Source organism: Antedon bifida, chromosome 3, assembly GCF_963402885.1.
Source record: "Antedon bifida chromosome 3, ecAntBifi1.1, whole genome shotgun sequence".
Classification (NCBI taxonomy): Eukaryota; Metazoa; Echinodermata; class Crinoidea; order Comatulida; family Antedonidae; genus Antedon; species Antedon bifida.
In genome coordinates, this window is record NC_136228.1 from 3,948,076 (window position 1) to 4,844,554 (window position 896,479).

Consider the following 896,479-nt stretch of genomic DNA (forward strand, 5'->3'; position numbering starts at 1 on the left):
AGAATATTCTGACCTTCAATTTTTTGTGTTTCAAGGGACAATACATCTTTAAAGCACACTTGCATTTTCAAAAGACAAGGCCTGAGAGATTTTACTGTTAATTAACCACTACCATGTGCACACTTGTACATGAGTAACAAAAGCTCCTTTCTTAAATTTTGAAAATTGCGAAAGGACGTTAGTTTTTAAGAGCACTTCAATTTTGAGACTACAGTATGGGCCCCCTATTTCAAATTTTCCACTGACTAGGTTGTTGCTTGTCAGTTGTTGCAGGTTGAGGCACTGTAAATGGTGGTCACATTGAGGTGATGTGTTCCTTGTCTGCTGGTAGCCCTCTATTAGCAAAAAATGTTATACCATCTGAAAAATTAAAACAGAATGTCATTTTTACAGTTGAACCTTCGTGAGCGGCCATCTCCTGTAAGCAGCCACCTCCCATAAGCAGCCACCTCCCTTTACGGCCACACTTTGAAAAGCCTGTTTGTTAAGAATGCCGAAAAATATTGTGCATAGCCATAATACATGATTTTGGCCGTCTATCGGCAGAACCTCCCGTAAGCGGACACTTTTTCTGATCCTGATGGTGGACGCTTAAAGTCAATTCAACTGTAGTCTAATTGTTATTCCCAGACTTGAATGGAGGTAAAGATACTCCAAACAGTCATGTAGACTTGTCTCTTGGTTTGATTTGTGAAATCTATTACCGATACCATCAATTTTAGTTTACCACTGGACTGATTAAAATTAAACAAGGTTTAAGCCTAAAAATTACCTTATTTCTGTTCATTCTCGTATATGCAGATTTTGTTTAATGTAACTCAAATTTCTCTATGCTAATGCTATTTCGAATTTTGTTTTTAAAAATTCTGCTTCCGAAAATTACATCGGTTAGCAAAAGGCATAGTATGTACTTTAAACCCAGTGAACCTATACTATGTTAAGCTTGGTCGCAAGGATGTATTGTATGCCATAAGTAATTTTACCAATCATGTCACTTTTAAGAACCTAGCTTTAAATGACTTATTTTATGTCTTTGCTTTCATTTTTAAATTAAAGATTGCAGGCAAGATGAAGACTGCTGTACATTTCTACTGCTGTTTTTACTATTCTTCAGGTGCGTTTCTTTACTTACTTTTTGGAATGACTTTCAAGTGAGTAAGTAATTTAATATTCGTCTGTGGTTCCAATTTGACATTGTTCTTGTCAACAACCTTCTCATACTTGGATTCATCAAGCTAAACAAATTCAGAAGGATCTAGTTTTAAAAGTACTTTTGATGCAGTGTTTTTATAATTCAACTTGATGTCAGAGTAGATAGTAGTAGCCTAGGCCTAGCTATTCGACCTAGTCCTAGAGAAGAGCCCCTAGACTACGTTAAGCATACTGCCAACATTTAAGAATTAAAAATCGGTAGTTCCATGTGACATAAAACATTTAAACGGCGCTATTTATTATAACAATTATTACAACAATTATGATTGATAATACTGTAGGTTTTTAAAATTAATGACATAAGCAAGCCGCAGCGGTAGAAACAGGGGTCTAGTCTAAATCAGTAGGTGGTAGGAAATGTAAAAAATCAGTACCCTACAGCATTATTCGGTAGGGTTGACAGGTACTGTACATTATGCAGTATCTAGAAGACCAGACTGGAACCCACATCTAGGTACAGTAGCTTAGGCTAGGCCTAGTCAAGTGTTTATAATTTGTTATGAAGTTTCCATCATGAATTTGAATTATAGTGTATAGTACTGTTGTTATGGCAAATTGAACAAAGTTAAAATGTGAAAAAGAAATATGTAATAAGGCAGTACTAGACAATAATATATTTTAATAATAAATATTAAAATGACTCTCTTGACTTTGTTGCCAATTAAATAAAATATGTTAATTGTATACAAACAATACATACATCAAAGATGAACTCTATGAATCCTTTTACATCAAAATCTCCATGTCTTTTTGCACAGGTGATTACTTTTTTTTCACTGAGTTGGCATATTCGTTTGCCTAAAAGTATTAGAATAATAAATGTTATTTTGGAATTTTAAAATTTGTATTTAATTTGAATTATTTAAATTTTCAATCTTGAATGTAATTATAAAAATAAATGAATATAAATAAGATCAAAGGCCCTATTTATACTATGACGATGATGATCAACAATAACTAGATAAATGTAATTGTTTCCTATAGAAAAAAGAAATCGAAACAATTTTTACCATAGAACTACAGTATAAGATTTAAAATATTTCTGTTTATCGTCGTCTTTTATTGTCTTTAATATTTAAACAGGCCTTAAAGATTTGCAGTGTTTATTTGACTGCCACAAGTTATTATTTTAATGCTTTGGTTTAAATTCTCACTTACCAAATTGTGTAGTGTGACTGCTTTCGTTACCTTGCTTGTCCGTTCCACTGTAACAAAAAATAAATATGATGTAACTATAAATGAATGTAACCGTCAACTATCTCAATACCAAGGCATAGTTAGATAGCTAGATAGTAAAACAGATTTAGGGACATAATAAACAAATTATTGTTTTTAGAGATACCACAAAATCATTATACAGTACAGTAGTATTTTAAAACAAATAAAATACTGTATACTTGTTGCAGATGCTCTATCAATTTGTTTTTCCTGGCATTAGGCAAAAGCCCACTACTACAGTATTTTGTGTTTAATGTTGAGTCTAATTTCTTTGATAGCAATTATAAATTATTTAGTTTTTTAGATTTTATTCGGCTCTTTTAACAGAAACTGTAGCTAGAGCCTAGGAACTGGCATTTAAATGCTTGCAGCGCTGTTAGCGTAAACCTATTCTATTCATAGTACCTGGATGGCCCTAGGCCTACTGTAGTATAATCGTGTAATACAATTTCAATATCAAAAGAAATTCAGTCTTGAATTTGAACAATGTTTTAATGTACCAACATTGTTATTCTATTTATTTGTAATAGTAATTTAACACAGACAGCTTACCTCATTTTGCGGCAAGTTTTACGGTAATATAAATATTAACTTATTGTACTTGTAAATACACAACGAATATTGAGAAACCCCAACCTACAAGTACAGTACGCCCTCTCTATTGTTATCAGTATGATTAAGTCATGTGACAAATACCAACTGACAAAAAACCTATAGACATTAACGTTTTCTGGGATGCTGAATTAATGTTTTCTGGGATGCTGAATTAATGTTTTCTAGATGCTGAATTAACGTTTTCTGGGATGCTGAATTAATGTTTTCTAGATGCTGAATTAATGTTTTCTAGGATGCTGAATTAATGTTTTCTAGATGCTGAATAATGTTTTCTAGATGCTGAATTAATGTTTTCTAGATGCTGAATTAATGTTTTCTAGATGCTGAATTAATGTTTTCTAGATGCTGAATTAATGTTTTCTAGATGCTGAATTAATGTTTTCTAGATGCTGAATTAATGTTTTCTAGATGCTGAATTAATGTTTTCTAGATGCTGAATTAATGTTTTCTAGATGCTGAATTAATGTTTTCTAGATGCTGAATTAATGTTTTCTAGATGCTGAATTAATGTTTTCTAGATGCTGAATTAATGTTTTCTAGATGCTGAATTAATGTTTTCTTGATGCTGAGTGGCCTAAAATGAGCACACATAAAGTACCAAAATTTGCATTAATTTGTTAGAAGATGTGATTACAATTATTACTACTGTATATTAGCATTAAATGATATGTTGGCCCCCTAAAAAATTTGTTAATGTCACACAGCCGCAACTACGGCTCTTTCGGACATGTAATTTCTGGTAACCACCGGTAAACAACGGTAAATAGCCACAACTGTACACATATAAATGTAAAAAGTAAATTTAATAATAATCTTTGACAAACAATTCTTTCTTTTATAATCCAAACCCCAAAAAAAAACCCACAAAAAAAACCCCCAACCAATTCTCAAACAATGATACAGTATCCCTATTCCCCACACTCTTTATACAATTCCCCAAATTTCCCAATCCTTCCAGACAAAATATCAACAATCATCTTATTGTCAAATAAATCCCCGAAACCCCCCTTTCAAATACAATAATATCACAAGATGAATAATTAAACAATAATAAATGTCCACAATATCGTTCCTTCTTGCCTTCTCTCCTACGCTGACACAAAAACAAATTAGAAAGATAAAAGTTAAAACGATTCTGCAACTAAACAACTCCCACGCCTCTGCTCCCGTTCTGCTTGTATTATCAATTATAATTCTTCCCAAACTGCAACTATTTTCTGACATATAAATAAATCAAATATAAAGTTAAAATGTTTCTTGATGTCGTTCTGCACTGCAATCCACTCCCCGATCAATTATTTCTTTCTCCTTTTCCACGTAAAATAATATCAATATCAATCAAGTTGCTCTTCAATATTTCCAAACAATTCTTTAAATATATCACTTTATTCCTTTCTGCTTCAGCTCTATATCCCCATAATTATTTCCAACTCACAATTTATTAACTTCATGTATATCACTTTATTTCCTTTCTGCTTCAGCTCTATATCACCATAATTATTTCCAACTCACAATTTATTAACTTCATGTATATCACTTTATTTCCTTTCTGCTTCAGCTCTATATCACCATAATTCAATTACTTCTATTTTTTTGTTGATGCAATTTAATTAAATTTTAAAAACTGTAGTTCAAAGCAAAAAATAGTCAAATTAGCTTCCAGTTGAATTTAGTGTTTATTTTGTCTTTATTTCTACGAAAGTGATTAACTTTTTTAAAGTTGCAAAATGGTCTATTCAAAGTATGATTGTATTTATCTAAATTGTTCATGTTTTTAGGATACAATACATCTTTAATGTAATCTACGCCCGGTATCGCCTGGTAAGGTTTTAATATAATACCAAGTACTCTAGTGGTAAATATAACTTAAATATATATTTTTCTTCCAGAAGCAAGTTCAAAATATTGTTAAACTTTTCATTCTAAACACGTCAATTGTCGGCTTCAATGCCACAAACATCACTTATTACAGAAGGCGGTCTTTTGTTTTAAAATTAACATAATCAATATTTTGACTTAAAAATGTATGAAACGTACAATTAATATTTATAAAAATAAATAATATGTTAAGATGACCATAATAATATTTTATCATAAGACCCAGCTACCTAGCGTAGATTAGTATAATGACCTGTGACCAGAGATGGTTGAATTAAAACTCCCTGCTGTGACTAATCATAATTAAATGAAATATTTTAAACGTTGTAAACAAGTAGATTTTATGATATATACTCAGAATTAAGACTATAGAGAGAAGTGGCCCAACACTCTGTGGCCATTAAAGATCATGGTAATATCTGTATGTATTTAAAATGTAATGAAAACTTACCAATGTATTAACTGTAATATTGTCGAAAATGCATCTTGAAAATTGATGTCGTGGAAGAATCCGATAGCATATGACGTCCATTTAACAATTTATTATAAGTATTTTACTCCATGGTAGCAGCAAGGATTTTGTTATAACAGGAAAACAGTACAGGTGTCGTCGTGCCACTGACGCTGCTTTATCACAATCACACAATGCATTAAGTTCTCATGCTTTATTAAACAGCACCTATTCACTTGAATATTGTATTTTGTATAAATAATGAATAATGTTGTTACTGACATAATAGAACTAGATCAATATGGATTGTTCCATTCAAGCTAAGAGGGGTGTGTATCAATCATTAATTTTAAAACCATGGAAATTTACACCCACTTAATGTTGTTGTTATTTACTACTAAACACTTGCACAAAACAACATTTTGGTAATGGAATTCATTGCTGTATAAATATGAATCTACAGTAGCAATCCGTTTGGTGTTTTCGTCAATAGAGATTGTGTGATCAGACGTGAGTGAAGTGAAATGCATTTGAACATAAATTATTGTTGAGGGCAGTATTTAATCACTATCACATGAATAAGCCTACTATAATATTAATACTTTATTTAATTATGGTGATTATGTTAACCTCAATGGTCATGTTTCAACAAGGCCATAAAGAACCTTCATTTCAATGGAATACAAAAAGTAGAATAGAAAAAAAAGTACAACACTGTACAAAAATAACAAAAGAAAACCAAAGTACATTTCACTAATATCAGCATTCCGCAAACTTTTTATCTCGTGGCCCAAAATCCTCTTCCTGGGGCCAACCCGTGGCCCAACTATTTAGCTGCACCAACGAAATGAAGGTAATGATAATAATGAACCTAAGGTTCCTGGAAATTGCATTGTAATTTTGTTTTTGGAAGGTAAAAATGGCGCTGATGATCTGAAAAAATTCAGCACCGCCCTGGGGTTTCCCCTTTTGTAATTTACATGAGACATTTTACATTACAGGTCCCTAGAAATTACATTGTATTTTTTGGAGGGTAACAAGCCGAACATGAAATATTTTCAGCAACATCAAACCATGTTAGAATAAAGGTTAATTTCTTAAGCCACCCCGCAGCTCTTCAGAAATGTTCCGCGGCCCATAGTTTGCTCCTGCTCATCAGTGGTGGCGCCAGTGGCTACGGGGGCTCAGGCCCCCTTGCGGGGAGCCTAGCCCGTCCTCCTCACGGAACACGGGTATTTTTTGGCGGGGAATATGCTATACAGTAAAAATCGTTCACATTCACTTCGTAGATTTAGTTCCTAGAAAACCGCGACGTTCCATTGACCTTAAGTACGTCAGATGGCTATTATGCACTTTATATGCATACATTATTGCCAGCGATCTAACTACTAAACAATAGCTAGGTACGAACTTGTCTGGCAGTATTCCTTCAACGTTCAACGTGTGATATCATGTTCCATCCAGGGACCAAAATGTGTACTGTAGTTACTTTCCAGGTGAAGTTTACCGACGGTTACGTCGTGTACTGTGTGTCGACGTACGCTACAGCAAATACGAATTATGTAATAATTGTTCGTATGTTCACCAATTTTTTGATTTACAAGTAACCCCTCTGTACCATGGGGCACCTAAAATAAATATTTCATACATTAATGCTAAACAAAAAAACATGCTATTTTCGCTTTTAGCCAACATCTTATTATAGCTAAGTTATTCAATTTTCAATGTCCTGTATCTCATGAACTTCTCACCTCGGAGGTATAAACTGATTTACCCGACTGAAAATGGTCTACGCTTGCGGACACACCCACTGCTGCCGCTCGTATCAGATAAATATGTTAACCATAATATGGTAAAATTGTTAGTTGTTGATCCTTGATAGAGGGAGCTATACTGTAGAAATAAAATAAATAAATCTGGTTCCAATTTATATATTTCAATATTCAGGCAGGTATTTAATTTATGTTATTTTGGTTCAACAAAAAAGTATAGGGCCTCTCAATATTGCAAGCATTCAAATTTATTATACTTGTTACTTAAGTTGGTACAGTATGATTTTCAGAAATTGTTTTCAAATTGGCACAAAGATTTTTTGACTATTCTTTTTTATTATTTTGAAAATTCGAAATTAAAGATCAAAACGTTTATGTCCTACTTACAGAAAAATTTTGAAAAATACAAGTGTTTATACAGATTAGGCTATCTAAAGCTCTGTCTACACTATCAAACTTAAACTGACAAAAAATGTTATGTGCCCATGGGCTGCGGTGTTTATATCTCCATTGAGATTCAGCCACTGATACCCACAGCATTGTCATTATTTTCAGTAATTTGCCTTTGGATATATATATATATATATATATACTCAGGTTGAAGTTATCAGACCGTTAGGATAGAGTGCTCAATACCAAGGTAGAGCATAAATAAATAAAATAACAGCAGAAAACTTGGTTACTTCATTGTTTTAATCACTACAAATTTGTTTCGTGCGGCCAGCATGTTGTTAGCTTTATTTCTGAATTGTTTAGCTTTTGCCCAATCAGCAGGGTCATTTGTTTTATGAGCTTTAGAAAAGAAGTAGTCTCGGTCTTTACTTAATCTAAGATATTCTGGAGTGATCCATTCAGGCATAGAGTTCTTAATACGCTTAATTTTGAATGGAGCATGGATATCACACGCTTCTTTAAAGAGGTTTGTCCAAATTTTTAAAGCTTCATCTGTATTAGTTGATTGAAACACTAAGTTCCAATTTAAATTTCTTATTGTTTCAGTAAATTTATGTTCATTGAATTTCCTAAAAGATCTAATATTTATAGTTTTTGGTTCAGATTTCATTTTTTGGTTTTTCCGAACAATATAAATGAGTGAATGGTCACTTATTCCAATACTCCTAGTACCATAATTTGTATACTTATTTGGATTTGATACAAAAATTAAATCCAAAATTGTTTGAGTTGAGTCAGTGATTCGTGTTGGTTGATCTATTAGTTGTGATAGACCACTATGGTTAGAAAGTTTGTTAATTTTTGACTGGTTACATTTTTTCTTGATATCAAGGTTTAAATCACCCATAATTATCGTATCATTATATGAGGATGAATAAGATTGTAATAAATTATCAAGGTTTTCAAGGTACTCAGCCTTAGCACTGGGGGGCCTATAAACAGTCCCAATAATAAATGGTTTATTATGAGGTAAGTGAAATTCAATCCAAAGGCTTTCCACATTGTTGGCTTCAAACAAAGAAATTTGTTTATGTGCTATCTTATCATTAACATAACAAAGGATACCACCACCCTCCTTATGCTTTCTGTCATCTCTACAAATTAGTAAACCCATTAATATAAAGTTCATTATTTGAAATATCCTTATTTAACCAGGTCTCTGTAAGACAGAGAATATCAATGTTATGTTCATGTAATAGAACAGAAATTTGGTCTACTTTATTACGTAGACTTTGAACGTTAAGATGGGTGATCTTTAAACCTTTACTTAAGAAAAAGTCAAATTTAATTGATTCATTAAAAAATGGTAAATTAGTAGTAGCATTTTTAAAAAAGCATTTGTCACACCACCATGTGGGGTTATGTTTATCACCATTGTAGTTGACACAATTATGATGAAATTCTAAAGTACAAGAGTCACATGTTATATATTGTTCGTTACTTCTTATATGTTTAAAACAGTGTCCACATTTTCCAATTTTTATCTTGTCTGTCCTTAAGTTATCTTGTATAAACACTCTCTTAAAAAATTTATGTAGTTCATTGCTAGACGCTTAATTCCGTGTCCATTCAAATGAAGTCCATCTCTAGCTAGATGTTTGCAAAATAATAGAACGATGCCACAATAAACAACACTCCAAGATAGAAAAGGAAATCACTCAACTGGTTCACAACGGCAATCTAAAAGAAAATCAAAATAATAAAAAAGATAAACTGGTGCGTTCAATCAGAAGGTCCATGGAAGTAGATAACACAGTTCTCATCAGCAGTCCACATAAAAATGTCAGCCCTGCATCAACAAAATCATCTTCCTTTTTTTTTTACAGAAATAAAAATGTAAAGTTCTGTCAATTTCATTCATATATGAAAACATGACTTGCCATGTTATCTAAATTGCAGGCCTCTGAGTGTGCTGTGAACAAAATAAGGTGATGAAAGTGTACCAAAGAACGTGGTCCCCACGAAGTACATTGATTCAATATTTTATAGATGGTTAATATATATTAAAGATGGTTACCATAATGTAAGCGTTCTTAAGAAACTTCATAAATTTCTCCAAGCACCAGAAACAATACTTTAAACACTTAAGAACATCGTTTTGTTGGCCTAAAATTAAACAAACATCACAAGTTATAAGAGATGCAAAATTTAAACTATAAAGAGTTGGCATGACATATCACCAGCTGAGCCTGAAGTTTAAAATCAACTGAAGCGTGACAGGCTTTGATGTTCACATATTAAAATTGTTGTCATATCATTTGTCGTATTCGATTGTGACTTTTTAGTGTTGAGATTGTTTAACATTTTATATTCGAATGATTTTCTGTTGAGCACAATCCGTTTACAATTTACAATCTGAATACAAAAAGTACTCAACAAATCTTTATGTTGACAACAAAAGTTTTCTTTCGAATACAACAACTTTTCATCAAACTTTGATCGTTGCTAGCCTTCTTTATTAGCTTATCGTATGCATGTAAAATTTTAATTGAAAATATATATTTGTTTCATACCTTTTAATTTCCATTCAAGATATTTCAGGGAGACTCTAATCGTCTTACTGATACCAAAAGCAATTGATCCCAAATGATAACTGAATCATAAAAATGTTTTTATTAATGCGGGAGAGGGGGATATGACATCATCATGTCCATATATGGGCATATAACATTTTTTGTCACATAAAGTTTGATAGTGTAGACAGAGCTTTAGAAATGCCAAACTTACTTTACTGTAGGAGTTATTCCACATATTTTTCCTTTGTAGTCAGTTGGATAAACCAATTTTCTAGGGTCTCCATTTATCCAGGCTACAAAAAAAAAGAGAAAAATTCAAACCTTATCATTTAAGGTTCTATATTAAACGATGGTTTCTGGAGCTGGTAGCATAGGCGGATCCAATGGTAGGAAATGTGAATTCTGTTTGCTCTGTTGGCGGAGCACAATATCCAACGAACACAACGCGAAATCAAAAACAAAAATATTACAGAAAGTGTCTACATGATGTTTAAGGCTCTAATAGATCCTGGAAAGAAACTATTTGTAAATCGTGCCTTATTGGCCTTAATAGAACAAAATCACCGACCGCTGCGCATCAACTGGAACATACTAGAGGCCGGATGAAATTGATCATCTTTGATAACCATCGAGGTCGAAGATTGCTTCACACACGACGCTACAAGTCGCCAAAATGGAAAACCACTATTTGGTATCGGCTGCCATAAACAAGCGTATTAAATTTCTTTGGTACATTTCTATTTAACGAACATTGTATACTTGCTTTTCTGCTTGATAAATTCTTGTTCAATTGATGTTTAAAATAATATATTCTACGATAAATTACACGAACTATAAGTTTAATTTTCCGACACTCTACACCTCGTGTATATATTTAGAGGCAATGTCGTACACGTCGCAACACCTCGTGAGGGCGCTCGCTCGCATGATGGAATACACAGTGTACGTACATGTGCTGTTTTTGACGATCTGCATTTTTGGATCCTCGGGTATAAGCCCACCCCCCAAACTTGACGTGATTTCATGTTCAAGGGGGGTGGGCTTATACCCGCGTCAGTACGGTAATACATTATTTAAGTTAAACATCTTTTGAAACTAACTTCCGCGAGCCGTTTCGGCCTAAGAAAGAAGACATTTTAGACGGCTTGCAACATGGGCAGACATCCCGGTCCTGACGGGACACAATAGCCTACAGTTATTCCTGCCAGCTTACTCAATAAAACTCGGCTATCGAGATTTCACTCGATTTTAAACAACATGTCTTATCATTAAATCTCCCTATGTAATTTTATAATACTATTCCCCACAATATATTCTGATGCTTTATGGCGTATATTTAATTTGATCTTTATTAATTTTCAGTATAATTTTAATTTTTTAACTACTGTACTTCACACGCGCGTCCGTTCCGAAAATAAACAAAAAAACACTATATTAACGGCCAACTTAGTTGAAACCAGGTTGTTGCAAGCAAGGTGAACTCATTGTGAACCCGGAAATTACTTTGACCGCGGAGAATTGAAATTGAGTTGAAAATCTACCGTTAAAATCACAAATTTTGTTAAAAAACTCTTTATAATATCTTCCTAAGAAAGAAATATGGAACAATATCGTAATAGTGAAAATAGTAAAGTTATTAAATTTATATTTCACGGTACATCTGAGATAGATCAGGTAGGTATCCAAGGCAGAGATGTGTACCGAAGTTTTTCCATTGTGCTCGCCTATGTCAGAATTAACCATAATTTATATATAGATAACTTGATTTAATGTACAGGTTTTTTTGATACGAGTAGTTTTAAAAAACCTATTTCTTTTCAAATTCACCCGTTTGTTTTTTGCCGTTGCTGTTAGTTTATTGTTAGTCAATTGAACCTATTAGTTAGTTGAAAGGCTGGTTACATAACCATTACACCAAATTTGCATACACATGGTTGTAGTGAAATTAGCCTAATCACAAACAGCATTAAGACACAAAAATTTAAAAAAATATTTTTTTTTTGAGAAATCTACAGAATTTTACAGTAGGCGGAGTGCCGTTCTAGTTTGAAATGGTTTTAGTTGCAACTCTACAAACCCATTAGTTTAACTCACCCAGTGCTAAAATACTGTTTTTTATCATATTTGTTTTTTTTACAACAGAGTTAAGTTGTCATTGAACCGACGATGTTCCAATATATTGGGCTGGATAATGTATCTAATGAACTGATTCTATGTTAAATCCACCTATTTATGCCATCGTTGGCCCAACTAATGCACAACGGAACAAAATTATGTTGGACTCCACTAAGTGTCGATAGAAAAAATATGTCGAGCCTACGTCGCAGAAAGTTAGTAAGACAATGTCAACAATGAAGTTATTACGACGTTGGCCCAACACGTCCGAACAAAAATAAGTTGTGTCTATAGAGTATCACGGTGCTGACGTCACGACGGTAGGTGGCGCTGCGTGGTTGCTAGCGCAACCAAAAATGCGTTCAGTCTGCCTAAGTGACTCCAAGATCACCAATGGTTTGGAATATGCTTATTGAAGTAGTCATTTTAAAACTTAATAATTTTCAATAAAAACAAACTAAAATTTTAAAAGATCACTAAATATTTGTTTTTAATAATCTATTTATTCTTCAACTACAGTTTAAGTTAAAAAAAATCAAGCTAAGATACATAATTTGATAGATCAACATCTAAATTAGAGCATATAAAAGATACTTTTTCAGTAAATAACTCTATAAAACTTGTTGGGAAGTGGTGATATATTCTCATCAGGAAGGACATTCTCTGATGTACCTTCTTGGTACCGAAAATTTCATCAACAAGGGCAATAACGATTTGACACATACATTATCAATAGGATCCTTTAAAAAATTCAATTAAGGTATGCTAATACTTAATGCAATGGTTCGGAAATCTCTTCAGGCGCGACATGTGCGCAGCAATTAAAAGTAAAAACCAGATCACTAAATTATGTATAAAAAAATCGAAGATTTCATGAAAATTCCCTGTAATTATTGACAGACACGCCACCCGGAGTTACAAATTGGAGGGAGGGGAGATGTCCTATTATCACTGGTCGTTCAATTTTAAATTTACGTCAAATTTGTTTTTTGCCCCATTTAAAAATGAATTACGTCATTGTTTGCTGATTACCCATCACACATTGCTTGCGTAGCACTCTAACAACAAAACAACAAGAGGCCGGGAGCGAGCATCAACAATAACTGCAGCGTACAACCGGCAGAACACGCCAGAGAATTTCCAAACAATTCTAACTTAGTACAAACTTTCAATTAAAAACTAATTACTAATCTCATAATTGCATATCTCATAACACTAAAACCCTTTACCACAATACTATACAAAACAATTTACAGTAGTACAGAAAATAGCATTCTAGCGCACTAGCACAGTCAATGCCATGGAGATTTTGTTATTATACTACATAAGAGTGTACAAGCGTTGCCTGAAATGATTTCACTTTCAGAAAGCTCTTGGTCTTTTCGATCAATTCAAGCAATGAAGCATGGCGAGAGATAAATATATATATAATAGACAACTTATTAGGGATGTACATATGAATTCAGAACAATCGCGAGATTAAGGATATCGATATTTGTAAATAAATCGTAAAAAATATAAATGTTAATTTTTTTTATTGTTTCTTTTGCTTATCTGGATAATGAAGTGTTTTTTCAAAATACCAGGATAAACATTTTGGCAAATTTAAGCCTAATAGTAATACAGGTCAAATTAGCAATTGAAGTGACGGTACCTATCTCTTGTATGTCAACAACGTAAATTTTGTGATGCACCTGTGATGTCACAGCAATTTACGGCAACAGCTGTACGGCGAGCGCGTGCGGCGATATCCTTAATCTCTCGATTGTTCTGAAATCATATGTACATCCCTAATCAATACGTTGTTAAAATATGGTCCTCGGTCAAGTTGTCCTTTAAGATATTAGATATAAGAATATAATAAAAATAATAGAAATTAACTAACTGAATATTGTATCCTTCACCTCCTTAGATAAAAAGTGGTAAAGAAGAACTATTACTGTAAGTTTCAGCTCTATTAAGCCTCTATTATTAGTTTACTGTTTTCCCTACAGTGTTTTTGACATAATATGATATACTTACTACAATACGGTTTTGAAATAACTATGGGTGTCTTCAAAAATAAAAATTAAAACACAATGTTGTTAAAAATCAATTCACGAGTAGAATGGAATATAATTATTAAATAATTGATAAAAACATCTTACTTTTCTGCAGAAGCTCCCTTGCATTTTTGAATTGACTGCAATTGAAAATGTTAATAATTAATTTATGGCTTACATAATTCAAAATGGTACTGGGATTGATTAATGTTCCTGCTCTCATCTAGTCATCCATTTATAGAAGTCTATCTTGAAGTCTATCATGACATGGTTCCACCATGGAGGAATTAGTATAGTGTATGTAAACTAATTCATTTATGGTTCCACAATATCTTATGAACATTAATTGTATTTACCGCAAACTTGTGCTTGTCACTGTTGGTCTTGGGCTTGAAATCATTTTTTTACAGCAGTTGTAAAATATTCTTTGTTGCACCTGTTAATAAAAAACAAAATAACTGAAGAAAAGCCATATTTATTGGAAGTAAAGCTTTCACTGAAGATGACCAATCCTCACCATATGAGATGCAGCAGTCAAAATGTTTGAACTGAAGAGTACTGAAATGTACAATAATTAGAATTAATTTCTTAATGCCTCCTCTTTACAGAAATACCACTTGTAATGTAATGTAATTTGTGGATCACATGGTTTTCATCCTTAAATATAGCAGATGAGCTAATAACATTAAAATATTACACTGTAAATCACCTATATTCCAAAGTCATTTTGAAAATTCAACAAACATGTAATTCATCAAATGCCATACAAATACTAGAGCATAAAATGAGGACCAACCCATTTAAAATGGAGATATGAAGCATCAGCAATAATGTGATAAAATATTAATATTTAAAAGTAGAAGATATTTCTTTTATTATATATAATATTAACTGCATAAAAAAAGCACTTACACTGGTGGTAGGCAGCCATTTTGGAACTGTACTGTAGTTAATCCTCTTGAATCCCGTCTTGAACCCATGAATAACAAACATTTAAAAATTTGAGTTACACTAAATTTTACTCCAATAGTAATAAAAGAGGTATATAAATGTGTTTTTATAAGAAAGTATATATTAACTTATACAAATTGTGAAAAATTGTGTACACGAGCTGACGTTCAACCTTTTCGCGAACAACAACAACCGGAAATGATACACCAATTGTAAAAATATACGCATGCGCGCTTTAGTTAAATTGTGAAAAACAACAACCAGAAATGAAACGCGAAATCGTTCCCCCGAACGACACCAATTGTAAAAATATATTCATGCGCGCTTATGTAACTTATACTTTGTTCAACAATGATGATATGTTAGCGATGCATAAAAGGCATTTCTAGAATAAATAAATGAGGATGAACCATAAAGTAGGGTACATAAACCAATAATTCTATTTGTTTAGAAATCTATATTTAGTTAAATTGTGAAAAACAACAACCAGAAATAAAACGCGAAATAGTTCCCCCGAACGACATCAATTGTAAAAATATATTCATGCGCGCTTATGTAACTTATACTTTGTTCAACAATGATGATATGTTAGCGATGCATAAAAGGCATTTCTAGAATAAATAAATGAGGATGAACCATAAAGTAGGGTACATCAACCAATAATTCTATTTGTTTAGAAATCTATATTTAGTTAAATTGTGAAAAACAACAACCAGAAATAAAACGCGAAATAGTTCCCCCGAACGACACCAATTGTAAAAATATATTCATGCGCGCTTGTGTAACTTATACTTTGTTTAACAATAATGATATGTTAGGGATGCATAAAAGGAATTTCTAGAATAAATAAATGAGGATGAACCATAAAGTAAGGTACATACCAATAATTCTATTTTTTAAGAAATCTATACTTAGTTCAATTGTATCTGGTTAACTGGGTACAAGGGTAACGTACGGTATAGTTATATAACAGTATTGAATTGTGATTGATTTACATTAATAACATATGGCAGGACAAAAATATTTAGAAATGCCCACAGAGTCATGTATTCCCCGGTATTAAGAATTATACTTTCATTTAAAGATATATTGTCCCCCTAAAAAATATTTTTTTAAATTTTTTTGTTGAATATGTTATATTAATGTCACATAATGGTTATTCACTCTCACAAAAAATTGGGTCTGAAAAAAAAATATTTACCTGATAAAAATGTAATTTAAAGCAAAAAATGGTCAAATTGTCTGGAAGACAATGAGTTTTTGAGTCGGTTTGGTGAACATCAGTCCAAAATACGCAGAAATTTTTCCAAAATACGTCAAGTTGAGGGCGCTATACTAATCCAAAATACGCGAGTCTTTCCAAAATACGTCGACTTGAGGGCGCTATTCATTTTCCAAAATACGCGAATTGTCCAAAATACGTCAAGTTGAGGGCGCTATAAATTATTCAAAATACGTGAATTGTCCGAAATACATCAAATTAAGGGCGCTACTCATTTTCCAAAATACGTGATTTGTCCAAAATACGTCAATTTGGGACCGCGAGTAATTTTCCAAAATACGTCAACTTGAGGGCGGCAAACTTTTTTCCAAAATACGAGAGCCTTTCCAAATGTATCATATTGAGAGTGTAAGGTAAAATTACAGTTTAATGTATTAAAAAAAAGTTTCTTAGAGTAAAACAAACAAGTACAAGTAGAAATAATATTATGTATTGTTAAATATGTATACTCAGAATAAACTGGGGAAGCTTAACTTATTTGTGTTGTGTGTAAATATATATTAATAATGTCTGAACGATGTACGATTGCATTGCCAGACGTAGCTAGTTTAAATGAGGCATAAACCGGCTACAAAAACAGCATGTACAAGTATAGTCAGGTATGTGTTATATATTTGGTGATCTACAAAATTGATATTTTTCCCGAGCTCGACAGACCAACATCGCTTTCAATTTAATGTACTTATGGTCTCAAGTTACCTAATTTGAAATCTACCATAATAGTTATTTCATATAATAGTTGGATAATTTTCCAATTTTAGAAAATTAATAGTGCCCTCAAGTTGACGTATTTTGGAAAATCACAAGCGGTTCCAAATTGACATATTTTGAACAAATCGCGTATTTTGGAAAATGAATAGCACCCTCAAGTTGACGTATTTTGGACAATTCGCGTATTTTGGAAAATGAATAGCGCCCTCAGGTCGACGTATTTTGGAAAGACTCGCGTATTTTGGATTAGTATAGCGCCCTCAACTTGACGTATTTTGGAAAAAATTCTGCGTATTTTGGACTGAATTTCACCAACCCTATTGGAGTTTTTGGGTAATTTAACTGTTTATTTTGTCTTTTTATAGGTGAAATAATTTTTTTCCCCCGTTTTTTTCTTATGGAAGTGAACAACTTCATTAAAACTGCAAAATGGCCTATTAAAAGTCCGATTTTAAAAATCTTTAATTTCCGTGATTTTGGGGGACAATACATCTTTATTGATGTATTTTCCTCCTGAAAAATTTTTTTGAATATACCAATTTAATAAAAGTTATCCATTTTGATCAAAAATTGAATAGACAAAAATGTATTTATCTGAAGATTGGTCAAATTGGCTGCAATTCAGTGAGTTTTTGGTTGAATTTAACCATTTATTTTGTCATTTTAGAAGTGAAAACAAACTTTTTTTTTCTACGAAAGTGATTAACTTCATTAAAACTACAAAATAACCTATCCAAAGTCTAATTTAAGTAATCTTAATTTTTCATGTTTTTGGGGACAATACATCTTTAAGGTTTTGGTCTACAAAATACCCCTGGGAATATAGATAAAGTTAAACATTAGTTTTAAAAAAGTAAATGGTGGTTTGATAGTGGTATGTCTGTAATTACCCATTATGTTTTGTTTCTACAGTATTTATTACAAAATATAATGCATTATAGAAAAAAGTTGACAATTTCTGAATGCTATAGGAAAAGAAAGCGAACAAAAAAGGCAAGATAAAATTAGAAAAACACATACTAAAAAAAATATTAAAAGACTTAAAGGAAGTGGCATCAAATAATGGATGCATGATCTAAAGAATGTGTAGCACTTGAAACTTTGGATGATACTGTATCTTTTCAAAGCTCTTGATCATTTACATCAAGCAATAATACAAAACTGACCAGCAAAATGCATATAATTATAATATAACTACTATGTTAAAAAAGGTCTTTCCTTCACAATCAAAACATTTAGCTCACTTAAATCTGTAACATTTGCAATACTAATTAAAGATTAATTAAATCAGACTTTGGATAGGTTATTTGTAGTTTTAATGAAGTTAATCACTTTCATAGAAAAAAAAAAAAAGTTTTTTTCACTGTGAAAATGACAAAATAAATGGTTAAATTCAACCAAACACTCAATGGCTGGCAGCCAATTTGACTATTTTTTAAATCACAGTTTCTTCAGATAAATACATTTTTTTAAACTATTATGTGACATTAAAATGGCATATTCAACATTTTTTTTTGAAGAATTATTTTTTCAGGGGGAAAATACATCTTTAAGATTAGTTTGCTTCCAACATATTTATCTTCTTTAATAACTAGATTTAATTTAATTGAATGAGAAAAATATGCTGTAAATGATATTACCGTACCAACTGGAATAGTTTAAATTTGCATATACTGTAAAAGAAGTTTGCTTTGAATGTTAATAATATGAAAGGATTTTAACACTATATTTAAAAAAAAGTTTTTGACTAGCAAAGTAATGGTAGAAAACAATACTTTATGGATGTAGAAAATGCAGACATTACAACCTCATGGTTTTTACAAAGTAGAATTAATATCGATTTTGAAAGTTGGATATTCAGGAATAGAGAGAAGAGAAGACAGTATTATAGAATCACACAGAGTCTGCCATGATTACACCGCACATGTTAGGTGCATAGCGCAATATAATGTTCTCCATTGCTTCATTTTTTTTTTCTTTTTGTTCAAATTTTGAGAATTAAATGAAAAGTTTTGTGTGTCTAATACCGATTTCAATGCCTGTACGCAGATGATACATTTGAGAGAAGTACAAGAGTCTATACTTTAATAGCCCATCTTGGTTGGGGGCTGTGCACCTTGGGTCGGGCTGAGGTTTGGTCCCGGAAAGTGTACTCTTATACTTAACAAATGTCAGTACCTATGCTCTGAATTGCAGCGACATCTTGCCTGGGCTGCTAGTTCAGCTGTTCTCCTTTTCAGATACGTGATTTCACTGATCGAACCCTGAAGATTCTAAAGATCTTTAACTCATCATTTTACCCTAGAATCAAAGTCAAACATGGAACTAATTACAGTGGAATATTTTTCACGGCAATGCATTTCTTTGAGGTCTCCAGAACATCATACTATAAGTCCCAACAAATCCTAATAGGGGAAAGACATTAATCCAAAACGGCCGCCAAAATTAAATAATTTGACATATTTTGACTTCTAAACGGCGTATTTGAATGCTTTAAAAATGCAGAATGGGATATTGGCCCATGGGCTTTCATTTAAAAAAAGGTTGCAATTTGATTTATTACTGTTAATTTGCATAATATATAATGTAGTGTATAATGTAGATTAACTTGAAAATATAATATTGTAGGCTTAAATTATTTTACTTTATCAATGCAGATAAATACAACAAATTATTGTGATAATAAGTGAAGGTTTCTAACCCTTTTATTAATTTAACTTTCTTTAACGATAACATATTACTATCCTGTACAGTACATCAACATAAATCAACTTTTGATATAAAATAAAATTGTTTGTAATAAACTTTGCATAAAAAATTAGAATAACTTATCTGTACTGTACTTCTTTACATGTTAATCAGAGATCAGGCCTTGTCGTTTGAGTGGTGAGAGTGTGTGATCACTCACTTAACACCAATTAATGCTCCTGTTTATGGCACACTTTTTATAATTGGTAAACTTCTTTACACCAAGATAGTACAATAACTACTGTATACATGTACCTATAGCACCAGTACCCCTGAATGTGTTTAGGAATGCAATGTGTAGCACACCTGCATTTTCAAAAGACAAGGCCTGATACATTTTACTGTTTCTTAACCACCTCCCCCTCCCATACAAGGAAAGAAAAACACACAATAAAGATGTTTATGTTTGATCCTACTGAATAATTGCCAAATCTTTATAAAATGTCTAAGTTAATCAAAACCAATGGATTATTTGAGAAACAAGATTTACAGTTTTTGTAAGGTATTCGGTGTATCCATATTAGGCACTCTAATCAAATTATACTCTCATAGTCATAGAAGGCCCAGAATCATTGGCCAAAAGAAAGTTGAGGAATCTAACGATATCTTATAGTAAGGCACGTATTTTAAAAATTGCAATACAAATGATAGGACATTATTTTTTAAATTAAGCACTTTAATTCTTAGACCCTGGACGCGATATTTCTTTTTGTACATAAGTTGGGGACCCCTCATGAAATGTCAAAAAATAAACATGAATATTCATTAGTCCTATCCATAAGGTGTGATGTAAGAATTGATCTAACAACAATTCACTAATACAAAGCTTTCTGTCGAGCCGTCTGTGTAGTCGAGTGGATTAGGCTATGGACTTTACATGTCAATGTATGGGTTTCGAATCCCATGAGCAACTTCTTTTACTTTATAGTGAGAGAGATTATTTAGAGGGTTAGGTTTAGTGATATTTAGGAAGAAGTTCAGCTATCTTTCACATAGGGGTCCCCAACTTATGTACGAAATAAAAATCGCACCCTGGACAACCCCCACCACCCCCTATCAAAATCCTGGATCTGCCACTGACTAGGTTGTTGGTTGTCATGTCAGTTCTTGCAGGTTGTAGGCACTGTAAATGGTGGTCACATTGAGGTGATGTGTTCTATGTCTGATGGAAGCCCTCTATTAGCTGAAAATTGCATAGAATTACCTGAAAAAAAAAAATAAAAAAAAATATGTCATTAAATAGCCCTGAATATAAAACAATTCTAGACCGTCATGCAGACAAGTACAGTATGATGATCTTTTTTTTGGTTTGTGAAATCCACAATAGTACTGACCATCAATTGGAAAGTTAGTTCGGCTAGCAAAAGGGTATGGGCAGGTTCAGTAAACCCAGCGAGCTATTGTTAAATGACTTCATTCATTTTCTTGAGAAGAAGCATTGTTTCTTAATTTCGTAATTTTCTACTGCACGATATTATGTTATGCGGCCACTACTCTTCAGGTGTGCTTCTTTACTTACTTTTTGGAACGACTTTAAAGTAAGACTGGTTTTCAACATTCTTCTCTGGGTCAATTTTGATATTGTTCATGTCAACAATCTTCCAATACTCTGTTTCACCAAGCTAAACAAATTCAGGAAAGGAATTGCATTGCCGTTTATTTAATAGTTATTTATTTTTATTACAGGATACGAGATTTCTCTACCATATGCTAAACAAGCTACCTTAGTTCATAATGTCGTTGTCTACCAACAGTGGCCTATTGAGGTTTTATAGTAAGTACAGAGTATTTCATATCAAGCCATGCTATTATGACCTACTGTAAGTGTAATTTACCCCTTTTTTATTGCCTAGCGAAACTTGAAAATTTACACGCACTAGGACACACATTATTTTATTTGTTAAACTTAATCACTGCACATAACATAACAAAAAGGCAGCGAAAAGAAAGGGATGAACATGTGACAAGCACCTCTATTCACAACCTCCCTTAAAATACACATAACATCAACAATTATAATATAAAAATGCACAAAGATAAAATATAAAAATAGTAAATATATTACCTACTTTTAAATCTATATTGAATACAATTTGAGAAATAAAATATGGTATGACGTTAAAACTTATACATTTATATATGAATATGATACTGTACAAACATGCCTACTGAACTATTGATGCTGTGATTATCCACGTGCATGTATTGGGGTCAAAGTTGTTTTTCACCGTAAAATTTACAAACAGGCTTAGTAGTAGTAAAGGCGAATTGTTAGACCTGATTTGATACAGTATGGTAACTGATTCCAAATGGGAATTTGCATCAATTTACACACAACGCTGGATTGCACTTTATATAAAACACAGTATTGAAATGTCAAGAGTTTTGCTACAGTAGGTGATATGAAAGGATTACTGTAGTACTGTACTTCTTTGTCATATTTATTAAATAAAAAATACCTAATTTGATTTTTATAAATAAAATGCAATACATACACCAAAGGTAAACTTGACTAATTCTTTTGCATTCGTAATTCCAAGATTGTTCAGAGTTTCCAGAGGTGTGTTTATTTTGCGTTCACCCAGTTGGCAGGTTTTGTTGTCTAAAAGTATAGAAAACACACAGATTTGGAGAGGGTGCAGGTAAGTAAAGTTGACATTGAAATGCTTTTATTTTAATACAGTATTTATTTTAAACTATCAACTAGAACTTTCAAATAGCACTACAAATAAGAATGGTCAGATAAGCACTCAAATTGTTACAATTTTTCAACAGTGCAGTACTTATTTGACTTATATACCATTACTTGGAAACGTACTAATTCTGATTTAAGAATTCCCACTTACTCGGTAGTGTATCCGGATCTCTTGCATTATCTTGCTCATCAGATCCACTGTAATGACATAAAAATACTAATAATTAGGCCTACTGTACTTTACAGGCAACTCTTAAAATCGTTTTCAGAATACATTTGCGCCATGAAGAAAAGAGTGATATGACGTGTTACAACCGCTAATGCAGTAAAACCTCCAGAAACACCAACAGCTTATGTAGTAAATACAAAATCAACACCAGCTATGTAAAACAGCTATTATGTAGTAATGAAAATTGCCTCCCAGCTAATATAGTATCCCCAGCTAATGTAGAAAATATTATATATTTTACAAACCTATGTCTAAATCATATGCAAATGCATCTCTTTACTTTAGCTATCAGTCTATCCACCTCTCGTAAACGACCGATTTTCAAAACGGGGACATCTCGTAAGACCGTACATCATAAGCAACCACCACCCTCATTAGCCACCACCTCTATTGAACAATCACCATCTCTGTTAAGGGACCGCTTCTCATAATCGACCACCTCCCGTAACAACCACCTATCATAAGTGACCACCTCTCTTAACGACCACACTTCTTGGCGTTTTCTTCATTAGCGGTTGTAACATTGCGTAAAGCTTTGGGAATCTAGCTTAGTGAGAGTCATGTGTATGAAACATGTCATTGCATGTGTCCTATTAAAATGCCTAAAGGCGTGAACATAAATCCGTTGCCATTAACATAATGCGCATGTGCACGATAAAGAACTTGGTAGTAGTGTGTTGATCATACATAAGCGCTGTACTGTGGCTGCCATGGAATCCGTGAGGGCCTAATCCGAATTTTCTCAAATTGTGACAATTAATTATGAATACACATCTACATTTGTTAGGGAATACATAATTTATTCTATAACCAGCACATTTTTTAAAACAAATATTAATTAATTATATTACTACTTACTATACTATACTCACCATGATTGACATTGAAGATGGTCCAAATCAGGGAAATGCACACCATTCGATGTTGTGTTTATGAGGTTTGTCTCCTGAGTTGGTATACTGCAACAGCAAATGAATTGAATTGAGTTTCTAACTTGCTATATAGTTTTCAGTACTCTCTCAGTAAATAGAAAATGTCAGTACGTTATTTGTATCGTCGCATCAAATAGCCATTCTGCTGTTTCTTAACGTACACAGAATGATACTTTAACTTGATAGCCGTTATAGTTGCTTTGGGTGTCAAGAACTGAAAGGTACAGTATCAGGCAATTCATGGTGTCCGAGGGGTTTCCCCGTAACTGTAGGCCAAGTCATACAGTTTCGTGTAGTTTGTACAGTATGTTACCGTAGTTTTCGTACATTGGGCCAAAGTTCTGTAGTACTTGAGAACCTTTATAGTTGTTTGTAAACATTTGATTTAAATCTTTCTATCAGATACTAAACATGTTTAGTTTAGGCCTTGAGAAACTTGGAGCAAGTCTATATAGTTTAACTACAACTGTGCGATCTACAAATATCACAAAAATTGGTACAGTACTGTATGTTATTCCATTCCCAAATGGTGTTTTAATAGATTTATTCATGTGAAAATTATTGTAAACAATGTAAAATGGCAAGTTCTGAACGATATTTTTATTATATGATTTAAATCAGGCTTGCGGTGCTAGTAATGCAGGCATCCTGTACTCTATGGTTTTATCTAGCCCTAGGCCTGATCAGATCGTCTTTACAATTCCATTTACCAAATGAAATTCAGTTGAATTTGAACATTGTTTAATTTACCAGCATTGTTACCCTATTGAATATTAGAAAAAAGGTAATAATAATACAGCAACTAACCTCATTTTGCGTCAATTTTGATGACCTAATAAATAAAATGGTGGAAATGGAAAACCCCGTAGCCCTGTTAATAGGCTGACTTGCGATCGTCATACTCTATAGTTTTATCCAGCCCTAGGCCTGATCGTCTTTACAATTTCATTTATCAAAAGAAACTCAGTGATCAATTCTAATAATGTTTAATTACCAACATTGTTATTCTATTGATTATTAGAACAAATAATTAATATAATACATTAAGCTAACCTCATTTTACGGCAAGTTTTGTTGACCTAATATAATAATTATAGTTCAGAAACCCTGTGGCTCTGTCTGTGACGGAGGCTGTGATAGGCCCTACAGTATAAGAGCCCTTATCCTACAATCGACTAAAAAATAAATGCGATTCTGGACAATAACATTTATCTAACAATTTTGTGGTTCTATTTTTTTTGTGGTAAATATATTAAACCCCATTTTGCAAAATATGGCGTTCACATTTTTCATTTTTACGCCCTCTATTATGAACAGAGTCACATGACTAATAATAATTCAAGGGAAAAACCTAGAGGCACTTACATTTTTACATTGTGAAATCAATTGTTATTTATATTTAAGCAAAACAACAACGATTACTTTATGCATCAACTTTTCAAAATAGCAAGGATATAATTACTTACTTATAGTAGGCCTAGTCCTAAGTCAAAATTGTGAAATCAATTGTTATTTATATTTAAGCAAAACAACTCAAACAAAGAAGAATGCTTTCCCGCAATTACTTTATGCATCAACTTTTCAAAAAACCTAAATCAGGGATATAATTACCTATAGTAGGCCTATTGCTAAGTCAAAATACTTTATTTCCTTATATTATTTCTTTATAGTTTATTCTTGAATTAATAGGAAACAAAGTATTTAAGTGTATTTTTCAATTGTTTCTTGAATCGTTATACGTATACGTTATAACTGAAATTACTATTGATAGAGTTGACCATAAAACCATTATTAAAGTGTTTTCTGTCTTAACTTTGTGACTCAATTGTTATGTTGTTAGTATCCTGTGCATGCAATGTTAGTTTTGGCGAACAAAATTATCTTACCAACTGACCGTGCAGTTTCCAGTTTGTAACTTTGCATTTGTGTAGATACTATGTAATTATATAATTGTTGGACTTTTCTATTTAGCCATTTTGTAAACAGAATGTTCTGAAAATGAGTATAATCTGGTTTTATAAACACATAAGCGCCAACAATGTGATAATTGATTTTATAATAATATCCTGGATTTATGAACACCTAATGTTTTTAAAACCTTTAAGCGCTGAACATTATTACCCCAGCCATTTTTCGATCAAACACGTACATGGAAACATACTACCATAATGAAGCTAGTAATCAGTGCAAAGTTGTGTCTTGACTTTACCAGGTACCCCAGTAAGTTAGAATTTAATGTTACAAAAATAAAGTTTTTATATTTATTTAATCCTTGTGAATATTGTCGGTCAGTGTCACTATATAAAAACATAATTTTTTTCACATTTTCTTTTCTAAATTAATTACCTGAAAAAACTAATTTAAAGCAAAAGATGGTCAAACTGGCTGCAAGCCAATGGGTTTTTTGGTTGAATTTAAGCATTTGTTTTGTTTTTTTATAAGTGAAAACATTTTTTTGATTAAGAACTTTATTAAAACTACATAATCGCATATTCAAAATCTGATTAATTAATTACCTACTTTTGAGAATGAGTTAAAAAGATGGCTGCTATGTCGCCGTCAAATTGTGACCACAAAGAAGCAGATTATAATATTTTTAGAATAAAGAGAAATGTAGCCCATTGCTGTATTCAATTTCAATTCAAAATTACCCTTATAGACGGGGAAGAGATGAGTAAGTAAATACAGTTAAAATGCTCTAAAATTAAGTGAAAAACTTACCAATATAACCATAATACTGTCGAATAGTATGCCTACATCTTGGAAATTGATGTTGTAGAGGAATCCGATAGCATATGACGTCGTCCATTTAACAGTTTGATCATACATAGCAGCAAGGATTTTGTTATAGCAGGAACAGAATAAAAAAATGTCTTGTGTGCGAATAGAGCACTTTTGTCAAGGTATCAAAGATAATAGGACAATGAAATCGAAGTTTTGTTGCTTTATTGCACTTGGGCATGGTATTTTTTCTATACGATCAATGAAGGGTGTTGTTTATTGACACAATGAAAACCTAAAATTAGATCAAATGGATTGTTCCATCAGACCTAAAGGGAGGTTTATGAATCACTATTTTATAAAACCATGGGAATGTACAGCCACACTTTTGCAGAATTTTATTTTTTTGTGTTATTTACTACTATACTAAACACAAAATAAACTTTTTGGTTGTATTTTGGTAATTGGAATTTATAGCTGTATAAGTATAAATCTACCAATCCATTATGTTGGTTTGCTTCAATAGAAATTGTGTGATCAATGTGAAGTGAATTTATGCGTTAAATTAAAGGCCAGGTGCGGGCAAAAAATTTCTATTGATCATACATTCCAATAATTATCGATCTATAATTTCCCCTATGTTTCATAATTTTTGGGATTTTATTTGTGTTACAGGAGCTTGTTGAAAATAAGCACTTTCTTATCAGTGGGGGGATAGTTCAAATTACACAGTAAAATCTCTATTCTTTTGTACACACATTTTGTAAATATAGAGGCATTTTAAAAAGCTATGAAAAATAAACGGTGTGGTAAAAAATGTTATCAGATGACTAAATATAGGTAATATATCTTGAATTTTACATTTATGGTATTTTTATTCAACTTCAGATTTTTACTTTCATGCTATAGCAAAAATTATCCACCGTATATCCACCATCTTTTTTCACCTTCTAGGGAGTCACCAGACATGTTATTGCATTACGTTAAACTACCTAACTACTGAAAAAAAGTCTTCCTGGTTTTTATGGCAGAATTTTGCCAAATTTTGTATTTGACCATATTAAGGGAAATTCATGTTTTTTTGTCTTGATTTCTGTTACAAATATTTGATTTATGTACAATTAACCAGATATTATATTTAAAATGCATGCCTGTACCTGAGCTTTAAATGCATTTTGAACATAAATTATTGTTGAGGGCAGTATTTACTGTAATCACTATTATATTTCAAATGAGTAAACTTACTCTGTATTCAACTCAACTTTGTATTACAAGTATGTAACAATATGGTAAAATTGTTAGTTTCTTGCCGATTTAGGATTAAAATCTGGTTCCAATTTATATATTTTAATTATATACAGACAGGCACTTTATTTAAAAAATTAAATAACTCAAAACGTGCCACACATATCTTTCAAAGGACCTCTCATTCTCAATATTGCAGGCATTCAAATTATATTTGATGCATAAATATGGTTCAGTATATTTTTCAGTAGTTTTAATAGAAATTGTATTCATTGGCAAATAGATTTTTTGACTGTAAATTATAGACAAATTCCAAATTATAAATCAAATGGTTTATGCTTTACTTACAGAGAAATTTTGAAAAATACCAAGTTTATACAGATTAGGCTATCTAAAGCTCTGTCTACACTGTCAAAACACTTGTGATGATGTGATGTGCCCATATAGACACCATGATGGTCATATTACTACCATACTTTTTTTTGTTGTCAAGCTAGTTTGAAAGTGTAGACAGAGCTTAATGAAAATGAGGCTTTGAATGATTATCTGCTATAGGAGCTGGTGTCCACTAATGATGGTTGCTGCAATTGCAACAAAAGTATATACTGTACCACTAACTAGTTAATATAAAAACAAAAATACTGTGATACTCCAATTATACTGTATTTATTTATGCATGCATGCAAAAAATAAAAAATTGGAAGAAAGACAGTGCAAAAAAGTTATAATAACCACCAACCATGGAAGCAAAATTAAATAAAAATTTGATTTCTAAACATTTAAAAAAATAAACTACCGGTAGACTAGGTGGAAGATTTAAAGTGGATGAGTGTCTCCTGCCAATTTACATCCCTATATGAATAATCTATCAAATTATAAATGTTATAAGCAACTTTAAAAATGTGTCCTAAAACTACTTTTATTATTAATTTTATAATTAATTACTGCTAGCTATGTAAATTGTAATGTGCCACATTGTAAACAGATGTCCTACATCCTGAAGTGTTGTAGTATAAAGAAAGAAAATGTAAATACATTTTGGCTTTCTAAAGTATTTTATAAACACTAATCCCTAAATAAAAATCATGTTTTTTATAGTTTGTTATTTTTGTTGGATAGGTATCAGTAAAAAAGAAATGGAAGAAGCACATAATATCTAGCAGAGGTTCATGCAATAACTTGACTAACTAGAACTATTTCATACAATGCCAACATCTGAAGTTAAACAAATTGGAGGTGTTGTTTTTTTAGGTCACACCCTCTATCTATTATCTAGAGGTAACAAAGATCTTTGGAGTTAAGGGGTGCAGTGTGTGATGTCACAAGTGGTATCCCATGATGGCTATATGAGGGAAATCCCCTTTCTGTTCAAACAAATATAAAAAAAATGATGGCTGCAGATGGTTATACACTTGCTTAAATATCGTAAATTTGCTTGTATGTAAGCCTTTTTGTTATATTTTAATGCAGAAACGAACACATAAATCAAGATTCAGTTATCTTTGTAATCCGGGAGAAAATGTGGAAAACTGGGAGCATAATGTTAGACTGGGAGACGACTGTGAAATACAGGAGTCTTCCGTCCAAAATAGAGATTTCTTTCGTAGTCGTACAATAACTTTAATTTTGATCCAACATCATCGTCAGGATGAATGCTGCTGCTAGAACTTCGAAATAAACATTGCGAAAGTCAGCACCTAAAGAGGAATAGATGGTTCAGTGGTTTATATCTATATAGAGAGAGCCTTTGTACGTTTGTTGCTTATACAATTTTTCTATTGCATGCTTTTATACACATGAGATACCAAATTGTCAACAATGGTCATTGGAAGAGTTTAATGTACTGTACATTTGAAAATGATCCACCATTTTGGATCGAAAATGGCCAAATGTCTGAAATCCCTATTTTTCACCACATTGGCTGCATTTGTAGTACACATTCAAATCAAAAAATTATATTATACTGGGAATGTTTTCAACATGGTATATGTATAGCATACAACAGAATATATCAATTAACTTTGGTACATGTATAGCAAAATTACTAAATTAAAAAAGGAGGAGTGTGTTTGATCTTGTTTAACATGCTTTTTAGATTTAACTGCCATTAATATCATGTGGAATAAGAGGTGGGAATGGAATGATATAACAGTGTTACCATAAATTATGCAATTTTAAGATATTAGAAGAATGTATGTATTTATTTCTTCAAGAAAGAGATAAACAAACACATTGGTTTATAATGGGCCAAAAAGCCCCCTTAACCCTGCCACACTCTATCGAAAGAAGATGGACTGTGGCGATTCAAGGTAAATATAAATGTGTTAGTACAGTAATGTTTTAATAAATTATTAATGAATCATTCCTTGCCAATTCAACAGATTATCCAATACTTTTTTTGAAAAATCTGAAACATCCAGTGCTTATGTTGATATGGAACTGATTGCAACTAGTTGTTGCATATTTATTATATTGAACCAACAGTACTTCAATGAGGTAAGGTCAGTTTCTAAGAGAAGTTATGTCAATACAGTTAAGTTGAATTTCTTTTAGTTCCATGTTGACTACATCCAACTTTACAAAACTGGTTTATTGTGAAATTGAAGTGATGCATAATTAATGACTTAATGTAGTAATTTTTTACTCACTAGGAATCAAAAACAGAATCTTCCGTTGCCCAATAATGTCTGTCAAATTCACCACATTCAACGATTCATCTACCATAAGGTCGTTTTCTTCCATCTAGATAAACAAAATAATAACATTTAACGATTTTCACAATTGTAGCATAAGAATGCCTTGGCTTCACATTTTGATTGTTGGTTGAATTGTTGCAGGTAAATATTGAGGAATGTGCCGATGTTGTTGTGTAGGCCGTAACAACTAGTTAAGCTCTCTGGGTTGATCTAAGCATAGTTGGCATTACTAATCACTTCATGTGTGATTGTAACCAAAACCAATTACCGTGAGCAGCAACCTCCACCCTAAAACTAGTTAAGAAACATAATTCACACTATAGACAACTATCCAAAATCTTCAAACCTGAATGAGACGTTTCTCTTTTAGATGTTGCAAAGGCATATTTCTGTCCTCCTTATAGATATACATTGCTGTATTCCCTTTCACTACTTTTATACAACCACCATCTGGAAAGAAACAAAAATTTAACATTAACAAATAATAATCATATTGTAAGTAAAATGAGTCAATTTTAGACCTTAATAATATTTAATATTTTCAGGTATAAACCCATGCTTGAACATAATCCCCCACCCTAATTAATGCTAAATTTGAAGACAAAACTTTTGGTCAATTCCAGACCTGGGATTATATCAGTGATATACCTAACCCTCTCAATAGTCTCTTGCACACCACAAAAAATATCGGCATTCAAGGGCAACGAACCATGGAAATGTCACATCCAAAGCTCAGTCCTACTTCTTGGACTTTTAGGGAGCTTTTTGAAATAGTAACAATAATGTCATGCAAGTAATGAAAATGTAGAACCCTTATATTTTCTGCCTTACATTGGGAAAAATAATGCAACTAGGAACTTAGATTTATGTGTTGGGGGTTTCATTGCAGCTGTAATTTGTAGTTAGTTTATTTTACTAATTACAAGTATCACAATCTGAAAACTTACCAGGAGTAGCCTGAACTGGTGTTGGAAGTTGCTCAGGTGTTTTTACTCTGAAACACAAAATAACAAATACATGGTAAAAAACTCATATGCTTAGTATGCTCTTAACTACATTTTATTTTTCATTTATACAGTACTTGCTAATAAGAGAATGTTTTGATACAAACATCACTTGATTTGTGTTCAAGTTGGGGTAAGTCAGTACAGTGTGGAGAATTGCTCAACAGGCCTATAATCTGTTGGGTTCTATATAGCAGTATTTTACTATTGGCCTAGCCCCCTAACTCGAGTGTGTCCTCTCAAAATGACGTAGAACAATTAGACACATAACAAACAAACTCTAAAGAATTCTTATCTTAACTACTTTTAACTAGAAATAATTTATCAATTCTATAAATTAATGATTAATAATTACGTTGGCATTGTGTTGTCGATATTGTGAATTTCTTTAACGTCGCTTCGACCAATCGTTGGTAGCGATGAAATATGAATCGTACATTTTGGAAGGTTCAACAATAGCATCGCTGTATGCATATAAATAAGAAATTATGTTATGGATTTATCAATAAAGTTGATCAAAGTTATTGTAAAGTATTTTGATATTGATGCTGATTAATCAACCGAGATCTTAATAGTAGGATATTGTCATTTTTATTGAGTATTTACGATAAAAAAATGCGATCGTTCCAAGCCGCCGTTCGGAAATTGTAATTAACCGTAACTCCAAATCGGTTCATTTTAAAATCTTCTAGCATTTTATTTGCTATTTGAAATTTACTATTATGTAAGCAACATTTTTACTTTTATTTTCTTTCTTTTTGAAATTTTATAAAAGCCTTTACATATTAATGTTAGTGTCCCCTTCATTCTAGAAATTTCTTATAGAATAACATGCCTTATTTATCAGCAGTTCTTATTGGTTCAGAGAGGTTGGGGAGAGAGAGATGGTACTCTCTGAACCAGTAGGAACTGTTGATATATACATTATGTTACTGGTAAATACAGCAACTGTAGGTAAAGGTTAGGGTCATCTAAAAACAAGTTACTGTATATTTACCAGTAAAGTGATTTTATATGAAAGGTTATGACAAGGAATCTTTTTTTTCACTGGCTAAATTGAATAGGTGTAAATTGGTAACTTTAACAGAGTTGAGGATTGGTGACAAAGAGTAGTATGGTAAGATAGTCAGTACAAGATTATCAAGATGTGTGCAAGGTGGGGATTAAGCTGGATGGCCTAAACAAACTTGAGGAAAGTAAATGTGACTCTCCAGGTTAACTATAACTACATCCTCAATTATATTAGTATAACAGAGCTGTTTAACTTTAATGTTACATGCAGAGGTGGTCACAGTATAGGTTTTAGAGGGTTGCCTGCAACACGCTACCCACTTCACCCTATCTTCAATTTGAGTATCCATTATCTGATGTTTAAATATTATATGGTAAAAATAAAAAAGTTACTATATTGAACAAACATATTAATTTAAGTTTGTTTTTCTTTAGAAACTACTAAAGATGCTTAATGTAGAAAGAAATCATTGTTTTAAATTTAGTCTACACCAGCAAACAGCTTTATAACATATTTATCATTAATTTTGTACAAAAAAAGAAAACAATGTTTTAGTAATAAGTGGTATAATAACAGATAATCTACATATCAAAGAGAGAAAATCTAAATTTGAGAGTTAGTTTACTGGTGAAAATGTCTTAATATTTTCTCATTCTCATTGTTTTAGTGGTGTGAAGTAGTTTATTGAGAATCTGCATATCAAACAGAGATTTGTATCTAAGACTTGATTTATGTAACTTTCTCACTTTTACACATTTTCTCATTGTTCTCACTTTTACACATTTTCTTATTCTCACTTTTACACATTTTCTTATTCTCACTTTTACACATTTTCTCATTGTTCTCACTTTTAAACATTTTCTCATTGTTCTCACATATACACATTTCCTCATTGTTCTCACATATACACATTTCCTCATTCTCACTTTTACACATTTTCTCATTGTTCTCACTTTTACACATTTTCTCATTCTCACTTTTGCACATTTTCTCATTGTTCTCACTTTTACACATTTTCTCATTGTTCTCACATATACACATTTTCTCATTGTTCTCACATATACACATTTCCTCATTCTCACTTTACACCTTTTCTCATTGTTCTCACTTTTTCACATTTTCTCATTCTCACTGTTGCAAGTTATTAGGCCTATCATTCACTTTATTGTTTTACTTATGTAAAGTTGTCTAATTGAGCATCTGCATATCAAATCAGAGATGACCAACATTTGAGTATTGATGGTGAAACTTTCTTGGATGCATTCACAAATTTCTAAGTCGTTTTTTTAGGATTAAACGTTATTGAAATCTTACCTTGTCCTTTCACATCTTTTTCACCAATTTATATGTCTTGAAAAACGTCTCCTATTGTTGATTCATATTCATCATCTTCTTTGAGCATTGCAATACTGCCTGTATATCCGGTTGTATTGAAACCATCCAAAAGATTAACTGGTCCTCTACCAAAGACCAAATGTCTTCAGCATAAGAAGATTGGTTGGTTACTGAAACTGTTAATTTTCTCCAGTTTTTGTCCTTGAAACTGAACATAGTTTTTCTCCAAACACCAAGTTTTCCCTAATTTTCAATCATGTCATTTAGCTCCTCACTACATAGGCTCTTTCCTTGTAGTTTGTATTACTGTGTTATCTTGTAATAAATGTTCTCTGGTAGTTAGATCTCCAATAGTTTTCCTGGCCCAACATTTCGTTTTCATGATCATTTTCAAAAGCAAATGTAGACAGACCTCTTCTATTTTGTCTCAGTTCAAGATTTTCTATATGGTCTCCTGTATTGTACAGTACCACTTACTTATAGGAAGATGACGTCATACACCTAGATACTTAATTGATGTATAATTTATTATATTTTTGTGCAGAACATTGCATTATTTATGATGCTGATGAACAATAGAGCATACTTGGTCGTACTGTATCAAATAGCCATCAATAATGACTACCAAATAGCCATCAATAATGACTACATTATAATACAAATATAGCAACCAATAAGCAATCAATGATATTGATGACTATACAAGAAAATGATCTTGTTCTCATCAAGTCTCATAAAATTTCTAATCAAGTAACACGAATATTTGTAAAAACCAGTATTTAATTATTTTTGGTTGTCAATGAGAATGATAGGCCTGCATAATCAGGGCTCCCATCGAGACCAATGTAGTTTGAATAATGAATAAATACATAATTAATTAAAATAATAAGGCATACAAAACCTTTTTGTATATAAAGTATTATATTCTTCAATATTAGTACTTCATATATATATCCATATGAATTAGATTGTAGATGTAGGCTCTTCTATATTTAAATTTAAATATTTGAAAAGAGTTTACGTTTATTTTTGTAAAAATAAAACCGTTTGGGTTTATTGTAAAAATAAAACCGTCAGTAAAACATGAGTTGGAGAACAATAACATATCTACAATAAAAGGCCTATAGTAATGAAAACCCATAAACTGTATAATGTATTTCACGAATTTCACGGTTTTTTTCTAATGCAAAACTTTAATCGATAGATCTAGTCTCTATTTGTTCACCAGAAAGTATTGCTGTAGTTAAGCCCATTGAACACAGTGCACGTAACAATGTGATATTGATATTTTCAATACAGTTCATTATTGTGATGCTTTGTATTTTGATCTTATTTATATTCATCAGAAGAAGAAAACAAAATATCTCTACGTCCGGTAGTATTTTCCCCCCTAGAGGCATTTAGGCCAGCTACATTCCGCTTTTTAATAAAAATATTTGAAATTCGAATTCCTTTTTGATCTGGTTTATTAATGTTATTCTTGGATATAAGCATATCAATATTTTTAGTGATATTTTAGAGAGGCGATGTTTAAATAGGCGCGGTAAGAGATGAAAATAGGCCCTAGTAGCTCGAATGTCTATTTTGGAAAGCGCGCCAATAAAAGTTTCACAGTCTTCACATACGCCCCAACGGCTCTGTCTTATTTTATAAGTACATACAGTATGCGTAGTCTACTAACCAGTCACTTAGTAATTAATAGCGGTGATCGAGTTATGTAGGCTACATATTGGTGAAAACACAATTTCTTTGTAAAAAGGCCGCAGTGAGTAGCCAGGAGACTTACTTTGTCTAGAGATAGTTCAAAATGTATAAGTGTGAGTGTAACACAACATAAAAACACAGTTTTTTATAATCTTTTTTATCGTGTAAATAATATATAAATAAAAAGAGTTACCGTATTATCGAGAATGTTAAGTTCAGGGTGATTGAAAGGGAGACGTAATCGTAAAGAAGAACAAAAAACGCGAAAATCACACTACAACACTACATTTTTTTTTCAATTTGGAGCTTGACAGCTTGACTATGTTACTCTGTATATGATAAATAATTGCGAAAACATGAACTTAAGTGTACAGTCCCATTTTTTTTCTGAAGCGGCGGCCAAAATAATTTCTTGAGTTCGGGTCGATTTACGATTCTTGAAATGATGATATTTAAACCCCCATTAATCACAATATCGATGAAGCAGAACAATTTACGCTCATCATGTATTGTGATATTGGGGGTCCTGGGGCCACGGCCACCCCCGCTAGCACCCTTAAAGGGTGACTGCGCGGAGAAGTGGGTGACGCGCGACCCTGGACCGGAAAAGTTGGTGATCCATGCGAATAGTACCCTGGATCCGTTTATGCTAGCAATCTCGAGTCTCTCCTCCCTTTCTTGCTCAGCTAGCCGGGGGCCGAAACGCTCAAAAGCGTTCCGTTCCGCCCTTCAAGATGTTACTTGAAACCACGGTTACGTCTATGAAAGATAACCCTCGTAGAGGGTTGTTGTCTGGCTGTACCTCTTGGTGTCATCGCTCCTGGAAAGCAGCAAAGCCCGCGAGGCTTGGAATGTTACCCAGCCAGTTAGAAATCTTTGTTTTAACGATGAGTTTCAGTTTGATCTACAGCGTTGTGATTGTCTGCTTATATAGTTTCCGAACGTGACTTATTGCGTAATGCTTCCTGATTACGTCATAGGCTACATCGCTAAGTACACGATAATAGATTGTTCTAGAATCCATATTAACATTTTACTAACTAGGCTACGTCTGCACTTTAGAAAGTTAACTATACTAAGTTATAGACCATATAGTATTAAATTGACTAGCCTATACTATTCTACATTTTTAGTAAAGGTATAGTAACTGTGTTGCAGTTATAGGCCTGTATATTGATTTTAGCGAATATGATAGTGCTCGAACAACTTCGAGTTTGCTGTTGGCGGGAGGGAAGGGGCTTCGGACGTCGATCACTCCCGTGCGATATATATGACCCACATGCAACTATATACTTGTACTTTTTGGTTTTTTTTGTATTGTAGGCCTATAATAATGCTGGAGTCGGAGCAGTTTTCTGTTTGGGCTCATGCCTATTACTTGCTCCTGGCAAGATGAAATGTACACAAATCCTTACTTTACTCTATGTAGCTACGATTTTTGTTTTCGATTTGCACCTAACCCGACTTTATTGTGTGTATCTGGATGCACGTTATTAAATTGAATACAAATTATGTTTTAAAATAATTTAGGATTTTTGTTTAGCTATTTATTATAGTCCTATAGTAAGTATGTATAATAGTTCGGACTAGCCTGTGACGGATGCCTATTAGGCTATGTATTAGGAAGAGACAACTGTACACACATTATCCAAATTATATTATTGAATCGGAAAGGAAAGGTCAAAAGTTGACTTCGCGAACATTCTACAATAGACTATCCAGGGATATTTAATGATGAAATCGTTTAGCAATCGTTAACGCTACGTTGCTCTCCGATCTGAAGCTATAAAAAGGAAAAGGTTTAAAATATCATTTCAATGAACCGCTTCCCTTCGTTAAAACAACCAAACTGGCTGTGGAAACACACGCGCCTCTGGACATTTAGTAGCTGCTTTTCAGGAGCGATGTTGACACCAAGAGGTACAGCCAGACCCTCTATGAGGGTAACCTACGATCCCAACAATGGGCCATTCAAATAACATCTACTTAAGGGTAAAAACCATGGAGGTATATAACAATACTTTCATGGTAAAACGAAACGTTTTTGAACGATTTCGTCCCCATTCATTTGCCGAGTAACAACTACTCGCAACAACTTCGCATTTTTTTCGGTCTGATAGTCGGCTACATCCGAACGCAACGCGCAGTCACCCTTCATGGGTGCTAGCGAGGGTGTAAAAGGCTTGAGGACCCCCAGAACTACTAAACCGAAGGGGCGTGGTTTATTCTGCCTCACGGTTGTTGTAGCTTATGGGGTCTGAGCCTCTTCATCTACTACGGTAGCGACAGTCCGGTAGCCGACGGTAGTAACATAATTATGAATAACCTGCATGCGTTGTGAAATACATTTTCCAATTTTAATATAGGCCTAATAATAGCTAGAATACAAATTACTTTATCTTTATTTCCATTACGGTATTAATAATAGTAAGCGCCCCTCTTTACACAAATCGGGTGGTAGAAAGTATATAATCTTTAATTCAATAATAAATGGCAGTGATGGTGCGGTGCTTAGTAATTGTCCAATAATGTGATGACGTCGCCTTTTATAGGGATGTCCCCATACCAGTGTTTGCCGTACATTATTTTATATATTCAAATATTTTTCAATCATAATACAATTACTGTTTACAATACAAGTCCTGCATGTGTACACAACAAAGAAACTTGAAACAATTCCAACCATATTTTGTCTGCTGCATCTTTAAGGTAAACTAAATCGTATGTACCGTTTATTCGAATAAACGCCCCACTTTGAATAATCGCCTCCAGGACGTTTATTCGAATAAATACGGTAATTTAATAAATAAAAACCTCTATAGTTTTAAAACACAGATAATAGGTTTATCAATAGCAGCTGCAAACTTATTTTTACCTAAAGCGAGTCTCCCGTAAACGCAACATAAGCGAGTTGACCAATGACAAGCGACAGTTCGATTAATCCATCGCTTGCATAAACGTTGCATATACAATGTGGATTAATTTTTGGTGACGATTTTTTTTAAATAGGATCAATTAGGATTTTAAAAGGCCTATTTTGGCAATACTTTTGTTGTTTATTATTGGGGATTGAGCGCCGATCCTAAGTACACAATAAAGGGACTACTGCTAACATTTGAGAAGTAGGCCTATTATATTTTTAGGCTAATACTAAATAGGGAAGAGAAATCTGTACGGAATTCCGAATTATGATAGTTTTGTTAAATCGGAAAGGGCAATATTGACTCATCTTCGCGAACATTCTACTACACACTATCCAGGGACATTTAATGGTGAAATGGTTGTGCAATCACTAACGCCACGTTGCACTACCGATTACCAAAGATATAAAAGGACAGGGTTCAGACTTAATCATTCAATTGCCTCACTTCGTTTAGTAGTCAACTAAACTGGCTGTGGAAACACACGCGCCTCTGGACATTTAGCTGCTTTTCAGGAGCGATGTTGACACCAAGAGGTACAGCCAGACCCTCTATGAGGGTAATCTATTACAATCCCAACAACGGGCCATTCAAATAACATCGACTTAAGGGTAAAAACCATGGAGGTATGTAGCAATGCTTTCATGGTAAAACGAAACGTTTTTGAACGATTTCGTCCCCCTTCGTTTACCGAGTAACAACTACTCGCAACATTTTTTTTCGGTCCGAGAGTCGGCTCCATCCGTATGCATTCCGCAGTCACCCTGTCCAAGGGTGCTAGTGAGGGTGTGGAAGAAGGCTTGAGGACCCCCAGAACTACAAAACCGAAGGGGCGTGAATTATTCTGCCTCACGGTTGTTGTAGCTTATGGGATCTGAGCCTGTTCATCTACGACTGAGCGACAGTGCGGTGGACGGTGGTACCAAGAGGAAGTGCGACAAGATACATTTTTGTTTAGCGTTGTGAAATACGTTTTTCAGATTTAATGTAGTACTCATAATAAAAGTTACTCTATACTCTTGAGTGAGTGGCCGAGCGGTTAAGACAGTGGAACCGTAATTACGTAGCCATAACATCGGCAGGGTTCGAGGCTCACTCACTTCATGGTTCTGGTGGTAGAACGAGTCTTTTACTATAAACGTAGGTCCAGTGTACACATCTAGCTCATGTGCACTTTAAAGAACCTAGTACATCTTTCGAGATGAGTAGGGGGGTTACCCCGGTGTATTAGACTAATACACCGGGGTAACCCCCTACTCATCTCGAAAGATGTACTAGTACATCACAGCCACTGATTATAACTGGGCTCTCTGGGAGAACAGTCTGACTGAAGAGGTCGCCCAGTATAAATAAAATATTTCAATTTAATTTCAATTTCCAAACGATATTTTTCTACTACACCTACCCCTTTACACAAGTTCTGTGCTGATGGTTGGGTAAAATAATGGGGAGGAAATTTAATTACCTCCTCAAGGCAACAACATAACCTTGCTTATTAAGTGTACATATCTCTGGGACCAGAGATTAGGCCTACTGTTCTATATCATAAAACATTTTACATGGACATAATTTCGAGTCCAGTAATCGTTATTAGAAAATAAAAAAATAATTAATGCAGCAACTCCAAATAATGAAGTAAGTGTCAAGTTGTCGACTCCTCCCGCAACGGACGCCACCAAACGGGCTTTTTATTTTATTTGTCTCATTATTCTACTCTGATGCCTCAAAATCCTCTTGTGATGTATTGTCCCCCAATAACATGAAAATGAAGATTAATTAAAACTTTGAATAGGCCATTTCACAATAAAGTTAATTACTTCGGTAGAAAAAACAACAAAATAATGTTTTCACTTTTACTTTAAATGGCAAAATAAATAAATTCAACCTAATATGTGACATTAAAATGGCATATTCAACAAAACATTTAAACACATTATTTTTTCAGGGGGACAATACAGTATATACGTACCTTTTAAGCAAATTGAAGACGAGAAATAGTAGGGTACGTAAATTAGACCCAGAGGTACCAAATATACACAGGGTCTTGTTTTATAAGTAGATTTGATTTGGATTCCGTTAATTTAACAAACCTTTAACAAAAAGTTAATGTTGCGACATGCCATTTAAATCTAGTTTGATCAAATTTAAATTTCGTATTTTTATTTGCGCAATGTGAAAATAGAGTATCTATCATTTTGATTTAGCGCCCTCTATATTATTCTAAGTTTATAAACTTAACAACGTATCAAACAGTAGAGTAAATGGACGATACCACTCTATCGAAAATGCGTTTCATTTAGCTTGCTGAAAATATTAATAAGCCTAGATATTTACGCTTAAAAGGTAGTATTGCATTTAAAGTTAACGATAATAAAGTATGGGATCTAATAAAGTTGATGATGAAGATAATAATAACAGCAAATTTGGTAAGTATCTGTATGAACCAACAACAAGTGCATGTGTTTTTGATAGGAAAGGCTAGGCCGACTAAGTAGGCGCAGTAGGCGAGAGGATGATGGGCAAACCATGGGAAGACGGTGGTTTGGTTTCTTCACTGATTACCAATGACCATCTGCTTTGTTTAACAAACTTGGCCTAGAAAGTATACAATTATAATGCACTATACATTTTTGTTTGTTGTCTGATTATATTTTAATTATAATTAAATGATAGCCTAGGCCTATTAGGCTATTGCATGTTAAGTTTAAAGCATTAAAAATATTGATATTTAAAGGAAGAGATCATTTAAGAAAAATAAGAAATATAACTAACAAAAGATTTATTTATGATTGAATGTAGGCCCTACTAATTCTTTCATATTTTTTAAATTTTATTTTTAGGGAAACCAACAAAGTATGATCCAAATTTTAAAGGACCGATTCAGAACAGGTATGTACAATTATTGAATTTAACGTTTTGAATAATTTACATAACATAATTATTCCGTATTTTTAACCAATGTTTTTTTGTATTTTTGTTTGTTTTAGGAGCTGTACAGATGTTATCTGTTGTATTATTTTTGTAGCATTTATTGTTGGAATGTTTATTACTGGATATATTGGTAAGTATAAAAAAACTAGTTCGTCTACATGACGAGCCTGAATGTTGCTGAGCTAAATAAGAACGTGATTAGATCAACCTTGATGGCAAGTCAGTGTCAAGGAAAACTGTATTGATTGTGACGGTGATTAAAACATTTGTATACAGTAGGCCAGTGAATACGTCGCACATTAAGTGCCTATTGTTTGATAAGATTGGCCTATTGCCTATTGTTATAATTTCCATCACATTTACTAACTAAAATACTAATTACTGTAGAATAAATAAGTAAATTTAGTATTGCCTTTCTTAACAGTAATTAACATTTCTTAATTATTTTGTGATGTGAATTGATAGATATTGTCTATTAATGTCTTTTTCATCACATTCACTAACTAAAATACTACAGTAATTATAATAAATATAAGTAGATTTAGTAATCACAAAGTATTGTCCTTACCAGTAATTACAATTCTTAATTTATTTTGTGATGTGAAATGATATAATATATTGTCTATTATAGTCTTTTCCATCACATTAATTAAAATACTAATTATAATAAATAATAAGTAAATTTAGATCACAAACTATTGTCCTTATCAGTAATTAGAATACTTAATTTTTTTCTGACTGTGATGTGAACATATATTTCAAGATTACATTTTAAAAACTGGCACTACTACTACTACTACTACTACTGATACATACGGAATTAAAAAAAAGATTGTTGCAAATAGTGAGGTCATTCAGGTAGTAATGTTTGCCCAAACTGTTGTTGTTCACAGCATGAACCCCTCCTTTGTGACACCCCTATTCAAGGAACACTCTTAAGGGAACACATACCTTTGAATCAAATGAGGGGTATTATTAAATACATTTAATATTTGTTTATTAAACATTTGGCAAATAGCCCAATAGGAAACCATGGGCCAATGGCCCAACACAGAAGTGGGTACCTCTTGAAACAATAATTATAATAAATATTTTAAAAGTATATACAAAAACAGAATAAACTGGACAATAAAATTAACAAGAACAAATTATGTCACATCATACTGTATACATACAGTATGTTGTATGTGATATGTATGTATTATGGAAAACCATTATTCAGGGAACACACTACTAATGGGACACTTCGTCTACACTATCAAACTTTATGTGATAACAAAAATGTGATGTGCCCTTATGGTCATGTCACTACCATATTTGGGCATATCACTACCATTTGGGTATATCACTACCATATTTGGGCATATACTACCATATTTGGGCACTTTGTTTTATTTCAGTATTTGAAGTAGGAAACATTGATACATACTTTACACAGTTAGTTAGTTAGTAGCATTTGGTGTTTGATAAGTCAATAGTATTATCAGTATTTAACAAGATTCAAGTGCGTACAGTAATATTCCTTTATGAGTATTTAACAACAACTCTGAGATAGCATTGTATAATATAAGTTACAGTATATCACTGTCAATTATTTGAAACAGTATAGACATGTTTGTGTTTTTTTCGTTTTGGTAAACCATAAAAAATAGACTTTATATGTTGCTACATTTTTGGTTTACCAAAAAAAAAACCCCCAAACATAAATAATTTGAATTTGAACATTTGAAAAAAAACCAATATGTTTAGCTAGATACCCACATCACTGAGAACACCTGTGAGTTATGTACTGGCTGGTCTATGCACCTTAAATTGCTGGTAAACGGAAGCAGTGATGTGGGTTCGATTTGGTTTTGTTTTTTATTCAGTTTTTGTCAAATTTATCAATTAATAGTATTTAGGTTTAAAGTTAATTTGTTTCATGGTTTTTCACAAGCGCATTGATCACTTTAGTGGATATGTGCGCTGTATAAATCTTATTATTATTATTATATGAACATATGTCATATTCTTTATAGGATTTCTTGGAATGGAATAATGAATAACTTTTTTTGTATCGTAGGATGGAGTGATGGTGACCCACGCAAACTCGTGTACCCGACGGATTCCATGGGTCAAATATGTGGATACACCGGAGATGTTAGGTAAGTGATGAAAATGCTTGTTATTTTACTTACAATACATTCAACCCCACACACGGAGACAAACACCTAAACCCTCTTTGTAAAAAGAAAATATTGTTCGAATAATTGTTTTTCTAATTAAATTTAAATGATGAGATAGGAACTTAGCAAATTCACGGAAACAAAACCTAAAACCGCTTTGTAAAAAGAAAATATTGTTTATATTGTTTTTCTAATTTAATGATGAGACACGAACTTAGTAAATTACTAATATTAATAATTGTAAAATGTTAATCATGGTTATAATTTTTATGATGCTGTGTGATAATAGGATGTGTTAGTGCTTCATATTTTTGAAAACAAGTACATTTTGTTTAATGGAATAATCCAACATCAAGTCTTTTTTGCCAATCTCAATTATGACATTTTTCGTATTGGTTCTGATCAAACCTCTTAAGATATTCATAAACATTTTTAAATATGATGAATTTACCATTTCTTTTCTGCAGGCTACATTCATTTGTTAGATAATCTTTGAATTAAAACTATTTTAACATTTTTTTTGCAGTGAAAAGCCGTATTTATTTTTCTTTGACATGTTGCAGTGTGCAAGTGGTAGTGCAACGTTTCAATTCCAATGTCCCACAACACAGGTAAAAGAAATTCCTATTTATGTTTCCATTTAGGGACCATCTCTGATCCCACCTCATTTCATTTCCAGTGTCCAACCTCATTTCAGCCTCACACTGTTACCAAAAATTCTTATGTGTTTAGGGAAACCTGTAACACTTTAATTATTACTGTACCGTTGATAATTCCCGTTCTTTGTTTTTTCTAGTGCATGACACTTGACTCGACCAACCTTCCATCACCTAATAAGAAATTAACAAATACATAAGATATGATTTAGTAGGCGTTCACCATCATTATGATATTTAATTTGACTTATAGGCTCATAGAAAAAGGACACAAACAAAGTAGATGTTTAAATTCAGAAAACCTGAACAATAATGTAAAGGACTGATTTAGGATAGTACACTGTCATTATGGCATTTGTCTTAGTCAGCCTTCCATAGACTTTAAATTAGAAACTTTAGAACTAATTTTACTAATATTCCACCAACACCATCATGATATTTAATTTGACTTAACCAGCCTTCCATAGACTGTAAATTAAAAAAAACCTAAAACTATTTCATAAAGGACATAGGACTAATTTAGTAATAGTACACCATCATTACAACATTAATTTGACTTAATCAGCCTTCCATACTTTAATAGCTTTTCAAGGAAGCCTTTTATACATTTACAATGAGTACTACGACATTGACATCATAGCCCTTGTATAGCTACTTCAAGTCTTATTATTCTCTAGATCAATAGTTGAAAGCCAAACACAATACACTCGCGTCACATACAGTAATTAGTGTAAATGGTAGCTATGGTAGCTGTCGCAAACAAATAACAAAGCCAGGGTGTTCGTATTATTGTAAACCTACATATAAATACCCTATACATATATAGGTCTGTTCCATACCCTAAGGAAAGTAACTAAATATTAATGTATTTTATTTATTAATTATAACACTTAATAATAACACAGTCAATCTTCAGCAATTTTATTTCAATAATATTTATTAATAATATTAAAGTTGCTACTTTTTATGACTGTTTTACTTTATTGTTTTGATTTAGCTTTTTGCTTATTTTAGTTTGTATCTCCATTGAGATCCAGCCACTGATACCCACAGCATTGTCATTTTTTCAGTGCTTATTTTATTTAGTATCTTCATTGAGATCCAGCCACTGATACCCACAGCATTTTCATTTTTTCAGTGCTTTTTTTATTTGTATCCATTGAGATCCAGCCACTGATACCCACAGCATTGTCATTTTTTCAGTGCTTATTTTATTTAGTATTTCATTGAGATCCAGCCACTGATACCTACAGCATTGTCATTTTTTTCAGTGCTTTTTTTATTTGTATCCATTGAGATCCAGCCACTGATACCCACAGCATTGTCATTATTTGTCTTTGGATTAATAATATTATTATATATATAATTTATTTATAAGTAATATTATTTTACCTTATTTTAGTTTTATCAATAATGTACGGTATATTAAAAAATATTATAATTTGTTATTGAATCAGTTATTTATTTAAAAATATGGTATTTGTATTTAATCATTTCTAATGGTAGTACACCCAGAATAAACAATAAAGGAACTTTAAAAATTAAGAAATAAAAAAAAAATTACTGTACTATAATAACGTTACTAGCTGAGAGGGAACAAAGAAGCCTAAAGCCATTTTCACCAAAAAATAAATGATATTTACCTCCCAGGACTACTCGTAAAATGTACAAATAGCAATGACAAAAAGTTTTTTACAATAAAAAAAATGGAATAAAATAAAAGTAATGCTTTCTTTATAGGGAAGCTCTTAACTTTTCAAAAACATGATTGCTTTTAATCGGTTAATAATTTTGATTACACTCTAGTGTATAGTGTTGCTATGAGTTATGAATAGATTGTTACTATTGTTACCATGGTTACTAATCCATAACAATGGATACATAATAGGATCGGTGTGTATTTAAGTGTATTGAGTTCCTTTTTAGTGTGTAACAAAATAATGCATTCAGTCTCCACTTGCTATATTATTCATAATTCCTAATACTGTAAATTTACTGAGAGGTAAATTTGTAGGCTTTTCAAAAGATCTGTATTTGTATTAAATTAATAGCGTGATAACAATAAATACTAATATTTAACAATAAATACAATAATTATTACTTCAAGAATTACTAATTTCCATATAGTATAATATTAATTAGATTTCTACATCACATTTACTCATTTAAGCACACAAACCAAGCCATCCTCATAAAAAATCCGTAATAATTGATTCGTTTAGTTAATTGCAATAATCTATTGTGTTGTTGTCATGACAATCAGTGAATATAAATGTTGTAATAAAACATTAATTATTGGATTTTGTGATAAAGCAGTTTACATTACACAGTGTTGTTCTTTAATAAATTAAAATGTTACATTATTTTCATTCATGAATAATTTTAAAATCCTTGTTTAGATTCTATGTTTCTATGTTTTTAAATTCATAATTATATTTATACTTAATTAAACCTAATTTATACTTAATTAAACTTAATTTATACTTAATTAAACTTAATTTATACTTAAAAAATTATATTTATCTTTATTATTTCTTTTAATTATTTTAATTGTACTGTATTCATACAGTGAGAGCTATTAAGAAAGATATGGGTCGGGTTATACTGTAATTAAGTACAACAAAATGGGTTGGTGCTTATACCCAAAAACCAGCATATGTTGGTTCGATATCCACATCATTTCATCAATTCATTTTAATTGTTTATGGGGACAGTACATCTTTAATTATTTTGTACAAATTTGTTTTTGATAGATTTGTGTTGAGAAGTGTCCAACTGAGACGTTCTCACCGTATACTCAACTGTTGAATGGCGCTCTGAGCTCTGATGGCAGCGACGTAGAATGGGATAAATTTTTATGCGAATATGGATTTAATCCTCAAGTGGAATTTGTCAGTGGTTCTTATGTAAGTTTACGAGTGACTGTACTGTAGGATTGTGGGAAAGCCGGTCGGGATTTGATTTATTTCGATACTGTACCACATGTGAACAAAAACGGATAAAAACGAAACAAAAAACACTATCATTTTGTATGGTACCGGGGATAGTCCTCTAAATCCTCAAAGGGGATTTAGATCCTTAGGGGTAAAAAACATTTTGTTTAATGATTAACTTTTAAATTTAAATTTTTCATTTTTAGCAAGGGCTAGATGGTTTACTTCGGATGTTGGATGATGAGAAGTGTGCCCCCTATTACCTTGAGAGTTCCAATTGTAAGTGTTAATTTTGCTTAATTTAAATATTTATAATAACATGTTTATTACTTTTAATTTATTATTATTATTTATAATTTATGCTTTGTTTATTTGTAGTTTTGTACATTATCTCCACTGATAACCAGAGCATTTTTTCAGTATAAATTGCTTTTGATTTAACATAAACATCAAAATTATGTAAACTTACATGCCAAATTAATTTTAATTTTTAACTACAGTTGCAGACCGATGCTTACCCACAATCCTACTGGAAGCCGTGTCGTCAATTGGTAGCGTGTTGGACAGTGTTAATGGTACGCTAAAAACTCCAACAAACTCTAACATTACGTCAAGCAATGTTGCTGATCTATTTGGAACGTAAGTTACATAATTTTGTTTCTTGTTTTAATTTTGGCAAGGATAGCCCTCCATACCTTACCAATACCATCCATTTAAAATTTATATATTGTATTTTGTTATACTATTTTTAGGGCTGCTAAGTACTTTCTAGAGCTTCAGTCAACAGCGTCTGTCATATATGAAGATGTAGTGGGTTCGTGGTGGCTTATATTAACGTAAGTAATCATATGATTATCTAACTTTCACCATTTTATTTAGGTTGTAATGTTATTAATATTTTTTTTTCAACTTCTCACTAAAGCGTGGTTCTCACTAGCGACGCAACACAAGGATGTAACGTAACGCAAGTGAATTGACCAATCACAAGCGATGGCTTATTCGCTTGTGATTGCTAACTGTCTATAACTTCACTTGTCATTGGTTAAATGGGACAAACAGGAGGTAAACACCTCTAAAACGGTCCAGTCCCAATTGCACAGTGGCTGTGTGTGACAGTGACTGTGTGTGTGGACTCGTATACCGGGGTAACCCCCTACTTGTCTCAAAATTGGTGTGTACACTGGACCTACGGTTTATAGTCTTTATCCGAGAAGACTCATTCTACCACCAGGAACCATTGAGCGAGTAAGCCTCGAACGCTTGCTGATATTATGGCAACGTAATTACGGTTCAACTGTCTTAACCATTCGGTCACTCACTCGCATAATATACACTTTATATTAAATATACGATATGGGCTGCTACTTTTTCGTCAATATTTTATCATGTGACATATTTTCTATACTAGGTTCATGGGTGTCTCGATGCTTGTCGCCTTGATATACATAATTCTGATGCGTTGGTTTGCGGGCATCATTGTATGGGTTATGATATTTGGCACGTTCGCACTACTGGGATGGGGTATGTATTTTTATCCATTTTATAACATTATTTAAACTAAATGACAAAAGAACCCTACAAGTTAATGTAATTCTAAAGCTCTGTCTACAGTATTAAACTATAGTTTGACAAAAAAATGTGATGTGCACAAATATGGTGGTGATATGCTGAAATATGATAGTGATATGACACCATATCCATATATGGCACATCACATTTTTTTGTCACATAAAGTTTGATAGTGTAGACAGAGCTTAAAGCGTGGTCTTGTATCAGTGTTATGCGCAATTTGAACGATTTGAAATTGTACAAATCGTTTAAATCACGCATAACATCAGTACTGGCAAAACCTCACCTGTATGTTCTGTCTGTAAACATTTGTTTTAAATTATTTTTTAAAGGTATTTATTACTGTTGGAAACAGTATTATGAACTTGAAAACATTGAAGGATCTGATGCGGCCGTGGCATTTACTACTGATTTAAACAGCTACCTGCGCTTACAGAAAACTTGGCTTGCATTTGGTAAGTGAATTTTAAGGCCTTCAGCTCAACTTAATTTCCATCTAAGCATTCTCACCTAAGGAGACTTTGTAAGCCTTCCAGTAGACCTACTAAATATTGCCACTTTGGTCTTCTTTGTCTGCCACCCCATTTGATAATGCCATCCCCAACTCTTTGGCTTTCACAAATATTTTGTGTTCTATATAAATCAAACAATTGATACCATTTCAGCTGCTAAAGCTAACTACAACTCTCAATAGTTTAAAGCATGTCTGTTTGTTTATTTCCAGGTATTACATTCTGTGCAATCCTTGTCATCTTGTTGCTCCTGACACTGTGTCTCTGCAATCGTATTCGGGTTGCAATTGCACTCATCAAAGAGGCTAGCAGGTAATATCATATCCAATATTTACAGTACCTTGAACTTACCTTGAAAATTAGGAATAGAGAAGTGAGGTTATTTGTTCCTTCTATGTCATAAATATTAACTAATTAATTAATAGTTAATAATGTTAATAATCATAATTTTAATTAGTATAATTAATTATTCTTAATAATCATAATTATTGTTAAAAAATATTGATTATTTAAAGTCATAATTTTTATTTAAATACTAATTATTTTTGTTTACATAATTTTCTTTCTATTTCAGAGCTATCACTCACATGTTATCTACGTTATTTTGGCCGTTGTTCCCGTTTCTTCTTCAGTTGATTGTTCTGTCTTTATGGGCAGCCATTGCACTGTATCCTTTATTCACAACAAGCAAATAATATTTTAATTAATTTACAACTTAATTCAAAAGAATCAATAAAATAAGAATATGCATGATTTTGAGACACAGTCGTCACAAAGTCGCAAACAGCTATAATTTAAAATTGATTGTTTGTTAAAATTGTGTCTGTGTTTAGTTGGTAACCTTGACAATTTGTTAGATACTTGGCAAGCGCTGGTGCTGCCACCTATATCACGGCTGCTGTTCCGGATGATGATGCCTATAACCTGACAAATGGGTCTGACTGTACAAAGGACGTAAGTAATGTCAAAGTTCAACACAACCACTAGTAATAGTCCAGAAAAAAACAAGTTGTCTTGGTTCCCTAGAAAATATAAACAAATTGCACTACTGTACATTTAAGAAAATTAATATAATAGAATTACAGGCGATTCTCCAAATTGTTTTCTGTGTATAACTGTGGTGTTTTTTTATATCCCCCTGCAATCTCAAAATTTGTGTCCACATCCCCATATTGGCCATTACAAGCCACTACTGTCACTCCACCCACTAGCAGTGATGTAGCCTTCCACAAGAAATAAAGTGGTGCGGTTTTCGCAAGAAGAGAGAACAATCTCAAGTTCAAGCCACTGAGTTGTCAATGGCCTCTGTCAAAAAGTGGTCAGGTTGAAACCTCACCAACCGTACTGGTTGCTACGGCCCTGACTAGTGTTAAATTGAATATTTGAACACCTTGGTATTCATTATTTTTCAACAAATCTTTTTTCAACTCATCACTTAAGTTTAATTTTAACATAGCTTCCCAAAACAAAATATATTAAACCCAATTTGTCAAATTATTGTCAGTTCAAATATTGATGTCTTTTTTTCTAGACTTTTGAGACGGACTATCCCAACACCACAGCCTTATGTTTGTTTGAACATTATGGCCTGGACAACTTCTATCTGTACCTGCAAATCTACAATTTGTTTGGTTTGTTTTGGCTTCTTGCGTTTGTCTCAGCTCTTGACCAAGTCTGCTTAGCTGGTGCGTTTGCTTCTTACTACTGGGCTTTCACTAAGCCTGGTGACATACCAGCATTCCCAATTGTTAAGTCGTTATATAGAGCAATAAGGTAAGTTTAGCATTCAACTAGTGTTGTAAGCCTCTCTTAAATTCTGGAAAAAATGCTCTTTACTTATCATTATTCTCAAACTTAAAATATAGAATTGTTAGTATATATTTTGTGTGTGATGATGCGGTAGAGGGTTCCTAAAAAATCTTTAAAAGTGTCTTTGAAATTAAGAATAAAATCAATACGATTCTCGAGGTAGAATTGAGCCATGGCCGTGATGATACAGTATATCTGAGAAATATTGTTGTTCACTCAGACAAAAGGGAGATTTTGTTTTATGCAGATGGCGCATAAAAAGATAATTTCATGCTTGCTCACGTTTTTACTTGTAGTAAATGCTGCGTTTGTGAAAATGAACTTCATAAAGCTCTGTCTACACTAGTTTAACAAAAAAAGTGTGATGTGCCCATACAGTATATGTTAGTGATATGACATTATCATGTCCATATATGGGCACATCACATTTTTATGTCACATATTTGATAGTGTAGACAGAGCTTAATAGAGAAACATTGCATTGTATTTCATCTGTTACATGGAAAAAGTATTCTGTTTCAATTTGTTTTGTGCATTTACCAATAGATGAAATAAATAATATTTTTTCTGTATAGGTACCATCTTGGGTCGTTGGCTTTTGGATCTTTCATCATTGCAGTCATCCAAATGATCAGAGTTGTGTTGGAGTACATTGATCACAAGCTTAAAGGCTATGAGAATGCCTTTGTCAAATTCCTTATCAAATGCCTCAAGTGCTGTTTCTGGTGCCTTGAAAAGTTTATGAGATTCTTAAACAAAAATGCTTATATTCTGGTAAGATTTTCAATAGTGTTTCTTTCTTTCTATACAAATATAATATTTAAACATAATACATTATGATAGTTCTAGCACAGAAATGGGATAATTTATATTGAAGTGAGGGAAGCAGTGATGGTTTTGGTACAGTAGGTCTGATTTTCACAGTAAATGCAATACAATGGTTTAGTAGTGCATTAAAAACGTTAACCCAACTCACAAGGATTTGAATGAATTTAATTTATTATTATTATTTTCAACAGATTGCTGTCTATGGGAAGAACTTTTGTACTTCAGCAAAGAATGCATTCTTTCTCCTTCTTAGGAATATTGTGAGGTAAAGATAGTTTATACAGCATAGATTTTACAACAACTGATTAATTCCTTTCTTTGAATCAAGTCAAATGATAATAACTGGTTTGGTCAAGACTAGAACTTGTCAAAACTAGTCATTTTAATGACTTGTCAAAACTAGTCACAACTTGTCAAAACTAGTCAACTTGTCAAAACTAGTCAACTACTCACAATTTGTCAAAATAGTCAACTTGTCAAAACTAGTCAACTTGTCAAAACTAGAACTTGTCAAAACTAGTCACAACTTGTCAGACTAGTCAGCTTTGTCAAAACTAGTCACAACTATATTTTAATGATTTACACTAAATCTGAATTTTGATTTTGTAGAGTTGCTGTGATTAATAAGGTGACAGATTTCTTACTTTCTTTTGGGATATTGACGGTCATGGCAGCGATGTCCATCGGATCGTTCTACTACTTCACAAACAATCTCTCCTGGGTGTCAGATGTTCTGCCTGTTCCAGAATTAAATTATTATTGGACGCCAGTCATAGTAAGTAGACATCTTAAATTTTAATGAGTTAGAAGATTTTTCCAAAACTTAAAGCTCTGTCTACACTATCAAACTTTACACTATCAAACCCATATATAGACATGGTGATGTCATATCACTACCATATTTGAGCATATCACTACCATATTTGGGTACATCACACTTTTTTGTCAAACTAGTTTGATAGTGTAGACAGAGCTTCATTGTTCTGTATAACATGCAAAATAGAGTGCATTTTTATTTTAATATTCATTGAAAACTAGTACTATCTCTATTACAGTATAATAACAAATTATATTTTCTATCATGAAATGGTAAATTGTGTTAAACAATAATTGTGTTTTGTTTCAGATAATCGGAATTGGTTCGTTTTTCGTTGCCAAGATTTTCTTTGGTGTTTATGACATGGCTGTAGATACACTCTTTCTCTGTTTTCGTAAGTATTATTTAATTTTGACGATGACAGTAGTTTATTGTGATTGTAAAAGTTTAAAGATGTACTATTGTTTCTCTTTATCTGAAAAAACTAATAGTAATACTCATTCATTGAATCGATTCAGCCAATCATCAGCTAAGCCTCACTAGCCAATCACCAGACACTACATTCCTTCCTTCTTTTCTTTTTCTTCCTTGAGTATAAACTAAATTATGCTGTTGTCAGATGACATATGTATAAGTACTAATTTTGATTAATTCTTCAAATGAGTTCAGTTCCATATTTGTTGTTCCCATTTTCATGTTTGTTATTCCACTTCTTTAAAATAAAAACAAATTTTGTGATACCGCTTACAGTTATACATACAAACAGAGAAAAAATATTTCAATATTTGATGAGTGACACAGCTTCTTGAAATTATTATTATTACAAAAGGAAGTCAATAATACCCTTTCTTTCTTTGTTTTTAGTCGAAGATTTAGAAAGACATGATGGGTCCGCTGAGAAGCCATACTTCATGAGCAAAGAACTAATGAAAATCGTCGGCAAAAAAAATAAGTTTGAAGATGATAAAAGTTAGATGGATCTTGTATTGTGCTCCAAAAATATACCACCGTCCAAAAAAGATAATCAATTTGAAACGTCCTGACGCTAATAAAAGAAGTTTATAAAAAGAGGAATATAATTTTTAAGTATTGTTTTAATTTAATATATTTTAAGAAAATGTTGAATTGTTATTTTATTTACAGTAGGTATAACAGTAGTAGTAGATGTGTGCAAAACCTATAATGTATAATTATATGACCGTCCAAAAAGCCACTCCAAATGACTTTAATTATAAAGTTTATAAAGGAATAACATTTTATATTTATATTGTTTTTGATTTAATATATTTTAAGAAGAATTAAAATTCTTTAAATATTTTATCCACAGTAGGGTAGATTTGTTATTTGAAAATATGTACTATAAGATAGGTATGTAGAAAACGTATAATAAGAAATCGTACCTTATTCAGGGTGAACCCAGATGCTGTAGTTGAACCACCAATCCATTTCTTGATTGTAGGACAATTTCTTGATTCATTTTTGTTTTAATTACAATAATTATGAAGATGGTATTATCCCATCAGATGAGAATAAAGTTTGTGTGCTAATAATCATTGAAAACTAAAAAGGCAAAATATTTCTTATAATGGTGTTTTCATTTTGGAATTCTACCTCAAAATGTCAAGGCGCATTAATTAACTATTAAAAAATACTAATACTAAAATACATGCTACTGCGTAATAATACAGTCTATATAATTATGTTTGATTTAATGTTTATAAAATGACGATTGAACGAAGAAACCAAAAAGAGGTTGGAGATAGTTATAGTTTGTAAATAATTACTGCGTATGACCTATTAAAGTGCCATGAGACCGGGATATAACATGGATATAACATTTTGGAGGAAGTAAGGGGTGGGATTGCATTCATTAAAAGGTACCAGACACTTGTGTCTGAAAATAGCCTAAATTGGGGGATGGGATTATACTTGAATTGCATTCATTAAAAGTTACTAGACAGTTGTGTCTTAAAATACCCTAAATTATGGGGTGGGGTTATACCCGAGCTTGGGATAATACTTGGTCATATATAGTAATATCGTATCATTTTTAATACAAATGTCCTTCCATACACAGAATATTATAGTTATGTGAGTTATAGTTTTGTAAATATATGCAATGCAATATTAATCCCCTTGACTAGGTTTACCTTGTAAAAAAGAGGCATAAGTTTTGTAGAACATTTATATAAGGTATGAATAGTTCTATAATAAGTATTTCTTTGTAATAATATGTGTATATAGCAGTCATTATTCACCTTGTTATAGAGTAACTATACGTTCACAGTACAACATTTATTTTGTATAAGTCAACTATCCCAATATACATTCTTCAGATGGCCTAAAGCTCTGTCTACACTATCAAACTAGTTTGACACACAAGTGTGATGTGCCCAAATATGGTAGTGATATGCCCAAATACGGTAGTTATATGACATCATGTCCATGAGCACACCACATTTTTTTTTTCACATAAAGTTTGATTGGCCGTAATATGTCATGGTTTTCTGGAAAGTCTGGTATTCTGAATCTGTTTTTAATGGTAAAGAATTTGGGACGCCTTTTTGACCTCAAGAAAAGTCTGGTATTGGAGGAGTTTCTGGTTTTTACATGATTCGGTATTCGGAGAGTTGACTGTGTATGGTATAATAGTTATTTTTGATTATCTGTGTAATAATGTGCATGACTCAACTTGATGTAATGTCATTGAAAAATAATACGGTAGCTATGTAACTATAAAGAGGCATAACGTTTACAATACGTAACATTTATTTTGTATACATGGTATGAATAGTTCTACTTCCACAATAAATAAAGTGGTGCGGTTTTCACAAGAAAAGGGAACAATCTCTGTTCAAGCTACTGACTTGTCAAAGGCCTCTATAAAAAAAAAGTGGTCAGGTTGAAACCTTACCAACCGTACTGGTAGCTACGGCCCTGTACTTTCTTGATTATTTGTGTAATAGTTATGCAATTCTTATTCACCTTGATGTAAAAGGGTAAACTTGTAACCACAAGAAAAAGAGGCACAACGTTTTGGTATAACGTTTATTTTGTTAGAGGCGAAATGATGGGATGAAATAGTTCTATAACGGTATTCAGTTCACTTGGTATGATGTGGAACTGCAAAAGAGGCTTAAGTTTTATTTTACAGTATTTTGTATACATAGCCTATAAATAGCTTGAAAAAGTGTTTTTACAAATTTTGTATAACAGATTGGAGAAAAATTCACCTTGATATTGGACTTTTTTATCTGAAAAAAATGTTTGTACAATTCATTTTTAAATGTGGGAGCAGAGACTTTAAACTGCCGAGAAATGAAATGGTAATATGAACCAATATTTGCGAGTGAGAATTCGCTTATCTTTTCTCTCTTACCAGTTTCATATTTTATTTTAATATACATATTAAATATGTGTATGTTTCAGCTTTAAAACACATAATTGTTAAACAGTTGTTATGTAAATAGTTCTTATAAATTCACCTGTACTGAAAAGGCAGGGAAATGTATTTTGAAAGATTTTTTTTTTAATATTCAAAATTGTTTGTATATTTGTATTTGAATGTAACCCACCTGTTAATTAACATAGCCCACCTGATAATTAACATTAACCACCTAATGAGTTGAGTGTACATTCCATTTTAGTATTGTGTATTTGTCATTTGTTGCTATAAAAAAATTTATAGATTTTAAAAAAGACCAAATTAGTTATTTGTTTTTATTTAAGAGGGACTTATAATACAGGTCCCCTCTTATTTCAGAAAAAAATGAATTCTACTTAATTGAAGGAAATAATTATTTACTGTATATATTATTATTTTTATATAAATTTCATGTAGAGCTAATCACATTTATTAGGATTGGAGGATTTGTTTAAAAAACAAATAAATTATGTAAATGCAAGAATGTTCTTGATTGAAATAATTAATATATCATTTTTCCTAGTATGATAATTGCTTAAACTGTCAATTAGTTGAGTATCTTTGGAGTGGGTGACGTGAAGGGATGATGGAGTTGTTGTCAAGGCTTCCTAATAATCTATTTTAATTTTAATGGAATTTTTTTGAAATTGTAATATGAATTCAATTGATTCAAATGTCATAATAAATTGTTGCACTGAAACTGTACAATTATCATTTTTCTGTTGTGTATAACGCGCATTTAATTCTTGTTTATAAATTAAATTGGGTAAAAAAATAATCTGATATTCTGCCAACCTTTGCCGTAGTCATAGGAACTTTAAACATGGAGTATACTGGCAGTAGTTACGAAGGCGACTGCAAAAACGGACGGTAAATGTCTCTTTGCTATTGTTCGAATTATTTTTACTTGGTTGCAATGTTCATAGAAATACATTGACATCATTCGGTATTAGTGAATATATTATTTTTGTAATATAAATGTGTTAATACACTGTTTAAATCTAGGCCTAGGCCAATTTGCGTTGTGATTTCTCCGAGCGAGGCGAGTGTGAACACAGCACAGCACACTCTCGGTGCCCAGGCCAGGTCGAGGCATTGGGGCAGGGCCTAGCCTATGGCCTAACCTTATAATTTCTATAAATAGCTTAGGGGTAGGCCCACTATACAATCTAGACATAGAACAAAATCCAATGTAGCCTCCTACCTTTTTATAAATCTCGGTTCAAATGGTTAAAACGTTTCCTTTTTTGTATTTTTGTTTGATTTAAAATAATTTTTTTTTTCAGTCTGGAAGGAAAAGGCCAGTATACATTTCCAACTGATACAAAATATGATGGAGAAATGAAAGATGGGATGTTCCATGGAAAGGGTACGCTGTTCTTTCCCAATGGAAGCAAATATGAGGCAATCTGGGAAGATGGAATTGCAGTGGAGGTGAGTCTGAGAAGATAGGATCGAGAGAGACAATTCACTTCTCATCACATTCATTAATGATGAAAAACAAACACAAACAGGGATAATAATGCCTTAAAAACATCCCATTTTTGCTTAGAAGTGAGCTGCAAAGGCATCCTGATTTTATCCAATCTCCTGATCTTTTGAATAATAAAAAAACCTGTTTTCAAACACACTCGCTGACACTTTCAGAATTCTGTTTTTAGCAGGTTAAGTCCAATACCGATTTAGTTGCTACAAGAGTGCGACGCACCTCTGGTAAACGTTGAAATGCTGAGGTATTTTATGATGATTTGAGTATGATATAGAGGTCATAAGGGCAAAAAAAAACTAATGTGCGTCAGTCTACAATCATCCTTGTTTTCTTAACATAACATACAACATATATAACATACAACTGAAAATGTTTTTTGTTTTGACAGGGTAAATACACATTTGTAGATGGTCTGCAATATGATGAGCCAGAATGGTTGTATTGCGATGGTTATGATAGACGGTTCTACACAGAAATATGTAAAGGCCTAAAACCAGCAGGTAGGCATTGCTAGAGTTGGATGCAGCAGAAAATAAGCACGCTGCAAGTAATTTTACCAATCATGAAGCGATGGATCATTTGAACTGTCACTTGTGATTGGTCAACTCGCATGCATTGTGCCTACGTTGTTGTGTTGCGTCCGAGTGGGAAAGCTTTAAACGTTTGCATGGCAATTAAACACATAAGGAAAGTCAGGTTTTGTACTAGAGGCCTACTCTAGACAGTTGCACACTTCCATTTTGGCCGGGAGACTCCCGTATTTTAGAGTCGTCTCCTGGCCTAACATTATGCTCCCGGTTTTCCATATTTACTTTCTGATTACAAAGATAACTGAATTTTGTATATGTGTTTTTTTTCTGAATTCAAATAATAAAAAAAAAAACTTGCACACAAGCAAATTTACGACCATCTGAATTTTTTTCTGAACGGAAAAGGTATTCCTCTCACATAGCCACCACACGATACTGCTTTTTGTCATGTCACACACTGCACTCCTTACCTCTCCCCTGGACTCGATAATAAATAGAGGATACTGTTGACCGAAAAAAAAAACCACGTCCCATTTTTGTAACTTGAGCATTCTCAACTTTATTTCTTTTCCACAAATTTGTCTTTACTAATAATCATATTTACATTATTTGTTTTTCTCAGAGACAGTGTTGTTAAGTTATTTAGACTTTGAACAATTAAATCTTGGTCTCCATTAATTTTATATAGTATTTAGTAATATTTAAACATTTTTTCTGCTTTATTCTTAGGACGTTCCCAACTGACAGATCACATACCTCCAAAGGAGATTCCCGAAGGCTGCTACGATACCGGAGATGGCTTCTACAACCCCGAAACCAGAGTCATTGTTGATTATAATCACAAGTTCTTACGAAATGCTGGTGAGTTCTAGTTCTATAAAAAACTGAGTTGTGGTTATTGTTGAATGCCATGACTGCAAAATGTTTTCATCTGCACATGCTTATAAAGTATTCACCGTTGTGATTGCTTCCCAATTATTCTTTAACCCCAATTTCAGAATTTTGTGTAGGCCTTCTCCTTCAATATAAAATAATACAAAAATGGCTGCCAATATATTTGATTTATTGTCTTTTGTGATGATTAATATTTTTTTCTTTTGTAGATGACGACGAACATGCCTGGGTGATAAGAACGTGTCGCAAGGGCTGGGATGAGATCGTTGGATACCAGGCCAAGCCTCCTCAAGCCTAGAATATTTTATTTTTTAGATATTAAATGTAAATAATGTAAAATTTGTAAAAACGATAACCAAACTAACTTAATTGTATGTGTACATTTGATCATGCAGTGTAATAATATTGTAAATAAATATCATGGAGAATTTAGTAAATAGGATGATAGAAGAACTGAAGTTTCTTTGAGTTTTTTGTTTTGTTGATTAGATATTGGTGGGGCCTTTGATTTCTTTTTTAGGCATTTGATTGTGCTCGTAATAAAAAAATTTGCATGCTAGGAACGTTTAAAAAACTAAATAATAATAATATTAATATCTAGTATTCTGTAATATATTATATCATTTATTTTTCCTGACAAATAAAAACATGAACAGAGCAAAATGTAAGACAATGATGTAGTATTACCGAAATGTTATAAATGAAATAACAGTCGATAGGCTCTCTACAAAGAAATACACATACAAATATTTAAAAAAAACATTTAAAAAAAAGTGAAAATATGAATTCAGATTCAAAATACATAAATATATACAAACACACTAAATATCCAGAACATTTGTATTTCATCATAAGAAACCTAATAAAAGAAACGTGTTTGATTTTAACTTAAACTTAAATAGTAGCATATGGTATTTTGTTTCTCTGGTGGTGGCTGCTTTTACCGCGGCATTCATGGAAGAGAAAAATACTAAATAAAAACCTGAAAAAAATGCATTTATTGTAACGCGTCAAATCAGAATACGACGTCTAGCTGACGCTTTGTCTTCCAGCAAATGTAATTGAGAGTGTGAGGCAGGTTTGTTCGGTGGCATGTTTCAAAGAAAGTATAAAGAAAAACGATGGCTTATCAGGAAAATAAGCAATGTATAGGTGAATACAACTGTTGTATAACTTCATTATAATCGTATGACCATATAATTATCCATGTTGATTTTTAAAATGAGGCCTTTGAATGGATAAAATATGTAGGCGCTAGGCCAAGCTAGGCTGGTATCCTGCCCACAAACAGCTGCGTCCCCGCCTGCTAGAGTTGCGTTACATATGGGAATTTCCCAATCGGGCTATATGTAGGCCTAATACTCAAATGTGAAAATGTACAGGGGTACAGGTAGCCTACACGCAAGTAAAATCTCAAAATTAGAACAACGAATCTTGCATTATATACCTCTTGTCAGAAATATATTAATAATAATAATAAATTTGATTTTGCTTTATTAATAATATATTTTTAAAAATTTAATTCTAGATATAAATGAAATAGAAAAGATGAAGTTCCGATTGGTACAGTGTGGGTTGGGTAACAATGTGCAGACAGTTGAAGTAAATAATGAGGACTTCATGCCCACAATAACAACAGTAAGTCTTTTTTGAAAACTTAAAACATAGGAATTGATTTGTTTTATGCACTTGTCAATTGTATGACCCACTATACGACCCCCGGGAGAGGTGCGTCATTTGTCCGATGTGAGTCATACTTTTGAATACCATGACGCACCCGTGCGTCAAAAAGGTGACTTACCTTTAGGTGACCATGACGCACCCATTTTGACGCACTGTGACCATGTTGTTTATGATATGGTGGGTGGTAAAGTGACGGACATTGACACACCTTGTTCATTGATGTGACGTACCATCTAGGTTTTTTGACGCACCCCTGCGTCAGTAATTATTTGTAAATGACACACCCATGACGCACCTCTCCCGGGGGTCGTATAGTGGGTCATACAATTGACAAGTGCATTAGTCGCTATATAAAAAAAAGCAATTTATTAGATTATTAATACTCCGAAAGTTTAATTTGGTATTGTCAGTTACTGGGTGTTTATATATTAAAAATTACATATTTTGTAAATGTAATAAATTATTTTTTTCCAGCTTCCCGTTGGACCGCCTCCCGTTCTCAAAAGCCTGGAATCCCAGATAGCAGAATACCTTAACACTCCAGAACGTTTACCCATTCATAAGGTGGAGCGTGCTCAAAAGTAAGATAAGTTTTATATTACTATTGCACCCCAGGCACACCTGGTCCCTTACAGGTAACACCGCAGATCAAATTCTTTAATCATTAAATTGTCTTTTTAGATTTTGGGAAAGAGAAAAAAATGTTGAGAGCTTATTCAATGTTGAAGCCTGCCCTCTACAGTATAAGTTGCAAGTTGAGAGAAACCAAACAACAGGCGAACTACTTAAATTTAAAGAGGTAAGGTTAGATACCATAATATAAATATTCTTCTAATCTCTAAAGCTCTGTCTGCACTATCAAACTTTACTTTGACAAGATGATGTCATATCATTACCATATTTAAGCATGTCACTACCATATTTAAGAATAGGACAGTATCATAATATTATCAGACCTAATTTTACTCTTTGAAGGTGCCACTAGAAAACACAGGATTTACTGCTCAAAACTCGTTGTCAATGCTCCGGCAGCCTGGTGCTCCAGTAGACGCAGTACGAGGTCATTCATCTAACAAACCCTTTTGGCCTGGAGGTCTTGACGAACCATCCATCGATGCAATCACTGAATCTATTCAAGTTAATTTTAATGATGATGGTAAGTTTTCAGATGAAGTGGCACAAATCCGCCAAAAATCTACTCATATCTGTTTTGAAAAATTCTTTACTAATGATTAATGATGGGCTAGATAAATTTTTACCCCTGCCATGTGATACAAAATCAGCCAATCAATTGTCAAGAATATAATTAGGTGTGTTATAATATAAGTATGGTTGATTTTTTTTGTTCATAAAGATCTTCTGACCGTTCCTCCTGGGTTTGAGAATGGAATGTGTTTTAAAGATGCGACTGATAATGGAACAACACCACATGGGGCAGTCTTGAAACTGACTGACCTTATGACTATAGATGATGAATTTGATCTTGGTGATGAGGAAGACGAAGAGGTTGAAAAAACAAGTGAACCGGTATTATTACTATGATTTTTTTGCCTTCCAACTATTTTATATTTTCTTTTGTCTACACCAATGAATGTTTTTTGACATGTAAGTTATATTAACCTATTTTAAAGTTAAAGATATATTGTCCCCCTAAAAAAATTGTTTTCACATTTTTTTTTTAATATACCATTTTACTATCACATAATAAATAATAAATTAACCGCTTATCTATTTGACTCGTTCAGAAAGTATTTTTTATGAAAACTTGATTACCGCTATTAATAAAAATAATATTCCTTAATTCTTAGGACAACAAACTCACAGAGGTTGATGGAAAAGATGCCGAGTTATTAGAAGATGTCCTTCAACGTGTATGTAAATTATATTATATATTTTAAGTGAGTAAATAAATATCTTTATAACATGCTAAAATAATCTCACAGTGAAATTATTTGTCAAACAGGCTGATGAAATATCTAGGCTGGCAGAGACAGTAAAAGAAGAACCTGCTAAAAAGGAATGGGCCATCAAAGTGGATGTCATGGCTCCTGTTGGTGACTTTTATAAGAAGATACCAAATATGGCTTACCAGGTAAGTGTAGACATTTTGTTTTCTTTCATGCATAGATTGTACTGTAGCATTTGATTTTGTCATACCAACATGCACATTGCCCCTATAGTTGCCAAATTAAAAAGAAAATGTAAATAGTCATTAATAAGTCAAGGGTATCGTTAACACATGGAAGTTAAATAGATTTAAACAAAGTGTTTAAATACTGGGACACTGTATCATGGTTGCAATTGATATAGTCCCATAAATTGATCCCATAAATTCCCCGACAGGACTCGGACATGAGTCATCATGCTGACAAGGTGAGCATCATAACCATTAGACCACAGGGGCTTCCTGGCTGAGCACGTTAAAATTCTTGATGGATACATTTTATCACACAATGAATTCATCATCAAAGTAGATAATAATTGTGAATATATTAAAAGTAGGCTTTATTCCGTAAAACAATTCTTATTATACATCAAAATTATGTTCGATTTGTTTCTTATCTACATTTTTTTTTCTGTTTTCTTCAGTGGCCCTTTGAGTTGGATGTGTTCCAGAAGCAAGCCATTCTTTGTCTTGAGAACCACGAGAGTGTGTTTGTGTCGGCGCACACGTCAGCTGGAAAGACGGTTGTAGCAGAGTATGCGATTGCTTTATCTCTTAAACACGGAACCAAGTATGTGTAAACTTTACTCCCTTGAATTTTACTACCCGATACTCAGTGTTGTATCTCTACATACAAAATTATTTGCCCAGTACTATAGGAATATTTGGTATTTGGCATCTCATGTTTATCACATGTGGTGTCTGTATCATGCAAGATTAGGTTATCAAAAACAGTGTTTAAATTTTGTTCTTGTCAATACACCTAGATTAAATATATTTAATTTAAATAAATAATTTCCATAAATAATAATTTATTTTTAGAACAGTATACACATCTCCCATCAAGGCATTGTCTAATCAGAAGTATAGAGATTTTAGAAACACCTTTGAAGATGTTGGACTTCTGACCGGTGATGTCCAGTTGAACGACAAAGCCTCTTGTCTCATCATGACCACAGAGATTCTGAGGTATCAAATAAATTTATTATATTTTCTGATATATTCTCTGTTATCATATGAACACATTTAATAATTTTAGTGGCACTTTGCTTGGTTGGCAAGTCATTGTGCAAGTTATATACTGTTGATTTTAACAATTATTTTCACTGATTTTCATCGACGTAAGCCTGTGGCTCAAATACGAACTCTCCGCCCCCCCCCCCCCCCCTCAACAAAAATGGTGTAGTCTGCTGTCACGCATTTTAAATCTCTCAGGTTGGTAACTATGTATAAGTAGTGACTGTGTAAACTAGTACACTGGCCTAACCCCCATTACGTACAAAGCTCTTCATTTTTATTGTCTAAAATTCTTCTTCGATAATCTTACCTCATTTCTACTACCACACTAAATTGTTTATCATAATTCCAATAGATCAATGTTATACAATGGATCTGATACTATTAGAGATTTAGAGTGGGTTATCTTTGATGAAGTACACTATATTAGTGACGCAGAGGTAATTTTTGTTCATTTTCTTTACAAAAATATGTATATTAATATCTACACTGTATTTATACCTAATTCCAACAATTCACACTACAGTATAGTGTTTTTTTGTATTTTTTAACTTTTTTTACAAATATATGTCTATTAGTACCTACAATGTTCAGTATATATACATGATTCCAATAATTCACACTATAGTGTTTGTTTCAAATTGTAAATATTTTTGTTGTTGTATTTTCTGACTTTCTTTACAAAAAAATGTCTATTAGTACCAATGTTCCATATTTATACATGATTCAAATAATTCACATAGAGTTTGTTTTCAAATTGTAAATAATCATATTTTTTTGTATTTTCTGACTTCATTTATCTTCAAAAGCGAGGTGTTGTGTGGGAAGAGGTCCTCATTATGTTGCCTAGTACTGTAAATGTTATACTGCTAAGTGCCACAATACCAAATACTATGGAATTTGCTAATTGGGTTGGGTAAGTTTTATTTTATTTTCAATCTGTACTGTACTATGTATTGTAAAAACAAATTCCAAATGAAATAAGAGTGATGATAAAAAATAATACAATTACCTTTATTTATTTATTTTTCTTATAATTTATTACTATTTCAAGTACATGAAAATTGTAAAAATATTATTAGTTTATACAGTAAAATAATTACTTTTGATTTTTTCAGGAGGACAAAACAAAAATATATTTATGTGATTAGTACATTAAAACGACCAGTTCCATTGGAGCACTACCTGTACACTGGTAACAGCAATAAAACCAGTGACCAACTTTTCTTGATTGTGGACAAGAACAACAAAATGGATACTATAGGGTAAGGTGCTAAGGCGATCATAAAGATCAAAATGCTTGCTGATACATTTTCAAATTACAACTAAGAGTCATGCCTATGAAGCCACTATGTAAACTTGCCCATAAATCAATTCCATGACAGGTACTGGTGTTTTATATGTATTGTTATTGCCATTTTTAGTCGCGTGCAACGCGACTCTACAGCTCACTATGTTGGTCGGATGGTTGGTCGGTTGGTTGGTAAACACTACCTTGAGCACGTGACTGCAGCCATGTATATGGCCTTGTTGAATTAATAAATGTTCTTGACTAGTACCTCAGGGAAAACTCTACTGGATTGTTTATATGGGCGACTGGTGTAAACATGACCTAGAGTTTCTCACCTGTACCTCGCCTACCACAGTATTGGAGAGTGCTTGTTATATTGTTATGATTTGATTTAAATTTATTAGGAAAATCATCATAAAAAATACATATAAAGTGATAACATAAATTACTGACATTACAAATACATTTATAAAAGATTTTCCAGTATAGCCCAAAAAGCTTATTAGCTTATTTCCATTGGGATCCTTGCCAATGATATAACATTCTCACAATAGTCAACTCAGATTTCATTCTCATTTTTTCCCACTCTTTTTTTGCATCTTTAATTAATAAATACCATAACCTAATCTATATAAAAACACTGCTGAAGATGAAAGCTTAGAATAAATATTATTTTTTTCATATTTCTGTCTTTGGTTGTATAGTTATAAAAAAGCCTTAAATGCTAAGAAAGATCGGGAGACTAAATCATCGCAAAGCTTTGGTTCTAAAGATCGAAGAGGCGGATTTTTGAAAAATGTAAGTACTGTACAAAAAAATTGCATCTGTTTATTGTCGGTAAAGGTATTCATTTTTGTATATACTCGTATAGACCGGAGACAACTTTTAAAATTTTAATTGTGTCAGCCGTGAGCAGCTTATGTTTTTGCCACAGAATATGCAGCAAATGGAACACATTGTTTTTGTTTTTCTTCACAAGCTGTGTACAGTAGTAGCCAATTCAAAACCATTGCCACTTAAAAATGTGTTTGTTTTCATTACCCACCTCTATTTTAGGATAAGAACGTATATTTATCACTCGTTGAAATGTTACGCAAGAAAGCTCAGCTGCCAGTTGTCGTGTTCACGTTCTCCAAAAAGAAATGTGACGAGAACTCATCATCCCTGACGACCGTCGACCTTACAACAAGCAGCGAGAAAAGCCAGATACAAATATTCTTACAGAAATGCATCAGTCGCTTAAAAGGCTCAGATAGGAGACTTCCGCAGGTCAGTTGAGAATGTGACCTTTTGGTCATTTTCTTATAGAAATGTAATTTTAATTTTGTAATATTGAATAATATTTAAAACAATGTTTTAATTGTAGATTTTTAAAGATGTGTGTTAAAACTTTGTATTTGTTCTGATGATAATACTTTTGTATACTATTGGCAGGTTCTCCACATGAAAGACCTCCTTAAGAAAGGAATTGCAGTTCATCATAGTGGTGTGCTACCAATATTGAAAGAGGTGGTTGAAATGCTGTTCCAAAGAGGGTTAGTTAAGGTAAACACTGGTGTTCAAATAGTAGGTTGAAATACTAGTGAGAACTGTTGCTTTGACAAGGTAGTAATATGCTCCTATTAGCCATAAGAGGAAAGAGAGGTCACAACAGTACACAAGATCATTAAAGCATTAATGTGAGGGTTAGCCATGACCCATGATACTGTGTCATCATATTAATTAGGAGAACACAGATAAATAGTTTTATATATTCATTTAAACTTCAGTCTGTTGAAGCCAACTCAGACAGAGTCGTACGCCGAGGCCCTACAAATCGTCTCGTTGAGAGAAAATAAAACATGTTTAATGTTCTCCCGATGACCTAAAAACCGTGCATGACATTATGACAAAACAACTTGTCTTGTCCGGATTCATCTTGGACAGCACCGACGAGTCAAGATGTTTTGTCTGGCCTCGTCGTATCATGCTGTCTGAGTTGGCCTTTACCTGTATCATTTATTTATTCATATTTATACCCATGCTTCTTCACTTTCCCTCAGCTTTTGTTTGCCACTGAGACCTTTGCCATGGGTGTGAACATGCCAGCAAGGACCGTAGTCTTCGACTCCATTCGCAAGCATGATGGCACGTGCATGAGAAATCTTGTGCCTGGAGAATACATTCAGATGGCAGGGAGGGCTGGCAGAAGAGGTCTGGACACAACTGGTCTAGTCATCATACTATGTAAGGGTGATGTGCCAGAGATATCGGATCTCCAATCCATGATGCTGGTAGGTTGAATAGAACATATAGACATAGGGATGACTGCAATGGGGAAATAATGGTAGAAACCCTAATTAAGGGATATCTTCGGGAGCTGTAGCTTGGTGGTACTTGCCTTCCAATCCCAAGGTCCAGGGTTCAATCATGACCTAGTGCCAGGTTTGTAACTCACGACTCTTTCAACTCCACTCTCTAAGCCTCAAATGAGACTTAGTAAGCACGATAAATTAGTTTATTAATTATTAATTTACTTTATCCATTCTGTAATTGGCGAGTTTGTATGAAATAAAAAAAAAACCAACAAAATGTCCCCATAATAGAAATGTCCCCTGAAGACAGGTTCCCTGCAGCAGCGTTAAAACATGTATTGCCCCTTGTTAATTTGACTAGGAGGTGTCCCCTTAATAGAGTTTCCCTTGAATAGGGGTGTCCTAAATTTGGGATTCCACTGTATCTGTATGACATTTTGTTAAATTAATTTTGTTACATATCAGGGGAAGCCAACACACTTGGAGTCGAGATTCCGTTTGACCTACACCATGATTCTGAATCTCTTGACCGTTGCCGTCATCCGGGTTCAAGATGTCATGAAGAGAAGCTTTGCAGAGTTCCACACACGGAAGGATTCGCACCAGCAAGAGGTGGAACTGAAAGTTCTGACAAAGCAGCTGGAGTCAATCAAGCCAGTGTACTGTTACTTGTGTCAGGAAGACTTGGAGAAGTATTATGATACCTGTACGGCACTGAATAAATTAAGACAAGAAACACAGGTGAAATGATGATTGTGTGATTATAATGAAGAATTATGATGACAGTGTTGAGAATGAATATGATGTGTTGATAATGATTATGATGTGATTAATGGTTAATATAATAATTATATTTATTGCTGTCCATATAAACATCAAAGCATGAAACAACATGTACATAAATTACATTACTAAACGGGCAGTTTAGAATTAATGTTCTGTGCCTGATGTGTTTATATATATAAAAGTATCTCTTCGGAGATCCTGCTTTGTGAATAAAATACTGAAAGATGAGGGCGTATCAATTTGATCCCAGGTGCGCGTGCATACAATTTAGGGACTAGTGATGTTCCGCCGTACCACGCCGAGAATGTTAAAGAGTCATTATCCAATTAAGTTGGAACAATACCATGAAAGCCCCAGTGGTCTAATGGTTAGGACATCTGCATATCAAGCAGAAGGTTCCGGGTTCGAGGCTAACAGATTTCCTCATCTTTATCGTTTCAAATAAATTACATTATATTACAATAACTTTAGGTAAAATAAAAGTTACAATAATGGAATGGCAGAGGATGTTTCAGAAGGGGTCCTGGAAATAAAACAAAAACATGAAAATGATAATACAATACTTCTAATTCTTAATTCATTTTTATTATTGCTTATTTATGTATTATTTATTTAATTATTGATTGTAATGACAGTGTTGACAATACTTTTAATAAAAAAAATAAATTACTATATTAGTTTATTCTAAATTGAATATTTTTCTTGATTTTTTCACAGCTTGCATCAATAAAACACTCAAAGGTCAAAGTGCTTTCTATTGGCCGTGTGGTCGTTGTAAACACAGACAAACATAAACATACGTTAGGTGTTATATTAAGTTTGTACACCGCAAGTCGACATAGCAAATTTAAAACACTTGTTATATGTGATCAAAGTTCAGGATATGAAAGCAAACTGTCAACAGCTTTTTCTAAGAAGTTAAGGGTTCAAATGATTAAAAAGACTAATTTATACCAACCTGAGGGTGTATGTGGACACGAAGTTGTTGAGTTGGTAGCTAGTGATCTGTATGAAATTACATCAAACACTTTAGATGTCAGTGCAGATAAAATATTGTCTGATTGGAACACGCGGCAGATACCACGTTTTAGGTAGGTTTTTTTTAAAATCCATTTCTTTCTCTTTCTCTGAATACCTCCTCAATCTCCAGTTGCAATTCTTTATTCAATCTGAATCAAATGATAAGAATCTACTTAGATGTTATATAAAACAAATAATGAATGTTTTTATATTTATGCAATGGTACAATTAATTTCATTTGGTGAAATACAAAATTATATTTTCACTCAGGCTTTGCCTCATGAAAATAGAATTTCATCTGTATCTTGTAAAATTATTTGTACCATTGCACTCATAAACATTCATTATTTGTATACTATGGTATGTCAGAATTGGCCAACAGATCACTAAATTCCAAAAGTTAGGTGTTATAACCAAAGTTGCTCTACTTTGCCTCATGAAAATAGAATGTCATCTTTCACCTCATGAAATTATTTGTACCATTGCAGTCATAAACATTCATTACTTGTATACTATGGTATGTAAGAATTGACCAACAGGTCACTTAATGCCCATAGTTAAGTGTTTTAATCAAAGCTGCACTACTATGCGTCAGTACTACTTAATAAAAACCAGACAACCAGAAGTGGTGGCAATATAGCGATGATCCTTTACATTTTTTATCAGGGATAAACCTCCAAGTCAACTCACAAGTGTTGTCGTACAAGAGCTTCTGCGATTGATAGAAGATAATCCAGATGGTCTTCCAGCGCTCAACCCTGTCAAAGAACTCAAGATCCAAGACATGGACTTTGTTGAGAAGTATATGAAGATGCAAAGTCTACAGGAGATTGTCTTTGACTACAAGTGTTTAATGTGCCAAGCTGTAGATGAACATGTAAATGCATTTGGTATTTATTAAAATACTTCATTCCTTAAGCTCTGTCTACACTATCAAACTAGTTTGACAAAAACGTGTGATGTGCCCAATTATGGTAGGGATATGCTTAAATATGGTAGTGATATGACATCATGTCCATATTTATCAAGCTAGTTTGATAGTGTGGACAGAGCTTTAGTTTATATGTCTGAATACTTTATGTAGTTATAGTGACTCTTCAGGGAAACAATTAAAGGTACTATTGCACACTCATCTTTTTGTCAACATTTACATTGTAGGCTGTTAAATATTCTAAATCCAATATGTAGTTTGTGCCACATTTTAACTGCTCTACTCCTAATGATTAAAAATAAGGCAGCCAATTAATTGAATAAAATTCAACACTAAATTTTCATTATTTGTATATCCACAATCTTCAAAACTCACTATCCAACAAAGTATATTTTTTTGTGTAAATGTTTCATTTTAATGTAACATTTTTATAATAAACTTAGTTTTTATATATGTTACCCTTTTTAGACAATAAATTGAAATTATTGATGTACCGTTCACTAAATATTGTGCAATAATTGTACTGTATATATATTCATGAAGAAATGAAAGTGGGAAGAACCTGCAAAAGACAAGAAAAGTGTTCACAATTCCCTAACCTACTCCTCTGTTTTCCTTTGTAGTTTGCAGAACATGATCACAACATGGCGCTAAGGGATAAGGTGAAAGATTTGGGTTACCAGTTATCAGAAGATAGTCTTCTGCTTCTTCCAGAGTACCACCAAAGAATCAAGGTATTGCTCTTTCAGATTTAGTGAAAAAAAATGTTTATAAATATAATGAATTCATTTGTGGTATATGTATATGGTTAGAGTTTTCTCAAATACTTCTTTTATTAGGTGTATTTGATTTTTTTTTTGTTGACACAAAATAAGCATTGTCACAGGACAACATCTAATAATTCTAAACTGAAAAGAGTTATGACAACTGAATCTAACTGAAATTATTAGCAACATTGCTTTTTTTTTGAAAACCTATTTTGTATACAAATTTATAAATTAATAAAAAAACTACATTTCTGATTCTCGATACTGTATCTATTTCCGAAGTATCAAAGGAATATTTGGTAATACAACATCACATGTGTTTCACATGTATCTAGTAGTAACCTAACACTTAACCTAACCTTACATAAATACAGGCACCACATGTGATATAAATGAGATGCTGTATTGCCAAATATTCTTATGATACTTCGGAAATAGATAGTATGTGGAGATACAGCACTGGGAATCAGGTGATCAAGACATGTCTCTGCTATTGAAAGGTTGTGTAAGATGAGAAAAAATAGGGCATGAGTTATATCTGACACAGTTAATTTGAATTTTTTTTTTTAGGTTTTACAAAAACTACATTTTATTGATCAGAACATGTCACTGCTATTGAAAGGTCGTGTCGGGTGTGAGATAAGCCATCATGAGTTAATTTTGACACAGTTGATCTTTGAGAATGTTCTGACAGAGCTGCCTGCAGAAGAGATTGTTGCACTTCTATCTTGCATGGTGTTCCAGCAGAAGAACTGTAGCTCACCAACTCTTACAGATAGTCTGGAGAAGGTAAGAGATGATGGACAATTGAGAAAGAGGTTTTTAAAATTGTGGGAGATTTTTCTAAAGGTCATTTGTTAAAAAGTTATGCATATGATTGTCTGTACTCTGTTTCCACATTTGGCATTATATGTCCAGTATCATATGCAGTGTCACATGTGTATCACATGTGATTCCTGTATTATGTTAATATTATGGCCAGATTAGGCATCACATTATCAGTATTTGCATATGGTACAGTACAAAAATATATACAGTACAGAGTTAAGTTATGTATGAGATTTTGGTTGAAAATGTGTTTATACAGTAGAGTAGTGTATCACTACCAGCTTATAATTTAAATATTGGTACCCGTTTGATATACAGGGTATGGAAATGATAAAGTCTGTTGCCAGGAATGTAGCCGTCTTGCAGCAAGAGTGTGGACTCAATATTGATGTTGAAGAATTTGTCAGAACATTTAAATTTGGACTCACAGAAGTTGTATTTGAATGGGCAAAAGGAACAGTAAGGGAAAAATATTAACTAAAATTTTATTATAAGTGCCAACTTTTTTATTATAAATTACTTTGTGATTTCATTGTTTGTGGTTTAATTGTGTACACCTAATCGAGCTTGCCTTCCCATTCTAAGGTCCACGGTTAACTCCTGAACTAATGCCAGGGTTGTAACTCGCGACTCTTTCAACTCCACTCCACGCCTCAAATGTCAAACTAGTTTGACAAAAAAAGTGTGATGTACCCAAATATGGTAGAGGTATGACATCATCATGTCCATATATGGGCACATCACATTTTGTTGTCACATAAAGTTTGATAGTGTAAACAGAGCTTTAGTTTATATCCATCCTGTAATTAGTGAGTTACTCATTGTCGGATGCGTATGAATTAAAAGTAGCATTAATCCAAATGCCAACTTTATGTCAATGGCTATCAGATGTCCCTATGAAGAAAGTTACTTGCACCAGTACAAAGAATGTCTTTTCAACTATCAGTGTCCTGCTCCACACACTAATAAAGGCCAACATGTTTTTCTTTAACTTACCTCATAGAGAAACAGTGGCGTAACACAGGGGGGAAAATCCACTGGATTAGCACTCTTTATGGGCCCTCCAATGCTGGGTAGTTGCATTAGGGCTGCTCATGCTCTGTTGAGCTCATAGCGGTTACACCACTGTCTAAGAGACAAAAGGTTTTTCCCGCTAAATATAGCTTAATTTTCCTTGTAGCCGTTTGCTGACATCACAGAACTAACGGATGTTTCAGAAGGCATTATTGTGCGTACCATCCAGCGTTTAGACGAGACGTGCCGTGAGGTTGGCAACGCAAGTCGTAAGATTGGCAGCTCAACATTATTAGCCAAGATGCGACAGGCCTCAGAACTTATCAAGCGTGATATAGTATTTGCCGCTAGTTTATACACGCATAGCTGATCATAATACAAGGTATGCTCATGATTATTATTATTATTATTTTATAGATTTAATGTGTTTCGTTAGAAATCTGGACAAACTGTTGTTTGTTATAATTGTTTTGACTGTTTAAATTTCTTTTTCTTTGTTTTTACAGCACCAAGAAATCAATTATACAGATATAAATTCACAACAAAGTTGTCATGACACAAATGGAGCATATTAAAGATGTATTGTCCCCTAAAATCATGAAAAATAAAGATTTATTATTTTATTACTTTGTATAGACCATTTTGCAGGATTAATGAAGTTATTCACTTCCATAAGAAAACAAAAATATGATTTCACTTATAAAAAGACAACATAAACAGTTACATTTTACCAAAAATTCATTGTCTGGTGGGACACGGAAAGTGGTCCTGATTTGGAGGTTTCAGACTTTAATCGAAGTGGGCCTATAAGGATTTTAAAGGCAATAAGTACTATTTTAAAAAAATATGAAAGTAAAGATTTTAAGTAAGCAAAGTTATATCAAATCTTGCATAAACGTATAAAGATATGAATTTGTTATTAATATTAAGATAATATGATCAACTTAAAATAGGTAAAACTGCCATATTATTAATAAAATATGAATAATATAATATAATAATTATAATATAAGATGAATTAAAGATAGACTTACTTTGATAATTAAATGTGCTATTGAAAAAAAACAGTAAGTAAAATAAAATTACATACAAACATGTACTGTTTCAGTAATAATTAATTTGTTTAATAAACACTTTTCGTTGAATTTATGAGAAAATTATAATTATCTATGAGTAATTATTTAAGATATAATTTTTATTTTTTATCAAATACAGTAAATAGATTTCTTTGAGATGCATATAATGCGAAATAAAAATAAAACATCCAAAGTTTTAGTAATTATTATTTAAGGGTAAGATTTTAACTTTTAATGAAATGCATAACATGATTGCATATTATAAAATAAAATTTATTTTCAAGTGCATAAAATGCATGTAAACTTAGAAAGAAGTAGTACTGTATTTTTGTATTATTTATGTTAACACTGAAAAACCTTATGTGAAGTAATATTTATTACTGAAAATTGCGTTTTCCAAGGTTTTCAATTATATAACGCGTTGCAATACTTCGTTTTGCGTTTGACGGATATATTGTGATAAGGATAAATGAAAGTCTAGTTACCTCGTGCATTCATTTAGATTTTAATGTTTATTGACGTTCGACGGGGTTTTTGCAACACTGGAAAAGCCCTATGTAGAGTTACTGAAAATTGCTTTTTTCCAAGTTTTTCAATTATATAACGCGTTGCAATACCTCGTTTTGCGTTTACGGGATACATTTTAATAGAGATAAACGAAAGTCTAGTTCATTTAGATTTTAATGTTTATTACGGGGTTTTAACTTTGTTCGTGATGCTTTTTACGTGTGTTCGTGTGAACCCATCTTTATTTATTCAACGTCATCACCTTTGGTTTGATGGATGATAATTATTATAGATATGTACTGTGATGTAAATCTAAGCTTATAAAAGCCAATTTACACAGACGTACGTCTTCGTAGGAACCAAGCATAAGCGACAATAATCCATCGCTTGTGATTGGTCAATTTACTTATTACGTTGCATTACGTGTTGCGTCTCTATAGTGGGAACCAAGCATTGGTCATATAAATATATTTTGGATATGATATGATATTTTTCTGGGGGAAAATTATGGCAATCCTTAAACGAAGTACCGTACAACACCCATAAAGAAACTATATCCATGGAACCGATTCATACTATGCTATGATTAAATAAACCAGTAACAACAATATCAATAGTTGTATTGACCAAACACAAAATTGACAACTTATAGTGTCTGATAATATGCAAATGAGCCCGTCGACCATTCCGATAGCTTTGCTCAGACGATCGACATCCTTACTGTGGAGAGTATTCGACGTCCTTACGGTATGGTATGTAATCTTACGTTTTATAATTTCATAATTCATTCTGCCCAATAATTATGTCTACTATTTTATTTTATTCTGAAAATAAATGTTGGTAATGTACCGACGATCAGTAAGATCGTTTAAATGTCTTGTTAACCAAAACACGACAAAATGACAACACAGTATTATTATAAAGTTGAAACAAGTTCAAGTATGTGCCTTTATTTACATACTATGCAAATAGGCCTACTATGTAAAGTGCAGTACACAGTTAGGCCAGTTTAAATAGGTCACACTACGAAATAAAAATGCAAGTTAGGCCTATACGTGTTTATTAAAGCTTATAGTGTGCCTAAGAATCGCATTCACACCTCGTACTACCTCCTCCCATATCACACATTTCCATTAGTTTTTCACCCACCTGGTCACATAATGGATGTGTTTCCATTTAAATTTAGTGTACTGATACAAAAAACCGATGGCGAAAGGAGGTCACACCACTGGGTCTACAGTACCTGATGTATTTAACCAAAAGTATTTTATCTATAAAATACTGCCCAGTTAGCGTAACAAAGTCCATACTGAAGTTTATCTACGGAAGCCCGTTCGGACCACTGGTTAATTAAATTTTAAGCTATATCTGGCGGTCGCCACTTCATTATCCAGAGGCCGCCACTTAATTACCTGTCTGTATGGTGTGAACGAGTATGTTTGCGTTGACATGTGACGGCAAATACAATATTGACAGAATCGCTCTAAAGTAGGCCTATAATTGTATTGGTGAAAATGCATTTCTAACACTCATAATATATATGCTATTTTGTATAATATACACTTTGTATTGGAAGGGCTTGGATGCTTGGGTAATAATATCCTATTTTATAATTTACACTTTATCTTGGCAGGGCATATGCTTGGGTTAGGACTTGGGCGGCCGCCAGATAATAAATTGGCGGCATCAGTGGCGGCCGCCAGGATAATTAATTGGCGGCCATAATTAACTAGTGACCCTAACGGGCTTCTGTATTTATCTAACGCACTACAAGTGACGATAGCGTCGAATAACGTCGACATTTATTTGTTCATAAACGTGTATATCTTTCCTCTGTTCAAAAGATATATAGTAGAATGTTTAGGCCTAACTAATGTGCCAAATATAAAGGCAATAAAAGCCATTTTCTTGCTGGTATACCGGTACTTTAATGTTTTACAGCGATCTGATTGAGTTTACCAAATTTCTATACCGACCACCATTGATAGATTTAGCCTACATTATACACGTCATTTCATTCTATTCTAACGTAGACCACCATCAAAAGAAGAAGTTCGGTAAGTGACATCTATTTTCTTAAAAAAAGAAAACCGCTAATAAATAAAACATTAACTTAGTCGATTGATTAAATGTGAATATATAATCGTTTGTTATTGTGTTTAAATTCAACCTGTTAGAGTAGCGGAATAAAAAATAGAAACTTGGTTGTCGTCAATGTGATTGTTATTACAATATAGGCCTAAGCCTACTTATATAACTGTTCCTATTTGATAGTGTCATGGCGCAAACGGATCGAAGTATTGTTATTGATAAGGGGCAAGAGACGGAGCTGGTAAGTGTAGCTTAAGTTTTTCGTATCCTCAACATTCTATATTGCAAGATTCTACTCATCCCATGCATAATGTATTTGAGGTGTTACGTAGCGGTAGACGTTACCGGTCCATCATTTCTCGTTCTAGGTTTCTCAACAGCTTTTATCCAGCTGCCATTCAGGCACTGAATGCTTGTCAGTATACCGTATGAGAGTGATGTGACTCTCATTTTTTTTTTTTTCTGTTTTTGCATATCCCAGAGTAAATTTTTATGTATATTTTATATGCAAACGACAATAAATGGAAATAATTTTCTCCTGATGTGAATGCTCCCTTTCTTCGTAGAGCATTTTAATATGCGCTGCGGACATTTACAGCCTACAATTACTTAATTTTTTTCATTTCATTTATTTATCCAACACAAATAATATTAAAAATGGCAATATCAATACAAGGTGAACGAACGGAAAACAAAAATTAGCAGAGCTCGACTAAGTTGGTCACCAAAATAAACACAAATAAGTAAAGTAAATAAAAATAAACAAACGCATACCTTATATGCACATATGGTATAGAAAAACATGATAATCAATTATTTAATATTTCTCTTGAATATATTTATTTTTTTTAAATTTTTTATTTCATACGCATCCAACAGCAAGTAACTTGCCAATTATAGGATGGAAAAACTATTTAATTTAATAATTTATCATGCGTATAAACTAAGTTTCATTTGAGGCTCAGAGTCGTGAGTTACAACCCTGGCACTAGGTCAGGATTTTACCCCTGCGGCACTAAATCAGGATTAAACCCCGGCACTAGGTCAGGATTGAACCCGAACCTTTAGATTTGAAGGCAAGCACGTTAACCACCAAGCTACATAAAAGATATTATGTTAAATATGAAGATGCAAGAACATCTTTAAATTAATTTTTATAAGAATGTAGTGAACGGCAATTTCAAATAGGCTCTATCTGGAACAATTCGTTCCATATTTTGGGGCTTTGGCCTCTTATTTGGCAAGGGCTGTAACAAAAAAACCTGGGTCTATGCCTACATTTGAGATGATCTAGTTTTGGATGAGTGAAACTAATTTGATTTCGCATAAATTTTAATCTGAAAAAAGATACCAGTATAATTTTGAAACAGTGTAAAGTAGGTACATATTCTGTTTTAATATTAGTCATCGATTATTATACCTAACAATTTAGTTGTTGAAACTTTAGAGATGAGAGTAGGTCCTTTTATCAATGTTACCAATATTATCATAAATATGTACAATTGCAATGCTTATTCTTGATAAGATGTTAGCTTTTAGCTAGTTTGATACCTACCATGTGACGCTAGTATAGGCTATTATGTACAATTGCAATGGTTATTCTTGATAAGATGTTAGCTTTTAGCTAGTTTGATACCTACCATGTGACGCTAGTATAGGCTATTTGTATCATCAGCATAAATAGTGAACTTAAACAATTATACTAGAATGTATAATGTCGTTTAAATATGTATTATCCTCCTGAAAAAATGATTTTAATGTCGCATAATAGTTAACCACTTTGACAAAAAATGGGATCGAAAACAAATATGTTTACTTGAAAAAACTTTAATTGAAAGCAAAAAATCTGCCAGCCAATTTGTTTTTGGTTGAATTTAACTATTAAAAAAAAAAAGTGAATAACTTTAGTAAAACTACAAATTAATCTATTCACAGTCTGATTTAATTAATCTTCATTTTGTATGGTTTTGGGGGACAATACATCATTAAATAAAAAGTAAATAGCAAGTGACCTAAAATCGACATTATTAGAGTACAAAAATAGTTATTGCAGTACAGTTCCATCATACAACATTACAAGTTAGCCTTATTTTAAAGTTTATGGTAAAAACAAAATGTACATAATGATAGGCCTACTATACAAAAACAAGGCCATATACATCGCTGCAGTCGCGTGCTTAAGTTAGTGTTTACCAACCAACCAACCGACCGACATAGTGAGCTGTAGAGATGCGTTGCACGCGACTAAAAGTCAAGGAGAATGGGCTATTTCACGATAGGTATGCATATAGCGAAATTATTCCTATAGCTCTCGCCATAATAATTATTATTTATTTCCAAAAAGACACTATATAAATAATTGTAACTGAACTCCAAAAAATCAATTTTTTGTTTGTCGTTAACCCTAACCCTTTTTTCTGTTTTTAGGAATGTACCGGGTACAAACTGAACTGGAGTAAATCAGTAATTGTCTGCCTTTTGGTTGCATTATCGTGTGGCTTCCTTATACTAGTTTTTTACTGGAAAAAGGATTGGCGGTTGAAGAGTATGTACACTCAATGTCCGTTAAATGATGCTGGTGCCGTCTTGTTAGAGGTGGGTTGAATATTCTCTTTTTATGTCAACGTAACATGTAATTTCTTCGCTAAAATTATTATTCTTTAGACCACCTAATGCTTATAATTTACCACACATTTTCATGTGTGAGAATTTGTTCTTGAGGCTAACGAGAGTTCCATTTTGAATATTCTAAATAATATTTTCCCATGCAATGGTTTTACAGCGATTCAACAGTAGGCCTGATGGGAATATTGTATTTTTAAAGTAAAATAAGCAAGATTTAATATTTTTAGTTACGATTTCTGTTTATTATTTAGGATACATACCAGAGGAAACATGTAACGTATATTGAGGAAATAAAGTAAGTCTTTCTTATAAAACACCGCAACCAATTTGACCAATCACAACGCGATGGATATTCGAACGGTCGCTTGTGATTGGTCAACTCTTGAGTCCTAGTAGTAAGCAAGCAGGCAACTAGACTTGCCCCAAGTCTGTATTTATTGTCTTTTTTTTAATTTATTTGTTTTTATTTCGACCGCGATTTTTGTCTGAAAATACAGACTTGTGAAACACGTATAGAAATCGATTTGCAAACCGCAAACATCCGTTAAGAATGACGTAGGTTATCATACCGTATTTGGCTATATGGGGCGGGCGGTATGTAAATATGGATTTCGAATCAACCAATGATCATTTTGTTTCAAAATGAAAAAGATCGAGTACGTACGTACGTACAGTGTGCTGAATGTACGATCGAGACTGAACAACTGTTGAAATATAAAATCGTGTTGCCAAGTTGTTTTGTTTATTAATTGTTTAGTCCAGTCCTGGCCTAGGCCTCCTTCGTAGGGCTACTCAACTCGTACGTATGACCTTCCAAAAACGCCAATAAGGTACATACCACCACCGACCGGCACACAACAGGGCTACACCACCACACAGAACAGGACAGGGTCTGGGTGGGAATTAAATCAAATTTTCTCCGCATAATAAATGATCCATTCAATTAGAAGATTTGGCGGAGAAGCTAGCCTATCATATCATATCAAGACGAGTTTTCATGTTCTTGGGAAAAATCTCATCAAATGTTTACCAGACTACTAGGCATATAAAATCATTTTTAGCCTTCTAGTCCAAGAGCATTAGGGTTTGACCCGGAAATTTCTGGTAACAAGCTAATTTTTTCAGGAAAGGTCGAGAACTATGATTGGAACATCATACTAAAAGTCCTGAAAAATCCTCCTTGTGCTCTCCGAGAAATCCAAGATGGCGTCCAAAATGGCTGCCATTTTAAATTGGTCTATAACTTTGTAACCGCTTGTCGTAGAGTATCGATTTTGGTGTCAAATAGTTCACAATATATACATTCCTATTTGCTCTAACAGAAAATTTTGTCAAAAAATGGCCGCTACTACAGTTTCTGGCAGTTTGACCTTTGACCTGGTCTTATCATATCTCGGTAATGGCTTGTCATAGAGAATTAATATTAGGCCCAAATTGTTCAGAACATGCATATTTTTATTTGGTTTAATGAAATATTTTATCCCAAAATGACCGGAAGTGAGGTTATTGACCTCTTATTGACCTATTCATATCTCTTTACCGTATCTCAAGAAATATTTGTCGTAGAGCATTACTTTTGGTGTCATATTGTTTGGAACATATACATTTCTATTTAGTCTAATACAACAGTTTGCCCTCAAATGCTCGGAAGTAAGTTAATTTATTGAAAACTTAAAAAATCAAAGAGCTACATAGGCAGAGGATATGAATACTGTAGAAAAAATCTAAATCAAAGTTTTAACTCATGTCTTAAAACATGTTTTGGGCATAGCACATCATCAGGTAAAGTGAATTGTTACAAAAAGAAAATATAAAGTCAATAAATTACAAAGAATAACTGTCAGTGGCTAATCAAAGTTGGTTAAGTAAACAAAAGACAATTGGCAAATACCTATGTACACAGCACATATCCGACCATTTATATGCAATTTTGAGTTGCGTGCAAACGCGACTCTATTGCTCACTATGTCGGTCGGTAAACACTAACTGTACTCATATTCATATTTTTTCGTTATTTTGACACTGGATATTAATACTTGTAGGCAAATATAAATGTTTTTAAACATTTTTCAACATTTTTTAACCTTTTCAGCAATTTCAGTTGGTTGGTCAGTCGGTAAACACTAACTCACATTCATATTTTTTCGTTATTTTGACACTGGATATTAATACTTGGAGGCAAATATAAATGTTTTTACAAATTTTTTTACATTTTCAGCAATTTCGGTTATTCGGTCAGTTGGTAAACACTAACCCATATTCATATTTTTTCGTTATTTTGACACTGGATATTATTTAATACTTGGAGGAAATGTTTTTAAAAATGTGAACATTTTTAAACATTTTCAGCAATTTCGGTCAGTTGGTCGGTCAGTAAACAATAACTCAAATTTACGCACGCGACTGCAGCCATGTATATGGCCTTGTTGACTTTGTAAAAATAATGCATTTAGAAACATTCCTTGATTTAAATGTTTGTTGTATGGCTTATTTATGATAAAAAGAGAATATACCCTAGGTATTTCACGTCAAACGCTCTTTACTCGGCATGCATAGACTTTCTTTTCCAGATTTTATTTGGTCCTTGCTGAAATCTATGAAAAATAGATTGGAATACCCGGGCAATGATCCCGGTACCTCTCACATGCTAAGTGAGAGCTCTACCATTTGAGCTAGTCCCCCAGTTACATTAACTGTTTAAAGATGAAAAAGTATCGCCATATGCCCTATATATGATTTATTAAATATTGAAAATATGCAAAATAAGGGTCTTTAAATCACTTCAACATTGATCAGCAGCATTCTGTTACAGTCATTCATCATCTGATGTTGCATCTTCAACTTCTTGGTGTTTGTTGCTTCTTTCACATCATTATCATCATGTTCATCTGTATGGGTGTAGTTGCATGTTTGCCCAAAAGTTATGACGTTAGAGAACGTTCAATAGTGCATTCTCTTTTAAAACAAGGAATGACCTGGTTTCATGTTTCAAAATGCATTATTTTTACAAATAAAATGGTCTTTAACATTAAGTTTTTGACAATCCGGAGTATAATATATGCCATGTACATAGTGTTCCCTGCCAATTGAGCATTTCCATGCGAAATGTATATGACCTGAACATTTCATTCTCATACTCACAGTATCATAAAGTCTATACATTTCCTAAATTACATAAAATTTCTACTTTTCTGAAAAAAAATAATTATCATAATTTCTATAATAAATAATAAAAATAACGACATGATTTCAACAAAAGCACTAATTCGCGTATGTACTGTAATGCGAGTTACAGACGAATAACGCATTTAAAATGTATTCATGACATCTACATATAGGTGACATTTTGTAGCAATAACTTTTCAACCATAACTAGTATGAGAATTTCAATTAACGTGTCCCATGATATTCTTTGTTCTATCGAAGTTAAATAAATAATTATTTTGGTTTTTTCTTGTATAGTTCATACCCTTATTACAGTAAAATTTACCCTCAAGGTTATTGTTGAAAATAACAAAACACTCTTCAACTACCCAATAAAATGTTGCAGAATAACCCATTTTTTTGTTTACTTAACCAACTTTGATTAGCCAATGACAGTTATTCTTTGTAAGTTATTGACTTGATATTTTCTTTTTGTAACTTTACCTGATGATGTGCTATGCCCAAAACATGTTTTAAGGCAGAGATAAAACTTTGATTTAGATTTTTTCTACAGTATTCATATCCTCTGCCTATGTAGCTCTTTGATTTTTTAAGTTTTCAATAAATTAACTTACTTCCAAGCATTTGAGGGCAAACTGTTGTATTAGACTAAATAGAAATGTATATGTTCCAAACAATATGACACCAAAAGTAATGCTCTACGACAAATATTTCTTGAGATACGGTAAAGAGATATGAATAGGTCAATAAGAGGTCAATAACCTCACTTCCGGTCATTTTGGAATAAAATATTTCATTACACCAAATAAAAATATGCATGTTCTGAACAATTTGGGCCTAATCTTAATTCTCTATGACAAGCCATTACCGAGATATGATAAGACCAGGTCAAAGGTCAAACTGCCAGAAACTGTAGTAGCGGCCATTTTTTGACAAAATTTTCTGTTAGAGCAAATAGGAATGTATATATTGTGAACTATTTGACACCAAAATCGATACTCTACGACAAGCGGTTACAAAGTTATAGACCAATTTAAAATGGCAGCCATTTTGGACGCCATCTTGGATTTCTCGGAGAGCACAAGGAGGATTTTTCAGGACTTTTAGTATGATGTTCCAATCATAGTTCTCGACCTTTCCTGAAAAAATTAGCTTGTTACCAGAAATTTCCGGGTCTGCCTATACTTATGAACTAATGCTCTTGGACTATTCAGAAACTTTCATTAATGTACCCAAGTACACATTGTCTAAACGTAACATAACGCATGCGCATCGTCTTAGACGTTGAGTCTTTGAAATTCTGAAATATGAATATTAAAACGACGTACGAGTGAGTAGCTAATGGCATGCGGCTGAAACTAGTCAACTGGATAATTTATGCACCAAGAATTCTTGGTGTCAAACCACGTGACTTATGCGTGTTTCCCCAGACGGAGTATCCAAACTCAAGTAATACACGTATGAAACGCCATATGTGCAAAAATATTTATATTTTTACAAAACTCCGTCTGGAGCCCAGACTAGCAGGCAACCTACTTTCTCACTGCCTCGTCCTTTGAATTGGCAGTAAAGTCGTTGGTCCCATTCACTGTACATATGCACGATAATGATCTATAAGAAAAGAGTTGGGGATCAGAGAACTGGTCATGTACACTGAGTAAGGGTGGGGGACTCAGGGGAACAGTTTTTTACTGTAGATGTCTCAAAATAAAGAAGAAAATAAATACTTTATTTTGTCCTCTTTATTATATTTCATAGCGATATAGATTCAAACGAGATAAGTGAAATTCTCAAGAGGAATGTAAACAATCTTCGAGTTTTCAAATTTCACAAGCTCAAGTACATTTGGTTTCCTGAAAACAACGTCTTTATTCGCTTGAATCACATTCCAACATGTTCAGATATTTATAATAACGCACAAGGATTATCTACCTCAGATATAAGCTCAAGGTAGGTCATTTTGGCGCAATTTAGTTGTCGTCTGCGTTCTCTCTCTAGTTAGATTTCTTCGGTTTCTGAACGCTAAACTAACGAATGATGCTTGGTTCCCACGTAAGCGCAGCGTAAGTGATTTGACCAATCACCAGCGATGAATTATTCGAACTTTCGATTGTGATTGGTCAGTTCGCTTTAGTTGCGACTTAAGTCTTTGCGTTGCATCCAAGTGGGAACCAATGACTTCTTATTACCGACGTGAAATACTGTAGTGGTCTGCGCACAACTATCACAACATATCGCCAGTATTATGGTCATGAAGGAAGATTTTTCTTCCATGTTTTTTTTAATGATGTGTATACAGTACGTATACAGTACTTGTACATTACGTACGCAGTGCAGTCGAAAAAAGGGTATCCAAGTAACTTTACCATTGTAAACGCATTAACCTCCAAATATGTAACTAACATTAGCGTATCACGTATTGCAACCTACAGGCAAATGATGTATGGTGAAAACATTATAGACGTGCCAGTTAAACCGTATCTCACTTTACTAGTTCAAGAGGTAAGCCTCTAATTATAGTTCTTACAAGCTGGTTAAGTTGAGTGTACTTTTTAGAAATTATAGATATAGATTTGGGACAACCTGGGTTTTTCGTGACGACCGTACATAAAATGTTGAAATTCGGACCAAAATCGATGAAATTTGGTTCTACGAAAAAATTGTCAAACCAAATTCAAACGCAGGCACACAATACATAAAGTCCTACTCTTTATCGCAAACTTAGGTGTTCCCCGGTAAGATATTTCCTGATAAGGCGGATCAAAATTGGAGTTCATCTCGACTCTTCTACGCCTATTCCACCTGGGAATTTGCCAGGCTGTTGTTTTTATTTATCATAATGTCCAATTCCTAATGTCATTTTTAATGTACTTTTACTGTAGGTTCTGAATCCATTTTATGTTTTTCAAGTGTTTACCGTGATTGTGTGGTGTATCGATGAGTATTATTACTATAGCGTGTGTATAGTCGTGATGTCATTTGTTTCTATAGTACTTTCTCTTTACACAACTCGAAAGGTAACGATATCTCTACGTTTCTAATACCATGATCAGACGCACGTCGTTACAGTGTCTTATCTTACGTAAGCTAGATTGGTCTAAACTAGCCAGCATAGACTAAGCTTTAATTACAGCGTTACAGTTACATTTTAAATGGGTTGGGGTTTTAACAAATTATTATTTTTTTTTAATTTTATGTCTTTAGGCAATGTGGCCAAGGATTACCAATAGTGAATTAATCATTGTCCTATCGGATAAGTGGTAATCCCCCTGATACAGGGGCTATTTTGTGAACCAGTTCACCGTGGTAACCCCCTACTCTTCTCGAATAATGAACTGTGCTCTTTAAAGTGCACACAGGTTATAACTGTGTACATAATTGGGAGTTGATTGTGAAAAACATACGCTTATAACAACACTGAATATCAGATTGAGATGGTACTGTAGTACCAGAGAAAATGTACATTATCCATTGCATTGTAACATGTGTATCATTGTCATTTTATTACAGCAAGCAAAAACACTTCGCGATATGGTGTTCAGCTGTAGTACCGTTAAAGTAATGCGAAAGCTTAAAGGTAAAACGTTAATATTTACAATTAACAATATTACAATTAGTACAAGTGTGTATTGAAATGGTATTTGCATTACTTAGTATAACTGTTGATTGTCTATTGATAGCCTAGTTATTCCTAGGCCGGTGCATACTGAATCGTGTACCTATACCAGTTAGGCCTAAAGGGGTTTTCATAGAATTGCCATTGCTATACATTGTCATGACGCGATCTCTGGCCTCCTCATCTTTTCTGAAATTATGTAGACATGATGAGATCCTGGATTCTGCCATATGATCATGTCTTCTGCCATATGATCATGTCTTCTGCCATATGATCATGTCTTCTGCCATATGATCATGTCATCTGATGTAAACATAACGCTATTATCAACGATTTCATCAGATCATCCCTTCTAAAAGATATAGGCCTAGACATGACATTATCACGATCTTTTCATTTCACCACTACTCCTAATAAAAATGTGGACATGGCATGTTAATCTAACATCTAATTGACTTGTGTTAGCTATCTATGCATAATAACCTTCCGTACCTTTTACAAAATTTCAACGAATTATTATTTAATTCAAGGTATTCAAGAGATATCCGAATATGAGTTAGTTCCTGGTGACGTCATACTTATACCACCACGTGGTTGTAAAATGACTTGCGATGCCGCTCTTATTCAGGGAAACTGTATTGTAAATGAAAGCATGCTTACAGGTAAAATAAAGTTCATACTCATTTTTGCGCAAGACTTGAACAGGATTTTAAACATCACCTATGATAGTAATGGAGTAATCCATGCGCTATATTTTCAACATACTGGGTATCTGTAGACTGAAAATAACGTTTCCTACTGAAATTACAGGCGTCCGAAATCGCTTTGAGTACCTGAGCGGAAATGCGCAAAAGGTCCAACTATCATGTCTCAGCTCCATTGGGTTGTTTCCCAAACCAGTAACACGGTACACGTCTGCGCGAGATCAGGCGAGTGAAGCGTCAGAACAGACACTTAGCATCTACCAAAGCGATCTTATAGTTGGGCTCTTTTAAATTTAATAATTTTTTTTTTAGGTGAAAGCGTTCCAATAACCAAAGTTCCTCTCCCAAACACGTCAGACGGAGGATCTCAGAACTTATCAACAACTGAACACTCGAGGCACATCCTGTTTTGTGGGACAGAGGTCATAGAAACGAAATACTACGGGAATGACCATGTCAAAGCTGTTGTTATCCAGACAGGTAAACACTAGTAGTAATTCTAAGAAAAGCAAGCAACATGGCATTATGATAAAATCAAAGTTGGCTTACCGTCGGCCAATGTTAATTCTTCCACAGAATATACAAATCATTTGCTTGATTTGCGGTCGTGGACGTTCACTGGTGTTGATAATAAACTCGCTAGGGACAAAACTTAAAGTTGGTTGCTTTTTACTTTTAATTTCATTTCAATGATTGTAGGTTTCTCGACGGCGAAGGGTATGCTCGTAAGATCAATACTGTATCCAAAACCGACTGAATTTAAATTATATCAGGACTCAATCAGATATATTCTAACTCTGGCGTCTGTCGGTAGGTAACGCTTTATTTTTAACTTGCATAATAATAGTAATAATTAGTTCATATTAAGTGTAGGCCTACATCTGTCCTAATCTTGTATTTCTTAACTTGGCGGGAAACTCAAACGACTTCAATCGCATGCATTTTATTTCATTATATCACTTCATTGTGATGTACACATTGTTGACAAAACACTCTCTGTTACCCTCGATGTGCCTACATCACGTCCATAAATAATGGAAACCATCATCATAGAAGCAAGTGGCCTACTAACAATGTTTTCCTTTTTTTTAAAGCTTTCATTGGATTCGTCTTTACAATTACACAGTTAGTGATTGCTGGTGTAAGTAGGCCCACATTCCACATGAAATATTTCGATTTGTGACAACCGACGATCTAGGATTGCATGTGTCGTCGGTCGGCGCCGCGGACCTAGAAAGCACAAAAAATGCGCTGAGGAATTGAGTGTCAAATCACTTCAATTCCCAACTTCCCCGCGCATGCGTCCAATGAATTCACATGACATGACTTGTTCCAGGTCGCCGAACGTCGTAAATCTATAGTGTAGGCTTAAACCATTCCAACAACTATCATTCTGTGTGCAGTGCGTAAAGCTCTGTCTACACTATAAAACTAGTTTGACAAAAAAGTGTGATGTGTCCAAATATGGTAGTAATAGTTAGATTGTAGAATAATATAAATTAACAAAGATATTTATTTGTCTGTTTCTACTTTTAGTTTTCTCTAGAACGCATCATCATCCGGGCTTTAGATATCATTACTATTGCCGTACCGCCACCTCTTCCTGCTGCGTTGACCATCGGGATGGTTTACGCGCAGTTCAGGCTTAAAAAGAAGTCTATCTATTGTATAAGCCCACAAAGGATTAATTTTGGCGGCAATCTTGATGTCGTCTGCTTTGATAAGGTAAGTGCTGTATTTGTAATCTATGCTACAGGCCTACACGAGATTGCAAATCATTCGGTTAGGCAGTAAAGGTAGTTTTTACAGTTCAAGTTTTACCTGTTTTGTCTCTTTATCTTCTTAAGACTGGGACATTGACAGAAGACTGTTTAGACCTTATGGGAATCCAGTTGGCAAATGACGCTAGGTAAGAACACATAGTAAACTAACACTACTGAATTTTCTCTGCTAAGTGCAAGTTGGTTTTTACAATTAAAAACCCTTTGTCCATCTATTTCCATGCTTACGGGTTTTGCAGTGGTAACCAAGGGCTGATGGTAGATTGAAGAATTATGGGTAAAATAAATATACATAGAAGAAATCACATTAAATGTAGGCCTATCCTTCTACACATCGTTTCAATATGTCCAAGCCACCGTAATCTTTTACCTTTTCAATATATATTAAGGCTGTCTGATTAAGTTGTTGCGATGTCTTTCCTCTCAACATACACAAGATAAATAAACGATTTCTTTGTTTTATTATAATTTATTCAAGTAGTAAAATAAGTTCACTTATATCCCTGGTTTATTTATATTTTTCTGTAGATTTGATAAACTTCAGACAGACTTTCAGAGGGCCACTGGTCTGTTTTCATATTGCATGGCAACCTGTCATTCCTTGTCAAAGATCGGTTCCGAACTTGTTGGCGATCCGATTGATACAAAAATGTTTGAAGCCACTGGATGGGTAAGCTGTAATCTAAGTTATTATATTCTTAAGAGATTCTTAATGGGAACTGTTTTTTCCAATATGGTTGTCATTTTCTGTTTATTCTTAGTATTATGTAGCAGATAGAGAATGACAACCTATACGCTTATAAGTAACTCATTTCCTGTTTTTTTTCCTGTTTTTTTACTTTTGATCAATAAACCTTGCTGCTAAAAAGGAATAATTCTTATTTAAAAAGAAGCTTTTATTGTTTGTAAATTCAGAATAACTGTTTCTATCCATTCCCCCAGACATTAGAAGAGGCATCAACGGTTGAAGATGCCGCAAATTTGGACCAGATTGCGCCAACGACCGTCAAGTCATCTAACATGAATGCGGTAAGAATTCTAAATTTCAATTGCTATGGTTTTGATGAAATTTTCAATCCAAACCTATATTTATGCCATTAAATAATACTTAAGCTCCTGGCATGTCTTTAGTGGTAGTTATCTTATCTTCAATCAATCAATCCACACATCTTACCATTAGGACTACCTAAAGATGAACAATGTTTGTTTCAACAACAATTTAATTTATGATAAATGTGTATTATATAAATCAAATCACCTTTTTTCGTTCTCAATAGGAACATATTTTTAGTGTATTTCATAGTAAATGTTATATTGCTTTTTGTACATGATTATTTCAATGATTATTTTGTTTACAAACGTCTTACTGTTGTTTTCTTGTAACATGAATAGGCTGACGTTCACGAAATTGGAATCTTGCGTCAGTTTCCATTTTCATCGCGTTTGCAACGCATGAGCGTTATCACCAGAACGGTTGGTGACGAGAACTTAGTTGCATTTGTTAAAGGATCTCCTGAAATGATTACGTCACTTTGTACACAAGAAACAGGTAAAACATCACACCTGTACTATGTCGATATTATGATAATTTTGTTACAGTAATCTAAATACGTTTGCATTCCTGTCACGTCAACTAAGACGGTTGTATCATAAACAAACATCACGTAAAGGCTTTCTCAACCATACTTTATTTCTTTATGGAAACACATGGTACCACAGACCTAACTTTATTAGTGTTATTCGCCGTGCAAATAATATATTATACTTGTTGAATTTTTAAAATTTCAGTACCAACTGATTTCAAAGAAGTTCTATCTGAATACACTAAACAGGGATTTCGTGTACTAGCACTGGCGTACAAACCACTGGACTCCAGTTTGAAGTGGCACAAGGACATGCAACTAAGCCGAGACGATGTAGAGAGCGAACTCGTATTCCTAGGCCTCATGGTGATGCAGAACAAATTAAAACAGCAGACGGAACCAGTGATTTCTGAACTTCATAGCGCCAATATTAAAACCGTCATGATAACAGGCGATAATATTTTAACAGCTATCAATGTGGCGCAAAAGTGTAATTTAGTAACGCCGCACCAAAAGATATATCAAGTCCATGCAAATGTGTCAGGTGACGACGTGGCAAACATCTGCCTAACGCTTGAACATGCTGCAGTCGAACAAATGACGTCACATAAATCAAAAGTAAGTTTTTCTTCCATGATATTTCGGACATTGCAGCATCGTGATTGTTATATTTCGCTTTACAAAAATTAGAAAAAAGATGGAGAAGGAATGAAAGAAATAAAAGACAAAATAAAAGACAAAAAAAAAAAGAAAGACTAGCATTGTTTTATTTTCTTTTTAGAATAATAATGTTCAACGACATTCACAATCAGATGAAGCAGCAGAATTGCCCAATATGTGCTATGCAGTCGATGGAAGTTCGTTTGAGGTTTTACGAAAATACTACCCAGAAGAGTTTAAAAAGGTAGGCCTACTAGGTTCTTTCGGAAAATTGTGTTGTGAACACGTCGTGGAAAGTATCGATCATAGTCTTTCAGTATGCTCTCTCACGATGGAGTAATTACCTCAAATTTTCACTAAATTTCTTCTGTAGGTTGTGGTCGGGGCTAAAGTATTTGCAAGAATGTCACCAATACAAAAGGACCAATGTGTTGAAACGTTGATGGAGGTAGGCCTAACCGTGGGAATGTGTGGAGATGGGGCAAATGACTGTGGCGCCCTGAAGACTGCACACATTGGTATATCATTATCTGAGGCAGAGGCGTCAGTAGCGTCTCCATTTACCTCTAAGACACCAGATATATCTTGTGTTCCAGAAGTAATAAAGTGAGTAAATGAAATGCATCAACATTAGATGACGTTAGACGAAATTATTAATTTCATTATATCTGCGATGGCGATAGTTACACTTCGTTATGCATGATTGATTTATAATTTGTTACGTAATATATACAGTATAAAATAGGCAGAGGCGTCAGTAGCGTCTCTATTTACTTCTATGACACCAGATATGTCTTGTGTTCCAGAAGTAATAAAGTGAGTAAATGAAATGCATCAACATTAGATGACGTTAGACGAAATTATTAATTTCATTATATCTGCGATGGCGATAGTTACACTTCGTTATGCATGATTGATTTATAATTTGTTACGTAATATATACAGTATAAAATAGGCAGAGGCGTCAGTAGCGTCTCTATTTACTTCTATGACACCAGATATGTCTTGTGTTCCAGAAGTAATAAAGTGAGTAAATGAAATGCATCAACATTAGATGACGTTAGATGAAGTTATTCATATCATTGTATTTGTGATGGCGCTAGTTACTATTCGTTATGCATGATTAATTTTTTTTAAATGCTTACGTAATATATACACTATAAAATACGGTTTGGACATATTGTTCGTTGCTGGTACTGGTTGATCGGTGAATGTTATGCAAAAAACGGGACTTAATTCCATGTTAATAATTATGACATAGTAGTATAGACTATGACACATTATGAGAGCATAACCAGAATCCCTAGAACACACACACAAACAAATCTGCGCTTACTTCAAAAGAGATCGATGTTTGTTGCTTTGAAAATGGCGGTTGATTTGCAAGCAGTTGTTACGGTATGTTCTTTCATTAAACTGTAAATGGTATTATAGATTAGTAGAATATATTATGTCTGTCAACAGGGAAGGACGTTGTGCTCTTACGACATCTTTTGGAATGTTCAAATACATGGCTCTATACAGCATGATACAGTTCGTTACTGCAATGATGTTAAACACGGTACGTATTCATCCGCCAAACATACATATTATACAAGCCCATTATGCAAATACGGATGATGTATATACGTTTTTTTAACTTTCGGATGTGAATTCGAGTTAGGTGATTCATCAATTTATTGAAGTTTGTAATAAATCGACTCTATTATTGTGAAAAAACTTAAACCTTAATTTCATTTTATTTAATAGTACATCTCTTTGATACTTATTTATGCATTTTGAATTAGTTTATAACACTTATTTTCTATTATATATGTTTATGACCGATGTAACGTGTAGTGAATACACAGGTATTAAAGTTTTATAATAGTTTTTAATAGCATAATTAATATATATTTTCCTCAGTTTGGAACTTATTTTGGAGATATCCACTTTCTATACATAGACATATTTCTCTGTACATCCGTAGTACTTTTCAGTAAGTCAACATTTTATTTGCTACTTCAGACATATTTAATACGATTTCCAGATGTAATATAATAATAATTATTTTGATATAAAGTTTGCAGTACACCACGTATATTTAGTTCTGAAAAGAACTGTTGAATTTCTAGACATTTCGGTCAATATACTTTAATCGTCCTCAGGAGTGGCAATGCAGAAAGTTTAGGTGTTACCGCAAACTTCATATCAATGTGTGGATTTCGCCATGCAAACATTCAAACAATTATAGGCCTACTGTAATATAATTATGATTAAAATCACATTTACAGATTCATCAGATCGATAATGTTTTATTTTTTTTCAGTGGGTCGCAACAAACCATATAATCGAATTTCAGTGCAAAAACCGGTAAAAAACTTGATGTCGGCGCCAATCATCTTCAGTTTTACCAGTCAGACTGTTATTCAGACAATCTTTCAAACAGTCTGCTACTATATACTTATCGCACAACCTTGGTAGATAACCTTTGACCTTTAGTTTAACTTGAATTTGATTATATTTGTTTTGTTGTGTTGCCAAGTTTCCCAAATAAAAGTTTATTGAGACAAATTAATAAATCCAATAATAGTTTATTTCTTCCATGTTACTGTTAATATAAATTTAAATAAAATAGTATTAATATGGATTTTTCAATTTGTGGTGACCTATGACCTACGCATTGATGTGTCTTTGACAAGGAATCTTACTCTTCCCTACCTGGATATAGAAACCACCAACACTTGTTTGTGTGGAGGCACGCCTCAACTTCCCCGCATGCGCACAATGAATGAAAATAGCCTAACGTGTTTTTAGTCTTCGAAAACAATTCCTAATTATATCTCTGTATATAGGTATTGGTAAATCTTAATTATTTACAATAGTATGCATTTTGTTGTTGTTTAGGTTCGTACCACTTGACCCAGATTTGGATTCTAAGAACATTCTGTGTTATGAAACAACAGCGCTTGTACTTTACTCTTTCTTCCAGTACGTTATAACCGGGTACCTATTCACCCCAGGAAAGCCATTCCGTACACCAATATACAAAAATAGTGAGTACTGGTTTGTGCACTGTTAGGCCTACATACAATTGATATAATGAGGATGAGGATATAACATAAATGAATGAACACTAGCACTAAAGCTTGGTTCCCAATCGAAAAAAAAATCTGCCGCAACGCAACGTAACACACGACACGACGTGCGAAATTACTTTTCTATCAATTTCGCATCCCTCTCTTACAGCAACTTCAATCATCCGATTTGTACGCAAAGCAGATGGCTCTTCACGTAGATACGTTGCGTCTGCGTCCCTGCGTAGCGTTCTAGTGGGAACCAAGCTTCAAGTTAGTTTCATCAAAGACGGTTGTAGCATATTCTCAACTTTCCTTGCCTAGCAATTAATCAATAGAATATTTGTAGCGGAACAGCGGAAATTCTCAACTTTTCTTGAAGACTGTAGCATAACAACTAATACGTCGAGACGTTCTCAACTTTCCATTTTGGAAACATGTTGTACTGGAAACATGTTGTACTGCAAACCTGACATTACTGACGATGATATAATTACTGTAGGAGAAGTTAATGAAGATAATTTACATTATAGTTTGATTTGTTATTTGAATTCTATAAATATGTATTTTTATTTACAGAACCATACGCTATATCATTCATGCTTCTAACCTGTTTCAATCTTATGATGCTCTTTTTCCCACCTGAGCCTTTCAACACATTTTTTGAGGTAAGTTTTCATTTCGGGTGAACTCGAGTTAATTCTATACTAATTCGTGTTTTTAAACTCGAAGCTGGCACTTAAATTATCTTCACAATTAAAAAAACTGGTATAATTCATAAACTTTATTAAAAAGTTTAATTCATAGCAATAATGAATTTGTACTGCTGAACGATTGGTCGAATAAGTCTTATTCTTTATAATCATGATTAGTGCGCACGCGCAGTTTTTCAAATCTATCCAAAGTACTCATTTGTGGAATGTTACACGAAGAATGATACGCATACGTTAATTAAGGAAAATCTATAGGCCTATGTTGATGACGTCACAACATCTCAAGTAATCTTTATCTTCAATCCCTCTGTCCCACAGTTTCGAATAATGTAGGTCTATTCGTTTTTTAGTTTGTTGAAATTCCAAGCCCGAATAAGATTTTCCAGGTGGAATTGTTTGCATTACTTCTTGTAAATGTTGTTGTTTCAACACTGTTTGAGGTAAGTTTTAATATTTTTAATATAAAGGGTTACGAATAAAATGTGTGTGTATTTAATTTTATTTGTCTTTTTCGTGTTAGTCCACCAGTCGGCGTTTCAATTTTTGTCTGAGAGCTCAAGTAGTATACGTATGAAACGCCATATGTGCCAAGATATTTATCTTTTACTAATATGAAGTCGAAGCAATTTTTTTTGTTGCTCCATGTAATAAATATACTGCGACTGCCATTCTTTTCGTAGCTTGTCGATGCAGAAAACATGATTTATACATAATTTCCTCTACCTTGTTGAATATGCATGATGCGTGACAGTGAAAGTCATTTAACTAAAATGTGCTAATTAGGTAGTTTCGAAAAAAAATGGAAACGCTCTAAGTATAAAGAAACAACAGATAGATACTTTTTTAGCTACGTTGCGTCATACTCTAAAAACTTTCCTTTTAGCGTTGTCTTGTTACAAACAAGAAGTTGATGGACATTGTGGCATGCCGTTGTTTCAGAAAGAAACACAAACTTTCTTATACTGAAGCTTACGGTCTACTTACTGAGATCAAATGTGAAACAACATGAGAAATTAACATTGGACATCGATGCAAATTATTAACATTTTACAGCGAAGATAACATCGTAAATAACAGCCTACATTTTTTTTTATATTGATATTACACTTCAATCGTTTTTTTGTGGAACTTGGCTTGCCTTAGGCTTAATAATAGTAATATTATTAATATTGTAAGCTCTAATAATCGTAGTTACATTCGTGTATCTTTATCTCTAGCCATCCACCTATCTGACATCAATGATTATATTATTATAGTGTATAATAATTAGTGAATTTTCACATACTGTAAATCACATAATATCGTCTGCGATGTTGGGGACCTTGAGTCAAGTTATTTCAAAATATAGAAATATATCGAAATTCATTCTTTGTCCAATTTTTTCTCTGTAATAGTGTAAACGCATCTTTGCACAAATCACATTCCTTCAATATTATCCTTTCGGACATGCACCCTACTACTCCTACTAGATACACTAGGCATTGTTTGTGATAATATTCCTATAGGCCTATAAATTGGCAAATATTGTGTTCAAATTTAATTAGAAATATAATTATGCTATACACACATACATTTCCGTCACCAATATAAGATTATAACACAATATATGGCATTATTATCGCATAATTATTGAATTTAAAAAAGTGGTTACTATAGCATAATAAACATGCGCAGAGTCGAATAATGCATGTCAATTGTGCTATAGTAACCAGTTTTATAAAAAAATAAAAAGGTCGAAAATTGGCCATTTTTTGAAAAAATCCCTGTACTATTATAGTACAGGGAAATTTTCGAAAAATGGCCGATTTTCAACCCTTTTATTTTTTGACATAAATGGTTACTATAGCATAATAAACATGCGCAGAGTCGAATAATGGGTTCTGCGCATGTCAATTGTGCTATAGTAACCACTTTTGACATAAATGGTTACTATAGCATAATAAACATGCGCAGAGTTGAATAATGGGTTCTGCGCATGTCAATTGTGCTATAGTAACCACTTTTGACATAAATGGTTACTATAGCATAATAAACATGCGCAGAGTCGAATAATGGGTTCTGCGCATGTCAATTGTGCTATAGTAACCACTGTTGACATAAATTGTTACTATAGCCATTTTTTGAAAAATCCCTGTACTATAGTACAGGGAAATTTTCGAAAAATGGCCGATTTTCGACCCTTTTATTTTTTGACATAAATGGTTACTACAGCATAATAAACATGCGCAGAGTCGAATAATGCGTTCTGTGCATGTCAATTGTGCTATAGTAACCAGTTTTATCGAAAAATAAAAAGGTCGAAAATTGGCCATTTTTTGAAAAAAATCCTGTACTATAATACAGGGAAATTTTCGAAAAATGGCCGATTTTCGACACTTTTATTTTTTGACATAAATGGTTACTACAGCATAATAGACATGCGCAGAGTCGAATAATGCGTTCTGCGCATGTCAATTGTGCTATAGTAACCAGTTTTATCGAAAAATAAAAAGGTCGAAAATTGGCCATTTCTTGAAAAATCCCTGTACTATAGTACAGGGAAATTTTCGAAAAATGGCCGATTTTCGACCCTTTAATTTTTTGACAAAAATGGTTACTATAGCATAATAAACATGCGCAGAGTCGAATAATGGGTTCTGCGCATGTCAATTGTGCTATAGTAACCACTTTTGACATAAATGGTTACTATAGCATAATAAACATGCGCAGAGTCGAATAATGGGTTCTGCGCATGTCAATTGTGCTATAGTAACCAGTTTTATCGAAAAATAAAAAGGTCGAAAATTGTCCATTTTTTTCAAAAATCCCTGTACTATAGTACAGGGAAATTTTCGAAAAATGGCCGATTTTCGACCCTTTTATTTTTTGACATAAATGGTTACTATAGCATAATAAACATGCGCAGAGTCGAATAATGGGTTCTGCGCATTTCAATTGTGCTATATTAACCACTTTTTACATAAATGGTTACTATAGCATGATAAACATGCGCAGAGTCGAATAATGGGTTCTGCGCATGTCAATTGTGCTATAGTAACCAGTTTTATCGAAAAATAAAAAGGTCGAAAATTGTCCATTTTTTGAAAAATCCCTGTACTATAGTACAGGGAAATTTTCGAAAAATGGCCGATTTTCGACCCTTTTATTTTTTGACATAAATGGTTACTATAGCATAATAAACATGCGCAGAGTCGAATAATGGGTTCTGCGCATTTCAATTGTGCTATATTAACCACTTTTTACATAAATGGTTACTATAGCATAATAAACATGCGCAGAGTCGAATAATGGGTTCTGCGCATGTCAATTGTGCTATAGTAACCAGTTTTATCGAAAAATAAAAAGGTCGAAAATTGTCCATTTTTTGAAAAAATCCCTGTACTATAGTACAGGGAAATTTTCGAAAAATGGCCGATTTTCGACCCTTTTATTTTTTGACATAAATGGTTACTACAGCATAATAAACATGCGCAGAGTCGAATAATGCGTTCTGCGCATGTCAATTGTGCTATAGTAACCAGTTTTATCGAAAAATAAAAAGGTCAAAAATTGGACATTTTTTGAAAAATCCATGTACTATAGTACAGGGAAATTTTCGAAAAATGGCCGATTTTCGACCCTTTAATTTTTTGACAAAATTGGTTACTATAGCATAATAAACATGCGCAGAGTCGAATAATGGGTTCTGCGCATGTCAATTGTGCTATAGTAACCACTTTTGACATAAATGGTTACTATAGCATAATAAACATGCGCAGAGTCGAATAATGGGTTCTGCGCATTTCAATTGTGCTATAGTAACCAGTTTTATCGAAAAATAAAAAGATCGAAAATTGTCCATTTTTTGAAAAATCCCTGTACTATAGTACAGGGAAATTTTCGAAAAATGGTCGATTTTCGACCCTTTTATTTTTTGACATAAATGGTTACTACAGCATAATAAACATGCGCAGAATCGAATAATGCGTTCTGCGCATGTCAATTGTGCTATAGTAACCAGTTTTATCGAAAAATAAAAAGGTCGAAAATTGGCCATTTTTTGAAAAAAAATCCTGTACTATAATACAGGGAAATTTTCGAAAAATGGCCGATTTTCGACACTTTTATTTTTTGACATAAATGGTTACTACAGCATAATAAACATGCGCAGAGTCGAATAATGCGTTCTGCGCATGTCAATTGTGCTATAGTAACCAGTTTTATCGAAAAATAAAAAGGTCGAAAATTGGCCATTTCTTGAAAAATCCCTGTACTATAGTACAGGGACATTTTCGAAAAATGGCCGATTTTCGACCCTTTAATTTTTTGACAAAAATGGTTACTATAGCATAATAAGCATGCGCAGAGTCGAATAATGGGTTCTGCGCATGTCAATTGTGCTATAGTAACCACTTTTGACATAAATGGTTACTATAGCATAATAAACATGCGCAGAGTCGAATAATGGGTTCTGCGCATGTCAATTGTGCTATAGTAACCAGTGTTATCGAAAAATAAAAAGGTCGAAAATTGTCCATTTTTTTCAAAAATCCCTGTACTATAGTACAGGGAAATTTTCGAAAAATGGCCGATTTTCGACCCTTTTATTTTTTGACATAAATGGTTACTATAGCATAATAAACATGCGCAGAGTCGAATAATGGGTTCTGCGCATTTCAATTGTGCTATATTAACCACTTTTTACATAAATGGTTACTATAGCATGATAAACATGCGCAGAGTCGAATAATGGGTTCTGCGCATGTCAATTGTGCTATAGTAACCAGTTTTATCGAAAAATAAAAAGGTCGAAAATTGTCAATTTTTGGAAAAATCCCTGTACTATAGTACAGGGAAATTTTCGAAAAATGGCCGATTTTCGACCCTTTTATTTTTTGACATAAATGGTTACTATAGCATAATAAACATGCGCAGAGTCGAATAATGGGTTCTGCGCATTTCAATTGTGCTATATTAACCACTTTTTACATAAATGGTTACTATAGCATAATAAACATGCGCAGAGTCGAATAATGGGTTCTGCGCATGTCAATTGTGCTATAGTAACCAGTTTTATCGAAAAATAAAAAGGTCGAAAATTGTCCATTTTTTGAAAAAATCCCTGTACTATAGTACAGGGAAATTTTCGAAAAATGGCCGATTTTCGACCCTTTTATTTTTTGACATAAATGGTTACTACAGCATAATAAACATGCGCAGAGTCGAATAATGCGTTCTGCGCATGTCAATTGTGCTATAGTAACCAGTTTTATCGAAAAATAAAAAGGTCAAAAATTGGCCATTTTTTGAAAAATCCATGTACTATAGTACAGGGAAATTTTCGAAAAATGGCCGATTTTCGACCCTTTAATTTTTTGACAAAAATGGTTACTATAGCATAATAAACATGCGCAGAGTCGAATAATGGGTTCTGCGCATGTCAATTGTGCTATAGTAACCACTTTTGACATAAATGGTTACTATAGCATAATAAACATGCGCAGAGTCGAATAATGGGTTCTGCGCATTTCAATTGTGCTATAGTAACCAGTTTTATCGAAAAATAAAAAGATCGAAAATTGTCCATTATTTGAAAAATCCCTGTACTATAGTACAGGGAAATTTTCGAAAAATGGCCGATTTTCGACCCTTTTATTTTTTGACATAAATGGTTACTACAGCATAATAAACATGCGCAGAGTCGAATAATGCGTTCTGCGCATGTCAATTGTGCTATAGTAACCAGTTTTATCGAAAAATAAAAAGGTCGAAAATTGGCCATTTGTTGAAAAATCCCTGTACTATAGTACAGGGAAATTTTCGAAAAATGGCCGATTTTCGACCCTTTAATTTTTTGACAAAAATGGTTACTATAGCATAATAAACATGCGCAGAGTCGAATAATGGGTTCTGCGCATGTCAATTGTGCTATAGTAACCACTTTTGACATAAATGGTTACTATAGCATAATAAACATGCGCAGAGTCGAATAATGCGTTCTGCGCATGTCAATTGTGCTATAGTAACCAGTTTTATCGAAAAATAAAAAGGTCGAAAATTGTCCATTTTTTAAAAAATCCCTGTACTATAGCACAGGGAAATTTTCGAAAAATGGCCGATTTTTGACCCTTTTATTTTTTGACATAAATGGTTACTACAGCATAATAAACATGCGCAGAGTCGAATAATGCGTTCTGTGCATTTCAATTGTGCTATAGTAACCAGTTTTATCGAAAAATAAAAAGGTCGAAAATTGGCCATTTTTTGAAAAATCCCTGTGAAATTTTCGAAAAATGGCCGATTTTCGACCCTTTAATTTTTTGACAAAAATGGTTACTATAGCATAATAAACATGCGCATAGTCGAATAATGGGTTCTGCGCATGTCAATTGTGCTATAGTAACCACTTTTGACATAAATGGTTACTATAGCATAATAAACATGCGCAGAGTCGAATAATGGGTTCTGCGCATTTCAATTGTGCTATATTAACCACTTTTGACATAAATGGTTACTATAGCATAATAAACATGCGCAGAGTCGAATAATGGGTTCTGCGCATGTCAATTGTGCTATAGTAACCAGTTTTATCGAAAAATAAAAAGGTCGAAAATTGTCCATTTTTTTAAAAAATCCCTGTACTATAGTACAGGGAAATTTTCGAAAAATGGCCGATTTTCGACCCTTTTATTTTTTGACATAAATGGTTACTACAGCATAATAAACATGCGCAGAGTCGAATAATGCGTTATGTGCATTTCAATTGTGCTATAGTAACCAGTTTTATCGAAAAATAAAAAGGTCGAAAATTGGTCATTTTTTGAAAAAATCCCTTTGGCTCTATAAGATGATGATAACACAATATATGCGCATATAATGGCAATATTATCGCATAACTAAAAATCCCTCTATCGGAAATTTTCAGAAAAATTGGCAAACAAAAAAACCTTGTTTCTCTTCATTAAAATTTAGACAATATATAAAAATAACAATGCAAAATATATTTTATAATGAAATTTTAATATTTCTGAGTTTTTAAACTGCACTAAGTACAATAAAAGGATATATAAAACACTACTATAAAATACACTTTGCATGTGCATAAAAAAATGAAGTATTTTTTTTATATTTATGGTTTATATAAACTTGCTAATTTATATATGCACATATTTTAAATAAAGTAAACATAATCACCTACACAATACAAGTTATTGATGATAACTTTGTGAGGTCCTTTGCTGAAATATTCAATCAATATTCCTGGTGACTTAATATAATTTAAAATTTAATCAATCAATCAATCATAAAACATATTTTTCTAAAAATGATAAAATGTATGCCTACATATTTTACCTAACAAGAAACGGTTTATTTCCTTCACCCATACCTCCCTCACATCAGTATGGTGTAAATATAAATTATTAAAAAATATGCTAAATAAAGAAATCATGTGACAAGCTTTTCTGTAGAATTACCCAGGGAAGAAATTATAATTTAACTCTTCCCTGAATTACCTATATAGAAACAAAACTACAGTAATTTATACTGTAACAGTTTTTAATATTAAAACATTTCATCTAAGTTAATTTACAACCATGTACTACTCCACCAATAGATATGTAATAAAACTATCTAATTCCAAGGCAATCTAAAAACAGGACACTGAGCTTGGCATTGATCTTATGTCTGGTTGCAACAATATTTTAAAGAAGGCTGCTCAGAGCACTGGTATTGTGAAAAATCTGAACTTTAACTAATATAATCTAATACATCAATATAAATACTAATACGATACAATTTCAGAATAAAATCTACCAACTACATTTTTTCATCCTGACCAGTTTTTCATTGTTTTCAAACAAAACAATTATAACAAAAATGAATTTTATTGATCCTTAGCAGACTGTTATTAGCCTAGAAATAATGTCAAATTGAAATTAGTGCGAAATATTGCATATAATACAGTATTTTTTGGTCTGTATTTTGTAATGATGTGGGAGACAGTAGCAAATAAAATATTACACTAATATTACATAGATAGAAATGGAAAAAAATAGCAATAGAAAATCCTAATATCTTTATAACAGAAACTAATTAATAGAGTTACATAATGTTTAAAATATTTGAATTGGAAAAACTTAAATACAGTATAACATAATTATATCATTTGTTATATTCCTAATTATATGGAATGTTTCTAATTTAAATAGGTAATATGTACCGTATTACAATGTAATATCCAAGGAATCTGCCAAAAAAATTACAACCAACCCACACCATTCTTAAAAACGATTTAACCAAATGTTATTTCCTATATTCTAACATTATATCATGGGTTGGGAAATTAAGTACACTGACCAAAAATATTACTTTTTAGGCTAATTTCAAATTTATAAATTGGGGTAGTTGCTGACGCTATCACAATGTATCATTATGCCTAATGCTTCATCATTATAAGACCATTACTACAGTATGCAGTAACAATCAAATCATGTGGGGTTTAAAGATAGAAGAATGTATAAATCTAGTACCCGAAGAAAAACAAGAATAGTCAAGAAAGTTATTAAAAAAACAAATATTAAATATTTACAAATATCAATAACACAACATTGTAACTGATCTCTTTCAGATTGTTAATATACAAAATAAAATAAATAAAAGGCAGCATGTAATTGTTTTAACCAGGAAGGTACATTATTATATACCTCCCTGTTTTAAAAACTTTTCTCAATTTTACATTTAAGATTTAGTTTTAAATACTTTTATATTTCATTCTTCTAATCCGTGGACTAAAATTTCCAACATAATTTTAATCAGTGGACTGAAATCAAAACTTTCAATTCAAACAAATTCATGAATCTTATTTCAATCCAATATTATTACGTCAATTGTATTATCAAGACAATTATTCTTTTAATCAAATGTATTAAATTTCAAGTACCGGTATATTAAATTAATTTGTTTGGCCCTCATACATCATACTTTCAATTTCAATCTTATAAGATTTGATTTCAATCTTATCAGTTTTAATTTCAATCGTATCAGTTTTAATTTCAATCTTATTAGTTTCAATCTAATCAGTTTTAATTTCAATCTTATTAGTTTCAATTCCAATCTTATCTTACCCGTTTTAATTCCAACCTTTTCAAAACAATGAATTGCATTTCAGAAATATCAAATCTATTTGGTCCACATGTTTTACAATTCATTCTGTACAACTAAAGTTAATTCCAATACTTCACTTTCTTCATACTTGTCTAAATAAATTTCCAGTTGTTGATTCACAGGGGGCGCCGAATTTGCATAACTTCACATGGAGAACCAATCATGCATAACTTCACATGGAGAACCAATCATGCATAACGATTGGCCTATTAGAGCTCAACAGAACAATACCAACCAATCACATTAAGGCACTTTTTTCGGCATCATCGAATGCCTATTCATGGTATTGTGATGTTTCTTGGATGAAACTTGATTGGTTCGTTATCGGTCATTATGTGATCTTTGGCCGTAGAGGTCGCTGCAGCATTTTTAACTTGTATGACACGCGTATCCATTACCTCACAATCTATTTGCATCATGGACATGTGATCCATCATATGATCATCCACTGTTGAATCTACAGATATACATGTGTTTAAATAATAGAATAATAATAATATACAAACATTATACGTTAAAAATGAGATAAATAACAACACTTACCATTCAATCTTAGGGCTGGCATAAGCACAGATATTTTGGGTCTTCCAGTGTTGTTATGTTGAAGTGCTGGTAGTAACAGATGATCCTATAATATAATCGCATCAAATTAATTAAAGTTAGGAATAGGGTCTTTTTATGGTGTGCACTTGCAAAGTCAGGTTTGGAGTTTTTCCCCCAGCCTAATTGTTGGTAGAATGTAATTAAAAATTGAGAACTTTATTATTAGGAAACTAATCATCTAATGGACTGTAAATGTATATCTTTGAGATTAAGTTCAATCACAGTTCTAAATGTCAAATGTTGTCTCTGAATCAGGTCAACGCTGTCAAGAGTTTTCAAAACCTTTACTTGCCAAAGACACATATTATTTAAAACGTTTTTTAATCAGTAAATGGGAATTAATTGACAACTTACTCTTCTAAAGGACACGACATAATACGTGTCGTTTTTCCTGTCGAGAGCATCCAGGAGATTCGCGTAGCGCCTGTCAAAGAGGCTGTCGTACAGCTGCAGGCCACGCTCATCTATGTTCTCCATTTGAGAAGTCATTTTACGGGCCATGTCACGCTTTCTTCTCTTCAGAGATTTCTTTAAATAATTAAATATTATAAATGTGTATACAATTTTTTATATCAAAAATGGTAAACTTTATGTTACAAAAAAAATGTGATGTGCCCATATATGGACATGATGATGTCATATCACTACCATATTTGGGCATATCACTACCATATTTAGGCACATCACACCTTTTTGATAGTGTAGACAGAGCTTTATACAGTGTTGATTACACACCAGGTGAACATTTACATTTAATATCATAATCATAAAAAGTTACATTACAAGTTACAAATGTTATTACAAATTATTTTAGAAAATAAATGTAATACTTACAGATTTTTTACTTTTCTGTGCACTTTTCTTTTTTTCTTGTTCGTGACCAAACACCCAACCTTTTAATTTATCTGCTAACCTAAACAAATTAACATACAATAATTGAAATATATTAGATATTGCAAATTATTAGTACACTAATTTCTTTTAAATTTGGATAAAATGAATTTAATTGAAGGTTTTTTGACTAAAATTCTTTTATTATATAACATATATCACAAACAATTTTTTTCCCTTGGCCTAGTGTTTGACATCCATTTCGAAATGGAAGCAACCAATTTTGTTCATTCAACCATTACAGATATGCTATAGAAAAAATCCATAGTTTTGTTATTCGTTAAATGGACAGGATATTTTCAACTCATAAAAATATTCGCCCCATTTATTATTTGTTATTTTTTTTAACTTCTTATTTCATAAGAGGAAATAGAGTTAATTGGAATTACTAATAAAGATACATACCTCAACACTTCTGTAGAATTAAATGGACATGATGGATGAGCCTTAGACATCGGATAATTACTCATATCATTTAACAACATAAGCTGGTTGCGTTCCTCTTGTGTGAATGTGACATCCATTATGTCTTGGTCGCTAGAGGTGTTGTATAAGGATGTAGTGTTTTCATTAAAAGATAGTAAATTTCTACTGTTGTGAACGGTTTTGATATATTGCGGTGCTGCATGCTGCGTATTGAAAACACTGAAATGAATAAACAAATATTAAATACATTAAAAAGGTGAGCAGTGGGTGGGGTTTCAAACTGGCATATCTGATTGGATAAACAGATCAGGGATCATATCTCACTATGTAAAGCTTTGTCTACACTATTATTAGTTTGACAAAAAAGGTGTGATGTGCCCAAATATGGTAGTGATATGACATCATCATGCCATATATATGGGCACATCACATTCTTGTGTCACATAAAGTTTGATAGTCTCTATGTAACTTATAGCTCTATGCAACTTATAGCTCTATTACCTTATAGCTCTATGCAACTTATAGCTCTATTACCTTATAGCTCTATGTAACTTATAGCTCTATGCAACTTACAGCTCTATGAACATATACTGTAGCTCTATGCAACTTATAGCTCTATGCAACTTATAGCTCTATGCAACATATAGCTCTATGCAACATATAGCTCTATACAACATATAGCTCTATACAACATATAGCTCTATACAACTTATAGCTCTATACAACTTATAGCTCTATACAACTTATAGCTCTATACAACTTATAGTTCTATACAACTTATAGTTCTATACAACTTATAGCTCTATGCAACTTATAGCTCTATGCAACTTATAGCTCTATGCAACTTATAGCTCTATACAACTTATAGTTCTATACAACTTATAGTTCTATACAACTTATAGTTCTATACAGCTTATAGCTCTATACAGCTTATAGCTCTATACAACTTATAGCTCTATACAACTTATAGCTCTATACAACTTATAGCTCTATACAGCTTATAGTTCTATACAACATATAGCTCTATACAACTTATTGTTCTATACAACTTATAGCTCTATACAACTTATTGTTCTATACAACTTATTGTTCTATACAACTTATAGTTCTATACCGCTTATAGTTCTATACAGCTTATAGCTCTATACAACTTATAGCTCTATACAACTTATAGTTCTACAGTATACAACTTATAGTTCTATACAACTTATAGCTCTATACAACTTATAGCTCTATACAACTTATAGCTCTATACAGCTTATAGTTCTATACAACATATAGCTCTATACAACTTATTGTTCTATACAACTTATAGCTCTATACAACTTATTGTTCTATACAACTTATAGTTCTATACAGCTTATAGCTCTATACAACTTATAGCTCTATACAACTTATAGCTCTATACAACTTATAGCTCTATACAGCTTATTGTTCTATACAACTTATAGCTCTATACAACTTATTGTTCTATACAACTTATAGCTCTATACAACTTATTGTTCTATACAACTTATAGTTCTATACAACTTATTGTTCTATACAACTTATAGCTCTATACAACTTATTGTTCTATACAACTTATAGCTCTATACAACTTATTGTTCTATACAACATATAGCTCTATACAACTTATTGTTCTATACAACTTATAGTTCTATACAGCTTATAGTTCTATACAACTTATAGCTCTATACAACTTATAGTTCTACAGTATACAACTTATAGTTCTATACAACTTATAGTTCTATACAACATATAGCTCTATACAACTTATAGTTCTATACAACATATAGCTCTATACAACTTATAGTTGTATACAACTTATAGCTCTATACAACTTATAGCTCTATGTGACTTATAACTCTATGAAACTTATAGCTCCATGGAATGCATGAGCATTAGTACATTTGTTCATTTTTGGTATTGGAGTATCAAAATGACCACAATGGTGATGAAAGGTTTGGATCCAAAATGACATCCCCTGCCCTGGGGTGGGTTTCTTCACTAGAAGCTCTCTAAAATCTATGCAATAGACTAAGGTACACACAATATTAAACCAATTTGCAATTTGAAAATTAACTTTATCATACCTTAATGGGGCTACGTTGAAACCGATAATAAACACTACAGCTAACAAACATGTGGCAGTTTTAGTCGTTGAGGGCAGCATTGATCGCATCTTGGACAAAGTATCATACTGAAAAAGAAAACCATTAATATCAAAATGTAAACAGGATGAAAAAAAAAATGTAGACAGGACCAACAGCCTAATTATTCTTCCAAAGGTTGAGGCAACTTAACTAGAATAAGTCAGATATCATAGAATACTTACGTCGTGTCTTAATGCTTCTAACTGTTGTTTAAGTGATAAATTCTCTCTTCTAAGTTCATCATTCTCTTCTTGAATGTCATGTATCTGTACTTCTAAATTTGTTAAATACTGCGGAAAAAAATATAAATACTGACGTTATTTAATGCTATTTTTCATCTAGTTCTAGTGGAATTTGCATTGGTTCAAGAATTCACAGAACATGTTTTGTTTATTTGTGGTTGTAGTTGAAATAAGTTTTCTCTTAGCATTTATAAAAAATGTTATTACAAAATTCCTTGTAAATTAAATACACTTATTAAATGGACGCTATCATGACATCAATGTGTCCTCTAATTAGAGATGTTCTTTTTAGGGATTTGTGTTAAAAGTGCAAATGATTACCTCTTTTTTCTTTTTCCTAGACAAACAAGCAGATTCTCTATTTTTAATCATTCTTTGTTGTCTTTTCCATATCCGCACCTGAAAATAAAGCAAAGTTGCAAATTAGCAAATTATGAAGTGAAACATTAACTGACAATTGTACTAGATATAAGAAAATGTTATAAATAATAATCTCTTTATTGTCAACAAAACAAAAATAATTTACAAATGGTTATAAGGTATAGATAGCTAATCAAAGCTTATCACAATCTAAATATACAAACTTATCTACTAACATGATTTCTTGAATAAAAAAGTTACAAGTAGAGAAAAATAGTAATACAACATCCAAAATGTGAAATACTTACATCTACGTCGGGGGGACAAGTAGGTTCCGTAACTACTGGGGCTAAAACAGGTTTTGGAACATTGATATTACTCAGTCTAGCTTGTTTCGTTGGCGGAGCTTCAGATGAAGTAATCACCGAAGTTGTGCTTAATGGTTTCACGTTGGAGGGTGCCAGAACAATACGTTGATTGGCAACTGAAAATTGAAAAAATAAAAGTCATAATATGGATATCATATACTTCATAATAGTTCAGGGGCAATAAAGGTCTTAAGCTAGGTCTTAGACTTAAGCCCAAGATAAAACCCTTACCAACGACGGTCTTAGATTTAGTACCATCGTTGCCAAGGGTAGGTTGCCAATATTTTTAATTATTTGTTAAAAATCTCCTAATAGTTATGTAATGAATAGGCAATGTGTCCATTAATGCATAAAAATGGCCTCAACATGTCCTACTATAGAGATAGTTCACTATACTATATCTATGGTCCTACTGAGGAGGTAACTATAAGCTTGTTTGAAATTCTTTACTATTAAGGTCTCAAATAAGACCACAATATTACAATAGGCTTAACTGAGCTTTCTCAAGGTCTTAGATTAAAGCCAGGCTTAGGTCTTTATATTGCAATCCACCCCTGGTTGGGAGAACCAAGCATCCACTTAATAGCACTGACAAAACATAATATATTGTCCCTCATTTCATTCACAAGTGTCCAACTATAACCAAAAACAGAAATTCATACCTGATATTGGAGTGACCTTCATGTTATTAGCTGTTGATACCGTCACTATATTTGGATCAGTCTTGGGAATTATAACCTGACGTATTGTCTGCGGCCTTGGTAGTATGCGCTTCCCATTCTTCAGCCTCACTGGCTGCCCGACTATCACCTCATTTACTACGCTCACTCCGTTAACGGTTGGAACAAAGTTTGGACCAGTAGGGGCGATAAGCGGTGTCATGTCATCTTGCGGGGGGCTCAGAGGGGGTGTTTCTATCTTTAAATCTATATGTGCACATGTTGGACTTGAAATACTCTGGGAAAAAAAATTGCGAACATTTAGTGATAATTTGTAAATTTCAATAGAACAGTCTTATAAATTACTGTACTAAGCTTTTGATGGTCTAAATTAACATTACAAACTATATGCTTATATAATAGTAATTATAAAATGCTAGATATCCTCCCTCTCCATCCTACTCCGAGTGGTTTTGAACTGTACAATACTTGTCATTTTGATACCCCATTATAACCAACCCAACCCCTCAGACCCCAACCCGTTTTATGTGGTTTATTAGCCCATCAGTCATACACTTACTACATGCTAGCCCGGATGTTTTACATTTTCACTATATGGTTTGTAAAAAAACTTACATGAGTACCACTATCGGCAGAATCTTCAGAGCATGTAGATGATGGGGGAGGCGACAGTGGTTCTGCCTTTATATTAATACCTGTTATTAATATAAAAAATAAGTGTTATTAATCACAAACAATAATTTTTATATTAATCATACATGCCTTTATACATTCAAATGTTTAGCTCATATGCAATCATTGAGGAAAAACTTTTGCTTTTAAGTCTCATCAACGAAACCAGACTTCCTGAACAAAAGGAGGAAAAATCTCAAAATTATTATTTCTTTAGGGTATCAAATTCTTTTTAACAACAGTATTTACTGTACAGCCCTACATACAATTCCTGTACTACTGTAATGCACTTGTCAATTGTATGAGCCACTATACAAGCCTGGGGAGAGGTGCGTTATGGGCGCGTCATTTACAAATAACTATTGATGCAGGTGTGTGTTAAAAATCCTAGATGGTATGTCATATCAATAAACAATGGTGTGTCAATGTCCGTCACTTTACCACCCACCACATCATGAACAACATAGTCACAATGAATCATGGTCACTTAAACGCAAGGCACTTTTTTGACACAGGGGTGTGTCTGTGACACATGACGTACTGTACTGTACCTCTTCAGGGGATCGTATAGTGGGTCATACAATCGACGAGTGCATAACTCATACATACAGCATGAATACTGTATCAGGGATGTCACCACGGTGGTCGGTACCATACAGTGTAAGGTACTGTACTCCAATATTTTAGCTCTTTGTTACACGTCACCTTTCCAGTATTAACTTTACTTACCTGCAACAACATCATTGATTCCTGAATCCAGGTGATCCCATGGATTTCCCAGGTCAGCACCAAACCAGTCTGTAACCTTTGAGTCCACAAAATCCCCAAGAGGATTCTGAAACAGTAAGTGAAATAAATGAAAGTTATTACATTATCACAGCTGGAAAAGCAAGCAAAAGTGGCGATGTACCGTCAAATATGGCTGCATAACAACAGTCAATAAGATGTGTGATTTTTAAAGGACACAATCTATGTCAGTATAAACAACATTTAAGTACTCTACTAAATACAGTATTAAATAATTAGTTAAAAATACATTACCAGATAATGTGTATTAAATATCAAAATCTAACTTTCAATTTTTAACATGAATCAAATTTAATTACATAAAAAAACGGGAATCTGTCTTTACTGAATTTACAATTCAGTCATGTCATGTAATTATTTATAATACAAACCTTTAAATGTGGAATGTCACTCAGAAGGTCGGAACTTGATATGCTGTCTGCTAAAATATCCAACTTGCCAAGATCATTATCTAAAATAATTAATAATAATATATTAAATAATTGATTTATTATACAGTAATAATAATACAATTAATAAAAATATAATACAGTAAATCTAAACGTTTATAGGATCGTGTATTTATTTACAATAAAATGGCAATAGGCCTACAATTACTATTGAATTGTGATCACGAAAAAAATTATAAAAAACCCTATTCTATATTAGGCTAGCCATTTAACCTACCTACGAGGCCTACTTATTACTACTAGCCTACAGTACCTACTAGGCTACCTCTACTTTAATAACTAGCCTACTAGGTTAGTCCTAGGCGTAGCCTATATACTACTACTAATACATTGATCTATCGATGGCTAGCTAGAGGCCGGCGCCTACTCTAGCTAGGCCTTAGTTAGGCCTACTACTACTATGCTATCTATACTTGCCTAGCTATTTAGGCCTAGGCTACTAGCCTATCCAGGCCTACGGCCTACTACCCTACTAATAATAATAATAATTATATCATAAATTAATCTGCCTACTACTAGCTAGGCCCTCTAGCTAGCTATACATCCGGCTATACTAGGTCGGTTAGTCATGTTTTTAGGCTAAGCCAGTGTAATAAGTGTAGGCCTACGTGGTATTCCCACGGTTGATACCCGGCCCAATAAAATGAATTTAAAAGGCATCGTTTCTGCTTGATTGATTTCATTTGATGCCGTTTGAATGGGGCTAAAAATAACAAAAATACAACCAAATTTAGTGCCTATTTATACGTACCCCAATCTTCAGATGGCAAAAAATTGTCTGTCAGATAAGTTGTATCAGCTTCAGATACAAAATCCAGAGACATTTCTGGAGATAAAATGTTGTTTTTTCATTAAAAACTGTAAAATATGGAATTATTATTTTCTTTCCGTGTGTGAACTTTTACGTGTGTTTCTTATGCTATCCCAGAGTTCAGTGTTGTGGCGTTAGGCTAGTCGTGGTTATCCAGACGTTTAACAAACATTGGGTTACACTCGGCATACCAAAGCGGACTTGAAACATGTTCGATCGCAATAAATATACAAGGGTTGACTGTATGCCTATTTCATTTCATTAAAAAAAAACATAGTTTAAAAAAACCCTGCAAATGGAGAAAATCGGAGAAGATGGCGTAGTCGTAAAAAAAAAACAGAAACAAAAAAAAAACAACAAATTGTTACTAGGCCTACAATTAGGCCTCTGCGGTAACCGTACGGACCTCGTTAAGCAAAATGCCGGATGGGATGAGTTGAGCTCAGTTAATTTTTGTCCAGAAGTAAATTATATCGATTGAGCAATTAAAACTTCCAAGAAAAAAAAGAAAACGAAAATTGAGTCAATGGTTGAAGCAGGGTTGAAGCGAGGATAGGCGCGGTACAAACATTCAGTGAAGTTTAAAACATATAACCAAGTCTTTGGGCACACCCCTTCACACAGGGCCAACTGCTGTTAATTAACATAAAAGAGGTGATTTAAAGTATGTGGATAATTGTAATGAATTATTTCACGAGCTTCATATTATCAGTGTAGGTAAACACTGGATCAAGACCCGCCTTCGACGCAGGCCTACAAATTCGATACGGTAACCGAGGATTACTGTTCACTATTGAAATTGACAATCATGTGTGATTATGAGCAATATATAATAGTACAGTTCGACCATGGAGTAATTAAAATATATATCTTTTTTTAATGTATATATAAAAACATTACTTTCAAAAAAACTTTACATAGTAATGATTATTATAAAAAGTACGATAAAAACAATACATATAAAGAGAAGATGCACCAATAAATATTTAGAAACAGTAGGGCCTACACCCCTATACTAACATAGATACATTTCGGGAGAGCACGCAAATTGATAAATCTCATAATTAATTACTGTAATTAATTTATTTACCATTCTGGTTACTTTATAAAACAAGGCTCCTTTAATTTATTTCGACACCAGACGCGGCGTGGTAGAAACATCGAACGGGTGCGAAGTCCAATTTGGTATGCTAAACCTACCTGCAAAACAGGCCAAAATAATGTGCAATAGGTAAATTAATTTTAAAATAGCGTATGCAACGCAAAAAATACGACAGATATAAAATTAATTTTTCAGATGCATAATCATTTCTAATTAACCAAACTATGATAAATTTTGAAACCTAATGTTTAGTTAAAATTAACATGGCATTTTCAGTTACCCGAAATAAAACATCGTCTTAATAATTAATGGTATAATCCTATCCCACCATACAGTAGTCCATTAGTGACCATGTGTCCCACCTCCCAATAAATCAAAGGAAAAAAGTTGATAAACAAACTTTGTGAGGACAGTGTACTACAAAAAAAATAGTATGACTTCTGTTGAAATACGTGTTGTAAAACGGAAAAAGAAAGCTCAAAATGTAGCTGAACCAGAAAATCTGGTTACCCCAGGCGACGTTATAACAACAGAGAGTGGTATAATGAGGTACAGTATTTACTATTTAAGGCTTCAATAAAACGGATGGTGCTAGGCCCACATGACAGAGTGCGGTCTGTGTTTTGATGGTGATGTGCACGGGATAGAGACCTGCTGTTGTGCTGTGGTTCACTATGCCTAGGCTGTGTGTAGCCTAGGCCCTAGTATATTTGGTGTTTTCTACCTTTCACTGCCTGTTCAGGTACAATAAAATAACAGCTCTCTCTCCTAATATTTAATTTATGATATAAAATGTGACAAGAACAAAATTATTCATTAAATTAAAACTAAAAGCATAATACTTAATAATAATAGTTAATTTAATACCCTTTGATTATGGTTGCCTAGTTTAATTTATTACTTTCCTAGATAGTAGTAATGGAGATGGGTTTAGTCCTTGTAGGCTGTCTGTAATTATTTAAATATATCAATAATACATTTATTTATTTTGCTTGATTGATACAGAGGACATGGTACATACATGGCTGAGGACAAACTATACGCATCAGTGGCTGGGATGGTAGAAAAGGTCAACAAACTGGTGTGCGTTCGTCCTTTGAAAACCAGGTATGGTTATGGTACAGTACTACAATAGTATATACTATTGCACCACCAGACTAATATAACCAAAATATCCACAATTTTAGCAATATACACTGTAGATAACACTTTGCTAAGCTAAACAAAAAATAAATACATTTAAAAAAAATTATTGATTTTGTGTTTAATATTGACTTGAAGAAAAACATTTTCTCTTTTAATTTGATTGCTTTAGATATAATGCTGAAGTTGGTGACGTCATTGTAGGTAGAATCACTGAGGTGCGGTAATAAAATGTGCTTTTAAATGTCTATAAAAAAATTGTTTTATTCAGTTACAGCATCAAATATGATATAGTAGAACCCCTTAAAGGGACACCTTTGTAAACCCTCCAAAGTGTCTCTTTAATAAGGGTGCCCCCCTGTAGGGGTTCCATAATAGATTAATGTAAATTGTCTTAAGCCTTGTCTACACTATCAAACTGTGTGTGATAAAAAATATGTGATATGCCCATATATGCTCTCTATGGTCACGCAAATGGTGATTGGAGTTGTCAATTGGCTAAAAAAAATTTGATATCAATTGCAATACTGGCTGGAAAAAAAAGATCGCCACCATCGCCTGCCTAAGCAATCACATTTTTGCATGTGGTAATGTTTTATTTGTATTTTAATAATAATAATAATTTAATTTTTTTTGTTTTTAACCGAAAAATTTGCTGAAGAAGTTACAATTTGGTGAAAAAAAATCGGCGACCTTTCTCCAATTTTGCTAAAGCAAATATGACCGTAGTGTGAACATAGGCACGTGATGATGTCATATCACTAACATATTTGGGCACATCACACTGAAAGTGTAGACTGATCTTTAACAAATAATTAGCTTGAGTACACATTTTTTTTTAGGTTGGCCAAAAACGTTGGAAAGTGGATACGAACTCTCGTTTAGATTCAATGTTAATGCTGTCCTCTGTTAATTTACCTGGTGGGGAATTACGAAGGAGGTCAGCTGAAGATGAACTATCAATGCGAGATTACCTGACAGAGGGCGATCTTATTAGTGTAAGGTTTATTGTAAATGTCTCCCTCTATTGAGCTGAATTTCATTTACCTCAAAAAGATAACATAAACAGAACATAAAATACAATACATGGACAAGAAACAAAACACAAACAGGAATCTGTGCTATATCTCCAAATACTACAATATTTGCCAAGTATCATAGGAATATTTGGTAATACAGCATCTCATGTGTATCACATGTGGTGCCTGTATCATGTTAGGTTAAGTTACTACTGAAACATATGTGATTGATTGAAGATAAAATATTTAGAATACAGAAATATGTATAAACATTTATTTTGGTAAAAACACAACTTTAGATACAACATTGCAGAACAACCCACATGATTACAATTAATTCAATTTTTTAAATATCTCCAAACAGCAGAAAAAGAACAACAATTCAACATATTGCACTAATGTGTTATAAATAATAAAATATAAGATTTTCCATGACAAAGAAATTGTGTTTTCCAATAACTTGGCACAGTTTTCTTTATTGCTGTTTTATTTAGCTTTTTGCTTATTTTATCCAGCCACTGATACCTAAGGCATTGTCATTTCGTTCATCAATTTGCCTTTGGATTTATTCATATCTACATATTTAATATTTATTGTACATAGAGGTTAATATTTGCATATTAATAATAAAACAATAGATTATTGGATATTAGAGTACATGTCATTTTTCCTATATGTACTATAAAGTTCTGTCTACACTATCAAACTAGTTAGACAAAAATGTCGATGTGGCCAAATATGGTAGTGATATGACATCATCATGCCCATATATATCACATTTTTTTGTCATAAAGTTTGATAGTGTAGACAAGGCTTAAGACACATACACATTTTTAATCTATTTCTTAATACTTTGAAATTAAATTTGCTTCAGGCTGAAGTACAGACCATTTACCAAACAGGCATCGTGTCACTCCATACAAGGAGTTTAAAGTATGGCAAGGTAATGGAGTAATTATATATATAATTGAAGTTTACAATATACAGTATGACAGAAAAGCAATCATAAATGAGATAATTGGTATTTTAGTTTCTTATATACGCTTATTGCTTGATGCTTGGCAAAACGTCTTGTTGTTTTGTGTATTGAATTTCCTTGTACAATTATATGGGTTTTATAAGTGGACTGTCAGATCAACGAGTTAACGAGTGTAGTGTGAATTAAAGTTAACTCCCCCAATTCCCCTTTAAAAATAATTTCATACAGTTGATGGACACACTTGTTCTGCAAAATGTTCTTACATTAAATACACCCTAACAACTCTTTTAGAATTCCTACTTTCTTATTCTCCTTTCACAGAGTAATTTTTAGATCACATACTGTACTGTACATGTTCCTAAATTTAAATGCACATTAAAATTCACGCTTTTGTTTCTGTAGCTGGGACAAGGGATTCTATTGAAGGTGTCTCCGTCACTCGTCTTGCGTCGTAAAACACATTTCCATAATCTTCCATGTGGCGCCACGGTAATCCTAGGTAATAATGGATACATCTGGATCAGCCAGAATAGGAATGAGGACGACGCCGAATTGGCCGGAGGCTTCATTCAAAATTTAGAGGTTTGACATACCAACTCAAATATTATTAGGCCAAGATCTTTAATAATCTTATTTAAAGTGCTAGGCTGAACAAACATCCTTTTTTTTTTCTTTTGCCCTTAATATAGAGACTAGCAGATGCCAACTAGCCCACCTAATAGGCCTAACTAGCCTAGCTAATAGGCCTAACTAGCCTAGCTAATAGGCCTAACTAGCCTAGCTCATGCTCCTTTTTGTGGAAAAAAATGTGTAGCAGGTAAAGCAAGATTAAGTAGATGGATGGACAGAGAGAGATTTGAACTGTTGACCTCACAATCAAGTGGTCGGCACACTAGCAACGCCACCACTGACTTTCAATAATGATTAAATTAAACCATATTATTGGATCTTGTGCCTGAAATTTTTTGTTTATTTTGTCATTATTGGGTTGTCTTTGGTTAGCCTATTTTCTGCTCAAAGTCTAGATAATTTTTAATAATCAACACTCAAAGCGCTTTGATCTTTATGAAATAGCGCTATATAAATATCGCATTATTATCATTATTCTATGGTATATAAAAATCACCCCAATCTCATATTTAGATATACCTACCCCTTTTTTCAGCCTGTCCCGATTGCTGACAGAGAGGTCATTGTCCGTCTAAATAATTGCATTCGAGCACTTGCACGTCATCGAATGATGCTCTACGACACAAGTATCCTCTATGCCTATGAAGAATCATTAAAATATGAGGTAAATTAAAAAAATATACAAAATAAATTACAGTTTATCTTAATAAAGATGATAAAATATATTTTAACACCATGACCTACCCATTTAAGCTGAAAAAAGTGTAATGTGCCCAAATTTGGCACTGATATACCCAAATATGGTAATGATATGACATCATCATGTCCATATATGGGCACATCACATTTTGTTCTCACATAAAGTGTAGTGTAGTGTAGACAAGGCTTTAAGCAAATACTTTGTTGGGGCCTGAAGCTGTCCCCTTAATAGAGGTTCTACTACTGTATATTGAAAAATAATTTGCAAATAAAATGGTTTTTATTGGGTAAAGTTTGAATTTAATAACCAACCATCATAATTGTACATAAAATATTACAATTTATTTTACAATAACCATTACATCATGGATAACTTTTTGCACATATATTCTCAATTGATATTTCCACTGGTCATTCATATCTAATATACAGTAAAAATGAAATGACTGATTTATGATATTTTAACAATAAATCATACAGAATGTTCCCTATATTAAATTATCAAATATTTAAAACTGAGATCAAATCCAATCCGTTGTTGTCAGTTCGACCTGAACTACAATTTAGAGAAAGGTCACATCTTATTCTCAAAAGAATAAAATCAATTTTACTAAGAGTTTTTTTTCTCAAACGAATAAAAGAGCCTGTTTACAAAATTGTAATAAAAATGTTAATATGTTTTTATTTAATTTATTTAACCAGATAAAAGAATTACTTTCAAGTGAAGTTATGGACGAGGTTGTGGAGAAAACACGGGTTCGCATTGAACAAGAACAGACATGAAGTTTGGAACCTATTGTGAAAATAACACAGGGGACACTTGTGGGACCCACCCAGGTGTTCCCTTAATAGGGGTGTCCGAATAGTGCTGGGCAGTACAGTATTTGTTAAGAGACATACCTCATACATACTGAAGTTTGAAACCTCTTGTGATAACCCAGTAAAACCACCATTCAGGGGACACTTTTGGGGACCCATTCAGGTGTTCCCTTAGTAGGGGTGTTCGAATAGTGCTGGGCAGTACAGTATTTGTTAAGATACATACCTCATACATACAGAAGTTTGAAACCTCTTGTGATAACACAGTAGAACCTCTATTCAGGGGACACTTTCGGGGACCCATTCAGGTGTTCCCTTAACAGGGGTGTCCAAATAGTGCTGGGTAGTACTGTACTTCATACATACTGAACTTTGGGTACAAGGGTACTTATTTTCTTCAGGGAAGAGTGTAATTTCACTCTTTCATGTTTTCATGTAATAAAACACCTTAAAAATGAGAAATGTGAGGCTTTGTTTGTGGCACTGTTTTGGTTATGAGGAAAACTTGCTACTTAACCAGAAATAAACTAAAGCTCTGTTTACACTATCAAACTTTATGTGACAAAAAAATGTGATGTGCCCATATATGGACATGATGACGTCATCACTACCATATTTGTGATCATTTTATTTTTAATTTTCGGCACAAATAGGATAAATAGAAAATAGCCTAACAAAACAAATAACCGTCCATCACCACTATTAAACAATCACTGATGATAAATCAACCTATCTCTAAATTAAAATTAAAACCATCGCGACTCGGATTGATTATACTCCATTACAACCAGCCTACTAGAACATGATTAAATTCACTAATACCCGTACGCTTTGAATTTCACAGTCGAACAGGCTACGAAAACATAGATAGGCTACTTTTTATGAAACGTAATTTGGCGGTATCCGTTTATACGATGTACTGTAACGGTTAGTGTTTGTAAAGCAATTAAAACTAAAGTGTCCTTCGCTATGAAATCTACTCGAACGTATTAAACGTTCTATACTTGATTACACTGCTTTGATGACAATCCATTAACATCTGAACAATTCTACTCAATGACATCAACTGCTTCGACTTCTCATTAAAAATGAGGGTCGTCTCTTACTTATCGCTGGAAGATTTGTTGACAAAACAAAAAAGAAGACATACAAACACTTGGAAAAGAATTGGAGTCGCGTCAGGATCAAAATCCCTCACCCCGTTTCGGGGTTTCAGCTCAGTCTGATGGTTCGATAAGGGTAACATGACTACTAACCCCTCTCACCGGTATGTTACGTACGGTTACTGATTAAATCCAAATTTGGGGATAATTTCGGTGGTGAATAGGACCCGTCATTTAAGAATTCCCATTTCTTGCCACATATACATAATCCACACCTCAAATCTTTGTAGGCCTACTCCAATTGCTAAAACAAAACCTTCTGGGCTCCCAGAATATCACCGTTAAAAAAAGTGAATGACTTGACTAGGTACTTCTTATGTTATCCTTTCCCCAACACTTTCCTTGACCAAATATAAAACGAATCTACACGTTAGTAAACGTTATTTGGGTTAAGCTATGTGGCTGGTCAATACGGTTACAGGGGTCTCCATCCCATTCAATACTTTGTACCGGTCGCCCTCCACCCGTTTCTTCTCCGAGAAAAATGTTGAAATGTTGCTAGTTTATAGGCATATTACCATTATTACCCGTTCGTGACCTGTAACTAACTATTACAAAAACCTGTATTAAACAATTACGTTGAATCTAAGACTAATTGACAAGTCTGACAAATCTTTAAGGCCTGGAAAATTGATGTGCTTTTAACTAGATACAATTCGCCATTAGTATAATGTTAGTGATTAAGTATAATAAGTAAGTGTTTTTCGGGTAAGTCTTTTTTTATGATGTAAGAAAGTTTAATATACGAGAAGAGGAACGAGAGATAACAGAGATAAAGAGAGATAAATAAGCTGTCATTAAAAAAAGTGCCTCAATTATCTTAATTCAAACTGTTTTTTTAGAGTTTGTCATAATGTTCACCGATCCTAATCTAAAAAAAAATAGGGAACAAAAGGGGATTTTTGTGTATAGTTAGAAAATCAATACTTTGCTGATAGAAAGATAATAACTAAATTTAGTAGGACAAGAGGAAACAATATTGCAAAATAGGCCTAAACAAGTTTGCGGTCATATTTTGGAACGGCAGCATGTAAATTTGCCATCCAGTTTCCTTACGCTACAGTTTATGATAATTTACTTCAGTATTGCTGTGTGGAGAGTTTTTTTCTTGCAAAGAAATCCGTTTAAGTTATAAAGTATGCTAGCAAAGAAATAAGATTAAAAGCAAATAGAGCAAAAGAAAAGTCACAAAGTAGCCAGCAAAGAAATCAGTTTAAAAGCCAACAAAGCAAAAGAAAAGTCACAACGTAGCCAGCAAAGAAATCATTTTGCAAATGAAGCAAAAGAGAAGTCACAAAGTAGCCAGCAAAGAATTCATTTTGCAAATGAAGCAAAAGAGAAGTCACAACGTAGCCAGCAAAGAAATCATTTTGCAAATGAACCAAAAGAGAAGTCACAAAGTAGCCAGCAAAGAAATCATTTTGCAAATGAAGCAAAAGAGAAGTCACAACGTAGCCAGCAAAGAAATCAGTTTGCAAATGAATCAAAAGAAAAGTCACAAAGTAGCCAGCAAAGAAATCATTTTGCAAATGAATCAAAAGAAAAGTCACAACGTAGCCAGCAAAGAAATCATTTTGCAAATGAACCAAAAGAGAAGTCACAAAGTAGCCAGCAAAGAAATCATTTTGCAAATGAATCAAAAGAAAAGTCACAAAGTAGCCAGCAAAGAAATCATTTTGCAAATGAAGCAAAAGAGAAGTCACAACGTAGCCAGCAAAGAAATCAGTTAAAAGCAAATAGAGCAAAAGAAACGGGAAGTAGCCATAGAAAATATTAACAGAGAAATTATAAGAATGTAATAAAAAATAAATAAAACCAAAACACAATAAGTGAATGAACCATGAAGTAATATGTACAAGGAAATGTAGACACAAATAACTGTGCTCCAGGCCCGCTGATAGTTTTCTCAGTAATACTCCCGGAAATTCGGATGTTGCGGTGAGTGAAGGGCTAATACTAGTTAAAAACAATTAGTGGAGACAAGTACATAATGTAGGCCTACCCATTTAGTCGCATGAGACATAGCACGGTTGTACAGTATAGCCTTGTTATCAACTCCAGTAATGAAGTGGGTTTTTGTTTTCAATGTATCCAAATCTAGTATAACTTGCTTTCTGGCATAATTTGGACTCATCTGGCATCGAAGGCTAAAAAGTCTGCCATAATTCTTTGACTGTTTATGTTAAATTAAGGGGAATAAATTCAAAATCAGAACATATTAAGTTATTCATATCAATTACTGGGGAAAAAATGACCATTACATTTTTTTATATGGGAAATGCTCTAAAATTTAGCGATTTACCATCTAAAGCATACGTTTTTCATTGTTTTTTTTTAACCCGTTGGTCACATTGATTATGTTTGTGTAATATAAAGATGTGCCATACTAAACACAGGGCATGTCATTTGTACTACGATGCGTGTTTTGTCAAGTTGGGAGTTCGTGATAGAGTGAAGGAGGATAATTTTTCAAAAATAAACTTTATTTGAGTTTATTTTATGCACCAGATGGAACGGTGAGCTAAAAGGCTAGCTAATCCTGGAAAACCCCCTATACCTAGCTGCTAAAACCATTGAGCAACCAGCTTAGTTACAGGTTCGATGAGCCTTCAAAGTAGCCAGCAAAGAAATCAGTTTAAAAGCCAACAAAGCAAAAGAAAAGTCACAATGTGCCAGCAAAGAAATCATTTTGCAAATAAAGCAAAAGAAAAGTCACAAGGTAGCCAGCAAAGAAATCAGTTTGCAAATAAAGCAAAAGAAAAGTCACAACGTAGCCAGCAAAGAAATCAATTTGCAAATAAAGCAAAAGAAAAGTCACAATGTAGCCAGGAAAGAAATCATTTTGCAAATGAACCAAAAGAGAAGTCACAACGTAGCCAGCAAAGAAATCATTTTGCAAATGAACCAAAAGAGAAGTCACAAAGTAGCCAGCAAAGAAATCATTTTGCAAATGAACCAAAAGAGAAGTCACAACGTAGCCAGCAAAGAAATCATTTTGCAAATGAACCAAAAGAGAAGTCACAACGTAGCCAGCAAAGAAATCATTTTGCAAATAAAGCAAAAGAAAAGTCACAATGTAGCCAGCAAAGAAATCATTTTGCAAATGAAGCAAAAGAGAAGTCACAACGTAGCCAGCAAAGAAATCAGTTAAAAGCAAATAGAGCAAAAGAAACGGGAAGTAGCCATAGAAAATATTAACAGAGAAATTATAAGAATGTAATAAAAAATAAATAAAACCAAAACACAATAAGTGAATGAACCATGAAGTAATATGTACAAGGAAATGTAGACACAAATAACTGTGCTCCAGGCCCGCTGATAGTTTTCTCAGTAATACTCCCGGAAATTCGGATGTTGCGGTGAGTGAAGGGCTAATACTAGTTAAAAACAATTAGTGGAGACAAGTACATAATGTAGGCCTACCCATTTAGTCGCATGAGACATAGCACGGTTGTACAGTATAGCCTTGTTATCAACTCCAGTAATGAAGTGGGTTTTTGTTTTCAATGTATCCAAATCTAGTATAACTTGCTTTCTGGCATAATTTGGACTCATCTGGCATCGAAGGCTAAAAAGTCTGCCATAATTCTTTGACTGTTTATGTTAAATTAAGGGGAATAAATTCAAAATCAGAACATATTAAGTTATTCATATCAATTACTGGGGAAAAAATGACCATTACATTTTTTTATATGGGAAATGCTCTAAAATTTAGCGATTTACCATCTAAAGCATACGTTTTTCATTGTTTTTTTTTAACCCGTTGGTCACATTGATTATGTTTGTGTAATATAAAGATGTGCCATACTAAACACAGGGCATGTCATTTGTACTACGATGCGTGTTTTGTCAAGTTGGGAGTTCGTGATAGAGTGAAGGAGGATCATTTTTCAAAAATAAACTTTATTTGAGTTTATTTTATGCACCAGATGGAACGGTGAGCTAAAAGGCTAGCTAATCCTGGAAAACCCCCTATACCTAGCTGCTAAAACCATTGAGCAACCAGCTTAGTTACAGGTTCGATGAGCCTTCAAAGTAGCCAGCAAAGAAATCAGTTTAAAAGCCAACAAAGCAAAAGAAAAGTCACAATGTGCCAGCAAAGAAATCATTTTGCAAATAAAGCAAAAGAAAAGTCACAAGGTAGCCAGCAAAGAAATCAGTTTGCAAATAAAGCAAAAGAAAAGTCACAACGTAGCCAGCAAAGAAATCAATTTGCAAATAAAGCAAAAGAAAAGTCACAATGTAGCCAGGAAAGAAATCATTTTGCAAATGAACCAAAAGAGAAGTCACAACGTAGCCAGCAAAGAAATCATTTTGCAAATAAAGCAAAAGAAAAGTCACAATGTAGCCAGGAAAGAAATCATTTTGCAAATGAACCAAAAGAGAAGTCACAACGTAGCCAGCAAAGAAATCATTTTGCAAATAAAGCAAAAGAAAAGTCACAATGTAGCCAGCAAAGAAATCATTTTGCAAATAAAGCAAAAGAAAAGTCACAATGTAGCCAGCAAAGAAATCAGTTTGCAAATAAAGCAAAAGAAAAGTCACAATGTAGCCAGCAAAGAAATCAGTTTAAAGCAAATAGAGCAAAAGAAACGTGAAGTAGCCATAGAAAATATTAACAGAGAAATTATAAGAATGTAATAAAAAATAAATAAAACCAAAACACAATAAGTGAATGAACCATGAAGTAATATGTACAAGGAAATGTAGACACAAATAATTAACTGTGCTCCAGGCCCGCTGATAGTTTTCTCAGTAATACTCCCGGAAATTCGGATGTTGCGGTGAGGGAAGGGCTAATACTAGTTAAAAACAATTGTGGAGACAAGTACATAATGTAGGCCTACCCATTTAGTCGCATGAGACATAGCACGGTTGTACAGTATAGCCTTGTTATCAACTCCAGTAATGAAGTGGGTTTTTGTTTTCAATGTATCCAAATCTAGTATAACTTGCTTTCTGGCATAATTTGGACTCATCTGGCATCGAAGGCTAAAAAGTCTGCCATAATTCTTTGACTGTTTATGTTAAATTAAGGGGAATAAATTCAAAATCAGAACATATTAGTTATTCATATCAATTACTGGGGAAAAAATGACCATTACATTTTTTTATATGGGAAATGCTCTAAAATTTTGCGATTTACCATCTAAAGCATACGTTTTTCATTTGTTTTTTTTAACCCGTTGGTCACATTGATTATGCTTGTGTAATATAAAGATGTGCCATACTAAACACAGGGCATGTCATTTGTACTACGATGCGTGTTTTGTCAAGTTGGGAGTTCGTGATAGAGTGAAGGAGGATAATTTTTCAAAAATAAACTTTATTTGTATTTTGAGTTTATTTTATGCACCAGATGGAACGGTGAGCTAAAAGGCTAGCTAATCCTGGAAAACCCCCTATACCTAGCTGCTAAAACCGTTGAGCAACCAGCTTAGTTACAGGTTCGATGAGCCTTCAAACTATATCATAATCAAATCTTGGGCGCTGGGATTGCGGATTCTTTACAATAATTAACAACTTATTTTTTACTTAGGGAATGTACTGTAGTTTGTGAAGTCGCTTGGTCACTTGTCTAAAGGTAAACTATAATATTATAGGATTATCATGATACTGTATTACACTAAATTAAGGTTCAGTAAGTTACCCTCATGCCCGTAAATCTGGTTTCAAAGAAACTAGTTTGATATTCCAAAAAGGAAATTGTTATTACAACGTCATCGTAAGATTCATTTCAATTTCATCTTAAACCCAATTTAAAGTTATGTGATAAGATCTTAATCATAACAATCACATCCTGAATTCAAATATAAATAGGGGCACACTCACAACATGTAATCGGTCCTAATACGAGTACTATACTGAAGTTTTACTGAAGTATCTACAAGGCTGTTTGACTGTCTGTGACGTTTGCGAACAACTGAAGTTTAACTGTGTTCCATTGAGCTCAGCGTGTAAGTTTTTAATAGCTTTATGTATTTTAATTATGCCTAACCCTAACCCCTAACCCTAACCCTAACATGCATTACCATATACTCTGTTATTTATATAGTTATAATTGTTTATTTGATTTTGTTATCTTTTGTTTTGATGTTAAGAATAAGTGTAAGTTAGAAAACGTACAGCAGCCATTGTATTGCATTATCTTCTATTTATTTCTTGTGGTGGCGCCAGGATTTGCCCGACGGGGGGGGGGCCGAATTCCCCGACCGGGTAGGGGGCGGGGCCGTACGCGCGAAAGAGGGGGTGGGTTTGGGAGGGGGTATCCCCCTCCTGAGCCTCAGAAAATTTTGAAAAAATAGATGCTTACACACTGTTTAATAGGCTAGAGCAACTAGTTTCCATTACATTTAATAACAATGTTACATAATGTAAATTTAAATAAATCCTTCCTAAATACTCTAATACGGATCTTTTTCGACGAACTAATAATAAACTTTGATCGAAAAACACTTCAAACGAAATGAACATTTGGTAATGCGGCACTCCGAAAATGCCTCGATAGTGCATGTGTTTAGTGTACGACTGTGCTTTGGTGGTCTGTTAACCTCAGATATATACCCTATAGCCGGGTGAATAACTCAATGTAATTTAGTATACAATGATTGCCGTAATCGCCGTGTCTATAACACAAATCAATAAAATGCCAAATCACCACACACGTTTTTTCGGCCGTGATAGAACAAGACATTTCATGTTTATGTTATGTCTATGAAATAATAATAAAAGAACATCATGTTTCTCGTTTTTTATTGTTTATACTGCATACCATTATATAAAAAATCTTCATACGCGAGAAAAAAGTTCACGATATTACACTCTACTCTGTACGGGGGTGTAAATATACAGGTCCACGCTATTCGCTTGCACACGGACCAGGGCGGAAAATGGTGTATTTTTGGAGAGTGATGACGTCAGCATTCACACGAGGAGCAAGCTAAGACAACGTGATGCTGGTAGTGGGAGTGCATGTGTTTTGAAAATAACTCGGTTGTGGGTATTTTCCGAAGATTTTAAATCACGTTTTCTTTTTAAACTCTTGAATTCATAAATAGTAATTAAACTCTTAGCTCTTTCACTTAAGTAGGCCTATTTACACAACTATAGCTCTAGCCTACTCTTCTTAATTAAAAGAGTCAAGTGCGTCGAATCTGCGTTTAGCGACGGTCGCGGGTTTGGTGCATCTTTTTTCCCCTTTAGAATTAAGGTGGGTGGCTAGCCACCCTATTCACCCCCTAGATCGAGATTTATGCGCGAAAAGAAACGTGATCAGACCCTGTTTTATGGTTCGGGCCAACCGCTTCCTCTTTCCAAATCGAACCCCCACCCAAACCCCTTTAATCGACAGCGAACATACACGCGGTACACCAATGGTTATTGGTAAATTGAAACAATTCGTAAACTCAACCGTGAGAACATAACTCGTACCTTTATCCCTGTATGAACGTACGTCGATGCGTAGTTGCAAATGAATCTCCGATTTTCGCCTGGAATCTGGAAAATACACATTTTGGTCCCTGGATGTAATATGATACAGCCCAGATATGTCGACGCGTATACCGCAGTGAGCCGGCCGGGCCATGAAAGATTCGTACAAAGAGACACCGCCAGACAAATGCGTACCACATACTGTTTACTTCGCTGTCAGTGTATCGTATGTACGTCAAAAATAGAATGCCGCAGTTACTTACAATATATAGTAGTACACTTATGGTTTTATTTTTTACCAGAAAAGAAATGATCATATTTTTCTCCCCGACAATAAGGCCAATACTCCCCGACAGGGGGGCCAGCTTTCCCCGACGGGGGGGCCTTGGCCCCCCTGGCCCCCCCGCTGGCGCCACCACTGTTTCTTGCGCGTAACAGAAAGGGGAGTGGAAACTAACATGGAATTTAAATTGATAGGTTTAAATATTATTTCAGTTACAAACTACTACATACTATTATACGCGCGCTCGTTTGAATCTGTGGATTATCCCACAATGCTCCTTACGTACTTATGCGTTTTATCACCAGAGATGATGACGTCACTACTTGACATTCAATGAAAATGTACTCAACCTAATTATCATTATTTATTAAAAATCTACACAATTTGTTTGGGTTATGATCATTCAGGAACTTTTGTTCATGGTATTATGTGTTTTGACGAAGTATAAAAGTACAAGTCTATTAGAAGGCACCGTGCCACACATTTAACTAATACTATAGTTTTTTTCTTACAGAACTATGTCGTCGTTCCAATTGATACTTATGATAGTTTGCGTCGTCGCCATCGCAAATATTGACGCTAGTGCCATAAATCGGCTCCTGAGGAAAAATCAATCTCAAAAACATTTAGCAAACGTTCAACGCCAGATCTTTAATCTCTCACCAGCAACGAGCAGTGATTTCCAGCAGACAAACAGTCACAACGAAGAAAGTCCAGAACAATATTCTCAGTACACCTATTCAAGTTCCTTTCCTAACAAACGTTTTAAGAGAGATGACGGCGAAGAAGACGCGCTCCTAAGAGCCTTGGATGAACTCCATCAAAAGTTACAATTGCCAGGTCTACATCGCTTCTTTTCTTAGAACTTTTAGAACGACTTGTCTCTGGCCTAGCCTTCTATTCGGCATTGGTTCAAGATGGAATCGGCGAATTAATTTAATAAAAGTCAATCAAGCTCATTAAAGAAACTCGTACAACAAGCTCATGAAAAAATTCGTATATTGTAATTACTATAATAATAGTTTTGTTTGTTTATGTACTAATTATATATATGCCTAATATAGATAATTTTCAAATGATATAAGCTAAAAGAAGAATGTTTAGTTTATGGTTGATAATTAATTATATTTAATTAATTAATTGATTTCATTATCATTAACTTCATATTAATCATATTGAATGCTACATTGTTTTAATGTTCAAAACTCTTATTTCAAAACGTATGTTAATAAATAAAATAGTTGTTTAGAACACGTTCTATTTTTCTATTCTTTTTACTGTATATTTTAAATAGAAGTTATCTGTGAAATGTCCACTATAATATCTCTATGCTTGAACAGAATCAACAATTTCTAATCCAACAATCTGGAACACGTCGCGTCTGGAGATGTATTTATGTGGCACACAATTAAAAAAAATGTTCAAATTCCCATTGCCAAATTAATTATACTGCCCTCAATTTTTCGTTTCCCTGGTTTTACAGAACGATCATCATCAGACGTCCACCAATCCTAATCTCGAAATATGGAGCAAATAAAATAATTAAATAAAATTAAATAATGCAAGTTAAGATCGGCTTGATTAATACAAAAAAATGCAAAAAATAATAAAGAAACAATAAGTCAACAATTAAAACAAAAATGGTAATTCTTACGCAGTTAAGTAGTTTGGGAACGGCAGGTAAATTGATTTGTCTGGAATTTTACTGAACAAACAGTTGGGAGAATTGAAGCGAAGTGTTTAAAAATGAACATAAAATAAATTTAAGACATCTGTTAAAAAGTTGATACCCAATCGGAAAGCAGAACAACAAAGTATCTGAGCAGGCGATTACGTCACTGCTTATGGCACTAAATTTAGTTCCTATTATTCTATAAGAATTTACTGATTTTCTCTACTTTCTTTTTGGTATTTAGTGAGACAGAAAAGAAACTTAAAAATATGTCCGGATAGCAATTTTTTTCGTATATAAGTTGGGGACCACTTTGAGAAAGATAGCCGAACTAATTCCTAACATAACTAAACCTAAATAATCTGTCACATTAAATTTAAAAATAAAAAAAAAGAAACTGCTCGTGAATTCGAACCCCGTAAATCGCCATACAAATTCCAGAGCCTAATCCGTTACGACTACAAAGACGGCTCGAGAAAAAACATTTGCATTAGCAAATTGTAGTTAGCTCAATTCTTACGTCACACTTTATGGATATGAATAATGAATATTCATGTGTATTTTGTGACGTTTCACGAGGGGTCCCCAACTTATGTACGAAAAGAAATATCGCGTCCGGATATTACGTTGCGTTTGGTCGATATATTACTTCCTACCATTATTTACGGTTAACAAAAACAAACGCCGTGTTGTTGAGCAGATTTACGTAATCAAATTATTAGTCTTCTGAAGTATATTCTTCATTAAACCACAGTTATTACGTGTTTCTTTCTTATTTCAAGGATTCACCTGTTATTAAAACAAATATTTTTGTGTTTATTTACGTCACAAAACAAACGACTATCCTGAGTGACTAAAAGGCAGTTTGCTTAATTAATTAAGGACAGATTATACGTATTTTAAAATATTTGTTTTAAGTAGTTGTTTTGTTACCTCCGCCAAGGAGTCATGTTTTCACCTCTGTATGTTGGTCTGAACAGCCTAGAGGCCATTTTTATTCGATTTTTGCCAAACTTGTCCACAGTGATCCATGTAACAGCATAGAGGTATTAGTAATTTGTTTTGTTTAAAAGACCATCGGCAGAATTTGAACCAGGTTTTTAATCATGGAAACCTACATTCATTCATACAATTACACATTATTGAAAACAAAGTAGAAGTCAACTGTAGGAGTTTGGTTTGTTTTAATTAGTCCACCAGTCGACATTTCGATTGTTGTCTAGATTCCGAGATCAAGTATTATACATATGAAACGCCATGTGTGCCAACATATTTATATTTTTACTAATATTAAGTTGAAATACCTAGAATATCCTGCTCAAAAGTAACAATACATTACATACATAAAATGATCTACATAACGAAAGTATTAGGAGACGCATATATCTTATATTATTTGTATTCTCATATATTATACTATATTAGGTACTGTATATATATTATATTGATTTATAATTATAATCTTATCACATGACTTTAAGATGACCAAATTCAAATGACATCACCATCGTCTTTACGATGACGTTGGACTGTAGAAATAATTTCCTTATATAGATTTATGACATATGCAAGTGAGCATAGGCCAGTGACCAAACATGTTCAGTTTTTTAAAAAGAAAATGTATTTACAGTAAGTGTATTGTTTTTTAATGTTGTTAAATCGAAAAATGTCTGTCTTTATTTCATTTCCACGAATGTGGGATGAGATTCCGGTACATAAAATACAATAATGTGCTTGTCTTTCCTTTCCGAGTTTGTGTTTTGTCCTTTCCGATGTAGTACTAGTCTTTACCGCGTTTGTGCTGGTCCTTTCCGATGTTACAAATTGGCTTGTTCTTTCACAGTAATGTTGTGCTGGTCATATCCCGATGAGTGCCTGTTATTTCGATGTTTATGCTAGTATTTTCCGAAGATATGCATGTCTCTTCATAGGGCCAACTTATACGTTGTCTTTTCTGCCACTAACGGCCGCCCATACTAAACCGAAATGTGATGTTTAATGGTACAGCATTTTGCTTAATTGATTCGCATTTCGAAAACCAACATGTAGTGTGCGTCCAAATAATAAAATTGAAATCGCGTGATTGACGCGTAAGAATGACATATGCTTCCTTACGGGTTCTCAGTTGAAATCCGCCATCCAATTGTGCAGTGGGTCTATTTTCCATGTACACATCTAATAACTTTGGGATAGTTTAACTATATGCCTACATCTTATAGGCGTATATCAACAGTATAATCATTATTTTCATTAAAAAAAATTATCAATATTTTTATTATTTACAATTATATTTTTATCTAAAAACTCGTATCGGAATAAAAAACAAACTGTTATCACAGAATTTTGTAATACAATTTTTTTCTAATAATAGTCAAATTCAATCGAGATAACATTAACTGTTTATAAAATGTCATAAATAAAAACACAAACATTGAATAAATATCAGTTTCTGAACAAACTGCCGAAGATTCTCAGCATGTTGTTAAATTACTCATAGCTAGGAAGTGACAATTTGCGCATGCGTATTAGATGATATGATGATATAAAAGCATGCTTGTGGAACTGGAAAACATCAGTGGCAAGTTGACTGTTGACTATCTCAGTGAAAGGTTGAGCAGAGAATTTGAAAGACAAACTTGAGTGAAATAGTTGGACAACCTTCGTGAAACATTTTGTTTTTTTCGATTGAATAGAGAAAGAAGGGAGATCAAGACTCCGCATTGTGGTAGATATTTTACGTAGATTACGGGACTAAAAAACAGGTAAATATCAAATAATTTTTACGCAAAATGTCGTAGTTTTTTATATAATTAAAGATATTGGATAGTGTTTGTCGTAAAATACCAAATTGACATGAATAGTGAAAATTGCAATTTAATCAGCGTAACGGAATTAGGCTTGTTAAACGCATTCAGAACGCGATTAGATCGCTATTGCGTTTGCAAGCAAGCGTATCAAATAATGTGTGTATTGCCATGATTACTAATGATCATAAAGATGGAAATCGATCGACGATGTTAGTGAAATACAACGTAAATATTATACGGTTGCATTAATTAAACTATAAATCATTATTATTATTATTAAAAGATGTCAGTTCTTGGAAAACAATTACGGGTTTCTATAAGTGAATTGTGTAGTAGAGCCCCTCATTTCGGACACATGTGAAACAAAAAAGGCCTTTTTTAAACACTTACAGCCAACCCATTTTCAGTGGAACCCTTAAGCCCTGTCTACACTATCAAACTATGTGACAGAAAAATGTGATGTGCCCATATATGGACATGATGATGTCATCAATACCATATTTAAGCATATCACTCCCATATTTAAGCATATCACTACCATATTTGGGAACATCACACTTTTTTTAGAGCTTTATTCAATTAAAGATGTATTGTCCCCCAAAAACATGAAAAATGAAGATTAATAAAATCAGACTTTGAATAGGCCATTTTGTAGTTTTAAGAAAGTTAATCACTTCCGTAGAAAATAAAACCCGAAAAAATAATGTTTTCATTTATAAAATGAAAAAATAAATGGTTAAATTCAACCAAAACTTTATTGGCTGGCAGCCAATTTGTCTAGTTTTTTGCTTTAAATTACAGATTTTTCAAGTAAATAATTTTTGTTCTAAGTGAATAACTATTATGTGACATTAAAATGTCATACTCAACAAAAAAATGTAAAAAAAAAATTTTTTTCTGGGGGACAATACATCTTTACACTATTATCAAGAGGACACTTTGTTTAGGTCCTCGTTTATAGAGAATTTAATATATATTATTTTCACTTTTATTATGAAAGTTGTTTCGAATTTTGTATTCGCCACGTTTAACACTCTATTTAAAAGATACAACATTTGGTTTATTAACCAATTAAGTTTTATTTCAAAATCTATCAGATAAACAAGATTCGAAATTTAATTGAAACAACTTCATCTGTGATTTCTAACATAGCGTTATTGACAGTACAGAAATAAAAGCTAACGAAAATTGGTACTATTTTTTCGACATTTGTACGCACATACAAGTGTACGCGCATACAATTGTACGCGCGCGTGTGTGCATCTTGATTATTGACGTTTTTATTTTAATTATTCTTGTTTGCTTTGAAAGAATAAGGCGTTTTGCTGCGTTTTATCAGAAAGAAAATGTGTTTCACTCTACATGACATCCAATGAAAATGTCCCTTTTGCCATATTATTCATAAAAAATGTTCTGTATTTTCTATGTTTTCCAAAAAAAACCCCTACAAAACAGCACCAGTCTATAAGGCGTCGCACTTACCATAAATTGAACCTTATTGTTATTTTTTCTTACAGAACTATGTCGTCGCTCCAATTGATACTTATGATAGTCTGCATCGTCGCCATCGCAAGTATTGATGCTGGTACACTTAATCGGCTCCTGAGGCGAAAACAATATCAACCAAATTTAGCAAACAACTTCGAACGTCAAATCTTTAATGAGAATCTCTCACCAACGAACAATGATTTCCAGCAGACAAACAGTCACAACGAAGAAAGTCCAGAACAATATTCTCAGTACACCTATTTAAGTTCCTATCCTAGCAAACGCCCTAAGAGAAATGGTCGTCCAAGCGTAGCAGAGCGACGTTCATCCCCTGTAGAAGACTCGCTCCGAAGAGCCTTGGATGAACTCTATCAAAAGTTAGAATTGCCAGGTTTACGAGTAGGTAGAAAATGAACTTCGTGGAATACACGGCAAAACAGATCGTTCCAGCGTGCCTTCGTTGACCTTCCTTACAGCCACTTGGACCCTGATGACGCACCGAGCTTATTGACATTTTCATATTATTTAAACAAAAGTTAGGCCTAACTAAGATAATGGAGAACACGTCGTTATCAGTTGATATAACTTGTAAATTCACAGATCTGTTTAAATGTATTTATTTTTACAATAGTAGTAAATAATTTAGTTTATTTTAAAAAGTGCAATATTTTAATATTAAAACACGATTTATTTAGATCACGATTTGCCAAATCACCCTAGCTTGTAAAATATACATTAAAGGGGCGTTACACCGACTTACTGTTTAACACAATTATTTAAGAGAATGTAACTATTTCGTCAGCAGAAGCATCGAAGTTCAATACTTCGTTGTAAAAGAATACGATTAATTATTGAAGTAATGTAGTATTGTTCTAACATTCTAAGGCATTGACGCATCTTCCTGCGTTATCACATATTGTTATAATACTAGTGTATCCAAGACTATCTGATTAATTCTGATTGGTTCTTTTTCTAACATTTTGTAAACATGTTTGGACCAACGCGAGACTGCCGTTCGAAAGCCAAACTGTGCGCCGTCTATACTGTTGTACACGCGTACAAAATCCGAGCGTTGCTTTTTTTAACGGCAGCTTTATTTGTTTAAAAGTTAACCATAAAAATATTATCTCTATTCAACTCATAGAAATGTATAATTTTGTATATTAAATAGCTTTTGTTTTTACATCTGAAGTAAATATATATAATTCAATTTTCGATAAGGACTAACTATATTATTTACGGGGGAAAAATGTTTAAAATGATGAATACCAAAACAAAGATTATTTGTAGTTAGTGGCAACAAATTCAGGGTTATTAATTAATATTGATTTAATTGACTTAGTTACACTTACCTTAATGAATGTTACATGTTTGTTTTAATGTTCAAAACTGTTATTTCAAAACTTATGTAAATAAATACAAAAGTTGTTAATATTTGTTCTATTTTCATTCTTTTCACTGTATTAAAAAAAAACCTTTCTGTGAAATGTAACAAAAGATACTATTTTTTACGGCGAATGAACTCTCCAAGGATGGAACCTACACCTTTTCGCGCGTATAATACACCAGACGTGTTGGTAATCCACAAACCTGGAACACGTCACGTGTGGATGTTTCGCAGTTGTTTACTATTAATTTCATCAAAATCACCAAAAATGTGATAACGAAAAAAAAAAGATAATACTTATATTATAACACCATTCGGATGCGATGTTAACTCGTTGGCTATGATGGGCGTAGGTGTTCGAAAAACATGACAACCTGTTGTGTACATCGTCTTGCTTGATTCGCGCTAGGAATCAACAGCAACAGCTTTCGATATTGATTTTAGATTGATTAATTGATTGATTGAATGGAATGGATATTTCATTCTATATTCAACCCATAAACATTCATTATTTATTTTAACGTATCATAGTGTTATTCATAATGGCACAGAATTGAAAGTAAAGTTGGAATTACAGAAATGAGTAAATTAATCTATTTAATCTATTTAAATTCCTCAATTTATTTTACGATTACAAATTGACGCCTTACTGGACAAATTATAGGTAGAAATTATTCACAACTAAGCGACGTTTTTGTTCCGGTAGATCCGTGTTTTAAATTTATATTGTTTATTATAATATATAAACATAACATTTCAACAACATATATTACAATTCCACTTATTTTCCGACAATGGTGAAGTAAGTAGTAAAATAAGTCCCCCTTTAAAAAGTTTTTTAGTGTTAAAAGAATTTCACCAAAACTGACTTCCATTTATATAAATTTGAGATTTTTTTGTTTTGTTTTTTTTTTTTGTTACATGGGAAAATACTACATATATCTAGAAATTGTTGTCCAGTACGATTGTAAATTTAAAAATCTTGTCTTAATAAAATTACAAAAAAAAAATCAGAGATGTAATCAAATAAATCTTTACATTTACCGAAAAACTGTTGATAGGTTTTCTATTCTGAACGGTAGCCGGGTCAAGTCGGCCGGTCGTAAACTTTATCGGCCTCTGTCTACTCGACCCTCGCATCCACTCGGCCCCGGGTAAACTCGGCCTTTCATCAGTAAATGTAAATTGGCACACTAAACTGTTTGAACATTATTATGTAAATTATGTATTTAAACATACATTACATTTCTGTCTATGTTAAATGTCAATATAACCCTGGACGGTTTAGAGTTTCTCTTTCTGTTTAAAATTTACATATCTATAAATAAGAGAGAGTTGTACGTTTTGTTCGTTATCGTTGCCACAGCACGCATCGAAATTGTACTGAGAATGTTTTAAATTACATTTGAAACCCGACCTGGGGTGGGTATCCTTGCTAGCTATGTTTAATTAAGTTATAATTATTCAATAAAAGGTTCCCAAAAAAAAAGAAAACAAACAACAATTCTATGGCATATAATATACGGCTTGTCTAAAATACAACAAAAAAACACAAGTAAAGGGAAATATTATTGTCAATTCTCAATTGTGGTTTTATTTGCACATTCAACAATACTATATAGGCCTATAGATTTATGAAGCGCTTTTCCAAAAAATACCAAAGCGCTGAAATAGTGTTAGCCTAAAAACTTTAAAACACCCACATTTCCACCCACCTTTACAATTATTATTTGAACCTTGACAGGAATTATAGTATTTTTAGGCCTTATTATTAGATCACTATGACATTTAATAATGTTGCAATTATGAGTTCATTTTTTCTACATGTTTTACAGCTCAACGTTTAGTGATCGATTGATCGTTTGTACATTATACAATATTACTACTATGCATCCATACATCAAAATGCCCGCAATTTTATTGGGAATGCCGATATGAAGTTTGAACATTATCCGCCATCTTGGATCCAATATAGCGGCCAAAATAGAGGTCTAAATACCTACTGTTGCGTATTAGGGAGATGGGTTACGAGGTATCAAAATGACCAGAATTTAGGCACTGTGAAAGTTTTCCAATACATTTGAAACGCACCCGGAGTCGATTAGGCCGTCGCTAACAAATTGGCAACAATTATGAACATTCCATTCCGAATAACGCAACCAGTCTGCGAAATAATAAACCTTGCCAGAAATTCGTGCTGCTTATAGGAAAGTTGAATAGTTTTTATTTTTAATATTAATAATAATAATTCAAGCTTTATACTAAAACCTCAATGTGGTTAACAGTAAAACCATTGCTGGCTTAAACAAGGCCATACATGGCTGCAGTCGCGTGCGCAAATGTGAGTTAGTGTTTACCGACCGACCGACCGACCAACCGACCGACATAGTGAGCTATAGAGAATAAAAATAGCAATTAAAGTTCCCGGATGGATAGATATTTAATGTAATTTTATTGTACAGTATATGTCAATCTTTTGATGTACACATTTGCAGTAATTTACTCAAATTTTAATGTGGTTGTGTTATTTTTCTCTCTCTCGTCGTTCTACTCATATCTGAGTACTCGTGACCATTCGGATGAGGTGTCTCCATTCTTGCCGATCTTGAGCTTCATTGTAGCTACTGATTATTGGTCGGTTTGCAGCACCACTTATACCATCAATCCATTTGAGTCTCTGTCTTCCTCTTTTTCGTTTCCCATCAACTTTCCCAAACATAATCATTTTCTCCATACTATCTCCATCCCGTCTGGCAATATGTCCAAAGTATTGTAGTTTTTGTTTGATAATAGATTCAATTAATGTGCCTTTCTTGCCTATTTCGCATATATTTTTAGTCGCGTTCAAACGCGAGTTCACAGCTCACTATGTCGGTCGGTTGGTCGTTGGTCGGTAAACACTAACATTTGAGCACGCGACTGCAGCCATGTATATGGTCTTGTACATACAATGCAATTTCAATATAATTTGTAATTTTTTTTCTCAATATCTCTTTTCCAATAAATTGTTGTTACAACAATCTCTTTGTCTTGTGTAAAGTTCATGCATTTTGGCTAAATATAACTAAATAAAACTAAACAAATTGAATATTGAAAATGATATATTTTTTCGAATGCATCGGAATCTTGAAAAACAAATTAATATAGCATCAATTGTTCGCGTGAACAAGTGTTGCAGATTCTTCCTGAGAAACTAAATGACGTAAGCTACCTTACATATCAATATTAATAACATGCCAAAATAGTGTTTGAAGATAAGCACGATTTGTGATAAATGACTAAAGAAAAACATATTTTCAGATAATGTTTACACATATAAAAACAATAAGATGATTGAAGACTTTGACAATTAAACAAAAATCGTGTGAACATCTCACATTCATTGTACCTCTCAATCCAACTACAGTAAAACTCCTCCTTCGGGACATCTCTATTCAGGGGATACCCCTATTCAGAGGACATCTTTATTCAGTGGACACCCCTATTCAACGGACACCCTTATTCAGGGGACACCCTTATTCATGGGACACCCTTATTCAGAGGACACCCTTATTCAGGGGACACCCCTATTCAGGGACACCACTTATTAAGTAAACATTCCTATTCAGGGGAAACCAATATACCGTGGACGTGGGGTGGGGGTGGGGGGATGCATGGGGCTCTATTCAGGAGCTCTATTTCATAATGAAACGAACAAAATGAAAATGCTATCAACGCAATTCAGGGGAACGTTCCATTTTAAAGGACATTTTGTTGGACGTAGAGCCATTTTTAAATTTGCTTCAAAATCATTCAACTGGATCGAGACAAACTGAATATAAGTTTTTTTTAATTTGATGGGCGTCTGCTATGACACGCGACACGCCCACACCATTTGAAAGAGAAGAAGATAATTCATATAATTTTATCATTTATTAATATAAGCGTTTATCAGTTATAGACAACAATTTTTAGATAAAAAATATTAATTTTGATAATAAAACATTTCATTTTCATTGATGACATATATTTTGTGACATCATCATCATCAATCATGACGTGTAAACTCAGTTAAAGATTACCAATAACGAATAGTCTGATATTAGGCCTAAAGAAGTCTGGGCGGGAAAAACAATTAACGGCGAAGGGAGGGACCGATTATAGGCCTAAATCGTAAGTGAAGTGCTGATACATTAACCTACTATTGTGTGTTGATAATGTAAATATCGGGTTAACCTGTGTCTTGTAGTCTAAAGATTGGTTCTCACTAGAATCCTAAAAGCAAAAGAACCTAAGCGCAAAGCAAGTATAAATTCGACCAATCACAACGCATCGTTACTTGCATTGCGTCACTGTGGGAAGCAAGCTTAACTGGGTCGCGCCAAATTTTCATCAAACGGCGTACGTTCATTCGTCTGTTTTTATCCACGAAATTTAAACGGTGGGAGAGGGTCGCCTATAATCTACAGTATTATAGTTTATATTTATCCGCAAATTAGGATTTCATACTTGAACTTACAAATAATTTGGATCACTGCGTGTATGAACAGAAGCAAATAACACACTGGAGATGTGACATGGCAGAATCGATGTTTTTTATAGTACAACCAAATCAAGTTACAGATAAACAATAGAACATCTGATATGGAAGGCTTATAGAAATCAAATCACACTGAACAAGATTATAATTTCACATGTGAAGAATCAGATAATAATATTAGTTTGAAAATCGTGCTGTAATCCAATAACAATTGTGTTACAAACAAGACTTGTAATTAATAAAGCATACAAATGTCATCTGGATATAACTTACCTATACCTATTTTATAAATAATATAAAATTATAATAATAAGAATTTATTTTGTGATGGTTAAATTATTCCATACTTATATTAGTATAAAACATTAAATTAATATTTTAAAAATAATTTGGTTTCAAAATATTTATTTATAATTGTATTCTCTGCTTCATAACGCTTAAAACATGTCGATGTTTTAACCAACTTCATCCCATACGGTCGTATTTTTGTACCCCGTGGTGGAAGTAAGGTCCAAGCAGATCACGTCATCAATAACAAACAAATTATTAAATTCTTAAATAATATTAAATTTGCAGACACAGAAAAACTCTAAACCACCCACTGATATATCCTACTGAAAATAATTTTATAAACATTGAATATAAAAATTTTGTTTAATGGTAAATATTCAAGATTCAATTTATTGTCACATAATATAACATACGTGAAATTTGTTTTCCTGAGCATAGAAACATAGATACAATACAATTTAAAACACAATATAAAAACGTAACACCTTAACTAATTATCTTGAAAAATGTACATTATATAGATGACAAGTATATGGGAAAAAGAGTTGGTTTTAACTTTGCATTGCCGAATTCTACCAGATCTATTAATACAATACTATTTAGTGGAAGAGTCACATAAGGTAAGGTTATGATTAGATTAGGCAGGGAGAAGGTGAAATAGATAGTTAAGTTAGTATAAAGGTTAGTCAAAATCAAATTATTTTACCATAACTTGATATTATTAATATTTAATATTTAATAACATCTAAATCATGCACTTTACCACACTTGTATATATAAAGTTCAAGTTATATAAACAGTAATAATGATATCTACACCCCCACAAACAAATACAGTACCACCAGTAAGCAAGGACGTAGACGCAAGCGAGTTGACCAATGACAATCGACAGTTTGAATAATGAATCGCTTGTGATTGGTCAAAAGTGGGAACCAAGCTTTAATATTTAAAGGCACGATTTTTGTGTGTTGTCGAGTTCAAATTAAATTAGAGACAGGCAGATGGTCTTATAATGAAATCTACATAATTAATAACATCAATGTAATCAATTTAAACAAAAAGCATGTTCTAATTCCAAATCCTTATCTAATATAAACGAGATTTTTCAACCCATAATTCAAGTGGCCCAATAGAAGGAAACAGACTCATTAATTTTAAATAATAATTCATTGACTGTTGGTAAGATAAACAAGAGAAGTGTCCGCTATCATTTTCTTCACTTGTTAAACACATCACGCATTACTTACCGAAAACTCGTATTCAGGAGACCCAGAAAAAAATGAACGAGAGGAAATACAGGTCTCCTTCCAATTAAAGATCATTTTTGGGACTCAGGTTTTAGTAGTTAGTACTAAAGTATTAGTAGCTTTGGTCTATAATTAGAATCCCTCCCTCAGCTATCTTTCACTAAGAAGTCCCAAACTTATGTGTGCGAAAACAAAATCGCACCCGGGACTGACTCAATGATATAGAGAACACACACATATAGGTTACCATAAAGGAAGGGCAATTAAACACTTAAAATGGCTTGTAATTACTTTAATAACAATTGAAAGTATGTTTGTATGTCAAACACATATCCTAAATTCACAATGTCACCATTTTAATATATTAAATGTTTAAACCAACGTTTTTGATTCTTGTTTAATATCATATGACCGCCATTTGTCATGTCACGTGTACTATTCACCAAGATTCAGTAAGGCATATATTAGCTTCGGAGACATAAAAGGTTCATCAAAAGCATTATATTGTGAAATTAATTGTTTTGGTATAATTTAGTGAAATAGAAAAGAGGTATAGTTTAAAATACAACATGTGTATATTATCTTAATCATCAACAATTGCTACAACATATCGCCTGCAACACAGTTCTACAATTGATGTACGCATGCGTCAATTGTTCACGTTTCATGTTCATCTGTTACGGACAATATTGGTTGTTTTTGATCGATTAAGGATGTACCATCGTTTCCAACTTTAATGATATAAATATAATGACGTCGTAAAACTGACGCATTTCCCGTTTTTTCTGACACGCTGAAACTTTCACACTATATGTAGTTAATCACGTATCGGATACGCGATGCTTTTACGGGGATAAGCAGCCCTTCAGAACACGGCGGCAGGGCAATTAGTCAACTTCACACGTCCACGGACTATCTAGAAAAACTTTCACTCAAACTCACGAGCGTGGTTGACATCATTAAATTATGTTATTAATTTGTTGTTCATTAAACGGCTTTTAGGAATCATTAATCTTTTGTAAAAAAAGACTTTTTGTAACAATACACACGAATCAATCAAGCCATACAGTTCGTATGTAAAGCACGGGGTCAGACACAATTTATCCCGCGTATATAGTTACAAAAAATCAGGCTCACACAACTTTAAATACATCAAGCTTGATACGTTCCTGTTATCTAGATTCTGAGATTCTTTTTTCAAATTTCTTCTGCCAATTTTGTAACAAAAATGCATAATGACCTATAATTTTGAAAAGAATATAACAACTCACCGTCACTAAAACTGCTGATCCATAAAACGACCATGTAGAAAACGTACGCCTACATTCGTTTGTTTTCACTGCTATGCAAATACCACTACACTGGTTCATATGCAAATTACAGTGTAGAAAACGCTGTACATTGATTGTTTTCACGTTATTACTATGCAAATACCGCTGCACTGGTGAATATGCAAATTACAATCCAGGTCAGCACGAATAATTAATTAAGCGCTTAGAAAGGGAGGGAAATAGTTGGCAAAATTAAAGATAGTGGCAAATATAGAAAGGCCAACAGAGGGCGTGCTATTTTAAAAATCGGCCCATACTGAAGATACAAATAACTCGAGATTATATAACGTCAATAATATATCGATTTTTCTGAAAATCAATAGGCATATGGTCAAGTAGTATACTCTACTTTGAAACTTATGCTTTGAAAGAATTGGGCTAAGTAAAAAATAACACATTTAATCTTTTACAAAAGAGATTTAAAGACTATAAATTAGACCAGCGTGTATAAAGTTGATAAATATTAAGTTAAGTGGTGGGTGGTGATTATTGTTTCTCGAAATCTAGGGCAGCAAAGTGGAGGAAAGTAATTTGACCAATTTCTAACATTGTTGTAATTTATCGTCAGTAAAGAGGATTAAAATTGTTGTCTTCTTTAATTAAGTTTCCTTTACATGATTTCTTTTCAATTTAGAGAAATGGCGAAAAGACATTTACGATTATAGTGGGTATACAATCATAATAAACCGCTGGAGAAGCTAATTGTCCTATACATAGTGGGGATTGGGGTTTTCTTAAGCGTGGTTCCCACTAGCGACGCAACGTAACGCAACGCAGCGACGTTTTGACGCAAAGTGCTGTATTGCGTCATCACAAGTGGGAACCGACCACGCAATAGTGCTGCAAACATCGCAGGTTTGATTTCACGCAGGCCGGGGCAAACACAATTATTAGAAGGGCATTTTCTTACGTTGCGTAGATTGCGTTACGTTGCGTCGCTAGTGGGAACCAAGCTTAAATGTTTTCTACCGCATAAAAAAATAGTAATAGTATAGTGAGATTCGATATATTTACAAAGTATACTCGGAGTATACTCGTCAATTTTTAGTGACGCCGTGGCGGTCACCGCTTTAAAAAAAATTATTTTATCTTTGAATTGTGTCATGGTTCATTCTTTAAAACTCGTTTCAATAATGTAAATTTGAATTTTTATACAATTGAATTATCGTTTTCTTCAATCATCTGTGCCAAAAATACAATTCATGAACATTGAAGTTTCATTTAACTTAAATATAAATGATTTTAATTGATTAATTTTAAAGACCTAAGTGCGTAGAGGTAAATTTATAATACAAATACGTGAAATATTTACTTTAAAATGAATCAATTCAACTTACACATTTATTCCATTTTTTTCGACTTACATATTTATTCAATTTTTTTCGACTTACATATTTATTCCAATTTTGTAAGTTTTAGTTTGGTAGCAATACTAAATTAAATAATATTAAAATGGCTATAATTTTTTCTAAAAAGGTTGATGAAATATTTTATTTGAATTAGTTTTAAGATTAGTATTTTATTGATTAAAAGGATTGTTTTTTGTTAAATTTGTTTTACTATAATAGGTAAACTATTACGTCACAATTCTCGAAGTGACGTCACGACATATGTGAACTAATTAAATTCCAATGCGAACATAAACAGTAAATGTGTGAGATTGATGATCAATGCCGTTAACAAAATCGATCATAAATTTAAAAGTTATATCCGCTTCAAAAAATAATAAAATAACAAGTTTTTGATGAAATTCTACTACCGTTATCAAAGGACTAATTAAAATCGCCATTTTAATATTCTTGTTCCCCGGATGTTGCTTACGTCATGGTTTGCCTACGTTCTAGTTTGCAACAATGAGTGCCAACTTACTTATTTGAATGAGAAAATGAGAACATAATTTTAATTTACAAACAATTTAATTTGTCACTACAGAATATGAAACAAATGATGTAAAAAAAAATAAAGAAATACTAATAATTTGTGACGTATAAAAAAACCTAAATAATATTTACAATAATTTCGATCATTAAATTCTTATTTTTGATGACAGCTTCATTAATTCAATATAGATTTAATGTTACACATAAAATCTTCAAAGTCACTCGAAAACGTATAACGTATTAAAAAAATAAAACATTAAAACGGCAATAATAATAATGATTCCGCAATTATTTCACGACTGCTTTAAATACATTGGTTTTTATGATTAACCATAAATCTTACAATGCACTTCCATTTGGAATGGTGACAACTATTTGGTGTAAAATAACATTTTGGAAAAATAATGACGAACAGGCAATACATTATTATTATTATTTTATTGTTTTATAAATGTAGGTCTACTTAAAATAATTATTTTATGACGCCATAACTTGTTATGACAGGTGATGTTTATATTTTACTCAAACCCATCATCTTCATAGGCCTAGAACATAATCTAACACACACTAAATAAGTAATGGTTTGTCAATCTATGGAAACTAATATTTTCCGGTACACACTAGAGTTCGAACGGTTTCGTCAATTTACGGAAACTAATATATGTCTGGTACACACTAGAGTTCAACGGTTTAGTCAATCTATGGAAACTAATATTTTCCAGTACACACTAGAGTTCGAACGGTTTCGTCAATCTATGGAAACTAATATATGTCCGGTACACACTAGAGTTCGAACGGTTTCGTCAATCTATGGAAACTAATATTATCCGGTACACACTAGAGTTCGAACGGTTTCGTCAATGTACGGAAATGGATGTGCCTCATATACAGTTAGTGTTCGTACAGTACAGCACAATCTAAGGAATATATTATACCATTATCATTGCGCTACGTTTGGTTGTGTAATAAATCTATGATAATACACAAAACACTGTCGTTTTTGTAAATTTGGGACATGTGATAATAACCATAAGTTAACTCTCTTGACTATCGCACATCACTCAGCTGGGGATGCACCAATAAATGTTTTAAACCTCTGTGAGTGAAGCGATAAAAACAATAATAATTGTTGTGTAGAGCACGTGATACGTTATTTATAGTACACATGAGATGATCATAAGACGTCTTCTTCGTTAATAACAACAAACATCAGTTTAAATTACGGAGACTTGTCCTGCTGAAGTCAGGAATTACAGTTATATACCTGATAATGTAGCTATCTAAGTAAAGCTTGGTTCCCACTAGCGACGCAACGTAACGCAACCTACGTAACGTAAGAAAATGACCCTCTGATAATTGTGTTTTCCCCCGCCTGCGTAAAATCAATAGTAACATAAATTCTATATTTCTGTTTTCCGCTTACCGTTACCGCTTGTCTGTGTAAATTGGCATTTACGAGGCAAAGACGAGTTCAATAGATAGTCAAGCTTTTAATGAAATAAAATATTCTCTCTATTCGACGAATACAAAACATTTGTTATTTGTTTAGCAAACTTTTGTTCAATTATCCGCCGTTTCGCATCTTGATGTCGAAGGCGGCTAAAGCGTGGTTCCCACTAGCGACGCAACGCAAGGACGTAACGCAACGCAAGTGAATTGACCAATCACAAGCGATGGCTTATTCGCTTGTGATTGCTAACTGTCTATAACTTCGCTTGTCATTGGTTAAAACGCTTGCGTTGCGTTTACGTCCTTGCGTTACGTTCTAGTGGGAACCAAGCTTAAGCCATTAAAAATAGCGGCTATCGGATTTTGGGCGCGGGGTAGAGCAGATAGACGGCACACAGTACAAGTTGGTTTTCGATCCGGCATATTCAACAGCCTATCGCATTGTTGCACATAATCTCAAAAAGCTGAACGTGTTATAATTCACGTATGGAGCAGTTCATGATAAATTTTCAATGTTCTCTTGCTAGAAAAAAGAACAGAGTAAGAAACAGATGTTGCGCTTGTAGTAAGCTTTGTCTACACTATCAAACTTTATGTGACAAAAAAATGTAATGTGCCCATATATGGACATTGGTGATGTCATATCACTACCATATTTGAGCATATCACTACCATATTTGGTCACAAACTAGTTTTGTAGTGTAGACAGAGCTTACTATTATATGGCTAATAAAAAAAATCGATTTTTGACCATTATGTTCGTGGCCAAGTCTAGCTAATAATAAATCGGTACAGACATTGTGATTCTTTTGCATTCAAAGAATCTACCATGCAAACAGTGTCTGCTAGTTATACAATTGCTGAGGTTACCTGTGGATCAGATAATTTGATTATGTTATGAATAAGAGCGAATGTAAATAGGAAGCTCCTTTGTCTCTGTAAATACTGCACTTTTAAATAAATTAAATAAAGTTAATGAAATCGTGCGTTTTGGAAAAACCAGGACAAACACTTTCTATCGTTACAAGGAACGATGGACTCATTATGATGAATTTCATTTTGTTTTTAACAAGCCTAAACGCAGTGATAAATAAATCTGGCTTTAAAGTGTGGTTCCCACTAGCAACGCAACCTAACGCAGCGACGTTTTGACGCAAAGTGCTGTATTGCGTAATAAGTGGAAACCGACGATCGACGCAGCAGCAGCAGCGCTGCAAACACCGTTTGATTTCAGGCAAGCGGGAGAAAACACAATTATCGGAAAGGCATTTTTTACGTTGCGTATATTGCGTTCCGTTGCGTCGCTAGTGGGAACTACGCTTAAACATGGCCCGCATGCGAATCTGACGCATACGAATCGTCGCGTCGCGGCGAACACTATAGGACAGTTTCAATCAACTCATGAATTTTTCATGTTTATTTGGTGACGTCGTCTGTATACTGTACTTAAATTTCAATAAGGTCTACTTTCAATAATTATGAAAGGTAAAATGGTGTTTCGATCCATTCTTGGTTGACTATATTTACATTCATTGTCTGGATAAAATGATACCTGATGATGCCAGATGTTTCTTCATCATTATAGATAGTTCCATGAAATTAAGCTAAATGAAAGATTTCTTCAATTTAGTCACCAAAAGATGCGTCATAGCTTCATGAGAACCCATTTCATGGGATCGAAGAAATTCAATTTATTCTCGAAATAACGAACACTCTAAACCATTTGATGAATGGTGATGTGATAGCTTAATTTCAAGAGAACCAATTTAAATATGAATGATTAGACCATACTAATTACGAAATACAACAATCAAAATGCTAATAGTATTCTTTCTTATATTTTAGGAATTAATGGGACACATAAAGCAACTATTATAGTTGCACATCAAGCCATAAGAATCCCGTGGCGAAAGCTAAAGCGTGGTTCCCACTAGCGACGCAACGTAACGCAATCTACGCAACGTAAGAAAATGCCCTTCCAAACATTGTGTTTGCCCCCGCCTGGGTGAAATCAAACCTGCGATTTTTGCAGCACTATTGCGTCGTCGGTTCCCACTTGTGATTACGCAATACATTACTTTGCGTCAATACGTCGCTGCGTTGCGTTCTAGTGGGAACCACGCTTTAGCTTGGTACCACTTGGACGCAGCCTAAGCGCGTAATCGCAACGCGGGCGAATTGACCAATCACAAACGACAATTCGAATGATCCGTTGCTTGTGATTGGTCAAAATTACTTGCGTTGCGCTTACGTCCTTAACATTGGCAGTAGTGAACGTAGCTTTAAGCTTTTACGCAATGTTACATATAAATTGCGTTTTAATCCTAAAATATTACTCTTACATAAATAGACATTTCAACAAAAACATGGTAATAAAAACAAAGCATTTAATGAATGGATAAAAATACGGCTTGTGATTAACATACGTGATAGACGGGTCGTGCTACTATTACAATGCAAATTACGTCTTTAGTATCGATATAGTATTCGAATAATTTAGGATCATTACAACACAATGTATATGTACCATTTAGGTAAAAGTTACTAGGCCTACTCTAAAGTTCACTATCATGGATCCAAGATATAGAGAGACTCCACAATCCACAACCCCCCATTTTTTCAAATTATTATCTCGAAAAACATGGTCTTCGTTTAGTTTAAAATTTAAAACCATGCCTACGCATATTTTAGCCTGGAAAACAACATAAAACGGCTTTAAAAACCCTACTTAACCGAGGAAGCGCGAGGTTGGATACCTAAGCCACCTAATTGTGATGTAATATTTTAGTACAGTCTAGATTGATAATAATCGTTCATTTTTTGATCGCCAGGCTGGGGCGCCAGACGATGAGATGGACTGAAAATGCACTATCCGCATGCAGGTTATTACGTGGATAAAGTTCAGTCACCCACACACCATTCGAAGGCTAGCAGCAATGTTAAAACTGCTACTGATTAATTAGTTCTATTATGATCCCCAGTATGTCCCCGCAAGCGTTTTCACTAACAGGCTCGAAATACCTACTGACATGCTGAATATATAAAAAAAATGATAATGTCGTCTTTCAACAACCAAAACACAACCAGAAACATGTCAGCCGTACTGTATACATAATTTAACATTCATAGACCAGTCAAATACACTCGTAACCTCTCCTAGACAAAATGACCATTCTTTCTAAAAGCCTCTATGTCATAATTGGAGGGTTTTGGCAAATCTGGCATTGTTGTACAACTGTATATCTACATTATCTTAATATAAAACAACATTATAAGCTTAGGTATTATAGTTGGCCAATTAGCGTTTCATACATCATAATAGTTACAAAACTGCAATTACGAGTCATAATTACTTTCTAAGCAATATCTAAAATACTAATTTCTAGAAAAGATTTAATTTTAGATCTTAATTTGTTGGCATACATTATATGTTACTTCTTTAAATGTATTATTACAGTAAGCTACATTTGCACTTACGGAAAACGGCGCTATGTTGTTAAATAATGGAAAAACATATAATACCGTACATAAAAGGACGGCACCGTCTTCCGTTCCGTGAAACGGAACAAGTGTGAATAAACTTATTTCTCACTAGGACACGACGGAAGGAAACGTGTGCATGCAACGCAAGTGATTCGACCAACCACATACGACGGATTATCAAACTTCTTAGCGTTGCGCGTGCGTTGTTGCATTGCGTGCAAGTGGGAACCAATCATAGCTAATGTAGAAGGACTTTCATAGAATAAAGCTGATCTTATTATTTTGTTTATCTGTGGATCGCAAAGCTGATAAAATTATTCAAGCTCGTGACAAGTTACGATTTTTTCATTAGACGTAATTGAAATATTTTGTACGTGGATCGATGACATTCATTGGATTTTCAACAATCACGATAAGGTCAAAATGTTATTGTTGATAAAGGGACTTTTACGCTTGCTGTGTGAACTACGGTAACTCTACAGAAGAATAGCGCGTACGACCGATGACCAAATTACGTCATGTTAGTTTATTGTGCGCATGCGGCAATATTGGGACGTGTATCCTCGCTCCTTACCTCGACACATGTTTGATGGTTTAGGTCCAGACGATCCGACGACCTATGACCTAGCTTAGGTCCTCGGTCGTCGCAAATCAAGCTCGCTTGTCTCAGGTCAAACCGAGTGATCTGAGCACGCGCAGTTGTTTTTTACGCTACTTTTATCGATTCGTTTTCTTTTCTGCATCGTACACCGTTAGCACAATTGCAATTAAGCTTACTATGTTCATTTATCAAAGCATAATTATTGCAATAATGTTCCTAAACTGTTTAAATTAAAAGCTAATCTAAAACGCTAATCACATTTTAGTTCAGAAAAAAAGCATGCATTAACTAGAATGTCTTCTCTGGTACAATGCAACATTATGCATCATGGCCACTCAATATCTAGTTTCGTATAGATAAGATAATTACGTAAGTAAACATACAGTTAAGCTTAGTTCACATTTGGACGAAACGCGGTGTAATTGATCAACTGACTTAAATTTGGTTCCCACCAGAGAACGCACCGAATTGACAAGTCCAAAAGCGATGGATTATTCGAACTGTCGTTTCTGATTGGTCAATTCGCTTGAGTTGCGACTTACGTCCTTGCGTTGCGTCTAAAGCTTGGTTCCCACTAGCGACGCAACGTAACGCAACGTACGCAACGTAATAAAATTCCCTTCTAATAATTGTGTTTGCCCCCTCCTGCCTGAAATCAAACCTGCGATTTCTGCAGCACTATTGCGTCGTCGGTTCCCACTTGTGATTACGCAATACAACACTTTACGTCGATACGTCGCTGCGTTACGTAGCGTTGCGTTGCGTTGCGTTACGTTGCGTTCTAGTGGGAACCACGCTTTAGTGGGAACCAAACTTAAGTCAGTTGATCAATATAAACCGCGTTTCCTCCAAGTTCAGTATGCGGATTTACGCATTCGTACAAAAACCGATAACATACTGTGCGTTAGCGTAATTCTATTTATGGATCATGTTGATTGCTATCAATGGAATTGAATATTCATACAATAAGAGTTACTATTAAGACACCTCCACACTCCAAAAAAAAAAAAATAAAAAAAAAAAAAATTATCTTATTATAAACAACTATCTCGTGAAGAATTATACCCAACCCAGAATCAGGTCATATACAAAATGTACACTTTTTAATTTATTGTACGAGTACGTCAAACAAAACTCACAATATTTCTTATTTGTAATTCCCCAAAGGGCAAAATTAGGCTGAATTAGAGATGAACACGTAACGTGTTGGCCTACGGTAAGTTATGACATGTTATTTAGCTGCTAGAAAGAATAATAATTATATTCAATTTAAGGACATGTCATTTAGGTATTATACAGTTAACAACAAAGAATTATGTCTGATAAAACTATTTTGATTTCTTAATATTTCTGACAAACTGGAGATAATTAAAAAAAACAGTACCTTTTATTCGAAGTCAACTCAACAAAATTAAATTTGTATTTTCTTTGAAAAAAGTTAAATGTTGATCAAATAGATAGTTATAGTTTTTTTTTTGTGTGGGATTCTTGACACTTATCTTATCTTCAATTTACATGATATAAAACATGAAATAAACAAAAAAGACAGAGACGATGAACAGGGACACAGAAGCGAACTGAATCACTCCAGAATCCTCCTTATCATTCCAGGGTACATAAGCAATCATAATTCAATTAACTATAGTAGTTTATATACATTATTTATATTATAAAATGGGTTTGGGGTGGGGTAAGCAACATTAAAGAGTTCAAAAGTTGAAAATTAATATTGTTTAAGAATGCGGAGACCCTTAACATTACTATTGTCTACATACTTATAACACCAGACACATTCACATGAGAACATAAGCCCTCGAAATTTATTCAAAATTATAGTTATTAGTATAGAGAAATACAATGCACGAGCGGTTACGGTTCTATCAGCGGATTTCATTGTTTTTTTCTTCTCTCATTTGATATCTCTTATTAACTATTTAAATTTGAATTGCGTAGGTTCAGAAGCAAAACGTGATCTGGTTTGTATAGTATCACATTGCAAACTAATACACAAAACAAACGCATATTTAAACGAACTTTCCTTAAATAGATAAGATAATAGATAATGTCTAAAATTAGGTCTATAATCCTGACAGAACACAACAAACTATATATATATCTGCAACAATGTTTTTCTACAAGGGACTACTTGCTATGCCTTCTTCATGAATGTTGCATTCGTCGATTACAAATGCACCGATGTGTTAGGCATAGGTTATAGTATCTGTTGTACAAATCGGATCGGATGGCGATAGCGCCTCATAGATAGATGCAGGTGTGATTAAAAAAAAAGTTCCGGATTTAGGCCAAAGCAAAAAAGTGTACGCAGGAACTGGAAACGCCTTTGGATGCTAGCATAACGTTTTTTGGGAATCGTGCACTATGGTATGATGCCAATCTTAAAATAAGTTATAATTAGTATAACACCCTCCTCATCAATATTGAAAATGTGAATAAATGATTAAAGTCCAACATTGTTATTAAAACAATTCATAATTAATGTGTATATAATAATGATCTTTAGAAAATTAGGCCTAGAGATTGAAGTATGGTTGAGTATTATAAAAATTAATTATTTAAACTGTAATGACAATACAATGAAGATTCTTATCAAGGTGCACTAACTAGATCACATATACCACGTTTTTAAGAGACAAGTGACTACTTGCTATGCCTTCTTCATGAATATTGCATTCGTCGATTACAAATGCACCGATGTGTTTGGCATAGGTTATATTATCTGTTGCACAAATCGGATCAGATGGCGATAGCGCCTCATAGATAAATAGGCCTACAGAAGGTGTGATTAAAAAAAAAAAGTTCCGGATTTAGGCCAAAGTAAAAAAGTGTAAGCAGGAACTGGAAACGCCTTTGGAGCATAACGTTTTTTTGGGAACCGTGCACTATGGTATGATGCCAAGTTATAATTAGTACCTCATCAATATTGAAAATGTGAATAAATGATTAAAGTCCAACATTGTTATTAAAACAATTCATAATTAATGTGTATATAATGATTATCTTATCTTATCAATTAGGCCTAGGAATTGAAGTATGGTTGAGTATTATCATAATTAATTATTTAAACGGTAATGACAATAAAATGAAGATTCTTATCAAGGTGCACTAACTAGATCACATATACCACGTTTTTAATCTCAATATAATCACAGAAAATCCATATTGACGTCATAAATAAAGTTGATGCGGCGTACAAAAGCCGAACATCTGCGTTTAACGCGCGCGTACAGTCTGCGTCCTTTGTCACGATGACGCGAATAACCGACAAAGAGCTGTGTGTTTTGAAATAATAATAATTGATAAACAAAAATGATTAATTAGTTGACGATGTACATAAGTGGAGAGATTATATTTCGAAAGCCGTCGATAAAGTCCGTGCCGATTGACAAATCGTTGTTTTCTAAAATAGTCCAGCTTCATAAAGAATTGATAATTGATAACTCAGCATTTACAGCAGATTTTTCTATCGGGGCTGTTGACCGAATACACAATAATGTATAATATGTTAACAATCTACTTAACCTCACACGTCACAAGCATTTATCCAAGCATTCACTAATACCAAGAACATTCTTTTCGTTGACTAGTGAATGTTATCTTATATTAAAGGATAGCTTTAGCTTTTTAATTTTTTTCCTTTTATAATCATCATAAAATTATGTAACAAAATCTTATGGCACTTTTTTTTTAACGCTCGTTCTGCTTCAGCGCTGTCGAAAAATAAGTGGTGTTATAACAATGTTGTTGCAAAAGTTTATTTTGAGAAATTGAATGAATTGAGTTAAAAGCTGGAGCTACCCTTTAAGCAGTCATGTACTCGAGAACGCTACTAATTCTGCACATTTTTAATACTAATAATAACTAATACGATCCTTCTGATTAAAATTGTAGATAGTATAATTGTTGCTTTTTGTCAGTTATGAAAATGAATGAAAACATATTACAATCATATTGCTATGACTATATGCATCATTATAATAATAACAAAACAAAAATCAATTTTGATTTATTCAAGAAAATACGTTATGATTCAAGTAGCCGAAGGATGCTGGGAAATGAGAAGGATAATGCTGGGATACGGGATCCTCATCCTTTTGATTCTGTCTATGTCTAATACACTGCTTATTATTGTAAGTACTAGACGATACGATCATAAACACAGTCCATATTATTAATGTACTCCAGTAAACGTCACTCACGTCGAGATTTCCTAGTATCGAACCCACCATTTCGTTCATTAAAAGCCAGGATATAATTGATAACCACGCAAGGACATGTCGACAATAATACTCTTTATCTCATTGATAAGTTAATTGTTTAAGATACCATCAGCACACGGTTTGTATAAAAGTTGAAGATGCTCACTAATGGTATAGCCGTGTAATATCATTAACGATAAACGGTAAACCATTAACTTGTCATTATATAAGATACGAACTGTTGACATGTCAGCTCTCCATTATTCTTCGAAAACAACTTACAATTTCGTACGTGAGTACACCTCTGAACAATTGTTGAGTGTTATTGCTATTCTAGCAGTAAGTTGATGATACTATGCATTTTATAGTTGAGCTATCCCCTGAATGAGGAGCTGTGCTTAACTCTGTGAGATGATAACGACTTGAAGGTAAAATGATCTTAATGCAAATGAACAATAATTAAATTTGGCAGCTAAATTGAATCGATATTAAATAAATTACAATCTATTATACAATACTTATCCACAACTTAGCAATGAGAAGTATATGACAAAATAAAGTAAATAACGGGAGGATGATAATAATAAGTTGAAGACTAGTCAGGTCCAATTATTGTCGCTTATTCGCTTCGACCGTTGTTCCTTTTCTACAGCGATACATTTTTAGCGAATGTACTGCAGTGGGCCTATACGAAATAATTTTCGATTATTCGACCGTTGTGCCTTTCTACCGCGATACATTTGAGCGAAATACAGTATATAAAATAATTTTCGATCATTAAACCGTTATGCATTTTCTACCGCGATACATTTTTAGCGAATGTACTGCATTGGGCCTATAGGAAATACTTTTCGATTATTCGACAGTTATGCCTTTTCTACCGCGATATATTTGAGCCAAATACAGTATATAAAATAATGTTCGATTATTCAACCGCTGTGTCTTTTCTACCGCGATACATTTTAGCGAATACAATTATTTCGGATTTTTCGATCGCTGTACTTTTTTTACCGTGTTTGATCGAGTTACCTGCAGATGATGATCTTATTGACAAAGTCTCCGAGATGCAAGAATATCGAATGAGTAAAAGATAATTCGAACTTTAATAACGTAAAATGATATTCATTTAACACAAAAGTACCAGATTAGCTTTCAAGTTAAATTTGGATATACGGAATTGACTAATTCACTATAAAACCGTATGTAGACCATAGGAAATCCACCCTTCTAGACCGTTACCGGACAACTGCAGAATACCCATAGAGCTCTGTCTACAATATCATAATTTATGTGACAAAAAATGTAATGTGCCCATATGGACATAATGATGTCATATCACTACCATTTGGGCATATCACTACTATATTGATATCTTTTGATGACAGTTTTTTTAAACTTTTGCTTTACCTCGACAGCCCCGTTCAACTTTTTTGTTTATGATTGTCGAAGTATTAAAAATAAAATAAAATAAATATTTGTCAAACTGGTTTGATAGTGTAGACAGAGCTTAAGACGGTACTATTGAAGATGGCTACTCCATCTAGAAAAACTATAAATAATATAAAAATATAGGGCATATCTAGAAGTGTTTAGGGCGTTAAACTGTAGTCCCGTGAGCACAATACCCGTAACTCTTTAAGAGAGTATTTTTTTCCGGAAGAAATAAATTATCTAGGGGATAGTTTGTCCGGATATGTTACAAACACACAAACAAAATATTATAAATGAATAAAAAAGAAATATTAATAACTTACTATTATGATGTATCCTATTCAAAAATAATCTAAATTTCTAGAAAAGATTATACTGTACTTAGAACGAAAAAAATAATCAACTTCTTTGACAAATAAAGAGTATTAATAATTTGTTTTTCATATTTACACATATTAATCATATTCAACGGCAGTTATCATCAATATTGTGTCAAATTTAGAGTATTGTTTATATCTTTAATAATTTATTTACCCGAGGTACTAATATTCAGGAGAAAATATTTTGACAAGTAGGTTTATTTGTAATTTCTAAATTAAAAATTTCGATATAGAGTGATTTTGTAAAGGTTACGCTTTGAGAGGAAAATAGGTAGACAGAGATGAGACTAACCGCGAGAGCTACAGTTACTAAAAGGTAACAAATCTAAACACGCCTACACGTTTGGGCTATAGTTAAGGGTATTGCACCCGAGTATGTCGGTCTGTCTGTAAATCTGTAAGAAGGCGTTTAGAAATTAAGACATTTCGAAAATAATAGCCGTTTCTATTTAATATTTCTGGCATGATGACACGTCACACTTATTATGTTAACACAACGGTTACATTTTAAACACCGATTCTCTGTACTGATATTTATCATATCCAGTATCATAGGAAAGTTCTATGATACAGTGTCATATATGTATCACATGAGACGCCAGTACATGTTTAAGGTAGGCCAGGCGTCACATGTGACAACTTATATGACATTGTGTTACAGAAATTGCCTATTACTGGACACATTAGATACAGTACAGGAAAGTGTTAAGTATAAGATGCGATGAGAAAGTTTGCCTATTACTGCACGCAAATGACGTCATTTTCTGGGAGTAGGCCTATGATTGTTATCATTTAAATAAAATGATCGTTTTGAATTGTGTTATGTTTTGGTGCAAACAAGTCAACCGCACCAGGGTGGCATTTTATAATCTAGTTTCAGAAAAAGATAATCGGATACAAATCCGTTATCAGTGGATCAAAGCATAATCATCCGGGTTAAGTAAAATTAGGCTACGTATTATTAAAATCTCATCTATCGAGGGCCCGCTGTGACTTGTTTCAAATATTCTCTTGTAGGCAAGTCATTTGGGGAAACAGAATCCAAAATAACTTTATTTAGCCGATAAAGCGAGCGTTATTAAAGGCGCTCTTTTGAAGATAGGATTAAGTCTAAACCATCGTAACCTAACTTGGATTAAAGATTTCCGACGTTATAATTCGCAAGAATTCGTTGACAGACAAGATAATTCAACAAGTAATAGAAAATAGAAACTGAACGAAACGAAATTCAAATGTATGAACTTTGTTTATACAATTATGTAAACGGAGATTGAACTTTTCTGAACATGTCTACTTAGCCTTCTAGCATATTAAACAAACAGTGATCACTGAGGATATGATCTATAAACCAAACACGTTAAAATAAGCCCATCGTCGACGATAGTTCAAAATAAAGTCAATTTCAGAAAATCAAGTATAGTCTAAAACATACAGAAAGTAGGCTCCGATTGGTTGCTTATGTGTTGCTTAAGTCTGCGCATGCCCAGCAATTAAGACACACCCAGTGTACGTGCAATTTCGGTACGCGCGCGTTTATCCAAATACCCACCCAATCTAGAGTCGATTATCAAGCGGAATTATTTTGGAAAAAGTATTGTAAACAATCATGAGTGGTCGGTTAAGTTAGGATTATCCCATGCTTAGCCTGATTCCGCCTCGGGGCACCTATTACTATTGTACTTGGCCTAGAAAAATATTCTATTGCCAAAATGTCATGACCACATCCAAGATAAAGTTTTGACTACAGTAAATAAGTTACGTTTCGAAATCGGTTGTCCTATTTCTATAATTTCTTATCCTGTCGAAAAGTGCTAGGACATGTTTTTTTTTTCAAAAGTTATCGACATTTTAACTTTTGAGCATTAGGCCTACATACTATCTTAATCTCTGGAAATTGCCTCGAGTTTTATTAGGCTAAGTTGTTAAAACATGTATACGTGTATTAAACTTGGGTGTTATGCAGTCGAACTTTGATCTAGAATTTGCATAACATACTAAAACTGTTCCCATTTGACGTAAGCGCAACGTGAGTTATTTGACCAATTACAAGCGATGGATTATTCGAACTATCACTTGTCACATTGGTTAACTCGCTAGCTAACTCACTTGCGTTGCGTTTACATCCTTATGCGTGGTTCCCACTAGAGACGCAACACAACGACGTAACGCAACGTAATGGATTTTATCAATCACAAGCGATGAATTATTCGAACTGTCACTTGTCATTGGTCAACTCGCTTGCGTTGCGTCTACGTCTTTGCGTTGCGTCCTAGTGGGAACCAAGCTTTACGTGGAAACCTGGTTTTACGCGTTTGGTACTTGTTTTCATTTTGCCGATTCCTCTCTCTCAATTCAACATTTATTTCTACCTAAATCAGCAATTTTGTAAATTATATGTAAAAATTGTACATATAATTTTAATAATTTGTATTGCTTATTAAGTGTATTTAGTGTAAATTGTCAACAAATATAATATTGAGGTCATTTAAATAAACAATTAGGTAAAAGTTCAAAGACCATCAGGGAGAGACCGTAAACTATTAATTAAGCAGACAGTATTCTTAGAATAATACTAATATAAATATATATGTTTGCACATAAATTGAAAAGTAGTAAACAAATTGGAAGTAATCCAAATACAACCTGTAAATCAGGTTTAGTGTCTCCCGTTCCATTTCCCGTTGTTGATGCGCTGAGGCTAGCAGGCACGGTAAGAGCACAATATGATTCTCAAAACCAAGAAATTATTATCGGTTTCTGCGTGGTATCGCCACTAATACCAAAAACTTAATTTAATATCAGGCATGTATTAAATCAAGTGTACTCGACCATACTCGCATATTATAACAACACACCTGGGCGTGGGTGGCTATGCAACAATGTAAACCACGTTAAAGAAATAAACGTACATTAATTAGTGTTGGTCTAACTGATGATGGCAGTTTGTAATGCCACACGTGGTATCATGTCTAGTGACAATAAACACTGTGCAGTATCGTGTCTGCTGACAGCAAAATTCGGCCCATTGTATGCAATGAATGCTATTGGTGACAATTGCTGAGAAAAATTCTCTAAAATCTCCAACGCACGGTAAAGGCTTGGTTTCCACTTGGTCGCGCGCAACACAAGAGTTGACGTAAGCTCACCGCAAGATTCGACTAATCACGACGCGATGGATCGCCCGAACTGTCATTTGTGATTGGTCACTAAAGCCTGTTATCCTGTCGACGTTATTCGACGCTATCGTCGTTGATCGTTAACAGTTCAACGACGATAGTTTGAAAACGATCAAGTTGAAATGATAACAATAGCGAGTACCTTTTCCTGTAAATCGTTAACATTTCAATGTTTACGTAGGAGATCGTTGATTATTGTTAACGATAGCATCGAATAACGTCGACAGGAAAACAGGCTTAAAGCTTGGTTCCCACTAGCGACGCAACGTAACGCAATCTACGCAACGTAAAGCTTGGTTCCCACTAGAACGTAACGCAAGGACGTAAACGCAACGCAAGCGTTTTAGCCAATGACAAGCGAAGTTATAGACAGTTAGCAATCACAAGCGAATAAGCCATCGCTTGTGATTGGTCAATTCACTTGCGTTGCGTTACGTCCTTGCGTTGCGTCGCTAGTGGGAACCACGCTTTAGCAAATGCCCTTCTAATAATTGTGTTTTCCCCCGCCAGCGTGAAATCAAACCTGCGATGTTTGCAGCACTATTGCGTCGTCGGTTCCCACTTGTGATTACGCAATACAACACTTTGCGTCGATACGTCGCTGCGTTGCGTCCTAGTGAGAACCACGCTTAAAGCTTGGTTTGATTTCACGCAGGCGGGGTCAAACACAATTATTGGAAGGGGATTTTCTTACGTTGCGTAGGTTGCGTTACGTTGCGTCACCAGTGAGAACCAAGCTGTACTTGCGTTGCATTACGTCGTTGCGAAGCGGGCCGGAACCAATATTGAAAATGATCGCGTCGCGTCACCGTTTGCTCGACGGCCGGCCGGCGGCGCATTTAAGAGCGCGGCGTTTATGTAATCAATACGAAAACGAAAAACAAACCATTTAATCTTTGATTGTAGTATTCGGTTGCACAAGACACATGAACAAAACATTTTTTGTGTGTCTAGAATAATATAAATACACCAGCAATCATCGAGTGTTTTGAATTTGAGAAGATTAAGGGGGTTAATTTACCAACTGTATGAAATGGACAAAGCGTAATTTGCTTCGATTTGAAACAGTTTAAACTTTATACTTCATATTCAATGCAATAACGATTGGTACATTAGCAGAACAATGCCATTTTAAAGGTGGAAATTATACTGACTTACGTACTATACCTAAAAGTATAATATTTAGACAAAAGAGCTTACGGTATTCGTAAATTATTCTATTTTGTGGGTATGAATAACAAGTAACGCCAGTATTGCTTTAAAGATTTTTTTTTAATATGCCATTTTAATGTCACATAAAAGTTATCCACTTTGACCAAAAATTGGATCTAAACAAAATTTATTTACCTGGAAAAACTAATTTAAAGCAAAAAAGGTCAAATTGGCTGCCAGCCAATGGTTTTTTTGGTTAAATTTAATCATTTATTATGTGATTTTTTTCTACTGAAGTGATTAACTTTATTAAAACTACAACATAACCTATTCAAAGTATGATTTAATTAATCTTTATTTTTCATGTTTTTGAGGGACACTACATCTAATAGAGCTTTAAAATGATTACAAGAGATTCTTTCATTAAATTTTTCTCATGAGAACGTGTTTAGTCAACAACGTAGATATGAACTAAATTAAATACTGCGTGAATCACTTTATATTTACATGCATTCACACGTCCTTAAATGCCAGTAATTAAGTTAGAGGGCAAGTAAATTTTATCCACAGTTATAATCATACAGTGTGAACGCGCCTGAAGTAGCTAGTACACTTGACGCACACATTTTAGTGTGAAACAATCACTAATAATAAACAATTAGTACTCTAATCGAAGAAAATAATTTTTACAGTGTCAACCCGCTCTTATGGTCTCCTTTTTTTACAGCTGATGTTAAATGATGTTACGTTGATTTATATTATTATTTTCTTTATTGTTTTATGTTGTGTGGAAAATGAATTACTATTACTACGTGTTATGGACTATAACAAAGCTCTGATGAAAGAGAACATCGACATGTTTCAACGAAAACTCCTCAATATTAAATGGAATGATAATGTTAAATGACGTTATGATTTTTCTAAATTGAACCATCTGAAATTCAAAGTATACGGTGTATAATAACAAACACTTAGTTTAAAAAAAGCGTAATAATTGCTCCACACATGATGACGATTATACGATCGATTTTTCATTTACACTGAACCAAGAATTGCAAAAACATTACATTGGTGGGGAAATTCATTTGCAAGGAGAAGTCGATAATATAAAAGATGGATCATGCTAATGAACTATTCAAGAGCCTTTTCCTCAATATCACACGCTAATCGTTTAGTATGAATTCTGATAAACCGAACAAATATCGAAAACTTATATTTATCATATTAAATTGTTGTATGATGGTTTCGTGACAGCGTATTAAATCACAACCAAACTGCTTTTACCGAAGGTTTTACCGCCATCCATACACCTGTATTATATTACATATTTTCAGTCACCAGGGCGCCCTTTACTAATTATAAAATTTACCCAATAAAAGAGTAAAGTGTTCAATAAAGAGTGTTGTCTCTCAATATAATTAAGTAAATTCAATAATCTGACACGTAAATTACAAACACGTTTTACACAAAAACGTGTGTGGAAGGTACAAGTTGAATAATTAATCAAATTATTCATTATTAAATCCAAATAAAACCTTGGTAAAAAAAAAATGATCAAAATGGCGGTTTATACTCAGGCAAAAGAGGAGAAAGGCATAGTCGAGTTGTTCCACATACAAAAATAGGCTTCTTGTAAAAGATAAAATAGCCGAAATACTTCCTAAATAAAATTTAACCTAACCTTCTAATAATATGTTGCTCGTGGGATCTGAACCCCATACATGCATCTATATGCAAAGCCCATAGTCTAAACCATTCGTCTATACAGACAGCTTAAAAAGCCTGCAATTAATTGAATAAGATTGGGGGAGGCATAAGGCTACGCTAAATGATTTCATTCATTTTTAACCACTCTCGTATAAATTAATACTACCATTGGAGTTTGGGGACGTAGTCGGTGGGGAGGAGGTGGTCGGTAGGGAGGGGGTAGTCGGTGGAGGTGCTGGGATGATACATATACGTTCAGTATATTCACAATTAAACACATCTACAGTTATGATGCTAATAGTATTATGTACCTAAATTAAACATCATTCAAAATCAACAAGCAGGCCTAAAAAATAGAATAAGATAATATAAAAAGTAAAGGCCGAGCATTGACTGAAAAGCTCAATATTACAATCCCAGTATAATGATTGGTAAAATATGCCGGTGAAATTATTCTTGCAGTAATGTCGTTTTGATGTGTTTTACGCCTTTATTTAATAAGCTGAACTAATCAAGCGGCCGTCAAGATAATAGTAATTTACAAGGTACATATCACAGGTGTCATCAACACTGATTAAAAATCACATCCTACTAAGAAAATGACAAGACTTTGAGAAAACCGAAGCCACGTGTATAATAACCATGATAATCTGGACATTTAAGCATTAATTTGACTTATTTTCAATTTCAATTAACTTTCCTTTGATGCAATTAAATTAAGAACTATTTGCCATCACGCATGACGCAAGTAAGTCATTAGGTTAGAACAACCACGGATGTATTACACAAGTTTATCCTAATTCCTTCACTCGGACTATATTAAAATATGAGAAAACAATGTCACATATACGATTAAAGCGTTCTCTAGGTACGTAACCTCAAGTTCAATACAATTTAGCTTGTGCGTCAACATATTGATATTCGTACGCGCGCGTACAAATAGCCGTACTAACATCAATATTAGTACGGTTATTGTACGCGCGCGTACTAACATCAATATTAGTACGGCTATTGCTCGCGCGCGTACTAATATTGATATTAGTACGTTTATTGCACGCGCGCGTACTAAAATCAATATTAATAGGACTATTGTACTCAGATCAAGCGTCTTTTTGTCATCATACAAAGTGAAATGATACAGTTAAGTAGCCTACTACTTGTGACCATAAGTTGTAGAGCTGGTTAATATGTCTATAGGCCACTGTTAACAAAGCACTGTTAGTAAATACGTGTTCCTAATTAATTGCGACTACACACAGTAGTAACAGTTCACAGTGACGTAGATGTGAACATAGTGCACCTTCTATCTATAAATGATACTCGGAAAGGGGTCGAAACGAAAATATGCCTCGCAGCCGATTTACTAAGTAAAACATATCTTATGAATCTTATCGTGAAGACTATCGTGAAAATCAAAGCAAGCTCGATAATACTACTTGATTTACATAGAGTTAATGAAATTTGCATCTAAAACAATTAACTATCACTAAATATTAATATCTGTTGAGCGAAAACAGTAGTGAGTTTTGATAAGAAGATTTAACCTGGTCTATAGGGACAACAAATCGAAAATTCACTAAGCGTGAAGGAATTAAACGAGGATGTATAATTAGCGATTGTAGTTTGAATTTAAACATAAAAATAAATGAGTTCAAGATCTTTACCACGAATACAAAAGGGCAACAACATTGCATCCCTCTGTTCAAAACCTGGTGATATGGCCTGTTCTGTAATATACATTATGCCTGATATGAAAGATAATTTCTATTCAATAATAATGATTTCTAACCTTTAGTACGAAAATGGCTTATTCATTTGGTCAAAATCAATTCCAATAACAATATACAAGAAAAGTACAACAAGATTATAGGCAATACACTAGACATATTTGAATGATAAGACTTCAATAAAAGTAAACATTGAAAGAAGGAAAAAATGAGATAAAAACACTAGATAAAAGATTAAAAATAAACAATTACTCAAAAATATAATATACACTTGCTATAATATTGTGTTTCTTTTTCTTAACTAAAGAGACTGTGCAAACGGTTACGTTTCGTTCACACTTGAACGCGAGGCAACGACAGGACAACGCATGTAAGTTGACCAATCACAAGCGACAGTTCGGACGCTCCCTCGTGTCGTGATTGGTCAAATTACACTGCGTTGAGTCCAACCGGGAACAAACGAACGGAGGTAGACGCAACGCAAGGAGGTAGATGCATCTCAAGCCAGTTGACCAATGACAAGCGACAGTTAGAATAATCCATCGCTTGTGATTGGTCAAATTACCTACTGAAACCAAGCTTTACAAATGTACCGTCAACTGCCCGATGGACTTGTTTGTAACAAATTTAAACTTCTCGTTACGGAAAATAACACGTTCAAGCTATATATAAAATCATCGGATGCGGATTTGGTTTATTAATTTTTTACTCAATTGACTTGCGGTAAAACAAATATAAAAGCTCAGCGGTTACGTTTCAATATTTAGTGAGTGACATAAGCTATTCAAAATAGCATCGGTATTTAACTTATACATAATGAATGTGTTTCGGTACGATAATACAAAATCATAAAACAACCGTTGATAATACGGAGGTAATCTATTTTATGTTTATTACCAAAAAGTTGAAAGAATGCGAGTTATAGCTACACAAATTTACCATCGTTGATAGATGATGATGACAAATATATGTTTTGTAAAATCTATAAAAACGACGATTCATTGGAACTGCTTCATCATTTCAACTAGGCTTGCCACGAATGTGTGCAATACGAAGGGAAAAAATAAACTCGCAAGTCGTTTAGTCTCGATTGTTCACTTTTACGAGTTTAAATTTAATCAGGAATAATTTCACCTGCTAATTAATGAGAAATAGATTATCTTTAAATTAAAATCATAGCAAGTAAACCCGTACTTTGTTATATTGAACTTTTTAAAAACGCATATACCTTAATGTTGTAATGACTTACTAGATTAGAACGCAACGCAGCGACGTGTCGACGCAAAGTGCTGTATTGCGTAATCACAAGTGGGAACCGACGACGCAACAGTGCTTCAAACATCGCAGGTTTGATTTCACGCAGACGGGGGAAAATACAATTATTGGAAGAGCATGTTCTTACGTTCCGTAGGTTGCGTTACGTTGCGTCACTAGTGGGAACCAAGCTTAAACCGGTTGCTTACGTTTCTTAGATTTTTTTTCTCACATTAAGACCTCAAGTGAAGATCGTCCACATGCCCACCTACACGATGGCCCTTTGTCTATCCTAGACTGTTGTATAATAATCGCATTTCCATCAACTTTAAACACATTTTATTCATTCAATGCTTGATATGATACCAAGTATAAAAAAATGAGACACGTAATTTATGATTTGTTCGAACATAATGGTTTGCCTCTATTTCCCTAGTTTCCATTTTTAAAAATTCTTCTATAAAACATATTTAGTTGGTGAATAAAGAATGATTTTATTTATTTTATGTTTAAAACCAGAAACAACAGCAGAAACACATCCGCCATTTACAGATTGGTTTAACAGAAACAAAGACAATTACAACTCAGAAACACTTAAACTACGACGAAACATGGGGATGGGCCTGGACTAAACTATTATAAGATAAACAGAATCTACTAATGTAACCATTTTTAAAGTACATTGACTCTACTAATGGGAACCCAGAGGAGGTTGTTGTTTCTTTTAATTACGGGCGGGGAATATCGAAATTGTATATATATTAATATTCTATTGCCTGTCAATTGAATTCATTTATCCATGGTTAGATTTTGCTCGTGAGTAGGCCTACTTTTAAATCTAATTAAAGTGAGTTAAAATATTGATAATGAGGTTTTATATATCTCAGTGCAGTTTAAATTTATTTTCTTAAACTGTAAGTAATCAGTAAATGCCACTTCAACCAGATCATTATCCAATGTGTACTCAAGCGTATCCAAAAGAAAGATGAGGAAATTGGTACGCAATATTGAAGAGGAAAAGGAGAGGTGATGTATTGTATACGTGGAGATGAGAGTCTTCTCTAAACTGTGACAACCAAACACGGTTTAAAATGTCTCACTTTACGTTACGTATCTACAATTATTGGTTACAAGTCAACGGAGTTTGTCGGCTTAATAAATAACAATATAGCTCACCCATTTGATTTAAAATTCAACGCAAATTATCTAGTGTACAAGCCGGGAAACTGGGGTAATAGTTCCCCGGGTCTTTTCGGTTTTGTAATCTAGGCCTAAATTTGGTAAATGTTTCCTAAGAGAAGAATTATTTTAGGTTGATCAAAGCGGCACAGATACGGAGACGCATTCTTCAAAACCAGTGCGCGACGACTTCAAAGAAATGTTTGCGACAGATCCTAGTTTTAAAATTAATTGAATACTAGTTGCGTTTAGAAACATTCATTATTTATTGTGGTTGCTGTTTCGTAGTACTATATGGAGTTTGAGAAATAAATTAAATCGCGGCGAATGCTGCGCGGAGAATTTTGAAATATAACAGTATCAATCATCATATTTTACAAATCACATTTTATCGGTAAATCGAACTTTGGTAATCTGTAAATAAATCAATCGGTCAATTTGTTGATGTTTTTATTAATTGATTGATTGAGTTTATTTTAGGCGATGATGTTTTCTACAGTCCCACAGGATGACGCAACGCAGGGACGCAAAAGCAACGCAAGTATCGTTGCGATAATACAACCGTCGCTTGTGATTGGTCAATTAACTTGTGTTGCTCATGCAGTAACGTCGTCGTGACCGGGACGCGCGTCAACACCGGCGTTTTGTATAACGCAACTCCGGAGTTGTGCGAGGCGACGTGAGAAGGCATCAACACGTTTTCCACCAGCCGAATTTATTCACATTCTTACCTACTTTTTGTAGAATAAATAAATAAATGACCCACAAAAATGGTGCAACCATTCAGGAGCTGAGAAATGTTGATTGGCGCGAACAGATTACACTAGCGGAAAAAAGATATTTAGAATTTCTTAAAGAGTATTCCACGGAATACGTCACGTTTTGTGAGGAGTTCTTTAAACAATATCGTTTACCAAGACAGTATACATTAAAATCTATACAATACAGCAGTAATCATTAATGAATTTTTATTATTACACACACATAAAATATTCATGTTGCGTTAAAGTTAAAGTACAACAAATAAAATTGTCGTTCCGAAGCCTGGACAATAATCCATGGCCAATAGTTATTCTTATTGTTATTGATTATAAATAAATAAATAAATTCAGATTTAATAATTGTTTTAATAAAGCACACACATTTGATTGAAATCTAATCGCTTTATTATCATTGATTAAAAATGATGATTGAAAAAAAAATCATTTTAAATAATATAGAGGGCTCACTATAAAAGTTTAAAGAGCAGTGTACAATTTTCAAATTGTAACTATATATTGTCACATGTTTTGCTATATATACATATTTCTCGTATGAAGTCAAAGTTCATAGTTCAATAATATATCTTTGTGCTCAGCTGACAATTACTTCAGTAGAAGCTCCTCTTATGAATTGCACATAATCAAAATAATTGATATATTGACATGATATATGATATTTATAATTGACCGGGATATTTAGCCAAGACCTGGAAACATAAGATGGGCCTGGATATTTAGGACTGACCTGGATATTTAGGACTGACCTGGATATATAGGACTGACCTGGATATTTAGCCAAGACCTGGATACTTAAGATGGGCCTGGATATTTAGGACTGACCTGGATATATAGGACAGACCTAGATATTTAGCCAAGACCTGGATATTTAGCCAAGATCTGGATATTTAAGATAGGCCTGGATATTTAGGACTGGCCTGGATATTTAGCCAAGACCTGGAGATTTAGAACTGACCTGAATAATAATGACTATAGATTTAAGAGAAAGTTTACAATCCATAACTGACAATTTAAGTCATTAGTATTAGCAAAGATGTTCACAAATCGGGAAATATTTTTTAACAGGAGTCGGTAGATTAGATACACCAATTTCCCTTCACAGCTTCCTGAGCATTTAATCCGACTGTTCAAACATTATAATGTATATCTATTATTCCGACTAACCTATGAGCATGTCTTCAAACTGAACGTAGTCTACCGCCCCCTAGTAAAAATTGTAGAGTGCGGTCTATAACTAGAGCTGCCAGCATATCTGCCGCAAGAACTTGTATTAGTATCAGGCGAAACTGTAAAAGTACAAACTTGGTATTACACTTGAATATGGGAAAAAACATGTACATTTTGTGGCTGTTTTGAGCAATATTTAGAAACGATGTCACGCATTATAGCAATAAAACTATACTACCCCACAAAATTGTGGTCTTTTGTGTATTATTGAGTTGAAAAAAACCCCCATTAAAACAGATAAAGACAATGCACTGGCATTAAAAATAAAAATAGAAAGTTTATTTCTTTTGAAAACTATACAGGTATCTACATTACAATGAGATGTAACAAAAGTTATGGAATCTGGTGCGTACTTACCTCTTCTGGAAAGTCAATAATTTCAAATTGATGAGATAAGTCCGGCACCAATCCCGATACCAGTCCGATAATTCCGACGCTAGAGAATATTATACTGAAAAGAAGCGGCTTATTCTCACGTAGGCTTTCCATAAACGGATGACCCTAAGAAGTTTACATAAAAGTTTCAAAATTAACCATTGCATACATATTTAGATGATTTTAAAATTTTTTTTTACTGTTACAGCTGACCAGCACGTAACAAGGATCGTTGAAGAGGGTAAGTAGATTTAGTGTTAGTATATTTAAAAAAAAACATTGTTTTAGGCCTATAGAGTGGATGAAACCTTCTGGGTGGCTAGCAGGACTGACCAAAAAATAGCGATCTGCAGCCTATTTACTGTTTACTATTTACTGTTTTTATTTCAAATCTATATATACACATTAAAATCAAAACAGATATGGGCACCCAATTAATTATCTGCTGCAGGAAAATTATAGAAAACAATATGTACAATAAAATACTTTATATGACTAAAAGATATAGTAGAGACTTTACCTTATAATTAACAGCAAATGTACTGAGTTGCAAAGACATAGATATTATATATACTGTACTATTAACAATATTCGGCTCAAAATCTTTCTCTAAATCAATCTTATCTTCCCTAAAAATGAAAAAGGAAATATTACTTTTAAAAAAATCAATAAAAAATAGGAATTATTCAGCCAATTCTCGGTATTGTATACTATTTCTAGTATCATAGAAATATTTGATAATACAAACATACAACTAGTAGGAACCTAACATGATACAGGTACCAAATGTGATATAAAATGAGATGCTGTATTACCAAATATTCCTATGATACTTCGGAAATAGATAGTATGTGGAGATAGAGCACTGGGAATCGGGTGAGTTATATCAATTTTTTGAAACCATTATGTTGTAAAAAAAAATATAATTAATTTTTTTTGAAAGTTGTGATGTTGTTTGATTTGTTTCTTCTTGATGTTAATTTTATCAAATTTGTTTTGATGTATTTATAAAAAATTGAATTGAATATATATAAGATAAAAACTCTTACTGTGGAGATCTTGATTTGGCCTCCTGTACTAAAAACACTAACGCTAAAAAGTGAACTGCAAATTGTGAAAGCACTGTCGCTATAGTGTACACATTGAATATGTTAGGTAAAGGTCTGCTTTTAGATAAAACTTTCAAAGGCTGTAAAAATAATATTAGAAAACAAAAATATAAATTATTTGCTTACTGTAACAAATGTTAGGTTCAAATCCTGGTTTATGTTGAGTTAGTACCAGGAATTTTTGTAAATAAAACGCCACTATCTAATTATTATTAAATTATTATTATTATAAAAAATCTTATTGTTATTCATTTGTATACTGCCTTATTTATTAATTAATTCATTGCTTTAATTTTTATTGTCAATATTTATTATATTTCAAGGGTGTTTTATTAGCTCTGCGTAGCACAGATTTTAAAATATGCATCCTCCATGTACATGCTTGTGTGTGGTGTATGTGGAAAATAAATTGAAATTGAATTGAATTGAATACCTTTGACCTAGATATAAATAAAAAGCAGCCAGCTAATAAGAGGCCTTGTAATGTAGCCTGACTGTCACTGAATTTGACACCGTCCAGGTAAAGAACACTCTGGCTGTAGGCTAGGATGAGAGCATTTAGGGCTAAAATCTTGAACATTTGCAGTGTAGTAACCAATGTGCAACGGCCTTGCTTAACTATATGGGAAACTAAAGAAATAAAGTTGTTTAATAAGTGTGATATTTTTTGTAATGATGCTGGGTATAGGTAAATAAAGGTAGCTTTGCATCAGGAATCCAGGAAAATTGGTATCTATTTAAGTTTCTATTGTACAGAAATGTTATTTCCTTAAACTAACCAATATTCAGAAAAAAATAAATAAAAACAGCTACCCTTACCACATTTAGTTGACGACAGCTTAGAGGTGAAAGGTGAGGCTATACTAGCATCGCCCAATTTTACTACCTGAGCCGTTTCCTGGTCTTCAATCTCTTTCATCATGGCATTTAGTTTCTTCTACAAGTAACCAAAAATAAAAGGAAATTAATATAAGCAAAGAGATACACAACACACTTAAGCTCTGTCTACACTATCAAACTTGATGTGAAAACAAAATGTGATGTACCCATATATGGACATGATGATGTCATTACCAATTTTTTTTGGTCAAACTAGTGTAGACAGAGCTTAAGGTAAAATACCAAAACAAATATTATTATTTGGTAGCAGAAATTGACAGAGAAAATGCCTGGCATAACCATTTTAAAAAATAGTGCCCTCTATGTTTGGATGCATTAAAAATGATAGCAACCTCTATGTTTTGGTCACACTTTTTAATATTTTATTATAAATTTATTTTTCAGAGTTGGGATCTCTGAATAAAGTGTTTGTTAGTAAAGTTTGGTTCCCTCTAAATATGCAATGCAACATAGACAAAATCAAGCAAGTTGACCACTGACAAGTTTGAATAATCCATCACTTATGATTGGTCAAATCACTTTAGTTGCGTTACGTCCTTGTGTTGCGTTACGTCCTTGTATCGCGTCTTTGGTGAGGACGAGGTTTAAAGAGATGCTACCTTTAAAAGTAATAATAGTCTTACTTTGCTCATTGTGAGGTCTTCGCCCTTGGCAACTGCGCGGCTCCTCGCCGCTTTCGTTGTGATTTTACCACTTCCTGGTTTGTCACCAACTGCCTTCGGTCGACGATGTTTTATGCCGTCATTTGCCTGAATCAGAATTATAATAACAAACTTTATATATGATTCTATAAATTAAACACAGGCCTGAAGACGAACCAAATTTCCACTATAAGTGCTCTTTTAAAACTAGAGACTAGAAGACAAATTAATGGTATTAGGCCTAGCTAGATCAGCTCATGTTGGTTTTTGCACCCCACTATCATAAAAAATCCTGGCTACATTGAAACATTAAATAATTACAATCACCATTAGAGAGTTTAAATTACATATTTAACACAATTAAATACATATCAGTTTTGCATTGTGAACTGTGACAAGAGCCAAGTTTGATTAAGCACTTAGTAATTCAAGAATAAATTGAAACTAAAGATTTTGCTGGAAGTTTTTTTTTCCGACCTCATTTGGATGAGTTCACTTTTCCAAAAATAATATATAAAAATTTATCTCCGGAATGAACAGAAAACCAGAGCATAAAAATTCCTTTTTTTTAGAAAATTGTGCAGGCATAAAATTTGGTAACAAAGTATTTTAACCCCGAAGTACATTACAACGAAAGTTTGTACTTAACACTCACATCTTTGTCTTTCTTTTCTTTTTCTTTTTTCTTTGATGGAAATTTTAGCGGTGAATTTGACAGCAAAGCAACACCTAAATAAAAAAAATATTTTTACAATACAGTTAACTTTCTCGAAACTGGACTGTCTGAAAACTCTGCCTAAAAAAAGGCGGCAAAATATTCAAAATACTAATACTACAGAATACATTAATTTGCTTTTTTATTTCGTAATAAACCCAAACTAGATTCTTCCATACAATCTTTTTTTTTATACTATTGGTAAGTGGTTACATTTGGAAAATAGATTTCTGGGAAAACCACACATTATGAGCAAGCAAGGGAAAGTCGACTGTATATAACCTTTTTTTAAAAGCTTTATACCATAATTTCTTTTATAAAGGTCCACAATCCTTTAAATTTTAGCCAATTTCATGCAAAGAAATACTTCAAATGCACACAATTTTGGAAACATGACATGAAGCAATATATTGTGCATAATAGCTTACCACAGTGAGCGTGTCGTAGAGCACCAACATCATTTGTGCCATCTCCGCACATCAAGGTTACAAAGCCTAAACTTTTTAAGGTTGTTATCACAAATTCCTAGGGAAAAATCATTATTTAGATGGTAAAGCTGGTTAAATTCAGAATTATGTAAGCTATGGTTATCACGATATCATTATTTTTATATTTAATTTATTTAATACAGTATGAGTCTGAGTGTTCGGCAGTTAAGGGTTTCTCATGCATTCGGAATGATAGAAGTAATCGCGTTGGCGGTGGTGTTGTTCTATATATTAATGAAGTATATGATTACGAAGTTGATGATGCATGTCCTATTGATCTTGAATGCCTATGCGTTGATGTTAAAATTAACCTCTCTTTCTCAATCGTCACTATTGTCGTCTATTACCCACCTAACTGTAATCGGAATCAACAGCTTACAGAGTTCTTGTGCTCAAGAATTGACTATTTTCGTAGTGTAAGGGATAATGCTGCTTTCATTATTATGGGTGACTTTAATGACTACGATATTGACCCCCTACTTTATCAAACATCATTAGAACAAGTAGTAGATTTTCCCACTCGCGATGATGCATGTCTTGATAAAATTCTAACAAACATCTCAGATCTTTACCAATCCCCTTTAAAACTTTATTACATATATATAGTATAAAAAGTTATTACTGGGATTGACTGGGATGATATGGTTCATGAGGATGACAGTTCTGAATATTTAGCTGCCAAATTTGAAAGTGTGCTTAAGGAAACCTACGAAAAGTCTTTTCCTTCAGTAGTTATTCGTGTCAGAGACAATGCAGTGGTTTTATGGTAGGATATCTGCATATCAATCATAAAACTCCGGGTTCGAATCTCATTTGGAGCAGCTTGGAGTTTCTCTTGTCAAATTATACATCATCATGTTTTATGTATTTTATGTCTTAAGGCACACATGGCCAAGGATTACCTACAGTAAATTAATCTATTAGATACTTGGTAATTCCCCTGATACAGGGGCTATTTTGTGAAACACTTTCATAGTACTGAAATAAATAAAATACATTTTCACATACACAGTAATAGATTTCAAATGATATTTCTGATGTGTTTTCATAGCAACAAAACACTCAACGTTGCTGATTTTGGATGGAAACAAACCTTTTGTTTTGGAGCAACACGGGCAAACACAGACACAGACGGAAGCAGCAAGTTGAGATACTTCATGTAGCTTGTCTGCATTTCAGTTAACCCCTATGAATAAAATTGTTTACAGAATTATAATTAGGTGTAACCAAACTGGAAAGCGCCATCATAACATATCTCTATTTAGATACGGTGATTTTAAGTAAAGTAGAGTAAAGTAAAAAACCAATTTATGCCAAAATAAAAGACTAAAACATTGTTATAGTGTTAAAGAATAACTTCAATTATGAAACTGAGTTAGTAGGTTAGATTTTTGTTTGTACAATTGCAAATTGTGTTAATGTAAATTATGAATTCTTCCTAAAAATCACTGGGCCAAATTGAGGGTCCCATATAGAAAAAACACTTACTGTCCTGGACTCACAACTCTTTACTAACTATTATCTCGCTTAAAATAAAACTTGTTTTCAGTTCTTACCTCCCCTGTGAGACAGAGGTCGTACTTGTCAATTAGTTCCTTCCGTCCTCCCTGAGGTATTATGGGTAATATTACAGTTTCATCTATCGATTCCCAGTGCCATTCATTGTCTATTAAAACAAAATAAATACAAAAAATAAAATAAAAATGCTTGATCTGTTTTGATATTTTGATTTTGAAACAAATATAGAACAATAAATTGTGGAAGTTATTATTCAAACCAAAAATCTTACATACAATGCAAGAAAGGAATCATCTCAAAATTATTCTCCTGCAGTTACTGCAGTATCTAAGTTTACTCTTTAAACCTCTCTATGACATTTTTGTTGTTGACAATCATACACATTGTTTATTGCAGTGATGGTCTTGTACATTAAAATCATACTTTGATGCAGTACAAATATTATTTCTGCAGTAACTGCAGTAAAGGAAATGTTATACAATCCTTAACATACGTAAAATACTTTGCAAGAATGTTTCCGAGTAATGATTGATTTATTTACATTTTTTCTTACATAATAAAGTATACCTGCAGGGTATGCAGGGTAAGCATAAAAAAGTAATAAATAGAAAATACTTAATAATAAAATATTAAAAAGTGCATAGGTCAAATAATGGTTGAAGACATTATGTAAAAGGGAGACAATTCATTTATTTGGAAATATCTACAGTGAGTAAAAGGAGATTGAATACAAAATTAATACAAATTAAAATAAACTTTAAATACCTTTGACTATACTAAAAGCATAAGTATAAAAAAAAAATCAAATCAAAATTTGAATGAAAACTATATTTCAAATCCTCGACTGGATCTGTATGTGTGTGGAAAGTGTCATTTCCATCATTCGGAAGGTTTCAGAGCCTTTGTTAAATTTATCTTTTCCTAGCACCAAATATATACTGTATGTATAATGTATGTATGTAATTTATACTGTACTTGCCTTTTGTATTGGGTTTAGTCAAAACTAAAGTGTGTGGTTTTTTAGTGAGAGCCAACTCCTTGGCAACGTGACACGCTGTCAGTGGATTATCTCCAGTTATCATAGCAACCTAAACAAATAAAAAAAACCATTAAAAATGGAAATTTAAATGATGAATTATGTGCATTCCATATAACTCAAACACTGGACAAAAATGTTTTCAAAATCTCATCTAACTGCATATCAAAACTAGATTTGCCGAAGTTTTTAATTGATGAATTTTGCCTTCCCATAGTATAGGTATGACACGCTAAGTGTTCACAAAATATTAATTTTTATACAATTATTAAGCTGTTTAGAAAATAGTATAGATCAGATCAAAGCCTAAACAATCACAACATTTTGTATGAAAAAATTGGGTTCGAGATGTAAATGTACTTACGTAATGAGACGAGTGTAGTATGTCCCTTATCACTGCTTTCGAGTCGGACTTTAGAGGGCACGAGATGACGACAAACCCTGCAAATATTAAATCTTTTTCGACATCATCACGTGTCAACTCTCGTACCTATAAATAATAAAACAATTTATTATTAATACAATGCATTATTAATTGTGATAAATGGTGTTTTCAATCATTTATTAGATAGTCCCCCTTATATTTATTTATTTTAGGCAAGCCAAGATAATTTATGAGCACTGTAATTTCCATTTATATTGGACAATAAATGAATCTGTATCTATATCTATCTGTTATCCATTATAGTAACACCAACATTCTGCTCCACAGACTTATTAGTACCCATAGATTAAATTCATTTTATGCAGCTGGGAATTCATTATCCGAAAACTCATGTTCTGTCTGTCTATCCATGGTTCTTGGTGTGATAATCTCTTTGCATCTCAACTCCCCTGTCCCCTCCCCGCTGCATCATCGTGGTAACTCCTACTAGAAGGATGTAATATGGATACACTAGATCCCTCTATTTTTAAATCATTTATCCAAGAAAAATGTTCCACCACCAGATATATAGACAAGAACAGCTTTAAACATGCACCGACCAATTAGTTACAGTACTACTTGACCAATCAACCTTTTCATTACCTGACTACTTGATAACTGGCCTAGCTTCTTGTACCCCATAGACAACACTCTGGCGCCTTCTCTCGACATTTCTGAGTGCACTTCATCATAATTTTCTGGAATCTGAGTGAACTGCATTAAAACAAATAATAATATAATAACAACAATAACAATAATAATAATACGAAAAAATCTGTAAAAGCAGAGGCTGATATAAACTACTTACAAAATTGTAAAACATTCGGCATATTTCAAAAATGTATAATAATAATATATTTATTTCTACAAACTTCAAGCTATGATATATTAAACATTTTCTCTTGTTCAGTTTTAAGCATGGTTCCTACGAGGTAGGACCATGGACGAACTACATGTTAGGACGAAATACAAGGACGTACGCGCAACACAAGTAAACCGACCAATCACAAACAGCAGCTGTGTGTGTACGTCCTTGTGTTGCTTAGGAACCAAGCTGATCAATTTTCTCAATAATAAATTTATATTTGAAAAGTTTTTAACCTATTTGTGAAACTATTTATTATTTCTATAACTATCTATAAATATTTATCAAGTATAACTTGATTAGCTCATTAATCTACTCAAAATTATAATTGATTAGTCAAATCTCTCAAAAACCAGACTTTAAAGTCTTTAAACAAACTGTGCTTAGGTATGCTATGCTATTTGTTTAACATTCGCAAACAAGTTTCTCAACAAAAGTGACAACCCTCATTTATTGTACATAAAATTGTATGACATCATGCATTAAAACTTAGCCTAAAAACCAAGGTTAAAAATACAATAATAAAAATGAATGTTAGGAGAAAATATAGTTTTGAAGGTATAGACAAAGGTAACTAGATATTATAAAACTTTATTAGTTTTAAGTTTTATTTGCTATCAAACCAGCCGCCGTAGGTTACTGCTATTAGGGCCAAACCAATAAATATATATTTCTTTGTTTAACTCAATCGTACCGCTGTTAAAATAAGTAGTTAAAATCGTCAAAGGAAAAAAAATTCATTGTGATTATATTTTTGCTTAACAACAAAAAGCTTGTATTCTATAGTATTTAAATAATGCTCTCAACTATTCGATTTAAAGCATAAGAAAACATGAAAAATATGTAATATATAAAATCAGACATTGAATAGGCCATTTTGCAGTTTTAATAAAGTTATTCATTTGCGTAGAAATCAAGTTCATAACTAGAATTTGAACCTACGAGTTTAGGGTCAGTCAAGAGTATAGTGCCACTATAGAAAATGCAACAAAATAAATTAAAGTACAATAAAACCCTTCCTTTGGATACCCCTATTCTGGGGACACCTCTATTCTGGAGACACCTCTATTCTGGAGACACCTCTATTCTGGAGACACCCCTATTCTGGGGACACCCCTATTCTGGAGACACCCCTATTCTGGAGACACCCCTATTCTGGGGACACCTCTATTCTGGAGACCACCGATTCTGAGGACATCCCTATTCTGGGGGCATCTCTATTCTGGGGATACCCTATTCTGAGTACACCCCCTACTGTATTCTGAGTACACCCCCTACTGTATTCTGAGGACACCTGTATTCTGGGGACACCCCTATTCTGGGGACATCCCTATTCGGAGGATACTTCAATCCACCAATTCTAAGGACACCTCACAACCCCCTCCTATTCTGGGGACACCCCTATTCTGGGGATACCTCCCCTATTCTGAGGTACCTCCACCCTTATTCTGAGGATACCTCTCCATCCACTCCTATTCTGGGGACACCCCTATTCTGATGACACCCCAAGGAGACACTTTCTCATGAAATGAATGAGGCCACCTCTATTAAAGGGACATTGTATCTACTATATTTACCATTGATTTGAGTGTTTCGGCAGCCCCTTTAACAGTCACCATGTAGCTGCATTCCACACTCCCTGGTTCTTGCTTGGAGGCTATAACTGACATGCGTTTGAGGGCACTGGAGAAGTGAAATCTCTGGACAATCTTTAAAGGTTGGCTCCGAATCTTTTGTGAAATTACCACATCACCTAAAAAGCAGGGTTTACATAAAATAAAGTAGACCATTGTTGCAGGAAAAATGCAAGTAATAACAGAATACATTGTAATTTTAATGATGATAAATGTATTTACTATAAATTAAGTAATTTTCGGATTGGCTCGAACCCACGACCTCCCGATCACTAGCCGGGTGTCATACCTTTAGACCACTAAGCTTGCCCTGATGGATTAGATTCTTTTTCATTTTAATGTTCCTTAAACATAGTAGAATTCTCCTTTGGGACACCTCCCTGAAGGGGACACTTTCTTGTCAATATAATGTGTTAGTGTAGCAGTACAGTCAACTTCCAATTCATGGAGACACTTCTATTCAAAGGACATCCCTATTAAAGGGACAATTTCTTGATCTGTAAAATGAGGCTAATCAGAATTTTTTTTTTTTAATGTTTTTTGTAAACAGTATATATATATATATATATATCGTTTCAAATTAATTAATTAAATTTCAGTATATTACCGGGCGGTTTAGAATTAATGTTCTTTGCCTTATTTGTTTATATATATAAAAGTATCTCTTCGGAGATCCCGCCTCGTGAATAAAAATACTGTAAGATGAGGGCGTATCAATTTGATCTCTGGTGCGCGTGCGTACAACTGAGGACTAGTGCTGTTCCGCCGTACCACGCCGAGAATGTTAAAGAGTCGCTATCCAATCGAGTTCGAACAATACCATGAAAGCCCCAGTGGTCTAATGGTTAGGACATCTGCATATCAAGCAGGCGGTCCGAGTTCGAGTCTCGGTTGGGGCGACTTTTTCTCATTCTCACAGATTTCCTCATCTTTATCGTTTCAAATTAATTAATTAAATTTCAGTATATTACCGGGCGGTTTAGAATTAATGTTCTTTGCCTTATTTGTTTATATATATATATATATATACACATAGGTGCAATATATGTGTTAGCATTACAGTCAATCCTCTATTCAAGGGACATCCCTATTAATGTGACACTTCCTAAAGTTCTAAAGGTGTTCCAATACAATATGTATACCTTTGGTCAAATTCCAATCAACAGCGGTCAATGTTGCTTTCTCTAGCGGATCACCAACCAGCGTGTCCTCCAGTTGAGCCAGTGAGTGACACGTTGCAAGTACTTGATGAGTTTCTAGGGGTGCTTCGGCTATTGAGCTTACCCTCTTCTTGCCCCTAAACACATGGTAAATAAAAAAAAATTATGAAAATTGTGAGATTAAATAATGTAAAAATTCAATTCTTCTTTTCTATATACAACACATTATACATGTACATGGAAGATGAATATTGTAAGATCTGCGCTATGCAGAGCACATTATCGAAAATCATTATTTTGTTCGCTTTTTGTTTTTTTTAGGCTGAAAGTAAATGACTTTCCAAAAAACTGGCCTATTAAAAGATTGATTTTATTAATTTCTATACAATTCAATTTTTCTTTATATACCACGTACAATACATTGAAAGTAAACGTTTTATTTTAAATGTTGGTCCAAGGTCTCACATAGGTGCCAAAGAGCTTTCCGATCTTGGGTTTCTTAATGTCAGCCTCAGAAATAAGTTTTTAAGAATTAAAAAATTAAAAATTATGTTCACAAAATTCGCTATAATTTTAATACGCCTTCTTTCCTTAAGGATAACTTTTTGTTAATTTCTGATCATCATAACCATTTCACCAGGGGTACAACATTTAATTTTGTCACTCCTAAGGCTACTGGCGTTAATGATTCGACTTTTTAATTTTTAGGTATATGTGACTGGAACAGGCTCCCCAATTCACTTAAATCAATACAAAATAATGCAACCTTCAAAATAAAACTTAACGAATATTTTAATAATGAACAGCTTGGAATATCAGTTTAATTAAGTTATTTTATAATATTGTTTTTTGATGTTATCTTGTTTTATATGTATTTTCTTGTTTTTCCATTTTTACTGCGTCCAACTTAATGACATATTGTACTAGGCCCAACCACTCACTTTTTCAGTTTATAAATACGGATTGGACCCCATTGGAAATAAGTTTACTTTTTATTTGTCGACTTAATGGGTTATCCTGGTATTCTTTTTTAATATGTACATTGTATATTTTAACTATTTTTTATGAATATCGAATAAAATCAATCAATCAATCAATGACTTTACTAAACCAAAAACTTGCCTACTTAATTTTATTCATTTTTATTTTCCATGCTTTTGAAGACAATACATCTTTATTCCTTGCTTTTTGCACTTGCATTTCAATTTTTTTAGAATTTAAATTGCACACACTTCTTTATATTGACTATATAAATCCCATAAAATCAACTCACGATTGATGGGTTGCCCTCTTGAAAAATGGTGACATAAATAAATAATAAAAAGTAATAATAATTCAAAGTCTTTCTTGTAGGCATAGCAGGCCCACTACACGAATTGTGTGTGAAAGGAGTTGGCTCAATATGTATTCAATCATGTATTGTACGTTAGGCAATTTCCAGAATAACATGTACTTGATTAACTCTTAAAAGAATCAAACTTGGGCTGGCCTGAATTGTCTGACTTCCCAAAAAGCCTATTTTCAGCATTTATTTTATTTTTTCATTGCAACAATATTTTACGTGGGTAGTCCATCCAGCCGAAGCTGATCATTAGGGACCCTCACAAAACTATAATATGACAAGACATTAACATATAGCAATCAAAAATTGTATATTGGAATTTGTTGTCTTTTCTCTATTATGTTTTGAGATTGTTATAAAGCTCTGTCTACACTAACAAACTAGTTGGACAAAAAAAGTTTGACTCGTGCCCAAATATGGTAGTAATATGACATCATCTTGTCCATACATTTTTTGTCATAGAGTTTGAAAGTGTAGACAGAGCTTTGGACAAGTTTTTTCACTACTTCATATATACCATACCTAGTTGAAATGTAATTTTGTGATACTATAAATAAAATAAACATAAATATATATTTTGAATACTGCAAATAAAAGTTTATGGGATACATTATATAAACACTCATTTTTTAAGGAAAATGTTTCTTTTTGTTTCATTTTCTATTTCAATACTTACGGTAGGCCTGCAATTCCCTCAACCACAAGCTGGTCAGTGGTTAATGTACCAGTCTTATCAAAACAGCAGATGTCAACTTTACCAGCAAATGGGATGCGGAAAGGCTCTGTACAAAATACACCTAAAAAGCAAGAAAAAAAAACACATAGGTCCTAACTTGGAAAAATAAAATATCGGGAGAGTATATGACCAATTATTGCTAACTTTGGTGGGTAGGTCACCAATTTACCCGGGTAAGTAACAATCTTGAAAAGGGCCTTTTTAAAGGTGTGGCCAACCTACTGCATAGATGATGCTATTTAAAAAAAAAATGTTAACTTATCTTTAGTAAATAATGGGAAGAAATTGCACCTTTAGAAGGTGGCTGGAGAAAATTCAAAATATTGGGAAACTCTGGGGGACTTAAGAGGTCTGCAGTTACATGCAAATGGGAGGGGAGGGGCTGGGGGAGAACATAGTGATTTTAGCAAATTTTTATAAGCTCACCAAATTTAGAAAGAGCCAACAACGATGAATTGACAGCTAAAGAGAGTTCAATCGGTAGCTCCGGTGGGACGACCGACGTGAGAATGAGGGTGCACTCAAGGAAAAGCTTGTACTTATTACGTGTTTCATCCTTAGTTCCTGAAAAAAGAAAAGTAAATCATAAACACATTTGTGATTACTTTTTTTTTTGGTCTCACATGGGTTCACCCCACTTATATTTCCAAATACATTTCTTTCTCTCAACATTGTTATTTTGTATCTATATTTCTCTTTTAAAAATGATTCCATCCATGATTGTTTTATTTATTTATTTATTTCACGTTTTGTCTTGAAAGATGTACTAGGTTCTTTACAGTGCATATAAGCTAGATCTGGATCTGGATCTGGATCTACGGTTTATAGTCGTTATACGAGAAGACTCGTTCTACTACCAGAACCATGAAGCGAGTGAGGCTTGAACCCTTGCCGGTGTTAATATGGCAGGGTAATCCTTTGGTTTTATAAAAAACATTTTTGGTTGTTCCTTTTATATTTGATTTAGCTCTCTTACCTTCAATCCAAACATAGCTGGCAGCAGCTATGGCAAAGAACAGAAGGAATACAATGAACATAAACGTTTCCAAGTTGTTAGCAGTCACACGCTTCACTCCATAGAGAATTGTCTTCAATAACTTGCCCTATAAATCATCAATAAATTATCAATCGCATTATTCTTTCACAAGATTCATCCTAAATTAAATATGGCAGCAAAGTTGATCTTCGAAAGGATATCTTTATGTGTGTAAAATGTTTTTGTCAATTTGTTTTTGTCAATGTATTTTTTTCTTATTCTTCTCCATCTGAACACAAATATATAAATACATAAATAAAAAGATGAGAGATGTCATATCATATTTGGGCACATCACACTTTCTTTGTCAAACTAGTTTGATAGTTAAGACAAGGCCTAAAGGCTAATTTATATACACGAGCGGTAACAGTAATAAAAATATAGAATCTATGTTATTCCTTATGACCATTTACACACAATGCGGCGCCGAAGGGCGGTTTCTGCCGAGGATATATACAGTTTCTATTCTATTTCCGGTTTTTCCCGCTTTACTGTTACCACTCATCTGTATAAATATATTTAGAACCTAATTATGAAGACATGGTATAAAAACAGGAAAAACACTGAATATCTATAAACAAAAACTTACTTGTGAAGTATTGTAACCTGTTCTTAAAACATAAGCAATACAACCATTGTCACCAGCTGCAATTAAAAAAAAGTGAAATGAATTTCATTTTTCCCTGGTAATATTAATGAGATAATAAATTATGCAATATCCCACTCTTGTTTGAACTTTATACATAATTAATTATTGGGCAAATAATAACTTTACATACATTTTATTCCAGGTGATGACTTTCCAGGTGGTGTATGCTGGACAACCTTTGTACCACCAAATATGATATGTAACCTGCTGTCGATTGAAACGTCCAGAACATGATCAAATTCAATATTTTCTACTGGTTCCTGTTGATAAAAAGGCATTTTTCTATACATAAAATACTAGATTTGTACCTTTTTTGAATACAGATATTTGCCCTACTCTGGTACAAATTGTATTAAATACATATTTTATTTAATATCAGCCATTGGCTAATTACAGGATGTAATTAAAATAAAGTACAATTTTAAAATTCATGCATAGTTAAAGTAAAAAAACGGTTGGAATATAAAACTATAAAAGTTACAAATATAATAAAGATAAAATATTTACAATATTAAAATCATTGATACAAATTTAAAAAAATAATTTGCAAAATTTGGTATAAATGACCTGGAGGTTGTGGGTTTGAGTACAAATTGCGTTGGGGTAGGGCAAAACATTTGACCAATCTTAAGCTCTGTCTACACTATCAAACTTTATGTTACAAAAAAATATGATGTGCCCATATGGACACGATGATGTCATATTACTACCATATTTGGGCACAAACTAGTTTGATAGTGTAGATAGGGCAGCTAAGCTAACATCACATCCCGGGAACAATCTGTATTTTGATTGGCTGATAGACCTTACCTTCATCTGTGGCACTGATTCACCAGTCAACATGGATTCATCCACGATACAGGGTCCACGGAGAAGCAGCATATCACAAGGCACAGGATTCTCATTCTGTGATCGGGTTATGGAGCAAATATCACCTGGTAACAGTTCGTCACTAAATATTGGCCGCCATTTACGATTGCGATAAACCTAGTAAAAGTGTGATAATGGTACAGAATATGATTAAATGGGGTGTTTTAGTTAACTCAATTAAATCATGGCTTCCTTCTCGTTATTAGAGTCAGTGTTGTACTATGCCATTAAGTTAGTTATGTTTTAATTTTACTAGACATGGTATTTTACTAGCCCCAACTGCAGTAACAATGTCAAAACTTTTTATGGAATCTTCTAGTCATTTTTTTGTTTGTTTTTAAAGAGCTGAAAATGAAAAATAATAATTAGTAGTAATTATTAGATTTGATAAATAATATTACATAATAGTTTTCTTACCTGAATCATGTAGGGTTTATTTCCCATTTTTCTAATTTCAGCCAAGTTTCTCATTTGTTGTTGAACTAATGTTGCCTCAAACATGACAAGCATCATCAGGGTAAAAATGCTAAAAGAAATATATACAAAATATTCAGAATTCTGCATGGCGGATTTATTCATATATATATTTGTCGAGAGTGTGAAAGAGTCGCTATCCAATCGAGTTTGAACAATATCATGAAGCCCCAGTGGTCTAATGGTTAGGACATCTGTATATCAAGCAATAGGTTCCTGGTTCGAATCTCAGAAAACTCAAAATGAGTTTGATAAAAGTGTACCCTAAGATTTACGAAAAAAAGGAAAAAACAAAAGTCTCAAATTAAAAAAAAAAAAAAAATAAAATTATTTTCCTCTTACCTGTAATACCAATATTCATCCAAACACCAGAGGCCAACGCAGAAAACTTGAAAGACAAAGAAGGGCGCTGTTGCACGTTCCTGAAACAATTCCCAGAATTCTGGAGGCTCCATCGCCAACCTATAAGAACACGAAGCATGATTTAAAAAAAAAACTGGAGTGTGGAGTGAATTTACTGCCCAAGGAGAATTTCTGGGTTTATTCTATATAAATCTATTATTTTAGTGTGGTAAAATACTGCATAATAAACAATATTATAATTATATAACAACACACCCGATTTTATTCTTGAATTTGATTGGTCAATTACAAATCACGTGTCATTTGGAATTAGCCCTACCTAAGTTATATCTAATGGTGATAATTAACATGCTGTAACGCACGTTCAGCTTTCTTTTTTTTGAAAATTTTTGCTTTGAGACGTTGCCGACTAATCATGTTCAGAAATCAACTTGTTGTTCTACAACACGTCTAAAGTTGGAGCACATCCTTTGTCAATGATTTATGAGAAATAAATTGAATCAAAGTAGGTGTTTGTGTTATTAACAATTAATGGATGTTTTCTATTCTTTGAATGGAGAATATTTCATTGAATGAAAAATTGACTGCTTTATTTTCAACTCGGCTCCACCTCGTAAAAATTATGGAAAGTCAATTTTTTAACTCATTAAATATTCTCAACATCCAACTCATAAACATCTATTATTTTTTATATTATTACCTGTTGAGTCCAAAAGTTGACTTGGCCGCTTCAACTTCTCCCTCGTCACTATAGCCTTTCCAATCCATATAATAGCCAATGGAATGATCGATCGGGAACTCAACTGCTTTGAACTGCTTTTTCTCCTCAGAATCATAGATATATTTTGTTTTTTGAAAATTAAACCAAATGTCTTTAGAATCACCATTCTAAACAGAAATGATTTAATGACTATATTTTATTAAAAAGCAGAAAACTAGACAAGACACAAGTATAATCACAAAATTACCAGATCTTCAATTGATAATTAAAAATGTATATTGTCCTCAAAAATAAAAATATAATAATAATATAAAATCTATATGACATTTTGTAGTTTTAATAAAGTTATTCACTTTTTTTATTGATTGATTTTAATAGAAAATAAAGGAAAAGACCCCAGAGTCAAGTCACAATATGTGTTACCAGATTTTGCCATTGCTCTAGACTTTTGTAGATCCCATTCCTTGCAATTTAAAGAAACTTGATTTATTTATTTACACTTAATTTTTTTTTGTTAATATATAATTTTAACTGACATTTTTCAGAATAATGATACAAAATAATATATTACTGTTTCACTATGAAGCTTGACAATTTCTGGTGAGCCGTTATTGGCTGTTGGAACCACCTTGATGTAAGTGGCATGAAAAGCATCTTTTGCCTGAAACAATGAGAAGAAAATTAATTTGTAATGTATTATTGTTCAATCAAATTTCAAGACATCCAACCTATTTGTATATGTCTTTTGTAAGCTAGATTGTAGAAAAAACATCTCTATGTAAAATCGGCAAGTAAATGTTAGACCGGGGCTGGCCAGTAAACATAATTTAAAGGTTGAATTTTTTACTGTCTGTAGAAGTGAATCTATATGCTTAGTATAACTGTATTTTTTTCTACAAATTATTATATTATTTTAATAATCCTACCTAGCCTAGGCCTAGTCCTATTATTTACTAAAGTAGTAGGTAGGCAGTATGCACTTTATAAACTCGGATATCCTAATCATCTATCCAAATCATTAATAAGTTGTTATACATGTACTAGCTAGGGCCTAGGCATAGTTAAGTTTACTTTAGTAGGCTCTAGTAGGCTAGGCCCTCTAGAGTACATTTATTTTATTTTATTGACATTTTATTTAAATAAAAATATAATTAATAAAATTATAATTAAATTAGGATGCGCTCTTTTCTAGAGTAATATTACTAAATATAAAGCCTATTAGTATAGAAGGATATATAAATAGGGACCATATAAATAGGCCTCTAGCCTAGGCCCTAGTTCATTGTTGGTAGTCAAAACATTTACCTTCCCGCACGTAAGCAGGCTTCGGATGTGGACCGACCAATGGCAGAACAACCCTACAAGAATTTGCAAACAGCCAATACCAGCTACAGCAATCATTCCTGCCTCAAAATACTCATTTATGCCGTATATAAATGCAAAACAATAAAACCAACAAACATATAACACAGCGAAAGGGGCTACATAACCATGGAAAATTGTAGGGCGTAAATTTAGTGGAGTTAGGCTAGCTATCACATCGTCTACGGAGGACGCCATGTTGGATGAAATTCAACCACAGACAAGCATATAAAAATATCATAATTATATTTTTAAAAATAATTATAATTATTTATAATACCATGTTTATACTATTATAATTTCCAATTATATTATTTATAATTATTATTTAAATGTTTTGGTAATAGTTTTTTTCTCATTCTAATGTAATATTATAAAGACTTTTAGGCCCAGGATATTAATTTGATTGTTTTTGATTTGAGTACTCCAGAGCACTAAAAATCATACTGTCTTGTTTTGGTTTGTTTCCGAAGCTTTATTATGTAATAAACTTTGTCTTTTGTGAGGTTTCATTGCTATAGACTTATCTGTTGCTTTTATTTTATTCACAAGTACTAAAGAAACTAAAATCCTAGTTAGATAATAGTGATAAAAACTGTCCAGGCCTAGGAGTAGGATTGTATCCCACCACGACCTCAGCAGCTCGGTACTCAAAATGACAGTTGAAGACAGATTTGTATTAAAGAGGAAGTGATCATCACGGCCTAGAATAACTAAAGCGTCTCCATGATTTAGTCAATACACTATGCAGACAAAAAACAAAGTTATTTAATATTTTTCATGTTAGTCTATATTTAAACTTGATCAAATAATTCATAAAATTGACTTCTGCTTATTAAAATATTCTTGTTGTAGGGATGCGATTGTGAATATTATAACAAAATATTGTAGTAAAGAACTCGATAATTACGGGAGATGCGTGTCAGAAAACCCAACTTCTTGGCAACACGATTGTGATGAATTGAAGAATGAGGCCACTCAGTGTTCTTCTCAACAGTACGTATTTATTATAAGCGTCTTCTCGCATTTGTTCCGGTCCGCGGCACCGGAAAATCAACTCGAATGTCAATGTTTCACGACGCTCCACGCGGCTATGCACCAATCGATATGCGGGTACCCACATTGACGTTGGATTTGCCGAACCGGAACCATGTCGGAACAACTGTGAAAAACGCTCAATTCATTCATTTATTGGATGAATAATATTATCTTAATCTTATTCTAAATGCTAGAGTTGTAGTTTCACTTGCCTATTATATGTTATTATTAATTAATTATGGCTAATTATTAGCTGTTCCAATATAAGAAGTTATTAATTGTTTTTCTGTGCCCAGTGTAACCTTTTGTTCACATCTGAATAATAGGTTTAAAATCGATACAAAAAATAGCGTGTAGGATGAATAGCATGTAGGATGAATAGCATGTAGGATGAATAGTCGCTAACGTATTATTTTCCCCCCAGTCCAATAGTTCAGAAGATAAACAAAGAATGCGCAGAAAGTTTTAAAGTGTATGCAACTTGTTTGAAACAACATCCACAAGACGTACAGCAGTGCATATCGGAACTTGAAACATTCTTGACATGCGCAGAACAGTCATCGCAGTTATGATGGAAATATACTCAGATTTAAGTTGAAAAAACATCTTTGAGAAGAAAGAGCAAGTGAGAGATATACTAAACAAATCGATAGGAATAAAGAGGACAATAGGCCTAATTGTCGAGTGAATCTAATGGGTGGTCTTGCATAAACTACGCTCGACACAAGTGAGGTTCAGTTGCAAGAGTGTGCATAAAACTGAATTGATGGAAAGAAAACAAGTTTTAAAACAAACTAATTACTGTATTTGATTTTGAACCTTGCTATAGTAAAGAACAGTATTTAAAATAATAAATATATATATTCAAGATTTGAAGGAATGTCTCTTCTGTCTCAAGTGAATGTTAAAAATGTTCACTACAGTAGGTGAAATAATTACCATCAAAATTTAACAATCGATCGCAAGTGTAAATCGGCCTAAAGTAGAACGCTTATTAAGAGGACACCCTCATAACTAAAAAAAGTTTCCCTAAATGGGCTGTCCGTGAATATGAGGTATTGTAAATGAGGAGGCTCTACTACTATAATTCAAAACTCACGCTTGTTCCGTTTCATATAACGGAAGACGACGCCGTTTTGTTAAGGTTGCTCCGGGTTAATTCGATTCAATTTCTTTTATTTCGGAAATGTTATCCTCTAATCATCTACTCTAAGCTTAAATATATAGGATACTTCTCCATCTACAATACATTTTTGAGTTATGGAGCATAATGTTTGCAACCACAAGCAACAAGAATATTACATTAATTCAACATATGTTGCATGAAACCCTAGATAGATTTTCGCATATACTCATTAAAGGAAGGGACACTATGTTCAATAAACATCATACTAGCACTCTGCTTCTAGAAACATTCAGTATACGACACAGAGCATTATAGTAGCATACATTAAGAGATCTAATTGTCTTCATACGATAGTCACACCAAAGGGCAGCACAATATATATTATTACAATAAGATCTAAAGAGGCAACATTTAACATTAGTAGAGCATTTCATAAATTTGCGATTAAGTGAGTTTCTATTTATAACTTTACAAACAAAATGTCCTGCAGTGCCACTTTTTGTAAAAAGGGGGGCTTATTTCAGGATGCAACCACTGACGGCGGAAAAATTAAACAGGATTATTATCGAAAATCACAATTATATTTTGTAATAAACAATTGAAAGTTTGAACCCGGAGCTACGCTTTAAACTACCTTTCACACTTGTCCATCTCATTGAACGGAATACGTAAGTAATGGAATCGAGGTGAAACAAGTGTGAATATAAATAAAGCTTGAATATGTTAGAGATATTATATAGAGGTACAATAACACATTATATTTAATATGTTTTAGATATAAAAGTATTGTTCGTAGGCTATACAGTATTAGGATAGTTACGAATAAAATGACTGTCTCACCACAAAAAATCTTATATTCAGTTGAAATCATATTACCGATCTTTTAGGAGACCGTATGAATTATTAATATTATTTATAAAGCAAAACAATAACATATAACAACAGTATATAATAGAGTTAACTATGACGCAGGTAGAGAAACCATTGAAGCAGCATCTGTTATGACATATTCTAATCATGCCTTCATTAACACGTATTCATCTTAGAACAAAAGTGTCAATATTTTGAAGCAAAAACAATGACTACCCACTCTACGGGACAAATCACATACAGCCACTACGGTCGTTATAGACACTAAGCTAATTTACTTGTTATGTATTTACACTAACAATTTAGAATGTATAAGTGTCTACGTGATTTCGTCCCGCTGCTTTTAAATGTTAAGCAGACGATAAAGAATATCCTAACACAAAACAATTCGCGTGCCATTTTCTTAGGTCAAAATCGTTCAGACCTCCCGCGTTTAAAAACTGTAGGCCTACACTGAGATACTTTTGATTTTACCTTTTCGCTATTGATTTGGGTTTTGCTAGAACAAAGAATGGAAATAGGCCTAGACTATGATCCAGATTTTGTTTATGCTTTTGTTTTGCTTTCCGTAAATACTGTCTGTAACTGTGACAAAGGATTGATTAAAAATGTTTACCAACATGTTCAAATAAAACTGTATGAACATATGTTAGGAAACTTTTACTCATTAAGAATGTACCAATAGATGAAACAAAAGTGCGAAAACAGAATTGTAAACTTCTCTATGCAGGATCCTTGCCATCATTTATATTATGTAACTATATTTATAAACGATGAGTAAATAAATGTGAATTGAATTGAACTAAAATTAAGTTTGTAGTAATACAGACTATTATTCGAAATGCCCGGCATGTATAATTATATTATTCAATAATCATGTTAAGTTTCATTTAATTATGGTACTAACGAGCAAGAAATAATTTGAAGACGATCTAAGGTAAATTGAATTACTATATTTACATTTTCATTGTATAAACCATGTACAAGCAAGGCAGTCTAACAACAATATACTGAGCTAGCGTTGTCAAGATCGTAACAGTCCTTTGATCTTATGTCTGGCTGCGACAAATACCATAGTACTGTACTACCGGTGTGTGTCTGTTAAGAGGCGTGAAACTGATCGTGTCGCAGCCACATATAAACCCTTTGATCTCCAGAGCTCAACATCCTGTTGATCGATTGCCTAGGTACAACTATTAAACATTATACCATGGAGCTATAACAGCTCCATGATTATACGAATATATCTCTTTCTGCCTGTCTTTAATTTAATTTGGTTGTAATCTTTTATGAAAGTAACTTACTGTTTTAACTCCCAAACACCCCCACCCCCACCAACACAACTCTGAATCCCCACTAGTACCGTAGTATCATTAAACATATTTTACTAAGCAGGCGACACTAGATAAAATACATAAACTTTATTGGTCTAGCATGAAAGAAATTAATTCGTTGTTGGCCGCTCATAAAATTCATAGACCTAGACCTTAAACACTTCAATATAACATTTTTAACATTTATTAGACGTACGGCAGGCCTACTAGGGCTAGATAATGGTTATAACATAGGGACAGTATCGTGAACGCCCGCGTGAAAGGGATCGTGAATGTACAGGGGCTATGATGTAACCAGTTCAACGGGGTAACCCTCACTCGTTTCGAATGACACGCTGAGCTTAACCGCTCGGGCCATTTAACTCCAAACTATACTCCAGAAATACCACATTTATGCCGGTTATACATTGAAACACGTTAGGACTACCATTAATAAATAAGTATGCGAGATCCTGCCCATTGTGCAGTATTTTCACTCACATATCACTGCCATGCAAGATCAAATACATGCCTAGGCTATGATTGGGAAATAAAGTAATACAAGAACGTAATGTTAACATACCTGCCTTTAGTTTGCAACATCTTTTTCTTGTTCGTCACAAAATAAAATTTTCACCATAAAAGTGTTAATAGAAAACATTGTGATGCTTATTTCCCCGAGATATTTCACAGTCTTCCTGTGTTTTCACGGTTGAATAATCGGAAAGCTGTGTAGAATATATAAAATGGAATCTGGGAAAAACGTAGAATATGTAACTTGTTTGCATTCCGTCGTTAGAGAATAACAGCTGGAAATAGCGGTCAAAATCTGTATTAATTCAAATTCAGTTCAAAATTCAAATTCAAATTTACATCCCTTAGTAGAAACATATAAAAACTGTACATCAAAATAAAACACATCAAAATGAAGATTCACACGAATCAAAAGATTAAAATGGTTTTAACAAGTTAAATAAAGTGTCAAAACTATTGTGAAAATGTGCGGACTTAACACTTAAATATATCACACGGTTAATGATTACAAGTAAATTTTGGTAGAACTAAAATTATTATTATTATTATTATTATCTATATAATCTATATTATTATCTTTACATCTCCATTACTTCATACTTTTGTAGCACTAGTTTGAAAAAAAGACTGACAAACGTGCACAAGTGTTTTCAGAATTGTCTAAGCCTAGCCCTATTATCTTATTTTCTCCATTACTTTCATAATTTTGTAGCACCAGTTTGAAAGAATAAAAGACTGACAAACGTGCCCTAGCTTGCACCAGTGTTTTCAGCATTGTATAAGCCTAGCCCTATTATCTTATTTTCTCCATTACTTTCATAATTTTGTAGCACCAGTTTGAAAGAAAAAAAGACTGCTAAACGTGACTTACCTTGCACCAGTGTTTTCAGCATGGTCGTAAATAACTATATTTCATAAATAAACAACATAAAATTTAAATACCAAGTTGTCTTACGGGCGATTGTTTGCATACACAGTCTAAGTGTGTCAACATTTCTTGATATATTTTGTCCGCCTTATAAATGTTTATGGTCGTAACTTCGGTTCCTATTAAGTTTTATTATTTTACATTTCAAGTCAAATTTTAATGTATTTTATTTGACTATATTATGTTAATGCCAATTTAGGAAAGTATGTTTAGCGTGAAATTCTAAAATGAATGAATATTCGAACTTCCCAGGCGTACAAATAAAATGTAAAGCTATATACGTTTTATTTACTTAACCGTCTTTTACCGCTAAACGCTGTTTTTATTAAACCATTTTGCAGTGAGTGTCACTTCTAATCTCCACCCAGGTGTACAAATGGGTACCTGTTAAGGTCAAGACACAACTTTGCGCTGATTACCAGCTGCATTATGGGAGTATGTTTCCATACGTGTTTGATCCAAAAATGGCCAAGGTATTAATATGTACAGCGTTTAAAATGGTCACAACATTAGGCGCTTTATAAATCCAGGATAATTTTATTAACGATTTTGATTTTGATTTTCTAATACAGTTGTCAATACAAGCGCAAAAACACAAATCTATAGCTTCCAAAATTTATTCAGCAGAAAACTTACACAAATACAACAATGACATAACACTGACACATCGACAAGACAATGCTAATTATAATTATACAGGTTTCACTATATCTCCTCTCTATGCTGAAATATTTAAAAAGAAAAATAACATTCCTGAATGTGTTGATAACACTATGAAACTGTATGTAGGTATAATTCTTCATTTAGCCGGTCTTATTACCAAAAAGTATGTGAAACTACAACAATACACTGTAATATTTGACACAGCAGCTGTCGGCGTTCAAACATTAATGAAAATAGTACGCGCGCGCGTCGACTTTATGGTTACGTGATGCAAGAATGAGCACCTAGGTATTCAGTACAGTATTATGCAAATAGGTGAATTCAACAATTGGAAAATTTTAAGATACTTAGTGGAAATTTTAAATACGGTCATACGGTACCAGGCGCATGCTAACCACAAGTAGTATTATGTGTATACATTTAGCTTATTTCATCCGTCCCTGCCTTATTTGCGAATTAATTGTAACAATAGTCACGCAATATAATCTACCTATATAATAATATAATAATAACTATTTACATTCTATAACTATATTATATATATTTATATAAATTTGTCCTGATGCCGTTTTAAACAGCTGATCTGGTATTTCTCTTTGAGTACCATTAAATTAAAGTTTAACGTTTTTTTCTCCTAGTGCACAGCCAGTCAATAAAATACCATTATAGAGCTAGGGTTACGAGCTTCAAATAATGCGGTATCCTCTTGACTTTCGTCCATGGATGTCTTGTATGAGGCCTACGGCTTTCTTTCGCCAGTTATACCTTCAGTAGGCCTACAGATACGTTCGGAGTAGTCTGCACGTCCTGTCCACCCGGTTTCGAGTGCGAATTCCACCGGACATAGACAGTTTTTTTGAGTTGCTTAGAAATACGTCATACTTGTGTTATGATTGTGGAGAGCACATCATCACGAGACAGCCACAGTAGGAATGGCCACATTTTCCACATGGAGATTTAGAAGCTGAAAGATAGAAATATTTGTGTTTAAGAATTATCGTTTTATAGAGGCGGCACTCATTCGTCAAAGTCGAAAAACACGACATACGCTACAGTCCAAAGTTGATAATTAAATCTAGTCAGGTTATGAATTATAGACATTGTGGAATTTGTGTGGTCATTATGTTAACATTACAAGATTACCGTATTATTACCAATCAGTACTAGTAGGCCTAATAACATTATGTAAATTAAATTGGTTAGATGCACAAATCTACCTAAAGCGATGCATCGTATTCACTATATATTCAATACTTTTTTTTCGTTTTTATTTCAAAATCTAAATCTTTCATTTTTATTTGTTGATTATAAAATTAACGTAAATGTAATTCAATTAACAAATCAATGTATTAAAAAAGAGGAACAAACTACATATTGTATATAAACATAATTAAAATGTTTTTTATTTTTCTCAGATGTCTGTTTTTTTTTAAATTGCAAGTCGTCATTTAGGTAACCTGCTATTTGACTTAATTACAAGGAAACGGCTTTGACAATAAACGATCTATGCAAGAGAAAACAACATAACTAAACTAAACATTTTCTGAATTTTGTTAACAAGTTTGGAGTTTATCCAAACATTTAAAACAGTATAATAGCAATAAATAATACAAAAAATAATAAATAACATATCAATATTAACTTACGACTTGATGGCGAGCCTTCGCTATGACTCCGAGTCTGATATTTCTTTTGGCGAGCTCTCGAATTTTGAAACCATACTTGGGTAACGCGTTTGCTGAGACCAGTGATATTAGCAATGCGTTCCAGGTCCTGGCCATCCGGGTTACTGTCCACCTGGAAATTCGCCTGTAAAACGTCTAACTGGTCCTCGGAGAATGTAGTACGGACACGCTTAGGACGATGGGCCATTCGTGATTGCCCGGATGACGAGTCGTATGCACTGTCTGTTAAAAAAAACGCATTTTAATAAATATTATATGTAGCCTAGACCTCTCTATCTAGATTCAAATAAGCTGACTTCAACTTATTTTCAATATTTTCAACTTATTTTAATTTATATAAGAGTTTAATCATCACGTGTAGATTATCTATAATAACACTTCATCGAAATGTGTATTCTTTCCTCCTCGACCACACGACAATGACTCGCAGCGTTCGAGCTGCGGGACCTTCCCCCTTTGCAATACCCCTAGCCTATGTTAGATCAGGTTCTTCGTAACGAAAAAATGCCAAGTTCATTAATTCTCGGCCATGATGACGGGTAAAACGCAAACCAAATTGCTTATCTAAAGCTCTATCTACACTATCAAACTTTATGTGACAATTGTGATGTGTCCAAATATGGTAGTAATGTGACATCACTGTGTCCATATATGGGCACATCACGTCGTCATTTTTGTCACGTAAAGTTTCATAGTGTAAACAGAGCTTAATACATAAAAGTATAACTACCTCCGTCACTTGTTCCAACTTTGAAAGACGTTTCGATTAATTCCATATAGTGTGCTTTACAAAGAACCCGGTTGTCCATCATTGCGAATTCCTCACCAGTTGAAAGCTGCCGTTTGCAGTTGTCGCATGCAAAGCACGCTAAATGGAACACGTGATCTTTGGCTCGTCTTACCCAATCACTTGACTGAATTCCTCTATTGCATTTTGCACATTTTGTGCCGAATTCCCTATAATAAAAAGAAAAACAAGTTTAATAATCAGCTAATAACTATATTATAATTAACACATGATAATATGTTTATTAATCTTTTTGCTTAAATAGGCCCTAATGATAGTTAAAGAGTTAAAGTGAAGAAAATTCGGTCTTATCTCTTCCTTGAGGATTGGACTTTAAAGAAAAAACAAGGTCGCGTGCTCAAGTTAGTGTTTACCGACCGACATACTGTAGTGAGCTGTAAAGTCACGTTGCCGGCGACTAAAAAACACATATTTTAAAAAGTGAGCACATCATGGATAAAGTTAAGATGATTATTTCGAACGAACTGACTGCACCAATTTTTTAATTTACAAAAACAATTTATTGATTCTGTAAGGGTAGGGTACAATGATGCATTATCAGACAGATTTAGATACCTAATCTTATTTTATTTAGCATTTGAAAAAAGGTTACAAAGGTCTCTAAATCGATACAGCAACTTGGAGGTAACCGCTTACAGTTAGGCCTAAAGGCAGCGGATTGTTTATGCGTCAGAACTCAATAAAAGTGGATTAAAACAGATGACAAACAAAAGCCGGGATAAATACAATCCATCAACATTTTATAATGACTTTATAAGGTAATCAATACCAATTGACTGTTAGTATTGGAAAAGTTTGTCAAACCAATTATGTGTTTAAGAGCACTTACACGATGGGCTTTATTTAAGCCCGAGAAGTGAGTGTCTTTTTCATATATTTTGAGTAAAAAAGTTCCGAGCCAATTTTAAGGAATGTATCTATCAGTATCAGTATATATCTCTATTCATCCCTCGGGGAAATTACCAAAAGAAAAAGATGGATTACATCAGCTTAAAATAAAAAGTATCCAAATTTCAACAACACAAAAATAAAAAAGTAAAGTATCATAAGAAAAATACCGTGATACACAGTCACACGTGTTTCATATTATGAATCACCTAATATCATAGACCTAACCCTTCCCTTACATGATACAAAACTGGATACCACACATGGGATGCTGTATAACGGACTTTTCCTATGATACTGGACAAATATTGTCATATGTGGAGATACAGAACTGAGAGTCGGGTGAAATTCCGATAATAACTGTTTAATTTAGCTGAGTTATTCATCATAAAATGTTGCTGTTTTGTACATTAAAAAGATGCGTGTGAATCGGTACCTTCATATTTACTAGCCGTACAATATTTTATAAAATGAAGGTTTTAATGGATAATAAAAGTAACCATTATTATACAAAACTAAAACGGGTTTAAACTATTAACACTGTATGCGGACATGCGCAGGTATTATCAATATTTATCATTTTCTTACTTGTGTTTTTAAATTAAATGTTTACGCACAATGCTGTTATAATATATGTTCATCGGTAAAAACTACAGTCTATTCATACGTATTGAAGAATGCATACAGTAGTCCGACGAATATACAGTAAAGAATGATGAAACCACAAGACAAATATCACACATTTAATAATAATATTCGTCCTTATATAGTACTTATTGCACAATGCGTAAGCGCTTCACATTATTATCCCGGTCATTTTTTGGATCAAACACGTAAAGAAACATACTTCATAAAACTTACCTAGTATAATCAAGTTTACAATACACCTGACCATCTTTGAAGTAGCATGCATGATGACCGCTGAGGCTACAGGTGCACATACAGCAATGCAGACAATCGGTATGCCAAGAGTGAAGACCAACTCTCAACAAGAACCGATCCGATATTGGATCTCCACACCCCTCGCATTCATCACCATCAGACTGAAAGAGAAAAATGATAAAGTAAATTATGTTATAAGATAACCTGTAGTAGAACTATTTCCGGTAATTTTCAATCAAGAACGGTTAGGCCTACTAAGGCGGTTATTAAAATGAGTAGGCACGCCTGAAATAGAATGTGTATTAGAGAACGCTTCCCTTTCTGTTTCGAAACTTGACTTTAACACAAAACAATAGTCTTCAATAAAGAACCAGGGCCGTTGATAAGTACACTATCAATAGTTAGGAAAATGAATGCTAATATGTATTCTCTACCATAAAAAAAACCACTGCCATAATATATTTGTTTTAAAAACAACTATATAGTTAGGCTAACTCTGAATTTAATACCGAAATACAGTAAGAAAATAATAGTAATCTTATTTTTGTAGTCTTCTAACTGCTAATACATTATATTATACCGACATACTTAAGTACTTCAGTAATTGTAAAATCATTAGTTAGGATTTATATCTTTTTTCTAATCAGTTTTTATTAGTTTTCTTCTTATTTTGTTATTACCAGATATCAGTGTCGTACACATAGTATGACAGTGAAGGCAGTACTAAGAAACGGCAAAGAGTATAGCTTATAGTTTAACTTCTAATGTGGAATAACATGCAAAAGGTCAATTTTAATCAATAATGAATCCTACTTTTTTTTTAATGTAATAAAAAAGTCAGTAAAACTTTATTGTTTTTATAACCGGCATGTCCATTACTACACCGCTTTTACTCATAGATGTGGGCTTTGTCTTACAACCTAAAAAATGTATTAAGTTTTAAGATGACGTGTTAACAAGAAATCTATGAATGTTTTGATGGTATTATAAAACGGACTGTGAACAAAGGAAAAGCTGTAACGTTTTTTTTAATCACATATTTTACTTTGACAGTTGCAATAGTCGTTACCAGTGTAGTTAATGAAACGAAATGTAACGGAATTAAACGAAATGTAACGGAATTAAACGAAATTAAACGAATGGAACGGAATGGAAAAAATGTAACAAAATTATACGAAATATATCGAAAGCAAATAAAATATAACTTAATGTAAGCTTGTCATTTTACTTTTTCCTGCTGAGTACAGAATCCTCACTTTTGGTTTTTATTCATTTTTGTACAATTTCGATTCGAACTATTATGTATTGTCCACATGAAAATGAATTCTTAAAATTGTTGTTGTTGAATATTCCATTTTAATGTCACCAAATAGTTATGCACTGTGACCAAAAATTGGATAGAAAAAAAAAGCATTTACCTAAAAAAAAAAATGTAAAGCAAAAAATAGTCCAATTGGCTGCCAGCCAATGGGTTTTTGGCTGAATTTAACCATTTATTTTGTAATTTTATAAGTGAAAACATTAATTTTTTCCATTTTTTTCTACAGAAATGATTAACTTTATTAAAGCTACAAAATAATCTATTCAAAGTCTGATTTTATTAATCTTTATTTTTTTGGGGACAATACATCTTTAATGTTTATTAATACAATAACTAAATGTGGTTAAATTACAGATATATAGTTCAGCAAAGGTAGAGTGTATTTGTATTAATGTTTGCAAATTAGTAAAATGTAGCAAAGAAAGGGATTTAAAGATATATTGTCCCCCTAAAAAATAATTTTTAAACATTTTTGTTGTTGAATATGCCATTTTAATATCACATAATAGTTATTCACTATGACCAAAAACTTGATCCCAAAAAAATCATTTTCCACCAAAAAAATGTAATTTAAAGCAAAATATACCTAAATTGTCTGGAAGACAATGGTTTTTGGCTGAAATTAACCATTTCTTTTGTCTTTTTATAAGTGAAATAATTATTTTTGATGATTTTTTTTCTACAGAAGTGAATAACTTTATTAAAACTCTGAAGTTGATCTTTATTTTTTCATGTTTTTGGGGGACAATACATCTTTAAAGCAAAGTTTAGAATGCCTCGTCGATTGTGTAAACGTATTTGTAGACATACTTAATAAATAAAAAATAAAGACTTTTAAATTAAGATTGAATTTTCCAATTTAAAAAAAAATTGAACAGAAAGTGAATTTCATGTTTACAAAAACTTATTATTAAACTAATATAATGTAAAGGCTTGGTAGAATTTTTAATGTAAACACATGACGTGTACTCCATGAACCAATTTAATTAACATTTTGAAATAATATTTACATCAACGGTTTATTTTTATCTTAAAATACAATTTTCCATAAGAAGCATTGGTACGAACAGTTAGGTAATTTCGTGTCTTGACATAGCAACACAATAAAAGCATAAATTATGAGTAGGCCTAGATTATTTATTTAGAATAGAATATTGTTTGTGAAGATTTGAGCGACCGTTACTAGGAAAAATACGTTGTCATTCGACGGAGAATTGTTGAAAGTTGTGAAACTGACCGCATTTCTAATATGTCTACAGGTACAGTACTATGGTGGCGGTTTTCACCCGGCCATGGAGAAATTTGATTATTTCTTCCTGACACGATAACTTGCGTTTAGTTGAATTTTGTTCAGAGTACCATGATATTAATAACATCAATAATGAAAACAACTTTTAAGTTGTGTAAATTTCGGGTTAAACCCATAGTAGAGCTTCTTTCTTTGATATACGTATTATAATACACATGGAATTCTTTACCTTATCAAATTTTTTCAAACCCAATACTCAACACTTTAAACTTATTTCTTTCTGACAAAATAATGACAACAACTTTGAATGTCTGTAAATTTCGGTTTAATATTTTTAGTAGAGCTTCTTTCTTTGATATGCGTATCATTAACACACGGAATTCTTTACCTTACCACATTGTTTCAAGCCCAACACTAAACGCTTTTAAACAAACATATGACTCACATATAAAAACTATGAGAGGAGGCAGTCTTGTTTGCCTCCTTATTTCACTAAAGGTAAACATGACTCAAAGGTAAGCCTAAGCAACTTACCGACATGCTTTCGTCGTCACTCGTATACTGATCTTCAACCGAGCCAGGCTCTGTTTTAATAACCACATTGCCACCGCCTAGAGTACCCAGCATCGGATAAATACTTGATCCTAAACTTTCCTTGGATGAATGAATCCTCATGTGTTGTTCGTATGATTTCAAATAAGAAGTTTATTTTGTGTACGATCTACACACGGATTTCTCGTCCGTGTCCCAGGGACACTTTTGAGGCGTTTAACCAATGGAATTCTCTTGTGTTGACATCGACCAATAGGAAACTCTGTAAACGAAGCCACGCCTTCACGGCGTCTTATGTCTTTATTATTTTAAATGGTATTGCCTGTCAATCAAAATGACGTAAGAATGAAATGCTCAATTGATAATTTTTCAATTGTTCTTATTTGTGGAAAGCTTTTGTATGGTTTTGTAGTCTGTCTTAATGCTTTTGTTTCATAGAGACAGTTCACACTTACTTAGCGAGTGTATGGGTGTTTCTTTAAACCCTTTATGAATGCAATCTGCTTGTTGAATACCAATACGTTTTGTAGACTTATCAAAATGGTAGGCTTTCCAGGCGTATGCAAAGATGTAGATGTCAAAAAACGGAAAAGATTTTCGTTTCGTCTAATGACATGTTTACAATAACTCGCAACTGCTTGTCTTTTCATGGAGTACAATGGTTTTTTGGAGACTTTGTTCTAAAGTATTTAGCAGTTACATAAATTAATAAAGTAATTAAAAGTTAGTACGTATATCTTTTTAGACACTTCTAAAAAGTATTCAATTACATTTAATGAAATACAAAATAAAGTATATTAATAATGCATGTTTTAAATATTAACTGTCGATTATATGTTTTAATTGATTGTATAATAAGAAAAATATAAGTAGTAGTATAAGCAGTAAATTAAGTGAATTAATCTCATCCGAAATGATACCCATTTAGTTTAAATAATAACTGTCAATTAGATTTTTTAATTAATTGTATAATTCATTAAGACAAATATAAGTAGTTACAGTAGTAGTATAAGCAGTAAATTAAGTGAATTAATCTCCCGTCTCTCAAGAGAGCTCATCCAAAATCAATCGTTCCATTTTGAAAGCGCCATTCCAGCGACCATTGCTCATAGCGCTGTCAAAAAGAAAAATCAGAAAAAGTTAGTTTTTAGAAGTGACTTAAAACTGTCCAAAGATGTCGATTTTCTAATATGTAAAGGCAGATTGTTTCAGTGCCGTTTACAAACAAGTTCACTGGAAAAGGGAAATTGTCGGATAAGTAACCCGCGGCTATGCGATGATACTACCGTGGATGTCAAGAAGACTTCACTTTTATTTGTCGTGGACTCCAGCAATAACAGTAAACATACAATAAGGGATAATCCCTGTAATCGGACAAAGACGATCGCTGGACTTCTTTCTATTTTAAATCTTTTCTACCTAAACGATTCGATAACAGAAGTGGAGGCAAAGCTAAATCTTAATTGACATGTAAACTTTTAAAAGAATTTTAAATAGTTTAAACGGTCGATGATAGTGGTGACTTTGGATTAAGCGATTTTCGACACTATACAAAAGAGGGTTGTTCTGAAAACAAAAGGGGTACTTATTCACGTCGCATTTAAAAGAGTATATCAACTTGATCTTTCTATCTACGGTATAGTAATGACCTAGGCTGTCTTTTTAATTTAATTCAAATATCAAAAGATGACGTTGAAGAATTAATCCATTTGACATTCATTGCGATATTCCGATCGGACTTGCCATAAAAATCGTATACATAGTATTATTTCACAGCGCCTGCATCACAGATCCTAACCAGGAAAGGGTAGTTCACTCTTCCCTGCCATAACAGTTCATGGTACAGGCATCACATGTGACACACATGAGATGCCGTATTATGGAAATTGCCTAGGATATATTGTCATATGTGGAAATACAGCACTGATAATTCATTCAGTGCATCGAGTATGTTTCGGCTCCAAACTGCTCCTACTGTATGTAATTTCTTTATTATTTGTACAAGTTGCGCCTTGTTTAAACACACTTTCAATATAGGCCTTAGAATTTGGCCTACTAAAGGTATTAACAAACCAAAGCGTTGTTTCTCTAATAATAATAATATGTTGCTCCTCAAATCCCACATTTCAAATTTGTACTTCCACATTATTAATTTTTTGCTTTTTACATTTTTTCTTGATTGTTCAGCGATTAGAGGCGCCCCTGCATTTTTTCGCTGTATAAATTGAACATTATTATTATTTTAACAATAAAATAAAATATTTTTTTTGTTCTTATAAAACATGTTATCACGTTTCAAACAAAAAATAATTCCGAGCGCTCTTAACAATCGCCTATCATCTCGCAACAAGAAAACAAGAACGAAATAAAACTAGATTTGTTCATAACATTTTCTTCTTTTCTTTTAATTCACCTTCAAATATTAACTCTGATTTCATTATGTTTTAATACATTTTACGGTATAAAAATAAGGTATCTGTAATCATCATTTAAAACATGTCCAGAAATATGTGAAACATTTAGAGCCGCTTTATGCACTCCCACATACAACATTGTTAACTTTAACTATATATGTTATTAAACAACTTACACACGCATCCCAGGGACGTATAATTAAGTTTTACGTCCCTAGATATTCTCTACTTTTTAGTTTAACTATGTCGGGGTAAAATTGAATACACATTATTAAATTTAATTCATAGCACGTTAAAAAAAACAAATTATTATAATATATGTATTAGTCTTAACTCTCAAGATTCTTTCTTAAATGGAATATACCTGAGTTATTACAACAAGAGTCATTTAAAACTACGTCGTAAAAAAGCATCGAATCAAATGTTTTTAAAAATGGGGCGTGTACTGCTGACCACGCCCATGATGGGAGGGGCGTGAGGTGTGCATTCTATATTATGAACCAAAACATGCGGACATGCTTCACATCAGATTAGAACAACTCCCCGGAGAAAGCATACAACCGGATTTGAATTGTCTTTCTCCGTCAATCAACGACTTTAAATCCAATACCCCAAAATACAAATATCCATTGGATAACCCACATAATAACACATTCCATATGAGGCAAGGGACTTTAATACTTTTATCTTACTTCACAACAATTGTATCGTTTCTTTTAGCTTTTGCTGAATTAAATATTGCGCCAAAATGATTTGATTGGCTAAAAATTAGTTGGCACAAAAATATAGTCGTAATTCTACAAATAATAATAAACAATGTCCTAATATAGTTGGACATGCACATTGTCTATATTCATACGAAGGTAGATACATTTATAATATAGGAAGTCAATTTAAAAATTATATATTTTATTTTATTTACACAGTACTATTAAAATAGACGTTTTAATCAAGTATCAATAAGTAAAGTACAATATTATGCTATTACTTTTTTATGCAAAACGCCATAAATTTATTTGAAAAAAAAAATCTCATATTTTGAGAAAAGTTTACACCAGTAAAACAAGATTTTGTTCTTTTGGAAATGTCCAATATCATTTTTAAAAAACAGGGCCATATACATGGCTGCAGTCGCGTGCTCAAGTTAGTGTTTACCGACCAACCAACCGACCGACATAGTGAACTGTAGAGTTAAAATTAAATAAGAAATAAAACCAAAAACAGTTCAGGATTCACCCCTATTAAAGGGACACTTACTTGTGAAATGAACGAGGCGAAATATATGTTTCAAGGGACACCCCTATTAAAGGGACACTTTGTTAGGCATTTACGGTGTCTGCTTAAAAGGGGTTCTACTTTATAGTATTTTAATTTAATAACATTTTAAGGTAATATTTAGTAACATAGTGTATACTGAAATCTGAAAGACTTGTATTAATAATAATATGTAATAACAACAATAATAATATATGGTAATAATAATAATATATGGTAATAATAATAATATATGGTAATAATAATAATATATGGTAATAATAATAATATATGGTAATAATAATGGAAGGTAATTTGAATTCTTTGACCAACAAATATAATAGGTCTTTATATTTTTCAAGTTGTTCAAAGCCCTATAGTAAGATAATACAAAAAATAATATAGTAACGCATACAAATGTCCAACTATATATCCGAATTAAAACAGCAAGCACACTTAATACAAAAAATAACAAGTTATTATTAATATAACTGGTCATTATTATTATTAAACATGTATTGTTAGTAGAGTAGAACTAATGAAAAAAAGGGGCCAACCTCAAAAAAATTGCAACAAAAGGTTTTTCAACGGATTTTGGTAGTATTGGGTGTACTAAATAACAGAAAAAAAGTCTCAAGAATTTTGACCACCGGAAAGTGGTTTTTTTTCAAGATGGCCGCCAAAATAGATAAAACGTTAAAATGTCAATACCTCCTAAACTACTTGGTCTATTGATATGATTTTGGTACCAAAATACTCAGAACATACATATTTATATTTGCCCTAATAGAACATTTTGGCCAAAAATGACCGGAAATGCTATTTCTTGCATGTTTGACCTTTGACCTTGATATGTTGTATCTTGGTAACAACTGACCGTAGGGAAACAAATTGTGACTCAAATTGTTCAGAATGTACATATTTACATTTATTGTAATGAGACATTTTGTCAAAAAATGGTTAGAAGTAAAGGTTATTGACCTTTAACCTTTATCTATGTAGAATGTCCATATCTCGGCAACTATGTGTGGTAGAGATTTAAAATTGGGCTCTAAATACTGAGCATATGCTTATTTATATTTACTCTAATGAAACAGTTTGACAAAAAATGACCAGAAACGACATTTTTTGATGATTGACCTTGATATGCTATATTTCGATAATGACTGACTAAGACATACTATTTATGGCTCAATTTGTTCAGAATATAATTATTTTTATTTCGTATAATGGTCTAATCTACCCATGGAATTAAGAGCTTTCCTGGGTAACTGTAATATTTATAAAGACTTTTAGAATATGAGTTCAAGTTCAAATTGTTCAGAACATACTGTATACATTCTTAATAATAATAGTGAATAAAAAACCCGAAAAGTAAACAAAAACAAATATAATAATAATTTTTAATTTCTAATTACGGTATAGCAGCAGTTGATTGGATATTGTGCATGTATTTAGTACGGCTTCCTAAACAACTTTTTTAACTTCGTCTTCATCATCGTCATCAATCTCTCTATCTACGTTGTTCCATTCTTCTAGTTGACACACTCCCCAAACTGAAGTACATGCCAATCCATAGCATCTACAACTGCAACATACAGTTTTACATCCAGTAGTACAGTTACAATGGATGATTTTCAAAAGTTCTTCTGAAGCAGCAGTTTCAATCGTCATTATTGGCACAAATGTTTTATTAAAAACTTCCCCGACTTGGTAGCATCCATGGTATTATCTTTCTTTATCCATTGCATGATTTGATAGTATACTCTAAGACTGTGACATTTTGTAGCAGATGAGGTTGGTGGTAGTAGTTGTTGAGGTTTGATAAATTATTTACCCTCAGCAACTTTCTTATTAAACAGCTTGCATCTGTAGCTATTTGGGAAATCCAGTGACTTGGCTCCAAAACAAATAGACATGGCCTTTAATCCAAACTCCTCGATAGTTTGAAGTTTCTGATGCGGTTGAGTGAAACTATCGGCACACATCAGTGTCATATTCTAGGTTACTTTCTATCAATTTATTGATTTATTTGCCTTCCTAAAGATGTCTTTAGGCTTTGAAGAGTGAGGGTGGAAACGGACTTCATATTTCATTACATCGTCTAGAGAGATTTGTCCTAACTGAATTTGATGGAAAGAAAGAAGAATTCCTGTCAAGGCATGAGAACAAACACAAATTTATCAACATGCTTTCATATGAGCTATAGAAAAAAGAGTGGAGTTGTGGCTTGATGGTTATGATGCTTGGCTACCACTCCAAGGGTCCTGAGTTCAAGTCCCGTCACATGTCAGGATTTTTTCTAAGGACCAATCTACTCCACTCCCAAAGACTTGTAATAAGACTTTGTTTACGTAGAGCATCTTGTGTATATGTTTGTCTTGTGAACCTCTGAGGGTCCCTAATGATCAGCAATAGCTGGATGGATCACCCTCATTAAATATGGTTTAAAAAAAAACAAAAAAAACGATGTTGACATTGCTCTGGCAACAGTTGAAGTCTCTGAACATTATACAGTAACTTTGATTGGAGAAGACACGGACTTACTGGTACTTTTACTGTATCATGTAAATACAACAAACCGAGAAATGTACTTCAGATTAGACAAAGGAAAAGATGGGCCTACTAGAGTGATTAATGTAACCAGATTGAAATCTGTTTTAGGATATAAAATCATCCATTGTAACTACTGGATGTATGTTGCAGTTGTAGAAGCTATGGATTGGCATGTACTTCAGTTTGGGGAGTGTGTCAACTAGAAGAATGGAACAACGTAGATAGAGAGATTGATGACGATGATGAAGACGAAGTTGGAACAGTTGTTTAAGATGCCGTACTAAATACATGCACAATATCTAATCAATTGCTGCTATACCATAATTAGAAATTTAAAAGTTATTATTATATTTGTTTTTGTTTACTTTTCGGTTTTTTATTTACTATTATTATTAAGATTGTATACAGTATGTTCTGAACAATTTGAACTTGAACTCATATTCTGAAGGTCTTTATAAATATTACAGTTATTTGATTCCCAGGAAAGCTCTCTATTTCATAAGTAGATTAGACCATTATACGAAATAAAAAATAATTATATTCTGAACAAATTGAGCCATAAAAGGTGTATCTCAGTCAGTCATTATCGAAATATAGCATATCAAGGTCAATGGTCAAACATGTCGTTTTTGGTCATTTTTTGTCAAACTGTTTCATTAGAGTAAATATAAATAAGTATATTCTCAGTATTTAGAGCCCAATTTTAAATCTCTACCACACATAGTTGCCGAGATATGGAAATTATACACAGATAAAGTTAAAGGTCAATAACCTTTACTTCCAACCATTTTTTGACAAAATGTCTCATTACAATAAATGTAAATATGTACATTCTGAACAATTTGAGCCATCATTTGTTTCCCTACGGTCAGTTGTTACCAAGATACAACATATCAAGGTCAAAGGTCAAATTGTCAGAAATGGTATTTCCGGTCATTTTTGGCCAAAATGTTCTATTATAGCGAATATAAATATGTATGTTCTGAGTATGTTGGTACCAAAATCATATCAATAGACCAAGTAGTTTAGGAGGTATGGACATTTTAACTTTTTATCTATTTTGGCGGCCATCTTGAAAAAAAACACTTTCCGGTGGTCGAAATTCTTGAGACTTTTTTTCTGTTATTTAGTACACTCAATACTACCAAAATCCGTTGAAAAACCTTTTGTTGCAATTTTTTTGAGGTGAAACCTTATTTCTACTCTACTATGTCCCCAAAAAACCATGACTAATAGGAAATTTCGCAGTTTAATAAAGTTAATAACTTCTATATAAAAAAAAACGAAACAAAAATAATGATTTCACTTATAAAAAGACAAAATAAATGGTTAGATTAACCAAAAACCATTGTCTGACTATTTTTTGGGTAAAATTATGTATAAGTTTACTTATTTTAAGTTACAGATAAATATTTTTTACCCGATTCGATTCAACAATAAAATGCCATATTCAACAAAAGTAAAAAATAATACCGTAATTTTTCAGGGGACAATATATCTTTAACATAACTAGTTAATTATATAACATAATTTTATTTGTTGAGATAAGGTGGAAGAACATTAACAGTACAGTGGCAGTTAAGGATACCCGTTTTGTTTTCTACTTTTGCTGAGATTCACGAAGAGAAAATGCCTTTGAGAGGACAATATTCACATCAATGCTAGGATAGTGCTGTAAACAAAAAGAATTATCAGTGAAAAAAATCAGTGAAATGTCAAGATATGATAACAAATTTTCAAATACTTTATTCTCAAAATTGATAAAAAAAAAAAGGTGAATAAATCTAAAATGTGTATATATTCGATTAAAATAACTTTTTGCCTATTTGTTTGTGGCAAAATTAGAATAACCAAAATAAACCAATAATAAGGGTGTCTAGAAAACTCAGATCTAGAAATCTTAGATAGATCTGAGTCTAAATTTTAATGTAATGTATACTGTATTTTCGTTATGATTTAAGTTGTAGGCCGCTACTACAAGTAACAATAATAGTAAGAAAACCTATAATACTGTAGTATTTCAAATAACCTACCCTCTGATTAATAATGGAACAATCCAATTAGTGGTCCAAGTTTTCTTATAGTAGAACGAAACTAGAAAACTTAGATCATGGTATCTGAGTTTTCTAGATCTTAGTTTTCTAGACACCCAATACAAATTGTGAAAATAATAAAATTTAAAAGCATAATAATTGATTAAAATATTATTGAATACCGACCTGTAAGAGTTTCATATTTGCTGAAAAATCACCTTCTAATAATTCATCTTTAATAATTCTATAAAAAAAATTAAATAACTATATTTGTGAATTTTATTTTTTTGGTTTGATGACGGCTATTTTGAAGGGAACACTGCGTTAAGCTCTGTCTACACTATCAAACTAGTTTGACAAAAAATGTGATGTGCCTAAATATGGTAGTGATATACCCAAATATGGTAGTGATATGACATCATCATGTTCACATTTTTTGTCACAAAGTTTGTGTAGACAGAAGCTTTACAAAATTTACAAAAAATAACAAAACATTTAAAGTTTGTAAACTTACATTATCATTGCACAACAAACACTTTCTAAAAAATCAAAACGTGAATTGTCAGCAAACAGCGAGTCCCAAATTCGAATTAAATCTAAAAAAAATAAATAAAAAATGAATAGAATATTAGAATAGGTTAAGCAATAATATATAAATAATAAAAATTGATATTAATTAATTAATTTTGTATTGGATAAATCCTAGCAGTTATGAGAGATTTAAGGCTATACAGAAGGCCTAGTTAAACTAGTAAATTAAATGACCTACTGTCTTGAAAAGGAAAAACAAATTAAACTGTCTCACTATCAACTTTATGTGACAAAAAATGTGATATGCCCATATATGGACATGATGATGTCATATCACTACCATGGGCAGATCACATTTTTTTTTACACAAAGTTTGATAGGGTAGACAAAGACTGCTACTCATATGATTCATATAGCAACAGTCTTAATTCTAAGACCTCAATAAGGAGTGTTCTAAATCCTAGGCATACACACTATACAATCTACAGTGCTTGCAAAAAATATCCAGAAAGCCTGACAATAGCTAATATAATAATAAACCACGATATGCACATCAAAATATGAAATACCTGGCAATGGGAACTCTTGGGAAAGTAATAACGTTAGCCACCTGAAAAGAAAGAACTCGGCCTGAAGATTCTGGCTGTTGAGTCGTAACCATAGTGCCAGATCAAACTTCTTTAATTGCGTCATAACAAACTTCATCTTTGCATTGATGCCGACTGATGTATGATCCAATGTTTTGATAAACGTGTCGCGGATCTCCGACATCAAATTTGTGAAACAGAAGAACGTATCTGCTTCAGCATGTTCTAAAAAGCAATATAAAACGATATACTAAACCACCAAAAAAAGAGGGAAAAATAGAACCCCTTCGATGAAAAATATCTATTAAGGGTACACAGTGGCGTAATGGCTATGAGCGCTCACTGGCTAAACCCAGGGCTTATGAGGCACCTGAGTAGTGTCCAGAGGAAAAAACCAGGCATTAAAATAAGTCGAAAATGGCTAAAAACGCCTGAGGCCTCCAGCGTTGGAGGGCCACTTAGGGTTCCTAAACCAGCACTATCGGTACCCGCACTATCGAACTGACATTTATACATGTTTTAACACTATGGCCAAAACCCCTATTTATAAAGAAGTGAAATATATATTAACACTACGACCAAATGCTATTCAGGGGACACCTCTATTAAAGGGACACTATGTTTGAAGGTGTCCCTTTAAAATACAGTTTGCACTATAAATATATAAACTGTTAAATAATGATTATTTGGTACAAAACTGATGTAAATATTCTATTTATAGACCATATAACCACACCTACCTTCCCATTGCACATCAGGATCTGTGGCAAAGATGTAGTAGATAGGTCCTATTATCTCATTCATCCCTTGTACGTATCCTTGTCCTGGGTTCAGTTTTGCATAGATAAACAGAATTCTCTCGACAACCTCCCAATGGGCCTCTTGCCCATCTTCCAATGGATTATATCCAAACTCATATGTTGGTAACTTAGTTTTTGCTTTAACCTTACGGAAATATAATCTTAGTTATTGCAATCAATTGAATAACTGTTGGGATGCATTTAAACATTTTGCTAAATATTTATATTCAGATGGTGTTTTTTAAAACTCTGGACTGGCCAATATTCTATAGTAATAGATTATCACCAGTTTTGATCAACTGGACCATTTAATAAAACAATACAAACTAGTTTTAAAGTAAAGTCATGTACAAAATATAGTTGAACTTCCTAAAAAAAAAAGTTGGAGGAAGATAGGTTTTTAGAAAATAATTGTAGACCAGACCGGAAGAAACAAAATGAGGTACGATTGTTTGGTTTTGTGTGTCGGTATTTTTCTTGTTGACTTACTTTATTCAAGTGCAAATTACTAAAACATACATAAGATATATGAGTACGATTTTCTACATTTATAGCTTTGAAATGAGACTTTTACAGTTAATTTCGCAAAACAAATTTGTTTAAAATCATTGAGAGCTAAATTTGAATGTATTGAAACAACAACTTTTATTTTTGTGGCAATATGGTAACATTATAAACAATAATATAATACTTACATTTGTAATTCCTAATCTATTTTTAGCTACATCCTCTGCTTTGATAATGGACTGCTCCACTCTTTTTCGCAGGGTAATATCCGACGATGAATCAACGACGTCTTTGAAAGGGAATTTTGTTGCTCGTTGGAAGAACCCTAAGTCTGGTAATAACCGTCTGTTTAGTATAAAAAAAACAAGACAGAAATGCTCCATTAATCTGTTTTCATTGTTTATAACAAAAAATCTTTCTAGTATTTCAGTAAACAGTTTTTCCATAGAACCTTTTATGGTGTCCACACCACCCACCCGACACTATTAAAACAAAAAACAGGGCCTCTGTAAAACGTTGTGTTCCCCATTTTGTATATTTTGGAGGAAATAAATATATTATTATAACTTACCTGGTATCTTTGTCTATTTGTAATAATACTTCATTGTCTTTAAAGTACTGAGACCACTCACTTTGTGGATTTGGATTTAAAGGCTAAAAAAGAAATTAAATACAGGAGTCGCAGTTTCAACAAGATTGGAAGGAGGTAAATAAACAATACTAAATAAGTTTAATACAGTAGAACTCACTTTTTTGGAATCCAATTCAGGGGAAACCCTTATTCAAGGGACACCATTATTTAGGGTGTACACTCTATTCATGGGGGTACACTCTATACATAGGGTACACTCTATTCACTATTGTAGGGACACTTTCAAGTGAAACGAACAAGGACAGAGGAGGACACCCATAAGGGGACCTTTGGGGTCTCGAAGGTGTCCCCTTAATGGGTTCTACTGTTAGTTCTACACAAACTGACAAAAAGTACATAATGGTAGAGGGCGGTAGACAACAACTGAAGTTATCATTAAGACAATATTATATTTATATTTTAATTGCTTTGTCTACAAGATCTTTAGTTTTTATCTCACTTCTATTCTGGAAAGGTGAGGCCAATATTAGATTTAAAAATGTTATACTTACATGGTCAGAAGATGCATTACTTTCTCCCGCACATCCCGGTTTAATAATCATCTCTTTTAGAAATTGCTTGTATGCTTCCCTGAAATATAGTAAATATATTTCATATTGGATTGTCAATGAAATCAACCTTCTAAAGCTCTGTTTACACTATCAAACTTTATGTTACAAAAAAATGTGATGTGCCCATATATGATATACATGATGTCATATCACTACCATATTTGGGCACATCACACTTTTTTTGTCAAACTAGTTTAGACAGCTAAAGAGACAATAGAAAAACAGAGGAATATAATCTCATCAAAGACAATACATGTCAGTAAACAATGCATGATTTGAGTACTGTACCTTCGTTCACTCAGCAGCTCTTTCCAAAGTGTTTTCTTTGGTGGCAAATAATTCAACAATATCTTGAAAATAAAAACAATAACAACATCCAAATTGAAGTACAATATGAGTAACTAATGAAGTACAAGAAATTTTGGCTTGTTATGCATTTGTATGACCCACAATACGACCCCCAAGAGAGGTGCGTCATTTAAGATAATTATTGATGCAGGGGTGCGTAAAAAATATAGATGGAACGTCAATGTCCGTCACTCTATCATCCACCATATCATGAACAACATGGTCACAATGCGTCAAAATGGGTGCGTCATGGTCACCTGAAGGCAAGTCACTTTAAGTAGAAGTATGTCATGGTATTCATAAGGTATGACACACATTGGACAAATGATGCACCTCTCCCGGGGGTCTTCTAATGGGTCATACAATTGATAAGAGCATTGTGCGGTGTTGAACCCATAACAATTTTATCTGTAAGAATATAAAATTTATTGAAACAGTGCTCATATTCGGAACATGATCAATTATATAAATATTAAAATAAATAAATACCTTCCAACATATTGATCTTATCCCAGGATTGTCTGGAATACCTGTAAAATACAACAATAAATGAAGACAAATTTACCAGAATAAATTGACTCCCAACCAGAAATAAACACATATTGTACTCTCTACTGTCTTGACTCTACTATACTAGGCCCCCTCTAGTAGTGGTAGGCTATAGAAAGAAGAGGGTATACTTATTTAAATGCAGCATGTCATGCCAGAATAAATAATTTTGTTATTAAAATATAATAAATACCATTAAAACATGCTTTTTGAAAGTCATCAAAATTGATTTTTTCTTGCTCCAAAAGTTCCTCAAATTTAGCTAGCCTGAAATAAAAAAAAAATATAAAAAAGTTAATAATCAATTCTTAATATTTAAAACATTAAGTTAGATAAATTTGGTGATGAATATTTATTCTTTTTTTTCCTCTAGGCCGACCTTTTGGTAGGAAGTCCCTTTCCGCAGTCTCCAGGACTTAGCGCCCAACGCCATGCTCTCTGCTCTGCAGCCTACTGACTGCTGGCGGCCAGCGGGACCTGGCCTGGGAGATCATAATCTAAAATTACACTAGGCCTAGGCCCCTAGGCCTATATTAAAACATACTAAAATGAAAATGCATGTTCTCTAAAAACGTGTGCATTAATTCTGACTAAGTATTTACTTTAAAACAAGTGTATTTCAATAAAACAAATTTGTGTACCTAGCTTTAAAGGAAGCAGACATCTTGAAAATAGAGCGACCTCTCGTGACGTATGCAATAACTAAAAACTGAAACTCTTGAAATTTCGGAACGGCATGGTTTTATCAGATGACGGCGGGATAATCAAATGTGTCGTGTCGCACGCTTTTGTGATTAATTAGTAATGTATCATATTCTATTCTTAGGATAGTCTGTGCGCGCGTGTCAGAGTAACTGAAGTCATAATTAATTTATTTAGTTCATGATAATGATTATAATTTTTAATTTACTGTACCGTACATACAGTCTCCTTCCGCGCCGCCGCGCCCAGCTAAAATTCGTAGGCGCGTAGAAATACCATGGAAACTTCAATCGCGCGAATGTTACCAAGCACATACTTGATTGTCTTGGAAACAACTACATTGTGATTGTTGCTGTTGAGAGAGAAGGGCGAATCGTAGGTGGGTTTTAGTAGTAACAAATGGGACAATACTGACAAAAGACATCAAGGTGTGTATTAATTTTTAAAACTTTTTAATAATAAAATAACCAACCTTTTTCTGGGTTGCGGTGCGCCTTCAGTTGTGAAGTATACCGTATGTGTAGAGTAGAGAGACCGGAGACTGCAATTTCAATTAGCCTAGCCTAGCATAGGGCCTATAGAATGTTTATAAGAAGTGATATGGTGATGACTACGAGACCAATGACTCGTGTCACCATTAGTTGACACAAGTGAAAATAAGTAAGTAAAACACAAAATGCTATTAATGAATTTCAACGTTATATAGGCCTAAACGCAGTCCATTTCTGAGGCCTGTGGTACATAGTCATGGTCGTCGAAAAGACAACAGGACAGGGTGTAGCAACACCAGATGTCATTCCATCCACAAACCACACCCCTGACGTCGTTCAAGATGTAGATGACGACGGTGCAGACGAGACCAACCTTGACAAAGGATGGGCATGGGTTGTCATGGTTGCTTCCTTACTCACCCACATATTCACGTTTGGAATGGCATACTCTTCGGTCGGTGTTTTCTACACAGAATTCCTGAGAGTTTTCGGGAAAAGCAAATCGGCAACAGCGTGGGTTGGCTCAATTTTACTTGGAACTATGCTTTGTTCAGGTACATGAATGTTAACATTACGTTTTTATTTTATTATCTAAAGCAAAGAACAATCGAAATTCCCCAGTTCAAAAGTTAGGCCTGGTATGGTTTGTACGCGTGAAATGTTATTTCAGGCTAGGTAGGATATTGTCACAAAGATCATTTTTTGTCATTACTTTTACCTCCATGACTGTCTATAGGCCTACTATTCGATCTCTGTAGCCTACCCTTCGAATTTTATCGAGCTTTTTTTTTTATATATATATATTTGGCGCAATTACGAACATTTATTATCACAACAGGGCCAGTTGCCAGTGTGATGGTCGGAAGATGGGGTCCACGATGTGTTACCTTAATTGGAGCAACATTTGCAGCTGCGGGAATGATGTTAAGTTCACTCGCAACCGGATTGCCTTTTCTCTACTTGACGTATGGTGTTCTGACAGGTTAGAATAAATGTATTAGCAAGTAGGCCTATTTAAACACAATTGTAAAAGTCTACATGGATAAATTATTATGGTTCGATCATGGTAAGTGCGATTACGTGTATGTAGGCCTACTGGCCCTAATACAAACACACCACCAGAAAATAGGCCTACTTTTTTAGTTCATCATTATGAAACATCAATGTTTAGATTACTAACGAATATTTATTTATTCATTTTAGGTTTAGGGTTTGGTCTTTCGTACTTACCTTGTATTGTCACTCTCGGCAAGTTCTTTGAGCGCCGTCGTTCGGTCGCTACTGGTATCGCCGTAGCAGGTTCTGGCGTGGGCACATTTATTCTAGCTCCTGTATGCCAAGCTCTCCTTAACATCATCGGTTGGAGAAAGACATTTGTTGTGCTAGGTATGTAACCCAATATTACTGCGCAGCTGGTCGTAAATGGTGCTAGGTATGATGATAAAGATGTTAATGGTAAACATGACGAAGATGAATGGTGATGATAGATGATGACAAAATAGTTGATGAAAATGATGGATGGTAGTGACAAAGATGAAAATGCTGAAAATACTGATGACAGAAAGGGATAAAAATTATAATGGTGCTGATGACATCACAGTGATGATGACGGGAATAAACGATGACGATAACGATGATAAAGGTGACGACGATATGATACAGGCGGATGATGGTTTGATGATGACGTCTGTGATTTTAACCATTTCTGATAATGATCAAAAATTTTTTTTTTTCAGGATTTTTAGAGATCACTTTACATATTTGTGGTTTTATCTACGATCCGAAGAAAGTTCCAATAAGACGGAAAATACCACCTCAGACTGATCAGTTAGGCCTACAACAGGAGGAAAAGCTGACCGCAATAGACTTGATGACAAAGGCTAGCTGTCTTGGTTTTCCGGTGTTGTCGGCATCCAGTATAATATTTGATATCACTGGGCCTAGAAGTCTTAAATACATGCCTACTGAGGAGGTTTACGCCATCACCGAAGATACACCCGAGTCTGCTAAAATTGCAGACAATAATGTCAATCCAGCCGTAGAGAACACGGAAGCAAAAAAGAACACCGCTCATGCGATAGATTCTATTGGAAAATGGGAGAGACGTAGTGTTCGTTTCGGAATTCCAACTTCACGAAAAGATAGAGCTGCAAAAGGAGCTGGTCGTACCGTTAGCAGAAAGGCTTCTGCGTTGTCTTTATCAGCGATTGAGGAATCCTTCTCAAGCTCAATGCGCACACCAAGTTGTCAGACAATCAGCGTGACAAACGATACGCAGGACGTTGATAAAAACGGAGCCACAAATCAGTCAAACATCAGCATCGAAGATACGTATAACAGTGTTTCAGCGTTCGAACAATTTGGACCAAAAGAGAGGAGCGGCAAGGTAGCTGAAAAGAGCAAAAAGGTAGCTGAAAAGAACGGCAAGGTAGCTGATAAGAGCAGCAAGGTAGCTGAAAAGAGCAGCAAGGTAGCTGAAAAGAGCAAGGTAGTTGAAAAGAGCAACAAGGTAGCTGAAGAAGGAGAGGAGGAGGAGATCATTTTTAGTGCTCCGCTTCTACCACCAAGTCGAAGGATTCAATTTGTGTCAATGTTAAAAACCAGATTTAGTTCCTTGTTTATTATCAAACAGCTGTTTAAAAACTCGTTTTTCGTTTTGTTTTGCATCTCAAACTTTTTGATATGCATCGGCTACCAGCTTCCATTCATTTACTTTCAATCGTTCGCCCTAACGCTCGGAATCAAGGAAGAACAGTCTGCCTTCATTCTATCCATAATGGGGTTAACCGACACGGCAGGAAGAATCTTCGTTGGACTATTATTTCATCGAATACCGAACGAGTACCATCGTTTGACGGGCTACATGATTTCGACCGTTTTGGCGGGAGTGATGCTACTGTTCATACCGTTAGTTGGTAGTTTTGCCGGTATGTTTATGTTGTCTGCAGTATACGCTACGATAGCCGGTTCAACAGATTCGTTGGTTCCAGCTCTACTTGTTGCATTTGTTGGGCTAGACACGCTGCCGTACTCCTTTGGAATGACGATAGAGATGCAAGGACTTGGATTTCTTCTGGGGCCACCCATTGCAGGTTCGTAATAGCAATATATGTAGCGCGGGCCACTTGCTTCTTTAAGGGAAGCTCGGGGTATAACCAGAGTTATTTTCTTTAATAACTAAAATAAATTAAATATGAAGTATACATTGGGTTGATTTTGTGTTAGAAAATGCGATTGGCAATTGCAACCTTAACAGTCAGTTGTCCCCCTAAGCCTATTTTCCGCAAACTCACCAACACTCAAGTTTGAATTAATTTGGTTCTCTTTATTCCCAGGTGCTCTGTACGATATTTCTGGAAAGTACGGTGTTGTATTCTGTGTGGGCGGAATTGTATTCATACTATCAGGTCTCTGTCTAGTTATATATCCAATAACAGGCGGGAAAATCAACGTGGACTGCAATAAGAAGGCAGACGATACAGCACCATAGTCATCCCCTATCTTTATTATGTGTTTGTTATGTTCTATTGATTCTATTGACAATTCCATTGATTAAATTAATACTTGAAGACTTGACGATTTTGCCTTTAATTGTATCTAATAACCAAACACAACAATAATTACGTAATTGTGATCTCTCCGACGTTATAAATCAGTATGATGTCATAGATGTATGACGTCACACATTTATGCGATCTTATGAGATATCCACAAACACATTTAAGACAAATGCCAAACAAAAGGTTAGAAGAGGTTACAACAACACATTATACTAAAATGAAATTATTATATGATTTCATGCAAACACAATTTTATTGATATTTTGTACTTCCTAGAGTTATCAGTGTAAAACCTGCATTTATAGTTGTAACATATTAATGTATTCGATAATATAGGACTCACATACAACATTTATTTAAAATACCATGAGAATGTGATTAAAGATATTAATTAATAGTGAAACATTAATTAATGCAAATTTAAATGTTTTTAAATCTTTTACATGAATATGAATGACATACATGTCTGGATATGGGTGAGATAATTCATTTTATTAATTTGTCAAACAATAACAACATACAACAAAATTAGGATTTTTAAATAAACTTGGAAAAAAAAGTATTAGCTATAGTCACTTAACAATCAATTTAAAATTATGATTATTCCATGAATTGAGACATACAGTATAAATATACCACTCAATATCATTCAATTTTTATTTTATTTGGATAGCAAGGCCGTAGTGAGAGGTAAAAAACAGACGAGTCAAAGATGCTTTAAATATAATTATTAATATAAAATATGATTATATCTTCTGGGAAATTGGAGTAGTAAAAATTGCAAATTTCAGATCAGGTGAGCGGATAGTCTGCCTGATGCTGGCTACGGCCCTGGTTAATAATGTTATACTGGGTACTAGAATTTAAATCTACCATCTTTGTTGAATGTAAATAAAATTATTACTTTTATAACATAAAATTATACTGTATGCATATCTGTTGCAATTGCCTAAGACATCAAATAGACAAACAATGTGTGTGTGTTAATAGCGATTTATATTTTTGGTTACACTGATAAACTACCATTTAGCTATTATGAGACAGGCACATTTATGATAAAAACTTAAAATTGTCATTGTAGATATACTAGTTCATGTGTACACATGACACTAGGTCAGCGGCACATTAGGTCAAAGGTCATCGCGAAGTATAATTACTGTTAATATTGTTAATTTCAAAATTCAAAATAAGTTGGATAATTCAAGCCTTTTTGTTGATACTTAAAGTGACTTCAAAGTTTCTTGGATAAAGGTATCTGGTTTTGGAATATCATCAAGCAAACCTACAGAAAAAAACACAAAACGTTATTGAATATAGACTGTACATAATTGATTACAAGTTTACTTCCATTGTCAACATTTCCAGAATAACTGCACCTGATTGGTTGAATTGCAGAAGCCATAGTGGATTGAAAGCTTCTCATTCATAAGGTCAACGTTGTGAGATTTGTCTCTATAGGATTTTGTCTAGCGTTACTACCAATGCGAGTTTAAACATTTAAACTTACCATTAACATCACAGAATTCTGCAAAAGACTCACAGGGCAAAAGGTCACTCTCATACGTGGCCAACAACTAAAAGAAAGTATTTTATTTTAAAGATGTATTGTCCCTTGAAACACAAAAAAATGAAGGTCAAAATATTCTAAATTTAAATTGGCCATATCAAAGTAATATTAAAGTTATTCACTTTAAGTAAAAAATTTGAGCCAAAAGCAACAAGTTTACGTAATTAACAGGTAAATTAGTTTGATTACATTTCGTCTGGAAAATCGTCGCGAGCGAAAGTAAACAAAGATTTCAAACCACGAGTACGCATTATGCATATGCTAATTAGGATTGTTTACAACTCGTCACGGTTGAGAAGGTATTTTCACACAGATCGTGAGGAAGTTTTATGATTATGCATACAGAGTAGCCAAACAAGCGCATTTCATTATGGGGTATGTTTTGATCGAAAACTTTGACTGGAAGTCAGAGTTATTTTTTTAACAAAAAAACGTCTGTATTTCAGTTAAATGATTTTTTTTTTCGACAAATTGTTAGTGATAGTTAATAACTATTATGATACTTCAAAATGACCCACCTTTTTTCGAAATCTGTTATTTTTTATTTTTTTGGAATTAGTCAAAGGGACAATACATCTTTAATTTTAATGGCATTTTTTATATGGTTTTTTTTTATTGCTATATTATATTGTGTATTTTTTGTGTGTTGCCCATATCTTTTAAACTTTTATATATCTTTATATCATATAAATACAACTCCTTCAGCTTTTGCTGCTTTTTATATATATATATTTTTTTATATACTGCAATTGGTCTTTCCTTGTGGGCTGTATAAAATACATAGTGCATAGACTTTGGTAGACAAAGAAAAATACATTTTCGACATATTCATACACCATATGGTATCAATTTTTAATGAAAATAAATAATTATTAAATCTATACCTTGTCAGCTGCCTTTAAAACAGTTTCATCGTTGTTACGAATATAATCAGCGACCGATGATGACCAATTGTCTCCGGATGTTATTGACACCTTCTTAAAAAGGACAGCATAGAAACAGTTCATAAGAGCCCAGTAGACTATATAGGATTTGTAAACGGTGTAGTCCTTAACAGCTTTGTCAGTTATACTGTAACAAAATAAATATTTAAGTTTAAATGCATTATAAAAAGTATAGTTAGTTATTAAATATACAGTATATATATATATATATAAATCCAAAGGCAAATTACTGAAAAAATGACAATGCTGTGGGTATCAGTGGCTGGATCTCAATGGAGATACAATATATTGACATTCTTCATCGTCGTTAGACATAACGTTTCCTACTATTTTGCGCCATTTGTTCTTGTCGTGGGCTGTACTGTGTGTCTAAAATGGGCCAGTGTAATAATACTGTTAATAAAACTAATTTCTAATACTTTTCAAGTCATCCTGTATCATTTTTGTCATTTTCTTGTTATGTTTCTCTAGAGCTAATTTAGTTATTAAAATACTATTATTACACATACTGTTATTACACATTGCGCATTTAGAAGAAATACCAATCTAGCAGAAGTTTGGTGGGCAGTAGTGATAATTTGACAAGTCAATACTTACGTCTTACAGCCTCCGGGGGAGACGAGCCTTGCCTGCCCTGTGATGATAAGACGACGAAGACACGTCAATCTTTCAGTTTTCCATTCTTCCTGCGACAGTAACATGGCGGCCAATAACGTGTAGTAGTGTGGTCCGTCTACTTCGTAACTCGACTCAACCCATTTTTCCTTTCCTTGTTTCAAGAAGGTACTTAGATTTTTCGATTCTCGAGTCCCAGATCTAGTCCTAAATAATAAAAATGAATTTATTAATCTTTTTAAATGGTCAAAAGAAAATGTCTTTAAACTAGTAATATTAACTATAAAACATGATATAAACTCGATCATCTGGAATTCAATCCCCCAACTAACTCTTAACCATGTGCTTGTATTGTTTGACATTCAAATACTGTAGTCTATCTCGAAAAGAAGCCCATGCTATCTTGAAAAGAAGCCCAGTGGGCTTGATTTCGAGATGCACTCCTTTTCCTTGTCAAAAGTTTGACTTACGTATTAATGACATATAACGCCATGTGAATCATATACGGTACAAGATGGACGTTGCTCTGGCGACCGCCACCACCGCTGTCGTCACTGAACGATTTCTCACGGGCGAATCTAAGCATGAGTAGCTTTAAGTCATGGAGTGTGCCATGTTGAGTTGGTTCACGATGCCCAGTACATTCTTGAAGATAGGTGTTATGCCTAGATACAACAGAGGTAATGTTAAGAACAACGATTTCATACACATTCAAGACCAAATATATGCTAATTACAGATAAACTGTATCACGCTTATATATCTTTTTATTATAAAAGTCTCAAACATGGCACTAGGTCAGGATTGAACTTTGGAACCAGGTCAGGATTGAACGCTGGGCCATGAGACTGCAAGGCAAGCATGTTATAGTCACCAAGCCACACTACATGTCATGGAAAATGAATGTTTAAATTGTGTTTATGTAGTATTTTCTGCAAGCTTCCCAAATGGTAATTTATCTTACCTAGCTAGGCAGTTAGCAAAAGCCGACTCTGGAACATTAGGACCCCACAAGGGGAGCAGTCCATTACACTTGGTGTTGGCATTCTGTAGGGCTGCACTCTCCCATTCCTCTCTAGCACGTGCCAATCTGAAAAACGAAAAGGTCATTACATACACACAACATCTTTGATTTGCTTACTGGCTAAAATGTTGAAAATCTTTGAACTTGAACACTGTATACGGTAAGGATGTAGGTATGAAACTGGACTTACCGAACGGCTGACATATGACAATCATAGTGGATGATGTTGAAATGCGACACTGTGCTGTATCCTTGTGTCTTGCGTGGCTTATTCTCAAACTCTTCAACTGGAATCCGTTTTGTAAACGTATAAATCACCAGAACCTTTAAACCAACAAAAGAAAAGATTTTATTTTTATTCAAACAATTATGATTGTGTTCAGGAGTGTCCCCTTAATAATAGTGTTCTTGAACATTTGTTGGTCATAGTTATAAAGCACATATTTCCCTCCGTTCGTTTCACAGAAACATGCTATTAATAGGGTGTTTTGAAGGAGTGACTCTCCTGTAACTATACTGTTGGTGATACCTTGTTAGGCTGGTATTTGTAGCCTTCACGGCAGATACAGCAAGTCAGACCAGTCTCCTCAACCAGCTCTTCCATTTGTTTAGTCAGCATACTCTTTGCGGTTACTTGACCTCGCTCATTTGTCTACAAGAAAAGAAATTGTCAAAATTGTGTTTTCCAGTGTGTTTAAATCTATGAAGACAACTTTTTTTTTTCTCGTATTGTACTTTTTTCTGTCCAACTCAGACAGCATTGTACGATGAGACCCGACAAAACGACTTGTGTGTGCTCTGAGTTGATCCTGACAAGACAAGTTGTCTTGAAATAGCGTCGGGCGTAGTTTCTAGGTCGTCGGGAGAACTTTAAACATATCTAATTTTCTCCTGACGAGCCATCTCGTCGGGCCTTGTCATACGAAGATGTGTGAGTTGGCCTTAAGACAGAAAATAAATAAATTTGATTCACTGTTGATTGGAGTTGGAAATAAAATCTCAACTTACAGACATGCCTAGAGCCCCAAGTTGTTTCATACGCATCGCCATAGCAAGCCGTTTCTTCTCTGCCTTGGTTTGTGCTCTGACTTCTTCAATCTATTTAAAACGAAAACAATCATTACTCACAAGTTTTAAAATATTGTACAACTTAAAAAGATAGTAGAAACAGACCTTCAGTGTTTGAAAATTGTCAGTACAGTACAGCTCCTATTGAGTGGACACCTTCAGGACCCAGAAAAGTGTCCTCTGTCCACTGAATAGGTGTTGGCCAAACATATATTTTCCACTAATCATTTCACTGGAAAGTGTACTTTAAATAAAGTCCCTTATGAAGTGTTCTACTGTAATACGGTATTTATGGGGACATTTCGACCTAAAGAAAATTCTAATTACCTTCTTAGCGACGTTTGGATTCTTCTTGAGAGCTTCCATCAGATTCTCTGACAATGTTCCTATTCCTTCTTCACTTGACATCTGCTCCATACGGTGCATACCTGGTATACAATCAGCACCGACAAGCTCCTGCGTCTTAGTATGTCCCGTACTGAGTCCGGCCAGCAGACGAAGTACATATGGCAGAGCGGGTCTTGCCAAGAATTCCTTCCAAGCAGCCGAGTCAGGGTTACTGGCTTCTGGCATTTTGTGGATGATGTAATCGGTGGCACTCTTCACAATGCCTTGCTCAATTATAAGTTCTTTCAGGTTGTTTCCATTGGCATTGTTCTGTTTACGGCAAATACAAAAAAAAAAATGATTTTTTTTTAAAAATTGACAAAGAAAGAACAGATCAATTTTGTTGTGGCGTTGAGAATAGTATACTATAATAATTTTATTTTAACAGATCAACAATTCTATTACTATTTCAGAAATGGCACTATTTTAAACAAACAACACTACACTAACCTCAATACCTGCAGCTATAACACAGAAGCTTTGCAGGTGTATAGCGTGGTCTTGTGCCTGCTCCTCATCAAATCTAAAGTGGAAGAAAAAGCAATTCTTGAATGAACAATTAATATTTAAATACAATATGAACCATTATAACCTATATAAAACAGTTTTGATATAAATACCCAATGACGGTTTAAAGGGACTATAGGAGCGTTTGTTTTGTGACAGACAAAGGATAAGTTGACCATGTTATTTCATTGTGCACATGCAGAGAAGTTGGGACGTGTATTCTCACTCCATTTCCTGATACTATTTTGGTGGATTCTAGACGATGACCAGCGGTACAATGCATAGGTAGTATGTATGTTGTCTGCTGTCGCAAATTTAAGCTCACATATTAAGATATTTAGAGAGTTAAGATTCAACAACCATGCACACACATATTCTAGACTCAGAGTTTTCCCATGGGCAGTCATATTAAGATCAAGCCTGTTTACTATACTGCAATCTTAGTCAATTAACAAAATCAAGTACCAATACTTACTTTTCAAAATTGAGGTAAGGCTTGAAGTAATTAATCAGAGTAGCCATCTTGTCGTTGTCACCAAACGATAAGAACGGAATGATCCGCATCAAACCTTGAAGGACATTGGCGTTGGAACGGACAAATGAACTGTTGACACGGTCGAGTAGAGCCACGAGTTGAGCTTTGTCGCAAGTGAGAATCTCCTGTAGAAATAATTAAGTGCAAATTAACTCATACAACAACAGAGAGTAAAATGTCTCTAAAGCTCTGTCTACTCTATCAAACTTACTGTGACAAATGTATTTTGCCCATACAATATACGGACAAGATGATGTCATATCACTACCATATTTAAGCATATCACTACCATATTTGGGTACATCAAACTAGTTTGATAGTGTAGGCGGAGTTTTAGTCTTCTCATGTCACTATCACTACAGGACAATGGTGCAAGATTACTCTCACAAAATAAAAGTTACCTTTGACTCCTGGGGAGGTTCACTGTTAGCCTCCTGTAAAATAATCTCCATTATTGCAAGCACCTGCTCTGCAATCACAGCGCCTCCACCTGAGCCGCTATTTCTTTGTTCTGAGAACAGTACTCTGTTGAGCACAGCTAACATTATGTTGATAGATTGTAGACGAGTCTGGATGAGTCTTTGCCGGTTGGCTTTTACTTTGATGCAGTAATCAAACAGCTTCAACATGACAGTGAGTAACTGTCGGCCACGGACAAGATCAGTAAGAGATGCTAGCCTATACATAGGAATGAGAAGTGTTATATAAATGACATTGTTCTAAAGCTCTGTCTACACTATCAAACTAGTTTGACAAAAAAAGTGTGATGTGCCTAAATATGTTAGTGATAAAGCCCAAATATGGTAATATGGTAGTATGGTAGTAATATCATTTTTTTGTCACATAAAGTTTGATAGTGTAGACAGAGCTTAAGCAAACTCCCAGTTAGATTAAACAAAGTTATCAAACTTAGCAGAAATAAATATAGAGCTAGATTAAGTTACAAATATATCACATAGTCAAATTTATGTAAACACCAAGTAAAAAAAAGTTTGAATTACCTTGATAGTATGACCTCTAACCCCTCGCACTCATGCATTACATTTGCCATTTTGTAAATCTCTTCGTCGTCTGCTTCTTCATCTAACCACAAACAAAATATTAAAACTGATTAGAGTACCTTTCTTTTGTATCTGAACATTAAAGTATTTAATTATTATTAATTTATTATGTCATATATTATATTATTTTAAAAAAACTAATAATCAAAAAAACATGATGCATATAAAAATTATAAATGTTGAACAATTGTTACCTTTGCTACTGTCCAGTGTCTCAATAAACTCTTCGGTTGCGTCGCCAAGCAAACCTCTCATACGATACACAATCCTCATTGGCTCGCCCTAAAAAGGTAAAAAAAAATACGAAGGTGTTGATTTCTATAGCAACTATATGCGAGTATATATCCCCACGTACAAGGCTCCATATATACTCCAAAATTTGATTACTAACTTGGAACTATAAAAAATAATAATACAAATTGTATATTTTACCTCATTATCATGACACCATATTTTCTTGTAGACCTCCTTCACTGGCAGATCAAGACTTATAATTTTGTTGCTAACCAACAACTGGAAAAAAAAGCAACATACAAAATATTAAAGATGATAATTTAGATTCTAAATGTATTTAATTGCAACTTTAGCAATAATACCCGGTTTTTCTGCACATTCAGCTTTCAGAAAGTTGGCATTTAAAATATATATATTCTATAATATATGTAACTAATGCATGTGTCCTTTATTTAGTAACTTTCTTTGTGAGACTGTTTATAAACTGCCTTATTATATTAGTTTTTTGTGAAAGGCAGACATTTTTTGATCATGTCGTTATGAAATAGATAGTTACCTCCATTCCAGTATCGTCTTCTAGCAGTGCAACTAACTCACAATCTAAAAGAAGAATAAACAAATTGAATAGTTTCAGCTATAAAAATGCTCTGTTCCAAGGCTGTCAAAATATTGACATAATCCCAGCTATAAGAACGCAGTTTTCCTTCCAGGATGAAATACATCATAAAAGAACATAAGAAAAATTACCTCTGCATATTTTGTTCTTGACATCCCTCATCAGTGGGGCTAGATCAGTGTCATTTGAGCTGTAGGGGTTACCCTGCATACGACCTTGCAAATAATCTTCTTGCTGTGGGTCCTTTTCTAACGTCATGAAGAACTCACCAATGTCATTATCCTCCTGTTTAGCAAGAATAGAAAAATAAATCAAATTTTGATTTTGAAAATGATCTTGTGTGTGAGACATGTATGGTGTATGGCAGATAGTATACATAATACCACAATGTTTTGGTTCCAACGTAAGGTAGCATCTTTAAATGACGCACGTAACAACTTTAATAAATGTTTTCTTACTGGGAAGATAATGTTGCAGAGTCTCTCAAAGATAAACACTGGTGTACGCAAATCTTGCACTTCGTACTTCTTCACCGTCTCCACACAAAGCGCCATAAAGGCCCTTGTCTCCGATTCAGTACCAGTTGTCATTTCCTCCAGAAGATCTAGCAGTATCTGTTGAGTCTCGTCCACCAGTTTGGTTCGTTGGACCACCAGCTTACGCAGAGACAAGTAGCCGTTAAGCACCGTTCCTAGCAACTTGCCTTTGTAGTGTTGTTTGATGGTGTCAACCTCGATAAATGATGAAAGTAGCTCTGAAAGAGTAAGTGTAGTAGAAAATGGGTATATTTTAGTATTTATATAGTATAATTCCTAATAGTTAAATATCTTACAGTATTTTATTTAGGCATTTTAAAATGGAAGCTCAAACCACATAAATTAAAAAATGGAAGTATAAGAATAACCTACCAGTGAGCATCTTCAAGGAATAACCTTGTGATAGGTCAGAGCTGAGGGTAGTATCTTCTAGTGCCACCAATTGCTCTATTTCGTATGTGATCAGACCCCCAATGTGAGGCAAGACTCCTTTAGCTGCCAGGTATCTCTTCCAATGTGGTTCTTTGATGAGTCTCTGGTAGAGAGACAGGAACTCGGCAGAGCTTTCACCACTTCGTCCGACCTCATCTAGATAGCTGGTGAGGAGATCCAACATCTTCTGGCACCTGCTTGATACCTACAGGAATAATACAGAAGATCGTAAAATAGGTAAAACGAACAAGTAAATGTGCATATATAGTATTACATTCATTCAGTCACTCACACATTACACTATAAGCTGGCCAAAATGTAGGATTACAGCAACAAGAGTCAAGATTGATATTTACTTTTCTTTTTTTCAGAAAGTAACTTGCCAATTAGTGGATGGAGAAACTTTATCGTGTTTATAGAGAGGCTAGTGGAATATAAACTGTGAGTTACAGGACTAGGACTAGGTCAGGACACTTTAACCAACAAGCCACTAATTACCTGACATAGGGACTCCACAATGTTACATGCTGCTTGCCTAGCAGACCTTGATGAAGGGGAGAACAGAACCCTGCGTAACCATGTACTGCTGCCTAGATGCAGCATCTCTGGACTCTTCTTCACACCAGCCTTCCAGATCTTTGTGTACTTCTCCATTAGATATTTACCTCGGATGGCTCTGGCAGACTTTTCTGAACTATCAGCTGCTTAAATAAAAAATGAATAAATCAGTGATTTTTGAAAATTGGTTGCTATTTTTGTACTACTCTTAAATAAAGAATTGAAAAAAATAATAAAAAAAATAAATGAATTATCGATACATGACATAGCTAATAATTATTATTAAGAGTGATTTTCACATTTCAAAGTGATTATTAATGCATGGATGTAAAACAAGATTGAAAACAAGCTCTGTCTACACTATCAAACTACCAAATATGGTAGTGATATGCACTAATATGGTAGTGATAAGACATAATCATGTCAATCATATTTTTTTGTCACATTAAGTTTGATAATGTAGACAGAGCTTAAAAATCTAAATAGGTTTGTCACTGGCCAGTGAATTTTTAAGGAAACTAAGCTTGATAAAGTACATGTGTTTGTAACTGAACTATGTACAACATTAGTTAGGCAACAGTCTTACCATCCATTTTAGCTGGAACTCTTGTTCTCCATATAGCATAGTTGACAGACGATGACATGCTTAGCCATTGTGTTGTGTTCACATACACATCACTACCACTGGGTTTCATGCTACTCAGCTGTTCTACGGATTTATCCTGTACATATAAATATATAAAGATGGCAAAATCCAGGAACTATTGTACATATACATGGGCAGTGTCATAAATTTAACATTGAATGACCAGTGATAGGACATCTCCCCTCCCTCCAACTTGCAGCTCCGGGTGACGTGTCAGACAACAGATACATGAAATAATCATGTATTCTGCGATTTTCTTTACATAACCCAATTTAATTTAGTTTGCATGATTGCTGTGTATGCGTCGTCTGAAGCGACATCCATATCCATGTATCAAATAACAGGGGTTCTATTTGTAAACTTAATGTTTAAAACATTGTATGTGTTTGGTCCTTTTTGTATTTCTTATATTTTACAATCTGGTATAATTATGATAATGTAATCACAGAGTTCAATAGCTTTAAGTTTGTATACTGTACCTTATTGGCTTTGCAGGATGGAGGAGGTGGTTTCACAAGATGTTGCAAAATCTTGAGACATGGTAAAGTGATGTTCTCCATTACTACTGGACTGGTGATCTTTACTGACGATAGAAATAGCTTCATCACTGACAAAAAAAGGGAATAATTTGGTTTATTAATAAAATGGAACTTAAAATATGTTGAGAATCTAAGAAAGCAAGAGAGAGCGCTATAAAATGACAAACTAGATGGCAGTATCAAAAACAATCCTGGACATCATTCTGTATATATATAGATGTGTCAAAGGTGGAAAATGTATTGACCTGTTCTATAAAAAAATTAAAACATCAATATCTATTATATGATATTTACTGAAAGCTGGAACTACCGTCCACTAACTTTTAAACTTATTAGGTATTCAGTATAGGCCTATCTTTATTATTTAACAAATACTTATTTTAATTAATTTATCTTATGTGAGCTTACCACATTTGAGTCTTTGTTCCCAACAAGTCTCATCATGTTCAATTGTGTTGGTTAAAAGTTCCATCTCATTTCTTACTGCTCCAGCCTAAAAGAGAAACCATTACATTAGGTAAATTGTATAAAAATAAGCAGATACATCTACGCTCCCTAAAAGTGGCAATCCTGTTCCAGTTTCTACATAAACCAAGTCTTTGGGAAATCAATAAAATATCAAACACTGAGAAGAGAAGGTTTCTTATCTTTTATTCTAAGGCTCTGTCTACACTATCAAAAAGTGGTAAATATGGTTGTGATATGACATCATCATGTCCATATATGGGCACATAAAGTTTAATAGTGTAGACAAAGCTTAAGGTAGGCTAGAAGATTTTGTTAAGAAAACACAACATACCACGTCTGGATTTGATCTATAACTCTGTAAAGCGTTTTGAACACGCATCATCAGGATGTGGTTCAACTGTGAGGTGGCACCAGCATTATCACGCGTCAGCATGCATAGTAGCTGTCGTACATCACTCCTGAACACAGCAGTGCCGCGTCGTAGGTTGTATTCCACAAGCTCAATGATGAGGCCTTGATTCACCAAGATTTGTCTGGTGTCTGAATGGGAGGCTAGAGCCCTTAGCAACGTGACACAATGTTCAGTGGCTGCTGCAGCACATCCATAGCAACGACCAATACTGGTGGATTAAAGAATTTTGTTAAGCAGTAATTCTAAATTTAAAAACAAAACAATGTTTTAACAACATTATGTACAGTATATAAACATATATTTAAAAGTTTTAATGAAGTTTATGTTTATCGTAGGGTCTATTTAGAGAGAAATATTGCTTGTATTTGAAGCCCAACAAACTCTCACCTGGCTTCTGTAGGCTTGCATGATGGTAGTGGTACGACCTTCATACTGGATGATGGAGAAGGTCTTGGACTGGCAAGTGGTGTTGAGATTGGTGTAACCGCTGGGCTTGTATCAGACAGGCTTGCTGCAGCCTCTCGCTGTGACCTGTCATACTCTACAAGTTCTTTACGCGATGTTAAAACTCTCTGAAAAAGAGTAAATATATTGACAGTAATATATTGTAGTGTAGGGGTTGAAGAGTTAATCAGCTTAATGAATGGGTTAAAACCCTGGCTCTGTTATAGTACCATACTGCTTAAGGGTATTTCACACCTGATCGGTATATCGAGTAAAAAGATTGGCACATCATGAAAAACAAACATTGAGATGCAATTCTATTTGCTGGAGCTGGACCGGAGCAGGTGTGAAAGATGCTTTAAGCCTCTTAGTAAAGAGTTTAGTTTAGAAAACCTATTTAATTCTGATCCTGTTATTGGTTAAGGTAGTGCCATAGAGGTATTATACAACTAGAGAGTCAACTCCAACAATCACAGCTCTAGAAGCAAGATATGAGTACATACTCAATGAGATACACTCTATGTGTCTTGCACAGTTCACTTATGTAGAGATAAACAGTTTCAATCTTGTACTAACCTGTATAATTTTGCTCAAATCCTCAAAAGTAGACTTGCAATCTCCGCAGTATCTTTGCGCAATCTGTTGAATCGTACGATTCACGTTGGCGCCGCCACTGGATCCTCCTCCACTGCTACCGGTCGACGTCTCGTCTTGTTTCTCTCGACCAAACTCATTTAGCTTGACGAGCAGGGTCTCTAGATGTGGCTTATGCGAGACAAGCTGACGGTAAACACGGTCCGCTTTTTCAAGTAAAGAATTTATAGTGGTCGTAGCCTGGAAGAAAATGGAATAGGATTCTGTAATGACATGACAAATACACTGCCATCTAAACATTATAACAGTAAAAATTAACAGATCCTTCAGTAGCACTATATTGAACCTTCTTTGAATTCTATAAAGATAATTTAGTAATAGCATAAGAGCTGCTGGAGGTTGGGACAGTTCGCACACATGCTATTCGCAACACAGGATTTGTTAGGCAGCAAAATTGCATTTTTACGCCCAATAAAGAAATACCCAGCAACATGTAGGGCTGTATTGTCGTCGTCTTGTAGGGAAAAAAAGAGCAATATAATACCTTCTTTCTGTCGTCTTCACTTTCAATTGGATCCACCGCACAACAAGCTTTTGCTGTCAGAGTGAAATCAAACTTGGCGTATTTGCAGAAACCACAAGCATTACATAAGAATGGATCCTTCTCATCATAATTGATTGCTCTGAAAAAAATGATATAAATCTTTAGCTATTTACTATGGATGACAGTGGTAGTTATCAACATATACAGGAAATGGAAAAAAAAAGTATTAACAATTTAACAATTATAAACCAAGCTTACCTGCACTTATGGCACTGAAAAACGTTTTCTCCGCAGTTGCCGCAAACACCAGGGTTAGCTGGCACGGACGCACTGCATCGGGGACACTGAAGTGTCTCTGCCGAGGCCTGAAGATTGTCGTAGAAGTCCAGGTATTCAATCATAACATTGGCAGCCACAATCGGTAGAGGGAATTCTACCTTCAGCTCTGTCTGCCCTGCTGTGAGGGTGCATTTCTTTGCCTTGTACCACATAGTGGGCCTAAACATTAATAAATATAACATAATTAGGAGTTAAAATTGATGATTTAACTTTAGCCTACTTTAAACTTTATGTGATGTGCCCATATATGGAATGATGATGTCATATCACTACCATATTTAAGCATACCACTACCATATTTGGGCACATCATTGTAAAACTAGTTTGATAGTGTAAACAGAGCTTAATAAAAACTTTAGTGTGACTTACTTGTTCTTCAGTTCAACAACAGACTGAACTGTGCGGTTATTGTAGTAAATGTTAATGGTTCGAACCATCTTTGTGCGTTTGAGATCGCTGATGCGAAGCGACACCTTGGAAATTGTGTGCGTACCGACAAGCTTGACAATTTGCGAGTTGGCTGTGTAACGTGAATCCACTTTTATTGCAGACAACTTGATGTTCTATTGAATAAGAGAAAATTAAGTTATTTGCAGTGTGATTAAGTATTAGCTGTAGCTTGGTGGGTTTTAACTCACGACTCTTAGTTTATAAGCACGATAAATTATTAAATAGTTTATCCATCCTGTAATTTAAGTTACTCGATGTTGGGTCCTTATGAAGTTTTTTAAAATTTGTATTTATTTATGTATTATCTTTCCTCTAGTTATCAGTCCTGAGTGAGAGATTCATAAGTTATAGTGAGTTGTGAACTTACGCCAAATGACACTTCTGGGTTGTTGCACACAAGGCAAGGGTCACTTTCCAGGTAGAAACCATCAAATTCTACTAAACCAGCAAGGTTGCTAAAACAAAACATTTGTAATTTATTAATGCGTAAGAAATTATATAACAAGTATAAAAAAACCTCAACAAATATATATTACATGTTATCCTACAATTGTAGATTATATTGCTTACAATTGTGAAACAGGGCCACATCAAATAAATAATAATGATCTTACTTGTAGATGTTAGAGTTTGGATGATTGGCTAGTACAAGATTCTGGGCTTTTAACAGAGCTGTAGCCTTTTGGACATACTGCTTTGACTGCAACAAAAGATAAATAAACATTAGATTAGATAGAGTAGAGTATTCATTCAAAAGATGTAATACCAACAATAAAGGTATTTATTATTAATTTAGGTTTATTTAGGTTTACAAGAATTTAGCTAGTATAGTAAAGTTTGCAGTACACAACATAAATAAAGTAAATATAGTTGAGAATGTAGAGTGCAGTATTTGCTTATTTCTACCAAGTTTATTGAGAATGCTTTTACTACAATATAAAAACCAAATATAAATAGTCAGTTAAATCTTTGTAGCTAGTTGCCAGTCAGTAATGTTTCTTACATAAAAATGATTTTTACCTTGGAAGCATTGTATGGCACTTTCAGGGAGAAATAGCCAAGCAGATCAACAAACTGGGCTGACTTGCGTCCATATGTGGAGAGCTCAGGCCAAAGGTCCCACATCAGGGTCAGCAGATTTTCCTGCAGTTGAACAGATGAACTCCTGCAATGATACAACCAGATGAAAGACTTTTAGAGCAGAGCACAACTACTGTATCCTAAATAATGCATGTCATGTGGTACATATTCAGCCAATCAAATGGCAAGGATATACTTACACAAAATAAACAGTATGAAATAGTCTACATGTATACTTACTTGAATATGTGATGGACTAGTTTGTGAGCCTGCCAACGCACAGATGTATTGTTTGATTCTAGTAGGAATAATCGTATGAAGTGAGCAAGTGTTTGATTGTTGATTGACTTGTTGAATTGATTTATCAACTTTTGGCACATGCTGTCATCAGGCTTCAGTTGCTCATCAGAGGAATCTAGAGTCAAAGAAAGAGAGTCTTAAGTTCTGTCTACACTATCAAACTTTGTGACAACAAAATATGCCCATATATAGACACGATGATGTCATATGACTGCCATATTTGGGCACATCAGACTTTTTTTTGTCAAACTAGGTTGATAGTGTAGACTGAACTTAAACATATAAAAACCAAAGTTTTGTTTTCAAGGAAAGTAAGTGAATCATTATTAAAGATGACAAACGTATACACAAGATGCTCTGCAAGTCTTTGGTAGTAAAGTTGTTTTTTTGTCATGAGAAAAATCCTGAAATCTGAGAGGATTTGAACCCAGTACCCTTTGATTGGTAACTGCAAATCATAACCACGAAGCTACAACTTCTGAACATTCATAAATTAATTAAACACTTTATATATAACATACCTTCTGCCTTCTCCTTTTCTTCTTTCTTCTCTTTCTTATGTTTGCTGGATGAGCTTGAGGATGACTTGATACCACAGAGGGCGGCTGTCAGCAATTGCAGGAGTGTCGGTGCAACACCTTCGTCAAGGTAAAAGCTAGCATGAAGTAAACTTGACAGAACATCTATGAAGAGAAGCAGAATATTTACTAGTCATTTACCACTATTAACCTCATTGAACTAATGGAATTGAATGGATTCTGTAATAACCTTGTTGCTGCTGTGTGTGGTAGAGTGGAAATAGAATAATGGACTTACTGTCTTGGCGCAAGCAGAACTTTTGCCAGTTGTGGGTTCGAGTTGTAGCTACCTCCTGACATGCTTTCAAATGCTCAATCTAAAAAACAATTTAAATAATACTGAAAACTACTGTACTGACATTGATAAAAACAAGGCAAGGTTCTTGCTATTGTTTAAAAAATGATTTTGATGATGACGAAAAACATGATGATGATGATATGACAATGATGACCTCGACGATAATTAAAAAAAGGCAGTTATACATCACACATCAAAACTTACCAGTGAAATGAGGGTGTCATATGGGATTGATGCGGGAATTGCTCCTGCCTTGGTTAAATCAACGCCATGCTTGGCACATATGTATCTGTAATAGAAAATTGCATAAAAGTTCTATTATATCTTTTAATAGACAATTTAACATTCACACAATATATTTAGAATTTTTTTTAATTATTTCAAATTTTGAGACATATTCCTTATTGTTCTACTGTAATAGACACACAATATTGTTACCTTATTTTCATTATTTCAAGACATATTACAGTATTATTTTTATTTATAATTTTGCTCGAAGAACAAATTTGAAGGCATTGCTTACTTGATGTCCTTAATGTGTGATTCTAGAGAATGAAGATCTCGGAGTTGCCGATACAACTCCTTCTTACCGCAGATAAACAACAACAATTTACGAACTTGTCGACGCACAAATGGAGTTTGCTGCGTAATCATGTACTAAACAAAAGCAAATTTGAATTGAATTCAATAATGATTGTAGTTTAAGTTTAAATTTCACAACATACAGTTGTTAAGGTGACACCTTGGGATTAAATGTCCTTTTTATAGGAGTTGGCTGTAGTGTTTAAACATATATTTTCCATTGTTCGTTTTACTGAAAGCAAAGAACTTATAACACAAGAATCTTCTGTTCGTCCAAAGCGTGTAACAATTTCGAAAGGCATTGTAGGATAGAATGGAGCTAATGGGTGGCGCCATTGTGAGCCATGGAGTAGCGCGCCCTCATCAAATTAGAAAGGCAAAATCTGTAGAGGTGATCTGCTATTACTGTAGGGGGGATAGAATAATTGACTGAGTCCTCTATAGGAATTAATAGTTTTGACTTCCTAGTTTGGAGAGGGTGCTGCTCCATGCTGTGAAATGGCGTTGCCCAGTTTGACATTTTAACCCTGTACTTCCGATACTGTGTTTTGAATGCAAATTGAAGAACAGGAGATTCTTGTGTTAGTTCTGCTGAAAGTGTCCTCTGAATAGAGCTGACCTAAAGGGGGTTCTACTGTAGTAAACAATCATAATGGCCGTTACCTCACACAAGTTATAAATCCATGGTTGGTCAAACACTGGGTGACCAATTGATGGGTTTGCATCACATATCTTTTTAATCTGATATGGTAATCTGAGAACCATCTCTGTTAGAAGCTGTGTGTATGCTTCAAAAACATCTCCCGCATGACCCTAGAAATTGAAAAGAAAACTTTAAAGTCAGGAAATTATTTGTTATTTTAAACTAAGTGGTTGTCCAATACATACTCAAATACATACAATTTTGAATATTCTAATTTGAAATTCTTACTTGGACTTCTTATTTGGATTTGAATCAACTTCCATGAATAGAGATGATGAAATGCCAAAACAAAAATCTCATTTTTTATGAACTTAATATAACTCTATAATATCTTTTAGAACAATGTTAAGTTGTTGAATCTTGAATCAAGTCAGTTGCAGAGGACAGAGTTCAAAGTAATGCATGATGGGAATGGTTGTAGTTATTTAAATAAATATATTACAACATTACCTTGACATACTGTCTGAGGAAGAATGGCGACATATCTGCTGGAGGTAACACAGGATGGGACTTCAGTAGGTTTGAGGCCACTGTGCCTAACTCCTATGTATGAAAAACAAACAGAACATTATCTTGTAAATATTGTAGTAACAAGTTATACAATAGTAATGCACAGTATCAGCTGTGGCGTAAAGGCTATGAGCGCTCTCTGGCTAAATCCAGGGGCCTCTGAGCAGTGCCAAGAGGAAAAATCAGCCATTCAAATATGTCGAAAAAGTTAAAAACGCCCAAGGCCTCCAGCATCGGAGGGCCACTTAGGGTTCCTAAACAAGGGGCCTCAAGCATCTGCGTTACGCCACTGAGTATCAACTATTTAAAGAAGCTTAAAATCAGAAGAATATTAACAAAAAAATTTGACATGATGATGTCATATCACTACCATATTTAAGCATATTACTACCATATTTGGGCACATCACACTTTTTTTGTCAAACTAGTTTGATAGTGTAGACAGAGCTTTAGACACTAACCTCATCTGGAGTTGCCTGTTTCCAGTGCTCTAAGAGTGACTTCAGAATGTGTTGGCAATACTCTATTGCGCTGCTATTCAGCATGGCAGTGGCAGTGGTATGTGAAATCATTGTTGACGTCTGTAAAGAAAATGACAAATATAGCCTAGAGTTTACACTTTAATATCTTCAATGCTTTGTTACGATCTCAATTCATATACAGGTGTTAAGGTCAAGTATTTAAATGCCATTAATTAAATTTCATTCAATCAACTATTTGAAGTTATCTGAGAGCAAACGATTCTCCAATGCAAGTCACTCTGCTATGTTTCAATATTCAGAAATATTCCTACCTCTGAAGAAGTAGTCTTTGTCCCAGACTTCGACCGTGACATGAACACGCTGAGGAGACGCATTATGATCAGTTGTACCTCATGGTGAGGTGTTCTTACAGCAATGTTAGAGAAGTCACGACAGCTCATGTTTAACTCTCCCAACATAGCAACTAGCAGATTATCCATTGCTCCGCAGTCTTTATCCTCTTCTAGATCTAAGTCTGAACTTAGCATTAGTATAACCTAAAAGAAAATTACATAATATGGGTGTGTCTAATTATTGAGGCATAAAGAATTATCTTTCATGAAAGAGAAGAAATCGGAGAATGAGGGGTGGTGGCAGATCCATTTTGAGACTAGGTGAAGGAGTTAAAAAAGGAGGAAGAGAAGAAGGCAGAGGAGAAGAAAATGGAGGAGAAAAAGATAGAGATGGAAGAGAAGAAGTAGCAGGAGAAAGAGGACAAAAATAAGGAAGAAAAAAGGAGGATGAAAAGAAAAATCCGGAGAAAGCGGAGAAGAAGCTGGATGAGAAGGTGAAGGAGTAGGAAAAGAAGAAGATGGAGAATAAGGAGACCAAACCTACCTGCATAAATGGAATAGCCCTTACTCCACCGACATCTCTCAATTCTGGCAGATACTGAAGGAATCTATCCAGTAGCATAATCCTGAGTAGATGCATGCGATGCGTGGCATCTGCATCACTCTCCAGCTCAGAACCATCTTGTTGGCTTGAACCCTGGCCAGCACCATTGCTCTCTGGTTGGTTGGAGTTTCCTTCGTGTATTGTGTCACCGAATGTGCTGCTACGACCACTAACAGCCGAGTAAGATGAAACTGAAAAAAAAAAATATTTTGAAATTGATTAAATAATGTTTTACAACTAAAGTCAACCCCTATTCAGACAGCCCTATTTAGGGGGACATTTTTTCATGAAAAAATAAGGGGTAATATAAGTTACTTATGGATCTTACCACTGTGTTCCCCTGTAATAGAGTCGGCAGCACTACCTCCGCTCTCAGACCCTCCACTTCCAGTCTGCTCAGCTGGTGACGTCCTTAAAGTGGAACCATCTGTTGCTGCTGTGCTACCTTCATCATCGCTTGCTGCAGCTTAAAAGAACAATTTTATTGAGTATTGTTTGTAATAGGAAATTATTATGGGAGGCATTCTTTATCATAAACTATCTATTATGACACGCCTGAAATATGGATCTTTCCATTATTATTTTAGGGATGTTGCAAATGGGGAGTAAGGTAATTTTATAGTTAATCCAGTTAAGTACTCTTGAAACAATAAATCCATACCTGAAGCTGTGGTATCAGACAATGTTCCAGCTTCTAGTGAAGATGAACTTTGACCTTGACCTGACAGTGCCATCCCTTGAAGGTTCAAGCCAGCAGCTGCCGCTCCACCTTGCTCTTGCAGGCTGAGTGCAATAGCCAGTTCCATCATGGCCTCATCATCTGCATCAGGTGGGAGATCAAGCATAGGTGCTAGGCCACCACGACCACCAAGCAGAGCTTCTAGGTTAAGATGGTTGGCACCAACTACACCAGGAATCTCACCTGGTTCTAATGCCATGGCCTCTTGACCCTATAAGAAAAACATGAATATTTGTTTTGTTATTAGCAATAATAATAGCAATAGTTCTACCACAGTGCATTTTCATGGTACAACCAACCTAAGACTAACACACACACAACATACAACCAAAGCAAAGACAGATTGAAGAGGAACTTACCACCAGCTCAAATCCAGATTCTTCAGGTTCTTCCACAATTGCTTCTGGCTCTCCAAGCGCCTCTCCTCCACCTGGTGGTCCTTTGTCATCACCATCATCGTCTTCTCCGCCAGTTCCACCAGCATTTGGAGAGCTACATCGAGGAGGTGAGGGAATGATGACACGGCGTCGACGATGACGTGGTCGCATAACTTTGATCAAAGCCTGTTTGCAGGCAAAGCTGACCGACTGGTCCTATAAAATATCAATTAAATATAAAAATATGTTATACCATATATACAGTATAGGACGTATGTAGAGTTGGCAGAAACTTTTTAGGAATTTACCACTAGCTCTGCTGCTTGTCTTTCATTTGAAAAAAGAAAAAACCGTCCTGGCTACGGGCTTACTTTACTTACATTATATATCTTACAAATAAACTAGGCTATACAATTTCAAACTTTATTATGTGGAGATGCACAAGACAAAATGGCAGTATAGAAATTAACTTTACCTCTGACATTAGCATTTTCATGTAGAGTTTAGTTGCTAGGTTAATGTTGTTGACATCATTAGCAGCAAATGCATGTATAATCTCAACCAGAGCTCCGACAGTCACTTCAATGTTTGTCAGACCTGCAAGAACAAACAATGTCAACTCATTTTAGTAGTCTTAGCTCTAAAGGAAAACATCACTCAATTGTGTGAGATTGTATACACTCTCCCAATACCGGACATCTTTAATATGTCTGGTATTCTGGAAAGTCTATACAATATTTGAAATGTGTTTTTAATGGTAAAACTGAATGTGGAGCTTTTGGACCTTGGGAAAAGTCTGGTTTTGGGAGAGTTTCCGGTTTTCAGGGAGGTATACTGTATTTGTATGGGTCTTGTTTGGTAATTGAAGACTGAATACAACTAAAAACAGAAGACATAAAAACCTACCAGGCAAACAAGCTGGTGCCAGGATCCCTAGAGTGGGTTTACTGCCATGCAGACGCCAGAAAGCATCTACCATCTTGACCAGAAAGTGTTGGTTTTCTTCTTCATTGAGATCTGAGAGCTTCAATGGTTCCATTGGTGACGTCATCATTTTCTTGGCGCTATCAGACACCTTCTTGGGAGATTCTGCTAAAGAATAAAAATTAAAATGTCAGTGCCATTTAAACTAATAATCAGGTTTCAGAGAGTGTATTGTAAATATACACATTTTGAATTTTTTTTCAATAAACGTTAACAACTCAATAGTTATACTTCCAAAGCTTCTAACTAGTTTGACGAAAAAAGTGTGATGTGCCCAAATATGGTAGTGATATGCCAAAATATGGTAGTAATATGACAGCATCATGCCACATAAAGTTTGATAGTGTAGACAAGGCTTGAGAAGAATTGAAATGCACTTAATAACCAAAACACCTTGTTTAAGCAGTTTTAATCTTATATTTATTGACGGTTGTAAACATACAAAGTGTGAAGTTATATACATGATGCTTCTATTTTTACTAATTTGAACCAGTATTTAAATGAAGTTATTCATTGTTCACTGTGTAATAATAGCTTCACACTGATGACGGGAAGTGCTTTACAAAACATCTAGGTATGTTTACAACCTTTGTTAAAAAAAAATATGAGATTAAAACTGCTTAAGCGAGTTGTTTTGTTTATTAAGTGCATTTCAGTAGTTACACTTTTTATTTTTGAAGAAATCATAACAAAATTATATAATTGAAGATGTGGGTTAACAAGGTTATATTGATAAAAAAATTGAAAAAATTAATACAATAAGATAACAATAAAATAACACACCATTTGCAGGCCATGATGCTGTGTGTTGACGGTTAGCAAACTGGACTAGGTTAGCAGGCCTAGCTGAAGCTACTGTTCTTGCTGTAACAACAAGACTTTGGTAGCCCTCTGGATCAAGTTCAGGAGTCTCCTGACTGGTGCCTAAACATTTTATCACATGTGTCAGCTGAGCTTCATCCTACAAAATAAAAATAATATTAATACTGAATAAATTGCAGAAGTCGTTATTATAGTCTTAATCCAGATTCAATTCAATTCAAACGACATTTATTTTCGTCCAAAAGAGAAGTAAACAAATTATTAGATTATTGAAAACAAAGAGATTTGAATACGGAATCTTCTGCTTGATATGCAGAAGTCCTACCATTAAACCACATATGGTTCAAATTTGACTGGATATCAACTCAGCGATATATCATGTCTTAGACAATATTTACATGATATTACTTTATTAATACTGAATTCCTTATTTATGTATTTTAAGTACAAGAGTACAATATATATATACAGTATTCCACATAATGAAAAAAAAACACTCACTTTATTATATGCTAACATGAGTAATAAGGTTTCAGGTCACCCCAATATAACAGGAAATTAAAAGACAATACCTTGTGTGAATGATAGCCGGCTGTATTTGGTTGCAGAAGAGCTGCAAGAAGCATCTTCGTCTGTTGCTGTATGCAGTTTGGTGTTGGCAGAATGAGTAACTCTGTTGCTAGGTCCAACATTGTTTGCTTAATTGTTTCCTATGTAAACAAAAATTAAGACATACATTTTAGGCAGGTGGGCTGCAAACAATATTCGTAAAATCAGCACAGGTTCAAACCTCTCCTCGATCATATTACTTGTTTTAGAATAAGTCTTTTAGGATAAGGACTAGAGGTCCAATTATGTACACATCTGGTTTGTGTGCACTTTTAAAGAACCCAGTGCACCTTTCAGAGGAGTAGAAGGGTTAACAAAATGTACTCTCTCAGCCCCCATCGATGTTGACGAATGAGAGTTGTTTGGTGGCACCTTTGAATGTAACATTTAATCTATTGCGCTTTGACATGGATGGTAGAAAATGCATTATAAATTGAATATAATATTAATATATACTGTACCTTTGTTACCATAGGAACTAAAGACACATATCCATCCAGTACTTCAATGGAAGACGCTACAAGCTTATCCAGAGGGGTCAAAGGTAACGGCGGCGATGCAAGCACTTCGTTATCATTAGTTGGTGTAGCTGCTGCTGAAGCTGGTGGAGGCTGTCCAGTGGTCACTGGGAAATCCTCTGGAGGGTCATCAGGCCATCCAAATGACTCTTTTGTTTTGCCATACACTTTGATCGAGTCTACCATTGTGACATTGTTTGGGTCCTGCGATGCTCCAACTAGAAGAAGGAAAAAACAAATTTCAGATTGTTTTAGATACAATAATGAAATCATAATAAAAAGTATAAATATATTTTAACAATTAAAGGAAAGAGAAAAGCAGTCTAAAAACATAGCGTAACATACTCACTGGCTAAGCACAGGGACCCCAGAGCTAAGGAGCTCCAGAGTATGAGCAGCCCCAAGGCCTCTTAGGAGTGCTAAACCAGGGGAGTTTTCCACCTTCGTCACTCCACTGGGACAAATTTTCAGTGACAAAATAAGGATTTATTTCATGAATATGGCCAGTCCCAGGTGACACTGATAACAAAATACTTACCAAACAATGTGAACTTTTTGTCGGCAGTGAGTGATTCATCTCGCGTAAATGGCATGTCATACCAACGATTACGTAGCAATGATGCCTGAAAACAATAAAGCATAATTAACATACCCAAAAGAATACAAATTTACATGCGGAGGATAACATACATACTACAGTAAAAAAAATATCAATTATCCCCTGTGATTAGTCTTGCTTGAATGTTTAATGTGACCTGATTGGCTACTATTTTTTTTGTCAGAATCTGGTAAGGACTGAGTAACATGGATTTGACATATGTTTGCTGCATGAAATAATCCACAGTATAAATATTATGCAAAATTATAATGAATTCTAAAGCAATATATTACTTTACCTGTGTGGACCGGCCGAATACCTCCAGATAGGAAGGTGCTTTCTCAATGAACTGAGTGCCAACATGAACTCTGACGCCTACCATCACCATTGAACTGTTGTTGTTTGCGATTTGAATGGAGAATCCATTTGGCTTAAAAAACAAGGGAGATATAATTTTTCATTTCAAATTAAAACAAATACTATAGACAACAGTAATATATCTGAGTGTTTCAGAGAGTGTGGTTGGAAAAAAGTTGGCTGTGTCCACTGATAAACATTAAATAAGATAGTTAGTGGTATCTTTTAATTTTAAGGGTAAATATTTACTTAGCCTATAGTGTAAAGTGTAAATGGTGAATATAGCCAATGGATACCAGATAAGAATTAAACAAATGACTAATAATAATATACAATAATATACGAACTTCAAGATTTCAACCAATTAGTTACATCTCCTTACCTTGGTACTGGCAACGTATGTGCCTGTTGTGTTTAATCTGTGTTTCACTTGTTGTACATTGTACACTTGCAGAAGGTCGTTTCCACCAAATTCTACATCATTCATTGCTTGACAGTTCTCAAAGAAATCAACTGGGAATGACACTTGACCCGAAGGTCGTCCTGTCATCGAAAAAGAATAAAAAAATCTTGAATAAAAATTGAGATTGGTTGAATTTATATGCAATAAGTTGAGTAACTTAACAATCTACAACTTTGGTTTATCCCCCCCACCCACCCCTAATACATCCAACAGCAATCAAATTAACTTGCTCAATTACATAATAATATTTATCATGCCTATAAACTAAGTCTTCTTTGAGGCTTAGGGAGTGGAGCAACAGTGGAACAGTGGAAACCTGGGCACAAAATTAGTATTGAAATCTGGACTTTGGGATTGGAAAAAAGGCAACAATTCTACCCATACCTGATTTTGTTGCTTTCTTCTTACGATAAGGTTTCAATGTATTGATAGCGCTTGGTGTCTGGAACATAGAGGACAACCAATAACTTGTGTTATCAATATTGGCCATGTAGATGCGGAGACTGCCATCTTCGCACAAAAGTATCAATGTTGTCCGCTGTTGGTCTGAAGAGGATGTGTGTCTAATGGCTACCATGTCTTGTACCTGTATAGAATATTGTTAAAGGGAATGTTACCTTACTCCTTTCGAATGTTGGCTATTCTTCGTTTCGAGGATGACAGTCTGTGTTTCGATGGACTCTAAGCTGATATACTGTACAGTACTTCATCATTTCTTTAAATTCATATATCATTTTAAAAACTAATTCAAACCTTTGCTTTTGCTGGCAGTGCCTTAACTTCTTGAACCATAATACGTCCAGGCTCAACCATCAGAATAACTGGGATGCTTGAGGTTTGTGTAAGAGCACAGATCAGACCTGGATGGTTAACTACCTCACTCCACTGACACAAGGCTGGAGGGTTCGACTTGGCACCACCATTGCTGTGAAAAAGAACGATTGATAATGATGATTCCTACACTGTTGTACAGCAAGGTTGTTAGACATCTTTGTGAGAACATATTGTCCTGAAAGGACAGTCAAACACAACCATGTTGTAGAGTACTAGACAAATGTCGACATGGACAGGTCAGGTGGTCTGCTGTTATCAGACCTGATCTGATCAGTATTTCATGTAGATCTGAGCTGAGAAAGTTTGTTTCTGTAATGCAAATCTGTGCTTTTTAGCTCAGGAAGTCAGTCATTTGTAAGGTGGTCTGTCTACACTATCAAACTTTATGTGACAACAAAATGTGATGTGCCCATATATGGACATGATGATGTCATATCACTTCCATATTTGGGCACATCACACATTTAAAAATAGTTTGATAGTGTAAACAGAGCTTAAGCTGTAGAAGTTTCTCATCCAAGCCTTAAAATGTTGTTTTCCAAAATCCTTTTAAGGAACTAACAAGATTTAATGTAAAGGAAACAACATGTTTACCCTTTCAGTGCAACAGCAAATGGAGTTGCAATCTGGCTGAAATCTTTACTGATAGCTCCAACAAAGTTCTTTCCTTGACTGTAACTGAAGAACAGAAGCTGCAGTGTGTGAGAGAAGTAACAGGATACTCCACCTCCAAAGGTATTTCCATTGCTGTCCTAAAAATGTTGAACATATATTCTTTAATAACATCTTTTTATTGGTTTCTGTTATTTTTATATTTAAATGTACATACACAAATTAGTGTTATACATTGACAGATATCTTAAAGCTCTGTTTACACTATCAAACCTTATGTGACAGAAATATGTGATGTGGACATTATATATATGGACATGATGATGTCATACCACTAGCATATTTTGGCACACCACACCTTTTTTTCAGACTAGTTTGATAGTGTAGACAGAGCTTTAGTAGACTATAGGTATCACTTAAACACTGACCACTTTCTGGAACTAAGTTTACAGTGGTCTTTAACAAAATAAAGAGACAGAACACATTTTGAAAATGTGATGTTTCAATCTAGATCTAGATGATTTTCAGTTGGTATATTTTATGCGAGTAATTTGGATTAGACACCAGTTGGTGTTGCATTTACAGTATTTACTGTATAACAATAATGGTCTATAATTGGAGTTAGTTTTTAACTGGAGTGGTCTTTAACTGGAAACATCAAGACCTTTACAAGAGTGTAGAACTTGCCTTAATATCCTCATGTGCAACTTCAAGTCTGTTGGTCACAAAGAACGGTCCATGTGACGCACAGCTTATCTCTTCCATGGGCTGCGCATACAAGTAACCGGCAGACGACATAAGTATCATGGTGCGTGACTCTTCAGTAAAGACAAATGTCGCATCGCGTACTTTACCACTTGGTAGCAGAAAATAGTAGTATGGATTGGTGGCGTCTTTCGATAGGTCATAGATCTATAAAAAGAATGATTTCAACATTTTATTTTTCTTTTATCTTTCTATTATCTATTAAAATAAGTATTAAAAAATCATGTTTGCAAGTATACAAATTGTCTTATGTGACTCATTTTTTACAATTTATACGAGATAAAGCTCAGTAATGACCATACCTTGACAAAATCAGCAGTCACAATAGCAAGTTCTGTTTGTGAACCTGGCAACCATATTGCTTTGATGATAAAGTTGCCAGACTCCAACTGAGGCTGCAGTACCAAGTGGTCAGCTACACTCCCGGAGCTGGTGAAGGTAAGAACGTGGCAATCCTACAAAATTGGGAGAAAAACAAGAATAACTAGCAACATTTTGTAATGTACAGTTACAGTGTTTATCAATTCATAGCTCTGATGAAATAACTAATAAATCAAAATTTATGGTAAAAAAAATGGTAATATATAATTAAACAATACAACAATAATAATAGAGGATCTTGCAAGAAGAAATTTCATGCTTCTTGCTTTACTAAAACTTTTTTCCTCCTGTTTTTATTTTTGTTTAGTTTGAATTTCATTTCAGACTTATTATTATCTTAATCTTAAATTCTCCTGAAAGACCAAAAAACGGCTTCCATCTCGAAGGGTGCAAATTAAATTCATCCACACCCTTCATTTTTAGAAAGAGATTTAACTTACCTTAAGCCCACTGACTGCAAGGAAATCTTCATTACAAGGGTTACCTGTAATGCTGAGAACAGTGAACGGAACTGGTGCAGATGACAGACGCTTAAAAAACAAATATTTTATGAATAAATTTTTTTGGTAATGCAATTCTTAATTATTATTTTTTTATATTTAATTTTAAATTTAAGTTGGAACTTATTTTACGATATTGTTGAAACAGTTTAAAATTTGGGCAACAATGTCTGGTTTTCTAAAAATTTTCGTTTTGTTCAGAAATTATTTGGAATATTTGGAACCTTAAGAACATTTCGATTTAGGAGAGGTAAGCTTGGTTTTCACTGCGCAAACATGTATATGCAAATTGACCAATTACAAGCAATCATTATAATCAACTGCTGCTTGTGATTGGTCAATTGATTCGAGTACTTACAGTCAGGGTTAGCTTCTTCTTGCTTGAATCAGCCTGTCTTAGTAAAGCGGACAACTGTAGTACTGTGATTTTTCCCTTCTCATGACTGACTGCTAAATGTTGACGGCGGCCATGTGGGGATGTTAAACAGCACATGGCTACACGGCGTAGCATGTGTGCACTGATCAGTTGTCGTATTGTCTGGCCTTGGTCGCCAGAATAGTTCATTCTCACGTTTTCAAATGCACCTTCCTGAGACCCTAAAGTGGGCATCTGAAAATGAATCGGTTTATATTGATAAAAACTTCAGTGCTAATTAATTGAAGTAGGCATCTAGCAGTCATCATCATCATCAAGTGCCATGCATTATTTACTATGCTGCTTCATATTGTGTATGTTAGCTTAAATAATGTGAACAAAGGCCTCCTCTAACAGAAGTACATTCAAGAGCACTTACCATCAGATGATCAGTGTGTTCTACTGTTTTTGCAGCACACCCAAGTTCCTGCAGGGCCTTTTGAGCTCTCTTTGTGGCACCAATGGCAGAGGTCTTCATACTGTGTTTGCTGATGGGATCTCTTAACAACTGCAGCAGATCAAGAACTAAGCTAGCACTGGATGAATTATCCTACAGACAGCAAAAAAGAATGTATACATGGAAAATGTTTCAGATATTCAGTATTTGTTGTACTGTATTAGAAGTTGGCTTGGCTCAATGCATTGTGAGAGATAGAAGATTTAGCTCAATTCATTATGGGAAATAATATTTGACTTGGCTCAATGGATTGAGGGAAATGATACTACTTGGGTAAATGTATCAAGTACAATGCAGGGTTCAAGAGGTTAAAGGTTAAATCAAAGCTTTCACACATGTTGTTCTATTCTTCTTCTTCATGGATGGCTAAATTATGTTTCTTAATACATATTTAAAGTCTCATAATGAATAATTAATAATTACCAGGCATTGCACAATGTCATCTCTTATGTCTCTAATCTGTTGTCCGAGGGCTTGGTGAAATTTGATTCTCTCGTTGAAAGCTTTCATATCACTATCCACATTGCTGTGTAGCATCACACGCTCTGTTACCGTGTGAACTGTGCGTTGTTGCAACAAGTCCGAGCTATTCTTATCAAGTGCAAATGGTGATGTCATGCAGCTGGCACTCATTGACGAGTCAAGGCCGCTTCCTGGGGTCCTCTTTACCAAAGCCTACAAAGACAAAATAAATGAAAAATACTTCTTTACGTTTATTTGTTTGTACAAAATGTATCCAAAATGTAGAAAGTAATTAGTTGATGTCAAGTAATTGGTATGTGGTTAAATGTGAATTTATAACTTTACAATGTATTTATATGAAATTGGATAAATTATTAAAATTACCTGGCAACTACCATCTTCTTTGGCACCACAATCACAGAAGAAACTACCATATTTGGCATATGAAAGGTCATGACCTTTGTGGCAGACTTTAGCGCAGATGGTACAGACTCCTACACCATCAACCATCTTACAAGTGTGACAGTGATACCTAATAAAAAGAAACAATAATTATCAAATTAAAAATAATAGTAAAATCTACTGGCCTTAAGTGTTTTTCATTCTATTTCTTTTCAATAAATGCAATAGAATTTTAAAAATTTCCTAATTGATATTTCAAGCAGTAGTAGTGGAGCTGTGGTGGTTAATGTGCTCGCTTTCCAATCCCAAGGTCCGGGGTCCAATCCCACGCCTCAAATGAGACTTAGTTTATAAGCATGATAAATTATAGTTTATTCCCCCTGTAATTGGATGGTTTTTTGAGATGCGTATGAAAAAAAAATGCAAAAAATCTTACCAATGCTGATTCATAAACTCTTTTTGTGTAATTGTGAATGTACAAAGTTTGTTACAAATAGAATCCTCATCCTAAAAAAAAAATTAAAAAAATCACAATTCAGTTTCATTATACAGAACTGTAAATTATATTAAATTGTATATTAGTACTGAATAAATATATATATATATAAAAATTTATTTTACCGAGTCTTCTCCGCCTGAATCGTCATCTTCAGGGACAAGATCCTCCGCCCAATCAGAATCCACTTCCTGTGCGCTGGTTTCAGCTTCAAATGGCAGTGAAGAAGTTCTAAGCAACAAAATATATAGGAGTTTCTCATAAACTGACATAAGCCTAGACATTAATATAAATATTCATTGTGTAAATGCTTTTTATTTACATACAGTTAAAAATGCACTTATTAAAAGCAAAAAGATGAGAAAAAGCTTCTTTTCACTCGCTTGAATAATTGGGTTGATAACATTGAGGTATTATAGATTGGCTAGAGGGCAAATTCCAATGCTCTCAAAGCTGAAAAAGTGATTTGAAATTCATGTCACAATAATCTACTAAACTAAGCCTGTTTTGGGTATACCCCATTGTGTTGCTATCACTTTGCTGTCAACAGCTCGGACTCTAGCCGAGCTGTAATACTTCAATGGTTAATAAACAAACCTTTCTGATGTCTGCTTCAAGGCACCAAGTGTGTTGGCAATATGCTGAAGAACACTGTTGGCAGCTTCCATTAAACTAGACAACTAAAAGTAAACAAATAATAAGGATTTTGAGTTTTAAGAATTTCATATTAGTAAAACGAATGACATCCAAGTCCACAAACTAAGAGTAAACAAATAATCAGGACTTTTGAGAATTTCATATTAGTAAAATGAAAATCATTATAAATATTAATAAAATATTGTATTTATGTCCACAAACCTTAGTCTCTGGGACATCAGACTCCATCTTCTCAATAACATCTTTATTATCCAAGAACTTCTTACTAATATTTAATAAAAAAAAAACCAAATTAAGATAAAAATATTCATGACATGTTTTTATGTAAAAAGGCATACACAAATCTTCAAAAAATGCATTGGAGGTCACAGTAGAACATTAAGAAACACTCTCAGGACTCAACAAAGTGTAACTTTATTAAGGGATTTCTCCTAAATAGAGTGTTATAATATCTTTTGCCCCTTGTTAGTTTCACTGAAAAGTGTCTCCTGAATAGGGGTGTCCATTAGTAAAGCCCTGTCTACACTATCAAACTTTATGTCACAAACAAATGTGATGTGATCATATATGGACATGATGATGTCATATCACTACCATATTTGGGCACATCACACTTTTTTTCTCTAACTAGTTTGATAGGATTGGTTCTACTGTATTCAAAGAATAGCCTACCATTGTTGTAGCCATCCAAGGGAAGCCTGGAAAAGAGCTATGTAACCTCTTCCTGAACCTGCTCCAGCAAGTGTGATCATGACCACCATCAACTCTGAGAACCCAGCTGGCTCTCCTTGGCCTGAGAGCTGTTCTGTTGCCATTGGGATCAAAGATTCTAGAAGACTGGTGGCTACACTTTCTCCAACAGGGCTGTAAAGCAAAAAGAAGTGGTAATATGAACTATGAAACTCACGAAATTGGAAAAATGACAGTACAGGTTACATATAATTGAAGGTAATATTATGGCAATAACAGAAAAGAAAATTAATATATAAGATTTTATGCCATGTTTTGCAATAATTTTTTTAAATTAAAGCATTACAAATCATTAGTTTCTTATATGTTCAAAACTCTTCTATACTAACTTTTAATATCGCAAACTCTCTAAAGCTCTGTCTACACTATCAAACTAGTTTGACAAAAAAGTGTGATGTACTCAAATATGGTAGTGATATGCACAATATGGTAGTGATATGACATCATCATGTCCATATATAGGCACATCATATTTTTTGTCACATTAAGTTTGATAGTGTAGACAGAGCTTTAAAAATAAAGTTTGTTTACCTGGACTCTTTGACAATGTATGAAGCAAAGCACTGCATTAGTTGCCTATTCTCTTGTATTTTTTCAGCGGCGTCTGCTTGGATCAGTTTATGCAGCCATGATTGCACAGCGTCCAGGTGAGCAGGTTGAGATAGGGATGACAGATATGAACATAGCTTGTCTAGGCTTGTGTCTGATGGATGCTTCTCCGCTGTCAAAAATAAAGGTTATTTAGTATCAAATCTATTGTATACACATCTACAGTAGAACGTCTAAAGTTCTGTCTACACTATCAAACTTTATGTGACAAAAAATGTGAAGTGCCCATATATGGACATGAGGATGTTATATCACTACCATATTAAAGCATATCACTATTTTTGTCAAAATAGTTTGATAGTGTAGACAGAGCCTAAAGGGGACACTTTCCCAAGACACAAGCTAACTACAGCCAACACCTATTTAATGAATCAATCAAAAAGGTGTCTGCATAATAGGGGTTCTACAGTACTACTGTTTATAAAACTAATTGTTTATCTATTGATATTAAACTTACCAAGTTCAAACAGTTTGTTAAAGAATTTTAGCACCTTAGTTCCAAATTCAAACGATAGGTTCTCATGCCTTACTGACAGTAGTACGTCAATCAAGTCTAGAAAACACAAGATAATGCATATTAAAAAAATGTATTCAAAAAATAATATGATAGATAAAGTGTTACTTTCAAATTGTTAGGTCACATGATAGCTGATGGTGTACTGATTTCTCTTGAATTGGTGATGAATTAAGACATACCTGGATCTCGTGAGTAGAACTCCTCCAAGGCCTTTTTTCCTTTTGTGTTCTCTAAAAGGTCCTCTAGGTAGCCAATACATTCTAGTTGAATGGTCTCACTTAAACCACTAAAAAAATAAAAGTAAAGTAAGTCAGAATTCAAGTAGCAATATTCTTGCGACACATAGTACAGTCACCTCTCCCAATGGGTTAAATGTCTGATTTTCCAGACCTCAAGAGAGTCTGGTTTTGGGAGAGTCTCTGATTTCCAGAGTCTGATATTGAGAGAGTCGAATGTAGTATCAATGTAAACAACTACATGATAAGAGGCAGCTACTGAATAGCCTAAAGCCAGGGAGATCAGAAATCCTGAATTATCAGAAGACCGATATGTAGACCACTACACAACAACTTTTACTTTTTCATTTAAAAAAAAATTGCTTTGCACGTTATCTTAACACACTCTCCACCACCAATAGTGACATTCTGGAATACCACTGTTTACTTACACTTGAGATGACACTGGTTTAGTAATCAATCTGTGACACATGGCAAGAACTTCAAAGTAGTGCTTGATAGCATAATTCTCATTGTCTTGATTGCCTAACACACGCTCCAAAGTACTTGAGCACTAGATCAAGAAAATAATATATAGTAATAAAAACAAATAGTTTGTACACAAGAGTGCCATCTTTATGTTTGATTTTTGAAATGGCACAACCTCTACATCAAAAGCGTTAAGCTCTGTCTACACTATTAAACTAGTTTGACAAAAAAAGTGCGATATGCCCAAATATGGTAGTGATATGACATCATCATGTCTATATATAGGCCAGCACATATTTTTGTCACATAAACATGCATAGTGTAGACAGAGCTTTATATTCCCATGGTATAATAGGTCTGATGACATCAGATTATACCAAATAAAAACCTAATGACATCAAAGGGTTTGAACTTCGGTTTTACAGTGATTTTAAAAAGTAATTTTTTACTACTTACACTTTCTGTTAAATGCTCGGTACTTCCATCCAATAATAATGGAAAAAACACCTGTACCATCAACTGGTTGTTCTCCTCTTCATCTGGATACCATCTGAATATTAAAACAAGGAATATTTTAGTAATATTTTACGACTTTTTAGAGTTTTCAGGAATATTCTGTAAAGCTGTGTCTACACACTATCAAACTAGTTTGACAAAAAAGTGTGATATGCTCAATATGGTAGAGATATACCCAAATATGGTAGTGATATTCCCAAATATGGTAGTGATATGACATCATCATGTCCATATATGGGCACATAACATTTTTTGTCACATAAAGTTTGATAGTGTAGACAGAGCTTAACAGAGACTCCAGGATAATACTGGATGTCTGGAAGGTGTACCACTTACATTAGTAACTCTCTTGCGAACTGAACCATTGTAAGGAGTGCATGTTTTAAAGATGACGCAATAGGAAATGCCGTCTCAGAATCTGAAAAAAAAAAAAAGAATATAAATCTGACAGCATAAAGTAAATTGTCTCTTCCTATAACTAGTGTATTCACTAAACCAATCTGTAGAGATGTATGTCTAACTGAAGTAGGACCCCTCCTTTATGTCACTCTTATTCAGGAATTCCCCGGAAACAAGGGCCGATATATGTTATATATGGCAATAACACTACGGCTAATTGCTTTTCAGGGTTCTGCTGTATGTCCTTTAAAGAATGATATTGTTAAATAGACTTACTTGACAGTGTGCTTAGATGAGCTGATTGTGTTGCATTAAGAAGACATTCAGATGGCACAAGATCCTTTGCAAACGCATTCTTCTAGAAATGGGTAAAATTTGAATTTAAGAAATAATCTTGTTTGGTATTTAAATACATCAACCAGAGACATAGGAAACATAGGAAGATAAATGTATCAATAACAACATGGCTTTGACAGAGAAATCAAGATGAAGAAGAACAATAACGTACACAAGAACAGATGGAAGGGAACTCTGTGATACTACTGGCTGCCCACTTCTCCACTACGTTTCTTACTGGACCTGGTAGGTTGACGAGCAACGTGGAGCCAACGTTTGCGAGCTTGGATGCACGACCAGATGAGATACGCAGCACGGTGTCATAGAAATAGAATGCTTCATTGATCGCTTGTTCTGGCTTTATGTCTTCGTGGTGTATTATTTGATACAGGATGTACGTTCTATGGAAAATGTGAAAGAAATATTGAAATTCAAAATATTCAATCATCACCACAAGATACATCATCATAATTACATGAAAACCTAAAACATCATATTCTCTATTATAATAAAGTTTAGTCAGGTCACGGATTTATGAGTAGTTGGGAACATAACATCTAGTTGGTCAAACATCTTCTGCTTTGATTTTACAATCATTCAGAAAATCATCTGATAGAGTGGATGGGTGTACTTTTGCACCATTTTCAATAAAATGAATTAATCTTACCTAGCAACTGTCACATAACTGGCAATCAATTGGAAGATGAGAGGAAGCAGGTCCTTAGCAACAGCCATTGCTTTGTGAGGATCGGTATCACTCTGAATAAGAAATACAAAAACACATATTCAATAAATAGAAGAAAACAAATTGCATAAAAATAAATATTACACACAAAGTGTAAACAAATTTACATATCACTAACAAAGTACTTTTTAAAAATACTTGTATTTGTTTCTATGTTGGTTTGTAAGAGGTCGACTACTATCCGAGGTCAACACTACTAAAGTAATATTTTTGTATTTACCATAGCTTTAGCAAAACGATCTTCCAGCGTGATGTACATTTTTGTCAAGATAGCATCGACGATGCAGATTGTTCTGAACGATGGCAGTCTCTCTAGCGGTATGATCTCATTTTCTTCGATGGCAGGGATAATATCAGCCAACTATGCATAAAATAAAAAATGATAGTTGTTATTAATCCATATTTAGTGGAATAAAGGCAATCTAACAACATGAAGCTGAGTTCCGCAGATTAAAGGGTTTATCTGTGGAGGCGACATGATCAGTTCCACGCCTCCTAATCTTTTTGATTGAGCAATTGCCTTCCTGAAATGTTTGGTTAACACTGCGCCGCAAAGATTATGTACATAGTACAGCACTGTTCGTATTTGTAGACATCTTCATAGAAGTGTTGGTGCAATGGCATTAAAAGGGTCAAGATATGAACATGATTGTTAAGTAAATTGAGTAAATTAAATGCAACCTACATGTTCCTTGATGAAGTTGGTGACAAGTTTAACTTCGAATTCAACACAGTTACAGCCATTGGTGATTGTAGTTAGCAGAACGTTGGCTTCAGATGCTGGTAATCTCTGTTCACACAATGTTTCCTATGGCAGAACACAACATAAATTTAAGCATCTGTTCACATGAGTTTGGTCATAAAGTATATTAAATATTGTATGTACACCTTCATTTACTTTATGGTCATACAAAAAACAACCAGAATGTGTTCTAAATAAGTTTAAGCTCTCTTTTTACATCACCTAGAAAAAGTGTGTAAAGAGTTTTCCAGGCAGTGAAATACGTATAAAGCTGTGTCTACACTATCATCAAACTTTAATGATGATGTCATAATCACTATCATATTTAAGCATATCACTACCATATTTGGGCACATCACACTTGTTTTGTCAAACTAGTTTGATAATGTAGACAGAGCTTCACTTTAATCTACTATATTAGTCAAAAGAAGATCTTACCTTCACCCAAACCTTGTACACGTCAGTAGCCAGCCTAGGGATCCATCGCAAAGACTGCTGTATCTCTGTCAGTGACATTGGTTGGTCTTTTCCCTTAGCTTGGCTCTCTAGTAGTTTGATAAAGCCAACCGAGGGTGGCAAGTTGCCTAGCAAACGCCAACAGACAACAAAACTGTAGTGGAGGGTACTGGATTCCTGAATAATAAAAAGCATACTATAATATACAAATAATGAATATATGTTTTATTAAATTATTGCAATGCTTCCATCTTCAAAATGTCGAAGGCTAGACTCAGGTTGTGGTTGTAAAATAGAACAGTTTTAAATGGCGCACACAACAGGCATTAAATCGTGCATCACTCACCAGTCTACTGCATCACACACAAATCTAAACTTTATTCAAGACTTTGTACCAGACTAGGTTCTTACCATGTAAGTCATCCTGCTATCCTTACTGCTTTGCACAACCTGACATTTCGAACCAGCTCCAAGCAATTTGATAAGGGCGCTATACATTTCACTGTAGTCAAAGCTGCTGTCAAACATTATGTGAAATGCCTGTTGGTAAACAAATATCAATACAATTTCAAAGGAACAAACACATTCGACAGCTTAAGGGTATTTCATAAGCAAAACTTTTTGCAACAGTGAGTAACTCGCCAATTACAGGATGGAAAAACTATTTCATAATTTATCATGCTTATAAACTAAGTCTTATTTGAGGCTTAGGGAGTGGAGTTGAAAGAGTCATGAGTTATGACCCTGTCGCAGATGTTCCAGCGCCTGTACTTTTAAGGTTAGCTTGGCTTATTGCATGTATGTATGAATTTTTAATATAATTAAATATTAAAAGAAAATTTCCTTACCTTCCTGTCCATTTTTGGTGGTGTTTGTGAAGTCACAGTTGAAAGCACCAAGTTATAGAATGTTCGTTTGAAAGAAGTTCCTGCAGCAAAAAAAAAAATTATTATAGGTACATTTGAGAAACAATCAAGCATACAGATTGCAATATTTTTTTATTTATTTTTTCAACTTCTCACTAAGATGTACAATAGTGAAGGATGGGACAAACAGGTGGTAAACACTTCTAAAACGGTCCAGTCTCAATTGTACAGTGGCTGTGTATGTGGACTAGTACACCTGGGGAACCCCCTACTCTTGAAATATGTACTAGGTACTATACTCAAAAGAGGTTCTGCACAGTATAGGAAGATGATAATGATATACCATGTTATATTTAAGTACCTGTAATGTCAGTGGCTGGTGCTCCAATACTACAAGCTTTTCTATAGTTGTCTTCAACCTCTTTGCATGGGTTGTATACCTTTGTCATGGCAACACCACCACTCTCATCTTGATATAACATATATGCTGGGTCTGAGGATTGTACTGTGAATATGTTCCACTGAATCTATAAAAGAAAATATTGTCAAGCGAGGGAAAAAAAGAGTAAAAATAATATAATTGATATGAATGGTTAGTACAGTAGTATAAAGATGCCAATTGGGCAATGAATGCTTGTCAGTATACAGTACGAGAGCGATGAGATTGTAATTGTTTTAGTTAGTTTTTGCATATCTCTGAGCAAACATAATTCTATGTATATTTTATATGCAATGACAATAAATGGAAGTAATTTTCCACTGACGAATGATTTAATGAATATGGTTTTAATGGGTGTGAATGAGTGTAATTTTATCAAAAATGTAAATAAATAAAGTAGAATCCTTAGTAAGACGACACTTTTCTATGAAATGAACAAAGAACAATATTTGTTTTAACACTACGGACAACACTATTTAGGAGGCATCCCTTAAGGGAACCACTTGTTGGAACCTGAAGTTGTCTTCTTAACATGCGTTCTACCGTAATTTCTTTTTAATTGAGAAAATAAAAGATGCTTACATTTTCAAACAATGCAGTTGATGGCTTTGAGTAACGATGTACAAAATATTCAAAGACAAGCACAAGGCGCACCAGAGCAAATGATACTTTTTCTTCAAGTGACCTGAAACAGTAATAAAATCAATATAACAAATGCATCATTACTTTGTTACAACAACACTGACAGATAAAAGCAGTTGGAACTCTGCTTGGAATTGATGAAAAAGAAAACTAAATAAAAATACAAAAAAATAATTTTTTCAATGAAAATCTTTGTTATTTATTCAAACAGTAGAAAGGTTGGTTGCCTTTAGAAACTTACTTAATCTTGGATGCCTTAACAAGACATTCGGCAGTTTTCAAGAAAAGTCGTTTCTGAATGGACGCCGACAGACTATGAAACATGAAGAGTAGGAGTTGCATGTACTCAACATTAACATCTGAAAAAATAAAAGAAAATAAATTATAATTAAGATATCCAATGATAACTTACATTAGCGTGCTGTCATATGCTATTTGTTTCTTGTATTAAGGGTCTTTCACACCTGTTCCGACACGGTTCCGACCCGGCCTCGGGAAATCAATTCGAACGTGAATGTTTCGTTTCCACGACACTCCATGCGGCAATAGATATGCGCATAGCCGTATGAAAACAAAATATTGTCATTCGATATGATTTGCCAGCGCCAGACTGGAAACCGTGCCGGAACGGGTATGAAAGACCCTTAAAAAAGGTGAAGCTAACAATTTTTCAAGAAACGTTTCATAACCGTACCTTCAGAATCAACAATATTTTCCGTTGACACAACCTTTTGTAACAGCGTGTCCAACATCGCATCCCATAGGGCGACACAAATTTTTGAGTCTCCATTGATCTTGATTCGTAGCAGTAGGACATGAGCCATGGCCGACAGGGTACGTGGAGGTATGTTGAGCATACAGGTACCCTCTGTGGTGGGGAGCACACCTAGATGGGTCATGAACGAATCCTAAAAGACAAATAAATACTGTTATAAAGAACCTATGTATATAATTACTGATAAAATATGTTTTATGGCAGATATAAGAAGAAAATATGGACACAAATGTTACAGGATGACTTAAAAACAGCATTAAATTACACTGGCTCATTTGAGACACACATGGCTCACGACAGGAATAAATAACATGCTATGTCTAACGACGATGAAGTGTATTGATATATGGCAGACATAAAGTGATATTATACTACTCTGACAGATACAAGAGCTGTTTGGTGGCAGCTTGACACAAAGGAACGCTAGGAGTCCACAACTATTTGTCAAAATGAGATGCTGCACAGTAAAGGGAAATGATGACCATACTAAGTTGCTTAATTAATTGTAATTCGTACTGGATTCAAGTTGTACAAAGAAATAAATCTTATTTAATATTTTTATTCAAAGCTTAGAAACATTATTTGTTTGTTAGTAATTGTTTACCTGTAATGCATTTGAAAGCACTCCAGAGGCCAGCAGACAATGACTGAATCTGGAAAGAGCTGATGAGAACTCCTCCATAGCAGAACCTAAAAGAATGAATTTTCAATGAATATTAATCCACACTACAGAATTGATTAATATAATCAAATATATTTATTTTATTTTCTTCAAATACATACAAAAATTTTTAAAAAATACAGCACAACGTTACCATGGTCAATTTTCAGCATTTCTTTGTCAAGATCTTTAATTACTCCAGCTAAGTTCATCAAATGAGTATCTGTTAGATATATCCTAAAAATTGAAGCAAATGATTATCTTTTATAAACAATTCTACTAAAAAAAAACACACCCCCAAATATTGAGCTATTCGGATATTGAGCTAAAATGAATTCACCATTAAATATTACCTGTAGTAGTTCTTGATGAACTCATTTCCAGATTTAAGAAGATAGGCAGTCATAAACTGAAGTATCTCAGTGGACAACCTAAGATACTGAAAAAAAGGACAATACTAAATTAGGATTCTATAATAACACATGTACAAGAATTTGAGAAAAATGGTTTTAATTAGTATATGATATGTCGATTACCACATTGATGATGAAAGAGAACATACAGTACTTCAAATTCGAAATGCAGCACATGAATTCCAACTCAATGAAGCATGTCCATGTGCATGCTCAAAAGATATAATTGATGTATGTTAAATTACATACGGTGGGAATATCATACTTACCACTGCAGGTTCTTCTGTGTCAGGCAGGTCCATGATGTTAGGCGAGTCAGACTTGGAAGCTTTTCCGTCTTCTCCCTTTCCCGGTGCACGAGGGAGTGGAGGTGGAGGGGGTACTTCTTTAGCATCCTCATTGGGCGATAGGTTGTCCTGGAACCACTGGCCCAAGAGAGGTTCGCTATCATCATCTGAAATTAAGTAAAACACATTATAATTATTATTTTAATAATTTTCATTTGTAAATGTAAATGGGGGAATAACCTGCGACTTGCAGCCTACTGGGCTGAATTGCGCAAAGGTGTGGATGACACATCCCACATCTATCTTTCTCATGTGCTGCCACCAAAGGCGCCTGTTTGTCTGTCCACAACAACATGGACTTTTTGATAATACTGTTGATTTGTGGTAAATACAATATCAGATTGAAATTAAATACAGTAGGACCTCTATTAGGACCTCCCGGACCAAACAAAGTGTCCCCTTAATAGGGTGTGCTCTGAATAGAAGTGTCCCCTTAAGGAGGGGTTGTACTGTACCTTCGCTACTGTCTTCTGAACTACTGAATTCATCTTCGTAATCCTCATTGATTTCTGAGTTACTATCAGAGTAACTTTCATCTGTTGTTCCTGCTTGGTCTTTCTTGCTACGCACGATTGAACAGGCCTATTGAACCAATGAGAAACAAAGTCATTTGCTTGTTACCATAACATGATCTATTTAAAATATTCTTGGAGAGTACATTTTGAAGAACTTACCTTACGATAGCCTGAAATAAACAGACCAAACAAAAAGTTGATAACATCAGCTCCTTCAAGTATTGCTTTTATGCGCATACTGGCTGTGTTCTGTGGGGCAATACTAATCTCTGCTACCTCATTTAACCTTTGACTGACCTGGAAAAAGAATTCAAATAATTATTAATTGGTGTTTATTTTTGTTTTAACTTTTCTGTAATAACCAAAAACTATGTACCCTCCTAATATATATATTTAGGCAAATTGCCAAGGATAACCATAAGAAAATTCATTCACTATCATTCTTAAAGGTGGCAATCCTGTTCACAAGACAAACATATACACAAGATGCTCTACAAAACCAAAGTCTTAATACAAGTCTTTGGGAGTGGAGTTGTTCACATATGACAGGACTTGAACCCAGGACTCTTGGAGTGGTAGCTGGAGCATTGTATCTACCAAGCCACAACCAAATTTATTAATAGAATGAATACTATGATTAAAGTGTTTTCTAAATATTGGCTGTAATAATAAAACCTTGTTAATTTCACATACAATTATCTTCTTAATAGGGGTGTTTTACAAAATAGATACAGTATCACAAATTGGGTAAAAGTAAGTAACTTACCTTTGTCAGGCTTTCAATATGCAGGTCATCCATCAATGATTTGAAAAGGGTTATACCTTTGTTTGCTAGGGCTACTGTTAGGCTGCAAAACCCTTGGAGCCTAAAAAAAGAAAACATTGATTATTCAATTTCTAAATCAAATTTATAATTTTACAGTATATTTTACAGTTATAAGGAGACAATTTTGTGACCCAACAAAGTGTCCCCTTAATAGGGGTGTTCCTTAAATATTGGTTGGACATAGATCACCTTTTGTTTGTTTCGTGGCAGAGTGTCCCTTTAAAAGGGGTGTCTGATGAATAGTGGTTGAAATAAGTGTTAAAACATATAATGCTCTTGTTCGTTTCACAAGTGTCCCCTTAATAGGAGCATCTTCCAAATATGGGTATCCCAAAGAAAAGGTTCTACTGTATTCACACCAATGACTAGATACTCTTACCAACCACTCATTACACAAAATATTGTTCTTACCCTTTTGCTGAGCTTGGCCTAATTGTCCCTGATTCTTTAGTCTTGAGTGGCGGAGGTTTGTCAGACTTTGGTAAAGGTGATGAACCACCTTCCCGCTCCTTCTTGTCCATTATGGTACTTGCGTTGAGATTCAGAATGTGTTCCAGTCCACGGAAAATACACCATGATCCAAGCATGTTAAGATTTTGAAGATTCTGAAATCATGATCAACATATATAAGCATATAATAATTGACTTCATCAGTGTTAGCTTTTTTTTATTGCAATGTATTAATAAGCCAAAAAATGGCAAAAACGTACCTGTCCTCCTGCTCTAATAGAAGCTTGTATGGCTGTTGACAACGTATTGAACATAGCAAGCTAAAAAAAAATAAATAATAAAAAAATGAATCAATATATAGATATTAAGATGCTATGTTTTTTATGTTTAGGAAAAATTCCAAGGATTCATTAATTTACAAAGGTGGCAATCCTGTTCTCAAGAACATAATACAGAAGGTGCTATACACAAACAAAGTCTTAAACAAGTCTTAAGATATCAGCTGGGTTGAAGCATCAAAACCTGTAACTTTCTCCATTTTCAAGTGCCTGGCCGTTTTGCTTCACTTCAGGTTCGTGTGCCCCAGCAATGCTCGATAGAATCAAGAAAACCAAGAACGATCGCGTACAAATGTGTAAATATTTGTAGTCCGGCTCGATCATCGTCATAGTTATTTTCAACTTTAACGATTTGAAAATTCAACGCAACTTGTGGTAATGCAAAAGGATTTGTACCCAGGACCGTGACATCAGAAACCAAGCTTTACCACAAAGCTACAGACACTCGCATGTCATTGTAGAACATACCCCTTTCTGTACAATAAGCGTTGCATGTTGCTCATGATCACTGTCTTTTACACCTTGCATGCCTTTCATCTGATGACCGCTGGCAATGTTTAGGATTGTGTGGGATGACACGGCTGCCACAGCTGCATACAGACAGCTCATGATGATAGTGGTCAGTTTCTCAAGATGACCAGGAGTTAACGGCTCAAGGATTGGCAATGAGAGAACACGTGAAACGATGGACATGTCATTCAACAATGACTGATAGCTATGAAAAAATAAGGATATGTATTGATTAGATTTACCTCCGATTCATAATTAAAAAGCAACGGTGAGATTATAACAGTGTGTGTTATAAAATTATTCAGAAAGTGATGATGCTATTTATTTCTTCTTTATACTGGGCATGATACTGGGTGACCTTTCAGTCAAAGGAAATAGCAGTCAGTGTTAATAGTGTACAAAGTTTTTTATCATGCAATGTATATGTATTATATAGGACCAACAGCTTTATGTCATACCTGAAGGATGATGTAATGGTAGTATCTTCTCGAAGGACATAAGCAACAAGGCACAAACAGGCCTGCTATTTACTAAAAGGTTGTTTGTTTGTTTGTCTCAGAGCAAAACAAAATTCACAGTTACTTTTTATCCATTAATTAACATACAAACCTGTTTTTCATTGACACAACTTCCGATATGGTTCCTGGCAAGATGAACTGGTTACCCTTCACGGCATCTTGATAGTAACCAATGTAACGGAGAAGGAATGACAGATTTAGGCAGACATCCATGAGGATATCGCCTCCACCTAAAGAGTGGAGGTTGTCAATGTTTCTGGCAGCAAAGAATGTCTTAGAATCTATGTTCATTCCTTGTTGGTAAACATTCTCATACACTTCCTATACACAAAAAAAACATATTAAAAAAATTATTTTGAGTATAGTAATACAGTAGAATGAACTGTTTACTTAATAGATTAAATTTCAACTTGTTCATAATTACAGATATACTAGGTAAGGGTGCTGCAGATTCATGATGACATAGGAACTAGTAAACTGGGGTAACCCCCTACTCTCGAAAGATGTACTAGGTTTCTTTAAAGTGCACATGAGCATTTTGTGTACACTGGATCTACGGTTTATAGTCCTTATCCAAGAAGACTTTGTCTACCACAAGAACCATGGATCGAGTGGGGCCTGAACCCTTGGCGATATTATGACTAAACCGGTTGTGCACCCAAAAAAAGATAGAAATGCGCAAGTTGGTGATACATTCACACAATAATTTTATGACATCACAAATCGAAAGACCCTATAAACATGCGTATATATATTTAATTGCATTTCTATTTTAAATTCTGCCACATCTTTCACAAACTCTTTAATTCTAAAACCTGATTGGGCAACAATCCTTAACTACTTTACCTGCTCTTCTTTGATGTTCTCCACTCGGGTTCTTACTGCACTGATACTGCCACTGTTTGGTGTGATCTCTGAGAAGGATGACATCAGAGTCTCAAGGAACTCTGTTTGGGATTGAGACTTGATGTCACTGACCTTGATGAGTGCTGACGAGTCTAAAGTAAAATTAAAAATACACAATTTGTTTATATAAACTTATATACATAACAAAACCAATTGCCTCATACATGATTTGAACCAAGGATCCTGAAATTTAAAACCAAGCCACTTGGAATACAGATAAATAAACACACAGCAATCAACAAAACAATTTCATAATAGATGTATTGTCTAAGGCATATTTGTTTCTATTTCAGGAGGACTTCATTTTTTTTTGCTCACACTTTAAACAAGTTCCACAAAAGGTACAGTACCAGCCTAAAACAGTTTTTAAGAAATTGCTAAAAACAATTAAGAGATATACCAAGTGAAAATTAAATTTTTGGTTAAAGTCAGCAAAATTATAGTATCGGAGGCAATTATTTTTGTGTAATAAGATTTGTTTTTACAAGATTTCTTTTTACGTTTTTTTAGTTTTTGTTAGATGCTCCCTGGGGTTATAATTTTTATTATGAAGAAAAATGTAAAAATAATCTTATTATTTGATTTTTACCTGATGCTTTTGACTTTGACGATGAAGGAGGCATCTGAGATGACTTTAACATTGCTGTTAATGTGATGATATTACTCCTTTGAAGTTGTCCGCTACCAGTGCACAGGCCCTCAATCAAAGACATCAGGTTCCTCTGTAAATCACAAGTCAACATAAGTTATTATTTTTTTCAAGCACAGACCTTAAACTATGCATCCTCAATGTACATGCATTGTGAGTGGAAGTAAAATAAAGAATTGAAATTGAATAAAGTTATCATTGAATTTGTCTTATGAAGAAAATGTATTTCTTCATAAGGTTTGTCATACAGTATTTACAATTGTTAAGTGCTGTATTTAATTTAATAGTATTGCTAACATTAACACGATTATGATTCCTGAATTCTCCAGGATTTTTTTCTGGTTAATCTTGCATGGTATATCCATGATTTCACATTCATTCCTAGACTACATTTGATTTTCAACAAGAAGTTTGAAAACTAGCATTAAGCCTATATTTAGTAACTAATATGTACTGTATCATGGATTAACAGATATGTATACAATAGAGGTAAGAATGGTATACATTATAAACAAAAAGACAATCTAGCCCACTCTTTTTGTTTTCAATACACAGTAAACAATGTTAATTCTAGTACTGAATAAAGAAAAATGAAACCCCAAAACATATACCACCCATGTAGACAGTAAATATAAAGGGCTATAAAACAATAAACAAGATTATTTTCTGAATAAAGCCTCACTATTCTTTAATATAGTTTTCAAAATTTTGTCTGGAGTTGGAGAGACACGCCCTTTCAGTGCTCCTATTTTATGTTTCACTGAAAGGAAAAATGTGTCATTTATCTAAAGAAAGTTGCCTACCTGAGAGACTGCACAGAACTCATAATATTTGAGCATTCGTTGCAAGCAGAAGTCCATAAGAATGTGACTGGCACTTACTATGCGGCTTAGCTTCGACTTCGGTACTGTTAAATTAAGAATTATACTAATAAATTGTTTGGTACGGTAATTAAAAGATTATAATTTATATTCATCCTATTTAAAAGGCATTAACTACAGTACTATAAATGTTGTTATTTTGTAGCTACACTTTTTATAACAGGTGTCTTTTATTTCGCTGCAACTTGATTGGCGAACACTAAAAAAAAGAAATGATTATTAACATCCATGGTTTATGAGCCAGGTGATAGCAGGGCGGAGGGTTGTGCTTGGGTGCGCACTCCTCCTTTTGACACCTAAGTTGAATTTAAATATACTTTTTGACAGATTAATATCAATATCATATTGTTAGTAAGTTTAGAAATTCTGGATCCACCCCCTGGATGAGTATAAAGTGTTCAGCCAGCACAAAACTACATATAAATCAAGGAAGTAGTAGAAATAAACACTCACAGCAATAAGCACAGTTTGTGATGTAATGTGTTGACAACGAGACCACACAGGAATAGAAACTCTCATATTTGTCCTCATGATCAAGTAATTCTTTTTCACTGGAAAATAATTTTTTTCTTTCTTATTAATCTTATTCACCATTTTTTATTCATGCATTTATGTAAAATAAAAAAGTTAAAACCAATACTAAGACCTAGGCCTACATCATTAGGCCTAGTTTAATATTTGTTATTCTGTCGGTAGTAAATAAAAAAAAATCTTTTTTTGGCTAGGCTAAACCTTAGATTAGCCAAGATCAGGGCGGACTGACTCGAAACAGAGCGGTGTCCCGCTAACCTGCAAGATTTCTTCCGAGTATACTTCGACCAACTAGGCCTAGGATTTACGGACATTTTTTTGCAATGAATTTATCAATATATAGTTAAAAGTTTTAAAATTCTACCTTTTTAAGATACAATCAACAATTATTGGTATGTCACTGGTCTTAAATGATGACTGAGATGCGGAAATAAGTACTTTTTGTACCCCACCCCAATCAACGTCTCCAGACGACGCCATCTTGTCGAATTTGGAACTTCCCGAAAAACAAAATGTTCTTCAATTAAAATAAAAAAAGAATTTATTTACCATATAACAACTCACACGTCAAATAAATAATTTAAATATTTAATTCCTAAATTATTCCAACTGTATTAGTTGATTAATTTAACTTATAAGTTATTTCAAATTGAATAACAAAGTTTGTATACAATTATGTCAGAGTGCAACGAAACCTGTCTAGCGGTCATACACTGATCTTATGGCGGTTACAAACTCGCGGATGTGATATTAAACATTTATTTCGATTTTTTTTCTATTTCTATTATTTAAAACAATGTAAATGTTAATAAAGTGATTGAAGTTTTATTTAATGAATAAAAAAAGGTTAAAACAAATAATGTTTTGCTCATTTTATTTATAACAACCGTAAATGAAATAAATTCGACAACAATTAAGTCCGTATTAGCCTATATTTCCTTACACTTTTAGATATGCCCCTATTGGTTGCATTTTTAACAGAGGTACTGTATATTGGGACGCTCGGAGACGATTTTGTTTACAATATTTCTCGAAAGAAAAATATTGTTTTTGTAAACAGATACACAATATTGTTAAGGGGTTTACATAAGTGAATGCATTGTACTGTATTTATGTACGGCTGTTTTAAGTAAGGTATTGAAGTGGAAGACTCCATATGGTAGATTGTTTTCAATAGAATTCTCTTCACTTAATTATAACGATTCACACTACGTCGTGGGCATTTGTGCTATTGGCCTACTTTCTGGTGGTCATCATCAGCACAATATGCAACAATTTAAATAATATTAATAGTCAACCATTTTTTTTATATAATTGAGAACTGAATCATCTTAGCGGAGGAGGCCCAAGACGCCTGTAATTCTTCATTGGTGATTTTTTTCTCCAAATTTGAAAGTAAGTAGGTCTAGCTTTATTTTTATAGTAGTCGAATATTCACTCATGGTAGACCTAATTGGTGGCAATACCATCCAGGAGAAACCTTTCTAGACCAGTGCTGAGAAGGGACTATTTCTGTGTGTTTTTTTTTTAATGTTAAATAATTTTCATGTTATTAAGTAGACTGTCTCTGTAATTTACGCACTTAGCTGTGTAAGGTCCTCTTCCTATTCATATTCTGTATGTCCTTCTCTCCCCCGGTTTCTTGCCATTGTTTCTGCCTCCATCCATGATCCAATCTTATTTCTCGTCTCTCTTGTTAATGGCTGGTCTTCATCATCACCGTTAAGTCTGCCTCTCTTTTTCCATTCTGGTTAACATTAAGTGCAATTCTTCTGTTGTCAACTGCTGATTTAGCTTCCAAAATAAATTTTGTCGTGTATCTCTATGTTAAAGCCATCTCTTTTGAGCCATCATGATCTTCGGGATCCTCCTCAGTGTTTGGAACTTCTGCTTGTCTGCTTTGGTCTTCTTCCAAGTGTAATTTACGCACTTCTCTGATCCTATACAGTTGTTAACTTTCTTTGGCATTCTATGAACATGAGGAGGGGATGCAAATTGTTAAAATCAGTAACAAGGAAGACACCATCATTATTATATAAAGAAAAACCTGTTTTCGCATCTCAGTAGCATCGCATATTTTCTTAATAGGTATGTAGCACCCTCATTCGATAAAAGTGCGCAGCGCTTGTCATCCTTAATATCAAAGAAAATCGTACACAACCTTCTTCGCTCAATTAGGACAATACACTTCATACACTCAGACCAACATGACGGACTTTTAGTATATCAGCCGTTTAGCGTTAGTGTCCGTAACTTTGACAAGAGACCACCAATGGGGTGATGCATTCTGGATTTTACTTCTTGCTTTTCAAAAGAGCGAAAGACGAGGATTTAATCGTTTTTGTTAAAGGTAAGAGGTAAATACATCTCTCTTTAATGACTAACCGGCTGCTACCGATGTTATGTATTACCGTAGTGCCCGTAACTTTGATGAGAGAACGCTAATGGGTAATTAATTCTGGAAAATATTACTTCTTGTTCTTTTTAGACGAGTGATTAATCGTATGGTTTTTAGTAGACATTGAATAAATTTAGGCCTACTATTATAATTGTTTTTCTTTTCTGTGAAGGGATCTAATAGGCTGTTACACCAGGCTTCTTTTTCCACTACACATAGCAGCATCATTTATACTAAGGCACCGACCCCCCTCCCCACACTTTCTGTCCTAGTGTTAGACATAATCTGTCATAACAGTAATGTTCAAAATATAGTTTACTGAGGATTTTGATAAAAGTTAAGAATTCATTTCGTTTAGATTTAAAAATCATACATCCTAAAAACATATCGGACTTTTTACCAACTATGGTTAGGCCTAGTTGACCTACTTATTTTTTAAAGAAATTATCAAAAAATATGTTTACAGTGCTGTCGTAGGTTTCCACTACAGACGCAACGCAAGCATGTTGCGTAGACAAAACGCAAGCAAGTTGACTAATGGCAACTAACAGTTCGAAATCCGCCGAATGTGATTGGTTAAATCACTTACGTTGCGCTTACGTCCAGCCTTTTGTTGCGTCAGTAGTAGGAACCGAACAGTACTTTCGCCACACGCGGTGTATTTCCCTTTCAAGACTTCAAAGGAAAAGTTGAACCAAAGAAAACTTAAAAATAACTTTTTTCTCAAAAGTATCCTTAATTGTATTTAACATCTACATGTATTAAGAATGCGCTTCATTACACGTCGGTACTATTAACTGATTAAGCTCCTTTCTCTTCTAAAACATTAATTATTCATGAATTAAGTGATATATCTTATCGAGTATGCACTTAAAATACTAAGTGTGCAAGATAAAGCGATCATCCAGTCTTAGCAACGTATTGGTAGCTTAAGGCTAGGCTAATAACAGTCTTTTTTTGTTGTATTTTTAGACGATAATAAAGCTCTGAGGAGGAAAATTGTGTTTTTGTTGTTCATGTTGATGATGTAGATAACGTAAATGATAAATGGTGAATGCATAGCCTGATGATGTTGTTGTTGGTCGTAATGATGACGATATTATTTATGAATGATGGTGATGTTGATAAAGATGATTTTGATAATGTGTTGTGTGTAGAGTGTTGGTAATGAGGATGTTTCTGTGGTGATGACATTGACGATATTAAGTGATGATGATATAGATAAACTAAGTTGGCAATGTTGATGGCGATAGTGACTATGATGATGATGATCCTCATTTATGTTGCCAATGTGATTATGTTGGTAAAAGATGACGTGACGATGATGATGTTGATAAGTGATTGTGATGTTGTTGATGATGGTGATGATGATGGTGATGATGATGGTGATGACGATTATGATGATGATGGTGATGACGATGATGATGGTGATGATGATGGTGATGATGATGGTGATGATATTGATGGTTTTCCAACTCGTTCGACGTGTTTGTTACAAGATTGGTTCAAATTTAATTCGACGCGTTTGTGACGAGATTGTTTTTAAATTTCCGTTGTGATGGAATCAATTAAACACGTTGCGACAAGATGGGTGCCAACTCAATTCGACGAGATTGGTTCAACAACATGCGTTGACGATCCCATTAAACGCGTTTATTATAGTTTTCAATTGAATGAGACGCGTTTACAAAATGCTTCTCATGCGTCGTCAAGCAATCCACACTTGCTGCACGAAACGGAAGGCGGCATGCACACCGTTTTCCATTTAACAAAAACGGCACTGTTTAATTAATTGATGTTGCTCACTGGATTGAAAATATATAACACAACATAATATATCCTTTTCGTAGCTTTTTTTTCACTTTTACTAAGATTATATTATGTGTATACATTGGATGATGAGAAAAATGCATCACGACCTATAGCGAATCGAGTGTGGTTGAGGGTCTTGGGACGGGTGAATGCCCGGAACTGAAAATATAACAGAACATATAGTTGTTTTCGTAGCTTTTTTTTTCACATTTTGTACTAACATTGTAGGCCTACATACTATTATATGGGTGATGACTGAAGGAAAAAGTTATCAATGTCTAAATTATTCGAGTGTGGTTGAGGGTTTCGGGGAGGGGTGTGGTTGAGGGCCTAGGAGAGGGATGCTAGGTGAGCCCTGTAAATATATACGTTTTGCTATCATTATATTCTTTGTACATTGGGTGTTGAATAAATAGGAAAAAGGCAATATCTAAGCAAATCGGGTGTCGGTGAGGGTTTGGGGGAGGGGTGTTAGAAGTGTACGACCGGGAATTCGTATACAAGTCTCTTCAAAAGCGGTTCTATTAAAATACCGCATCATCACAAAACGCATTATGATGTACATTCCGTTTTGGAATTAAGGGTGTGAGGCTGGGATGGTGCCTAGGATATAGATACAGAGGACAGCAAACACGGGAGAAAAAAAAATAGGATTGAAGCATAAAAAAGGCATTTATTATGCTTGGTAAAATGACACAAGTTGGACGGCTATAGTTTCAAACATGTTGAAATCCTATTATACATCGTTCTTAAGTCTCATAAAATTCCCATTAGTGAGTTTGTATTACGGTAGTCTATAAAAGACGTACGGACATTTCTTGTACCTTGTTCTAGATATATATATTCTCTATTACAAAGTAAAGCACAAACATCGCATAAAACGTGCTGTTTGATTCTTTTTCGTGACGTGTTTTTAAATTGCTTGCTGTTTATTGAAAAAAAGAGATCCAGACGAAAATATATAACTATCGCAAGTTTTGTTTTACGTAAACAGGTCACGTGACTTCACCAGTGTTTGAATTCACACGTGCGCGTGTCAGATGCCATTTGACTATAATTGGAACATATTCAGGATTCTTTGGAGTATTTTCTAGTCGCGACACTATAATAATAACCATTTACACTCACGGCAGTTGACTGAAAAACTGCTGCTGTCGGCCCGTTTATCTATCTAAAATTCTAAATGCCTATATAACTTTTTAAAGCCGATGTTTGATAAATCTCGCAATCCATCTTGGCTCAGAGATCGCAGAGGGAACCCAATAAATCTCTCTGGTGCTTTGCCGAGTGTTGACGCGCTGACGTCAAATTCGAGGGAAAAAAAATACTACCAGTATCCGTCCATTCATAACATCTTATTTCAAGAAAAACTAATCCATTTTGAAGTTGATGTTTTTATGGTAATTCAATAGCAATCCGCGGCGTATCCTACTTATAGATTCTTTTTATTTAATTAAAACATGACTTAAACGTTATTTTAATGACATTGAACAAATGTTATGAATGGATTATACGATAATAATAATAATAGAGAGCACGTGATTACAGTCAAGCCTTTGCATAATTTCAACAAATGCGAGGAATTATAATATTCACACACACAACAATGCAACTTTCGGAAACGCTTCTTATATTTTGTATCCGCTATTGAATTGAAAAAATAGCAGCTCGAACGTCATATTTCCCTCCCGATTCTACAGCTGTCATGAGATAGTTCTAACTGACTATTGACAGTCAGCTAGAAACGTGTCTAGATGTAATTTAATACATGTTATCTCTGTCAGCAGGTTCTATTTGTAGACAATGTATAATGTGATTATGTGTACTGTATTGAAGTTTTCCTGCAATACCCAGTGCACCGGGAACCAGAAGAACAGGGCTCTTGTTTTATTATAATGAGTATAGTACACTTCGCTAATTTATCGGTGAGCAATCGGATGGTCAGTTAATGTACACTTGATTTGAAATATCGTACTTTAACATTACAGTCATTTCATTTCGGTACGCAAACGCAACGCAACGCAAGGGCGTCTATACGTAAAGATACTGGGACGGCAACGAGAAGAAGTGTGGCTCTATAAAGTACCTTAATTTAAATATCCATTTTATGTTTACCTTATTTTTGTATAATCATAAATTAGCTTTCTCCTCATTATTGAAAATTAAAATGAACTATAAAAATAGATTGCAATCCAACGTCAAGGTTTGTTATTAATCAAGTGTCTCATTGCCATGACAACACATGATGACATTCAAGTTGTTGTTATTTAAATTCGTGGAAATCTTGAATGATATTTATTTCATTGTTAAGAAACGTTACGTACAGCATGTTTATGTATAATTAGAATGAAAAATTGTGTTAGGAGATAACATGAATGAGAAGATTGTGAGCAGAAAATATGTATAGGCCATAATAATACATTACACCATGTAAATAATTAGATCTTTAAATAAAAAAAAATCGTCGTTATCACTGAACTCTCGGCATTCAGTTCATACGTCAAATGAATTTTAAATTTAAGGTTGTCTTAGAGGTGTAACGAAAATAAAATCTTTCCCGAGGACACAACAAAACTGTAAATGGAAATTGTGTGAGTGCTTGACGATACATGTACATTGATATTCACAGGAAATTAACGATGTACTGCAGCGCATCGTTTTTCAGAACAAGCATTTAGCTGTTGGTCACTGAGTGTTCTAAGGTTACATTGTGACGTAAGAAATAATGAGCAATTTTATTTTGAGAACGAAATGCAAATTATCACCACGGCATTACTGCAATTTACATGACATATAACTTAATATTGCATATGTTGTTTGTTCCTATTTGATCGGGGTCAAAGGTTCAAAGCGCAGGGGTTTATTCTGCTCATAGATCGGTGGTTTCCCACCACGTGGCAGATAACCCGAGTGCTTACATTCCGCTCATCAGCGATTTTCATCCTGCCTCCTAGCTCAGGATCAACACCCTGCTCGTTGGGGATATACATATTGTTCTTCGAGGTCTGTGATCGAGTGTTTATCCACTATAGCCACTTACAAAACGCTACGGGCACAAAATACTGTGCTTGAATCTCCCAGCTGAACTAACCTAAAAAAAATGAAAAAAAAAAGTTTTTAATGAATAATAGACCGTTAAATTAACTAAAACATACACAATTTGTTGATCCGTCTTTATGGTAGGGCCTATTTATCAAAATAATAATATAGGCCTACTACTATTCGCAGATGATAGGTGAATAAATAAAAAAAATCCACCTAGCAAAACTTAATCAAGAGTCGTATATGTAGTATTTAAACAATGTTAAAGTTAAAAACATGAATTTCACATTCTGCATTTAATTGGCTAGCATGAGTTATTGTCTGCTATCTGTAGAACAAACAAAATAGTATCAATTAATTCTATGGAAGCGAGAGACAAGACAAGACTAAGTAAAACAAGGTATACATATTAATGACGAACTTAGGTTTGCTAAACATGGTAGTATTAACATTAACTAATGTATTCTTTGTTCTTATACAAGTCTTGTATTGTAATTATATACTAAAACAGTAATAAGATTATGTGCTTGTAATAGCAATTTGTTTTGATGAGACCTACGAGAAATTAAGACAATAACACGCCATTATTACGAATCATATTTGTAATGAGTTTGTCTGTGGGGACAAGTAGAACAATTTCAAAGCACTTTTTAATGGTAAATGATACATTCACCAACTGCATTTAAACAACTTTTATATCATTTACACACTTTTTTGAACTATTACTGTTTTTGTTCTCTTTTGTGAGTTTCGCGCACTTGTATTTTTCTCATTTCATTATTTACACAGATAGGCCTATTGTAATAATATTTTGTTGTTGCGACCAACGTTACGGTACTGTAGATTACGGCGGAATAATTGCATGTGCCTGCCTGCCGTAAACTCGTTATAGGCCCAGTACTAAACTTAAAAATATAAATAATTTCAATAGTGTATGTAGCTAGGCCTACAATGTATATGTATATAAGATACTGTGTATGTTAAGCGAAAACTCGATCCCGATAATATTACTCGCGTGCCACACGCGAGTCATGGTAACTTTTTAAATGGGTGTAAGATCCTGGTAAGCGTTAACAATTTTTGAATCGTAGTACTGTACACCAAAGAACTTATAACACAAGAATCTCCTGTTCGTCCGAAGCGCGTAACAATTTCGAAAGGCATTGTGGGATAGAATAGAGCTATGGGTGGCGCCATTGTGAGCCATGGAGTAGGGCGCCCGCATCAAATTAGAAAGTCAAAATCATAGAGGGGATCTGCTAATACTCTAGGGGGGTCGAGTAATTGACTGAGGAGTAGGGCGCCCGCATCAAATTAGAAAGTCAAAACCATAGAGGGGATCTGCTAATACTCTATGGGGGTAGAGTAATTGACTTCCTAGTTTGGAGGGGGCGCTTCTCCATGCTGTGAAATGGCGTCGCCCAGTTTGACCTTTTAACCCTGTACTTCCGATACTGTGTTTTGAATGCAAATTGAAGAACAGGAGATTCTTGTGTTATAAGTTCTTTGTGTACACGCAATGCAATTTTTAAAGTTACAATCTAAAGGGGAAGGGGTGGAGTGGGGTATGGAATTTTAAGCATGATGTTAATGTGAGTAGGTTGCATACAATACGCATCGGCCGGGGTCGACAAAGTAGTGCCTCAATGTTTTCAAGTATTGGCTGAGCTAGCTATACTACAAATGGCAGGTAGTATATGTGGTCATTAAACTATGAACTGGAGTATTGAGCAAGTCGTTCTGTTTACCCATCATACACTGTAGCTACTTGAGACGCAGTCATTACCGCTGGCCTACGGTGAAGTGGAATTTGCATAGAAACCAATCGACTTTGGCCATGGTCCTCGAGTAAATTCCTAATGCACTTATGATCTAATAACTGAATATAATATAATGCCACCGACGGATTCATAGATTTACAAAGTCTGAGGAAAAAACTTTATTATTTCTGTACAGTGTTCCGGTCCATTTGTGTATCTATTCAATATAATCAAAAAACTACATACCAGAGTTAAAACAATCCACTCGGAAAAAAAGAAGAACGTTTGAACTAAATGCATAATTATTTCTTCATTATTCTCGATCCTTTGAATTTAATTTTAAATGGTAATTTTAAATAAATATCATCAATTTAAATTTTGTTTGACTGAGTCAGGTGTTAATGCGATCAATTTAAACACAGTATTGATTTAAACTAGAAATGTTGTAACATGTTAAATGTCACTTCGATTACGAAGTTGAGATGGTAAACAAAATAGACAGCATACTAGCGAAAACCGGCATCAGAAAAAGAAATGGCCCAGTGGGCAAAAATTGGTTGAATTAACGTTAATTCAACGTTATCTGCAAACGTTGAAATAACGTTGAAAAAGTGGTTGAAAATGAAAGTTTGCCTCAACGTAAATGTCAACGTTGAATCAACATAGAAATTATCAACGTTGAAACAACGTTAAAATAGGTAACGTTGAAATAACGTTGAAAAATTGGTTGAAAATGAAAGTTTGCCTCAACGTAAATTTCAACGTTGAATCAACATAGAAATTATCAACGTTGAAACAACGTTAAAATAAGTAACGTTGAAATAACGTTGAAAAAGTGGTTGAAAATGAAAGTTTGCCTCAACTTAAATGTCAACGTTGAATCAACATTGAAATTATCAACGTTGAAACAACGTTAAAATAGGTAACGTTGAAACAACGTTGAAAAAATGGTTGAAAATGAAAGTTTGCCTCAACGTAAATGTCAACGTTGAATCAACATAGAAATTATCAACGTTGAAACAACGTTAAAATAGGTAACGTTGAAATAACGTTGAAAAAATGGTTGAAAATGAAAGTTTGCCTCAACGTAAATGTCAACGTTGAATCAACATAGAAATTATCAACGTTAAAATAAGTAACGTTGAAATAACGTTTGCCTCAACAAAAATGTCAACGTTGATTCAACATAGATTATCAACGTTGAAACAACGTAAAAATGTCTACGTTGAAATTATCAATGTTGATTCAATGTTGAAATTATTAACGTTGAAACAACGTAATAATTAGGTTGAAATGAAAATTTGTATCAACGTAAATTTCAACATAGATTTAACGTTGAAATTATCAACGTTGATTCAATGTTGAAATATTAAAGTTAACATTATCCGCAAACATTGAAATAACGCTGAAAAACTGTTGAATTAAAGTTTAAATTTAAAAAAATATCAACGTTGATCCATTGTAGAGTAATCAACCAAATTCAAGGTAGAAAAAATAACGTTTAATCAACGTATACAGATCAACGTTGATTCAGTGTAAACACATTTTTACCGTTGATTCAACATAGAAATTATCAACATTAATTTAACATAGCAATGGTTTAGTTAATAGAAGAACAGCTTATAGTAACACGACCAAAATAAATCAAGCTGAAATCTGGCATATTTTCAATGGTAATTGATTTGTTAAATTACTATATCCAATTTGAATCAACGGTTTTAAAGTAGTTGGTAGTAAAGTATACTGTTACGTCGCAGAATCCATCAATAGAGACATTTTATAAATACTGTATATCTTACTAATCTTTAATTTCTATAAAAACATAAAATAACATTTAATCAAATCATCAGGCAAAATCCAAGCAACAATCAAATAATGTACATCCTCACTGACAGTTCTCGGGTACCAAAGTTAAGTATAAAAAATATACTAATAACCAGTTTGTAATATGTTTGCCAACTAACATGATTGAATAACTATAAATATTGGCTGATTACAGTAAAACACAATAAATACAACACACGTCACAGGTGCCTTGTGCTAATGTTGCAGAAGTCCAAATGAAATGGCAATAACACAATACTGTAATTGCATTGTTCCGATTAGTCAATAAACAGTTGCCTCGATTCCTGTGTTGACATTGTCCTATGCTTTCCAAAAGTGTGGCAATATCATTTTTCCAAACCTGAAACAAATTCAATCAAGTTACTGTAGTTTTAAACAAAAATAATACAGTAAAAAATTAATTAAAAGATTTATTGTCCCCAAAAAACATGAACAATGAAGATTAATACAATCATACTTTGAATACCTTGCCATTTTGCAATTTTAACAAAGATATTCACTTGCCGTAGAAAATAAACAAAAACAATAAAGATTTCACCTAACAAAAATACAAAATAAACAGTATATTTAACCAAAAACCAATTGTTTGTTTAAATTGTCCCCCTTTTCAGGTACAAATGCATTTTTTAAAATCTAATTTTTGGTGAAAGTGAGCAACTCTATAGTGACGGCATATTCAACAAAACATTTAAAAAACAAATTGTTCAGTTCAATTATATCTTTAACACATTGTTCAAAAATCATACTGTACATAAACAAAAATTCAATTCAGAACATCATTTCACACTAAACACGTAAAATATGCAATCAATTCAATTTTAGGCGCTAGTTCCGTTTCGCACCTGTTTTTATTTCAACTTCCTTTTGACTCCAAACTTGTTAAGTAACTTATTGTGAATACCACACCTTAGAATTGGGCCTCATAAGTACTTTTATGAAGAAGAATCACATAAAAAGTAACAAACTAATCCTTTAAATTGATGATTTTACAGACATGTTTCTCGCATACCGTTCGCGAATTTAGCATACTCGAAGTTCACTATTTTCGTTTCTATGGAGCGCCAAAATAGCACGTAGCACGTCTGTAAATTTATCAATTTAAAGGATTTATTTGTTACTTTTTGTGTGATCTTCGTAAAATTATTTTTTAAGCCTAATTCTAAGGTGTGGTAATCACGATAAAGTTACTTAACAAATTCGAAGTCGAAATAAATGACAGGTGTGAAACGGAACTAGCGCCCAATTTTATGTAAATAATATTGCAACACTGTATTAATATTTATTCAATATTAAAGTTAAGAACTATAAATACCAACCTTTTGTATATAAAAATATTGATCATCCATTAGATTTTTCTCGTTTGATTCACATAGAAAACATTATACATGTACTTCATTATTTTGTACTCTAGCTAGGCATAGGCCTAAAAAAGGGCCTTAGCTAGGCCCACAATCTGAAATAAAGAAAGCGAGTGAGTTTAACAATAGCCGTCCTAGGCTAGCATGTGTTTGTATACTATTAATACTAATAATAGCATTAGCATTAGCATTAGCAGCTACTGTAGACAGCCTAGCAAAAAGCTAGCTAAGCTAGGCCAACTAATTATATATTAGCCTAGGCCTAGCCTAGGAGGCCTATAATAATGTTATATTTATGTATACTTTTGTATAAATAAAGAAAGAATTGAACTAAGGCCTAATACATACCATTTTATAACCATAATAAGTACAGTACTGTAGTTATCCTTGGCAAGGCAAATGTTTGCCCTTGACAGGCATGATACTAAATGCTTCCACTAGCTAGGCCTAGTGAGTGAATTCAGTTCATCAGTTTGGCAGCCTGCCTAGCCTACTACCTATAGCCTAGCTATGCATGTGTGGCCTACTAGACTAGAGGCTAGCTATTGATAAGGGTAAAATAGTCAAGCTCTAAGCTTATAAATTAGTAGATTACAAATAAAAAAGATTGTTTTCCTACCTGAAAACATACTTATTTGACAATTTCAATGATGAGCCTTTTTTTTCTACACACCACTACTAGGAGGCCTAGCCTACGTCGAAGTAACTGAAATTACTGACACCAGTTTCAAAATTTGATCAAAACGAAACTAACCAATGACAAGCTCGTATCTTATGAAATTTGATCTTGCATGAAAGGATCATTCAATTTTCAACACAACTTCTAGCTCCAACATTTTTGTATCATACAGAGACAATAATATTTGCCAATCTAAAATTCCTAAATAACCAATAATCAAGTTACATCATACATTTATTGTTTTACAATAAAGGATGATAAAAAAAACGCCAACTGAAATCTAATGTTAATTTAACGTTGAAACATCAATGGCATTCAACGCACTTAAACACATATTATTTAATATTAACGTTAAAAACATGTCATTTTAATCAAAATATTAAATAGAATTTAACTTTAATTTAACGTTTAATTAACATTGAAAAACAAAAATAATAATTGTTTGAAAAAACAACATAATTTCAATAATTTTTCAATGTTGAAAACATGTCATTTGAAAATGACAACTGGATTTCAACGTTAAAATAACGTTGCCAGAATAACATTGAAAAACAAAAATAATAATTGTTTGAAAAAAATTACTAGTTAGAAATACAATGTTATTTCAACGTTGAATCAACATTGATAAATTAACGTAAATTACTAGTTAGAAAGACAATTTTATTTTAACGTTGGATCAACATTGATAAATTAACGTAAATTACTAGTTAAAAATACAATGTTATTTCAACGTTGGATCAACATTAACGTAAATTACTAGTTAGAAAGACAATGTTATTTCAACGTTGGATCAACATTGATCAAATAACGTAAATTTCTAGTTAAAAATACAATGTTATTTCAACGTTGGATCAACATTGATGAATTAACGTAAATTACTAGTTAGAAAGACAATGTTATTTCAACGTTGGATCAACATTAATAAATTAACGTAAATTTCTAGTTAAAAATACAATGTTATTTCAACATTGGATCAACATTGATAAATTAACGTAAATTACTAGTTAGAAAGACAATGTTATTTCAACGTTGGATCAACATTGATAAATTAACGTAAATTACTAGTTAAAAATACAATGTTATTTCAACGTTGGATCAACATTGATAAATTAACGTAAATTACTAGTTAAAAATACAATGTTATTTCAACGTTGGATCAAGATTGATAAATTAACGTAAATTACTAGTTAAAATACAATGTTATTTCAACGTTGGATCAACATTGATAAATTAACGTAAATTACTAGTTAAAAATACAATGTTATTTCAACGTTGGATCAACATTGATAAATTAACGTAAATTTCTTGTTAAAAATACAATGTTATTTCAACGTTGGATCAACATTGATAAATTAACGTAAATTTATAGATATAAAGACAATGTTATTTCAACGTTGTATCAACATTGATAAATTAACGTAAATTACTAGTTAAAAATACAATGTTATTTCAACGTTGGATCAACATTGATAAATTAACGTAAATTACTAGTTAGAAAGACAATGTTATTTCAACGTTGGATCAACATTAATAAATTAACGTAAATTTCTAGTTAAAAATACAATGTTATTTCAACGTTGGATCAACATTGATAAATTAACGTAAATTACTAGTTAGAAAGACAATGTTATTTCAACGTTGGATCAACATTGATAAATTAACGTAAATTACTATTTAAAAATACAATGTTATTTCAACGTTGGATCAACATTGATAAATTAACGTAAATTACTAGTTAAAAATACAATGTTATTTCAACGTTGGATCAAGATTGATAAATTAACGTAAATTACTAGTTAGAAATACAATGTTATTTTAACGTTGGATCAACATTGATAAATTAACGTAAATTTCTTGTTAAAAATACAATGTTATTTCAACGTTGGATCAACATTGATAAATTAACGTAAATTTTTAGTTAAAAATACAATGTTATTTCAACATTGGATCAACATTGATAAATTAATGTGAATTTCTAGTTAAAAATACAATGTGATTTTAACGTTGGATCAACATTGATAAATTAACGTAAATTACTAGTTAGAAAGACAATGTTATTTCAACGTTGGATCAACATTGATAAATTAACTTAAATTACTAGTTAGAAAGACAATGTTATTTCAACGTTGGATCAACATTGATAATAAAACGTAAATGACTATAGTTAAAAATACAATGTTATTTCAACGTTGGATCAACATTGATAAATTAACGTAATTTTCTAGTTAAAAATACAATGTTATTTCAACGTTGGATCAACATTGATAAATTAACGTAAATTACTAGTTAGAAAGACAATGTTATTTCAACGTTGGATCAACATTGATACATTAACGTAAATTACTAGTTAGAAAGACAATGTTATTTCAACGTTAAATCAACATTGATAAATTAACGTAAATTAATAGTTAGAAGGACAATGTTATTTTAACGTTGGATCAACATTGATAAATTAACGTAAATTTCTGGTTAAAAATACAATGTTATTTCAACGTTGGATCAACATTTATAAATTAACGTAAAACATTTGTTAGAAAAACAATGTTATTTCAACGTTGGATCAACATTGATAAATTAACGTAAAACATTTGTTAGAAAGACGATGTTATTTCAACGTTAAATCAACATTTATAAATTAACGTAAATTACTAGTTAAAAAGACAATGTTATTTCAACGTTTGATTAACATTGATAAATGAACATAAACATTTTATTGAAAAGAAAATGTTATTTCAACGTTGATTCAACGTTTGAAATACGCTGACAACATGATTTCAACAAATCAACTATATTTCAACGTTGATTCAACGTTGAAATTATGTTCTGTGCCCACTGGGGGCGTAAGTGGTCTGAACGATTGTAGATATCGAGTAGGCCTACTCTGGTGAGATGATAGTCTGCTGGTGAGATAAACGCTCTGGTGAGATGATGCTTTGGTGATGTGATGCTCTGGTGAGATACTCTGGTTAGTGAGATAATCTGGCGAGATTTTCGATATTATTCTGTAGGCGAGATACTCACACGATCTGGTGAGATACTCTGGACAGTGAGATACTCTGGTGAGACACTCTGACGAGAAACTCTGGTGAGGCACTTTGGTGAGATGCTCTGGTGAGATGCTCTGGTGAGACACTCTGGCGAGAAACTCTGGTGAGGCACTTTGGTGAGATACTCTGGTGAGATACTCGGGAGAGATACTCTGGTGAGATACTCTGGTGAGATACAGTCTGGTAAGATACTCGGAGAGATAATCGAGGTGGAATACTCGGGTGAGATACTCTGGTGAGATACTCTAGAGAGATACTATGGTGAGATACTCTTAGAGATATACTCGCAGAGATAATCGAGGTGGAATACTCGGGTGAGATACTCTAATGAGATACTCGGGGATATACTCTGGTGAGATACAGTCTGGTGAGATACTCGGAGAGATAATCGAGGTGAGATACTCTGGTGAGATACAGTCTGGTGAGATACTCTGGTGAGATACAGTCTGGTGAGATACTCGGGGAGATAATCGAGGTGGGATACTCGGGTGTGATAGATACTCGGATGAGATACTCGGGTGAGATACACGGGTGAGATAGGCTACTCGGGTGATACTCTGATGAGATACTCGGGTGAGATACTCGGGTGATACTTTGATGAGATACTCGGGTGAGATACTCGGGTGAGATAGACTACTCGGGTGATACTTTGATGAGATACTCGGGTGATACTCTGATGAGATACTCTGATGAGATACTCGGGTGATACTCGGGTGAGATACTCGGGTGAGATACTCGGGTGAGATAGGCTACTCGGGTGATACTCTGATGAGATACTCTGATGAGATACTCGGGTGATACTTTGATGAGATACTCGGCTGAGATACTCGGGTGAGATACTCGGGTGAGATAGGCTACTCGGGTGATACTCTGATGAGATACTCGGATGAGACACTTTCATGAGTGGCTCACCACCACCACTGTTTAACCAACAGGTGGCATCAGAATCATAATGAGGGAGTTATGAAATAATTGTTCTTTGATTATTTCTAATACAATATGATAATCATGAGTGACGTCATATTTTCTCTATATACTGATATGAGAGACATGACGATAGCGTACGTCATCCTGATGAGGATAGTCGATAAATACATAGGTCCTAAAAAGTGGTCGGTTGATAACTGGGTTGTTATTTGTAGCATTCCTGTTTTATAGGCCTACAGTACGGTTGTGTATCCTTATCACCAGTAGCACCTTGTGTCCTGAATATCAAAGCCGATTGTAAAATGTATCGATTAGTAAAACATCTACAGTTCAAACTCCATGTGTAAGCAAACACAAAGATTATACAAACACAAATTTGTAAAGATCAACTATGCAATGTGTTGTCGGCCACACGTTTGGATATTAACCTAATTGCACAGAAGGGGCATTGTCCTCGAAGACATTAATTTAGTTAACAAGCAAAATTAATGAGAATTTATACACGAACTGATGTTATAAGGAATAAAGGTAGACAGAATGAGCGTGTCCGACTAAGTCACTAAATGGTAAGTTGGCTATTAAAGACTGTTAAGTACTATACCAAGACATCATTCTTCCCACGCAACCAGTGTTTTTATAATGTGTTCGCAATCAGCGTTTCTTCAAAGTAGATAAGCCTACGATAATAGGCAGACTATATACGTATAGGCTAGCGCGCCCGAGCCATTGCGTGAATGCAAATATATTATAGTTGCAATGCTTCCATATAGAGCCAGGGTAAATCCAGGGTAATTCATTAAGCGTGGTTCTTACTAGCGACGCAACGCAGCGCAGCGACGTATTGACGCAAAGTGCTGCATTGCGTAATCACAAGTGGGTTTGTTCACGCAAGCAGGGGAAAGCACAGTTATGGGAAGGGTATTTGTTTACGTTGTGTAGATACTTGCGTTACGTTGCGTCGTTAGTGGGAACCAAGTTTTAGTGGATAAGCCTACGACAAATACGTATTGACATACTTGACTCGGCCACGATCGGTGCATGCATGATTGTGAATGCAGTGGTGTGCATCTTTAATAAGTAAAGACAGTGGGGGTTCGAACCCCAAAAGGCCCATAATCGTTCGGTGTAGGATGCTGTTATGTCTTACGTTGCCGCGTACATTGCTTACTGCGCATGTCTCGCCGTTCACATTCGTACTAATCTTTACATCTTCGGTTCATTACTCATTTCGAACTGAATTCGGATTCCGTGTGAATAATTTATTCCAGCAATACAATGATTAAGGTTCATTCCAGTTGCGCTGGTTAGCCGATAGATTCGATAATTTGACTTAAATGTGTCAAATATAAGACCGAGTGAAACCAACACTTGTTAAGTAAAGTAGTTTAAATAGATGATTATTGTTATTCCCGTCACGGAACAGTAGTTGTACGTGGTGATAGTATTAATTTGATTACAAGTAACACCTTGCATTTGATTAGAATTTTCTATACCGTCTTTGTGTACAAGCCGCTCTTATTGTGAATATCATTATCATTAATACACATGTTTTATTACAGAAAATTAAATAAGGAGAGGAGCGTAATGATACAAAGTAAGAGGTTATTATACTGTTATCAAACATAAACATTTGCATAACTATAATGAGGTTATCCACGTCACATTAACAACTATATAATATCTGAAGTTATATTCTCACAATTAAATTATTGTTTATCTCATGACCCGGATCGGTAGCCAAGCTTCTTAACTACCAAGCTACAACTAGACATCCCGGTCACTTAATTTCATAGCTTAATTTTTAGCATGCCATTTTTCAGGTGGTCATCAACATGACTACATTATAATATTAATTTTTCTGAGCTACGACGTCGGTCCATTCTAATGCTGATTTTCCACTAGGCGAATTTATTCGTGCGAATCGAAAGCGTCAGCTTATACGCATGCGTATTCATGTTTCCATCTTCCAAATCCCTACGCAAGCGTATAAGCTAACGCACGAACAAATTCGCCTAGTGGAAAATCGACTCAATAATTGTTACATTACAAAAGGACTGGTAGGCCTATAATTTTATTCTTTTAAATATTATGATGAAATTAATGTCTTTCAAATACTATATTAGAAAACAGAACGAACTTATTTTCAACCTACCGTTGCATTCAAGCACCACAATATCAATTATTGCCAAGACTATTTGACAAACAAAATGGGTTGATAAATTATTTTAGGGGATCATGTTGGAATTCAAATACAAATTGTGAACACGAGATGATGAATAATTTGACAGGCATAATTGTAAAATTTATGGTACGGTATTTTTAGAATAATTGGAATCCTAATAAAATGATCCGATAGTTTTCTTCAGGCAAGCTTTAGAGAAACAGCAATCATTTCGCTTTAAAAAACAGTTCTTCAGCGAGGACGCTATAATCTTTGCTTTGCGCATGTTCACATGGCAGTTTTGACATGGCCAAGAACTTTGACCTGATGAGGATGAAATTACAGTGACCTGACCCGTTACACAGTGACATTGAACTTAACATTACCTCTCGACCCGCATACATCAAATTAAAAAATGTTGAAATGCAATCGGTTAAAGTTAAATGAATGAAATTTGTTGAAGAGTCATAGAAAGGATTCTTTAAACTAAAACTTTAAAGCATACCATTGAAAACAGACTAATACGATGGATAGATGTAATTGATATAGCCTACAGTAATATACAATCTTCTTTTGAACACCACTAGTCTGGGGATATCTTAGGGTACACATTCCCATGAAACGTTCTAACACTACAGGGGAAATGTTGGGATGAATTATTAATAACGTACATCACCTTCTGACATTTTGTGGTCTAAGGTATACTTCCCGTCACAACGGGAAAAATTAAACATGTTTAAAGTTCTCCCGGCGACCTACTGTAAAAACTCAGTATCTCAAGGCGACTTCTCTCGTCGATTCAACTCAGACAGCACCGACGAGTCAAGACGTTTCGTCGGGCCTCGTCGTACGATGCTGTCTAAGTTGGCCAGTTAGATGGATTATGCCTCTAATGCGACGACACATTATTTCACCTTTAAAGAAAAATACAAATTCATTCTTGAAAATGATTTATTTTTAGTACTTTTCATACATGAAAATTGCTCTAACTATATTGACGGACATAACTTTATATTCATCATTAGATTATCGTGGTTGTTTATTTTCATCCACCAGACTATACAATACCGCGTCTTGATGACGTGTACACATGAAAATAACTATCTACGATGACGCGTTTATTATTGTGTTTGTTTGTTTGTTGTACAAGAATAGTAGTGACCTTTTTTTTTATTCCGTTGTCAGGTTCAACAAAGTGACTGAATTCGCATCTTATCATGAAAACGTAGATTCAAATATCACAGGTAAGATCTTAGGCCTATAAGAATTTAAAAAATGATGATACATTAAAAAAGGATGACTGAATTTGATATTAATAATAAATATGAATACAATACACTTCTATACGATGATGTCAACTTTGTGCATTTTTTTATATTGAATTTTCATTTTTATTATTTTTTCCAAAGATCAAAACGATGAACAGGTGAATACTAGTATTAAAGGCGCGTTTCCAAAGTTGTTTTTAAAATGTATCTGATGATGAATTACGTATTGGTTGAAAATGAATGTTCAAACTAGTGAGATATACCCAAATATGGTAGTGATATGCCCAAATATGGTAGTGATATGATATCATCATGTACATATATGGGCACATCACATTTTTTCTCCACATAAATTTTGATAGTGTATACAAAGCTTTAGGCCAACTATTACGTTTGATCTAAACGTTTACCATTTTCTTTTACAATTGAATCTTATACCTCGGGCTGGATACGCAGTAAAGATAGCTAGACCAATTACGACAGCATTGTATTCGGGCGTGACCTAAGCGTTATTTGATATGTTTACTGAAAGAAAAGTTATGATAGATGACGTGTCATCCATATTTATAACATTCGTGTTTATTTATAATACATTTCAGTATATATGAGCTATATGAGCAAAATGCATGATGGGAAGAGTTTAGGAGCGAACGTCACAACGCGTACGTACAAATCATGTTAAGTACGCGTTGTGACGTTTGCTCCCAAACCCTTCCACCATGCGTCGCGCCCTTTTGTTTGTTTGTTTATACAATATAATATACAGATACACTTGCAGAATACAAAAGATAATTGGAATTACCAGGAATTACACAATCGATTCACATTGCCGTATCTCCATAACCTGACAATATTTGTTCAGTAACATAGGCAAATTCCGTAATACAGCATCTCATGTGTATCCCATGTGCCTGTATCACGCAAGGTTAAAGGTTAGGCGATATATAAGAAATACTTGTGATGCTTTATCACGGTATTTTCCTATGATATTGCAGAAATTTAGATAGAGTACCGAGAATCGGCTACAATAAGATGGTGACGATAAACCGAAAATGACAATGATGTTTTATAAAGTGGACTTACAGTTTATCGTTTTTTAAAACGATTCTATGCTCCTTAATATTCAATATTGATTTCTAAACATAACGTTTATGTAATTTACAAAATCGACTAATACAAGTAAAGTGGATTCCTATTGAATTTGAGCATGTTCTAATAAAAAAATAGTTAAGCATTATTGATTTTTTGAAATTGATACAGAAAACAAGGATTAATTATGTTTGATGTCCCTTGAAACCAGCTATCGCTGTTAAATTTGAGAGTAAATTATTTGTAAACCTAAGTCTAGATTATCATGGGGATTTAATAGAAAAGAGAATTGTTGTGTCGTCAGAAATTAATAATCTCGACGCACGATTTACTGAATAAATGCATTAAAGTACGGTTGAAGTGAACGCATTGACGTAGCTTTTGTTGTTGTACTAAAATCATAGAGATATTATAGAACAAAAATAGAGCGCGCGCTAACTAGACGAAGGCGACAAAATGCAATCAGTGCAGGGCACTAGACTATTTGTCCTACAGTTCCAACATTTGGTTAATCGGGAGCACTCACAGAACACATAGAGAGCCATACATTCGTGTAGAAACACGTCGGGTTATACGGATAATAATAACTAAATACGTTTTAGTAAACGTTAAATCACGCGCGGTATTGGCGTTACATAAAGGCCATATACTGGCCCAGTCGATTGCGCAAATTTGAGTTAGACCGACCGACCAACCGACCAACATAGTGAGCTATAGAGACGCGTTGCACAGATACAGATGTGTGACGTAGTACGCGAAATTTACCTACGTATCGATACGGAGTTTGCGGTAACTACATTGATAACGTATCATGCAGTTTTCTGAAAATGTACATTTTTTCTCGCCGAGAGTGCCAAGTTTCGATAACGACTGTTATTATTTGGCATGACACACAGAAGCCTACACTTAATATATATTATGTAAAATTGCAGTTGTGTACTTTAGAAGATGCACACAATGCTCAGGAAGTCTGTTGTCTAATATCGTCTGTCGCCACTAACGCAATGCCGTGTGAATCGGATTAATCAACAGATTTAAGCTCTATTCACATTTATTTGCAAAGTAAATAATCTAAATCGCATAAATATTGTTTCAATTCATTCTATATTAATATTGCTTCAACGTTAGATTTGATAATTATTCTTTAATTTAAATATATAAATATGTACTTTAACATGTTGCACATGAATATATTTGAGTAGTCAACCTTAGAAAGGACGTATTAAGTCGTTCAGAATTCTCAATAATAATAATAATAAGCATATAATAAGTTATATAAAGTAACGACATAAGTTAAATTCATTTATTTACAACGAGTGCATATCAATCACAGATCCATCCACCGTTACCCAGCTTGTTACCTATTTATACCGTTATCCATTACGTCATTCTAGCTATAATCAATCACGCATAATAACGAAGAGTAACTAGCGCCACCACAATTGTAGTGCTTAAAGAGCTCGCTACGTTATTACACAATTTGTAAAAAGCCTGTTTTGTAAATACTGTGAAATAAATCGTACTACAGGTGATCCACGGGACTGAAACATCTGTATATTCTACTAATAAAATCCCCAAAACAATAAGAAATCCAATCCAAGTAAAACTATCAGAACTGGCTGTCTTTGAACTCATTTGCTAGGCCTCCTCACAAAATTAAATCACCTCTTCTTCTACTGTTTTTTGTAGGATGTTCAGGCTTACGGCAGTGGAGTTGGTACTCCTTTGTGCCGTTCCTTTCATTGCTGTCATAACCACACTTCTAATACTGTGTATATGCTGTGATAATGGGAAATGGTTCAAGGGGTTTAGGCTACAATCTAAAGACTTTAAGAATGACAACATTACACACAGCCTTGCGCAGGCGACACCAAAGAAAAAGAATGACCTGACTATATTGGATACAAACAGAGCAGGACTTCCAGATGCATTCGTTATACCAGGAAGTAAGTGTCATTTGCGATGTCAAAGTTCAAGGTAAAATTTCAAAAATGCTCCGATCGAGCTGACTATAACTTATAATACTCGATACCCGATCAATTAGTATAATTCATAGTGTTGAAAGTGTAAGTTCAAAGGTCACACAATTCATGACTGGGTTTATATTCTATTGAACATGTGTCTCTAGTTATTTATATTGACAAAACATTGGATTGAAAAAAGAATGATCTACCTGAAATACTGTAATTCAAAGCAAAAAAATAGTCAAATTGACTTGAAGTTTTTGGTTAAATTGAACCGTTCATTTTGTCTTTAAAACATTAATTGTTTGGGTGTTTTTCTACGTAAGTGATACACATTATTAAAACTACAAAATGGCCTATTTGGAGACTCTGATTTGATTAATCATCTTAATTTGTATGTTCTATTATGTTTTAACTATTTCATCGCGGTCTTCTTTGATTTGTATTATCTAGCCAATCTGTTCTATAAGGAGTATAATCTCAAAATAGAAAGGCGTATCATTGTTGCCTATCACTTTAATTATTATTGATATTCTTTTATTTTCTTTTCCGCTAATTGATGATCCGGGCTAGGTTACATTTCCGAGTTTTATCAATAAGTTTTACCGGCGGGAATTCAATTATTTTCTCAAATTGATAAATTTCTCAAAATGATTGATCCAACCAATTATTATTATATGAAATAATATTGTTTTTTATTTAAATATAAAATAAATCTGACCAATAACAATTATAATGGTGAATCCGTAATTAGCTATGTAGAAAAAGTTATTTTCACAATTCTATGTGGGCCTCTAGCCTACCTTTCATTCAATAATGGCTAACAAATCTTAGTTTAAATTTATAATGTCATTTTCCATCTATTATAAACCAAAACATAATTTGAAATTTTGTAATCCTATATTTTACATATTTTTGCATTTAACCGACGTGACTTTCTATATCGTAATCCGTTACAATTGAAGCAAAAACAGGCACCTGGAATTATTAATCGGGTTCGTAGATGTACTGGTTTCAGTAATATAAAGGTATTAGGCTAAACGATTGATGTGTCGCCCACGGCTAAGTTAGTAATGCAACTTAACAAGGACTTACGCCGAGGTGGAATTGGAAAAAGCTATTAGTTCACGTTTTTCCTTTCCCTCTATTTTCCCTTTCTCTCGCTTTTTATCCTAGAATTTTCCTTTCTCTCCTCTTTTTCTTTCCTTTCACCTTTTTCTTTCCACTAGCATTTTCTTTTTTCCCTCACTTTTTTATTCCTCTCGATTTTTCCTTTTGTACATTCCCTTCCTCTCGCATTCTCCCCTTCATTCATTTCGATTCTTTCTTCCGTCTATTTTATCTATTTAGATTAAGTTTTTATAAAGTTGGGTTATTATTGATTTTCCTCCATGTATTTTAGCACCACCAGCACATGGAGAGGTAGTCGCATGCCCACAACCACCGATAACACCACGGCCGATGGATCGTCAGCATTCCATGTCGTCTAAGCTAGATCCGTCGACCTTTGACCCTTCTAGTGACATGTACAAACCACCACCAGAACCCGTGAGTAGCCTATAGCACAAGAAGATATTACAGTGATTAGTGAAATATCCATAAGTAATTACACGCATAAACATGATATTCTCAGTGGTCTACGTTAACAAGCAATAATTTATTATTATTATTGACCAGGGTTCTTCATAATTCACATTTATTAAGTAGAGCATGTAAGACGACCGTACGAAATTATTATATTAATAGATTGCCTATAAAATATGCATATAATATTAATGAATATCTGACGTGTATGCAGTCTACCAGATTTGATATAAACTATGCTTGACAATCGTGTTTTTAGAAAAAAAAACATTTCGTATTCTAATCGACACTAGCAGTCAATAACCTTTATTTTCCTCCTCACTAACTATCTACTACTAAATCGAATGACCGATAGGACACTCGTGCTGTTCGAGATTCTCCGTAGCCATTCGGCTATCTTCGCGACCGCTGAATTATTTATCGGCCATTATTCTCTATTCGTCACAATCAGATCGCAGAGAGCCACCATGAATTCGGGTAAATTAAAAGTCCTCATTAATGTATTAGGCTACACATACAGGTCTGCAGTTGCAGTTCTGTATGTAAAATCTTTTAAACACCCTACTGAATTATGACTAGCGATTGTATTAGAACAATTAAACAAAAGAGACTCAACACTATACAAATAAGTCTAAATTATAATATTTGATAATTAAACCTATTCATTGAACGGCTCAACATGTTGTTGGTTCGAGATAGGTTCGCAGTCGTCGTCGTCTTGCCTGGAAGATGAAGTCGTTTACACATAACCGAATTACTGAAGAGCAATTTTGATTAAATTTATTTAAACAAGGACAAAGCATAATACAGTATAATTCAATATGAGGCTTTTTAAATAAGCACAGCTGAAAGTATAATTTGATAGTCAAACCTAAACATCAGTTGAAGATTCATCTATTCTCCACTAGATTTTTCCATATTTTAGTACATTTCAACATTACAGACTTCTAAATTTAATGAGTTATTTGTGGCCAACATGTGTCAAAATAGATAGAATTAATTAAAATCATCATGTATATAATAACCCTACTGTATACATCGTAATGTTGTTATTAAAGCTTGGTTCCCCACTAGATACGCAATGCAAGGACCAAGAATTGACCAATCACAAGCGATGGTTTATTCGAATGTCGATTGTCATTGGTCAACCCGCTTGCCTTGCGTCTTCGTCATTGTGTTGCGTCTCTAGTGGGAACTAAGCTTATACGGATTATAAATAACATTGATGTTAAATATAATTATTCGTTAAACATAACATATACATATATAAATTATATATTTAAAAGATGATATTTTTGTTTGTTAACTTCATTTTTGTTTTTGTTTCTAGCCAAGAAAGAAGTCGCTTGTTGAAGGTCCCAGTCTTGGCATCTTAAATTTTGAGCTAAAATATTCGCCAGACATGAACTTACTAACAATACGACTTATAGAAGCACGGAACTTACAGCCGCAGGATTTTAGCGGCACGGCAGATCCTTACTGCAAGGTCACCGTCCTTCCAAACTGCCCCAAAACTATGCAAAGCAAAGTTCTAAGAAAGACCTTAAACCCGCAATTTAAGGAGAGCTTTGTCTTTGAAATTCCAGAATTTGATCTACACAGGCAGACTGTAAAAATACAACTGTATGATTTTGATCAGTTTTCACGGGATGATTATATAGGTGACGTAATACTACCGTTGGATAATGTAGATCTTAGTGACAAATTAGAAGTTTGGAAGGAAATCAAAAAGTTAAAAGAAAAGAAAATGAAGGTAATGTTGAAATTGTGGGATGTATAATCATAAGCTCTGTTTACACTATCAAACTTTATGTGACAAAAAATGTGATGCGCTCATATACGTTCACGATGTCGTCATATCACTACCATATTTGGGCACATTACACTTTTTTTGTCAAACTATGTTGGTAGTGTAGTCAGAGCTTACAAACTTGCAAATTTGACCAAAGTTTTGTTTACAACCTCATTGCTTTTCTACACAAGTTAATGGAGGCCGTCATTTTTGTTCACCATCTTGATGTTATTTGATTCGCTGAGTTGAGTAACTTCATACATTTCAATAGTTTGTCAAGAAGGTGCACTGTCGAACTTTTTCAAACTTGATTTCTGCAGTTTTTCCTAGAATTTGACGACTGGTCTACACTAGCAAACGTTGGAAAAACTATCAGAGTTTGTTTAAGTTAGTTGTCAAAAAAAATTGGCTAGTGTAGATGTAGTGGCTAACGACTACCAGGTATGAAACGCGGCCAAGGACAAAATGTTTATCATTCTAATCTAGTATGGTAAAACCAAGAAGTTTCAAACGTCATAAAACGACCTAAGAAAGCTATTACGATTTGAAAAAGATTTGGTAAAATCCCCAATCGTTCTAATTAATAAACATTGACTGCTGCGACGCATCGATGTACATCAATATATTGTAATGACTTATGAATAAACAATTTTTGTTTTATTAGAATACAGAGATACCAAATCTAGGCGATATTATGTTCTCATTATCGTATTTGGAAACAGCAGAACGACTTAATGTAGTAATCCTAAAAGCAAGAAACTTGAAACAATTAAGTGAAAAGAAAGACCCAGGTATGTAAGAAATAAAATAGTTGGTAGTTTCGATTATTTGCGCAACTAGTTACACAAAGGTGATATATTAACAGGATGCTGAGCTCCGGAGATCAAAGGGTTGATATGTGGCTGCGACACGTCAGTTCCACGACCTTTTTTTAACAGACACAGCGCGCCGCGGAGAATGTATGTACATGTAGAGTACTGTTGGTATTTGTCGCAACCAGACATAAGATCAAAGGACTGTTACGAGTTCCTATTTTGGCAAGGCGAGCTCAATGTCCTGTTAATTCGTTGTGTACATTGCTGCTTCTTACTCTATTCCTTGACATAGTTTTGGCGGATTCTAACGTAGATACTAGAGGCCGTCAGAAATCGAAAGCTAGTTGTATACATGGTGCATCTGGAGGCTTAAAGATTCACCAACAGTATAATGATATATGCTTTTACTTGTCTTTTGACGTGTTGTAAATTTTAAAATAGATTACATGTCAAGATAATAATATTAAGTTTAGAAACTATCAAATATGACGATTAAAGTACCAATAAATTTTCCTAAATCGCTATATCATGTTTCAAAATAGTTATATTGCTCATCTACAAGATAAAAGTAAAAGAACGTCTAATTGCTTATTGAGTATTAGATGTATATTTGTGCTAATTATTAAACTGATTGCTCTCTAGGGCGATTCACAATCAATTTTTCTTCCGTGACGTCTCAGAAACTATTTGCCGCTTGCGTATTAAACATTGATAACCATACTGTACTGTATTTTGCACTTCCACGTCATGGTGACCATTACAATTGCAAATATGCATGCGCGTTCAAATGTTGATGAAATGATGCGGCTTTTGTACGCGCTCGTCACTATTGTGTCTGTCGCGTTTCTTTGACGTTTTAATATCAAGATTGCTATTTGCCATTGATGGATCATCACACACTTTAGAAGAATATGTAAGAAAACTAATACATGATTTGCTGAATTTAATTTGACGTACAATGCAGCTGATATAAATGACCTATAAAATCATGTTGTTTATACAGCATATTTTTTCAAATAAAATAAACTTTCAATATCTTATAAAAACTGTATGTACCACATGACATGCGACCCATTTGGATGTACCACCCATGGAACGCGACACATTTAGACGTACCACCGTATGACACGCGACACATTTAGACGTACCACCTATGATACGCGACACACTTGGATTTACCACCACATGACACATTTAGACGTGCCACCACATGACACGCGACACGTTTAGACGTAGCGCCACATGACACGCGACACACTTGGACGTACCACCACATGACACGCGACACATTTAGACGTACCACCACATGACACGCGACACGTTTAGACATAACGTCACATGACACGCGACACATTTGGACTGAACGACATGTTTACTAGCGAATAAAACATACCCATGATTTATTATTTTTCAGATCCTTATGTAAAGGTGTCTGTATTTCACAACGGAAAGCGATTAAAAAAGAAGAAAACGACATCCAAACATGGCGTCCTCCAACCTGTCTTCAACGAAGCTCTAGTATTTAACGTTTCTAAAAATTTTCTTAAATACTTAAAATTAGAAGTCAGTGTCATACATGACAATAGAGTTGGACAAAATGAGGTAAGTGTCAATTATTATTTGGTACGGTCTAATAATAAACACTAACAACCAGTTTTTGTCCACATTTGCCCTTCATAAATATGACTCAATCACTGAGTCTAACAGTCGTTCTATGCAGGCTCATTATTGTGTTTCCGGGGAAGCACAGAATTATTCTTTTGATTGGAAAGCTGTGTTAGTCGCATGGCGTATAGCGAAAACCGAATGACACGGTTGTAGTACGTCTATTTTCAATGTATGTACTATACACTAAAATCCCTTCTATATTTTTATTTTTGTCCTATCAGATAGGTGGTAATCCCCCTGATACAGGGGCTATTTTGTGAACCAGTTCACCGGGGCAACCCCCTACTCTTTTCGAATAATGAACTGGGTTCTTTAAACAGTTATAACCTGTGTACACTGGACCTACGGTTTATAGTCCTTATCCGAGAAGACCACCACCAGAACTAGGAGCGAGTCGGCTTACTAAATTTTACTGATTTGGATGCATTTCATCTTGCTTGTTCGTTGTCAGATAGCAGTAGGCCTAAATGTAACCAAAGTTGCTCGTAAAATGTTGCTATATTTATCATCTAGACTTGGCCTATATTTATTCAGTCGTCAACGAAACTATCCATAACATTTCAAATGAAAAGAATAATTTGACTCCTACTCAAGAATTGTTTTAGATCACATTACACCTACTTAAAATTATAAGGATTATTACTAAAACACAAAATACAAAAAGGAAACGAAACACAAAATTAGCCTTGTATATTTTATTATTAATTTATAATTTACTGAGAAATATTTTCATTCATTCATTCATACACATTTATTCAGTTATTTGACAATAACCTGGGCCCGCACTAGAAGCAATATCTTGTCTCATGAGGCCCCCTACAATATAAATATGCAAAATACATAAAGAGAAATACTGTTAAAACAATCATATACCGGTAATGAAGTGTATGCACAATGCGATCGTAAATCCTACGAACATAAATTCGCATGACTAGCGTTTTGCCATTTTCCGCGATTGCGCTAGATTCAGAAATTCACAGACATTTACGTAACATCTTCCTAGTGTTTATGTTGTAATAGAAATACATATAGTGACCACTATAGGCCTACTAATAGTGACCAATAGGCCTACTAATAGTGACCAAAAGGCCTACTAATAGTGACCAGTACTAATGCAGTAGTGACCAATAGGTCCACTAATAGTGACCAATACTAAAAGTGATATATTATATTCCAGGTATTAGGAAAAGTTGTTGTGGGACCAGACTCGCATGGAGAGGAGCTGGCACATTGGAATGATATGATAACATCGAGCAAAGCCGTGGCAAGATGGCATCGACTGTTTCCTTGATTACCAAACGTCACATCAAGTAATGAAAACGTCTGGGCTTGAGTCTATGTTGGAAAACGTCAGTTCAAGAATCATAGAATTCAGTGTACGCACAATACATTAGTCTACATACTTGTAACCGATCGATTCTTGACTTGGAGATGAATCAATGGACATCAAACTGTCTATATGTCTTGGAGATTTAGTGCACGTGATCTAGAAAGTTAAGTGGATGTCTTTATGCCTCAAAAAGGAAAACCACTTTTTAGGACACGATGATGCCTTTTCACTTTATGTCCGAATTACGAATAAAACGAGATTACAGACTAAATATTCTGTAAATCCGTAAGATGCGAATAAACGTGACTCGACTTAAATCTGAATTATCTCTTACCGATCCTTTATATTCTTCAACATTTCGCCATGAAAAATCACAAGATAAAACAAGCGTACACATTGATGGTAATCGACAACACGTTATTTTGTACGCACACGTCGTGCAGCAACTTGTTTTGTCCTTCCTTATACTCTTTCTACACTATCAAACTAGTTTGATGTGCCCGAATATGGTAGTGATATGCCCAAACATGGTAGTGATATGACATCATCATGACAATATATGGGCACATCACATTTTTTGTCACATAAAGTTTGATAGTGTAGACAGAGCTTTAACGATTTGTCAATGTCAAATTTGTTAAAGCTTCTTTAAAATATGATTTGTTGCCCGTTGGCTTAGTTTCAAACTGAATGGTTAAAGAACCATAATAACTGACATAAATGCAACATTAACCATAGATGTGTTAAGGAACTGCTATACAAATTCGTAATTCATTACATCCAGTTGTCATCTTTTAAATGACTCTTCCCTAGCAGATGTTGAAATACTCTCTTAAGAAGCCCTGTATTGATCCTAGCCTACGGCCTGTTCGAATGCAAACCTATTTGTTAACGATTTATTGTAAATTTAAAGATAATTTAGGTGGCTATTCTACGGATGTATTGTATAACGACACTGATTTGATACATCGCCCGTGGTGTATTCTCAACTCAATCTAACCTAGGAATATGATCATAAAATAACATAATAATAATAATAGGAATAATCGGGTCACGGGTCACGTATTTCATCTGCGTGAGCCGAATATGTATTTTTATTTATAGAATTTTGTGCATGATGTTTTGTTTGTGTTTACTTATTTATTGTATGTATATGGGTTGTGGAAGTGGTTATATGAAATTAAAAATGACATTGAGAGACACGAAAGTATTTGACTCTGTTTAGTTGTTATTTTTTGCGAATCAGGGATGTGTGAGAGAGTAATCCGTCAATGTGTATGAACAAATAATATTGAAACAAATCTAGACGGCGATTCGGCTTAATATTCGAGAAAAAAACAGAAACAACAAATTTGGGACTCATAGCACGTAAACCTGCACTTCACCTGACGAACATAAATAGAAACGCCCGCTAGAGGCGCTCGACCAAGAATAACCAACGTAAACAAACACTTTTAATTATTAAAAAATACTAGAAGAAGAAAGGGTGCTGTAAAAGGGAGGGATACCATATATTGGACTAAAATGCACTTGAAAACTTCCTATTTTCAATATTTCTTTCGCTTGCTCCTCCTACGCCACTACTAATACACCGATAAGAAGATGCCGAAAGTACTCATCTTCCTATACCCATCTCACCTTTCATGTGCTAGTATTAGGCCTTCTTACTTTTCTCATACAACGCCAGAAAGGTTTGATTTTCTGAATGACAAGAGATAAATTGAATATGCCTACATTTTCTATTAATAACTAGTATAACAATACATGCTTTTTGTTTAACAGTGCCTATTGTGTCCATAAAGCTCGTGCGATGGACCTACTATTGTACTTTCATAGATTTAATTAAAAAGACAAATTTTACCCTGAGATGATATATGCAAGATTCATTTTCAATGTTTCTGTGATAGTTTACATTACATAAATAGAATATCTAAACAAATACATTACATGACTTATTAAAAAGATGATGTATATTATTTGATCAGGAAATATGAGTTGGTACAGGAGAACAGAGTAATTTAATAAGTAGACTAAGCTACAGAGGGCGCTTTATATTCGGTTCCTTGACTGGTGTTTGATAGCGAAGTTCTAATTGCAAACTAATCTATTTTTTTTAAAAAGCTTATGTAATGGATTTGTTCAAGCCCGTAGCAGGGAGGTTCGTAGGGTTCGAAAGACACCCCCCTTTTTCCTGAAGTGCCCTTTTCAAACATAGACCATCAGTAAAAGTGCTAACTCATGACAACGTTTTGTCCAATTCTATACTGGCCAGCAGACAACTTACTTTCATAGACTAGGCCTAAATTTATTTGTTTTTCAGTTGCTTTCGCTTGCACTTGCCTCTTTTTGAGAAAAAATAACCCTCTGTAAAAAATCCTGTCTACAGGCTTGTTGTTCACTTAAGATCTACACGTAAACAGATTTGCTTAAGTTATGAAAACTGACAAAATCATCAGAAGGTTAAGATGATGTCTGTTTTTGCCAAGAACTTTTTGTAAACCTGTCTGATCAATTCAGTACTATACCCTTCTTTTTTGCTACCGCTATTAAGGGGACACTTTACCGTGAAACGAACTAGGGAAATGTTTAAACATTACGTATACGTGTATGCCTAGAATGCGTGTAGGCCTAGGCCTACCTTTCAAAGTTAAATTTGAATGATAAAACTCTTATGAGGTAGGCCTTGTTATCGTTTGGCTGACACTTACAACATGCGTGTTAACACGTGAGGTAATTTTAGAAAATCACTTCCATGCAACATTGGTATTACAACACATTTTGGTATTTAATCAAGTAAAGTAGGCCCTTACAGAATAAGTACCATGTAAGTGAGTGTTATGTGTTATCTGAATGTTGGATTAACAAATAGTATTTTGTAGCGTTATCATGTTATATATACAAAGAACATATTTATTTTATTTGCATATTTCATAATCTTACCACAGTTATGTGTGGGTGCGCAAATATTGCGGTGACGTCATATAGAAGTTAACCGATAAAAGGTACGTGAAAATATTTCGATTTTGTACATGAACATTTCGAAGTAGACGTGTAATATTAAATAATTAATAATTCCATAAGTCATTGCATCTAAATTATTATTTTTTTTTAATTATCAGCCTACACACGTAGGATGATAGGCCTATGTCTCTTTGGTCGGTACGTGGGTCGTGGTGGAGAGTAAAGCCGCCGTATACGTGTATTAACGTAACTAAAGCAAGATTGGTGGTTCACACTATAAAAAAAATCATGCCGCAACGCAAGTTAATGCTTGGTTCCTACTAGAGACGCAACGCAAGGACGTACGCGCAACGCAAGCGAGTTGACCAATGACAAGCCACTGTTTGAATAATCCATCGCTTGTGATTGGTCAAATCACTTACGTTGCCTTACGTCCTTGCGTTGCGTCGCTAGTGGGAACCAAGCTTTATGACACGCAACGTTATGTTCTTACGGTACTTTGTGTTGATACGTTGCGTCTACGTCCTTGCGTTGCGTCCTAGTGTGAACCAATTATTATGAGTATAATCGGGAAAAACCTTTAAACTTTATTTTCATGAAATCCGAAGACAAGCTAACTTTAATATCAACTCAATCAACTAGTCTCAACTTTAATATGAATACTGACCCTATAAACGGAGTGTGAATCGCGTGTTTTGTTAATTAAATCGAGTTGCTATGTATAGTTTAAATAAACAACGCCGGACGACTAAAACAACTATGTTATCTTGATTACACAAGGGTTTGTCTGGTTTTTTTGACCAAAGTCCAAACTTCAGAGAGAAAGTGATTTTCCGTAACTTTTGCATTCGTACTGGTCTTCTACTAACATCTACTTAGGCTAACATCATTTATAGTGACGCTCTTGCTGCAAGCTGAGGGTTGCGTGGCACTGGTCCTGAACTCTTAAAAGATATATAAAGTTATATGCAAGGATAAGATACATCTTTTAATACAGTAGGTATAATTTTTTTTTAATGAAATGATTTTGATATTTTTTCTCGATTAATTTAAATTATTCTAGCACATTTACAGACAAGTGTGAACATTAATTTAAAATGAATTACTTAGTAAAATGATATGCATTAGTAGTAGGTGTATGCAATGAAAAAAACTTATTACTGTATGTCGTTTGTCTGCGTGATGTGACGTGTATGAATGTTATCTCTAAATGATCTACCCGATACTCTGTGCTCTATCCACATAGTATACACTATTCGGCTAATGTAATAGGAATATTTGGTAATACAATATCTCATTTGCATCACAAGTGGTGCCTGTATCATATAAGGTTAGACTAAGGGTTAGGTTATGGTATACGATACTAGGAGATACATGTGAAACAAATTTGATGTTATTACCAAATCATGAGCAGCTCCCTCTATGTCATACGCTACCCTGGGTAACTCCGAGCATAATTGTTGAGATTATGCAATAAAATCAATATCGAAAGCGATATTAAACCATAAACGTGTACAGTACAGTATAGGAAAAACATCACATGATTAATTAACAATTAGTTTAATTATTAGTAATTAATGGTTGACGAGAAATATTCACAAGGAATGTACATGAACCGGTAAGTGATTAAGGTTTTTCGCATAATGAGGATTATGCATTTTACAATCTTATTATTTCATGAATCGATATATTTAAAATTAATTAAGATAGGTCTAGGCTATACATGTAGTGGGGAAGTGCAAAGTTTATGGGCGCCAAGTATCATAGGAGGACCCTTGTACGTAATGTAATTTTATAAAGGAGGCCATATAATGTTTATCATCTTCCAATCAATTCAACAATGTTCACATTGAGGAGGAGTTGGGTGGACGGGTGTGTTTAGGCGAGGAAGATTGGTAGACATAAAAGGTATACACACAAAGATACATACAGTAAGGCCTACTACATATATACAGTACATATGCAGTACTACGTTATTATCAATGAACTATATGACTACTATCAAAAGCATGTTAGTACTCAAGACGATATAAGGCTATTTAAACGGTAATCTGATGCTATTTAAACGGTAACATTTTGTCTAATTTATAAGTCTCTTTTCTGTAAATATGATAATGTATGACTTCATGCTATAGAGGTGAGAAATATAGTTACACAATGCATGTACCTATTAGCTTATACAGTACTTTGTTTTACAACGTAAAGCATCTCAGCGTTTTAGATCATATATATCTCCATGGTAATATTCAATAATCTTACTTCCAAGTAAAGGAGATGAATTTCTTCAATTCCACGGGGAATAACATCCTATGAAAAAACGCAGCATCGTGACCGTTAAATTAAACATATATAGCTATATAGGAGTGCATACCTTGGCGGAATATCTTACGGCAAACTATATTATTATAAGTAGGCTGTTTAAAATCAATAAAGTCGGCGTGTGATAGCAAACAACGGTTTGTTCGAATTTATGAATTTCCTTCAAAATATGTAAATATTTATCAATATTTTTCTAGTATAATCTATATAATTATCCTCGTCATCATGAATACAACACACTCGTGTCTTCCATCATGTCATAATCATTAAATCAAATCAATGAAATCGTTGTTATCGTATAAATTCAAAATATTACATTTCATTTTTCCTCCACGTTTACCACTTGCGTCTCTAGATAATAACATTATACTATAATATATACTGTAATATATACTATTTTATTTTAGGTGCGCTAGGAAGCAATTCCATCTGTTCATTATGTTAATTCCATTATTTTGATTATCAAATTTCACTCCTTGCCATATTTATCATTATCCCATTGGCAATAATTAAAATATCGAATAACAAAGATTCTATCAAATCTATAACCAATGTGTTATGTATGTCTAATTATTCAATCATGTTAATTAGTTAGATTTTATCAGATTATAATAAAGTAAATTTTGATTTTATTTTTTATATTTTTAAAACTTGTGAGCAGGACCTATACTCGTTACTCGAGAGTAACTTTCGTGCAACACTCGAGAAGCCGACCTTATTTTCTCCGTTCGCCTCTCTTCCAAAAAATCCTGGCTGTCATTCCGTGATTACGTAATTTTGTTTATCATTCTCAAGTATTGCGATGAACGATAATATACATATTATAACATAAAGTGGCTGGGAATCCTACCAGTAATATATTTTAATACAATGAAATGTTTAATCATTACGCAATATGAATAATTGTTGTGATTATTCCAGGGAGGCCGGCGGTTATTAATACATAATAAGGTAACACCTCTCAAAAGTCATGAGTTCAAGAGTTAGAGGTGATTAACAGGCTATATCGAAAGTTTGTTCTATATATCAGTAGGCCTAATCAATTCCAAATTCCGCATGTGATACGCGTTTAATGGGCCTAAAAATGGTAAATTTAAGTTGCTAAACTCAACCTGATATCTTATCTGTTACATTTTAGATTTCAACATTTAGGGGCTTGGGAGTGTTGGGTGATTGCCGCTTATCCGCCTCTAAAGAAATCGCAAATGCTCAAATCTAACTCAAAATAATATACAATACCAGGGAAGAGTGAAATTGCCTTCGATTCCCTGACAATATACAATAGTATTTGTCTGGACTAAAATTTATTTTATAATCATAATATAATAATGTCATTTTGTACGGTGTTAAAATGTTAAAAATAAAAACCTAGCTAACAGGTGGTCTACACAATGTACAGTCACAATCTGATTGCACAAAACAAAATACGTCATAATTATAATATTAATAGTACAGTACAAATAAAACTATACGCGGACCATTCAAGTGTGACGCGCTTTATTACCAACTAGAACTGATGAAGCAGAACGAACAAAAACATCGTTTTACCATTTTATATATTCAAACATCATTTCAATGCAAATTGTTTTGCTCATAAAGCAATACATTATGCGGGTTCCTTGGAGAACAGTTTAGTAAAACAACAACGTATCTCGCTTTACATTGCGTTCATTTTGCCATCTCAAAGCATACAATATCTTTGTCTTAATTCGTATGGTGTCATTATTTGTTATGCACACGGCGTTGGCAAAAAGCTTCTATCGCGGTTTATCTACGAGAAGTGATTCTCTACACACACGGTAAAGTATAATTATTTAATTGATTTGCCAAGGAAGAGTAAGAGAAAGCATATTATAGTAATTCAATCCATTTTATATGGATTTGTTATGCAATTGCGTTCATTTTGCCATCTCAAACCATAATTGTATGGTGTTGACGCGGCGTTGGCAAAAAGCTGCATTGACGGCCTGGACCACAGTGTGGTGGTGGTGGTGGTGGTTCTTTACACAAAAGGTAAAGTATATTATATTGTTTTGCCAAGAAGAGTAAGAGAAGGGCATATGATGTATTATTAATTCAATCTATTTTATTTAGGTTTGGTTAACAATGAAATATTTCAGTATACTAGTAATACATAGTATATATATATAATATCAATCCAAAGTCAAATTATTTAGACAAAACACAATTCCGTGGGCATCAGTGGCTGGATCTCAATGGAAAAATAAAGTAAAAAAGTACTAATCTTTAATTACCTATGTATTAATTAATTTTATATTATCTTATAATGTTTTGTCTTTCTGAATTTATAACGAGTACCGGTAGTACAGATTAAAAATTGTCTTCAAATCGTGTTTTCGTAGAAGGTTGTGTAAATAACAATTGTAGGCATATTATTGTTTGACTGTTTTTAAAAATAGTGTACATCTTGTTACGGCGGTTAGAACCATCAACAAATATTGAAATAGCAGTCAATTGTTGGCATTCATTGAAAAGGAAATAGAAAGTAACTATACTTCTACGGACAATTACTTAAACCTCATAAGGTAACCAATGAGGTCATTGTAAACAACACTATCTTTTGTTCAAAACTACTTAAAAAAATAAATTAATTCAAAACAAGATCATAAACATCACTGTAGTAATAAGTTTAATTTAATTAAATTTAACCGAATAACAAACAAGTCTGATTGTGGATTGTGACTAACTGAATCACAATTTTGTTCCAAGTACGCAACGCAAGGACGTACACGCAACGCAATGACGTACACGCAACGCAAGGACGTACACGCAACGCAAGGACGTACACGCAACGCAATGACGTACACGCAACGCAATGACGTACACGCAACGCAATGACGTACACGCAACGCATTGACGTACACGCAATGCAAGTAATTGAACCAATCACAACTTAAGCGACAGATCAAACTAAAACGGTTCATATTTGAGGTTGGGGGAGGGGCTGTGGGGGATTCACGTTACGATACGCTTCCAGATCTTCTTGACATGGATGAAGGAGAATGAAATGGAATATTAACACGAAGAATAACCACCTTGTTCCTATATTGAGAAGTGCCTAACGATTTAGGTTCAAACCAAACTAATGGATTGTTTGAGAGCATTGAAAATGGCGCGAAGAATCTAAACATACATGTTTGAAATATCTTGTGTACGGATAGAAACAAACGAATAAACACATAATCGACTTAAAAGACGCAAATAATATAAGAAAACAAACGTTTAAAACATTTCAATCCACTTCAAATACATGTAGTACTCGCATAACATTCCACTTACACGTTAGTATCAATAAGTTTGATAAAAGCTTTGCATCAAGCGTTTTTGAAGATGAGATATAACATTATCTGTATTTGCTAATTGCGGAACTCAAATACCTAAACTGTGTTCTACCTATGTACACTATTAGATACAGATCACACGTAGGCGTTGGTAAATCCGTTGTAAAACCAATATGACATCTCAATTGCTGAACAAATATTGATACAGTTTTATTTGTAGATGATTAATGTTACAGGAAATTACAGTAAACGGGGGGAAATGCTTGTATTATTTGGTGGTACAATCATACAATAAACAAGTCATTTTTTCTAAGGTAGGCTCGGAATTCCACCACACAACTCATTATCAAACTTCCCGTAGCTTCCCGCTTTTATAGCTTAAAACTACGGCTACCATTAACTAGTTAGTGTTCAAAGTACATTATTTAGACTTTCGTTGTTGACGATACGACGGTGATATTATAATAATAATATTTTAAGTTAAAATCAGCATGGCTTGTTAATTGAAATTAAAAAAGGGTATTGCAGACTTATTTTGATTTCTTATTTTATTTTTAGATTTTAAAGTTTGATAAAGAAAGAAAATAACGATGTCGAAGAAAGATGATTTGAAAAAGTTCCAGAAAGAGTCGCTAGAGGCTCACAATGATTATCGTGCAGCACATGGAACTCCTAAGCTGAAACTGGCAGACGACTTGAACAAGATCGCCCAGGCCTACGCCGATCAACTGGCAAAGACAGACAGCTTTAGGCATAGCAAAAGGGATGGCCTAGGAGAAAATCTTGCTATGCATTTTTCCTCTGCGAGTACAAACTATTCAGGTACAGTAGATAGAGTTATGATATATTAGGCCTAAACGAAATTAACGTATGAACGTAGCTCAACTTCAGTATGAACGTAGCTCAACGGAGTGTGTGAACATAGCTCAACGGACAGTGTGAACATAGGTCAATGGTCAGTGTGAACGTATTTAACGCTTATTCTCTTGTGTTATAGGTGGAGAAGCAACGCAACAATGGTACAGTGAAATCGAAAAATATAACTTTGATCGTTGTGGATTTACACCCGGTACAGGTATGTTAGTAGATTACAGAGGGCGAGATCTTAATAACTATAACAATAGCATAAGCATAGCAATACATTACTGTATTATATTTCTATTGTAAGATATGGCTACAGTAAGTAGACCTAGTGACAGCCGTCAATCTGGTAAGATCAGATAATAAATATATACTTAAAATAATAATAATTATAATAAACATAATAGGATAATACGATCTAATTTGGAAATGATAAAAATGAGATGTGAGAATGGGAAAAATCTGCCCAAGATTCGAACTCGGACCCTTCTGCTTAAAATGCAGATCTCTTAACCATTAGATCACTGGGCGGATTAGAATTTGTTCTGTTCTTGTTAAATAATATACTATCTAAATCATATCTCTTTTATAGGCCATTTTACTCAAGTTATATGGGCAGACACTAAAGAGTTGGGCGTCGGTAAAGCGATTACAAAAAGTGGTAAAGTTTTAGCAGTAGCGAACTACAGACCAGCGGGAAATATGCTAAGTAAATTCAAAGAGAATGTTCCGCCTCTTAAAAAAGGTCGCAGTGTTGATTTGACAAAGCACAGCTGTACACGAAGAAGTTCCTCCAGCAGTAGCAGTGATGAGGATGATGAACAGAAATCAAAGAAAAGGGTAAAACATTAAATTTTAAGTTTTGCAACTGAAATCTACACTAGAAATCTCTACCAAACTTTTGTCTTAACTCCGAGTTTGACCTTGTTTGGAAAAGTTCTACACTAGAAAAATTAAGGCCTACCAAACTTTTGTTTACAAACTCTGATTTGGAGAAGTTCTACAAACTAACCTTACAAAACTTCTACACTTACTCTACTTTTTTTTTGCCACTGTTTGGAGAAGTTTACCAAACTTTTTTTTTGCAAAGTCCGAGTTTTCAACAGTTTGGAGAAGTTCTACACTAAAACACTTTACCAAACTTTTGATTACAAACTCTGAGTTTGCCACAGTTAAGTTCTACACTAGAAAACTTTATAACCATTTGTCAACTGGTATTAAAATAATGATAAAGTGAGTCTATATGATGTTCATCTAGACCACATAAATATTAATGAGAAGCGGTCCCACGGGGATAAGTAGTAGTTCTAAGAGCGCACTTTTCAAAACATGTGCTGTATATTACAAAGAAAACTTATTCACAATACCGTAATTGTAAAGTGATTTTACCGCTAGGCCTAACAATTGGTATGATTTCATTTCCTCAAAACACGACGTAATTATCAAGGTTAAGGCTACAAAACGGAAGTTCAAATGTCGATGTGTGTGTGAGGCAACTACTCTAATCGAAATACAATAAATGCATTGAACTGAAGTTATTTAGTAGCATATAAAACAACCAAGGGGATTATTTTGGAGGCTTGCATCATCACTATCTGAAATAGAGTAGTTACGAGCTATTGCCACCTCAGAGTTACTAGTTTAATCGGCCTACTGAGAAATAGTCAAGTTAATTGAAAAGCTACATTGTTTCGGTTGACGTGGCTCTGAAAGGCCTAGCTGTAAACCTATTACAATGACTTGTTAAAATGTAGTGCAATAGCGATACTACTACAGGCACTTAATAATCAAGTCAATATGAGTTATTATAACTATGCTATTACTTCTCAGTTGGGGCTGTTCAAGAAGAAGGAGAAGGATGCAAACTCGACAGACATCTCTAAATCAGATGTTAAGAAGTTTCAGAAAGAGATGCTAGCGGCCCATAACAAACACCGCGAGAAGCATGGTGTTCCACTGCTGAAGCTTTCCGACGAAGTGTGTAAAGATGCACAAAGGCACGCTGAGAAGTTGGCGAAAACCGGACATCTGGAACACAGTAACAATCACGAGTACGGAGAGAATGTAGGGATGCACTATTCGTCTGCTACTACCGAATATTCAGGTAAAGCCTTTCTTGTATGTTGGCCTACTTTTTTGTTTAAAGGAGTTGGAGTTTTTCCTGCTGTCAATAAGTCTACATTCAGAGGGTAGGCCTATCCAAAATTCACTCAAATTTAACTAAATGTGTTCGAGTAGGCCTACCTATACTCAGGAATATATCTCTGTTTCTGCACTTTGGTAGGCCTATATGCTTACAGCAGACGTCGTTTGAAAAACGATTTGCACTAAACCATGTGTTAAACCTTTCGCTTTTCTCTGTCCAAACGATTTAGTATACGCTTTGGTGATTCTAAATAGTATGTATTGATCTTAAATTCAATTTCCACTTGAAAGCATTCAATGGACAGTATTGTTTCTCGTAGCATGTATAACCAACCAGTACGTTTGTCGATGGTATAACAAAGCCCCACTGCTTTAGGACAGCACCTATCGAAATGTTCAGGTTTTTTAAGAGCGATGGGCCTATTAGAAATACTGTACTAATCAATTACAGATTAATTGTTAATAATAATTAACAAGTATGTAGTTAAATTGTATAAAGAATATGCCCTTGATAGAGCAATTACATGATCCATAATTAAATATCCGTGTCATTGATATTCTGGAATATACTAAATAATCATTATTATTACGCCATATTGTGCATAAGTAAAGAAGATTCGTCTTTATATTGTATGCTAACCAGTGAAATTAAGAGTGTAATTTCACTCTTTCCTGGCTAAACTGACCAACTATAAATGAATGTTGCGGTACGAATAGCAATAAGTTCCTCACGAAACGGTTGTTTTTCTTTTTATTTATCAATAGGCCTATTGATAATTTGTATTTTTGTCCATTCATCAGGCACAGAAGCTACAAACCAATGGTACAGTGAAGTTAGCAAATACGATTTCTGTGATCCAAGGTTCAAGTCCGGAATAGGTACTTTATTATTCATCAATAATAATAACACAAACAACAATTGTAAAATTGCAAGATTGGCGAGAGCGAAACAATTTACTCTCTCTCTGTTCACTATCGCATAATTGTTTACTTGTATAGTTTCATGTGTATCAATTTTAGCAATATTACGACTATACGACCCTTTTGGAGAATATATTATTATTTTTTCCTAACAAATAAAGACTGTTCCCAATAAAAACGTATTCTATTTTAAATTGCTCAGAGATGAACAGTAGTTTCACAAAACGGCTTGAGTTACATTGACCTTGTGTCAACTTTTACGATGTCAATACCGAAAACGTTTTTTACCTCGGGCAACTTTGATAATAAATAATTACGTTTTTATGTACAATCAATTTACATTCCTGTTATTTAAATTTAAATTACATGTTTATTTTAGGTCACTTTACTCAAGTTGTTTGGAAAGGTTCTAAAGAACTCGGCGTTGGCAAAGCCATCACTAAAGACGGTAAAGTTATCTTCGTAGCGAACTACAAACCACCAGGCAACATGAGTGGGGACTTCGACAAAAACGTCTTTCCAGAGGGACACAAGCCAAGTAAAGACGATGATAAAGAAAAGAAGGTATACTTTATTAGTAAATATTTTTCTTGTTGATTATACAGATATGAATATTCTCATTCATCCAGGTAGTATTAATTTTAGAAAGATACAATCTAATCCACTGGACTCACTTGTTTAGCAAACAACAGCGACGTTTCGTGACCTATACTTTATTTTCCTTCCATTTATACTGCCTGGAAATCGATGTATTTTTCGTTTCGTTCGTTCTAAGTATTTGGTATATATCCGATCAATACATATAACATTGTGATTGTAACTATCCGTTTATCATATTTTAAAGGGATTGTTTCGAAAGGGTGATTCGTTGTCGAAATCCGACATCAAGGAGTTCCAGCAAGACGCCCTGGAAACTCACAATGAGTACCGGGTAAAACACGGTGTTCCTAGGCTGACAGCCAGTGACGAGTTGAACAAGCACTCACAGAAGTGGGCTGAGCATTTAGCCAAGACTGGAAAGTTTGAACATAGTGACCAACGAAAGTATGGCGAAAATATCGCAATGCATTACTCATCGGAATCTACAGAATACTCTGGTATATTATTTTAAAACTATTACATTATTTTACTATTTTATTTCATGAACATAGGATTTGTAAACAAGGCCATATACATGCAATCGTGTGCTCACATTCACATTAGTGTTTACCGACCGACCAACCAAGCTGTAGAGCTGTAGATTCGCGTTTGCACGCAACTAAAAAACAGCTGTGTAGGCCTATACTATGTACTATTATTCTCAGGTAAAGCTTGTTTCCCACTAGGATGCAACGCAAGGACGTAAACGCAACGAAAGCGAGTTGACCAATCAAAAGCGACTGTTCGAATAATCCATCGCTTTTCGTTGCATTTGTTGCGTTGCATTTACGTTCTTGCGTTGCGTCCTAGTGGGAACCAAGCTTAAGTGCAAAGGTACGAAGTAACGACATCAAATTAAATGTATTCGTACTTTATTTACAACGATGGCCTGTTACAAATGCATAGCATTCACAGATTCACTGGTACCAGCAATGGACGATGAAAACACGTCTATACTTCTGCATACATTACAAAATCATTATAAATGAATTATGCATAAAGAAAAGTAACTATACCGTCATCACAATATGGTATTATGATAAAGTTCAACAAACACAAGAGAGAAATTTTATTATTAATAACATTAATAGTAATAACAGACCAGCCTGTTTCAATCATGGATATAATGCACTAATGTTAGATAGACTGTGTGCATATACCATTAACAAAACTATATGGTTCATTATATTCCTCAGGTAAAGAGGCGTCTGACCATTGGTATAGTGAACTTAGAAATTACGACTTTAAAAAGCCCGCTTTCTCACAAGGAACAGGTACGTTTGGCTTTAGCTTCATACACGAAACAGTAATTTAAAATCAGTAGGCCTACAAAAACATTTTATAACGTCCTGAAATCAAGCACACAAAAGAATCACCCAACAAACGGATCTACAAAATACACTACTTGACAACAGATTAGTGGACTGTCCATTTTATGCAGACAGACTGACCAACAACTTCGATGAACAAAAATAACCAAACCCACAACAAGACACTTACAAATTTATACATTTTACTTATTAGGCCATTTCTCACAAATGGTTTGGAAAAACTCGACGCAGTTTGGTATCGGTAAGGCAATCACCAAAGACAAGCGCGTTGTGGTGGTTGCGTCATACGAACCAGCAGGCAACTACATCGGTCAGTTTCCAGACAACGTTTTCAAACGAAATGATGGATACGTACCGCCAAAACCAGAAGGTGTTAAAGAACTTAAAATAGTGAAACCTGTGGATGATTGCAAGGTACGTAAATACAGCATCTCATGTGTATCACATGTGATGCCTGTATCATGTATTGTAAGGTTAGATCATCGGTTAGGTTATAGTCTGTAGGCGATACATGTGAAGCACATGTGAGGTCGTATCGTGGTTTTTCCTATGATACTGGACAATTTTAGATACAGTACAATCGGCAATATAATGGGTGTGTTAGGCTTTATTTTCAATAAGTACATTTTCCTATTTCTGACAATACGTATGTCCCATTATCGAAAGTTAGCAATTATATAAGCCTAGAACTTCAATTTTACCAATTGGCCGGCATAATGCTCTATTTATTTACCTTGCGTACGTTTTTGAATACAATTTTTCAAAAGGTAACAATGATTTCTCGAGGGATGTGAAACAATACGTCAACCTCAGATCCACATTGAGCATGTTACGCGCATGCGCTAATGCACAACTTCCCCACGTTAAATCTAATGTAATTATCATGTACATTCAAATATAACTGGGACAGCAGAATACAATTAATGCTAAAATCAATATTAAGGCCTTGCTATCAAATCGCCTTACTGTTGCACATGCGCAGAGCCATTAGTACGCATAAGATAGCGTTAAAGCAGACGACTGGTCGTTGTAAACAAAACTGTGCATCATCATTCGGTTAAGTATTAATCTATGTCCATTTTCACCGAACGTAAGTATCTAAATAGAGATTACGTTTTCGTATCACTTCAATGTACTGTAAGAAAAAATACGCGGGAAATCGTCATAGAATGTCTATATTTTGTAGTCTGCTCGTCTTCGGTCATTGTACATTGTCCGGTTTATCTTCGTTATGGTTAATTAACATTTATTGTGGCTAGGCGTTAATGTCATGTTATAAATATAACAGTACGATGCGCTTTGATGATTATTGGGCCTATCTCACATTCATTTCATTCCTTATATAATGAATGATATTATAATTTGCGTTGTATTTTCCTATTAAGTGTGATTTGTAATTTTCGTTATAGTGTTTTGTTCTTCCCATAAACTGGACACATTTGTGATGGTCCGAATTGATCCCCTACTTTGAGACACCCCTATTCAGGGGACAGGCCAACAAATCCTATACTTTACCGTGAAACACAATAATGTGTGCCTTAATGTGTAAGCGATTTTCAATTTTGTCACAATCTTGTTGATAAGCAATAACACATTTCTGCAATTATTTATCTACAGATGCAAGCTAAAGACTTCAAAACGGTACCTAACGACTTGAAAACCTTCAGAAAAGATGCATTGAATTCCCACAATGCATATCGATCCACCCACAAGGCACCGGCTCTGAAAGAATCGTCCGAACTAACGAAGATGGCACAAGAGTGGGCCGAGCATTTGGCTACGAACGGACTATTTGAGCATCGCGACAGCTCGGATACTGGAGAAAACATCGCAATGCATTATTCATCCGCCAGCACTAGTTTTTCAGGTTTGTTGGCCCAAAATTTAGTTTGTTGAAAGAGAAGTAGTACTGCTAATGTTTTTACTCAGTTAAGTACATCAGGCCTAGGCCTACAGATCACATTAAACAATTTTCCAATTTGATATTAGAGCGAATTAGTCACTGTAGGCCTACATTTGACTAAAGTGACAAACACTAACTTTTCACTGCCATTTGATCACAAAATTTACAATTACCTTTACGTCAATATTCATCTTTAATCATGTTTTATAATTAATTAATTGATACAGGCAAAGAAGCTACTGACATGTGGTATAGTGAAGTCAGTAAGCACGACTTTAGTCAACAGTTTCAGCCGGGTACAGGTAGGTAACACATACTGTGATAATTTGACTATTGATTTTACAATGGAGTCTCCCAAAAATACCGTCCACCCGGAAAACTGAATCCCAAAATCACTCATACTCTTACAATATAACAGACCCTATGAATTGTGTTATTATGCTGTGATCTTGTGCAAATAAAATGGCGCCACCTACGTTAAACAAAGTTTCCAAACTTTTCAAATTAAAGCAAAGCTAAAACGGAAACTAAATGGTTTTTTTTAAACTGCAGTGTTCGAAATGCTATACACTTATTAAACATTTAAAATCGTTCATTCACAACAATGAACGTAACGTCACATATTTTAATAGGTTATAAGAGCTGACGTCAATTTTTAATGCTTTTAATTATGTATTTCCTTACAGGACATTTCACGCAAGTTGTGTGGAAGGGATCAAAAGAGTTCGGAATCGGAAAAGCTATTACTAAAGAAGGCAAGGTAATAATAGTGGGCAATTACAGACCCCCGGGTAATATGATGTCAAAGTTCAATGAAAATGTTTTTAAAGGGAAGTAAAATAATATTCGGTTTTTAGGGACGCGGAGAGATATCTATCACAACTTTATTGGTGCGTGTGAGCATATAAAAACATTGTTTCATGCCTGTGCATGCAATATAGTCCCTATTAGGAAAAGAAGAAACATTGATGCTATGTAACTATATATAGTATAATTTAATTTAAATATGAAAAAAGTTATGGTTTTGTTAAATGTAAGAAATACAATATTTTAAAATGATTATCAATGTTTTACTAATAAAATAACAGTTTTAATATTTCGAATTGTATTAGGTCAAACAATCAGGAAAACACAGGCATAATCACAGTACTTTTAATTCAATCTTCATTGTAATTGTGATATGTAATATGAATCTTTTGTAACGATCTCTTCCTATTCTCTATAAATATAAGAATGCATTTACAGTGTTTTGAATTGAACATAATTATATTCCAAATTAACCTACCTCAATAAATCTAAATCAGGTGCATGCTATCTTCTTGTTGGAAAACATACAATTAGGTCTACCGTTACAAAATGTTAATACCATTTCTTCCATGGTAGTTGTACTCATTTTCTCGTCTGCGCCAGTGTAAGCGATTGACCAATCACAAGCGCTGACTCAATTGGTTTCTCTAAGAGTCGGCGCTTGTGGTAGGTCGAATTGATCACTTAATTTACAGTAGACTCATTGATTTACTCCAAAACATTATTTATAATACAGTAATGGTATTTATTAATACAGCATTTCTTTCAAAAATTAAGATTAAATACGTATAAACATGCTCGGTGTAATTAAGGATACGTTGTTGATATAAAATTTGTGGTACACTACGTATATATTAGTTCTGAAAAGATCTCAGGAGTGAGAATAAATTTTCACTCCTGAGGACGATCAAAGCATATTGATTGAAACGTCGAGAAACTCAACAGTTCGTCAGAACTTTATATCAACATTTGATTTCGCCATGCAAACCTTCAAACAATATATTAAGGATACGTTCTAGTATATAATGTTCCATCGATTATTTTACCATTCAGCTTACTTCATACATTCAGTAATTATGTTAAATTTTAGTTAATTTGATTATTATTATTATAAATAAAACGGCTAATTTCATTTAAATTTGTAAAAACATATATTAAACTTGTGCTAATAATGTTAATTTTAAGAAAGGATTTTGTTTAATTTTACAAATTTGTTTTTTTTATATAGATAAGAATGGTGTTCTTTCAAAACATTCGCTATGTGAATATATTAATTAATTTAAATATTATTTAATGTAAATTTGAAGTTGATAAAATGATTAAGCATTCCATCTTGTGCAATGATTGAATATAAAACAAAATATTCATTTTAAAGTCTTGTTATCTGTGTTTGTCATGTTACTAATTCTCGCATAATGTTGTTGTCTTGTTGCGGAAATCCGTAGGACCAACCAAACGGGCATCCCTAGTACTAAAATGGTTTAACCCTAAACCGGCAAATTAGTCATAACTACCGATTCATTCGGATCTGTCAAATTAGTGACAAGTCGACTAAGGCCAGGCAAGGTTTACAGGCACCTGTTTCCCGGATCATAATAGGCCTACACAATCGTTAAAGTGGATTTAACCATTTGTAAACAGGCGTAGAGAAGATCACATTATTCAATATCAAGCCTACTCTACCAATTCTACCTGGACTTACGTAGATAGAGTGTTGTTTGTGCTGAGTTTACGACGGAATACGTTAACAGGGCGTAGGAGGATATTTATGTGACTTATAAGACTCAAAAACGCTCTAATAGCAACCGCATCCTGTTGCTTACCCGAATGTAAGCTAATTGTCAGTATGCCTACTGTGTAGTTCAACATCTCCACTGTTGAATCGCTGAAGACTGACAGAAATACTATGGGATTGTGTTTATCTGTTAAAAGCTCTATCAATTCATAATATTTACGTGTTTTTTCATACGTATTTGTTTTAATAAATACGTCAGTTGTTAATTAAGGAATAGTTAACACCAGGATGACTTTATCTAATTATTCAATTGCTGTGGCCGTCATTTCCATATTTCTTCAAACTCAAGTGGGCACTGGTTCAAGTTCAAATGGTGGTGAGTAAAGTTTTATTGTTTGGAATTAGTTAGGGATCATGTCAAAATTATTCTACTGCGGTTACTGCAGTAACTCACAGAGATTTCACTATGATATATCTATCTATGAGTAACTGTAGTAGAAATGTTTACATGGCCCCTTAGTTCATTCATAATTAACGACACGTCAGAACATGTATTATATTACTGATTTGACAGATTAAAACACATTAATAATTGTCTCTTTAATGTCAAAGAATATTAATATACCCATTGTGCCTTAGCATGGATGTAATGGTGACGACGAGGCGAGACGTACTACAGCCTATAGACCTACATATTTAATTTACACTGACAGAAAATGTGGTCGATTCGAACTCTCACGACCCTTCAAAGTACACCTTGCATTTTGAGTCGGAGCTATTCCTGACCACGCCCACAAAAGCCGTACTACGCCCACCAAGGACATTAATGAATGCTGTGTTGTTATTAGCAGTAGCTTTAGTTCCACGAAAGCGAGATGATTGAGTTTTAGATCTGAGGGTGACAATATCTTTAAAACATGACGAAAGAGTTCTAGGAAGAACATACTTCAGGGATTAACAAAAATGTCCTATTATCCAATTATATCCTTTCACTATTCTGTGGATTACACAACATGAATAGTGGCACTGGATTAACTCTAAATGATTCAGTCTTTCTTGAGTGTTTAGTGCTATAGAATGCTCTAATATCTGCTAAACTTGAATACAGTTATATTATAGCTACAGCCTATTCACAACTATGTGCAAAGTTATACTCCTATTTTGACAAACATGTTCACTGTAGACATAACGCCTTTTTTGAAGACTGGAATGTCATAAAATTCAAGTAAAAACATGTATACACTTCGCTATTTGACCTAAACTTAACCTGAACCGATTCTACAGTGGAGTGGAAGAATATCTTTGTAGTCTGTTGGCATACCATATACGCATGTGTTATTCCATAGACGGATACAAGAGGGGGGGAGGAAATCTCAAAATGTAGGCATAAATGACAGGGCAGCAGAAATTCATTTTACCATTAGGCCCTGTCCCACATTATTCTACAATCCTCTGGATCCGCCATTGGGACTCATGATATGAATTTAGACCATGTGTTACCAACTTTCCCTTCGAAGGACTTAAAATGGTGTTCCAGACACGGAATAAAACTCCGCATGACGGTCAGTTAGGCCTAAATTGAAAGCAAACTATGTAATTTTCCATTATGATGTAGAAGGATAAATCAAGCAGCACCAGATGGAATTAAAATCATTTTTTTTTCGAGAACAATGATCACATTAATCGGTATTCAAAACTAATTCCATTTCGATACAACAGGGAACCACAGTACGGAAAGATTACATTGGTCAAATACATCTGTCCTTGAGTCGGCGTCTTTTAACATTAGAACGTAATAATATTGTTTAATTTGATTTACAGAGAATGAGTGGAGTTTTGTTAGGCCCATGGTATTCAATTACTCTAATATTAATATGAATTATAGGGCTATGGGTGGATTGGATGTGGTTAACGTGAGTGTTAATTACTGTGTGTTTTACGAATTGTCGGCCTACAACAGGTAGCATTATACAAAACTAAAATTGTTCCTTTGATACTGTAGACCTCACAAGGCTTAAACAGTCGTTGATTTCACATATGAGACATTAAGTTTGTCTTCTTGATTCAAATATACAGATAAGAAGAATGTTATTTATAGACTTGTCTGCTACAACCTAATGGAAGATGAATTCTCTATCCTAACTGTACTTGACTCATTCGTCGGATGGTATAGTACATGTGCTGGGAGTTACAACTCACTAAAGCGTGGTTCCCACTAGAACGCGACGTAGCGACGCAAAGTACTGTATTGCGTAATCACAAGTGGGAACCGACGACGCAATAGTGCTACAAACATCATAGGAGGAGGGAAACACAATGATTGGAAGGGGAATTTTCTTACGTTGCGTCGCCAGTGAGAACCAAGCTTAAAATTATCATAAATTATATGTATATTCATAAGCACATAGACCTACACATAAAATGGTTAGGGCTATTACATCGGCATAATGTAAATGTCCTCACTGCTAACGGTTTCTTTTTCCTTTTTCAGGTAGGCCTAAATACTGTCTTGATAACCGCGCTTTTCAAAATGGATGGGTAAGGTATGAACTGGACGGAGCATTTTACAGTCAGCGACAACTCGTCCCAGGCACTCGAAAAACATTTGGTTGCAAGTCTGGGTTTTCATTAATAGGTAACCGTACCATACTCTGTGGTAGGAATGGAAAGTGGTCGAATGCGGATCCAACATGTGTGGCAGGTGAGAAGGGTATAGCATTCACCGATATTGTAGTCAAATATGTGTTATGGTACTATACAACGTGGGTAATACTTTGGGGTTAGAATACTAACAATTAGGTATTGAACAATCATATTTAATGATTTGTAATTTCACAGAATTATAATATCGCAATGTCATGTTATTTTTTGAGAAAGCAATTATTACATTTATTTATCAATGTATATACATAACAAAAAAACATTGAACTAAATAACTAAATTTGAGTAGTTTTAGTATGTTTACACGTCCTTTTCTCTATCGGAGTTAAATGCAATGCTTCAACCGGTTTAGCTTCTGCGAGTTCAAACTTGTGTGGTATAAACTTTCAACGAATACCTCGGCACCTATCGAGTTAATGACATGAGAATGCATAAGATAGTTAGCCGATCACACGAGTACTTACGTCGGACGCAATTAAGATCAGCTTAATTGAATTATGTTCTGAACGCTTAAATATACTTGTCAACATAGCTACACACAATAAACAAATCCATACTCTTACTTTTATAATAATATAACCATATAGAAAATTCCGGAGCAGAGCCAAATCGGCAGTTGACATGATCTGTCCATAACAGACCCATTTTGACCATACCGTCTGATGCTATATTGTATTCTTTATCTGTCAGATTCTTGTTGGCCATTGTACGAGGATTTAAACAATTATGAAATTACTGTCTACTCACATGATTTGATGGAAGATGGAAAATACGCTCATGGCACGGGTGTTCAGACGTACTGTAAGTTCACGTACGTTTTAACGCACGGTGACGGTGCATCGAAATGCGTCGCAGGCGACTGGCTTCCCTACATTCCTTTCTGCAGACCGTACAACACATCGATGTATATCACTACGCCAGCTCCTACAGGTATGCTGAAAATTGTAAATATATTTAGAGTTACTATCATCATTAGTTAATCGCTGCATAAGAGCAGCGATAGTCAGTGGCTTAACGTAGAGAATAGACATGAGGCCCCTTGTTTAAGAACCCTAAGTGGCCCTTCAACGCTGGAGGCCTCGGGCGTTTTAGTCCTTTTCGACAAATTTTAATTTTCCTCTGGCCACTGCTCAGGGGCCCCATAAGCTCAGGGTCGGAGAGTCCCCCTGGGTTTAGCCAATGAGCGCTCATAGCCGTTACGTGATAGTCCTTGCTCCTCTCTCATCCCAGAGTCAGACGTTTTCATTAATGCATTACGATGTATTTCCATCCTTAAAACAAGTCATACATTTTTAAAAAATATCAATATTTTCCTGTTAACAGGAGGATGTCAATCCCCATTTATTTGGTCTGGCACCTTGCTTGGTAACCATGGCGACATAATACCAACTGGTACCTTCGTAGAATACGAGTGTATGCCGTTTGCGGAAAAAACCGAAGAGGGCGACATTCGCTGCTTGGATGGGGTATGGTATCCCTCTGATCCAGGCTGTAGGGAAAGTAAGTTTAAGATTTTCAAAATTAATTTGTATAGGCCTACACTTGTTTCTTGGCGAAATTCTTGTAACGAATTTGTCATGTGTATTAATTGCTTTTTATGTAGGTTTGCTTGCGCATAGTAAACATGCACTATTTCAAAGTCTTGAATTTGCAAATAGCAAACAGGCCATGCCTATTGATTTTCAGGGAAATCGATATATTTGTGACGTCACAAAACTTATTGAAATCTCGAGTTATCTATATTTCCTTGTTTTCCTAAATTGTCTAAATTTTGCCAAGCACTGCTCGGTTTCTTAGCGTTGGAACATGTATCAATCCACACGTACAGTTAATCTATGTCACGTCTACACTATCAAACTTCATGTGACAACAAAATGTGATGTTCCCATATATGAACATGATGATATCATATCACTACCATATTTGGGCATATCACTACCATATTTGGGCATATCACTACCATATTTTGGCACATCACACTTTTTTTTCGTCAAACTAGTTTGATAGTGTAGACATAGCTTAAGATAACAAATGATCACGCATTTCGCTTTCCTAATTTGAGCAGAAACAATGTTGGCATATCTGTTTATTTTTTTCGTTTAACTTTAAACTTGTTTACATTTTATTATCTTCTCTTTTCAAAGAATCGTGTGACGTACCAGTTTTGTCGATGGGATTATATATAAAGGATTACCAAGAGGAAGACTTCTTCCTTCACGGTTCGATGGTGACATTTGGATGCTTTGCTGAATGGCAAATGCAAGGCGAGGAATCTGCTATATGTTGGTACGGACAATGGTCAGTTTCCAAACCAACATGCACGTCAGGTACGTTATAAGGTGAAATACAACGAGGCATGCCGTATATTCTTTTTTTTTGCTGAGTGCTGATGAAATGAACCCTAATCTTAACACTAAACTTTATTAATATAACCATCTTTGGATATAACATCTCTCACATGTTCTACTTAAGGTCAATATTTAAACCCACAGCCAAAAACACACTCTCCAAATTCATTGTATGTGCATATGGATAACGTCAAGTGCACCTATCTAATGTTCATGGTAACTTATAACACTTGTATTATAGGACTGGTGGCCCGCATATACTGAATAAAATCTCTCATTGGAGAGAACAAAATTAATATAAGTAGGTCTATCGGTGGTACTTAATGTTTGTGTCGTACATTAAGATTGTGTTTTCGCTATATATTCACTTTCCTTAACATTTTATACTTCCAGACAAAATAAGCAAATATACAGATTGTGGCCTGGCAGGAGATACGAGTGTCCACGGACTGACGGGTAGAATAATAGGAGGATTTGATGCGAATCGGGGAGCCTGGCCGTGGCAAGCTGGTATATATTGGCAAGATCAACGCAAAAGGGTAACTTGTATGCTTAGTTAAATAACAAGTAAAGCGTGGTGGTTCTCACAAACACAATTATTGGAATAGCACTTTCTTACGCTACGTAGGTTGCGTTACGTAGTGGGAATCACGCTTAATGGAGAACCCATGTTTTGGGATATCCACGTTCATGGGACACCACTATTAGGGGCCACCTCTATCCAGGGGATACCATATGAAACGAACGAGAGAAATCTGTTCCGAGTACAACTCTTCGTCCTCATTTATAATTTCTTGTACTGTATTTTATTTTGACACGCAGCATACTTTAGGGCAAAAAACAATATCGCCCTCTATTGGATAGCAGATTATAAACTTTTGCGTAAAGTCTATAATATAAAATATAATATTCTAATGTATTAAAACGTGAACTTATATTTAAATCTCTATATCATGTATACACTATCTTACATCTTTACATTTTTTCTTCAGTGGCATTTCTTCTGTGGAGGTAGTTTAATTGACAACGACTGGGTAATGTCTGCTGGCCATTGTTTTGGTCACAACGAAGACGTCACAAAGATACAAGTTCGATTAGGTGAGTTGAGGTTGTAGTACGCTCGAGTTAAGGTTTGTAGTAAGCTCGCGTTGAAGTTGTAGTACGCTTGAGTTGAGGTTGTAGTACGTTCACGAGTTGAGGTTGTAGTACGCTCGAGTTGAGGTTGTAGTACGCTCGAGTTGAGGTTAACTTGTAGTACGCTTGAGTTAAGGTTGTAGCGCGCTTGAGTTGAGGTTATAGTACGTTCGAGTTAAAGTTGCAGTACGTTCGAGTTAAGGTTGTAGTACTTTCGAGTTGAGGTTGTAAGACGCTCGAGTTGAGGCTGTAGCACGCCCGAGTTAAGATTGTAGCACGCACGAGTTGAGGTTGTAGTACGCTCGAGTTGAGGTTGTAGTACGCTCGAGTTGAGGTTCTACAGTACGCTCAAGTGGACATTTAACAAAATAACATAATACATTATTATATCTCTCTTTAGGTACAACGAATCGTACTGGGGACAGGGGTACAAATAGAGAGCAGGTGTTTTTGATTGATGCTTTGTATCTTCCGAAGCAGCATGATTTCCGAGGCTTTGATTACGACATTGCGGTGATGCATCTTAAGCGAGAAGTTGCACTCAATCGATTTATTCACTCAATCTGCTTGCCACCAGAACCAGAATCCAGTAACCAAGGTACAAATCATATTTTCAAATTCCCACGTCAGCCGAAGTATAAAATGTGCCCGTTCATAAATCTTGGTTCCCACTTGCGACGCAACGTAACGCAACCTACGCAACATAAGCAAATGCCCTTCCAATAATTGTGTTTGCCCCCGCCTGCGTGAAATCAACCCGATTTTTGCAGCACCTGTGTCGTCGGTTCCAACTTGTGATTACGCAATACAGCACTTAACGTCAATACGTCGCTGCGTTGCGTTCTAGTGAGAAGCACGCTTTATAAGAAAAACGGGGATGTGAAAACGATACTATACAGTACTAACTCTAAATCATAAATATCCCCATTCTATGTAAATGGGACAAAACAGAAAATAAATCAATTAATAATGACATTAATGACGAAATAACTTTTCTTTTTCAGATGGTTTGGTTGAAGTTGGTACCATGGCGACTGTAGTTGGTTGGGGTCATCACCTACCGGTTCACTGGAACAATAGTGAACTCATATTCTACAAAGACGATCTTCAACAGTTGACAATACCTATTAGACCGCGAAACGTGTGTATAGCCAGTCTAAGACGCGTAAATGAGGACGTAACGCAATTCACCAACACTATGTTCTGCGCAGGCTTCAACAAAAAGGCAAAGGACACATGTTTCGGTGATTCAGGCGGTCCGCTTATGCGCAACGTCATGTATAATGGTAAAAAACGATGGGTGCAAGTTGGTATCGTGAGTGCTGGAAAAGGGTGCGCAATTTCAGGACAATACGCTTACTACGCACACGTACCAAAATTAGTACCTTGGGTAAAACGAGTGATGAAGAGTCACAAACCAACGCAAGGAAAAGCGTTGATACAAGTGTAAATTGTATTACTGTATTAGTTTATAATAATGTTTAATAGATATAAGATCTATTTTCCTAATTATTGCATTTTTGCTATTATTATTATGTTTATTAAAATAAATGTTGTTAATAAACGTCGTTGTTTTTTTTTTGTATCATTATAGGTCTTATTACAGACGCCACCTTTTGGTTTAGCATTCAAAATTCCAAAGTTTTTGGCACAATTGTTTCTTTCATGATAATTTTAAATAACAAGGAAAGTCTGTCCATTGGGTTTACTATTATTTAAATTATTAGTTTAATGCAAAAAACAGCGCCACCTTTTAGTAGTTGAGCATTTAAAATCAGATCTTTCCGATGGTTTTCGCATATTGATTCAAAATTCAAAGCATCACGATGGCAATGAAATTATCAACATGCAAACTAATTGTTGTTGAACAATTCACCGAACGAAAGAAAAGAGATTTAGAAACCAGTTATATCATGGGAATGATAAGCGAAAGTATAAACGAAGAGGAAAGTGGAAAAATCATCCCATGTTATTTAAACGATGATCTGAAGAGCGACGTGGCGCATAAAGCCCTCGCCTTAGCGGTGGGAGACCGATTTATCTCCACCAATGTCAATAGAGGATCGAGGAGACAATCTCCGACTCTCAAATATTTCCAAGGTAAACTATCATATCCTTTTCCAAATAATTCAAACATTTATTTTACAGTAATGTTTAGTTATAATTTTAAAATATAAAATCCATTTTTACAATTTGTTTTTGTATTTTGCATACAATATACTAGGCGCGCTAAAAAGATTGGTTGCCACTTGGACGCAACGCCATCACGGGATGGTTCATCGCGTCGTGATTGGGCAAATGACTTGCGGCACGGTTACGTCATTGTTTAGCCTCCAAAGTGGGAACCAAGCTTTACTCATAGTAAACAGCGAAACGTACGTCAGCGTCATTTCCAAACATGATCCCAACGATCACTCTATAAATTGTAAACAGCTATTGTAACGGCAGTATGCGTATCTGGGTTAATTTGCATAAATGCAGGCCAAGGTACGAATTTTGTTGGCGCACGCAACGAATTTGAAGAGAAAATTAGACAATATCTGTTAGATGAAAACTGCGACTGGATTTCGTTTAAGTTCAACGTCCCGTCAGCTAGCCACATGGGTGGCATATAGGAGCGCATGATAAGTACAGTAAGAAGTGCGCTTGAACCTCTACTACAACGTTGTGGCGAGCAACTTGATAACGAATCTTTCAGAACATTATTAGCCGAAGTTCAAAATATTGTGAACTCTCGCCCTTTAACTATAAATACTTTATCCGGGGTTGATTCACCCGAACCTCTTACTCCAAACCATTTTTTAACCATAAGGCGAAAGTTATTCTTCCTCCCCCAGGTACGTTCCAGAATACAGATGTGTATTGTCGTCGACGATGGCGAAGAGTGCAGTATGTTGCGGAGCAGTTCTGGCAACGCTGGAAAAAGGAGTACATTACAACTCTTCAGACTCGTCAGAAATGGACTTACCAAAAACGTAATATGGAAATTGGAGATGTTGTTTTGATAAAGGACGATAATGCTGCTAGAAACCAGTGGAAACTTGGAAAAATAAAAAATGTGTATGCCAGTGAAGATGGACTTGTGCGGAAAGTACAACTCAAAATTGGAAAAGACAAGACACTTAATCGACCTGTACACAAATTAGTTTTATTGGTCGCAACGGATAAAATGGAACTCTAAATCATACAAACTGTATTGAATGTTCATTCCCCGTCATGGAGCCAACTAATAGTCAAGCATAATATTTAGATAGGCGTATACAAAAAAAAGTATATATAAAATAAATGATAAAAATTGCAATCTAATATGCAAAGATTGTGTAAACTTTGCAGGGAGCCATGTAACGGCAGTATGCGTAGACTAGCAAACAATTACGTAATTGTTGTATCTGGGTTAGTTTGCATAAATGCCAGACCAGGCGACGTATAATAGAATCTCACTGGCCAGTGTGGCTAGTTGAGATGATGCCAGCGTATAGACGGAGGTCTTAGTTAGTATAAAGAAGTTACACTATATGGAGAATTACACAATAAAATATCTCGATTGTTGCATGATACAAGCCTTCCGTGTTCTTTCTTACGTATTATCTCAACTCAAAGAAGTGGCCAGTGAGGCCGCAGTTACAGCTATACTATAGATGCCTATATGTAAATAAGATAAACAACTGAAAAAAGAGAAGGCTTCACTGTTGAAAAAATACAGACATGTTAAATGACGTCATTGATTTATGAAATTTCCGACCGTCTATTCATCTACATATAGGAGATAATCGATTACAAATGAGATAATCGATTACAAATGAGCTAATCGATTTCAAATGAGCTAATCGATTACCAATAAGGAAATCATTACACTCGTTTATTAGATTTCTGAGTTTAAACCATTTTGAGTTAATATCATAAAAGGAATGGCGAATACACAGCTTGTTGTAATCTACGCACTCGTTCCCACGGGAGACAAATTGAAGCGACCTAATCTATGATTTAGCCAATAGTTCATGGAATTAAAAGCAAACTAGATCGTTGAAGAATTCAAAGCGATCAAAATGTACTAATTATCATAGAGCGGACACTTACAATACTCAACTTTATACTTTGTTAAATTTCCGATGCAAACAACGCTTAAATGTAGGACATGGTATGTTATTTTGCACGTACAGTTTTTGCATGTTTTTATATTATATTTTTCTGTAACAGTCGGAGCGTACATTAGCTTTTATTTCGTAGACATATTGTGTAGGCAACTCATGTTACCATTACCTCACCATACAGGTTCACTGATATCGTTAGTCAACTCGTTAAACTAACCGCTCCTTCTAACAAAAATGTCCCCTTACATTTTTCTTTATAGGCCTAAATAATCATGTCTTCTACTTACATTTAAATGTATATTTATCTTTATTAATGAGTTAAAACAAACTGTCATCACATAAAATGTTATGTAGGCTACAGTTAACTGGAATGTGCCTTATAACGGTAAAAAAACAATACCTATAGGCCTACGTAAATCTATAACATACTGTTTTTGCTTGAATATATTGCACTTTTTAACAAAAATTATTGAATATAGTTAATTTACAGATGTGTACGAAAGCTTTCTTATTGTTTGTTCGTTGCAAATGCAAACACATACAGGTATGCTAACAAACTTATAGGCCTACGCTACACCATTTCATTTTCAGTAGGCCTAATTATAGGTGATCTGTACTATACGGATCGCCTATTAAGTATCCTTTCTTTGTTTAATGGTATAGTCTGAGTGAGCATACGATACTCTCAACAACAGAGTACATGTACACTAAGCTCGGTAACCCTAAACTCTTTTATCACCTGTGAAATTGCACAAGACTGATGATAATAAATCATAATTTTATGATTAAATTTGACAACTTGCTACATTACACTACTGGTTTAAGTAACATGAGATAATGCTAATCAAAAAGCCCTAATACTGCAGCAGCATATCAAAGTAATTAGCATACAAAAGTCTTGTAGCACCACCTAAAGCTCTATCTACACTATATGTTTATATGTTCATTCAACATTTATTTAGAAACAGTTCCAAGAAATAAAAGCAGCATACATTTACAATAACTTAAACTATTAATCTTTATGTGACACAAAAATGTGATTTGCCCATAGATATGTCATATCACTACCATATTTGGGCATATCACTACCATATTCGGGCACATCACACTTTTTTTTGTCAAACTAGTTTGATAGTGTGACAGAGCTTTAAACAAAGGAGGGAGAGGGGCACATTATCAACATGCTCGTGTTGCTTCGCCGCTGTTGAAAACAAGGCCAACAGCCATAAGTCGCGTGCTCTCAGAAAAAAATGAACTTTCAAAAAGTAATGTACTTTAAAACTTTTCTGTACATCAAACAGTTCAAAAAGTACAGAAAAGCGATAAAACGCATAGTGATACCGGACCGACAGACAGACCGACAGACCGACCGACCGACATAGTGAACTATAGAGTCGCGTCCACGCGACTAAAAATGTTGGTTTTTATCAATATAGGGAAGGTTTGTATTTTATAATAAACAATATATATTTTTAAAACCGGAGCTACCCTTTAAGAATACATTTTGGAGAAAGTTTCTAAAGTTTATTCGTTTAGTGATTAAGATTGATTAAAAAGCCTTCGCTGACATTTAAAAATAAACCTAATTCGAGAATAGGAAATCTACATTAGAAGGCTTGCAGTGACGTCATCATTCGCAGATATTAGTTTTAACATCAACAACAAACGATGTATGAATTAGTTTTAACATCAACAAACAAATCATGATTTAGTTTTATTACAAGCATGCCACTCGGATGATTTGAATTAATCAAGTTTAGCCAACAAAAACATGCAATAATCTATAAATAAAGCAATTAGTACTCGGCGTTGTTTAGCTTTCCAAAGAAATCAAACAGTTGAGATAATTTACGACATTGTTCGGCGGGAAATCGTAACAAAATAAAAATTAGTTTCATGTATTCATAAAGCAAAAAACGCAGCAATTGAGGTGTTTACCGTGGGGAACTTCTATAACAAGTTGCAACCTCACCCGGTTCTCTGTACTGTATCTCAACATATAACATTATTATGTACAGTATCATAGCAAATTATGTAATATGGTGTCACTTAGTATCACATGCGAAGCCTCGAATCATACACCATAAGCCTATCCTAACCTATAAAATAATACATTACCGTTATTCGACTCGCAATATTAGGGTAATTGCCTATAACAGTAGGCCTATATCAAAATTAATTATTACATTTCAGTATATCACCGGGCGATTTAGAATTCATGTTCTGTGCCTGTTGTGTATATATATATAAATTTTCTATGCTTTTGTGACAGGAATTTCGCACTTTTATATTTTATTTATTTTTTAACATCTATATAATGATATTCCACTATTTTTCTTCTTGGTAGTATTATATAAAATGATGGTTGACTTTTTAGTTAGTTAGTTCCATTACTTTATCATTCTACTGTTTATGAGGTAATATTGACTAGTTACAACACATAAAATATAATATCAAAAGCAGATGAAAGTAATTTAAATACAATTGCTCATGTAACTCAATAGCAGTAGCTTAATTTACTAACCCTAACCGAGTTACGACGTATATAATCAAAATCGGCTGATGAATAAGGTAAGTCATATATTTTGTTGTATAGACGCTTTCTTTATGAATGGTTGTTTTAGAATTTCCAACCTCCTCACAACATTTATTTTATTCAAACTCAGTTTATTTTGTTTCAAACAAACAAACGAAATAAATTGAATTAAATTTAAATATAGAGAGTACATTTTCATGCATTGACAGTTAATATAATTTGGTTTATTTCAGAAAAGAACCAGATTAAATTAATTATTATTATTATTAATATTAATATACATTGCTATATTATCTTGTGCGCAATTGAATGATCAATAATTATGATAAAGTTATCTGTATGCTTTGTTTGACTTTTGTTTTTACCCATACGATAGAAACAATATTTACAGTATTACTGAAATAATGTGAAATCTGATAACATTTAATAAAATTAAACATTGTTCAATATGTTTAAGTTGGTTGCTATACTGTAAGTGAAAGTACGTCACTGCAGTCTGAACTTTATCAAACCAATCACGTGCATTTCCTCTCCTCTCTCATTGGCTAGGATAAGAGGCACTGTGCGATTTACGTGATGATATGCAAACGATAAAATACTGTTGGCAATAAAACACGCATCGAGTATTAGAATAGCTCATACAGATTTCCGGAATAGTAACATACAGGATATTAGACTATTAAGTCCTTACTGTCATCTGAAACGCCCCCTGAAAGGACAAACCTGCACTGTTAGCTGGGATGATACATAAAAGTGAAAGACAACTCGAACCAAGATCAACTGTAGAAAACTGAGCTCCCCAAACATTTCTTAAATTGCAGTTTTAATATTGCTGATTATGTAAGTATGAAAATGCAAGTTTTTCTATCATGGGTGCATATTTGTTCGCATGTGGGCCTAAACTTTACGCCAAATTCTACATCAAAGAGGACCAATTGGGAGTTTTGCATTCTTGTTTTTTTAAATAAACAATTGCTTTGTTAGTTTATGCAAGGCAATCTAGCAGCCGGATGATGAGCTCGCCTTGCCAAGATAGGAATTTAGCAACAGTCTTTTGATCGTAGGATTGGCTGCGACAAATTCATACTAGTTCCAATTACAGTACCAAGTACATTATTCTCCGGTTTTTGTTTAAGGTCGTGGAATTACTGACCGTATCGCAACCAAATGTGATTTAATGTAGCTTAGCATCCTGTTATTAGATTGTCTTGGTGTGTGATTTCAATTTAAATTTGTTTATAGTTTTTATATTTATTTTATCTCATCTCATCTAACGTATATATTCCTATGGAGACAATGGAATTGAAAAAAAAAAATAGGTGAAGGAAAGGTTTCATAATCAATAACATTGCTTCCATTATGAAAGATTTTGAGGAAAAAAATCTGTCTCACCTTCGAGGGAACACTTCTCTGTGGCTTGGACTCAAAGTTATACATTCATTCATTAATGTTCTTTATTTTGGATAGAACATCCATATACTAATCATACAAAAAACAGAAAGAGAAACAATTTTACCAGGAAATTAACAATATAAGCAACTTCCACAAAACCACTACAATATCCTAAAATACCAATTTGCACCAACGCTGATGTAGGTTGGATTGTGGAAGTTCGTTAACTATGGTTTGAATCAGACTATTACAACTGTCATGAATTCTTAAAACTATGTAACAGTATGGAGTTCATTTGTAGCAGCGAAGTATTCTTATTAAGCTTAATTAGAAAGAGAGTATAGAGATTTGAACACGTAAATTTCCTTTGCGTTATCAACTACCGTCATATAAAAATATGTAAATGCTCAGGATGTCGTCGATAATCATTATCTTACTGTAGTTTTTTTCCGATTCATCAATTTCGATAGCTAGTAGGCCTATATACTAAAATCGTTGGAATTTAACATGCATGCGTTTTTTTTATAAATAGAAAATGCATGTTTCCAGGGAGGTGATAAAGTCACATAAAGGTCATAATAACATATTAATGCTGCAATAACAACAATGTTAGACAGAATGTTAACACATGAAGGAATTCTGTGAACTCATAAATCGATGTAGACTTAATAAATAACACAAACACATAATATAAAGATAATTCTATATCTATGATTTATGTAGTAGCACACAAAGTGGCACATAGACGTTACGCAACGCAGGTCATTTGACCAATCAACCATGGATCTGTGATCATTGGTCCCCCGTAAATGATCAATTATTGCGCGTACGTCATTGCATTGCGTCTGTATGCGTTGAAATTGACTGAAAACAATCATTATTATATTATTGCAATACAGAGAAAATAATATGAGGATGTGTAGATTGATAGTAAAACAATATAGATATAAAAGTCGTGGGTTCAAATCGGGTTCTAGTGCATTGTCTCATTCCTTGATTTTTTTTATATTTCTTTTCAGAAAAAAAACGAGAAAATGACAGAAGACACAGAATTTGTTGACACAGATTACGACGACGTAGTTGAAGATTTCACATATTACTACATAGACTCTAATTCTGAAGCATATTACTTGTACCCTCCAATAGCTAATATAATTTTCTCTATCATTTTACCTATATTTTTCACAATCGGCATCCTAGGTAACTTGGGATTACTTATTGTTTTTGTGCGCATACGAACGCTTCGTAACTCGGTAAACATATACCTTTTGAATGTTGCTTTCTGTGATTTTGGTCTTCTCATAACTGCTGGGCCAATGTTATGGAAAAGCTATCTTACAAGTCCAGTAGAAGATGATTACTATCACGTGGGTATCATAGGCTGTAAGATAGTGTTAATCTTTGTAGAAACATGCGTCGTGGTATCATGTTTGACTTTCATGATTGTCTCTATTGAGCGATACCTATCCATCTGTTGGCCTATACGATTCAGAGATATAGAAAATCCAAAACGAGCTGTTGTCTTTTGCATCATGTTATGGCTTATCGTATGTATTTACAGATCACCTGTTTTACATTATTCGTATCTTCATACCGTAAACTTAAAATGGGTAAATACGACTATAGTCGACCCGTTAGTTGCTCCATCGGAAGTTGCGTACTGTGTGATATGTGATGGAAGACCCGGTCAACCGACCGAGTCCGCATGTACAAAGATTCACAAAATGTACTTTGCCGAACACTATTTTTTGGTTGCTATGATGCCGTTGTTTTTATTTCTTTACTCCAGTATGATTGTCTGCCTTCGGTCTCAGATATCCAATCAGAGGCATTCAAGTAATGAAGTCGTCGAAATCAAAAAGCACGTAGTCGTTATGCTGATGGTGACCATAACTTTTATGCTTGTTACTATTATCCCTGCTAGGATACTTCTAATCATACTTGCCCTCACGCAGAAAGAAGTACTCCCAAAAACCACAATTATAACTTTACTTTACATCAGTAAATGTGCTATGTTCATAAACGCGTCTGTCAATCCATTCATATACATCACAATGAGTACTGGCTACAGAAATGCGTTTAAGAGATGTTTCTTCCCGAACTTATGCCTGAAAAATAACTTAGGTGGAGATGACCAGCAGAGGCTGAAACACAGCAAGGGTGCCAGCAGTGTACTTTCTTTGAACAACATTGGCAAAAACAACATATGTCTTGAATCACAGGCACACATTGACACAATCAAGTAATGTTGACGCAACAAGTAACTTTGACGAATTCGAGTAACTTTAACGAAATCAAGTAACTTTAATGAAATAAAGTAACTTTTGACGCAATCAAATAACTTTTGACGCAATCAAATAACTTTTGACGCAATCAAATACCTTTTGACGCAATCAAATAACTTTTGACGCAATCAAGTTTGAAGCAATTAATTAATTTTGACGCAATCAAGTAACGAAACGGGACTGTTACATTCACACAACCACTTAGTTACACATGACTCTAAAGAAATTATAGAAAAATATAATAATGATGTTTAAACAAAAATCTTCGTGCTTTAAAGTGCCAATTATAGTCGTCTATTTTGTAGAAGAAGAACATGTAGAAGTTCCTCCATAGTCCAAAATTTACGCTTGCGTTTGCTAATAATGGTGTGAAATGCTTTAAATTGAACGGACACCACTCTGTAGTGTAACTCATTTGCATATTATTGTGTATTAACTTGTGTGTCTAATTTGTATTGTCATTTTTCAAATTATAGCTCGCAAAATAAAAATATGATTTATTTAGAAATTTGATTTTTCGTTTTTTTTGTAAAACTAGAAATAACTGTGTTACTACTAAAAAGCTGAATTTTAAACGGCCCAAACTTCGGAGATTTACTTAGACTAATCGACAACACATAACGATGATGATAGAGGACACTGATGCAAATAACAATAAGCATAATTTCGTCAGCGTATATATATAATTAAAATGAAACAATACAAGCCTTAAAAAAGAATTCAATGTATTGTTTTCCATTTGAGAATTTAAGCTGCGAGAAAAAATTTGAAACCCAAGCTACAAAAGCGAGATGCGTTTAACACCTAAAGAATAAACTTATTAAGGCGGCACGCGACGAATAATGTACGGTATCCGAGTAGAGCCTCTGGCCAAATTCGTTACTCAATCTATACAGAGTACAGAATGTTACGGAACGATCCGATTTTGTCTCTGTTACGTTTATTTATTGATGGCTCAACTTTCTATTGGGCTTCAAATCGTATACTAGATCAAAGCAGGGGGTAGATGTGTTCTAAGTAGACCTCATCGGACATAAAACCTCAATTTCTCTAGACGACGATAACTATTTACTAGAATAAAAGAAGAAAGATCACTAAGCATGCAAACACTAGTAAAGTTTGTGTGTTTAGTGTTACAAGCTCAGAGTTGTTCTTTCTGCCAGTTTGGTAAGTAGCAATAACTATTAAATTTTAGTTAAAATAGCTGCCCATTTACTAGTATTTCTGATGCAATACTGGCGAACTTGCATAATTGATGTAGGCCTATACAGTGTTATTCTTCGTAAGCTAGCTTTAGTATGGAAATATTGAGATATGAGATATAGTACATGTTATCTTTAACGCCACTTAAATTAAGTCATGATGGGTACACATTTTTAGTTGGAACTTAACTGGGCCTTACTGAACTGTTAATTTCAACAAAACAGCTTCTCATAATGACCCATAATTATTATTGTGTATAGTACTATGTACATAGTGTTTTTCTTCGTTCTGTTAATATTTGTAAATAACTACTACTGTTAAATATATGAGTAAGAGCTGCTCATATTGACCCGTTTTTCCGATGTGATTAAATTATTGCCAACTTACTTACTTCAGAAATAGCTTGGAGTAGGGACTACTGATAGATTTCGGCTAAAATAGCTGCCCATAAACCGATGGGTCACAATTTGACCCGTAAATCCGATGTGATAATTGCCCACTTACTAGTTACTTACTTACTTAGCCTACTAATCAGTGTTATTTATTTTGAGTGTGAATAGCATTTCAGTAGGGCCTACTGTTAAATTCCCACTAAATGGGTAACCATAATGACTCGTGTAATGTCTGATGTAATACTTGCTAAGTGGCGTTAGTGATAAAGAAAACACGTATCTCGTATCTCGTATCTCAATGTTGCAATGTTATACCTATAATTATATAATTCACTTTAAATGTCATCATCATAATATGGAATTAGATAATGGATAGGCCTAATATATCACTGTAAAAAAAAGTGTTTAAATCTAAAACATCTATTTTGTACCTACTTTTTAGATATGAACATGTTTAGGTTCTAAATACATTCTAAACATGTAGTCTGTATCCAACTGAACACATCAGTGACGTGTTGATTGCTAAACATGTGGAGCAATATAAAGACACGTTTAGGTTTTAAACGTGTTTAATTTGCCATGTGTGGAGCTTCCTTTCGCCACAGTAAAATCATATGCACGCAACGCTAAACACGTACCTAAACATGTTGATTGAACATAATAGTGACATGTTGAATGCTAAACGAGTGGAGGAAAACAACATGTGGGCCTAGCTATAACCACGTTTAGGTTTTAAACACGCTAAATGTGTGTAAAATGTGGGTACAAAATAGATGTTTATGATCTAAACACTATTTTTACAGTAATACTAAATTAAGCAGATACACCACTTTGCAGTTCCAATTATTTAATACGATCTTCTAATATTAATCTTAAAATTGGATAGTTATTATTGGTCAAACTAAATTAAAATTTAGACAGGATGTACTTAACCGAAATACAGAAATAATGCTTATACGGTTATAATTTCTCATTTAGTTTTTAATTATTTCATTAAATATTTTTAAGTTCTGGAAACGATTAAATTGTATTAATTAGAGTAATCATAGAACTAGTACCAATTAGATTAACTGTATTCACCGTCATTGGAAAGAACATGACGTCATCTAGAGAGATTCCTGAAAATTATTATTGCGAGTTTAATTGGCGCGTCATTTGAGCTTATCATTTTACAGTATCTTATAGGCTACTTAGGCCTACCGATATTGTGCAATTCTGTACAGTAAAACTCTTTTAAGACACTCTTATTTAGGGGACACTCCTATTCAAGAGACAATCCTATTTAATGGATACTCCTATTTAGGAGACACGTATGTTTCGTTTTCACGCGGCTACAAGCATATCGATTGGCGCATCGAAACATTGATGTTCGATTCGCCGGACCGGAACCGTGCCGGAACAGGTGTGAAAGACCCTTTAAGGGGACACTTTCACGTAAAATGAACGAACTATGGCTAACCCATCAGTAAGCCGGGATACCTATATTAAGTGTTGAGTTTATTGTGTTTATTGTGTACTACCATCTTTCTTTATTCAGATTCGAGGGAAGTTTCAGCAGTGAACAGAAAATTTATTATCGGTTTCATGGATAACGGACTGAATTCTGTGCCATTGGCTTTGACATTCGTTATAGAAAACACAGAGAGCAGACACAATGTATTACCAAATATCATCAATGTTACGTCATCATTATTCGAAATATCTGTCATCCAAAATGAAGTAACAGAGACAGTTTACCTTCCTAGCAGTCTTGTAATTTCCGGCTCTCGCTTGGGTTTCACAGGAATTGAAATACATTCTGTTGCCGAAATTCGTGTGTTTGGCATAAGCAGCTATAATTCGCAATATTTAGACGGGTTTCTTGGTTTACCAGTCGAGACTCTGGGATGTATGTATTATGTGGCTTCGTACACGGAATCAGAAGTATTGATAATGGCTACCACAGATGATACGACGGTGAGCATTCGTGCCAAAGTCGGAATATCGTTCGAAAACAAATATATAAACGCTGGTGATTATTTAAACATCACTATCGGGAGGTTTCAGGCAGCCCAACTTCAGAGTGAGTTCGATTTGTCGGGAAGCATGATAACATCTTCAAAACCAATCGCTGTAATGGCGGGAAGTAAGTGCGCGACCATATCAGCCAACGGAACTTACTGCAACCATCTAGTCGAACAACTGCCGCCAACTGAACTTTGGGGTTCAAGCTTTTTCCTTTCGTCGTCGTATAAAACTAGCGACTTGTTTCGAATATTCTCAAAGGAGAATAATACAACGGTAACAATAACAACGTCGCTCAGCAAAACAACTGTTACTATTGACGAAGGCGAATTTCACGAGATAGTCTTGACTAATAGAGAATATGCATGGATAGCATCATCCAATACGATTATGACCGTGCAATACAGGGCGAAATATATCTCAGAAAATAATTTAGGTGGACCTGCCATGTGTGTCCGACCATCACTGGCGTCCTTTGACAGTAGACCCGTTACAGTTCCAATGTTTTATTCTTCAACAGTCCACGACACAAATCGATTTATAGAAATCTTATCTACGTGCAACAATATACAACATATATTATTAAATGGAAACGTTCTCCTATTCTATAGAGATCTTGATATTCAATTTATTGAAAAACCTTATCTGTTTGAAAATTACTGCAAATTGGTTGTTCCGTCAACATGGTCCACCGTACATATTTCTACACGTATTGGTACGCACGCGCAGTTTAGTGTAGTTATATATGGATATAGTGATGTAATATCTTTTTCATATCTTGGAAAATTTATTGATTTAAAGAGCAGGGAGTCTACGACGATAAAACCACAAACAATGACTGCATTGTCTAATTTTGTAGCACCATCAACATATATTAGAAGAGCGCCCTATACGGTATCACCCAATCTACAGTCGACGTTAGCGGCGATATCATCAACAACATCTAATTCGTTTACAAGATTTATATCAAGAGTATCTACTAAAAAACGTACTGTAAATCCAACTGTAACCTTTAACATACCTAACCCTACGATACAGCAACAACTAGACAATGATACTGCCCCATCAAATAAGGACAAACTTAACAAATTATGTAAAAAAGAATTATTTGCCCTACCATGTCCATTCGTGTACAGCATGGCCATTACATTGGCGATCGCAGTGATTGTGATTTGCACATGCGCAGTGTACTATTACTATTGTAAATGTTTTTCATCCCAAAGAGGGCATACTTCACCACAATCACGCAAAATATCCAACAAACTTAAACATGCTTGGATGTAAACTACAGTATAGTGTCCAATCCTTAACCATACACGCGGGATACTCGCGTGTGAACTTAATTATTCTGTGGTATATTTTTAAGAGAGGATATAAAGTTGTAGTGCACATTAAGTTTATTTAAGTCAAACCAAATAGATAAAATAATAAAAAATAACTCTTAATTGTGCAACATTCTTTCCTTCATTCATCCTCCATATGCTAAGGCGAGGGGGATTGGGTGGGTGAATAGAAAAAGCAAGGAATGCCTAATACATAAAAATACCTTGAAGTGTTATGTAGGTGATAATGAGTTTCTTTGTTTACTTTCTATTATCTTTACAGAAACCATTTAACACCCACATACCTAATGTGTCAAAACGTCTTTTGTCCACTGGTGCTAAACTTCTTTTGATTAGAACAATACATGTACAAAACCAGAATGCTGAGAAGAAGTCTAATCAAACCAAAACCAATCTGTTTTAATTTTTCCATATCAATCTCATTGTGGTTGAACATTAATACTAAAGTTCTCTCGACAAAAATTGTAATGTGCCCATATATGGACATGATGACGTCATATAACTACCATATTTGGGCACATCACACACTTTTTTTTGTCAAACTAGTTTGATAGTGTGAACAGAGCTTTAACCTATATATTCATTAAAATTATTTCATTCTCATAATATAAGACATACATTTCCATACAATAAAATTCAAGCAGCAATAACAATCTTTTACTCGGTAAAATAGTTTTATTTGTATTGTTTTAAAAACGACATCACATATAGAAATTCATTTACAATCAACTTTACATAAAATTATATACAAAATTTGTTTTCATTGATATAATCAACTTAAGACAAACTTAACATAAAGTAATTTTGGTCATCGCCTTGTGCAGCCTAATATTTACACTGGGTTGATTTATGAAATAGAATTTCGCCCTAAATTAATCAGCCAAGTGTAAATAATAAGCACTTATTTCAAATATTAAAATTCATAAAAATGATAATTAGAAACTATATATTATTTTACACCCATTTGTTGGGCACGCGTCAATGAAAATGTTAAGATAATATATAACATTTCTTTTATAAAAAGAGTAATGAGTCGAATTAGAAATCTGAAAAAATACAAAACAAAAAATATGACTCATTGCACTTATGATACATTTTACCAGGAATAGTGAAATTACAGTTTAAAAAACATCTTAAAATGGAATGGAATTTCACTCCTTCCTGATTTGACAATATTACGTTTAAAAATAATGGTGTATATTGTCGTGTAGGCCCAAAATAAATTGAATGATAGATACTTTATAGGATAATGAAGTAAAGTAAAAATGTTTGCTTTATAAATAGTTAACAGTTATCACAGCGTATACACCTTCTACTATGTTTTAATATGATTTCAATTGATTCATAAATTACAAAAAAAAACCAATATTAGAATAATAAAATATAAATAATCTAAACATTCTCTGGTTTTTGTAAGTTCTCATCAGCGTTAGGGTCGAGGCACTTGCATTCAGCTTTACAATTTGGTAGGAAAGTCGTGACTTTATTATCAATTGCAGTCGACTCGCAACAATCTCCTCCGTCCCAGTTACAATAGGCTCTGTTGTTGACTCCGTCGCAAAAACCGTCTCTCACAAAATCCTGCAAGACAAAAAAAAAAGTTATAAGAAGATATTTAACTAAACGCAATAACAAAAGTTACACAGAATTTACTTGTAAGTGTTTATGTTAACATATAGTATGTAATATGGTGCAATATGAACAAAACAGTGAAACAAATACAAAGATAAAATTCAAAATGTTAAAATCATCAAAACTATTTTTAATAAGTACGAACACTAAGCTTAGAAAAGGTAATATAATAGTATAAATTAGGTTATACACAAACAAACAAACGAATAACTTAGAATCACGTGTCATTTGTTTGTATATTTAACCTTTGACATTGAAATGTGCACTATAAGATAAGGTATAACAACAATAAAATGTAACATTAACACATAGTTAGGTTTAGTTACTCATTGAGTAAAACTACGTTAAAATCATGTCAAATAGGTCTACACAAATTAGGTTAATACTGGATAAGGATTTCACAAAACATGTATTGCTTTCTACAATTTTGTTTATATACTTAAACTCGTCACTAAGGTAGTTATCATATCATGGTCATGGTTAGTCATACACAATCATAAACAAAAAGTACGTTACAATTAAAACATCAAGATACGGTGCAACATTGATAATTTTCAAATGCATATAAACTACATTTACTAGGCCTAGTTTGATACGGATGGTTAACCAAAGTCTAACCTATTCAGTCGAATCGCTTATAAAATACATGTGCGGTTACATTAACTAAAGTAGTTAATTCTCTGATCAGTTTAAGATCTTAACAATGTCATCAATAAACATATTTTAGTGCAGGAGAGTTGAGGTAAACAATATAAAAGAAAGACTAAGTGATCTGAGAAAGTGTGCAATCTTAAGAAACATTTTAAAATGGTGCAAAGTGAATGAGCATCAATTATTGTCGAAATTTGTCCATATGTGCTTTCCGAATAGACTTCATATAATGAAGTTTATACTTCTTTTCACGGAGAAGTTTCAACTGTTTGGTGCCGTTTGGAACATTATCTTCAGTGCAGCCTACCTCTTGACATCCTTTCACACACGAGACAACTGACGGGTCTGGGTACCATTGTCGTTGAGCTGTGCAGACGATGTGTTTCGGTTGCGATTTCCACATGTTTGTAGGCACACCATTATCAGTTACAACCGCTTCATGACCATATGCATTACAGGCTGCTGCGCAATGTGTACCTGTTACAAATTAAATAATTCAATATTACATAGGCCTAGTTATTTAAATTTAATCGCGGCATGTTTCATCTATAACCACATCATTTACATTATAAAGTGTAATACAAATACAAAAGTATTATAGGCGATCACCTAAAACAACATGGCATAACTGGTGATATCTCAGAATACTTTAGAGTCTTATCTAAATGTAACAATAAGTTTGATTGCCTAATTAAGGAGATGTTGTGGATCAAAGAGATAAAACCTACACTCAATAAACAATCGGATTCCATCAAAGCTAAATTGTTTATCTAACTCAGTAGGAGGAGCTAATTACTTAATTAGCCCTCAATTAGCATTTCCTGTCACCAACTTTGGTGCTTAGTGCACATAATTATTATTGTTTTGTATTCACTTGATCTTGAAAATGGTTCTATGATGGTACCGAAACGTCGATCTCTATTTTTGTCATTAAATTTTATATTGAAATTATATAGTAAACGTCTTTTAATTCGTAAAGTGTATATTGACCGATTAAAAGCTTCGTTATAATAGTCACAAATATTTGTCATGCGCACTTCTCCGCCAAAGGTTCTCAAAAGGATATAAACAAGGGCTATCAATAATATTCATTCATTATGCGGCAAAATAAGTTGGTCCTACAAACAACAAACTTACCGATGGCGTATGGGTTTCTATCACAAGTGAATTCCACTTCGTTGCTGCTGTGAGGTTCTGAACAATGATGCGATTCCATATGTTGATGGCAAACTGCAAAGGCGTCATCCCAAGTCTTGTCCCATCCTTTCTTCAAACACGTCACAGTGGCCTAAAAACAAAAGAGCAATTGTTAAAATTACTATTATGTAGGCTACTTGAATTATCAGATCAGTTACGGTTTAAGGTTTGGTGATTTAATTCTCCCATAATAAAGCACATGCATTGCACGCAACACACAAGTAATCTGATTAATATCGTCACAAGCTACGGATCGGACTGAGGTCACGCGTAATACGTTTTTCCGTTGCTTTCTAGTGTGAAACGTGCTTAGAAGTTTCTCTGGCCACCGGACCGAATCTTGACTCAATGTGAACGCAGATTTACAGATACAAGATTCAGAAAACTAACAAAAATATTTGAAAATACTCACAACCCTATCGATCGTATCTGGACAATTAATTCTACATTCGCTATGGAAGTATCGTCCATTACTGCAATTGTACAATCCTCGGTATATTTCAGGAGGTGGACTGCACTCGATACGAACACAAGACGAACCGGACCATTCAAGATCGTCTCCGCATTTCAGACGAATTCTTCGGCTAATAAACAAACATAATTCAGAAAAGTTAACCTAAATTGTTTTACATGTGTCCTTATAATATACACGATTAAACAAATCTTGGAGTTGAGTAATTGTAGTACAGAAACAAAATAAGTACTCGAGCGGGACGAACGGAGACAATACATGCTGTTATTGATTACACATGATGGGTTGTGGGTATTATTCTGTCATTGACATTATCTACCAAAGTTATTAAACTTACCCTTTTGGATTATTTTCTATTTGGTATCCAGCTTTGCATCTGAAAATAACGTAGCTTCCGATGTTATAAGAGAGCGGCTGATTTGGTATTTGGAACGAGTTGTCTGGTACTTGCGGTGGTTCGCATTGCTGTTGACAGAATGAGTTGGGCAAAGAATATCCACCATCTTCTAAACAAGTTATACTCTTGTCGGATCCTAAAGTGCAACAGAGACAAGATTTCATGATGGTTAATGTAGATTATAGAAGATATAGGATTATGTGAAGGAATTCAAACATGGTTTTATAGTATCCAAGAACCAAAACAAAGACGGTGAAAAATTAAATTAAAAAGAGTATTATGCTCAAAATGATGTAAAACTACCTTGCATTTTTGCTGGTGGCGTGCACTTGAAATTGCAGGTACGATTATAGAGTGTTCCTTCTGGACATGACGTGATTGCGTACGTTATGCTTGGAAAACCACAGTCAACAGGCTTACACATTGCGTGATGTTCTTCCCACTGCCCGTTTACACACATTATCTGAAATAAACCCAACAGAAATGTTAAAATAACTTATAAATTATTACCCATTTTCCACAAAACGTTAGAACGTTTCAGTTACGTGTTACTTGACATAAAACAAACACTTGCTTCCAAAATTGTAATGTTGCAGACAGTTTGGTCAAACTTACCTCATATTTTTCAACTGGTCGGTAACCTTTGTCGCATTTTACAGTATATGTTTCTCCTTCGTTTACAACATCACCCACTTGTCGGTTGAGTGTTGCGTGTCTTGCCTCCGGAACGATGCACGTTGGTAGTTCGCACGAATACCGGTTGCACTGTCTTGTAGCTGGACTGTACAGGTAATCGTCACCACACGACTGTAGAACAAGCGGGTCAAACGCCTTCAAAGATCTCAGACGAACACCTGAAATTCTAACATCTTTGTAGTCCAACTCGATAAATACTTCTCGTGAGTAGTAAAACGGATCGTTGAGGTCGTGTTTTACATTAAAAGTGGCTGGATTTGAGGTACATCGAAGTGGTACATTTCTGTCCAATAAATGTATAATTCCTATATAAAAATACAAATAAATAATACACTCTTTAATGAAAATGGTGTAAAGAGTTGAAATGTCGTGTAAAATCAAACAAAACAGTCTACAGAAAAGCTTTCCTTTGGGAAAATGGTAATTAGTTTTACGTTTTATAAAATTTGTAAAATGTTTTAGCCTACCTCTGGTGTCAACTAACGTAACCGATGCTCGTGTAGGAGTTGGTGTCAGTGGCGCGACACCGTCACCAGCGATATAGAGTAGAACACTAGTTACAACTACTGCCTTTGGAAATCCAACCTAAAATGGAGGTGAAACAATTTTCAATTTCATCAATAAAACATACTAGTATTACTCGGCCATGTATCTTTCAAATGAATCTCAGCAAAAACAACAAATTGTTCCAGCCAAAAAACTAAATTGTGTGTTAGTTATCTTACCTTCAACCAAAGATTATGGTCAAGGAAACCAGCTCTGCAGGGATACCACACGAAATCTTCCTTCAATTCGTAGGTACAAACCTTAGTAAAAAAATAAGTTAAAAGAATCATTAGCGTAGTCCTTCGGTCATTTTAATAAGGTACCATACTTTACCCCTTAATATTTACAGGAGATATTCAGAAAGATTTTTCAGGAAAAGCAAAAATTACATGGTCTATTTATTTTAAATTATATATTTACCTGGTCTCTCGATGGTTCCCCATAGATAGCACTCTCTGGGCATTCTGGGCCTTGATATTGTGGGTTGCCTCGGGCGTACGAAGCCCACTGATCATAGAATCTTGGTGGAGTATAAAAACCACAATCTGCAACGTTCGTCTCCTTCTCAAAATCCTCGCAGTGACCGTCACCATCATAACGGTAACAGAGGCTAGGCTCACCTAAACAAAAATAGAAAATTGTTGAATGAGAATTATGCATCAAATTAAAAGGAACACATAATAACTTGTAACGGTAGTAAGGTTTCCTCCCTCCCACCGTCCTAAAGGTAAAAGAACTTACCAGCACACTTGAAACCCGTTTCTTCTTTGCAGTTGACATTACATCCATCATTGTTGAACACGTTGCCATCATCACACGACTCGTCACTAAACAGGAATTAAGAACAAAACTGTTTTTAATTTATTAGACATTGTATTTGATTATAGAATTGTATATGATTCTGTGCACAGTAGCCTACGAGAAAGACCCGTATAGCGTGGAGAATGAGCTGTCAAGAGCTCAGTTGTACTAAACCTCGAATTGTCCTCCCTAGTATTTTTCAAGACTCATTTACAATTTGAGTTTTTTTTACCGGGAATTGAACCCGGATCTGATAGCAAAGTGTCCTAACCAGTCGACTGTCACAACTCCCTACTATAAATATTATTTGACGGGAGATTTTCCAAAAGTGTTTCAGTAGAAAAAGTGTAAATAAATCGAATATACGCTTACCTCTCAATTATACCATTTCCACAAAAACGAAATCCAGTTCCGATTACAAGTGGTGGAGATGAATCAGTTATTGTATTTTCTGCACTGACACTAACACGGTAGGTATATTCTGTTAATTCGTTGACGGAGCTAGAAATACAATAAAGCTAAATATTTTACTATTACGGTATACACTTAAGGTAAGAAACGCATATAATGTATTGTTTTGAAGTTAAGAAATCTCAAAAAAAATTATTCATAGAAACTTACTTGTCCACAAATGTTGTAGAATCTACTAGTTTTTCTTCTCCGTCGTCAAATTGAGGACTTCTTGTCAGGAGATAATTGACCGGTTTACAAAACTTACAACCGCTGTGCCCAGGTCTTGAAATCAACTGGACGGCATCAATTCCAACATACAGACCATTTGTGTAGATTATGACAGATTTCACTTCTTCATTTACGTTGTTGATTTTAGTACTGTACGGAATATCACAATAAACGTCGGCGGCGCCTAAGCTGATGCGAGTTCGGTTGACAGTCACTAATTCGATGTCGTGGATTGCCGTGTCTCTAGTGCCTACTTTTGTCACCCACAGGGTTAGTCTTGACGGAACCACTGGATACTTGAAATTTACTTTTAGTTTGCAGTACTTGCACTTTGTTCGATCAATCCACCAAGCACGGTGGTTAACGGAACATTTCGCAGCGTTTGGAGGGCCTATAATGCAAACATATTTTGAATGATTTGTAAATAAAATTAGCTCTAATGCATGTAAACACAGTTGAATATATGTGGATACGGCGTCACGCTACCTGTAAAGCTTTATATGACAACAAAATATATGGACATGATGATGTCATATTAGCACCATATTTGAGCACATCATACTTTTGTTGTCAAACTAGTGTTATAGTGTAGACAGAGCTTATTACCGGTAAACACTAACCTGTTGCTTGCTGCGGTGAATAATCACCGTAACGTTTTTTAGAATGCGGCGAAAAAGCTGAGTCACCATACTGTACGAGAACATCCCCTGTCACGCAATCATGGCATAGTTCTGAGTTCAATGCGACGTTGTGTCCGCTAAGAGGAGGCTGCCACGTCAAGGTAACCGAATTGTCTAACTTGGAGATCACATTTGGCGGTAAAGGCATCACTGAAGGTTCTCTGTCTTGTTGCCATGACTGATAGAAGAGATCAAGATAACAGTGCATGCGAGCCGTCTGCTGAGGAGTAAATGAACTCGTGCAAGAATCATCTACAGAAAGAGAAAAAACAATTACAGTTTGTGATACAGTAATTGCCGTTCTACAGTAACTCAGCAATACATTTTTTTTCTTCCGGAAGAAACCCATTTATAACTGTTATTTAAACACACAAAGCAACAAGGTTTACAAACTCTTCAAAAAATACTTCCGATGGTACATTAAATAGTGTTAGTGAATATTGTTGATTGAGGTTTTTTCAATTAGTTTTCCCATTGACGTTTAGTAGTTAGCAGACAAAAACGTTTTGGTTAAATAAACAATGTCTTTACTTACTTGCATAGCTCATGTAATTTGTGAATGGCGTGTTGTAGAAGTCGGTCAAACCGCAACGCCCACCAGTCTCAGCGGGTAACGGATCCCGACAATATTCATTCTGAGGTGTTGGATTGGTATCGGCTATCATATCACCAAGTTCTAAGCTAGGCTCAGTCTCAAAACACTCTTCACTACAAGGTATCTCTGTGACGCCATGGAAGACATGCCATAAGCCAAGACTGTGACCCACCTCGTGGATAACAGAGTTCATAACGTCTGGTGCACCATATGCGTTAGCATGCATGATAATACCACCTACGGATGAAACAATACACTTTTACTAAAAAATATTTAGGCCTGAATTTAAATAGTTTGATCCTAGAAAATAGTAATATAAATTTAATAGAAAAGAAAGATAAAGGAGGGGCTCTGTTGTAATTTGATTTGGTTTCAGAATAGTTATTGTTTTGAATCTGCCTTTTTATTTAAACATATTAGAAGCAACGGATTAAGAAAACAATGCGTTGGAAGATGGGCTTACCACGGGCACCATAAACACCAAAATCCCACGGCATGGTCGCTGCCCCCAACAACGCTTCGTCAATGTATTCAGCAATGTAGATGTTTAAGTATTCAACCGATTCCAATCCAATAGCTGTCTTGAATTCTCTTTCTCCCATGAACATACTGAAAAGCAAGTGACTTGATAAGTAATTCAAATGAATTGAAAGTTATGATGATGAAGGTGGTACCTCGGATGGTTGTAGTTAAATATGTATTGTCCCCCAAAAACATGAAAAATGAAGATTAGTTAAATCAGACTTTGAATATGTTATTTTGTAGTTTTAATAAAGTTCATCACTTCTATAGAAAAAAAAACGGAAAAAAAGCATGTTTTCACTTATAAAATGACAAAATAAATGGTTAAATTCGACCAAAAATCCATTGGCTTGCAGCCAATTTGACCATTTTTTACGTTTTTTCAGGTAAATACATTTTTTTTCGATCCAATTTTTGGTCAAGACCCTGTACACTTTATCGTGAATGTCGACAAAAATGTTGTAACAAATCTGTAACATTTTTAAATTTCCAGATGAAGAAAAAATTCCTCCTTGTAATAATCTTTAAAAAATTATTTCGTATGAATCATTATAAATATATTTTTCAGATTTTTGCTCGAATCTGACGCAATTATACACAAACTTGGTACATTGCAAACAATTATATATATATGTTCTCTTCAGTAGGCATATAACTTTCGTCGCACAAATTTGGCAAATTTCACCCGAAACTCCTTGGTGCAAAGCTCCTTCAAATCATTACCATCGATTTATTATAACTGATGATAATAATATTATGATGATAATATTTTGATATGATACTTACCAGTATTGTGAAGATGGATCAATACACGTTTCAAAGGTGTCTGTGACGTCAGGATCACAGCAATCTCCTTCATCCCAATCATAATACGCCTTATTACAGTTCGAATCACATCTTCCATTACCAATCAAAGATAGCGGACATCTTGCATCAAAGACATCACAATCACCCCCATCGTTGCCAGTATACCGTGGACTACACAGCGGATCACACTTGCCATTTCCAACATCTTGAGATTCACAAACAGGAATGATTCTTGTTCTCCGCAAAGTACTGTTTCTTATTAAATGATCGTGTCTCAGAAAAGTAATGTTATATCTATTAAATGCTTTATTAAGTTCGTTATGTTGCCTCTCAATTTGTTCCTGCGACAACATTGGATTTGAACCATCGTCGTTTGCTATGTTGATCAATCGATAGCGTACTAGTTTTGGACGACGCAGAGAACTCCTGTCTATATACGACCTCATTACAATTGGATTATCACATACAGTTATACCACATTTCGGAGTTTTCAAACTTAAGTCATGCTTCTTGCTGGAGAGATCTGATGGAATAAGATCTGGAAACTCATCATCTATATTTGTCCAACTTGTGAAATTATCAAACGGATCCCAGAAAACTAGTTTGTCAGTGACGTCATTATCTTGAAACAAATGTGATTGGTTGTTATACAACTGGGCAACCTGACGATGCGATAACACTTTAGACCACAGACGCATGTCATCTACAGCACCTCTGAACTGGACACCAAATTCAAACGAACCTCCAAATTCAAGCTCTTTACATTGCCGTTTAAACTCACTGAAGAGTGGGCCTCGTTGTTCATTCTTTGCAGACACCATAGCACCATTAATGTACAGTTGTATAGTTGATTCATTGTAGGTAGCGGCGATGTGGTACCATCGGTGGACGTGGTAGCGGAAGGGAGCCGATGCGAAGCTGTCTGTTTTGGATCGGTCAGTCTTAAGCTGAAAATACAGATGAGCATCACGCTTTTGTCGATTTGTTGTGATACCAATCCCCCAACCAGTTGATTTCAATTCTTCACATTTGTCTCGAAGACCTAAAAATATTAATAAAACATCTTTATTCATTACCGGTATATCTACAATTGGGCAATCACTTAAATGAATATTCAATGATTAACGACAAATTTGTTTCTCAAAGATCTCAACGTTATTCCTCGAACACACAGCTGCATTCTTATGAGTAATTAATAATGACTGTCAACACTCCTTCTATTCATAGTTATAAGTTTCATTATACAAACATATTTCTAATTTATATTAACCATTTTGATATTTCAACTTATTCTTCTTTCTTTGGTATACTACCGTACGTCATAGACAGGACCATATTGTAAACCATTTAAAATCTTATTTTCTGAATAATGTTGTATGATGTAATGTGTTAAATTTAAAAAAAATATATAAATAAAATTTAAATACATTAAACGAATCACCCTTTCTCAAGAGAACAAATATGTTCAATTTTGTTCCACAAGAAACTTTTTAAAAAGTCACCTTCAACAAAAGTTCTTGTAAAATGCTATAATAAAAATGACAACTTTATGTCAATTCCCAGTGCGGATTATAATGTTATCCATATTTAATAAACAATTAAATAAGTGTTACAACACTTCAGAACTTGTTAAAACGATTTAAAATTTGGTGAGTTGAACAAGTTCTAGGTGAAGGTCAAGTTTAGCGAAGCTGAGGTTCTGGTCCCTTAGGGCTGGAGTTATGCCGGTAAATACGGCTAGTCAGTACGGTGTCCACAGGGTGTGATGGACAATCAAAATACAAGGCTAGGGAACTTCCATCTGCGATTGTAAATCACACCCACGGGTGCAGGTGTGTTATTAATGGTAGTATTCAGTCACCAGGTACGCGAGAGGTTTATCAACGAACTCTTTTTAAAACAGTTTTGAACTTTTCTGAATCTACTTAATATCGTGTAAATAAAAAACAAATGTGCGAAAATCAAGTTGATGATATACATTGATAACCAATAATACAGAATCTAGCAAAACTATGACTTATATAAAAAAAGGAGAAAACAATTTACTATCGAGGTCTAAAGAACTTTCTTTACAACGAATCCCATGTAATTTCCTCATTTGTAAACTGTATGTGTGTGGTGACTATTTTTAACCTCAATTAACTGATGTCGTTACGGTATTAAAGTGCAAACCCAACAACGTGTGTTTGAATTTGTCGTAAAAAAAAGCCCGTAGAAAATTGGCATAGCTTGTGATGGTTGGTGTCCAGTGTTATGCTATCCACTTTGTGGAATACTGCTGTAGGTAGGCCTACTTGCGTAAATGGGTACAACGTTTAGTTTACTGTAAAGATCTGTTTACACTATCAAACTAATTTGACAAATATGGTAGTGATACATATGACATATTCATGTACAAATATGGGCACATCACATTTGTTAGTCGCATAATGTTTGATAGACTGTGTAGACAGAGCTTTAGATGGGGAAAAGTTTAAGTTTATTCTACATTACAGAACTCAAAGCCATGTGTATTTAGTATTTACATTTCTCTTTTATTTCACGCAGTGAATGTGTGAAAAAATGATAAAATCAAGCGTAATCCGATTAAATTGACTAAATTGCCAAAGAAAAGTTACGATTTAAATTAACGAAGAGAAACAGAAAAAAAATATAGCACGATTCATTCAATCTAATAATTAGTCATAAACGATATATCAAGCTGTGTGCGGCAGTGTAAATATTTGATAATTAGTACAGGCTCATTCACTGAGAACTAATCAGGTATTTCCGAATTTTGATGTTTTTATAAAGAAGTTATTGTGATGCATTCGAATATAGCAGCAGGGCCTGAATATCGTGTTTTGCACACATGATTGTTTGGACCGGACGACGAAGAAAAACACACGTCCAGTGTGTAACAAACTGGGATAAGGCTTGGTTTAAATAAATAGGACGCAATATCTACATGTTACACAAGTAATTTAACCTCAGAAACGACAGATAATCTGAAATTTTACTTGCGATTGGTAAATACTTGCAATGTGCATGTGTTCCTGCGTTGTACCCTCCTAATTAAACTTGCCCCCAAGTATGTATTCATTTTCTTCTTTTATATATTTGGTTTTATTTCGATTTTTGTTCAAGTATACGTATGAAACTCCATATGTGCCAAAATATTTATCTTTTTACTAATATTAAGACAAAACTCCGTCTGGAACCCAGACTACATCCTAATGGGAACCGCGTTATGCACATATTATTAACAAGACATTATGAAAAGGTTTAACAGCGACCTACATTATAGCATAAACCTAAATCGTCTGGTAAATTACGTGACTGAAAAGTGCCACGAAAAAGTGACTTCCATGTTCCGAAAAACATATATTCATTATAAGTCCACTGACACTATATCAAATTCGACTAATATCTATAAAGATATGAATGTATGTACTGTACGTATGCTGAATTTAATTTCAGAGCCAAGATATATACATGAATGTAGGTAGTATGTGTTCAATTTCATTTCAGAGCCAAGATATATACATGAATGTAGGAAGTATATGTGTTGAATTTCATTTAACAAGTTTCAGAGTCAAACGTTAGTGTACTACCATAAACAATAGTACAATAGAACAAGCTTTGATCTTGTGCATTCCAAGTAGAAACAAGTATTTGGTTATGGAAACTTTTAACAATCTATCACAATCAAATTATAATTGCAATCATCCTTTCAGTTAAAAGAAGAAGATCTACTTAAATTTTCTACTGTTTATGATATTAACTGCGCCAATAGGTTTATGATATTAAGCAGACGGTGAAGAGGGTGATACTACATTAATTTAGGCCTAACTAAAGTTAAAAAGGGAATTGAAACTATGTAACAGAAAAACACAAACCAAAACGGCATAAAACAGTGGCAAGGCTCATGTCGCAAGATGAGAGGCGTAACTAATGATAATAGATAAAGAATATGTTATATAAAGTTTGATTATTATGATAGATCTACATAGGGTGGTGTTCATGGTTAAAATGGATTTGAGTTTTGACTTTATTATAGACATCTTATGATCTAATCCAAAGCTCTGTATACACTATCAAACTGTATGTGACAAAAAGGTGATGTGCCTATATATGGACATGATGATGTCATATCACTAACATATTTGGTAGTTTGATAGTGTAGACAGAGCTTAATACTAGGCCTACGTGCAAGTTTCACCCACGAAAGTCGTTTAATTACTGTATATTTCTACTCAAAAAGTTATTGACACCTGTTAGTTGTGTTGTTGAAATTGATAAACTTAAAAAACAATATTCCTATTCAAAAACTATATCCGGGAAAGAATAGTCGATTAACCTTGGACGCCAACGGAACCACTACGTTATGACGTCAGTATTTTTTTTATTTTAACGAATTAAATAACAAAATATGAGTGATGGACTGTTTTTTTTAAATACGATTTTCCAAATGCATTCGAATATAAGAAGAACTAAACGACTATACAAAAGTGTAGGCCTAAATTGTCAATGAAAAGTGAATAATTAGGCCATTTGACAACAGATCAGACGATCTGTGCCCAGGCCAGGGAAAGTATCACGAGCAGAGTGCAGACGTTAAATTGTGCCTCATGTGGGATCAAATGGTTTATCACTACAACTCATTATGTTTATCTTGTAAAGAGAATAGGTGAAAATATTAACTTCTATGGAAAAAAAATCGCGATCGAAGATTTTTAAATTGTGTTGTATTTTTCAGGGATTTAGGCCTACTGGACGAAAAATATATTGTATTTTTTCATTAGCATTTTGTCATGACAAATGTAAAACAAAAATATAAACACAAAGAGAAAACTCATCCAGTGGGTTTATGCCATGTAGGCCTATTGTAGACATTTCATGCAAATTAAAATACGAAGGCTGTTGTCTCTGATTCCCGGAGGAAATGAATTTATGGAGGTTAAAAACGAATGAATGGACAAAAGTGATGGTCATAAATAACTTATACAACACATTAATGAACATTCCTTTCTCCACTTCAGATTCGCGCCATTCTCGTAATAACATTCTCGCCAATTCCCACGAGCGTACTATGTGCTATTAATACGCAAACCTTCACTTCCTTAACACGTCTTGACATTCGAATTTCTCGTTGATGAATTAATGCATCGTTTTAAGAAAATGAATAATCCTGTCAGCTTTCAACACATGAAGGTCTACACCATTGCCCGATATATAATATTGACAATTGACCCTATGGCATCACAACTACATAAGTTAAAATTCAAAGCACGTAAACATAGTCTACATATAATACATGTATGTCTGCCTAGGCCTCTACTATTGCACGATATTATTGAACCTATAATGACATCACTAACTACGTTAAATATACGGTATATAAAACGCACGTAAACATCAGACTACAGAACACATGCAGGTCTACACTATTATCTGATATATAATACTGGACCTATAATATCACTACGTTAAAATACGACTGTAGCGCACGTGTGACTACAATACATAGCACATGCTGTCTACACAACAATACGATTGTAACGTGTGAACATCAACCTACATAGCACATGCAGGTGTACTACTATAATTGCACGATATATAATATTGGCCCAATAACAATGACATCACTAATCTACGTTAAAAATACGTAACGCACGTGAACATCAGACTATAACATGAATCCCTACACCATAGCTCAATGTTGGCGCTAAGAAATATCGTTACGTTAAAAATACGATGATAACGTACGTAAACATTAATACCGTAGGCCCTAAACTGTATAGTAGCATTAATAGGCCTATACTATTCTATGCCCTAATTGTATGTTTTTTGCTCGTTTGTACCACCGAGTTTGCCATACCCAACATAGCTTTAATGATCCCATCAATCATGTGTGAGATATGATGTAAGGAGTGACATGTATTACAGGTCGGACGATTGTATTGGCTACTTCTATCAGACTATTAATTTCTCATTTTGTGGGTTCCACTGTCTGCAAAGTTACTACTACAAACCAGTAACGCATAAATCTAACTTAAATAGGACTCTATGTTTAAACTCCAGAAATTATACTTTCTTTATCGGATCTTAAGAAAAAGTATAGAAATATGTTCCGTCTATATCACTAATTGTCATATGCATAATAAATACGGTAAATAATAGCAAACTGGGCAATTTATAGTAATATGAATAAAAGCAATATTACTAAATATTTTAATTAATTAAACAAATAATAAAATAAATAACTTACGTAGAACATCGGTTTTTCCAAACTGCCCTCCTTCGGGTTTCATCCAAAATGAAATAGAAAAATTGCCTCGTGGAATAGTTTCAATATTTGTTAAACGAAGAAGGCCAGAAGTGCCAGCAAAATAAGAAGCATAGTCCATGTCGTCAACAGGGTCCGTAGAATATTCAACGTGACGGGGGAAACTGGCATGATCATCCCGCTTCGTACGGTCGTGGGATGCCGAACATCGGCTGATACCCGCTGATGAATCTTGTTGCTCCGACTTTCCATAACCATGTCCATCGATCAACACAAGACCCACCACCACGAGCAGAAGTACGCAGAAGAAAAAGTATGCCATGCTCGATGTAAAACGTTATAAGCAGGTCTAATCTTAATGACCACTGCCTTTAATTGCGTCCAGTGCTTAAATAGACACAACAAAGTGTCTCACAGTGGGCCAATAAGTTGTTGAATGGCTGCGAACAGTGCGCGTGGAGCAAGGTGTTAAATAAAAGGCTTTATCTGAATTGGTGAAGGTTTATAATAATTTGGCGAATGAAAAGGGACTGAACCATTGTTCAGGTGACGTATGGAAAACAAAGAAAATGGGAGGGTACTAATAGGAAAACACGCCTATCAATTTCTATTAACTGCCTCACACTAATGGGGTTTGTCACCTGTGCATTGGAACATAATGATTAAGTGGTGGGGTTCTGATTTATGATGTTGTAAGAAAACGTGTAATCAAGACAGTTCATTAAATATCTAGTTTGTTTTATAATTCATAATTAGGAAATACTACATTTTTTTTTCTATTTATTATTCATATTAATGTTAATCATGTTCCAGTTATTTGCACTGTATACATACCGTTGTATATTTTCCCACTTTTTTAAAACATATAATATAATTTATATGTGTTTTCTGTAAAAAAGAGAATAATAATAATATTGTATCCGGTGTGTTTAATCTAAAGCATTGTCTACACTATCAAACTTTATGTGACAAAAAATTTGATGTGCCCAAATATGGACATGATGATGTCATATCACTACCATATATGGGAACATCACATTTTGTTGTCACATAAAGTTTGATAGTGTACACACGGCTTTACACTAATTACTCGTTACTGTCGATAGCATTGAAATGATGATGATGATGATGTCATTTTTAACATATTGAGCGAGCTCTGTTTACGTGAAAATATTAAAAATATGTCAACAGTATTCTGTAGATAAATTCTAAATTTCATATTTCATCTTATCATTATTTTGTAAAAGCTTGTTTTGTGGTTGTCTTTTTCCATTTCTGCTCAGCGGTTACGGATTGACCAATCACAAGCGAGAGTTGGAATAATTATTGCTTTTGATTGGTCAATTTGCTTGCGTTGCGGCTTACGTTTGTTGCGTTGCGTCATAGTGGGAACCAAGATGACTGTTATACGCACTGAATTGACGGTTGACGTAATTCGCGTTTAAAAAAAGCACATTATTAGGCGCGTTAATACCAACGACCAGTTTATCCTAAAACTAGAGCATAACCATTATAAGATAAGATAAGATAAGATAAATCTTTATTGTCATGAACACAACAAGGCGAACATGAAATTGGTTATACTGTCTTGGATTAAAATAATATTTCGTTGTATCGATTTTATTGTTTTTCTGATCATGACGTCATTCATTTTCAAACATTTTTTTTCAACATATACAGGATACTGGTTTGGTAAACAACTTAACACAAGTTATTTGGTAATAATGGATTAGACTTGTCACTCAAACACCAGTCAATAAGGAACCAGCATGGGGGATCACTTAAAAACCATTTTATCTGTTGTTTCTGTGTATTACGTTATGGGCTTATGTATTTTAAATTGACTTAACTGATTTCTATGAAAACCTATGCCCAGTTTATAATTCAATGAATGAAAGGCCAACGCACGGTAATACGGGAATCAAGCCAGTGAGATCACCCAGTTTGGACAGGCCTAGAATGGTGTGAAAACATAGCCTTGAACTATAGCAAAAATACATATAAAACAAATTGCGAAATATGTCATATTTATTATTGGCAGTACGATATTATTACATTTAATATGTTTTCATTAAGGTAATTCAACGTCATGTTTGTGGAAGGCACGTGCGATATTCTTATTTTATACAATACTGTGACACAGCAGCGAAAAGGCATGTGTTGGCAGGCTATTGCAAATATTAGTCTCAATTTTATTAATATTAAGTTAAATATCTGGTACTCACCACCCACCCAAAACTGTCGGTCTAACCTTAAATATCTTGGTTGAAATAGATGTTTAGCCTATTTAGTACAGTAGCCTATATACGTGTCGCCATCTATATATTTTCTTAACAAAACTGAGCGAGCCAGACTAATAACGATGAAACGACAAATAAATTAGCATACTAAAAGCTACTATATGCATAATTAACAGGTGTACAATACAGACGAAACATTATAAAAGGTCTAGTTTGTTAGTATTACGAAACTAGGTAGGCTTACACTCGAACTTAAACTTTTGCACATGCGCATTTCATAGGCTGCACACATTAAAATACACTTATTAAAGTAATCCAGGTCGCCAGAACCGTCGGTGTCCTTGTGGTTTTTATTTTGAGGACTATTACAAAATCGACAATTGGAGAATTTACGATTTGTTTCTGAATGTTCATGTTTAATCGGAACTAAGGTCAGAAATTGAAATGCCCCCTGAGAACAAAATAAATAAAATGAAAGAAGGTGGATATACGGTACTGTGTGACATTACAACCAATGAATCTATTCGTGCTTGGATATCCAGGATCCCACAAACGGAATCATTGGCTTTCCATACTTTGTTTGTGTGGGACTGAGATCGACTACCTGGGATACACAGCTGGGTCAATAGTGGCAATATAGGTTGGCTTGTCATTGTTTTTAATGGGGGGGGGGGGGGGGGAAGATCCTTCCCTGCCAGAATCTACGACTGGATTGCCGTATAGTTCCTTGATATTATCATCTCTGATTAGTATTTGTTTTGTATAGAGGGCATAATACATTGAACATAGCAATCTTGAAGTTTTATTTCTATACTATCGGCTAGCGAAACTATAGTTTTCTTATTCTTTTCTTGTACTAACAAGAAATCGGCCCTTTTATTCTAATTTTTAACAATTATTGTACCAAGACTAAAAGCCTATACACAATTATAACGTCAATTTAATAATATGAATATACTGTACTTAGATTTCCAGGTAATACGGTACATTTCTAAAATGAGGCTATTAGAGGTAGACTTAACATCATTAAAGGGTCCTCTTGGGCTAGAAAAGTTAATCTCATTGTCACCCATTTTGAAAAAGATCTGCTCTCGTTTAATGTCACAAATATAATTTAACGATTTAATGTTATATTCTGAGAATGTTTCATTGTGAGATTAATCCGCATATGGGACGAAGCGGTCTGTGACGTCAACGTTAAGAAAAAAAGTAGGTCTCAGGTATTATATGAATTACTTTACTGTTCATTAATAAAAAAAAATTAAGATAAATACATTTTTAATGAGATTTGGTCGAGGATTACATATAATCTTGTCTATGACAAGGTTGCGTAGAAAAGGAGAGTATTATGCGTGGTTCCCACTAGGACGCAACGTAACGCAACGCAATGACGTATAGACGCAAAGTGCTGCATTGCGTAATCATAAAGCGTGGTTCCCACTAGAACGCAACGCAGCGACGTATTGACGCAAAGTGATGTATTGCGTAATCACAAGTGGGAACCGACGACGCAACAGTGCTGCAAAAATCACAGGTTTGATTTCACGCAGGCGGGGGAAAACACAATTATTAGAAGGGCATTTCACAATCACAACAAATAGTCTTATTAAAGCACAGTGAAGTTTTTATAAATTAAATATATTGTTAATCGCAATGGAATTAATAATTTCTTTGGTAATTTCTAGTAATTTTTTTATACGACGAGGAGAAGGCGTTCGCGTTCATACGGGATCAAAAGGCTGCGTTGCGTATCGTACGTGAGAATGTAAAGAATGCTTATCTCACTGTTACGCTCAACACACGGGTAGTAGTGCGTGACTGCGTAGGGGCGTATCGAATGGTTGATTGTAGCCGCCATCTTGTTAGTTCCCCCTCCTCCCCATGAAGAATAATTTTTCTACCTGAGATAACGTTAGAGTTGACGATCTAGCCTTCGGCTATAATCTTTGACCTAGAGACAGAGCTTTGTATGCGTCATTCGAAAAAAAGCTGGCCGCGCGATATAAGGCGTAAACTTGAGTGCGCATACTTCTTTAGTGTGCCTTGCGCATTCTTCCATTGGTGCACTATGGTAACGGATGCTAACATAAGATAACATGACACAGCAGCTAGCTAGCATGCAGACAGCAAGTAGAAGGTAGTAGAAGGCCTATACCGTAGTAAAAGTAAGTCATTGCGTCATTTACTGCCACCATTTATTACGTATATATTTTGCTTAAATACAACATTATTAAAATTAAACAACCGATTCATAGTTCGGATTATTAATGAAATAATTATGTCTGAATCTTACTAGCGGCCTACTAAGGCTAAGCCCCTGCTAAATACTACTAGGCCTATTAATCCTTGGTTCAACCTAGGCCTAGTGATCTCTCATTTAACATGTTTACTATGTATACCAAGTCTAACCGATTCTCTCGGTCCTGTATCTATATCTGCCCAGTATAAATAAGCCTAACTTTAGCGTTGTCTTCTACACTATCAAACTGATGTGCCCAAATATGGACACGATGATATCATACCACTGGGCACGTCACAATTTTTGTCAAACTAGTTTGGTAGTGTAGACAGAGCTTAACTCTAACTAACCTTAACATAATTCAGGCGCCAGAGTGATACATGTATACTATGCGACACATTTACAAATTTGCCTAAGATACTTGACAGAAAATGCATGCCATAATTATGTGGAGATACAGTACAGAGTACAATCATAATCAGAATTTTTTTTTAAGAGAGTTTATTAGTGAAAAAAAAAAATAAAATAAAAAAAAGCTTCCCCGACATCGACGACCTTTCGTAATCAGTTAAGAAATATATACTTTTGGTGTCACTCTTCGTCGTCTGATCTGAAAATCAGATATAAAAATACATGTAATTACTAAACATCATTATCGGTTAAGTTTTTATCGGATAGATTATTATCGGTTATTAATTCTTTTATCGGATAAGTAATGGTTGGTGTTTGGCTGTGGACACATGACCTAAGAATAATGTATTTTACTCACAATAGACTGTCATCATCATCTTCATTTAATTTACTAAAAAAAAAACCAGATTAGCACAGTAATTATTTCTTTTAAAAATAATTCTATGAATTTGGATATAAGTCTACAGAATCTGTTTGTTGTTGCAAACGAGTTCGGAAAGAACAGTTTGCTAGTTTAGCCTAAACTGCCGAAAACAAGTTTGCTGAAGTTACTGAGTCACCTTCTTGACAAATTATAGTTTACTGATGTTGGTAAACTAAAGAACTTCTCCAACAAGTGACAAATTCAAAGTTTGCTAAAAAAAGGTTTGGTAAAATGTACTCTAGTGTACACTGGTTTTTTTTACATGATATTTAGCGTAAACGTTTTGTTTGGCCGCCTGAATTTACTAGGGAAGGACATTTAGTACTGGGTTACCATAGTTTAGTTGATGTAATCATCAACATGGCTCGTGTTGGTACATTTTACCACAACCATACGACTACCATCTGAAGTCTAGGCCTATAGCTTTCCTCTCTGATGGATCTGCTGGAACAGCTGTAGGCCTAAAGCTTTGAAGGTTTTTCCCAAACGGCGACCAAAATTCGTAGGTCTAAAGACTTAACTGTCTACACTATCAAACTTTATGTGACAAAAAAATGTGATGTGCTCATGGACATAATGATCACTACCATATTTGGGCATATCACTACCAACCATATTTGGTCATTATTCCGTTCTTCCAGTGCATTAGTAAATAGTAATCTTTGCTGTTAATTATTAGGTCTATGTCATTTATCCATGATATAATCAAACAGGTCTACTATGGAAATACTTTGCATCTTGTGATCGAAATAGATTGGAAATACATTTTCTTACTTGATATGAGCTGACACAAGGTAATATACTACTGGAGCTCCTAAACCGATAAATAAAATAACACCAAAAATACCAATCAAAACACCAACTACTACTCGAAACGCTGTGAAAGAAAGTATAATTGACATATCATAACTGTTGATTATAATATTTATGTTGCTTATTTTTGTTAGTTAAACGTATATAGGCAACCTTTTTTTAACATAACACATTTAGAAACGTTGTTGCTTGTTGAAATGCAATTCAAAGAAAAGATCTGATCAGGATAAGCGAATATGAGATGACAGTACGGCTCTCTCTTCGCAGTCCTTCAAACGCCGAACTGATCGCTTTCGTGTGGTGGTGAAGACAATACATTTTTATATAAGAACGGGTGGGTTTTTTTCTGTGTTTATCTTTATATATTTTTTTCCGGGGTTTATCTTTACTACTAATCTATGGGAGAGTATTTTTGTAGTTCAGTTGGACTTGGCCTCGGGCTCGGAAAAGGGTCTTGATTGACACATAGGCTTACTATCTAAATAAACATTTAAAAAATACTCCCATACTTCCTGCCTTTTTCGCATCCTCTACTTTTTTCTTAGCCTCTATTGCAATCGTTTCATTTTTCTCTCTCTCCAACTTCTTCGCCATTTCTATCTTTCTTTGAATAGCCGCCTTTTCCCGTGCTGACACTGAAAATAGCGTATTACAAAATATTAATACTGGTAGAGTACCATTATATAGAGTACCGTTATTAAATGCAGTGCCCGGTAAGAAAACAAATGGTAAATTTAAATGTTTTAAGCCAAACAATAAGGAATTGTTCATCGCAACATGCTATTTATTACCCAAATCCTAAACATGCCTTGCCGTGCGCGACACGTGCCTTGCGTTTTACATTTAACTTACGTTAACGTAATTGAACTACGCTATTAAAATGAGTAGAAATGTTGACGTCATCCCTTAAAGTTAAAGTTTACGTGCGAAATCCATGCTCCTTATATTGTCTGCGACACATTTTACTAGTTTGCTGCTTTTAAACGGTTCTTAATCACGTGGGTCAGTGTAAGTTTATACTAAGTATTAACAATGCCATTTCATTTCAGTGTACCTCTGTCCACTATCAAACTTTATGTGACAAAAAATGTGATGTGCTCATATGGACATGATGATGTCATTACTACCATATTTGGGCATATCACTACCATATTTGGGCACACATCACACTCTTTTTGTCAAACTAATTTGATAATGTAGACAGAGTTTTACTGTAGAAAAGCACACTAAATAAATACAAAACCATCAAATGAAGAAAAAAAATCTTACTTGTTGGTTTTGGTGTTGGTTTTGGTTTCTTTGGCAAGACACCAAAATATCTTGCGGTACTCATGTCTTTTTTACATTTTGCATCCTCTTCTTGTGTCAATGCCGGTTTATCACGATAACACACATTTATTATGAAGTCCTTCGTTTTTTTTCCGAGAAGCCCTGGGCGAGCTACAAATACGTAAAGTAAATGTCATATTTCATGTACAGTAATACCATTCAGGCCTAAATAATCTGTTATGACACTTTTAAGTGTGTCGAATGATTGATTCGACCCCTAGGCCTAGTAGTAAGTATATTTTTTTTCATCACAAAAACAACTAAACAAAAAATACCAAATATTTATATTCATTAATATATTATATAATTATGATATCCATATCATAAGTATTGCTGAACAGTTTTCATTTGTGAAAGGCTGCTAATATTAAAACCTAGGCCTAGGCCCAGTAGGCATAGACTAAGCTAAGGGCTCTAGCTAGTAGTACTACTAGCCTAGGCCAAGGGAATTACATTAGGCTTATTTCATATTTCATAAACGGGCGTTTCACTCTGACTCACCAGTAGGTATGTGTATGCAAAATATCAAAAGGTACATCATCCAACAGGGTTTCATTTTCTTCACTTCTTTTAGCAGATTATTAACTCTAACCGTCATTTGAAACAAGTGCGTAAAAACTACAGCAAGTGCGTATTGTTATTTCGCGTAGTATTCCCGTATTCCATATAAACACACGTACAGACGCGTGCTGAGGGCCGGAAGAGAGTGAACAACCAAAACACAGCCAATTATCGGTTATCAGGCGATTAATTTTAATTTAAAAATACAATGCGCATTTTCAGTCATTACCAAACCACCAGGTGCGCAACGCAACCATTTTCCTGCAGTTCAAATGTATAAAAAAATAATTATCCGATTTTAATGAGATATTATCTGTTAATTTTTCTCGAGCAGAATCGGTTAAACCCCGTTTTCGCAGGCAGTTTATCAGTTAATTTTTATCGGTTAATTATCGGTTAATTTTTGGCTGCGGAACACGGTCTAAAAAGGAAAATATTAAATTCCTATTAAAAACAATAATGAAACTCCACCTATCCCCCTACCTAAAAAAGCACAAAAACAAAAAAAACACTAAGAGTAATTCGATGTTTAATTTCAGTTAAAATATTTATATATCTACGATTTAGCAGTTTATTCTTCGTTTCTCTAACTAAACTAATGCCAGTTTCTCTCCTTCCTTCCTTCCTTCCCTCCTTCTAAAATGTCATTCAAATTCTAAATATTCATTATCTTTTGGTCGCATCGGTGTTTCATATATATCTTCAGACCGACTATGTGATCTGTCAAGAAAAAGGCAATAAGTTCATATATGATATGAAGCTAGTGCATATTGCGATGCTGGTGAAGACATTATCACATTTTTTAAATTGAATAAAACTGATTTCTTTGTTGCATCACTGGTATAATTGTTGACATTATTCTCAACAGTAAAGCTCTCTCTACACTATCAAACTTTATGTGACAAAAAAATGTGATGTGATGGACATGATGTCATATCACTACCATATTTAGCATATCACTATCATATTTGGGCACATCACATTTTTGTTGTCACATAAAGTTTGATAGTGTAGACAGAGCTCAAACAAGGCCAACCAACAGCCATAAGTCGCGTGCTCTCAGAAAAAAAATGAACTTTCAAACAGTAATGTACTTTAAAACTTTTCTGTACATCAAAACAGTTCAAAAAGTACAGAAAAGCGATAAAACGCATAGTGATACCGGACCGACAGACAGACCGACCGACCACGCGACTAAAAACAGACGAAAAGACTCATTGAACAGGTTGGCTTTCAAAATATCTTCTATGACGATATCCCCTTCAATGTCATTTAAGCCAAGAATCATGGATTTGGATTTTGATTTTGTCTCGCGTTGCACGTATTTCCAGACATTTTTAGGATCAATTTTTACATCTTTAGCTAACTTAGATTCAAATGTTTGTTTGGCTAATTTAATCATGGAAGTTGTTTTATTTCTTTGTTTTTGAAGTTTTCTTTCAAAGATTGCTCATCTTTTCTTCTCTGGTATCTATTCCATTTATTATATTTTGGATTTATTTTTTCTCTTGCATCTCCATTTATCCACTCCTTTCTCTTTGTTAAATTCTCTTTGCGTAGAGAAAAAACTTATCAACACACTCTTTTAAATCCTTTTCAAATCAAATATCAGGAGCATTCAACGGGAATAAATTATGTATTACGTCACTTGTTTGTCCCGTCGTCAAAAACTGGTAATAAACTCAACGTATGCGAATAGTGCCTTCTTAACTTCTAGTAAAATTGAAAGCTGATCACCTAACAAAATCGTGATGATAACATTCTACTTACTTTTGGACTGTCTTTGGTATTGACGGCGCAGGTCGCAAATTAGCTATTTCATGTTCTTCTCTGGAAAATAAAAAATAAACAATTTAGCTACTTTCTAGTAGAATCAGTTGAAGCTCACTCATATGAAGTAGTCATTTGGAATTTAAAATGACTTAAAGCTTTGTTGTTTTAAGGGACCTCAGAGGTCCCTTAAAAGTTCTCTTAACTCTATTCGTACCTTGATGGGAAACTCATGAATATTTATAAATATTTTTCCATTAAGTGTTTTACTTAAAAGTAAGGGTTTCCCTTAGGTAAGTGGATCCCTTAACTCATTTGTGAATACCCCTTAAGTGTTTCCCTTTGTTAAGGGAATTCTTAAATTTTAAGGGTAAGTATTTCCCTTAGCCTAAGTGAGATTGGTGAATACGGACACTGGTTCCCACTAGCGACGCAAAGTAACGCAACGCAACGCAGCGACGTTTTGACGCAAAGTGCTGTATTGCGTAATCACAAGTGGGAACCGACGACGCAAGGTTTGATTTCACGCAATTATCGGAAGGGCATTTTTTTACGTTGCCTAGTATTGCGTTACGTTGCGTCGCCAGTGGGAACCACACTTAAGTAATATTTACCTGATTGGCTCAACTTCATCGTCATCTATATAAATTCCATCTGAATCATCGACAATTTTGTCGTATGGATCGTCTTCCTCTTTCCTAAAGAAAGTACAGATGATTATGATGATTTTAATATCACTTTACATATTGCTCGAGTCGCCGAGCAAGTAAGGTATGGGACGCCGCAAACCATAGGGTTCAAGGCACTCCTCGACAAGTATTCTCGGATAAGGACTTACATCCGCAGGTCCAGTGTACGCATCTGGCTCGTGTGCACTTTAAAGAACCCAGTACATCTGGACTCGCCTTGACGTTCCTTTGATCTTATGTCTGGCTTCTATAAATACCAACAGTGTACAGTGAATGTACATTCGTCTGCTGTTGTGGTGTGGACAGACGAAACAGCGCCGTTTGATGGCAGCACTCGATTACAAAGTGACCCTTACTAGTTGTGGTATTTGTCTTTCACACCTGTGGGAAATTCCCCCATTTACATATCAATCAATCAATCAATCAATCAATCAATCAATCGTTCGATTTATATAGCGCCATTCCAATATTCATTGCTCATGGCGCTGTAGAAAAAATCAGAAAAGGTGAGTTTTGAGTAGTGACTTAAAGTGACTCAATAATAATAATAATAACTGGTACTTGATATAGCGCATTATGCTGAAAGCCTCAATGCGCTTTACAAAGACAGAAAATTTTGAAAAATTACAAATTAAAAAGGTGGGTTTTGAGGAGAGATTTGAAGACACTGGTGGAAGTAGCCTGACGGATTTCAATAGGCAACGCATTCCATAGAGAAACGGATGCCGAAGAAAATGAACGATTTCCATAAAACTTAGTGGAGGGATGAAATATATGGGCAAGAAGAGACTCAGATCGAGATCTCAGAGACCGCTTAGGAACATAAGGTTGAATAAGTTCAGAAATGAACTTAGATGAAGAATTATGAAGAGCTTTGAAAACAAAGAGCAGGATCTTGAATGTAATTCTTTGTGTTACCGGAAGCCAGTGAAGCTGTCTCAGCACAGGTGTGATATGTTGCCTTATGGGGCTTTGAACGACCAATCGGGCAGCTGTGTTCTGGACTCGCTGAATTTTAGAGATATCCTTTGCTGGTAAGCCATAAAGTAATGAGTTACAACAGTCTAGCCTTGATGTAACAAAGGCGTGAACAAGAATCTCAGTTGATCTTGAATCCAGGTACTTCCGAATGCTTCCAATTTTACGAATAGCGTGAAGCCCAGCTTTGCAGATGTTATGTACCTGATTGGACATACAAAGCGTTGAATCCATGACAACTCCAAGGTTTCTACAGGATGACGTTGGTTGAATGAAAGAATTACCAATCTTAACAGAGGCAGTCCAACACGCAGGCTTAAAACGAGAAGAAAAATGAATAAGTTCTGTTTTAGCATCATTCATAACCAGGTTGTTAGATTGACACCATGCTCTGACTTCGGCAATACAGGATTCAAGTTTACTGACAGCAGAATTACGCTGATTAGGGTTGAAAGTGACATAAAGCTGAGTGTCATCAGCGTACGCCATACACTTCACATTGTGAGATTCAATAAGGTCAAGTAGTGGGGCGGTAAATAAAATAAACAGAAGAGGACCAACCACAGACCCTTGTGGAACACCAACTGTAAGCAGAGTCGGGTTCGACAAAACATCCTTGATGACAATGGACTGGGACCTATCATTTAGATATGATGCAAACCAATTATGACCAATTCCAGAGATACCGTAACGTGATGATAGACGATGTAATAACTGCTTATGGTTGATGGTGTCAAAAGCAGCACTGAAGTCTAAAAGGACCATAAGAACCTCATTATGGTTGTCAAGTGCAATGCTAATATCATTATGCACAAGAAGAAGTGCAGATTCTACACTATGGTTTGGACGATAGGCGGATTGTCTAGTGGCAAATAACCCATTTCTATTCAGATATGATTGCAGCTGACTGGACACAACCCTCTCAATAATTTTTCCAAGGAATGGAAGATTGGAAATGGGTCTGTAACTTGCAAATTCCTCAACATCCAAAGATGGCTTCTTTAACAATGGTGTTATGCAGGCATGTTTGAGTGAAGATGGAAAGATACCTGAGCTCAGTGAGGTGTTGACAACTTTTGTAAAGAAGGGAAGAAGGGTAGGAAGACAAGTCTTAAATAATTTAAGAGGAAGCGGATCCAGGGAGCAAGAGGTAATGGAGGCTGACTTAATGACATTAAGTAAATCATCAGCAGAGACAGGGTCAAAGGTATTGAAATTACTTTTACATGATTGAGATTCAACATAATGAGGGGAGGTTGATGAAAAAGTTCTGCAATATCTCTCAATCTTATTCTTAAAAAAGTCAGAGAATAGATTTGCAAGAGTTTTAGCATCATCATGAGCTGGAAGAGGACTAGAGATGGCAGTAGATGTTAACTTGTCAACAACACGGAATAACTTGCGTTGATCACATCCTAATACCTCATCTTTGTGATACTCCGTCTTGGCCTTATAAAGATGTTCATTGTAGTTAGTGCACTGATTATGGTACAGTTGTTTGTCTACCATGAGACCAGATTTCAGCCACTTGCGCTCCAGACGTCGACGCTCCTGCTTCATTGAACGATGTTCACCTGTATACCAGGGTGCATGAGGGCGAAGCACAAGAGTGCGAAGCACAGGTGGAGAATGAGAATCTAATATTTTCTGTAACGACACATTATACCCCTTCACCATAGAATCAATGTCAGAGGCCAGGGAACATTGTGAGAGAGAATCAAGAACATCAGACTGGAATTTGACGATGTCTATGTTTTTGACATTTCGTGAAACTACTTGTGTTATGATGTGTGTTCAATGTTCAAGGGTAGGTGGTTCCAGAGCCTAGGTCCAGCAACACTGAAAGTCCGATCTCCCCAACTATGTTTGCTCCTCGGAATGTCCAGTAGCACCTGATGACTAGATCTTAGTTCTCGCTTTCCCTTCTTGACTGTCAACAATTCTGAGAGATATTTTGGAGCGCAACTATTTAGGCATCGGAACACCAGCAGCAGGATCTTAAATTTAACACGTGACTCCATGGGTAGCCAATTTAACTCTTTGAACAATGGTGTGACGTGATCATACTTCTTGGCACACATCACCAAGCGAGCTGCCCAATTTTGCACCTTCTGGAGAGTCCGCAACTGCTTCTTTGGCAGACCATACAGCAGGGAATTTCCCATACCAAGCCGACTGGTAACAAAAGCATGTACAATCTGCTCTGTTGCACACTGGTTCACAACAAAGTGAACAAACAATATTAAAATGAAAATATCGATATCGATATATTAATTGTATATGGGTAGTTTTCTAATATGTTTACATTTTATCTTTCTTGGAACGACTTCTAAACAATTAAATAATCACCTTGTTCTTTTTATTATGACGTATTCATTCGGCTTTGCTTCCCTTGGGTTGCGTCTAGAGAAAGAAAAGCTGTCAGTTATTCAGAATTTTTACAAAAATGATTATAAAGATATAAAGAGCTTTCGATTTGCCACTTCCGACGACCAAGTCAGGTGGTAATGTTTACTTGATTGTGCACATACGGGGAATTGGGATGTCCCTCTATTCTTCAACACTCAGTTTTGAAGGTTTGGTCCCAGGCCACGAAAAAAATGCGTAGCTCTTAAATTATCACAAAGCCCTCTGCTTTGGATAACAATATTTATTTATTTCTAAAAGAGAATTATATATTTGAGAGAAATATTATATAATAATTTTTAGAAAGGTAGCACTAATTTATTTATATAACTATTTATTCTTCAATGTTTAGGGGTTGAACTTGATTGTTTCAACTATCTTTTAACCTTTCCCTTGATATATGTTTTATTGATGTTACAATGTTATATTTGTGGGTAAATAAAAGAAAGAAAGAAAATGTACTATAAAGAAAATATTACAGAATAAATACTATATTTTATGCCTACAGTAAAAAAATTGATTTTATTGGTTCTTTAATAAAAAGAGCTTTGACAAAAAATGAAAAAAAATTACTTACTTCGGTAAAGTTGGTTTTCTGTCACTGATCGATTTCGATTTTCCTATACCGTCGTTATATCTGTAAATAAAAATGTAAAAAAAAGCACACAAATTAATAGCCACTTTCACCCATTTCATCATTTCCTGTAGCCAAAAATGAAGAAAATACAATAAAATTGTAGCCATTCTGCTGCATCATCACAAATTAATAAATTAATTCTTGAATGTTTTATATTGAAAACAAGTTATACATTTTCATTTTTATGTACATAATACCAAAATTGAAGTATAGAAAATACGAAATCACACCATCACAAACAACGTCACACATTCAAATTAGTCTAAAGTGTCTTTTTTAAATGCTTATGAATTCATGAAAACAAAATGGTATACGTTACACTTACTCAGTGTTGTTGGTAGGCATACATAGGAAATATTTGGCGACAAAAAATATTCCAGCAACGGCGACCGTTGACGCAATACCTATTAAAATCCCTATCAATAATTTTATATCTGCTGAAAAAACAATAGATTAATTACTCCTGTTTGAAAAGTGTTATGATTTCTCTGTAGGCCTAGGCCTCTTTACTTTTTTTACTTGATGATATTTAATTCAACTTACTGTTACAATCTTTTCTAGTCTCTTCCGCTTCTATTTTCTCCATCATCCTCTTTGCTTCCAATTCTCGTACATTTTTTATTTTACTAATTATAGGACCTTTCTTTCTTTCTTTCATTATTCCACTACTATGAACCGTTTTAAGGCGATTAGGTGATGCAATACGCGATTGCGGGTACGGTTGAGGAGGTTGCACCCTTTCCTGTTTTCCACCCATGACACTAACTTTTCTGTCGTACAGTCGCTGTCTTCTTCTGTCTTCATTTTGTCTTCTAATTCCTCCTCTTTCAGCTGGTGCACTCTTCCTAAGCTGTTTTAATTGTTCTAAAATCTGTTTTATTTGGTATTTCTGGGTATTTTTGGCTGCATGTTGAATAGAATTCGATTCTGCAGGTGCCGGTCTTGGTACGGACTGTTTCTCTGGGCCTAGAGGACTTTTGATTTCTGAATATAAAAAAAAAGACATGCGTAGGTCTCGTAATGTTAACTAAGCCTAGGGGCCTACTGTTTATACTGTACGTTGATAAGCCATACACTATAGGCCTATATATACTTTTTAAAGTTATCACTGTATAGGCCTAGAAAACTTAAAATTATAATTGTCATCAGAATAATAAAAACCGAATCACGACAATTCTTCTCAGTGTAAAGTGTAATGCTTTTGTTTCTTCGCCATGCAAACATTGTAAATTCCACATTCTTTACTGTCTAGGGCATAGGCCCCTAGATCCTACGCCAATGCCCTTGATATAATTTACACAGAATTATGAATTTGAATATGAGATTGGCTAAAATAATACGCATGCAACCTTCATTGACCGAATTATGAACGAATACAATTAGGCCTAGGCACCTAGCGTATATTTGAAGGTACTCACCCTGTCCGTTTATGGCCTTGTGAAATTGTATAGATAATACAAAAAAGACCAAGCACTTTGACATCATATTTACCGACTTCCTCATCGCAGGAAAGGGTTCGAACTACATCAATTAAATATCTATATAAATTACCTTACTGTAACTACAAATATGGTCTAACTAGCCTACATACATCTTTAATCATCTGCTAGAAGCCTATGTATTGTTGGAGGAATTGTCGTTGCTAACTTCCAGCGTTATTCGAAACAAAGCAAGCGCGTTAAAACTAAGCACGCACATCCGAACCCTCGCGCGTTCTTTTGTTATTGCAAATAGAACAATACGCCATAGTAACAAAGTCAGGCGCGACTATTGTTTTGTTTTTACTTGCCTGCTCAAATCCACACTGGAGCTAGAAACAGGAATTGTACAAAAATGTAGAAAATCAAAATTAAAAAAAAACCAATATTATGATAAGCGAGGACGAAGAGGAGGACGAAATTGAGAATGATCCCGTCGTGTTTGATAATCATCAGTTTTGTTATGTACGTTTGTACCGACCTAATCCAAGGAAACTAACTCCACGGGAATACATTTGCAAATGTGTCAGGGAATATAACGTTGAAACGTGTAGAGCTGCGATAAATGTAAGAAAGTTTAATTATACACTTACGGGCATGGTAGGCCTAACATTTCTATAACATTCATCATAATCAGCGGCACTTTACATTATTTCCTATGCCCATATCAATATGTAACATTTCTTTAAATATAATTTATTTTACTGTTTTTTAAACTCAGTGATTGTGGTCATCCAAGTGATTAATTACTTTACAGTAGTCGGGTGCATACTTCATGTGAGATTTGTCCCCAGATTTACCAATAGCCTGTATTAAGTTTAGTGGAAATTATAAAAATATTTCAAAGTTTTTTAGGTTCCATTTTATGACAAATAATAATTAGAGGTAACCCCTCGGTTTATATTTGGTCTTAAATACATTTTCTTGATTTTGAGAGTGCTTTCATTTAATTCGTTTATTCGTAGAGTTGCGTCAACTTCAAAGATCTTTTTTCTGGGGAAGATTCTTCAAAAGATCCAAGTTTGCTACCTCTACATATCGTTTGTAATCAAATACAGCCGTACGCGGAGCTTGCAATTGCGCAGCTGTTACTCGCGGCTGGACTGGATCCTAACATCCAGGATAACCTCGGACGTACTGCCATTCATGGTCTGATTAGGAGACTCTACTGCGAAAGTGTGAATGATCATTCGACAGTCGGTGACGTCACTCTGACACGTGGGTTTCCGTTGATGACATTAATAATCGAGTTCGGAGGTCATGTGAATACGCAGGATTATGATGGAAGGAGTCCAGTTCATCTCTGTGCTTTCTATTCTATTGTGCGTCTAATACCTGCAATCGCTCCTCTTCTGCGCACAAAGATTGATTTAGAAACGTCTGACATCTTTGGAAATACACCAATCCACGTTGCTGCAGATTACTGCCATTTTGGGGTTCTTCAAGAGTTGGTTTCTCTTGGTGCCAATCCTGCTCTTGTAAATGATAATTCGGAAACAGCTCTGCACCTCGCTACGAAAAACTTCATGAATCGTGGCATCGAATGTGTGAGGTTTTTGATTTCCAGTTGCAAACTTGATGTCAATCAAAGAGATAAGAAACATGGCAGCACGCCGTTACACATTGCCTGCTCGCAGAGTAGAAATCGTGACCGCGTGATCCGAATGCTTATCGATCATGGCGCAGACCCGAACATCAAAGACGACATTGGAAGGACTTCTTTGAGTCTTTATCTCCACAACTATGGAAGCATTAAGATGGAGTACCTTAACAAGAGAGACATTCTTGCCAATTTCTACGGCATTACTGATTTATCGAATTTCATTGACAATCTGCACGGTCTCAACTCACTATTAAACGCCACGATGCAAGTGAAAGCCGACGACTTGCCATCGGAGCTGAATGAAATGCTCACCAACAATGTATCAACGAATCCACTGATCATTGAAGAAATTAAACACAGGAGTAAAAATCCTTCCACACTACAGTTTATTTGCAAATGTTGCATCAGAAAGGCTGTGAAGCCTATAAATATTACACGTAGTATGTTGACGTCATTGGAACTAACCAATCCCGCAATTGATTTTATAATGGAACCTCGAAGAAAGAAGTCTTTAGCTGTTGAATATGTTAGTCGGAAAACCGATCTGCCGTCTCCATTTTTTCTTTGGAACATCCAAGGCTCTTACAAGATTTGCGAATTCACGTGCAATCCGGACTGATGACATATAGCCGTATAGTTAAAACTAGACCTCTGTGGCGATCGAGGTTACCATTTAGTGTTTTTAAAAAGTGAGGTTTTTCGAAGTCTGTATTATTTCATTGTGTTTATTTTACTTCTAACAAAATGTTGTAAATGGAGATACGTTTTTTATTTGTTTATTTTGTTGAAGTTCGTTTTGTTTTGTGAAAGCTAAGTACGAAGTTAATGTTTGAGTAACACAAATTATTTTATATATAATAATAATACAATATGTATATATAATAACGTCTCTACAGTAATTATCTATTTACTTTTCTTTATATTATATTTTACTTTACGTATATTGTTTTTAGTTTTGTACGTCTGATTTTGTTTATGTGATCAACGATTGATATCGGTACTACGATACCGAAGGTGTCTTCGCAATAAAGACAGAAATTAATTAAATAAATACAATAATTATGATTACTGTATTGTTTATTATACATATCCTCTCTTATATTAAAAAAAAGAAATTATCTTTTTATTACATTATCAAATAAACTGTTTATTACTTAAACTATGTGTGCTTGTTTATGGTTATTATTCGTCTCAATCTATTTTGATCAGTATAAAACACAATAGTGCGATACTTAAATATAAAACCATTAAATTGTAAATAATATACTATCATATGTTAATCTTTTTAGAGTAATTTTGTTAAAAACTTTATCCACAACAGGCGCATAATTAATTATTGCTAGACTTTATATTTCAGGGTTGGCATTTATCAATATTTGCTTATATTTTTGCTTAAGCTGAAATATTTAAGAAGTGCTTAAGCAAATAACTTATTTATCAAACCGTCTTAGCAGGCTGATTTACTAAAAGAAAATTATATATTAAAAGAAGATAAACATGTCATTAGAAAAAAATTTATTTAAATATTGTATTTCGGTTCCACCACTAATGAAAAATATACTGACTATGTTTTTTATTGGTTATTATCACAAGTATTTATATAATTATTATTTTATGTATTTTTAATATATGTGTGGAGAACATTTATTGAATATTTATCTATTGAATATTGAATAAAATCAAAAATCAAATCCATCACTGACTGAAGCCCTCAATCGTAAAAAAAATAATTGGGCAAAGATGTTAAAATATGTGGAGTATGCTTTTTTTTGTGATATTATCGCAAGAATTATTGTCAGCTATCATACAGTACCATATATCCATTGGCCAAGGTGTAATTATCATAAATATTAATATTATAGTTCAATATTATGCTATAATCAAATATTTTTTATATTGCTACCAACTAAACAACAATGGCTGTTACAGTTTATGTTGCAATGTTATATTTGGGTGGGCTTACATTCGAATCAATACAGTATCTACAATAATTAGAGAGTTATTCCATGTCGCAGAAATTTTTTTACTATCATTAAAAATTATAAGGACCAAGTATTTCTTTGTTTAAGTGTATAGTTTGATTGGCAAGATCTGCCAATTTAGGAAAGGCCGTTTGATGTTCTCTCAATACCTGGAGAAGTTTCTCTAAGCCACCTTCTTTTCTCAGAAGAGAGCAGTATTTGTCAGCTAAAAAAATAGAACATTATTATAAAAAGTTTAGTTTTCACACTTAAAGTAACTTATAGCAGCAGCTTACCTGGATTAGATATTCTTTTAGGACCATGACAAAAGCTCTGTTTACACTATCAAACTTTATGTGACAAAAAAATATGCCCATGGACATGATGATGTCATATCAATACCATATTGATACCACACTTTTTTTTTTGTTAAACTAGTTTGATAGTGTAGACAGAGCGTTAGGAACGGCAGATTTTCTAGCATGTTCACTCACTTTAATTTTAAGAGATTTTTTAAGGAAAGCAGTTATAGTAATCTACAGTATTTGGATATTTCTTATTATTAATTTTGTGTTCTCTTATTGCCTAAATGAATTAAATATGTTTGTTTAATTCTTTTAAATTTCATCTTCAAATAAAAGTTTAAAATGTACGCATTCAAACTTGGCGTAAAATAAACAGAAATATGAAAATAATAATCAATAAAAAAACATGAAATGCAAAATTAAATAAAAAAATTAAAATGAACTTACGATCAACATGACAAAGATTCGTCAACGCCCAGACAGCCCAGTATTGGCATATTGGCGTATGTGACTTGTCTAAGAGACGTATTATTGGTTCAAATGATCTGAAAGATGTATGTTAGTATTATTGAGAAACGCACTGTATAGTGATTCTTTATTAAAAGCAATAAATAGCTTACAGCCGATTTTCCACTAAGCAAATTTGTTCGCGCAAATGAAAGACTCAGCATGTGTATTCATGTTTCCATCTTCCAAATCCCTCTCCTTTGAGTTTTCACTTCGAATTGTTTCTACTTTTTGCAAAGCGAACAATTGTGTAACCAATCAGAGCTCAGTAAATGATCTATGACCTGTTCATGAGCAGTCGTGCATGAACATGAATATCGCAGCTATTTGCTCTTGTAGTGGAAAGGGTAGTGCAATTTTTTTTGTGCAAACAAATTAGCCTAGTGGAAAAACGGCTTTAAGAGTTGCGGTGTTCTGCTTAAGTATTTAAGATAGTTTAGAAGTGCTTAAGTGAAAAACTGACAAAATGATAGTAACAATATGAAACACACCTGTAATTAATGTTACGTTTGGTATTTATATCCCAATGATCAATTGCTGTTTGTATTTTTTCTATTATCTTTACTCTGTCCGTCACACGATCATCCCACTTCTGGGGACCATCGGACAAAATATGCGACAAAACCCCAGCAGCGTTGTAACTAACTTCAATACCGTCACTTTTGTCAAACAATAGTACACTATAAAATAAGAAGAAATTTGATTATGTGTTGCATGGCAGGCTGATACATTAGACCTTAGTAGTTTTAACTGCTTCTAATCTTTGCTATGTGTAAAAAAAAATGAGCAACCAACCAGAGCTCACAAAATGGATTCAACATAAATATGATTGACAAACAAACAACATTTGCAGGTATTTTATCTTGTAAGTTGTAGTATTTTTTTTCAATGGATAAAAATATTCAATTTGTGGTCAGAGGTCAAAGATGAATTTTAGAAATTTGACAACATGGGTTTTTATAACTAGCATGCTTCTATTTTTCTTAAAACACAATGTTTACACTTTCTCCATGATTTGCACACGAAGGCATAGGCATAGGCATTGACATAGGAAACTGGCTTATATAGTGGAAATGAACAAGGGTGGAAAACTTTAAACCAAAACAAAGCCAGTTGCAATTCTAAAAATGTGATGATTCTAAAATGCTTACCAAAATGTTTCCACATGATATAACAAGTCAGGACGAAGGAATGGCACCTCAGCTACATTACCCATAAGCCCCATCATGTTTCTGAGCAGCTCTTGTCTGTCAGGATATAACTAAAGAGAGAAAATAAAGTCAAAACCAACCAAGATTGCAATAATAGCTTTTTAAATTTTGGATGGAGGTAGACAAATTGATACTACATTGGTATCATCTAAAGGTCTGTCCACACTATCAAACTAGTTTGACAAAAAAAGTGTGATGAGTCCAAATATGGTAGTGATATGCTTAAATTATGGTAGTGATATGACATCATCATGTACATATACGGCCACATCACATATTTTTGTCACACAAAGTTTGATAGTGTAGAGAGCACTTTAGATAGAAAAATTTATTTTTAGATTATTTAAGGATTTCAAGTTTTTGTTAATATTACCATTCTACATTGTTGAAATAAATGCAGACCTCCACCAGATACAAACATTTGGCAATTATCCGCAGTTTCATCTGAAAGTGGAATAAAAAATAAAAAACATTTAAAGAATGTTTTTTTAGAACAATTGAAAGGTTTTTGCTAGCCTGACAAAAAATTCATAGATTATGATTTGTATTGCACAAAACTAATGTCCATAAACTACAAAGGTCGCAAAAAATTCTATTTTAGTCGAAAATAAAAATAAAGGACTTACCAGTCACATTCCACAAGGTACTCCAAGCTGTTTCCATAACCTCATCGTATGTTCTCCTATCTACACGTTTCTTTATCAACCTCAACATACTCTACAACAACAACAAAATATCTATAAGTTACATTTAGAATTTACTCAGTAAAATACTGCTGTTTAAAAATGAATGACATCACATGCTAAGTACGTGGTCACTTAATATTAAAAAGTCACAGATTATATATTTATTAATGCAATAAAAAGTCCTGCATCAGCGCATGAACTAAGGATTCACTTAAACGAGTCCTACAAACAGTAATTGAAAACAAAATGCCATCATAAAACATCAATGCGTGTCGATTAACACAGCACCAAAGACTACAAGCAATATTACATTTGGCTTAGTTGCTTAAGCTATCACAACCCTAAATTGTTTTATAGGCATGTGGAGATATTTGTTATACATTTTTACTGCCCGAATCATAGTGCTATTTATCATCAATATGCTTCATCGTTGTTAGACATAGCATGTTCTACTATTTTGTGCCATTTATTCCTGTTGTGGGCCAGTTTAATTTAATACAGTTTTCAAGTCGTCCTGTATCATTTTTGTCCATATCCTCTTTGGTCGTAAGCTACTTTCACATCAAGCACAAATATGGATATTTCAGTTGTGAAGCGAGGTCATTCATGCTCACTGCTGATTGGATGAAAGAAAGAAATTGTACGTTTTCACAAAAAAAATGGCTTCTTGATCCATCGCTACAAATTTGGAGCCCGAATCAGGTAAGGATTCAAATCGTACAAATTTGGTGTGAACGATCCTATACTTTACCACTGAAACCATTTTCCACGATATTTTTTTTTGGCACCGGAGCAAATCCGGGCGCGATGTGAAAGCAGCTTTATGATACAATTAAACAAAACATGCACATATCTCTATTTACCTTTACGACACCTAATTTCCCCATAAGTTTCTTCTCCTCCCCTTCAACATGACACACAATATTATTACACATAAAAACGCACAATCTCTCAACTAAATTATCAATGCCTTCGCTGTTGATTATGTTGATGAGTATTTTGGTGAAACGTTTGTACTGGAACTGGATGTTAAAGGGCAACTGGTTGTAAAGGGTCAGGCAACAGTTTCTTTGTAGAGTTAGACTTTTGGGATTGTTTTCCATTGCATCCAACAGAGCAACGATGATTAATCTGAAATTAAAATGTCGAAGTTGATTAAATATTTAAAATGAGGGATATTGGTGTGGTTATACAACAAAAGGAGTGACAAAGCTCATAGCATAAAGGCCCATTTACACTAGGACGATAAGGATCGACGATACATAGATAAACATGCATTTACACTAGGACGATAATGATCGACGATACATAGATAAGCATGCATTTACACTAGGACGATAATGATTGACGATACATAGATAAGCATGCATTTACACTATGACGATAATGATCGACGATAAATAGATAAGCATGCATTTACACTATGACGATAATGATCGACGATAAATAGATAAGCATGCATTTACACTATGACGATAATGATCGATTGATAAGCATGCATTTTTCTTACATAATACAAAGGAAATTAGAAAGATTTTCGTTCTAGAACTATAGGATGATCATGTATGTTGTCTTTGATAAAAATAATATTTTTTAAAACCCAATCAAATGACGTCATGATTATTAACAATAAAATCGTTGTACATGTATTGTCATGATATTATTGCTCTTATCAATCATGACGTCATTTGATTGGACATGTGAAAATATCATTTTCATCAAAGAAAGCATAGATGGTTATCCTATAGTTATAGGGTTTCTTTTGTTTTATGTACAGAAAATGCATATTTATCGTTGATTGTTATTGTCCTAGTGTAAATGGGCCTTTACAGAGGATGTACCAATAGGGCCAGTTTGAAGGGAAAAACAAACTTCATTTAACTAAATTTAGGACGTAACATTATTGCCCAGAATTTTTTAATATGTTGAGCTTTTTTGTTCATTAGGGTTACTATTTGAACTCTACAACCATTTTGAACTTTGAACTCTACAACCATTTTGAACTTTGAACTCTACAACCATACTAACCTTTTAGTTTTGAAAGATAAACTCAACTGATATGGCTCACAACAAATGTGATACAACGATGCACTGTCAACGAAATTTAAAAAAAAAAGCTTTATAAATTATTCTACTACTTAATTCTTCAAACAAGATTTGAATCAATATAGATGTTAAGAGGTTGATCCTGTGTCCATAAGTGCACAAGGTAAATGATAAAGAATACATAAAAATCACAAAGTGCCATTCATCTCCGGTTGTGCTGCAATAGCAGATAAATTGTTTTTTCAAACTAATACTGTATATCATAAACTCAAATTTTGTATACAAATTTATTTGTTGTACCTACCTCCCAGATATTTGTATCGGGCAATTTCGAAGGTGTGTTTTCATGGCTACTACTATAAGCTAAACAAAAGAAAAAAAAAGTAAAATAAAAATATAAGTAAAAACAAGTGAGGCAAGCAATTTAGTCCTAGTATCAAGGTAAAGCTCTGTCTACACCATCATACTAGTTTGACAAAAAAGTCTAATGCACCCAAATATGGTAGAGATTATGCCCAAATAATTATATGGTAGTTATATGCCCAAATATGGTAGTGATGTACCCAAATATAGTAGTGATATGCACAAATATGGTAGTGACATGACATCATCATGTCCATATATGGGCACATAATCACAATTCTCATGGAATGTAAACTTGACTAAAACTTACATTAGCGGCTCTTGGAATCTGCTTACAATTTGCAGTTCTTACAACTTCAAAGAAAACGTTGAGAGCTTTGAGAAGAAAAGTGCTTCTACTTGTGTAAGCCTCAATGGCGTTAAGCACTTGGTCTTCATTGGCTTCACCAGCAACCTAAGAAAATAATTTATAAAACTTTATTGTCGAGAATAAAATAAGGAAATTTAAATGAAACATTCAAGTTTAGTTTACTCTTTAAACCTAATTTACACAGACGAGCGGTAACGGTAAGCAAAAAAGTTTTATTTCGAAAGCTTGGTTCTCACTAGAGAATGCAAGGACGTATTCATATCAAAAGCAATAGATTATTTCTTCTACAGCCACTTGTCGTTGGTCTATGTGCTTGCGTTGCGTCTCTAGTGGGAACCAACCTTTATGACCATTTTTTACTCAAAATGTGGAGGGGAAACCCGTTCAGGATATATACAGATTCTACGTGGGTAAGTGCAGTTACCGCTCGTCTGTGTAGACTCCCAAGTGGGCCAGCAATGTCAGCCTATTTCAAGGCGCTTACCTTTACTGCTGGCAAGTTCTCCAGGTCACACCCTGGACAATTCAATAGTCCTAGGAAGTGTAGAGGTCTCTGCAGACCTCTTAGGCCCTCAATACGTGAGCTTGCTGAATCACCCTTTGCCATTCTTTCTGCATTCGTTTCATCACTCTCATGATCAAGGTCAGTCATTTCTGACTGATCACCTCCACTGTAATCATAAAAAAAACATCATATCAAAAATAACTAAATGATAAAAAAGTTTTTGTTTATTTTGTTGAATATTGTACTAGCCCTAGAGAGGTGGGACACGGGTGTGTCATTCACATCATAAGTCATTCACATCATAAGTCATTCACATTATACTATAAGCAATAACAAGAAGATTTGTTCTTACCCATCAATGCCCTTTTCTACACTGTTTCCAGACAAATCCAATGACATCAAATTTTTCAAATTCTGACATAAACATTTGAGAAATTCTGTTTTGATATTAAGCTTATCATCAGACGTACTTGATATATCCAAATGACTGAAAACAAGAATTGAACACTTAAGCTCTGTCTCCACTATCAAACTAGTTTGACAACAAAAGTATGATGAGCCAAAATATGGTAGTGATATGCCAAAATATGGTAGCGATATGTACAAATATGGTAGTGATATGACATCATTATGTCCATGGGCACATCAAATTTTTTGTTCACATAAAGTTTGATAGTGGAGACAGAGCTTAAGGGTAGTTAATAAAAAACATTTTTAAATTTCTAGGTATTTCCTGCATTTTTTATTTTTTTAAAATAAAACATATAAATTTTTTTCTCTTTTTGTTTTGAATGTTTTGTATATGTACTATCCAAAATAAAGGATATTTTATTAATTTTGATAAACAATCGGTTGATAAGGAGTGGCAAAAGAGGCGACACAAAATACAAGGGATAGTAACCTGTATAGTGTATAAACATATAGTGATGAATGAAGAGAAATTGTAAAAACAGAAGTATTGTACTTTACCTTAAATTGACCAATTTACAAAGATATTCTAGACTATGTTGTACCAGTATGCAGTCATGCAGAACAAGTGATTTAAGAGTTGCCCTTACAGGATCCAGGAACATCAGGTCACCATTTTTTACAATATTCGACACATCCAGTGATTTTAAATGCTCAAGTTGTCTTACAATGCAATAAAGTTGCATGGCTTCAACTCCAGTGTTTGATAAGTTTAATAATCGTAATCTACGAAAAGCGACATCTCCGTTTTTGTAGCCTTGGATAATCGAAGTGTTTTCTAACTTTAAAACTTGTAATTCGGTTTGTTCGTTTACGTACTGAAATCCGCATGGAGTTAAGTTGTGACAATTTGATAAGTTTAGTTCAACAAGTTTTTGTTTTCGTACATACATTAAACATCTGTCTGTGACGTTTGTGTTTGCAACTTCCATCCGCTTCAGATGTGCCTTGCTAGTGTCGGTGAAGAGTTTCATAAACGACTCGGACACGTTCTCAGATTCAGCGTGTAAACTCATCAGTTTGTCACTGATTGACGAGCAAAGTACGACATCTTCTCGTAACTTAACATGCTCACCGCTGCTGCTCATGACGCAGAACGAACTTGGATTATTGGCAATGAATCCAATTAACTGATCAGCCAATGGGATGGGATTATTGTCATTGTTAATCATATTGGAGCCCGTCATTTTTTTGGGTTTAGGTCCTTCTTGATTTGCAGAAGGCAATAGTGGTGTTATACCATATTAGTCCAGTGAGTATATCTAAAGTAGCTTGGTTATCATTTCTTGATTCATCATCTGAAACAACACAATTGTGAAATTATTATTAATATTAGCCTACTTTAGGTTTAGGCTTACTGTACTATTCTAGCTAGGCCCGCAATAATAATAATAATAATAATAATAATAAAAACATTACAAACAAGTTTGCCATTTAGAAAACAGTCGTCAACTAAATTGTTTTCTCTCTCTTGAAAGCCTAACTCTTGCCTAGGCCTAGCGGGGATCTTATCCTCTCTGACCTGAAACCAACCAAACAGCGTATGCTGCGCCTCTAACACACTCACTGCATGCCCTACTGCCGCTAGACTAGCTAGGCCTAGAGTTTTATTAGCTAATACAAGCTAGCCTAGGCTACGCTAGATATCCTTTCTAAACACTAATATAGGCCTATAGGACATTTAAAACGTCTGTGATTATATCATTTGTTCTAATAAACATATTTAATTAAATCAACGTACGTAATAGGCCGCCTACGTAAAACTTATGAGACTCACACCGCCCTCTAACAATAATTATCTATATGGATGGTTAATTCTGACATATAGGCGAGTACAATGGAAAAAACTGCCTTGGATACCTACCTGATCCAGGGAGTAACAACTCCCTGCCTGATCTATCTCAGATGCACCGCGAAATGTAAATTTGATAACATTAGTTTTCACTATTACGATATTGTTCTATATTTCTATCTTAAGAAGATATTATAAAGAGTTTTACAACAAAATTTTTGATTTCAACTCAATTTCAATGAACGCGGTCAAAGTAATTTCCGGGTTCAAGATGAGTTCACGAGTTCACCTTGCAACTACCTGGTTTCAACTAAGTTGGCCGTTAGTGGCTATAGCCATTTTAGTGTTTTTTTTTGCTTTTTTTCGGATCGGACCGCGCGTGTGAAGGTACAGTAGTAATAAATAAAATAAAAATTATACTGCAAATTAATAATAATTAATATTAATGTTTCAGTTTGGATCACCAGCACTAAACTCTTTCTGTACAATTTTCTCAGCAAAAAAAAAACAAAAAACATTTCCCCCTCAACAGGGAAGTTAGCTAAGCATATAAACAATAGTTTTATTATTATTGTATTTGTTAAACGATTATCATCAAATGTAGAAAATAGTAACTGAACTGATGTAGGCCTACAGTAAGTAAAAACATTTAAAGGAACTGTTAAAAACAACACATTGAGTAACCCTAGTAGATCAGAGATTGTGCTTATGTAACACATTAGTAACTAGTAATTTTTTTTTTTTTATCAGCAAACATATTTACAATAAGATACTGTAACATGTGAGCGTGATCAAATGTTTGCTATGATGCCATTATCTTTCAGAACTTTCATTAGTTTGTAAAGTTTGAGGACTGCAGTATTTTCTAAACATAATCTCACGGAATCTTTCTATATACATATCTAGACATAAGCTGAGAAATGTGAGCTCAATCCAACTACACGCCTACCAACTCCCATATGCATTGAGCTGCATGGTCTTAACACACTTTTGTAATCATCTTTGCAAATGAAATGTTTTACCTATCTATCTTTGTGAATAACGACTGTATTACATGCCTTTGGTTCACCCGATTGTGTCTCTGCACGAAATTAGCGTATGCATGGATTGAATGCAACTGTGTACAGGAAACCATTCGATGTATACCTTTTCCGGATTATTCTGTTTTGCGTCCTCGTTTATCGTAAATCCGAAATTACGTAAGTAAGTAGGGATCTCGAGAATCAAGCATAGGAACGGTTTTCAAAAACTTCTGAAACGATCATTTTTATATAATATTAGCCGATTTGTTTCATCAGAGAATAAGTTAAGGGTGGTTAGATTGGTTTAATTAACCAGACTCAAACACATTTGATACGATCATTTTCTACAGACAAAGCATTTAGTGCCATTTCAGAAAAATATCATATGGTCACTTACAATGTTATATGTTGATTAGAACACAATACAAATTGTACTGCCTTACCCCGGCCCCGTACGCGGTCCAGTTTAGGAATACACATTTCGAACAACAATGAATAAAAGTAGAAATACAAATACAAATTCACAGTCAAAATAAAGTAAAAATCAATGGCCTAAAATCAGAAACTTTATTCTACTATTCAAAACACAACAATTAAACACCATAACCAATATACCATACACTTGAACTTTAACTACTTTTTTTACCACTACAAACATAACTGCAGTAAAATGATCTAATGTATCTAAAACGTATACTATATATAGAAAAAATCGTATACTTTCTATGAATTGATGTTATCATTTGGGTTCAAAGAATGGTTGTTGATGTGTTGATTTACCTCTATTTTAAGAGATAAGAGAGGTGGATATTTGCATTTGACCAAGATTAAGATAGTCAAAGTTTTTCTTTCTCATTATTATCAACTATTCCATTCCACTAGTCCATTATTTGTATACACCAAAACGTTAGCTGTATCTTTGTGTTATCTCTTTAACACTTTGTTAACTTCTTTGAGTTTGTCTTCCTTCAGCAACCCTCGGGGTTCAAAGTCCAAAATCAAACTCCAGCTGTCTGTGTACTTCTTAAGTTTAGGAAAGTTGTATCTTCCATCAAGAGTTTTGATTTCCGAATCATTAAGACTCTTTGCTAAATCAAAAATCTTTATTGTGTGTGGTGAAAATGTTACTACATTACGTTCCTCGATATTGTTGAATGGAGGAAGTTTTTCTCTAATGCTTGATTCAAAACCAAGTTGGTTAGTTACTTTTATTGCATCATACAGGACAGAAATATTTGTTTGATCCAGTAGCTTAGACCGTGTTAAAAGAGTTAACAGGTCAAGTGTACAAGTAACTTTTTTCAATTCTACAATGTCGCCTAACATTTCTATGCATAGGACTTTTAGCCTGTTCAGAAGATTACTGTCATCGTACCATTGTGCAAAGTCCGTGATTAACTGTTGAAAATCATCTATCGAGAGATCTATACGGTTGAAGAAAATCATGTTACCATTAATACTATTATCTATATAGAAATTTACGTAAGGGCATGTATTAAAATTTAGGCTAAACTTATCACATAGAAATAGTTAATTTATCATCATCATCATCAGCACCATCACCATCATCATAAATTGTGATCTTTTTCGTCGCCTTCTCATTATTTTCTCTTTATTATCATTCTTCTTTGTAAGTAATTTACCTTCACTTCTTGGTTGACATTCTTGACTCGATGATGCGCCCTCATTCTGGTCGTTTTCACTATTGCCTACAAAGTAATCGATTAATACAATTAACACCAACTTAAATTATTAAGATTTACTAAATAATAATTTTTATTTTAAAAGGGAATTTGTAGATAATTCAGCAACGTAGTAGATTTATACGAGGAATTAAAATAATTAAAATTAAAATACATTGTGTATTTAGTTTGAGATGAGATAGTAGAGGACCAAAATACATACCATCAGGAGGAAGGCCTAGTGTTTTCCTTGCTCGTTTGCCAAGACAATCAGCGAACGTTTTTATTTTCTCTGGATTATCTTCTAAGTCTAAGTCTAGCTCTAGTTTCAGTACTACGTCCCAGACATTATCAAACTTATGTTGTCTCAGACCGTAGTTGGAAACAAGAGCTTTAAATGCACTTGGGTCAACTCCTAATAGAACCTTAAAGAGTCTCTGTCGATATTGTGACAACTGTGGATCATCCGTCGTATTCTGAACGTTGTTGTCTTTCATATACCGCCTTACAAGATCTTCAGTTCCCTTAACTCCTGAAAGTTTCGTAATCTCTAACAAGAAGTTAACTTTAGTTGGTGAGATAGAACCTTTGTCTTCGAGTGCATTAAATAAGTCGTTTCCAATAGAATCTGGATTCGTAATGTCACCCATATCCAAGTGATCAGATAATATACACCTTAACCGAAGGTAATTTTCACCTACGTAACATTTACCGAGATCAGATTTTAATTTTTGGAACATTTTAGCTGCCATTTTTCGTGATTTAATAAGAAATGCGTTACCTTTTAGTTGTATGTATGGTCCTTTCAACGCAATCAAACAAGTATGTTTGGCACACCCTAAAAATGGCGACTATCTTGTTCATCTAATTAGCATATGCATGAATAGATACTGAATATGAATGAAGGTATATTGATTTTGAATATGATTTTCGTAAAAGTAACTCAGCGTATTTAGATTAAATTTAAGATTATAAACATAATTACCGATAGTTACTCAAAGTTCATGTATACATAATGTTATGTCTCACATTTAACATGATAACATTGTTTTTAAAGCGATTCTCTTACCGCACATTACAATTTGTTTGGGGGGTTTTTGGCCAATTTAATAGTACGTTCTTATAATCACCCGTCTGATCTTGATCATATTTTCCATTGTGCTCAATTAACTATGCAGGACCGTACCACTTTTCTGAGATGTAAGTTTTACAGAATGAAATAAACAATGAAAACAAACCCCACAAAAAAGCGGTATCATTTGAAAAAGGAGCGATTTTCAAACTACTCGTATAAAAAACCTGTACATTAAATCAAATTATGTTTAAAAATTACAAATCAAATATTATAACTCTTGCCTCTTGTACAAAAATGAAGTTTTTTGGACAATTTGTTCTCGAGAAAATACAATTTTAGTTTACTTGTCACGTTAAGACTGCTCACAGGCTTTTGAAAAGTGTCTTTAACATTAGCAGGTCACTGAAAATCCATGAGACTGCTTCAAAGAAAGAGAAATACAACGTTGCATTGTAATATTTATTAGAATTGGCTGAGTTTGAATATTTTAATTAGGGCTATTCCATTATAGTGGTAGTAGTATCGTACACTCCACTCTTTTCATGTACGGGATTTTCCATTCAGTTTAATTATAGCTTGAAATTAACATTTATGGTTGAACTTTAGCATTATAAACATCAAGTAATCCATCATGTTCATCCATTGTAAACGACATAAAATATCAACAAGCAACGTGCAGTACTAACATTTTGTTGCGACGTGCTTTTTAGTAGCTGGCTACATTTTTAAAAACAGGAGCGCATATTCATTGAGTTATAAAAGTAATAACTTTATGATTTAGTATTACATAGACAAGACCACCATTGTTATAATAGGCCCTGTAATTTATTTGTTTAAGAAAAGGAGAGGGGTGGCGGGGGGGGGGGGGTGGACGAAATGGCCGATTTCACCTACAGTCATACTTTGAATGATTAGCCTATAATTATCAATATGATCATTTGTAATCAATTGCATTACAGTACTTTAACTAGTCAAATACGCTCTGTATACTATCATGGACAAACGATATCGATTGTCCATGGTAGTACATAAATAAAGTAAAGTAATGTATGTCTATGGTCCATATATTTTGGAGTGGAGTTGTGGCTTGGTGGTTATGATGCTTGGCTGCCACTCTAAGGGTCCTGGGTTCAAGTCCCGTCACATGTCAGGACCAAATTACAACTCCACTCCCAAAGACTTGTAATAAGACTTTGTTTATGTAGAGCATCAAGTGTATATGTTTGTATTGTGAACCTCTGAGGGTCCCTAATGATCAGCAATTGCTGGATGGATCACCCTCATTAAATATGGTGTAAAAAAAAATATATATATATACATGCTATTTATTTGTGTATGTATACTGTTTGTACTACGAACTGTTTCTGTCTGAAAAAAGAATTACAATGCTGTACATATTTCATTCTATCACAAACATTTTTTTTTTTTCAAAACTACTTAATAACTACCTAATAATTGTTTTCTTCCAATAATATGGTATCTTAAAATCATCAGTATCAGTGAAAAACAAAACCACAACAAAAACAAAATATGAGAAGAATATGTTCATGTATTTTCCTCGAGTAAGAATATGCCTAAGGATATATTTTACATATAATTATCATGAACTTAATAGCAAAATTGTGTAAAATTCTCACAGTTTTAACAAACAAAAAATAATCTCATTATTAACTATTATAATCATCAATTTATAGTATCACAACTATGGTTGTCATACATGGCCTAGGCTACATTAAGCTAATAGTTTTAAAAAAAACAGCGAAAAAGTCTAGTCAACTTTATTTATTTTTTTTTTCTTGTTTAAGAAATTCTTAATATACGCGATATTGTGTTCGCTCAACAACCCCCGATCTTCAAAATGCAAAATCAAACTCCATGCGTCTATATACATCCTACGGATAGGGAAGTTGTATCGTCCATCAAGATCCTTTATATCCTGATCACTAAGGGATTTTCCCAGATCAAAAATACTAATGGTATGTTGTGAAAATGATACTACCTCATGTTCCCTGATATTTTTGAAAGGATGAAGTTTCTTTGTGATGCTTGACTCAAAGGTATATTGTTCAGTTACCTTTATTGTGTCATAGAGGACAGAAAGGTTTTTTTTACTTAATAGCCCAGGCCCCATTAAAAGAGCTAACAGCTCGGTTGTACCGTTGGCTCTTTTCAACTCTTCAATGTCACCTAACATTTCTATGAATAAAACCTTTAGAATGTTTAGACTTTGGAATCCACCAGCATCAAACCATCTTACAAAGTCCGCAATTAAGAGTCTAAAATCATCCATCGATAAATCTATATATTGATAGAAAAAAATAGAAACATGTTACTGTAACTTTGTAATCGATTTATATTATTTTGATTATTATTGAAATCATAACTTTCAAACGAAGATTATGAATTAATAATAACAAATACATAAAGCATCACGATAGTTTTTTGACCTATAATCAGCTTTTACAAACTGTCGTATTATTAACAACTCACTCTCAATTTCCATTATTCATCAACACATTATTACATTAACCTACATTGTTACAATCATTATAAATCTTCTTGTTTAACGTTCTTGTGGTTTTCTCCCGACCATACCATTATCTTATTTACTTTATGAATAATTTACCTTCACTTGGTTCACATTCTTGACTTAATGACTCAGTCTCATTTTCATTTTCCTTCTTACTATTGCCTATAAAATAAACAATCAGTTAACACGTTATCAACTTAATGATGACCCAACTTTGATTTTATATTACCATTTAAAAAAGATTCAATAACATTATATTTAACTCCGGAAAAAGATTAAACATACCTTTATCAAGTAATGTGCTTCTTGCTCGTTTGCCTAGACGACTAGCAAACTTTTTTATTTTGTCTGAATTAGCTGCTAATTCTTCCTCGATCTCCAGTTTGAGAACTGCATCCCAAATATTGGAGAAGTTATATTTTCTTAACCCGTAAAAAGAAGTAACATTACGTAATGCATCTGGGTCAACTTGTTTTAGGGCCTTAAACAGTCGCTTTCTGTAAGGTGACAACTTGGTTTTGCTAGTACGCGTTTCCTGAACGTTGTTGTCTCTCATATACTTTGCCAGAAGAACTTTGGCCTGTGTCGCTCCGGATGTTTTCGAAATCTCTAGCAGAATATTAACATCAGTTGATGTTATTAAACCTTTATCTTCAAGCGCATTCAGCAAATCGTTTCCAATGGAAAGTGGGGTTGTAAGGTCACCGATACTTAAGACATCAAATAGAAGGAATCTTATCCATAGGTATTTATCACCGTCAAAGCATCTACTGAGATCAGCTTTTAGGTCTCGGAAACTGACCGATATTTTAGAATCTGCTGTTGATGTGTTGTATTCGTCTGCAAAGAATAAACCTAAATGACTATCTTACAGTACTGTGCAGTAATTTGACGATGCTTTATTAGGCCTACTTATTGGTTTTAAGTTATGTAACATTATTTGGTTCAATTTCTAAACAAAATTAGACGGTATAAACTTACAATAATGGATTCCTATTAAGATACCACAGATTTGGTAATAGTGGGGAACCTAATGTTCAAAAAATCAGTTCCGTGAGATTTTAATGCTCAAGTTGAGTTCTTGGCAGTTTTGGAATCCTTAGGACTAGCAGAATTCATTGCAACTGGGGGCCAATTTTTCCCGACCCTATTTTGGCCGCCATCTTGGATTTCAAAATTGCCCCCATTTTTTACTCAAAACTGATAGTAGCTCCTATTTTAAACCACGTACGAACATAATTTGTGTGATAAATCTTACAATATTATTATAAATCAGTCCAATGGTACAATTTATAATAATAGCATATGGCAGCCATATTGAATTTCAAGATGGCCGCCATTAAAAACGTATATAATGTATGCATTTTATAGTCAGGGTCCTCGTGTATTTCCGTAAGATTTTAATGCTCAAAGTGAGATTTCACTTCTTTAATATGGTGCTAGGATACCAAAAATGCTAGGCAACAAATGTTCACGATCCCGTAACCATGGTAACAGTCCCAAGAACAAAATGGCGCCCAATTGGCCCTATCTCCGTATCCCTTTGGTCTATCAACAAGATATTGGTATCAAAATACTCGGAGCGTATATATTTATATTCATTGTAATGGAACATTTTGACGAAATGTAATAGGAAATGCTATTTTTCTGCACTATTGACCTTTGACCTTGACTTGCATTGTATCTAAAAAACGGCTGGTCATTGAAATTTTAAAATGGTCTCAAATTGCTGAGACCATACATATTTATATTTATTGTAATGAAAATGACCGGAAGTAAAGTTATTGACCTTTGACCTAATAAACATGAACTTGATGTAACAATAATCAGTAATTATTTGTGGTAGGTATTAAACAATGGGTTTATACATATTATTATCATTACACAATGACCCTGACTATAAAATGCATACACTATATACGTTTTTAATGGCGGCCATCTTGAAATTCAATATGGCTGCCATATGCTATTATTATAAATTGTACCATTGGACTGATTTATCATAATTATTATTGTAAGATTTATCACACAAATTACGTTCGTACGTGGTTTAAAATAGGAGCTACTATCAGTTTTGAGTAAAAAATGGGGGCCATTTTGAAATCCAAGATGGCGGCCAAAATAGGGTCGGGAAAAATTGGCCCCCAGTTGCAATGAATTCTGCTGGTCCTAAGGATTTCAAAACTGCCAAGAACTCAACTTGAGCATTAAAATCTCACGGAATTACATTAGGTTCCCCACTATAATGAGAACATTGACACACTCGAGGTACCTATTTAAAATGGCTGCTTTAAAGAAATTGATAAATTGAATAAAAAATGCATACCTTTTATTTTAATAATGTTCATAGTGGACATCTGAAAGTGACACGCCTTAAAAATGGCTGATAATATTCTTCTCTACAATGGAATTTGAATATTTAATTTAGGGCTATTCCATTCTTGTGGTAGTGGTATCGTACGATCACTTTGCTCATTTGGGTTTGAATCGAGTTTTCCATTTAATGTAGTTATATAGCTTTATACAAGTACCATTGGAATATATATATATATATATATATATATATATATATAAATCCAAAGGCAAATTACTGAAAAAAATGACAATGCTGTGGGTATCAGTGGCTGGATCTCAATGGAGATACAAAAATAAAGCGAAAAGCTAAAACAAAAATATATATATATATATATATATATAATTTGAAACGATAAAGAAAGAAACTAGAATGGAGAATGGAATAGCCGTATTAACATATTCCAATTCTAGTAGTCTGGGAATTTCCATTCAGTGTAATTATAGCTTTGAAAAAAAACCCCATAATTTATAACAAACACGGTGAAGTAATAACATCGACATAAAATATCAACAAACAACGTGAAGTACTATACCTAACATTTAGTTGCGATGTGCTTTTTAGTAGTAGGCTACAATTTTTTCAAAACAAGGGCGCATATTGAGTCTAGATTTATCATTAGCATTACATAGACAAGACCACTGTTGTTTTAATAGGCCATATAATTTATTTGTTTACGAAAACGGAGTAAAAACAAAATGGCCACTTTCTCCTTCTACTACAGGGTACTATGAATAATTAGCCTATAAAATAATAAATAATATAAATCAATCAATAGATCACTGTAATCAATATAATTGTTCCTTGTTGTTAGTATTGTAAATGAAGGGGAGCTACATTAAATAATAATTGTAAGTAAGTAAAATCGATAGACTGACCGCAACAATCAGAAATAAAAGTCCAAAGTATCTGCATACTGGAAATATTTCTCCGGAATATATTTTCCAATACTACGATCGAGTATAAAACCTAAGAAACCCCTATAGCAATTTTACACATAGTGACTACAAAAAGTAAAAGACATATTATTATTCCAATCATCCAATAATGCCGTTCATACAATATTCAAACATCACAACCCATTTATTTTAATTTATTTACCCGTTATTAACCCTCTTTATGCAATTATATAGCAATATTTTATGGTTAAGAAGATCAGATTTAATAAGAGATTAGGATTTTAAAATTGAAAAAGCAGTTTATTACTAAAATCTCTCCTTTTAAAAAAAATGACATAAAACATACTATCTAAATACTACCGTATACTAGTATTATACGTACTACTTGTACAGAAACAAATATGTATTTAAAATAATTTACGCCAATACACACTGTATATTGGAGTATATCATAAAGTAATACATTGTAGTAAATAAAATTAATCTACTGCAGTAGAATAATAATATGGGTGTTCGCTTACATTTTCTTTTCTATTTACTCTAGATGTGTCTTGGTGATACTATAGCATTATTATAATATTTGCTTTAATAATTGGTACAACTTTAAGATTGTTTATTGTCTATATCACGCTGGTTCATTATACAAACGTAACCAAATAAATTGACAATAATTTAATACTTTGTCATAAGTATATTTATTTATCTAATGTTAAATACAAACACGCTTTATCATTTAAGACTGTACTATGAGGATGTTTTTTACAGTTGCTCCCAGACAATTTGCAAATCTTTCGATTTTATCTGGTTTATCTTCTAAAAGTACGTCGATCTCCAGTTTCAGAACCACGTCCCAAATATTCTTTAAGTTATGATGTCTTAGTCCGTAGTAAGCGATAAGTTCCCTCAACGCCTTTGGGTGAACTTGTCTCATAGCTTTGAAAAGTCGCTTTCGGAAAGAGGACAACTTTGGTTCATCTGTATTCTGAAGGTTGTTGTCATTTATAAATCCTGCTACAACATACTCAGCCCCCCTCATTTTTGTTAGCTTCGTTATCTCTAAAAGAATGTTAACATTAGTTGGCGTGATTAAACCTCTGTCTTCAAGCGCATTGAATAAATCGTTTCCATTAGAATCTGGAATTGTAACATCACCCACACTTAAGAGATCGAATAAACATAATCGTAACCAAAAGTATCTGTCACCGTCATATAATTTGCTGAGATCAGCTTTTAAGTTTTTGAATTCGTAAAGTGTAGCCTCTGCCATATCGTCGTGTTAAGAAAGTCGTGCTAAAGAATACAATTACAGAACATTGGTTTCACATAGTGCTCGTTATTGTATCAGTTTAGGCCTAATAGTTTATTTTATATATTTTGGAAACGTGCGGGAAGATGACCAAAAAGAGCAAAGCAATCGTTGATTATTCGTCTTTTATGTTTATAGTTTAAACAATGTATCAAAAGCTCATGAAAGAGATTGAGATTAAACTATAATAGCCTATAAGGCCAACATTTCAGGAAAAATATATCTATATGCCTATGGATTGTTTTGTGTAAGTCACTAGAGACATATAGGTAAATGCAATCATGGTGTATCAACAATAGGCATTAATCAAATACATTGGTCTAAATTTGAAATACATGAAGCTAATTTATAGTACATACATTACCTTTTGTGAATAACAATGACTGCGCTGCTTATCCGACACCCTAAAAATGCGACGTAGCTTATCCACAAGAAAACGTACGACAGCGTATAGACCTATATAGGTCCATAATGCATCAATGGATTTATTGTGAAAGTTCAATTAATAGGCTATTCCATTTATGTTTGTGGTCGTTTCAGAAAAACACAAAAGTAAACCACTTGAGAGTTATCACGGAAAAACTATAAACATCTGATTTCATAGAAGGAAATTAGTGTGTGAACGTTGATAATAATCATTTAATCGTCCATCGATTATGTAAATAATCAACAAGTTGACAGAACGGTAATTATGCCCAAATCGAAAAAAAGCGTTTCTCCCACTTCTCACGCGAAGAATAATTATCATAACATGTTTATATTTTTATAAATTATGTTTTTTTATAAGCTATAATTACACTGAATGGAAAATCCCGTACATGAAAGAATATGTTAATAAGGCTATTCTATTCTAGTGGTAGTAGTAGTACGATCACTTTCAGGTACGGCATTCTCCATTCAGTGTAATTATAGCTTTGAAAAAAACCCAGAATTCATTGGTATAACAAACACGGTGAAGTAATAATATAATCTTAATATCAACATCTTTAAATAATAAACCTATTCAATGGTTGGTATTCGTAGAAAAGAATTGAACGAACTTTAGCGTTATAAAAGTAATTAATCCATGTTCATACATTGTAAACAAACAAACAACGTACAGTACTAAAATTGTTTACGATGTGCTTTTTAATAGCTGGCTATATTTTTCAAAACCAGATAAGAGGGCATATTGAGTCTAGTATTGCGTTATTAAAATAATAACTGTATCAATAATATTACATAGACAAGTAGCCTAGACCACCGTTATTATACTAGGCCCTATAATTAATTTGTTTACGAAAACGAGGGGAAAACAAAATGGCCACTTTCTACTTCTACTACAATGGTACTATGAATGATTAGCCTATAACTATCAATAGGATCATTTGTAATCAAATTTCAATATGATTATTCCATTTTGCTAGCATTGTAAATGAAAGGGAAGCTTTAAATAATAATTGTAAGTACAGTAAGTAAAATCGATAGACTGACCGCAATCAGAAATAAAATTCGAAAGTATCTGCATGCTAGAAATAATTATCCGGGATATAATTTTGACATAACCTAGTAATTGAATTGGATAGGCTAAATGCTCACCATGTCGGTTGGTCGGTAAACACTAACTTCAGCACGCGACTGCAGCCATGTATATGGCCTTGTTCAAATAGGGCCTACTGCGTGTTTTAAAACCTAAGAAAGCCCTTCAGCATTGTACAAATAATGACTACAAAAAGTACCAATCATCCAATGAAGTGCCGTTCATACAATGTTCAACGACCACAACCCATTATTTTTGAAATTTATTTATGGTTAAGAAGGGAAGATCAGATTAAGTGATTAAGATTTTAAAGAGACCTGTTGACAAAAACCTCGATACGGTGTGGATTAAAATCGAAAAAGCAATTTATTACTAGAATTTCTCCTTTTGTAAAAAAAAAAAAACATACTATCAAAATACTATACTAGTATTATACGTACTACTTGTACAGAAACAAATATATTTAAATTAATTTACGCCAATACACACTGTATATTGTGGTATATCATAAAGTTATACATTGTTGTAAAGAAAATTATACTGCAATAGAATAATAATATGTTTGTTTGCTTACATTTTCTTTTCTATTTACTCTAGATGTGTCTTGGTGATACTATAGCATTATTATAATATTTGCTTTAATAATTTGTACAACTTTAAGATTGTTTATTGTCTATATCACGCTGGTTCATTATACAAACGTAACCAAATAAATTGACAATAATTTAATACTTTGCCATAAATGTATTTATTTATCTAATGTTAAATACAAACACTTTATCAAAAAGCTTTATCATTTAAGCTTGTAGGAGGATGTTTTTTACAGTTGCTCCCAGACAATTTGCAAATCTTTCGATTTTATCTGGTTTATCTTCTAAAACTACGTCGATCTCCAGTTTCAGAACCACGTCCCAAATATTCTTTAAGTTATAATGTCTTAGTCCGTAGTAAGCGATAAGATCTCTCAATGCATCTGGGTGAACTTGTCTCATAGCTTTGAAAAGTCGCTTCCGGAAAGAGGATAATTTTGGTTCATCTGTATTCGGAACTCTGTTGTCATTTATGTATCCTGTCACAATATGCTCAGCCCCCCTCATTTCTGTTAGCTTCGTTATCTCTAAAAGAATGTTAACATTAGTTGGCGTGATTAAACCTTTGTCTTCAAGCGCATTGAATAAATCGTTTCCAATAGAATCTGGATTTGTAACATCACCCACACTTAAGAGATCGAATAAACATAATCGTAACCAAAAGTACCTTTCACCATCATAGAATCTGCTGAGATCAGCTTTTAAGTTTTGGAATTCGTAAAGTTTAGACTCTGCCATCTCGTCGTGTTTTGTTTTCTACGATATGCTAAAGAATACAATTACAGAACATTGGTTTCACATAGTGCTAATTATTGAATCAGTTTAGGCCTAATAGTTTATTACCTCCGCCAAGGAGGTTATGTTTTCACCCCTGTATGTTTGTGTGTGTGTGTGTTTGTGTGTTTGTGTGTGTGTCTGTGAACAGCCTGGAGGCCACAGTTTTTATCCGATTCTCACCAAATTTGGCAACAATGATCTATGCCCCAAAAGCTCGGACGAGTTCGAATTTGAGGGGAAAAGGTCATAGGTCAAGGTCACAACTAACAAAAAACTATTTTACTGCCTAGAAACCACAGTTTTTATCCGATTCTCACCAAACTTAGCCACAATGATCAATGACACATCATATAATTGTGGTTAAATTTTGAAGGGTCAGGGTCAAAGATCAAGGTCCACAAAAAAACTAAAAAAAAAGAAATAAAAAAATAATTAAAAAAATACATGGATACATAACCATTACACCACACTGCCATCCACAACTTTGTAGTGTGCAGTTAACATATTAACACTTAGAACTAATAAAAAAAAATGTAAACAAAAATATTCAGGGGGCATTTTATGTAGGGGAATTTTACAGTAGGCGGAGGTTTGTACTCTCGGAGTACCCTCTAGTTTTATATATTTTGGAAACGTGTGGGAAGATGACCAAAAAAGAACAAAGCAATCGTTGGACTATGCCCAATTATCGTCTTTTGTGTTTATAGTTTATACAATACACAATACAAAGGATCATGAAAGAGATATTCTAGGCCTAAATTTCATGACAAATATAATATATAGGCCTATGAATTGTTGGGTAAGTCACTAGAGGCATACTGTAGGCCTATATGTAATGCAATCATGGTGCATCAACAATAGGCATTAATACAAATACAGTGGTGTACATTTGAAATGCTTGTAACTAATCTATAACTCCAAAGCAATCGTTAGCCCAATTTTCGTCCTTTGTGTTTAGTAGTTTATACAACTTACCAAAGGATCATGAAAGAGATTGAGATTAAACAATAATAGCCCAGGATATATATATATATATATATCTAGGCCTATGGATTGTCACGGTAAATCACTAGAGACATATAGGTACATGAAATCATGGTGTATCAACAATAGGCATTAATCAAATACATTGGTCTAAATTTGAAATACATGAAGCTAATTTATAGCTCCATGGTTATACATTACCTGTCAAAAATAATGATTGCACTCCGGGCTTATTTGACACCCTAATGGCGACGGATCTTCTCCACAAGAAAACGTACGTCAGCGTATGCAACAATATATATTGATTGTATAATAAGTTCAATTTTAGGCTATTTCATTTATAATGTATGGGGTCCTTTCAGAAAAACACATTGTATCACAAAAGTAAACCACTTGAGAGTTGGAAAAACTATAAACATCTGATTTCATAGAAGGAAATTAGTGTATTTATAGGTTGAACATTGATAATAATCATATAATCGTCCATCGATTATGTAAATAATCAACAAGTTGACAGAACGGTAATTATGCCCAAATCGAAAAAGCGTTTCTCCCACTTCTCACGCGATGAATAATTATCATAACATTGTTATATTTTTATAAATGATGGTTTTTTTTCAAAGCTATAATTACACTGGATGGAAAATCCCGTACATGAAAAGTGATCGTACTACCACTACCACTAATATGAATATTTTAATAAGGCTATTCCATTCTAGTGGTAGTGGTAGTATGACCACTTTCAATACGGGATTTTCCATTCAGTTTAATTATAGCTTTATAAAAAACAAAATATATTGGTATAAAAAACACGGCGATGTAATAACATCGAAACCTTTAAATAATAATAAAGCCTATTCGATGGAAGGTATTCGTAGAAAAACATATTTATGGCTGCATTTCAATTTAGCGTTATAAACATAAAGTAATCCATGATTATCCATAAACGACATAAAATAGCAACAAACAACGCGACGTAAATTACTAACATTTGGTTGCGATGTGCTTTTTAGTAGTAGGCTACATTTTTCAAAACAAAAGCGCATATCTAGATTGCGTTACAACAGGAATACATCTATCATTAGCATTACATAGACAAGACCACCGTTGTTATAATAGGCCCTGTAATTTATTTGTTTACGAAAGCGGGGTAAAAACAAAATGGCCACTTTCTCCTTCTACTACAGTGGTACTATGAATAATTAGCCTATAAACTATCAATACATCACTTTAATCAATATAATTTCTACTTCAGTAAGATTAACATTTTGGGTAAATTATAACCTAAATATAATTGATGATAAATAAACTGTTAGAAATTACCAACACACCTTTCAGAATCTAGTTGAAGAATCTAGATTTGTTCCTGCAGTTAAATAGGATTTGTGTGCACATTACTAAACTACTATTATTATATTTAGGCCTATATACATTTTTATTGTTATTAAATTTCATTGTTTTAAGCTTTTTAACATTATAAAGGTAATAATAACAAACACATTTAAGAAGTCAATTCCCTTTTCTCATTCAGTGTTTAACACCGCCTAACACCGAAAATCAAACTCAATCCCCGCTGATCTGTCTGTTTACTCCTTAAGGACATTAAAGTTCGTTGCGTCCATCAAGAGTTTCACGCTGCTGCTCTAGCCAGCTACGTCCCATGAGGACTACACATTCATAAGCTAAAGCAAGCAGCAGTTATAGTATCTAAGGCCGACAGTTTTGCGACTTTAATTTATAGATCCCAGCTGCTGGACCCAAAAAACGTCTATGAGGGCTCACGGTTGAACGATTTTTTTCTTATCTAGGCCTATTTAACACCCCCTTAACTTCTTCGAGTTTGTCTTCACTCAGCAGCCCTCTCGGTTCAAAATCTAAAATCAAACTCCAGCTGTCTGCATACTTCTTCAGGACAGGAAAGTTGTATCGTCCATCAAGAGATTTTACATCTGAATCACTAAGATCCTTTCCCAGATTAAAAATCTTGATTGTGTGTGGTGAAAATGATACTGGATCACGGTTCTTGATATCTTTGAAAAGAGGAAGCTTTTTTGTGACACGTGATTCAAAGCCAAGTTGGTTAGTTACTTTTAAAGTATCATACAGGACAGAAATATTTGTTGAACTCAATAGCCCAGACCCAGTTAAAAGAGCTAACAGTTCGATTGTACTGGGAGCCCTTTTCAACTCTTGAACGTCGCCTAAATGTATGCATAGAACTTTTAGCTTGGTGAGGAGACCACGTTCATCATACCACTGTGCAAAATCCGCAATCAACTGTTGAAAATCATCATTCGAAAGATCTGTACGGAAAGAAAAAGGAAAAAATACAATATTATCTACCAAAATTCAATAATAAACATCTTTGCTCAAATTATTATAAATTGTACAGCAACACTTTTAGGCCAAGTGCATTTTGTTTTTATCGTATTTCTATAATTATTGTCATCAACTTATTATTTTTTATGATGTATTAGAAACTATCAGTCTATTCATAATCATCGTGCAATAATCATTCCTTTCATCTTCTTTTGTTTTTCTATTTTCATTCTTCTATTAAAAAAAAAATTTACCTTCACTTGGTTCGCATTGGTCACTCGATGATACGCCCCTAGTTTCGTTATTTATAGTATTGCCTAAAATAGAAAAGTAACCATGAGTTATTGCCAACTAAGTTATTCAGATAATAGTTATGTCAATTGTTTAAAATCAAATATTTCTTCAATACAAATTAGATAGTTTTGAACGGGAATGATATTACTTTTAAAACTAGACTAGCTTATTTTCTGATGTACATACCCTTAATAATCAGGATGTCTTTCACAGCTTGTCCTAGGCAATTCGCAAACCTTTCTATCTTGTCTGGTTTATCTTCTAGAACTACGTTGATCTCCAGCTTCAGAACCACATCCCATACATTCTTATAGTTATGATGTCTTAGTTCGTAGTAAGCGATAAGATCTCTCAATGCATCTGGGTGAACTTGTCTCATAGCTTTGAACAGTCGCTTCCGGAAAGAGGACAACTTAGGTTGATTTGTATTCGGAAGGTTGTTGTCATTTATATATTTTGTAACAATATTCTCAGCATCTTTCATTTCTGTTAGCTCCGTTATCTCTAAGAGAATGTTAACATTGGTCGGTGTGATTAAACCCTTGTTTTCAAGCGCATTAAATAAATCGTTTCCAATAGAATCTGGATTTGTAACATCACCCACACTTAAGAGATCGAATAAACATAATCGTAACCAAAAGTACCTTTCACCGTCATAGAATTTACTCAGAGTAGATTTCAAGTTTCGGAATTCGTAAAGTTTAGAATCTGCCATCTCGTCTTATTGTATAGGTAGGCTATAATAAAATATTGATATTATTGTTTCTGTTTATTTTTTAGTAGCTTTCATATAAATTATATTTGTAAACTAAACGGATGATGACCAAAATAAGAGAAAGTGAGATCTCCAATTTGCTTATTTTGTATTTCTAGGCCTTTTAGGCCTAATAAGAGTTGAACAAAGCAATCGTTGGACTATAGCCCAATTATCGTCTTTTGTGTTTATAGTTTATACAATACACAATACAAAGGATCATGAAAGAGATATTCTATGCCTAAATTTCATGACAAATATATAATATATAGGCCTATGAATTGTTGGGTAAGTCACTAGAGGCATACTGTAGGCCTATATGTAATGCAATCATGGTGCATCAACAATAGGCATTAATACAAATACAGTGGTGTACATTTGAAATGCTTGTAACTAATCTATAACTCCAAAGCAATCGTTAGCCCAATTTTCGTCCTTTGTGTTTAGTAGTTTATACAATTTACCAAAGGATCATGAAAGAGATTGAGATTAAACAATAATAGCCCAGGGATATATATATATATATCTAGGCCTATGGATTGTTTTGTGTAAATCACTAGAGACATATAGGTACATGAAATCATGGTGTATCAACAATAGGCATTAATCAAATACATTGGTCTAAATTTGAAATACATGAAGCTAATTTATAGCTCCATGGTTATACATTACCTGTCAAAAATAATGATTGCACTCCGGGCTTATTTGACACCCTAATGGCGACGGATCTTCTCCACAAGAAAACGTACGTCAGCGTATGCAACAATATATATTGATTGTATAATAAGTTCAATTTTAGGCTATTTCATTTATAATGTATAAGGTCCTTTCAGAAAAACACATTGTATCACAAAAGTAAACCACTTGAGAGTTGGAAAAACTATAAACATCTGGTTTCATAGAAGGAAATTAGTGTATTTATAGGTTGAACATTGATAATAATCATATAATCGTCCATCGATTATGTAAATAATCAACAAGTTGACAGAACGGTAATTATGCCCAAATCGAAAAAGCGTTTCTCCCACTTCTCACGCGATGAATAATTATCATAACATTGTTATATTTTTATAAATGATGGTTTTTTTTCAAAGCTATAATTACACTGGATGGAAAATCCCGTACATGAAAAGTGATCGTACTACCACTACCACTAATATGAATATTTTAATAAGGCTATTCCATTCTAGTGGTAGTGGTAGTATGACCACTTTCAATACGGGATTTTCCATTCAGTTTAATTATAGCTTTATAAAAAACAAAATATATTGGTATAAAAAACACGGCGATGTAATAACATCGAAACCTTTAAATAATAATAAAGCCTATTCGATGGAAGGTATTCGTAGAAAAACATATTTATGGCTGCATTTCAATTTAGCGTTATAAACATAAAGTAATCCATGATCATCCATAAACGACATAAAATAGCAACAAACAACGCGACGTAAATTACTAACATTTTGTTGCGATGTGCTTTTTAGTAGTAGGCTACATTTTTCAAAACAAAAGCGCATATTGAGTCTAGATTGCGTTACAAAAGTAATACATCTATCATTAACATTATATTGAGACCACCGTTGTTATAATAGGCCCTGTAATTTATTTGTTTACGAAAGCGGGGTAAAACAAAATGGCCACTTTCTCCTTCTACTGCAGTGGTACAATGAATAATTAGCTATAAACTATCAATACATCACTGTAATCAATATAATTTCTACTTCAGTAAGATTAACATTTTGAGTAAATTATATCCTAAATATAATAGATGAAAAATAAACTGTTAAAAATTACCAACACACCTTTCAGAATCTAGTTGAAGAATCTAGAATTGTTCCTGCAGTTAAATAGGATTTTTGTGCACATTACTAAACTACTATTATTCCTAAAATTATTATATTTATATACATTTTTGTCGTAATACATTTCATTGTGTTAAGCTCTTTAACATTATAACGGTAATTATGACAAACACCTTGAAGAAGTTAATTCCTTTTTCTCATTTGTTTAACACCACCTAACATCTAAAATCAAACTCCATCTGTTGTCCAGGGAGGTATACCTCCCTGATCTGTCTCTATACTCCTTAAGGACATTAAAGTTCGTTGCCCATCAAAAGGTTTTAGATCTGCATCATAGGCCTACATTATAACAATTCAAATCGTTTTTCCTTATCTAGGCCTGTTTAACACCCCATTAACTTCTTCGAGTTTGTCTTCACTCAGCAGCCCTCTCGGTTCAAAATCCAAAATCAAACTCCAGCTGTCTGCATACTTCTTCAGGACAGGGAAGTTGTATCGTCCATCAAGAGATTTTACATCTGAATCACTAAGATCCTTTCCCAGATTAAAAATATTGATTGTGTGTGGTGAAAATGATACTGGATCCCGGTTCTTGATATCTTTGAAAAGCGGAAGTTTTTTTGTGACAGGTGATTCGAAGCCAAGTTGGTTAGTTACTTTTAAAGTATCATACAGGATAGAAAAATTTGTTCGGCTCAACAGCCCAGGCTCGGTTAAAAGAGCTAACAGTTCGATTGTACTGTTAACTCTCTTCAATGCTTGAACGTCGCCTAAAATATATATGCATAGAACTTTTAGCTTGGTGAGGAGACCACGATCATCATACCATTGTGCAAAATCCGCAATTAACTTTCGAAAATCATCACTCGAAAGATCTGTACGGATTGAAGAAAAAAAAATACAATCTTATCGACAAAAAGTCAATAATAAACATATTTGTTCAAATTATTATAAATTGTACAGCAACACTTTTAGTCCAAGTGAATTTTGTTTTTATCGTATTTCTATTATTATTGTCATCAACTTATTATTTTTTATGATGTATTAGAAACTATCAGTCTATTCATAATCATCTTGCTATAATCATTCCTTATCATCTTCTGTTGTTTTTTTACTTTCATTCTTCTATTAAAAAAAAATTACCTTCACTTGGTTCGCATTGGTTACTCGATGATACGCCCCTATTTTCGTTATTTACAGTTTTGCCTAAGATTGAAAAGTAACCATGAGTTAATCAGATAATAGTTATGTCAAATGTTTAAAATTAATAATTCTTCAATAACAACAATACAAATTAGATAGTTTTGAACGGGAATGAAATTACTTTTAAAACTAAACTAGCTTATTTTCTGATGTACATACCCTTAACAATCAGGATGTCTTTTACAGCTTGTCCCAGACAATTTGCAAACCTTTCTATCTTGTCTGGTTTATCTTCTAAAACTACGTCGATCTCCAGCTTCAGAACCACGTCCCAAATATTCTTTAAGTTATGATGTCTTAGTTCGTAGTAAGCGATAAGATCTCTCAATGCATCTGGGTGAACTTGTCTCATGGCTTTGAACAGTCGCTTCCTGAATAAGGACAACTTAGGTCCATTTGTATTCGGAAGGTTGTTGTCATTTATGTATCCTTTTACAAGATTTACAGCATCATTCATTTGTGTTAGCTCCGTTATCTCTAACAGAATGTTAACATTAGTTGGCGTGATTAAACCCTGGTCTTCAAGCGCATTGAATAAATCGTTTCCAATAGAATCTGGATTTGTAACATCACCCACACTTAAGAGATCGAATAAACATAATCGTAACCAAAAGTACCTGTCACCGTTATACCATCTACTCAGTTTAGATTTCAAGTCTCGGAATTCGTAAGGTTTAGAATCTGCCATCTCGTCTTATTGTCTAGGTAGGCAGGCTATAACAAAAGACATTGATATTATTGTTTCAGTTTGTTTATTTTTTAATAGCTTTAATATAAATTATATTTGTAAACTAAACGGAAGGATGATGACCAAACGAAGAGAAAGAGAGATCTCCAATTTGCTTATTTTGTATTTCTAGGCCTAATAAGAGTTGAGTTTGGATTATACAACTACACTTGTTGTTGTACTAGGCGCATGAGTACAACTGTATAATCATGGAAGATATTGACAGTCATAGTACAATTATTATACAGTAGTAATCTCACGACAACAACATTACTATATTACGGATGAGTGGTTGTGTTGTGTAAGTCACCTAAATACTACACCGACAGCGGTCTTAAAATACATAACCAGACCCCTTTTTGACACCTATTCTGAAACAATATTATATTGTTATTATTGGAAAAAGTAATATACATTACCTAATATAAATGAATAATATTTGACACACCCAAAAATGTCGACGTAACTTCTCCACAAGGAAACGTCAATACGTATATTGATTGAAGTTTAGGTTATTCCATTATTATATATATATATGGCCGATAGGATCAGAATAACAAATTATATCACAAAGGTACGTTGTCGCGGAAACAATTAACTCAGCTGATTTCATAGAAAGAAAACTATTTATAAGTTGACTGTTGACATGAAGTAAACCAGTTAGGTAAACAATCAATAGTCTGACAGATACGCTCGAATCGAACCAGTGACAAAAACGTTAATTTAATAAGGGCATTTCAGCCTAGAAAGATCAAAGTTTTTTAATGCTTTATATTATCATATCGGTCATGTAGGCCTACAAACCTGTTATAATGGACCATTATATGATGGGGGGGGGGGGGGGGGTGGGGAATAATTGGCATAAAAAATGGCGTTTCTCCTACTTCTCACGCGATGAATAATTATCAAAGCATTGTCAATTTGTCATGTTGTATATCAATATGGTTGTTCCATTTTGTTGCATTGTCAATGAAGGGGTAATCGTCGGGTAAACACACAGTCTGGGGTAGCGTATACTGAGCAGAAATATTACAAAACAATGCAGCCGAATCTGGCAAATCGTTATACATTTTCGGAATCTCTTCGGGATAAGGGTTGAACGACGGATACAACTGGAAAATATAAAAAAATCCCATCTTACAATGCTGATAATAATATGCTATATAAGTATAAACTTTTTTCTACCAAAATGCTCTTCTTATCATACAAAATATATTATTATATTATTTAAAGTTAGCATTCATTTATATGTCCCATACGTAATAGAGAAACTACATATTTCATTTCATCACCAAAATTTATTTCTCTCTCAAAAACTAATTTAATTTTTTTTCAAAAAGATGAACAGCATCAATGAAAAACAACCCTTTTACCTCATCATTAACATTAGCACCAATCATAAAACTAATAGTTGTCACTAAGATGAATGACGTTCACGCAGCGCAAGTAAGTTGACCAACCATAAGCAAGAGAGCATCGGAGCTCTCACTTGTGATTGGTTAAATCACACGCGTTGCGCGTATGTCTTTACGCTGTGTCCTAGTGATAACCAATCATTGGACAGTTATAATTTATTTGAAAGTTCAACAGAAAATAAAGTAGGCTTACATATCTCCAATATACAATTACAATACCAATGCCTTAGTTAATTTTCGCTACAAAAAACAAATGTTTATATTTATAATAATATTACGATTATTATATTATTAGTGTTTCTTCAAATTGTGAAATATAATAAACGTTTACTACAATAACAAACAACATGGTCGACATACTGCAGTTTATGTCTTTCCCTCATAAACTGTACCCGGGCCTGTACCTGTATAACTCTGTTAATGTTAACACATTTATACAGCGCTTTTGACAACCAACAGATAGTACACATTATCAGGGAAACGTTCACTCTTCCGTAACATTATAGTATGAGAATCGATCACTTTTAGGAACCATGTCAAAAATGTTGTCTACTCTTTAAACTTTCAACGCAATTGTTTATTGTTTTTGGATAATCATACACATTGTCTATTACATAACTGCCTCATAAACGTCTACATTCGAACAACCAAAACTGTTTACTGTTTTTTACAGTAAAACGTGTAGTTATTGCAGTAGAATAAATGTTGACATGATCCCTTTTATGTTTACCCCAATGGCGGAATTTAACTATTTCCTTCATGTGACCATATCCTCACAATTTTCATAGCACATGCTTCCTCTATATTCCCCATCCAATTATCTAGTTATAGTATGTTATAAATAACATACCTATAGTATCGTATTGTGTATATTGTACCATTACCAACAAATCAACACTGTTTAATATCTATCTTACTGTTAGTTATACAAATGTAACCATATGATTATTGATAATATAATACTAATCGTCTATTGTTAGATAAATGGTTTATTCATTTAAATAGTTTAACGAAATAATGAATTAAGTTGCTATTCGTTTTAATTGCACGTCTATAGTACGTAAAATACAATAAATAAATAAACCCACACAATGGTATGGTATAACTTAAAATGGAATTATTTTAAACAAGTAATATTGACATAAACTTAAATTATATGGTTCTTAAATTATACTTTACTTAAAGATGTATTGTCCCTTGAAACACAAAAAATGAAGGTCAAAATATTCTAAATTTAAATTGGCCATATCAAAGTAATATTAAAGTTATTCACTTTAGGTCGAAAATTCGAGCCAAAAACAACAAGTTTACATAATTAACAGGTAAATTAATTTGATTACATTTCGTCTGCAAAATCGTCGCGAGCAAAAGTAAACAAAGATTTCAAACCACGAGTATGCATTATGCATGACGCTAATTAGGATTGTTTACAACTCGTCACGGTTGAGAAGGTGTTTTCACACAGATCGCGAAGAAATTTTATGATTATGCATACAGATGATCCAAACAAACGCGTTGCATTATGAGATATGTTTTGATCGAAAACTTTGACTGGAAGTCACAGTTATTTTTTGAACAAAAATATGTCTGTATTTCAGTTAAATGATTTTTTTTTTCGACTAATTTTTGGTGAAAGTTAATAACTATTATGATACTTCAAAATAACCCACTTTTTTCGAAATCTTTTTTACAAATTTTTTTTGGAATTAGTCAAAGGGACAATACATCTTTAAAAAAAACAAACAACGAAACAAATTACATAATAATTAAATCATTATTGAGATATTTGTATTTAAACACCAATGATGTGGAGAATGAAAAAATGAAATACACTGCAGAAAAAAAGACATTCTAAATTCGGTGGATGACCAAACAGTTTGACAAAAAAAGTGTGATGTGCCCAAATATGGTAGTGATATGCCCAAGTATAGTAGTGATATGACATCATCATTCCATATATGGGCACATCACATTAAGTTTGATAGTGTAGACATAGCTTTAGAATAGTAAAGAATTAAGGAAGTCTCAATTTCCGAATATAAATGTTGGAATTTCCAACGCCACTATCTCTGTCTACACTATTAACTTTATGTGACAAAAAAGGTGATGTGCCCATATATGAACACGATGACGTCATGTCACTACCATATTTGGGCACATCACACTTTTTTTTGTCAAACTAGTTTGATAGTTTTGACAGAGCTTAAGAAAGCTAATTTAATATTGTTAGAAACTTATACCGATACTAAACTGACCCTTGACCTTTCCTTAGAACAATGTACATACATATTAACATTGTTTAAAACTAAAGAAAGAATAGCTTATAATTTAAATATTCCTTTGTGTAAACTAATTATAATAAATAAGTTCTTAGATCAAGTACTATCAATTAAAATAATTTAATAATACAACTATCTTATATTACAGAATATGATGTTATATATACAGTATCTAACGTCTACACTATCAAACTTTATGTGACAACGAAATGTGAAGTGCCCATATATGGACATGATGATGTCATATTTGGGTACATCACCACCATAATTGGGCACATCACACTTGTTTGATAGTGTAGAGAATATACATCACACTGTCTGTATGCACATTTTTTAGTAAATAGAAGCTTTCGTTTTCGCACAATAGATGACGGTAATTTACTGTGTCGGTTATGGAACGCGGATCCGAAATACACTTTCCACTTGTCACGGTCTGGTAACTTCGTCTACTCTTCCAAAACGAAATCTCACTAATGTAACAACAGTATAATCAAACTTTAAGAAATATTTACATTCATTATGATTTTCACACGGTAAGTCTGTCTGTCTATTGTTTTATCTGTTTTGTTGCCTTGTGTTTTTTTAGCACAATTCTAAGGAAGACATTTTAATTCCCTGCACACTCGCTTTTAAGTATTACTATTATTGCTAATGGAATGGGAATATGAAACATAGTAACATGAACCTATTAATGTTTATTTACTTGTTAAATTCAAGTACTGTTATATCACCTAAGATGTTTAAATTTACATCAACCTCAATTTAGTGAAAAATCTATTTAAAAGGAGACCTACTGTTACAGAATAACTAAGATTGATCAAAATTTGCTTTCGTCGAACAAGCACTGTAGTGCAAAGACACCAAATAGTTAAAACGTTAATTTAATAAGGGCATTTCAGCCTAGAAAGATCAAAGTTTTTTAATGCTTTATATTATCATATCGGTCATGTAGGCCTACAAACCTGTTATAATGGACCATTATATGATGGGGGGGGGGGGGGGAATAATTGGCATAAAAAATGGCGTTTCTCCTACTTCTCACGCGATGAATAATTATCAAAGCATTGTCAATTTGTCATTTTGTATATCAATATGGTTGTTCCATTTTGTTGCATTGTCAATGAAGGGGTAATCGTCGGGTAAACACACAGTCTGGGGTAGCGTATACTGAGCAGAAATATTACAAAACAATGCAGCCGAATCTGGCAAATCGTTATACATTTTCGGAATCTCTTCGGGATAAGGGATAAGGGATACAACTGGAAAATATAAAAAAATCCCATCTTACAATGCTGATAATAATATGCTGAAGTATAAACTTTTTTCTACCAAAATGCTCTTCTTATCATACAAAATATATTATTATATTATTTAAAGTTAGCATTCATGTATATGTCCCATCGTAATAGAGAAACTACATATTTCATTTCATCACAAAAATTTATTTCTCTCTCAAAAACTAATTTAATTTTTTTTCAAAAAGATGAACAGCATCAATGAAAAACAACCCTTTTACCTCATCATTAACATTAGCACCAATCATAAAACTATTTGTCACTAAGATGAATCACGTTCACGCAGCGCAAGTAAGTTGACCAACCATAAGCAAGAGAGCATCGGAGCTGTCACTTGTGATTGGTTAAATCACACGCGTTGCGCGTATGTCTTTACGCTGTGTCCTAGTGATAACCAATCATTGGACAGTTATAATTTATTTGAAAGTTCAACAGAAAATAAAGTAGGCTTACATATCTCCAATATACAATTACAATACCAATGCCTTAGTTTAATTTTCGCTACAAAAAACAAATGTTTATATTTATAATAATATTACGATTATTATATTATTAGTGTTTCTTCAAATTGTGAAATATAATAAACGTTTACTACAATAACAAACAACATGGTCGACATACTGCAGTTTATGTCTTTCCCTCATAAACTGTACCCGGGCCTGTACCTGTATAACTCTGTTAATGTTAATGTTAACACATTTATACAGCGCTTTTGACAACCAACAGATAGTACACATTATCAGGGAAACGTTCACTCTTCCGTAACATTATAGTATGAGAATCGATCACTTTTAGGAACCATGTCAAAAATGTGTACTCTTTAAACTTTCAACGCAATTGTTTATTGTTTTTGGATAATCATACATATCATACATACTTTAACTGCCTCATAAACGTCTACATTCGAACAACCAAAACGTGTAGTTATTGCAGTAGAATAAATGTTGACATGATCCCTTTTATGTTTACCAATGGCGGAATTCAACTATTTCCTTCATGTGACCATATCCTCACAATTTTCATAGCACATGCTTCCTCTATATTCCCCATCCAATTATCTAGTTATAGTATGTTATAAATAACATACCTATAGTATCGTATTGTGTATATTGTACCATTCACAACAAATCAACACTGTTTAATATCTATCTTACTGTTAGTTATACAAATGTAACCATATGATTATTGATAGTATAATACTAATCGTCTATTGTTAGATAAATGGTTTATTCATTTAAATAGTTTAACGAAATAATTAATTAAGTTGCTATTCGTTTTAATTGCACGTCTATAGTACGTAAAATACAATAAATAAATAAACCCACACAATGGTATGGTATAACTTAAAATGGAATTATTTTAAACAAGTAATATTGACATAAACTTAAATTATATGGTTCTTAAATTATACTTTACTTAAAAAAAACAAACAACGAAACAAATTACATAATAATTAAATCATTATTGAGATATTTGTATTTAAACACCAATGATGTGGAGAATGAAAAAATGAAATACACTGCAGAAAAAAAAGACATTCTAAATTCGGTGGATGACCAAACAGTTTGACAAAAAAAGTGTGATGTGCCCAAATATGGTAGTGATATGCCCAAGTATAGTAGTGATATGACATCATCATTCCATATATGGGCACATCACATTAAGTTTGATAGTGTAGACATAGCTTTAGAATAGTAAAGAATTAAGGAAGTCTCAATTTCCGAATATAAATGTTGGAATTTCCAACGCCACTATCTCTGTCTACACTATTAACTTTATGTGACAAAAAAAGGTGATGTGCCCATATATGAACACGATGACGTCATGTCACTACCATATTTGGGCACATCACACTTTTTTTGTCAAACTAGTTTGATAGTTTTGACAGAGCTTAAGAAAGCTAATTTAATATTGTTAGAAACTTATACCGATACTAAACTGACCCTTGACCTTTCCTTAGAACAATGTACATACATATTAACATTGTTTCAAACTAAAGAAAGAATAATTTATAATTTAAATATTCCTTTGTGTAAACTAATTATAATAAATAAGTTCTTAGATCAAGTACTATCAATTAAAGTAATTTAATAATACAACTATCTTATATTACAGAATATGATGTTATATATACAGTATCTAACGTCTACACTATCAAACTTTATGTGACAACGAAATGTGAAGTGCCCATATATGGACATGATGATGTCATATTTGGGTACATCACCACCATAATTGGGCACATCACACTTGTTTGATAGTGTAGACCGAGCTTTAGAATATACATCACACTGTCTGTATGCACATTTTTTAGTAAATAGAAGCTTTCGTTTTCGCACAATAGATGACGGTAATTTACTGTCGGTTATGGAACGCGGATCCGAAATACACTTTCCACTTGTCACGGTCTGGTAACTTCGTCTACTCTTCCAAAACGAAATCTCACTAATGTAACAACAGTATAATCAAACTTTAAGAAATATTTACATTCATTATGATTTTCACACGGTAAGTCTGTCTGTCTGTCTATTGTTTTATCTGTTTTGTTGCCTTGTGTTTTTTTAGCACAATTCTAAGGAAGACATTTTAATTCCCTGCACACTCGCTTTTAAGTATTACTATTATTGCTAATGGAATGGGAATATGAAAGATAGTAACATGAACCTATTAATGTTTTATTTACTTGTTAAATTCAAGTACTGTTATATCACCTAAGATGTTTAAATTTACATCAACCTCAATTTAGTGAAAAATCTATTTAAAAGGAGACCTACTGTTACAGAATAACTAAGATTGATCAAAATTTGCTTTCGTCGAACAAGCACTGTAGTGCAAAGACACCAAATAGTTAATGTTATAGTTGAAGTGTGATCTTGGTGAAGTCCAAGAGGGAGATAGCCAGACCAAATATATTTTAGATTTTAGAGAATACAAACTCTTGGATGTGGCTGAAGCCAAACTGGAATGTTCCTCAGATCAGATTTATACACATTGATTAGTCAGTATATCATAACGACCAATCGCGCTATTTGACGCCAGTAAACGCTGTTTGACATCAGTCACGCTCTTTGACACTAGTCAAGCTTCTTGACCAATCACAGCATTTATAAAGTCTAGTAACAATTAAACCCATATTAGGAGTAGAGTACTGCTTAAACTATGACAAATGGAAGAATTATGCAACATTTACACAAGTTTAGAACCTATGCTGAAATGATGAACGAGTTGGACAGACTTCAACAAGATTCTGCAAGCTCTTCAAAGTTAAATGTCAATCGAGCATTCTAAAAAAGAAATGATTTTTTTATTTAAAAAACATTTATTACAATATTTAACGTGGATGGACCACCCTCGTTATATACTGTTGAATTAAAAAAAAAATGATAAAACATACAATGACATATTAGTTTTCATTTTTTAATAGTATACGATTGACTAAACAAAGGTCATGGTTCAAACTAAACTAACAAAGTGGAAATATTTTGGAAGCAAGGCTGAACATTTTGTAAATTAATTTATTTTGTTAATTTTGTAAAGTATCTTGTGCTTACAAAAAAGATGGGGTGGTGTTTCTTCACTTTAAGAGTGCATGTGTGTGTTGGGGGGGGGGGGGGGGGTTGGCTTCATCTTAGGGGGGGGGGGAGATTCTTACTATTTCAACTTCTTCATGTCCAAACATCTGCAGTAGTTGTTCATCATCATCATACTCCAGATCAATGGTACCATTACTACCAGTCCTCACAAGATTCTGCAGCTGTACATTTGAATCTAGCACCATCTCCCTACTTGAGTCTACAAAATCATCCAGTTGTCCCATTTGTTCTTTTGCAAAATTTACAAATACCTACAAAATAAATAAATTTTTGGATTACTCAACCTCTTAATTTTAAAACATTAACTTTAACTCATTTTAATGTTACAGTTATAGGAAATTTATAAGCTTTAGACTAATAGATAAAAGTGGTCCAATAATAGAGGGGAGTTTTCTATTAATAGAGTAGAGTGGTCCTTTAATAAAGAGAGTGGTCTCTTTTTAGAAAAAGAGTTTTCTATTAATAAGAGTGGTCCCTTAATAGAGAAGAGTTACCTATTAATAGTGAAGAGTGGTCCTTTAATAGAGAAGTACAGTCTCTTGATATAGTGTTATTGTAAGATCTTTATGTTTTATTTGATAAAGAATGGTTGGCAATTTTCTCAAAAGATTGTAACATTTTCTTACATTATCTAATGTGGTTTGACTGATGGAGTAATCTTCAATTTGCAGGACCGTTTTCATGTTTTCTAGCCGCGAAAACAGCCTGCTCAGTGACGTATTACTTAGTATTATTCCGTACTGTAACATGTTGTGATGTTCATCCTTCAAACAAAAACAAAATGTTAGTTTCTAAAACACACACATATCAATGACTAGCAAAGATACCCCAGAGTAGTTTTCAAATGTAGATTCAAAATTTCCCAGTACTATTATTATCATTTTGATTAAAATTGATACCCCATGTGTATGGATGCGTGCAATTGCAAAAATGTTTATAACGAACAAACATAAAAACACAGCTTAGGTGGATATAAGGGGGGAAATTGGACACCATTTTGGCTGCCATATGAAAACCAAGATGGTAGATAATTTTCAAAAGTAGTTTAAAAACTTTCAAGTATAATTCTGGTAATTTTAATACCACAAAAATGTGTAAACCAAACAAATGTACAAACTCTCTCACATGCAACATGCATTTTGCGTATTGTTAATCACTGTATTATGTGACTCATATAAACACAGATTAGAGTGACTCAACGAGTCACAATACAAACCTTTAGTTCAGCATCGTAGAATTCACTTTTAAAGAATTGTTTAACAGGAGCTGTGTGGGCACCCTTGACACGAATGCTTATTGTGTAACCGCCGCCAAACTTATTCTTTAAATGTTGTATACTACCAAGACATTTGAAGCGGCCGTTTACTAGGATAGCAAGACGTCCACAAAGAGCTTCACATTCTTCCATACTATGAGAGAGAAATTTTGAAAACACATGAAATTGAAAAGTCATAACTAAATATTTTTCTTTTTTTTGTAAATTAATTAATTTTATTTATACAAAAACATAAATGAAAATAACATAAATCTTTGAATAAGCCATTTTGTAGTTTTGACTACAACAGTTAAATACAACCAAAAATCCATTCACAGTTCTTAAGATAAAGTGACCTTACCTATGCGATGTTAGCACCACTGATCTCCCTTCCTTGATGATATTAAGTATCAAGTCCCATAGGAAGCGTCTTGAATGTGGATCCATACCGGTTGTGGGCTCATCCTAACATTGATCAATAAATACATTTTTTTTTAAATTTTATCATATAAGACATTACAAAAGAAAACATAATACAATTTAAATTAAAAGCAAACAAAAACAACATAGATATCCATCCACCTTATAAATTAAATAAAGGTTCATAAAAATTATTCTAATCTCTAACAATTTCATATTTGATTGATTGTTTCTAATTGTATTCATTTTTGTATTAAAAATATTTCCCTTAAAATAATAATAATAAATACATGATAAATATCAGAACATCAACAATAAAATATCAATTCTAATTAAATTACTTTTAAGTTAGTTTTATTTTCTTTACAATGTAAAGAAACTAAATACAAGTTTACAAATACATGGATTTAATAATTTTTATTTTCTACATACCATGAATATAACTTGAGGGCGCCCTATAAGGGCAATAGCTGTTGAGAGTTTGCGTTTGTTTCCTCCACTGTAGGTACCAGCAGGCCTGTCGGCATATTGCACTAGAGCTAGTTTTCTGAGGGCCCAATCCACAAGCTATGATGTAGAAGAAGACAATATATGTCACATGTTATGACAGTAGGCCACACTAACATTTCTAATAATTGTTTAACATTATTTTGATGAAATGTTTTTTAAGTTAAATTTGTTCACCTTGTTCTCTGACTTCTTAGTAACCCCTTTCAGTCGTGCGTACAAATGTAGATGTTCTCTAGCGGTTAGCTCCTCAAAAAGAGCGTCAAACTGGGGACAGTAACCAATGCAACGATAAACAGCATGGCGATCCTTTAATATGCTGCAATAAAATATGAATAATCATTAATCATAATTAATTAATAAAATATGAATATTCATTAATCATAATTAATTAATAAAATATGAATATTTATTAATATCATAATTAATTATAACATGAATGTTCATAAAAAGCGTAAAGTATGTTAATACAAATATACACCCAAACAATCCTTAGCAGTAGAAATTATGAATATTAAATATTCAAATTATTCTCCAAATTTTCAGTTGCAACAGTAACCTCATGAATATTAATTAGCAATATTCATGAGCATTCTCAACATTGACATTTGACCTATAAACTAATATTAATTCATGTATGAATTTACAAGTTGTAAGTTTTTAAACATGCATTTAAATTTGATTGCGAGAAAAATAAAGAATACAAATTTAAATATATTATATTAATTTGCATAATACAGAAAATGAAATTCATACAAAATAAAAAATGTCTTAAATATTTTACAAATGTAATCACATATTTTATAAAATAATACAATAATGTTGAGACCAAAAAACCCCCCAAAAATTAAATAAATAAAAAAAAAATCTAATGAACCCAATTTCAACACCTATTTGATATCAATTTGTTATTAAATGAGGGATATAATCAAACAGGCACCTAAGCCCTCAACAGAGATGCCTGGAAGACTTGCTATCCAAGTTTGACTTGGGGGAAAGTCCTCGGACCTTGGGCAGAAAGTGCCAGTACTGGAAAGTACTCTGTCAAACCAATACCCTCTCAGGTGGCCAAGATGTCTCAAGGGACTGAGCCGTGGGTGGTGAGACGATAGTCATATCACAGTCATGCAAGTAACCTTTCATAGGTGAACACAACGAGGCTCACTCTCCAGAATCTCCTCTTTTTAAATTTTATTCAGGTTTCGAATTACAGGAATTGAATTCTATTTCTCTGATAAGGCAGGACATGCGACCAACTTACCTTATTCCATTTAAGAAAGCATCCCCCTTTGATATTGCTTGGTCTCCTGTCAACATTTTAAATGTTGTTGTTTTTCCAGCACCATTAACACCAAGAAGGCCAAAGCACTTAAGTACATAAAACAAAACTTAAGTCAATTCAAGGAGTCCAAAGCACTTAAGTACATAAAATAAAACTTAAGTCAATTCAAGGAGTCCAAAGCAATTAAGTACATGGAATAAAACTTAAGTCAATTCAAGGAGTCCAAAGCACTTAAGTACATAAAACTAAACTTAAGTCAATTCAAGGATTAGACTCGGTGGATGGAGTAAAATCAAATCTGGGGAACTTTATAAGGAAGTTTCCTTACTAGATCATTTTAATATATAATATGAAAATGGAGGTTAGACTATTCCATTTACAAACAAGGGATATTTAATTGAAAATGTAAAAACTTACCTCGCCTTGGGGAACTCCTAGGCATAACCTATCTACTGCATAGTGCTTACTAAAGTATCTGGATTTAAAAACCTAAAAAAAAACCATGAACATATCAAAGCTTAGATAACATTTATAAACATTAATATAAATATATAGTTGGTTGAAGTAGTAGTTACCCATTTAAATATATTTTTTCCACAAAACCATAAATTTAAAAAACTAATTTTGGACACCATTGAGGACTGTTCTTGTAAATGTGTAAATGAGAAGAAAGACAAAACAATAATAATTTCCTAAAAGGCACTATTTTAATGCAACTCTCCCTGTGCATGCATTTTTAAACACAGGGGGAGTTGATAAAGATTTGTTCACATACTTTGGTAAGGTTTTCAATACGTAGAAGGTCTTCGTTTGCTTCTCCACTCAAAACGCGACGGCGTTCAGCCACAACATCCTCGTCTTCTTCCTCTGTACCTCGCTTTCGTCCAATTCTTCTTCTGCTGTAGGTTAGATTATAAATTTGACGAACTCGGTGAATGGAGTGTAAAAGGGAAGAGGGACAGGGGAAAATAAGAGGAGGAGAGATAAATTTCAAAGGCAATATATGTTTAATGCATTTATTAATATATATATTACAGTGCCAGATCCATGGTTCATTAATTAATGTCCTATTATTTGAATTTTAATTTAAAGCTCTGTCTACACTATCAAACCAAAAAATGTGATGTGCCCATATATGGACATGATGATGTCATATCACTACCATATTTGGGCACATCACACTTTCTTTGTCAAACTAGTTTGATAGTGTAGACAAAGCTTAAGAGGGTCTGGGTATTATATATATTATATGTATTATATAGATCTATAATTTTAAATATAAACATTATGGACATGTTTGTTCAATGACACTTACAATGGTCTGATGAAGAACTTGTACTCTAGCAAAATGGTGAATATGAAAGCTGCTAGGCCTTCTATTCCCATAATAACATACATACGAGTCATAACATCCCACTCAAATGGCATTTTCACCTTATCGTCTTCCCCTGAAAAGTAACAACAAAATCTATTAACAACAAAAACCTTTGTGTGACTCCACTAAAGCCTTAATCTCTGTCTAGAGTATCAAACTAGTTTGACAAAAAAAGTGTCCAAATATGGTAGTGATATGCCTAAATATGGTAGTGATATGACATCATCATGTCCATATATGGGAACATCACATTTTTTTGTCACATAAAGTTTGATAGTGTAGACAAGGCTTAAAGTCAGATTACAAGATAACATTCTTACCTATTTTGTAGTAATATTCATTTAAAAATTCATTATATGCTAATTCCATGAGGCCTTTTCCGAGGCAGTAATTGGGAAACATCAGGAATGCTTTATGGAGAAATTCATAGACTTCTTTCAGCTCCTAAATGAATGAATACCATTATTATTTGTAATAGAAAAGTATTTATCTCTTAAAACCTATGTCATGCTGTATAAAATATACACTTGTCCCAAGTCCCTAGTTTGTCTCTTTTCAATCTGTTAATACATCTGCGCTACCAGCAGGTGATATAATTTTTTAGAAGTGATTCCAGCTCAAGTATAGATAAATACTATAATGATACTATGATACTGCCAAAATGTTCCTTTGAAACAATCGTCATCTAGCAATTAGACTATATAAAATAATAAGGTATTGTGAATTTTTTATTCCAACACACATAAGCAATAACAAAATAATTGAGAAAAACATTCAGCAATACAATTAAAAAAAAAAGGGGGGGGGGGGGTAGGGGAAGGGGAACTTGGTGTTTCTGCAGATAGTCTCATATGTACGATATGTATATATTATATTTATATTGGTGTTAAGAATAGGTAAACTAAAGCAAACAAGTGATATGTACAGAACCTCATCATAATTGAAAAGCTCTAACATGAAGCTGGCAATGACTGTTGTGATACCGGTAAACAGATTGATAATGATGAGAAAAACATAAGCAGCACTTGATTCACTGAAGTAGAATGAGGCAGGGTACATCATTGGAGTGATAGAGTACCTAGTGCAACAAGAAATAATCTTTTGATTACAAATGACGTTTGTATGTAAAAAAAAGAAATATACAGTATCTGAATTGAAATTAATAACAATAAGTGAACTTCACTCCCAAAGACTTTGTTATAACACTTTGATTATGTAGTGGGGTGAGTGGCCAAGCGGTTAAGACAGTGGAACCGTAATACCTTGTCATATTAGATGATTTGACCAACCCCTTCACTCAAACCAAGTTAAATAGACACTATACAAATATATACTGTAAGTGATAGTATAAGACCTGATGTTACACCTGTGACTTACCCGTACAGAAGGAAGAGTATAATAACAGCTGGCATGTTTGTTTCGGAAGCATACGCCGGAATGTTGAACAACTTTAAGATCAGGATACAACAGCTGGCAGGCACCATGTAATTCATCTAAAATACAAGATGAACATGAAATGAAATATTTTAATTGAGACAATGTGGGGTCTTGGGGGCCAATTTAGTATAAAAAGTGGTTAGTATAGAGAAAGCTTAACATGCATTAGAGCATGTTATCACCATTAATATCACTTTTCCGTTAGGTACGGCTAATTCAAAATGACACATGATGCGTAATTGACCAATCAAATTGCAAGAATACTATCAGGTGTGCTATAATACCAATAATTGAATTTGCCATTAATGTTAATGTGGGGGAACCTGGAGGGGACCTGTGTCTTGCAGCCTAACTGAGCTAAATCGCACAGAGGTGTGGATGGTGTGGACATAACAATTTCATCTTCCCTTCTCTTCCACAATATTGGGTAATGTAAATCACATGAGCCAGATATGTACACTAAAGTTCTTGTTCTAACACCAGTACTATGAACAAGAAAAGCCTTGAACTTATGCCAATTATATGGCTATGGCTTGCGGCACCCCTGTCTTAACCCACTCAGCCATTTGACTCGGTCATCACACTTACCATGTCCCACAAAAAGTTTGAAGACCAGTAGACCACTGGGTTTAAACTACTGATAAATTGTAAATGTTTTGCTTTGGACGATTTTTCAGCGACAAGGAAAACAACAAAACTGGCTGGGACGAACGACATAGCAACAATGATGAATATAGAAATCACCATGTTGGTTCCTTCTTGTACTCTGAAACGAAAAATGTGATATTACTAGCAACTCTGACTTCACTACACTCCAAAGATACCCTTTTGAGCATGGAGACACAGTACAGAGAACCTGTACTGTAAATCCACAAATGGCGTTGCATGTCCATTACAATCGGAACCTGGTGTAGTTGCAAAAGCTATCACAATAGCAAAATCTAATTGAGCATGCACAAAAACGCAATTTCTTCTACTGATTCACATTCTTTAATAACTGATTCTTGAAACTGTACTTATAATTTGGACAGTAGGCATCTTCTGTAATACAGTGTAACATGTGTATCACAAGTGCTGCCTGTTATGTTAGAGCCTATGATACAGGAATCACATGTGATACTGTACAAATCATAGGTAAAGTTTCAAAAATCGACATTGCATGTGTGCACATGCTCTATCAGATTTTGCTATTGCTATAGCTTTTGCACCTACACCAGATTCTGTTATTGTAGTGGGAGGCTCTTTCTCAGCATTCATAATGGATTGATATAACCCACCTCAAGTTGAACAATGAAAAATAAAAGAAAAAACATCAAATGTTTAATTTCTACTTACATATAGTCATTTTCGATATTATAACTTGTTTTATTCATCGGATGATTAATGGCGGTAATGCCATATCCTGCTGGGTTGCCATGGATTTCAGGGTTAAGGTTCGCTCGTAGTATTAGGTTGTTGAGAACGTTGATGTAGGTAGGCATGCTGTGAAAACCCTTGTGATTGTGAAATGCCTATGAATGGAGTATGTATGAAGAAACATGGTAAAATTCAGGTACGAATGATTTTTATCGACATGGCTGAAATGTATCTGAATATAATATAGCCTACACTTATTTTTATTTTCATTACGAAAGGCAAAATATGGAAATAAATGATGTTTCTTACAATTGCAGCGTTTCTAACAGCTATCTTGCGGTATTCTGGTGCTGACATATCTTGGTACGCCGTTGGTACATAGTCACGTATATTACCAACTGAAAAAGCACCGTACCTAGCAGAGCAAAACAAGAATAGCATCAACATGCAGGAACCCAGTCCAGGAAGAAGAGAGGGAAAGTGTCTTTGGGACTATCGAAGAAGGGGATGCAGCAAGTGCCTTTAGGGATATCGATGAAAGGGGATGGGCAACTGCCTGTGGAGCTATCGAAGGGGATGGGCAAGTGTCTGTGGGGCTATCGAAGAAGAGGAAGGGCAAGTGTCTGTGGGCTATCGAAGAAGGGGATGGGCAAGTGTCTGTGGGGCTATCGAAGAAGAAGAAGAAGGGCAAGTGTCTGTGGGCTATCGAAGAAGGGGATGGGCAAGTGTCTGTGGGGCTATCGAAGAAGAGGAAGGGCAAGTGTCTGTGGGGCTATCGAAGAAGAGGAAGGGCAAGTGTCTGTGGGCTATCGAAGAAGAGGAAGGGCAAGTGTCTGTGGGCTATCGAAGAAGGGGATGGGCAAGTGTCTGTGGGGCTATCGAAGAAGGGGATATATGCACCTTTGGGACAGTCGAAGAAGAGGAGGGGAAAGTGTCTGTGGGGCTATCAAAGAAGGGGACGGGCAAGTACCTTTGAGGGTAGGGAAGGAAAAAGTGATGGTTGTGAAACACAGAGACGAGTCAAAAAAATAGTTTGTATTATACAATTGTATACAACAACCATATCTACCTGTGTAACCTGTACTTGTTTGTAGTATAAAGCAAGTAACGTGTGATATTCCGTCTATCAACATTCATCATTTGATCACTTGTGATCACCTTCGTTCTTTCGGGGTATGGTCTCCCGACATCTTGTGGACAACTAAACCCGGTGTTGTCCTCTGAACAAACGCATGTAATCTCACGAACAGCTCCACCTATCAAAATCAAGTTCAATTTACTTTAGGCCTAATGAGTATGAATAATAATAGTTTAGTAAGATACAAAATATATGCATGTGAAGTACAGTACCATTACATTATTTTGCAATATGTTATGTTAGACATAAATCAGAGAGATATTTTTTGAGTTTCTCAAAATAGCAACATTGGCTACGGTCGCCTAACAACATTGAAATGCTATCATACTATTAACTATGTAGCGATAAAAGGAGAATGTCCAATGTGTAGAATTTAATTAGGGCAAAACATTCCCCCAAGCTTTAAAAAATAATTTTTTTTATTTTTTTATTTTATGCTATCTATCTAAAATAACAAAGCAGAATATAAAATTAATCCATTAGGGCATGGAATAATAGTAATAAGAATATACTCTATGATTAGGGTAATAAACAAGTATAATTCAAGATTCATGGTATCAATTTTATACAAACACCCCTAAAAACAACAATGGAGTAATCCTTTTTAAAAGAAGAAATGTTTCTTTTCACATTATCAAAAAAAATAATGGATGATTCTATTTTCTTTGCAGGTGTAAAGATTTCTACTGTAAAATTAGTATTTTGTTAGAAGCGTTACAATACATTCGACGCATTGTTCAAAATAGCAACACAATTTTCTCGTCTGTACTTACTGCGGTTATTATTCATTATCCTGCTTTCTAGAGTAATTAGTAGGAACAAAATTAATGATAGAAAATAAGGGTAAAGGCAAGGAATGAGGTAGTCAGTGGCAGATCCAGAATTTTGAAACAGGGGGGCCTAGGGCTTAAAAGTGAAATGAATGGCCAATCTTTTGCATTATAATTTGTGAAATTTAGAGGGTGCCCGGGCCGGCTGGGCCCCACTTGAATTTACCCCTGGTAGTGAGGTAAGAGTGAGAGCTCTGCTGGTATAATTGGCTGATGATGAGGATGAGGGAATGTGGTGGTTTCAAATAAAGCTCTGTCTACACACAAAAAATATGATGTGCCCATATATGGACATGATGATGTTATATCATTACCATATTTGGGCACATCACTACCATATTTGGGCTCATCACACTACTGTCAAGAATAATCTATGATTCAATTTTAGTTAGTAATTTTGTACCTTTTTTGTATTTAATGGTAATTTTTTTCGTATAAAAACCTTATGTCAACTATTTAGTTGTTATGTATATTTCTACTATAGTCATGCATGTGATGACAAAACATATCTATGACTTGTGAAAAGACATGCATATATTCTATTGTTGTTCTGCTGTCTGTAATATAGAAAACATAGTGAAGATGTGATTAACATATCCAAACTACCAAAAAACAAAACCAATCTTAAGCTCTATCAAACTAGTTTAACAAAAAAGTGTGATGTGCCCAAATATGGTAGTGATATGGTCAAATATGGAAGTGATATGACATCATCATTTCTATATATAGGCACGTCACATCTTTTTGTCACATAAAGTTTGATAGTGTAGACAGATCTTTAGAAGAAAAATTAGGGTCTTACCCTGCAATACAGGAGAGTACTTTGTTGCTGGCTTTGGCGGTTCTGGTACATAGTTTCTAAGCGCATGAGGCTTTTTGAAAGACCGCCTGCACATCAAATCGTAATACGTATCCATCAAGTTGAGGCTTGATGAGTAATTCAGCGACTTCAGTTTTTTGTCGAGGGTGCTGTTGAATGGGGTCTTCACCACGCATGTCGCGCCAACACCACTTGGCATCTTCAAAGTGTCCACGAGTTGCGAAGGCATCGCATCACCGTATTTCGAACGATGAACCTTTTCTTTCTGATGCGAATTTAACGCTTCATTTGCATGTGGAATGAAATTTCCTCTTGGGTTTGTAAGTGGGTGATATTGAGATGGAGTTAGAATTAGAGGTGGTAGGTCACCCATGAGTGGCGCTGCAAGAGCAACAGTCATGGCAACACAAATAAAAAACACTGGAAGTAGCAGCTGTGAAAAAAGCCCTTTACGATTGCGTTTGATGTGGTGAAGACGCTTGACAAAGAGGGCATGAAACTGGTTCATGAACAGCAGAAATCCTGTCATGTTAGTACTGTCAATATCTTCTTCGTGAACTTCTTCTGAAAGGTTACAAAAAAAAACCCATTGACCAAAAATAAAACAAAGAAACAATGATGTTAACACAAAGATGTGTATTCGGACAATCCCATTTTCCTTTGGAGGGGTCTCTAATGCAAAATTGGCATATTTTGATCTATACAGATAAGACTTAAATAAATGAAAAAGATGGTATTCTATCTGATTAAATACCTTGAGGTGAGCTTTCCTCTGAATCTATAAGAGGCATATCATCATCTTCAATTGATGATGAAGAGGAGGAGGATGATGTGCTTGGCTCTTCATTCACATCTGTTAATTCCATTTCTCGCGGCTTGCTGTTTCTGTTAAAGAACCTCTCAAACCATGAGCTAGATTTTTTCTCGTACTTCATTTCTGAAAAAAAAAAGTGAATTTCATTCATTTAAAAAATAATTTGCCAGCTGTCAAAACAGAAATAACAATGTATTATTTCCATTAAGGCCAATTTACACTGACAAACAGTAATAGTAAGTGGTTCTTGTAGGCCCCTAGGCTAGTGCATGTTGCAGGCAACATTGGCCTTGTTTAGACATACAACTGATACACAGTAGGCCTAAAGCAGTAGCCTGATTCACAAACGAGTTAATTTGAGAGCACAACTGGAGAATGATGCATAAAAGGAAACTTACTTGGGTTGTTAGCTCCAGACTTCTCAGACACCTTCAGGAAAACATCCTCCAGAGATGTGTCTGCCAGTCCATAACTGGAAATCTCCAGAGCAGCAAGATTTTCCTCCAGATTGTTGAAGAACTTCTCAAACATGCCTTTGTTCTGCGCATCTGATGGCAGAATGTAGGTGAGCTCTTGGATGGTTTCTGATGCCAGTTCTGCATTCTTGATGTAAGATTTGATAAACTCTGTAACCGCTGCCTCTGAGGTATTGCACTGGAAGGAAGCCGAGGCTCTGGATGTGTTTACAGGATCACTTGATGTATCTATGAAAGTAAAGTCAACAAATTGTCAAAAAAGAGCGGAAAGTCCGTTATTATAGGCCAGTTATTTCATTATTTTAGGTATCCTTTCTATATAAATAAGCAAAGGAAATACATGCTGTTTTACAACTAAGTTACTGACAAAAAGAGAGCCCCTCCTTGGGAAAAACTCCTATTAAAAGGACACTTTCTTGTGAAACAAAAGTGGGGTTACACAGTGGACACCTCTATTCAAGAGAAACCCCTATTAAAGGGACACTTTATGTGAAACAAAAGTGGGGTTACACAGTGGACACCTCTATTCAAGAGAAACCCCTATTAAAGGGACACTTTATGTGAAACAAAAGTGGGGTTACACAGTGGACACCTCTATTCAAGAGAAACCCCTATTAAAGGGACACTTTATGTGAAACAAAAGTGGGGTTACACAGTGGACACCTCTATTCAAGAGAAACCCCTATTAAAGGGACACTTTCTGGTTAGACAAACAAATGACATGTGTTTTAACACTACAGCCAACCCCTATGCAGGGGACACCCATATTAAAGGGATAGTTTGGAAGGTCCTGAAGGGGTCCTCTTAATAGGGGTTCTCTTGCATATTTTTTAATCACTAAGGCCATCCCATGTTCAGTGGACACCTCTATTAACGGGACACTTTGTTAGGTTTCAAATGTGTCTAAAGTATTTAAATTAATTACCACTTTTTGTGCTTTCATCATCAACTTCTGATCGCCGTTTAACAAGCGTCAGTCGATACCCATCACCAAAAGTTGCTTTTAAAAACAGAGAGCTGCCGCAGCATTTTAATTGTCCGTGTGAGATGATTGCAATACGGTCGCCAAGTAAATCGGCTTCATCCATGTGATGCGTTGAGAGAAGAATGGTACGACCTTGAAAAAACATAAATAATACATTGATTTATTTAAATAAAAACCAATAACAAGCTCTGGCTTAGCATTGAATAATAGATTTATCCAGAATTAAAGAGATCAAACATGATGATGTCATATCACTACTATATTTGGAAATATCACTACTATATTTGGAAATATCACTACCATATTTGGGCACATCACACCTTTTTTGTCAAACTAGTTTGATAGTGTAGACAGAGTTTTATACTCACCACTTTTATATTTTAGCAGCAGCTCCCAGATGGCTCGTCTGGCATAAGGATCGACACCAGAGGTGGGTTCATCCAGAATAACTGTACGAGATCCTCCAACAAATGCGATAGCTACAGATAATTTTCTTTTCATTCCACCAGACAGCCCCTTCACTTTTTGTTTTCGCTTCTTAATCAAACCAATATCTCCAATCACTCTATAAAGAAATAATACCCCAATTGCAAATTTAAGTATAAAGGAATATTAATATAATTTTAAGGAACTTTAATTTATATGTTAATGCTGCTGCTTTAGATGTCCGAGTTCAGCTCACAATCTTGATTTTGCAAATGGTCTGTTGCCTGTGACACGGTTTGTCAGTCTCGGGAGATTGCTCCACAATGCTTCCTTTCGAAAACAAGAAGCTATACATATACAAGGCCCCTATTTAGGAGAAACCTTTGGTACCCAACAAAGATTCAATTGTAAAAGATAAATTCTTACTTGTCCATTTCACTTTTAATACAGCTATTTGGTGTTCCCTTTAGTCTGGCATAAAACCAGATATGTTCATCAACAGTCAATCTGAAAAAACAACAAATAATCATCTCAATAAAACGAATATGCAATATTTATATTGAGTATTATTGAAATAAAATGAATATGCAATATTTATATTGAAGTAAAATGAATATGCAATATTTATATTGAATATTTATTTAAATAAATTGAATTTTAAATAAATGAATATGCAATATATGAATGAATCTTATCCAATGATTTGAATAACAAAAATAAAAATAGTTACTTGTCGAAGAGTGCATTATGTTGCGGACACATTCCAAGACTCTTCCTGATTTTCAGCATGTCCGATCGGATATCATTGCCATATATGGTGGCTGTTCCTGATGAAGGTGGGAACAAGCCTGTGAGTATGGACCTATAAAAAAATAACATATACAAATAATTAACTGGTTCGATAAATAAAGTCACTTAAGCAATTCTTAACTATTTTGACTTAAGAAAAAAATATATATTCTAGATAAATTCCAGGTAAGTACTATTTTCTAAGAACATGCCTACTTACATTGTAGTGGTTTTGCCAGCACCGTTGTGTCCTAGGAATGACGTTATTTGACCCTCATACAAGTTAAGACTGAGATTGTTGACAGCTAGCTTTTTCCCTGTCTTATACACTTTAGTCAGTCCCTTGATGGACACACCCATGTTTAAGTGGTATGGCTCTGGTTCCATATGTGGGCCTAGAAAATAATTCAAATAGTATTTGTTTAAATTTGATAAAAATCTATTTTTGAAGAATAAATAAAACAGTAATGTGTCAACGGTAGAGATGGTAAAAGAAATTGTCACGGATTTAGAGGACTCCACACTTCACCCCAGTTCAACATTCTGGATACTCAACTGGGTAAGTTTATGAGAAATCTTTAAGATGTTGACCATACCTTGACCAGCTTCAGCCATAGCAAACGATTGGTCATCGTCCATCAATGATAGATTTGTGTACTTGTTAGTTGAGCCTAAGCAGCAAGAGCTGGGAGAGTCTCCAAACCAGTAGGACCGCTGGAAGGGAAAGTAGAACGGTCTGGGCAAGCCATATGATCCTGTAGAAAAAGATAATGAAGCAAAATATGTAATTCTAGAGAATTCCAAAAACCCCACTTTTTGTGGCAGCCAATGTTGCCCAAATAGAACCCCATAAGGGACCTTTTAATAGCGGTGTCCTGTGAACAGTGCATTTACCGTAGTGTCGAAACATATATTTCCACATTCATTTCACAGGAAAGTGTTCCCTTAATAGAGGAATGGAAGGGGTTCTGTATAAAGGCCAATATACACTGGCGAGCGGTAATATTAAGCGGAAAACCGCGCACATTGTCCCACGTAGAATCTTATATCTATCCTGAGTGGAAACCGCCCGTCCGCACCGTATTGTGTGGTCATTAGGAATAACAAAGATTCTATATTTTTATTACTGTTACCGCTCGTCTGTGTTAATTGCCTTTAAGGCATTTTCATAAATCACATCCTCAGGCTAACTACTCTACCAGTTAAATCAGTTTATTACGGAAACTACAAGTGTGAATATTACATAACCATTGACATTAATAACATGTTACATACCTGGATGTACAGCCTCAATATACCAGGTGAGAACAAGGTAGAGAAATGCATCTATCAACATCATGCAAATAACCTTCAACAAGTTAAACTCATCCTGCTCAACTGGACTAAGATGTATGTTACTCCACTGCACTCCAACTCCCTCCTCCTCATAGAGGGCGAAATATTTAGAACCAAGTCCGAAGGCAGTCGTTGACAGTAGTGACTATATTGAAAGGTTTACAAGAAAAATATTATATATTCATTAAAAAGTATATAAATTTCATACATACAGTATCTTCACTTGTCACTTTATCTATTTATTCTTTATACTGGAAGACCTCTTCAGTCAAAGGCTGTTCAGTTAAGATTCAAGATTCAAGATTCAAGAAATTAAGTTAATTAAGTTAAGCTCTGTCTACACTATCAAACTTTATGTGACATAAAAATGTGATGTGCTCATATATGGGCATGATGTCATATCACTTTTTCTATCAAACTAGCTTATTAACTAAGTCTCATTTGAGGTTGAGGGAGTAGAGTAGTTTTGAGTCTCGAGTTAAGGCAAGCATATTAACCACCAAGCTACAGCTGCACTACATTAAAGTAAAATTGATTGATGAGAGGAATGATATAATGATAAAGGAATGAATGGAGGAATGAGGGAGTACTCACAGCAAGGCTCTTCCCAATCACTGATATATCTTGAAATGCGGTTTCTTCCCTGATACCAATGTATAAGTAAGGAACGTAGCTTGTAAAGTACATGATACCAGCACAGGCTGCTGCTAACTTTGCTTTTGAGAATATAACACTTACCATGAAACTATGAGAACAAGAATGTATGCAAAATTAATAAAATATAATTGTTTACTACAGTAGAACCCCTATTAAGGGGACACCTTCAGGGCCCAACAAAGTGTCCCCTTAATAGGGGTGTCCCCTGTATAGGGGTTAATACTGTAATGCTAAAACATAATATATTTGTCCTGGTTTGTTTCATATGAAAGTGTCCCCTACTAAATGAGCAGTTTCACTTTTATTTATTTCTTTGATTGATTTTGATACTTCTATTTCACAATGTTTCTTGGTAACCTTTGACCTGGTACAGTTACTACAAGGGCAATGTCTCGTGAATAACAACAGGTTGCTTTGTTCAGTGCAAAACAAATGTGGCTATTAGGATCACTTCCTGTTATCAGAGAATATACAGACAAATGCCAGTTCCAGTGGGAGGCAAGAGTTACTAAAACTGTCTCCATACTCCCTAAAGATTTCTATTGCCTTCTCAATAGAAAAGCTATTCTGAATTCTTTGAGGGCTGAAGTCAGATTTCAATTGAATTTATGTTTAATTAATAAGTAACAATCTTTTCGTAACAGCCCCCTCAACAATACCGAGGTGACAGTGTACTTAGATAGCGAATGGAGCGTTCGCAAAACATACAGTAGTAGTAAAGTACTATATTATTTGAACTTATAAATTAATTGAATATAGTAGAACCCCTATTAAGGGGAAACCTTCAGAACTGAAAAAAAAGTGTCCCTTTAATAGAGGTGTTGTCTGAATTGGAGTTAGCTGTAGTGTTGAACCATATATTGCTCCTTATTTCATGGGAATCTGTCTGCTTAATAAAGGTGTTCCCTGAATAGTGGTGTCCAAAAAAAGGGATTCTAGCGAATTCAATTTTTATTTTAATGCAATATTTCATACTTTCAAAAAGGCACATAATGCATACCAAAAGCTAATTGTGGCTACAGAAAATGTAATCAAAACAAGCCACACAATGACTGGATTGCTGTAGACTAACACCTCTCCATATTTGAGGATGCAGACCACACCCACAATAGTGATTGACATCTCAAAGAAACTGGTGATGAACCAAGCTACCCAATGTACTGCATTGCTCAAACCCATAAGCTTCATGACCTGATAATATAAAAATGAAAACAAGGTGTATTACTTTCTATTCTGTTATTTCATACGCATCCAACAGTGAGTAAATCGGCATTTAGAGAATAGATAAATTATCTTATAATGTATCGTGCTTATAAACTAAGTCTCATTTTAATTTTTATTGACGGAGTGGAGTTGAAAGGGTCGTGAGTTACAACTCTGGCACTAGGTCAGGATTGAACCCTGGACCTTGGGATTGAAAGGCAAGCATGTTAACCACTAAGGCTACAGCTCCACTGCATTTGCACATGATTTCTGTAGACAATAAAGTATAGCCTCTATTAAGGGGACATTTTTGGGACCTAACAAAAGGTCCCCTAAACATATAGTATTTTTTATTTATTTGTTTCATTGGAAAGTGCTTTTTTATTGGGATGTCCTCTGAATAGGGTTGTCCCTTAAATATGCGTGTCTCAAAGGAGGGGTTCCTTCCATACATTAATTGAAGGATTCCAGTTACGAATGAGTTTTCTAGCTTTTATAATAGTTTATTAGAATTAAAGTTACCTCTTTCAATCCTTTTTCTTTCTCATAAACTATACTTTGTGTCAACATGGCCACGTAATATATCCAAGATATCATCATTACCATCGGCATAATATGCTCAATTGTAAATAAAAATCTGGAAAAAAAAGAAGTTTCATTAGAAAAAAATTGTGTTCTTCACATTACACTATATCAGGTTGATGGCAGAAATAAAAATTAGTAATCAATATTTGATTAAAATTTGGAGTGAATAATTACAAATTTGATTATCGCGTAACTAGAAGTGGTACACATTTGGGGTAAAATTAAAGATATGTAATTCATTATTTATTATTTAATGGACGATTAGTTAAACTTATCGATACATTTTTGTTGGATTTGATAACAATTACTTAATTGTTTTCTTTTTCCAATGTGCAAGTTGGCTAATATTCTAGATTAGCTTAGACATATCTGGCTCAGATGCACATTGAAGAATGCAGCCTATCTCTTGGAAAAGTAAGGCATTAACCCAGTGTACTGGTACATCTTATGCACGTTGGTTATTATATTCTAGATATTATATATATAAATATATATATTTAGCTAATATTCCTCTTATTTCAATTTCAGCTTAGACTGAAACAACACCACACAAGCAATGTGATGGTATTAAATAGCATCCTTACTTATCATGTCTATAACAAGGATATGGGAATTCTTGAACGTAGTTTCCAGGCTCTGTAATCTTTCTTTTAACTTTCGTGTCGATGATCGCCCTCTCAATAAGATCCTGAATCCACACGAAACCATACGTGTAGTAGCCAAGAATGTTATGGTGGTTGGATCCAGGTGTCCAATAGCGTCGACGAATCAAATCGGTACGATCTGTGAACGATGAATTCTGTCGGATCTTGTAGATTGTGTGTGGCGGAAGATTACCATCTTCATCCACGTGGAAAATAACATCTTATTTGGAAAAAAAAATTTTGTTTGATCAATTATTTTATAGAACAAATCAGATTAAGTAAAGTTCTGTCTACACAATCATACTTTATGTGACAAAAAATGAAGTGCCCATAAATGGACTTGATGATGTCAAATATACGACCATATTTGGGCATAACACTACCATATTTGGGCACAGTTCAAACTGAGATTTAAAACATATCTGGCTCAAATGCACAAAGAATGCAGCGCATCTCTTGGATAACTATAGGGGTTAACCCAGTGTACTGGTACATCTTAGGCCCTGGCCTTGGGGACAGATGAATGAGTGCAGTTTGTTGGCAGTTTGACAAAAACAACCCTTATGGGGCGATGAAAATCGTTGTACTGCGTTTCGAGATGATTATTGTAAAAAGCGCAATACGAATCCATTACCCATTACAGTACTTACTTGCTAGCACGGTAACATTATCAGCAGTGGCCTCGTGTAGAACGTAATTAACAAGGTCCTCCTCAGTTGGAAACGGCTTAAAGATGTCCATGTTGAAATATGAGGCAATCTCAAGCCAGGCACATGCAGCGTTATCGATAGTGTTCAACTCATTGAGTAACACCGCTGTTGCATTGTAAGTGGAGTTGTTTATGTATTTACGTGGAAAAATGTCCAGGCTGACATTTGGAAAAAACAGCGGATGTTCGTAAAGCTCTTTTTGCATCTAATCGAGAAAAAAAAAATAACAAAATCGATCATATTACATAATAAATTATCATTTGTTGATATAAAGTTTGCGGTACACCACATGTATTAGTTCTAAAATATGCTTTGATGGTCCTCAGGAAACTTTATATCAACATTTGATTTCGCCATGCAAACCTTCAAATTAAATTATCATTTGTTCCCATTTTAAAAATTATCAAATACTTACGACTGCCATCCACTCTACCGCCCTCTCTGTTCTGTTATCTTGGAGCTGAATTTTGATGTCTTTTGAAACATTCAACCAAACATTTGATAAATGGGTCATGTTGTTGAACAGGAAGATAAAATCACTAGCCTATGAACAAAAGAAGAAGACAAAAACAGGAAATATTAAAAATTTTTAGAAAAATGAAAAAAGTTGTGGGAAATAAGGTCAACCATTTGTTGAAAAAAACCTAGTTTATATAATTGAGGTCAAAGTACACATTAAACATACCAATCACTGATAATAAATCTTACTTAATGTTCTGTAAACCATATTTTTCACTAGGCAAATATATTGGAAAATGTTGACTAGTGCAGTGCAGTTTCACCTACTTTTTGTGATGTGAAAATTGCACTGCGCAAACTTAGGTTTGTTCAATTCTCGGGAATATATTCACCTAGTGGAAAATAGGCTTTGATGTACATTTTATTTCTTTTTTCAATTCTTGTGTACTTACTTGATTAATAACAGAATTTACATCTGTGGTATTCGGTGCATACAGAATTTTTGGGTTACTGAAAAGAATATGAACAAGAATCTCGAAGCTCCTCTTCTGATGACTATCAAAACCAAGAGATTTCAGATCTCCTCTTTCTAGCTGTTCATCGGTAGCTGTCCGAACTTTCTTCCCGCACAAGACAGGTTGTAAATTCGCCCAAAGCCTATACAATCTAAGAAGTTTCTTTTTTTGCGGACTTATCTTCTTTTCAGTCTTTTTATCATTCTTATCGCCTTTTATTGTTTTAGCTTTTTTTAGCGGTATCATCTTCATCGTTGTCCCTGATGGTGTGGTGGTGAAAATGTCATTATCTATATCCGATTCGTTATACAACAAGTCGTTGTCATCATCGTAACTCGTTGTTAGTACTGGCATTGTTGGTGACGGACTGTCAGTGACTTCGTCAGAGGATGTTGTGGATTCCACATCATCATCATTTGATTGCGCTGTTGTCGTTGGTGCTGGTGGTTTAGGACAACTACCTTCCGGTAATTTGGATGCCAACAAATACAAGTCATAAAGGTGTTTTTCAAACGTAGCAAATTTTTGAAACTGAGAAAAACAAGTAAAGAGATTACATATAGGATGTGTACAAAGACGATCTGATAGGGGTGTTTACTGTATTATGTATTCAAGTTGTAGCGCTCTTCTCAGAAATAAGCTTATGTCAGTTTATCCAAGTAAGCTAGGCACAAAATAGACTTCCAACTTGTTTTGTGAATTTACATCTATATTATACAGTTCATGGAATGTACCATTGTGTGACAAGGGTATTTAAAGAGTTTTGTATTTAAGTTGTAGCGCTCTCCTCTGAAGAATTATGCCAATGTCAGTTTATTTAGGTGAGCTAGGCACTTGTTCTTTAACATCTATGTTATACGGTTAATGGAATGTACTACTGTGTGATAGGGGTATTTAATGAGTTTTTATGTTCTGATATTTTACATCTATGATATGGAAACGTTATTACACAATTTATTTTGTAAGATTTTCTATGAATTGGGTATAAGAGGCCTAGATAAATAAATGCGCCATCTTACATCAGCTAATGCCTTTTCTGCATATTGTCTTGTGTTTATGACATCAATCAATGACACATTTAACTGAAAGAAAAGTTAAATTAAAATCAAAAACAATATTAATCAATATTTGCAAAAATGTTCACTATACACAGTATAAATATTCACAAAAATGTTTTTTTTTTAAAAGTAATCTTCTGATTGTAATTAATTTTTTAAATATATTATATTAGGAATTCTAATACTGTATTTATAGAATAAATTAATTGAAAAATACATAAATTATTCAATCTGCATTAAAATTGAATAACAACAATATTAATGGTTCAAAATTTCTCTTGACAATAATCCTTATTCAAGGTTATTTTTATGTTCAAAACAAATCTGTTTGAACAAGGGAATGAATATGGCATGCCAAGCTGTCGGAAATAAAGATATCTTTGTTTTAAACTAAGATATCTCTATTAATAAAGATTTCTCTATTTAAAACTAAGATATCTCTATTAAAAACTAAGATATCTCTATTGCTTGAATATATGACACACGCGCCATAAAAGAGACAGATCTGACATAACATAAATATCATAATACCACTAACCCAACAAATTTGAACCCTCTACTTGTCCTAAATTCCCTTCTAAGTCAGTTAGGAAGACAATTTTTGTTATTGCAAAAAATGTATTTTTAAATTAGTTGCACAATCAGGTCACACAGAGGTCATCATGATTTTATTACTTCTCCATTGGACGGGAAACTGATTAAAGTCCAACATTAATGAATAAGTATTCCCATTGATGTAAACAATTTCTCAGTATAATTATATATAACAGCCTTGGAAGACCTTTCACAGTGAATATACTTCTAGACAGTTTAACACTTTAATTTTCAGATACAATTAAAGGAAAATTGAACAAGATTAAGTATATATAATAGTGACTCTCAATTGCAAACCCCTCAACTGCAAGTGTTATAGCATAAGTGTTTTATTGTACACTTAAATAGTTTTATATGAGCAGCCTATGAATGCTAAGAATTACTAACTCTGTCAATACATACATCTGGCATGGAGACAAAAATAAAATAAACATGTATCTGAATAGGTAGTGTAGGTGTGTATAAATGAGATTTTTCTGCATGGCTTCCTGTTTAGATATCTTTTTATATTAATTCCATTTTACTCACTTTCCACCACTCTTTCCCACTTTTCACACTTTCTATCAACCTTTCCATCAACCTTTCCCACTTTCTATCATTCTTTCCCATTTTACTCACTTTCCACCAACCTTTCCCACTTTCTCTCATTCTTTCCCATTTTACTCCCTTTCCACCAACCTTTCCCATTTTTCACACTTCCCATTTTCCATAATCATTTTCTATTTCATCCTCTCATTTCCAATTTGCCTAACTTACCATGTCAGCTATTTTCTGTGCATTCAGTTGACCATGTAAAACTTGAGAGAATTCTTCAAACACATCTTCAGCTCCTTCCTGATTACATAGCCTTGATAAATATGCACCCTATGAAAAAAAGAATTACATCACAATTACCTATCTATGACCTCCATTTACACTTAAGATTGGGTCCTGATCTAGTGGGACAAATTTAATCGTTTGGGTCTGATCCAGCGAGGTAACACTCAAAACCATGAGGATTAATTTACTTAATTTTGGTTCACTGCACAAGCTGGTTAAAATGTAAAAGCCTCTTCTGGACCTCGAGAGTGGTCCAGATCTGGATCTGGCCTAACTTTATGGAGTGTTTACACTTACCGATTGCCGACCCAGGGCAGCCCTGGACTGGCCCAAATCGTTAGTGTAAATGGGGTCTAAGTTGTAACTGATTCTTACTAAAAGTAACTGATTCTCAGAAAAGAATATTACTAGATTACAAACTTACGGTTATATTGCTTCGAGAGGTATTGAATATTTGAGAAATATCTCCCTTATTGCATGCAATATCTTGCAGGCCATCTGGGCTTATTAAATAGTCCTAAATGCAATAGAAAAAATAGTTAAAACAATAATAACAATTCAATAACAGTTTTGTTTTAGGTATAATTTTGTGTGTTTATATACCTTCAGAAAACAATCAGTTATTAAGGTATACATGAATAGAGAAACTATTTTCACACAGTTAAGTTCTGTCTACACTATCAAAAATGTGATGTGCTCATATATCACTACCATATTTGGGCACATCAAATTAGTTTGACAGAGCTTAAAGTCTACTTTCCAACAAATTTGTTCATGTGAACTGCATATTCATGTTTCCATTATAAAGTACAATTAACTGAGTATCATGAGTGTAAAGCATTTAGTAGTTGTAATTATTATTAATTGACTAAAAAGTCTAACAGCCAACATAAGTGCTTTATAAAAGGGCAAAATAAATGGTTAAATTTCACCAGAAACTCATTGTGGACAGACAATTTGATGTATTTATTCGTTTAAAATACAGTTTTTCAGGTAATGATTTTTTACAATCAAATTTTTGGTTAAAATGAATAACTACTATGCGACATTAAAATGGCAAATATAAACAAAAAAATTGTTTTCATTATTTTTTCAATGACTTACTTCAAAATCTTTAATCACATCTGTCGCATTGAAAGACACCGAATTATTATCGGCCTGCTGCCCTGTTTGCTTTCTAATTGAGGCCTGCGTCCTCTTAAGTCCCCCAGTCCATGACAAGATGTCTGCAAGACCTTCAGGGCTATAGGTGTACTCTGCGGGATGTGGTCGATACACCATACCATTATCCATACCTGACAAACGGTAGTTGAAATCGGTTTGAAAATGGGAATAATTGTAGATTCCGGATGGATCATCGATAACTGGCCTTGGTGGCTTTCCATAGAGTAAACGAAAAATCTAAAAAAAGAACATATTTATGATAATTTAATAAACTTCTATTAACTCCCTGTTTTAAAGCTTTGTCTACACTATCAAACTGTATGTGATAAAAAAAATGTTATGTACTCATATATGGACATGATGATGTCATATCACTACCATATTTGAGCACATCATCACCATATTTGGGCACCTCAAACTTTTTTGTCAAACGAGTTCGATAGTGTAGACAGAGCTTTAGTAGCGTTGCATCAGGGAGCTAGTTCTTTGGTCAGATGTTTGCACTACTCTGGTAATTCTCGGTTAGGACTCGAACCCACAGACTCAAGAACATATGGAACCACATTTTAACTGATGTAGAATGACGGACCTAATGATTTTGTTGTTGATACAGTAGAGACCTAAAGTGTCTCTTAATGGGAGTTTTCTGTGAATAGTGGTTGGCCCTAGTTCCAATATACACTGTCCCTCATTCATATCACATAAAATGTCCCCTAAATAGTGTCCTCGGATAATACAATGATATGTACAGTATAACAATGATTATATTGTCTAAAGCTCTGTTTACACTATCAAACTTTATGTGACAAAAAAATGTGCTGTGCCCATATATGAACATGATGTTATATATCACTAGAATATTTGGGCATACCGCTACCATAATTGGGCACATCACAGTTTTGACAAACTAGTTTGATAGCGTAGACAGAGCGTTACAATGTAGATTAACATACTTCCTGAGTTTTAATCTGTGAGTGTATAATTTCATCAGCATCACTTTGAGGTATACTTAAGTTGCTAACGAGGTAATCCTCAAATGCTGCTGGATCGTTTAAAATTGAAATCACATCCAAATCTGCAAAAAAAATAAATATAAATAATAAACTAGATTTGAACTTGTCACTACGGACGAGTTAGGTTATCCGCAGAGCAAACGCCACGTGCACGTCATACGTTAGAATATTGCGCAGAGAAAAACGATTATGCCATTGAAAAAATGTTAGTGCGCTCTCTATTTTGTGTCACGTCTAAGTATAATCAGTTTACACTATGTTGTATACGTACTACATACAGTGAAGAATTGGTGAAAATAAGTGGCCCAAGTTATTGACGCTTTTGGACATGATGACGTCATCACAATTTTAAAAACGGTATATCATACAAAAGATAATTGCTTGGCCTAGACAATATAAAAAAATGGGGGAAAATGGAATACGGATAAGTGGAGATGCGCTCTATTAAATGTGATGAGCTATGACGAAAGAGACAAAAATCCGCTATTTTATATTCGAGTGGCCATACGATGACGTCACTATGTCCAGTTAGCCATATCGATGCATGATTCTATATCTACAACTCATCAACTTCCATAATATGTAATACAAAATAAACTTCATCATGTAGTTTAGAATCTATGACTGTTTAAAAAAAGGCATAATTTTGACGAATTTTTGAACTTTTTCATCAAAAACGCACGCAAATTATCCAATTCCACGTGCTCGTATGACGTAATTTTAAGTAGAAATTGTTTAAAAGTTGGTAAAATTACTAGAAAAGGCTGAAAAAACATAAATCACGCGAAAAAATTATATTTTTGCGCTACATGCGCACGCGCGCGTAAGATTTTGCGCGTGCGTGGGAATTTTTGAAATGCTCAAAATGACATGAAACGCGTAGAAAGTTGATTAGATGTTGATTTTTCGCATTTTGAAATTTTAAACGCGCGTGCGCGCGTAACTTTCTGTGAAACATGCCATTTTTAATCCATAGAAAGTTTGCCCTTGATATGACTTAAATGTTCACCAAGTGTCATTACAAAATGACTTTTGGTTTTTAGTCTATGTTAAATACGCAAAATTCATAAAATCGCGCGTAGCTTACGCTGCGCGACTCTAAAGTAAACCAACGAACTGTCCTGCACTTCTACAGATAGAGGTAAATCTTCTGACAAAGTTATACGATGTAATGTTGATCAGAATTTGAGATACACGTGACACAAAATTCTGGGAAAGAAAGAAGAATAACATAGAAAAAAAAAAAAAAAAAAAAAAGATCCTGACAATAACAAGGGGTTATCCGCCAAGTGCGGATAACCAATAAATTAAAATTACATAAGTGATTTTTGTCACAGGGCTCATGGGCAAGATAGCTGGAGATATTACTAGCCCTGGTGTTATTTGCTAGCCCGCAATTTACATGCATTTAAAACGTATCATACAATAGGTAGGCTATATACAGTAGTGTGTGGTTGAATAAGGTTGGAAGTTGATACTGTATTTTTGTTTTTCATTTGAGCACAGAAATTGTAATATATTTTATCACTTAAATAAAGAACAATTTACATCATATATTTTGATATCAACAGAATTTTATGACTTTGATATTTAAAAAAAAATATGAATTTACAAAAGACCGGCAAAAAAAAACCTGCAAAAAAGTAATGCAAATTATTAAGCAGTTATGATATAATAATATATTTTCCCTCATTTGTTTCTCATTTTTATTTATTCATTTCTTTTATTTCAGATAGTACATCCATATACAAAAAGAGAAAAAATTCACAGGGAAATTAACAATAGCAACTTAAAGCAACAAAAACAACCTAAAATATCAAATTTGCACCAAAGCTGAATGCAGGTTGGATTGTGGGAGTAAATGTCACATAAATATTCTAATATCCACAACATTATAACCTTGATAAATCATAAAAATGGAAAAAAGGTCAAACGAAAAAAAGTAATAATATGGAAAAATCATGGTGTAACTGACCTGGTGCCAATGCAAACCGATTCTCAATTGTGTTGTAATCCGTAAGCAAGTCTTGCAAGGCTTCCGGCATCTTCTCCAAATCCGAGATGCGGTAATCTTGGGGGTAAAGGTCATTGTCTTGGATGACCTGGTAAATCTCTTGCAGGAAAGGTTTCACCCTATATGAAATTAATGTTATAATTGCACAAACATTATATACTGTAAAGGTCACAACAATTAGTGAAACATCAAGACAAATTGGACCAACTTCTGGTTATAATTAGTTCTTAAATTTGTTAATTCAATTGTGCTATTGCTACTGTGATAGTATATGACTATTTGATTTGTTTTCGATACCATAGAGACAGAAGCGGGCAACAAAAATACAATCATTTGCATGGTACCAAGACTAAGGGGTACCCTGGGGCCAAGGTTGTACTTATGACTGATTCTAATTCACCCCGTAAGCCTAAAATGAGATTTTTTTATAGGCATGATATAATATATATTGAGCTCTATATGTCTCAATACACAAATCTACACATGATCAAACATTCATCTTCCATTTAGACTTAGAGTCTCTTTGTGTTGAGTGTTGCCACCAAATGGCACTCATTCGTCTGTCTACAACAGTTAATCCATTCTCAAAAGCTCTGTCTACATTTTCAAACTAGTTTAATATGGTACTGATATGACATCATCATGTCCATATATGGGCACATCACATTTTTTTGTCACATAAAGTTTGATAGTGTAGACAGAGCTTTAAAATGGCTAGTAAACTTGCTGTTAGATGTGCATGAAATGATATTCAGAGAGTAGACTTACTGAGCATTAGGATAAAATGGAAAACCAAAGTTGTCTCTGTGGGTCTTGGGGCAGAATTGCTGAAGGACCGGTACCACACCTGCTGACGGTAAAGGCTGGGCAACAAAGTACTCTGTAAAATACAATTAACAATCATTGATGAGTGGAATTAGAGCTTTATGTCTAAATGTATATTAATGTTCTTCTTTCCTATTCCTCTCTTTGGAGAGAAAGGCTAATGTTGGTTTATCCAAGTAAGCTTGGCACTAAATAGACTCCTATTTAAAAAGAAAATACCATTGTACAGTAGTATCATGTTTTTTAGAGAATTTGATTTAATCAGGTAAAATTAGGTTAAAATACTGTAGCCTATTTAGTTTAAAACAAAAAACATAACAAAAAGGAGCCTGTAAAAAACATTTGAGATGTTTTTTTTTAAACCAAAACAATCAGGAGAATAAATTTTTTTTTTATTTAAAAATTAAAAAAAATATTGGAAACCTCCCAAAGTTTTTATATCTGCAAAATTGTACTTATTTCAGCCTTTGGCTGCCTGTATGATTTCCGTAAATGAATAATAATTAAAACTCTATTTTATAATTAAATTTCTTAGCATTTTGAATTTAGTACTGTACTGTATGTACCATTAGTTAAAACTGTATATTTTATACAGCATGTTTCATCTGAGTACAAAGCATTTCAATACTTTATTAAAATTGTGTTGTTATTCTAATATTAATATTGATCAGTTCAGTTGCTTTTACTATTAGTATTAACTACAATATTGAACGTTCTTTTAATAGTCAGTTATTCAAACATGCATTAGCACCACCTTTTGCTGGACGCAATAAAGCTATCCAGTTAAAAGCTGAATGACGTCATGTAGATGTGGGATTTGACGACATACAGTAGAAAGCAACTGTGACGACGTTTAAAACAATTTTAAAAGGCTATTTTACGGCTAAAAATAGAAGGTAGTAAACATAATAATATTGACCAACATGTCAATTGCAAAATGTTAATAATATTTTATAGTTGTATGAAATTACACAAACAACAATCTAATATTTATTCTTACAATCAACAGTACAAGGCACCAATTACAGGTTGATTAAATAAAATATAAAAACACAATATAATAAAATTGACTGTAATAATATCTTTCAAAGTACATTTAAATTGCGAAAGGCTACAGTTAAAAATATCTAAAAAGAAATAGTATGACGACATAATCTACCAATATACTGTTATTACCATTGCCTACATAATAATTAGTTTGATATAGAAATTAAATTATCAAACCAAATTTTTAATAATATAGTACGTGTACTATATGAATGCGGTAAATTATAAAGTCAACATTTAAATATAACACTGTATAAATAACGTCCCCAGTCTTAATAAAGTTCTATTGCCTACATAATAATTACTTTGATACAAATTAAATTATCATTTAAAAACCAAACAAGAGAAGCAGTCCAAACCAGCAGAACCAGTCTACATGCAATTAAATATTATTTGCACTTTTAATTAATAAACAAAACATAAACAGTACTAACAACTTGAAATTACAGATTACGTTCTAGCACCAGCTCTCCCCCCCCCCCCACCACCCCCTCCTAATTAATCTTAAATACACAGTAACCAGGGGGAGGAGATGGTGTGGTAGTAGCACTTGGGTCACACACTCCCCCATTGATCGTTAAAATGACATCATCATCTATTGTATTCCTGAAATAGCTTTGCTGTATCCACAGAAAAATTGAAATGTACGGTAAAGTGTTTGCTTATAAAATGAACTATTTTGCAAAAAAATGTCAGTATGCAGCAACGCACTACAACATACTAGGACGGCCTTAACATAGTGAAACTTATAAATAAATTTATATTATATATTTTTATATATGGCCTACGAAATGGTGGATTCATACACTGATCCAGCAGCTGATCAGCAGAAAGGTGTAAACTCTCAGTCAATTAGTTTAAAGCTATTTAGAAAACAAATCCTCTGACCTTCAACATTCCTTAAATATTAACTTGAGAAAAATAATAATTGTTTAATTTAGCAAACTATACTGCAGTAGACAAGATTAAAACAGATTTGATTTCATTGCATAGAACTTTCGAAAAATAAATCAACTATGAATAATAACTTGCATTGGAGGTTATTAAGGGTACCTGGATGGTTAGAAAGTATAGTCTTGTTTGGAAACAAGTTAATTTGACTGGCTAAACCACCTGTACTCATAAGAAGTACATAATTTATTCAAAATCTAACTGATAACGTGTACCGCATACCTTATTATAGTACCTGGCTGACTATGAGTACGTTCAGATCTATGGAGTTATGCTTTCGTATCGCAAGCAATGTCATATTATTATAATTAGGGTCGTAAACAGCAAAGTGTTCAGATTGTCTTAACTAACGCTTTCGTTAGAAACTGAACAGATTTGGGCGAACATCTGGTATGCAGGAGTAAATTTGATTGGTTAGAGGTCAAAATCGTTGATGCATGACTTTCGTATCATAAGCGCCGTTCACTAATCTTGTACCTTGAGCTGTCGTAACGAACGAAAGATCAGTGTTGCAAAAGGTGGATTCCACTATAAATCTTTTCCTGGTTTCTGGAGTTGTACGCCGCGTATGATACAAAAGCATAACTCCGTAGGTCTGAACAGGCCCTTAAGGCCCGGTCACACCTTACCGATAACTATCGGACGTGAAATATCGGTCGTGACTTATCGTTCTCAATCGCGGTCACACTTCAGCCGAAATCGTTTCGTTGTGATGACGCCCCCAACGGTTAGAAAAAGTTGTTGTTGTATGTACGTAATTAAAGTTAAAATTACATGATGGCAGACGAGAGCGAAGAAGTACTTCTGATGTATTTGTTATTAAGAAGACAAAAACGTCGACAAAAAAGACGTAGATTGTGGGTACACCCAATCAATGAATCTAGGCCAATGTATGGGGAATTCCATACATTGTTCAGAGAATTGTCTTCTCATGAAGACAAATTTTATGAATACTTCAGAATGTCAGAGCAACAGTTCTATACTATTTTAGACTTGGTACGAGGTAAAATACAAAAGGAAGACACCTTCTTTAGAAAGAGTGTAAGTGCAAAGGAAAGGCTAGCAATATGTCTTAGGTAAGTATATAATTCTTAAATATAATAAATTAATTGAGCACTAATCATAATTAGTTAGTACTACAGGCCCCTAGCTAGAGCAGGCCTCTCTAGCGTCTAGGGTACAGTAGTACCTACTTTAGTAACAGCCTAGGCCTAGTAGTAGCAGTAGGCCTAATAGTAGTACTACTACTACAAGACTAGGGTGAGTTACTGTACAACTAATTATTATAGACCTAGGCCTAGACTACTACTGATCAGTAACCCCACATTTTCGGCATTAATATTGCTGTGAGATTATTTTGTTATTTTTTTTTAAAAATGAAATAAAAGTTAAGTAATAAATACTCAAACAAAGGAGACTCAACACTGGTTAATTCAAAATTAAAAAACGGTTATTTTAATTGCCTTCTTTGAAGTATTGCCAGCTAAATTAAAATATTTAAAATACTGCAATTTTAAAGATATTGTGTCATCCCAGAAAAATACAAGTTAATTTATTTTTCTCGTCAATGTTGTTAATGTACAAAAACAACATTTTTCAACAACCCGAAAGTGTTGTGGAACAATAATAATAATCAATTTATATACAATTATTTTTATAAAATAAAGTAAAATTTAACAATAAAATTCAAAACCTAAAACAAATACTCTATCTCAGCCTCATGAACCAATTTGTGAATTTTAAATCGGATGTCAGCCCTGGCCCTTTCAGGCAGTTTTCTTAAAATTTCAGCAATTGACAAAAAAAACCAATGAATGTCGTCCTTCTTGTTTTCTTTCTGATCTTCCAGATACTTCAAAATTGATTTGTCAATGTCAACACTGTCACTGTCATCTGGTAACTTTCTTTTTTTTGGTGTGGGTTTTTGTGTTGATGTGTGTGGCAAGTCTGGAATGTCCTCATCACTAATAATAATATTGCTTTTACTTAATTGTTCACTCGGACTATTGAGGTTACTTGAAGTCCTGAAATGAAAAACAATTGTTAATGGTCTACAGACTTATATTACCTTTGATGTGATATATACATTTGAACCACAGGCAAAATGTTCATTTGTTTAGTAAATATATTATGTTGTTTACTATTTATACAGAATTGAATTAATTATTATTATTAGATTTTACTTACTCTCTGTGTTGGATAAATGGTTTTAAAAAGGACAAGATGTCTTCGAATTTGTACTTCTTTATGTACTTTTTGGCATCTCCACTTTTAGATGCAGCTTTTCGTTTACTGCTGCTGTAAGCATCCCTGATGTTGGCCCATTTCTTGCGTGCCAAGTCTCCTTTAAATATAAAAAAAAGTGTAGTTTTAAAATAAACATTGAAAATATAAATATCATGTAAACAGCTACTGTAGTACAACTAATTAATAGTTACAATAAACATTATTTATCTATTTTTTTTTGTGTTGAAACGTTATACAAATCAACTGTCAACACATTGCATACTGCACATTACATTTTAAAGTCAAGTAATAAATTAAAACCATTTATCTTTTTTTTTACAGATACTTGGCTACTGGAGACTCGTACAAAACTATTTCTTTTAGTTACAGAGTCGGAAAATCAACCATTGTCAACATTGTGCCTGAGGTGTGTGATGCTATTTGGCAATGCATGCACCCTCAATATATGCCTGTTCCAACAGAAAATGAATGGAAAGAAGTAGCAGCTGCATTTGAAACAAGGTGGCAGTTCCCAAACTGTGTTGGGGCAATAGATGGGAAACATGTTGTTATTCAAGCCCCACCAAATACAGGATCAACCTTCTTCAATTACAAAGGTACTTTTTCTGTAGTACTGATGGCTCTGGTAGATGCCATGTACCGTTTCATACTGATTGATGTTGGAGCATATGGTTCCCAAAGTGACGCTGGAATATTTGCAAAAAGTGCAATGGGCAAAGCGATACAAGCCCATCAATTGGCTTTTCCAGCTGATAAAGCATTGCCAAATGCACCAGAGCTTGGTAAAGTTCCCTATGTCATTGTTGGGGATGAGGCATTTCCACTGAAATCAAATATTATGAGACCTTATCCTGGCAGTGAACTTGATGACAGCAAACGAATATACAACTACAGACTTTCTAGAGCCCGGAGGATAGTGGAAAATGCATTTGGCATTTTGGCAGCAAGGTGGCGTGTCTACCAAAGGCGGATGCAATTACAGCAACACAATGTGGACAAAATAATCAAGGCTACATGTGTACTGCACAATTTTTTACAGAAGACGGGTGATATCAATGCACAAGTAGATGCTCAAAGGTCTGCACATCATAAAGTCATACAGAACCTGCGTTTAACAGGAAATCATGCCTCAAATGACGCAATAGCAGTCAGGCACACATTCAAAGAGTACTTTATGTCACCAGCGGGTGAAGTGCCATGGCAAAGGGATGCTTGTTTTGGCAAAGCAGTTTAATTATTCATAATGAAATAAAAGTAGATAAAATGAGAAACATTCAATATTATTAATTAATAATGTTATAATAATGCCTAACAAAAAATGGTTTGTTTGCTGTAACATTGTGGGACGGTTGTAAAAAAGTTTTTTGTCATTAAATATGTTATGTTTAAAATAATTTCATATCATAGTAATATATTTTAGTTTTAAATTACATTTCAGAGTTGGGAAAAAACATCATTTTATTATATTTTAAATAATGATATGGCTTTGGTAAACTTGAATATATTTGTTAATGTTGTTGTTGAATAAAATCTATTGTGAAGGTTATTATGCAATATTATTACTATAGTACTAGCCTAGGCCTAGTATTGATATTCTATTAATTATTCGAGAGTAATAATATATTTGTTAATGTTGTAAATTTAATAAAATCTATTGTGAAGATTATTATGCAATATTACTACTAGGCCTAGCCTAGCTAGGCCTAGTAGTATTGATATTCTATTAATTATTCGAGAGGATTATAATATATTTGTTAATGTTGTAAATTTAATAAAAATCTATTGTGAAGATTATTATGCAATATTACTACTAGTATTTTTATTATTTTTCATTTCATAAACCATATTCTGTGGCCTACGCTTACTAGTTAGGCCAAGTTGGTCCACCAAATGATAATTGGTTCACTGCCCGCCGTAGTCGTACACGTGCGCGCGTGCTGACTGACATCTGCAGACTACTGTCTACTCTACATCACTAGGCTAGACCTAGAAGAAATTACAGACGCGCGCCTAGCCTGGAATAATAGCTGTTAGTTAATCACTTACCAGTCATTCCAACCCTCTCGCCAATCTCGTTCCATATATCATTTTTTTTAATTTTGTTTTTGTATTCGGCGTGTCCCTTGTCATACAGAACTGTGTTTAGTTGAACGTTCAAAATCAGTGTTTCCAAAACAACGTCTGATGTTGTGTCAGCCATCGCGCCACAGAGGAGGAGGAGAGGAGAGGAGGAGTGGAGAATTAATTCACTGTTGATGACAGGTATGACGTACCATCATCTGATTGGCTAAAAACAAAATTATCGGGCGATACAAAAAAAAAATCGCTATAGAAGCCATTCGACCGATTTGGCTCCCGATGACCGTCTCGATTATCGCTCTAGTGTGACCGCCCCCGCTGTTATGCACTATACCGATATTTTTGTATCGATATCGGTCTAAAATATCGGTAAGGTGTGACCGGGCCTTAAGTCAGGGCACAAGTTAACTGCGACCTTGTACATTCATTTAAATCACTTGACCTACATTCAGTAGACCTCATTATCATTGAAAGAGATTCAGAGAGGGTTATAACCTGATTAAGTGATTCTGTCAACTTAAGTATAAAGGCTTAAGAATTATTAATGTGTGCAGTAAATGGAAAATATGTACACACTTGAAAAACAAGTTAGCCCTTTCTTTCATAGTGAAACTTTTGCAATAATCAAAAGTTAAGTTGATGTGGGTAGTCAATTCGGTAAATACAGAGTATTTTAAAAAGTGCTTTTTTGTATGGCTGCATAGCCATGAAATACTGTAGAAAGCCTATGGGGATAACTTTGGTTACCCAACAAAGTTCCCCCTTAACAGTGTCCTCTAAATAGGGGTGCCCTAAAGAAGGGGCTCTACTGTATTAGAATACATATTTAATTAAGGGGATCTTCAATACACTTGCTGATTTGCACGGAGTTACTCAATAAAGTGGATAAAAGCAGGTTTTATGGCTGGAGTACTACTTAAAATATGTTTGTAAATAAATTTAGGATCATATGTTTTGATTTGTAGATCCAGTAAAAATAAAACCTCTATTTATTTTATTTTATTTTATTCAATTTTCAGGCACAAATAACAACGTATAAAACATGACGGCGGTGTAGCACCCTGAGGATTATTTATTTATTTTATTTTTTTATTTTATGTCTTTAGGCAATGTGGCCAAGGATTACCAATAGTGAATTAATAACTGTCCTATCAGATAGGTGGTAATACCCCTGATACAGGGGCTATTTTGTGAACCAGTTCACCGGGGTAACCCCCTACTCTTTTCGGATAATGGGATACCTTTTAAACTCAACAAAGTGTACCCTGAATAGTATAATAGGGGTGAGCCTACTGTAAAAGCTATGTCCATACTATCAAACTAGTTTGACAAAAAACAAATGTGGTAGGTGATAATTATGATATCATCATATCCATACAGTATATGGGCACATCACATTTTTTTGTCACATAAAGTTTGGTAGTGCAGACAGAGCTTTAGTGTTAAATCATATCTTTTTTATTGATTCCATTCACAAGAAAATGTCCTTTAATAAATATGTTGCCTCTTAGTGTCAAGCTCTGTCTACACTCTCAAACTAGTTTGACAAAGAAAATGATGTGCCCAAATATGGTAGTGATATGACATCATCATGTCTATATCTGGGCACATTATAGTGTAGACGGAGCTTTAAAGGTGTTCCAAAGGAGATGTATTAACTGTTAATAGGTACTTACGCTGCTTTCTTGGCTCGGAGGGGTTTCTGGCACGAATACAAAGCAGAATAAAGAATAGAACCATAGGAATTGTAAGCTCGAACAAAACGACCATCTAAAATAAATGAAAGAAAACGATTGTTGTTAAAATCAACATAAAATAAAGGGGAGCTGAAAAGGCATTAAAAATCAATACTTGATTAGTATAACAAAACAAAGGTTTTTCTACTGCTACTACATTGCAAGAAAAATAAGTAAACTCTGTATATTATTATTAGAGAGCAGCTATCAATGTTTGAAAGAAATACATAATTTTATATTGTAAGTTACAATTTGCATTTTTTATCTGCATTAGATGTTGATAGTCCATTCAACTCTCATACAACATGTTTTAAAAACAACTGAGTACTACTGTATCTAACTAGGTATTAAATAGTTCATATGAAATTGAAAGTGATGCAACATTTTGGTATAGGTTAGGGTTACTACACTATAGTTTGTAGGAATAGAATGCTATAGGACGGTAGATTAATAAAACCGTAATTCTACAGATTAATCTCTGCATGTGTAGGCCTGTTTTGGTTTTTTAGTTGTTTACTCGGGTAAAGCTATCTTCATCGACCAATTATCGCTAACTTTGGTGGGTAGTTCACAGACTTACATGGTGAATAACTAAGCTTGAACAAGCCTCATGGGACCAGTAATCTTTCCTTTTTTTTCCTTTTAATATTTAGGCAAAATGCCAAGTATAACCATAAGGCAAATTCATTCACTATCTTTCTTAAAGGTGGCAATCCTTTTCACAAGACAACAAGATGCTCTACATATAAAATAAAATCTTCTTACAAGTATTTGTGCTAGTGGGGTTGTAATTTGTCATTAGAAAAAATCCTGACATGACAGGACTTGAACCCAGGACCTTTGGATTGGTAGCTTGGACATCATAACCACTAAACCTTTTGTTGATTCAATGTTCATTCTTTGTCTACTGTTCCAAAACGAAAGCTTGTATTGTCTTCACGAACATAAGACCCTTAAGTGATTTATGTGTACAGTAAGTGCTATGAGATGTGTACTGTATTGCAGCCTACAGCTTATGAGAATTTATACTTAAAAAGTATGTACAGGAAGGATAGACAAAATGAATTGAAGTCCATGGATAGTTATTGCCATACTTCACACACACTCACAGTCCATAGAGTCACAATTCAACAATGCTGGAATGACGATTATTAACATACGATGTAAAATTGTATTGACTATATTGTATGTTATTTTGAATTCTCATTTTCAACAGCAACGTAACAAATGAGATTTTAACCCATTTCTTGACAATCAAATGTATTCGTTCATTCACTTTTCTTTAGAATTCAATTGTATTGAATTAAAAATATAATTGAATTACATTTTCATCAGGCATAACTTGGTAAAATAGAGCGGCCCTGATTTACAATAGAGATACTATAGGGCAAATGTATTCGGAGTTAAACTAATTACCCAATCGTATCCCCCTTAATCCGCCCTGTGCAAATAAATAATTATTATGATAGGGGAGTATAGAACATATTTTCAATTAAGCCACAAATATGATTTACAATATGTAAATTACAGACTTGATTTACGTAAGGATAATCAATATGTTACGACACTACGACACACATCACAGACCAATGACAATGATGGCATGATCATCATACGACACGGCATACTAGTGTGTTCATGTAAAAGCTGGTAAGTGTACAATTGGGTACCTGGTGGTATTGTTAAACACAATTGCGCTCATTGACTGTGGCAACATAATGGGAGTGTCCAATACGTGTTTGATCCAATGAGTGGAGTGCTTTGAATATGGCCATTAAAGAGGTCTAAAATATTTACATTCAAAATAACACTGAAATAAAGATTTTAGCCGAGGTTTAATATTAGACTTGATGAGCCTGATTTGAAATAAAATAAAACATACAGTGGCTAGTTTATCACAATTTATCAAATAAAAAACAAATCATCGTAACTTTTTCAGATGATTGTACTTAAAGTCAGTTTTCAATAAATTAAGCAGTTTTTTATATGGACAGTGCATTCCATGGATACTTAGAAGATCTGGTTTAATATTAATAAGTGAGCTTTTACTTTAAAAAAAAACAGAAATGCTGTGCAAATAAGAAATTTATGGAGAAAAAATTAATATTATTTATAAATATTTCAAACAAATTGTAAATACAGTTACTGTTTATGAAAGTTCAGTAACCCATTGCTGTTTGATTGATATAACCAAATCAAATATTATAATACACACAGTACATTAGTTAATAATTTACCAACTGGCAGCCAATGTTAGGTAGACTTCTGGCTGCCAGTGGTAGAACTGGGGCCTGCAAGTCACAGACTTCTGTCAGCAATGAGCAGATTGCATTTCGAAAAAACAGTGCTAATCTAAGTTTAACAAAGAGATGTCATCCAGAAGTTTATGGACAACAAATTTTCTATTTGTTTCTTAAGCCTTGTTCACACTAGACTAGCTTCACACAAAATAACCAAGGTCATTGGTAAATTCAACCATTGCATTCAGACAGTTAAGCTTAGTTCCAACTAGGACACAACACAATGACATAGACGTAATGCAAGAAAGATGACCAATTGAATGAAGCGACAATTTGAACAATCCATTGCTTGTGATTTTTAAAATCACTTGAGTTGCACTTACGTCCTTGTGTTGCGTCCTAGTGGGAATCAAGCTTTAGTTTTACCATGGTTTTCACTCAAACTGTATGCTAAAAAATAATTATGAATTGCATTGTTAAGGCATGTTGGTTACCTCCATGGTGTGAACAAGGCTTTAAAAACATTTTTGGTGCAGAGACCTACAGAGTTGTATGTTGAATACAAACAATATGAAAGCAAACTCTGGTCTGAACAGGCCATAATAAAAACACATACCAAACTCTACTTTAAATTTATCTTAACAGGAAACTACACTTTTTATGATCAATTTGCTCTTGGCAGGAAACTCCAGTTACAAAGTAATTACATAAACAGTTCAAATTTATGGTGGTATGATAATTGTTAAAAATACACAACATATTAAAGTCTACATCATTTCGCAATTTTTTATTGCGCAATACTCATGATGCGAAACAGAAAAACAATGAATGTTTTGGTTATTGATTTATGATTCAATTTAACAATTTAGTCCAGTTCAGGTTAAAGGATTTCTTTTTTATTTCAATTCACACTCTACAGTGTGGAGCACGCTCACTTACAGTTTTGGATTAAATAGCAATATAAACATACATTTCTTAATTTAGGATTTAATTTTAAATAACTTTGTGTTTGACCAGTTAAACAAGTTTTTCGCAAAATTCAACAAAAGGTAGACAATTGTAAAAAAATTCCTGCGATTTAAAGGATACAGTAGTTGAGAAGTCGGAATAATCTAACATTGTGAATATCGTAACTCAATATGTAACTTTTACAAATTAAATATCAAATATTAAAAAGTATCCCTTTTTGTGTACAATTAGTATGTCCTAAGAAGAATATTTAATTTCTAAAAGTTATACAGTCAACGCTCCCAATACCGGACACCTTTGTGTTGGTTTAATATTCTGGTTTTCCAGAAAGTCTGGTATTCAGAATGTGTTTTTAATGGTAAAAATGAAATTAGGACTGTTTAGATCTCAAGAAAAGTGTGGAGTTTCCGGTTTTCAGAGAAATGTAGGGAGAGTTGACTGTATTAATATCCTAAAGCCAAAGGGCTTCTTCTCAATAATTGAATATGTTCATTAAAACATACAAATTTCCCCATGCATGGTAATACTAATAGTTAACTGATTAAAAGCAATGTAAACAGAGCATTGGTAAACAATAGGCAATTATTAATCAAAGGCATTGTTGTATGTTGCATGGCTTCTGCTTGAGATGTCAAGCACTATAGTTAGTGTTACATAATCATTACATTCCATTGTTGTTTGTTCCAGGTATCTGATCAAGTGTTGTCTTTAAATATTTGAAAAAAAAAGAGCTAATTCTGTTGTCTGAGGAGGAAGATATCAAATAATGACAATTTTGTTTTATTATTTTAATTATTCCGTTTTTTACATAAAAGTTGTTTTCAGACTGATTCAATTTAAACTGATTTATTTTACCTCCATTTATTTTATTTTCTATTATTCTTTTCAGAAAACAAGAACAATCAGACAACAATAGAAGCGGAGTGCAGAGGAGGGTCAAAAGCAGAAAAACCACTATTATCGGGAATGGTGTAACCCTCCAACTCCGACTAGTGCTAGATTTGAGTAACAGTACTCACTCTCATGTAGAACAGCATCTCACTCATCATATTGAGAGTGATATAGAGTAGAAAAGAAAATACAGTAGAGTATCACTATTAATCAGCTACTGTAATTATATTTAAATAAGCATTTTATACCATATTACAGAAAACTCAAGTATACAGTCTACAGTATACTTTTTGTGTTGTATTTATTATTGCCATTGTATTATATATTGTTATGGTAATTGTATTATATTTTATTGAATTGCAATTTACATTGTAATTGTATTTTATTATATGAGGCATGGCATCACAAAATCGGCGTAGTGTCGGAAATAATCATTTCTTAGATTTTTATATATTCGTAATCTACATTTAATAAGCTTTAGAATGAGGCGTTGTTTATTAAAATTGGTTTATTATATGAATAACGGCAAACTAGTCAAAAATATATCATTGTGTGGTACATAATATTATATTTTTTGTTATTTTAAAAAAATATATGGATAAAAATAACGATTAACTTCCTAAATATTCATTAAATGTTGAAACGTTCATTCGAGAAACTATGATGGAAGACATGCTGTTTCATCGTAAACAAAAGCGTCAGCCAATCAGAGAGCGTAATTTATCTCTATAGCCAATCACAGTCAAGGATTCACAAATTCTTGTTAGAAATTTCAGCAACCTAACACCTTAATAAAACCAATTTCCATTGGCTAGATTAAAAAAAATCCCTTAGGTTGTTAAAAATTATGGTAGCTGATATATTTTCGAACAGAGTGGTACCAAACATGACGTCATTCGGGTAAGCGGTTTGTTTACAAAAGCGCCGTAAAGAAAGTTGATTTTTGAGTGAACAAAAATACAATTTCCTAATAGATTTTCAATGGAAACGACTTAAATAATTGCAAAATACACATACTTGTGATATTTTTTTATGAACAAGAGTTTGATATGTTAAAGATAAGTGTTTATAGTATCGTTTTTTATTGAAATTTTAAAATGGATAGCTTAGGCCGATTTTCACATTCTGAACTTCAAGGCTAAATATCTCAAAAGTTCGGGTTGCGACTCTGCGCCGCTTTTGTGATGCCAGGCCTCATATGTTGTATTGAATTGTACCATATTTTATATTAAATTGTATTTTATTGACGTGCTTCAGACCTACACTATGATGACCATTACACTAGGTATGTTTCTACATGGTAACTATAGAATCATTATGAATTCTTAGAGTTTATTTATACACACACAATTGTCGTATTCGATTGGGAACTTTCGTTGTCAATGTAAAGATTCATTGAGTACTTTTTGTATTCGAATTGTAAATTTGTGCTCAACAGAAAGTCATTCGAATAGAAAACGTTGACAACGAAAGCTTTTTCGTTAAGAACAATCTCAACGCTCAAAATACTCCGTTAAAGAAGTACTCAACGGAAAAACTGTACTTAACGGTGAAAGTCTAAATCGAATACGACAATTGCTTCAACCTACTACGGCCAACTTTCTATTCAGGAGATGCCCCACTACAGTATTAAGCAAACATTTTCTCGTGAAACAAGCAAAAGGCAATATTTTAACCATGATCAACACTTCGAGGGATACCCCTATAAAAAAGGGACACTTTCTCTTGAAACAAGCAACAGGCAATATTTTAACCTTATTACCAAAACTTTGGGGGACACCCACTATAAACAAGGCCAACAGCCATTAAGTCGCGTGCTACAATGCATAGTGATACCGGACCGACAGACAGACCGACAGACATAGTGAACTATAGAGTCGCGTCCACGCGACTAAAAAGGGACACTTTCTCTTGAAACAAGCAAAAGGCAATATTTTAACCTTATGACCAACATGTTGTTGTTCAATTGGTTTATTTACTATTAGAAAGCAGATTGTTTGAGGAGTAAACAACGTCTTATCAACTTTGTTTACATATCAAACAATTTAAAAACATTGTGATGCTTAATGCTTTCATGAAGATAATGATTCCTTTAGGGTTCAATTCAGCATATAGAAAGATTAAATGAGAAATGTATTAGTTAGCATTGAAAAAACAGAGAAATTTGGCAAAAAGTATGTTTCGGTGGGATATTTTCCCCCTGCAAAAAAAAACATTTTTAAAATGTTTTTGTTGAATTTATATATTGCAGGTTATGCCTATTTAATATCACATGATAGTATTCACCAATAATTGAATAAAAAAAATTAAAGAAAAAAATAGTTTAAATTGACTGGAAATCAATGGGTTTTTGGTTGGATTTAACAGTCATTCTGTCTTTTTATAAGTGAAAACATTATTTTTAAAGTTTTTTTTTCTCCTACGTGATCGATTAACTTTATTAAAACTGCGAAATGCCCTATTCAAGTCATTTTTTTATTATTCTTCATTTTTCATTTTTGTTCGATTACAATACACCATTAACAATGTCCTTGTGTACATATAGAGGATGGGAATACTAGGACATGATATTTTAAATTCCTTTTTATTTGTTAATTAATTAATGGACAAAGTAAGAACAAAAATAAGACAAGAAAAACGAAAAACAATACTACTAATTAATTAAAATTTGACCATGAAATAACATCCAGTGATGGGCAAACAGATGGCCTAGTAATCTGAATGGACAGAGACTTTATTTAAAGACAATAGTCTGTACTGTGTGTTGTACAAAGTAAATAATGTACAATGAAATTTACTGTCATCAAACCCTTATTCTGCTGAAAATATTATGACGTACTAGAACAATATGTAAAAAAAAAATTGTAAAGCTCTTTCTACACTATCAAACTAGTTTTAAAAAAAAGTGTGACATGCCCAAATATGGTAGTGATATGCTTAAATATGGTAGTGATATGACATCATCATGTCCATATATGCCCTAACATTGTTTTGTCACATATTAACTTTAGTTTGATATTATGTAGACAGGATCTTTAATGTTTAAATAATTTGTTAATACCATAATAACCCTACAGTACTTAACCATACATAATGTTTGTAATATTTAAATTATTAAATTACTGAATACAGTAAATCCCAAAACACATTTGGTATTAATTAGGACCAAAAAATGGTGTTGCCTGATTAAAGGTAAGTCTGGTAATTAGGCAGTTGTGTTAATTCTCCGGTATTGGTTTGACTGTAGTACCAAAGTTAAAAAAATATATATAATAATATATTCTTGCAAGTGATGAAGGGCTAGTGTTGCCCGAAAGCTCTGCTAACTTTTCTGGCTGTTTTATTTTATCGCTTTGATTTAGCTTTTTTTTTGTATCTCCATTGAGATCCAGCCACTGATACCCACGGCATTGTCATTTTTTCAGTAATTAGCCTTTGGATTTATAATAATATATTCTATAATATCCATCATTATTTTCACTAAATGAAAATGACGCTCATCAGAATACATTAATTGGTTTAAATTAAGAGGAAATATCTTAATAATCGAAGAAGGAAGACCATTGTTAATGCTTTACTAAACTGAATATATTATTAATAACAACTTACTGGACTTCGCTTTTTCAATACAAAATTCTTCCATAGTAGAAGTCGGAGTTGATGCAAAAAACCCATGGCTCCAAATTTACCTCAAATAACACTCTGCAAAAAAAGAAATATCATCATGGTTTTCGTTGTGGGAACATTACATTTGCGACGACCGACCTAGGTCAGGTCAATTGATGTGTCGTTGGTTGTCGCTTGGACCTAGAAACCATCAAACCTGCATCAAGGTACGAGGCGAAAACACATCCCAATATCCATGCATGTGCAAAATAAACAGTTAGTAGCAAGCATGATGTGTGTAGTCTGGTCGTTGCTTATCGCAAATTGTTCCCCCGGCGTACAATTGTAGAAAATCTACCTCTGACCTCGAACAAACAACCTGGTGTGAGTCATTCCCCAGGCTGAGGTAAGCCTTTCTGACAGGTTGATGAATCACAATCAATGATTTATGTCAAAATGAAATTTTCTATTGAAATCGCAATACGATTAAACTTTTCTACATCGTTAGTTTAGTCCAAATAAAAACACATTTCCACGTCCCCCTCATCAAATTTTGTCTCATGATATTTTTTAACTAAGTAGGAGCCTACTGTATGTAGTGGGCCTGGGCATACGTCCAATCTTTTAATTAATTAAAATTAATTAATTAATTAGGCCTAGGCCTATATAGGCCTAATTTAAAGGTTAATTTAAGGTACCGTACAGTAGACAATATTATAGTGAAATAAAATGTTGACAAAAATACAACAATCAAACAGTTTTATTTATTCTGAAAACATAGGAAATAGCAATGCCCTTGTGATTCAATGATTGCATGTGATACATTACAACTCATTACCAGACTGCATACTTCCTATCAAGATAGTCGATCCTCCTTTCCAGCACGAGGCTAGCCTAGAGCACACCACCACTCACTGACTAACTAGGCCTAGGCCTAGCTCGACATAAAAAAAACGCTGCAAAAATAAAGCCAATAATTACTAACCTGTTATTTACTCGTTTACTACAATCTTTGCAATAATTAGCACATGTTAAAACATCAATTTGGCCGTCATTATTGCACTTATTCAGTCTAACATCAGGCCTAATATTTACGTACTTTGTCTCTTTTCACTGGGCAGCACACAGTACACGTCGATTGTTTTGTTTTTCTCCTCGATGATCATGTGTAACCCGATCGTCATACAGAAAAAAACAACCGCGTCGTCAAAAAGTTAAGTCAATAAAGAGGGCGACATTTACAAATTACGGTTCATCGAAGAGGGTAAAACCAATTTTTGTAAGAAACTACACATTTTATGTTAAGTATCAGTCTTCTTTTCTCTATTGGTAGTTAAATACAGTGATTCAATTGGTTTAACCCGTTTTGTGTTTAAACATGTGTGGTATAATTTACCTGTGAAATCTATTATTACCATAGATAGTGAAAGCGCTCCCACTTTTAGCCGTTAAAATTAAATTGTGAACAATACCCTTTGATTAAATTGTTATGGCTTATTACTATGTCCGATGCAACGATCAGCTTAGATAAGAGATGATAGATTAAATTCTCTATGATTTTATATTTATTATGTAACAAAATAGCGCAGTCTTTCATTTCATATAATGAAATAAGTGTGTAAGTAGCTTAAACCCATTTTATGCACACTCAACTACAGTAGTAGTGTGTGTACTGTAAACAGATATAGAAAATTTGAAATGAAAATAAAGTGATGCCAAATTTTAAAAGTTCATCATTGAAAATAGCTTATATTCACTCACAAATAGGTCCAACCACCCAAATTTGAAATCTCACACCTTTTCATATTTCTCCTCCCAGTCCCGACAATATTTTATGCAAATTTTTTCCCTTTACTAGAAAACAATAAACATTACACAAATCAAGTAAAAGTTTTTCTTTTATTTTTTATCCACACATGGTTTTACTTCATTTATCAAATCTATTGGTTTATGACATTTTATTTTCTGGCTCCACGGGGCGTCTTAGCCTTTCGGCCGGTGCTTACTGGTCGTTGACTGCGGAGAATAGCGCTTGCTCGTCTGAGGGCAGCCTGTTAATAGTAAATGAGAAATAAGGTTTTAAACTATTTAATACAGAAACAATAATTACCATATATGGACATGATGATGTCATATCACTACCATATTTGGGCATAACACTTTTTTTGTCAAATTAGTTTGAAAGTGTAGACAGAGCTTGAATACTTTTGGAACTTGGTAATTGAGTCATTATTTCATGAACCTACCATTTTAAGGTCTCGTCTGTAACCATGTTTTTTAATTTCATGCCTGATGCTTGTGAGAGCGCGACGAGAATCCTTCTTTAATGTAACTTGTCGGTACCATTTTGCAGGCTTGTTTCGTACTGTAGAGGCAATAAAAGAATCAAAATATACATAAAATATACATAAATAAAGAATACGTATATAGTGATGTGAAGAAACATGTACATTTGCATAAGTGAACTTCATTGTCATTTATTACAGCAATTAATATTTTAAAATGTGATGTAATTTTAAATTTTAACTATATATTTTTTTATTAATTAAAAATTTCCAATTTTTTGTATCATAGGCTGCGTTTCCGCAGCCAAAAATGTACTGATAAACTGTCTGTGGAAACGGGGTTTAACCGATTCCACTCAAGAAAAATTAACCGATAATTATCTTATTCAAATCGGATAAATGGTTACAAAATAATGCTGGTTTGGCTGTGGATACACAGCCTAATACATCTGTTGGTTTTGGAGTCAATCTGGTATGTAACCAAGAGATCCAAAAACATACAAGCTAGGCCAATTAAACACTAAAGAATAAAATGGAGCACCTCTAAGCTTCTTTGTAACCAGTACAACACCCTTTCCATCTTTAGCAGCCTCAATGCCAACAGTCTTCCTGTTGACGAAACCATTGTACTTCTTAGAGTTTCGGTTCAACAAGTTGTTTGGCTCTGTGCTGAATGTGGTGCCATTGAGTCCTTTTAGAAGACTTCCAGAATTGTTACGGACAATCATCCATTGCAGGTCCCCAGACATGTTTAATGGTTGCTATTGATAGAAAAAATATAATAAATAAAAATAATTGTAGATGTTTCTTGTGAACTTTATTCAAACAATATCATAATAAATATTGTAGGACGAACTTAAAATAGTCTAGGCCTACTGTACTGTATTCTGTATTATTTTTAAATATTTTATAACAAAAACATTAACAAACTAGAATTTAATTCGTCACTTTGACGAATTATAGGTGATCATTTTTATCATTTTACTGAAATTAATTTTTTTTAAACATGCACGTACGTTAACATACGATCGGAAAATGTTGATGTATGCCATCCTATTATATGCTTATAGTGCTGAGTTGTGCCTATATGCCATATACAATATGTACAGTATATACTGTATATCTATATACAGTGTAGCATAGGTGAAATTACGGGACACACATGTTCTAATTTTTTGGCATGATGACGTTATCAAACTAAACTTTAAGATGACAATTTCGAAAGATAATTAATTGAGCAAAAAAATATAAGATTTGGAAAAAAATTTGGCACGTAGAAGCGCTGTGCGCGCTCTTTGAATTGTGTATAACTTTGACGAAAAATATGAAAAAACTACTTTTTCACTTCAACTGGCCATATGTTAACGTCACAACATCCGATAGGCTTAATTTTTATATGAATTAATATCTACATTTCATCAGCTTTCATAATAAATTATAATCATCAAGGTAACCTTCAATTCTGAAGAGCTGTAAGATATTCAAATTTACTGCGAAGGTGAAATTACACGGCCTACGTTATTCAAGTTTTTACGCGTGATGACGTCATTAAAATGAAGATAGTGTCAACTCATGATAAAGATAATTAATTAAGCAAGCACATACTGAAAGTTGTGCGAAATTCGAGCACACATAACCAAGATGCGCTCTGTTGAATGTGATAATCTACACAAAAAGATAACAAATCCTAATTTTTAAATTCAAGTGGCCATTTGATGACGTCAAAACATTTTGTACGTAAAATGTGTACATGAATTCATATCTACAACTCAATGGCTTCCAGAATAAGTTAAAAAAATCGGGGGTCATCTTGCATTCTGAAGAATTATTTTCATTTAAAAAAAGACCTATTTTTCACCATTTTCAGAACTTTTGTAAAATTAATGTGCGCATTTTGTCATTTTTAACGTGCTCGTATAGCGTTATTTTAAGTCGGAACTGACTCAAATTTGGTGAATGTACTAAGGATGGTGAGTAGAATGAGATTTGTAAAAAAAATTCATGTTTTTTACGCTTTTTAAATATCGCGCGCGCAAAAACGCATTTTTGCGCAGTAATTTTTTGAAACACGCAAATGGCCTAATTCATGCTCTAAATTGATCAAAACTTAATTTTGAGCGTTTTAAATTTTTAACGCGCGATATCACGCGCATGAACCTACGTGCGCGTGCGTTTTTATTTGCTAATATTTTTACCCTTGATCTGAAGTTTACGTGTAGTGAATTTCATTAATATGTGATAATGAATTATGGAGATATGATTGATAATGTGATTTCGCAAAATGGCGTATAAATGTCGTCACGGATGAGTGATCACGCTGGAAAGCTTATTAGGATTAAGTTATATTATTTGAAAGATATTCTGAAATTTTTGTAATCATTGACATTAAACTTTTTGAGATAATTGTTACACAAAATAGTGTACAGAAACAATAAAAAGAAAAAAAAAAATAATAATAAAGATTTTATACAATAACAATAGGTGATCATTTTATTCTAAATGATCACCTAATTAATAATAACTGTAACAAATTGACATTTTAGCTAGGCTAGGCATTATTAATGCTTTTGAACTCTTATCCATGTATCAATCAACACAGTTACAAGGACATAACATTTGCTAGGCTATACACATCCGAAAAAAGTAGCCAGGCTAGCAGATATAGGCAGACACTAAACTGTCACGGTTTGTGTGGCGACTGGTCGGCAGTGAATAATGAACGTTTTTAGGCTCGACTAGCCTGGCATTTAGTTATGTGTTTATGGCAATCAAATCTATATTATGGCAAATAAGTTATTATTCAAGAAAGCTCAGATATCCTGAAGCCTTCTTATATATACTAATTCGTTTATATATCTTTATTATTTCCATAATTTTAACGTTCTAATTGGAAATCTACCACACGTTACTTACTTTCGCCAAATTACACGAGAAAAAGACATTCTGTCTATTGAGGGCGCTACATGAACATGAATTAATCCACAACAAAAGTAGTTCTTAAATAAATTTAGGGTGTTTTACAATATTAGAAGATTATACGAATTGTTTAATGAAGAGTTTGTTTTGATTTATTTTATTATAAAAGTTAGCCTTTATACTTATTTCAAATAGTTTAGAATACTAAGTACTTATGTGTCAAACCTTTTGCTCATTCAGATTTATACGGGAAGTGATGAGTTTCCAAAATGGCCACCTCCATGTTCATCGATTCGTTCTTGACGTCTTCTACAAAAAGTCATAAATAAACAGACTTTAATGTGACCGATTTAGTAACTTAATTATAGAAGTTTATGATTTGTAAAAGTGTTATTTATGAATTTCTTTGTTGCTTGTAAATAAGTAGAGGCTAGAATTAGCCTACTACTACTAGGCCTAGCTAGGCTCACCCACCCCCAGCAAACAGAGTCGAGACTGCGGGATTTTAGTCTCTGGGGTCAGGGTGATTTATGTCTAAACCCATAGTTAGCCAGGCCTAGATGAATATAAAAAGATGCGGCTTACATTTCATTTATTTGAAAATAATAATTATACCATGTAGTATAAAAAGTTATTTTATATTAAAAATAGAAAGAGAATTTTTTTTTTTTGGTTTTTTAGGAGAATTTAAACATATAAATTTAAACGAAAATAATTAATAGTCGGCCTCGACTCTACTGCTAACTACTACACTCTCTACAACTAAATACTAAGTTGAATAAGAATGCAGAAAGGTGGTGCAATTCCAGAGCGCAAGGACGTTCTTGGTGACCACCTGTACTCACTTGTTGTAAGCCTAAATATTACAGCAGATGAGGCAGCACAGGTGACAGGGATGTTGCTGGAGATGGGTAACAATGAGGTACTAAGAATTCTACAGGACAAGAAACTGCTACAGGTTCAAGTGAAGGCAGCACAGGGTGCTTTGAAAAGGTAGAACCCCAATCTATAAAGATGCAACAACAAAAAATAATAATATAATAGTAATAATACCTAGAGGTGTTCCCTGAATTACGGTAATAGAAAAGTGTCCACATATAATAAGGGTGTCCCGAAGATACTAATTTATACATTATTTATATATTTTTATCTTGATGAAAATTGGTGTTTCACTGAAAAAAAAAATCAAAAAAAAAATTCTTTTTTTTATTTATCTGTAGACGTTCTGATTGTAAAAGTTTTGATAATGAGGAACTCGCAGAAAAACTCTATCAACGGGTAGAAGACCAAGAACAAGGTAATTGTGCAAAAATTACTGGTAAACTGTTATTTTCATCAAAAATTAAACTTAAAGGATAGCTCCAGTTGCACAGTTTCTATTGTTTAGAACCACATTGATAATTAAATAACCTGCTTATATTTCGTCGGTGGTAAAGCAAAACAAACCACATTATTTTTTGGTGGCTTTAATAATAGCTAGCAATCAGCACAGGCCTGACTGAAGCTCCTGGTTTAGGAACCCTAAGTGGCCCTCCAATGCTGGAGGCCTTGGGTGTTTTTTAGCCTTTTTCGACATATTATAATATTTTAATATCTGTTTTTTCCCTGGGCGCTGCATAGGGACCCCATAAGCTCTGGGGCTCCCGGGTTTAGCCAGTGATCACTCATAGCCGTTTAGCCACTGAATCAGCACAGTTGTGTTTGAGCCTACCAGGTACCCATCTGTACACCTTTAATTTTTATAAATTACTGTACTCAATTTCAGGTATGTTGTTAGAATTGGATTGTGATGTGATTGAAAAACTGCTGTTGTCCAATAAAGACCTTGACGTTGCCATCAGTAAAGCCAAGGCGTGTCTAGACAATGACGAAAACAGGTCACAGGTGACAGATAGAGGGAAGGATGAGATTGGAGAGGAGTTGTTTGATAAAGTAACTGAAATATATCCAGATTTAGCTGCCAGGATAACAGGTTTGTTATGATCTTTTTTTTTCTTAAAGATGTATTGACACCACCCCCCCCCAAAAAAAAAAACATGAAAATTAATGAAGATTAATAAAATCAGATTTTGAATAGACCATTTTGTAGTATCAATAAAGGTATTCACTTCTGCTGAAAACAATTTAAGTATTTTTGCTTTAAATTTCAGGTAAATACATTTTGTTTCCGATACAGTTTTTGGTCAAAATTTTTATGACATTAAAATTACATATTCAACAAAAAATTAAACAAAAATTATTTTTTAGAGAGCCAATATATCTTTAAAGAAAAAGCGTCCTCTATTTGTCTTTTTTATTTCTTGCTTGTGTAGTTTAATTATTTATGTTTTACAGGAATGTTGTTAGAAATGAATGTCGAAAGCCTAAATGTTTTGCTAACCTGTCCGAAGCTTCTTAAGGAGAAGGTAGACATGGCATACAAGGCTCTCTTGTTAAGTTGATAGTAATTCTGTTTCTGAAATGTGTCAAAGTTTTTCTGATGGAACCAAGGATAGTGGTCTGATGTATTTGCACAGGACATAAAGACAATTACGAGAGTAATTTCAGCTATCTTAACACAATAGTTGTTAATACATGCATCAGAGGAACACCCTCTTTAAAATAATAGGCCTTGGAAAAAGAATATTACTGTATGGAACACATGAGTAGTACTCGAAGTACTGTTCTGAAATAGAAAAAGAGTATTTGACCACAATTATGTCTGGCCTTTGGCAAAAAATCCATGAAAAGATGTACATGATTAGTCAGATGTATTTCCAGCCAATTACATGCAGTAGTTAAGACCAGGCATGTTTCCTATCTTGTTGGTACGACAAAAACAGAACATTGAAGTGGAAAAACAGGTTCAAAGTGGAAATGGAATCCATGAAAGACCATCCATGATTGGTCAGATGTTTAGCACTAACCTGGCCAATTGCTTTGCTCCCGAACGCAAAGCTACTTTGCAGTCTTGTATTTTTAAAATGCGCATTTGCTTGCCGGTATAACGTCTTTGAAAAATGCAGTATGTTGATGGTAGAATAGCTACTGTATGTTTGTCCATGACAGTCAAGGGCCATCCAAATATTTTCAGGAATGGAAGGTACAAACATAATAATTTTCTTCCTGTCTACTACTTGAGAGTCATTGATCATACCCTGTACTTAATGCATTTATAACAATAGAAATCTGTGTGTTTATTTAGTTTTCCTTTTATTATATATAGATATTATATTCAATATATTAATCTTTAAACCTTCATATACATACATATTGTATTTAAAACTCTTGTTGCTCTTCCACTAAAACGCTTGATAATAAAGATATTTTTATAAAAAAATAAGTGTTTTTTGATAGTATATAATTTGTATGAAGGACAGTACAGGATTGCAAAAGGAATAATAATAAAATGTGATAAGGAAACATCTTGATCCATACATACTGTGTAGTACATACAAGATGCATGTAAACATACTATGCATTTCCCACACTTCTTAGTTAGCAGATAGTGAGACTCTGATGATGAATTTTAGAAAAATCCTTTGCTATTCTGTCTGAAGAAATATCTAGAATCCTTCAGTTATCTTTGAAAGAATGATTAAATCTGTCCATGTTGAGATGGCAGCCTTCAACATGTGTTACATCTGTCATATGAATCCCTTTTAACCACTAAGGCATATTCTCCATGTGTTATGTATATCGTCAACCACTGGAAGTCACATTTATGGTATCCTGTCCTGTGGCACTCTCTCACAGATGCATTGTACAGTATTTCATATTTAATCATTGGATAGCGTTAGATATGACATTAATGCTGCAATCAAAGCCCCTGACATGCTGACTGCAACAGCTGTAACAAAATAAATTGTATAAGAAAATGTCAAAACTAAGTTTTATAACAGCTAATGTCAATTAATTAATGAATTTATGCTAATTAACCCACTTCCTGATGTCCGATTTTGGTAAACTTTGGATATGATATTCATTTGAACCATATTTACCAGACAAAACAAAAAAAAAATTCTGTTGCAATTTGTTCTAGGTTCACCCTATTTTTGACTTATCTTTACTGGACTAAATGTGCAATCATATTATTAAGAAAAAATTGACTACCTATATATTGTCCTCTTTTAGATGGGCTAGCCTCAGGTGTACTGTCACTCATTTCTGTTGGCACTTCTTTGGCACTGGGGTCAGCTTCTTGCTTTAGACTGTCAGTATCTGCACAAAAAAAGAAACTATTTTAAACGTGGCTTAATATAATTCCAAACTATAATTGTTACATAATGCCATTAAATTGTGATTCACCAAAGAATTACTAACTCAATGGCATAATGGCTATGAGCACTCACTGGCTAAACCCAGGAGCCCAGAGCTTGAGGGGCCCCAGAGCATGAACAGCCAACTGCAACTACCCAGCATTTGAGGGCCCCTTAGGAGTGCTAAACCAAGAGCCTATGCCTCACTGTACTAACCTGGTAGAGGTTCAGACTCCAAGTCCAACATGTCTTCAGTTACTGCTACCCCAAGAATCTCGGAAAATCTTTCCAGACAGTCTGTAGCTGATTCGTCAGGGAACATGTAGTCACAGACATTAATTGATGCATCAGGCGTAGAAGAAAACACCCTTTTAGGTAGTATAGTAATTCTATTAAAACCTAAAAAAAAAATTAAATATTGAAATATCATTTAGCTAAGGGTAATTAAACATGTGTGTCTATATTCACTTAAACCTCATGGATCAGCCTCATTAAATATGGTAAAAAAAAAAAAAAAAAAAAAAAACCTACTTTTACTAAAGACCTAAATATATACCGTATTTTTTCGAATAAACGCCCCGCTTTGAGTAAACGCATCCCTCGAAACGCCCCCTCTAATAACCCTCCTGAACAATAAAAGCTATCTATGGAATTACTATCAGTTGTAGAGGGATCTTTGGTGGTTGGAAAAGTATTTCTTTATTGTATTGCTATTGATATAGTAGGAAAAATTGTAAAGAATCTATATAAACAAAACATTTTTGGGCCAACCCATTGATGTGATTGTGCCAGCCGTATAAGGAGAGTTCTTTTACATTAACTGGGGAATTTTAATCACATAGAGTAGTGCTTTTTATCAACCCCTGTTAAAGGGTAGTAGCCCATTCCCACTGGGCATAAAACCTTTATAGCAGAATTTTTAAATTGTAAGTATAAGTATTTCCATTAGCTTAAGTGTGAAATGACCACTGGGTAGTAGCCTAAGTGTGCAATTCACACTGGACACAAAACCTATAAATATTCATGATGTAACATTACAATTACCCTCTGCATCATCTTGGTCCTGTGCAAGTTCATCAACTAAAAGATCACATCGTGCCTGTATACTTCTAATTGCATCCTCCTTCAACGCCTGTATGTAGTAATAAACTCAATTGTCAAAATCAAGGGTCAAAGTTTAAATTTTTTCTAATTAATAACAGTCATACAATAGTGAAATTATTCTTAGTATTATATCTTTAATTTGTTATTATTATTATTTATTTATACTGGGAGACCTCTTCAGTTAAAGACTGGTCTCCCAGAGGACCCAGTTATGATCAGTGGCTGTGATGTACTAGTACACCAGGGTAACCCCCTATTCGTCTCGAAAGATGTACTAGGTTTTTAAAGTGCATGGAGTGAGCCTCGAACCCTTGCCGATGTTATGGCTATGTAATTAACCGCTCGGCCACTCACTTACTAATTTGTCCAGTATCAGGCAAATTCTGAAATACCATGTCACAGTGCACCTTCTAAGTGTGCTTCAAATTTTGTTTAATAGCTTATAATATTAAAATAGATTTTAAGTAACCTGTACCTGAATGGTGTCATCTACAGTGGCTTTACTGTTGAGGTATGCACGACATTCTATACACCCCGTTAAACGAAAACTGGCTACACAATCAGATTTTGTAACTTCACAATTGTCAAACACCTAAAAAATATATGTATATAAATATGTTGAAAGCGTCTACACTATCAGACTTTATTTGACAACAAAAGTGTGATTTGCCCATGTCATATCACTACCATATTTAAGCATATCGCTACCATATTTGGGCAAATCACACTTTTTTTTCCAAACTAGTTTGTTAGTGTAGATCGAGCTTTAGAATGTCAGAAAGAAAGTAGAGGAAATGGTGCTTTTGCATGTTTTCACTTCAGCTTATTAAAAATATATACTTTTTACTATTTTGGAAAAACATACCTGTTTAGTGAACAATTCTAGTGTATGAGTGTGCACTGCAGTACTTGTAACAGATCCCTTCTTGCCAGACTTGGGCTGAAATGCAAAAACCACTATAAATAAAAGGCCTTGCTGTACTTTACAATTCCTGCATCTTTAATCGGGTCATGTTACAAACTTAGAGTTGGGATAAATTTGGTGTGTTGATTGAGATTGATTTAACTGCTCATAGAAAACCATCAAAGTTAAATTAGATTAAATTAAAATAATATTACCTTGGATGATCGTGATTCAAATAATTCTTCTCCTGGTTTTATTTGTTGATCTATCGTTGCCATTGCCTGCTTGACTGAATTTAAAAATGGGACTAGACCATTCTAGAAAAGGTGAATAATAAAAACATATTTTTAAGTTTATTCACATTAATACAATGACTTTTAATAGAGATCTTTGATGGGGATTTCATCCATTAAATCAGGAGTATAAATAGTTACAAGTCTAGTGAAATTCCACTAAGCAGTATTGTAACACAGGGAAAAAAAAAAGCCCCTGGTTTAGTACTCATAAGGAGCCATACAACTATGTGTAGTTGTATTGGGGTGCTGATCATGCTCTGGGGCCCCTTAAGTTCCTGGGTTTAGCCAGTGAGTGCTAACCTAATAGTCAGTGCCACTGCCACTAAGTTTGTTAAGGACATGACGTTTGTTTGTCTTATTGTGTTTCTAAGTTCTGGATGAAAAATATTAATTATAATAATTTTATGTAACAATATTGAATCTTGAATTCCTCATCAGAATCTGCAACTTTACTTACATTAAGGTCTCTGCGCAAGGCAGACTTTCCCGTTTGTGCAGTAAGTGGTATTGTTAAGTCCACCTGAAGCTTAGTAGTTGCAATATTGCAACTGATGGAGCTTTGATACTTCCAGTCAGCTGGCTTCAATGTGCTATTTGGATCAGCTACATCAATGCTCCTACAAGTAATGCTAATACACTGGTTAAGGGTTAAACTCAATGTATTTATGGAGTATTGATATTGTTCAGTACATCATCACATATAGACCAGTGGCCATATTCAACACTCACACTTTAGGCTAAGGGAAATACTTACCGTTAAAATAAAATACAATTTAAGGGAAATACTTCAATATTTATTGAGTTAAGTGAAAAACTTAATATTTAAGGGAAATAAAACTTAAGTGTGATTGGCGAATACGGCCACTGGTATATTAATAGTAGTAGTAAAACTGTGAATTTTCTGATATTATTTTTAGATGGCTCAAAATGAGATTGGAAAGATTCTTTGGTTTTAAAATTTGTAAGAGTTAGTATTTAACCATCATCATGATACAAGGTAGATTCTTCTTGCATACGCCAAATTAAAACAAATTAAGATCCAATTTCACATCCAGGAGTTTAAATATTTTTTATGCTGGGCTCTATACCATCATACTGTATGATAATATACTGGATGTTTGATGATAAAGTATTCTAAAGCTCTCTCTCTATATTCTAAAACTAGTTTGATGTGCCCAAATATGGTAGTGATATACCCAAATATGGGCACAAACGGCCTGTTGGGTAAAGGATACGATTTGGTTTGGCCTACACTCGAGACCTGTAGCAAAATCCTATCAGTGACTCGGTCTTCTAACTCTATTATCTGTTTTCGCTTCATGTGTTTGTGTATAGCAAACACAGTTTGTCGTAGCTTTGGTTGTATCTTTTTGAGAAGCTCAGATGTTGTACATATAACAAACACGCCAATCACCTTCAGTCCTCCTAGCATCATTCGTGACACCTAATAAAATAAACAATTATTATTTAAAATATTGCATGAAATATCATAATGAACATTATTAAAATACACTTCCTTTGAAACATCCCTATTCAGGGGACACTATTCTCAACGGGAATTACAGTATATGTCTTAATACATAGGCAATCCCTGTACAGGGGACATCCCTAATAAGAAGATGCTTTGTTGGATTCCACAATATTAATAATAGTCATAACTCATTTTAGCTGTCAAAGAGGGAGGGGAAGTGGGAGCCAGGCGAGGTGGGCCAGGTATAGGGTAAGAGTGGAGCCAGGCATAGAGGAAGGAGCCAGGCATAGTGGAAGGAGGAGCCAGGCATAGTGGAAGGAGGAGCCAGGCATAGGGGAAGGAGGAGCTGGGCATAGGGGAAGGAGGAGCCGGGCATAGGGGAAGCCAGACATAGGTGAAGGAGGAGCCAGACATAGGGGAAGCCAGGCATAGGTGAAGGAGGAGCCTGACATAAGGGAAGCGGAACCAAGTATAGGGAAAGCCAAGCATAGGGGAAGCCAGGCATAGGGGAAGGGAAGGGAAGCCAGGCATACTGTATTGTAGGGAAAGGGGGACCAGGCATAGGGGAAGCCAGCCATACCGGAGGGGGCCAAGCATAGGTGGAGCCAGGAATAGGAGAAGCGCTACTCTTAAACTGGCCTGTAGTGTTAAAAGGGGTTCTCATGTATGACCTGTATAGAATGTTGAGCAAGCCACTGGTCATCAATAACTTCTGTGCTACGATCACCTCCATCTGGATTTGGTGTGGGAACTAACATCATGGCAAAATCCTTCTCAGAATCATTCTATATTAGATATTATAAAAAAAATCAGTACAAGATAAAATATTATTGCGTACATTTTAATGTGAAAAACTGTTAAAATACTGATAGGTTTAAACTGAAACTGTGATAATAGTTAATACTAAGTGATGTTTTGTGGCTTTGAATGCATTGTGAATCTATGTGATGAATGAAAAGAAAGATTTAACAATATTTTAACATTTCAACTGAGGATTTTAACTTGTTTCTGGAAAGAAAACTATATATTAAAGTTAAATTTACCACTAGTAGAGCATGTTAATACATGTACTTGATCAATTTATAACACACAAACCTACCGGGCGTAGATTAGTACGATCGGTCGTTCATAACCCGCGGCCGAAATGACTCCGTTTAGAGAACAGGACCGACCAAGTTGGATAGAATTCGGGAAGTTTGCATGCTTTCTTTATACGTACCTGTTGGCCTACAATTAAACCTACGTTAAGTGAACGAGGATCTTCACGATTAGATTCTATTATGTTTTTTATTTGATCTGTGGCATAAATTGTTCGCCCCATTTCTAAAGATTTTATGTTAATAACGAAATCTGTGACTTTTTTCAGTAAAATATCTGACAATCTGTTTCACTTCGACACGTATTATTGCACCGTGTTTTCCCCGTGTGCACAGAGTACACAAGAGTGAATTGTGGCTCAATGTAAAAAACGAAACAAATGCGGCGCAGACTGACATTTCTGTAGTCAAAACAAATAATTTTTCGTCCTTACTCAATTTTTGTTGGATTGAAAAAAAAGGCCATCCATCATCCACGTCGCGGATCGGCGGCTAGGCTACCCCTCCCTGACATTTTTATGTATTTTGTTATATCACAGTGAGAACTATTTTGATAAATCATGGCTGAAGATAGTGTTATTTGGAAACCAGTCTCACTTACTTTTGTTCAGTACCAGCAAGGTAAGCTCAATAATAGGTGAAATCTACATTAAGGCCCAAGCCGACGAAAGGACTACCAATTAAAGCAGAGACAGTAGGCAAGAATACGGATGTTGGGACCTATCAATGCAGTGCCAGGTCAATTCGACCCGTTGATAACAATTGGTCACAGCAAAAAAGCATTGATTGCATATTATTAATAAAAAGAAAAAGGAGGAATATTTTGAGAAATATTATTTTTCCATGGATATTTATCGCTATTTGTTATTGTTGTTGTATTGTATTACCTATATTATTATTAAATTATTAATTCATTTAAACAGTAAAACACAGACTAATTTTTTAATATGAAAATTATACTAATAAATGAATGAGAGAACACATGAAATAAGTAGGTCATGAGACATGCTATCCTTTACTGGTTTTTTTTGTGTGGTATTTTTGTTATAAACATGTGATTTTATGATGCTGAATTAAGTGCCCCAAGAGTTAGCTCAACAACTTTCATGTTTCATAAATAAACAAACGTGTTCTTTCTGCTGTATGTAATAAAAGTAGACATCGTTCATATCCATGAAAAATTTGGCCGTGCATAAAAAAGTTCATCTTTGTTAAAGAAATAAATACTGTCAGATTTGTGGTGAAAAATGAAACTCTGTTGAGATTTCGTTTCCATGTGAATAAATTTTACAAAACATTGTTTTGACGTAAAATGTTTAAATATAAAAGTTTTAGGCCTCCCTAACTGGGACGGTCTAGTCCTATTGTAGAGTTATAGTGTTTTAACTTTATTAATTTTTTTCTTAAAGGTGATCTCTTTGGAAAACTGCTGGCCTATTTCAGTTTAACTCCAGTATTTATGTTAGTGGGTTTTTGTGCAATTCTATTGTTTAGAAGAGAACTACATACCGTAAGTTTTAATCATATCTTTCTTCAGTCCCAAATAAATATAGTAAAATTATAATTATTAAAGAGTTTGAAGTCACAGTGCATCCAGCCTAGTTCACAAAGGCACCACAATCTGTTTCAAACAGTGGAAAACTTGGTGAAAGTTTGCTAGTGTGAACTAGGCTTTAACGTTACCTAGAACATTAACTATCAAAGTTTGCTAGTGTGAACTAGGCTTTAACGTTACCTAGAACATTAACTATCAAAGTTTGCTAGTGTGAACTAGGCTTTAACGTTACCTAGAACATTAACTATCAAAGTTTGCTAGTGTGAACTAGGCTTTAACGTTACCTAGAACATTAACTATCAAAGTTTGCTAGTGTGAACTAGGCCTTAACGTTACCTAGAACATTAACTATCAAAGTTTGCTAGTGTGAACTAGGCTTTAACGTTACCTAGAACATTAACTATCAAATTGTTTCAAATTTCAATTGAATTTGTTGTTGATTTTAGATTACCTTCCTGACTGGTTTGGTGCTGAATGAAGGAATAAATTGGATTGCAAAGCATATCATAAAGGAACCAAGACCTGTACGAGGTTAGTAATAGTATTTTAATATTGTAATTGTAAATAAAATTTAACTATTCATTCACATTAGACATTTTTGATCGTTGACTTGAAGACTCATTCAAGACTCATTTGTACATTTATATTTATATTCAAGATTTAATTTATTCATCCAAAGAAATCATACAGGCAACCAAAGGCTGAAATGCGTACAATTTTACAAATATAAAAAATTAATGTACATTATGCAGTAATCAAACATTAAAAAACACATAAACTCTAGAAGAAACACAAAAAGGAAAAACTAGGAAAGTTAATGTATAATTTTCATTCAACGACTGATAATAAAAGATTTATCATGTATTATTAGAATTCATCACCTTAACCATATATGGTAGGATTGTTAGCAAACAATTTACAAGCATGTTCTATTTGTTAGGTCACGAAGGGTTTGGAGAATATGGTATGCCTTCTAGTCATGCACAGTTTATGGCCTTTTTTGCCATCTATGTTGTCCTTTTCATATGTATCAGGTAAGGCTCTTAATCATCTTTAAGACACTTAATAATAATATTATTACTTGTGCTGCCTTTGTATTTTTATATGTCATTGTTTTATTTATTGACTAAAGATACCGAGATATCCTGGATTTTTAAAGTGTGTAATGTACAAATTATGACCCTCGTCATTTTTGGATAAAAAAACGTATGGAAACCTACTCCCATAATGTAGCTAGTAACCGGCACAAAGTTGTGTCTTGACCTTACCAGGTACCCATTTGTACAGCTGGGTGGAGAGAGGCAACATAAGTGTCTTGCTTAAGGATACTGTACAAGCAATGCGACGAGCGTTGGATTTCAACCCACGATCTCACAATCAGTAGTCCAACGTCCAACATACTGCTCCAAAAACCTTACTTGAATGTCACACTGTAGTGCATTATAATGCAAAATCAATTACCATTTATTATCTCAACCTCTTTAGACTTCACCAACCATCTTCATACTCTTTCATTGATAATATATGGAGAATTATAATTGGTGTGGGAGTTGTTCTTCTTACTGTTATTGTATCATATAGTCGGTAAGTCAAAAACATATGTGAATATATATAATTAATATAAGGCAAATTACTGAAAATAATGAAAATGTATCTTTTAATCGGATTTGCTGACAACCGACATTTCTTTATTTTTTACGAAGACAATAAAAGTTCTTGTATCTTGTATATTCAACAGTTTTTTTGGGTTTATATGTAAAAATAAATTTTATTCGATGAAAAATACTAAAGCATTATTGGACACAAATCACATGTTTTGATACTCTTTTTCAACTTGGTGGAGACTTAGGTAATTATTTTAATTTTGTATTTTTGTCTTCTAGCGTTTATCTTCAATACCATACTACGTCTCAGGTGCTATGTGGTGCTTTACTTGGTATAATACTTGCTATTCCATGGTTTGTTTTAACACAGGTAAGTTTCTATATAAAAAAAACACATTTTACCTATATCTGCACCATTTGCTTTTGTGTTTACTTGAATTAAAGTATTTAAATTACTAGATAGATAGATACTAAATAGAAGAAATTAAGTATGATATTGTTTATAATAAATGGGTAAAATATGTGAATACTCCTGGTAGGAAGGATTACTATATCAGGGGTCTTGTTGGGCATATCCCTCCCATTCCAATCCTTGATTTCTTCCCTACTCCACCACAGATTGTAGTGGCCTTTCATTTTCATGAAAACCTGTCACAGATGTTGAGTCAAAAAGTCATTTTTCTCATGCCCAAAACATATTAGCAATGCATGCACAGCATAGCTGTATGTGGTATGTCATGAAAAAGAAAGGTCTCTAAGGCTCTGTGTACACTATCAAACTAGTTTGACAAAAAAGTACACAAATACAGTAGTGATATGCCCAAATATGGTAGTGATCATCATGTCATATATGGGCACATCATATTTTTTGTCACATAAAGTTTGATAGTGTAAACAGAGCTTAATGAGTACAGTGTTTTATCAGAATGTTGTTTACAGTAACGTATATTATCAATATTTTAACATTTACATCTTTCAGCTTGTATTTACTCCATTTTTCCCGTGGATTGCATCATGGGGCGTATCAGAATACTTTATGGTCCGTGACTCTACTTTAATTCCAAATATTTTGTGGTTTGAATACACCACTGCAAGAACAGAAGCCAGGTGAAGTAATTTGTGTTTATAATATGTTTTATTAATAGCTATTGTCAATTAAGTGTATAAACAAGTTTTAAGCGGAAATTGTGTTGATGACCATGTTTTAGTGTAATCCTGTTGGGCACTTTAGACTGCCACTGCCACCAAGTACAGTATTAGTTATGCCCCTGATGTATTTCCTGCTGAAAAATCTTTTAATTGTCTACAGTTCTGTCTACACTATTATCAAACTTTAGGTGATGTGATGTGCACATATATGGACATGATGATGTCATATCACTACTATATTTAAGCATATCACTACCATATTTGGGAACACTTGTTGTCAAACTAGTTTGATAGTGTGGACAGAGCTTTAGGATGTGACATGGGCACGCAAGACGTCCAGTGTACACTGGCTTTTGTGTATTTTAAAGAACCAAGTGCATCTTTTGGAAGAGTAGGGAGTTACATATGTGCCCCAGGTGTACTGTTCCGTAGAGAGCTTAATCCAAATTTCCTCAATTGATTAGCTAAGTTATTGCAATTTATTTTTTCAGTAATTTAAGACTGTTAAAAATAAATGTTTTATTAATGCTAATTATTATTTTGTTACTACTGTATTAGCTCCCAGTTCACTTAATCGTAATTTATTTTGTGTAACTTAAGACTTAAAAAAAATGTTTTATTTATGCTAATGATTGTTTTTTAACTATTTTTTTAGACAAAGGAACAGAAAGAGTAAGTCCCAGTAGTCTCAATGTAGACCTAATTGAGGTTGCTTAGGCTACCCACAGATACACAGGAGCAAGACTGAGGCTACATAGGCTAAATACTAGGTGATTGGTATAACAAAGCGCCCTAGACAAAATACTAGTCCATCAGAAGACTGAGACTTCGACTCTGGATTGTTGTTCTAAGGTTAATGACGAAGATTTTAACCAATAAGATGAGTTTTTTAAAATTTGAATGAATGAAATGAAATGTTTTTGATGTTTTTTTATGAAAGATAGTGAATGAAATTTTTTGAAATGGTGGTTTCTGAATTTTCAGGTTGAAAAGATGCCTAGAATAACCATTGCATTTTTAATGGATACTAATTACCAAAAAAAAGCATGACCTTTTAGATTTTATTGCAGTTTGTTAATGACATCATAAGTGAAACATGTTATTTTTTCAGAATTTGTTAAGCCTGTTTTCCATTAGGCAATTAGTCATGCGAATGCAATGTTTTCGCCGAAACAAAATTAAGCTACCCTTTCCACTACAGCACAAATACCTGTGATTTTCATATACAGAATTTTTTGCTTTGCTAAAACTATTTAAACTACAATAATTTTTGTGAAGCGAAAAACTCAAACGTAGCAGACAAATTATGGAAATGGAAAACGGGTATTAACACTATAACTTTTATTAGTCTGCAAAACTTGGTTTTTGAAGGTCACAAATTCTTGGCATCATGGTATAGCATAGAGATATTATAGTAAAATATAATAATTATCTTTATGGGTATAGGTAGCATTTGAAATGCTAGATTTAAAGGAATCGTGTAAGCTTGTTTTTTTTTCACAATGGTGAATTGATACTTGCAAAGAGTCTGATTGTTTTAATTGTTTACTCCAATAAGATATTGAGGCTGATAATTTGACTAGCCAATAGAGGGAGTTTTTATTCTCATTTGATGTAACAATACCTTAGTTACACAAATGTATTATATATTTTCTATATATTATATACTATGTATCTTATTGCATATATATTATATAATTTATAAAAGAGCTGTGCTCTATAACTTTTATTGTTAAACATAAACGAATACCAAATTTTAATAATTCCTTAAAATAAAGCAATAACATTCAAAATATGAAATAATCTTAGTTCTGGTATGGTCTTGAAACAAAATCTGTGAAAGATATGTTATTTTGTAATGATGGTTGTTCACATGATGAAGTATACAAAAATGAAAATACTTTATATACATACTTCCACTTTAAAATAACATTATCAATATTTAAATTCCTTTACTATTATTGGATTAAACAAAACTGGAAAATTGTAACAGCCATTTGGGTTGAAAGAAAACACTATCATATGGTTATGGCAGTGTCTAGTTCGTGCCTAACTTACCTGGATAAACCGACATAGGCCTTTTCCCTCTGAGGTGAGAAAAAATCCCATAACTAAAGTATCAAGTAAATAATTGTTGAGATAGATACTGATTTGATATTGTAGAAAGCATTTTTACAATCTCAACTGAAATTGTTATTTTGCTAATTGAATTGATTTTTATGACTTCGACAAGTTATAAAAAAACAATTAAACGTCTGCCATCTTGAAAAAAATAAAACAATCTGGTCTCCAATTAGAGACCACATAAACGCCACCTATTTAGGGACAATGCCACATAATCCAAGGACGTAAGAAAGCAAGTAAACTTGGATTTGGTTCCCAATAGAACCAAACGCAAGATCGTAAACCGCAACGCAAGCGAATTGACCAAGCGACTGTTCGAATAATCCATCACTTTTGATTGGTCAATTCACTTGCGTTGCGACTTCCGTCTTTGCGTTTGGGTACGTCCTAGTGGGAACCAATTTTTAGTTGACCAATCCCAAGCGATAGTTCATGATCCATCGCGTCATGATTGGTCAAATTACTAATGCTTGGTTACCACTAGAGACGCAACACAAGGACGTAACGCAAGGTAAGCAATTTGACCAATGACAACGCGATTGATCATCCGAACTGCTTACTTGTTATTGGTCAACCCCCTTGTGTTGCTCGTACGTCTTTGCGGGAACCACGCTTTGCGGCGTACTTACGTCCTGGGAATCACGTCCTGGGAATCAAGCAATAAAGATACAACGCCATATTTATGTAAGGAAACGTGCCATGGTCACGAATTAAAGACGATAAATGAACGTTAAATCTCAGCATACCGTTTCGTGCGGCTTTAATTTAAGACCAGTCTCAGTAGGCCTAATTTGTGCGAGACCAAAACTCATTTATGCTAAATTGAATTTACATTATGCAAGGTGCTGCTTTGAATACCAAAGGGAACATTCATTTTCCGTTTATCATCAGTACTTGTAATCAGGGATTGCTATTGTTACCATTAGATTCATTTATGTAAAACATAGAATGATTGTAGCTATGGGGTTCCTAACGTTAACCAAGGCAATTAAACAACAGGACACTGAGCTCGCCTTACCAAGATAAGAACTCGTAATTGTCCTTTGATCGTATGTCTGGCTGCGACAGATATCAACAGTATTGTACTGTGTACATAATTATGCGCAGTGTCTGTAAGGGGCGTGAACTGATCGTGGCGCAGCCACAGATAAACTATTTGATCTCCAGAGCTCAGCATCCTGTTGTTAGATTGCCTTGGAATAACTTCCACCTCAGCCGTTTCTATAACAACATTTGAAATACCGTTATCAAAGTTCTGCAGCGATTTCATTTAATACTATTTCTATAATTCATTGAATGGGATGGTTTTGCTTTTTTAATCCAATTGTTTTATCCCAACTTAGTGTAATTGAATCATAATTGTGTATGTTTAAATGAAGATTAATGTTTACTTTTATGGAAAAGTGTGTGATATTTTATACCACCTGAAATGATTTCGGTTCCTAGAGCAAATTTGTATTTGTGTCGAGTTTTAGGCCGCATTCATCTGATTGATTGTCACTGCACGCAGCGCAAGGGCGTTAGCGCACGCAAACCTGACTAATCACGACGCGATGGATCACCCGAACTGTCGCTTGTGATTGGTCAACTCACTTGCGTTGCGCTTACGCGTCGTTGCGTCGCGCCAAGCTTTTTTGAGAACCTGAATTCACGTTTCTATAATCATGGAGAATTAAGTTAATTCTTCATGCTATAATAAAGTACATGGAAGAAATGCCTATTAAGTGGACACTTTCATTGAAACAAATAAGGGGCAATAGTCTATGTTTCAACGGCCAACCCATATTCAGGGCCGGGGAGCGATATTTCTTTTCGTACTACTTTGAGGACCCCTCGTGAAACGTCACAAAATAAACATGAATACTCATTAGTCATATCCATAAGGTGTGACGTAAGAATTGAGCTAACTACAATTCGCCAATGCAAATGTTTTCTGTCGAGCCGTCTGCTGTGTAGTCGAGTGGGTTGGAATACCATTAGCAACTTCTTTTTACTTTATAGTGGAGAGAGATTATTTAGAAGGTTAGGTTATTTTTAGGAAGTTCGGCTATCTTTCACATAAGGGGTCCCCAACTTATGTACGAAAAAAAATTTAATTTCAAAGGTGTACACTTTGTTGTGTAGTACCCAAGGTGTCTTCTACACTAATTATAATAGTTCACATGTTGTTCAGTAAAAGTCGTCATGGCACGCACCATGACATGAAAAGTGTTTTGTTCAAGCAGAAAATGTTTCAGGAAGGATATTTTAAAAATGTTGAATAGTATGGTTGGTAAAACAACTAACCAAGATTGTGGCTCAAGTATTTTGTCTACATAGCACATTTTTGCGTATTTTGGGGTGACGAGCGCGTCGTCTGCGCATTAATCGTACACGTGGTACACACAAAACTTTCGTATTTTGCTAATCGGTGTGCTGAAACGTGTAAACATCCGATTCGTCGATATTGCGCCAATAATTTTAACGTAAACTTACCAAAACATTTCCGTGTCGCAGTCCCTCAAGAAACGTAAATGTAACAATAGCCACGTATTTTGAACGATAGTTTGCAATGACGTCATTAATATTCATGACGTCATAACAGAACGTATGTAACTCAGAAAAGGTACTCAAAATTTTTTGTGAATTTGATTATAATATTGTTTAATGAAATTATTCATTGGACTGATTTTAGTTGTAATAAACAATACATTTTATATTATTCGAATTTGTGTCGTTTAGAGTGTATTATTGTTTATAATATTCTCAGGTTGTATTTAAATATAAACGTCCGGTGAAAAAACAAGAGAAACCCATTTATAGGTTGTTGTTTCTATTTTAGAACGCTGTCGGCATGTATATGCAAATTACTAATTTGCATATTCAGTAGATGTCCGCTGTACCGTCACATTCACAGCGGCGCGCGATATTCGAAGACGATTGTTGGGAAAATTAAGGTTTATCTGATGTGACATGTTATGTGACTAGCCTATAGATATTTGAGGATTAAATAGGGCTAGACATTTCGTATGGACCATGGCCAAAAACAAAAAGCGGGAAAACCACTCCCGGGATTGGACAATATGCGGGCTAGCCTGCTTTGCCGTTTCGTACGTGGTGGCTGGAGCTTTGATGACCTCTCCTGGCATACGTGTGGTGCTCGAGTACCCGTTGTTTAAAACGGGCTCTGTGATCTGGGGTGGAATACTGGTACGTATGTGATGTTTAATTCAATTCATTATTGACTTTCGCCGTACGTTACAGTATTATTATAACACATATTATAGATAACAAATAAAACATAGATTGAAAACAAAATATAAATGTTTACATAAAAATCGATTTACCCTTTGTCGTCAAGTTAAATTATAGATGTTTGACGGAACTTGAATTTAAAACAATTAGCAAACTGTAAATATAGGCCTAAATAACATCTTTATGGCTATAATATACAGTGTCTATTTGCTATTAAGAAATGTTCTAAATGAATGTATGTGGGTTTTTTTAACTGAAAAAGGTATTTGCGATTGGACTGTACATTCTGGCCCTCTGTCGGTGCATGGAATATATTAATAAATTAAAGGTAAGTGGGTTTACCTTTTTGAACGTACCCAATGGCAATAGTAAATTTGAATTATTTGTATACATACAGAACAAATGCATGTGCGTTTCTACAAGTTATTTGCCGAGTTTTGATTACCATTTATTACAGGTGGCTGTCATCTTGATTATGCAAATTCTTGTCTGTGCTGTTTGCATCGCCAATATCCCAATACTGAAATGCGTGGAATGGGAATACTTCACTGGTAAAAATGAAGATTTGATCGAAGATAACAACGTTATTTACATAGGTATGTGGTTCCACCTCAGTAGGTACTATATTCCATGGTGTTAGTGGTTATACACGCTCTAATTCAGTTTAGGCTATTCGATTTACCAAAAAAAAAATAAGGCGTACAGTAAAATACTGGAAATTGAAATTTTTGGATAGGTTAACCGACCGCCATTACTTTGAATTATCACTGTTGTTTATTCTCGTCTGTTGTAGGCCTATAATGTTGCACTGGAAAGGATTCCTAACAGTAAGCCTACTGTATAAGACTACGCGTATTCGAATATTGTTTTATCTTTTGATTGACTAAACTAAACTAAATGTTCATGTTCTTCGCATGGCCTCTCTTCCACTATATATACGTCTACATATCTGCGTGACTGTATTTTCGTACAGCGGCTTTATACGTTTTAATATTGTATCTTAATTTGGTTTCTTTTGTACTTTTTCTTTGTGGGGCTCCTTTGCAAACACTCTGTGTAGGCCTATTGTCTTGTTTTTTTATGTAGCATACTGTATGTTTTTTAAAGAGATTTCAAATAAAAATGATATATTAGTTGATCCAAATTTTGTCGAAAAAATATTATTTGATCCAAACACAAAACTAATTTTGTTTATATTTTGTCATGTTTTTAGCATATTTATTGACGTTAGTTGGTACTGTGATCGGTCTTGTGTCGTCAATCTTCGGTATATTGTATACCGTTATAATAACCAATCGGATTCGTTCAAGATTGAAACACTATATGGCTGATTTAGAGCGTATCCACCAATCATCGGAGAGGAAAATGGTAAGCTGTTTTAAAAGTATAAAAGTTGTATGAAAGCGCCACCTATATGCTCATTTTGTTCAAACTTTACTGAGTACTTTTGTCTATAAAGCTCTGTCTACACTATCGAACCCACAATGCCTTTTTGTCGCATAAAGTTTGTAGTGTAGCTTTACAATTTTTGAAATATGTACGAAAATGTAGACACATCTATCGTAGCTAACTAAATTCTCTATATAGCATTTGTAACAAAAAGAAAAACACTATTATAGTAGTAGATCCTTATGTATTTTTTAACAAGTATAAATAGTACTAGCTTTGTTTCAACCTTAATTTCAGAGCCCCATTTATGACGACGCTACTGGCGAAATAACACGACAGATTGCAGGGATTCGAGTGAACGTTAGCCCTGGTAGTTGGGTGTTCCACGAGGGATCCGATAACAAATCGTTGAGAACAGAACTTTCTTCTCCAGTAAATATTACCTTCTTTAAATATAATAGTATACATAATAACTTCTCCTTTTATATTACAAAATGTGTATAATTATGTGTGAACGCATGTTTGTATAAAGCTCTGTCTACACTATCAGAGTACGTTGCGTCCCATAGTAGGAATTGCGAAGCTTACAATTACAATTAGTGAAAACTCCAAATATCAATGTTCCTCTCCATCAATTCTTTCAGAACAAGCAAGACACGACACTACTACCTGTACTGAACTTGTCTGCTGCAAGCTGTTCAGATGACACAGTGGTGACGTCACAGGAATCTATGCAGAACCGATTCATGGACAAGAGATTGGCTCGTCAACAGCCATTGACGAAACATCAGACAAACGAGCCATTGACGAAACATCAGACAAACGAGCCATTGACGAAACATCAGACAAACGAGCCGAAACTGAAACAAGAAGTAGCAATCCAAGATTATTTGCCACACGAGGAAAAGACCTTAATACCTCCAAACCCTAGTCTCAGATACGACCAAGTGCTGTTTCACCCTTCCACTAGGCCACCGAGTGTCATCTCGATCATATCGGATTCGTCAAAAAAGAGAGATAGTCTATCTATGGAAGCAATCGTCGGTGAAACCGGATTAAATACTACCGACTGGGGAAGGGCTGACCACTCATCACCAAAATGGCCGTCACCACCAACGTGCGTAAAGTTAAGTTCATTTCCCAATAATAAAAATAACAATAAGGCTTTAAGCGATGAAGTGATTCCAGCTCCGCCTCGTTTCCAAGACCAACCGGCAAACAAAAAGAATAAAGAAAGAAATCTGAAGAAATGCCTTGTACCGGAAATCATTATTGCTCGTCCGCCCGAACCGCCAAAATGCATCATATTTGACGAAAACGATAACACGATCGTTTCAGCGTATCGGGCCAACTCATTGATGCCGTGTACTTTCCAGCAGATTTCGTTTAAACCTAACGTTCAGGCAGTAAAGCCGCTGATGACTGATTTTGAAAGCCCAATGCCACCTGACCTCAGTCGTCAGGGAAGTATGTGTAACCTTATGGGTGACCCTTCACCTCTATTTGATATGTCATATACGCGATTATGAGAAACCAATGCAATATGCACTTAAATTAAACTACGCCATTTTGGACTGCACTGTGTATAAAAGTATGTATATATTTAAGAAATATCTTTTCTTTCTGAGTTATATAAACCTCAGTCGTCAGGGAAGTATGTCAACCTTATGACTGACCCTTCCAATCTATTTGACATAGAGGGGATTATGAGGAACCAATGCAATATGCATTTATTTATGTTCATAAATTATACTACCCCATTTTTGGACTACACTCTGTTTAGAATTATTTATATATTTATTTAAGAAATATCTTTATTTTCTTTCCGAGTTAAATATATATATATATATATATATATATATTTATTTATTTATTTGTTCGAGAAAAGTAGTTATTATATCGCAATGTGTGTTGATTATGTATTAAGTATACCAATATTTTGTAAAAGAATCGTAATGTAATCTTCTGATGTGCACTTCGTTACTAGAAATAAAGTTTGATAATGCAACTAGTCTAAATGCAGCATTGGCTTCTCATACTAATTTGTGATGGAATTCGAATGTCCTGTTTTAACATATTAGATTCTTTTTATCCACAAAACGGGCCACAACAATTGCAGAAGAAACATCTATATGGTTATATACCTTCAAAATCAATTCATTATACAAAATACTTTTTATCGAGGCACTAGGATGACAGTATGCACACATACGTCATTGCAGTTAAGTTTAAGCGTCGATTTCCTCCCTCCAAAGCAAAAGTTGTATTTCGGATTTTGTACGTTTAGTAGCCATGGAAACGTGAAAGTTTACATTTACGCTTCTTGCTACGGGGTATTTCAGATAAGGTGCCAGACAGCATGAAAAAAAAAGAACATGAATTATTTAGCACAGTTGACTAATAAACTAGCTCCCAATGGACCAGTGTGTATAGTCTGCGTCTGGGTGAATATTTCATCAAAATGACTGTATCCTACAAAAGGTAGGACAGCAAACAAATCGTCGAGTTTACTCTTAGTTCAAAGATTCAAATTAAATTGTGATATATACTTATGACTAAATTTTAATTTCCCCACACCCTTATCACATCATCACAGAGCAACGTGGACTTGCTTTACTATTTGTTATTCATTTAAAAAAAAAATCCAATTTTCGATCAAGATTTCATGATCCCGGTCGTTAATAATCGTTCCGAGCTTTGTAAACGACAAATAGACTTATTCTTATGGTGGTGGTACATTATTAAAATAGCTAATAGTTGACTCCATCATCAACAAAACAAACACAGTAGATAAAATCCCGGGCGTGAAACTGTTTATTTGGCCTAACTTTGTTCTACCAAAGACCTATCCTCTAGATGACCGGTGGCAGCAGTTCAATCGTGGTTGCCTTATATAATACACACTGTAAGCATTCAACCCCGACCTCTTTATATGATACATAATTCATGGGTATAATAAGCTCACTTTGATAGTAATTATCGTGGGAAATAATGAATATTTACCGCCCGTTCAGACCAATATGCTTTCTCCTAAATAACAGGGCTTGTTTGTAGACTCAAAAGATTGTTTATGTACGGTATGTATTCGCCTAATAATAATAGACTTATATAAAATAATATTTCAGTCTTTGTATAGCGCATGACGCTAAAAGCATCAATGCGTTTAAAACTAAAAATAAATTACGAAAAAAGGCATACAATTAGAAATTTAATTTAATTTAATTAAAAGCAATGTAAGTTGGCTGCGGATAGAGGCAGACAAACAATTCCAAAGTTAGAGAGAGGAAAGAAAAATAACCATTAAGCTTTGTCTACACTATCAAACTAGACAAAGCAAGTGTGATGTGCCCAAATATGGAAGTGATATACACAAATATGGTAGTGCTATGACATCATCATGTCCATGGGTACATCACATAAAGTTTGATGCAGGTGTAAAATGTACGATGTAATGTTGTTACGCTGGTACGATGCACTTTTTGTTTTATAGGCCTATTCGTACTTGTAGGCCACATAGATCACGAAAAACTGCACATAACTGCAGCATGGTTCGCAAAGGAATTTGCAGTTGCTTTTAGTTCCAATTAATAATTCTACTGAATATTTTATGTTTTAAAAAAACAAACGAAAGATCGTTTTATATTCTAATTTAACAAGCTGAAAAAAGACAGCAATACGATACAGATACATTAGTCAGGTATATATTATATAAATCTATAAAATGCCTCACAAAAGCGATTTTAGAAAGAGTTTTTTGAAAAGTAGGTCACTGTAAATGTTTACTTTAAAACTCCATTACATTCACATCAGTGATATAATTAGCTAGAACTTTAATGGACACGCAGCCAAGACCGCCCTGATGTCCACTCGCTGACCCTCTGTTAGAACCACTTGCTAGGGGTCATTCCACCGCGACGCACTTTTAAACATCATAGCGATATATGATTTCCGAAAATTCGCTGTATTCGGTTACTAATGACGACATACGGGAGCGTGTTAACTCCCAGGACATACATAAAATAACTTTTGAAAGTTTTGGAATTGGTTTCTCACGAACCGAATAGATCACCTGTTAGATACGTCAAAACATTTTGAACTTTATTCTACTGAAACTTTGAAAACAGAAATATAACCTTTTGATTTTTTTAAAAGACAAACTTAGCATTTGTAGCTACGCTATAAATGTGTATGACATGATTTCGTTTTTTAAACAATATATTACTAAATTAAAGTTGAAACTTATCAAAATCTCGAATTTTCTGTATTATCATATTATGAGTCGTAATATCGCTCTATGCATATCTATACATATAAGTTTCTCGGTATTTTCGTGGTACAATGTATTGCAAGCCAATTGGTATTTTACTAGACTTGCCCAAAGTTTTTTTCCCTCTATATTTTATTTAAGGCAATCCAAGATATGAGCACTGTAATTTCCATTATATTGGATAATAATATGGATCTGTATCTGTAGTCCACCAGTCGACCTTTCGATTTTTGTCTGACGTATGAAACGCCATGTAATGCGAAACTAATTTCGGTCTACGACCTAGACTATAGTCTTTACTGGGATGTTTGCACCAACATGCATAAGATTAGAACTGCAAGTATTTCTATTCTTCACACTAAATACGCTCCATGAAATTGACTGTGAAAGACTACTCTGTACTTCGTTATTCAAAATTAATTTCATCAAGATAAAACCATTTTTTTGCATGGCATAATAAAAATATTCTTTTGATAAGTTAAAATTATTTTCATTTGTGCCCTGCTACATTATACTTGTACATTTTCTCTTAAATAGTATTTTTGTTTGTGGTCATACATGTGTTATAACAGTAAACAAATATATAAAATTGTGTCTGCACTGTTGTTACCACTTTACAATAAATTCAATATATAATTATTAATAACGTTACGAATGTGATTTTCGAACATTTTGAAGTCCTATTAAAAACTGGTTTGAAAAAAAACAACATATTTATATTACTAATGCCACCGAGTGTTAATGTTATAACATAAACATCATCGCCACTATTCCATGGGTTTGATATGTTCATAATTGACAAATAAATCAAAATCCAATATTTTTTACGTTATAAATCATAAGAATACTATTAGTTATGTTTTATTATTTATGAAGACTTTCTTGTTTTTACCTTTAGTTTTTAACACAGTAACCTTTATACAGACTTGGTACTCAACTCAATTATACCACTGTTAGGAACTTTATTCCCCGTTCTCGCGTTGGTACCACACGTGGCATCCTTCACCAGACACGGCTCTCACCTGTACTTACTTACGGCAACAGGTGCGGTCGCTAATACGATTGAAATAAGATCAATAGTTCATTGAAAAATATATTAAATTGAATTTAATTTATCGTACCACCAAAACCAACAAGTTTATTTCAATTAATATTATTAACATTTAATGACAACAATATTTTTCATGTTTTCAAGATCAAGTGTGAACATTTTAATTGCATTTTTTAAATGATGTATGATACCATAACCAACTTTCGAGTTAAAATCAAAATCGTAAGGAATTTAATGGATTATATACCTATTACACAGTTGTATTTAAATGCGGCAATAATTAGCATGATAAAGAACGAGATTTTTTATGTGATTGATTAATGATAATGGTTCTATCTTATATAAAAAGAATTCCAACATCGATTTATTGTTCTTCAGCGACTTCAACCTCCTTATTGTAATTGGTCAGATGTTTTGTCTACAGAGACAAACATCTGACCAATTGACAGCTCCCTGATTCAAAATTACTTCCTGGTAGTTAAGCAATTATCAACCTTATTGTTTATGATGAGTATTAGTGTGATGTTTACAAAAGTTAGTTGTGCATCTTAAGTTAAGGTAATATTGGTGTATTGAGCTGCTATGAGCTTAGCTAATTTGCATATTCGTATATCATAAAAGGGGTGGTTTTTAAGCGGAACAATACAATATCTTTTTTTTTTATGTGTGTCCTATCCTTATTGTGCTGTGCAGGTCTGGCGATGAAATAACGTGAAGGTACGCTTAGGTACGTAAAACACAAAAGTTTAAAACATACATAACATACATGCCTTCTTGGTTTCTCCCATCTCGTACTTAACATAATAACTGACCATGACATTTTCTTTGAATATGTGATGGAATGAATAAATGTAATCGTACCGTACTGTTTGTCTTGTGTTTGTTTTTATTCAATTTTACGAAAAAAATTTTTGTAAAGCACATCCGAACTTTAAAACAATTTCAACACATTTATAGATTTATTATGACCACCATCCACATTACTTTTAAAAAATTTATTAAGAAAATGATAAGTATTATTTGTGGAAAGTAGTAAAAATGTGTTATTGTTACATGTTTATGTTTCTTCATGTTGTATTTTTGTGAGGGTCCCTAATGATCAGCTTCCGCTGGATGGACACCCTCGTAAAATATTGTTGAAATAAATAAAGTACTGTATATAGATAATAACATAAACAACAACAAACATACAGAATTAAATTATTACTATATTATTATTATTATTATTATTATTACTATATTATTATTATTATTATTATATACAGTCAACGAATATTTGTTGGCATTTCATTAAACTAAATCTGTTGATTTTATAATTTATTATTAAGACGACTTTAAGTCGATGTCAAGCTGTGCCAATGAATCAATATTGTATGATTTATATCGTCACATCAATGTACTTGCAATATGATATTTGTTTGTTCTTTATTATACTGTTGTTATATGTTATATGTTGTTTTCATAGCGTGTAAGCAGATTTTATGTTTTTATATTGTGAATTTTATTTCTGAAATAAACGTCATCATCGTCAATCTTAATGTTACAGTTTAAGGATGAATTCTAGCAAGGGGTTAGTTGGGCACTAGTGTATTTGGTCACACTTTTTAGAAAGATAAAGACAATGAAGAGAGTGGAGCTGTAGCTTGGTAGTTAACGTGCTTGCCTTCCAATCCCAAGGTCCGGGGTTCAATCCTGATCTAGTGGATGGCAGGGTTGTAACTCACGACTATTTCAACTCCACTCCCTACGCCTCAAATGATACATTATTAAATAGTTTATCCATCCTGAACTTGGCGAGTTACTCGCTGTTGGATGCGTATGAGATAATAAAATAAAAACAAATCTGAAAGATCTTGTACAGGATTTGTGTGTGGGTGTGTGGGGGTGTGGGGAGAGAGACTATCCTCACGTAACCAATTCTGACCATATTGTTTATAAAACAGGCTAATTCCTATTATATGTCCATTCTTCTAGGCTGATATTAATGTTACAGTTAATGTCAACTTTAAAAGTATTTCAACCTTTGTTCTTTAAAAAAAATCCAACGTTGTGTGTTTTTTTGTGTTGCAATGTTGACGAGCACACTTTCCAGCCCTTCTATCAATGTTATACCCTCCGTCGTGTTATCAGTTTAAAAAGTAGAAAGTTATTGTGTTGAAATAATATAAGATTACCTAAATTTATCACGCAAGGTGAGTTTATACTACCAAAATTGAAAATATATTTCAAAACTTTCCTAAATGGGGTAAAGCCTAATAACCATAATAAAAAGTGATTGATAGAACATCTGGAAAAATCTGTGCTTAATTTTACCTTTTACCGGATTAAAGGGGAATTCAAGTGCAAGTCAAATCAAATTACCTTTTAAAAAAGAAAATATAAGAAGAATAAGAAAATACATAATGATTATGACTTTATTCGAATTAATTCAAGAAACACAAGTTGATTTTCAGTTTTTCAAGAACATTCTGAAACAACAATAAACGAAAACAAAACCATGCCCATGTCTTTGGCCTACCGTATCTAATCAGTCAGGTATAATATAGGCCTACCCTGAGATATCATTACCTCGATAATAATCTTTCGTATTAAAATATTTAACCAAATTTCCATTATTTTAGGTGCATTCACGTTAGGGGTTTCTCAGTGTCTCAATGAGATATGAATTTCATATAATATTGAACTTCCTTCCGAAATAAAATTTAAATCTCTTTAAAATCCAAGTCACTTTAAATTCATCTTATCCAATCATTGAACTCTTTTGGCATTGGATAAATTGAGAACCACTTGTTGTAAAGAAGTTTTTGACTCCCCTCTGGGACGGGCATACCACGTCAAAACACTGACACAACAATCCATAGCTAATAAAATACCGATCATTTAAATCAAACCAATGTGCCTGGCGAGTTTGCTAATTGTACGCTGTATCGCATAGACTTATAATACGGACACCGCGGTGCGTTGATGTTATAACTGTCGCTGGAAGGAACTAAGATGTTTCGGATGTGTTCCGTATTGCTTATCTATATGTTTTACTTACGTAAAGACGAAACAGTTAAGCATATTTAACGTGAAATTAACATTAATTAAGCTTGGCGATTTTTACTGGAGCAAATATCATTATTTTAAACGGACAACAAAAGGTTCATAATATCTAGTTCTACAGGATATTTGACCGGGGGACGAACATCCTGACAATCAAATCATTAAGTGGAATCGTCAGTGCTTTATTCTTGGAACCGGACTAAATGTTCAAATAGCGTGTTATTATAAGGTAAGACAAACTTTCTTATTTTAATTTTTAGTAGGCTCCTTATTATATTAAAACATTATTATTATAATTAATAGTACTACTAGGCCTAGTTGATTTAAATGATAGATCCTATTTCTAATAAATAATTTTATCATGATTTGATTACAATATTTTTCTTTAAAAACTTACATTACAGTGCAACTGCATTGGTATGTTTACAATGTTATTATCGTTCTAAATTACTAATTTATGGTCTATTTTTTTCCATTTAGTCTTTATTTATATTTACCTATATAAATGTCATTTTTTTACTTTCTCTGTCTTCACTGTTGTTCTTCTTGCAAGTATTTCCAGGTATATTTCGAAACCACATTGCAATTAACACTTTTAGCACTATGTTCAATGTTGTCTATTTTATTTGTAATAATAAGTCGGCTATCTCTCTCACTCCCCCCGTTTGTTCTCTTTGTCTATATGTTATTAATTTAACTCTAAAGCTGTGTCTACACTTTCAAACTTTATGTGACAAAAAATGTGACGTGCTCATATAATGAACATGGTAATGTCATATCACTACCATATCTGGGCATATCACTACCATATTTGGGCACATCACACTTTTCTTGTCAAACTAGTTTGATAGTGTAGACAGAGCTTTAATGCGCGCTCTTATTTATTTGCACACTTTATTATCTTTTCGTTTAATAAAACTACTGGTTGGTACATAATCAAACATTAAAATGAAATTAGTGAATACTACAATACTTGGGTCAATGACGTGGTATGTACATAATAATAAGTACAAAAGTTTAATCATAAATGTTCTATCCCTAACCGGTATACCAGATGAAGGGTTAATTCGGGTTAAGACGGATACTTCCGCAACATTACATACAATCAAATCTTGTCGCTAGCAATACTTACTTATAATATTATGCTATATTGACGCGATGAACAGTTATGGACAGCCGTAGAGTTCGTCTAGGGTCGTTAATCGGGGACTTGACTGAGGGAATGGCCGATTGAAGGAAAGGACATGTGACAACTGATCAACAGCTTAAACTTTAGGGTGTGTATCCAGCACAAAAAAGTTTACCTAAAACGCATGACGCATGTATTGCTATTAAAGTTAGGTCCATAACATATTCGTGTAAGTAAACCATCCAGACTCAATGACATGAGTGAGTGAAAGCTATACAGACCTGGATGAATAGATACATTCTTATTCCATCTGTTAGGCTATAAATCTAATTCGTAATCGAGAAAAGAGAAGGGGTTACCTCTGTAGACATATAAATCGATCGGATGGATGTGCAGGCTAAACGCAAAGTTCAACTTGTTGTAATAATATAGTCCTGTTGTTTCTGCCTTGAAGCAATGCATAGCTTTAAGGGTTAGGGTTCATATATGGGCACATCACATTTTTTTTTCACATAAAGTTTGATAGTGTAGACAGAGCTTAACATCCAAAAACAAGTTAGCGCGCGCTTGTAGAGTACGCCTATTATCATGGTGTGCGCATCCAAGCATTAACGCGTATCTTTTTTTTATGCTGTAAACGGAAAACGAGCATCGGCACATTGATGATATCCTCCTACGCACAAAGATGTTAATTACTGTATAATCTCATTGTGAGATATGTTGTTCGTAATTGGTATTTCTGTCCCATGGGCGCATCTTCTTATCGGTGTCTACTGTGGTTGAACACCGTTGATAATAATAATATGCATCATATTTACCAGCTTTGCGCAATTCAATCAGAAAATAGAACGTTAATGCATGAATATCTACAAATGCAATAAAACTCTAATCGATTCTCAGTCCTGTATCTCCACATTTGGAACAACGAGATCTACGTCTATTAAAAGAAACATTAAATCTCATCACCACATAAATGGAAATCCAACTTCCAAGGAAGCAGAGGCAGATCCAAGTCTATAAAAATGTTACTGCGTGAAAACTTTATCGATGATGCAAAAAACACCGATTCTCATCTAACTCGACAAACATGTATCATAGGCAAACTCGGAATACAGCATCCCATGTGTTTCACATGTGATGCTTGTATCATTATTATGTTAAGGGTTAGAAACAGGCGTCACATGTACTTCACATGTGACACATGTATTACGGAATTTATATTAATTTAGGCATTAGATAACAAGATACACTATTAGGCCTACACTATATCGATAATCGTGTGTTACAGATGCATCGGGTGCACTCGTTCGCTCTTTCTTTAAGGTGTAACTTTCCATCATTTCGATTTGAAAAGGTTGGTTAAAGTTACCGTCCAGTACAGTGATAATCCGTACAATTTCGTCGCCGCTTGGATGATTACCGTAACCCTAATATATATTTCAAAAAAACTGAATGATTAACGGAGCAAAACGATAATATCAACAAAACAGCGTGGTGCACTTAATATGACTTAAGTTTGAACAATATGACTCATATCATAATAAACCATGATATCAAGGCTTCCGTGACAACATTCATATTTGACCGTTTCAACTCGTTAACGAACATCTGCCTACATCTATCTTACAGAGTCAATTACAGCCAGCCATGTCCGAGCCTCCCATTGGATGCCATAGGCAGACGATAACCGGTCATAGTAAAAATATACATTTTCTAATGTAACAGAACATTTTCATTGTACATTAGTTGCTTTAATTATAGTATCTGTGTTGTGATGTCAGACGTTATTATGTTATAGTCTATTTATTAGACACTATCTGTAACCATATATTGTCCACTTTACAGGGCGGCCTAATTGCAAATCTTACGATCAACAAAATTGTATTATGCTATCATTGTTACAATGTATAACGCTGGTGGCCTTACTATTATTAGGTCACCTGTGGCAATTGCGTATCGATTCTAGGCCTACTGCTTCAAGTATCATTTATATCGAAAAGACATCCCTCTGCCTCCCTATGCTTCTTGTAGGCGCCTGTATTAAAAGTTCGTCTCAATAATAAGACGTTAAATTATATTTAATTTGTTTTATTACAGATGGAAGGTTCTATTTACTGCGTTCTGGTATTCTGTCTGCTTTTTGGACTGTCAACTCAATCCAATTCTTCAATTGGTTTTACGATAACTCCAGATGATTTTCTTCTTGTCACGGAAGGCGAAATAGCTAATGTCAACATCAACGTATCAAACATTGAGCAAACAAATATAACAATAGTAAATATGGATGAAGACATATTTCAAGTTATCCCAGACGATAATGATGACCAGACCTTAGTTATGGAAAATGGTGACATACCAATTTTAGGTTTGAGGCTTGGTATTGGAAGTATTCGGATTTTACTGACATCTCCAGATGGCGAGTCCGAAATTAATTATCAGGTCAAAGTTTTACGTAAATCCAGCGTGCTTGACTACGCGTTTACGTACACGCTGCTAAGTTGGATGATCGTGTCGTACGTAACTATGGGTACAAAGATGGATCTTAAAATAATCTGGGGGAAGCTGCGACGACCGTACGCCGTGGTCACAGGCATCATCTGTCAGTTTTTGATAATGCCAGTGTTAGCGTTTGCTGTAGCGAACATTGTTTCGTTAGAGAAAGAAGAAACTGTCGGGTTGCTTGTTGATGGATCGTGTCCTGGTGGATGGCTAAGCAATGTCTTTACCTTACTGCTTGACTGTGATTTTGTTCTAAGCCTAACTATGACGTTCTGCTCCAGTATCCTAGCACTTGGAATGATGCCGTTGAATATGATGCTGTATACAAAGCCTTTTGTCGAAGAAGGTGACTCTTTAGAGACACCGTACGCAGCACTCACCATGCAACTTGCTTTGATGCTTATCCCAGTTGGTATAGGCATCATTATTCTATATAAATTCACAAAACTTGCGGACTTGTGTGTCAAACTTCTTAAACCATTCGCCTTTGGTCTAATTGTGATAGCATTTAGTTTGGGAGTTCCTTCGCAGATGTTCGTTTTCAGCTCCTCTTGGCGAGTTTACACCGCCGCTGCCATTTTCCCTCTTATCGGTGGCATCACTGGTTTCACCATCGCGACGGTGACGCGAAGAAAAACTCCAGAAGCACTGACTATCGCCTTTGAAACAGGGGTTCAAAACAGTCTTTTAGCGACAACTATGGCCAAGTTATCGTACCCACAACCCGAGGCCGATCTGGTATGCAGAGTCCCACTGTTGATCGCAATTTTGACCATGATAGAGGGAACGGTTATAGTTTTCATCTACGTCATATCGCAACATCTATCAAAGAGAGCCTACCAACCAGTCAATGAGGAGCCAAATGAACTAAAATCGAAAGAAGCAGAAGAAAATGGTGGACATAACGGTTGGACAAAGTTGCCACAAGTGTCAGAGAACAATAGGAAGATATACATTGGAAATGATTTCTCAAGTGATGATCATGAAACAAAAGAAGATAATAACTCGGTTGACTGTGAGAATGAACTTACTCCAATGACAGTTCCATCCAAAGATCGTATTGAAGGACCAGAAGATGTTTAACGTACTATTCTAACTTAAGTATACTTTTCTATGCATTATTAAAAGGCAGTTTATACTGGTGAAATACGGTAGTATGCAGATAATACCACTTAACGATATGTTTTCTACAGGGCAAATAATGTATTGTTGACACATATTTGGTTGAATATGCCATTTTAATGTTAAACATACCACTCATTTACTTTGACCTAATATTTGACGTACCTGATAAAAATAAATGAACCGGAAGTTAAAGATGTATGGTCCCCCTGAAAAAATACTTTGTAAAATATTTCTTGTTCAATATGCCATTTTAATATAACAGTTATCCACTTTTAACAAAATTGAATCGAAAAAAAAATTTTTTTTTTTTTTGAATTTTACCATTAATTTTGTCATTTTATATGAAAAAAACATTATTTTTGTTGTTTGTTTTACGGAAGGGATTAACTTTATTAAAACTACAAAATAACTTATTCAAAATCTGTTTTTGGGGACAATACATCTTTTTTTTAATCCTGATTTTGTTCGGTTTTTTTCCTGAGGAATGAATAACTATCAAAACTACAAAATGGCCTATTTATTAATAAAGTTCAAAGATGTTATCATTATTTTTGGGGGACAATACATCTTTAACGCATTGATCTGAAAAAACGTAACATTAACAAGCAACTGATCGGTATTGTATCGTCCCAATAAAGCATTTATATTTTTTTACTTATACTATTTTTTTTTACTACAGTGTGTTTGTTGCAAATGTGTTTCTTAACTGTCAAAGTGTGTCGAATGAACTGTCAATGTATAAAAGCTGTATAATGTACTATAGATATGTATAGTCCATATTTTTGTTATTGCCTTGAAAATAGTGCTAATATTGTCTTTTGGGAACCGACACATTACGCTATATGTAATCAAGGTGATTGTTTAATTGCCTTGATGTATAAAGTACAAACAAAACAAAAAGGTTTTATTTATGTAAAATGAAATGTTTATATGCAAAATGCAGTGATGGTGTTTCCAGGTGGTCCATAATCGGAGCATTTGGGTAGAATTAATTTAGATTGTTTAAGCAAAGTTGTTTCGAGCTTCCAAAAAAATGTAGTGTACTGTCAACAACATAGAGCCTCGCCAGGCCGCGTTTGCTTCAGCTAATTGTAGTTATTCTTACGTCACGCCTTATGGATATGACTAATGAATATTCATGTTTACTTTGTGACGTTTCATGAGGAGTAACCGGGCCGCGAAAAGAAATATCGCGGCCCGGCCAGGCTTAGTTATTTACTCGGTATGTTGTGTCCTGCCCAACAAAGTTAGCGATACATGTAACTGTTCCCATAAAACAAACTTACTTTTGGTAAATGATAAAGTTGAACCGGTCCATCAACATTTTTGTTTTGGTGTGGCTCTTTCAAATTCGTAATTAGGCCTATGCAAATTTTTGCCAAAAACGTTATATCATGACATTACAGTATTTAGCTTGAATAATAGTTTATAGATTTGTATTTTTGTACTTAATTTTTAGTTTCACTGAATATAAAAATCTTAATTATTTTAATGCAGAATATATATTTTAGTTATAGATTTGTAGGCATAGGCCTAAATAGTTAAAAATTTTATTAAACGTTTTAGTAAAATAAATTTATTATTATAAACAAAAATACTGGATGAATCAATTGTCATAATGTTTGTATTGAAATTAAACAATTTAAATCATAAAGTTAATTTCATTTGTGATTTTTTATGAGCTATTTCGTGCTGATTTATTTGTAGAACCTTTCTCTTGTTGGATTTAGGGTGTCTAGAAAGGGTGTAGAAAAAGGGTGTTTAGAAAACTAAGATCTAAACCACTAGGCGAATGGAAAACTTAGTGCGCATGCGTATTAATATTTTCACCTAATTTTTGTGACGTGAAAATTGTGCAACAAATCAAAACCTAGTTTGTCCGATTCGCCTAGTAGAAAACATGCTTAAGATATCTTGTTTTTCTAGATCTATAAAACTAAGATATCTTAAGTTTAAGATAATTAGTTTTCTAGATACCCTTTAATTACACCAAACATAAACATTGCATTGAAAAACGATATCATACACTGAAGTTAACAATGATATTAGGGAGAAAGTTAGCCTAACAACTTCAAAATACATTCCAATGTAACAAATATTTGTGCAATACGAACATCCCTTGAGTGCTAACATAATTATCGACGGAAATTGAACGGAACTTCCGTTACTAAAGTTTCTCCAAAGAGCTTTAAGGTATTATGCATTGTTATAAATATTATTCTAAAACTCAAGCTTTTTTCATCAAAAATGGAAGGCAGGTCAATTAAACCACAAGGAAATGCCGTGTTTCCAGTGTTTCAGCTAATCTGAAGAAGAACAGGAGAATTTCAATCCTATCTGCTATTTAAATTGTTCGTGGGTATATCACAGTCCATCAGCCATTAAGATTGGGAAAACTTTTTAATATCCCTTACTTTATGCACTACAAAAAAACAAATAATATTCTGACTAACTAACTGAGTAACTATGCTCCTTTTATCACGTAGGCCCACTGACGTTTTTCTCCCTATAGTAATTATATTTTAAACTTTATAAATGTAGAAAAAAAATTAACCGAACTGTGATAAAGCACTTTGTAAAGTCTGCATAAATAAGCGATTTCCGTCTTCTTTACGATTGGTTAAATAATATGCACCGTTGGATCATTGTACTAAGGATTATGGTTAGATGAAGTTGTGACTGTTATTATTGTTTGGAGGTCCATTTTGGATATAGAAATCATCTTGACATTGGAAAAAGCACAGGTAACGGTTAGACCCATTTACCCACACATAATACGGAACATTTGTGTCCAAATTATCTTTAAATACAACTTATGGGGATTGCTTTTAAGCGAACCGGTTGTTTCGACAGTGAAGAATAGAAATTTGTTTGGAGAATATCTTAGTCATGCACGCTGCAGGCAACGTAGATTCCCCGGAAGACCGTGTTCACGATGCACGTGTACATTAAGTGCTAAGCCCCGAGGAAATCAACTTCAGAACAGTTGAAGCAGAGTATAACCACAAAACACAGAACTACCGCACATGATCTTAGGCCTATTTTCAGGTGCAGACGAAATCTTGAACAAATGTAGACCCTCGGGAAAATCAACTTTAAAAGGTCTAAAGATAAATACAGTTGAGACAGAACGGGTAAAACACATTACTGTTAAGTTCATAAGCCTATATTCAGGTACAGACACAAACTTGAAAAAAGATGTTTTAAACTCTCAGGAAATTAAATTCAAGAGGTTCATAGATAAAAGAGGCTGAGAAAGAGCTGGCTTGGTAAACCACCACTCACTACGGATATTTCTTATTATTCACTTCCAGATGAAAATGTAATTGATCCTTTATCGCTGTGACCAAAGAACAAAACTGGTTCATTTTTTAGTTTTCTGAAGAAACGGAACGTTGATTTGGCCGTAAACGGAGGAGTAATCGTGCCTAACTTATACTGTACGGTACTATATCCACAAATGTATTTGGCGTCTTGACTGTATATTCAAATTGAGTATTGTTTCTAGCAAACGTATCGATTCGCAATTGGCATGTTATAACGTAACGAAACCGTTGTTGTCTTTACGTAGATTTATTTATTAAACATTTTGATCCACGTAAGATAAAAATTTAACAGAGACGACGATGGGTACTGGAACAAGTTATGCCATTCAAAACAAGTTGGGAGAAGGCATGTGTGGAGAGGTTTACAAAGCTTGGGATAAAAACAGCCGGACTTCCTGGGCTATCAAAACTCTTAAGCGCAGCAACTTTAACTCTCTGAAAGAGCTAAAGAATGAAGCAATGAAAGAGATCGATGCTTTGTTGAAAGTTAAACATCACGAAAATGTTGTCAATCTGAAAGAATACTTCCAAAAGGGCAAACATTTTTGTTTAGTGATGGAACTTTGTCGTGGAGGAACTCTCAATGATTTTATTCTTCAAAGACCAAAAGACATGGTGAATAATTTGAATTTTATGAAACAGTTGTCGTCTGGGGTGTCATTTCTTCACGGACAAGGCGTAGTACACAGAGATCTGAAGCCTGATAATATACTTATCGAATTTAACCATCTAGGCGACGCTGTGGTTAAAATTTCTGACTTTGGCTTAGCGAAAGTTTTCATTCAAACGTTTAACCCTTCGGCGCAAGAGAAATGTATATCAAGGAAATACATGAAAACTTGTTGTGGAACGCCATTTTTTCAAGCTCCTGAGACTCAAAATTTCCATTACACTCACAAGGCTGATGTATTCTCCTTAGGCGCCATATTTGCTTCAATGATGTTGAAACAAAGAGTGCAAATAAACACATCACAAGTCGGCGTAAAACGGGATCTTCTCGTAGTCTGCATGGGTAATCTGACAATTGCGGATTACGAGATATTTTTCAATATGGATTATGTCTTACCGTCTGATCTATGGATTAACCCTCACCTAGTCCTACTGCTAAACAGTCTTCTACGGAAAGATTATCACGAGAGGCCCGGCGCCGAACAACTACGATGTGCCATGGAACGAATGACAAACAAGGACGTCGAAACAGATATTTGGCGCGAACTTGCTCGAAGGAATGAAGAATTAGAAGAAAAGACAATTAAGAAAGAAAGAAAGCGAGAGAAGAAGTTACAAAGATTGAATAAATGTAAAAAATGTACAATCCTTTGATGAGTATAAATTTAGAACAGTACGGTAGACCTAGTATTGTTGATTTCTATGTGGATTCGGGTGTTTACTTCACTTTTCCAGTCGATATTGTGCGCAGAATAAATGGGCATATATGACGCTTGATTCATCAGACGCAAAGCCGATAATATAGCCCTGACAACATCGTTGATAGCTAGAATGATTAAAACAATTTATGACGAAAGAATATTTGACATGTTGTAATCAAATCTTCACGTCACAAACAACATTTATTCTGAATAATTTGTCATCGGGAAATCTTGTTTTCCTGATGTTTGCTTCAAACATCTTTCTTTGATTTCTTATACCATTTAAGAGAAATACGATAATTAGATTTTTTCTCTAATTTGGCGTAGTTTCATTTTTGGAAAGTGCAATGATCCTCTTTCCGGAACTGACATTAATACATGGCTTGAATTAATTACCGTAATGTAAGCATTGCAACATAGAAATACGCGTATGCTATGATTCAACATTCAAAATGACATTAATCATTGATACAATTATACTACCGTATTTATTCGAATAAACGCCTCTCTCAAATAAACTCCCCGAAAAAATAAATACGGTATAGCCTATTAAGTATGATATGGCCTTTGCAGACTTTTTTTTTAAATTTAAAGTGTACAGTATTTTACCGAACAGGTATTTCGAACCATTGTATGTACAGTAAAACAAAACACCTTCTTTATACAAAATTGAAACATTGCTTCATTATTTCAGAAGGAAGATTAATATATTCGTAGAATTAATCAATGATTAAACATTAAAAAAAATCATTAGGTTAGGCCTATATGACATTTAAAATGTCAACGATGTTTTTTTTTACACTTTTTACACGACCCTTTTGTGAACTCCTGGCGAGGTGATGTCGCCAGTCGTTCCATATAAGAAGGCCTAACCATGTATCAAACGATACAAATATTAGAACTATAAATAAATAAGTATATGTTTCCGTAGTTCACGTGATACAAAATGTTAGCCAGAGCGATCGTCTGAGGTTGTGGATTGGATTTTTTTCTGTCAATGATAGGCCGCCTAGACGATTGTATTATGAATGGCTTTTATTGTGGCTTTGCAATAAGCACAATGTTTTTTTAATAAACTTTTTTGTAAAACCTGAAATGTGAGGGCGCTAAACGTATGTAACATGTCTCAATAATATCTAATTGCTTGTATCAAATGAAATAAAATGACTATTCTTTACCTATACAGGAGCCTAACCATCACTTGTATTATGTATTAGGCCTATGTATACTCACAATCCTCACTGATACACCAACACGAACAATACGGTTACTTGTCATAATCAAAATATTGATTCAACCTAGCCGGACCTAACTGCCCAGCTTTCTAGTGTCACAGTAGTTCTAACTGTTAGCCTACTCTACTACTGTAGGCCTACTGTGAGGTTATAGGACTAATAAAACTGTTATAAAAAAGCTGCTGCTGATGATCAGCCTACACACGGGGTAACAGGTAGTAAGGCCGTCTGTCTACCATCGAATCGAACAATAGCTAGTTTTGAGCATGGCCGGGTCGGTATAGCAGGTATGCCTAGACAGCCGCGCTATGGTCTAGTCGGCTGGTCTACCTTACCTATAGTCTATACCCCTTTTACACTATCACCGTAACAGCGGTGTAACCCCGCAGTTGTTAGTACACCGGGCCGTTAAACGCCGGTGTTGTGGTTTTTATTGACTGGTGTAAATGGGAAAATCCAACCACCCCGGTGTGCTCTCCCCGGGGTGAAACGAAGCTGAATGTTTTCCGGTGTACCTTCTCCGGTGTAGTCGAATCTACACCGGAGTCACGAAGTGTAAACGGTTTTTGTGGTTCAACACCGAGCTGTTAAAGGTCATTGACGTGAACATTTTTTTTCTGCTGAAAATATTGAAATTATTCGTGTGCTTTCTACCTTACCAGAAGGCCTAAAATAATGTAATATTGGTGTAACTCTACCCTGGCCGATTCTATGTAGGCCTAATTATTGAAAAAGGGAAAAAAATATATATAATACTAACGTCTCAATGGATGAAAATGATACATAAAATGAAAACGTACCATACAATAATTAATTTTCCTTTATTGATACATTGTTATGCTAATTAACAAATGCATTTTTTCTTTTAAATACCTACAGTACCTACCCTATTTTACGCCAACCTAACAATGTAAGGCCTATTTAATGTACGTACAGTCTACAAGGCGGAAATGCAGTCATTTTAAAAAGAAAAATAATTGTTAATGTTTAAAATAATAAATGATAATCTTAATAGCCACAAAGAAAATTTAACACTGAACTACATTCAAAATTAAATCAATTGTGTGTAAATTCGGATTATTATGTTTTGATATGAGATTTGTCGATATGTTCCAGTGTTTTGATTGATTGACAACACCGGGGTGATCGATGTAGTGTAAATGGGCGCAACTCGAGTTCATCTCGCAGTTTTTTTGGCTAGTGTAAATGGAAATTGTCTCCGAGTTCAACTCGTGTTTCTCTCCCAGTCGATAGTGTAAAAAGGGTAGCCTAGCTTTTCATTCCAAGACCATAATCGTCCCTACCTAATCATTGCCTCAACATGGCCTGGTGACGAGTTTTTGTTACTAATATTTAATTAACAATTTAATTATTATGATGAACAAACCTGTTTTTTTCTTTCTTTCCTATTTTAATAAACACCGGCCTTCGTATGCCATGTCCACAATCTCGTGTCTCTGCTGCATGGTGTGCTTGTGCCCTCTGTGCGCGCTGGAGAGAGAGCGCGTGATGGATGGAACAAATTGTCTTTAACCGCGGCAAATCCGGATTACTTGATTGGCTTCTGAAAAGAAGCGATTGTCTGCCAATCTTTTCTCTAATTGGCGCAAAGTTGCGTTTGTCAATCGTTTGTTAACTTACGAACAAGTTCAATCTATTAAATCGACTAGGTTATACAATGTCAGACAAAAGTGTACAGTTAAAAATAAAAAATAACAATACAGTAATAAGAAGAATACAATGAAAAATAAATTTAAAAATGTTTATTCATTTTAATTCGTTATATGATGTGGCATTATTTTTTGTTAATTTTAATGTCCAGTTTATTCTGTTTTTGTATATACTTTTAAAAATGTATTATATTGTATCAAGTAGTTCCCACTCGCCCATGTTTCCTCTTGGGCTATTTGCCAAATTGGTAATAAATAAATTAGTTTCTGTATGTAGGCCGTGCAGGGAAGAGTTAAATTTAACTCTTCCCAGGAGTTACGAAGTCAAATAATGACTGAGGATAACTGAACAAGAGAGGGCACTAAACAAGTATATTATAAAATGTAAAAATAAATTGTTACAGCTAATTCTATACTTATAAATGCCATAACCTCTAGGTCACAGGACGTAAATAAAATTACTGTGTATTTGAAAATGATTATTCATAACCATAAAGTATAAGCAGTAAGGCTTGTGTTCTTAAAAGGGGACTAACTTAGTCCATGACTAACCTCCTTCTCAGCAGGACTAAAGTTAGTTCCCTTTTAAGAATACGGGCCTATGCTACTGTTCATTGATAACCACGCACTAATAATCAAAGCGTTTTAAGATAACAACAGTAAAACTAGGCCTATAGGAAAGATACCATTTAAAAAAAAGAAGATTTAAACAAATTGATTTCTGAAACTGTAATTACTTTTAATCTGCTTTTCGATCTTTCACGTTTCATTAAATTATTACTTTTATCAGTATAATACAATACCGTGTATCTTTAAACTCGTTACACACGTCTTCTATAACTCATTCGCGATAATAATATTTAATCAAAGGATCGTGTGAAAAATAACATATTTCAATGTAACGCGTGCTAAGCTGCGAGCATGATAAGACGATGGAATATGTTTATTAAGTGACTTTATGTCTAATTAGCATTAATTATTATAGTTTACACAAGGATGTTGCAAATATTTGCATAGATATTTTTCATAGAGCAATTTTGTTGATGAACAGTTTAGTCTCGATACGAGTCTGTTTGATCATCTATGATTGGTGAAAGTGACATTAAAATCTAGTTATTGATAACAATGAAAGCAAGATCACGGTCTGTGCAAATACAATCAAGAAAAGATACAGAAAAATCTCTCACGTTTAAACATGAGTTGTAGATACTGTATGAGTTCGGGTACAATTTACGCCACAACTTATCGTATTCATTGCAAAGGATCTCCTAAATTGCAATGTAAACAACAAAAATCCTGTATATAAAAAAAATCTGGAAAATGTTATTAGACATGTTAGTAAATCAAACCACGAAGATAATCTATAATTCGTGAAAGTGACAATCTAGTTTTAATAACATTAAAGAAAGATTATATAGAAAGGTTAATAGTTAAATATTAACTGCTTTAAAATGAAAAAGCAATTGCTATATCTTGATTAAAATATACAGTAATCATCGGTTTTTAACTCATCTCATTTAGCCTCGATATTTAGAGTAGATATAAAATTACATCCATCATCCTCTTGATGTCTTTGTAAACAAATTTAGAAAATGAGCAGTACAAAAATTAATTGCGACATGAAAGATAATACTGTAGGCCTATAGATAAATAAATACAATATCGGTCCCTATTTTATAAAATTTATATTAAAACGTTAATAACATTCTCGGAATTTCTAGATTAAATTTGCATATTCACGCGATATTCTATAATGTTTAATCTATCTGGAGTCAGACTGCCAATCATGAGTAGATTAATAAAAGTTATTTTTATTATATTCTTTTTCTTAATGAGATTAGATTTTAAAGACATTCTTTTCCCATATTTTTACTATAAGCATGACATTTGATTGGTTCATGTGCAGACACTGTTAGTAGCATTCAATCTAGGATTTGTAGTCACAAACGGGATAACAAGGCCATGGCTGCAGTCGCGTGCTCAAGTTAGTGTTTACCGACCAACCGACCGACCGACATAGTGAGATGTAGAGTCGCGTGAACCATCATGAGGAGCTAGGCAGCCTAGTTAGGTGTATTTACTATCACTTCTTCCACAGGTGGTCTCTAGTTTAAAATGACCAAAGCTATGGGCTTGGAGGCTTCATTTACCCACAGGGTATGATTTTCATGAACATATATATTTGATCAAAAGACCAACTCTTAGCCCTCCTCACTGTCGATTTACTAGCTAGAGATAACTCTTCACTAGCCTAATCAATGTTGTCTATTACATTTTCTTCACAGCATTTTGAGAAGGCTGCACCCGTCAAACCCCCACCCCCTCAACTCGTCAACAGAAAACATAAAAGTTATTTCATTAATACTGGTAAATTTATTTATAAATTTCCAAATAAACACAATATTTATAATCTTTTGATTGGATCTTAACACATAATGTATAGATAAAATTCAGCTAATCAGTCTAAGAGTCCATATCCTTGGTAAAATAAGTAAAGCACCATCAGTTGCACTTTCAGTTACCTAGCGCCTTGCGTTGATTGGATAGCCTAACTTAAACTTGTTCGTTAGATATAATAGTGCCTTGCGTTGATTGGATAGCCTAACTTAAACTTGTTCGTTAGATAAAATAGTGCCTTGTATTGATTAGATTTATTTTAAACCTTTTTGTTAGTTATCTAGTATCTTGCATTGAATAGATAGCTTTTAAATCCAATACATTTCCAATAATGGGGAATATCTGATCCCAATTCAACACAATTTATAATTTACGATTTACAAAAAAAAAAAAACAGCATTCAGTATGATACAGCAGCACTCTTAAATTAAAAGCACTCTTGTAATACTACAGTACTAGGCCCATTTAAAAAGCTTACAGTATACCAACCAACATTGTAGTGGGTAACATCTGAGATGTCTCTGGTTATTGTTACATCAAATCTATAAATGTACATATTAATAGCCGAGCCTCCGCCTTTTAAATTAAAGTACAGTAAAAACCCTTTTTTGGAAAACTCCCATAGGGGGAACTTTGTTGGGTTCTATATACTGTACATAACAACAGTAGTTTCTTAGAGAAAGTCAACCCTTTGGAGTTGTATATACACAAAAGGTTCAATTGAATTTGCTAGGCTATCATCTTCCAAAGTTATAAATGCACACAAACGGTTCAATCGACTAGGGCTGCCTTCTTTTAAATTATATAAACATTTAAAAAGCGTACAACCAACTGACTGTCCATCTTCTAAAAACGTTCTTTCAAAATGTTCAGTATACTTCTTAAAATATTTGTGCAGTCTCACAAAAATGATTATAACATGATTTAGATGCTGTCATCAATTGGAAGGCATACTGCATAACCACCAAGTTCAAAGTTCAAATTGTAAAATATATTCAAACATATATATATGTATATTGTATATATAATTCTATATAATGATTTTAATATGTTTGTACAAGTATAGTCTTTGGCATTCTGCATGAAGTGTATCACTGTGTTACGTTACACTGGTTTCTGAGTAAGCATCATGTCCCTGTGAAAAATAAAGATTTGTTGACTTTAGTAAAAGATATAAAAGATAGGGGTACAGTGGAAATTGTCAACATTCAGGAGATATTAATAGGGATATCCCCTGAATACTTTCCTGACATAAGCAAGAGGCAATATATTTGCTAACACTACGGTCAACCCCAAGGTTTATTTAGGGATACTCCTATTAAAAGGAAACTTTCTACTGTACAGTATTCTTATTTTAAAATAAAAACAATTTGGTAGTCTCTCAAACCCAATTCCCCCCCCCCCCCCACCCTCCAAAAAAAAATCTTCTTTTCTTACAATGGCTGGCAACAAGTACATTGTGAATTATTTATACTAGCACAACTTCTCTTACAAATTTTTCTATATTTTATCTACCAAAATGTCAAACGTAAGTCAGGTCTTGGGACTATTCTATTTTGAACATTAGATGTCTTCACCGGTACTTTTTAAGTTTTGATTTGTTCTTCTTGGATGCAACGTTTTACCCGATATAAAGGTGCCGTTTCCAATAAAGATTATTTCTATGAATAGATGACAAGTTGTCAAACTCAAAATCAAATCATGTATCGATTAAGATCATGACAGGAAGTTATATTTCACAACATTTTACCTTTTCAATTTTTGCATCAAGCATCTTGAAAAAGTCTGTCTGACTTTGGGAAGCATTTCTGACAAGAAGAAAAAAAAAACAAAGTAATAAAAAACTCCACATTTCATATCAAAACATGACATTTATTGATACAGTGACATGCTTAGCTTCAAACTTTAAAAAAGAAACTATTAGTAAAGACTTTGACAGGCAAAATTTTGCTAATAGGTTTTGGAAAATGTTGAAAACCCATCGTAAACGCATCAGGAGGAATTAGATAGAGAGAGAGTAAAAAAAAAATAAAAAGCTGCAAATCAAACACTATGTGACAAGTAACATGTGCTCTCGCTGTAGGCTTTATTAAAGGTTAAAGCATTTAATTCAGTAAAACAGAGAGAAAAAAAGCAATTAAATCAATACAGTACTAAGGTCTAATGATTCTGAACTCAGTAACATCTACATTAAGCTTTTTGTTCAAGTTTTTTTTTTTTTGTGTTTTCCTTTTTTTCAATCTCAATAAAAGTGTCAAGCATATGTCAGTTGTGCTTTAGCTAAAGGCTTTAGAAAAGGTTAAAATGTAACTTTTTTAGAGAAAAAATGGCAATTAGAATGATACAGTACTAGGTCTATGATCCAGAACCCAGTAACAGATCAGCATATCAATTTAATTAAGACTTTTGTTTAAGTCTTTGCTAATCTTGTTTGCAGTTTCCATTTTTTTCAATCTCTAAATTAACAAGCATTAAACAAATTACTCTTTACTTAAAGATAAATTAGCTTGATTTAAAAACCTTAATTCTTTTGACATTGAACCTGATTAAAGCAGTATATGAATAAATATTGAATTGATAAATTTAATTGCAATAGAAACATAATTGTTTTCCCTTATCCTCAAGAACATATGCATGCATTAAATTTAAAAATAGCAAAAGTAGATTAACAAAAAACCTTAATAAAGGCAAGAATTGTCAAAATTGAGATCAAATATTTAGTTATTAAAAAATCTTTTATTCATAACCTAAAACAAATTAAATAAAAACTGCAATGATGATAAAAAAAAAAACAAAACAGTCCAATTATCTCTGATGTAACAAATATCGTCCATTACTGTAGAATAGCTTCAAGGTAGTACTGAAGTCATTACAATAAGTGAAGGATATGAGTAAAATCATTAATGTAGTATTCTTCCCAAGGGGTTATAAAACATAGCATTTACAGATTTTCTTATACATTTTGTTACCATAAATTATTGCAAGTCTTATTTGCACCCACTGCAGCAATGTTTCTCTTCAACATATTATTTTAAACATGAATAAACGGCAAAGAAAAATAAAAACTGACAAGTAAAAATGTTTCTGTGAGGATAATATTTTATGAGGTGTGTCGTGGCAAAACCATCTTATTGAAAATCTTTCAAATTGATTGTTTTTAAAAACCGGTGTGTCACGCGTCAAGAAAAGCAGACCTCAAATGCTTTAAACTTGGCTTATTCTACACTTGTAGAGTATAAAAGCAGTCTTTACGCACAAAAAAAGTGTTATTTTATTGAAAATTTGATTATTGATTTTCTTTATAAATTTAAAAACTGTACGAGAGTAATGTGACACTTTGTAATTGTTTTGTTAGTTTTTCAATTTTTCTGTTTTTGTATATCTCAGAGCAAACATAATTTCTATGTATATTTTATATGCAAATGACAATAAATGGAAGTAATTTTCGCAGTCGGGTTCCACATTTCCAATCAAGTTTGTTGTTGCAACAAAATCACCGACTACTTACTTTGTATTATGCATCAACGGTGTCGACGTTACTACCTTCTTTTGGTGGGTTTTCTACAAAAGAAATATGAAAACACATTGCAGCGACTCTTATATAACAATACTAATTGCTCTATGCAAAGGAAGTATCAATTTAATTCATATTTTACTATATCTTTTACGCATAGTTAATTAGTTTATTTTCAACACCTATTTTTCATAAAATATAATATATATTATCATTATTATTATTATTTCTGCACTACAGTACTATTATTGGTGTTTTGGTGTAGTATATATATATATATATATATATATATATATATATATATGTTTCTGCAAGGCTAGTGATCTGGAGGTCACGGAGTCCCAACTGTGTGTTCGTATACTATCAAGTACAATTCATGTCACTTAGGACAAAACATCTCATAATACTTAGCTCTCCACAGCACTAATATCACATACGCTGTCTTTGAACTGAATTGTCATTTTTGTGAAAATGTAGTGACCATGCAGAGCCACTTAAATAATATGACCAAGAATATAATCCCATCCCCCTTAACTTTGGCAACAACCGTTTGATAATAATTTCATTGTTAACGCCATCTAAGTATAATCCCACCCACTATGTTATACTATCCTCGGCCATATTGTAATTAAAATTTTAAATCATGACATACAGCAATTATAATAGTACCTGTACTTTAAAATCAATTTTCATATTTTTCATACACAAATATAATTGCTTTGCTTGTATCTACAGATGTAGTGTATCCTGTTAAGTGAAAAGGTTGATTGAATCCTGTTTAAATTAATCCTCTAAATCCACTAAATGTAGGAAGTGCCAACCCCCTAGAAGTTTCCGCCCTCGCAAACCTTGAAATCACCAATAGCGGCAATCTACCGAATTAGACAAACTCTGTAACAAGTAATTCAAAATCAACAAAAGGATATCGCAAATAGACAAGACGATAGTGTTGCCAAGCAATTGATACAACAACAAGAACACACTTACATTATCAACTAAATTGTGTGCCATGTTGGAACTGAACTGTTTACTCAAAATTATACAGTTACACTTTGTATGGAGGTCATCAACATGTTAGTTTTGATTCTAGCAACCAAGCTATTATATATCAAAAAGAATATAAAGGGAAGGTTCTATAACCAAAACAAGGACATAGTGTTTCTAAATAATATTTTTAAATAAACTGTTTTCAGTACTGTATCTTTTAAAATTTATGAATACATTAAAAATAATGTCCTAATCCTCCTGTATTGACAAACCTGTAGCTACAGTACATAACACTGTCATAAGTTTTAGGCCTTTTAACCAGAACTTTTGCTGAGATCTCTAGTTTGAAAATGGCACTTCTTTTGAACCCTATGAACTTCCCTGGTTATGGACTTGATTATGAGCAAGAATCTGAAATACTGTAGCTTAGGTTATATGGGAAATATATTCTACTACTGGGTCATCCGTTGTGTGCCAAAATTCGACCCTCAGTATCTAAGAGTTTATTCCCATCTTTCTTTCTTTCAAGAAATAAATAAGGAGATTGAACATTTCACTCACTCGCTTCTATTTGTACACATTTCACAAACATGACTTTCATTATTATGTATGGAAACGTGCAAGGCCTAAACTGTGTAAGATAGGCTGCCATAAATACTTATGACTTGTTGACCTTGAGTTGATGCAACATATTTATGCATGCGATTAAAGTCTGGTAATGAATGATAACGTTTACTGAAATCCCAACAGCAACACTTTGCTGGATGCAGCAGAATACCTCTCACAAAGGGTCAAATATAGCCATGGTCAATAGGATGAACAAATTAAAGAATAAAACAAACTAAAGAATAGAAGAGAAAAGATGAAACTTTTAAGTTTAAGTTACTGTACCTTCCAAGATACAGTATGCTCACTACAAAAGGTCAGTGTCAGTTAAACAAACAACAATATCTAACAATGATAACACATCATAGCAACAACACTAATTAATTTCAACACAACACAAATATACAGTATTTGTGTTGAAGAAGACTTATTTTGGTGTTAACATCTACACTACAGTCCATTTTGACAAGGATTTTAATGACTAGTTTACTAATGCTAATTAATTACAAGGATGGGAACAACATGTGACAAATATTTACTATTTCTACTAATTAACCTGGAGGTCATGGCTTCATATAGACTTTTAGGATATACAGTACTGTATGTATTTATCTATGTAACAGGTCCAATTGCCAGGAACATACATGACTTGCATTAAAATCTTTAGTCACAGCATGGAGGTATAAAATTATACATCCATGGTGACAGTAATGGCCACTTTGGCCAGTCAATTTTTTTACAGAGAAAAATAATTATATCTTTAACGTGCAAAACAATTTTAAAACAGGGTTTGTTATTGTTGGCTAGTAAATTTGAATTTGGGCCAGTGAATTAATTATTTTACTGGTCCAGTTAAATAAACCCTGATGACCCATGGTATCTCACAAAATTGTCGTATATTCTCTTTTTATTAAAAAAAAAATACTGACCCACTTGTCAGCAGGTCAAATTATATGTAAATTACAATACAAGTCTGACAAGATAAACGTATTTCAAATACATAAAAAAATACCTGAAAAAACATTAATAAAACATCATAATTAAAAAAGCGTAGCAACCATCGTAAATTAGCTTATTAATATCGTGAATTTATTAATTTACTACACTGTATAACATGATTGTAATGTAAGAGATCTTTTTACTATCAGCACCGCAACTGGTGTTTATAATTTTGTAATTAAGTGATGTGTATAAAGCCATATACTCTATCATACTTACTTTATTAATCTGAACGTTGCTTTCTTGCGTTGTCTCAGTAGGAGGAGGCTCATCGTTGTGGTTCTCATTAGCATTCATAAAATGATGCGGAATTGTATCAGTATTTACAGTAACGACAGAATCTACATTTTAAAGACACAATCTATCAGTTAGTATAGTTTTTATCTAGCATTATATTATTTTGTCAATCTAAATTATGTCTTGTATCAAACATCTTGTGCCATAAATTTGGTTTTTTTTTAGAAGTAGAATCTCTATCTCCATCGGGAACCAATAAAGTGTCCTCTTAATAGAAGTTCCCTGATTAGAGGTTGGTCATAGTCTTTAATAGTATATTTCCCCTCGTTTGTTTCAAAGGAAAGTGTCCCCTTAATAGAGACTGGCCATAGTGGTAAACATAATAATTTTACCCCTTGTTCATTTTACAGGAAAGTGTCCTCTTAACTGGGATGTCCTCCGGAATGGGGGGAGTCCCGGGTGTCCCAAAGGAGAGAGTTGGTTCTACGGTAGACAGTATTTAGAAAATTAATATATTTGTTAGTCTATCATTGTACATATATTGTGACCAGATCCTTTGTGTGACCTCACAAACTTTAATAATATTTGTTCATATTTTCACTCCAACCCAGTCACATAACATTTTTTTTTATTAATATTAAATTACATGACTATAGTTTTTGACAGGAATCTTGAAACAACCAAATAGGGCCTCTCTTATCAATTTTTCTGAAACCTAGGGCAATCAATTAGCGATTGTTGTTGTAGCCTACGATATTAATTTTAAGTTTTTTATACTGTACACTTCATTTAATGATGTACAGTATGGTTGTATTTTATGCTTTATTTATACTCTGTTTGTTTATGTATAATTAATAAATGGTAAAATCTTAGAAATAGATAATTTACTCATGATACTAAGTACGCACACTGTGAATAATATCCAAGAAAGCAAATTGAGAGCAAATTAAAAATACTCTGTGCTTATTTATGCCATATCTCTTACACGCGGAGTACTCAGCATAATTTCCCCTTAGGGTAAATAATTAAATCCCTATTATACATCAGAACGTAACTTCTGATTGATGTGTACATTTTATATCTTCTTAAATATTCAAGCTTTTCTTGTTTTTTTATTAAATCCAAATGCAAATTGCAGAAAATGACTGCTGTGTATCAGTGGCTGTATCTCAATGGAAATACAATATAAACTAGGCTACTTAAGCAAAAACCTAAATCAAAATGATAAAGTACAAAAGCAAAGTTTAGAAACCATTTCTTTGTCAGAAAAAAAAAACAAATACAATATTTTACAGAACAATTAATTGCTTTGTTGAACTTTGACCCATAGCAGATAAGGATATTAGGGTTCTTTGCGATTTGAGATAACCTTGAAACCCCCTTATACAGCGAACCAACCCCCCATCCCACACCCAAGAAAATGTAAAAAATGCCTGTAGACGTCACCCCTATAAAAAAAATAAAACCATCTCTGACAATCCATGCAGTTAAGTCTCATCGATGTAGGGAAGCCATACAGTAAATTGCATTAGTATTTTACAATCCTGGCTACAGTACAACCCTACATATGTACACAAAAGACTTATACTTTGTGTAGGCAGTATACTTGGTTCATCTATATGATTATTCTCACAAAATAACAACAACCGTATAGTACAGTTACCTATTTTTGCCTTTTTCAGCCCATAGTCCTCGCAGGCTGTATTTTTTATATTGGGTTGACTGGCTGCGCATCCCATTTTCCAAAAAATGCCAAGTGCAGGCATTGATGTATCTGGCTACTACATCAAGATTAATTTCTGAAAACACAAATCAAATTCATTAAAATATATATGTATTTATTGATCATTATTCATTTTCAAAGCTTGCCTTGCCCATGTAGAATAGAACAATAAACCTTACCAACACAATACTGTACGTAATTCACAATCCAGGGCTTAACCACCAGTACGGTTGGTAAGGTTTCAACTCGTCAGTGAAAAATAAATTAAGTTTGTGGATCGGGATGAGATATTCGAACCTACGGTACTTAGTGTTAATAGTCACTGAAGTAACGCTAGATTAGTTGTTTTTCAGTGGGAGTATTAAAAGCTGAATTAACTCACCTAAAGATTACAAATTGAGAGTAATGGGAAAGATAGAAAATTAAAATTAATTTAATCAACTGTTGATACTACGCGTATGAACACAGTAAACAAACTTGGAGCTTTAGCATTGTGTGAAATGGATATAGCTTTTTTGTAACTGGTAATATCAATAATTTTGCTTTTACTTCATAAGAAATAAAAGATTTTAATATGAATTACAGTATAAGTACTACTAGTAATAAAATACGGTACCAGGCTGGTAATATTGACAATGACCCAATCCCTTCCAAAATTAAACCAATATAATGTAGGCCTGTTTGTAAACAACCTAGTAAAAACCCTACTAAAAAATAAAGTATTTTAGGCCCGTGCTTTTGTTATATTCTACTGTAATAGTCCACCACCACTGCAGTGGACTTGGTAAAGATAAGACTAGAGTAGAGTACTCGGCTCGGTCAGTCTCAACTAAGTAAGATTATTAAAAAGAAAGGTCCACAAAATTCTAATGAAAAAAGATAGTTCAAAGTACAGATTTGTAATAACAAAATCAAAGTAACATACCTACCTTTCTAGTTGAAATGTTCAATTAGGCCTACATCAAAATCAAAGCAGATAAGATGATGTTATGATGGTATTATAATGTCACGTTAGTCAGTTGCCATAGCTGCTAATAATGTGTTTTGATGATTAACGTGATATTCCGATCGTAAAATACATACATACATTGTGTGAGGGCGCTATCCTGAAACGGATTGTGGAACATCAATTTTCACTTGCCAAATCTTTCCTGTTTTAATCAATAACTCCATGTTTTAATCAAACGCTTCATCGTCGTTAAACATATTATTTTGAGCCATTTCAATACCACAAATATAGATAAATATTAATTAGGTAGGCCTAGTAGGCCTATAATACTATCAAAGAGAAGTTGCGGGTTTTTTCCCCATTCTTTTTCCTTTTCAAAGACTTTATTCAATAATTTTCTATATTAATACATATTTGAAATGCAATGCTTACACAAAATCCATTAAATAATCAAAAACAATTTTGTTAACATATTGAAACAAATCAGTTAGTAAGTCCATGTTTTTTTTATTACGATTGATTTACAAAGCCTATCTGACTCAAGTTCCACTATTAGTTAAAAACATCACATTGGAGTGTGTTTGTCGCCCTCACCATATTATGTGGCGCGTAAAAAGTTGTTGCCCTGGGAAATTTATCGCCATTTGTAAACAAGTTGTGCACGTCTAAAAAGTTACCACAAAAAGACGATTTCATACCTAATAAATGTCTCAACAAGGTGCTGCGCTTCAGAGTTACAACAATGAACTTGTGAAGTGTAAGTGTTAATGTTATGAGGTGTTTACGGTCGTTACAATAAAGGGCTAGGCCTAAACAGGCCAATGAATTCTTCAATGAAAAGACAGGAAGCCCCCAACCCGACGCCGACGGTGCGCTTTGTACCAAACCAACCACATCCAGGCCTAGATGGGCTAGGCCTAGACCTAGAGTGCCATGTGTTGTTAGGTCTAGACCTATTAACTATATGAGGTATATGTATGCATACTTTAATAGTTAACACAGACTTCACAGTCACTCACCCGCCATCCTCAACGCGCTGCGCAGCATGTGAATGCTTTCTTTTAAATCGGATTAGAGACTGAGTGTGAGAGAGATGCGGAAATACAGTAGGCCTAGCTGCAAAATGTTTTCTTGATTGATCGTTAATATTTACTTTATAGGTATCGAAGAGTTATGTGTAAAGAGAGATGATCTGCACAAACAAATATTGTCAGAAGAAGAAGAGAAGCAGAAAATTCAAAATGATGTTAGGATATTGACAGAGAAACTGGCAAAAGTAAATGAAAGTTTAGCAAAGAAAATGGCAATGAGAAATGAATTTGATAAAACAATAGCTGAAACTGAAGCAGCATATATGAAGGTATAATATTAATGTTAGATATCTTTTGTATTGTTATCTTAATAACTGTTGAAATTAATTATAAGTTTTGTTTTATTACCTTTACCTGGCTATCCGTATAATTTTTATATGACACACAGGTGAAAATGTAATGAGTAGAATGGTACGAATAATGGCATGAGATGAATGATGAAAGGTTATATATATTTCATCATTACAAAACTTCTACAGGCAACTCATTTAGGCTAATTCAGTTTTTTCCAACGATTCCATGTCTTGTGAAGATGTTCCCAATAATTAATCAAAATCATACAAACGATCTAAAGCTAATTTAAATTCTTTTTTTAGTCTAATTTAGTACATATGATACATCTCTCCAAAAATGTACTTCTGTCGCGATATGAGGTCACACTTGAATCACCGCGGCGGAAGTACATTAATAGGCAGCACTGTTTTTTTTCATACACAAACAAAATTGTTTTAATTGCTATTGAACGACTGTTCAATAGTGCATAGTATTACATGCCACGTAACGCACAATCATCCAGTACAATGAGTACATGAGCCGTCTTTTAAGTGCTGTATTTAAGTCTGTGGGCAAACTTGTTTTCTCTCTACCTAGTTACCACATACAAATTAACTAATATCTCCTCCATCCCACAGATAATTGAAAGTTCTCATACGTTGTTAAATGTCTTAAAGAGTGAGGCAGATGTTTTGAAAGATAAGGGACATTTAAAATTTACAAAAAGTTTATAGGTGCTGACAAATTAATAACTTTATAGATACCTTGTTTTATGCACTGGGGTGGTACAGTAGTTATAGATTATTTAGTAAAGTACTTTTGATTGCACTGCACATGTTATATTACAAAGACTAATATAATAATATAATAATTTGTATCTTGGATTTTTCTTACCCTACTGAGATGTAGACTCGGTGTATGGTGTCTAAGACCCCATTTACACTTACGATTTGGGCCGACCTGGGACCCAAACATAAGTGTAAATGGGAGTCTATGAGAAGGAATACTAATATTCAAGGTATCTTATCTATTCGGCCACCAATTAATAAAAGCTTAAATTTATAATTTATTCACCATCACTCTAGAAGAAGAGTCTTTGACTGAAGAGGCTACCCAGTATAGCGAAATAATAAATAAATACAATTGAGTACAAGGGTTAGGCTGGAATTTTTTCTCATTGCTTTTGGTTCCCCTTGAGATTTAAAATAAATTAGTTTTAAATCTCTCTGCTTTTACTCCCTAAAGCCAAAGGGGTGGTATTTTCTTTTGGGTAAAGTATGGCAAGCTAAAATGAATGACAGCTGCCATACAGATTTCAAATTGTAGTTTAAAAGATTATTTAGTAAGGTGTGTCTAGTGCAATCAAAACTACCCTAGAACAATTACTAACAATAACATCCTGTTTTATTTATAGCTTTATTTCATTTTTGTTTGGTAGATTATGATCTTCTGAGCTGTTTGAATTGAATGATTCTACAATGTTATGATTTATATTCTGTATATCTTCATTTCACACTTGTTATGTAAAACAAAACAAATGTTTCTAGAGTGAAATTAATATACTGTAGCATAGTATTTTTACCAAATCTGTCTACTATCAAACTTCATGTGATGTGCCCATATATATATGGACATGATGATGTCATATCACCACCATATTTAAGTATATCACTACCATATTTAGGAACTTTTTTTTGCACAAAATCTGTACAGAGAGAAATAAATAATATAAATATTAAGATTTCATACAATAACAATTAGTAGGTTGGTAGATCATGATGTCAATTTGATTATAAATAATGTATGTGCATGGGTGCTTGGTAAAAAGTTTCAATTGTATAATTTAAAAAATATTTTGATAAATATATTTTGGTGATGGTTGCTCAATGCTAATTAATCATTAATAATTTAAACTAATTAGTTTGGCAACAGATTTTTGGGCACATATAAAAATATTTTCAACACATTTAAAAAGTCACTCTGCAGGGAAAATAATAAAGTAATTAATTTAAAATAAATGTTTCAATTATCACTACAGTACTATATCTAATGTTTCTTATATCCATTACAAAATCTGTTTTTTTTTTGTATGATAGAAAATCTTTCTATTAGTGGATTTTTCTTCTATTTCTATCTAATAGTAAAACATGCTGCAATAATTTATATAGATAACGCTAGACTTGGGGTCAGAGGTCACTTACATGGCCATTAATTATTACAGTACAGTGAGGCATAGATCTTGTGGTGTATTGTAAAATTGTGTTGCCTAAAAAAATATAATACATTCTTAACATTCAATTTTGTTTAATAAATGTTTGTAATTTTCTAACAATATTTTGATATCTTTCAGATTATAGAAAGTTCACAAACACTACTGCACGTGCTCAAACGAGAAGCTAGTTCTATAGACAAGCCGGCGGCCGGTGGCATAAGCTCAACGTCAATCGGACGATAAGGACAGACCAAAAAACTAGTACATCAATAGGACATTGACCAGATATCCTGTTTGGTTGAAAATAAATTAAATACTGTATATAAAAAACAATAACATTATTTTACACTGTTTACACTACTAACATATTTATTTCATTCTATAAAAATTGGATTTTTTCAATTATTGTAAGTACTGTATAATATAACAAAATTGACAATGAATTTACTAATTATTTTACATTGTTTACACTACTAAAATATTTATTCCATCATATAAAATTGAATTTTTTTCAATTATTATAGAAAGTACTGTAATACAGTATAACAAAATTGACAATGAATTTACAAATTACAAAAGTTTACAAATAATTTTATGCTCGTTAAAAGGACAAGACATTCAGTTTTTGATATCAATTTCCATTGCTAGCCTTATGTACAATAGTGTAGAATGACAATAAATAATGTGTCTTTTTTGTATTCACTTGTATTATATGAGTTTAATGTAGACCGTAATTAGTAAAGATAAATATTTTGGCACATATGGCGTTTTATACGTATAATGTAATACAGTACTCGCAATACAATTTATTTTCAGACACAAATCGAAATGTCGACTGGTGGACTAATAACATAAACAAGGCCAACAGCCATTAAGTCGCGTGCTACAATGCCTAGTGATACCGGACCGACAGACCGACCAACCGACATAGTGAACTATAGAGTCGCGTCCACGCAACTAAAAAGACAATAATTACAGACTTGTAGCAAGTCTAATGTAGACCTACTGTTTTTGCTTTTCACAATTGCTCAAAGGAAACTACAATGTTCATGTATTCTTTATCACACAAAATCTATTTTAAGAATTACATGATTATACATCTTTATTCTGGTTTAAAATTTGTTTTATAGTTTTTTAGTTATTTTATTGAACTGAATAAAACAAATCAAATGATACATTTGATACAGTTACATGTGGTCATGCCGCAGAGTTGTCAAGACATAAAACGCCTAGAAAGTAGGAAGGCTTTTTGCCATTTTCCCCTGACTGTATAGGCGCATGTACCTAGTGGGATTTGAACCATACGCTTTCAAGATACCAAAACGGCTAAATAATATACCATAAAAAGTGGTATTTAATCAGAGTCGTGTAATAACAGTTCTGATTATTCATGAAAAGGTTGTATGAAAGTAAATCAGCGAATAGTAAGCCATTGCCGTGTAGTAGGCCTAATCCAGGGTTGGGCAGTTTCCTGCGAGAGAACTGATAAATAGCAGAGCCTATTAGAAAGTGAAACTATAAGATAGAAGAAACTACACACAAGATGTATTGCTTAAATATTGTGTTTATGCTGATCGGAGCTATTTTTGTTAAAGGTTAGTTTGTCAATATAACATTAAAACATCTTTTAGGTGTTTGTAAAAAACTTTTTTTTAAAGACATATAGACTTAATTATTCGTCGTTTCAGATTTTACCGTTAAAGATGTATTGTCCCTTGAAACACAACAAAAATGAAGGTCAGAATATTCTAAATTTAAATTGGCCATATCAAATAATATTAAAGTTATTCACTCTAAGTCGAAAATTCGAGCCAAAAACAACAAGTTTATGAATTAACAGCTAAATTAATTTGATTACATTTCGAAAGTAAACAAAGATTTCAAACCATGATTATACATTATGCATGATGCTAATTAGGATTGTTTACAACTCGTCACGGTTGAGAAGGTGTTTTCACACAGATCGCGAGGAAGTTTTATGATTATGCATACAGAGTAGTCAAATAAGCGCGTTGCATTATGAGATATGTTTTGATCGAAAACTCTGACTGGAAGTCAAAGTTATTTTTTGAACCAAAAAACGTCTGTATTTCAGTTAAATGATTTTTTTTTCGACTAATTTTTGGTGAAAGTTAATAACTATTATGCTACTTCAAAATGACCCACTTTTTTTCGAAATCTTTTATTTTTTTGGAATTTGACAAAGGGACAATACATCTTTAAATAATTGCCTCATCATCTATCCTCTTCCTGCTCCCTCTAGACATAAGGGCATACTTTTTCTCTCCAGCACTCCTGGTTTATTGCCATTCTGTCTTCATCAATGATTCCCAATTCTATCTTCTAGACCTACTTCTCTCTCTCTCTCTTCCTCCTAGCTGAGTAAGTACAATTCTACTGTTTTTGTGTGCGGGTCTCCTTAAAGAATCACAGTGCTGTACTGTTTATTTCAAGGGGATGGTTTGTTTAAGAGAGTTTATGTGTTTACCGTATTTCAAAGTTTATGTATTTTAATGCACCAACAAAAAATCAAAAGTAGACGCGTGCTCTGGTTGTAAAAAATAATGTATGATTCTTTTTAAATTTAAATTAATTATTATTAATTTTTAATTATTATTAATAATTAATAATTATTAATTAATTATACACTTGGGGGAATACAAACACTGTTCTAATTGCTTTGATTTCAGAGTATCTCACTCCGGGCGCCATACATCATTTTGTGGTGATAATTCTGTCATTTGCTAATAATAAATTGACACACATTTTACATCAGACCACACCACTAAACTGACCAGCCTAATCTCCCTAATTTCGCTTAATCATTTTCCTTCTATCTATCCAACATCAAAATTCTCCACACCTTTCCTAGCACACGGTCCCAATGACCTTGCGAAAGTGCGAGAAAGGCAACTTTGAAATTAACTCCTAAAAATGTATGAAACACTTTAATCTGTAAATAGTACTATGGTTGAAATAAAGTGCGAACACAATTGTTGATATAACCTTTTAATTTTTACATATAAAAACAAATTAGTACATAAAAACACTCTAATTACTGTGTAATTAATCGCAAATAATATTTAATAAAAATAGAAAATCTGAAAGAACATTTTTTTTGAAAACTTAGTACGTAAGTACTGTATGAACGGATTTACGTCGGATTAATGGGATAACATCATCCCGAAAGAGTGTAACCACTTCAGATTAAAGGATTATCAGCAAGGATCTGGAGGAAACAATTATTGAAAATGAAAAAAAAAAGATTAGAAAATAGAAAAACCAATTCGGAAAAGTTTGAATCCTGATTCCCGTCTCCACGTACGAATATTGCCCATGTTGGAGGAATATTCACACAGTAACAGCATCTCATGTGTATCACATGATGTGCCTTTATTGTAAGGCTAGGGTAAAGCTCTGTCCACACTATCAAACCAGTGTGATATTCCCAAATATGGTAGTGATTATTATTACCACTGTCATCATTATCCCTATCATATTTGTTGTCACATAAAGTTTGATAGTGTAGACAGAGCTTAATTGGTTATGGTCTGTGATGCTAGGCAATGTAATGCTGTAATACGGATCATGGTACTGGTGAGCAATAGATACAGTACGGAGAATCGAGTGTCTGAATTTATATGAAGAACAGGCCTTTGTAATTAATTAGCTATCAGGAGTTTTAACGAAATTCTTTTTTTTTTCGATTTCATTTTACTAAAGAACCGTTTTAAAAAGAGGTTGTTTTGTTCGTTTCCTGAATTGACCAATAACCACTCCTTAAGGATGTCAACACATGAAAGAGTGTAATTTCACTCTTCCCTGGGATGTAGGCCTACGTAGTCCGCCGAGTTCACCATTTTACGGTCACACAGTTGGGTATTGAAGAATATTAAGCATAAGTAAACTTAACAGAAAATGACAATTTACTTCAGGGGTGTGGGGGTCACTCAGCGTCCTGGGGGCTCAATTCGTTTCCATTTGCTTAACCAAAATGTATTGTTAATATACGTAGTAAATGTTTCCATGAAATCTGACGTATTGAAATAATACTATAAGTACTGAATAATAACGCTTCGGAAAAGTTGTTTTATTGAAAGATCGAACCCACGATCTCCAGAACACTAGTCGAATATATCTCAAGACCACAAAATACGCTTGTGTTGCACATTATAGGCCTATATATTCCAATTCTGACCAATATATTATCTATATATGTCATTTAAGATGTTGTTGGAGGTTGCCAAAAACCCGATAAAGACTCTCATGTGGTCACCTTCATCAATGGCCGTTTCCCGTTGCGTTTGAGCGATCACGATGAGTTTCCGGAGGGAACTACGCTTGTCAGCCGATGCAGAGAAGTTGGACGTTATCGATTCCGTGGTCGTCGAACTAGGGAGTGCGTAGGAGATAGATGGACTGCTCCACCACCAGCATGCGGTAAGTTTGTATGATGAGCTGATTCTCGGTACTGTTAACATTTTATCGGTATCATAGATCACAGATTCCGTGATACATGTGTTACAAATGTGACGCCTGGTATCAAGGCGTTATCTTTTACCTTCATGACACAGCTCCACATGTGATACTTTTTTAAGGAATTTGCCTATGATGTTACCACACATTGTCATAATTTATATGTTGAGATGATCGGAATGAGTGTATACGATATTGAAATTATCAGACATGCAACTTGGTTCTAAAATAATTATGTGAGCATTCACATTTTCTCTTTTCATTTCCCATTTGTGGTGAGTCACTTGATTAATTTCAAACTGCTTTGGTTATTTCTCTTGTATATTTTGTCTTTTCTGACAAAATAAATGAAATTAAATTTTACGTGTAGGCCTACTCCTTTCGTCTTTAGATTTTCACATTTTAGTTTACCTTATCATTTTTGTTCCAGAACTATCCGAGTCGCAACTCATCATAAAGACAGACGCTATCACAGGGATATCAAACAATGGTAGTTTCATCATTGTCGAGGACAAAAAACAATCACTGGACATAACATGCCGAGTAGGCGAACCCGAACTGTCGATAACTCTTTATGACGAAACAGCTACAGCGCCAACAAATTTCAACAGGTACTTTAGAGCATCGAAAACTCTGACAATAAAAAAACCAAACCCATCACATTCCGGCTTGTACACGTGTAATGATGCCATGGATGAGAAACAAAAGCCAATAACTGTTGAAATTATTATACTGGAAACAGGTAAGTTGATCGAATTATTGTCCTAAAGCTCTCTCTGCACTATCAAATTTGTTTGAAAAAAAATGTTTTCCTCTAATCATTTTCTCAGCACCAATGTGCGATGTTCCCGAAGCCCCACAGAATGGCGAGAGATCTCATCCAGACGTTGACCAAATACCAATGAGCAGCGAGATAGTCTATTCGTGCGACAACGGATTTAGCCTGGAAGGAGAGCAGTTTGCCAGATGTACTACAGCAGGAGTATTTGATGTTCCTCCCCCAAGATGCGTTGGTAATTATAAAGAGATTTTGAAAATAAATAATTTTACATTAGATAAAATACTAAAGCATGGTTCCCACTAGAACGCAACGCAGCGACGTATTGACGCAAAGTGCTGTATTGCGTAATCACACATGTGAGAACCGACGACGCAACAGTGCTGCAAACATCGCACGTTTGATTTCACGCAGGCTGGGGCAAACACAACTATTCGAAGTGCCTTTTCTTACGTTTCTTAGGTTACGTTGCGTCGCTAGTGTGAACCTTGCTTTATTACGGTGGTATATCATTAAACTAATATGACGTTAAAATCACTTTCACCATTTTTTGGCGAAAGTTTGCATGAAATTATATACAAATAATATCTATGTTTAGGTCATCTGTGCCCACCACCACCACCACCATCGGAGTTTAAAAATGGAAGAATAATAGGCGGTGATTACCACGTTGGTAGTTCCCTTGGGTTTCTCTGTGATGTTGGTTTCCATATTATGGGCGAAGACCTACGTTCTGTGGAATGCCTACCGTCGCTGGAGTGGTCTGGTAAATTTCCGAAAGGCTGTCGACCAGGTAAGTTATATCGTATCGCTATCACACCGTCCGACAAAGAATGAGGTGATCTGGTAATCTTACGATGCGATGGACCAGTAATAACCATGCCTTGACTGCCTTTATATAAAACAAGCACGTTCGGCCATTTACATGTATACATTAAAGAACAATTTCTTACAAAAAAACTTGACTTTTTGACGTAACACTTTTAATATTGTTCTTCACATTCCTTAGATCCAACTGACGCTCCTACTACAGAGCCTCCTGTCATGTCTGATTCCAGTCCAGGAAGTGAATATGAACCTAGTGATACCTCATCATCATCATGTGAGTAATATACTAAAGATCTATCTGAACTATCAAACTTTATGTGACAAAAAAAAGGTGATGTGCCATATATGGACATAATGATGTCATATAACTACCATGTTTTGGCACATCACACTTTTTTGTCAAACTAGTTTGATAGTATAGACAGAGCTTTAGATAGTCATTCATATAGACGGGCATTAAACGAGGACCACAAATTCGAAAAATTGCAATGCAAAAGATAGGATATTCAATTTTTAGGCCTCTTCTGCTTCCCGCCCCTCCCCATATTCACGTGAAAAACGTATAAGAGCTTAATATTGATCATCTCCTAAGGAACTCATCAGCACTACCCATGATATAGTGTATCCTGGATTAGATTAGGGCTTGCCAAACCGCATTTTGTTGAACAAGCATAAACATTTTGCAATCTTGTTTTAAATTTCAGTTTCACCAGATTCTTCTCCATATTAAAATTGAACTCATCAAAGTTGGTTACCATAACTACATGCTGATCGATTGGCTATGAATTCATCACATTTTCATAATGTGTATAAGTTTCTAATTCAAATTGATACAAAATATAAAAACAATAAATAAATAATACAAAATATTTCTATTCTTGAGTCGTAGTTAATTTCGAGGACTTAATGTTGAAGTAAAAAATTCGGGTACACTTTTGCAGTCGGCCAATACTCCATCAAGTAATTTGGTTCTCCGGAATATTACATTTGTAGTAAAAAGCCCAGGTCTCAACTCATGTTGATAATAAATGTATACCAACCAAAATTGTGTAATGTGTGTAATTTATGTTTGGGACAAAGGCCCATTTCCACTAGAACGATAACGATCGACAATAAATATATAAGCATGCATTTTTTTTTTACATAAAACAAAAGAAATTGAAAGGTTTTCGTTCTAGAAAACTACAGGATAATAATATATGCTATTCCAATAAAATGACGTCATGATAAATAACAAGCACGAATGTGCGATACTCGGGGTACAAGCTGCAGCAAAAGAAGATGTAATGACGTCATAAGACCGGATGTAACGTCACATACACATCGCCTCGCTACCAAATACGGCTATACGGTACCATCTTCGAGACGTGATATGACTGCTTCCGGTTTGAAATTTAAAAGTCCGGCTCTATAGCTTTGAGGACATGTCCCTGTAGTATATTCATGCTGAATCCCAGCTCAATACTACAACGAATAAGGGAGGAGTAGTACTTTTAAATCGCACTTTTTACTCAATAGTGTCCAGATGGAAGAAGAAGAAGAAGAAGAAGAGGAGGAGAAGATGAGAGAGTACTAGACTCGGGTACCCCGAGTAAAAACAGTAAAATCGTTGTATTGTCACGATATTTTTGCTCCTTCTAATCATGACGATATCATTTTCATCAAAGGAAGCATAGATGGTTATTCTATAGTTATAGAATGACAAGTTTTTATATTTCTTTTGTTTTATGTATGAAAAATGCATATTTGTCTATTTATCGTCGGTCGTTATCATCCTAGTGTATAGACTCACATTAGGTTTTAAAATAATGCATGGCCTCTGTCCATCATCCTTTAATGAGTTTGTGAGATCAAGTGAGAGGTGTGAAGGGCGGTTAATACATTGGAAGGCAAAGACCAATACATTTTTAAATTCATCGTTTGTTATTTTCCCTAGATTATGGGAGCAACTTCCCAATTTAACAATGTGCTACAATTTCAGACTTTAAAGCCCAACTCACCAAACATTTGATCTCAAAATATTAAGTTGTAATTGTTTATATTGTTTATTCAATGCAGCTTATTTTTAATTGGTGTATCTCATTATAACTTTGTTTTGTTTTGTTTTATTTTGACTTAATTTGTGCTACTTAGTTTTGTTATTTTTGTATTTTATAAGTAATGATGGAGTAAGAGCAGTTTTCTGTTTGGGCTCATGCCTATTACTTGCTCCTGGCAAGATGAATTGTAAAATGTACTTTATGAACTTTTGCCGAATAAATATTATTATTATTATTATTATTATAGTGTAAATGGGCCTTAAACTCTTTGAACGAGAGTGTCGACAGAAAGCAGTAGCGACAGTCGTATCTCTAAAAAAACTACATAATGTTCATTCATATTTATTCGACTGTTACCTTGACGATAGAACTTAATTTAAACTTACATTGCACGATTAAACCTCTGTCTACACTATCAAACTTTTGTAACTTAAAAAATGTGATGTGCCCTTATATAGACATCACATCACATCACATTTATTTCCAATTTTCAATATCAGTTAATAATAATATTCACCATACAAAAACAAAACATATCAAAATTCAAATTCAGTATAAAGTAGTTTTATATGCAATATAATCAAATAAAACTTATTTAAAAACCAAACACAAACATCTAATTAGAAAACAATATGAACGCTCGTAACTATAACATTGTAAAGAATTTCGATTAAAAGTTACACAAAACAAGAATCCAGATTAATAATGAAAAAGAGAGCTATATATTTGAATACAAAGTTTTTTTTTATAATATAAAAGTGTACACAAGGGACGACTAATAGTTTCTAAGGTCATAGATTAAATGTATTAACCTATGACCTCACGTGATTGCTGTTTACATGTTGTCTTGGTTGTTGAAACCGAGACAGATTGTTGTCTCATATTGAAATAACTCCTATTCAGCAACAACTAATTGATTTACAAAGAGCAACATAACAAAAGTAGCAAAGAGTGGCCCAAATCGGGTACCACTGCTCGTGTCATCTGAAACGGTAAAAGATAAACATTTTACTTATATCTAACTAAAAATAAAATGGCATGAACATATTTTTTACGAAATAAGTAGGATTATGCTTATAAAAGCAGAACTTTACAGCTAATGAAATGGAGAGTTCCAAGACGCTAGAAATTTGTAATTTTTTCCAGAAAGCCAACTTTACTAAGTTTCTGATGGCAAATTCCGAGTTCTGTGCAAACTTATTTATGTGGTTTGTTGAAGGACTGGTCTAACTTTGAAACTTTTCTTAACAAACTGGGCATTTGGAAACAAAAGTGTCAGTGTAAACCAGTTTATAACTGCAGAAAAGAAGTCTAGTACACTAGCAAACATGTTGTTACTTGCTAAGGCAGACTACGATTAAATCCTAAAAGTGGAAATAAAATGTCTTACATGGTCGCCATGTTTTCTCCCATCCAATAAATTCGTCGTTACGTTTATTTTCTTCTTCTAGCCATTCTCTCAGAGGTTCGAAATATTGCAACAGGGGCTTAGCAGACATTTCCCGCTGTCCGGTTATGGCTTCCATTGCTTCAGGCCATGGCTTACTTCTTCCAAGTTTTAGCATGTCCCTAGAAATGTCAAATTTGTAATTGAACAATATGTACAGTTTTTGTATTAATGTAATAGAAGTGTACTGGATAATTTAAAGCCCTTTCGTTTGTACGATGTCAGCAAAACCATACGGCAAAACATGAATAATGTCATAATCTCTGCACACTGATAAACTATGTTAACTTAAAAATTTAGGACATTATCTTGCTAACAAAATAAATAAATAAATAGAGACATATTATGTATTGTTGACTACGATGTCCTTATAACCAAGGTGGTATCAAACTAGTTTGACAAAAAAGGTGTGATGTGCCTAAATATGGTAGTGAAGTCATGTCCTTATATGGGCATATCACAATTTTTTTGTCACATAAAGTTTGATAGTGTAGACGGTGACCTTTAGGCCTATACATTCGCAAATAATGTAAATTCCATTGTTCTTACCCAAGAAGTTTTCCCGCTTCTTTTGATTCGTAGAAATCGCATTTGTGTAACGGTCCTTGGTGACCCGAGGCATTGCACATTGCTTCATAAAACTGAAACTGTATTATTGTCCTTAAAAAGTACCTGCAAACATTTAAAGTGTATTTTATGGGGCGCCAGCGACACACTATCTATATTAATGTCATGTTGTTGTAAATGAATATCATACTGGTACAAAACTTACCATAGAATTGTTTTAAGAAATGCATAAAATGAAAACTGACAACCCAAAATTGCAAACCTGAGAAATGGATAGTCGTAGATAATGTGCAGAAGTGCAGTGGCATCAAGATCCCTCTCCTCTCGTGGTACAGGGGGAACGACTCCCACAAGATCCAATCTAAAAAGAAAGGAAAATAAATCTATGTGTCATTGAAAATGGTGGTTGTATTAACTGTCTTACCATAAGACAAGATCACATGCACTAGCAAGTAGTAGGCCGTAGTCCTCGGTTCCCATTTAGACGCAACGCAGGGATGTTAAGCGCACGGCAAACAATTTGACCAATCCCGACGCGATGAGTCATCCGAACTGTCGCTTGAACCAAGAACAAAGCTTTAGAGGCGTGACCCATGGATTACCACCTACTTCATTTTCCACCATTCTTCGGTGTACGTTTCTGGCGTGATGTCTCCAGCAAACACTCCCCATCGCCACTGATCTATCATGTAGCTGAATGGTAATGTACCAATGACATCTAGTGACTGCTTCAGAAGAAAGTTGATATCCGTTTCTAAAAGAAAATCAAGTAAAGACAATAGATTTATGGCGGTCAAAGGACAGTTTAAAGCTGACAGACGCAGACTACTCGTCTGCGAAGTTGAATACGTCTGATTCTGATCATTATATTCGTATAGCAAAAAAGCAAGATTAATTTACTATAATCTGTTTCTTCAATATCCAAGAGGCCTATTTTCTTGAGGTGTTTTGGAGTGGCAACTGACGTAGACATAACTTCGCCTACGGCCTCATGGAAGGCACCGTTGGCTCCATCATGGTATACGTAAGGTAGAGGGGCGTACTGAAGAAAATACTGTATGTGACCCATCTCATGATGAATTGTTAGAAAATGTTGCATATTGATCTCTGTGCACATCTTGATTCTATAAACAAAGTGAAACGCATTAATGATATAGAATTCACATTTAAAGCAAAACATTTAGCCTACTTGCCTTAACTTTATTAGGAAACTTTAGAAACTCCGAGTTTTGCAAGAATAGTTTTCTTAATTAAGCTCTGTCTACACTATCAAACTAGTTTTACAAAAAAAGTGTGATGTGCCCACATAGTGGTGATATGCCCACATCATGGTAGTGATATGACAGCATCATGTCCATATATCACATTTTTGTTGTCACATAACGTTTTATAGTGTAGACAGGGCTTAAGGTTTGCATCAGTTTGCAGAAGTAAAAGACTTAGTATGTTCGTGGCAGCCTTGTTTGCTGAGGAGATTCGTGAACTTAACAGTTTACGATCATGTGATACTACATATAGACAAACACCACAAACTCCCCCAAACGGTAGTAAACTTGGAGTTTTTCAAATAAAAGTTTGATAAGTTAGCTGTCACTAGACAAGGCTTACATATTTGTAATTGTTTGTAAATACTGTGGAGTAGCTTTGCGTCAAGGTGTTGAGTAATTTGTCAGATGATTTTGTATTTTATTAGGATTGTTTTGCTTACCTAAAATCTATCCTGTTACTAAAATCCCACGCCGTAGGATGACACACAACGGTTCTTCCATCCGTTGGTTTCGTAATCATACTTTTAGCCCAAAATGGCTCGGGCATCGGTTGCAGACCCAGTGAAACAAAGAACGAATCTGATACGTTGAACATTTCGAGAGCAGTGTAACCCTTTCAAAACAAAAAGTAAAATTCATATCATAAAGCAGGAGTATGGCGGAATGAATAGATTAAAGAAAACATTGTGTTTCTTTAGAGGTAATGTTATTTTTACTCTTCACAACAGTATATGTATATATGTAAAGGTATTATTCTAATCGAGTCACTTGCCTAATATATGTTTTAAGAAAAAAATATGTATAGATTACTGTATTAATATGAAAATGTATATGACGGAAATAAAAGTGGGATAAACCCACATTAGACAAAACAAATAATTATTTTAAGAACCATGCCCCTTTTTGTCAAGTTTAAAATAAAACCTATTAAAAAAACTTACCACTAATAGGCCTACAATCGGACAAAAAATCCTCCGTCGTTTCATATTTTAAAAAAAATATAGAATAGCACTTACCTGTTCTATCAGTTCTGGTGTTACATCAACACTTGTTGCATCAGAATATGGCTCTACAACGTCATATATTTCACCCCAAAATCTCCCCCACATGTCACCTATATAGATACATAATTAATAGAATATTATAATAATAATAATAATAATAAATGTTCAATTAATTATTTTTAGGTGAGTGATATGTAACTGTCAGTTGTCAACATCGTAAACCTAATATCTTTCGATAATGATAATTAATTTTTATATTTAGATTAATTGCCAGGGATAGCAATAAGCGAATTCATTCATTATTATTCTTAAAGGAGGCATTTTTGTTTACAGGGCAAACTTAACGTGGTCTTCATAAACAAAGTCTTAAATCAATATTTGGGAGTGAAGATATTTTTTCCTCTGACACTTTGAACGCAGGAAACAGTGATCGGTCATCTTAACCACCAAGCTACAACTCTTTAGTAGGCCTACCTACCTAATATGTTTGAAGGCAGAGCAGATTTTAAATCCACATTGTCACCATAAACCTTCTTAAGCCTTCGTCTAACATACGCATGGAGCTGTTTGTAAAGTGGTAGAATTTCTTCGTACAGAGCCTTAGCATCATCGACTATGGTGTCCGTTTCGTAATGTGCTCTCCACTGTTCACCGGTGTCGCTAAAGCCTGTGATTATAGAATTATCAGACAATTATTATAAACCTACTGTAGGCCGATATTTTTCCTTCTTTTTATCTTTCTCAACAACAAACACATCATTTCGCACTGTTCTCTGTGTCGACGTTCGTCCCTCGTGAGATCAATACCAAAATTAACATTGCTTTGTGTTATGAGTAACTGTATAGCTGTTCTATTGCAACTTCTTGTACTTATTTTGGACTTTACAAATAAACATGCAGAATATCAATCTTAGACCTATAAACTAAAGGCCTACAGTAGAACCGTGTGCTTATAATAAGATTTCGAAAACGGAATTAAACAAAATATTCGTTTATCTAATCAGGAAGATGTCTCCCTGATTATATTGAGACATGTGCTTTGCTTGGTGATCACTCACCTAGTATGTTTGCAGCTTCGTTTTTTAAATCGACATAATCGATATAAAGAGGCCGATTAGCTCGACCCACCTCGTCTCGCCATCCTTTCCACGCCCAAACTCGTTCATCCCAATCCTTAGAAGTTGCCATAATCTTTTCAAGGCCTAGTGTTAAACCGAAAAATGATTATATAAAATGTATGACAGATTTTTCATTTGACGAACGCGCAACACAAATTACTGTAGTTGACCAATCAGAGACGAGTAAAATCTCCACCGTATGAGAATCAAAGGGACAAGATAGTCTATCTACACTATCAAACCTGTTTGACCAAAATATGGTAGTTATGTGCCCAAATAAGGTGGTGATATGATATCATCATTTCCCTATATGGCACTTTTTTATCACTTTTGATAGTGTAGACAGTTTTATACAACACAGTATAGGCAAAGATTCAGATATAGAAATGTTATTATTGTAAATTGAAAATAATGAACTTGTAATGTACATATGTAAAATACATATTATGTTGTGTAAAAATATATCTATATATATAAAATAAATATGCAGATACTCAATTACTCTAACTAAAATACATTTTTATTGACTATACGTGATTGAGCCGGCCTACGCATCACCTTACGGACATCATCATTACCTGGCTCGAGAGCTAAGCACTCTCCGTTGGTTTTACAAACCTCTCCAGCTCCGTAATTGCCGTTCATTTTAGCAATTATATCAGTCAACTGGAAAGAAAGAAACGTATGAATGAAGATTAAATGTATGTAAATGTTTAAAGACATCATCAATCCATATATTAGAGTACTAATAATAATTATTATGAAGTTATATCTGTTTTAATACGGATTCGCTGAGCAACATAAGGCCTGTCATGTTTTTTTTGTCAATCTCAACAATATTTTTATGAATTTTTCATAAATTCTGTGGTTCCTTAATATGTATTTTCCGGTTTTATCTAAATTGTTTAGATTAATTTAATTAATCAATCAGCATTTATTTATTTCCTCTCTTTTTAACGATTTAATAGTAATATTATTTGAAGTTGAACACGAAATAGGCAACATCCCTAAAAGTTAACTTGAAATAATAAATCGAATTTTTTGTCGGCCGGTAAGCAAACGTATTAACGATACTAAAAAAAATTTAAATAAACACTACACAAGATAGAAACCCAGTGATCAAACATGTTGTGGTTGTTTGTGACAGTTCAACAGCAAGAGGCCTATTTGGTTTATTGAAATAATCGATAGTAGGCCTGCTCTTTCATCAGATTGTAACACCACTTTCATCTCTATTGGATCCCAGACAGTCAATTAATTATTTACACCATTTTATGTATCATGATAGGCCTAATTGGGCGCAAAGGTCGTTCAAACACAGTCAAGTATATTTGAAAAGTATAGAAACATTGCCTACTCGTTTGATCTTTAATTCATCTAATAGAATTTAACATATTCTGGATGCATAGAATCATATTGTATGTATTGTTCCCCCCAAAAAACATGAACAAGGAAGATAAATAAAATCAGACTTTGATCAGGTCAAAATCTGATCGCAGTTTTAATAAAGTTAATCATCTCCGTAGAAAAAAAAACCTAAAAAAATAATGTTTACACTTGTAAAAATATCAAATAAACGGTTAAAATCAAACAAAAACTCATTGACTTCCAGTCAATTTGACTATTTTTTGGTTTATATTACAGTTTTTTTTTAGGTAAATAATTTTTTTTTCAATCCATTTTTTGTCAAAGTGAATAAATACTATGTAACATTAAAATGGCATTTTCAACAAAACATTATCTTTTTCAATGCGTGCACATTATATTTAAGGCTTACACTATCCGTGGACAAGCCTGTGAAGCGAAAACTTTGATGAGTCTCGAAAGTGTCCACATTATAGGGATTATAAGAATAAAATATATAATTATATAAGTACTGTACTTAGAGTTGCCCCAAGTCTGTAGTTATTTCGAGGCTTTTCGTTTTTATTTTGTCTGAAAGAGTTTACAAGTAGTATACGTATGAAACGCCACATGTGCCAAAATAATTATCTTTTTACTAATATTAAGTCCAAACTGTTATTATTTAAAAAATACTATACAGTATTATTACTGTGCGAAATTTGTCCTCATCTTCAACTGCAAGTGCGTAGTTCTGGACATCCTTTATGAATTTCAATTGTCTTTGAATGTCGGCTGAAAACGAGGCTGCATCGAATCGACTAGCGTTCACGTATGCATCGATTATAAACCCAGAAGCCGCCACATCAGCATCTACCTATGGAGATTTGACAATACAAAAGTGTGCATTTAACATATAAACTTTACTCATCATTTATTCAACAAAGAATTAGCTCATTATTTGCAGACACATTGTGGGGTTTATAAAAGTTTGACAATTGCTTTGCTGGATAATCCTTGTTAAATATACAGAGGCTGTATTATAATTTAAAGCCAATTCTTCTTTATCTAAAACTCAATATGATGATCCCCCTTTCCATTTCTTCGCATACAAACATTCTTCTTCTTCTTTGGAATACTGCTTAACGATCCTTAAGGATCCAAACAAGCGGGATTTGGGCGCATGCTTGGGTATTTGGCTTCTTCACGCAAATTTGTCATTTTGAGCAATCACATTTTAACAAATCATTCTTGTAGGCCTATTGCGTCAAAGTTATTTTCTGCGGCTAGAGTTACTCTATGATATTTTATTTGCACCAATGAACAAAAATGCCCTAAAATGCATGTATAATTTAATTACCGACGACGACTATTACCTTCCATTCGAAATGAGTCATGTGTACATAACAATGTGTCCCATCAAAATGTTCTAAGTGTATATACATATGCCTAAGCAAATATAACGTCCAGGGACCGATGGAGCGATGACACTTTGCCAGTAAACAATTAGAGTCTGTTTAGGGGGCCTATATAATAATATTACCTCTCAATAAGAATTATGTTAAAGTAGGCCTTATAAAAAAGAACTTAAACCCCAGAACCACACAATGTTGTGACAATATTAATAGTAGGACTCACAGCATAAGTATCTCTTCTGGGACACAACGCCTACTAGAGGGCGCCGGGATTTAGGATTATTTTGACGGTGCGAGGGCGAGGGGATGGGGTGTTCTTTGTTGGTGTCTCTTACACCAACAAAGTGTTAACTAACTTACCGCTTTCTGTGAATTTTCATCCGTGATATTGGTGTAGTAGTTCCACTGGGCTGTTGCTTGTGAAAAATAAATATCACTCACATGTTGATCGTAATACGCAAGAAATGCATTGACTTCTTCAACGTTAGATGAAGCTAAAGTCACCACAAACAAATGTAAAAACAGAGCAAAGAGGTGAAACGGTTGAAGTCGATGACTGGATGCCATGTCTCTTCACTTGTAACTGTTGTAGTGGAACAACTCAGACGACTTACTGGATGTTATTATACCATAACATGATATAAGGGTCAAATATTATTTTGTTGATCGTATAATTCGCTGATAACTTAACTATTGACAATTGCTTATCTAACTGTATCAACATTGTCAAAAGATGCCACTTTATGGAAAAGCAATATTGTTTAAAACTAGGCTATAGGCCTATAACTTTTAAGGGGCGGGTTTATAATTGGCCATTTATCACAGGATAGTTACTATAGGTCCTATCTGTTTCCAATGTATCAAACAAATCTTTAGTCAAAGTGAATTATTATTCATTCATTCATTCAATTTAATTTATTTTCACAATATTTCCAAATTTACGCGTAGGCCTACTCCTTTCTACTCCTTCATTTTATCTCAAGATTTTCACATTCTAGTTTTCCTTATCATTTTTGTTCCAGAACTATCCCAGATCTCCACTCATGTTGATAATAAATGTATAACATCCAAAAGTGTGTAATATGTGTAATTTATGTTTTGGGCCATCTCTTTGGACGAGAGTGACGACAAAGTAGTAGCGACAGTCGTATCTCTAAAAAAAAAAACTACATAATGTTCATTCATATTTATTCGACTGTTTCCTTTCATTGGCGATAAAACTCTGATACAGTTAAGATTCATTGACCGATACAGTGTTAGTAGAAAGAAAGGTACTTCAGTCGGGAAAGGAATTTCACACCTTTTTGTCAAACTAGTCTGATATGTAGACAGAGTTTCATTTTAGGATAATACAGTCGTTTGGACAAAGTTAATGAAGTTAAATAATAAGTATGCCTTGATTGAACTTTACCGACAGGTAATTAATCATCTTCCGGATTTGTTAACAAAGGGGGAGAAATTGAAAAGCAGTGACTCGGGGTGTTTGACATATTAAAGTTTAATGTGTGCCGTTATGATGTTTAGTTTTATTTTCATTTAAATTGGGTACGTTTACGAAAATTGAAAAGCAGTGACTCGGGGGTGTTTGACATATTAAAGTTTAATGTGTGCCGTTATGATGTTTAGTTTTATTTTCATTTAAATTGGTTACGTTTACGAAAAGATTTCTTTGTTTCCTTTTAAAATAAAACAAAAGGTGGGTAAAGAGGGACGCTACTGACATCATGTATAAATTATTTTAGTGTGTATAAATATATGGGTAAATTGTGTATAATGTTGTAGTCAAAATAGACATTTCAGTAGATCTCTACCAGAATGAATGCCTATAAACCAACAGTTGGTTTCACTCATTCCAAAAGAAAATCCACAGAATGCAACGTACCTTCTGAAAAGGTAAAGGATGACTACACAAAGGAACCAACAGAGGCACGTAAAAGTAATGAAATAGATTTCACTCGGAAGCTAATCAAATCAGATAAGCAGCAGATGATTTCCCCATATTTTAAGTTTCCAGTGCACAAAATATCGAGAGAAAATTTAGATTGTGATTACATTCAACTTCTTGATAAAAGCTCAGCTGATACTTTGTATAAACAATGTGAGGAAGAGATTGAATATTTTACAGGTGATCTTGCAAAGGTGAAAGTGTTTGGTAGATGGTTTAATATACCTAGAAAACAGGTTAGTTTCTCTTTATTTTTTCTTCATGGTTTCATGACGTTAATGTAGGCTACATACTATTACGTTTAAAAAGATGCATTTTTACATTTTAATTACCGGCCTACCGCACTGTTTTCGTTTTATGCAACAGAATAACAGTTAACCAAGCCTACAGCACTGTTTTCGTTTTATGCAACAGAATATTAACAGTTAACCAGAATCCAACTGATTATAATTGTATATACATAAGAGAAACATTTTTAATAGTATGTTTCAACTCTGACAGGTTTCTTATGGTGATACGGGTTTAACATACACATATTCAGGCAATATAGTGCCAGCCTTGCCATGGCCACCGTTCCTGAAAGATCTTCGAGATTATTTGAAAGAAGTCACAGGGTTCTACTTCAATTTTGTTTTGGTTAACAGGTACATATTTATTATATATCTATAGGGCCTATATGTTTATATTTGTTATAATTAAATAATGCAAAGCTTCCTTATGGCTACATTGTTTATACATTTTGTACATTTGATTTTTTCTCAATTTTACTCTCAAGATTGTATAATTGAACAATATCAGTAATCAGTCTTTTCGTCATCTATTAGAATCTCTCACTTTTTTTATCTGCACAAAACTGTGTTTAATTATGTTGTATGGTTTATTGTTTTTATACTAAAAAGTTAAGTGCAAAAAGGATATTTATTTTCTAGCTTAAATTACAGTACAATTTTTTTATTTTAATTTATGTTTCTTCACTAGATATGCAGACGGTAATGATTCTATTGGTGAACATAAAGACGATGAGAAAGATATCAATAAATTTAGTTCAATTGCGGCCATTTCATTAGGTCAAACACGATTGTTTAGATTTCGCCATGGTGCTACACGAGGAATGAGACACAAAAGAAGTATTGAACCAGTAAATGTTGATCTTAAACACGGTAGCTTACTATTGATGAATTATCCAACTAACGAGTATTGGTACCATTCGCTGCCTAAAAAACCATCCATCAAACTACCAAGAATAAATCTGACATTTAGAGATATTAAAAGATGAGAAAAGGTCAGGATTACTTTAGAACGCAAATCTTATTAGCAACAATTCATGAACAATTGTTCTAAATGTAATAGTTACATGTATTTGTGTTTTATCAAAATGTAATGGTTACCTAGCATACATTATTATTGGCGGCTGTCAAAAAACTATTTTTAACAATTCATTTCTTGTATCTTCCTTTTTTATTTATTGTAAAAAAATTTTGAAATAATTAGTAGCATGGTACAAGGAATCGGCCCTGGAAAAAATAACAACAACTAATTTAATTCTTCTTTTTCTGTTGAATTATTATTATTATGTTTGTGATGTGTATTGCAATAGATTTGTTTAATGAAATAAGTTAATTATGTTTTGACTTAATTTATGTCAGTGTAAATTTGTAAAAGTAGTTTTCCTATTTTAATTCATGGTAAATTTATTTCTTGACTTAATTTAATTTGTTTTCTGTTCTGTTGAAGTATTATTATTATGTTTTGTAAAGTGTAGTGCAATAGAATGTGTATTGAAATAAATTTTGTTTTTTAACAGCAACAATAAAAATGAAATTTGATCTTTGCGTGTTATTTAACTCCTGTATGATGTTTTTCTAATTTATTTATACCAAAAAAAAACAAAACAAGTTTTTGAATTTGTTAAATGTAATTGCAAAAACACAAATGAATGTGATTAAAAAATATTCTGTTTACTTTTTTTTTTTTTATTTGAAACAGTAGTATTTTTAACAGTAGTTATATTTTATATATAATAAGTGATATTACAAAAAAATAAACATACAAAATGTATAAAGCATAGACTTATTAAATTTAAATACAATTTCTTTATTTCAAAATGAATTTCATTTTCTACGTGTTTTCAATTTTAAATCTTTTAAGAAAGACACAATACGTACTGCTAAAAAAAAAAAACGCACACAAAAGAAGACAAATTTGAGACGCACGGTATGTAACGACACTTTCAATAAGAAGGCATATTATAAATGTATTTTTACCAAATTTATAAAGTAAATGGTTATTATTGAGAAATATACATTTTAGATAAATGATAACACATCTAAAATTAATTAGAGAGATCAATACAATATTGTGTTCATGATAATTTGTTTTGATGACTAGAGGAAACATCTGAAGAAATTCAACGAAAAACAAGCGTTAACACCATACCAGTCACTAAGAATGCTACTACTCTGAAAAAAACATCTCCCTTCCTACACAGAAACAAATTCTGAACGAAAATAAAAAAAAAAAAAAAAAAAATTAGTAAACGAAACACGCGCATTATAAATAAAATGAATAATTTAAGAATATTAGTTAAACTACGCACGAACAAAAAACGAAACATACTAACCGATTCATCGTCATTACAAAGTTCAAATAACGAAAACTTTTCCTTGAAAAATCCACAGGAGACACGTTTTACATTTTCTAACTGCAGTTCAGTGTCACATTGTGTCGCAACACATGTACATACAACGAGTCCTGTCACAAGTCTGCCGACATTTATTTTTCTATCGCTCATCATTTGTTCTAATACATAATACAGCGCTTCCGAAGAAATATCTTTACACAATTCTAACACATTAAAATTGTTTTCCAACTCTTTACAAGCACGAATAGTACTCTGGAGGATGGGTGAATCCAAAACAACTAACCCCGTCAATTTATATTCAATGTATGCTAAAACCACTTCCTCTAAATCAACCATAACGCTCGACAAACAATTGATAATGGATGTAATGGTCAAGAAAGTTACAACTTAAAACATTTATTTTTGTTTTTTAAAAAGAAGTTGTAACATAGAAACTAATTTTGTCAGGAAATGTATTTTTATCATTTATGTGGTTTATTTGTGTTTAGAAAGTTACAACATTAACATTTAATTTGGTCAAAAATGTGAATATACGGAGCCGATATTCAGTGTCACATTGTGTCGCAACACATGTACATACAACGAGTCCTGTCACAAGTCTGCCGACATTTATTTTTCTGTCGCTCATCATTTGTTCTAATACATAATACAGCGCTTCCGAAGAAATATCTTTACACAATTCTAACACATTAAAATTGTTTTCCAACTCTTTACAAGCACGAATAGTACTCTGGAGGATGGGGTGAATCCAAAACAACTAACCCCGTCAATTTATATTCAATGTATGCTAAAACCACTTCCTCTAAATCAACCATAACGCTCGACAAACAATTGATAATGGATGTAATGGTCAAGAAAGTTACAACTTAAAACATTTATTTTTGTTTTTTAAAAAGAAGTTGTAACATAGAAACTAATTTTGTCAGGAAATGTATTTTTATCATTTATGTGGTTTATTTGTGTTTAGAAAGTTACAACATTAACATTTAATTTGGTCAAAAATGTGAATATACGGAGCCGATTGTAATTTTTAATCCTTAGTATAGTGAGAGATTTTATAAACAAAAAAAGAGCGAACGGAAATTAATGATTGCAGATTAGACATATAGAAATGGATTGAAATTGGAAATCCACATGATCAAAGAAAAGAAACCCATTGTTTCGACAGAAGCTAATGACATTTACAAAGGATGACACAGTTTGAATAGAGTAATTACCGTATAACATAATTAAATTTTACACCACCAATACTACCGGGGTGTTTAGGATCGTAATATACTTTTCTTAAGTACTCATCCATACTCATTACCCTCAATCACCCAAATGAAAACTTAATAAATAAATCAAATACTTAAATAACACGCAAAGATCAAATTTCATTTTCGTTGTTGCTTTTAAAAGAAAAAACACAACCTTTATTTTAACACACATTCTATTTCAATATATTTTACAACCATAATAATAATAAACTTTACCGAAAAGAAATAAGAATTATAAAAATATATAACATTAATTAAAAAAAAAAGTGTTAAGATAATATTTAAATTTGTACAAATTACAATTGGTTAAGAATCTTATTAAAAAGTTCTGAATCATTTGTAATCAACTTTATGGCTTTATCGAACGCATCAACATTGATACAACGTAAATGAAAGTAGTTTAGCGCCCATTCAAAATGGGTAGCGCTATTGTCCACAAGTTTCAATGCCAGAATTGGTCGAAAAAATGTTAGCAGTTGTTCATATCTTGAGCCGTGAAAGTTATAACGTTCAACCATGTCATTCAGAATGAATATAAATTCTTCTATGAAAACCTTCTCAATTGTTCTCATTATTTCATTGTACTCAAGTTCGGTAGTTTCTTTCTTAATCTCCACCTCCAGCACAGGGTTCAGGTACTCTTCTGTAAACACCTCATCTTCTACCTCATCTTCTACATCGGCTTTTCTTGCCAGAAATAGGTGGTAGTCACCTACCGATGACGTGTCGTCATATACAATTCTCTCCTCTTCAGAAATTATTCTCGATCTATAATGTTCGTCTTCTTCAGTATTAGATATATTATTTAAATCAACGTTCATTGGAGGTGGGGGTTGAATCGCCAGTAAACACGTCATATCCCCGGCCATCTCTTCCCTCATCTCTTCCTCCTCCTCTGCTGTAAAATAGGCACCAGTCATAGCTAGTATGTCTTCGTCTTCAAATTCTGAATCACTGCTTATATATATAACTTCTTCTTCGACATCAGAGTCCATAGTAAGATCAATGATTTCAATCACAGAACCCATAAGTAACTAGTTGTTGGTTTTTGGTCTGTCTTGTCGAGCTCTGTAGCGTTGTAGAATGATGTAAATATTACAAAATAATCGAGAGTTATATACAGTGAAAAGCGCTGTGTTCCTTTTGTTTCATTAAGTAGCTTCCCCAATGTCATTGAATTTAAATCATCATTCCGTTTTTCCAAAAGATTGCATTGTAATTACGGGAACTGTTTTAACCAATCGTAATTGTCATTCTGGTAACTTTTTTTGGTCCGTGATTCTAGAAACTTAAAAATGAGTACTAATAGATAAGTTCAGCGTTCAAGTGATCATCTTACTTAAAAATATATAAATAAAAATAATTATAACTTAAACTAATAACTAACTACTGAACTAATTTACTTGAATTTAAAATCCTAAGAATAAGTAAAAAAAAAAAAAAAATTAACATCTAACGACAGAATTCATTTTTTAAAAACATGCACAGGTGTTTTCAGTTGTAAATTTGTTTAATTATGAACAGAGAAAAATAAATTTATTTATATCACCGCGACAATAAAATAAAATAAATACAGAAGTGGTTATCGCGGTGATATAAATAAATTTATTTTTCTCTGTTCATAATTAAACAAATTTACAACTGAAAACACCTGTGCATGTTTTTAAAAAATGAATTCTGTCGTTAGATGTTAATTTTTTTTTTTTTTTTACTTATTCTTAGGATTTTAAATTCAAGTAAATTAGTTCAGTAGTTAGTTATTAGTTTAAGTTATAATTATTTTTATTTATATATTTTTAAGTAAGATGATCACTTGAACGCTGAACTTATCTATTAGTACTCATTTTTAAGTTTCTAGAATCACGGACCAAAAAAAGTTACCAGAATGACAATTACGATTGGTTAAAACAGTTCCCCGTAATTACAATGCAATCTTTTGGAAAAACGGAATGATGATTTAAATTCAATGACATTGGGGAAGCTACTTAATGAAACAAAAGGAACACAGCGCTTTTCACTGTATATAACTCTCGATTATTTTGTAATATTTACATCATTCTACAACGCTACAGAGCTCGACAAGACAGACCAAAAACCAACAACTAGTTACTTATGGGTTCTGTGATTGAAATCATTGATCTTACTATGGACTCTGATGTCGAAGAAGAAGTTATATATATAAGCAGTGATTCAGAATTTGAAGACGAAGACATACTAGCTATGACTGGTGCCTATTTTACAGCAGAGGAGGAGGAAGAGATGAGGGAAGAGATGGCCGGGGATATGACGTGTTTACTGGCGATTCAACCCCCACCTCCAATGAACGTTGATTTAAATAATATATCTAATACTGAAGAAGACGAACATTATAGATCGAGAATAATTTCTGAAGAGGAGAGAATTGTATATGACGACACGTCATCGGTAGGTGACTACCACCTATTTCTGGCAAGAAAAGCCGATGTAGAAGATGAGGTAGAAGATGAGGTGTTTACAGAAGAGTACCTGAACCCTGTGCTGGAGGTGGAGATTAAGAAAGAAACTACCGAACTTGAGTACAATGAAATAATGAGAACAATTGAGAAGGTTTTCATAGAAGAATTTATATTCATTCTGAATGACATGGTTGAACGTTATAACTTTCACGGCTCAAGATATGAACAACTGCTAACATTTTTTCGACCAATTCTGGCATTGAAACTTGTGGACAATAGCGCTACCCATTTTGAATGGGCGCTAAACTACTTTCATTTACGTTGTATCAATGTTGATGCGTTCGATAAAGCCATAAAGTTGATTACAAATGATTCAGAACTTTTTAATAAGATTCTTAACCAATTGTAATTTGTACAAATTTAAATATTATCTTAACACTTTTTTTTTTAATTAATGTTATATATTTTTATAATTCTTATTTCTTTTCGGTAAAGTTTATTATTATTATGGTTGTAAAATATATTGAAATAGAATGTGTGTTAAAATAAAGGTTGTGTTTTTTCTTTTAAAAGCAACAACGAAAATGAAATTTGATCTTTGCGTGTTATTTAAGTATTTGATTTATTTATTAAGTTTTCATTTGGGTGATTGAGGGTAATGAGTATGGATGAGTACTTAAGAAAAGTATATTACGATCCTAAACACCCCGGTAGTATTGGTGGTGTAAAATTTAATTATGTTATACGGTAATTACTCTATTCAAACTGTGTCATCCTTTGTAAATGTCATTAGCTTCTGTCGAAACAATGGGTTTCTTTTCTTTGATCATGTGGATTTCCAATTTCAATCCATTTCTATATGTCTAATCTGCAATCATTAATTTCCGTTCGCTCTTTTTTTGTTTATAAAATCTCTCACTATACTAAGGATTAAAAATTACAATCGGCTCCGTATATTCACATTTTTGACCAAATTAAATGTTAATGTTGTAACTTTCTAAACACAAATAAACCACATAAATGATAAAAATACATTTCCTGACAAAATTAGTTTCTATGTTACAACTTCTTTTTAAAAAACAAAAATAAATGTTTTAAGTTGTAACTTTCTTGACCATTACATCCATTATCAATTGTTTGTCGAGCGTTATGGTTGATTTAGAGGAAGTGGTTTTAGCATACATTGAATATAAATTGACGGGGTTAGTTGTTTTGGATTCACCCCATCCTCCAGAGTACTATTCGTGCTTGTAAAGAGTTGGAAAACAATTTTAATGTGTTAGAATTGTGTAAAGATATTTCTTCGGAAGCGCTGTATTATGTATTAGAACAAATGATGAGCGACAGAAAAATAAATGTCGGCAGACTTGTGACAGGACTCGTTGTATGTACATGTGTTGCGACACAATGTGACACTGAATATCGGCTCCGTATATTCACATTTTTGACCAAATTAAATGTTAATGTTGTAACTTTCTAAACACAAATAAACCACATAAATGATAAAAATACATTTCCTGACAAAATTAGTTTCTATGTTACAACTTCTTTTTAAAAAACAAAAATAAATGTTTTAAGTTGTAACTTTCTTGACCATTACATCCATTATCAATTGTTTGTCGAGCGTTATGGTTGATTTAGAGGAAGTGGTTTTAGCATACATTGAATATAAATTGACGGGGTTAGTTGTTTTGGATTCACCCATCCTCCAGAGTACTATTCGTGCTTGTAAAGAGTTGGAAAACAATTTTAATGTGTTAGAATTGTGTAAAGATATTTCTTCGGAAGCGCTGTATTATGTATTAGAACAAATGATGAGCGATAGAAAAATAAATGTCGGCAGACTTGTGACAGGACTCGTTGTATGTACATGTGTTGCGACACAATGTGACACTGAACTGCAGTTAGAAAATGTAAAACGTGTCTCCTGTAGATTTTTCAAGGAAAAGTTTTCGTTATTTGAACTTTGTAATGACGATGAATCGGTTAGTATGTTTCGTTTTTTGTTCGTGCGTAGTTTAACTAATATTCTTAAATTATTCATTTTATTTATAATGCGCGTGTTTCGTTTACTAATTTTTTTTTTTTTTTTTTTTATTTTCGTTCAGAATTTGTTTCTGTGTAGGAAGGGAGATGTTTTTTTCAGAGTAGTAGCATTCTTAGTGACTGGTATGGTGTTAACGCTTGTTTTTCGTTGAATTTCTTCAGATGTTTCCTCTAGTCATCAAAACAAATTATCATGAACACAATATTGTATTGATCTCTCTAATTAATTTTAGATGTGTTATCATTTATCTAAAATGTATATTTCTCAATAATAACCATTTACTTTATAAATTTGGTAAAAATACATTTATAATATGCCTTCTTATTGAAAGTGTCGTTACATACCGTGCGTCTCAAATTTGTCTTCTTTTGTGTGCGTTTTTTTTTTTTAGCAGTACGTATTGTGTCTTTCTTAAAAGATTTAAAATTGAAAACACGTAGAAAATGAAATTCATTTTGAAATAAAGAAATTGTATTTAAATTTAATAAGTCTATGCTTTATACATTTTGTATGTTTATTTTTTTGTAATATCACTTATTATATATAAAATATAACTACTGTTAAAAATACTACTGTTTCAAATAAAAAAAAAAAAAGTAAACAGAATATTTTTTAATCACATTCATTTGTGTTTTTGCAATTACATTTAACAAATTCAAAAACTTGTTTTTTTTTTTTTTGGTATAAATAAATTAGAAAAACATCATACAGGAGTTAAATAACACGCAAAGATCAAATTTCATTTTTATTGTTGCTGTTAAAAAACAAAATTTATTTCAATACACATTCTATTGCACTACACTTTACAAAACATAATAATAATACTTCAACAGAACAGAAAACAAATTAAATTAAGTCAAGAAATAAATTTACCATGAATTAAAATAGGAAAACTACTTTTACAAATTTACACTGACATAAATTAAGTCAAAACATAATTAACTTATTTCATTAAACAAATCTATTGCAATACACATCACAAACATAATAATAATAATTCAACAGAAAAAGAAGAATTAAATTAGTTGTTGTTATTTTTTCCAGGGCCGATTCCTTGTACCATGCTACTAATTATTTCAAAATTTTTTTACAATAAATAAAAAAGGAAGATACAAGAAATGAATTGTTAAAAATAGTTTTTTGACAGCCGCCAATAATAATGTATGCTAGGTAACCATTACATTTTGATAAAACACAAATACATGTAACTATTACATTTAGAACAATTGTTCATGAATTGTTGCTAATAAGATTTGCGTTCTAAAGTAATCCTGACCTTTTCTCATCTTTTAATATCTCTAAATGTCAGATTTATTCTTGGTAGTTTGATGGATGGTTTTTTAGGCAGCGAATGGTACCAATACTCGTTAGTTGGATAATTCATCAATAGTAAGCTACCGTGTTTAAGATCAACATTTACTGGTTCAATACTTCTTTTGTGTCTCATTCCTCGTGTAGCACCATGGCGAAATCTAAACAATCGTGTTTGACCTAATGAAATGGCCGCAATTGAACTAAATTTATTGATATCTTTCTCATCGTCTTTATGTTCACCAATAGAATCATTACCGTCTGCATATCTAGTAAAGAAACATAAATTAAAATAAAAAAATTGTACTGTAATTTAAGCTAGAAAATAAATATCCTTTTTGCACTTAACTTTTTAGTATAAAAACAATAAACCATACAACATAATTAAACACAGTTTTGTGCAGATAAAAAAAGTGAGAGATTCTAATAGATGACGAAAAGACTGATTACTGATATTGTTCAATTATACAATCTTGAGAGTAAAATTGAGAAAAAATCAAATGTACAAAATGTATAAACAATGTAGCCATAAGGAAGCTTTGCATTATTTAATTATAACAAATATAAACATATAGGCCCTATAGATATATAATAAATATGTACCTGTTAACCAAAACAAAATTGAAGTAGAACCCTGTGACTTCTTTCAAATAATCTCGAAGATCTTTCAGGAACGGTGGCCATGGCAAGGCTGGCACTATATTGCCTGAATATGTGTATGTTAAACCCGTATCACCATAAGAAACCTGTCAGAGTTGAAACATACTATTAAAAATGTTTCTCTTATGTATATACAATTATAATCAGTTGGATTCTGGTTAACTGTTAATATTCTGTTGCATAAAACGAAAACAGTGCTGTAGGCTTGGTTAACTGTTATTCTGTTGCATAAAACGAAAACAGTGCGGTAGGCCGGTAATTAAAATGTAAAAATGCATCTTTTTAAACGTAATAGTATGTAGCCTACATTAACGTCATGAAACCATGAAGAAAAAATAAAGAGAAACTAACCTGTTTTCTAGGTATATTAAACCATCTACCAAACACTTTCACCTTTGCAAGATCACCTGTAAAATATTCAATCTCTTCCTCACATTGTTTATACAAAGTATCAGCTGAGCTTTTATCAAGAAGTTGAATGTAATCACAATCTAAATTTTCTCTCGATATTTTGTGCACTGGAAACTTAAAATATGGGGAAATCATCTGCTGCTTATCTGATTTGATTAGCTTCCGAGTGAAATCTATTTCATTACTTTTACGTGCCTCTGTTGGTTCCTTTGTGTAGTCATCCTTTACCTTTTCAGAAGGTACGTTGCATTCTGTGGATTTTCTTTTGGAATGAGTGAAACCAACTGTTGGTTTATAGGCATTCATTCTGGTAGAGATCTACTGAAATGTCTATTTTGACTACAACATTATACACAATTTACCCATATATTTATACACACTAAAATAATTTATACATGATGTCAGTAGCGTCCCTCTTTACCCACCTTTTGTTTTATTTTAAAAGGAAACAAAGAAATCTTTTCGTAAACGTAACCAATTTAAATGAAAATAAAACTAAACATCATAACGGCACACATTAAACTTTAATATGTCAAACACCCCCGAGTCACTGCTTTTCAATTTTCGTAAACGTACCCAATTTAAATGAAAATAAAACTAAACATCATAACGGCACACATTAAACTTTAATATGTCAAACACCCCGAGTCACTGCTTTTCAATTTCTCCCCCTTTGTTAACAAATCCGGAAGATGATTAATTACCTGTCGGTAAAGTTCAATCAAGACATACTTATTATTTAACTTCATTAACTTTGTCCAAACGACTGTATTATCCTAAAATGAAACTCTGTCTACATATCAGACTAGTTTGACAAAAAGGTGTGAAATTCCTTTCCCGACTGAAGTACCTTTCTTTCTACTAGTGTTACAATTAAACGTACATTGCACGACTAAAGCTCTGTCTACACTATCAAACGTTATGTGACAAAAAAATGTGATGTGCCTATATATGGACATGATGATGTAATATTAATACATATTTGGGTATATCACCATCATATTTGGGTATTCCACATTTGAAAATCTAGTTGATACTGTAAACAGGGCTTTAGAATCGGCTCAAGAATTTGTGATGTTATGTTTCGTAGAAAACAAATCTAACATATCCAATCATTATTTAAATCACATTTATTTCCAATGATCAAAATCAGTTTATAATAATATTCACCATACAAAAACAAAACGTATCAACATTCAAATTCACTATGAAGTAGTTTTATATGCAATATAATCTACAAATAGGCCTTATTTAAAAACCAAACACAAACATTTGATTAGAAAACAATATGAACGCTTGTAAGTCTATAACATTTCAAAGAATTTCGATAAAACGTTACACAAAACAAGAATCTAGATTAAAAATGAAAAAGAGAGCTGTATATGAATACAAAGATATATAAAAGTGTACAAAAGGGAGGACTTATAGTTTTTGAGGTCATCTCACGTGATTGTTGTTTACATTTTGTCTTGGTTGTTTGAAACCGAGACGGATTGTTGTCTTATTCAGCAACAACTAATTGATTTACTAAGAGCAACATAACAAAAGTAGCAAAGAGTGGCACAAATCGGGTACCGCTGCTCGTGTCATCTGAAACGGTAAAAGATAAACATTTTACTTTTATCTAACTAAAAATAAAAAGGCATGAACATATTTTCTACGAAATAAGTAGGATTATGCTTATAAAAGCAAAATTTACAGAATGAAATGGAGAGTTCAAAGACGCTAGAAATTTGTAATTTTTTGCAGAAAGCCAACTTTAATAAGTTTGTGTTAGCAAATTCGGAGTTTGCTCTCGTGTTTGCAAACTAATGTTTATACTGTGCAAACATATTTATGTGGTTTGTTGAAGGACTGGTCTAACTTTGAAACTTTTCTTGACAAACTGGGCATTTGGAAACAAACGTGTCAGTGTAAACCAGTTTAACTGCAGAAAGAAGTTTGCAGAAGAGAACACTAGCAAACATGTTGTTATTTGCTAATGTAGACTACGATTAAATCCTAAAAGTGGAAATAAAATGTCTTACATGGTCGCCATGTTTTCTCCCATCCAATAAATTCGTCGTTACGTTTATTTTCTTCTTCTAGCCATTCTCTCAGAGGTTCGAAATATTGCAACAGGGGCTTAGCAGACATTTCCCGCTGTCCGGTTATGGCTTCCATTGCTTCAGGCCATGGCTTACTTCTTCCAAGTTTTAGCATGTCCCTAGAAATGTCAAATTTGTAATTGAACAATATGTACAGTTTTTGTATTAATAGAAGTGTACTGGATAATTTAAAGCCCTTTCGTTTGTACGATGTCAGCAAAACCTTACGGTAAAACATGAATAATGTCATATTCTCTGCACACTGATAAACTATGATAACTTAAAAATTGAGGACATTATCGTGCTAAAAAAAGCATAAATAGAAACATATATTGTTGCGACTACGATGTCTCTATAATCAAGGTGGTATAAAACTAGTTTGACAAAAAAGGTGTGATGTGCCTAAATATGGTAGTGAAGTCATGTCCTTATATGGGCATATCACATTTTTTGTCACATAAAGTTTGATAGTGTAGACGGAGGCCTTTAGGCCTATACATTCGCAAATAATGTAAATTCCATTGTTCTTACCCAAGAAGTTTTCCCGCTTCTTTTGATTCGTAGAAATCGCATTTGTGTAACGGTCCTTGGTGACCCGAGGCATTACACATTGCTTCATAAAACTGAAACTGGATTATTGTCCTTAAAAAGTACCTGCAAACATTTAAAGCGTATTATACGGGGCGCCAACGACACACTATCTATATTCATGTCATGTTATTTGGCACCCCGTAAATGAATACTATACTGGTAAACAAAAAATTACAATAGAATTTTTTGAAGAAATGCATAAAATCAAACCTGACAATCCAAAATTGCAAACCTGAGAAATGGATAGTCGATGACAATGTGCAGAAGTGCAGTGGCATCAAGATCCCTCTCCTCTCGTGGTACAGGGGGAACGACTCCCACAAGATCCAATCTATAAAGAAAGGAAGAAAGGAAATAAATAAATGTGTCATTGAATATGGTGGTTGTATTAACTGTCTTACCATAAGACTAGTTCACCGCATACAACATTCACTAAAAAATAGTAGGCCATGTCCTCAGTTCCCATTTGGACGCAACGCAAGGATGTAAGCGTACCGCAAGCAATTTGACCAATCACGACGCGATGGGTCATCCGAACTGTTCCTCGTAATTTGTCAGCTCGCTTTCGTTAAATCAAGAACAAAACTTTAGAGGCGTGACCCATGGATTACCACCTACTTCATTTTCCACCATTCTTCGGTGTACGTTTCTGGCGTGATGTCTCCTGCAAACACTCCCCATCGCCACTGATCTATCATGTAGCTAAATGGTAATGTTCCAATGACATCTAGAGACTGCTTCAGGAGGAAGTTGATATCCGTTTCTAAAAAAATCAATAAAGACAAGGATTTATGGCGGTCAAAAGATAGTTTAAAGACGTATACTACAGTACTCGTCTGCGAAATTGAAAACGTCTGATTCTGATCATTCTATTCGTATAGCAAAATAAAGCAAGATTAATTTACTATAATCTGTGTCTTCAATATCCAAGAGGCCTATTTTCTTGAGGTGCTTTGGAGTGGCAACTGACGTAGACATAACTTCGCCTACGGCCTCATGGAAGGCACCGTTGGCTCCATCATGGTATACGTAAGGCAGAGGGGCGTACTGGAGGTAATATTGGATGTGACCCCAGTTTTTTAAACAATTCAAGGCTTTCATATTTTGTAATTGTTTTTAACTACTGTGGAGTAGCTTTGCGTCAGGGTGTTGAGTAATTGGTCAGATGATTTTGTATTTTATTAGGATTCGTTTGCTTACCTGAAATCGACCCTGTTGTAAAAATCCCACGCTGTAGGGTGACACACAACGGTTCTTCCATCCGTTGGTTTCGTAATCATACTTTTAGCCCAAAATAGCTCGGGCATCGGTTGCAGACCCAGTGAAACAAAGAACGAATCTGATACGTTGAACATTTCGAGAGCAGTGTAACCCTTTCAAAATAAAAAGTAAAATTCATAAGCAGGTAGTATGGTGAAATGTTTCTCTTGAGAATTGTCATTTTTTCACAAGGACCTGTATATGTAAAAGTATCATTCTATAATTGAGTCACTAATTGCTTATTATTTTGAGAAACTCAATCAACCTTTTTTTTTGTCAAGTTTAAAATAAAATCTGTTTAAAAAAAATGAAATATATGGGACGCCGTTACTGTCTTTTGCGACAAAAAAACCCGTTTCATATTTAAACAATTTTATAGAATAACACTTACTTGTTCTATCAGTTGTGGTGTTACATCAACACTTGTTGCATCAGGATACGGTTCTACAACGTCATATATTTTACCCCAAAATCTCCCCCACATGTCACCTATAGAGATATATATATAATTAATAGAACATAACAATAATGGGTAGGCCTACGTTCGATCAATATCTACTCATTAGGCCCTATAATAATTATAGCTGTTATAGTTTAAATCAATATTAGGTGAGCAATATGCAACTGTGAGTTGTCAAAATTGTAAATTTAATATCTTTCGATAATGATAATTAATTTGTATATAGGCTACTTGCCAAGGATAACAATAAGCGAATTCATTCACTATCCTTCTTAAAGGTGGCAATCCTGTTCACAAGACAAACAGGCATGCTCTTCATAAACAAAGTTTTAAGTAAATCCTAGGAAGTGGAGATTTTTTTTTCCTCTGACAGAACTGGAACCCAGGGAACGGGATCGGTCATCTTTAAGCACCACTCTAGCGCGGTAGTAGGCCTACCTAATATGTTTGAAGGCAGAGCAGATTTTAAATCCACATTGTCACCATAAACCTTCTTAAGCCTTCGTCTAACATACGCATGGAGCTGTTTGTAAAGTGGTAGAATTTCCTCGTACAGAGCCTTAGCATCATCGGCTATGGTGTCTGTTTCGTAATGTGCTCTCCACTGCTCACCGGTGTCGCTAAAGCCTGTGAATATAGAATAGACCAGGACATTACAGAGCGGATGCAAGTATAATGTATGTGTATGTTCCTTCGTTCTATCTTAAAATAAGCACAAATCATTTCGCACTGTTCTCTCTCTCTAAAAACTTCATTAACATTGCTTTTTGTTGGCGCGGGAAATGATGTACATATAGTTATAGCTGTTGTTGCAACTTCTTTTACAACTGGTTTTCCCGCGTCTAACTACTCACCTAGTATTTTTGCAGCTTCGTTTTTTAAATCGACATAATCGATATAAAGAGGCCGATTAGCTCGACCCACCTCGTCTCGCCATCCTTTCCACGCCCAAACTAGTTCATCCCAATCCTTTGAAGTTGCCATAATCTCTTGAAGGCCTGTGAATGAAAATATAAATGAATAACATATTCTTCTTACTTGGTTCAAATCCCACTTGGAAGCAACGCAATGGTGAACGCGCAACGCAAATTACTGTAGTTGGCCAATCACAAAGAAAAAGTTGGGATGATCCATCGCGTCATGATTGGTTAAATTCATGTGCGTTGCGTCATAGATTGGGGGGAAGCAGCAAGGATCACCAAAAGATCAGAAATCCATCGCATTGTAAAGATTGGTTAACAATTGGACGCAACGCAGAGGGACGTAAGCGAACTTAAAGCGTGGTTCCCACTAGCGACGCGACGCAAGGACGTAACGCAACGCAAGTGAATTGACCAATCACAAGCGATGGCTTATTCGCTTGTTATTGCTAACTGTCTATAACGTCGCTTGTCATTGGTTAAAACGCTTGCGTTGCGTTTACGTCCTTGCGTTACGTTCTAGTGGGAACCAAGCTTAAGTGAGTTGACCAATCACAATTAACAGTTTGCATCGCGCTGTGATGCGCTTACGTCTTAGTGGGAACAAAGCTTTACCAAAAGAAAATGCATTGCATCGCATCATAGATTATAACTTTAACACACGCATGTTTCATGGGTAAAAGTCCAAATCATAGGCCTATAGCTTAACAGTTGCTAGCGTGCTTGCGCCAAGAAAAGCGAGAGACATCAGACGTTTATTCTACTCATAGCTCACAAAATGTGTGAAAGTTTTATGACGCCATGTCAGACTAGTGAAATCTCACTCTTCACACTGGGCTAATGAATTGTAATTTATTCATAATAATAAAGCTGAACAACACAAAATTACAAAACCAATTTACATGATTGTATACTGATATTGTTCACAGTATAAATGAGATCATATTTATAGATGTAAAGTAAACTCATTAAACAATGCATAATGTTCCTTTTTCATTATTATGTATATTGCAAGCGTCTGAAACAGAATTCAGCAACTTATATTATCATCTTTCATTTTTTAATTCCACGATTTTTTTAGAAGCAGGGTTTTGTAAAAAGCAAATCAGTGTCACTCTTGTAAATTAATTATATTTACACAATTCTGAGGTTTTTTCTTTTTTAAAACTATTGATACCACCAAGACAAGATAGTCTACGATCAAACCTGTTTGACCAAAAAAGCGTGATGGGCCCGAATATGGTAGCTATATGCCCAAATAAGGTGGTGATATGACATCATCATTTCCCTATATGGCATTTTTTTTATCACATAAAGTTTTAATAGTGTAGACAGTTTTATACAGCACAGTATATGCAAAGATTTAGATATAGATAGTTTATCATTGTGAATTGAAAATAATAATAACTTGTAATGTACATATGTAAAATCATATGTTGTATAAAAATATATCGTAAAATAAATATGCAGATACTCAATTACTCGAACTAAAATACATTTTTATTGACTATACGTGATTGAGCCGGCCTACGCATCACCTTGCGGACATCATCATTACCTGGCTCGAGAGCTAAGCACTCTCCGTTGGTTTTACAAACCTCTCCAGATCCGTAATTCCCGCTCATTTTAGCAAGTATATCAGTCAACTGGAAAGAAAGAAACGTATGACTTAAGAGTAAATGTATGTAAATGTTTAAAGACATCATCAATCCATATATTTGAGTAATAATAATTATTATGAAGCTTTTATCTTTTTAAAAACGGAAATTTAACTGCAGTATAAGGTGATCTTTTCTTTTCTGAATTATGTTATCCTTCCTAAATATGTTTTAATAAATAAATAAAATAAATATACCATTTCGCACTTTTAATAAAGTTATAGACAAAAATAAATAAAACAATTAATGTTTCACTTATAAAAAGAAATAATTACAGTTAAAATCAAGCAAAACTCATTGACTTCCAGTCAATTTGACTTTTTTTTTTGGCTTAATATTACAGTTTTTTAGGTAAATTTTATTTTTTCAATCCAATTTTTGGTACAATGGCATATTTAACAAATACATTAATAAGAAATATTTAAAGCGGGACAATATATCTTTAAGCCTTACACTAAGACCAAACCCATATTCAATAAACAAGCCTGTAAAGCGAACACCTTGATTGTTCCCCGAAAGTGTCTCCTTAATGGGACTATCTAATATAACAATGGTCATTGCGATCACTTTAATTACACATTAATTTTATATGCGATGGTACACACGGTACTGTACGGTACTGTGTACTGCAGTACGTATTTTATTTTAAAAATAGTCTACAGTATTATTACTGTGCGAAATTTATCCTCATCTTCAACTGCAAGTGCGTAGTTCTGGACATCCTTTATGAATTTCAGTTGTCTTTGAATGTCGGCTGAAAACGAGGCTGCATCGAATCGACTAGCGTTCACGTATGCATCGATTATAAAGCCAGACGCAGCCACATCAGCATCTACCTATAGAGAGTTGACAAAGTATTAGCTCATTATTTGCAGACGTATTGTGAGGTTTATGAAGGTGGAAATTGATTGATAATCTTTGTTAAATACACAGAGACTACACTGCAAAAACAGTGTGGAGCTTTTAAACACGTACGTGTTTAGCGTGTTTAAAACCTAAACGTGTTTATATAGCTACATGTTGTTTTCTTTCACTTGTTTAGCAGTCAACATGTCACTATGTTCAATTTCTCCACATGTTTAGCAGTCAACATGTTTTGGTCTCGGCACGTGTTTAGCGTTGCGTGCATGCGAGTTTTCTGTGGCGGAAAAAGCTCCACACATGAGCTCCACACATGGCAAATTAAACACGTTTAAAACCTAAACGTGTCTTTATTATTGCTCCGCATGTTTAATCAATCAATCGACACGTCACTAATGTGTTGAGTTGGGTACAGACTACATGTTTAGAATGTGTTTAGAACCTAAACATGTTTCATATCTAAACATGTTTCAAATCTAAACATGTTTAACGGCTAAATGTGTGGGAAAACTGGGTACAAAATACATGTTTAAAAATCTAAACACTATATTTACAGTGTATATTATAATGTAAAGCCAATTCTGTAATTAGTATACCACCAGATATTTGTCAAAACATCATCCTTATACTGAGTTCAAGGCTAGGTATGAAATTTTATTACCGCAAACAAATAAAAATGCAGGTATAATTTTATTTATGTACATAACAATGTCTGCTGGCCCCAACAATGTATCCCATCAAATATACATATGCCTAGCCTAAGGTAATATAACACGTCCAAGGACCGATATAGGCTTAGTGATAAAGCTTTTCCCCAAGTAAAGTCTGTTTAGCTGTAGGCCATATAATAATATTCTCAATAAGAATTATGTTAAAGTATGCCGCTTTGGCATGTTATGATCTGCTGGCCCCATATAAAAATAACTTAATCTCCAGAACTACACAATGTTTGTGGCAATATTAATACTAGGAATCAGGGCCGAGGGTGATGTAGCTCACATGTATTTCTAATATCTTGGTATCTGTATTTCAATTTCAAAGAAGAAGAAGAACATCAAAAACAATTTACTAAGGCAAATAAAACTCCGTAGCAGCCAAAAAGCTGGATTGGGGATTTGTTTACAAAAGACCTTTAATTAAAAACATCAAACAATTTCGTAAAAATAATCTACACAAAAAAATTAAAAATTTTGCAGAAAAATTGAAAACGTTGGCAACGACCGTCGGAGGTGAAAATCCAAGAGAATCAAAAGTTGGGAGACGAAACAATTAAGAATTTAGCAGACTAGTTAGATATGGAAGTGGGCTATTTTTATATCTTGATGATGTGACACCAAAATGTCCATATTTTTTGCAGTCGTAAGATTTTGTGTGGAGTAGCCTAAGACAATGGAAACCAATGGGAGATGCTTTCACTCTTGGTTGCTTTTTTAGAACACCAAATCAGGGTATAATATTATTAGTATAACAGCTGATTTTATATTTTATTGTTTGTTAGAGATCAGTTCCAAGGTTATACATTGTATCTATAATGGTCAATTCACATTTCCGATAGATTAAAGTTACTCAATGACCATGACCATGATAATAATATTTAAAAGAATGTTTTAATTCACTGGCCTATTTAGAATTGTCACATAGATGCATGGGATGTCTTTTGTGCTTAAAGATAAACACCAAGGCCTACACTTAATCATAAATTGTTTTTTAAGTTGACGAGATTCAATTATACAGTAAAACAAAAACAAAATCATATCCAGTATCTGCTGTTTCCATTAAATAGTTAACTTAACTTACCGTTTTCTGCGAATTTTCGTCCGTGATATTGGTGACGTAGTTCCAGTGGGCTGTTGCTCGTGAAAAATAAATATCACCCACATGTTGATCGTAATACGTAAGAAATGCATTGACTTCTTCAACGTTAGATGAAGCTAAAGTCAACGCAAACAAATGTAAAAACAGACTAAATTGGTAAAACGGTTGAATTCGATGACTTGATGCCATGTCTCTTCACTTGTAACTGTTGTAGCGGAAGAACTCAGACGACTTATGAAACATACGATAGGATGTTATTATACCATAAAAAGATATTAAGGTCAAATATTATTTTGCTGATCGTTATATATAATTCGTTGACAACTTAACCATTCACAGTTGCTAATCTAACTCACTGTACTGTATCAACATCATCAACATTGTTAAGATGCCAATTTATGGACGATTACTATTGTTTAAAAGTAGGCTAGATTATAAATGATTATTAATAAAATCAAATTTTGAAAGAAAAAAAAAACGTTTTCACTTAAAAACCCGGTTAAATTTAACTGAAAACCTATTGGCTGGCAACCTATTTTTGACTCATTTTTTAAATTTAAGCCTAATTACAATGTTCAGGTAAATCATTTATTTGTTTCTATTCAATTTTTGGTAAAAGTGAATAACCATCATGGAACATCAAAATGGCATATTCAACAACAAAACATCAAAATGGCATATATTCAACGACAACAATTGAACAAATTAGTTTTTCAGGGGGACAATATCTTTAAAAGAGCAAGCCTAATAATTATCGGATAATTTTTGGCTGCAAAAAGAAACATTAAAATCATTTGTTGGGAACGTGCGCCCTCAATTTTAAAAATGGGTTTCTACTTTTTGTTGTTTTTCTTCATCTCCGTGCTGCATGTGTTTGGTCTCTCATCATAATCTGATTCTGTGTTTGTTATATGTAAATAAAAGATGCGCTAGTGTATATTGTATTGTAAGTACTAAAATATATCCAATCAATGTGTTAATAATGCCGTACTAGCCGCACCCGCCTAAGGCCGAGGCGCTCATATATCCCAATATTAAAGTAGGGGCGAAACGACCGCCTGGTGAGTAGCCCACTGCAACATACATTTTCCGGGACAGGTCCTTGCCTTTATGCCTAGTCAATATGGGCCTGCTTGTCATTGATTTTTGATATTCACTCTTTTTTCAGCATGATACACAGCAATGGTTTGCTGTTATAATAGCATAGAATCAATTCTGTGCATTGCAGCTATTCTAAGATATGTCGGTCTAAGTTATTCGGATGAAAACAGTGAAGAATATGATGATCATAATGATATTAATAAGTAAGTTTTACGTCATGCATGCAGCAGGTACCTCCCTGCATGCAGCATGGTCACACAAACAGTAGTAGAGTAGGCATATAGTTCTTAATTTTTGGCCAACAGCTAAACAATCTCCCCTAAAATTACTTAATAATCAGCACACCCCTAGCCTAGCTAGTATCATTAACCTTAAATAATTTACCTATAACTCCAAAATAAAGTAAATCTAACCCTCAAAAACAAAACCAACAAACATTGTGTTGATTTCTTGGTGGCCAGCCCTAAACAAATGTGTAGTTTTTCATCCATTTACTTCCACTCAATAGTAGTACCCCTATTTATACTGTATTTGCAGAATTTTCCCCCCAGCTCGTATTGACTACCACACTCTCTCTGAAGAACGTTTGTAACCTGCTGTAGATGCAACAAAATGAATAAATCTTGATTTTGTTTGTCTTTCCTAGACCACTCTGTGACTATAATGTGGAAATGGTATGGAGCTCAGAGTGTGGTTCAGGTGTGATTGCTGCAACACCTCTGATAGCAGACATCAATGCAGACAGTAAACTGGACGTCATCACGGCATCATTCTCTGAGGAGGTATCTGTGATGAGTGGGGATACAGGTCAGGTTCTAGAGCATTCTCATTGGCCATTCAGATTCCCTGGAGCTACATTCCATGCTAGTCCTGTATTGGTAAGTTATGGAGTGGTTGTTGCAACCTTGAAAATTAAACCCACAAAATGGCACTAATAGATCTGTGAAAGCTCTGTCTACACTATCATCAAACTAGTTAGAAAAAAAAGTGTGATGTGCCCAAATATGGTAATGATATATCATCATCATTTCCATATATGGGCACATCACATTTTTTGTCACATGAAGTTTGATAGTGTAGACAGAGCTTTACATCGCTATAAAAGTAACAGTTTCATCAATGTTGTATAGTTGCTATATCGAAAAACCCATTAATATGCATACTTTTGAGTAAGTAAGTAAGTAAGTAAGTAAGAAGTTAATTTTTTGAATCAGAAGTTTGTTACATCATTAATTTAATCTGATCTATTTAACACTGTTTTCCCCCTACTTTTTAGTATGACATAGATAATGATGGCCATGATGAAATACTTCTAACCACCTCAAATGCAGAAATAGTTTTTCTAAATTCCAAAGGTTACCAACTTCATGACATAACTCTCAAGGTGAGAACTTTAAAGTATATATATTGTAACATGGTGGGACCAACCCCTATGAGTCACACATACTATTCACCCCCTTACTCTCCCCGATGCCTACTTAACTTGGAACACTACATTCCTGAGGTAGGTCTTCCAAGGGAAGTCAATCAGGATGTGGTACCATTTAATTAGTCATACTTCCTGTCCCCTTAATATAAATATATGTTTTGTAGTTAAGTTAGAGAGTTCGGGTATTGATTCTTGAGACTATAACATCAGTCAGAATCACTACAGTTTCACATTGTTTTATAATATAACTTTGATTTATTGAATAAATATTATATTTTGTACATTGAATAATTTTGTGCCATCGTTATTGTCTTGGCCCTCGACACGACTACCGTTACATATATATATGTATATATTATTTTATTTCTGTTATTTTGCCTCTCAACTGTCTTATAACATTTAAGTAATCTTGCCTTATTAATGTACTTTTGTTCTGTTTTCAGAAATAAATGAAATAATATTCATGAAATATAATTGATAATTGTTATATATATTTTATTTGATAGGTTGGCCATATGATAGTAAAGAAGAATTGGTTTGATTTGGATATATCAATGAACCCCACTAACATTCAGAATGTTTTATATAAAAAAGAACAGGTGAGTTTTTTTATTGATAATAATGATTGTTGGTTTATTGCATGGTGTAAAATGTGTGTACAAACTAGTCCACAAACAAACATTTTTTTTCTTTCTCTTTATTTCCATTCACAAAATCATAAACATACATAAATAATCATAGTACAAAACAGAAGAATGGAAAGGGGGAATCTCTGAAGTATAGCTTATTATAAGTAAAAAAAAAATGATAGTTTTCACAGAGAGTAATATTTTTTGGAATGTCCTTAATTACAAAGCACTAAAATGACAAAATTATATAAGCAACATTGTCTTAGAGGTCTTAACAGTTTCAGTTTGTATTTATATTGTACTAAAGCAGAATTCAGAAAAGCAAAATGAAGGCGGGATTAACCAGAAGTCGGGAGCTGTTTATAATGGTGAATATGTCAGCATTGACGCCCATATTCTAGCAACACCAGTCATATGCGATCTAAACAACGACGATAGAAGAGAAGAACTTATTCTGCCGGTTACATACTACTTTGATAAACAGGACTACAGGTTAGTTTGTATACCAGTTGCTGCAGTACAGTATTTCTATACTGCAGTAAACTATGTTAATACATATTCCAGCTGTAGTCCGCCTGCCCAGGCCCCCTAAATTTTGCAGATTGTAATGCAAAAGATAGGACATCACCATTTTAGGCCCTCGGGCCGGCTATTTCAAAATCCTCCATCCGCCACTGTGCCTCTACTGCAGCTCCTGAAATTCGGACTAAAATCTTGATCTCTAGACAACATTGTACTTGTTATTTTTATTTGATTTTTTTACAGTTTACCGGAAAAGGAATTGAAGAATTCTGGTTTTGGTGATTTAAACATAGCAGATTATCTAAGCAGTGGTATAGTGGTGTTTAATTTGGCTACTGGTGAAATAATATTTGAAACAGCATTGGAGTTGACAAAGGTTTGTACAGTAATTGAAATGTACACATAATTATAATGATGGCCTTAAAAACATGTTTGGAATACCAGAATTACCTGAAAACCTTAATTTTTTTGTTATTCATTGCTTTTTTTATTTGTATGTGTACAGTACATGTGTATGTTGGTGGTGTATGTGGAAATAAATTGAATTGAAACCACTGTGCTATGAGCAATTGAAATGCTGCTATACAAATGTGTACATTATGTTATTAGGCCAGCCCAAGGGTTTTTGGTATTGTAAGAGTTGACTGTAAAGCTCTTTCTACAAAAAAAGTGTGATGTACCCAAATATGGTAGTGGTATGCCAAAATATGGTACTGATATGACATCATCATATCCATATATGGGCACATCACATTTTTTTCTCACATCAAATTTGATACTGTAGTGTAGACAAGGCTTAATGCAATTTCTGCCAAAATATATTTCTTGCAGACATCGGCTGAATTTCCAGCATACCATCTGTTTACACCGACCGTTATTGACTTAGATGGCAACTCAGGATCTTTGGAAATTGTTGTTTGTACCTCAGCTGGACATTTGATCGTGTTGGACAGTAATGGTAAAATACGACCGGGTTTTCCCAAGTCATTTGGGACCATTCATGGTCAGGTAAAGCTCAACACATTTAAAAACAATAAATATGGTTTAAAAAAAAAAAATCTTTGAGAGTAACATGTATTGTATAAACAAACATATTGTAATAAAGTAACATGTTTACATTGCTGACTTGTTGTCCCAGTGCCTTGAGATCAATTACTTACTACAGTACTGTGGCATAGTTTTACTTATGTCCAACACAGGTTGACAATAGCCATACTGTATATATGTTTTCAACAATACCAGTGTAATACAATATTATCATCTTTAAATTCAGATACGATAGGCACATACAGTATTAATAATCTCTTTTATAAGAAAATTCCTATAATTCAAATCTGTTATTGTTATTTTCCACACATTTAACAAAATAGAACATATATTTATATTTTATAAAAAAAATAGATTAAAATAGTTTGCTTCAAAATATCTTTTAACAGATTACCGTTGAGAACCTTGATGGGCGTGGTGGTATGGAGCTGGTTATTATTGATAATAGTGGAAATGTCATGTGTTTAAACAGTGCTGGAGATGTGGTCTGGGAGGCTGAATTATCAGGAACCTCATCAGCTGGGTCAAGGGTCGTTGACCTTAATGGCGATGGTAAACTGGATGTAATTGTGGCATCTAATGATGGGTGTGTACAATGATTGAAAACAATTTTTTACTTGTTAATATTTATTTGTACTGTAATTCTTCTTTTGATTCTGAAGTCTTTTTCTTTCATATGGAATAGCTTACCAGTAACAGTTAAGCTTTGTCTACACTATCAAACTTTATGTGACAAAAAATGTGATGTGCCCATATATGGACATGATGATGTCATATTACTACCATATTTGGGCATACCACTGCATTATTGGGCACACTTTTTTGTCAAACTAGTTTGATAGTGTAGACAGAGCTTTAAATTCGTCACTGGTCTGAACAGCTTTAATATCAATCGGAAAACACCACTATATGCTAATGCTTTTAATGCCCATAGTGCCATGAGCATCACTTGAGTGGAGTAGACCGGCGCTATAGAGGTTTTCATTTATTATTATTATATCCATTGTGTTTTATTTAAACTGATTTTTAATTTGAGAACCTGAAGCTCAAACTTGTGACAAAAATTTTGATGTGCCCATATATGGACATGATGATGTCATATCACTACCATATTTGGGCACACTTTTTTGTCAAACTAGTTTGGTAGTGTAGATAGAGCTTTACTCTATCTCAGATGGTTAAATTGACCAGTTAATTCACACATCATAGACACTACATTTTGACTTATTTTTCAGGTCTTTGTGGGCTTTTAATGGTGATTCTGGAGCTGTTGTTGAAGGCTGGCCTCATCAACTTGGTGGTCGCATTACATCTAACGTTCTTATCACAAATCTTCAACCTGATGTATCTAATATTGATGTTGTACGTTATTTTGTAAATATTAATTTGACAAGCTCTGTCTACACTATCAAACTTTTTGCGACAAAAAAAATGTGATATGCCCACAATGGACATGATCATGTTATATCACTACCAATATTTGGGTATATCACTACCATTTTTGTCAAATTAGTTAGATAGTGTAGAGAGACCATTAAACCTTAATAAAATATAAGTAAAGCTGCAGTAGCCTTGGTGCTTGCATTCCAATCTAAAGGTCCAGAGTTCAATCCTGACCTAGTGCCAGAGCTGTAACACGGATAACAGTTCATTCTTATATGGCCCATATAAGCAAGCTCTTATTGCCCTCAAATTAGACTTAATTTATAAGCACAATAGTTTATCCATCCTGTCTAGTTACTTGCTGTTGGATGTGTATGAAATACAAATAATAATACATTCACCTCTCCCAATACCGTACCCTCTGAAAACCAGAAAGTCCTCAATACCAGACTTTTCTTCAGAACCAAAAGGTCCCAAATTCTTTTTTACCATTAAAAACACATTCCGAATACCAGACTTTCTGGAAAACCGGTATTGGGAAAGTTGACTACAAATAAATAACTGTATAGTATAAAAGTCAGTTTAGTAATACTGTATACTGTACAGTATAGTAGATATTATTTTATTTTTACCGACATTTTGTTGGACAGATTATTAAAAAATGATATGGAAGACAAAATATGTGAAATATTTCCCATTTTGTTTTCAGTTAATCAAAGCTTGTTTTATTTCCATTTCAGATTGTCTTAGGGTACGATGGAAAACTTTACATATTATCATCTTTGTGGCAGTGTATCCAGGTTATTGACCTTGATGAGCCTAGTTTAGTACAGGTGCTTTCAGCAGATCTCATAGACAGCAACTCAAGACTGGAACTTGTGTTAGCTACCGTAGATGGTACCATTATTTGCCTCACTGTCAACAATGATGGTAAAGTGAATGTGATAACTGACTGGAGAAGTGAAACACCAACATTGAATCAATTTACTTTTTGGAATAATCAAGTAAGTGAAGCATAAAGCGTTTTTTACTTGCAAACGGCTCACATTGATCTCTAGTGATCCCTAATGCAGAGAGACTGCAAATACAATTCCCTCAGAGGATATCTGATTTTATATTTTCACATCCAATTTTTATTCTTTTTTTTTAGTTTCAGATTGTTGTTGAAGAAGATTTTAAAGAAGTGACAGGGTCAACATTTGACATTAGCATCAACATTGAAGATACTAGGCCAGAGCAATATCAATGGAAATTATATTATGTTACGGTAAGGTTGAGTTGAGATGGCACAATGGTAAGGCATCAGACGTGCATGTTAGAAGACATAAGTTCGAGACCTGTCTGTGCCATCTTGTGTATGCCATGACAAAATGCTTTTCTCATTGCTTTATCTTTCAGAAGGGAAGTTAAGCTAGTGGTTTGAAGTTGTTTTGTACTCATTAAAAAAAAATGTACAAAATGTTTATATTGAAGAAATGAATAATATAATCAATAAACTAAATAAGTAAATTGTTTTTGGCATAGATGTTACTGTATTTTTTGTGTGTGACTTAGGACATGCTTTTTGATTATTTTGTTTATTTTTTGATGTGATAACATTTTGTTATAAACAAAAATAAAAAATTATCCTATCTATTTTCTTTTGCTTTATTTGTAGATTAGTACTGGTGGGTATCAACTGGGAGACAAAGTGAATTTAACGTCAAAAGGAGTTCATCAACTTACAGTTCCATGCCCCCATAACCCACTTCAGGGTATCGTTACTGTACGGCTGACAAATGAGTTTGCACAAGAAATTACAACCACATTCACTGCAAGGTAAAATAAGACCATTTTTCTTATGTTGAGGCAATTATAGTAAAACATCTTCTAAGGAATCAATCAATATGGCATAGAGAGGTTTGAACCCATGCCGTTTAAAATCTTATCTGATTGATATACCATTATGCCATATCTGTCTTGCTGCCATGTCTACAGCACCTTGACATTCCCAGATCTTCTCCCATTCAAGTTCTACTGCTCCCAACGATGTTCTTCGGTGATCTCATTAATCAAACCCTTTTAGTAAAATTAAATCCTGCATAACTGAATCTTGTTACAGCTTAACTGAGACTTGTTAGCTTAGCTGAATCTTGTTAGCTTAACTGAATCTTATTAGTTTAACTGAATCTTGTTAGTTTAACTGAATGTTGTTACCTTAACTGAACCATGTTAGCTTAACTGAATGTTGTTAGCTTAACTGAACCGTGTTAGCTTAACTGAATTTTGTTAGCTTAGCTGAATCTTGTTAGCTTAGCTAAACCTTGTTAGCTTAGCTAAACCTCGTTAGCTTAACTAAACCCTGTTAGCTTAAACTTAACCCTGTTAGCTTAAACTTAACCCTGTTAGCTTAAACTAAACCCTTATTGTCTTCAATAGGTTCAACATGCAGTGGCAGCGTGATGTCAAGTGGTTGCTGCTACTACCTTTAGCCAGTATGTTGATGTTGCTGCTACTTGTGTTTGGATTTCCAGAAGCAGACTTGTTACCAAGAGTACATTCCACTAAAGACAGCTGACATCTTTTTTAAATTACAAGTCTCTCAACTCTCCTTGCTAGTATGCCTAGCTAACATCACTCTGAGATGGCCCAAAATGTGTTTTTTATACAGTCAACACTCCTAGTAGGTGTAGCTAACATCACTCTGAGATGGCCCAAAATGTGTTTTTTTGTACAGTCAAACTCTCCTAGTAGGCGTAGCTGACGCCACTCTGAGCTAAGCTGGCCCACAATGTGTTTTACTTTTAGAGAGGCAGTGGTTTTCAGAATACATTTTTCAGTTGTAAAATTTTGAAAATTGTTTTTGGGAAATTTAACTAATTAACTTAAAATTGTATAATTTTATATTTGATGTTGTAAATTTGCACTTTTTATTGTAAGCTGATGTAATCCATCATCTCATTCTTTTGTTAATTTCCTCATGAGGGATGAATAAAGATATTTACCGATACTGATATTGAATTTAAGGTTAAAAAACAAGAAAACAACATTCCGTATTTTTATTTAAACTAAAAAAAACAGTAGCGTTAAAATAAATAAACGTGGTGTAGAAACCAAAAGCCAAAGAAAAAATATCCAGAATGTTTTAGTGTACATTGTCATTTTCCAGGTCAGCGCCCCCATACGATAAAAAACTTGATAAAGTTTGTCACATGGGAAATATTCAGAACGCCTCAAATTTCCTAGTTTGGTAAAGACGCTTCCTAATAAGTATTTTTCGTCGGCCAATCAATTTAAATTAATAGGAAAAAAAAGTACCAGACGATAAAATCTTCAAAGAGCAAACCATTCACTAATGAAAATGAGGATAGTTGCAAGGTTACTTTTGTTGTGGCTGTAAATTGCTTACCTTTTTTAACATTATAAACAGTTTGTTATAAAATGTCAGACTTATACTACATTGCTAGGCCTAGATATAATTATGTAGGCCATGGTGTTTCGATATGCAGACTAAAGTTATTAGCCTAAGCCTAGGCTTCCAGTAAGCGACTGTTATGCAAAATTGTAGTTACTTTTTAGTTGGCTTCCTTCGATTTCTGTTTAGTGGGCTAGCGTACACTTCGCTCTTTGCGTTTTTGAGTAGAACTTTTTTTTAGCAAAGTAAACGTAATGGTAAAAAAAACTCTCAAAATTGGGTTTAAAAAGAAACAAAACAATATCGAACCATGATAGTTTATTTTCACATTTAATTTTAAAATACCTAGAGAAAACATGAAAATAAATCAAAAATATTAATTTTGAAATTAAAATATTATAACCATGATTATTGCCTTTAAATAAGAATGTGATAACCTACTAATGCTTTCTTATTAAAAGTTGCTTTACAAGAAATAAAAAAATATTTTAAAGTAATGTACTTATAATAATAAACTTACTATAGTCATTACTATGTACTTTGCCACTCTGCCTTAAAGCTTGGTTCCCACAAGGTTGCAAAGCAAGTAATTGGATTGGATTGCGCTTACGTCCTTGCATTGCCTCTTAGTGGGAACCAAGCCTTACCATTTCAAATGACTGCCAACACAATTTCAAACAAAGTACATTAAATTTGTGTTTAAAAATTCTATTAAAAAAAAAATTATTTTATACAATTTTGCACCATTTCAGATCCAAATTGCACAACTTTACTTATTCAATCAAATCTGTATATTATTTATTTTTTTAAATAGGTATCTGAAAAATATGGTTATAGTAGTTATTATAATGCAAATTATTTAAATATGTTTTTCTACAATCTACAGAAAATAATATTAATATTTGTAGTTTTTACATCATAACCATATACATAAAAGCACACTACATTTCTAGGTGGCACAGAATAATGCTATAAAAAATGTGTTTCTGTTAGGGTAGTACGGTTTAAACGATACGTCTCTGTCTAGCCTGCCCTAAACCATGAATCCTTTGAACATGTGTTACCGATACACTTCCTATGTACATCATCATGATGTCAAGTCAAGATGGGAAAGTGTGCCCCCATTTTGACAAGATTGGATCCACCTCTGAATGTAATAATTGTCTTCCCGCCGTTAGGGCAATAAATTAGGTTGTAGATTTTGCCCAAACTGACGTAATAAAGTACTAGGCAAGCATACAACCATGATTTTCCAATGCAAAAATTCCATCAACCATGATCAATATCATATGTTACATAATTATTATACTAAAGTACATTTTCATACAGTATAGACAATACTAAGGTATTGATATTATTTAATATTTGTTAATTTAAATACAATATTAGTTTAAAGGTTAATATACAGAGGTAGTATTCAAATTATTTAAATACAGTATAGACAACATGGTGGTATTTGTAGTGCTTGGGTGGGGGAAGCAAAGTACAGTACTATGGAAAGCACAATACAGTATTATGGAAGGGATTAAAAATAGAATTATTTACACTATATGGATATTTATGTAAATGCTTTTCAAAATTGAAAAAACAAATTGAATTTCTTTCTGTATCTTAAATGTTTAGTTCAGTACATGTAGTACACTATATCATTTTATGACATGACATTTATTAAGTCAAAAGGTCATTATGCCCACTCATGAGCAAATATACTGGGGACTCGATAGCTGACGCATCACAAAAACGCTGACAACATAATACATGGTAAATTACTAGTTAGCATTAATTATAAATATAATGTCAATGACAATTTTAAATTATTAACTTGATAAATGAATATTGAAAACAAAACCAAATTATTATTAATTATTAAAAAGTATTATTTTTAATCCTGTACAAATTCAATTTAATGAATGTACATCTTTCAATAAAGACAAATGTCAATTAAACTAGTGCTGCTGTATTTTAAATAGGAAGCAGAGTTTTCATTAATTAAGGCGGAGACTGTCACATGGCTGTTTGGTTGGTGGTTTGGTTGTGCTCTCTCAATTTGTTGGGTCTATGCCATTCCAATGCTAGGCTTCATACCGAACAGTCTCCACTATTTTCTTTAGATCCTTTTAAACAAAAACCCTGAGGAAGAATCATAAATTATTTATGCCTAATTAAATTTAAGTCTACCTCAAATTAAATATGGTGTTACACATGATTTGATCTGGTGCCTTTCTGAAACCAAATTATATTTCAAAATTTGACACCAAATATTTTAATTTGAGGAAGACCGATCATTTCCACAAATTGCCAACATCATAACTCTTTATGCTTATTGGTCTGTTCCTTCAAATCATCGGAATATCTATCTTCGTCATTTTGTATTTGATCGCTATTTTTTTCGTTCTCCTTTTTGTTCGTTTGTAAATGTTCTGTGCGTTTTCCTTCTTCATTTTTCCTTTGTTTATTATTATCAATTCTAATATCATCCTTCCAATCACCGTCCATCTTTTCACCCTTTTCTGCCTCAGTCACGAGCGAGTTCTGAATGTTCTTCAGTTGGATTATATCTCTTATAATGTCCTGAAGAATTTTCAACTCTTTTTCCGAGCTCGGTAGTAATTCCTGTAGTGTGCTGAACTGTTCATTTTGAAGCTCATTCAAGTCTGCCCCGTCCTCTAACCCGTTGTTCAACTCCTCCAACATCATATCATAAATCTTCTGTAAATACTGAGGACTATAGGTTGATAGAAAATAATCATTCTTTGTGCCATCAGGTGCATCCTCTGCTTTGTTTGGTTCACCATCTCTTTCAGGATCTAATGCCAACCCTTCTGGTGATCTACCAAGTTCAGTGTTGTCTTCCTTTGAACAATCATTCTCACTGATGCGTAACAAATAATCACCCTTCAAAAGTGCAATATCATCTATTTTACAAGAAAAATCAAACAGTTGTTATTATTATTTATACTGTAATGATAAAGCAGTGATCTCCTAAAGTTGGTTTTGCCAGCAGGAGTTACCGGTATAGCTCCCAAACAGAATTCTTGTTCAATTTGGAGAACACTAGAAAGTTAATTTAATAATTCCTATTGTGTTCTGTTTTACAGTGTAAAATATCTTATTGAGCCATTATAGAATTCCATGCACAATGTTATGTTTCTGCTTCCTTTCTATTAGTATTATATAATGTATAAAACCACATGAATAGCTGGGGCTATCAGCACAGTCTACTGTGCATGTAATTAAATTTTTCTATAGGCATGGTCCACTGTGCCGATAGACACTTCCGTAAAATAACCACAACTTACATTCTTTCTTTTGATAGAAACAGTTATTTTTATTATCAAACAATTTTCCACTTCCATTTTCCATGTAAATCTATTGGCACAGTCAACCATGCAGATAGAAAATAATGAAATACATGCATAGGGTGGACCATGCCGATAGTCACTTCCGTAAAATAACCACAACTTACATTCAGATGTGTCTTTATCAACCAATGCAACAAGCACCTTTTGTGGATATTCTATTATTGCATTTAGTAATATTTCAGCTTCCTTGTAAAACAAAAATATTGCAGGTATATTAACATCAAGGCTTCCGTCTCCAGACATAGCGAATGTGTATTTGTCATCTGCTGATCTCTTCTCATCTCTGTCAATAATAATGGCACCAACTGCACCATGTTCTTGGGCTGTTCTGGCCTATTGGATAAAAATAATATCAAGAATTGATCAAGAAACACATTAGTGCTGAATTTAGCCCTCTTTAATGTTTTCCGAAAGTTTGGTAAACTCGTTCTGGCCGTTTTACAAATACCGTTTTTATTTAGTTTTATGCATATTTATTTTTTTTCTCTCCATTGAGATATCTAAACTACTGATGCCCACAGCATTTTTTCAACAATTTTCCTTTGGATTTATAATTATTAATTTAAATTATACACTAACCTTTTCTATAAACATACAATCTCCTCTTGTGATTACCACAATTTGACCTTTGACCTCCCATCCATTATTCAATGCTGAACAACCATTTGGGGGATCTGCTATAACCACACCACTAACAACCTTTAGAGAAGACAACAGTTAAATGGTAATCTGATAATTTTAGCTTAGTTGCTTAAGCTATCACAATGCTGCTTTTGTTGTAAGCATGCCCAGAAGTTTCTTGCGTTCTTTTGCTTTATAGTCTTTAGTGCTTGTAGAGCCCTTTATTATAAAGCTAGCTAAATAAAGAAATGTTTAAACTGATTTATGATGATAGCTTTTGTACTTACTCCTGGATCTGTAGATAGGTCAAGCCCAAATTGAGCAGGGTTAGCAGTTAAGACCATATTGGTGAGCACTGCTGGTTCTACAAAGTGAACAGCTTTCGGATGATACTCCACTACAAAGTTAAAAAAAGTATTGAGTTGATTATGTATAAAACTTATTTAGTTGACTATGTATAAAATGTAGGATTTAGCTTGAAAAGGCCAAACTCTACCAAGTTTGATCAATTGAATAAAATGATTTTTGGTGAGAATGTTACACTACTGTAAACCTAAGTCATTGAAATCCAGTTATAAAGTCACAACCTGATTTTGCAATTAGCAGACATTTTTCTTGTAGAGTAAATAGGATTTTGTCTGACACAATCTAAAGAAGTGCTTAAGGATTTTAAGTGCTTACTGGTAATTAAATGACAATGAAACAATACCTTGTTGTTGGGATTTTGAGAGCTCAATCATCTCCTGCATAAATAATAAACCATTCTGAGCTGACTTTGTATCAATAGCCTAGAATACAAAACAACATAATGTAAGATGAATTTAGTCCTAGTAATTACAATTGGGTGAAGAACGCATGCACACATAAATTATAGACATTAGTACATCAATCAAGTAGATACAATGCTTTCAATAATACTATAATAACCTTCCAAAAAGCGACATTTTGACCTTACCATATACTATACAGGTACAGTACTATCTTTACATACCCCATGACAGAGATCCACATTGAAGTACACTGGTATAAACATTCACTCTTCCCAATAGATGTACTGGGTTTTTCTAAAGTACACACTTTTACAGTTAAAAACAACTATTCAAGACAACGTTCATTAACATGATATTAATTGTAAACTTACATGTGATGCTGTGTGCATAAGTTGTACTCTTCCATCACTCATTGTAACTAAACGAATTCCCATTTTTGTCAATTGTTGCAACTGATCTGAATTTCCTGGTATGAATTCTGTAGCTTTTAATCGTTTGCCACTACTAGATCTAGAGCAAAGTAAACAACACAACTTTACTATGATTTTATTATCATTGTCTGTCATTGGTCAGCAAGCCAACATACAATACAATAATTAAATTACAAAATGGCTCCCATCAGTGCTCAGCTTTCTGCTGTATATTTCAGTATAAACTTTCTACTTCAACATAATGATTATAATCATCATCTGTCTGTCATTATGCCTCTAATGGGAATTTTACTACCCATTCTTCAGGAATTAACCTAGATTTGAAGTTCTTATTTCTAGGCCATTATAATTTATAGGTTCATTCCCCAGGAGACAGAGGCCCTCTGCAGCTGAAGACAACTGACATCTGGGACAAGCTGCCTGGGCCTAGACACTGGATTGTGTTGGATATTATATAAATTATAGAAATGCAGTGTTAGACATGACATTGTGTGATAAAACAACTTTATAATTCTAAATGGCAACCTCTTGCCAAACACCATGAGCCTTTTATGAAGATATAAAAATAAAATATAACTTACTCTATTGTAATGATTGAATCTTGACCACAGCTCTGGTATCTTTTAATTTGCATAGACTCTCTCACTGTGTGAGCATATAACTCGCCACCTGGAAACAAATAGTTGTGATTTGGGCAAGAGCGATCTAGTACCATCGACACCGTATCATTAGCACAATCATTCTGTAGGTATTAAAAAAAAAAACATTTTAAACTGTGAGGAGTCGTCATTAGAGCAGTGCTTAAAGGCCAATTTAAGCAGACGAGCGGTAACGGTAAGCAGAAAAACCATGTAGCTTGTCCCACGTAAAATCTACATCTATCCTCATTTTGTCCGCTCCATGCTTTGTGTACATGATCATAAGGAATAACGCAGGTTCTATATTTTGATTACCGTTAGCGCTCATCTGTGTAAATTGGCCTTTATCATGAAAGATTTTCCAAAGTTCCTAGCGCTAAGTGTTGCAAGTTTGAATTACAACCACTAAAAGGGTACTCTCTCGTCAATTCATGTGACTGGATTATGAGTAACCAACCACCAGTGTCAGTTATAAAATTAGTATGGTACTAAAAATTGTTGATATTGTGCTGCACAGTTAGGATTTGAACACTGGATTCTGAACTTGATAAGCAAGCATGTAAACAACCATGCTTAAGAGCCACCACAATTCCTATTACCTTTTCTGTTTTGTCTGTGTCCTTATTTTTCATTCTAGCAAGGTTAAGTGGTAACAAGTGCGCTTCTGTTGTGAATAAGTACTGATCGACAGCTAATCCTAGCTCATCACTCTCGGCAAACAATAAATATAAGTACTTGAACGTCTCTGCCAACACATACGAGTCCATTCTGATGAAGAGATATCCTACATTTATACAGTGACAATAAAGTCAACGGAATTCAGATATTTCAAGACAGAATAGATTTGAAAAAAAAATATCTACAAATTCTGGCAGACATTTTCCAGTCTATGTACAGTAGCATATTTTATTCAATATGATATAAGAGAAATTGGTAACAATTCAGATCACAGTGTGTTAAGGTCTGTCGACACTATTAAACTTAATGTGACAAAAAAAAAGTGATGTGCCCAGAACACTATCATATTTTGGAATATGACTACCATATTTGGGCACAAGAGTATACAGGGAATGTGTATTATGTTTTACCTGTCTTCATGGCCACCAGTTCTGACATCTCTAATAGCTGCAAATCCACAGGGAACACGAGCATACTGCTGAAGACTATCAACTATCTGCTTGCCAACCTCTAAGTAATATGGATCTCCAGTGGCCTACAATATAATATGCAGATTAAATAAACCAATCACATTTAGCCTATGCAAATTCTCCTATATAAGCGATTAATACTATTACATATGGTGGCCCAACGGCAAAATTGCATGTAACATTACAAAATATTTTTTTTAAATGAATATAAAATCACAGTACAATAAAAGATAGAAGTTAAATACTTTACTTAGTATTTAAGGGAGCTAACTTACTTTAAGTGAATATGACCAAAGGAAAAAGATCTTAGAAGGTTTGTATACATTTATATTAGTATTGTACCATAGTAAATAGCATGGTTGCCTTTCAATCTCAAGGTCATGGTTCAATTCTAATTTGAGTACAAAAAAAGTAAAACAGTACAACATTTGTTGCATGATGCTTACCTTGTAAAGAAAATAAGTACTTTCTGAGAATTCAGGTCTAAGTGGGTGCTGCCCCCAATGTATATTGTAATCTGGTGTAAATGCCTGGAAAAATAGAAAAATGTATGTTTAAAATACTAAAGAAATGCTCATTTCATCTATGAAGTTTTAGAATCTGATTATTGTTCTTTACCAATCAGTTTTTGATGTTTTGTTTATCTGGAACTATAGCAAGCAAGTTTCTAATTATATGTGGGTTTTTATAATCAGTAAAAGGTGGTTTTACTACCTCGGGTAAAAAGTTGTGTTTCTGCATGACCTGGTACAACAACTCATGTGTTTCAATAGCTGGTTTAACATCACCAAATAAAACCTGAGATAATGGAAGAAAACAATAAATGAAAATCAGTAACCAACACATGTCATATCACTTCTAATAATAATGGTGGGTTGATTATGTATAGTACAAGTTGTGTGTGTGTGTGTGATATTAGCACTTACTTGTAGTCCAGGCCAAAATGCAAGTAGCGAGTCCATGAAGTTCTTGGCTTTAATTTGTGGCCTATGCATGTGAACATCCATTAGTAAAGGTCCATCAGAAATGTAACGCATAATAGCTTCATAATGCTAAAAAAAAGAGATTGATAATCATTAAGAAATACTGCTCAATTACAATGGGATGGACCCATACACATTTGGAAATCTTATACTGTATTGGTTGACGAATAAAACATGATTTATATCTTTGAAGCTATTACAGACATGGTTGGTAGTACAACTGGAAGCATTCATTAGAGTATGATGACCTAAGAGAACACGCGTTAATATTCCAATAATAACTACTGCAGTCATCCATTCATAATGAGTCTATCTTATTTTTACCAAGTATTTTAATGTATATAATAAACAGTAATTTTGAATTAATAAGAGATGAGGTTTATAATCTGAAATCTGATTATTCCTTCCAATTATTAGCCTTTGAAAAGAAGCTTTAAAACTTACAGCTGAGAACCAATCAAGGTAATTATCTTCTCCAAGAAGAACGTAAGCTTTTAATAAATATTCATAATAAGAATCAATGCCAGCACCAACTCCACTATCTGAAATGTAGCAAACAAAATACATCATTGAACTGAAAAATATTGACTGTGTCCAACTGGATAATAGATGAGAGACTATAATTTGAAATTACGGTATTTAAGATTTGTTTTTATTAACTTTTCCCTATGCCAGACATAAGAAATGTAATTTCAATTTTCTTAGACGATGATAGGAATATTGTATTGTATATTAGAATATTTAAAAAACAAATTTCTTAGTAACCTGTCTAAAATTGAATAGTATATTCAACTATAGGTCATGTATTTGAAGCTAAATTTTGAACTATTTATAATAAAAGCAATCTTTATTGTACTTTATATGTTATAACATTGCATGGTTAAATTTCTCAGTATTTGTAAAATGGTCGACAATTACGTTTACTAGAGCTCTGTCTACACTATCAAACTTTATGTGACAAAAATGCCCATATATTGACACGATGATGTCATATCACTACCATATTTGGGCACATCACACTTTTTTGTCGAACTATAGTTTGATAGTGTAGACAGAGCTTAAGAATAATATAAACCTACCTCTTCTCACCCAGTCACCATTATGAATGTTAATAATAGTACCAACCAAATTACTAGATCTCTGTCTACGAGACCATAGCTCTTGCATAGCTTTCTTTGCTTTCAACTGTAACATATTGAAAAACAAGTTGTAATTAATTTACAAAGTATATTACACCTACAATTCCAAGCCTCTTCACCATTTAAAATCACTTTTAAAAATTCAACCCAACAAAAACGGTGAAAAAAAACTGTAGGCCTACTCTAGCCAATAGCTTTAATAGTGCTTTAGCCCATTACAAACACATAATTGTCACCGACTTACGCAATACATATTCTAAAAATACAAACCTCAAATATAGGCTCCCCAGTTAGCCTGCTAAGAGTGGCAAATTCCAACAGTAGTGTCCCCGCACAGGCTGTGCACGTGGCTTTATCTTTCCCAGCTCGTGACTTGAGGGGGTCTACACCATGTCTAAGATTCACCTACAAAATAATAATAATAATAATAATAAGTAATAAAGCATTGCAGTTATTGAGAATTAAAAATGTTGATTACTGTACTAATTTTGTTAATTATTTTGAGGAATATCTAATACACCAATAACAGAACAATGAGGGTCAGATTAAAATTATCCAATCAACTGGAAAATCACAATAATTTGAGGTTGGTTAAAATACAGGTTGCTTTTATTTACCCAACAGACAACTCAATACAGAGATAGAAAACTGTATATACATACCCTTGGATAGGGCATTCCAGTTGAGGTGTTGAAAGCTGGTAAAAGTCTATAGCCAACTTCTTTGGCCATCATGAGTAGTTCATCTGTATACCACTGCATGTACTCTCCCTTCCCTTTGATATCCAGTGCCACACAATGACCTCCTAATAAGCCACTGTACAATTGAATTACAAAGTTGAAACTTAGTCAATATTTACTATGGTTCTAGAAGGCTAAAGCTCTCTCTCTATCATACTAATTTGACCAAAAAAAATGTGATGTGCCTAAATATGGTAGTGATGTGCCCAAATATGGTAGTGGTATGAATGACATCATCATATCCATATGGTCATGGTTATCACATAAAGTTTGATAGTGTAGACAGAGCTTTAGTAATTTACCCAGGTAAGTTGGTTCCCTACCCATCAAAGTTATCGAAAAATGGTCCATTGAAGCCAATCACAATTTAGGGGGTAACTTTTAATTAAGCCTAAACAGGCCCAAAGTGTTCCTAGGGTGTACACCCTGACGAATAGGGGTTGGTCATCAAAACCTAAATCTCTCCTCATTAATTTAAAGGCAAAATTGTCCGTGGTGGTGTCCCCAAATTAATAATGGTATGGGCCTGGCAATATAATAAATAAACTAAAAAACATACCCCAGTACTCTAATATTTGTTTCAAAGACGGAGACAATGATGTCTGTGTCAAAGGTCACATCACGAATGACTAATTTTACAGCATCTTCAAACTCTTTGTAATACCCCAACAGTGCTAGTGTATCCAAGGTATCAATTAACGTTAATGAAAACCTACAAAATGAAAGAAGGCACATAGTATTATAATAACATTATGTAAGTTAGTATACAAATAATGAATGTTTATGAGTGATTGTGAGAATATTTATTGAGGTGTTAAAAGACCGACTGCTCTATTTTTAAGCTAAGAAGAGCAGTCAATCTTTCATCGAATTAAACATTCTCTCCATTCAACACACAGTGTTTTAAAATAACCTTTTATTAAATGTATTCATCGTAAATCATCAACGAAGGTTAGGCAGTGCTGGACGCTGAATGGAACACTACAGGTTGACTTCCGAAGACAACAACCTTGTGTGGCAAAAATTCTCAAAATGGTTGCAAAAAGCCGAACCAGCATTAGATATCATTTAACCAATCAAATTGCAAGAATACAAGCAGGTGTGTTATATAATATTGCATATTAATTGGTTTATTAGTTTCTTGTACAAAAGAAATAATGGCAATGTCAATAAGAAGTTTTTATGGACTGTGAGTGTGACCAGCCAGGTGTTAAGCCAGAAACAAGAAATTGAAATTCCTTTGGTACATACAAACTGGATTTTGTAATAATATTTTGTGAAATTTGATTAAATAAGCTCTGACCTAAAAATAAGCAAGAGTATTTGACATATTTAAAATTATTTATACTTACTTTCCGAGGCAGTCATCTATATCGCCTCTACTTGGCACCACGCCTCGGACACGACCCTTACAACTCAATGGCATAAGCTCATCGGCTGGATATGCGAAATCCTGAAAAAAGGAAAAATATTTATTTCAATTTTATACTTATTATTCTGTGACTTTTTTCTTGGATTAACAATAATGAAAAAGGAAGAAATATATACATATTTATAATTATATTCAAAATTTGTGTGCAATGTTTACAATTACAACCTAGGAGTATATTTCTACTTTTTGTCTAATTAAAAGTTGTATAATTACCATGTAGGAGTTGAAGGCATGGTTAAACATTTCCAATACTTGATTCCTGTAAATGTAATGTAAATATATATAAATACAATAACATTAAATAAAATCACATATTTGAGGCACATAATTTTAATTTTCAACATACACATGACATAATGTAATGTTATTTATTTTCAAGTTTTTTCTTTGTTTGGTCTTACCTAACTCAAGACTTTTTTTAAGGGATTAAGCCCTTTTCTAAAAAACTCATCTTTTATCATTTGTTGGTCATTTGTTTTATGAATTAAGAAAAAAACCTTTGAAATTGAATTCAAAAATGTATAGGGCCGAGGAGGCCCACACCACAGACAGTAGATAGTTAGTAGTAGTCTAGGCCTAGTAGTAGAGCAGTATTATGTCCACTTTAGATGTATATAATAATTATAAATAGGCCTAGGCTACAGCAAAGTACCTCCTAACTTTTTTTTAGCTAAATAATTATACTTCTATATAAAAAAAAAATGTAGGCCCTATTAAGAATGAATAATAATATATTTCTAGGCCTAATTTACCCATCCATATAAATAAACAAAACCTTGGAAAATACAACAACATTCATAGGCATAGAACTAGAGTGAAAGTAAGGTAATGATATGGTGAAACTTGGACTTACTTTAGTGAAACTTTATCTACACGATTGTTCGTTTTGTGTTCCGGCTGGCCACTGCCGCCAGCAGAGGGTTTGTTATGTTCGACTTGCTCATCGGAAGGGCCTGGCAGCTGATCGTCGGTAACTTCGCCAGAGATGGTGTAGATAAAAAACATAAAAAAGCACACAAGTATCAACCATTTTGGCTCTCGAATCATACACCGAATAACCATACCGACGACTCCTACGACTACCAAAGAGTTTAATCTCTAAACGGCATTTTTCTACACGAATCCCATTGTCAATTTTCCTTTGTAAACGCCAGCTAGCTAGGCCTACACTAATATCAAAGAATATATATCACAAGAATGAGTAATCCGCGATTTTCCCTGTAACAGTAATATTGTCCATGTGGTAGGGCGCCGCCATAAGTGTGGATGTATCTGGGATGTATACAACTTTTTGTGAAGGTTTCACTAATCAAAGGCTGGACCACCAGAGCATTTTTCGATGATAAAAATGTAATCAACTACATGCCAACATCATGTTAAATACTATTTGGATATTTAATTGTTCGTTTTATGCAATTTATTTAGTAAAAACTGCCGTATAAACAGTTTGCTTTATCAACCGGGCGCTACGATAGCGTGACCGGGCGTCTTGGTGTTTACGCGTTTTCACGAACGATAGTTTAATAATATTCCTATATTTAACTTGTTTCTGGTAAAACAAATAAATGTTAATAATATTTAACATTTTTTCCTATTAATAACATGTATTTTATACTAATTTATATCATAAAAACAATACTTAATTTACCGGGCGTAGAGTAGTACACGGCAATGGTAAAGAATAGGCCGTGCTGAGTAACGATTCATTGATTTTTGGTGTTGCTGTGTTAGGCTTTTTTTGTGAACTAACTTTGCATGTTAGTAAATAATTGTCTGTAAAAGTGAATGTACACTAGTTTGTTAATAAATATGTATTATAAAATAGTTTACAATTGCAAAATATATTATCATAATTCTATTTAATGTGACATGTATAATATCTATTAAATCAAGTCTTATTTAGAGTATGTATACATCCGCCCTTATGAGGGCGGGCATCACTCTCTGGAGCTCTCTGTTACAAATTTCTCATGCAAAAATCGCGGAATACTCATTCTTGTGATATATATTCTTTGCTAATATCAATAATTCAAGCCACGTATAAGCATCAAACTCCGTCACTTTTATGAATGAACTTCGCTCTACACCCTCTCTAGCGCAGCACTAAAGAGCATGCGTAGTGCAACAGATTTTACACTTGAGTAATTTTGGGTTGAAGCCTTTTATATGGAGAGCAACAATTTGATATTAACTTATCGAAGCAGACGAGCGCCGCGAAATTAAAAAATCGTAGGACAGCGAATCTTCGGTTCAATATTGTACTTTGGTCGTTCATTGGTTGTAGTGTGGTCGTTGGTTGGTGTGTGGAGTATACCCACTGGAGTAAAGTGAGCATACTATACTAGAAATTGTAATATTAAAATATGCCCAGATTCACATTTATTAAAAATTTCAATAAAACATTTTAACCAAATTGCTTTATTCGAATTACGGTATTCACATAGTTATGTATTAATTTCACAATTTCATAGATAAACCTAACAGACAATAATTCAATAAATTTGTGCTCGATTTCAATCAATAATGATCTGCATATCTCTCTGTGTTATGTATTGATTGCGCCATATGATGAAGGTTTATTCGTAAATCTTGCAGGTTCATTCTTTACTGGTTTGTTCATGGTTAGACAGGATTCCATAAAAAATAGAAGAGCACCAACGCCAGACGAAATAGCACATGTAATGAATTCAAATCTATACGTGAATCGTTCAGATATGAGGCCTGAAATTGGAAAAAAGAAATATGAAACAATTGCAGTATTATTACTAGGTATCATTACTGCACAGTAGCTTGCTTAACGGTGGTTTCTTCTAGAACACAACGCGTTGAACGCAACGACGTATGACGTAAAGTGCTGTATTGCGTTATTACAAAGTGCTGCAAACATCGCTTTAATTTCACTCAGTTGCGTCGCTAGTTGGCACCAAGCTTTAGGCCTACTCTTGGACGCGATACGCAAGGAGGCACAACGCATGGCCGCAATACAGCTTGGTTCCTCCTAGACGTAACGCAAGGAGACCAATGAAACGACAATTCGAATAATCAATTCAATGGTCGTCAAAAATCGTCGTCCTTGCCTAAAGCGTGGTTCCCACTAGAACGTAACGCAAGGACGTAAACGCAACGCAAGCGTTTTAACCAATGACAAGCGAAGTTATAGACTGTTAGCAATCACAAGCGAATAAGCCATCGCTTGTGATTGGTCAATTCACTTGCGTTGCGTTACGTCCTTGCGTTGCGTCGCTAGTGGGAACCACGCTTTAGAGTGGGGGAACTTTCGTTGCGCTTACGTCACGTAACTCTTTAGGTCCACAAACTAGTACGCGCCTGTAGGCCTATTAACTTACTTAGAGCTATTGGTCCTGTCAGTGATCCTATTCCAATAGCCATGATTGTGTGGGTCAAACATTCGCTTCCATGTTCTGCACCGAAAATCTCCAGGGCCAACGAAAACGGAGCTGCAAGCAAGATCCCACGAGCGACTCCACTTACTAGAATTTAAAACAATGTTTTCAATAGGCTATAATAAATAATATTGTTTTGAAACTGCTATTGTAATTTCCGAATACGCCTATACTTTTAAATACCCAGCATCCTTTCCTTAAATCTTAGATCTCACTCTAGGACGCAACACAAGGCAATTGACCAATCACAATTGAAGGAAGGACTATCCGCACGGTTGTGATTGGTCAATACTTTGGTTGCGCTTACGTCCTAGTGGGAACCAGGTTTAAGTATCACTTACGAGAAGCGGCTGCATAGACGGCATACACATTCTGCTCAAAGGAAAACAAGATGGTGGATGGAATGTTGAGTATGAGAAGAACCAATGGCAGAATATAACGTCTGATTTTTGGCAGTCTGTTACCAAGACATGCTAACGCTATCAGTGCCAGGAGATCACTGAACGAAAGCACACTCACTGCTACTGTTCCTGAACTATTTTCGTTAATCATCTTATCTATTACAGAAACCTAAAATTATAAAATCAATGATTATTTTTTATTATTATTATTATTATTTATTATTATTAGGCCTACACCTTATTTATAGAGGGTGACCCTAAACAGCGTATGCTGACAATCAAGGGGCTTTTGATGAGTGACAAATCTTATTTCCCACTTGGCCGCAATGCAAAGACGTAGTAGCCGCAACGCAAGTGAGTTGACCAATCTCAAGCAACAGTTCGGATGATCCACGACGTTGTGATCAAATTAGATTTGCGGTGCGCTTACGCCCTAGCGTTGGGTTCAAATGGCAACCAACCATGCAGTACAAAACAAAACTATTGCATTGATATAAGCATAATACTCACAAAGTCTATGTAGTGGAACGATATAGAAAACCCCAATAAAACAATTCCCAATTCGAACAATATAAATTTCAGGTGACAAAATATACGTAAATATTTCAGAAGGTCCGGTTTTGAATGTTCGGGTTTGTTACTTTTCTTCGTTTGTTCTTTTCCCCAGGCACCGGACGACGGTGGCGTAAATGATATCAAACTTAATACGGAGATTACGAGGTAGATTCCTGCGATTACAAACAACGATTTCCGCCAACCGTACACGTGGTAAATATAAGCCTCTAAAATGTTTAACACAAATGTACCTGTTAAAGAAAATAATATCATAAATATTGTAGACATCAAATGTTTAAAAAACCTATAACAAATATTTGTTTAGATGTTATGAATTAAGAGTTAACGTTATTTTAAGGGATTTGATTTCATGGTCGTTATAATTCAACTAAGTAAACAAAGGTATAAACACTTAACCACAAAACAATATCCATATAATCAAACGAAGCTGGTAGAATTCTATTTTTTATATATCTATCTAACCTACTGTGAATTAAGACAGTGTAACTTTCAAACACAACTGTGTCATGGCATTGCCGCCGTAAAAAAAGTTCGCAGAAGACACCCCACTTGCAATGCTGCTGCAACGACGTCGTAATCACAACGCAAATGAGTTGACCAATCACACTGCGATGTTTTGATCCATTGCGTCGTTATTGGTCAAACTACTTTCGGTTGCGCTTACGCGTGCCCTTGCGGTTTCCAAAAGAAGTGGGAACCTAAGGCGGATGTAAATTGGGTTGGGGATCAGGATGTGGGGTTGAGGACGCTCCCCCGACTTTTAGATTGATACCTGAAGTAAAGATGCCAAAAAGAATCAATAAAACGGTATTATTTTAATGATTAAAAGACAATTAGTGATCAAGTTTTCTTACCAGATGGAATTCCAGCCGAAACAACAGCGAAAGCTCGACTAGAATTCCCATTGCTGAAATGCATGCCGACAATATTGATACAAGCATTGACGATCATTGCCGCTCCGGTCCCAAACAAACCAAATGTGACATACAGTAGGTGCATGTAAGGTACAAATGATGAGGCTACCAAGCCCGTCAGTCCTAAGATTAGGCCAAGTATAACAGTACGTCTGTGTCCCATGTGCTCTAGCATGAGGCTACCGATTGGAGCTATGAAGTAAGTCAGACTCTGTTGTACAGCTCCGACACTTGCTGTGCAAAATGAATGAGGCAATATGTTATTGTACACAGTAGAATAAAACATGTTTTAAATTGTTTGAATATGTGTTTGTATTATGAAAGTATAAATTGTTATACTGTAGAAAACTGTTACTTGACTTCATTTACTTAATCAGTCTTAGGCCTATAGACTTATGTTGTGAGGAAGTACAGTTAGACCAAGGCAATCAAATAACAGGACACTGAGCTCGCCTTGCGAAGATAAGAACTCGTAACAGTCCTTTGATCTTATATCTGGCTGCGACAAATACCAACAGTACTGTATTATGTATACATATCCACGGCGCGCGGTGTCTTTTTAAGAGGGGGGCCTGGAACTGATCGTGTCGCAGCCACAGATAAACCCTTTGATCTCCGGAACTAGCTCAGCATCCTGTTGGTAGATTGCATTGGTTATACGTATCCACAATACGTACGACATACCTACAAAAGACTTAGTTGCATTGAAATCTTCCATAATAGGGTCATATAGCTCACCAAATGAATAAACGAAACCAAGTGTCATAAAAAGTAATGCCATTGACGACACGACCACAATCCAAGCTCTGTCCATCTAAACAATAATAATGGTAATAGTTGAATAAACCATTTTATTTTCCATCAGAATGATTTATTTTTAAAAAAAACCTTTTTATAATACTACCTTTATTTCTGTATTTTGAAATTCGTCTCGAATTTGCGATACGGTCGTCTCATGTCATGGTTGTTGCATAAAATGATCAGCTGTTGTTGTAGGCCTCTCCTTTAGCACTAGTGATAGTAAATTAAGTCAGGCCTATTGCCAGGTATTTAACGGGCGAATTGGGACTTAATTGCATAACGTATTTATGTTCTAATAGTTTAAGCCTTACCTTGTTTTAAAAGATATTAAATACAGCGTTTCGTTTCATAGAATGTCAGCTAAGTACCCAAAACATCCGCTTATCGATATACCCTCCTGTATGCAAATGATTAAGAAAACACCTTTGTTTCGCTCACACGGTAAAAATTTTTATTTTTAATTAAGAAAAGTTACATTGTAGGGCATTATAAAATAATAAGCTTTAAATATTAACTGTGCATTAATTGCGATTTTAAATTTGTACGTAATAAAATAATGTAGGGTACTGTAATATAATTTTAAGAAATAACTGTTGGAAAATAACTACACTCTAGGGGGCGCAATTGACAATTTGTCTCAGATCATCGAGGTATATTCAGAGCGTCATTCTGACGATGGAGCATTCTCTACTTCTCTACGGAGCGCCATTTATGCCTTTATTTACTTCAGAAATAGAAATAGTACTGCGGTAACTGGTCCAATCACTTCATTTTAATATATTTTGTATGTTCATACACTGTGCTCAATTGAACCCAATTTGCCACCAGGGGAGCACAGGGGTATAAAATAGAAATAAAGTCACTAAATTTTAATAAATTTAAGAAAAAAAATCCTTTTTGATATAAAGTTTGCGGTACACCATGTTCTGAAAAGAACTGTTGAGTTTCTCGACGTTTCGATCAATATGCTTTGATCGTCCTCAGTCCTCCTAATATGCTTTGTGTTTCCTTTAGCAGAGTAAAAAGGTTAAAATGTTGATGTTGTTAATTTTTACATTAGAAGATTGTTCAAATCATGTAAATAAAACATTTTCCGGCTGGGAACCTATCAGCTCCCCTCTTTTAGTTTGCAAAAGTAATCTAGAAAAGAACTCAGGGGTTCACAGAATTATACGTCCCCCTTTCCACCACACATCATGAGGCGACAACATCAATGCATCTGGTGATGTGCTGGAAACGACCCCAAAAGGCTGTGGCAGGGCCTTAGTGCTGAGGCAGGGAGAGCACATTTAACATCTTTTTTTTAATTTAATTTTTTTTTTCAACCTGTATTCGATGTCGTAAATTTTATGTTTGCCGCCCTCAATTTTAAAATAAATTGAATTTATATTTTCATCGCAGGTGTACAAAATGATTTGGTATGCCGTGCGTTGTTATGCAATGGTTGTGCAGGTGTAGTGGGAAAGATGGTATTGTTAGTCATTCGCGGTCAACACGCCACACTGTTAAATTTTGATTTTGTTAATCAATGTTGCTACATTGGTAGCGAAAATGTCCGATTCATGCAGATATTCTATTGTAAAATGTTATTAATAAACTTTGATGGTAGTTGCTGTGTATGGCCGCAACCATCCCCAGAATAAACATGTTTTAAACAGATAGTTTGTCTTCGATGGTTTTTGTATGGGGATAATGGAGAGTTAAATAAGATCAAATATAGAACATTTGCAAAGATGCCGATTTTTAGACCAATTTCGAAGCTTAGACTAATTCCGCCGCCGGGTTAGGTCTTAGGTATATACGAAGTCGAGTTTTAAAGTAGAAAACTCCACCTAAAATTTTGAAGTCGCATCTGGATAGTTGAAATTTTAACATTATCATAATTATCATAGGTGATTATGTATAGTTATAAGTATAAGTGAAATTCTGGGCTCTATTTTCATTATTAGCTCTGCCCCTACCATGGTGGGCTAGTACTGGAGACTTAATATTTAATTTCATACGTTAATGAATTATAGGAGCACTTTCCGATGACAAGCTCTAGTGTCCCTGGTGAGTCTTATATAGTTTGTTTCATATAATTTAAAATCATGTAAAGTGCCATTTTTTTCGGGCGGGAACCTATGCAGCTCAATTTTTCAAAATTATCTTTGCTCAGCCCCAAGCATGGTGGGGTACTGAAGATTCCTATACATGTTTGAAAAAATAAGATGTCATTTCCGGAGACCTTGCAGCTTTATTTTAAACAGTGTGATATGCCGTGCGTTGTTATGCAAATTAGTTTGTGCAGGTGTATTATGGGGAAGATGGTATGTTAGTCATTCGTGGTCAACACGCCACACTGTTAAATTTTGATGTTGTTAATCTTTACATTAGAAAATTGTTCAAATCATGTAAATAAAACATTTTCCGGCCGGGAACCTATCAGCTCCCCTCTTTTAGTTTGCAAAAGTAATCTCGAAAAGAACTCCATGTGGAAAAGAAGCCCACCCAAGAGTGCTAAAAATGAAGGAGCACATGGGCTTCTTTTCGAGGTTTTATGGCAGTCTATTTAATGGAAAATAATGCCATGCAACTTTGTTTCTGATTTAAAAAAAGGTCCACTTGTGTTAGGCCTGACATTTACAACTCTCAAAATATCTCTCTTTTAAAATAAAAGAAAAACAATATTCATTATTTTATTTATTTATTTTTTATTTATTTTTTTTTTATTTCAAAAAAAAAAATATCCGTAGTGGTTCGAACCCAATCTACTAGAGCTGAGAGCACCTAAAGCTGAGCATTACCCGTTAGGCCACAAAGTAGTACATGACTGAACAGCTGATAATAGTCTATTTATACGTGTGTTACGTAATTCATCAGTACGTCATAACTATCATATTAACCTTGTAACAACCAAAATGATCAGTTAGCTCAGTCGCCTGAGCGTCGTGTTAACAACACGTATGTCGTGGGTTCGATTCCCACGCTGGTCGGTGGAATAGAGTTAAAGGCATGCGGCCACTGTGTTTGGGGTTCACAGAATTATACGTCCCCCTTTCCACCACACATCATGAGGCGACAACATCAATGCATCTGGTGATGTGCTGGAAACGACCCCAAAAGGCTGTGGCAGGGCCTTAGTGCTGAGGCAGGGAGAGCACATTTAACATCTTTTTTTTTATTTAATTTTTTTTTTCAACCTGTATTCGATCTCGTAAATTTTATGTTTGCCGCCCTCAATTTTAAAATAAATTGAATTTATATTTTCATCGCAGGTGTACAAAATGATTTGGTATGAAGTGCGTTGTTATGCAATGGTTGTGCAGGTGTAGTGGGAAAGATGGTATTGTTAGGTCATTCGCGGTCAACACGCCACACTGTTAAATTTTGATTTTGTTAATCAATGTTGCTACATTGGTAGCGAAAATGTCCGATTCATGCAGATATTCTATTGTAAAATGTTATTAATAAACTTTGATGGTAGTTGCTGTGTATGGCCGCAACCATCCCCAGAATAAACATGTTTTAAACAGATAGTTTGTCTTCGATGGTTTTTGTATGGGGATAATGGAGAGTTAAATAAGATCAAATATAGAACATTTGCAAAGATGCCGATTTTTAGACCAATTTCGAAGCTTAGACTAATTCCGCCGCCGGGCTAGGCCTTAGGTATATACGAAGTCGAGTTTTAAAGTAGAAAACCCCACCTAAAATTTTGAAGTCGCATCTGGATAGTTGAAATGTTAACATTATCATAATTATCATAGGTGATTATGTATAGTTATAAGTATAAGTGCAATTCTGGGCTCTATTTTCATTATTAGCTCTGCCCCTACCATGGTGGGCTAGTACTGGAGACTTAATATTTAATTTCATACGTTAATGAATTATAGGAGCACTTTCCGATGACAAGCTCTAGTGTCCCTGGTGAGTCTTATATAGTTTGTTTCATATAATTTAAAATCATGTAAAGTGCCATTTTTTTTCGGGCGGGAACCTATGCAGCTCAATTTTTCAAAATTATCTTTGCTCAGCCCCAAGCATGGTGGGGTACTGAAGATTCCTATACATGTTTGAAAAAATAAGATGTCATTTCCGGAGACCTTGCAGCTTTATTTTAAACAGTGTGATATGCCGCGCGTTGTTATGCAAATTAGTTTGTGCAGGTGTATTATGGGGAAGATGGTATGTTAGTCATTCGCGGTCAACACGCCACAATGTTAAATTTTGATGTTGTTAATCTTTACATTAGAAGATTGTTCAAATCATGTAAATAAAACATTTTCCGGCCGGGAACCTATCAGCTCCCCTCTTTTAGTTTGCAAAAGTAATCTCGAAAAGAACTCCATGTGGAAAAGAAGCCCACCCAAGAGTGCTAAAAATGAAGGAGCACATGGGCTTCTTTTCGAGGTTTTATGGCAGTCTATTTAATGGAAAATAATGCCATGCAACTTTGTTTCTGATTTAAAAAAGGTCCACTTGTGTTAGGCCTGACATTTACAACCCTCAAAATATCTCTCTTTTAAAATAAAAGAAAAACAATATTCATTATTTTATTTATTTATTTTTTTTTTATTTATTTTTTTTTTATTTCAAAAAAAAAAATATCCGTAGTGGTTCGAACCCAATCTACTAGAGCTGAGAGCACCTAAAGCTGAGCATTACCCGTTAGGCCACAAAGTAGTACATGACTGAACAGCTGATAATAGTCTATTTATACGTGTGTTACGTAATTCATCAGTACGTCATAACTATCATATTAACCTTGTAACAACCAAAATGATCAGTTAGCTCAGTCGCCTGAGCGTCGTGTTAACAACACGTATGTCGTGGGTTCGATTCCCACGCTGGTCGGTGGAATAGAGTTAAAGGCATGCGGCCACTGTGTTTGGGGTTCACAGAATTATACGTCCCCCTTTCCACCACACATCATGAGGCGACAACATCAATGCATCTGGTGATGTGCTGGAAACGACCCCAAAAGGCTGTGGCAGGGCCTTAGTGCTGAGGCAGGGAGAGCACATTTAACATCTTTTTTTTTATTTAATTTTTTTTTTCAACCTGTATTCGATCTCGTAAATTTTATGTTTGCCGCCCTCAATTTTAAAATAAATTGAATTTATATTTTCATCGCAGGTGTACAAAATGATTTGGTATGAAGTGCGTTGTTATGCAATGGTTGTGCAGGTGTAGTGGGAAAGATGGTATTGTTAGGTCATTCGCGGTCAACACGCCACACTGTTAAATTTTGATTTTGTTAATCAATGTTGCTACATTGGTAGCGAAAATGTCCGATTCATGCAGATATTCTATTGTAAAATGTTATTAATAAACTTTGATGGTAGTTGCTGTGTATGGCCGCAACCATCCCCAGAATAAACATGTTTTAAACAGATAGTTTGTCTTCGATGGTTTTTGTATGGGGATAATGGAGAGTTAAATAAGATCAAATATAGAACATTTGCAAAGATGCCGATTTTTAGACCAATTTCGAAGCTTAGACTAATTCCGCCGCCGGGCTAGGTCTTAGGTATATACGAAGTTTTGTTTTGTTTTGTTTATTTACCCATAAATATAAATTATAAACATTGTAATAATATACAAATAATAATAATTATATCAAGGGAGGGCTAAAAAATAGTTAAAACTAATCAAGTTCAGCCCCTAAACATTGAAGTATAAATAGTTATATAAATAAATTAGGGCTACTTGTCTAAAATAAAATTAATATACATAAACATTTTTTTTTTTTTTTAAATACACTTTCTCTCAAATATATACAATAAGTCGAGTTTTAAAGTAGAAAACCCCACCTAAAATGTTTGAAGTCGCATCTGGATAGTTGAAATTTTAACATTATCATAATTATCATAGGTGATTATGTATAGTTATAAGTATAAGTGCAATTCTGGGCTCTATTTTCATTATTAGCTCTGCCCCTACCATGGTGGGCTAGTACTGGAGACTTAATATTTAATTTCATACGTTAATGAATTATAGGAGCACTTTCCGATGACAAGCTCTAGTGTCCCTGGTGAGTCTTATATAGTTTGTTTCATATAATTTAAAATCATGTAAAGTGCCATTTTTTTTCGGGCGGGAACCTATGCAGCTCAATTTTTCAAAATTATCTTTGCTCAGCCCCAAGCATGGTGGGGTACTGAAGATTCCTATACATGTTTGAAAAAATAAGATGTCATTTCCGGAGACCTTGCAGCTTTATTTTAAACAGTGTGATATGCCGCGCGTTGTTATGCAAATTAGTTTGTGCAGGTGTATTATGGGGAAGATGGTATGTTAGTCATTCGCGGTCAACACGCCACAATGTTAAATTTTGATGTTGTTAATCTTTACATTAGAAGATTGTTCAAATCATGTAAATAAAACATTTTCCGGCCGGGAACCTATCAGCTCCCCTCTTTTAGTTTGCAAAAGTAATCTCGAAAAGAACTCCATGTGGAAAAGAAGCCCACCGAAGAGTGCTAAAAATGAAGGAAGCACATGGGCTTCTTTTCGAGGTTTTATGGCAGTCTATTTAATGGAAAATAATGCCATGCAACTTTGTTTCTGATTTAAAAAAAGGTCCACTTGTGTTAGGCCTGACATTTACAACCCTCAAAATATCTCTCTTTTAAAATAAAAGAAAAACAATATTCATTATTTTATTTATTTATTTTTTTTTTATTTATTTTTTTTTTATTTCAAAAAAAAAATATCCGTAGTGGTTCGAACCCAATCTACTAGAGCTGAGAGCACCTAAAGCTGAGCATTACCCGTTAGGCCACAAAGTAGTACATGACTGAACAGCTGATAATAGTCTATTTATACGTGTATTACGTAATTCATCAGTACGTCATAACTATCATATTAACCTTTTAACAACCAAAATGATCAGTTAGCTCAGTCGCCTGAGCGTCGTGTTAACAACACGTATGTCGTGGGTTCGATTCCCACGCTGGTCGGTGGAATAGAGTTAAAGGCATGCGGCCACTGTGTTTGGGGTTCACAGAATTATACGTCCCCCTTTCCACCACACATCATGAGGCGACAACATCAATGCATCTGGTGATGTGCTGGAAACGACCCCAAAATGCTGTGGCAGGGCCTTAGTGCTGAGGCAGGGAGAGCACATTTAACATCTTTTTTTTTTATTTAATTTTTTTTTTCAACCTGTTTTCGATCTCGTAAATTTTATGTTTGCCGCCCTCAATTTTAAAATAAATTGAATTTATATTTTCATCGCAGGTGTACGAAATGATTTGGTATGCCGTGCGTTGTTATGCAATGGTTGTGCAGGTGTAGTGGGAAAGATGGTATTGTTAGTCATTCGCGGTCAACACGCCACACTGTTAAATTTTGATTTTGTTAATCAATGTTGCTACATTGGTAGCGAAAATGTCCGATTCATGCAGATATTCTATTGTAAAATGTTATGAATAAACTTTGATGGTAGTTGCTGTGTATGGCCGCAACCATCCCCAGAATAAACATGTTTTAAACAGATAGTTTGTCTTCGATGGTTTTTGTATGGGGATAATGGAGAGTTAAATAAGATCAAATATAGAACATTTGCAAAGATGCCGATTTTTAGACCAATTTCGAAGCTTAGACTAATTCCGCCGCCGGGCTAGGTCTTAGGTATATACGAAGTCGAGTTTTAAAGTAGAAAACCCCACCTAAAATTTTGAATTCGCATCTGGATAGTTGAAATTTTAACATTATCATAATTATCATAGGTGATTATGTATAGTTATAAGTATAAGTGCAATTCTGGGCTCTATTTTCATTATTAGCTCTGCCCTACCATGGTGGGCTAGTACTGGAGACTTAATATTTAATTTCATATTTCCATGAATAGGTGCACTCTCCGGGGACACTAAATAAGTATTTATCTTAGACACAAACGCAAGTTATTAAAATAACTGATATGGCTTGAAACTAATTTTTATAGAGTACCGATATTTAACATATATACCTGGAAGTTTGAAATATTTTTGAAGTATTTTCAGAAGTATTTTTCAAAATTCAAACATGATGTGGTTCCCGTAATTTCACCTATGTTACACTGTATATAGATATACAGTACACTGTAGAGTATAGAGCATAATTATATTCTATGACACATAATCGGCGCCAATCAGCACCATAAGCATAATATCAGGTCACAGGATTGCACAAATCAATATTTTGCAGTAATATTTAACATACGTGCATGTTTTTAAAAAATTAAATATCAGTAAAATTATAAAAATTATCACCTAAAATTCGTCAAAGTGACGAATTAAATTCTAGTTCTCGATGTTTTTGTATGTGGCTATTTCGCTGTGCTCCCCCCCCCCCCCCCCCCCCCCCCACAGGTGCCAAATTGGATCCACTGGAGCACAGTGCATACGAAAATATATTGAAACTTAATTGAGTCCACTGGAGCACAGTTTAACATACGAAAAGATATTAACATTCAATAACTTATTTCTAGTTTACATCACTGTGCTCCACTGGTACCAAATTGTGTCCACTTGAGCACAGTGTATTAACATACGAAAAGATATTTAAACTTAAGTGACTTCAAATTAGGTGCACTTGAGCACAGTGTATTAACATACGAAAAGATATTTAAACTTAAGTGATTTCAAATTAGGTCCACTTGAGCACAGTGTATTAACATACGAAAAGATATTTAAACTTAAGTGACTTCAAATTAGGTCCACTTGAGCACAGTGTTTTAACATACGAAAAGATATTGAAACTTAAATTACTTTATTTCTATTTTATATCACTGTGCTCCATTGGCGCCAAATTGGGTCCACTTGAGCACAGTGTATTAACATACGAAAAGATATTGAAACTTAAATGACTTTATTTCTATTTTATATCACTGTGCTCCACTGGCGCCAAATTGTGTCCACTTGAGCACAGTGTATTAACATACGAAAAGATATTGAAACTTAAATTACTTTATGTCTATTTTATATCACTGTGCTCCACTGGCGCCAAATTGGGTCCACTTGAGCACAGTGTAACATACGAAAAGATATTGAAACTTAAATGACTTTATTTCTATTTTATATCACTGTGCTCCACTGGCGCCAAATTGTGTCCACTTGAGCAGTTACCGTAGTACAATTTCTATTATTGAAGTTAATAAAGGCATAAATGGCGCTTCGTAGAAAATAGAAAAATAGAGGATGCTCCAGTCGCCAGAATGACGCTCTGAATATACCTCGATCATCACAACATCAAAATAACATGGCGGGTAACTTAAAACCTCCGTCCTATTTTTCACGTCCTATTACAACAAAAGAACAGCAGGGTGGTAAATAATTTAATTTATATATTTGATTATAGTATTCTTGATTTCTTAATTCCGAATAGAGCGTGTAAAGCCTGTAGGCCTACCCTTTCACATCATTTTATTAACTAGGCCTAGGCCTAGCTCTAGCCTAGAGTCTAGGTAGGCTAGGCTAGGCTAGCTACTACGCCTAGGTAGACCTAGCTAGCCTCTAGACTAGCCTAGGCCTAAACTAGGCCCTAGCTAGCTACTTAGCTAGGCCTACCTAGATTAGGTAGGCTAGACCTACTAGGCCTAGCCTACCCATAATAATTGATACCTACCTAGCTAAGTTAAAGTAGGATAAGGCCTAGTAGGCTAGTAAACTATAGTAGGCCCTAGGTCTACTGAAAGTTTGAGATGATTTGCAATTACAAAAGGATAGTATAATCATAGTGCACACTTCACTGATACTTAGCTAGTCTTTATAGTTAGTTGCAAGAAAGATATGCTTTAGGCCTATTATTGTTGCCAATAAAACAACATGAATATGACATCATGCAACAATGGCAATATTCATCATAATTAATTGTCTTTTAATTCCATTGCGGCAATGTCAAAATAATAATTTTCACTTGGATAGATAAAATTAAAGGACCTGAGCTAATCCCTCCATCATTATTTCAAAAGTCAAAGCAGAAGGCTGCTCAGAATGTGTGCCCAAACATACCACCTGTATCACGAGAAACAAAAGATGCAGCAGTTAGTGTAAATCAACATAGCATACAGGATGAAGAGGTGAAAGGTCAAACTGAAACAACAAGTGACCCTCACATGATGACCATCCCACAACTGTCTCACTTGAAAGAGCTATCTGAAGCAACTAAAGCAATCATTGAACTAAACAAAGAAAACGTAAAACTACGGTAGGTGACAAGCATTTAACAAGTTAACATTTTTACATTGCAAGATTCTTATTTTGGTGGTCTATGCTTTATTTCACTGATGCAATTATGTGGGCAATTATAAAGGTTGTTCTTATATCTTTACTTTTAAAGTTGATTGATCATTACTGCTACATATGTACTAGTACCTGCTGTTCCTAAATATTTTATTTTGTTTATGACAGTTTAGAGATAAGTCTCCTGGAGAGGCCAGGTAGCCACATAGACGTTAAGGCTAGTAGTTAATAAAGCGGCTTCCCCCTTAAATAATCACAAAGACAAAAATATACACAAGATACTCAACACAAACAAAGTCTTATTACAAGTCTTTGTGAGTGGAGTTGTTCTATCATGAGAAAAAAAATCCTGGCATCTGACAGGATTTGAACCCAAGGGCCTGGGAATGGTAGCCGAGCATCTAAACTACCAAGGTACAACTCCACTCATAATTCTTAAATACTTTTGTTTGTTTTATCTTTTGTAGTTCTAAGGTTGAGGAAGATGAAGGTGCACATAAATTACAGGTAGTTTTCAAATCTTCATATTAAGATAATTTCGCATTAATTGGCCCATCTGGTATGAAATAGATTTAGGGGAGCAGCATTCTTGAAAAAACTAAAGGTTCATTTTGAGTGAAAAAATGGGTGTGCATAAATCTACTAGAATTTATTTTTATTTATGCTTTCAGAAAGAAAGATACAGAACACCTTCAGAGCTGAGACCACCAATTTTTTTGGAGCCTAGGCCCGACCCCTACCACCACACCAATGTATTTCCAATGCAGCACACCTCCGAGATAATTACAAAACAAGCAACTGAAATCGGACAACTAAAGGCCGAGATACAGACCCTTACGGGACAATACCAACAACAGATACAAGAATTGAAAACTTGTGTGCAAGAGAATGAGAGAGAGAATATCACGGTTGCTAGGCAACGGGAAGCTAGGCTTAAACAGAATGTCGAAGGTCATGTTAAAGAGGTACAGTTGAAATGTAGTTTTAAATGTTCTCAGTATAATTCCAATCATTTTGATATACATAAACCCCTCCCCCAGTAACTCCCTAATACCCCCAGCACACATTCTGCACTCATTGATTTTTGTATGTATAGTTTAAAACCTTCCCAGTACAACCATAAACCCTCTGATGATTTTCAAATGCAGTTTATTACATTCCCAGTACAATTTTAATACTTCAATACTCCTCTGAATCACCAACCCACTCTCGAGGAAGATTAAAATAGTTTAAAACCTCCCTAGTAAAATTCGGGTCATTTTGACTATATACCCCCAGCCTCACCAAAGTTATAAAATATTTTACCTCATACATTCGTACCATGGTATGATAACAATTTGTTAAACTCTGTCTACACTATCACACTTTATGTGAACAAAAAATGTGATTTGCCCATAATTAATATGGACATGATGATGTCCATATATACACTATACACTATATTTGGTCATATCACTACCATATTTAGACACATCACACTTTTTTTGTCAAACTAGTTTGATAGTGTAGACATAAAGCTCTGTCTACACTATGAAACTTTATGTGATAAAACATTGTGATGTGCCCATATATGAACATGATGATGTCATATCACTACTATACTTGGGCATATCACTGCCATATTTGGACACATCACACTTTTAGACATAACTTTACATTTACTCTAATAGATTGAACACCTAAGAAAAATGAGCATTCAGAAACAGAATCAACTTGAAGAAACAATTAAAACACAGTCTATTGAATTAGAAAAAAGCCATGCCACTTTGAAACACATGAGTCATCAAAAATCAGATTTAGAAAAGTTACTAGAATCAACAGAATCTCAATATAAGGAACAACTTAGGTGAGACAAAAAATGTTATTTTATCAGGCTTAATAGCATTTTTATCTTTTCTGTATGAATCTATTTTTATGCATTTGAATTCAATTCTATTCATAGATTCAGTAGTAGATTTGCTTAAACTACTTTGTGAAGTTCACATGCGCTAATATTTTCTACTCATTTTATTCCTCTGCCTGTAAAAGATACATTATTATTATATTAAGCCTAAAGCTCTGTCTACACTATCAAACTTTATGTGACATAACAATTTGATGTGGCCATATATGGACATGATGATGTCATATCACTACCATATTTAAGCATATCACTACCATATTTGGGTACATCACACTTTTTTTCTCAAACTAGTTTGATAGTGTAGACAGACCTTTAGTAACATTCAATGTTACTCAAACTTTAAATGTGAAGGCAATATGTTTTACTGCAATTTTACTTTCTTTATTTAGTGTTTCAAGTCTTGACTAAACTTTTTAACCTAATGTTTATTCCCTTCTAGAGAAAGTGAAAATCAATCGGCCGAATTAAAGGAACAAGTTAAAAGATTACAGACTTACATGAATGATTCATTTACGTCAAACAAGACGACAGCTACCTGGCAAATAGAGAAGCAACGATACAACCAACAGATCAAGGTACTAAATCTTCCCTTCAAGTGCGCTGCTTTTTTCCTCACTTTCTCTATTCTCTGCCACCTACACGTTATCTGTAATCCCTAAAGCTCTGTCAAACTATCAAATTTTATGTGACAAAAAAGTGTGATGTGCCCAAGTATGGACATGATCACTACCATATTTAAACTGTTATTTTATTATATTATATTTTTTTTTTGGTGTAATTTTAGAGCCTTGAAAAGGAACTCTCAAGTCTAAAAACCAGCTTAGAATTAACCAACCTAAGACTGACATCAGCCACTGAAATTCAAGCTATCCAGGACGTTGAACTTTCTAAGGTATGCTTGTTCAAATACTTGTAAACCGGTATTTTTTTTCACAATAGTTGAAATTATATTCTGATTTTAGCAAATAACCTTTCTATAGTATAAGTTTTAAGTACTGAGATTTAAAAATGCACTCTGAAACTGAGTGAAGTACTTGGCATAATATATCAGGGAAAACTATATTCGGAGAGCGAGGGCTCAATACTTGTATTAATGTTAAAAGAATATAGAGGGCATGCTATTATATCTAATATGGAAGATACAGGAAAGTCAGATTGTAATATAATAAGCTTTTGTGATGTGACCAATACTATAATATCAATTTTCATGAAAATCAATAGGCATATTCTGTAAGAATATACCTATGTACACTGCAATTTTCAGAATGATAACTTGAAAATTGTAGATGCTATCTTGGTAAAAAATAAACAAAGCAAACTAGAATTTTGCCAGGTAATAAACACGCTGTTACTATACTTTACAGGAGTCTGATGAAACTTGCACAAAAATGGAGAATATTTTGACAAAATGGCGAGAGAATGTCTTCAAACTAATGGTACAGAGAAAGTCACAAGACTTGGTAATGAAGAGGAATGATCACAACCACAAAATAATGGTAAAGGAATGTACTGTATGATTTTGTATTTAAAATGGTTATGGTTGAATGTTAAAGTTTATATTTTCTTATTTGGTCATTTGTATAAAGCTCTGTCTACACTATCAAACTGATGATGATGATGTCATTTCATTACCATGTTTAACTTTAAGCATATAACTACCATATTTGGGCACATCACACTCACATAGTTCGATAGTGTGGACAGAGCTTAAGATAGGAGAGGGTATTATTTCATATTGTAACCAAGCATCCAATTCAACTTTGGAACTTTTGTTATGTACATGATTAAATCTGTCTGTGGTTTTTGACTTACCACATTCAGCATTTGTTTAACAGTAATTTAGTTTGCATTTTTTTTTAAGGTTGACGATATGCAGGCAAAGCTTCATAGTCTAAACAATGAAATGGAAATTGTCAAACACAAGATCAGTGACAGCCAGGCAGAGTTGCAAATACAACTTAATAGAAATAAGGTAACAATTACAAAAATGACATTTTCGAAACCCAACAAAGTGTCCACATAATAAAGGTGTTCACTGAATGTGTTGACTGTAATGTTTAACATTGTTGCTTCCTCTGCATAAGGGGTGCCCTCTGAATAAGGGGTCCTCCAATGATGAGTTCTACCATAGCACAATCTAACAAAAGGAGGCTGAGCTCAAAGGGTTTATCTGTGGCTGCAACACAGAGAACATGTACATAGTAATTAAGGTCTTTTTATTTTTATTGGTGTTTTCCTTTGAGCACTTTCTTACTGAAAAGCAACTTTCAGTTGAGTTAAGTATCCGTGATTAAATAAAGCTTATTATTATTATTATTATTATAGTACTGTTGGTATTTGTCGCAGCCAGACATACGATCAAAGGACTTTTAGAAGTTCCTATCTTGGCAAGGCGAACTTAGTCTCTCTTTAGAATGTCTTGGTTCTACTGTATGTTTAGAAAGGTATAAGATGAATGAAAATTTAATTTGAATTTCTTAAATATTTTTCCACAGGATCTCGAAGAAGAGTTGATCTCATCACAAGAGGTCGCTGTTGTACTGGATCAACGTTTAGAAGAGTCTGTGCGAGCGAATCAACACATTTTATCTTTAGTTGACAGGTATGCTATTATTCTATTGTGATTTGATAATGTCTTTTTAGGATAATAATGTGTGATTATGATGTGATGATTATGATCGATTGATCATGAAACATTTATTTCCAAAAAAAATGGTAGCGTCACCTAGAAAGCAAATGCTTGTATCAGGAACGCCATAACAAAACAGACAAAAATAAACAAAAAAATAAATATATATCACAGAAATGAAAATAACGTAAGAGTAGATGCAATGGGAGGGCTTCCAGAAACGGCTTGGTCAGATGTGGTTATGATATGAAATACTGATTATGTGTGATTGACAATGATTAAAATGATGTGTTCTGGTACTGTGGTTATCATACAAGTATGATGTGTGGTAATGATTAAGTGATAATGATTATGATACTAATATAATTGATTATTATTCAACATACAGTCATGTCTGCAATGGGAATACTGTTGAAGATTCAATGCAAAGTGCTTTGAATAAACTCTCAAACTATGACCATAGGATTAGCTATGCTGTCAGCAGAATAGAGATGTTAAAAGGTACAAATTGTAATCAATATATAAATAAATTTAAATTAAACAAAACAGTGATAATGTAGACATTAATATACAGTAGTCTTTGAGACATAACAAAAGTGTCCCGTTAATAGAAATATCCTCTGAGGATTTAGAACATAATATTATTATTATTATAGTTATAGAATTATTATTTTAATAATAATAGAAACCAAAGCGCTGTACAAAAATATAAATCGTATATACAATAATTGACATAATCAAAAATATTACTGTACAGTATATTGATATATTGTTGCTTGTTTCATGGAAAAATGTCCACTTAAGCTTGGTTGCCACTAAGATGCAACGCAGCGACGTATTAGCACAATGCAAGCGAGTTGACCAAGCGACAGTTTGAATAATCCATCACCAGTGATTGGTCAAATCACTTGCGTTGCGTTACATCCTTACCTTGCGTTTCTAGTGCGAACCAAGCATTAGTGGTGTCCCAAAGGATCAGTTCTATTGTATGTAAAAATGAGAATTTACAAAAATCAGTATTACTATGTTTTTATTCTAGGTCTCTTCCAAAGAAAAGATGCCATGTGGAGATTAAAGGTTGACGGCAAAGCCTCAGCTTCTACTGCACCTTTGGGCGATATGGCAGAAGTTCCAACTAATTGGTAGGCTTTCTTTGTCAACATCATATTTTATATACAGGCCACAAATTATGGTATTCTTTAAAACCATTTCATTTAAATTTCTAGTTTTAAACATAATCTACAAAGCTACTCTGGAGCACTGTGGCCCCGACAAATATACACAATTAGTGGAGTCTGGCCCAAACGCTAATGAAATGGAGATGGGCACCACGGCCGTTAGCATTAGCTTAGATTTCGACATAACCTACTCTGGTGTCGGTTTATGGTTACTGATCTCTTAATGCTCTATTGATTGATTGCTTGCATTCTGTCAGTTTTTTTTTGTGTTACTTTCCATTTCCAATGTTATAAACCTTGATTGTTTACACAATCATTGACATCCTGTCATTTATCTTTAATTTTCTTTTTTTACTTTGTATTTTGTATTAATAGCCAATAATAGTCAAATGCCTTGTGTTTCTCTGGTGGCCTTAGCTTAAGTGAAATCTTGTCCTATAAAGACATCTTCCAATTTCATACTACAGTATTTCATTTTATTCTCAAAGTTTTGATCAACTTGTTTTATTTTGTATATCATGGAAAATAAATGATATGAATGAATGAAAAATAAATGCTCTATAAACTTTCAGGACCAACAGTCACAATGAGTAGCCCAACACAAAAATATTAGCCACCCACAGAATACTTGTTTTGCTTGATTAGCAAGAATAACTCAACCTAGTAAATGTGGTTTAAGATAAAATAATACAGCATACATTACATTATACAATAATATGTTCTTTTTTTTTTTATTACAGTGAGCTTGCTTTAAAAGAGGAACTAAAACAGACAATGGAGGAACGTGATTTGCTGGCGTCTCGTCTCAAAGAAGACGCTCAAACTGCCCTACAACAGATACAAGATTTGAAATTAACAAAAGAGGAAGACTTAAAAGCCAAAGAAGAAACAATAAAAACATTGCAAGATTTGCTTGAAGAAAAATCAAAGGTAAATTTTTGTCAAAAACACAGTTTGGGATCTGACAAATTTATTATGGATCTATGTCCATTAGAAAACAACTTACAGTGTCTTGTCAATATATTATTATATTAGTATTGTTTTTATTTTTGAAAATTAGAACATCGACAAATCAAATGAAAAGTTTTTAGAGCTAGAAATTCAGTTCCAAGAAACGAGCAAAGAAATTGCAGATCTGAAGGAAGAGTTAATCAAAGAAAGATGCAAGAATAAAAAAGGTTTGTTAAGATGTTCACAAAATGAACATGTTATGTTCCATTACAAAAAGATATTATTTTCCTATGTTCCGATTATGAGTCTCGCAGCGCAAATATAAATATTTACAGTAGTGTGTCCATGGCACTTCTATCAACCCATCATATTATATAAATCAACATGCACAAAACACAAAACAATTTCTTAACTTCCTGTTGATATACTGAATATTAATAGCTCCCTACTCGTTTCAAGAGATGTATTAGGTTCTTCGAAGTACACATGATCTAGATGTGTACACTAGACCTACGGTTTATAGTCCTTATCCGAGAAGACGCGTTCTACCACCAGAACCATGGAGCAAGTGAACCTCGAACCCTCAGAGTTTAAAGTTCATTCTTGTCGCATCTATTTTTTTTCTGTAGTATCTGATGAAAGGCAGCAAGCACTAGATACAGAGTACAGTAATCAATTAGCAACAATGGAAGGTCACTTGAACACTGCTAGACGGGAACACACAAAAGCAGGTAAGTCTTGTGTACCGCCCCTAGAACTTTTTATAAAATACCAAATACCGTATTCACACTTAGGGAAACACTTATCCTTAAAAAATCAAAAAAAAATCTCCTATCTTAGGAATATAATTTAAGGGAAATCAATTATGCCTGGTTCCCACTAGAGAAGCAACACAAAGACGTAACGCAACGCAAGTTAGTTGAACAATCACAAGTGATGAATTATTTGATTGTTATTGATCAACACGCTTGCGTTGCATTTATGTCCTTGCGTTACGTCCTAGTGGGAACCAAGCTTTAAGTTTTATAGGTAATACGGCCACTGACCCTCAACAAAACAAGGCCATATACATGGCTACAGTCGCGTGCTCAAGTTAGTGTTTACTGACTGACCAACCGACCGACATAGTGAGCTGTAGAGTTGCGTTGTACTCTACTAAAAAAACCCTACACACTGCAACATGTAATATTTCAATACTATATCTTAACTGACCTACTTTCAGTTGTGTCAATGAGACAGTGCGAAAGGAAGGCTGTGCGAGAGAAACAGAGATTTAAAGATCTAATGAAATCACAAGAAACTTTCTACAAGAAGGAAGTAGAGAAATTACAAAAACAAGTCAAACATTTACAGAAAGACAATAATATTTTAAAGGTTTGTTTAACTTGCTGAAGACAAGTTCAAAAACTACACCTAGAAATGACATCTTTTAAAAACCACAGTTAAATACATACTAGCCAACTAGAGGCTGTGAGTAGAGACCAAATGGCCATTTAAACCACATAAAGACACGAACAAAAACCTTCTCCAAATTTTTCTTTAATTACGGACATATAGGCACTACCTGTATATCTTATTCAGTACATATGATATCTATAAAGCTCTGTCTACATTATCAAATTTTATGTGACAAAAAAATGTGCCCATATATAGACATGATGTCATATTACTGCTATGTTTAAGCATATCACTACCATATTTGGGCACATCAAACTAGTTTGATAGTGTAGATAAGGCTTTAAATTGTACTACTACTTGAACATGTTTATAGGGAGATCATTGGTAAAGTAGGCATGATTTAAGAAAACTTCAAAAATGGCTTCTACAATACAGTATTTTTTATTAAATTTATATTTATTGTTTGCCAAAGGTAACCCTTAGGCAAGAAGGCCTAATTGAGAGTTTGACAAAAGAAATGCATCATCGAGGAAAGGGTGATTTTATAGAGCCTTCAGAACCAGCGTATGAAGAGCCACAACAAGATACAGGGCAACATGTTACAGGTATGCTTTAAATCACTCATAATCTTGTACATGTTATGTGTACATTTGATCTTTTTCCATTCAATATCGAACATAAAGCTCTGTCTGATAGTGTAGTGATATGACATGATCATGTCCATATATGGGCTATATAACATTTGATAGTGTAGACAGAACTTAATACATGTGGAATATACAGAGAACACACTACATCATGTATTGTTCCCCCAAAAACATGAAAAATGAAGATTAATTAATAAGACTTTGAATAGGTTATTTTGTAGTTTTAATCAAGTTAATCACTTCCGGATAAAAAAAATGTTCACAAAATAAAACTACTATATGACATTAAAATGGCATATTTAATTTTTTTCAAATAAGAATCAACCTAATAATTATAAAACGTAAAATTACATGGATGGTCATGTGATCTACCAATAAAAATTATATTTGTATGCGTGATATCATGAAAGATTGTTGATAGATGAGGCAGAAACATGATGAACTATTTACGTTTCAGATGCATCACTGAGTAACCTGGTCGATGATGTCAAATATTTGACGTCAGATGTGCTGACTTGTGATTAAAAACTAACGGTAATAGTTGAGTAACAAGTGAACTTGGTCTGAAATTAAATAACATTAACAATAACATCAGCTCTTTAGATAACTAAAGAATAAATAAATAATGTTGATGTAGTATTATTCATTATGACATCAGCTCAATAAATAATTTTGATGTAGTATTATTCATTATAATTTCATTCATTTATTATCAGTTGTTATCAATCTTTTTCCATCCAATTTTGAACATAACACGTGCAAAACACAGAGAATGCACAATATAGTTCTACAAGCAAATATACCTAAACTTTTTATTTTCCTTTCTTTTTTCGCTTCCTTTCTTTGGAAAATTTATGCATACTTTTCTGTTGTAGATCAAGATATTTTCTCTTGTTTTTTCTGTAAAGAGAAAAAAAACGTTCATAAAATTTACAGATCCGTAAATAAAAAAAAGCACAATAATAATAATTTCGAAATAGAATAGGGCTAGAAAAATCTTACTTTCTTAAATCATCATCGGCAAGTAGCTCATCAACTATTGTGCTTTTTCGTTGTTTCTTTGGAACACGACTATTATAGAAATCTATATGACTATCAACAACTTTCCCAATCTGAAAATAACAATGTTCAAATTAAAAAAAAAACTACAAAGACAGTGTTGTTTGTACAGGTCTGTGGGGACAAAAGTTAAATAAAAACATAATAATAAAAAATAGGTAAATTCTATAGAACAGTTAAGTGGAGCACAGATCTAAACAGACATGGCCCATAAAATTCATCAGGCACGATTCGAACCTACAACCTCTTGGTAAAAGGACAAGTTCTAAAATCACAATAGTACAGTACAGTAGTTTGAATTATACCTGAACAAATTTAGGAATAGTTTTCATATCATTGTTTTTGTAGAAACGTTTTGGATCTAGAATTGATCTCATTTGAATAAGTTTCAAATCCCTTCTTAGTTCGTCTGTCATTTCGGCTGCTTTCATGTCGTACCATCCACTACCTGTGCTAGAATCCTTTTCTTTCTATAAAAAATATAAAACCAATTAAAAATCTTTTGAAATTAAATCCATCATTACTTATGTATACGTAACATCATATATTATACAAATAATGAATGTTTATGAGTGTAATGGTACAAATAATGGCATGAGGTGAATGATGAAAGGTTATATCAACGAGGCAACGCCGAGTTGATATAACCTTTCATCATTCACCAAATGCCATTATTTGTACCATTACACGAATATTAAGCATTCATTATTTGTTTTATATAACATCTAAATAGATTCCTGTCATTTGAATCAAATATAAGGTAGCCTAGCCCTAGCCAAGCGGCCTACATTTCAGATTGATTAAAACAGTAACATTTGGTTTTTAATATTATAATATTAAATGTTATGGATTTTATAAACACACCTACTTTAGTGTTAATTATGTCAACAAACGACCAAACAATCCTATGCCTAGCAAGGCTAAAACGCCTAGGCAGGCCTAGCCTAATACTAACAGGCCTAGCTAGGCTAGACCTAGTAGTAGTACTAGATTGGCTGAAAGGCAAAACTTTGACGGACAATTGGAACTTATCTTGGCTAATTATGGTTTTTCCAACGATTCCATGTCTTGTAGGGATGTCCCCATTAATTAATCAAAATCCTAAAAACGATCTAAAGCTAATTTAAATGCCTTTTTGAATGAAATTAGTACATATTTATATCTCCAAATCGTACACAAAAATCTGCTGCTGTTGCATATCTCGCGGTGGTGTTTACAAACAGAGGCAGGACGACAGGTGGCGCTGTTGTATTTCAATGTAATTTTTGTATTCTAAATTTTTTTTCATCCACGAAACGTTTTTTTTTTCGTACACAAAATGTTTAAAAAAGTACTATTAAACGATCGTTTAATAGTGCGTACTATTGCACGCCATGTGACCCACAATCGTCCAATCAAATGACAGGAATTTATTTAGGTGTTATATAAATCCAATTATCTGCAGACAGTACTGTTTCAATCTTGTCAGTGAAGCTCAGGTTTTGAAATAAATATGAACCACAGAAATGGCACAATATAGCTTGAATCAGTTATGAGGGATGCAATATTTTTTTTCGTACAAAAGTTGGAGACCCTTATGAAACGTCACAAAATAAACATGAATATCCATAAGATGTGGTGTAAGAATTGATAACTACAATTCGCAAATAAATTAGACTATTCATGAACTTTGTATGTTGTTGTATGGGGTTCGAATCCCATGAGCAACTTCTTTTTACTTTAGTGAGAGAGATTATTTAGAGGGTTAAGTTATATATAAGTAGTTCGGCTATCTTTCACATAAAGAGTCCATGCATGTGGGACATGGTGCACAATGGTATGCAAATAGTACCATTTAAATTAACGAGTGCTATACAAAACCACATACAGTACTACATTGGTACAGTATATACTGTAGCTGAATGTAGAGGGTATGGATTTATAACCATATGCCTACCCACTGCCCAGGCAAAAATAACAAAACATTGAAAACCACAGTAATGATAAGCTCTTCTGGTCAATATGGCAGTTTCCAAGTTTAGCAGCATAATTAGTACCATTGGTCGCATATTTACCAGAATGTATGTTTCTAACATTGTGGTATATTATATATTATGCACATTATGTAATACATTATATCTTACTTTTCGTTGTTTTTTCATTTGTCTCTTTGATTCTTGGTAAGATGGTATTGAGTGACGTTTTTCAAAATCAGGCGTAATCACACTCTTTTCTAAAACCTATTGTAGAAAAAGTAATGTGCAATTAAAATAATACATTAAAAAATAATGGCAAAACATTTATTGTTCAATTTGACATTTTAAGGTCAATTTTTATTGGATTAAAACAATTTTTTACCAGATAAAACTAATTTTAAAGCGAAAAAATAGCCTATTGTTTGAAAGTCAATGAGTTAAACAAGACAATGCATTAAACAGTGCATAAATTTGTCAGCATACAGATGCCTGACGTGCTGTTTGCTCCACTACTTTGTACAATAGTTGAATTCATGCCCCTACTTACCTTTTCATGACTTTGTGATCGTTTTTTAACAACTGTGTTACTGTCTGGAAATGCCACATACAAATTATCAATGCAAATACCAGAATCTAGCTTTGATGCCAATTCAATCCTATGTAAAACAATTGCACCATATGTCTCATTATAACATTACAAATACTTTATGTGACAACAAAATGTGACATGCCCATATATGGACACGATGATTACCATTATCATCATGGGCACATCACACTTTTTTGTCAAAGTAGTTTGAGGTTTATACATTACATAATTCTGATGTGTCTAAAGTTTTAAAATAGATTTGTTTACACTATCTTATTCCGGATTCCATACAAAACATATGTGTGTAATCGAAAAACTAAACCCAGAGTTTTCTCCAGTCACTAGATTGAATTTGGGTCAGTATAAATGCAGCTTAAATTTTGGAAATTATTTAACAAGTTTTTAATATTGGATATAAGCAGGTTATTAATTCAAAGAATACTGGAAATGCAAAATTAGTTTAAAACATTTTTTAAGCTCTGTCTACACAGTGTGATGTACCCAAATATGGTAGTGATATGCCTAAATATGGTAGTGGTATGACATCATCATGTCCACATATCATATCACATTCTTTGGTCACATAAAGTGTGATAGTGTAGACAGCTTTAGTGGATATAGCGAGTTATCAATACAGCAAATGGGAAATTTTAATTTCCATTTATTGTGTTCGCTTACTGTTCTGCAGATTCGCTAAATTTTAAACTAGGTGATTTATCTTCAGTTGTCTCCTCAATCTCGTCACATCCAGTTTCCGAGGTAGTTAGGCACGACATATCAGTAGGAAGTTGAGATGTGGTATCAATAAAAAAATTGCACTTTGTGTCTTCCCCATGCTCAACATCACTCTCAGTTTCCAATCTCTTTGAAGACACATCTTCGAGTTTTCCAACTGTGTTTTCTTTTATTTTTCTTTTTGCCAATAGTACTAATTCAGTCAAATCATTCTTGTCTAATAGATCTTCATTCATTTTATTTGTTCCTTTACCTTAAAAGAAAAAAAATTAGTGTTTAAGTTATCATAATATAGAAAGTTACGGTAGGCCAGTAACTAACTAAGCTGCATACCCTGGCCTGGGCCTTAAAAAGGTATTATTACCGTATAGATATTTGCATAAAGATGAACTTATTAAATTGATTGACTATTATTTGTTTAACCTGACCTGATCCGTTTAACAAGTAATTTTTTAACCTATTACTACCTATACTACTGACTAGCCTAGTACTACTAGACATGGCCTCCTGTGTTGTGAGTGGGCTACTCTAGCTAGCTAGGCTAGATAGGCCTACTATTATACTACTACTAGTTCGTTAGTAGGCTAGGCCTAGACTTTTTTTTTAGATAGCTAGCTTTATTTATGCTAGGCCGCTACCTAAACTCCATGCGATCTGCGGGCCTAAATAAACATAAACAATGTGTTATTTTAGCTACAGGACGTAGTCTATTAATTAGTCTAGTTACAGTACCAACCAAAAAAAAGGACACGTGCAAAACAATAATAAAGCTTTTAATTTGCGCCCTCTATCGATAGTATTTTATGTAAGTGCGCCCCCACAGACACGCGTTTTACAAACTTATACAAATTGAGCTGACCCTTCCTTACCTGCCCTTAGTCTTGGTTTGTTTTCTTCACTTATTCCTCAACTCATAGGTTCCGTCTATAGGCCTAGTAAAATCAGACCTGATATTATTAGTTTATTATTACGGATGTTGGAAAGTTATGGAAATGATGGATTCAATGATTTAATAAGGTTCTTAATGACGTTGGTTTTGTAAATGTTTTAAAAATGTTTAAAATTGTTAGATGTTGATAAATAATTATGTGTGTTTTTAAATGTTAATATCTTCAAAATGTGGGTTTTTTTAATTTTACATTTTTGGCTTTGAAGTACTGTATAATCCCGGAGGTTATGTATTTTAGCAGCCAACAAACTTATCTTGTTGATAGATCAAAACAAAAAGCAATACTTAGTGCATTTTACATCCGGGCTTGGAATAAGCGAAAGTCCATCGGAAGGAAGGGCCCGTGTTCATTGATCCAGATTTTAAAATATAAGCATTAATGTACATAGGAGTGTCAAAAGAACTCCGACTCATTTAATCATTTTACAGGCACGTCCGGATGGGATCGGTTAAGATCAGAGATTAAGAAGATTAAATGTATCCATGAACAGATTAAAAAGGATTAAACAGAATTGTATTATTTAATTACTAAATATAACCTGGACCTACAAATTAGCCCATGATCATAACCTCTCTACAACCGCGATCAAATTTTCTTAAGTTTAAATTGCGTATAGGCCTGAGGCTTAAAGGTCTTTATAGACTTGCCCCAAGTCTGAAGTTAACCTCTTTTGATCCATCAGTCGTCGGCGTTTATATTTTTCCGAAATTATGAGCTCAAGTATTATACGTATGAAACGCCATATGTGCCAAATTATTTATCGGTATAGAACCTAGACTGAGCTGGCCTTTAATCCGTGCTCGTCTTTTTTATTGTTGAATGTGTTAAAACAAAACATTGGCTTATCGAGGCTGGAAATTAGAGTCGGTTGCATTTTCGATTCCGCCGCTTCCCACAACGTCGACAAATTACACTCCATTTATGATACCAAGACAGTATGTGGGCAATCTAAAGCGTAGCTCCGCGTTAAAAATTATTAGCATGGAATACCCTTTGCATCAACATTATTATAAACCCACCTGAGCATCATGAAATAAGTTTCTTTTTCTAAAATTGGTGTCCTTTTTAACGTTAAAAGATATAATAGAAAATTCACCAAAAATCATTTTTAAAATAATAAAAAGAACAATCAATTTTACATACGAAAAATACTATTTTAAGTTCTTTTAAATCATTACAAATAAAGCAAAAAACACATTGACTTCCAGAAAATGAGTTTCATGTTGACTATTTTATCTTTAAATAGTGTTTCTATCAGTTAAATAATTTGTTTTCTGAAATAGCCAATTTAACAGCCTTGAACCACCAAGAAGACCTATGAGTGACGCCGTACGATTCGTGCATCACCAACCAGGTTAGCCTCAAGGCCAAAGTTTACCTTCAACTTTTTGCAGTACGACATTAATTCACAAAGTGATCTTTTTTTCCGGTTAAATAAACATTGCTGTCAATTATAAACACACCTCAATTATTACATCCTCTTGGAAAATCAAGATATATCTTATAGAATGAGAAACATTACTCATTTCATGTTGGAGGAGAGAAGTGGACAGTCGACCATCAACTTTCCGAGACATTCATAATTCTTAATTATGTTGAGATTTATTGTGTTGTTAACGGTGTTTTCTTTGCCGTGTGCTTTTTGTGGGTAAGTTATTTTACTTTTTGTCTGCAACATAATGTTATTTCAGGAACAAACGGTATACATATGCGTTATCTTATTACAACTTGTACTTCAAGAACGGGCAGCAGTTATCGGGCTTCTAAATAGTCCGATCCTCTGCAACTCTGAAAACCTCTTCAGCATTGCTATTATAATCTCTTTTCTATAGTACCGGTGTATATATTTAATGATTCCCTGCTTTCCTTTAAGGTTCTTTCAATGTCCTGTTTTTTCTTTTTAAACAAATGTAGAAATATATATTCTCTTATTTCTCGCCTGATATTTCACTTCTTCGTCGTAATTACTATCCTGCTGTAATTAATACTTTAAGTCTTATTTCCTACCTAAGTGATTTAAATCACTGATCTGAGAATTCTCTGATCCTTAGAGAGATAATAGATGGTTCTCGACATAATTAGATATGTTGTATTGCCTTACATCCATACACCAGCATAGTCGGGTATTGTGCAAATACGTCACCAAGTGTAATACTCTGGAAAATCACATTTAACCATAACCATTCAATTCAAAGAACCATAGAGGTAGATCATTCTGAATGTATTGAGATGTTAACCACCGCGAAAGAATTATTGTGATTTTGCGTAGATAGTAAACAATAATTATGGATATGGGAATTCAGAGAACAGCACAAAGTATTTCATATGTCAACCATTTAAATTTCTGAGAGGATGGTAAACAGACGTCATGCACCAACACAGGATGTGGATGGTCATCTTTAGAGTTTGGAAGAAAGGTGACCTCTGAGGTACATTTAAAAATGAAGGAATCTTTCACAATGTTTATGTGTGACAACAGGGGAAGTAGATAAGGCATGCGCAGTGGTGTATGTTTGAGAAGGGCTACCATGTGGTCGTAAGAAGTGACATGTTTTGGGCCGGGTTATCAAATTTTAATATAGTACTAATGAAATATTGGGACTGATAGGCCCTAGTGGGACAGAAAATCAGCACCAGCATCAGTCGGTTCTTGCAATGCTAACATATGCAAGCACCAATGAAGTCATAAAAAAGTGGATGTGACGTGGTATATGTAACTAGTGACCAACACTAGGATACTTCAGCAACTAGACATTTGAGAGAGACATTCTTTAGATTATTACCTAAATGACTCAATCTTTAACATTATTTAATGGCATGAAAGGAGTTTAGGAGAAGATAAATTTGAGAAAAGGTGTAGAAGTTAACAAATTCCATTTCTCTCCCGGCTCTCTGTAGCCAAAGAAGGCAGTCCTTTATGACACTTTGGAAATGTCAGAGCAAACGCAAGCCCAGAGGTCCAGCATGTTCCTTATGGTGGCACATTACCCACCAGGAAAACAGCAAATTGTACCGGTGTTACAGTACACTTCACATGTTGAAAACGTCAACAAACCGCTCTTCATCTTGCTTTTCAAGTACAGTAGGCCTGCCTAACTAGAAAGTCTCACAGATTTCCCAATCTTTGCTCGATTCTATATCTGTTGAATTCTTTTTAAGAATATTTATTATAATATTTTAATATTCAATTGCAGCGCATAAGTCCTATCGAAATACAAGTAGCCTACTATATAACAATGTCTCCAATTATTAACAAAATACATGATGTGCGATAACATAAGTCGCCATTAAAATACCAAATTAATTAACAACTACTAGTTTGAATACAAGTTACCTCGTAGCATTTAATGTATAGCATGATTGAAAGTAAATGAAAATAATAATGTTTCTATTTTACAATACTGTATAATGATTTGAATGTTAAGTTAAAATACCAATACCTCTTAAAAATTAATTAGTTATTCCTGAAATGTATCATTAGCATGTGTCCAAATGAAACAAGGCCATATACATGGCTGCAGTCGCGTGCTGAAGTTAGTGTTTACCGACCGACCGACCGACATAGTGAGCTGTAGAGTTGCGTTGCACGCGACGCGACTAAAAACAAGGCCATACACATGGCTGCAGTCGCGTGCTCAAGTGGTGTTTACCGACCGACTGACTAACCGACCGACATAGTGAGCTGTAGAGTTGCGTTGCACGCGACGCGACTAAAAACAAGGCCATACACATGGCTGCACTCGCGTGCTCAAGTTAGTGTTTACCGACCAACCGACCGACATAATGAGCTGTAGAGTCGCGTTGCACGCGACTAAAAATGGAAGGAAAAAAAGTGGAAATAATTGTTCCCACGAAAGACAAAAAAAAATGTGTCCAAATGCTACCCACTGTTTGTAAATAGTCAATTTGTGTTTTGAATAAAAAGAAAGTACAGGCTTAATTTCAACATAAAATATTTTTGTTCTTTTCTTGTTCTATTCAAGTGACTATTTAATCACTGCTCCAGACGTTTTCCGTGCTAATGTTGAAGAAGATGTACTAGTATCGATTTTTGGATCAGATGGAAATGGACCGTTAACTGTTTCAGTAACAGTTACTCTTACTACCAGTGACGGTGTAGAGGTTGCCAGTAAAACCACTGACGTAACATCTGGTAAAATGCTTAATTTTCAAATACTCAGTATCTTCAATTCTGTGTGCTAATTGCAAAAAAATATTGTCAGTTATTTTGTTATTAAATTTCTTTCAATGATTGATGCTACGATGCGCCTAACTCGTAGTAATTTAATTTTAATAATAGTATACAAAAATGAAGGTTTATGAGTTGAATGGCGGTTGTATTAAACTTACAACAAATGTGGACATTACCTCCATTCAACGAACAGAACAAATATCCATTATTTTTTGTATAACATACCTTCTGTTTTAAACATTTATTCTTAGTTAATCCACCGCGTTCTATCTTCAATCTCCATGCAAAATGGCTCTTGGATTTTGTTCAGGAGTTTTATCATTTTATACGTCGTACAAAAATCGTTTTAAAACTTTAAAAAATATCTGGCCGTTGATTGCAACCATTTAGTAATACTGGTACATCTTCTTGAATTTGAAAGTAACATATAGATTCGTTAATTTAACCAGGTGTACCGAAGGTGTTAACATTCATTGTGAACGTAGCCGATGTACCATCAGATGAGGAGATTCCAACATTGGTTGTACGTGCAGTTTCTACCCACAATAGTCTGTCTTTTAACTCACGTGCTGTTGTGTTATTGACAACAAAAAATCAAGTTGTTTTCATCCAAACCGACAAGCCTATTTATACTCCTGACCAAGAAGGTATGTGTCATTGTGTCATACTCTAGTCACACAAGAAAGAAGAAAATAAATGTTTTGATTGAATTGACTTGATATATTAATACATACTGTAGGTAATTTAAGTGCAAAAATCACATTTTCAAATACATTTCTCTACTTATTAGTAAAAATTCGAGTAATTTCTTTGAACGAGGAAATGAAACCAACTGACAGAAACGTACGTCTAGAGATTACAACGCCAAGAGGTTCGATAATCGAGCGACGAGATGACCTTAGCACTAACACGGGATACATCACTGAGATTTTCTCATTCTCCAGCTATCCAACTTTTGGAATCTGGACTATCAATGTGTATTATGGCCGGAACGTAAGTCCTGTATGGTCTTGTCTCCAAAAACATGAAAACTAAAGATAGATACTCAATCTTTGACCTTTTTTAGTTTTATTAGTTATGTTGAAAAATTATTATTTTTACCTTTAAAGATGTATTGTTCCTCTGAAAAAATAATTCTTAAAAAAAAACTTTAATATGGCATTTTAAAGTCACATAATAGTTATCCATTTTGACCAAAAATTGGATAGAAAAAAATGTATTTACCTGAAGAAACTGTAATTTAAAGCAAAAAAATATTCCAAAAAAAAATGTTGTCATTTTATAAGTGAACAAATTATTTTTTTCATTTTTTTTACCTATAATCTATCCAAAGTCTGATTAAATTAATCTTCATTTTTCATGTTTTTGGGGACAATACATCTTTAAATGATTAAAATCAGCTAGATAACTTTTTTCTCCTAACATTTTGTAAAAAACTACATGTGACATTAAAATGGCCTATTAAACAAAACATTTTTTTAAAATTAATTTTCATCAGAGAGGTAATATATCTTTAAATAATCTTCACTGTCACTTTTTTGTTTGTCATTTTATGCAAAATTTCTTTTTAAAAGGTCCGTTCTAAAGATTAAATTGTTAAAATAATTATGTTTTGATTTGATTATGTTTTATTATTGTTATGGGTTTTTTATATTAAAAACTCAATTCAACAATAAATAAATAATTAGTTGTTAATTTTTTCATTTAAATTGTGTGATCTACTATTTCCTTATATTCTGTATAGTTAAACACTATGGTAAAAGTCTCAGTTCAGTTATTTCTTCTAAAATGAAAATTGTTGGAATTAAAAATATTATTATGTTCGTTTAGTATGAATGGAAAAGTACTGTTGAGTTTGAACTTAAGAAATACGGTAAGTGAATCTTATTTTATTACCCAATATTTACGAGTTAAAACTAAAATCCGCATAAATGTGTATTTTAATACACATTTATTAAAATAATAAAATAATAAAAAAAATGCCAAATTGTATGTAAGCTCTCGACTTCTTACAACAGACAGGGCAGTGACTACTGTAATTGCTATTGGAACATAGACCTTTTGTAGGCCTACAGTACATGACATGATCGTGCAGCAACAATAGGCCTAGTTATATTTTGAACTATTTCCATTCACAGTTTTACCAACATTTGAAGTTATCGTCGAAGGTCAAAGCCAAATTATTCCTTCTGACAATGCAATCTTTGCTACAGTTACTGCCAGGTAAGTTGTCGACCAAGGTTGATAAATAATATCATACAATATGCATTAAAACCCATATTAAGGGAGAGGGACATCTTCAAAAACCAAAAAAGTGTCTCTTTAATTATACTAAACATGGGTTTACCATAGTGTTACATGTTAATTATACAAACACCGGACACCCTTGGGCTGGGCTAATATATCTTTTTTTATCTGGTATTACGAATGAATTTTTATTGTTAAAACAGAATTTGGAACCTTTTCGACTACAAGACATTTCTAAATTCCGGTTTTGTTTAGTCTGGTATTCTTTTTACTTTTATTTCGGAAACGTACCTCCATAGTTACAAAATCAATTGCATCACAAGAAAAAACAAGTTTAAATAAAAAGGGCAAACACACACACGCACACAAAAAAGACACAGGTATCAGATCATCTCAGGATCTCCATCATTTTGTTATGGAGCCTGGATGATTCAAATGATGAAACGATAATACATTCTATCATTTCTTTCTTGCTAGCAGACATTCTCTAACAATAAAAAGACAGATTTTCTTAGATATTCCCCAAAAGAGGGTGACGCCATTAACAAACATGTCTCTAGCACTGCAGTGTCTTGGCAATCATAACGATAATCGAAGGGCATTGTTGTAATATACCCGTAGGGCATTAGGTGCACTTTGAGTCTGATTAGACCACAGAGAAGTGCAATACATACTCATTGAGAGAGTTAACTGCCATGAGTCCTCGCAATGGTAGTGATAAATAATCATTCGTATAAGAAAATGTTTTTGAAACAGTACCGAAATTATAAACACATTTTTAACCTTACAGATATGTATACAATAAAGAAGTTAGAGGCAAAGCTCAAGTAGTAATGAGTGTTTTTAAAAAAGATGAGGAAATTAAAAAGTTTGCAGCTGAAGCTAAAGAAGTAAGTAGGTCAGAGAAATACTAAACAACTAGAGTGAACATTCAAACTGACGTTCCGTGAAGTAGCTATTATGACAATAGTTGATAACTCTATTTTTTTTCCATCATTAAGAACGTTTAGGCCTATATAATTCTTAAGTATGGCACATACATCTCCATAATCAATTCTTCATAAAGTATGATTCTTTTTTTCTTTTTGTGGCATGCACCACTTTTATTTAATTTCATTCAATTCAATACCTGTATATGATGCATAATAAAAGTATTGTACATAATTAATACATAATTAAAAACATTCACTTATTTATTGACATTAATCATAATAATTGTTTAATTTCAAATGTTTAAGAGAAATTATAGAAATGTAAAAAGATAGGCATCAACAAATATAAGTATAAAGAACTGTACTGTAAAAGTCCGCATGTAATGGACTGTACATCATGTATCCATCCATTTATTATAATTGTTAATATTAATTTACTATTTCATTGAGTTATTTTTATTTTACAAGGTTTTAATAGATCATTACTTTAAATGCACATAACATATTATTTCTTGCACTACTCAAGGATTGATAGGTGTACAGCAATACATTGTAGTTAATAACTCTATGATTTAGACAGCAAAAATATATTGTTTTTTTATCAGCTCAATGAACAAGGTAAGGCCACATTTACTATAACGCCAGCAGACACTGACGGTGTAAATTGGTTCGACAAATTTGAAGGTGCCAGGTTGAAAATAGAAGCTGTAGTTACAGAACAAGCGACTGGTGATAGAGAGAACACGACTATCAGTGCTGCTAAATTTGTGAGGCAAGTGTACACATTCAAACGAGATAGAACCATTAGCCATTACAAGAAAGGCACAACTTTTGACGTCAAGGTAACTCAGGTTGTTTTTCTACCATATATAGGATTGTGTTTCCAATTCTATCCATAAGGTATCAAAGACAATTCAGGACAAAGTAAAAGTGTTCGCGTAAGGAGAATTAAAAGCGACGTGTAGGAGAATTTTGCAACAAAGGAAATGTTCTATATGAGCCGAAAGGGAATTATTTTATTTACATAAGCATACTTTTTATATTGTTCTCATTCTTTCTTGCTAAGATTGACTTATTCCATTCTGATGGCACCCCTGGTGTCAATGTACCGACATTAATAGAAGGGCTTGGTTACAACCCAGCAGGAGTAGGCACTCCTCTTACTGGCACTGCAGACTTTGAGTTGCTGAGAAGTAGTAATGGCCTTGGTCAAGTCGACTTCAGACTTGACGTTAACCAGAATACTGAAAGAATTGAAGTTACAGTAAGTATTTAGAGAATGAGTTGGAATCGTCAAAATTTGGTTGTTATTGGGAACGCCCGCATCTCGTTTGAATTGATGTCTTCACCAAAAGCCTCCACTCCAACAAGTAGCAGTTAAGTAACCCTATTTTGTTATGACTAGTCTATTCTTGATTGTATTTCAGATCAAAACACTGGATAATAATTATCCAGATGAGTCTAACGGTGTGTACACACTTACGGTCTATCCCATCGACAGCCCAAGCGGTGCGTATTTGCAAATTCGTGTACCTGCTGGTGAAATTCAGGTAAACCATAGAGATAGTAAATAAACAAACCAGAGAACCATCACCGTGTCACATGAGCCTACATTCGTTATACAGTATTAAGTGTACTGTCTGGGAAAAAAAAGCTCATGGAATTCTTTTCGAGGTTATATTTGCATACCAAAGGGAAGGAGAGGGTAGGCTTTCTTTTTCTTATTTTTATAATTCTTTTCTTCTCATTTTAGGTTATAGAAAACTACGAAGCAGAAGTAGTGAAGTCTGGCACCGTCGATGTTTTTGGTATTAGCTATTTTGTAAGTTATTTTTTAGTAATTGTTTTCTTTTGTGTAATATGATCACCAAGATTTAAAGATGTATTGTCCCCCAAAAACATGAAAAATAAAGATTAATTAAACCAGATTTGAATAGGTTATTTTGTAGTTTTAATAAAATTAATCACTTCCATAGAAAACAAAATGGAAAAAAATAGTGTTTTCACTTATAAAATGACAAAACAAACGGTTAAATTCAACCAAAAATCCATGGGATGGCAGCCAATTTGACTATTTTTTGCTTTAAATTACAGTTTTTTCAGATATAATTTTTTTTTGATCCAATTTTTGGTCAAAGTGGATAACTCTTATGGGACATTAAAATGGCATATTCAACACAATTTCTTTAAAGAATTATTTTTTCAGGGGGACAATACATCTTTAACAAATGACGATTTGGCCAATTTTAGTTTTCTATATGGAAAATAAAGTGGATTAGTGCTATAGTGCTGTTATTTTAAATTCCCAACCCTGCTTTGTTATTTGCAGGTTATAGTACGCGGGAAAATCGTGCAAACTTACACAGACTTAAATTCTAATCTTGGAGCTCAGAAAACAATCCGAATCGGCATAACGAAAGACATGGCTCCAAGTGCAAGACTTGTTATATTTTCATTTGTTGGCGATGAAATTGTTGCAGACTCCATTTTGTTGGATATTGTTGATAAATGCCAATCTCAGGTAATATACCCAAAAAGCAATACTTATAAATAAAATAAATGCAACATGCACAAAACAAAAGTTACAGAGTTAAATATACTTATACGTGACTACTTTGCGATCCTCGACTAACACTCGACCAAGACTCGACCACTCGATTATTATTGCTGTATCTCCACATACGACAGTACTTTATCATAGGAAAATTCCGTAATACAGGATACTATGTGTATGTAATTATATAATAATTTAAGAAAACAACAACTTCCATCTTTTTACTTTACTCTTTACTATTGAACAATTTATTTTATTAATTTCAAGTAAAAAAGATTCTAACCTTGCTACGTTCATTTACTAGGATAGAAAGAAGGAAAGTATCACAAGATAGACGCGCCTGCGACTTTTTTTTCGTACATAAGTTGGTGACCCCTATGTGAAAGATAGCCGAATTACTTCCTAAATAATAACTAAACCCAACTCTCTAAATAATCTCTATCTCACTATAAAGTAAAAAGAAGTGCTCATGGGATTCAAACCCCATACATCGGCATGTATAGTCCATAGTCTAATCTAATTGACTACACAGATAGATATGCAGTGAAAAGCTTGCTACAAATTATTATTGCGTTTTGCTGATTCTAATGAACAGATTTGTAAATTAAGAAATATTGGTACGGAGAAAATAATGTTGATTATGAATATTTATACTTAATATTGCAGCTCATTGTGAATATAGACGATGATGATGATACTCGTTCACCCGGTGATGTTGTTCAATTTACAATCATTGCGGAACCTCAGAGTCGAGTAGGATTGCTTGCTGTTGACGAAGCCGTCTACTTTCTCAAAGACTTCCATCGTTTGACGAAAAAGAAGGTTTGAAATAATGTGTTTAGACCAGCCATATTACTCATTAGTTTACATTTATTATTTATACCTGCGTGTTTATTCAGTACTGTAGAGCTCTACAAATTTCGCATGCCAATATAGCCTATTGTACACTATAGCAATCATTACACAAAATGTGTTTGCAAACTCTGAGTTTTCTACCGTTTGGAGAAGTTATTAAAAACTACTAACTTTTAATTGTGGTCATGTGATTCTACAGGAGCACAGTCACATGACTACAAAGGTATTTCATTCGCTGAGTTCACACACAACAACCCTAGTTTGTCAAGAAGAGGCACCGCCTAAAAAACTAGTTGTCCATAGTTTGCAAAGTGTTAACTGGTCTACACTTTTTATCGTTAATATGATTCAAATATCTAGCAAGTTTTTACTTCTCGGTAGCAGCAAAGTTTTCTTCAGATGTCAGGCCGTATGAACCAAAAGTAAAAATATAAGGTGTCAAATGAAGAGATATTAACAGTAGTAAACAAACTACTTTTCTAAATACTTTTTTGAAATCAATATTTCTACTGAAATGTATTCATATACTAGCATTTAAATAATATTATAATGGAAAGAGACTCCTCATTTAACATTTTTCTCAAGCGTTTCCAAGATTTTTTTTTTCTAATTGTTTTTTTTATTGTTTTGATATTGATTTTGTAGTTTTTTTTTCTCTATTCTTTTGAAACTTTTTAAATGAATTTAAAACAAAAATGTAATTAAAACTGTTGAAAAGTTTAAATTGATAATTTACTTTTAGTTTTTTTGTAAATCTCAGATGTTCCAAAGAATGGAGACTCTTGACCTTGGATGTGGACCAGGCGGCGGTGGAAGTAGCAAAGAAATATTTGAAAATGCCGGACTGATCGCACTTACAAGTGCAAATTTCGGTAAAACTAGTGTTCGCCAAGGTATGTGAAATCAAATTCGAAATATTTTGTTTGACATGTATGTCCAATAAGACAAACCTGTATCTCTGCTTAAGGAGATCAGAAAGGCGCATTGAAACTGATAATTAGAAGCATTTATACTGGAGCAAAATGTTATTCAAATATATACTGGGCTGAAGAGCATAGCCCAAAAGATAGCTGATTGAAGGATACAGTATCTTATTCCGATGTTAGTCAATATTTTAGACTAAGCCAAAGCGGATGTAGGCCTAAAACATTAACTAGATCGCCGCGAAGAAAAGCAAGCACTCATCATCTATCAAGGCAAAAATTCATCGCTTCCCGATACAAAAATTAAAGTATACTTGTACTTTACTTGTTTCTTAATTGGATGATCTAAGTTTGCTTCCTCTACAAGTTTGACCGGTTATTTACGTCACTAGGACGCTGCCTATTTTACCAAAAACTGTCTGTGTTTTAAAAAGACTAAAAACCGAATACATGAAATAATTGCTTACGTGAATGTTTTTATTTAGGGTATGAATGTCCAACAGAATCAGACAGGAGAAGAAAACGTGGAGTTTCAGGTTAGTGTAGTTTGTAGGTTCCTTTCACCATCACGTGATGATCATGATGATGATAATGATGATCTCATTTTCAACATGATATAATTTGAATATTGATTATTCATTAGAAAATCAGAAATGTTACAAAGAGTTCGAACATGACGCTGATCTGTGCTCCGCTTGTGAAAGTGGTTTCCTCCACATCCCAGGAATAACATGTGTAGATCGAATCAAGAAATTCGCAAAAAGAAAAAACATCGACCTTCCAGAGGATTATGGCAGTCCGCCAGATCATGACTTGTTGGGTGAAGTGGTTTCAGCTTTCCTTTTCTGTTGTGAAAAAAAGGAAGAGGAACGCAATGTGGTTGCCGGTAGAAATGCAAATGTAGATATTGACATAGATGAGGACGAATCAACTGTCAACGTCAGAAGTAATTTCCCAGAAACTTGGATTTTTGAGGAGTATGAAATTCCGTAAGTAGGCCTACTTTATAATATAATATTTGAAAAATGTACAGTGGTCAAAATAAGTAATGTCAACCGGTCCTATATTGAATACCATAAACATACAAATATTGTTTTTGAACCTCCTGTATTATTTATTTATAATTTCTATTCTGAATTCGTGGATCAGGTGCCTGATATTTCAATTCTAAACGCATTTTAAAATGAATAATTATCTTTTTTTAACATCTAGTGATAGTAGACAGATAGTCATTGACTTCTCCGTGCCTGACAGTATCACTAACTGGATTGTACAGGCTTCATCAGTGTCCGCTGCAATGGGAATGTGTGTAGCAGAAGAAAAGGAGATAGAGGTTTCAAAAGATGTATTTATACAGCTGAAGATGCCGTATTCAATGGTCAGAGGCGAACAGACACAAATCCAAGCTACGCTTTTTAATTATGGAAGTAGAGAAGTCACCGTTAGTATTTAACAGTTTAGTTTATTGCACCTTATATATAGTCAATCTATTATATGATCTATTATAGAGTTAGGTCTACATCAATTATCAACGTGGTGATTGTCATAACCGACGAGTTGTATTGCAGTATGTCATTTAAAATAAAATCATTACCCTTTTTATATTCGTTTATTCTTCGAAGGGAAACGTATATTTGTATGGTGTAGACGGCGTTTGTTCAGAAAGTCTCCCTGGAAAAAGGGGACCTAAGCACCAGTTGACTGTACCAAAGAATGATGCAAGGACAACATACTTTAATATTATCCCCTTTAACGTCGGTAATCCTCAAATTGAGGTCAAAGCATTCACTGATTCTGGAAATGACGGAATTAGAAAACAAATATTGGTTGTGGTAAGTTTGCTTTATTCAATGTATTGGTGTAGTAATAGTTAGAGTTTTTATGCCGTTCAATCAAGTTAAATTTATTAAAATGTGGCCTGTTACAATTGAATAACCTTCACGATAGTAACAATGAACGTCGAAACACATCGAAAGTGGACACCGTGTTGTACACTATTGTGCATTACGTCATCATTTATTTTTTAATCATGCATAACGAACAGTAACTAGCGTCATCATCCGTCTGATTGGAGGCCATATCTTTTTCTTTTTTTTTAAATCTATTTTGCTGTGTTAAAATATGTAATGTGCATTTCTCTAACAAAATATTTTCTTTGAAAATGGATACACATTTTTTTTAAATATAATTGTATATTTAATATTTTCAACATAACAGCCTGAAGGAGTTGAAAGGTACCATTCTAAAGTATTGTTGATCGATCCTACTGGGTCACGTGCAAGTGAAGCTGAAGACGGAGAAGTTCAAGAGCCTGATCAACCGTTGGATAACGAATTCCCATTTAAGCCAGAAAGTTAGTAGACCTTTTGGAATTCATTGTTTTCAAAACTATTTTTTGTTGTTGAAACATTTTAATAAAATTGTTGATCAGTTCTAATAAGGACAATGGTCCATTAGGTTGACACTTGATTAAAGTAACTTGACACCGATAATAATAAGTAATGAACATATTTGTTACAGCATTCACTGACCATGAAAATAGTCTGCAGAGGGACACTTTTGATATAGCAATTGTTGACTTCAATGCAATTCCAGGAACAGAACAATGTTTCATCACGTTCTTTGGTAAGTTTAATAACATTGTTTTTCGAAACACCATGCACTCAGGAGTGAGAGTAAGTGAGAATGTGAGTGCTTTTACTTTTCTGAGGACGATTGAAAGATAACTCAAAACATCGAGAATCTCAAAAGTGTCTTTACAGAACTACATGCGTTATAATATCGCCATAAACTTTCAAACAACATACATTAACACATTTTACATAGATGCTACGGGGCGCCGGTTGGGACAACGTTATGTAAGGACTGTTATAATTAAAGATAGGAAGTATCCCTGAGTTTATTATGAATACATTTAAGAATATTTAATGCCAGATTTCCCGGGTAAAACTCTTCTGTTTTAGTAATTAAATCTATTTTATATTACAGGTGATGTTATGGCTCCTTCTGTAAGTTCAATAATTGAAGGGTTAGACCCTGGTTCATTACTCGGTAAGCCAATGGGTTGCGGTGAACAGACCATGATGTTTATGTCTGCTAATGTTTACACAATGTTATACCTCGACAAAACCGCTCAAATCACTGCAGAGGTTGAGGAAAGCGGCTTTAGCAAGGTTGACAAAAGTATGTATATTTTTTTAATTGAATATTTAAAATTGTGTATAATATATTATCAATCATAATGCAAATGTATATTATTATTATTAATAATTAAATTATTACCTATAGTATAGGTACCTTACCTATACATATAGTCTATATGTATTCATGAAAGATTCTATTCGGTCTTTGTAGCAATCTGGAACAGGATCCCAATTCTGGACCACTTGCTAAAAACAAGACAGATCTTATCCCGATTCTTGATCCATTTTCTTTTTTTAGGCCTACTCGTCAACATTCATTATATGTACTAGTCCACTCATTGTAATTACCCTGCACACCACTGCATGACTATTGTATTTTTTTCTAAAGTTTATCTGTCTTACAATAGGTTACCAGAGAATGATCAACTATCAGAGAACGGATGACGGGTCATTTTCAGCGTGGGGAGATCGCCGACCTGGCAGTACTTGGTGCGTATATTTCAATCTTATTTCACGATATAGAAAAGGAATGACTTGTAAATAAATACGTTTCGTCAGAATTTTTTTAGTTTCCCATTAAGATATAATCGTGAGGTGTTTCCCCGAATGATCGTACGATAAAAAACGGTACAGGGTTAGATCGCAACTAACGTTCATGCTCCCAACTGTAATAATCGATTCATATAAGTACTGATGGAGTAGTCAATCTGTGGCGACTATAGACTGGACCCGAGACCTAACTTTATTCGACTTTTAAATAATACAAAGTTTTGAATAGTTTGTTAGAATAGAAATGTACGATGTAGGCCTATGATATATAAGTTTATTTAAAATTGTTGACGTTTTAAAATTATTTTGTACATGATTTGCGATGAGAAAATAGTTATTTGGTCGTTGGATACGTTCATTAAATATAATTAACAAATAAAAGTGGTTAGTATTAACTTTTAGTAAGAGTAAATATATAAGGAAGAAAAGCAAAGCATGAAACGGCTGTTCCAGTAAACACCAGGTATATGTATATATGTATAAATGAAATAAATAAAAGTATATATAACACACCTGATTGTATTCTTGCAATTTCATTGGTCAATTAAGCATCACCTGTTATTTGAATTTGCCGTAGTTTGTGGAAAATTGATAACTTGAATAACAAGGCCATATACATGGCTGCAGTCGCGTGCTCAAGTTAGTGTTTACCGACCAACCGACCGACTGACGTAGTGAGCTGTAGAGTAAATTAGGTGTGCTATAAACAAATAATTAATGCTTTGTATTCGCTGATTGGAGAGAATGTTTCATTCGTTGAAACATTGAATATACTCTATTTAACTCGGCTCCGCACTATAGCAGTTAATTTTTCAACTCCTGAAATATTCTCACCACTCAACTCATAAAAATTAATTATTTGTATACTATTTATGAAACAGGGAAAACTACAGATAATTTGGAAATGTATTATTAATCGATTGTTTAGCTGCGCACTTAGCCTTGATATTATTGGCGTTTAGTTTTTGTAGAACTTTTTATGAATGAATACCATTCGTTATTGTTATGTTATGTTACCTTTACATAGTAAATCGAGGATAGTAGAAAATACTGTACTGTTTAATATTCCTTTATAATATAATTATGGCAACATTCACACACTTTTAATAGGCTGACGGCTTACACGGTCAAAGTGTTCTACAATGTGATCGAACTAGGACGATTTGTTGACGACACTGTACTATGTAACGCGTATAATTTTTTTGAAACGCGATACATGAGTGTAACTGATGATCAGGGCAGATTCCGCGAAGGAAACACTGTGGTTCACAGAGATATGGCCGTAAGTATACAATTAATATAGGAGTGACTTTAATTTCTCTAACACTTTATTTATTTATTTCAGTTTAAAAAATCTAAAAAACAAAGCGGTAGCTGAGCTAAAATACTTGCATTGAAAAATAAGATAAGACAAGACAGCTAACAATACATACAAAAATCGCAACGAACAAATCAGTAGTTAATATTTCAAAACATATGATATAGTATGCATTGATTATGCTGGTTTCTTAAATTAACAATATATTACATGAATTGATTTTATTTATTATCTATTAATTAAGATTTGTATATATATATTTCCGATAACTGTGCAATAAAATACCAATAACTTCATATACATATTGATACTTGTATATCTTAGGGTGGAATTAGTGGAGAGGTCATGATGACAGCATTTGTTGTTACGACTTTGGTAAAATACAATCCAGGAAACTTAGTACAGCCTGTCGTTTGTGATGTGGTACGTATCAACATTATTTTACTGATTGTATAGAAAAACGATAATTAATTACCATGTTTTCGTCAAATCACCGAACTTAAGCAACGTTGGGTCTGGTTAGAGCTCGGATGGGAGACCATCTGGAGCTGGGATCCCATTTGAAATCAGCACTGCTGACTCTTATGGCAACCCCTTCATCTAGCTGCCCTCTGGTTTAATGTGGGCTCTGGACGAAAGAAGCCATTGATCAATGATGGAACCAGCCAGAGGTGCTTTAAACAGTCCTGACTTAGTTTCAAGTTTCAGAGATGAATGCAAGACTAATTTAACATTTTCGTTCACGACCGAAGTCGGCCATAATGAAATAATATCCACGAATATTTATTAATAATATAATTAAATATTATTCATTATTTGCAGGACTATGATGACAAACTTACAAAAGCTATTGCGTTTCTCGAAGACAGTTTCAATACTTTAGAAACGGTTTACCATCGTACAGTCGTAGCATACGCATTGAATGTTGTAGGTAGTAAATTTCAAGATGACGTATGGAACAAAGTGAAAGAAGAAGCATCGTTTGATCCAGTTAAGGGCCTACGTCACTTTACCATGAACTCAAAAGCACTGACGGTCGAAGCAACAAGCTATGCGCTGTTGACTGCTGTCCACAGAAATGAGATTACGTATGCGAACGGTATGGTGAATTGGCTGACGGAACACAGAGATTTCAAACGCGGGTTCAGTTCAACCTCTGTTAGTATTTTATATTTATTTATTTATATCTTCTTTTTTTAGCTGTCTTAGCATTTCCTGTTTTTCTTTTAATTTGAAGAAAAACACAAATGTGGTATTCTTAAAGAAATACAACCTTCTAATATAATTTAAAAAACGTCAATCTTATTTAATGAAAGCGTATAAAGCTCTTTCTACACTATCAAACAAGTTTAACAAAAAAAGTATGATCTGCCTAAATATAATAGTGATATAATGCTCAAATATGGTAGTGATATGACATCATCATGTCCATATATGGGCACATCACATTTTTTTGTCATATAAAGTTTAATAGTGTAGACAGAGCTTAAGCCAAATTAATATGGCACTGCAAGAAATACATAGGCCTACCATTTCATGAGATCCAATATTTCGATAATAATTTTGTCATTATTATTAGTACTTAGGCCTATAATTGAATTGAATCTTTAAATTATATTTCATTATTTATTTTATGCAATTAATAAGAACGATTTGTTTCAAATATAGGACACTGCTATTGCCTTCGAAGCTCTAGCAACATATTCAAGCGAAACCTCAACTACGTCTGTTAATATGAGATGTGAATTGTCTTCTACATCAACCAACACTTACGAGGAGATTGTAGAAATCACCGACGCCACAGCTACCTTATCGCAGAGAAGAGAAGTGAGTTAAACACATTCAACATAATCGATTCGAATTAATTTACATTCATAAAAAGAACGAATTACAGTAAGTCTTTGAAATGGGATTAAAAGTTTTTTTGGTAAGATTCCGGTATAGTAATCATGTTGTAAATCATTTTGTTTTTAGTGTCCCACAGATGGCTTACTTGTTATAGAATGTTCAGGAGACGGCGTTGCACAGGCTGAGGTAATGTATCTTTTCGACAGGGTTTTGAAAGTGGTTCATAACTTCTGAAACTTGCAACAAGCATACTTTGTAAAGAGTGTCTGAAATACACCACCACAAAACAAAAGGCATCCCGATATAAGTCAACTTTAATCGTGTGGACCTTAGTAAAAAAAGTAACTATTTAAATATTTGATTTCCTGCATCAACATACATAAAACATTTAACCCTTAATAACGGCTTGCTATACAAATTATGGAGATCTGATTTGTTTTCGTTTGTTTTTTTAGGTTGAGGTTATTTACAACACTCAAGCTGATACAGCAGGAGAAGAATGTGCCTTTTTTATTTTTGCACAAATGATAGAATTAGAAGCAGATCCAGGCTCCGAAAAACTATTGTATAGAATGGAAGTTACTGTTAAGTAAGTGTGTGTTTTTAAAGACAAATAGACTGTCATTGTTTGACAAAACAACAATTCAAATCAAACCAAGTATTAAATAACGTCATGATCAAAATTCATACGATGGAACGATCATAACTATTCTCATTAATGACGTCATTTTTTATTAACCTTGTGAAAATATTAATTCCCTCGAGGAGAGTATGCATAATAATAGAAATAGAAAATACTTGCACTTGTTCTTTTTCAAATAAAAAAATAATTAATATCTATTATAGGTATCAATTAGAAGCTCGTGGACAAACAGATATGGCGATTATTGAAGTTGGTTTGTTTACTGGCTTTACTCCAGTGCAAAGCACATTAGATAATGTAAGAATTTTCATCATATTTTGTTTGCATATTGAAATTTTCGTTTATTATTGTAATTGTCTGTGTTATAGCATGCCGAAATGCACTAACACCCATTTCTAAATATTGTGGTAAATATTGTTTCTAATAGTGACCTGGGTGACCTCCGACCACCATTTTAATAACAATCAATTTAACAATCAACCCCAAGTTTGACTGGTATTCGATATTTATGATTCAAATTGTAAACCTTATGGGCTGGTTTAGAATATATATTGGGTTATTATATTACGTTTAGGTTACTAATGCTCTGTCTACATTATTTGTGACAAAAAAATGATGTGCCTATATATGGACATGATGACGTTATATTACTACCATATTTGGGTACTTAACACTTTTTTTGTCAAACTAGTGTAGACAGAGCCTAAGAGATAACGTTGTAAATAGAGTAGTATGGGTTACTATTGTGTATATAATTCTTTTAAAGATATTTTCACACGAATATTTTTTTTAAGTGCTTACTTTTCCTTTATTTCAGTGTTTTTCATTATTTTCCTGGCTATTTTTTTGAGTTGCATAATGCCATAAGACTTCGTTTCATCTATGATTTTTCTAAAGTAGGCTTTGCTTTGTTTGTTCGCATGATAACGTCAAAAACAAGTTTATCGTCCTAAATTGAGTGTTAATAAGTATATATGCTTACAGAACATGCCTATTTAAAAATATATATATTGGTCACGTCACAAAGGCTTATTATTTTAAAATCTGACTTACCTGTAACTTCCATATGAGATATTTCATATTAAATCTATATTCCTTTAACATGGACCGAAATATCAAGAAGTAAGCCCTCTCTCTCCGAATATAGTTTTCCCTGATGTATTTTGTCACCTTCACTCAGTTTCTAAGTGCTTTCGTTTTAGCTTGTTGCTTCTGCTGAGTATCCTGTAGAACGCTATGAAACATCGGACAAAAAGGTTATATTCTATCTAGAATTTGTAAGTTTCCTTCTATTGTTATTATCTTATACAATACTTTTAAATGATGATAGTCGAAAATCAACCAATTGTAAAACTTCCTTTTATGACGTAACGGTTATTGAACATACTTACATACAAGACCAGATATAGGTTATGTGTTTTTTTATTTAAATCTATTCAGACCCCAAATGCTCCCTTTTCATGTTCATCTAACAACCTAACCTTTTTACATAGAGGTGACAATTACTTACAGTTCATGTCAATTTTAATTACTTTAGAATTAAACATTGTCTTTTTGTACAGATGCTCACAGAATTAACAACCTTACGATTTAATGTCGAGCAAACAGTAGCAATGGCTAATGTACAGTCAGCTAGCGTCACAGTTTATGATTACTATTTCCCAGGTAAGTTGATTTTCCACTAACACCACTAACGATCCTATCTCATAGTGTTTTTATTTATAAACAAATTCAAATGTTGACTACTAATACTTTTTATTTTAAAAAAAAATTATGTTTTCAACTTTTCCAGAGAAAAGATGCACTGCGTTTTATAACCCACATGACGATCAAACTGAATTGAGACAAGCTTGTGAAGGTGATGTTTGTGTTTGTGCCGCAGGTAACTCTTTTTATTTAGTATTACTTCTCACTGTTCCAAATGATGTAACATACTCTTGTCTTTGTATATCCCTTACTTAACTATAATTACATATTGGACAATACTTTTTATGTTAACGTCATTCATCTATACATTTATTCATCAATCAATCAATCACCCTTAACATAAATTGAATAATCTCGAAAATAAATAAACTATTGAAGGGCCACAAACTAGAAGGCGAAGCCTTGTCTCGTGAGTAAACCTAGCAACTCTCTTTGAGTATATTGTGAGAAATAATGTGTTATGTGCATTTAAAGTAATGATCTATTAAAACCTTGTAAAATAACAAAAAATGAAATAGTAAATTAACAATTATAATAAATGTATGGATATGTGTGTGATTGTATGATGTACAGTCCATTACATGCGAACTTGTACAGTTCGTTTTATATTTATATTTATTTATGCCTATCCTTTTACACATCTATAATTATGATTTTTATTTTTTTTAAACAATTAAAAAAAATTAAAATGATTAATAAATGAGTAAATGATTACAATTATTGTACAATAATTGTATTATGCATTACGTGATATTATTGAATGAAATTGATTAAAGATGCATGCCACAAAACGAAAAACAAAATGACCGTATATATTTTTTTTTAAATGACCATCATATAATAAGTAATTGGTACGACTTGATAAGACATTTCAACTAGTGATTAAAGACCATTGACGACGGGTTGCTTATAGCAATTAACCATGTTCTTATTAAGTGTTTGTTTTATGTTATGTTGTGATATTTAATATAATAATAATAATTTATTAGGAAATGACACCTTTGCATCGGTGGCACACACAGAAGTGGTGCATCCAAATTAACATAATACATCAAAACAATACATTATATGACGGATACAGGTTCTTAAACTATTTGCAAAAATATAAAAGAAAAATCATTATCAACATGGTAATACAGGTACTAAATTGTCCTACAGTATCATATGTTTGTTATTAACATATTATTATCTCATTATATTATTGTAGGTCCTTGTCCAGATTGTGCATTCGCTGTGGCAACACATTCTTATGAAGAGCTGTATAACGAGATAGCTTGTGGTCCACAAAGCGGAATCGATTATGGTAAAATTGGTTACGTTTCATGCATGAAAGAGGAAGTAGGAGAGGATGAGGAGTCAGTTAACCCCTGAAATTAAATTGATGATGTTACAAACACATCCAAACATTTTTCGGCAACTCGTTACTTTATAAATATCATTTTGACTGTTTCCAAAATCTTCCTAGCGCTCCTTTGTGTAATAGGCTCCACAACGAAACAATTAATGGCCTATTATAATAGATAAGGTTTCAGTCCAATGTTGATTGGAGTCCCTTTTTCTCTCCAGTTTTCGAAGTTATTATGCAAGCTGTAGATGTGACCAATGGCTTCATAACCCTCACAGCGACGGTTAACACAAGACTAAAAAAAGGTAGGCATATGTATGTGCATTATTATCCTAAAATTAATACATTTGCAAATTTACGAAGTAAAAGTGTACTCATGTTTTCATCTAGACTTCCAAATTCATCTCTACGCATGCGTATAAGTTGACGCTTTCGATTCGCGTTCGCGCGAACAAATTTTCCTAGTGGAAAATCGGCTTATGGGTCATTTAACGTAATCCTCTTTAAAAAACAAAAACTAAGCTTAAAAAAGAACAAATTAAAATTCTAAATGTTTTTCTCTGCTCGTTGTAAATACGAAAGTCTTGTCATTATAAATCTATTTACCCCATTTCATAAGTTTTTGTCGGCCTACCTTTTGTGAATGTATCGATTTCTTTGTAGGCAGAGATACATTTGAAGAGGTGGGAGATGACGAACCATCCCCTCGCTTTTTCATTATAAAGAGTTCGTGTCCCGGTTGTGAATTATTTGAAATTGGCCGTAAGTATCTGATAATGGGCAAAGATGGTATTCCTTACAAAGATGTCAACGTTACAAAGTAAGTTTGTCTAGATTAAATTTTATTTGTAAGATAAAAAAAACATTCCTAATTCAATCATAAAAGAAGTTCCATTACGTCGTGTCCACTAAACACCACGGTGCAGTGAATATGATAACACCAACCTAAGCAATACTGTAATGTAAATTGCCCTCTAGAGTAAAATAATGTCCACGCGCGTGGTAATATTATGTATCATAGTTTGTATTGGTGTTTTAAGAAACGCTAAGCTCGGACAAATCAAAAGATTTACCTCTAGTTTCGAAACGCTTGAATGATTTGCTTCCTCGACATCAGTGGGTACCAAAACGGTACCATCCCATGGGTACAGGCTGGGGATGTGCGCGGGGTATGGATCCACGGTGCAGTAGGCGCGACTACAGTATAAGTCCAATTTCCGAAGACCTAGAAACTCTATTTTGCACAATTTTCTTAGCTCTACCCCGAATTCCGTAGACTTATAATTTCGTTTTATATATCAATCAATGTATAAGTGCAATTTCCGAGCACCTAGAAGCTCAAAATGTTCTTAGCTCCACCCCAACCATGGTAGGGCTGGAGATTTCTATAGTGTGTTTCATAATTCGAAGTATATTCTAATTTCCGGGCACCTAGCAACTCTATTTTTTTTAAAATTAGCCCCACCCAAGCATGGTGTGCTGGTCCTGTACACTTATAATTTCGTTTCATTTATCAATGTATAAGTGCAAATTCCGGGCACCTAGCAGCTCTATTTTCCTTAGCTCAACCCCAACCATGGTAGGGCTGGTCATGGTCATATATTTTGTTTCATATTCGTCGATACCTAACCGCAGATCAAAGCCTATTTGGCAAGTCGAGCTCAGTGTAGTGTCCTGTTGTTAGATTGTCTTGGTGTTAGGAGGATCGGTTGACATATTTTTTCCATTCTAGTATTTATTCAATCTATTTCAGATACAAATATTTGCTTGATAGAACTTCCTATATCGAAAAATGGCCCAAGAAAGCAGAAAACAAATCGCGTGCTAAGGAGCTGAACAAGTTTAAAAATGCCATGAAGAACGAAGGATGCGCAGCCTAAGAAACACACCAGAAAGCTACAGTATAATGTTAATACATCTTTTTCTCTTATGAAAAAACCTTCAACATTATATTTGCAAAAATACCTTCCCTTCTGTCATGTCTTTACATTTTTTAAAAAGATCAATTTATGACCCTACCTTCGTCGAAAAATATTATCAATATAGATAATAGTTTTTAAATTAACTATTAAATATTTCGAACTCTACTATTCTAATATTACAATTTACAGTTTTTTCATACTCTTGTAATATATAAAAAAAATATATATAGAAAATCAGACTACAAAATTAGACTATTATAAGAAGCAATGTAAAGTGTCTTTTGTTATAGAGGGTCATATATAGTGTGTTTATTAATTATTACATTTGTTGAATTAAAAAAAAATATGATCGGCCGTTACGTTACTAAGAGATATTATTATTACGTTATTTCAGAGATTAGCTCAAAATCCCTTTTTTCAAATAGTTTATCCATTTTTAGATCTAAAATTGTAAAAGTTGTGTAATGTTTATTGTGTTCTTTGTTTTGTTTTATCTCTGCCTGTTGGTGGAGGTTTTTTTTTATCTCCGTTGGTTGTGCATTGAATAAAATAAAAAATAAATAAAATTACGGATTTAAATGTAGGCCTACTCACACTTACATGTGACCATTGGTGTTTGTTTTATTCTGACAAGGCCGTAAAATGGCTGCAGTCGCGTGCTCAAGTTAGTGTTTACCGACCAACATCTGACCAATTACTCAACACCCTGATGCAACGCTACTCCACAGTCATTACAAAAGAATACAAAATATGTATACATGGCTGCAGTCGCGTGCTCAAGTTAGTGTTTACCGACCAACCGACCAACAAAGTGAGCTGTAGAGTCGCGTTGCACGCGACTAAAGCTCCGTCACGCCGACTTTGTGGTGACATGCAGTCACGTTATGTTCGTGTTGTCGACGCCCTCTTTATTACATTTCTAGGACAACTATAAAGCAACGCTAGAATGATTATTTGATGGTATATAAAGTTGGTTCGTACTTTCGGTACTGATTTTAACCACCTGATGTAACCCTCGCTGGCTCGCGTACCATCTATTTTAAATAATTTATATTACATATTAGAACTGTTTCGTAATTTTACAAAGAATTGACACAATTTGAAAAGAATCGCGGCAACAATGTGGTGGCGCTATGTTAAGCTCATTTGAATATCATACCTGTGTATACTGCTGGTTGGCTATCAATTGCTTAATAGTTTTCCTTCTGTTAAGGCCTGTTTATACTACGACGATAACTATAACGATACACGATAGAAAAAAATCGTTTAAACTCAATAGTTAAACTCAATAGAACCAATAGTTCACCCTAGGACGAAAAACTATTATAGTATGCTTAGATTCGACAGTGGTGGTGGAAACAGCATTTTGAAATATAGACCCTGTTCTTTAAAATAATAATATAGGCATTCAAGAAGGGCTACTTATTGGAATCATACTATCGTAGGCCTCCACACCAATCATTTTTTTGGATGACAGTATGAGTAACGTATAGTATATCAGTTCCTTGGGATAAATATTGGAAATATTTTAGCTACCTACACTCACAAATTTATAACAGTGTTCCTGTATGATGCAACTGCAGAATTTATAAAATGTGAATCACCAGCATACCTTGGAAATTCACTTATTTTATCAAGGTAAGTAATGTATCTTTATAAAAAATAAACACGCAATACAACAAACTATCATTACCTGCTTCGAACATGCAGTTGTACAGTTAGGCGTGGTTCCCACTAGCGACGCATCGCTTAAGAAAATGCCCTTCCAATAATTGTGTTTTCCCCCGCCTGCGTGAAGTCAAACCTGCTTGTTGCGCGTCAACGTTAGTTGCCGTAGACTTTGACCTGGTTCACCCCGCGTTAGGCCTGCCGCCTACTTGTCGAGTACTATGCTTTCCAGTGTTATCTTGCCTTGCGTTAGGTGGTTTCCCGAATGATCGTAAAATCTTTGTGTTGCGTTAAGTGTGGTTCCCACTAGAACGCAGCGACGTATTGACGCAAAGTGATGTATTGCGTAATCACAAGTGTGAACCGACGACGCAACAGTGCTGGTGCTGTGCTGATTTCACGCAGGCGGGGGCAAACACAATTATTGAAAGGGCATGTTCTTACGTTGCGTATAGGTTGCGTTACGTTGCGTCGCTAGTGAGAACCAAGCTTTAGTAATAAGTAATCTCACAGATGATACTGGAAAAAAATTGTCGTATGCAGTAACAGTATGTAATATGGGTAGATAATCGCGTTTTTGGGACTACTGTAAACGAACGTTGATACCGTAATCAAATTATAAATAATCCCAGCCTCGATTCGTTACTATTATACTTTGTTTTAAAAACATAACACATTTTCTGTGCAAAATAGTGACGAGTTTGTATTGATTCAACAGTTTTCTGTATTGAACTTACAATATTTATACGCAATAATAATAATAATAAAGCGTGGTTCCTACTAGAAAGCAAGCCAACGCAACGCAGCGACGTATCGACGCAAAGTGCTGTATTGCGTAATATAATCACAAGTGGGAACCGACGATGAAACAGCGCTGCAAACATCGCAGGTTTGATTTCTCGCAGGCGGGGGCAAACACAAATATTGGAAGGACATTTTCTTACGTTGCGTCGGTTGCGTCCAAATGGGAACCACGCTTTAGTATTATAGTGCCGACGTCGTATGTCTAAGTTCTAGAGAAAAATATCAGGTTCGATTATTACGTATCACCTCGCCTTTTGGCATCAGAAGAGAGTGATCTCTCTATATCCGGTGAACTATTATTGCTGCCAATTACAAACACACCTCAATTCCACATCCTCTATGAAAATTAAGTTAAGCTTAAGTTAGCTTAAGAAATATTTCTCATTTCAGTTCATGATCAAGTGAAGACGACAAGTAGATTGTCTAGATACAGTTAGATTAAGAAATTTTCTCATTTCAAATTGGTGCTCAAGAGAAGTGGACAGTCGACTGTAACTTGTCTATACAGAATTGAATATTCAAAATAGACATTAATAGTTCTCAACTATGTTGAGATTTATTATTTTATTGACGGCGTTTTCTTTGCCGTATGCTTTATGTGGGTAAGTTATTTTACATTTTTCTGTAACATATTGTTATTGAAGGAGCAAACGGTAAATATTATTCAATATTATCTTATTACTATACTTACAATAATTCATTTTCTAATTAATATTTCTATACTGTTGTGACTAATAGGTTAGATAAGCAAACTTTCGTTTCTTCAGTAATAGAACCACGTTCTTAACTTATAATTTTAAAAATTATTCCTGTGTCTGTTTTTTGGGGTTTTTTCCCCTGCGGAAGTGAATTTTAAACTTGATTAAAACTAAAAACTGGCCTATTCAAACTCTCTGTTTTCATCTTTATTTTTCATGTTTTGAGGATATATTTTAAAGGTTCCATTAACTGGATGAAAAGGTTCTGTTTTACAAATACTGAATGTTATGAGTTGGATGATGGAGAATATTTGATGAGTTGAAAGAATGACTACTATATTTAACGAGGCGGCAGTTTAGTTAATTATAGTAGTCTATCTTTCAACGAATATAATATTCACCACCATCCAACGAAAACAAAGCATTTACTATTTGTTTTATAGAACAATTACTTTGAATTATTTCAACATACAAAACAACAGGCTATTCCTAGGCATAGCTAGGCAGGCCTGTGTAAAAAAGCAGATTAGCATTACGAAAAACAGACAACTGAAACTGATCTAGGCTGTTTTTTGCAACGATTCCACGTCTTGTATAATCAGTTAATCAAATCATACAAATGATGATCTAGGTAATTTAATTGCCCTTTTTTGTCTAATTCGCTCTACAAAAAATGTTTATTTTCGTACCAAAAAAAGCTAAAAAAACTATCACACAATCGTTTAATAGTATACGTCTATCAAACACCATGTGACCCATACTCGCGTGTTATAATTTACAATACTACTATCGTTGAAATGCATACTAATTCCTATTATTTACCTTCAGCATATTATAAACTGCTAGGCATTGTCCCAGAATGTCAAACAGCATGTCCACATTTGTAATAATCATTTTCTGAATAATGACAAGCCAATACAGGGTCGTTCAGTTTTCCGTAAAACATTGTGCGAAGTAAACAAACAATACATTTTTTCAGTTCAAGTCATTATATAATCACTGCTCCAGGGGTATTCAGTGATAATGTTGAAGAAGATGTACTCGTATCGATCTTTGGATCAGATGTAAATGATGAACCCTTAACTGTTCCAGTAACAATTACTCTTACTACCAGTGACGGCATTAAGGTTGCCAGTCAAACCGCTGACGTAACATCTGGTAAAATGCTTAGTTTTTAAATACAACTTCTCCTCGTGTGTGTGCCAGTATATAAAAATAAATATTTTCAGTTCTTCATACCTCCCAAGGTTTATGAAACCAAAGCTCTATAATAATCCATCAAATCATAGAGGGCACATCTACATTTGATTCACATTGATTAAAACAGTAACAATTGGTTTTTAATAATTATATTAGATATTATTATTATTTATATGGATTTTATAAATGCACCTACTACCTACCTAATTATGTCAACAAACGACCAAATCGGCCTTTCGCGTCCAACAAAAATATCAAATTGTAAAAAAAAAACAGTTGATTGCAACCATTCAATAATACCTACATTTAATAGTACATCTACTTGTATTTCAAAATAACATTAGACTGATTGATTTAACCAGGTACACCAAAGGTGTTAACATTCATTGTGAATGTAGCTGATTTACCATCGGATGAGGAGTTTCCAAAGTTGACTTTACGTGCGTTTTCTGCCCACACTAGTCTGCCTTTTGACAAAAGTGAAGTTGTGTTAGTGGCAACTAAAGTTATTCTTACTCCTGATCAAGACGGTATGTGTCATTTTATTTGTTTACTAGTCCCACAGTCCTAGTGAATCCTATTTACTGGCAATTGGTATATAATTGTGTTAACTAATCGCTGCTTCTGGCCTGGCTACATAATGTGTTATGTATTCGCTTGATATCATGGTTTTTGAATGCACCACTCTACTATCATTATTTAAAGTAGGCCTACTGAATTTTGCTTTTTAGATTTTTTCTGTTTTGATTTTTTCTGTTATGTGTTAAAAATAAGAAACGAACTACGCTCAAATATGCACAATTTGAGGTATTTTTACTAAAACTGTAATCAAACATTAAGGTAGAATGCCTACAGACAGTAGTATTTTGTAATTTTATATTTTAAAGATTACAAAGCTAACAACTGTTTAATGTTGAGGAAAAATTTGCGATGGCGTTAATATATCCATTCAGCTAGCGGAACAGTTTTTGATTACTATTTCTCAGTGAGTTAACAATACTTCCAAGACACAGCTAAACTCATTCACATCTAATAATGTTTGTATATTTAGTTCATAATATTTTCAAGTTCAATTATTAAATACTAAGTTGTGATATGTGTTAATGATAATATTTTTATCCTTCCAAACAGAAAATTGCACTATTTTTTACAACCCGTATGACGACCAAATTGAGTTGTGGCCAGCGTGTGAGGATAATTGTGCCTGTGCTGCAGGTAACTACATTTTGTTGTACAGTTTAAAGGGTCTTTCACACCTGTTCCGGCACGATTCCGGTCCGGCGCCGGCAAATCCAATCGAACGTCAATGTTTCGTTTTTACGCGGCTACGCGCATATCGATTGGCGCATAGCCGCGTGGAGCGTCGTCAAAACGAAACATTGATGTTCGATTCGCCGGACCGGAACCGTGCCGGAACAGGTGTGAAAGGCCCTTAACAAAAAGGATTGTACGAAACGGCTTCCTATAGTCAAATTAGTAGTTATAATAAAGTTGAAAACACCGGATAAGAATTAACATCAAGATGTACAGTCAATGTTACACTCATCCCTATAGGCTTAGCCCGTGTTAAGTAAGTAATAATAGATCAATCACAGCTGCAGCGTAAGTTTCACTTCTGTATAGGAATGTTATGACCATTGAGTCTCATTTTCAATGAACACTAGCAACCTACTACATAGCGTACGGGCCTTCTATACTTTGAAGGGCAGAAGAATTTAACTTAAGCCACTAAAAGGCATCAAATTGCATATCTCTTTCAAGGTCAAGTTATCCACACAGTACTCAGTGTATTCCCGTCGTGCAATGTTGTCATGCCTGCTCTTTATTCTTTCTGGCACAGCATCTTAGGCCTACATTGTTTTAGAGAGTTGAACAATCCAGCGTGTCATCAATGTAATTTACTTCGTTCTTAATGCCTAGGTTTGCGCACCTTATATTAACTTATCTGTACCAGATTCCAAGTCACTTTTATAAAATAAAATGTTTGTCTGTTAGCCGACTACTTCAAAACAAAGGCACTTTGGTAAAAACTACTAGGCGGATGATCACGATTCTGGATCCGTTAGGCCATAGAGATATTATATCACTATAACATCTCTATGGTTAGGCCTATTTTCCACTACTCGAAAATCGAAAGCGCATTATATCATATTCTAAATCCCTCTCTACGCTTGCGTCTAAGCTGACGCTTTCGATTCTCGCGAACAAATTTGCTTCATGGCCTCACTTTTTACACTGGCGGAGGCCAAAACTCTGTCATTGTTCTTGTTATTATTGTTTTTTTTTATCTCGTTATATTTCTAGGTCCTTGCCCAGACTGTGAAAGACCTGAGGCAGAATTTGCGTCTCAAAATGATCTTTATCACGAGTGGGCTTGTGGTCAACAAAAAGGAATCGATTATGGTAACGTAAACAGTGATTATTTTGATTTATTCATGCAAAAGTATATGAGTGTTTAAGAAATGAAATTATGGGCGTAAGATTTCTTTTTATGATAAACCTTTTGCTCATTTGACTTGCTCATCCCAATAATGGTCCTATTGAGAAATAATCAATTGAAGTCCAGTGCATCTTCGCATATTTACCTACCAAGTGTTCTGTTATAGCTAAATAACTCATTCTCTGTTATGTTATCACCAGTGTTTGAAGCTATTGCTCAGGCTGTAGATGAAAAAGACGGCTTCATCACCCTCACAGCGACGGTATATAGATTGAAAACAGGTACAGGTTGAATTATAAATAACATTTGAAATATTGAGATGCAAATTCGGGGCTTCAGAATTTTTCCGAAACACTGTGATTGGTTTAACGTTATTTACAGACTAATCTGGAACATATACTCTCACAATATCTCTCATCTTTACTCGATTTTCTTAATTTTTCTCTGACGTCTTACCTTTTTTGTAGGCAGAGATCAATTTGAAGATGTGGCGGATAAAACATATGGTGCAATTCGCTTTTTTATCATAAACAGTTCGTGCGCAGGCTGTGAATTGTTTAAGCCTGGTCACAAGTATCTGATAATGGGCAAAGATGGTATTCCATACCAGGATGGCATATATACCAAGTAAGTTGTTTTTGTTAGATGCGGATGACCATTGCGATTGTCAAGAGTCATCTTTTTCTTTATGACCACGTTCTTTTATTTAGACCTGAGTTTAAAATATTTCACATCAATTATAGAACCACAGAAACTGTCTGTATTCTTTATTATGTTTATATTATCATTTGTAATTGCTTATGTTGTAATACCTTTCTTGTTAAAATTACTTAAACAAATATGTGTAATAAGAGAAAAAATGTTCTTCCTTTATCATCCTTTATTCACGAATAAAAAATTGTACTTTGGAACTCAAACAAGCCAAGACACAATTAAAATGCAAGGAAATAATACACGAAGATACAAATACAGATAAAAAACGTTCCTCCATTACTACTCTAATTTTTTATTTATAAACGTATTTTACTTTTTCCAGATACAAGTATTTGCTGGATAACACTTCCTATATCGAAAAATGGTCCAAGAAATCAGACAACAAATCACGTGCTAAACTTTTGAACACTTTTGAAAATACCATGATTGATGAGGGCTGTCCTACCTAAGAACTCCGCCAGTGAACAAGCAGCAAATGCCGAGTCTTTTCTTTGTATTCAACCGTGCCTTCTTAATACCATATTCCATAGAGAGAGCCATTTCCCTTATTCAATATTACTTTGTAGAACAGCATTATTGTGTTCCACATTCATTTCAATCAGTAATTTGATCCTTTTATAAAAATATGAAAATATGTTTCTAAAAAACAAATATTTCTTATTCAATTTCCAGTAGGCCTAAAATGGTGTATGTAATTCATAAGATTTATTCCCCGAGATTATGTATAATACATTCTGAATAGGTTTCTCTTAAAGATGTATTGTCCCCCTGAAAAAATAATTTGTAACATTTTTTGGATTGAATATGCCATTTTAATGTCACATAATAGGTATCCACTTTGAACAAAAATTGATCGAAAAAAAATGTATACCTAAAAAAATGGCTTTTTGGCTGAATTTGACCATTTATTTTGTCATTTTATATGATCATTTAGAGTATAGAACATTATAATAACATAGCATCATTATTTCATGATTAAATTCTTTTTAACATATAAATCCGATTTATTTAATATGAAATTAAATTTGCTTACACTGAAGAATTGATTTTATCTGACTTTGGTGTTTTGTTCTATGAAACCGTTATACGCTTTTACATTTACGACACGTGATGTAAATTTAAATTCAAGAAGCAACCAATCAGCCGTCGTTCGTTGTTGGTAGGATATAGCAAATATAATATGTGGCGTATCCTGGACTTTTAAACCATACAATTTGACAGATTTACGATGTTTTACCTCTCTACGCAGCTTCTTCGAATATCCATGTGTTTCTGAGCGTGCGCATAATGACGTTTTGTAGCGTCGTGAGAATCGACTTTACCTTGGCTAGCCCAAACATTTGAGCCCTGCATATGATGATATATTATTACATACACAGCAAAGACATAGTTATTACTAAATGCATCAAACAATTTTGATTTGAAAACACTTACTATTGAATTCCGGTGTTCGATTATTGAATGGTTGATTTGCATGGTATGCCGGTTACCTGTATTCATAGTCAAGAACAGCAACAAATCCGTCGTCATCGGTGTAATGGCAGGACTTCGGTTGAAAGGTATGTTACTAGCAGATAGGCTCATACCAATTTAGCAAATTTTTACCCGGTTAGTATATTTCAACATTTCCGTACAAAATGTACGTTCGTCCGACTAACGACGAATTACCACGGGAGCCGTACAAAAACAAAATCCAAGGACTGAGCGATGCCGAACTGCCGGAATAAGGTTAAGCCAGTATAGTTATATCCGAATCGCGATTTTTTTTTCGTACATAAGGCCAACAGCCATAAGTCGCGTGCTAAAACGCATAGTGATACCGGACCGACAGACAGACCGACCGACCGACCGACATAAACCTGAAAAATATAACAATTTAAGACAATATTATTATCTTTAATTAAATGGGAAAATTGTGTTCAAGTAATCGGGGACTAGAGTGCCACTTGATTGAAGTTACAAGTGAGCCTTTGAAGTCGAATTATGTTCGTATACCGGAATTCGATTAAGAAAGACTTGGACTGACGGTACTGCACATTATTTATTGTTATTTATATTCATGTTAACATGCTGATGCGAATAAATGATAAATAGATTCACTTTTAGATTTAAAGATATTTTGTCTCCCTAAAATAATAATTTCTTAAAATGTTTTGTCGAATATGTCTATACTAATATGTCCATATACTAGATAGTCACTTTGACGACAAAAAAAATGGATCGAAAAAAAATATTTATCTGAAAAATGTAATTTAAAGCAAAAAAACGTCAAATATCAGTGTATTTCCAAATTTTCTTACAATATGTATACGTAAATACTTAAGTATGATTCACCTTTAGATTTAAAGATATCATTGCCCCTCTGAAAAATGTTTTGGTCAAATTACATTATATAAATAACTATTTAAAAGGAATCATTATAACTAGCAAGGAATTAGAGTGTCATTTCACTCTATCCCTGATAACTAGTAAATAAAAAACATATTTATAATGAATATTACTTTTTTTGCTCACGTTACAGAAAAAGTAAAGTAACTTACCCACAAAACACCGTCAACAAAATAATAAATCTCTACACAGTTGAGAATTAATAATGTCTACTTAGACATTAAATTCTGTTAGACAAGTTGCTTGTCGATTGTCCAGTGATTGACCACAAACTTGAAATGAGAAAAGTTTCTCAATCTAACTATATCTTTGCTTTTCAAAAACGATATAAATTTTATATTGAAATTTTATTTAGGTCAACGGATATAAGAGATCACTCTCTTTTGTTACAAAAAGACGAGAAGAAATTGACCATTAGGATAAATGAGCTTGACCATCGGTGATTACACTTGGACGCAACCGAACACAGCTTACGACGTAGACATAGCTCCAGTGAGTTGTCCAATCACAAGTGACTGTTCTAATGATCTATCGCGTCGTCGTGATTGGTTAAATCACTTGCGGCCACTATAATTAAGCTTTGATAAAATTAAGTCATGATTTGTCAAAAGTTGAATGGCCTGGCCCATAGGAGTGGACGGGCATCCGGAGTGATTAACTTCTTAATTGTTAGAGAATTTAGGAGCGGTAAGAAGTACAAATTAATTTCGAGCATGATCCAGATCTAAAAAGAAATTTACTAATTTAACCAAGAGATATATAACTCCAATCCATCATATCACGTAGTTGTAATTGAATACAGTACGCAATTCAGCCAACCGATTCTCGGTTCTAGACCTAGATCTCCAGAGTATCGTAATAGATTTCCGTAATGTGTTCGTCATTGTTTGTTATTTTTTCAGTTTTATGAACATAACTTTATTAAAACCACGAAATTGCCTATTCAAAATCTGATTTTGAGGACAATACATCTTTAAAAGTTCTGTTAAAAATTCATGATTGGAACTAAATAATTATGATGTTCTATTTTACAAACTGTTATATCGTTGGAATGTTAGCATATACTACCTTTTATAAAAAATAATCCAACAGTTTTCTGTATTGAACTTACAATATTTATACGCAATAATAATAATAATTAAGCGTGGTTCCTACTAGAAAGCAAGCCAACGCAACGCAGAGATGTATTGACGCAAAGTGCTGTATTGCGTAATATAATCACAAGTGGGAACCGACGACGAAACAGCGCTGCAAACATCGCAGGTTTGATTTCTCGCAGGCGGGGGCAAACACAAATATTGGAAGGACATTTTCTTACGTTGCGTCGGTTGCGTCCAAGTGGGAACCACGCTTTAGTATTATAGTGCCGACGTCGTATGTCTAAGTTCTAGAGAAAAATATCAGGTTCGATTATTACGTATCACCTCGCCTTTTGGCATCAGAAGAGAGAGATCTCTCTATATCCGGTGAACTATTATTGCTGCCAATTACAAACACACCTCAATTCCACATCCTCTATGAAAATTAAGATAAGTTAGCTTAAGAAATATTTCTCATTTCAGTTCATGATCAAGTGAAGTCGACAAGTAGATTGTCTAGATACAGTTAGGTTAAGACATATTTTTCATTTCAAATTGGTGGTCAAGAGAAGTGGACAGTCGACTGTAACTTGTCTATACAGAATTGATTATTCAAAATAGACATTAATAATTCTCAACTATGTTGAAATTTATTATTTTATTGACGGTGCTTTCTTTGCCGTATGCTTTATGTGGGTAAGTTATTTTACATTTTTCTGTAACATGTTGATATTGCAGGAGCAAACGGTAAATATATTATTCAATATTATCTTATTACTATACTTACAATAATTCATTTTCTAATTAATATGTATATACTGTTTCGGGAATAGAGCCATGTTCTTAACTTATAATTTAAAAAATGATTCGTGTGTCTGTTTTTTTGTTTTTTTTTTCTCTTGCGAAAGAATTGTAAACTTTATTAAAACTAAAAACTGGCCTATTCAAAGTTGGTGTTTTTTCATCTTTATTTTTCATGTTTTGACGATATATTTATGGTTCCATTAACGAGTCATGAATTGGATGAACAGGTTCTGTTTTATAAATACTGAATGTTATGAGTTGAAAGATTGACTGCTATAATTAACTAGATGGCAGTTGACTTAAATGTAAAGCAGTCTATCTTTCAACGAATATAGGCCTAATATTCACCATCATCCAACGAAAACAGAGCATTTATTATTTGTTTGTTTTATAGAACACCTACTTTGAATTATGTCAACAATCGAATCGTTATTCCTAGGCCTAGTGTAAAAAAGCATGATTAACATGCAACTGAAACTGATCTAGGCTAATTCTGTTTTTTTTTTCAACGAGTCCACGGATAATTAATCAGTGATAAAAAGTGGTCCAGAATTGGGACCATGGTCCCAAAATGTAATGGAATGGTCCTTGACCACATATCTATCTGTACATTCATTTTGGTAAAGATATTGTAATTACTTTTTGAGTAATCCTACTAACAAACAAACAAACAGACAAACAAATGAAAGTACTTGGCAAAATATATCCACTGAGCATGTTGAATGATACATTTTTTTCTTTAGGTATTAGCCTTACATGGTTCAAATCCTGCTTGGATTTATACTTTTTTTTAAATAATTTTTAATACAAACAAACTCCGTCATTGCAACAATGACCTTTCTAAAATCAAGATTGACCAGGAGTTGGGGAGTGTCTTGAAGCTGTGCCGATTTGCGGCGCCCCTGCCTTAACCCATGGAGTAAGCTTAACCGCTCGACCAGTCGACTAATATTTTGGTCCATATCAAAGAATATGTCCATGTTAAAAGAAGACAGAATGCGTGCTATTTAATATATCATACAGAAGATAAGCTTTTGTGACATGACTAATATATCAATTTTCCTGAAAAGTAATAGGCATGTTCTGTAAGTATATACATGGAGAAATGGTATATACCTATGTACAGAATGAAATAAGGAAGGACATACGCTGGTACTAAAAAAATAATTTTCAACTAACAATAGATAAACAGCAACGCGAAAAACAAACGGGTGAATTTTAAAAGAAATAGGTTTTTTAAACTATGCGTATAAAAAATCATGTACATTAAATCAAATTATATTTGAAAATTACAAATCACAATTTATAACTCTTGCCTCCTGTACAAATATGATGTTTTTTCGACAAGTAGTTCGAGAAAATGCAATTTCAGTACATTTGTTACTTTAAGACTGCTCGCCGGCTTTTGAAAATTGTCTCCTATCTTTTAACACTAGCCGGTCTGAAAATAATATCATTTTTGTTATTTGTGAAGTTATTAATAAACCAATTTTGCTGAATTTCAATAGGCATGGTCTGAAGGTATATACCTATCTACATCCATAACTTGAAAACTGTAGGCGCTATCGTGCTAACAAACAAACAAACAAACACACAAACAAAGTGAATACTATACTTGGCAAAATTCTTTTTGCCAAGTAACAAACAAACAGACAGACAAACAAACACACGCGATCAATTACATATACCTCCTTTTTTCCATAAAACATTGTGCAAAGTAAAAAACAATACATTTTTTTTCAGTTTAAGTCATTATATAATCACTGCTCCAGAGGTTTTCGGTTATAATGTTGAAGAATATGTACTCATATCGATCTTTGATGGAAATAATGAACCCTTAACTGTTCCAGTAACAGTTACTCTTACTACAAGTGAAGGCATAGAGGTTGGCAATAAAACTAGTGACGTAACAGCAGGTAAAATGCTTAGTTTTTTAATACAACTTCTCCTCGTTTGTGTGTGCCAGTATATTATATATAAATATTTTCAGTTCTTCAAATGAACGGTTTATGAAACCATAGCTGTATAATAATCCATCAAATCATAGAGAGCAATGCGAAAATAAATTGGCATCTTATAATATGTCGTTCCAATGGTTGTAAATGCCGTGTCAACACATTATTACTTCACTTAATAAAGAACACATGAGTTAATTATAAACATCTTACGGACCGAATTTGTTGGTTCGGTCGCGCTCATAATCGGCCTGTCGCGTCCAACAAATATCAAATTATTTTATAAAAAAAAAGCAGTTGATTGCAATCATTCAGTATTAACTATAGTACATACTTGTATTTATTAAATAACATTAGACTGATTGATTTAACCAGGTACACCAAAGGTGTTAACATTCATTGTGAATGGAGCTGATTTACCATCGGATGAGGAGGTTCCAAAGTTGACTTTACGTGCGTTTTCCTCCCACAATAGTCTGTCTTTTGACAAAAGTGCAGTTGTGTTAGTAGCAACTAAAAGCCAAGTTATTCTTACTCAAGGTATATGTCATTTTATTTGTTTACTAGTCCCACAGTCCTAGGTCTAAGTGAATATGGCAATTAACTGGCAATTGGTATATAATTATGTTATTAGGCTACTGATCGCTGATTCTGGCCTGGCTACATGATTTATGTATTCGTCTGACCTCGTGGTTTTTCATTAATTTTGAATGTACCTAAGTTATCTACAACATACATAAAGTAGACCTACTCCCTTTATCTGCTTTAATCGATTTTTTTTTTTTCGTTAGGTGTTAAAAATAAGAAACGAAATACGCTTTACAATTTGCAATATTTTTACTAAAAACTGTAAATTGAACAAAACTGATGTTTTAACTCTAATGAAGTGAATGCCTAGTATTTTGTACTTTTATATTTAATGATTGCGGAGCTAACAACTCTTTAATTTACTGTTGAGGAAAAATTTGCGATGGCGCTAATATATCTATTCAGCTAGCGTAACAGTTTTTGATTACTATTTCCCACTGAGGTAACAAAACTTCCCATACACATTTAGTTAATAAGTTCACTGTTTAAATACTAAGTTGTGATATGTCTTAATACATTTTGTAATCTTTCAAAACAGAAAACTGCACTGCATTTTACAACCCCGACGATAAAAATGAGTTGTGGCCAGCGTGTGAGGGCGATGTTTGTATATGTGCTGCAGGTAATTTTTCGATTACGTCGTCAAAACCAGGGAAGAGTGAAATTCCACTTGGTAAAAACTACTAAGCGGATGATCTGGATCTGTTAGACCTATTTTCCGTTAGTCAAAACTCTTCCAAATCCTCTCTACGCATGCGTATAAGCGAACGCTTTCGATCGTTGTTGCGAACAAATTTGCTTTGTGGAAAATCGATTTCATGGCCTCACTTTTTACACTGGCGGAGGCAAAAACTCTGTCATTGTTCTTGGGATTATTTTATCTCGTTATATTTCTAGGTCCTTGTCCTGAGTGTGAAAGACCTGAGGCAGAATTTGCGTCTGAAAATGATCTTTATCACGAGTGGGCCTGTGGTCAACAAAAAGGAGTCGATTATGGTAACGTAAACAGTGATTATTTTGATTTCTTCATGCAAAAGTATATGAGTGTTTAAGAAATGAAATTATGGGCGTAAGATTTTTTTTATGATAAACTTTTTTTTGCTCATTTTACTCGCTCACCCCAATAATGGTCCTATTGAGAAATAATTGATTCTCTGGTTTTGTACCCTCAGTAAGATTTTAATCAATTGCAGTCCAAGGTAATTGAAGGCCCATCCTTGCATATTTACATTACATAAGTGTTCTGTTATAGTTAAATAACTGGTTCTCTGTTATGTTATCACCAGTGTTTGAAGCTATTCCTCAGGCTGTAGATGAAAAAGACGGCTTCATCACCCTCACAGCGACGGTATATAGATTGAAAACAGGTACAGGTTGCATTATAAATACCATTTGAAATATTGAGATGCAAATTCGGGGCTTCAGAATTTTTCCGAAACACTGTGATTGGTTTAACGTTATTTACAGACTAACCTGGAACATATACTCTCACAATATCTCTCATCTTTACTCGATTTTCTTAATTTTTCTCTGACGTCTTACCTTTTTTGTAGGCAGAGATCAATTTGAAGATGTGGCGGATAAAACATATGGTGCAATTCGCTTTTTTATCATAAACAGTTCGTGCGCAGGCTGTGAATTGTTTAAGCTTGGTCACAAGTATCTGATAATGGGCAAAGATGGTATTCCATACCAGGATGGTATCTATACCAAGTAAGTTGTTTTTGTTAGATGCGGATAACCATTGCGATTGTCAAGAGTCATCTTTTGTTTATTACCACGTTCTTATTTATTTCAACCTGAGTTTAAAATATTTAACATCCATATTATAGAACCAAAAAAACTGTCTGTATTCTTTATTATGTTTATATTATCACTTGTAATTGCCTTTTTTTGTTTAAATTACTTAAACAAATGTTTAAAGGTTTTAAAGCTTTTAAATTTATATAGCGCAAAATACAAATAGTCTCTATGCGCTGGTTAGCACAATTGTGAAAATGAAAATGTTGAGGTAAAATAAACCACAAAATAGCCTAATAAAACTGAATAAATTGACCAAGACAACAGAAAAAAGTTTGAAAACGGAATCTCACATCACCACACTGTTTCACTAACTTGTCAAGATGTGTGTAATAAGAGAAAAAGTGTTCTTTTGTTTTTCAATCATCCTTTATTCACGAATATAAAAATTGTAAAAAAGAAAGTTTACATTCCATCCAGGTCAATGTCTGGAACTCAAAAAGGCAGAACACAACTAAAATTCAAGGAAATAATACACAAGATACAAATACAGATAAAAAACGTTCCTCCATTACTACTAATATTTTATTTCAATATTCCAGATACAAATATTTGCTTGATAACACTTCATATATCGAAGAATGGTCCAAGAAAGCAGACAACAAATCACGTGCTAAGGAGTTGAACATTTTTAAAAATGACATGATTAATAATGGCTGTCCTACCTAAGAACTCCGCCAGAAAACAGCAACAGCAAATGCCGAGTCTTTTCTTTGTATTCAGCGTTACCTTCTTAATACCATATTCCACAGAGAGAGCCATTTCCTTTATTCAATATTACTTTGTAGAACAGCATTTTAGTATTCCATATGGAGCTGTTATTATTTCAATCAGTAATTTGATCCTTTTATCATAAAATATGAAAATAATATTTCTAAAAACAAGTATTCCTTATTCAATTTCCAGTAGGCCTAAAATGGTGTATGCAATTCATAGGATTTATTCCCCGAGATTCTGTATAATACATTCTAAATAGGTTTCTCTTAAAGATGTATTGTCCCCCTGAAAAAATAATTTGTAACATTTTTTGGATTGAATATGCCATTTTAATGTCACATAATAAGCATCCACTTTGAACAAAAATTGATCGAAAAAAAATGTATACCTAAAACAAATAGTCAAATTGGCTGCCAGCCAATGGCTTTTTGGCTGAATTTGATCATTTATTTTGTCATTTTATTTGAGAAGACATTTATTTTTTGGGTTTTTTTTACGGAAAGGATTAACTTAATAAAACTACAAAATAACCTATTCAAAGTCTGATTTACTTCATTTTTCATGTTTTTGGGGGAACAATACATCTTTAATAATCATTTGCAAAAATATCATGTCATTGTATGTATCTTGTTTACTACCACATACGGACAGGTGCCATATAGTATTTATATTAAACACTAGGCTTAGCTAAACCCGGAGAAGTTCTAAAAATTACAATTTACAGTTTTCTATACTCATCTCTAGAGTATAGAACATTATAATAACATAGAATCATTATTTCATGATTAAATTTTTTTTATATAAATAAATCCGATTTATTAAATGCGAATATAAATTTGCTTACACTGAAGAATTGATTTTATCTGACTTTGGTGTTTTGTTCTATGAAACCGTTATACGCTTTTACATTTACGACACGTGATAACACGCGCGCTGACGTGACGCTTGTAAATTTAAATTCAAGAAGCAACCAATCAGCCGTCGTTCGTTGTTGGTAGGATATAGCAAATATAATATGTGGCGTATCCTGGACTTTTAAACCATACAATTTGACAGATTTACGATGTTTTACCTCTCTACACAGCTTCTTCGAATATCCATGTGTTTCTGAGCGTGCGCAGAATGACGTTTTGTAGCGTCGTGAGAATCGACTTTACCTTGGCTAGCCCAAACATTTGAGCCCTGCATATGATGATATATTATTACATACACAGCAAAGACTTAGTTATTACTAAATGCATCAAACAATTTTGATTTGAAAACACTTACTATTGAATTCCGGTGTTCGATTATTGAATGGTTGTTTTGCATGGTATGCCGGTTACCTGTATTCATAGTCAAGAACAGCAACAAATCCGTCGTCATCGGTGTAATGGCAGGACTTCGGTTGAAAGGTATGTTACTAGCAGATAGGCTCATACCAATTTAGCAAATTTTTACCCGGTTAGTATATTTCAACATTTCCGTACAAAATGTACGTTCGTCCGACTAACGACGAATTACCACGGGAGCCGTACAAAAACAAAATCCAAGGACTGAGCGATGCCGAACTGCCGGAATAAGGTTAAGCCAGTATAGTTATATCCGAATCGCGATTTTTTTTTCGTACATAAGTTTGGAACCCCATGTGAAAGATAGCCAAACTACTGTACTTCCGTAGAAAAACAAGGCCAACAGCCATAAGTCGCGTGCTAAAACGCACAGTGATACCGGACCGACAGACAGACCGACAGACCGACCGACCGACATAGTGAACTAAAAACCTGAAAAATATAACAATTTAAGACAATATTATTATCTTTAATTAAACGGGAAAATTGTGTTCAAGTAATCGGGGACTAGAGTGCCACTTGATTGAAGTTACAAGTGAGCCTTTGAAGTCGAATTATGTTCGTATACCGGAATTCGATTAAGAAAGAAAGACATTGGACTGACGGTACTGCACATTATTTATTGTTATTTATATTCATGTTAACATGCTGATGCGAATAAATGATAAATAGATTCACTTTTAGATTTAAAGATATTTTGTCCCCCTAAAATAATAATTTCTTAAATGTTTTGTCGAATATGTCACATATACTAGATATTCACTTTGACAAAAAAAAAATGGATCGAAAAAAAAATATTTATCTGAAAAATGTAATTTAAAGCAAAAAACCGTCAAATATGAGTGTATTTCCAAATTTTCTTACAATATGTATACGTAAACACTTAAGTATGATTCACCTTTAGATTTAAAGATATTATTGCCCCTCTGAAAAATGTTTTGTTGAATATGTCACACAAATTTCACTTTGACAAAAAAAATAGATGAAAACAAGATTATTTATCTGAAAAAAATGTAATATAAAGCAAAAAAAGACTGGAAGTCATTACAGGTTTTTGGTTGAATTTAACCCTTTATGTTTTCTTTGGTAGACTTAACTTTTTAATGTTTGGTATAGTATGTGTAGGGTGTGATTTTTTTTAAATAGTATCCTCGTAAGCCCTTCTAAATGTTTTTAGTTCATCCTTCTGAACTTTGCTAACCTACTGTAAGACCTAGCCTGACACTTCTCAAACACGCCCACCAAGCCCGCGTGTACAGGGTCTTCGAACTATTGATCGTCGTCACTTGTGTCTCGAAATAACCGTCACGCCCTGTTAATTACTCTCCACTTTGTTTACCGTCCTAAGCCATTGTAATATGTTGCTGTTATACCTGGCAAAATAGGCAAATAACCGCAGATATAAAATATCAAAGTATTATTATGTATTTTTAATTGATATTTCAACAAGTTGTGTGTCTAGACCTACTCAATTTAGTGGCTTCTATACCTAAAGCTTTGTTGAACACAGCGCAACGACGCGTAGGTATAACAAGTGTGTTCACCAATCACAAGCGCCAGTTCGAATGATCCATCGCGTCGTGATTGGTCAAATTACATTATATAAATAACTATTTAAAAGGAATCATTATAACTAGCAAGGAATTAGAGTGTCATTTCACTCTATCCCTGATAACTAGTAAATAAAAAACATATTTATAATGAATATTACTTTTTTTGCTCACGTTACAGAAAAAGTAAAGTAACTTACCCACAAAACACCGTCAACAAAATAATAAATCTCTACACAGTTGAGAATTAATAATGTCTACTTAGACATTAAATTCTGTTAGACAAGTTGCTTGTCGATTGTCCAGTGATTGACCACAAACTTGAAATGAGAAAAGTTTCTCAATCTAACTATATCTTTGCTTTTCAAAAATGATATAAATTTTATATTGAAATTTTATTTAGGTCAACGGATATAAGAGATCACTCTCTTTTGTTACAAAAAGACGAGAAGAAATTGACCATTAGGATAAACGAGCTTGACCATCGTTGATTACACTTGGACGCAACCGAACACAACTTACGACGTAGACATAGCGCAGGTGAGTTGTCCAATCACAAGTGACTGTTCTGATGATCTATCGCGTCGTCGTGATTGGTTAAATCACTTGCGGCCACTATAATTAAGCTTTGATGAAATTAAGTCATGATTTGTCAAAAGTTGAATGGCCTGGCCCATAGGAGTGGACGGGCATCCGGAGTGATTAACTTCTTATTTGTTAGAGAATTTAGGAGCGGTAAGAAGTACAAATTAATTTCGAGCATGATCCAGATCTAAAAAGAAATTTACTAATTTAACCAAGAGATATTTAACTCCAATCCATCATATCACGTAGTTGTAATTGAATACAGTACGCAATTCAGCCAACCGATTCTCGGTTCCTGACCTAGATCTCCAGAGTATCGTAATAGATTTCCGTAATGTGTTCGTCATTGTTTGTTATTTTTTCAGTGGAAGTGAATAACTTTATTAAAACTTTTTAACGGATTTGTTTCATCGTTGAATATCTGACGATAATTTTAATTTAGAAGATATATTGTCCCCCTGAAAAACTATTTGTTTCAATTTTTTTTTAAATATACCATTTTGATGTTTCATAATAGTTTAACTTTTACGAAAACATTTGGATCGAAAAAAAGTGTTTTACTTGAAAAAATAATTCAACGCAAAAAAATGGTTTTTGGATGAATTTAACAGTTTGTTTTGTCTTTTTATGAACATAACTTTATTAAAACCACAAAATTGCCTATTCAAAATCTGATTTTGAGGACAATACATCTTTAAAAGTTCTGTTAAAAATTCATGATTGGAACTAAATAATTATGATGTTCTATTTTACAAACTGTTATATCGTTGGAATGTTAGCATATACTACCTTTTATAAAAAACAATATTCATTTGCTGCAGTTGAACTGGTCTACACTTGTAATTGTGGTGTGCTGAATAAAATGCGGGTTACAGTTTCTCCGTAATACCTTGTGTTTCACATGTATCGCCTATAGTGTAATTCCGTGAGATTTGGCGTGGCGGCCAAAATTAAAAACGTATATAATGTATGCATTTATGTATTTAATCATCACATTATGGCTGCCATATGCTATTATTATAAATTGTACCATTGCACTGATTTATCATGAGCATTAAAATCTCACGGAATTGATATTTGGAACATTAGGTTCCCCACTAGTGGGGAACCTAATGTAATTCCGTGAGATTTTAATTCTCAAGTTGAGTTCTTGGCAGTTTTGGAATCCTTAAGACTAGCAGAATTCATTGCAACCGGGGGCCAATTTTTCCCGACCCTATTTTGGCCGCCATCTTGGATTTCAAAATGGCCCCCATTTTGTACTCAAAACTGATAGTAGCTCCTATTTTAAACCACGTGCGAACGTAATTTGTGTGACAAATCTTACAATATTATGATAAATCAGTCCAATGGTACAATTTATAATAATAGCATATGGCAACCATATTGGATTCCAAGATGGCCGCCATTAAAAACGTATATAATGTATGCATTTATATATTTAATCATCAAATTATGGCTGCCATATGCTATTATTATAAATTGTACCATTGGACTGATTTATCATAATTATTGTAAGATTTGTCACATAAATTACGTTCGTACGTGGTTTAAAATAGGAGCTACTATTTATTTTTATTTTATTTTATTTTATTTCAACCACATCCAACAGCGTCCAATTACAGGATGCCTTAAAACTCTTTAGATATAAATATAGAATTAAAAGCACATTAAAATATAAAACATGAAACATACAAAATGGCAAACTTAAATCGATTTAAGAACTTTAGACTTAAATTTGGACAAATTGTCAACAAAAATATCAGTTTTTAGTAAAAAATGGGGGCCATTTTGAAATCTGAGATGGCGGCCAAAATTAAAAACGTATATAATGTATGCATTTATGTATTTAATCATCACATTATGGCTGCCATATGCTATTATTATAAATTGTACCATTGCACTGATTTATCATGAGCATTAAAATCTCACGGAATTGATATTTGGAACAATAGGTTCCCCACTAGTTGGGTACCTAATGTAATTCCGTGATATTTTAATGCTCAAGTTGAGTTCTTGGCAGTTTTGGAATCCTTAGGACTAGCAGAATTTATTGCATCCGGGGGCCAATTTTTCCTGACCCTATTTTGGCCGCCATCTTGGATTTTAAAATGGCCCCCATTTTTTACTCAAAACTGATAGTAGCTCCTATTTTAAACCACGTGCGAACGTAATTTGTGTGACAAATCTTACAATATTATGATAAATCAGTCCAATGGTACAATTTATAATAATAGCATATGGCAACCATATTGGATTCTAAGATGGCCGCCATTAAAAACGTATATAATGTATGCATTTATATATTTAATCATCAAATTATGGCTGCCTTATACTATTATTATAAATTGCATTTACATTTATAAATAGTCCTAAGGATTCCAAAACTGCCAAGAACTCAACTTGAGCATTAAAATCTCACGGAATTGATATTTGGAACATTATGTTCCCCACTACTAATATAACCTAACCCATCAACTAACCTTATATGATACTGGGCAAACATGTTCGTATGTTGAGATACAGCACAGAGAATAGGGTATGGTTAGGGTTAGGGTTAAATCACCTAGGCCTAAATACCGTCCCCTGCATTAATTCGTTCGATAGGCCTACTTTATTAATTTAATTCATTTAATTCATTATTATATATTTTATTAAAATAATAGCCCTACCGTAAAGTATGCCTAGGTATTTTTACAAAATAAAATATAACATTGAATAAATAAAAACAAATGTAATAGAAAATATATATATATCAAATAAAATATTTGCAACAAAATAAATGAATGATGACGATGAGGCACAGGTTTTTTCTTAGATCTAATTCTGTGTATATCGTAAGTGTTACGATGTTTATTATGTAAGTATAGTATAATATAGGATACTGTAATTAGGATCTATAAAAAACTCCTTTAAATTCTTCGAAAATTCACATTTTGTATGTTTTAATACATAGTATAATAGGAACAGGAAGAGGTAATATTCTTAAAATCATAATTTTCCACAATACCACTCCTAAATTCTATGAAAATTAAGAAGATAATCAACCCGGATGCCCTGTCCACTCCTTTTATGAGGTTAGGCAATTGTTAACTTTTGACATATCAATTATAGTGACCGTCGCAAGTAATTGACCAATCACGACGCGATGGATCCTTAGAACAGTTACCTGTGATTGGACAAATCGTTGTGTTCCGCTGCTGTCCAAGTTTGATCATCGACAGTCAACCTCGGTCCTTCTCGAGATCAATTTTTCCTCGCCTTTTTTGGCAAAAGAGTGATCTGTATATCCGGTGAACTAAATAATATTGCTGCCAATTACAAACACACCTCAATCTACATCCTCTATGAAAATCCCAGATATAGGCCTAGTTAGATTAAGACAATTTTTCATTTCAAGTTGGTGGTCAACAGAAGTGGACGGTCGACCAGTAACTTGTCTATACAGAATTTATTTAGTAGACATTGATAATTCTCAACTATGTTGAGATTTATTATTTTATTGACGGTGCTTTCGTTGCCGTATGCTTTGTGTGGGTAAGTTATTTTACATCTTTCTTTGTAATTGTAGGACAAAACAGTAATTAATACAATATAGACATGTTATCTTATTGCTAATTACAATAATATAATTTATATACAGTTAGAAATCATTAGTAAAATAGTTCATTTCAGTTTCTTGCAAAAGTGTTTACAGCCACCTAAAGAATCGGAGTAAATTAGTTTGAATTCAAGGTTCAAGATTCAAGATTCAATTTATTGTCACATAATATTACATACATGAAATTTGTTTTCCTGAGCTTAGAAACATAGATACAATACAATTTAAGACACAATATAAAAACGTAACACGTTAACTAATTATCTTGAAAAATGTACAAGCATATGTAAAAAAAGAGTCTCTAAAACTATTTTATGTTACTTTGTAATTTACTTTGGATTGGATCGGGAAAAAAATTATTTACCTGAAAAAATAGTCAAACAAAAGCCCGTTGATGTGTGCGTCATTGTTAGTTTATTTTTTCAGTGGAAGTGAATAACTTTATTAAAACTTTTTAACTGATTTGTTTCATCGTTGGATATCTGGCGATAATACATATTTAACGACATATTGTCCCCCTGAAAAACTATTTTTTTCAATTTTTTTTAATATACCATTTTGATGTTCCATAATAGTTTAACTTTTACCAAAACATTTACTTGAAAAAAAAAATTAATTCAAAGCAAACAATAATCAAATTGGCTGCCAACCAATTGTTTTTTTGGATGAATATAACATTTTTTTTGTCTTTTTATAAGCGGAAGTGATTAACTGTATTAAAACCGCGAAATTGCCTATTCAAAATACACTACACTACACTTGTAGTTGTGGTGTGCTGAATAAAATGCAGGTTACAGACCTACAGTGTGGTTTAGTTTCTCCGTAAAACCTTGTGCGATATAATCTGTTTTCTGTAAATATGTTTTGCTCTTTTTAAGTGATTATTTAATCACTGCTCCAGACGTTTTCCGTACTAATGTTGAAGAAGATGTACTCATATCGATCTTTGGATCAGATGGAAATGGACCGTTAACTGTTCCAGTAATAGTTACTCTTACTACAAGTGAAGGCATAGAAATTGCCAGTCAAACCAGTGCCGTAACAGCTGGTAAATACTTAGTTTATATTTTGTAAATACAACTCGGTCTTCTATTCGTATCGTTTGTGTGCCTTGTATTATTATAATATACATACTTTACCATGTTTATAATAGACATAACATTTTTCCATTGTAAATTGATGCTACATCTCCTACGGTATTTGATTTCGTGTAGGACAGTTACTAGTCCTAATTTGTTTACTGTTCTGATGATGAGAATAGTTTCTCGAAACATGTCACATTTTAAGGCAGTTTGCCTTTTTATTAAATGCCTCGCTATAGTCATTTTAACTCGTAAGTTTGGTGGTATTATTCATGATTTATTTAAATAATAGTAGTCAAAAAGTAATGCTTATGAGTTGATTACGGAAAATATTCATTTAAATATTCTATTTTCTCTATTCAACAAATCAATGCAGAACGTTCGTAATTATGTTCTTTTATAACACATTTATAAAGTAAACTTGTATTCTTATTTAATCAGCCGCATTTATATCCAAACGTAAGGTCAATTTACACAGACGAGCGAAAAACCTGGCAGCTTGTCCTACGTAGAATCTTTCTCAGAGCGGAAACTGTAATGGTCATAGGGAACAACATAGATTCTATACTTTTATTACTGTTCTCGCTCGTCTGTGTTAGCATGCCTTGGACGGCGAATGTATTGATATTCGGTCGCATAAATTAATAGCCCACAATAAACTCAAAGTATTAACAAAATGTGACCGTTGATTGCAACAATTCAGTAATATCGGTAGTACATATATTTGAAAATAAAAGTATACCTATTTTTAAAAGTTATTCTCACTTAAAATCCGTCGAATTCATCTCCAAACACCATGAACACTTGTGGATTTTGGCTACGGAGTACATACTGAGCAGTGATAGACGGCGATTTCTTTCTGTTGGGGTTTTTTGTAGCATAGTTTATCAGCCTAATGTGTCGAACAAAAATCTCAATTTTGAAAGTAATATAAATTCATTGGTTTAACCAGGTGAACCAAAAGTGATGACATTCATTGTAAACGTAGTTGATCTACCATCGGATGAGGAGATCCCAACATTAACTTTACGTGCGTTTTCTGCCGACAACAGTCTGCCATTTGACAAAAGTGCTATTGTGTTAGTGACAACTAAAAATCAAGTTGTGTTTATCCAGACTGACAAACCTATCTATACCCCTGATCAAGAAGGTATGTAGGCCTACACATTTTATTTTAGTTTCTTACTAGTTCTAAGTCAATTATGGAAGTTGAATATGTGTATGATTCAACTGCTTCAACTAATCCCTATACAGGCCTGGCTACAGAAATTTATTTCCCATTAAAAAATAAATAACACGTGTAGATTCTTCATTAAAAATGAACTGATATTAAGGAGTCCCCTAAATTTGTTCTTTAGATTTGTTATGATCTCATTGTTTACCTTCATAATTTGAATACACCTAAGTTCTCTACCACACAATAAAGTACTATATTTTTCTGCTAAACAAATTAATTTGTCCATCAAATTATAACAAAAAAGAAACGAAATACACTCAAATTGATTAGGTATCTTTAAGCTCTGTCTACACAATCAAACTGTATGTGACCAAAAATGTGATATGCCCATGGACACGATGAAATCATATCCCTACCGTATTTGGGCACATCACACGTTTTTTGTCAAACTAGTTTGATAGTGTAGACAAAGCTTTACTAAAAGCAGAAGTCAATCCAAGATAAAAGGAATGCCTGTTATTTTGTATTTTTTATATTATTTTAAAGAGAATTGTCACAATTCTTCCTTTAAGCAAACAATTTATTGATAACATGACTAAAAATATTAAACAATATAATTTTGTATTCATTATATGTTTATTCGTCTTCATACATACAAATGTAAAAACATAAGCAGCCCCAACAAATGATGAACAAAGCAAACATCTGTTTTATCTATATCCCACCCCAATTCCAATCAGGCAATAGAAAATAATTTATCGCATTATATATTATATAATATAATGCATCAAACGCAGAGGTACAGCAGTATTATGTAAATCAAAATTTAATATATCATTTCTATATCTTATTTTAGTTAAAATTCGAGTAATTTCTTTGAACGAGGAAATGAAACCAACTGACAGAAACGTACGTCTGGAGATTACAACCCCAAGAGGTTCGATAATCGAGCGACGAGATGACCTTAGCACTAACACGGGATACATCACTGAGATTTTCTCATTCTCCAGCTATCCAACTTTTGGAATCTGGACTATCAATGTACATTATGGCCGAAACGTAAGTCTTATACATCCAGTGGCCAACCAAATACTGTTCTGTTTTAAAAAATAAAGTTTTATCTTGAATTCGTTTGTTTTTAAGTTTATGATACACCATGTGTTTCCAAAAGGAAGTAAATTGAAGCTCTGTCTACACTATAAAAAAGTGTGATGTGCCCAAATATGGTAGTGATATGCTCAAATATGGTAGTGATATGACATCATCATGTCCATATATGGCCACATTACATTACTTTTTTGTCACATAAAGTTTGATAGTGCAACCGAAACGTCGAAACCCACAACCATACTTGATTTCATCTGTATTCCTATTCTTTTTGTACTAAAACACGTTTATATTTTGTATTCGTTTAGTATGAATGGAAGAGTACTGTTCAGTTTGAACTTAAAGAATACGGTAAGCCAAGAAACAATTTGTTCATTGCCCAGAATGTACAAGTTAAAATATAACTGAACTGACATGAACATGATAAAAGAGAGTGACTAACGTACCTACTACTCTCATTATCGTTGGTACGTTAAAACGTGGATCCCACTTGGACACAATGTAAATGAATTAACCAATCAAAAGTAAAGGTTTAGATGACCCATCGCGTCCTGATTTGGTTAATTGCGTTGTTCTTACGTTCTGGGTTGCGAGAGAGATCCAATATTGAATTATTTGTAAAACGGCACATTAGGCAGCAACCTTTCTTAAAATTTCTTAAACTAATTTTTCATTTCACAGTTTTACCAACTTTTGAAGTCATCATCGAAGGTCAAAGTCAAATTATTCCTTCTGACAATGCAATCTTTGCTACAGTTACTGCTAGGTAAGTTGTCGGCCAGAGTTAGTGAATAATAATTATCATACCGTGTTACAGTAAAACTCCAATTAAGCGTGGTTCTCTCTAGAACGCAACGCAACGACATATTGATGCAACGTGCTGTATTGCGTAATCACAAGTGGGAATCGACCACGCAACAGTTATTGGAAGGGCATTTTCTTAAGCGTGGTTCCTACTAGCGACGCAACACAAGGACGTAACGCAACGCAAGTGAATTGACCAATCACAAGCGATGGCTTATTCGCTTGTGATTGATAACTGTCTATAACTTCGCTTGTCATTGGTTAAAACGCTTGCGTTGCGTTTACGTCCTTGCGTTACGTTCTAGTGGGAACCAAGCTTTACGTTGCGTCGATTGCGTTACGTTGCGTCGCTAGTGAAATGTGCTTGAGCCGCCACGAGCCTTCGATAATTACAATGCAAATGTTAGAGTAAAGACATTTATGTTTTGCAAATGGCTTTAACTTACAGATATGTATACAATAAAGAAGTTAGAGGCAAAGCTCAAGTAGTGATGAGTGTTGTTAAAAGCGGTCAGGAAATCACTCGATTTGCAGCTGAAGCTAAAGAGGTAAATAGGCATATGCCATAGAGATACTAAACAACTAAAGTGCGCCTTCCTAATGACGTATCTGATTGAGCTGTGATTCTGTTAAAGTTAACACTCTAGTTGTTGAATATCTATCATTTAGGCATACAAAAGTAACTCAAATTAAATAAAACTTAAATGACTGTTAATATCGGTGTAATTTGCTTCTATTGTGAATACTGTGGACCCTTTTTGTTCTTTATGTTATGTTTGTCAATGATGTTCCCAATATTTGTGAACATTCACAATGCCTCATTTTTGCGGAAGATATTAAATATTAAGGTGAACTTTAATGTTATCTCTTTATATTGAATCATCGTGTCATGTATAATACTGTTTCCGTCATCAGCTTAATGAACAAGGAAGAGCCACATTTACTGTAACGCCAGCAGACTCTGACGGTGCAAATTGGTTCGATAAATTTGAAGGCGCCAGGTTGAAAATAGAAGCTATAGTTACAGAACAAGCGACTGGTGATAGAGAGAACACGACTATCAGTGCTGCTAAATTTGTGAGACAAGTGTACACGTTCAAACGAGATAGAACCATTAGCAATTACAAGAAAGGCACAACTTTTGACGTCAAGGTAAAGCAGCTTGTTTGTTTCCCAGGTGATGTAATACAACGTAGGGCTATTTATATATTGTAGTTATTCAACGAGCCATATATACACTATATGCACCTAGGTAATAATAGGCCTATATTTGTACTATTGAATTCAGAAGTTGGTGGAAAGATGCGTTTGTCTACCTACTAATAGGCGTATTTCTAATTTCGCTTCCATAAAGAACTCCTATCATGATCTAAATGATTTTTTTATCAATAGATAGGACTCACATTTTTTATTCATCAACATATAGAAATATTGGCCCCGCCACTGGGGTAATTGGCCCAGGATTAAAATATAAACCTAAGAATATGATAAGTATTTAGATACATAAGGGTAGTTTACATAAGCCGCGCACTGTTTGTATAAAGGTTTTTTTGGTGGGATTCGGTCCTTCCCTGTTCTATTCTGTTCATCCCGCTTACATGGCACCGAAATTATCGTCGCACACGAGAGGCGAGATTCCGATTTAGAGGCGTTCAGCCGTAATCCCTCAGAAGGTAGCATCGGACCACTGGCTTCTTATCCATTGCATTTGTTCTTTCTTATTCAGATTGACATATTCCATTCTGATGGCACCCCTGGTGTCAATGTACCGACATTAATAGAAGGGCTTGGCTATAACCCAGAAGGAGTAGCCACTCCGCTTACTGGCACTGCAGATTTTGAGTTGGAAAGAAGTAGTAATGGCCTTGGTCAAGTCGACTTCAGACTGGACGTTAACCAGAACACTGAAAGAATCGAAGTTACAGTGAGTATTCAGAGAGAGCTTGACACTATTAGTCACAGGCGTTCAGAAAGGGTGGTTAGGAATGTAGGCCTACAGAACCATTGTGGAGTTACTAGATCACTCTCTATTCACTTTATATTTCATTTCATTTCATTTCACATTTATTCAATTAATGAAAACTTGACAATGTAAACAATATAAACAAATAGTGATTTCATTAATTTGGATCAGACTTAGAGGCCAAGGCCTGTCTCAGAAAGACCCAACAAAACATAAATACAAAATAAAAATGTGTACAAATTAGGTAAAAGTGGCATAATAATAATAATATATTTATGAATGATAATTTTCCAAATAATTAATCTTAATTTGATGTCTGAATATTTTTGCATTTTCACATTTTTTTAGATTCTCTTTATATGACTCTCCTCTCTTGAGTTTTGCAATTTTAAAAAAACCGTAAATACTTTACGATGTTTAATACACAAATGTTTTTAACGTTGTGAACCGGGGTTGAGGCACAAATTGGTATTGCAATTTTAATTGGATGAAGAGGACCCCTATATATTAGCTCCGATGCGAGCGAACTGGAAAGGTCACCATATTTACATGTTGAGGAAATACAAAATGAAAGAATAATTCGTTGAAATTTCTTTTCAGATCAAAACTTTGGATAATAATTATCCGACTGACGCCAACGGTTTCTACACATTTACAGTTTATCCCATCGACAGTCCAAGTGGTGCGTATTTGCAAATTCGTGTACCTGCTGGTGAAATACAGGTAAACAATAGAAATAATAATTAAGCTACTAGAGTAAAAATGAACGAATTCAAACAGGTGTCCTTCCCCTAAGTAAACTGCCTTCCTGTGCTCCACCTGCCTGCAAGTAATCATTTCGTAATTTCGTCAATTTGTTTCTTTTTCATTAGGTTGTAGAAAATTACGAAGCAGAAGTAGTGAAGTCTGGAACTGTTGATGTATTTGGTATTAGCTATTTCGTAAGTTATTTTAAATACGGTGTAATACTGTTTCTATCTATTTTTATTTTTTTGTAGTGTATACTTTTATGTACATGTATATGCCTAATCTTATTTATTTGCAGGTTATAGTACGCGGAAAAATCGTGCAAACTTACACAGACTTAAATTCTAATCTTGGAGCTCAGAAAACAATCCGAATCGGTATAACAAAAGACATGGCTCCAAGTGCAAGACTTGTTATATTTTCATTTGTTGGCAACGAAATTGTCGCAGACTCCATTTTATTGGATATCGTTGATGAATGCCAATCTCAGGTAATTTAGTGAAAATGATAAAAAATAAACTAAATATGTAGCTAAACGGTAAATATAATTGAATGACTGCGTTTCTATAGGTAATCGATTATACGCTATATATTGAAATTGTTTGTATATAAATAATTTATTACTACGGAGAAATTATTGTTGATTAGGAATCTTCATAATTACAACTTTATATTTATATTGCAGCTAATTGTGAGACCAGACGATGCTACTCGTTCACCCGGTGACGTTGTTCAGTTTACAATCATTGCTGAACCTCAGAGTCGAGTAGGATTGCTTGCTGTTGACGAAGCCGTCTACTTTCTCAAAGATTTCCATCGTCTGACGAAAAAGAAGGTTTGGGATCATTTGTTCATCCTATTGTTCTTTACTTAATTTTGTGTTTGCCTTCATGTATAATTAGTAGAAGTCTTTTACATATTTATCCTTCAATATACATTACTAAACGTGGAATTTGTCATTAAAAGCTATGTCTACACTATTAAATTAATGTGTGATGCGCACAAATATAGTAGTGATATAACTTCATCATGTTTATATAATAATGGGCACATCACATTCGTTTGTCACATAAAGTTTGATAGTGTAGACAGAGCTTAAGTTCTTTAATCTACACTAGCAACCAGTATTGTTATTGTATCCACCTGCATGATCACATGACTACAGACTGTTATTTAATTCACCGAGTTTACAAACATCAGCAAACTAATTAGGTGCATTGCCTAACTTTTGCAAAATAATGGTTGCAATTTACCTACATTTTTCAACTGGTCTACACCCTGACAAACTTCTGAAAACTTGCTCGAGTTTGCAAACAAAAGTTTCCTAGTTCCCTACTGTGTTTTTTTATATTATTGATGATTCATCTATCGAAAGTTATTTGTTAATCAATCATTGTTATCGAAAGAGACACCTTATTAAGTATTACATAAATTATCTTTTTTACTCAAACGGTTTCGAGAATTTTCTTTTTCTATTTTTTGTCTTCTCTCTTGTTTTAATTGAAAATAACTTCAATTACAACTGTTGAAATTTTGTCAATTTCAGATGTTCCAAAGAATGGAGACTCTTGATCTTGGATGTGGACCAGGCGGCGGTGGAAATAGTAAAGAAATATTTGAGAATGCTGGACTGGTAGCACTAACAAGCGCAAATTTTGGTAAAACCAGTGTTCGCCAAGGTATGTGAAATACAATTAAAATTATTTCTGTAGGCATATTAAGGATCGTTTTAAAATTAGTTTACTGCAGTTATTGCACAAACTACATTTTTTTTTCAAAAACGTATAATTTTATATATAATAGGCCTAAAATGCATAATTAACCAAAAATAAACATAATTGTATAAACCGGTTAAAGACTAAACACATTTAAATTACTGTACTACAGTGGAATAACTTTCTTAAAAGTTGAAAAAAAAAACAATTAAAACTTTTGAATTATTGAGTTTCTAAATTGAAAATATATTGGTAGTAGGGTAAAAACAAAGGGTCGGTACGCTGGCCAAACAAACTGTATTTTAAAAGTCTAAATAAATTAAATATAACATAGAATTTATTTTATATTAGGGTATGGATGTCCAACAGAATCAGACAATAGAAGAAGGCGTGCTGTTTCAGGTGAGATAGAAACTATTTTGTACATTTCCTCAACATTATCATTAATATAATATTTTTCATTATCAATGACAAAGTATGTGAGCCGCCAAGTCGGCTTTGGTTTTAGCTGACTTTGTCCAGCTTTCTTTTAGTTAAAAAAAAAAGTTTTAGAGATAGACAAACCAGTGCTAGTAAAGTAACATAATGAATGCATACAATGAATATGCAACATTACCATTGGCGTAACGGCTATGAGCGCTAACTGGCTAAACCCAGAGGCCCCTGCGCTTATGAGGCCCCTGAGCAGGGTCTAGAGGAAGAAAACAGGCATTCAAATGTGTCGAAAAAGGTTGAAAACGTCAAAAACCTCTAGTATTGGGCCTCTGCGTCCGAAAACAGGAGACTCGTGTCTATGCGTTACGCCAATGAACGTTACAATAGCTCTCTTCCTTCGACCCCCTACACCCTCCTTCAGACATTTTGAAAATTGCCACCAGTGCAAAAAAAGGATATCAGCATTTAATTTCAAAATATTGGTTCCGCTATTAGTTACTACTAAATTTGGTGTACCTACCTTACAGGGTACTGCATGTTATCATTCAATCTATCATTTTCATATTAATATTTTATTAGAAAATCAGAAATGTTACAAAGAGTTCGAATATGACGCTGATGTGTGCTCCGCTTGTGAAAGTGGCTTCCTCCACATCCCAGGAAAAACATGTGTAGATCGAATCAAGAAATTCGCAAGAAGAAAAAAGATCGACCTTCCAGAGGATTATGGCAGTCCACCAGATCCTGCCTTGTTGGGTGAAGTGGTTGCAGCTTTCTTTTTCTGTTGTGAACAAAAGGAAGAAGAACGCAATGTGGTTGCCGGTAGAAATACAAATTTAGATATTGACATAGATGAGGACGAATCAACTGTCAACGTCAGAAGTAATTTCCCAGAAACTTGGATTTTTGAAGAGTATGAGATTCCGTAAGTACTTAAATATTTAACGCATCAATACACATGGTGTATCAAATTCATAGGAATTTGCAATCCACCGTGACTTTGACCGCCTCAGAGGAGTAGCATGTTATCAGGGAAAAACAATATCTACTGTGGAAGACGTTGTCAAAACATAACCATAATTATGATTTATTTTATATCTAGTGATAGTAGACAGATAGTCATTGACTTCTCCGTGCCTGACAGTATCACCAACTGGATTGTACAGGCTTCATCAGTTTCCGCTGCAATGGGAATGTGTGTAGCAGAAGAAAAAGAGATAGAGGTTTCAAAAGATGTATTTATACAGCTGAAGATGCCGTACTCAATGGTCAGAGGTGAACAGACACAAATCCAAGCTACGCTTTTTAATTATGGAAGTAGAGAAGTCACCGTTAGTATTTAACAACGTTTAATTTACCTTATAATAGCCAATCTTCACTCTATGATCTATTATAGAGTTAGGTCTATATCAATTATTAAGTTGGTGATTGCCATAACCGACGAGTTGTATTGCAGTATGTCATACATTAAAATTCTACTAAACCATATGATTATCTGTCTTTTTCATTAAAAAATAATTACGTTAATGTTTATATTCATTTATTCTTCGAAGGGAAACATGTATTTGTATGGTGTAGACGGCGTTTGTTCAGAAAGTCTCCCTGGAATTAAGGGACCTAAGCACCGGTTGACTGTACCAAAGAATGATGCACGGACAACATACTTTAATATTATTCCATTTAACGTCGGTAATCCTCAAATTGAGGTCAAAGCATTCACTGATGCTGGAAATGACGGAATTAGAAAACAAATATTGGTTGTGGTAAGTTTGCTTAATTTAATGTATTTGCGTAGTAATAGTTTTTATACCGTTCAATCAAGTTAAATTCATTAAAATGTGGCCTGTTACAATTCACGATAGTAACAATGAACGTCGAAAACACATCGAAAGTGAACAAAGTGTTGTACAATATTGTGCATTACGTCATCATTTATTATTTAATCATGCATAACAAATAGTAACTAGCGTCATCATCCGTCTGATTGGAGGCCATATCTCTTTCTTTTTTAAAAATCTATTTTACTGTGTTAAAATATGTAATGTGCATTTCTCTAAACAAAATATTTTCTTTGAAAATGGATACACCTTTTTTTTATATAATTGTATATTTATTATTTTCAACATAACAGCCTGAAGGAGTTGAAAGGTACCATTCTAAAGTATTGTTGATCGATCCTACTGGGTCACGTGCAAGTGAAGCTGAAGAAGGAGAAGTTCAAGAGCCTGATCAACCGTTGGATAACGAATTTCCATTTATGCCAGAAAGTTAGTAGACCTACAGTATCGGAATGCATTGTTTTCAAATCCATGTTTTGTCGTTGAAACCTTTTGATAAAATTGTTGATCAGTACTACTAGTTGCAATGGTTCATAAGGTTGACACATGAGTAAATTAACTTGACACTAATAATAATAAGTAATGAATATATTTGTTACAGCATTCACTGACCATGAAAATAGTTTACAGAGGGACACTGTTGATATAGCAATTGTTGACTTCAATGCAATTCCAGGAACAGAACAATGTTTCATCACGTTCTTTGGTAAGTTTAATAACATTTTTTTTCGAAACACCATGCACTCAGGAGTGAGAGTGAGTGAGAATGTGAGTGCTTTTATTTTTCTGAGGCCGATTGAAGTATATAATATAATCAAAACGTAAGGAATCTCACAAGTGTCGTTTCAGTACTATATGCGTTAGTATATCGTCATAACCTTTAATTCCCGGGTAAAAGTGTCTGTCTTAGTCATTTTTGTAATAAATACAATTATCTATTTTATATAACAGGTGATGTTATGACTCCTTCTGTTAGTTCAATAATTGAAGGGTTAGACCCTGGTTCGTTACTGGGTAAGCCAATGGGTTGTGGTGAACAGACCATGATGTTTATGTCTGCTAATGTTTACACAATGTTATACCTGGATAAAACAAATCAAATCACTGCAGAGGTTGAGGAAAGCGGCTTTAGCAAAGTTGACAAAAGTATGTATATTTTTTTTATTGAATATTTAAAATTGTGTATAATATATTATCAATCATAATGCAAATGTATATTATTATTATTATCATTATTATTAAATTATTACCTAATGAGGTTATATTTTATTTGAGATATGTGTGGGTGTGTTTGTTTTGACAGAATAACGTCAAAATTAAAAAACGGATCTTTACCACATTTTAACCACAGAGTCTATATGTATTCATGAAAGATTTTATTCGATTTTTTTTTAAATCTGGACCAGCATCCCAATTCTGGACCACTTGCCCAAAACAAGACAGATCTTATCACGATTCTTGATCCCTTTTCTCGTTTTAGGCCTTCTCGTCAACATTCATTATGATGTACTAGTCAATTCGTTATAATTACCCTGCACACCATTGCATGACTATTGTCAATTTTTCTAAAGTTTATCTGTTTTACAATAGGTTACCAGAGAATGATCAAATATCAGAGAACGGATGACGGGTCGTTTTCAGCGTGGGGAGATCGCCGACCTGGCAGTACTTGGTGCGTATATTTCAGTATTATTTCACGATATAGAAAAGGAATGACTTGTAAATAAATACGTTGCGTCACTTTGTTTAAAAAGAAATGTTTTAGTTGCCTATTATGATATAGACAGTTGATATCTCGCTTTTTTAAGGGACGTCAACAAATAACTGTTAGAATGGTACATTTCTGCAATTATGCTTTTTGTTTTGATAATTGCTAAAAAATATTCGTTATATTTAACGCAAACAGAAGGATCATATATTTTTATTTGACCAAATCTAAAATGATATGAATACATTCTCATGTTTGTAATAGGCTGACGGCTTACACGGTTAAATCGTTCTACAACGTGCTTGTACTAGGAAGATTCATTGACGATACTGTATTGTGTAACGCTTTTAAATTTTTTGAAACGCGATATGTGGATATCGAAGGGGTTGCAGGTCAGGGTAGATTCTACGAAGGAAACTCTGTTGTTCACAAAGATATGGCCGTAAGTGTACCAAGAATGTACCAGTGACTTTTAATCTCTTTTTTAAATTTTCCTTTGCAGTTTTCTAATGCTTACCATTTGACCTTCACACAACCGTCTACAATTAGTCTAGTACTAATATAAAGTGCACATTCGTAGAAAGATTTGTGTACGCTACCTCTTTTCTCGCTGTAAAAATAACTTTAACACTTTTTACACGACATTTCTAGGGTGGAATCAGTGGCGACATGATGATGAATGCATTTGTTGTTACAACTTTGGCAAAATACAATCCTGGAAACTTAGAACAGCCTGTGGCTTGTAACTTGGTACGTATGAACCTAAATTAATGTAATGTTGCTACGGAACGATAGTTCAATTTGACATCATACTAGAACCACTAAGATTGAGCCAAGAATGTTTAAAAGTATGTTTTTGTTATTTACAGAATTATGCCGACAAACTCGGAAAAGCTATTGCGTACCTCGAGGCTAATTTCAATACTTTAGAAACAGTCTACCATCGTGCAGTTGTAGCATACGCATTGAATGTGGTAAACAGTCTACTTAAAGATGAAGTATGGACCAAAGTGAAAGAAGACGCCTCGTTTGATATAGTTAAGGGCCTGCGTCATTTTACTATGAACTCCAAGGCACTGACGGTCGAAGCAACAAGCTATGCGCTGTTGACCGCTGTCCACAGAAATGAGATTACGTATGCAAACGGTATGGTGAATTGGCTGACGGAACACAGAGACTTCAAACGCGGGTTCAGTTCAACCTCTGTTAGTATTGTTTTGCTTAGCATTTCTTATTTAATGAAAAGAGAAACAGACATTTTGTTTTATTTTTTTTAACGTAATACAACCTACTATAAATACGTCAATCTTATTTAATGAAAGTATAATAGAAAGAGTACAAGGCAAAATGAATATGATCCTGTAAGAAATACATATAGGCTGACCATTTTCATGAGATCAAATATTTCGACATTAATTATGTTATTATTATTACTACTTAATATTGGATAATGCATCTTTAAATTATATGTTATTTATTTCGTGCCATTAATAAGAACGATTTGTTTAAAATATAGGACACTGCAATTGCATTTGAAGCTCTATCAACATATTCAAGCGAAACCTCAACTACGTCTGTTAATATGAGATGTGAATTGTCTTCTACATCAACCAACAATTACGAGGAGATTGTAGAAATCACCGACGCCACGGCTACCTTATCGCAGAGAAGAGAAGTGAGTTAAACACATTCAACATAATCGATTCGAATTAATTTACATTCATAAAAAGAACGAATTACAGTCTTTGAAATGGGATTAAAAGTTTTTTTTTGGTTAAGATTCCGGTATAGTAATCATGTTTTAAATCATTTTGTTTTTAGTGTCCCACAGATGGCTTACTTGTTATAGAATGTTCAGGAGAAGGCGTTGCACAGGCCGAGGTAATGTATCTTTTCGACAGGGCTTTGAAAAAAGGTACGCTAGGCCTAGGGCAGAAAAAGTGGTTCATAACTTCTGAAACTTGCAACAAGCATACTTTTTAAATAGTGTCTGTAATAAATTATTAAACTAAATAAGACATACACTACAAAACAAAAGGCATCCCGATATAAGTCAACTTTAATCGTGTGGTCCTTAGTAATTCAACATACATAAAACATATTATCCCTTAATAACGGCTTACTATACAAATTATGGACATCTGATTTGTTTTCGTTTGTTTTTTTAGGTTGAGGTTATTTACAACACTCCAGCTGATACACCAGGAGAAGAATGTGCCTTTTTTATTTTTGCCCAAATGATAGAGTTAGCCGCTGAAGCAGGAGCTGAGAAAAAAATATATAGAATGGATATTAACGTTAAGTAAGTGTGTTATTTAAAAAAATTTAAAATGATGGTAGCTATACAAAATATTAATACTATTACTCCATTCTTTTTTATATTAATCTTATTTTTTTATTTCACTAATATTTGTTATATTAGGTATCAATTAGAAGTAAATGGAGAAACAGATATGGCGATTGTTGAAGTGGGTTTGTTTACTGGCTTTTCTCCAGTGCAAAGCACATTAGATAATGTAAGAATTGTAATCATGTTTCATCTTTTTTATTACATATTGACACTCATTTTGTAGTATTCTTGTTGTCAAAGGGTGAATAAATTATACTGAATTGAATTATTTTACACGACACGACTTACATGACCAATCCCTGGGAATTTCTTGTCGTACCTGTGCCTGTTAAAGCTTAGTATGGGCACTTCTAGTAATAAATAAAATAAATATTAGCCCAATCCACCCTAACATTTTCGAGTTACAAATTCATAGAAATTAGTAAATAAATGCAGCGCACCTAAGCTGCTAAAGTAAAATACATCAAAAAAAACCAAATTAGGACGATTTTGACTAAATATGGCAAATAGCGTGAGTGATGCATGATGGGAAGGAATTGGGAGCAATATCAACACCGCCAGTAAAGTTATTATACGGTGGAGCTATTGCTCCCAAACCCTTTCCATCATGCATTGTGCAAAGACGTTACTCACGACATTGATAAGCTATTTGCAATCAACTATTTTATTGAGTTGGCCTACTAGTCATAGTGGTTACTTGGAGTACTAAAACTATAATGATTTTTCATTTCTTATTTAGCTTGTTGCATCTGTTGAGTATCCTGTCGAACGCTATGAAACTTCTGACAGGAAGGTTACATTGTATCTAGAAACTGTAAGTTTATTTCTTTGTTTTTGTGTCTCTTTTGTAATCTACACTAGTTGGACAAAAAAGTGCCAAAATGAGGAAGCGATATGACATAATCATGTCTATATAATGGGCACATCACAACTGTTGGCATATAAAGTTTGATAGAGTGTAGACAGAGCTTTAGATTAAGTTATTTTTATTTCCATTTCAGGACATCATAATGTATAATTTGTTACATATCATTTTTTGACAAACTTACTTGTTTACTTGATTCCCAGGATATCCTGGGTATAGAAGCCAAGCATGCAGTGCTTATAGGCCCCTCGATGAAAATAATGTTTTAACATACGGCGCAAATTTTAGTGGGTGGTCAGCCCAACGTTTCTAAATTGCAGCCTTTAAAGAATTTAACGATTTTGAATTTACATCGTCCTCAGACAGCGAATTCCATGATCTGGTTACTCTTCTTGAAAAAGCGTTTCTCCTTGAATTTGTTCGTACATAATGATGACGTAACTTATAAGAATGACCTCGTGTAATACTGTCAACATTAAAATCGAAAAATAGGTCTTTAGAGACATTATCAAAACCTCTAACAATCTTGAACACCTGCAACAGATCGGCTGACTTGAATTTTTGTTTGTTCACTGAGGAGTCACCAGATATGGTAAATGTTATCTTGAACTACCTCTATACTACTGAAAAAATGCTGTACTTTAACGTAAAGGGAAATTTATATTTTTCGCCGTGATTTCTGTAATTTACAAATTTTTTTATTTAGGTACATTTAAACAAATTCGTGCATTATCTTTAAACTTGGTAATTAAGTATTGATTGTTGTCCTTTTTAAATTGCAGTTGACGTCAGAACTAACAACATTACCATTTAATGTTGAGCAGTCGTTTGAAATGGCGAATGTCCAGGCAGCTAGTGTCACAGTTTTCGATTACTACTTCCCAGGTAAGATGATTTCCATAACTAATGTTCATTTCATATCTCATAAAAATTAAGTATATGCTATAAGAAATATATATTTTTCCAGAGAAAAGATGTACTGCATTTTACAACCCACATGACGATCAAACTGAATTGAGACAAGCTTGTGAGGGCGATGTTTGTGTCTGCGCCGCAGGTAACTATTAAGTTTTCTTTAATATTATTCTCAATAGACTGAAATGGTATACAAAGGTCATTGACAAACCCCAAGGGGCGCTAATTTGACTACGCTTACACATAGTGCTTTCTAAATGTATATGTTGCAAAGCTAATAATAATCTCGACATATTATTTCAAACACGAGTTTTTTTGTATTTGTATTAATTATATTTTCTATCAAATTTAGCGATATAATATTATTGTAATTGATATGATTATTATCAATATTATAATTCTAGGTCCTTGTCCAATTTGTGGAAGAGCTGGAGAAGACCTGAAAACGTATAACGAGCTGTATCACGAGCTAGCTTGCGGCCCACAGAGCGGAATCGATTATGGTAAAATTGGTTATTTCGATTTGAGAGAGAATTAAGGGGAGGGATTAAAATTCAAGTCAGTTCAATTAAATTAAACGATCAACAGCCTCATATACACTTACAGTACGTCCGTGATAGGCCTACTTCTTTATAGTTTTACTCAACATAGACACTTTCAACGATGGCTCTTAAAGAGCTATTTCGCTTTGAAATAGAAGCACTGAAAAACAAGCATTTTCGGCACCTTGTAATTTTCTCCACACTCTTTACTCTAAAAATCGTTTTAAAACGTAAGTAAAAGATGAAGAAAGTCATATATAGCAATTATAACAATTATATATATACGCTTTGTCACAGTTTCCAGTCCAATTTAAACATCACTTGTTCTTCTGGCTAAATTACATTTATTTTATTTATCACCAGTGTTCGAAGCTGTTGCTCAGGCTGTAGAAGTTAGCAACGGATTTATCACTCTCACAGCGACGATTAGCACACGAATGAAGAAAGGTATATTTACATAGATAATATCCTAACATTAGATGTAAATACTATACAGTATGTCAGGTTATATAGGTTATAGGCAACCTTTCTTACGGGTAATTTTATTTCTAAAAATGTTTAAGTTTAGTGACTCTTTGGTTAGGCTTGTAAAATACAGGTATGACCGCATGTGATGTATATGTACGTTTACTGTGTACAGAATTTGCGATACGAACTATATATAGAAACTTGAGTCGGCTACGTGATCCACCTCTTTTTAATCAAAGATCAAGCTTAGTAAATGACGATAGAATTTAAAATTATACCTAAATTATGATTTATATAATACCAGTTCTACTTTACTACATTTCATTATTATATCGATTTATTGCAGGAAGAGATCAATTTGAAGAGGTAGGCGATGACGAAGGATCCCCTCGTAATTTCATTATAAAGAGTTCGTGCGCAGGCTGTGAAGTTTATGAACTTGGTCACAAGTATCTGATAATGGGTAAAGATGGTATTCCCTACAAAGATGGCAACTTTACCAAGTAAGTTTGTATACATTTTCAGATACATCATTGTGAAATAACATGACAGTTTTTTTTTTTTGATTAGAATGCACTTATGCTGGAGAAACATAAATAAGCCCAGAATTGTGTTAGATCGCTGAAATCGGCCAAACAATTGAAAAATAACAGTAAAAAGCAGTTTTGGTACAGTTCCTATGTAATTTATTCGTTGAAATAAACGTATTTTACTTTTTCCAGATACAAGTATTTGCTTGATACCACTTCCTATCTTGAGAAATGGCCCAAGAAAGCAGACAACAAAGCACGTGCTAAAGAATTTAACAAGTTTAAAAATACTCTGAAGAACGAAGGATGTGCTGCTTAGAACTCCACCAAAAAAACAAGCAGCAAGTTCTTGTGTCTTTTTTATTAAATAAAAGTCATAATCTTAACAATTCAACATTTTATGTTATTAGTTATCAGAGAAGAGAGACATCTTCCATGTTATTTATAGATAAAGGAGGTTTGGTATAAATCAAATTCACTCTTATTACTCTTAATAGGTATGTTTCTTTTAAAAGACATTAACATCTCTCAAATTTGACGTTTGTTGTAATACAAAATGAGTTCTGTATTTGTATGGTATAATAAATAAATCAAATCAAATCATTTTATGTATGTTGTTTTGTTAGTACTACCGGAAAATAAAGTGAAATTATTATACTGTATAGGCCTATGGTTACAAATTATATACAGTATTTTTGTAAAAAATTAAAACGATACCCGGAGTGTATTCCAAAGATATAGAATTACAATTTGTATGTTTTTCTATACTCAACTAAAATAAATAGAACATTATAATTGAAACTAAACTTTATTAAACAACAAATTATTCATGATTAAATTGTTATTACATTGTTTGAATATATAAATCCGTTTTGTTGAATGTGGAATTAAATTTGCCTATACACTGAAGAATTGATTTCATCTGCATATTATTATGTGTTTTTTGTTGTTGTTTTATACTGTTTTGTTTTTGCTATTAAACGCTTCAGCCGTCTAAATAAAAACATAATATACCAAGGGGGGGGGGGGGTCTAAAAAAAATAGTTAAAGTTCAGCATCTGAACATTGAAATATAAATAGTTAATCAGGGCTACCTTTCTAAAAATTAATATATATAACAAAAAAATGTAACACACTTTCTCTCAAATATATAGCCTAATTCTCTTTAGAATTAAATAAAGATCTTTAACAAATAATATTTTGCACCTAAATACATACATCATATATTTGTTCTATATTTTGGTATATACAAATGTACTCTTGTCTGAGAACTTGTTGAATAATGAAAATTAATTGTCTCCGGAAGTTAATAATGCAAACTCTCATAAAGTAGTTAAATACTGATCTGCTGATAAATATTTGACATTTAAAGTTCTTTAAATAATAATGCTAATCTATCATAAGTCACATTTTACCGAGAACTGCGTGATAATAACTCACGGTCAATCATAATAAAGCTCATTTGAATATGGAAATCACACCTGTGCATTATGCAAAACGATTGTTTTGCGTCATTGCATTCAGTAGAAATATGAACTAGTAACGGTAAAGACAACAGTAATGGCAGATCCCGTATTTTTAAATAAAGTGAAAATGGCTACTGAAATCACCCGCCCAGTTCAGATCCGCCTAAGGTTGTCACTGATACCACATATCATAATCGGTGGCCTGCACCAGTAATTGTTTTTAAGTCTCGCTTTCTACTGAAAATGTCGGTTGACACTGCTTACGAGTAGGCTTATTATACTAGTCGTGTGTAACAAGAAGTTTCAACTACACCATGAGTTCTGTGAGTCATCGGCGTGCGTTGGATCGTGATTGGACACTTAGTTGTTTTATCCAGGTATATCGTAAGGTATTTTTATTTATATCCAATTAAACTAAATTGTCTGCTGCTTCTGCTTCTGCACAGCACTACATGTTGAAGTATCAGGCACCATAATCACTCTGGGGCAGTAAGAGCCACATATATCTTACTATTTTGTTTAATATTGTTCATATTTATATGTTTATATATCTGTAAAAATGTGTATGTATGTTTGACTGCAAGCTAGTGTAATTTCTTCTGATTGGAGATAAAGTATTCTTATGTCATAATACATTACGTTGCTCAGGTTGCGTCGCTAGTGGGTTTTAGTTTTATGTTTTTTTTTGTTAAGGGCAGACAGTACACCCCTGTTTTTCTCACATTCTCTGTATACTATTAGCAACCTTCATTTATATTGTTTTTATTTGCAATCTGCTGATTACAAAACAAAACACATTCGATTTATTTTTTATAATTATGTAGAGTTTTCATTCAGCTTTCAAGTCATGATTAATAATCAATAATTGTTAACATAATTTAATAATTTACAAATTAATTTGATTTTACAGTTTGAAAATAAACTTTCATTTGAAATAATATCAGAAACATGCGTCGTTTTTATTGTGCAAAAGTAGTGAACAGGTGAAAAAAACAAAATGTTAAATCTATATATAATATATAATATATAAATCCAAAGGCAAATTACTGAAAAAAATGACAATGCTGTGGGTATCAGTGGCTGGATCTCAATGGAGATACAAAAAAAAGCGAAAAGCTAAATCAAAACGATAAAGTAAACAGCCAGAAAAGTTAGTAGAGCTTTCGGGCAACACTAGCCCCATAATATATAGATAGAATCGATTTATTTAACATGACCTTCCGGTCGGCCCAATTAAACATCTCGTTAGCTTCATGTATCCATAATGTATCCGTGTCCTCCTAGTTCTATAGGCCTACAATTGAAATTAGTTGCTGTTTTTTTTTATTAAAAGTACTGTAGGCCTATTGATTATTGTATTATGACATATATTTCAGTTTGTAACCTAATAACTGTTTGAAGAATTTATATAGTATTCAGATTCAAATATATAATTATAATATTTCTATTCTGTTCAACAATAAAAGATACCATCTGTCATATTATTATTAAGTCCTATTCCCTACGTTTTTTAGATCTAATTTAAGGTCACAAACTACATTAATTTAAAGATAAATACTATATGGTCCTATTTAGATAACCTTTTTCGTCTTTAAACGGTTAAAAATGTAAAAAATAAGTCGATTGTAATAATACCAACATGCATTGCGCGCGGATTGATATTTTCGTTTTTCTTATGTAATTCACCCACTTTTCGATCGATCGTGAGGCCAAAACAAATGGAAGACACCTAACTTTTCAGCGAAAATACCGGGTTTCCCCCATATTGTATAAACGGATTCTGGCAAAAACAAAAAGACAATTAATGCAGCAACTGTACAACGTCCGGCTAGGCCTGTAGCTATCGTACGATGTTCGTACGTTACCGATGTTTACCAGCTAGGCCTACAAAACTAAGCCTAGCTAGACTAGGCCTAAAGTCCGTCCACGAGAGGACATTTACCGCAAGCTACTTGGTAGTACATTGTTTCTCTCGTGTTATCATAATTTATCATAAAACGTACATTTAAGACAAGTAATGACCTGATTTAATGATTTGAAAGTAATGCATTTTTTTAAGTAATGCATTATTTTTCAAGAACGTCACAAATTGTAGGGAATGCAAATTTGTGCGATCGTAATTGGTGGCGCAAGAAAACATATCATTTGAATATGCACAACTCCGCATTCAGGGTATTAGACACTGGACTAAATCGTATGGTCCTAACGAGAATAACATTCCTGAAAACAGTCTGCCAATTGTTGACTGTTTCACTTTCTTCTGAAAATTTCCCTTTTCTTTTTCTGCTTTAATATTGCCTACTTGAGTTTGTATTAGTTCCTTGTGATATGTTGTTAGATCCGGCCATTGCAGAGGTAGGCCAAGACACAGGATAGGGCGTCATACATAGCTTTTGCTTTTGATCTACTCTGCTTATGGTATATAGACAGGGTGCAGTTTTAAACTTTGTGTCGTATTTATGGTACATCCGGCTTCTAAACTATTGATAGGCAAACAAATATTTCCGTATGGGCACTCCTTACTTTCGCTCTTTATAAATACATAATCCCATCCCTGGTCATTCACAGCAACGATCAGTCCTGTTACTTATGCTCAGAATTCGTTGATGTAGTTTGATATTAGGGATACCGTGATGTTTAAACCGGTACATTTACTTGGGCTATTTGTGGTATTTCACGTTGTGAATGGGTAAGTTTAATGTTATTATTCTCCGTAATTAGTCCTACATTATTTTATTTACAATTTGTTGTAGCTGAAATCGCTAAACAGTTTAGGAAGAAACCTTACCCGGCACTTATTTTTTGAACAAAAGAAAAATCAGTAGAAAGGATTATTGAACTTGAACCCAACAAAAGGATGTATGCGTTTTATTATCATTTTCATTTTAGAGTTTAGCGTCTATTTTTGTATATAGTTTTACAATTTATCTTGTATTAGACTTATTGTTAATACCTATTCGCCAGTTTCAATGTTTTAAGAGTAGAATTTCTTGAAACTAAATATATAATTTGCTTTTCAATGGCTTTTTGTTTTGATAATAATGATAATTATAATAATACAACGTATTGTTATTAATATCAGCATGTCTAATTTTCTAGACGGTATTTTATCACTGCGCCTAATGTATTTCGTGCTAATGTTGAGGAAGATGTACTGGTGGCAATTTTCGGTACAAACAAAGCTATAGCTGTAACAGTTAAACTGTTTACGAGTGAAAATAAAGCAATAGCCACCCGAAGCATTCAAGTTGAAGCAGGTAGGAAAATGCATCTGTATGGGGCCTACAGATTATCATCGAAGGACTCCGGATTTAATCTTTTCATTGATAAAAGTACAAAATGTAATCGTTTTCAACCATAATGAAAACTTCGAAATTTCCAACCTATTGTATTTATCCTAATTTGTACTATTAATGTAGTATTTACACAAGGGTTGTACCCTTGCATGCTCTGGTTTTCCTAACGGACCCTTACAATAGGCCCTAATACAATATTTCTCAAATAAATTGAGTAATGCAATTATTATTATTTCTTTTTACAAGGGGTATGTAGACAATAATATCTGTATAACATATCTATCATGCCTATTTCTGTTTTATCTCGATAAGATTAATTAACATTCAACACCTTGTATCTTTTCTAGGTACACCTAAAATAGTTAATTTTATTGTGGATCCATCCCAACTACCAGCCGATGAAGAAATTCCAATAATACGAGTGCAGGCATTTTCCATTGATCCTGCACTTAAATTTGATAAAACAGTTACTGCGTTGGTGACAACTAAAAATCAGGTTGTGTTTGTCCAGACCGACAAACCTATTTATACACCTGATCAGGAAGGTATGTAGGCTACCGTAGTTTGTTAATAAAAATGTATTCTAACAAACTGGATATGGTCAAATTAACCGAGTCGCCTTGTGCAAATTTATTTTGTTAAAATTACCATTTGTTTCAAATCCTGACTTAGTTTCTTTTGTATATAAATTCAATTTAATTCAAAGAAATATTTATTTCCTTCAATTGCAGAAAAGTAAACACAATCTATAATAACAATGAAACGTAATGATAATGTTTAAAATCATTAAAATAATGTCAATATTTTTGGAACCAAGTCGGCAATGACTTGGTTCCTACTTGGACTCAACCTAAATTCATACTCGCTCTAAATTCATACTCGCCCTAAAATCGTACTCGCAACTCAATTGAGTAGATCAATCACAAGCGAGAGCTTGGATCATTCATCGCTTATGATTGGTAACATTATTAGCGTTGTTCTTGTGTTATTTCAATTCTAGCTAAAATCCGAGTGATTTCCTTGAATGAGCAACTCAAACCTACCGACAGAATAGTTCGATTAGATATTATCACACCAACCGGCGCCATTATCGAGAGGACTGAAGACATCTCTACAATTACTGGCTATCATACTGCGATATACCAGTTCTCTTCGTACCCGACATTTGGAATTTGGTCTGTTGTTGTGTCATACGGCCCAAACGTAAGTGAATAAGAACCGTAGCGCCTCTGTATCATTTACATAGAGAATGCATCTCCTACATGTAATCTGCAATATTAAAAATAACACAGTAGGCCTAATACACACTGCCTCTATAAAAGCAATTTCAAATATAATATGAATATAAGTGGAATATCTAACTAGATATTTACAAAAAAGTTTGTCGATGTTTCTATAAAGCTCTTTCTACACTTATCAAACTAGTTTGGCAAAAAACGTGTGATGTGACATCATCGTGTCCATATATGGGCAAAACAGCACATCACATACAGTTTGATAGTGTAGACAGAGCTTTATATACAATCCTACTGTACAATGACAATAAGTATACAAAAAAGTGTTCATTATTTCTGTAGAATGAATGGAAAAGCAAAATTGAATTTGAACTTCGAGAGTATGGTAGGTAGAAAATAAGTTATTTGTTATAAATCACAATTTCCAACGAACAAACAAAATGAATAACGATTGCATAATGATGTAGAATTTAAAACTTAATTTCTTTACAGTTTTGCCAACATTCGAGGTAAACATTGAGGGACAAAAACAGGTTCTACCTTCAGATAACATGCTCGTGGCAACAGTTAGAGCAAAGTAAGGAACATGTATTTTCTGCATGCATAGTACATTAAAGTACCGTTACTAGATATGTTTACAGTAGATCTATGATGTATTCAATTTAATTCAATTCAATTCAATTCAATTTCATTTTTTTTCGGAAATATCATCCATATTAATAAACTTATAAACCATAAAACTAAACTTAAGTATATAGAATGCTTCTCCATCTACAATACATTTTGGAGTTATGGAGCATATGTTTGCAAACACAAGCAACAAGGCTGTTACCACTATTCAACATACGTTGCATGAAACCATAGGTAGATTTTCGCATGTACTCATTAAAGGTATTGGATTTTATACAAGGTTTCTGTCATTTATAACTGTTCTCTCTACAATCGTAATATGCCTACATAAAATTAATACTGTATGTAGATGATTACAGACAATAATATTGTTTTGTTTAGATATGTTTACAATAAGTACGTGAGAGGTACCGCTGTTGTAAAAATGAGTGTTATAAAAAACGGTGACGTTATCGGTGAATTTGATCCTGTAGCTAAAACTGTGAGTAACTTTGTTTTGCGGACCAGAAATCTTCTTCTTAACCATGGTTGTACAAAGGCCAACTCCGACAGCGTCGAGGCCCGACGATAAAATTATACATTTTTACTGTTCTCGCGACGACCTACCGCTATCTGAAGACAACTCGTCTCAGACAGCTCGTCTCAGACAGCACCGACGAGTCAAGACGTTTGGTTGGGCCTCGTCGTACGACACTGTCTGAGTTGGCCTTGAATATCAACGATCCTCAATTTCAGAATTCATGGTATTTGTTTACACATGCGCATAATAATCTTAGCTTGGTTCGCACTAATTCAACGACGTTAACTAGACGTAACGTAGTCCTAATAAATTATGTTTCCAATGCTACAAAACGAGATTTTAAAACCAAGATCGGAGTGAATTCTTAGAAAAATGTGAAATGATTTAAAATACAAAATGTTTTTAACACTAAATAAACTTATGAAGTGTTTATTATTGATTAATGATACATTTTACAGTTGAATGTCCAAGGAGCGGCTGCCGTTTCCATAGATCCCGTTCCTAAATATGGCCAACACTGGTTCAGCACATTCAAAGGCGCAACTCTGAAAATAGAAGCTGTGGTTACCGAAAGATCAACTGGAGATCGCGAGAATACAACGATCAGTGGGGCTAAATTTGTTGAACGAGTGTATACATTTAAACACGATCGAACTGTTAGTCACTTCAAGAAAGGTACAACATTTGATATTAAGGTATGCTTTAGATTTAATTTTTTTTTTCAACAAGTATCACAACTGTGTGTAGGAGAATACTTAGATAACTGCCGGAAAGAGAGTGTAATTTTAACATTTTGATTTTTTTTAAAGTTAAAAGTTATGTTCTGACTTGTATTACAACATTGTTTAATTTATTTGGAATTCTGCTCTGTTAAAGATGAAATTGAAAATGCATTGCTATTTCATAAGTAAAGAAAATATTGCTAAACCAAAATGTGTTAATGAAATTGCTAATACATATCATTAGAGGTAGAAGGTTTCAACAGTTGGCGTCCGGCATCCCTCCTGTGTTCTTATTTGGCGTCAAGAATTATAAAAATGCTTATTGAAAACCAACCGTTTTGGCTAGAAATGTTTTAATATCACTTAGTTCTCCACTCTTAGATTGATTTATTCCACTCTGATGGGTCTCCGGGAGCACAAGTCCTGACGGAAATTGAGGCTTATGGCACTAATGAGAACGGAATTAAAAGCAAGCTTATAGGCTCTGAAGACTTTCTACTGGAAAGGACAAGTAATGACCTAGGCCAAGTAGATTTCCGGGTTGACGTTAATCAAGACACTGCATCCATTTCGATCACTGTAAGTTTCCAATATTATACTAAAGCTCTAGTTTTACAAAGAAAGTGTGATGTGCCCAAATATGGTAGTAATATGTTCAAATATGGGCACATCACATTTTTTGTCACATAAAGTTTAATAGTGTAGATAGATCTTTAGTTTACATTTCATCAAATACTAGTGAAAAAATAAGTTGGAATTGAAATGGTGTTGTTTTGTTTATGTTAGATTATAACTTTAGACGACGACTTTCCTGAAGCAGCAAATGGATTTTATGAGTTCACCGTTGAACCAATACACAGTGCAACTGGTGCTTACTTACAGATAAGAGTGCCTCCTGGTGAGATTCCGGTAGGTTAACGATTCTTATCATTATAATGTCTATTTCTCAAAGTTGTCTGTAGGCCATTTCTTGTTCGATTTCATAGTTCCTAACTGTTGAGTATAAGTAAATATATGAATAATGAAGAAGAAACAAAAAATCTAGAGCAGAGAGGCAGAATGTAACGTCCTGGCGTGATTCTTATACTACATTTATATTAATTTTATATTTATATTTATTTAATTCCCACAGATTTCTTCATCTTAACCGTTTCCTCATCTTAACGGTTTAAAAAAAAAAAAGTTATTTTCCAGTATATCACCGAGCGGTTTTGAGCTTATCTACGTCTGTAAATTTTTATATATTATTCTGGTGTTTTTGTCCAAAATAAAGTATTAAAGGAATAAAGAAATAATGACAAATAATATTTTATCTATTTGTACTTCATTTTAGGAAACACAAAACTATGATGTAGAAGTAGTCAAGTCTGGAACAGCTCCTGTAGTTGGTTTGAACCATATTGTAAGTTTAATATTAATTCAGTTCAGCAATTTTTTTACTTGACTTGTTTTGTCAATTTCAATTCCTTTGTAAAAGTTGTTATGATTATGAGTAGGCCTACAGTATTCTAACGCTAATTTGTTTTACCGTCGACGTTCGTTGTCGTCTGAACCAACCACACAAACTGAGTGAAGAAGCACTACTCCTAATTTCACCTAACTTGTTCCTAGATAACTGATCTACTATCATCTCTTTCAATCTATAATTAGGTGGTAGTTAGAGGGAAAATTGTAGAGCATTCTTCAGATCTTGATTCCGAGCTTGGAGCAACGAGGACTCTTCGTATCGACATAACAAAAGATATGGCGCCAAGTGCCAGACTGATTATATATGCCTTTGTTAATGATAAAGTTGTGTCTGACTCGATATTATTGGATATTGTGAAGGAATGTAAATCACAGGTTAGCTCTTTATATTTTAACTTTCTATACTTTTTCAGTATTAGAATGACAAAATATAATGCACAAACAAATAATAAATTATATATATATATAGGAAAAATGAAATTAACCAATTTCACTCTTCTCTGATAAAACGATTTTTTTTTGCAATTAGGGAGAAAATGACATTCTCCAGAAGATTCGAGCTAGGAAACCACATGAAACTACCAATACAATCTAATACACTATTTTACAATTTTCAGTTGATTGTTAATGTAAATGATCCCACTCTTTCACCAAGTGCCGAGACAATGTTAACACTTATTGGCCCACCTCAGAGTAGAGTAGCACTGCTAGCTGTTGACGAAGCTGTCTATTTCCTTAAGGACTTCCACCGTTTAACAAGAAAAAAGGTTTGAAACAGTATTAAGTATACCTTACCGAAATAATAGACTGTTACAAAACACTATTCTATATTAGTGTGGTGTTGTTGTTAAATCGTTGTTCATTTTTTTATATTTTTGCTATGTGAAAGCTAACAAAGATTGGTTTGTGAATATATGCAGGTAAATGTGTCACGCTCTTTTGAGTAAGAGTTTTCAGTGAACGGTTTGCAATTAATAATTTATTATTCAGACAACGGACTTTTCAATTGTAGATGTTTCAGCGAATGGAGACGCTTGATCTAGGCTGTGGACCAGGCGGCGGGGCAAATAGCAGGGAAGTATTTGAGAATGCGGGCTTGATTGCCATGACAGATGCTAAATTGTATGGAGACTTCCATGTAACCGATGTTAGAGAAGGTTTGTAACAATGCTTTTACCACACACTTTGTGGAAAATGGAATTCACTTTGTTTCTTTTTTAAAAAAAGGAAATTTTAAAAGAAGTATGATCACCTTTTAAAAATAGACTATAAAATCTCATAAATTGTTAAATGAATTAATAACGATGATGATAATGTTTATGACAATAATAGTAATAATGTGATATAAACAAAAAGTCCTTTACAAGCTTAATTTGTTTAGTTAAATTTTTTAAATACAAAATTATCTATAATTTAGGCTATGGATGCCCATCGCTGTCACAACGACGCCGAAAACGAGCATCTGATGGTGAGTGTTGTACAAATCTGCAGGACCTCTTCACGTTTATTTCCAAACGAGTAATCGTAAATAATTAACAATGTTAATAATAATCTAGTCTAGGTCTTTTCCAAATATCTCAATGAATAGTTGTACGTTTTATTTTAAGACAATCAACAATCGTGCTTTGATGAGTATACATTAAACGAAGAGTTATGTTCAGCTTGTGAAGCCGGTTTTGTAAAAATTCCTAAGAAGACATGCGCACAACGAATCAAGAAATTTGGGAAAAGAAAGGGTATAACCGTTCCAAAGGAAATTGGAGATCCACCAAATTTACATCTTCTTGACCCCGTGATTGTAGTATTCTACAACTGTTGTGTCATTAAAGAAGAGGAAAGAAATGCAATTGCTGGTCGAGTTGGTGACGATGATGAGATAGAGATCGATGAGAGTTCAGACGTCCGTGTCAGAAGTAATTTCCCAGAAACTTGGATTTTTGAAGAATATGATATTCCGTAAGTAGTTTATTAGAGATAACCAATCCACACTAACTGAGCGCGCCATTGTAATCTTTACCTGTACGCCGTGAGAATGATGCTACAACTATTCAACATTTCTGGTTTTTGTTTCTAGTGATAGCGGTCAGACAGAAGTTCCATTCTCCGTACCTGACAGTATCACCAACTGGATTGTACAGGCTTCATCAGTGTCCGCTGCTATGGGAATGTGTGTAGCAGACGAAAAAGAGATAGAGGTTTCAAAAGATGTATTTTTACAGCTGAAGATTCCATATTCAGTTGTTAAAGGAGAACAGACACAAGTGAAAGCGACACTCTTTAATTACGGATCTAAAGAAATTAAGGTAGGATAGGCCTATGTTTGCACCATTTTTTATTACATACAGCCATTAATTGTTATTGCCATAGTAGATGTTATATTTCCTGGTATCAGAAACGTCAAAATGTTCACGTTTGTATCTCGAAAGAAGCTTAACATTCCTGAACTAGCATTTGTTGCAAGATGCGCATGGAGTGGTTTTATGCTTATGGTATCAATGATGTTTTCTTTTTTTAATTTGTAGGCTAATGTTTACATGTATGGTACAGAAGATGTGTGTTCGAACAGTCTGCCGGGAATACAAGGGCCTAGACATCGATTGACCGTACAACCAAATGATGCCAGCACCACTTTCTTTAATATCATACCAATAAAAGAGGGTTTATTTTCCATAGAAGTTAAATCATTTACGAGCAATGGCAATGATGGTATTAAAAAATCAATTCGAGTTGTCGTAAGTAAAAATATATTACCGTAAATTATATTTAAAACAATTGATTTTTCATTAATTTTATAAGTTTTTAGTTTCTCTTTTGTGTCGAAACTAATAGTTTTATTCATCAATCAGGTACATTTTCTTTCATATCTTATATTTTATTTTTGAAAGTCTATTTATTTGTGTGTGTGGTTTGTAGTATTGTTTACCTGGACATTGAATAAAATGTTTTTAAACATTTTATTCAATGTCCAGGTAAACAATACTAAAAAACTCTAAATTCAAAAGAAAAATAGTTTCTATAATATGGCTAGCCTAAAGGTAACAAAACAATGAAGACACATTCATTGTTTAATGTAGGCAGAAGGTGTTGAGCGATACAATACGGCAACAATTCTCATCGATCCAGCTGGCGAACGAAAGGGTGTTCCGGAAGAAGGAGAAAATGAAGAGGAGGACCCACCGCCAGAAAACGAATTAAATTTGCAAGCAGCTAGTAACTATCTTTTACAATTGTCTAAACTACCCCTTATGTCATGAAGTGTACAATGATTGTACACACACACTTATATAAATATGACACATGACTTTTAATTTTAAGATGTATGGATTTCAAAACAGTGTAACTGTATTTAATTTCGTTATGCTAATTCACTTACCTACTGTTACTTGAAACATCATTAAATAATATATTTTATACTGTAAATGACATACTTTATGTTGGCTGATACTGTATGTAGAAAGTATACAATAGCATTACGTAACTTGTGGTTCATTTCTGTTTGGTGATTTTTATTTCTTTTTATGTCAACAATATTTTACGAGGGTGCTCTATCCAGCCGAAGCTGATCATTGTGTAGTTGATATTGTTCATTTTTAATGGACATTTAAGTCGCTTTTAAGCCCACTACCTTCCCACTTATTTGTGACGACTATATTTCTCTTTCACATAGGCCTATTATTGTTCCCTTCAATGAATATAATCCGCCCAATTGACATACCTTTTTTATAATTAAGCTTTTCAGACTGATAATGATGGTGTTAAAACACAGACAAATATATTTGATGTAGAACTAGCCGATTTAAATGCTATACCAGGCACTGAGAAATGCTTTCTTACATTTTTTGGTAAGGATAACCATATGCACGACAGTTTCTAACGAGCTTTGGCGCCAAACTGTGGGTATACGTTCCTTAAAGGTCGTACTCGTGCAACACATGTATATTTTAATAATGTATGCTAAAAGGTATGTTTTGTTTAAATTATAAATAATATTCGATTTACTATCATAGATAGTTGCTGGTTTCATGGAATTCTTCAAAAAAGATTCGTAGTTAGTATAATATATATAATATATTGGCACAGTATGTTTAAATGCTTTTTTCAGTAGTGTATCGTAGGACATTTGTAATGCGGACGAAGTCAGGCATATGTAAATCATTATGTTTTTCATTTATTTTAGGTGACTTAATGTCCCCGGCTGTGAGTGCAATCATTGGTGGGTTTGATCCATTTTCACTATTTCAAGCTCCTTCTGGTTGTGGTGAACAGACTATGTTGCGTATGTCGCCAAACGTATATACCATGGTGTATCTGACAGCAACCGATAGCGTAACAGCCGAAGTTGAAGAGCGAGGCTTTGCACTTATAAAACAAAGTAAGTAGCCATAACTGATACGATACCCTTCTTCTTTTTTTTCTATGCTTACGCACGATGTCATTTTTGTACATATATATTTTGTTTGTCTTTTTTTTGTATTATAGAGGAAAAAAATATATTATTATTAACGGTTAAATAAAAAATAGTTCTGAGTGGAATTGGTGAAAACCGGCACTTATTACAAAATGACTGAATGGATGTGCCAGATTATGAATACCATAGCACGACGTTATAGCTTTCCGCTATACCGAAAAACTATACTTTTATCCTGACCCAAATTAGGCCTACTAACGACCATTCTAGCAACGCACAGTTCACCTCAAACTACGACCTACGTTTACATTCTTCAGATTCCAATTGATAATTTAAGTAGCATTAAAAACTTGTATTTCTCAACAACCTTTAACAGGCTATGACAGAATGATCACTTACCAATTGGATAATGGAGGAATTGCAGTTTGGGCTCACGGTAATCACCCACCGAGCACATGGTGATTACAAATCATTTTTTATAGTAAAGTAGACCCACAAGCAAATAGTGGATAAGGAAAATTGTAAAGCGTGGTTCCCATTAGAACGCAACGCAGCGACGTATTGACGCAAAATGATGTATTTCGTAATCACAAGTGGGAACCGACGACGCAACAGTGCTGCAAAAATCGCAGGTTTGATTTCACGCAGGCGGGGGCAAACACAATTATTAGAAGGGCATTTGCTTACGTTGCGTAGATTGCGTTACGTTGCGTCACTAGTGGGAACCAAGCTTAAGGTCTTAAAACTAATCATTAGTTAGAAAGACAAAAGGCACAAAATAATAAACTTTTTCAGGGAAGAGTCCCGAGCCTCCAAAGCTAGCCTATAGTAATCATTAAAATAAGTAACCAAATGTGTGCTATTTTCATGAAAATAGCATAACATTCCACGAAATGTAAAATAACAATGGTTTAAGTTGGTTCCAACGTTGGACGCAACGTAACGAGATCAATCACAAGTGATTACGGTTCTGGTGATCCATCGCGTCGTGATTGGTTAAATTACATGCGGCGCGTTTACGTTCTTGCGTGCGTACGTTCGTCCAAGTTGGAAACAAGATTAAAATCTTTACCAATCTGTTGATATACAGTATAGTTCTAAAAAAATTTTCGACGTTTTGACACTTCTATCATCCTCATGACGCCATGTAAATCTTCAAACAAAATATAACTTACCAATCTAGAAAAGGACTCATATAGTATATAGTTTTAGTTTATTATTGATACTTATTTCGTGTTTGATAAAGGTTTTATAAATATTTACTAATCCGTCATTCCATTGGCAGCGCACTCTACTTTATCAGTTGAGGGAAAAGTGTTTAACACTAAATAAACTTGTTGTTTAGGTTGACAGCCTACACTATCAGAGTGTTCTACGAAGTTTTGGAATTAGGAGGTTATATTGACAAAGTTAAATTATGTGATGCGTACAAGTACTTAGGTGATCGTTACAGAGAAATTCCAGGAGAAGGAGGATATGGAGAGTTCTATGAAGGATACAATGCCCGCCACTGGCAAATGACCGTAATGTGCTTTATTTTATTTTGAAATCTAACTATTTCAGGTCAATCAATGTGTTATTTATATTGGTCTTCGCCTAGCCTCTGGACACATCATCCAAACTGTGTCGAGGTGGGAAGCGAAGAAACACGGCGCAATACCCCATGAGCACATAACATTGGCCTACTTTCTAAAGTCATTTTTATAAGGTATTCTTTACATGTACAGTACGTGTACTAATATTGCTATGTTTTTGCAGGGTGGTGTCAGTGGTGATCTGATGATAACGGCGTTTGTAGTTATCACGATTAAACAATCAAACCCAGCCAATCTTCAGAGAGATCCTCGAAACTGTGGAGTGGTAGGCCAATGTTTCATTTATTTAAATGTTTTAATAATGTATTTATTTAAATTTACTAATAGTTTCATTAGTTTATACTATTCTTTGTAACACAATTTTGTCTGGAAAAACCCTAATACTGCAGCCCTGTATTGTCTGTAACATTCGTGTATTAGGGACTAAGTCGCAATCTGGCAATTGGCGCGACGATTATCACAATGTGCCACGTATAATATTCGTTTGTGATTAATATTACTACGTGTACTGCTTTTATAGCGTTATGAACTCTAGGTGCACGGTGCAAAATCACGATCCCAATATAGGACGCAACGCAAGGACGTAACCGCTGTGCCACATTTGAATATTGTTTGTGCTTGATCAACATAATTGTGTCGTTGCGTTGCGTCCACGTGGGACCCAAGGATCTGTTACGGTAGGAAAAAATGTGTACGCCACGAACATAACTCTACCTTCCAGACCAGTCTGCATGAGCCTGAACAATATCTATTTTGAACGGAATATTTTAATTATTATATTTTACAGAATTATGATGATAAAGTATCCAGGTCTATCGCGTTCCTTGAAGCCAACATAGCAACCTTAGCTACAGCTTATCATCGGGCTATAGTAGCATATGCTTTGAATGTTGCCGGAAGTGACTTGGCTGATGACTTATGGAATCAAGTTAAATTAGAAGCTTCCTTCGATCCAGTTAAAGGTACACGTCATTGGGTGATGCCATCATCTACATTAACTATAGAGGCCACCAGCTACGCACTGATGACAGCCGTATTCAGGAACGAAGTTGTTTACGCTAACGGAATTGTAAATTGGCTGACAGAACACGGAGACTACAAACGAGGATGGACTACTACATCTGTAGGTATTCATCCAAGAAGTTCGCAAACTCATCTTTTTTTTCATGCAAATACTGTAAATCTACATTAAAGGGGTAGACGGTGGGTGCAAACAGGTCGTAGGACTACTTTCGTTAAGAATCTTTTTCTTGGGAATTCTAAAGAACAGCGCTATAATACATTTGTTTTTGTTGTATAGAGTACGGGGATTGCTCTGGAAGCTCTTGCAAACTTTGCTATTCATACTGATAAAGTAATAGTAAATCTTCAATGCCGTGTTACTACTACAGCCAAACAAGGCGAAAACAATGTTATAATTAATGAAGGAAACAAAGATCGTTCACAGCAAATAAAGGTAATACATGGAATAATCTATACAGAAAGTGACATCTCGCCACTTTTTGTACCCAATTCCCAGTGCTGTATCTCTACATACTACCTACAGTATTTCCGAAATATCATAGAAATATTTGGTAATACAACATCTTATTTATATATTTAATACATTTATGTATATTATAAGGTTGGGCTAAGAGTTATGTTGCTACTAGATACACACACATTGTATTACCAAATATTCCTATGAATACAGTACCGATAATCGGTTGTTGTTGACCTAAATCTGAAAAAAAGTCCCGTCCCCACCGGAGCCGTAACGCGGACTAGGGTTTTTAGCGGTTGATGGCCTATTTTAATGTTGAAATTTTCACCTAGACAATCTAGAATCTAGTCCTGCGGCGACCGCATCAGCCGGCCCATATTCTTTTACCGAACTGCAATACCAGTGGTTCTCTGAATATATGCATCCTGTTAATATCAGTCTAAGCCACCTTGCACAAATCTATCAGTCAATTGAGATTGCAATATGACGTAACACTTATGTCACTCTATTTTAAAAGTGTAATGGTTGCCGGCGACAACATCTCTACGTAAATTAAAGTATGAATATATATTTATCTTCTATAGTGTGAACCTAACGGACAAGTCGTGCTAACTTGTGAGGGTAGAGGTGTTGCACAAGCTCAGGTGAATCAGTTTTTAGAAATTCTTTTTAGTATACACAAAGGATGTTTAGTGCACCTATAACAATTCCTCTGTGTTGTTTCAAATTGAACCTGATTATGGTTAAAAATTGAAAAAATTTGTAACTTCTATTTTTTGTATTTACACACTTTAAGATTGAGGTAATTTATAATAGTCCAGCTAATGATAAGGAATCAGAATGTGACTTTTATATTGAAATTGCATCAGAGATTAAGGAAAATGACCAGCAGGCAGTTGATGCTCCCGAAATCCATATTTTAACCCTCGCTACCAGGTAATTCGACTACTTTTTTTAGATCCAACATTCTTCTCATTAATGTCGGTTTCTAAGCATAAATCATGAATTATTCATGAGCTGGTGAAAATGGTATAGATCACGTGACCAATCACTTTACACAGTTAATATCGAACAGTAGTTCAATTCTTTCGGTGTATTTTTTACTTGGCAAAATTACCTTACCTTATTACTAGTAGAATGCATTGCAATTGGAGGCCAAATTTTCTCGAACGTTTTTTTACTTTGAATTCTACAGATACAGAAGAGAACTAAATGGGAAAACAAACATGGCGATTGTGGATATTGGGCTTATATCCGGATATACTCCTGTAGAAAGTACTCTAAAGGCGGTAAAATAATTTTGAAACTAATGAAGATTTTGTATAGGAGTTCTATTACCGTTTCTTGGTACTGTGTAATGTATATTTGAACAGTATCATAGTCGAAATTCTATAATACGTGACATGTGTATCCTATGTGACGCTCACAAAGCACGCTATATTGATCGAATATTTTTTTATTCACAAATTGTTTAGCAGATTTGTCAAGACAATATTTTAATATCATCTCAGCAGCTCTGTTCTAACAAATTAATTTACAGCTTGTCAATAGCAATGCAGTTCCAGTGGATCGTTACGAAATTGCAGATAGAAAGGTGGTATTTTATCTTCAAGAGTTGACATCAGAAATGACATTTTTAAGTTTTGAAGTTGTTCGGTCTTTCGAGGTGCTCAACGTTCAGGCTGCTCAAGTCTCTGTTTATGATTACTATTCACCAGGTAAACGATTGTTTTCGTTACATTACCAAGAGTAATATGGAGCATGAAGCAGATATTCCACTATGCGAATTTGTTGGTACAAATCGAAAGCTTATACGCATGCGTAGAGAGGGATTTGGCATCGTATTGCTAAATAATGGAACCTTATTTTTATAAATCATAATAATGGTGCCATTTTTCGTTCCGTGAAACAAAACAAACATTTATCAGATCGTCCAACGCAAGGTTTACTTATGTTTACTGCAGTAATAGGTCTATATGTAATAATGTCAGAAAATCACATTAAGTAGCACAATAATATTATGTTGTGTCTTGGTTTTTATTGGCCTACAGTACGTTTCTTCAACTTAAAATTCCTGATATCATACACAGTACTTACGTCATTTACATATTTAATACCAATGTTTTTGTCATTTCAGAAAAAAAATGTAGAAAGTTTTACAATCCACATGATGACCAAACTGAGCTAAGACAGTTCTGTGAAGAAGATCTTTGCCAATGTGCTGCAGGTGTGTATGGTGTAAATGAATAGGCCCATCAGAAACCTACTGTAGTACAGTGGCTTTTTGTGGCCCAACCTCCGGCTTTCACGCCACGCCCCAAAAAGCTCATGCATGCTTTGTCATCAATCTCAATTTTCATTTCTCAAATTGCTTGAGGGCCTCTAGAATCATCGATCTTAGGCTAAAAGAACATAAAAATCAAATTTTTGGGAAGAATTTAAATTAATTAGGGATGTTTCGTGACAGGGACTTTCGGCCTTGGAAGTTTTGACTTTGTCGGCCAGGACGTTTCGTCCCAATTTAGACCAAACAAAAATGGTTGGGCCCGGCGGTTGGTGTGGTGGGGGACATGTGGTGGGGCGGTGTCATATGAGAAATCTCAAACAAGAAACAACCTCAAACTTGACACTGTATTATTTACACGGTACCAAGTTTAAGTAGACACTCTGTCATTAATTTATAAATAAACAAATAGTATGAGTTTTAACAATCATCAACTTGTTTTAGGGGCTTGTCCAAAGTGTCCAAGACCAACGCCACTACCTACTCCACAGGAACTAGAAGGAGATTATGCGTGTGGTGTTACTGACAAAGCTATGGATTATGGTAATTATACTGGCTATTTTATCCTGTTTTACAGTAAAGTATCGTGTACATCATTATAATATTATTTTATTGTGTACCGTAATGATGATGAAAGGTATTGTCCTTCCGAAAAAAAAAATAATTGTTTAACTTAGTAATCCTTTAATATTTTCCACTCAAACAACCATTGTTGACTGACGATTGGAAATGTGTCTATAGCACCATGCATCAAATTGTAATGGTTAGTGTTGTTCAGTTGCATTGGTATTGCTGGTCACAAATTTCTGAAATATTCCGAAATTTCAATGTTACAAATTTGTGTGTCAATATTATACCAAAGGTAAAAATCTTAAGAATATATATAAACAACTATAGCCTCACACAAATCCTTACCATGGCGCAATTTTATCTACTTTGTTGGTTTGTTTACGTTTATGTAGGCCTATGTCATACTTATTATTTCCACTGAATTTTAACTAGTGTATGAAACAATAGCTCAGGGAAGAGAAGAAAACGGCGGATTTGTGATTTTGACAGGATCAGTAATCACTGTAATAAAAGAAGGTATAGTATTCATATTCATGCTTTAAAATTGTGCTACTCTTTCCACACTGACGCGAATACTGTAGCTACGATGTTAATTCCATCACTTGTCTGCTGAGCGTTTCGATTCGCATGGATGAATTCGCGCCCATAACTCATTTCCCGAACTCTGATTGGTTACGTAAATTTAAAAATATATATATTAATTTTATTTGAAACGATAAGATGAGCCGAGATTCGAACCCGGACCTTTTGCTTGATATACAGATGTCCTAACCATTAGACCACTGGAGCGGTATAGTTCAAACCCGATTGGAAAGCGACTCGTTAACATTACCATGAAAGCCGCAGTAGTCTAATGGTTAGGACATCTGTATATCAAGCAGTAGTTCCGGTTCGAATCTCGGTTGGGGCGACTTTTTCGCATTCAGACAGATTTCTTCATCTTACCGTTTCAAATTAATTAATTTCGGTATAGCACCGGGCGGTTTAGAATTAATTTCTATGCTTATTGTGTTTATATATATTATTTTGAGATACTAATTTCGCTGAAGCAAAAATTAAAGGAACTATGAATACGCATGCGTATGAGCTGACGATGACGAAATTTTCCTAATGAAAAACCGGCTTTATATTTTGGGCGCGACGATTCACCAAAAAAATATCCCGAACAAAAATCGAATGTCTAGGAAAAATTACGAAATGCATACAGCCTGGGTCGTCGCATAATCAAAATCATCTTATTTTATTTTGAAAGCTAAACTTGTTTTTATAACAATACACATCAATTTACAAATTATTTAGAAGGAATGACATTTAGTTGCATCTAGGGGTACCTAAATAGAGTTTTTATCTTTGTAAAAGAATGTTTTTACAGTTTTTGCCTAATTAAAAAATTGAAAATAATCATTCATGGTGACTACAGCTGTATAGTTTGCTCTTTCTTTAAAAAAACAAACTCTTCAATTTATAATAGGTACTGATGAAATATCTAATGTACCTGCTGTGCGACTCTTTGTTATGAAATCATCTTGTGTAGATTGCAAGGGCTGGAAAATTGGTCAAAAATACTTAATCATGGGCAAAGATGGGATAAGATACAAACCCGAAGGAAGCAATGTATTTGTGTAAGTATTCTTTTTTCTTATATCGGAACACGCTCAAAGCATTAAAATAACTACTCCAGTATATTGTTCTGGCTGTTTTACTTACTATCGTTTTGATTTAGTTTTTGCTTATTTTATTTTGTATCTCTGTCGAGATCCAGCTACTGATACCCACATCATTGTCATTTTTTTAGTAATTTGTTTTTGGATTTATATGTAGGCCTACATATACTGTATGTTTTTTGTACTAAATGCAAAAAGCAACAGATTGTACAAGCATGTGAATTGGCGTTGTGATAGCTTCTCGGTAACCAAATGATCGTTATTTTTCCGGCCCTCTTGCTATGTCAATAATCTATGGTTTAAAGTGGCCTAATAAAAAAGTAATTAAAGATGGATTGTTCGCTTTTTTTATTCTTATTCCATTTTAAAGTCACCTAATAGTGGGCCAAAAATTGGTTCGAAACGAAAATGTATTTACCTAAAAACCTGTAATTTAAAGCAAAAAATAGTCAAATTGTCTGCCAGCCAATGGGTTTTTGGTTGAATTTAACCATTTATTTTGTCATTTTATAAGTGAAAAATTATCAATTGTTTTTCTTATTAAACTGTTTTTCCATTTTCTTTTCTATGGAAGAGATTAACTTTATTAAAACTACAAAATAATATTTCAAAGTCTGATTTTATTCATCTTTATTTATTTTATTTTAGAAAAAAACTATCTTTTAATTTCACTAGTTAACGTTTATTGGTTCCCTTTCCACAGATTTAAGTACCTCCTTGATAGTACTAGCTATATTGAAGAGTGGCCAACTAGAAATACAAATAAAAAGAGAGCCAAGGAATTAAAAAGATTCAAAGACAAACTGGTGGACAACGGATGCTCTGTGTAATCAAACAACTTCGAACTCACTGAAATTAACAACATTTGTTAAATTTGTTGAATGCTTTCTTTCTTATTTTTTTAAATTTTTCTATTTTAATAATTTTCCAATAATAAAATTACATTTGAGCTTTCTTAGAGGCGTTCATTGTGAGAATAATTTGGTTTGTGTATTCCTAGATGTATGTATACCCTAATATTCCAGTTATGTCGGCTAAATGGCGGAATATCTTGTCGGCGTAATGTCCTGTCGGCAAAATGGCTGGTCAGCAAAATGACCGGTCGGCGAATAGCCTGTCTATCAGAACTGAAGCATTTATAGGCTTTAGATTAACATTTTAAATCTACTAATTATTACTTGTAAACAATGGTTTTTAGATAATATCTTATTAATTAGCATATGACTTTATTCAGTTACACGTTTAACTACTTAAACCACATCACGTGATGAGCTTCAATGATTACGCTTTGGTTATTAAAATTTAAGCTATTACATTTACAATACAAAGAGTTTGTACTTATTTATCGTCGCTAGAGAAAAAGAACGCGGTTCTGTCATGGTTTTGAAGACATGTTTTAGAAATTTACTCGGATGTTAATATCAAATCTCGAATTGAACTGATGAACAAAATTTAACAAAAACATTGACCTTTACAAGCCTATCAATAAGGCTTAATAATGAATATATTCTACTAGATAGTTTTCTTTGTTATTATTAATGTTAGATGAGGCTTTATTTATTTTTCTCTTATTACTAAAATAAGAATCGCTTGGATCTGGTGATACAGCATAGGCCTAGCCTTCCAAGCCTCGTATTCAAACGCCGCTTTTTACACAGCCATTTTAACCCAATAAAAATGTTATCATTAAACAATTAAATTAGAAATAATATTATTTAGAGTTTTGAAAATTTGAACTGTATATTTAAGGTTATATGTACTGTTACATTATTTTTTGTCGTTCTCCGTAAACGGGAAAATGGCAACTTTTTTATCGTCCTCAAAAAGACCCACGGAATTTCACGCTAAGCTCCACCCACTTTGTTAAAGCTCATGCATAAATTATTCATGGACACCGTCCTGGGGCTTCCCGTAAAGTCCGTATTGTGTTGGATAACATTCAATTACATGTCAATCCCCACTTTGGTCAACATTTATCGGTAATGATATTGAAAGAGAAACTGTAGTAACATGATAAGCAGTGACGGCTTGGAAGGAGTTTGGGCGACGAGGGCGACGACAAAAGTTGCAGTAGTTTATATTACTTGCAATTTGTTAGGTTTTACTTTTCAGCTGTGTTCTCACATAGATCACATCGTCAGCATTGAATTGCTATCCAGAACAACGCAATATATAGGTGAGATTCGGAGACCTTCATACAGTGTTTACGGGTATGTTATTATTAATTATAATATTTATAATATAATAATATAATTATTATTATTGAATAGGCATCGTTTTAAAAATTATTAATTCAAATGATCTTTCTTTATGCTATATGACTTAACCGATTAAAATTTAGAACACAAGCATAATTATGATTTAGATAAATATGTAATAAAAGCATAGTAGCTAGTTTTGTAGTGTGTTTGACGACACGGAATGTTTACCGAAGCATTTATTGAGGCAGTAACCTGCAGAACAGTCCACTTTTATCCAATTTGTATGATTTTATATATCAAAATGTGTATATTGCAGTTGCCTTTTTTGGTGTCATGTCAGCCTAATTTAATCCGATGTACATTTGTTGTATTTGATTGGGAACTTTCGTAGTCAACATAACAATTCGTTGATTACTGTTTGTATTCGTGTAAAAAGATTCTGCTCAACAGAAAATATTCGGATAGAAAACAATCTCAACGCTCAAAATATTCTTTTAAATAAGTATTCAACGGGAAAACTGTACTCAACGGTACAACAAATGATTTACTTTCAGTCTCCTATTATTGTTACAGGAATCAAGTATGGAGAATTCACAGGTCATTCTTAAAAACATTACTGATTCTGCCATTAAGCGTATTCAGCAATCAATTGAACTGAATGGTGATGAAAAAGATAACGAATCATGGTTAACCATCGCCGAAGAAATCAAAGAATCAAGTGGACGAGAGCTTACGGTTGCAATATTCAAAGAACAAACGGAGGAAGGCTTATTTTCTTGGAAGTAAGATCATAATACAATTGTAAATAGATAGGCCTAACTTTTTACTATGATCTAACATTATCTTTGTGGGTCGACTATTGTAAAATAAGTATCGATACCGTGTAGAAGACACTAAGAAAAAGTATGATTTCCCCAAAAAAACCAGCAAATTAATGATATAAGTACTAACAATGCGTGTAGGCCTATGTAATGATTCTGGAATTTATGTTTAAATGACTGTTCTTCCTTAATAGAAAATTAAATTTCCTGTTGTGTAATTTTTGTTATGAAAAGTTGGATTTTCCAAAATTGCATCACCACTGGAATTTCCAATATGACATGTTCTATAACCGGAAAGTGAAAGGTCAGCAGTGTGTCTTGTCTGGCAAAGCCGCAAATAAATTGTAACAACAGATCCAAACACCCTACTGCCTACTTTTACATTGTCTTGGATGTACCCAAACATCTTTGAAAAACTCTAAATTTGACTTAATTTTTATATAAAGAATTTTTAGATTCTTCAAAATACTTTTGTCTAGGCAGAGCTAAAGAAATAACTCCAGTAAATAAGTAAATAAGCATGACAGAATAAAAAGGCGAAAATTATGTTTGCATTATATAATTTATAATTGATAATCGAATAGGCCTATATTTCCTAGATTAGTACATGTAAATAAGCAACTGGGCGATTCAAACGGCCTGCATTCTATTCTATTCTATAAAGAAGTAGTAGAACTGTGTTTGTTTTTGTTTTTAAGGATGAGGTTTGTATTGACGGATGTTGTTATTCCTGCCATGCAACCAGTGATTGAAACCTTGTTTAGTAGTTTGGAAATAGAATTTCAGACGATAAAGTCTTTAATAGATAGTTTGAAAGTGAACGAGGACGATCGACTGGCACTGGAAGAAGCATCAACTCAATGGAAGAATGCTCGGAATACATTGATAGACAATTTGCAGACGATTATTGAGAGAGTCCGAAATCAAAGATTCTCATCGAATATTGCCAAGCTAACTGGGTCTTCAGTGTCGATCGTTGGTGGCATTTTGAGTGTGATTGGATTAGGCATATCTATCGCAACTCTTGGTGTTGGGACGCCGATTCTAATAGCTGGAGGTGTCATTGCGGGTGCGGGTGGAGCTACGGCAGTTGGTGCCTCGGTTGCAGCTGAAATATTATCAAGTCAAAGAGCTGCAGAAGCCAATAAACTGATAGAAGAAGATAACGTCATGTTTGATAATCTGCAAAAAGTTCGAGAGAGATACCAAAATGATCTTAAAATCTACATACAAACTGCACAGAAGATTGGTAAGGTCGTGGCCTTTTTCAAGAAAGATGGAGAGGCAGTCAAGGTTGCTATATGTAAGTATAGGACTAGTGAGTATCTTTATTGATAGAAACAAATTTTTACCGCATGCACTGAATAATTTCCGGTAAAATCATAAACGTATAGAAATGTTCTATGATAGGCTATAATGCGACTTGCATGAAATAATACATTGCCTATCTAACAGGTAGTCTTTTTAATCGTTTAGATATCGGACAAAATATCATGCAGTTCATCGGTACGGTTAAAAGAATCACCTCTAGACGTAAGTGACCATGTTAAAATCATTGTACTGTATAATTTATTTACTGCAATAATTTGTCTTTTTAAAGTTTATTTTGAGGTAATCATACACACCGTTTGTTGCAGTGACTAAAATCATACATCAGTTCAGTAAATAAAATATATAAGCAATAATACGTTTTATCAATATTGAACTGAGATAGTAACTTCAAGTTCTACTCTGTAATACTGGTACGAATATTTTGGATATTTTCTAATAATATCGGGATATTAACATGATAGGAGACAAAATCCAAATGGAAGTCGACGTCGGTGGATTGTGCAATATAAGATCAGACTTGTTGTCGATTACTTGTTTTTTCGAATGATACAATTATGGGTTCGTGGTACACTTAATATCTATTTTATTTTAGTCATTGAATCTAGTCGTCAAAATGTTCTCGAGATAGTAACCGAAAGCGGCAAGGTCCTCAATGGAATACTTAAATCGACCGTATCATCTGGTAGGATTTCTATTGCTTATTTTAAGCTCTATCCGATCTCCAAAATTGAAAAGTCAGTAACGTATCGCTCTATAATTAATCAATTAGGCCTAATAGTTCTTTTTTTCAACAAAAAGCATTATTTTAAAGCACTAATTACATTATTGTTATTCAATTTATTTAGTTGGACACAGTCTTGATGAAATTGGATTGAGGATAGTTGGTGCGTCGTTTAAAATAGCTGGAATAGCGTTTAGTACATTGGCCATTGGATTTGATATATACACAATCGTCAAAACATCAATTGACATGCATAAAGGTAATCTTGACAAAGCTGCTGATGAAATACAAAAGATTGTAGATGATTTGAAAAACATGGAGCCACCAACGGCTGAAGATACAGTGATTGAATCGTTAATGTCAGTTGTGAGTGAACTTGAAATACCATGTGAAGGAGATATTGAGGACGGTTAATTTCACGTAAACAAATATTTGTATATCAATATACTATTGTACTATAGGTTTAGGTTTATTTAGTTGCTTTTTTCTTGCATTTAAAGTTGATTTGATTTTTCATGATCTCAACTAAAAAACCATGGTTTATTGCAAGGCCAGTGTCTATGCAATTACATATTTTGAGTAGGTTGGGAGTTTGGCCGATGAGGGGAATCGAGAGAGTCAACGTATGTCAACTAATGTCAGTAATGCGTCGTGCAAGGGCCTATGAGAGCCTATCCGTGTAAAAATGATGCTGTCTTTTGAGACATTCCGATACACAAATATTGTCACTGTTAATATTGAGTACCGCACTGTAAATTATATAGCCTATATATATATATATATATATATATATATAAATCGTTTTGTATCGTTAACAATCATTTTGTACATAGCATCTTTTTTTTAATTGATAAGTTCTAATTCTATTTTGCCAAGTATAGCGCCTAAAGTTGTTTAATTATTATTCTGAATTGTTCGGTGTAAATTATATATACTTACAGAACATGCCTGGAATCGGTTCATTAAACTTAACATGGCCCGAAATATCAACATGCGCCCTCTGTGGAAATATTTCGCTAAGTACTTCACTCAGTTTCCGAGTGTTTTCATTTTTATATTTGCTGATTACAATTAGGCATACTGTTGATTATCCTCTTTTTATCTATACACAACAATGTTTGGAATCCACATTTAATCGTTCTCATGCATATTTAAAATTCGGCTTTTTAGGCACATAACAACTTGATGCATAATTAGCAGCTGTATTACAGGTGTAATTGTCAATCTGTTTAGTCATTCATTCGCGCCGCCGATGAGCGTGGAGTATACCATTTCTTACTTACATGGTAGTTGTTGTGTGTGTGCGCCTTATGTGCCCTGCGAGGGTAGTCATTACGAAGAATATCATAAACGCATTGTAATATAAATGTAGCTTAGTTTTTTTAATGGAATTGAATTGAGATGAATAACTTTTGTTCTGTCTTGGAAAACGATCGTACATAGAAAACACATTACTGGTAAGTCAATTTGTCTATTTTGAGTTTACTCACTAAACACTATATATACATTATTGATGTACATAGCAAATAGTAGATTACAAAATTGCTATTAAATACGTGAATCGAATTAAAGACAAATTATTGTTGGCAACATTTAGTGTTTTGATTCAGAGTGATCAGTCTATCAGTTTGGCTAAGCTTAAAGAATTTATTTAGAAGGAGATCGGGATCCTGACGAATTTTAGGCCTATTTAAACTCATTTGTATATATGCTGAACAGTACAGGAGAAAGGACGCATCCTTGTGGTGCTCCTGTATTACATACTAAAACATCAGATGCCATGTTTCCAATAACAACCTTTTGAGGGATGAGACTAGGGTTTACATTGAGAGCCCATTTGAATAAAATTAAACGAAAACTAATATCCACATACGTCATTTGTAACCTTCTAATGGTCAGACATGTTTATTCTTCGAAGTGACCACCCATTCCTCTCTATAGTAAAACGCATTTGTGGTGGTGGTTTCATAGTCCCCCTCAAATGGTATGCCAAGATTACCCGCAACTGAGATTACTGATTCGATAATGATATCATTTAACGTTGGTGGCGTAACCTTTCTCAACTTCTGTACAATGTCATCAATTTTATCAGAAGCTTCATCAAGGTACCCTTCGCTTATGTCTAATGCCGTTGACATCATTGTGTATATATCCGATCCAATGGCGAGTGATCCAGCCACCATTCCCAGAGTTCGAACCAGTGTAACGGAGATAATATCCGTAAGGCCTATTGATGCCCTGACGACTGTAAAAAAAAATTGAAATACCAGAAATCAAAGCAACAATTTTAGCCTATGTTTCTAAAAACTTAACTATTAGAAATCACTTACATTTGTCTCGTATTTAAAACAAACGGTATGACAAACAAATTCATTACACTACGCACCTGCTGTTACTGCGGTTTGCGTTACGTCCGCTCGGTTAATCATCTCCAGCTTGAAAACCGGTGGTGACGTACCTGGTAAACTTCCAACTATTAACATAAACAGTTATCGTTTAATTTACTCAGTTTGTGCAAAATAAATACAACTAAATAAACAAAATGAATTCATTCAAATTAACATATTTTAAAATTTGTAATTTTGTATTTTCACTCCTTTTATCATAAATGTACATAGGCCTATATTTTTGACTTAATTTGTTACTTTACTGTTTTTACAGAATTCTGTATGCATGTTTTAACCTTTTATTTTCTATAAACAGGACCATATGTAAAACAGGTGATACATCTATACCTGATATGTTTTTATCCTGTATAAATATGTTTTAAATACATTTTTAAAAATAAAAATGGCATTATTTCTGTAATTTGAATAATACTAAAATATACAGTAATGACGGTACCTTTAGCGATGCTTGAAATCGTACCAATGTACTTCTTGCTTTTTCGTCCAATACCTTATGAACAAGATAATTATACATTTTTTATTTAACGAAGGGGAGAATGATGTGAACTTTCCAAATACTTATCTGATCTAATTGGTGAATTCAGTACTAAGAGACACTTTTGAGTGTTTTGTTTTTTAACCAAATAGAAATCTAAACAGAGTAAAAAGAGAAGGAATAATGTCTTCACTTACATTGAAATGATCAATCAACGTGAAAGAACATACTTTTTCTTGCGTTTTAATTTATGATAGAAACAATAAAATTCGTTTAACTGTGCAGCTCTTTTCCCTTTTGGATTGTCACGCACTGTAGTTTATCACGGACTCGTGGAAGAACACAATTTCTATGGTAGGCCTAATTACTTTTATATATTTTACTTTGTAAAATTTCCTGACTAAAATAAAGATTTGATTGAAGTAAATTCTTCTTTTCTAAATTTATAAAACTCGGATAAGAATCCATATCGGTTACACTATAATTAAACTTTTACGTCCGAACTATCATACAATTGGTACAGTAAATACGAGAAATGTCTAGATTATCACAAAAGAATAATGAATTGTAAATAGAGAATTAGAGAACCTTTTCCCATAAATCAGTAAAGTGTATAATAAATGTCTTATTTACATAGATAAACTGTGGTTGCTTTTCTTATTCTTCTGGAAAATAGTATGACTCTGTCAATCCTCTGTATAATCTCAATGTGGGCTCTTATGCCATCTTGATATCTTATTTGAGCTTGACATAATTCAGAAAACGCCACTTTATTTTCTTCAATCAGTCTGTTGGCTTCTTCTTCTCCGTTCTTCGACAATACATCAGACGCAATCGACGCACCACCAACCGTGACTCTACCGAGAACTCCAAAAAAACATCCACCCACTAAAAGAGGCGTAGCCGGACCAGCAATAACGGATGACCCCAATGCAACCAAAACCGCCAGTGTACCACCCAGTGCCGTTGCAGCACCGAGTAGCTTAACATAACTTTCATTCTGTCTGTTATCTTTTATCTCGACAGCTATTACACGGAGTCGTTCCAGTAATGTTTCCCGAGTCATCTTCCATCTAGTTAAAGCAGCTTCGAGTACTAATCGATCATCTTCCATCCGTTGCAAACTATTTATGTAGTCTAAAGCCCAATTTGTTTTAAATCTGTTGGTTTGCCCCACGCCACTAAGAAACGTTGCAATCACTGGTATGGCAGGAATACTAACATTCATAATGTCAAATTCCATTCTGTAAAATAAGTTTAAATATAACAATGTTGTTTTATATTTTGCATTTTTTCATTTCGAATGAACAAAAAAAGATTTGCAGTGAAAATAATCTCTCTATCTGAGTTTAATTGTTTAAAAGAGTGACTGTATAAATGCGACATTATATTCATTTCGATTTAAAGTTGTTCTTGCATGTGTATATAATTATTATGAGCTAAACAGAAGCAACACAATGTCACATTAAGGAAAAACATTTTATAATTCATTTGCTAATTAATTAATTAATTACTATTTTACAATGGCAAATAACCTATAGAGTTTGACATGTCTGTAAGCAAATACTACACCAGCCAACCGTTCTAAATAATATTAGGAACACAACAAAAGGACTAAATAGGCATAATATCGAAAACAAATCAGTGTTTAAAAACTGTATATATTAAATTATTTATGGTTTACTGAGTTAATTGACAGTTGTGAATAATACTGCAGAGGTTCTGAATTTCAAGGTGGGGCAAATTAATACAGGATTTTTAGGTAAATTCATTACCAACTATTGCTGAAGATAAGCAGTTAGAGTGTGTGTGTGTTCAATCACGTCAATACCATAAATAATAATAACGTAGTCCTATCTCATGACCTCAATTTCATTAAGTCAAAAGCTGTTTCTATCACAGCCTCATTCTGTCAACGCCAAATCTTTCCAATCGGATGCAGGATAATAATTTAAAAAAAGATTACCTCCAAGAAGAAGAACCGTTTCTATTTTCTTTAAATAGTTTTACTGCAAGTTCACATTCACGTGAAGTGATTTCTTCTGCAATGGTTAACCAGGTATTACAATCTTCATCATTACCATGACGGCTTACTAGGGTGTGAATCATGTCTGACGTAGACGCATCAATATTGGTCAGGTACAATTCTATTCTCTGTTTGGAACTAACCATTTTTCATTTAACTATAGGCCTAAGCAAGTTTACACTTTTCTGGTATACATACAACAGACAACCGACAGCTCACTTATGAAAATAATACAATATTAGAAATGTATCACGCCGTGTGTATTTTTAGTCTTACTGAAAAACCAGCACTGATATTTATAGGGAGACAATGGCACGATAGATTACAAATGGTTAAATGGTTTTGAATGATGTTATATTTGAGTGGCCTACCGTATTTAACAAAGTAAGATAAGGTTCTATACTTTTCGGATTGGGTCCATTCTCACCAACGTTTCCTCAATTTCTTTAATTCAATTAATGTGTATCAATCAATCAATCACATTTCCGTAGGCAATTACAGGCCACTATTGAGGTGAATATTTTGGTATAAAAACTGCTAAGGATCTGGAATGACAAAGTCATATTAACCAAATAATTAACTTTTATGTTTCTTACTTACATGGTAGTTGTATGTGTGTTGTATGTGTCTTGCGAGAGTAATCATTACAAAGAATATCATAAACTAATGAAGCATTTTTTTTTAATGGAATCAACTTTTGTTCTGTCACATTAATGGTAAGTCAATTTATTTTGAGTTAACTCACTAAACACAAATATACACACGATGCTATCAATAATTCGAAATCGAATAACAGGTCTCCTTTTTTTTTTTGGAACAACTTAAGTAGGCTAGCGCTGCTAATCATTGCAGAAATAAGTAGTGACACAACGGCTATCGTGGGGTTTTAACGTCTATTCCACATTTTTTTATTGGATCCTCTCAATTTGATTTGAGACTGGATATGCTTTTCATTAAATGGACATTGAATTGAAAATGTTAGGCCTATATACAACAAAAACTATTTCCGGTTATACGTTATTGATGTACCTAGGAAATATAGTAGTTTGAATTGTCTTCGATTACTTTGAAGGTAATAACCACACACGTTTGCAACGTTCTAATGATCAGACATGTTTATTCTACGAAGTGACCACCCATTCTTCTTTATAGTAGAACACATGTGCGGTGCGGGTGACTACATAGTCCCCTTCAAATGGGATACCAAGATTACCCGCAACTGGGATGACTGATTCAATGATGACATCATTTAACGTTGGTGGCGTAACGTTTTCCAATGTCTGTACAAGTTGATCAATTTTAGCAGCAGCTTCATCAAGATTCCCCGCGTTCATATCTAGTGCTGTTGAAATGATTGTGTATACATCAAATCCAATGGCGATTGATCCAGCCACCATTCCTAGCGATCGAATCAAACTACCGGCAGCTATCGTCATGGTTGCTTCGGCAAAGTTATCCGTAAGCCCTATAGACGCCCTGGCGACTTTATAAACAGAAAAAGTACCAGAAATTAAATAAGTATTTATTCATCACCAAATTTTGAAATATTGGGAAACATTATGTAATACTAGGGCTACTATAGAAAATTTGAAGAAGTGAAAAAGCATCGCGAGTTTCACTCTCTCGCGAGTTAACCTCTCTAGTAAACAAAAACAATCCAAAACAGAGCTTTACGCATTATTCTCAAACTTCATCCTATGTCACACCTCTCTGATGATCACTTTAGACTAGCCCATACCATTCCTCTTCAGAAAAGACTCCACTACCAACTTGGTTGTCTTACTTTCAAAACCCTAAATCTTCTTGCTCCTCAAGGCTTATGCCATCTCCTAACGAAAATTATTGCCAATGGGAGGATGACTACTCGTCAAATCTCCAAAGGAAATCTTCACATTCCTAAACCCTCTCTTGAAATTTTCAAACTCTCCTTCAGCTACAAGGCACCTCATTTCTACAATGATCTTCCTCTATCTATCCGCAATTCCTTATCCTTTTCCTCTTTCAAAACTAGACTTATGACTTTTCTCCAAACTATGTATTCCTTTTCCAGGTTTTAAATTGTAAAATATTAGATCTAAATATGTATATATATATATTATATATTTTTGCTTAATTTAACATATCAGTTATTTCTATATGCCAAATTTTCTTTTTCAGATTTTTATTCTCATGTAATTTATTTTATTTTTTTTGGTTTTTGTTTTTCTTTAACTTTTCTATTTTTGTTGTATTTTGTGTATTGTATCTGTTCTGAGAGTCCCAAATGATCATCAGCTGCTGGATGGATCATTAAATATGGTTAAAATAAAAAATAAAATAAATAAAATAAAAATATCATCCACTTAAGCCATACCTGCCGATACAGCTGCTTGCATTACCCCGGCTCCGCTATTCGTCTCCAGCTTGTTGAAACCCGGTGGTGACGTGACTTGTACATTTCCAACTACAATATAAAATAGTGTTGTGTTTATTTCACTTATTTATTTGTATTGTAAGCAAATTCATGTATGAATGAAGAAAGTATACATCCGTTCATCTTACCTGGTTGAGCTACGTTTTCTATTGTCACAGTGATGGCAGTACCACTATCGGTCTCGACCCGGAAAACAGCTTGTAACGTACCAGGAACATTTCCAACTATATTTCAAAAACATTAAATATTTATTAAGTGTTCAATGTGTATTATACGTGAACATGTCCATCTAGCTTGGTTCCCATTAGGACGTAAGCCGCGCAACGTGAAACACTTTACGTCGACTCGCCTCGTCTAATATTTCAAATAGTACAACACGGTCAGCATCGTTCAAAGGACACCGGTTCGGACACAATTGACCAGATATCATCTTTGTGATTAAGTATAATACGGATTTGTACCTCTGTAATATTATACTGTTTAATAAAATACAGTAAATATTACCTTGTGCAATGCTTCTAATTGTACCAATGTACTTTCTGCTTTTTCCTCCCATACCTTTTGAACAAGATAAAGAAAAAAGATTTTAATGAAGGCAATGAGATGAGATGAGGTGCTTGTTGCATTCGATCATGGAGGTATTCAATAGTGGGTATTATCCTAGGATGTATTTCCTTTGATTCCAAATACCAACTGCATATGGCAAGGCGAATCCATAAACAAATTAATTACCAAAAAAAGGGAGTATTAGAACGTTTTATTGCAATACACCAATATCAATGATCAACGTTTATGTTTATCAGTTTTATATCGATTTATTCGGGTCATTGTTGTAGCACTGCTTTGTTAAGTTTGATTCTAAAAGGAGAAAAGAATGTATACGTTATCTGTTTTATTCAGATAAGAAGTACTATGAAAATATAAAATACCATGTGATTTTTTAGATAAAAATGTTATTTAAAAACTATATATTTACATAGAGAAACCGTGGTTGCATTTCTAACTCTCTTGACAAATACCACTGCTCTGCCAGCCGTCTCTATAATCTCAATATGGGTTCTTATGCCATCTTGGTATGTTTTTTGAGCTTGACATAGTTTAGAGAATGCCGTATTATGCTCATCAACCAGTCTGTTGGCTTCTTCGGCTCCTTTCTTCGACAGTACATCAGCCGCAATCGACGCACCACCAGCCGTGACTCCACCTAGAACTCCGGCAACACCTCCACCCACCAGAAAAGGCGTAGCCGCACCAGCAGTTACAGTAACTGTGGCTAATGCAACCACAACTGCCAGTGTTCCACCCAGTGACGTTGTAGCACCGATTATCTTAGCATAACTTGAGTTCTTTCTGTGATTTCTTATCTCCAAAGCTATTACACGTAGTCGTTCCAGTAATGTTTGCCGAGCTATCTTCCATTGAGTTAACGCACCGTCAATCACGAGTCGGTCATTCTCCATCCGTTGTAAACTGTTTAGGTAGTCTAACGCCCAATTTCTTTTAAATCTGTTGGTTCGGCCCATGCCACTAAGAAACGTTTCAATCACTGGTATGGCAGGAATAACAACATTCATGATGTCAAACCCCATTCTGCAAAATAAGTTTGCTTAAAAGATAAAGATTAATAATGCTAATACTTTTTCCACTGGGCGAATTCATTCAGGTGAATACAAAAATGTCATCATTTTTAGTCGCGTGCAACGCGACTCTACAGCTAATTGTATCGGTCGGATGGTCGGTCGGTTGGTCGTAAACACTAACTCAAATTTGAGCACGCGACTGCAGCTATGTATATGGCCTTGTTTTCTTTGCAAGAGTGAATAGGTGCAGTATACCGTGACTTTATTTCATGTCTTATGGTGTAAATAGGCCAAAGCATTTTCTCCTGAGCTGTGATTGGTTTTCATTTTATGTGCAGTACATCTTAAAAGTGGAAACTTTTTGATGAAGCAAGAAGTAAAAGAAGTAAAATGATGTGAATCGTATATATAACACATTTAACCGACGCTTTGGCATGGCTTTCCTTCCTTTCTTAACACTTTTATGGCCAAAACAAGAGCAACAAAACCACTTTCACGTCAATGAAATTAGCCTACATATTATAAAGGTGAGATAGATTTCGACACGTATGTAAGCAAATAAACAAGTCATTCGTTCTGAATGTAGGAACACAAAGGGACTAAAAACGATAATATCGAAAAGCCAAGGCCAATCGAAAAATTGTATAGTAAAGTATTTACGAGGTAGGCCTACTCGGTTAATCAATTGAATGTGACGATTGTGAACAGGAAACTCCCCACTAGATGAAGCTCTAATGTATCTCGGGTTGTGGCTAGTGCAGGATTTTCAGGCAAAGTCAATATCAGCCAAGGAGGTTCAGAATGTCTAAAACAATATAGGCCTACTTATAATATCATTTCCGGCCGCAATTGCGTAATAATAATAATAAATATAACATCTGTTTTTTATAATCATTTCCATTACCAAATGGTACTTTCCACTGTAGCCATTCAGGATAGAGAATTAACTTACCTCCAAGAAGTAGAACCATTCCTATTTTCTTGAAATATTTTCACTGTAAGTTCACATTCACGTGAGGTGATCTCTTCTGCAATGGATAACCATGTGATAAAATCTTCATCATTGCCGTGACGTCTGATTAATGTTTGAATAATTTCTGAAGTAGGCGCATCAATATTGGTCAGGTACAATTCTATTCCCTGTCTACGGCTCGCCATTTGTAATTTTGTTTTTAGACAGCAAGCATAGTAGTAATGTAAATAAACTAGGTTTCATTCCTTTGTACCAATACGGAACAATCGACAAACCCATGCATGAAAATAATACTTTATGGGAAATGAACAAAAGAGGGTACGTGTTTATTTTTAGCCTTGCTGTGAAAACCAGTGCTATTTATAGATAGAGAACGAATTAAACATGGTGGTTCTGGGTGATGTTGATGATCAGTGTCTCGTCAGGTTTAGGTTATTTTCTACAAACAGACAATGAATTGCCTTGTGCACGTTTGTGTTTCGATCAAAAAACAATTAATGCTTGGTTTTTACTAGAGACGTAACACAACGACGTAACGCAATGACGTAACGCAACGTAAAGGATTTGACCAATCACAAGCGATGGATTTATTCGAAAGTCCTTGTCATTGGTCAACTCGTTTGCGTTGCGTCTACGTCCTTGCGTTGCATCTCCCAGTGGGAACAAAGCATTATTCATCAAATAAATTTGACGCTATGCTATTATTGTTTTGTAAGCATAAAAAAAATATTTTATTCAATTGATTAAATGTAATTGTATACAATGTTTCTTACAATATTATCACATTTCTAGTATCCACCTACTATCGCCTTTAAAATCTGCCTTGAAAACTCATCTTTTTCTTTCAAATTGAGCTCTCTCATACACCGCGCCTTTATTATTATTATTATTATTATTAGTACTTCTAAAGTTTGATTTTCGTAATTCTATAATGTAGTTACGGTTTGCATGTATACTTGCATATTATATCATTAATGTTTTAAAGATCATTCTTATTACATCATATTTTGTTTGGTTTTGGTTTTTTTTATAATAATTTTAATTATTCTGGACCAGCTGATGGACTGATCTTTGTCAATTCAAACAAAAATAATATATGCCTGATCATTGAGAAAAAACATAAAGCCTAATGGTCGTAATCATCGATGATAATTATCATGGTTACTAATTCTTCCCTAGTTATCGATGTCTACGACGTCACATGGTATTTCAAGTTCATCTGCAACTGATTTTAATGAGTCAATCATTGTATCTTCAGCCGTTGGTGGTTTCATATTTTTTAAATTTTCTGCAATCTTTTCGATTTCATCAGCAGCTTTGTCAAGATTACCCTTATGTATATCAATTGATGTTGTGATGAGTGTGTGCATGTCGAATATAATGGCCACTCCAGCAAGGGCAATTCCAGCTATTTTAAGCGACATGCCAGCTACCCGAAATGTAGCTCCACCAATTTCATCAAGAGTTCTTCCAACTAAACAAATTGAAAACGTTATATTGAAAATGTCATATTTATCTAAGGTAAGGTATTTAGTATCGTCCTCAAGCTTAACTGGAAACTGAGGAAGTTCGGATTAGGCCCTCAAACGGACCCATGGCACCAAGATCAACACACCAGGAGAAACGTACACTGTGCCTATGCGGGATCAACAGCTTTACGTCACATCCGAAGGACGAGGGTACAGTATGTATGCAATAAAGATAAACATTTCTCGCATGTCTTTATGTGGATCTTACCTGTTGATGCCGTAAATCGCAGAACTCCAGTGACGGCCTTACCAGCATCAGATATTTCGATTTTAGAACCAGATCTAAAGACTAGAGTAAAGTTAATATTCAAAATGTATGTATTTCTCAGAATCGTCTTGTTCCTGCTAAAGTGAAGACCATCTCATATGATCACCGTGCATTATCTTATGCAGCTCCTATGCTTTGGAATTCTTTTCCAAACTGCATCAAAGATGGACAGTATGTGGCTCTTTTTAAGAGGCTTCTTAAGACATACTTGTTTATAAAAGCATATTAATCCCCTTTTTTCTCCTTTTCCATGCCACCTAGATTGTTTTAGATCTAGTTTAAGTAGGGCAGGAGGCGCCTGAATCCGGGATGACCGAGACAAAACTGGTGCAATTAGACCAATCCCTGGTTAGCGACGAGGGCGTATCCCCTTACTTCGGTTTGGGTTTTTTTTTTGCATGGTTGGAATACCTTTTATCGTATTAGTTTATGTACAGCGCTTAGAGGTTTCACAACATTAGGCGCTATATTAATCCAGGATAATAATATTATTATTATTTATGTTAGGCCTAATTCTATCGACTAGCAAAAAGGAAAAGCAGATTACTTGGCTTCTCTTATTAACATGACATTGTCATTTTCGCTTGATAATTAACGATAAAATTTTGTATTACCTTTAACAATGTCGTTTTTAATGGTACCAATAAATTGCGTGCTGATCTTGTTTCCGATAACTGAAACGTTTTTATATTGAAAAGTAATTATGATTAATACATAATATTTTATCATTTTTGAAGGATCATTTTTGTAAAATAAGGTCCATTGATAGCAGCAGTACGGGGATGAGAACATCTTCTGTCATACGGCCCTTGTAATTAATTGTTAAAGTAGGGTGTGATAGTAAAGACCAAGAAAACGGTGTTATTCATAGAGTGAGTCTAAGTTATTAATGATAATAATTAGAAGAATACAATTCATTAATCTCGATAACCATTCACGATATTATAATTACTTACTTATAATAATTCTGATGGAATCTTCAACTTTTTCAAAAACGATACGAACTTTATCAATCATTTGTGCAAACTTCATGTGAACTCTCAGATCATCCTGGTATTTCTTACGAACTTCTTGCAGATTAGCAAACGTGACGTTACACTCGTTTATCAATTTATCAGCTTCTTTGGCTCCTCGGCTTGAAAATAATTCAGCTGCAATTGAGGAACCAATTACCGTAACTCCACCTGCACCCGCAATGGTACCTCCAGCTATCATTATTGGTGATGCAACTCCAAAAGTTGCGATTGATAAGCCCAATCCAACAATACCCAAAATTGTACCACCCACCGACACTACAGCACCAGCTACTTTTGTCTTATTCGATCGCTTTCTGTGATTTCTGACTTCTATGGCAACCACCTGTAGTTGTTGTACCAATCTGTCGCGAGCCATCTTCCATTTTGTTGATGCCTCTTCAAGTGCGCGTTGTCGGTCGCCATCCTCGTTCTCTTGTAAGCTTTCTAGGTACGACGCTATAGGCTTGTTGATTTCTGAATCTGTATCCCTGAATAAAACTGTAATTACCGGGATAGCAGGAATAACAAGCTTCATATTTCCAAACATCATTCTGAATAATAATATGAAAAGAATATTACATCCGAGATCAACCGCTTCACAATAGCTCCTAGAATGTTTGTAAACTTATATCAATTGATGAAGAGGGGATCAGTACATCATATATGATGTACTTGTAACATGCTATCATTTTTGTACGAATGAATTTAACTTTTAAGCGTGGTGACGCAAAGTGCTGTATTGCGTAATCACAAGTGGGAACCGAAAGCAGTACTGCCAACATCGCAGGTTTGATTTCACGCAGGCGGGGGAAAACACAATTGGAAGGGCATGTTCTTACGTTGCGTTACGATGCGTCGCTAGTGGGAACCAAGCTTTCGGTTGTTGCGCTGTACGTTGTGTCGACCGCATAAAATTAATTGTGTAATTTGTGTAGTTTATATCAGCACTAGGAAGTTCAGAATCATTTGATTTAATAAACCCTCTGTTTTGCATGGACCCTACTCTTTATCGATTTTATTTGAGTGCCTGGTGACTTTAGTTAGATACGTCTGGACTTTCTCAGAAAGTCATACTTATTTGGCAACATTATGGGAGGTGCATATACATATATTATCAGTTAATTAATTTAAAACTTAAATTAAAATTAAAAACAGCCTGGGAAATTTCTAGGATTTTTATCAGATAATCTATATTTTTTGACAACTCTTGACCACAGTGCTGATTTTGCCATCTTCCCCAAAACTGTTAATCCACACACTGGTTAAATAATGTTAGTAAAATGATTTATTATGATAACATTATTATATAAACTATTATCCATCTGTATAATGTTAACAAATAAATATAGTATAAATAAACTAATGTCGTTTGCTAAATAGTATATTATAGACAAGTACAGTCATTTTAGAAAACGAAGATCATGTCACTAACTGTAGAAAGACAAAATATCAAACACGAGATAGGCCTATACAAACTAACCTATACATTCGCGCTTCCGATCATTTTCCCTCGATTGATAGGCCTAGGCATATGTATTTACTTGTTCATGTTGGCTATATAACTTCCTAAATAACGATCTGCCGCCGGGAGTGGCTGCAACATTTACTTGTTAAAGTACAACCATAGATTATATATCAGTCAATCAAAGTAACATTTATTTCTCTTCTCTTTCATAGAATATAAAAATAAAAAAACAGTTATAAATATGATTAAAATAAGAGGGCCAACAATACAAAAAAGCGAAGCTTGTATAAGGCAGCCCATAAAAACTGAAAAAGAAAACAGGACAACACGGGAACCGGAAACAGGACAAAATCAATAATTAAGACTTTTAGTTTCAGGGTACCAAAAAATGCTAAATATATAAACTACAATAAGTGAAAGGATAATTACACATAACTGGATAAGAGGTGTCGTTTCAATTTAAAAGAAAAACACTTCTTTGACATATAACCATCATAGACATATGATCAACCTCAAACATGAAATAGCCAATATCATGTGAATGGCTAAAAAAATAGTTTAACATTTTGTTTAATAATACGTCGGTACAAAAAAACACTGAATAATGCATATTCAAATAAATAAGAGCAACATTTTGAATAGTATACATATAACATTTATCTTTTCAAAAATAATTCGTGAGAAATCGAACTTACTTCCAACAAGAACAACCGCATGTGTGCTCTTGGAATATTTCGACGGCAACCGATCCATCTGATTTGATTTTGTCGGCAATGATTGTCCATTTTTTAGTATTTTCTTCATCCCCATGTGATTCAATTGATTCCTGAATATGCTGTATAGTAGATCCATTGACATTTGTCAGAATAATCTGCTGGAGTCCCTTCATCCTTGATCCGTGTTGAAGAAATCAATGAGAAGAGAAACTGTTTTACATGACTATTTTCTAAACTTTCCGGGGGAAAACCAGATCATAGGATCTTACGTCGAATTAGTTTTAACTGTTGCGTTCTGAGACATGGGTCAAAGATCATCAAAACAATTAACAATCCTGAAAAGAATTATATTATTATTTTTGGAAATAAAATAAATGTTGTAAACTTGAATTGAATATGTACCATGTTCTCTGACGGGCACTGGGTACTATAAACATATATATGAGGAACCGAAAGAAATAAAAGTATAATATAAGAATATTTTTACTATATTCAAATGCCATTTACGCCCTAAAAAGTGCAGTACAAATAGATTAAGAAATTAATTTACTCACACTTGTTTTTTTATGCTATAACTTTGACGATTCCTTGTGCAATACCTCATGCTTTGTCCTCCAAAAACATGAACAATGAAGATTCATAAAAAAGACTTTGAATATCCCATTTTCGCAGTCAATCACTTCTGTTGAAATAAAAACTGAAAAGACAACGTCATAATGGTAAATTCAATCAAAACCCCATATTGACTTCTAGTCAATTTAAGTATATTTTGCTTTAAATTACGGTTTGTATTTTTCGATCCAATTTGTTGTCAAAGTGAATAACTATTATGTGACATTAAAATTGTTATTGACATATTCAACAAAACTTTTAAACAAATTAGTTTTTCTTTATTTTTTTATAATATAATCTTTAATTTTTATTTCACTTGTTTTATCATTACATCAGGAATGTATCGTAAGCTATAGGCCTACTGTGCTATTTCCAGAAGTGACAACAATAAATATATTTTGTATCGTATGTATATTATGTATTAATAATTCCTTAATTCCTTTAGCTGTTTTCCGTCTGACCCCACCTTCAAAGTGATCCTTGACGGGGAAAAACGCAGCTAACTTGGATCGGTGGTACAAGTTCTTCTCCGACGCTATCAGAGTATTATTTCAGAGCCATTGAAACTCTGTACTGTACTTATTTTAAGTCCCAAAAGTCCCCCAAAAAATAGTATGTTAAAATATACTACCCCCTCTTTGGGACTTTTCCAAAAAGTAAGAAAGGCAAACACCGCAAAAACTATATTTACTTGATTTTAACGGTGATATTTATTATATCTATTTATTTAGGACTTTGTTTTTAACTTTTGCTTTTAATGTATTTTTATTTAATGACAGTGTTTAACGTTTCACTGTTTTACACAAGTGAGAAACAATAAAATAAATTTAAAAAATAAATAAAATAATCAAACTGGCGGCCCATCACACACGTGCAAATGCGCATGCGTCACGACACACTACGTTGTGGTTGCTGAAGTTCGCGACGGTTTTTATAACACACACAAAACAATAAAAACGTCACCGATTTTCTTTAAATTTATTGTTGAAGTTCACAGAATATTAACAATATATGACAGTATGTAACTCTAAGGTATTTTATAGATGTACAACCGTTTAATAAGTGTATTTGAATGCGAAGGATTATATGGTTTATATGCACGTAAGGTTATATCACCCAGCCCAGCAGATGCCAGCCTAGGCCGGTCTACTACGTGGTCAGCTGGCTCACAGCAGGATTTTCGCAGGGCAGTGTTTGTTCATCCCAGTATTATTGAGTGGAAATATTGAGTTTACAGGTGCCTAGCACGGATTTTATTAACCAAAGATAGATTGTACTTACGACTGATTGAAAGATTTAAAATATTCATGAAATCTTTTATAATAAAAACGTTGTAATATCTGTGAAAACATGATGAAGAAAAAGAAATTTAAATTCCAAGTAAATTTTGAGGTTTGCCAACTAGATTCCATACCGTTCGTGAATTGTGTACTTTTTGCAAAAGTACGATTACTGGATGGAGGTACATTTTCCGAGCTGTCTTCAAGGTAAGTTATGAATGAAATTATTTAAATTAAATGTAATTAATTAAATTAATAAACAGTTTAATATCACTCAAGCCTCAACTTTAAAATTAAAGAAACCTACCTAGATTGAACTCAACTAAATGGAACACAAGAGTAATTCTAATGACTAATGTGGAACTCACTGCCTGAATTGGTTGTCAATAGCAAGAGTGTGTAAACTAACTCATTCAAAAACAAACTTGGCAAATGCACACACACACAAATATGAGAGAAGAGGCTCTTTACGAGTTTAAAAACCCATCTTAACTTTACTAAAGGTAATAATATATAAGGTAAGAAATAGGGAGTTAATATTCTAACAGTAGGCCTACCACTGTATTAATAATTAGTAAAGTGGCTGCATCTACGCTTTGGAGTAAATAAAATATCTACAGACTGTAATATCAGGGGTGCTATATGGCTTTTGATAGAAGACCAGTCATTGCCAATGTGTTATGATATTGGTACATTTTAAGCCAGTTGAAATTGCTGAATGGACAGTGCAAGGTATCACAATATCACAAAACCAATTGTATCAATACCATTCTCTTTTATTGATCTTTTCTCACAATTGACCTAGTGAGATGCTATTTTTTTTTTTTTTATGACGGAGACCCGATCTTCGTAGATATAGCATGTGGATTGCATCTACTGTACGCCTACAGTAGATGTAGCCACTGTAATTAATACATTTATAAATTGTATCAAAATGTTTTGCTCCATCTTTCCTGTACTGCCTAAAAAGGGATCCGGAAATGTATTCTAGATTGCAGTTCAAAAATGTGGTTGGTTTATACAAATATGTAAAAAAAAATGATTAAATACAAAGTTTCCAAAAGGTATTTCCCAATACAGTACAGTTCTTAAGAATTAAGCCCACGGGCACTTGCTGCATGAGGACACAATGGTATTAGTAAACAGATTTTATTGAATGTTATGCTATGATAACCATGACGAACAAGATTGCACCTACTCAAAAAAAACCTCATTGTTGTACAGTGAAAGTACAAGTAGATTTAGAGTTGTCATTGAACATGACTACCCTTTCTACCTTGAACCAACTATACAGTTTGCCACACTCCACTAATCACAGTAATTAATGAACTCTTTTTACTGTACTTACTTAGTACTTACTCAGGTAGGCTACCTAACACAGAACCATATAAAACAGGTGCTACTGTACATCTATACCTGATTTTTTTAATCCTGTATAAATATGTTTTAAATAAAATAAAATGAATTCCAAAAACTTCCCAGCACTTACACAGTGGCAGAACCAGGATTTTGAAAATGGGGGCGGGGAGGTCCTAAAAATGTTTTAAAACAAATAAAGTGCTTAGCTTTGTAATTAAATGGTCCTATCTTCAATATTTAGGGGGACTGGCTTGAATCTACTGACTTACTTACTGTACTGGATGTAGTGTACTGTATGGTTCTAAATACTGACCAGGAAAGAGTGAAGGAACTCCCTGATTCCTTGATACTGACTAATTATTTAATTTACTGTACAGTTCTGTATTCATTATTTCCTGTCAGCTATTGTTTTTACATTCTTTCAACAATTTGATTACTTATTTATTATAAATGAATAATTTTTAAATGGCTAAACAATTTGTTTACGTTTGATTTATAAAGTGTCTGTTTCCTTATTATCATACTGTATGTAATTATTAAGTCCTGCATTTATTTTTTATTTGAAGAATTTTATTTTTTACTGATTTGACTTAATTAAGCAATTATTTTTAAATAGTTTTCACACTAAACTGTTTTGTAAGTATTCAATTCAAAGCATTATTGTGGTTGAGAATTATCTTTGATTGGTCAGGTCATTCAATTTCTTTCAATGAGTAACAGAATTGTACAGTAATTTTATTTCAATACACCAAAATACCATGCATGTTTGGTTAGATTTAGGACACGTACTTTAAATTCTTGTACAGTAATGTAAATGTGTTGAGAATTTAACAATTTATATATTAAAAAATGTTTACTGTCATAAAAGAATCTGTTGAATATAAAACCTAAAACTGATAATTTCCTAATAACAGTACTGTATTAGGGCTGACACCATTTATTAATATTTGTGGTTTTTTATTTTACCTGTAAACTGTTTCCTATTGGCTGCTGTATAAGGGATAAAAATCTACTGTAGAGCTTCTGTGTAGGATTGAAATAAGTTTTATTCATTATGATGAATCAGGCCAATGAACTACTGTAGAGATAGGAATTTAGCACTCATGTCCTGTAAACACCCATTGACATTTCTTAAATTATTTATAGAAAATTAAGAGTACGCTAGTCATGCCTACCAAATCTAGTAAAGAGAGGCTGAAAAGGTCATTATAATTGGAAATATTTTTAAAAATACAAATTTTCTTATTTCAGTTTTTCACCATTTTCATTTAAACATTCAGTATATTAAAATATGAAGAGATAACTTAAAGATGATTACTGTACTGTATAGTACTCTTATTAAAGCCCTGTGTGCACTATCAAACTTACTGACATACAGACATTGACAACAATTTTGATGTGCCCACATATGGATATGATGATGTCATATTATCACTACCATATTTGGGCATATCACTACCATATTTGGGCACATCACTTTTTTGTCAAACTATTTTTGATAGTGTACAGTAGACAGAGTATTAGTCTTACATTTCGTACCTAGTTTTCTGTGATAAACAGTATTATTAAAATAAAAAAAAAAAAATCCTTTACATATCGCCTTACAATACTGGGAACATCAACACAAGCACTTTGTATGATATGTGCCCCGGTGTGTGTAAACTTCAGAGTTTTGCTAGGACAATCTGAAAGGTAACTGTACTGACGGTCAAAACCTCTTCTGGTTTGAATTCCCATCAAAGACATCATTCTCCACTAATCTGTATCATTAATCAACTTCATTATCATCTAATTTCTTTGAACCACACAGTGGTTTGTATGTGTAATCAGTTTGATCATATCTACCTCATACCCATTGATTTCTATACTATTGTAAACTGTTATCATTCCTTTTTTCATGTTAACCAGTGTAATTGTTCAGAAATTGATTATAATGACAATCAATCTAGATTCTACAGTAATTGGAATTTCCCACGTACTATGTAACAACTAACAGTTATTATTGACCACTTTCTTTTGTGTAAAGCCAGAAGAATTTTCTTCGTATAGTGACGTGAGTTTCTTTTATTATTTCAGAGAAGAAGTTGTGAACAATTCAGTAAACTGGGGAGCTAGGTTTAAGTTCCACTGCAAGATGAGTGCCAACGCTACTACTGGTATATTAGACAGTTGCTCGTGTAGAGTTTCAATACGAAAGGTAAATAATATTTCTGGCGAGAGAAATAAAGAATTACCCCATTCAAGTGATCCATTCGTAGAGCAAATAAAAAATTAATATATTTTTCTTACTCAAAAAATGTTCTTTTTCTCAAATTTTTTTATTTTTTTAATTTTTAAAATGATTTCTTTCAGTGTTTAAATGTGGTTTAATATAATACAAAGTGTTGGTAGCCATTTAAAGAAACAAAAATTATCCTACATGTATAAATTGATTGTACCTTTCTGGAAAAGCCCAACAAGTGTGAACATGTTCTCCTGATTAGGATTGGTTGTATTATTAAACCATTTTCCCTCATTTGTTTCTGGGAAAGTCAAACAATTTTTTAAGTGGTTCTTACTCTCCATTTCAACACCATTTCTAAACTTCAAGGTAAACCACTTAAAAGCAATCCACCCATGAAATTATTTCCAGTTTCTGTTAGCATGTTTTCACTTGTTGACAGATTTGAAAGAACACACTTTGAGAAACATTCTTTAGTATTCCTGACATCCCCAAAACTTCTTAAACCAATCAATTAAAAATGTTTAGTATTCATTAAATATAAATATGGAACGTTAATAATCAGACTACCAAAATAGAAAGAACAAACAAATAATAAATATTAATAATAAATAGTAGTATAGTACAGGTACAGTAGGTCGTAAATTACAACTTTATCACATATTGAATAACAGTATTAGTATTATAGCAAACCTTAATCAAAAAGCTGGATTTGAATAGATAATAAATTTTAAAAATATATTTGTATTGTATAAGTGTTGAATTTTTATTTGTTTTTTATTGGTCATTTTTTTTAGATACAATTTTAAAAACAGGTGGCTCGAAAATCAGTCGTGGGTAGCGTGATGCTTAAAAAATTTTATATATTTTTTTGGCCTGTAATAATTTTCAAATGTATTTTTATTTTGTAAAATTTTAAACACTGTACACTACAAGTATATTAGTCTGTATAATAATTTGGGATGATAACTTTAACAATAGGAATATATATTTTGACATTTGTAAAATTTCAAATTGTGTATCATCTCTAACACTGTGTATGATGAACAAATACTGTATAGTGTCTTCACACAGATGAATATCATGGTTGAACACATTTCAACTCATCCCTTTGTGTTCAGTATTCATATTGTATTGTTTAGGATGTGTTTTGGTGACAGCTGTGATTGTATTGTTATGACATGTACTATATCTGTAGTAGTAGCTGCCATTGTATATTAGCTGTTTGTCCCTGGCCCCCATGTTCATTATTACTCTGTATTGATTGTCCAATTACAGACGACCTCTACTTGACCTTCTATCAAATGATTATTATTATTTTCAGTTTCACTAAAGCCCTCTTGTTAATCAAGACAGTACTGTGATTGTGAATACTGAAAATTAGCATTTTACTTCATTGTTCAAAGCGTTTTGCCAGCAACTGGCAAATAATAATACAGTATTACACCATTGTAATTATTGTATTAAAAATGAATTTGAGTTTTGTGGCTGGTAATCAAAATTATTAAATTTAAATAATGACAAACAAAATACAAATACTTATGAATTGGTACATTTTATGATTTAAAAGTTTAGCAAAACATTGTTAGTAAAATGAGTTGTGATGTTTATGTTATCTCTTTCCATCTAGGCCCTTGATGTCACCTCCAGCACCCACAAGGAGCCACTTCATAACCTCTTAAAGTACTGTTTATTAAAGGTTGTCTCCTCTCTCTCTAATATCTCACACTTAGGATACCCTAGCAAACGTACATGAACTGTACTAGTACATTTCACTTTGATCTCTCAGTACAGTTAGTTTAACTGTTGGAATGTACATATTTTCTGTAATTGTTGTTGAGGTTTAATGATGTGTAAACTTTGTTTACCATTTTATTGTTTATTCTAAAATGATTATTCAGTCTGTTGTCATTATTAACAGCAAACAGCAAACAATAAACAAAGTTAGGGTGTGACATTTTAACCCAATTCAAGAAAAAAAGGATTTATGCATTGAGTTATTGTATCAACATTTTTACATTTTTAAAGTCACACGCAATAAAAGTATTTATTGATAATGATATAAAAACAAATTGACACTGACAGTACAGTATATTTTTAGACTACAGTATGTTTTGGATTGAACCCATGATATAAGATTTGAAACGATTCCTATTTAAACATCTTTAATATTCGTAGAACAATCTATTCGTAGAACAATCTATTCCTTTCAAATTGTAATGTTTTTGATTGAATGACTGATTGAAACACCGGTTCTCGTCAGATTCCCGAAGTTAAGCAACGTTGGGCCCTGTTAGAGCTTGGATTGTAGACCATCTGGGAATATCGGGTGCTGTATATGGAGCTGGGGTCCCATTAGGTATTTGAAATCAGCACTGCTGACTCTTATGGCATTTAGTATACTGCCTCAGACATATTATTTGCTTATGCCTCTCCTCTGGTTAAGAGGGCACTGGATGAGAGAAGACCTTGGTCAATGTTGGGACCAGCCAAAGGTGCTTTAAACAGTCCTGGCCTAATGATCATTCAGATGAATGTAAGACTAACTGACATTGTCGTTTACGACAGAAGTCGGCTATATATATGAGTGATTCAATCTTTTTAAAGCAAAAACCAGCCGACTACTACTAGCCTAATTTGAAGATTTTGATTGAAAAAAATCAATTACTTGGAGCTATATTAACTATTATGAATCTTAAAATATTTTCTTTAGTACTTTATTTAGTAGTAAGTAATAATAATACTTAAAATTATATTTTATTTAGTACTGCATTTTTAATCTTCATAATAATTATAATCCTATGCACTTTTTACATTAAAATTGATTGTAATTGTAAAGTGTACTATTACTACTGTACATTTAAAAGTAGCCATTTGGCAAAATTGACAAATACAGTAGTGTTTACACAAATCAAAAGAAACTTGTCCTTGTTTAATCTAAATTATTTTCTGACAGTGATTGATTAGGAATTAGGCTATGTAGGCAGATTTAAGTGGGGGTGGGGAAGAGGGATAGATCGAAAATTATAATGCAATTAATACTGTAGGAGGAGAGGTTATTAATTTTAATAAATTGATAAAATTATTAAATCTAGCAATCCATGATATTTTTGCACAAAAAAAATGCAATATTTAAATGAAATACAGTACATACTATATTTCATATGATCAATTATGTGTCAACACACATATTTTTATTAGTTACAAAAATGTCACATAAAAATACATAATTCCTTACCCTAAGCCTACTAGAGCGTTTTATTGGAACTTTACATTTAGAAATACAATTTAAACAGTTGAGAATATATGGCAGTCAGTCAGTCACTCTATCTTTTAACATGCTGTGATCTTACCAGTATTACCTGTCCTGTGTATTTGGTAGATTAGCAGCCTCTTACACTAATTATCTTTCTTTAATTAGCTACAAGTCATTCAGTGGTCAATTCAAGATTTTGAAATTAAAGGGCATGGAAGCTTAAAAATTATATGATATGCTGTACTTAATCTAAAATATTATTGTAGAAATTTGGATAAATGACCATTAGACCACTTGAACAGTTAAACTGTGTCTTTTGACTTGAACCATTGTATTAGGGGTCTAAAGTGGACTCTATCTTATTTTAGTTTTCGCTTTAGTTTTTGCAACAAGATCTAATTACTACATCCGTTGTATCTGTCGCAAATGCATAAAATTATAATAAGTGATTTTTTAATTTAAAAAGAATTTATAATTAAAACGAAAGAGTTTGTCTTATCTATTATAATTAGTATGGTACGTTTTCAATGTGAAACTTTAGAAGGAAGAGAGTTGGAAAATGTTCCGAAACTTTGACTGTAGGATAATAACCACCAAGTAACAAATGTATATCTCAAGATTGATTTTAAAAAAAACAAACAAGCCAACACCTAACATTGTCATACACCCCAAACAACAATAACAATGGTACAGTCCATAATGGGTGGGTATTGTCTGAAACTCAAAAACTACTGTACCATTTACAATGCAGTAAGGTCTGACATAATTCTTCAAATGTCACAATAATTGCAGAGTTAATTATTTAAAATAAAAAGTGTAATATTATTATGTTGACTAGATTTGTAAAACAATACATGTTTTCGGAAGTAAATTATCGACGAGCATTCAGTTTGTATTGATTGATAATTAGATTTAAGGTCATGCTTGAATAAACACGACGCAATTTTGACATTTTGTTGAGTAGATCTATGGTTTGTTTGCTTTAATCAAAACTGATGCAATTTGTACATTTCATTTATATTCTACTACTACTGTACTACTATAGTAGTGCAGTGCTTAATTTTTATATAATCTTACGGAAACCCCAACTAAAAATTATGTATGTATATGATGTGTTGGCTCCCAAAACATTATGAAAACTTTGAATATGTTATTTATATTGTAGTTAAAGTATTCACTTTTTCCAACTAAAAATAGACACATTATTAAGACAACAATTTTTATTGAAATTTACAGTTTTATCTTATATTTTTAATTTTATCAGGTTGGAGTGTTGTTTTTGTGGGGTTTTTTTAATCCAATTATTTTAACATCGAAGGAATGTACAATATCTACTGTATGTGATTCACCTTATGTTTGTGTTTATGCCTGGATTGAATAATTTAATATTAATTTATTCATTGTATTGTGGAAGTTCCATTAAAACATGTTCAAATGGCACAAACACTATCAAAATTGATACAGTAATTTGAACATATTTGAGCATTTTATTTTTATAAATTAATTTAATATTTGTTTTCATTTTAATTGCAGGAAATCAAAGGGGGTAAATCATTTATGAAATATGGATTTGTAGATTTGAATTTAGCCGAGTTTGCTGGAGCAGGGTGTGTCACTAGACGTTGTTTGTTAGAAGGCTACGATTCCAAGATACGCCAAGATAACAGCACGGTCAAGGTAATCTTCAATGGTCAATCTGCAAAATCTCCACAAATTTGATTCCGCCATTTTTGCACACCAAGAAAAACAAAAAAAAAAGCATATCATTTTATTATGATCGTATTTACACTATTAGCCAGCCAGATTCTGGCTCTAGGGCCGAGAGTACACCAGTGTAAAAGACTCTCTGAGTGAGAACTGGCACTATTTTTATCAACTCTTGAGTACTGTAGGCAATTGTGAGCCATGGGTTGGCACTTGCTATTATAGTGTATATTCTCTTAGTAGTAGCCTTAATGAGAAGAAACCACACATTTCATACAAGCAGTATCTTGAAATTAAAAATTAAAATGGAGAAAAAGAATGGTTTTGTGTCAAATAATCCATTAACTCCATTTCCGCTGCAAGTTTAATTTAAAATACCAGTCGTTATTAAAATTTTGTCTGTTACTAAATCTACGCACTTCAACGTTTGAATGAATTTCTAATCTCTAGTAAATCCAAATTTCCTTTATTCTTTAATCTTCTTGCACATAACTGCATTTTTAAAGAATTTAACCATCGTTGTATGTAAAGTTCTGTTCAATGGGTCATCTTGTGTTCAAATACCAAGCTATTTCATGCCTACTATAGCTTACCTGGATAAACCGACAATAGCCCTCTGTCTCCAAAGAAAGGATACCATACCGGTGGCCCTATCTGATTATGGTATCGTCCACATGTCATCGTATAAAATTGGATTGGATCATGTTAAAATTATTCTACTGCAGTAACTAGATTTTCTTACTGCAGTATTGTTTTATTTTTAGTTTCTTCAATAAACAATGCTCCCAAGAAAATTACTAAAAATTACTAAATAATAATTGCACACAGTTTAAGTGTCCTTCAAAATCAAAAGTTATTACTGTCGGTAATTGAAATTATGACCCTGGTATTTTACAGTACATTTTGACACTTCTATGTAATTTACAGTAATTAAGTGTACACTTGGTGTTTCATTTGTATTGACTTAATACTTTCTTTTTGTAGGTAAAGATTGAGATGTCATTACTGTCAGGTGACTCTGTGTTTAAAGCGTAAGTACAGTATAATCAAAACAAAACAATTGCAACATTCATTTTACAGAGTTAACAAATTGTTATAAATTATCTTTATCTGTTGCAATATAGACAATTTCAGTAGTTTTTCTGTTTCAATTCAATCTGCCCATACGTGTACATATTTAATTTTCAGGATCATTTTTTTTTGCTCTTTTAGGGTTTGTTTGCATGGTTCTGGAAGTGCATCAAACTATTTTATTTTGCAACAAAATGATATTTACTTAAATTTTATTAAAGGCAATGCAGGCTAGTAATAGTATTGTAACTGGCCCTGTTGGTCATATTTTTTTATAGAGAATGATAAGAATTTATGTTGGCAACTGCTTCAGTCACATTGTCTTGGATTTACCGTAATTGTCAATTTTAGAGTTTCACAATCCATTTGCAATCATTCTGTTCAAACGTGATAGTTAAGTTAGCACTTTGAGTTCGTGTTGACGGACAAACAATTGTAAAATTGCAAGTGTATCCGCTCCTAATTGGATACCTAATTAGCATATTTTACATAGTGTTATTCTGTATTCTTAGATAACCCAAACATGCAGACTGTATACAGTAGAACTCCCTACAGTACTTAAAAACATCCTTATTTAATGGACATCCCTATTTATTGGAAATCCCTATTAAGGGGACACTTTCCCATGAACGACCAAAAAGAAATATATCTAACACTACAGCCAATCCTATTCAGAGGACACTTTTATTATTAAAAAAAATGGATGCTTAATTATTGAACGTTTTCATTGTCTGAGAATTCTGTAGAAATGTCTATACTCTATTTAAACTCTTGGTAGAACTGGGAGCATAAAACACCTACAGTACCTCATAGCTTCAAGAGGTCAGTCCAAAAAAAAAGTTGGCTTGTCTCTCTACAGTAGAGACCACCAATACTGTTCAAGACCCCATTTACACTTTCGTTTGGGTCCAGGGCCGGTCCAGGGCCGGTCCTGGGCCGGTTGCAAATATTTACTTTTTAGGCCGGCCCAGAGCGTTTACACTACCGACGCAGATTACTGGTCGTAAATAATTTTATCGGAAGTACCATTGCATGCTGGGATACGAAGTACAGTTTGTTTACATTTTTCTCGCTCGATCGTCAATTCAACTTTCCGCGCGAACCGACCATTTTATATTTATACTGTTGTTGTTTTTTGTCCCGTCCCGTTAAAAAACAAAATGAACCCCACTGTTTTATATATATGGCTGTATTTTATGTATATGCGAAACAAGCGGAGGAATACTTTATTGAAAGAAGTCACAGATGAGGATAATGAAGAGGAGGTTCTACCGTCCATTTGAGCCTGTACTTGAGCCAAGTACCTCCTCGTATGTCCAATTGGAACCACGATTTTCAGACATCTTATAAAAATTGGTACAAATAAATTTAACTACGGAATATAAATGATGAAGAAAACAAATTGTCGCGCGAAAAAGAAGGTATGTACCGAGAATGTCGGATCGTCATAACAACCACCTCATAAAAAGGTCAAACGTTGTTCACGGTTCACTGCGTAAGCCGGCCCAAAACGTAAAAGCCGCTCCTGAACCTACCTGGAGAGGTGGCCCAGATCTGCGTCCGGCCCAGGGCCGGCCTAACTTTTTGGAGTATTTACACTTATCAATTGCCGACCCAGGGCCGACCCAGGGCCGGCCTAAATCGTAAGTGTAAATGGGGTCTTAGTTATTCATTTTATTCAAGATAGACAGAGAGAGAGAGGCCATCTGATAAATCGAATTATGATACTTATTCAACAAGGGTCATTTGTAAGTAATAAATCATATCAAGCTAGCCCTATTAAAAGGGCACAGCATTCCCAACAGACACTACACCTTTGCCACCAACATCTCATAAACTTGCATCCAATTAGTTGAGCTATCTACTGAACAAATTGATTTTTCATTGCTCATGGCCTCTGATCTAAATTGTCGGGTTTTGAATTTCCATGGTTCCTATATTCAAAGCTCAAAGTTCAATTATGTTTTATAGGACTGATTGTAATTAACATTCTACAGTATTACCTGCATTTACTGTAATTTATTTATTTCAAATTTGATGTACACAAAGTCAACAGTAAGGCTGTAGCCTGGATTTTTACTGGAGGGTTCTTTTTTCCAAAACAAAAATGGAAAAGTGCGAACCTATAAGGGAGGAATTATAAATAATGCACTTCAGGAATTTTAGATACATTTACAGTGCAAAATTTTAAATATGTTATCTATCGTGACGTCAACAACATTCATTTAATTCATCATAATTGGGATTTTGTAGGACAATTATTATAACTACACATTATTAACTGTTAATTTTAATTGTAAGATTTGGAAATATTAATTATTGATAGCATTAAAATATAGTTATTTGCTTGCAGCATCTTCGATCCCAAATAAATTCCCAGGTACCTGCAGCGCTTAATGCAGATTTCCCAGGTACCTGCTGAATGCATTGAGAATAATTGGAAATATCTTTCAGATTCCACATACTGTTAGTGTCTTTAATGGTAACATATTGATTCCATCTCGGATTCTACAACAAACACTATAATGGCAAATATGATAACCAAATCTAATGATATAGTAATTCAATGCGGTACTTTACGTTCTAGATTTCAAAAAGCATTTTCATGTTGATAAGTTGATATTATAATCATGTGTAAATCTTTGAAATAAAACGTTTTTGGTGCGATTTTTTTATATTTTGATATGGTACTCAGTGGATGCTACCGAAATCTGGTGTTTTTTTTTATAGTCTCTTTTGTGTTGAAGGAATATCATTCTCCGAACGTAGCTCTTCTTTCTGCCTATTTTACTTTAATGTTTTCATACCTTTTTTGCGTATTTGTACAGTATCTCAATTGAGATCTAGCCACTGATACCCACAGAATTTGCCTTTAAAGATGTATTGTCCCCCATGAAAAAATATATTTTTTTGTTGAATATGTCGATTTAATGTCACACAATAATTATTCACTTTGACCGAAAATAGGATTGGGAAAAAAAATATTTACCTGAAAAAACTGTAATTTATATTTTAAAAAAAATAGTAAAATTGTCTGCCAGCCAATAGGTTTTTGTTATTTTTTTTTGTACGGAAGTGATATACTTTGTTAAAATTACAAAAAGTCTAAAAAGATTTTATTCAGCTATTTTTTTGTTTTGTTTTTGTGGGACAATACATCTTTAAGTAGTTTATATTTCTAGTGTCATTTTACCAGTATTGTAAGTTACACATTTTGGTCTAAAAGTCTTGCAAAACAAAAATCATTTTGTATTTTTGGCAATTTCTTGTCTAAGGGTCTCACTACCAGACCATTTAATCCGTTAAGGAAATTCTAAATCCTTGTCCTCACAAGACAGTTAATACTAACAAAGTCTAGACTGGTGTTCTTGTTATATTTTGCTTTATTCTGTGTTAATAATTACACTAAGTTGAAGTCAAGTTCACTCAATTGTCAGCAACCCACAAAAGAAGTTTGTAGAACACAAGTTACACTATTTGTCATTTCCACAATGTACAGAGTACCTTGGTACCTTTACTTTCAGGATACATTAATATGGTTACCCTTTTCCTGTATATGTATACTACAATGTACTGTATATATACTGTACACCACAATTACTATTGGTTTTTAGATTGAGTCTGTTTCTACTTTCTCTGTTTCATGTTGTATACATACTACTGTACTTGTTTAGTACACTCTCCAGAAATTAGTTGCCAGAATTTTTCCAAATTTAAATTCTGAAAACAGTGGCAACCAGACTGAATATATCAACTATCCCAAGAGTATTCATTTTAAGGAAAGTTGAAAACTTTCTGATATACAGTACAGTATAGTAGTGCACATTGTGTACAGTAGGGAGGTTTTGATTTACTATGACCAAACTACGTCATGTAAGACATTATGCGCATGCGGAAATATTGGACGCGTGTCCTGGCCCCTCACCTCAAGATGGGTTTAATGTTTCTAGGTTCATATGACGACCTACGACATAGATTGACCTGACCTAGGTTAGTTGTCATTCCTTGGTCGTTGCAAATCAAAGCTCCCTATTATAAATTTATCTCACAGTAACCATGGAATTCTTCCATGATAGGTTTTAATATAAAACCATTAATAATCTAAAAGTAACTGTGCCCAACTACTGTATACTTAATTATTACCTCCCATTTTCTAGTAGTACTAGGTTCTTCAGGAATTAAGTCTTATCTTATAGTAGTCTATTAGTTCACAGTTAAATTGCTTAATTGCACACAGCACTGATTTCAATTTCAACTCTCAATAGCACATCAAGGTTGCGCGTGACACTTTATTATGTAAATCATAAACCAATTAATTTTAAATGCTTGTTTAGATTTATTGATTTGATAGAGAGGTTTCCAAAGGTATTTAGACTTTAGGAGTGTCATAATGTTTTCTAACAATTATACTTGTAGAAACAACTTGACTACATTTTGCTAAATAATAGATAATAGATAATAGATTGACAATATACTTACTGTAGCACATTTTATGTTTTCTATTTATACTTTCTTTTAGAAGAGTTACTACATACTGTACAATAGGAGTGGGTTTGGTTTTATTGATAATATATAAATAATGGGATAGGCGAACACAATGCAAAATTGTTGTCTAACATCTGTCTTAGTTGCTCAACCTAATTGTTTCAATGTTCCACCATATGTAGATAACACTCAAAATGTTTTGAAATGAATGTTAGAATCATAGCTATTACGTTCACACATGTGGCATGATGCTTTTAAAAAAACAACAAACAACATGATACCTATTAATGGTTTTATAAGGTAAAACTCTATTTTACAAAAAAAAACCACTTTATCTGAATATTATAATAGAATTGCTCAATATACCAGTCAATTTCTATAAAATTTTATTATTGTCTATAAAATGTACATAAATCTGTCAACCCAAAAGTACAGATTAAGCAATAATTGTTTATAGCATTGCATACTCAGATATTGGGAACAATATTTAAGCAATTATTTGGAAGACTATAGTCTACTGTCATTTACTGCAGTAATCCTACTTAAATCCATGTGAATTGCTGGTGTTGTACAAGTTATATGTTTATATAAAATTCCTAATGAAGATGCGACAGTCCACTATACAGTTGTCAGGTATTGCGGTAACATTGTTTACTTATTTAATATATAAAAATATTCCTGATAAAGATGCAATAGAAAAACCCGACATATTACGTAAACTTCAGTTACTACAGTAATCATTGTAAATGTATGCAGTAAATTGTATAAAAATGGTTAATTTAAATACAAATATTCCTGATGAAGATGCAACACTTAAAGTACTAAAGACTATGTCAAATTAGTTTAACTGCAGAACTGCTTTACTATTAAACTTGGCACCAGTATAAATGTCATCATTTTAACAACCTTGACAAAAGATAACCGAATTCATGCTCAACATGTAACGCTCAGCAGCGCCATATTTCTCAGGCCGTCGAACCGAATTCAGGCACGATGTGAAAGTAGCTTTAAGCAATGAATGGACCTTATTGTCTAAGATTGAAGACAAACATAATGACTTAAGCAAAATGATTTATTTAAAACAAAGTTAAGATGAATTTTTTCTAAATCTAAATAAACCTTTTGTCATCTTTTGTTGTTTATAGGCCAACAGTACAGAACATGACATTGTTACAGGATGATGGCGATGAAACATTACAGCGTGGTCTTAAAGGCGATACAAGTTCTAGTTCTTTAACAACCAGTCACATGGGTAGTAGTGGTAGACTCACTACTAAACAAAGGCCAAGTGTTTTAAACTCAGGTTAGTGCACATACAGTAGCTACAGTTGTTATAAATTAACTTCTCTGTCTCTTAAACCATTATGTATTAACATATTTGACAGAGCTAATCCCATGCGCGAGTATAATCCCACTTGTTAATTTAGGTTATTATGCAGATACAAGACTTAAATCCATTGTTAATGCACTCCATAATCTCACCAAATTTGGTATATGGGTCCCTTGGGAATACACTTATTAGACATTACAATATATATAATATATTTTTTTGGGGAGGTTTCTCCCATCTTTATTCATTTATTAATGTAAGCATATACAGTATAAAGTGATTTACACACATTACACTATTGTTTATTTTAGGTTTAGTGCAAATAACTTCAGCGGAGCCAGAAGTGAAATGTCTACCAAACGAGGAAGAATTTCAGCAGAGCCATTCAAGGAGTTCAAGTTACAACAGCCATGAGAGTCAATTCGGTAGTCAGCAGTCTAGAGGAAGTGGCAGTACACACTCAAGATCATCCAGTCTGACAGAACACTTCTCTAGTGCAACCAGCTTAACAGAACCAATGCCAGAGAAGGAACAAGCTGGTAGTGGAAGTGGAGGTGGAGCAAGAGAATCTGGATCGTGGTCAGGGTCATGGAGAGGTGTGGGATCAAATGAAAGGAGAAGGGTATGTTTATTATATAAAAATCAAACATTTATTTCCTTACCTGGATAAACCGACAAAGGCCTTTCCCCTTCGAGGAGAGAACGAAAAGTAATAACATTTTAAGGACTCCCCTCCAAGGCAGTGGTATTGTCTGTGAACCACGCCATCAGGTTGGCAACAACGCCCATACATACCTCACCATTTCTTTTCGAGACACTGACCATTTATAAAATTCTCATAGTGCTATAAAACTAAAAGTATATTTGAAGTAATAATAGTTTTGATGATTTAGTTAATTGTTATTTGTTTGCTCCACAGAAACATCCTGAAGAGTCACAGCAACAAAAGAGGGTTGATGACACAAGAGTAGATGCTGATGAGATTGTAAAGGACATAATCAGTACGCAAAATTTTGATAACAAAGAGGAAGAGGGTGTCTCAGGTAATGGTATAATATGTTGAAAAAAGCAAGATGGCGAAGGAGAGGACGGGGAGATTATAATACATGGAACAGTCCATACTCAGATAGCTGTAGATATGATATTGTATCTAAAGCTCTGTTTACACTATCGAACTATATGTTTTGTAATTTTTAGCTATACAATTTTAATTATTAAACTTCTTTCTCTACAGAGGAAATTGGACTTCATTTATTTATTGCCAAAGATGGTTCCACGGCTCTTGGAAGCAAGCGACTTAAGGATAGGTAACATTTCTTAAACTTGTTGTAGTCATATCATAATGCACAGCACTAACAAATCTTGTGCCCATACATAGATAACATTAACAAACTTCATATAGCTATCTGTAATGTGGAACTATAGCTTGGTGGGTGCTTGCATTCCAATCCCATGGTCCAGTGTTCAATCCTGATCATGGTGCCAGAATTATACAGTAGCTCGCAACTGTTTCTACTCCACTCACTAAGTTTATAAGCATGATATAGTTCATCCATTTTGTCTGGCAGTTGCTTGCTGTAGATGTATGTATGAAATAATCAACATATTTTTACATAATTTATTTAAAATAATCATATTTCATATTTTCAGAATGTCAGAAGGAGTTTTTGAGAAAGTAGTGATAGATCAAAGATAGAATTTTCAGGCAATCGGTGTAACACAGTCTAAAGATAAATTTCACAGCCTTTTCAGTATTTATAGTATTTGGCTGTGATAACTATTTGCGAACAAGGTGGTGATACTTGAGAAATGAAGATGGCTACTGCCACGCAGACTTTAAGCATGCATGTGTATGTACAAGCTTCGTGATTATTTTCGGACTTGACATATCTATAACACTCTGAATGTCTATTTTTTGAACAACCTATCAAGTTTTTTCCACAAAACATTGTTCATAATCGTATGTTTTGTTTCCTAGCACGCCTTTATAGTTCCATGTGCTTCAAATCAATGCAATACCAATTAGAATCAAGATATATTAACCGAAAGGTGTCCTAATGAACGAAAGTAAGAAAAAAGACACACAGTATCTTTGATTCGGGATCAATACTTTGATTTTAATTATGTCATCAACATTTTGAATCGAACATAATTTTTCTCTTTCACAATAACACTTTCACAATATCAATTACTGTTGTAGATTCACTTTTAACAGTTTTTAGTTTACGAAAATAAATTTACACATCAGTTTCAACCAGGACATTCTGTGATGAAACATAAATAATAAAAAAAAATATAATATAAGTTCTATATCACCTTGGTATTGGTTAATAATATTGAATATTTTAATCTTAATCATGTACACCTGTGGTATAATTAATGATTTACATCATCTGTATGTGCATATAGTAATGGTGAATATTAATTGAAAAAAACTAGTTATATACAGTACCTCGATCAACCATTTGTTGAACTGCTTGAGTAAAATTTTAGTGATTGTACAAGTATCTACAAATACAGCATTAGTCCATAGGCCATATCATAGGCAAGTTTAATGACTTTATCTTGCGTTACGATCAATTCCTTTATTTGAATCAATAGTTCAAATGTTTACATAAGTTAATAACAATGCAAATATCCTGTATGAACTACATGCAAGTCATGTGTTGGGGATAAAAGCACCCTTTATTGTTGGTGTGTGCTATGGTTTATAATTTTCTTAAACACACATCGTTTTTCGAGTTTTTCAAATTTTGCTTTTATTTTGCATTAACTTCCATTTTACAAAGCTACAAAAGCTATTGCAGCGCACACCTGTAAACAAAAATGAAAGAGATAAATATTTTTTAACAATACAAAAATAAGTTCAACATTTATAATTTCTAATTAAACAAAAAGAAGGGTTTGAGATATTAAACACAAATGTCAAAGGTTATCTTTCAGGTGGGCTTACTATATTTAATCTGTTACAGTGTATGTTTCCATGACACTTTCTAATGGTTTATAAAAGAATTCCCTTTCTCCATAGATTTAAATGTAATTCTCACTAAATAAATGGTAAGGGATTTTCATATAATTATTTTATTACCATAAAGTTATGTGTGTGCTTACTAAAAGGTAAAGAAAACCAAAGTTGTTCAACCAACAATACATTCTTTAAAAGTCCCAAAGATGCTAACTTATGAGAACAGAACACATGAACTATTGCTGGAAAAAATGTTTATCTTTCTACCTTAGGCCATAAAACAAATCAGATTAAAATACTCCTGGATAGAAATGATAGGTTGTTCTATACTCTTAGAATGTGTCAATTATTCTACAGCAGTTACTGCAGTAACTACTACTGCAATAACATAGTTTGTTTCAATGTAGTTTTTAAAGCAGTCACTGTAATAAACAGAGTGTATGATATCTTTAAAAAAGCAAATATTTTGATAAACATGTTAATGCTGAACAAAGTATAGTTACTGCAGTAAATTGCAGTAGAATAATAATAATAATAATTTACACAGTTTCTTAAGTACAATGAAATTTGTTGCATCTAATTAACTACCTGTTTTTAGTATCTATACACAAAATCTTAATAAATATAGTATTATTTTAGTATTACTATTTCTAAGTATCTACTAACGTACACATAAAATGTAGATTATACAGTTTTTGTCTACATGGTATACACTACTATTATAATTAACCAGTTTTGTGATAATTATTGTTATATTTAATCATTTATGTGAACATTACGATTAATATACTATGTGTTTATTGTTGGGTAAAATGTGCAATCTGTAAAGCCATATAATATCTCAATGGTTATAAACATTATAGATATCAAAAATTACTAATTTGTACAAAATAGGTAAATGGTATCTAACTACCAACATTTTATTGGCTTATAATAATTTGAATAATTTATTAAAATATAGGCAGTCAATTCTCCAAAAATTGCACCCAGGTTCATTTTGGAGCGACTGTAATTAAGAAATGTTTGTTGTGATGCATTTCAAGTGCTTGGTGAATCGTTCAATCGTGACAAATGTTTGTTGTGATGCATTTTACAATGACGTAGAAAAGATATAGATTTTATTAAATTCATATTGTATATAATTCTACATTTTTAGTATATGCCTAATTATATCTCAATGTATCATGGATATAGTGAATATTATTGTACAGATGATGTGCAAAAATCTGATCCAAATGAAGATATTGAAACTGTGTTTTTGGAGAAAGTTAGGCCAAATAAATAATATTTTCTTTGCCCTCCCCAGCTGAAAATATAAGGATGGTTTGGTTTAATTTTACATAACTTGTGTGTTTACTGTTAACAAGCAAGTGATGCAATTTATTTTTTATACAAAAGTCTACACTAGTTAGAAACCTTTAGAGAAAACTCTGAGTTTTGCAAGAATTTTTTCAAAGTTTCCAAAGTGCAGATCAAACTTTGGTAAACTGCAGAAAACTAGTTAGCAAAAGTTTGGACATTCACCTACTTCACAAACTAGTTTTTGAGGTTTGTGAATTCAGCAAATCTAGTTGTTTTCAATGTGTTTTTGCAAGTAGACAAAATTACTTCAGTAACAACAGAGACAGTAGTTTTAAAGAACTTTGAAAACAAGTTTGGTAAAACTAACACTGGCAAAATTTTGTCTGCAAACTCGAGCAAATTCTGTGTTTGTCAAGAAAAGTTTCCAATTTTTGCTAGTGTAGACGAGTTGAAAAACTTTGGCCAAGTACACTAGTTTGGTAAAAACTAACACTGGCAAACTTTTGTTTGCAAACTCGAGCAAATTCTGTGTTTGTCAAGAAAAGTTTCCAATTTTTGCTAGTGTAGGCTAGTTGAAAAACTTTGACAAAGTGCAGAAACTAGTTTGCAGAAGTCTACACTAGCAAACTTCAGTTTGCAAACTCGAGCAATCTCAGAATTTAGGAAAGTTAGAGTAGACTAAGCGTTAACTAAGCAATTTAAAAACCTCTTTTTCAAAATTTGTTAAAACCACATCTGAGCATAAATTTTAAGTTTAGGGCTTTAGTGGAGGGGAAACCGAAATCAAAAGAGGAAGTGTGTAAAAACTGTAAATAACTAACTTTATTTGCAGAATGATAATTTTCAAAGGTTTCATCAACTTTTTGTAGTAAACAGATCTTTATGAAAGTTAGTTAGTATTAAATGCTAATTAACATTGAAATAAATAAATTGAATGCTAAATATATTTGAAGAAAGTTGTTAGTATTCCAGATGCTAGATTATTTTCTATACGAGAGTTCTTCCATTGGTTCAGATGCACTTCGGATGTTATATCCTGTAAACATAATTGAGCATATTCATTCAATTTTTGCACGAATTAGAGTTGAGTTTTGAGATAAGTTTGACACCTCCATGGTGTATTTGGTTTTTTTCCAATTTTTGTGTTGAGACATTAAAAGAGTTAGGTTCATTGTCTGAAATGCGTTTGGAAAATTTCACTAAAGCGTGGTTCCCACTAGCGACGCAACGCAAGGACGTAACGCAACGCAAGTGAATTGACCAATCACAAGCGATGGCTTATTCGCTTGTGATTGCTAACTGTCTATAACTTCGCTTGTCATTGGTCAACACGCTTGCGTTGCGTTTACGTCCTTGCGTTACGTTCTAGTGGGAACCAAGCTTTAGTGCATTTGAACCGATGAAGAATTCTTGTTAGAAAATAAAATGGCATTCATTATCTAGATATTTGGCATTTGAATATGAATGTTCTTTGTTAAGTAGAGATTGGCATGGTTATCATTTATATTTATTTTAAATAACAGATAATAACATACAATAAGCAGAATCTCTAAAGGTTGCTTCTTATTGGGGTTAAGTGCTATAGAGTAAAATTGAATGTGGTATTTAAAGTTTTGATTGTTATGAGAGAAAGCCTCCACTATTATTAATATATATTATTTATTAAATGTATAGTTTGTGACTGTTATCTTGCTGGCCAGGAACAAAAATTGTTAAGAAAATGCTGTAGAAAAATTGCTTTTACTGGCAGTTGTTTTAACAAAAGTGCCCCGACAATGTAGAACCATGTTTTAAATATATTCTATATTGAGGATACTCTTTTGTATAGATTGATTTGTTAATGTTACAGAAAATTCATTTAATTATGAAAATGAAAGGAAAAAACTATATAGAACCTGATTTTTTTGCTGAGAAAGAGATACATGTATTGTTGAATATGTGGAATTTTTTATTTTTAAATATATTTTATGGTTTAGTTATTGGAGATTTTATTTTGCTTAAAATATGAATTTGTATGTTTTTCATGTGCCATTCACATTTCTGGACCAAGAATATTTTCTAAAAGGAATTATTGATGATTTATAGATATAACATTTTTAGTCATAGATCTTGAGTGGTATTTTCTGTTGGTTCTTTTCTGCTAGACGTCTTCCGTTTCAGTTTTTATAATTTTTTATAGCTTATAAAAAAATAGCTAGTTTTCTAGTGGTAATAGATATTTTTGTTTATGTTATTTTATCAACAGAAACCGTATTCAAATACATTATGATGACATTTGAAATGTTTGATTTTGAAATAATATGAACAAATGAAAAAATGAATATAATTTTGTTGAAGAATATGATAAAAATCAATGTTGACGGAAATTAATTTAGCTTTAATTAGTTTTGCTTTCAATGATATACAACATATATAGTTTTATTTTTATTTTCATATCTTTTATATTTAGTTTCTACTTCTCATAAACTTTCTTTTTTAAATTTTAGTTTGTCCAGTTGGACATTTTCATTAAATAATTTCTAATTTAATTTTCTTTATACTAGTAGTTGTATATGTGTAGGTCAATGAATGAAAAGAATATTCAAATATTAAAGATGAAAACATGGCCTACTTGTCTTATATAATTTAAAATGTTAGCTTTTAAAGTTCTGTTGTATTAATATAATAAAAAATGTAATATTTATTTGTCATACATCTAAGCAATATAGTGGTGAAATAGTGAATTTCACAATTTCAGAAGAAAAATTAGTCAAATAAACAAATTACGGTAGGAAACCTATCAAGGGGACATCTTTGGAACAAAACAAAGTTTCCTCTTAATAGATCAGCTGAAAGGAGTGTTCTACTGTATGTTTTGTTACTAAATTAGGTACCAGAAGAAATCATAATCTATTTCAAATTCATCGGTTATAGTTCACTCTATTTTACAGTAGTTGATTCCTCCAACTTACAATATTGTTAATATATATAATGTATTATTTCTGTTTTAACCTTTTTGTGGGAGTTTCACATTATTTTGCCCTTTAAAGGTTATTCTGAAAAAAAAAGGTTTTTACATTTTCTTTTTAGTTTTCCACATCAATTTGTATACCCGTTGAAAAGACATACTGAGTGTAAGACATACTGAGTGTTACCCTACTGTACTAAATACATAATAAATACTAGTATCAAGATTATTGGTTTATTGTACTATAATATACTAATGATTGTATGCATACTGTCAATTATTTATAGTGAAGTTTGTTTATTGTTTAGCTAGTTCAGTTCTTCCAATCCCATCGTTTCAATCAGTTTGTAGTGTGCGTGAATGGTGCCCTTTTATAGTTTTAAGAGATACTATATACTGTATGCTGATTATGATATGGCCAAAAGTTGTGGACAATCTAGCTTGTTTATTTATATACAGTATTATACAGTAGTACAAAAATCAAACAATATTGTATTAGTATTTTACCATAAATATGTTGTTTATGTGAATTAAAAGTAATGAAAATTAATATTTAAGATTATTGGTATGGAATTATGAAATTTCAATCCTCAAATTAGTTGATTGAAAGATGTGAAATATCTTTTACTACAACAAGCTGTAAATTATTTTCTAACATTTAGTCAAGTCATTCACTTTATAACTTAATAAATTGAATAAATATATGTGATAATTAGAGACGTCAGCTTTGAGTTGGTTTTTATTGTGTATCACTGGTCACTTTTTTCCTGGCTATTCAAATTAATGTCCAACTAAAAATATCTTAATGAACAAATGACAGTGTGCATGTAGTTCAATTCTTGCAATGTTATACTATAGATATCCAGTTAAGGCCCATAAAGAAAATTATTAGATTAGAAAGAATAAATATAAACATGTAAATTACAAAGTCCAGTTCATTTTGGCATCCAATACTTTATAATATTAATGCGCATGCGAAAATTATTGTAATTTCATGCTTCACCAACTTTAATTCCAGGTACTAGAAAAACAAAGTACTTATCGACTAGACTGTGATGTGATCTCCAAAACAAGAAAGCCTTCGCGGGCTTTTTGGGATATAAACATCCCCTTTTGCCCTACTATTGGCGCCAAAAGAGAAGAAATATCTTTTGAGTTAACTTGTATACCATTTTTAGGTTTGTATTATTAATAATAACTAGCAACTAGACAGAACTAGTAGGCATAGCCTAGCTTTATACTCTCGATCTAGCTAGGCCCAGGGTCGTCTTCGTCAGAGATGCACTGGCCTGGAAATCCAGGTACAGTAAAGTAGGCCTAATTTAATCAATCGAACTTAAAAACAACTGCGGGTTTTTCCGATACTAATACGTAGGCCTCTAGGCCTACTAGCTAGCCAAAAGCCTAGCCATACTCTATAATTAATACTGTCTACTAGCCTAGTCTATCTAGACAAGGCCTTTTAACAACAAAAAAGGCTAGGCGTATGCCCATTTCTAGTTAGAAGCTACCCCCCTAACTAGCTAGCCTAGGCCTAACAGGCCTAGTTAGGCCTAGTAGTATTTAGTAAGCATACAGCTAGCAATCCTCCACCGTGTTTTAAAGCAGGAAGGGTGTCTGTGAGCATTTGAAACACACCCTTGTAATTGGGCAATACATACAGTTACAATTTATTTGCACAAATTGCCAATATACGAATACGAATACGAATACGAATAGAACTTTATTGCAATCAAACGAAAGATTGAAGTTTAACAAAAGCGTTTCACTCAGAAAAATAAAATGCAATATACAAATATAAAAGACATTCAGAAATGTAGAACATACAATCAAAAAATTAAAACAAAATTACAATTAAAAATCACTTATTATAAAAACAATAAATATAAAATACAAATTGTTAAAGACATAGGCCTGCAGGATAAAAATTTAAAAGTATTAAAAATGTTTACAAATTTAAAAAATGTTTAAAACTTCAAAAATGTTCAATAATATTTACACACAAAGGTACGGAAAGTCGCGGAAACATAACACAAAATGTTTACCATTTTTGGAATAATCCGTGATTAATAATAAACGTTTTTGAACGGTTAGTTTTAACTCTAGGGATACAGAACTCACGGAGTCTTCTAAGATTATAAGCAGCAGAAGGAGCCTCCGGTAACAAATGATTCAATCTGTGACTGGGGTCTTTGATTTTAACAAAAAAATCCTTGCACAGTCGAACACGGCGGTCTTCTAAGGTAGAAAAACCAAGGAAGCTGCGGGCATCGGAATAAGTAGCATGCGGAAAAATACATTTAAAGGCCCTTCTCTGAATTTGTTCAAGTTGTTGATTCTGTTGCTTCGTAATATTTGATCCCCAAACTGGGGCCGCATATTCTAATATAGGTCTAATGATACTAGTATAAAATTGGACAAGTGCGGGGGCATCCAGGCCTGCCCTCCGCACCTGTTTGAGAAAGTACATTCTAGAATTACATTTACTAATCATTTGATCAATATGAGGTTGCCATGACAAATTATGAGAAATAATTACACCAAGAAGTTTAAATTCGTCAACACGTTCCAGATTACAATCTCCAACATGGAGTGGCTCAAAAGCAGTCTTTGACCTTTTACAACTAATTCTCATCTCTTTCGTTTTCTTAATATTAAGGTACATATTGTTATCCTTAGCCCACTGGACAGTTTCGTCAAGAGTGGTTTGAAGTACAGTTGCCCCATCGTTGCCGACGCGTTCATGGATGGAGGTGTCGTCCATGTATTTCATGCACGGCACCCCATCCAGAAGATCGTCGACAAAGATGATAAACAACATGGGCCCCAACCAGGATCCTTGGGGGATACCACCCTTAACGACTGTCCAAGGGGACAATTCATCGCCTAGTTTAACACGTTGTTTTCTATCACATAGAAAAGCATAGATCCAAGAGATTAGATGGTCTTCGACCCCTAAATTATACAACTTATCAATTAATATATTATGGTCAATTAAATCATAAGCCTTTTTGAAATCAAGCAATAATAATCTCATTTCATCTCCTTGGTCAGTAGCATTAAAGCATTCGGTTAACAAATGTATAAGAGCGTCAGTGGTAGACACACCCTTAGAGCAACCAAAATATACAATGATGCAAGAATTCTTTGCACACTGAAATTCAATGAATTCTGTCCATTACATGCATATGTATGATTGGAAAATAAAGCCAAGCAAGGACAAGGTACAGTACCTCATCCTATGAAATTAACCCACTTAAAACCATCCACACAAGAAAATAAGATCAAGTCAAAGTGACATATGGCCTAGAATCTGGCCTAGTCTTTGGCCCTCCCCTAGTGTATATCGGCAAAGATACTGTACTACACTATCTTTGATATCGGCTATTCATTCTGGTTGCCAGGTTTTACAGGTTATGTAATGGCAATTAGTTCATTGCATGCCAGGAAAGACAAATAGTTGTGCAATTCAGATTACACAATGTAGCATATTGTCAAACTCACTTTGTGTAAGTGACTGTATTTTAACATTCTCCAGGTGGTGTAATAACAGACCAAATACTAATAATATGCCAGGCTTTAATCGAGGTATTTTAACTGTAAAGATCAATCCCGAAAAGCACCTTTGTCCTCAGTGTGAATTGATACTTAATGATCCAGTTCAAAGTTCATGTGGACACAGATACTGTAAAGATTGCCTTCAAACATTAATCGAGTAAGTATAAAAACCATACATTCTGAGACGTACAGTCAGTACGTAGGCCCTGCTACTGTGTGTAGTAGTCTTGTACAAAAAGTCTGATAGTAATATTCTGTGTTTTATGTTTTTTATAAACTTGTAAGATAATCAATTTGGTGTGTAAACTTGGATCATCCAGTTTTTGGGATCATGTCAAAATTCATGTACTGCAGTAACTGTGTTTTTTTACTGCAGTAACATATTTTAGTTTGATTCAATTCAATGCAAGCAGGCAGTCACTTCAATAAACAGTGTATTTAAAAAAAAATTATATGCAAGAAAAGAATTGGTTAGATATTAAACAGAGGTTACTGCAGTAGAATAATTTTGACCTGGTAATAGGGAAGTTTAATTCAATGTTTTTTATAGTTCTCTTTCAATGCAATCTTTAAACATTCTATTAAACATTACTCACAGCACATGCGATTAATTATTAATCTATAGCCTAACATACAAATTAATAATTTACTGCGGCATATGTTTTTTATGTCACATTATTAAGATACGCATTTAAAAATTGAGGGAATTTTTTTTTATTTTAGAAGTTCTCAGACTCATTTATGTCCTCGATGTTTACAAGAAGGTTGTTCAGAAGGAGATGCTACAATTGATGCTGATGTGATTATCCTTTTTACATTTACATTTTTAAATTTTATTCACACTGAGCTTGAATTCTGGTCATCTGGTCATCATCAAATCAGTTCCAGTGTCAACATTAGTTCCACACACTAGTTCCGTTCAGTTCAGCTCGAAAAGATGACCATGCTCTTGTCGACATAACCTCACCTTTAGGTTATTTAAAGATGTATTGTCCCCTGAACAAATATTTGTTTTCATTCTTTTTGTTGAATATTCCATTTAATGTCACATAATAGTTATCCACTTTGAACAAAAATTGAATCGAAAAAACCTGAAAAAACTGTAATTTAAAAGCACAAAATAGTCAAATTGGCTGCCAGCCAATAGGTTTTTGGTTGAATTTTACCATTTATTTTGTCATTTTATATATATTTTTTTTTTACGGAAGGGATAAACTTTATTGAAACTACAAAATAACCTATCCAAAGTCTGATTTAATTAATCTTCATTTTTCATGTTTTTTGGGGACAATACATCTTTAATCATTTCATTTCCATTCATTTCACCACATTTAATTTAAAAGAAAAAATGTAAATTTTTAATGCACGATTGCCAGTAATTTGAACCAACAGTATTACAATTTCAGCATGGTCACGAAAGTCACCATAATCTAGTTTTGATTTTAATTTCAATTTCATTCATATGTTGTATTTGTTTTGTAACATTTTAATTTCTACAGTTTGTTCCAGACTTTGTTTTAAAACGAGAGTTTATAACGATTGCTGTTAAATGTATCAATAATGGATGTAGTTGGAAGGGCGTTTTTGGAAATTATGAGGTAAATAAAATCAAGCAGTAGTGTTTTGCTTTTTTAGAAATAAAATTACGAGATTGCCATCCTGAAAGTGTGGCATATAGAGCAGGCTCCAATCTATTATTAGTGCTCCACTGTTTCAACAGGATCCACCCCTTCTTTCACGTCTGGTTATGAAAAATGTTAAAATAATATAATTATAATGAATGTACTACTTGCTTACACACAGCCTTTATTTGCCCAATATGTATATACAATCACAACTTAGTTTTTTGTCTTAGAGCTCGAACATTAAAATATCTCTAAAAATACATACGAGAAACGTCAAAATACAAAAGTAGGTAAAATTCAAGATAGTAAAAACATTACAAATGCATTACATACACATTTATAAATTTGCATCATTACATTACAGAAACAATTACAGGAAATAAATATTTTAAGTAAAGCTTATCTTTTGATCTTTCAAGTCCCAGAGCTTTTGAGAGTGTGTGCTGAAATTAAATGACCACACCCACCAACTATAATTATAATGATTAATCTGAAACAGTAAATGCCATACGTCCAGTTTCAGTCGATTTGTCACTTTGCTCTACAGTACATACTGTAATTATTAAACGAAGCAAACTATTTTTATTTACATTTTTACTTTAGGCCCATGAAGCCAACTGTAGTTACAAAACCAAACTGTGTTCTCATCCTGGTTGTGGAAAATACATCCAAACAGCAGCATACAAATTTCACACTGAAAAAGAATGTCCATACCGGCCATTTTACTGCAAACGCTGTAATGGTGCGGTTGCATATAAGTTTCTTAAGGTATTGTTTAAAGTGATATTTATTTTGTCATGAAGAAGTGCCATATTTGGATATGAACCACTTCCATCCCTCTCCAATGCATTTTAAAAGAGATGAGTACCAAAAATGCTTAAGGTGCTTAACCAAACAGATATATCTTTTAAATTTCAAAAAATAGAAATTTAATTGTAAATCCATATATGTCATCCAGTTCATATGGTTTTCCATTGCTTTCTGCGTTGAGCAAGGTCCTTTTTTTAAAGTGCCTGATGTATTTTTATGTCCACATTACTTCATAAAGCACAATCATTCTGAACTTTACTTCAGGTGAAATTTGTTATAATATTTATTGTAGAAAGTTCTTCAAATTTCTATTTTTTCATTCAGAAACACAACACCACAGAATGTCCAAAATCAGAAGTTGAATGTCAGTATTGTGGAAAGAAGCTCTTCAGAGATACAGTAAGTTATAATCAAATAAACAATATACGAAATTGGTACAATAGTTGCAAGTATACTAAAAGCCAAGCAATATTCTAGGTTGAAAATATCCATTTATAGAATCTTGGTAATGTGCAGAATTTAAATCTATGAATAAGACTGCAAGATACCAATTGAAATGTTCCTTTTTGGGGCTATCAGAGTTTTTAATTTTGCTACTCTTAACTTAAAGTGTGTATATTAATTATTTTATTTTTTATATGCATGTGTAACTCTGATCAAACTGCTAAACAACAAAAATACCATGTCTATTTTCTTATAGTTATCATCTCATCAAGATAATGAAACTGGAGACTGCCCCCGTTCCCAAAGCAACAACTGTGTCTTTGCACAATTTGGTTGTAACACCAAAGTAAGTAATTAAAAGTAAATTATAACATTACAAAATGCACTGAGGCTGAATCACTACACTAATGGTTATTCATTTTATTCAGCACCTATAAATATAATTTGAACTATCGTTTGATTTTTAGTTGAGTTTGTACACAGCTGAAAAACATTTGCAAGATAACGTTCGTGAGCATCTAACCCTACTTTGCCGGGCCTTTCTACCTTTCTTCAAAGATCACAACAAAACAGATTTCGATACAAAAGTAAAACAGCAAGATAACATTTATTTGGGAAAACAAGAAGGCAAATCTGTAGACTCTTGTGATGGACAACAAGCAGGTGCCGCTACAAGATCTGAATTGGAGGATGAGCTGAAGCAGCTTGCATCGGAAAACCTGTTAGCAACACCGGCACAATTGAAATCGCCTGAAGTACGGCAGCTTATTTCCAATCTTGTAAAGGAATTCATGGAAGCTCACTTGCAGAGTGGTTTTCGACCTCAAGTAAGTGAGGATGCGAATTATGAGAAGGCTGCAGAGAGTCTGGCAAAGATTGGAGATAGCTTAAATGCAGCATTTACTGCTAGTCATGGAGAAGATGAAGATATTATCATCAAAGAAAAAGAGTTGAACAAGTTTTCAGAGGTTGCAGATGAACTTGCAAAGATTGGAGATAACATAGGTGCAACTGCTACTCCTGTAGAATCTCTTGCTACTGAAGTAGGTCACATGAATATTCGGATCAAAGGTAAGAAGACAAAGAGTCCTGAAGAGGTTGGAAAAGAGCTTGTAAAAATTGGAGATGCCATAGTTGCAGATAAAGAGGATATTAGTCTTAAAGATATGGTAGCCAAACAAGGAAAACAAATCAAGAAAATAGAGAAAGATTTGCGGATCTTGGACAGAAACGGAAAAACATACCAGGATGCTATGCAGGTACTTAGTGACCAATCAGAAGAGATTGGAAAACAAATTAATAAGATTAATGAAAGGTTGAAAGTTTTAGAAGAATTTAAGAGCAGCATGACATCGTTACCAACGCAGTTAGCTGTTTTGCAAAACACCATTTTAGAAATGAAGGAGGAGATAACTGAGAATGCAAACGCCACCCATAATGGAATCATAATCTGGAAAATTTCTGATTATGGAAAAAAGAGAAGAGAAGCAATGCAGCAGGGGTCATCTATTTATTCACCAGTGTTCTACTCTGGTCCACACGGTTATAAGATGTGCTGCCGCTTGTTTCTGAATGGTGATGGAGTCGGCAAAGGCTCGCACTTTTCCATTTTCTTTATGTTGTTGCGTGGTAAGTATGACGCTACTCTGCCGTGGCCTTTCAAACACATTGTTAAGTTCATGTTAATCGACCAGAATAACTTTGAGCACATCATGGATGGTTTCAAACCGGAACCAAACAGTACGTCGTTCCAGAGACCAAAATCTGAACGTAATATCCCGACAGGATGCCCACTGTTTATTACACCAAACGAAGTAGAAAAGAGCAGAAATGCTTACATAAAAGAAGACACTATGTTTATTAGAGTGAGTGTTGAGTTAAAGCAGCAATAGAAATGTTTTGGTGTGTCTAGAAAACTAAGATCTAAAAAACTAAGACCTAAGATATCTTAGTTTTCTAGATCTAGAAAACTAAGATATCTTAGGTCTTAGTTTTCTAGATCTTAGTTTTCTAGACATCCAATGTTTTAGTCTCTATTTTCAAGACAAAATGGAAATCATTATAAAAAAATAAAATATATTCAGAATTATAAGAACGTATTTAAACTAAGTTTTTTTTGTGATTTATTTTTACACTTAATATCACCCAAAAAAAACTCTATTAAGCTGTTGGAGTTTCTTTTAAGATTATACTAGAAGATAATTGTAATTTCCTTTTATTTATCGTTTCAAAAGTCTTATATTAGTCTAATATTGACACGGCCTTGGATAGAAACATTCTGGTCTTATTCTATCTAAAAATATATTTTTTAAACTTTTTTTATGCGATCGTAAGCCAGTGGTCTAAACCAATCCTCTTGTAGGAGTAAATTTGAGGCCCTTGTGCCACTCATTAATAATAATAATAACTGGTACTTGATATAGCGCATTATGCTGAAAGCCTCAATGCGCTTTCACTGCTAAATGAGTAAATTTGACATGCACTGGGATTTATAAATGAGCTGACGAGTTGTTTTGTTTTTTGTGGCGGAGATAAGAAAAAAGGTCTTACTACAGCACACTTGCCGCATGACTCACAAATATGAATACTCAGTGCATGTTGAAGTAACAAACCCAAAAAACTGCCTCTTAACAGGATGACAGGTAAAATAAGATTGTACATACATTCAAAGACAATCTTGGGCTGGTCATTTTTCAAGAAGTTTCAGAATGCATTTTTAAAAGTAGGAAAGAACTTTGGGTTTCTGAAAGATTTACTATTCATTCAAAATGTATGACATACATAAGACATATTAATGGATTTGTATAAATTGCATCTAACAAATATTAAGTAGAATAAGTAACTGTGCTAGAGTGGTGGATTGTACAAGAAAATAAGAAAAAAAATTAATAAAAACAGCTAGCTGTTGTTTTGTCTGCTTTTTATTCTTATTCTTGTATAACCACCAACAACTCACCAGCCAGACTATAGTCAAGTAAACTTGTACAGTATATAATAATGTTTAAAAAACTATTAACCATTCAAAGTGATTTTTGTCTTGTATATCGAACATTAATAGTACAGTATACATTTCTATATTATATACTGTACTACATATATACTGTATATTGTAAATTATTACTGGTGTAGTGTCCTCCTTCCTCATTTTGAGGTTCTGGTTCGATTGTGGATTTAATCAAATTCCTTGAATTGTGCATCCGAGTACTGCTATCTAATAGTAGAGCAGATATATTAGTTTAAAAGTATTGTTGTTTAATGGTATTGTACTTTCCCTCCTTATCTCAAGGCCCTGGTTCAACCTGTATAGTCATCATATATTAGGCAATTTCATTGGAAATAAGTGTTCAGTAATATAGTACTAAGCTACCTCATATTGAGGCTTAGTTTAAATAAGTATAGTTTTGAAAGTATATGTAGTTAGTGTAGTTAGTTACCTTGCCTAAAATAATACTGTATATACACGCATATAGCACTTTTCTTGTGTTGATAATTGTATTGTTTAATATTTGTTAATGTTATTGCATTCAGTAGTGCACCTAATTAATTTATGTATGATTGCTTTAAATAAATATTTTTTTTTTAATAAAAGAAAATGAATTACTTTAACATTGTGGGTGTCGAATCTGTATACATACGTCGTATAATATCAACAGTGTAAAGGGGGTTTCCCTTTTGCATGACGTAATTAGGACGTACGACTTTTCGCAAGGGACCTAAATACTAAAAATAAACATTCTTAACCGATCTGAAGTTTAATTAATCCAAATAATCTATTAAACATAAAGTAACGATTAATGACAAATGGTTAATACTACTGTTAATGTTAATATTCATTATTAATAAGAAGGGCCTATGAATTATACACTGAAAATGGACGGGTCCATTACCAGTTTGCACAATACAAAAATAATCATGCTACTTCCGGGTGTAACGAATCATAAGAACCAAGGAATGTTCACGTCGTCTGATACAGTACTACAATTTGGCGAGACTTACGATTTATCACCGATTGTTTGTAGTTATAGACCAGTTATTCACCTAAATCAACACTTAAACTACAGTACTACATACAGACTTCAATATACTGTAATAGACTAAGTAATTATAGCCTCGATGTAACAACTGACTGAAGACTTACAATACTGTACTTACAAAAGTAACGAAGCTGTGTTCAACGTTAGTCAAAACTCCGTGATAAATCTCTCTATAATAGGCCTAAATATGGCAAGATTTTCAACAAAAGAAGAATATGAACATTTCCTACATTGTGAGGTAAGACACGAACATTCAATGCTCTGTAGGCCTAGCTAAGTATGTTGTATTGTTTAGTAGACACATTAGTAACATTGAACATGGAATGTCGGCGACCACCCCATTCATTCAGGAAGTATGTTGTTTATTGTTGAATAAATCGTGATGACGTGGTCGGTGGGTGGAATGATAGAGGCTTACCTTTAGTACTGTATTGGAAAATAAAAGAATATCCCTACCTTTATGTTTAGTCAAATAAAGAAACAGAAATCAATTTAGATAAGTGATTAATAAGACCTCTGGGTGGCAGTCAGTAGCAGAATTTTAATCAGCTGCCGATTATTCCATGTCTTCGTTTAGTTGTGACTGAATATTATTTTGTTTGTTGATATTAAATGCCACAGAAACCGTCGTCTGGACAACGCGCGTAGGGAACGTTAGTTGCGCGTACGATTAAACAATTGCGCACTCGCCACCCATATTTTGATACACCACCCATCATGCCCTATACTGCGCTAACCGTGCCCCCACCGAGCATCTAGGGCGAAATCCAACATCGATAATGTCCTGCCTATTATTATATATTATATAACTGTCTGAAAAAATATCCCAGGATACATGCGAAAAATTACTTACCTTGCACGTAAATAATTGTTTTTTTAAATTAAGCAATACCGTAAGCCTACTGTATTATTCCGTTCGACTGGCTGCAAGATTTATATCTATTCTCTGGGCAACTACTGGTGAACATATTGCGCGCAAAAATTCATAGTCGTTGATTAGCCAGAACTTTAGCAGCCTTGGTAACGAAAATTACAAAAAAAAAAATACATGGGGGTTTCCCTTTTAACATGACGTATTTGAGCCGGGACGACAACCACATGCACAACGTAGCAAATGCAATAAATGGGGAGATCCCACATTTCGGACAGTTTAAGAATGATGTGTTAAACATAAAATAATGTATCAATAATGATATGCCTAATCTCTACTACTATGCAGGATGACTTGTTTGTAATCAAAATAAATTTAAATTTAATATCATATTTTCTGTTGTCTTGTTGTTACATACTATTTTGGTTGTATATGTAAACATTTTGTAATATAATGAACAATAATAATTATACAAATTGAATTTCATATACAAATAATAATTTATAACCCATTGCTTTCCTCAACAGGTTATTGAAAATAACTTTGCCTTTCTCTGTGATAACATCAACCCCTCAGACCATGTGGATTTCTTGCGTTCAGAACGAATATTTGATCAAGAAACCGTTGAAGACATAATGTCACAGAACACAACGAGACAGAGGTGTAGAACATTCCTTGGCTATCTAAAAAGACGTGGAGACACTGCTTTCCAGATTTTTGTTAAGTCTCTAATGAAAAACAGAACACAGGTTTTTATAGTTAAACGGTTAAATGTTGCATTAGAGGACCTCAAGAGTAACCCACCTGTTTCAAGTAAGTAGGCCTACGGTATTTTGTCAATATAGCTTGTTGCTGCTTTCATGTCCAATGACGACATCTAAGCTTTACTGGTCAACAACTTGTAAAATTGTCTGCTTTTTCATGGATTTTCAGGTGTTGTAGATTTAAGATTTAAGACATTTAGAATTTTAACTATTGAGAGTGCTTCATTTCGCTTTCTGGAAAACTATTTTGATAGCGATTTGATAACCTGAACCTGAGAATAATGTATTATTGTATAGTGAATTACTGTTTTATTAATATAAATATTTTCCTGTTTTATTAAGTTGCTGAGAGAAAACCAAGACCGAGTAATGATGAAATTATTAGTTCAAGAGTTCTAGACGAAAGTGACACACAAGCAAACATGAAAAACAACAATAGAGAAATACCTAAAAGTATTGAGAAGCAGCTTCCGATACCTGGTCAGCCCGGGGCAATCCCCCTCCCAGTGAGGCCTACAACACAGAACAATGGTAAGGTGGTAAATATAAACCTGTTGCCAGTGGGGCATTCGAGGGTCAAACGAAACCCACTTTTTTCTGTTTTTAAACTATAGACCATGCAGTAGAAGTGACGGTAAATAGATCTACTGGGGCCTATGAGCTCATGATGATTTTTCTAACCCCGCTTTAAATATTCTAGATACAAGTTAAGTGATACTATAGAACAAAATGTATATACTAGATGACCAACATTTGTATACATACACATTATAATCTCAAATGTGATAATGTTTTAATTTTTTTTCTTTTCTACAGAACATTTACCACCCTCATCTGGAAAGAACCCCTCACTAATCGCACATCAAATTTAAATTAAATTAAACAGATGTCAATAATTTTAATTGTTTGCTTTTGTACGCAAATTTTTTGATTTTGGAATTCTAATTTAAAGCTGAACTGGCTGCTGCAGGTGGTGAGGTCTGACTGCTGTAAATTCTTGTCTATGTTTGTATACAGTATTATAGTCTAGGTTGTAGACCGACATTAGTAACAAGATAAATAATTCGACTGGTGGACTAAAAAGACAATAATACAGACTTGGGGTAAGTCTAACAGTATTAGTACGGATTGAGGTTACATCTGTCACGAATAATAGGGGATGCTACTTGATATGGATGGAGCAGAACTGCTCACACTAAATAGATTTAGTAACAAACTAGGCTGTGCTTTCCTCTGTGGTTATGGTACACATGATGTCGAATGGTTCACTCTGCAGAGATCGACTGGATGCATCATGGTTCTTTATATTCATTGCAACCAATTGTTAGAACCAGGGAATGACCACAATCACGTTAGGCCTACAACTAAACTAAACTAAATTTATGTTCTTCTTCTCAAGAAAGATGATTTGCGACATGTACTGCTACAACACAGCATAGTGTACTTTTGTAGTTGGAGAGACCAACATGCCGCAACACAATCTTTCTTTTTTTCACCTCATAGGTGAAGTTATCTAATAAAGGCATCTGTTTAATGTTTTCTATTTTTATTTTTAATGAGTAAGCATAGTGAGTGCTTCTGTACAGTATTAATAAATATGACTCTATACTTTGTTTTTTTAATCATTATTGATATTTTTTATTTATCAATCATAGTAATATTGACTAAAATTAGTGCAGATATGTTACTGTTAATTATATCTATAGACCGAAATTAGTAAAAGATAAATATTTTGGCACACGTGGCGTTTCATATGTATAATACTTGAGCTACTACTACAACAATCAAAACGTCGATTGGTGGACTAACAATAACATGAAAAGTAAAATCAGCACCAGTTACACAAGAGTTTTACTGATTTCATTCTAACTTTCTATCATGTTATATGTTACTCATATCATTACAACAATTACAAAATATTCATGTTATTCATCACTGGTAATGTCAATATTCTGCAATATGTTTAATGTTTATTTAGTACACTAATCAATCAATGATTATATAGTATGTATTTTAGTCGAATCAAGACTCTCCACAAATTGGATTTTATTCGTCCCAAGAGTCACCATAAGTATTGACTTTAGTCTTCACAGACTTTGAAAAACCGGTATCTTCAAAATTTTTAGAACGCGGTTTCGAACCACTCCTATCTGATGCTACAGGTTGCTTATTATCAAAATTATTCTGCATCGTGTTGCGATTTGATTGATCGCGATTCTTTTTTCGTAATTCTTCATACGTGGTCATTGGTTTAGCCGCTTGACTTTCGTTTAAATCATTATCAAATTGGTAAAGTGTTTCTGGTCTGTCCATTTTATCATCTAGTGATGGTAATTTACTTGTGTCGATATCAAGATTAACATGTGGGTCACTGCTACGTATCGCGTTCCTTTCACTTTCACGTTCATCATATTCTTCGGTTTCTATTGCAATATTTGGTACACCAGCAAATGTCCCAGGCCCAATATTTTTTCCCTTCCTTAACATTTCTCCAACCTCGGAATTTTCAAGCCTCATAAATTTTTTCTTACACTCATTAACGTATGATATTTTGCCAACTAAATACCCAGTTAACATAGCAAAGCCAATCTTTGGTATTTGACCTAGACGGCCTGTTGTTAGGTATCCCATTCTTATTAGTTGATGAGTACCTATCGCAGCCAATGTTGAAAGTGGCAGTGATCTGTAGTAAAAGCTTTCCCTCCTGCATTCAGCTACAATCTCCAAATCGCCCGGAGTGAGATTAATGTTTTGCTTTTTTTCTCCACGTCTACCATGACTTTGATCAACTGGTGGATAACCTGCTGAATTGGTCTCACCACTGCTGCTGCCAGAGTACGACATCCTACAAAAAATATCATTAATAATAGTTACTATAAAAGTATTAATACATTTTAGTGGGGCACAAAAAAAATGTTTAAAAAAGTGTATCAGAGAATAGGTAGGTGTGTGATCTCAAGATTTTGTCTGCCAGTGGTGATCTATCTGCCTTCTTTATGGTATTAAGTAGGCCTAGCTAGCTGCCCTGGGAGGGGACCAACTTAGCAATAGTATTAAGGGCTGACTAGAGGGCGCTCTGTTTGGTCGGGACTCCTAATGTAAATGGAGGTAGGAGGCTAAGGGCAGGCCTAGGTAGGTTTATAGACCTATACCTAGTTTGGCTAGCCGCCATCACAAGTTATGTGGTAAAAGTAATACCTATGTTTTGAATATCAGTTATGTATGAGTTAATCTTGCAATCATTTGAAGTTTCAAAGGAAAATGCAGTGCTTTTCAACCAGAACTTCAGCACCAAATCCCACTCTTCACAAAAAACACGAATCACAACTACCCCACCAACGTTTGGATGGAAATGAAGTTATTGCCATATAACGCATGCGCATATTGTTGCTACGGCGAACTAAAACAACTTCGAAGGTAGAAAACCGAGAAAAATGTGGCAGTTTAATTCCAATAAATCATTAACTCTACTAGTTATTTTTCACTAAACATAGTTTAGACTGTTGATTCTAAAACTTGCAATATTGAAAACAGTTTCTGTGGTTCTGAAACCGGTATATATTATAGAATATTTTTAACTTAAATAAAAACTTCGCTAGCTAGGCTAGGCCTAGGCCTACCTAGCCTCTAATAATAGTAGGCTCTTGATGAGTAGGGCCTAGACTAGCCTACTAGGCCTAGTATAGCAGCCTAGTAGGCATACTCTACCTTTCTAGTTAGCTAGGGCCTGGGGGGAGCTAACATGGGTTAGCCTAGGCCTAATGCTAAGGCCTAGGGTAGGCTAGCTAGCTAATATAATAATATGAGAGGCTAGCCTGGCCCTAGGGTAGGCCTAAAAAATGTGCTTTATAAGTGGGCTAGCCTATAAGGCCTAGGGGCCTATGCCCCATACCAACTAAAAAGATTAGATAGGCCTAATATATATAGCCACTCTCGACGACCATAAAGAACCGGCATCAGCCGCATTGTGATTATTAGTCCTATTCTAAAAAAATGTTTATACAGGTAATAAAATATGTCCAGCTACACCAACCAACCAGTTTTTCCGAAACATGATTTTTTATTTCTGTTTTCTGACTAGGCCTAAGCGTCAGACAACAACAACAATATGGCTAACACACAGCAACCCTGTAAGGTGATTCAAAGTGGTAAAGTGTACAGACAGATATTTGATGCAGAGGTAAGAGGGTGCCTTGCCCGAAATATAAAATGGATCATTGTTTTGTAAAACTATTGTTGTACTGTTTTCTAATTATCACATACACAGTATTCATATTTTTTACCATATTATTGTAAAGTATACTGTACCTACTACGACATATAATTGGCACACACAGGTATATAGTTACATAATAAAATATATGTAATGGTAATAACAAAGAAAAAGTTATTTTCATATAATTTAGATAATACTATAAATTATCTTATTCATAGGTTCAACTTGTGCAAGCTTTAGAGAAATCAAAAGCAAATCCTAAAAAAGTTATCCCTAAACAAAATGGCATCCCACTTGTTAAAGAAAATAGGAAGGAGATGGGTGAAAGGTCATTGAATAAACGTCAAGTGCTGTGGATTGAAGGTAACCCAAATGACGACAAGTCAGAGAATCCTGTATTGTATAGGTAGGTTTGGGTCAAAGTTCAAGGTCAGGAGGATGGTTTTGTAAGAGTAAATAATATCCTAAACTAGTGTATAATACCAATAGTGTTTTATTAATTTACATTTTTTATTGAAGGCAAACGGTTTTGAAATCAATAGAAACATCGGTTGAGCCAGAACATATAACGGCAGCCAGAGATGTCAGAGGTCTAAGTGATATAATCAGTAAGAATTTAAATATCTTTGACATAAAACTAATACCTAAAGCTCTGTGTACACTATCAAACTTGATGTGACAAAAAATGTAATGTGGCCATATATGGACATGATGATATATATCACTACCATATTTGGGCATATCGCTACCATATTTGGGCATATCGCTACCATATTTGGGAATATCGCTACCATATTTGGGCATATTGCTACCATATTTGGGCATATCGCTACCATATTTGGGCATATCACACTTTTGTTTGTCAAACTAGTCTGATAGTTTAGACAGAGCTAGCCTGTTTCAGTGTATCACATTTTTAAGGTATCCATGAGCAACCATAACTGGTTTATAGTTTTAGTTTATTTATGAAAGTTAAAGACTTTGGTATGCTTTGGTTGGTACCTAGTGGATACATCCACAATGCATAAATTGCATGCATGTAAATATTGCCATACATTTTACTTTTTAATACGTTTCATTCTTGATGAGTTTGTACAATAAATTGTAAATTTTATATGATGAGCCACAGAATAATGCTTTATAAAATACATTTTATTTTGTTCAATTCAACTTTATTTAACCATGGAGGCCCAGATCAACACATGGCTGTTCTTCCCTGGAGCTGTGTGCACATACAACAAAATACAAATACAATTTATTTGGACTGCTAGCTAGATTGTGTAAAAACTTACAGACTTTTTTGTATGTAAATTTATATTATAGGCAAAGAGCAATCTGGGTCTGACATAATAGACAGAATCAGTGAAAGCAGACGACAAAGACACGAAGAAGCTGTGGAAGATCTGCAGCGGGAACTGTCAATCATTGCTAAGGTAATTAAAGGCCTGTCCAGACCAGTTATAGTTTTATACATGTTTACACAGCATACAACTCAAGTCTGAATGCGAAGTTCACGGTTTTGTTTTACCCTCATTAAACACAGTTTAACAAGAAATAAATATAAACTATACCCAGCTGGACAACATCCTGGTATTTTTCCATCCAGTGGCGTAATCGGCATAACGCACAGGACAAATGCCCCTGGTTTAGCACTCCTAAGGGGCTCTCCAACGCTGGCTAGTTGCATTGGAATTCTCATGCTCTGGGGTCCCTTGAGCTCTGGGACCCCTGGGTTTAGCCAGTGAGCGCTCCCGTTACATCACTGTTTCCATCATGATGGGTGTAGGCACCATTTCATGTACAATCATTATTTATAAATGCTAATATGTTATTTATCTGTCTTTATATTTCATTTGACAGGAGTTTGAACCTCATATTACTGCTTCTGGAAAACAATTACTTTCTAATATGCAAGACAATGATAAAGGTACAATAATAATTTATATTATGTATTTAGCTACTTGATATATGAAGCTGTAATTTTGTAATTACATTTTCATAATTATAATGTAGTCTGGGTAAATTACTATAGTATCAGGTTATTAGAAATGTTCTTTTTTCCAAAACAAACCAACAATTAGTATGTAAAACTAACCTTGACAGTTTCGCTGTCCTGATTGAACAGCTTCTTCATATGCAAATTTCCTAGATAGAGATTGGAACATGTGATGAACATGTTGCCCTGAACTCTCCTAAGGGTACTGTACAAATTAAGAAATTTATTAACCTTTACAAATTGGATCCTTGACACCAACAAACATATATTTAGATTTACTTATCTTAGGAAGCAATTGCCAAGATACAACATCATTTTTTTTTTTCAGTTATTGAACAGTTCCTGTCTAAAATACAAGATGACATGGTAAAATATCTGTTTTATTTTCACTTTTTAAGCAATAAACTCACATTGTTTATTATTTCGTATTTGTATTAATGTGTACATAGACTTTTGTTGGTATTTTTGTACAATTTTAGAGACATAAAATTGGTTTAGAAAGAATGTCACACCTCTCAACTCTCCCGTGTTGTTGATACCAATCTTTTTAATAGTGCCCTCTATGGTTTGGGGTATTTTTCAAAATGTTATAGCACCCTCTATAGTTTGGACATGCTTTCATAAGTGACTTGATATTTCATTTTTTCAATTTGAAGTTCTGTAATTATATTTGCTGTTGGTCTCTAACTAAATCTATCTAATTGTTTTTTTAAAAAGGCAGTAAAGACACTTGGGTTTACTTATGCATATAATATCACTGTAATAAACAACTCACAAAGTAGCCACAGTAAACCTCACTGGAAAATGTTTTATTTGCAGGAATTGCGAGGTTACACATTACAAGGATTGATAGAATTGTGGAATGACATAGCTAAGCAGTCTGAATATCGTAGAAATTGGATAATAGAATTAGATAAACAGTTTCATAGCTATGAAGGCCAACGGATGCAAAAGGTAATTGAATCGTAACAGGGAATGCACAAAGTTAGTAGTCCTCAGTCAAAAATTGATGCATTGAAACTGGATCAGTTATAGGAACCTGTTTAGTGTTAATTGACCTAGTAAATGACCTGTTTTTAACCGGGTGAAATCAACTGATTCTGCTACGGTAGAGAAATGCCTTTTCTGGGACAATTAGCACATTATGAATATTTTTCTACTTTATTTCTTGTTTTATTTGTGTAGATAAAAGAAGTCCTAAAGGCATATGCCAAGTTTCTTGAACAGATAGCTCACCTAATGCCACCAGATGTGAGCCGGTACATAGAAAAAGAGTCGCAGATCGTCAACCAAACTTTAATTCATAATAGACGCTCATATAGTAACCTGTATGTCCGCTTGATGAAAGCAGACATTGAGCGTGAGAAAGACCTACATTATGTTTGGGAAGGCCGAGTGGAAGACTGGAGGCAACTAAACACTGAAGTAGCTATCAAATCCTTTCAGTATGTCCTTCACTGGTTAAAGCCATGTCTACACTATCAAACTTTATGTGACAAAAAAATGTGATGTGCCTGATGTGCCCATATATGGACATGATGATGTCATATCACTACCATATTTAAGCATAGCACTACCACATTTGGGCACATCACACTTTTTTTGTCAAACTAGTTTGATAGTGTAGACAGAGCTTTAGTCTGCATCAAGTTGAAATTATTAGTACAGTAATGCATATAATTATTTTGTTTCTATCCAGTTTATATGTCAATTTACAGTTTTTACCACGAAGATATTTAATGATAATATTGTTATATTTTAGAAATTTTATGAACAGCAATGACATCACCAAGCCACCTAAAGTTGATGAGTTTATACAACAGCTGAGAGAAGAGCAAGATGAACTGAATACAAAAAGACTTAAGCTAATCCAGTCACTTAGGTACCTACATTACTAGTATATTTCCTAACAATTTTGAATCAGTGCAATGCTCAAGCATAAGGCTTCACTTAGAGCTTAAGCCACCTGGCACAGCATTAGGCACTACACAGGCTAAAGCTACATTCACACTTGTTCTGGTTCATGGAACAGAATACGGCGCTGTTCAATTTGTTACATGATTTTCAATTATTTAACTAATGTGAATGTGACTAATAACTCACATTCTTGCATCATAATCCTAGGTTCTCCATTTAAGTTTCTCCTCTGCAAATAATGTATTCATTTTCTTGTTGCCCTCTCCTCCTCTTCACCCACCTTCTGTTTTAAACTGTGTTTGTCAATTAGCTTTCATATCAATTATATTCAGGGAAATGAAGCCGCCAAGCTCTACAAAAGCTGCAGTTTACCAATGGAATAATGAAATTGGTTCAATCAACAAACAAATTGAACAAGTCCATGTTGCATATCTTGATAAGATGCATGAAGAATATGAACGGATTTGTCAAGATTGTCTTGCGGAGATGGAGAAGCACAAGGTGCGTATCATTTGTGTGGAGCTGTAGCTTGGTGGTTAAGATGCTTGGCTACTGATCCCAGGGTTCTCGGTTCAAATCCTGTCAGATGGAAACACAGTCTTTTAGCCATAGGATTTCAGTTACCTTTTATGCCAATGTGGACTTGACAATGAATTTACTTTTTCCACATTTACAGAGTTCTTTGATGGAAGCTGGAGTGTGCTCGGAGGACAGAGTCTTGTCGGTCATTGAAGAGAACTTTCTTCCACTTATTGGCGAAAGACAGAAAGTCTTTGAAGAAATTCTTCAAACCATGGATGTAAGTCAATAAATCATTCATTTCGTAAAGAGACACAAACTAATAGAGGCATGTACAGTACTGTATATGCCATTGTTAACAGGTAGAGGATCATAGAGCAGACCCGAGGCAGACTAAGTGACCCTCCAACACTGGAGACCTCTGACATTTCTAGCCCTTTTCAAAAATTTGTAATGCCTGTTTTCTACCTCTGGACCCTGCTCAAACTCCAAGGCTTCTGAGTCAGTCAGTCAGCACTCATAGCTGATGCACCAGTCAGAGAGCTTTTGTGTTAGTACATCATTGCTTTCTACACATAGATTTAGGTTTATGGCTTTGAAATATTTTTGTTTTGTTTGTTTAAAAAAAAGTACATCATGTATATATTGATTGTCCAATCATTCTTGCTGTAATAATAATTTTTGTAGAAAATCAGTTGCATAAAGATTGTTTAAACCTAATTTGGTTTTTCTCTAGAAATCTTTGGAGAATCTGTCAGTAGCTTATGCAAGTCAGCTACACAGTCTGTTCAAGTATGCTCAAGGTGCGGGACATCTATGGGATGTTCACGAGATTGGCCTTGCAAAGCAAGAAAGAAAACTTCAAGAAATGTTAGAGGCCTGTCGTCATGAACATGACAATCTAAATCAGGTTAGTTCCTACTAATGCAAATTGTGTTAGAAATAATGTTCAGTGGATAGGCAAATTGCCAAGGATAATAACCATAAGTGAATTAATTCACTATCCTTCTTAAAGGTGGAAATTCTGTTCACAAGACAAACATACACAAGATGCTCTACATAAACAAAGTATTTGGGAGTGGAGTTATAAATTGTCATTAGAAAAAAATCCTGGCACTGACAGGACTTGAACCCAACTTGTAGCCAATTATCCACCACCAAGCCACAACTCCACTCTATATACTGTACAATATTGCTACCTATTAGCTTTTTTCCTCAAAGCACACTTTATACTAAATACTTATGTCTCTCTCTCACTGTGTATAGATGCTATCATATGCTTGGACTAGACTAGTGTCCCATGTCCTAGAATATTTTATCACATTTTTCCTTGTTAACATTACAGGATATGGAAGCAAATCTAGATATCGTAATGGACAGGATGAGACAAGAAGCCACAGAAGACGAACTTAAGGATAAACTGTCTAAAGCTATGCTAGCACTGGACAACATTAAAAGCAGGTAAGAAGATGGTTTATTTCATTGATTGATTTTATTGATTAACCAGAATCACACAAATACATACAATATAAATATTTACATTGTAAACATCTGACCAATTACTCAACACCCTGATGCAAAGCTACTCCACAGGAGTTACAAACAATACAAAAATCAGTACAACAGTAAGACTCGAGTTAAATGGAAATCCCCAAAAAAGTAAAATACTTATTAATTCAATTGGGGTCCAGAACACGGTAAAACAAACTGCACATTTCCACAGTTATTCTATGTTATTGCATGTGTTTTGAAATTACTTATTTTTGTTATAGTTGATTCATGACTAATTTTGAGAATACAACCTTAAAATACCTCTTGATCCACGGATTGTCCAAGTATCAAAAACATCAAGTATCGGACTGTAGCTTCAATGACTGGTTTTTTTGGGCAACTCAATTTTGTTTGCAACCTCACTTTATGATTCTATATTATTTGCAGTTATGATACATTCCATGAGCAACAGTTCAGCATTGTCAAACAATACCCAGGCATGGTACAAGATGAGTTGAAGCGTTATGACAAATCCGTCTGCAAGTTTTTCGAAGTGGACAGACTTCATCCAACTGTAAGTCTAAAGCTCTGTCTAGTTTGACAAAAAAAAGTGTGATGTGCCCAAATATGGTAGTGATATTCCTAAATATGGTAGTGATATGACATCATCATGTCCATATATGGTCACATCACATTTTTTGTCACATAAAATGCTGACTGATAGCCGAGAATAGCAACATGGCATCTATTTTGAAATTTGTCTATGTAAATAATTTGTTTTTAGGAAAGGAAACTAGAGAGTGCTGAACAGAGTAAGCTAAGAAAACAACAAAGGTCTAGCTCTCGTAACCAAGCTACACCAAGTCCAGCCGACAGCAGAGGGCAATCCAAAATTGGGGTTAGTTCTCTTTCTCATACATTTAATATGATTTCTCTGAAATAAACACGTCTTTGGTCCTTAAAGAATACAAAAAAAACATGTTTTGTTTAACAGGTAAATAAATAAATAAATAAATAAGCTGATTTAATTGGATATTTTTAAAATATAGAAAAGTAGATATAATTTTAAAAGTATGAATTCCTATAATAAATATAATACAGACACAGATTATCAAAACATACAACCTTGACTTGAGGTTTCAATATGTGTTTATGTCAGACATTGTTACCTGAATACAAAAACAAATGGAAGAAAATAATGAAGAGGGTAAGATAAAGAGAAAAGTTATAGACATTTTGTTTCTTTATTTTTTCACAATTTATATTACATTGTTTTTTCTTTTACTATTATAATATTTTTTAAATTTGATTTATCTTTTAATTGTTATTTATTTCACCGTTATTGTTTTGTTTATTTTAAGCTGTTAATACTATTGTGTGTTATTCAAGTTTTTTTATTAATTTGTTTTAATTTTACTTGTTTTACTAACTTATTAAATCAGTTAACCAATGCCAATCAGTTGTTTTTTATATTTACATTGTGGTAACTGAACTATCAGATTGGTAGAGTGGGCTATTTATTTATCTCGGAAGACTTCACCACCAGCTGATATCTTTGGCTTTTTAATAACGGTAACATTCAAATTTTCCTTCCAAAGATTGATTGCGAATTGTGTTCTATTTACAGACTGTATCGGTAATTTCTCGAGACTCTGTAGTAGGTAAAGAGGGAGGTACCTCTTCCTACCCTGCCCAACTTGGTGTCAAAGAGGTACTTTCCTCGAAGCAAGGAACAACATTTTACGTTCTCACATCTGCTGAAGATGCTGCTCAACAAACAGATGAAGATATATTAGATTTGCCATCATTAGAGAAGTCTCCAGCTTCAAGTTATCTGCTTCCTGTGGTGGAGAAGGTTCTTATTGACCAGGAGTTGTTCCAGCACGTCAGAAGAGAGTAAGTTCTCAATTACATTCATTATTTTGGAATTAAAGTTCACCAAAAATCAAGCAATAATGAAATTACAGTTTCTAAAGAATCCAAGGTTTCAGGTTGCTATCTGAACAAAACTTAACAAAAACAAATGAAATTATTTATTATTTCACAGAATGAGAATGGCTTTTATTGACAATCTTGAGGAATGGTCTGTCCAAGCTGTTGAACGGGCTAGCAGTGTAGTTGCTGCTAAGGTACGATTTCTTTTGTTTTGTTTTCATACTATAAACTTCTGGAACTGCTTTAGATCTTTGTCAGTGATTGGAACATATTTTGAATAGAGAACTAATCTGTATCGTCATAGATTCTATGATTAGTTTTGCAATGCTCTGTGTGAAAAGGAATACAATAAATTTGCTTTCTTTTGTTACTAAAGATTGAGGAGTTAAACAGTGAACTTGACTTACGATTACATTTACATGGCCCTCGTTGTCGGCGTGCAGAGCTTGACATCCACAACGTGAGAGCAGCAGAGTTGGTGATGCATCAGGAGCGTGTCAGCCGTCATTCCAGAGGTATTACCTCTGCTTTGAAAGACTGTAAAGATCGTTTCATTAATATGCAACTTGAACATGACAAGTTGGCGGACAATTTCAGAGAGGAGATTGATTCTTTGGAATCAATTTTTGTCAATGCCACAAAATCTTCCATGTAAGTACTGAAAGTGAATTTATAAAACCAGCACACTCCTTGGGCTTTCCTAACATTTCCAGTCTTTCTGGTTGACAATATGCAAATTGTGAGACCTTCAGGACGTCTGTTGAAGTTTTTAGGTGCATGGTAGGAGAGTGTTGACTAACAGCATATCAAACTAATTTGAACAAAAAAAACACATCAAATTGATTTAAGTGCTTACTTCTTATTTACAGGTTGTCGGTTTTGTCAACTCAAGTTAGCACAAAACTTGACAGCTACATGCAAGTGATCCGGGCTTCCTTACGCAAGTTCCGCCAGTACTTGGACGACACTTTGCAAATGTTACGTGAATCAAATGCCAGGTTCATTATGTCTTTCAAGTAAGTATGTAATGTCATTGTCCCACCAATGTCATTGTAATGTCATTGTCCCACCAATGCCAATGTAATGTTATTGTCCCACCAATGCCAATGTAATGTTATTGTCCCACCAATGTCATTGTTATGTCATTGTCCCACCAATGTCATTGTATTGTCATTGTCCCACCAATGTCATTGTAATGTCGTTGCCCCACCAATGTCATTGTAATGTCATTGTCCCACAAATGCCATTGTAATGTCATTGTCCCACCAATGTCATTGTCCCGCTATTGTTATTGTAATGTCATTGTCTCACCAATGTTATTATAATGTCATTATCCCGCTATTGTTAATGTAATGTCATTGTCCCACCAATGTCATTGTCTCATCAATGTCCCACTAATGTTATTGTAATGTCATTGTCCCATCAATGTCATTGTAATGTTATTGTCCCACTAATGTTATTTATCATTTTCTGCTAATGTTTTTGTCAATAAACATTTAATTTCTTGATGTTTTACATACTACATGAATTAATGCGATCAAATGTTTTTGTTTGTTAGATTGTTTTCTGATGGAGGCAACTTCTGTCCGGAAGAGACTGATGGTTACAAGAAGCGGTTGGAAAAACTAGCCACCAAAATTGATTCATCTGAAGGGTTTGTCATGGCAGACCTTGAAGGGATGGAATCCAGACGTCTACAGCAAGCTTCAGAGATTGCTACCAAGTTTGAAGACAGGTAGCCTTCAAACTATTCGTTTTATTTCTAAGCGCTTTAGATAATCTGGACTGAAACCCCCAGTTCTGTTTACATGCCTACAAACATATTACTAAAATGAAATTAGATTTTTCTAAAATATAAACATTTAAATGATAATTTTGATCAGGTAGCCTATTTGTCATTTATTTAAGACCAACCAAGGACAATCTTATATCTCCATTTTGTGTAATACTAAGTATGGGAGTCTATCTTGTAAATAATGTACGTTTGTGGATGTCTATATAATTATGTTTTCTCTAAATACATTTTCATGGCCCATTGTTTAAATTACCTATTAATTGTTTTGCTTACAAACATTGGTGTTTACTAGAATATAATTTCTTCTGAAATATAAACATGTTCAATTAGTGTGTTCAATTTGAACACCTTAATATTTCATCCTCTAAAATAACCTAATAATGAAGCCTTTTAAACAATTTCAGATTTAAGCATCACTTATTTGACCTGACGTTTATTGAAAAACTCACCCGTTGGTTAACCAACACCCAAGTAAAGATCAAAGCAGAGGTAGCTGACAGCAATTCACAAGCTCAGAAGATCCTGAACTTTCTGAACACTATCGAAAGACGGGTAGATGCGTGTCAGAAGCCAAACTTAGACAAAGAGGTAAGACCTGCCATAATTTTGAAAGTTATTTTTTTACAAGTTTTTCCTATTAAAGTTTATGTAGACAGCACAGCACATATTAATACTAACCTTTTATACATATACTTGGTATTTGCTCATCCAGAACGCAACCGGACCCAACGTTGGTTAACTTCGGTGATCTGACGAGAACAGGTGTTTCAACACAGTAGAACAGTTTGTTGAAGTTTAGTATTGTTTATCATGTGATAAGAATTTTTTGAGTAAACAGCTTGCAATTAAACAATTTTCATATTCCAGAAAATAAGAAAGCCAAACATAATTATATCATTTCTCTACTAAGGGTGTCGCACATGAGCCTTGAAAAAGTATCTTCACTTTGAAAAGCTAGAACACTGTTCACCATGTTATTTAGGAAAAAAGAAATGTTTTAAATATTTATATAGCACCCTCTATCATACGGATAGTAGAAACCGTTTAATCGTTACACAGAATCAACATTATATACCGGAGCACCCTCTATTGCTGGATAGCTGCTGCAGTGAATGTTCAGAAATATCATTCATAATAATAATAATAATAATAACATTCAGTGGCAGTATTTACAAATTAACAAACCAAAAACGACTATCCACAGATATACTTAAACTTGTCAGTTACAAAATTAATTAAGTAGTGAAGTCAACAAAGATAATCACTTTAGCATAAACAAAATATTGTTGACTAAACTCTAATAATGGTTTAGATTAATTTGTAGATTATTTTATGGAGGAAATAGGGATAAATTACACCCATCAGACTGTAAAATGATACAGCATATACTCCCCTAGGCCCTGCAACTAAACACCCATGAGCCTAAGGCATGAAACTGGTTAGTCTGTGTTGCTCCAGGGAGCGTACTCAAGATTGATAGAGAAATGTGACGGCTTCATATATCATCACAGATACTGTTCAACAACATTAGTACCATTTAATTTGTTTTTACTCTGGTACATAATTTCATGAAAGATTATTTTGATATTTTCAATTTAGTTAATCTAGGAAGTTAAATTGATTCATTTAGAAATTGTCTGATATGATGTCCTTGAAACTAACATTCTAAATATCAAGTTTCTTTTAAAGCATATTATTATTGTCTATGAGTTTTGGATTTTGTTTGGAAATGTTAAGTGAATTTTACTATTTAGGCCTATTTGTAGTTTCCATCATTGAAATCAAGATCATCATTGTCAATCCTTGACCTTTAATTGTCAACTTTAGTTTGTCATTGTTATTGTCACCAACATCATTGTCACCATCATTAGATCATTAGGGAGCTTTCGATTTGCGACAACCATCGACGAACCTAGTTCAGGTCAATCGGTCGGTTGTTGTCTGGACCTAGAAACCTGTGTCGAGATGAGGAGTGAGGACACATGTTCCAATATCTGCATGCCCACAATGAATTAACATTGTCACTATCAATGTCATCAACATTACCATGCCAACATTGTCACTATCAATGTCATCAACAGCACAATGCCAACATTGTCACTATCAATGTCATCAACGCTACACCATGCCAACATTGTCACTATCAATGTCATCAACACTACACCATGCCAACATTGTCACCATCAATGTCACCAACAGCACCATGTCAACATTGCCACTATCAATGTCACCAACAGCACCATGCCAGCATTGTCACCATCAATGTCACCAACAGCACCATGCCAGCATTGTTACCATCAATATAACCAACAACACCATGCCAACATTGTCACTATCAATGTCATCAACACTACACCATGCCAACATTGTCACCATCAATGTCACCAACAGCACCATGCCAACATTGTCACCATCAATGTCACCAACAGCACCATGCCAGCATTGTTACCATCAATATCACCAACAACACCATGCCAACATTGTCACCATCAATGTCATCAACATCACCATGCCAACATTGTCACTATCAATGCCGCCAACATTGTCACCATCAATACCATGCCAACATTGTCACTATCAATGTCATCAACACTACACCATGCCAACATTGTCACCATCAATGTCACCAACAGCACCATGCCAGCATTGCCACTATCAATGTCACCAACAGCACCATGCCAACATTGTCACTATCAATGTCATCAACACTACACCATGCCAGCATTGTCACCAACAGCACCATGCCAGCATTGCCACTATCAATGTCATCAACAGCACCATGCCAGCATTGTCACCATCAATGTCACCAACAGCACCATGCCAACATTGTCACCATCAATGTCACCAACAGCACCATGTCAACATTGTCACTATCAATGTCATCAACATCATGGCAACTTTGTCACCATCAATGTCAGTAAAATCATCACCACACCATAATTGTCACCATCAATGTCAGCAAAATCATCACCACACCATAATTGTCACATTGTCACCAACATAACCATCAGTGTCACCATAATCATCATCAGCTATCCATCAGTATGATTCTCATTATCAGTAGCCTGTTTTTATTGTTTTTGGACTTTCCATTTATTAATAATATCCTTTAAATGTCAGATTATCTAACATTACAATAGCTTGCTTATATGCATAGTATGTGATTCACATGGGAATCGCTGTAATTTACTGCAACATACAACAATAACCTTCTACGTTAATCCTAAAAAAGGATTGCAATTTATTTTAAAAGCATAGTAAATGAATTTTATATACAAATGGGTATTTTATGCCTTTTTAAATGCTATAACTACTTTAACATTTATTATTAGTTAATGTTTTTTAAAAATAAATATTAATAAATATAAAGCATATTATTATGGTTTGAATTGCTTGTAGAACTACAATTAACTAGAAAAAGTTTCATTGCTACTTTTTTTCTGTTTCCATCTCATCTTATTGTTTTTACCACTCAACATCATCATCATTATTGTCATATGTCATTCATAATCATCAATCATAATAGTTTATCCTCTGCACCACTAATTTTTATTATTATAGTATCTATATTTCATCATCTGAACATGTCATCATTCAATATACAAATAATAAATGTTTATAAATGCAATGGTTCAAATAATTTGATGAGGTGAAAGATGAAATTTCTAAGTCTGTGAGAAAATAGAACAGACAATGCTGCTATTGGTTTTTTAAGCAGATATTTTTTTATACGAGAAAAGAGTTTTTTTCGTACACAAAAAATAGGAAAAATAATATAAAATAGTACCTACTATTGAACACCATGTGAACCACAATTGTCCAATCAAATGACAGAAATTTATTGTGTTATATTGTACCATCTACAATGATTGTTATCGACCTCATCATCCATTATAATTTTCATTATATATTTCATCATACTGTATGATCAATATCATTTATCATGATTGTTATCATCATCAGATTCAAATTCAAATTATATTATCATTATCTGTTATCATTTTCATCATCTCTTGTACCTCTTTCTATCATGGTACTGTAGTTATCACCACTTTGCAAACATCCTTATATCAAGAATCATCTACCTCATCAATCAATATCAGTATCATCTTTAATTATTTTTACCACCACAATACAACATTGTTATCTTCTTTATTATCTTTTTATCTATTTTCTTTCCTATTAAATCATCTCTATCAACGACATGATTGTCACGTTTAATAAAATACAAAATTATAAACATTAAATTGATATTGATAATAAATTTGTTTCTCGATTGATAAAAGTTACAAAAACTCCTTTGGGATGACATATATACAAAATTTATTCAATTTACTGTCCTCCTTGATGGAGTGTTTGGCGCCATGTCCTGCATAATTGTATTAACGACATAAAAACTATGAAATTACTAATACATAATTTAAATTAATTAATAAGAGAGAATATTCAGTTCTATGGACACAAATAGCTAGCTGTAATTCCCGAATCAATTTGACATCACTTATAAAATATTAACTTAAAAAAATATCATTACCATTAACATAATAACTATATTTCAGAATGCATATTTTATTGTTTCATTCCAAATCGATTCTCTATTTTTGGCTTTCCCAGTTTCATTTGTCTAAATTGAAAAGTAACATTTACATTTGAGAACTCTGAAAAATCATCTTAAATGCACAAATACATTTTAACAATGTTCAAACCATCACATATGCACCGTGAAATCATGTTTTCTCTAATCATGTGTAATGTGTTTTTTGCTAGTAAATGTGAAAAAAGAAAGTGATTAAACGAACGAAGTAGTAATTTGATTTTTACTATGCACTACTTCTATTTGAAAAAAAACTCAATGTAACGGGTGATTCAGGCAAAGTTTGTCCTTATAGACATGAAACCAAATCATGGCTGTCTGTCTCAAACCAGGATTCTCTTGCAGGGTTGTATTTACGTGAGAACATACATTAATGAGCCATTCATTATTCAATTGTAAAGTAGGTTACTATGATTTACCTTTATAGAAAGTAACCCAATTGTTATTTGGACTTCATTTTGATATCTATGACTTAAGCTCATAGTCAGGATTTTTACAGAGGGTTCTTTTTCCGCAAAAAAGGGAAGTGCAGACATGAACTACTGAAGAAGGAAAAAAAGATTGAGTCCTAGCCTATTAGATGAAAGTAATTTGCCTGCTAGCTATGTAGGATTGGCCAAAAAAGTTCATGAGTTAGGCCTCTTCACCTCTGCCCTGGATCTGCACCATGTTTTAACCAGGAATTGTGTTTACATTTAAAAATTGTACATTATTGCCATGCCACTAGAAATCAAAAGCAGGTCACTATGATGACCTCTATTACTGTATACCCATTGTTATTCTTTTAGTCTATGTTGTCTAGGATTACAGTGGGTAGACAGAACACTAATTAAAATTTAATTAATTTTTTTTTGTGGAAAATTCTCAGTCCAGTTACCGACACAACTTTACCAGTTGATAGTACTTCTTGGCATCTTCATTGTTATCATGAACAAGACAAGATCAGTCGCGGATTTATGCGAGCTAAATACTCTTTATGAATTACCATGAGTACCATTTCCGACTATCATTTACCTAAATTCGCTACATTCCTCACCATGAGGCCTGTGGCTCAAAATAATTAGTGTCTGAGCCAGTGAGTATTTCAAAATTCTATATTCGCCCCATAAGATAATCAAAAGTTTCAGACCAATGATTTATCACTGTACTGTAGTAACAAGTTAGAACATGTCAATTCATAGTACACATGCAGGGGAATTGGGATGTGCTTCCTTGCTCGTCTTTTTCTTTCCCTATGGTGACCGACCATCAATTCATAAGGCTTAGGTCTTCGATCGATCGTCACAAATCAAATGCTCCGTAATATACTATAATGGTCAAATTTGATGGACATGACCATAACCAACCAGTCATTCAACCACATTATAATGTATTCAAATTAAAGTTTCCGACGACACTATTCTTTGTTTATTAAAGACAAATTAATTTAATGTTTAATTTATGATATCAACACATCACTGTATTATTTTCTTCACGTATGGTAAATATATATATTTACATTGCGTGATGATGACCTATTGTCGAAAATATGAGTGTAATAAATTGTTAAGATTAAGGATTTTGCTTTCTCATGTTATTTACCAGGCTCGAGTGTTATGTGTATTAATTTATTATATGTTTTCATTACAGAAGAGAGAACAATTGAATATTAACATAGTAGCTAGTTTTTATTTGCATGCACTTCCCTATTAATAGTCGGTTTGTATTAATATTGTGATTCATCTGAGTATAGACCATTTTTGTGAGATTGGAAATTGTCCTTTGAGAAATGAAAACTAAATCGTGATTTTAATATGAACACGATACCATTTGTAACACTTGTAGCCAATTACTAAAAACACAATTATGGATATTAAACATTTTATTTGACAGTTTATCTAAAATATAAAGTACAATATATTGTCATAAAATCTTTAAAAAGCAAAAAAATCATTAAATATATTGAATACTAAACAAATTCTCCCCCAGCCTCCCCACTAAAATGGTGGTAGTTTCCAATGGTTTTGCTCACAAAAATCATCTATCTCATTGCTGTGGTATCGTCTACCTCATTGTGATTGCTGTGGTTTTCTTTGACAGACTTCTTTTTCTACCTTGACTTCTACCGTTCCTACTATTTCTACATCTAACTCTACAGCACAAGATGTAAGTACGAGATTAACATTAGTGTGTATTACTTAGCAACTAATATACAGATCAGTGTTTGTTACCTAGCAACTAGCGAACATAGGTATCAGTGTTTGTTACCTAGCAACTAGCAAACATTGGGATCAGTGTTTGTTACCTAGCAACTGACAAACATAGGTATCAGTGTTTGTTACCTAACAACTAATAAATATAGGAATCCGTGTTTACCTAGCAACTAACGAACATAGGAATCAGTGTTTGTTACCTAGCAACTAACGAACATAAGGATCAGTGTTTGTTACCTAGCAACTAACGAACATAAGGATCAGTGTTTGTTACCTAGCAACTAACGAACATAGGGATTTAGCACTTTAATGTTTCTTTTCTAACATGTGATTGTACATTAATGTTGCACATTGACTATGACACCAATAGAGCGTAAACACATTTATTTAGAATGCAAATTATATTGTTGTGTTAAACATGTACAGTGATGATTTTAACAGATTGTGTACTTTATAAGCCCTATCCAGGGGCCGGATTTATCAAACTTGCTTAGCAAAAAAATCGTCTTAACTTTGCCTTAAATCCTTGATTTTGCCTAAGTCAGATTTATCAATATATCTAAGCAAAAAAATTTGCTTAATTTTGTCTTAAATCTAAGACGAACAACACCCTGCCTTAAGATGAAAAATGTCGTCTTATCTCATTTCTGCAACAGAAACATTCTTTTTTGACAACGCGAGCGCGCTAGGCCGGAACATTGAACATTCGGAAAGGCTACGCTAGTGCGTTTTCCGCTGACGCTAAAATAATGATATCGATCTTCAAAGATGGCCTAGAAATTGGACGAGCAAAACTAATATTTTCGGGATAGGTACGACCCAATTGACTAACTTTTAGAAAACTGTATCGGCTGCCAAGGGTCGCTGTCATTGATAAAAATAAATAAATGTTGATTTGATTTAAGTTTAAAGCGAATGATTTTCGTATGTATTTCCGACTGTTGTGCTCTTTCTCTATTTCAAGTAATAAAAACAATAGTAGCCAGAATGCGCCCTCTCTTGTTGGGAGTGAAAATATGGAGATAAAATGTTATAGCGCCGCCATCGCTAAGGGAAAAAAGCTAAAACGCATGCGTAAGCAAGAATTTTTCGTCTTAAGACATAATTTGCTGCCCTCTAGAGTTTAATTTTGCGCATGTGCAAAGTAAAATTTACCTAAGACAATTTTTCTGCTAAGACATTGCTAAGACGGTTTGATAAATAAGATTAAGTTATTTGCTTAAGCACTTCTTAAATATTTCACCTTAAGCAAAAATATAAGCAAATATTGATAAATGCCAACCCTGGTCCTTGATTGCCATACCAAGTAACAAACTTCTACTAAACAATTTACAATAATTTTATACTTTTTCCACATTATAAATTCCTGTGTTTTTTTTATAACTTAATAATTATTATTATTTATTATTATATTAATAATTTTATTTGTTTTCCAATCAGCAAATAACATCGTGGGAGTTGTTAGATAGTCTGCAAGACATTTTCAAATCATTTGATGATCGTAACCAATACTTAAACTGTTCTAAGCACCAGCAACCACCACCATCGGCCACGCTACAGGGCAACATTGCAGTAAGTGGGGGTAAGGTAGGCTTCCAGGCCGAGGCCCAACAACAAGTGGTGCCTGTCACGAAGGCAGGAAAAGCCCAAGTTGAAGACTCTGCTATTGGTCTTATCAAGAACATTCTCTCGTAAGTACTTGTTTCATATGTTGTATACCATTAAAATACAGTAGAATCCCCTGAAACAACCCTATTCAGGGGACACGTCTATAAAGAGAACACTTTCCTGTGAAATAAATGAGTGGAAATATGTTTTGACAATGCAGGAGACACCCCTATTAAGGGGTCACTTTAATAGGGGCTCTACAGTATAGTGTACTTTCAATATTGAACAATAATAGTATAAAGAGCATGATGCCAATTATGGTTCATACTAAATTTGTAGATTAGTATGTTATTATGTACGCCTGGCTGCCACAACAAAATACTATGTGAACCATTCATTTTCTTAATTAAAACCATTAATTATTATTAAACAGGTTTTTTTAATTCATTTTTTAATTAGATCACAAAGAATCAAAGCTAGATTAGATTCTGGACAGGATGAAGACCAAAAGGGTATGTGTTCACTCTCAACATTTTAATTTTGTGTAAAACTGCATTCTAAGAATAGATTTATTGTTTAGAAAAAAAATACCCAATAATTTAATACTATTATGTGAAATATATTTCAGAAAATTTTGAGATATGAGTTATGATTCTAAACTAATGTTGCTTTTGCCCTGTCCTATATTGCGACATAGTTACATAAAATAAATTTTCATTTAGCTGCGTTAACATTAACAAATTCCATTTATGTATTAATTTAATCTATTTCAATTCATGAAAGCCTATAAGCTTGGTTATACCCTTACATAAAGTAGTCACTAAGCCCTCTATATCGATTAATATTTGAATTTAAATCCGTACTAAGTGTTATTTCTTAATCTTGTCTTGTCAAAATTTGTCGCATATTTGCCTCTTACGGAGCACCAAATTCCTCCGTTTTTTCTATCAGTCTCATTTCCTCTCGACGTCCAGAGGTCGCTGCGACACCATCCTTCATGGTAGTTAAGAGGATAGTGCTGGTTCTTGTAAATGGTGGTTGGCGCATACATCAATGATAGATACACTTGTGTGACCTGTGTGCCTCATGTAAATGAGTTCCCAAATTCTACCAATGGGCTTCCATGTTTTTGTATGGTTTATACTGATTCTTAATAGAAATGAGCATACCATTTTTTTCTTTATTCCGTTATACAAACTTATACAAATTCAGATTTACAGTTTTCTGCAAATTTCAGTCCTTTATTAATTTGTTTTTTCAAATAGTGTGTCGGCTTTACTTGAATCATAATCCTCATTCGCTTAATATTAATGAAAACATTATTATAATTCAATATTCAGCAGTAATTTATCAATCAATATAGTTAAAGTTTTATCTTGTAGAAATAAGCAAATTTCTACTTGTACATTTGTGTTTGATTGACAGGTAATTAAGTTGTCAATTATGAGAAGCTATCCACTTAAAATATTATTGCTATTTTCCACATTTATTTTGAACTGCTCTTTATATATATATATATATATTTGTTGTAGTTTTTATTTTGTTGTTTGTTATTATACTGCATTTAGAGCTCTGCTCTTTTACATTGTTAAATGTTTTTATATGAAAATGTATTTGGAATTGTCTTCTAAATGTATGTGCAAGTGTGTTTGTGTTAGATGTAACTAAATTGTAAATCGTGGGAAACTTCCTTTCCAAATTTATGTATGTGGAAGTATAGAGTTGTAGCTTGGCAGTTGCTTAGCTACCGATCTCAGGGTTGTGGGTTCAAATCCTGTCAAAAATTCTCCACTCCCAAACTTGTTTATGTAGAGCATGTTGTGTATGTGTTTTTCTTGTGAACAGATCGTGACCTTTACAAGGGAAGCGAATTAATCTATCCTTTACCTAAATATATAATAAAAATAATTAATCTATATTTATTTTTCTGTAGGGTTTCCTAAGCCACCTGGAACTCAATCCAGCCTAGTAGATGATTCTAAGAGTAAGTCATCATCTAGGCCCCATACTAAGCCCACCGATAAGGACCGCCTCAAGTTGGTGTCGAGCAGAAGAAGCACAGCTCCAAGCATTGACAACAATCCACGAAAAAGTGGCTCAGCGTAAGTTAATAACTAATTATTAATGCCATTTTCATTGCATGGGAACTGATCTTGCAAAATCAAAAATCACAAATGTCACTAATATTTATACTGTCAGCATAATGACAAATACAGAGTTTACATACACATACCTTGTTTTACTGCCCACATTTTCATTAAGCTAATGAATGTTGCATAATAGTCATTTTTCTTTGGGCTAAATTTAAACTTTACATTATGTCTGAAACAAGAAATATAATCATAATTTTCTATACTAAAATTTTCAAAATCTGTTGATTTTTTATTATTCTTTAATACTCAATTTCTTTAATATCGATGATAATAATATTATCATGGATTTCTAAAGCCATAATGTTGTAAAACTGTAAAGAGCTGTACATTTTAATACCCCATGGATACCCTACTATGGATCAAACAATAGGGAAACATTCTCCCATAATGCAGCTAGTAATCAGCACAAAGTTGTGGCTTGACCTTTATACCAGGTACCCATTTGTACACCTTGGTGAATAGAGGCAAACGTGTGTTGCCAAAGGATACCAGCAATCCGACGAGTGTTGAAATCGAACCGATGATCTCACGATCAGTAGTACTGTAAGTCCACACACCCACACACCATTGTTATTGTCATTATTTTTCATGGATCATCTACTTCCTACTCCATAAAAACTCTTTATACAGTTTTAATTTATGCTTGATTTATTTTCCACTCACAAAATATATGAAAATTAAAAATACAAAGTGTACAAAAATGTTTATCATCAGTTAAAATGAAAGTTACAAGCAAACTAATAGCAAATTGTAATGGAGGAAAGAACACAACAAATATATAAATTATTCTGTAATTATGATAAACCATTGACTAGATTAATAAAAGGATTTTTAACCGTCAGGATTAACAGCCAGCTCTACAAAGTTTTAAGCTTCTTGCATTATACTTAAAATAATGATGTTACTGATCATAAACAATTGTTTCTATAGAAACTAGGATGTGATACATTTATTAAACTTTACATATTAGTCTATTGGAAACTTTCTAATTAAAAGTTTGATTACTTCTTTTAAAAAAAAATTAATAACATGAATATATGCTAATTCTTGAATAATTAATAAAGAAAAGGATAAGTTAAAGAATTGTCCATTTAACTTTTAGCACATTTATATCTGCTGATTAAAATTCAAATCAACTTGCAATTACATTAGTGTACAATTGACAAGATCTGGATTATTTAGGATTAGATCAGGTCTGTGCTTAGAGTACATAATACGATGATGTTAATTAATCTTGTTAAGGGCCAGCAAATTTTAAATCTTTGCTTTTAACTTGATTAACAAGGCTTCAGTTTACAGTTTTTATTATGCATTAGTTTTAATACAGTCTATGCTACGGAAATAAAATCTCAACAGACCGTATATCACATCAGAAATAGCTCTATTTGTAAACTGTCATCGCAACCAGTTTAAACTTGATGTGATTTGTACATTTTTCTGTTCTCTAGTGGAGTGTTGTACTAAAAGTACTGTACAAAAGTTTAGGCCAAATCGGGAAACATTTTACTGTACAGTATATCATTTGATTTTTTGTATTTACCATACAGTAGATTAGATAATGTACCTCGTTTATTGTCCAAAATTTATTTCTAAATTTGAAGAACACTACTACTATTGAAGAAATAATATTGACTTTAAATGATGTTGAATTACTTCATTGACTTTTTATTAATTGGTCTTTTGGAGTGACTGAACTTTAGAGTCTTCTTTTGAACTCGGAGAAAATGAATTTATGCAAATTCCATAATTATGTACTTTAACGACTAAATGTTTGTAAGCAGGGAGTGGTAGTTGATTACGGATTAATGTCATTGGGAAAAAAAAATTAATCAAAGCGACGAGAATCTATGATTATTCATCTGATGTTTGCGACCGCAAAAGCAATTAATAATATTCTGTAAAGACAAAGATAAACTTTATCATCATAATAAATGAAGACGTATTGTATGTAATGGTCAATTGTCTGGACAAGATAATTATATTTACATTTTTATAACTAAATGTACAAATTAAGATAATCAAATTTGATCATCAAACAAAATGTCTCTTCACCATACCACAAACTTCAAAATCATGGTGTAACTGATCATTTAGTTGTCTTGCTCCATTTCTTTGGAACCACCTTCTTTTAAATCAAAGCCTAAGGTCCTTTTATTTTGCCAAACTTTTTTACATTTTTTCAAGTTGTAGCTTGGGTAGTGGAGCTGTATATAGCTTGGTGGTTAACGTGTCTTCCAATTCCAAGGTCCGAGGTTCAATCCTGACCTAGTGCAACTGCTGTAAAGTGTAACTTGCGTATCTTTTCAACTTCACTCCCTAAGCCTTAAATGAGACTTAGTTTTTAACACGATAAATTATTATATTAGTTTATCCAACGTGTAATTTGCGAGTTACTCGCTGTAGGATGCGTATGAAATAATGGAAACTGTCGCCATATTTCCTTATTATCAATAATAAGAAGTGATTAATAACATTAGGCCTTGAAGGAAGGTTATTTGTTGTTCATCTTGGGACCCTCCTGTGTTATCCTAGCATTTAATCTTGATTTGTACCATCAACTGTTTGTTACATAGTTTGTTCAAGGTACTACAATATTTGACAATTGAGTTGAATGCCTTGTCAAGAGGTTCAGGGAAGGGGCTATGAACATTACCCCCTTACCATTTTGACGCATCATGAAGCATAGCAAAGTTCCATCATAGCTAATTTGCGTTATGTACATATTTATTTATTTTAAATGTGCTTGAAGTTAAAAATTCAATTCAAGTTAACATTTATTTCTTTCAAATCAAAATAACAATAAAAAAACGTTTCTTTTAATTTACAAATAGTTTATGTAATTAAAACAGACTGGAAAATGTTTTTTTTTGTTGTAACCCCATGGTATGTAACAAAAACAAGCCGTCATGGCTGGCATAGAGTATAAAGATGGATACAAGATACACTAAATATAAGAGTCAATGAAATCGTTTTGCTGTGTGTTTTCTATTTGCTAACTCAGCATTCCATAACACGTAAGCAATCGTGCGATGACCAACTGACCCGCCCTAATGTACTTTTAACTTCTTTCACAACCAGACCTCAAGCCATTCCAGGTTATTAATATTAGTGTCAGTTCTATCACTGTTCCATTTTGTACCAAGTAGAAGCTAGCTGCCAGCATACTCAAAAACATAATTGAAAATTATGAGAATTTTCATGAGGGAGTTGAGTGTGTTTTTCCTCAGACATACGACTGGGATAATAACGTAACGCGCCCAGAGGTCGTTCTTGGTGATAAACACTTTATAAGACTAACACGCTGTTATAATTAATGTCTGCTATATTCAATCACCAATGTTGTGATTAACAGTCCCTGTAGCATTGCATGATGGTTACTATGGTTGTAATAATAATTTCCTATTCTCAGAGTGTTATATAGTTTGAAAGAATTGAATAACTCTTCAATTTTTTTAATTTTCACAAAAAAATGAAATATGAGTAGCCAGGGTATACAAATTCTAAAATTAAGTAAACTGAACCAATAATGTTCTGCATTGAAAATTTCGAAATTTGGCCAATCTAAAGCTACACTATCAAACTAGTTTGAAAAAAATGTGTGATGTGCCCAAATATGGTAGTAATATGACATCATCATGTCCATATATGGGCACATCACATTTGATAGTGTAGACAGAGCTTAAAACATTGTATGCCTGTTTTTTGGGGGTTTTTTTTAGCCATATTTAATGAGGGTGATCCATCCAGCAATCGATGATCATTTGGGACCCTCAACAGAACAGATACAATACACAAAATACAACAAAAACAAAGAAAAACAAAAGCCTATAAATAAAATAAATTACATTTATTAAAATCTGAATAAGAAAATTTGGAATATAGAAAATAACCGATATGTTAAATTAAGCACAAATAATAATGATGTATCTGCAAACTATTTGTTTGTAATATTTATATTAGTTTGTAGATTATAATTTGATCCGGACAAGTAGTATTAAAAGTTTTATTTTATAGCCGGCCTTATTTACATAAAAATTCATCAGTTTAAGCTCAGATAATATATTATATTTTATGATGCAACACCAAATGGAATATGATTAACAATTCTATTTAGGATTAAGTTATTTTCATATTAATTGATGTTGAAAAGGGCATGGTTCATCTTTAATATCCACTCTGTTTGTTCAGTGTTGTTTTACAGCGGATTATTATCAAATCGGATTCATAAATTTAGGTTATCATAACTAAAAAAGAATTTTAATTTCCCAGGAGTTTTATTGTTTATTACTATTTTATATGAATATGAGAATTCAGTTTAATTTTCATGGTAAAATTTCTACAGTAGGGACAATAGGCCTACGTTTTTTGTTTTATCCAAAATTCCTTAGTTGTCCGGTGGTGTATGATTTTAGGCTTTTTTATTTGGAAAAATAGCAGGTTTAACCTTGGTTCCGAACCATATCTAAGTGTTTAAATACAGCCAACTCTCCCGACACCATCTCCAACAATAGATGAGTTAATAAATGCCATAACAACATTGTTCCTTTATTGGATCTTCTTTAATATCAACCATAGGAATACCTTGTTTTTTGATGGATAATATAATTAATAATGACGTTTTGTTTCGAACCTTAGTTAATATATGGCTCCTCCCACTCAGACTTGCCTTTTTGAGGTTGCCACCTTCTTTTGCTGTCTATTTTTTATTGCACAGAAATTTATCGGAATTGGAATTTTGACATTCTTTTTATGATTCTCTGATGATGATAGTTATGATTTGTATGTTACATTTTCTTTCTTTTTTTTAAACCTTATTTTACGTTTCATTGTTGTTCTTGATTATGTTTCTATTCTGCAATTAAAGGAAATAAATTAACTTTATATAGTTGTGGAATAATTTAAAGTGGCTTGTAAATTTATGAATAAAAATGGAATGTTGGCCCAGTGGATTTCAATAATTTTCACTTGATAATTATTAAATATGTTAAAAACAAACTAATTCCACTGATGCTATGGAAAACAACTGATAATCCAGTTGTAGATCTAGTTTAACATTCCCACGAGAAATCCAAACGTCAATTAGTTGTTCATTATATATACTGCATATTTCGTTAATTTGCTTGTTTTAATTGCATTTATACTTTTTTGTTATTAGATACTTAAAAAGAGTGAGAGGTACCGCTGTTATGTTGTAAACACCCTCTTTAACACTTACATATTTCGTGTCATACTTATACCACTATACAGTAGTTATGTAAGTAAAATCTATAGGTTTTATATAACTTCACAAGACAAAAAAAAATGTTTTTCCTATCAGGTTTTATATAATTAACTTCAAAGAACAAACAATTATTTATTAAAAAAATTATTTTGTAATTAAATAAAATTATTTTTTCTTCAGCAATAGCAAAAAAAACATACAAATAAAAAAAAATGTTGTAAAGATAATAAAACGTATATGCAGATGATAAAAAAAAACATTGTACAGATAAAAAAAAATCGTACAGATAAAAAAAAAACGTACAGATGATAAAAAAAAAGTTAAATATATCAAAAATGTAACCTTCATACATTGCACACATACTGATGCTCGAGATCAAATTACATCACTACATCATATTACATTATTAATTTTCAACAATATTAGTCATTTGATAGCACTTTACACACTTTATCAATGTAGCTTGATCTGTCATGTCATGCTATTTTTTTTTTTAAATGATAATGTTTTATAACTACGACAAAGTGTTCTGAATTACTACAGAATCGCTAGAGCGAAACCAATTTCTGCGCATGTTCACAACCCACATGTTTTTAAAGTTTCCATAAAACATGATAGTTATATTTACATTTTTGTTTTAAACAAAAAGTACAAACCTATAAAGCAACAATACGATAAAATCAACATACACATACAGTATTTTTTATTCTAAGTATCATATATAAGTCATTGAACCTATCTTTTGTTATGCTGTGTTCATTACCATTTATATGTTCTATAATTTATTTCTCATTTAAAAATGTTTTGTTAATATTTATTTATTTAATACCTCATGAATGTTTAAAAAATAGTCTTAATTATTGACGTCTGATGATAATAATTCATCACATTTAATGTTTCGTGCATTGAATATGAAATATATTATGTAATGTGTATAGTTTTGTTTTTTGAAGAAAAAAAATGATGTTTATATTAGAAATTGAAATACAGTAATGGTATTAGTAAACACATTAGTTTAAAAAAGACTTTGTCGTATATTTTGTTACAAAATAATCTGTATTAAAAGCTCTGTCTACTATCAAACTTTATGAGACAAAAAAATGTGATGTGACCATATATGGACGTGATGATGTCATATCACTACCATATTTGGGCATATCAGTACCATATTTGGGCACATCACACTTTTTTTGTCAAACTAGTTTGATAGTGTAGACAGAGCTTTACAGTAAGCTGGATTTCTTTATTGATACTCGGTGATAATTTTATTAACCACTTGAGTACATGCTTTTCAACTTTTTATAAAAGAGCTGCTCGATGCAAGTTACTTAAAGGTTACATGCGTGTCGCACAAGAATTTAACGCGGATATTTATTATATTTAACGATATACTTTCTAAGTCAACAAACGACGTCTTTAAGCGAACCGACGAAGATATATTTCTAATTAATAGTACATCTTGCATTGAAAAATAACGATACAAATGACAGTTTTAAACGACAACATGGCAAAAACCATAAAGTACAAACTCGCAAAACACCCACCTAACGAGCAAAATGATAATTAGTAATCATCAGTTCCACTTGTAATAATGTTTTTAAGTTGGAACGTGTTGTTATGCCGTGGATGACTTTTATGCATTAATGATAGTATCTGATATTAAGTGCTAGTTAATTCCATTAACCTACATATATGTCTGCTTGGCTGTCAGAAATCGACCCACAGTAGAATAAAATTTGCACTTTATCTGTGATGTCTCTCATATTGGACAGACAATTATTGTTATATAAACTACATAGGGAAAACAGAAAAATAATTAATTTTATGGAAAGCGTTCAAAATTCCATTATTAAAAATGATCAAAAGATATTATGTAATGCTATAGTATCACTATAGAAAAAAATAGGGAATGATAATATAATGTATGATAGTTCTGTATAGCGCCATTCCGACAGATGGATCATTGCCTGTGGTGCTCTGTCTGAGTCTGTCCACGACAGTGGCTGTGTGTGAACTACGTAGCAGGCCACGCTAACCCTGTACTCATCTCGAAAGAATTGTACTTGGTTACTTTAAAGTGACTGAGCCTGAAATTGATAGATCTGATCGAAAGACTCATTCTACCACCAGAACCATGTGAGCCTCAAAGCCTTATCGATAATATGGCTATGTGTTACTTACAGTTCCACTGTTTTAACCGCTAGACCACTCACTCAATACTACAGTAGCACTATAAAAAAAGATAGTGCTGTAAAAGCGTCATGTTACAATGTGTATATTACATGTTAAATAAATTGAGTACAAAATTGACACTCATCACTCCAAAAATGGTTATATTGTTTTCTCTTCCATTTTGCATTTAATTATAATCTCATCTCTGTATAATACATCACTTTTCATCATATTTTTCTCATTTGTTTTTTGTAATAACTGCTTGTCATCATAATTCATATGAGAAGTATTCAAATTTGAACTGTAACTGAACTGTAAATTAAAACAAGTTTTTCTGACTAGCTAATTACGATAACTGGATGCGACAAGCGTTAACTGTTATTTTTCTAGCTACACCCAGGAGTATGCATACATTACATCACCTTAATAGAAAATGAACACTAATGGTTTAGAATTAAATGACTTGGGAATTTTCGAAGTACATGATGCTTTGAAAGATTAATTTTATTTCATCAGTTTTGTCAAGGTTACTTGTTGTTTTTCGTGGCTTATGTCCTTAAGTGTCAGCCTTGTCAAGACTGAGGTTTTGGTTCAAATCAAAATGATATCAAAGAAAATGATATGGTTATGATAAATATATGATAAATATTTTTTAATTAAAAAGAAATACATTTTTTTTCATGGCATGTCTAACTAATAGGATTACTATATTTCTACTGGTGTAACTATTTTGTTTACTTACAAGTATCATTTTTACATTTTATCAAGTTCCTCTTTTAAAGTTTTTTCTCTTTATGTCATTGTTACCTGCAATGTTCAGTGTAAGAAAAAAATGATTTTTATGTTCTGTAAAACTGTAGGTCAAAGAAAAGCAGTTTGAAGGAATCTAAACAAAAATTATATATTTTTTTTTTTATGGGAATTTTTATATATTTTGTTAATGATTTTCGTTGTTTTTTCATTTTTTAGTCATCAACGGAATAAAAATCCAACTTTAAAATTTGATCCCAAATACTACATCTTCGGTGAAAAACCTGAACGTGAAGTGTAAGTATAGATTTTTTTTTAATATACAGTATATATATTATAAAATTGATTTATTTAGTGATATAAAATAGAAAACTGAGGAGAGACCAGAGTGTGTCTTACCAACTCCAGAAAAATACAAATGCTTAAAAAATATTTAGATTTATACAACTAATATACATTAGAAATTCTAAATAAAAAATGTATAATTATTGTACACAAGATCAAAAATATATTAAGACATTATCTTAGATTAACTTTAAGATGCAGACATAAATTTGATTAATAAATAAATATATTATGATTATTACAGATTAGAATTTGCCTATCTTTTAATTACTACAGGAAGCTAGAAGTCCAAGTTAATAATAAATTAATTAATTGTACTATAAAGATTCCGGTTTGAGTGGGTACAGTAGGTTAGACAGCAAAAATTGAAATGGTGATTTTCAAAATGGAGTAATGATAATAGAGTGCAGGCTCAGAACCAAAGTTGTTGAGAAAAGGGCATTTATAAATCAACATTAAATGGACTACTTTCTTATACACAGTAAACTATCCCCAAATCTGAACAATCTTGAGCTGCCATAGTCTTCATTGTGTTTTTAATTTTACAAAAAAAGAACTTTGGACCTTTAGGACCTTGGTTTTGAGAGAGTTTTTGTTTTTCAGTGATCATGAGTATTAAGAAAGTCGACTGTACCAATGTATTTGAATGTACAACCATTTTATTTCAATCATATGTTTATATATAATTTGCGTTACACCACGTATATTTAGTTCTGAAAAGAACTGTTGAGCTTCTTGACGTTTGATCGTCCTCAGGACTTTCTACATCTTCACTCCTGAGGACGATCAAAGTATATTTATCCGAAATGTTGAGAAACTCAACAGTTCATTTTAGAACTAAGTATATGTGATGCACCGCAAACTTTATAGCAACATATTTATATTCTTTCAAGACACTAACCACTGTTTACACAGATTACATAAACTGAAAGGAAAGAAAATTCATTGTTACTTCATTCCAAAATAAACAAAATCAAAACTTTCATTAGTTATCTATTGATGATTTTCAGCACCAGCACTTTTTTTTTTACTCATCCTGTTTATTTCCAGGAGCATTAATGAATGTTTGTGATTGATAATGTGACAACATTTAATTCGCATTTGTTATAAAGATGTTTATACTTAAGAAAAAAACACCCAGTAATGGACGACATAAATTGTGTTTCCGTAAACCTAATTAAGATCTAAAAACATGATATAAGGGTATGTTCAGACGTATTGCAAAGCAAAGTTCTCAGATTCGATTAACTAAGTGTGTCGCCAGTCACAGAGAAGTCTGAACCAAAGCTTATTTAAAAGTTAATTAATTGCTTATTTCAATTAATATTTTCACTACATAAAATTAATAATTTAATATCTAAAGTTAATTGAATAGTATCATTTGCACTGAAATGAATCAGATTTACTTAATCAAACTTTCTTTCGCAACAATGTACAGTATGCTACTGTAATACTAAATTGTACTTAATTTGTTTTATTTGCCAACGTATCATTATTAATATTAACTTATCATTTTTATTGTTTTCAGTTTTTCACTCTTAAAACTCCCTTATTCCAACATATAATTGGTATAAAATAAAATCCCTCCTTTGAGACATTTATTTAGGGGACACTCATTTTAAGAGTTCACACTCTTTCTATGAAATTATGAGGTAATTACTCGAGTGGTAAAACGAATGAGAGAAAATAGTGTATTACTACTACTTCCAAACACATATTGTGTGACCTCTAATAAATGGTCACTTTCTCCTTTAATAGAGGGTTATACTGTACAGTACCATGCAACAGTAGAGAACTTATAAATTCTAATATAGTAGTTTAAATTTAACTGTATAATGTAAACAGTTTTGGCAATACCTGATAATTCCAGTAGTGTTAGTAATTTTAACTAGCCAGTATAAATTTCTATATTAATGGCCACTAATGGTCTAACGAATGTTCTAATTCAGAATTATGTTGTTCCAAAGCTCACCAAAGTACTGCATCATCTGCTAAATTCATCATCATTAATCAACTTTTTTTGTGTGTAAATTAGACATTTTCTGGCAACTATTCGGCGGATATTGCAAGAATCTCTTGATGGTCTTCTTACAACAGCAGATGTAAGTTTAACATTAATCATTTTTAAGATGCAACATTGACTTGTGATGTTGTTAATTGTTAAGAGTGTGACCGGTACAAAGGTTACAGAATAGAGAGTCTGTGTCATCTTTTAGGTCTGGCTACAAACTTATTTAATCTGCATGCTCCTCTTGGTTTGTTGTTTTTTCTTCTTGTAAATGGTGAGACTCTACACTTGCTTTCTTTTTTAACAAATACCTAAATTGTACAGTTCTTACTAAATCGTTTTCAATTTGTCTCCAATATGTATGCCTACTCTACCAGATCCAGTTCTAATGGTATCTTGTCCTTTCTAAGGTTAAATTCAAATCTGGTCATAGAATGAGATTTTTATACCAAGGGTCAAAGAATATTCGCAATAGATAGCCTGGATGATGGTGTTTTTATGTTTATGTGAGTTGTGACCCTCTGTTCAGTATTGTACATGAAGAGGTCACCGAGTATAAAGACGAAATAAATTAACAGACATTTAAAGGCAACTCAGACAGCGTTGACGACAAGGCCCGACGAGTCATCTTGTCGCGACAACCTAAAAAATACGCATTACGCTATCTCAAGACGACTCGTCTCGTTGGGATTTAACTCAGACAGCACAAACAATTCAAGACTGGCCTCTTCGTAGGATTCTGTCTGAGTTGGCCGTAAAACCACAAAGTGTTTAAAACATAATTTCATTTATGAAACATAGATGTTATCAAACATTTGCATATATGTATATTGATATTCTAAGCGAATAATAATTTTGGCCTAGTTCTGCGTCAACCCAGCTAAACAATCCCTGATTATTGTATTAATTGACAGCACAATGAATGCCAAAAACAGCTGTACAGTTTAGTCTCTTCCTATTTTTGTCCAAGTCGTTAAATTAGTTCTGTGAAAAAAGTCCATACGTTGTTTGTCATAGTTCCGTGATCAAACTTTAAGCAAATGCATTTTTTTAAAAGGCTACAACAAGCCTTTTGTCATTATCGCACAATTTTTCCCATTAATACATAAGCTTTTCTGTCATTAAATTCTGATTGTTATAGTGCAGCAGTCATTTGATATCCATTACTAAATGTAATGTCATTTTTTAAATAAAAAAGAAATAAAATTAAATACCAATTGGTTTTATGTTTTTATTGTTTTATATTGAATAAATAAATGACACTATACAAAATATAGTTATATAATTATACACCGTTTTGATCACAATATAATACATTTTTCTTTTTCATTGTTTTTTATGTAAGTTTTTCTTAGTTAACACCATTGATTAGCATAGGACCTCTATTCTTCAACAATCACTTTCTAATTCAAAATTCTTAAATTTGCTACTTTTTGCTGATATCATTTTTTTGATGTAATGCTTTCCTATATAATATAAAATTACTAAAGAGTTCATTAAAAGCAATTGTGTTACAGTCAATACCAGTTTTTAAATTGTCTTTCAAAATGATATTATGAAAATTTGTACAGATTAAGTACATACTGTAAAACTTGACATTTCAGATGTACTATCGTCAGAAGGGTTTGCGTCCTCCGACACGTCCCCAAGCGATACATGAGACTTTTGAGTTGTGCGCTGATATGATCGTTAGCAAATTGCAATCGTACTATACGCAAGCTGATAATTATCACAATCACTGTTTACAAGGTAAGAACAAATATAACAATTTTTCCTGAATCGTTTTTACTTGATTAAAAAAGATTAAAAGTGCAGAGGTCAGATTTATCAAACTTACTTCTGAAAATAATTAGCTTAACTTTGTTATAAGTCAATGACTTTGCTTAAGTGAGTTCCAAAAATAAGTAAGTTCATCACTTAAGATTTTAACTTTAGCACTGCTTTAACTATCTTGACTTATGCAACGTGATTAACAAATCTGGCTCCAGTACTGAGTGCAATCTTATTTCTTTCCTGAAGTTGAATCAATTAGAATTATTTTGTGTACAATTCTGCGAAACACAGACAGTAATACTTTTGTATGACGGATCACCAACATGAATTATACAATGGATATCCTACATGAATTATACAATACAACTTGATGAAGATACATCCTGTCAAAAGTGTTAAATTCATCACTTGACTGTTCTAATTTTCTTTACCTTTAAGGTATATAATCATTCAAAGTTACCATAGAAGAAAATGAATGGTTTGATGTATTTAGGTTTAGCAGGAACTTTATATTATAGTTTTCTCTTTATTCTCTTTTCCAAGTTTCTTCAAATTATTCTTTACACAAGTTTATGAATAAGAGCACCCTCTGTAGCTTAAACTCTAACTGCCTAAATGTTCAGTGTGACATCCACATGCTTGCATCAGTATTGAAGTCTAAAGCCTAAAACAGGGAGGTGTACTTCCCTGCCTAAACATTTTTAACCAATCTTATTTGTGTTTACTATAAACTTAAAATTTAAAATTTTCAAAGCAATTATGACATAGATGACTTCAAAAGTACCTAAACAATCTGATATTTACAGCACATATTGTTTTAAACGAACAAAATGAATGTGTTTATACTGATAAAACACTCCGACTCATATAGTTCTATATAGTACACCCGATATCTTATTAGTAGTGCATCTTTCGTTTACCTTTATAATATACAGTAGTACATAATTTGTAAGTCCTTGAATTCTGGCCTCTACACTGTAGTTTATTGCGTACAAGATGAAGTTTGCCAGAAGTGTTATTTATTCTCATTTAAGTAGGTCTCTCTACTTTCACTGTTTTCATTTTCAATAATACAAAGATTATTAATCTATGTGTTAATGTACATATGTTTGTATAGCAGTAGTAGCATTTTAGCCAATAGGGTTTTATTAAGCAAAGTACTTTCAACTGTTGTGGCTTTTTATACCTTTTCGTTACCTCAGATTGATATAACATCGTAATGACATATTTCATTTTGAGTATTTTTATTGATAACCAACGAGTAAAAACCATTTCACTGATTTGAGTGTGAACTTTGAAAGAGAGTTGATTGTAGATTAACCAAGATAAAATTGTGTCAATTCTTGTTAATGATACCATTGTCAATTTATTATAAAGAACAATCACTTTGGTTATATATTTTGAATGTATGGGTGAAAAAAGCGGGGTTAAATGTAAATTAATGTTATTTATAGGATTTTAACAAACATTTGGAATCAGGGGAAAAGATATTTTCCTAATGTCACATAATATTAGTAATGGACTTATTTTGAAAACTTGCTTGAGGTGCATTGAAGCAGCAAAAAAAAGGAGTGATTTTTGCAGATCTACAATAAGTTCTTCCACAATTTATTTATTTGCGTTAATCTATAATAATAGCATAAATAATTTTGCATACTATTCTTCTTCTACTAGAAGATTTACATTAATTATATTCTTCCTTTTAAGAATTTCGTGGGCAGTTAGAACGTGCTGAGAAGAACACATCAAATGTACCAGCTCTCATAATTTCAGAGGTCTTTAAAGAGCACCGGGGGCTGTTTGCAGGCAAGAGAGCTGACTTGGATAACATCTTCAGCAAGTCTCTTCAACGCTGGGAGAAACAGAGGGTTAGTTGTTTAAATAAATAACTAATTAATAGAAATCATTGAAGCCTACACACTTAAAGCTGCTCTTGCCCACCTTAAGCCACTGCAGCTGAATGTTTAAATGGGGTTATGAATGGGCAAAATTCAGGGGAGGATCCAGAATTTGTTTAATGGATGAGCAACAGTAATGGCTAGCAACAATATTTATAGTCTGTCAATAGTAGAAACAAAAAAGTAGGTCATAATTTCATTTACATAAGTCTCTGTGCTAAACCACTGCCTGGGATCCGCCCTTGAAATTCGAAGCTCTTCTTTTCTAGTCCAGATTGTTATAAGTATGTTATAAGATCTAGCCTCTAAAGACCTATCTTTTCGTTGTGATTTTGGGTTGATATGTACAAATGAACAAATAAATTTTATCTAAGTGCTGCACTTGAAGAATGCTTTTCTTGACAAAATTTAAATTTATATTGCCAAATATGTAATAATTCCATTTATTAATGACAGTAACCATTCATCGCTACAAATGTATACAGATTATCTGTTGAACATTTGTTTTCTAAAAATGAAATTATTTCTATTTTTAGATTGACCACAAGACTTTGTTACGGCCAACATTAGGTCATCCGCATCAAGCGAGTAAGTTGGCAGAGCTTTGCGAGAGTGAATCAGCAAGGCACAATGAATACATTGATGGAGTGGAGAAACAAACAAATACTTTAAAGGTATATTTATTTTTGTCTGTACAGTATTAATAATGAAGAAGTCTTTTATCTAATTTATTATTTGTGTAAATGTATTCTTTCCTCAAGAAACTAAAGGAATTTGTGTTAGGTTCTATTTGTGAGTCCCCATCTCTATTTGAATAGTGTACAAGTTCTTCATTGTGCATTTTATGTACAGTGATCCTATCTACATATGTTACAATACAAGTTGGTTTAGTGGGAGACTTATAATTGGTTCACCCATAGAGATATTACCACGTTGAAACACTGGTTCTCGTCAGATCACCAAAGTTAAGCAACATTAGGCCCGGTTAGAGCTTGAATGGGAGTCCATGGAATACCGGTGCTGTATATGGAGCTGGTCCCATTAGGCATTTGAAATCGGCACCGCTGACTCTTATGGCATCCCCTGCATCTAGTATCTTCCTCAGACATATTGGCTTATGCTTCTCCTCTGGTTAAGGTGGGCAATGGACGAAGCACTTGGTCAATGTTGGGACCAGCCAAAAGTGCTTTAAACAGTCCTGGCTTAGTCATCATTCAGATAAATGTAAGAGTAATTGACATTGTCGTCTACGTCAGAAGTTGGCCGTATTTAGAGATATTATATTATCTCTATGGTTCATTTAAATTATCCAAGTTAAGGTGACATCACACCTCAAAATTGATTCACCTATGTTTCCGATGACATGACAGGCGATACTGAATTACTTGAATGTACTGTATTTTCCAAAGTTCCTCTACATCTTGTAGTGCATTGAGAAACTACAGATCGGAAATCTTTTAGCCGCCACCAGTAAATCATAGGATTCAGTAATGCGTTCATATTTCCAATTATAATACCAACATTAGCAAAGTCCCCATTGTATTCTGTTAATCCACATGTATATAATGCCAAGTAGATCGCTGGCGGTGAGAAGCAAGTAAAAAATACCAATATCAGAATTAAGAACGTCTTCAAAAGCTTCTTGGAACGATCTAATTCATTTTTATTTTGCTGGAGAACGAGTGGATTTTGTCTATTCAAACTCCAATAAATTTTACAGTACACAAAAGTTATAAGACTCAATGATACAAAATATATTATTGGAAACACTATTGTCATATACGTTTCGTCGACTAAGATAAAAATGGTAACAGGAATGAGCCCATTCAAAATGCAGATAATAATACACCGTTTAATTGTCACAATGACATCGTAGTTAAATGGTGCCCAAACAATAGCGATGCCTCTGTCCACGGCCACAGCGGCTAAGGTCAATATAGATGTGTTACATAACGCACAGTATAAAGTTAAGATGCTTACCCTACTATGTAAAACATTGAGCGAATTATACTCTACTGTGAAATGTAAAAATAAAAACAAATTTGCCAAAACGTCAGTCATGGTTAAGGAAACAATAAAAATATTCTGTTTTTTCCATAATCGCCGAGTACAGCCAATTATTACAACAACAATTATATTTTCAATGGCAATGAATGCTGAAAGCGGAGCCGTAAAAATTCGGTAGTTTCCAATATGAACGCTTTCTTCTGTACTTGAGTTGTCCGTCATTTCAGGTGATTGTTACTTCCAAACTCAGTTTTTATTTAATGAAATGAAATATTTTCAGTATCAAATTGTTTCCAATTGTCCCGAACACTGGGTTTCATAAAGCATGCATGCAAACAAACAGAAATGTTGTAATACCACTAAAAATCTTGCTTTTTGTCTTAAAATTACCGTTGTTTTGAACGTAGTTGTTTTGAACGCTGCTGTAATGAAGGCTGATATATTGAATACTGTTGTGTTGAACACTGTGTTTCATCATTTTATACAGTGATGTACGTTTAATTTTATCAACTTAAATTATTATTTTAATCAAATTCCACCTTTCAACTGCGTACAATATGCATTTATGAATGGTAATAACAGTATACACCCTAACAACAAGATCTTATTATCTTAAGTGCAATTATTGGACAAATTTAACCTGTTTCTGTAATATAACACATTTTTTCCTTTTTTGTCAATCAAGCAATTATACCAAAAGTAACACAACGCTTGTGTATCATTTTACTGTCTGGAGTAACTTAATAAAGAACAATAGACTATTTGTAACTAGCAAGTAATTATTGTTTGTTGTTATTCCAATTAAATGTGATTCGGTCTGATGACTGGCTCTACCTTTTCAACTTTTATAATAATAATAATAATGGAAATGATAATGAATTACTTTATGATAATATTAAAACCAATATTGTTTAAAGGTTTGCATGGGAATAAACACTAGTTAAGTTTGGTTTTTGGTACACCATGTGTTCCAAAAAGGACATAATAAGGTATGGTTGAGAATATCTTGGCATTTCGGTTGTTTATGGTAGAAGTATTTTCTGGAGTGACAACCAAATGCTGAGAAAATCTTTGATGTTTGATAGTGTAGACAGAACTCAAGTGTAATGTGCCCAAATATGGTAGTGATATGACATAATCATGTCCATAATGGGCACATCTCATTTTTTGTCGACACATAAAGTTTGATAGTGTATACAGAGCTTTAACTTCACTTTGGCTCTTTTTTTAAAACACATGGTATACCACAAACGTAACAAATTACTAATATATTATTATTGTATGTGTTTGTCCATGTCAAAACAACAAAACCTAAGGCTTTTCTAATTTCCAAAATTATGCAATAGAGCCATTAGCATTTAAATCTACCAATAAATATGCTTTTTTTTTGGAATCCATTAAAATGATGAAATAGGTGAACAAAAGTGTTTGCCGATGGCTGTGTTTCATAACCGTGAATCTAGGTGCTATGTCATTTTGTTAATTTGCTCATCATGTGAAGCGATACTGAAATACAGTTATTAGTTAATGAATGTGTGATATGATTATAGTGATTAAGATAACAATTAGGAAGGAGGATGATGCATTTATGAATGAATGATGATGATGAGGCCTAACAAAATATGTTTCCAAACAAAGCATCAATTTATAAACAGGGTCATCTGATTTTTTGTTAATGATATGAATAATATCTTGTCACAGAACTGTATACTGGGCCAAAAAAATTGTTAATTTCACTGTTTGAGTAGTTCAAGGCGGAATTTTAGGCGGAAGAGATAGTGTAAATAGATATAAACAATTTAATTTTAACTTTCAAAAAGCATCTATCCCTGAATCCATCCCCTGTAGTTTCGTTCAAATACATTATTTATATGGCTCAATTGTCAAAATAAAAAGACTTTTCACTAATTTTGTATAATTTTTAGTGCTTCTTGGCAACATATTTTTTTTAATATAATTGCTAACACAATGATTTTGATATGTTGAAGCGTATAATGAAATACTGAAAGTATAAATGAGGATAACTAACAGTAACAATGGGTGACAACATTGTGTTTTGTGTTATTCTTTCCAATTAGACTTGCGCATTTGACCTGGGAAGTGATTTTATAAGTAAATTGGCAACCGTGTCCGAGCAAGTTCTGTTACTGTTTGATAAGTTACTCACTGTGGATGATATCCTAACTGGAAGTAAGTAAGCATAGTTGAAAATATGGAACCTACATATTTGTTGACATAATGATGTCATTGTGGTAACACAATATAATAAAATTTGAGAGATGCGATTTATTCAATATAGAAAAAATTCACATTTACGACAAATATTTTTGTAGGAGTGGAAAAGAAAAAGTTGAAAACAAGTACGTTAATACGTAGAAAACAAGCAGACATGGCGTTAGAAGACGATGAATATGAGCCTCTTATTCAACGAGGTAGCAAGGTGTGGCCAGGTCTTACTAAGAACCTTGTTGAGGATGATACCGATGACCTCACTGCTTCAATAACCACGGCTAAAACGACGCTAGGCCATCGTAATCTGATCACGACACGGGACATTGCTTTTAAGGTAGATAGAGAAGTTTTTAAGTAGTAGAATTTACACAGTTTATACAAATACTAAAAATGTTTTCATTTTTTTCACCTTTCATACACATCATCATGGGCTGTGTCTTGTTTTTTGTTAACATCTTTCATCCACATTAAAAAGTTGGATTAAGCCCTCTGCGGCAGACCCAGCCCCATTGCAGCGCCTACCATGAACGACAAACAGGTTAATTGTTATAAATAAATAATAACAGTCTATTGTATTGTACAATAACTGACACATGGAGATTTTCCCAATGAGCTTATATCCACAAAGATATGTTTATCTTTCTTCCATTGTCATGTATATTGCTTGTTGTTTTTTTAATACTAGTTTTGCTAATATTTTAAATATACCTTCAACTATTACAATTAACAATAATTAATATATGTATTATATAACCCAAGCCCTTAATGCTATATAACAATAGCCATAATTTGCAAGAATATGTTTGAAACATGGTTGTAGGTAGGCCTACCATCAAAAAGACGAATTCTAATACCAGACAGCGTTAATTCTTAAATACTGTAATGGTACATAGAGGGTAGTGCACTCGGGGAAACACTGGTTGGTTTGCAAACAACCAGTCATTAGAACTCAGGCATCTTTCAAAAGAGTAGGAGGTTGCCTCAGTGTACTGAACCATCTCAGTCTCTGTCGTTCATGGTAGACACTGCACTGCGGCTGTAGTGGGTTCGTAGAGGACCTAGTTCAAATTTCCTTGATTTTCAGTATTTATTTTTTTTCTAATTCTAAATTTAGGCATATTGACATTTGAAACTGTTATACATTGTTGTTGACAATTCTCCTCTTCCTCCATTTCAAATAAACAGATCAACGAAGATTTCAAATTAAATTTATTGAATTTACAAATTATACACTCATTTGTATTGCTCTTTAATAACTTTATACTTAACTTACAACAAACACTTTTAACTTGACCTGTAATTCTAGATGTCACCTTTTGGTTGTGCATCCATTCATTAGTATTAAAATAACAAATATTAGAGTGTCTTTAATATTAGGTGATGAATTACTTTATTTATTTTCCTGTAAATCTAAAAATATAATTAGATTGGTTTGTGCGATGAATATTAGTAAATAATATTAATATGGTTTATAAACTCACAAATCCACAAAATGAATAAGACTATTTTTATGAGAAAATCTTAAGAGTAGGCCAGGAGTTGAACCCGGTACTTTGGAATTAGTAAGCAAGCACCAAGCTACAGTGCCATTATTTTTTTCTAAAACAGTGTATTCATACATATATTATATTATTCATTCATATTCACTTCATTAGTGATCTGCATTACAGGTGCTTATAGTTTGTTACACAAAGCGTCACACTTCAACGTCACACAACGTACATCCCGCAACAGCTGCGTACTTGAAATCACCATCCAAATTCACAAACTTGAAACTAAACGAAATGATGGCGTATTAATAATTCTGTTATATCCATTTTATATATCCAATAATACCTTGATGCATTTGGATATTATATTAATCACACAAAAATAGCTATTTGCATATTTACTAGTGTATTATTTGCCATATGTGTTGAGAATATAAAATTCAAAAGAATAGATTTTTGATATTATTTGTCTTTTGTATGCTGTAACCAATAACAAATATTTATTACAATAGAGATGAATTTCCCAACAATTACTTTAAATTATTTTATAAACGATGAATAGAATAAATTTATATTATATAAATAAATAACATTACATTTATTTCACTGTTTGAAAGACTGTAAACACCTACAGTTATCTTATGGGTAAAATATATTGATTACAGGAATACGTACTATATTCAAAATATCAATTACTGTATATACAGTATAAAGCTCTGTCTACACTATCAAACTTTATGTGACAAAAAAAATATGATGTGCCTATATGGACATGATGATGTCATGTCACTACCATATTTGGGCATATCACTACCATATTTGGGCAATAGCCACTTAAATCCATTCATCAATACAAAAGCATGTTGCCTGCGACAGCACTTGCTGTCTCAGAAATTACATCATTTATTATCTTACAATACAAATTTACACTTTCATTTAAAGACCACATTTTGGACCAATATTTAGCCTGTTTCATTACATTACTATTAAATAAATTCATCTGGTTCCGAATATAATTAACTGGAAAATTATTACTTTTATGTTAAACCAAAAAATACATACACAATTGGTATAAATACCTTTAGTAATGTTTTGTTGACACGTGTCATCTTCTTCAAACTACTGTTTGGAACGGTCTGTACAGTCTGTATTGACCACTCCAAATTGACAGTATGTCAACGAAATGTTTCATTACAGTTTTAATCAGATAGTAACTTTGTCATATAGCGAAGTAAAGTGATATGTAATTGAAACTTGACATTAATACCATTTTGGCTTCCCATAGGACTACCAGAAGAAATTTACTAGAACGCTCATAGAGATATCAAAGCAGAGGGAGGAACAGCTAATAATAGAACGTCGTTGGAATGAAAGTTGGGAACAATCTGTCAAAAAAGTCAAAGATTTGTATTGAAAAATAACTTCATAATACTAAAAAAAAATAATTACCCTTCATGTAACACCGTTCACCCAAGCCACGAAAGTTTTGAACATTTTTTTAATCCATGGCACAATACTAGATAACACGATAGGTTTTGTTTCTCCAGAGAGAACTTTTAATGTGCGACAGCTGACAACCTAGGAATAATTAGGTTGTACTAATTTATTGTGCGCATGCAGGCAAGCTGGTACGTACTTCCTTGCCGTGGCGTAACACAGAGGCCTGAAACCCCTGATTTTTTAGGGACGATAAGTGGCTCCCGAATGGTAGAGGCCTTGGATGTTTTTAGCCTTTTCAACATTTTTAATGCCTTCCTTTAATGCCAGGGGCCCCTATGAGCTCGGGGCCCTGAGTTTAGCCAGTGAGTGTTCACCACTGTATACTTGTCAGAGTTTTGTTGGTTTTCTTGTCCAGGCAACGACCTATGAACTATTAATTGGCATGAACTAACTTATCTTGTCGCAAATTAAAAGCTCCTTACAATTATCAGGCAAACAACAGTGTCATAACTTAACCTATGACCCTATAGCAGATTGTGATTTTTTTAAACACATATAATATCAAAATCTGCAATAGCTCCCTGTATGTAGTAGTACAAAAAAGCCTACGTAAAAATATAATTTTTTTAGGACTGTGCTATTTTTAGAATAGCATTAGAGTTCAGTCCCTGGTAAGCTAAAAACCTATGCCACTAAGTTTGAGAATGTTGTTATTTAAAAAAATACCAATTCATTCAATATCCATTAAATTGCGAATCTTAACACATAGTTGTTTTTTTTTATATAAATAACGTAATAATATATAATACTGTTTTGAAATAGTAAGAATGAATTTACACTTAATAAACTGTTAATAGTTCTAATTTAAATATTGTAAATATTATTGTTACATTATTTGTGGTGCCTTATTCAACTATTGTAATTATTCAGTCCATTTAAAGTTGTCTAATATTCCATTAAATATAATATTGTCAATAATAACTGTGTTCATTTTTATTTTTGTTTGTCTATTTATTTTTAATTTTTTTTTATTTACCTTGTATTGTTTTTTAAAATAATTCTCACAAATTCATAATAGCAGTTAATTTAGTCATTTTGTCATATGTTCATATTATTAATACAGTATGTTCATTTTGTTGTCAAAGGCTGTCATATCATTACTAATATATAAGCTCTGTCTACACTATCAAACTTTATGTGACAAAAAAATGTGATGTGCCCATATATGATGTCATTTCACTACCATATATGGGCATATCACCACCATATTTAGGCACATCACACTTTTTTTGTCAAACTAAGATACAGTTACTTGTTTAGTTAGCCGTTCTTATTATTAAAAACATCAGGCCGTTATTGACTGGTTTCAGTTGACATATGCAGTAACCTCTCCTTTGTGACACCCCTATCCAGGGGACACCCCCATTAAAGGGCCACCTGCCGGTCAAACAAATGACAAGCGTCGATTATGTTTCAACACATGGTCAACCTCTATTCATGGGACACACCCCTATTAAGGGGACACTGCACACGGACTCTAGGCATTCCTTATTTAAATTTATTATTCATAATTATGATTTTATTCATGATTGGGTTATTACGTCACCGTAACACGTCATCATCATGATCTTATTCTTACAGTTACTAACTTACATTGATATTTTCCTCAATATGTCTGATTACAATTTATAATATCCATAATCACGTGTCATGAACTACTTATTCAGAAATTACCTGATCGTGGCTATTATAAACATAAAAAAGTGTTACGGTACACTAATATATTGTTTGCATTTATGTTTATGACCGAGGGAGAATTGGACAAGACGTCATTATAGCTACAGGGAAAGGAATGATTGTTGTTACACGTGCAGACAAGAATAACGACGTATCCTGTAACACATCTTCCAAGAAGCAAATTAATGCACATTACACAGTTCACACTAATCATTGCACGAGTAAATGAATGTATTGCGTCGACGTGATAACGTATCCGGGAAGATTCAAGGGTATGGGAAGATTGAGAAGGCACGTTTCCATTTCATATCTATCGTTTTTCCCTTTCACTTCTATTTCATCCTTTCCGATATATGGAGTTCCCTTTCCATCTATCACCTTCTCCCTTCCCATGTGCCGCCCCTTTCCGTCTATCGCGTTCCCCTTTCCATCTATCACATTCTCCAATTCCCATGTGTCGTCCCTGTTCGTCTATCGCGTTCCCCTTTCCCATCTATCGCGTTCCCCTTTCCCATCTATCGCGTTCCAATTTCCGTCTATGGCGTTCACCTTTCCCGTCTATCGAGCTAGTTCCCCTTTCCATCTATCACATTCTCCTATTCCCATGTGTCGCCCCTTTCCGTCTATCGCGTTCCCCTTTCCCATCTATCGCGTTCCCATTTCCCATCTATCGCGTTCCCATTTCCGTCTATGGCGTTCACCTTTCCCGTCTATCGAGTTCTCCTTTCCCATGCGTCGCCCCTTTCCCATCTATCGCGTTCCCCTTTCCATCTATCACGTTTCCCATGTGTCGCCCCTTTCCGCCTATCGCGTTCCCATTTCCATCTATCTATCACGTTCCCCTTTCCATCTATCACGTTCTCCTTTCCATCTATCACGTTCTCCTTTCCATCTATCACGTTCTCCTTTCCCATGTGTCGCCCCTTTCCATCTATCGCGTTCCCCTTTCCATCTATCGCGTTCCCCTTTCCATCTATCGCGTTCCCCTTTCCATCTATCACGTTCGCCTTTCCCATCTATTACGTTCGCCTTTCCCATCTATCGCGTTCCTTTTCCCATCTATCGCGTTCCCCTTTCCCATCTATCGCGTTCCCCTTTCCCGTCTATCGAGTTCCCTGTCACTTTCTTCTTTTCAATCTGGCTGTACTGATGTATATCGCGTTCTCTTTTTCAAATCGCGTAATCCTTTTCCAATCTATCGCGTTCCTCTTTTTTTTTAAGTGAGTGAGTTTAATGAGTAGATTTTTCAGTTCAGTATGTCAGTATTGTCGTCATATTTAAACCTATAAAATTCAAATTTGTAAACCCGATTATTGATTATAATTAAAACTATATAACACTCACCACCATCTCGAACACGTTCTCTAAAGGGAAATATAAATTATATTCTGTTATTATATTATTTTCCATTTATTAATAATAATAATAAATTCTTGACGAGGTTTAATGATTTTATATATCGCGTAAATTATTGTTCAGCAATTATCCACTCCCTGATTGGACACTCGTCATACACGTCTTTATCAGGGAAGAGTTAAAAACTCTTCCCTGTCTTTATCAAGTGAATCTTACTCGTCTTGATGTCGTCACTTGTTCTCAGCGGCGTAACGGCTGTGAGCGCTCACTGGCTAAACCCCTCACTGGCTAAACCCAGGGCCCCCGGATCTTATGGTGGCCCCTGAGGCATTAAAATATGTCGAAAAAGGCTAAAAACACCCGAGGCCTCCAGCGTTGGAGGGCCACTTGGGGTTCATAAGCCAGGAGCCTCTCAGGCCTCTCTTTACGCCGCTGCTTGTTGTCCATTGCCATGCCTCCTATCACCTTCAGTAATAGGGCAAGGCTTATGTTCTTTCTTCCCCATACTCCACTCATAATACGGATGTTTAAACAAGAAACATTACCCTACGTTTTTCGTGTAATGTTCTCTTTTTTACAGGTGATTGTCCGCTTTAATGTAATTATCACATGAATAATGATGATGCTCATTAATTACGTCACCAATGCATTCGTGAAGCTTCTGGCGCCTGCGTAAAACATGAAGTATGTTCTTATATTATCCGAATGCCACTTGTCCTGATGAGTTGTGAACTGCCGTTTTAAAAACAACTTAACATAGACCTACATTCACACGATTTTAAACAACCAACGTCACACGCGCATTTTATCATCGTCAGAAATAAAACTTATAGGAATTATGTGGTTTCCTGTGGGTCTTTTTTCATTTTATGAACGTTTAACTTCTAAATATGGCCACGAGTTATTGCAAAATTATAACGTGTTAAATACCCAGAGCTATCGTAAAATAAAATCGAAAAATTGAAATTATTTATACATGTTCTTTTCAATTTTAATGGTACGAATAACCGAGGGATTTTCGAGTTATCTCTATGCGGCCTAAGGCAAACTGTATCTTACTACTTCCATTTTAATTTAATGTTTAAACAAATCATTTAACATAACACGCGTAATTCTTGCGGGTATGTCTGAATTTGATATTCTCTGTCTATCTAATCTATTCTCTGTCAGAAATCAGAAAGAGAATGCATGATACACGTACTGTTTTATCAGAAAGAGAACGATAATACACATACTGTTTATCAGAAAGAAAATGCATGATACACGTACTGTTTATCAGAAAGAGAACGTATGATACACGTACTGTTTATCAGAATGAGAATGTATAATACACGTACTGTTTATCAGAAAGAGAATGTATAATACACGCACTGTTTATCAGAAAGAGAATGTATGATACACGTACTGTTTATCAGAAAGAGAATTTATAATACACGCACTGTTTATCAGAAAGAGAATGTATGATACACGTACTGTTTATCAGAAAGAGAATGCATGATACACGTAGTTGTTCATCTAAAAGACTTCATCAGAAAGAGAATGTATGATACACATAGTTCAAAGAGTTCATAAAAAGAATGTAAAATTAACGTATAGTTGTTCATCAGAAGGAGAATGTATAATACATCTAGATGTTCATCAGAAAGACTTCATCAGAAAGAGAATGTATGAAATATACATAGTTGTTCATCAGAAAGACTTCATCAGAAGGAGAATGTATGATCACTTCGTTGTTCATCAGAAAGACCTCATCACGAGAATGTATGATACACGTAGTTGTTTATCGGAAAGACTTCATCAGAAAAAGAATGTATTATGCACGTAGTTGTTCATCAGAAAGACTTTATCAGAAAAATAATGTATGATCACTTGGCTGTTCATCAGACAGACCTCATCACGAGAATGTATGATACACATAGTTGTTCATCAGAAAGACCTCATCACGAGAATGTATGATACACGTAGTTGTTCATCAGAAAAGCTTCATCAGAAAGAGAATGTATGAAATATGCATAGCTGTTTCAGCATAAAGAGTTCATCAGGAGAATGTATAATGTATGTAGTTGTTCATCAGAAAGAGAATGTATGAAATATACATAGGAGGCCTAGCTGTTCAACAGCAAGACTTCATCAGAAAGAAAATGTATGATACATGTAGTTGTTCATCAGAAAGAGTTCATAAGGAGAATGTAAGATTAACGTATAGTTGTTCATCAGAAAGTGAATGTATGAAATATACATAGCTGTTTCAATATAAAGAGTTCATCAGAAGGAGAATGATGCACGTAATGTTCATCATGATTTATAATCCTGAAAGAGGTCATGAAGGTATGATACACGTAGTTATTCCTTGCGTATTGTAACCAACCCGTATGTTGCAATTCAGGCAATGCCAGAATGTACTTTATTCATAAATATTCAAAGTGTTTAAAAATATCTTTGTAGCATTGTTAATTCGGAGAATGTGTATCCTTGATGGTTGTGATAACGTACTTATACACAATAGCTGAACTGATGACCGTATAAATACATGTATTCCACATTCATCTAGTATTATTAATAATTCATAATGTCATAATTACGGGTACGAGCTAATTTTGATTATTACACGTGGTAACAACCTACTTGTAGCATTTTAAATTTTTGTTTATGGACTTTATTTATTTATTTACTAGTATTGATCGGTATTTTTTAACGTTCGTTACTGGATAATTGAAAGATTTCTAAATAAATTCAAATCAATCAATCGAACGTAATTATATTTTACCTTAATGACTTCTCCTCAAGCTAAAGTTGGTCTGCAAACGTTTTTAAAAACGCTTTATTGGTTCAATATAAAAGTTTGTTTTTTTTACTTTTTCTTCGCTTGCCGATTTGATCCAAACATTGCTTCCAATCCATGTACTTTAAAATCACATTTTAAGCACAGCACAGTTTATAAAGTAAGGAATGCAAATTGCAATTTACTTTTATTCCAAATTTTCATTAAATTTTATTATACACAAAATTATTTTAAAATGGACTTTGTATAATAGCAGTTAGGATTTTTTCAATACTTCTAACCATCCATTCATTCATTTAGTTGTACTTAACCTTTTCATAAGAAACAAGTTTGTGTAAATTCTCTCAAGGTTACATCTAAGAGGTTTTTCATCAACAATCTGTCATGAATTCTATATTTTACAACAAACATATCCTTTACATTAAATTGGTACTCGTATTACATGCCGTATTGGTTTTACCGCATGGTAAAAGTTATATTCAATGGTTCTATTGCATTTGCTTTGCTTTTTTGTTATTTTAAGAATTGTGTACAATGCAAGGCTAATGACTATTGCACGTTTACGAAAACCAATCCCCGTAGCAGCCAAAATTCTAGCACTGCCATTTTGATAATCTCCAGCTTTTGAGACTTCAGTAAGCTATATTTTGAAGAACTGTTATTCCTTGAAAGCCTGACTGTCCTATTTAACTCTGCTTCGCCTCGTTAAATAGAACAGTCAATCTTTCAACTCATGGAAATATCAACTCATTCATTATTTGTATTCCTGGTATATCCTATTCTTCTAATCTCATCCGGAGCTCATCGTGCTATGCAGTTTGATTACGTAATTGGGTCACATTTCTTCAGTGCGCCACGATCAGAAACAGATTCGCGCGTTCAAAAGCGGATTATAATGGTGCGGGTTTGTACGCGTGCGTTCAACAAATGATGTCAATAACTGTAAGACTTTTGTACACACACGTTCAAATGATGTCAATAATTGTATTGCTTGTACGCGCGCGTTCAAATTATTACAATGTGTTATACCTTGTACGCGCGCGCTCGATTGATGACAATAATGGTACGGCTTTTGTACGCGCGCGTTCAAATGATGAATTTAACTGTACGAATTTGTTCCTGTAAAACAGAAAACAAAATTGGGATGATTAGCTTATTTAGTCAGACGATCGACCTAAGCGTTAAAAGCACAGCATCTATTTGAATTAACTAAAGCATTAGGTGTGATGTACAACCTAACTCAGTCACTTAAGCTAAATAAAATGAATGTTTTAAAAGATGAATGTATTGCGTGTTAAGTAGCATGGCATTACACACTCATTAAGTTATGGTTAAAATTCCATAATCCCAAGGACATATCGAGTTGATTATTGTTAACCTAAAACTCATAGCATGTTTTAAATATAAAATATTCACTTTAAAATACTAAATTTTCTCCAAACTTATTTTTGGCGATCTTCAGTCCCAGTACGTTAATAGAGTACACTTTCAACTTAATTAAGTATGCTTCAAATTAACTACTTAATTAGAACATTAAATAGCCTATATTAGCTATAATTTAAACGTTGATATTGTTTGTATTCCAGTCTCAATTGGGTCTAAATGTGCTGCTGTTATGATAGTATTAAAAATACGGTGGAGGATCATCGGAAGGAAAACACAGACCTTTTGGACGGACTTCTTCAAATGACTACGGAAGGTAGGCTATTTTTCCATATATATATATATGTGTGTTAAGGTATTTAATATAAACCTAGGATGTATAAAGCTTCGTTCCCACTTGCGACGCAACGCATGGGACGTAGGCCTACACGCAACGCAAGCGAGTTGAACAACCGTTCGAAAAATCCACTTGTTATTGGTTGCTGCTTGTGTTGCGTTCTAATCGAGCATTGTAACTACTCATTAATAAATATAATAAAAGGAGGAAAATTGAAATGTTGACACTTGTTCGAACATCTCTTGTAACCCGCAACATTAGCTAGATTAAAGACTGATGCTTAATATCAAGGAATATTTGTAATCTCGCTCTTCCTTGTTAATACAAATATTATAATACAGGATGTCTGCATATCAGAAAAATTCCTGGTTCAAATCTTGATTAGGGCGGCCTTTTCTCATTTCCATAGGTTTTTGCAGCTTATAAATTATGATTTCTTTCCAGTATAATCAGTGGGCGGTTCCAACGCCTGTCAAATTAAATGTATAGTAAAATTAGTCCTAACGAAAGAATACCTTTTTCAGAAAGTTTGGCACTTTCCCTCTGGCAGTTTTACTTTACCATTTTGATTTAGCTTTTTTCTCCATTGAGATACAGCCACTGATACCCACAGCATTGTCATTTTTACAGTGCTTATTTTATTTGTATCTCCATTGAGATCCAGCCACTGATACCCACAGCATTGTCATTTTTCAGTGCTTATTTCATTTGTATCTCTATTGAGATACAGCCACTGATACCCACAGCATTGTCATTTTTCAGTGCTTATTTCGTTTGTATCTCTATTGAGATCCAGCCATTGATACCCACAGCATTGTCATTTGTCAGTGCTTATTTCATTTGTATCTCTATTGAGATACAGCCACTGATACCCACATCATTGTCATTTTACAATTGTTATATTATTACATAAGAGTACAGTGTATCATCATTAGATATTCGTAATTACATATATTCCTCCTCGTTGAATTTTCTTATAAAGCACCGATTTGATCTCATTGATCTCTCTACAATATTAATCAAATATTAATTTGAAAATCGAGCCATTAATATTGTATTTGGATGAATAACTCCTCGGTAGTTACTTGGTAATTTATAGATATTATTAAACTCAATTCGTCTAAGTGACGTTTAATGAAATAATGATCAAAGGAGGTAGAAAACCATTATTTAAATTATCTTAATTATAATAACTTTCATATTTACGCTTGTTAAACATTAAGACGTTAATTTTACGCAAATTATCACGTTCGATTTTATAAGCGAATATCTACCATATTCTTTTGTTGAGAATTAGGTTTAGACCTATTTCGTTTAAATGGGAATTGTATTTTGTGTTAATTCAATTGTTTGCGGTGGGGTAACTTCAATTACCACGGAATACTAATTTGGACCTATTTGAAATTTGTTTATTCTAAGCCCAGATTTCAGTACATTTCGCAATTGATTCTGGTCATATAGTCCACTACCTTATTTTAATCTATATAATTATAACGTTTACACATAATAAAACGAGGGAAGAGTGACTTTTAAAATGTATAAATGTGATTTACAACATGCACGTCCTTAACCATCCACAACAAAAACAAAATCATGCAAGTTAATGTGTGATTTTTCATCATTTTGAGTGATAAGTACCAACGCTATGTCAAACTCGTTGTAGAATGTTGTATATATTATATGCAGTAACTGTTTATGATTGTATGTTGTATTCTGGCTCTAGAGATAATAATTGATTATTTAACTTACCTAATAATTATTTCAGGGGGAAAAGATATTGGAATTCAGTAAACTTCAGATTTAACGATTCGTTTATCGGTAGGCCTATACATCGTAAAGTGAATTCTGTAAACAAAAGGAACAGACTAAGAATCTATTTATTAGTTCATACTTAAAAAATTACTAAGTGGACAAAAGTTCGAGCCCCCTCTATTTGAATTGTAATTACAAAGATAACAATTTTGATTTATTTGTTATTTTTTATACTGCAGTTGATGCAGTAACTACATTTTTTACTGCGTTATATAATGATTTTTAGTTTCAATATAGAAGTTTATGAGACATTCATAATGAATATCTTGCAAAATGATTGCAAAAACCGGTTAAACAAAATCTAGTTACTGCAGCAACTGCAGTAGAGTAATGTTCCCATGGTCCTTTACCTAGTTATCATGTGGCATGATTTTGTAACATATCTGTGTGGTAGTAATACATTAAATCAAATATAGTTTCTTCGATCACATTCTACCGCGCGATAAAGGTTTATACATTAATTGACATATATATCCCGGATATAAAATGAAATGAATTCCAAAAAAAAATCCCAAAGGCGCTCTTCACGATTCATTAAGTTTATGCTTTTAGTCTGGGGTTTAAAGTAATAACGTCTTTGATTCTGCCGCACCTATTGTTTATTTTCTTCGATTCAGAGTCTTTGGTAAATCACGCACTCAATCAAAATGATTCGATAATTAAAGTCTTTAAGAATCAACATTACATTTAAATCTAACCAGGTATGTTAATTAATATTTTACTTATCGACTCTAGAAAAACCTGAATGTAATTAGTCGTTCTTGTGTATTCTTTATTACTGTAGCCGAATAGTTGCAAAACGAGTTAATTAGAGAAATCATTAGCGAGTGACGCGTCGACAGTATTGATTAACGCACATGAATACATCTGAAACGCGTCGCATCGATGACGCTATATAAACGATAAATTTTATTTGGTGACGTCAACTTTGAAAGTGTAAAGCATTGGTGGAGGTGATAGTGGATGAATCAATTTAGTGCCTCGAAACTCATACGCCTGGTCTTCAATGAAACGTATAATAATTGTTATAACATGTTAATATTAATCGCAACATCGTTCATTTCTTAAATATCATTTTATAAATTATGTCTACGTTTTTATAATTATTTCCAATGGTTAGGCCTACTGTAAACTTTTATTGGCGCATGCGCAAAGCATTCATCTCCAATCAGCCGTAACACTAAATACATCAGTCCCAAGTTTCGAGCTTACTCAAGCGTAGCAAAATGAAACATCACAGAGCCATTAGCTTTCGAGAGTCTACTTTTTGTGGTATCCAATTCGTTAACATTGGATAATAGTGAGACTGCGCAAGAACATTTTATCAACGAAATCTTTTCATTTTGACGCAGCTTACAAGAGATGGAGTACGTAACCAGGCTTTGTTAAAAGATAAATTTACTGAACAATTAAATACTGGGATTTTTTTTTCTTCTTTGGGCTTGATCAGTTCAGAACCTCGTCCTGTTTGGAATAAATCGCCGGATATTATTATTATATCTATTCAATTTCTTATAAATTGAATTTTCAGAGTTGATATTTTTTATATTTGTTTGTTAAGTTTGGTGAATATGCAGGATTATATGGATTCCGAGATTGATGATGCGGCGGAGGCACGGAGTATCAGCTCATGTCCGAGGGTACGCATTATCGACATTGCAGGAATGGAAAAGCTATTTTTGGCCGCGGCTGAGAAAGGGGACAAGAAAGCGATTCTATATGCGTTGGATAATGCTCCTGATTTGAACATCAACTGCGTCGACAGAGAGGGTCGCAGTGCTCTCATCATTGCAATCAACAATGGCAATTCTGGTGAGTACGATAGTTTTTATTTGTAGGTCTAATTAAATCTACCCGCTTATTTGTAAGAATTTCGTGCTCGGGTAAGAAAGGTTTATCATAATGCTTACGAAAGCCCCCGTATCGTCTGCCATGTATGTAGGACGTCGTCGTGAACGAACGCGCAATGATCGTCGTCCGATAAATCATAATTGATACCGGATTACAGCGCACTGCATCTTTGATTTACGACTTTTCGATTCGAAAACCGCCTATTTGTGTTTTGCAATTTGGAACACCACCATATAAAATAGTATGCATACTTTTTATGAGAATTGGCAGTTTATTCGCGCACTTATGTGAACAGCGCGTGGCTCTCTCTTAACAATGCACTAGTTTTTGAAACACAAACGATGCATGCGGTTCATATACAGGAAACAACGGAATCGTGACTTCATCCTGTATCTTTTGGTCACGTCTGTATGTCGATTTGTCCGATATCTTAAATTTGAAACATTGTGTCTACCTTGCGTGTTTTTGTGTTAGTTAATTTAACTTGATTGTTTAAATAGGTCAATACAAGTAAAGCTACTCTACTATATGTTGATTTGAAATTATATTAATAATTGATTGATTTGCACGTGCCACAACTGAGAGTAGTAACATAATACTAAGAGCAACGTACTCTAAATGCATCGACACTGCACTATATATAACTTACGGAATGCAAATTCTTCAACACATTTTAATGTTAATACAAAATTAATTTGACTAAATCGTAAAGTGAAACCACGGAGAACACAACATTGATTGTACGCGCGCGTCCATAAGCTGATACAATATTTCATGGCGCGTCAGCTTTCCGCCTCTTTGCAGTGTCTCAACGGCAAGTTGTCTGCTGAAACTTTTTTTTTCTGTTGTCCATTTTACGCGACTGATTTTACCATGACGTAGTTTTCCATTCGTTGCGTTGCTTTTTACAGGATTATTAGAAAGCATAATGTGCCAAAAGTATGGTACACTCTAAAATATTTTCACTCCTTGAGGGGAGAAATGCACTGGTACGCACCAAACTTTGTTGAAGGTAGGGCTAAAGTGATGTACCCGTGTAACTGTTTACTTCTAGGTTGGTCCTCATGTTATGCTCTGTATTTGTATGACATTTGATGAAATAAATGTTTTCTGAATTGTTGAATTGACACTAGAATATTTTGAAACCAATGCTTAATTCCAGTTTTTATTTTATTTAAATTTCTTCTTCTAAATTATATCGGAAACTGATCATGATACTGTTCAGTCATCAGTCATCATTTTCACTTGTTTCATTAACAATCTTATATTCCTTTTAAGTCCTCAATAATATCCATTAGTATAAATATAGAATGATAAAGTGATTATTTAATGTAATATTTATTTTACTAACGATAATTTTAATCAGTTAACCTAGTTGTGTGTTAGAAAAAACCTAATTCCATAATTTTAAATGAATTCTTTAACACGATTACTTTGTTAAAGTAGTTACATGAAGGTACACAAAATCCATTAGTAAGTTCTATCCAGATAGTAATTTTTTTACAACATTTTGTCATGTTTAAAAAACAACTTTCTTCGACAAATTGCTATTGTTGGACCTGCATTTTGGATAGACCTACTTTTTGGTAGACATTGGTAACAGACGTAGCACAGAAACAAATCACATTAAAAAAGAGGTTAAATACAATATTATACACAACAACGTTCTTCGATAAATTGCTTTATATTGTTGGACCTGCGTTTTTGGTAGACCTACTTTTTGGTAGACTCCATTAAATGTCGTTGTTCTGGTGAAAGATGTAGCACAGAGACAAATCCTATCCAAAAAGAGGTTAAATACAAAATTATAAAATTTTGCATAGAAAAGAAGATTTTTATTGCTTACAACAGCAGAATCCATCAGGATTCTCAACGTTAATGAAACCATACATAGATGATAAAGATACCTTGAAATAGTTGTGCTCTTAACAGAACAAAATGAAGCGCCAGTCACGTCATGTGTATATTACAATTATTCATTCCTCTTTATTCATTCACTTTGAATTACAATTACATTAAAAACACGTCTTCCTGAATATTTTACATGTCAAATGAACTAGACAAGAAATAAAATATTTAAATTCAGAATTAGTATACGCTTTGCTATTGAGTTTATCTTGTTCGGCCTTCAGAACACGATGTTAGAGAGTTTGAGACGGCAGACGATCACCTTTGACCTACGCAGAGTGTTGTCGGTTGTCGCCTGGACATAAAAACCGCCAAAACTGTGTCGAAGAATCAAATCTCAACTTCACCGCATGCGCACAATGAATTTTGATTTTGAGTTCTACAGTTAGTAGGTCGTCGATAGTTTCAATCAAAAGCTTACGATTACGGATTCCGGAATTCCCACCATAAATAAACATAATTAAATGTCACTCTTTGAATTATTTGGTTGCTTATTTTTTTTCTAAACTTTTTGTTTTTGTTCCTATTGTTACCAAAACCTAGTTCGGCAAATTGTGCTTGAGTTGACTAAAGTCAGTCAGCTAGAGGGCGATATTGTTTAAGATGTTTCGTTTGTAAAAATTTAGATCTTACAATTGCCAATAATCAGATCTTCATTAGGCCTAACTGACTCTTCAATTTTTACCCTCGGCGATACTTACTGTGATCAACAATTCAATTGCCTCGTCGTTTATAACGTACGTGCGTGTAGGCCTAACATCCATCCGGTAGCGTCTAACATTAACAAAATGTATCAGGCTCGAAAATGAAATTTTCCAACGTTTTATTGTAAATGAAGTTTTCACTTTATTGTACGATTTGAACGTTATAAGTAACGATAAATATGATAGTCAAAAGCAAAACAAATTAAGATATAACCATCTTATTGGAAATCCATAATTCATGTCGTGCAATTAACAGCAATGTTCAGAAATATTCAAAATTTGATCCGTAATTTACACGTTGTACGTAAACGGAGTGGACGATTCTAGAGCTTAGTTCAACTGATGATTAAAAATGGCAAAATGTCTTGTAAAGTTCGTGTTAACATTCATAAGAGTGTTTGCTCTAGGGGATATACAGTTGATACTTGTTAACCTTTTTTTTAATGTCCTTTATTTATTCGGCTTGTATTGCACGCGAAGTTTTTCTTTCCTCATAGACACAGGAGCCCTTTGCCGACTTTTTTTATCAATCTACCTTACAGTAGTGTACAATTGACCTACTATAACACGTTGTACTCGCGTGTATTGTTCTAGTGAATTTCGAAGAATACGATTCTGGAGTATGCTTTGATGATACAGTAAGCACACGCATTATTGATCATTATTCAATTCATCAATACAAATCATTTTTTTGCCTTTCCCTCTTACTTTTACTTTAAACATTTGGCAATCGTTATCTTTAGAGAGTTTGTGTAGGTCTATCAGAGAAAAGATCGAGTTTGATAAAAAAAAAAAGTGTTGTGCCTAAATATTGTAGTGATACGCCCAAATATGGTAGTGATATGACATCAACATCACATTTTGTTGTCACATACAATTTGATAGTGTAGACAGAACTTTAAATTAGGGAGGCAAATGTAATCTGCATTTGGAGTTTCAAGGTAGCAGACTATTGCAACAAACCCTGCATGATCTGATTTGACATTTGTGATCAATACATTTAGTAATTGAGGTTTAATCTGTAGATTGTAGGTCTGTAAAATTGACAAAATCATGAATAATTCGCACGTGATATATGTTAACATGCATGCAGCTGCCTAAAGCCAATATAATATAATGACATGATGATGTTCAGGCAGCACCTGGCAGCTCATCGTGCATCAATTGCTTTATCATCGGCAAATTCTTAATACAGTGTCACATTATGTGTCACATGTGACGCCTGTATTATGTTGAGGTTAGAGTATTGTATGAAGATTAAAACTTAAGCTTAATAAAAATGTTGATTGGTGATGTTAATCTTCATATAGCCGGTTACAATTAAAGATAGAAAGATACCCGAGTCTTAGTGCTGTATCTCCACATACTACAATATTTGCTCAGTATCATTTGGTAATACAGCATCTCATTTGTATCACATGTGGAGCCTGTATCATGGTACTAGGACATGCACATGTGATGTTGTATTACATAATACTGGAGAAATCTATATACAGTACTGAACATCGGTATACAGTTTTCCACGTAAGGCCTAATTGAAAAAATACTTTTCAGTGAAGGATCCATTCCAGGATAAATAAGTGAGGCTCAAGGCCTAAACATTTTGAAATGAGTACTCAACTTAAATTCATAGACCTACTGCATTGCTTCCTGCACCTTTGAATTCGCCTATGCGTTAATACCAACCAAATCTGGAATATTCCACATTATACCGATGAAGTATTAATACCGCCAATGACATGGTTTTATCGATTGTAGGCCTATCAGCAAATTGTGAAATTCATAAAATGTATGCGAAGACAAATCGTTATACTGTATTATTAGTGCGCATGCGTAACGAAAATATCGTATTCGTGTTTTTATCGATTGCACTACTGAACAATAATTCTATATATTAAAAAGTTTATCTTTCCCATGTTTTGTTCCTAATTACTTAATTTCCCTTCCCTTATACTTTTGTTGTCCCTAGTGGAAGCAGCCATCTTTATTCTTCATGCATGATTTAACATTCTTTATGCAGGATTTAACATTCTTTTTAATATCTTGAATTAGGCTACAGGTAATTTTCTATTTCTATTTATACTTTCCTTAATATTTAACAAATACAATAGAGAAGTGTCTTGGTTTTTCAATATTATTACTGTAATTTCCTATTTCTCTAATTGGGACATTGACTTTCCCTTACTCATTAAAACAAAACTCAAGTTAATTATCATTAGGTATACTACTAATTCTTTAAATCATCCATTTCGTTTATTCTGTCAGACTCAATTACTAATCCAGGATTTTGGTTATCCTATTGCCTATAATTATTCACCCCTATCCAGGGAGTTGTTAATTAACTCCCTGGAACATCTATTCATTAAGTTTCTTAAAAACTCTTCCAATCGTGCTTAAGGTTAAACACTTAATGATAGGAACTGGTAAAAATGTGATATGAATTAATACCTAGGCTTACTGCCGAGTTATTTCCGGATGAACAACCTTAAAGATTACTTATTTTTGGTTGATAGTTTACGCACGTGTGCTGTGAATTCCTTGATGAAACCCAATCGCACATCTGCAGTTTAAGCGCTATATTTATATTTCGATCGTGAACTCAATTCATAAGTTTGCAAGAACACTTCGGTCTTTTAAAATCCATTAACACCGAAACCTGATTGCATTTATTGAAGACAAATCTAGAAGCCTGCAGTATTATAGAAATAGAAGTGCTTCAAAATGTCAAAATTAATTTATTCAATGATAAAAATCAGCAAATATTCGTATTAACAGCCAATCGTCCATTGCCGCACTCAATAAAAACCTTACATGATTACAGCGTTCAATGACATTACAAAATTACTTTTAATATAAACTCTAGTTGATATAATCTTCAAATTTCAATTTGAAATTTGGTAAAACAACTCTGTCTATGTCTACACTTTCAAAACCGAATATGGTGGCGATATGCCCAAATATGGTAGTGATATGACATCATCATGCACATATGGCCACATCACATTTTTTTTGTCACATAAAGTTTGATAGTGTAGACAGAGCTTAGAATATATTTGGTAGTAACCAAGACATTCATGCACGTTGAACGCAGTTAATTGGTGCAAGTTTGTGTTTTATTGGTGAAATGATTTCCTTTCCAACCATCAGATAAGTCGGTTTATTTAATTTATTTATGAAATTTGTGTTGCTGATTGGAATTTAATAAACTGATTAAATTAAATTGAAAGAATTGTTTTTTCAACAGAATTGCTTATAGGTCAGGATTTCTTGGTTCTAATGAAATATGTATGAAGGTTGTTTCAATAAATGGTGTTGATGACAGACAATAAACTATAAACACGGAATATGATCAACAAACATATTGGTTGATATATCAATCCAGTATTCCTAACAGAGCATGCGCCATGATGAAACCATTATGTTTGTTGACGTTGATGTGCATGTATGTTTGCATGTAAACAAGACGTTTGAACTAATTAATATATAACAGTTTTTATGTAAATCAATATTTTCTAGAAAATGTAAATATCCATGATGAACAGGAAAAGAAGTATATAATTAAAGATAATATGAATAGCTATAACACCTTTAGAACAATCACTGTTTTATATTCTTTTATTTTTGAAAACCTAACTCTTTCCCTAGAATGTATAAGAGTTGGCCACCTACCTACTGGTATGTGAATTCGCTTTTTGGTTTCAGTTATAAAATTGTTTCAAATAAATAACTGTAAATTTACATTTTAAGTAGAAAAACACAATTGGTGTTGAATTTTAATTTTCAGGAAATTTAAAAACCAAACCACTGTCATTGTACTGTCAGAAAACAAATAACCTTTAATTTTAATATCGACTATCAGCATCATTACTTGAACGCTTTTTAATTTACTTTTACGACCATTCTAATAAAGAAGGAATCCGTTCAAAGCACTTTCGGTTCCGACGTTTCGTTTAATTAATTATTTGACATAAGCTTTTTAAAAATATGTATCTATTATAAGCAATGCAATTGTCAGATATAATATCGTTATAATCAATATGTAAGTATGACTATGTAAACGTATGCATAGACAGAGCTTCATTTGTTCATTGCTGTGGTTCATGTACATGCATTTTACATAGATTGAATTTTTACCCGATTCTGAAGCTGTCACTAAATAGGTTCTAACTGATTATCGCAAGTCATCTAGATAAGATTCTAGCTGTGTTAAATACTTTGAATACTGTGGAATGTTTGTATAACTGTAGTAGGAATACATGTCTAATGGCCATTTAAAGCTTGGTTCCCACTTGCGACGCAACGTAACGCAACCTGCGCAACGTAAGAAAATGCCCTTCCAATCATTGTGTTTGCCCCCGCCTGCGTGAAATCAAACCTACGATGTTTACAGCACTATTGCGTCGTCGGTTCCCACTTGTGATTACGAAATACAGCACTTTATTTTTTTTATTTTTTATTTTATTCCTTTCAGTAAAGACAATACAAACATAACATAAAACGTGAAAGTGGAGCACTGAGGAGAGACAAAAGCTGTCAAAGACTACTATCGCCAAAGGGCGTGCCCCTCCAACTCAATTCATACAGATATGCACTAAAAACTAATTATTGTATTATATAAAATTGCACTATAAATATATATATATATAAATGTGAATACAGGATTAAGATTATAATATACAGCATTTAAAATTGCGTCGATACGTCGCTGCGTTACGTTGCGTTCTAGTGGGAACCACGCTTTAGTTTTGTTTCCCAGACGCAACGCAGCGGCGACGCACAACGTGAGTCAATTGACCAATCACACGTACATGATTCAACGCGCCATGATTGGTTAAATTACTTGTGGCGAGCTTACGTTCTAGCGGTGCGTCCAATAAACTTTAAAACTGTGATATACAAATGATCGTCTGTAGTTTGATCTTTAATGTAAATCACTATAATCGTTTAGTAAAATTGTTTTGTGATTATTTTGACATATAAAAACGACCTCTGTAATGGCTTGTTGTGCTATAGATTTAAGTCGACGCGTATCTGTACAATCACAATTCTGATTGTACAATGTAATGTATAATTTTGATCATTTTGTATGAAATTTGTTTTATTGTGTGCGTTTGTAATTTTGTACTGCGACTTCTGGCCTGTGAGTCATAGAGCTTCATTGTATGGTAGAAGTCCCCGACTTTATGTCCAATAAATGAAAGTAAATAGTAGGGCGTATTCATGAGGGTTAATTCGGCAGTATCTCGTCTTCCTGACCTTAAGCGTGGTTCCCACTAGAAACTTAACGCCAGGAAGTAGGCGCAATCGAGTTCAAGCTTGGTTCCCACTAGAACGCAACGCAAGGACTTAAGACGTAACGCAAGCGAATTGACCAATCACAAGGAACGGTTCGAATAATCCTTTGCTTGGATTGGTAAATTCGCTTGCGTTGCGGCTTACGTCCTTGCGTTGCGTTCTAGTGGGAACCAAGCTACTAGAGACGCAACGCAAGCGAATTGATCAATAACCAATGATGAATTATCCATCCGTTATGATCACTTACGTTGCGTACACTTAAGTTCACGTCCTTGTGTTGCGTCCTAGTCGGAAACACGCATTGACTTTCATTTACGTAATATAGGTGAGCGTATTAAAACTTGGTTGCCACTAAGTGCGCAACACAATGACGGAAACGCAACGCAATTAGTTTGACAAATCACAAGCAATGGATTATTGAAAAATCGTTTGTAATTGGTCAACTCACGTTGCGCTTATGTCAATGCGTTGCGTCCTAGTGGGAACCAAGCTTAAGATTATTAATTTTATAACGCAATATCTTGTCACTGTTAAATCTGAGTTAATGTGTGAAAGTTAATTATTTTAATTTATGTTCATTAGTTATTCAAGTCGGATTGCATGGTAGTGTAAGAAAGGTACCAGTATCGAATGAACCAGGCTCAATGCATCTGTACAATATCATATTACATATTAATATTGATATTATTTATATACGTTATTAAGTACTCAATGCCTAGCAATATATGATACACAAGAGATATAGTTTAATATTATTAGTGTTTTATTACACTTTTCATTATTGATTGCCCATCGCTGTTTTGCAGGGATGGTTGTAATGCACTGAAAGAGTTTTAATACTGGTAAACCTTTAATATTTCTAATATACTGTATCATGGCTCTAAATAAATGGAAGTTGTATCGGGCAACTCTGGTTCTGTGCCTTTGGCATTCTGCCTTATCCTATTGGACGTGGCTCTTGCAAATACAAATACATTAGGCCTTACCATCAAATAACACATACTTTGTAATTTCAAAAGCGAAAATTATTAATTTATTACAAAAGATCTTTTTCTACGAACGTATAATTTGTAAAATTGAATGAAAAGAGGGCCTTAGTTTTGACATTTTTAAGACAATATTTAGTTTTCATTTCTGGATTATTAGGTTAGATAGACAACGTACGTATATATAGTATGTTTGCTCGAGGTTTAGTTTTATAAATCCATGTTTGTTTAACCTATTATTAATCAAATCCTTGTATAAACTTAAACTGCATACAAATATTTAAACCTTCGTGTTGTTGTGTTGTTATTATTTATACATAAATTATTTTATAATTTTACATTCTTTCAATTCAATATTCATATCCGTAATACTCGAATAGGCGTGGAATTTTTACCACAGACAGTACTATGCAATTTAATCCCATTATGGAGTGTGTGTTAGATTTATATTAGATAGAGAATTTTTAAAAGATGAGAGTGGTATGGATTTTGAAAATCTATAGATTTAGTTTATCTGTCAGACAAATTATCTCAAGTTTTATGTTAATACTTGGTGGAAAGATGAATGCGGTGCTTATTATTGATTGTTAAAACAACATTAAACCAGTGAGGCATACATAACGATTTTAAGTTTACTGTTTTTCAATGATTGATATGAGAATATTTAATGTAAAAATGAGAAAGCAATCAAGCGAGTCTGGTAATAAGAACACAAATGACTGGGATAAATTTACTACACATTATGTCACTATTCTACCAACGTATTCTGTTCTAATCGATTCGAGCCGAATAATAACAGCCATGTTTGACTGTTATTATTATTATTATTATTTCCAATAATATGTTGTTAACCAATCGCTGTAATTCATTTCGGATGATATATCGTCGTGATTGGTCAAATGAATAGCGTTGCGTGTCCGTCCTGCGTCCAGTTGTAACCAAGCTTTATCAATCTACTTTCCATTGGGAATCAATCTTCAGGAGCGACATAGGATCTTTTACTAGCACCGTTCCAGTTCTATAAACATAACCGTCAAAATTGATCGTTTTAACTTTTTCACCTTTTCTCATTACTGTAACAATCTCAGCCTCTAATCAAATAATAAACAATAATTTAACAAATGTGTCTTATTCATTCAGTGATTGGAAATAACATTCCAGCTGTCACATTTTCTTAGTAAGTGTTTTCAATCTTTCGATAAAACATTAATATCTCAACGGACACGACGTATTGACATTCCTATGTGCGTTGCTTAGCTACTTACTTATTCTTAGATACAGTTACTTATATGGGGTATAGAAGTATCAGTCTCCATCCCTCATAGAGGAATTAAATTGTACCCCGTAGGTAATTAGATGAAAATCGCACTTGCTAACACCCTTCTCACGTTCCTCCAACAACCCCCCTCCCACAACTTCCACCAACCCCTACAGCCCATAACAGACACCACCCCCCCCCCCTTCTCTCCCCGTCCCCTCTCCCTCCTAATATCAATATCACTGCTCTGGTAATTGATCCTGTTCATCTTTCTTCCCATTTTTACTTACTTTTCTTGCTTTACCATAGATAAATTAGTAGTAACAGTAGCCCAATTTTAAATCGAAATTAATCTCAGTCGATTCGATAACCAACAGCTCTACCTTCTACCTCAATTATATCAACTAGACCCTTAATGAACCCTGTTTGCTTATAGGCATTTCATGAAATGTGTAGGCCTACTCTTGTCGTCCATATACACTCTGCCCGAGTTTTACATCAAAGATAATTCGTTAACAATCCCCTTCCCGCACCCCACTCAATCAACTAGGCCCTGGTGGTAATTGACTCTTCGTTTGTCCAAAGTTAATTTCAATCACTTCTTCCTTCCTATTTACTTTTGAAATGTTTATCATACAATTATTCGGTGGATTTATTCACTAAATGTTTTGTATCCACTACAAGATCCACAGAATAAAGAGATACCAGGATAACTCCAAATAAAGATACTTATACATACACGGAAGTGAGTTGACCAATCACTACCGACAGTTTGGATAATCATTTGCTTGTGATTGGTCAACTTACTCGTCTTGCGCTTACGTCGTTGCGTTGAGTCCTAGTACAGGGCCGGAACCAAGCTTTATTGAGGATTCAATTTATGTGTATTATGAAAATGAAAGTTCAGTCGTCGTGTTTGGTAATTCTAACCGTGCGCATTAGGAACATTTAGAATGAACTATGCGTAGTAAAACAACCCATTGATACCATTACGTAAATGATACGTGTGAGGTATTCGTTCAAAATTCTTTCCTCTCCATTGATTACCTGGCTAAATATTATCATTAGCCATTTAGAAATTGGACGAGGGCTTTGACCAGTAAGAATTCGTTCGTTCTCAAATGATATTTTTACAGACATTGTTTTTATTATAAATATGCCTGAGCAACGGTACCATGGCGATAATGGTTATACAGTAATCGTTTTAAGTCGTTAATATTTTATATAATGGTTTTGATGATTATTATATTAAAGTTGGTAGACAGAACATAATGTCTCTCTGTCTAAACAAGTATTATTTCTAATTTTACAGTATTGAAAATAAATATTATATTATATGATTGTTATTACAACGCATTATGTTCAAATTGAAAATGGAATTATTAACTATACTTAAAATTATTATTTTTTTTAATTCAAAATTCTAATTAATAGTAAATATAGATGGGAAAATGTCTTTCCGTCCAAAAAAATTATTATTTCTAATTTTACAGTATTGAGAATTTTTTTTTTTATTACAGCACATTTTGTCAAAATTTGAAATGGAATGATTCAACTAATTTGTTTTTCTAATTTTTTGTTTTTGTTTTTTTTTTTAATCTTCGAAATTCTAGTTAATAGTAGATATTTGAAAAACTATTTAAGTCGTACTTATTGCATTTCATCCTTTTATCAACAACACCATCTCAACCATTCTTTCATGTATCCGACAAACATTCTCAAAAGTTTACGTCAGCGACTTCTTGACGCATCTGTTATGCAAATTAGGTATCATAAATATCATTATTATAATCTCTCTTCTCTTTTCTTCCGGCTACAGCTTAATCCGTCAAGAGCACAATGACGATTTCATCATTATTGTTATAACAATATTATTCATCACCATTTTAACATCATTGTCACCAATATCATTAATATCATTCTTATCATTTCTTAATAGCGACGAATAGCTGATTTACGTTTATTTAATTGCTATTTAAAATGAGGTTCTGCTTGTAGAATTTTCCCCTTTTCTTTGTTTAAATCAATATTTGTATTTTTTTTATTTTCATCGTACAAAGAAAATAAAATAAAAGAAGTTGTCATTGTCAAAAATATTTCATTAAAATTATTTTCAAGATGACTGACATCATATGATAATGATATCAATATTTTTCTTCCTTCGCTCCATGTGGCCATGCATATTAAAATCACCATTGTCATCATCAAAATCACTGTTTTCATCATCACAATCACCATTGTCATCATTAAAATCACCATTGTTATCAAAATCAACATTGTCATCATCACAATCACCATTGTCATCATCAACATCACCATTGTCATCATCGCAATCACCATTGTCATCTATCAAAATCACCATTATCATCATTGACATCACCATTGTCATCATTAACATCACCATTGTCATCAAAATCACCATTGTCATCATCAAAATCACCATTGTCATCATTAACATCACATTGTCATCATCAAAATCACCATTGTCATCATCAAAATCAACATTATCATCATCAACATCACCATTGTCATCATCAAAATCCCCATTGTCATCATCAACATCACCATTGTCATCATCAACATCACCATTGTCATCTTCACAATCACCGTTGTCATCATCAAAATCACCATTGTCGTCATTATCCTCTCCTTCTCTTCTTCACACTGTTTGTTGTCTGTTACCATAATTATTACTATCATCTATCTTTAGAAACATCAATATCATCATTAAATTTTCCCCATTATTTTATCCGACATAAAACCAAACCAACCACAAGTCAATAAAAATTATGAGTTATATTCAACAATCGATATTACAAAAGTTTAGTTATGTAATAAAATATCCAGGCCGTCCATTTATAAATTGAATAATTACTGTATCTACTTTATTTTCAATATTTCAACCTTGAATATTATACATAAAAATAGTTATGTGTTTAGGCACTTTTACATGCACTGTCATGTGGTGTTGAAAATAAATGCGTGGTCTATTATGTATTTATTTATTCTATTACCTGCAACAACTGATTGTAGTTATTTAATTAGGTATTCAGTGACAAAATCTAATTAGCATCAGGTCGATATTATACAGTTTATATGGCATTTTAATATTATTTAATAATAATATATTTAACGATTATTATGTGCAACAAGTTCTAAAAATTATAGAAATTCTTTTGGTAAGATTCATAGTTGGTAATCAATTATTGAAATTAACGAATGCTAATTATTTTTAACTAGGGCAGAAGTTATCAGCGAAGTAAACATCGCTCTAATGTATGCTGTAGCTTTAGACCTATCTAAAGATGTTTTACAAAGAATAAACAATGATCTGCTTTGTTTTAATATTAAATCATCGTTGCATGTTTTTTTTTTCTTTGGTGTTTCATACATTTTAGTATTCAGGGAACACTATATAAAGCCTATTTGCTCCTCTGTCTACACTATCAAACTTGATGTGACAACAAAATGTGATGTGACCATATATGGACATGATGATATCATACCATTACCATATTTGGGCATATCACTACCATATTTGAGTACATCACACTTTTTTTCAAACTAGATTTGGATTTATAAATGTGTTGCAACCATGGCCGCAGTCGTGGTTTGAAGTTACAATAACTAGAGATACGCGTGGCTTGCGACAGTAAGTCCAACTTAGCTTAGTTATTTACTTGGACAACGTTGGACCTGCCTACTAACTCACCAATGGTAGCAATAATTGGTAAATAAAACCAACTTAGCGAGCAAATAACTAAGTCTGAACAGGCCCTTATATAACTACTTGAAAAAATGAGGGAAAAAATCAAGCTGATTTGTCTGCACCCACGTAATTTTTAACTATTGGCAAGTCAATGCTATGATTATGCTGGTAAACAAAACAGTAGTAATATACAGAGATCAAGTAAGCAATTATCACGTAATCCGCCTTATGAAATTCTAAACACTGTTTTGCAATTGTAATATCATTTACGATGTTTACTATTACAAATGTTATGTTCTATTATTTTCAATTACCATAATCCTTCAGTCAAATGTAAATGAAATGTATAATTAGTTGTCACAGTATCTGCTCACAACTTGGTTTCTGATTGAATAATTTGTTTGTGCTTGAAATTATTAACCGTTGTTAATTATATAGTTATATACTCTAGGTTTATTTTTATTTTTTTAGTAATGTGTTTTGTTGTGGGTCCCTTCGAGACAAGTTGTAACTTCTAGAAGGGATCCATGATAATAATGACTACCAATTACTGCTTTATCTATGTTCACTTTAATATCTTTTTTGTTTATGTTCATTCATTATTATCTGAATAAATGTTATCTGAATCTGAATCTGAATCTAGGTTCTCAAAATTCTTATTACCATTAGATTCTAAAACAAACAAAAGTATACATTAAAGTATGTGGCATAACTAAAAGGCCTACTATGGAAATTAGTATTAGTTTAAACTATAGTCTGTTTCGTCTAGATGATTCTTTTTGTTATTTCTTGTTGTTGTTATATTTTTGGAAAGGTTTCACCAAATTTACCTATTTATTTTGCATCTCGAAATTATTGTTTTCCGTGGCTTAAAATCACGTTTCAAGTCTAGACGTACTCGGTTACTTTAGCCTAGATAACCATATCATTTTCTTACATTACACAATGAATAATCTAAAATACGTTAAACCAACACTTTCCTTTTAATGTAGTAATGCCGTACATATTTTTGAAAACCAACCTTTCCTTTTAACGTAAATTATACCTTAGCCTAGATTGTATAACAACCATTCTGGGCAATGAGATGTATTGAATTATTATTTTCAAGAAGATGATTATGAAAAAATCGATTATGAAGGAAGTGTATTCTTTTCTAAGATTTTATTAGGGCAACTTAAGCAGTCCAATCGGTTAATTATCGTATTCCCTCTCCCTAATGGCCACAAGAACAACTTCGTCTTGAAATACAATAACCCTCATCATGCAAAAGAATACAATTTTTTTTTTTGAAAATCGATATTGTGTGTGACAATTGGACGAACTCGAATATCATTGTAATAAGCGTGAGTGTATTAGGCCTAAATAGAAACTGGTGAAATACATACAACTCAGTTTTAGACATACGCATTCAAGCAAATGCAAATAATTTTTTTCACGCACGCGCACTGTGACACTTCACAGGTAAACATTGGACTAACATTACTAACTTGGGAATATGATCAATAAATTTGTTACAACCATCAAATATTCTTGAAGTCATAACCGTCCTGTTGGTAGCGGCCTATTTTTTTTTCATAAAAATCAATATATTGGTGACGTCACACAGATGATTAAATCTCGATCTATCTGTATCTTCAATAGGGGCTGAATTAATAAATAGCGTGCCCTCTATCGGTCTTTGCATTTATATTTTAGTTTAGTAGTAGTACAGGACTAGTATAGTTATTATGGAGCTCAAAAATTCGAAAATCCAATGTTTATTATCTCAGCATAATACGTACTATATCGTTGCAATATTGAATTTTGTCAATGTATACTTTACCCATGAGATAATCAAAATGTTAATATTAAAACTAAATGACAGGTGATTCGATCTTTGTTTTGATGTTCTGTTCGTCAATCACGTGTCTATAAATCACATTGTCTTGTATTTTTGTTGCAATATAAATTTGTTTTCTTTATTGACAAATGATAACTTGAAATGAAGGCAACGTAGAAGTGTGTCAAATCAGGCGTGTCTGTATTATTACAAAGTTGTATAATTACAATTATTCATTGAGAAATGTGTTTGTTAACAGCTTAAACATTAAATGTATGTGAGTGAGTTATCAATAATCTTTAAAATGTTATAGTTTTAGATCAAGTGTTCCTATTCTCGCTCGTGTGGGGGCGCATTTGGTGTAGTAACACTATTTTGTGAGAAATCGTCGTACTAGACAATTTAGGATTTCGACCCTAGCTGAAACTCCTTGGTTTAGGAGAATACAGAAAACAACATATTGTTCGGTTTAGGAGGAGATTCAAAGAAATACATTGGTTCGGTTTTGGGAGAGATAGATTCAAACAAGGGTGTTCAGCACTTCATTTCACCATTTTACTGGATCCGCTATTGATAATATACTAGCCTTAAGTATAATAACTTGCTGGATTATTAGATGATAGGATGATATTTTGGACTTTTTGTTTTGTTTATTCTGATGAATGAACCTCTTCAATCTAACAATACCATGTTGACTAATCCTAAACCATCACTTAAATTACCTAATTTGGATGTGTATTGAAACAAGTTATTATAATTAATGATTATGCCTAAATTAGCTTAGCTTTCTTAGAAAGAAATCTTCCTACGCAATTATGTTGTTTTCTTTAATGTTTCATAGTGTACGTTAAGTAATGATGAAAGTGTTTGTGGAATGTGTAGGTCTATCTTCGTTACCTGACATTGTTTACAAAATCTATTCTCTTTATAATTTTATGGCGTCAGTTGCTAACGGTATCCCAAAGAACCGACATTGCCAATTAACATGGTTTTTATCGATTCTATCAACAGAGAACCTGTAAACAAATTTGGTTATTTCTAGAATTTCTACGAATAAAGAGCGCGGTCTGTCAAAACATTAGTTAGTACGGTGTCGTTTACGACAGTCTGGAGTTGTGGCATAGAACTATTTTTACTCGTGCGGAACGGAAATGTTGCATAAATAACGCGTGTCACATTGGCTACATAGCTACATACATGTTCTTTTTCGGCACACAAATCATATTTTCCTGTAGGTTATGAAATTATTCAGCAACATTCCAACGTATGTTTAAACTTTCAAACAAACGAAGGCATTTTGTAATCTTTTGACATTTCCATCGTTTAAGTTCGGTTTCCACTAGGAATGTAAGCGCGCCGCAATTTGCCGCAATCATTTGCTTGTGATTGGTCAACTAACATGCCCGGCGTCATTGCGTTTCGTTCAAGTGTGAACCAAGCTGTAGTTATATAAAACATATTTCATTACTCCACAGTTGAAATATAACGTTAGCCTATCACGTTTTTAATCCAATATCACATCATTTCCAATTTCAATATAAATACTTTAGATAGAATAACATTTTGACGATTTTTGTTTTATTACAGTTTTGCTAATAGAAACGTAACATTTCTCAGTAATATTAATATCATGAGTTAAAAATCAAAATATATTTATCTTTGTGGTATATAGCACGTAAAACATTTTATTGTAATGGGCAAATCTGGAAAATGCGATTCCATTTTTTACTTTACATGATAAACAGTATAGTTTTTAATTATTTATATATATTAAAATTATTAAGTTAATCATAACAAACTTGTTTGTGTTTTAGTTATTCGGCTGTTGTTATCACTATCATATGGTTTTAGCATAAATATTCTAGTAGAACATATATTGAAAAATGGTGGAGAGGGTAGTGATATATATATTAAAGGGTTAGATGATCATGTTTTAAAATGTTAATTTTAAAACATAAACCTTTATTTATAATAACATTTATAATAATCTCACTTATGAATATTGTTGTATGTTTTATACTGCAATAAACCCGGAGCTACTCTTTAAGCACATTAAATCATCTTGCAGGAGTTCGGTTACTTTATATTATTTGCTCTGTAATTCAAAGTAAAGCTGTTTTATCTGTTTTCTACTTCAACCTCTTCATTTATGTTTACACAATTAAGAAGTCCAGTTGTATACGATAGACAACGTGGCATCAATTAAAACTTAAACATGCCTATTATGGATACTTTCAAAGCCCGATATCTTTTGAGAAGCTATCTTATAAATTATAGTCTTTGTCAAATAACTCCAAGATATCATAGTTGCCACGCCCACTATGTCAATAGAGAAGAGTGACATCACATTCACGATTCCCTATGACGTGTCCCATCAATTCCTGGAAAATTTGAAGAGAGGAGGCCAATTATGAATTTGAATTATGTAAAACAAAGCAGAGACACACACATTGATTGTTATATTAAAAAAAGTATCATCTTTTGGACTCTGAATCTGATTTTTCTTTCACTCTATTTGTGAACTTAACAGCACTCGTGGCATTTACGGATGACTTATGTTCCTAAGATAGATATACTATAATATCAAAGGGTGTATTAATAGAGATAATGGTTTTACTTATAACAAATCTGATATGTTAAACAGACCATGTTTTAATTGCATGATTGGAGCTGTTTGTCTTGATATCTTGCAACAATTGCGCTCTCTTTAACTTAAATGGTTCAAATGGCAGTAAAGATGTAAAACGAGCGACGAAGATTATTTAATTAACACTCGACTTGCAGAAAGTTAATGCCCGAAGGGTAGTGATATAGATCCGACTTTGAGTTTGAAGTTGATTGATCTAAAACATAGTGAGCCGTCTACAAGAAACTTGACATTTCAAACTGTCGTGCTTTACTAAATGCTTATCGCATTACTTGACGATAACATTGATGATACTGTACAGTATGCAATATATCTAGCCTCAGTTAAAATGCAATAAAATGTCAATACAGCTTCACATAGTTCCGCGCCGTGATTGGATGATTGCTGTGACATGTTTAAAAGGTAAAAAGCAATTAATATCAAACACGTTTAATCCTGCGAAGGTTGGTTTACATAAGGCTAAATTAGTTTACATCGGATATATAGATTGAACCATTATACAGTAGATAGTGTGGACAACCCTGAATCTGCTGGCCTGCATACCAGGCAATACGTAGGCCTACGTCTATTAAAACGCAACGCAGCGACGTATCGACGACGCAAAGTGCTGTATTGCGTAATCACGTGGGAACCGACGACGCAATATTATTGCTTTAAACATCGCAGGTTTGATTTCACGCAGGCGGGGGCAAACACAATTATTGGAAGGGCATTTCCTTACGTTGCGTCGGTTGCGTTACGTTGCGTCGCTAGTGGGAATCAAGCTTAGTGTGAGTGTAGGCCAAACGGATAATATATAATAGCCGAACTTCAACCACAGCTACTAATATTAGTTAGTAGGCCTACTTTAAATTTACCAACATTGCAAATTAAAAATAACCCTATTTTAACAAACATAAAACTGTATCTTTCATTAGTTGTGGATCAACAAATTACTCACTCCTGTATCACTCGTTTTCATTTACACATAGAAAACATTGCACTTTGTGGAAATTGCTTATGTTAATGATATCTTTTAGATTTGCTGTTTATGCAATCATGTCGTAGTTGTAAGTTTTTACACATTGAGATAATAGCCTTACAATATAACGTCTTTAAAATCAAATTATAATGCTCAATATTCGTATAAAACAACCATTCTGATTTCTCTCGGGGGATACCGTTGAGGTGTTCCACTCTGTGTGTTAACGGTACTACCAAGCCTCTTTTATGTCCAAGTGCCCGCCCATAATAATTTTTCCCGACAGAGAATATTTTTATAGGCTATAATAGCTCATTAACGTACTCCCCATTTAATATGCCCACATGGGACCCACCAATATGCGGATGATCGCGCAGTATATTACCTAGTCTAATATATTTAATGTATTGTTGAATAATGAAGTAGATGTAGTTTATTTTGTTTTAAACAGAATTGATACCAAACCATCTTCTAATATACCACTCTATTTTTAGATCCCTTTCCATCCATCTCACATGTTTCCCCTTTCTTTATTGAATCCAATTCCATTTAGTCGGCAATAAACCATCTCGGAAGGCCTCAGTCAACTCGGTCCCACGTCAACTCACTATCTGCTCCATCCTCTTGTGGTAATATACGTAGGCCTATTACTCTAACGATAATTTTAGCTCCACTTCAAAGTGACTAAGCCAAAAATTTATATAGGCGCGCCTACAAAACCCAATCTTTCCTGGAACAACCAATTCAATAATTAATTGGCAATGCACGTAACGTAACCTTCCATTCTCTTCCTTATTTTTTTCTATTAATTTTCAAATGGCCAAATGTATATGACATCACTTCTGTCTGCCTACGGAGTACTTTGTCTGACAGAGTGTACACTGTCATTTCAATATACAACTTAATTCATATAATAGTATATTTCGTGATATTGCAATCAACACTAATGGCAAATCAAGAATCACTTGAATAATTCAAAGCAAGTATTTATATTTGACATGGAATAGTGAAATTTAATTCGTTTAGATAATTAGATTGGCCGGTTGATAGCTCTTTTTTCAATTGTGTTTGATTGGGATTCAGACACCTTCGGCCCATACTACTAATTATTACAATTTCTTTAATATAAGGTACAGTACTGAGTGGATATATTAATTAAAAGCCGTCGTTCTTCTTCTTTTTCTTCTTCTCCTTACGCATAAACAGCGAGTAACTCGCCAATTATGGATGGATCAACTATTTAATAATTTAAGTGCTTGAAAAATGAGAGAACAACATTAGTATAATTCAGATATCATAATATCGTAGTCCTATGAAGTGCAGTAGTACATGCCAACAAAAGATTAATAATTTTAAAACAAAGTTTCTTTAACTTGTATATAATTGCGGGTCCTTAAACAGTTATAATTTCCACTCGTTGAATGTATACACCACGAATCGAATTGGTTTAATTTAAGCGTCGTCATGCGTGTATGCGTATATTATTTTAAATCGCACAACCAATTAGAACTCATTAATGTCCGATTCACTCAAATATATTTTGCTTATTTAAGGAAGTTTGTATTCGTCTGCAAGATTAAACAACATCCATCATAAATCACATGCATTGCTTAAACATGCCCATGCGTTCATTTCCACAACATTACTATTGAAACTATGTTTTTTCAAAGTCCAAAGCGTTTTGTCACCTTGTCATAATTAGGTATGAAACGTGTATGTAACGTGATTTCAAGTGTTCTACCTGGACACTTCATCTACTAGATGGATTACTCTCCTAGTTATAAATCATTTTAGTACGATCCATACTAAAAATAAAAATCTAACGCAAAAAGTATGTATGTAAGTATGTGATGCTTGAAATACATGGAGTCTAAAAATCTAATTAATTAATGCAATTTCATTTATGTAAAGTTATATGTGTAATTTTTGGTTAAACATTGTTTAAAAAATGTGACGTCTATGACTTTGGTCAGCATGATTACAAGTACCGTACATTTATTCAAACATCTCTGGCTTGTTACAATAGCATGTATAATCACCTTAATCAACGAGCAGTACGATCTTTCTCTCTATTTATGGCCGTTTATGCATGGACCTATAAATCTAATTTATAGGTCCATGGTTTATGCATTGTATACGTCATTCACAAATTACTCACGCGTAATGGATTGTAACTAGTGCCATCACATCAATTGTTCAATACTACAATTATAATTTGTTGTTTTTATTCTGTGTTGACCAACTAGATATGTTTTTATTACATGCCTTGCCTGTTTTATTCATAATTATACAATGAACAATACAATTGATTGTTTTATTGCATTGTCCATAAAGGAACTGATAAACCGTGATGACGTCACCAGAAATTTCTGCCCCAACGGTTTATTATGAATATATACCTATTACAATGTCTGTTCGCCATTTCGCTCTATGTAAATGAATTCACGAATATAGTAATAAATCAATATAATACTAATAATAATGGTTGTATCATTATTTTGGTTGTAAGACGAGGCCATTCATTTGTGCATTTTTTTAACTAATCGATTTTTTTCTGCTAGAGGCCAACTCGGGACCATTTTGATAAATCGTAATTATTTGATGTCGTGATATTGTTTGACATTTGTTTGTTAGTTGCAATATTATTTAAAAGTCAATTAATCTATGAGTGTGTATACGTATGGATCGATAATATATGTCATGATGGTTTGCTGTTGTATTGGTTTAGTACACGATTACGTGTAAACCGAGAATAACATGAAGTCGCGAGGGCAATTCAATATATTGCGGGTGCATATATTATTATTTCTTTACATAACCTGTCTACTTGATATACAAAACCACTGTACAAATACATATTCGAGTGTTTGTTCTACTATATATGAAAAATATTAATTACAAACACAATAAACCACTTTAAATTAATTTTATAAGAGATGAAATATATTTATTGTTGAAGTTAGTACCAATGATAACCAATTAGTGCAGCTGCTCTTGGCGAAGTATGTACATTTTTAAACTCATTAAACTTCAGTTCAGCAGTTTTAGCTTTTATCTTATGGCGTTATCGTATAGCAGAGGGCGGTATAACTTAATTTACAAGTTAACAAATAAAGGATACACAGTATTACATATATACTCATTCATTCTCAATATGTTATTCAATTCTGCATCGCCGAAATAACGCGCGCTGTTTATTTAAGTCGTTTATCTTATAATGCATCAATAGTGCCATTCACATTAAGTTTTAAGTCTTAAGTTACTCAAGACCGGCTAACACTGAACCCACGACGCATAAGTGATGAAAAACATGTTTGGTAACTGCCTAAGTTACAATACCATTTTAACCTATCCATTGTACATTGTACTAGTTGAAATATTAAAATACTAATTACCTATTTGTAAGCGCGCCAAGCCGCCAATCGTTACATACAATATTGTCTGTTCTGTTTCTGTCTAAACCCATTGTACTTTTGTTGGATATTAATTTGTATGTTTTAAGTAATAATATTGTCTGTGTTGCTTTGTTACTGTAAGTAAATTTATTCCACTTATCAAACAAAATCAATATACATACATCGTATTTTTAAAAAATATACATACACAATTAGCTGGTACTCGCGTGTCACACAAATATTACATGTCTGTCGCACATAATAGTAAATGAGTTCTGGTAAGAAATAAAAGCCTATTGTAGAATTCCAGGCCTTAAAATCAAGCGCTTATCGCAAGGGTGTTATGCTTTTTTTTAGTGTTATATTAATTATTCCTTTGTATCAAAACTGAAGGCCTACATATAAGTGCGCATGGATATTTCATCTTATGCCGAATAATCTTTTTAACTTAAATACAAATTAGCTAAAACTGATCTAAAACCTGTGTCCGAGAGCGATTTACTATTGGGTGAATTGTCTATTACCCAAATGTATAGTCCGTGTGATCCTTCGCGTTATAGCAACTTGTTTTCAAATTGATGTTTTAAATAAATTAGTATTTCGTGACAAGACCGGCGTTTTAAACCTCCAAATCCGCAATAACTTCTGTGACCTTTGTCATCAGTTGACCCATATATTACACAATGATATAGTGAGGATATTAATGTCGGCATTTATACCATTGGGTAATTACTGGATAGACCATTTCATTATGTCAAGTGAATGGACGGTGATCATAAACTGTTTCAACTTTATCTTCAGTGTGTTTATATACACCTCTAGACTGTGTATATGTAATACAGAATTTGTTTCGCCAGTTTAATTATAAATGTTTACTATTCATTTATTTGAATTGAAGGCAAATATTCAAAATATGCCATGTGTCATGCTGGGTGCAAAAACATACACCCCACAAAAGCCACACCCTCCCCCACCCCTTAATTAACATAATCTTCTGTGGATGTATATTGCATAAGATAAAGAACCAATATTTTGATAAAAGCTTAAGAGAACATTTTCGGGACACAATAAAGTGTCTCACCTCCCATAAAAAATGCCTCCCCCACCCCTAATAAAGTTTCTTCCCTATTAAAGTTCATCATAATAAAGTTCCCCCTAAGTGTCTCCCTCAATAAAGTGTCCCCCTAATAACCCCCCCCCCCCCCCACTAATAAAGTTTGTTCCCCTAATAATGTGTTTCTCTCTCTCTCTTCCCCCCCCCCCCCTCCCCCACTTATAAAGTATTTTTTCGTAGTATTAAAGCATATATATCATTGTCCCTCGGTCGTTTCACAGGTAAATGTCTCTTAATCTTTATTTTGCACGGCATTTTGTTGAGCAATAATTTCTTGAGAAAATAAGAATTATTTTATCTAACCATCTTATTGAAAACGTGTAATTCTCTCCACGGTGATCTCATTCATCGATACAATCCACCTAATAAAGGAAACATATCATTAACCCGATATCGATACACCATTAACCTCTAACGTATAATTCAATTGTATAAATTGTCTTTTAATTGATTCTCAGATATCATCAAAGTGCTTTTGGAACACGGTATCCAGTTGGGGGATTCCTTGCTGCGATCAGTGGACGAGCAGTTTACTCTAGGCGTACAGCTTATATGCGAACATATCAAGAGAAAGAATTTACCGGTAAATGTTATCAATTATTGTATTGTTTGATTACTAAAATGTTGATAACAAGATTGTTATAAGAATAATGATAAGAACGATGAAAATGTTGATAGTATTGGGGATAATGATAAAAATGTTGATAGATAATGGTAATGATGAGAAATGTGTTTTCTTGGTTATGGTATCGATGCTGAACAATTATATTATATTGTTGATTTTGATTACGAAAATGTTGATAACAATATTGATGAAAATGTTCGTGGTGATAATGATAACAATTGTTAATTATGTAATGATAACAATAATGGGATTAAAATGTTGATAGAAATCATTATGTGAATAAGAATGAGATAAGAATTGACAGTAATTGTGATAAGCATAATGTTGATAATATTGATTATGATAATGAGAATGTTGATAGTAATGGTGATAAGGAGAATGTTGATAATATTGATTATGATAATGAGAATGTTGATAATGGTAATAAGGAGAATGTTGATAATATTGATTATGATGATGAGAATGTTGATAGTAATGGTGATAAGGAGAATGTTGATAATATTGATAATGATAATGAGAATGTTGCTAGTAATGGTGATAAGGAGAATGTTGATAATATTGATAATGATAATGAGAATGTTGATAGTAATGGTGATAAGGAGAATGTTGATAATATTGATAATGATAATGAGAATGTTTAGGCCTATAGTAATTGTGAAAGAGAATGTTGATAAAATATTGATTATGATAATGAGAATGTTGATAATATTGATTATGATAAAGGGAATGTTGATATATTGATTATGATAATGAGAAAGTTGGTATAGTAACGGTGATAATAAAATTATTCCACACAGAAGAAAATTGCAAAATTATTTAAAATAGAATGTTAATTGTGTTGTTACAGTGATTGTTAGAAAGTTTATAGTAATGTTGATGATAAGATTGTTGTTAGTTATCACGATGTAGTGGAAATAATGTTGATAGTAATGATAGTGCTAAATTGAGAATGTCGACAGTAATGGTGATGGTGGTAAATGATGAAAATGTTGATAGTATTGGGAATAATGATAAAAATGTTCATAGATATGGTAATGATGAGAAATTTAGTTTTTCTTGTAGTTATGGTATCAATGTTGAAAAATGGTTTTTCTTCTGATTTGTTTTCGTAGGAATACCTCAATTGTCGGGCACTAAATGGCGACTTCCATCCAGACGTCACTCCAATAGTACTAGCTGCGCATCATAACAACTATGACATCATAAGAAATCTTCTAGAATACGGTGTCCGTATTGATGATCCGGAAGATTATGCATTCCACACAGAAGTCAACACATTACAAAATTGCCTTGGGACGTTGAATATCTATAAAGGACTTGCTAGTCCTGCTTATATTTCATTAACTAGCTCAGATCCAATCAACACAGCTTTCGAGAGGTGTGTCCAACTTCGGAAACTATCGGAGAAGAATCATGAATTCTCCGCCGAGTTCCGTGACCTAGCGGAAAAATGTGAACAGTTTGCTGCTGATATTTTAGGACATATTCGGGACTCTAAAGAACAGAAATGTATTTTGAATCATGACCCTTGGGGTGAAGAACTAGAGGACATGACCAATTCAGTTGCCCCATATAAAGTAAAAATAGCTATTAACTTTGAACAAAGAAAGGTAAGATTTTGCGTAAACAGTAGTTTGGTTCCCACTAGAACGCAACGCACTGACGTATTGACGCAAAGTGTATTACGTAATCACAAGTGGGAACCGACGAGGCAACAGTTCTGCAAAAATCGCAGGTTTGATTTCACGCAGGCGGGGGCAAACACAATTATTGGAAGGGCATTTTCTTACGTTGCGTAGGTTGCGTTACGTTGCGTCGCTAGTGGGAACCGAGCTTAAGCAACAGATATTAATAAACTTCAAAGTCCAACAAAGTGTCTACTTAATAGAGATGTCCTCTGAGTTATCCTCGTTTGTTTCACGGGAAAGTCTTCCATGAATAGTGTAGTATAAAGGGTTCTACTCTATTAAGCTTGGTTCCCACTAGCGACGCAACGTAACGCAATCTACGCAACGTAACAAAATGCCCTTCCAAACATTGTGTTTGCCCCCGCCTGCGTGAAATCAAACCTACGATGTTTGTAGCACTATTGCGTCGTCGGTTCCCACTTGTGATTACGCAATACAGCACTTTGCGTTGATACGTCGCTGCGTTACGTTGCGTTCTAGTGGGAACCACGCTTTACTAGGCCCAACTGTAAACTGCATAAACGCACGCAATATCTTGTTATTCTGTTACGTATTTCACTATTATAGTTTACTGTATCTCGTTATTGCTGGAATGTCATTATGCATTGATTATACCTAACAGACTGATTGTCACATAAACATAGGAAACTATTTACAACATTGTCAATGTAATAGCTTGCCTCATGATTCATTACTGACTAGCTAGCACTTACCGAGGAACGGTTAACGTGCAGACAAAATGTACTGCAATATGTAGCTATTACTATTAGCTAATACTATTTTGTCTTTTCGTTTCACGTTGAATATTTAATTGTATTCAATTATAATATCAGAACTAACTCTGTGAGTTAAACAAAAACATAAGTATTAGGACTATTATTTTTAACAGGGTTAATAGAACAATGCTAATATACTCCGAAGTGCAATATCTGAAACCGGTATAGACATTTATAATGTAGGCCTACCCCTGTTTTCTTCAGGTTTTGCACATTTTGGCTCTGACGATTCGCCTGCACCAGATCTAAGCTTTTAAAAACTTCAAAATGATACATTCATCAAGTAATAGGCCTACCTAAGCTAGAAATACTACGGTAGACATACTCGAGTCGAACAAATATGTCTCATTCGAATTCATGTAGGCCTATCTATCCTAATAATAGAGTGAATTCTGGAAGTCGAACCAATAGCAACATATTGCTATACTAATAAAACAGACAAAGTTCTTGTTTCTGCCTCAAAATAAAATATTTATTGTACTTTCGACCATAGGTCATCATCAGGTACTGATAGAATATTGGTAAAAGACGAATACATATAGAGGAAGGGTACACTAGAAAACAAAGGAGTCTATTATGGGCTATATGGGCGTAACAATAAACAAGCAAATAACAAAATTGACAAAAGCATTGACAATCAATCAGATAGACTATACTCAATTCCTAAATGATTTAAATGATACATTAAGTCCATTGGGTTTGAGAGTTCCAAGTTGAAAAATGATACGTTCTTCTAGTCGTCTACGGTCACGTTCGGAAGAGTTGCATTGTTTTACTAATTTAAAATGTTTTTATTTATTTTTTAATCTTTAAATTTTTGTAAATTAGCTTAAGTATCCGTATCCCGTCATTTCATGTTAATTGTGTTCAATATCGATGCACCACTTCCTGTGTGTGCCACCGATGTAAAGGTGCAATTTCCAAATAAATATATATCATTAATATTATGGTTATCATGAAAATGTTCTGCCACAGGAAGACCGGGTGTATTAAGATGAATGGAACGTAAATGTTCTACAAATCTATCCCCAAGTCTTCTTTTGGTTTCTCCAACATAGATTACATTTCGTAAAAATATTGCTATACTATATATATTGCTGGTTTATAAATTCACGACAGATATTTATTTTATTTTAATGTATTTTAACAGTATTTTTCTTTGTTTTGCAGTTTGTTGCTCATCCTCATTGTCAGCAATGTCTTACACAAATTTGGTACGAAGATTTACCAGCCTGGTTCGACTACCATTGGTCTGCTTCTCTCGCATTTACAGTATTAATAGCTCTGTTCTTCCCTGTCCTTTGTACCGCTTATGCTATTTATCCGTATGGTCAAATTAGAAGTTTTATGCGAGTTCCTTATGTTCAGTTTGTTTGTCACTCGTCATCAAATGTACTTTTTTTGCTCTTACTCGGAATGCAATCGATGCCAAATAATGACCAGGTGGACGAAATGACTCCGACGCCAACATTGTGGGAATGGTGTATTGTCGCCTGGGTAATAGGTAAGTAGACAGTAGTAGCCTACATTAGAACTCCTATTAAGAAGACACTTCGACCCAATAAAGCAACTTACACAATGTTTAAACCAATACAGAATGCCTCTAGACCTTACCTCATGGTTTTGGTTTACACCACCAGTAGCGTTCCATAAAAGTCTGATTTTGTTTTCATATATTATTCTGACTTTCTGTACCTGTTTTTATTTTTTATAGGTTTGACATGGGTCGAAATTAAAGAAATTTGGTACTATGGTCTACGTTATACGAAGGACCGTTGGAATCTTATGGATTTCGTCATGTTATCACTCTACTGGGGAGCAATTGTTTTACGTGTTGTTATTCATTTTCAGGTAAAACCATAGTTATAAATTTATGGGGAAAAAAATAATGTACACAAAATTACAGTCTCGTTTACGCTAATGTTTGTACAGTGGAACATATCTTATAACATATCATTCAAACGGTCTATTTTACGAAGGAACGAACGAACCATAAACATGATGTTTTTTTATTACCTTATGATATTACATTCCATCTAGCAGCATGTTGAATTTAATTTTGCAATCGTGACTCGTAACAGACAAGGCTTGGTTGTATAAAATACCAACAACCTAAACACAAACTTTCTTAACAATTTCGAACTTTTGAGATAGGAATGTGAGAGAGTAGTGTATGAAAATAAACATGTATTACATTGTTGTTGATTAGTATTAACCAAAATATAATTGTTTTTATTGAATTTAAACAAAGATACTTTAATATGTCTAGAATTTAACTCGTCACCGGGACGAGTTGTGTTATCTGCGCAAATGGATACTAAATATGATTATTTAAAATTGTATACTTAGTCTAGAATTCACCAGGACGAGTTATGTTATCTGCGCAAGTGGATACTAAATATGATTATTTAAATTGTATACTTTAGTATGTCTAGAAATTAACTCGTCACCAGGACGAGTTGTGTTATCTTGGCAAGTGGATACTAAATATGATTATTTAAATTGTATACTTTAGTATGTCTAGAAATTAACTCGTCACCAGGACGAGTTGTGTTATCTTAGCAAGTGGATACTAAATTTAATTATTTCAACTGTACTTGTAGACTACTGAAGAAATTATAATTCCAACGAATGCTACAATATCGACGGATCCAGCCACAGTTTCTTTTCTTGGGACAACAGATGATTTTGATTACACGAGTAGCGGAGGAACCACTCTGACGACTCCATACATGACGGACAATCCACTAGAGGTTATTCAAGACAAGATTGATGATTTAAACAAGCAAGTGGAGAGTCTTAAAAATGATCAGTCAGAATTCAACCGAGGTGTCAACAGCAGTCTTTATGAAATGGACGTAATGTTAAAGTCTCTAGATGAAAAGATAGATGATCTTTCAGAAAGCGTCAAATCATTATCAACTAGCGACACATCTTCCGGTGGGTCAACATCTATTGGTCGAAGAAATAAAGGTGGTAATAAAGAAACAGCGAAGCAAATCCAGGCCGAAGGCAGAGCAAAGTGGGAAGCGTTTAATCCCATTCTTGTTTCGGAAGCTTTGTTTGCAATCGCTAAGGTTCTCAGCTTGTTGAGGCCAATTTGCCTGACGGTAATGAACCGACATGTAGGCCCAATGCAGATTTCTCTTGGAGGAATGATGTTAGACATTCTGAAGTTTCTTTTGATTTTTTCGTTTGTTTGGTTTGCTTTCTCTATCGGAATGTATCAATTGTATTGGTATTATTCAGTTAAAGATCTTCTTTCCTGTTCTGGCTCCGGAAGTGATGGATGTTTTTCACCATTTAAAACGTAAGTAATTAGTATAAGAGCGTGTTGAGAGCATGTGGCGCAGTGTGTTGGACTTCTGATCGCGAGATCGGAAGGTCGAGTCCAATGCAAGTCGCATTGCTGTGTCCTTAGACAAGACACTTTACTTATGTTTGCCTTTCTCCATCTATGACTACAAATGGGTAGCTGGTACAGGTCAAAGCAAAAGCTGCGTTGACTTCTGTTGAAGTGAAATGACCTATTTAGGCCTAAAGAATATTCATCTCTTAAGTTCATGTTTTGGGGACAATACATCTTTAACCTAATACTACCAAAACAGTTAATTACAAGAGATAAGAGGTTAACTTAATTTTTAATTTTAACCTCTCTATGTTCATATTCGTTGTTAGTAGCCATTGGATTATATAATGATTGTGAATTCTTTTAAACAGGTTATTAAATACAATGGCAACACTATTTTGGGCGTTATTTGGACTGCCTGACGTTGATATTTTGCGACTGCACCGTGACGTCAATCATGAGTTTACCGAAAGCGTGGCGACATTGCTGTATGCTGCATACCATATCATTGCCATTGTTGTTCTTTTAAATGTACTTATTGCTATGATGAGCAGTACGTATACACGTGTTGAGGTATGTCTTCATCTTTTCAATTTGTTTTTTAGTTATTGTCGCACAATTCTTGTCAGAATGAACAAGATAAAAGAAAAATATTTATGATAAATCAAACAGAACTTTAAAATAAGGTCATAACCAGACTTATTTCCTTTAATAGAGTAATATAAAAAAAAGCACTCCGAAACTCTGCGAAGTACTGCTGAGAACCACAGAGGGCATGTTTTTTAATATTTCGGCCAATATTGAAGATACAAATAACTCGAGTTTTTTAATCAGTTTTTGCGAATTCATCAATTATATCGAAATCAAAATATGCCTATTTGCAACCAAATCGGGAAGTTATCTTGGAAATTATGAATTTGATCTTGCAAACAATCAAACAAGACAAGCGATATACTTGCTTGCAAATATTTTTTCAAGTGACTGATGAATTATTATCCCACTTTTAGATTAGATTAGAGATTCTGGTAAATTATAACGTTAAGAGGTTATACCCACTGGGGGTCTTTGTGACCTAAATGGGTTTACGTAACTGAGTTTCACTGCTGCGGTTAGTTATTGAAACATTATTCTAAAATTAAATAGTAGAAGACCGCGTCATGTTGCTAATCCAAGAGTAGGCCTATACAACATATTAAATCATTGTTTAGTTTAAGAATGGCTTTATTGTGATTTTTGTTTTAAAAACAAAATGTTGTCAAAAATGTAATGCAGGCTCTAAAATCAACGATAATCAAACAATTAGATATACAACCCATTTTTGACGACCGGATGCTAACTTGACGAATCGGCTTAACAACCTAATTATAGACATTTGTGATACAAAATATAAAAATGTATTATAATTATTTCTATAGGAAGATGCTGATATGCAATGGAAATTTTCTAGATCTAAACTTTGGATGAGTTATTTTGAAGGAAGAGGAACGGTACCACCACCTTTCAACGTCATACCAACGCTCAAAACGGGTTGGTATATTGTTAACTATATAAGAGAAAAAGTATGTATGCAAAAAGCAAGAAAAAAGAAAATGGTAAGTAAATTTAGTGAGAGAATTTCCCATCTGATTTGATTTCCCGTAACGATGTTTGCAGCACTGTTGCGTCGTTAGTTCCCACTTGTGATTACGCAATACAGATACGTCGCTGCGTTACGTAGCGTTGCATTTTAAGCTTGGTTCCCACTAGAACACAACGCAAGCCGTAACGCAAGCGAATTGACCAATCACAAGGAACGGTTCGAATAATCCTTTGCTTGGATTGATCAATTCGCTTGCGTTGCGGCTTACGTCCTTACGTTGCGTTCTAGTGGGAACCACGCTTAATCAAAATGTTTATATTTACCATATCAACGGGGATCATATGTGTGTATAATTTAGCCGGGCATGTTATCTGTATATAAAACTGAGAGATTATATTTAAAAGGATGTACACACTGGGGTCCCCCTAACCTCGACGCTTCAGTGAGTTTTGAATTATTGAGCATTTACGGGATGTCAGAGATTCGGCCTAATAGTAATTTTCAATTTTTATTCCCCCGTGTCTGTACTGATAGAGTAACTTAAGCGTTATGTGGGGTTATAAACAAGCCGCTTCAGTATTCCATGTGAGCTTTAAACTAATATCTTTAAACCAATGATATAGTATACTATTTTTAATCATCACATTTTTTACATGCGTGTAAAAAAGGTCATAACATTTCTTTTTCCGGTGTCACTAATAAACGTTGTAATATTTTTATATAAATTGTTGACCAATTTTTATCTCGTTGATTCATTGTCTTTTTTGGACATTAGTTTATTTTAGTTTTTCATTTCATTATCTTTTTATCCAAATTCGATGTAAGAATAAACTTGGTTATTTTATTGATTCTGTAATAAAAATGAATAAAACGGTATTACGCGTGATTTTGAAATCCAAAACCAACATTTTGAACAAACACTGTTTATAGCAGTGAATGATTATGTTAGATCGAGACACAAAAAAAATAGCCGAAAAGCTAAATACGAAAAAAAAGAAAGAGAATGAAAATGTATATTCTGTATTCTCAATTATCAATATTACTAATAATTGTATTATTATACTATTAATAAAAATTACTTTTTTATACAGACTATACAGATATTCTTTTTCCATAATTTACAACGTAAATGGGTACTGCATAATTTATAATAAACAGATAATGTAATGTACGATAGATATCAAAGCTTATGATGAAGCTATTTAAATGGTTATTCCTATCTAGCATGGCATCTGGCCGGATTCATCTTCATAAATCACACAACACACTAACATTCTGGATTCTATCTATATAGGCCTGTTTTAGCGTATAATGTACGGGAGCCTGTAAGTGTCGCAGTAAAACGAAATTATACCTTCTTAATTTGTCGTTTTTAGACACGTTGATTATGTTATTACAATTTTATATTCAATTGACGAAAATTATTTTATTTTACTTTTAAATAGGAACGAAATAAAGTTTTTATGGAGGAAAAGCAGCGAGTTTATCAGGTAAAATAATTTATTTATTTTTCTTGTTAGTGTGATAGTGTGTGATATGTTATAATGGTGAACGAAGCTTCATCAATATCGTAGGCCTACTTTATAACAAGTAAGAAACTAAATAGAAACGCCCACTCAGAAAGCCGCTAGGAGCTCTTCCAAAACATGTCCTAGATACTGAATTTGTGGGCCAGCTTAACATTGTCTGGGGAGCCCCTTTCTTATTCAAGAGACATTCTATGCGAAGGACACCCCTATTACGAAGACACTTTGGTTGTCTTCCGACGATTTCTCCTTAATATTGGTTCTACTGTATTTTGTATAATCATGCCATAAGCATAATCTTAATATTTTTCAATCAACAGGAAATTATAGGAAAACTTGTATCGCGTTATATTTTCGACGCGAAACGCGATGACGACGAGGGTAACCAGGATCAATGGATCAACCAATTAAAAGAAGACATCTCAAGCTTCAAATATGAAATGTTTGAAGCTTTAACAGAGATGGACTCTCGAATGAAGGACATGGAGACACAGATACGGGAAGGATCAAATTCTGATGATCGCGTCATTGGTACCGGTTTCTACCATGCCATGCAAGACGTCATCAAGCCTTTAAGTAGACCAGATAGTCTACAATCCGTGCAATCTGGTGTGTCAGATGCTTGTGCCATTATATCCAAAGACCTCAAAGACTCGAAAACCCCATTATGGGCTGATGGTGAGTTTGGCGAAATGCTTACACCTTTAGCAATTCATAGGAAGAAGGTAAAACCAAAGTCTCCATCAATGCCGGCAAATATTGGAGGTTTTCAAATTCCAGAGGAGTGGGAGCGATTCGAACCCATCCGTTTTATAGACGATGAATATGAAGCACATTTGAAATCAACGTATAGACATTCTTCGTCAAAGCGAAGGAGACACAGTGTAAATAATATTAATCATAATAGCGTTCGTGCTAATAATACAAGGAATTCTAAAAAGATGAATCACACATCGAGAGTTTAACTAGTTTAGTAAATAGTAGTTGTTTACAAAAACTTTAGTATAATATTTATTTGTTTTAAAACTGTCATACTTTATGTGACAAAACGATAATTACGTCATGATTTAACATTTTGGAGAGGGCTACAATGACGAAGATGACACGACGAAGCTGACAATGACATTTGACATTACTGAAGTCTAAAGGTCTGTCTACACTATCAGACTAGTTTCACAAAAAAGTATGATGTGCCCAAATATGTTAGTGATATGCCCAAATATATCACATAAAGTTTGATAGTGTAGACAGAGCTGTATGTGTACAGCGTGAATGACGTAACGAACACTATGACAGCACAGTCACAAAAGTGTATACCATAGAAAAGACCTACGATAGTGACAAAGATTATATGACGACGACAAAACAAATGAAAATTTTTAAAACATTTCTGCTGAGTGGGATGGGTCCAGGTGATATAGAAATCTAAAGTAACACTTTAGTCTTTCGCAAAATAATTCTTCTGATTGGTGTCCAAAAACCCCAATGAAATGAATGATACAACGAAATGACAATGACAACCAGGATAATGTACATGACAAAAGCATTAAAATACATACTGACAACGATGAGATTTTAAAAAGACACCAAATGACAGTTTTTATTTTATTTATTTTTGTTTTGTAACTTAATTATCGTCGCCATTCTCGTCAAATATAATTATGGCACATCTTGGTTGCGTAATTAATTCAAATAAGTATAATGTCTATATTGTAAACATTGAGCAAACGCCGTCACAAACTAGGCTATTATTTCCGGTCCACGCTGGTCTCTATGAAAATGGCACTTGGGGAAATTGAAGATTCGTTAAAACTGTTACTGAAATGTCACTTCGTGGTTTAGCCAGATACCATGATCTAGGCAAGGGGCACTGTGAGGGAAAAGGATAATTTCTTGAATGGTATTGGATGTTCCCTTGTTTAGAGAATTCTCAAGATAGAGGTTTAAAAAACAATGGATGTTTTTTGGTTTAGAGCTATGGAACCACTGTTAATTCTATAATTTACGCATTCTGACTGAACAAGGCTAGACTGTTAAGAAGATATTAAAATAAGACCGTTGCAATTAGTCTATGACTAGTCGCTTCGTGGTCTGGGTTTAGGATATATAGGCTCCTTCTAACAGTCGTCTCTATTTATAATTGGAATTCTCCCTGGGATAGTAGTACATGTTTATTTAAGAGGTATATGGATGTTGAATTCTAGTTTCTCTTAGGTATGTTTATTGGTGAAGTTGGAAATTGGTACTTGGGTACATGTTCAATTTATGTATTTTAAGCATTTGACCGGTGATACGTCAGTAACAAAGTTGACGCTTGCGTACAAAGTACATTTCATAACAACTACCAACATTGTGGTTATTTGATTTATTGACAAGCTGAATATATAATATATATAATAAATGTAAATTAAACATTTTATAGAGATATAATTATGTAAATCGTCTTCGAAGTGGGTTCGAAGCGGATTGACCATGCATACGAAAGTGCAGTGTACAAACATAACGTTCTATTCATAATATATATTATACTGATTTTATAAATTCTTTTCTAAGCTGTTAATGATAAGGTAGACGTATTAATGTTTCCAAAAGAGAGGCTGTAGTATAAGGTGTTTTTACCATATTTATTAAGTAAGTTTACTATGTTCAAATGTTAGTATTTTGAATGAAAAAAAGCCATATAAGGGCATGTTTATATATTTTTAACTACCATGCGAAGTTTTAAAATGTACACGTAACATATTAATTAGTATTTTATGGTACGGTAAATGCTCGGAAATTGATTATGAGTAGAGCCGTATTTCGCCTTAAACTGGCATAAAAAATTCAGCAATCTAAAGCCTTGTCTACACTATCAAACTTTATGTGACAAACAAAGTATGATGTGCCCATATATGGACATGATGATGTCATATCACTATCATATTTGAGCATATCACTACCATATTTGGGCACATCACACTTTTTTGTCAAACCAATTTGATAGTGTACACAGAGATTGATTGTGAGCATGTTGAGAGTCCCATATTTCTCAACATGTACACAATTGCTAGTGCCGAGCCTAGTGCCGAGCCTAGTGCCGAGCTGTGACATTACATATTAATCATTTTTGTAAGAACAATGGTAATTTTATTGTGGAGTGATACCCTATTTAACATTATTTTACGGTTACTAAAGTAAAGCAAATATATTATAATGGAATTATCTATGCTAAATTGTAGGCCTACTGCGTACTTAAAACCCCGTTTCTTTGCCAATAATGACTAACCTGAATGCCGTTAATATATTGTGCGCATGCGTAGTTTATACGGCTGCGTATAGATTTGAAGAAGCAACAATTACTAGAATATAAAGCCTCTATTATTGCCTGGTAATAGTAATGATCTTAAGCGAATGTTAAGAGTGTTTACAGATCTGGCCTTTACAAACAAATAATTGTAGCCTATAAACAACTCATTATAAAGAGCATTCTCCCCACTCTATTGTTGTCTAAAACAATACAATATATAACGTTATATTTAAATATTTATTTACGAAAGATAACTTGAAAAATGCAATGCAAAGAGCAGCGCTTCCAGACGTTGGTATTTGCTTTACTTAAAAAGTCAAATTGTAAGTAATATATATAAATAATCACTAAAATCACCTATTAATATTTTCCGGCATTTGTCCAAATTCTGCTGAACGAAAAATTGGCATTTGTGACTTTAACTTCCTAATTTGTTATAAGTATTACGATAATTTGTTGTTTACTTGAGGGTGTAAAGAACAACAATTGGGGAGGAATAGACTATAAGGATCTCGAACGATCAGGATCTCGAACGATCGGGATCTCGAACGATCGAGATCTCGAACGATCGGGATCTCGAACGATAGGGATCATGAACGATCGGGACCTCGAACGATCAGGATCTCGAACGATCGGGATCTCGAACGATCGGGATCTCGAACGATGGGGTATCTCAAACGATCGGGATCTCGAACGATCGGGACCTCGAACGATAGGACTCCAAACGATCGGGTCAGTATTATGCTTTGGGCCTGGTATTCATCCTGCGTTTGGACGATCGTTTCATTGCTTTGGCGCCAATCGCCTTACGGGTATCATCAGTGATTACGCCGCCAAAAATATTGGCCGTGTAATTTTTGTTTTAGAGGACTCTATTGAATCTGTTTATTTTAACAATTTTCTTTAACGTAATATTACATAAACGTCATGTTGAATAAATTATTATAAAATGCAACATGATCTATTGAAGTTTTTGAAATAAAAAAGAACTATCGGTCTTGCTAGATTTCAATACACATTTTGCTTTAAAATTAGGTTTACAATTTGACGTTACATTTATGATTTTTCAAAATATGTATTAGATATCGAAAACATCAACTAAAACAGTAGTCATTATTTACATTATTTGATTAGGCCTTGATTTTAAGTCGGGTAACAAACCATTCAGAGCTGGTCTCAGATTTGATATTTATAGTTATTTATTTATTTATACGATATTATTTAGTTAATTGGTTGTTCGATTTGTCGAGGTACGGAATTTAGATCATTAAAAGTAGATATACTAGACTGAATTGTCTCCTTGCAAGAAAGAATGTAGCATAATGGTGAAAGAAACTTTCGTTGGTGAACGCGCACGTACAAATGTTGATTTCCTTTCTGTAGACTAAAACAAAATAATAATTCGTCGTCATTATCACAATGATCATCAACAACCATTAATATTAAACAATACTTTATTAACATAATAAAGCAAATTTATTAAATATTTAAGTTAGAATAATGCAAAAATAATGTGAAATATTAGTGTAATGAGTTAGTAAAAATTGTAAAATAGCAAACCCTATTTTGTAAGGCTAGTATTATTGTTATATTTTGTTTAAATATCAAAATAGCCATCTATAATAATATCTATATCTACATAATTATATCTTAATCACTAATTTTAAAGGGAGTAAGTATTTAAACTGTATAATATTTCCGATATGGTTTTTATCTGTAATCTAGTGGTAGTCTTCGTATCTACATAAATCTACTGCGCATTCTCAATGAATCGATGTCAATTTAAACCAATCGCGCTGTTTTTGTTACCGCCTAGAATAAATGCTGTTCCTGTAATGCTGTTACTCGAACTTGAACGCAGAGACAGCATTACAAACGATACCACAAAATGGGGTAAGTAGGCCTAGCTAATAATTAATTAGGTACATCAAGTACATGTTATTGTTGTTATAATACATGTTATTGTTGATGGCTTGGATTTCAAATTCTAAGCCCTTAACTCAAGCACAATGAGGTAGTTGATTAAATGTGTAGGCTTATCAGTATGCAATTACAGCTGAGCCATAGAAATGTACTTGAATACTGGTTAGGCCGTTAAGGTCCAATTTTCTATTCTTTTTGGGGGGAACACGAATGCACCAAGTCGTAAACGGAGTCGTGTTGACGTACGATGCGGCATCGTTGCTGTATATATCACCATCTAGTATTGGAGTGTCTGAAAAAAATATAAATACAATAGTACATGTGCACATCGACATACAGTAATATCTTATAAACTTTATAGAAAACTTGCCTAGCAAAGTAACGTATTGACAACAACATTTCATATCAGTGTTCTGATACTACCAGAGTTAGTACATTACAGTAAATCAACGCTTAACATATTATTTAGCATAATAATAAAGATAATTAAAATCGTTATTCAAACAATAAAAAAAAGTACGCACCTTCTTGACCAATAAAATATTCAAACTTCTTGTTAACTTGAACCCCTGTGAACTCGTAATTCCGAATTCCATGTCGGTCGTAGAAGACACCTGTAGTATGAATGTTTAACCTAACTTTAGTACTCAATTCTTCTTCAATAATTCTTCGACCAGCTTCTGCCATACGTCCCTCGCGCCTGTTTTCCTCTTCGGAACCATGCACTTCTTCGTTTTGACCGAAATAACCTTGCAAATACACTCTAATCTTGTCGATTCTAACACGGTAAAGATCTAGGAACTCCGTACTATTCATATCAATGTTAAAATATACATTATTTTTTTCTTTAAGTGAACGTATAGGACAGTCATCGATATTAGCATATTTCCCGCGTCTAGCACAGCTTCGTTTATCTCGTATCCTTTTTGTTATAAATATGGGTTGTATATGACCATCTACAAACTGTGTCAGGCCTCTTATTTGACTTCTTAGCAAGGATCCGATCTTCTGGCGAACTAAACGCAAAGAATCGGACATTTCTGGAAGACTTGCGGGATCGCATTCAACAAATTGGTAATAAAACTTGGATTTGCAAAACGTGTTGACTGTTTCCTTTATAGTGTAGATAAGATAATACGTTTGTAAATCAAGCTCAGAGTATAACAGTCCATGGTTTAGTTGTTCTAAGTCAGTATCTTCAATAACAATCTCCAAACGATTCACCTCGTTTTCGCTGACAAGTAGCCACTGCCTGTCTTCAACACTTTGAAGTAGTAGTTGCGTATGTCTAATCATTTCCTCAGTGATGGCACGCCCATAGTCAGCCACATCTGATACAATCTGTCGATATTCTCCAGCTGAAATAATTTTGGTAACAGTGCCAACACTCAGAAGTCCATCTGCTGTATTTTCCAACGACTGCCATGCCAAAGCTGACAATTTTAAACCTGCAAAGGTACGTATGGATGTCATGTACGAATCAAGTTCAGAAGACGATAGCTGCGAGTTACCTTCAATATACGAATTCATTTTCTTCAATATCTTTAATATTTGAGTCATCTCTTTCATCAGTAAAGAAATGTCTCCGTATGTTGCTAATAGAGGACTCCCAAAATCTGTAATTGAATCTCCTGAAGCAAAGACATTTGCAATTCCTTCTACAAAATTGAAAAATGTTTTAAATGACTGTCGGATTGCGTATTGTCTTGCATCTGATGCAAACTTTCTTCTGACTTTGTTTAGTTTTGGTTGAAGTTCTTCAAACTCGTTCTGCAATAACTGTATAGTCTGCCTCGATATTTCAATTTGTGTCTGTCCATTGGCATACTCCAATTCTCTTGCTTCAAGTACATCCTCAGCATTTGCTCTAAACAACTCTAATATTTCTAATTTCTCAAAGAAGTCCGTGTCTTTGTCCTTAAAACGTTGTAGGCCATTTGATAAGATTTCAAGATCATTTTGGTATGTTTCTAGTATTGTTTCATAGCTATTGTGTGACAGACTTGGAACGAATCTGACGTCACTGTTTCCTCTAAGCACCTTGGTCCTGATATTAATCACCCATTCCAATATTTCTCTAGACGGCTGCATATTAATTATTGATGAAATTGTATCAAGAATGACACGCTTGTCACACTTCTCGTTTTTAGTAAAAGATAATGATAGCGAATGAACTCCAGTACATGTAGCTGATAATGTTATGTATTGTATTGGGATGTCAGGGAAACGTTTTGATACCGATGTTGATAAGTGTAAGCATGTACTGTAAGGAATATCAATGGTTTCAGCAAAAATATCTACAGAAACCCCCATTCGTCTGACATTAAACACGTGATAAAGAACACCGTCATGATTTAGAAACGAAACTTGATAACATCTAGATACAGGGTTATAATCAAGAATGTCAGTGTCTCTTAACTGGAGACGTCGTGTCACAACTCGAAGGTCAAAGTTTGGTCGCAAGTTTTTATTCAGAATAACATTTTGAGAGAAGACGTGCAATTCGTTGACATCTCCATATCCCTCTGGAATGTATTTGTCGAGAGAACTAAGGTCCGTATGAATGGCTAAGACGCGAAGGTTGTTCAAGTTTGAATCAATTTCTTGGACAAATCCTTTATCTCCGCAGATTGAATAACAGTTACCATCACAAACCTGATCCCAGTCATGACAACTGTAATTAAACATAAACGCAGTATTAGAACACAACTGCCAAATAGAAAAATATGTATGCCTATCATTATTATACGAATCCAAACGTGTATATTTTGTACTTGTTTGGCATTAACAGGCATTAACAGAACAATAGTACCTTTGATGGCTCTATAAATATGTGATTTTTAACAATATAGTAAGCAATCCTTCCAATTCTGATTCCATCTATTATATTATTTGTATAAAATACATTTTGTGTTACTCTGAGAGGACAATACAATAGAAAAAAGTACAAAAGCTACAACACATCATTCTCTAACATTCGATGCTCTCTAATAGCAGATGGGTAAACACTATTACGAACTCCTTTGAATTAACACACATTATTCTAAAATCATTATAAAACTTGCATTCATTATTGTAATTCATTTTCAAATTGATAATTAATTAATGTGATAAAAAAACAAAGTTTACGTACCTTTTCGTTTCTGTAAACCATTTTGGAATGAAATTCTCCCGTTGTGTTTCTGAAACGAGTTAATACAACAGCGAATAGTATATAGATAGATAGAAATAACATATATTAGTTTCTGAACGAACTAAATGGTATACATATATAATGTTGAAGAAAATTACCGTTTGAACACTTTATCCAGATATCCTCTTTATGTTCACAGTCACTTGTGTCAAACTCTGCTTGTGGACATGACGTCACAAAGCGCTCGTTTCCAGTGCACCTCACATCATCCAAGAAAATCTTACCGCGACCTGCACGGTTTTCACTTCCGGGTCGAAATATAATTGACATTGGATAACCAAGTTGACGACAAACAACATCGCTGCTTTCGGTTGTCCAAAAATCATCGCATACTGTTCCCCATCTGTCGTTTATCTTAACTTCAACTCTTCCTTCGAGATCATTCGGACCATCAGCAAGTCTTACATTTGGTTCTGATAAAATACAAGAAGATTCTCTCAATTAATGAGTATTAATAATTAGTTAAATTCAATTAGATTACAATAGAGTTATGTTAATTTGTACAGATTAGCACATTGTAATGTTTATTCAAACTTTCCACAATGGTAACTTCAAACTATCCATCACTTTTAGAAGAATTCTTTTCTTTATACGTTTTGTACATATACTTACTTTGCATAAAGTTGTTTTCTCTGGCTTTCTCTTGGTTAATTATTGTATAGTCTTCTATAATTTTAAATCTTAATAATTTGATTTAATAACAATGCGTTTGACTGTTTATCACATTATGTATTTGACAGAATTTGCGTAACAATACAAATCACATTTCATTCATCATTATTCAATTTATTATAAAGCAAACGCCTTAATGAATATAAAACATTAAAAATATTTTGAAAATTGCTGATAGAAAAATAGTAGTTTAACAGTAAAAATGGTACATTTTAAAACAGGTCCAGTTATTATGTAAACACTAGAAAAAGTAGAATAAGCTATAGTTCAATGATTAAAACAAATTGTCACCATATAAATAGAATGACGAAATAGAAAATTATTCATTTATTTCTGTTTTTCCATCGATTCAATAAAAGCTTTCAATACTTTAATAATTAAAATAAAAAATACATTAGCGATTCACTAAAAATTGAATTGATTAAATCAAAATGTCTACACTAAGATCATTGTTATTACCAACTTTTCTATGTATTTATAAATATGTCTGGTGAATATTAATATTCAACTATTGCTGTTCCATAGAAGAGCACTTTGATAGTAGTAAGCCCCTCCAAATGCAATTTTCGATTGTCTTGGACGGGAACACGAATTGACCAAGTTGTGAATGGAGTTGTGTTGACATATAAGTCGGCTTCATTGCTGTATATATCACCATCCAATATTGGGGATTCTGAAAGAAAATTCGTTTAGAATTGTCAGTAAAAGATAAATAAAATGTTTGTTCGTGACGAAAATGTTTTATGTTTTCATTTATCAAATTGTCATTTACAGACGTTTTTGTGACGTCACCAGTGGTTTCGTACTCACCTTCTTGTCCAATCCGATATTCAAACCTCTTGTTTACTTGGACACCAGTGAACTCGTAATTGCGTATACCACGTCGATCAAAAAATACTCCTGAAGTATGAATGTTCAATCTTACTTTGGGACCTCTCTCTTCTTCTTCGATTATACCGCCACGCCCGTTGCCGCCACCACCATTTTTACCGCCACCACCGTTGCCTCCACCGTTGCCTCCACCATCATTACCGCCACCACCATTACCGCCACCACCGTTGCCTCCACCACCATTACCGCCACCACCATTACCGCCACTGCCCCTACCACCAACACCAACCTTTCCTTTCTTTTTTTTAGCAGAGGATCTGCCTTTTCTTTTCTTCTTAGGTTCCCCTTCCTCTTCTTCTTCCTCCTCCTCCTCCTCTTCCTCCTCCTCTTCTTCTTCTTGTTCACCAAGCTCTCCCCCTAGATAAACTCTAACTTTTTCAATTCTAACACGATAAAGATCAAGAAATTCTGTGCTGTTCAAATCTATGTTGAAGTATAAATTATTTTTTCGTTTGAGAGATAGTATGGGACAATCGTCAATATTTGCGTATTTGCTCCTTTTTCCGCAGGATTTTTTATCTTTTACTGTTTTTGTAATAAATATTGGTTGTATATGACCATCTACAAATTGTGTCAACCCTTTGATTTGACTTCTTATCAAGGATCCGATCTTCTGGCGAACTAAACGCAAAGAATCAGACATGTCTGGAAGACTTGCACGATCACATTCAACAAATTGGTAGTAGAACTTGGACTTGCAAAACGTGTTGACTGTATCCTTTATCGTGTAGACAAGATAATACGTTTGTAAATCAAGCTCAGAGTATAACAGTCCATGTTGAAGTTGTTCGAAGTCAGTATCTTCAATAACAATCTCCAGACGATTCACCTCGTTTTCGCTGACAAGTAGCCACTGCCTGTCTTCAACACTTTGAAGTAGTAGTTGCGTATGTCTAATCATTTCTTCAGTGATGGCACGCCCATAGTCAGCAACATCTGATACAATCTGTCGATATTCGCCAGCTGAAGGAATTTCAGTAACGGTCCCAATGCTAAGAAGTCCATCTGCTGTGTTTTCTAACGATTGCCATGCCAATGCTGACAATTTCAAATCTGCAAAGTCCCGCATTGATGTCATATACTTATCAAGTTCATCTGAAGATGGATTAGAATTATCCTCGATATACGAACCGACGTCATCAATTGTTTCAAATAATCCACTTATACCAATAATAAGTACCTCTAAATCTACAAGTTGCGTATAGATATCAGTGATCCCGGTAAAGATTTGTCCGATATCTCCAGGACTCAGTTTCTCTCCACCTCCACCTACTGAAAAAACTGAGGCAATACCTTCTACCAAAGTGAAGAAGGCTTTAAAAGAATGCCTAATTGTATACTTCTTGACATCGTCTTCAAACTTTTCTCTTACATCTTCCAGTTGTGGTAGAAGTTCATCAAACTCTTCCTGTAGAAGTATTATGGTCTGCCTCGATATTTCAATTTGTGTCTGTCCATTGGCATACTCCAATTCTCTTGCTTCAAGTACATCCTCAGCATTTGCTCTAAACAACTCTAATATTTCTAGTTTCTCAAAGAAATCCGTGTCTTTGTCCTTAAAACGCTGTAGGCCATTTGATAAGATTTCAAGATCATTTTGGTATGTTTCTAGTATTGTTTCATAGCTATTGTGTGACAGACTTGGAACGAATCTGACTCCGCTGTTTCCTCTAAGCACCTTGGTCCTGATATTAATCACCCATTCCAATATTTCTCGAGATGGTTGCATGTTGATAACGGACTCGATTGTATCAAGAATAACACCCTTTTCACACTTCTCATTTTTTGAAGAATCGACTAATGATAGCGTTTGAACTCCAGCACATGTAGCTGACAACGATATATATTCTTCGGGTATAATTGGAAAACTTCCTGGTAACGATTTTGATAGGTGTAAACAAGTAGTGTCTGGAATATCAATGGTTTCAGCATAAATATCTACGGAAAATCCATGACGCCTGCCATTAAACACGTGATAGAGCACACCATTATGATCTACAATTTTAAAGGTATAACATCTGCTGACGGAGTTATAAGTTAAGATATCCGTGTCTCTTAACTGGAGACGTCGTGTTACCACCCGGAGGTTAAATTCTAGCTGTAGGTTTTGTTTCAACACAGCGTTTTGTGAAAATATCTGCATCTCGGTGACATCCCCATAACCTTCGGGGATATATTTGTCTAAAGAACCTAAATCCGAGTGTATTGTTAAGACACGAAGCCTATTGTTTTCCGAGTCAATCTCCTGAAGAAAATTCTTATCACCGCAGACTGAATAACAGTTACCATTTGCACATACCGAGTCCCAGTCGTGACATCTAAAACAAAATAAGCAATCAGTCATGTAATAAATAATACTATATAATCCAAAAATATAGTAGGCCTATATATGCCTACGTACGTGGCATTATAAATATTTATAATAGAAATATTTACACAGTAGTCATGTAGGCCAATGTCAATTCTCCGAACATCTTAACTAACTAACTGTATTCGTAAGAAGGAAAATCTCTCTTTTACAAGTCGATTTATGATTAACTGCATTTTAGGTTTACATATTTTATATAAACAAAGCGGTTGTTAGAGAGAGTAGGTGCTTTTTTTTAATATAGAAATATTAGTTACATACTCGGTAGGCCTAGTAGACGTAAACCATTTTGGAATGACAGCATTTCGCTTGGTTTCTGAAATAAAAAATGTCAAGACATAGATATGTATGTATATGGATATCTCTATTGTAAATCTGACAAAGTTTAACATCAGTAATTATGATATAAATTGGCTATGAATCTGTAGAAACAAAAATGCTGAATAAATACTTAAGTAATTTTACCTATGAACTATGACTAGTTCCTTAAGTAAATAGATATGGATGTGGCGAAAATCACTGTAAAAGAACCGAAAGGTTCAGTTGAATGATACACACTTTATTATTTTTCACGTTTTTGGTGGTTTGGTCTATGGTTATAAATGATACGATTGGAATAATAAGCGGGAAAACTTATAGTCTGCATCAGTTCCTATGCTAATTACCGGTAAAATGAAACTACAAAGAAATCGAAAAGCACTTACCATTTGAACACTTTATCCAGATATCCTCTTTATGTTCACAGTCACTTGTGTCAATCTCTGCTTGTGGACATGACGTCACAAAGCGCTCGTCGCCCGTACACTTCACATCATCCAAAAGAATCTTACCGCGACCCGCACGGTTTTCACTTCCGGGTCGAAATATAATTGACATTGGATAACCAAGTTGACGACAAACAACGTCGCTGCTTTCGGTTGTCCAAAAATCATCGCATACTGTTCCCCATCTGTCGTTTATTTTAACCTCAACTCTGCCTTCCAGATCATTCGGCCCGTCAGCTAGTCTTACATTTGGTTCTGACAAAGATAGTACAATTGGACAGTGGTAAACAGTAATCAATTTAAAAATAAACCAAGTTATAAATTCGCAAGCGTAATATGACGTCAATAAATGACTTCCGAAGATGGCACGCGATCTGGAAGGAGTGGAGAAAATGTAGCTTATTGGCGTGGCACACTGCAGTAACACGAATTAACAATGATGATATTGACGTTCGATCTGAAAATTTGCCGCACAAACTTTTCATTTCAATCTTTAAAAACTAAAACGCTTTATTTTGTATCGGTAAGTAATACTTTTTTGAGTCAGGTAAAGAAGAATTCTATCATAGAACATTCCATTCTTTTTGATAGCATAATCATGACCATAATAAATAAAATACTACTATATTAGAACGAAAATGCAAACCAGGAAAATACGAGAATACTAGTCCTTATTTTGTTGTAAAGTAAAACCATTTTATTTGTATTAGTCAATTTATAGATATTTTGTAATGTGTTATCTTATATAAGTTTTCTTATAGTTTTATGTAAGTACTTTCATTTTTCAACATTAAGTACTTCTACCTCATTTATTTACTTTTTACTGTTTTATTTATGTATCTTCTGTAAATTATAATATGATTAGATTATCTTAAATCAATTTGCTGTTATATTTTATACAGGCCGTAAAAACTTATTTACCAAACAGATAGGTTAGTTACATTGGAAATGATCACTTAGTTTAGTGTGTAGGTTACCAACATTCCCCAGTAAATAACCAAGCCCGAACGGACCCAAGGTTACCAATTTGTGAATGAAAAAGTAACTTACCAACAACCTTTTCACAGGTAATGTATTTTAAAAGCAAATCAAATTCGCAATCAAAGTCATCCCAACTGCCCGTATCGTCTCCGTATAAGGCCATCGCAGCGCATTTTGACATTCCTGGTTCGGGTTCCACCAAAACGTTGCTTTTAAAACCTTAAAGTAATAGTGGTGACAAATAAAGAAACATAGTGAACGAACAGTATACATTGTCTCTATGAACCTAGTGACAGAAATACGTGTATTTAAAGTACGTAATACACCTAGACTCGTATCTCGATGACTGTCAATAGTCGGTTAAGATTTACCTAGTGACAGCTGTATAATGGGTTGGTAAAAGCATAATGATAAAAGCGGCATTATTATTACTCTTTTTACCATTTAATGAGAGAGTGGAGTTGTGGCTTGATGGTTATGATGCCTGGCTACCACTCCAATGGTCCTGGGTTCAAGTCCCGTCACATGTCAGGATTTTTTCTAAGGACAAAATTACAACCCCACTCCCAAAGACTTGTAATAAGACTTTGTTTATGTAGAGCATCTTGTGTATATGTTTGTCTTGTGAACCTCTGAGGGTCCCTAATGATCAGCAATTGATGGATGGATCACCCTCATTAAATATGGTCACAAAAAAAAAGAAAGTAGTTGATTGGAGATGCTATTATATATATAAATCTTTATTTCGCAAATAAAATGCATAGCAAAAACATACAAAAGCTTTAAAAATGCATATATGAGTATATAAAATCTAATATACAATGTCAGACCAGCTGATATACAATTTTGAATTCAAAAGCAATTTGCTTTCCTAGTGGAACCACACTTTAGGTACATGTTCAAGCACATAATCAATAGTGCGAATCTACTGAACTTACCTTCGTAAGTTGTTACTTTTCCGGTTTCTACCCATTTCCAACCGTCACCGTCGTTCCGATATCCTAGCCAAGTAAACACTGGATCATTTACGTTTAGATTAAGACGAGTTCTTAGATTGGTTCTGCAATTCAAATTTAGAATATATTATATCTGTAGTATAAACATTCATAGAAATAATACTGCCAGTAGGAACTTAACGAGGTTATACTGTAATTTGCCAAAAACTGTAATATTTTAACTATCGGGTATATGATGCGGTTGTAAGCCGATGTTTTGGCTCGGTTCCCAATAGGGCGTAACGCAAGGACGTAAACGCAACGCAAGCGTGTTGACCAATGACAAGCGACAGTTCGAATAATCCATCGCTTGTGATTGGTCAACTCACTTACGTCGCGTTACGTCCTTGTGTTGCGTCTCTAGTGGGATTAGTATGCAGTATCGGATGGGTCGTTTTGACTAGAACCGTATTATGCAATTGTTGAACCCCTGATGACGTCATGTATTTTATTAAGTTGAGTTGTTTTTTATAAATAGTAATTAAATATGTTACGTACAATCTTGTTTTGAACTCAATATTATCAATTATTGATGAAATGACCGGCAATGTAGCGCCCAAGCCTTCACAGTATTTTGCTGCCCCTCTCCAATTGACGGCCTCATCGCTGTACCGTGTGTGATAGCAACTTCCAGAGAATCTATCCCATCCATTTGGACATGCTAATAAAATGGTTAATTACAATTTGTAAACATTTATACGTTGGTCTTAATTGTACTTTCTTTACATTGTACTGCGTTAAGACAGTCTTACATTTCCTTAAGCTCTGTCTACACTATCACACTTTATGTGTCAAGAAAATGTATGGACATGATGATGTCATATCACTACTATATTTGGACATATCACTTCCATATTTGGATGTACTTTCTAAAAGTCTTACCATTAACAGCCTCGATTATTAGTGCGTAGTTGGTGAGACTGATTCCCAAGACAAAGCAGAAGACAATATTCAAATACATCTAGAAATATATAACATATAATTACGTAATATGGATTTAATGTTTTATACATTAATTCAAGGATAGACCCAAAGTTATGTGACAATACATTCTTTCATACGGCATTGTCTTTGGCACATGTGAGGGTGATCCATCCAGCAATTGCTGATCATTGGGACCCTCAGAGGTTCACAAGACAAACATACACAAGATGCTCTATAAACAAAGTCTTATTACAAGTCTTTGGGAGTGGAGTTGTAATTTTGTCCTTAATAAAAATCCTGACATGTGACGGGACTTAAACCCAGGACCCTTGGAGTGGTAGCCAAGCATCATAACCACCAAGCCACACTACTACACTTTCATGTTTTTGAGAGATTATTTCCTGTTTGTTGCATGAAGTATCCGTTTAATCATTGGTGGGAGGTACACACCTAATTGGTGACAGTGGCTTAGGCTGCTTTTGTGCTTTCCTGACAGTTTGTATTATATTTTGTACATTTTTGTGCCAATTATAATAATAATCTTAATCTTAACTCTTTTGGGGTTCCATATAATATTTAACTATTATATACCGTATATGGCACCAGGAGATATATCTCTATATTATAGGTCTAGGTTTGGTATCAAAGTTCCTAAGGCCTCCTTAATCTAAATACCGGGAAGGGGGAATGAACGGTAAAATTCCGGTCACCGCTCGTCTTAAAGATAAACATGCCTGAAGTTTCCGATATCCTTGTATTTACACTGACACACCTTTACCGGATCCATTACCGCTGGATTACCTATCTTGTATTATCAACTTTAATTTCGTTGTCAAGTGTTCTCAAGTGTGTTTCTCTCTAGCCCTACCCTTTCCTCTAGCGCTATCATTCACTTTCACAAATCTTTCGGATTTCAGCAGAAGGAAATTTATAAGTTTGACTTAACAAAAGAAAATTTACAAAAATAGCTTAGTGTAATTAAAACGGGTTGTTTATTTAAAATATATATATATTTATATTTTTTAAAAAAAGACAACTTTCAGGGAAAATAACAACACAGCATTAACATTCAATCGTGTTTTGGTTATTTTTTCACAAGTAATTATTTTGTGCTTTGGAAAAAAGATCACGGGACACACGAGGATGTGTGTTTTTTTTACTAGTATTATTTCAAGAGAGCCCCAAATCTTCATTTCATTTATTTCACTTTACTAATAACGTATATAAAGTGGAGGAGCCTAAATGAAAGCATAGCTTGTAGTGAATATGGTCCTCAAAACAAAAAAATAAAATATAAATTAACTAATCTCTCTTTACTTGCCATAGATAATCTTATAATACCAATAATTATTTTAACCGGAAGATCAATTTGACCGACTTTAACACCACTAAAACCCTCTTAATACGAAAAAACTATCCAATTCTTGGTAATGTATCTACAACTTGTTCAGTAGTATCATATTCAGATTTTGTAATACAGTATCACATATAAATCACATGTGACGCCACTATCATATGCCGCACACCTACAGTAAGTAACATTAACATAATACAGGACCCACATGTGACAATGTAATAAGAATTGGCCTATGGTTCTGGAAAGATAATGCCATAATCTAAAGATAAAGTTAGTAGGTTTCTAACTGATCAATTATAAATCAAACACATACTAACGTAAATCTAAGCTTAGTAGAATCATGGGATATGGTACATTACGGAGGCCTTTTTACTCTTATTTATAGAAAATTCTACTTTTTCAATTAAGAAAAACTGTATTACTAAAAAACATGCATCCTCTTTTTCTGCTTTCAATAAAAGGAACCTCAAAACATGAACATTATATAGAAATACCTCATGCAAACAATTAAACATCGGCCTCTTCAACACATCGTCATCTAGTAAAAGCTTTTTTGATTTAATTTATTTGATTAAAAACATTAAAAAGTGACACACAAATATGGAACAATAAAAAACGAAACTAAAGGCCAACCAAAGAAAGTTTTAAATATTATAAAACTTATTTCCATTGGAGTCCTTACCTAGGTCGTTATGTGGTATTTTCTATAACTTACTCTAGGCTCAATCTCTCATAATATGGGTGTTCTTTGCTCTCAATAACAAATGTGGCTATTACTTTAAAATATTAATATAATCTAATTAACTAAATATTCAAATACACAAAACACTATGACATTAATTTTTCACATAAGATTTCAACTTCTTCGGCAGGGCCTACTAACTAACTAACATATTAATTTTATTTGATAAAACTTTCGTTTATGGTGAAGGAAAAAGGTCACCATAAACGAAATCATTATCAAATAATATTTGTTGAAGGAGATGAAGTTTTAAATTTTATATTAATTTTAATTGTTCTTATTGAATACATGTATTACGGTTTAAAAATGGTAACAAATATATTTTAAAAACAGAAATACTTACATTAAATCATGGATGTCGAGTACATACGGTCTTATCCCGTAATGAAACCGTTGAAAGTCTTCCGTGTGCAATTCACGACGCATTGTCCAATGAAAACGGCTCATCTTCAATTGTTCATCCATCCGATTTAAGATTATCAAAAACTACAGTACAATATATTTCCTTTGACGCCGTAGTTGTGTGGTTCTTTGAATGAATGTAACAGCTACAACAATACATTAACACTAAGTTCTTAGATTGGTTCTGCAATTGAAATATATCTGTAGTACACAGATATACCTACACAGAAAATCATGGTCAATGGTCAGTAGGAACTAGTTATACCATGGCAATCTAACAACAGGACACTTACGCCTTGTCGCAACAGTCCTTTGATCTTATGTCTGGCTGCGAGTACCAACAGTTAGGCTACTGTATTATCAATTATGTACATATTCTCCACGACGCACGGTGTCTGTTAAGGGGCATGAATGATGAAAGGTTATATTTCAACGAAGCAAAGCCGAGTTGATATATCCCCTTTCATCATTCACCAAATGCCGTTATTTGAACCATTACACGAATATAAAACGTTTATTATTTGTTTTATATAACATCTAAATAGATTCCTGTCATTTGAACCAAATAAAAGGTAGGCCTAACCAAGGCATACATTTGATTCTAAAACATTGATTAAAACATTTGGTTTTTAATAATATTATATATTTATATGAATTTTATTTTTACCTACTGTGGTGTTAATTATGTCAACAAACGATCAAACAATCTTAAGCCTAGCACTAGGCCTACTACTAACAGGCCTAGGCCTAGTAGCTAGACTGAAAGGCAACGATACCAAATACGAAACTTTGACAGGAAACTGCAACTCATATAGGCTAATTATGTTTTTTCCAACGATTCCACGTCTTGTAGAGATGTTCCTATTAATTAATCAAAATCTTACAAACGATCTAAAGCTAATTTAAATGCCTTTTTGATCTAAATGAGTACATTATATATCTCTCCAAAAATGTACTTCCATCGCGAAACCATGTCATAACATTTCATCTTCGCGGCAAAAGTACAATATAGATGGCGCTGTTGTATTTCAAAAGCAATAATATACAAAAAATATTTTTTAAACGCGAAAAGATTTTTTTTTTCGTACACGAAATTAAAACGATCGTTTAATAGTGCGTACTATTGCACGCCATGTGACCCACAATCGTCCAATTAATGATGACATGACCGGCAATGTAGCGCTCAAGCCTTCACAGTATTTTGCTACCCATTGACGGCCTCGTCGCTGTACCGGCCGTGTGTGATAGCAACTTCCAGAGAATCTATCCCATCCATTTGGACATGCTAATAAAATGGTTAATTACAATTTGTAAACATTAGCGTGTTGGTCTTAATTGTACTTTTTTTAAATTGTATTGAGTTATATTGCCTTATGCTCTGACTACACTTTATGTGACAACTTTGGACGGATTTCATTGTCCCTCTTCCCTGGTCAATTGCATTGATAGTTTTCAATGGTTATATATATAATCAATGTTGTGAAAGAAATGATGAAGATATACTTTCTAAAAGTTTTAAACAGCCTCGATTAGTAGGTGTAGTTGGTGATACAGGATATCGATATATCCGTTGTTTCTGGGTATACGGTCAACCATTTGTTATACTTTTGGTGTCATTACTATTTTTAGACCTGTTATATATAATTTCAGTCACGATCAAACAATAAAAATGTGACTCACTTTCCACCAATAGGAGTGTGTCCACCTTATGACCCATACATGAGGTAATCGTCAACCAATCACAATCAGTACCGGTGACATCATCTTTGATGAACAGCAGATATAAACAAACGACCACCTCGCGACGCACCTTGATGTTCCAGTCATTTTTGTCGCAGAAGATTCTATTCTGGTCGGGTTATTTGACATACAATAAATTAAAAGCAATATAAAATGGCTGAAGGTGGAAATGGAAACATAGAGAGTAGTGCTGTAACACAGGGAAATTCCAGCTTAGACAATTTCCTTGTAAAACAGCGCAGGTAAGTTAGGCCTAAAAGCACCAACTAAGTCTACGTAGCCTGGAGGGCTACATTACAACAATCTTGCTGCATGGGCTGCTCTAAATATATGGAGCGCCATAAGTGCCGGTTGTCGTACTGGCAATGTTGGTGTATGTATGCCACAGCAAAGGCTATACTGTATAAATAATTTACTAATTTCGATTTATAACAAAATAGTAATTATAATTATAATGGTATTATTTGTCGTATTCGATTAGCAACTTTCGTTGTCAACGTAAAGATTCGTTGAGTACTTTTTGTATTTGAATTGTAAATTTGTGCTCAACAGAAAGTCATTCGAATAGAAAACATTGACAACGAAAGCTTTTTCGTTAAGAACAATCTCAACACTCAAAATACTCAGTTAAATAAGTACTTAACGAAAAAACTACTCAACAGTCCACTCGAATACGACAATTACTATTGCTTCTTACATTGTGCACCTCACTATAGAGGGCAGTCTTTACCTTGACATTTTTTTAATTGAGGTTGGTCCAGTCAGAAACTATGTTTCAATACTGTATATCATCATTATAGGCATACTTTTTTATTTTTTTTATATCTATCTATCTATAGCATATCTATCTCTAATATGGTTGTATGACGTCATAGTTCTTAGTTCCCAGAATGCTTCATGAATATAAGTTACTCTCCATCTTGTTCTCTAAAGTAGTCGGACGTGTTATTTCTTTCGCAACTAATAATTGCAATATAATACGTTTTAATTACCTCACAGTATCATTATACTATAGCCATGTAATTATTTTTTCTAATCTTTTAGACACCAGAGCCTTTAATTTTTTTATTTTTATATTAGGGAATTAATGTTTGAAATTCGGAAGATAAAACATGGCGATAAACCTGTTACAGAAGGTGAAAACAAGCAGAATATTGAAAAATTCTTTGCCAAGCGCTTTAAACCTGATGAATTTTCTGACGAAGAATGTAAGAGACCTGAGAATGTGGTCTTGGACATCGATTGTCTTTTTGAATCTCGTCCCGTTTCAAACTTACTCCGAAGTATGCAATTTAGACAAGAGTTGGAGAGTGTCGTGCGTGGAACTGTTTACCGACAAGATCAAGAGATGGAGCGCGCTCAAAGACTGCGAGTGGCTGGGCTAGCCATGGCAGCAGCAGCGGCAGAGCATTTCTCACCAGTTGAAACATTAAGCGAGGCTTCAGCTAGTGTGACCTCACAACAATCAGATTCTAGGTTTGCAATTCCACAGCCACCACCTTTTAATCTGAACGGTTTGCAGCCAGCACCTTTTTCAGCACCAAATCAAGCCGTGGGGTCATCAGTAAGTAGACTTTAGATTTATTGACTGGACACTCGCAAAAACCTCGCAGTGATCAACTCCAACTGATCGCAGGTTAAGGAGGTTTCTGCCAGTCCAATACGCCGTTTGAATTGATAAACCATTGTGATAAAACATAATGATTCGTGAACTAGTCAGTAAAATAGTCTAATTTTAAAATATTTTTTAATCATATCATTTAATCCAATAAAATTCTAATTAAAGTCTTTTTTTTACATAGCAACAGAATCAGTTTGCAGCTTGGCAGCAACAGCAATTTCAACAGTTTATGCATTGGCAACAGTCACAGCAACAATTGCAACCACAGCAGCAAAGGCAACCACAACAGCAGCAAAGGCAACCACAACAGCAGCAATGGCAACCACCGCATCAACGATGGCAACAGTCACAGAATCCACCAACCCAACCACCAGCACCATCAGGAGTCTTGCCTCAAAGACCATGGCTCCTCAGGAATGAGTAAGTTTACATTCACATAAATTTCACCAACTTTTTTATTGGCCAGTGCGTGAGACAATAAATTGAAAATATATATAGCACCTCATGTGTTATAATATCTCAATTTAATCGCGAAATATGCCCTCAATTTTTAATTTTCCACTAAATTGAGTTAGGCATTCCTGTACTATATCAATCATGAAATACAAACAAATATACAAGTATTTAGCATAGCAAGTAATGTTTGCAAATGTACGTATGTACTTGTTTGTTAGACACATTGATCTGTTAAAACAGAGGGTCTATTTCCCCAATGAAGGTGAATTTGAATATTAGTTTCTTATTTGCATCAACCAGGAGTACCCACGTAATCTACGACCCACGACATGACATTTTGACCTTCATTTGTTTCACGTTTGTAAATTCATGGAAGTATTGAACACAATATTTCAAATGATATTAGGGAGGTTTCTCTAGGTCAATTTTGATAAATAGCAGTTTTTAAAGTCCTCACTTGCTTTGATGTTACGCTAGGCCTAGGCAAATTTACCCTCGAAATTTTGTTACCATGCGAAACAGATTTTTACTAGCTTACGAAAATGAATATGTGTGCGTGACATTTTCGTTATCATATTCGTAGCGTTGCGAAACCTCCCTAATAATCTTTTTTTGTTTTCTAGAAATCAACAAAATCCTTCTCCAGTTGTAAATCTCGACGCAAACCGACGAGAAGACTTCATAGCAGACATTAGCAATCTAGTTCAACAACAGCTGGTATCATCTACGCTTGAAAGCAACTTCCGCGGCAGGCTGGAATACATACTAGGCGTAAGTATTATAGTTTAGTTTGACAATAGAGTACATACTAGGCGTAAGTATTATGGTTTAGTTTGACGATAGAGTACGTACTAGGTGTAAGTATATGGTTTAGTTTGACGATAGAGTACGTACTAGGTGTAAGTATATGGTTTAGTTTGATGATAGAGTACGTACTAGGTGTAAGGATGGTTTAGTTTGACGATAGAGTACGTACTAGGTGTAAGTATATGGTTTAGTTTGATGATAGAGTACGTACTAGGTGTAAGTATATGGTTTAGTTTGAAGAGTACATACTAGGTGTAAGTATATGGTTTAGTTTGATGATAGAGTACGTACTAGGTGTAAGTATATGGTTTAGTTTGATGATAGAGTACGTACTAGGTGTAAGTATATGGTTTAGTTTGATGATAGAGTACGTACTAGGTGTAAGTATATGGTTTAGTTTGATGATAGAGTACGTACTAGGTGTAAGTATATGGTTTAGTTTGAAGAGTACATACTAGGCGTAAGTATTATGGTTTAGTTTGACGATAGAGTACGTACTAGGTGTAAGTATATGGTTTAGTTTGACGATAGAGTACATACTAGGCGTAAGTATTATGGTTTAGTTTGAAGAGTACATACTAGGCGTAAGTATTATGGTTTAGTTTGACGATAGAGTACGTACTAGGTGTAAGTATATGGTTTAGTTTGACAATAGAGTACGTACTAGGTGTAAGTATATGGTTTAGTTTGACAATAGAGTACGTACTAGGTGTAAGTATATTGTTTAGTTTGACGATAGAGTACGTACTAGGTGTAAGTATATGGTTTAGTTTGACGATAGAGTACGTACTAGGTGTAAGTATATGGTTTAGTTTGACGATAGAGTACGTACTAGGTGTAAGTATATGGTTTAGTTTGACGATAGAGTACGTACTAGGTGTAAGTATATGGTTTAGTTTGACGATAGAGTACGTACTAGGTGTAAGTATATGGTTTAGTTTGACGATAGAGTACGTACTAGGTGTAAGTATATGGTTTAGTTTGATGATAGAGTACGTACTAGGTGTAAGTATATGGTTTAGTTTGACGATGGAGTAGATACTAGGTGTAAATATATGGTTTAGTTTGATGAGTACGTACTAGGTGTAAGTATATGGTTTAGTTTGATGATAGAGTACGTACTAGGTGTAAGTATATGGTTTAGTTTGACGATGGAGTAGATACTAGGTGTAAATATATTGTTTACCTCAACAGGATAAGAGTACGTACTGTACTTGGATTAAGTAAATCATTTTGTTTGACGTAATTACCGCGCAGAGTCACTGAAAGTTCATACTAGATGCAAGTAAATTGTTTTGTTTCTGGAAATGTTTTTTCCATCAATGTCAATTCCCAGTTGTGTTTGTCTCTTGTTTATTTCTTATGATCATTTAATTGATTCCTCATGATGTTTAAAAAATCCTCTCTCAGACCTGGCAAGCATGTAAATACATATAACTAAACCAAATTGTACAACTCAACTCAGTTTTATTGATATAAGCAAACAGGAAGTGAATGGCTTACATACTCACCAGTGTCAGTTCTCGAGTGCACTCTGCCATATCAGTGAAACTGACTTTACTATTAGTTTTGACTTTTGACCACTTTACTGTGGTTTCCTGTTAAATTATCTTGTGGCCGAACTGTCACATTTTTAAATCCTGACTCGATCCAATTGTTGTTATTGCAAGTTAAAATAATACAATTTGAAAAATACTGTCCAACATACAATCTTGTTTAAAGGTTTGCATGGCGAATTAACGCTAGTAAATAAGGTTTGAGGAACACCATGTGTTTTTCTAAAAATGAAATGGAGGTTGAGAATGTCTAAACGTTTATTATTATTACTCCAGAAGATAGTTGTAGAATATCTACTGAAGTGCGAGAGATTCTTATCTTTAACTTATTTTTTTGGAACCACAAACCATTTATTTATACTGAGTGACCTCTTCAGTCAAAGATTGATCTCCCAGAGGGCCCAGTTATGATCAGTGGCTGTGATGTACTAATACACCACCAGAACCATGGTTGCCGATGTTATGGCTATGTAATTATGGTTCCACTGTCCTAACCGCTCGGCCACTCACTCATTAATAACTAATTGTCCAACATGTTTATATGTATGTTTTATATTCAAATCTTAGGCCCATTAGTACTTAGAATGTATTCATGATAACTCTGTTAGGTCATCAGTATTAAAACATATATAGTGATACAGAATAATATTAATATATATATTCCTTTTAGGATCGACTGGCTAATGGTGAATTTGATGGCCAACGTGTTTCAGAATTTGTACAGTCAATTCGACCGTCGCGACGAATTCAGCGCAATGATTTCCGTCATTTAGGCATCAATGCTCCACGTCCACAGAATGGCCCTCAGGAGGAAACAACACTGCCTGTAAGTTCACATTTTTTTTTAAGAAGCAAAACTAATCAATATGTACCAAATACCTGGATGAATGAGTTTGCCACTGTCACAGAGTTTTATTCACTTCGCTGTTGTTCATCAAATTTAAACAGATTTATGTGGTAACAGTTTTGATAAATCTATATACTGCCCTCATGAGTTGATAAAGTTACATATTTGACCAATCACTAACATGGAAAACACTCATTTTGGTTCCCATTTATAAATTCATCCATTGTGATGTTTTATACCATTTTTTTTGACAATTTAACACAACATACAGAATATATTTTAATAATTGGCAATAACAATAATTTATTTCTTTAGCCACCCTTTTCAGACGATAAAAGAACATTCTTTCAACCTTAAAAAAGAAAATAATTAAACACTTCCAGACATAAATATTTGGTCTTATACATAATTTGTATATCGAACAGCAACATTTAACTAAACAAATACAAAATTTCTTGAATCAATTTAGCTAAGTTTGAGAGATTTTTTTTTGGATCTGGTATTAAGTAATTGGTGCATTTTATAATATAATACTTTTTTAATATATATTTGGCGCATGGCAGCAAGTAAGGGACAAACAAATAAATAGTGATATTCGTCTCCAGTATCGTTTTGGTTACATAGGGTACGGTGTTCCGGAAACTCTTCCAAAATCAGATTTTCTTGAGGTCTAAATCAAAAGTCCCAAATTCTTGTTTTACCAAAACACATTCATTTACCAGACTTCCCTGAAAACTAAAACATATCAGCCTAGGGGTGTCTGGTGGTATTGGGATTGTTGGCTGTATAGTTTTCTTGGCTAGAGAGCATTTTTATTAAACACTGCCCTCGTTAGTTTTTGCTTAAACCATGGAAACCAATCATAGTGCATTGTAAGGAAATGATTGGTCATGTGACTAAGCTTTCGCAGCAAACGGTCAACATGTCAATTTATCACAAGTAATAAAATGGCAAGCACTTTGGAATTGTTAATATGCCAAATGTAAATGCAGTCAGCAAGGTGCCAATCCAAAATGGGATTTAAACTGTAGGTGAAAGTTGTAACATAATGTAATTGTATATACCTAGAACAATTAATGGAAAGTGACCAGTTCAATGAAACTAGGACAACATATTACAACAGAACAGATTGTTTATACATTTAAAATTAACTTGGACATACTGAAAATACAACATAAATAATTTAGATATTGGAATATTTTTATGATAAATTCATTCTGAAAGGATACAATTGAAAGATTTTCTTCACAATTTAAAACATTACAAGACAAACCCAAATGTATTTGGTTTTAGAATAATTGTATGAGAACCATTCCTAATCTAGGCACAATGGAGCAGTTTAGGTTTACTTTGACCTCACTTCAGATGTTTCGGAGTGTGAAACCGGTTTTATCTGGAGTAAAAAATGTTCAAAACTGGTTTCAAAGAAAACCGTCTTGAATTTTTCAAAATTTAAAAACACCCACATTAAAAATACAACATTCTAAATGATTTAGTTTGTTTGAATTTGAAGCATCTTCGTTTATTTACATTACTTTAATAATGAGAGATTTAGTAGGACAAAATGTTCAGATAATGACCACTTTCTTGGCTAAGTCATTCTCACAGCAACTTGAATAAACAACATGTACTAATTAATGAGAAATCTGCCATCACTCATTGTGGTTTTGATCACATGTAAAAAATCCTCAATTAAATATTTATATTATAGTATGAATGGACCAATGATTTATCCTGGTATGGTTGACCACTAGCCATAATGGAAATGTCTTGTAAAAACAATTGCTTGGTTATTGCACACAACTATCAAATTTTCACATTCTAATCTCTAAAGGGATAATTATAAATTTAGAGTAAAAATCATTTTCATTCTTTTTTCACCCAAAATAAATTAGTTTTTTCCACATTTATGGTATTTCTAATTTATGTTTCGTAAAGTAATATTTTTCAGTAGCTTAGGGATTCTTGAATGTTTAAATATATAGTTAGTTTTGAATTGTTTGACTAGAAATAAACCTGACCTTTCACCCACATAATTTCTCAGAAATCACCTTAATTATGAATATAATAAGTAGGATATGTTAATTTATGACAACTTATTTTCATATGTCTAATTTGAACAGGTGTAGCCCCCCTGGCAAACAATTACCAAAACATTCCTAAGTTACCCAACATTGAGTAACCATAACACCCCTTTTGACATTTCATTGATTGATTGATTGACTATTACAGTTTTTTTTTAACCACAAGTCAAGGATTCGAAGGAAAGCACTTTTTATGGCCTTGCTCAATTAGTGAAATCTAAGTGAATGTTGCATTTAATATTTGTTTGCTGCCCTCTAGTGAATTATGACTACATAAAACATTTTGCCAATCCTTCACTATTACTTGTAACCCATTATTCTCGTTCACTTGTACATCAACAAATTAGGTTACTATACTTAAGTCACAAACTTAAGAGAAGAAAATCCAATGTACTTTTTTTTATTATTTCCATTTATTACTTTGACACAGATAAAATGTGAACATATTTCTTTTTATTCCAAAAGTTCTAAAGCTAAAGAACCATTAAAATTTCATCACAAAAGGAAAAGCCACTGAAGCAAAACAAGGTGTATTTTTTCCCAAATTGTTAAATACTTGCAACAAAAGGTTTTAGAATTTGTTATTTTAATTTTCACCAACAATTTTTGGCTATTGTGTTTCTTGCACGCAAGTACATGGAACATGTAGATCACAACACATGTTTAGTAAACATACATTAAAGGGCAGTCAACTCAATACCGTACATTGGCCCATCTGGTTTTCTAGAATGAATGAATGAATGAATACACTGCTTGCACAGCATTTATTGTCAGTTATATAAAATATTTAAAATTTGAAGTTTGTACACAGACAAGGCTCTTAAACATACATTGTAGGGCAGTCAACTCAATACTGTACATTGGCCCATTTTTCTAGAAAATCTGGTATTCTGAACATTTTTTTGGTAAAAATGATTTTGGAGCTTCTGCACCTCAAGAAAAATCTGGTTTTGGGAGAGTTTCTGGTTTTAGAGATTCTGGTATTAAGAGAGTTGACTGTACCTTTAACTTATAACTTTTGTGGTTTAGGTCTCTTATTAGTGTTGCACTATAGTATCTATATAAAGTGGATTGTGGTCATTCATTAGAGGTGGCGTAAATTTGAACAAAACTTAAATTAATCATTTCCGAATGATAACAAATTAAGAGAAAAAGGTAAAAATGGAGGTCAAATGAGTTTACAAAGTTTATATTATTAGAAGATTTTAAAAAGGTCATATATTGTAATAATTGATTTATTTTGTTCATTCACTTGGACCTGACTTTACCCATTCATTTATGAAGTCATTTATTTCTCTGCTCATTTGTTTCTTCGTTTTTTTCTAATGCATATTCATCATTGTCACCGTACGTCCTTGGCCGCAATTGCAGTTATCATTGGCGCCAAGGTGGTTTGTCCATTGCAAATGAAATTTCAGAAAAATGGCTTATTTATTAGCGAACAACTTGCATTAACTAGATCTCTATTTCAACCGAACAATCAGTTATTTTTTTATTTTCTTGCTTGAGTGGTTATTAATAAATGTCCTTCTACTGTTTTAAGTCCAACATGGCTATTAACATAATTCCCAAGCCAGCCCCTATGGTCGAATCGAATAACTGAATCTGGCGAAGGAAGAGTTGAACAATGTATGTCCATTCAGGAAACTAAGATAAGATTAGGCTCTTTGTTAAAACTGACCTTCTTAATGATATGAAAAAATAGATAAGCCATAGCTACATTGCAATTTAGCATTGTATAGTTAAATATTGTAATTTAGCATGTTATTCAGTGACCATCTGCGGAACAATGATCAATTTAGTGACACGTGCTCAGCAGCATTTGTACTGATCACGACATTTTAAAATCTGCATAAATTATAAACAATTTTTTTGCGCATTATTACTTTTTTTATCTTTATCCAGTTAGAAGGATTTTACTACTGTGTAGTAATTTTACAACAAACATTTATATTTCAGTTCTTTCAGAAAATTGTGCACCTTTTCCAGCTAGAATTATTGTAATATGTGTATTAACCATTTAATCTTTTATAAAATCATAGTTTTTTATTTATCATTTTTGTTATTCAAGATTATTTATCCATTTTCAGACGGTCATGACTCATATTGTATTTTCCCGATTTAACTGTCTGTTATTTGATTTTGAAAGTTAATTTTACATATTTTTCTAAATAAATGTTTAAAAACAGAGTTTAGAAATGTAGAATTACGTTAGTCCAAAATTCTTTAAATTAATTCAAGTATGAATACATATTACAAAGATGACAACAAAAGAAAATTAAAGCATTATCTACAAAAAGAAACATTTATTATTGTTTTAGTTTTGAAATATTGTTTAGGCTTTAAAATTCCACATAATGTTAAAACAAAGATTTGATGTCCAAATCTGAAATAATGTAAATTTAAAAGTTCATTTTTATAGTATAATTTATTTGTCATACTGTAACATCAGATGTAACTGCACCATTGCCCCTAGCTAAAGTCTTCAGTCAATATTTGATTTAGATTTTTTAAATATTTCTTTTCTTCAATGTTTTATTAAATAGTATAGAGTTTTATTGAATATGACATTTGAACGTGGATTTTGTCAAATATCATAAATTTGTACTTTTAACACACGTCAATGTAAATGCACTCAAATAGGACTACCTATCTTACTGTAAAAACTAAAACAATTTTTTTTTTTTTGTAGGTTTATATTGTATTTTACCTTACCATACTAAGAATGTAAATTTGATGTAATTCATTTTGTGAAATTATTTTACTCAGAGGGGGGATACATTTTTAAAGTGTCCAATCAAAATAGGACTGGGAGGTAAATATTACTATAGCCGTCAGACAATACAGTCTCAATTGTGCTCTACTTATTCTATAGTGTCTGGTATTCAGACCTTTGATTTGATCTTTTCACCCCATTACTCCAATAAACACTTATTCGATAAGTTATACTGTCTGGAAACCAGAGCCTACGACAAATTTAAGTTATTCTAAGTTTAGTTTGGTTGCCAGTACTCATACTAGCTATGAACGGTTCACCACGTCGTCTTTCAATATCGGGATATGTTCGTGATTTTCCCACCATGATATTTTCATTTATAAATACTTTGTGTTAATGTAGTTTTCTTTTTTCTTTCTCTACAGAGTTTAGAATTTGAATCGTTGAGAAGACAGATGGAGGAATTGAAGAATATGGTACAATTGACCTTTGACCTACAAATGGACATGCAACGAGCAATACGTCAAGAGGTGGCAGCTGCTTTGACCGGTCGTTCAGGTATGTACTAGGCCTAGATTTCTTTGGTGATTGGTAAGGGAAATAAAAGGAGACTGATTTATAGCCTCCAACTTCCGTAAATTGTAGATACTTTCTCTAGGCGAATTGTATGCAGTTTGAGCATGTCAGCTGCTACGGTTAGGCTAGTAAATTCATATCAACATGCCTGTAACAAAAACGTCCTAACATTAATATGTTTTGTTTCTTAAGAATAATTTTAAATATGATAACAAGTTAAGCTACGTTTTTTTTTAAATAAAAATATAATTTGCATACATACATACATAAAAAAGAATCAAGTTTGACCTCGTGTTTGTCATTACTAATTTTAAATTCAAATCCAGCAATCAATTTGAATTAATTTTTAAATGAACATACAAGTTAATCTTTTATTGAATTCATTAAAAAACTGCATTTTATTAGCATTATATTCTAATATTTACAAATAATAATATTATTTGACCCATTGTATCATGTCCTTGTTGTCATTGCCGTAGTGATAATATTTTTTTATTGTTATATTTTTTTATTGTTTGTTATTTTTATTGATTATATTTCTACTTTTTAACAGTTTAATCATAAATAATGATCTACTTTTTCAATCAATTGTTTATTATTTAAATTTGTTGATAACAATTTTTTAAATTAATTATTTTTTGTTTAAATTTTTTATAAACAATTCGCAGTTTGTCCTTCAATTGATTTAATCTTTACAATTTAAAGTTAATCATTTAAAAAATATCGTTATAATTTTAATATTTTGTCATTGATCCTTTTTTTGTTTCAATTGGATCCATATTTATTTACACCCAAGGTTTTTTTAAAACAATTCATTTTGTTATTGTTTCTAAATTCTTACCTTCATATTATTGACAAATACTGTATATTTTATTTTTATTTATTTATGAAGAATTACAATTCATTTAATAGCCCACCTATAATTTTAAAATTCAATTTATTTATCTACCATTAATTTTTTCCCCTAAATATTTACTGTAAAACCCTCTATTTTTGCATATAATTGATTTAGATTATTATACTGCGAAAATTTAAGTAAATGCAAAAATTAAAATAATTGTTAATATTTTGTGGGGCTTAGTACAATTTAATTTCATACAACTGACCTCATAATTAATTTTATTTCTAATTTCTAAATCGCATTTGTTTATGATGTCCCCTTAAAACCATATAAAATACATGATCTCATTAAGTTAATTGGAAAGGCGACATAATATTTGTTAACCAAATATTAATTTGGTTTGCAAATTGTTTTAGACCAGTATTAGTTCTAAATTGTGTTACTGATAAAATAAAAAGTAAATATATTCATTCCATTGTTCCTAAATATGCATGTCATTTATCTAGCATGCACCAAAACACATAAGCCTCACGCTATCATAAATTATCATCTAAATGATTTGACCATTTCACGATTAATTCTTTTTATCAAAATGACATTGCTTGCTTTCATTGTGGTTTGATATGAAAATGAAATAATAACTAACAGTTGAAGATAGAAAATAGTATATTATTAAAAATTGATAACATCAATCCAGAGAATTTGAGTGCCAACCTTGCTAAATGCTAAATAATATTCTTTTTCATATATTTTTACCATACATTTTCGCTGGAACATTTTATAAAGAAAAACCATGCAATAACACTCTTTAACATATCATTGAATCCCGGATGTATGCACATTAAAGTATTGTAATACCAAAGTGTGTTTTGAAATTTGCAATATCAAGAATTATAATAACTATCTAGGGATATGAACATTTACATCTTTTATGGAATGTGGCCCCAGTAAGTCTAAAACACTGGACATTGGCCAAGATTAATGATCTAACCATACAGGAATTAACATAATTGACCTACGATATTGGACATTATACCCTTATTGACCGGCGCCTGATGTCCGACAGGAAATGCAGCTGCTAAACTTATCGTGGGAGCCTGGTCACTTTCATTTACTGATTTCAGACTGGTCAACTACATAAAACCCATCCCATTGGGGGAAGTCAGCTATACTGTTACCTAAAAGTGTTGTAAATCTTTAGCCCTGTGGTTAAATTGCTAAAAGTGTATTGAACTATTCCTGTATTCTTTTGGGTCAACTGTTTCCTTGACCCTTACATATATAGAAGTCATAAAGTACTCAATCTTTCTAAAAATAATTATAACCAGTATTTTCCTTTTTACTGTGGAATGTCAACTGACTGGCCGCTAATACTTCATTGGCCCTGTTTCTGCTGCCAAGAAAATACCGTATTTTATACGGTATTTTTTGAATACCGTATTTATACCGTATTTTTTTGGCAGCAGAAACTGCGCTCATAAAAAAAATACCGTATTTTGTATACCGTATTTTCCCCACAAAATTTGTGGATAAAATACGGTATTTACAAATTTATACCGTATTTTTTGTACCCTTTTCTGCTGCCAATAAAAAATACCGTATATTTTTTGACCTGCGACATGAGGTCAACATCGTGTTTTTATTTTCTGTCGCTGTGAGCTGTTTTACACACGTGTATAGATATATTCGGCGAAAATGTGGAGCGAAGACGTCACAGTATTTACTATATAAATCTGTGTGGGGAAAAGGGGTGTGGGGAAGGAGGGGAAGTTAAATGTCCGGCCAACTAAAAGGTAATAAAAGGGACAACCACATTTATAAAGACATTTCTAAACAAATAAAGCAGGAGTACGGAATAGACTTGTCTCCAAAGCAAGTAAACTCAAAGCTGAAGAGCCTGCAAAAGCAGTACAACATTGCAAAAGACAATAACTCGGGGAGGGAACGAATTACTTGTTCCCATTACGATGTTTTCTGTGCTCTCACAACATCTCTATCACTAGGGCTAGCCTGTTGAAAGTGAGGCGTAAAACTTCCTTTATTGCGACTTTTAATTATCGACCAAATAAATGAATGGCAATTTGGGTAAAAAGGATGAAATTTAACACGACCACCCAAGAAGTATTGTTAGCAGAAACGGGGTACTGACAAATACGGTATAAAAAATACCGTATTTTATACCGTATTTTTATACCGTATTTTGAGCAGTTGCAGCAGAAACAGGCCCATTGTATTTTGTTATTGTCAAACAGCAAGGGTTACTGCCCAAAAGTGTACATTAATCCGTTTGATTGTACTATAAGGTTTTAGACTCAGATTAACATCCCAAAGTCAAAGTGCTTTAATACGTGAACATTTCTCACTGCTCATCACCGTTGCCAAGCTTTATTACCGTTGAATACCACATGTTTACCCGTAAAAGGTTTTACAAACGCGTTAAACTATCAATCATGATTCGACGACCTGTGTATGTGATTTGCGTGTTTTACACATTTGATTCTACGTGACAGCCCTTGAATCGAGCATGACTTGAACCTCTGGTTTTATTCAAAATATAATTAACTGTCAAGTTTAAATTCAAGTTAATTTTTATCTCATTCAGCAAGCTTGGGTGAGAAGGAGTATCATAGTAGTCTGCCATTCATTCATTTGTGATTCTTATTTTACTCATTCTTCCTTCACTTTTGAGCAAAAAATTACGCTTTCACATTTACTTATGACTTATTGAGTAACTTTGATTTATTTTGTACCTTTAGTATCCAGTAAAAATGTAAGAAATATAAAGATCAAATGTTACATAAATTATAGCTGATGCAATGGTACAAAAAATAATGTATATCAACCTCAGCATACCCTTAAGTTTTTCTTTGTATACCAGGTTTTTCAAGAGAATACAGTTCTGTACAAACATAACTGTAAATTAAATAAGATTTCAATCAATAACAAAAATCTTGATAATGAAAATTGATAGCATAAGCATTAACTAAGTAAATTTATTAATAATTTAGATTTAATTTGACTTTATTTCCTTCTGAAACTGTAATTGTACGTGCAATTAAAACAAAAAAAAACATTAGCTGCGCAAAATGCAGGTACTGATCCATAATCACTCAAAATATAAATGACATTGATTTATAAATCACATGTATCCTCTCATTAAAAGATAAATTCAAATTGTGCAGGCGTGACGACTCTTTCTTAATTATGGCCATCTACGCAGCAGATGTTGGATTGATTCACATGTCATCAATTTTAACGCTTTTTTTAAAACCTCTTTTGAATGGTAATATAAAGATGACCACGCAGCAGACACTAATATCATTTTTCTCATTTAAAACTTCAGTTTCTTCTTAAAGTGAAAAAAATACAGTACTTGTGAAATCATACCTCACAGAAATACCTTGAATGACGTGCTTTAGTAATGTACTCCATCAGGTCCTATACGATATTATATTGAATGAATGTTATTAAATTAATAACAAAAAGAGGAAAAGCTGCTCTGTTGTGTGCTTACCTACCTTTAATTTCAGAAACAATTTTAACTCGGAAAAAATAAACGATAAATTGTCTGGTCTAGACTTGAAAAATGCACAAATTTAACCCTAAAGGACATTTGTAATTAACAATAATAATAATATTGTTGAAAGTTTCCACAGGTGAGGATATAGAGAACGATCGATTACAGTTATCAAATCCAAATCAAATCTTTATTTGTTCTACAAATGTATATACAAATTATGTGTACACTGCATGGAAAAATTGTTTTCTTCAACAGAAATATGGTAAAACAAGGAAAAATTGTTTTCCTCGACAAAACTATGGTAAAACAAGAAAAAATTGTTTTACTCGACAGAAATATGGAAAAATAACATAACATTCACAATCATGATACATTAGATAACATTTTATAAAAAAGATTAATTCATATGTAACTTGACTTTAGAGTACATATACCATTAACTTAGACTAAGGTAATGGTTTTAAAGAAAGTTGAATTCAAACTTTAACTAATCTGTTTAGAGAAGTTTGAGAAGCAAGTATTGTTGTTTTATATCTCTATCATCAATATCACTGTATACAGAATCAATGTCTGTCATTTTAAATTTGTTCAAATACAATGCTAAAATCCATTGCGAGGAGATTAGAAACGTTTCTCTTATTTTTCAAATTGAATACTTTTTTAAATCAATTTTTTCTAACTAACAAAGCAGGACAATACTTAATTTAAAAGCGAATATTCTGATTGGATAAAATATCAAACAAAGCTTTTGAGTGAATGCAGGGATATTTTGAAAGAAACTGAGGAAAAAAAATCAACATTAAAATGAAGATTAAGGCATTTTGTGTTATTAGATGGCCAAAATGACCTTGCCTTAGGCTGAGTTAAGGGAGGTCGTGAGTCATAACTTGAGTGTTATATTTTCTCAAATTAATATCAACTATTGTCTCTTTAAACATGAAAATATGGTGAATTATATTTTTAGGTTAAATTGTGATTTTTTATGTATTGATTTACCATGCTTTTTGTAAATTTTGAATCTATTGATTAGACATACTAGATATTACAATAACAATAATAACGATAACTATTAAAAATATGGATTCTGTTTATTTATGCTTTGCTCTGATCATGTCATGTGATTAACGTCATTGGAGGTCAATTAAATGCAATGTGACCTCGTAAACTATCAATTAGTAAATAATAATTAATATTCATAATTTCAATTTTTGTCTTCTCATCATTTATGAGTTATTAAGTTCGCAAGTTGAATATATGTAAGATAATTATTTGCATAAATTTGCAGCCATCTGTTTATTTCCAACTCAAAATAATCATTCATTTTTAAGGTCATCTATTAAATAATGACCAGTGCCCTCTTCGTGTTCAATAACATAGCTTTTAGTAACCTTACGAACCCTTAAGCCTAATATATTGGCTCACTTTCATTCATGCACTGGCTTGATATATTGCTACTGACCAGTTTAAATGTTATGGGGTCATTCATAGCCCTGCTGGATGAAATCCAAACTGGCCATACCCAATCATTGTATGTGTAAAAAAACAAGTTTGGACGTGAGCTAGAATATCTGCATTACCGTGACAACCATCAATTAAACTTGCAGATCAAATTAATGGTCAAGATTATTAGAATTTGTAAATTATTCTCGTTACATGTTGCAATTTTGACATTTCTTAAAAATATGAGACTTAATATATAAATTTAGAATTGGATTAAGGTTTTTCTTTATTTCTGAATTAATCGTTTTTATGCCTGAAAGTGATACTGTAGTGGGAGTGTATGAACTACTGAATATATGAACTTAAATGTTGGTCACTAGTGAGTTTCCATTTTAACAAATGATTAACAATGTCAATGTGCAAATCGGGGAAACATATTTTTCTAAATTTGCTGAATACTTAAGCCTTGTTCGCACTGTCAGTGTGATTGAGGCTTTAATAAAAACTTTATCTAAACATCTTCTTGATTTGCAGGAACAGAAACTTTGCCTCAAAGCGCTACTCAACCAGCCAATGAGGGACACTGTCTTATCTGCCTTGAGAAGTCGATAGATTCAGTTCTGTACCAGTGCGGACACATGTGTGTCTGTCTATGTTGTGGTCTCAAGTTAAAATCACAAGGTAACAACTGTCCGATGTGCCGTGCACCTATACGTGATGTTATCCGTGCATATCGTTGCCATGATGAATAAGAGGAAATGGGGAGGGGTGGGGTGTATAAATTAAGTCACATGGTGCAATGAAATGATTGCCATGATGAATTATGGGATATTTGAGGAATAGAGGTAGGTGTGGGTTTGTATTGGAGTGGAGATGGGTGAGAAAATCTATGTACATAAGTATCAAATCGACTTCAGCAGCGTTTTTAAAAAGTGTAATATAAATATAAGTGAAGGTCAAAGCAATATATCTAGGATCTGAAATTATAATCCTTTATAAAAAATATATAATAGAAAAATATACGAATAGCTAGTGTAAATTAGATTTTATTGAGTTGAAATAGGTGATGATGTTGATCAGGTTGGGGAGGGGGGATGATTCATTTAAAGTTCAAAGTATACTATTTTTGGTACCTAAAGATCATGATAAAAAGCATGTGGTGTGCTGAGTTAAAAGTATAGATAAATATCTAAAAATTATAATATTTATAAAGCAAAATTTCTGAAATTACTCAATTATTCAATTATTTTTTTACAAATCAAGATTTGATAATATAAATATAGATCATGTATCGTGAACAATGTTTACCCTATTAAATGTGTATAATTATGAATATGTGTGTGTTTGATAGTATTATCTAGTGTTTTCTTTAATTTGGTATGATTTCTATGTACATTTTGTCTTTAAAATTAAGATAAACTCACATTTTGGCCAACTATCTTGGTATTGCATTCATCTCTTAACTACGCATTTTCAAATTCAACAATTTGGTTTGATTGTTACATTGTCATTGCGCAATCAATGTTGTCAGACATTATTATTTTGTTTGTATTAGCTGCACACAGCGTGTAATAAGTGAAAACATTGAATAAACATATTCTGAACATAAATGAAACATGTTTTAATGCAATAGTCCAAAGGCTACTATTCTACCATGATATTCACAAAATTAGAAACATTCAAGTAAAAATCATTAAACATTAAATATTAATATCACCATCATTAATATTACTATTGTTCAAGGATTATAAATGCAACTCAATACAAAACTCAGATACTGGAAAACTGGACATAGTAGGCCATCAGCTAGTATGTAGTTGCATTTTGTATACAGTAGAACCACTCTGGGACACCTCTATTAAGGGGACACTTTCTCATGAAACGAATGCAGAGCAATATGTTTAACACTACAGCCAGAAAAACTGTTGCATTACGATTGTTAAGCTCTGTCTACCCTATCAAACTTTATGTGACAAAAAAATGTGATGTGCCCATATATGGACATGATGATGTCATATCACTACCATATTTGAGCATATCACTACCATATTTAGGCATATCACTACCATAGTTGAGCACACTTTTTTGTTTGATGGTATAGTCATAACTTAACACAGGATATGAAAAGAGATTCTGATATTTTGTTTGGTATGCATTGACATACTGTTGATTGTTAGTGCTTAGAGGCGGCCTGCATTTTGCGCTGTGTAAATTGAACATTATTTTTATACTCCTTTATACTCACACTACTTTTGTACTGAGGACGATCAAAGCATATTGATCGAAACTTTGAGAAACTCAACAGTTCTTTTCAGAACAAGGAACAAACTTTATATCAACATTTGATTTCGCCATGCAAACCTTCAAACAATATATTATTATTATTATTAGTATACTTTATTATAATTTCTCCTTGTTTCTTGTCGGTCTTTGTGGGAAAATTTGTCCAATCACATTTGGTTTTTGTTGTTTTTCTCATCAATTAAAATGAAAGTAATTTATTTAGAAAGATCAAAGCATTCTGCTACGCCAGTTGAAAGTTGTTTATGTAAAATCTGGTTCGTGTTTCCATCGGTTACAAAATAGAATATTCAATCTAATTTTCAAATGGTCAGATGATAATGAATTTGAAGTCATGGTCAATTTGGTGATGAATTTCATCACGCAGTTAATGATAAGGAATAAAACAGGGATTTGCGATTTATTAAAAATGATTAATGAATTTCTTATGCATGTAATATTCATTCTGATTAATATTCTACAAAATAACTGGAAAAAATATTGTAATTAAGATGAAAACAATAAGCTTGTTGTTGTACTGCAGTTGGCTGGTCTTCGCTACAGTATAGTTATGGCTATATTTATATACGGCCATACTAAAAGCTGATTCTCCTACGAGCTTATCTTGACCATACAACATTGTGTGCTTCTGCAATATAATAACCAGTTATGTCGAAAAATAAAATGGTCGAAATTTGGCCATTTTTTTTAAAATCCCTTTTTTTTCGAAAAATGGCCAAAATATCCACTTTTTAAAATTCAATAATTATGCGATAATATTGCCATATATTGTATTATCATCATCTTATAGAGCCATAGTAACTTAGTTATGTCAAAAAATAAAAGGTCGAAAATTGGCCATTTTTTGAAAAAAAAGGGAAATTTTCGAAAAATGGCCGATTTTTGACCCTTTTATTTTATGACATAAATGGTTACTATAGCATAATAAACATGCGCAGAGACGAATAATGGGTTCTGCGAATGTCAATTGTGCTATTATAGTAACCAGTTTTATCGAAAAATAAAAATGTCGAAAATTGGCCATTTTTTGAAAAAATCCCTGTACTATAGTACAGGGAAATTTTCGAAAAATGGCCGATTTTCGACCCTTTTATTTTATGACATAAATGGTTACTATAGCATAATAAACATGCGCAGAGTCGAATAATGGGTTCTGCGCATGTCAATTGTGCTATAGTAACCACTTTTGACATAAACGGTTACTATAGCATACTAAACATGCGCAGAGACGAATAATGGGTTCTGCGCATGTCAATTGTGCTATAGTAACCAGTTTTATCGAAAAATAAAAAGGTCGAAAATTGGCAATTTTTTGAAAAAATCCCTATACTATAGTACAGGGAAATTTTCGAAAAATGGCCGATTTTCGACCCTTTTATTTTTTGACATAAATGGTTACTATAGCATAATAAACATGCGCGGAGTCGAATAATGGGTTCTGCGCATGTCTATTGTGCTGTAGTAACCATGTTTGACATAAATGGTTATTATAGCATAATAAACATGCGCAGAGACGAATAATGGGTTCTGCGCATGTCAATTGTGCTATAGTAACCAGTTTTATCGAAAAATAAAAAGGTCGAAAATTGGCCATTTTTTGAAAAAATCCCTGTACTATAGTACAGGGAAATTTTCGAAAAATGGCCGATTTTCGACCCTTTTATTTTATGACATAAATGGTTACTATAGCATAATAAACATGCGCAGAGTCGAATAATGGGTTCTGCGCGTGTCAATTGTGCTATAGTAACCACTTTTGACATAAACGGTTACTATAGCATAATAAACATGCGCAGAGTCGAATAATGGGTTCTGCGCATGTCAATTGTGCTATAGTAACCAGTTTTATAGAAAAATAAAAAGGTCGAAAATTGGCCATTTTTTGAAAAAATCCCTGTACTATAGTACAGGAAAATTTTCGAAAAATGGCCGATTTTCGACCCTTTTATTTTATGACATAAATGGTTACTATAGCATAATAAACATGTGCAGAGTCGAATAATGGGTTCTGCGCATGTCAATTGTGCTATAGTAACCAGTTATATCGAAAAATAAAAAGGTCGAAAATTGGCCATTTTTTGAAAAAATCCCTATACTATAGTACAGGGAAATTTTCGAAAAAAGGCCGATTTTCGACCCTTTTATTTTTTGACATAAATGGTTACTAAAGCATAATAAACATGCGCGGAGTCGAATAATGGGTTCTGCGCATGTCAGTTGTGCTATAGTAACCATGTTTGACATAAATGGTTATTATAACATAATAAACATGCGCAGAGTCAAATAATGGGTTCTGCGCATGTAAATTGTGCTATAGTAACCAGTCTTATCGAAAAATAAAAAGGTCGAAAATTGGCCATTTTTTGAAAAAACCCTGTACTATAGTACAGGGAAATTTTCAAAAAATGGCCGATTTTCGACCCTTTTATTTTTTGACATAAATGGTTACTATAGCATAATAAACATGCGCAGAGTCGAATAATGGGTTCTGCGCATGTCAATTGTGCTATAGTAACGACTTTTGACATAAACGGTTACTATAGCATAATAAACATGCGCAGAGTCGAATAATGGGTTCTGCGCATGTCAATTGTGCTATAGTAACCAGTTTTATCGAAAAATAAAAAGGTCGAAAATTGGCCATTTTTTGAAAAAATCCCTGTACTATAGTACAGGGAAATTTTCGAAAAATTGCCGATTTTCGACCCTTTTATTTTATGACATAAATGGTTACTATAGCATAATAAACATGCGCAGAGTCGAATAATGGGTTCTGCGCGTGTCAATTGTGCTATAGTAACCACTTATGACATAAACGGTTACTATAGCATAATAAACATGCGTAGAGACGAATAATGGGTTCTGCGCATGTCAATTGTGCTATAGTAACCAGTTATATCGATAAATAAAAAGGTCGAAAATTGGCCATTTTTTGAAAAAATCCCTATACTATAGTACAGGGAAATTTTCAAAAAATGGCCGATTTTCGACCCTTTTATTTTTTGACATAAATGGTTACTATAGCATAATAAATATGCGCGGAGTCGAATAATGGGTTCTGCGCATGTCAGTTGTGCTATAGTAACCATGTTTGACATAAATGGTTATTATAGCATAATAAACATGCGCAGAGTCGAATAATGGGTTCTGCGCATGTAAATTGTGCTATAGTAACCAGTCTTATCGAAAAATAAAAAGGTCGAAAATTGGCCATTTTTTGAAAAAACCCTGTACTATAGTACAGGGAAATTTTCGAAAAATGACCGATTTTCGACCCTTTTATTTTTTGACATAAATGGTTACTATAGCATAATAAACATGCACAGAGTCGAATAATGGGTTCTGCGCATGTCAATTGTGCTATAGTAACCACTTTTGACATAAACGGTTACTATAGCATAATAAACATGCGCAGAGTCGAATAATGGGTTCTGCGCATGTCAATTGTGCTATAGTAACCAGTTTTATCGAAAAATAAAAAGGTCGAAAATTGGCCATTTTTTGAAAAAATCCCTGTACTATAGTACAGGAAAATTTTCGAAAAATGGCCGATTTTCGACCCTTTTATTTTATGACATAAATGGTTACTATAGCATAATAAACATGCGCAGAGACGAATAATGGGTTCTGCGCATGTCAATTGTGCTATAGTAACCAGTTATATCGAAAAATAAAAAGGTCGAAAATTTGCCATTTTTTGAAAAAATCCCTATACTATAGTACAGGGAAATTTTCGAAAAATGGCCGATTTTCGACCCTTTTATTTTTTGACATAAATGGTTACTATAGCATAATAAACATGCGCGGAGTCGAATAATGGGTTCTGCGCATGTCAGTTGTGCTATAGTAACCATGTTTGACATAAATGGTTATTATAGCATAATAAACATGCGCAGAGTCGAATAATGGGTTCTGCGCATGTCAATTGTGCTATAGTAACCAGTCTTACCAAAAAATAAAAAGGTCAAAAATTGGCCATTTTTTGAAAAAACCCTGTACAGGGAAATTTTCGAACAATGGCCGATTTTCGACCCTTTTATTTTATGACATAAATGGTTACTATAGCATAATAAACATGCGCAGAGTCGAATAATGGGTTCTGCGCATGTCAATTGTGCTATAGTAACCACTTTTGACATAAACGGTTACTATAGCATAATAAACATGCGCAGAGTCGAATAATGGGTTCTGCGCATGTCAATTGTGCTATAGTAACCAGTTATATCGATAAATAAAAAGGTCGAAAATTGGCCATTTTTTGAAAAAATCCCTATACTATAGTACAGGGAAATTTTCAAAAAATGGCCGATTTTCGACCCTTTTATTTTTTGACATAAATGGTTACTATAGCATAATAAATATGCGCGGAGTCGAATAATGGGTTCTGCGCATGTCAGTTGTGCTATAGTAACCATGTTTGACATAAATGGTTATTATAGCATAATAAACATGCGCAGAGTCGAATAATGGGTTCTGCGCATGTAAATTGTGCTATAGTAACCAGTCTTATCGAAAAATAAAAAGGTCGAAAATTGGCCATTTTTTGAAAAAACCCTGTACTATAGTACAGGGAAATTTTCGAAAAATGACCGATTTTCGACCCTTTTATTTTTTGACATAAATGGTTACTATAGCATAATAAACATGCACAGAGTCGAATAATGGGTTCTGCGCATGTCAATTGTGCTATAGTAACCACTTTTGACATAAACGGTTACTATAGCATAATAAACATGCGCAGAGTCGAATAATGGGTTCTGCGCATGTCAATTGTGCTATAGTAACCAGTTTTATCGAAAAATAAAAAGGTCGAAAATTGGCCATTTTTTGAAAAAATCCCTGTACTATAGTACAGGAAAATTTTCGAAAAATGGCCGATTTTCGACCCTTTTATTTTATGACATAAATGGTTACTATAGCATAATAAACATGCGCAGAGACGAATAATGGGTTCTGCGCATGTCAATTGTGCTATAGTAACCAGTTATATCGAAAAATAAAAAGGTCGAAAATTTGCCATTTTTTGAAAAAATCCCTATACTATAGTACAGGGAAATTTTCGAAAAATGGCCGATTTTCGACCCTTTTATTTTTTGACATAAATGGTTACTATAGCATAATAAACATGCGCGGAGTCGAATAATGGGTTCTGCGCATGTCAGTTGTGCTATAGTAACCATGTTTGACATAAATGGTTATTATAGCATAATAAACATGCGCAGAGTCGAATAATGGGTTCTGCGCATGTCAATTGTGCTATAGTAACCAGTCTTACCAAAAAATAAAAAGGTCAAAAATTGGCCATTTTTTGAAAAAACCCTGTACAGGGAAATTTTCGAACAATGGCCGATTTTCGACCCTTTTATTTTATGACATAAATGGTTACTATAGCATAATAAACATGCGCAGAGTCGAATAATGGGTTCTGCGCATGTCAATTGTGCTATAGTAACCACTTTTGACATAAACGGTTACTATAGCATAATAAACATGCGCAGAGTCGAATAATGGGTTCTGCGCATGTCAATTGTGCTATAGTAACCAGTTTTATAGAAAAATAAAAAGGTCGAAAATTGGCCATTTTTTGAAAAAATCCCTGTACTATAGTACAGGAAAATTTTCGAAAATGGCCGATTTTCGACCCTTTTATTTTATGACATAAATGGTTACTATAGCATAATAAACATGCGCAGAGTCGAATAATGGGTTCTGCGCATGTCAATTGTGTTATAGTAACCACTTTTGACATAAAAGGTTACTGTAGCATAATAAACATGCGCAGAGACGAATAATGGGTTCTGCGCATGTCAATTGTGCTATAGTAACCAGTTTTATCGAAAAATAAAAAGGTCGAAAATTGGCCATTTTTTGAAAAAATCCCTTTACTATAGTACAGGGAAATTTTCGAAAAATGGCCGATTTTCGACCCTTTTATTTTATGACATAAATGGTTACTTTAGCATAATAAACATGCGCAGAGTCGAATAATTGGTTCTGCGCATGTCAATTGTGCTATAGTAACCACTTTTGACATAAACGGTTACTATAGCATAATAAACATGCGCAGAGACGAATAATGGGTTCTGCGCATGTCAATTGTGCTATAGTAACCAGTTTTATCAAAAAATAAAAAGGTCGAAAATTTGTCATTTTTTTGAAAAAATCCCTGTACTATAGTACAGGGAAATTTTCGAAAAATGGCCGATTTTCGACCCTTTTATTTTTTGACATAAATGGTTACTATAGCATAATAAACATGCGCAGAGTCGAATAATGGGTTCTGCGCATGTCATCTGTGCTATAGTAACCAGTTTTATCGAAAAATAAAAAGGTTGAGAATTGGTCATTTTTATTTAAAAATCCCTGTACTATAGTACAGGGAAATTTTCGAAAAATGGCCGATTTTTGACCCTTTTATTTTTTTACATAAATGGTTACTATAGCATAATAAACATGCGCAGAGTCGAATAATGGGTTCTGCGCATGTCAATTGTGCTATAGTAACCACTTTTGACATAAACGGTTACTATAGCATAATAAACATGCGCAGAGTCGAATAATGGGTTCTGCGCATGTCAATTGTGCTATAGTAACCAGTTTTATCGAAAATTAAAAAGGTCGAAAATTGGCATTTTTTTGAAAAAATCCCTGTACAGAGAAATTTTAGAAAAATGACCGATTTTCGACCCTTTTATTTTTTGACATAAATGGTTACTATAGCATAATAAACATGCGCAGAGTCGAATAATGGGTTCTGCGCATGTCAATTGTGCTATAGTAACCAGTTTTATCGAAAAATAAAAAGGTCGAGAATATATCCACTTTTTAAAATTCAATATTTATGTGATAATATTGCCATATATGCACATATATTGTGTAATCATCATCTTATAGAGCCATAGTAACTAGTTATGTAAAAAAAAATAAAATGGGCAGAACACATTGTGTGACACAGTGTATGCGAATGTCACCTGCTATATCATAAAATGACATGGGCAAAGAATCTAACAATGTGTTCTGCACATTATATTATATAGTAATCAGTTAGTTCAAATATAAAGGTTCGAAAATGACAAAGTATTAATTATTACATTTAATTATTATGCTATATATGTAAAAATAATAATTGGTAACTAATAATATTAATAATAAAATCTATTAAAAAATTTAAAATATTTACTATTGTATTATTATACCTAAATATACACAATGTATATCATTCAAATTTATCCAAATTGAGCATTTATATTGTCTAGACATCTTGCATAATAAATAATAATCCAACAATTTAGATTACATAGAACTGAATGGATCAAGGAGGGAGTCAAACAGTTTGATCACAGTACTCACTAAAAAATGTTAGACTTTTTATTTTTAACCATTATTATTACTCCTTTGTTCCATTTCATGTTTCATGGAAATGACACGTTTTATATTTATTTAAAAAAAAGAAATGTATTGTTTTCCTTCCAATCCTTTCTTGTTTCTCTGGAAAATACACCCAAGTATCAGCTGGAAAAAAATATGTATCTTCACTCTCACCTGACTTGACCTAGCTCTTTCTGGGATGACCTACTTTCTTCTACAAGTCAAATGTTGGTTACCTTGGTATAACCTTGAAACTCACCTGTTTAAAACACCTATTCACCCAATACACACCTTGAAGAAAAAGATAATTTTGTTGCATTATATAATTATCATACTACTTCTGAGATGTCTCAGGATTAAATGTGCTACTTCAGCATCCACAACAAATATAATGATACGTGTTTGGTAACTTGCATTGTGTAGACGCAATTACTTCAAAGTTCGCAAGTATGCGTTCTTGTTTTAGTGTATTAAGCATCGTGTGGACGCTCTTTAAAAGTAACACTCGCGTATAATTTGATGTTTGACGTAACTTTACCTCAGACGTAAGGCTATCTCAACATGACTATAGTATATAAAAGTGTTTTTTTTAAAGTAATTTCCAGTCCACAAGGTCAAATTTGTACAGTGATTCTTAGAAAGCATAATAGGTATTACTATTACACAAGGATATTTCGTGGTAACCTAGTTTTCTAGGAATGATATTGATATAGTAAAGGGTTTTGTGTGCAATTGATTCTAGCTAAATTCTTCTTGTTTTATCAAATTAATAAAAACACAAAACAATATTTATATTACATTGTTATCATGGATCTATACACATGCTTGCTCAAAAACATACACAGTGGCGAACACAAGCTACATTTTTTCTCATGTAGAAAATTTGTTTTTAACTGTTCTGTATATATCTTTTAAATTAGGCCTAATATGCTTTTATCTTTCTGTATATAAATGTTATAATTTTTCTTTACTTTTAAACTTGTAACTGGACCATTTTGGAAAGCAGTACTGCGTTACTGAAAATGCAATCCAGTCAAAAAAAAGAATAAATAAATAAAGCGGGGCGCATAATGTCTAACAACGACTAACGTTTAAAGTTGGTGATGTTATCATGCTATAGTTACATACATAATTGTATTCAGATAAATATTGTTGCTAGAAATGCATAGAATTTATAACAAAGACCGGCCATTATAAATATTAACAATAAAAAGATATGCCCATTTGTAGTATAATGTCCAAGTTTATTATTGCTATAAAGAACCATCCATTAATACTATTAAACCCATCATTAAATATGCCAATATACCAGCAATTACACATCAATGAAAAGAATTTCAAAATATTGGGTTTTTTTTTACAAACATTAAAAAAAAAATGAAATACTATTTATAATACATTCCAATTGGCGCATTATGCTGATAGCTGTATTGTATATGTACATTCAAAAGTTTTCGGTATTAACAAATTTTTTTTACATTCTTTGAAAAATGAAATAATACAATAATACACATTGATTAATGATTTTAATTTTTTGCTAAGTGTTAGTGTATTATATGTGCATATTCTTTAAACAGTACTAATAGAAAAATATTGTAATTTTTGTATTCTTTTAAAAATGAAATAATTATAACACATGTGATATTCATTAAGGCATTTTAATTTCTTACTGATGGTTGTATTGTATGTGGAGATTCAATAGTAAACAGTAGTAAAATTGTATTTTTGTGTTACATTCTTTTAAAAATGAAATCATTATTAATACATGTGACGTTCATTAAGGCATTTTAATTTCTTACTGATGGTTGTATTGTATGTGGAGATTCAATAGTAAACAGTAGTAAAATTGTATTTTTGTGTTACATTCTTTTAAAAATGAAATCATTATTAATACATGTGACGTTCATTAAGGAATTTTAATTTCTTGCTAATGGTTGTATTGTATGTGTAGATTGATCAGTAAACAGTAGTAAAGTATTGTATTTTTCGTATTATTTTTAAAATCAAATAATTATAATACATGTGACATTCATTTAGGCATTTTAATTTCTTGCTGATGGTTGTATTGTATGTGTAGATTCATCAGTAAACAGTAGTAAAATATTGTATTTTTTGCATTCTTTTAAAAATGAAATAATTACAATACATGTGACGTTCATTAAGGCATTTTAATTTCTTGCTGATGGTTGTATTGTATGTGGAGATTCATCAGTAAACAGTAGTAAAATATTGTATTGTTCGTATTTTTTTTATGTTTTATATTTTATGAAATAATTATAATACATACATTTGACACTGATTAATGCATGCTGATGGTTGTATTGTATGTATAGATTCATCAGTGGTTATGCGATTGTAGACTACAATAGTGGCTTAGCGATGGCGATGTATCCAGGGTTATTAATCTTGTATTACTTCCTCAGAAGATTAAATGAAAATGTAGAGGAGTGGCCGCGAATTTATACATTTAATCTTATAATGTAGAATTTCTACACACGCTGTATACTAAAATGCAACTACAGAATATTGGCCAATAATTTGATTTAACAACTTACTGTATTCTCCACTTGTTTTAATAAAATCTGTAAATAAAACATAAAAAGTTGACCCATAATTATAATTATTGTTCATTTTTATTTACAAATTATATTTATATATATATTATTAATTAATATTCAGTATATCACCGGGCAGTTTAGAATTTCTTCTAATGCCTGTAATTGTAGATATTATTGGGAATATTAATTTTATGTATATGCATCCAATGGAATGAACCTTTGTTTTTTAACTTTTATAAATTATGTACTGTTTATTCAATACCAATATGAAGTCCGAAATAATTTAATTTGATTTGATAAATAACATCGTAGTCATGAATGATAGGGTAGGAATCTCCTATGTGATTGGACTATACTGGTTATGAACCAATGAATGTTGATTTTTGCACTGTATATATATTGTACAATTTTAGCTTCTGGATTAAGAGATAGAGCTTCATTGTCTCTTAGAAGAAGAACTTGTTAGAAGTAGCAAACGTTTTTCGGAAATCAAATAAATGAAATTGAATGAACTGTACACATATCATATGTTTATATTCTTAGTATTGTATACCTTCAATATTATGTGAATAAACATACTATAATTATGCATACAAATAATATTTACAGTCATGGATGAGAGGGTATGCATCTCCTATGTGATTGGACTATACTGGTTATGAACCAATGAATGTTGGTTTTTGCACTGTATATATATTGTACAATTTTAGCTTCTGGATTAAGAGATAGAGCTTCATTGTCTCTTAGAAGAAGAACTTGTTAGAAGTAGCAAACGTTTTTCGGAAATCAAATAAATGAAATTGAATGAACTGTACACATATCATATGTTTATATTCTTAGTATTGTATACCTTCAATATTATGTGAATAAACATACTATAATTATGCATACAAATAATATTTACAGTCATGGATGAGAGGGTATGCATTTGCAATGTGATTGGGCAATTCTTTCTTTATAGGCCTACACCTCCTACACACTTCCGTGACAAATTTTAACAGAATAACTTGTATTCTGATAGCTTGCACTGTACTAAGATTCAATTCAAAATAACATTTATTTACTTCCTTTAAAAAAAAAACCAATAATGGAATAAATAAAAAATAAACATATACAAATAACAATAAATGGGGGAAAAGGGAAGAAGGCAGGATCCCAGAAAGATATAGGATCTTTAGTCGGGTCTGCCTGGGACACAAAACGAAGGGACAAAGACAAGCGGGATGTAGTTTTTGCTCATCTCTCATGCAAACTACAGTTAGTGAACCCCTAACCCCCCCCCCCCTTTTTTTTTTTTTTAAATACCCTGTTCAGAGGACACACCTAACCTATTATGGGAAACTTTCCTGTGAAACTAATTATGGCAATATAACATCTACTCAGCAGATACCTAAGTCCTGAACTTCTCCTGAGGGGTTCTACTGTATTAATATGACTACTGGAAAAATTTAAAAAAAATGTACAGTAGGCCTATTAGGTAGTTACCATGCAATGGTACAATACATGAACCATCTAAATTGACAGCCAGGAATTACATAAAAGGAAACATAAAGATCTGTCTAGAACTATGTAAAAAACAAATTGTTTCAAGTAATGTGCTTTTCTAATATCAGCTACATGTTCTAGGAATGTAAAGGTAGCATAGCTTCTGTAAGAGGAGCCCTAATCCATGGGAAACCTTTAGTATTACAGGAAAAATCACTCCATTCTTCTGATATATATTCCCTGACAGTGTGATGTGCCCAAATATGGTAGTGATATGCCCAAATATGGTAGTGATATGACATCATCATGTCCACATCACATTTGTTTTGTCACATAAAGTTTGATAGTGTAGACAGAGCTTAACTTTTTTAATACATTAATGTTCTAGTTTTTACTAACAATCATGAGTACAAACTTATTTTTCAGATAAGACAAATCAGTGATGTATTATCCATGGAAATCTCCCAGGTAATTAGTCATGGTTTGTTGTTGATAACTTTAATGTAATGATGTATAGTTAATGAGTTTTTTAGCTTTATGTACCATTGGGAATTGTACTTGTACAATGGAGTACATTTGCTTATATTAACCCACTATCAAAACGTCACTGAATACAGTCAAAAGTTATATAAACTGGGCTAATTGGGTTTCTGTTAATATTCTAAGTACCCTGTCTCCCGATAACACTTTATGATAGATGCCATTGATGGCGAGTGCGAGTGGTATTGTAGCTTTTACGATTTACTGAGAAACAGCAAATTAGAACATAACGCTTGTGTGAACATCGTAATGGAATTTTGAGAGTCGTTTTGTGGAGTGTTCTTGGCAGGAACCATTTGGGTCAGAAAGAAACTATTTTATTCATTAAATGAATATTACTAATGTCTACTAAAAAATAAAAATAGTGTTAGTTAAATGGTGTTTGCAGGTATGATTAACGATGTTCGTGAATCGTCGCAGCTTTCACATTTAAATCGGTTTAAGTGCTACTTTGAACTTTTACACTTCCTATTATACCTATTACATTCAACATTGTTCTTCTTTAACTTCAATGCAACACTTATATATAAAATGCTTTGAGCGAGTGAGTGAAGACTAATATTTTCATTATATCATTAGCAGTATACAGTCATGGATGTGCTTATATAATTCAATAAATAAATGAGGGAAATGGTTAAATGAATGCAACATAATTTTTTTTTTCCCATTAAGCTGTCCTGCTCAAGATTCATTATGTTTATTGTATGTTTTGTTATTAGCCATACAGCACCTAATCATTATCCAAGAAAGAAAGAGTGACTATTTGTACTTTTATAATTAATAACTTGGACTTGAATAGTGATGGCTGAGTAAGCCTACCTGACAACTTTAAGCCGTATTGACGACATGTATTCACACGCAATTTGAATTCTACATTTAGATTCATATAACATTCTAAAGCTCTGTCTACACTATCAAACTTTATGTGACACAAAAATGTGATGTGCCAATATATGCTGGACACAATGACATCATACCACTACCATATTTGGGTATATCACTACCTTTTTTGTCAAACTAATTTGACAGTGTAGACAGAGCTTTATTCCTCAATTTGCCATTAAGGGCACAACACCAAATGGCAATATGGTATCTGTCGTAATAATATTGTTAAATTTTAATATAGAATGAAATACTCTTGCATACATACCATATTTTATATTATTAATCCTCTGTATATGCATCCTCAATCAATATTCAATCAAAGTAGTAATCCTTCATTAAAATTTTAATAATACTCATAATAATAACAAGTCATCTGTACAATCATGTTTTCCCATTTACACGTTGTCTCTCCCGTCAATACACAAGAGTATGTTGATGAATACTGCAATACATTGATGATTTTATTATAACATTATAATTGATCAACATCAAGCAGGCCAAAGTTACTGTACTTCCTGTGCACTTTATTACGAAAATAATGTAAAACGTCAAAATGTGCTAACAATTATACTATGATTACGATGCTTTAGCTACATTAGTTGCATATTTACAACTAGACGTGTTTTCAACAGTGCTGTTTACATCCAACAAAAATGTTACTACATACCCAGACTATGATGTCAAAGGACACTGATTTTTAACCAATCAAAAACAATAGTGTAAATGTAATTTAAAAATTTATGTGTCTGGCATTCAACTCATTATGTTAAAGACCCCTTCCCTGCAATTTTGGACGTTTTTTGGAAAATAATACATATATCACTTTAAAAACATTAAACCATGTCATTCCTTGTCTTAAATGTACGTTTTATGGTAAATTATGATAAAAAGTGAGAAACAATGCACTACCTAAGTAGCCCGCGGCGATCGACCTCTCGTGGACGGTCTTAGGCCTAGCCTAGCTGGGCTTAGTTTTGTAGGCCTAGCTGGTAAACATCGGTAACGTACGAACATCGTACGCTAGCTATATACCTAGCCTGACGTTGTATAGTTGCTGCATTAATTGTCTTTCTATTTTTGCCAGACTCCGTTGATACAAATTGGGGAAAACCCGGTATTTTCGCTGAAAAGTTAGGAGTCTTCCATTTGTTTTGGCCTCACGATCGATCGAAAAGTGGGCGAATTACAGGTGAAAAACAAAAATATCAATCCGCGCGCAATGCATTTTGGGATTTATAGCGGGCCGCTATAATTATTAGAATCGACTTATTTTTCACATTTTTAACCGTTTAAAGACGAAAAAAGTTATCGCAATAGGACCATATAGTATTATTTTTACATTAAATATAGTTTGTGACCTTAAATTAGATCTAAAAAACGTAGGGAAGGGGGCTTAAATGCATTGTAAACTTGTTTAAATGTTTTTTTTTATTTTAATAAACAGTGGTATTGAAAATTAAGAGTGGAAAGTATCATTATGTTATATGGAGAAACATTTTTTTAAAGAGTAATATTTCTTCACCTCTCATGCATTTATTTTCTTGCATATTACTAGAAACATGAAAAAGAAAATCACAACAAAACAAGGACTTTCATAACAAAAAGGCAAAAAATTTAAAACGATCATGCATTACTAGTCATGTTTTGTTCTCTACTGTATGAACATTCAAGGCAGTTTTACCACACGTTTAACATATTTTCTTTCAAACTTATTGAGGCATAACATAACAAATGAACCTGGTTGCAACCAGGAAAACGGAAGGATCTATCAAACGGGAAAATGAGATAATCTTGGACCTTGACTTGCGGTCAATCTACGAACATTGCATCTGTTTTGTGAATTCATGTATTAGACCAATGTGGATGTACTCCAGGATATTGCTATGGCAACAGTCTTTTATATTATATCTAAATGATTTTTATTTTTGAAGGTTGGACAGATGACCTCTGGACACTCCTTTTAAGCTTTCTTATCTTAAAATGTAACTAGGTGTGGAAACAGGATTTTATTTTTGAAAAAAAAACCAATTGTATTATTTTTCTTTTCAGGATTCTTCAAAGATTGTAGGCTGCTTATGATAATAATAGAGAAATTTTGATTGGGATACCAAACTATGTCATGTTAATTCATTGTGTGCATGCGGGGACATTCAATTGTTGTTATTACTGAAATATTTCATCCATATTCTTTTTTAAACGTACAAAAAGAAAAAAAAATCACAAACTCTAAGCTTAAATATATAGAATACTTATCCATCTACAATACATTTTTGAGTTAGTGTTTGAGATTCCTCGCTCTTCAACATAGCTTTGATCGTTTCTAGGTCCAGGAAACGATCGACGACATGTAAATTGACCTGATGGTCGTCGGTCGTTGTAAATTGAAAGTTCCCTACAAATCCTAGACATGATATCCCTTGGGTGATCAATATTAGACAAATGATAATAATAAAATCAATATTGTCTATATTAAGGTCCAGTCACCAAAATATAGTCTATATTCCAAGTAATTTGGTACGAACGTGGATAATCAAATGTGGCATAATTATATATTTATGTAACCCAAGTACACATACTTATGAGACAAGTGACATATGTGGCACATGCAAAGGAAATCAAACATATAAGTCGGAATTTTCAGAATTGAGATTTTCACAAATACTGAAACTACATAATCCAAGATTTAAAATGCTGAAAAAAATATCTTGATACTATGTCTACTTCCAGAGATATCTCAGTCTAAAGTTTTGCCTGTTACATTCAGTGTTTTGAGAAAAATGCTTTTAAAGAGGAAATGACAAATACAAAAAAGGGCATCTAAGTTTATGCCTTAGCAAAAGGGTATTCTAATTTTTTTATTTCAATGAAACTTTCCACCTTCATTAATTAACTATTGTTCTATTATTATGCAAAATTTTCATTAAAAACAACCCATTGGAACACTTTCAATTTAAGCATAAAACATGATAGGTTTTATGAAAATCATACATAATTTACACCATCTTTTTAACCAACATACCACACAAAATGTTAAAATGTATTTAATTATTTGTTTCAAAACAGAAAAACACGGTCAAGGTAATGTAAATAAATACTATTTCAGCTATTATTTTCTGTAAAAATAAAAAAAATGTAATTTTTCAGCCTTTTATTGATTGAAACCATAATGTTATATTGTATGATATGTACAGTAGTGTCCACAAAGCAATTTTATTTCTATTGGACATTCACACATTCATTAAAACTAATTTTATTATTTTTAATTCATTTTTAAATAAAAAAAAAAAGTATTATGTATCAATCAGTAGAAACCAAATGAAAGTAGTAACAAAAAGTGCACCTGAAGTTGAAGGCATTGAGTTTGACCCCTGGCCAATCAACTGTATCTTAAAATGCCCAGGGACCAACAACACCTTTTGAAAATACTACTTTGCAAAAGTCAAAAGTGAATTTATATTTAGTTAGTGGTATTAAATCATTCAACCATATTTTTTGTTTGTTCATCAAATATTTTGGATTTAAAAAAGTGAAAACTTTTTGATTTTTGTTTTTATTCATAGGATTTGAAAACAGCTTTGTATTTATGGGCGGCCATTAGGGCCAAAATAGACAAACGTTGCCGTACGAACAATTCCGCTCCCGTAAGGCAAACTAATGGCGTTAAAGACACAATTCCTCGAGTGACAAACAAATATTGCCGTACGGACACACAAACACATTGCCATATGAACAAATTGCCGTATGGTAAATTGGCGTAAGGACAAACATTGGCGTAAGGACAGAAATTGGCGTAAGGACAAAAATTGCCGAAAGGACAAAATTGCCGAAAGGACAAAAATTGGCGTAAGGACAAAAATTGGCGTACGGTCTAACTAAATATAAACGTTGAGGGCAGCATAGTAATTTAAAACCACGTGACTGAAACCACTCTGTTGTGTGTCCAGTCCTGATGGGGAATAAAAACATAATCATGGAAGGCTTGTGTTAAGCTAGCCAACAATATAGGCCAGCCGACAATAAGCCAGCCCACTTTTATTTTTTCCAGCCAACAATAACTATGAAACACCGTTTGTGTATTTTTTACATTTTCAGTGTTACTTATGGTTTTTATGGTATTAGAAATGAAATATTTGTGAGAAAACGGTGTATTGCTCCTGGGAGTCACTTGGTGGGATTATACTAGGGTACCTCTTTAGTCGTCCAGTAAAAGTTGGAGTAGGCCTATGACCGCTGGTCCCGTTTACTCAGCCCTCATCTTTTAAATCTGAGTGTAACTCAATTACGATTTTTAATATTATAGTGAAATTTGATACTGTATTTGTGAGAAAACGGCGGATTGCTCCTGGGAGTTACTTGGTGGGATTATACTAGGGTACCTCCTTAGTCGTCCAGTATAAGTTAAAGTAGGACCGCTGGTCCCGTTTACTCAGCATTTATCTTTTAAATCTGAGTGTAAAATTACGATTTTTAATATTATAGTGAAGTTTACTCAGCATTTATCTTTTGAATTTTATACTGTATTTGTAAGAAAACGGCGGATTTAAAAGGTGAAGGCTGAGTAAACGGGACCAGTGGTCATACTCTAACTTTCACTGGACGACTAAGGAGGTACCCTAGTATAATCCCACCAAGTGACTCCCAGGAGCAATCCGCCGTTTTCTCACAAATAGCCTACAGTATAAAATTTCACTATATATAAAAAATCGTAATTGAGTTACACTCAGATTTTTAAAAGATAAATGCTGAGTAAACGGGACCAGTGGTCATACTCTAATTTATACTGGACGACTAAGGAGGTACCCTAGTATAATCCCACCAAGTAACTCCCAGGAGCAATCTGCCGTTTTCTCACAAATACAGTATCCAATTTCACTATAATATTAAAAATCGTAATTGAGTTACACTCAGATTTTTAAAAGATAAATGCTGAGTAAACGGGACCAGCGGTCCTACTTTAACTTATACTGGACGACCAAGGAGGTACCCTAGTATAATCCCATCAAGTAACTCCCATGAGCATTCCGCCGTTTTCTCACAAATACAGTATCAAATTTCACTATAATATTAAAAATCATAATTGAGTTACACTCAGATTTAAAAGATGAAGGCTGAGTAAACGGGAACACTACAGCGGTCCTACTCTAACTTATACTGGACGACTAAGGGTACCCTAGTATAATCCCACCAAGTGACTCCCAGGAGCAATCCGCCGTTTTCTCACAAATATTTAATTTCTAATACCATAAAAACCATAAGTAACACTGAAAATGTAAAAAATACACAAACGGTGTTTCATAGTTATTGTTGTGGCTGGAAAAAATAAAAGTGGGAAGGCTTATTGTCGGCTGGCCTATATTGTTGGCCTTCCATGATTATGTTTTTATTCCCCATCAGGACCGGACACACAGATTGGTTTCAGTCACGTGGTTTTAAATTACTATGCTGCCCTCAACGTTTATATTTAGTTAGACTGTACGCCAATTTTTGTCCTTTCGGCAATTTTGTCCTTTCGGCAATTTTTTTCCTTACGCCAATTTTTGTCCTTACGCCAATGTTTGTCCTTACGCCAATTTAACCATACGGCAATTTGTTCATACGGCAATTTGTTCATATGGCAATGTGTTTGTGTGTCCGTACGGCAATATTTGTTTGTCACTCGAGGAATTATGTCTTTAACGCCATTAGTTTGCCTTACGGGAGCGGAATTGTTCGTACGGCAACGTTTGTCTATTTTGGCCCTAATGGCCGCCCATATGTATTTACAATCATGAATTGCAGTTTGATACTTTTGTTTGAGTGAAAGAATGAACGTTGTGTTGATGTGTACAATGGTGATGTGTACAATGATGTGTGTACAGTTCTGGTTTTGAGAATAATACATTTTGTGAAAAATACATGCAAGGAAAATTTATTGTAATCTTAAGTAACAAAGGAAAAAATCTAGTAAAAACATCACACAAATATTTCATGAGTTCATCAGCATTATGAAATCAGTAAAGCTAAAAATTATTGACTAGTACGTAGAAA

The 896,479-nt window shown here is 33.6% G+C and overlaps 64 protein-coding genes, 6 long non-coding RNA genes and 1 other non-coding gene across 104 annotated transcripts; 34 read left to right on the forward strand and 37 right to left on the reverse strand.

Moving 5' to 3' along the window:
* Positions 1–21,067: 21,067 nt before the first annotated feature.
* Positions 21,068–26,725, reverse strand: LOC144837637 (uncharacterized). The gene is made up of 6 exons (XR_013611538.1): positions 26,542–26,725; positions 23,761–23,847; positions 22,811–22,857; positions 22,460–22,566; positions 21,484–21,586; positions 21,068–21,168 (listed from the first exon to the last, which is right to left on the reverse strand). It is a non-coding gene; the product is annotated as an uncharacterized LOC144837637 (long non-coding RNA).
* On the forward strand, positions 21,100–22,608 carry LOC144837636 (uncharacterized). Its single transcript, XR_013611537.1, has 3 exons — positions 21,100–21,195; positions 21,651–21,790; positions 22,505–22,608. It is a non-coding gene; the product is annotated as an uncharacterized LOC144837636 (long non-coding RNA).
* Positions 26,726–40,733: 14,008 nt separating the features above from the next.
* LOC144838704 (choline transporter-like protein 2) lies at positions 40,734–53,884 on the forward strand. The gene is made up of 20 exons (XM_078694154.1): positions 40,734–40,884; positions 41,299–41,347; positions 41,446–41,519; positions 43,452–43,533; positions 44,081–44,165; positions 46,964–47,116; positions 47,350–47,422; positions 47,644–47,782; positions 47,896–47,979; positions 48,552–48,664; positions 49,045–49,167; positions 49,437–49,536; positions 49,799–49,891; positions 50,082–50,178; positions 50,756–50,997; positions 51,609–51,807; positions 52,053–52,126; positions 52,471–52,636; positions 52,988–53,072; positions 53,543–53,884. Exons 1-20 carry the CDS (start codon positions 40,836–40,838, stop codon positions 53,650–53,652), a joined length of 2,190 nt encoding a protein of 729 aa, XP_078550280.1. The 5' UTR covers positions 40,734–40,835; the 3' UTR covers positions 53,653–53,884.
* Positions 53,885–56,904: 3,020 nt separating this feature from the next.
* On the forward strand, positions 56,905–59,479 carry LOC144837692 (MORN repeat-containing protein 5-like). Its single transcript, XM_078692909.1, has 5 exons — positions 56,905–56,972; positions 57,389–57,536; positions 57,980–58,091; positions 58,851–58,982; positions 59,225–59,479. Exons 1-5 carry the CDS (start codon positions 56,926–56,928, stop codon positions 59,311–59,313), a joined length of 528 nt encoding a protein of 175 aa, XP_078549035.1. The 5' UTR covers positions 56,905–56,925; the 3' UTR covers positions 59,314–59,479.
* Positions 59,480–60,074: 595 nt separating this feature from the next.
* On the forward strand, positions 60,075–73,855 carry LOC144838709 (superkiller complex protein 2-like). The gene is made up of 25 exons (XM_078694161.1): positions 60,075–60,167; positions 60,544–60,653; positions 61,173–61,279; positions 61,380–61,497; positions 61,674–61,854; positions 62,053–62,225; positions 62,507–62,569; positions 62,662–62,790; positions 63,288–63,433; positions 63,685–63,831; positions 64,235–64,319; positions 64,689–64,795; positions 64,998–65,144; positions 65,875–65,968; positions 66,227–66,439; positions 66,605–66,715; positions 67,213–67,443; positions 67,930–68,205; positions 68,968–69,341; positions 69,937–70,147; positions 70,825–70,935; positions 71,539–71,757; positions 72,115–72,255; positions 72,977–73,192; positions 73,317–73,855. The coding sequence occupies exons 1-24, from the start codon at positions 60,137–60,139 to the stop codon at positions 73,178–73,180; spliced, it is 3,729 nt and encodes a 1,242-aa protein (XP_078550287.1). The 5' UTR covers positions 60,075–60,136; the 3' UTR covers positions 73,181–73,192; positions 73,317–73,855.
* A 2,542-nt stretch (positions 73,856–76,397) lies between these two features.
* LOC144838725 (polyamine-transporting ATPase 13A3-like) lies at positions 76,398–95,754 on the forward strand. The gene is made up of 27 exons (XM_078694180.1): positions 76,398–76,450; positions 76,668–76,725; positions 78,912–79,079; positions 79,361–79,404; positions 84,033–84,224; positions 84,707–84,776; positions 85,157–85,291; positions 85,785–85,851; positions 86,421–86,552; positions 86,907–87,074; positions 87,294–87,404; positions 87,689–87,735; positions 88,131–88,319; positions 88,442–88,503; positions 88,904–89,045; positions 89,318–89,404; positions 89,768–89,924; positions 90,164–90,576; positions 90,740–90,862; positions 90,992–91,224; positions 92,083–92,179; positions 92,524–92,596; positions 92,927–93,077; positions 93,505–93,653; positions 94,254–94,342; positions 94,738–94,827; positions 95,271–95,754. Exons 2-27 carry the CDS (start codon positions 76,672–76,674, stop codon positions 95,394–95,396), a joined length of 3,369 nt encoding a protein of 1,122 aa, XP_078550306.1. The 5' UTR covers positions 76,398–76,450; positions 76,668–76,671; the 3' UTR covers positions 95,397–95,754.
* A 5,611-nt stretch (positions 95,755–101,365) lies between these two features.
* On the reverse strand, positions 101,366–112,092 carry LOC144837696 (cyclic AMP-dependent transcription factor ATF-6 beta-like). Its single transcript, XM_078692913.1, has 14 exons — positions 111,934–112,092; positions 111,105–111,184; positions 110,656–110,761; positions 109,870–109,949; positions 109,237–109,531; positions 108,515–108,690; positions 108,168–108,245; positions 107,787–107,894; positions 107,545–107,651; positions 105,431–105,670; positions 104,969–105,047; positions 104,489–104,662; positions 104,075–104,159; positions 101,366–103,988 (listed from the first exon to the last, which is right to left on the reverse strand). The coding sequence occupies exons 1-14, from the start codon at positions 112,004–112,006 to the stop codon at positions 103,810–103,812; spliced, it is 1,860 nt and encodes a 619-aa protein (XP_078549039.1). The 5' UTR covers positions 112,007–112,092; the 3' UTR covers positions 101,366–103,809.
* An 879-nt stretch (positions 112,093–112,971) lies between these two features.
* Positions 112,972–142,069, reverse strand: LOC144838758 (uncharacterized). 2 transcript variants are annotated; one of them, XR_013611702.1, is made up of 3 exons: positions 141,944–142,069; positions 117,386–117,505; positions 112,972–113,189 (listed from the first exon to the last, which is right to left on the reverse strand). It is a non-coding gene; the product is annotated as an uncharacterized LOC144838758 (long non-coding RNA). The 2 variants fall into 2 exon arrangements; XR_013611701.1 differs by lacking the exon at positions 112,972–113,189 and adding an exon at positions 116,594–116,731 and having other exon boundaries at positions 117,390–117,505.
* Positions 113,437–118,945, forward strand: LOC144838746 (exosome complex component RRP4-like). Of its 3 annotated transcripts, none has more exons than XR_013611698.1 (9): positions 113,437–113,644; positions 114,101–114,202; positions 114,411–114,456; positions 115,081–115,236; positions 116,132–116,200; positions 116,639–116,818; positions 117,402–117,530; positions 118,268–118,419; positions 118,548–118,945. XR_013611698.1 is itself a non-coding variant. In XM_078694211.1 (9 exons), exons 1-8 carry the CDS (start codon positions 113,529–113,531, stop codon positions 118,346–118,348), a joined length of 879 nt encoding a protein of 292 aa, XP_078550337.1. In that variant the 5' UTR covers positions 113,437–113,528; the 3' UTR covers positions 118,349–118,387; positions 118,432–118,945. The 3 variants fall into 3 exon arrangements, 2 of the variants coding, with proteins under 2 accessions (XP_078550337.1, XP_078550336.1); XM_078694211.1 differs by having other exon boundaries at positions 118,268–118,387; positions 118,432–118,945; XM_078694210.1 differs by having other exon boundaries at positions 118,268–118,945.
* Positions 142,070–166,590: 24,521 nt separating the features above from the next.
* LOC144838723 (endoplasmic reticulum transmembrane helix translocase-like) lies at positions 166,591–186,267 on the reverse strand. Its single transcript, XM_078694179.1, has 27 exons — positions 186,007–186,267; positions 185,273–185,362; positions 184,681–184,868; positions 183,960–184,079; positions 183,561–183,669; positions 183,084–183,260; positions 182,404–182,533; positions 182,214–182,269; positions 181,565–181,691; positions 181,015–181,152; positions 180,529–180,649; positions 178,493–178,647; positions 177,294–177,469; positions 175,455–175,565; positions 174,792–174,917; positions 174,371–174,479; positions 173,430–173,539; positions 172,967–173,059; positions 171,814–171,910; positions 171,326–171,399; positions 170,653–170,778; positions 169,949–170,066; positions 169,563–169,759; positions 169,070–169,209; positions 168,541–168,649; positions 168,003–168,146; positions 166,591–167,704 (listed from the first exon to the last, which is right to left on the reverse strand). Exons 1-27 carry the CDS (start codon positions 186,259–186,261, stop codon positions 167,597–167,599), a joined length of 3,504 nt encoding a protein of 1,167 aa, XP_078550305.1. The 5' UTR covers positions 186,262–186,267; the 3' UTR covers positions 166,591–167,596.
* Trnad-auc (transfer RNA aspartic acid (anticodon AUC)) lies at positions 178,178–178,249 on the forward strand. Its single transcript has one exon. It is a non-coding gene; the product is annotated as a tRNA-Asp (tRNA).
* A 211-nt stretch (positions 186,268–186,478) lies between the features above and the next one.
* On the forward strand, positions 186,479–187,962 carry LOC144838079 (coiled-coil-helix-coiled-coil-helix domain-containing protein 5-like). Its single transcript, XM_078693438.1, has 3 exons — positions 186,479–186,545; positions 186,919–187,059; positions 187,526–187,962. Coding segments are annotated over exons 1-3 (291 nt in total). The 5' UTR covers positions 186,479–186,543; the 3' UTR covers positions 187,674–187,962.
* Positions 187,963–192,473: 4,511 nt separating this feature from the next.
* Positions 192,474–200,093, reverse strand: LOC144837411 (LIM/homeobox protein Awh-like). Of its 2 annotated transcripts, none has more exons than XM_078692490.1 (5): positions 199,903–200,093; positions 196,778–196,959; positions 194,951–195,177; positions 194,182–194,442; positions 192,474–193,499 (listed from the first exon to the last, which is right to left on the reverse strand). In XM_078692490.1, the coding sequence occupies exons 1-5, from the start codon at positions 200,041–200,043 to the stop codon at positions 193,423–193,425; spliced, it is 888 nt and encodes a 295-aa protein (XP_078548616.1). In that variant the 5' UTR covers positions 200,044–200,093; the 3' UTR covers positions 192,474–193,422. The 2 variants fall into 2 exon arrangements, with proteins under 2 accessions (XP_078548616.1, XP_078548617.1); XM_078692491.1 differs by lacking the exon at positions 199,903–200,093 and adding an exon at positions 197,233–197,284.
* A 7,500-nt stretch (positions 200,094–207,593) lies between these two features.
* On the reverse strand, positions 207,594–213,381 carry LOC144837382 (TBC1 domain family member 13-like). Its single transcript, XM_078692455.1, has 12 exons — positions 213,344–213,381; positions 212,896–212,969; positions 212,643–212,683; positions 212,094–212,155; positions 211,746–211,824; positions 211,174–211,256; positions 210,791–210,947; positions 210,036–210,240; positions 209,278–209,520; positions 208,692–208,773; positions 208,364–208,421; positions 207,594–207,816 (listed from the first exon to the last, which is right to left on the reverse strand). Exons 1-12 carry the CDS (start codon positions 213,364–213,366, stop codon positions 207,745–207,747), a joined length of 1,179 nt encoding a protein of 392 aa, XP_078548581.1. The 5' UTR covers positions 213,367–213,381; the 3' UTR covers positions 207,594–207,744.
* Positions 213,382–213,728: 347 nt separating this feature from the next.
* On the forward strand, positions 213,729–217,461 carry LOC144838729 (uncharacterized). 2 transcript variants are annotated; one of them, XM_078694187.1, is made up of 7 exons: positions 213,729–213,832; positions 214,111–214,449; positions 214,734–214,877; positions 215,099–215,281; positions 215,632–216,365; positions 216,405–216,987; positions 217,231–217,461. In XM_078694187.1, the coding sequence occupies exons 2-7, from the start codon at positions 214,152–214,154 to the stop codon at positions 217,383–217,385; spliced, it is 2,097 nt and encodes a 698-aa protein (XP_078550313.1). In that variant the 5' UTR covers positions 213,729–213,832; positions 214,111–214,151; the 3' UTR covers positions 217,386–217,461. The 2 variants fall into 2 exon arrangements, with proteins under 2 accessions (XP_078550313.1, XP_078550312.1); XM_078694186.1 differs by having other exon boundaries at positions 215,632–216,987.
* Positions 217,383–265,412, reverse strand: LOC144838755 (E3 ubiquitin-protein ligase UBR4-like). Its single transcript, XM_078694231.1, has 103 exons — positions 265,297–265,412; positions 264,855–264,952; positions 264,324–264,427; positions 263,461–263,593; positions 262,812–262,963; positions 262,057–262,286; positions 261,406–261,652; positions 260,860–260,919; positions 260,561–260,754; positions 260,090–260,189; positions 259,483–259,620; positions 259,264–259,390; positions 258,731–258,915; positions 258,402–258,487; positions 258,203–258,285; positions 257,992–258,077; positions 257,307–257,520; positions 256,854–256,971; positions 256,553–256,655; positions 255,893–256,058; positions 255,514–255,593; positions 255,077–255,205; positions 254,648–254,842; positions 254,153–254,275; positions 253,688–253,828; positions 253,390–253,481; positions 252,895–253,123; positions 252,663–252,744; positions 252,324–252,405; positions 251,928–252,021; positions 251,435–251,556; positions 250,947–251,053; positions 250,708–250,803; positions 250,173–250,362; positions 249,564–249,755; positions 249,093–249,156; positions 248,832–248,914; positions 248,360–248,465; positions 248,175–248,245; positions 247,721–247,868; positions 247,298–247,549; positions 246,797–246,967; positions 246,361–246,612; positions 245,943–246,032; positions 245,424–245,576; positions 245,044–245,268; positions 244,339–244,496; positions 243,664–243,835; positions 243,295–243,496; positions 242,830–242,990; positions 242,389–242,520; positions 242,031–242,115; positions 241,436–241,710; positions 240,938–241,075; positions 240,327–240,504; positions 239,466–239,648; positions 239,035–239,156; positions 238,542–238,775; positions 238,105–238,393; positions 237,772–237,909; positions 237,384–237,634; positions 236,819–237,043; positions 236,487–236,606; positions 235,966–236,058; positions 235,476–235,625; positions 234,754–234,887; positions 234,435–234,519; positions 234,171–234,249; positions 233,876–234,037; positions 233,295–233,469; positions 232,995–233,139; positions 232,589–232,674; positions 232,342–232,429; positions 231,894–232,087; positions 231,444–231,683; positions 231,186–231,324; positions 230,624–230,881; positions 229,991–230,175; positions 229,523–229,811; positions 229,132–229,216; positions 228,664–228,791; positions 228,125–228,260; positions 227,479–227,681; positions 226,921–227,185; positions 226,471–226,766; positions 226,144–226,297; positions 225,953–225,996; positions 225,595–225,675; positions 225,357–225,444; positions 225,103–225,184; positions 224,503–224,779; positions 224,042–224,226; positions 223,510–223,582; positions 223,000–223,329; positions 222,613–222,702; positions 222,134–222,256; positions 221,795–221,928; positions 221,545–221,670; positions 221,052–221,246; positions 220,564–220,788; positions 219,907–220,093; positions 218,963–219,029; positions 217,383–218,737 (listed from the first exon to the last, which is right to left on the reverse strand). The coding sequence occupies exons 1-103, from the start codon at positions 265,410–265,412 to the stop codon at positions 218,676–218,678; spliced, it is 15,510 nt and encodes a 5,169-aa protein (XP_078550357.1). The 3' UTR covers positions 217,383–218,675.
* A 1,731-nt stretch (positions 265,413–267,143) lies between these two features.
* Positions 267,144–295,597, forward strand: LOC144837084 (synaptotagmin-A-like). 2 transcript variants are annotated; one of them, XM_078692073.1, is made up of 8 exons: positions 267,144–267,282; positions 285,147–285,205; positions 288,008–288,264; positions 289,685–289,830; positions 291,197–291,619; positions 292,323–292,449; positions 293,888–294,075; positions 295,319–295,597. In XM_078692073.1, exons 3-8 carry the CDS (start codon positions 288,009–288,011, stop codon positions 295,430–295,432), a joined length of 1,254 nt encoding a protein of 417 aa, XP_078548199.1. In that variant the 5' UTR covers positions 267,144–267,282; positions 285,147–285,205; position 288,008; the 3' UTR covers positions 295,433–295,597. The 2 variants fall into 2 exon arrangements, with proteins under 2 accessions (XP_078548199.1, XP_078548200.1); XM_078692074.1 differs by having other exon boundaries at positions 267,146–267,289.
* A 4,370-nt stretch (positions 295,598–299,967) lies between these two features.
* On the forward strand, positions 299,968–313,739 carry LOC144838730 (uncharacterized). 3 transcript variants are annotated; one of them, XM_078694189.1, is made up of 13 exons: positions 299,968–300,050; positions 304,612–304,875; positions 305,051–305,128; positions 305,507–305,754; positions 306,745–307,018; positions 307,861–307,938; positions 308,360–308,544; positions 308,825–309,077; positions 309,816–309,893; positions 310,144–310,364; positions 311,568–311,817; positions 312,081–312,155; positions 312,540–313,739. In XM_078694189.1, exons 2-13 carry the CDS (start codon positions 304,644–304,646, stop codon positions 312,689–312,691), a joined length of 2,124 nt encoding a protein of 707 aa, XP_078550315.1. In that variant the 5' UTR covers positions 299,968–300,050; positions 304,612–304,643; the 3' UTR covers positions 312,692–313,739. The 3 variants fall into 3 exon arrangements, with proteins under 3 accessions (XP_078550315.1, XP_078550314.1, XP_078550316.1); XM_078694188.1 differs by lacking the exon at positions 299,968–300,050 and adding an exon at positions 302,499–302,550; XM_078694190.1 differs by lacking the exon at positions 299,968–300,050 and adding an exon at positions 304,439–304,456.
* Positions 313,740–314,177: 438 nt separating this feature from the next.
* On the forward strand, positions 314,178–321,988 carry LOC144838733 (clotting factor C-like). The gene is made up of 9 exons (XM_078694192.1): positions 314,178–314,771; positions 316,887–317,096; positions 317,747–317,986; positions 318,380–318,556; positions 319,201–319,383; positions 319,798–319,943; positions 320,397–320,502; positions 320,939–321,136; positions 321,543–321,988. Exons 1-9 carry the CDS (start codon positions 314,684–314,686, stop codon positions 321,986–321,988), a joined length of 1,794 nt encoding a protein of 597 aa, XP_078550318.1. The 5' UTR covers positions 314,178–314,683.
* Positions 317,267–335,601, reverse strand: LOC144838756 (uncharacterized). Its single transcript, XR_013611700.1, has 3 exons — positions 335,559–335,601; positions 317,804–317,991; positions 317,267–317,461 (listed from the first exon to the last, which is right to left on the reverse strand). It is a non-coding gene; the product is annotated as an uncharacterized LOC144838756 (long non-coding RNA).
* On the forward strand, positions 327,762–331,318 carry LOC144838738 (G-protein coupled receptor 15-like). Of its 2 annotated transcripts, none has more exons than XR_013611697.1 (2): positions 327,762–328,005; positions 329,090–329,278. XR_013611697.1 is itself a non-coding variant. In XM_078694199.1 (2 exons), the coding sequence occupies exon 2, from the start codon at positions 329,592–329,594 to the stop codon at positions 330,801–330,803; it is 1,212 nt and encodes a 403-aa protein (XP_078550325.1). In that variant the 5' UTR covers positions 327,762–328,005; positions 329,577–329,591; the 3' UTR covers positions 330,804–331,318. The 2 variants fall into 2 exon arrangements, 1 of the variants encoding a protein (XP_078550325.1); XM_078694199.1 differs by lacking the exon at positions 329,090–329,278 and adding an exon at positions 329,577–331,318.
* An 849-nt stretch (positions 335,602–336,450) lies between the features above and the next one.
* On the reverse strand, positions 336,451–352,178 carry LOC144837215 (pappalysin-1-like). The gene is made up of 18 exons (XM_078692232.1): positions 351,712–352,178; positions 345,441–346,503; positions 344,596–344,741; positions 344,073–344,369; positions 343,478–343,789; positions 342,798–343,248; positions 342,549–342,677; positions 342,117–342,202; positions 341,796–341,995; positions 341,555–341,635; positions 341,297–341,414; positions 340,749–341,134; positions 340,437–340,596; positions 340,074–340,269; positions 339,677–339,848; positions 339,205–339,355; positions 338,375–338,544; positions 336,451–337,365 (listed from the first exon to the last, which is right to left on the reverse strand). Exons 1-18 carry the CDS (start codon positions 352,049–352,051, stop codon positions 337,177–337,179), a joined length of 4,647 nt encoding a protein of 1,548 aa, XP_078548358.1. The 5' UTR covers positions 352,052–352,178; the 3' UTR covers positions 336,451–337,176.
* Positions 352,179–356,769: 4,591 nt separating this feature from the next.
* On the reverse strand, positions 356,770–359,291 carry LOC144837217 (uncharacterized). Its single transcript, XM_078692233.1, has 5 exons — positions 359,126–359,291; positions 358,366–358,491; positions 357,818–357,920; positions 356,978–357,010; positions 356,770–356,818 (listed from the first exon to the last, which is right to left on the reverse strand). The coding sequence occupies exons 1-5, from the start codon at positions 359,187–359,189 to the stop codon at positions 356,800–356,802; spliced, it is 345 nt and encodes a 114-aa protein (XP_078548359.1). The 5' UTR covers positions 359,190–359,291; the 3' UTR covers positions 356,770–356,799.
* Positions 359,292–360,259: 968 nt separating this feature from the next.
* LOC144838745 (uncharacterized) lies at positions 360,260–367,843 on the reverse strand. 2 transcript variants are annotated; one of them, XM_078694209.1, is made up of 8 exons: positions 367,645–367,843; positions 366,770–367,210; positions 366,552–366,660; positions 366,167–366,226; positions 365,533–365,586; positions 362,131–362,214; positions 361,517–361,576; positions 360,260–360,466 (listed from the first exon to the last, which is right to left on the reverse strand). In XM_078694209.1, the coding sequence occupies exons 1-8, from the start codon at positions 367,727–367,729 to the stop codon at positions 360,391–360,393; spliced, it is 969 nt and encodes a 322-aa protein (XP_078550335.1). In that variant the 5' UTR covers positions 367,730–367,843; the 3' UTR covers positions 360,260–360,390. The 2 variants fall into 2 exon arrangements, with proteins under 2 accessions (XP_078550335.1, XP_078550334.1); XM_078694208.1 differs by having other exon boundaries at positions 366,552–366,663.
* Positions 367,844–368,040: 197 nt separating this feature from the next.
* Positions 368,041–369,929, forward strand: LOC144838736 (ankyrin repeat domain-containing protein 61-like). Its single transcript, XM_078694196.1, has 2 exons — positions 368,041–368,271; positions 368,670–369,929. The coding sequence occupies exons 1-2, from the start codon at positions 368,095–368,097 to the stop codon at positions 369,924–369,926; spliced, it is 1,434 nt and encodes a 477-aa protein (XP_078550322.1). The 5' UTR covers positions 368,041–368,094; the 3' UTR covers positions 369,927–369,929.
* A 437-nt stretch (positions 369,930–370,366) lies between these two features.
* LOC144838728 (protein zer-1 homolog) lies at positions 370,367–379,049 on the reverse strand. The gene is made up of 13 exons (XM_078694185.1): positions 378,231–379,049; positions 377,614–377,748; positions 377,241–377,427; positions 376,697–376,840; positions 376,328–376,386; positions 376,006–376,068; positions 374,841–375,108; positions 373,918–374,008; positions 373,665–373,735; positions 373,232–373,341; positions 372,572–372,760; positions 372,021–372,118; positions 370,367–371,494 (listed from the first exon to the last, which is right to left on the reverse strand). The coding sequence occupies exons 1-13, from the start codon at positions 378,914–378,916 to the stop codon at positions 371,340–371,342; spliced, it is 2,256 nt and encodes a 751-aa protein (XP_078550311.1). The 5' UTR covers positions 378,917–379,049; the 3' UTR covers positions 370,367–371,339.
* LOC144838754 (microtubule nucleation factor SSNA1-like) lies at positions 376,685–581,683 on the forward strand. 4 transcript variants are annotated; one of them, XM_078694229.1, is made up of 4 exons: positions 376,685–376,697; positions 511,386–511,462; positions 511,866–512,065; positions 514,420–514,979. In XM_078694229.1, the coding sequence occupies exons 2-4, from the start codon at positions 511,411–511,413 to the stop codon at positions 514,522–514,524; spliced, it is 357 nt and encodes a 118-aa protein (XP_078550355.1). In that variant the 5' UTR covers positions 376,685–376,697; positions 511,386–511,410; the 3' UTR covers positions 514,525–514,979. The 4 variants fall into 4 exon arrangements, with proteins under 4 accessions (XP_078550355.1, XP_078550354.1, XP_078550356.1 ...); XM_078694228.1 differs by lacking the exon at positions 376,685–376,697 and adding an exon at positions 581,674–581,683 and having other exon boundaries at positions 511,314–511,462; positions 514,420–514,532; XM_078694230.1 differs by lacking the exon at positions 376,685–376,697 and adding an exon at positions 512,708–512,803 and having other exon boundaries at positions 511,314–511,462.
* Positions 381,103–383,033, reverse strand: LOC144838742 (uncharacterized). The gene is made up of 3 exons (XM_078694204.1): positions 382,449–383,033; positions 382,187–382,252; positions 381,103–381,967 (listed from the first exon to the last, which is right to left on the reverse strand). Exons 1-3 carry the CDS (start codon positions 382,975–382,977, stop codon positions 381,468–381,470), a joined length of 1,095 nt encoding a protein of 364 aa, XP_078550330.1. The 5' UTR covers positions 382,978–383,033; the 3' UTR covers positions 381,103–381,467.
* Positions 385,052–388,197, reverse strand: LOC144838739 (uncharacterized). Its single transcript, XM_078694200.1, has 4 exons — positions 388,157–388,197; positions 386,116–386,670; positions 385,927–385,992; positions 385,052–385,598 (listed from the first exon to the last, which is right to left on the reverse strand). Exons 1-4 carry the CDS (start codon positions 388,185–388,187, stop codon positions 385,069–385,071), a joined length of 1,182 nt encoding a protein of 393 aa, XP_078550326.1. The 5' UTR covers positions 388,188–388,197; the 3' UTR covers positions 385,052–385,068.
* On the reverse strand, positions 388,804–391,021 carry LOC144838749 (uncharacterized). Of its 2 annotated transcripts, none has more exons than XM_078694218.1 (2): positions 390,753–391,021; positions 388,804–390,372 (listed from the first exon to the last, which is right to left on the reverse strand). In XM_078694218.1, exon 2 carries the CDS (start codon positions 390,347–390,349, stop codon positions 389,816–389,818), a length of 534 nt encoding a protein of 177 aa, XP_078550344.1. In that variant the 5' UTR covers positions 390,350–390,372; positions 390,753–391,021; the 3' UTR covers positions 388,804–389,815. The 2 variants fall into 2 exon arrangements, with proteins under 2 accessions (XP_078550344.1, XP_078550345.1); XM_078694219.1 differs by having other exon boundaries at positions 390,748–391,021.
* Positions 392,309–394,832, reverse strand: LOC144838750 (uncharacterized). Its single transcript, XM_078694220.1, has 2 exons — positions 394,460–394,832; positions 392,309–393,263 (listed from the first exon to the last, which is right to left on the reverse strand). Exon 2 carries the CDS (start codon positions 393,233–393,235, stop codon positions 392,705–392,707), a length of 531 nt encoding a protein of 176 aa, XP_078550346.1. The 5' UTR covers positions 393,236–393,263; positions 394,460–394,832; the 3' UTR covers positions 392,309–392,704.
* LOC144838740 (uncharacterized) lies at positions 395,359–401,885 on the reverse strand. Of its 3 annotated transcripts, none has more exons than XM_078694202.1 (4): positions 401,777–401,885; positions 397,058–397,608; positions 396,832–396,894; positions 395,359–396,561 (listed from the first exon to the last, which is right to left on the reverse strand). In XM_078694202.1, the coding sequence occupies exons 2-4, from the start codon at positions 397,584–397,586 to the stop codon at positions 396,059–396,061; spliced, it is 1,095 nt and encodes a 364-aa protein (XP_078550328.1). In that variant the 5' UTR covers positions 397,587–397,608; positions 401,777–401,885; the 3' UTR covers positions 395,359–396,058. The 3 variants fall into 3 exon arrangements, with proteins under 3 accessions (XP_078550328.1, XP_078550329.1, XP_078550327.1); XM_078694203.1 differs by lacking the exon at positions 401,777–401,885 and adding an exon at positions 398,298–398,473; XM_078694201.1 differs by lacking the exons at positions 395,359–396,561; positions 396,832–396,894; positions 397,058–397,608 and adding exons at positions 399,210–400,302; positions 400,571–400,633; positions 400,790–401,344 and having other exon boundaries at positions 401,777–401,870.
* On the reverse strand, positions 406,479–454,374 carry LOC144838722 (ATP-binding cassette sub-family A member 2-like). 2 transcript variants are annotated; one of them, XM_078694177.1, is made up of 46 exons: positions 454,196–454,374; positions 453,214–453,306; positions 445,445–445,538; positions 437,388–437,499; positions 436,581–436,738; positions 434,546–434,667; positions 433,533–433,829; positions 432,853–432,945; positions 432,366–432,473; positions 430,977–431,039; positions 429,895–430,488; positions 429,399–429,527; positions 428,924–429,188; positions 428,214–428,493; positions 427,567–427,681; positions 426,842–427,032; positions 425,779–425,929; positions 425,125–425,329; positions 424,446–424,604; positions 424,070–424,244; positions 423,791–423,922; positions 423,487–423,567; positions 423,003–423,199; positions 422,575–422,766; positions 421,572–421,877; positions 421,114–421,296; positions 420,342–420,923; positions 419,483–419,509; positions 418,641–418,827; positions 417,881–417,986; positions 417,551–417,726; positions 416,804–416,981; positions 416,156–416,271; positions 415,709–415,856; positions 415,099–415,222; positions 414,719–414,851; positions 414,179–414,302; positions 413,821–413,892; positions 413,383–413,489; positions 412,299–412,440; positions 412,047–412,181; positions 411,556–411,659; positions 411,156–411,348; positions 410,566–410,703; positions 409,999–410,190; positions 406,479–409,630 (listed from the first exon to the last, which is right to left on the reverse strand). In XM_078694177.1, exons 2-46 carry the CDS (start codon positions 453,277–453,279, stop codon positions 409,583–409,585), a joined length of 7,500 nt encoding a protein of 2,499 aa, XP_078550303.1. In that variant the 5' UTR covers positions 453,280–453,306; positions 454,196–454,374; the 3' UTR covers positions 406,479–409,582. The 2 variants fall into 2 exon arrangements, with proteins under 2 accessions (XP_078550303.1, XP_078550304.1); XM_078694178.1 differs by lacking the exon at positions 419,483–419,509.
* On the reverse strand, positions 441,023–443,888 carry LOC144838751 (uncharacterized). Its single transcript, XM_078694221.1, has 3 exons — positions 443,736–443,888; positions 441,630–441,786; positions 441,023–441,466 (listed from the first exon to the last, which is right to left on the reverse strand). The coding sequence occupies exons 1-3, from the start codon at positions 443,740–443,742 to the stop codon at positions 441,136–441,138; spliced, it is 495 nt and encodes a 164-aa protein (XP_078550347.1). The 5' UTR covers positions 443,743–443,888; the 3' UTR covers positions 441,023–441,135.
* LOC144838752 (large ribosomal subunit protein eL28-like) lies at positions 455,091–458,450 on the reverse strand. Of its 2 annotated transcripts, none has more exons than XM_078694222.1 (4): positions 458,409–458,450; positions 456,037–456,256; positions 455,457–455,575; positions 455,091–455,261 (listed from the first exon to the last, which is right to left on the reverse strand). In XM_078694222.1, exons 2-4 carry the CDS (start codon positions 456,242–456,244, stop codon positions 455,169–455,171), a joined length of 420 nt encoding a protein of 139 aa, XP_078550348.1. In that variant the 5' UTR covers positions 456,245–456,256; positions 458,409–458,450; the 3' UTR covers positions 455,091–455,168. The 2 variants fall into 2 exon arrangements, with proteins under 2 accessions (XP_078550348.1, XP_078550349.1); XM_078694223.1 differs by having other exon boundaries at positions 458,405–458,433.
* On the forward strand, positions 458,669–461,673 carry LOC144838748 (uncharacterized). 4 transcript variants are annotated; one of them, XM_078694217.1, is made up of 5 exons: positions 458,669–458,752; positions 459,093–459,404; positions 459,632–459,708; positions 460,177–460,383; positions 460,746–461,673. In XM_078694217.1, exons 2-5 carry the CDS (start codon positions 459,196–459,198, stop codon positions 460,850–460,852), a joined length of 600 nt encoding a protein of 199 aa, XP_078550343.1. In that variant the 5' UTR covers positions 458,669–458,752; positions 459,093–459,195; the 3' UTR covers positions 460,853–461,673. The 4 variants fall into 4 exon arrangements, with proteins under 4 accessions (XP_078550343.1, XP_078550339.1, XP_078550340.1 ...); XM_078694213.1 differs by having other exon boundaries at positions 459,632–459,729; positions 460,746–461,619; XM_078694214.1 differs by having other exon boundaries at positions 458,696–458,764; positions 459,632–459,729; positions 460,746–461,620.
* LOC144838737 (protein odr-4 homolog) lies at positions 461,674–467,859 on the reverse strand. Of its 2 annotated transcripts, none has more exons than XM_078694198.1 (11): positions 467,668–467,859; positions 467,096–467,209; positions 466,189–466,397; positions 465,411–465,582; positions 464,873–464,974; positions 464,619–464,693; positions 464,229–464,345; positions 463,694–463,781; positions 462,866–463,048; positions 462,504–462,611; positions 461,674–462,240 (listed from the first exon to the last, which is right to left on the reverse strand). In XM_078694198.1, exons 1-11 carry the CDS (start codon positions 467,743–467,745, stop codon positions 462,170–462,172), a joined length of 1,317 nt encoding a protein of 438 aa, XP_078550324.1. In that variant the 5' UTR covers positions 467,746–467,859; the 3' UTR covers positions 461,674–462,169. The 2 variants fall into 2 exon arrangements, with proteins under 2 accessions (XP_078550324.1, XP_078550323.1); XM_078694197.1 differs by having other exon boundaries at positions 467,644–467,859.
* On the forward strand, positions 468,002–476,660 carry LOC144838747 (dolichyldiphosphatase 1-like). Of its 2 annotated transcripts, XR_013611699.1 has the most exons (9): positions 468,002–468,142; positions 468,931–469,031; positions 469,523–469,607; positions 470,017–470,110; positions 470,562–470,660; positions 470,960–471,050; positions 471,660–471,787; positions 472,485–473,541; positions 473,839–476,660. XR_013611699.1 is itself a non-coding variant. In XM_078694212.1 (8 exons), the coding sequence occupies exons 1-8, from the start codon at positions 468,082–468,084 to the stop codon at positions 472,513–472,515; spliced, it is 690 nt and encodes a 229-aa protein (XP_078550338.1). In that variant the 5' UTR covers positions 468,002–468,081; the 3' UTR covers positions 472,516–476,660. The 2 variants fall into 2 exon arrangements, 1 of the variants encoding a protein (XP_078550338.1); XM_078694212.1 differs by having other exon boundaries at positions 472,485–476,660.
* Positions 476,835–480,594, forward strand: LOC144838734 (uncharacterized). Its single transcript, XM_078694193.1, has 6 exons — positions 476,835–477,142; positions 477,450–477,515; positions 477,645–477,783; positions 478,401–478,555; positions 478,874–479,008; positions 479,221–480,594. The coding sequence occupies exons 1-6, from the start codon at positions 476,969–476,971 to the stop codon at positions 480,103–480,105; spliced, it is 1,554 nt and encodes a 517-aa protein (XP_078550319.1). The 5' UTR covers positions 476,835–476,968; the 3' UTR covers positions 480,106–480,594.
* LOC144838735 (ileal sodium/bile acid cotransporter-like) lies at positions 486,672–493,262 on the forward strand. The gene is made up of 2 exons (XM_078694194.1): positions 486,672–487,168; positions 490,166–493,262. Exon 2 carries the CDS (start codon positions 490,166–490,168, stop codon positions 491,648–491,650), a length of 1,485 nt encoding a protein of 494 aa, XP_078550320.1. The 5' UTR covers positions 486,672–487,168; the 3' UTR covers positions 491,651–493,262.
* On the forward strand, positions 495,298–497,478 carry LOC144838744 (myosin light chain kinase A-like). Its single transcript, XM_078694206.1, has one exon. It carries the CDS (start codon positions 495,319–495,321, stop codon positions 496,339–496,341), a length of 1,023 nt encoding a protein of 340 aa, XP_078550332.1. The 5' UTR covers positions 495,298–495,318; the 3' UTR covers positions 496,342–497,478.
* LOC144838753 (uncharacterized) lies at positions 501,642–510,813 on the reverse strand. 2 transcript variants are annotated; one of them, XM_078694226.1, is made up of 6 exons: positions 510,682–510,813; positions 509,697–509,832; positions 508,016–508,137; positions 505,199–505,251; positions 503,441–503,498; positions 501,642–502,825 (listed from the first exon to the last, which is right to left on the reverse strand). In XM_078694226.1, the coding sequence occupies exons 2-6, from the start codon at positions 509,797–509,799 to the stop codon at positions 502,790–502,792; spliced, it is 372 nt and encodes a 123-aa protein (XP_078550352.1). In that variant the 5' UTR covers positions 509,800–509,832; positions 510,682–510,813; the 3' UTR covers positions 501,642–502,789. The 2 variants fall into 2 exon arrangements, with proteins under 2 accessions (XP_078550352.1, XP_078550351.1); XM_078694225.1 differs by having other exon boundaries at positions 510,686–510,804.
* LOC144838743 (P-selectin-like) lies at positions 515,767–522,646 on the forward strand. The gene is made up of 7 exons (XM_078694205.1): positions 515,767–515,876; positions 518,509–518,721; positions 519,188–519,499; positions 519,588–519,770; positions 520,134–520,328; positions 520,545–520,637; positions 521,068–522,646. Exons 1-7 carry the CDS (start codon positions 515,825–515,827, stop codon positions 521,091–521,093), a joined length of 1,074 nt encoding a protein of 357 aa, XP_078550331.1. The 5' UTR covers positions 515,767–515,824; the 3' UTR covers positions 521,094–522,646.
* LOC144838731 (angiotensin-converting enzyme-like) lies at positions 522,879–553,129 on the reverse strand. Its single transcript, XM_078694191.1, has 13 exons — positions 552,906–553,129; positions 550,919–551,083; positions 550,148–550,235; positions 548,524–548,667; positions 548,108–548,296; positions 547,601–547,698; positions 547,150–547,322; positions 525,317–525,540; positions 525,026–525,170; positions 524,679–524,777; positions 524,399–524,521; positions 523,793–523,971; positions 522,879–523,386 (listed from the first exon to the last, which is right to left on the reverse strand). Exons 1-13 carry the CDS (start codon positions 553,110–553,112, stop codon positions 523,298–523,300), a joined length of 1,923 nt encoding a protein of 640 aa, XP_078550317.1. The 5' UTR covers positions 553,113–553,129; the 3' UTR covers positions 522,879–523,297.
* LOC144836987 (angiotensin-converting enzyme 2-like) lies at positions 526,121–531,129 on the reverse strand. The gene is made up of 7 exons (XM_078691953.1): positions 530,923–531,129; positions 529,860–530,024; positions 528,370–528,472; positions 527,747–527,890; positions 527,167–527,355; positions 526,701–526,798; positions 526,121–526,297 (listed from the first exon to the last, which is right to left on the reverse strand). Exons 1-7 carry the CDS (start codon positions 531,127–531,129, stop codon positions 526,121–526,123), a joined length of 1,083 nt encoding a protein of 360 aa, XP_078548079.1.
* LOC144838759 (uncharacterized) lies at positions 542,432–543,533 on the reverse strand. The gene is made up of 3 exons (XR_013611703.1): positions 543,500–543,533; positions 542,804–543,430; positions 542,432–542,469 (listed from the first exon to the last, which is right to left on the reverse strand). It is a non-coding gene; the product is annotated as an uncharacterized LOC144838759 (long non-coding RNA).
* Positions 544,720–547,050, reverse strand: LOC144836988 (angiotensin-converting enzyme 2-like). Its single transcript, XM_078691954.1, has 6 exons — positions 546,855–547,050; positions 546,568–546,712; positions 546,182–546,280; positions 545,890–546,012; positions 545,299–545,477; positions 544,720–544,861 (listed from the first exon to the last, which is right to left on the reverse strand). Exons 1-6 carry the CDS (start codon positions 547,048–547,050, stop codon positions 544,773–544,775), a joined length of 831 nt encoding a protein of 276 aa, XP_078548080.1. The 3' UTR covers positions 544,720–544,772.
* On the forward strand, positions 553,749–562,562 carry LOC144838645 (uncharacterized). Of its 3 annotated transcripts, none has more exons than XM_078694073.1 (14): positions 553,749–553,873; positions 554,092–554,227; positions 554,671–554,902; positions 555,301–555,408; positions 555,960–556,052; positions 556,390–556,574; positions 556,848–556,980; positions 557,436–557,612; positions 558,041–558,237; positions 558,887–559,013; positions 559,775–560,038; positions 560,185–560,301; positions 560,692–560,852; positions 561,453–562,561. In XM_078694073.1, the coding sequence occupies exons 2-14, from the start codon at positions 554,106–554,108 to the stop codon at positions 561,589–561,591; spliced, it is 2,055 nt and encodes a 684-aa protein (XP_078550199.1). In that variant the 5' UTR covers positions 553,749–553,873; positions 554,092–554,105; the 3' UTR covers positions 561,592–562,561. The 3 variants fall into 3 exon arrangements, with proteins under 3 accessions (XP_078550199.1, XP_078550202.1, XP_078550200.1); XM_078694076.1 differs by having other exon boundaries at positions 556,393–556,574; positions 561,453–562,560; XM_078694074.1 differs by having other exon boundaries at positions 553,761–553,869; positions 561,453–562,562.
* Positions 562,732–574,858, reverse strand: LOC144838644 (ER degradation-enhancing alpha-mannosidase-like protein 3). The gene is made up of 20 exons (XM_078694072.1): positions 574,546–574,858; positions 573,906–573,951; positions 573,613–573,713; positions 572,820–572,972; positions 572,183–572,336; positions 571,791–571,925; positions 571,461–571,566; positions 570,826–570,923; positions 570,325–570,450; positions 570,113–570,196; positions 569,845–569,928; positions 569,339–569,463; positions 568,850–569,018; positions 568,194–568,354; positions 567,553–567,691; positions 567,121–567,199; positions 566,699–566,808; positions 566,370–566,489; positions 565,895–566,123; positions 562,732–565,343 (listed from the first exon to the last, which is right to left on the reverse strand). The coding sequence occupies exons 1-20, from the start codon at positions 574,752–574,754 to the stop codon at positions 564,733–564,735; spliced, it is 3,039 nt and encodes a 1,012-aa protein (XP_078550198.1). The 5' UTR covers positions 574,755–574,858; the 3' UTR covers positions 562,732–564,732.
* LOC144837680 (monocarboxylate transporter 2-like) lies at positions 576,095–580,231 on the reverse strand. 2 transcript variants are annotated; one of them, XM_078692894.1, is made up of 7 exons: positions 580,100–580,231; positions 579,672–579,801; positions 578,928–579,221; positions 578,008–578,303; positions 577,438–577,666; positions 577,040–577,183; positions 576,095–576,413 (listed from the first exon to the last, which is right to left on the reverse strand). In XM_078692894.1, the coding sequence occupies exons 2-7, from the start codon at positions 579,799–579,801 to the stop codon at positions 576,238–576,240; spliced, it is 1,269 nt and encodes a 422-aa protein (XP_078549020.1). In that variant the 5' UTR covers positions 580,100–580,231; the 3' UTR covers positions 576,095–576,237. The 2 variants fall into 2 exon arrangements, with proteins under 2 accessions (XP_078549020.1, XP_078549021.1); XM_078692895.1 differs by lacking the exon at positions 580,100–580,231 and adding an exon at positions 579,892–580,043.
* A 7,294-nt stretch (positions 581,684–588,977) lies between the features above and the next one.
* On the forward strand, positions 588,978–599,388 carry LOC144837259 (coiled-coil alpha-helical rod protein 1-like). The gene is made up of 18 exons (XM_078692302.1): positions 588,978–589,083; positions 589,682–589,964; positions 590,467–590,506; positions 590,671–590,964; positions 591,670–591,845; positions 592,342–592,477; positions 592,687–592,794; positions 593,267–593,398; positions 593,764–593,874; positions 594,398–594,504; positions 594,920–595,032; positions 595,571–595,673; positions 596,450–596,639; positions 596,770–596,887; positions 597,290–597,391; positions 597,883–598,034; positions 598,531–598,663; positions 599,163–599,388. The coding sequence occupies exons 1-18, from the start codon at positions 589,017–589,019 to the stop codon at positions 599,228–599,230; spliced, it is 2,433 nt and encodes an 810-aa protein (XP_078548428.1). The 5' UTR covers positions 588,978–589,016; the 3' UTR covers positions 599,231–599,388.
* Positions 598,527–603,815, reverse strand: LOC144837266 (deoxynucleotidyltransferase terminal-interacting protein 2-like). Its single transcript, XM_078692317.1, has 8 exons — positions 603,780–603,815; positions 602,987–603,296; positions 602,267–602,375; positions 601,888–601,983; positions 600,070–600,234; positions 599,708–599,817; positions 599,509–599,605; positions 598,527–599,268 (listed from the first exon to the last, which is right to left on the reverse strand). The coding sequence occupies exons 2-7, from the start codon at positions 603,277–603,279 to the stop codon at positions 599,518–599,520; spliced, it is 861 nt and encodes a 286-aa protein (XP_078548443.1). The 5' UTR covers positions 603,280–603,296; positions 603,780–603,815; the 3' UTR covers positions 598,527–599,268; positions 599,509–599,517.
* Positions 600,302–601,201, reverse strand: LOC144837269 (uncharacterized). Its single transcript, XR_013611458.1, has 2 exons — positions 601,078–601,201; positions 600,302–600,501 (listed from the first exon to the last, which is right to left on the reverse strand). It is a non-coding gene; the product is annotated as an uncharacterized LOC144837269 (long non-coding RNA).
* Positions 603,816–605,527: 1,712 nt separating the features above from the next.
* Positions 605,528–628,754, forward strand: LOC144837963 (complement C3-like). Its single transcript, XM_078693278.1, has 36 exons — positions 605,528–605,641; positions 607,977–608,146; positions 608,635–608,832; positions 608,976–609,178; positions 610,016–610,058; positions 610,324–610,408; positions 611,223–611,322; positions 611,970–612,206; positions 612,431–612,628; positions 612,792–612,914; positions 613,118–613,186; positions 613,694–613,885; positions 614,585–614,740; positions 615,534–615,666; positions 616,182–616,232; positions 616,340–616,685; positions 616,909–617,137; positions 617,319–617,528; positions 617,914–618,049; positions 618,217–618,321; positions 618,685–618,879; positions 619,247–619,328; positions 620,499–620,670; positions 621,031–621,129; positions 621,529–621,864; positions 622,375–622,533; positions 622,681–622,740; positions 623,010–623,143; positions 623,401–623,494; positions 624,400–624,474; positions 624,760–624,862; positions 624,990–625,079; positions 626,112–626,207; positions 626,471–626,554; positions 626,913–627,069; positions 628,003–628,754. The coding sequence occupies exons 1-36, from the start codon at positions 605,586–605,588 to the stop codon at positions 628,127–628,129; spliced, it is 5,103 nt and encodes a 1,700-aa protein (XP_078549404.1). The 5' UTR covers positions 605,528–605,585; the 3' UTR covers positions 628,130–628,754.
* Positions 628,755–630,998: 2,244 nt separating this feature from the next.
* On the forward strand, positions 630,999–636,691 carry LOC144838512 (complement C3-like). The gene is made up of 8 exons (XM_078693909.1): positions 630,999–631,245; positions 632,321–632,499; positions 632,904–633,071; positions 633,673–633,756; positions 634,846–634,944; positions 635,182–635,262; positions 635,449–635,608; positions 636,018–636,691. Exons 1-8 carry the CDS (start codon positions 631,190–631,192, stop codon positions 636,142–636,144), a joined length of 954 nt encoding a protein of 317 aa, XP_078550035.1. The 5' UTR covers positions 630,999–631,189; the 3' UTR covers positions 636,145–636,691.
* Positions 636,692–636,960: 269 nt separating this feature from the next.
* Positions 636,961–645,873, forward strand: LOC144837815 (complement C5-like). 3 transcript variants are annotated; one of them, XM_078693084.1, is made up of 9 exons: positions 636,964–637,254; positions 639,646–639,858; positions 641,710–641,882; positions 642,297–642,461; positions 643,048–643,131; positions 643,407–643,505; positions 643,796–643,876; positions 644,063–644,222; positions 644,852–645,873. In XM_078693084.1, exons 2-9 carry the CDS (start codon positions 639,803–639,805, stop codon positions 644,976–644,978), a joined length of 945 nt encoding a protein of 314 aa, XP_078549210.1. In that variant the 5' UTR covers positions 636,964–637,254; positions 639,646–639,802; the 3' UTR covers positions 644,979–645,873. The 3 variants fall into 3 exon arrangements, with proteins under 3 accessions (XP_078549209.1, XP_078549210.1, XP_078549211.1); XM_078693085.1 differs by having other exon boundaries at positions 637,223–637,303; XM_078693083.1 differs by lacking the exon at positions 639,646–639,858 and having other exon boundaries at positions 636,961–637,254.
* A 6,029-nt stretch (positions 645,874–651,902) lies between these two features.
* Positions 651,903–671,056, forward strand: LOC144837252 (complement C3-like). Its single transcript, XM_078692289.1, has 36 exons — positions 651,903–652,029; positions 652,972–653,141; positions 654,128–654,325; positions 655,209–655,411; positions 655,768–655,810; positions 656,141–656,225; positions 656,712–656,811; positions 657,179–657,415; positions 657,990–658,187; positions 658,827–658,949; positions 659,099–659,167; positions 659,272–659,463; positions 659,659–659,808; positions 660,520–660,652; positions 661,040–661,090; positions 661,703–662,048; positions 662,226–662,454; positions 662,677–662,886; positions 663,255–663,390; positions 663,563–663,667; positions 663,913–664,107; positions 664,552–664,633; positions 664,934–665,111; positions 665,321–665,419; positions 665,539–665,874; positions 666,186–666,344; positions 666,491–666,550; positions 666,838–666,971; positions 667,092–667,185; positions 667,759–667,833; positions 668,667–668,769; positions 668,852–668,941; positions 669,204–669,302; positions 669,705–669,788; positions 670,156–670,312; positions 670,532–671,056. The coding sequence occupies exons 1-36, from the start codon at positions 651,974–651,976 to the stop codon at positions 670,656–670,658; spliced, it is 5,106 nt and encodes a 1,701-aa protein (XP_078548415.1). The 5' UTR covers positions 651,903–651,973; the 3' UTR covers positions 670,659–671,056.
* A 3,271-nt stretch (positions 671,057–674,327) lies between these two features.
* On the forward strand, positions 674,328–692,994 carry LOC144837389 (complement C3-like). Its single transcript, XM_078692461.1, has 35 exons — positions 674,328–674,494; positions 674,905–675,062; positions 675,449–675,646; positions 676,102–676,304; positions 676,679–676,721; positions 676,829–676,913; positions 677,348–677,447; positions 677,945–678,181; positions 678,590–678,787; positions 678,995–679,117; positions 679,542–679,610; positions 679,859–680,050; positions 680,293–680,442; positions 680,688–680,832; positions 681,093–681,143; positions 681,283–681,631; positions 681,750–681,978; positions 682,198–682,407; positions 682,750–682,885; positions 683,407–683,517; positions 683,853–684,047; positions 684,460–684,541; positions 685,429–685,606; positions 685,842–685,943; positions 686,466–686,801; positions 686,979–687,134; positions 687,746–687,805; positions 687,958–688,097; positions 688,357–688,450; positions 688,702–688,879; positions 689,299–689,388; positions 689,890–689,988; positions 690,448–690,531; positions 691,487–691,637; positions 692,383–692,994. The coding sequence occupies exons 1-35, from the start codon at positions 674,439–674,441 to the stop codon at positions 692,507–692,509; spliced, it is 5,115 nt and encodes a 1,704-aa protein (XP_078548587.1). The 5' UTR covers positions 674,328–674,438; the 3' UTR covers positions 692,510–692,994.
* A 4,878-nt stretch (positions 692,995–697,872) lies between these two features.
* LOC144837265 (early estrogen-induced gene 1 protein-like) lies at positions 697,873–736,865 on the forward strand. 3 transcript variants are annotated; one of them, XM_078692316.1, is made up of 9 exons: positions 697,873–698,211; positions 716,951–717,071; positions 721,885–722,028; positions 723,040–723,086; positions 728,757–728,914; positions 729,253–729,563; positions 729,861–729,984; positions 730,176–730,248; positions 730,592–736,865. In XM_078692316.1, the coding sequence occupies exons 2-9, from the start codon at positions 717,009–717,011 to the stop codon at positions 730,635–730,637; spliced, it is 966 nt and encodes a 321-aa protein (XP_078548442.1). In that variant the 5' UTR covers positions 697,873–698,211; positions 716,951–717,008; the 3' UTR covers positions 730,638–736,865. The 3 variants fall into 3 exon arrangements, with proteins under 3 accessions (XP_078548442.1, XP_078548441.1, XP_078548440.1); XM_078692315.1 differs by lacking the exon at positions 697,873–698,211 and adding an exon at positions 701,717–701,776; XM_078692314.1 differs by lacking the exon at positions 697,873–698,211 and adding an exon at positions 713,170–713,722.
* LOC144837264 (uncharacterized) lies at positions 698,234–702,051 on the reverse strand. The gene is made up of 5 exons (XM_078692313.1): positions 701,604–702,051; positions 700,271–700,881; positions 699,599–699,652; positions 699,141–699,227; positions 698,234–698,999 (listed from the first exon to the last, which is right to left on the reverse strand). Exons 1-5 carry the CDS (start codon positions 701,807–701,809, stop codon positions 698,650–698,652), a joined length of 1,308 nt encoding a protein of 435 aa, XP_078548439.1. The 5' UTR covers positions 701,810–702,051; the 3' UTR covers positions 698,234–698,649.
* LOC144837579 (uncharacterized) lies at positions 702,353–706,871 on the reverse strand. The gene is made up of 6 exons (XM_078692764.1): positions 706,609–706,871; positions 705,053–705,666; positions 704,581–704,634; positions 704,205–704,300; positions 704,017–704,106; positions 702,353–703,146 (listed from the first exon to the last, which is right to left on the reverse strand). The coding sequence occupies exons 1-6, from the start codon at positions 706,812–706,814 to the stop codon at positions 702,785–702,787; spliced, it is 1,422 nt and encodes a 473-aa protein (XP_078548890.1). The 5' UTR covers positions 706,815–706,871; the 3' UTR covers positions 702,353–702,784.
* Positions 707,748–708,826, reverse strand: LOC144836989 (uncharacterized). The gene is made up of 3 exons (XM_078691955.1): positions 708,802–708,826; positions 708,367–708,447; positions 707,748–708,103 (listed from the first exon to the last, which is right to left on the reverse strand). Exons 1-3 carry the CDS (start codon positions 708,824–708,826, stop codon positions 707,805–707,807), a joined length of 405 nt encoding a protein of 134 aa, XP_078548081.1. The 3' UTR covers positions 707,748–707,804.
* On the reverse strand, positions 709,369–711,796 carry LOC144836991 (uncharacterized). The gene is made up of 2 exons (XM_078691957.1): positions 711,603–711,796; positions 709,369–709,993 (listed from the first exon to the last, which is right to left on the reverse strand). The coding sequence occupies exons 1-2, from the start codon at positions 711,794–711,796 to the stop codon at positions 709,375–709,377; spliced, it is 813 nt and encodes a 270-aa protein (XP_078548083.1). The 3' UTR covers positions 709,369–709,374.
* A 338-nt stretch (positions 736,866–737,203) lies between the features above and the next one.
* Positions 737,204–745,403, forward strand: LOC144837494 (TNF receptor-associated factor 2-like). The gene is made up of 8 exons (XM_078692634.1): positions 737,204–737,333; positions 739,694–739,870; positions 740,437–740,512; positions 741,213–741,311; positions 741,942–742,106; positions 742,473–742,547; positions 742,849–742,938; positions 743,060–745,403. Exons 2-8 carry the CDS (start codon positions 739,725–739,727, stop codon positions 744,482–744,484), a joined length of 2,076 nt encoding a protein of 691 aa, XP_078548760.1. The 5' UTR covers positions 737,204–737,333; positions 739,694–739,724; the 3' UTR covers positions 744,485–745,403.
* Positions 745,404–746,501: 1,098 nt separating this feature from the next.
* On the forward strand, positions 746,502–749,883 carry LOC144837431 (uncharacterized). The gene is made up of 4 exons (XM_078692530.1): positions 746,502–746,864; positions 748,025–748,310; positions 748,604–748,792; positions 749,078–749,883. The coding sequence occupies exons 1-4, from the start codon at positions 746,814–746,816 to the stop codon at positions 749,131–749,133; spliced, it is 582 nt and encodes a 193-aa protein (XP_078548656.1). The 5' UTR covers positions 746,502–746,813; the 3' UTR covers positions 749,134–749,883.
* On the reverse strand, positions 749,860–751,613 carry LOC144837430 (OCIA domain-containing protein 1-like). The gene is made up of 2 exons (XM_078692529.1): positions 751,460–751,613; positions 749,860–751,106 (listed from the first exon to the last, which is right to left on the reverse strand). Exon 2 carries the CDS (start codon positions 751,103–751,105, stop codon positions 750,308–750,310), a length of 798 nt encoding a protein of 265 aa, XP_078548655.1. The 5' UTR covers position 751,106; positions 751,460–751,613; the 3' UTR covers positions 749,860–750,307.
* Positions 751,614–752,367: 754 nt separating this feature from the next.
* LOC144837253 (coiled-coil domain-containing protein 180-like) lies at positions 752,368–794,974 on the forward strand. Its single transcript, XM_078692290.1, has 34 exons — positions 752,368–752,441; positions 752,696–752,883; positions 752,997–753,085; positions 753,801–753,910; positions 754,338–754,404; positions 754,802–754,839; positions 755,293–755,427; positions 755,659–755,918; positions 756,236–756,355; positions 756,723–756,891; positions 757,067–757,189; positions 757,646–757,819; positions 758,255–758,370; positions 758,848–758,974; positions 759,185–759,298; positions 759,560–759,607; positions 760,028–760,296; positions 760,448–760,529; positions 760,712–760,986; positions 761,205–761,351; positions 761,894–762,070; positions 762,535–762,718; positions 768,804–768,869; positions 770,357–770,607; positions 770,984–771,036; positions 772,458–772,626; positions 781,040–781,117; positions 783,201–783,267; positions 784,778–784,922; positions 786,654–786,814; positions 787,381–787,518; positions 790,930–791,041; positions 791,185–791,417; positions 793,859–794,974. The coding sequence occupies exons 1-34, from the start codon at positions 752,370–752,372 to the stop codon at positions 793,985–793,987; spliced, it is 4,686 nt and encodes a 1,561-aa protein (XP_078548416.1). The 5' UTR covers positions 752,368–752,369; the 3' UTR covers positions 793,988–794,974.
* Positions 794,975–799,391: 4,417 nt separating this feature from the next.
* LOC144837255 (short transient receptor potential channel 4-like) lies at positions 799,392–842,854 on the forward strand. Of its 2 annotated transcripts, XM_078692293.1 has the most exons (12): positions 799,392–799,434; positions 801,475–801,587; positions 804,982–805,232; positions 829,526–829,650; positions 830,805–831,302; positions 833,327–833,660; positions 833,871–834,007; positions 834,760–835,466; positions 835,877–836,078; positions 836,921–837,097; positions 838,530–838,574; positions 838,931–842,854. In XM_078692293.1, exons 3-12 carry the CDS (start codon positions 804,992–804,994, stop codon positions 839,573–839,575), a joined length of 3,111 nt encoding a protein of 1,036 aa, XP_078548419.1. In that variant the 5' UTR covers positions 799,392–799,434; positions 801,475–801,587; positions 804,982–804,991; the 3' UTR covers positions 839,576–842,854. The 2 variants fall into 2 exon arrangements, with proteins under 2 accessions (XP_078548419.1, XP_078548420.1); XM_078692294.1 differs by lacking the exons at positions 799,392–799,434; positions 801,475–801,587 and having other exon boundaries at positions 804,727–805,232.
* A 208-nt stretch (positions 842,855–843,062) lies between these two features.
* On the reverse strand, positions 843,063–847,319 carry LOC144837258 (uncharacterized). Its single transcript, XM_078692301.1, has 4 exons — positions 847,114–847,319; positions 846,956–847,004; positions 844,347–846,496; positions 843,063–844,114 (listed from the first exon to the last, which is right to left on the reverse strand). The coding sequence occupies exons 1-4, from the start codon at positions 847,283–847,285 to the stop codon at positions 843,939–843,941; spliced, it is 2,547 nt and encodes an 848-aa protein (XP_078548427.1). The 5' UTR covers positions 847,286–847,319; the 3' UTR covers positions 843,063–843,938.
* A 456-nt stretch (positions 847,320–847,775) lies between these two features.
* Positions 847,776–857,122, reverse strand: LOC144837254 (uncharacterized). Of its 2 annotated transcripts, XM_078692292.1 has the most exons (10): positions 857,053–857,122; positions 854,569–854,647; positions 854,185–854,347; positions 853,630–853,751; positions 852,761–852,910; positions 851,651–851,965; positions 851,208–851,262; positions 848,780–850,896; positions 848,498–848,692; positions 847,776–848,360 (listed from the first exon to the last, which is right to left on the reverse strand). In XM_078692292.1, exons 2-10 carry the CDS (start codon positions 854,645–854,647, stop codon positions 848,185–848,187), a joined length of 3,372 nt encoding a protein of 1,123 aa, XP_078548418.1. In that variant the 5' UTR covers positions 857,053–857,122; the 3' UTR covers positions 847,776–848,184. The 2 variants fall into 2 exon arrangements, with proteins under 2 accessions (XP_078548418.1, XP_078548417.1); XM_078692291.1 differs by having other exon boundaries at positions 848,498–850,896.
* Positions 857,123–858,822: 1,700 nt separating this feature from the next.
* Positions 858,823–876,946, forward strand: LOC144837262 (uncharacterized). Its single transcript, XM_078692310.1, has 7 exons — positions 858,823–859,093; positions 859,932–860,415; positions 860,654–860,892; positions 861,552–861,699; positions 863,962–864,117; positions 869,364–869,496; positions 875,850–876,946. The coding sequence occupies exons 1-7, from the start codon at positions 859,005–859,007 to the stop codon at positions 876,065–876,067; spliced, it is 1,467 nt and encodes a 488-aa protein (XP_078548436.1). The 5' UTR covers positions 858,823–859,004; the 3' UTR covers positions 876,068–876,946.
* Positions 876,947–896,479: the final 19,533 nt, after the last annotated feature.

Coding starts and splice junctions, on each gene's coding strand:
- LOC144838739 (XM_078694200.1), bottom strand. CDS start 388,187: ATGTCCACTATGAACATTATTAAAATAAAAG. Junction 386,671..388,156: donor GAACATTATTAAAATAAAAG/GTATGCATTTTT, acceptor TATTCTTTGCAG/ACGAATACAACACATCAACA. Junction 385,599..385,926: donor AGAATGTGAACCAAGTGAAG/GTAAATTATTCA, acceptor ATCAATATATAG/ATTTATCGATGGATGATTTT.
- LOC144838740 (XM_078694201.1), bottom strand. CDS start 401,318: ATGGCAGATTCTAAACCTTACGAATTCCGAGACTTGAAATCTAAACTG. Junction 400,634..400,789: donor AGACATCCTGATTGTTAAGG/GTATGTACATCA, acceptor TTTCAATCTTAG/GCAAAACTGTAAATAACGAA. Junction 400,303..400,570: donor CCAATGCGAACCAAGTGAAG/GTAATTTTTTTT, acceptor CAATCCGTACAG/ATCTTTCGAGTGATGATTTT.
- LOC144837252 (XM_078692289.1), top strand. CDS start 651,974: ATGTTGAGATTTATTATTTTATTGACGGTGCTTTCGTTGCCGTATGCT. Junction 658,950..659,098: donor TACCTGCTGGTGAAATACAG/GTAAACAATAGA, acceptor CTTTTTCATTAG/GTTGTAGAAAATTACGAAGC. Junction 661,091..661,702: donor AAGAAGGCGTGCTGTTTCAG/GTGAGATAGAAA, acceptor ATATTTTATTAG/AAAATCAGAAATGTTACAAA.
- LOC144838752 (XM_078694222.1), bottom strand. CDS start 456,244: ATGTCTGGGGACCTGCAATGGATGATTGTCCGTAACAATTCTGGAAGT. Junction 455,576..456,036: donor GGTTACAAAGAAGCTTAGAG/GTGCTCCATTTT, acceptor TTGCCTCTACAG/TACGAAACAAGCCTGCAAAA. Junction 455,262..455,456: donor ACAGACGAGACCTTAAAATG/GTAGGTTCATGA, acceptor TACTATTAACAG/GCTGCCCTCAGACGAGCAAG.
- LOC144838645 (XM_078694073.1), top strand. CDS start 554,106: ATGGTTTGCTGTTATAATAGCATAGAATCAATTCTGTGCATTGCAGCT. Junction 556,981..557,435: donor CAGCATTGGAGTTGACAAAG/GTTTGTACAGTA, acceptor TATTTCTTGCAG/ACATCGGCTGAATTTCCAGC. Junction 557,613..558,040: donor TTGGGACCATTCATGGTCAG/GTAAAGCTCAAC, acceptor ATCTTTTAACAG/ATTACCGTTGAGAACCTTGA.
- LOC144837430 (XM_078692529.1), bottom strand. CDS start 751,105: ATGTCGTACTCTGGCAGCAGCAGTGGTGAGACCAATTCAGCAGGTTAT.
- LOC144838644 (XM_078694072.1), bottom strand. CDS start 574,754: ATGGTTATTCGGTGTATGATTCGAGAGCCAAAATGGTTGATACTTGTG. Junction 573,714..573,905: donor ATGCCTTCAACTCCTACATG/GTAATTATACAA, acceptor TCCTTTTTTCAG/GATTTCGCATATCCAGCCGA. Junction 570,451..570,825: donor ACCTTGATTGGTTCTCAGCT/GTAAGTTTTAAA, acceptor TCTTTTTTTTAG/CATTATGAAGCTATTATGCG.
- LOC144837382 (XM_078692455.1), bottom strand. CDS start 213,366: ATGTCTGCTTCCTTTAAAGCTAG. Junction 212,156..212,642: donor TAAGATCAATATGTTGGAAG/GTATTTATTTAT, acceptor TTTATTTTCAAG/ATATTGTTGAATTATTTGCC. Junction 210,948..211,173: donor CAAATAGACAAAGATACCAG/GTAAGTTATAAT, acceptor TATACTAAACAG/ACGGTTATTACCAGACTTAG.
- LOC144838733 (XM_078694192.1), top strand. CDS start 314,684: ATGACTTTATCTAATTATTCAATTGCTGTGGCCGTCATTTCCATATTT. Junction 317,987..318,379: donor CACTACGCCAGCTCCTACAG/GTATGCTGAAAA, acceptor TCCTGTTAACAG/GAGGATGTCAATCCCCATTT. Junction 321,137..321,542: donor ACCAGAATCCAGTAACCAAG/GTACAAATCATA, acceptor TTTCTTTTTCAG/ATGGTTTGGTTGAAGTTGGT.
- LOC144838729 (XM_078694186.1), top strand. CDS start 214,152: ATGGTCGTCGAAAAGACAACAGGACAGGGTGTAGCAACACCAGATGTC. Junction 215,282..215,631: donor AAAGACATTTGTTGTGCTAG/GTATGTAACCCA, acceptor TTTTTTTTTCAG/GATTTTTAGAGATCACTTTA. Junction 216,988..217,230: donor TCTGGGGCCACCCATTGCAG/GTTCGTAATAGC, acceptor CTTTATTCCCAG/GTGCTCTGTACGATATTTCT.
- LOC144837264 (XM_078692313.1), bottom strand. CDS start 701,809: ATGGTTAGTTCCAAACAGAGAATAGAATTGTACCTGACCAATATTGAT. Junction 699,228..699,598: donor GATTTCAAGCATCGCTAAAG/GTACCGTCATTA, acceptor TTATGTTAATAG/TTGGAAGTTTACCAGGTACG. Junction 699,000..699,140: donor GCAAACCGCAGTAACAGCAG/GTGCGTAGTGTA, acceptor TTTTTTTTACAG/TCGTCAGGGCATCAATAGGC.
- LOC144838743 (XM_078694205.1), top strand. CDS start 515,825: ATGTATTGCTTAAATATTGTGTTTATGCTGATCGGAGCTATTTTTGTT. Junction 519,771..520,133: donor TCCTCCCCCAAGATGCGTTG/GTAATTATAAAG, acceptor ATCTATGTTTAG/GTCATCTGTGCCCACCACCA. Junction 520,638..521,067: donor TGATACCTCATCATCATCAT/GTGAGTAATATA, acceptor TTTAAATTTCAG/TTTCACCAGATTCTTCTCCA.
- LOC144837696 (XM_078692913.1), bottom strand. CDS start 112,006: ATGTCTCTGGATTTTGTATCTGAAGCTGATACAACTTATCTGACAGAC. Junction 111,185..111,933: donor TTTGCCATCTGAAGATTGGG/GTACGTATAAAT, acceptor TAATTATTTTAG/ATAATGATCTTGGCAAGTTG. Junction 107,652..107,786: donor TAGAAGCATTAAGACACGAC/GTAAGTATTCTA, acceptor TTTCTTTTTCAG/TATGATACTTTGTCCAAGAT.
- LOC144838737 (XM_078694197.1), bottom strand. CDS start 467,745: ATGGGGCGAACAATTTATGCCACAGATCAAATAAAAAACATAATAGAA. Junction 464,346..464,618: donor TAGAATTGTTCACTAAACAG/GTATGTTTTTCC, acceptor TATATTTTTTAG/GTGTTTGACAATTGTGAAGT. Junction 462,241..462,503: donor TAAAAGAGGACAATATATAG/GTAGTCAATTTT, acceptor ATTTTGTTACAG/CTGTTGCAGTCAGCATGTCA.
- LOC144838704 (XM_078694154.1), top strand. CDS start 40,836: ATGGGATCTAATAAAGTTGATGATGAAGATAATAATAACAGCAAATTT. Junction 47,980..48,551: donor TCGTGGTGGCTTATATTAAC/GTAAGTAATCAT, acceptor TTTCTATACTAG/GTTCATGGGTGTCTCGATGC. Junction 50,998..51,608: donor TCGTTATATAGAGCAATAAG/GTAAGTTTAGCA, acceptor TTTTCTGTATAG/GTACCATCTTGGGTCGTTGG.
- LOC144838750 (XM_078694220.1), bottom strand. CDS start 393,235: ATGGCAGAGTCTAAACTTTACGAATTCCAAAACTTAAAAGCTGATCTC.
- LOC144837215 (XM_078692232.1), bottom strand. CDS start 352,051: ATGGCATACTTTTTCTTCTGCGTACTTCTGCTCGTGGTGGTGGGTCTT. Junction 343,249..343,477: donor TTCACCGCAGCAAGCAACAG/GTTAGTGTTTAC, acceptor TTTGCATTATAG/GCCCTCCAAACGCTGCGAAA. Junction 341,135..341,296: donor TACGTTAGTTGACACCAGAG/GTAGGCTAAAAC, acceptor ATTTTTATATAG/GAATTATACATTTATTGGAC.
- LOC144837265 (XM_078692314.1), top strand. CDS start 713,586: ATGATGAAGAAAAAGAAATTTAAATTCCAAGTAAATTTTGAGGTTTGC. Junction 713,723..716,950: donor TTTTCCGAGCTGTCTTCAAG/GTAAGTTATGAA, acceptor TTATTATTTCAG/AGAAGAAGTTGTGAACAATT. Junction 722,029..723,039: donor AAGATAACAGCACGGTCAAG/GTAATCTTCAAT, acceptor TTCTTTTTGTAG/GTAAAGATTGAGATGTCATT.
- LOC144836989 (XM_078691955.1), bottom strand. CDS start 708,826: ATGCAAAAAAAAAACCCAAACCGAA. Junction 708,448..708,801: donor AAAAAAAAACCCAAACCGAA/GTAAGGGGATAC, acceptor ACTTTACTCTAG/TCTTTAGATCTGGTTCTAAA. Junction 708,104..708,366: donor GCGATTTACGGCATCAACAG/GTAAGATCCACA, acceptor CAATTTGTTTAG/TTGGAAGAACTCTTGATGAA.
- LOC144838735 (XM_078694194.1), top strand. CDS start 490,166: ATGGAAGGTTCTATTTACTGCGTTCTGGTATTCTGTCTGCTTTTTGGA.
- LOC144837692 (XM_078692909.1), top strand. CDS start 56,926: ATGGAGTATACTGGCAGTAGTTACGAAGGCGACTGCAAAAACGGACG. Junction 56,973..57,388: donor GGCGACTGCAAAAACGGACG/GTAAATGTCTCT, acceptor TTTTTTTTTCAG/TCTGGAAGGAAAAGGCCAGT. Junction 58,092..58,850: donor TAAAGGCCTAAAACCAGCAG/GTAGGCATTGCT, acceptor CTTTATTCTTAG/GACGTTCCCAACTGACAGAT.
- LOC144837254 (XM_078692291.1), bottom strand. CDS start 854,647: ATGTATTTGAATATTGTCTTCTGCTTTGTCTTGGGAATCAGTCTCACC. Junction 853,752..854,184: donor ATTGAGTTCAAAACAAGATT/GTACGTAACATA, acceptor TTTGAATTGCAG/AACCAATCTAAGAACTCGTC. Junction 848,361..848,497: donor ATATCGGATTGGACAAGAAG/GTGAGTACGAAA, acceptor ATTTTCTTTCAG/AATCCCCAATATTGGATGGT.
- LOC144838730 (XM_078694189.1), top strand. CDS start 304,644: ATGTCGAAGAAAGATGATTTGAAAAAGTTCCAGAAAGAGTCGCTAGAG. Junction 307,019..307,860: donor TGCTACTACCGAATATTCAG/GTAAAGCCTTTC, acceptor TCCATTCATCAG/GCACAGAAGCTACAAACCAA. Junction 309,894..310,143: donor CGCTTTCTCACAAGGAACAG/GTACGTTTGGCT, acceptor TTTACTTATTAG/GCCATTTCTCACAAATGGTT.
- LOC144838744 (XM_078694206.1), top strand. CDS start 495,319: ATGGGTACTGGAACAAGTTATGCCATTCAAAACAAGTTGGGAGAAGGC.
- LOC144838754 (XM_078694229.1), top strand. CDS start 511,411: ATGTCTCAACAAGGTGCTGCGCTTCAGAGTTACAACAATGAACTTGTG. Junction 511,463..511,865: donor CAACAATGAACTTGTGAAGT/GTAAGTGTTAAT, acceptor TTTACTTTATAG/GTATCGAAGAGTTATGTGTA. Junction 512,066..514,419: donor CTGAAGCAGCATATATGAAG/GTATAATATTAA, acceptor GATATCTTTCAG/ATTATAGAAAGTTCACAAAC.
- LOC144838723 (XM_078694179.1), bottom strand. CDS start 186,261: ATGGCGTCCTCCGTAGACGATGTGATAGCTAGCCTAACTCCACTAAAT. Junction 183,670..183,959: donor GATGAATATTGGTATTACAG/GTAAGAGGAAAA, acceptor TATTTCTTTTAG/CATTTTTACCCTGATGATGC. Junction 177,470..178,492: donor TGATTGGAATTTGACCAAAG/GTATACATATTG, acceptor CCTGCTTTTTAG/GTGATGTGGTAATTTCACAA.
- LOC144838736 (XM_078694196.1), top strand. CDS start 368,095: ATGATAAGCGAGGACGAAGAGGAGGACGAAATTGAGAATGATCCCGTC. Junction 368,272..368,669: donor CGTGTAGAGCTGCGATAAAT/GTAAGAAAGTTT, acceptor GTTTATTCGTAG/AGTTGCGTCAACTTCAAAGA.
- LOC144837963 (XM_078693278.1), top strand. CDS start 605,586: ATGTTGAGATTTATTGTGTTGTTAACGGTGTTTTCTTTGCCGTGTGCT. Junction 610,059..610,323: donor GTTTGAACTTAAGAAATACG/GTAAGTGAATCT, acceptor TTCCATTCACAG/TTTTACCAACATTTGAAGTT. Junction 623,144..623,400: donor AGAATGGAAGTTACTGTTAA/GTAAGTGTGTGT, acceptor TATCTATTATAG/GTATCAATTAGAAGCTCGTG.
- LOC144838751 (XM_078694221.1), bottom strand. Junction 441,467..441,629: donor CCATTTATCCAACACAGAGA/GTAAGTAAAATC, acceptor TTTTCATTTCAG/GACTTCAAGTAACCTCAATA.
- LOC144837255 (XM_078692293.1), top strand. CDS start 804,992: ATGCAGGATTATATGGATTCCGAGATTGATGATGCGGCGGAGGCACGG. Junction 834,008..834,759: donor GTGTTGTTATTCATTTTCAG/GTAAAACCATAG, acceptor CTGTACTTGTAG/ACTACTGAAGAAATTATAAT. Junction 836,079..836,920: donor GTACGTATACACGTGTTGAG/GTATGTCTTCAT, acceptor TTATTTCTATAG/GAAGATGCTGATATGCAATG.
- LOC144837815 (XM_078693083.1), top strand. CDS start 637,157: ATGGTTGATTTGCATGGTATGCCGGTTACCTGTATTCATAGTCAAGAA. Junction 641,883..642,296: donor AACTAGTGACGTAACAGCAG/GTAAAATGCTTA, acceptor TGATTTAACCAG/GTACACCAAAGGTGTTAACA. Junction 642,462..643,047: donor CCAAGTTATTCTTACTCAAG/GTATATGTCATT, acceptor CTTTCAAAACAG/AAAACTGCACTGCATTTTAC.
- LOC144838746 (XM_078694210.1), top strand. CDS start 113,529: ATGACTTCTGTTGAAATACGTGTTGTAAAACGGAAAAAGAAAGCTCAA. Junction 115,237..116,131: donor CAGAGGGCGATCTTATTAGT/GTAAGGTTTATT, acceptor AATTTGCTTCAG/GCTGAAGTACAGACCATTTA. Junction 116,819..117,401: donor GCTTCATTCAAAATTTAGAG/GTTTGACATACC, acceptor CCCTTTTTTCAG/CCTGTCCCGATTGCTGACAG.
- LOC144838725 (XM_078694180.1), top strand. CDS start 76,672: ATGGCGCAAACGGATCGAAGTATTGTTATTGATAAGGGGCAAGAGACG. Junction 92,180..92,523: donor CTGCAATGATGTTAAACACG/GTACGTATTCAT, acceptor TATTTTCCTCAG/TTTGGAACTTATTTTGGAGA. Junction 94,828..95,270: donor TTGTTTCAACACTGTTTGAG/GTAAGTTTTAAT, acceptor CTTTCCTTTTAG/CGTTGTCTTGTTACAAACAA.
- LOC144837389 (XM_078692461.1), top strand. CDS start 674,439: ATGTTTAAACCGGTACATTTACTTGGGCTATTTGTGGTATTTCACGTT. Junction 676,914..677,347: donor GTGGCAACAGTTAGAGCAAA/GTAAGGAACATG, acceptor TGTTTTGTTTAG/ATATGTTTACAATAAGTACG. Junction 691,638..692,382: donor GAAGGAAGCAATGTATTTGT/GTAAGTATTCTT, acceptor CCCTTTCCACAG/ATTTAAGTACCTCCTTGATA.
- LOC144838745 (XM_078694208.1), bottom strand. CDS start 367,729: ATGAGGAAGTCGGTAAATATGATGTCAAAGTGCTTGGTCTTTTTTGTA. Junction 367,211..367,644: donor CAAGGCCATAAACGGACAGG/GTGAGTACCTTC, acceptor TTTTATATTCAG/AAATCAAAAGTCCTCTAGGC. Junction 361,577..362,130: donor GATGAAGTTGAGCCAATCAG/GTAAATATTACT, acceptor TTTATTTTCCAG/AGAAGAACATGAAATAGCTA.
- LOC144838722 (XM_078694177.1), bottom strand. CDS start 453,279: ATGGGTTTTTTGCATCAACTCCGACTTCTACTATGGAAGAATTTTGTA. Junction 425,930..426,841: donor GTAGCCACAATTAGCTTTTG/GTATGCATTATG, acceptor TTGTTCTCATAG/TTTCATGGTAAGTGTTATAT. Junction 422,767..423,002: donor GCTGCTAAAATATAAAAGTG/GTGAGTATAAAA, acceptor TGTTTTTTCAAG/GTCGTACCATTCTTCTCTCA.
- LOC144836988 (XM_078691954.1), bottom strand. CDS start 547,050: ATGAAAGCCTTGAATTGTTTAAAAAACTGGGGTCACATCCAATATTAC. Junction 545,478..545,889: donor GAAGCGGGAAAACTTCTTGG/GTAAGAACAATG, acceptor TGACATTTCTAG/GGACATGCTAAAACTTGGAA. Junction 544,862..545,298: donor GGAGAAAACATGGCGACCAT/GTAAGACATTTT, acceptor TTACCGTTTCAG/ATGACACGAGCAGCGGTACC.
- LOC144837253 (XM_078692290.1), top strand. CDS start 752,370: ATGGCTAACACACAGCAACCCTGTAAGGTGATTCAAAGTGGTAAAGTG. Junction 752,442..752,695: donor GACAGATATTTGATGCAGAG/GTAAGAGGGTGC, acceptor TCTTATTCATAG/GTTCAACTTGTGCAAGCTTT. Junction 759,299..759,559: donor GAGGGCAATCCAAAATTGGG/GTTAGTTCTCTT, acceptor TGTTTATGTCAG/ACATTGTTACCTGAATACAA.
- LOC144837258 (XM_078692301.1), bottom strand. CDS start 847,285: ATGTCAATTATATTTCGACCCGGAAGTGAAAACCGTGCAGGTCGCGGT. Junction 847,005..847,113: donor CTGGATAAAGTGTTCAAACG/GTAATTTTCTTC, acceptor AACTCGTTTCAG/AAACACAACGGGAGAATTTC. Junction 844,115..844,346: donor ATATTTTATTGGTCAAGAAG/GTGCGTACTTTT, acceptor TATTTTTTTCAG/ACACTCCAATACTAGATGGT.
- LOC144837411 (XM_078692490.1), bottom strand. CDS start 200,043: ATGAGGATTCATTCATCCAAGGAAAGTTTAGGATCAAGTATTTATCCG. Junction 194,443..194,950: donor AGTTGGAACAAGTGACGGAG/GTAGTTATACTT, acceptor TTTTTTTAACAG/ACAGTGCATACGACTCGTCA. Junction 193,500..194,181: donor CGAAGGCTCGCCATCAAGTC/GTAAGTTAATAT, acceptor TCTATCTTTCAG/CTTCTAAATCTCCATGTGGA.
- LOC144837680 (XM_078692894.1), bottom strand. CDS start 579,801: ATGGACAGAGCTTGGATTGTGGTCGTGTCGTCAATGGCATTACTTTTT. Junction 579,222..579,671: donor TGCAACTAAGTCTTTTGTAG/GTATGTCGTACG, acceptor CATTTTGCACAG/CAAGTGTCGGAGCTGTACAA. Junction 576,414..577,039: donor GACAGGACCAATAGCTCTAA/GTAAGTTAATAG, acceptor TTCCAATTTCAG/GCCTCATATCTGAACGATTC.
- LOC144836991 (XM_078691957.1), bottom strand. CDS start 711,796: ATGAAGGGACTCCAGCAGATTATTCTGACAAATGTCAATGGATCTACT. Junction 709,994..711,602: donor TGCGGTTGTTCTTGTTGGAA/GTAAGTTCGATT, acceptor ATTATTATTCAG/AATGATGTTTGGAAATATGA.
- LOC144838512 (XM_078693909.1), top strand. CDS start 631,190: ATGTTGAGATTTATTATTTTATTGACGGCGTTTTCTTTGCCGTATGCT. Junction 632,500..632,903: donor AACCGCTGACGTAACATCTG/GTAAAATGCTTA, acceptor TGATTTAACCAG/GTACACCAAAGGTGTTAACA. Junction 633,757..634,845: donor TAATTGTGCCTGTGCTGCAG/GTAACTACATTT, acceptor TTATATTTCTAG/GTCCTTGCCCAGACTGTGAA.
- LOC144837431 (XM_078692530.1), top strand. CDS start 746,814: ATGGCAAGATTTTCAACAAAAGAAGAATATGAACATTTCCTACATTGT. Junction 746,865..748,024: donor AACATTTCCTACATTGTGAG/GTAAGACACGAA, acceptor TTTCCTCAACAG/GTTATTGAAAATAACTTTGC. Junction 748,311..748,603: donor GAGTAACCCACCTGTTTCAA/GTAAGTAGGCCT, acceptor TGTTTTATTAAG/TTGCTGAGAGAAAACCAAGA.
- LOC144838734 (XM_078694193.1), top strand. CDS start 476,969: ATGGCCAAAAACAAAAAGCGGGAAAACCACTCCCGGGATTGGACAATA. Junction 477,143..477,449: donor TGATCTGGGGTGGAATACTG/GTACGTATGTGA, acceptor TAACTGAAAAAG/GTATTTGCGATTGGACTGTA. Junction 477,516..477,644: donor AATATATTAATAAATTAAAG/GTAAGTGGGTTT, acceptor CATTTATTACAG/GTGGCTGTCATCTTGATTAT.
- LOC144836987 (XM_078691953.1), bottom strand. CDS start 531,129: ATGGCATCCAGTCATCGACTTCAACCGTTTCACCTCTTTGCTCTGTTT. Junction 528,473..529,859: donor ATGAGGACAAATTTCGCACA/GTAATAATACTG, acceptor CTTTCTTTCCAG/TTGACTGATATAATTGCTAA. Junction 526,799..527,166: donor TCTGCCTTCAAACATATTAG/GTAGGTAGGCCT, acceptor GTATCTATATAG/GTGACATGTGGGGGAGATTT.
- LOC144838738 (XM_078694199.1), top strand. CDS start 329,592: ATGACAGAAGACACAGAATTTGTTGACACAGATTACGACGACGTAGTT.
- LOC144837262 (XM_078692310.1), top strand. CDS start 859,005: ATGGCTGAAGGTGGAAATGGAAACATAGAGAGTAGTGCTGTAACACAG. Junction 860,893..861,551: donor CCATGGCTCCTCAGGAATGA/GTAAGTTTACAT, acceptor TTTGTTTTCTAG/AAATCAACAAAATCCTTCTC. Junction 864,118..869,363: donor AGGAGGAAACAACACTGCCT/GTAAGTTCACAT, acceptor CTTTCTCTACAG/AGTTTAGAATTTGAATCGTT.
- LOC144838747 (XM_078694212.1), top strand. CDS start 468,082: ATGGCTGAAGATAGTGTTATTTGGAAACCAGTCTCACTTACTTTTGTT. Junction 469,608..470,016: donor GGAACCAAGACCTGTACGAG/GTTAGTAATAGT, acceptor TCTATTTGTTAG/GTCACGAAGGGTTTGGAGAA. Junction 471,788..472,484: donor ACTGCAAGAACAGAAGCCAG/GTGAAGTAATTT, acceptor CTATTTTTTTAG/ACAAAGGAACAGAAAGAGTA.
- LOC144838755 (XM_078694231.1), bottom strand. CDS start 265,412: ATGGCGTCGTCTGGAGACGTTGATTGGGGTGGGGTACAAAAAGTACTT. Junction 256,059..256,552: donor CAACTGCATTGTTTGAAAAT/GTAAGCATCTTT, acceptor TTTCTTTTATAG/ATTCAGTGGAACATATTCAC. Junction 237,044..237,383: donor GGGCTATTCCATTTATGCAG/GTAGGTTTGGTC, acceptor ATTTTCTTTTAG/GTTATACTAATGCTAAGTTC.
- LOC144837579 (XM_078692764.1), bottom strand. CDS start 706,814: ATGGCGAGCCGTAGACAGGGAATAGAATTGTACCTGACCAATATTGAT. Junction 704,107..704,204: donor AGAAAACGTAGCTCAACCAG/GTAAGATGAACG, acceptor TTTATATTGTAG/TTGGAAATGTACAAGTCACG. Junction 703,147..704,016: donor GCAAGCAGCTGTATCGGCAG/GTATGGCTTAAG, acceptor CTGTTTATAAAG/TCGCCAGGGCGTCTATAGGG.
- LOC144837266 (XM_078692317.1), bottom strand. CDS start 603,279: ATGAATGAAGATCTATTAGACAAGAATGATTTGACTGAATTAGTACTA. Junction 599,818..600,069: donor CTATTCCTAAATTTGTTCAG/GTATAATTCAAA, acceptor TGTTATTTTCAG/ATTGGGAAAGTTGTTGATAG. Junction 599,606..599,707: donor GCCGATGATGATTTAAGAAA/GTAAGATTTTTC, acceptor TTCTCTTTACAG/AAAAAACAAGAGAAAATATC.
- LOC144837084 (XM_078692073.1), top strand. CDS start 288,009: ATGTTCAGGCTTACGGCAGTGGAGTTGGTACTCCTTTGTGCCGTTCCT. Junction 289,831..291,196: donor ACAAACCACCACCAGAACCC/GTGAGTAGCCTA, acceptor TTTTGTTTCTAG/CCAAGAAAGAAGTCGCTTGT. Junction 294,076..295,318: donor ATAGAGTTGGACAAAATGAG/GTAAGTGTCAAT, acceptor ATTATATTCCAG/GTATTAGGAAAAGTTGTTGT.
- LOC144837259 (XM_078692302.1), top strand. CDS start 589,017: ATGGCGGGTAACTTAAAACCTCCGTCCTATTTTTCACGTCCTATTACA. Junction 589,965..590,466: donor AAAGAAAACGTAAAACTACG/GTAGGTGACAAG, acceptor TATCTTTTGTAG/TTCTAAGGTTGAGGAAGATG. Junction 595,033..595,570: donor CAGAATAGAGATGTTAAAAG/GTACAAATTGTA, acceptor TTTTTATTCTAG/GTCTCTTCCAAAGAAAAGAT.
- LOC144838079 (XM_078693438.1), top strand. Junction 187,060..187,525: donor ACTCAGTGTTCTTCTCAACA/GTACGTATTTAT, acceptor TTTTCCCCCCAG/TCCAATAGTTCAGAAGATAA.
- LOC144838742 (XM_078694204.1), bottom strand. CDS start 382,977: ATGGCAGCTAAAATGTTCCAAAAATTAAAATCTGATCTCGGTAAATGT. Junction 382,253..382,448: donor ACTAGGCCTTCCTCCTGATG/GTATGTATTTTG, acceptor ATTACTTTGTAG/GCAATAGTGAAAACGACCAG. Junction 381,968..382,186: donor ATGTCAACCAAGAAGTGAAG/GTAAATTACTTA, acceptor TCAACCGTATAG/ATCTCTCGATAGATGATTTT.
- LOC144838753 (XM_078694226.1), bottom strand. CDS start 509,799: ATGCCTGCACTTGGCATTTTTTGGAAAATGGGATGCGCAGCCAGTCAA. Junction 508,138..509,696: donor GCTGAAAAAGGCAAAAATAG/GTAACTGTACTA, acceptor TTTAAAATGTAG/ATTCTGTCGTTACTGTAAAT. Junction 503,499..505,198: donor CCGTTGATGCATAATACAAA/GTAAGTAGTCGG, acceptor TCTTCTTGTCAG/AAATGCTTCCCAAAGTCAGA.
- LOC144838728 (XM_078694185.1), bottom strand. CDS start 378,916: ATGACGGGCTCCAATATGATTAACAATGACAATAATCCCATCCCATTG. Junction 377,428..377,613: donor GTAGAAAAGGGCATTGATGG/GTAAGAACAAAT, acceptor TTATGATTACAG/TGGAGGTGATCAGTCAGAAA. Junction 371,495..372,020: donor GAATCTTTGTCATGTTGATC/GTAAGTTCATTT, acceptor CTATTTTTTTAG/CTGACAAATACTGCTCTCTT.
- LOC144837217 (XM_078692233.1), bottom strand. CDS start 359,189: ATGAGTACCGCAAGATATTTTGGTGTCTTGCCAAAGAAACCAAAACCA. Junction 357,921..358,365: donor GGATGCGAAAAAGGCAGGAA/GTATGGGAGTAT, acceptor TTTCTTTCACAG/CGTTTCGAGTAGTAGTTGGT. Junction 357,011..357,817: donor CTTGTGTCAGCTCATATCAA/GTAAGAAAATGT, acceptor TTTTTTTTTTAG/TAAATTAAATGAAGATGATG.
- LOC144838749 (XM_078694218.1), bottom strand. CDS start 390,349: ATGGCAGAGGCTACACTTTACGAATTCAAAAACTTAAAAGCTGATCTC.
- LOC144838709 (XM_078694161.1), top strand. CDS start 60,137: ATGGCTTATCAGGAAAATAAGCAATGTATAG. Junction 61,280..61,379: donor AAGGTGGAGCGTGCTCAAAA/GTAAGATAAGTT, acceptor TTGTCTTTTTAG/ATTTTGGGAAAGAGAAAAAA. Junction 62,570..62,661: donor TAGAAGATGTCCTTCAACGT/GTATGTAAATTA, acceptor TTTGTCAAACAG/GCTGATGAAATATCTAGGCT.
- LOC144837494 (XM_078692634.1), top strand. CDS start 739,725: ATGCCAGGCTTTAATCGAGGTATTTTAACTGTAAAGATCAATCCCGAA. Junction 742,548..742,848: donor AGAAGCTCTTCAGAGATACA/GTAAGTTATAAT, acceptor ATTTTCTTATAG/TTATCATCTCATCAAGATAA. Junction 742,939..743,059: donor AATTTGGTTGTAACACCAAA/GTAAGTAATTAA, acceptor TTTGATTTTTAG/TTGAGTTTGTACACAGCTGA.
- LOC144838731 (XM_078694191.1), bottom strand. CDS start 553,112: ATGGCATCAAGTCATCGAATTCAACCGTTTTACCAATTTAGTCTGTTT. Junction 550,236..550,918: donor ATGAGGATAAATTTCGCACA/GTAATAATACTG, acceptor CTTTCTTTCCAG/TTGACTGATATACTTGCTAA. Junction 548,297..548,523: donor CGAAGCTGCAAAAATACTAG/GTGAGTAGTTAG, acceptor CTATATTCACAG/GCTTTAGCGACACCGGTGAG.
- LOC144838748 (XM_078694213.1), top strand. CDS start 459,196: ATGCAGAAAGGTGGTGCAATTCCAGAGCGCAAGGACGTTCTTGGTGAC. Junction 459,405..459,631: donor GCACAGGGTGCTTTGAAAAG/GTAGAACCCCAA, acceptor ATTTATCTGTAG/ACGTTCTGATTGTAAAAGTT. Junction 459,730..460,176: donor TAATTGTGCAAAAATTACTG/GTAAACTGTTAT, acceptor ACTCAATTTCAG/GTATGTTGTTAGAATTGGAT.